We start from the raw sequence: 998,534 nt of genomic DNA, 5'->3' as shown, positions 1-998,534 counted from the left end.
CCCTCTAGACCAGGTTGCTCAAAGCCTCGTCCAACCTGGCCTTGAAATACACGGTTGGTTGGCCTGTATACACTCTGTTTCCTCTTACCTCACTGTAAGAGTATCAAACCGTGCCTCCTCGGGCCATCCCTGCCTGAATCTCTGCCAGAACAGCCGAGAGAGCTGCCAGTGCCAGGGTCAGATCTCCAGGCAGGCACCACTCCACAGATCCCTTGTGTAGACACACACACACAATTACCCTGGTGCATTTTGTACATAGAGACGCGAGCGCAATGGAACGTTCATCCCTAGACGATACCTCTAAGCATTAACCACCAAATAAGTCATTGGCTGATCGCTACAATGCAGCTTCAACTTTTCCAGGAGCCTTTGAAGTGTAACGCCTGCCTCCCGATGCCCAGGTGGGACACACTGCTGCCTTCTTGAGGTTAGTGACTCTCTCCTCAGGATCAAAACCTGAAAGAGAGGAAGTTTTCGGTTAAGCTGGGCTCGGAGATTTATTCTCTTTTTCTTGAGCAAAGCTGCTATTTTATCTAGATGCATATATATACCCCAGGATCCTGGATTTGATATTTGGGAAACTTCTGGATGCCCAGGTTCTTAGCAAAGATGCTGCAAGGCAACTTCCATTCCACAGTAAAAAGTGACGTTAGCAGGGAGCACACTAACCAAACCAGGACAAGCCTCTTTGGATGCAGCAGGCACACCAGAGCGGCTCTGTTCAGCAGCAGGGTGTTTGAATCACGTCTCCGTCATCACTATAACCCGGAGGGGACAAGCTTCACTGGGGAGGATTCCACAAAGGCCCAAATGCGAAAGAAACGAGGAAATGATTGCAGAAATGAAGACAGGATGGCAGTTGCACAACCAGTAATTGTAACCAGCTCCGTCCACTTTTTACCTGAAGAACCTGGCAAAGCAGTTCACCTCTTCTCTTCACCATCTGGGTCCAGTGCGGTCTTTTAGTTTGATGAAATTTTACATCTCTCCAAAGACAAAGATTCCTCAAAGGAACAAGAAGAACCTGACCCCATTCTAGGCTGAAACCAAACCTTCATGTTACTTCAGCACTGTCAGCTTTTAACTCCATAAGCAGCAGTACTGGAATGCCCAGTTTGCCAATTATGTAAAGTCCCATTCCAGAATAACTTAGTGATAGTCTCTTTAAGGTTTTAACCTGGGATAGCCCTGGCATTGCCACAAAAAGAAGCTTTCCTAGCACCGTACAGAACAACATAATAATTCAGGTTGGAAGGAACCTCTGCAGGTCTCTGTTCCACCTCCTCACGCAAAGGCAGGCCAGCTTCAAAGTTAGAGCAAGTTTCTCAGGACCTCATCCAGCTGAGTTTTGAAAAGTCTCCCCAGATGGTGATTCTACAACCTCTCTGCAGATTACATTTCCTCCTCCTCCCCCTGCCGCCCCCCGGCGGGAGTTCAGAGCAACATCCTTTTCCAGAAAGGATGTATATTCCTGGGAACCCACAATTTAGTTTTCACAGACGGAAGGAGTTAGCCAAAGGACTCGAGGACTCACCAGTTGAGCAAGCGACACCCTGTTCTCAGGCACCAGACGGGTGCTGGGACGCAGACACAGCCCGTGCTGGTACTCCAGCAGCCCCTGCCCTGGTGCATCACGTTTGCTTTGGCATTTCTGTTCTTGCTAGGCCAAACCTTGAGCCTACTTCTGCTGTTCCTGCTCTCGCGGGTCACCTGCCGCTTCAGGATCTTTCCTTGTTCTCCTCCTTTGCCTTTTGCAGAGAGGCTTTAACTCAACCCATGGCATCAATCCATCCAGGTTTCCGTCTCACACCAGTCTGCCTGAACTGTCACCAGCTTCCTTTTCAAAGTCTGGCTTCGATAAACGGAGCCAGAAGCTCGTGGCTGCTCTGCTGAGCCCTATGGCCCCCAAACCCATGGCTCTCTCTTTCACAAACAGAGGTTTGCTGCTGCTGTGACAAAAAGAGTGATTCAAAACTTAATTCCTGCTTTCTAGTAGGGCAACACAAAAAGCCAATCTCAGAAAAAAACTGAACTTAACAGCAAATGTTTTTCCTTATATGTGAATATAAGGACAAGCTACAAAAGCCTGCTATCAGTGCAAAACTTGCAGCAACTTATATTATTCACTCCAGGAGTAGAAATCCATTCTCCTTCACCAATACATTTGAAAATAACCCTAATTCAGCAGCCACAGGTGAATGAGTAAAGGAGGCAGAGGTTTAGAAACCCTCTGGATGGACGGTTTCTAAAGCTGCAGTACATATAAGCAAGGTAAATTTGGGAACTCCTGTCCTCCTTAGCTTTTCTTTCCGGGATAGTCAAAACACCAGGCAAGGCTGTTTGTGAGCGCAGGCACCAGCAGCTCAGAGCTCGGCAGGTTCTTGGGCGTGCGCAGCCCGAGCTGAGCCCCCACGCCACCCACGGCCCTTCGTCCCCCGTCTCAACTGTCCCTGCCCCTGCCCGTGCTGCATACCTTTGGCCACAGCTCTCACGGTTCTCACTGTAAATCCAGCTCAGGCTCAAGTCTTGTACGAGCTGGATTCCTTTTGCCTTATGAGTAGTCAGAAAAGGGAGTGAAATTCAGTTTTGCATGATAAACAAAACTTACATTGTGTGTTCTCTCTAAGTCTGCTTTTGTCTAGCAAAATTAAGCCCCGTGTGCTTTACAAAGCCCTTTCCTTCCTTTTACATTCACAAATATTCTCTCTGCAGTACTGAGATACGGTGTGATACAACATGCAATAACTGCTGGAACGCCGCCAGCTTGATTTATTTCCCCCCCCCATTCTTTTCCCTGAAATCTCAGCAGTGAGCGCTGCATCGCGGCTTTGGCTCCCGGCACCCAGGCAGCGACCTGGCTCCCCTTCTTTGCTCTGCCACCGTGCGGCAGCGCCGCAAAACAGGCCTGGGCAGCAGAAAAAAAAAAAAGATAAAGGAAATTCCAGACAGTCTCAGGTTTACAGAAAATGTTGCGGAAAACCTTCCTCCTCTCCTGCACCAAGGATTTAAGCAAGCGGACTCGAGATACTCTAACCAAGGGACCGTGCTTACTTTCTGAAACAAAATATGCCTGAAAGGCCAAAAAAAAAAAAAAAGAGGTCCCTGAAGTGGTTAACAGTATGTATTTTTGGAGTGCGGCATTTCTACATCACAGCATCTTAGGTCTATGCAATCAGAAATGAACCTCAATGAAGCGCATGAACTACTGTAAGGAGGACACAAACGGCGCTTACCCTCCTTTTGGTCTACTCTTACCTGTATCACTCAGTGGGTGGGTTTAGAAACTGAATATTTAATAACAAAGGTTCTCATAATTTGTAAAAGTAGTTTGGAGACATTTTGTGCTGGCATGCTTTTATCTTTGTATTTTCTTCCATTTTTTTGGCAAATAAAGGACTTTGGAATTTCAGAATTCAAGCCTGTCCTGTAGCGGTGGGGTAGAGCGTTACCGTTCACTTCAGCTCCAGCTGCTTCCCAAAACCGCCCTCCCTCCTGCTGCCGAGCGCACACCAGCCACTTCCCAGCCAGTGAGCCGGCCAAAGCCAACATTCCCGGTTTTCTTCTCAAACATACTGGGGAAGAGAAACAATCCTACAACTTACCTTTCTCGCTTCTTCACCCCCACAGAGCACTGCCCCTGCGTGGACTTACCAAGACGCCAAACATCCTCCTTTTAACCTGACCTGAAAAAAAAAAAAAATACATCTCCTGGATCTTCTGCAAGTGGAATGAGGGGGGCAGGGGGAGAGAGGGAAGAAAAGAAAAAAAAAAGGAAGAAGTAGTAATGCCTTTACTGATTTCATTATATGCAAATGCTGAAGCCGAACCGCTGCATTATTGTATTACTTTGCTGTGAGACTGACGGGTCAGCGGTCCCCCGAGTGCCTGAATCCGCCTGTAACACCGTCACCTTTTTGGTGGGGGGAGCTCTGGGTTTCTTTAAAATACCAGCCCCGCTCCAATTTGAAAAATTAAAAAGTTAAGACCAAAGATGTGCTTGCGATGTTATCAGCACTCACTTAAATAGCACTATGTACCTTTCAGTGTGAATTTCATCAGCCGTGCCACATACTTGGAATGATTCTAACACACAAACCTGCTCTTTTATATCATTTAACTTCTCAGAAAGTTAGTTAGCAAAAGGGGGTTTTATAATTATAATCTGCATAAAAATGAAATACATAAGAAATGTCGGGGGGGGGCGGGGTGTGTGTGTGTGCTTCTTGCAGACGGTAAAAAGATGCTTTTATTCTGGATCATGCCAGAATCTTTGCAGGATTCGTGTGCCACCCCTGTATGATCCTTTTTCTTGGAAGTCCACAGGAGTTGGACTGAAGCGGCAGCTCCTCCCACTGCCAGAAGCGCCTGCCCCGAACAGCCGGCTTTTCGGGGTTTATTTCAGGCTGTCGGTACATTGTAACTCTACAGGTTTTTTCTGACAATACAAAACGTTGTGATGCTTGTAAGGGGGCAGCCCCAGAGGTGTGACCACCACACGAGTGACACCTGTTACCCGCCTCCACCGTTTGCTGTGATGTTCTAACACTCGTAGGCAGGTACAAGACCATCCTCAGGGGGTTCGACGAAACGAAGAGTCTGTTGCAACCCCCGTGTTCAGAGGCACCAACCCAGGAGGGTGAGACAAGCCAGCGAGCGAGGACGTCACCGGTGAGAATGAACTGCTGGAAGAGCAGCAAGGTCAACACAACCCAAGCGATCATTTTGAGGTTTGCTCCCTGTCCCTCCTCCCTCCAGGATTTAATCCCAACCAGTGATTTCATGGATGTATGAGAGGTGGAAAGAGCCCTTCCACTCAAAAATCAAAGTTCAGGTGTCTCCTCTTTCTTGAAAGAGCATCTTCCACACGTTCAGATCTGGATGGCCGAAAGCACTAGACTAATTTTGTACCGCTACACATGACCAAAAGCCCACCCCTTCTAGAAGGGGCTTGCTCCCATCTTTGCAGCATGTTTCCAGGCAGGAAGATTCCCACTGCAAAACATCTGATGAGCAGTTCATCAGCCGCAGTTCATCAGCTTTTCCTTTCTGATGCAGCTCTACAAATTACAGGGGTTTAATAAAGTTTGGAAGTTAATCGCCGTCTTCAAGAGGACCAGGAAGAAAGGTGAAATATCACGCACTTCCTACCTGAAAAGAAATCCCCACACAGCTCCCTCCGAGCTAACGCTGAGACAGTCCCCCACATCCACAGCATCCGAGGGCAGCCGGAGGCCTCCCGCCAGCCCAGCCCCATCTTTGCTGGAGCTAAAACTGATCCGTGTGACTGCTCTCCGTCAGCGATTCCCCACCTACGGCCAGCCGGGAGCAAGGCCTTGCTGTGGGACGTGCTGGAACAAATTTTCGCTCAACTCTTGGACTGCAACCAGCGCTGGAAGGTCCCAGAACGGGAACCGCTGCCCCTATCGCTCTAACATGGAAACTTAACGCTTTTCCAACTAGAACCGCTGCAATTATTTTCAACAACATGACCGTCCTTTCCATTGCTCAGCTTATTCAAGAACAACTAGCCGTAAGTTAAGAAAACCAGACCAAGACAACCCTAATTTAAACAATTAGAGAATTAGTCATCAAGGGACTAAGTAGTATTTAGACAGTAAGTTCAACATATGCCACACTGATGCCCTTAGCAGTTGCAAAATAGAATTAGAAAACTAACATTTATTAAATCAATTTGAATTTTAATATACATTTCAAGAACGTGGCAGCATAAAAGGAAATGTTTTTAGAAACAACCTGAATCTACCATTTGCAATTTTACATCAATGGTCAGGATTTTCCTGTCAACAGTTCCAAAACACGCTTGACCTAAATTCTCCGACTTTTGGTACCATATTGAATGCAGCAGTGAGATAGTAAGGATTCCAGGTACTCCCGCATCTCTGGAGCAAAGGTACTCTGTATTTAATTTAATGAAAGTCCTAACAAATGTACCAGCAAACAATCTCAGCAAAACTTAACAGCTCTGCAAAAGCAGTCGGACACAACCCATGCTGTGCAGTTCGCTCCCCTCAAACCAGACTCCGGTTTGGCTACTTTTCTTACACGTAGTGGACTAATAAAACAGATTTACATTAGTAGGTCACCATCAAACCACCAAATTAGAAAATGGTAGAATCCTTTTGGGTCAACACAAAAATCACATACAAGTTTAACTAAATACATTTTAATAGGACATCGTTAAATCTCATGAGGGCTAAAAAACACAGATCTTAGGTACTTGGGTTGGCAAATAAAGACAAGAATACTAAGAAGCATTTTCCACCATTTACTCATTATCAAAAATATTTTTCAACTCTTCTTGCAAAACAAAAACAAAAAAGTACAGACTGGACACGTACATCACATTTTTTTTCTTCCTATGGCTTTAACCCCCCACCCTACCCACCCCACAAAAAAGACGGGGGGAGAAACAAACCAAAACCAACAAAAAGATCCAACCACATTCACAGAAAATGACACCATGGTACACTACAAAACAAAAGGAGGTGTCATTTGTGTCCAAAGGTTTTTGCTTATTTCTTAGGTGAGGAACCGTCATTGTACATGCTTTGTGCCAAATCAAAATACACCTAACGTTAGGCCCAAAAGCGCCACGGGGGTCGTTGGATGAATAAAAGGACAGATGGACGCGGTAAAGTAACTCAAAAGCTTCACATACTATTTAACATGCTGTTGAAGCAGGAACTGCCTTTTAAATTAGAAGGTAATGTTTTGTGTTCTAGTCAGCCCATGTTTGATTTGTGCTCTCTCATTCAAAGAGGAGAAATTTCTGCTCTCACAAAGCAATCTGACTCGTTTAGGCTGCCAAGGAAGCCCTAAATACAAGTCTTAAGTTCTTCCACTTGTACTCTCATTTAGGGATTGCGCTGAAATAAACCATTTTTGCATAAAGCTGGATTCCTACAAAGGCGCTTTCATTTTACCACTTTCTGAGATAAGCTCTTTGACAACTTGGTGTTATTTTTCCATTGGCCTTTCAGCCCAGGTTGAAAAGCACTGACCTTCGAAAGCTACTTTCAACATTACTCGCGAAAAATGAGATAGATTCTGGGTGGAGTGAGTTAGCTAGCTTATTCTGGCTAAGAAACATCTGAAATACCTGACCTTAGCAATCGATCCTCTGCCCCATCCAAAAGATGCCCATCAGCGAAGAACTACCCTCAAGGGGATGGGTCCCAGGTCTGTTGTGGTATAAATGTAATCAAACACACGCACCCCCCCGCCCCCGTGGTGATAACTGCTGTGGAGGTGTCTGTGTATCCCAGGCACTGAGCAGCAGCGGGGAGGGGGAATGATAATCAGACAAGGGGTCTCTCTTTAACCTACAAACCCCCCTCTTTTCTAGAGGCAACAGCAGTAAAACCAGCAGAACTCAAAAACAAAAACACCACCAAAAAGGGGGGTGGAAAAAAAAAAACAAACAGTAATTTTCTCCCCCCAGCCAAAAGTCAGTAACACGTCAAACAGACAGGGCTGGCACCGAGGGCACAAGTGACCAGGAACGGGACCAGTGGGATTGTCAAGAAAACAAAAAATGAATAATGTTAATGGAGACGGTGTGTCCGCGTCAGTGGTTCGACCTTCGCGTTGAACCAACTGATCTTCCTGAGCCTTGTCTGGAGATTGAGCTGCTTTTTGGGCTATCGGCTTCCTCAGCATATTTACTGATCTGGTTTTATTTATTTTTTAAACTGTTCCATAGAGCAGCTAACCAATTCTCTCCATCAGAAATGATCTACCCTTTTCAGACTGTATTCTCCAGCTCAGTGCTGAGTTCCCTACAGGAACACAAGGTTATTTCCTAGTAATGGTGACTGTAAGTAATCAATAATTATTCTTCTACGCCACAATCTAGCACAGTTTAGATGGACTAACTAGATACCACTTTTCTACATTTAAGCAGAAGCTTTGACTGAGCACAAAGCATGACCGAGTACAATGAGGTTAAATATATTCCTTGCCAAAGATCTTGTGATAAAATCATTTACATCAGCAATTGATCTCAAACTATGAGGTGCTGTAAGAACTAAAAACAGTTTTAGGGTAACTCCTCCATTATCTGCAACTATTTCCCAGACACTAATACACATAACATAGCAATGAAAAACACTTGATACAAGTGATCTAAACGCAGGAGCTCCAGCAAGTTAAACAGAACCATAGCTGCCATAAAACTGTAGCAGTTCCCCTACTGATGGCAGGGAAAAGAAAGAAAGATTCAACAGTCATATCTCATGTCTATAGCTTCATCCAAACTTTTCTCGTCGTGTGTACTGGCAGCTAAAAACGTCGTTACTGGTGACCCTGTCACATTGATTACACTGGTGCTTGTGCTGGCATTGCGCACCGCAATGCTTGTCACATTAATGCCCAAAGTAAGCCTAGTCTGCTCCAAGGCCTTTTCTGGCACTGCAAATGCCTCCAGCTTCTTCTCCCCATTAGCCATGTAGGAGTTTTGGCAGCCACGGCATATGCAGTCAAGGCAGGCTTTGCGGTTAGAATAGCAAGGGCAGCGTTGGCCACGGCATGTAAGAACACTTGGATTTTGGGTGGCACGACCACATTTACACCCTTTCTTTTCTTGTGGCTTTTTATACACAGTTTTTGTTGGGCTTCCTGGCATAACGTTACTGCTAGGAACTTTCTCCTTTGCTTTGTCTTTTGTTTTCAGCACCCCTGGTTTGGCTTTTGGGTGGGATTTCTTAGGGGCATGTTCCAAATTCTTTTTCATGCTTTTGTTAGACAGGAGCACAGTTTTACTTATTTTGGGAGTAGTGCCTCCATTAGGTACAGTTGCGATAGGCTGCAAAGACATTTTATTTTCCTGTTTCACTGTTACCGGAGCCGATGCTCCCAGTGTTGGGCCACAGATGATGCTGGAGATGGGCAGAGGTTGAACCTTTTCGCTGTCGCTTTCTGATCGAGATCGCTTTCTGTTTAACTTAACTACCTTAGGCGTCGCCGCCGTACAGGAGATTCCGTGAGGAGAAGCATCTGTGGACATGAAAATGTTATGGCTAAGGGGCGGGGGAGAAAGCTGCAGGAAAGGGCCATTAGTCATGTTCGCTTCCAAGCTGGGCTGCAAATTAGAATCACAGACTTCAGTATTTGAAACGGTCTCTAAGCTCCGGAGCACCTCCTCAACGCTAAGGAGGAGCGAGCCGCCTGGTTTTATATCTTCACTGAAACTGCAGATGTCAATGCCTGTCGTGCACAAGTCACTAGTAGAAACTGTATCGCACACAGGCTGCAGGCTGCTAGAGATATCTTCAGTTTTTATATACTCTCCAGTACTACAGACATCAATTGTGTTTGCGTGTTCAGGAGAAGGAATATTCACTCCGAGTTTATCTACTGAAAGCCCATTACAATTGGGCAACCCGTTGATAACAGAACCTCTAATATCAATATTGTGTGTGCTTTCAGGTATTGACGTAAAACTAGCTGGAGGATCGGGTGTGAGTTCTGAGGTTGAAGGTACTGGGGAATGCGTCAAACACAAAGCCAAGGCTGTATCGGAAGATTTGTCTGTCTCTTCGTGGAGTGGTGAGCCATCTTTGAGCAAAGCCAAAAGATCTGCAGAACAATCGACTGCCTGGATTATATCTCGTGCCAGTGGAGTCTGCGTTATGTATTCGCAGAGTTTCTTATAGCAGTTCACTAAGATGCTTAGCTGCTTATTCTCCTCAAACTGTTCGTAGTCCTTGCACCAGCTACATGACGGTTTCATCATCATCTTCTTGCCTTTACAAGTTTTGCAGACATAATGCTGACACGTGGAGTTGGTAGGAGCAATAGGGTCTTGTAGCAAATTTCCTAAGGAAAAAAGAAAGAGAAAGATTACGATGGACTCAAGGCAGGTTTCCAGGATAACGGGGGATGAATTTTTTGTACTATCAAAAAAACTGCCTGAAAAAGTTCAGTAAGTGACAAGAAAACACACCATCCAAACAACAGCCTGTAAAAGTTTTCCATGGCTGCCATATCTGGTTTTAAAACATTAAAAAAATTAGAAGCAAACCATCACACCATAATTTGTTGTGCTGCTTCAGCCTTTGGAAACGCTCTCAAGTAAAACACTACCGATCCCCTTGTCCCCTTCTGCCACTGAAACTTACACAACACCCAGGATTTCTATGAATTCACCAAAAGTGCAACAATAAACCCCCATGAAGAGCCACTGCAGAGATTTTAATGAAATTAGCGAAAAATAAATGGCAACGGAGCAGAGGGAAACTCTAAAAGGAATGTAAAAATGATGAAATACCAACCCCAAAAGGAAAGAAGACACAGCAGACTGTTTTACTTTTCATTTAGCTGGGACTAAAAATAGAGCCTCGCTTTGTGACAGTCAATGCCGTGAATAAAGACCAACATTTTTAGCTTTGCAACCAACAAAAACCATTAAATGGATCCCACGATTTCTTATAAACACTGAATAAAACACCTAGTAATATATTTGAATAAAAATGAAAGAAAAAAAGACTATATTGCTCGCTAGAAGACCACTCTTCTGCCAAACCAGAAGGTACAACAAGGTGACTCTGAACCTCTCCCGGGGAGAGGTGGCTCCTGGTTTTCCCATTCACAGGCACACATCAATGAAATAATATTTAAAATAGTGATACTGCCATAGCCACGATGCTTAAATACTTGTAAGTGTCAACAGCAGCTCATGTCCTGGGCAGGAGCAAAGAAGAAAGGATTTTCTCTGAGATCTTAACTGTTAAGAATAAAGAACTAATAATAAATATCGGTTGCTAAAGGCATCACCACACCTGACAGCACAGAACGTTTCAAGACACACAGTACTGAATCTAGAAGGTCTCTAGAATGTCTCCAGATCTCAGAAACAGTAAAAACCTGGAAGAATGGTTTTTTTGTTTTTTCTTAAGAACGAACCAAGTAACACATAAGGATAAAATATGAAAGAACGGAGGCAACTGAAATTCTGTATAGAAATAATCCAACTAGTAACTGTATCCAGAAAGTGACAGTATTGCTTTGCTATTTGTAGCCAGCTCTAAGCCAGAAAGATAATCTAAACACCTACATTAAATTCCAGAGTTATCTAGTCATCCACGCAACAGGTTTCCCTCCTTTCCAAGAGCAGATTTTCAGCTTTGATCAGACCTTTCTCCCCATGAGGAGCCTTTGTTGGAGGAATCACAACCATCAGCAAATTCGCACCCAGATTTTCCAACGTGAAAAGATGCTCTTACCAAAAAAATGAATAAAATTAAACAATTTGGGAAGAGAAAGCAAAGTGCATATATTGAAACAGACTGAGGAAAAAAAGAACCTTATCAATTATAAAGATATTTTCTCTTATCCCTCACTTGCCAAGGACATTGTAATCACACAGATCTTCTGTAACTGATTCTCGTTATAGCGCTTGGAAGGTATATAATTAACTGGACCTAGTCGAGTGGACTGAGTTATCAACTAAGGAACAAACCCCAGCCTTTCTACCTTGTATCGCCTTAGACGAGAATCCAAGGCCTCAGGTAGAAGAGCAAGACACACTATAGTAACCTTTAGCGGTGGTAGCACTTAGAATATGAAACTTGTCCCCAGTCTGTCGCTTTTGTCAAAACGTTCCACCTCCTTTCCTAACCTAACCTCCGTACTCTTCGCTATTCAAACAACTACTGAAAATTCAACTTTTCATGTGCGTTTAAATAGGAAATTTGCATTAGCGCAGTGATTCTGCACCACTGTTGAATTCCTTGAGTGAGCGGACTATCCCATTTTCCCTTGGAAATCTGAATGCCCTGGTACCTCTTTGGGAAAGGGCTGCTCCAGCCCTCCACCTGAGCTCTCTTGCAGTAACAGTAGCCTCATTTAAACTGGTTTTTGAGGAACAAATAACAAGAGTCAATACTGAAGTCATCATTACATGGCATTTTTATAATAAATTGAGAGAAAATATAATTGTTCAGAAAGCTGGCAGGTGGCACCCATCTACCCAACATCCAATAGTGAGAACTGTCATTACAGCACGACGGGAACAGGGGTCGCAGGGAGCGGCGCAGTATCTGAACACGGCTAATTGAAAGCAATGCAGGAGGAACACTAAGCGTGAGAAGTTGTAGAACAGAGAAAGGTTCAAAGCACAATTACAGCAATACTAGATGGGAAACGCACTTCACGACCAAAGAGCAGGTATTTAACTCTTCTTTGCTGATGAAATGAGGAAGGGCTGTCTGAGGAAGTGCCACTCCACAAGACCCACCAGCAAAACACTCCTCAAGTTAAGCAGTGAAGACTGAAAGCCAACAGATGGAATGTGAAGTCACAGACCCAACCTGCAAGTGGACATTTTTTCTTTTAAAGTTCCCTTTAAATGGTACTGTGCAAACAGCAATGCAGGCAGAGACGGCCATCGTGGTCCTACGACTGGATTTGATTTTGTGAGAAAAGTCGCTAACTCCCATGGGGAAAACCAAAAGCAAGCTTTAAATCCCATTGGCTAGTCTCGGAAGTCACGTCCTTCAGCAGAAAGAGTTCACAAACAACTGTCCCTTCTGGATCTTGAGCCTTTCCAACAGGGCAGGCAGAAAGCCATGCCAGGGCCAACGCAGGAGGCAAACGCACCTAACAACTCCTTCATTTAATGCTTTGAGACTTCGGATGCCATCGTGAAACCACACACATCCACGGCGCTTCCAGGACCAAAATCCCACCAGCATTAATACCCAACAGAACAAAGCTGTTGGGTGTGCTCCTCAGTCCATCTTTAGCCCCTCTTTGCTACTTATGATGATTAAGTATGAGTTATGATGATCAATGCTTTACAGAATATGAAGCACTAAAATATTTCAGAGTTGCAACCAAATAAAAAGTACAAAAATTTAACTTTTAATTAGGTTTCAAAAAAAAAAAAAAGTCATCACCAACTGTGTATTTTACTTCTCCCAAAATATATTTGGCTGAAACTGTTGAATGGATACGAATGCTAAAAGAGGATACTGAAAATTTTAAATTTCCAGAAGATTTGAGGGAAAAAACCCCCACAGACAGACAAGACAAAACATTTTACATGCTCTCACTGAAGGAAAGAACAGAGCGAGTTCTACTCTCAGTAAATGCCAGGCAACCTACACGGGAGAGACATTAGGAATGCCTGAGATGTGGAAATATTTTCAGCTTGAGCTCATATCTCATTGAATATTCATTCTTCAAAGTTTCTCTCTCGTATGGATTCTGTGGCACCTATCACTTTCTCCAGCTTTAGTATCATTAAACTAAAACAAGAGTCAAACATGAGATGCAAATTCACAGAAAATTAAGTTTCATTACTTTTAATACTCAGGGAATAGTATTAAGTCAGCAACACTATCCTGGACAGACAACACCCAAGCTGCTGCCCAGAATCTGGAGGTACCAAGCTCTGGGATGTTCCAAACAGCTGGGCTGTACAGGCTCCCAAGGCGTAACACTCATTTGATGCTGCGAATTACAAGATCTTCCCAGATTAAGATGATGAACTCCACCAGGAAAATAAATCTCCTCTTTAACTACTTAAAACCTAATCAGTCACAACAGGCTTTGACAAGAAGTTCCCTGGTCTGCTATCAATCATGCTGAGAATGACCTTTTTGTTTCAAACATTACTCTTACTAGTGTCACTTGACAATCCCTGGTTCTTGGGCTGGATAAGGCAACAGTCAATCCCTGTCCCCTCTTCCACACCACTCGTGGTTTTCCAACACCTATCACGTAACCCTCCAAGTCTTTTCCGGACTGTACACAAGTTCTTCTGACGTTGGATCACCCTTCTCCTAACTCTCCCACAGTTCTTTTTTGAGATGGGGGGACCACAACTGCAACACCATAAGATACAGGTGAACCACAGGTTTATACAGTGCCATAATACAGTTACTCCCCTTTATTCTCTATTCCAGTTTTGGTTTTCAGCATTTGCTTTGCTCTTTTGATTGATGCTCGGTACTGACCTGACACTCTCATGGAGTTTTCTATTGCAAGGTCAAGATCTCACTTTTGGCCTGTAACCAGCAGTGCTACCACTTTCTATAAATTTACAAATTTATATAGATCTGCAAGATAAAAAAATGGTGGGCTCTGAGAAGTTAATATTTTTCCATGTTTATAATTTTATTGCGCAGTCATTCATCCGCGTAAGATCCTTCCGCAATTACTCAATGCAGGCCTTCATTTTTACTGCCCTAAATAGCTTGGTATTACTAAACTTTGCCTCATCTTTTCTCACCCTCTTTTGCAAGGGGTATATTAATACACCAAAAGCAAAACCGTGTCCTTACAAAGCCTCCAATAAGAGGCTTTCCCTAAACAACATCAGTTCTTAACTATCCTACTTTCAGAAAGATTTACTAAACATCTCCATTAATATGAGCACTTACATTTAATATGCTGCATATACAGAGGAAATACTTTTAATATATTATTTCCAAAATATCACAGCTGTCCTGGAAAGGTTGCTACCAGGAGGGAGGTCATTTAAACCACAAGGAATACTTCCTATTGTGTTCCTTAATGAGTATTACTTCACAGCTGCAGGAAGAGGGGAAGCATCTGCAAATTGTATCTGAGACCAAAGGGAGGAGAAGAATTGGGAATCAAAGCCATTGTTAGGTTTATATATCCAGCAAATGTGCTACAAATGGATGAAATTCACCGAGAAGAAAGACTTGAACAGGTCACCTCCTTCCCTTCTCATCCCTCCTCAGCAAAGGCAGCAATATAATGCCCTAGAAAAGGGGCTAAACACCAGTAACTACTTTAGCGCCCTTGGAAAAGCCTACTGAAACTTGATATATTGCATTTTTTAACAACTCAAAGTCTTAAGAATGATGTTAACTATTAAATCTTAATTTGATGAAGTAAACTAGAAAAGTTTATGATGTCAAGTTTTTGTTACAAGTATAAATAAATGTATCACTGGGGTTAATCTCCAACATTTGTCTGCCAAAAGAGTCTCTTTAATCTTTGACTGCATTCCTATCACCAGAAGTCACCCCTGTTTTAAAGCAAGCAGGAGCTCAGCAGCCCAGCCCTCTTCTGCTGTCACTCCCCCTGACTGACGCGGGGGCAGGCGCAGGACTGGCAGCCACGAAGAAGGGGAGAAGAAAGCTCACCCGCACCAGTTCATCTCTTAACATCGAACATTACAATGACCAAGATGGCATCTTTAAACCAAGAATTACAAAAAGCCTCTGTGAACTTTGGATCAGTCAGAAGTTCTACAGCTCTGTTAAATCTAGCCAGTTTAAAAAACCAGGAAGCTATAATCAATCTGACCGAGCACACGTATACTTTTATGTTACACTTAATATTTAACAAGCACCTCAAAGTACTAAGCAGAAGCTTAACAGTTGGACTGCTAGACTTTCAGGATTTTCATTTCTGGGTTAAACATGATCCAATTGTTTCTACTAAAATAATTAGCAACAGGCAGTAGGTTCTAACAAATTGCTATTCAAGCTTCAGAGGTAACCACCTCCTGAAGGATGGGAGCTAGTCCTCACCAGTACCACTTGATAACGACTTTTTGAAATTCAGGTGTCCGTTTACCTACGGCTCAAGCACTTCAGCTGAAGAAGCCCCTGAAGAAGGCTTGCTCCTCACACCACCCTCCTGCACCGCTCCCTTCTTCAACCCCACACAGCACCTTTTCATCTAAGAAACTATCAGCTGGATCCCACTGAAGGGTAAGGAGATCAATGAGGTTTCAAAGCACAACAAAGAAAGATGCAATCATAAAAGCAGTAGCGTTTTCCGAGTTTGATAAAAAACCTAAAAGCACTATTTGCAAAACTATTTGATGACAGACAGACATATGATAAGTAGTGAAAAGGTCTGTTAACCATCTGCAGAAAAATAAAACAAATGTCTAAGATCTGTTTTATATGGGTGCAAGATCTGGATATTTACTACAACAGAAAATAACTAAATACAGTCTAAACCAGAGAAACTTCAAGAGAGGTTAGTGCAAGGGACAACTGCCAAGGACAAGACAACAGTGGAAGGTCTCCTTCCACAGACCTCAAGCCCTAACATAAACCCCTTCCAACCGGACACTGAAGATGGTGGGCTTGAACCACGGGCTCGTTGATACCTTTCACAAATGCTGCAACGAAGTCAAGAGGCAGAGTGACCAACGGAGGTTTGTCCTACCCCTGCCCCAACCAACTGTCCCGGTTAGAAGAGAGTTTGGCAACTTTTCTCACCAGGCAGAAACCTACTGGATCACCTGGCAGAGGTGCCACCCATCACCCAGGTGCCCTACACCCAACTCCCCAGCCTTTGGGAAACAAATCCCCATTTGTAGCTACCACACTCTTGGTTGGGAGGCACGAGGACACAAGACACATCTGCAATATTACTAGCACAAAAGTTTGAACCTATGTCTCTGAGTATTTCAGAGCATCCTCCATCAACAAACAACTATGAAAAATTAGCTACAGACATTACTACCCTCATATAGGGATGGTCATGACTAATAATAATTGTATAACTCTCTGGAAAAAAAACAAAAAATGCACTATTTTTGTCTGAACATCATGGGAATCCAAATTAACCATGGTAATAATACAGTTAGACTATTTTTCTGCGTATTTGGAGAAATACAGTTAACCTCTTTGGCTAAAGTTCAAGAGAAAAACCAGAAATATGACAACAAATTGCATTTAAACTGTAGAAGGGACTGCTTTGTTCTCTGACTCCACCCCCCTGCATAATAAACAACAGAACATACTTTACCAAGTCCTATGTCAAAGTTATATTTCTGTTTGTAAGTACTTGCATTTACAAAAAAAAAAAAAAAATCACTGACTGGAAAAATTCTAAATGTATTTTTAATAAACTAGGTGGCAAAGTTCAAACTTTGTCATGAACAAGCTTTAAAAAGATAAATAAATTCATCTTTTTCACCATCCAGTATAAAGTTTGCATGTAATGATGTCTTCCGAAAGTCAAGGTTACTGTATTTTAAGAGGTTTTAAATGGCAAAGTAAACATTTTTCTTAGACACATAAGATTAATTTAACATGTTTCTATGCAGCATAAACACTAAAAGAGTTAAAACTTGCTTTGCAAGTTATAGATCAAGTCAAATATATTTATCACAAACAAAAAAAAACCCAATCAATGAAAACTATTTTTTCCTGCCAAACAAAAAAATTCATGCCATCAAGATTAACCACGCAATCTTAAAGTAAACTGTGCTCCTCAAGCCCACTGGAGAAGGCCCAGCAAGCCCTGTGCTGCGACTGCAAGGCTCAGGAGGCAGAATAACAAATTACATCACTGAAGGACTTCAAAGTGAATTTCTCCATAAAAGCAGGAAAATCTTTACTATCTGGAAAGCACAGAAAGGTTGTGCTGTGCATCATTTCTCAATGCAAAGATGCAAAGAACCTTTTCTGGCCTCACACAGAACTCCAATAATATCCAGCAAATACTTACTCCATATTTAGTCAAACTAATCTGTAAACCATAACATGGTTAAGAAAACACCACCAAAGGAATCTGTGTTTGAACGCACTATGTCCATAGACCTGGACAACTAAGGTGTCCCAATAAAGATGCCTCTTGGCAACATATTAACTGTTCTTTAAACACTCTGAAACACAAACAGTTTAATCGATATCCTCAGGCGACCATCAAAACCTGTCCATCATCTCCCGTTGCCTCAACGAGAAACACGCTCTCATCTCAAATCACATCAGAAGACAATACTGCAATCTTCGCTCTGCAACCCACTTTTTTAAGCCCAGTATCAACCATCCATTAAGGTGGAAACCACAATTACTTCTCCCTACTCCTCAATTTTGATCTAAGACAGAGGAGTATTTTTAGTTTAGAAACCAATTTGAATTCAACTGGTAGGACTTTATGTTATCAAAACACATGCAGTACAACGCAGACAACCCTGAAAGAGCAGTTCTCCCAGGAGTCACACACAGGATTTAAAAAACAGGAAAGGGAAACAGTGAATTAAAGTAAGGAGATTTTAAGAGGAAGAGAAATCATCCAACATGTTCTTGGCTAAAAACTGCTGTATTCAGAGATGCGCGAGTGGACATTTTATAGGCAGCTGCCTGTGCTGGTTATCTCCAGAACAAGAAGAAAAGGAATACCTGCAGCACAAGGTATTTGAAAGATAGTTAGTCCCATAGTCCATGCTCCCTGATGGTTGTTTTGGAGATTCTGGTTATTTTGCACATTCTTCAAAAATTCAGGATTTTGGCAATCATTCGTGTAATTTTTAAGGGGAAAATAACATACTTCTAAAAACTACCGATATCTAATAGCTAGTCAGTATCTTTCATCATTGAAAATGGAGGAAAGAAGAAAATGTCAATTAAAAATACCTGAAAAGAAAGCATCGATCCAGATCACACTTCAAACACAAAAGGCAACTCTGATCTGGCAGCATGGCTCATGATCAGCCTTCACTCTCCTTAATCTAAGGAGAATGGACAAGGAATGAGAGTTATAGGCTAAACTTTTCCATTGCAAAACTTAAATACACTTTTTCACTTTAAAATGTCTATATCCAAGCTTAACTCACTTAGTCATGGCTCACATCCCAAACAGAAAATCCAGTATCATGCATATAATTAAGTTTTATTAGTAGTGAGAATTTGCTTCTTCTGCCTTTTTCCATCTCTGTGACCAGAAATCAAATTTTCTATAAAGTTTACAGCTAATTAGGTGTCACCCAACTATCTTCTCTTCTCTGAAGGTCATCACGTAACTTCTGCATGCCTCAGATTGTCTCCATACCATCAGCAAAAAAAAGACTTTACTTCCTCTAGAGCCATAATTCACTTGCATTCCACTTGCTTGTGGTGCTTCTTCCCCCTCAGATATTTGTAGACATTTTCATGTGAAAGTTTAATGAAACTGTGCAGGTCTAATTCACAATGTCCCAGTGACAAAGTACAACCCAAAACAATAACCTCTACTTGGGATCCGTACCGACACCACTAAGAGCAACCGCCAAGGGGTCCGGAGAAGGTCACAGCACGTACCAGCGTAGGGGGGAAGCAGTCAGAACTGCAGTAGCAATGGACAATTAGCTCAGCAAGGGGCAAGGAAGAAGAGAAGCCTTCACAGGTCCAACAACAGGGACAAGACGGCACAAAGATGGAAAATTTTACACAACTCCATATACCACCAACTATGGAGAAATTTCAAAGCTAGCTAGCAGGAGTTCCACAAGACTCAACTTCTGTTGACAGTATAAAATTTTCAAAAAATAGGCTAATACTTTTACACAAGAGCAGGATGGAAATAACATCCCCATACCGTCCTTTAAATAGGAAAAGAGAACAATTTTAATTATTTTTTTTGGTAATCCATGCCATTCCCCATGCTTGGAAGTTGCTTCCATAACGCTACCTAACTATTTAGCCTTCAAGCCTCTCAGACTCTCAAGAGCTATCTCAAAACATCTGATGGGAGCTCTACAAGGTACCACTCAGTACCGTCATGCTGTTTCTTTGTTCCTTCCCACCCCTTATCTCCCCTAAACCACATGTTGTCTCACATCCCCTTACTTAGATTACAGGATGTTTAAGGCAAGAACTATATTCTTATCCTGTATTTCTACAGCACAAGCTACAGCTGGGTTCCTGGCTAAACATAAAGTGTTGTCCTAAAGCCACACAACCTTTCAAGCACTTTCACATTCTAAATTGGCAATAACAATCTTTTGCACATCTTTTAAATATCTTTCGGAGGTTCCAGGATGAAGTTTTCCATGGATAAAAAGCTAAGCTGATCTGACTGGCAATCTGTCTCTTACAGGCATTTTAACTGAATTTGAAAAAAAGGCTGTTAATGCTGAAAAGCCAACAGAACCTTTGAATGACTTGCAGTAACCAACATGGTATTTGAAAAAGAGAACACCACTTTTAAGAAGATTTTTATCCCAATAGGCATTACTTTTAAAACATAGAAGTTTGTTGCATAAATCCTACTAAACTATTTTTAAATTCAATGTGGTATTAACATGCAATATAATAATAATCACTTTAGTCCAGAGACTGAAACTGAGATTTCCCATCCTCAAAGCACATAAGGCACATACCTTCTGTCTAATGCATGCTCGGGAGTAGTTATTTTTAAGTTTTAAAAGCTCTAGGAGATATTGTCTTATACATCCCTGTGAAAGGATGATGCATTACCTACAACACCATCTAGGAAACTATCACATGAGCACACTTAAATCCTAGAAACATACACCGCCGTACCATCGACATAATTTAACCTTTATAACCCATTAGGCAAGGCAGAGACCGCAAATCCACCTGGAAGAGATTTAGTTGACTTACAATGGCTGTAAATACAATACCGTATTTACATTATGACCTACTGATGGAACTTCATGTATGCCCATCTGAATCTAAAATCAGAGCTTTAATTAGAATTGCATAATTACAGGGGTCCAAAAACTTCTGCCACCCCTATCGTGTGAGCTGGTTTAAAAGATCATCAGACCAAAAGAAAATGAGTTGGCTTATGTCTAGTGCATTGAGAAAGTAGTGATTTATATAGCTGTCACTAATTTCTTCTAAAAACAAGTCTCTAAAATTAAAGGGACAATCTTGCCTGTGGAATTAATACCTACAGCAAAACAAAGCCTTACAGAATGCATCCAGAGAGATTAAATACTGAGGAAAGGCTGATGACATAAGGAGCACTAATTTGGGGAGTAATTTCCCCAAGGGAATTCTTCGAAGTCCAACATTTGAGGCTTTAACCAATTGTAGGGGCTTTATGCATTACTGATAATTCATGCAGCATTTCTCCAACAAAGCACCATTTTTAAACATTTACAGTCAAGACTGCATTCTACTAAGATCTGTGCAAGGGAAGTACCAGACATGCAAAGATCCATGTACATGAACCCATACACAGGTATTTGGATCTCACAGTCTAAACAGACAAATAGGGTAGAAAGCAGTAGTAAGCATCTGAAAAGCTTTTAAATATTTTTTTAAAAACCCATGCTGTGAAGTTTTGGGTGGTCACAGCACTCACTCTTGTGATCATAACATCTTACAAAGTAATCTTTACTTCAGTACCTAAACTTTACCTTTTAAATCACTAAAGTTACAAAGGTTTTGATGGTTGGATAGGCTTTATGTGACCTTAAGTATGCAGAAGGTATAACAGCTCTTAGCACTAACATGTACAAGAGAAAAAAAGTATTTTAAAAATATCACAGCAAGGTCGGAGGGGCAAAGAGAGAAAGGGGCACCAATATCCACCCCTGATAGAAGTGGGAGAAAAGGAACACAAAAAGCAAACAAGAAAAAGAGGGCTGATTTGCCTTTACTGGTCTGAGCTGAAGATTTATGACTCTGGTCAACGCCAGAGCGGACAGTTTTGTATTGGGCAGGACCACTCTCCCATGACTAACTGCCTGCAGGTTCAAGAAAGACACTACTAACTCTGCAGGACAGAAACTGTATTTTACTGTATGGCTTCACAAAGAGCCTGGTATTCACTGAGGCCTCTGTATGCTACCACGCCACAAAGAGGAGCCCAAGACACAGAGAGAAAGTACTGGGGAGTCACTTGTAGATAAAATATCTGAAACAAACAACAGTTATCTGAGAGCTAGGCACAGTAGAAAAAAATATAAGCCAAAGAAGTAACGTTAAAATTCAAAGAAAATAAAGGATGAAGAGGGGAAACGGAACCATTAAGAAACAGTTTGTAAGTAGGAATATCCATGGAAGCACAAGTCAATAAAGAAAACAAACGAAAATGCATGGTCTGCTCTACGAAACCGAGAGGGACAGAAAAGCCAAGCAAGAAAAGCTGAAGAGGGGAAAAATAGCTCAGGAATTCGGGCAGGGACAAATTAAAGATAGACGATTTCAATAGCACAGAGTGTAAAAATAAGACTGCAAAAAGCCAAGAAGGGAAGAAGTCAAGGCAAGGAGTACAAAGAACACATTTCAGAAGACCAGTCTTAAGAGTGGAGAGGCCAAAAAGCAAAGTAGTTAGAAACACGTAGTCCCTATGTTTAAAAATAAAAAAATCAGAAAAATATCAGCATATTTTTAGGCAAAAGCACTCTGATGATTGACCAAAAGCAAGAAGGACTTATTGAAAAAAGCACAATTAGGGACTGGAATTAACAGAGCCTAAGGTAACAAGCAAGAGCTAAAGAGCAGAGGTGCATCAATGTTGACATCAGGGTTATGTGAATAAAAAAACCCTTAGACAAATTATTTCAGGAAATGACGATGCAGTGATCCTGGGAATAGGCTCCCTCTTTCCCAGTACAAACAGATCTCTATTTTCTAAGACTTTAAGTGGGAGGAGCCAATGGCTACAGGATAGGAAGCATCCACCACTAGTTTAGCAGCCTCCACAGTTAAAATCCCGATTCTGTAAATAAATACAATATTTAACTTTATAAACCCCCGTAATTCAATTACATCTTATTGTGACCATACACATTAGTAAAGATAAACACACACAAACATAGTGGACATAAGTCAACTCTGTAAAGAGAATACAAACACACACAGGGCCAGGACTGAAAACTACCAGAAGGGAAAAAAAGGAGAATTAACGCAATTAATCAACGGAGAGGTCTAACACTTCGGCCTCCCTCTCCCAATGCCGACCAAGGTTTCAAAGGAAAGCTCAAGAAAGGTTGACAGCTTATTCCAGAGCTTCCTACCAGGAACGGACACGTGCCTCCACTTCATAAACACAGCAGAATGCAATTCCTTCCCAGGGTTCCCCAGGCTGTAATACTGAAATTCCAGATCTCTGCCTTTTCCCACAAAACGCAGAATATGCTCTGGTTTGGGGGAGGGGGCAGAGCGGGGAGATCCTACCAGACTTTCAGCCTATTTGCTTTTTATGGTAATTATTGTTATAGGACAATTATCTGCTACTCACCCCCCCCCCCCCCCCAAAAAAAATAAAAAATCCAAACATTGTTTCTGTGCGCTTAAAATTCCTGGCTTTCAATCTGAATTACTTTTTTGTTCTTTATGTTTCAAGGAGGGAATTAAAAAAAAAAAAGGAAAAAGTTCTTATTTCCCTGCCTCTATGGTCTGTATATTGTTTTGAGTATCTTTAACCACACTTGCTCTTAGTCATCACTTTTTTAAAGCAATTATCTCCACTATACCAGGGTATTCCGATAACCACTAATAACTACCATACCCTTGATGAAATAAAGTGACCATAATAAAGCGTTGCGTTTCGGGCAAAACACACTCTCTCAACAATAAAAAAAAAGCAAAACAAAACAGAATATTTTCTTCCCAGCCCGCCAGGCTATTCAGTCCCTAACACCCTTCTCTCTTTCCCACCAGCGGCGCCCGCACGTTTCCCCCCAATTCGGGCTGATTTTTCCCCACTCCACCGTTCACAACCCGCCGCCCCCCCCCCCCGCTCCCCCACACACGTGGGTCCCCCCCGCCCCCCACCGTCCCACCGGGACCGGGGGGGTGCTCCGCGGCGAAAATCCCGAGGAAAAGTTTTCTGGGCCGCCTCCGTGGGTGAGCCCGGCCCTCGAGGCGGGGGGGACACACACACGGCCCAGCCCCGCCGCCGCGGTCCCACCGGCGAAGCCCGCCCGAGGGGGGGCTCATTGTGCAGGGAACAAAAGAAAGATCCTCACCGCAAACGCAGCAGGAGAGGGACTGCCTGAAGAAGGGCAGGAGCTTGTTAATCTCGGTAAAGGACTGGGGATCCCCAGGGTCGTAGTTGAGCACCAGGCGGCTCGCTGAAACGTAGAGAGCAGTGGCATTCACCGGGTTCATCGCAGCCGCTCGCACGCCGCCGGCTCCGGGGTGAGAAGAAAGCGCGGCGCCGAGGCCGTGCCGGCCGAGGGGGCAGGTGGCCCCGGGGCGGGGGCGGCAGGCCGGGTGTCACCTTGGTCCGGGGCCACCTGGAGCCGCGCGGCGGCGGCGGCGGCAGCGCGGAGGCCGCGGCGGCCCGGCGGCCCTGTCAGAGGGGCCGCGCTGGCTCCTCCTCCGCCTCCAGCGGGGCCTCGCTCCCGAGCAGCGGCCTCGGCCCGCCCGCAGCCGCACAGCGCAGGGAGGAGGCGGCGGCGCGGCTACTCCAGGCTGCGGGCCATGCCGGGCCGCCCTCCCCTCCGAGCGGACGCTTCCTCAGCGGCGGCCCGCCATGGCGGCGGCCGCAGGGAGGAACGGCGAAGCCAGCTCAGGGCGGCGGCGGGCCGGGCCGCGCTGCCCGATCCGGCGGCGGGGGAGGGAGGGAGGGAGGGGAGGGAGGGAGGCGGATGCACCTGGGCCTCAGCGCGGCCGCATCACCGCGGCGCCGCCGCCGCCTCCTCCGCGGGGCCGGTGGCTGCTGGCCGGGTGGCCGCGGGGCGGGCGCCGCCGAGCGGGGCCGGGTCGGCCGCCGCGATCCGCGCCGCAATGTCAATAGCGACCGTTAGCTCCAACCGTCACTGCGGAGCCATCGCCGCTGCCGTCTGGCGCCCGGCACTGCGCATGCGCGGCCGGGACGCTTCCCTCCCCGCAGCAGGGGCCCATCCCGCGGGGCGGGGGGAGGGGGGAGCGCAGCGCCCTCTAGCGGGGTCCGCGCGCGCCGCCGCGGGGATGCCCTGCCGCCCTCGCCCTGAGGGAGAGGGGAGCGCGCGCGCCGTAACAGTCGCCGCCAACGGTCGCCCTCGCCTCAGGGCGGTCGCCACGCCGGCCTCGCGGAGGGCGGGCCGCCGCCGCTCCCTCGCCGGGCGGGCGGGGACGGCCGCCCCGTGCCCGGGGGCGTTTGGGCTTCCCCCGCGCTCCAGGCCGCCACCTCACGGGCGGCCGTGGCCTCTAGAACGGCTGGGCGCGGACGCTGCTCGGTGCTCCCGTCATGGCGAGCGTCTCCGCTCTCGCCTCTCGGGCTGAGGAGTCGGACCCCGCCTCTGCCTCAAGCCGTCCTGGAACCTGCAGCCAGGCCTGTCAAAATACCTCAGTCTGGGCGTGAGGCTCCGGGGTACCAACTGCCCCCCGCCTCCTCCCCCAGCGTGGAGCAAATCCAGTGTGTATGCCTTCGAAGTGAGAGAGCTGCAGGGCCTGTGAGGTTCTCAGAAGATGTAGCACAGGAGCAGACGTGGTTTGGGTGCCTCTGTGACCACCAGCTGCCCACACCAATGTATAGACGAAGTTTGTCACAAATGGTCGTGCTGCCCATACCCAGCGCTCTGGAGACCCCAATGTTTTGACACAGCAGTGGAGCCACAGGCTTGGGGCAGGTACGACCAAGACATGAACATGGGGGATTTTTTGCCTTCTCCAGGTTTTAGATCACTGGGGACATATGGAGGGAACTTCTGGTATTTCCACTGTAAGCATCGCTGCAGCCATTCACCACACCTCTGGATCCTGTGTTGCAACGCTGCCAGTGCCATCAAGGCAGCCCTCTCCCTGCTTCTCTGTTTGGCCTTTTGGGGAACTGTCTGATAGAACCTCTTCTTTTTCCCACTTGTCCCTCTCAGTGTTCACCTAGAGTTGCCCATGTTAAATTAATCAAAGAGTTTTACCTGTATCTTTTGTTCCTTGCTCTCTTCATGAACCTCCCCAGCTTTCCAGCCCAACTCAAAACAAGTGTGCATACAAAATATAGGAATTTGGGTCTTGCCTCCAAATACACATTTAGCACTTCTGGTCCTCATCGAGCTGTACAGCTCCTTCCCTACCTGACAGTTTTCACTCACCACCCCACATACAGCCCCTTTGTGCTCACTCAGTGCATCTCCCAGATTACCATGCATACTACAACACTGCCATCTCCTTCCCCCCAGCAAACACTCAGTGTGCCATCTCTGGACCATAACTCCTTGCAGATGTTCAGTCCCTAACCTGACTTCATTTTATGGCACACCATCTTCATTCTCACTCTCAGCCTACATGTATATTGCCTGTAAAATGCCCAGTTCCTTCTTCAACTTACTGCCAACCTGTAAAATGCCAAATTCCTTCTTCCAGTTACTGCCAAACACCTCATGTGCTGAACCAAGCCAACAAACTGAAGTAACACTCAAGCAATTTCCCACCAAGTACACATTCTCATATACACCTCCCTGTATCACATCCTCTGCCAAACTCCAAACACAGCATCCTGAGCACGCTCATCTCAACCCCTCCCAACTATATCTCACACTGCTCCGGCTGTTATGCAAGGAACTAACGTGACACCTGCCATCCAAAGACTTTTACTAGCTTTGACTAATTTCTGGGATATACTCCTTTGGGTTATTGTGCACGAGCTGGATTCAGCAGTTGCCATCAGTAGTGTTCCAAACCTCAATATCCCCACCCACAACATTAACCTGTGCTATTCTTACGTTCCCTGATAGAGCTAAATAAGTAGGTTTGGATTCCATCTAAGAATAACTGCAATCCTATCAGGACAGATAATATAAACTCCCTAGAACTGCAAGTAAATCTTATTCTTGAAAATTATGGTAATAATTGAATATGAAATTGCAAGAGTAGCAAGACTCAAGGTCATACCCTTTTGACCAGAGGAAGCCCATAGTGCTTCTATTGCTGAAGCTGATCTGCCAAGTTTGACTTTTCTTCTAGTCAGACTCTTAAACTGACTGCTAGTAGTGCAGTCCAAGAAGCGGATATAATTTTTCCTACCTCTGTTAATTGTTTCTTCTAGTCTATCAGCATCGCTATTCTGGAGAATGAGTCCCACTATCCAAACAGACTGGGTTAGGTCCTCAGCTGTTTGTGATCACTAGTTCAAATAGAGTGGTAAGACTAAATATTAGGGTTTGGAGTGCACCAAGAGGCTCTGCAGCCTCTTTCCCCTGCCATCAGGGCTTTGGCTGCCTGCCTGCGCATCAGGCCAGCTCTGATATGATGCAGCTGTGTTGCCTTGGGTCAGGCTGCTGAGAAATATCCAAGCTGTGAGAATTTTCATCTGGGCCCTCTCTGCTGTGCCTTAGGAGCTGCCTTTGAGCATAAGACCTTCCCCTTTCCTGAACTATGCTGTGTCTGGCCTGCTGACTTCCTGCTTTGACCTTGGACTTGCCTTGCTGGTGTGGATGTCTGGCAATGACTGTGCTCGCCCTTGTTACTGCTGCTGGACCTGCTCTGCTCTTCTTGTTCAGGTACTGTGGGACCGTGTTTCTTGTCAGTGACAAATACTGCGCCTGGCTCACCTTCCCCTATGCAGTAGCCACTTTTGTGCCTCCCTTATACTAAAAGCCATGTGGCACTAGTGTTTTCACTGCTTGTCTACCTCTCCAGCCAGTGGTATGTGCTTAATGTTGAACAAGCCCTGAAACACTCAATGAACTATTTCCTACGCCAGTGGAAGTTACTTTCAGTAGCCATCCCCTCTCTGCTGGAAAAGCAGCAGAAAGAAGGGCTAATGTGTGATTCCTCTCACGTGTCCAAGTACTGTGGTTTTACTTCTACTTCCATGCTGTGTTTTTCACTTCCCTGAACCCAGGTCTCTTAAAATGGCCTGCCTTGTGTAGGAAGCAAAGACTCTACTTCAAATTGGTGAAGAAAAGCTAGTATTTTCAGAGATCTAGAAGGGGAAGAAGAGAGTACAAAGGAGGATACATGGGACATTTATTTAGAAAACTTGCTGTGAGTAGCATTTAAAAAAAAAAGGGGGGGGGGGGGGAGCAAAAAGCTTTTGATGTGTCTTCCTCGTACCTGAAAACCAGTTAAACATTTCAAACCTGGTGCTGTTTCAACATACTAAATTCCTTGGTGTTGGACAGCAAACAAGTGCCCTCTCCACTCTGGAGGTTACAGGCTGCTTGTAAGTTAACTCTGCAGCTACAATCTTTTGGTTTGCATCGCTTTATCTTTTCAGTGGAAAATGAATCTGACTAAGGGTAGAATGGGGATGTTATTTCACTTTCCAGTTTCTATCGACAATCTGCCCATGGCTGCATTTGGGGAGCACTAGACATTTCGTTTAGATTAGATTAGAATATGGCCTGTGAACTCTGCCAACCACAAATACCTGCACTAACGTCCTAAGTCCTTGGGTGGTAGTTTTAAGTTTTTGATTCTTTACTACAGCACTTGGACTGAATAACCATTTAGATATCAATGGATGGTTCTTTGTAAATGTATTGCATAGAACATGAGGTGATGAAGGAGCTGCCTGTGTCAAGAGATCCTTCTGTTGTGGGACTGATGCATCTTAAAGTGTCTGATTCCTACAGTGCTGCATCTTTAAGGGAAAGTTATCAACTGAGAAGAAAAAAAAATACAGGTTGCCACATATACTGCTTCTGAAACCTTGGCTATGAAGAAACTGGTGGGGTTTTGTTGTTGTTTTGTTATGGGGTTTGTTTGGTTTTTTTCCCCTCAGACAAATAGAAGAAAAACACAAATGGCAAACTTGCTTTTAATTACTTGCTTGTTTGACTTGACATATGTTTCCCTCTGTGTCATTACATTTTGAATATCATGAAAAGACAGGCAGGATAAAACTGCAGCGGTTATAACAGTTCTAGCATAGTCAGGGGTGCTTGTGTTTTCTGGGCTGTTGTAATTAATGAATTAACAAAACAAATCAAGCACTAATAAATCTAAAATCACAGTAACTACAGAAGAAAGGAACAACAAACCTCACAGCTTCTAAGAATGACAAAGACTGATTTTTGCCAAAAAGGAATCAGAAAGAACTGAAGGTTGTTAGCATTACTCTGCAAAGCCTGTGGGCCTTTCTGTTAAGTGATCCATGGCTACCTGCTCACCCTTGTTACCATCCCAACGAGCCACAGCTGCAGGGACCTCTCCTGCAATACAAGCCACATCAATTAACTTGTCTGTGCCTTTTTTATTTTTACTTCTCCCTGCATTTTGTCTCATAGGATTGTCCTTTTAGTTTCGTAACCCCCAAATGTCCAAGGGGGAAGTCCAATAGTGAAATGGCTTGAGAATCCTGGTAAAACAGAACATACTGGCACCCCCTAGTCCATTGTTTTTGCCTCATTTTATATTCATGAATGAACTGTAGACTTTCCCATTATAATAATTTCTTCCCTCTGTGTTCAAAAGTGTTCTTGTATGTTATTCCAGAGTGGCCAAGTTTTCTAAAAGGTATTCCAGTTGCTTACTAATCTCCTACCAGGATCTCTCTCTGAGAATTATTATGTTTGATTTGAGAAGTCCATGCCTATAATTCGCATCTAGGGACATCCTATTTTTACAGATTTTAGGAGTGGCTGTGATGGCCCTTTCATTCAAGTACACATTCACGTATGAAGAAGCCAATCCCCACTTTTTTATTTTGGTCTGATTTTGCAAGTATCCTTCTGGAGGGGAAAAAAGGCATCTACATTATCAAGGTTGAGACCTGGAGTAGTGCAGTACAATTTGTATCATTACTGGTGCAGAGTAATTCCCTGTTATAAACCAGAAGTTTCCTATGCTGTTGTTGAAGGTTGAAATATACAATGCTGTACAAACAGTTTTAGAATAATGTTTGTTAGGTCCACCAGTTCTTTGCAACTGTGTGGGATTTTTGTTTGGTTGTTGTGTTTTGGGTTTTGTTGTTTTTTTTTTTTTTTTTTTTTTAAAAAAAAACTGTCTACTGCTTTTCAGAAACATCCAGCAAATAAACAAGACTCTATTTCTGATTTGGATTTGCAAGGACTTGAGAATGAATATTCCCCAACAATGTTAAGGTCCCTGGGATCTCAGTACAAAAACCACCCACTAAGTCACTATTGTTATGGGGTTTTGCTTATTGTTCTCTACAAGCCAGTCACCCACAACTTACTTCATTTGGGTGATACGTTTAAAGGGAATTTTCATAGGCTGAATTTGTAGGATGTATTCCACAGCATTTATTATTTAGCAGAGCCTTCTCCTTTAGTTCTCCCAGCACTTCACCAATTTGAAACAGGCTAGTGGGTGTAGCTGCAATCACTTTTCTCCAGCTGTGCGAGCATGCCTGGTCTAATAATTGTTCTATTTGAATTGGCATCAAGTACGGTCATACATTTTGCATATCATATTAGATCTTTGGTAATCAAGTTCCTCCTGTTGTTACTAAATTGCGTAGGTATAAGCAGAAGTCATGGGGTTGATCTATGCAACTCTAAGTTCTGTCAGATGAGATCGATTCCTCCTTTTTTCCAGAACTAGATCTCAGAGCTTTTACCAGATGCTAGACGTGTTCTGTGTTGATCTACTTTATATTTACAAAAGTACCCTTTTCAGTTACATTTGTATTTACATGAACTGTGTGAGTAGAATTTCTATTGTGGCTAATGTAAAAAAATTTGTTTACCTTACCTTTCAAAAGTGTCACAAAACAGATTCCCAACGTGCACGTTAAAAGCGGAAGGGTATTGATAGAGCTCACAGCAGTCCATGTCCTTACTGAAGCTGTTTCTTTTTTTCTGGTGTTGTCAAAAAAAAGAACCCCCATTGCCAAAGAACGATAAATCCAAAATCAACTGTTGCTTGTTTACTCTGGGGGTCCTTCTTGTTTTCTGTGCGTGCCAGGAAAACTTCTGGTCCTCTATCAATTCAGATATAGTACCACTTTACTCCTGTTCTAGCTCTTACATGTGCTAGCCAGCTCATGATGATGACTCTTTCCAAATCACGTCACAAGAGCTCAAAATTAATTTGAACATCTTATTAAATTGTAATGATTTGGGAGAGGGGGATGTGAGCAAATTCTGCATTTGCATAAGAGCTGGCCATTGAATTTTGCCTCCAGGAGCATTGTTCCCTTCCTCTTTGGGCATCTTCCCAACTGAGCTGTGAGGCTGAGAAGTACTACAAAAGTTCATGCAGGGAGCCCCTCTTTCAAAAAATAGATTGTTTTTTAGCTTGGTAGTTTGTAGTATTGTTGTTATTACTTCAGCAGGGATATTCTGACCTCTCTCCTTTGGGTCTTAGTTGTAAGTGGGATAGAAAATCTGCTGGAAAACACTGGTCTGTCTCGTTTCCTTGACTGCCTCGTTCCCCATGCAGGCAAGTAAGTATTACTGTGACTTCCTAAAGGTGACTTCTTAGATCCGTATGGCCTCCGTGGAGCTTTTCTTTGACCAAAGCATTTCCACTGTTCTGTAATGAAAAATCTTCTGCCTGATTGCAGGTAGATTGTTAATCCCCTTGCTGCTTTTTCTTGTTTTGAAGCTGGAAGATGACAACTGCCTTTTTCCATAGATACTTTGTAGTTACTCCCAGGACAAACACTTTATCTTCACTCAGAGATCTTCTGACAGGCTTTTTTGAAAAACCAGTACAGATTATTTCACTATATCAGACAAAGAATATAAAGTTCATTGTTGGGTTTTTTTTTAAACAGTGTACTACCAGTGTTTGACAGTTGATTATAATATGCAATTCAGAGAATATCTTACCAAGACAATCTCATGTTGCACAGCATGTCTGACATGATCACAGCAGTCCCTTCTGGTTTTCGTACCTATGAATCCAGTTTTGGCTTTATCTTGTCTGAGGTCGTCTTATTTTTGTGGGTCCGCAGCTCACCTCTAGTGCGAGCTGGGAGCTGGTTCAGCACCTGGCCTTCCAGGAGTGCAGGAGTTTTGTCACAACAGGACTTTCACTTCAGTTCGGTTTAGAACAGCACAAAGCAAGTAGAGATGATCTGGGATTAGCGCTAAATATTCAAGCTGATTCTGAGCCAAACTGCTAATGTAGAAATACTGGTTCGGCTCTGCATGTATTCCAGTTTAATTTGGATTTAGTGAGAATGCTGCTGTACATACTTTTCTGAGAACAAGAATCTACCTCTCATACACTTGAGTCACCCCTCTGACTTAACAAATCAACTGACATTGATGACCTTGGACTGTTTCTTACAGGAATACAAAATGATGGTGGAATTGGTTTTGATTGACTACTTGTGTTTACCAAAAATATACACAAATTACTATTTGACTGAACATGGAAAAATTGAATAGCAGGAGACTGTTTTCTCATGGTTTAAAGTCCTCTTGTAACTGGATTTGGCCTCAAAATCCTTTCCCCTCTTTCACTGAATTGCATTGCCTGGGCTTTCTTGAGAAACTGCCTGGAGAATTTTTGCTTTCTGTTTCATCTCTGCGACAATATTTAACTTAACAATTCTAACAATATTGGACTGTAAGAATGACTGCGTCAGAACTACGTCCAGTAACCCGCTTCTAAAAGCAGGCAATGACAAATATGTGGGGAACACTAATAATATTGTCAGCATATATTGTTATTTTCCTAGTGTAGTCTCCCAGCTTCCAGCAACTGGTGTCTTGGGGACCTCCAAAGACAGCAGTGACACCTTTGCAGTTTATAATCTTAGATTTCTCCTCCATTGATTTGTCCAGGTGCTTCCCAAACCCTTTTGGCACACAGGGTACCCTATGGTAAGCAGGTTCCTAGTTCAGCTGTGTGGAGATGTACCTCTTTGTTTGTAACAGACAAACAAATCTGCCTCTTCCAGCTGAAGCCTGTAATGCTTGTGTTGGGACAGCTGGAGAATGGTCAATTCCTGGCTGCCCCTTTCATGACACTTGTGATTTTGCAGGTGTCTGTCTGTCGTTCTACCTCAGCTGTCCCTTTTCCAGGCTGAGGACTATTCATTTACTTCTTTTATAGAATTCACTTCACACACTCAATCAATTCTGTTCTCTCACTCTCTTTCTGGGTGTATATATATGTATATACATACACCAGAGAACATACAAAATCATATATGCGTATCTTATTTTCAAGAGTGGGGCACAAAGTGCGATGGAGCAGTATTAGAGATGCAGATTTACCAGAGAGGTATTCTGTGGCATAATGTGTTTTATGTTTTGTTCTCTTTTGCAGTCATTACTAATATTCAGTTTGCTTTTTGACTGCTATTGAAAATTGAGCTGATGTTTTTGCAGAGGTAGTATGAACTTATTCCTTCTGGTAACAGACAGTTCAAGGGTCTGACATGTATGTATTCTTGGGATTGGTTTTTCCCAGGGCATCACTTGACATCTACTTGAATTTCATATCTCTCTGAGCTCTGTGAGGTCCTCTGGTGATTCTTCAGTCAAGCATCATAACTGTTATTAACCAAAACACTTGGTCTTGGCAGGAAATTGCACCTTACTAAGTCCCTTTTCCAGATCTTTCACAGCTGTGATGAACAGAAGAGTTCCCAACTCAAGGAGCAGAAGATGTCCCAGCTCAAGAGTCCCATGAGACTTGCTGGTAAAATTGTTTCACTGCGAAAATTTACTTTTTACTCTTTATTTCCTAAACAACTGTTTATTCATGACAGGACCTTCCTTTTCATCCAATGACAATTTAGTTTCAAGAACTTCTAATAAGAGACATTCTCAAAAGCCTCTGGAAATCCTAGTAATGGTATGAACTGAATCCCCCTTGAGTATGTTTGACTTCATTAAATAATGCCACTAGATCTGCATGACATGAATTTCTGCACAAAACCTGTGTCAACTCCTCCCTCGTATGTCCTATTTATTTACACGTTCACTAATACTGTTTGGGTTTTTTTGTGTAGGTTTGTTTTTTTTTTTTTTGCTATTTTGCTTCACAATTCATATTGGATTTACAGGTTTATAGTTTTCTTAAATCCCTTAATGCTTGCCTTAAAAATTGGCATTGCAATAGCCACCTACCATATGAGTCTTTAGCAAGAGACTTGATATTTAAGCTAGTTCATCTCTGAATTATCTTATAACACTGAGGAGAAAACAATTTGGTTCTGGAGACTTGTTAGTATTAGTGTTAACGATTTGTTCGATAACTTAATCTCCAGCTCTTCAAGGTGAAACAGAACCTCCAATGTATCCCTTCATCAAATAACAGACAAGGTTTTTGGCACAGAAATCTTCTCAAGTTCCTTTGCACTGAATTCAGATGTAAAACAAAAAATATATTATTTTTTTCCTGCAATGGTTGTATAGTCTCTGAGTAATCCCTTTAATCTTGATTTGTCTCATTGCCAAATTCTCTGGCATGCTTCCATTTCCTCATGCGTTTGAAAACAAATTTGCTAGTTTTCATACTTCTAGCAAGTTGTTCCTAAAAGTGTTTTTTTGGCCTCTTCACTCTGTTTTTTTACATGTAACCTGCAACAGTTTCTGTTTCCCCCTATACTCCTCTACTGGGCAGAACTTCAACTATTTGAAGAATGCCTTTTTGCTTCTAGTAACCCCCATTGCCGTGCTGTTGAGGCATGCCAACCTTCTCTTCAGGATGGGGTCTTTTTGAAACCTCTCGGTTCCCAGAATACAGATTTCTAACCTTTTTCCACGTGACAAATATTCTGAATAGTGGTAATCATAATTTCTAAAGTTGCAAGAATTGCTCTTGACATTTACTTTTAATGAAGAAGCTATCATAGCCAGGCTGAATGATACTTAACCAACCTGCAGCTTACAAATAATTCCTACTGAGGGACAGTGGAAGCTTTTGCTTCAAACAGCCCCCACTGTCCGTTTCCTACGTAGGGTATTCTGTGATCAGGGAGAACCTACGCTTCCCGGTTTATGACTGAGCCCAGCTGGGGAGTGCCAAGCACCTACTGAGCTGCTGCAGAGGAGCAGCTATCTCACAGATAGGCAGGAGTGCAGCTGATGTCTTGCAGTTACTCTGGCTGGGGGCTGGAAACTTCACAGGCTGGAAGTCTCATGCTGGGTAGGGTGTGGGCCGAGGTACTCAATGCCTTCCTTGTCTTGGTCTTCCCTGCCAAGGTCTCCCCAGACCTTTGTGCCTAGAGGCAGGGTTCAAGGAGAGGGGCTACCAGTAGTGGAAGACAACTGAGTCAGCAGTTACTGGGAAAGCGTGACACATACAGCCTGGGGGACCAGACAGGATGACCCAAGTGTGCTGAGAGAGCTGGCAGGTGTCATAGCGAGGCCACTATCATCTTTGAAAGGTCATGGAGATCAGGGGAGATCCCTGATGACTGGGGAAAGGCTGGTGTGTCACCCATCTACAAGAAGAGTGGGGAGGATGATCTGGGGGACTGTAAGGCAGTCAGCCTCAGTTTGGTCTCTCAGGAAAACCATGGAGCAAGTCTTCTTGGATGCCTTTTTTTTGGGCACGTGATGGAGAAGGTGATTGGGATTAGCCAGCATAGATTAACCAAGGGTAAATCATGTGTGACCAACCTCAGTGCCCTCTAATGATGAGATGACTAGTTCTGTGGATGAAGGAAGAGCAGTGGATGTCATCTACTTTGACTTGGGCAAGGTTTTTGACAGAATCTCTTACTGTACAGTTGTATCCAGGTTGGCACATCATGAGGAGGGGTAGCGTGATGGAGTGGGGCTGAAGCACTTGCCCCAGGAGGAGAGGCTGAGGGACTGTCCTTTATTGTTGTGAGTCTGGAGAAGACTTGGGGACACCCCTAATAGCTGCTTTCTGGTACTGAAGAGCCTGTCTCCTCACTAACCTCTCTGTCTTGAAGTACATAGCCAGAGGACAAGAGACCGATGTCCTGAACTGAAACAGGGCAGATGGCTACTTAATGGAAGGGGTGGGAGGGGAATTGGTTCCTCCATGAGCACTGGGACTGGGAAAGGTGTGCCAGTCTCCGTCCTTGCTGACTTTTATGATCCAATTGACAAAGCCCTGAGAAACTGGTATGAACTCAGCCTTGACTCTGTCCTGAGTAGGAGGCTGGACTGGAGCCTGAGAGCCATTCCAAAATGAATTATTATATGACAGCTTGTATATGCTATGTAATCCAAGAATTTCCATTCTTGGAGATTCTTCTTCAGGCTTACCCTTGTGGTATCTACAGGGCCATGCTCATGTCCTTCGTGCTTAGAGCATGGACACGGAAGGCAGTATTCATTCACCCAGCACTACTTCAGTTCTTCTCAGCTGACAGGTTGTCTCTTGGAGGCCAGTGTCTGAGGTGAGCCACAGGGGTACCAATTAAACTGCTGGTATATAGATGGCTGCGTTTGCAAGCCAGAGAACTGACCGGGCAGGGATGACATCAGATCTCTAGATGGCGGATACGCTGCAGCTAGGCCACTCTGTCACTCCCTTTTTATGGGGTCTTTATTTTCTTCATGCGCTGTGACAAGAGCCAGATCGCCTGTTAATGCGAGGAGGCAGGGCATCAGCGCCTGTGTATCACAGGGACAGCGTTTTCATAATAAATACTTCCTAGCAGTGGGAGGAAAGAGCGGGCAGCTCATCTTGAGAGCTGAACGCTTCTGCTGCGTACCCACTTGTGCAAGTTTTCTGAAGACAAACCCGTCTCTCCCCAAAACGGGAAACGGAGCCGGAGTCGATGCACTTTCCCGTCAGTCTGTCAGAGCTTCCCTGCGCAAAGACAAAAGCCGTTAACGAGGAGACCCGGGGCTGCGTGCCCGGCAGCCTCCTCTCGTTGCGGGGCCCTTCGGGCAGCGCCCAGCCGGCTGCTCCCCCTTCCCGGCCCTCCCGCCCGGACGGGGACGGCGTTTACCGGCACCGCCGGCCCGGCCCGCCGGCCCGGCCCGCCGGCCCCGCTCCGCCGGGCCAAGGGGGGGCCGGGGCCGATCCCCGCCTCGTCCCGGGGCTTCGGGCCAGGACCGCGCGCAGGCGCCGTCGCCGCCGGCTGGCTCGCGACATGGCGGCGCTGCGCGTGCTGCGGCGGGCGGCGGGGGCGCCGCTGTGCCGGGCCGGCCCGGGGGGTCGCCGCGCCGCCTCGGGGGACCGCCCGCCCTCCGTGCCCCAGCGCATCGAGGAGAAGCGCCGAGCCGCCCTGCTCGGCGGCGGCCAGGGCCGCATCGACGCGCAGCACAAGCGGGTGAGCCGCGGGGCGCCGGCCCGGGCCGTAACGGGGCGCTTCACCGCCGCGACAGGGATGGCAGGGGTGGGGCGCGGCGACCCCCGGGCTCCGGGCCGGGACCCGCTGTCGGCAGGGTAGGCAGGGAGAGGTGCCGCGCCGCGGGCACGGCTCAGGCGGCCTCCCGCCGCCAGAGGGGAAACGGCGGAGCGCGCGGAACGTGGGGCGGCTTCGCCCTGCAGCTCCAGAGACCCTCTGCGGGGGAGCTTCACCGGAGCGGCGTCACAGGCTGCGCTACCTGTTGCTCCCGGCAGAAAAAAAAAAAGACTGATTCATTTACAGTCGGCTTCGTCACCAGATCGGCGACAACGTATTTGTACGAGGGGGTGGCACAGGCAAAAGTTGCAATTTCTGTCATGTGATGGTGAGGTCTAGGTTGTTTAACGCTTCCCTGGTCTTGGAAGCACGCCATCCAGCACAGCTTCATCTTTATGCTGCTGTTGCAAGCCTAAGCTGATCTTCTAAGAAATGAGAGCAAAGAGCTGGAAGAAGTGAAATAAGACAAAGAAGTAAGGAAATAAGACAGATGGGAAGAATGACAACAGCTGGATTTTTGATCTCTCCCCTCTATTGTTCAGAATAGAGGCAATGCTGAGGGGTGTGGCAGCATAGTTTTCCTATTTCTGTTTATTGTTTCTTGCTGGGATGTCTTTTCTGTTCAGAGCAAGGACCTAGTGGTACCAGGGTGGCTTGTAGGCGTCAAGGAGGTAGTAACAGCCATTCACGTGAAGATTATGTGAATGAGCAGTTTGCCCATCAGGAGTCTCCCTCCGGCGGTTATACAACATCTGAAGAGAGTTACAGGCTCACTGAGTTACATTTAGGACACTGACACACCAATAGGGAAGCATTTCTGCATGTCTAGGGGCCTACAACATCTCATGTCATGTTTTGTATAAAATGAAATCTATGGCTTACATTAGTCTTTCCTGTATTTGTTGACTTTCATGAACTTTTTGACCTATGGGTCAGAAGTTTTGCAGAGAAGCCGAGCTGTGTTTTAACATCATGTTGAGGTAGGGTCACACCATCCCCTAAAGAAGACAACCCAGGTGCCCTGACCTGGACAGATACTTAACTTGCTTGGAAGTAACAAATTTGTTTGGAAGATTAAGATAAAAAGAACTTTGCAACATTTATTACTGCATGTCATCATTAGTACTGAGCAAGGAACATGCATATCTGGTCAGTTGATTACATTCTTAGCCCTTACTCTACTCTTGTGTGCCCAACAGAAAAAAGAATAAAAGGATTTTGTCAGAAAATCCCTGCAGGCTGTCATATTTCCTTTTCCCTTCTCACTTGCTGCAGTCAAATATGGAGCATGGTGAATTGAGCCTTAAACTGTTGGGAAGGACTGGTTTAGCTGTGGAAGGGTGCCATGTTTAAGAATAGAACAAAGGCCTTAGCAGCGGCATTTAAATGTATGGGCAAAAATAGCTGTGATGCTGTTACATCTTGTTGAAAAGACCCTGGGATTGTTTCCTTTATCTTGTGGTAGTGCTGCTCCAATAGTCGGCCTTCTTTTCAAAGTCTGGCTTGCCTTATGTTTGTTTTAAAGGAGGGTAATCACTGTATAAGCATGCAGTTGCTCAATGGGCCCAATGTAGCAGATCAAACGAGGCTATGTTTGATTAAACTACATCCACTGGTGGTCAGTAGACAGAGCCGGAACAACCTGATGGCTGTATTAATTGTTGTTTGCTCTGTTGCAGGGAAAGCTGACAGCAAGAGAACGAATTCTTCTGCTGTTGGACCCCGACAGTTTTGATGAATATGACATGTTTGTGGAACACAGATGTTCTGACTTTGGTATGGACTCTGATAAGAACAAGGTATTTTTATTTTGTATAGCTCTTGTTTCTTTGCCCTCTGCTGTTTAGCCAGCCATCTGGTTGAAAATATGCTCTTCTGTTCACATGTAATTTCTTTTATTTGTTTTCTTTTCTTTTGTTCCTATTTTTTTCTTTTTTTTCAAATTTCCTTTTGTTACTCTCAGTTTCCGTTTAACAGCTTACATGGTTTACTTTTCCATTATCTAAACTTGATACCTTTTTTTATAAGGTCACATGTTTGGTTCAAATACTTCCACGGATATTGTCTTAGATTTGTATTTTAAAAGAGGAGGCTGCAGAGTTTTGTTGTTACAACTTTGTCAGTCAAGTCAGATATGAAGAACAAATACCGGTAGATACTTCTGCCTCCCTACAGGTAACATTAGAGTTATAGGATGAAAAAACTTAGATCCATATTTATGCCTGCCAAACTATAGAGTCAAAAAATCCTTTAGGGCCTTAAAATCTGATGTGTTTGGAAATTCAAGCATTCATACCGGTCTGTTAGCGAGTTGCAGTCTGCTTGCTTATGCAGTTTTCAGATGTAGGGCCACGTATCCTAAACCAACATGGTACATGAGGTTCATCACATAGAGGGAAAATCCATGGCTCCCCAAAGTCTCTCACCATAACATTGATGCCTGATGAATCATGACATGGGAGACGTATTTTATTGCGATTTAGTACAGAACGGACGAACGAACATGCTGGGATGTGTGTGTGGCTAATGCAGATGTGTCTGTTCAATGTGAGTCTTCCTGTAGCAGAAGGTCCTATTTGCTGTGGAGTATTCTGGTTTGGGGTGTGGTGAGAAGGTGCTCTGTGTGAGACACTGCCCCATGCTGCCTACAATGACTACAGCTTCTCTTTATGCAGTTATTAAACCAGTTCATGGGTTCAGTCCTTCAAGTTGCTGCATCCTATGGTTGAGGGAGGGATCAGCAGGCTTCTGCCATGAGCAGCTGGGGTATTGGGAACCGGCAAAGGTGAAGGACTTGGTTTTGTTTTAGTAGCCAGGAGACTGATGGGACTTGATGCTGGGAAGGATGTTGTGATAGACCTCCCCTCTTGCTGACTGTAGGAGCAAACATTTCTTTCTGTAAGTAATTTTTCACTCTGTTCCCCAGCAAACTGAAATAACTGCTGTGTTGCCTCTCATACTACTCCATGCTGCATCGCACAGTGCTGATAACAAATTGCTGTTTCGGAAGATACGAGGAGCAGCAAAGTCCTGAGAGTGACAAGAGGGTTAACTTTTTCCTTGTCCTTCAGAATTCACCTTTCAGTGAGCTGCAGGTTATGTTTATGGAGCACAGTTTCACAACAGATGACCTAACTGTAGGCAGTGAGCTGGAATATTAGTTTAGCATTGAGTTTCTCTGAGTTCCTGGAACTTTCTGAAGGTAGGGTGAGACATGTATTCATATCCAGGCCACTCTACGGCCTGCTTGGCCTTTTAGTAGTCATCTGTGTGAGACAGTGGTTGGAACTACAGGTGTGTTTCCTGCTGTACCGTGTGCCGAGAACCAAGAGTTGATAGCAGTGCTGTCTGTGCAGCCTGGGAAAAGTCCCCAGACTGATATGACCATCCTGAGAACAGATCCCCTTGAGCATAAATGGCCCTTAGAGTGCACAATATGCTCTCTTTTTTTTTTTCCCCTTATTTACAGGGTGAAAAATGGGACAGAACAAGTTGAGGTATTTGGGGTGACTGTAATTATATTTCTTGACCTTTCCAGGGTTGTTTTTTTTCCCCTGTGTCAGTACCTCAAGAAAGGTCTGTGTGCTGTGTCCGTTCTTTCAAAAACATCAGCTGGTCCTAATAAAAGGTACATCCTGTGTCTAAGGACATGATTTTCCTTAACTCCAGATGTGCTGAAATTTGAAGGAAAACTGCAAAATTCATGAATCTTTACACTAATGCACAACTAATATGTGGTATTACCTCCTGTTTTTTTTCCAGGGCTGGGGGAAATCTTTGTGGAACCCCCACTACAAACAGGAGAGACCAGTCCTCTCGGAGAATCCGTCTCTGCTTTGACTTAGTACTCAGTATAAGTTTGTGGGGTTTTTTAGTGGATGTTGTTGCTGCTTTGATTTTTTTTAATTATTATTTTTAATTAATTTGTTTTTTTTAATGCAGTATCCTGGCGACAGTGTGGTGACTGGCCGTGGACGGATTAATGGGAGACTGGCTTATGTTTTCAGTCAGGTATGATTTTGCTTGTTATTTTCAAAATAGCATGAACTTATCCTTTGAAATAAATTTACAATAGTTCAGCATGGCCATGCAATAATGTACTTATCTACCTTCTACCAATAAGCATAAGATAGATGTAACATCCTGTGGGAGGAAGCAGGGCACCTTCAGACAAGAAAAAGCAAAAAAGCATTTCTAAGAACTTTGTTGGGCGAGAGATGCACTTGTGGAAAGGGTAAGGTGAAACGAGTGCTGAATGCAGAGCCAGTGGGAGTGTTTTGAAAAAATGAAACTGTTGTTACTTCGGTGTAATATCGTCGGATGTTGGTATGGTGAGAGACTGGAGGAGTCCCGCAAACCAGACTGCAGGCTCTGTCCCTGCAGTTGGATGTGTGTGGATGAGCTCCTGCAGGCGTGTGGAGACCTGCAAGTGTCAGCGGAGGGCTTTGTGAGGTCTGAGAACTGTCTTCTGGGTTTTGAGCTGTGGAATGGAGGCTGTTTGCTGGAGATTACAACTGGGATTGCAATGAGTGGAATTCATGATAGAGGGCACTTGACCAACCTTGAATTGTTTCTCAGGTTTGAGCTCTCTGATTAGTTGGAGAGACTGTGATAGATACCGTATAAATAGATTGATAAAATATACTTTTTAATATTAAAATATACTTCTTATATTAAAATAAGAATATTTTAGAGGAAACACCATAGGTAGAGTTGGTTAGTCTTAACACAGTGCAAGAAAGGCTATTTTTCACGGGGTTGGTAACTGCTTCTCTGTTCTGGGCCACAAAGTAGCCTTTGTTCAATTTGCTATCATGGCCCAAATGATTGTTACTCTGTGACCTTGGAGCAAGTCACACACCCTGCTTTTTTTGTCTTGGACGTGTATTTCTTCCAAGGAATAACACAGTTATGTGGGCTTGAACATAAGATTGGAGCCAAATGCAGACCTTAATTTTAGAAGAACACAAGTAGAGGGCAGTTTTTTATATTAAAAAAATTTAAGTGTACCGGTTCACCTCTTTTCTTTTTTTTTTTTAACATATACTTATATTTAAATATTTTTTTTTCCTTCTCTAAATTGAGCTGCCACCTGAGATGTTCCTTCCTCTTTAGTTCAACTGCTAGTCACAGTCATGCTGTTCTCTGTTCACACAGTTTTTAAGGCTTCTTTGAGAGTAGGACTCAGTGGGAACACAGCAGAGAAACTCACCAGAGGTTGGCTCTGGGCTCTCTTGGTGCCAGTAGGTGTCAATATCCCCTCTGTCTTCTGGATCAGTCCCAGGGCCTCATGTTGCTGTTCAAGATCGTACTGCTCAGGCCCAGGGGTAGCACCAACGGACAGTTTTGGCTGACATAGTCCCTGCAGTACCCGTAAAAGAATAATCGACTCTTGAAGCATAACTCACAAATACACAACAATGGCATATTTTCAGCTTTTGATTTCTGCCTGTTTGCAGGCATATCTTACTGCTGCCCCTTGCAGTGAGACTCTCCTCACAGGTAAAATTTTGCGAGACTACTCTAGTATTCATAATGTCTATGAAAGAGGAACTTGTCTTTGTAGAAAGAGAGAATGTTTCTGTGAAGGAAGAAAAAAGGAAATGAGACATAGTAAGTTTGTGATTTTAACACAGAAGCTGCTGATAAATGTGTATAAAAGATCATCTTGCTTGTAAAGAAGGCGTGGATTGTAGACAAGATTGATCTGCAGGCCACAGTAAAGGAGCCGGGTTGTTTTGGAGCAGCACGCAAAATTGTAGGATTATAGTGTTTACTTGCAACATTTTACTGAAATGATTCTTTCTCTAATCTGAGAATTTGTTTTCCCTCCAGGATTTTACTGTATTTGGAGGTAGTTTATCTGGAGCTCATGCCCAGAAGATCTGCAAGGTAATACTTCACAGGAGAAAATAAACTAAAAAATTTCAGCATCCTTTTTTTTTTTTTTCAATCTGTTGTGTTAATGACTTTGGAGAAAATGATTTGTGACTGACTTTAGTGGACTCTGGCATATATCATGGCAACCTGAAAATGCCTATCTCCTTGTGTCAGTTAAGATATGAAAGCACAGGTGAGCAGAGGGGTACCCTTTGGAAGCTTTTCAAGTATAAGGGAGCTTTTGCAAGTAACGCTTTGTTTAAATTGAGTTGCCTTTTCTACTGTGCTACCACAGGCAAGAGAGACTTGCAAAGTACAAATATAAATTAACTAGCTGTTGTCTACTGGAGAAATGTGCAATGACTTGGGAGAAACTTTTTCCTATAAACAGTGCTATGTGGAAGTGTGTAATATTTATAAAAAGCAAATGTAACAAGTAAACAATCTGAAGATAAACAGTTTTACAACTTGGAGGTCACCTTGATACTCAGAGCTTCTGTTATCAAGCACGTGTGGCTATTTATTCTCATTTGTCTGCTTGTCTCACTGGAAAAGCTGGTGTTTGAATCCTAGGGATGAGGAGGACAGGAACTTTTTCATGCATGAGAGTTCCGTGATGTGGGCTGGTGGAAAAAGTCCTGAATTTTATTGCTAGGGATCAGAAACAAGGTTTTTGGTGCATGAGGCCTTTTCTCCTGATGGAAATAACTACTTTTTAGCAAGAAAGCTGGTGAGGGGCTTTTTAGGATGTCGGGTAATGGTAGGACTAGAGGGAATGGATTAAAACTAGAGATGGGACGATTCAGACTGGACGTTAGGAAGTTCTCCACCATGAGGGTGGTGAGACACTGGAACAGGTTGCCCAGAGAGGTGGTGGAAGCCCCATCCCTGGAAGGTTTTACGGCCAGGCTGGACGGGGCTCTGAGCAACCTGATCTAGTGGGAGATGTCCCTGCCCATGGCAGGGGGGTTGGAACTAGATGATCTTTAAGGTCCCTTCCAACCCTGACAATTCTATGATTCTGTGATTCTATGATAGACTCCTCTGCAGTGAAGAGGTATAAAACTAGAAAACACGAAGACTTTGGAGTGGATAATAACTACTTGTCTTTACCAAGTCTTGATATTGGGGAAGACTAGGTATTACCCATTCACGTTGGAGCTTTGCAGTGTCCCTTTGTATTGGGGAGGGATATAATAATACTAGAATGATGGAATGCTTTCTACAGTTTTTTTTATCTCTTATTTCTAAAGAAGCAGGGAGAATGCTATTAGCAGTACTAGGAAACAACGTGAGTCCTTCCTAGTTGGTACTATTCTTGGTGGGCATCAATGTCAGCGGTAGGCTCCAGAGGTTGAAGGCTCTGCATGCATCAGTTGCTTTGGGGCTCAGAGTCTTTGAGGCTGTAGACGGGGCAGTGGAGAGCTCAAAAAAGACTGGCTGGATGGTGTGGTATCTGTTTCACTTCTAGTTTTTCTTATTGGGCTGAATTCTGGGAAGCAGAAATCTGTTCTAAAAGGCCATCTTGGCTCCTGCAAACCTTATCAGTGGCTTAAGGGATATAAAACGCCAAAGAACGTGGAAGTGAAGTTGCTGTCCCTTAGCTGGACTTCCCTGGAGATCTGCCTCTTCGGTGGTAATTGTTTCCCATTTGGGATTTTTTCCTGGAGTTGCAGAGAGGTAGCAATATTTGTCATCTTGCAGCAAAGCTCCAAGTTAGGTAGGTCTGGGCTACAGATTGCCTGTTACTTTTGCACAAGAACCTTGTGGTCTTTCAGACCACATTTAAATGTCTGTGATGGTTTCCCTGAAGCAACAGAGATTTAGCATGCTCTTTTGAGTAATAGGTGTCCGCTTGTGGTAGGGAACACTTTAAAGCACATGTACATATGTGCATTTATGATGTCATGTTTCAAGGTGATTGTTGAGTCCATGAGATGAAGAAAAGTGTTTTTGAGAATGAATCCTGGAATGTTCCCTACAAATACTGGTATGGCAAAAAAAAAAGTCTGGTCTCAAATACATGAATACATTTTCAGTAGTCTGAATGTGCATAATGATGTTGTTTTAGTAAGGACTTCAGTGTCTGGAAAAGCCTTGAAATAAATAATTAACCCATATATAAGCCCCTGGAAAACAGCAAAATGTGTCAGTGAACTTGTTTCACTAACCTGTCCTGATAGGATAACAGGCCTTCTAGGAAGATGGAATAAATGTCAACTCAACTCATTTTTAATAAGGCATTTGACAACACCTTGTCTAACATTCACATAAACAACTGAGGCCACGCAGATTACTTTTAAATGTGGGATTGTATTTAAGTTGTGAAGTCATTCTGTGTCTGCCACAACGATATTTCAACTTTCAAATGGACATCCAGGAACAAAGCATGAAGAACCTCTGTTTTACATCGAATGACCGCAAGTAGGAAGAAAGCCACTTTAGAACTATATGGAGATAGTCTGTGGTCAGTTTGTGTTCAGGCTGGAATTCTGGTACTGCTAAGATACTATTGATTTGAATGGGACTGAGTGTGGTTATTGTGTTTCTAGGCAATACAAAATTCAAGGTTGATGCTGCAAGCACTCTGAAAGACAGGGCTGAAGTTTTAAAAAAAAACATTAAGAAGCTAAAGATTGTCTGAAATAAAATATAATTGTGTAACAATGATTGAAAGGGCTAATGCCAGGCAGGGAAAGCAACTTTGAAATTCAAAATGGGGATTGACTGACAGTGTATACTTTTAAAGAAAATTATTTAGGAGCTAAAGCAGATTGTAATGTTAAAGCAGATCTTAACATAATATATCTGTGCTGTAGTGTTACTAAAATGGCAAACATTTTACTGGGATCTAATAAGCAGGAATATTTTATGTAAGGAATTGAATCCTCCCACTTAAGCCTCTGTTGGAGTATTGTGTATGATCTTGAGGCAAGTAACCAAAATGATCGGAGATGTAGAAAATACAATGTAAGAAGAACGGTGTGACTGAATTGATGGTGCTTAGTCTAGAAACATGAAGGGAAATGAGAAGACTGAAAGGAGAGTTGAAGTACTTGAATGTTTATGAAGATGGAGGCAAAGGGTTGTTAATTGCTCTCCCTGTCTACTATATATCAAGAAAGAAGTAATGTTTCTAAATTTCCGGAGGAAAGATTTAGTCTAGTCTTCTCAAAGAACTTCTAAGAAGGATAATCAAGCATTAGAATATACTGCTTAGGGAGATTACACAATCACCACTGCAATAAACTTTTAAGATCAGGTTAGACATGTATAAAGGAGAGTTTAAGGTGCAGTTGATACTTCTTACGAACAGAGACAGATTGGACCTCTCTGGTCTAAACTCCTGTGATTGTGTCACTTAGTGCGGGGTTTGGATAATGCAGCGTGAGTATGGAGATGCACAACTAGTAAAGCAGATTAATATTAAAGATTGTGAGAGGGATTAAATGTGTATCTTCTAGCCTCCGGTCTGAAGGGTCAAAACATGATACCCCAGGAAGCAGTTAGTGACTGTGATAGTACAAATGAAGGAGAAGCTGAGTGCTATGTAGGCAGTTCAAATTCTGGCACGTATGGATTTGTTTCTAGGGGATGTACGTTTTGGGGGTGGTTGCTTTGGGAGTTTAGCTTGGCTAGGTCAATAATGAGGAGTTTGTATTCATCACCAGGTCATGGATCAAGCTGCCCTGGTTGGAGCACCCGTGATTGGGCTGAATGACTCTGGAGGAGCCCGTATCCAGGAGGGAGTGGAGTCCTTGGCAGGCTATGCAGATATATTTTTGGTAAGTAGGCTGCTGGATGACCTGGCAGCTTGGCATCCACAAAGGTGGACAAAGTCTTTCTTTATTTAAGTCTGTGTTTGTAAGTAAACTTTTAGGTTATCATCATCCTGTTTCAGACACTGCTTCCTGGTAAATAAAGCAGCATATATAGGGCTTGTGAGACCTGAACTGTCCTTTTGGTTCTCTTACTGGCAGTGGGCAAATTACTGTACCTCTGTGTTTCATTTACTCATGCGTTAAGCAAGGGTAATGCTGAGCTTTGTAAAACACGGCGATCCAATGAAAAGCTCTGCAGGAGTTGCACTATATAGTGTGCTTTGTCATAAGAATGAAAGAACAGGCAATTTACTTAATTGGAAGAAACCCCCAAACAACTATTTAACTTTCCGATTCACACTAAGGTATAGATTGCTTGTATTGGGATGTAATTTCTCTCGAGTGTTTATCTGTTTGTCTGAGACAGGTGGACATGCTGTAGTTCAGAGGGTGTTTTGTTAGGTGACTGATGGTTGTGATCCACCACCAGCTGTCTCTGTCTCCTCTGAAATACAGACATGTTAAGAAATTCACACAGCAGATTTGTTTTCAACAGGGCTGGTAAAAGGTGAAAGATTTCCACTGCAGAAAGAGGGACTTAAAGTAAATCAAACGTCATGTACTTGAAGAAAACTTGAGAAACTCAGATCAGAAGCACCAAGTGCCTGTTCTGTCAAGATGGTAGGTCAGTGGGGGGAAAAAAGTTTTGAAAAAAAAGAGATGCAAGTCAGAGGTTTCTGTTCAAAGAACAGTATACACTACAGTGTTAATCTTATCACGTGGGGACATCCAATACTGATTGGACTGGTGAAAATTTTATGTTTCTACAGTATTTTTGTGGCTAGTGCAAGAATTTTTCCTCTAGACATGTTGCTGATACTTTTTTCACTGAAATGATGTTATTTTGTATGCCTACCAAAGCACACTGTTTTAAAGTAAGTGCACAAAACATAGAATCATAGAATGTGTTGGGTTGGAAGGGACCTGTAAAGGCCATCTAGTCCAACCCCCCTGCAGTCAGCAGGGACATCTTCAACTAGATCAGGTTGCTCAGAGCCTCATCAAGCCTGGCCTTGAATGTCTCCAGGGATGGGGCCTCCACCACCTCTCTGGGCAACCTGGGCGAGTGTCTCACCTCCCTCCGTGTAAAGAACTTCTTCCTAATGTCTAATCTAAACCTGCCCTGCTCTAGTTTAAAACCATTGCCCCTCGTCCTATCACTACATGCCCTTGCTAACAGTCCCTCCCCAGCTTTCCTGGAGCCCCTTCAGGGACTGGAAGGCCACTATAAGGTCTCCCCCGAGCCTTCTCCAGGCTGAACACCCCCAACTCTCTCAGCCTGTCTTTGTAGGAGAGGTGCTCCAGCCCTCTGATCATCCTCATGGCCTCCTCTGGCCCTGCTCCAACAGGTCCATGTCCTTCTTGTGCTGAGGGCTCCAGAGCTGGACACAGTACTCCAGGTGGGGTCTCCCCAGAGCAGAGTAGAGGGGCAGAATCCCCTCTCTGGATCTGCTGGCCATGGTTCCCCTGATGCAACTGGTCTCTGGGCTGCAAGTGCACATTGTTGGCTCACGTCCAGCTTTTCATCCACCAGTACCCCCCAAGTCCTTTTCCGCAGGGCTGCTCTGTGTCACATCATCCCCCAGCCTGTATTGATAATGAGGACTGTCCCGACCCAAGTGCAGCACCGTGCACTTGGCCTGGTTGAACTTCATGAGGTTCGCACGGGCCCACCTCTCCAGCCTGTCCAGGTCCCTCTGGATGACATAAAGGTGATTGTGCTTTCAGTAGGAATATGAGCAGGTGGGATGACAAGTTGGTCAGATGCTAACAGTCTTCTGGACTAGTGCAATCTGAGATGATGCAGTTGAACAGAAATTGTTCAATTGTAATCCAGTTTGAGCAATGTAAACATTTTTTATGGACAACGTGCCATCCATGTTGGTGGACAGCAGTAATTCACCATTCTGTAAAACTCCAGCTGGTGCAGGAATTTGATTTTAAAAGAATCTCTGCCGGCTGCAGTTGGTTAGTAAAGCTTACTTCTACCTCTGAGCAATAGTGCACCTACCTATATGTTCAAATTTTGGGTACATGCACTTCTTACCACTCCAGGCTCAGTGAAGTTTTTGCCCCTGCAGCATCTGTTGAGGTCGCACGTTCTGTCTTCCTGTGCAGTCATTGCATGGTATATGAAATCAAATGTATGGGAACAGAAAGAAGCAAAACAGTAGCAACAAAATTATTTCAGTTCTGTTTGCATCAAGAGATTCTCTCCAGATATTTGTCTCCCAGTAAATAAAGCAAGCTGCCCTCTCCTCTTTGTAATTGTGAATTCTTGCAGAATCTGTGCACAGACTTAAAGATGCACTTTTTTGGTAAAACTAGACGTTTGGGTTTTTTTCTGTTGCAGAGGAATGTTCTGTGTTCTGGGGTAGTTCCGCAGATCTCCCTCATTATGGGTCCTTGTGCTGGTGGAGCTGTGTATTCGCCTGCTTTAACTGATTTCACATTCATGGTGAAGGTAAGGGTGAAGTATATTTTGACCTGCTGCTGGTAACATTGATCAGACACAAACTGACCCCCCGTGAAGGTGGTTTGGTTTGGTTTTTTTTTTCTTTTTCTTTTTTTTTTTTTTTGAGATGGCCTTCTGCTTTGGATTAAGCTTATTTTTCATGAAAACTCAAGAATAACTTTTCTAAGTAACCTGTGAATAATTGCGTTTTCTGTGGATTTTTAATATAATGCATTAAGGATTTTTAAGAAATTTGTCCCTGTGTCCTACTGTTTTCTTATTTTGGGGAAAGTCTCTAGAGACTGTGGCTTTTCCTTAGGTGCTTTGGGCCTAGCATTTACTGTGTGTTGTTGCCTTTTTTTCCCTCCCCAGGATACGTCCTATCTATTCATCACTGGCCCAGATGTAGTTAAGTCTGTTACCAATGAAGATGTCACCCAAGAGCAGCTCGGGGGTGCGAAGACACACACTGCTGTATCCGGTGAGAGCTGGGTAGTTTACTTAAAAGATTAACTGTTCTTTAAAGTAAATGACATAGTTGTTCTAGATAAACAGCTGTTTGTCTTATGCTGATTTTTGTACTCGTGAGCATCATGAGTCTAAGTGATAAAACTCTACTTAAGTGTGGATCTTATTCTGTATCGGGCTCTCTTGCTGGTCTTTTTCAGCAAGGGAAAACAAAATAGGAGAAGTGGGAGTGTGAGAGAATTTTGGGATTTGTCAGAGAAAGTAGCAAACCCACACAAGATTCCAGAAGTGGGAAGATTGTCAGAGGGCAAGGCAGTGTGCACCCAAAGCAGGCTTCGGGTGGTGTGCGGTTTTTTTTTTGTTTGTTGTCCAGAAATTTGCATGGGTTGAAAGATTGTTAACAATTCCTTGTTTGCTTACTAACACGATTGATTGAACTTGGCAATGTGAGATGAAGCGCTTTTTTTTTTTTTTCTTTTTCTTCCCCCCGCCCCGGGAAAACTTGGTGAAACATGTGTCTTCTTGAGGCTTAATGTGGCTGTGGGATCTCAGATTCTCTCTGAACCGTACTGATGATGAACCAAAACCGCAGACACAGACAATGCTCAGATCCAGCCTTTATAAAAGAACTTGGAGTCCAAAGCTTGAGTGCAGCATAGTAACCCGGATTGAATTCCAGAAGGCTGGGGTCCAGCTAGGTCTGTGACAGCTGATAAACCAGTTTACAGTATTTTAAATAGGAGATCGACAATCCAGACTTGTTAAGGAGGAAGTCTGATACAGCCATGCATTTTCTAGATATTTTTAGCTCGTCAAATGTGGTGGTTTAGAACTCCCAAGGTTTAAAAATTCTTCCTGTTACTTCTTTGTATCTCTTTATTGGGACATACTTGGCAATGAAACCTTGCAAAATAATTTCAATAGCTGCTTAACTGTTTCTTTCCAGGAGTCGCGCACAGAGCCTTTGAGAATGATATAGATGCTTTACTTAATCTCCGAGAGTTCTTTAATTATTTACCTCTTAGCAACCGTGATCCAGCTCCAGTGTGCGAATGCCATGATCCCAGGTAAGAGGAGACTGGCTGAGGGCTGTGGTCTCTGAACACCGAATTTCATGGCTTCTCTGGCTTGGGGAGCGTAGAGATGAGTGTTTTGTGCCTGGCATCTTGGCTGATAATTCTGTATTGCGGTGTGTGAATATGGCAAATGTTTCAACATGCGTGTGTGCGTATGTACATGCTCACTGTTAAATTTAATTTTTTCTATTTTCAGAAAGCAATGATATCCAGGCTGTGTACAGAATATGGGGAAAAGTAATGGGCTGTCACAGTCTCTTGAAACAAGCAAGCGAGGCAGAAGACAGCACAGTGAACAAAAGCAGGGAGAACTCGCCCTGCTTTGTCAGTTATGTGTCTGTTGGGTAAATTCTGTTCATCAAGGTTAGTGGTGGGGAAGCAACAAGGAGGCAGAGGCAGAAAGTTTTATGCATTAGGTACTTGTCTGTCAGGCTCATTGTGTCGTTGGCACCATCACAAAGGAAGGATTTGAGTCATTTCAAGAGGAGAAAAATGTCAACCATCTGGACTCTTATCAGAGAATTTTCAAGAGATAGAGGGGCAGCCAGAGAGCCAGGACGGGGCTGGCTGAGCAGACAGCCTTGTAGTGGCGTGAAAGGCAGAGAATGTCAATGCAGACAAAGCATTTTGACCTGAGATCCAGTTGCACACCCAGTTCAGCCCTTTCTGTAGGGAACCCATAAGAGGTTGTCGCCCTCTTCTGTATGGGAGCTGCTCCTGAATTTTTCCTTTCAGTTCTACAGCTGTGCGTGACCTATGTCTTGGGGTTCTTGCAGGCATGAAGATTTTAACATGTGAGTCGGGAAGCCTTTATCTTCTCTTCGTGCTTCACTGTTCTTTGCAATGTCTTTGAAACAATTTGTTTGGGGAGGGTTTTTTTGTATCGATTTTACAAATCCCTGGTCTGGTAGCTGAAATGCATTGTTCACTATTAGAGAAATAAATTTGCCCATTGCTTTTAGAGAATGGTCAGACAGGTCAATTAATTACTTGTCCTAATTTTTCTGAGATGTGGATCTTTAGGTGTTTATTGAACTGGAAGACTGTTCTGGTTTGATAGTGACAAACCAAAAGCAAATCTCTTATATTATTTGGTAAATGTGGATTATTATCTCGGAGGTTATCATGTTCCTTCTAGGCATTCAGCAAGCTGTACTGGGATAATTATCCTCAATAGACTTGAATGGGATGTTTTAATTTCATTATAGAAACAACAGTTTGGATTTTTTTAATCTATGTGTCTCATAATAGGCAGTTTATTTTCATGTGAGAAGCTGTCAGTTACATTGCACCTACTAATGTATGAGATTAGCTCTTTATTTTCTTAAGGGAGGCAGTGTTTTACATAGCACCAGCTACTTTATTAGAGGATCACAGTATTAATAAATGCGCAATAATTTGTACTAAGAACTTCAATTTAGTAGTCTCTGTACATGTGAAGACAGATCTATTTGTTAACTTTGCCTGTTTTTATAGCAGCATCTCCAATATTTCTTTCATTTGTGGTCTTAATGCTTACATTAGTAATATTTCATCTGGACATACTGACATCTTAATAGACTCCTTTTGCTCTGAACTGATGTATTTGATCCCTACTGCTGCTGCAGTCAAAGCCCATCCCTCTACAGTAATTTATTTTTTTTTTCATTGTTTTCACACCACAAAAAAATTCTATAAATAATAAAAATTAAATTAAACATACTTTTGTCTTCATTGTTAAGTCCAGAAGCTACTGGATTTTTTTTTTCTTTAGGTGGGTACGTTCTTTGTGGTGTTGAAAATGTCAGTTTTCAGTTGCTGAAACTTCTGTCAGTTGGAGTTTTCGATGCCAGTGACCTGGGTTCTAAAGAGTTAGATGGTTCCTTATAGCACCAAGTCGATTAATAGTGTATATGTCCTCTACCTGTGAAGGGTGTCTCGTTCATTGCATTTGGTACATTGTACGCTGTGATTTTTACCATTACGTGTCTTTGACTATATTTCCTCTAAAGCCTGAAGTATGCATACAAATTTCTGGAGGAGTTTATTATCAGTTCTTGGTAACTGAGTACAGTTTCCCTGTTGTATTGAATGAAACCCAACACTGATCTGGGTGAGAGTGTCTCAAGCCGTCGCAGGCTTCAGATGACTGTTCTGACGATGAGCAGCTCCAGTTCCTTCCTGATGAGTGGGATCTGTAAGAAACACAGTTCTCAACCTCTTAAGGCCAGTGACCCTACGAGCAAGCTCCAGATATTCTTTATCTGTGATGATTTGAAGGAGATTTTGAAACTTGTGGTATCCTGGGTAATGTCTTCATTTTGATGGTGATTTTTAATTTTAATGCCTTTATAATTTCCCTCAATACTCTACAGCACTGTGAATTTATGGGAGCAATAATTTCCTTTTCCCACTTTTCTTATCCTTTGGGATACCACAGGTAATGGATAGAACGTAGAGCACATTCATATCTACTCTATGGACAAAAGAAGTTTTAGAATATTTCGTAGGTTGGAGTTTAGTATGTTAAAATTGATTGCTTTCATCAGGTTAAGGTTTCATTATATCATTTTATGGAAATATTTGCATGCCATACTCTTAATCACATGGAGAAAATACTTGAAGTTGTTGCTGCCAGTTTTATTCTATTAATAGATGTATCTCTTACTCTGGGTGAGGAGTCGTGCCTCTCTCAGTCCTGTGTGTGTGAGGGAGCACAGAGACAGCCTGGGGCTTGCATTATTTTTTGCCTCATCTTGATGAAGTGCAGATCACCTCCTTCAGTTTTAAATTGGGTTTCTAGAGCCTTGTGTTGTTTTGTTTTAAATGTACTAAATCACAGCATTGTTAAAATAGCAATTCAATAAGAACTCCACCAAAGCGCCACTTGTAACAAACGCAGATCAGTATTATTACGGAATAGCACAAATGTAATGCTCCCTGAAGCCTTCTCAGTGGTGACTCATAAAAATTGACACCCCCCCGCATTGGGACTGTGACTGAATCCAAAGACCCAGGGAATGCTAATGCTTGTAGGTCCTTAATGAAGCTGATAGGATCAAAGATGGCGGTAACTGCTGGTGTCAGCTGCTAACAGGGAGGCAGCGTTTTTGTTCAATGTCAAGCTCCACATGAAGCGCATCATTGGTGACTTAAGCAGAGGAGCAGCCAAGATTCTTTAAACACGCACTAAACTGAAGAAGCTGGGAACAGATGTTTTTCCCACCCATGACTCTGCCTGTCTGGTGACAGGGGAATTAAGTACGGAATGGTTTCCTACAGTTAAGTGTATCCAAAATCAAAAGTGCACGATGTGTGCAGGGAAAGGGTCAGAGCTGTAAATGTGCGGTAGATCCTGATACACGACCAGAAACCTTGCTCTGCTGTTGAGAGAAACCATTCTGTGGGTCCAGCTGTAAGGACTGAAGCCCTTCGCTGGCTCTTCTGCTTCTGCCACTTGACGCTGGTCCTACCAAATCCTTTTCCCCAGCGCTGACTTGTGCCCCAGCGCAGCGTCCCACATGGCACCAGTGTCCCTGCAGACCCCCGTGGCTGGCATTGCCCTGCCTCTCGCGTTCGCTGCTCATACTCCCCATAGGTAACCTTGGGCTCTCCGAGAAGAGACAGTTATTTCCGGGAGATGGTTTCATAAGGATATACAGCTGTAGAAGGCGTGTCTTCTTCGGGAAGAGATCAGCCAAGCTTTTGTCCTGTGGTGTGCGAGGACTCGGTGGCCTGAGGCACAACTGGCTGAGAGGAAGAGGCCCGTTTCTCTTCCCCGTATTGGAGAAGCAGTTCCCATGGAGTCTCAGAGGGGTGGCGTTGGTTACCCAAGTTTTTGGTCTTGGTGTTCATCTGATGTGTAAATACTGTTGCTTACACTTACTTATTTTCTGTAGTGACCGTTTGGTTCCTGAGCTGGACACAGTTGTCCCAATCGAATCTACTAAAGCCTACGATATGCTGGATATCATACACTCCGTAAGTCTGCGATTAATATGGATATATTATATTCTGTGTGTAAATAATTGGAAGAAATGAATGGAATGGCACTGAAGAGATACTTTTTTTACTCTTCACAAGTTACTGTTTTTACCTGTGTAGTAGCTATGAATGAAGGACAACAAAAACTGCAGGAAAAAAGATTTGAGCAGATGAAAGGAATCTTAAGATTTGTTTTCAGGATACATCATCTTATACTGCGTACATAACTGTACAGATGAAAGATGCTGTAATTGAGTTTTCTCTCTGGGCTCGAAATCCCCTCTCCTTTTTTCTTGAGTTCTGTCACTTGCCCCTCTCCCTGCACTTTGTTATTACTGTCTTGAATTCTGTCACTTGTTTATAAACTACATAGAGCACGTTTACCTTTCTCTTTCTTATTCCAAGGTACAGTTGCATACACAGACAGTACAAGAATATATATATATATATATATTTTTAATTACAAGTCAAGCACTCAGAAGCTTGGATACTCCAATGTTAAAGTTTCATTAAGTGAGGCAGATCTCCTGGGAGGGTGGCAGGGAAGGAAGCACTGGACTGTTTTAAAAAAAATGCAAGGCAGTACTGCAATGTATAAATAACAGAGGTTTTATTGAAGCAGCATAGGTGATGCTGGTCATTCTCTCGCCTAATTTTGAGTACTTCACTTTTCCAGTTATAACAACTTAATACATTATAAACGTTCGGGCAGAGAACATGGTTGTAAAATAAGTTTTATCGCAGGAAACTGTTACAGCCCCCTCTAGAGCACCCTGAGAGTCCGAATTTTGAATATTAAAATGTCCAGCGGCTGCTTCTAGCGCTCAGCTGTTGAGCAGCAGGTGAGCCAGGGCTCTGAGGGGGATGATGAAGGTAGGAACAACTCCTTTTCACAGGCAGCACGTACAGCTGGGGGCGGGGGCGGGAGTTCAGCTGTTTTTGTAGGACCTTTACAAATGTCTCCCTTTTTGCTATTTTATTGGACCATTTCTCCCCACACGGTCATTCAGCAAACACGTTTCAGGTTGCAACTGGCTGCATTTAGGCTTGTTTCAGTGGAGAAAGCAAGCTCAGGATGGTTTTAATCTCTAGATTCTCCAATTCTGAATTTCAATACTACCTGTTCCAAGTTAAAAGGTGGCATTTAAAAAAAATTCTTAAGTGAATTATGAAAAAAAACCCCAAACCATCCCACAGACTTTGAGAATTATTAAGGAAAGAAATAAAACTACTTTAATACTACTTATCTTGTTCACAACTTTTAATTTGCCTTAGTCTCAAAAGTGACTGGCAAATGCAGTCTGTCTAGGCAAAATTGTCATCAACAGTTGAAAGCACAGAATTCTAGTAGAAAACACGAGGCAGCCATGTATAGGTGTCGCTACTGCTCCATGTATAATTATGATCTCTTTTGAATGTGTGAATTTTGATACGTACACCGGAGATGTCACTCTGCAGAGCACACGCTGGGGCTTCAGCCCCGGAGAGAAGGGCAGCTACCAAGGAGTCGCGGTTCCAGACAGTTTGCTGTAGCGCCTGTATTCCTCCGCTACGGATAAAAGGGTTGCTCCGCTCTCTGTCAGTGACCCTGGGGAGCCGTACACAGCGGAGCACGCTGTGTTGGCCTCTCTTAATAAAGTGCTCCGAACTTGCAAAGAAATAGAGTAAATGTTAAACGTGTCACGGAGAGTTTCTGAGCTCCTGGAAGTACTGTTTGCTTTTATGCACTGGAAATTGTTTGTTGAAAGTGTAGTCTGCCAATAATTAAGTTGTGAGATAGAAGTTCCCTAACATCTGATTTGAAGCTTTAATTGGGTATAAGCTAGGAAAAAAGAGGAACTACAGAGAAAATGTCACGAAGATGGAATGCTTAAGTGTCAGTTTTGATAATAAGCGCAGTACTAGCTAATTACTAGTTAATTCCTGGAATGACAGCTGCAAAAATTTAAAGGTTTCTCTCTGCCCCCCGCCTTTTTTTTTAATTCTGCACATTCTGGAATGTTTAAAAAGTTCTGATACTACCGTAACTGATTTTTTGTTTGCCTATGAATACACATACATGGGTCTGTCCTCATAAGGGCTCTGCCTACCTCTCACCTTTGCAGATTGCCGATGAAAGGGAATTCTTTGAGATCATGCCTTCCTACGCCAGAAACATTGTTGTTGGATTTGCCAGGATGAATGGACGAACCGTTGGGATAGTGGGCAACCAACCCAAAGTAGCATCAGGTTAGTGTTGGCTGTACGAGTCCAGTGTGAAACTTCTTAAGAGTGTTTGTGCTTCCTCTTTTTTTTTTTTTTTAACATGCTTTGTAAGGCTATGCGGTTATGAGATGAACTGTTTATGTTTTGTATCATGTTAAAACTAACTGAAACCCAGTTAATTTCTTTGGTGGATCAAGGAGATGTTGCTGACAGGTAATTACATGCCTGCCGTCTGCAGCACAAGAGGAGCAGTAGGAGCACATCAACAGGGTGGGTACAAGACCACCCCGTATTTGGCAGCAGCCTGCAATTAACTGGAGTAAGCATAACATGGAAAGCGCGTAGGTACTGCCACGGCATTAAAAGGCCTAGGACTCTTCTGTAGGGTGAGGGAACTTTTTTTTTTTTTTTTGGGGTCAACTCGCTAGAGCTAGAACAATGCAAAGCTTTCATTCGTACAAGCATGCGGCTCTTGACCTCAAATAATTTAGATATGAAGGTACAACATGTAGCTATAGCTAAGATAGCTGTCAAGGGATTTTGCTTTCTCTCCTTAACTAGGTAATTTCTGAAGTGACTTTTCACCAGCCAGAACTTTGTTTTGCATCTTGTTTTAAATTTTTGTGCCTTTTTGCTCGGGAAAAGCAATGACCCAGTATGATGTTTTATTCTTCTGTAATCTTTACAAGATACGACTATCAAGATACTAGACAGCAAGTTTTAATATTACTTTAGTCTTCGTTTGATAGTCTCAATTTTAACAAACATTTTTAATGTTTCACATAGATGCTTTTATCCAAAATGTGTTTCGGTTGAATATAATGGCACATAATTTTAAGTGGCATTGAAACAGAACAGAAATACTTCACAGCATGTTTATGAAAAATGCTTATCTTTTTCAGAATAGTAGTAGACCATTTAATTTTTTTTTAACTGAGAACTCTGTAGCCTTTCACTGTGACTGATCTGAAAAATATCTATAAAGAGAAAATTACAGAAAAATATTTTAAATTACAAGAATATAATTAATTTTAACTGCTGCTTTTTATGATAGAAAGTCTATGCACAGGGCTCAGAAAAATGAAATGTGTGCCTCTTGAATGTAGCCTCTGCTCTAATCTTGGCTGTAAACCGTCAAAACTTCATTGCAGATTATCTTCACGTTATCTATAGATAAGTTTTGCATTTGTTTTAAGACAACAATACAGCTATAATAGAGCGTTATATTGACGTTGCCTTGAATTACTGCCATTAGCAGATCATTGGAATTGTTAACACCTGGTTTTTTAACTTCAGGGTGCTTGGACATAAATTCATCTGTGAAAGGAGCCCGCTTTGTTCGTTTCTGTGATGCGTTCAACATACCATTGATTACTTTTGTGGACGTTCCTGGATTTTTGCCAGGTATGCCTTACCATTACATTTCAGCTCCTTGCAGGGTGGTGTCGGTGTTTAAAAACCCATTTTAAAAACTCTGTGAGAAGACCTTTACTGTAGTAGACTTAAATAAGCCAGGTTTTAAAACCACACTTTTTGGGACCAGAAACTGTGCTTAGCAGCTTGATAGAGATGCTGGGATGACCGGTTTGACAGGGCCCCGTGTGGGTATATCATGCTCTGGAAAGCTATGTCCTGCTGTCTGGAATTCCAGCACAGTTGCAAAGCTGTGATTGTGGCCTGTCCAAGAAAACAAACTGCATTCCCTGGAGATGCTGCCCTGGTCATAAATGGTATGGAACTGACATTGTTTTCTTTATTATGACGAGACCCGTGTCCCTGTAAATGCTCAGAGGTTTTATTTAGATGATATTTTATTTACATGCCTGTATGCTGGCTAGTGCGATACCAGAAGGCCCTGCAAAGACTGTGGCTTCCTGAGAGGCAGGTGAAAGCAGTCCAACGCACTGTTCCTTAGTGTTGGGATTCAAGCCTTGCTGCAGCAAGAGAAACCGTCCACCTCATCCACCAGCTACATCTGCTGTGCTTGATGCCCAGGTGTATAGAAGGATGAAGCTATAGGGGAAAAAACGTGTGTCCTTGGGTGCTGTTGATTCAGTTATACACAGCCCCCCTCCCTGTATCTTTGAAAGCTTAGGTTCTTTCATGCTCCAAGGCATCTTTCAGATAAACATGCCCATGATTTAAAAGCTTTGGGTGAATCAGTACGGAAAGGCCTGAGACTAGACTTTTTTCAGCGTAGGCTGTATGAGCAGTTAATGTTAAAATGACCTACTAAAAAACAGGCTGAGAGAGGAATCTAAATGTTATACTGATAGACATGCTAAATCTTTCACACGATTGACTATAAGGTTCAAACTGCTGTATAAAACAAGGTTTACCTCAAGGCCTCTACAGGTACCAAAGCATCACAATGTCACTAGTCAACATTCCAGTTCTTTCTCTCATACGATGTATTTTGCATGTTTTAACAACGAGGCAATACAGAAGGCATTAACAGAACCTTCCTCTTCCCTTTTGTCCTGCTGACCTGGACCAAGCAGCAGCTTAAGCTCACTTCGGGGGCCACTATGTGAATTTGGATAGTTTCTCAGAATCCAAGAACAAAGCTATTTCCATATAGCTGATGAAAAGCAGTAACTAAATATTGCATAACAGAATGTTGGTTTGAAAGTAGATAGATGGAAGATAAATAAAAATAGAAAAAGGTAAAGACAGGAGACCCAAGGCTTGACAGTGATCCTAAACTGTTGTATTTTAAGGAGTTTGGCAAGATTAGCATTAGAAATTGCAGTTTAAGTAATAAATTCTGAGGGTGGTGGTCACCTCATCTCCCTGTTCAGTAGAGAAGAAGAAAGAATCCATCGCAACGGTCACAGAGCTGTACACAACATCTCACAGGGTTAGCCACCCAAACACTTTAAATAGCACCAGTGGAACAGGTGCGCACAGAGATGACATTGAAGGCATTCAGTATCCTGAAGCTGGATAAAAGCACATATTTAGGACAAGTTTGTGACTGAATCTATGGCCAGAAAAGAATTTATATTAATTGGCCATGGATAACAGTGTAACTAGTTCAAAAACCAGTTCAATTGAACTTACACTTGAAGCATTTCTGTGTGACTGGCTGCTCTGTTCTAAGTGAGAACCGGAAACTAAGGCTGTGACTGGATTTCAGGGTCTGTGAGTGCTGGCCAGCTTCCGGGCCTAGGCTGAGCATCCCAGCTGTGTTCAGGCTGCTGCCTGGGACAAGACGACGTGGCTATTCCGCTTTCTGCTGCTGGGAAGGTTCTGCAGGCTTGACAGGTCCCACTGGCTGGAGGGAAATACAAGAACCAAAGTGAAATTGCAGTTGAGAACAAGACCTTTGTAAGCGTAGGCATAAATTATTAGACACTCAAATTACACTTGAGGGGAAGCATTAAAGTAAAGCCACCAACCAGGCTACCAACTAAGTTATTAAAAAACAAATCTCACAAAAGAATTTTTACTTAAAATCTTACATTTAAAAAAATATGTATTAATCATCCATTACAAAGATCCCAAAGTCCTCTAGGAGGTTATCTCAGCTGCTGAAAGCAATAGTCAGGAGGTAGATAAACTGCTAGAAAGTAACTGTAGAGTTATATCCAAATTCAGAAATCCTAGAAATAAGTATGTGGGACTGCTGCTTCCAACTGCAAGTCAGCGAGGCCTGTGTTTGGGACAGAACTGTGGTGAACACCCTGTGACATGGATGACTTACGTTCATATCTGCTCCACATAACCATTCTCCAGAAGCACCTGCTGTGAGAATCCTTCTAGAGGAATTCATGCGCTGTCTTTTAAGGTCCATCAGCTTGGGCTTGCTTGAAGGAAGACTAGGACAGGTCTTTGGTATGGCAGCCAGGCTGCCTTTCAGTATGGCCTAGAAAAAGGGGTTTGGAAGAGTGGGTTCCTGGGGAAGCGAATCCAGGTTGTGGTTTTCACTACTAGTCACATTTGGAGCGTTGAAGATGATGTAACTGTATTTTGTTCCTAGGAAGAGACCATCTGGTGAGTGTTCTGCTTCTGTGACCTTACATACAAATATATGCTGCTTTTGGTGAGAGATTTTTGCGTAGAGTTTCTCAGCATCTTATGGAGAACACCGCCTGGGTATTACCTTCTCCTGGATACTGACATGGCTCTGGTTGTTGTTAAGTTTGCTGCTAATGGATGATGGCAATTGCCCAGCTGCATATGGGGTTTTTGTGAATTCCCTGGAGTGAAAAAAATTGTTTGTCACTTGTAGGTACAGCTCAGGAGTATGGTGGAATAATACGTCATGGTGCAAAACTACTGTTTGCCTTTGCAGAGGCAACTGTGCCTAAAATTACTGTCATCACCAGAAAGGTAAGTTGTCATGATTCCACAGTGTTCTTCTAGAGTTCCTGTTTTCACTAGTAGCAACTTTAGTTATGCGAAGCTTCATCCATCTGTCCCACTTCTGCTTTCTGTCCTTGTCACATCTCCATTTGTCCCATCTGGTAACACCTCTTCATGTCAGCTTACAAGAGGCCGTTTCTTCTATTCTCAGACTGTTCCTTCATTGGTTTTGTCTCTGTGCTCCTCTGAAATTGCATGTTTCTGCTCTTTGCTTTCTCCCCAGAATGCCTTCAGTCAAGCATTTGTCCTCTGTCACCCAGCTTGTCTTGCTGAGCACGTGCCATCTGTCTGCACACAGCAAATCTTCTTTCTCCATTCTTGCCACTTCAGTCTGCTTTTCCAAAACCAGTGCTGATTGTGGCTTTCTTCTGCTTGTCTGCGGATTTAACGCTCGCGTGGTTTCTCTTCTTCCATGTGCTTTTGCTGTAGTCTGCTTCATTTTCTTCCTTTCTCTTTTCCTATAAGGTACCCGACACCGTGCTGCCATGAGCCCCAGCGACCTTCTGGGTCCTAAAAGGCTTAGCTTCTTCCTTGCTGGTCTCCCCTTTCCTGATAGGCTTTTGACTTACCAAGGCAAAAAGAAAAAAGACCTTTCCTTCGTTCTGTCCCTTTGCCTTCTCCGATTTTTCTATTACCATCCTTTACTTCCCAAGCTTGCAGCCTTGCTGTAGTTTTCAGTAATGCCTTGAAATGGACTGTACTGCAGTTAGCTCTGCAGTTCTGCAGTATCTCTTCATCACTGCTGTCTGGACCACTTCCAGTACCAGAGTGGAGCATTGCAGAGTCCGAGTGCTGCATTCCCTGGCCAGAAGCACGCCGCCTGGTTGGTTTGTGCGCGTGGGCAGGGGGCAGGGTGAGGCCTGCTGTTCCAGGGATACCTCGATTCTTCTGTCTGCCATCAAGAATGGTCTTAGATACCACCAGCACCCTTCCTTGCTCTTTTGTGGCTCTAGTTGAAGAGATGTCTAGTCTGAGGAGATTGTTGTAGCAAAATGGAGACGCTTATGGTTTTTCAGGTAAAATTTAGCGCCACTTGCTTGTCTTTAGAATAGTAAAAGCTGCAAGAGGAACATAGGCTATTGCTGCTCTGAGGTCACTCCACACTAACTAATCCCTCGGTTTTGTTCCAGGCCTATGGGGGTGCCTATGATGTGATGAGTTCAAAGCATTTAAGAGGAGATGCAAATTACGCCTGGCCTACTGCAGAGGTGGCAGTCATGGGTGCAAAGGTAAATCCAGGGTGACTCTCATGCTGGTGTGTAGTAGCCATCCGCATTTTTACGGTGGCACAGAGGTGGCCTAGCAAGATGACGACAACTGGTATTTTCTCTGAAGCAGCTCACCTGAATGCACATTTCTGTAGTGTGGTGGGGAAGGAGGCTGGTAAAGCAGACAGCTTTCCTTGGAACAGGCTGAATTACTCCCACGGACCTGCGGACTTTATCTTCCTAGGGTGCTGTCCAGATCATTTTCAGAGGAAAAGAGGCAGATGCAGAGGCTGAATATGTGGATAAATTCGCAAACCCCTTTCCTGCCGCCATGAGAGGTACGGTTATCTTGCATGTTGTGTCCCCTGTTTGTGTTTGCCATTGCACATAGATAAATTTGTAGCTGTTCAGCTTTTTGCTAATCTATAAGCATCTGAGTCAGAAAGGTGATGCCTAGTCATACCTTCTACATGTGAAGGAAAAACAAATCCGGACATAGAACACATCCTCAGTCGGAAAGAGACTGGTGAGATGTGGGGACTGCACTGAAAAGCGTATTTTCAATTTTGTAGATTTTGTAGAAAGCAACTCAAAACTTAGTCTTTTCCTTAAAAGTACAGGAGCTTTCATGATCTATTGGGCAGTCCTAAATGCAGGCCAGTGGCCTTAAGAAAGGGTCAGAGTCTAGTTCAGTTCAGTGATATTCCCTGGGACTCTTTGGAGTACCTTTTTCGACTGTTCTTTCTTCTGAGTTTTACTTCTAGCTTTGAAGCATTACCTGTGCTCTAGAAGGCAGTTCTGTAGACTCTGGAATCGGCTCACTCTGTTTCCAGTCATGCTGGCTTGCTCCGTTGATTGGCTTTGTACTTCATTTAAATCCCATTAGTAGTGCTACAGAGCTGGGCAGACTTAGCCAAGCTGTTTTCCACCACGACCAATACGTACAGCATTGCTCCCTCTGGTTTTGCAGTGGACTATCTAGTATTGCTGTTTGAGCCAGAAAAACCCCCAGATTCCTGCATGTGCAAATTCAAGGGATGTCTGTTCTAATCAACGCTGCTGAATCTTTCAATCAGACTAACAGCAGTAGCTGGAAGGAGATGGTATGTCTAAAACCTTGCAGTACCGGGTGCAGTACTCACCTGAGTAAAGCCCCCTCCTTAACATTTTTGGCTTGCTAACTTTTGCAAAAATGAAAAAAGCATATGTTTCTAATTTAAAAACTATTGACACAGGAACATTTCCTTTTTGGGCTATTTCAATTTTTTTATGAAGTTAATTTGTAACTCGTGAACTGTTTATTCCAAATATTCTTTTGATTTTGCTAATTTACATTACAACCTAGATCTAGAAGGCTGAGGGCACTTCATGGTTGGTCAGGGTTTTTTTCTTTGTTTTTTTACAGGGTTTGTTGATGATATCATCCAGCCTTCAACCACCCGCATGCGCATCTGCCATGACCTAGATGTGCTGGCTAGTAAAATCCAGTCCGGTCCCTGGAAGAAACACGCCAATATCCCACTGTGAGTGTGAGGAGGGGCTTGGCCGTGCTGGAAGACATGGAGGTGTTCTGACCACACATGCTCTCTGTTTAAGCGGAGGTCTACTTTGCAATATTTCTTTTCATTTTGATTTTGCTAATGACCATTAATAAATCATAGTACCATATCTCATTTAATTTGGGGTCTTTATCAGTTCATCTCTATAAGCCCTTTTTGGTGGGTTAATAATCAACACAACCTGCAGTGCCAGCTGCAGGTGAGCTGTTATTAATTGCTCAAGGCCAAATGCTCCCTTGGCTCCTTCATTCCGGAGGCGGCTCAGACAGGCAGAGCTGCAGCGACCTCTCACTATTAAGAAGTCTGACCCCTCTGGATTCAAGTCCAGCCCTGGGTCCAACTTTGGAGTTTTAACTCCATTTCCTGCACCACAGACTCGCAGAGAGAACAATGCTGGGCTTGGGTTTCCATGCGCTGGAATCCAGGCTTTGCCGATCTCAGACTAACTCGTTCTGTTCCTCTGCTAGGCTCTCCTGAGCTGCAGCTTCTGTGTGCTGGCTGCAGCGACACTGGGGTCAGGTTGGTATTGGTGACCTGCAGGCTGTGGGCACAGGTGGGATAGAGAAGATGGAGCCAGCCTCCTCTTGAAGGACAAGAGACAGTGCACCCGAACTGGAAAAAGTACAGTTTTGGTGGGACATAAAAACTCTTCTCCCTGAGCGTGGGGGGCTTTTCTCCCTCAGCAGAGGGTTGAAAGAGAGACCTCCAGAGGCCCCTTCCAGCCTAATTTTTTCTATGATTATTTGCCAGACTTGCAAGGAACCAGTGCAGTAGATGTTACTGCTCACCAGCCTTGGGCCCTGTGCTCACTCTGCTCATTAGAAGCTGCATTTTAACTACAGCCGCAGAACGTAGTGAGTAACGGCTACTTTAGCACTGCTGCAAAGAGCTGCCGAGCACATGAAGTCCTGTAGTGACCTGTCTCTTGTAAGTAACCTCAAGTAATTAATGGCATTACATTATAAGATGTAGAGGCACCCTACCTGCACACCGCAGCTGCTTCTGTTTGCTCCCAAAGCACGGGCCTGAAGTGGAAGAAAGAGAAGATAGCGACTTTCCAGGTAGCATCTCTTCCCAGGTAGGTGCAGCTGGTGCCCTAGGGTGTACAGCCATGGAGCCCGGAGCATGTACCTGGGCAGGGGAAGCAGGAAAAAGAGAGATCTGAAAACGCAGTACAGAAGGAGAACTTCAAGTACAAGTCCCAGCTCCAGCGGTCTCTGCAATAGCTAGAGGCAGTGCACGCAGGTTACGCTGTGTATCCTGGCCACAAGCACACGTGAGGTAGCTGCGTGAACGTACCTAGTCGCATCTCGGCAGAAAGGAGCTCTCTGAGCAGGTGCCCGTGCTGCCCCAGGGAACACGGCCGGCCCCAACCACAAGGGAAGGGAAACCGAAATGTTACTACGTCAGGGGTCATTGCCAGAAAGTGAGTCGTTAGTTAATTGTGACAAAAGATGTAGTTGGAGTTTGTAAGGACCAAGAGGACTTTTCAAAGGTACTCAGTAGCTGAGAGAGTGGCTGGTGGCTGTCCCAGTGCAGAGGCAGAAGCTGTGTTAAGTGAACCGATACACATGTAGTTTCTTCAGCCTGCCCAGAGTCAGGAGGAGACACTAAATGAGAAACCCAATTGTCATCGTCACTAAGAAAAAAGTACAAGCTTTCTTAATTGTTTCCTAACCTCATTAGTTCTATAGTCTTCATTCTCTCTTCTGGCCCTTGCCAGCACAAGAATTTGGCTCTTGCATCCTCTCGATTTCCAAGCAGTCGCTCTACCAGCACAACGCTTGGGAAACAGACTGGAAAGCTGCTCTGGCCACACTACTCAAGATTGTCTTGAATTCCAGTCACCTGCAGAAACAATAGATATAAAATAAAATCCTTCCAACAGAGAGCAGCCCTTGAACTTAGAGGCGTGACAAGTTACTTACTGTGTTCCACGGTGTGTCAGGAACAGAGCACGACTTACAAGCGCGTGAGATTCAGGCTGTGTCTCAGGAGTAGTCCTAGAGAGCAGTTCAGACCTTGACCGATATCCCTCTTCCTCACCTGCTCCATCTTGCTACTTTTTCTGACTCAGATGATTTTTCTTTAGGAAGTGGGCCAGATGATAAGTCAGTTTTCTTTAGCGCTACAGAGCTGAAATCATTTATGGGTTGGACAGAAATAGCTCCTTTCTCTCTGAGACATGGGAATAACAAGAGGACATTTCGTTTCAGGAATCTGTAAAACTTCATTTAGCCCAGCCGGTTGTTGGACCTTCCAAGCCTTTACCACTTCCATTTCTTCCTGCGGGGTGTCCAGTTCACTTCAGACGTACAGGGCAGGAGAGGGAAATTTTTCTCAAAATTTGTGACAGTTCAAACAATTCAAAGTTTTTAACAATGCAGCTCTCCCAACTTGGGTGATGACTTACCAGATTTACAGCAATCTCACAATAAAACCCCCCAGATCAACCAAAAACTGAAAATACACCACAGTGGAAGAAAAGGGGAAAAAAAAAAAAGAAAAAAAAGAAAAAAAAAAAAGGACCAGCCAGGGTTTTCCTTTGCTCTGAGGCTGAACAGAATCTGGTTGTGAAGCCTGGGCTATGTGAGAACTACCTTTCAGTATTCCCTTTGGCTACTAATAAATGGGATGACAAGATGTGATGGCCCAAACGAGCATTTAAAAGAAAGTTATAGTGAAGAGGGTGCTCATCATACTCATGATTTTGAATAGTTTATTAAATGAAAGGTGAAGCATCAGTTTTAAATTGTACAAAAGGAAAAAAAACCTCATATTGTAAATGTACAATTTACAGAATTACTAGCAAAACCAATCAAGGAGACACTCATAATACAAAAACCTATTGACTGCAAACTGAACTGGAAACCCATTGCAGGTACCGTGATAATAAATGTTTGTTATACAGTATTCTACAATGTTAAATTAGGAATCAGTTTTCCACACAGAGGACTGTGAAGCACAAGGTTCGTCTGAGACTATGACTCAAACCAGGCAGCACTTATTATGCTACTATGCTCACAGAATTATTGTGATGACAATTTAATGCAGCCATTCCTGCCCACCCCTGGTGCTTTTGGGGCGGAGGGAGAGGAAGGGAGGTAACCTTCGTTTGTAAAGTTTCGGCTGCTGCTCGGGTTTTGTATCTTACCCAACCAACAGCCGAGGAATGGCTGAATTACCTAGTCAAACATTTTTGGCAACCATGTCTGAGAACTGCACGTGTCGTAAGAAACAAACCGCAGCTGAGTGAAACGCTGGGTTGGTTTTAAAATTAGCTTCTTTTCCCTCCCAGCAAGTAAGCACTGGGCATTAAAGTTGTTTTGTTTTTCAATAAGCTCGGAACAGAAAAAAAGCTCCATGATTATTTTGCAGTTGCTAAAAAAAAGCACCTCTAAAACTGCTGTGCTCCAAGTGGGTCAATCTGCTTTGTATCGCAAACGCTAATATTTATTAGAATGCAGAAAGGAAGATGAACGTTTTGGGGCTGATTCTTAGAGACACTGGAGTCAGTGCAGGTGGTGGATGGCCAGCACCTCTGGTACCAGGCCGCTTGTAACTAAGTAGCAGCTACTAGGCAGAGTCATAAAATCGAAGCATAATGAAATTCCAAATTATTGAAGACATTGAAAAATCTCTTATTACAATGAATTAGCTGAGAATGTTTTGGGTTTTTTGGTTTTTTTTTTGATGTTTTTAACTTTTTTGAAAAAAAAAACCTTATTTTTTTTTTTTCCAAAGAATTACTCTCAATATGCACAGTTAACACTGAAAATGTAGCTGTATTCCATTGTAAGCTTAAGAACTTCACCATCTAAGCACAAATTTCTATGCAGCACATACAGTACTTCTAACTGGCAAAATTAATTTACAAAAATAGCGCAAAAGGGTATTTACGGCATGGAAAGTAGACTTTTTTTTTTTTATGGTACAGTTAAAATTGCGTTTAGTATGCTGAAGTGATTCCTTTCCCCCACCCTTATTTTTTTGATAGGAAAGTTGCTGTTTATGTACCTTGGGCTGGCAGGGCTTGAAGTAGGTAGTAAAAACAGCAAAGTGATTACTTGAGAACCATTTGTGTGTTTTACTGAGAATACTTTATTTGCTGGTATAAGTTGCTAAAAATGCACAGAGCAAGTACCAATAGAAAATTTACTGGTTTTGTGTCCCCATGTGCTATATAAAATGAATGTTACACAGCATCTGTTGGAAAAGTGGCTTCATGGACATCTCTTACTTTATGTCCCATTATAAATAAAAATAAATCTTCTCAAGAGTATAAAATCTGGGTTTATCATATCAGAATCTGAAATTTTTTGGCAGAGATGCACGTCATTAGAATTCTAACCTCTTCTAGAAGAGTGTTCTTCTCAATGCCTATGAGAGGATATACGCGTACCATAATGTTAATCAAATCCAGTGTGTTCAAAAACACGTTTCTGTAGCCAGAATGACCTGCTTATAGCATCATTGCTAGTCAATGGCTGATAGGCATAGGTTTAATAAAAATGGCTAGCTTTTAAAACATAAAAAGGCAAATGTTAAAACTGTTCTAAATTGTACAGCAGAAAAATAAAGTTAAAAAGTTCTGTTTTCACTCAATGTTGTTTTCAGAAAACATATGTAGAACAGTGTTTATTTCGACAGCTGTCTTAACAATTTAAAACTTCCTCCTCATCCAGGGGAAAAAAAAAAAAAAAAAAAAAAAAATCTGTATTAGGACAGTCAAGAACAGGGATACAAATGATTTTTTAGGTCAGCCCTTCTGAGGTGACTGGATTGGCCAACGTTCCTTTGTGTCATTAAGAAGTTCCTCTTCTTTCTGTCACTACAAAAAGGGATTGACCTCAATCATTTGGTTAAAAATCAAACCGTATCACATCAAAAATGTGGTTTTCATACAAGCTATCACAGTATATAGGCCTCTAGCTCTAAACAATAGAGTTCCAAATTTGTAAAATGTCTTCACCAGACTTCAGAACATAGGCATTCCAAATCCCTAGAAAAATGATTTAAAAGACAGTGATTAATCAGGGGGAATGATAAAAAGAACCCCAGATAAAGAGCAAGCAATACTGGGAAAGCCTTACTGAATCGTCCTCAATGATAGCTGCGGAGTCAAAGAAGTCTGGCCTCAGCTCAGCCCGCTCTCGCCGGTTTCTCGACGGTGGCTAAAAAGAGGAGTCAGCCGTTTCAGAACACCACATCCCTCACCGGGGCGGCTCTACCGCTAACGGGGACTAACGCGGTGACCTGCGCTTTAAAAAGCAGCTTTGCTTGGATTTTTCATAAAAGCCCCGCTACAAATGTAGGCCCCAACGCAGGAGAACACTTCCTAAATTCACGTTTTGATTTAAGGAATGGGGGAAAAGCTAATGGATTCTCAAGTAATTTTAAGTCTGTGCTCGTGGCTAAGGTCTTCCTTACGGCTTCTGCTGACTTAACGATGTTCTTGTATTGGGACTCTAGGCCAGACTGCATAAAAACTGTCTTTTAACTGTCTTTATGCTTTTAAGGTTATGGTGAAACTTCAGCTCTGACATAGTCAAAAAATGGATTTAGAAAAAAAGGTACTTAAGATTGCATCATATTTCTGAGGATTAAACCCTTTGTGTTGTCCTTCCCAGGAACATCAGAGTATAAATGTGAGCTTCACGGCCTTGATCAACTCCTTCCTTTCCTTGCCTTGGGTTCCCAGTAAAGGAGAGATTTTACTTACTGATAATCATTTGAGTGCTAGCAATAACCTCGCTATTCAGCAGCCGTGACTGGAATGTTGCCTAAATTTTCTTTCCAAAACATTACAGCCAGTCCTAAAGTAACCTGTGTCTTAGTGTTTGGCTAGGAAAGGAGAAATAGCAAAGCCTAAGACCGGTGAAGCGTATAATGCAAATGCATCCTTTTTCCCATTTTACAAGCAAAGTATTCATTCCCAAGGGAGAGGCTAGTAAGGTTCTAACCTCTACAAAGGAAATCCTGCCTGCGGTCAGTACGTCACCATGAAAGGACCCAAGGGTGCCATCTGATGCTATGACCTGTTTGAGAGCCATGCCAGCGTGTCACCCACCCCTGCTCTCCCTTCTGCTGTGCCAGCACAGCTCTGGCGATGGCTGTAAACTAACCAGACCTTGATGGAGGACCCCCTGTGCACCCCCCCGCAGAACTCAAACCAGCCAGGAAGCACAGAGAGCGCACCGACTTGGCTCTATCGGTGTGACCACCGCATCGCTGCATAAAGAGCTGTGCCAGCAAAAGAGTGAGCGGTGGCCCTGACAGCGGCACAGGAACAACAGCTAGAGTACCTTTAGACCATCTTGTTTCCAAACTCTTCATAACGTCAGTTAACAACCAGACTCAAACATAGTTACCGGATTTTAGAGTCCATTTGTACCCCCTGAGGCCACCTCTGTCCCCAGCAGCACTGCTCCTGCCCTTGGTGAGTCCAAGCTGCTCCTTTAGCGCTCATCTAACGGGCCTGCCCTGAAACACCCGATACGCTGTAAATCATGACCTGATTCTCCCAGGCTGACAAGTCCCAGCTGCACGATGGTGTTTCAGGCACTTGCTGCTGCCCGAGTGCAGAACACTAGAGAGGAAGAGCGCTAGGCAACGCTCCTCTTTCTAGGAAAAAAATCCATTGGACCTGAGTCCGCAGTTGTATGTTCTAGGGAGCACTCGGATCATTTCTGCTCTTCAGTGGTCAGACAAAAGGAAATCAGGCTCAAAATTGTGGAATTTTTTGTTTGCGCTTCTAAAATTCATTTAAAATTCTCTTTCCTCCATTTTAAACCTGCTATTAATAAGATTTACTGACCAGATCAATGACCATTGTGTCCTCAAATTCTTCGTTCATATCCTCTAGCTGACCTCGTGAGGACATCATTACATCTTCAAAGATGGGTTCAGCATCATCTTCCATTAGACCTCGTCTGATTAAATAAAGAGAAAGAAAAAGTCGTTTCCAGCGTTCAAATTTCCCAACCGTGACCTTCATCATTAAAAAGAATGCACAAATCCCATCCTTTAATGCCTTCACATAAAACCTTATGCTGAGAATAAAGCCAGCATGCTTTCTGTTATACTGACGGGAAGAAAATCTTATGTAAACACAAACCTAGCAGTTGCTAAAGCAGGAAGTCCCGTGTAATATCATTATAAACAGTAATTACATTTGTCCCTAACAAGAAAAGGGCAATAGCCTCACTGTGTTTGCTTGCTCTTTTCCAAAAAGGGTTACGCTGTTTGCCAGGATCACTGGTAAATCCCTGGGAAGCCAGCAGTGAATCCAAGACCAGTTTCTAACACTGTGAGGACCTGACCTTGCTGGAGAGGCTGGTCCCCATCCTGAAAGGGCAGGATGGGCACCCAGGCACGTAGCACCTTGTACAACAGAACCCACGGGTGTCCCCGCCGTCAGGTGCTCAGTGCGACGCCTTGGCAAAAGATGGTGTGGATGAAAGAGGCATGAACAGGTTCACGGGAAGTCTGGACAATGAGTTGGAAGAGTTCACGAGGAATTACTGAGCAGACAAATCATGGACCCCCCCTGAAATGGAAACAGTTGAAGGCTGGGAGAATAACGGGGAGTTGTGCCGTGTCTGTCTGCCCTGGTCACTAGGAACCCACGTGTGGCCACGCTTAGAGGCAGAGCGCTGACCAAGAGGGGCCACATGGCCCGGTGTCCATTCCAGCACTACAAAGCTGTAACTCTGCCTTCTCAACAGGTATTAAAATGTCACAGAAATTACTGGCAACAACCCAGAAAAGGTAACATTAAAAATGCAGCATTGTCGTCTAAAATGGTTGTGATCTGGAGATGAGGATGCTCTGAACACTTACACTGCATGCCTTACACCAGTTCTCCCTTTCATGTAGTTCATTCCTGTCCTGTCCTTTCGATTTAAATCTTCTAGCTTCTGTTGGCCCAACCAAGATATCTGCATCTGGGGACTAACAAACATAAAGCAGCGTTATCACTGAGAACACTAACAATTCAGCAGTGGCTATTTTTAGACAATATCTATCTCCTCAAGTTTCGTGTCTGGCCATGCTTCAGATTAAGCTATTTAAATCACATCCATCATTGCACATGTCTTCTGGATTCCCTTCTACAACTTTGTCTCCTCTCACTGTATGTGCACAAAAAAAAAAAAAAATCCATTAATTGTTGCGATAAAACCAGCTACATAAATTGCTCATTCATTAGTGTGACACGCACCTGAAGTGGGAGCACTTCCCGAAATTCATTTTATTAAAATCCTACTTCCCTGTCTCAGATCAGGAAAAATGGGAGCAAGAATAGACCCAAATTAATAGCTGACATGTTTTAAAACAAAAATGTCAGACAACGTGAAAAACAAATTGCTTTTAAATATGTACCCTGAGCGAACTTTAGTGTCCAGTAACGTATCCACAGGTTAGCTTAAAGGCTGTACTTTTAATACCACCTAACTCCAGCAGTGCATCTGACAGGGGGTGTGGACTGCAGCCCAGGGAACAGCAGGAAGCTAAGTGCAGCTCGAAGCTAAGTGCAGCTCGTCAAGAGCCACACCAGGTTTTAGTTTAGGATCTGCCCTTGCTCAACAGCTCCCTCTCCCAGCGCTCCTTTGAGATGGGAGAAACGGAGGGTCGAGGCCAGGGTGAAGGCCCTGGCTCAACGCCCCCCCAGAGAAGGGGAAGGTTCTCCCACAGCGTAAGGCGGTTCCTGCTCATCAGGCTCGGGAGTGGAACGCACTGAGGGGAAGCTGTCCCACTTCCCATAGCTAAGGGAATGTTCACAGAGCTTTAGCTTAGGGATAGGTGACATCAGAAATAAAGTTCTGCTTCAGCAATTTTCTTTGTTTTTTTTTTTTACTGCAGAGGAGAAAAAAATAAGGAGAAATTGAGAGCCACAACATCTTCCTTATAATCTAGAAGTTATGGCAACATCTGGGGAGGCAGGAGCTTGGGAGGCAGACCCTTGACCTCAGAAAGGCAAGTAAGAGAGATGAATTTAGACCTCCCGTGCTGTGGGATGAAGGTGAAAAGATGCTCTGAGACTGATGTGAACAGGGCTCCTCCTCAGCCGTGCTTTCTTTGTGGACAGCTGGCATTACCTGCCAGTCTGCACTGCTTAGGGGAGGAAATCCATGCCCATCGCCTTGTGCTCACCTGTTTGGGCGCCAGCCCTCCTTCCTTCCCAAAACACTGGCTGGGAGCACTTCAGCCCCTGCCAGCCCCACATGTGGCCCTGCCGGCAGCACCAACCAGCCCGGCCGGCCTGTCTCACCGTGATGTTACGTGGGTAATACGGGGAAAGAAAGTTGGCTGAACTCACGTATGGAAACGCCAAATACTGCGTACTGCAAAAACGCACAGGTATTTGTAGCCAGCTGAGCTGCAACTACCTCGTGTGGTGGGCACTGATTAATGGATCACGTCAAGGTTTAATCTGCTGCACTGCTGACGCCTGGGCATGTCACACACAAGCAAGGAGAGGGGTTATGCTTTCAAAAGAGGACATTTCTTTAGAAGTTGCTCAGATTTTTTGAGAGCCTACAGTCACAAACGGGCAAACCTGAAGAGCTTATATGTACAACATGGTGGTATATATATACCCTTGTCATTTGAGACTGCACAACGTTTTACCTCCCCAGGCAAAATGACTATTATTAATTATTCCTATTTAGAAAGCATGCAGGATGAAACAATAAAGTTTAGGATCAAGCAGGGTGAGTTCGGCAAGAATTAGGAAGCTGGGAAAAGTGTATCAAGAAAAACACAATGGACAAAAGCTGGAGGACAACCGAGAGGCAGAATCTGGCTATTTTATACTACCCTACGTTGGTAGAAACCTGATTCATCTGGCCAGCATAATAGGGCCTTTTTTAGACAGATAAGTCAGATCAGTACATTTGCCTATAAAAGTTATAAAAATAGTCTCCAAAACAGATATCGTTATTCCGTATTTTCCAATTAATAGCAATAACACATAATAGCATTCTCTGAAGATTTCGCTATTCTTAAATTAACTACTGACAGATAACCACCACCATCTTTCCCCTCTAAATGGAGGTGATAAAATGTGAGTTGAGTGACAAAAAGGATATATAAATGTAGGGCAAAATAAAATCGCCTGCAGGCAGTTACCCCACAAACAGGGATTACAAGCTCAGCAGCTAGAATTGGACTGAAAAGTTAATTTACAAGAAATCCATTAGGATGTCTGGAGAACCTTAGCTGTGCTATGACATAGGGACAAGGGAAAGAAAACAGAACATCTAAGAGGCCTTTTAGAGAAACAGTTCAATCCAACCTGGCGCACAAACACTAGAAAAATTTACCATAATCGCACGGTTACGCTATGAGATAATTTTAACCATGATTTCATTATAGCGTATCTTTCCTGTGAACTGACAACAATCGAAGTACTGCTGAGCTATAAGCCAAGACATTTCCAGTTGTTTCTGCAAATAAACACTGCGCATATGGAGCCACAGACCAAGACTATCTGTATAAATAATACGCAACTCCTTTGCCTGGCTCACTGTATTTGATACTGAAATTCCAACGCTTACTTGTGTAAAAAATCTTGTTCAGATCCCTGCTCCGACTCGTGCTCCTGGATCTGCTCTCCCATTTGCCTAGTGTTCTCTCTCAGGACAGTCGAGGTGAGCTGCGGTGCCTGCAGTGTCCCTGGAGTGTGTATGTTTTCATTCCTGTTCAGCCATGAGCCTTCCAGACTCTCATCTAGAAAAAAGAACATTTAAAATGAGTGACGCAGTTCTGATAACGTGCAGTGCAGAATTACTGCCTTCGGGGTTTGGTCAGCCGACTCGCTGAGTGAATACCACACACCAGTAACGAGAGCCTTCCTTCTGCCGACACACTGCCGTACAGTTAACTGTAGTTGCAGCACCCTCTCCAAATTTGATTTTCAACAGTTCAGTACCTTTGAAAACAAGTCTGCCTTTAAGAGATCAACTGGATAAATACTCAAAATGATAAAATTTTCAGCTCTGATTTTGTGTTCTTTTAAGGAAGGATTACTATCAGCTATTCCCAACAACAATTTACAGTAAAAAACGTTTAACAAACAAACAAAAACCCCCAACACTGCAAACAAATATTGTATTGCAGCACTGCCTGAATTGGTGTGTGCCTTGCGCACATACAACAAAGATAATCCCAGTTACTGAGTTTACAATCTAAACATAAGACTGGTAATCTCATACGCGAACAGCAAACACGATACAGTTAAAGATTAAGGTGAGGGTGGAGGACAAAACCCCAAATCCAGTCAGTGTAGATCTTTAGAACCTTCACTAAGAACCGGTTCAGCGGAGTACAGAGGGGACATTTCGAGAAGAGGAGTGGTCCGGCTGGTGTGAACTTTAAATCCTGATTTCAGACAGCAGACGGGAGGGCTGGAGACGGGAACACACCTGAAGGAGTGAGTGGGATGCTGGGCTCACGTGGAGGGACCAAAGCGGAGGGGAAGGAGAGGAGGGACTGTGGGAGAATGCGATAAAACAGACAAGTGTGTGGGCAGGGGACATGTCAGGAAAAAAAGTAAGTTGCTGGAGCAAGTGAAAGACCAGGGAGATGAGAGGAGTGGAGAAGACAGGATCACAGATTTACTAACAGGAACAAACGTGTGGCGAGAAAGTAGCTAGGGATGTCAACGGATCTTTTAACTTTTCCTATGCCTTTTATTACTCTTTGGGCATAAATGTTGTCTAAAAGGTTGCCTATTTATTCTTGAATTTATCTTTGAATTTTTTAGTGATTTCTTAAAAAATCCTATTTATGTTTGATTTCCTTCAGGCATTGTGAAGAAATGTCACAGAGCAGATTCACTTTGAGTAGCAACAGGGAATGGTTTCCAACCCGCACAGCCTGCAGAGCCCGATACACACTGGATTTAGGCGAGAAAGGAACCGCTGGGGACTAGTTACGGTTCTTGGCTGCAAGGACAGTTTCTGCAGTGATCCTGCCCTTGTTTTAGTTCCTTTAGAGTGGAATTTAAAGAAAAAAAATGATCTTAGCAGGATTTAAAGAGAGGTCTGAATTGTAACTGTACTGTCAGATTAAGATTAAAGACGGGATTTTTGGAAGAGTTATAAAAATATATAAAGATAAAAAAGACAGCAAAGACTTGGGTACGTATTACACATAGACCATCAGTTAATTTGTTCTAAGACTGGTTCTTCATGGCTCAAGTTATACAGGCGAGTGAACAGTAAGTACTTGTTTCTGAGGATCGAATCTCTTGATTATTTCATAAGCTCAATATCGGTACATATGAAATGAGACCTTGGTTGTCAGACACCTGTGTCTTCCCATGAAAACTACAGACAGCCTGGCTCCGGGTCTTCATGGCTTCCCTTTTTCCAGGATTCCAAAGAAGCCCACTCAGGATATAACACAATCAGTAATGCCTACTGCACATCAAGAAGCATCCAAAAGTTAAGTATGTGGTGTCCCTCCAGCTGCTTATATTATTGTGTTGGGGTTTTTTTTAACGCACGATATCAAACGTCCTGTATCAATACATGTTAAAACCAAGACTTTGGTGCTTGTGTTGCGTATCCGTCCATGTAAGGAAAGGCCACAGAGTGTGTTGCTGCTGTCATTAGCGAGCACTTTTCCGTTCTATCACCTGCCAGGCAGTCAAATTCTACAGTGAAGGCATCTATCCAGGAAAAGAAGGTTATGCTGTTATGGGCTAAAACAAATGGGAAGTGTTGCAGGTCAGTTCTCCCTTCTCCTGACCACTAAAAGAGGAGGACGTGAAAAAGCACCAGGCAAACAATGCCGTAAACACTGCGTCATAAGACTGAGACTTGCCTTGCAGGGAAGCAAAGATGTTACTACACTTCCCAGGGGGAAAAAAGGGATATTGGTAGAATACAATAAAATAGAATGAAAAGAGTAACCAGAGGAAAGAAAAAGACCTCAGCAGTTGAATTCTGTGAAAATCATGGCATCCTAAAGGAAGCAAAACAGTATCTGAAGAAAGGAAGCAGTACTTTATCTACCTAAACTCTGGGCTGGCTGCAAGAAACCGAAGGGCTTGGCACACGTACTGCTCGACGTAAGCTCTAGTGGAGAATGGACCGGATTCCACAACTGCACATGGACAAACTTTTTGAACATTTTGGGAAATTGCTGTATATTCAGGCAAATTGGCATTAGATTCCTCACTGAGGAGTTACTATTGTAGATACTGACCTTGGAAAAATCTCTGAAGTTTCAAGATCCCACTTACACCTACTCTGTAGTGAAACAGGAAATTTATATTCACAAAAGTACACACTACATCGTACAGGTTAACCAGGAAGAGATGCAATCTTGCAAGAAATTGGCTATCATAGCCAAATTCCTGATCAACATACCTGAAGTCACAGAAAGAGTAAATACAGACACTGGATAGCAATACCATTTTAAACCAAAAAAAAGGTGTCTTTTTAGTGTTCTCCAGTGGTCCTGCAAAATACTGATCTGTATCAGATTTTCTGCCTTGGGTTTGCCGTAACATCCTGTTAACTAACAACTGCTTCAGACTGAAGCATGGGCAGAACACCAGAAGTCCATGCCTGAGGGAGGTGTAGAGCCGATTACTCCACAAACACCTCCTGTTTCCAACTTCGGCAACAGCTTTTAACAGTTCTGAATCTGCAAATCTCAGCGAAGGCAGACAAGCGCAGGCACTCGCAATGGCATTTCTCAGACAGGCATGTTCAAGCTCGATAGGAATTAGCAGAACAGATGTCTTGTTTTTACTACATACAGAACATATCATATATTTCTGCAGGAACTGATAAACGATGAGGACTCCGAAGAAGGAAGGCTGTAATATACATACAAAATGAGAACTACCTCTACTGGGCAACCATACGAACCTTCTACTCTCTTTTTGTGGAGCGGTGGTCGTCCTTTCTTATTCCTCACCGAGGAGGCTTTGCTGCTGCTGCTCCCACTGTTAACGGACATTCTGTCATCTTCCCCACCCGTCACTAGTGAGTTTCGGTAGGAAATGAGTGGAAGCCATACATCTTCTCTTCTTTCCATCATCTGTTCCGTCAGAAACTTCTCTAGGTAGGAGTGACTGGAAATAAAAGACAATGAGTACAGAAATGCAGCATGTTGCTTCCTCTTTAATTAATCTGCAACCCCTCTTCATGTTGTTGAGGGTATAACACAAACCCCGCGTGGTGTTGCCGTATTTTAATTCAATAACTTATGCTGATAGGGCATCGTATCTGACCGGGTAAGAATACACATCCTTCCCTCAAAACAAAGTACCACAGTTAACCACGCGCAGGTTCCTCACAGATAAACAGCACAAAACGGTCTCTCCCCAACAGCTTCCTCCCACGCTTGTCTGCCACCCTTCACAGCACACTCGACTTGAGGTCCTCTTCCGTTTTGCGCAGTGAGGAAGCCACTTCTGCGCATTGCTACTGTGTCAGCAGACAGAGGGAATTAGAATCACTGCCGTGAGGATGCAGGATATCCTTTTGCCTCTTGGAACAGGAAAAACGGTTTCCTCAAATGCAAGCGGTTATTTTCCAATTAAAAAAATTGAGGATCCATTCCACCGCCATGGAGAAGCCCAGTGCACACTTGTTAACTTCAGGGAGGAACCCTAGGTATGGTCTGGAGGGCATTTGAGTTGTTTTCTTTTTCTGTTAACTATTTAATTATGGTATTAGAAGTAGTCCTTAAAATGAATATGCAAATCCACATGAAAGCAATTCTAATGCATTTCGAGCTGCAGAAGCGAGCATTCCAAATTTAGGCAAGAGACCTCAGGATTCTTCAACATTACCTCTACCCTTCCTGCAAATACCTTCGGGTGCACCTTTCAATCATGATTTCATTTAATCATTTCACACTGCGAGGCTGCCATTGGTGGGAGTCAACCCCACAAATTCTGCATGGAAATGAACTCTCTGTCTCCCTTTCCTCTCTTAGCTCACAGCAGGCTCGAAGTTCTTACACATCTAGGGACCAGAATAGGAGAAGGAGCCACACGGTATATGCCTGGGTAACTATCACAACCAATTTTTAATGGGATTTTGTTTTGATTCAGTAAATAGGATGACTTTCCTCAAAACCCAGCAGTTTTTCCATCTACTGTTTTATTCAATATTGCGACTGCTTCTTCCTTCCCCTTTTCATGTGTATACTAACATCCAAACTTGCAACGAATGGGAAATTCTTGGTTAATTCTCTCTCTCTTTTACAAGTACCAAACAGTACAACGCTGTTGAGTTGAGTGTGTCACAACTTTAGAGAATTTATCTGCGGAATACGTCTTGGAAAGCAAGAACTTTTCCTGCATCCAAATTATATTTATGAGACTAGAGTGCCCAGGTTATGCCCAAACTGTGAAGAAGGAAAAATGACAACACTTGGGGGTTCTTTAGTGATTAGATGCCAAATTTCAGACAATTTTGGTCAGCATTTCAGAGGAGCTTCATAGAGGCAGTTCTTCCCAGCTTCAGCAGGGACAGAAACTCTGAATTTCCAGAAGTAAGAACAGCACGTGGAGGCTCCGTCTCATCTCCCTTCAAGCACCCAACCCTCAGTTGTCTAGTCTAAGCTAACAGTCTCTATTTGAGAGAAATAAATGTCTCCACAGGGCAATTCACCTCTACACTGTCTTAGATTAATTCCTTTGCATATACTATGTGTTAGTATAAATCTTTTTTTTTCTAGGTGCAAGAACCTGGCACCTTAAATGCATAGTTTTATATTAAATCCATAGTTTGAATAAATCCCTAAGTGGCTATCACTAATTCTGAAGGCTACTCGTAAAACGAGAAGCCGAATAAATAAATAGGATAGGAAAACTGAATCAAACCAATGTTGCTGCCCCATTCCCAAACTGGAAACATCTCCCTTTTCTTCCTCTAAATACAAAAGCCAGCAGGAAAGCAGACAGGAGGTAGGAGCCCTGCAAAAGAGCAGTGGTCTGCCAAACAGCAACAGGGCTGGCATTTGGTACCAAGGGCACATGGCACATGCAGATGTATCGTGTCGGTAATTCAATTTTTTAGGTTGGGAAGCCCAGCTGGAGGACTTCTGGGACAGGCAGCACATGCTCATGAGACTGCCAGGCTTATTCTAGAGAACTTTTGCCTCCAGCCTAAGAGCCCGTCGCGGAGTTCAGGGAGAGTCCCTTGGCAGGGGGAGATGGAGCCAGGGAGGGAGGCAAATGATCCTGTAGACAGGACTTCTCCACCAGATGGTGGTCACGTACCTTCCTGCTGACAGGCAACCCCTTTGGAGGGAGGGGGAGAGGTCCCTGGGGATTGGAGGAGTCATGCTACAGAGAAGGGCAAATCAACTCCCCAGGGTACAGCCGAGAGCGTAGTGTCAGCAAAGCGCTACGGGCAACGCAGCCATTGCCTGGTGGGTGCAAACATGGCCTCTCCCAAGGACAGGAACACAGGGATCTCCAGAAGAAATCTTTATATATGAGGAAGTTATCTTGACTCTTTTCACAGTCCCCACAGCCAATGGAATCTAGGGCATGTATGAACTCATCTTAAAGCAGTAATTTAGCACAGACCAGAACAATCGTGCCCCAAAGGACCTACTTTTTTTTCACTGAATTTCAAAGTCAGCTAAAGTAAATAGCTCAGATACAGATGACTACAACGAAGACAAAAAAACCCAGGAGAAATGGATTCCACCACAGCAGTATTTACAGTCCTGTGAAAGCAGCCAGTGGTTGTGTATGTGGGCACCAACCAGCGGAGGAACCTTGGAGAAAAAATTTTAAATAGCAACATCGGTGGTGAAGGAACGAGATCTCCTGAAGTACTGAATTTCATGCAAAGGATCAGGTCCAATTAAGCCGTCACATAAACTGTACTGAATGATGTAACTTCAAATTTTCAATACTGGAGAAGCTCACGGAAGGGATGATGATTGTACAGAAGGATAAACTTCACTAAATTAAATAGGAATCAGGCTAGTGGCACTTAAACTACCAGAGGCAGGAGAATGTACGGTTCGGCTAGGAAGATAGCCGTAAAATCCTATTATCCTTCAGCCCTGTCCTGAAGAACAGGACAGAGGTTGGCAAGATTCGAGGATGTAACAATGAAAGAGCAGTTTCAAAAATGGAGTGCCACACTGGCCCGACTGCATCATCCACTTCTCAAGCTCATGGAACTATTTCTTCTATTGTGTTTCCTGAATTGAAAAATTATTGATACAATAAAAACATTAAACTGATTCAAGTGTGTATACGTTAAAAGTTATACAAAGTTAACCAAAATGCATTTCATACAACACAGATAAAGCTATGATATTACATAATTATATACATAAAAATAAATAATTGTTAACCCTAATAGAAGAGTCCTTTAAAACAACTGTCTTCACAAGAAAACTATAGGAAGGTTTGACAGGAAGGGTCAGCTGAGGTAGTTATGGCAGATCTACAAGACTTACACTCATTGGGGTCAAAAGCTGACTGGAAAGATACCTACAACCACAAATCAGAAGATCTGGCAATTGCATTTTTTAAATGGTCATCAAGTTATTCAAGGAATTCAGTTCTCCACTGGGCACGTAGCGCTTGGCTGCTTTTTGACTGAAGTCCTTTTCCTTTTTGCCTTACTACTACTGCGCTGGGTCCAGATCCTGGCTGTTTGCTGTATAACGTGTCAGAAACGCAGAGCGTTACTCCCGCAGTGATGCTGACACCATGGCTTTGCTATGAACCTGCCCTTCATCACGCAGTGAGTGTGCTCTTTGCCAGTTCTGTTGGTATGCGCAGCCCCTCCTGACAGCCCGTTCAACAGTAGTCAACAGCCCGCTCATAAACAGTATTTCTTGCTCTTTCTTCAGTTCTTACCACCAATACCTCTGATTTATTTCCAGCATTGCATCTGCAGCATTACCCACTGTATCAAATCCAGGCTGCCGGTTCTCTACCACCCTGCCCTGTCCTAACCAATCATGGTGTCCTCTCTCGGCCTCTTTCTCTATCCTATTGTGCCAATAACAGAAGCCTTGACAAACCTTTATTTCCCAGTTTAACTCAGTGTATTAAAATAAACCACAAATACATGTTTACCTTTTATGTCAATGTCTAACAAAGGGATGTTACTGCAGCGTTTACAGGCCTGTAAACTTCCTGCACTAACCTTTCATTTCGTTTTTCTTCTAGCCTGAAAAAAGATTGTTTTTTTATTTTCAGTGTCCCATGGGAAATTTGGAGGAACACTGTTTTGTGAGGTCTCAAACTCAGCTCATCAGTGGATCTGATTCTCCTTTTCTCATTTATTTTTATTACCTTAAAATATAAAATGATGAATAACTACGTATGTGAAAAGTCTCACTGGGACTTCCTACAGCCCCCCTTAGATTGTGAAAAACCTCAACGCAGAGACCTTACGGACACGCTGCAGCGATTAGCAGAGCCCAGCAAAACCCAGGGAGGCAAGTGGAGCGTTACTTACACAGTCTTTTTGTCCTGGCGCAAGAGTTTAGAAGAAAATTCGCTGAGCACTTCAAGGAAAGCCAGGTTAGGAGGTGGATAGTCTTGTCCTTTTTGATTCTGATATTTGAAGGCAAACTCTATGCCATCTCTATAGTAAAGAAAATTTTCAGACATTTTTAATGAAATAAAAATGTTATCCAAAATCTGAACTGTGATGAAACTCTTTATATCTTTATATCCCGTCATAACTCTTTTTCCCCCATTACTAGCAAACAGCTGCTCTTGGACAAAGGGGAATCAAACGTTCCCTCTTGATTTGTGAGGCTTCAGTCTCAGAGACTGAATCTCAGTGTGTTGCCAGGCCCACGGTCAGAAGGAACTTACCCCAATCTAAGAACCCTGGCAGGTGCTGAGAGACACTGCCTTGGCAGGAATCGCCAGCTGGCTCTTTCTTGGTTCTGCACGAAGCAGAAGCTTGCAATAAGAATAATATGTAGGATAGAACAAGATACAACATTCGCATCAAGAGTCAGAGAGAATTTACTTACCAGGACACTGATACATGCATCTCTGCCTTATCTTTGCTTTATCATTTGAGACTAACGAAAACAATTTACTTTCACATTACCCAGTAAGGGCACGTGCATGTCTTGACTTCTCTTTTGGTGGCACAGGTGGCCTGATAGCATTTTGAGCACGCTTTGCTAACCATAGTCCGAATGACTTAGTCTCTGAGATAGCAAACTTGAATATTCTAACCTTTTTATGGCATGGAAAAGTCATAATTTAAATTCAGCAGCACCTATTTACACTTTCCTGTGCAGTAGTTACATAAAAAGCGTCAATCCACTTTAAAAACAAAGATTTACGAAATATTTTTGGAATATCGTTTTATAAAAGCCCTTGGTGCCTGCAGAATCCACAGGGGTGTGGTACAAAGAACTATCTGCAGTTGTTAGACACAGTCCACGCAAACAGGTACAATACCAGTGGCTTTACCTCAGATAGGTTAGATAAACACGGCCATTCCGATAAATTCCAACAAATAATTAGATAGCAGCTAGTTTTCCTTCCTTCCTTCCACGTACACCCCCCACCATTTTTCTACATAAACTAAAAAAATATATGTCATTATTCCAGGACCGGTTAAGATTTACGTACCTTTAGAAAAGGTATGCTGAGCAAAGGTTTTAATGGGAAGTAATATAAAAATCTAGTTTATTTACCACCACTCACTTGTGTAGTGTGGCCACAGCCTCTCTTGTCTTGATCTGATCCAAGCCAAAAGTGAGGGCAAACCGACGGGCCAGTTCCTTAATCCCACTAACGTGGGCAGATGTCCTGTCCAAATTGGGACCTTGCTCCTGAACAAGCTCGTTAAACAGCTGGAGAAAGAATTCAATTGTTAGTATCTGTGAGTTAGGAAACACTTTTCTTGAGAAAGACTTTTGTTCTTAACTTGTCACAGCTAAGAGTGGACATTACAGTGACTTTTTTTCACAGAGATGTAACAAAGTTCTCTTACATTCATCTTCTAATCCACTCCCATTGCCAGACTTCCTTCTGTGTAACTGCTGTTTGCCCCTCGGCCCCCATCTTGTACTTGTGCGGACAGTAACCCTTCAACACGATTTTGCACTTACCTTCACTGAATTGCATCTATTATTATCCCAACTCATCAAGATGGTTCGGCATTCTTATGCTGCTTTCTAAAGCGCCTACATCACCCATCAGATCAACATCTGCTTTGGATTTAGGAAGCAAAATTGCTATTCCATCATTCAAGGCTGAATGAATATCTGAGCAGCGTTCCTGGGTAAGTGCTTTCAAAGCTTGAGAATGCCCTGTCGCTGCAGTAATGAACTACTCAGCAGTTTTCCAGTCAGTTCTAGATCAGCTTCTGGTACTGCCATTTAGACCACATTTTTCTAACTTGCTAACAAGAATATCGAGGGAGACCGTGTCAGCGACAATATTAAATCAAGCCGCATTAAATCCACTGTTTCTCTGATATCCACAAGCTCTGTTACCATATAATTCATGAAAGCAGCTTAATTTGACATGATTTCTCCTTGACAAATTCACCCTGGCTGTTACCTATCATTTAGACACTCGCAAATAGCTTGTCTAATTGTTTTTTTTCATTAAATTCTATTAGGCTGACTGATCTGTGGCACCTGGCTTATTCCTCTCTCCAAGTTTTGAAGACAGGAACTACTTTTAACACTCGCTGATTCTTCTGGAAGCGTATCTGTTTTCCTCAAGTTTTCCCAGATCTCTCTCAGCTTCCAGATCGCTACAGGAAATCCCTTGGTACTCTGGGATGAATTAGGGGAGGCCCAGCTGATTTGAAAACATCTGATTTATAGAAGGAATTTCTCTCTGTAATGAATATAGCTGGTACTTCTAGGGCCTGAATGGTATTTAGTGAAGCACACACTGTGCTGTTGCCAGAAGAAGGATGGATTTCATCATCAAGCCAATAATTTACGGTTGGTGTAAAGCAAATTTTTCAGGGAAAAAACGTGTTTAACAATATTGGAAGAATTAAACTAATGAGCTTGAAGTTTGAAAAAAATCAATCAGTATTTAGACAAAATATAAAGAAGATGCATTACACCAGCTAATTATTAAGAAGAAAAAGTCATCCTAATTCTTCTCGTTCACTAGGTACCAGGAAGCAAATGCTATGAAGCAGCTTGGACCAAACTGCCCTCAAGGCTCTTCCCTCCTGTTCTTCCATTTCAATCTGAGCAAAACTTTGCCAGCGTGGGCTTCAGGAGACGGAGGTTACTGAGACAAATGAGGAGCGACGGCCTGAACTGAGGAGCAGGATAATCTCTTAACAGAAGTGTAGAGTTTTCGCTTCATTGTAAAGGGCACCAGAGGAAATCCTGTCCAGTATTTTTTGCAGTGAGGCATTTCTAGCAAAAATCAATATTCTTACCTGTTGCAAACTGAGAATGAGTGTCTTTGCACACTGGATTTTATCAATTTGCCTTGTTTTGCTTAGGGTTTCCTTAATGATGTCTCCATAGTCATTGTAGTACTAGGAAAAAAATGCGAAAAAACCCCTCTTTAAATTGAACCTCTTAAACAATTTCTTACAATTTTCCCTGCTAGAAAGATTACTTGTAATTCTTGTTTTGAAAAGGCAGCAGTTGCCAAAAAAAGCCAGTCTCAAATCCCAGTTTTTTGGAGTGGGAGACAGTGTTTCAATACCAAAATTTAAACTGATTGGTGGCCTGCACCCGGTGATAAGGAACCGCTATATTTGTTATTATCTTTTGTAATAAATACGTTGAAAAAACAAACAAAAGAGCATTTCCTACCCCAAAATTAATATTTGATGAAAATGACCCATGGCTGCAAATTCTAAGAAACAACCTTACATCAAACCAACACACGCTTCAACAAGCAGGTGTAGAGAGACGCAGCACACGGGTGTGAAGCTCCGTACACAGCGCAAGGATGGCCAAGAAAGGAACGCACTGAAGCCGGAAAGCTGAGTAAGGAATTCATCAGTATGAACCACTGAGTTTCTTTACGTTAGAAGAATGGTTGCTGAAACCCACGGCCTATGGTACTAGCCATTTGGGTAGAAAAGCCTGTATCATTATTAAAACTTCTAGGCTGCGAATATAAAAACTATTTTTCCAAGCAGTGTTCTTTCAGCCTCATTAATATTTCTGCATTTGCAACCACTTCTTTTCATTCCCTCTTAAATATTGCTCCTGCCTTCTTTGGTACAGACGTCCGTCTAGTTTGTATTCCAATTTAAATTCAATTTCTCTCACTCTTCCCCGATTTCAAGAGCAATGTGCCTGCAAATGTGCCTCTTTTCTGGCAGGTAAACTGGCGCATCCAGGGTGCAGTGGGAGCTGAGCAGCGAATCCTTCTGACTTTCTAACTGGGGCTAACCACCGTATGGAGCAGCGCGAATTGGTAAGACATTCGGTTTGTGCACACCTACTTACGGCAGAACTATACGGAGCTTTTTTTTTTTTATTATTGCTTTCCTGTTTAAAACAATCTTCCTTTTTTAGAAAGGAAAAACTACTACAAAAAAATCAAGTGTGAAAAAGCTTTCAAAAGTGTTTGACCTTTAACTACTGCCGGGGAAAGGAGAGAAAGAGGGGCCCTGACACCGCGGTCTGTATTCAGCTAGGGAGGAGAACACACAGAGTGTACCTTCATATAGTGTTTGAAGATATCTGCTGCCGCATGCATGTCCACGATGTCATAAATTATCAGCTTGCTAAAGGCTGCCAAAAGGTTTCTTCTCTTATGTAAAGCTTCTATTTTGTTCGCTTCATCTTCTTCATCTCCCTCTGAAAGCATCAACAACAATAAAATGTTTATAAGTAACTGCTGTCCTCTAAAGCAACATTATCCAAGAGTAACTTTTACAAAAAAAAATCGATTCTTTAAAATGAAGCAAGGATTGTTGCAGGAGAAGCTGAAATAAAAGGTGATAATTCCCGAGTCCTGCCTATGTTAGGACTTCCAGGAAAGTTCCGGAACGTGACGCAAGCAAGCAGACAAGGATGCTTTCCCAAGTACTTCCCAGGTCTCCAACCACATCCATCATGTCCTGGGCTTGGTCTGATTATTTTGGGGGAGGAGCAGAAGGGGTGTTTGTTCAGTAACAGCGGAGTTTAAGGCCTCCTCTGCCTGGAGCTCTGCTGGTAAGGTTTGCCTTCAGCATCCTGTAACTCGAAAGGATTTCTCCTCTATACACTGTCCCATTGTCCTTCTTCCCTTGAAGCCATATTAAATGAAGTCTGCTGCTGAACTAAGACTGTACTGTTTTGGCAATAAAAATTAAGCAAATGATAGATCAGTAAAGGAAGAATAATTTTGTCTAGATTTGTAGCACGTACTTACAGGCCACTCCCATGTCTTCTGAAAACACCTTTTCTTAATGAAGTGAACTTTGTAAGTACTTACTCTTCTTTAACAGAAGTAGTACTGAATATAGAATATTTCATATTTACATCTCCCAAAAATAAAGAAGGACTAATTCTGTAAACATTTGAGCAATCTGATCTGAAAATTCTATTTTCTTCTTTCTCCTGTGTCTGTTATGGAAAAAAAAAGCTCAGTAGAAAACATGAAAGGTAAACATACCCATGCTCTGGTTTTCATCATCTTGGTCAATAAAGACATGGTCCATCACAAAACTGAGAAGTTCTGACTGGAGGCCTGAATCTGGATTAAACACCAACGGCTGAAGACCTTCGCGACCTCCAGTCATCAGCTGATGACTAAAAATCATCAAGAGATCACAGAGCAGCATGAAAGCCTGAAAGGCAAAAGAGAATGAATGCAGTAAGAAGCACAAGGCAAGTAAGTAAAAAATAAAATACCATTTATCTAATTTCCAGAAAAGCCCTGCTATTATTAAGTGCCCTTCTTTAACCGTACTCAGTTGTAGGTGTTTGTGTGCTGTGAAAAGTGCTCATAAGGTTTTTCCTTAACTTTAAAATGTGATTACGCCTTTGATTCCTACGTAAGGAACTGTGTTTACTACCTCTTCCATGTCCAGGATGATCCATATTAAACTTTAATTTCTTCTCTATGAAAAGAACTCTAAATCTACCTCTGATCCAAGGACTGGAGCCAGTTTTGTAGTAAAGAAAAAACACCTCTTTTGATAAACAGTTGGAAAAGTTAAACAAGCAAAAAATGAACAACATAATGAGGGAAAATCCAAGCTGAGTCACTGTCAGATCCTGAAAATAGAAGCCGCTGTAACCAAAGAAATTCTTGCAGAATTTCATCAACAATTCTCTGCAAAAAGAATCGAGTAACTCCACACAGCTTTCAAATCTAGATAAAAGCCAACCAGGGCAGAATTTTCAGTGATTTATGCTCGTTATTATTACACCCTCGTTACCTGAGAATAAAGAAGGCAGCTATTACTAACTTGATTTCTTTCAAGGGCTTATCCGTATACTCTCCTGCACAAGAACAAGACTGTGTTCCCCAGTGGCTTGTGTTCAGTATCACAGCCAGCTGTATTCACTTGCATTACGTTCGACACCTGAGCACCTTTCAGAAAGTACTTTTTAATCTTTGCCGTTTCTCTGTCTTTAACCTCAGGTTCTGAAAACGGAGAAAGCGAGGAATGTGTAAGAAGACTCCTAGAAGCTGTCTGCGGGAGGAGCTGCCTCTTCCCCCAGAAGCCCGCAGGTGTCTCACGGTGGGCAGTGCAATCACCACTCCCAGGCAGGTGGGAGGCCAGAGGCGTTTTCAGCCAAAGCGCGGTTGCAGAATAGCTCTGGCAGAGGCATGAGACCCGGTGTAGGCTTTCATTCAGGCCTATATTTCCCCCTCTGCAAACAGCTTGAACAAAAAGATAGTGAATCGCGTGTTTACAATGTATTTTCGAACCAAGCCTAAGGAAAAGCAGTGAGTGAGAGCTATCTGCTTTACAAACTTCCAAAATGAAATCCCTGTGAACGCCAACCGTCACAGCAGCTCCCTTATTTCTTGGAGGATGGTATAAAATCTGAGTGAGCAATACTCGGGCAAGAGCAAAATGCAAATGTTGTAAACTGTGTTCTACGTAGACTTTGGAAACAGATGCCACTATCTGGGATTTTTCTCCACTGGATCCAAATAGCTGTGATTCATTTCAAGGATGATCTCGCCTGCGCTGAACTCCTTTGATACTCAACAGAATTTAGGCTCATCCTAATTGCAGGTCTCTAAAAAAAAAGCATAGGAACGATGCACTGAAAGTGCTTATTTCTGTCCTTTGCAGAGACATCCGTGGACTCAGATGCAGCTGTCGATATATTGCAGATACGTCTAGTCCCAGGGGATTTATTTCACTCAAACGGTCGAGGGAAAATTGGAATGTTTGAGTCCTCTTTCTATACATACTTCACACGTTTTTCCTTCCTTTGATATGTACATTGATCTTCTCTGGAAAGAATATATAGATAAAGAATCGAATATGGTAGGGAGACAATATAATTTACACAGAATTCTCCCAAAAAGTCCATTAAAACAAAAGGATTAAGAAGCAGTGCAGCACTGGCAGAAATACGCTTTCTAAGGAAGAAAAGTGAAGCGATCACAGGAGCGCTGGCTGGGAGGGACCTCTGGAGCCTCCAGCCCCACCTACCCTGACGGGGACCCGCGCTCTCCCTAGGGCTGGTGGGTCGTGGCTTTGCCTGGCCGAGGCTTGAAAGCTCCCACAGAGCTGTGAGCTGCAAAGGAGCTTCTAAGGAAAGTTTAAATTGGTAATGAAAAAAACCAATTGTGGCCACTAATAATAATAGAATGAAAACACGTTAATATATATCAAGAACACTGCAGTAATGAGAAGGATCATTTCCCATTTGTTGATGCAGAAAAGACATTAGTGCTACTTTAGGCTAGAATAGTTGGTATTTTCATGAAGCTACATGGTATTTTCACATTTTATAATATTAATAAAATAAGCCAAGAGTAACTACTCGGAATATTAACATACAATTACGACAGTTAAATCTGCCAGAAGACAATGACATGTCAGAGTCTGAAAAATACATAAACTAGCAACATCTCTGAGCCTTTAATAGTTCTATTTATCAACTTGCAGAACACCGTGTAAATGCCAAGCAGAGATAGCTTTCAAAAAAAACCCAAACTGTCTTTTAAGAAGTATTATCTCTTAATACTAGGCAAAAGCCACAGGCCAGCTAGTTACAGTCTTTGCAAAACCTTGGGAGGTCTGATAGAAATGCAATTTGTAGACAATTAAAAGATGTCAACAGACTTGATATAAATCAGCACATACTTGTAAAGTCTCAGCAAACAAACTAGCTATTGTTTTTTTTTCAGGGATTGCAAATTATTTCAACAAGCCCTTTGATTTAATTTCTTTTATTCCAATTTCTAAATACACACAGCAGAAGCTTCCCACTCCATCCATGTGTGGCTTTCCAAAAGTCTAAGCCAGAGCATTGGATAACTCCACTGAACCATAACAATCATTACAAAAATACGCACTCCTATTTCACATATATACTGTTGGCGTATGTGTGGACACATGTACCCACGTAGAGAGCTGCAGGCATTTAAGTTCTCAGTCAGCTAGCAAAGCGGGAAGCACAGCAACCTGACCGTAATGCTTACACTGATGAGAATCTAAAAAACCCTCCAGATCTTTACATTTCTGTAATGAAGGCACCATTTAAATTGATATTTTACTCCGATTTCTCAAGGAGACATAACTATTTGTGAAGCGACAACTTTTGCATAGTGTGAGAGGACACTACATTCTTGAATTATTCAGAGTATTTTTATGAAGTGAATGAACTGGTTTTTTCTGCTAGAAAATATGCAGCAGTGTGACCTGTACTGATAGAAGCCTCAATTTTCTCCCATTAGCCACAATGGGAAAGAGATACAATAATTAGTATTCACTACTACATTTAACTTAATTATTAGGATAGTGAAATAATGAAATTCGGCTGAGGCTTGCAAGGAAAGCAGTCACTCTAGACTCCCTATTAGTCAATAACAGGGGAAAAAAATCCAGAAATACACAGAGAAGATTCAGCCTGTTTTGAGTCTCACTCACCCTCTAAAAGTACCTATTTCCATCTGTTAATGTTCCTTCTAAAGGAGTACCCTTTTCTTTTAGGTGATTGAGTTGGATGCCCGAAGTTACGACAGCTGAACATAAGCCTGAGTGGCCAGGTAATCCTTACTGTGGTATCAACAATGAATTCGACATGACCTGCACTTCGAAGGTGCTTTTAATACAGCTCTTCTGATGGAGCGCTTGCTCAGTTTTATTTAGACAGAAGGCACAGATGATTTTACTTTAAGTTTGATGTAGTGTTGTCTTGTGTTTTACTACAGTTTAATACTCAGGCTTTTCTAAAAGCGTGTGACAGCCATGTCCTTTACCTGTTCTTTGACGGGAGTGTTGACGTTTGACAGACACTGCTGGCAGACAGCCAGGAAGGATTTCACAGTTTTCCTCAATACCAACAAGTCCTCCTGGAATAAACATTAAAGAGGGATAATATGTAAATATTAATAAAAGGTTGCTAGGAAAAAAGGAAAAAAAAAAAGATGGTGATAATTTCATATATTTGATCCTATAAACTACCCAAACAAAGGCGGCCATGAAAAAGCATGCTATTCATAGAGCATGGAGTAAAACAAGGCAGTCATTTTCTGAGGAATGACCCAGAGTTTCCCTGAAATAAATAACAATAATAAAATAATATATTCCTGAGTTAAGTTGTCTGTATTTTCTATTGAATGTAAATTATAACAGTTTCAGAACAAAAAGTTTAATACACTAAGGTGAGCCCACCTGGCGGTTTATAAAGAATTCTGTGTTCAGATAAATCAACACGAACAAAAAAGCAAATTACCAATGAATGTCTCAGGTTCAACACAAACATTATCCTAACTGCAGATATGGGAAATGTGAAAGCAAATCCCGGAAATCTGATGCCTTATGGAAGAAGGAGGGAGGCTTGTTCATCTGGAGAGAAAAGGATTTGTGGGTGGACGCGGTAAATGACTGTCTGCTCTGGCTCCCCTTGATGTAGAGACAACTGATGTGTACTTCAAATGTGGGCCCCAGGAGGGGCAGGTGCAATAGGGAAGCTTTCACCTGGGGGAATTACTGCTGCACTCTGAGGAATCCTTATTTTTTATGGATAACAAAATAAACTAGTGAAAACAAATCAAAACAAAATGTAAGATACCGGAGCATAATCATAAGAATACAGCAAGTAGCCACATGGAAACAGCAAATCACTTACAGAAGGAAAAGAACCCTCTGATGTGAAAAGATTCTGTTGTGACCACGGAAAGTACTGACAACGTACCTGGCTTTTGGCACGTACTGAAATAGGAACTCTGTTTTACAGCAGTGCTAAACCAAGAAAACAAGAGCCAGAAATCACTAGGACTTTATGCCAGCTTCAAGACCCGTGGAAAGGACGAGCTCTGGCAGCAGGGATTTGCAGCTGCTGCTGCTCCGCTCCGGCGGCACAAAGAGATGCTTCTGTCCTGCCCGCTCCTGCCGGCCCCACCTCGCGGCTCCCGGCTCCCCTCCTGCTGCTGCCCACGCCCCGCGCCGCTTCCCACCTGCCCCTGGCACCGCTGCTTGAAAGGCCTTTCCCTTCCCGGTTTTCATGTAAAGAAGGGATCCTAACAGCCACTAATTCCCACCGCGACCACCGTCAGACTTCCCTCCACGATACTTCTATAAGCTTTCAGATGGAAGACAACGTGCCCTACGGAACATCCAGCCTAAATCTAAACAAGCTACATAGCGTACATGCAACATTTGCCTTGCTAAAAATTCCCATTTTTAATTACGCTGGCTGTTGGGTCCATGTGTCTCATTTCTCGTTTAGCTTTTCTTACTGCTTCCCATCATAAGATCTTGTTATTCTTTGTTTACTGAAAAGCCTTTTTGTGCTCCATATGTTCTGCTTGTACTGGTTCCCAGCAGAAGGCAGGTCGGCAAGCGTGCCGAAGCACCTGCAGTGTCCCGAAATCTCTGCACCCCTTAGAGTATTCAATAGAGGGAGTGGGACTTTCCGATAGGGATACCGAAAGTCTATAAGCTACCTCACCTTCGTTGTCCTAATAACTTTGACAGTACAGCCAAGGATCCCTTTGTGCACAGCGACACCCTGACATTACACGACCTGTAAGACAGCTCTTCTCTAACTCACACCTTTCTGCTCATCAGCCTTCTTGTTCCCAGATACAAGCCTTCCATTTGCCAGCATTAAAACGCCGCTTTCTTTTTTTAATTGTATTTCCTTTACCAGTTGATCTGTCATCCACATTTTAAATACCTTTGCTTTACCTTCCCTGATGACTGGTAAAAATTACCAGTTTTTAGCAGAGAACGGATCTCCTGTGCAATGCACCAGAAGCCACCCCGTGTGATGATCTCCCACTAACCTATCAATCAGCTATGAGCTATTGAGTATGAATTACATTAAATCCACATTCACCTGAAATGCAATGTGATACTGATGTCTGAAAGAAACTGGTATTCCAAACAGTTTCCTGATCAGTCAAAAATGCAGTCTTCTCCAGACCAAATGTATTTGTCCCTTGTGGTCTGACCCATGGGCTGTGCCCTCCGGCCCTGCGCCGGCTGCCTTTCCTGTCAGACAAGCCGAGGCTTCGCTTGGGACTGATGCCAGGCTTATCGCTTCGCTGCTATAATAGTCTGATTTACAGCTTTAAACATTGGGATTACAATCACTTTAATAACTTCCTACTTTCTATCACAATTATCTTCCATTTAGATGTTAATGAATTCAACAGAGAAACTAAAACCTATGAAAAATCCTATGTAGACGTTAAAAAGGGAATGAGCATGGCTCCCATTTTTCTGTCAAAGAATGAGTAACACGTAAGTACACATTATTTATTATCCTCTCTCCTGATGGACTGACACAGGTTCATTTTGCAAGATTACAGACAGCAAAAGAAAGCCCGACTGAACAGTGCAACGGAACCACCTGGAACTTTTCTACATTTGCAGAAATCCCCAGACTACTATAGAGAGGTCATTTTTTTTAAAAAGAGAAAATGGGAAGAAAATAAGTGAATTAGATTTTCAAGTCATTTACCGTTCTCAGGCACACAGCCAAGGGCTTGAGGTGCGATTACCTGATACGCTGGCTTCAGCAGAAAAACTGCTATGAAAAAATGGTACTCTGCTCTCGGTCGCTGGGGTAGGACCATGGGGTCACACTGAAGTGACCCAGGATTGAAATAACCCTTTCTTGAACTGTCTGGCATAATATCTTCAAATGTAACTAGTCGTGGCAGGAACAAGAATGAGCCGCTAAGAGCAAGGACTTGTAGGGGCTTTGCCACCACCTGTAACCAAACAGCCATGTTCACAAGACGGCTATCCAAAAGGCTGCAGTTATTCTCTTGCTTTAAATTGAAGCTTGTTTTTTCCATTAAAGCCGTTTAGAAATGCCGTGCTTTTGCTAGGTCCATCTACCAAACCCAGCACTTTTCTTCCTGTTTGCCCACTGCCTTTCATCTAAACTACATATTCGCGGTGTTAAGTTCCTTCTCCTTGCAACTCCAGCTCTTCCACAAACTTTACAATGCTTGAGAGCCGTTAGCTTTCAACTCCGCTGTGGAACCCCACCCAGCCTTTTGCACCCAGCCTTTTGCACCTTGCGATTCTTTTCTTCCCCTCAGCATTTCGTGCTTTCTTTCATTGTGCCCATGTAAATACGAAAAGTCAACGAGTCACCCTGTTATTCTTTAAATCCCTCTTTAAATCCCCTCTACTAATTCCTGGGCCCGCTCATCACTGCGGAACAGCTATGCGTCTGGCTGCTGGTCATTCAGAACTCTTTCGCCTTTTCCTTGCCTCTGAATGTTTGCTTTATTCAGGGTGGGGTTTTTTAAACTAAGAATTTCGACTCTATTCTTCTGCAAATATTTCCTTTTTGTCACATACCTGTACAGTGCACACCTGGTTTATTGAATACATGAAGAAATCTAGATGAAAACAACAACTGTACAATCCCCAAGTCTCCCACCTCAAGACTGGACTTGCTCCCCAAGATCTACAGACAAGAGAATTCTTGCTGAGAAACTACCAGTTTCCTTTGAAGCCATCCTCAAACCCCTTTGCACATGAAGAACAGTTTGAAGGACCTTGAAAAAGAGTTTCAAAAGAACTCTGCCCAACTCTATGCTGTATTTAAGTTAACTGGTGGAATCTTTGCTATTGGGCAGAGAACTTGGGCTTTCTTACTAATTCAAATAATCAGTAATTATCACCCTTCTATTACAATGTATGTGAAATGTTTTTGTGCTGATATCACTTCCTTTAACTCTATGATCAAAACTGTAATCTACCAACGATATTACACAGTGCGGGGGAATCTGCAGAGAACCCTCTTGGTAACAGCGTGGATAAACAGCAGCTGATAGGATGAGAATGTGAGTGCAACAGTGCCTGAGGCAGAACACCCAAACCGGCCTCTTCTGAGCAGGTGTTTGCCTAAAAACTGGTAACGCTAAGGGCGAAGTTAACAAAGAATTTGCTTAAAATGACCACATTAAACAGTAACCAGGAGGTTGACAAGAAACTTTTGAGAAAAGGAGGAGTCACCTTGTAATGAAGCATAAAAGCAGCATGAACACTTGTGAGCGTGGAGAGGAATCTTGGGGTGGAACAGAGCAGCAGCCAAACCAAGTCAGACACCCCAACATCGCAGCCACCACCGCGGCCTGGTGGCATGCCTGCCCTGCTGGAGCCCGTGTCCATCTGAGGGACCGTCAGCACGGGGTGCCACACGCATGAACCTGCACATCAAACGCGTGGATGTGACTGGACTGTCCCACAGCAGCCCCACACAAGCAGGGATCTCGTGCTCTCAGGAGGGGGGAAATGGGCTTGTACCTCATGTTTCCTGGGAGGTGGGGGGTGCGCATGTGTGACTCCGAATCACGTGTGTGTGTGTTTTGGGGAGGGGATTAGAGTAACTTGCGAACAGCTACAGAAAGGTAGTTTGAAATTTTTAGGTGCTCATTAGCATTATAAAAGTGTCTAGTGTTCTGGTTTACCTGCTGTACAGCTGATACTTATCCTGGAGACACATTGCATTGATTGCAGGTTAATCATGGGTTGTTAATAAATCAACGAGCTGACTTGATTCTAATTAGATTTAAACCACAAGAGTCCAACAGTTTTTCCCTGCCACACATGTAAAGCCTACAGACCAACACACCTAGCCTTCTGTCATCAGCCCCAACCCCAGACCCAACAGCGGTAATACACAGTATCCTTCAGAAAGGAATACACGTGCCCTGGGCTCGGGCATAACACCCAGGAGAGTTTCCAAACAAGGGCGACCCTCTTAGGGGAGAGGCTGTATTTTTGGAAGAGCCATCCAAACACCAGATAAAGAATAACTTCATTCCCAATAGATTCTGTTCCCAATTATATACCCCTGGTTGCCATGTATGATTCTAGCCTAGAACCAATACACGGAGTTATCAAGCAATTTTGAGTTCTACTCAAAGAACAACTCACTTGGAAAGAAATCGCGCCAGAACCACCCATCCCGCCCGCAAACTCCCTGCAATAAAACATACACCTCATGGATGCAGAGCATACCTGATTAAGAACCGTAAAACTTGCCAATATATGCCCGCTGCTACCAAACTAAATACTTACTCCCACAGAAATATTAACCCCCCTGAATCCTGTACTTAATTCCAAAACGTTAGTATACTTTATCCTGTGCGGTGAATGCCTACGTGGTCACTAAGTTGGTGAAACAGAGCAGCTACTAATTGCCAGCATGAACTCACACAAATGACCCAGCTGGCACCAGGTGAACGTTTCTTACAGATCAGTCCCTCCGTCTCTGATCTCAGCCTGGATGCTCAAGGGAAATCTAAAAAATCATCTTCTAAACATGAGCCTGGAAACAAAAATTCATAAGTCTCCTGGATACAGAAAAACAAGGACTCAGGATTAGTTTTATGACACAGTATAAAACCCCTTCTCCCCATTAGCCTTCTCATCTTTCATCTTCCTCCTCTTCCCCACTGTCCAACTCCTGCTTCCCTCCTCGTATCTCTCCTCCACCCACCCTTCCCCTGCCCCCACCCCCGGAGGGACCAATGGCCTTTTCTCTCAGACACAGTTTACCTGATCTGGATCTAAACAGACACCAAGCAGTTGTTCTTGGCTGGTATTTAGCTGTGGCATCTCCTCCTTTTACTTCAAACCTGAAAGGCTTGTATGTCTAAAAGCCTCTCTGATTTTTACAGCTATATCTGTTGGTCTACTGAAGATACCGCATCACCTCCCCCTGTCCTTGGGTCACTGCAGCTCCAGCAAAGGAACACTAGAAAGCTGGATGGACCTACATATTAAATACTGTGTCAGAAATCTTCCTGTAAAAGCTTGAATACTTAAAAAATGCTCATGAAATACACTATTTTTCATTTTGAGATGTTCATGTTAATGCCTTTGTCTTCCCATACATCATATTTTAGAAGTGATCCCCTTTAATATCTGCTAATTTATAAGCCTAAATCATGGCTTATAAATGAACCACGGGCAAAATGATCTCCTAGTGGATTAAACGACAGATACAGTGCAGATCGGATTTATTTTCACAGTGAATGAACTCCAATGGGAAGTTTGATAGAAAACCCCCATAACAGAACAAAACGCTACAACCACATCAGGTATACGAGCAGAGCTGAGGTTGCTGGCTGGTACGCAGAGCTGCAGGGATCACCGCTGTGCTCCTCCTGAACTGGGCCTGCAGAACACTCCGTATTCTTGCAGGGGGTGGGGTGAACCCCCAAACAATAACTTAATAACAGCTCTCTAGCTTAGACTAAATATGATTTTCACCGGGGATTCCAGAGGCAGAATTGACTTGTACTTCGAATCGTCATTCTCAACGGAGCTTTCATAGTTCTTTCTGTTCTTATGAACTACATTATGACTAACACGAATCAGAATAGTATTAGAAATGCATGAAAGATTGAGGCTATTCTGCATTCATCTCACAAAACAATGTCTCATATAAATGTATCCTATTTGGAAAAAGCAGGCAAAGCCATGCAATTGCACTAAGCTGGTCCATAAGAAAACCCCAGTCGCTGAAATAAATAAAGGTATTTTCTCTTTCAGTTTAACTAGACCATCATGGTAATATCGCAAACAACAGTCCCCATTAATACTTTGACACCAAAATGCAAAGCTTCTGACCCGGTCCTATGCAGACAGATGCTGTATATGTTAGTTGCTGGCTGTAGTTTAGGGTGTGTTTCTTTGGCTACAATTTAGACACAAGAAAACATGAACCTTTTTTCCAGCAATGCTGACAGCTGTCACCCTGCCCCATCTCTGTTATACTGCAGCAGTTTACTGGGTTTAGTTCCAAAAAATGGAGAAATGCAGTGAAGGGAGATGAGAGGCTTACCGAACACTCTGTGCCTCGGCATTTGCGCCCAGAGCAAGGCAGGACTGAGCGTTGCTGCTCAGGGGCAGCAAGCAGGAGGACAGAGTTGCTGGGCACCTTCAGGAGAGGGTAAGACCCAATAGTCAAGAGCACACGGGGAAACATTTCATGAAGGTGTTGAAGACAGTGTCCAGGTGCTCCAAGCACTTGGGTCCTCATACCCGAGGCGGTCACTGCACAGGAACCAGCAGCCCAGTTTCTCTTACCGGGGAAGCACCAGAATGAGATGCAGCATGTCGGCTTTACGGACTTAAGGGCTGAAGCAGAGCGTGGCCTCCTGGACTTACTTCTAGTTACTTAGTTAGCCTTTCTGTCCCAGTGAAACCGTCTCCCTGGGGATAACAACGCTGCTAGCTGGGAGGACTGCAGATGCTTTATTGTGGCGAGATTCAGGGTTCATTTAAAACCAATGGGATGTATTCAGTTTTCTCGGTTATAAGGAGTCAAGATGTAATATGATATACTACCAGCGTGCTAAAGAGAAAGTAGCTAAAGAAACTGAAAGGGGGAAATGGGAACAAAAGCCAGAATAAACACCATCAATTATTCCTTTTTTCTAGTAGCTATTTTTAAATGTCAATATATGTCAGTCTTCAACTCAAAGAATTTACAATGTATTTTATCATTTTTAGGGGCATAAAATGCTTATTTTAGTAGTACTTTAGTACAGCATATTTTTCTTTTTGATGCTGACGGGGAAGTTACTTCAGTTTTCATACCATTCTAATTTGATGTATTCCTTTGGAAAAAGCCCTAAGAAGACAAGATGTTGGCCTCTGACACTGAGAAAAGAGCTAAGGAAAGGTCCTGGAAAAGCTGCATATAACAAACAAGTTACATGTACCGTTGTCCTTATTGCATTACGCTTGCGTGCGCTTACTTTTTGTTAGCAACCATCACTGCTAGTAACCTTACGTTTATCTTTAGCAACAGAAAAGATGTAAGTAACGGGTAAGCAAGGTAAACACATAAACATTAAGCTATCTGCGGTGTACGGATGAACAGTATTGCTTACAACTACTAGGTGAGCGTTGTCAACACCACTTACCCATTCGTGCAAACTGCTGTACTCACAATAAAGTGCATTAAGTATCTTCAGCAATGAGAATGTAAAAATCGGCTAGTATAAAACCCTGATAAAGACAAGCTCCTGCTGTTTGCATAGCTTATTTAGACACACGCATGATGTTAAATAGATCCTGAAATACTGAATAAATCAAAACACCAGCAGTTTCTATCTGTTTCACAACAACATAAAATGCCGGTACAGTGGGTGGAGTCACAGTGGATCAGGTCTAAGGCCTTTTTAGGCAAGTTGTGTTTCTTCAGTAAAATCTGTATGATCAAAAGCCTACTTACTTTGGAAGGGGAGCCTTCAGTGATTTTCACCAGCTGCCAGAGAATGGAGTAATGGGAACACTGCAGTGCCTGAACAACTATCTGTAACAGAGGGAACACAAAGAATCCCAGCACATTGGAAATATCAAGCGTATCAGTAAAGCCTACGTAAAATTTATAATGCATTTTATGAGAAATAGGAGAAGAAACAGGAGAAGCTCTTAGGTAGTGCTTTTTGTTTTCAAGGATACTATGTTTTTCCTTAGTCAGTTTGGCGCAATAAGAAACCAGCCTGCTACAGGTGAAAAAAATACTGTGTAAATGCTGGGAAACAGAACAGAAAACTCTGCAATAAGTACAGCAAGAGGTGATGCCCCAGCGCAACAGAAGTGCAACCCAACACCTACATGTCTCAGTTCAAAAGCATCTGTTTAAATACCTCTACATCTGCCTTCACTAGCAAAACAGCCTGGAAATCTGCTCCACCGTCAAATGAACATGTAGCCCAATTTCTAAAAAAAGGGAGAAAATACAAATTTTCTCATGGAGAAGACTAGGCTTGTCTTTATGGTGCCCATAAAAGCATCCATGGTGTCTTTTTATAATTTCCAATCTATATTAGGTGCTAAAAATGTCAAAATCTTTTTGGCTTGAAGATGCTTCCAACAGTTTGTGGTTCTGTGCAGAACAAATCAAGTTCGTAACAGCTCTAATCACTTCACAAAATACTTTTTTGAAAGATATCACCAAGGACCAAATCATTTGTTTTCAGCGAACTCCTTCGAGTGGACTGGGGGAAGAAATACTGAGGAGAGTTCAGATTTCAGAACTGTTTTCCTAAGATCTTACAGAAGTATGTGGGGAGCCACATCACTGTCAGGCTCAGAAACTGGTAGTGGCACGGGCAGTTTTTATCTGCTGGCCACTTCCCTCCAGGGAGCGCAACGCCAGCATTAAGTAGCAGAAGGTCCCACGTCTTAAAGCCATGACTGTCACATGGCATGTGGCAATGTGTCCTCCATGTGGTCCTTTCTAGAAAATACTTCTACAGAATTTCATGAGAATTTTTCTTTTTCTAAATGAAATTGAGTTAGAATAAACAACTGGCTTCTAACTGAAATCAAATTATAACTTGCTGAAATGCCGGAGTAGGCAGTCTGCAGTTTAAACTGGAATCTTGGGAGAATATGAACTGCTCATCCATGAGAAACTAAAACTGAACTAGGAGGAAACAAAGTCCAAGATCCACTGAAAGAACTCCAGTGGTAAGGCTGCCCAGCATCCCTGCTAAATGTTCTTGTTTCCTGGTTTTCATAAGCTTCCATCTTACCTTCAATGCACAATAATCCTTTGTGATAATTCTAATTGCAGCCGAGGTATACAAACGTTGGGTTTCCACGTAAACATCATGATTTATGCACTGCTTTTCACAGTCAGGAACGTTAGTTATTCCTTACTTTACGGGTGAGAAAGGTAAGACAAGTAGCTCAAAAATCACAGAATCCAAGATTTTTCACGTCCTGGGCAGTGCTTCACTACAATATAAATTTCGTTCCAAGCTGCATGTTTTTCCTAAATAACTGAAGTCTAGTTCATTAATCTTTTGAATTTCTCAACGACAAGACTCTTTAAAACTTTGAATCCCCAAATGACGCGGTGCAAGTGTTGCTAACTGTACCTGTTCTGGCATAGCTCCGTGTTCAATTCCAGTTCTTAGTAATCTGTAGCAGTTGCTGAACAGATCCCATTTTGTGAGATCGTGGGCACTAGAACGAGAGGTAATACAGCGAGATCAGTCGTGTTCCTCAAAACTCCGCGTCACCGCGAGAACATAGCCTGACCTGGCAGCCCAGCGAGCCCTGGGATTTGTGCAGGGCTGAGCCCGTGCAGCCTGCTGACAGAGCAGCCGCACAGTTAGTTCGCACCTGGCTAAAAGCATAAGTTCACCTTTCTGATAATTGAGGAGAAATGTTTTACTACAGAGGATTTTTTGTAGGGAGGAGGTAAAATCCCTGCATACCATACATCTTTAAAGGTTACTTAAGTGTAGCTGCAAGCTCCTTCTCAGCGTCGCCTCTAAATTCTCTCTCCTCTTTGGTTCCAAGCATTGTCAGAACTCCAGAGGCACTTCTCTAGCACTGCAGCAGAGACCATGGCCAAACTCCAGCAATACATACTGAATGAAAAATGGCTTTAAGCAAAATAAAGTTACATGTTTTTCTGCCGTACCATTTAGAGAAAAATAATATACGTTATCGCTAGACATTAAACACCCTGAAACATCTAAAGTAAGACAGCATGAGATACACGTGCATGAGCCAGAGGTGGTGGTTACACCGTTACACCCCCATTCATTGCTTCACATTGCAGTTGTACCAACCTGATTCGCCAGCGAGAGGAATACAAATGAGATTAGCAACGTGCATTCTACAGCCTTACAGACCTCAACAGCTTATGATACAGCTTTTTCGATCCAGAACTGAGTAATACAGAAGAAATTACAAAACATCAGGTTGCCTGAAAGGCAAGAATTCTCTCAAAAAAAATTTAGATTTAACACATTTTTCTGCAGTGGAATGAAACTGAGATAACTTGAAACGGTTTATAGTATGCTTATAAAGGAGCAAGCCACCTCAGAAATAATCAGAAACTTGGTGATTCAAATACTCACCGGGAAGAAGGGATACTCAGACCGAACCAGCAAGTTTAAATTGGATAAAGCACCCAAGTCTCTGGCACCTGGCTCCCTTTCATCCCAGCACCTTCACCACCAAGATACGCTCACTTTGCCCACCCCTTCGTGCCTGCCCTGACTTTGTTTAAATAATTAACTACCCTGCTCAGCCAGAAAGAATAATTCTCTAGTTCCGAAAGGGACAGAGGTTGAACTCAAGACTGGGAATACCTCGATCCTGTTGAAACCCCTAGGATGAACGCTTCCTGGTCTGGAGCGTGGTAGTCCTGGAAAACCTCACTGATAAAAGTTGCACAGAAAACAGAACAATTGATGCCCTTGTGCTGAGAGCAAGTACGCACTCTACGGTTCTGTCATTAAGCCAAGGTGCATCTTGACTTCTAATTCAAATCCATGAACAGAACAATAGGAAAACTTAAAAAGAAAAAAAAGGAAACAAAAATGGAAAAATATTCCCCCCGCCTGAGATTCTGGATGGTCTTCAAAGTATGAAAATAAAATGTTTCATAGATAAATGATAGGCTGTCAGAGAGCTGCCTCTGACAGTGATATGAAGCACACAGATGCTGCTTCAGCAAATCACAGGGTTGCCAGCAAGGCAGAGTTGTACCTCCTTAATTACAGTGCTGTAATTAAAGCAGTAAAATCTCCTTGGTGTGCAGAGGCAGATATCAGCATAGATTACCCCACAGAGAATAGGAGAGGAAAAACTGTCTCATTTCTGCCTTTTCATTTTAGAGCCCTCCGTGCCAGGCAGCCATCAGAGGGGAAGTGCCCCGGTGCCCCGACAGCAGGCGGCACCACAGCTCTTTGCTCTGAGCTTGATCTCGGGAAGAGCTCTTCAGCTTCCAAAGACAAAAAATTCTAACTATGTACAAGTGGCATAGGGCTTTTCAATAGAAACTTCCTTAAAGGGGAGCCTCCACATTAAATTTAGGCATATTTGGGTACACCTTTGTCTGTTTTGAACTACTTAGCAATCAAAACAATAGTTATCAAGGTACCCTGGACACAATACAATTCTCTGCAGAGGTTCAGACTGACACAGAGGCTCCTAGAATGCAAATTCGCACTGCACGGAATTTTCCCTTAGTCCCTTCCATGTCAGAGAGTCTTCATGCATTACAGAAAACAAGGCCCAACATTTCATCAAAGGTTTATTTTCATTCTTATAAATAGCACTGTCTGCTGGGGTGTGTTTCTGCCAGAAAACAGACGAAGTAAAGGCACCGGTTCCACAGTGTTTCTGAACGTGTGGCGAGAAGCAGCTTAGAAAACTTCCTTTTGGAAGAGGTGATCTCTCCACCCACAAAACTGCTGCTCTTTTTAAAGAAGCACAAAGCGCAAGATGCTGTACCTTGGGCTTTGAAGAGCTATGCTAGTACAGTCTCATTTCTCTACCGAGGTTTCATTTATCATCATTTCTACTTCTTCTGGATACAACAAACTTCTCACTAATTCAGTCTGAAGGACGTACCGGTCAACTACTGGAAAAAAGGTTAAGCAAAGGGTTTCTGTAACAGGAAGAGAAAAATCTGTCGGTCTGACCATGAATGCACCTACCTGGGAGGTGTCCTGACTGATCACGCTCACAAAACCACCATGCGTATCTGGAGAGTCACTACAGCCACTGCCAGGCTCATGAAGTCAGTGCGGAGGCCAGAAGGAATCAAATTCCCTATCATATTTGAGGATTACTGACACTGCTGCCAACAATCCCGATTTCTAAATGGGAAACCACGTTCTGTATACAAGATGGCATCAAGGGGGCACATCCAGAGTAATGGAGGGGATGCTTGAGATTCACATGTCTTGCACTGAATTAACTGAAGTAATTAAATAAGAAATGCTGATATTTGCAGCATACAAGCTGCTACAGCACTGATGTGTTAGTCTGTGAAAGCTCAGTTGAATTGGGCTGGAGTCAGTATACAAAAATTGTCTCCATGTACTTAAGGGCAGAAAAAAATACTATAAATATCAGTGAGACCCTGGCAAAAAAAAAAAAAACCAAAACCCAAGTATGTACTCCAGGTGTTCTATTCAGAAGACCTCAAGAAAATCTATTATATTCTGAGAACTTGGAAGGAAACACTGTAACAGTAAATGTATTGGATACCAATATCCTTGTTTGATGAAAAGACACGAATTCAAAAGTGTGCTGTGAGCCCTTTGTTGCCATGACCCTCTCGGAAAGAGGATTAGCTCAGCCTTGGGAAATGTCAGTGTAGAAGCTTTTTGGTCTGGAAGGCTTTTCTGATAATCCCCTGCCATGGTTTTTTTTTTCCACCTTGCTGGGCTTCTTTTTCCTGAGATATGAGGCAGCGGCAGCTACCAAGGAAACATCAGCAGAGATAAGGTGCAGTGGAGCTTCTCTCACTGGAAGAAGAGGGACTTGTTCCTTTTTGAAGCCTCAGCAACTACTTTATCAGTGTGCTTTTAGAAGATCCGAAAGGTGTCAGTTGTTGGCCTGCAATTTCAACGTCTTCCATCGATTTAATTTCTTTTGTCTCCCAGTTGATGACAGACAATGACAGTACCATACAACAGGCACCGTTCTTGGAGATGAGAACGCTCAATGCGAGTTTTGAATTAAGATCCTGATCTCATAGCTAAAGGTTCAGCAAAAGTTCTTGGATGATATGATTGTTTCCTTTCACAAAGAATCACATCAGACATAGCATTCAGCAAAGCAATGAAAAGATTTCATTACTTCTTTATATGCAAGCAGATACTAATTAGAAATTCCCCCTGAACTATATCGTAAATAACAAATCAGCTGAGAAACGATACACAGCTGCTCTTCAGCTCTTTAGCTTTGATTCTTTTCTCTTTCCTGTTTTTTTGACGGTGAAGGTAGCTGTTCCCAACCCCAATTTGTATGTTATTCTACAAAGCTTTCTTTACAGTCTGAAATAATTCTCTAGAGATTTGGAACCCTAAAGGAAAAAGGTATATGGGAGACCCTCAGAAAAGCCTTAAGATCGGTGCTTCTTTCTGGGAAGTGAACTGCAGCCGTCACCAGTCCTCTCAGGAAAGGCAGAAGTGGCTCCAGCGTGTTACCAGGGAGACCGAAAGCCTAATTTGCACATGTGTCAGCCTGCTGCACTACGGAAATTAGTAACGATTTAATGATCTCTGTGGGACTCTTGTTGAATGGAAACAAAGAGTAGGTATTTCAGAACCATTTCATACAATGAGCCAATGCAGAATTCAGGATAAGCGAAGACTAAGCACAGAAAGAAGAGAGAAATTAAATCACTAGGAACAATTTGTATAAAAAGGGTGGCAGAAGCAAGATCCTCTCACACCTTGTGATGAGGAAGAAATGATTTGTGGCTCTCAGCCATCTGCATATGAAGCTTCCTTACGTGCTGGCCAGGAGCAATTGCCTCCTATAGCGGAGAGGAGGGGGAAGATGAGGTCTTTGTGCACGGTTCAAGTGAAATTTTTCAGGTTGCTCTACACGTTCTGAGGGTGCCTGTAGGTCTCCCTGAGCAGCAGGAGCCTGGTTCCACTCAGCTGGCTCACGCATAGAGGAGTTTCTGGGCAACCCACACAGTTACACTTTGCCAACAATTCAACTAGAAACTCTTCCTGGCATTTCTGCCGGAGGAGAACGCATCTTCCAGACCCTCACCATAAACTAGTAAGAGTAATTATTATTACTACCACGTATTTCCATAATTTTGAGGAGAAGTATCTCAAAGGCATTGAGAAATTGAGAGAAACAACTTCCTCCAAGGCTCTCCTAAGCTGAGGCTCAGAGCCTGGATTTGGCCTGCATCCACTGGTGCCAGAGGTATGAATGTCCCTCGTGCCCTGGGGAGTACGACTTTCAGTACGACGCTCACAGGTGCAAAAGCATTTAGTGCAAGGGATGGCACGCCACTTCCAAATCACGTCTGTAGAAGTAATGGCATTAACTAAGCAAGGAGCCAAGTAACCCAAACAGTTACACTGACGAATACCACTCATCGTTCAGCAATCTCTCTTTCGTATTTCAGGTCATATATTTTCTTATTTCTTAATACTAGACATCAACCGATATTTGCCAAAATGACAAAGTTAACATAGTAAATTTCTGAGGGAAAAAAAAAAAAAATCACCTACTTGTGAAAAGAGGTTAACCTCTTTAGCGTGGAGAGTACATTGTATATGTCGTCATCATCAGCTTCCTCTCCCTGGAAATGAAAGGAAATCCATTAAGAGAGTGCAGCAAGCCAGCAGAGCACCTTACTGCACGGGGAGGGTTTATGCTGACACCAAAACCGACTCAAAATTTTCCAATGACTTTTATCTAGATTCCGTAATAATAATATTTAAATAACCACTGCATAGCACTAAGAAATAAGCACAATCATCTGACAACCTTCAGCAGTATCGTTGTGTTAATACTTAAACCAGTATCCTCTAGCAGTACAGATCATTCCCAAGAATAAAATCTGAGTTCTACCGTATTTTACAAGAAGGACTTAACCAAAAGCTTGCCCTGCTCCACACCAGAAACCTGCAGGTGTCGACAGCAAGTTTGTTTTTTTTTTTTAAGATGCTCAGTGGGAAATTGTCTTTCTTTTCCTATCCTTCCTGGCTGCTCGCGGTGTTAGGCACTGTAACGCACGCCGAGCACATCACGTGCACAGACCAACAGACATCCACAACTGGACGGAAGGGTGTTTGTTTTTTTAATTTGGATTTTGCAAATCTGAAGAAACAGCAGTCCAAGAATAAATATTGCATAATCAGTCAAAACATTTCCTTTAAATTTAATTTTTTCTTTCTGGCATTTTAAAATAGCATTACCCTAAGATTTATGCAAACTGAACAGCAAATTCTCTTAGCGAAACAAATGGAAATAAGGAACTTTCAAACCTTTCTGACCCAGGAAACCCACTTACAACAATTCTTCTCCATTTCATTTTGATCATTTTTTCCCATCTCAAAGACTAACAATTAAGACCTTTCCTGCCTTCAGATGCAGTTGTCAGTCAATGTTTCTCTCATTATAAACTTAGTGGGAAGCCATAAAGCAGTGGGATACTAGCTTGGGTACAAGTATGCACAATTTTTAATTTAAAATGTCTTTAAAATGATGAAATAGATTTATTAAAATTAATTTTTCTACCAAGTATCACCCAGCAAAGAATACCACACAAAGGCCAAAATTTTAAATCCTTGCTACCACTGTTCTCTTTCTTGCTTTCTCCTACTTTTCTCTTGGTTTTGTCTCCACATCTCTCTCTGTGTCACATGCCTGACCTCCGCCCTCCCTTTTCCTTAGGGATCCAAACCTCTGGATTCTTCATTTCCCATGTGACTTTCAGACACAGCTTCTCCCTGAGAACCTCAGTCCTCATGCCTCTCACATGCAAGTGAATATTCACAAAGATCCCAAGCCCTTGCTTGCGTTCCTCTGCCCCTTCCCAAGCAGGGTAAAGGAAGGGGACACGTCAGAAGTATTTTGGTGCCACTGGCCCACGTCCCTCCATGAGCCCAGCCTTTGTTCTCTGCCCAGTAGTCCCAGTGCATCCTTCGGGGCTTTCTGCACCAGAGCGCTGCATAAAGATAAGCGAAGGGAAATGGAGCGGGAATAAGCAGCTACTGGCTTCCCCATTCAACAGCAGTTAGGAATAAAGGAAAACTGGAGGAAAAAAGTTTTTCTCCCCTAGTTCATTTCTCCTGAGAAGACTGGCGGGAAGTGGTTTAGGAATCCCAGCATCTCATTGCTCTCACCCGATTCCCCCTGGGTAAAAGGTGAGGCCGGAGGCATCTTTCGAGCAATGGCGGAGCGGGAGAGGACAGGACTGCAGACCAGCACCTAAAATATGGAGTGTGTTTTCTGAACTCTCTCAATATTCTTGTATCCCCAGTCTAAAACAGCTGGACCCAAATGCTTTGCTGGCATAACTGATCTGGAATTTGGGCTGGGGGTGGAAGAGAGGTAGATTTCCAATCTCCATTCATCTTTACTTCTTGTAGTGTTGGAACGTGGTTCTCTGAGGCCCACAGATGACGCTGCCTGTGGAAGGGGACTCCCTGAGCAGGGCCTCTGAAAACAGCTAGCGAGGGACTGCGAGGCAGCAACAGGCAGGGCAGCACTGGATCTCCTCAGACCAGAGAGCACAAGAACAAGAGGACTGATGCTGTAGTAAACCAAACTCAACACTAACTGGACTGCTGGCTTCCCGAAGGGTACGGGGATGGCAGAAAAGGGCCTGACAGGACTAGAGGACTGGTTCTCAAAGCTGCTGTGTGGAAGAGAACGGGTAAGTCGGAGAAAGAGCAGCTGCTGTACAGCAGGAGAGATCTAAGTGTTCCTGTATTTGCTAACTGAGTTTGGGACTAAGGTTGAAAAAATTATCCATGGGTGTCTCAGCAATACTAATAAAATGGTGAGTGGATCTTTTCTTGGGTGAAACTATCCAGGGAACAGAATGCCACCTCTGAATCCTTGAACGGATCCACGATGATTAACATCTATACAGCAGAACAGTGTGGAAAGTTCAAGGGGGCTCTTCCAAAAAAGCCACGTGTCCTCAGACAGACCTAACGTCTGTTTGTTACGCTGGCTGTTACACCACTGTCTCCAGAGAGAACAAACGTGGCATTTGCTTTGGAGAAGTTCCAAGATAAAAACTATGAGAAAAATAATGTCTTACGACAAGACAGTATAACAGAAATGGCAAGTCAGTGTCAAAGAACTGGGATTCCACTTGCTTCTTGGTCTGATTCTTGAAAAAACCCATAGGCACTTTCTTTCATCTCGAGGCAAGACAGTGGGAATGAGATGCTTTTTGCTGATCTGATCTTGGTTGTGGAGACACAAGCTGCAGATTCTCCAAGAGCCAGGTCTGGAGGAACAACACAGGAGATTGGTCCCTGCATACAGAGCCAGACTGAACCTTGCTGCTGGATGCGTGGATAGCGAGGACCTCACCAGAGTTCCTAAACCTCTGTCAGCGGGTACCAATGGAAAGACAGCAGGCCACTATTTACGGTGATCAGCCGCTGGGCATCTGGTGCGGAGCACTCAGGTGGTCCTGAAGGTGGGTCTTTGTGCTGGCAGTCCAACTTGAGCCCTTTTTGCTACCCAAGTCAGCAACAGACTGCCCAAGGTTTTTGTCGCAGAGTTTTTGGTCCTGTTGGCCAGAGGTGAGGAACTACAAAAATCTCATGGCTATTAAAGCAGAGGGCTAAGGCATGCAGCGTGGCGTTAGCTGAAGGGATTCCCTTCCCACACACAGATGGCAGAGACGTAGCACAAATTCTGGAATGTCTTTTCGGGTTGCGCTCAGAAGTTTCTGAGGAAGTACATCTAAACCGGCAGGCAGGTAGACAGCAAAGTAAACATATTCTATCAAAGAATGTAGAGTGGTGCACTAACTCCTCTGGGCTGGGGGTGCCCGCTCCCTGCACGCACCGCCTTTTCTACTCATGTACATTCCTAGAGCAACAGAAAAATTGTTATTTACTCTGCAATGCGACAGAGCATATATACAGTACGCCTGTACGGGGCATATTACTTAAAGTTACAAAAAAGCTTATTTTCTTTAAAATGCAATTCTAAAATAGAGACTGTAGCTTAACTTCCTATAAACGTATATAAAAAATTAAACGTATCTGCCACAGTGCAGTGCATGACTAGAAGCGAAGAAAAAGATCTATGCAGCCCTTATGTTTAAAAAGCATGAGAATTACAACAAATTAAGTAGTGCTACACAAAGTTAAATCAATGTAAAGCAAGAAAAAATGAGTAAGGTTTCCATTCTTATTTAATGTGTTCTGTCTTATGCATTTTGAAGGACAAATTCTTACAAGTAAATCCCAGGTACCTCCAGGTTTCAGACCTGTATCTTTATTTCATTCTTTCCAGAGCTCTTTCAATATACCATTATAAATATTTTACTAAACCCACTCTTCCATTCAAGGCATAATCCAATCTTGATTCTGCTGCCGGCATATCCATTTGGGACTACTGGAATCACCACACGCATTAATGTAAATGCACCTTTCTCTGCATTTTTCATTAGCTTTTACACATTCATCCGTTTGATTTCTTATGTGGACTGGTTAAATACTAGACTAAATTTTCAGAAGCAGGATTGTCCTGTGGTCTTTGTTTTACAGCTTCAATGTTTTGCAGGCTTAATGGCTAGTCCAAGGGATTTTCTACATAGAGAAATAGCTCCAAATAATTATGAAAAAGTTGCTGCTGTACTACGTCTTGGGAGGGATAATTTCATGACTTGGTAAGAATGTTTTTCAGCAGTTTATCATAGCCTATTTTGGTAGTCTAACTAAATTAATTTTGAGAAAACAAACCTCCTGCAGCAGATCCTCTACGGAATGGTTGAATCGATCCACAAATTCATCAATAAGTTGGCTGTGGGCTATGTCAACTCTGTTCTGGATTGTATATTCTTCACTACAGAGTATGCTGTAGGTTTTGCTGCAGGCTTCGAGAACATCTGATTCCACATGCTTTTCCACAACAAACTTAATCTGTTTCAGTAAGGCATCCAGATGCTGTAGAGCAGAAAAGAAGTTCAGCTTCCTCCTTACGTGAACAGTGAAACTCAAAGAAAAAGTCATTCAAAGAATACAGCAAATCAAGGTTAGATTACTAATATGAAGGCACAGTACCATGTGACTAGGAGAGCAATCAGATACTCGAAGGCAAGCAGACTTCTTGCCCAGTGTACTGTACCTTTTCCATTCTGCCCGTGCTATAGATTTCCAGATCAAAATACTGAGGGATCTGCAGGAGATTTGCAACCTTCTCGGCATCAGCGGAATACTAGAACATGATTGAAACAAAACAAAAAAACAGTGAAGTAAAAATAAACACCTGCACTACAGAATGAAAAAGTTTAAAGACAGTTGTAAATACCAGTGATTTATTTTGTTGAAAAATGTACCTTTGATAGCAACATAGGAAGTGCAATAATGAAATGCTCAGTCAATTTATTTCTGTCATCTATCTGAGTTTTTCTTTCTTTTGCTGTCAAGACCTGCAAGTGATCAAGAAAACATAAATACAATTTCTGCATATAGCATTCATTCATTTTTCTAAGGTTTGTATTACAGACAAAAATCCATGCAGGTGTATTTTTAATAAATCAAAAGAAGAGGGAATAAAAAACCCAAACGCATTTGGACTGAAGAGTGATTAAATGGGAGGACCATGTGTCCTAAGAAGCCATGATTGGAAAGGAAAATATCACATCATCCAGCAAGATATTGTCTCGACACATCAACGTTTTTTTAGGATTGAAATTCAAATATAACCCAAGTCAGTGGAAGTTTTGCTATTGCTTCCAAGCGAATTGAGCTCTGGCTTTCGCACATTAAACAAAGTGTTAATGTAAGACCTCAGGGCGAACTGGAGCATAATTAAGAAAATGAAAACCAAACCACACTGTGACAGTGATTTTCATTAGCAGATTCATGGCCTCATCTCTAAACTGGAATGTCATTCTCAGTGAGAACGTACATCCAAGTTCACAGAACTCATTTACGAATTTCAGTGACAGATATTCTGAAGCTACTAATGCTGTCATAGCAAAACCACCGTGAAACAGTGAACAAAGAGACAATAATCAAAACAGCATGCTTCATAAAAGCTTAGATCTGGCTTCTTGGCTTCAGGAAAGGGGAGAATGCTTTTGAAAACAAATAATGATAATAAAATACTCAAGTTAGCTAATGATTTATGTATAGCAAAGCTGCCAGACTGCACAATAAGGGTTACAAGCTAAAGTCAGAGAAGAAACTGTTTCACAAGAAGGTGAGCGCATAATTAGAAATCTGCTCCCATTTCAACTCAGAGAATATGCTAGCGAGATCACGAGAACATGACAAACCTCTCCTGACAAGTCAGAGATCCCTGCAGTTACCATCCCACAACTCATGATCTAACTGAAAAGAAGCAAAAGCTGAATGTCATACCTATATCCCTCTGTAAGTGAGGAGGAGCAGCTGGAAACAAAACATGTGCTTGGATGACAGGTAGCCGACTGTGTCAGCAGGAACCCAAACCAGCCATGGAGTGAAGGGGGACAGATTTGTACCCAGGGTAAGAAACCACTTCCACAGTAGACGGCAGACAGCTGGATACACACAGCAGCAACCGCAGTTCCTGTACCGACTCCACACGCAACGGCTAAAGCTGCCAGCGCATCCGAAGGCAGCACAAATGCAGTCAGGCTCACACCTCCTACCAACCCAGCCATGTTCTGGTGACCAAATGTTGCTATTCAGTGGTGCTATGAATTAATCTGGGTCCCTAGGATGATCTCAAGTCTCTCTTCATCATCCTTCAGAAGGTGAAGAAATACAGACATTGAAAATCTAAGACTAAGCAATTTGCTGAACCTAAATGAACTGAACTGTAGACCTCTTGAGATAGGAAAAATACCCAGAAAGCTAATAGTGACATTATTCAGTGCTCCAAACAGAAAATACAAACATGAAATTTTTGTTCAATTTAAAGGTTGCTTTGTCTGCTAGAACAGTTTGCAGCTAGAGACAAAACATAGTTAAGTTGTGCTTCCAATACAGTTTTGGTAACACAGGATAACAACTGCTTGTGTAAATTTGAGTAAGTGCTTTCAGAGACTCCCCCATCACCCCTGAAATGTTTCAATAAATTAGTAATTTCCTAGAATATACTTTATAAATTAAGGTACACAAAGCACGTTTAAAACGATGGTCCCTTGGAGCTTTTCCTGGGGCGCCTTTTCTGGACATGAGACTAATCTGCTTTTGGCGCATAAAAATTAAGAAGCTAAGTAACAGCATTTAGTTTATCAATAAAGAACGCTAAGTCTATCTCCAGATTTCACCTTCATTAAGTCTGTGGCTTTCTTTAATATGCTAGTTATACTTATTCAGAACAGAACCTAACAGAAATACCAAAGGTTCACATGGGTTTATTTCATTTTAGTCTAACCTAAAAAAGAGGAGGACTACCAAAAAATCAGGGAAATACGTTTGGGAAGCTGAGACTCTTTTGGAATTCATGAAGAATACAGCTGAAAGCCTGTTGGTGACCCTGACCTTGTAACTTATACTGAAACGCTTAAAAGTGCTGCCCAGCCTTAGGAATGGGCTTCCACTGATCCCCAAGCAGTCTCTATAAAGTAAATTAAGGAGGCAGGTAGACTGCAAAATGGCCAGAATGTCAAATTCTTAAATTTTTAGGGCATTCAGTGGAAGAGGCCGAAGAGGATGGATACGTAAAACCTCAGAGGCATTCAGGGTGGTCCCAGCCCCACCCCTCCTGCTCAAAGCAGAGCCAGCTCAGGGGCCAGACTGCGGTGCTCGGGGCTTTGTCCAGTTGGGTCTTCAAAACTGCCAAGGATGGAAACTGCACAACCTCTCAGCTTCTGTTCCGGTGTTTAACTGCTCTCGTGAGGAGGATACTATTGGCTTTTTCTGCAAATTTTACGTCCATATTAGCAGCACATTCCTTTTTACGGCAGACAGTCAGAGGTCATCTTGTTCTGCTCCCGAGCCCTACACTTTCAATTCTAATCTAGATCTAACTTAAGGGCTGTAGATGTGGGTACATTACATTATGATAAAATATTACATTATGATAAAAAGAAAATCTAAAAAAATCATTTAAAAAATTAAATTTCATGCTGTAAATTTATATTATTTAACATGGTAATGCAAAACCCAAAATCAAACAAACAAACCCCCAAACACGTCCATAAATAGAATTTCTATTATTTTTCTTCAAAAATGTTCACAGGAAACAAGAAACACCAATTATAAAAATCTAATCTAAAAGTATTAAAGTGTGGCATTGTAGACAGCTATTTTAGGTTACTACAGTAAGAGAGAGAGGTCTGAGCTACCTTCGGCAGTACCACTTACTCTCTTGCCAGTGCCTCTGCCTACGGGAGGATGTGCTTCCGCAGCTTGTCTGATTGTACACACCATCAACTCAATCAGAGCACTCTCCTGCCGGTCAGACATTGCTATGGAGGGAAAAGAACAAGTAACGTCAGCTCTGATGTGTCTGCCAGACATCTTAAAGACGACAAATCTGTGAATGCAGTTGCGAAACACGGGGAATATAGAACAACAGAGACAACGTCATTTTGTCCCATTTATGAAAACAAGGCTTTCTTGCTTGCTCTTTCACATCATCTCAAAATGAATATGGCAGAACTGAAAGAAGTCCAGAGAAATGTAGTCTGGAAAAAGGATGAAAGAAGGGGAATATAACAAAGATCTACAAAATAAAGAGCGCCATGGTGGACAGAGAGCAACTGACTGTTCGCTGTCACTTCCTTATACAATATTCTCATCGTCATGAAGTGTTATTTCTGATCTTTGGGAAATACTTCAGGTCACATCTAGAGGATCAAGCCCCACTAGGCTATGTAGAAACAAAGTGCCTAATTTCCTAAGGAATTTACCATATAAATACCACCACTGTAGCAGGTGGATACCAAAAGGTCAGCTTTTGAAATGCTGAGATGAGCACATCGTGCTAGCAAGCAGTAGGAGCACAGGGGTTTTTCAACCACCCAAACCCCGCAAAGATCCCTGAAGCAGGACGATCCTGAAGGAATATAAAGCATCTTGAATGACACTCATCACCATTAGGGACTCTGCCACCCACACAGATCTATTATTAGCAAAAGGAGATTCAAAACTAACAGTGAAAGAATCCCCCTCTTTTTTGTTTCCTCTTGAGAATTCATTAGGTTTTAACATTTTCTGGAAAAGCTCCATATTTAATTAACACCATCTGCAGTGCTCGTTTATTCAAAATTGTATTAGCTATTTAATTTATAGAAATGTTCATGTATACACTAGTTATTTAAACATTCAGAGAAGAAGTCATTCTAGCCTTTAATATTAAGGAATCACAGTGCAGCAGGCTTCACACAATGAAAAATAGAGTACAAAAATGCTGCTTTTGAAGCAAAGTGCATTAAAAATGAATTAAACAAAAATCGTCTTCAAACATGCTTTCTACACAAAGCGCAACATAAACACCTCTATCACCCACAGTGAAGCATCTTTTTAAGGAATGCTTAACAACATTGTGCAATATCAATGGAGTCTAAAGGTTAAACAAATACCTTCTTCTCCTTGGACTGGTTCCTCCAAGAGCAATTCGGTCATACATTCCCAGTCCTTCAACAGCTCTTGGGAGCTCTCCCACAAACTGTCCACCAGATAGGCCGCGTGTTCGTGCAGCTGGAAAATCCAAAGCAACCGTCAGCACAGCGTTCTGGTACGAGCAGCAGCTCTTCACCTTTCACAACCATTTGGCCACAGAGAACGTCCTGGGCATATACTCGTGCGTTAGTTGGAAAGACAATTCAGATGCTAACTTGGGAAGGTCGTCTTCCAACTGAACGCTACAACTGCACAACAACGGGGCTATGTTTTAATAGAAAATGGAATAAGACCAAATTGAGCTTCTTTTCCACAAGGCAGCTTGTTTGTGAAAAATCTCTCTCAGAGTTTTGACCTAGAAGCCGTAACCTTACCTTACCTTTCCTTGCTTTCTTACTGCATTATAAAAAGGAGAGGTGATCGGACATGAGATGAAGAGAGAGGAGAGAGTTGTAATACATTCGTTTTGAACAGGCATTTTCTTTTAATACACGTTGCTACATGCTCAGAAAACGGTAGCAGAAATCCTATGATTTCAGGAGGTATAGAATCAACACTAACTTTAACTGCAAAAAATGTTTTTATGTGAATTAACAGAACTGTTGTAAAGTGAGAAAACTAATCCATAGGCTTTTGCTGTTCTATAAACTGATCTTTAACCACTATCAAAAAGTAACAAGCACAATACGGGGTTCTGATTTGCCTGCTGGACAAGGGACTTAAACATCTCGGAGCGCAGGACAGGAGGTGTCAGTGCATTTACCCACTCTTCTGTTCCTGACAGCATTGGGCAAAATGTCACAGAGCTTGCTGCTGCTTGTCACAGCCTGCCCTGCTCCCTCTTCCCGATTGCAGCGCTTACATCTTCTAGTCCTATGCAAAGGGAAACTCCCAGTTCTCTAATAAAACTGGAGCTATGCCATTTTACTTTGTTTCTAACAACTCCCTCAAAGACAGCAATAGCAAAAACTAGGCCTGAGCGAGGAGCGATCTCAGGGAGCAGCACGTGGCTTGCACGGGAAGGCACTTTGCTGATCGCCGTTTGGCAGCAAAGCTGAGTTTCTTTTCTTCTCAGAAGCACAGACAAGCTTAACGCCAGGCAACTCCTAATCACACACACTCACGTTTTAAAGGTATTTCCGCTGGGAAATACAATGACGTATTACAATCTAAGTTGCTAAGAATCTGGAACTAAAAATACATTCAGATAGCAGATTGAAGGCTCACACAAGTAGCGACATTTCATCCAGACTTGTAGGTTTATAAGGCGCTTCTAAAAAATATTAACATTAACACTGTACCTAAATGTTACCCTTCCTCCTCAGCATCTCCAATTGTGTTTATTTTCACTCTCACAGTCAAGTCTCTTGTTCAAGGTGTCATAACAACTTTTGCAACACCCTTCCTTTTGCTTTTTACACAAAATATATTACCCTCCCTTCTGTAGAGAAACATTTCTGTCATTCCTTTCTTTCAGTCTTCCTTTGCCACCTATTGATGACCAAAGCTTTCCCCCTCTACCTTCAGAGCATCCTGTACCTTTATCTTTCCTCCACTCCACTGCCATTCTCCACCTGAATTACTATTCGTATGGCTACCATAAAACTTCCCATATCTGTATCTCTATAGCCATAAACTCTGGGCATGCGTCTATCAAATATGTCATGTCATCGCAGGTACGCCTGCAGTCTCCATCCTCTGATGGTTTCAAGCCGCAACTGCACCAAACCCTGAGCAACCTCCTCTAATCTCACAGCTGACTGCTTGGAGCTAACGACCCGCAAGTCCTTTCCACTCTGAACTATTCTACAATTCTAATCATAATTTGAGACATTATGTCATTTTTGTTCCTTTCTGGTTCAAACTATCTTACTCCATAAAGAGTAACTCCAGAGGTATAGCCCTTACGTGGTTATCTTAAAAAAGAACCTGTTACATTTGTGTGAAGCAATGAATCCCGGTAGCCACCATCCTACCAGCAACGCAGAACTGAGCACAGCGGGGACATGCAAGAGCAAAATAAACCATGAAGAAGACTTTGAGTTGAATTTGCTTGATGGACAAGGAAATGGGGGGCAGGGTAAAGGGCATACAGGATTTCTGAAATGATGGAAAAAAAAAAAAGGCAAAGAAAGACAACTTATTACTGTACATTGATAAATCATTACTTAAGTTCCAGGTTCTATTAAACATGAAAAGGTTAAAAATGAATTTTTTACCTCACTTTCAAGAAAGAAAAGAACCAACATTCTAATAAGGTTTCCATTTGGACTATTTCTCCCCCTCCTCTTTGCTAGAGCCTCTTCAGCTTGGGGATCGTGTCTGCTGAACAGTCTAAAAATAAGCAAAAGGAGCTATCATGTTTATCAAAACACATCTCATTCCTGCAATAACACGATGAGCATTCATTCTTGATATAGTAGATTTGTTCATAAAACACAGTGAAAGTATCTCAAGCTATTTCTTTCCAGGGAAAGAGGGCATGACCTCTACCTGTCTGAAGAGGTGAATTTATCTTCAGAGGCTTCAAGTTCACAGGGCTGGAATGACACGATTTGTATAGTTTTGCGTTTTTAACTTACCAAGTCTTACAACGGTGGTGGCACTGATTCCACTAGTGCCTTAAGAACAAAGGTCATGTCTCCAGTGTGGTCACACTGACTGGGATTTGGTACAAACAGACTTGACAACCCATTAAACAACCAGCCTCAGGTACCAACAGCAGCACAAAGGATAAAGCAAGCTACCATTGCGGGTTTTTTTTTGGGTAAAACTCTGCATTGAGTTCCTTGATGCACAGCTAATTCCAAACTCCGTTCAAATTTGCTCGCTTAAAGAGATCTCAGGTGTGCCTACGTTGCAGTTACAGCAAAGACTGTCTTACTTTGAGAAGTCTGAAAACTGTTCCTTGCTTTTACGGTGAAACTGCAGTCACAAAGCACATTAGAAACGTGAAACACAATATTCTGATTTCACTACTATGATTCACTGAAAAGAGAAGGATGAGTTACCCACAAATGTTGTATTTTAGTTAAAGACATCACCCCCTGCTTATCTTAATAGATAAGAAATGAGCCCCTCTGCAGGCACTGCAACACGAAAACATGCACTCAGGGTTGAGTCGGTGATCCTCTGTGTTATTTGCTTTCCTGTGCTAACTACAGAGAGAAAGCCTAATGAGTAGCTTACAGGCAGAAAGCCATATTTACATGTATAAAATTAGGTGAGATAAATCCCACCTCAAACGCCTCAAGAAGATTCTAACTTATTTAAATTGCGCACCAGCTCTGAAGGGTTAGCAGAAGCCAAGAGAAAAGGAGTGCTAGGAATGGGACAATCTACTCTCAACGCTGTTTACCCAGAGAGACATTTCTAGAACGCAGCGGAGTATCTCATTGTAAAGAAAAGTTAGGGTAAAGTTTTGTCTTTATGCTAAGCACACTAAGAGGCATGTATGTCGCCATTTACCTTTGAGGCATTTTTCAAAATTATTTTATCACATGTTGATTAACAAAGGAATTTCAGTATATATTTAAAAAAAATTACTATTTCAATGTGGACTTCTAAATCACTAATAAAACACAGAAAATTAGAACGCGGGCAAGGGACAACTGATGTTTTTCTGTAATTTCTTCCATCATGTGTCTTGGCATGAAAAATTAGATAACCTGAATCCTGTTGTAAATACTTTATAACTATATTAAAGAACTCTTAATGTTACAACCCATGAGGGGAAAAAATAAAATTACTGCTAAGAGATTTTTAACTGCAAACACTAGAAGGAAAAGGTTAATTACTATGATGTGGCAATGCCCTGGTGCTGTTTACTGATGCGGTATGATTCACTTCCATGGAAAAGCTAGCTCATTTCCTCTGGCGTAGTGGGTACATGAAAGATGTAACCATGGTGTAATGTATATTTAGGGGAAGCCAGTGACGTTAGAAACCAAGTTCTTAATTATTACCACATAAAAAGCTCTCAAGTTCACAATTTTTAAATAAACTGGTCTAAAACTTCGTAAAAATGATGACTGCCTATCAGGTAGACCATAAGGGTTGTATAGGTCCTATATACTTTATCACAACAGTAATTCAGCAAGAGCTCCAGGATTTAAATCGAATTTAGAGGTTTATGCTTTGAGGAGTAAGGAAAAGTTATCTGACTTCTAGAGCAATAAAAAAAATAAGAACGTAAATCCAGTTTCTTCAGTCTCTACATCTTGAATTTAAACAAGAAAATAAGTCTCTGTTTTAAATTAAATACCGGATTGGCTAAATTGGGATATTTCCTTTTAATTGCTGCTTTGCCGTTTGCTCTTACCTCTACTGGGAAGCATTTGCAAATCTGGTCTTATTCCAGGGCAACTGAAAACTTACTTTTTGTGAAGGAATTCTCCAGCTGCTACTGCAACAGGCCGGTGAGCGGAATACACCAAGTGATAAACATTCTCACAGTCTTCATTCGACAGGGCTTCTTCACTTCCACTGAAAGAGTCAGAAGGTAACACCTGAACTACACCAAACACGTAACTTCAACTCCCTCGCCTCCCATAACTTACTTCCGACAGCTGCGGGATTCAGCTCCCTCAGACAAAATCCCGAATGGCTGAACACTGACTGCAAGGGTCTTTGGGGCAATTTCCAAATACAGATACTTAAAGGGCCTCTAAGACTGGAAGTTTGTTCTATTTCCTTCTCCCAGTTTTATCAATATATACATATAAAATAATATTATGAAAAAAATGTCATCACCGCTTACAAATCTTGCCCTGCTTAATTACTTAGACAATCACAGTAATTACAATGTACATATTGCAAGATGCCAAACACTCATTATCAAACATTATTAAATTAAAACCCTAGAATGTTACATGAGAAAAATGTAATCACTTGCTTAAACTTATTTACTTCCACAGCAATGCCTGTTTGCTTTCAAAGCTTTTAATTTTTAAAGTATTCAAACCTGGGACTGGGAAAACCTGCTTCAGCCTCTCGGCCTACTCCATTCTCAGGAGTTAAGTAGAAAACTAAACCAAATCACTCACAAAGTGGGGACAGAGAACTAGCACTGGGCATCCCTGATCAAATCAACACATAATCGCTTTAGGATTGAATCATGGTGTGCGTTTAGAATTACAATAATGCTGAGACAATAAATTGTCCATCACTTTTACAGTAGTTATTGTGCTGACTAGATATAGACTTCATTTTCAACATCAAGGAACTGAATCGGATCATACCCTGCTGTGCTGGATGAAAGATGATGAAAAATTTATTTTCTGTAATTATTTATTGACAAGGACAAGCCACCTTTTACCCTGGTCTTGGATAAATGACATAGTTGGGGCTTCTGCAGTTTCTGAGCTCAAGGTAGATTTTGTGTTTGAGTTTTCTGAAACTCAGAAAAACTTCCATTTTTCAGCAGTATTCTTGAAAAATGCTGTGAGCCGTGGAATAATCCATCAATGATACTATAATATCACCACTGTCACATACAGGAATATTATTGCCCCCCTTGTTTAGTCAGCATTCATCAGAAACATTTATGTATCAGGACTCCACACATCATTAGGCTGAATACTACAAATGATTTTTAATTGGTCATTCACCATCACGATTACTCATGACATCTTCTTGAAGTTTCTACCTGCCAGAATATTGCCCTGTGCTGTTCAACGTGACCCACATTCTTCTTCTGCTAAATGCACTTAGCTGTGTTTTCATCATGCAACGGAAGAGAAAACAGGACAGGGAAAAAAAAGGTAATTTTTGACCTAAAAATCTTACTGTGTTCCCAAACGTTGCTAATAATGTGGGCAATAGATGTGTTCCACATCTCACTTCTGATCATATTTGTTGTATCTGGTGTTATATTTTTAAAGCAAATATAAGATTTCCTTTCTTCCCAATATCTGTAAAGCAGAGTGCCCAGAGGAAAAGCTCGTCTAATCTTTCATCCAAATTCTACATGTCCAAAACCATTCTTCAAAGTGAAGCCACTGGGTATAAAATAGGATGCAGAAATTCTGTGCATCTGTGTGTAACCCAGGTTTGCTTTAACGTAGGCTTTAATGTCTATACAGTAAAAGCTTAGCAGTGCTCCTGCAGCAGCGCAGCCCACCTGCTGCGGAGGGGCTGGTGGGACGAGCTTTGGGCTGGGTCCTGGCCTCGGGGAAGCCGCTGCAGCTCTGTAAGAACAGCGGGGGGCCGGCAGCCTGTCTCCTGCACGGCCGAGGGTCTCAGTGCAAGCCACCACTGCCACCTCCGCGGACCCAGACCAGGGTGCTGAGGTCAGCAGCTTTTCCCTGTCGGCCCTCTGTAGAGCTGTGTCAGGTAACCCACTCTCCCAATGCTGGATCTTTGCCTAGTTATTTTAGTGAATATAACCCATGGGTTATGGGTTATATGGGTTTGGGGAGGACAAAAGGTAGAAATGCCCTCTGGCATTCTTCCACAACAATGGATGCACTAATAGTCTCAATACATCACCACTTTTTTATACTTTGCCTATTGTATTTCCCCCGAGATGGAATATCTTATTTTAGTTTCATGATCGTATTATTACATATTCAGTTCAACTTCATACCAAGAGTAAAGTAACAGATTCACTTTATCTCACAAGCAAAGAAATCACGTCAATTAAATATTACTGGCTTAGGTAACTTTCAAAGGGAATATATTGGTTTTGAAAAATACTCACTGAAGTATTAGCGTGACTAATCGAATGGCTTCCACAGCGACATCATATTCCTTATCAAGTGTCATTGATACAATGCGATCCTGAAACGGAATTTTATTACAGTGACAAAATAGAAACCCACAAGCAGCTGTCAGATGAAGAACTGTATAGATTACAAAATAAAAACTCTCCGGGAGAAACATCTTTCAACTAGACACATGAGAGCCCTTTAATATTTTTCAACCCTTTAACATATACCTTAGGAAGCGGCATGCTCTACACACAGTGGAACAACAGGAACGGGAACAAGTGCTTAACAAACAGCCCTTATCCTTATTCCAGGATTTTTTTTCCAGTGTGTTTTCCAGGAAAGAAGCAAGCAGACTTTGGAGTTGAAGCACTGTTCTGGACTGGTCTCATCGAACAGTTCTTTCCCGAAAAGGAATGAACTTGGGTTTGATGACAGAAGAAAAACCGCCCCACTTCACCCCCCTGAAAGCGAGTAATTTTAGAGCAATGAGTGCTGCACATACGCATATTTAGAAAAACCATGAAGAAAATCGTACCTGGATACATGCATCTGCATATTGCCTATAAAGCTGTGGCCTTTATACCTGGCTACACCTTAAGGTTTGAAGCTGATGGCAAGAATTACTGTTTGGCTTTCTGTTTCCCTATACTCTTTCTAGTGGAGACACGCACACCACTTTCTAATCCAATGTAATGATTTTATAACTTCTAAGGACTCTGCAGTTATGAGAAGTCTCCTAAGGGTTTCTGTCTCTTTAGTCTCTGTTTGCTTACTGGCAACCAAGAATAGATGTGATTAGTGTATATTGTCTTCCCTATTTGGGGAGAATTTCTATCCATCCATAAAAATGCAATATGTCTTGATGTTCTTTGCTTGACTGATCAAGTTAATGAAAAGAAATTGGGCCATCTGAAAATAAAACTTGATTTCTCTGGCTTGACCTGCTTCAGGAAGGACTAGGTACTATATGACATTTTGGGATGCGGAAAAAATAGAAGCCAGGGACTGGAAAGGAAACAAGGGAAGTGTTAGGAAACAATAGAGAAAGTCATCAAGAACAAATCAGGGCAAAATAGAGGTGCTCACCTCTTTTCTCTAATTTTTCCAGGCATTTAAAGGCTGAAGGTGAGTATCAGGCACCTGATCTCATTTCAATACTGAAATGTGTATGTAAAGAACGCATTGTGGCTGCTCAAGTTTTACCTCTCAGCAAAGCCGGGTCTGTAGAGGTACTTTGTGTCACTATGATTGAATGCACCTCCATCAATCATCATTAAGTTCCTGAGAAATTTGGTGCATTTAACTCTTGTATATAGATAGTTTTAGAGACTGTGAGAAGCCCATGAAGAGACTCAAACAGTGAAATAACTTTCCAAACAGGAAATTCTGTGTATGGACAAGACAAAAAGATTTCTGTCAATTTTTCCTAAGGTCCTGGCCAAGGAACAAAAACTATTAACATCATCATCAAAAGAAAGAACAAACAGAGGTCTAAAAGAGGGAAAGGAACTAACTGCACACGAAGAGTAAGCACACAAGTATAAAACTCCTGCATCTCTGACAATAACCCTGGAAAGGAAGCAATCTTCTCTCCTGCCTAGAGAGCAGGAGGTACTCTCTGAATTTGGAGTCTTTTTAGGCTTTGAAACAGAATGATGTGACCACTTTCTTATCCAAAACCACTGTTCTTTCCTCTCAAATTTCCCCAGAAACATCAGGCTTAAAATAAGCAGTGTGGACACGTCATTTCTTGTTTTCTGCCTTGGTGCCAGCATCTCTGTGTGACAGCACCTGCCAGCCACGCGCTGAGATCCTTGCAAATAAGACCTGAACACCCACTGCCTCTGGAAGACGGCACTTCTGGGGCTGAGTGAGTTACAAACCCCAGCTGCTCAGCCTGCTTTGACGGAAATTTCCTGTACCACTGTACAGCAGCAGAACAGGACACAGGCCTGTATTTATAACTTGAAATATTAATTTTCACTATGACGATCAGTTTGCAATTACGCATCAGGCTGTGAACAAGGCTAGCTGATGAGCAAATGATCTCCTCTTGCCTCTCAGGGCACAGAGACGGCACTCTCCTGCAAAGTCAGGGACTGGGGACAGGAATTAAACGGCTGCACCTAAATCTACCAGTGTCTTGACTTTAGCACTGACTGCAAAAAAGCTAATTCACATCTTTTCCATGTGGCTTAACTAATGTTTGTATCAGACAGGACTTCTTGATGGAAAACAAAATTCTCCTCTTTGATGGACAAAACTTATTTTCTAGCACATCACCTCCTCCTAGAAACACAAACACACGCCAGAAAGAACACACATCTTTCCTTTGGAGAAGTGACGTTATCAGATCCCTGTCACAGCTACCTGGAAAGTGGTGAAATATTAACACCCCAGTACAAGTCACTCTAGATCAAATTAATTTATACTTTAAACAGCTAGAAGATCTCTAGAGAGATTTCTCTTGACAGCTGGGATGGATTGAGCTGAATACCAGCTGAACTGTGCGGGTCGATTAAAGTCTGATGAGGAAATATAAATAAGCAGCCATGGAACTGAGAACAGCATTTAGGTCAATTATTTTTCAGGGGGTGGTGGTAGAGTCTGTGGTGGTAAGACATTTAAGTCATGTATCACAGGTTCAAAAAGCATTAGTTTGAGACTTTGCTCCATCCCTGTCAGCACAGCCTTAAATCCAAGTGCAGCATTTGGGCAATGCCAGCTTTTTCTTCCCTTTATGTGGCTGGAAACTGAAACTGATAAATCATCACGTTAAACATATTTGTTCTCTAGGCTCACAGACTTTGAACTCACCTTTTTCTCTAATTTATTTCATAATGATACAGACTCGTGTAGTAAAACCAGCTTTAAGGGAACAGAAGAAAGAGGAAGATTCCTAAACAGGGTTCCCTTTCATCTACATCTTCTTGACAGAAATGAAAATTCCTCGTGCTATTCTAAACCAAGCAGCAATGCAGAGGCTAACCTAACTTCTTCTAACAAAGAAAACTGACTATACTGTGAAGAAGCGAGGAGGAAGCATTTAGAGGTTTCATGTTCCTATGGTTTTTGGAAGTACGTTACTGAGTAACTGTTCCTCAAAGTGCCTCCAATCATCTCCAAAAGTTTTGCTGGTGGATGGGACAGGTTAAGATTCAAAGCAGCATTTTATCTTACAAATTACAGGAGGCTGAGAGAGAATCATCCAGCACATTTTCTAGTAAAGAGAGGCAGATACAGAGACCATGAGAGTTTTAGTGGCCTATTTCGAAATAAATCAAATTACAGAAGGAGCAAATATAAACAAATCTGTAAGTCTGCACAGATGGAACAAGAAAAGCAGCAGAGTTGGAGGGTTCATTTTTCTGGAGAGTTAACTAGGATTTCTGGTGTCTTGAGGTGATCATAGAACGGTTTGAGTTGGAAGGGACCTTGAAGATCATCCAGTGCAACCCCCTGCCCTGGGCAGGGACACCTCCCACCAGCCCAGGCTGCTCCCAGCCCCGTCCAACCTGGCCTTGAACCCCTCCAGGGATGGGGCAGCCACAGCTGCTCTGGGCAACTTGGGCCAGGGCCCACCACCCTCACAGCAAAGAATTGCTTCCTCAGATCTCATCTAAATCTCCCCTCTTCCAGTTCAAAATCGTTACCCCTCGTCCTATTACTACACAACCGCTGAACAACCCCAACAGGCTTAGCCTGTCCTCACAGGAGAGGTGCTCCAGCCCTCGGAGCATCTTCAAAATCAGCAAAGCAGACTTGTGGAGGCACTACAGATGTATTCTGCGGTCTGACCCTGCTTACCAGGTGCTCTTCTTTGAGAGGAAACTTTGCCTTTACTGCAATAGTCACAGAAACTGACTCTGTAACATTACAAGAATACAGGCCCTCAAGTGATCTCACAAAACGATCTAGTTTCACCTCCTACTTTAAAGCCGACTACACCTAGTTCATTCCTGACAGATATTGATTTAATCTGCCCTTAAAAATCTCAAATAAAGGGGATTATTTGAGTTCTATTATATAACTATCATTTTGGACAAAAAGCCTTCCATAATATTAATATAATATAATATAAATATCATATATCTTTACCGCAGTTTAAGCATCTTTTTTTCTCCATCTCTAATGAATGTTGTAAAAGGCCATTATGTTTTTATGAACTGTTTACATGCAGGGAAGATATAACAAGTTTTCTATATTTCATGCTTTCCTAGCTCAAACTGGAGGAGTTACTATTAACTGCAATGACAGACAAAACCAGTGAAGCAGTATAAAATCTACAGGGAGAAGGTTTTAAGACTCATGCACAGTAGTTAACTTACAGGTATTTAAATCTCCACTCCTTTTCTAAATTTTTCATCAGCATTACAATCATGATTTAAACAAAAATAAATCAATCATCTCCACCTGTTTTCTACACTGAATTTTGCATCGGCATTATAATCATGATTTAAATGAAAACAAATTAAATTAGTCTTTCCTTGGGGGGATGGGGGAGTAGCCTTTACCACAGTTCTGTGTTCTCCAGAACACATAAGTGATGGTAAAAAGTGCCAACTGACGTGGTGACAGTGCCTGAAAGATTTCTTCGCAGAGCATCCAAACAGAAGCAACAACAGTATTTCTACACTCATCTCTCCAGATACTTCACTTGTGAAATACAGCACTCACGCCACAAAGTGAATTAACAGCCACGTTCTCATCAAGACATTGAGCAAAAAGTCAGCGTGTTTGTGCTGCTAAAAAACCCCCATGAAACATTTCTCCAGTATTTTATCGCCCAAACAGGACAGTCATGCTCAGGGGTTTGTCTAAAAGCACAATGCAAACTGTTCTGCAGCAAGGTATTTCACTGGGTAGGATACTGAGATGCAAACCAAAGTATCTCTTCCTCCAAACACAACCACATATTCAGCTAAGAAGCTGTCTTATGAACAATCTTTTCTTACAGGCTGTTACTTTCAGATGTATTTTAGATTCTGTGAAACACCCAGTACATATCCTTAAAATTCAATAAAATTAATTAAGTACAAGCAGATTGAATAATGACAATATATAAACTATCAATAATACAAACAGATAAATAATCATCCCGGCTGAGTCTGACAAATCTTACAAGATAAGCACTGTAAAATGACTTTGGCTTCATCTCAGCATTCAGTAATACAGTTTTAAGCCCTGTCACAAACAAAAGAGTTTACTTTTGCATTTAATATACATGACTCAAAGATTGCAACAGGATGAGACAGATGATACTTTTATTTTCTGTACTCCTTCCAAAAATTGTATTTCCTCTTACCTTGAATCTATTAGTGAACAGCTCCAGTTTTGGAAATAACTCTCTGTTGGTATACAGACTCTGAAGGGCTTTCAAACACTTCAACCTCACTTCACCTTGCTAAATAAAACACACTAAGATTAGCTGATAGAATACCCTAATCAAATGCACATGAATATTACATATTATCATATTGTCATTTGTTTAATGTACATTTAAAATTTTACGCAAATGAGTTGCTAAAAACCAAAAACCACATGCAGCTGGCCTACAAACAATGTTAAATTTTCTCCCTGATTTGCATATATAAAGAATTTAATGTGCCATCGCTTAAACGTCTGTTACCATTTCCCTTTCAAGTAACTCCACAAAAAGACAAAGCATGTAGCAAGTAAATACAAAATGAAGAGGTAGGCTCTCAAGCGGCTGGTGAGGCCAGCGTGGCTATTTATCTTCAGGAGGGAGAGGGCAGGGAACCTCTGCCCGATACCTGCTGTTCACAACCGAGGCGCAAACGCTCAAATGCCCGAGCACGGGCTGCGTATAGCCCACTCGAGCAACCCGGCCACCTCCTCTTCCCAGGGACAGAAGGAACACGCGTTGGATTAATTACTCTGAAACGTTCTCAGCCCATGTCCCAGCACAGGGCTGGCACAGGATGCGGGATGCAAAAGGCCCGAGAGATGCCCCCATCAGGGGACAGGCTGCTGCCACAAGACCACAACATCAAAGCCACAGCCGGAGGTGCACTCGGGAAGAAGAGCAACTTGTGTCCGTCTGTCCGAGCTCTTCTGGTGGCAGCAGCTCATTCCCAGCTGCTCTTTAGATGGGGACTGCTTTTGGTCTGGTGGGCCATAGGCAGGAAACGTGGGCGTCACCGGGCAGTGCCCACGGATGAAGGTTTGTTGCCTACAGAAGATCGATGATCATGAGAAGGGCTGGGTCCCCCGGCATGTGCACGTCATCTGCCTGGCTGCAAACGTACAACTCAGCTCAACTGCACAGGCTTGGCAAACTATGGATTCTTGTTGAAAAACATTTGTAGGCAGCAACAAGGTTATAGGCACAAATCTGCTCAAATATAACCTGTAGAGTGTAGTGCGGCGTGAACTTACTTTTCTGAAAGTGAGTACACTACCAAGGCTGCTCAAGAACTAACACAAATTACTGAACTTTATAAATAAAACTCCCTACTCAGAAGGCTTCATTTCTGAGCCGATCTATTCTATAATCGAATCTGTAGCTAAAAACTGAAAGAACAGAGACTGACATAAAAGCAGAAGCTAAAAAACCTTAAGTTCCTTTCCTCCTTCCCACCTATTTCAAAAATTGAAATAGAAGATAAAAGAGAGACAGAAATTGAAAGGAGGATCTTCAGAAGAACTTTTCCTTGGAGAACTATTGTTCCTGAGAAATCATCTCTCTGTGTCTGCAGCACTCATGCTCTCTTCCAGAGATCTGTTTGACTACCATTGTGGAGAAAGTCAATGAGATGGAAGTTATGTTTAAAGGATCTATCATAAGATTTTCCAAAGTACAGAAAAGAACTTTATTGATGAAAAATTTTATATGGATGTGATCAACTGCTAAATAAGCACAGAGAAATGCTGCTTGTCATTCTTCTTTTAATGGTACCTATGCTGCAGTACCAGAAGTGGTGTTTGCTCTGCGGTGTGGCATTCAGAAAGGCCAGGATCTCTGGAGCCATCACTACACGTGAGAAGAGGATGTAAGCCCCGTCAGCCCTTAGCTTATTTGGCCACAGAGGACCACTATCAGTGTTGGCAAGTGATGAACACTACGGAGCAACAGTGAGGGAGCAGGTTTAGTTACAGCTCCACTGAGGGCTGTCCCGCTTGTGAGCAGACGGCTTCTTATTCAGCCAGCGCTGTGGTCCCAAAATGCAAAACTCTGAACTGGTTTGGTACAGAAAAAGAAGTCACTGAAGGACTGGATTCACGGGGAGTCCAAAGCGACTTCACCGAACACCGTGGGATCAATGGTCCCAGAGTTAAGTTCAGGCCTAAAACTGAGGGTCTCTGCAAGTCTCAAGGGCGCAAACGGAGCAAGGTAGATAGGAAACAAACCCATGAACATCGGGCACTCGTATGGCCTGCCAGGTGACCAAAGCCAGATGCTGACAGAAGTGTAGTGAACCAGGCTCCTATCCTCCCACCGCTCAGTGGATCCAAGGCAGGAGGTGAGGAAGAGAGGAAGGCTGCGTTACTCCTGGTCCCCCCAGCCGAGAGCAAAGGCCCAGGAGACACAGAGGTGGTCCCTGGAAACAACTGCCTTTCTTGGCGGGCAAATGATAGGAGGAGGCTTTCTCTGACAGCAAAAGGGTCTGGTTTTCAAACTGTTGGTCAAGGATGGAATTCATCTCTTCAGAGAGGGAAGAGCCCCTGCATGTCAGCTTGCTAATTCTATTAACAAGGTTTTAAAATAGAGTCAGTGGAGATTAGTGGCAGGAACCTGTGGGGAAGCGTAAAGAGCAATGCCCTGGGCAAGCACCTAAGAAGGGCAGAAGCAAAGGTGTGCGTGGATATGCTCCACTCAAGTCCAGAACGGAGGAGCAGAAACATCCCACAAACTACCAAAATGCCAGACATGAGATGTTTCTTGAGTAACTATGAGCATCATCCAAGTGACAGGAGCTTTTAACACCCCAAACACTCTTTTGGGAAAGAAACACAGCAGAAATTTCCCATCTAGCAAGGTAGTAACTGGGTGGGAATGCTAAAGTTAGGGTAATTCCTAAGAAACTCACGCCAGGGTAAAAGCTGCAAACAGAGTGATGCAGAGCAAGGACAGGAAGAGATTTACTTAACTAAGAAATGAACTTAGTTAACTAAGGAATTAATCAGGAGGTCAAGCACAAGAGGAATACAAAAACCAGAAGGAAAATAAAATAAAAAGGGCCTGTGCACAGTATGGAACGGACACAAGAAAACTTTCTGTAAATATCTTTGGAGCACAGCAAAGGGAAGTTCGTTTGCTTTGAAGGAAGAGGGAAAAAGTCATTGTCACTTTTTGTGTGCACGGTGGGTAGGAAAAGAAATAATAAATTAAAATGGCAACCCAGACTCCTTAGCTTACGCGAGGAAGAAGTTTTTAGTGGCAAACATAGTTAAGCGCTCAAACTGCTACAGAAAGCTGTGGGAAACCCAACACTAGAGGTTTTTTTAGAAAACATGACTGTCTGTGAGGAACACTGTGAATATACAGTGAATTCTGCCGTAGGCAGTGAAGGAATAAGCAAAAATATTTCCAGACTAGATTTTAGCCAGATTTTCTGCAGTTCTGAGCTGAAGTTCATAGTGAGTATGAGTCAACCTAAGGCAGCAAATATTTGCAACCACATGATACCTTTAATTCTGTTAAAGTAAATGAGCATCACTTTCCAGCTGTTTTTGTGTAGTCACATCTATGCTTTACAGAAAGAACGAACGTATCCGAAAGGAAAGCCTTGCCGTTTTCTAAGTAACAGACAAAATATTTGCATTATCAGCATTCGAACAACTAAGACCTTCCATTCTCCTGAGTTTCATCTTCCAGAAAAACATACTTTCTTGCGGTTTTGTGCAATTCATAATTGTGACACTTGATTACTGCAGAATCCTGAATTCATCCACACTGTCACTGGTTCTACGCATGCCTTTCTCCAGTCTAATTATTCCTGTAATTCCCCTTCTCTCAAAGTGTTTTTAGATAATTATTTATATATTATTATTTTTGTTAAATAAAATTCTTTTTCATGACTACGAGAAATGCTTTGCACTAATACTTAATTGTTAATGCTTTCTTTTATTTACAATTTGAAATTAGAACCTAAACCAAAACCATCAAATGTTTATCAACATACAAATAACAAATATTTGTAATATTTTCCCTATTTTTGTTGAGATGATCCCCCAGATGATTCTGAGTTTTGAGCACAAAATCTTTCCCACTGCTAACGAAGCCAAAAGCACTGCATCCACCGCTCATGCCAGCGGTGTGGGGCAGTCTGCGTTTGTCCAGGAGAGTCATGCCCTACACAAATTCTCTTTAATATGGCAGAGCTGTGAGAAAGAATCCATCCTGATGGAAGCACACCATTTGCATATGTTTTACACGCTAATCACAGGACTTCAACTGACAATCTGGAACTCTTGTGTAAGTCTCAAGTGTTTTGTAGCCTGCCATCTCCCAGTGAGAACCAAACTTCTCTTAACATCCAGGGACACCACAGCTCCAGAAACAGTAATTGAAGGTGCAGTGCTATCTGCCAGCTCACATGCCAGCTGAAGGCTTAGATCACAGAGGGATGATGACTTTTTGAGCCACCAGAAACACAGTTCTAAGAATTTTTTTAATAGGGGGGTGGTCAAGAGAAGACAGCGAAGCCATTTCTCTCTTTTCACACTTTATGTTTCTTTTGGATTTTTCCAGTTCTTTTTTGGTGGCTAAGGGTATTCTGTTCTTTTTTAAAATTTATCAGGTTTTAATAACTTGCTCAGCTCTTTGCCCTACCATGTTTCTGCAGACTGCACCCTTTGGGTTTTTTCTCCTCTAGAAAATTACTGGGTGTCTTCAATCCCACGGTTTATGGGATGACCTTGATATACTGTGTTGCATATTGATGTTCTAGGGTGGTGTATTTTGAGGTAATCTGCTGCCTAATGACAGAAATAGTGACGATGTCAGAGAGAAGCAGATGAAAACGTCCTGCAGCACACCGGTACCTATGGCAGGAGCAAGCAGTTGTGCTCTCTCCACACAGGCCTACTGGGTACCATTTATGAAGATACCGCGTATCATCTGACACTTTTTTTTTTTTAATTTTCTCAAGCTTTCCCGAAGCCAAGGAAACGAGGTACCAAGGAGATTATATAAAGTTAAAAATACAGAAGTTTGGAAAAACTACCGTTTCAGTTTCTATACAATTTTAATAAAAACAAGTTCTGTTTTTAAATCCTGTTAAGTTAGGACGCTATCATGATGAAGTATTCAAATAACATCTGTTCCAGAGGAGCCTGGGTTCATTCCTGTCACAGAAACAGACACTAAGTAAAGTAGAGGCATGCAGAGAAGGAAAAGGCATTTTCTTACATGTTAGGAACTGGCTTAAGAACCATGATTGTCTACGTATCTATAGACACTATTATGGTTCCAAAACATTTCCATGCATCGATGAGGCAGGTGAAAATTAAGACTGGACAGTCTGATTTAACACTTTCTTTCTTTTTTTTTTTTTTTTTTAAAGAGGTTTTTATGCAATTATATTATAGTTTTAGGCATTTTTAATTTACGCTCCCAGATCCACAGGAATGAAAAAGATGCTTAAAAGGAGAGAAAGGCAGAACTAGAAACCCATATTCAAATGCAGAAGTAATCTATATAAAAACAAAAAAGCCCTATAGACTTTAATCTGAAATCCATGAAAGATGCAGGATTAATATACAAAATGTACAGACTCCCCAATTTAGAGAATTAACTTCTGCATCCAGCCTCTGAAAGACTACATTGGAGTGCCTACGATGGAGTGTAAGAACTGTGTCTTCCCTGCGGTTCAACGTGTGTGTCTTGTGAAGTGAACAGCAAACTGATCATCCATCTCTTGCACTGCTACCTCCTCTCTTTTTTGTAGTAGCAAGCTTCCAGAGAAGTTAATCATTTTGGGGTGAAACACCATATGAAACACCTTATGACTATTGCCTCAGCTTTCTTTTTTGTAATATTTTAAGTACAGATTATAGCAAAAATTATCTCCTGATCAAAGCAAAGCCAAATCAAGACATTTGGGTACTGGCCGGTAAGTTTTTCAAGCAGTGCCAATGAAAACCATGCTGTTAAAGGATCTTGTACTTCTGGAGGGTTTGCGTTTTTAATTGGCTCTTATTCTATCTTTTATCAAGATGTTCTTCCTTTTGCACTTCCTTCCTCCTTTCTGTGCCTTCCCAAATGTCTGTCTCTCTCCTTTCTCTCCCTTTTCATCCTGCAACACATGGCTCACCTGCCTCTAACTCTTCTTCTATTCTACCTATTCTATACATTAAACATACACTACATCAATAAAAAAATATCACATATCATCTATATCAGGATATTAAACAGATTAGCTAGTGATTTAAAGACTCAGAACCCCAAGGCACTTCTGAGGCCAGCAACGATAAATATTACAAAGCAAGGAGCAGGAGAGTAGCCTGATAGAATTCTTCCGCGCCTGGTCCAGATGGAAACCCATTTTTTTTTACTGTAACACTGTAATTTAAAATTTGTCTGATATGAAGGAACATATTAATTTTTAAAAAGCTGAGGTAAAAATGTATGTTACGGCTGCAGGCAGATGACTAGACCCTGGCCTGAGGTTAAGCTAAGTGAAGAGGATGTGAGAAACCATGGGCCACGACATGAGAAATTGCTGGATGTGGCAGAGAGCACTGTGAGAAGCTGAGACCAGTCACAGACAGCGCTGGGAGGATGGCTGGATTTCACAGATGGGTAAAGGGAGCTACGTGAGAAATGGCTGGACTTCACACATACCAGAAAGGGACTGAGAGCGGCGAAGCGCAACGCACTAGATTTTGCTCTCCCATTGGAAGTGCTACGTCGTGGAAATGTTCTGCTAGGATTAGAATGTGCTCCAAAAACAAATCCACTGCAATTATTCAAGGAATAATTTATTTTTTATTAAAAACTCTCTACCACACCTAAAATCCTACTCCTCCAACCCGAGTTGACCTCCCCACTGATTTGGAAACTTGAAGTGATGATCTCCAGCTGCTGAAGCACGCCTACTAGTGAGGCACACCGACGCTAAAAAGAGGTACGCAGCTGGAGCAGCAGCTCTGCCCCTCAAAGCACCGGGATGGCCATGTTTCCATGTCCAGGCTTTAACCACAGGAAGTGTAATGTCTCTAGAGTAAACAGAGTTCACGGCTGACTGTAGCAGTAAGCAAGGACCTTCTCCTAACCAAGTTTTGTAACAATGAGATGCAATGTAAAAGTTTAGGGAAAGTCTGTAAAGTAAAAGTTTGAGAACTACAGATCCAGAGAGGAAAGACATCACATACCTAGTCTCTAAAGCATACAGGATACTCTTAACAAGTAAATTGATGGTCCAGATCAAGGTAAGATGCCGATCCTTGTCAGCTATAGCTAAAGGTGAAGATACAGCAGCAGCTAACTTCCTTCCTTAGCGAAAGCTAACATCTTTCTAACTCATCTTGTTCAGACTTCAGCAAAAGAGTATTGAAGAAATCATCTTTTTAAAGAATCATCTGCTAACTAACAGTTATGCAAGCCATCAGAAGGAACTTGCAAACTTTTAATTTTTTCCAGCAATACTGACAGAAAAAAAGACTAGTCTGAATCAGGATGTTGGAATTCAATGAGCGTTTCAACAGCATAGGTAGGTATCTGTATTCCTCGGATAAAGTTAGCAAAAGAGCTTAAAGTAAAACAAGTGTTTCTAGTTGTTTTGGTGAGGATGGGAGGACGGTTAATCCCAGTTGCTGCCTGGTGTACGACAACCCCACGCAGTCAGAAGTGCAAAGTTCTGTTCTACTAGCACTAGGAAGGGTCTGCTCTTGCTGCAGGAACCGAGTGGTACTTAGGCCTGGTGCCACCCAGCAGAGGCACGCTGTGGGTACCATCGGAATGAAGAACTATGGTGAGATAGGAGAGAACCCTCTGGATATAAATCTTTTTGCTTCCACCTGGTGTTTCAACAATTTTTTGAAGAAAAAGCTAAAGAGAACCTTGAAGAGATTCTTCAATGAAAAATGAACTGATGAGAATTCCACTGGTTGTGGAACCAGTGATGTCTGCTGGGGACCCAGAGGTGTTCTCTTTCCTCTAACTACTGGGCAATGTAAATGGAAGACACATGGAGAAATCTCTTTTCCATCCTGCTTCAGACATAAAGGTTCTCAGGAGTGATCTGAGGAGACTTCTCTTTCTCTCATAATCAGAAGAAAAGCACAATGGAAACATTTCTATTAAGATATTCTAACGGATACTGAGAACATAAAAAGCATATGAAGCAAGCGCACAGTTTGAGACTACTGTATCCTAATTCAAGCTAATACCTTGAAATAAGCTGGCTGAAAGATAAATAACGAGCAAGAAAAAAGAACAATCTCATTACAAATCAAAGATGATATCCTATACATGTCTTGGGTAGTAAGTATAACAGCAGCTACCTACAGTACACTGTGCTACGTACAGTAATACACAATACTTACCCTGTCATGTAGTGTCCAACCAACATATTTTAAATAACTATCATTCAGGAAGGCATCACTGTACATTTTCATCCAGACACCAATTTCTTCAATACAGACAGCTCTAATCTCAGCAATAGCATCACTAACAAGAAAAAAAAGAAAAGAAAAAGTATTAACCAGGTTACAAACACATACCATTCACTTCTCATTCCCATCGCCCTAGCTGTAATATTTTGCTTTTCTTTTGATGAACTTCACTCTGTAGGGCTTGTCGCTGTTCTCACTGCTGTCTCATGCCCCGCCTCGAGTGCTGTGTCCAGTTTTGGGCCCCTCACCACAAGACAGACATTGAGGTGCTGGAGCGGGTCCAGAGAAGGGCAACGGAGCTGGTGAGGGGTCTGGAGCACAAGTCTTGTGAGGAGCGGCTGAGGGAGCTGGGGGTGTTCAGCCTGGAGAAAAGGGGGCTGAAGGGAGACCTTCTCGCTCCCTACAGCTCCCTGAAAGGAGGGGGTAGCCAGGGGGGGTCGGTCTCTTCTCCCAAGGAACAGGCAATGGGACAAGAGGAAACGGCCTCAGGTTGCGCCAGGGGAGGTTTAAGATGGATAATTAGGAGAAATTTCTTCGCCAAAAGGGTTGTCAAGCATCGGAACAGGCTGCCCAGGGCAGTGGTAGAATCCCCATCCCTGGAGGTATTTAAAAGATGGGCAGACGTGGTGCTGAGGGACATGGGTTAGTGGTGAACTGGGAAGTGTTAGGTTACCGGTTGGCCTCAATGATCTTAAAGGTCTTTTGCAACCTAAATGATTCCATAATTCTATGATTATGAATCCAAGCTACAAAACAATAATTTCTGAAATGTCATCACTGACATTTGCTCAGTGGGCTTGACTCTCTCCAGCTGGAGGTGTACAACAATTGCAAGGTGGAAAAAGTTATTTGGTTTAACCAAAGGAGCCTGCCAGAGGGGCAGAACGGAATCTGGTATGTAAACAGGTCTTGTTTCATGCACTACATGAAAGCCCCTCTAACAAAACCCAGGAGAATAGTTACATTTCAACATTGGTTTCTTCCAGTTTTCTTGCTTTTTTTCTACATTCTGTGGCAAGTGATGAAAGAGGCAAAGACATATCTCAGGCAAACTTATCAGCTGCTTATTGAGGAGGGGCAGCAGGAAACTGTCTGGAGAGATCATCTAAAGAGATCAGGGATGGAAATGATTTCAATGTGATTGGCACTTTCCTGCCTGACTGACATAGAGCATGGCATATTTACTAATAATGAACGATGGCTAAACAACGGGAAAAGGGATTGGGGCCATCTGGCCCTTTAGTAATTTCATCTCTGAGACATCTGTTACTATGAGAAATTGCTTGTGCCACTCCAGCTGGCACTGCTTCACAGTTCACAATTTCAACTGTAGTAAGAGAGGAACATAAAGAGCCACTGTAGAGAAGAAGGGAATGTCTGGTGCTTTGGAAACACCGGCCTTGCTTATAATTGAGACTCTTGTTCTGTATTTTTATTAAAAAATCTTTTTGGAAATGTAATAAACATTAATTTAAGTCTAAAACAGCACCAACAGAAGGCAATAATGAAACCTAATTTATGGGGGGGGGGGGGAATATTAAAAATTCCAAGCTTCAAGCAAGGGAATAATCACAAAATAAGAGAAACTGTATCTTTCCTAAAGTCTTCAATTTTACAAAATATAAATAAAATGCACTCTATCTTATTTATGCTCAAGATACTTACTACATAAGTTCGTACACACAAAATAGTATAATAAAACTGTGATTACTCCATACCATAACTGCCTACGTACTTCCAACCTTCAAACCGGTCCACCTCAATAGGTGCCACTCTACTGTGTATGATCTTCCAGATACCAAGGGGAAAACCCCAGTTGCTACATGAACCCGGCAATCAATTGCAGTAGGATACGTGCCTAGACCTGACACTTCTACAGTCAAGTCTCTGGTTTTCTCATTCCATTTCAAATCACAGGGAGAAAACTGTACTCTTTGCCTATGTGAAACGCACTGATTCTACCAGCTTCCAAACAGAATCATTAAACCTGTTCTGTCAAACTCGATGAGGACTCTATAACCTCAAACCCAAGGTAACTGCCAATCCAAAATGTAGACAAGCTGCATTACAAGCAGAGTAAGGCATTAAATAAGCTGCTTCTACAAGCAATTTCTCAAACAGGTTTTAAACACTATAAGGATGAATGTGCTAAAATATTACACTCAAGAATTCACACTATAAAACCTGCATTCATTATGGGGAATGCAGCCCCAATGAAGACAAATTTTAATTAAAATTATGAACATATTCTCAAATATATACAATGTCTAATTGTATATCACTTCACACTAAACTAGATCACCAATTCTCTTTTATGGAATATTTTTTTAACTATTTTTAAAACAGAATACAGGTGGAAGGAATCAGAATGCAAGACTTATAAAACAATCTAAAAGACTGGTAAGTACGAATCAAGAAAAAAAGAGGGGAGCCACATAAGGAGCACCACATAGTAGCCACAAAGACATTTCCACTAGGGGATGACAGCCTGAGTCTTCACTTCCAAGTAGGTTATTTCACCACCTTATAAATTTACTAACTGTGAAACATTTTGGAAGGATTTAATGGCAATCCCCAAAAGAACCCCAGTGTCAACAGCTATTTAATCATGCAGCACAGCCAGCCAAAAATCAGGAAAATTTATCTTTTCTGTAAGAATGCATTCAAGCTTCCCTAGGCAGCCAGTGAAAAACCGATTCTTGATTCAAAAGCTTCTCAGGGATCCCTAGGCACTACGGACAAACACTTACTCCAAGCTGCTATTTACAATTAAAAAAGAAAAAGCTATTCAACTAATTACAAGATTTAGTATAATAAAAATTACACGTCTTCAGTAGAATTGAAAACGGGAAAGAATCATGCATAAGGCATGGGAGACTAGCAAACAGCCTCAAGTTGCTGGACAGGCAGGAGAATTTGTGAGACACCAATTTCCCACTTCACCACCATCTTCCAGGTAACCGTATTACCAGTAAGAATCATTCCTCTTCTTGCAGGAGCCACTACTGCAGATTCTCTGCCCACATGATGCTGTATCCAACACAATACAGCTTTACACCTTTGCCACACATGTCAGCAATTGCTCGTTATTAAACTATAATTCTTTCCTTATAATTTTTCACACACTTAAATGTATTTTAGCTTCCTGTCATAGTCATTATGAATGGTTTAGTTTTTTGAAAATATACGCTATTTGTGGATGACACTAATGCTAATCATACCAGCACTTGAAGTACTTTTGGAATATTTCATGCATCATTCATTACCATAATTATAAATTAGTGACGTACATTTGTATTACTTGCCAAATGCTGCTAGAAAGGAACAGAATCTAGTCCAGCACAGAAACCAGAACTCATGCTGGATCTACAAATACTAGACATAAAATATATTTAACCTTCTTTTCAGCACAAACTGCAAAGTAGTGTCTACGCCGCAGATGGGAAACAGCAAATTATTGGCAGCAAAATTCACAACCTATGTTCTTACTCTTAGGAAAGAGGACCCCATGAGGCAACTTCATAAAGAGATCTAACAAAAGGGGACCAGGTAAGAAATTCACTGTCTCCTTTTAAAATTTTGGGTTGACAAAGGCAGGCCCAGAAAACTCGGGACAGAAATAGGCTTTAATAGTTGATTGTTTCAGAGAAACAAGCATCAAAAGTGCAGCTTTAGCATATAGTTCATGCTAAATTACACTCAAGTATTGCAATTAAGGCCAAAAGTATTTAGGACCCTGAAACACAGAGTCTACGCTGGATAACTGGGATATGTCAGGTGGAGACCAGTATGCTCCTCAGGGTCTTGCTGGAGCAGTTGCCAGTTGCAACTCCTGGGTTCTCTCAGTCTGATCACAAACTCGTTTAGGTTACCCAAGACCAAAACTGAAAGCAATTTTAGCTGCTCTGTGCCGAAATGGATGCTTAAATCCTTAAATCATTACCAGTGCTGAGGGAAAACACCAAGGCAAAAGATGGAGTTGACTAGCAGAACAATAACTGCTTCAAGACTTCTTGGAAGCTCCTAAAGGATGGGATAAGAGTTCGCCTATGAGAAAACTTTCTAACAAAGGCAGAAATGAGGGTCACTCACCTGCCTCTGGTGTTCTTTGGGATGGAATCTCAAATTCCCAGGCAAGGGACATGAAACGGTGCAGCTCTACAACAATAGACCATTGCCAGTTGGACCAAACTATGCCCCTCCCTGTCCCTTGGGCTGCTCACCAGTTTCTAAGCATTTTGAAGACATAGTTACAAAGAGAACTGGACAAAATGTCTTTTCTACTTCTTTCTATGACACTCTCATCTCTGGAGCTGAACTAGGACCCCATAAGGGAAGAAGGGTAAGAAACATAAGTGTGCAGAGCCCATTTCCAGAAATTCTGGTGAATGCTCACTGAATACCCCAACTCCTGGGAGGGGTTGGTAAGCAGCACTCCCATTTCTAAGTAATTCTACCCAAAGTGCTACTTAAATAGCTATTTCAATAATGTGGTACTAAGCTGATTATCCAACATTGTTGCCAGACCAAGGAATTGTATTGTTTGAAGGCATGACTTGAATTTCAAGATGTAGCTCTACGTATCTCTAAAACCAGTGTTTCTCCAAAACTTATACCACACTAACACCTTTGCTTATATGAAGTATGATGCACGGCTTTGTAGGAAAGGGAGTGGGTGTTTTTAAACTTAATACTAAGGTCAAACTCATGTAAGTACCAAGATCTAACTTTTTGCCTTTCTCTTTTCATATGCCTCTGAGCGACAACTGGTCTAGGTAATTGCTATCTGTTTTTTCAACATATGTAAGGATTGTATTCCTTAATACATAAAAAAAGCATTTTCTTGTCACCCAGGATGTCTGTTTCACCTCCTTAGGATAACAAACTTAGGGGGAGGAAAAAAGATTTTCCTATGGTTTTATGTGCTATCTCGTTTTTGCGCTCTCAGTCTCCTACCTGCTTCCTCACCAGACTTCCATCTAATAGCCCTTTTTTCCATGCAACACTCTTGTTTCCTAGATTGGAACTCAGATGCAACTTGCCACCATCATTCTATTTACCCAGCAGGAGGGAAACAAGCACCTTGGAAGGAGACAGAAGCATCTTCTCTGTAAAGCTGCTATCTACATTTGACAAGTTTTACCTTAACTATCAGGACTGCCAAAACAATGCCTCAGGCTCATTGCACTGCATAAATTCACAAAACCATCGTGTCCATCAGTCTGAGGATGCCCATTCAGGTCTGCCAGAAGTTAAAACTGTAATAGATGTTTTGCTGGAGGTTCACATCCAGAGGAATGGCTCTTTGAGCCTTCAAAACAGAAAGATGTTATGAAGTAGGGCTCAAATAAGAATGCCCTGAATCTTACCCTCTGAAAGGGAAATGTGTCTGGACACACATTGCTAAGTCAAAAGCAGGGAAGTAGCCAAACCAAAATTTTGACATCTCTGATAACCGTTGAAAATTATGAGCTTGAATACTTGTGAAGAATACACGTTACATCTGAGAAGCTATGTGGCAATAACCTCAGAATCAAAGTAATCTCTGATATGCTCATATAACTGAAATGAAGAAACAAGCCTCCCTGTTTTTTTAAACTATACTCGTACCCTGCAAGCAATTTTCAGCTGCTTTAACTTCAGATACAAAACCCACTACGTTAAGATCCCTGACCTACCAGTAGATAGTATCTTGCTACTACATACCACATACCAAAGGTATTACACTCATGCAGACACAAAACTTATTTTGATATTAAGACCTCTGAACATGACAATATCCAAGCCCCTACACGTACAAGCCTTCTACAAGCAATGTTTTGAGTATTTCCAAGGCCAGGTGTTCTACAGCCTCTCTGGACAACCCGTTCCGGAGTCTGATTACCTTCACAGCCCTGTACTCCTGTTTACCACAGTCGTCATCTCCCCTGGTTTTATACTCACCAACATGAGCCCAGCAACTTCCCTCTAACTGAACTTGCTCCTACATCTTCCTAAATACATCATAGAGACACAAAAATAGTAAAAAATGTGATTCAGGAAAGAGATAAGGAAATACGCAATGAGGTAGGTACATCTCCTGCATGGTTATTAAGCATATCTCATTTTTTGGCCAAATCTGCTGTTAACACTAGACTAACATTACACCTAGAAAATTGTTTAGCTATTTCTGTAAATCATGGTTGTTTTTTTTTAATGGCAGAAGTGAGCATTGAAATCTTCCAATAAATTGTAAGCTAATCTACAGAAAGGAGATTAACCTCACTGCAACACCAGCTTACTAGTAGGAAGACTGCTCCATTCTATGGGAGTCTATGGGACAAGTCTATGGGACTGGATGGGTTACATCCAAGAGTGCTGAAAGAGTTGGCAGACACGCTCGCCAAGCCACTTTCCATTATTTACCTCAAGTCATGGCTAACTGGGGAGGTCCCAATGGACTGGAGGGTAGCAAATGTAGCACCCATCTACAAAAAAGGCAGAAAGGAGGATCCAGGAAACTATAGGCCTGTCTGACCTCGGTAGCAGGGAAGGTCATGGAGCAGATCATCGAGTGCCATTACAAGTCATATAATGGACAAGCAGGGGAGGAGACCTAGTCAGCATGGGTTTATGAAAGGCAGGTCCTGCCTGATGAACCCGATCTCCTTCTATAAGATGACCCGATTATTGGATGAGGGAAAAGCTGTGGACATTGTCTACCTAGACTTTCGGAAAGCATTTGACGCTGTTCCCCATAGAATTCTCATGGAAAAACTGGTGGCTCATGGCCTGGATGAGCATACGATCTGCTGGATCAAGCACTGGCTGGATGGGCAGTCCCAAAGAGTGGTGGTCAATGGAGTTAAATCCAGCTGGTGGCCGGTCACAAGTGGTGTCCCTCAGGGCTCAGTGTTGGGACCATTTCTGTTTAACATCTTTATTGACGACCTTGACAAGGACATAGAGTGTATCATCAGCAAGTTTGCAGATGACACGAAGCTAAGCAGGAGTGTTGATCTGCATGAGGATAGGGAGGCTCTACAGAGAGACTTGGACAGATTGGACAGATGGGCCAATGCTAATGGTATGAGCTTCAACAAGGCCAAGTGCCGGGTCCTGCACTTGGGCCACAACAACCCCATGCATCACTACAGGCTTGGGGAAGAGTGGCTGGAGAGCTGCCTGGCAGAAAAGGACCTGGGGGTTCTAATTGACAAGCAGCTGAACATGAGCCAGCAGTGTGCCCAGGTGGCCAAGAAAGCCAATGGCATCCTGGCTTGTATTAGAAATAGCTTGACCAGCAGAAGTAGGGAGGTGATTGTCCCCCTGTACTCAGCACTGGTGAGGCCACACCTTGAGTACTGTGTCCAGTTTTGGGCACCTCAATACGAGAGAGATATCGAGGTGCTGGAGCGAGTGCAGAGGAGGGCAACAAAGCTGGTGAAGGGCCTGGAGAATAAATCTTATGAGGAGCGACTGAAGGAGCTGGGACTGTTTAGTTTGAGGAAGAGGAGGCTGAGGGCAGACTTCATCGCTCTCTACAACTACTTGAAAGGATACTGTAGAGAGGTTGGTGCTGGTCTCTTCTCACAGGTAATTAGTGATAGAACAAGAGGGAATGGGTTCAGGCTGGACATTAGGAAAAAATTCTTCACAGAAAGAGTGGTCAGACACTGAAATAGGCTGCCTAGGGAGGTGGTGGAGTCACCACCTCTGAATGTGTTTAAGACTCGTTTAGATGTGGTGTTGGGGGATATTGTGTAAGGGAGAACTTTGTAGAGTGGAGTTGATGGTTGGACTCAGTGATCCCAAGGGTTTTTTCCAACCTAAATGATTCTATGATTCTGAATGAAACTGTTTGGGGGGGCTTTTTGTTCAGATCAAGGACTTGCTATTTAAGTTACAAAGGTCACTAAGCATGAATCACTGTGCTGGAGTCTGAATCATACTACGGAAAGGGGTTTCTTCTCTGGGAATAATTAAAATAACATTCTTTTGAAATCATTACCACTTGCCCATGGGCTAAGGACTGTAAAATGATGTCATGTTTATAAATCACTTGAACTATTTGAGAGAAGGAATGCTTAAGAAATATTATGGAAGCAGGTAATAATTTGGAATCCTTTCCTTTTTCTCCCCCACTGCCCCCAGCCCTCGTTTTCTCTTTAATTAGTTGGTTTTAATACAGGCATTTTTTCCCCTCTATGTTCTTGCACAGATATGACTGCAAAAATTTGAATCTATGTTCTCTGTGGTCTACAGATTACTCATATTGAAGTGTAAGTAGTAACAGACACTCTTCGGAGCTTCACAGCAGTTGAGGCCGGAGAGATGACAACTCCTCATGAAAGCGGCTCTTGGGGTCAGGTTTGGAAGCAGTTACTTCTGGCCCCTCTCAACCACGGCAGAAGTGGTACCATCCACACCGCTCAGAGCACACTGCTACTCGACTCATTTCAGCAAATTCTTCCCCAGTCTAACAGTGTCAACCTGGGCATCTTTTTTCAGGGCACGGATCAGCAGAGTTCATTTATTTGGCCCCTTCCTTGTTACAGCAATATCAGCAAAACCAGGCCTTTACTAACGGTGGCAGGAGGCACGAAAAGAAACCTGGGTTACACAAGGAGGATTTACAAAGAGTGTTTTTCCAACCCTACACAAAAGCATGAGCTGCTAGGAAAATACTTTAAAGTTTTATTGTTTGATACAATACACTACATTCTGAAGGCGCAAAAATGGAAAAATTCTTTGCATTTAACTTTCTTTATTACCTACCCCAGCATAAAAGCTGCTTTCATGACAAAATAGCGTGAGTGCTCTACGGAGCTAATCCTAATTTACCTGTTGACTCTGTCTACCCATCCCATGCTGTTGCCAAGCAGCTCAAGGCTTACTGACCAACTCCACTGCCTCTCAGACCCCTGCAGCTCACCATCCCTCCTTCGCGGCTTCCTCAGGAGGGAGGAAACAAATGGATAGCAAATGAAGTTGTCCCATAGGTGTGTGGGACAGAATAAGGATACAAGGTCTGAAGAAAGAGAGAAGTGTGACACACGCATGCAGAAAAAGAGGTTCCGTTGTAAGTAATCACTCTACTTAGATCCCTTGTCTTTTTAAGAGACCCCGTTTTGCTCCTACCTCCGATCTCCTTGGAGAGATGCTCCCAGTACTGCTATAAACTTCCTTTCAAGTATCCTGCTTGGGTACTGAAGATACATGCTCCAACTCCACTGTGTTGTTCACATTCACGTATTTCTTAGCACAGGCCCCTTCCAGGTTTCCTGCACGCTTTTCTCCGTAATTACAATAATCCCTCTGCCCACCTGAACTGTGGGTTCCTCCTCACCTTCTAACCTTTTTCTCATACACCCTTTCTTGTTTTCTGCCATTTGTCCAAAAGATTTCATAAACGGTAAAGCTTTAAACCAGAATTTAAATCTGAAAAGTTAATTGCATAGTTTAGTATCCTGGAATTTCATCTTCTGACTTCGGTAAGTCAATTAACATTTAAAGAGCTGGTTTCATCAAGATGCTGCAGATGCTCTGAGGTACCTTGTGATGCAAAACAACCCTAAATCTATTTTAAAAGACCACTGCTCTCTGATAAACCATATTCCAAAATAGCATGCACCACTCCAAATCTACTGGTTTGTGCAATTCCAAAGTAAAGAGAAATGCACACACGTGCACATTCACACACACACACATATATAACCTGCTGTGGTTTTGTATTCACAAGACATAGCATATTAACTAATAAAAAACCCTTTTGTGATGTGCTAAACACCACACTAATTTTTTTTTAATGTTCTTGCTACAAACATCCAAAACAATTTAAAACCAAAAAATACACACGAACTGGAATTAAGGCTTTTGATTGTAATTTAAGGAGGAAAAAGCCTAAAATAAAGCTGAAGTTGTGTCTAAAGCACATGTGGTGGTAAGATGAGAAATTCACTTTTTACACTTAAGACATACAAAAGGAAATGCAGAGTAGAGGTACCCAAGAACCAAAACTGCCCTCTTACGATATACAGACATCATTTCATTATTCTTAAGATATGTCATGTTTGTGCCCCCACCTTGGATGACTTTTCGTTTTAAAACACAAAGATTCAAATTCCATGTCTCCCACAACTCCTTTAAAACTGTTTCACTGAATTAAAATAAAGTTGTGTGGATGGCTCTACTGTGTAATTAATAGGGGTTACGCTTAGATTTTCTTCCATAACTTCAGTGTTTTTCATACTGATTTTGTGGCACCTAGAATATTACATCAGAAGAAAACTCAACACAGAAACTGCCCTTGACATTATTTATGATTATACTTTGTTAGCAAAGCCTACTGTAGCATGCATTTTCTTACCGGTATCTATGAACAAATATACCCTTAAAAATAGAGTTCATCATATTTTCGATTTCATCTTGGTTTTCTTGTAGCTGCAAAAAACAAAACAAACATAAATAAAAGATCACTGCTTATTATAATTGGATATTCTACAATTCCTTATTGGGAAACATTAGAAGACCATGTAAGAGCACTTAATTAAAGTTATTAGTAGATTCACCATTTTCTACTTTTTCAGCACGTGCCTATATTTTGTGCATATAAACACATATATATAGATATATGCAATGCCTTAATGGGAGAAAGTCAACATTCTCTACAAACATCAATTAACTTAGTTTCAAATTAGTCCTTTGAAGTGGTCATCACCATTTTTTGGCTACTGCTATTTAGACAAGTAGAGACTCTGTGTTCAGTAATGTCAGCAGTCCCATAGTCATGGTTAAACAGATAGAACTGGGAGTGAATGACAGCTGCAGAAACGAAGCTGGTTACAGATCAGGAATCCTCTCTGAAAAATTCAACGTCCTATTTAAGGAAAGTACTTAAAGATGTTCCCAATCTTAAGCATGAGCATACTTTATCTTCAGTGCCCACGACAACTGCCTTTCTGAAGCAGGAAACTTTCCGGCATAAGAGCATGGGTGCTTAACATTGGAGCCCACCTGACACCCAGGCCTTACATTGGAAAAAAACAAATCCAAACATAAACCAAACCCAAGCAAAAAAAAGTGTCATGAGTGTGTTTTTATAAATAGAAGTGTTTTTTTTTAAAAAAACCTTAATATTTCCTGTGTAATATGGACACACTTTGTACTATGGAAAGCTTCCTTGTGCCAATGAATCTGTTAACAAATCCTAAAGCAACATCTTGGAATCAATTAAAGTATTCTCATCCTGTCAGCTATTGTACTAAACTAAATAAGTTTGACTTAAGCACACCAAAATGCAGCTTTTTTAAATAAGATGATGCCAATTTTACACAATCAGCTTTTGGAGCAGAACTGCTACTACACTCAAAGGCATCATTCCTCCATCAAGGTGTCTCTTCGTACCAAAGCAGAATACAACAACACGTGTGAATGTAAACTCTTCCACATTTTCAGAATGAAAACCACAACAGAGCCTTGCAAGTACAGAGCACACATATGCATAACATAATAAAACCTGCATAATTATGGACATATATATGTAACAGATAAAACATCTTAAAGCCAGAGGCAGAATTATGATCAGCTGTTTTGACTTTCTGCATAGCATGAGCTCATAAACACTTTCACCTCAGGGTTTATATTTTGCAAGCCACATTTATAAACATTTCTACAGTATCTTCCCAGATAAGATCTAAAGTAGCTTGCAAAATTCAGTAAATGAAGCCTCCCAGTTTCCTAAAATGTAAGGAGGTGCTGCCTCCATTTTGCATATGGGGAGACCAAGGCATTGAGAGCTCTTGACTAATTTGTCTAACACCTGCCAAAGAAATTAATTTCATAGTGAAAGGGATTATGTACAAAGGGAAAAGCCGGGTGCACACCAGCTCTGTGTGTACCAAAGGGCTGGTACACACGCCAAGCATATTTAGACATGGTTTCTGGAAGAAGCACTATTTTCAGCATCAGCTCAACCCAAATATGCACAGCCTAAATGCCTGTTCAAGAATACAGAACCCAAAAGGGAGCGTGAATTTCTCATCCCTCCTCAGTGGGTTGACTTCACAGGCTACAGGCAAATAGCCACAGAAACATGGGGCTAGAGACAACCTAGCACAGAATGTGGAGCAAAATGAGGATGGGAATGAACCAAGAAGCCTCAGGAGGCCTTCCAAAAAACTAACCAGGCCCTGAAAGGGAAAGGACAAGCTCCCGCAGAACTTTGTGTATGAATCGTTAATATAAAAACACACCACACAGGAGAGGTTGGAGAGACCGAACTTTATGAGCCATGAGGTTTCGATACTGAAGGAAAGTGCCCTTTGACATTTCTGGGAACGAGAAGTTGAGCAGCACCATACCATACTAAGTGGCACAGATGAGGGGACAGCACGGCTGGCTTCCTCCCTCTTCTGCTTTTTCTACAGGGAATTTACAGCTTGCTGTGAACATGGTAAGTTACCAGCTGTATAACTGACACGGGGCTCCACGTGCTGGGGCAGAGCTGGTGTACAAGGAGAAGCAGAGATTCAGTAGGGCCGTTTCAAACCCCTTTTACTTTTATGTGCTGACATTTAAAAGATAAAATTCCTAAGTGTATCTTAGTTTTGGTAATGAATTAACAATTCTTTGAAAAGTATGAATTTTCTCCAAAACTTTAATTGCTTTTTACACTTTCAGCTTTTCTAGACCACGTACTTGAATTTCAGTGCTTAACCTCAGGCATCTTGAGAGCGCATTTGTGTCTTGGGATTCCTGCTCTTACCAATGCAAAAGTGATTTAACACCCCCCCCCCCGCCCTTAAACCTAAGTAAAAATAAGGGAAACATTCTCTTCTTGACTCTGCAAGCATTTTGAGAAGCTTAAAAAGTATGACGAACACAAAATTTGACTTACTACTGGCAGCAACTACAGCACAACTTCCTCTATTTTGTGGCAGATTGTTACATAAATCATCCGGTTTAGTTGAAAATCTCATTGACAAGAATAGAGCTTCCCGCACTGCTCTCACATTAGGTATGTAGAAGATGACATGAGAATGAAACACTTCAGAGAGAGGGTTCCATCTCTTCTACTTCAGATTAATTTGCCACACTTAGCTTAAGAACTGTCCCTGTATAACTTCACAAAGATAAATGCGGGCCTGTGTATGTGCCTATGAGCGCTTATTATGATGGCACTACATCAAAAGAATCAACTAAGTGCCAGCACAGAGTACTACTGTAGATTCAGGATATTTAAACATGGTACACGCAGCCATTATGCCATCTAATCCTAATAAAATCTCTTCTATACAGGGCCCTCTACCGCGCTTCACACCCTGTATCTGAGGACATACTCAAATGACCACCACTCTGCTCTGCCTTACTCCCATGCAACATTTTCATTAGTTTTAGTGAGTAGTGATGTGACAGAGACTGAACAGACATGTGAAAAGTTAAGGTTCGCCAAACGCGCATTCTTCTTTGAGGGGTTCACAGCCCTGTGCTAGCCTAGCCATCCTTGCGTTCAAGTCTCCCCAGAGCAATTATAAACTGCATCTCCAAGACATTGAAAAGAACAGAACAGAGGATGTCCACAGACACAGAGATGCTAAACCAAGTTAATCAGTGTAATTAGTGACTCTGTCCTCCTCTGGAAATTCAAAGCAACAATCAACAAACATGGAATAGAAACTGTGCTCCAGCTATTTTAACAAAGCAACTCTGCTTTTTAAAATGCTTTAAGGCTGACATTGAACTTAATATTTAATTTAAAATGTTCCTCTTGCAGTTTGGGCAGGAGAGATTGTTCTTGCTTTGTACCTTAATGCATGATTTTAAAGAATTATGAAAGCCAAATAAAATTCTGTTACAGACCACAGGGGTAAAAAAAAATAAAAATACATAATTGTAATTATCCCCAGACAAAGACTATGAAGTCAAGCAATTTTGAGTCAAAGTTATACCTAAAAGAATCCAAGGTGCATACAGGTAAAGTACCCAGATGGCCTTAATTTGCCACGGAGTAAGACAGTGGTGGAAGAAATATATTCAAAACTAACATATTAAAAATAATAAATTTAAATCTAAGTCACATACATTTCAATTTTTCAATTAATCTTATGAGTTTTACAGGGCATCTTTACAGATTACGGCTGTTTGGGTGTATATGTATTCATTTTCCACTTGTTATCTTCAGATTTCTTTTAAGTACAACTCTAAAACTGAATTTCCTGGGATATAATACTTTATTTAGGGATGATTACAGCAACCTTCTAATGGTTTTGCTCACCTAAAGCCGGACTGGTACTTACTAAAAGCGACTTTAATGTCTCCCTAGCTTCTTCTCCCTGAGATCAGGTGCTATAGCCCCCACTCCAGTGTTTCTTGAAAGCAGCTACAAAAAGAAGTACTAATGAGACACTGTAATGATTGCAGTGATCAAAGGGAGAAATGGGCAGTGCACTGAGGGACTACATGTGATCCTCTTTTCAAAATCTGTTTGCATAATCACATCAGTTACTACTTACAACTTGAGATTCATTTTCTTCCTGCCTGGTCATATACACAAGCCGGAGAACAGAAATTACCCTGTGTGCAGAGCAGCACACAAACTCAACTGAATGCATTAATGCAAGACGAAAAAACGTAGCCCAAATAATGTGCTTGAGATCACACAAAGAGGACTGCAGAACTAATCTCTTGTTTCTCACTATGGTACTCAAGTCACAAACCACCCTGGACTTTCTGTTGGAGGGAATGTATATGAAACCGGAAAAAAAAAAATAAAATCATGTTTTCACTTGCCTCTTTTCTTTTCTGAAGCAGCAGCTCCAATCTTTCATTAGCTCTTTTGCCAATCATTTTGTTTCTCTCAGCTTCATACTGCCTCTGTGTATTATCCTGATGAATGCTCAGGTTTAAGGCAACATTCACAAGAGCAGTCATAAGCTTCATAGCTGCAAAGGCAGAAGACAGAATATGACTCTTTACCTGTAGTCAGAGCTAAAAAATATTTCCTCAGCAGATGCATACTCACAGAAAATAAACACCTCGACGCTGACACAAAGCCATCTGGAAAGGCACTTCCCACCCACTTGGCTCATCTAAAGGTCAGAACAGAGAGTATATACACTGCATTGAGCTCCAGGAAATGTTCTTTGCCATCTTCTCCGGAAAATTATGCAAGTTCCGAGTGCGTAAGGTCAGTGAGCAAGCATGTGAAACTGCAGGATGAGTGTACACCATGAAGCCAGTTACTGTGGAGTTACAGACACTTCTCTACTGAAAAGCATCATTATAGATGCCTCCACGCTACGGGTAACTTAACAAATAGCTTCTGAGGATTACTCAGTTTACAAGGGACCACTGCACAGTTTCTCTGAAAGTAAGTCTGACATTGCTCTGAAGTCAAGTATGTAGTTATATGAAAATACAATTAGAACTTTATATGCCTTTTCACACATGCTAGATCTAATATTGTTCATGCCTATTTTTCTGTATAATTTATTTTTACAAAAACATTAATTAGGGTCTTTCTTGTGTTCTGTGTGGTTACATAGCATATCACATTTTACAACACTGAAAAAACAGCAAAATGATGTAACAAACTATCACACCCTCTCTGGCTAAATATGCAGCATTGTCTTCAAGGTAGAAAAGCAACTATACAAATGGAGAAGTGAAGCTACTTTTGTGGTAGCCGTCTTATTTTGGTATTGCTCAAAGCTGGTAACTCTAGAAGCACGCACGTGTACTTCTTAAGTTTCTTGGTATAATGAATCATTTCTCATTCAAATTGGCTAGCACAGAGGAAAATTAAAAAAAAAAAAAAGGGAGACCCCCAAAACATTCCTTCAAGAATAAATCAGTTTCTAAAAGTAGATTTTCAGAAACTTTATGAAGACTGAGCTCCATGGCATCATGCTGACCTCTGCTCTGCAGGACAGCAATGCAATTAAGTGTGCAAAAACTAGCTTGAAGGAAATTTGCAGAGTCAAAACAAAGCTCTCAAGCTTGTTAAAACAAACACATAAATACAAAAATGGTTATCACTGGAAAATGCTGGAGATCTTCAGCAGCAACTATTCCTAATGTAAGCACTAGATACACATATACCTAATGCAAGAAGCCAGCAGTGGCTTAAATGGCTGAAGTTAGTTGTGATGAACCTTGGTCTTAGCGTTTGCTTGTCCTTGCTTAAAGTTTTGAGCTACATAATCCATTCCAAACGATGGCAACTATTTCTTCAACACAGCACAGGTCTCGGGTAACCTCTCTAATATGTGGTGCTCTTTCCTGTCTTCTCATTCAAGCCTCTCACACTTTCCAAACATCCGTCCCATGCAAGGATGAACCAATCAATGTAAGAGACCAGAGTGCATACCTTGCTCCAGCATCTCTCTCCTATGAAACAATCAACCACCATCTAAGCAAACAGCAAACCAAAATGACCTGGAACTGAAGACAGTATCAGCTGGAAAGACACCTATCTCCAGCAGGTTATCTGCAGCTTAAATAGTGTTCACCTTTGAATACTGAGTTTGTAGAGGTAAACTCTGAACCTGTAAATTTACACCTGCATTAATTCATGTTTTTACCATCCCGTTACTGAGTAGGGTGAAGAATGCCACAGGATAGGTTTCCAAAAGAGTTCAGTCACTGTGAATTGAAGGGTTTGGCTTTCAATTTTAAAATCAAACTCCAATCAAATGTGGAGTTGGTTTTTCAATATCATTGGAAATCTGCCTATTACTTAGATTCATACCAAGAGACAAAATTTTAAACAAATTCTGACTGAATTTGTTGGACACTTGGTATTATACTTGGAAATCTGAACAAAATTGTAAGAGGTTGTTTGTAGAAAAAATAAATCAGTGACAAATATTGGCAGTAGAAATATTCAGATTATGCCAAATTTCTCCTATAAAGGCTTCAAATATTTGCCATTATCTAAAAACAGTCTAGGGAGAAGAATCTTCCAATAAGGTGTATTTCAGCACATAAGATGGTTCTGTCACCTGACATAACCAGCTTTAGACACCTACATCCAAGCCAGTCACCCCAGTATTGCTTTGTAATTGGAGAAAAATAGTTACTTCTAGAGAGCAATTCATCCACCTTACAGGAGACACCTTATATAGATAGCTCTGATGAAATACATGCTAGGAAAGTCTATTCTATCTAATGACATACCCCGTGCTTTCCTAGATGTAGGGAGGTGTGTCAAAAGGTGCAGCGTGGCTGGAGGCAGAAGACAGCGAGACCTACAACTATGGCCCAGTGCTCCCAAAAGTAACGCTTCTCAAGAGTGAGGGCACAGATTTTATTTTCTGGTGGACTGAAATTCTTTGATAATACAATTTTTTTTACACTAATTTAGATCAAATTTGTACCGTAAAATACAAAATTATGAAGACATTCTATACAGAAAGAAAAAAAAGATCAACTAATAATAAAGTGCAAGACATAAGCATGCCACTTTCGATTCACAGGATTTACCGGAGGCCCCTGGGTATGATAAAAATCTCTGAGACTAAGTGCTTCAGCGTACTCCTTTCCAAACAAAATAGTGTATTTTAACTATAGTTACATCATAGAGGGTACTTGGCTTTGATCAAGCTGTCCAGAGTTCTCAGTGCTGGTCAAATTCCTACTCAGTCAAAATTAGGGGTAATTCTCAAAGTGGCTAAACAGTAGCAACTTCTTTGAAAGTACTCTTCTCTGGGCTAGCTTACTTACCAGCTAATGTACTGGTGTGCCTGAAAGCCCGGACCTGGGAATCTGACAGACCAGTCAGAAGAGAGATCACCGTGTCCATCATGTATTCATCATAAATGATGCTATACTGACACTGTCGAATGAGCACGCCAATGAACTCGCAGAAGTTGGATCGAAACTTCTTCCACTGTGGCCCAGGCATGGTAAGCGGATAATCACCACTGTCCTGAAGAACAAGAAAATGAAAATATGAAGTATGAAAAGTCTCCCCAGCTAGTTTCTTTTAATGTTGTAGCCATCATGGTCTAAGTTTCTAAGCCAAACATTATCCTTCAAGTCAAGGGAGAATAACAAATAAAAACAACATATTATTCTTCAGTAAACAAAGCATCTTGTTGTCTTTTACAAGGACTTCATTGTAACTGTTCTAGACTTGCAATATTAGCTCTGTATAGTCCAAAATAGGCACCAAGACTCAATTATTTTCCTTGTGTCTTGGGTTAGGAAGTGGAGGAAAAGGATGAGAAAGAAATATTTCAAACTATTTCAGGTCAAAACCTACAACTGAAGGTTTGTGGCATTCTCCATCCCCACTTCAACTCCATGTTAATATTCTAATCAACTGGCTGCCTCTCCCCACGAATTGCTTTACTCAAGTTTACAATTGAGATCTTGTCAGAAAGTAAATTCTGCCCTTTTTTGATCTTATAAACTTACCCTTTTTGTAGTGGCAAAACCTGCTTTCTGATAGAAGTAATGGAAATTTTACTACAGATTCATATACCCATACAGTTTCACGCACCCCACCTTCCAAAGATTATTGCAAGACTGGAGCAGGCATGTGAACACTCACTTCATTTAACTCCTCTCCAAGTCTGCTCTTACTATTCTCACTTCAAGCAATATTGCATTTCAATGAGACTGCCCCCCCCTCCCCAATTAGAAAATGTTTTTTTCCCCTTCAGTGAAAAAGACGAAATACCATCTCCCTGGTCACCTGATTTGTAACCCAATTCCAGATGATCCAAAACATCACGGCAATAATGCCCCATCCTGAATCTCTCCCCCAAGATAAGAAGTCAGTAGTATCAAAGTTAAATCCATTTGTACATATTTATTCTGGGGTTTTGTGGACAACAAGCACTTCTGTTCTCTCAGGACTTTTCCTATGGCCCAGACCAAAGCATGTAGAGCCAGTAACATAAGTGTAGAGGAGCTCTAATCCAAAAAACTTTGACCTAACTTCATAAACCATATTCCCCTGCAGCAAAAACTCTATCTATTGAATTTAAACACATAACACACATTTCAATCATACTAAAATAACGATTAAGATTGCAGAGACAAGCACTCAATTGTTAGAAAAAGACAAAATTATACAGCACTTTTAACGACCTAACCATCTCATTCATTGAAACGCAGAATGACATTATCCTAATGAGCAATATTTTTACTTCTAACTTTGAATGTCCGATCTGAGAGAAATAGGAGCTTTCGTTTAAAAAAAAAAAACAAACCACAACAATTCAGAGGGTTGTAAAGCTCCTGACATAAAGATACCTCCCAGCATATTCAATTGTTGCTGGGAGTCCTCAGAACTTCCGTGAATCAGGCCAAAGTATTATGTAATAGAAACGCAGATAAACAGTCTAAAATACGTAGCAGTACCATCAGCTGTGCCTGCTACGTCTCTTTATGCCTAATGCTCGTTAGTGGATTTCAGCAAGGTACAGTGTGCCCCATGTAAAGATGCGCCCTGCATTAGTCTTGTATTTATTTAAATTTAGGACTGAAATTAAAATGTTAAAGCTTTCTCCTCAATGTTTTCCTGACAGTAACTCCATATGAACACCCCAGACTCCTTTTCTCTCCCTGCTCGCACCTTATTTTCACGAATAATCTCCAGACTAAGTCCCTGCCTGCACAGTACCTGTGGGAATTCTGCACGTCAACTTGCATATGTAATGTGTGCTTTCTAGAGGTATGTGTGTATGTATAAATATATGTTTGGAACAGATCCTCAGAATGTCTAGTGCTGTAACTACTCACATTTGTATGATATATAATTAATCTACAATTACATATAAAACAATCCTTTTGAAAAGCAGACAAAGACTGCATCGAGAACATCTCATCTAGCTGAAATGGGAAGAATAAACTGACTACGAAGCCACTTCATTGTATCATTTATTCTTGAATACCTATAAAAATGTGACACACCAGTGACAGCGACATGTGATACTCGATGGTCCAATGGTTAGAAAACTCAAACTAAAACAAGGTTTTTGTTCACCTGCTAATTCTAGCACAAGAATTAGGAGGGAATTCATCTACAAAATGTCCGTACTCATCAGCCAAGCACTGAAATAGTGCAGCAGATGGATGTCCACGGAATTCCCTGTCTCAAACTGAACCTGCAGCAGCAATGAACTAAGTTATTTCCATCGTTTAAGTCCCATACAAGTGTTCCCCCACTCACAATGAGGAAAATCAATGCTTCAGTCCCTGCCATAAATGCAGAAATTAGGACCAGCAGCCAGCTGATTACTGCAGTGCTGACAGGACAATGCAGCAATCTTGCACAAGTAAAGAAAGCAGCAAATCTGAACATCTACAATGGAAACGAAGACATTTTCTGGGCAGCGTGCTGTGCTAATGAATAGATAATGCAAGATTTTACCCTGTCACTGGCAATGGTGTCTGCTACCAACAGCTCTCCCCAAAACAATTGCTGTTCTGAATCTGTAAGTGGTGGACACTAAAGAGAGGGCCAAGAAGTGTTCTAATGCTATACCAATCGCAATTTTACAATCTGCTGAAGACTGAGAAAGATTTTGTTTGTTTGTTTCATTACGTGTTTTACCCGGAGCAGTAATGTAGGCTGCTCTTATTCTAAAAGCTCATATTTTGGCAGATCTTTTTGCGACTATGACAACCTGCACAGACCAATCATATAATACTATATTATTATTATATATTAGAATATATAATATTATAATGTATAATAATTATAATAATATAATATATTATAACAATAATCATAATAGTCATATAAGAATTCTAAAGTTACTATCCGATAGATGAACATCAGCAGAAATCTGCACTAAATTCTAAAATGTTTTCCACTGCTAACATGGTATAAGTTTATTCCAGAATTCAAAGTATTCACTGGGTTGTGGTCTAAGACTAACAATTTCATGCTTTTTTAGTAAAACCCACAAATTCTTTCATAAATCCATTCAAGTGTTAGGGCAGAAGCTAGAATGGAAACTTTGTTAGAACTGTAGAAGTTCTCAAAAGTTTTAGGTAATGAAGAAAGAAAGCTTATGTACTAGTAACTGTAATTCTTGGAAACACGTTGCTTATATGTACGTTCATATTGTGCATAGGGAAGAGATATTTTTTTTCTCCTTTGAGAAAAAAAACTTTGACAGTTTTTGAAAAGGGTTTTTTGAGAAATACATTCTCCTGTCAACTGTGGGACAATCCTCCCTTGGGCAAAATCGATGTTCTTCGGCTTTTGGACAGTGCCTTGGCCGTTCCGTTGTGTACAATGGGGCTAGACTAAAGACAATATCCAATTCTGCTTTCAAATTACACTAGCAAAAATTCACTGCATTTTACTAACTTTGGTTGGGTGGTGTTTTAAAGAGCAAAACTAATTCAGCCAGAATGTAGCATGAATTGACAGAATCCTTCTGTTTGTCATTATACACCTAAATTTTATTTGCTGTACCCTATCCCACCTGTACGCAAAGGCCCTGAGTGAATACCTGAGCAAAAAGAGCATCCACATGGCCACAGTTAAGTACATAGTTAAACATTTTGTTGTTCAAGGCCATGAACAAGATGGAAATCCTGCAGAAGTAAATGTTGAAAAAGAGCAGTGCTCATGTTTATAGTTTTCCTGCTAAACTTTTTGAATCACAGCCTTGGCATTCCATTTAGAATTGGTCAGAAAAAGACACTGCTGTCCCGCAGAAAATTCCTGATTCAGCATTTGTTTTCCTCACTAAGTAAATTGAACGTTCAGAATATTTAATTTTTTTATACACAAAAAAATCAAACAAAGCTCAAAAGCATTCACCACTAGGAACATTTTTATTTTGACAGAAGATATCCAATCTGAATTGCAATACACTTCTTTCAAACAAAATGCTTAGATCTATTGAAAGAGTATTTCTTTCTGTAACAGTATTCCAAAATGGTAATTTTCATGTCAAGTTACTATTTGCTTTAAATTGCCATTTCAAATGAACAAAACATGAATTTGCAGACATCAAACAGAGCAGAATGCTGCAAAAGCCTGCAGTCCCATCTCAGGAATCTGGAGTTCTTTGTTGTATGATGGCAGTTCCAAGAGGTGAACTTCAGAATCCAGAACACCACCACCAATTTCAATGGCATGAGAAAACTTTCTACAGTTCTTACTGCCTCCCCTTATTAACCCCTCTAATAGCCAGGATGCGGACAGACAAGGCTATTCCTAAAGCCATACAAAGACACACGAGGGTTGACACAGATCCAGTCCAGGGCCAGTATGGACCTGAGCTAGTCCTGGCAGAGTCAGACATGGCCAGGCTCTCTTACACCACGGGGTGTGAGCTTGCTCCATGCTTTAGTCCAGCAGTACACTTACTCCCTTAAACTGGCTCATGCACAAACTTTTCAGCACCGGTATTTCACCATCCAGAGCCTACTCAATCCACAACCCTGACTTCTCCAGATGAGTGACTATAACTACCTTTTCAAATTATTTCATTACTTTTTGGTTTTCCATTATTATTCTTTCCTAAAGCTCATGATGACTGGTTATTCCTCATCCAATAGTTTAAATCGCTGCTTTGCTTGTCAGTGCAATTTCTCATTCTGAGACTTGCCCATTGACTTATTCTGGTTTCTTGCCCACTGCGTTTTTATTTTAAAACAAAAGTATATTGTAATATATTTCATAACGTTTAAAGAACTATTTGCGTACTGTACCTCATCAAATTCTTCTGTCATTTTCCTTATGATTTCTGCATTTTGCATGTTCCTGAACATTTCAATTCTTACAGTACCTGTAATTCAATGAAGGAACAAAAGAAATTAACACAACTCATTTTTGTTATGTCAAAACATCAACATTTTGCTGCTGCTGAACTTACAGCTCAATAAGGCATATGAAAGAGCATATAATGCAATAACAACAGAACACATTGAACAAGACTGTCTCTTGAAGAAGTGGGTAAAAAAAATAATCATCTGTCCTGTAAACTGCTGTTAGACTAGGAGTTAGTAAAATTTTCCATCTTTTTACTGTTTACAACTAAGCAAACGTGATATAGAAGCAATAGAAATGTAGGACTCATGCCATGTCTGTAGTTACCATGTGTTTTTAATTTTGTGTGCAAAATAAAGCGAAGACCATCTTTCAGTTCCCCCGCTACCTGAACAGTGAAGCTGATAAAATTACCTTTTCATTGTAAATCGAACAAAGATACCAAAAGTGGAACTGTAACAAAACAACAGCAAATGAAAATTCTTGTGACGTGATCCTAAGTACAATCATTATAAAAGAATAAAATATTTTTACACATTATTGCCTTTCCAACTAGATGTTGTCTAAATATCCAACCGTGTAACACAAGTGAACATAGAGAACATTTTTTTTTTTGCTACTGCACGATCTTCTTTTTGCCACTTCACAATCTTCTTTTGTTAATGAAGGAAATGCAGAAAACTTAAGCAAACCACAGCGATACAAAACCCATGCCAACATCATTAACATTACAAAGATTAAGTCTCCCTGCTTTTCCGAAAAGTTCAATTGGATTAACGATCCACTGCACAGCTCCAAAAACTGAAACCATCACACACAGTAGAAGCTTAACAGCTAATAGTATTAGTCCTTGTACAAAGGAAAAATAAAGATAAGTTAAGCATACTAAATATTATGGGAATGTTTTAATTCTGATATTTTATTCCTTGAAAATCAAGCATTAGAAACACACACATTTCAAAATATGCAAGCACAGTTAGACCACACCTGTATCTTAGTAGGGCTACCGTTTTAAAACACCAACTTAAATATTGATTGCTTGAATTGGTTGTGCTTCTTCACAAAATAATACTTACTTATCCATTTCATACTGGGTAACACTGTCAACCTCAGTTCTAACAACGGTGATTTAAGTTTGTGCGTGGTAATGTCCACATTTTTAATAAATAGTTTGTAATGCAATATATTAATATAAAATCCAAGAGAATACTACCATATGACAGCTGAAGACCCATTTTATCAGCTTTGAAATCACCTCTAAATGCAGCTGTATTTTCATGTTTCCTGCAATATTGAAAGTTCTGTTTTGAACAAGTGACACAGTTTTGGTATGTCTCAGCACACTGAACAGTGAGCAGCTGTTCTCAGAAATCCACCTCAGCTGCATTAATACCTCCTTCTCTCACTGCATGCTGTCGTCCGTATTTCTTCTCATTGGAAATGTAACCTATTGACCTTTGTTATTTTATTTTGTTATAGCTCAAATTCTATTTTGATTCAGACCTATTCATGAATTTTGTTAATAACCTCAAATGGCTTCCATAAAATATATGGCCACATTACTTTGGCAGACAAAGTAAGAATACCATAACTAAATTTCCTTGTTAATGCACTTCACTCAATTCAAATCTCTCTTCAACTTTGCATAATTCTGTTCAGGTTCTCTCTATCTTTTCTCCCTGAGGCTACAAAATGCAATTATATGGTGGTCACTACTACTTAGTGTCTCACATATTTTATCTTCTTACATGACCTCTGCATATTACTTCACAGTCAAGTCAACTATAATTTTTCTTAGAATCATGGAATGGTTTGGGTTGGAAGGGACCTCAAAGCCCATCCAGTGCCACCCCCTGCCCTGGGCAGGGACACCTCCCACCAGACCAGGTTGCTCCAAGCCCCATCCAACCTGGCCTTGAACCCCTCCAGGGATGGGGCAGCCACAGCTGCTCTGGGCAACCTGGGCCAGGGGCTCACCACATTTGAGAAATTTTCCTCGAACAATTTCTCTCAAGGAATCCATTTCCAGGAGGTTACTGCTTAAGGAACTGCTTCTTTAATTCAGCAACTTTGCAGAGGAGGCTGATGGCTCGCGCTGGATGTGCACACCCTCCATGTTACCATCAGCAACAAATTGTACACATGGTGTCACGGACGTGCTAAATTCGCCAAGGTCAGAGACTGCAAACACAGGACTACAGACCACAGACAGTTTCTCTTGAAAGGCTTTCGACCTTCCATGACTAGAACTGAGACAGCATCATCTGTCTCCTGGGCACTTTGGGATTTCTACTGGTCACTGTGCAGAGGTGTTACAGATAAGGCTGGTGTAGATTCTACACACATCTTACACACAATGGTCCAGCTCTTTGGGAGCGTGAGGCAGGGGCGTGCACAAGATGAAACAAATGCTTGACATCTCCTAGGGATGTCAGGCTGGACAAGAGCTCAACACTGCTAAAGAAGTGTCAGCAAGCATCACGAGGAGTGACGATGAACAGCACTTATCAACTCACTGTCACGTCTCTTTCGTTCCTCCACTTCTTATGACAAAGCTTACTGGAAGTCATGTCAAGCAAAATGAGCATTTCTACTTATCTGGCAGTAGGCAATAGCTTTGGCCTGACTTGCTTTTCCTATCACCACTTTTCCCCCACCTAAGCAAAACACAGTCCTGTCTATTTTCCTGGGAAACTGATTTAACACTCTGTAAATACGTTATGGAGACTGCTCACACACCACATTTCATGGTGTCATTGCAACATTTCAATACTACAATGGTCAACATTGTTCAAATTCTAAATGCTAAACTCTCCCATTTTAAAACAAATCCTTAAAATAGAACAGATTTTCTACAAAATACAATTGAAGGTGTGCAGTGCATTCCTACGGTCTCTGCCTTACTCATGTTACTACTAGTCTTCTATTCTTTTCTGAGTTTTACCTCTATCATGAGGCTCGCTCTCTATATTTAGTGAAGAGGATTTAAATTGTCTTAGCCCATTAATAAATTGAGAAGTCTGTTCCACTTCAGTACTAAGTTGTCATTTCAAACTTATTCATACCCATTGTGTTTTAAGAAGTCTTCTCGCTGACATATATTTCCTTAATGTCAAAATTCCAGTTTAACTTTCACCTAAAGACAGATATCAATTTAATTTGTCAATAATTAATCATGTCACCCAACCTTGCTTTTAAAAGTGAAAAGAAAAAAAACCTATACAGAGGACACAACATTTTTTCAACTTGAGAAGAGAAAGACTAAAGGGGCCTACACAAAATTGGATGAATACACTTAAAAAAACAACAAAAAAATCTGTACACAAAACAAGATATAACATTTCCAGGAGATATTACATACCACAAACTCAGTGGCTTCAAAACATATATTTACAGTGAGAAGACTAACCCATTATAATAGTAAGCTCTGTGAAAGAAAAGTAACAACAAAAATCTCAGAGCTTTGTAAGATGTGTAAGCTCTCAAGTTTGAGCAACAACCAACCTTTAATACCAGGAGTTGAAGAGGGTACTCTTTGGATGCAGGCTGTCCCATGATGACCTTTTCTCCTCTGATGCAGAAGGTACTAACCACTGCTGGAAACCAGGGAACACCATCATACCAAATACTACACTCCAATGGCCTCCTGCATATGGCAATTCTGGCATTTCCATAGGAAAGGGAAAGTTTATACAACAGGAACAAGGCCACTGCAGAAGTGGTGCTCCAGCTGTAACAGTCCCCAGTCATTCAAACACTACTAATGACAACAAACTACTCACTAGTAAATGGACTCTTGATGCCTAAACTCCTGACAGCTGGTAATAAATTATATACAAATTATATACTATGCTGTATACTAACTACACTATATAGTCAGTTTTAATCTCTGCTGCCTTTATTCATGGAAGCTACATAGCCAATTTTATCCCTTCTCTTTGGGACTACCTGCCCAAACTAAGTAAGCTGCATGAGAAGTGGTGGGAAAATTGCAGCTCAAGACTGAAGTCAATGGATATGAAGTAATCCCACAGTCTCCTGCCAAAGAAGGATTAATCGTGAGACCTAAATTCACGGTGACTGATTAGTATCTCTCAACCACACAAACTGGAAAAACAGTAACCAGAAGAAAGATTTATAAAGGCATCAAGATGAAGATACTAGAAGATTTGCACTGGAAACTATCATATGAAAAGGGCAATGTACTCTTTTGCATTAGCTGAAAGTCGATAGTTGGGATCAGCGCACTGGAAAGTAATTTTGACTGCTGGAATTGTCAAGAGAGGGCAAGTTTAATAAAGATCTTGCAAGGATGGATGATGATTACAGAGTTGCTGGATGGGCAATATTTCTTTCCCTCAATATCATTCAGTGAGCATTTCCTATACCCTTCTCCCCACTTACCATTTAGATCATACGAAATAATCCACTTCTACAATGTCTGTAAGTGCAGCTTTTAATCGTCTCAGAAGTGTTAGTGACAAATCTCCGTATGAAAGATGATAAACAAAGACTGAAGTCAAACCATAAAAAGCACATTATTTCTCACTGCTCAACTTGGGTCATGGTACACTTCTGTAACACTTCATTTACTGTTCCCAGAAGAGAACTGCTGACACTAACCAGAAATTACTCACACCAGTACAAAGAGTTTATTTTCTGTGGCTTGCTCACAATCGCATAGGAACACTGAAGTAGATCTTACTTCATTGTAATCAATAGGTGTTAATCATTAATCTAAATGGAAGCAGTACTGGTAGAGATGAAACACGTCCAAATAGATATTGAGACTCCTAAATACCATCAGGGCTCCTAACTTTCTAATTATTTCTGTGCTTGAAAACTGAAACATTTTACTGAAATCAGAAGTCAGGATTCTAGAAAGTCAGCTGAAATACTTAAGTGAATTTCAGCTTTCACAGCACATGCAGGAACAGAAGACGCTTTTATTGACACATTCCCCAACTCTTCCTCTTATATGGACTCTACATTGCCCATTTTCTGCCACCAATGCAATGAAGCAGTATTCAAAAGCCAGTATCTTCCTAAAAGACACAGCCCTAGTTCACCCTTAGAACAGCTTTAGACCATGAACTCTTACTGAACGAATCAGCAGGAATCCCAATTGAAAAAAAAAAAAGTAAAGCCTCATGCAATTAGAACCTTATCAAACAGAGAATCACAGGCAAGTGTTAAAAAGAATTCAAATGGTTCATCTAAGTCTACCCTCCTACAACAAAATCAAACTCAAATATATTCCCAAAATATGTCTGACCATTCTCTGAAATCTCCCTGCAATGTTAACTCCTTATCATTCACCCGACACACAGCATACATAGGAAAAGTGTATTCTCTTGCTGCAGTCCAATTTTTAAATTGGCCTTCTGCTTATTAACTTACATACTAGAATATAATTTTGTTACCCTTAATTTTGTTTTATTTATTTCATGCATTGCTCTGATTTTGTCCAACATGCTCCTGCAATTCTTGAATATTTACCTTTAATTCTTTGATTTTTAACATTCCGTTTTGATTTTCAGGCCATTGCATAGAATGATTCAAACAAGTTGTTATCTTGCTACAATTCCTATTCCTCCTTTGTATTAGGTTTTTTGTACTTGAGTCTTAAATACAATTTTTTGGAACAGGAAGCGCTTCATTTTTTTTTGGTCGTGTTTCCCATGCAGGCTCACATATCTATATTTTCAGTATAGTCTCTTTCTGTTTTGGAGACCATTATTGTTTCTTTGCCCTTCACTTTGCTCTCATAGAACTAGAAATATTATTATTAGAATGATTGAGCTCATTTAAGTTGCCATCCCAATAATGAGAATTACCTCCAGAGAAGAGTGTTCTCCATTTGTGTTCTCCAATCTTCTCTACGAAAAAATCGTCACCACCACCTTGTAAGAATTCACTGGACAGTCCTTAACCTGCTATATTCTACTCCTTGGTGATGACACCTTGCTAGTTTAAGTCCATCTCACAACCTACTGTACCATCATACAACTCCACATACTGATGAAAAAACAACAGTGAAGCTTTTGTATCTCGCCTTCTTGTTTTGATGGTTTGTAACAGATGTCTACAACAGATATCTACAGCAGAAACTCCCGGCTTCTCTCCCCTTCTATCACTGCCTAGACATTTTCTAGAAGGATATTCTGGATTTCAGAACAAATGTAAATCCAGATGTTACACAGGACAAGGATTTAGCAGCAAGATCTTTTTCCTGAATTTTCACATCTTGATTTTGCTAAAAATCCTTCCAAGAAATTTTTTTGAATTAGATAAAGGCCAGAAAAGCCATGACAGAGAACTGTGTTAGCCCCACTGTCAGTCTTAAGCAGTATGACAAACAGACAAATAGAACAGATTTCCACCAGACAGCACAGAAAATGACAAATAAAGTAATTTGCTACTTGCCATCGTGAACAGATACTTGAGGGTAGAGATTTGTTTCTCTATTGCAATAATGTGGTGTTCAAGCTGAGAAAATCTGCAATAAAATCTAGGTTCTGGAATGGAGGAAGCTTTGGTCCTTACAGTCCTTTCATGGTTCTTACGGCCCTTTTGTGCTCTCTCCTCCCAACGCCTGACTGCCACCTACAGTTCCTACTCCGTGCTCATTACACGTCCGACGATGGCATGTACATATAACATACACAGTAATTAACTGGCACAGAAAGCGGCACATTCAAAGGGACCACTACTAAAGCATTTTGGATTTTACCTGCTCCGTAATACAAGGTTCAGAAATCTATTACTGTTCTGGTTTACAGAACTTAAACGTAAGGAAGAAAACATTTTTTTCTTATTGTCATTTGAAAAATTCACCGAGCTGTTTCTGCTGACCTTTCACAACCAAATTCAGCCTAAAGGAAGACATCTTGCCCAGTATGCAATCCTCGGTATCATCTCTTAAAGTTTAGTAAAATAGAATCTGACTTAAAACAACCAGTAATGTTAATAGTGCCAACGCATATACGGAGTATCAATAAAGGTTGTCAAAAACGTCAGTAAAGCTGGGAGGACTTATTAATTATTTTCACCCTCATGGGGCTCACTACAGGAAACAGTGGAATTTTACTATCAAAGCCTTTCCATTTCTGATACCCAAATTCAAGGACAATTGTTTCATTTTTAGAGCGAGCAATTCTGTATTACACTTAGAAGTTCAAAGTTCTGAATGAGAGTAAGAAGTTGATAACTTTATGTATAAAACTAGTGTTTCATATGATTCAAACTGTTAGATCTCTTTTAAAAAGTTATTTAAATTTATTTTTTAAATAAATATTTAAATGTTATTTGATCCCGAAGATAATAGAGAAGATAACGATTCCCTCATTGCAGATATGGGAAGAAATACACTGAGGATTGTCAGAAATTTTTACAAAGGGGACAATGATTTGTGTCACTGACAATCCAATTATTTGGCCCTTTTTGCAAGAAATAAATACACATTTTTATAGTAAAAAGTGACAGAAACAATGTCTACTGTAAAGAAACCAAAACCTACGAAATTCCTAAGCTTCAATTATGTGTGAAAATGTGCTACTCACTTAAACTATCCTGAGAGTCAGAAGAATAAAAAAGGGGGAAAATAAAGAATCCAGGAGTGACCCAAACCTACGTACCATTAAATCTGACTGCGGTGCCAGACTGCAAGGTGATCTACTACAGAACTGCTGGTCCTGTTCAAGGGTTGATGTTATTTTGGTGAAGTAATATTTCACAAACCCCTTGGAGCTCCATTAGACCTCAAAATAAGCAGCTAGAAGTCATACATTTATGCAACACATTCATTTTCAAAATCCTATAATGATCTCTTCCATCTTAGTTCTCAAAGAAGTTGATATGCAATAATAAAGAATTTCAATGTCAGTTTAAAAGACAGGAAAGCAAAGATAGCAAAAATGGTCAGTTTTCAGAGTGGAATGAACCTATCAGTAGATCTTTCTAAGCATCAGTGTTGATAGTAATGTGCTAAATAGCAGATAGAAATGCTTTGAAAGAAAGAATGATAACAGAGCAGACAAAGTTTGCTGGTGACAGAATTGTTTAGAACAGCTCGAATTAAAGCTGACAGCCAACACTGCCAAAGGATTTCATAGTAATGAAATCGATAAAATGGCAAATAACCCTCCTCAGGAAAAAAGCATGTTAATTCCACAAAGTACTAGTAGACAAAGAAGCAGGCCTACATAATTTAGTGCACCAAAAAATCGAACACTTCATGGGTTCAAGTCTTAACATTTTATTAAAGAAAACTTCCTTACTCTGAGTTTAAGGCACATAACAGCAGTTTGATATGGCTCTACAGAATTTGCATTTGGAAACTGTAAGCTGCTTTTCATCTTGATGTTAATGCCACTGACTGAGTAGCAGAAGCCAAATAATTAATTAACAAAGCCACTGAACTTCCAATCTAGCATTTGTACTGAATGATTTCACAAAATAGATCTTTTCATGTTCTGATGGCCTGAAGTAGTGATTCTGACAAGGCGCCCCCCTTTTTGTCAGGTAACTTCAGACTTGAACAACAGCAAATGACGTGAACTCGAGTAAAAGGCTCAGCAGCCTTTGCTACCCCGAAGGCAGTGCTTTGTTGCCGGTGATGTCCTAATGCTTTTGCACTTGGAAGCACCCACAACTGCGGTCATCCAGCCACCCGCACCCTGCCCTGCGTCGCCTTGGTTCACTCCAGCTGAATGAGAAGTCTGGGATCAAGGAGGACACTTGTGCTTGAAGAGGGAGGAAAAGCCCTGACTCCAACATGTTCTTCGGTTTACACTACAGAAACTTTCCGCCACTTTACTTAGCACTGCTTCCAAGATTCATTTCTGTGAGCACTACTCATTGCTGCAGTTCCCCGCACATCTGCTGTAAGGAAATGTTTCTTAAGAAAAACATTCCTCATAGATCTGATGAAAACTAACATACGGATTTTTCTACCCAGTAATCAGCACTAGGTATCTGGAAGAGTGCAAGTACAAGTCACCATTAGATTAATCTTGCATTTGGCAGTAGTTTAGGGTTTACCTGAACTGCAGGTTGTTATGCCACACTTTGACTATTGGAATTTAATAGCTGCTAGTGGATCTACCATCTCTTAACTCATTTGTACTTTTCATATCAATGAAACGTGCAGTTTAGCTCTATATTCCTTAAGAAGGTACCACGTTCTACTTTTAAAGCTGCTGCCTGATCATTTTATTTGATAATCCTGGGATTTTTTTTTGTTTTTGCAAAGAGTGCATAACTGTTCCTCTATTTGCCATTCTTTTCCCCATTGGTGAGTTTTTCTCTCTAATTTTGTATATCCTTTTGGAAATGGGATGGTCAAAACTACATTCAATGCTCAAGATGCAGGTGCAATGCAACTTTGAGAGACTTTTTTTTTTTCTATCTATACACACACATAAACTTGTCCTTTATTTCTAAGTTTTAACTTTGCCTCTCAGAGTGCTGCCAAGCAAAGAGGTTATATTTTCAAATTGTTCACAATGGTAGTACCAATACCTAAAGGGGGCATACCAGAAAGCTGGGAAGGGACTCTGAGTCAGGGAACGGAGCCATAGGACAAGAGGGAACGGTTTTAAACTGAAAGAGGGGGGATTTAGATTAGGTATCAGAAGGAAATTCTTTGCTGTGTGGGTGGTGAGCTCCTGGCCCAGGTTGCCCAGAGAAGCTGTGGCTGCCCCATCCCTGGAGGGGTTCAAGGCCAGGTTGGATGGGGCTTGGAGCAACCTGGTCTGGTGGGAGGTGTCCCTGCCCAGGGCAGGGGGGTGGCACTGGATGGTCTTTAAGGTCCCTTCCAACCTGAACCATTCCCTGATTCTGTGACTTCAAGCTCCAGGAGCAAAACCTTCATTAACTAGAGCTTATCACTGCGTATGTGGAACCAGCCTTTGGCTGCATGCTGTCAGAAGTGACTCAAATCCAGCAATATAAACATAGTCAGTTTGGAGGTAGGGCTGAAAGTTAAGTGTAAGATACAACAATGTATATATTTGAAACAAGTCCATTTAGGTATATTTACTCTTTCAGAGCGCTTTTATCAAAGCCTGTTTTCACATCTAGACTCACCCATCACCTGCGCTGTTAACATGCAACCACACGTTAACCGAGCTTCCCTCCGTAAGGAGAGAGGCCCATGCGGGCCTAAGCTCTTCCCCTATCCTGGCTGGGGATCTTATCCGCATGTATAAATAAATACCTGATGCGAGGGTGCAAAGATGATGGAGCCAGATGCTTCTTAGTGGTGCCCTGCGACAGGAGAAGAGCCAGACAATCCAAACGTGAGCATTCAATAGAGCATAACCGTGTAAGCATTTTTGTAGCCAAGGGCAGAGTCAAAATATTATTTCCCTCGCTAACAAGGGGCCACAGGTGCAGTAACTGCGCCCATGTTCCTCCTGCACAGCCCTAGTCCCGGTCTGTTGGGCCAGTTATCAGGGCATTATGAGCACCCGCTGTGGGAACTGCCTCTTGGTACCAGGTGTCTCTTGTTACAATCACAGTTCAGGTGCGGGATAATGTAATAGCAAAGGCCTTGACAATATGCAATCTGCCTGATAAACTGATTTAAGCTGAGAACAATTGCTTTGTACCAGTACTTTGTACTTACAGTATACCAATATACTCTCCTTGTGCTTTCTACACTATTTCACAGCAACTACAATAAACCCCAAAGCAGTTTCAAAAATAATGGATCTCTGTTCCACCATACTGGAAGAGGCTTCATATACTACAGAGTTTTTAGTATGCGTGCTTCTGGATAGCTAGAAGGTTTAATCCAGCAATTTTGAAAGTAATAAATAGACAATTATTATTTTAAAACATCTGATTTGTTCCTGTTCTGTTTCCTATGATTTTTATCAAATGTTTGTCCACGCAAGGACAAACTCACAGCTACCGATTTCCCTTAGAAGTCTAGAAACGTAGAATAATTTCAGTTGGCAGGATTCCTGACTGTCAGCTAGTCCAAACCCTTCCCAAAGCAGGGTCAACTAGATCAGGCTGCTCAGGTGAGTTCCAAGTACGGCCAAGGATGGCGATCCCACAGCCTCACTGAGCCCTTATGCCTCCAGTGCTTGACCACCTCATGGCAAAAATGTTTTCCCTTATGTCAAACTGGACTTTTGTATCTGTTAACTGTCATCCTATTACTAGGGATTTGCATGAAGAGTCTGGCTTTACCTTCCTTCTCGTCTCTCATTATTTGAAGAAAGCAGTTAAGGTCTCCCTTTGGCCTTTGCCTCCTGAGATTGAGCAGCTCCGTTCTCTCAGCTTCTCCTCTCTCAGGTGAGCGAGGACACCACCGAAGGCCTTCTGGAAATCTTGGCAGACCCTTCTAACCACATCACGTTTATCCACATTTCCAGCTTCAAAGAACTTCTAGCTCTTGTTTATAGGAACCACCCACTGAGGACACTCACTACAGAAGTCCATCCTTCCTCCTACTTTCTGTGAATTTGCTTGTCCTACCTGCAGGTTCACGCTGACCAGACAGCTCAGCAGCGACCCACTCACATACTGTCAGCCCTCAACACCCCTTTGTACCTGTATTTGCCAAAGGAAATTTTCTTTACCAGAGAAACGAAATGTCTTGTTAGTCAACGCCTACATTTCTCCTAAGACATAAAAAAAACCTCTGTAAAACATGGTACCTCCACTTACCAGGCAGTAAGGAGGCAAAAGAGATTATAGGATTATATAGCCATGATTATATAACCCTCTTTCCCTCAGCCTTTCTGCTTCCCCTTTCCTCAGTCCTCTTACTCTCATTTCTAGCCCTATTTCTCAGTCTCTCTCAGAAGTGGGAAAGAAGGGAAAATGAAAGAGAAGTCCTAAAAAAAAATAATTACAAAAAGAGAAGCAATTATCTAGAGATCTTCAGCTGATGTGACAGGCTCTAGACTCCATGAGAAATAAAATCACAGAATCATAGAATAGATGATACTAGAAATAGTATCTCATGAGAAGGAAAACCAAGCAACAACAGGAAAAGAGAGAACGCGCCCTTCTTCCCTCAAACCAACAGGCCTTTCTGTGGGCCGTGCTGCCCCTGGGCCGCCAGAGGCCTGGCGGAACGAAAGCTGCTGAAGGACACCAAACTCTGCCTCTCGGCTCTCCAGACAACCTTATTTACCTCCAGGGAGCTACTGTTAATTGCACCACACCTTTTCAGACGCGGCTCTGAAGAGATACGCTTGGTACAGGCCCACTACAATTTTACTTCAAACATTTGCCACTGCGATATGTGGAAGGCCTAAAAGCAGCGCCAGCATTTGCAGCACGTATACAGCGCCAAACCTTATCGGCAGTAGCACTACCAAACACACCAACATCCCTCCAAGCTTCCCAGAGCCGATCCTTACTTTTCAGAATGCCCCAGTCACCAGGCAAAATAATAATCAGACATGTTAAACACCAACAGTAGAACAGACACTTTGTAAGCCCTGCAAACAGAGCCGCAGCACAAAGCCAAAGAACTTTAACAGCCGGTGTGATGAACGCCGGTGCGCTTCAGAAAATGAAGATACTGAAACGTCTTTGAAACAGCTTCTATCTAGAACACATGATTTCCCTCATGAAATGAAAGCCACCATCTACCTGAAAAGTTTCTATGTTTTTTTTACTAATCTGAGAGAAGGAAATGAGACTTGTGTCCATTTCTGTCTGTAAGCATGCCGCTTAATACATTCCGAGCTATTTGTTTAAACCAACTCTGACTGATCTTGGATACAAGATGTCCCAATAAATTTTACAAAAGCAGGTAGTTGAGCAGAAGCCAAAGGGGTCATTCGGGCCCAGTATGAGCCACAGCCTCCACCTCCGCTCACCTCCCTCAGCCTCTGACAGCGGCTGGAGAGGGACAGGGACACTCACAGAAAGCTTCAGTTGGAGCACACCAGTCTCTTCCCCAGCAGTTCTTGTCTACATAGCTTATTTAGTTTCCAAAAAGTTACAAGCTGCCTCTAATCTTTCTTAAAGTTCGATGGCATTCAGGACATCATCTGTCAGAAAGACTATGTGATGCTTCACGAGTACGTTCAACAAGTTGCGTATAATTCATTACAATTCATCAACACAGATACGCTAGAAATCACTCTTCTTTAGTTCTGCTTCTCATGAAATCACTTATTCAGAGTATCAAAGACTAAAGCATTTACTGACCGCGATCTGAGAAAAGACAATGCAAAAATTAGCTGAGCTGTCTCAAAGCAATGCCTTTATCCTTCTCTCTCCTCATTTAAAAGTATGCAAGGTGAGAGAAGTTCTCCTTTTCCACATCATTATTTTTCCTGCTTTGCTAGAAAAAATACATCTGTTTTCTCTTGTTAGCTCAGTCCAATACCCTTTTTTACTTTTTGACTATCTGAAGACATGCACGAAGCTTTTTTACAAAGAATTCGAGAAGTCACATGCAAAAAATACATAATCTTTGTGCTTCAAAACTAAAGCAGAAATTAAGAAACACCAAACTTAAGATGCTCTGTGCAACCTTGATTTAGCCTGTGTGTGTGGAAATTTTGATGAGTTTTGGTGAGACTTACATGGCTGTCTACTATTCCGTCTAGCTTCATTAGCCACAGAAAACAGAATAAAGAAGAAAGGGAAAAGCCTGAATTAGCCCTTCCTTACCAGAGAGGGTAAATACTACTTGGGCTGGAGTCCTGCTTTTTCCTTATTACAAATTTATATCTATTATACAAAATGAAGAACTTCAAGTTTCCATTCCATGAACTTCACGGAATTTTCTAGGTACTCTGAGCCTAGTCATTAAGCAATTTGAAGAGAAGGAGTAAGAAATCAGCAACAGCTATGGTTTAAACATACAATATGTTATCTGGAAAAAGCCTCCCAACAGGGAGTGGCACAGGTACTGTATCTGCTCTCTCAAAAGCTTTTTATATCAATGACTCTGCCTGGATTAGCCACTTACAGAGCAGAGACAGGATCTTTATTTACAAGGGATTTACAAAGAAAAACTAGATGAAAACCCAACAGAAAAAAGCCCTTGAGGAAAACTTTTTTCTTTTTTTTTTAATTTATTGGAACTTGGCTACCATGGAAGAATAAGAGGAAGCATCATATTAAAAGTGAAGTTAAAACAATACAATGAATAGTTGCTCAACATGTTTTGGCATGGGTGAAGAGAACAAGAGAGCACAAACTAGAGCCAAGATCAGTAAAAGTCTGGATACGCTTGTAAAAAACGTAAGAAGGAACTGTCACCTCAGAACTGAGAAAAGATAAACTGCTGGTAGGTCTCATGAGAAGGCCGGAGAAAAAGCAATACGACGGCGGCTCTGACTGAGATCACCTTAAGCTGCACGAAACAGCGCTTGGAGATGCAAAGTGAAGCAGGAGAACACATACAGATCACACGTGGTGACAAGACAAATATAAGCAGGAACATGGAAAGAGGAGCAGAAAACTGAGAAAGCTCAACATATAACTTGTTGCTCAATAGTGGAGGTCTAGCATTCACTAAAGGGTATTAGAGTGCAAAATGTAGAAAAAGATACACCTATGTAAACACAGTAATATTAGAAAAACAAAACTTCATGTAAGTGACAAAGCAGCAAGTACTGAAAAGAGTGCTGAAAGACAAACAGTAATAAATAGAGGATGAAATACAAGAGGGAATGAGGAGTTTGAGCACATTAATTAACACAAAGATAGTGGACTCAAGGGGAAAAATTAATCAAGTACCACTAAGGAAAAAGGAAAGAGGAAAAACACAGAGGAACATTCTAAGTAAGGCAGGTTTAATCTGGAAAATTACTTAAATCCTTATTACAGTCCCCTCTTGGATTGTTTTGGATACTCTACCTTACAAATTTTAATATCAGAGTTAGTTGAAACAGTGTGTTTTGCTCAAATTAAAAATGGCCGCATAAATACAAGTATCATAGTGCCACTGATACTATTCTTTGTGGATATCCAAATGCAAAACACCACTTTTAATGGTGTTATTCTGCAGCCACAGAATAAAGCAGCCACCTTATTCCTCTGGTGTGTCTTACAGATTGGTGGAAGAATCTTTAAAGTGGGAAAAACAAAGCAATACTTGGGAAAACCAAAATATTCTAACATAACCTACAGCTAATGTTTTATTTTGTAAAGAGCATTTAGTTCTTCTCAGTATTTTGTAACAAACCACTCAATTTTTTTTTCTTTGCTTTTTCCCCCCCAGCTTTCAGCACTTCAGGCATCCTTTCCTTTTAAGATTTCTCAGTGCTCCCTCTCCCCGCTATCAGTTTAAGATGTCTGGAAGTCATCTGTCTTTACTGTAATATGCTCACATTTTTAAGTTTAACCATAATGCTGAATTTTCTATGCAGCAGCCCTTTTTTTGTGATAACTACATTCTTAGCTCTAACTCCATGTCAACACAGCCTGTCTAGTAGTTGCTTTGTTGTCCGTCCCACATGAAGCTTTCCTCGAAGCCCACAACAAAAACACCAAAGGGTGGTATAATATGGATCAACTGGCTGATGAGAGTATTCAAAAATGGAGTTACATTTTTAATTTATGGCCCCATTCTGCAGTATATTCTGGCTCTACCATTCTGCAGCAGCTTAAAGCAGCCCTGTAACATACTAATCAGATGAAAGGAGCATACTGCTATTTTGTCTGCTGAAGCAAAGCTGAACCACTGGGATGTACACCTGTCCACCTCTCTCTTCTCCTGCTTCCTAAGCTCATCTGTGTAGAGGGGCCCTCACAGAACGCACTCCTTTCTTGTCATTTTTGGAATCCATCCTTTTGCCTTATACTTTCCTGCCTTTAAAGGCACAAGTTTACCTCTTCATCCTTCATTCCACTGCTACAGATGTTTCCGTTTCGCCTTCTCCTTGAATTTTCCCTATTAATGAGATCTCATGCATGCAATAATTTTTTTGTGGGATATTTACTACTTTTTTTGCTATTATTACTGGCTGATAAGAACTTAAAAGAAATTCATCAAGGATTGTCCATTTCAAAGTGCCTGCCACCTTACACTGTTTCAATGAGAGCAAAATCTCAAAATACCTAAGGGTTAAATGCATTTTTCAAAATAGTGGGACGTCTCTGGCTGTTTCTGACCAGAATGAATGGCAAGCTCTGCTCAGCGCCAGCAGGCAGAGAGGAACGCCACCGGGGGTGAGGAGTACAGACGCTCGCCTTTCCCAAGAGCAGCTTGTTGCCTCACCTTCCTTTGGAGCACCAGGAAACATTAGCCACTTCGGAAGATCGATTCTGTGTGTATTTCCCCGAAAGAAGGCTAGGGGATATCCATCTGTGCATTCATCTGTGCATGTTAAATCTAAATCCAAGCCCTGCAGTTTACCTCCAACTTGTCTCACATCTTCACAGCTCGGGCACTCAACCTGGGCCATAGTATTGCTCCTGATTTTATAACCTGCCAGAACGGGAGCAAAGCCAATGCAAGCAAGCTCGACTATTAACACTGTGTGCTACCATAAATACACTGTACAACTAAAACAGTATACCATACTAATATGCATTACGCTGTACTGTACTATACTAATATTTCACCAGTACACAGTGGAGATCAATTAACTTAGTCACTTTGAATATGTTAAAATTCTTCCTTCCTTCCCCAACCTCTGATTATTTTTTCTTCCTCAAATGTATTAAACACCTCTGTAATCACTGAGTTAAGTTTACTAAGCTACCATTCACGCCCAAGGCAGTCAAAACCATATCCAACAATAATTTTATACCCCAATTAAGGAGGTAAAAGAAGTAATTATGGCATTATATACATAACATGCAAAGTAGCACTACAAAGTGATCATCGGCCAAAGTATCAGACAGCCAAAGCAATAAAGTAATATACCAAGTTAAACCAGCTGACAGGTTTTATAGGCCACCCTGTCTTTCTCAAGACCAAACAGCATATACCCAACAGTTATGACAGGGCACTGATAACGCCCTGTGAGCTGCTGAACCCGGCCACTGCTCCTTATCAGCAGAGCGCTTACATCAAGCCTCATGTGAATGCAGAGGCACCTCGGAAAGAGGGTTATGAGAAGTCTCCTACAAAATTCCATGCGGGACAGAGAAGATGCATATGGAATGATTCGTTATGTCTCAAAAAACACCCCAAGGATGTAGACAGTGAACTATCAGAGAGCTAAAGAAAGTGAATTTTCTACACAGCACATAAAAGTATAATAGTACTGTTACAAGGCTATCATGGAAAACAGAAAAAAAAAAAAGGTTGAAAATTAGATATCAAACAAATTTGAAAGTGAGAACATCCTTCACGGCTATTAGACAAAACAGGTCACAAGTGCCTATAATGGGCCTGGGCCAGTACCATTCCTGTTCGCAACGCTCTTCTGTGAGCAGCTACAAACGGAGCAGACAGACAAGACACAGAGAGTGTTTAAAAATCTTCAGAGACCAAGTGTATTCTCCCACAACCAAAAAAAAAACATTAAAAAAAAAAAATCTATCTGCTTGACAGAAATATAAGCAACTCCAAATATATACACATCATAAATTAAACTCGAAGCCATGGATTTAGTTATAAATTGTCAAAAATATATCCAACAGTGAAACATCATATGATACAAGGGAGAATATGCTGTACGCTGCATACGACACCACGAAGTCAAATTTCTGCACCAACTACAAACCTTTGCTATCTTGATACTAGCCCCAGAAGACTGGAGTCTCCAGGAACAAAAAAACAACAAAAAACAGAATTACATTAATAACAAATCTTGAGAACAAAAAAGCAAACTAACTCATCCAGGTTTTCTGCATCACTATCGTTAAGATTAAACCCTTTGTAACTCAGATAAAGAATTCAAGACAGTTTGAATCTTTTATGACTCCTTTGTTAATCAGGACTTAAAATTCCAATCTGCTACTGAAATACCCTCAAGTGGCACCGGGAACCGGTATATATTTCTTCTGTATATTAATGGAAAGGATGACATCTTCTTGAAGCAAATTCAGCAGCAATTGGTTGAAAAGACTTAAAGTTCAACGGCTGCTAGGAAAATTACAAATCAAACTGCTGCCGATCCATAAACTCGATCTTCTCATAATTCAGAGCAAAAAGTTATTCTGTCACTGGTCACTTACCCACTGGCCAAATAATGAAGCAAGATATGAAAACAAACTGACACCTTCCCTCTGAACCTGAAAAGAACGTGGTTTGCCGCTATTCCACCAATGGTGCCATCCCAGGATGAAATTATGATTTCTAGTCAGGCTTAACAGTTGAATTTATTTCCTTCCGCCTTTAAAAGCAAATATGTTAGTGTACTTCATTCTCTACTTGGAATTGCAAGAATCAGTTAAGATTTTTGTTTTCTTAGGCCGTAGTTTTGGCATAGCCACCTCACTGCACATCAGAAGTAACTTGTCTTCAAAGACTCTAAAGAAAGAATTTTAACGATTTACACTATATTCCCCACTGACGCTTGCTTCGTAAGAACTGAGAGTCCTCAGCTGGGTCTGAACTCTAAGTAAAACCTTAAGACGGGAAATTCTTGTTTCTGTACCTGATTCTGCATCTGGATGACAGAGACACTTTTGGCAAGGGGGACTCTACAGTTACCCCGTTTACAGCCTGGCACAGTTGCACAAACAGAAGCTCAATTCAATTTCTAAAATAAAACAGTAATTTGATTGAGCTGCAGCATGTAAGTTACAAAAAGATTCAAAAATTCCCTTAAAAATGCTTGACAGAATTTGCTGCATTTTAAAGAAAACTGTGCAAACTCTTAACGGCCCTGTGTTCAAATATGCACCTCCCTTTCTCATACACCACATCTCCTGGGAGCATTTCTGTATTTAGTGTCCTTTTGCTTGAGATACCTACCCATCATTACCTGTGGTAAGAAACGATACAAAATCAATCATTAAGTCTTTCTGAAACTACCAGTATTCATTAACTGCTCTTTCAATACAGTGATAATCCAAGCACATTATTAATTTGTAGGCAGGTATCTTATTTCACACAGTTTTAAAGAACTTCTTGCTATTTGGCTTTACTAAATTTCAAGAACAGTCACTTCATAATGTCAACAATTCTTTTTAAACCACTGTCATTTTTTGGTTATATCTTAGAAATGTATCACTACTACCTCTTATAATGGAGCTACCTGCATTACCTTGTCCTTCAGTTCACACTGTTGGCCAAATAATCTTGATCCAGAACCAGATCATCCAGTGCCACCCCCTGCCCTGGGCAGGGACACCTCCCACCAGACCAGGTTGCTCCAAGCCCCATCCAACCTGGCCTTGAACCCCTCCAGGGATGGGGCAGCCACAGCTTCTCTGGGCAACCTGGGCCAGTGTCCCACCACCCTCACAGCCAAGAATTTCTTCCTTAGATCTCATCTAAATCTCCCCTCTTCCAGTTTGAGGCCATTACCCCTTGTGCTATCACTACATGCCCTTGTAAAAAGCCCCTCCAGCTTTCTTGTAGGAGCCCTTCAGATACTGGAAAGCTGCTATAAGGTCTCCCCGGAGCCTTCTCTTCTCCAGGCTGAATCCCCCCAGCTCTCTCAGCCTGTCCTCACAGCAGAGGGGCTCCAGCCCTCTCAGCATCTCCATGGATGATCTGGGGTAAAACGTGGTTTAATCCTTGAGAATTTTGGGATCTGATAATTTCTAGTCTAAAAAAAAAAAGTTATTTCGAATAACAACATGGTTGGCTATATCTATGTAATTAAGCATATCTGCAATAAGTTTTCAGTCCCAAAAGTTGTTAAAAGTCTTTCTAGTCCATTTTCCCATTATCAGTTACCTCATTCAACTTACAAGTTATCCAGAACGCTTATTTCAATAATGATGAAATAAACAAAATAAATAGTAGAGATTAAGTTAAATCTGACACACTACATTAAAGGCATTTCAAAAGACGATGTTATGAGGTTGTAGAAGCTTACTTCCACAACAGCTGGGGCCTGTTAAACTCCCCAGACTACTCCTGAGAGAAAAGGCTTTCGAATCAGCCAAAGGTTTTTTAACTTCCTAACTCTCGAGTTCATTCCTTTACGAAATCAGGCTGTTTCAGATTGAAATGCCCAGGGCCCGACGCTACAGGTGGAGACCACCAATACCAGTTGTACTCAGCTGAAATTTAAGCTAATGCTCTTAACAGAAAGAAGTGTGAAACGTTTCTACTTGTGTGCTTGCTCCTCGGCTATTGTTGCCCCCGGGCCGGGTTCAGCTCTGCCAGGGGTTATCAGTTCCTGATTTAACCACGGGCGCGGAGACTGCTCCTCACTGGTCTGCCAAGATTTGGTAAGAGTTTTGTACAACTCCCTTTTCCAGCCTTCCCGGTACCCAAAAACATTGCTCATGGTTGAGGTTAAAGATGAGTGAGGTGATATGATCAGATTTGACATAGGCAGGGAAAGAAGCAGGTAGTAGTGGAATGCGAGCAGCATTATAACTGCTTGAGAGCCCACTTTTCTTTTTGCAAATTTAGATGTATTTTTCACTCACGCTGGTCTTTTTCTTCTATATCCAGCTCCTGTTGAATGCTTGCAGATTAGGAGAATATTGGATTTGTTTTAACTGCTTTCCTTGTGCCAAACAATAAGACCTTTTCATTAGGATGTAGACCTTCTTAATCATGCCTGTCTTTTTCTCTTCAAAAGTAATTACTGAAGTGTGTACTAGCTTACACTAGTACACGACACTTAATAAAATAAATCTATGGCTTCCTTACTGCAAAAAAGAGAGAATTGTAATTACTGTGTTTGCTGAGAGGAATGTCATTTTGGGGATTTAATTTATACCCTTGGCGTGGAAAACTCTGACTCAACCTTCAGCAGAATTTGCATCTTTGGAAAGACCAGGGACATGAGGAGCCTCCCTGTTTGTAATCCAGTGAGAAAGTGCCAACATCTAGTTGTACTTGATTGCTTTTCACAATTAGTTTTTGTCTTCACAGAAAGTACCATCTATGTCACCTGAAAAAAATCCAGCAACGCGTCTAATGCATCGGTAGAGACAAACTCATATACAGGCATAATTTGCTCACAAATCTTAGAACAATACTGTAAAAAAAAAAACCCAAACATAATCAAAATTATGGTTTTTCTTATCTGCTAAGTACAGAGGTGTCCCTCCTGTAACAAATTTGCATGATACAGAAAACAGACTAAGCATAAAGAGGAAATGACACAGATCTGGCTGGTAAGGCAGCAGCTACTCTGAATCATTAACAGCAAGAGGTATTTATTGCTCTGCTCTAAAAAAAAAAAAAAAAAAGTTGTAGCATTAAAGCACCATCGATCTGAGAGAGACTTCTCAAACAGTAACTTCGCAGCCACACGAGTAGTGCCATTTTCCAGATCGATGCGTAGGTAATTAAATGAATACGGTGGAAAACAAGCAGTAATATTTGATAGCCTGACACAATTTATCTCCAATGAGCGGTGCCACAAATAATTTTACAAGCTATGAATTGAGTCAGCAGTAGACAGGAGCAGAACTCAGACTTTGTTCCGCGCTCACAAGGAGCGCTTTCAGTTTCAGCAGAGATTTGAAGGCGTTACACAGAATTGGCAGTGCAGAACTTGCTCTTAGACTATAATTTTAAAGGTAATTTGTCTTTCCTTACATTATACATTTGCTCTAAAATATTCTAGCATCGCAAGTTCTGTCAAGTAATTCAATAAATTGATTTTAAATTATTTGAAAGTTTATATTAATTCATGTTAATAAATTACTTACTAGCTGATTTTAAGATAGATTATTTTTGGTCTGCTGGCGTACTTGAAACATGAACAGTTCAACATATTCACGTAGAAAGTAATAAAAAAAAATATATAAATGTTTGGTTTAAATTACTGTTGCTCCTGTTAGCAATTCATAGGGTGAAATCTTGGACTGAAGTCAGACCTCGGCACAGCAGGGATTTCATTCTGATTCTGAAACCACAGACCAACATACCCTTCATTCACGTCACCTGTGCTGAATGCCTGTGGGTTTCTTCCCCCACTAGTTTCTGAAAATAGTAGAATGCACCTTTTTGGGAAAAAGAGGCCATTATTTCACAAGTGGCTATAAAACGTGATGTACTATTTAAAATCTTTTTTTCACTTTCAGATCTGAATATTTATTTTATTTAATTTTTCAAGGCTTCTGTCCCCAGCAGACTTAGGGAAATGCAAAGCTTAAAGAACCAAAAAAAAAAAAATAATCATTTTGTAGCAATTTTTCCCATAGCCAAATAAACTTTGAAAAGCAAAAGAATAGAAAAAGAAGTAGTAAGGAAGAAAGAGTACACGGGATGGAAAGTACAGATACCATTCAGCAGCAAACATGAAGAAATACTGAAACTCTTTTTGGTTTAAAATGGATGCACACACTGAAACTCAAGCTTTAGTTTCAAGAATATCAGCAAATATCAACCATTTGTACAGTTCCACAAAAAAATGATTTTGACGTAACCATATTAATTGTCAGGTGTTTGATATGGACTTTTTAACCTCACCTATCTTCATTTAAAGAACTGAACTGCTGAAACACTTAATGCATGTCTGCTAATCTGATTTGTCTTCCACCCAAGCCAGTTAATGATTTGCATCTTATTTGCAGTTTGAATTTTATAAGCTCTCCCTGCGAGGTAAACACACTGCAAAAATTACCTCAAGGCTCAGAAATAAGACGTACGAAGTTCAGGTCTGGTTTATATACACCACGCACGAAATTAAAATTAAGTCATTTCCACCTTTCAGTCTTACCTTCCCATTTTTGATTGTAGTTAACAGCACGTTTGTAACTGCCTCATGTAGGTGTTGGGGGTATATTTATTTCTGTATACTATGCATACAAAACATTTTATAAATCCTTGACATTATTATGACTGAAATCACGTATGAGTAAGCATCAATTTTTTTAACGTGCATTAGTCCTTTGCCACTTCTCCCCTATACTCACACACTAAAAAGGGATTTTGTTGAAAAAACTGAGAAAGCATATTTCCTACCCTTAATAAAAATACATAACATTATTTTCCAATTCGTTGAAAATTCTAAACGTTTATGATATCAATTTCTCAATAATACATGAATGACTGAAGAGATAAAGCTTTTTAACGCAAGCCAAAGCCAGCAACATTTCTCACTAAAAATTTGCAGTTCCTTACGAAAGGACCATTTGCAGGAAATTGTATTTATCAAACAGTCTTCTTGCCGTGCTCAGTAACATCCACCTCTATAGAGCAATATTATTCCATTGATCACGAAACAAAACTGTGTACAAATAAATCATAAAAGATTTTTTTTTAATCCATTACTCTATTTACAATGTTATACCCCCTATTAAAACATTATTAATCAGAGTAAATAACACTACTTCCTGGCTAATTTGCTTTCTGAAATCCTGTCCAACAGCAAAGAAAGCAGTTGTTTGTTCCTTTCTTTTGCCAGACCGTACAATGGCTGCTTCACAGAGCTTTTTCCTGGTTTTAGTCTTCAATTTCCTTTGTCAAAAAGAGAAATCTATTAGCTTGCCACTAATTAAGAGCACAGAATATTAATAAAAATCAAAGCGAGCATGCATCCTACATTCAAGCAAGCTCACTAGGAGCTCCTGCACTCATTGACTCCGTTTGCAACACTGAATGACAGCATTTTGCAGAGGAGTTTACTAGAATGGGCAAGGAAGACCTGGGGATGGAGGCTCCCGCAGGAAGAGAAGGTGGATACCCCAGGGCTCTGACTCAGGAGGAGAAAGGCCACAATGAAGTCCCGCTTTAAGCGCTGGGCAAAAGGCTCACACAGAGATTCCTGATTACTCACAACTGAAAAACAACACCCCAACCCTGAACAACTCCAGCAACCACGGCTGACAGGTGGCAGTTTGAACATTTCGTCATGAAGGTTTAATTCCACACAAGCAGCTAAAGAGAAGATTTCGAGGGGGAGTGTAAGATATGAGAAACATCATATGGAGGAATTCCACCTGCCTCCTTCGCCAGCTACTCCTAAAAAACACCTCTAGTGTGGCAAATCACAAAACTACATAAACGGGGAGCTCCTTGCAATCCAGAGAAGGCTACAGCACTGCCAGGAATTTCTCAGAAAGGGAGTCCCACCAGCTACCTACAGGTTTCTGGCTTACCTATCAGAAAAGAAGTGAGAGGGAAGGAGAGGGATGGGGGAGAAAGAATGGGAATAATTTCACTATGTACTTGAACGCAGTCAAGTAGTTCTCTTCAACTATGCCAGAGATCTTTTTTCCCTGCAAAAGAAGGTGGCTTTTATTACAGGGACTCAGTGGGTTGGTTTGTCCTTCACAGCTTTAAGAGCCTGTTTCAACCACGAATTGCTTCTGGTTGGGGAAAAAAAATAATATGTATTCCACAAGCATGGCTCCCCACCTTTAAAATGTAGAAAGGTCAGAGTGCTTGTGGGGTTTTCTGTTTGTTTTCTATCAATAACAGACGGGAAAAGCAGACAGCAAGGCAGATACCCCAGTCAGCTCTAAATCCACGGAGCTCCAGAAATGGAAACAGCCTGGCTGTCATAGCAGCGGAGCATGATACCTGAGCTAATTACTCAGTCTGAGAGGCAGAGCTAATTAGCCCAGATGCTGCATCATACCGACACAGTTATAAACCTTCTGGGACCCGGGCATGCACACCGCTGATTAGACATTTCAGTTTGCTCACGGCGGGCTCAGAAATCTCCGCATACTACGCCGTGCTTTACATAACAGGGGGGAAAAAAGAAAAAAAGGAAAAAAAGGAAAAATATGCTCCTACAAAGAAGCAAGCAATGGAAAATAGCTCTCAAAAAACCCGAGAAAGCTGATGTGCAGCTCTTCTGCAAGACAGCAGCATGCCTGTATCCACAACCAAAGGACGACATTGGAAATGGAAATCTCAATCGTACAGATACAATTCCACCCCCGGCCAAGTGAAAGTTATTTGAAAACTCAGTTTGTCATCACAACAACCTAAATTCACAAAGTTCCCTCTTATCTAAAAATGCAAACCCCTAAATTAAGTTCCTGGCTGAGAAGTAAGAAGGTAAATACACCACCACCGGCTTTACAGATTGTAAATACTGGGGAAAACAAATACCCACCAGCACCAAGCAAACCTGCTTGTTTCAAGGACTGGAAACAGTATTCATTTGCTGCTTTTTCCAGGAAGAAGTAGTATTTTAAAACTAAAGTTTTCATCTTTCTGAAGTACTATCTGACACAAGTTCCTCCCCCTAGGAGCAGCAATGCATTTGAAAAGCCTGGGAAACAATAAGCGAATAGGTGAGTTTATCGGTCCTTGTTAACCGTTATTCCGCCACAGAAATACCACACAGCATAGTGGAGAAGACCACACACACTGGGAAAGGCAGGGATTTCTGGCGGTATTCTTGAAGAACCAAAAATAGCAAGATAAAGGGAAAATTCTTTAAGAAACTATTTCACTACTTTGTAATCACAATCGGGAAAGGCAGCAAATATACAGATTGAGCAGGCAAACCAGTGGAAAGATGGCGTGGAAAGTGATTTAATTCAACTCCCGTGCAAATCCAGTTATTGAATTGAGATGCTTTTGGTAGCTCAACAGAACAAACTTCTAATTTATACCACATTGTCCTTTAAAACCCCAGAAAGATTACTGCAGTCATGCTAAAAACAAATCTCTCATGTTTTAAAGGACATTATTGTATGAATCGGAACACATTATACAGAAAGCAACTGATTAAATAGATACTTGGAAGAGCTGACAAAGGACAGACGTGCTTGAATATTTGGTTTATATTTATTCAATTTTAAGTTGCACAGATCTTTTAAGTTCACCTGCAAAATACATTAATTTTACAATTCTTTAGTATTAATAATTTACATAGCAAGCAATATTATTCATATTTACAAGAGATCACTTCTCATTGCAGGAACATCTCTAGGCAAAGCTGGAGGATGCAGAGACGTTCATTCAAGTGCGTGCACCACCCAAGAGAATGGGATAAAAATACAAAAATCAATGTTTCTCTAACCAGAAAGATATTTTTGTCAGCATCAATACTGTTGCTAAATAAAAGAGTTTGGCCTAAACGATTTCTAATTACAGGCAGAAAACAGGCACACACTCTTCACCTGCTTAAAACTTTTGAGAGGAACATCAAGCTAAGTGTGTTTTGCATGTATTTAGATATCAAGTAATTCTAAGCACTAGTCAAAAGGTCGATTTAGAAACCTAGCACCACTTTCAAAGTTTCCTGAGGAACCTCCTCCCAAGCCATTTGCCCTCCTCCCTTCCAGCAAATGGTCAGAAAGTTAGATATGTTATCCGTAAGCCTTTAGATCCCAAGAAGGCTGGAGAATCCCGGACAATGTTAGTGAAGCAAACTGAAAAGATGACATTAGGGAATACTGAGGAAGATAAAGCAGCCATTGAGATTCATAAGGAGCTACTACTTATCAGAAATGGAAATAAACAACAATGTCAACAAAGGCTTTAAAGGGTAATAAAAATGTCCTAATAGAGCATATGATCTTCCCATGAAACAGAAACTTAGTGCTCCTCACAGAAAATCCCCAGATTTCCATACTCATTTCCATTAAGGACAGCTTGGTATGCTTTTTACTTTAAGTGCACTATCAATAAAACCCACTCTCTTCTGAGAAAGTTTTCACCTGTTCTAGAAAACAGGCACAGTACTGGAAACTGGAAAGAACAGAACTGTTTGCCGGGATTTTAATCCTGTTTACAGCTGTTACTGTACCCACTGCAAAAATTCCCAGAGAGAAATAAATCCCCCAAATGCACTGTAAACTCAGGGGATAAGTCATTTTTGCTTCCTTTCTCCTGTCGTTGGGGACCAGAAGGCCACTAACGCAAGCTGGGCGGAGCGCTGTCCCTGAGGGCTGAAAATGGACAGAAAGTCACCATTAAAAAAAAGAAAAAGAAAAAAAGCGAGTAAATGACATCAGCCACTCGAAGCGCTGCGGCTTCGCAGCCAGTAAAGGAAAGCTTTTCTGGGAAGCAATTGCTTGAGCAGCATATGGCTGACAGCGGGCATTCAGCCTGCACCCGTCGGTAACAAGAAGTTAAAAAATATGAATCTTCTGAGATTCTAAGAGGCCTGCTTTCTCTAACAAGGAGAAAGAAAGGAAGCAGAAATTAGAGAGCAGCAGGGGAGTTAAGATATATTTATGACATGCCTCCACCAAAAGCTTGCATCAACAAGAATAAAAACATATGGCCAAGGATCCCTTTGCTTTAATGCTGCCCAAATTCTTAGAAAGAAGCTTGTGGGTTGTTTTTTTTTTTTTCATATGCACCTTTAGGAAAGTGTTAAAAAGAAAAAGCAAACAGACTACAACTACTTTCACATAAGCTGCCAAACAAGTCTGAAAAACATTTTAGGGAATCTGTGTGAAGAGTGCAGAGACTGACACAGGCTGGTAATCCAAACCCTACGCTACAGCCCTTTCACAGAATGCTTCCAGAGCTTCAGCCTCTCCTACCATCCACAGAATCAGTTTATTTCCTTAAGCTATGGAAAAAGGGTTCCTGAAGCTCCTGATGGCTCGTAATTATTTTCTCTGATGCTTTTAACTGTACTTGGGACTTCTAGCCAGATCATTTGATGTCTGAAGATATATTCCCGTATCAGTTACAAAACAGAGAAAAATAATTTCTGAATTGTAGCTTATTTTCAATTCTACTCAAAGCAAATTATAGGAAGCATCAGGAAATAGTAAATAGTTTGGTTCTGGGCGCTACAGAGAGCAGAGCTGTGTCTTTCTTTTCAAAGCTGAGTTAACTGAAAAAAGACAGTGCATTAAAAATTCATTAGAAGGTACAGTGCGGCAACAGAATGCCAGAAAGACTGACGGCCGCAGGCCTGGTAATGGAGACTGCTTAAATCGGGGCTAACAGGCAGGCCGCTTGCTGCTGACTTGGTAAAGTATTACAGAGGAAGAAATAAGATTGGTGCTTCATCCAGAAGAAATCTTTCTTGCTAATTGAAGTCAACTGAAGCCTGACTCCTTCCTCTTCAGTTGTAATAAAATCTCATTTTCCTAAAAAGAAAGAAAAAAGAGCAAAGTTAAGGTATAGCTACCTAATACTAATTCTTGTAATAAAAAAACATTGGTAAGAAATAGAAAGGGGCAGTAAAGATATGCCTACCTTGATTAACAGGTCTTGTGTCTCCTTTTGCTGACGAGTAGAGTATCCCTCTGAGCATTTGTTTAGGATGATGACAGGAAAGTGAGAAAAAGAAAGTGTAGGCCCTTGACAAACAAGCTTTAAATAAAATTATTCTTGAACGTAGACAATATTTCTATATAAACCATGCATACGAGGAGTACCAATCCGCGTGCCTCCCACATCTTTACCAGCATTTGCACTAACACGCGTTTGTACGACTGTCAGATTTATTCTATACAACTCGTTTCCAACGTTCTGTACCTCGACATCCTGAACACTGGATAAAGAAGTTGATTAAATCCAGAAGTGCTATGTCCCTGTCTTGTTTATATGATTCAATCCAGTCGTCCACCACAGACTGTCAAGAAAAAAAGAATACTTATCAGAGACTCTTAAAAAGTGTTTTATTAAAGGCAAATGACTTATTCTTTTCAGAATATAATTTTATAACTGAGCATTTATTTTGCATAATTATACATGTGTACAAATTCAGAAATCTATACCCCTTCTCTCAGGGTGGAGACAGAACAAATATTGTTAGAGAACAGAACTATACGCATCGTTTTCTGGTATTAAAATTGTATAAACACAGGTTCAAATTGAAATTACTGTAATTCCTCAAAACTCTACTTGCATTATTTATCCAGTTTCAAAATTGCGTTGAAAAAACAAACACTATAATTCCATTCAGAATGACCAACATATAGATAGTCCCAGAAAACTGATGAGCAGAAACACTGTGGGATAAAAACAGAATTGATATTGCATAGCGCACATCTCAGTATTTATAAAGGCCAAAGAGCGTGTGGGTCATTCAGAAACACTGTACAGAGTTCAGGGAGACAGAATGCAATGAGGAATATCTGGTAAATAAAAACAATACACAGAAGTTGTTCTTACAGCCTTTGGGAGTCAATAAGCTGCCTGAGTCAGAGTTTCAATCCGCATTCAGAACTGTAAGGAGCCAGGAGATATTTTTATAATCAGTGATGCACAGGCGTTACTACGAGTAACAGCAGGGAGGAGGACAGAGAGCATATAGGTGTCAAAACCATTTGTCATTAATCTCTGGGAACACAAAGTGTGCCTCAGTCGCTTGAGGAGAAAGGGCACTACCTGACTGTTGCCAGTCAACATACGAGGGCAATCAGAGCAGCAGAAGGCGTCCATGGCAGATCCCCAGCAGCAGAAAGGAACGCAGAGACGTACCACTGCCACCCCATACAGGTACTCACCCTACCACTCTCACTGCGGAACCCCAGCACAATATTTACAACTCCAGATGTAGGCAAAACAAAGCAATGTGGGCAAAACAAACAAAATAACTACGGAAAAGCTTAAAAACAGTTGTAGAAAAGAAAGAGGGTTCTGTGAGGTCCTTTCTCAGCCTGCTCCATCCTTAAGGAACACAAGTACGGCTTCCTTTCAGGTCACTAAAACACAGTATTCCAAGTTGCTCAGTTGCATTAACACTGAAGGTAAGGAATTGTGTATATTTAATGTAACCAATTACTGTATTTTACTTATTTTATGAGGGAAAATTATTTATGCCACTGTTCCATACCTGTAGCAGCATTATGAGAAGCCTGATGAAGCTATCAGAGCGCACCTTGCACATGGATTATTTTATATTGGAGAGTTCAGGTTTACAATGAATGTCTAGAAAATTAATTTAAAAAAATCCTAAACGCACACACACCACCACCATCCCCACGCAACCAGCATCCAACTCTGATGAAAAAGAACAAATAGGAAAGACAAAATCTGAGCAATTGGATCTCTTAGAAAAATTTTGCCTCTTTCTAAAAAGGTGGATGTAAGTATAGGGTCTTGAAAAATCCCTCTGCAGTTCTGAGCTTACCCAAGTGCAAACTCCCTGATTGCCAGCAGGACCTTGGCAAGGGTAGGAGAGAAGGGAAGCAGCAAGGAAACAGTTGTGGACATGCTAGAGACATCCGCAACTCTGTGAGCCCAGCCAAAACACCCCCCGTTTAACACACATCGCTACACTCGTTCCTACCCCAGAACCAGGCCAGACTATCAGGGTTGTCACGTTATTCAACAACCAGCATGAGCCTCTAAATGTGCGATTTGCCAGGAAACTAAGTTTTCAGAGGTTTTGTTTACCAATATACACACACGCATGCCCAGCAGGAGAAGATCTCACAAAGAGGTCTGTCTGCTGCTGAGAAGAAATCGAAAGGCAAGTCTTGGCCTCAAATTCATCTTCACGCAAGCTGAGGAAACACGAAGCAGCAGCACAAAACCAGTTATCCGAAATGCTTCACTGTTCTTCCATCATGAATTTAGACCTGTTCCTGTAAGTATCAATCACTTCCATCAATCAGCAGAATTCTCAGGGCACATAAACCCAAAGGTAAAAATTATTTACTAAACCAAATATTGACAAAGCTTAATGAGCTGACTGCTGGTGCACTACCAACCTGCAACAGTTGTTTGAACAGCTCTCAGCACAGATCACAGAACAACGTGCAATTGCCAGCAGCTATTTTTTTCACTGAAGAGAACAGCTGCCGTGCTGGGTCAGACCACAGGTACCCCTACCCCACAGGGCGTATTCTGTAGGGAAAAATCATAAGAATAGGGCAAGAATATACTGATTCTTCCAAGTTACTCTCCCAGACTCTTAAGACCCTAGCGTACTTCTTCTCTCATGAAAGCATTAATTATTCACTGCAAAAAAAAAAAAATCGTTTTGTTTTAAACTTGCTGGTCTATTTGATGCCACCTAATTCTTATGGAAGAGAAAACAAACCTCAAGCCCCTGTTTGTAATTTCCATGCTTCTGTCTGGTCACCTCTTTTCAGGCAGAAGAATCACGGAATGGTTTGGGTTGGAAGGGACCTTAAAGTCCACCCAGTGCCATCCCCTGCCCTGGGCAGGGACACCTCCCACCAGACCAGGCTGCTCCCAGCCCCGTCCAACCTGGCCTTGAACCCCTCCAGGGATGGGGCAGCTACAGCTGCTCTGGGCAACCTGGGCCAGGGGCTCACCCCCCGCACAGCGAAGAATTTCTGCCTGAGATCTCATCTAAATCTCCCCTCTTTCAGTGTAGAACCGTCCCCCCTCGTCCCATGGCTCCCCTCCCTGATCCAGAGTCCCTCCCCAGCTCTTCTGGAGCCCTTTTAGGGACTGGGAGGCTGCTATACGGTCTCCTGGAGCCTTCTCTTCTGCGCCATGCAGCTTGCACAGAAATACTTCCATATCTTTATCTCTTCTCACTCTTGTCACACATCTCTTAACAGTTTCTGAAGTCTACTATATTCTTCTTTGAGCCTGGGAAATCTCAGATGCTTTTCCAGAGTGTTAATAACTAGTTCACCAGTATCTGTGCACTGTCCACAGCCTAGTTCCACATCAAACATTCCCCATAGAAGCAAGGCTGGCCTGAGATATTCCTTTCCACGTTGTCTTACTCCCATTTCTTGCTACAACGTACTGCCTTTTCAGCTATACCACTGCAACTCTTTCTGGACTGTGCTATAGATATTGCCAGTGAACCCACCTGGAATTATAAAAAAAAGAAAAAAAAAAGGCAGAGTATTGTGAAAAGACTTGGAGGAATATCTTTCAATTTTGCTTCTGCCTCTTTTAAACAATTGTTTAATTGATTTTTGCAGTACTACCTCAAAATTGTACCATCAGTGCAGCTCATCTCCCTCCTGACGTTTTTTTCTCCATACAAAAAGAATTGTGAGGGACATGCTACATCCTTGCAAGGTGCAGAAAAATAAAGACAAGCAGCTGATCTCAAGACTCACAGACCAGACTTGAGGCAATGCAGAGCCTTTTTCTTTAGATAAAGAAAGCAGCAAAAATTCAGAGCGAAGGTTCTGCACAGGGACAGCAGGCAGAGTCTGCCTCCTGCGCCGTCTGGACCTGGCAGAGGAACATTTTACCTAAGATGTTGAATGTTTGGGTAGGATTCATCTTCCCCAACATCACGCGCTGAGCCCATGCAGTCGCTCGAGCTCGTCACTCCCTTCACACTCAGCACGGGGTGTGTGTATGCACACACGTGCATACACCTATACAGCCACTATTCAGTGGAGCTGTCAGCGTAATTCGTCTGTCCAGAGCAGGTATGCGCGGCGAGATGAGATGAGTTCTGCTTAAAACCACTCTCAGTGATTACACTAAGCAAATCTCCGCTGTTGGTCTGAGGAGCTCAGGATGACAAGTCATGAACACGCACCTGACCCCTCGGCATCGGCACAGGCACCCAAATCGTATTCACTAATCCCTAAACACGAGGGGGTGTTTTCAGTGCATGAAAATACCAGCCAGAGCTCTGCAGGGCTCAGCCCCTCACACACACTTGGCATCCCGCTTGGTACATTTTTTCAGAAATTACAGTTTGAGGCGAGAGGAGATAATGAAGCCAGACTACATATGCTACAACAGTTGGAACTTAATCAAACTGTTGACTTTTCATGTAACAGAAAAAAAAAGCTACAAAAACTGAAAACACTAGGATAAAAAAAATAAAAAAGATACACATCAGACCTAAAATAGAGACAAGTATCCACTGAACCAAGAAAACCCAGCAGTAATCCAAATATCAGGAAAAAGGTTGAATATAAGTGAAAAAGAAATCAAACAAGAGGCAATAGTGTAGCAAATGGTGCAACAAGCAATCCTTGCCAGAAAAGGAATTATTTTACATAAGCGTAAATAGATAGAAAGATTCCTATTAAAAAGAAGGATTTCTAACCAACAATCCATGGGTTACAGCAAACCCCCCAGGAGGATCTTATCTTGTTAGCAGCCCCCTTCCAGTCACACCATTTTCAAGAGTTTCTCAGACGTAAGCAAAGAGCAAATGAATAGTTCTTACGGCAACAACCCACATTTGGTCCCCATCTTGCCCAGAGATGTCCTGCCCTGGCCTCTTCGCTGTCACCTGTCCCAGAGACAGAACTGATGAAGTGAAGGCGGTGAGGGGGAAGGACCGGACCGCTCTTTGGAAGGCACGTAGCTACAAGTGGGCTCCAACCACCAGAAGAATTCATCCGCACGAGAGTCTGGTCGCCTGTTTCTGCAAAACGCTTATGGAAGATGGCAGGAATAGATCGCACGAGCTGTTCTGGTGGTACCCATTTGCTTCCAGATGTTTTTACCTTCAGATGCAGCAGAGAGGGTGGATTTGCCATATGGAAACGTGCACTTGCATGAAAGATGTGATAAATCCATCATTCCTGGGAAGCACAAGATCCACAGTACACGTGCTGCAGCCTTCTGCCCAGCTGCAGGACACCCATGCCTTTGGGAATCACCAAATTCCATGCATGTGCACAAGGAAAAGTCTCCGCTGACAACAAGGTTATGAAGCACAACAAATGAGAAATTGCACAAAAAAACCTCTTTGGCTTCTCATCTTCATCACCAGACCGGAGTGAGGCAAGCAGGAGGGGAGCTAGATTTTAAGCGATGTAAAAAATGGTCTAGCTCAGTGACATAGATAAAGCCTCAAGAAGACTCCAGTAAAACCCACATCACCCCTCTCGCTCCCTGCTGACAGCAAACAACTACACATATACACTCACATACACACGTATATGTACGTATATGTAGAAATAGACATATATACACACATAGATGCACTACATCTCTGCGTCAGTCAGCGTAACAAGTCTATACAAGTCCATGTTACAAAAACAAGACTCTTAAGCACGTTTGGGTTTCTTTAAAATCTGAAAACACTTCTATTCTTATGACAACTGAGTGAAAAATCAAGGTCTTCTGAAAATGGCAGATGATGCATGGTACAAATACATAGTCAGTACCGAGACTTTCAAAAGCCCATAAGCTTTCAAGAGAATCTCACAGAAATTAACTCTCTGGTGACTCTGGTTTAAGAACTACCATGCAGCATAATTGGAAGAATATGCCAAAAAGGCAACGCTACAGAAATAAGAAGCTTAAAGAGAGTCAAGCAAGCAGCAGAACAGACCCACGGTCTGAGTAAACAACTGAAAATCAATCACGGAGACTTGCAGATTTATTGACCTTCCCCTCTCAAAGTCTGCTAAAAGATAAACAGGAACGTTTTATAGTATCGAAGAGAAACAGCAGCTGAGATTGCCAGTAAAAGCAAAAGTCTGATGCAATGAATGAAATAATGAAGCTAGTTATCTTATTACCTCCTGGAGGCTTTGCAGCTAGGGATCCATTTCGTGTTCCTTCAGCGCAAGAACATGAAAACATTTAGGAACACAAAGTGCTGGAGGAACCAGAGGGACTAACTGCAGATGATACCTCACCAGCTTATGTAAATTAGCAGAGTCCCGCTACATATTAATGAAAGTTGATTTCAAAAAAAAAGCTATTCCACAATTTAAATTAAGTATCAATCTGGCAGCAGTGTTACTAACACAACATGGAAACAAATGACACTATATGCAAAAGTACACATTCAAGTGTGAGATCTGAGTCAACTGTAAACCAAGGCAAATCGAGTATAACGAACATTTAAATAATTTGCCATTTCACACAACTGATCGTGGACACACTTCATTTTACAGTGAATATGACAGAACAAAAAATGACTCTCGAATGGGTGCAGAGCGTGTTTACATTAAAGGTTGGGAAAAAAAACAAAATCAAAGCTTATACTAACATCTTCTGCCAAAAAAAAAAATCCAACCAAAGTTACTCAAATGAAATCTGAAGCTTATAAAAACAAAAAAAAGAATGCACAGTGAAATTAAAGTTTTCAATTATCTGTATAAAGAGCAGCCCAAAGAGGAAATAAGTTAGAAAATGTGCTTTAACGCAGTAAGAAGAACTTAGAGTACACTGAAAATAAGAACACGGGGAAAGACAGGGAAGCAGTGAAAGACTTTGGTAGAAGGGTTTTTTAAGTGAATCTGTACAGTTTTTTTTTAAAGAAGAATAAAAGTATTTTAAGGTCAAATTTAGTGAAGACTTAAGTAATTACACAGACAGATACTGGGGAGAAGGTAGTTCCTGACATGGGAAAGTATGTGCAATTTAAGACTGTGCATTAGACTTCAAGACTGCTTGGTTGCACTCCAGATTGCAGGCAGTCTAATACACACCCCCGGACACACCTAATACAAGGGTAATAAAAAAAGAAGTGGAGATTGAGAAGCTGCAATTTATTCTTTTTCTTCTAAAGCTGGTCATTTGAAGTTACGAAAGAGCTCACACTTTGCTAACACCTAGCGAGCACTTTCTGAAAAGCCAAAATGATTCTTTTTAAAAAAAAAAAATCTCACTTTAATATAACAGTACCTGCTTCTTGTTTTTTCATCATAAGCAAAGATGGGTTCTACCTTTTTTCCCTGAAGCACAGAGAGGGAAGGAATACAATCCTAGAAGTATTTCTTCCCAATAAAACTAAGGGGTTCATACTCTCCATACAGAGATATCTGTGTTTGGCATTTCACATAAATACATGTTTCTACAAGGTAGAATAGGAATTAAGTATCACTATGTGGGGAAATCAGTGCTACACATTATCTGGAACCATTTGGAGAAAAATCTACTGAAAGATAACAATATTTAGTTCTCTTACAAGAGTATTAGAATGGCACAATTTACCTGGCATTACACTCAAATGCATAACAGGTACTGGAAAAATTCTTCCTTCAAATGGATTAAAATCACAGGAACTCCTGAGGACGACCTTGTCACTGCGGATCCTCACCTGAGCCCTCAGAAACAAGGGCGCACCCTTCAACGGCCTCATACCGAGCACATTCTCTACTGTGGGACGGAATTTGTGTAGGTGCTGATCTCTCAGAATTGACATGTCACGCAATTTCGCAGGGGCTGTGTCTAAGCTGGGCCCATCGTGGGCATGAATGGTTCCGAGATGCTACAACGCATCAAAACTACTCATATACATTGAATGTCAAAAAAAAATAAAAAAATCCTCAAGAGTAGTGCAGAAACAAAACCAGTTATTCCAATCAGAGAGATCCACCAATTTATTAAAAACCACAATTCAAGCTCCTTTATGGCACAATTTGAGAAGAGTTCACAGATCACCCCAGATACTTCCAAAAAATGGTGACGTTCTAGAGAGAAAAGACTTCTCCAGCTTTAAGTATAATGGGTGTTTTCACACACTGCACTACTGGCACGTGCATTCACATTAACAGCAAAATCATCCTACATCTTACTACACTGCAAGGCAAAAAAAGAATTCTTGTGTGCTGACTGGAGAAGAATTCCTTTGGTATTAAGGGATACCCTTCTAATTAATTAATGCTTCATCTGGTGGCTAGATTGTTCCTACTATAACAAGCATGAAAACATGTACCTAGTTTTAATCTTGTTTTTCTTTTAATTCAGTAGTATACAACCAAAAGAAAAACAAGATTAGGCTGCAGAAGAAATCTATGTAGCAATATGAAAACTAAATGCTGGTTTAAGTGACAATGACAGTTGCAGTTATTTTACCCGGTAAACTTCAGAGAACGCAAACTTAAACTCCTAAGGACTTTCTGGAACAGTCTGGGGAAACCCAAAGTTATTATCCATCCTTCAAGTTAGAGACTACAGCACTGTTAAAATACAACAAAGGACAGTTAAACTAAAACATGCCTTTTAATGCAAAAAAACATGGATAACACTGAATATCCCACGTCTGCGTGTTGTTAATCCTCAAAGACCTTCACTCCAAGAGCTGAGGCCAATGCAGAGACACTCTCCGGCAAAGAAGACGCCCTTCTCTAGCAGGGAGGAGAGACAAACTGAAGGAAGAGGAAGCCGTTAAGGCTACTGAAAACACGGACACCGTGTTCCCCCTGAGCTGCGGGCAGAGGGGGGGAGAATTCCCCAAATACATTTTTGCCTTCTTACTCTCTTTCTTAACTGCCACTGTCAGAGACAAGACACTGGACTTTTGGTATGGTCCAGTTACAGCTGCTCTGATGTTTTTAAGCTCTAGTATATATGTAAAAGCATGGATGTGGAATACAATCCCTCCTAAATAAGGTAGATATGGTGATGGTTACACAGTCATTCTAACCAAGAATAAGTCTGAGCTGCTGCCAGAGATGAGCTGAATCAGGGAGCTGATCCAGCTGAAAAAAATCCACCGAAGTGTCAGGTTCTAATTAAATCTATTTCTTGGTGTGACTATGAAACACCCAAGGAAGGTGCAAAAAACATCAGCTGTAGGTGTGGGAGAAGGTGGGACCAATCTGTTCAACAGCAGCCTCAGTTTATGCAAGATTAAAGCATGCATAGAACTATTCTTTCTAACCAGAACCGTGGAAGGACTGAGGATTATCTATATTGCATAATGGTTATGTGATTAAAATAACCGAGGGAGAAAATTCCAGGGAGTTGAGAGAAGCAAGCAAAGCAAAGCTTACTCCATGCAGAACGGGACCAGCCGATAGAGCTGTGCAGTCACTGGGGTTTGCTCTGCCATCAACGTCCTTCCCTGGGAGAAGCCACCCCAAGGAGCAGTCTCGCTCTCTGGGGGACACCTGCTACCCATCCACCAGCCCAGCTCCCCCCACGATGGCCAAGGGGCCCGGGACCGCCAGGACAGGGCGGCAGCTACTGCAGGCAGACCTGACAGGGAACAATGACGTTCAAAACTGTGGCTCTGCCTCTACGCTTGCTACAGCTGGCCCGCCCAGACTTCTAATTAATGGCAGCTAATATTCCTGTAGAAAAATGAGGGTTGTAAAAGAAGCTGTTGGCTTAATACAGGAATAGGTGGCAATTCCATGGTCTGAGCTATGCAGGGAGGCAGTACACAGACCACAATGGCCTATTTCTGCCCTAAATGCTACGAAAACACAAAAATTACTGAAATTATACAGGATATGCCATATTAACAAGATGCATAAAGACATAGCGGCTCTTTGGAAGAGCTGACTATCTTGTGGTTCTTGTACAGATCATCAAATCTCAAAGTGATAGAAAAAGATACTGGAGGTACTGGGAATTTCAATCAGAAAATAACTTCCAATACAGATGTTGATGACTAAAAGTCATCCAAACCTGATAAGATTATGATAAAAGGAACTGGCAACCACACCACTAAGATGCCAGTGTACAACAAAGAGCGCTGCTGAAAGCGGTCAGAGTGGTTCCTTTACCTCTTTCATATTACTTCCAACAGATCAAACTGATAATTACACGGGATGCCTACCCTTTATTTTTACACATAGCAATTTTGAACCTCAGCCTGCAACAGACAGCTGGATAAACACTGAAAATCAGCATAATATTGAAAATATTATTAACATTTCAGAAATATTTTAAATTAATATTAATGAAAGATTTTTAATCCTTTCAGGTAGGCAACTGAAGGGGAAAAAAAAAATTCTTATGATGTTCCTGCTCTGATACACAAACTTTCTAGCCGGTGAACAAGTCACAGATTGCCAGCATGAGCCCAGTAGGTACAAAGACGACAAACATCTGAGGAACTGAAACTTAAGAAACAAAGAAAACTTCTCCTCATGACAGGGTAAGCAGTGCTACAAACGCAGCTTTACTCGAACAGGGAGGGACTTCAAAGGACGCAAACCCACACGGGCCAAGGTGTGCGGCCAGAAGAGCCAGGAACCGCATACACTCTCGATTTCTGGAGAGACAGAGGAGAACCGGTGGCACCATGAAAAATTCCATTTCTTCATAATATAAAGCTCTCTTTGGATACATATCCTAAAATGCTTGTTGGCATATATCGGAGCCATATTTACTCTGACCCATGTCTGACACTGAGATGACTTTTATCAGCTAAGCATAAGCAGAGAGGTCAAATATTGTTTTCAAAACCAGCACCTAATCTATAGTAAACTGCTAACTCCAATTAAAGGTAACTGGTAATGCACATCACAGTGCAGAGTAACCAAGGCACAGATCTGTTCACATTTCGGTATTGAACGGCTCTTACAATTCTCCCTGATGTTCTGGGGGAGGCACAAATCCTGCTTGCACACAAGAAAGCAGAATACTTCTACGCTTGGTTTGACCAACACAGAGGTACAAACTTCATTACAGCTAATTGGCCATAATTTACTTATGGGAGATTTTCAGACTGAGACCTAAACAAAATTTGAGATCATCACAGGCTCTTTATTTCACTGCCGGCTTAACACCAGGGTCGGAGACCAATGCAGAAGCACTTATGAAGAGCTGAGCTGGAAGGCAGGTTCTGTCTGAAGTGGGGGCTCAGCTGGAGGAGCAGAGGTTCCCCCGCACCCTTCGTCCCCGTCAGTGTAAGCTCAGCCAGGTTAGCACAGGAGAAATGGTCCAGGCTGTTCTGCCGATGGAGGTTTAGAGTAGGGAAATATAGCAGATAAACCTGCGTCCATAAAAACTTTCAAGGGAAAAAAAATATTAATAAAAGAGACAAATAACAAAAAGGCAGAGGAATACCACTTTTGTCTAGGAAAAACCCCATAGAGCCTAAAAAAGCTCTATGAACAGCCTCAACGGACCAACAAAACGTACCCACAGCAAACATGGACAGTAGGTCATACCCCACTTCACACAGAGAGATGCCAACAGAAAAACTTCTAGAGCAACAAACTGTACGAAAGGTTACAGAGCAAATGAAAAACAACAGTAACATCATCCCATACCGAGTTAATGTGGGGATCAAATTGATCTAATGAGTTCAAATGAGTCTTAACACTGACACAACTAGCACTTCATAATAAAGGCAACAATTTATATGCAAAGAGAAGCTCTGAACTTCTGTATACTTGAAATACGAAACATTAACCCAGCTTTGTTTCCCTGGAAGGACCAAATAGCAATACTCCTGACAAGAAGAAGTAAATGAACCCTGCTATGAGAACCAAAATAGAGGACAAACTTAAAAGAAGTGAGAATTGAATTCAGCTACAGACTTCCATGAGTTGGCAACACAAAGCCAAAAAAATCTAACTACTAAAATAAATCCTGAGAGCAAACAGCAGGAGCAGACAGATCAGAAATGAAAGCACCCGAAGTAAAATTCCCATGTAATCTCAGAACATATTAATTGAATTTTTCTGGGGTTTCATTGCTGGAAGCAAACTTAAGAAAAATGTATATAGAAAAACGTAGGTCCACATTACAGGGAAAGAACTAAATACTGAGAAAAAATAGGTTCTGACAAATACGGCACTTGTCTGAAAATTGGCAACGCTAACAAAAGTGCTAAAATTGGCAACAAAAAACCTGCATTGAAACTACAAAACCCCAAAATGCCAAGCATTCTTAATTGTTACATCAAAATCCCTAAGCTATTAAGTAAAAAGAAAAGTATAAAGATGCTAATGCAAGTTTGGTTTATAGAACCTTGGCTTCACATGGGATTACTGTCCAGAAGCGCAAGTTAAAAAATACTAAACCACACTTTAATTGCATCCTCTTTCCCACTGTAGGGTTTCTTTCTTTCTTTTTTTGGAATATTTTTACCAATAGTAAATTTCTCAAAGGTGCACAAGTGACACATACTCTCGAAATTAAGACTTGCGCTCCTAAATATGACTGAAGTAATCGATGCCTGTTCGCACCCCAGGCCTTCAGATAACCTTGCCTATTCCTTTACTATTTGTTTATCATTTCTCCTCTGCTTGAAACGGGCTTGTCTACTTCTTTCTCACAGAGGTATGCCGGGCACATCTGAAGCACGTGCATGCACATGGATATATACACACGTACACAGACACATATCCAGCGGTACATGCATATACAAATACTCAGTTTCTCAAAACAATTCCTTTGTATTTGAATTCCAAAGATTACTTAAAACAAACAACGCAGACAATTTCTTTTTAGAATTTCATTTGCAGAAGACTTCTGATGGCAGCTCTTTTCACGGAAAGTATCAAAGCCAATTCCATGCACACACAGAGTCATCAAATATCAAAGTAATCACCCATTCCTTTTCATTTGGCTCCTGCAAATATCAATAACTGTAAGGCGAACACACTACATAAAGCATACTGTATGCTCTGTACCACAGTAAAACCAGAAAATAGACTCCAGATGTTTCCTCAAACACTGCCAAAACTGAAATTTGAAAAAGTGTTGAAAACCAAGCAAAGTTGGAAGCCCTGACTTAAAACACGTAGGAAGCAGCACAAGGAACCTGTAGCTTTGTTAAGAGTAAATTTGTTCTGTCTTCACCTACGAGATAAGAAGGGTCAGTCCTGAATAACTGTAAATACAGCAACTACGAAGAATAAAAATTCCCATTTTCCTCCTGTTTATTACTTCTTTAAAATCACATCTCAGGCCTTCCACAGATTTGAGACTGAGAGAAAATTTTCGACAGCTTTCACTCATTTGGAAGACTAGATTCCTTTGGGAGTTAATTAGACTTAGCTTTTAGCTACACTAAAAGTAACATTGAGAATAGGACTTGGCCCCTAATTTTCCTGATTTGTAATTTTCTCGTGTTCATTAGCACCACAAAGTCAAAACAAACTAACTGATATTGCATGAGTCCTGGTTTGTTGAAATGCAAAGTGAAGGAGGTTTGCTTTAGAATTGTAGAATCATAGAATCATCTAGGTTGGAAGGGATCATCGAGTCCAACCATCGAGGCCAACTGTGGTTCCTTCAGCAGGAACGACTGTTGGCTTAGCACTGCACGGGGTGAACAGTGTTTTGGGCCCATTGTTTCTCCTTCGAGTGCCAAAAACTGTGGCTGAAGCACAGTCGCTTACTAAAAGCATACCCGTACTGTCAAAAACCATCATTTCTAGAGGTTCTTGAGGTGGGACACATCTGGCCCAATAAATCCTGGAAGATCTCTGAAATTTATCAAAATATAAAAGAGTGAGAAACACTCCCAGAGGCGATTCACTATAAGTATCTTAGATATTTCTTTTACAATGAAAATTCGCCTTCAGGATGTGTCCACCTTTGTCCCTCAGACACAGAGGAAGTCTAGGCCACCAGTTTAGCCTTCAGCTACTGCTCTGGTGGGGACAGCAAGAAGAATGCAAGCTGCAGTGCAAAGTACCCAGAAGTGCTCGTGTCAGCAGGTATTTTTGAAAAAAAAAAAAAAAACAAAAAAAAACAAACAAAAAAAAACCAAAAAAAACCCAAACAAAACCAAACAAAAAAAAACACCCAAGCAAACCAAAAAGTTTTGGATCCACCACTAATATCATATACTTTTTCCTGTATTTCCTGACTGCTTAATAACAACAGTGTTTTCAATTTGGAAGTAATGAACAAAATAATGGAGAATTTGAAATACGTGACTTTTTGACCTCTCTGTTGTCTTTCAGAGGTGTTTAGGACAGTCCTCACCTCAATCAAAGCACATTCTGTCCCCTAACTTTATTATACACAGACAGTCTATTGGACCAATACAGGTTATGAAAATATACAATTGTTTACAAAAGCATAGCTTGGCCTGATCTTCTACAGACAGGAAACACTGAATTGTGAAGGTGTAACACAATTAGTTATTTTACCTGCATAGCACTCTTCCCCAGCTTAACCACCTCAAACAAAGTGACAGGGTCCCCTTCTCCATTCTGCTGAGGGTGGCCATTAGCTCTCCCACGACTTGTTCCTCTAGCGGCAGATTCAGGACGCCCCTTGTCCGCTGGAGACTTCCGAGGTTTCTTAGTGGCAGACTGGGCAAAGAAAACCAGTAGAATGAAAGATTATTATAGCTATACCTGCAATCACTCATTGTTTCCTTATAAATTATGCATAAATATTACACACACATTCATGCACTCAAACAAGTATATACACACGAGTGTCACAGAAGCAGCCAGGCTGCAAGGGATCTCGGGAGGTCTCCACCCGACCTCCTGCTCAAAGCAGCTCAGAAATTCAACCGCGTTGCTTAGGGCAAGTATGTATATTTTTATTTATCAGTAGTTGTCGAGGAATAACTTCAAAGCCACTGTCATGTCAAGGTAAGAGCGGTGCATTTCCAGCATTGGAGTGACAGTTCATCTCAACACCCACTTCAGTCTCACCCAACACAAACAGTGGACAACGTGACTAAAACTAGAGAAATGGTAGCAAACCACAGACAGCACAGCAAAGGTGGGTTATGTTGACACACAAAATAAACTTTTAGAATAACTAATGACCTTTGGAAGACAATACATTATTAAAAATACACTTGTCATGTTAACACACATTTTCTGTATTTTTGTTTCTATACAATTTTTATAAGAAACTCTGTACATAAAGAGCCAGCTCTTTGACTCACTCAGATTAAATCACTGAATTAATACAGACAGATTTAGTAGAACATCATAATAGCCCCTTGCTTCAAAATTTTATGAGTTAAAACATTTTCCCTGTGAATCTAAATTATTTAATGAAAATTTTCTCTAGATTCTTCAAGCTTATAATCAGGTGGCACAGACACCACTTGTGAGAAGTGATCTAGGGAACAGTTTGCTCTGAATTTGAGTCACCTCAGGCAAAAAAAAAAAAAGTTTCTGCGGAAAATAACATAAGATTCCTGCCATGATCTTACTTCCACATTCTATTCTTTCTCCTTGCTGTGAGGCAGACAAAAGCAAAAGCTGCCGTTTTCCACAGAACAATGAAGTTATTTTGAGAAATCACGTTAAAGAAAGCAACACGCAAACAACACGAAGGTTACGTTTAGGACAATACCCTCACAGTACCACATACTCGATTACGCTACCAGCCAGTTTCTATTAAAGCTTTTAGTAGACAACATAAAGCCAACATTTTTGGTTGCATCTTCCACTTTTGCAGACACGTGAAGGAATTTTACGGCAGAGGAAAGGGATGTCGTTTCTGGAAGAGAGCTGGCAGCAGACAGCCCTGCAGTCCAGCTTTCCCAGTACTTGAGAAGGGATCTCTGCTGGCGGGGCCACAGAGCTAAAAGAAAGGGCAAGGCAGAGTGCAACTGCAACCACACCTTGCAAATATTCAATGAAGGACTTGCATACAAGCTCAAGCTGGAAAGCCTAAAATAATCACACAATCTCTGTTAAAAGTTTTTTGGATAACATCTATGATGAGAAGAAAATGCATTCTCCCTCAATGAATTTTTAAACACGTGCAAAGCTGCCTTTTATCAGCAAGAAAGCTATCAATACACGAAATGTTTGAGCTCTACCGAGCTCCACGGAGACGCATGATCATTATTTCATAAAACTGCAAAGTAAATTGACTCTTTTGAGATATATAATCCATGTGCTGCTTCACTCTGGGTGACAGTAAGCCGTAAGCACTTCAACTAGCTGCAAGTACTGCGAAACAAAAGCAGGACGGCAAGTGGATGCCCTCCACAGAAGGTAAGGTAAGCCGCCTCTACACTCAGTTTTTCCTCAACATGTAATTCAAAGGGAGACAGCAAACACTGCAAGGCTGAAGGAAAAGCAAGTAGGAGATGGATGCGAAATGCCCCCATCCAAAGACACCTTGCTATTGGAAAGCAACGAGACACAGCACCTACGCTGCCACGAGTACTATGGATCAGTGCCCACACGCTCAAAATGAGGAATCACAAGACACATAACGGCTCAGTTTAAACTCCACTTTTGTCAGGCATCCTAGTGAAAGAGGGTTTGGATCAGAAGGGTGAGAACACCAGTGAGCTCTCAGAAGGGGTACAGGAATAACCACCAGATGCACTTTTGACAGAATTCCTGGACCAAGCCAGATTGCTGAAGCCCAAGTAGCTCAATATCCTGGACCTGAATTAACATCAGATATAGCACTGAGTATACTTGAGAATCTACCGCAGAGTTTCTCTCTGGTATAGATTTTCTTATGACAAGGAGAACATCTCCCACAGTGGAGAAACCATGTCTTTCCCTTAACAAAAGCCATTCCGCATCCCAGCTGGGGTGGCTAAATCCAGATGCAGGATCTGTACTGAATTCTGCCTCAAGAGACAAAACAAGCAAAGGATCCTCCACTGAGAAACCGAAGAAAATCCAACACCAGAACTTTCTGAGTTAGGCAGTGACTAACATTTGCTTCAGGTGGAGAAGTACTGGACGAAGGGTATCCGCTAGGCTTCCACACTCCAGAGCACTTCCACCCAGCAGGTATCCGACAGGAAGCTCCAGCTTCATATTCGGCGTGCAGATATGAAACAGGTCATACATAGGTCCTCCAGCCTCCAGAAACTGCCTGGTGCTCTAATTATGAAGTTTCACAAGCACAACGCACAGAAGTGAGGAACCGGCATTATCTCAATTCATTAACATACAACATTAAGTGCTGTTGTCAGACATTACTTGCATGTAATGTCCCTGAATTTACAGCAAGAAACTCTGCAGGCCATCTTGGCAGATCTGAGCTTCATACGGGTTCCTACCTCTGAGTACAAAGTTGAGTAGGTGACCCCATCCTGGGATGGAGACATCCCACACCACTGAAGCAAATGAAAGAAAAGCTTGGACTGGTAGAGCCACAGAAATGCAAAGAGGACTCCTTCCTGACAGAGAATATCTGTGTAACAGCTGCGGAGGCAGGGTGCTCTTGGAAGTGGAGTTGCAAAGTCAAGCTACAAATCAAAAAATTACTTTTGGCTTTGAGGATGCCAAACAGAGGTAGCCCTGCATCCCAAACAAGAGACCTGCGTTCACAGGAGAGGGTGGTCCTTCAGCTCAACAAACAAAAACCCATCCTCTGATGCCATGAAGAGCTCTCACACAGAAACAGCCCTGCCCAAGGATGAGCGCAGCTCCAGGAAACCTGCCAGACTACCACCAACATGTGTAAAATGGGGTGTTTCATAAGATCAGAGTGAATTTGTCGCAAGTCTACTCTTGTGAGGATCCACCAAATGGTCACCAAGATACAGGAAAAGCAGAACCCCTGCTTCTGAACAGGAACAACAGCTGTGGTTATTGCTTGCCCCTTTACACCCTTTCAGTCAGAAAATTCCTGCTTCTACCTAAAGCCCCCTTAAATTGACAGTCATGCACGTGGGATTTTTTTCCTTTTTAAGTGTCAGAGTCCTGAGGTGGGTGAGAACTGATTGTTTCCTACACTCAAAACTGACTTTTCTCCTGTCAATGAGAGGGATCTCTGAGAAGTCAGGAAAAAAGCAAAGCTGGTTAGCAATACTCTATCTACATACGTTCATGAATCCTTGTAACGATTTCCATAATTCAGGCATCTGCTGCAACGGCAGAGCTGACCTGGAGGTGAATCAGGACTATGGGAGGGAGGGATGAAGAAAGCTGGAGGCTTTTTACTTGCACACCAAGAGCGGTGCTGCTTGGAGCTGTGAGTCTGCAGCAGTTAAATCTCTGAGACCCAGGACAGACGGTCAGTGGTGTCAAAATGGACTGAGTCGCCAAATTAAACCAGAAGTTACTAATCATTTTTCAGATCTGTGCAGTAGATTCAACTAACAACTACTACAGCTGCGGATTTATACACACCAGCATTAGGAAATTCAGAAGTTCCAGAAAGCGCCACAGAAGCAACTCTAAAATGGCCATACCTACTGCTTTGTGGCTTAAACTAAGGAAACAAAATACTTACCCTGACTTTAATTAAATTAAAATGATGACAATTCCAAATTTTATAATAAATTAGCTAGATAATACTTTTTCTTTCATGTCTTTAAAATGATTGGAGGGGAAAAAAGGTTACATTTGTAAAAATCAGGTAATAACAGTGAAATTTAATTCACACATTACAAAAAAAGAAAGGTGAAAGTGGCTTGATATTTTCCATTAACATTCCCTGAGATGATGTGATGCACTTCATGAAGAAATAAAGGCAGTGAAAGTGTTACAGGTCAGTAACTCCACCTAACCCACCGCCTTAATGATGGCCTCTGTGTGCATTTACAGCATAAGGAATTTGAAGCAATACCCCATTTCTCAAGACAGCTGGAAAAAGCTTTTTAACCTTCCACTTGAGTAAGACTGAAGGATTTGCCTCTCAAAGGCATCAGAATCCTGAGAGGCCTCTGCATTATAACCTCCTGTGAAGTGCAGGAGTGGTAACGCCTGAGCTCTTTCTGCATGAATCCTGATTTAAAAAAGGCGGCTACCACACACTCCGTAACATCATTGTGGTTATCTGGGGAGAAGTTCTTGGATTCCAACGGTCCGTCCTGTGGACTTGTCGTGGAAATAAACACGGTTCTCCCTGTGAAAAGCCTCACCCTGCAAATCAAGCCAGGTGCAGGCGCCCCGACAGCCAGCGTGTCCAGAGCTGCTTCAGCTGGAGCACAGGCAGCTCAGAACGCAAAAACCCCAGAGGCAGTGCTGAGGGGCCCGGGGGGTGTTGGGTTTGTTCATCCTTATTTTAAAACACAGCAAGAGTTCTAAAAGCAATCTTAAAGAACCAAAAGAGTCGGCTCTAAATGCTTGAATCACTTCTCTTCTTTTAGCTGAGGCAATTGCTACCGGAAAAAAAAAGACTATTTCCATGGAAAAATGAAGGATAGATTAGACTGCCAAACATACAAGGACCATCCCTTCTAAAGCATAAAAGGAAAGCTTCTAATGCCATTAGGGTTTCTCCACCAGGACGCTACAAGCGGCGGGATAGAGAAGTCTTCACAGACCGGCTGTATGTGCACTGCGTTACCACATTACAGAAAGAACTCGCTTCACTTTTCAGGGACAGACATAAAATATCAGGCAAGCAAGATGAATCAGGACACTGATATAAATGTCACACCAAACCACAAAACTCGACTACTATGAAAAGAAATTCTAAGGGGATTCCTTCCTGCTATTAATCAGGATGCGTATGATTTGGAAGTAGAAAGAAAACTCTATCCCCTGCAGTATCTAACATCCATGCTACAAGACTAAATGAGGCAAAGAGTCTGCTTCAAAGTTAAAATCTCACATGTGAATGCAAAGGTAACGTATCATGGTCTGTCTCCTCCACACAAAATACAAAAGGACCTGAAAGCAAAACCGTACAGTCTGCACTGGGGACAAAGGGATCAGAAGCGCCTTGTTCCATCTTGCCTCAATAGAAGAACCTGAGGAGAGGAGCTGGAGAAAGGCCTGCTGCAGGCTGAGCATGGGACGAGAGACACCAGCAGAGATCTCAGAATTGCCACCGCTGGAACAGAAAGACCGATGTTTCTTCTTGTCCTCTGAGTCAAAGAGGCTAATCTGTCTACTCCGACTTCAGAGCTGAAATACAGCCAGGGATTCCTCTCACTCCCTCAGCCTCCAACGGCTGAGGCTTAAGCCAGGCTACTCTGAGCTCCTGGGAAGGTACGGCCAGGTAGGTTAAAATAAAGCACACCAACAACATTGAACAGAGAGGAGACAAAAAGTACAGACAGATAGGTGATCTGAGCCCAAGCTCACTAACGTGACAGCTGCATTGCATCGCAAGCCCTGGGCTTTCAAGTCCCCTACCTAGAAGAGGAGAGCACATCCATACCCATGTGTTTCAACAACGCAGCAGACAGCAAGGGCACTTCTGGCCAGTGCTACTCAGCAGCTTCAACTAGAGCACTCTTACAGGTCAATCCTCAAGAACACCCCACACAATTCACTAAATACACAGCCAGGTGCTACGCTCACAGACAGTATGACAGAAATAGATGCACCAAAATATCCTGCTGACTGGAGAGATTCACCTCCTGGCCAGTCCTTCCGCAGGCCACAAGTCCACAAGACTCGGTGTTTAGAAGTGAACATGGGCAAGGGGGAGGCCACTGTCAATGCGAGAACAGGATACAGTGCCACTCCTGCTAAATTCACCACAAGGGTTGGTGAATTCAGGACAAACAGGTTAGTTTCTGAGAGTTATTGTGAAGGATCGATGAAAGTTATCTCTGCAAGTTGACTGCATAGTCTACTCAGTGAGGTACTCATTAGAATAGTCTCTTATAGATGTGGAGGGGCAACTTGGAAAGCAGCATTTTCAGGAAAGGGAAGGTTCCCCACAATATTAAGGTTCTCTATGAACTGAAGAGGTATTCGCTACAAACGGCAAATTTTCAAATGAGGACCAACTCCTTACAAACGTCTCAAATTTGCAAAGAGCGATGTCTGTCTTTGCAATAAAGTCTGGAAAATCCTCTAGCAGCAATCTATCTTTCTAATAAAAAGTCAAGTCCATTCTATAACACTACAGCAGAAACCTATTTAAAATAAATACATACATATATTTGATGGAGTACATTGTGTGCAGCTCTGCGATGGAAGCACACAGCCAGATAAAACAGCACAGAAGAGTAAACTCCCCTTCCAAAAGATCAATATGTTTATGGCAGATGTGTCACTGTAGCTGCGATGGCCTAAGGACATAAGCAAATCAGCATTTGCAGGGAAAGATCAAATCTTATTAGACCATAATATTTTAGTTCGGGGAAAAAAAAACCCAAATGCAAAAACCAGAAGAGCCTTTGGGCAGAAAAGCCTTTCTTTGTGTCTAGAACAGAAATGAAAAACATCAAAGCCAAGTATCAGTTGAGAAAAGCAGCTCTGAATTTAACTAAATGCTTTAATCTGTTTCACATGTGAGAGCAAAAGTAGGTGGCACCTGTGGGGGAAATAAAAACCTCAGCAGATGGAAGAGTCGGGGTGAAACATCAGAGCTGCACCTCCCATAAGGAACAGGTATTTCGCCTGTGGAAGTGGGTGGGCTAGCAACACAGATAGGTGAGCAACATGGAGGAGGAGGAGGAGGGAAAGTGAAACACAACGGTTTCAAAACCAAGACCTCATTTGCTAAGTCCATGAATTTTAATATCAAATAACATTATAAATTTAATTGCCTAAATTAGTCTTCCCAAGGTGTCTGCATTTCTCCCACAAGGATAATAGACGTTGAGTAGCTTTTTCCTTTTTGGTCACTTTTTTGTAGAAGAACCTTTTTTTGCCTTTCTGTGGCTGCAGTATCAGTTATGAAGGCAGGATATGATTGCGTGTCCAAACATATACATTTTGTCAAGTCACCCAAAAATCTGTAGCAAAATGGCTGAATTTTTGGATGGGGGGAGAGCAATAGATGTCGTTTATCTTGAGTTCAGCAACGTTTTCAACAGTCTCTCACAATACTCTTGAGCCCAAGCTGGGAAGCTGTGATCTGGATGGGTGGACAACTAGATAGGTGGACAAGCGGCTGAGCTGTTGGGCTCAGAGTGCAGCCGTTAATGGGTCATCCTCTACCTGGAGGCTGGCGATGAGGGAGTACAACACAAGTCTAACTGGAACGCATCCGGTTTCCCATCTTTATCAAATAGGCAGAGGGGGTGACAGAGTGCGCTCCTGTGAAGTGTGCAGGTGACACCAAATTGGCAGGGAGACCACTTAATGATATCACAGGCAAGGCTGCTACTGACAGTCTGGAGGACTGGGCCAAGAGTACACTCAAAATCCAACACGCACAAATGCAAAGACCCGCCCCTGGCAAAGGAATAAATCCCTGCACCAACACGGGCTGGAGATCAGCTAGTCAGGGAACAGCTCTGCAGGAAAGGACTTCAGGGTCTCAGAAGACAGCAAACTGGACAGGAGAGCGCCATGCCCCTGAGCAGCAAAGGCCATCAGCACCCTGGGCCATACAAACAGGCATGCGGCAGTACGCCAAAAAGTGATTATACCCTTTTACTCAGCACTTCTAAGCCCGTATCTGGAATACCATGTCCGGCTTTGGCCCTCTCAGTGCAAAACAGGTACCAATAAGTTAGAACAAGTTCAGCAGAGGTCTGCCAACACAGTTGGGGTCTGGGAACACTTCCCCTGGGAGGCAGTGGCATACAGTGGGAGGACAACTGACAGTAGTCAGGAACTGAAGCAAGAGAGGCTCTGATTGCCTATAAGGGAGAAATTTTTCCAGAAATAAAATGGAACAGGTTGCTGAGTGAGGCTGTGCAGCCTCCAGCCTTGGTGGGTCTCAAGACCACACTGGAAAAGGCCCAAGCAGGAGGCCACAATGAGACCTCCTGAAGTCCCTCCCAGCCCCATTCCATGACTGACCATCATTGTTTCTCTTCTAGTCCTCATATACCCTTCACTGAGATTTTGGGGAAGAGGTTGAGAGGGAAAGAGAAACTAGAGTTGTGCAAAATATTCCAAATTCTGGCAAACCACAGTTTTATAAAGGACAGAGTATTTGTTTTATTCCCTACTCTCTTCCTCAGAGTTTTAAGACTGGATTTGGATTTTTTGACCCCTGTTGGGCATTAAGATGATGCTTTCACGGAATCATCTCTGATAACCCTGAGGTCTTACTCCTTAGAAGCAATGGTCAGCTCACAGCCCATCGCTTTATGCAGCAGTGGCTGCTTCCTCTGGCTGTTGTTCAGCACTTCATGATCATGTACACTCCGTGGGACTGGAGCTGTTCTAAGCATAGGGAGCAATTGCTCCTGTAGAAACTCAACAGCAGCACCACTAGAGTCCTTCAGCGAATATTCCCACAGGAGCTACCACTAAGCTCAGACAAAGGGATGCGAAAGGCCTTCTGTAACATTCACCTTTCCTTTCCTGTAACGTGTGGTGGGGACAAAATAACCACTAGTGATGCTTTAAGTTAAATTCCCACACTCTGACAACTTTCTGGGTTAGCTATCACGTTGTTGCACCATCCTCGGGTTGTTTTGGTTTTTTATTAGAGCTGTAAAAACTCATACGTTTACTAGTGAGATATTCTTAAGGTATTTCGGATTTTGCCCTTTGTTTACAAGTTATATAAACACACAACCTGTTCTCTTTACATGCTTCTTTAAAGCTTCCTGTAAAGAAGCTCCACGTTTGTGAGCAAATCTGTCCATCTGATGAAGAATATGCATCACCATAAGAAACTGTTCCAAAGCTTTCAAAAAGGAAGACTACATGCCCAGAAAAGCCCAGGATTTTAAATGTTGGCTCCCAAAGCAAGTCCAGAAACTGTGATGGAAATTAAAAACCAATACTAACAAGGAATTAGCTCCAGCTTGGCCAGCATGCCAAGAAGAGAAGTTGTTTTTCTTGAGAGGAACACTTGGTTCTGTCTGTTCTTACGGTCTCGCCAGCCCATGCTTAAAGAGCTAGACTTAGGGTGGAAAGTCTTAGGTTAAAAAAATATCTCAATCTACTAGTGCTATATAGAGAGAGAGCACCCTCATACTGGGGGTGTACTCGTAGACAAACATTAAGAGGAGAATCAAACCCATTAATAGCAAACACACAAGTTCCCACCAAAAATCTGTGTGTGCTTCAAGTGATATAATCAAGAACTACAGCTGATGACCCTGAAGAACTAAAATGAAGGACAATGTGACACATAGAACTTTTTCTGTATTTTCCAATGAATTGGCTATTTTATAAAATAAATGAAAATAAAAGAGAAAGCCTCCTTAAATACTATGTGTAATAGAGAATTGTTCCTGTATGTTCCCATTCACGAGCCAGCAATGGGCAAGGACTACTGAAGAACAGCAAGTCTTACACAGCAATATGCTGTGCTGCAGTACGCTAGAGAACAGCTGGGAGCTCCCAAACTATACGTAGGACACAGTGTATGTCAGTTACATGAATTTTTAAGATGCATTAATAGATCTTCTAAGGCATTTAGCTAGTACTATGCTGCAACTCTTCCGCTCACATTAAGAGATTATCAGTCACTAAAAGGATGGCTCGAATGTCATTTGCCACTTAGAGTCCATTACAACTTTTAAAACAGAAAGTGGTTGTGCTTACTGAGATTATTCTCCTGTCTGGAAGAATGTTGCAATATGACAGTAATAACAAAATTGTAATGTTCACATAAGTAACTAGCGAAAGAAGAAATAATAACTATTATGAGCTCATTTTTATGTCCCTTTTTAAACACTCCAAGTATTGTTTGTATACCAATCTGATAAATATTTCATACTACAAGTCTTCATAAAGTTTGACACAGGGCTCATTAAAAGCCTATTTATGTGACCACAAGATGATTAGATGAAAAACAGTTTGCAGTCAATTTTAAATAGATGCATAACAAAACAAAACTAAATTACACATACTGGAGGCCTGCCAGGACGGCCCCTTTTTCTTTTTCCTTTGACTTCTGCTTCTTCAAGCTCACTGCCAGCATCTGAATGTGCAGTAGTTTCATTTGTAGAATCCCTAGGGGGGGAAAAACACTAGATAAATTAAAATGATTTGAAATCAACAAGTAATCTATAACTGACTGATTAAATATTTAGTCCTAAAACAGAAAAAAAAAATCAGCATTAAAAGGCTTGCCACGTTTATTCAGCAAACTAAGGAACTAAGCATTGTTAGCCCTGGCAAAAAGCCTTACCTTTTTATGGGCTGGAAAGTCATTTTATAGACTGGAAGTTATTTAAATTAACAGCTTCTTTTAAAACCATGTTACACTTCAAAAACTGGCTATATTAAACAGCACATTCTTGACATATCCATCCCACAGTGTATTCACTAGTATCAGCTTTCTTTTGCTCTCAGTAACTACTTCCCAGCTGCTTTCCCTGCCACGAGAGCACAAACTGGAGCCCCATCCAGCCATCGCATGATTAGTACAGTTACACAAGTTCCCACTAGGGTTAAAGCATCTTTTTAGTCGCACTCGAAGACAATGGCATTGTGCAGCTGTTAATAAAGAGAGGATTAACACTGACCATAAGGCACAAACCAGACTCACTTTGATCTGAAGACATTTATGATTCTTGCAGTCAGAAAAACGTTTTCACTTGTACAATAAAAAAAACCCATGACATTGCTCAACAGCTATTAGCAGCGAAGACCACAGTATAATTTTTCAGTCATTTCTCCTTTAGACCATACTAAGTAGGGAAAAAAAGACTACCCCAGTTTCTGCCCCCTCCCACAAGCCAGGTGCCCAGGTACTTCTCCAGCTGCTTGGAGAAACTCAGCTTGTAATTGATCTTCTGAGGCATTAGGTTTGGCCCAAGAAAAGCCCAGAAGCAAAGCCATATGTGTTACTGATGTGCTTTACTTTTAGTTCACGAGACCACCATGAGATCGCTGTACATGAAAGAATAACTGTAATAATGCCCTAGATTACTCAAAGATGGGTCAAGTCTAGCTGTAATCAGAGATTCCTTTAAATTCAATATGATTTCCTTGAATTAAAAGGAGTTAAATTGCTGTAAAACTTGTGGAAGAGGAAGGTGAAAATCAGACCTATTCCATTATTTTATACAGCCTCAAATGTAAAAGATGACATTAGTGATCTGGTTTACAGAAACTGAAAAGCTTCAGCAAGCCAAGATCTACGTAGATCTTCCACATTGTCTGGGGTCTTGTTTTTTTTATTTTGTTTTATAAATCAGGAATACTTCACAAATGTGCTGTATCACCAAGAAAGCTATTAAATAACGCAGAAAGATACAAACATCCCTGTATCAGAATCAACAATGTTCTGATACTTCCCTTTACTGAAATTACTGTATTGTTCTAGGTCTCCCCTAACCCAAGTAATTCTGCAGAACTATGACAAATTTCTAATATTAAGACATTATTTTCCAGCTTTTTCCAATTTGCAAGCACAAAGCTACCAAGGGGTTCACAGAATCCTTTACAAAAGCTAGAATGCAGCAGAACATACACGAGTCTCCTTTTCTGAAAGTAACTTCAACAGATTATCTCAAATACTCTACACACCCCAGAAAGCCAGGCACCCTAGATTAAAAACCAGTATTCAAGTGAGTTCCCAAATCATACACTTGTAAAAGAGTATCTCAGCAAAATACTGAAAATGCAGCTTCATTGTGACAAAGTTAAAGAGAAGTAGCTTTTCTGCCTCATAAAATATGAAATTTGAAAAACTCAATATTGAGCTATGAATTTGAAAAAATAAAAATTTTAAAATAACCTAAACCTAAATAGCCTAAACCCAAGTAAAAGATACTCCACACACACAGTTCAAAGTGATTTGGTAAAATAGGGCCATAGTAGTGAAAAGCAACGCAGTGCCTACAGCGGATGGATGGATCCAGCCTTTCCTTAGAGCCCAGCCATCACACTGCAACTCAATTTGACAAAAATGCATATAGCCTCACAATGACAATTATTTTTTTTTTTAAATAACTTTCGAACACAGCAGTGAGGAACTACATAAAAATATCCGCTGCTTTCTATTGCTGTAGAGAAATTAAAGGCATTATCTGTTGCTCTCTGTAGAAAAAAAAATAAGCTTCTCTCTGGTCTACACAGATCTTTACTGGAAAAACTGTAGGCATGGTGTGGTCTAAGCAATACCCCCATTCCCGGGGAAATGCCGTAGCTTTGCTGGCTTACAAACCCACACCCCTAATATCACCAGGATAAAGATTTTTCTCTATTAAAAGCAGATTCATCAGTTCTCCCAGGCAAATGGCTCAAACACTTCTCTTGGAGCACTAGAGCAATATAAATAAATTGACCTATACTACTATTGTGCATGCATCTAGTCTGCAGAGAACTCCCCTTTGCTACAGCCTCTGCCTGGGTCTACCAAAACGTACTCAGATTTGTGTACTTAGTTCTGGAAATTTCAATTGATTCAGAACACCCCATATGGAAGGACCAGTTTAATTATTAACCACCTTCTCCTGTTTGTCTTAAACAGACTGTTGTTTTCAACCTGATAACCATGCTTCCCTGGTATTTTTCTGGTAAAACTTCTCTGGTTTGATGGAAACCTTGTAGGAAAGGCTCAATAAATCAGTACAGTAAAGGGTGAGATTCATCTAATCTAAATTTGAGACATACACAATGCAGAAAACAGAAAATCTTAAGGTGCAATATACCTCAAGTTAAGGTTGGTGTCCAAAATTGGACACTAAATTTTCTTTTCTCTCCTTTGACGGTAAAGTGATCTAGCCAACCGGCTCATAAATAATGTTTGAAATTAAACAAGCCAAATCTCAACCTAACAATAAGTGAGGCAGAGAGGAGACTTCTTTGCAGCAAGGAATATGTAAGCGGGTAAGGAGTAAGGGGAAAACATCAGACAGTAAGTTCCCTTCAATCCTCACATTGAGTAGGGGGGGCAGGATGAAGGGCAGCCTACGGTCCTTGACTGATTTAACATTAAAATAAACGTCATTTCAAGCAGCAGGGAATTCTGTCCAAATCGTGCAGGCCACAGAAAGGCCCTTCCACTGCGGCCTTGTGTCCCTTTGTGTTGGGCAGCGGTGCTCCCGCCTTCTGTCAAACCTCACAGCCGCCCCAGGTACACACACACCCCTCTCTCCTTATTTCTGAGCCCAGAGGAGGAGTAAGGCATCTCCGAGCTGCCTGCACCACGCTCAGGTTTTTAACACTCACTGAAAAGAGCATCTGGCCAGCGTCCATCTCCCTCATTCCCTACGCATCTTGCGGAACTGCTAGGAAGTCATTTATCTGGTGGCAGTCAGCCACATCTTAACAGGCCGGAATTATCCTACCCCTATTTCACATGTGTGTGCCTAGTCACCTGAGGGGAAAACTCCGGCTCAGTCACAGTTTATCTTTCCTGGAGCTGTTGGGAGGGAAAACAATCTGTGCCTGAGGAGGCCTGCCTCAGCCGAGAAGAGGAGGGGTGGCAGTGCCGGGGGCTGAACCTTTCCTCTCTAAGGCACCTTTGACATGGGACACAAGAGAATTTGGCAGAGTGTAGGAGACCCACAAGATTGGGGTGGGCAGAGGAAAGCGGACAAGTGATAAGGGCTCAAATTCATTCTGCTTTTCTTTCTGGTTTCTGTGGTGGCTTAAGTATCCTAGAAAACTGGCGGTAACTCCAGCGTCTCTCCTAAAAACTCTGGATATTATTCCGAAGTTATAATAGCTAGCCATACAGTAATGAAGAACTGACATACTACAGGGCAGCCCTTTGCCACGTCATGCTTCTGAAGGACATATTTCCATAGACACAGGAAATTTCAAGTCTCTGCAAAATAAATCAAATTTACCTTCCTTCTACTACTACATAAAGCCCTAGCTATAGAGCTTATACCACCCCCCCTTAAAAACACACCACACCAAAAATGATGTTCACGTATCAGGTTTTGTACACAAAAATGCTTCTATAAGCTTTTATCAGTGTTGCTGAGGTGGCTCGAGGTTCTGGCAGAGATAAATTCAGTAATTGCTACCACCAGGCTCAGCCTTGTGAAGAAAAGCATTCATGAAGAAAAATGGCTAAATGCACAGGCTCATGAATCATGGATGAATCAGCTCTCATGGTTGATCTTCAAAATCTAAAGAGGAACATGCCTCACAGCAACCGTGAGTCATCCCATTGAGAGAAGACTCATAACACTCAGTCACCCAGGTCAAATACACCAGAGGTTTTCTTCCCCTACATCTGAAACACCAATAAGTAAAATCCTGTCTTCACTGCATTCTGAAGCCACTTCTATAAATCCAGAAAGATTAAAGATTTCGCCTTTCATCTTCCCTCAACAGAGAAGAATTTGGGAGGGAATATTTGATATGGTCCTAAGCAAAGTACATTAATATATCTAATTGTCTTTAGGACCCTTTGTTTAAAGGGGGTAGCTGAAAAGATTAGAAAGTGTTATGAAAAAGTAGAAATACGGAGTGGCAGATTATAATAATCCTTCAAAGCTGCTTTTTTAAGAGCTAGAAAGAAAATCTTGACTTTTTCTGCGTGGAACCTGATTGTGGCTTCCCAAATCTAAATGTGTGAAGCTAATACCCCTAAACCAAAGATTGCTTCAGGTTCTCTCACCCTTAGCCAGGCTCCTTTCTGAAGAAAGTCTGCTTGGGACCTACTGAATTAGCAGGTATCACTTTCTTTGATCCCTAGTGCACCCTAGACTTTATGTTCTGAGCCCTCAGGAGAGCCTCAAAACCTTTACATGCAAATCATGCTGATTTTTTTTTCCCATAAAAAGAAAGATCTCATTTTGTTTAGGAGCAACCAAAACTATATAAGTTACTGATGATGACATCTCACCAATACTTCACACAGTGGCATTTAAATGATTCCCAGCTCTACCGGAAAAAAAAAAACCATACATGTTTCCTTTCTTTTTTAAAGTTGCATAAGATTGGTGGCTCACAATCTTCTCCTGATTAAACAATACACCGACATCTTTAATGTCCCTTAAGTTTTTCTGTTGGTGTGCAGAGTTACCAAATCTATTAATGTGCACTTTTTAACCTTAAACTCTACGCAGTTTCTTTCACTTCTTAAGGCCATCTAGCTTCTTGAACTGGGAATGGGAATATCCCTTTCCCACGGTTGCCGTGACAGAATCTCCCAGAGTACACCACTGGAATATACAAATATGGTCAATTACGACTAAAACCCATTCACATTTCTGAAGTCTCACAACATTCAGAAGCATAAAGTAGCAAAGATCTTGTTTTGCTTTTCACAGCAAAGTTAAATCCCCATACACATGAAGAAGTATCTTTTAGGTGAAGTATTTTATTTTTCAGCATATGACAACACAGGAGGCCTGGAACAGACACAGTAATCTGCGCTTCTCTCAAGCTTCATCTTCACGATTACCTCTCTGTTTACTTCTACCTTTTAAAAATGAAGATTTCAAATACACAGAGAAACATGTACTCACTGTAGTACTGGCAAATCTGAAGTAATCATTTTTGCAGCACTCTTGAAAGTAAGAGCTACATAGAACTTCTTCTCAAAGTTATTATAAGACAACTACTCGGAAACCTCTTTCATGAAAAGAATGTCAAAGTCCAGTCTGTAAAAGAGAGGGGAAAAAAAAAAAGTATTAGATGTGATTCCAAAATAGTCATACATTGATTAAAAAGCACTGTAAGCAAAACTGGTCAATTTTGAAGTAGCATCACTATTAAACCACACGAAATTTAGAACAGATGTTCCCAGGACAGCTTAATCATACACTTGCACTCAGTTTTTACAATTCTGTTTAGGCAACTTTACTACCCTATTTTGTTTTTAATTACTCAAAGTATTTTGCATTACCTCCCATAGTTGTTTACAGTAACTCTACAGTAAAAACACAAGCAGAACTCTGAGAAAATGTAAATAAACAACGTAAGTACATAAGCATAAGGAACCAGAGAACATGATAATCTAGATTTAAGGGATTTATTTTCTAGTCATACAACAGACTAAACTAGCAAGACAAAAGTTTGGTTTCATGAGAGACAGTGTTGCCTAGTTTTGAATCAAGACAAAATCTGCACCTAAAATCATACAGATTTTGATTTAGGCACAAAACCGGTACAAGATAATATTCCCGATAACATTCCCTTGAACGGAACTACACCTATTCCATCAGACTCACTGGCTCGCAGTTTTGTGTGACTGAATTTCACAGACAGCCAGAAGTTGTGTCTGCGTCTAACTCCAACAGAAAGTATTTTAACCTGATGAAACCAGAGTTGTAAGTTTAAAGAGAAACTAGACTGCATCTGTGGTACTACTACACCCCCTCCTAACACCCCGCTAGCTGACAGACTGATCAAGGAGTTGACTAATGACAGCAGACATGACTTTACCATTAAACAATGGCACAATGTGACACATGCACCGATCTTTGATGTAATAAAACATAGAGCTGCTATCTCATTCTTCCCGAAAATGCAAGTTCTGGAGAGACTTAAAATGATTTGTTTAATTCTTCCCTTTTACAGATCCTGGGGTAACAGAAATAGCTGCAACCCACTGCGGTTGGGCAATGGCAATGAATACCAAGGACTTAGCTGCATGTTTTTAAAACACAGGTTACTTTAAATCTCTTTTATTTAAATATTTTATTTTTTCTCAATGGACAGTTTTTTCTGTGCTCTACCAGCTTTGCACAAGACAGCAGGAAAATCAAGCCAGGAAGAGGTAACGGGATTAGCCCTAAACACAGGATCTAAATAAAACTGCACCAGTGGAACAGTACAACATGTAAAGGACGATTTTCCATCCTACTATATACACACCGCTATTTATTTACCCAAACCATAACCGTACAGCATGAACTGGTGGTTTTGCCTGTGGTTATTCCAGTCCCAATCAGACTCCCAGATGCGTACAACTAGTTCTTCCAGTACTTACTACTTTGTGCTACCACCAGTTTTACTTACAATGTCTCATCAATAAATTTGAACTTTTAAGTATTTACTGCCATCGCATTGGCCGTTTTTTCTACTGGATCATTAGCAAGCCATTTTGTTGCAAAACAAATGTTAACAAAAGAGAAGTTCGTTTGGAATGAGAAGTTACCGCTCTGGCTTTAACGGTTTAAAGGGGGTCATTTTCCATGGCCAACACAGCAGGTTGGTGTACAAGCTCTCCAGCTTCACTATAGGACACAAGTCAGTCTGAGTCCTTCAGGAACAAAAATGTTACATGATGTGCGATTTCCATAACTTCTTTCCATATGATTGTTTCTGTGTTAGAGACACTGGACGTTACCATGTTTTAAAGGATGCAATTACTCTTAACTGGGGAACGACATGCCCATATTCAGCAACAGCAAGCAACCATTTCAGCCACCTGTAAGAGTTCATCACAAACAAACATTGCCTCAGACCGAATTCAGGTTTGAGCTGATTTCCTATACCAAGAAAAAAAAAAAGAACGTTCAGATCTCTGCAATGGAGAGGGTCACTACAGTGGGAACAACGTGCACTCTGATGGTCACAAACCACTAATATCTAGGCATAAGACAAATATTTAATGAAATCCTGAAATAGAAGAAGAAAGCTTTTGATTAAGCTTCTGCAAATACTTTTTCCTCCTGCCACGACAATTAGATGTACACATTTTTGCAATATCTTCCCTTTGTTTAAAACAGAAGAACAAAGTATATTTTTTGTTCCCACACAAGCACTCACACACACACTCTTGCATATGCTCCCTCATGTGCACCACACCTCAAAGGAAACCCATCCAGCTTGGATCTTCAGATTGCCTAATTCTAGCAGGATATTGGGCATCAATCTTATTTTTCAGAAGAGCTTTCAAAAGAAGTTCAAGAAAAATTATATGCCTTTTATGTGAGATATTTTCCACAGATGTTTAAGGCATCCTGCAGAACAGTGGCATGGAATTTCTTTTTTTTATTTTTCTTTTTTAAACTAGTTATCACCCTTCAGAACTGCTATTCTGTGCATGCTCAGATGCAGTAACCAGCAGCATACAACTGCTCTAGGGAAGTGCTCTCACACACAGGGAAAAGCACACTGGCTCAGAGACAACGGATTTGAAAAGCAAGTCCTGGCCTAAAAGAGTATGGAGCAAAGGGTACAAAGAGCCAGAAGGAGAAGAGGGGAGGTGCTTCATTCAGAAGCCACTGAAGAACCAAGGAAGCTGGATCCACAGCCTTGACACGGTGGTAACGGCAGACAACCTGACACACAGGGAACTGCAAGGTATTTTCTCATAGATTTCTCATATTTTCCCTATGCTAAACAGGAAACTGCAAAACAGAGCTGGAAAAGATCCATCTGTATGTGGTCAGGCCCACACTGGACCATGAAGAAGAAAACAAAGTTGCCTTTCCGCTATTTTGTGTTAATCAAGGCACCTAACACAGGCTAAGCAAGAGAGTGCTAAAATACGAGAACTGTCAATGCTGACGAGCTGGAAAATGAACAGCTCGGAGCGAGAAGCCCAAAATAAAAGGCACAATCCCACACACTTCGTGGCACTGACCAGAAGTGGAGTCTTACATTGGATGGAGTGACACCGTAAGAATCCAAGTCAGCCATGTCCCTCACATGCATCCAGTACGTCCTGCTGGCTGGGACGTTCTGGGTGCTCACTCTTCGTGCCTCAGCCCAGATACGCAGCTGAAGTCAGGAAATGACAGGATGGTTAGAGTTGGAAGGGACCTTAGAGACCACCCACTGCCACCCCCTGCCCTGGGCAGGGACACCTCCCACCAGACCAGGTTGCTCCAAGCCCTGTCCAACCTGGCCTTGAACCCCTCCAGGGATGGGGCAGCCACAGCTTCTCTGGGCAACCTGGGCCAGCGTCCCACCACCCTCACAGCAAAGAATTGCTTCCGCAGTCTCATCTAAAATCTCCCCTCTTTCAAATCCTTAAGAGTCTTGGGATAAGTGCCTTGCACCTTCCCTCAACAGTAACATTCCTCTACGCTCACAGAAACACCACTTGCTTCCAAAATCCAGTTGCAAATTATCACCCATACTGCTTAGGCTTGGTTTGGAAAGAAAATAAAGCACTATAGTGACTAATGAAAAGCTGTATGCGTGTGGAACAGAGTTCTCCATTTAATCACGCAATTAAATTAAGTTTGACAACTGTGGAAAAATCATTGATCCTTACGGACTACACAAATGTGAACGTCACATTTTTTTCCTGGTTTTAATAAAAGAAACACCTGGTCTTTAGAGATGATGTTCTTATAAACAGGAAAATTAAACTCTCCTCCTTTCTGTCTCATTCAGTTTGAGAATAAAGCCATTGAGGAAAAATCCTGAAAGCTTGAGACAGATTCCCATTTTGTCACTTTTATCCTGGGGAAGAGAAAAGCAGGAGGAGGAACACTTCATATTTTGCATTTTGGCTTATTTAAAATAAAATAAACACAATATAGTTGTGTCAGAAGCAGTCAACTGCTTCTCTCTAGGAGTTTAAAAAAAATAATAATCTGATGACCTTAGCATGTTTGCAGCTTTTTCAGTCTGCGCATCTGTATTGTAAGATGACATAAAATTTGTGGTAGCATAGTTAAAAGTGTCCTGTAGAAGAATATAAAGCAGGCAGTAGGAGACACCGTTCAGCTGAAACATACAACAGGAAAACACGTAAATGTTTCTCTTTTTTTGCTTCTATTTTTTAACCATGCACAATAAGCGGGGCAGACATAGTGACCACTACATAAAACTGCTTCTGTCAAAAAAAAGAAAATAATTAAAAAACCTTTTCGAGTAAGTTGTCAGTTTTATGATAGTTTCTGTTCAATAAGTATCTCATATCATGCTTAGCTTTAAGAAAGGCTCTGTAATTCTAAACAATAAATCTGATACGTGCATTCCATCAGTATTTTCTGTAGTTTCTACTAACAAGAAAAATCTATCTATATTTTTTTTGCAGTCTTTGGATCATTTATTTGCCTCTCTGGTGCTGAAGGAATCTCCCCATTTTAGCCAAACATAACCCAACAACCAGATTGACAGGAACCCTGAAACCTGATAGGGTTGTTCCAGGCAACTATCTGGTAGCAACAGCCAAATCAAGTTCCACTAGCCTTGTTACAAACTAAGCGCCTACACCTTATAAAGCTGAAACCAAAACTTAAAACAAACAAACAAATGAAAAGAAACAAACAAAAAACCCAACTACTAAATTTAGCAATACGAGTTACATCACTATTAATTCCATTGCCTAGAAGATAACCAAAATAAAAGATAACTGGTATTTGACTGACTCTCATTCAAAATCCTTTCATTGTTGACCAAGTGACCTTGTCCCATCCGAGCGCGCAATGTCCTCAAACAGCAGGTCACACTAGCAGAGCAATATCTTCTACTACTTCATGGGTAACGCCTGTACGCCAGGATTTCATTTTCCATTTAAAATGACTTTGCTTTCTCCCTCAGTGCTCCCTGCTACCCCTTCTCTTGCAGGTTGAGAATTGCTGAAGCAGCAGTACACCCCTCCATCCCATCAGGGCCCAAAGGAAATTTGAGAACCCCAAACGTACTGTTTGTGAGGTCAGGAACCAAGAATACACGATGGTATGTCATGCCTTTGCACTGCACCATAAAACAAGCCATGGAAAACTCGAGCTTTTCATATTCAGCTTAGAGACAAGATTTGTCCCCTCAGTATTCTTGCCCAACAACAGCGTTTGGCAGCCAGGAAAAGGCCTGCACGAGCAGCAAACGGCAATCCTGTTTGAAGGCAGCACGTTGCACAGCGAGGCAGAGCTCCAAAAGCTTTCATCAACAAGGTGAGAGAAAAAAAGGCTCTTACACGCAGGCAGATAAATTCTAGTCTTAAATCCTTCCTGCTCAGCTATCCCATTTGCAAAGTGAAAATTCTACATCCTGCAGTAAATTCTAAATCCTGCAGAACTAGGAAAAACAGTCATCAGGAACCAACCCTGTAAAAAATTTACCAAATGCTGTCATGTGTTCTTCATCACTCACAGGTTTTTGTTTGCTTTGGATTATGTGTTTCTATAAGCATAAACTTTATTTCTACTACAAGTTTAGTGCTTTAAACAAATTAATTCCTGTTGACCCTGCAGCTATTCGAACTGAATGCCAAATTAAATCACCTCTTCCTGCCCTGAGTTTGAAAATCCATAGTATCATGTAAGGCCAAACAAGACACAACGCTTATTTAGCCTATCTTGAAGATCATTTTATTGAAGTTGAACACAAAATCTTAATTTCACATTAGCACACTTTACTAAGTATTTAAGCCAAAATTGAAAGTCCAAGTGATGGAAAAATTAACACTAAGCACTAGTGAGTTCCTGCATTACTTAAAGTACCTAACCAGCTCTGCCGATGCCTGGTCTGCAATATTCTTAATCCAGTCTGACCATGAGAGGAGGAGGTAATACTGGGAACAACCAGGCTAGCGCAGCAGGGCAATGCTTTGTTTCCTACATCCTTCAAAAACATGCTGGCCAGATCAATATTATTATTCCGCTTCCCTCTCCCAAGCGAGCGTCTCTGCTGTTACTGTTATCCATTTCGTACCCAGCAGGACCTGCAGTTCCCAACCTGCAAAAGCACATCAACAACAAAAGCAAAAAAAACGGGAGAGTAGGTTGATAAACCAGACACTTGTGCTGCCGTCCCGGAGGGACCTGGACAGGCTGGAGCAGGGACAGACGGGAATCTCATGAAGTTCAGTAAAGGGAACCGCAGAGCCCTGTGCTTGGGGAGGAACAACCCCACACACAGGTTCGGGACGGACTGTCTGGGAAGCAGCTTTTCCAGAAGCGACACCAGGATCCTGGTGGATAACAAATTGAAGATGAGCCAGCAATGTGCCCTCACCGCAAAGGCCAGCAGCATCTCCTGAGCTGCTGCAGGCACAGCACACCCAGGGAGGTGACCGTCCCCTCTCTGCTCAGAGCTGAGGAGAGAGATTTGGAGCACTACATTCAGCGCTGGGCTCCCCAGTAGGAGAGAGACACAGACATACTTTGTTTTGCAGTAAAGGCACAATTTTGAACAGCCCGGCATATGGTTCAGCCAGGGGTCTTTCAGAAGGATGGAGTTATCAGAACAGCAAGCTGAGGATGGACAATTGGTTTTTCCCCAGAAGGAATTAATACATAAAACAAACAAAAAAGCTCACAGAGGTAATGCGTATAATACAAGGAAAACCTGAGGCCAAGAACAACAAAGTGAGTCTGTGCACAAAACTAAAGCGTTTAGAAGATGTCCATCATCGTTGGCTAAAGTTTCTTTTTTTCCCCATTCTTTAAATGTATTTCCAGATGCATTACACATCCATGTGGGAACAAGAATTATCTCATGGCAACCCCTAGCTGTCCATTGAACGTTGCCTTCAATCCCAGTTGTCTCCTCAGTTGCCCTCCACAGTCGCACCAATGGGTAGAACTGACTCTACAGGCAGAATAGCTGTTTGCCCTCACCAAACGCTTCCAGCCTAGACAGGTCCTGCTCACTCAGCCAGAAAAAGAATCTGAACTCTCACTTTCTGGTGTGCAATATTAGTCTGTGCTCTTCGCAATTACGAATGCCAGACCTCACACCAAAAGGTTACACAAATCACTTCTTGCTGAGCTGGGAATAAAATTCTTAAATGACAAAAACCTCCAAGTCATACTACCACGTTTCTATACTTAGTTCTCAGGCTCTAAAAAAAAAAAAAAAAAAAAAAAATGTGTGAACTGCCAAAGACAATCAGTTTTTATGATCTTCTGCTACTATTTCCAGAAGGTAGCAGCTAATTCCTGCACTGTGCATGCCTGTGCCGCAGCACTGACACTCCGATTACACAGGAAAGCCGATACAATCTTTTAACCATGCTTGTAATAGTGTAGTTGATTCAAACGTCACGCATCACTCAGACAATTTTGTTTGATCATCTTATTTTTTTAACTATTTATCACATACTGCTTTCTTATAATGCCTAGGATGGCTAACACTAAAGATATTAATCAAATGCTTCATGCAAATGATTGCCTGTAGATACGGCTTGCTCAAGAACAGAAATTTTATCCTTTTTAATTTGCAATTGCCTTTTTTTTTTAAGACAAAAATAAATCTGATGGACTGAGCATATGAAAACAAGCCTGCCTTCCCTTTGTTATTCTTACAGGCTCTTCAGACACAACTGCTCCTCACTCTGCGGACACCCAGCGAGACACTTGACCTGATTTTCTGCAGCACTGAGCACTCATAACTGTGACCGAGATCACTGGGGGCTGCGGGCACTCCCTCACTCATAAGGCAAATAATTATGGCCTGATTGCACAGGACTAAAAGTTAGAGCACTGAATTCTAATGCTAGTCCAATATCTGGATGATTAAGGTGTAAATTAACAACTTGCTCCTTGCCATCTGTCCATTAGGACAGCACCAGCTATCTACCAGCCTCTGACCTACCTGCTGTGAACATCAAATACACATAATAAAAAGGGCTCTAGAAAGTTCAGTTCTACTATCCTCAAATTGGAAGCATGAATAGATGGATCTTTGAAGTCTTCTGCTTCTCTGCACTTGTATTTCCAAGTCTCAAAAGGATTCCTGAGAAGATAAACTCACTCATCTTTTTAAGACAATGCAAGAGCACTGAGAGTCACACAAAAAACCCATGTGACAAATTTGAAGTTGAGTGAGGTTCTGTCAGTCACAGAAACTGTGGAGGCATCCTCCAAACAAAAGACCGAGGAATCACTGAAAAGTTGCAAAAGATGGAATAATGGTATGGATAGCAGAAGGGTTCACCATACCTAAGTGTAAAGTTTTAAGATAGTTGAGTTGAAGACAATGAAATGCTTCCCCCTAGAAGGATGATCCTGTTCAGCTGATTTCTTAGTAAGCCAATTCAGCTCACTAAAGCGGCATAAAACATTTCAGGGTTTTGCATGGCTGGTTTTAGCGGGCCAAGCCAGGGCTCCAGGAGGCTCAGAAACACCCATGCACAGGAAAGCAAGAGTGGAGTACAGCAGGACACAGGCAAGGCTGAAGGAGGATGACAACTTCTTCAATATGTGAAAACTGTTGCAAAGGCAACGGAGAGGGAGAATAAATTATCTTTCTCAGTGAGAAAAGGCCAAGTAATGGGTTTAAACCGCAGCACGGAAAATTCAGGTAAGACACTGGGAAAAACTTGACAGTGACTAGCGAAGCACTCCAATAGCTTGCTCAAACAAAAGGTGACTTATCCACCACGGAAAATTTTTTCTTTTCCCAAATAGATGGGTCACACTCATCAGGTACAGCCACCATAGCAAAGTCTGTGGAAAGGGCTTATTCCCAGGAGATTGAAACAGCTGGGAAAAAACAGGCAAGGCTTTGGGAACACAGCCTGTTTGGGGTCTGAAAACATGGCATGACTGTAAAAAAACATGGTCTGCTGGAGGGGAAAGGGTGAGAACTAGATGAACTCTTGATACCCCTTCTTACCCCCCCATTACTTCTAACATCGTTGCGACTTTGCCCTCAATCAAATCCATGCGTGCCAATAACTAAAATTAAATCCAGTGATTAAATTCACACTCAGGCAACTTCAATGAGTGACTGCTTATTCCTGTTGAATAATCCCCATCCAGAGGAAGACAGGAATAAGCAGTCACTCATTTTTCATCTCTGTATGGCACGAAGCACAAAGGGCCAAGAGCACAGACAGTCTACAGGCACGCCAGAACCAGCGTTAATAGATTTTTATGCTACCTTAGAAGAGTGTTTACTCATCTGTAATTTTTCTCAGCAGTGGACATCTGGTGTTCTATTATTCATTGCATCTGGAAAATTGCCAATAAAACCAATTTTCACAAAAAGAAGCAAAGCCTGACATGCAGAATGCTGGAATAATGGAAAAATAAAACTCTCAGAATTATTCACGTTTTTGTTCTTTGGGCATTTGTTTCTTTGTTTTGTCTTTTCTTTTTTCCTCATATGGGACTCTGATGAGAAAAGCCAAGAGGAACTGCAGAACATTTTGTGCAGATTATCAAAGAAAACACACATTTTGCAGTCGCACATAAATTAAAAACTCTGGGAAGTGACTAATTTCTGGTACTCATATGAGCTTTAGGGGGACATGCAGAAAGACTTGATGAAAATAAGGTCACAAACAATAACTTCTCTAGGTTCACGCAGCTGCTAGCGGAAAGAATATTTAATGGTTAATACAGAGAGATTCTTCACACATATCAAGTAGAAGCAAATGTAGGACCACTCTAAAGTGTAATATTCTACCAATTTCCTGAGAGGCACCTTTATTACCCTCCCCTCAAAAGAACAGGAAGGCATAATGGTTCTTCAAAAGAAGAACGTAGCATTGAAGGACTGTGTTAAAGCACCCCCGCCACCAAACACCGCTGATTCGGAAAACCACGTGTCTGGGGCTCCAAGCTTCGAGAAGCAGCTCCATCAATCTCCTAGCTGCCAGACCTGTCAGGATTCTTGTCCTTACAAAGATGTCACGATCCAAGTCCCTCGAGCAGCAAAGATTTCTGGACATTATCTAGCTGTGACCGAGGTATCAAAAGCCTCTACTCAGTGTTCACACTTTGTGAGATAACCCTCACAAACTGTTAGGCCAAGAGAGTCTTTCAATGCTATCAGTCCAGCAACTGAAAGATGCCGGAGCACCAATTTTTCCCAATCCAGGGACTTCAGCAATGCTCCTATGACAAACCCCTATGGATTCCTGCACTACCGCCTCTCTATTAACAGGCGGGAGACTCAGCTTAACCCCCAGCCTGAGGTAGCTAATTGGCATCTGTTTTACTAAGGTTCCCCTTTCACTCAAATACAATCTTTTTATGCGCACGAGGGTATGTGGATTTTTTTAAATAACTAAATCCCTCGTGTTTTGAGCTCCTTAGAAGAGAGGTTGCATTTAATAAAGGGATTAGCAAATATCCAATAGGCATTACCATAAGTAGCATAATGCTATCCTTCTGCAGCGAGGCAGTCTAAATACCCTTGCTTTGAGTAACCACTTTTACCTCATGCTGTTACTAAGTGGACAGGGGTTCCACTGATGCTATTCATTGTAGCAGGAATAAATTTCAACAAGAATCATGAGAAAGCTGTTTTTCTTCCATTGTTAACTATTTTTAGACCAAATAACTTCGCAATTTTTTTTTTTAAAATCACATTTGCCTTAGCAAAAGAGGTACTTCTTGAAAGAGCTCACAGTAGCACAGGTGTTTTGACTCTTGATTCTTGATGCTCTGATGGAGTATTGGCACAATACAGTGGTGTACCATGGAGAGGCGGCAATTTCCAGATCCTTCCTCTATCCATTAGCCAGAGTACCTAAATTACAAATACCTGTTAAGTTCCTAAAAAGAGCTTGTGAAAACTGAACAAGAGCCAAAAAAAGTAGCAGAGGTAGACCAGAGAAGATGAAGTTAGCCAATACAGTCATTAAATAGAATTATATATCTATCTCTATAAATCGCAGAATCAAACCCCACCTCCCAACCCCATATGAAACCAGACACCCTTCACCCACGTCTTGCACCACTACGATCCCTCTTCTGAAACAACCCACAACTGCAGCCTTTCAGGGAAAAACTACCCAAGCCTTAAACCCCACCACGTTCCTAGATACCAGAGAAAGAGCTATGAGTAATCCCAAACCCTCACAACCAGCAAAACAAGCTGGCAATTCTGACTTAATTCCTCTTCACCTGAAAACTTGTTTCAAGTTCTCTTCCCAATAAATTAAGCAGCCCTATTCTCCTACTCTAGGAATGGTTTTATATGCTCCCCAAGACCGAGAAGCCTGGCAGGTCTTTAATCCAAGTACAATAGATGGAACAAAAAACATCAGAAAGCATTAAGGAATTGCTCTACTACTCAGTGAGCCAGTTATCTTCACAATAAACTAAACTGCATCTAAAAACTACACAATTTAAATCATCCTGCCACCAATGCTACTGCAAACGTATTAAGTCAGATCAGCAATATCTCATTTTGTGATACCATATTTTGCCTTAATAACTTACAGGAACAGTAACTCCAGAATCCATATGCTGCTAAATACCTTCAATCCATCCTAACCTGACACTGCCTCAGTCTAAAGGTGCTGGAACAGACCCATAAATATGCTGAAATCCTCCTAGGCTCACTTAAGGAAAGAGATTCTAAAGATATAACCAAGCCTATTCTTTTTCTAAGACATACAGATGACACCTGCTTTTTAGTCTGAAAACTCGTACCCTTTCAAAGTCATCCCATGTGTGATACCAAGCCAACACTTTTCTATCAAACAGTTCCCAGAGCCTACACTGATACCGGTTCCTGTCCACAGGACCAGCACACCTACTGTCACAAAGCCAACAACAACATGAAACTCCAACAAGCCGTAACATCCAGGCAGAGTATCAAGAACCGCAGCCTGTGCTGCCAGGACGCTCATCATTGCACTCCTTCAGCGATCTAAAGAGAACTTCCCGGGGAAACCTCAGAGCCCCTTCCAGTCCCTGAAGGGGGCCTACAGGAGAGATGGGGAGGGACTTTTTATCAGGGAGGGGAGCCATAGGACCAGGGGGAACGGTTTTAAACTGGAAGAGGGGAGATTTAGATGAGATCTGAGGAAGCAATTCTTGGCTGTGAGGGTGGTGGGACGCTGGCCCAGGTTGCCCAGAGAAGCTGTGGCTGCCCCATCCCTGGAGGGGTTCAAGGCCAGGTTGGACGGGGCTTGGAGCAACCTGGTGGTGGCACTGGATGGGCTTTAAGGTCCCTTCCAACCCAAACCATTCTGTGATTCCCCAAAGACAAAGCTCCACAAAAATGTATCAACGTTTTGAATGAGCTGAACAAACATCGCTGAAATGTACCCCAATAGCCAGTGCTGCTGACTGAACATCCTCGATTATTACAAATGGCACAGCTTATGACTTAGATCAGCTATACAGTTACAATCTCTACTGGAAAAGCATACCTTAAAATACTTGCCTCTCATCCTCCAACCTTAAAACAGCCCGACCACCACAATAAACTTGAGAGAAGCACATTTTTCCAATGGACACTTGTAACGATGTTGCAGCTAAAAATAAGAAGCCTTGCAAACGTGTTTCCCCAGTGACCGTTAAGTGCCTCATACTGCAATCAAAATTCAAACCCAAATCCACGGATCCCAGCCTAGCAAAATTCACCAAAGCCCCAGGATACCTTCCCCAAAACTACACAGGTGAAAAACAATGGCAGGACTTAGCAGCAAACACCGAAATAGTGATTTACCAGCAGAACACTCCACTGCTAAGTTCTCATTCCTGATCCTGAAGACTTAGGAAAACACACAGCTGGAAATTAAAAATTCACAATCATTTTAATTAATCGACTCAGACAGGAAAGTGGCTTTGTTACACATTAGTTTCGTCCATCCCTATAACTTACCTCTCTGCCCCCCAGGCAACAACGATTTCAATATATATCCTCCCCCCACCCCAGCAGAGCTCACAGTAATTAATTGCTTTCCACCTGTACCAAGCTTGAGGATTGTGATTTTGTTTCAGGCTAAAGATGTTTGGTCCAGAAGCCTGTCTACTTTTTCACAGCAACTTCAACTGACCTAAAAAAAATACATTACCTGTACCTACAAGCCTTTCCTGATGTGGATTCTGACATGAGGGTAAAAAAGGAACCCAAGGACTCAAGAAATTAAAGCTAAGCTGAACGGGGCTGGCTACTCACCAGCGTTCCCTAATGACCTCCCTGATACACCAGTCACCAAAAAAAAAAAATCAATGAAAAGATAACAAGAAATAGGAGATGAGTTGTTATTATCAAATACTACGTAAAATTAGAAAAAGTTCTGCAATAGTCCAAAACAGCACTAAGGAAAGGCCAAATTAGCACCCGGGAACAAGATTTCTTTTAGCTCAGTAAATAATCCTGAGGAAAAGCTGTTATCATTCAGTGCTGAAATGAATTTTGGTCAGTCAACAACCCTAGGAAGAATCACTAGGGGGTGAAACTGTCTATTCTTTGATGTTTAAAAACATCTTACACACCACAATAAATCCATTAAAAGGTAAACTTCCTTGGGAAAAAATACTTGGAAAAAATAAATAACATGTCTTTCATTGCTTGTTCATTGCTCCAGGTACAGGAATGATGACTGTACAGATAGAAGCAGAGAATCGCACTGTGTGAAACCAGCTGAGAGCCCAGTTCCAAACCGGACAAACTGAAAAACCAGACCTGCATTATCTGAAATACAAGGAGGAGAGGCGAGAACAGAGAAGCCAACGCGCAAGCTGGACAAGCAGCTGATTCAGCTTCATTTCCCAAGGGCTTCACATCCAACCAGGCTGTTTGCCCTCCATCTCTCGATGATTTTTGAACACGTTGCCAAATCAAACAGATTTGACAGAAGGAGAGGTTCCTCAGAAGATTATTTTTGAAAATAAGCGCTAGCTGAGCCTAGTGCTCCCGCGAGGGCGGAGGCAGGGGCGAGGACCAGCAGAGTCAAGGGGTTTTATCTGAAGTCATGATGACAACTGAAACTGTAAAGCTATCACCAATTCACTTGGCTACCTAGGCTGTAAATTGCAAACACTGATGCTTTTTTTTTTTCTTAACTGTATTTTGCAGTGCTTACAGAAATATGGAAACACCTTTTTTTTTTTATTTCTGAACAGTTACTTCAACAAGCAGATGACAAAAGCTGGAAATAACATGACTGTGTCTGAGCAAGTGTCATTCATTCTTGTGTTACTGTTCTGTGAGCTTTAAAGCCCAGTCAAAAGTGGTTTCTCCCGGTAACGCTGACAGCAGTCCTTCCTCCTAGACAAGGAAAAATTTTTGATCTGGGAGATAATTTACCAAAACAGTTCACTGGACTACTGCAGCTGTCGGGCTTAGTGAAATAGCTTAGATAATGCTTAGCCAAAATGGACCACTTCAAAAGAGACAGCAGAAAGAAGAGATCTTGCCTCACTTGGAAAGGTCGCCATCAGATGAAAGCTGCTCCATGAGGCTGGCAATGAAGCCATCAGGAGTCTCAGCATGAACTGCTGGAGCGCTTTATTTTTCTAAAGATACCCCAAAAGAGAGGAAACCTTGTGGTACTGGGAAGCTAGAACATGGGCTTTTCCAGCAACCCAAACAGTAACTCTTTCCTGTCCCATGGGGAAAAAGAAAAAGGCAACCAAATCTCCTCCCCGCCCTGATCCCTAAAGACAGTTAACCTCGACTGTGAGCTGAGAAAGGAAATTAAGGATTAATTACCAATAGACTAGAAATACAGAGTAGCTGCAGTGAGATGCCTCACAGAAAATAGGCTAGCAGACGAAACTGGGAATCTCTCTACAGGAGCTGTGCTGCAGAAGCCAAATCTCCGAGGGACCCACAACAGGAACAACTTGGAATCCTGAGGCTTTCCTGACACAACCAAATCTTGTGTAAAAACGTGCTGGGGGTTTAGGGGCATCTGGCTGGTTTCAGTCTGCGGAAGGTCACAGCTGCGTTCAGGGGAAGAGTGGCAAAATCAAGGTCAGCGTTCAGCGCATCTATCACACAATCTTCAACAACTGCACCAGAAAAACACTTGGTACTCACAGAGTTCTCTGCAATGACGGTCTGTAACAGGCCTGCTAATATCAACCTTCTGCTTAGATAGACACGGCCTTACAAATCTCTTCCCAGTGAATGAGAGACTAAGAACAAAGGAAAAATTAACAGATGAGAGAAGAGAAAAACCACTGGCCTAGAAGAGAACTGCCTTACCTCCACCATCAAATACCAGACACAGAAAAAAGAAAAAGCACAGTTCTTTAAGCACTGCTGGTAAAACCGGGTGAAACTTGACAGAAGCTGCAGCAGAGAAAAACTGCCATCCCGAGAAGCCAAGGCTCTCCAGCGAGAGGGGAAATTCCATCAGCTGATCCACACAAGGGGTTGCTTTCCCCTGAAAGCCTTCCTGGCTTTTGTTTTTGCAAAGACGGGATCAGACCGTACAGTTTTAAATGTTGCAGAATTTGCAGATACTTTCTTCTGCACTTCAGAAAGATCAGAAGAGGATGTTCAGTGTCTTTTCCACAGTTACATAAAATGAAAATGCATACGGTAACTGATACTGGAAACTGTCAGGCTTTAAGAGCAAGAGTGGGAATATTTTGAAGCATTTCCTTAAACAGATTCTCAGCTCCCATGAGATTAAAACAACTTCCAACTGAAAACCGTAACCCCAGGAGTTAAATAAGGGAACATTTCCTCTAGGAAAAAACCTTACAGAAAATACAAAGAAAATACTAGCTTTCATTTTTCTTGTATCTGGTCCTACCTCCATCTCCCTACAAATTATTCAAATAAATTTAAACATTAATCCATAAGCATTGCCGTCACCCTTGAGGCAAAGTTAGAGAAAGCTTTTCTGGAGTACACAGTATATACAAGTACATTTAAGAAAGCATTCAACAACCCTTTAAATACTAAAAAGCGTCAAGGAAGTTTTTCTTTTCCAGAGGTTAAATCAACACTTGGCACTTTCACAAATCAGGTTTTTGAAACACAGAGAACATACATAACTACGTATCGGGGGGGAAAACCCCAAACAACATGGAATAGAGATTCTTTTTTTTTTTCCAGTAGAGTCCTGGGACGAGGTTTCATACAATGGTTGAACCAATCTGATAGGCTGCTGTTGTCAAAAATGCAGTTCCTGCTCTTGCCTCCTACTCCTGGCCACATATTCCTGATCCTGGTCTGGCTGCCGGCAAGCCGGGGAAGGGAGAGACAGGAGACACTGGAAAAGAGGAGAAGGTAGCGAGCGGCTCAAGTCCTGCTGCCTGCCCTCCACCCCTTACCATCATCTCCCACCGCTCCCATCCAGACAGCAGAACAATTCCACCATAGTGATTCAATTGCAAACACAGCACGGCTTGTTCCTGTCTTTCGGAGAACAACAGAGTCAACACAAAACAACGTTCACATTATTATGAATTTTTTTAAAAAAAGCAACACTGTAATTTGAGAAAAATCTAGTTTATTACAGTACCACAAAAATACTTGCTACAATTGACATTATTTTCATTTATCATAATCTAGAATGTGTTATCTTAAACCATTAATTTTCTAATATCTTAAGGCAATGTTAATTCAAGACCCAAAATAACGGCCTGGCTATAGGTTTATCACTCTAAGAGAGATCTGTGAATGCTCTCTAATTAGAGCAGTATAATGTTACTATAAAAAAACAAACCAACAAACAAACAGAAGAGACTATTAGAGAACTATTTCGCAGAAGCACACAAATGCAAAGAATCTGGAAGGCTGTCCTTTGCACAGTACTTTTAGTTAAGTTTCAGAGTAAACTAAAACCAGTCAGTGAGAAATAGCATCTTCAGCCACTCTGAAAATCCCAGTCACCACCAGCCGTGTCCACTGACCCGCACTCCCTCCTGTGCCTGGCGTGCGGCGCTCTGCCCATCCGCACAACTCAGGAAATCACCTAGCCATTTTTAAAACTGCTTTCCAGTTGTTTGTATCCGGATCAGCTCCCTGAACTGGCTTGCCCCTTGTTGCCGTGAGCACATGCTTGGGAAGAATGGGACCACGAGATTTACACTGGCCTAAATCGCTATGGAAATGCATTGTACCTTGCGGAGAGATCTTATAAATGAGGGAAAAGAAGCGATTTCTCAAAATTTTCACTTCCAGCATATAATACAGGTGTACCTTGTCCTTAAAAATAGATCTGCATGCTGAATAAATACAACACACTGCTTTCCGATCAACTGGAGATATACTTCCTTTCCTAACCAAACTCTAAAAATGTGAAAGAAAAAGCAGAATGAGATTAAGGCAATTTGGGTGGTTTTTTGTGATTTTTGTTTTTTAAATAATCTTTGCATAAATAGAAAGAAAACACCTAATTATAGCAGCTGATAGCCAGTTCTTTGCTGATACATGCAGTATCCTAAGTAAGCATTTTCTCCTCCACCAAATGATCTTCCCCTGTTTTTGAGGGGAGAGGAGAGGGAGGGGGGAAGGGCCACCTTCTTTCCGACTCTCACATTTCTCATTTTTCTATCAGTATTAGTCTGCATTAACAGCCAAATCATACACACACACACACTCTCACACACACAACACTGCCAGTGACCTACTAGAAAGTTGCTATAGCAACGACTGCTTTCAGAAATACACGTTGTGCATTTTAAGTGCCATCATAGTGTAACTCATCTGTCAATTAATAACCACGACTCAGAGTAACACATCACATTCACCCCAAAAAATTAGAAATAAACAGCACGGCTTCATGTCTAGAAAAGGAGATACCTGGAAATCCACTGCAGGCTTAGACTACCTACCAATACAAAAAAGCAACACACATATTTAGCACCAAGATGTAACTCTTGCATTTCTAGTTAAGTGCACAAAATACATGAAGTATGAAAAAACTTCACCACAATCTTGAAGGGGGAAAGCACTCATATGTGTCATTAAATACCTAATTGAAGCAAGTCCAAGCTGCTTGTAAAATTATCTATAGGAACATACAGAAAACATAATTTAATTTAGGTTTCCATTGTTTTGGGTAAATTCCCTGTAATAAGAAACACCACCACTGCCTTTTAAAATACATTGAATGAACCAAAAATCAAGTATACTGTTTCGATCTCACTAGACCTCATGAAATCACCTGCCCAAGTTTTTTTCCTAGTGAGCAATCAGACGGAGTGAGTCACACTGTCTCCTTCTCCGGACCAAGGTATCGACCGGTTTCTAGCTGCTGTACTTGGTGACAATTACTATACACAAAGCATAACCCTAGTAAAGGAGTACACATCTAAAATGCCAACTAGTCATTCTCAGCAAGAAAACTTCGGGCAAATTCAGCTATCACAATTTAAAATCTTGACAGTACCACAGTACTACCAACAGTAGCTTATTTAGTATTGTTTCCTCTCAAAATCCTGCCTTAAACTAGCAAGCTATTTTCATGAAAGTGCATGTACTAAATGCCAGTTTTTTGCCCCTCTCAGCTATGACAGTTCATGGACCGTCCCGTCTGACCTTTGAAAGGTAAGTGCACTTTAAAGCAGAGAAATTTGCTCTCTATAAAGCACAAAGGGTAACTGGAGAGTTTTGCAAAGACTCTGGATGATGAGGTGCCATCTCTGCCAATGATACAGAAATACTGCAGTGGTTTCTCAGCTCCAATGTGACCTTGAAAAGCATTTCAATTTCCTTTCTCACATCCTCTAAATCCAGTTCAAATCACTTTCTCACATGACAAAGATAAAAACCCCAAAACTCTCTCCCATTATCTTTTCTGCTTCGGGATAAACATCAAGCTCTCAGTCCTGCTCTCTTAAGACATACTAGTATTGATGATGCTAACTGAAATCCTTCTGGAAGACACTATGGATATGAGCATAGAGAGTTAAGATATACTGCCTCAACTTCTGCAGAACTCCAGCAAGCAGCTCAGTCTCGATGAGCTCCACCGAAGACACACGGCTAGTTACGCGTAGGCAACAACTTCTACAGGGACTTTCCACTTGCCTGCATTTAACAGGGAAAATCCGCTAAAAACTGAGTCACAACCAATCATTTTAGCCTAGATAAGAAGTACCAACTTTGATCCAAGGACCAAGTTTGACCCTTTTTTTATATATATATATATATATATATATATGCACGTATGTAATATATAAAAAACATACTGTAAGACTGCTGTGAGATCTCCCCAGGCTCACCAAGGCAGTGAGGTCCAGAGATGGGGTACCAGGGCATTTCTTTCCAACTGGCATCAGTCAGAGTGAAGCAGACGAGAGCACAACCAGCCAGTGGTTCACTTCTAGCTATAGCTAATCTAACGCTCTGAAGAGCAGCAAGAAAAGCACTGCCTTAAAAAGTCACTTTTCACATCAAGCCGGGAGAAAATTTTTTCCTGCTGCCTGTGGACAGCCGGCAGCAGTCATGAGGCACAGGACTAATTAAACAATATTGTTTAAATATGACAATCAAGTTTCCCTTAACCTCTTTACCGAGAAACCAGTAAACACAACTCAAAGTTTTGTAACACGAATTTTAACCTGTGATTAACTTTTTTTAAAATCCAGAATTTAGCTGACCACAGTTTCATTAATGAAACCTTTAAATAATTGAGAAAGAGGCAAGATGTCTTACACCTGAATGTTATTTAAAAAGTTATGCCCGTTCCTGTTTGGTTTTGGTTTTGTTTGGTTTTTTTTTTTTTTAAATATCAGTATGAATATATCTACAATAGTAAAAATGTCACACTGGGCAGAAGAAAGACCTGTAGAGAACAGTATTTCGGCTGAGGTCAAAAGCCCAGAGCAGGGCAGAAGAGAAGTGCACATGTGTAGCCGCACTCCTCCCAAACACTCTCAAAATCCACATCTTCCCAATTGCTTGTATTTATATACATTAGTTTTTGTATTACTATTATCCTTGAATTTGATACTTTTCATTCCCTAATATTTACCTTGTATGGTTTTTTTCTTACTCGAAAAGGTAGACATATCACACCCCAACAAACCCTTCTGAGAATAAAGAACCCAAGTCATCTTTCATTACCACCTACATTTAATGCTACAGTTCCTCTCATTTCCTTTCCAAACCTACCCCTCCCCTCTGGATCTTTCCCTTTATTCAGAACAAAATCCCCACTCACCTCCTCGACACCCACCCCGTCATCTCCAGGCACGGGGTGCAGTTCAGGCAGCGGAGTGGCCCCTTGGCAGCCCAAAGGCCTCGGCCACCCCCAGCTCTCCACCTACAGCCACACCAGATCTGCTTTTTCTGCCTCTCCTTCTCAAGATTCATTTCTCCCCACAGCCCCAGTGCGGGAACCCCGATCGCATAGATCTCGACTGGTACAGTTTCCTCTCCTTCGCTTTCCATGACCATGGCTGAAGGACCACAGGTTCAGCCAGAGGAGTCACACCTTCCTGCCAGGAACCAACTTCCCTCCCTGTCCCTTTTCTTCCACTGACCCAAACTAAGGTCCCAGCCTGTCCTGTCCCGTCCCCTCCCTCGTTCTTGAGACTGTGGGTCTGTGGCCCCATTTACATTCCTGTCACCAAGTTCAGGTCTACCAGCAAAATCACCTTCCAATGCCTGCTTCTCTGCCTCCAATACTTCATCTATTTTCCCAGACCTCTCCTTCTAAATAGGAAGTAGTTCCAGTTGAAAAACGATATATTCACCATTTCAGAATATATTCCTCCAAAGAGTTAACCATTGCTATGATGCAGACTCTTCTGGCAAGAGCAAAGTTTGGAAAATGAGGGAAGGAGGATGGAGGAGAAACTGGATACATCGTTCAGCAGTAGCCTGCAGTCAGTTTTGAGCAAGAATACCGTTTAACTGTATTCTCATTCACCTTTCATAAAACCCTCCAGAATTATTTTGTTGACCCCAAACATTTAAGTCCAAGCGCTTCTCGGGTTCTTTTTACCCCAAATGAATACATTTTATGGTGTGTTGTGTTTCTGTCTTACTATTTGGAGGAGAGAGAGTGCCAGCCTTCACATGAACAAGGTATGTTTTACCAAATCCCACCATTTCCTTTCTACATAAATTCGCCGTTTTAATTAAACGTTTGAACTGTGATGCTTATCACTGAAAATTCACATAGTCTTTTGGCTCCCATTTTTCTTCAGATGGTAGTCAAAAGGCCACATTAATACCAGCTTTGTTATCAGGATCCCACGAACATAATTGTTTCTTACTAAATGAATACATTAGCACTAACATGAAAAACTGATTGTTGAAATGAATCCTACGTGGCTTTTTTCCAATAACCCATTCATCACGTAGATAATTCTCACACTTTCATTCTTAAAAGGTACTAGTAGTAAATAAGGCTCTGGGACTCACGGGGCTTTCCTTTTATTTGAGGGTTGGGGTTTTTTCTAGGTTTTTTTTTTAATTATTAAACTGTATAAGGTCGTATTTATTAGCAATCTAGCAGTAATTCCCCCTTTTGTCATTGGCACTGCGTAAAACTCAGTGAGCACCGAAGTGGGCAGGTGTCAAATATGACCTGAAACCTCAAACAAGTTGAATTTTTCCCCAATAAATGGATCACTGCTCCCTGCAAGTTGCCAAAGTTCAAAAAGTAATTCTTAAAACAAATAAAGTGCTTCTAAATTAAAATATTAATCCGTAAAGTTTTACACAATACACATAAAAACCTTATTCCCTGTTAGAGAGAAAAATGGGTATTCCCATCCCGCCACCACCTGCTGCCCGCTTGTGACAGGTTGGGTGCATCAGCCCCTTTTCGCTGGGAAATTGTAGTAACAACTAGTGAAAAAACCAAAGTAAACAGTGAAACCATCTCCTCACCTGGACAAGAAGAAAATCTCATCTAACAGTACTTTGCTCTTCTACATGGATTTCTCTCTGTCAATGCAGTAAGTGGATTACGTGGCTTTGGAACAGCAAAACACAATCCCACTTTAAAAAAAAAAAAAGAATTTACAAGAACACATCATGAGCCATCAAGTGAGATCCTAAACCTGATCAACTACTTCACAGGGATTTCTGAGAAGGCACGGAGGCATTTTTCTGTCTTTTCTGAGAATGCAATTGCAATGTATTCAACTGTATGCAAGATTCTCTTCTAGAATAAGACGTTATTTCTGTTCTCAGGAATCACAGACCCAAAAATCTTTGCTGCCATCCTGATACACTGATAAAAGAGCTCTCTTTTTAGCATTCATCCAGCTGAGGCTGCTGTATACCTCATGTTTGTCTTTTCCAGCAGTTTCACGAGCTGTGGAAACAAGGAGGCTTGCTTCTCAACAGATTACTGTACTGTAACTCCACGTGGGCTCTCTAACATGGAACAACAATCAAAACCCCGCTGCTGCTTTTATATAGAAGAGTACGTGTACGGAGGACAGGGGCGGGAAAGGGAGATGGTATTAACAGAGTAACTTTTGCCAGTTAGCTACCATCACAAAAACTGCAGAAATTTGTCTTTTGGATACCCCCCACCCCATCCAAATTTGACTGAAATTGGTCACCGTGCTCTAAAGAGACACGCAGCAACTCAATAATCTTTCTAACGCATTTCAATAACATGCTGTGTTGTACCATAAAAAAAAAAATCCAGACCCTGCCCTATTTAAAAACAAGACCAAAAATTAACAATCCCAAAGCACTCCAGGCTGCTGCCCCTTGTCCCCACCACCCCTGGCTGCACTCTCCGCTGCCCGGGCAGGGACGGCAGCCGCCGCAGCCCTTGCAGAGCCACGCTGCCTTAGAAAACCAAACTGAAAACCATGAATCTTCAAGAGGTGACATCAAACTGCCCGCCTGGATATAAATTACCCAGACCAAGAAAAGCCGAGGCATTCCCCCAGAAAAGAGTTGTTAAAATTCTTGGGTTTCCATCCAAGCAGCATGTATTTGCCAAAAATCTTGAGGCTCCTTTGCTACCTCAAAAGCATTTGGAATACCCACAGATGATTAAACACGTACTAAAGAACAATTTTTAAGGACTGATTTCTCTCTTTCCAAACTAATACATGTTCCTTACTTCAAAGGCTTGCTTCAAAAGTGTTCCAGAATTCAACACAGATTTAAAAAAAAAAAAAGATTATTTTAAAAATGCTCATCATTTTGCCCTTCTGAGTTGCTAGCCTTTTTATTTATTTATTTTTAGTGGGGGGAAGAAGGGCTCAAAAATTAGGGAAAGGAGGCAGTACAAATAACTGTTTCCAGTTGACAAGCATTTTTTGCTTGTAAGAACACCATTTTATAATCTCAAGAAAAGTTACATTATGTTACTAGCTTATAGGTTATGAAACAGAGTATATAACTCTTCAAAAGGTTTAACTCTAATAAACATTTCACTTGATCAGTTGATAAAAAATTCAAAGCATATTTGATGAAACTAAAACACCTACTTAAGACACAGCTAGTATCTATGAAAGTGTCTGGAGAGATTTTTTTCCTCTCAAAGCACAGTTTCTTAGGTCACATCTAGCCCCACAAAAATACACTCCCTGAACGGGAAAATCAGGAAGTTGCAATAAAACTCTCAATGATAAAAAAGTATATGAAACATCACCAGGTGAAGGAGTGCCTTCTAATAAAGGAATAAATAATAAATTACAGTCTGATAAATGCAGTAGCTCCTCTCAAAGACAGAGCCTAACCCGATGTCAAACCAGGTCACCCAACTCAATTCCTTTTCCAGTACCTGTGAGCCCACTTCCTTTGGGTACTGGAAAGGCCTGGGCAGGAAAAGTCCTTTCTAAACAGGACAGGTTTAGAAGGACTCTCGCTGCCCAAACGTCAAGGCTCCAGGAGAGCTGCGTACACTTCATCCACACCAACGTAACCACATTTTAAGTCATCTTCCAAGCTGATCATCTGTAAGCAGGACATTTAGAATTATTTTGCTGTTTAAATTAAACTTTGACCAGGAAGCGGCTTTTAAGAAACCATAAAATAGTCACAGAGAAGGGGAAGCTATTAATGATTTCTCCGATAAAATGGAAAGCAGCGGTACAAAGAGACATTAATGAATGCAGACAGATTAATAAATGACTATAAAGGTTTAGGAGAGGTGCCTTCCTGGTCCGGGACAGGTTGGGTTTGTCTCCTGAATGAACTAACAGCATAATCTCTTCCAGAGAATAATGTCTCCACATGAATACTGACATTCTAGCTAAATCCGAGTCTATCCTGAGAACTATAAAGTACTGTATCGATCACAGCCCTGCTAAGAGAAATGCTAAAGAGCACGTTAATGTTGTGCTAAAAGGGAGTGCTCTAGGAGCACCGGCACGATTTTATGGAGAATTTAGTTGAGTGGTCAAGGTAATTTCCATTCACTTGTACAGCTATATGGAACAAGAAAAAGCACTTTCCCTTTAAATTTGAGGAAAACCTAACTAAATTAATAGCTTTGTTTTTCAGAAATACTTCTCAAGGAAGACACGGTGAGTATAAAACTTAAAAGTAACAGAGTAAATTAAAACATTTCCAGTATTGTTTGTTCAGTGACATACAAGACATTCATTCTCCTATTTTGGGTTTCAGAAAGAATGAATGGACATGCTCAAGCTCCATTTAGGGAAGGCACTTCAACAGGGAGCTACAACAGCGCAGAATTTGATACAAATCTTCATTCTCAGAAAAAGGTAATGGTGGCCATTAGCAGTCAATGATGCTGATTAGGCTAATCGAAGATTACTCATCAATAAACACAGTTCATAAGTCAACCTCCGTCTGCTCCCCTTACCCTTCAAACCTGCTGCCAGACTCACCCTCCCGCACTGGCCCAAAGGATGAGTGCCAGAAGTGTGCGCTAGAGAAAGAACACTGCTATTTTAGCAGATCTGGCACATCCTGGTAAGAAGGAAAAGTTCAGATTATCACCAGTGGAAAGTGGTTAAGAAAAGAAGTTGGTGGCAAAATGAAAGGCCCTATTCTATTTACTTAATCCAATTCACTGCCACAGAAAAGACAAACAACTACCGTACTGGAAGGAGAGAGGGTGGACTCAAAAACACAGGTATATAACCATTTTTTGGAAAAGTACCTTTCCAGGTGACAAGATGTAACTCAATATTCAGAACAATCCGCTACAGGTTCTGATGAGCTTTTGAAGAAATCTGTGAGACTAGACACCTTCTTGCCCAAGACCTTTCTTCCGTTTCCCAGTAGCTTCTTGGCTACTGTTTGAGCTTATCCAAAGGTCCACAGGTTGATGGGGAGTTCGCTGGGATCTTCTCTTACTGCTCAATTAGGCAGTTCCAGCACCAAAAAGGATCATCCGGAGCCAGCTGCTATGAACAGAGCTTCTCTTTGTATCCTTCGTGGAGCTGCCATTATCTGAGCAGTAGCAGCCCAAGAGCTAGAGCAAGGATAGCTGCAGAACAGGGGGCCAAAAATCTTTCACGGGCTAAAAATGAGGAAGCTGCTTGATTAGGCAGAAGAGTATGGCTTTTTATTTCAACCGTGATCTCGGAAGCTCTAAAATGGAAAAATCTCAGACAATACAGAGCAGACAAAAAATTCAAATCCCCTGTCAACTGAAGTATACAATTAGATAAACATGCAAAGGGCTATCTTCTCCAATTTCAGCAAGGACACAGGAATATCCCACATTATACTGCGTATGAGAAGAGGGTGGTCTAGTTTCATATTTCTTAGTTATTTAACTAAATCCAATAGAGAGATAACAAGAATTTAAAAGCAGATTTTTCCTTTTATACTTTCCCTTGTGAGCTGCAGGAGCATTTTTCTTTGCTCAACTTTAATTTTATATATTAAAATAGCAACCTTAATTACTGCTTGAAGCTTTCATAAAGTTTCAATATTCAAATTTTATTGCAGCCATTTTAATACCCTTAATTAACTCATTCAGATTTTTTATGCTAAATACTCTAAATTACGGAGTACCCTTCCACTGCGCTCTTCTAATGCTAAGGCAGCTTTCTACCATTATAGATGTGACAGGTTCTTCCATTTAATGTGGTTGAGCTTACCTCCCTACTTCATTATACGGTTCGTGTTCAATGCAGTCCAAACTGCTAGTGGCTCTTTTCCTCATTAATTACATATTTCAAATCCAACGCTACTCTGATCGATTCTCAGCCCATGACCGGCAGGAAAGAGATGGGCAATCCCACCTATTAGTCTTCAACTCAGCTTGGGCTGTTCTGCTGTTACTACCATATTCGCCTGTCTCTGTCATACCTTGCCTTCTAAATCATGTTTTTCAATAAGCAGATGCTGCTTTAGCAGAATACTTTACCAATCTAACACAAGCCTCTGGACACTTCCAAAGCAGAACACAGGTGCCAGAATGCCAACTGGCCGTCCCATACCTGGTTGGAAGATGCATCCTTCAAAAGCTGCGCAACTCTAGAGCAATTTCCATCGCTGATTTTTACATTGCTTTATCAAAAGTGTACATAAATCCAGTCTTAATATGCCCAAGGAGAGAAAATGAAACTGACTGTCTTTTTAAACTAACCGCTTTAGGCTTACTGAGCTTTTCCAGGAACACGGGGAATTATTGTGCATGTCTTATGAAGGCACCTGTCTTACCTGCAGGCTGAAACCTGGACTTCACTGTATGCTTACACAGGTGTTCAATGTTTTAAAATATACATGTTGAAAAAATCACATAGCCTTCAGAAGTACAAAAACTCCTGAATGTAGAGCTCCCAGAGAATTTACAGGTAATTCCCTATTGAAAACATTTAGCAAATGCATTGTTGCATTTGAGCTTTTTATGCCTGGGTTTTGTTCTCTTCTTTAAATCTTTTCAGTGAAAAAAAGCGTGAAGTTGATTTCCATCTGAAACTTTCTATTTCCGCAGGCACCATTCGAAAACAGAATTGTAAGGAGGACTTAACCTTGTAGACAGAAGTTATCGTGAGCAGATCTGACATGACACACAACTGTAATACGACATCTGCCTTCTTCATTGGTGTAACTGAAAATTTATATGTGAATGCATTCATTTCATTAATATACAAAATTACAGTTTTCTTACAGACTTTATGCTATGAGGTGATGACTTATCTAGCACACAGCACTGACAGAAAATAGATTTAGTTCCCAGCCCCGCCCCCCCCCCCCCCCCCCCCGAGAGGGCAGCCACTGAAGTCTTCTATCTGTGTTTGACCACAGAAACACTCAGAGTCCTTCACAGGAACACGACTCGTACTACAAATCTAACAACGAGATCCTCAGTCAAGAAGACGCTCCAAGAAGAGTACATGGAGTATGTAGTGTTACCGTATTCATTAGTTCACATTAAACAAACACAATTAAGTTGCCACTCTATTGTATATATATCTATATCTATATATATATCTCACTTCTTTGCTTGCAGAAGGTACAGGCAGACAGCACATGGGTATCAACTGATCAAAGATTACCATCTTCAAAGGCTTGTGTCTGCCCGATAGGACTTGCGGATACCACAGCTTTTAAAGAAAAGCCTGTTTTAACGCTAACCCTCTGAACGAACGATGCCGGTGAAGCCCAACACTGAGCACTCCCCAAACTTGAACCTTCCTTTACAGTCAGAACTCAGGGAACTCTTCAACACTTTTTTGCCCAGGTTTTATTCAGAAATTAATTGCAGTCAATACAGCCATCTTCCAGATATATTGGACAGATTAAGAGAACGGAAAATGAGACAGTTATTAGTTTCAGCAAAATGTCCCACGCCGATGCTAAAAACATCTCACCAGCATTCGGAGAGCAATGCTGAGAAAATCCTGTATTTTAAGCTAAAAAAAGGTTTCTGAGTTCCTCACCAAGGGTACAAAGGCCTCTTCCACAAGTTTCCAATTATCCCTCAAAGGAGGGAGCACCGATTCATTAACATCGGTGAGTAGAAATGGAACGGTTAATGTTTCTGCAATAGGAGTGTCCGTGTCTTCTTTGAAGACAGAAGATATTTCTCAAACATGAAAATGCAATTTGGCAGCCACACTTGAAAAAAAGGTTGCCATTTTGAGTAGCTGTTGACCTTACTCAAACACCAGGAGAATGATCTGGGAGAATGAGATATCCAATTAATTGCCAAAGAAACAAGACAACAGAAGCAGATTTTAATCCACTAGAAAAATGGGAACGTGAACACATTTTAAAGTATCATCTTTAATAGGAGGGGGTTTTACAATTCTTTTTATTTAAATGTGAGCATTTAAAAGGATGTTTATTATTGACTGTTCTCTAATGTACAATTTAATTTCTGATCTGCCTGCAAACTCCCAGACTGACAAAGACTTAAGATAAAATTAAACTGCGTTACCAGGAAATGGAAGAGAAAACAATTAGTATGGTAGTTAAATTTTGACTTGCAAATATAAAATGGTTTCCTGAAATCAACAAACAATTGCCATTACAACCCCAAGTTAAGATCAAAATGAACATTTAAAGTCTGCGATCTCTTTTCCGAGCAGAGCCCCCAGGTTACAGGGGAAAATGAATCCTTAAGGTCAAAAAGACAATTCCTAACCATAGTGGATGATTTCAAGGACAAATCACTTTGTCAGCTAGCTGGTGAGATTCTTGCTCCTAACACCGAACCATCTAGTGCTTTGCTGCCAGAAACAAGAAATTCTAATACAGATTGTTATACCCCATATTTAGTCTTCTAGCTTCTGCTTCCAACTGGCTGTTGTTCTCCTCTATTATAGTCTTTCTTTTTCTTAAATTTCTTACCTTAATTTCAGGTAAGAAAGACCTACAAGTTTGTGATGCAAAAGCACACTTTTTTTTTTTTTTTGCTTTAAAACTAAACTGAACCTTACCAGGTCTATTAACTGAGAACTCACATACAGCCACTGTGGAAAACCCCTCTAGACTACTACAGAGGGGCAGAAAAACTGTTTTGGAGCTTGAACAATGAAAGGATTCTTCAAAATATTGCAGTCTGAGCAAAGCAAAGCAGAAGAGAAACTGGCAGTGGAACTGTGCACTAGATTCACGAAACCAGAGTGAACGATGCCGTAAGACTGAATGGATTTTGATGTAAACACAAAGCACAAGCACCTTATGCACATACAGTGCCAAACTCAAGAAATATTAGAGCAGTTGACTTTTTTTTTCCTTGGATATTTGAGAGCTCCTAGAAGGGAAAGTAAGAGACTGATGATTAGGTTCTTCCTAGTCTATTAAAAGGGTGATATGTTGGTAAGATAAGTGATATAATCACGGAGGATATGAGTTTCCCTGGGTGGTATTTGAACAATAAAGTACTGACGGTTTCTTAACTGCACTGACAGGGAAGAAACCCATATTCTCAGAAAACTAACCAGGCTACCTGAGAAATCATGTATTTCTGCACTCTACGCTGTTACACCTAGTAAAATGCTCAATTACAGAACAAAGCATGCTCCATTAGGTTGAGCACCACAGTAAGAAATGCGGTTGCCACAGAAGTATAGAATCAAAACACCAACAACTACTCCACCCCCAAACAAACCTCAGTATCACAATTATTATACATTAGACCACAAACTACTCTCTAACCTGCAGAGATACCTGTCTTCCAACATGCCTTTACTAACAACCATCTCCAAAGGAACAACGCAGCAAAATACAGCTAACGCTGCTGGGGAACGGTAGCTTAACAAAGAGAGGACGCACAGGAGGAAAGGAAGGTTGTTCAATCACCATCCTCTTTGTTTTTTGCACTACTGAAAGACTCGTTCATCTGCTGACAAACCAACTGCTAACAAATTTCAAATTCGTTCAATGTGTTTAAAAAAAAAAAATCGGTACAAACTTAGTGGCTACTGATGATTCAGCAAACGCACACAGCATTGTAACTGTTAAGTGACACATACAATATCTCCTATTTTATTCTGAGAGCTGTATAAAGCACTTGTTCCCTACCGGAGGCATGGCCTGGACCAGCCCCTAAGCCCTGCCAGGCAGATGACCTTGTGCTCCAAGCATTAGCCAAACTGCTGGTAGAGGAAAACGCGACAAGAGTGGAGGGAGAGAGGCTCATCAGTCAAAAGCAGACGGTTGGCGGTGACAGGAGGGCAGCAAAGGTGATAGCAGTGATTGTCACCTAAAAAAAAAAAAAATAGAGGTGGGAAAATGCTAATCAAGCACAAAAACGCACTCAGAGATGAGGCATGTTTATCAATATAAAGCTAATAAACGAACAAAATTCAGTCAGCCCTAGAAAATACAAGCTAGTTCCGTTGCAATTCTAAATCTTCATCCTACCTCTACCAATAGTCTCAAGAAAAATTAGCTTCTAAAACAGAGTTTCAAAATAAGCAAACAAGAAATGAAATCCAAGTTTCAAATCATCAGGCACTTAAAATAGTATAGTACCAATTCAGATTTACATCTGAAGCAATTCACTGAAGATTATATATTGATAGGAAAGAAATACTGTTATTTGAAGAAGTCAGGATCCAAATAGGTAATAAATAAGTGTTGCTAATTAAGTCATAAATACAAGATCAGTTTCAAGGCTCAAAACATCCCTACTTGGTACAAAAATATACCTAGAGCCTAAAAGAAACAAAAGCTGCAAATACTGTCCACACTGGAAGACAGGTGCTTCTTAGGCAAATTTTAGAGGAAGACTGTAAAAAACAGAGACCACACTCACATTAAATGTATCCCCTTTTCACTTTTTTAGCTTACATTTTTAAATTTTATTTCCCAGCTTTTTTCTTTTCTCTTAAAGCTGCTATTATACTTTTATAATGAAAAAGCAAATCCTTTCTGTATTGTCAGAAGTAGTCATGAAGATTTGTACCATTTTATAGTAACAAAAAAACCAGCATTTGAAATCAAAGGATGTAGAGAAACCGATGTTCCACGTATGCTTTCAACAGCTTGATGCTGAACAAACAAGGCAGCCTCTTTCTTCACTCCTCTTCATGAATATTGAAGACTGCAGCTAATTAAATGACACCACAGACAACTGCATCAGGCAACAACATTAAAAAGGAAAGTCCTGATTCTCCTAGACAAGAGCAAGTAAGAAAGCCACAGCTCCTGTTTGATCAAATTGCGTCAGCCAAGAAACTTAGAGCAGTTTACTCTTACATCTTGCTAATCACATAGGGGAAGCTGCTTTAACTAAGGGGCAAACACTGATTTCATTTCACCAGTGACAATTGCTTTCCATGCTGGTTCCCACCCCACTTTTCATTCCTCCATTTGTGAGAAGGATGAACATGCCTCTCGGTGACAGAAACCAAGAGCGACTCCAGATACACGACCACGTCCAAGGCTAACGCCGAATCTCAAACACTGGGATTGCTTGCAAAACCTTACATGAGCTACAAACCAAAGGAGTCTCGTGAAGAGCTCTTCAAAATAAATAAATGGAGAACAGTCCACCTAGCATTAGTAAATCTTCAGCATAAAAGCAGGGTGCCCACTTTGGGGCTCCAGGCTTCAAGATATGAAGCGATAGGAGAAAGTCTACAAAGCAGTGAGGTGGATCAGAAGAGAAGAAAACAAGATGTATGAGGAAACACCAGGAAACTCAAATATAAAGACACAGTTTGTGTCAGAGAAGAGATAAAGGGGATAAAAATGATAGTTCAAATACATCTGGGTATAGCAAAAATAGCTGGACATGACCAAATAAAAATCAAAGTTCACTGCAAAATGGGTCAGTTAAACATTAGATAAAGCCCAAGCAGTAAGAATATATACGGCACTGGAATAAGCTGCTTAAGAAATGCAGTGGAATTTCCAGCAATTAAGAGATTAGACAAGCATCTGTCAAGAATATTGTAAATGATCTTCCCTCAAGAGAGAGAAAAGGATTAACTCAAGGTCTCTCTATTCTTTTTTTGTTCAGTATTCTTCCAGGAACAAAGAAAGCCCAGGCCAAACCACAAAAGTAAGAGTAAATAAATAACCATTCTAGTACAAGTCCATTGTTACAGTAAGACACAAAACTGGATAGAGATCTCAGAACACTACAGTTTTAATACCCCTTACTGGCTGTAAAAGCAACATGGATTTGGATTTAGAGCTATGTCACTAGGGATTCCAGCAATGCACACGCAAAAAAAAAGTCAGTGAAAAAATTAAAATAATTAGATATAAACACATGTTAATAGTCTCCCCAATACCAGTTCTTCCATTAAACAAAACTTCAATGGCAAAAATCTTTACAGCACATATTCTCACAACTCAGCATGTCCCAGTTAGAGGATTCAGATGTCTAAATGATAAAGACTTTGCAATTTTTCAAAAATAAACTACTGTTTCTAAAGGAAAAGAATTATAGGACAAAATAATAGCATATTTCTACTTGAAAGCCAGGTGCTAGAAGATTGCAAAGCAGGTATTACATGAAACTATTAACCACTTGAATGTTTTGGGTAGCGGTCTTCAAAAAAAAACCATACTGCTAGGTTAAATCTGTGTTGGTAACATGGGAAAATTCTTATGAGTAAGGAAAAAAGACTGTAAGGAGCAGAATATGGAGGGGGCAGGGTGGTCTCAATCCTTCTCATAACATATGGTCAGGGTATTTGGAATTAAGGGGGAAAATGGTACTAAAGCCCCCGGGTTCCACTAGCGAGAGCACCGATACCCACGCAACAAATGAAGTCACGGAACAGCTCCCCAACAGAGTAACCTTCCACTTGGGCATCGCAGCAAGACTGAGACGTTCTATATACGGACACCTGTGCTCACCCTTATAAGGCACTTTGAAGCACTAACAATTCCGATCTCGACATCATCAGTTAGCTTTTGGCAAGGCTAAAAGCAGTTTACACTGTTCTTGTACTTCATAGTCCACTATGACATTTTAAACTGCCCAAGCACAAAAATGTTGTTATATCCTGCTAGTTTTACTAATTTTCCCAGGCGGGTGTCTGTTTAAGTTGCTCTGGAAGATTTCAGCCAAAACAAATGTTCTCTCCTAAACAAAGTTAAGAAAAACATTTGTTTATTATTTGGGTTCTCAGTGACTTGCATGCTTTGGAGGAAACATGAATACAGCACAAAAGACACCCGACTGGCAAGATCTGCCTTTTAGCAACTTAATGACAACAGACAAAGAATCTGAAGCCTAGTTTGAAAACCCTGGAAGTTATGCCTAAGATAGTCTGGTGTTCAGGGAATGACTTGTGTTTATATAGTAACAGACTAATGTCTGTCAAACTTCTGTCCTTCCTGACAAAGTTGGAAGGATACAGTGTAGGTTACTCTCAATGTGGCATGTGCAATCTGTTCCTCAGGCAAAATCTGCACAGTAATGAAATCTGCTGAGTGCAGATCCACTCCAAAAAACGTATCTTGTAACTATTTCGCAGACACTTATGAACTGGTGAAGCTACAAGGATTTTTTTTTTTTTTTGAAGTAACAACATACAGCTATCACACTAATGCCACAGCACAGGTCAACTGCAGGTGCTTACCCTAAAGTGGGAAAACTCATCAGGAGTTTCCCACTGAAACCCTTAGGAAAAAAAGTGTACTTACCATGGCCAAAAATATTTCCTTAATCTCATATTCAAGAATTAACTTGAATAACACAACAAAAATAATCAGTCTGCAGCTAAAAATTTAATACCATGCAGAGTGGAAATTCCTGTTTGTTTGTCAGAGGCATATATTATTGGAAACAAGATTTGAATAACTGCCTAACAATACCCATCTCAACCACAGGCATTCTCATCTGAGCCATCTATAACAATGTAATAACCAAAGTTCCCCTTTAGGATTAAAAAAAACACAGCAACTAAAGTTCCTGACAGCCTGAACTTAGATCGAATTAAAAAAATACTAACAAGGCTGTTCTATGTGTCTTAGAAGTTTTAGTCTGTGTTGCTGTGAAAAAGGAAACTCTGGTGAGAGTCAGACAACATTCAGGTCATTTCAGACCTTCTACCAGTACATTCTTTCTTCACCACAGCTTTTTGTCTTCTCAACTTAAGCCTCCGTTTCAGGGAACTCTGCCAGGAGTGTCAGACGCAGGAGCTCGCAGAAGAACAGAACGGCTCTTAAACTAACCTGAGACACACATTCTTCTTTCATATCGTCTCTGAAATATATATATATTAGCAATAAGCGTGACCAGAGATTAAAAAGGCTAGTTTGTTTTTTGTTTTTTTTTTATAAAACGCACTACTTACAAGAAAAGTAGGGAGCTGCAGGAGCTGTAGTTACCTTGCATGACGCTTTCTCTACTAGCTGCCACCAGCACGCGCTGCGAACAGTCTGGTTCATTCACCCCATCACCTCATTTGGTCCAAAGGCTGCAATTATTGCTTCTAGCGAGCTGCAAGTCAATATTTCTGTACATTCCCATGTTCTTTAGTTATGTATTTGTTCCATCATAGCTTAGTTCCATAAGCTTCTCCCTGCGTCATGCTCATCTCTGCCAGTGAACCTGCACACATGCTCAGGATTCAAACAGTATGAATAAATCTAACGGCACTTTCTAAAACATTTAGCAGTGGTGCTACTTGCCATTTCCCAGTCCTGTTGATGAAGAGATCAGAATTGGGGAACTACAGATCAGTGGCAATTGTCCCACACACTGAATGCTTTTTCTGAGTACCGTCACAGAAAGTCATTCTCTTTTGACATAAGCTTGAATGCAAACACGACTGACAAAGGAGCAACACGTTGCCTTCAGGACAGAGGCAGATACAATAGCCAAACTCCAGACGTGGGTGTTACCAAAGCACGACTTTAGGTTGAGAAAGTTGTTTGAGGGAGAGACAACAAAGGAGCCAACTGCCAAAAATTTATGGGCAAGAAAGATATGAAAGGGTAGTTCTTAGCTGTGTATTTCCCAATAAAATGAACTGCACCAGTGACATACCCTAGCAATACCTCTGAATTTAGTACGGAAAATACTGGGGGTATACACTAGTATCACACAGCGAGAGACTCCAAGTTCTGCATGAATGCTATGGATGATGCTGGTGAATGACAACACTCTTGCAAAAGGCCTGGCAGAGGTCTCAGAGAAAATATTCTGAAGGTTTTGAAAAGGATACTCCTTGAAGTTTTAGCAGTTTCATAACAATGCCTTTGCCTGGGGAAAACAAAGTATCTAGAAAATAACAGCAGCTACAGCTGACAGTTCCTCCCTTTGCCCCCCAAATGTTGACACTTCAGTTCCCTTGATTCCTACTACTCCCTAACACCCTCCTCCTCCCTGGACACCAACACACTCTAAATCAACAAAGAGTAACAAGAAATCAGAAAAGTAAGACATACCAATGGAAAAATTGTTGTTTTACCAGTTCTCATGGCTATGGCATTAACAAACATTTCAACTCAAAGACAAGAAGTCCACAATTCAATAGCCACCTCGGGCAATCAGAATTTACACAGGACAACCACACATAGGTGCTTCCAGTCCCTGGCACTGGTGCTCTATAGTCACACACACACCCCAACAGAAACAGAACTGCGTAAAAGCTTTCTTTTGCAAAACAAAAGACAAGCAGCTTCTCTGGTTTCTTTTAGAGAGAAAACTAAGTTTTCAGCACGCTATTGAAACACACTAATAAAAACAGGAGAAGCAGGCATTTCATTTCATGTACATTCCTTTTCTGACAGTGCCAGCAGCATAGGTCACTCCTGAAATTTGACTTCACTCCATTGCCTGTGTTCTCCCACTGGCTTTCAGCAGTGAGTGCTTGTAAGAGTGAGGAAATGCTGAAGCCGTACAGAACAGTCTCCCTCCTTCTGTTCCACTCTTGACGGTTCCATGTGTTACATTCCAACGTTGGGGATACTTCATAGGACCCAACCACAAGATCTCACTGCCATCCAACCAACCGCCCTCTGTTCCACCGCACAGCACTGCCGTAATTCAGATTGGCCATTTTCAATTAAATAGTGCAGTATTCCACGTGTCTCTTCCTCTTCAGGTTCTGAATGCATCCAGCGTCTTGTACAACAGCACAACAGCATAATAATTAGTATTCAAAAATTCCCTAAAACATTTTGAAACGTGAATTAACTTTGGCAGAGAAAACTGCTCCAAATGGAGCTTATGGAAACAATATACATTAATGAGAAAAAAAAATCACCCATGTGACTGGGGAAGTCAAGAGATACGCACAAATTATGTGCGTATATATTACCACAGAAATTATGCCATTTCTTCTGACCCACTATACCAACCCTTTTTAGAGGGATGAGAAAGGACACATTATAGGTGATTTTATTTGATTTATGTAAACACAAGTAGAACAATCAGATAGTGCTAAAATAGAAAAAGCCTCAAGAAAACCACTGGAAGTCTGGAATAGAAAGGAGATGAAGAATAAACAAACTATGGCCTGTAACTAAAAGGACAGAGTACCCGAAATGCCGCAGTTTTTCAGAGAAGTCCTTCAAAAGGCTTGATTGCTATCCTTACTGTTTGAATTCTCTCTCTTCACTCACACTTTCCTCTCAGGACATTCTGTACAGCAGAACAAGTGTTACAGACCACTGAGCGCAGCTTGGAAAAGTCAAAGGCGGGCAGACCTTAACCTCTGTAAGCAAGGAAGATGTCTACAGTGGTGACTCGCACTCCCTGTACTATATTATTTGTTTTACAGTATCACTGCAACCATCTTCTTTCTTTCTTTTTTTTTTTTTTTTAAGCTCAATATCCAACAAACATCCAACTGTATTCTGCGTGCACATCCTTTTCTCTCTCTCCTTTTCTCCAGTTCCCACTACCAATAATTGTCAGTCCATGGACCAACTTCCACTGAATTCAGGAAAACGGACATCCCAAAATATATAAGTTCCTCTACATTTTTAATAATATTCATTTCTTAGAAGAGAGATTCTTAATTTCTCTCCCCCATGCAGTGTCCTATTAAAGTACGGCTACAGGAAAAACAAAATTATTAGACACCAAAGCAGCCATGTAAGAGTGAATCAAAAGAAAACAGCGTTCAAAAAATTCTACTGCTTGAAGCAGTGCTTACTCTCGAGCACAGTTTTAAACACAAATCATTGTGTTTACTCTCTCACCTAACGCTTTTTGATGCTACAGCGTAGCGAGCCTAACTTAGCAGAAACTATTTTAGAAGACAGATCAGCAGACAGCTAAATAGCAACATTTGGATGGGGAAATCAACCTCATGTTTGTACAAGAAAGTCAAGTTCCACAAACCTACAGGAGTTCTCCAAAAGATCTCCCTTACCCACACACCAATGGACTCTACTTGATAAAGTCTGCTTTCATTTCCAAGAGACATTTAACAAGATTCTTCCCAAAAGGCTCTTAAAGAAATTAGGCTGCCATGGCAATAAAAGGCCTTGCATGGATAGGTTATCGGGGTAAAAGAGAGGAAACAAGAAACAAAACAAACGGTTGTTTCTGACAATAGAGTAAGGCCACCAGTGAAGCCCCACAGGAATACAAGCTGGAGCCCAAATTGTCTGAGACATGCTTACATCTGGAGGAGGTGAATTCTGACAATTTGCTGCTGACACCAAGTTATTCATGGTAAGGCAGACAGAACCAGCCACAAGGAACGAACACAGGCTACAGACAGCAAAGCTGGAAGAGGGAATTTGGTAAAGATAAGAGAGTTACCCACAGGAACCCCAGCTTTACACACACAGTGACGGGCTCCACGCTGAACATCATCACCCAGGCCAAGCGCACACAGCTGAATCTCCCACCTGAAGAAGGAAGGGTCTCAATCTCCAGAACCATTTTTCCCCCAAAATATTCTTGCCACTGACCTTGCATCACCTCTAGCAACACCTTACTCTCATGGCCTGGTTCAATTCATTCACCTGGCAGAAAAATACCCCTCCCAAGCAGATAGGTTTTGACAGGTAGGGAATTCCACCAGCTCAGGGAAAGGTCAAGCCAGCAGCAGCACGAGCACAAAGGAAAGGGAAGAACCTTGCAGCTGTGGAGAAAGAGATTCCTCTCAGCTATGGCAGGCTGGCAGATCTGCTCAATCATCTTGTGCAATTCCACTGGCAGGAACAGGCTCTTGTGGTCCTAGTGAACATATCTAAGAAAATAACAATGCAAAACCGGCATATCTATCACTCATTTAAGATGGAATTCATTACCCATTTGCAAATGAAGTTTTATTTTCCGCTTATGAACACTGACACATTGGTATCTTCCTGGTCCTTGGGGATTCCAACCCTAAAAAGGAGAAAGAAACCCTCATGTGGGGGAGAGCAAACAGATTTGCAGCTTGTCATTTGATTTTTGTTTCAAAAAAAACCCAAACAAATATCACCGCATGCTTTGCTCTAGTATATAAATAAATGCATCCAAGATCAATTGTTCTGTTTTTTATTATTTTATTGTAGAAGAATATTTGACATTTAGAAATATTTCTGACACACAGTTCTATTCCTATGTAACTCTAAAAAAAAAAATATATATTTTTTCCTATGAGTTGAACAATCTCTCAACACTGTTTTCACTCGGCTAACTTGCCAATATAATACAAGTCTGCTATACGGAGAGTTACAGAGTATAGCCTCATTAGATTTATTTATAGACTAAATAGCAAGTATTCTGCTGAAATTCTGCACAGCAAGGAACACAGCTGGCTGGATGTTGCCTCATGCTGCTTTGTAGTAAAACATCACTTTTGGGAACCACCTGAAACAACCTGCCTTTCAGCTGAGGGAGGACATGCTTAAGAATTCAACCTCTTGCTCTTAATTCTGCAATAAATGATTAATAACTGAGTGGAACTCAGGATACACTCCCACATCAAGCCCGTGTGTCTAATAATGCTGGCAACCATAGCTGAGAGGCCTGTCCCACCAAACGACGTCGTGCAAGCAATGGTTTTTTGTGTGTTTAAAGACCGAGACTGCAAATCCACCCTGGGCAGGACGAGCATCACAACCATGGAATGAGCGTTTGGCAGCTTGTAGCTAGCCAGGGCTCTCCATCTTCGGGTACGTACAGAGCAGCACGCATCAAAGTCAGATGCCTGAAGGGGTGAAAAAGCTTGTATTTGTGCCATTCATATACCAAATAGGGAATTACCTGTTATTTATAAATGGGCATTTTCTTCCAAAATAAGGTGGCTTTGAGATTGTGTAATATGAAAGCAGAGTTACTGAATTTATCAAGTTGATAAATCCAACCTACAGTTGAAAACAGGATACGCGTGATACAGCTTGGGCTCAGTAAAGATACCCTGATGAATCTATGGTCCAAGGCATCCTGCTATCTCAAGCACACTCTTATTGTTAAAAAGCGTTTTCCAAAACGCTAAAATGCCTGCAGAGATGCAAATGAGGAAAGGCTCCAAAACTATCAAAACCAGGAGCATGGTTCTGCCCAACGTTAGCGGAAGGACCCGAGTTACAAGGTCAACTGGTAAAATCATTACCAACATTCAGACATCCAATAGGACATGTCAGAAATTAGCAAGTAGCTACAAAATCAGAACTAAGGAAAAGATTCCCTCTGCACCTCCTTTTCTTCAGCTCTTTCAGCCAGCTGAAGGTGATATCTACCTTAAAAAAAATTAATGTGGACCTTCCCAAAACAACACTTGTATTTGGAAGCATATTTTCCGACTGAAAAGTTGCAACAGAGGGTCATAATATGTTCTCTCAACCTCATATTTTCTAGAGGAAAGAAGAAATGTGTCTTTGTATTCTGATCACACATTCAACACCCAAACCAACTAAGTTAAATCAGTTTGGAAAAGCAAAATATTGCTAAGAATAAAACATATCTCTACACACCCTGGATGGAAACAACAAAACCATTATATGCTGGTGAACTCAAACTTTGTAGGATTTCTCCTCCTCTTCCAAGAAAGAACACCAAGTCTACTCCTTTCTATTTTTAGCCAAGTGAGCAAACACAGTGGCACTGCAGGCAAGAGAGGATGGCAATCCGCAACAGGAGAGTTTCAGAGCTCCATGTTATAAATTTGAGCAACTTTTAAAAAAATCATGAACTATCTTACAGATTTTGGTTGCCATTTTAAGTCCTGAAGGCAGCACACCAGATTTTAGATACGACACATCCTTATTGTGGCACCAGACTTCAGCATCACCTTCTGGTTTTGACTCCAAGCGCCAGAAGCCAGAGCCTCATCCCAACACTTGGGCACTTCAAGGCGCAGAATAGAGAGAGCCAGATCTCCGGGAGGCCGACCATCCATTCAATAGCACTGCATCCGAATTTAGTCTTTAACATCCCTGCACAACTGAAGTGGCCAACGCGACAAGTTTGCTGCTTTCAGTATGTCCTCTGTTAACTACAGAACTGGCACTCTCAAGTTTTCATCAGGGTATTCGAGTCTTTTGTGCATTTGACCAGAAAACAATTTACAGATGTTACGATAAAGACATGTTCTTATCCCAGTAAAAGGGCTTTTCTTAGAAAGTAATCACAATTAAACATTTTTCTCCTGCTGCATCTTACATTTCTATGGGCTCACTTGCCTACTAAAATGATATTTAAAATTCCAGTATTTAGCCACCTTACTTCAGGGCAAGTCTTTTCAACGAAGGGAAAGAAAGGAGGGAATCCAAAGTCACCAATGCAAACTTGAGGTACATGTTCTTCTTTAGAAGAGGGTTCTTTCGAATCAAAAATATTCGCCTGTTGAGTTTCTGAACATCCCAAGTAACTCATTCTGTCAATGTCTCCAAATATTTATGTTCAAATAAAAATATATATATGTTCAAAAGCCTTCTCAGCTATCAAAAGGTGCACTGCGGTTTCAGTAGATGTCACACAAAAACTTGCACAGTACAAAGGGCAGGCTAGGGACAGAAACAGCAGCTGAAAAGCTTGGAGACCCCAGTCACAAAGCTCTAACACCAGTGTTTCAGCTGCTCTCACAACTTCTGCCCACAGCACATCGTGTGTGGACATTTGGCCCTAAATGCTGCCTCTCACTGTGGATTTATCAACTTCAGCACGTTTGTTAAACGTTAGGAAGCACCAGACACCGTGAGGTGCCAACTGCCACATGCTCCAGTCCTTAAACGCAGGGTTTGTAGGAGAGGTGCTTTGAACCTTCGCAGCTGACACTAACTGTTCATTCAGCTGCAGAAAAGTACCATTTTCCACTACCCCTTCCAACTGCCGTAAATCCACAAGCATGTCCGTCAGAAGTAGCAACCAAGAATTTCAACTGAGCACTCTCTGTTGAGCAGCCAGTAAAAATTACATCCTCTCAGATGAATCATAACCCTGGAGTGAGCCCCTCCACTCCTGCTCACCAGGAAATCCTGCTGCATCACGGGTTGGCATGCCGTTTCAAAAACCTCTGCACCCACTACGTGTGCTTTCTCAGGCTGTCCACCAAAAATTCATCACAGTTGAGTCACAAAGAAAGAAAGAAAGAATAAACCGGCTTCTAGTTCCATAAAAGTCAGAGCTTCTTCTCATAGTCAGGACACCTTTTGACAGGCAACCTATCTACTGCCTTATGGCCCAGCGATTTCCTCATGGATCGATGGATTATACCATAGAAATGCTCATCGAATGACCTTGCTATCTACAGATGAACAAAAAACCTCACCAGACAAGGCAAAACTGCTTTGGATCCAGGAAATTTGGACTAATCCTTCTCCCATACCACCCTTATCACTAATGTAATAACATGGAAAAGTTAAGCAAGTCTTAAGATGTCTGAATCCAGACATTAATGTCACCCATCACGCAAAGCACATGACACAATTTAAGAACAGTTGCGTTAGTGGTGTGATCTGGAGAAGGCTTTTTGTTCCTCAACAACTTAATAAACACTATTACTGGACTAATTCTATAGAGCTACAAGTAGCACAAAGTTGTGCGGAATGCAACTGAAATAACCAATACTTAGAAAGCAGCTCAATTTCATTTAATTAAACTCACACCACTTTACCAGAAACTAATTTTTTTCACACTGATATTGGCATTCACATCCCTTTAAGTTGCTCTACGGATACCACAACCACCTTTTTCTCCCAAGCCATGTTTCACCCCAACCACTGCCGCTTGTGCTCCCCACTCCCCCACAGGAAGACACAGAAAGCCCAGTGTGGCTGCCCAGCGTGGGCCAGTCACCAAGACACCAGCACCCATCGCAGAAGTCTTCCCACCAAGCAGAACCCTTGCTATTTTTACTGTCCGACATCTCCAGACCCCAACTTGGCACTTCTACCTCTTTCCAGCACCTCCCAGCACCGGCCGGAAGGCATTACCCACAACCCGGCGTCTCCCCACAGCCATGCTTCCCCGCTCCCAGGACCACCAGCCTGCCACCGCCTCACCACCCTGCTTCTCCCACCCCAACGGTGGGGGAGACACCACCGCTACCTGACAGGCCTCTGTGCCCCCCCTCCGCAGGCCAAGGAGCGGCGTCTCGCCCCCGGGCCAAGCCAGGCCAGGCGGGCTGCCCGCCCCATAGCTGCCCCCTCGCCCCGGGGGCCACCGCACCACCAACTCGGGGATAAGCACCAGGAGCAGCGGGCCGAGGGGCTGCAGCCCCCCCCTCCCTTCCCCGGCCCTGGACCCCAGCCAGACCCGGCGGGCGCTGAGGCGGACCAGCGGCTCCCGCCGCCCTCCCCCGGGGCCGGGCCCAGGCGGCGGGTCGGGCCGGGCCGGGCCGAACCGGTGTGTGTCCCCCACCACCATCATCCCGCAACTTTCCCTCCCCGCGGCCACCGGCACCGACTCCGCCGCCGTGCCCGGGCCGGCCGATGGCCGCCGCCGCCAGCGTGCCCCGCACGGCGGAAGCGCCACCCCCGCTCCGCCCGAGCATCCCCCGCCGCCCCCGCCGGCCTGGGCCCGCGCAGCGGGGAGCGCCGCCGCCCGCCCGGAGCGGGGCGCAGGCCCGGCAGCGGGAGAGGCCGCCGAGCTCGGCCCGGCGCCCCCGGCAGCCCCGGCGGGGACAATGAGATGGCGGCGAAGAGCGCCGCGCCCGGGGGACCCGTTGCTCCGGCAGGAGCCGCCCCGCCCCGCGCCGCCTCCTCTTCCCTCCCCTCCCCTTCTCCTCTCTCCTCGCACGGGCAGCGCCCGCTCCCGGCCCGGCCGCCGCGGAGACCGAGCGAGCGAACGAGCGGCCCCGGCCCGCTGCCCCCGCCCCTCGCGCCTCCATCTTGGATCGGCGCCTCAGCGCCCTCCCTCCCCTCCCTCCCTCCCTCCCCCGGGCGCCCCGCTCACCTGGCCGCGCCGCTGCCGGGCCGGGCAACCCCGTGAGCCCGCGGAGCGGCTGGGCGCGGCGGGGTCCGGGCGGGTGGCGGGCCGGGGCCGGGGCGGCGGCGGCGGCGCCGGCGGGGGCCGCGCTCAGCGGAGCCGCAATCCTAAACCGCCATCTGGCGGCATTTCCCACCCGCCAATGGCGCAGCCTCCGCCGCGCGCCGGACGCGCAGCGCCCCCTGGCGGCCGGACGCCGGCACTGACCGCCCGCCCGCCCGCCGCCGCCGCCGCCGCCGCCGCCAAGCGGGTGAGGGGGGGGGCACGCGGGCGCCGCAAACGTCTTTCGCGCGAAAACGCCGCGCATGCGCCCGCTCCCCCCCCGCCGCTGTGAGGGGGCGGGGCGTCGCCATGGTGACGGGAAACCGTTGGGGGGGGAGGAGGAGGAAACGGTGAGGAGGGCGTCTGTCGCGACAGAACGGGCCGGGCTGCGATACGTGAGGCGGCGGCGCCTCGCCAGGCCCCATCGCCTGGGCCGGGGTGGCGATGCGGCCCGTGGGCTGAGGGAGTGAGGGGGCCGGGGGCCTCCCGGCCATGGGAGAGGCGGGGAGCGGCCGCTGAGGGCCGGTGAGGCGGCGGCGGCGGCCCGAGGCGGGCGGGTATTCCGGCACCGGTAAGTGTTCAGGGCGAGGCTGGCAGCGAGGGGCGAGGGAAGGGGCCCGGGGGGCGGCGGAGGCCCCTCTTCCAGCCCGCCGAGGCGGCAGCTCTGCCCCGGCCGCCCCGCGGAGCCGCTGCTCCCTCCGGCGGCTTCTTTTAACCCCCGCTGGCCGTGATCTCCTTCGGCGTGCCCTGCTCCCTCTGCCGGGTGTCCGCTTTCCGGTGGGGCTGTCGCGATAGTTGCCATCGCAACTTGTCGCCATCCTCTCCGCGCAGCTCCCGTGTCCCGCCCGGCTGTCCCCTCCTTGTACAGCCCGGCTTGCTGCCCGGCCTGGCGGGCTATGCAGTTTGGTGGGAGAAGACCAAAAGCAGTAAGCTTTAAATAAATCTTAGCCTGTAATCTGTGCTAGTACACCTGAACTTGTGCTCTTTTTCAGCCCATTATAATGTACCATATAAGGCCTTATGTCTAGCCAAGCTGTCTTCTTATGCTGTAGGAGACTATATTTAAGTGTTGATGTGTTTTCTGTTCTTTTTCCCTTGCCTGGAATTCCAGTCTTGTTCCGATCAGGGTTTTGGGAACGGGAAGTTTGCAGGCAAAGCGGCTCTTCATCTAGAGTCGGTCAATGCAAGTATTGCTGCTGCAGAGGGAGTAGTTGCAGCAGGGAACAGACGCGAATGGAGAAATTAGAGAAGAGTATTTTTTGATGGAACCACACGTGTTTGGAGCACTTTATACAGCAAGAGAGTAGGTCAGTGAAAGCAAGGGAAATTAAAGGTGTCACATACAATCCTAGTGAAATTGCGTGCGGCAGCTTCAGCGAGCTAGCTTTTTCTAAGGTATATCACTAGCACAAGTACGGCTTGTGTTTTGGGTAGCAAAATATTACCAGGAGCATTCTGACAATTAGTTGGGCTTATGTGTAGGGTTTATATTTGAATTCTGCGAAGGGTGTACTGGTTCTTCCCTCAGGCAGTGCTGTTGGACGTGACGCAAGTAATTTGAAGACATGGGATACCGGTTTGTTGGTTTGTGTGTAATGTTTGCTCTTGTGCCTAAGCACTAAAGACTCCTTTCACATAATTGCTCTTTCATTTTCCTAAATAACTTTTATTATTCATTAAATTTTAATAAAGACTTGAGTTTCTCTGCATATATATTTAATAAAATTGATTTATATAGTCAGACCATCTGGCTAAAAAGATAAAGGTACTCAGATTTTCCAGTGTGCACCTTATCAAACAGTTTAAAAGCATAGCAGAAATGTAGGCTGTTTCAGTGATACCAACATTTAATCGCCTGCTGTGCACCTTATGTTGCCTTTTCTTCCCCCTGGTTCACGTTGTTTTACACTAGTCAGACATGACGAGCGTAGATCCTGTGGCGTGTGCGGTTACCGGAACTATCAAGCGCCAAAGAATCGCCAGCAAGGTTATGATGGCTTAATGGAGAAGGTGCTGAAACAGGAATTTAGGGGATTTTCCTGCACCTGGTAAGGAATCAAAAGAAAAACCTGCGTTGTGAGAAGTCAGGGCACTGTGCAGGGAAGTTCTTAGTGAGGGTGGCACAAGTTCAGTCAGTTACATGGGATTGTAGGGATGGAGCGGGTCTTTCATATGTATAATATTTAGGGAAAATTGTCAGTCTGTAGTTCTCCTATCGAGATTGCTTACAGACCTCTGGTAGTCTCAGTCTAACCCGGTCAGGATGCGGGGGATTTTCCACAGACGAGGCGAAGGAACTGCGAGGCCTCCTTTTAGAGCACGAGGATACCTGACTTCGTAAGGACTGTAATTGCCATGGCTGCAAATCTTTTGTAATAACATTTCAGTCGGCTGACTGATTTTGAGGAAATCTGGGAGAGGAAGAGAGTATTTTTCTGTGAGCTTATTGAAAATTGGTGGTTGGAATCATGAGTGACACCTCAAAACCTTGATTCTTTCCGGCACGGCTCAGCCTTTCCCCCAGCCCCTCCAGTAAGTGAAGTGGTATATGATCACCGATTTCTACCTTACTAATTAGCATATGTGTAGTGACTGAGGGGGAGCGGGGAAGTGATTGTTTGTTTTTTTCTTTTAAAAGAAATCATGGTGTGTATTCTGTTAATGATTTGTGACATTTATTGAATCCATTGTGATTATTTGTTTACCCATGAGAAACGGTGTTCACTCTTTAGCAGTCGGCAGTTTCCATGGGCTGGTAATTTAAATGGGTGTCTGGGGTTGTCATTTGGATTGTGAATGTTTGGTTTGTTATATAGCATGAGAATTTTGCACAGTGCTTCATCTTCAGCCTTGTATTAAACCTGATTCAAAACCAAATCATGCTTTTTATAGAAAATGCAAATAAACCGGCTTATGTTTCCAGATATGAAGAAAAATAAAAATTTCATGTGACCTCCACAAAAGGCACTAAGGCAGAAAGAGAAGTACATTTTCTGCATGGACTGTGCTGATTTCAATTTATTTTAAATTTGTGTCTGGGACAAACAATGGATTTGGGATATACACCAATCTCAGTATCCATAGAACTTCTCGCTGGTTAAGAAAAGCAAGGTCACCAAAGAGTACAAATAAATCTACTGTGTGAGAGTCGGCATAACATTTGTCATGTACTCAATATTTAGTGGAGAAAATTAAATCTTGTTTTAAACGCTCTTGTTATTTTTTCTTTGTTACTTCTCATCTCCTGCTTTTCTTGTTTCTTCCAACTGTTAGCATTCTTAGTGCTGAAGAATACTGGAGGGAATACGGAGTCGGTATAGGACAGCCATTTTGAGCTACATGCTTATGATCTATTGTTTTCCTCCAGAGAGATCTCTGAATACATTACACTGGTCCAGTGCTCCATTTGCAACTGCATTTTATCTCTTTTCTATACCTTTTTCTATATTTGTTGGAAGAAAATGTAATCTAAATTCAGGAAGCAAGCAAGTTAACCATTGTATGCTAATGGTAAAAAATTTGTTATTTTGGTTTTGTTTTCATGAACGAGTAGTTGCAGCGTGTACTCAGCCGTTTCTGAGCAAAATGACTGATTTTATACAGGCTAGATCCACTGTCACTCTTGTAACGCCTGTTGTGCACCTTTTGTCTTCTTTTCCTCCCACTTATGTTATTCCCAATCCATATATTGTGCCTTAAATCAAGAAGATCTTAAATTTTTTTAAGATGTGGGGACAGCAAGGCAGAATTGTGAATTTAGAACACAATGAAAATGCTAGGTAGGAAGAGCTGTGCTTGTGAGAAGCCCTACCTTCCTGGACTCATTCAGTGCATTTTGCATTTGCATGTTAAAAGGATCAAATTAACAACTTACTTGAAGGAAAAGTGCAAGTAGCAGGTGAGACTGGGTCAGATTTCTGGTAGGGTGTTTTTAAATGTTTGATGGATTGTTCAAACTGCCCACTAGTGCAGCTGTTACTCGTCTCTTGCCCTCTTTATTTACTCTCCTTGGCGTTTCAGCTGTTTCTTCGGAAGTTTCTTGCAATATTCAAACTGTACGTTAATGGGCACTGTGGAGTATTCCTCCAACACTTAGTGGCGTACTGAGTGGGCTTTGTTTTTTCAGCTGAGCTCTGCTGAAAATGGGTTGGCAGCAGAAACGTGAGCAGGGGGAGTGCCAACACAAGGTCTCCTGAGCAGACAAAGGTGTTTCTTGTCCTCAGACCCTCTCAGTTCTACCAATCATATCTCAGGGCCGGGAGCGTAGTCTGCCAAAGCAGGAGTAAGGTGGTGCCCCAGGATCCCTCGCTTACTAGTGCAGGTCCAGACTGGTCCAGCTACTTTCCTCCAGAGCCAGGACTGCGTGCCTGCCCTTCTCTCCACTCCCAGCAATAATGTCCCATTCTTATGTAAATTATTTTTGCCAGGAGACACAGGCAGTGCTTGGCTGTCAGGGATGGAGAAAATGCAAAGGCTGAACCTGGCCACAACATTTTTAAAGTGTGGAGCTACTGCATGTTGAGCCCGATTGTCCACTCAGCTGTGGTCTTGCACCTTCAGGACCCACTCGCTCTGGTGCTTTGGTACTCCTTACGGAGCACAACTGCAGGGTTGTCCGTACCAGGGCTGGGCTCGGCTCCTGGGGGTGGATGGCTGGACCAGGGAGGATGGATCCTCCTGCACATCCTCTCCTCCGCAGCACTGGTGAGGCAGGACGGTGGGGACGGGATGGTGAATTTTCTTGTTATTAAGCTGTAGAAACCTTACACTCACAAAACCACCCCTTCTTTGGATTAGTTCCATCAATAGTTCTGAGAAGTGGCTGAGGAGTGCTTTTAGCAAGATTACACTGATTGTTTTCTCTCCATCTCAAGTTTTCTGGGTTTTGTGGTGGTGTGTTTTTCATAATGATGCACCAGGGTTGCCAGTTCCCGAGGAGCATAGCCTCAAAGTGCTTCTCAAATTTTCAACTTTGAAAAACAAGCAGAATATTTCATGCTTCCCTTTGGTATTACTTTCTGTGCTGAGATGATTGTAACCTTTCCTATTTGATATCTGAGAGCATCTACTGTTTCTGTTTAGACACCCAGACAAAGATGTAGATGACTGAGAGGTGTTTTCCCCTTCTGCCTTGGGATAAAGTCTCTCGGTAGCAGGTAAGGTCTGCACGTGTTTATTTTCTGGGGCAGACAGAAGGCGGGGAAGGTTGCATTTCTCCTGCTGACATTTCATTTGGAAGGGCTCTTTGCGCAGATGGCGGAGGGCACTGCGGGAACAAAGTGATTTCGATGGCATCCCCGTGCTTGAATTAAACTGCCCTGGTGCTGTGACACTGGGCCTGGGGACAGTGATGGCATACTCAACGGAGAGCTGGCGAGCTCCCTGAGGGCAGGCTGCACGTGCCAGCGATGGTGGAGACCAAGCAGTGTTTGTGTTGGTGAAGAACAAATCTGTTGCAAAATCACTCACTGGAAATAAAAGGATGTGAAAAGACAAAGGAATTTTTAACACTTCCAAAGTATTGTTCAAAAATTTGTTGTTTATTCATATGCTAACTATGCTGACTTCTCAGGGATACTCCCTATTTCCCTGTGTTCCTCTCTGTCAGTTTAGAAACAAAGCTTTCATCTCCTCCAGCCAAATTTCTTCCGTAATCTTGTAACATTAGCAAGCAATTAACAATGAGTATAATTCATAATTACAGGGTATTTACTGTCCCAAAAGCTTAGCAAGAGAACTTTCTCATTAGAATAAGAATATGCTAGAATGCATTATATGTACTATACATAATGAGAATGTAATTTTCAAAAATTAGTGACTAAAGTGAAGTGCCATGGTTAACTTTTAAGGAGTTAACCTTAATGGTCCGACTGTCAAAGGTATTTAGCAGTAACTCAGAGGAAAATTAAAGCAAAACCAAGAACAGTCTACTAGTACTTGGACTTGGTTGATAAAAATAGCTTGTGAACACCAACAGCATTTACATACTAATGAATCTCTCGCTATTAATTAAATAACAGTGCATCTCCATTTTTTTCTTAAGGCCAGGACATTTCTCCAAGGAAATGGATACATCTTCCCAAAAATACCCAGTCAAAAAGCGAGTGAAAATTCATCCCAACACAGTAACAGTGAAATATACTTCTCATTATCCCCAGCCAGGGGAAGAGGGATATGAGGATGTTCATGAAGATACTGGAGTATTTACGGAGGATAATCCTAAGAAAAGACTACTTAATGATGGGAAAAAGAGAGAAAGGCCCTTTTTTGGTACCGTAGACACCAAGCTTCAGCCAGCACAACTGCCAAGACCCGATGAGATTGGACAATCCCAGCATTTTCCTGAAGGAAATATACTGCAGTCAAGGAAAACGTGGGTAGTCCTTTTTGGATCTGCTGTGGCTCACGGATGTGTGGCTCTAATTACAAGATTAATTTCTGATCGTTCCAAAGTGCCATCCCTAGAGTTAATTTTCATCCGTTCAGTCTTACAGGTGCTGTCCGTTACTGTTGTGTGTTATTACCATGAGCCTCCCTTTGGCCCCAAAGGCTACAGGCTCCGGCTCTTCTTCTATGGGGTCTGCAATGTTATCTCTATTACCTGTGCTTATACCTCCTTCGCTATAGTTCCCCCCAGCAATGGGACCATTATGTGGAGGGCCACCACTACAGTGTTCAGTGCCATTTTGGCTTTCTTACTCATAGATGAAGGAATGGCTTACATAGACATAATTACTGTAGTTGGCAGCGTGTTTGGTGTTTGTCTGGTCATGATCCCCAACATTGTTAAGGAGGAAAACTCTCTGCTGAGCACCTGGAAGGAAGCTTTTGGCTATACCATGACCGTTATGGCAGGTTTGACCACTGCTCTCTCCATGATAGTCTATAGGTCAATCAAAGATAACATCAGCATGTGGACGGCACTGTTCACCTTCAGTTGGACAGGAACGGTGTGGGGAGCGTCCACCATGTTCTTACTTCAAGAACCAATCGTCCCACTGGATGGAGAAACCTGGAGCTATCTCCTCGCCATCTGCCTGTGCTCCACGGCAGCCTTCCTGGGGGTCTACTATGCCCTGAGCAAGTTTCACCCCGCTTTGGTCAGCACCGTCCAACACCTGGAGATAGTCATCGCCATGGTCCTGCAGCTTGTCGTGTTGCGTATCTTCCCAGGTGCTTATGATCTGGTCGGGGGAGCGGTTATTTTGGTTAGTGTTTTTTTCCTTGCGTGTTATAAACTGTCCTGGAAGAATTTAGGAAGACAAGATTATCAGGAGATTGTGGATTCTTCCATTAAATGAATTGCGGTTTTGCGATCTGATTCTGGCTATGTGACCATGTGAAAGTAACATATTTCAACTCTGTTGTGTTCTAGCATAGTGGCCAGGTCTTCTCTCTACTGTTTAAATTCACAGCTGATGTAGCAGTGTATTTCCAGATTTCAAGACAGGTGAATTTGTTCCAGTGTGTGCAACCACTGACATTTTGTCACATGAGAAAAAGCTATTCGTCTCCAGCAGGTAGGAAGCCCGGGCTGGCCCACAGCAGTGCAGGCCAAGTCACGGGCATGTTCTCCCTCACTTTCCCTGGACAAGGCAATACAGAGACAGAGGGATTCACTAGTGACTCTCATTCCTGTGCACTGTGGTAGTAGGAAAATGAACAGTAAAACCATTAAAATGATCAACCTCAATATCAATATTCATATCCTCTGTAACACTTCTTATGCTTTGGCTGTGTCATGGTTTGGGCCATATTCTAAATGAAGTAATGCTAATACTTCTGTGGTTAAAACTTGCATTTCCTGTGTGTATACAGAATAAGTCAGTAAAGCTTTTTGTGCTTTGTGGTTATGTTTGTCTGAATTGATGCAGGAAGTCCAGACCTCCTGTGAGGGAGAGCAAGCCCCAAAAATTGGATTTCCAGTTGTGCCACAGCCGTGAAAGAAAGGTCCGCAAGAACTATAAAGTCCATGCTAGATAAAAGATCTACCCCTGAAGCAGAGAAATATTCTTTTTATGGAACCACTTTTTCTAGCAGAGATTTCAACTATTATGCAAGGGAGAAAGAGAAGAAAAAGAAAAGACTGCATTTGAGATTGAGGTATGAGCAGCAGCTTTAACGCTGAACATCCTGACAGGCAGCCAGTGACTTTAAGTCAGTGTGCTTGGGTCCTAACACTTCCGTTAGAGATCAAATTTACAAAAAGCCCCGGGGTTTTATGGTTGCAAATAGTATTCCTGGCTGTGCTAATGTATGGCTAGTAAAGAGAAAGACCAACATCTAAGAATCTGTGTCCACAGGCTCCATAGCAACCAGGACCAGCAAGCACCTCCCCACTCCAGCAGACTGTGCCTCTGTTCTGGGACATGAGCATTTTCTGAGGGAAAAGATAGAGCTCAGATGACCCCAACCAGTCCAGCTTCCCCATGGAAAACACCGCGGAAAATACATTTTACTCGGGAAAAGGCCACAGCAGCAGCAATCGCTTTTATTCCTATCAATTCTCAGGGAAACCAGGTTCCCTGACACCAGTCAGCCTGGACGGCAACGCGCCTAAGCCGTGTGACACTTGTGTCCAACCGCCTGGGCCATGCAGGGAAGACACATTTCCTTGGGTGCTGGCACAGTTAGGGCTGCCGTGACAACTCTGTTTCCTTTAGGAGCACGTGGAGCCGGCAACAGGAGCTCTGCCCACTGTAGGAAGGACAGGAGGAAGGGGAGCAGGTAATGCAACACAGGGCTGGGAAAGCCGTGCCCAGCACCTTCCCAGATAAAAACCCTTTTGGTAGCTTAGGGCCTTGGCAGGGGCAGCATCCCAGCCCAGCATCTTGCTGTGTTTCTGTCAACTCCTCGTTTCCCTCTGGGGCAGACGGTCTTTCCTCCTCTGAGGGATAAGACAGCGGGAGAGCTTCTGCTGTGGAAAGCAATCAGGACAAAAGGCTCCATCTCCTATGGCTTCCACACCTGTTATGCTCCAGAGGGAGCTGAGGTTTGACACTCCGTCATGCCAACATGCACATACATGCCAGCTGGATACATGCTGGCAAGCGAGGAGCACCCGGCAGCAAGACTCCTCGAATGCCCACACCATGCAGTGGGGACAACAGAGTCTTGAGCGAGCTCTTGATAAGCTGCCCCCGCCCCAAAGCAGCGAAGCCCCCTCCTCAGCACAGCTCCCTGCTGCCTCCAGCGCCAACAGTTGGACTTGATTAATCATTTTAAAGGTCTCTTCCAGCCATAACGATTCTCTGATTCTCTGCTTGAGCCGCACGTGCTGCAGAGCCGTTCCAGCCCCACCCGCATCCCTGTGAGCACAAGCTGATACACGGCCAAGCAGATTGAAGAGCACACTGCTGCCAAAACGGGTGATCCCACTTCCTCCTGCCACCAACAGCCGCCACTTCCCCAATGTCTGATCCACGATCACAAACTGCAGCCTGGCTCAGTTCAACTTAGGGATCCAACATCTGAGCCCAAACTGACAGTGGCAGCCAGCGCCCAGGGACCAAGCAGGGCACAGTCCCATCCCGAGAACCTGGGTGAAGGCTGGGAATGGCGACTCCCGGTGCCTACGGGGCTTGGTCCTGGTCCAGCTGCGCCACAGCCTGCACCAGGTCCTGCACAACCAGGTCCACGTCTGCTCGGGTGGTATCTCGCCCCACGCTCAGCCGCAAGGCATTCTGTGCCACGTTGTAGGGGATCCCACAGCTGAGCAGAATGGAGGAGGGCCTGAAACAGACACAGGGGTGAGCGGGTTTAACTCGAAAGCCAAGGAAGCACATGCATCACCAGACAGCTACACCATGCCATAAGAGGCACCACATCTGCAGATGCACTCCAGGCAAGCCTGCTCGCTTTCCAAAGGCACCTGCTGGGCTTGTTGCCCTATGGTGGATCTGGCTCTTCCCCATCAAGGAGGAATCGTTCCTGGGTCCCCATGGGTTGGCAGCTCTGCCAAGTCTACAGGGCATTGCTCTAGACCAGGCCAAAAGCACCTGCTGTCCCCACGGACCCCCAAAGGAGGCTGCTGGACTCAAATTGGGCTTGAGCAGATGAGCCAGGCACACAGGATGTAAGGCAGACTCTCTTCTGGCAGTGCCAGGCATTGAAGAGCTGGATCACCAGAGCCACGAGGGACAAAGTCCTTCCCAGCAGCAGTCAAGCATTCCAGCTGTGTCTCCTGCAATAACCTCCTTCACAGCCCTTTGGCCCCTCTGGAAAGCTCTGTACCCTCTTTGCCCCAGGTGACACTGCCCATAGCCACCCACGGTCCCCTTCCCTGTCCTGTTTCCCTTCCTCCCACCCGCTCTGGGAAGATGCCCTGGACCTTGCAAAGCCGGCTGCTTACCGATCCCCTTTCTCAGAGTGGCAGGCAGCACCGACGCTGGCGAGAAGCGTCTTGCAGGAAGACAGCACCCTTCGCCCTGCAGCACACGCGAGCACAGGTCTCCCAGCGCCCAGGCTCTCCCTGAGGGCTGCTGCCTGCCTCATCTCCCTGCCCAAGCCACAGCCCGGCCTCTAGCTGCAGGGTGCTGAGCGGGACAGGTGCCTGGCTCCATGGGCACCTTCACAGGACAACAGTGGGGTAAGAGCTACCTTGAAGGCCTGGGCCCAGGATGGAGACGTTAGAGGTGTTGCAGAGTCTCTTGGAGCCTGTAAAGTGGCTGTTGAAGTGGATCCTCTGCTTCCCAAAGGAGGCCTGGAGAAATCAGAGGGCTGTGAACCGCTCTGGGATCGTCAGCAGCCCTGTCCTGATGAGGACGTGGCAGGGCCAGAGGGACATACCCACCCTGGCTCCGGGCCCTGCACTCCGTGGGCTGAGACCCCAGGAGAGGAGAGACAAACAGGAACCAGGTCTGCTCACCTCCAGCCTGGCCTCCAGGTAATCCCGAACATCCCGCATATGAGCCTCGTAGGCCTCACAGTTCTTGCTTACTAACTCTGCAGCCTGAAGAGAGGAAAACCCAGATGGGTTCCGTCCGACACCTCCCTCCCTGTGCGGCACCCTGGCATGTGAGTCCAGCCTGGGAACAGCCTCCACAATTGCCAGGTCCCCAGTGTCCCCCAGCAGCCTCTCAGTGCCTTGCAGCCACGTGAGCTGCGTGACTGCTCGCTGCCAGGGCTGCAAACCCTGCAGTGAGTGCTCTGAAGCACCTCCTTTGACTGGCACCAGAAAGCCCCATCTCCTTTCCCAGTAGTTCACCTGCCCTCCCGCACCCTGAGTTTGTCACTTTGAATGACCAGGGACCGCAGGTGGCTGTCTCTGTGCTGGCTCCACCAGGCAGCACCCCCAGGGACCATCACCTACTCACCTGGCCGAGGCCGGCAATCATTGGGGTGTTCTCCGTGCTGGAAGGGAAGAGGGAGCAGTGAGTTATCATTTCTCCAGACAGACGTTCCCCTGCATGGGACCCCTCGGCGCTGGCAGGGGGTCCTGGACCCCTCTCTGAGGTGGTTGGGAAGGGGGCAGTTCCACCCTGCAGTTCCTCCCACCGCAAAGCCTGCGCCAGAGGTTTCCCCAGTTCCCACGCACAGATCCATCTCCCCCACCGGGCTGCCTGCCCCAGGGCTGGCAGGTGGTAGAGCTGCCAGCTCAGTTCAGACTGAGTAGCCACGTGTGGTTTGGCCACCAGCCCAAGACCCAGCTCTCCTAGCCACCACTCAGCCGCCTTACCCTGGACGGAAATTCCTCTCCTGTCCCCCTCCAAAGAGCATGGGGTGCAGCGGGGTGGTGGTGCCGGGGCCACGCACGTACAGCGCACCAATCCGTGGGCCGTAGAACTGCGGGGAGAAACAGCCATGGTCACCCTGGGGACACTGCCAGGTGCCCGCTTCCTTGCTTCTCCCAAATCTGAGTGCCCTCCAGTGCTGACCCCTGCCCATCTCACAGGCACAGGCTGCTGCAGAGCTGTCCCTGCCCTTGTCCTCCTCCTGCTCCCCCTTCCAAACAGGTCCCCCTGACTTGCAGGAGCCTTGTCGCCCAGCTGAAGACTATCTTCAGAGCACCATCCAGCAAGAGAACTTTGGCCACTGATAAGGTATCAAGCTGTGGGGGCACCCAAAGTCTCCCTGGCAACCCAACAGAGATGTCTTAGAGGGTGAACACCAGCTGGGCTGTGTGATCAGGGCCATACCTTGTGTCCCACGATGGTGAGGTAGTCCACACCCAGCTCCTGCACGTCCACACGCCCCTTGCCAATCATCTGCGCCGCGTCCGTGTGCACCAGGATTCTGGGCAGCCCTTTCGCCTCTCTCCGCTGATTGAGGGCACGGACGCGCTGGCTCAGCTCTGCAACAGGCTGGCGAGAGAGAAGAGGGTCTGCATTCCACGGGACCATTTGCTCACCCTTATCAAGCACCTTTTAGCGACGATGTCCCCACTCTGTCCCACCTGCTGCCCACAGACTCACCATGATGACCCCAGTCTCGTTATTGGCCAACATGATGGAAACCAGGCAGGTGGTTGGCCGGACAGCAGCGAGGACATCATCCACCTCAGCCTGTCCGCTTCGTGGGGACACAGCCACAAAAGTGGCTTCTGCAAGCCAAGAAACAAGCCCTGAGGTTTGCTGGGAAGCCCGACGGCACCCAGGGGTGCCTGCGCCCCACTGAGCAGGCAGGAGAGCTGTGCGAGCAGCTGGCACACAGGCAGGGTGCACCACAGCTCTTGGGAGAGAATCACAGAACAGTTTGGGTTAGAAGGGAGCTTCAAAAGCCACCTAGTCTCACCCCCCTGCAATAAGCAGGGACATCTTCAACTAGATCAGGTTGCTCACAGCCCCATCTAACCTGGCCTGGAATGCAGGACGCTGACAGGGTAACGTACCCAGCTTGAGGGAATGGGGACACCATGGGGGGAGTCAGTGCCCTTTGCAAGGGGAAAAGGGGAACATCACACAGCAAGTGGGTCCCTGTCCTCCTCCACAAAATTGACAGCATGAAAAAGCCCCCCTCGCAAACCCCAGTCTGTGGCCAGACGTCCTTGACCTGTGGTCCCTCTGCTGCTCACCCGCCAGGCTCTCCTTCACCAGCTGCTCCAGCGGCAGGCGGATGGAGTCGTGCTCCACGCTTGACGTCACGATGTGCGGCGTCCCCCGGCCGCCCCCCGGCCTGGCCTGGCTTCCATGGAAGTGCCTGCAGGCAGTGTGGATCACCATGTTGTTGGCCTAGGGAGAGGAAAGCAGAGGGGAAAATGAAGACCCAGAGGGAGCACAGCGCCCTTTGTCCCCACCCTCCTCATCGCTGCATGCTTGTGAGGAGGTGGCAGGCAGGGCTGGCCAGGAAGGGGGATCAGTGCCCCGCAGAGAGATGGTGGCTGATCCCACCTCTGTGCCCCCTGAGGTAAAGACAATGTCCTCCGGCCGGCCTCCCACCATCCTCGCCAGGCTCTCCCGGGCACTGCTGATGAGCTCCTTCGCCTTCCTGCCTGCGGGATGAGACCTGGCAGCTCCACCATGGGCTGCTGTGGCCACTGGGCCCGGCCCTGGCAGCGGGGAGCCAACATGGTAGCTCCCCCAGGCCCCTACCTGCAGGGTGGGAGCTGCTGGCGTTGCCCCAGGCCTGACACATGGCGTCCCCCACGGCCTGGGCCACCTCGGGGGCCAGCGGGGTGGTGGCGTTGTAGTCCAGGTAGAGACTCCTGTGGGGAGCAGGGGACAGGTGAGGGGGGCCAGGGGGATGGGGAGGGGGGCGTGGGGAAGGGCGGGGCCTCACCCCTCTGCCACGTCGTGCCGCGCCTCCGATGGCTCCGTCCCGGTGCCCATCACTGCCGACCGCGTTGACGTCCCGCTGCCACTGCCGCCCTGGCACCGTGGGGCACAGGCGTGTGGGCGACCACAGCAGGACCAGGCAGCTGCCTGCCCTCCCGCCATGGTGCCACCAATCGGCGCCCTCCTGCCTGCCATCCCGCCACGGTGCCCACGAATCAGAGCCCTCCTGCCTGCCCCGCTGCCACAGGACCATCAATTGGCTCCCTCCTGGCTGCCCCAACGCTGCTGTGTCCTCCAATGAGCTCCTTCCTTCCTTCCCGGCATTCACCAATCAGCTCCCTCTCCCCTGCCCCACAATGATAACAGCCACCAATCAGCTCCCTCCTTCCTCCCTTCCCTGCCGCCATGACGCCCGCCCGCCCGCCAATCCGCTCCCCGCCGCCTGGGCACCGGCCAATCAGCTCCCGCCATCCTCACGACCCGCATCGCGCCCGCCCATTGGCCGGGGAATCCCGAGCCCACGGGGCTCCCATTGGCCCCCGGACAGGAGTCGCCCGCGGCGCAGCCAATCGGGCTCCGCCTGGGGTCCGCGCGGGACCCCTCTCCCCCCTCCCCCCTCCCCACCCGCCGCCGCGCGCTCACGCTCACGCGCCGCTCCCTCCTCCCCGCCCCGCCCGGCCAATCCCGGCGGCCGCTGCCGCCGCGCGGAGCGGAAGGGGCGGTGCGCGAGGCGGCGCGCGCTTCCGGCGCGCGCCATCGAGGGGGAGGAGCGGGGCGGGAGGGGGCGGCCGTTCCGGATAGAGGGCGGGTGCGAGCCGCCGCGGCGCTGCCCCTCTCCAAGATGGCGGCGGCAACCTCGGCCTGTTCCCCCCGCTCCTTCCTGCGCAGGCTCCGCAGACCCCCCTCCAAGATGGCGGTGAGCCCCGGGGAGGGGAGGGGCCGGGCCGGGCCGGGGGCAGGGCGCGCCAGGCTCCGCCGACCCCCGCCCGGGGCCCGCGGCCCGCAGGAGGCCTCAGGCGGGGCGGGCGGGCGGCGCCCGGGGCCTTCCCGGCACCGCGCCGTGACTCAGCGCCGCGGGGAGGGGGAGGCGGCCCCCACTCCTCACCCGCTCCCCCCTCGGTGGCGGCTCCGCAGCCCCCGGCGCGCCCCCGCCTCCGGGAGCCGACGACCCAGGGGAGGCCGAGGCGGCGGGAGGCCCGCGGGCCGGCCCGGGGCCTTGTGTCCTCGGCTGAGCGGGCCGGGCCTCGTGGTTACCCCGGCGCCCCCACCCCAGCCGGGGCGGCGGCGGGCGGCGGGGCCGACCGGCGGGTGAAGAGTCGCGGTGCTGCTGGGTCCGGCTCCCCCCGCCGCCTGCGCGGCCGGGAAAAGTGCCAGTCATGCTGCGGGGCTGGTCGGGCCTAGGCAAGGCCCATGAGTAATCCTCGGCCCGGGCCTCGGCGGCGCCGGCGGGGTCTCGGTCGAGGGGGCAGGGAGGGGTGGAGGGCAGCAGGAGGGCGAGCCGGTGCTTCGGGGCCGCTCCCGGGGAGGGCGCAAGGCCGGAGGAGACACGGGGGAGATGAGCTCGCCCGTTTTAGGCAGCCCCGTACCGGCGGAGGAGGAACCGTGCAGCGTTGCGGTGCAGCCGGTGTCGAGGCATGCCCGTCTTCGCGTGCCAGCGGTGAAGTCCGGTGCCCTAGGCGGTCTTGATTTACTGTAATTTACAATATGAAGTCCAAAACCCAATTAAAACCTGATTAACATAAACAAACACACCGTATTAGGCTTTAAGAACCGCAGAGAGGAGCAAGATAGTCTCGACATGCAGACGTTTAAATGGGTTGGGCTAATAGCAGCCATCCAACAGCAACAGAGTACACGATAAAATCCCACATCTTATTGGTCTGAGCATGTTTTCTCATCTGTTTATTTTTGCTGCAGAAAAAAAAATGCTTCGTTTGACGTACTACTTTTTTTTTTCCTTCCCCCCCTCATCTTTCAGATTATGTCATAACTACAAGATAAACGAGCAGTGATGGAATCACTGGATACCGAGGTGAGAGCACGGAAGACTCTGGGAACTGTTGAATATGTAGAGTCTTCGGGCTTCACCCAGGGAATACTGCCAACCAAGAAGGATGTGGTTCAGAACATGCTGTATTTGTTGCAGCCCAAAAGAGCTGGCCAGGCCCAGCGATCCAAAGAGGATGCGGCGCAGTTGCTCGCTGAGCACCTGCAGGAGCACTGGTTGGTTTGCAACTTGCACACCATCGCGACGCAAAATATAAAGAAACTTATCCTCAAAATGTACGAGGAGTTTACCAGATTGTATCAGACCAGAAAGCAGAGACAGAACCAGGCTTTTACCGAGCGAGCAGACAAATTCAATGAGAGTTCAGAGCAGCTCTTTGACGTATTTTGTACAGACACGCAGACAAGAAATAAACTGGAGGAATACAGTGGAATAAAAATGACTAGCATCGAGTGGAAATTTCTTGAAGATCAAAGAAGTGAAAGAAAAATGTACTATGAAGATTTCACAGACAAACAAGAATTGAAGATGATGGAAAGAAGACAAAAGATACAATGTCTGGAGCACTTCAGAAAACTCGCCAAGGAAGAGAAGGAAGGAAACAAAGCGAAGGAAATGAAATATAAAAGCGACGAGCAATCAGACGAAGGCACGAGCGTGGATGAATCCTACCCCACAGAGGAGGAGAACGGTGGGGCTCCGGCCTTTTCGCTGCGGGGCAGAAGGAAGCGCCGGTGCACCACGACTCCTGCGAGCGCCACCATGCCCCTGGAGTGCCAGCATATACGGATGAGCATCAGGAGAGTTAGGCCTGGGTTCTACGAGACTGTGGAGAAGGTCAAAAACTGCTAGCGCATGCTGCAGTCGGCAGGCAGAGCTGCTGGAGTACGAGGTGGCAATGCACACGTTAGGCAAGTTTGAAATCCCACCGTCAATTGGAAGCGATTGTTGTAGATCCCCAAGCCAGAGCTCAGGAACATCCTGCCTCCAGGGACGACGTGCCACTGGGACGACGACAACAGCGGCAAGGACTGAAACACGCGAATTTGGAAGGATAGGCAGTCAGCGGCTAATGATGCGACGGCTCAAACGTAGCAGATGATCTAAGGTTACGTAGCATATAAGCCTCTTCTTCCAAGGTCCTGCCTGCATCCGTGGGTTTTTGGAAGTCTCTCACCATTTCTGAGCCAGTGGTGGCCTAACAGTACGAAACAGGACTCAGATTTACTGCAGGGAAATAACTTGGACTTGTTGCTAGTAGAAAATTTGTCTGCTGAAAAGCCCTAACTCCCGCTGGTTTCGGTGGGGGTGAAAGGTGCTCGGCCCCTTTCAGCAGAATTCGGCACTTCTGCGAGGAAGGAGGCTGGTTTTCAGCTTGTATCACCCAGTCCCAGAGAGGCAGCCTGCGGTTTTGTGAAGGGATTGCTCTCTTGCTTGAGGAGGGGGAGAGAGAGATCAGGAGACGTTTGAGTGCTTTGGCTGTAAAAGTGTTGTTGACTCTGAATGTTTTATTCTAGATTCTATTTTAATGACGTTTCCTTGATCAGGATAAACCTTCCCACAATTGGATGAGTTTTAACACGAAGTCTAGGATCTGAGGCGTGAATCCTAAATGAAGTGATAATGTTTTATCTTTTCGGGGTGGGGGAAGGCAGGGGGAAGGATGCAAATTGTGTTATTTAGTTTTAAGATGGGAAGAATTTTATAAACTGTTATCCTGCCTTCTTAGGATATAGGGAAGAAAAACCCTTCCCAGGTGTGGGTAGCTGTGGTATTTACAGCAAAAGGCATCTGGATCTGGGCTTGCTTTTCCACCCCACGAGGTCCGTGCAGACCAGCAGGGTGGAAACGGTAGTTTTCCACTAGGAATTTGTTTGAACAAAGCGTAACCCTCTTGCCCACATACATCCTGAGCAGTGACGTGTCTGTGTTTTTTAGATACCCACAGTACAAGGGTATCTGCCATTTTTAGTTAGAGTTGCTTTACTGGTTTTTAAAGATGAGAGACTTGAACTTTCAGTGAAACCCAGTGCTGGAGATCTCCCTGGTGAGATTCCCAAACCTTGCCAGACTGCACTGGAAATTAAAACCCCCCAAGTCTCTATTTGTCCACAGAAGGTCTCTGGTAGAAAGAGCGCAAACTTGCCTGGTTTTCAAATTTACCTTTCAGTGTGAATGTTTGTTTCCCCACTCCAGTATCTCAGCTTTTCCCCTGTTTCTTTCCTCTCCGCCCTGCACATCGTTTTACTGACATTAACTCGTGCTGTTTCATTCTTTGGCTTTTGCTCCCTTTAACAATAAATGCATGTACGAATAATTTTGACAGTTCCTTTACTTTTGATGAATCAGTTCTTGGACTGCTTTGAAGTCCTATGCCAAAGGAGGAATGAAACGCAAATGAGCTGCTGGTCTGATTGGGACGCAGCAGAACTAACGAGCGCAAGAGGCGGCGGCCCTGGCCTTGCTGCTCGGGCAGGCTCCGGTGTCCCTCCCTCCGTCCCTCCGCCTACGGACAGATCCGTCCGGCTCCGAGCGATTCATCGCCTTCCCAGTGACCTTGCTCGTTAGTAATTGCTGGGATCTTTATTCTGTGTCTCTGAGAAGTTCTTCATGGTAAGTTGCTCCAAAATACTTAGTGAACTCGAGCGTATTCCGCATCACTCGCAGTGTTGTTGCAGGTTTAATAGCACGCACCCACGTTCTGCAACACCCTTCAGCCTCCGCTGCTTGAGAGTTCACGGCCCTCTCTCTCCTCCTCTCTCTGACGTGCTTCACTGACTTCCCCGTGCAAATTATGTCACGTTTAAACTATTTGCCTTCCAGCCCTGAGGTGCTGGACTTGAGCCTCTCACTGGGCTTTTACACCAGCAGCTCTGTTTCAGCAGGGAATATAGCCAAGCTCAGACCTCGCCGAAGTAGATTTATATTTTTTTTTTTTAATAACTGCTGTAAATCCCCCCCCCTTTGTATTACAAATATAGCTGACAGTATAAATGCTTGTGTGTAAAGCAAATCCACCAGGGTTGACTCGAAAATGGAACACAGCTGTATAGTACTTTATGATTTTTCAGGGATTCAGGGAATTTAAGGTTGTCGAATCTGACTTCCTGTGTACCACAGGGAATTACATTTCATTCAGAAGCCCCACACTCAGCCTACTACTTTCAGTTTAACTGACGTGTCTTATAGAAAGTCGAGCTGAAGACAACAGAGGTCTGCTGTCTTCCTCAGTTACACGCTTGGTGGTTTGTCACCATCGCTGTTTTAAAAAAAGAAAGCAAAAAAAAAAAAAAAGTCCGACCACCTTCTAGGCTGTGATTCTTTTCATGACATCTTGTACAGGCTGAGCAGTGTTTATCGCATTTAAATCATACTTGTTTGTTTTTTTTTTTCTTTTTAACTGGGTTTGACTGTGGATAGAGCCAAAGCCTGGCTCTGTTTCTGCTGCAACAGGGGGGGAAATTTCTAAATGATGTATTCTGATTACTCTTTTTTTTGGGACCATGGTGCCTTTTTAATCAGGACAGTAAATCTTGTCCCAGGATTCTGTACTTTTGTACGTTAACAGTTGTTGACTTTCCTTTTTTGGTGTGTCCCAAATAAATTAATATAACGTACTCCTGGGCTTTTGTTTCTTCTTTCTGAAGGGGGAGGAAAGAGGAAACTGAAGCTAAAATAAATCTTCTCTACCACTCCAGCTCTCCCTCCTGGGCTCTTGCAGGAGCAGCCGTGAAGCCTGCAGGTGGACCCGCTCTCACCCGGACTGCGTGGGGCAGCGGTAGGGAAGCTGGGAGCTGGGATCCGGGCTCCATCTGGAGCCACCTTTTTTTTTACCCAGTAACGCTGGAGCCTGGAGCATCCGAAGGTAAGGGGAGAGGGATGAAACCTCTGCGTGTGGTGGCAGCCTTTTACTTGGGCTTGGGGAGATGGGTTTGGGAGACAAGGCAGGGGGGACACCCTGCCTTCCTGGGGTGATCCCGCAGGTGTGTTCCCCACTTCTGCCTGTTCTCTCCCGACTGGGATTCTGGGATGTGTTGTAATGAGGTGAGAACGGGGCAGGTGGTGTCCCAGGGACACACAGGGCGACTGTTTGCACCGTGGGACCTTGGCGTGGAAGGGAAATGGGAAAGGAAGAAATGCGGGAAAGGGCAGATTTGCTTCAACAGCTTTTCACAGGAGGAGGGAATCAGGGTGCGTCCCAGGGCCTATAAACACTTTTGATGGATGCCGAGTTGTTGATCTAACTGGGCGTTTGTGGAGAAACATCTTCAGCCTTCGCTGAAGATTCAGTTGAGCTTTCCTGCCTTGAACCTTTGGCTCTGATTTCTGCAAGAGGAGACCTAGAAAGGAGAGGGCACCCCCAAACCCCAGCGTGCCCAGGCTCCTCTGCGCCCCGGCCTCGGGGCCTCGCAGCCAGGCAGGGCTCATGCCAGCCCCAGGGTGGGATTTACACCCCTCTGCAAGTGAAAGCTCACTTTTCGTGGCCCTTACAAGTACCTTACAGCTGCCAAGGTCTGCTCTAAGCAAGGTACAGAAATACCTGTCTGGTCTCCCAGCACGTGTATGCCTCTTTGCATGGCACCTGGCAGCTGCTGCTCTGCCGCCTGTGTAGCGTAGAAAGGGGAAGGAACACAAAAAAAACCAACCCAGAATGCAAATGATTGCACTACTGAGTGGGCTGGATGTGAAAAACAATCTGTCTGTGATTCAGAGCACAGAAACAGTCACAAAGTTGGAATTTCAAACAAGTCCGAGCCCAGCGCTGTGGGCACAGGGCTCGTGGCTGGGAAGGAGCTCCTGTCAGCCCAGTGGGTGGGCACGGGGAGGGGGCAGCGCCCGAGCCTTGTCCTAGAGGTGCCAGACAGCTTAGCGCAGGGTGACGGTGACAAATTGCAGCACTGCAGGTGGGACACAGGGAAAATGGTTTTCCTGGGAAGCGTGGAGAAGCTCTGAGACTGTGTCATGAGTGTGCTCGTGCTCAGTGCGCATGGCTGGGCTGCGGGGGAGCTCCAGGAGGGGAGATGAACCCACCCCGTTTCACCTGACCACCCGTGTTTTGTTCCCTGGGGGAAGGGGGCTGCATCGTGCAGGTGGTGGCAAAGCCATCCCCACCATGGCCGAGCTGGGCACTGAAATCCTGGTATGGGGCACAGGAACCCAGCACGACGCCTGCCCGACCCCCGTCCCGGTGCCTACACAGGAAAAGTCACCCCAAATGCCGAAAGGAGCTTCAGGGTGAGCGTTTCCCTGGGTAAACACGCTAATGTATTAAGCAGACACGTATGAGGGTATTTCCTGCTCTCGCAGAGGGTGTTGTCTTGTTAGTCTTCCCGAGTTTCTGGACAGCAGCCGCTTCCTCCTGGCACGGCTGTGGAGCAGCAGATACCGTTCCAGTGTTTTAGCACTTACAAATGAACGTTCCTGCCCGTATCGCTTTGCCCCGCGCGGCAGAGCGTCCCCTCTTGCACCCCTTTCCAGTCCCGCTTGGGCTGGGTTGCGCTACACAGCAGGCATCAGGTGCTGCCCCGCGGCGTGGGGATGGCTGTGTGTGGCCATGGCACCCCTGGCTGAGCCTCCTGGGCAGCGGGGACACATCTCCGGAATGAGAGAGCCTGGAAATTAATCCTGGGGAAATCACAAATGTTGGGGAATTGGGATAGGAGCTTTTGGAGCTTTCTATTTGCCGGCCACCTGCTACGGAGCAGCCAGACCCCAGACTTTTCTGTGATGCTCCCGGGGAGTCGGTTTCCCCCAGCTCTGAGTGTTTTACAGCAGCGTATGTCCAGTGAAACCACTTTATTGCCCAGTTTCTGGGCAATGACACAGCTGCGGGCAGTGCCTGCCTGGGTAATTCCCGGCCTCGCTCCTGGCAGTGCCTCTGGCAGCCTGGAGGGCAGCAGGGCGACGCTCTAAATGTGCCGTTTGCTTGTTCAGCATCCCTAAGGATACCTGAACACGCATTTGTAGGGTTTCCTTGGTGCCAGTGCTTTCCCGCCGGCCCACAGAAGGACGTTTGCAGGTTGCCGGGGCAAACATTCCAGTTTTCCCCCCCCTGCTGTGGGGGCGTTACTTGCCACGTGCTCCCGCGGCCGAGTTTCTGGATGAGAGAAGCAGGTGCTGCGGAAAGTCCAGAAATTTTAGCTGACGAGAGAGGTGGGGGCCCCAGCGCCAGCGCCCCGGCTGGCCCCCTCTCCCCAGGGTGGTCTCTGCGGGGTTGGGTGTCCTTTGGCTGTTGATACCCCGAACCCTGGGGCTGGCGGTGTGGTGGTGTCGTGGGGACAAGCCCAGCCGTGCCGCAGGGACAACTGGTGGTGGGAGGCACGGTCTCAGGTTACTCGTACAGAAATGAGTGGGGCGGCGGGAACCTGATGAAGGTTCCCCTGTCGGCGGCCACGGCGTATTAAAGGGGCACGTCGGGGCAGGCTGCGTGTCCCCGGCCGTGTCCCCACAGCATGGCGGGGTCGGGGGGCGAGGGGGACCTGCGGCACCTGCTGAAGCTGCACCGCACCGAGATCGCCATGGCAGTGGATGACGTCTTCCCGCTGCTGCACGGCCTGGCTGACCACGACGTCATCCCCGAGCACGTCTTCAAGGTGAGGCTGCGGGGCGGTAGAGGATGGCCATGCCACGGGGCGGGGGGGACAGCTGGTGGCACCGGGACGGTGCGCCGACAGGCCGTGGTGGCACCAGCAGGAGACGCTGAGCCGGACGGAGCAGGAGGGCTCCCACCGCGCTTTCCATGCCCTGCTCACCTGGCTGCTGGGCCGCGACACTGCTGCCCTCCGCGACTTTTGGCACGTCCTCTTCAAGGATTACAACCTGGAGCGGTACAGCCGGCTGCGGCCCCTCCGCGGCGCCTTCCCCAGAGGTAGAAGGGGGACAGACGTGGGTGGGATCGGCACCCCGGGGGGATGCCAGCGGGCAGGGGAGACACCTGGGTCTGGCTGTGCCCGTCCTGTCTCCCTGTCCCCTTTGCAGAGGTGGAGCTGGGACGGCAGCGCCGCGGCAGGCATTTCTCCCCCAGCCCCACGGCGCCGGCCCTGCACAGACCCCAAGGCAAGAGGAAAGCCCCCGAGGAGCGGGAGGGGTCCCGGGTGACGCAGCCCTCCCCGCGGCATGCCGCCAGCCCTGGTATGGAGACATGGAGTGGGACGGAGATGGGATGGGACGGGACATTGAGGGGGTCCCCGAGGCACAGCGGGGGGCTGCACCCCCCGTGACACCCACCCTCGCAACCCCGCAGGGCCCCTGGCGAAGGCGAGGACCGTGAAGAAGCCAGAAAGCAGAGATGTCCCCCGCACCCCCAATGCTGGCAGTGAGTGCTGACCCCCCTGGGGCAGCGTCTGCCTGTCCCTCCTGTTCTCCCGCCGTCGAGGGCAGGGGGGGAGGGTGGCTTGTGCCGCTGAGCCGCCCTCCCCCCCCGCCCGCAGCCCTCCAGGCGGTGGCCACCTCAGTGCAGAGAGCGGTGGCCGTGGCGGGCAGCGAGGTGCCCATCAGCCGTGGGGCCGTCGAGGGCATCCTCATCAAACACGTGCTGGAGCCGGGTAGGTGCAGCCTGTCCCGGCTGGCCTCAAACGCAATTTTGCCCCTAATTTCCCCCAAGGGGAAGCCCCCCCCCGGGGCAGGAGGGTGTCAGGGAGGGGGGGTGTCAGGGAGGGGGTCCCCACAAAGCTGCTCTCAGCATCTCTTGCAGGGAGCTCCCGGACGGGCAGCAAAGCTGGGGATGAGCCGTACGCCCCAGCCGCCTGTGAGGAGCTGGGGGCCAGGAGCAGAAGCCGCAGCCTGAAGCCCCCCGCCCGGCCCAAGGCATCCCAAAGTGTACGGACACACCCCCCCCACCACCCGCTTTCACCCCCGCCGTTTGCAGCAGGGGTTGTCCCTGCCTGGCAGCACAGCCACGGCTTGGGGGTGTCCCCCCGCACCGGGCTGTCCCAAACCCCTCTCCTGCCCGCAGAGCGGGGAACCCCGAGTGCATCCCCAGGGCCGGCTGCCAGCGCCCGCCGTGCACAGCCAGGACCCTGCGCCCCACCAGGTGAGCCCTGCCATGTCGGCGCCCCGAGAGGTGCCTGGTGAGCCTGGGCGTCCCCAGCAGCTCCCTTTGGCCGAGCACAGGCACCCGGGGGCGCAGCTGATGGGGGTCACCAGGCTACAACCCCCTGCCAGGGAAGGGGTTAGTGTGTTCGGTGGGGCTGATGTGGGGTGATGGGGTCCCCTGCCAGCATGGACAGCCACAGGTGCAGGCTGTCCGTCGGTGCCACCCGGGGGTGGTGGTGGTGGTGACCCCCTGCCTGTTCCCCCGGCACAGGAGAACGAGGACGAGTGTGCGGCCTGCGGCGACGGTGGCGAGCTCATCTGCTGTGATGGCTGTCCCAGGGCCTTCCACCTGGCCTGCCTGGTGCCCCCACTGCCCCGCGTCCCCAGGTGAGCCCCGGGGTGCCATGGGGACCCCGGTGCCCCCCAGCTGTCCCTCACTGCCCTGCTCCGGCTGTGTAGTGGGATGTGGCGGTGTGGCTCCTGTGTGGCAAGTGTGGCTGAACCGGGACGGCCACGGGAGGTGGACGTGGCTGTGGAGAGACCCCCTGAGGTTCCAGGGGAGGAGGCATATGGCACCCGGCATGGTGGAGGTGATGGAAGCGTCTGTGGCCGCTGTTTCACCCGGATCCCTGCACCCCGACACTGCCCCGTGCCCGGCAGGGACCCCGGGTGAGTTCCCCCCGCCCTCCACCACATCCCAGCCTTAAATCCTCCCCTGGAGTGGGGCTGCACTGATGGTCTGTGTCACCCCTGACGGTGGTAGGGGGCTGTTGCTCTGCATGACCTGCGCGGGCACCCTGGACACCGGCAGCCTGGAGGACACTGCAGCACCCAGCGACCACCCGCTACAGGCAGCAAAGGTCTGTACAACAAGAGGGAAAGGGGCTGGGTGAGGTGGCAGCGGTGGGTGCGGAGGGAGCGATGAGGCTGAGGAAGGGTGGTTTAGGTTGGGTGAGGGATGGGCCGACTGTAGCTGGCGTCAGGCTGTGCCGGAGGGGACGCAGAGCATGGGACGAGGCTGCACCAGGTGAGGGGTTGAACCCAATCCCCAGCAACGACCCAGAGGGGTGGGGGCAGAGGGCAGGCAGGAGAGCTGGCAGGACATGTCTCCTCCCGCAGGCGGAGGATGGCTCCCTCGGCAGCGACCCGGTGCTGAGCAGGGACGAGCTCGATGCGCTGCTTGGTGAGGTACGGCACTCCGGGGGGGGGGCCACCAACAAGCAGAGTCCATCCACAGGGGACATGTCTCTGGTGTGTGACCCACAGGGTGATAGAGGGCTGTGGGTGAGGCAGGGACAGCCCAAGGTGGGGCGGGGAGCGGGACGGAAAGGGAGAGTGACCCCCCTGGGGATGTCTCGCAGGGCACCTGGGACGGGATCCTGCAATGGGCGTTCCAGAGCATGGGGCGGCCCCTCGCAGACACCCACGGGCTCTTTGCCTAGAGCAGGCTGCGCTGGCGATGGAGGAGCAGGCGGGGGATGGCTGAGTGGCAGGAACCGGACAGGCACCTCAGTGAGTTTAACAAACCAGCCATCATCCATCACACACAACCTCACCCCCTGCAAGTCGCCAGACAAAACATGCATCAGCAAAAAGCAGGTTAAAGCTAATTAATCTTGATAAATGAGAAAAAAACGAGAAAAAAACCCCATGCAAATAAAAAGAAACTAATGGAAATTAAATAAACAGGCATATAAAAAACTTAAAGCAAATGGAAAACAAAAGTTACAGTACCAAAGTGCGAGAGGAGAGAAAGTCCTACAAACCAAACTAAACCCCACCCGCAAGACACTAAACAGTGTGGACACCACTCTGTCCCACCCTGTGCACTCTGCCCACTACCCTACAACTCGATGCACCCACCCGGTTCTGCCCCCAGCAACACCTCAACCCATAAATACCCACAACAATATCCGCACCTACACCCCCTCAGCCCTGCCCCGACACAACACACCACACGCAACACCCCAAAAAAACTACACACGTCTGAACACGCCCCATGCCCTGCAGCTCCAAAACACCTACTTGCCTGCTGCAACAACACCTGCAGCTGCCCCAAAAAAGCCCCAAGCGCAACACTCCAAAAAACCTGCATGCCCCTCCCTCCTGCCCTACACACCCACCCGCCTGCTGCAATAACACCTGCACCTACCCCCCTGCCGGACGCAACAGCAAAACGCGCAGCACCCCTCCGCCCGCCGGCAAAAGCCTACAGCACCCGGTATTCCCAGGCGGTCTCCCATCCAATTACTAACCGGGCCCGACTCTGCTTAGCTTCCGAGATCAGACGAGATCGGGCGTTCTCAGGGTGGTATGGCCGTAGGCACCCCTCTGCCCCACAACAGCCCTCTCCACACCCACCGCCCACACCGCCCTCCCGCACTCACACACACCCCCACGCCCACAACAACGCCTCACACCACACACACACACACAAACACACGCACAACACACGCACCTACCCACAACACACCTCACACAAAACAACACCCCACACGCAACACCCCGCAAAAAATACACACCCCTCACCACACGCACCCTGCCCTACACACACACACATGCCTCACCCAACAACACACGCACCTCACACAACACAACACCCCACACACAACACCACTAAGTACTTACACCACACTCACGCACCGCACACGCCCTACAGCCCCACACACCCTCCCTCCTCCCGCAACAACACGCGCACCTGCCCCGACGCCTGCCACAATACCCCACTCGCAACACCACAACGCTCGCCAGACGCTCCGCCCGACGCCAAAATCATACAGCACCCAACACCCCAAAAGACCTCCACACCCCTGCTACACGCCCCGCAGCCCCGCACACCCACCCGCCTGCCGCAACACCCCACTCGCAACACCAAAACACTCAACGCCCCCCCGCCTGCCGGCAAAAGCCTACAGCACCCAACAACCCAAAAAACCTCCACAAGCCTCCCACGTGCCCTGCAGCCCCACACACCCACCCGCCTGCCGCAACCACACACGCACCTGCCCCCCCGACACAACCCCCCACCCGCAACACCAAAACGCTCAACACCCCTCCGCCCGCCGCCAAAAGCCTACAGCACCCAACATGCCACGCGCAACACTCCAGAAAACCTCCACACCCCTGCCACACGGCCCGCAGCCCCACACACCCGCCCGCCTGCCGCAACTACACCCGCACCTGCCCCAACACTGCCCCCCAAAATACTTACACACCACTCCCACACGCCCCGCGCCCTCCAGCCCCACACACCCACCCGCCTGCCGCAACACCCCACTCGCAACACCAAAACACTCAACACCCCCCCGCCTGCCGGCAAAAGCCTACAACAGCCCAAAAAACCTCCACAAGCCTCCCACGCGCCCCGCAGCCCCACACGCCCACCCGCCTGCCGCAACCACACCCGCACCTGCCCCCCTGCCGGATGCAACAGCAAAACGCGCAGCACCCCTCCGCCTGCCGGCAAAAGCCTACAGCACCCGGTATTCCCAGGCGGTCTCCCATCCAAGTACTAACCGGGCCCGACCCTGCTTAGCTTCCGAGATCAGACGAGATCGGGCGTTCTCAGGGTGGTATGGCCGTAGGCACCCCTCTGCCCCACAACAGCCCTCTCCACACCCACTGCCCACACCGCCCTCCCGCACTCACACACACCCCCACGCCCACAACAACGCCTCACACCACACACACACACACAAACACACGCACAACACACGCACCTACCCACAACACACTTCACACAAAACAACACCCCACACGCAACACCCCGCAAAAAATACACACCCCTCACCACACGCACCCTGCCCTACACACACACACACACACACACGCCTCACCCAACAACACACGCACCTCACACAACACAACACCCCACACACAACACCACTAAGTACTTACACCACACTCACGCACCGCACACGCCCTACAGCCCCACACACCCTCCCTCCTCCCGCAACAACACACGCACCTGCCCCGACGCCTGCCACAATACCCCACTCGCAACACCACAACGCTCGCCAGACGCTCCGCCCGACGCCAAAATCATACAGCACCCAACACCCCAAAAGACCTCCACACCCCTGCTACACGCCCCGCAGCCCCGCACACCCACCCGCCTGCCGCAACACCCCACTCGCAACACCAAAACACTCAACGCCCCCCCGCCTGCCGGCAAAAGCCTACAGCACCCAACAACCCAAAAAACCTCCACAAGCCTCCCACGTGCCCTGCAGCCCCACACACCCACCCGCCTGCCGCAACCACACGCGCACCTGCCCCCCCGACACAACCCCCCACCCGCAACACCAAAACGCTCAACACCCCTCCGCCCGCCGCCAAAAGCCTACAGCACCCAACATGCCACGCGCAACACTCCAGAAAACCTCCACACCCCTGCCACACGCCCCGCAGCCCCACACACCCACCCGCCTGCCGCAACACCCCACTCGCAACACCAAAACACTCAACACCCCCCCGCCTGCCGGCAAAAGCCTACAACAGCCCAAAAAACCTCCACAAGCCTCCCACACGCCCCGCAGCCCCACACGCCCACCCGCCTGCCGCAACCACACCCGCACCTGCCCCCCTGCCGGATGCAACAGCAAAACGCGCAGCACCCCTCCGCCCGCCGGCAAAAGCCTACAGCACCCGGTATTCCCAGGCGGTCTCCCATCCAAGTACTAACCGGGCCCGACCCTGCTTAGCTTCCGAGATCAGACGAGATCGGGCGTTCTCAGGGTGGTATGGCCGTAGGCACCCCTCTGCCCCACAACAGCCCTCTCCACACCCACCGCCCACACCGCCCTCCCGCACTCACACACACCCCCACGCCCACAACAACGCCTCACACCACACACACACACACACAAACACACGCACAACACACGCACCTACCCACAACACACCTCACACAAAACAACACCCCACACGCAACACCCCGCAAAAAATACACACCCCTCACCACACGCACCCTGCCCTACACGCACACACACACACACACGCCTCACCCAACAACACACGCACCTCACACAACACAACACCCCACACACAACACCACTAAGTACTTACACCACACTCACGCACCGCACACGCCCTACAGCCCCACACACCCTCCCTCCTCCCGCAACAACACGCGCACCTGCCCCGACGCCTGCCACAATACCCCACTCGCAACACCACAACGCTCGCCAGACGCTCCGCCCGACGCCAAAATCATACAGCACCCAACACCCCAAAAGACCTCCACACCCCTGCTACACGCCCCGCAGCCCCGCACACCCACCCGCCTGCCGCAACACCCCACTCGCAACACCAAAACACTCAACGCCCCCCCGCCTGCCGGCAAAAGCCTACAGCACCCAACAACCCAAAAAACCTCCACAAGCCTCCCACGTGCCCTGCAGCCCCACACACCCACCCGCCTGCCGCAACCACACACGCACCTGCCCCCCCGACACAACCCCCCACCCGCAACACCAAAACGCTCAACACCCCTCCGCCCGCCGCCAAAAGCCTACAGCACCCAACATGCCACGCGCAACACTCCAGAAAACCTCCACACCCCTGCCACACGGCCCGCAGCCCCTCACACCCGCCCGCCTGCCGCAACCACACCCGCACCTGCCCCCCCTGCCGGACGCAACAGCAAAACGTGCAGCACCCCGCCGGCAAAAGCCTACAGCACCCGGTATTCCCAGGCGCTCGCCCATCCAAGTACTAACCGGGCCCGACCCTGCTTAGCTTCCGAGATCAGACGAGATCGGGCGTTCTCAGGGTGGTATGGCCGTAGGCACCCCTCTGCCCCACAACAGCCCTCTCCACACCCACCGCCCACACCGCCCTCCCGCACTCACACACACCCCCACGCCCACAACAACGCCTCACACCACACACACACACACACAAACACACGCACAACACACGCACCTACCCACAACACACCTCACACAAAACAACACCCCACACGCAACACCCCGCAAAAAATACACACCCCTCACCACACGCACCCTGCCCTACACGCACACACACACACACACGCCTCACCCAACAACACACGCACCTCACACAACACAACACCCCACACACAACACCACTAAGTACTTACACCACACTCACGCACCGCACACGCCCTACAGCCCCACACACCCTCCCTCCTCCCGCAACAACACGCGCACCTGCCCCGACGCCTGCCACAATACCCCACTCGCAACACCACAACGCTCGCCAGACGCTCCGCCCGACGCCAAAATCATACAGCACCCAACACCCCAAAAGACCTCCACACCCCTGCTACACGCCCCGCAGCCCCGCACACCCACCCGCCTGCCGCAACACCCCACTCGCAACACCAAAACACTCAACGCCCCCCCGCCTGCCGGCAAAAGCCTACAGCACCCAACAACCCAAAAAACCTCCACAAGCCTCCCACGTGCCCTGCAGCCCCACACACCCACCCGCCTGCCGCAACCACACACGCACCTGCCCCCCCGACACAACCCCCCACCCGCAACACCAAAACGCTCAACACCCCTCCGCCCGCCGCCAAAAGCCTACAGCACCCAACATGCCACGCGCAACACTCCAGAAAACCTCCACACCCCTGCCACACGGCCCGCAGCCCCTCACACCCGCCCGCCTGCCGCAACCACACCCGCACCTGCCCCCCTGCCGGACGCAACAGCAAAACGCGCAGCACCCCTCCGCCCGCCGGCAAAAGCCTACAGCACCCGGTATTCCCGGGCGGTCTCCCATCCAAGTACTAACCGGGCCCGACCCTGCTTAGCTTCCGAGATCAGACGAGATCGGGCGTTCTCAGGGTGGTATGGCCGTAGGCACCCCTCTGCCCCACAACAGCCCTCTCCACACCCACCGCCCACACCGCCCTCCCGCACTCACACACACCCCCACGCCCACAACAACGCCTCACACCACACACACACACACAAACACACGCACAACACACGCACCTACCCACAACACACCTCACACAAAACAACACCCCACACGCAACACCCCGCAAAAAATACACACCCCTCACCACACGCACCCTGCCCTACACACACACACACATGCCTCACCCAACAACACACGCACCTCACACAACACAACACCCCACACACAACACCACTAAGTACTTACACCACACTCACGCACCGCACACGCCCTACAGCCCCACACACCCTCCCTCCTCCCGCAACAACACACGCACCTGCCCCGACGCCTGCCACAATACCCCACTCGCAACACCACAACGCTCGCCAGACGCTCCGCCCGACGCCAAAATCATACAGCACCCAACACCCCAAAAGACCTCCACACCCCTGCTACACGCCCCGCAGCCCCGCACACCCACCCGCCTGCCGCAACACCCCACTCGCAACACCAAAACACTCAACGCCCCCCCGCCTGCCGGCAAAAGCCTACAGCACCCAACAACCCAAAAAACCTCCACAAGCCTCCCACGTGCCCTGCAGCCCCACACACCCACCCGCCTGCCGCAACCACACGCGCACCTGCCCCCCCGACACAACCCCCCACCCGCAACACCAAAACGCTCAACACCCCTCCGCCCGCCGCCAAAAGCCTACAGCACCCAACATGCCACGCGCAACACTCCAGAAAACCTCCACACCCCTGCCACACGGCCCGCAGCCCCACACACCCGCCCGCCTGCCGCAACTACACCCGCACCTGCCCCAACACTGCCCCCCAAAATACTTACACACCACTCCCACACGCCCCGCGCCCTCCAGCCCCACACACCCACCCGCCTGCCGCAACACCCCACTCGCAACACCAAAACACTCAACACCCCCCCGCCTGCCGGCAAAAGCCTACAACAGCCCAAAAAACCTCCACAAGCCTCCCACGCGCCCCGCAGCCCCACACGCCCGCCGCAACCACACCCGCACCTGCCCCCCTGCCGGATGCAACAGCAAAACGCGCAGCACCCCTCCGCCCGCCGGCAAAAGCCTACAGCACCCGGTATTCCCAGGCGGTCTCCCATCCAAGTACTAACCGGGCCCGACCCTGCTTAGCTTCCGAGATCAGACGAGATCGGGCGTTCTCAGGGTGGTATGGCCGTAGGCACCCCTCTGCCCCACAACAGCCCTCTCCACACCCACCGCCCACACCGCCCTCCCGCACTCACACACACCCCCACGCCCACAACAACGCCTCACACCACACACACACACACACAAACACACGCACAACACACGCACCTACCCACAACACACCTCACACAAAACAACACCCCACACGCAACACCCCGCAAAAAATACACACCCCTCACCACACGCACCCTGCCCTACACGCACACACACACACACACGCCTCACCCAACAACACACGCACCTCACACAACACAACACCCCACACACAACACCACTAAGTACTTACACCACACTCACGCACCGCACACGCCCTACAGCCCCACACACCCTCCCTCCTCCCGCAACAACACGCGCACCTGCCCCGACGCCTGCCACAATACCCCACTCGCAACACCACAACGCTCGCCAGACGCTCCGCCCGACGCCAAAATCATACAGCACCCAACACCCCAAAAGACCTCCACACCCCTGCTACACGCCCCGCAGCCCCGCACACCCACCCGCCTGCCGCAACACCCCACTCGCAACACCAAAACACTCAACGCCCCCCCGCCTGCCGGCAAAAGCCTACAGCACCCAACAACCCAAAAAACCTCCACAAGCCTCCCACGTGCCCTGCAGCCCCACACACCCACCCGCCTGCCGCAACCACACACGCACCTGCCCCCCCGACACAACCCCCCACCCGCAACACCAAAACGCTCAACACCCCTCCGCCCGCCGCCAAAAGCCTACAGCACCCAACATGCCACGCGCAACACTCCAGAAAACCTCCACACCCCTGCCACACGGCCCGCAGCCCCTCACACCCGCCCGCCTGCCGCAACCACACCCGCACCTGCCCCCCTGCCGGACGCAACAGCAAAACGCGCAGCACCCCTCCGCCCGCCGGCAAAAGCCTACAGCACCCGGTATTCCCAGGCGGTCTCCCATCCAAGTACTAACCGGGCCCGACCCTGCTTAGCTTCCGAGATCAGACGAGATCGGGCGTTCTCAGGGTGGTATGGCCGTAGGCACCCCTCTGCCCCACAACAGCCCTCTCCACACCCACCGCCCACACCGCCCTCCCGCACTCACACACACCCCCACGCCCACAACAACGCCTCACACCACACACACACACACAAACACACGCACAACACACGCACCTACCCACAACACACCTCACACAAAACAACACCCCACACGCAACACCCCGCAAAAAATACACACCCCTCACCACACGCACCCTGCCCTACACACACACACACATGCCTCACCCAACAACACACGCACCTCACACAACACAACACCCCACACACAACACCACTAAGTACTTACACCACACTCACGCACCGCACACGCCCTACAGCCCCACACACCCTCCCTCCTCCCGCAACAACACACGCACCTGCCCCGACGCCTGCCACAATACCCCACTCGCAACACCACAACGCTCGCCAGACGCTCCGCCCGACGCCAAAATCATACAGCACCCAACACCCCAAAAGACCTCCACACCCCTGCTACACGCCCCGCAGCCCCGCACACCCACCCGCCTGCCGCAACACCCCACTCGCAACACCAAAACACTCAACGCCCCCCCGCCTGCCGGCAAAAGCCTACAGCACCCAACAACCCAAAAAACCTCCACAAGCCTCCCACGTGCCCTGCAGCCCCACACACCCACCCGCCTGCCGCAACCACACGCGCACCTGCCCCCCCGACACAACCCCCCACCCGCAACACCAAAACGCTCAACACCCCTCCGCCCGCCGCCAAAAGCCTACAGCACCCAACATGCCACGCGCAACACTCCAGAAAACCTCCACACCCCTGCCACACGGCCCGCAGCCCCACACACCCGCCCGCCTGCCGCAACTACACCCGCACCTGCCCCAACACTGCCCCCCAAAATACTTACACACCACTCCCACACGCCCCGCGCCCTCCAGCCCCACACACCCACCCGCCTGCCGCAACACCCCACTCGCAACACCAAAACACTCAACACCCCCCCGCCTGCCGGCAAAAGCCTACAACAGCCCAAAAAACCTCCACAAGCCTCCCACACGCCCCGCAGCCCCACACGCCCACCCGCCTGCCGCAACCACACCCGCACCTGCCCCCCTGCCGGATGCAACAGCAAAACGCGCAGCACCCCTCCGCCCGCCGGCAAAAGCCTACAGCACCCGGTATTCCCGGGCGGTCTCCCATCCAAGTACTAACCGGGCCCGACCCTGCTTAGCTTCCGAGATCAGACGAGATCGGGCGTTCTCAGGGTGGTATGGCCGTAGGCACCCCTCTGCCCCACAACAGCCCTCTCCACACCCACCGCCCACACCGCCCTCCCGCACTCACACACACCCCCACGCCCACAACAACGCCTCACACCACACACACACACACACAAACACACGCACAACACACGCACCTACCCACAACACACCTCACACAAAACAACACCCCACACGCAACACCCCGCAAAAAATACACACCCCTCACCACACGCACCCTGCCCTACACACACACACACATGCCTCACCCAACAACACACGCACCTCACACAACACAACACCCCACACACAACACCACTAAGTACTTACACCACACTCACGCACCGCACACGCCCTACAGCCCCACACACCCTCCCTCCTCCCGCAACAACACACGCACCTGCCCCGACGCCTGCCACAATACCCCACTCGCAACACCACAACGCTCGCCAGACGCTCCGCCCGACGCCAAAATCATACAGCACCCAACACCCCAAAAGACCTCCACACCCCTGCTACACGCCCCGCAGCCCCGCACACCCACCCGCCTGCCGCAACACCCCACTCGCAACACCAAAACACTCAACGCCCCCCCGCCTGCCGGCAAAAGCCTACAGCACCCAACAACCCAAAAAACCTCCACAAGCCTCCCACGTGCCCTGCAGCCCCACACACCCACCCGCCTGCCGCAACCACACGCGCACCTGCCCCCCCGACACAACCCCCCACCCGCAACACCAAAACGCTCAACACCCCTCCGCCCGCCGCCAAAAGCCTACAGCACCCAACATGCCACGCGCAACACTCCAGAAAACCTCCACACCCCTGCCACACGGCCCGCAGCCCCACACACCCGCCCGCCTGCCGCAACTACACCCGCACCTGCCCCAACACTGCCCCCCAAAATACTTACACACCACTCCCACACGCCCCGCGCCCTCCAGCCCCACACACCCACCCGCCTGCCGCAACACCCCACTCGCAACACCAAAACACTCAACACCCCCCCGCCTGCCGGCAAAAGCCTACAACAGCCCAAAAAACCTCCACAAGCCTCCCACGTGCCCTGCAGCCCCACACACCCACCCGCCTGCCGCAACCACACCCGCACCTGCCCCCCTGCCGGATGCAACAGCAAAACGCGCAGCACCCCTCCGCCCGCCGGCAAAAGCCTACAGCACCCGGTATTGCCAGGCGGTCTCCCATCCAAGTACTAACCGGGCCCGACCCTGCTTAGCTTCCGAGATCAGACGAGATCGGGCGTTCTCAGGGTGGTATGGCCGTAGGCACCCCTCTGCCCCACAACAGCCCTCTCCACACCCACCGCCCACACCGCCCTCCCGCACTCACACACACCCCCACGCCCACAACAACGCCTCACACCACACACACACACACACAAACACACGCACAACACACGCACCTACCCACAACACACTTCACACAAAACAACACCCCACACACAACACCCCGCAAAAAATACACACCCCTCACCACACGCACCCTGCCCTACACACACACACACACACACACACGCCTCACCCAACAACACACGCACCTCACACAACACAACACCCCACACACAACACCACTAAGTACTTACACCACACTCACGCACCGCACACGCCCTACAGCCCCACACACCCTACCTCCTCCCGCAACAACACACGCACCTGCCCCGACGCCTGCCACAATACCCCACTCGCAACACCACAACGCTCGCCAGACGCTCCGCCCGACGCCAAAATCATACAGCACCCAACACCCCAAAAGACCTCCACACCCCTGCTACACGCCCCGCAGCCCCGCACACCCACCCGCCTGCCGCAACACCCCACTCGCAACACCAAAACACTCAACGCCCCCCCACCTGCCGGCAAAAGCCTACAGCACCCAACAACCCAAAAAACCTCCACAAGCCTCCCACGTGCCCTGCAGCCCCACACACCCACCCGCCTGCCGCAACCACACGCGCACCTGCCCCCCCGACACAACCCCCCACCCGCAACACCAAAACGCTCAACACCCCTCCGCCCGCTGCCAAAAGCCTACAGCACCCAACATGCCACGCGCAACACTCCAGAAAACCTCCACACCCCTGCCACACGGCCCGCAGCCCCACACACCCGCCCGCCTGCCGCAACCACACCCGCACCTGCCCCCCTGCCGGACGCAACAGCAAAACGCGCAGCACCCCTCCGCCCGCCGGCAAAAGCCTACAGCACCCGGTATTCCCAGGCGGTCTCCCATCCAAGTACTAACCGGGCCCGACCCTGCTTAGCTTCCGAGATCAGACGAGATCGGGTGTTCTCAGGGTGGTATGGCCGTAGGCACCCCTCTGCCCCACAACAGCCCTCTCCACACCCACCGCCCACACCGCCCTCCCGCACTCACACACACCCCCACGCCCACAACAACGCCTCACACCACACACACACACACACAAACACACGCACAACACACGCACCTACCCACAACACACCTCACACAAAACAACACCCCACACGCAACACCCCGCAAAAAATACACACCCCTCACCACACGCACCCTGCCCTACACGCACACACACACACACACGCCTCACCCAACAACACACGCACCTCACACAACACAACACCCCACACACAACACCACTAAGTACTTACACCACACTCACGCACCGCACACGCCCTACAGCCCCACACACCCTCCCTCCTCCCGCAACAACACGCGCACCTGCCCCGACGCCTGCCACAATACCCCACTCGCAACACCACAACGCTCGCCAGACGCTCCGCCCGACGCCAAAATCATACAGCACCCAACACCCCAAAAGACCTCCACACCCCTGCTACACGCCCCGCAGCCCCGCACACCCACCCGCCTGCCGCAACACCCCACTCGCAACACCAAAACACTCAACGCCCCCCCGCCTGCCGGCAAAAGCCTACAGCACCCAACAACCCAAAAAACCTCCACAAGCCTCCCACGTGCCCTGCAGCCCCACACACCCACCCGCCTGCCGCAACCACACACGCACCTGCCCCCCCGACACAACCCCCCACCCGCAACACCAAAACGCTCAACACCCCTCCGCCCGCCGCCAAAAGCCTACAGCACCCAACATGCCACGCGCAACACTCCAGAAAACCTCCACACCCCTGCCACACGGCCCGCAGCCCCTCACACCCGCCCGCCTGCCGCAACCACACCCGCACCTGTCCCCCTGCCGGACGCAACAGCAAAACGCGCAGCACCCCTCCGCCCGCCGGCAAAAGCCTACAGCACCCGGTATTCCCAGGCGGTCTCCCATCCAAGTACTAACCGGGCCCGACCCTGCTTAGCTTCCGAGATCAGACGAGATCGGGCGTTCTCAGGGTGGTATGGCCGTAGGCACCCCTCTGCCCCACAACAGCCCTCTCCACACCCACCGCCCACACCGCCCTCCCGCACTCACACACACCCCCACGCCCACAACAACGCCTCACACCACACACACACACACACAAACACACGCACAACACACGCACCTACCCACAACACACCTCACACAAAACAACACCCCACACGCAACACCCCGCAAAAAATACACACCCCTCACCACACGCACCCTGCCCTACACGCACACACACACACACACGCCTCACCCAACAACACACGCACCTCACACAACACAACACCCCACACACAACACCACTAAGTACTTACACCACACTCACGCACCGCACACGCCCTACAGCCCCACACACCCTCCCTCCTCCCGCAACAACACGCGCACCTGCCCCGACGCCTGCCACAATACCCCACTCGCAACACCACAACGCTCGCCAGACGCTCCGCCCGACGCCAAAATCATACAGCACCCAACACCCCAAAAGACCTCCACACCCCTGCTACACGCCCCGCAGCCCCGCACACCCACCCGCCTGCCGCAACACCCCACTCGCAACACCAAAACACTCAACGCCCCCCCGCCTGCCGGCAAAAGCCTACAGCACCCAACAACCCAAAAAACCTCCACAAGCCTCCCACGTGCCCTGCAGCCCCACACACCCACCCGCCTGCCGCAACCACACACGCACCTGCCCCCCCGACACAACCCCCCCACCCGCAACACCAAAACGCTCAACACCCCTCCGCCCGCCGCCAAAAGCCTACAGCACCCAACATGCCACGCGCAACACTCCAGAAAACCTCCACACCCCTGCCACACGGCCCGCAGCCCCTCACACCCGCCCGCCTGCCGCAACCACACCCGCACCTGCCCCCCTGCCGGACGCAACAGCAAAACGCGCAGCACCCCTCCGCCCGCCGGCAAAAGCCTACAGCACCCGGTATTCCCAGGCGGTCTCCCATCCAAGTACTAACCGGGCCCGACCCTGCTTAGCTTCCGAGATCAGACGAGATCGGGCGTTCTCAGGGTGGTATGGCCGTAGGCACCCCTCTGCCCCACAACAGCCCTCTCCACACCCACCGCCCACACCGCCCTCCCGCACTCACACACACCCCCACGCCCACAACAACGCCTCACACCACACACACACACACACAAACACACGCACAACACACGCACCTACCCACAACACACCTCACACAAAACAACACCCCACACGCAACACCCCGCAAAAAATACACACCCCTCACCACACGCACCCTGCCCTACACGCACACACACACACACACGCCTCACCCAACAACACACGCACCTCACACAACACAACACCCCACACACAACACCACTAAGTACTTACACCACACTCACGCACCGCACACGCCCTACAGCCCCACACACCCTCCCTCCTCCCGCAACAACACGCGCACCTGCCCCGACGCCTGCCACAATACCCCACTCGCAACACCACAACGCTCGCCAGACGCTCCGCCCGACGCCAAAATCATACAGCACCCAACACCCCAAAAGACCTCCACACCCCTGCTACACGCCCCGCAGCCCCGCACACCCACCCGCCTGCCGCAACACCCCACTCGCAACACCAAAACACTCAACGCCCCCCCGCCTGCCGGCAAAAGCCTACAGCACCCAACAACCCAAAAAACCTCCACAAGCCTCCCACGTGCCCTGCAGCCCCACACACCCACCCGCCTGCCGCAACCACACACGCACCTGCCCCCCCGACACAACCCCCCACCCGCAACACCAAAACGCTCAACACCCCTCCGCCCGCCGCCAAAAGCCTACAGCACCCAACATGCCACGCGCAACACGCCAGAAAACCTCCACACCCCTGCCACACGGCCCGCAGCCCCTCACACCCGCCCGCCTGCCGCAACCACACCCGCACCTGCCCCCCTGCCGGACGCAACAGCAAAACGCGCAGCACCCCTCCGCCCGCCGGCAAAAGCCTACAGCACCCGGTATTCCCGGGCGGTCTCTCATCCAAGTACTAACCGGGCCCGACCCTGCTTAGCTTCCGAGATCAGACGAGATCGGGCGTTCTCAGGGTGGTATGGCCGTAGGCACCCCTCTGCCCCACAACAGCCCTCTCCACACCCACCGCCCACACCGCCCTCCCGCACTCACACACACCCCCACGCCCACAACAACGCCTCACACCACACACACACACACAAACACACGCACAACACACGCACCTACCCACAACACACCTCACACAAAACAACACCCCACACGCAACACCCCGCAAAAAATACACACCCCTCACCACACGCACCCTGCCCTACACACACACACACATGCCTCACCCAACAACACACGCACCTCACACAACACAACACCCCACACACAACACCACTAAGTACTTACACCACACTCACGCACCGCACACACCCTACAGCCCCACACACCCTCCCTCCTCCCGCAACAACACACGCACCTGCCCCGACGCCTGCCACAATACCCCACTCGCAACACCACAACGCTCGCCAGACGCTCCGCCCGACGCCAAAATCATACAGCACCCAACACCCCAAAAGACCTCCACACCCCTGCTACACGCCCCGCAGCCCCGCACACCCACCCGCCTGCCGCAACACCCCACTCGCAACACCAAAACACTCAACGCCCCCCCGCCTGCCGGCAAAAGCCTACAGCACCCAACAACCCAAAAAACCTCCACAAGCCTCCCACGTGCCCTGCAGCCCCACACACCCACCCGCCTGCCGCAACCACACGCGCACCTGCCCCCCCGACACAACCCCCCACCCGCAACACCAAAACGCTCAACACCCCTCCGCCCGCCGCCAAAAGCCTACAGCACCCAACATGCCACGCGCAACACTCCAGAAAACCTCCACACCCCTGCCACACGGCCCGCAGCCCCACACACCCGCCCGCCTGCCGCAACTACACCCGCACCTGCCCCAACACTGCCCCCCAAAATACTTACACACCACTCCCACACGCCCCGCGCCCTCCAGCCCCACACACCCACCCGCCTGCCGCAACACCCCACTCGCAACACCAAAACACTCAACACCCCCCCGCCTGCCGGCAAAAGCCTACAACAGCCCAAAAAACCTCCACAAGCCTCCCACGCGCCCCGCAGCCCCACACGCCCGCCGCAACCACACCCGCACCTGCCCCCCTGCCGGATGCAACAGCAAAACGCGCAGCACCCCTCCGCCCGCCGGCAAAAGCCTACAGCACCCGGTATTCCCAGGCGGTCTCCCATCCAAGTACTAACCGGGCCCGACCCTGCTTAGCTTCCGAGATCAGACGAGATCAGGCGTTCTCAGGGTGGTATGGCCGTAGGCACCCCTCTGCCCCACAACAGCCCTCTCCACACCCACCGCCCACACCGCCCTCCCGCACTCACACACACCCCCACGCCCACAACAACGCCTCACACCACACACACACACACACAAACACACGCACAACACACGCACCTACCCACAACACACCTCACACAAAACAACACCCCACACGCAACACCCCGCAAAAAATACACACCCCTCACCACACGCACCCTGCCCTACACGCACACACACACACACACGCCTCACCCAACAACACACGCACCTCACACAACACAACACCCCACACACAACACCACTAAGTACTTACACCACACTCACGCACCGCACACGCCCTACAGCCCCACACACCCTCCCTCCTCCCGCAACAACACGCGCACCTGCCCCGACGCCTGCCACAATACCCCACTCGCAACACCACAACGCTCGCCAGACGCTCCGCCCGACGCCAAAATCATACAGCACCCAACACCCCAAAAGACCTCCACACCCCTGCTACACGCCCCGCAGCCCCGCACACCCACCCGCCTGCCGCAACACCCCACTCGCAACACCAAAACACTCAACGCCCCCCCGCCTGCCGGCAAAAGCCTACAGCACCCAACAACCCAAAAAACCTCCACAAGCCTCCCACGTGCCCTGCAGCCCCACACACCCACCCGCCTGCCGCAACCACACACGCACCTGCCCCCCCGACACAACCCCCCACCCGCAACACCAAAACGCTCAACACCCCTCCGCCCGCCGCCAAAAGCCTACAGCACCCAACATGCCACGCGCAACACTCCAGAAAACCTCCACACCCCTGCCACACGGCCCGCAGCCCCTCACACCCGCCCGCCTGCCGCAACCACACCCGCACCTGCCCCCCTGCCGGACGCAACAGCAAAACGCGCAGCACCCCTCCGCCCGCCGGCAAAAGCCTACAGCACCCGGTATTCCCAGGCGGTCTCCCATCCAAGTACTAACCGGGCCCGACCCTGCTTAGCTTCCAAGATCAGACGAGATCGGGCGTTCTCAGGGTGGTATGGCCGTAGGCACCCCTCTGCCCCACAACAGCCCTCTCCACACCCACCGCCCACACCGCCCTCCCGCACTCACACACACCCCCACGCCCACAACAACGCCTCACACCACACACACACACACAAACACACGCACAACACACGCACCTACCCACAACACACCTCACACAAAACAACACCCCACACGCAACACCCCGCAAAAAATACACACCCCTCACCACACGCACCCTGCCCTACACACACACACACATGCCTCACCCAACAACACACGCACCTCACACAACACAACACCCCACACACAACACCACTAAGTACTTACACCACACTCACGCACCGCACACGCCCTACAGCCCCACACACCCTCCCTCCTCCCGCAACAACACACGCACCTGCCCCGACGCCTGCCACAATACCCCACTCGCAACACCACAACGCTCGCCAGACGCTCCGCCCGACGCCAAAATCATACAGCACCCAACACCCCAAAAGACCTCCACACCCCTGCTACACGCCCCGCAGCCCCGCACACCCACCCGCCTGCCGCAACACCCCACTCGCAACACCAAAACACTCAACGCCCCCCCGCCTGCCGGCAAAAGCCTACAGCACCCAACAACCCAAAAAACCTCCACAAGCCTCCCACGTGCCCTGCAGCCCCACACACCCACCCGCCTGCCGCAACCACACGCGCACCTGCCCCCCCGACACAACCCCCCACCCGCAACACCAAAACGCTCAACACCCCTCCGCCCGCCGCCAAAAGCCTACAGCACCCAACATGCCACGCGCAACACTCCAGAAAACCTCCACACCCCTGCCACACGGCCCGCAGCCCCACACACCCGCCCGCCTGCCGCAACTACACCCGCACCTGCCCCAACACTGCCCCCCAAAATACTTACACACCACTCCCACACGCCCCGCGCCCTCCAGCCCCACACACCCACCCGCCTGCCGCAACACCCCACTCGCAACACCAAAACACTCAACACCCCCCCGCCTGCCGGCAAAAGCCTACAACAGCCCAAAAAACCTCCACAAGCCTCCCACGCGCCCCGCAGCCCCACACGCCCGCCGCAACCACACCCGCACCTGCCCCCCTGCCGGATGCAACAGCAAAACGCGCAGCACCCCTCCGCCCGCCGGCAAAAGCCTACAGCACCCGGTATTCCCAGGCGGTCTCCCATCCAAGTACTAACCGGGCCCGACCCTGCTTAGCTTCCAAGATCAGACGAGATCAGGCGTTCTCAGGGTGGTATGGCCGTAGGCACCCCTCTGCCCCACAACAGCCCTCTCCACACCCACCGCCCACACCGCCCTCCCGCACTCACACACACCCCCACGCCCACAACAACGCCTCACACCACACACACACACACACAAACACACGCACAACACACGCACCTACCCACAACACACCTCACACAAAACAACACCCCACACGCAACACCCCGCAAAAAATACACACCCCTCACCACACGCACCCTGCCCTACACGCACACACACACACACACGCCTCACCCAACAACACACGCACCTCACACAACACAACACCCCACACACAACACCACTAAGTACTTACACCACACTCACGCACCGCACACGCCCTACAGCCCCACACACCCTCCCTCCTCCCGCAACAACACGCGCACCTGCCCCGACGCCTGCCACAATACCCCACTCGCAACACCACAACGCTCGCCAGACGCTCCGCCCGACGCCAAAATCATACAGCACCCAACACCCCAAAAGACCTCCACACCCCTGCTACACGCCCCGCAGCCCCGCACACCCACCCGCCTGCCGCAACACCCCACTCGCAACACCAAAACACTCAACGCCCCCCCGCCTGCCGGCAAAAGCCTACAGCACCCAACAACCCAAAAAACCTCCACAAGCCTCCCACGTGCCCTGCAGCCCCACACACCCACCCGCCTGCCGCAACCACACACGCACCTGCCCCCCCGACACAACCCCCCACCCGCAACACCAAAACGCTCAACACCCCTCCGCCCGCCGCCAAAAGCCTACAGCACCCAACATGCCACGCGCAACACTCCAGAAAACCTCCACACCCCTGCCACACGGCCCGCAGCCCCTCACACCCGCCCGCCTGCCGCAACCACACCCGCACCTGCCCCCCTGCCGGACGCAACAGCAAAACGCGCAGCACCCCTCCGCCCGCCGGCAAAAGCCTACAGCACCCGGTATTCCCAGGCGGTCTCCCATCCAAGTACTAACCGGGCCCGACCCTGCTTAGCTTCCAAGATCAGACGAGATCGGGCGTTCTCAGGGTGGTATGGCCGTAGGCACCCCTCTGCCCCACAACAGCCCTCTCCACACCCACCGCCCACACCGCCCTCCCGCACTCACACACACCCCCACGCCCACAACAACGCCTCACACCACACACACACACACAAACACACGCACAACACACGCACCTACCCACAACACACCTCACACAAAACAACACCCCACACGCAACACCCCGCAAAAAATACACACCCCTCACCACACGCACCCTGCCCTACACACACACACACATGCCTCACCCAACAACACACGCACCTCACACAACACAACACCCCACACACAACACCACTAAGTACTTACACCACACTCACGCACCGCACACGCCCTACAGCCCCACACACCCTCCCTCCTCCCGCAACAACACACGCACCTGCCCCGACGCCTGCCACAATACCCCACTCGCAACACCACAACGCTCGCCAGACGCTCCGCCCGACGCCAAAATCATACAGCACCCAACACCCCAAAAGACCTCCACACCCCTGCTACACGCCCCGCAGCCCCGCACACCCACCCGCCTGCCGCAACACCCCACTCGCAACACCAAAACACTCAACGCCCCCCCGCCTGCCGGCAAAAGCCTACAGCACCCAACAACCCAAAAAACCTCCACAAGCCTCCCACGTGCCCTGCAGCCCCACACACCCACCCGCCTGCCGCAACCACACGCGCACCTGCCCCCCCGACACAACCCCCCACCCGCAACACCAAAACGCTCAACACCCCTCCGCCCGCCGCCAAAAGCCTACAGCACCCAACATGCCACGCGCAACACTCCAGAAAACCTCCACACCCCTGCCACACGGCCCGCAGCCCCACACACCCGCCCGCCTGCCGCAACTACACCCGCACCTGCCCCAACACTGCCCCCCAAAATACTTACACACCACTCCCACACGCCCCGCGCCCTCCAGCCCCACACACCCACCCGCCTGCCGCAACACCCCACTCGCAACACCAAAACACTCAACACCCCCCCGCCTGCCGGCAAAAGCCTACAACAGCCCAAAAAACCTCCACAAGCCTCCCACACGCCCCGCAGCCCCACACGCCCACCCGCCTGCCGCAACCACACCCGCACCTGCCCCCCTGCCGGATGCAACAGCAAAACGCGCAGCACCCCTCCGCCCGCCGGCAAAAGCCTACAGCACCCGGTATTCCCGGGCGGTCTCCCATCCAAGTACTAACCGGGCCCGACCCTGCTTAGCTTCCGAGATCAGACGAGATCGGGCGTTCTCAGGGTGGTATGGCCGTAGGCACCCCTCTGCCCCACAACAGCCCTCTCCACACCCACCGCCCACACCGCCCTCCCGCACTCACACACACCCCCACGCCCACAACAACGCCTCACACCACACACACACACACACAAACACACGCACAACACACGCACCTACCCACAACACACCTCACACAAAACAACACCCCACACGCAACACCCCGCAAAAAATACACACCCCTCACCACACGCACCCTGCCCTACACACACACACACATGCCTCACCCAACAACACACGCACCTCACACAACACAACACCCCACACACAACACCACTAAGTACTTACACCACACTCACGCACCGCACACGCCCTACAGCCCCACACACCCTCCCTCCTCCCGCAACAACACACGCACCTGCCCCGACGCCTGCCACAATACCCCACTCGCAACACCACAACGCTCGCCAGACGCTCCGCCCGACGCCAAAATCATACAGCACCCAACACCCCAAAAGACCTCCACACCCCTGCTACACGCCCCGCAGCCCCGCACACCCACCCGCCTGCCGCAACACCCCACTCGCAACACCAAAACACTCAACGCCCCCCCGCCTGCCGGCAAAAGCCTACAGCACCCAACAACCCAAAAAACCTCCACAAGCCTCCCACGTGCCCTGCAGCCCCACACACCCACCCGCCTGCCGCAACCACACGCGCACCTGCCCCCCCGACACAACCCCCCACCCGCAACACCAAAACGCTCAACACCCCTCCGCCCGCCGCCAAAAGCCTACAGCACCCAACATGCCACGCGCAACACTCCAGAAAACCTCCACACCCCTGCCACACGGCCCGCAGCCCCACACACCCGCCCGCCTGCCGCAACTACACCCGCACCTGCCCCAACACTGCCCCCCAAAATACTTACACACCACTCCCACACGCCCCGCGCCCTCCAGCCCCACACACCCACCCGCCTGCCGCAACACCCCACTCGCAACACCAAAACACTCAACACCCCCCCGCCTGCCGGCAAAAGCCTACAACAGCCCAAAAAACCTCCACAAGCCTCCCACGTGCCCTGCAGCCCCACACACCCACCCGCCTGCCGCAACCACACCCGCACCTGCCCCCCTGCCGGATGCAACAGCAAAACGCGCAGCACCCCTCCGCCCGCCGGCAAAAGCCTACAGCACCCGGTATTGCCAGGCGGTCTCCCATCCAAGTACTAACCGGGCCCGACCCTGCTTAGCTTCCGAGATCAGACGAGATCGGGCGTTCTCAGGGTGGTATGGCCGTAGGCACCCCTCTGCCCCACAACAGCCCTCTCCACACCCACCGCCCACACCGCCCTCCCGCACTCACACACACCCCCACGCCCACAACAACGCCTCACACCACACACACACACACACAAACACACGCACAACACACGCACCTACCCACAACACACTTCACACAAAACAACACCCCACACACAACACCCCGCAAAAAATACACACCCCTCACCACACGCACCCTGCCCTACACACACACACACACACACACACGCCTCACCCAACAACACACGCACCTCACACAACACAACACCCCACACACAACACCACTAAGTACTTACACCACACTCACGCACCGCACACGCCCTACAGCCCCACACACCCTACCTCCTCCCGCAACAACACACGCACCTGCCCCGACGCCTGCCACAATACCCCACTCGCAACACCACAACGCTCGCCAGACGCTCCGCCCGACGCCAAAATCATACAGCACCCAACACCCCAAAAGACCTCCACACCCCTGCTACACGCCCCGCAGCCCCGCACACCCACCCGCCTGCCGCAACACCCCACTCGCAACACCAAAACACTCAACGCCCCCCCACCTGCCGGCAAAAGCCTACAGCACCCAACAACCCAAAAAACCTCCACAAGCCTCCCACGTGCCCTGCAGCCCCACACACCCACCCGCCTGCCGCAACCACACGCGCACCTGCCCCCCCGACACAACCCCCCACCCGCAACACCAAAACGCTCAACACCCCTCCGCCCGCTGCCAAAAGCCTACAGCACCCAACATGCCACGCGCAACACTCCAGAAAACCTCCACACCCCTGCCACACGGCCCGCAGCCCCACACACCCGCCCGCCTGCCGCAACCACACCCGCACCTGCCCCCCTGCCGGACGCAACAGCAAAACGCGCAGCACCCCTCCGCCCGCCGGCAAAAGCCTACAGCACCCGGTATTCCCAGGCGGTCTCCCATCCAAGTACTAACCGGGCCCGACCCTGCTTAGCTTCCGAGATCAGACGAGATCGGGCGTTCTCAGGGTGGTATGGCCGTAGGCACCCCTCTGCCCCACAACAGCCCTCTCCACACCCACCGCCCACACCGCCCTCCCGCACTCACACACACCCCCACGCCCACAACAACGCCTCACACCACACACACACACACACAAACACACGCACAACACACGCACCTACCCACAACACACCTCACACAAAACAACACCCCACACGCAACACCCCGCAAAAAATACACACCCCTCACCACACGCACCCTGCCCTACACGCACACACACACACACACGCCTCACCCAACAACACACGCACCTCACACAACACAACACCCCACACACAACACCACTAAGTACTTACACCACACTCACGCACCGCACACGCCCTACAGCCCCACACACCCTCCCTCCTCCCGCAACAACACGCGCACCTGCCCCGACGCCTGCCACAATACCCCACTCGCAACACCACAACGCTCGCCAGACGCTCCGCCCGACGCCAAAATCATACAGCACCCAACACCCCAAAAGACCTCCACACCCCTGCTACACGCCCCGCAGCCCCGCACACCCACCCGCCTGCCGCAACACCCCACTCGCAACACCAAAACACTCAACGCCCCCCCGCCTGCCGGCAAAAGCCTACAGCACCCAACAACCCAAAAAACCTCCACAAGCCTCCCACGTGCCCTGCAGCCCCACACACCCACCCGCCTGCCGCAACCACACACGCACCTGCCCCCCCGACACAACCCCCCACCCGCAACACCAAAACGCTCAACACCCCTCCGCCCGCCGCCAAAAGCCTACAGCACCCAACATGCCACGCGCAACACTCCAGAAAACCTCCACACCCCTGCCACACGGCCCGCAGCCCCTCACACCCGCCCGCCTGCCGCAACCACACCCGCACCTGTCCCCCTGCCGGACGCAACAGCAAAACGCGCAGCACCCCTCCGCCCGCCGGCAAAAGCCTACAGCACCCGGTATTCCCAGGCGGTCTCCCATCCAAGTACTAACCGGGCCCGACCCTGCTTAGCTTCCGAGATCAGACGAGATCGGGCGTTCTCAGGGTGGTATGGCCGTAGGCACCCCTCTGCCCCACAACAGCCCTCTCCACACCCACCGCCCACACCGCCCTCCCGCACTCACACACACCCCCACGCCCACAACAACGCCTCACACCACACACACACACACACAAACACACGCACAACACACGCACCTACCCACAACACACCTCACACAAAACAACACCCCACACGCAACACCCCGCAAAAAATACACACCCCTCACCACACGCACCCTGCCCTACATGCACACACACACACACACGCCTCACCCAACAACACACGCACCTCACACAACACAACACCCCACACACAACACCACTAAGTACTTACACCACACTCACGCACCGCACACGCCCTACAGCCCCACACACCCTCCCTCCTCCCGCAACAACACGCGCACCTGCCCCGACGCCTGCCACAATACCCCACTCGCAACACCACAACGCTCGCCAGACGCTCCGCCCGACGCCAAAATCATACAGCACCCAACACCCCAAAAGACCTCCACACCCCTGCTACACGCCCCGCAGCCCCGCACACCCACCCGCCTGCCGCAACACCCCACTCGCAACACCAAAACACTCAACGCCCCCCCGCCTGCCGGCAAAAGCCTACAGCACCCAACAACCCAAAAAACCTCCACAAGCCTCCCACGTGCCCTGCAGCCCCACACACCCACCCGCCTGCCGCAACCACACACGCACCTGCCCCCCCGACACAACCCCCCACCCGCAACACCAAAACGCTCAACACCCCTCCGCCCGCCGCCAAAAGCCTACAGCACCCAACATGCCACGCGCAACACTCCAGAAAACCTCCACACCCCTGCCACACGGCCCGCAGCCCCTCACACCCGCCCGCCTGCCGCAACCACACCCGCACCTGCCCCCCTGCCGGACGCAACAGCAAAACGCGCAGCACCCCTCCGCCCGCCGGCAAAAGCCTACAGCACCCGGTATTCCCAGGCGGTCTCCCATCCAAGTACTAACCGGGCCCGACCCTGCTTAGCTTCCGAGATCAGACGAGATCGGGCGTTCTCAGGGTGGTATGGCCGTAGGCACCCCTCTGCCCCACAACAGCCCTCTCCACACCCACCGCCCACACCGCCCTCCCGCACTCACACACACCCCCACGCCCACAACAACGCCTCACACCACACACACACACACACAAACACACGCACAACACACGCACCTACCCACAACACACCTCACACAAAACAACACCCCACACGCAACACCCCGCAAAAAATACACACCCCTCACCACACGCACCCTGCCCTACACGCACACACACACACACACGCCTCACCCAACAACACACGCACCTCACACAACACAACACCCCACACACAACACCACTAAGTACTTACACCACACTCACGCACCGCACACGCCCTACAGCCCCACACACCCTCCCTCCTCCCGCAACAACACGCGCACCTGCCCCGACGCCTGCCACAATACCCCACTCGCAACACCACAACGCTCGCCAGACGCTCCGCCCGACGCCAAAATCATACAGCACCCAACACCCCAAAAGACCTCCACACCCCTGCTACACGCCCCGCAGCCCCGCACACCCACCCGCCTGCCGCAACACCCCACTCGCAACACCAAAACACTCAACGCCCCCCCGCCTGCCGGCAAAAGCCTACAGCACCCAACAACCCAAAAAACCTCCACAAGCCTCCCACGTGCCCTGCAGCCCCACACACCCACCCGCCTGCCGCAACCACACACGCACCTGCCCCCCCGACACAACCCCCCACCCGCAACACCAAAACGCTCAACACCCCTCCGCCCGCCGCCAAAAGCCTACAGCACCCAACATGCCACGCGCAACACTCCAGAAAACCTCCACACCCCTGCCACACGGCCCGCAGCCCCTCACACCCGCCCGCCTGCCGCAACCACACCCGCACCTGCCCCCCTGCCGGACGCAACAGCAAAACGCGCAGCACCCCTCCGCCCGCCGGCAAAAGCCTACAGCACCCGGTATTCCCAGGCGGTCTCCCATCCAAGTACTAACCGGGCCCGACCCTGCTTAGCTTCCGAGATCAGACGAGATCGGGCGTTCTCAGGGTGGTATGGCTGTAGGCACCCCTCTGCCCCACAACAGCCCTCTCCACACCCACCGCCCACACCGCCCTCCCGCACTCACACACACCCCCACGCCCACAACAACGCCTCACACCACACACACACACACACAAACACACGCACAACACACGCACCTACCCACAACACACCTCACACAAAACAACACCCCACACGCAACACCCCGCAAAAAATACACACCCCTCACCACACGCACCCTGCCCTACACGCACACACACACACACACGCCTCACCCAACAACACACGCACCTCACACAACACAACACCCCACACACAACACCACTAAGTACTTACACCACACTCACGCACCGCACACGCCCTACAGCCCCACACACCCTCCCTCCTCCCGCAACAACACGCGCACCTGCCCCGACGCCTGCCACAATACCCCACTCGCAACACCACAACGCTCGCCAGACGCTCCGCCCGACGCCAAAATCATACAGCACCCAACACCCCAAAAGACCTCCACACCCCTGCTACACGCCCCGCAGCCCCGCACACCCACCCGCCTGCCGCAACACCCCACTCGCAACACCAAAACACTCAACGCCCCCCCGCCTGCCGGCAAAAGCCTACAGCACCCAACAACCCAAAAAACCTCCACAAGCCTCCCACGTGCCCTGCAGCCCCACACACCCACCCGCCTGCCGCAACCACACACGCACCTGCCCCCCCGACACAACCCCCCACCCGCAACACCAAAACGCTCAACACCCCTCCGCCCGCCGCCAAAAGCCTACAGCACCCAACATGCCACGCGCAACACTCCAGAAAACCTCCACACCCCTGCCACACGGCCCGCAGCCCCTCACACCCGCCCGCCTGCCGCAACCACACCCGCACCTGCCCCCCTGCCGGACGCAACAGCAAAACGCGCAGCACCCCTCCGCCCGCCGGCAAAAGCCTACAGCACCCGGTATTCCCAGGCGGTCTCCCATCCAAGTACTAACCGGGCCCGACCCTGCTTAGCTTCCGAGATCAGACGAGATCGGGCGTTCTCAGGGTGGTATGGCTGTAGGCACCCCTCTGCCCCACAACAGCCCTCTCCACACCCACCGCCCACACCGCCCTCCCGCACTCACACACACCCCCACGCCCACAACAACGCCTCACACCACACACACACACACACAAACACACGCACAACACACGCACCTACCCACAACACACCTCACACAAAACAACACCCCACACGCAACACCCCGCAAAAAATACACACCCCTCACCACACGCACCCTGCCCTACACGCACACACACACACACACGCCTCACCCAACAACACACGCACCTCACACAACACAACACCCCACACACAACACCACTAAGTACTTACACCACACTCACGCACCGCACACGCCCTACAGCCCCACACACCCTCCCTCCTCCCGCAACAACACGCGCACCTGCCCCGACGCCTGCCACAATACCCCACTCGCAACACCACAACGCTCGCCAGACGCTCCGCCCGACGCCAAAATCATACAGCACCCAACACCCCAAAAGACCTCCACACCCCTGCTACACGCCCCGCAGCCCCGCACACCCACCCGCCTGCCGCAACACCCCACTCGCAACACCAAAACACTCAACGCCCCCCCGCCTGCTGGCAAAAGCCTACAGCACCCAACAACCCAAAAAACCTCCACAAGCCTCCCACGTGCCCTGCAGCCCCACACACCCACCCGCCTGCCGCAACCACACACGCACCTGCCCCCCCGACACAACCCCCCACCCGCAACACCAAAACGCTCAACACCCCTCCGCCCGCCGCCAAAAGCCTACAGCACCCAACATGCCACGCGCAACACGCCAGAAAACCTCCACACCCCTGCCACACGGCCCGCAGCCCCTCACACCCGCCCGCCTGCCGCAACCACACCCGCACCTGCCCCCCTGCCGGACGCAACAGCAAAACGCGCAGCACCCCTCCGCCCGCCGGCAAAAGCCTACAGCACCCGGTATTCCCAGGCGGTCTCCCATCCAAGTACTAACCGGGCCCGACCCTGCTTAGCTTCCGAGATCAGACGAGATCGGGCGTTCTCAGGGTGGTATGGCCGTAGGCACCCCTCTGCCCCACAACAGCCCTCTCCACACCCACCGCCCACACCGCCCTCCCGCACTCACACACACCCCCACGCCCACAACAACGCCTCACACCACACACACACACACACAAACACACGCACAACACACGCACCTACCCACAACACACCTCACACAAAACAACACCCCACACGCAACACCCCGCAAAAAATACACACCCCTCACCACACGCACCCTGCCCTACACACACACACATACACGCCTCACCCAACAACACATGCACCTCACACAACACAACACCCCACACACAACACCACTAAGTACTTACACCACACTCACGCACCGCACACGCCCTACAGCCCCACACACCCTCCCTCTTCCCGCAACAACACACGCACCTGCCCCGACGCCTGCCACAATACCCCACTCGCAACACCACAACGCTCGCCAGACGCTCCGCCCGACGCCAAAATCATACAGCACCCAACACCCCAAAAGACCTCCACACCCCTGCTACACGCCCCGCAGCCCCGCACACCCACCCGCCTGCCGCAACACCCCACTCGCAACACCAAAACACTCAACGCCCCCCCGCCTGCCGGCAAAAGCCTACAGCACCCAACAACCCAAAAAACCTCCACAAGCCTCCCACGTGCCCTGCAGCCCCACACACCCACCCGCCTGCCGCAACCACACGCGCACCTGCCCCCCCGACACAACCCCCCACCCGCAACACCAAAACGCTCAACACCCCTCCGCCCGCCGCCAAAAGCCTACAGCACCCAACATGCCACGCGCAACACTCCAGAAAACCTCCACACCCCTGCCACACGGCCCGCAGCCCCACACACCCGCCCGCCTGCCGCAACTACACCCGCACCTGCCCCAACACAGCCCCCCAAAATACTTACACACCACTCCCACACGCCCCGCGCCCTCCAGCCCCACACACCCACCCGCCTGCCGCAACACCCCACTCGCAACACCAAAACACTCAACACCCCCCCGCCTGCCGGCAAAAGCCTACAACAGCCCAAAAAACCTCCACAAGCCTCCCACGTGCCCTGCAGCCCCACACACCCACCCGCCTGCCACAACCACACGCGCACCTGCCCCCCCGACACAACCCCCCACCCGCAACACCAAAACGCTCAACACCCCTCTGCCCGCCGCCAAAAGCCTACAGCACCCAACATGCCACGCGCAACACTCCAGAAAACCTCCACACCCCTGCCACACGGCCCGCAGCCCCACAAACCCGCCCGCCTGCCGCAACACCCACTCGCAACACCAAAACACTCAACACCCCCCCGCCTGCCGGCAAAAGCCTACAACAGCCCAAAAAACCTCCACAAGCCTCCCACACGCCCCGCAGCCCCACACGCCCACCCGCCTGCCGCAACCACACCCGCACCTGCCCCCCTGCCGGATGCAACAGCAAAACGCGCAGCACCCCTCCGCCCGCCGGCAAAAGCCTACAGCACCCGGTATTCCCAGGCGGTCTCCCATCCAAGTACTAACCGGGCCCGACCCTGCTTAGCTTCCGAGATCAGACGAGATCGGGCGTTCTCAGGGTGGTATGGCCGTAGGCACCCCTCTGCCCCACAACAGCCCTCTCCACACCCACCGCCCACACCGCCCTCCCGCACTCACACACACCCCCACGCCCACAACAACGCCTCACACCACACACACACACACACAAACACACGCACAACACACGCACCTACCCACAACACACCTCACACAAAACAACACCCCACACGCAACACCCCGCAAAAAATACACACCCCTCACCACACGCACCCTGCCCTACACGCACACACACACACACACGCCTCACCCAACAACACACGCACCTCACACAACACAACACCCCACACACAACACCACTAAGTACTTACACCACACTCACGCACCGCACACGCCCTACAGCCCCACACACCCTCCCTCCTCCCGCAACAACACGCGCACCTGCCCCGACGCCTGCCACAATACCCCACTCGCAACACCACAACGCTCGCCAGACGCTCCGCCCGACGCCAAAATCATACAGCACCCAACACCCCAAAAGACCTCCACACCCCTGCTACACGCCCCGCAGCCCCGCACACCCACCCGCCTGCCGCAACACCCCACTCGCAACACCAAAACACTCAACGCCCCCCCGCCTGCCGGCAAAAGCCTACAGCACCCAACAACCCAAAAAACCTCCACAAGCCTCCCACGTGCCCTGCAGCCCCACACACCCACCCGCCTGCCGCAACCACACACGCACCTGCCCCCCCGACACAACCCCCCACCCGCAACACCAAAACGCTCAACACCCCTCCGCCCGCCGCCAAAAGCCTACAGCACCCAACATGCCACGCGCAACACTCCAGAAAACCTCCACACCCCTGCCACACGGCCCGCAGCCCCTCACACCCGCCCGCCTGCCGCAACCACACCCGCACCTGCCCCCCTGCCGGACGCAACAGCAAAACGCGCAGCACCCCTCCGCCCGCCGGCAAAAGCCTACAGCACCCGGTATTCCCGGGCGGTCTCCCATCCAAGTACTAACCGGGCCCGACCCTGCTTAGCTTCCGAGATCAGACGAGATCGGGCGTTCTCAGGGTGGTATGGCCGTAGGCACCCCTCTGCCCCACAACAGCCCTCTCCACACCCACCGCCCACACCGCCCTCCCGCACTCACACACACCCCCACGCCCACAACAACGCCTCACACCACACACACACACACAAACACACGCACAACACACGCACCTACCCACAACACACCTCACACAAAACAACACCCCACACGCAACACCCCGCAAAAAATACACACCCCTCACCACACGCACCCTGCCCTACACGCACACACACACACACACGCCTCACCCAACAACACACGCACCTCACACAACACAACACCCCACACACAACACCACTAAGTACTTACACCACACTCACGCACCGCACACGCCCTACAGCCCCACACACCCTCCCTCCTCCCGCAACAACACGCGCACCTGCCCCGACGCCTGCCACAATACCCCACTCGCAACACCACAACGCTCGCCAGACGCTCCGCCCGACGCCAAAATCATACAGCACCCAACACCCCAAAAGACCTCCACACCCCTGCTACACGCCCCGCAGCCCCGCACACCCACCCGCCTGCCGCAACACCCCACTCGCAACACCAAAACACTCAACGCCCCCCCGCCTGCCGGCAAAAGCCTACAGCACCCAACAACCCAAAAAACCTCCACAAGCCTCCCACGTGCCCTGCAGCCCCACACACCCACCCGCCTGCCGCAACCACACACGCACCTGCCCCCCCGACACAACCCCCCACCCGCAACACCAAAACGCTCAACACCCCTCCGCCCGCCGCCAAAAGCCTACAGCACCCAACATGCCACGCGCAACACTCCAGAAAACCTCCACACCCCTGCCACACGGCCCGCAGCCCCTCACACCCGCCCGCCTGCCGCAACCACACCCGCACCTGTCCCCCTGCCGGACGCAACAGCAAAACGCGCAGCACCCCTCCGCCCGCCGGCAAAAGCCTACAGCACCCGGTATTCCCAGGCGGTCTCCCATCCAAGTACTAACCGGGCCCGACCCTGCTTAGCTTCCGAGATCAGACGAGATCGGGCGTTCTCAGGGTGGTATGGCCGTAGGCACCCCTCTGCCCCACAACAGCCCTCTCCACACCCACCGCCCACACCGCCCTCCCGCACTCACACACACCCCCACGCCCACAACAACGCCTCACACCACACACACACACACACAAACACACGCACAACACACGCACCTACCCACAACACACCTCACACAAAACAACACCCCACACGCAACACCCCGCAAAAAATACACACCCCTCACCACACGCACCCTGCCCTACATGCACACACACACACACACGCCTCACCCAACAACACACGCACCTCACACAACACAACACCCCACACACAACACCACTAAGTACTTACACCACACTCACGCACCGCACACGCCCTACAGCCCCACACACCCTCCCTCCTCCCGCAACAACACGCGCACCTGCCCCGACGCCTGCCACAATACCCCACTCGCAACACCACAACGCTCGCCAGACGCTCCGCCCGACGCCAAAATCATACAGCACCCAACACCCCAAAAGACCTCCACACCCCTGCTACACGCCCCGCAGCCCCGCACACCCACCCGCCTGCCGCAACACCCCACTCGCAACACCAAAACACTCAACGCCCCCCCGCCTGCCGGCAAAAGCCTACAGCACCCAACAACCCAAAAAACCTCCACAAGCCTCCCACGTGCCCTGCAGCCCCACACACCCACCCGCCTGCCGCAACCACACACGCACCTGCCCCCCCGACACAACCCCCCACCCGCAACACCAAAACGCTCAACACCCCTCCGCCCGCCGCCAAAAGCCTACAGCACCCAACATGCCACGCGCAACACTCCAGAAAACCTCCACACCCCTGCCACACGGCCCGCAGCCCCTCACACCCGCCCGCCTGCCGCAACCACACCCGCACCTGCCCCCCTGCCGGACGCAACAGCAAAACGCGCAGCACCCCTCCGCCCGCCGGCAAAAGCCTACAGCACCCGGTATTCCCAGGCGGTCTCCCATCCAAGTACTAACCGGGCCCGACCCTGCTTAGCTTCCGAGATCAGACGAGATCGGGCGTTCTCAGGGTGGTATGGCCGTAGGCACCCCTCTGCCCCACAACAGCCCTCTCCACACCCACCGCCCACACCGCCCTCCCGCACTCACACACACCCCCACGCCCACAACAACGCCTCACACCACACACACACACACACAAACACACGCACAACACACGCACCTACCCACAACACACCTCACACAAAACAACACCCCACACGCAACACCCCGCAAAAAATACACACCCCTCACCACACGCACCCTGCCCTACACGCACACACACACACACACGCCTCACCCAACAACACACGCACCTCACACAACACAACACCCCACACACAACACCACTAAGTACTTACACCACACTCACGCACCGCACACGCCCTACAGCCCCACACACCCTCCCTCCTCCCGCAACAACACGCGCACCTGCCCCGACGCCTGCCACAATACCCCACTCGCAACACCACAACGCTCGCCAGACGCTCCGCCCGACGCCAAAATCATACAGCACCCAACACCCCAAAAGACCTCCACACCCCTGCTACACGCCCCGCAGCCCCGCACACCCACCCGCCTGCCGCAACACCCCACTCGCAACACCAAAACACTCAACGCCCCCCCGCCTGCCGGCAAAAGCCTACAGCACCCAACAACCCAAAAAACCTCCACAAGCCTCCCACGTGCCCTGCAGCCCCACACACCCACCCGCCTGCCGCAACCACACACGCACCTGCCCCCCCGACACAACCCCCCACCCGCAACACCAAAACGCTCAACACCCCTCCGCCCGCCGCCAAAAGCCTACAGCACCCAACATGCCACGCGCAACACTCCAGAAAACCTCCACACCCCTGCCACACGGCCCGCAGCCCCTCACACCCGCCCGCCTGCCGCAACCACACCCGCACCTGCCCCCCTGCCGGACGCAACAGCAAAACGCGCAGCACCCCTCCGCCCGCCGGCAAAAGCCTACAGCACCCGGTATTCCCAGGCGGTCTCCCATCCAAGTACTAACCGGGCCCGGCCCTGCTTAGCTTCCGAGATCAGACGAGATCGGGCGTTCTCAGGGTGGTATGGCCGTAGGCACCCCTCTGCCCCACAACAGCCCTCTCCACACCCACCGCCCACACCGCCCTCCCGCACTCACACACACCCCCACGCCCACAACAACGCCTCACACCACACACACACACACAAACACACGCACAACACACGCACCTACCCACAACACACCTCACACAAAACAACACCCCACACGCAACACCCCGCAAAAAATACACACCCCTCACCACACGCACCCTGCCCTACACACACACACACATGCCTCACCCAACAACACACGCACCTCACACAACACAACACCCCACACACAACACCACTAAGTACTTACACCACACTCACGCACCGCACACGCCCTACAGCCCCACACACCCTCCCTCCTCCCGCAACAACACACGCACCTGCCCCGACGCCTGCCACAATACCCCACTCGCAACACCACAACGCTCGCCAGACGCTCCGCCCGACGCCAAAATCATACAGCACCCAACACCCCAAAAGACCTCCACACCCCTGCTACACGCCCCGCAGCCCCGCACACCCACCCGCCTGCCGCAACACCCCACTCGCAACACCAAAACACTCAACGCCCCCCCGCCTGCCGGCAAAAGCCTACAGCACCCAACAACCCAAAAAACCTCCACAAGCCTCCCACGTGCCCTGCAGCCCCACACACCCACCCGCCTGCCGCAACCACACGCGCACCTGCCCCCCCGACACAACCCCCCACCCGCAACACCAAAACGCTCAACACCCCTCCGCCCGCCGCCAAAAGCCTACAGCACCCAACATGCCACGCGCAACACTCCAGAAAACCTCCACACCCCTGCCACACGGCCCGCAGCCCCACACACCCGCCCGCCTGCCGCAACTACACCCGCACCTGCCCCAACACTGCCCCCCAAAATACTTACACACCACTCCCACACGCCCCGCGCCCTCCAGCCCCACACACCCACCCGCCTGCCGCAACACCCCACTCGCAACACCAAAACACTCAACACCCCCCCGCCTGCCGGCAAAAGCCTACAACAGCCCAAAAAACCTCCACAAGCCTCCCACACGCCCCGCAGCCCCACACGCCCACCCGCCTGCCGCAACCACACCCGCACCTGCCCCCCTGCCGGATGCAACAGCAAAACGCGCAGCACCCCTCCGCCCGCCGGCAAAAGCCTACAGCACCCGGTATTCCCAGGCGGTCTCCCATCCAAGTACTAACCGGGCCCGACCCTGCTTAGCTTCCGAGATCAGACGAGATCGGGCGTTCTCAGGGTGGTATGGCCGTAGGCACCCCTCTGCCCCACAACAGCCCTCTCCACACCCACCGCCCACACCGCCCTCCCGCACTCACACACACCCCCACGCCCACAACAACGCCTCACACCACACACACACACACACAAACACACGCACAACACACGCACCTACCCACAACACACCTCACACAAAACAACACCCCACACGCAACACCCCGCAAAAAATACACACCCCTCACCACACGCACCCTGCCCTACACACACACACACATGCCTCACCCAACAACACACGCACCTCACACAACACAACACCCCACACACAACACCACTAAGTACTTACACCACACTCACGCACCGCACACGCCCTACAGCCCCACACACCCTCCCTCCTCCCGCAACAACACACGCACCTGCCCCGACGCCTGCCACAATACCCCACTCGCAACACCACAACGCTCGCCAGACGCTCCGCCCGACGCCAAAATCATACAGCACCCAACACCCCAAAAGACCTCCACACCCCTGCTACACGCCCCGCAGCCCCGCACACCCACCCGCCTGCCGCAACACCCCACTCGCAACACCAAAACACTCAACGCCCCCCCGCCTGCCGGCAAAAGCCTACAGCACCCAACAACCCAAAAAACCTCCACAAGCCTCCCACGTGCCCTGCAGCCCCACACACCCACCCGCCTGCCGCAACCACACGCGCACCTGCCCCCCCGACACAACCCCCCACCCGCAACACCAAAACGCTCAACACCCCTCCGCCCGCCGCCAAAAGCCTACAGCACCCAACATGCCACGCGCAACACTCCAGAAAACCTCCACACCCCTGCCACACGGCCCGCAGCCCCACACACCCGCCCGCCTGCCGCAACTACACCCGCACCTGCCCCAACACTGCCCCCCAAAATACTTACACACCACTCCCACACGCCCCGCGCCCTCCAGCCCCACACACCCACCCGCCTGCCGCAACACCCCACTCGCAACACCAAAACACTCAACACCCCCCCGCCTGCCGGCAAAAGCCTACAACAGCCCAAAAAACCTCCACAAGCCTCCCACGTGCCCTGCAGCCCCACACACCCACCCGCCTGCCGCAACCACACCCGCACCTGCCCCCCCTGCCGGATGCAACAGCAAAACGCGCAGCACCCCTCCGCCCGCCGGCAAAAGCCTACAGCACCCGGTATTGCCAGGCGGTCTCCCATCCAAGTACTAACCGGGCCCGACCCTGCTTAGCTTCCGAGATCAGACGAGATCGGGCGTTCTCAGGGTGGTATGGCCGTAGGCACCCCTCTGCCCCACAACAGCCCTCTCCACACCCACCGCCCACATCGCCCTCCCGCACTCACACACACCCCCACGCCCACAACAACGCCTCACACCACACACACACACACACAAACACACGCACAACACACGCACCTACCCACAACACACCTCACACAAAACAACACCCCACACGCAACACCCCGCAAAAAATACACACCCCTCACCACACGCACCCTGCCCTACACGCACACACACACACACACGCCTCACCCAACAACACACGCACCTCACACAACACAACACCCCACACACAACACCACTAAGTACTTACACCACACTCACGCACCGCACACGCCCTACAGCCCCACACACCCTCCCTCCTCCCGCAACAACACGCGCACCTGCCCCGACGCCTGCCACAATACCCCACTCGCAACACCACAACGCTCGCCAGACGCTCCGCCCGACGCCAAAATCATACAGCACCCAACACCCCAAAAGACCTCCACACCCCTGCTACACGCCCCGCAGCCCCGCACACCCACCCGCCTGCCGCAACACCCCACTCGCAACACCAAAACACTCAACGCCCCCCCGCCTGCCGGCAAAAGCCTACAGCACCCAACAACCCAAAAAACCTCCACAAGCCTCCCACGTGCCCTGCAGCCCCACACACCCACCCGCCTGCCGCAACCACACACGCACCTGCCCCCCCGACACAACCCCCCACCCGCAACACCAAAACGCTCAACACCCCTCCGCCCGCCGCCAAAAGCCTACAGCACCCAACATGCCACGCGCAACACTCCAGAAAACCTCCACACCCCTGCCACACGGCCCGCAGCCCCTCACACCCGCCCGCCTGCCGCAACCACACCCGCACCTGCCCCCCTGCCGGACGCAACAGCAAAACGCGCAGCACCCCTCCGCCCGCCGGCAAAAGCCTACAGCACCCGGTATTCCCAGGCGGTCTCCCATCCAAGTACTAACCGGGCCCGACCCTGCTTAGCTTCTGAGATCAGACGAGATCGGGCGTTCTCAGGGTGGTATGGCCGTAGGCACCCCTCTGCCCCACAACAGCCCTCTCCACACCCACCGCCCACACCGCCCTCCCGCACTCACACACACCCCCACGCCCACAACAACGCCTCACACCACACACACACACACACAAACACACGCACAACACACGCACCTACCCACAACACACCTCACACAAAACAACACCCCACACGCAACACCCCGCAAAAAATACACACCCCTCACCACACGCACCCTGCCCTACACGCACACACACACACACACGCCTCACCCAACAACACACGCACCTCACACAACACAACACCCCACACACAACACCACTAAGTACTTACACCACACTCACGCACCGCACACGCCCTACAGCCCCACACACCCTCCCTCCTCCCGCAACAACACGCGCACCTGCCCCGACGCCTGCCACAATACCCCACTCGCAACACCACAACGCTCGCCAGACGCTCCGCCCGACGCCAAAATCATACAGCACCCAACACCCCAAAAGACCTCCACACCCCTGCTACACGCCCCGCAGCCCCGCACACCCACCCGCCTGCCGCAACACCCCACTCGCAACACCAAAACACTCAACGCCCCCCCGCCTGCCGGCAAAAGCCTACAGCACCCAACAACCCAAAAAACCTCCACAAGCCTCCCACGTGCCCTGCAGCCCCACACACCCACCCGCCTGCCGCAACCACACACGCACCTGCCCCCCCGACACAACCCCCCACCCGCAACACCAAAACGCTCAACACCCCTCCGCCCGCCGCCAAAAGCCTACAGCACCCAACATGCCACGCGCAACACGCCAGAAAACCTCCACACCCCTGCCACACGGCCCGCAGCCCCTCACACCCGCCCGCCTGCCGCAACCACACCCGCACCTGCCCCAACACAGCCCCCCAAAATACTTACACACCACTCCCACACGCCCCGCGCCCTCCAGCCCCACACACCCACCCGCCTGCCGCAACACCCCACTCGCAACACCAAAACACTCAACACCCCCCCGCCTGCCGGCAAAAGCCTACAACAGCCCAAAAAACCTCCACAAGCCTCCCACGCGCCCCGCAGCCCCACACGCCCACCCGCCTGCCGCAAACACACCCGCACCTGCCCCCCTGCCAGATGCAACAGCAAAACGCGCAGCACCCCTCCGCCAAAAGCCTACAGCACCCGGTATTCCCAGGCGGTCTCCCATCCAAGTACTAACCGGGCCCGGCCCTGCTTAGCTTCCGAGATCAGACGAGATCGGGCGTTCTCAGGGTGGTATGGCCGTAGGCACCCCTCTGCCCCACAACAGCCCTCTCCACACCCACCGCCCACACCGCCCTCCCGCACTCACACACACCCCCACGCCCACAACAACGCCTCACACCACACACACACACACAAACACACGCACAACACACGCACCTACCCACAACACACCTCACACAAAACAACACCCCACACGCAACACCCCGCAAAAAATACACACCCCTCACCACACGCACCCTGCCCTACACACACACACACATGCCTCACCCAACAACACACGCACCTCACACAACACAACACCCCACACACAACACCACTAAGTACTTACACCACACTCACGCACCGCACACGCCCTACAGCCCCACACACCCTCCCTCCTCCCGCAACAACACACGCACCTGCCCCGACGCCTGCCACAATACCCCACTCGCAACACCACAACGCTCGCCAGACGCTCCGCCCGACGCCAAAATCATACAGCACCCAACACCCCAAAAGACCTCCACACCCCTGCTACACGCCCCGCAGCCCCGCACACCCACCCGCCTGCCGCAACACCCCACTCGCAACACCAAAACACTCAACGCCCCCCCGCCTGCCGGCAAAAGCCTACAGCACCCAACAACCCAAAAAACCTCCACAAGCCTCCCACGTGCCCTGCAGCCCCACACACCCACCCGCCTGCCGCAACCACACGCGCACCTGCCCCCCCGACACAACCCCCCACCCGCAACACCAAAACGCTCAACACCCCTCCGCCCGCCGCCAAAAGCCTACAGCACCCAACATGCCACGCGCAACACTCCAGAAAACCTCCACACCCCTGCCACACGGCCCGCAGCCCCACACACCCGCCCGCCTGCCGCAACTACACCCGCACCTGCCCCAACACTGCCCCCCAAAATACTTACACACCACTCCCACACGCCCCGCGCCCTCCAGCCCCACACACCCACCCGCCTGCCGCAACACCCCACTCGCAACACCAAAACACTCAACACCCCCCCGCCTGCCGGCAAAAGCCTACAACAGCCCAAAAAACCTCCACAAGCCTCCCACACGCCCCGCAGCCCCACACGCCCACCCGCCTGCCGCAACCACACCCGCACCTGCCCCCCTGCCGGATGCAACAGCAAAACGCGCAGCACCCCTCCGCCCGCCGGCAAAAGCCTACAGCACCCGGTATTCCCGGGCAGTCTCCCATCCAAGTACTAACCGGGCCCGACCCTGCTTAGCTTCCGAGATCAGACGAGATCGGGCGTTCTCAGGGTGGTATGGCCGTAGGCACCCCTCTGCCCCACAACAGCCCTCTCCACACCCACCGCCCACACCGCCCTCCCGCACTCACACACACCCCCACGCCCACAACAACGCCTCACACCACACACACACACACACAAACACACGCACAACACACGCACCTACCCACAACACACCTCACACAAAACAACACCCCACACGCAACACCCCGCAAAAAATACACACCCCTCACCACACGCACCCTGCCCTACACACACACACACATGCCTCACCCAACAACACACGCACCTCACACAACACAACACCCCACACACAACACCACTAAGTACTTACACCACACTCACGCACCGCACACGCCCTACAGCCCCACACACCCTCCCTCCTCCCGCAACAACACACGCACCTGCCCCGACGCCTGCCACAATACCCCACTCGCAACACCACAACGCTCGCCAGACGCTCCGCCCGACGCCAAAATCATACAGCACCCAACACCCCAAAAGACCTCCACACCCCTGCTACACGCCCCGCAGCCCCGCACACCCACCCGCCTGCCGCAACACCCCACTCGCAACACCAAAACACTCAACGCCCCCCCGCCTGCCGGCAAAAGCCTACAGCACCCAACAACCCAAAAAACCTCCACAAGCCTCCCACGTGCCCTGCAGCCCCACACACCCACCCGCCTGCCGCAACCACACGCGCACCTGCCCCCCCGACACAACCCCCCACCCGCAACACCAAAACGCTCAACACCCCTCCGCCCGCCGCCAAAAGCCTACAGCACCCAACATGCCACGCGCAACACTCCAGAAAACCTCCACACCCCTGCCACACGGCCCGCAGCCCCACACACCCGCCCGCCTGCCGCAACTACACCCGCACCTGCCCCAACACTGCCCCCCAAAATACTTACACACCACTCCCACACGCCCCGCGCCCTCCAGCCCCACACACCCACCCGCCTGCCGCAACACCCCACTCGCAACACCAAAACACTCAACACCCCCCCGCCTGCCGGCAAAAGCCTACAACAGCCCAAAAAACCTCCACAAGCCTCCCACGTGCCCTGCAGCCCCACACACCCACCCGCCTGCCGCAACCACACCCGCACCTGCCCCCCCTGCCGGATGCAACAGCAAAACGCGCAGCACCCCTCCGCCCGCCGGCAAAAGCCTACAGCACCCGGTATTGCCAGGCGGTCTCCCATCCAAGTACTAACCGGGCCCGACCCTGCTTAGCTTCCGAGATCAGACGAGATCGGGCGTTCTCAGGGTGGTATGGCCGTAGGCACCCCTCTGCCCCACAACAGCCCTCTCCACACCCACCGCCCACATCGCCCTCCCGCACTCACACACACCCCCACGCCCACAACAACGCCTCACACCACACACACACACACACAAACACACGCACAACACACGCACCTACCCACAACACACCTCACACAAAACAACACCCCACACGCAACACCCCGCAAAAAATACACACCCCTCACCACACGCACCCTGCCCTACACGCACACACACACACACACGCCTCACCCAACAACACACGCACCTCACACAACACAACACCCCACACACAACACCACTAAGTACTTACACCACACTCACGCACCGCACACGCCCTACAGCCCCACACACCCTCCCTCCTCCCGCAACAACACGCGCACCTGCCCCGACGCCTGCCACAATACCCCACTCGCAACACCACAACGCTCGCCAGACGCTCCGCCCGACGCCAAAATCATACAGCACCCAACACCCCAAAAGACCTCCACACCCCTGCTACACGCCCCGCAGCCCCGCACACCCACCCGCCTGCCGCAACACCCCACTCGCAACACCAAAACACTCAACGCCCCCCCGCCTGCCGGCAAAAGCCTACAGCACCCAACAACCCAAAAAACCTCCACAAGCCTCCCACGTGCCCTGCAGCCCCACACACCCACCCGCCTGCCGCAACCACACACGCACCTGCCCCCCCGACACAACCCCCCACCCGCAACACCAAAACGCTCAACACCCCTCCGCCCGCCGCCAAAAGCCTACAGCACCCAACATGCCACGCGCAACACTCCAGAAAACCTCCACACCCCTGCCACACGGCCCGCAGCCCCTCACACCCGCCCGCCTGCCGCAACCACACCCGCACCTGCCCCCCTGCCGGACGCAACAGCAAAACGCGCAGCACCCCTCCGCCCGCCGGCAAAAGCCTACAGCACCCGGTATTCCCAGGCGGTCTCCCATCCAAGTACTAACCGGGCCCGACCCTGCTTAGCTTCTGAGATCAGACGAGATCGGGCGTTCTCAGGGTGGTATGGCCGTAGGCACCCCTCTGCCCCACAACAGCCCTCTCCACACCCACCGCCCACACCGCCCTCCCGCACTCACACACACCCCCACGCCCACAACAACGCCTCACACCACACACACACACACACAAACACACGCACAACACACGCACCTACCCACAACACACCTCACACAAAACAACACCCCACACGCAACACCCCGCAAAAAATACACACCCCTCACCACACGCACCCTGCCCTACACGCACACACACACACACACGCCTCACCCAACAACACACGCACCTCACACAACACAACACCCCACACACAACACCACTAAGTACTTACACCACACTCACGCACCGCACACGCCCTACAGCCCCACACACCCTCCCTCCTCCCGCAACAACACGCGCACCTGCCCCGACGCCTGCCACAATACCCCACTCGCAACACCACAACGCTCGCCAGACGCTCCGCCCGACGCCAAAATCATACAGCACCCAACACCCCAAAAGACCTCCACACCCCTGCTACACGCCCCGCAGCCCCGCACACCCACCCGCCTGCCGCAACACCCCACTCGCAACACCAAAACACTCAACGCCCCCCCGCCTGCCGGCAAAAGCCTACAGCACCCAACAACCCAAAAAACCTCCACAAGCCTCCCACGTGCCCTGCAGCCCCACACACCCACCCGCCTGCCGCAACCACACACGCACCTGCCCCCCCGACACAACCCCCCACCCGCAACACCAAAACGCTCAACACCCCTCCGCCCGCCGCCAAAAGCCTACAGCACCCAACATGCCACGCGCAACACGCCAGAAAACCTCCACACCCCTGCCACACGGCCCGCAGCCCCTCACACCCGCCCGCCTGCCGCAACCACACCCGCACCTGCCCCCCTGCCGGACGCAACAGCAAAACGCGCAGCACCCCTCCGCCCGCCGGCAAAAGCCTACAGCACCCGGTATTCCCAGGCGGTCTCCCATCCAAGTACTAACCGGGCCCGACCCTGCTTAGCTTCCGAGATCAGACGAGATCGGGCGTTCTCAGGGTGGTATGGCCGTAGGCACCCCTCTGCCCCACAACAGCCCTCTCCACACCCACCGCCCACACCGCCCTCCCGCACTCACACACACCCCCACGCCCACAACAACGCCTCACACCACACACACACACACACAAACACACGCACAACACACGCACCTACCCACAACACACCTCACACAAAACAACACCCCACACGCAACACCCCGCAAAAAATACACACCCCTCACCACACGCACCCTGCCCTACACACACACACACACACGCCTCACCCAACAACACATGCACCTCACACAACACAACACCCCACACACAACACCACTAAGTACTTACACCACACTCACGCACCGCACACGCCCTACAGCCCCACACACCCTCCCTCTTCCCGCAACAACACACGCACCTGCCCCGACGCCTGCCACAATACCCCACTCGCAACACCACAACGCTCGCCAGACGCTCCGCCCGACGCCAAAATCATACAGCACCCAACACCCCAAAAGACCTCCACACCCCTGCTACACGCCCCGCAGCCCCGCACACCCACCCGCCTGCCGCAACACCCCACTCGCAACACCAAAACACTCAACGCCCCCCCGCCTGCCGGCAAAAGCCTACAGCACCCAACAACCCAAAAAACCTCCACAAGCCTCCCACGTGCCCTGCAGCCCCACACACCCACCCGCCTGCCGCAACCACACGCGCACCTGCCCCCCCGACACAACCCCCCACCCGCAACACCAAAACGCTCAACACCCCTCCGCCCGCCGCCAAAAGCCTACAGCACCCAACATGCCACGCGCAACACTCCAGAAAACCTCCACACCCCTGCCACACGGCCCGCAGCCCCACACACCCGCCCGCCTGCCGCAACTACACCCGCACCTGCCCCAACACAGCCCCCCAAAATACTTACACACCACTCCCACACGCCCCGCGCCCTCCAGCCCCACACACCCACCCGCCTGCCGCAACACCCCACTCGCAACACCAAAACACTCAACACCCCCCCGCCTGCCGGCAAAAGCCTACAACAGCCCAAAAAACCTCCACAAGCCTCCCACGCGCCCCGCAGCCCCACACGCCCACCCGCCTGCCGCAAACACACCCGCACCTGCCCCCCTGCCGGATGCAACAGCAAAACGCGCAGCACCCCTCCGCCAAAAGCCTACAGCACCCGGTATTCCCAGGCGGTCTCCCATCCAAGTACTAACCGGGCCCGACCCTGCTTAGCTTCCGAGATCAGACGAGATCGGGCGTTCTCAGGGTGGTATGGCTGTAGGCACCCCTCTGCCCCACAACAGCCCTCTCCACACCCACCGCCCACACCGCCCTCCCGCACTCACACACACCCCCACGCCCACAACAACGCCTCACACCACACACACACACACAAACACACGCACAACACACGCACCTACCCACAACACACCTCACACAAAACAACACCCCACACGCAACACCCCGCAAAAAATACACACCCCTCACCACACGCACCCTGCCCTACACACACACACACACACACACACGCCTCACCCAACAACACACGCACCTCACACAACACAACACCCCACACACAACACCACTAAGTACTTACACCACACTCATGCACCGCACACGCCCTACAGCCCCACACACCCTCCCTCCTCCCGCAACAACACACGCACCTGCCCCGACGCCTGCCACAATACCCCACTCGCAACACCACAACGCTCGCCAGACGCTCCGCCCGACGCCAAAATCATACAGCACCCAACACCCCAAAAGACCTCCACACCCCTGCTACACGCCCCGCAGCCCCGCACACCCACCCGCCTGCCGCAACACCCCACTCGCAACACCAAAACACTCAACGCCCCCCCGCCTGCCGGCAAAAGCCTACAGCACCCAACAACCCAAAAAACCTCCACAAGCCTCCCACGTGCCCTGCAGCCCCACACACCCACCCGCCTGCCGCAACCACACGCGCACCTGCCCCCCCGACACAACCCCCCACCCGCAACACCAAAACGCTCAACACCCCTCCGCCCGCCGCCAAAAGCCTACAGCACCCAACATGCCACGCGCAACACTCCAGAAAACCTCCACACCCCTGCCACACGGCCCGCAGCCCCACACACCCGCCCGCTTGCCGCAACTACACCCGCACCTGCCCCAACACTGCCCCCCAAAATACTTACACACCACTCCCACACGCCCCGCGCCCTCCAGCCCCACACACCCACCCGCCTGCCGCAACACCCCACTCGCAACACCAAAACACTCAACGCCCCCCCGCCTGCCGGCAAAAGCCTACAACAGCCCAAAAAACCTCCACAAGCCTCCCACGCGCCCTGCAGCCCCACACACCCACCCGCCTGCCGCAACCACACCCGCACCTGCCCCCCTGCCGGATGCAACAGCAAAACGCGCAGCACCCCTCCGCCCGCCGGCAAAAGCCTACAGCACCCGGTATTCCCAGGCGGTCTCCCATCCAAGTACTAACCGGGCCCGACCCTGCTTAGCTTCCGAGATCAGACGAGATCGGGCGTTCTCAGGGTGGTATGGCCGTAGGCACCCCTCTGCCCCACAACAGCCCTCTCCACACCCACCGCCCACACCGCCCTCCTGCACTCACACACACCCCCACGCCCACAACAACGCCTCACACCACACACACACACACACAAACACACGCACAACACACGCACCTACCCACAACACACCTCACACAAAACAACACCCCACACGCAACACCCCGCAAAAAATACACACCCCTCACCACACGCACCCTGCCCTACACACACACACACACGCCTCACCCAACAACACACGCACCTCACACAACACAACACCCCACACACAACACCACTAAGTACTTACACCACACTCACGCACCGCACACGCCCTACAGCCCCACACACCCTCCCTCCTCCCGCAACAACACGCGCACCTGCCCCGACGCCTGCCACAATACCCCACTCGCAACACCACAACGCTCGCCAGACGCTCCGCCCGACGCCAAAATCATACAGCACCCAACACCCCAAAAGACCTCCACACCCCTGCTACATGCCCCGCAGCCCCGCACACCCACCCGCCTGCCGCAACACCCCACTCGCAACACCAAAACACTCAACGCCCCCCCGCCTGCCGGCAAAAGCCTACAGCACCCAACAACCCAAAAAACCTCCACAAGCCTCCCACGTGCCCTGCAGCCCCACACACCCACCCGCCTGCCGCAACCACACACGCACCTGCCCCCCCGACACAACCCCCCACCCGCAACACCAAAACGCTCAACACCCCTCCGCCCGCCGCCAAAAGCCTACAGCACCCAACATGCCACGCGCAACACTCCAGAAAACCTCCACACCCCTGCCACACGGCCCGCAGCCCCTCACACCCGCCCGCCTGCCGCAACCACACCCGCACCTGCCCCCCTGCCGGACGCAACAGCAAAACGCGCAGCACCCCTCCGCCCGCCGGCAAAAGCCTACAGCACCCGGTATTCTCAGGCGGTCTCCCATCCAAGTACTAACCGGGCCCGACCCTGCTTAGCTTCCGAGATCAGACGAGATCAGGCGTTCTCAGGGTGGTATGGCCGTAGGCACCCCTCTGCCCCACAACAGCCCTCTCCACACCCACCGCCCACACCGCCCTCCCGCACTCACACACACCCCCATGCCCACAACAACGCCTCACACCACACACACACACAAACACACGCACAACACACGCACCTACCCACAACACACCTCACACAAAACAACACCCCACACGCAACACCCCGCAAAAAATACACACCCCTCACCACACGCACCCTGCCCTACACACACACACACACACACACGCCTCACCCAACAACACACGCACCTCACACAACACAACACCCCACACACAACACCACTAAGTACTTACACCACACTCACGCACCGCACACGCCCTACAGCCCCACACAACCTCCCTCCTCCCGCAACAACACACGCACCTGCCCCGACGCCTGCCACAATACCCCACTCGCAACACCACAACGCTCGCCAGACGCTCCGCCCGACGCCAAAATCATACAGCACCCAACACCCCAAAAGACCTCCACACCCCTGCTACACGCCCCGCAGCCCCGCACACCCACCCGCCTGCCGCAACACCCCACTCGCAACACCAAAACACTCAACGCCCCCCCGCCTGCCGGCAAAAGCCTACAGCACCCAACAACCCAAAAAACCTCCACAAGCCTCCCACGTGCCCTGCAGCCCCACACACCCACCCGCCTGCCGCAACCACACGCGCACCTGCCCCCCCGACACAACCCCCCACCCGCAACACCAAAACGCTCAACACCCCTCCGCCCGCCGCCAAAAGCCTACAGCACCCAACATGCCACGCGCAACACTCCAGAAAACCTCCACACCCCTGCCACACGGCCCGCAGCCCCACACACCCGCCCGCTTGCCGCAACTACACCCGCACCTGCCCCAACACAGCCCCCCAAAATACTTACACACCACTCCCACACGCCCCGCGCCCTCCAGCCCCACACACCCACCCGCCTGCCGCAACACCCCACTCGCAACACCAAAACACTCAACGCCCCCCCGCCTGCCGGCAAAAGCCTACAACAGCCCAAAAAACCTCCACAAGCCTCCCACGCGCCCTGCAGCCCCACACACCCACCCGCCTGCCGCAACCACACCCGCACCTGCCCCCCTGCCGGATGCAACAGCAAAACGCGCAGCACCCCTCCGCCCGCCGGCAAAAGCCTACAGCACCCGGTATTCCCAGGCGGTCTCCCATCCAAGTACTAACCGGGCCCGACCCTGCTTAGCTTCCGAGATCAGACGAGATCGGGCGTTCTCAGGGTGGTATGGCCGTAGGCACCCCTCTGCCCCACAACAGCCCTCTCCACACCCACCGCCCACACCGCCCTCCCGCACTCACACACACCCCCACGCCCACAACAACGCCTCACACCACACACACACACACACAAACACACGCACAACACACGCACCTACCCACAACACACCTCACACAAAACAACACCCCACACGCAACACCCCGCAAAAAATACACACCCCTCACCACACGCACCCTGCCCTACACACACACACACACGCCTCACCCAACAACACACGCACCTCACACAACACAACACCCCACACACAACACCACTAAGTACTTACACCACACTCACGCACCGCACACGCCCTACAGCCCCACACACCCTACCTCCTCCCGCAACAACACACGCACCTGCCCCGACGCCTGCCACAATACCCCACTCGCAACACCACAACGCTCGCCAGACGCTCCGCCCGACGCCAAAATCATACAGCACCCAACACCCCAAAAGACCTCCACACCCCTGCTACACGCCCCGCAGCCCCGCACACCCACCCGCCTGCCGCAACACCCCACTCGCAACACCAAAACACTCAACGCCCCCCCACCTGCCGGCAAAAGCCTACAGCACCCAACAACCCAAAAAACCTCCACAAGCCTCCCACGTGCCCTGCAGCCCCACACACCCACTCGCCTGCCGCAACCACACGCGCACCTGCCCCCCCGACACAACCCCCCACCCGCAACACCAAAACGCTCAACACCCCTCCGCCCGCTGCCAAAAGCCTACAGCACCCAACATGCCACGCGCAACACTCCAGAAAACCTCCACACCCCTGCCACACGGCCCGCAGCCCCACACACCCGCCCGCCTGCCGCAACCACACCCGCACCTGCCCCCCTGCCGGACGCAACAGCAAAACGCGCAGCACCCCTCCGCCCGCCGGCAAAAGCCTACAGCACCCGGTATTCCCAGGCGGTCTCCCATCCAAGTACTAACCGGGCCCGACCCTGCTTAGCTTCCGAGATCAGACGAGATCGGGCGTTCTCAGGGTGGTATGGCCGTAGGCACCCCTCTGCCCCACAACAGCCCTCTCCACACCCACCGCCCACATCGCCCTCCCGCACTCACACACACCCCCACGCCCACAACAACGCCTCACACCACACACACACACACACAAACACACGCACAACACACGCACCTACCCACAACACACCTCACACAAAACAACACCCCACACGCAACACCCCGCAAAAAATACACACCCCTCACCACACGCACCCTGCCCTACACGCACACACACACACACACGCCTCACCCAACAACACACGCACCTCACACAACACAACACCCCACACACAACACCACTAAGTACTTACACCACACTCACGCACCGCACACGCCCTACAGCCCCACACACCCTCCCTCCTCCCGCAACAACACGCGCACCTGCCCCGACGCCTGCCACAATACCCCACTCGCAACACCACAACGCTCGCCAGACGCTCCGCCCGACGCCAAAATCATACAGCACCCAACACCCCAAAAGACCTCCACACCCCTGCTACACGCCCCGCAGCCCCGCACACCCACCCGCCTGCCGCAACACCCCACTCGCAACACCAAAACACTCAACGCCCCCCCGCCTGCCGGCAAAAGCCTACAGCACCCAACAACCCAAAAAACCTCCACAAGCCTCCCACGTGCCCTGCAGCCCCACACACCCACCCGCCTGCCGCAACCACACACGCACCTGCCCCCCCGACACAACCCCCCACCCGCAACACCAAAACGCTCAACACCCCTCCGCCCGCCGCCAAAAGCCTACAGCACCCAACATGCCACGCGCAACACTCCAGAAAACCTCCACACCCCTGCCACACGGCCCGCAGCCCCTCACACCCGCCCGCCTGCCGCAACCACACCCGCACCTGCCCCCCTGCCGGACGCAACAGCAAAACGCGCAGCACCCCTCCGCCCGCCGGCAAAAGCCTACAGCACCCGGTATTCCCAGGCGGTCTCCCATCCAAGTACTAACCGGGCCCGACCCTGCTTAGCTTCCGAGATCAGACGAGATCGGGCGTTCTCAGGGTGGTATGGCCGTAGGCACCCCTCTGCCCCACAACAGCCCTCTCCACACCCACCGCCCACACCGCCCTCCCGCACTCACACACACCCCCACGCCCACAACAACGCCTCACACCACACACACACACACACAAACACACGCACAACACACGCACCTACCCACAACACACCTCACACAAAACAACACCCCACACGCAACACCCCGCAAAAAATACACACCCCTCACCACACGCACCCTGCCCTACACGCACACACACACACACACGCCTCACCCAACAACACACGCACCTCACACAACACAACACCCCACACACAACACCACTAAGTACTTACACCACACTCACGCACCGCACACGCCCTACAGCCCCACACACCCTCCCTCCTCCCGCAACAACACGCGCACCTGCCCCGACGCCTGCCACAATACCCCACTCGCAACACCACAACGCTCGCCAGACGCTCCGCCCGACGCCAAAATCATACAGCACCCAACACCCCAAAAGACCTCCACACCCCTGCTACACGCCCCGCAGCCCCGCACACCCACCCGCCTGCCGCAACACCCCACTCGCAACACCAAAACACTCAACGCCCCCCCGCCTGCCGGCAAAAGCCTACAGCACCCAACAACCCAAAAAACCTCCACAAGCCTCCCACGTGCCCTGCAGCCCCACACACCCACCCGCCTGCCGCAACCACACACGCACCTGCCCCCCCGACACAACCCCCCACCCGCAACACCAAAACGCTCAACACCCCTCCGCCCGCCGCCAAAAGCCTACAGCACCCAACATGCCACGCGCAACACGCCAGAAAACCTCCACACCCCTGCCACACGGCCCGCAGCCCCTCACACCCGCCCGCCTGCCGCAACCACACCCGCACCTGCCCCCCTGCCGGACGCAACAGCAAAACGCGCAGCACCCCTCCGCCCGCCGGCAAAAGCCTACAGCACCCGGTATTCCCAGGCGGTTTCCCATCCAAGTACTAACCGGGCCCGACCCTGCTTAGCTTCCGAGATCAGACAAGATCGGGCGTTCTCAGGGTGGTATGGCCGTAGGCACCCCTCTGCCCCACAACAGCCCTCTCCACACCCACCGCCCACACCGCCCTCCCGCACTCACACACACCCCCACGCCCACAACAACGCCTCACACCACACACACACACACACAAACACACGCACAACACACGCACCTACCCACAACACACCTCACACAAAACAACACCCCACACGCAACACCCCGCAAAAAATACACACCCCTCACCACACGCACCCTGCCCTACACACACACACACACACGCCTCACCCAACAACACATGCACCTCACACAACACAACACCCCACACACAACACCACTAAGTACTTACACCACACTCACGCACCGCACACGCCCTACAGCCCCACACACCCTCCCTCTTCCCGCAACAACACACGCACCTGCCCCGACGCCTGCCACAATACCCCACTCGCAACACCACAACGCTCGCCAGACGCTCCGCCCGACGCCAAAATCATACAGCACCCAACACCCCAAAAGACCTCCACACCCCTGCTACACGCCCCGCAGCCCCGCACACCCACCCGCCTGCCGCAACACCCCACTCGCAACACCAAAACACTCAACGCCCCCCCGCCTGCCGGCAAAAGCCTACAGCACCCAACAACCCAAAAAACCTCCACAAGCCTCCCACGTGCCCTGCAGCCCCACACACCCACCCGCCTGCCGCAACCACACGCGCACCTGCCCCCCCGACACAACCCCCCACCCGCAACACCAAAACGCTCAACACCCCTCCGCCCGCCGCCAAAAGCCTACAGCACCCAACATGCCACGCGCAACACTCCAGAAAACCTCCACACCCCTGCCACACGGCCCGCAGCCCCACACACCCGCCCGCCTGCCGCAACTACACCCGCACCTGCCCCAACACAGCCCCCCAAAATACTTACACACCACTCCCACACGCCCCGCGCCCTCCAGCCCCACACACCCACCCGCCTGCCGCAACACCCCACTCGCAACACCAAAACACTCAACACCCCCCCGCCTGCCGGCAAAAGCCTACAACAGCCCAAAAAACCTCCACAAGCCTCCCACGCGCCCCGCAGCCCCACACGCCCACCCGCCTGCCGCAAACACACCCGCACCTGCCCCCCTGCCGGATGCAACAGCAAAACGCGCAGCACCCCTCCGCCAAAAGCCTACAGCACCCGGTATTCCCAGGCGGTCTCCCATCCAAGTACTAACCGGGCCCGACCCTGCTTAGCTTCCGAGATCAGACGAGATCGGGCATTCTCAGGGTGGTATGGCTGTAGGCACCCCTCTGCCCCACAACAGCCCTCTCCACACCCACCGCCCACACCGCCCTCCCGCACTCACACACACCCCCACGCCCACAACAACGCCTCACACCACACACACACACACAAACACACGCACAACACACGCACCTACCCACAACACACCTCACACAAAACAACACCCCACACGCAACACCCCGCAAAAAATACACACCCCTCACCACACGCACCCTGCCCTACACACACACACACACACACACACGCCTCACCCAACAACACACGCACCTCACACAACACAACACCCCACACACAACACCACTAAGTACTTACACCACACTCATGCACCGCACACGCCCTACAGCCCCACACACCCTCCCTCCTCCCGCAACAACACACGCACCTGCCCCGACGCCTGCCACAATACCCCACTCGCAACACCACAACGCTCGCCAGACGCTCCGCCCGACGCCAAAATCATACAGCACCCAACACCCCAAAAGACCTCCACACCCCTGCTACACGCCCCGCAGCCCCGCACACCCACCCGCCTGCCGCAACACCCCACTCGCAACACCAAAACACTCAACGCCCCCCCGCCTGCCGGCAAAAGCCTACAGCACCCAACAACCCAAAAAACCTCCACAAGCCTCCCACGTGCCCTGCAGCCCCACACACCCACCCGCCTGCCGCAACCACACGCGCACCTGCCCCCCCGACACAACCCCCCACCCGCAACACCAAAACGCTCAACACCCCTCCGCCCGCCGCCAAAAGCCTACAGCACCCAACATGCCACGCGCAACACTCCAGAAAACCTCCACACCCCTGCCACACGGCCCGCAGCCCCACACACCCGCCCGCTTGCCGCAACTACACCCGCACCTGCCCCAACACAGCCCCCCAAAATACTTACACACCACTCCCACACGCCCCGCGCCCTCCAGCCCCACACACCCACCCGCCTGCCGCAACACCCCACTCGCAACACCAAAACACTCAACGCCCCCCCGCCTGCCGGCAAAAGCCTACAACAGCCCAAAAAACCTCCACAAGCCTCCCACGCGCCCTGCAGCCCCACACACCCACCCGCCTGCCGCAACCACACCCGCACCTGCCCCCCTGCCGGATGCAACAGCAAAACGCGCAGCACCCCTCCGCCCGCCGGCAAAAGCCTACAGCACCCGGTATTCCCAGGCGGTCTCCCATCCAAGTACTAACCGGGCCCGACCCTGCTTAGCTTCCGAGATCAGACGAGATCGGGCGTTCTCAGGGTGGTATGGCCGTAGGCACCCCTCTGCCCCACAACAGCCCTCTCCACACCCACCGCCCACACCGCCCTCCTGCACTCACACACACCCCCACGCCCACAACAACGCCTCACACCACACACACACACACACAAACACACGCACAACACACGCACCTACCCACAACACACCTCACACAAAACAACACCCCACACGCAACACCCCGCAAAAAATACACACCCCTCACCACACGCACCCTGCCCTACACACACACACACACGCCTCACCCAACAACACACGCACCTCACACAACACAACACCCCACACACAACACCACTAAGTACTTACACCACACTCACGCACCGCACACGCCCTACAGCCCCACACACCCTCCCTCCTCCCGCAACAACACGCGCACCTGCCCCGACGCCTGCCACAATACCCCACTCGCAACACCACAACGCTCGCCAGACGCTCCGCCCGACGCCAAAATCATACAGCACCCAACACCCCAAAAGACCTCCACACCCCTGCTACATGCCCCGCAGCCCCGCACACCCACCCGCCTGCCGCAACACCCCACTCGCAACACCAAAACACTCAACGCCCCCCCGCCTGCCGGCAAAAGCCTACAGCACCCAACAACCCAAAAAACCTCCACAAGCCTCCCACGTGCCCTGCAGCCCCACACACCCACCCGCCTGCCGCAACCACACACGCACCTGCCCCCCCGACACAACCCCCCACCCGCAACACCAAAACGCTCAACACCCCTCCGCCCGCCGCCAAAAGCCTACAGCACCCAACATGCCACGCGCAACACTCCAGAAAACCTCCACACCCCTGCCACACGGCCCGCAGCCCCTCACACCCGCCCGCCTGCCGCAACCACACCCGCACCTGCCCCCCTGCCGGACGCAACAGCAAAACGCGCAGCACCCCTCCGCCCGCCGGCAAAAGCCTACAGCACCCGGTATTCTCAGGCGGTCTCCCATCCAAGTACTAACCGGGCCCGACCCTGCTTAGCTTCCGAGATCAGACGAGATCGGGCGTTCTCAGGGTGGTATGGCCGTAGGCACCCCTCTGCCCCACAACAGCCCTCTCCACACCCACCGCCCACACCGCCCTCCCGCACTCACACACACCCCCATGCCCACAACAACGCCTCACACCACACACACACACAAACACACGCACAACACACGCACCTACCCACAACACACCTCACACAAAACAACACCCCACACGCAACACCCCGCAAAAAATACACACCCCTCACCACACGCACCCTGCCCTACACACACACACACACACACACGCCTCACCCAACAACACACGCACCTCACACAACACAACACCCCACACACAACACCACTAAGTACTTACACCACACTCACGCACCGCACACGCCCTACAGCCCCACACAACCTCCCTCCTCCCGCAACAACACGCGCACCTGCCCCGACGCCTGCCACAATACCCCACTCGCAACACCACAACGCTCGCCAGACGCTCCGCCCGACGCCAAAATCATACAGCACCCAACACCCCAAAAGACCTCCACACCCCTGCTACACGCCCCGCAGCCCCGCACACCCACCCGCCTGCCGCAACACCCCACTCGCAACACCAAAACACTCAACGCCCCCCCGCCTGCCGGCAAAAGCCTACAGCACCCAACAACCCAAAAAACCTCCACAAGCCTCCCACGTGCCCTGCAGCCCCACACACCCACCCGCCTGCCGCAACCACACGCGCACCTGCCCCCCCGACACAACCCCCCACCCGCAACACCAAAACGCTCAACACCCCTCCGCCCGCCGCCAAAAGCCTACAGCACCCAACATGCCACGCGCAACACTCCAGAAAACCTCCACACCCCTGCCACACGGCCCGCAGCCCCACACACCCGCCCGCTTGCCGCAACTACACCCGCACCTGCCCCAACACAGCCCCCCAAAATACTTACACACCACTCCCACACGCCCCGCGCCCTCCAGCCCCACACACCCACCCGCCTGCCGCAACACCCCACTCGCAACACCAAAACACTCAACGCCCCCCCGCCTGCCGGCAAAAGCCTACAACAGCCCAAAAAACCTCCACAAGCCTCCCACGCGCCCTGCAGCCCCACACACCCACCCGCCTGCCGCAACCACACCCGCACCTGCCCCCCTGCCGGATGCAACAGCAAAACGCGCAGCACCCCTCCGCCCGCCGGCAAAAGCCTACAGCACCCGGTATTCCCAGGCGGTCTCCCATCCAAGTACTAACCGGGCCCGACCCTGCTTAGCTTCCGAGATCAGACGAGATCAGGCGTTCTCAGGGTGGTATGGCTGTAGGCACCCCTCTGCCCCACAACAGCCCTCTCCACACCCACCGCCCACACCGCCCTCCCGCACTCACACACACCCCCACGCCCACAACAACGCCTCACACCACACACACACACACACAAACACACGCACAACACACGCACCTACCCACAACACACCTCACACAAAACAACACCCCACACGCAACACCCCGCAAAAAATACACACCCCTCACCACACGCACCCTGCCCTACACACACACACACACACACACGCCTCACCCAACAACACACGCACCTCACACAACACAACACCCCACACACAACACCACTAAGTACTTACACCACACTCACGCACCGCACACGCCCTACAGCCCCACACAACCTCCCTCCTCCCGCAACAACACGCGCACCTGCCCCGACGCCTGCCACAATACCCCACTCGCAACACCACAACGCTCGCCAGACGCTCCGCCCGACGCCAAAATCATACAGCACCCAACACCCCAAAAGACCTCCACACCCCTGCTACACGCCCCGCAGCCCCGCACACCCACCCGCCTGCCGCAACACCCCACTCGCAACACCAAAACACTCAACGCCCCCCCGCCTGCCGGCAAAAGCCTACAGCACCCAACAACCCAAAAAACCTCCACAAGCCTCCCACGTGCCCTGCAGCCCCACACACCCACCCGCCTGCCGCAACCACACGCGCACCTGCCCCCCCGACACAACCCCCCACCCGCAACACCAAAACGCTCAACACCCCTCCGCCCGCCGCCAAAAGCCTACAGCACCCAACATGCCACGCGCAACACTCCAGAAAACCTCCACACCCCTGCCACACGGCCCGCAGCCCCACACACCCGCCCGCTTGCCGCAACTACACCCGCACCTGCCCCAACACAGCCCCCCAAAATACTTACACACCACTCCCACACGCCCCGCGCCCTCCAGCCCCACACACCCACCCGCCTGCCGCAACACCCCACTCGCAACACCAAAACACTCAACGCCCCCCCGCCTGCCGGCAAAAGCCTACAACAGCCCAAAAAACCTCCACAAGCCTCCCACGCGCCCTGCAGCCCCACACACCCACCCGCCTGCCGCAACCACACCCGCACCTGCCCCCCTGCCGGATGCAACAGCAAAACGCGCAGCACCCCTCCGCCCGCCGGCAAAAGCCTACAGCACCCGGTATTCCCAGGCGGTCTCCCATCCAAGTACTAACCGGGCCCGACCCTGCTTAGCTTCCGAGATCAGACGAGATCGGGCGTTCTCAGGGTGGTATGGCCGTAGGCACCCCTCTGCCCCACAACAGCCCTCTCCACACCCACCGCCCACACCGCCCTCCCGCACTCACACACACCCCCACGCCCACAACAACGCCTCACACCACACACACACACACACAAACACACGCACAACACACGCACCTACCCACAACACACCTCACACAAAACAACACCCCACACGCAACACCCCGCAAAAAATACACACCCCTCACCACACGCACCCTGCCCTACACACACACACACACGCCTCACCCAACAACACACGCACCTCACACAACACAACACCCCACACACAACACCACTAAGTACTTACACCACACTCACGCACCGCACACGCCCTACAGCCCCACACACCCTCCCTCCTCCCGCAACAACACGCGCACCTGCCCCGACGCCTGCCACAATACCCCACTCGCAACACCACAACGCTCGCCAGACGCTCCGCCCGACGCCAAAATCATACAGCACCCAACACCCCAAAAGACCTCCACACCCCTGCTACATGCCCCGCAGCCCCGCACACCCACCCGCCTGCCGCAACACCCCACTCGCAACACCAAAACACTCAACGCCCCCCCGCCTGCCGGCAAAAGCCTACAGCACCCAACAACCCAAAAAACCTCCACAAGCCTCCCACGTGCCCTGCAGCCCCACACACCCACCCGCCTGCCGCAACCACACACGCACCTGCCCCCCCGACACAACCCCCCACCCGCAACACCAAAACGCTCAACACCCCTCCGCCCGCCGCCAAAAGCCTACAGCACCCAACATGCCACGCGCAACACTCCAGAAAACCTCCACACCCCTGCCACACGGCCCGCAGCCCCTCACACCCGCCCGCCTGCCGCAACCACACCCGCACCTGCCCCCCTGCCGGATGCAACAGCAAAACGCGCAGCACCCCTCCGCCTGCCGGCAAAAGCCTACAGCACCCGGTATTCCCAGGCGGTCTCCCATCCAAGTACTAACCGGGCCCGACCCTGCTTAGCTTCCGAGATCAGACGAGATCGGGCGTTCTCAGGGTGGTATGGCCGTAGGCACCCCTCTGCCCCACAACAGCCCTCTCCACACCCACCGCCCACACCGCCCTCCCGCACTCACACACACCCCCACGCCCACAACAACGCCTCACACCACACACACACACACAAACACAGGCACAACACACGCACCTACCCACAACACACTTCACACAAAACAACACCCCACACGCAACACCCCGCAAAAAATACACACCCCTCACCACACGCACCCTGCCCTACACACACACACACACACACACGCCTCACCCAACAACACACGCACCTCACACAACACAACACCCCACACACAACACCACTAAGTACTTACACCACACTCACGCACCGCACACGCCCTACAGCCCCACACACCCTCCCTCCTCCCGCAACAACACACGCACCTGCCCCGACGCCTGCCACAATACCCCACTCGCAACACCACAACGCTCGCCAGACGCTCCGCCCGACGCCAAAATCATACAGCACCCAACACCCCAAAAGACCTCCACACCCCTGCTACATGCCCCGCAGCCCCGCACACCCACCCGCCTGCCGCAACACCCCACTCGCAACACCAAAACACTCAACGCCCCCCCGCCTGCCGGCAAAAGCCTACAGCACCCAACAACCCAAAAAACCTCCACAAGCCTCCCACGTGCCCTGCAGCCCCACACACCCACCCGCCTGCCGCAACCACACGCGCACCTGCCCCCCCGACACAACCCCCCACCCGCAACACCAAAACGCTCAACACCCCTCCGCCCGCCGCCAAAAGCCTACAGCACCCAACATGCCACGCGCAACACTCCAGAAAACCTCCACACCCCTGCCACACGGCCCGCAGCCCCACACACCCGCCCGCTTGCCGCAACTACACCCGCACCTGCCCCAACACAGCCCCCCAAAATACTTACACACCACTCCCACACGCCCCGCGCCCTCCAGCCCCACACACCCACCCGCCTGCCGCAACACCCCACTCGCAACACCAAAACACTCAACGCCCCCCCGCCTGCCGGCAAAAGCCTACAACAGCCCAAAAAACCTCCACAAGCCTCCCACGCGCCCTGCAGCCCCACACACCCACCCGCCTGCCGCAACCACACCCGCACCTGCCCCCCTGCCGGACGCAACAGCAAAACGCGCAGCACCCCTCCGCCCGCCGGCAAAAGCCTACAGCACCCGGTATTCCCAGGCGGTCTCCCATCCAAGTACTAACCGGGCCCGACCCTGCTTAGCTTCCGAGATCAGACGAGATCGGGCGTTCTCAGGGTGGTATGGCCGTAGGCACCCCTCTGCCCCACAACAGCCCTCTCCACACCCACCGCCCACACCGCCCTCCCGCACTCACACACACCCCCACGCCCACAACAACGCCTCACACCACACACACACACACACAAACACACGCACAACACACGCACCTACCCACAACACACCTCACACAAAACAACACCCCACACGCAACACCCCGCAAAAAATACACACCCCTCACCACACGCACCCTGCCCTACACGCACACACACACACACACGCCTCACCCAACAACACACGCACCTCACACAACACAACACCCCACACACAACACCACTAAGTACTTACACCACACTCACGCACCGCACACGCCCTACAGCCCCACACACCCTCCCTCCTCCCGCAACAACACGCGCACCTGCCCCGACGCCTGCCACAATACCCCACTCGCAACACCACAACGCTCGCCAGACGCTCCGCCCGACGCCAAAATCATACAGCACCCAACACCCCAAAAGACCTCCACACCCCTGCTACACGCCCCGCAGCCCCGCACACCCACCCGCCTGCCGCAACACCCCACTCGCAACACCAAAACACTCAACGCCCCCCCGCCTGCCGGCAAAAGCCTACAGCACCCAACAACCCAAAAAACCTCCACAAGCCTCCCACGTGCCCTGCAGCCCCACACACCCACCCGCCTGCCGCAACCACACACGCACCTGCCCCCCCGACACAACCCCCCACCCGCAACACCAAAACGCTCAACACCCCTCCGCCCGCCGCCAAAAGCCTACAGCACCCAACATGCCACGCGCAACACTCCAGAAAACCTCCACACCCCTGCCACACGGCCCGCAGCCCCTCACACCCGCCCGCCTGCCGCAACCACACCCGCACCTGCCCCCCTGCCGGACGCAACAGCAAAACGCGCAGCACCCCTCCGCCCGCCGGCAAAAGCCTACAGCACCCGGTATTCCCAGGCGGTCTCCCATCCAAGTACTAACCGGGCCCGACCCTGCTTAGCTTCCGAGATCAGACGAGATCGGGCGTTCTCAGGGTGGTATGGCCGTAGGCACCCCTCTGCCCCACAACAGCCCTCTCCACACCCACCGCCCACACCGCCCTCCCGCACTCACACACACCCCCACGCCCACAACAACGCCTCACACCACACACACACACACACAAACACACGCACAACACACGCACCTACCCACAACACACCTCACACAAAACAACACCCCACACGCAACACCCCGCAAAAAATACACACCCCTCACCACACGCACCCTGCCCTACACACACACACACACACGCCTCACCCAACAACACATGCACCTCACACAACACAACACCCCACACACAACACCACTAAGTACTTACACCACACTCACGCACCGCACACGCCCTACAGCCCCACACACCCTCCCTCTTCCCGCAACAACACACGCACCTGCCCCGACGCCTGCCACAATACCCCACTCGCAACACCACAACGCTCGCCAGACGCTCCGCCCGACGCCAAAATCATACAGCACCCAACACCCCAAAAGACCTCCACACCCCTGCTACACGCCCCGCAGCCCCGCACACCCACCCGCCTGCCGCAACACCCCACTCGCAACACCAAAACACTCAACGCCCCCCCGCCTGCCGGCAAAAGCCTACAGCACCCAACAACCCAAAAAACCTCCACAAGCCTCCCACGTGCCCTGCAGCCCCACACACCCACCCGCCTGCCGCAACCACACGCGCACCTGCCCCCCCGACACAACCCCCCACCCGCAACACCAAAACGCTCAACACCCCTCCGCCCGCCGCCAAAAGCCTACAGCACCCAACATGCCACGCGCAACACTCCAGAAAACCTCCACACCCCTGCCACACGGCCCGCAGCCCCACACACCCACCCGCCTGCCGCAACTACACCCGCACCTGCCCCAACACAGCCCCCCAAAATACTTACACACCACTCCCACACGCCCCGCGCCCTCCAGCCCCACACACCCACCCGCCTGCCGCAACACCCCACTCGCAACACCAAAACACTCAACACCCCCCCGCCTGCCGGCAAAAGCCTACAACAGCCCAAAAAACCTCCACAAGCCTCCCACGCGCCCCGCAGCCCCACACGCCCACCCGCCTGCCGCAACCACACCCGCACCTGCCCCCCTGCCGGATGCAACAGCAAAACGCGCAGCACCCCTCCGCCAAAAGCCTACAGCACCCGGTATTCCCAGGCGGTCTCCCATCCAAGTACTAACCGGGCCCGACCCTGCTTAGCTTCCGAGATCAGACGAGATCGGGCATTCTCAGGGTGGTATGGCTGTAGACACCCCTCTGCCCCACAACAGCCCTCTCCACACCCACCGCCCACACCGCCCTCCCGCACTCACACACACCCCCACGCCCACAACAACGCCTCACACCACACACACACACACAAACACACGCACAACACACGCACCTACCCACAACACACCTCACACAAAACAACACCCCACACGCAACACCCCGCAAAAAATACACACCCCTCACCACACGCACCCTGCCCTACACACACACACACACACACACACGCCTCACCCAACAACACACGCACCTCACACAACACAACACCCCACACACAACACCACTAAGTACTTACACCACACTCATGCACCGCACACGCCCTACAGCCCCACACACCCTCCCTCCTCCCGCAACAACACACGCACCTGCCCCGACGCCTGCCACAATACCCCACTCGCAACACCACAACGCTCGCCAGACGCTCCGCCCGACGCCAAAATCATACAGCACCCAACACCCCAAAAGACCTCCACACCCCTGCTACACGCCCCGCAGCCCCGCACACCCACCCGCCTGCCGCAACACCCCACTCGCAACACCAAAACACTCAACGCCCCCCCGCCTGCCGGCAAAAGCCTACAGCACCCAACAACCCAAAAAACCTCCACAAGCCTCCCACGTGCCCTGCAGCCCCACACACCCACCCGCCTGCCGCAACCACACGCGCACCTGCCCCCCCGACACAACCCCCCACCCGCAACACCAAAACGCTCAACACCCCTCCGCCCGCCGCCAAAAGCCTACAGCACCCAACATGCCACGCGCAACACTCCAGAAAACCTCCACACCCCTGCCACACGGCCCGCAGCCCCACACACCCGCCCGCTTGCCGCAACTACACCCGCACCTGCCCCAACACAGCCCCCCAAAATACTTACACACCACTCCCACACGCCCCGCGCCCTCCAGCCCCACACACCCACCCGCCTGCCGCAACACCCCACTCGCAACACCAAAACACTCAACGCCCCCCCGCCTGCCGGCAAAAGCCTACAACAGCCCAAAAAACCTCCACAAGCCTCCCACGCGCCCTGCAGCCCCACACACCCACCCGCCTGCCGCAACCACACCCGCACCTGCCCCCCTGCCGGATGCAACAGCAAAACGCGCAGCACCCCTCCGCCCGCCGGCAAAAGCCTACAGCACCCGGTATTCCCAGGCGGTCTCCCATCCAAGTACTAACCGGGCCCGACCCTGCTTAGCTTCCGAGATCAGACGAGATCGGGCGTTCTCAGGGTGGTATGGCCGTAGGCACCCCTCTGCCCCACAACAGCCCTCTCCACACCCACCGCCCACACCGCCCTCCTGCACTCACACACACCCCCACGCCCACAACAACGCCTCACACCACACACACACACACACAAACACACGCACAACACACGCACCTACCCACAACACACCTCACACAAAACAACACCCCACACGCAACACCCCGCAAAAAATACACACCCCTCACCACACGCACCCTGCCCTACACACACACACACACGCCTCACCCAACAACACACGCACCTCACACAACACAACACCCCACACACAACACCACTAAGTACTTACACCACACTCACGCACCGCACACGCCCTACAGCCCCACACACCCTCCCTCCTCCCGCAACAACACGCGCACCTGCCCCGACGCCTGCCACAATACCCCACTCGCAACACCACAACGCTCGCCAGACGCTCCGCCCGACGCCAAAATCATACAGCACCCAACACCCCAAAAGACCTCCACACCCCTGCTACACGCCCCGCAGCCCCGCACACCCACCCGCCTGCCGCAACACCCCACTCGCAACACCAAAACACTCAACGCCCCCCCGCCTGCCGGCAAAAGCCTACAGCACCCAACAACCCAAAAAACCTCCACAAGCCTCCCACGTGCCCTGCAGCCCCACACACCCACCCGCCTGCCGCAACCACACACGCACCTGCCCCCCCGACACAACCCCCCACCCGCAACACCAAAACGCTCAACACCCCTCCGCCCGCCGCCAAAAGCCTACAGCACCCAACATGCCACGCGCAACACTCCAGAAAACCTCCACACCCCTGCCACACGGCCCGCAGCCCCTCACACCCGCCCGCCTGCCGCAACCACACCCGCACCTGCCCCCCTGCCGGACGCAACAGCAAAACGCGCAGCACCCCTCCGCCCGCCGGCAAAAGCCTACAGCACCCGGTATTCTCAGGCGGTCTCCCATCCAAGTACTAACCGGGCCCGACCCTGCTTAGCTTCCGAGATCAGACGAGATCGGGCGTTCTCAGGGTGGTATGGCCGTAGGCACCCCTCTGCCCCACAACAGCCCTCTCCACACCCACCGCCCACACCGCCCTCCCGCACTCACACACACCCCCATGCCCACAACAACGCCTCACACCACACACACACACAAACACACGCACAACACACGCACCTACCCACAACACACCTCACACAAAACAACACCCCACACGCAACACCCCGCAAAAAATACACACCCCTCACCACACGCACCCTGCCCTACACACACACACACACACACACGCCTCACCCAACAACACACGCACCTCACACAACACAACACCCCACACACAACACCACTAAGTACTTACACCACACTCACGCACCGCACACGCCCTACAGCCCCACACAACCTCCCTCCTCCCGCAACAACACGCGCACCTGCCCCGACGCCTGCCACAATACCCCACTCGCAACACCACAACGCTCGCCAGACGCTCCGCCCGACGCCAAAATCATACAGCACCCAACACCCCAAAAGACCTCCACACCCCTGCTACACGCCCCGCAGCCCCGCACACCCACCCGCCTGCCGCAACACCCCACTCGCAACACCAAAACACTCAACGCCCCCCCGCCTGCCGGCAAAAGCCTACAGCACCCAACAACCCAAAAAACCTCCACAAGCCTCCCACGTGCCCTGCAGCCCCACACACCCACCCGCCTGCCGCAACCACACGCGCACCTGCCCCCCCGACACAACCCCCCACCCGCAACACCAAAACGCTCAACACCCCTCCGCCCGCCGCCAAAAGCCTACAGCACCCAACATGCCACGCGCAACACTCCAGAAAACCTCCACACCCCTGCCACACGGCCCGCAGCCCCACACACCCGCCCGCCTGCCGCAACTACACCCGCACCTGCCCCAACACAGCCCCCCAAAATACTTACACACCACTCCCACACGCCCCGCGCCCTCCAGCCCCACACACCCACCCGCCTGCCGCAACACCCCACTCGCAACACCAAAACACTCAACGCCCCCCCGCCTGCCGGCAAAAGCCTACAACAGCCCAAAAAACCTCCACAAGCCTCCCACGCGCCCTGCAGCCCCACACACCCACCCGCCTGCCGCAACCACACCCGCACCTGCCCCCCTGCCGGATGCAACAGCAAAACGCGCAGCACCCCTCCGCCCGCCGGCAAAAGCCTACAGCACCCGGTATTCCCAGGCGGTCTCCCATCCAAGTACTAACCGGGCCCGACCCTGCTTAGCTTCCGAGATCAGACGAGATCGGGCGTTCTCAGGGTGGTATGGCCGTAGGCACCCCTCTGCCCCACAACAGCCCTCTCCACACCCACCGCCCACACCGCCCTCCCGCACTCACACACACCCCCACGCCCACAACAACGCCTCACACCACACACACACACACACAAACACACGCACAACACACGCACCTACCCACAACACACCTCACACAAAACAACACCCCACACGCAACACCCCGCAAAAAATACACACCCCTCACCACACGCACCCTGCCCTACACACACACACACAAGCCTCACCCAACAACACACGCACCTCACACAACACAACACCCCACACACAACACCACTAAGTACTTACACCACACTCACGCACCGCACACGCCCTACAGCCCCACACACCCTCCCTCCTCCCGCAACAACACGCGCACCTGCCCCGACGCCTGCCACAATACCCCACTCGCAACACCACAACGCTCGCCAGACGCTCCGCCCGACGCCAAAATCATACAGCACCCAACACCCCAAAAGACCTCCACACCCCTGCTACATGCCCCGCAGCCCCGCACACCCACCCGCCTGCCGCAACACCCCACTCGCAACACCAAAACACTCAACGCCCCCCCGCCTGCCGGCAAAAGCCTACAGCACCCAACAACCCAAAAAACCTCCACAAGCCTCCCACGTGCCCTGCAGCCCCACACACCCACCCGCCTGCCGCAACCACACACGCACCTGCCCCCCCGACACAACCCCCCACCCGCAACACCAAAACGCTCAACACCCCTCCGCCCGCCGCCAAAAGCCTACAGCACCCAACATGCCACGCGCAACACTCCAGAAAACCTCCACACCCCTGCCACACGGCCCGCAGCCCCTCACACCCGCCCGCCTGCCGCAACCACACCCGCACCTGCCCCCCTGCCGGATGCAACAGCAAAACGCGCAGCACCCCTCCGCCTGCCGGCAAAAGCCTACAGCACCCGGTATTCCCAGGCGGTCTCCCATCCAAGTACTAACCGGGCCCGACCCTGCTTAGCTTCCGAGATCAGACGAGATCGGGCGTTCTCAGGGTGGTATGGCCGTAGGCACCCCTCTGCCCCACAACAGCCCTCTCCACACCCACCGCCCACACCGCCCTCCCGCACTCACACACACCCCCACGCCCACAACAACGCCTCACACCACACACACACACACAAACACAGGCACAACACACGCACCTACCCACAACACACTTCACACAAAACAACACCCCACACGCAACACCCCGCAAAAAATACACACCCCTCACCACACGCACCCTGCCCTACACACACACACACACACACACGCCTCACCCAACAACACACGCACCTCACACAACACAACACCCCACACACAACACCACTAAGTACTTACACCACACTCACGCACCGCACACGCCCTACAGCCCCACACACCCTCCCTCCTCCCGCAACAACACACGCACCTGCCCCGACGCCTGCCACAATACCCCACTCGCAACACCACAACGCTCGCCAGACGCTCCGCCCGACGCCAAAATCATACAGCACCCAACACCCCAAAAGACCTCCACACCCCTGCTACACGCCCCGCAGCCCCGCACACCCACCCGCCTGCCGCAACACCCCACTCGCAACACCAAAACACTCAACGCCCCCCCGCCTGCCGGCAAAAGCCTACAGCACCCAACAACCCAAAAAACCTCCACAAGCCTCCCACGTGCCCTGCAGCCCCACACACCCACCCGCCTGCCGCAACCACACGCGCACCTGCCCCCCCGACACAACCCCCCACCCGCAACACCAAAACGCTCAACACCCCTCCGCCCGCCGCCAAAAGCCTACAGCACCCAACATGCCACGCGCAACACTCCAGAAAACCTCCACACCCCTGCCACACGGCCCGCAGCCCCACACACCCGCCCGCTTGCCGCAACTACACCCGCACCTGCCCCAACACAGCCCCCCAAAATACTTACACACCACTCCCACACGCCCCGCGCCCTCCAGCCCCACACACCCACCCGCCTGCCGCAACACCCCACTCGCAACACCAAAACACTCAACACCCCCCCGCCTGCCGGCAAAAGCCTACAACAGCCCAAAAAACCTCCACAAGCCTCCCACGCGCCCTGCAGCCCCACACACCCACCCGCCTGCCGCAACCACACCCGCACCTGCCCCCCTGCCGGATGCAACAGCAAAACGCGCAGCACCCCTCCGCCCGCCGGCAAAAGCCTACAGCACCCGGTATTCCCAGGCGGTCTCCCATCCAAGTACTAACCGGGCCCGACCCTGCTTAGCTTCCGAGATCAGACGAGATCGGGCGTTCTCAGGGTGGTATGGCCGTAGGCACCCCTCTGCCCCACAACAGCCCTCTCCACACCCACCGCCCACACCGCCCTCCCGCACTCACACACACCCCCATGCCCACAACAACGCCTCACACCACACACACACACACAAACACACGCACAACACACGCACCTACCCACAACACACTTCACACAAAACAACACCCCACACGCAACACCCCGCAAAAAATACACACCCCTCACCACACGCACCCTGCCCTACACACACACACACACACGCCTCACCCAACAACACACGCACCTCACACAACACAACACCCCACACACAACACCACTAAGTACTTACACCACACTCACGCACCGCACACGCCCTACAGCCCCACACACCCTCCCTCCTCCCGCAACAACACACGCACCTGCCCCGACGCCTGCCACAATACCCCACTCGCAACACCACAACGCTCGCCAGACGCTCCGCCCGACGCCAAAATCATACAGCACCCAACACCCCAAAAGACCTCCACACCCCTGCTACACGCCCCGCAGCCCCGCACACCCACCCGCCTGCCGCAACACCCCACTCGCAACACCAAAACACTCAACGCCCCCCCGCCTGCCGGCAAAAGCCTACAGCACCCAACAACCCAAAAAACCTCCACAAGCCTCCCACGTGCCCTGCAGCCCCACACACCCACCCGCCTGCCGCAACCACACGCGCACCTGCCCCCCCGACACAACCCCCCACCCGCAACACCAAAACGCTCAACACCCCTCCGCCCGCCGCCAAAAGCCTACAGCACCCAACATGCCACGCGCAACACTCCAGAAAACCCCCACACCCCTGCCACACGGCCCGCAGCCCCACACACCCGCCCGCCTGCCGCAACTACACCCGCACCTGCCCCAACACAGCCCCCCAAAATACTTACACACCACTCCCACACGCCCCGCGCCCTCCAGCCCCACACACCCACCCGCCTGCCGCAACACCCCACTCGCAACACCAAAACACTCAACACCCCCCCGCCTGCCGGCAAAAGCCTACAACAGCCCAAAAAACCTCCACAAGCCTCCCACGTGCCCTGCAGCCCCACACACCCACCCGCCTGCCACAACCACACGCGCACCTGCCCCCCCGACACAACCCCCCACCCGCAACACCAAAACGCTCAACACCCCTCTGCCCGCCGCCAAAAGCCTACAGCACCCAACATGCCACGCGCAACACTCCAGAAAACCTCCACACCCCTGCCACACGGCCCGCAGCCCCACAAACCCGCCCGCCTGCCGCAACACCCACTCGCAACACCAAAACACTCAACACCCCCCCGCCTGCCGGCAAAAGCCTACAACAGCCCAAAAAACCTCCACAAGCCTCCCACGCGCCCCGCAGCCCCACACGCCCACCCGCCTGCCGCAACCACACCCGCACCTGCCCCCCTGCCGGATGCAACAGCAAAACGCGCAGCACCCCTCCGCCCGCCGGCAAAAGCCTACAGCACCCGGTATTCCCAGGCGGTCTCCCATCCAAGTACTAACCGGGCCCGACCCTGCTTAGCTTCCGAGATCAGACGAGATCGGGCGTTCTCAGGGTGGTATGGCCGCAGGCACCCCTCTGCCCCACAACAGCCCTCTCCACACCCACCGCCCACACCGCCCTCCCGCACTCACACACACCCCCACGCCCACAACAACGCCTCACACCACACACACACACACAAACACACGCACAACACACGCACCTACCCACAACACACTTCACACAAAACAACACCCCACACGCAACACCCCGCAAAAAATACACACCCCTCACCACACGCACCCTGCCCTACACACACACACACACACACACGCCTCACCCAACAACACACGCACCTCACACAACACAACACCCCACACACAACACCACTAAGTACTTACACCACACTCACGCACCGCACACGCCCTACAGCCCCACACACCCTCCCTCTTCCCGCAACAACACGCGCACCTGCCCCGACGCCTGCCACAATACCCCACTCGCAACACCACAACGCTCGCCAGACGCTCCGCCCGACGCCAAAATCATACAGCACCCAACACCCCAAAAGACCTCCACACCCCTGCTACACGCCCCGCAGCCCCGCACACCCACCCGCCTGCCGCAACACCCCACTCGCAACACCAAAACACTCAACGCCCCCCCGCCTGCCGGCAAAAGCCTACAGCACCCAACAACCCAAAAAACCTCCACAAGCCTCCCACGTGCCCTGCAGCCCCACACACCCACCCGTCTGCCGCAACCACACGCGCACCTGCCCCCCCGACACAACCCCCCACCCGCAACACCAAAACGCTCAACACCCCTCCGCCCGCCGCCAAAAGCCTACAGCACCCAACATGCCACGCGCAACACTCCAGAAAACCTCCACACCCCTGCCACACGGCCCGCAGCCCCACAAACCCACCCGCCTGCCGCAACACCCCACTCGCAACACCAAAACACTCAACACCCCCCCGCCTGCCGGCAAAAGCCTACAACAGCCCAAAAAACCTCCACAAGCCTCCCACGCGCCCCGCAGCCCCACACGTCCACCCGCCTGCCGCAAACACACCCGCACCTGCCCCCCTGCCGGACGCAACAGCAAAACGCGCAGCACCCCTCCGCCCGCCGGCAAAAGCCTACAGCACCCGGTATTCCCAGGCGGTCTCCCATCCAAGTACTAACCGGGCCCGACCCTGCTTAGCTTCCGAGATCAGATGAGATCGGGCGTTCTCAGGGTGGTATGGCCGTAGGCACCCCTCTGCCCCACAACAGCCCTCTCCACACCCACCGCCCACACCGCCCTCCTGCACTCACACACACCCCCACGCCCACAACAATGCCTCACACCACACACACACACACAAACACACGCACAACACACGCACCTACCCACAACACACCTCACACAAAACAACACCCCACACGCAACACCCCGCAAAAAATACACACCCCTCACCACACGCACCCTGCCCTACACACACACACACACACACACACGCCTCACCCAACAACACACGCACCTCACACAACACAACACCCCACACACAACACCACTAAGTACTTACACCACCCTCACGCACCGCACACGCCCTACAGCCCCACACACCCTCCCTCCTCCCGCAACAACACGCGCACCTGCCCCGACGCCTGCCACAATACCCCACTCGCAACACCACAACGCTCGCCAGACGCTCCGCCCGACGCCAAAATCATACAGCACCCAACACCCCAAAAGACCTCCACACCCCTGCTACACGCCCCGCAGCCCCGCACACCCACCCGCCTGCCGCAACACCCCACTCGCAACACCAAAACACTCAACGCCCCCCCGCCTGCCGGCAAAAGCCTACAGCACCCAACAACCCAAAAAACCTCCACAAGCCTCCCACGTGCCCTGCAGCCCCACACACCCACCCGCCTGCCGCAACCACACGCGCACCTGCCCCCCCGACACAACCCCCCACCCGCAACACCAAAACGCTCAACACCCCTCCGCCCGCCGCCAAAAGCCTACAGCACCCAACATGCCACGCGCAACACTCCAGAAAACCCCCACACCCCTGCCACACGGCCCGCAGCCCCACACACCCGCCCGCCTGCCGCAACTACACCCGCACCTGCCCCAACACAGCCCCCCAAAATACTTACACACCACTCCCACACGCCCCGCGCCCTCCAGCCCCACACACCCACCCGCCTGCCGCAACACCCCACTCGCAACACCAAAACACTCAACACCCCCCCGCCTGCCGGCAAAAGCCTACAACAGCCCAAAAAACCTCCACAAGCCTCCCACGCGCCCCGCAGCCCCACACGTCCACCCGCCTGCCGCAACCACACCCGCACCTGCCCCCCTGCCGGACGCAACAGCAAAACGCGCAGCACCCCTCCGCCCGCCGGCAAAAGCCTACAGCACCCGGTATTCCCAGGCAGTCTCCCATCCAAGTACTAACCGGGCCCGACCCTGCTTAGCTTCCGAGATCAGACGAGATCGGGCGTTCTCAGGGTGGTATGGCCGTAGGCACCCCTCTGCCCCACAACAGCCCTCTCCACACCCACCGCCCACACCGCCCTCCCGCACTCACACACACCCCCACGCCCACAACAACGCCTCACACCACACACACACACACAAACACACGCACAACACACGCACCTACCCACAACACACCTCACACAAAACAACACCCCACACGCAACACCCCGCAAAAAATACACACCCCTCACCACACGCACCCTGCCCTACACACACACACACACACACACACGCCTCACCCAACAACACACGCACCTCACACAACACAACACCCCACACACAACACCACTAAGTACTTACACCACCCTCACGCACCGCACACGCCCTACAGCCCCACACACCCTCCCTCCTCCCGCAACAACACGCGCACCTGCCCCGACGCCTGCCACAATACCCCACTCGCAACACCACAACGCTCGCCAGACGCTCCGCCCGACGCCAAAATCATACAGCACCCAACACCCCAAAAGACCTCCACACCCCTGCTACACGCCCCGCAGCCCCGCACACCCACCCGCCTGCCGCAACACCCCACTCGCAACACCAAAACACTCAACGCCCCCCCGCCTGCCGGCAAAAGCCTACAGCACCCAACAACCCAAAAAACCTCCACAAGCCTCCCACGTGCCCTGCAGCCCCACACACCCACCCGCCTGCCGCAACCACACGCGCACCTGCCCCCCCGACACAACCCCCCACCCGCAACACCAAAACGCTCAACACCCCTCCGCCCGCCGCCAAAAGCCTACAGCACCCAACATGCCACGCGCAACACTCCAGAAAACCCCCACACCCCTGCCACACGGCCCGCAGCCCCACACACGCGCCCGCCTGCCGCAACTACACCCGCACCTGCCCCAACACAGCCCCCCAAAATACTTACACACCACTCCCACACGCCCCGCGCCCTCCAGCCCCACACACCCACCCGCCTGCCGCAACACCCCACTCGCAACACCAAAACACTCAACACCCCCCCGCCTGCCGGCAAAAGCCTACAACAGCCAAAAAAACCTCCACAAGCCTCCCACGTGCCCTGCAGCCCCACACACCCACCCGCCTGCCGCAACCACACCCGCACCTGCCCCCCTGCCGGACGCAACAGCAAAACGCGCAGCACCCCTCTGCCCGCCGGCAAAAGCCTACAGCACCCGGTATTCCCAGGCGGTCTCCCATCCAAGTACTAACCGGGCCCGACCCTGCTTAGCTTCCGAGATCAGACGAGATCGGGCGTTCTCAGGGTGGTATGGCCGTAGGCACCCCTCTGCCCCACAACAGCCCTCTCCACACCCACCGCCCACACCGCCCTCCCGCACTCACACACACCCCCACGCCCACAACAACGCCTCACACCACACACACACACACACAAACACACGCACAACACACGCACCTACCCACAACACACCTCACACAAAACAACACCCCACACGCAACACCCCGCAAAAAATACACACCCCTCACCACACGCACCCTGCCCTACACACACACACACACACACACACGCCTCACCCAACAACACACGCACCTCACACAACACAACACCCCACACACAACACCACTAAGTACTTACACCACACTCACGCACCGCACACGCCCTACAGCCCCACACACCCTCCCTCCTCCCGCAACAACACGCGCACCTGCCCCGACGCCTGCCACAATACCCCACTCGCAACACCACAACGCTCGCCAGACGCTCCGCCCAACGCCAAAATCATACAGCACCCAACACCCCAAAAGACCTCCACACCCCTGCTACATGCCCCGCAGCCCGGCACACCCACCCGCCTGCCGCAACACCCCACTCGCAACACCAAAACACTCAACGCCCCCCCGCCTGCCGGCAAAAGCCTACAGCACCCAACAACCCAAAAAACCTCCACAAGCCTCCCACGTGCCCTGCAGCCCCACACACCCACCCGCCTGCCGCAACCACACACGCACCTGCCCCCCCGACACAACCCCCCACCCGCAACACCAAAACGCTCAACACCCCTCCGCCCGCCGCCAAAAGCCTACAGCACCCAACATGCCACGCGCAACACTCCAGAAAACCTCCACACCCCTGCCACACGGCCCGCAGCCCCTCACACCCGCCCGCCTGCCGCAACCACACCCGCACCTGCCCCCCTGCCGGACGCAACAGCAAAACGCGCAGCACCCCTCCGCCCGCCGGCAAAAGCCTACAGCACCCGGTATTCCCAGGCGGTCTCCCATCCAAGTACTAACCGGGCCCGACCCTGCTTAGCTTCCGAGATCAGACGAGATCGGGCGTTCTCAGGGTGGTATGGCCGTAGGCACCCCTCTGCCCCACAACAGCCCTCTCCACACCCACCGCCCACACCGCCCTCCCGCACTCACACACACCCCCATGCCCACAACAACGCCTCACACCACACACACACACACAAACACACGCACAACACACGCACCTACCCACAACACACTTCACACAAAACAACACCCCACACGCAACACCCCGCAAAAAATACACACCCCTCACCACACGCACCCTGCCCTACACACACACACACACACACACACGCCTCACCCAACAACACACGCACCTCACACAACACAACACCCCACACACAACACCACTAAGTACTTACACCACACTCACGCACCGCACACGCCCTACAGCCCCACACACCCTCCCTCCTCCCGCAACAACACACGCACCTGCCCCGACGCCTGCCACAATACCCCACTCGCAACACCACAACGCTCGCCAGACGCTCCGCCCGACGCCAAAATCATACAGCACCCAACACCCCAAAAGACCTCCACGCCCCTGCTACACGCCCCGCAGCCCCGCACACCCACCCGCCTGCCGCAACACCCCACTCGCAACACCAAAACACTCAACGCCCCCCCGCCTGCCGGCAAAAGCCTACAGCACCCAACAACCCAAAAAACCTCCACAAGCCTCCCACGTGCCCTGCAGCCCCACACACCCACCCGCCTGCCGCAACCACACGCGCACCTGCCCCCCCGACACAACCCCCCACCCGCAACACCAAAACGCTCAACACCCCTCCGCCCGCCGCCAAAAGCCTACAGCACCCAACATGCCACGCGCAACACTCCAGAAAACCTCCACACCCCTGCCACACGGCCCGCAGCCCCACACACCCGCCCGCCTGCCGCAACTACACCCGCACCTGCCCCAACACAGCCCCCCAAAATACTTACACACCACTCCCACACGCCCCGCGCCCTCCAGCCCCACACACCCACCCGCCTGCCGCAACACCCCACTCGCAACACCAAAACACTCAACACCCCCCCGCCTGCCGGCAAAAGCCTACAACAGCCCAAAAAACCTCCACAAGCCTCCCACGTGCCCTGCAGCCCCACACACCCACCCGCCTGCCACAACCACACGCGCACCTGCCCCCCCGACACAACCCCCCACCCGCAACACCAAAACGCTCAACACCCCTCTGCCCGCCGCCAAAAGCCTACAGCACCCAACATGCCACGCGCAACACTCCAGAAAACCTCCACACCCCTGCCACACGGCCCGCAGCCCCACAAACCCGCCCGCCTGCCGCAACACCCACTCGCAACACCAAAACACTCAACACCCCCCCGCCTGCCGGCAAAAGCCTACAACAGCCCAAAAAACCTCCACAAGCCTCCCACGCGCCCCGCAGCCCCACACGCCCACCCGCCTGCCGCAACCACACCCGCACCTGCCCCCCTGCCGGATGCAACAGCAAAACGCGCAGCACCCCTCCGCCCGCCGGCAAAAGCCTACAGCACCCGGTATTCCCAGGCGGTCTCCCATCCAAGTACTAACCGGGCCCGACCCTGCTTAGCTTCCGAGATCAGATGAGATCGGGCGTTCTCAGGGTGGTATGGCCGTAGGCACCCCTCTGCCCCACAACAGCCCTCTCCACACCCACCGCCCACACCGCCCTCCCGCACTCACACACACCCCCATGCCCACAACAACGCCTCACACCACACACACACACACAAACACACGCACAACACACGCACCTACCCACAACACACTTCACACAAAACAACACCCCACACGCAACACCCCGCAAAAAATACACACCCCTCACCACACGCACCCTGCCCTACACACACACACACACACACACACGCCTCACCCAACAACACACGCACCTCACACAACACAACACCCCACACACAACACCACTAAGTACTTACACCACACTCACGCACCGCACACGCCCTACAGCCCCACACACCCTCCCTCCTCCCGCAACAACACACGCACCTGCCCCGACGCCTGCCACAATACCCCACTCGCAACACCACAACGCTCGCCAGACGCTCCGCCCGACGCCAAAATCATACAGCACCCAACACCCCAAAAGACCTCCACACCCCTGCTACACGCCCCGCAGCCCCGCACACCCACCCGCCTGCCGCAACACCCCACTCGCAACACCAAAACACTCAACGCCCCCCCGCCTGCCGGCAAAAGCCTACAGCACCCAACAACCCAAAAAACCTCCACAAGCCTCCCACGTGCCCTGCAGCCCCACACACCCACCCGCCTGCCGCAACCACACGCGCACCTGCCCCCCCGACACAACCCCCCACCCGCAACACCAAAACGCTCAACACCCCTCCGCCCGCCGCCAAAAGCCTACAGCACCCAACATGCCACGCGCAACACTCCAGAAAACCTCCACACCCCTGCCACACGGCCCGCAGCCCCACACACCCGCCCGCCTGCCGCAACTACACCCGCACCTGCCCCAACACAGCCCCCCAAAATACTTACACACCACTCCCACACGCCCCGCGCCCTCCAGCCCCACACACCCACCCGCCTGCCGCAACACCCCACTCGCAACACCAAAACACTCAACACCCCCCCGCCTGCCGGCAAAAGCCTACAACAGCCCAAAAAACCTCCACAAGCCTCCCACGTGCCCTGCAGCCCCACACACCCACCCGCCTGCCACAACCACACGCGCACCTGCCCCCCCGACACAACCCCCCACCCGCAACACCAAAACGCTCAACACCCCTCTGCCCGCCGCCAAAAGCCTACAGCACCCAACATGCCACGCGCAACACTCCAGAAAACCTCCACACCCCTGCCACGCGCCCCGCAGCCCCACACGCCCACCCGCCTGCCGCAACCACACCCGCACCTGCCCCCCTGCCGGATGCAACAGCAAAACGCGCAGCACCCCTCCGCCCGCCGGCAAAAGCCTACAGCACCCGGTATTCCCAGGCGGTCTCCCATCCAAGTACTAACCGGGCCCGACCCTGCTTAGCTTCCGAGATCAGACGAGATCGGGCGTTCTCAGGGTGGTATGGCCGTAGGCACCCCTCTGCCCCACAACAGCCCTCTCCACACCCACCGCCCACACCGCCCTCCCGCACTCACACACACCCCCATGCCCACAACAACGCCTCACACCACACACACACACACAAACACACGCACAACACACGCACCTACCCACAACACACTTCACACAAAACAACACCCCACACGCAACACCCCGCAAAAAATACACACCCCTCACCACACGCACCCTGCCCTACACACACACACACACACACACACGCCTCACCCAACAACACACGCACCTCACACAACACAACACCCCACACACAACACCACTAAGTACTTACACCACACTCACGCACCGCACACGCCCTACAGCCCCACACACCCTCCCTCCTCCCGCAACAACACACGCACCTGCCCCGACGCCTGCCACAATACCCCACTCGCAACACCACAACGCTCGCCAGACGCTCCGCCCGACGCCAAAATCATACAGCACCCAACACCCCAAAAGACCTCCACACCCCTGCTACACGCCCCGCAGCCCCGCACACCCACCCGCCTGCCGCAACACCCCACTCGCAACACCAAAACACTCAACGCCCCCCCGCCTGCCGGCAAAAGCCTACAGCACCCAACAACCCAAAAAACCTCCACAAGCCTCCCACGTGCCCTGCAGCCCCACACACCCACCCGCCTGCCGCAACCACACGCGCACCTGCCCCCCCGACACAACCCCCCACCCGCAACACCAAAACGCTCAACACCCCTCCGCCCGCCGCCAAAAGCCTACAGCACCCAACATGCCACGCGCAACACTCCAGAAAACCTCCACACCCCTGCCACACGGCCCGCAGCCCCACACACCCGCCCGCCTGCCGCAACTACACCCGCACCTGCCCCAACACAGCCCCCCAAAATACTTACACACCACTCCCACACGCCCCGCGCCCTCCAGCCCCACACACCCACCCGCCTGCCGCAACACCCCACTCGCAACACCAAAACACTCAACACCCCCCCGCCTGCCGGCAAAAGCCTACAACAGCCCAAAAAACCTCCACAAGCCTCCCACGTGCCCTGCAGCCCCACACACCCACCCGCCTGCCACAACCACACGCGCACCTGCCCCCCCGACACAACCCCCCACCCGCAACACCAAAACGCTCAACACCCCTCTGCCCGCCGCCAAAAGCCTACAGCACCCAACATGCCACGCGCAACACTCCAGAAAACCTCCACACCCCTGCCACACGGCCCGCAGCCCCACAAACCCGCCCGCCTGCCGCAACACCCACTCGCAACACCAAAACACTCAACACCCCCCCGCCTGCCGGCAAAAGCCTACAACAGCCCAAAAAACCTCCACAAGCCTCCCACGCGCCCCGCAGCCCCACACGCCCACCCGCCTGCCGCAACCACACCCGCACCTGCCCCCCTGCCGGATGCAACAGCAAAACGCGCAGCACCCCTCCGCCCGCCGGCAAAAGCCTACAGCACCCGATATTCCCAGGCGGTCTCCCATCCAAGTACTAACCGGGCCCGACCCTGCTTAGCTTCCGAGATCAGACGAGATCGGGCATTCTCAGGGTGGTATGGCCGTAGGCACCCCTCTGCCCCACAACAGCCCTCTCCACACCCACCGCCCACACCGCCCTCCCGCACTCACACACACCCCCACGCCCACAACAACGCCTCACACCACACACACACACACACAAACACACGCACAACACACGCACCTACCCACAACACACCTCACACAAAACAACACCCCACACGCAACACCCCGCAAAAAATACACACCCCTCACCACACGCACCCTGCCCTACACACACACACACACACACACGCCTCACCCAACAACACACGCACCTCACACAACACAACACCCCACACACAACACCACTAAGTACTTACACCACACTCACGCACCGCACACGCCCTACAGCCCCACACACCCTCCCTCCTCCCGCAACAACACGCGCACCTGCCCCGACGCCTGCCACAATACCCCACTCGCAACACCACAACGCTCGCCAGACGCTCCGCCCGACGCCAAAATCATACAGCACCCAACACCCCAAAAGACCTCCACACCCCTGCTACACGCCCCGCAGCCCCGCACACCCACCCGCCTGCCGCAACACCCCACTCGCAACACCAAAACACTCAACGCCCCCCCGCCTGCCGGCAAAAGCCTACAGCACCCAACAACCCAAAAAACCTCCACAAGCCTCCCACGTGCCCTGCAGCCCCACACACCCACCCGCCTGCCGCAACCACACGCGCACCTGCCCCCCCGACACAACCCCCCACCCGCAACACCAAAACGCTCAACACCCCTCCGCCCGCCGCCAAAAGCCTACAGCACCCAACATGCCACGCGCAACACTCCAGAAAACCTCCACACCCCTGCCACACGGCCCGCAGCCCCACACACCCGCCCGCCTGCCGCAACCACACCCGCACCTGCCCCCCTGCCGGACGCAACAGCAAAACGCGCAGCACCCCTCCGCCCGCCGGCAAAAGCCTACAGCACCCGGTATTCCCAGGCGGTCTCCCATCCAAGTACTAACCGGGCCCGACCCTGCTTAGCTTCCGAGATCAGACGAGATCGGGCGTTCTCAGGGTGGTATGGCCGTAGGCACCCCTCTGCCCCACAACAGCCCTCTCCACACCCACCGCCCACACCGCCCTCCCGCACTCACACACACCCCCATGCCCACAACAACGCCTCACACCACACACACACACACAAACACACGCACAACACACGCACCTACCCACAACACACCTCACACAAAACAACACCCCACACGCAACACCCCGCAAAAAATACACACCCCTCACCACACGCACCCTGCCCTACACACACACACACACACACACACACGCCTCACCCAACAACACACGCACCTCACACAACACAACACCCCACACACAACACCACTAAGTACTTACACCACACTCACGCACCGCACACGCCCTACAGCCCCACACACCCTCCCTCTTCCCGCAACAACACACGCACCTGCCCCGACGCCTGCCACAATACCCCACTCGCAACACCACAACGCTCGCCAGACGCTCCGCCCGACGCCAAAATCATACAGCACCCAACACCCCAAAAGACCTCCACACCCCTGCTACACGCCCCGCAGCCCCGCACACCCACCCGCCTGCCGCAACACCCCACTCGCAACACCAAAACACTCAACGCCCCCCCGCCTGCCGGCAAAAGCCTACAGCACCCAACAACCCAAAAAACCTCCACAAGCCTCCCACGTGCCCTGCAGCCCCACACACCCACCCGCCTGCCGCAACCACACGCGCACCTGCCCCCCCGACACAACCCCCCACCCGCAACACCAAAACGCTCAACACCCCTCCGCCCGCCGCCAAAAGCCTACAGCACCCAACATGCCACGCGCAACACTCCAGAAAACCTCCACACCCCTGCCACACGGCCCGCAGCCCCACACACCCGCCCGCCTGCCGCAACTACACCCGCACCTGCCCCAAAACAGCCCCCCAAAATACTTACACACCACTCCCACACGCCCCGCGCCCTCCAGCCCCACACACCCACCCGCCTGCCGCAACACCCCACTCGCAACACCAAAACACTCAACACCCCCCCGCCTGCCGGCAAAAGCCTACAACAGCCCAAAAAACCTCCACAAGCCTCCCACGTGCCCTGCAGCCCCACACACCCACCCGCCTGCCGCAACCACACCCGCACCTGCCCCCCTGCCGGACGCAACAGCAAAACGCGCAGCACCCCTCTGCCCGCCGGCAAAAGCCTACAGCACCCGGTATTCCCAGGCGGTCTCCCATCCAAGTACTAACCGGGCCCGACCCTGCTTAGCTTCCGAGATCAGACGAGATCGGGCGTTCTCAGGGTGGTATGGCCGTAGGCACCCCTCTGCCCCACAACAGCCCTCTCCACACCCACCGCCCACACCGCCCTCCCGCACTCACACACACCCCCACGCCCACAACAACGCCTCACACCACACACACACACACACAAACACACGCACAACACACGCACCTACCCACAACACACCTCACACAAAACAACACCCCACACGCAACACCCCGCAAAAAATACACACCCCTCACCACACGCACCCTGCCCTACACACACACACACACACACACACGCCTCACCCAACAACACACGCACCTCACACAACACAACACCCCACACACAACACCACTAAGTACTTACACCACACTCACGCACCGCACACGCCCTACAGCCCCACACACCCTCCCTCCTCCCGCAACAACACGCGCACCTGCCCCGACGCCTGCCACAATACCCCACTCGCAACACCACAACGCTCGCCAGACGCTCCGCCCGACGCCAAAATCATACAGCACCCAACACCCCAAAAGACCTCCACACCCCTGCTACATGCCCCGCAGCCCCGCACACCCACCCGCCTGCCGCAACACCCCACTCGCAACACCAAAACACTCAACGCCCCCCCGCCTGCCGGCAAAAGCCTACAGCACCCAACAACCCAAAAAACCTCCACAAGCCTCCCACGTGCCCTGCAGCCCCACACACCCACCCGCCTGCCGCAACCACACACGCACCTGCCCCCCCGACACAACCCCCCACCCGCAACACCAAAACGCTCAACACCCCTCCGCCCGCCGCCAAAAGCCTACAGCACCCAACATGCCACGCGCAACACTCCAGAAAACCTCCACACCCCTGCCACACGGCCCGCAGCCCCTCACACCCGCCCGCCTGCCGCAACCACACCCGCACCTGCCCCCCTGCCGGACGCAACAGCAAAACGCGCAGCACCCCTCCGCCCGCCGGCAAAAACCTACAGCACCCGGTATTCCCAGGCGGTCTCCCATCCAAGTACTAACCGGGCCCGACCCTGCTTAGCTTCCGAGATCAGACGAGATCGGGCGTTCTCAGGGTGGTATGGCCGTAGGCACCCCTCTGCCCCACAACAGCCCTCTCCACACCCACCGCCCACACCGCCCTCCCGCACTCACACACACCCCCACGCCCACAACAACGCCTCACACCACACACACACACACAAACACACGCACAACACACGCACCTACCCACAACACACCTCACACAAAACAACACCCCACACGCAACACCCCGCAAAAAATACACACCCCTCACCACACGCACCCTGCCCTACACACACACACACACACACACACACGCCTCACCCAACAACACACGCACCTCACACAACACAACACCCCACACACAACACCACTAAGTACTTACACCACACTCACGCACCGCACACGCCCTACAGCCCCACACACCCTCCCTCTTCCCGCAACAACACACGCACCTGCCCCGACGCCTGCCACAATACCCCACTCGCAACACCACAACGCTCGCCAGACGCTCCGCCCGACGCCAAAATCATACAGCACCCAACACCCCAAAAGACCTCCACACCCCTGCTACACGCCCCGCAGCCCCGCACACCCACCCGCCTGCCGCAACACCCCACTCGCAACACCAAAACACTCAACGCCCCCCCGCCTGCCGGCAAAAGCCTACAGCACCCAACAACCCAAAAAACCTCCACAAGCCTCCCACGTGCCCTGCAGCCCCACACACCCACCCGCCTGCCGCAACCACACGCGCACCTGCCCCCCCGACACAACCCCCCACCCGCAACACCAAAACGCTCAACACCCCTCCGCCCGCCGCCAAAAGCCTACAGCACCCAACATGCCACGCGCAACACTCCAGAAAACCTCCACACCCCTGCCACACGGCCCGCAGCCCCACACACCCGCCCGCCTGCCGCAACTACACCCGCACCTGCCCCAAAACAGCCCCCCAAAATACTTACACACCACTCCCACACGCCCCGCGCCCTCCAGCCCCACACACCCACCCGCCTGCCGCAACACCCCACTCGCAACACCAAAACACTCAACACCCCCCCGCCTGCCGGCAAAAGCCTACAACAGCCCAAAAAACCTCCACAAGCCTCCCACGTGCCCTGCAGCCCCACACACCCACCCGCCTGCCGCAACCACACCCGCACCTGCCCCCCTGCCGGACGCAACAGCAAAACGCGCAGCACCCCTCTGCCCGCCGGCAAAAGCCTACAGCACCCGGTATTCCCAGGCGGTCTCCCATCCAAGTACTAACCGGGCCCGACCCTGCTTAGCTTCCGAGATCAGACGAGATCGGGCGTTCTCAGGGTGGTATGGCCGTAGGCACCCCTCTGCCCCACAACAGCCCTCTCCACACCCACCGCCCACACCGCCCTCCCGCACTCACACACACCCCCACGCCCACAACAACGCCTCACACCACACACACACACACACAAACACACGCACAACACACGCACCTACCCACAACACACCTCACACAAAACAACACCCCACACGCAACACCCCGCAAAAAATACACACCCCTCACCACACGCACCCTGCCCTACACACACACACACACACACACACGCCTCACCCAACAACACACGCACCTCACACAACACAACACCCCACACACAACACCACTAAGTACTTACACCACACTCACGCACCGCACACGCCCTACAGCCCCACACACCCTCCCTCCTCCCGCAACAACACGCGCACCTGCCCCGACGCCTGCCACAATACCCCACTCGCAACACCACAACGCTCGCCAGACGCTCCGCCCGACGCCAAAATCATACAGCACCCAACACCCCAAAAGACCTCCACACCCCTGCTACATGCCCCGCAGCCCCGCACACCCACCCGCCTGCCGCAACACCCCACTCGCAACACCAAAACACTCAACGCCCCCCCGCCTGCCGGCAAAAGCCTACAGCACCCAACAACCCAAAAAACCTCCACAAGCCTCCCACGTGCCCTGCAGCCCCACACACCCACCCGCCTGCCGCAACCACACACGCACCTGCCCCCCCGACACAACCCCCCACCCGCAACACCAAAACGCTCAACACCCCTCCGCCCGCCGCCAAAAGCCTACAGCACCCAACATGCCACGCGCAACACTCCAGAAAACCTCCACACCCCTGCCACACGGCCCGCAGCCCCTCACACCCGCCCGCCTGCCGCAACCACACCCGCACCTGCCCCCCTGCCGGACGCAACAGCAAAACGCGCAGCACCCCTCCGCCCGCCGGCAAAAACCTACAGCACCCGGTATTCCCAGGCGGTCTCCCATCCAAGTACTAACCGGGCCCGACCCTGCTTAGCTTCCGAGATCAGACGAGATCGGGCGTTCTCAGGGTGGTATGGCCGTAGGCACCCCTCTGCCCCACAACAGCCCTCTCCACACCCACCGCCCACACCGCCCTCCCGCACTCACACACACCCCCACGCCCACAACAACGCCTCACACCACACACACACACACAAACACACGCACAACACACGCACCTACCCACAACACACCTCACACAAAACAACACCCCACACGCAACACCCCGCAAAAAATACACACCCCTCACCACACGCACCCTGCCCTACACACACACACACACACACACACACGCCTCACCCAACAACACACGCACCTCACACAACACAACACCCCACACACAACACCACTAAGTACTTACACCACACTCACGCACCGCACACGCCCTACAGCCCCACACACCCTCCCTCTTCCCGCAACAACACACGCACCTGCCCCGACGCCTGCCACAATACCCCACTCGCAACACCACAACGCTCGCCAGACGCTCCGCCCGACGCCAAAATCATACAGCACCCAACACCCCAAAAGACCTCCACACCCCTGCTACACGCCCCGCAGCCCCGCACACCCACCCGCCTGCCGCAACACCCCACTCGCAACACCAAAACACTCAACGCCCCCCCGCCTGCCGGCAAAAGCCTACAGCACCCAACAACCCAAAAAACCTCCACAAGCCTCCCACGTGCCCTGCAGCCCCACACACCCACCCGCCTGCCGCAACCACACGCGCACCTGCCCCCCCGACACAACCCCCCACCCGCAACACCAAAACGCTCAACACCCCTCCGCCCGCCGCCAAAAGCCTACAGCACCCAACATGCCACGCGCAACACTCCAGAAAACCTCCACACCCCTGCCACACGGCCCGCAGCCCCACACACCCGCCCGCCTGCCGCAACTACACCCGCACCTGCCCCAAAACAGCCCCCCAAAATACTTACACACCACTCCCACACGCCCCGCGCCCTCCAGCCCCACACACCCACCCGCCTGCCGCAACACCCCACTCGCAACACCAAAACACTCAACACCCCCCCGCCTGCCGGCAAAAGCCTACAACAGCCCAAAAAACCTCCACAAGCCTCCCACGTGCCCTGCAGCCCCACACACCCACCCGCCTGCCGCAACCACACCCGCACCTGCCCCCCTGCCGGACGCAACAGCAAAACGCGCAGCACCCCTCTGCCCGCCGGCAAAAGCCTACAGCACCCGGTATTCCCAGGCGGTCTCCCATCCAAGTACTAACCGGGCCCGACCCTGCTTAGCTTCCGAGATCAGACGAGATCGGGCGTTCTCAGGGTGGTATGGCCGTAGGCACCCCTCTGCCCCACAACAGCCCTCTCCACACCCACCGCCCACACCGCCCTCCCGCACTCACACACACCCCCACGCCCACAACAACGCCTCACACCACACACACACACACACAAACACACGCACAACACACGCACCTACCCACAACACACCTCACACAAAACAACACCCCACACGCAACACCCCGCAAAAAATACACACCCCTCACCACACGCACCCTGCCCTACACACACACACACACACACACACGCCTCACCCAACAACACACGCACCTCACACAACACAACACCCCACACACAACACCACTAAGTACTTACACCACACTCACGCACCGCACACGCCCTACAGCCCCACACACCCTCCCTCCTCCCGCAACAACACGCGCACCTGCCCCGACGCCTGCCACAATACCCCACTCGCAACACCACAACGCTCGCCAGACGCTCCGCCCGACGCCAAAATCATACAGCACCCAACACCCCAAAAGACCTCCACACCCCTGCTACATGCCCCGCAGCCCCGCACACCCACCCGCCTGCCGCAACACCCCACTCGCAACACCAAAACACTCAACGCCCCCCCGCCTGCCGGCAAAAGCCTACAGCACCCAACAACCCAAAAAACCTCCACAAGCCTCCCACGTGCCCTGCAGCCCCACACACCCACCCGCCTGCCGCAACCACACACGCACCTGCCCCCCCGACACAACCCCCCACCCGCAACACCAAAACGCTCAACACCCCTCCGCCCGCCGCCAAAAGCCTACAGCACCCAACATGCCACGCGCAACACTCCAGAAAACCTCCACACCCCTGCCACACGGCCCGCAGCCCCTCACACCCGCCCGCCTGCCGCAACCACACCCGCACCTGCCCCCCTGCCGGACGCAACAGCAAAACGCGCAGCACCCCTCCGCCCGCCGGCAAAAACCTACAGCACCCGGTATTCCCAGGCGGTCTCCCATCCAAGTACTAACCGGGCCCGACCCTGCTTAGCTTCCGAGATCAGACGAGATCGGGCGTTCTCAGGGTGGTATGGCCGTAGGCACCCCTCTGCCCCACAACAGCCCTCTCCACACCCACCGCCCACACCGCCCTCCCGCACTCACACACACCCCCACGCCCACAACAACGCCTCACACCACACACACACACACAAACACACGCACAACACACGCACCTACCCACAACACACCTCACACAAAACAACACCCCACACGCAACACCCCGCAAAAAATACACACCCCTCACCACACGCACCCTGCCCTACACACACACACACACACACACACACGCCTCACCCAACAACACACGCACCTCACACAACACAACACCCCACACACAACACCACTAAGTACTTACACCACACTCACGCACCGCACACGCCCTACAGCCCCACACACCCTCCCTCTTCCCGCAACAACACACGCACCTGCCCCGACGCCTGCCACAATACCCCACTCGCAACACCACAACGCTCGCCAGACGCTCCGCCCGACGCCAAAATCATACAGCACCCAACACCCCAAAAGACCTCCACACCCCTGCTACACGCCCCGCAGCCCCGCACACCCACCCGCCTGCCGCAACACCCCACTCGCAACACCAAAACACTCAACGCCCCCCCGCCTGCCGGCAAAAGCCTACAGCACCCAACAACCCAAAAAACCTCCACAAGCCTCCCACGTGCCCTGCAGCCCCACACACCCACCCGCCTGCCGCAACCACACGCGCACCTGCCCCCCCGACACAACCCCCCACCCGCAACACCAAAACGCTCAACACCCCTCCGCCCGCCGCCAAAAGCCTACAGCACCCAACATGCCACGCGCAACACTCCAGAAAACCTCCACACCCCTGCCACACGGCCCGCAGCCCCACACACCCGCCCGCCTGCCGCAACTACACCCGCACCTGCCCCAAAACAGCCCCCCAAAATACTTACACACCACTCCCACACGCCCCGCGCCCTCCAGCCCCACACACCCACCCGCCTGCCGCAACACCCCACTCGCAACACCAAAACACTCAACACCCCCCCGCCTGCCGGCAAAAGCCTACAACAGCCCAAAAAACCTCCACAAGCCTCCCACGTGCCCTGCAGCCCCACACACCCACCCGCCTGCCGCAACCACACCCGCACCTGCCCCCCTGCCGGACGCAACAGCAAAACGCGCAGCACCCCTCTGCCCGCCGGCAAAAGCCTACAGCACCCGGTATTCCCAGGCGGTCTCCCATCCAAGTACTAACCGGGCCCGACCCTGCTTAGCTTCCGAGATCAGACGAGATCGGGCGTTCTCAGGGTGGTATGGCCGTAGGCACCCCTCTGCCCCACAACAGCCCTCTCCACACCCACCGCCCACACCGCCCTCCCGCACTCACACACACCCCCACGCCCACAACAACGCCTCACACCACACACACACACACACAAACACACGCACAACACACGCACCTACCCACAACACACCTCACACAAAACAACACCCCACACGCAACACCCCGCAAAAAATACACACCCCTCACCACACGCACCCTGCCCTACACACACACACACACACACACGCCTCACCCAACAACACACGCACCTCACACAACACAACACCCCACACACAACACCACTAAGTACTTACACCACACTCACGCACCGCACACGCCCTACAGCCCCACACACCCTCCCTCCTCCCGCAACAACACGCGCACCTGCCCCGACGCCTGCCACAATACCCCACTCGCAACACCACAACGCTCGCCAGACGCTCCGCCCGACGCCAAAATCATACAGCACCCAACACCCCAAAAGACCTCCACACCCCTGCTACACGCCCCGCAGCCCCGCACACCCACCCGCCTGCCGCAACACCCCACTCGCAACACCAAAACACTCAACGCCCCCCCGCCTGCCGGCAAAAGCCTACAGCACCCAACAACCCAAAAAACCTCCACAAGCCTCCCACGTGCCCTGCAGCCCCACACACCCACCCGCCTGCCGCAACCACACACGCACCTGCCCCCCCGACACAACCCCCCACCCGCAACACCAAAACGCTCAACACCCCTCCGCCCGCCGCCAAAAGCCTACAGCACCCAACATGCCACGCGCAACACTCCAGAAAACCTCCACACCCCTGCCACACGGCCCGCAGCCCCTCACACCCGCCCGCCTGCCGCAACCACACCCGCACCTGCCCCCCTGCCGGACGCAACAGCAAAACGCGCAGCACCCCTCCGCCCGCCGGCAAAAGCCTACAGCACCCGGTATTCCCAGGCGGTCTCCCATCCAAGTACTAACCGGGCCCGACCCTGCTTAGCTTCCGAGATCAGACGAGATCGGGCGTTCTCAGGGTGGTATGGCCGTAGGCACCCCTCTGCCCCACAACAGCCCTCTCCACACCCACCGCCCACACCGCCCTCCCGCACTCACACACACCCCCACGCCCACAACAACGCCTCACACCACACACACACACACACAAACACACGCACAACACACGCACCTACCCACAACACACCTCACACAAAACAACACCCCACACGCAACACCCCGCAAAAAATACACACCCCTCACCACACGCACCCTGCCCTACACACACACACACACACACATGCCTCACCCAACAACACACGCACCTCACACAACACAACACCCCACACACAACACCACTAAGTACTTACACCACACTCACGCACCGCACACGCCCTACAGCCCCACACACCCTCCCTCCTCCCGCAACAACACGCGCACCTGCCCCGACGCCTGCCACAATACCCCACTCGCAACACCACAACGCTCGCCAGACGCTCCGCCCGACGCCAAAATCATACAGCACCCAACACCCCAAAAGACCTCCACACCCCTGCTACACGCCCCGCAGCCCCGCACACCCACCCGCCTGCCGCAACACCCCACTCGCAACACCAAAACACTCAACGCCCCCCCGCCTGCCGGCAAAAGCCTACAGCACCCAACAACCCAAAAAACCTCCACAAGCCTCCCACGTGCCCTGCAGCCCCACACACCCACCCGCCTGCCGCAACCACACGCGCACCTGCCCCCCCGACACAACCCCCCACCCGCAACACCAAAACGCTCAACACCCCTCCGCCCGCCGCCAAAAGCCTACAGCACCCAACATGCCACGCGCAACACTCCAGAAAACCTCCACACCCCTGCCACACGGCCCGCAGCCCCACACACCTGCCCGCCTGCCGCAACTACACCCGCACCTGCCCCAACACAGCCCCCCAAAATACTTACACACCACTCCCACACGCCCCGCGCCCTCCAGCCCCACACACCCACCCGCCTGCCGCAACACCCCACTCGCAACACCAAAACACTCAACACCCCCCCGCCTGCCGGCAAAAGCCTACAACAGCCCAAAAAACCTCCACAAGCCTCCCACGTGCCCTGCAGCCCCACACACCCACCGCCTGCCGCAACCACACCCGCACCTGCCCCCCTGCCGGACGCAACAGCAAAACGCGCAGCACCCCTCTGCCCGCCGGCAAAAGCCTACAGCACCCGGTATTCCCGGGCGGTCTCCCATCCAAGTACTAACCGGGCCCGACCCTGCTTAGCTTCCGAGATCAGACGAGATCGGGCGTTCTCAGGGTGGTATGGCCGTAGGCACCCCTCTGCCCCACAACAGCCCTCTCCACACCCACCGCCCACACCGCCCTCCCGCACTCACACACACCCCCACGCCCACAACAACGCCTCACACCACACACACACACACACAAACACACGCACAACACACGCACCTACCCACAACACACCTCACACAAAACAACACCCCACACGCAACACCCCGCAAAAAATACACACCCCTCACCACACGCACCCTGCCCTACACACACACACACACACACACACGCCTCACCCAACAACACACGCACCTCACACAACACAACACCCCACACACAACACCACTAAGTACTTACACCACACTCACGCACCGCACACGCCCTACAGCCCCACACACCCTCCCTCCTCCCGCAACAACACGCGCACCTGCCCCGACGCCTGCCACAATACCCCACTCGCAACACCACAACGCTCGCCAGACGCTCCGCCCGACGCCAAAATCATACAGCACCCAACACCCCAAAAGACCTCCACACCCCTGCTACACGCCCCGCAGCCCCGCACACCCACCCGCCTGCCGCAACACCCCACTCGCAACACCAAAACACTCAACGCCCCCCCGCCTGCCGGCAAAAGCCTACAGCACCCAACAACCCAAAAAACCTCCACAAGCCTCCCACGTGCCCTGCAGCCCCACACACCCACCCGCCTGCCGCAACCACACGCGCACCTGCCCCCCCGACACAACCCCCCACCCGCAACACCAAAACGCTCAACACCCCTCCGCCCGCCGCCAAAAGCCTACAGCACCCAACATGCCACGCGCAACACTCCAGAAAACCTCCACACCCCTGCCACACGGCCCGCAGCCCCACACACCCGCCCGCCTGCCGCAACTACACCCGCACCTGCCCCAACACAGCCCCCCAAAATACTTACACACCACTCCCACACGCCCCGCGCCCTCCAGCCCCACACACCCACCCGCCTGCCGCAACACCCCACTCGCAACACCAAAACACTCAACACCCCCCCGCCTGCCGGCAAAAGCCTACAACAGCCCAAAAAACCTCCACAAGCCTCCCACGTGCCCTGCAGCCCCACACACCCACCCGCCTGCCGCAACCACACGCGCACCTGCCCCCCCGACACAACCCCCCACCCGCAACACCAAAACGCTCAACACCCCTCCGCCCGCCGCCAAAAGCCTACAGCACCCAACATGCCACGCGCAACACTCCAGAAAACCTCCACACCCCTGCCACACGGCCCGCAGCCCCACACACCCGCCCGCCTGCCGCAACTACACCCGCACCTGCCCCAACACAGCCCCCCAAAATACTTACACACCACTCCCACACGCCCCGCGCCCTCCAGCCCCACACACCCACCCGCCTGCCGCAACACCCCACTCGCAACACCAAAACACTCAACACCCCCCCGCCTGCCGGCAAAAGCCTACAACAGCCCAAAAAACCTCCACAAGCCTCCCACGTGCCCTGCAGCCCCACACACCCACCCGCCTGCCGCAACCACACCCGCACCTGCCCCCCTGCCGGACGCAACAGCAAAACGCGCAGCACCCCTCTGCCCGCCGGCAAAAGCCTACAGCACCCGGTATTCCCAGGCGGTCTCCCATCCAAGTACTAACCGGGCCCGACCCTGCTTAGCTTCCGAGATCAGACGAGATCGGGCGTTCTCAGGGTGGTATGGCCGTAGGCACCCCTCTGCCCCACAACAGCCCTCTCCACACCCACCGCCCACACCGCCCTCCCGCACTCACACACACCCCCACGCCCACAACAACGCCTCACACCACACACACACACACACAAACACACGCACAACACACGCACCTACCCACAACACACCTCACACAAAACAACACCCCACACGCAACACCCCGCAAAAAATACACACCCCTCACCACACGCACCCTGCCCTACACACACACACACACACACACACGCCTCACCCAACAACACACGCACCTCACACAACACAACACCCCACACACAACACCACTAAGTACTTACACCACACTCACGCACCGCACACGCCCTACAGCCCCACACACCCTCCCTCCTCCCGCAACAACACGCGCACCTGCCCCGACGCCTGCCACAATACCCCACTCGCAACACCACAACGCTCGCCAGACGCTCCGCCCGACGCCAAAATCATACAGCACCCAACACCCCAAAAGACCTCCACACCCCTGCTACACGCCCCGCAGCCCCGCACACCCACCCGCCTGCCGCAACACCCCACTCGCAACACCAAAACACTCAACGCCCCCCCGCCTGCCGGCAAAAGCCTACAGCACCCAACAACCCAAAAAACCTCCACAAGCCTCCCACGTGCCCTGCAGCCCCACACACCCACCCGCCTGCCGCAACCACACGCGCACCTGCCCCCCCGACACAACCCCCCACCCGCAACACCAAAACGCTCAACACCCCTCCGCCCGCCGCCAAAAGCCTACAGCACCCAACATGCCACGCGCAACACTCCAGAAAACCTCCACACCCCTGCCACACGGCCCGCAGCCCCACACACCCGCCCGCCTGCCGCAACTACACCCGCACCTGCCCCAACACAGCCCCCCAAAATACTTACACACCACTCCCACACGCCCCGCGCCCTCCAGCCCCACACACCCACCCGCCTGCCGCAACACCCCACTCGCAACACCAAAACACTCAACACCCCCCCGCCTGCCGGCAAAAGCCTACAACAGCCCAAAAAACCTCCACAAGCCTCCCACGTGCCCTGCAGCCCCACACACCCACCCGCCTGCCACAACCACACGCGCACCTGCCCCCCCGACACAACCCCCCACCCGCAACACCAAAACGCTCAACACCCCTCTGCCCGCCGCCAAAAGCCTACAGCACCCAACATGCCACGCGCAACACTCCAGAAAACCTCCACACCCCTGCCACACGGCCCGCAGCCCCACAAACCCGCCCGCCTGCCGCAACACCCACTCGCAACACCAAAACACTCAACACCCCCCCGCCTGCCGGCAAAAGCCTACAACAGCCCAAAAAACCTCCACAAGCCTCCCACGCGCCCCGCAGCCCCACACGCCCACCCGCCTGCCGCAACCACACCCGCACCTGCCCCCCTGCCGGATGCAACAGCAAAACGCGCAGCACCCCTCCGCCCGCCGGCAAAAGCCTACAGCACCCGATATTCCCAGGCGGTCTCCCATCCAAGTACTAACCGGGCCCGACCCTGCTTAGCTTCCGAGATCAGACGAGATCGGGCATTCTCAGGGTGGTATGGCCGTAGGCACCCCTCTGCCCCACAACAGCCCTCTCCACACCCACCGCCCACACCGCCCTCCCGCACTCACACACACCCCCACGCCCACAACAACGCCTCACACCACACACACACACACACAAACACACGCACAACACACGCACCTACCCACAACACACCTCACACAAAACAACACCCCACACGCAACACCCCGCAAAAAATACACACCCCTCACCACACGCACCCTGCCCTACACACACACACACACACACACGCCTCACCCAACAACACACGCACCTCACACAACACAACACCCCACACACAACACCACTAAGTACTTACACCACACTCACGCACCGCACACGCCCTACAGCCCCACACACCCTCCCTCCTCCCGCAACAACACGCGCACCTGCCCCGACGCCTGCCACAATACCCCACTCGCAACACCACAACGCTCGCCAGACGCTCCGCCCGACGCCAAAATCATACAGCACCCAACACCCCAAAAGACCTCCACACCCCTGCTACACGCCCCGCAGCCCCGCACACCCACCCGCCTGCCGCAACACCCCACTCGCAACACCAAAACACTCAACGCCCCCCCGCCTGCCGGCAAAAGCCTACAGCACCCAACAACCCAAAAAACCTCCACAAGCCTCCCACGTGCCCTGCAGCCCCACACACCCACCCGCCTGCCGCAACCACACGCGCACCTGCCCCCCCGACACAACCCCCCACCCGCAACACCAAAACGCTCAACACCCCTCCGCCCGCCGCCAAAAGCCTACAGCACCCAACATGCCACGCGCAACACTCCAGAAAACCTCCACACCCCTGCCACACGGCCCGCAGCCCCACACACCCGCCCGCCTGCCGCAACCACACCCGCACCTGCCCCCCTGCCGGACGCAACAGCAAAACGCGCAGCACCCCTCCGCCCGCCGGCAAAAGCCTACAGCACCCGGTATTCCCAGGCGGTCTCCCATCCAAGTACTAACCGGGCCCGACCCTGCTTAGCTTCCGAGATCAGACGAGATCGGGCGTTCTCAGGGTGGTATGGCCGTAGGCACCCCTCTGCCCCACAACAGCCCTCTCCACACCCACCGCCCACACCGCCCTCCCGCACTCACACACACCCCCACGCCCACAACAACGCCTCACACCACACACACACACACACAAACACACGCACAACACACGCACCTACCCACAACACACCTCACACAAAACAACACCCCACACGCAACACCCCGCAAAAAATACACACCCCTCACCACACGCACCCTGCCCTACACACACACACACACACACACACGCCTCACCCAACAACACACGCACCTCACACAACACAACACCCCACACACAACACCACTAAGTACTTACACCACACTCACGCACCGCACACGCCCTACAGCCCCACACACCCTCCCTCCTCCCGCAACAACACGCGCACCTGCCCCGACGCCTGCCACAATACCCCACTCGCAACACCACAACGCTCGCCAGACGCTCCGCCCGACGCCAAAATCATACAGCACCCAACACCCCAAAAGACCTCCACACCCCTGCTACACGCCCCGCAGCCCCGCACACCCACCCGCCTGCCGCAACACCCCACTCGCAACACCAAAACACTCAACGCCCCCCCGCCTGCCGGCAAAAGCCTACAGCACCCAACAACCCAAAAAACCTCCACAAGCCTCCCACGTGCCCTGCAGCCCCACACACCCACCCGCCTGCCGCAACCACACGCGCACCTGCCCCCCCGACACAACCCCCCACCCGCAACACCAAAACGCTCAACACCCCTCCGCCCGCCGCCAAAAGCCTACAGCACCCAACATGCCACGCGCAACACTCCAGAAAACCTCCACACCCCTGCCACACGGCCCGCAGCCCCACACACCCGCCCGCCTGCCGCAACTACACCCGCACCTGCCCCAACACAGCCCCCCAAAATACTTACACACCACTCCCACACGCCCCGCGCCCTCCAGCCCCACACACCCACCCGCCTGCCGCAACACCCCACTCGCAACACCAAAACACTCAACACCCCCCCGCCTGCCGGCAAAAGCCTACAACAGCCCAAAAAACCTCCACAAGCCTCCCACGTGCCCTGCAGCCCCACACACCCACCCGCCTGCCACAACCACACGCGCACCTGCCCCCCCGACACAACCCCCCACCCGCAACACCAAAACGCTCAACACCCCTCTGCCCGCCGCCAAAAGCCTACAGCACCCAACATGCCACGCGCAACACTCCAGAAAACCTCCACACCCCTGCCACACGGCCCGCAGCCCCACAAACCCGCCCGCCTGCCGCAACACCCACTCGCAACACCAAAACACTCAACACCCCCCCGCCTGCCGGCAAAAGCCTACAACAGCCCAAAAAACCTCCACAAGCCTCCCACGCGCCCCGCAGCCCCACACGCCCACCCGCCTGCCGCAACCACACCCGCACCTGCCCCCCTGCCGGATGCAACAGCAAAACGCGCAGCACCCCTCCGCCCGCCGGCAAAAGCCTACAGCACCCGGTATTCCCAGGCGGTCTCCCATCCAAGTACTAACCGGGCCCGACCCTGCTTAGCTTCCGAGATCAGACGAGATCGGGCGTTCTCAGGGTGGTATGGCCGTAGGCACCCCTCTGCCCCACAACAGCCCTCTCCACACCCACCGCCCACACCGCCCTCCCGCACTCACACACACCCCCACGCCCACAACAACGCCTCACACCACACACACACACACACAAACACACGCACAACACACGCACCTACCCACAACACACCTCACACAAAACAACACCCCACACGCAACACCCCGCAAAAAATACACACCCCTCACCACACGCACCCTGCCCTACACACACACACACACACACACACGCCTCACCCAACAACACACGCACCTCACACAACACAACACCCCACACACAACACCACTAAGTACTTACACCACACTCACGCACCGCACACGCCCTACAGCCCCACACACCCTCCCTCCTCCCGCAACAACACGCGCACCTGCCCCGACGCCTGCCACAATACCCCACTCGCAACACCACAACGCTCGCCAGACGCTCCGCCCGACGCCAAAATCATACAGCACCCAACACCCCAAAAGACCTCCACACCCCTGCTACACGCCCCGCAGCCCCGCACACCCACCCGCCTGCCGCAACACCCCACTCGCAACACCAAAACACTCAACGCCCCCCCGCCTGCCGGCAAAAGCCTACAGCACCCAACAACCCAAAAAACCTCCACAAGCCTCCCACGTGCCCTGCAGCCCCACACACCCACCCGCCTGCCGCAACCACACGCGCACCTGCCCCCCCGACACAACCCCCCACCCGCAACACCAAAACGCTCAACACCCCTCCGCCCGCCGCCAAAAGCCTACAGCACCCAACATGCCACGCGCAACACTCCAGAAAACCTCCACACCCCTGCCACACGGCCCGCAGCCCCACACACCCGCCCGCCTGCCGCAACTACACCCGCACCTGCCCCAACACAGCCCCCCAAAATACTTACACACCACTCCCACACGCCCCGCGCCCTCCAGCCCCACACACCCACCCGCCTGCCGCAACACCCCACTCGCAACACCAAAACACTCAACACCCCCCCGCCTGCCGGCAAAAGCCTACAACAGCCCAAAAAACCTCCACAAGCCTCCCACGTGCCCTGCAGCCCCACACACCCACCCGCCTGCCACAACCACACGCGCACCTGCCCCCCCGACACAACCCCCCACCCGCAACACCAAAACGCTCAACACCCCTCTGCCCGCCGCCAAAAGCCTACAGCACCCAACATGCCACGCGCAACACTCCAGAAAACCTCCACACCCCTGCCACACGGCCCGCAGCCCCACAAACCCGCCCGCCTGCCGCAACACCCACTCGCAACACCAAAACACTCAACACCCCCCCGCCTGCCGGCAAAAGCCTACAACAGCCCAAAAAACCTCCACAAGCCTCCCACGCGCCCCGCAGCCCCACACGCCCACCCGCCTGCCGCAACCACACCCGCACCTGCCCCCCTGCCGGATGCAACAGCAAAACGCGCAGCACCCCTCCGCCCGCCGGCAAAAGCCTACAGCACCCGGTATTCCCAGGCGGTCTCCCATCCAAGTACTAACCGGGCCCGACCCTGCTTAGCTTCCGAGATCAGACGAGATCGGGCATTCTCAGGGTGGTATGGCCGTAGGCACCCCTCTGCCCCACAACAGCCCTCTCCACACCCACCGCCCACACCGCCCTCCCGCACTCACACACACCCCCACGCCCACAACAACGCCTCACACCACACACACACACACACAAACACACGCACAACACACGCACCTACCCACAACACACCTCACACAAAACAACACCCCACACGCAACACCCCGCAAAAAATACACACCCCTCACCACACGCACCCTGCCCTACACACACACACACACACACACGCCTCACCCAACAACACACGCACCTCACACAACACAACACCCCACACACAACACCACTAAGTACTTACACCACACTCACGCACCGCACACGCCCTACAGCCCCACACACCCTCCCTCCTCCCGCAACAACACGCGCACCTGCCCCGACGCCTGCCACAATACCCCACTCGCAACACCACAACGCTCGCCAGACGCTCCGCCCGACGCCAAAATCATACAGCACCCAACACCCCAAAAGACCTCCACACCCCTGCTACACGCCCCGCAGCCCCGCACACCCACCCGCCTGCCGCAACACCCCACTCGCAACACCAAAACACTCAACGCCCCCCCGCCTGCCGGCAAAAGCCTACAGCACCCAACAACCCAAAAAACCTCCACAAGCCTCCCACGTGCCCTGCAGCCCCACACACCCACCCGCCTGCCGCAACCACACGCGCACCTGCCCCCCCGACACAACCCCCCACCCGCAACACCAAAACGCTCAACACCCCTCCGCCCGCCGCCAAAAGCCTACAGCACCCAACATGCCACGCGCAACACTCCAGAAAACCTCCACACCCCTGCCACACGGCCCGCAGCCCCACACACCCGCCCGCCTGCCGCAACCACACCCGCACCTGCCCCCCTGCCGGACGCAACAGCAAAACGCGCAGCACCCCTCCGCCCGCCGGCAAAAGCCTACAGCACCCGGTATTCCCAGGCGGTCTCCCATCCAAGTACTAACCGGGCCCGACCCTGCTTAGCTTCCGAGATCAGACGAGATCGGGCGTTCTCAGGGTGGTATGGCCGTAGGCACCCCTCTGCCCCACAACAGCCCTCTCCACACCCACCGCCCACACCGCCCTCCCGCACTCACACACACCCCCACGCCCACAACAACGCCTCACACCACACACACACACACAAACACACGCACAACACACGCACCTACCCACAACACACCTCACACAAAACAACACCCCACACGCAACACCCCGCAAAAAATACACACCCCTCACCACACGCACCCTGCCCTACACACACACACACACACACACGCCTCACCCAACAACACACGCACCTCACACAACACAACACCCCACACACAACACCACTAAGTACTTACACCACACTCACGCACCGCACACGCCCTACAGCCCCACACACCCTCCCTCTTCCCGCAACAACACGCGCACCTGCCCCGACGCCTGCCACAATACCCCACTCGCAACACCACAACGCTCGCCAGACGCTCCGCCCGACGCCAAAATCATACAGCACCCAACACCCCAAAAGACCTCCACACCCCTGCTACACGCCCCGCAGCCCCGCACACCCACCCGCCTGCCGCAACACCCCACTCGCAACACCAAAACACTCAACGCCCCCCCGCCTGCCGGCAAAAGCCTACAGCACCCAACAACCCAAAAAACCTCCACAAGCCTCCCACGTGCCCTGCAGCCCCACACACCCACCCGCCTGCCGCAACCACACGCGCACCTGCCCCCCCGACACAACCCCCCACCCGCAACACCAAAACGCTCAACACCCCTCCGCCCGCCGCCAAAAGCCTACAGCACCCAACATGCCACGCGCAACACTCCAGAAAACCTCCACACCCCTGCCACACGGCCCGCAGCCCCACACACCCGCCCGCCTGCCGCAACTACACCCGCACCTGCCCCAACACAGCCCCCCAAAATACTTACACACCACTCCCACACGCCCCGCGCCCTCCAGCTCCACACACCCACCCGCCTGCCGCAACACCCCACTCGCAACACCAAAACACTCAACACCCCCCCGCCTGCCGGCAAAAGCCTACAACAGCCCAAAAAACCTCCACAAGCCTCCCACGTGCCCTGCAGCCCCACACACCCACCCGCCTGCCGCAACCACACCCGCACCTGCCCCCCTGCCGGACGCAACAGCAAAACGCGCAGCACCCCTCTGCCCGCCGGCAAAAGCCTACAGCACCCGGTATTCCCAGGCGGTCTCCCATCCAAGTACTAACCGGGCCCGACCCTGCTTAGCTTCTGAGATCAGACGAGATCGGGCGTTCTCAGGGTGGTATGGCCGTAGGCACCCCTCTGCCCCACAACAGCCCTCTCCACACCCACCGCCCACACCGCCCTCCCGCACTCACACACACCCCCACGCCCACAACAACGCCTCACACCACACACACACACACACAAACACACGCACAACACACGCACCTACCCACAACACACCTCACACAAAACAACACCCCACACGCAACACCCCGCAAAAAATACACACCCCTCACCACACGCACCCTGCCCTACACACACACACACACACACACACGCCTCACCCAACAACACACGCACCTCACACAACACAACACCCCACACACAACACCACTAAGTACTTACACCACACTCACGCACCGCACACGCCCTACAGCCCCACACACCCTCCCTCCTCCCGCAACAACACGCGCACCTGCCCCGACGCCTGCCACAATACCCCACTCGCAACACCACAACGCTCGCCAGACGCTCCGCCCGACGCCAAAATCATACAGCACCCAACACCCCAAAAGACCTCCACACCCCTGCTACACGCCCCGCAGCCCCGCACACCCACCCGCCTGCCGCAACACCCCACTCGCAACACCAAAACACTCAACGCCCCCCCGCCTGCCGGCAAAAGCCTACAGCACCCAACAACCCAAAAAACCTCCACAAGCCTCCCACGTGCCCTGCAGCCCCACACACCCACCCGCCTGCCGCAACCACACGCGCACCTGCCCCCCCGACACAACCCCCCACCCGCAACACCAAAACGCTCAACACCCCTCCGCCCGCCGCCAAAAGCCTACAGCACCCAACATGCCACGCGCAACACTCCAGAAAACCTCCACACCCCTGCCACACGGCCCGCAGCCCCACACACCCGCCCGCCTGCCGCAACTACACCCGCACCTGCCCCAACACAGCCCCCCAAAATACTTACACACCACTCCCACACGCCCCGCGCCCTCCAGCCCCACACACCCACCCGCCTGCCGCAACACCCCACTCGCAACACCAAAACACTCAACACCCCCCCGCCTGCCGGCAAAAGCCTACAACAGCCCAAAAAACCTCCACAAGCCTCCCACGTGCCCTGCAGCCCCACACACCCACCCGCCTGCCACAACCACACGCGCACCTGCCCCCCCGACACAACCCCCCACCCGCAACACCAAAACGCTCAACACCCCTCTGCCCGCCGCCAAAAGCCTACAGCACCCAACATGCCACGCGCAACACTCCAGAAAACCTCCACACCCCTGCCACACGGCCCGCAGCCCCACAAACCCGCCCGCCTGCCGCAACACCCACTCGCAACACCAAAACACTCAACACCCCCCCGCCTGCCGGCAAAAGCCTACAACAGCCCAAAAAACCTCCACAAGCCTCCCACGCGCCCCGCAGCCCCACACGCCCACCCGCCTGCCGCAACCACACCCGCACCTGCCCCCCTGCCGGATGCAACAGCAAAACGCGCAGCACCCCTCCGCCCGCCGGCAAAAGCCTACAGCACCCGGTATTCCCAGGCGGTCTCCCATCCAAGTACTAACCGGGCCCGACCCTGCTTAGCTTCCGAGATCAGACGAGATCGGGCATTCTCAGGGTGGTATGGCCGTAGGCACCCCTCTGCCCCACAACAGCCCTCTCCACACCCACCGCCCACACCGCCCTCCCGCACTCACACACACCCCCACGCCCACAACAACGCCTCACACCACACACACACACACACAAACACACGCACAACACACGCACCTACCCACAACACACCTCACACAAAACAACACCCCACACGCAACACCCCGCAAAAAATACACACCCCTCACCACACGCACCCTGCCCTACACACACACACACACACACACGCCTCACCCAACAACACACGCACCTCACACAACACAACACCCCACACACAACACCACTAAGTACTTACACCACACTCACGCACCGCACACGCCCTACAGCCCCACACACCCTCCCTCCTCCCGCAACAACACGCGCACCTGCCCCGACGCCTGCCACAATACCCCACTCGCAACACCACAACGCTCGCCAGACGCTCCGCCCGACGCCAAAATCATACAGCACCCAACACCCCAAAAGACCTCCACACCCCTGCTACACGCCCCGCAGCCCCGCACACCCACCCGCCTGCCGCAACACCCCACTCGCAACACCAAAACACTCAACGCCCCCCCGCCTGCCGGCAAAAGCCTACAGCACCCAACAACCCAAAAAACCTCCACAAGCCTCCCACGTGCCCTGCAGCCCCACACACCCACCCGCCTGCCGCAACCACACGCGCACCTGCCCCCCCGACACAACCCCCCACCCGCAACACCAAAACGCTCAACACCCCTCCGCCCGCCGCCAAAAGCCTACAGCACCCAACATGCCACGCGCAACACTCCAGAAAACCTCCACACCCCTGCCACACGGCCCGCAGCCCCACACACCCGCCCGCCTGCCGCAACCACACCCGCACCTGCCCCCCTGCCGGACGCAACAGCAAAACGCGCAGCACCCCTCCGCCCGCCGGCAAAAGCCTACAGCACCCGGTATTCCCAGGCGGTCTCCCATCCAAGTACTAACCGGGCCCGACCCTGCTTAGCTTCCGAGATCAGACGAGATCGGGCGTTCTCAGGGTGGTATGGCCGTAGGCACCCCTCTGCCCCACAACAGCCCTCTCCACACCCACCGCCCACACCGCCCTCCCGCACTCACACACACCCCCACGCCCACAACAACGCCTCACACCACACACACACACACAAACACACGCACAACACACGCACCTACCCACAACACACCTCACACAAAACAACACCCCACACGCAACACCCCGCAAAAAATACACACCCCTCACCACACGCACCCTGCCCTACACACACACACACACACACACGCCTCACCCAACAACACACGCACCTCACACAACACAACACCCCACACACAACACCACTAAGTACTTACACCACACTCACGCACCGCACACGCCCTACAGCCCCACACACCCTCCCTCTTCCCGCAACAACACGCGCACCTGCCCCGACGCCTGCCACAATACCCCACTCGCAACACCACAACGCTCGCCAGACGCTCCGCCCGACGCCAAAATCATACAGCACCCAACACCCCAAAAGACCTCCACACCCCTGCTACACGCCCCGCAGCCCCGCACACCCACCCGCCTGCCGCAACACCCCACTCGCAACACCAAAACACTCAACGCCCCCCCGCCTGCCGGCAAAAGCCTACAGCACCCAACAACCCAAAAAACCTCCACAAGCCTCCCACGTGCCCTGCAGCCCCACACACCCACCCGCCTGCCGCAACCACACGCGCACCTGCCCCCCCGACACAACCCCCCACCCGCAACACCAAAACGCTCAACACCCCTCCGCCCGCCGCCAAAAGCCTACAGCACCCAACATGCCACGCGCAACACTCCAGAAAACCTCCACACCCCTGCCACACGGCCCGCAGCCCCACACACCCGCCCGCCTGCCGCAACTACACCCGCACCTGCCCCAACACAGCCCCCCAAAATACTTACACACCACTCCCACACGCCCCGCGCCCTCCAGCCCCACACACCCACCCGCCTGCCGCAACACCCCACTCGCAACACCAAAACACTCAACACCCCCCCGCCTGCCGGCAAAAGCCTACAACAGCCCAAAAAACCTCCACAAGCCTCCCACGTGCCCTGCAGCCCCACACACCCACCCGCCTGCCACAACCACACGCGCACCTGCCCCCCCGACACAACCCCCCACCCGCAACACCAAAACGCTCAACACCCCTCTGCCCGCCGCCAAAAGCCTACAGCACCCAACATGCCACGCGCAACACTCCAGAAAACCTCCACACCCCTGCCACACGGCCCGCAGCCCCACAAACCCGCCCGCCTGCCGCAACACCCACTCGCAACACCAAAACACTCAACACCCCCCCGCCTGCCGGCAAAAGCCTACAACAGCCCAAAAAACCTCCACAAGCCTCCCACGCGCCCCGCAGCCCCACACGCCCACCCGCCTGCCGCAACCACACCCGCACCTGCCCCCCTGCCGGATGCAACAGCAAAACGCGCAGCACCCCTCCGCCCGCCGGCAAAAGCCTACAGCACCCGGTATTCCCAGGCGGTCTCCCATCCAAGTACTAACCGGGCCCGACCCTGCTTAGCTTCCGAGATCAGACGAGATCGGGCATTCTCAGGGTGGTATGGCCGTAGGCACCCCTCTGCCCCACAACAGCCCTCTCCACACCCACCGCCCACACCGCCCTCCCGCACTCACACACACCCCCACGCCCACAACAACGCCTCACACCACACACACACACACACAAACACACGCACAACACACGCACCTACCCACAACACACCTCACACAAAACAACACCCCACACGCAACACCCCGCAAAAAATACACACCCCTCACCACACGCACCCTGCCCTACACACACACACACACACACACGCCTCACCCAACAACACACGCACCTCACACAACACAACACCCCACACACAACACCACTAAGTACTTACACCACACTCACGCACCGCACACGCCCTACAGCCCCACACACCCTCCCTCCTCCCGCAACAACACGCGCACCTGCCCCGACGCCTGCCACAATACCCCACTCGCAACACCACAACGCTCGCCAGACGCTCCGCCCGACGCCAAAATCATACAGCACCCAACACCCCAAAAGACCTCCACACCCCTGCTACACGCCCCGCAGCCCCGCACACCCACCCGCCTGCCGCAACACCCCACTCGCAACACCAAAACACTCAACGCCCCCCCGCCTGCCGGCAAAAGCCTACAGCACCCAACAACCCAAAAAACCTCCACAAGCCTCCCACGTGCCCTGCAGCCCCACACACCCACCCGCCTGCCGCAACCACACGCGCACCTGCCCCCCCGACACAACCCCCCACCCGCAACACCAAAACGCTCAACACCCCTCCGCCCGCCGCCAAAAGCCTACAGCACCCAACATGCCACGCGCAACACTCCAGAAAACCTCCACACCCCTGCCACACGGCCCGCAGCCCCACACACCCGCCCGCCTGCCGCAACCACACCCGCACCTGCCCCCCTGCCGGACGCAACAGCAAAACGCGCAGCACCCCTCCGCCCGCCGGCAAAAGCCTACAGCACCCGGTATTCCCAGGCGGTCTCCCATCCAAGTACTAACCGGGCCCGACCCTGCTTAGCTTCCGAGATCAGACGAGATCGGGCGTTCTCAGGGTGGTATGGCCGTAGGCACCCCTCTGCCCCACAACAGCCCTCTCCACACCCACCGCCCACACCGCCCTCCCGCACTCACACACACCCCCATGCCCACAACAACGCCTCACACCACACACACACACACAAACACACGCACAACACACGCACCTACCCACAACACACCTCACACAAAACAACACCCCACACGCAACACCCCGCAAAAAATACACACCCCTCACCACACGCACCCTGCCCTACACACACACACACACACACACGCCTCACCCAACAACACACGCACCTCACACAACACAACACCCCACACACAACACCACTAAGTACTTACACCACACTCACGCACCGCACACGCCCTACAGCCCCACACACCCTCCCTCTTCCCGCAACAACACACGCACCTGCCCCGACGCCTGCCACAATACCCCACTCGCAACACCACAACGCTCGCCAGACGCTCCGCCCGACGCCAAAATCATACAGCACCCAACACCCCAAAAGACCTCCACACCCCTGCTACACGCCCCGCAGCCCCGCACACCCACCCGCCTGCCGCAACACCCCACTCGCAACACCAAAACACTCAACGCCCCCCCGCCTGCCGGCAAAAGCCTACAGCACCCAACAACCCAAAAAACCTCCACAAGCCTCCCACGTGCCCTGCAGCCCCAAACACCCACCCGCCTGCCGCAACCACACGCGCACCTGCCCCCCCGACACAACCCCCCACCCGCAACACCAAAACGCTCAACACCCCTCCGCCCGCCGCCAAAAGCCTACAGCACCCAACATGCCACGCGCAACACTCCAGAAAACCTCCACACCCCTGCCACACGGCCCGCAGCCCCACACACCCGCCCGCCTGCCGCAACTACACCCGCACCTGCCCCAAAACAGCCCCCCAAAATACTTACACACCACTCCCACACGCCCCGCGCCCTCCAGCCCCACACACCCCCCCGCCTGCCGCAACACCCCACTCGCAACACCAAAACACTCAACACCCCCCCGCCTGCCGGCAAAAGCCTACAACAGCCCAAAAAACCTCCACAAGCCTCCCACGTGCCCTGCAGCCCCACACACCCACCCGCCTGCCGCAACCACACCCGCACCTGCCCCCCTGCCGGACGCAACAGCAAAACGCGCAGCACCCCTCTGCCCGCCGGCAAAAGCCTACAGCACCCGGTATTCCCAGGCGGTCTCCCATCCAAGTACTAACCGGGCCCGACCCTGCTTAGCTTCCGAGATCAGACGAGATCGGGCGTTCTCAGGGTGGTATGGCCGTAGGCACCCCTCTGCCCCACAACAGCCCTCTCCACACCCACCGCCCACACCGCCCTCCCGCACTCACACACACCCCCACGCCCACAACAACGCCTCACACCACACACACACACACACAAACACACGCACAACACACGCACCTACCCACAACACACCTCACACAAAACAACACCCCACACGCAACACCCCGCAAAAAATACACACCCCTCACCACACGCACCCTGCCCTACACACACACACACACACACACACGCCTCACCCAACAACACACGCACCTCACACAACACAACACCCCACACACAACACCACTAAGTACTTACACCACACTCACGCACCGCACACGCCCTACAGCCCCACACACCCTCCCTCCTCCCGCAACAACACGCGCACCTGCCCCGACGCCTGCCACAATACCCCACTCGCAACACCACAACGCTCGCCAGACGCTCCGCCCGACGCCAAAATCATACAGCACCCAACACCCCAAAAGACCTCCACACCCCTGCTACACGCCCCGCAGCCCCGCACACCCACCCGCCTGCCGCAACACCCCACTCGCAACACCAAAACACTCAACGCCCCCCCGCCTGCCGGCAAAAGCCTACAGCACCCAACAACCCAAAAAACCTCCACAAGCCTCCCACGTGCCCTGCAGCCCCACACACCCACCCGCCTGCCGCAACCACACGCGCACCTGCCCCCCCGACACAACCCCCCACCCGCAACACCAAAACGCTCAACACCCCTCCGCCCGCCGCCAAAAGCCTACAGCACCCAACATGCCACGCGCAACACTCCAGAAAACCTCCACACCCCTGCCACACGGCCCGCAGCCCCACACACCCACCCGCCTGCCGCAACCACACCCGCACCTGCCCCCCTGCCGGACGCAACAGCAAAACGCGCAGCACCCCTCTGCCCGCCGGCAAAAGCCTACAGCACCCGGTATTCCCAGGCGGTCTCCCATCCAAGTACTAACCGGGCCCGACCCTGCTTAGCTTCCGAGATCAGACGAGATCGGGCGTTCTCAGGGTGGTATGGCCGTAGGCACCCCTCTGCCCCACAACAGCCCTCTCCACACCCACCGCCCACACCGCCCTCCCGCACTCACACACACCCCCACGCCCACAACAACGCCTCACACCACACACACACACACACAAACACACGCACAACACACGCACCTACCCACAACACACCTCACACAAAACAACACCCCACACGCAACACCCCGCAAAAAATACACACCCCTCACCACACGCACCCTGCCCTACACACACACACACACACACACACGCCTCACCCAACAACACACGCACCTCACACAACACAACACCCCACACACAACACCACTAAGTACTTACACCACACTCACGCACCGCACACGCCCTACAGCCCCACACACCCTCCCTCCTCCCGCAACAACACGCGCACCTGCCCCGACGCCTGCCACAATACCCCACTCGCAACACCACAACGCTCGCCAGACGCTCCGCCCGACGCCAAAATCATACAGCACCCAACACCCCAAAAGACCTCCACACCCCTGCTACACGCCCCGCAGCCCCGCACACCCACCCGCCTGCCGCAACACCCCACTCGCAACACCAAAACACTCAACGCCCCCCCGCCTGCCGGCAAAAGCCTACAGCACCCAACAACCCAAAAAACCTCCACAAGCCTCCCACGTGCCCTGCAGCCCCACACACCCACCCGCCTGCCGCAACCACACACGCACCTGCCCCCCCGACACAACCCCCCACCCGCAACACCAAAACGCTCAACACCCCTCCGCCCGCCGCCAAAAGCCTACAGCACCCAACATGCCACGCGCAACACTCCAGAAAACCTCCACACCCCTGCCACACGGCCCGCAGCCCCTCACACCCGCCCGCCTGCCGCAACCACACCCGCACCTGCCCCCCTGCCGGACGCAACAGCAAAACGCGCAGCACCCCTCCGCCCGCCGGCAAAAGCCTACAGCACCCGGTATTCCCAGGCGGTCTCCCATCCAAGTACTAACCGGGCCCGACCCTGCTTAGCTTCCGAGATCAGACGAGATCGGGCGTTCTCAGGGTGGTATGGCCGTAGGCCCCCCTCTGCCCCACAACAGCCCTCTCCACACCCACCGCCCACACCGCCCTCCCGCACTCACACACACCCCCACGCCCACAACAACGCCTCACACCACACACACACACACACAAACACACGCACAACACACGCACCTACCCACAACACACCTCACACAAAACAACACCCCACACGCAACACCCCGCAAAAAATACACACCCCTCACCACACGCACCCTGCCCTACACACACACACACACACACACGCCTCACCCAACAACACACGCACCTCACACAACACAACACCCCACACACAACACCACTAAGTACTTACACCACACTCACGCACCGCACACGCCCTACAGCCCCACACACCCTCCCTCCTCCCGCAACAACACGCGCACCTGCCCCGACGCCTGCCACAATACCCCACTCGCAACACCACAACGCTCGCCAGACGCTCCGCCCGACGCCAAAATCATACAGCACCCAACACCCCAAAAGACCTCCACACCCCTGCTACACGCCCCGCAGCCCCGCACACCCACCCGCCTGCCGCAACACCCCACTCGCAACACCAAAACACTCAACGCCCCCCCGCCTGCCGGCAAAAGCCTACAGCACCCAACAACCCAAAAAACCTCCACAAGCCTCCCACGTGCCCTGCAGCCCCACACACCCACCCGCCTGCCGCAACCACACGCGCACCTGCCCCCCCGACACAACCCCCCACCCGCAACACCAAAACGCTCAACACCCCTCCGCCCGCCGCCAAAAGCCTACAGCACCCAACATGCCACGCGCAACACTCCAGAAAACCTCCACACCCCTGCCACACGGCCCGCAGCCCCACACACCCGCCCGCCTGCCGCAACCACACCCGCACCTGCCCCCCTGCCGGACGCAACAGCAAAACGCGCAGCACCCCTCCGCCCGCCGGCAAAAGCCTACAGCACCCGGTATTCCCAGGCGGTCTCCCATCCAAGTACTAACCGGGCCCGACCCTGCTTAGCTTCCGAGATCAGACGAGATCGGGCGTTCTCAGGGTGGTATGGCCGTAGGCACCCCTCTGCCCCACAACAGCCCTCTCCACACCCACCGCCCACACCGCCCTCCCGCACTCACACACACCCCCACGCCCACAACAACGCCTCACACCACACACACACACACACAAACACACGCACAACACACGCACCTACCCACAACACACCTCACACAAAACAACACCCCACACGCAACACCCCGCAAAAAATACACACCCCTCACCACACGCACCCTGCCCTACACACACACACACACACACACACGCCTCACCCAACAACACACGCACCTCACACAACACAACACCCCACACACAACACCACTAAGTACTTACACCACACTCACGCACCGCACACGCCCTACAGCCCCACACACCCTCCCTCCTCCCGCAACAACACGCGCACCTGCCCCGACGCCTGCCACAATACCCCACTCGCAACACCACAACGCTCGCCAGACGCTCCGCCCGACGCCAAAATCATACAGCACCCAACACCCCAAAAGACCTCCACACCCCTGCTACACGCCCCGCAGCCCCGCACACCCACCCGCCTGCCGCAACACCCCACTCGCAACACCAAAACACTCAACGCCCCCCCGCCTGCCGGCAAAAGCCTACAGCACCCAACAACCCAAAAAACCTCCACAAGCCTCCCACGTGCCCTGCAGCCCCACACACCCACCCGCCTGCCGCAACCACACACGCACCTGCCCCCCCGACACAACCCCCCACCCGCAACACCAAAACGCTCAACACCCCTCCGCCCGCCGCCAAAAGCCTACAGCACCCAACATGCCACGCGCAACACTCCAGAAAACCTCCACACCCCTGCCACACGGCCCGCAGCCCCTCACACCCGCCCGCCTGCCGCAACCACACCCGCACCTGCCCCCCTGCCGGACGCAACAGCAAAACGCGCAGCACCCCTCCGCCCGCCGGCAAAAGCCTACAGCACCCGGTATTCCCAGGCGGTCTCCCATCCAAGTACTAACCGGGCCCGACCCTGCTTAGCTTCCGAGATCAGACGAGATCGGGCGTTCTCAGGGTGGTATGGCCGTAGGCCCCCCTCTGCCCCACAACAGCCCTCTCCACACCCACCGCCCACACCGCCCTCCCGCACTCACACACACCCCCACGCCCACAACAACGCCTCACACCACACACACACACACACAAACACACGCACAACACACGCACCTACCCACAACACACCTCACACAAAACAACACCCCACACGCAACACCCCGCAAAAAATACACACCCCTCACCACACGCACCCTGCCCTACACACACACACACACACACACGCCTCACCCAACAACACACGCACCTCACACAACACAACACCCCACACACAACACCACTAAGTACTTACACCACACTCACGCACCGCACACGCCCTACAGCCCCACACACCCTCCCTCCTCCCGCAACAACACGCGCACCTGCCCCGACGCCTGCCACAATACCCCACTCGCAACACCACAACGCTCGCCAGACGCTCCGCCCGACGCCAAAATCATACAGCACCCAACACCCCAAAAGACCTCCACACCCCTGCTACACGCCCCGCAGCCCCGCACACCCACCCGCCTGCCGCAACACCCCACTCGCAACACCAAAACACTCAACGCCCCCCCGCCTGCCGGCAAAAGCCTACAGCACCCAACAACCCAAAAAACCTCCACAAGCCTCCCACGTGCCCTGCAGCCCCACACACCCACCCGCCTGCCGCAACCACACGCGCACCTGCCCCCCCGACACAACCCCCCACCCGCAACACCAAAACGCTCAACACCCCTCCGCCCGCCGCCAAAAGCCTACAGCACCCAACATGCCACGCGCAACACTCCAGAAAACCTCCACACCCCTGCCACACGGCCCGCAGCCCCACACACCCGCCCGCCTGCCGCAACCACACCCGCACCTGCCCCCCTGCCGGACGCAACAGCAAAACGCGCAGCACCCCTCCGCCCGCCGGCAAAAGCCTACAGCACCCGGTATTCCCAGGCGGTCTCCCATCCAAGTACTAACCGGGCCCGACCCTGCTTAGCTTCCGAGATCAGACGAGATCGGGCGTTCTCAGGGTGGTATGGCCGTAGGCACCCCTCTGCCCCACAACAGCCCTCTCCACACCCACCGCCCACACCGCCCTCCCGCACTCACACACACCCCCATGCCCACAACAACGCCTCACACCACACACACACACACAAACACACGCACAACACACGCACCTACCCACAACACACCTCACACAAAACAACACCCCACACGCAACACCCCGCAAAAAATACACACCCCTCACCACACGCACCCTGCCCTACACACACACACACACACACACGCCTCACCCAACAACACACGCACCTCACACAACACAACACCCCACACACAACACCACTAAGTACTTACACCACACTCACGCACCGCACACGCCCTACAGCCCCACACACCCTCCCTCTTCCCGCAACAACACACGCACCTGCCCCGACGCCTGCCACAATACCCCACTCGCAACACCACAACGCTCGCCAGACGCTCCGCCCGACGCCAAAATCATACAGCACCCAACACCCCAAAAGACCTCCACACCCCTGCTACACGCCCCGCAGCCCCGCACACCCACCCGCCTGCCGCAACACCCCACTCGCAACACCAAAACACTCAACGCCCCCCCGCCTGCCGGCAAAAGCCTACAGCACCCAACAACCCAAAAAACCTCCACAAGCCTCCCACGTGCCCTGCAGCCCCAAACACCCACCCGCCTGCCGCAACCACACGCGCACCTGCCCCCCCGACACAACCCCCCACCCGCAACACCAAAACGCTCAACACCCCTCCGCCCGCCGCCAAAAGCCTACAGCACCCAACATGCCACGCGCAACACTCCAGAAAACCTCCACACCCCTGCCACACGGCCCGCAGCCCCACACACCCGCCCGCCTGCCGCAACTACACCCGCACCTGCCCCAAAACAGCCCCCCAAAATACTTACACACCACTCCCACACGCCCCGCGCCCTCCAGCCCCACACACCCCCCCGCCTGCCGCAACACCCCACTCGCAACACCAAAACACTCAACACCCCCCCGCCTGCCGGCAAAAGCCTACAACAGCCCAAAAAACCTCCACAAGCCTCCCACGTGCCCTGCAGCCCCACACACCCACCCGCCTGCCGCAACCACACCCGCACCTGCCCCCCTGCCGGACGCAACAGCAAAACGCGCAGCACCCCTCTGCCCGCCGGCAAAAGCCTACAGCACCCGGTATTCCCAGGCGGTCTCCCATCCAAGTACTAACCGGGCCCGACCCTGCTTAGCTTCCGAGATCAGACGAGATCGGGCGTTCTCAGGGTGGTATGGCCGTAGGCACCCCTCTGCCCCACAACAGCCCTCTCCACACCCACCGCCCACACCGCCCTCCCGCACTCACACACACCCCCACGCCCACAACAACGCCTCACACCACACACACACACACACAAACACACGCACAACACACGCACCTACCCACAACACACCTCACACAAAACAACACCCCACACGCAACACCCCGCAAAAAATACACACCCCTCACCACACGCACCCTGCCCTACACACACACACACACACACACACGCCTCACCCAACAACACACGCACCTCACACAACACAACACCCCACACACAACACCACTAAGTACTTACACCACACTCACGCACCGCACACGCCCTACAGCCCCACACACCCTCCCTCCTCCCGCAACAACACGCGCACCTGCCCCGACGCCTGCCACAATACCCCACTCGCAACACCACAACGCTCGCCAGACGCTCCGCCCGACGCCAAAATCATACAGCACCCAACACCCCAAAAGACCTCCACACCCCTGCTACACGCCCCGCAGCCCCGCACACCCACCCGCCTGCCGCAACACCCCACTCGCAACACCAAAACACTCAACGCCCCCCCGCCTGCCGGCAAAAGCCTACAGCACCCAACAACCCAAAAAACCTCCACAAGCCTCCCACGTGCCCTGCAGCCCCACACACCCACCCGCCTGCCGCAACCACACGCGCACCTGCCCCCCCGACACAACCCCCCACCCGCAACACCAAAACGCTCAACACCCCTCCGCCCGCCGCCAAAAGCCTACAGCACCCAACATGCCACGCGCAACACTCCAGAAAACCTCCACACCCCTGCCACACGGCCCGCAGCCCCACACACCCGCCCGCCTGCCGCAACCACACCCGCACCTGCCCCCCTGCCGGACGCAACAGCAAAACGCGCAGCACCCCTCCGCCCGCCGGCAAAAGCCTACAGCACCCGGTATTCCCAGGCGGTCTCCCATCCAAGTACTAACCGGGCCCGACCCTGCTTAGCTTCCGAGATCAGACGAGATCGGGCGTTCTCAGGGTGGTATGGCCGTAGGCACCCCTCTGCCCCACAACAGCCCTCTCCACACCCACCGCCCACACCGCCCTCCCGCACTCACACACACCCCCACGCCCACAACAACGCCTCACACCACACACACACACACACAAACACACGCACAACACACGCACCTACCCACAACACACCTCACACAAAACAACACCCCACACGCAACACCCCGCAAAAAATACACACCCCTCACCACACGCACCCTGCCCTACACACACACACACACACACACACGCCTCACCCAACAACACACGCACCTCACACAACACAACACCCCACACACAACACCACTAAGTACTTACACCACACTCACGCACCGCACACGCCCTACAGCCCCACACACCCTCCCTCCTCCCGCAACAACACGCGCACCTGCCCCGACGCCTGCCACAATACCCCACTCGCAACACCACAACGCTCGCCAGACGCTCCGCCCGACGCCAAAATCATACAGCACCCAACACCCCAAAAGACCTCCACACCCCTGCTACACGCCCCGCAGCCCCGCACACCCACCCGCCTGCCGCAACACCCCACTCGCAACACCAAAACACTCAACGCCCCCCCGCCTGCCGGCAAAAGCCTACAGCACCCAACAACCCAAAAAACCTCCACAAGCCTCCCACGTGCCCTGCAGCCCCACACACCCACCCGCCTGCCGCAACCACACACGCACCTGCCCCCCCGACACAACCCCCCACCCGCAACACCAAAACGCTCAACACCCCTCCGCCCGCCGCCAAAAGCCTACAGCACCCAACATGCCACGCGCAACACTCCAGAAAACCTCCACACCCCTGCCACACGGCCCGCAGCCCCTCACACCCGCCCGCCTGCCGCAACCACACCCGCACCTGCCCCCCTGCCGGACGCAACAGCAAAACGCGCAGCACCCCTCCGCCCGCCGGCAAAAGCCTACAGCACCCGGTATTCCCAGGCGGTCTCCCATCCAAGTACTAACCGGGCCCGACCCTGCTTAGCTTCCGAGATCAGACGAGATCGGGCGTTCTCAGGGTGGTATGGCCGTAGGCCCCCCTCTGCCCCACAACAGCCCTCTCCACACCCACCGCCCACACCGCCCTCCCGCACTCACACACACCCCCACGCCCACAACAACGCCTCACACCACACACACACACACACAAACACACGCACAACACACGCACCTACCCACAACACACCTCACACAAAACAACACCCCACACGCAACACCCCGCAAAAAATACACACCCCTCACCACACGCACCCTGCCCTACACACACACACACACACACACGCCTCACCCAACAACACACGCACCTCACACAACACAACACCCCACACACAACACCACTAAGTACTTACACCACACTCACGCACCGCACACGCCCTACAGCCCCACACACCCTCCCTCCTCCCGCAACAACACGCGCACCTGCCCCGACGCCTGCCACAATACCCCACTCGCAACACCACAACGCTCGCCAGACGCTCCGCCCGACGCCAAAATCATACAGCACCCAACACCCCAAAAGACCTCCACACCCCTGCTACACGCCCCGCAGCCCCGCACACCCACCCGCCTGCCGCAACACCCCACTCGCAACACCAAAACACTCAACGCCCCCCCGCCTGCCGGCAAAAGCCTACAGCACCCAACAACCCAAAAAACCTCCACAAGCCTCCCACGTGCCCTGCAGCCCCACACACCCACCCGCCTGCCGCAACCACACGCGCACCTGCCCCCCCGACACAACCCCCCACCCGCAACACCAAAACGCTCAACACCCCTCCGCCCGCCGCCAAAAGCCTACAGCACCCAACATGCCACGCGCAACACTCCAGAAAACCTCCACACCCCTGCCACACGGCCCGCAGCCCCACACACCCGCCCGCCTGCCGCAACCACACCCGCACCTGCCCCCCTGCCGGACGCAACAGCAAAACGCGCAGCACCCCTCCGCCCGCCGGCAAAAGCCTACAGCACCCGGTATTCCCAGGCGGTCTCCCATCCAAGTACTAACCGGGCCCGACCCTGCTTAGCTTCCGAGATCAGACGAGATCAGGCGTTCTCAGGGTGGTATGGCCGTAGGCACCCCTCTGCCCCACAACAGCCCTCTCCACACCCACCGCCCACACCGCCCTCCCGCACTCACACACACCCCCATGCCCACAACAACGCCTCACACCACACACACACACACAAACACACGCACAACACACGCACCTACCCACAACACACCTCACACAAAACAACACCCCACACGCAACACCCCGCAAAAAATACACACCCCTCACCACACGCACCCTGCCCTACACACACACACACACACACACGCCTCACCCAACAACACACGCACCTCACACAACACAACACCCCACACACAACACCACTAAGTACTTACACCACACTCACGCACCGCACACGCCCTACAGCCCCACACACCCTCCCTCTTCCCGCAACAACACACGCACCTGCCCCGACGCCTGCCACAATACCCCACTCGCAACACCACAACGCTCGCCAGACGCTCCGCCCGACGCCAAAATCATACAGCACCCAACACCCCAAAAGACCTCCACACCCCTGCTACACGCCCCGCAGCCCCGCACACCCACCCGCCTGCCGCAACACCCCACTCGCAACACCAAAACACTCAACGCCCCCCCGCCTGCCGGCAAAAGCCTACAGCACCCAACAACCCAAAAAACCTCCACAAGCCTCCCACGTGCCCTGCAGCCCCAAACACCCACCCGCCTGCCGCAACCACACGCGCACCTGCCCCCCCGACACAACCCCCCACCCGCAACACCAAAACGCTCAACACCCCTCCGCCCGCCGCCAAAAGCCTACAGCACCCAACATGCCACGCGCAACACTCCAGAAAACCTCCACACCCCTGCCACACGGCCCGCAGCCCCACACACCCGCCCGCCTGCCGCAACTACACCCGCACCTGCCCCAAAACAGCCCCCCAAAATACTTACACACCACTCCCACACGCCCCGCGCCCTCCAGCCCCACACACCCCCCCGCCTGCCGCAACACCCCACTCGCAACACCAAAACACTCAACACCCCCCCGCCTGCCGGCAAAAGCCTACAACAGCCCAAAAAACCTCCACAAGCCTCCCACGTGCCCTGCAGCCCCACACACCCACCCGCCTGCCGCAACCACACCCGCACCTGCCCCCCTGCCGGACGCAACAGCAAAACGCGCAGCACCCCTCTGCCCGCCGGCAAAAGCCTACAGCACCCGGTATTCCCAGGCGGTCTCCCATCCAAGTACTAACCGGGCCCGACCCTGCTTAGCTTCCGAGATCAGACGAGATCGGGCGTTCTCAGGGTGGTATGGCCGTAGGCACCCCTCTGCCCCACAACAGCCCTCTCCACACCCACCGCCCACACCGCCCTCCCGCACTCACACACACCCCCACGCCCACAACAACGCCTCACACCACACACACACACACACAAACACACGCACAACACACGCACCTACCCACAACACACCTCACACAAAACAACACCCCACACGCAACACCCCGCAAAAAATACACACCCCTCACCACACGCACCCTGCCCTACACACACACACACACACACACACGCCTCACCCAACAACACACGCACCTCACACAACACAACACCCCACACACAACACCACTAAGTACTTACACCACACTCACGCACCGCACACGCCCTACAGCCCCACACACCCTCCCTCCTCCCGCAACAACACGCGCACCTGCCCCGACGCCTGCCACAATACCCCACTCGCAACACCACAACGCTCGCCAGACGCTCCGCCCGACGCCAAAATCATACAGCACCCAACACCCCAAAAGACCTCCACACCCCTGCTACACGCCCCGCAGCCCCGCACACCCACCCGCCTGCCGCAACACCCCACTCGCAACACCAAAACACTCAACGCCCCCCCGCCTGCCGGCAAAAGCCTACAGCACCCAACAACCCAAAAAACCTCCACAAGCCTCCCACGTGCCCTGCAGCCCCACACACCCACCCGCCTGCCGCAACCACACGCGCACCTGCCCCCCCGACACAACCCCCCACCCGCAACACCAAAACGCTCAACACCCCTCCGCCCGCCGCCAAAAGCCTACAGCACCCAACATGCCACGCGCAACACTCCAGAAAACCTCCACACCCCTGCCACACGGCCCGCAGCCCCACACACCCACCCGCCTGCCGCAACCACACCCGCACCTGCCCCCCTGCCGGACGCAACAGCAAAACGCGCAGCACCCCTCTGCCCGCCGGCAAAAGCCTACAGCACCCGGTATTCCCAGGCGGTCTCCCATCCAAGTACTAACCGGGCCCGACCCTGCTTAGCTTCCGAGATCAGACGAGATCGGGCGTTCTCAGGGTGGTATGGCCGTAGGCACCCCTCTGCCCCACAACAGCCCTCTCCACACCCACCGCCCACACCGCCCTCCCGCACTCACACACACCCCCACGCCCACAACAACGCCTCACACCACACACACACACACACAAACACACGCACAACACACGCACCTACCCACAACACACCTCACACAAAACAACACCCCACACGCAACACCCCGCAAAAAATACACACCCCTCACCACACGCACCCTGCCCTACACACACACACACACACACACACGCCTCACCCAACAACACACGCACCTCACACAACACAACACCCCACACACAACACCACTAAGTACTTACACCACACTCACGCACCGCACACGCCCTACAGCCCCACACACCCTCCCTCCTCCCGCAACAACACGCGCACCTGCCCCGACGCCTGCCACAATACCCCACTCGCAACACCACAACGCTCGCCAGACGCTCCGCCCGACGCCAAAATCATACAGCACCCAACACCCCAAAAGACCTCCACACCCCTGCTACACGCCCCGCAGCCCCGCACACCCACCCGCCTGCCGCAACACCCCACTCGCAACACCAAAACACTCAACGCCCCCCCGCCTGCCGGCAAAAGCCTACAGCACCCAACAACCCAAAAAACCTCCACAAGCCTCCCACGTGCCCTGCAGCCCCACACACCCACCCGCCTGCCGCAACCACACACGCACCTGCCCCCCCGACACAACCCCCCACCCGCAACACCAAAACGCTCAACACCCCTCCGCCCGCCGCCAAAAGCCTACAGCACCCAACATGCCACGCGCAACACTCCAGAAAACCTCCACACCCCTGCCACACGGCCCGCAGCCCCTCACACCCGCCCGCCTGCCGCAACCACACCCGCACCTGCCCCCCTGCCGGACGCAACAGCAAAACGCGCAGCACCCCTCCGCCCGCCGGCAAAAGCCTACAGCACCCGGTATTCCCAGGCGGTCTCCCATCCAAGTACTAACCGGGCCCGACCCTGCTTAGCTTCCGAGATCAGACGAGATCGGGCGTTCTCAGGGTGGTATGGCCGTAGGCCCCCCTCTGCCCCACAACAGCCCTCTCCACACCCACCGCCCACACCGCCCTCCCGCACTCACACACACCCCCACGCCCACAACAACGCCTCACACCACACACACACACACACAAACACACGCACAACACACGCACCTACCCACAACACACCTCACACAAAACAACACCCCACACGCAACACCCCGCAAAAAATACACACCCCTCACCACACGCACCCTGCCCTACACACACACACACACACACACGCCTCACCCAACAACACACGCACCTCACACAACACAACACCCCACACACAACACCACTAAGTACTTACACCACACTCACGCACCGCACACGCCCTACAGCCCCACACACCCTCCCTCCTCCCGCAACAACACGCGCACCTGCCCCGACGCCTGCCACAATACCCCACTCGCAACACCACAACGCTCGCCAGACGCTCCGCCCGACGCCAAAATCATACAGCACCCAACACCCCAAAAGACCTCCACACCCCTGCTACACGCCCCGCAGCCCCGCACACCCACCCGCCTGCCGCAACACCCCACTCGCAACACCAAAACACTCAACGCCCCCCCGCCTGCCGGCAAAAGCCTACAGCACCCAACAACCCAAAAAACCTCCACAAGCCTCCCACGTGCCCTGCAGCCCCACACACCCACCCGCCTGCCGCAACCACACGCGCACCTGCCCCCCCGACACAACCCCCCACCCGCAACACCAAAACGCTCAACACCCCTCCGCCCGCCGCCAAAACCCTACAGCACCCAACATGCCACGCGCAACACTCCAGAAAACCTCCACACCCCTGCCACACGGCCCGCAGCCCCACACACCCGCCCGCCTGCCGCAACCACACCCGCACCTGCCCCCCTGCCGGACGCAACAGCAAAACGCGCAGCACCCCTCCGCCCGCCGGCAAAAGCCTACAGCACCCGGTATTCCCAGGCGGTCTCCCATCCAAGTACTAACCGGGCCCGACCCTGCTTAGCTTCCGAGATCAGACGAGATCGGGCGTTCTCAGGGTGGTATGGCCGTAGGCACCCCTCTGCCCCACAACAGCCCTCTCCACACCCACCGCCCACACCGCCCTCCCGCACTCACACACACCCCCATGCCCACAACAACGCCTCACACCACACACACACACACAAACACACGCACAACACACGCACCTACCCACAACACACCTCACACAAAACAACACCCCACACGCAACACCCCGCAAAAAATACACACCCCTCACCACACGCACCCTGCCCTACACACACACACACACACACACGCCTCACCCAACAACACACGCACCTCACACAACACAACACCCCACACACAACACCACTAAGTACTTACACCACACTCACGCACCGCACACGCCCTACAGCCCCACACACCCTCCCTCTTCCCGCAACAACACACGCACCTGCCCCGACGCCTGCCACAATACCCCACTCGCAACACCACAACGCTCGCCAGACGCTCCGCCCGACGCCAAAATCATACAGCACCCAACACCCCAAAAGACCTCCACACCCCTGCTACACGCCCCGCAGCCCCGCACACCCACCCGCCTGCCGCAACACCCCACTCGCAACACCAAAACACTCAACGCCCCCCCGCCTGCCGGCAAAAGCCTACAGCACCCAACAACCCAAAAAACCTCCACAAGCCTCCCACGTGCCCTGCAGCCCCACACACCCACCCGCCTGCCGCAACCACACGCGCACCTGCCCCCCCGACACAACCCCCCACCCGCAACACCAAAACGCTCAACACCCCTCCGCCCGCCGCCAAAAGCCTACAGCACCCAACATGCCACGCGCAACACTCCAGAAAACCTCCACACCCCTGCCACACGGCCCGCAGCCCCACACACCCGCCCGCCTGCCGCAACTACACCCGCACCTGCCCCAACACAGCCCCCCAAAATACTTACACACCACTCCCACACGCCCCGCGCCCTCCAGCCCCACACACCCACCCGCCTGCCGCAACACCCCACTCGCAACACCAAAACACTCAACACCCCCCCGCCTGCCGGCAAAAGCCTACAACAGCCCAAAAAACCTCCACAAGCCGCCCACGTGCCCTGCAGCCCCACACACCCACCCGCCTGCCGCAACCACACGCGCACCTGCCCCCCCGACACAACCCCCCACCCGCAACACCAAAACGCTCAACACCCCTCCGCCCGCCGCCAAAAGCCTACAGCACCCAACATGCCACGCGCAACACTCCAGAAAACCCCCACACCCCTGCCACACGGCCCGCAGCCCCACACACCCGCCCGCCTGCCGCAACTACACCCGCACCTGCCCCAACACAGCCCCCCAAAATACTTACACACCACTCCCCCACGCCCCGCGCCCTCCAGCCCCACACACCCACCCGCCTGCCGCAACACCCCACTCGCAACACCAAAACACTCAACACCCCCCCGCCTGCCGGCAAAAGCCTACAACAGCCCAAAAAACCTCCACAAGCCTCCCACGCGCCCCGCAGCCCCACACACCCACCCGCCTGCCGCAACCACACCCGCACCTGCCCCCCTGCCGGACGCAACAGCAAAACGCGCAGCACCCCTCCGCCCGCCGGCAAAAGCCTACAGCACCCGGTATTCCCAGGCGGTCTCCCATCCAAGTACTAACCGGGCCCGACCCTGCTTAGCTTCCGAGATCAGACGAGATCGGGCATTCTCAGGGTGGTATGGCCGTAGGCACCCCTCTGCCCCACAACAGCCCTCTCCACACCCACCGCCCACACCGCCCTCCCGCACTCACACACACCCCCACGCCCACAACAACGCCTCACACCACACACACACACACACAAACACACGCACAACACACGCACCTACCCACAACACACCTCACACAAAACAACACCCCACACGCAACACCCCGCAAAAAATACACACCCCTCACCACACGCACCCTGCCCTACACGCACACACACACACACACGCCTCACCCAACAACACACGCACCTCACACAACACAACACCCCACACACAACACCACTAAGTACTTACACCACACTCACGCACCGCACACGCCCTACAGCCCCACACACCCTCCCTCCTCCCGCAACAACACGCGCACCTGCCCCGACGCCTGCCACAATACCCCACTCGCAACACCACAACGCTCGCCAGACGCTCCGCCCGACGCCAAAATCATACAGCACCCAACACCCCAAAAGACCTCCACACCCCTGCTACACGCCCCGCAGCCCCGCACACCCACCCGCCTGCCGCAACACCCCACTCGCAACACCAAAACACTCAACGCCCCCCCGCCTGCCGGCAAAAGCCTACAGCACCCAACAACCCAAAAAACCTCCACAAGCCTCCCACGTGCCCTGCAGCCCCACACACCCACCCGCCTGCCGCAACCACACGCGCACCTGCCCCCCCGACACAACCCCCCACCCGCAACACCAAAACGCTCAACACCCCTCCGCCCGCCGCCAAAAGCCTACAGCACCCAACATGCCACGCGCAACACTCCAGAAAACCTCCACACCCCTGCCACACGGCCCGCAGCCCCACAAACCCACCCGCCTGCCGCAACACCCCACTCGCAACACCAAAACACTCAACACCCCCCCGCCTGCCGGCAAAAGCCTACAACAGCCCAAAAAACCTCCACAAGCCTCCCACGCGCCCGGCAGCCCCACACGTCCACCCGCCTGCCGCAAACACACCCGCACCTGCCCCCCTGCCGGACGCAACAGCAAAACGCGCAGCACCCCTCTGCCCGCCGGCAAAAGCCTACAGCACCCGGTATTCCCAGGCGGTCTCCCATCCAAGTACTAACCGGGCCCGACCCTGCTTAGCTTCCGAGATCAGACGAGATCGGGCGTTCTCAGGGTGGTATGGCCGTAGGCACCCCTCTGCCCCACAACAGCCCTCTCCACACCCACCGCCCACACCGCCCTCCCGCACTCACACACACCCCCACGCCCACAACAACGCCTCACACCACACACACACACACACAAACACACGCACAACACACGCACCTACCCACAACACACCTCACACAAAACAACACCCCACACGCAACACCCCGCAAAAAATACACACCCCTCACCACACGCACCCTGCCCTACACACACACACACACACACACACGCCTCACCCAACAACACACGCACCTCACACAACACAACACCCCACACACAACACCACTAAGTACTTACACCACCCTCACGCACCGCACACGCCCTACAGCCCCACACACCCTCCCTCCTCCCGCAACAACACGCGCACCTGCCCCGACGCCTGCCACAATACCCCACTCGCAACACCACAACGCTCGCCAGACGCTCCGCCCGACGCCAAAATCATACAGCACCCAACACCCCAAAAGACCTCCACACCCCTGCTACACGCCCCGCAGCCCCGCACACCCACCCGCCTGCCGCAACACCCCACTCGCAACACCAAAACACTCAACGCCCCCCCGCCTGCCGGCAAAAGCCTACAGCACCCAACAACCCAAAAAACCTCCACAAGCCTCCCACGTGCCCTGCAGCCCCACACACCCACCCGCCTGCCGCAACCACACGCGCACCTGCCCCCCCGACACAACCCCCCACCCGCAACACCAAAACGCTCAACACCCCTCCGCCCGCCGCCAAAAGCCTACAGCACCCAACATGCCACGCGCAACACTCCAGAAAACCCCCACACCCCTGCCACACGGCCCGCAGCCCCACACACCCGCCCGCCTGCCGCAACTACACCCGCACCTGCCCCAACACAGCCCCCCAAAATACTTACACACCACTCCCACACGCCCCGCGCCCTCCAGCCCCACACACCCACCCGCCTGCCGCAACACCCCACTCGCAACACCAAAACACTCAACACCCCCCCGCCTGCCGGCAAAAGCCTACAACAGCCCAAAAAACCTCCACAAGCCTCCCACGTGCCCTGCAGCCCCACACACCCACCCGCCTGCCGCAACCACACCCGCACCTGCCCCCCTGCCGGACGCAACAGCAAAACGCGCAGCACCCCTCCGCCCGCCGGCAAAAGCCTACAGCACCCGATATTCCCAGGCGGTCTCCCATCCAAGTACTAACCGGGCCCGACCCTGCTTAGCTTCCGAGATCAGACGAGATCGGGCGTTCTCAGGGTGGTATGGCCGTAGGCACCCCTCTGCCCCACAACAGCCCTCTCCACACCCACCGCCCACACCGCCCTCCCGCACTCACACACACCCCCACGCCCACAACAACGCCTCACACCACACACACACACACAAACACACGCACAACACACGCACCTACCCACAACACACTTCACACAAAACAACACCCCACACGCAACACCCCGCAAAAAATACACACCCCTCACCACACGCACCCTGCCCTACACGCACACACACACACACACGCCTCACCCAACAACACACGCACCTCACACAACACAACACCCCACACACAACACCACTAAGTACTTACACCACACTCACGCACCGCACACGCCCTACAGCCCCACACACCCTCCCTCCTCCCGCAACAACACGCGCACCTGCCCCGACGCCTGCCACAATACCCCACTCGCAACACCACAACGCTCGCCAGACGCTCCGCCCGACGCCAAAATCATACAGCACCCAACACCCCAAAAGACCTCCACACCCCTGCTACACGCCCCGCAGCCCCGCACACCCACCCGCCTGCCGCAACACCCCACTCGCAACACCAAAACACTCAACGCCCCCCCGCCTGCCGGCAAAAGCCTACAGCACCCAACAACCCAAAAAACCTCCACAAGCCTCCCACGTGCCCTGCAGCCCCACACACCCACCCGCCTGCCGCAACCACACGCGCACCTGCCCCCCCGACACAACCCCCCACCCGCAACACCAAAACGCTCAACACCCCTCCGCCCGCCGCCAAAAGCCTACAGCACCCAACATGCCACGCGCAACACTCCAGAAAACCTCCACACCCCTGCCACACGGCCCGCAGCCCCACAAACCCACCCGCCTGCCGCAACACCCCACTCGCAACACCAAAACACTCAACACCCCCCCGCCTGCCGGCAAAAGCCTACAACAGCCCAAAAAACCTCCACAAGCCTCCCACGCGCCCGGCAGCCCCACACGTCCACCCGCCTGCCGCAAACACACCCGCACCTGCCCCCCTGCCGGACGCTACAGCAAAACGCGCAGCACCCCTCCGCCCGCCGGCAAAAGCCTACAGCACCCGGTATTCCCAGGCGGTCTCCCATCCAAGTACTAACCGGGCCCGACCCTGCTTAGCTTCCGAGATCAGATGAGATCGGGTGTTCTCAGGGTGGTATGGCCGTAGGCACCCCTCTGCCCCACAACAGCCCTCTCCACACCCACCGCCCACACCGCCCTCCCGCACTCACACACACCCCCACGCCCACAACAACGCCTCACACCACACACACACACACAAACACACGCACAACACACGCACCTACCCACAACACACCTCACACAAAACAACACCCCACACGCAACACCCCGCAAAAAATACACACCCCTCACCACACGCACCCTGCCCTACACACACACACACACACACACACGCCTCACCCAACAACACACGCACCTCACACAACACAACACCCCACACACAACACCACTAAGTACTTACACCACCCTCACGCACCGCACACGCCCTACAGCCCCACACACCCTCCCTCCTCCCGCAACAACACGCGCACCTGCCCCGACGCCTGCCACAATACCCCACTCGCAACACCACAACGCTCGCCAGACGCTCCGCCCGACGCCAAAATCATACAGCACCCAACACCCCAAAAGACCTCCACACCCCTGCTACACGCCCCGCAGCCCCGCACACCCACCCGCCTGCCGCAACACCCCACTCGCAACACCAAAACACTCAACGCCCCCCCGCCTGCCGGCAAAAGCCTACAGCACCCAACAACCCAAAAAACCTCCACAAGCCTCCCACGTGCCCTGCAGCCCCACACACCCACCCGCCTGCCGCAACCACACGCGCACCTGCCCCCCCGACACAACCCCCCACCCGCAACACCAAAACGCTCAACACCCCTCCGCCCGCCGCCAAAAGCCTACAGCACCCAACATGCCACGCGCAACACTCCAGAAAACCTCCACACCCCTGCCACACGGCCCGCAGCCCCACACACCCGCCCGCCTGCCGCAACTACACCCGCACCTGCCCCAACACAGCCCCCCAAAATACTTACACACCACTCCCACACGCCCCGCGCCCTCCAGCCCCACACACCCACCCGCCTGCCGCAACACCCCACTCGCAACACCAAAACACTCAACACCCCCCCGCCTGCCGGCAAAAGCCTACAACAGCCCAAAAAACCTCCACAAGCCTCCCACGTGCCCTGCAGCCCCACACACCCACCCGCCTGCCGCAACCACACCCGCACCTGCCCCCCTGCCGGACGCAACAGCAAAACGCGCAGCACCCCTCCGCCCGCCGGCAAAAGCCTACAGCACCCGCTATTCCCAGGCGGTCTCCCATCCAAGTACTAACCGGGCCCGACCCTGCTTAGCTTCCGAGATCAGACGAGATCGGGCGTTCTCAGAGTGGTATGGCCATAGGCACCCCTCTGCCCCACAACAGCCCTCTCCACACCCACCGCCCACACCGCCCTCCCGCACTCACACACACCCCCACGCCCACAACAACGCCTCACACCACACACACACACACAAACACACGCACAACACACGCACCTACCCACAACACACTTCACACAAAACAACACCCCACACGCAACACCCCGCAAAAAATACACACCCCTCACCACACGCACCCTGCCCTACACACACACACACACACACACGCCTCACCCAACAACACACGCACCTCACACAACACAACACCCCACACACAACACCACTAAGTACTTACACCACACTCACGCACCGCACACGCCCTACAGCCCCACACACCCTCCCTCCTCCCGCAACAACACGCGCACCTGCCCCGACGCCTGCCACAATACCCCACTCGCAACACCACAACGCTCGCCAGACGCTCCGCCCGACGCCAAAATCATACAGCACCCAACACCCCAAAAGACCTCCACACCCCTGCTACACGCCCCGCAGCCCCGCACACCCACCCGCCTGCCGCAACACCCCACTCGCAACACCAAAACACTCAACGCCCCCCCGCCTGCCGGCAAAAGCCTACAGCACCCAACAACCCAAAAAACCTCCACAAGCCTCCCACGTGCCCTGCAGCCCCACACACCCACCCGCCTGCCGCAACCACACGCGCACCTGCCCCCCCGACACAACCCCCCACCCGCAACACCAAAACGCTCAACACCCCTCCGCCCGCCGCCAAAAGCCTACAGCACCCAACGTGCCACGCGCAACACTCCAGAAAACCTCCACACCCCTGCCACACGGCCCGGAGCCCCACAAACCCACCCGCCTGCCGCAACACCCCACTCGCAACACCAAAACACTCAACACCCCCCCGCCTGCCGGCAAAAGCCTACAACAGCCCAAAAAACCTCCACAAGCCTCCCACGCGCCCCGCAGCCCCACACGTCCACCCGCCTGCCGCAACCACACCCGCACCTGCCCCCCTGCCGGACGCAACAGCAAAACGCGCAGCACCCCTCCGCCCGCCGGCAAAAGCCTACAGCACCCAACATGCCACGCGTAACACTCCAGAAAACCTCCACACCCCTGCCACACGGCCCGCAGCCCCACACACCCGCCCGCCTGCCGCAACTACACCCGCACCTGCCCCAACACAGCCCCCCAAAATACTTACACACCACTCCCACACGCCCCGCGCCCTCCAGCCCCACACACCCACCCGCCTGCCGCAACACCCCACTCGCAACACCAAAACACTCAACACCCCCCCGCCTGCCGGCAAAAGCCTACAACAGCCCAAAAAACCTCCACAAGCCTCCCACGTGCCCTGCAGCCCCACACACCCACCCGCCTGCCGCAACCACACGCGCACCTGCCCCCCCGACACAACCCCCCACCCGCAACACCAAAACGCTCAACACCCCTCTGCCCGCCGCCAAAAGCCTACAGCACCCAACATGCCACGCGCAACACTCCAGAAAACCTCCACACCCCTGCCACACGGCCCGCAGCCCCACAAACCCGCCCGCCTGCCGCAACACCCACTCGCAACACCAAAACACTCAACACCCCCCCACCTGCCGGCAAAAGCCTACAACAGCCCAAAAAACCTCCACAAGCCTCCCACGCGCCCCGCAGCCCCACACGCCCACCCGCCTGCCGCAACCACACCCGCACCTGCCCCCCTGCCGGATGCAACAGCAAAACGCGCAGCACCCCTCCGCCCGCCGGCAAAAGCCTACAGCACCCGATATTCCCAGGCGGTCTCCCATCCAAGTACTAACCGGGCCCGACCCTGCTTAGCTTCCGAGATCAGACGAGATCAGGCGTTCTCAGGGTGGTATGGCCGTAGGCACCCCTCTGCCCCACAACAGCCCTCTCCACACCCACCGCCCACACCGCCCTCCCGCACTCACACACACCCCCACGCCCACAACAACGCCTCACACCACACACACACACACACAAACACACGCACAACACACGCACCTACCCACAACACACCTCACACAAAACAACACCCCACACGCAACACCCCGCAAAAAATACACACCCCTCACCACACGCACCCTGCCCTACACACACACACACACACACACACGCCTCACCCAACAACACACGCACCTCACACAACACAACACCCCACACACAACACCACTAAGTACTTACACCACCCTCACGCACCGCACACGCCCTACAGCCCCACACACCCTCCCTCCTCCCGCAACAACACGCGCACCTGCCCCGACGCCTGCCACAATACCCCACTCGCAACACCACAACGCTCGCCAGACGCTCCGCCCGACGCCAAAATCATACAGCACCCAACACCCCAAAAGACCTCCACACCCCTGCTACATGCCCCGCAGCCCCGCACACCCACCCGCCTGCCGCAACACCCCACTCGCAACACCAAAACACTCAACGCCCCCCCGCCTGCCGGCAAAAGCCTACAGCACCCAACAACCCAAAAAACCTCCACAAGCCTCCCACGTGCCCTGCAGCCCCACACACCCACCCGCCTGCCGCAACCACACGCGCACCTGCCCCCCCGACACAACCCCCCACCCGCAACACCAAAACGCTCAACACCCCTCCGCCCGCCGCCAAAAGCCTACAGCACCCAACATGCCACGCGCAACACTCCAGAAAACCTCCACACCCCTGCCACACGGCCCGCAGCCCCACACACCCGCCCGCCTGCCGCAAACACACCCGCACCTGCCCCCCTGCCGGACGCAACAGCAAAACGCGCAGCACCCCTCCGCCCGCCGGCAAAAGCCTACAGCACCCGGTATTCCCAGGCGCTCTCCCATCCAAGTACTAACCGGGCCCGACCCTGCTTAGCTTCCGAGATCAGACGAGATCGGGCGTTCTCAGGGTGGTATGGCCGTAGGCACCCCTCTGCCCCACAACAGCCCTCTCCACACCCACCGCCCACACCGCCCTCCCGCACTCACACACACCCCCACGCCCACAACAACGCCTCACACCACACACACACACACACAAACACACGCACAACACACGCACCTACCCACAACACACCTCACACAAAACAACACCCCACACGCAACACCCCGCAAAAAATACACACCCCTCACCACACGCACCCTGCCCTACACACACACACACACACACACACGCCTCACCCAACAACACACGCACCTCACACAACACAACACCCCACACACAACACCACTAAGTACTTACACCACACTCACGCACCGCACACGCCCTACAGCCCCACACACCCTCCCTCCTCCCGCAACAACACGCGCACCTGCCCCGACGCCTGCCACAATACCCCACTCGCAACACCACAACGCTCGCCAGACGCTCCGCCCGACGCCAAAATCATACAGCACCCAACACCCCAAAAGACCTCCACACCCCTGCTACACGCCCCGCAGCCCCGCACACCCACCCGCCTGCCGCAACACCCCACTCGCAACACCAAAACACTCAACGCCCCCCCGCCTGCCGGCAAAAGCCTACAGCACCCAACAACCCAAAAAACCTCCACAAGCCTCCCACGTGCCCTGCAGCCCCACACACCCACCCGCCTGCCGCAACCACACGCGCACCTGCCCCCCCGACACAACCCCCCACCCGCAACACCAAAACGCTCAACACCCCTCCGCCCGCCGCCAAAAGCCTACAGCACCCAACATGCCACGCGCAACACTCCAGAAAACCTCCACACCCCTGCCACACGGCCCGCAGCCCCACACACCCGCCCGCCTGCCGCAACTACACCCGCACCTGCCCCAACACAGCCCCCCAAAATACTTACACACCACTCCCACACGCCCCGCGCCCTCCAGCCCCACACACCCACCCGCCTGCCGCAACACCCCACTCGCAACACCAAAACACTCAACACCCCCCCGCCTGCCGGCAAAAGCCTACAACAGCCCAAAAAACCTCCACAAGCCTCCCACGTGCCCTGCAGCCCCACACACCCACCCGCCTGCCACAACCACACGCGCACCTGCCCCCCCGACACAACCCCCCACCCGCAACACCAAAACGCTCAACACCCCTCTGCCCGCCGCCAAAAGCCTACAGCACCCAACATGCCACGCGCAACACTCCAGAAAACCTCCACACCCCTGCCACACGGCCCGCAGCCCCACAAACCCGCCCGCCTGCCGCAACACCCACTCGCAACACCAAAACACTCAACACCCCCCCGCCTGCCGGCAAAAGCCTACAACAGCCCAAAAAACCTCCACAAGCCTCCCACGCGCCCCGCAGCCCCACACGCCCACCCGCCTGCCGCAACCACACCCGCACCTGCCCCCCTGCCGGATGCAACAGCAAAACGCGCAGCACCCCTCCGCCCGCCGGCAAAAGCCTACAGCACCCGATATTCCCAGGCGGTCTCCCATCCAAGTACTAACCGGGCCCGACCCTGCTTAGCTTCCGAGATCAGACGAGATCGGGCATTCTCAGGGTGGTATGGCCGTAGGCACCCCTCTGCCCCACAACAGCCCTCTCCACACCCACCGCCCACACCGCCCTCCCGCACTCACACACACCCCCACGCCCACAACAACGCCTCACACCACACACACACACACACAAACACACGCACAACACACGCACCTACCCACAACACACCTCACACAAAACAACACCCCACACGCAACACCCCGCAAAAAATACACACCCCTCACCACACGCACCCTGCCCTACACACACACACACACACACACGCCTCACCCAACAACACACGCACCTCACACAACACAACACCCCACACACAACACCACTAAGTACTTACACCACACTCACGCACCGCACACGCCCTACAGCCCCACACACCCTCCCTCCTCCCGCAACAACACGCGCACCTGCCCCGACGCCTGCCACAATACCCCACTCGCAACACCACAACGCTCGCCAGACGCTCCGCCCGACGCCAAAATCATACAGCACCCAACACCCCAAAAGACCTCCACACCCCTGCTACACGCCCCGCAGCCCCGCACACCCACCCGCCTGCCGCAACACCCCACTCGCAACACCAAAACACTCAACGCCCCCCCGCCTGCCGGCAAAAGCCTACAGCACCCAACAACCCAAAAAACCTCCACAAGCCTCCCACGTGCCCTGCAGCCCCACACACCCACCCGCCTGCCGCAACCACACGCGCACCTGCCCCCCCGACACAACCCCCCACCCGCAACACCAAAACGCTCAACACCCCTCCGCCCGCCGCCAAAAGCCTACAGCACCCAACATGCCACGCGCAACACTCCAGAAAACCCCCACACCCCTGCCACACGGCCCGCAGCCCCACACACCCGCCCGCCTGCCGCAACCACACCCGCACCTGCCCCCCTGCCGGACGCAACAGCAAAACGCGCAGCACCCCTCCGCCCGCCGGCAAAAGCCTACAGCACCCGGTATTCCCGGGCGGTCTCCCATCCAAGTACTAACCGGGCCCGACCCTGCTTAGCTTCCGAGATCAGACGAGATCGGGCGTTCTCAGGGTGGTATGGCCGTAGGCACCCCTCTGCCCCACAACAGCCCTCTCCACACCCACCGCCCACACCGCCCTCCCGCACTCACACACACCCCCACGCCCACAACAACGCCTCACACCACACACACACACACAAACACACGCACAACACACGCACCTACCCACAACACACCTCACACAAAACAACACCCCACACGCAACACCCCGCAAAAAATACACACCCCTCACCACACGCACCCTGCCCTACACACACACACACACACACACGCCTCACCCAACAACACACGCACCTCACACAACACAACACCCCACACACAACACCACTAAGTACTTACACCACACTCACGCACCGCACACGCCCTACAGCCCCACACACCCTCCCTCTTCCCGCAACAACACGCGCACCTGCCCCGACGCCTGCCACAATACCCCACTCGCAACACCACAACGCTCGCCAGACGCTCCGCCCGACGCCAAAATCATACAGCACCCAACACCCCAAAAGACCTCCACACCCCTGCTACACGCCCCGCAGCCCCGCACACCCACCCGCCTGCCGCAACACCCCACTCGCAACACCAAAACACTCAACGCCCCCCCGCCTGCCGGCAAAAGCCTACAGCACCCAACAACCCAAAAAACCTCCACAAGCCTCCCACGTGCCCTGCAGCCCCACACACCCACCCGCCTGCCGCAACCACACGCGCACCTGCCCCCCCGACACAACCCCCCACCCGCAACACCAAAACGCTCAACACCCCTCCGCCCGCCGCCAAAAGCCTACAGCACCCAACATGCCACGCGCAACACTCCAGAAAACCTCCACACCCCTGCCACACGGCCCGCAGCCCCACACACCCGCCCGCCTGCCGCAACTACACCCGCACCTGCCCCAACACAGCCCCCCAAAATACTTACACACCACTCCCACACGCCCCGCGCCCTCCAGCCCCACACACCCACCCGCCTGCCGCAACACCCCACTCGCAACACCAAAACACTCAACACCCCCCCGCCTGCCGGCAAAAGCCTACAACAGCCCAAAAAACCTCCACAAGCCTCCCACGTGCCCTGCAGCCCCACACACCCACCCGCCTGCCACAACCACACGCGCACCTGCCCCCCCGACACAACCCCCCACCCGCAACACCAAAACGCTCAACACCCCTCTGCCCGCCGCCAAAAGCCTACAGCACCCAACATGCCACGCGCAACACTCCAGAAAACCTCCACACCCCTGCCACACGGCCCGCAGCCCCACAAACCCGCCCGCCTGCCGCAACACCCACTCGCAACACCAAAACACTCAACACCCCCCCGCCTGCCGGCAAAAGCCTACAACAGCCCAAAAAACCTCCACAAGCCTCCCACGCGCCCCGCAGCCCCACACGCCCACCCGCCTGCCGCAACCACACCCGCACCTGCCCCCCTGCCGGATGCAACAGCAAAACGCGCAGCACCCCTCCGCCCGCCGGCAAAAGCCTACAGCACCCGGTATTCCCAGGCGGTCTCCCATCCAAGTACTAACCGGGCCCGACCCTGCTTAGCTTCCGAGATCAGACGAGATCGGGCATTCTCAGGGTGGTATGGCCGTAGGCACCCCTCTGCCCCACAACAGCCCTCTCCACACCCACCGCCCACACCGCCCTCCCGCACTCACACACACCCCCACGCCCACAACAACGCCTCACACCACACACACACACACACAAACACACGCACAACACACGCACCTACCCACAACACACCTCACACAAAACAACACCCCACACGCAACACCCCGCAAAAAATACACACCCCTCACCACACGCACCCTGCCCTACACACACACACACACACACACGCCTCACCCAACAACACACGCACCTCACACAACACAACACCCCACACACAACACCACTAAGTACTTACACCACACTCACGCACCGCACACGCCCTACAGCCCCACACACCCTCCCTCCTCCCGCAACAACACGCGCACCTGCCCCGACGCCTGCCACAATACCCCACTCGCAACACCACAACGCTCGCCAGACGCTCCGCCCGACGCCAAAATCATACAGCACCCAACACCCCAAAAGACCTCCACACCCCTGCTACACGCCCCGCAGCCCCGCACACCCACCCGCCTGCCGCAACACCCCACTCGCAACACCAAAACACTCAACGCCCCCCCGCCTGCCGGCAAAAGCCTACAGCACCCAACAACCCAAAAAACCTCCACAAGCCTCCCACGTGCCCTGCAGCCCCACACACCCACCCGCCTGCCGCAACCACACGCGCACCTGCCCCCCCGACACAACCCCCCACCCGCAACACCAAAACGCTCAACACCCCTCCGCCCGCCGCCAAAAGCCTACAGCACCCAACATGCCACGCGCAACACTCCAGAAAACCTCCACACCCCTGCCACACGGCCCGCAGCCCCACACACCCGCCCGCCTGCCGCAACCACACCCGCACCTGCCCCCCTGCCGGACGCAACAGCAAAACGCGCAGCACCCCTCCGCCCGCCGGCAAAAGCCTACAGCACCCGGTATTCCCGGGCGGTCTCCCATCCAAGTACTAACCGGGCCCGACCCTGCTTAGCTTCCGAGATCAGACGAGATCGGGCGTTCTCAGGGTGGTATGGCCGTAGGCACCCCTCTGCCCCACAACAGCCCTCTCCACACCCACCGCCCACACCGCCCTCCCGCACTCACACACACCCCCATGCCCACAACAACGCCTCACACCACACACACACACACAAACACACGCACAACACACGCACCTACCCACAACACACCTCACACAAAACAACACCCCACACGCAACACCCCGCAAAAAATACACACCCCTCACCACACGCACCCTGCCCTACACACACACACACACACACACGCCTCACCCAACAACACACGCACCTCACACAACACAACACCCCACACACAACACCACTAAGTACTTACACCACACTCACGCACCGCACACGCCCTACAGCCCCACACACCCTCCCTCCTCCCGCAACAACACGCGCACCTGCCCCGACGCCTGCCACAATACCCCACTCGCAACACCACAACGCTCGCCAGACGCTCCGCCCGACGCCAAAATCATACAGCACCCAACACCCCAAAAGACCTCCACACCCCTGCTACACGCCCCGCAGCCCCGCACACCCACCCGCCTGCCGCAACACCCCACTCGCAACACCAAAACACTCAACGCCCCCCCGCCTGCCGGCAAAAGCCTACAGCACCCAACAACCCAAAAAACCTCCACAAGCCTCCCACGTGCCCTGCAGCCCCACACACCCACCCGCCTGCCGCAACCACACGCGCACCTGCCCCCCCGACACAACCCCCCACCCGCAACACCAAAACGCTCAACACCCCTCCGCCCGCCGCCAAAAGCCTACAGCACCCAACATGCCACGCGCAACACTCCAGAAAACCTCCACACCCCTGCCACACGGCCCGCAGCCCCACAAACCCACCCGCCTGCCGCAACACCCCACTCGCAACACCAAAACACTCAACACCCCCCCGCCTGCCGGCAAAAGCCTACAACAGCCCAAAAAACCTCCACAAGCCTCCCACGCGCCCGGCAGCCCCACACGTCCACCCGCCTGCCGCAAACACACCCGCACCTGCCCCCCTGCCGGACGCTACAGCAAAACGCGCAGCACCCCTCCGCCCGCCGGCAAAAGCCTACAGCACCCGGTATTCCCAGGCGGTCTCCCATCCAAGTACTAACCGGGCCCGACCCTGCTTAGCTTCCGAGATCAGATGAGATCGGGTGTTCTCAGGGTGGTATGGCCGTAGGCACCCCTCTGCCCCACAACAGCCCTCTCCACACCCACCGCCCACACCGCCCTCCCGCACTCACACACACCCCCACGCCCACAACAATGCCTCACACCACACACACACACACAAACACACGCACAACACACGCACCTACCCACAACACACCTCACACAAAACAACACCCCACACGCAACACCCCGCAAAAAATACACACCCCTCACCACACGCACCCTGCCCTACACACACACACACACACACACACGCCTCACCCAACAACACACGCACCTCACACAACACAACACCCCACACACAACACCACTAAGTACTTACACCACCCTCACGCACCGCACACGCCCTACAGCCCCACACACCCTCCCTCCTCCCGCAACAACACGCGCACCTGCCCCGACGCCTGCCACAATACCCCACTCGCAACACCACAACGCTCGCCAGACGCTCCGCCCGACGCCAAAATCATACAGCACCCAACACCCCAAAAGACCTCCACACCCCTGCTACACGCCCCGCAGCCCCGCACACCCACCCGCCTGCCGCAACACCCCACTCGCAACACCAAAACACTCAACGCCCCCCCGCCTGCCGGCAAAAGCCTACAGCACCCAACAACCCAAAAAACCTCCACAAGCCTCCCACGTGCCCTGCAGCCCCACACACCCACCCGCCTGCCGCAACCACACGCGCACCTGCCCCCCCGACACAACCCCCCACCCGCAACACCAAAACGCTCAACACCCCTCCGCCCGCCGCCAAAAGCCTACAGCACCCAACATGCCACGCGCAACACTCCAGAAAACCTCCACACCCCTGCCACACGGCCCGCAGCCCCACACACCCGCCCGCCTGCCGCAACTACACCCGCACCTGCCCCAACACAGCCCCCCAAAATACTTACACACCACTCCCACACGCCCCGCGCCCTCCAGCCCCACACACCCACCCGCCTGCCGCAACACCCCACTCGCAACACCAAAACACTCAACACCCCCCCGCCTGCCGGCAAAAGCCTACAACAGCCCAAAAAACCTCCACAAGCCTCCCACGTGCCCTGCAGCCCCACACACCCACCCGCCTGCCGCAACCACACCCGCACCTGCCCCCCTGCCGGACGCAACAGCAAAACGCGCAGCACCCCTCCGCCCGCCGGCAAAAGCCTACAGCACCCGCTATTCCCAGGCGGTCTCCCATCCAAGTACTAACCGGGCCCGACCCTGCTTAGCTTCCGAGATCAGACGAGATCGGGCGTTCTCAGGGTGGTATGGCCATAGGCACCCCTCTGCCCCACAACAGCCCTCTCCACACCCACCGCCCACACCGCCCTCCCGCACTCACACACACCCCCACGCCCACAACAACGCCTCACACCACACACACACACACAAACACACGCACAACACACGCACCTACCCACAACACACTTCACACAAAACAACACCCCACACGCAACACCCCGCAAAAAATACACACCCCTCACCACACGCACCCTGCCCTACACACACACACACACACACACGCCTCACCCAACAACACACGCACCTCACACAACACAACACCCCACACACAACACCACTAAGTACTTACACCACACTCACGCACCGCACACGCCCTACAGCCCCACACACCCTCCCTCCTCCCGCAACAACACGCGCACCTGCCCCGACGCCTGCCACAATACCCCACTCGCAACACCACAACGCTCGCCAGACGCTCCGCCCGACGCCAAAATCATACAGCACCCAACACCCCAAAAGACCTCCACACCCCTGCTACACGCCCCGCAGCCCCGCACACCCACCCGCCTGCCGCAACACCCCACTCGCAACACCAAAACACTCAACGCCCCCCCGCCTGCCGGCAAAAGCCTACAGCACCCAACAACCCAAAAAACCTCCACAAGCCTCCCACGTGCCCTGCAGCCCCACACACCCACCCGCCTGCCGCAACCACACGCGCACCTGCCCCCCCGACACAACCCCCCACCCGCAACACCAAAACGCTCAACACCCCTCCGCCCGCCGCCAAAAGCCTACAGCACCCAACGTGCCACGCGCAACACTCCAGAAAACCTCCACACCCCTGCCACACGGCCCGGAGCCCCACAAACCCACCCGCCTGCCGCAACACCCCACTCGCAACACCAAAACACTCAACACCCCCCCGCCTGCCGGCAAAAGCCTACAACAGCCCAAAAAACCTCCACAAGCCTCCCACGCGCCCCGCAGCCCCACACGTCCACCCGCCTGCCGCAACCACACCCGCACCTGCCCCCCTGCCGGACGCAACAGCAAAACGCGCAGCACCCCTCCGCCCGCCGGCAAAAGCCTACAGCACCCAACATGCCACGCGTAACACTCCAGAAAACCTCCACACCCCTGCCACACGGCCCGCAGCCCCACACACCCGCCCGCCTGCCGCAACTACACCCGCACCTGCCCCAACACAGCCCCCCAAAATACTTACACACCACTCCCACACGCCCCGCGCCCTCCAGCCCCACACACCCACCCGCCTGCCGCAACACCCCACTCGCAACACCAAAACACTCAACACCCCCCCGCCTGCCGGCAAAAGCCTACAACAGCCCAAAAAACCTCCACAAGCCTCCCACGTGCCCTGCAGCCCCACACACCCACCCGCCTGCCGCAACCACACGCGCACCTGCCCCCCCGACACAACCCCCCACCCGCAACACCAAAACGCTCAACACCCCTCTGCCCGCCGCCAAAAGCCTACAGCACCCAACATGCCACGCGCAACACTCCAGAAAACCTCCACACCCCTGCCACACGGCCCGCAGCCCCACAAACCCGCCCGCCTGCCGCAACACCCACTCGCAACACCAAAACACTCAACACCCCCCCACCTGCCGGCAAAAGCCTACAACAGCCCAAAAAACCTCCACAAGCCTCCCACGCGCCCCGCAGCCCCACACGCCCACCCGCCTGCCGCAACCACACCCGCACCTGCCCCCCTGCCGGATGCAACAGCAAAACGCGCAGCACCCCTCCGCCCGCCGGCAAAAGCCTACAGCACCCGATATTCCCAGGCGGTCTCCCATCCAAGTACTAACCGGGCCCGACCCTGCTTAGCTTCCGAGATCAGACGAGATCAGGCGTTCTCAGGGTGGTATGGCCGTAGGCACCCCTCTGCCCCACAACAGCCCTCTCCACACCCACCGCCCACACCGCCCTCCCGCACTCACACACACCCCCACGCCCACAACAACGCCTCACACCACACACACACACACACAAACACACGCACAACACACGCACCTACCCACAACACACCTCACACAAAACAACACCCCACACGCAACACCCCGCAAAAAATACACACCCCTCACCACACGCACCCTGCCCTACACACACACACACACACACACACGCCTCACCCAACAACACACGCACCTCACACAACACAACACCCCACACACAACACCACTAAGTACTTACACCACCCTCACGCACCGCACACGCCCTACAGCCCCACACACCCTCCCTCCTCCCGCAACAACACGCGCACCTGCCCCGACGCCTGCCACAATACCCCACTCGCAACACCACAACGCTCGCCAGACGCTCCGCCCGACGCCAAAATCATACAGCACCCAACACCCCAAAAGACCTCCACACCCCTGCTACATGCCCCGCAGCCCCGCACACCCACCCGCCTGCCGCAACACCCCACTCGCAACACCAAAACACTCAACGCCCCCCCGCCTGCCGGCAAAAGCCTACAGCACCCAACAACCCAAAAAACCTCCACAAGCCTCCCACGTGCCCTGCAGCCCCACACACCCACCCGCCTGCCGCAACCACACGCGCACCTGCCCCCCCGACACAACCCCCCACCCGCAACACCAAAACGCTCAACACCCCTCCGCCCGCCGCCAAAAGCCTACAGCACCCAACATGCCACGCGCAACACTCCAGAAAACCTCCACACCCCTGCCACACGGCCCGCAGCCCCACACACCCGCCCGCCTGCCGCAAACACACCCGCACCTGCCCCCCTGCCGGACGCAACAGCAAAACGCGCAGCACCCCTCCGCCCGCCGGCAAAAGCCTACAGCACCCGGTATTCCCAGGCGGTCTCCCATCCAAGTACTAACCGGGCCCGACCCTGCTTAGCTTCCGAGATCAGACGAGATCGGGCGTTCTCAGGGTGGTATGGCCGTAGGCACCCCTCTGCCCCACAACAGCCCTCTCCACACCCACCGCCCACACCGCCCTCCCGCACTCACACACACCCCCATGCCCACAACAACGCCTCACACCACACACACACACACAAACACACGCACAACACACGCACCTACCCACAACACACCTCACACAAAACAACACCCCACACGCAACACCCCGCAAAAAATACACACCCCTCACCACACGCACCCTGCCCTACACACACACACACACACACACGCCTCACCCAACAACACACGCACCTCACACAACACAACACCCCACACACAACACCACTAAGTACTTACACCACACTCACGCACCGCACACGCCCTACAGCCCCACACACCCTCCCTCTTCCCGCAACAACACACGCACCTGCCCCGACGCCTGCCACAATACCCCACTCGCAACACCACAACGCTCGCCAGACGCTCCGCCCGACGCCAAAATCATACAGCACCCAACACCCCAAAAGACCTCCACACCCCTGCTACACGCCCCGCAGCCCCGCACACCCACCCGCCTGCCGCAACACCCCACTCGCAACACCAAAACACTCAACGCCCCCCCGCCTGCCGGCAAAAGCCTACAGCACCCAACAACCCAAAAAACCTCCACAAGCCTCCCACGTGCCCTGCAGCCCCACACACCCACCCGCCTGCCGCAACCACACGCGCACCTGCCCCCCCGACACAACCCCCCACCCGCAACACCAAAACGCTCAACACCCCTCCGCCCGCCGCCAAAAGCCTACAGCACCCAACATGCCACGCGCAACACTCCAGAAAACCTCCACACCCCTGCCACACGCCCCGCAGCCCCACACACCCGCCCGCCTGCCGCAACTACACCCGCACCTGCCCCAACACAGCCCCCCAAAATACTTACACACCACTCCCACACGCCCCGCGCCCTCCAGCCCCACACACCCACCCGCCTGCCGCAACACCCCACTCGCAACACCAAAACACTCAACACCCCCCCGCCTGCCGGCAAAAGCCTACAACAGCCCAAAAAACCTCCACAAGCCTCCCACGTGCCCTGCAGCCCCACACACCCACCCGCCTGCCGCAACCACACCCGCACCTGCCCCCCTGCCGGACGCAACAGCAAAACGCGCAGCACCCCTCTGCCCGCCGGCAAAAGCCTACAGCACCCGGTATTCCCAGGCGCTCTCCCATCCAAGTACTAACCGGGCCCGACCCTGCTTAGCTTCCGAGATCAGACGAGATCGGGCGTTCTCAGGGTGGTATGGCCGTAGGCACCCCTCTGCCCCACAACAGCCCTCTCCACACCCACCGCCCACACCGCCCTCCCGCACTCACACACACCCCCACGCCCACAACAACGCCTCACACCACACACACACACACACAAACACACGCACAACACACGCACCTACCCACAACACACCTCACACAAAACAACACCCCACACGCAACACCCCGCAAAAAATACACACCCCTCACCACACGCACCCTGCCCTACACACACACACACACACACACACGCCTCACCCAACAACACACGCACCTCACACAACACAACACCCCACACACAACACCACTAAGTACTTACACCACACTCACGCACCGCACACGCCCTACAGCCCCACACACCCTCCCTCCTCCCGCAACAACACGCGCACCTGCCCCGACGCCTGCCACAATACCCCACTCGCAACACCACAACGCTCGCCAGACGCTCCGCCCGACGCCAAAATCATACAGCACCCAACACCCCAAAAGACCTCCACACCCCTGCTACACGCCCCGCAGCCCCGCACACCCACCCGCCTGCCGCAACACCCCACTCGCAACACCAAAACACTCAACGCCCCCCCGCCTGCCGGCAAAAGCCTACAGCACCCAACAACCCAAAAAACCTCCACAAGCCTCCCACGTGCCCTGCAGCCCCACACACCCACCCGCCTGCCGCAACCACACGCGCACCTGCCCCCCCGACACAACCCCCCACCCGCAACACCAAAACGCTCAACACCCCTCCGCCCGCCGCCAAAAGCCTACAGCACCCAACATGCCACGCGCAACACTCCAGAAAACCTCCACACCCCTGCCACACGGCCCGCAGCCCCACACACCCGCCCGCCTGCCGCAACTACACCCGCACCTGCCCCAACACAGCCCCCCAAAATACTTACACACCACTCCCACACGCCCCGCGCCCTCCAGCCCCACACACCCACCCGCCTGCCGCAACACCCCACTCGCAACACCAAAACACTCAACACCCCCCCGCCTGCCGGCAAAAGCCTACAACAGCCCAAAAAACCTCCACAAGCCTCCCACGTGCCCTGCAGCCCCACACACCCACCCGCCTGCCACAACCACACGCGCACCTGCCCCCCCGACACAACCCCCCACCCGCAACACCAAAACGCTCAACACCCCTCTGCCCGCCGCCAAAAGCCTACAGCACCCAACATGCCACGCGCAACACTCCAGAAAACCTCCACACCCCTGCCACACGGCCCGCAGCCCCACAAACCCGCCCGCCTGCCGCAACACCCACTCGCAACACCAAAACACTCAACACCCCCCCGCCTGCCGGCAAAAGCCTACAACAGCCCAAAAAACCTCCACAAGCCTCCCACGCGCCCCGCAGCCCCACACGCCCACCCGCCTGCCGCAACCACACCCGCACCTGCCCCCCTGCCGGATGCAACAGCAAAACGCGCAGCACCCCTCCGCCCGCCGGCAAAAGCCTACAGCACCCGATATTCCCAGGCGGTCTCCCATCCAAGTACTAACCGGGCCCGACCCTGCTTAGCTTCCGAGATCAGACGAGATCGGGCATTCTCAGGGTGGTATGGCCGTAGGCACCCCTCTGCCCCACAACAGCCCTCTCCACACCCACCGCCCACACCGCCCTCCCGCACTCACACACACCCCCACGCCCACAACAACGCCTCACACCACACACACACACACACAAACACACGCACAACACACGCACCTACCCACAACACACCTCACACAAAACAACACCCCACACGCAACACCCCGCAAAAAATACACACCCCTCACCACACGCACCCTGCCCTACACACACACACACACACACACGCCTCACCCAACAACACACGCACCTCACACAACACAACACCCCACACACAACACCACTAAGTACTTACACCACACTCACGCACCGCACACGCCCTACAGCCCCACACACCCTCCCTCCTCCCGCAACAACACGCGCACCTGCCCCGACGCCTGCCACAATACCCCACTCGCAACACCACAACGCTCGCCAGACGCTCCGCCCGACGCCAAAATCATACAGCACCCAACACCCCAAAAGACCTCCACACCCCTGCTACACGCCCCGCAGCCCCGCACACCCACCCGCCTGCCGCAACACCCCACTCGCAACACCAAAACACTCAACGCCCCCCCGCCTGCCGGCAAAAGCCTACAGCACCCAACAACCCAAAAAACCTCCACAAGCCTCCCACGTGCCCTGCAGCCCCACACACCCACCCGCCTGCCGCAACCACACGCGCACCTGCCCCCCCGACACAACCCCCCACCCGCAACACCAAAACGCTCAACACCCCTCCGCCCGCCGCCAAAAGCCTACAGCACCCAACATGCCACGCGCAACACTCCAGAAAACCTCCACACCCCTGCCACACGGCCCGCAGCCCCACACACCCGCCCGCCTGCCGCAACCACACCCGCACCTGCCCCCCTGCCGGACGCAACAGCAAAACGCGCAGCACCCCTCCGCCCGCCGGCAAAAGCCTACAGCACCCGGTATTCCCGGGCGGTCTCCCATCCAAGTACTAACCGGGCCCGACCCTGCTTAGCTTCCGAGATCAGACGAGATCGGGCGTTCTCAGGGTGGTATGGCCGTAGGCACCCCTCTGCCCCACAACAGCCCTCTCCACACCCACCGCCCACACCGCCCTCCCGCACTCACACACACCCCCACGCCCACAACAACGCCTCACACCACACACACACACACAAACACACGCACAACACACGCACCTACCCACAACACACCTCACACAAAACAACACCCCACACGCAACACCCCGCAAAAAATACACACCCCTCACCACACGCACCCTGCCCTACACACACACACACACACACACGCCTCACCCAACAACACACGCACCTCACACAACACAACACCCCACACACAACACCACTAAGTACTTACACCACACTCACGCACCGCACACGCCCTACAGCCCCACACACCCTCCCTCTTCCCGCAACAACACGCGCACCTGCCCCGACGCCTGCCACAATACCCCACTCGCAACACCACAACGCTCGCCAGACGCTCCGCCCGACGCCAAAATCATACAGCACCCAACACCCCAAAAGACCTCCACACCCCTGCTACACGCCCCGCAGCCCCGCACACCCACCCGCCTGCCGCAACACCCCACTCGCAACACCAAAACACTCAACGCCCCCCCGCCTGCCGGCAAAAGCCTACAGCACCCAACAACCCAAAAAACCTCCACAAGCCTCCCACGTGCCCTGCAGCCCCACACACCCACCCGCCTGCCGCAACCACACGCGCACCTGCCCCCCCGACACAACCCCCCACCCGCAACACCAAAACGCTCAACACCCCTCCGCCCGCCGCCAAAAGCCTACAGCACCCAACATGCCACGCGCAACACTCCAGAAAACCTCCACACCCCTGCCACACGGCCCGCAGCCCCACACACCCGCCCGCCTGCCGCAACTACACCCGCACCTGCCCCAACACAGCCCCCCAAAATACTTACACACCACTCCCACACGCCCCGCGCCCTCCAGCCCCACACACCCACCCGCCTGCCGCAACACCCCACTCGCAACACCAAAACACTCAACACCCCCCCGCCTGCCGGCAAAAGCCTACAACAGCCCAAAAAACCTCCACAAGCCTCCCACGTGCCCTGCAGCCCCACACACCCACCCGCCTGCCGCAACCACACCCGCACCTGCCCCCCTGCCGGACGCAACAGCAAAACGCGCAGCACCCCTCTGCCCGCCGGCAAAAGCCTACAGCACCCGGTATTCCCAGGCGGTCTCCCATCCAAGTACTAACCGGGCCCGACCCTGCTTAGCTTCCGAGATCAGACGAGATCGGGCGTTCTCAGGGTGGTATGGCCGTAGGCACCCCTCTGCCCCACAACAGCCCTCTCCACACCCACCGCCCACACCGCCCTCCCGCACTCACACACACCCCCATGCCCACAACAACGCCTCACACCACACACACACACACAAACACACGCACAACACACGCACCTACCCACAACACACCTCACACAAAACAACACCCCACACGCAACACCCCGCAAAAAATACACACCCCTCACCACACGCACCCTGCCCTACACACACACACACACACACACGCCTCACCCAACAACACACGCACCTCACACAACACAACACCCCACACACAACACCACTAAGTACTTACACCACACTCACGCACCGCACACGCCCTACAGCCCCACACACCCTCCCTCTTCCCGCAACAACACACGCACCTGCCCCGACGCCTGCCACAATACCCCACTCGCAACACCACAACGCTCGCCAGACGCTCCGCCCGACGCCAAAATCATACAGCACCCAACACCCCAAAAGACCTCCACACCCCTGCTACACGCCCCGCAGCCCCGCACACCCACCCGCCTGCCGCAACACCCCACTCGCAACACCAAAACACTCAACGCCCCCCCGCCTGCCGGCAAAAGCCTACAGCACCCAACAACCCAAAAAACCTCCACAAGCCTCCCACGTGCCCTGCAGCCCCAAACACCCACCCGCCTGCCGCAACCACACGCGCACCTGCCCCCCCGACACAACCCCCCACCCGCAACACCAAAACGCTCAACACCCCTCCGCCCGCCGCCAAAAGCCTACAGCACCCAACATGCCACGCGCAACACTCCAGAAAACCTCCACACCCCTGCCACACGGCCCGCAGCCCCACACACCCGCCCGCCTGCCGCAACTACACCCGCACCTGCCCCAACACAGCCCCCCAAAATACTTACACACCACTCCCACACGCCCCGCGCCCTCCAGCCCCACACACCCACCCGCCTGCCGCAACACCCCACTCGCAACACCAAAACACTCAACACCCCCCCGCCTGCCGGCAAAAGCCTACAACAGCCCAAAAAACCTCCACAAGCCTCCCACGTGCCCTGCAGCCCCACACACCCACCCGCCTGCCGCAACCACACCCGCACCTGCCCCCCTGCCGGACGCAACAGCAAAACGCGCAGCACCCCTCTGCCCGCCGGCAAAAGCCTACAGCACCCGGTATTCCCAGGCGGTCTCCCATCCAAGTACTAACCGGGCCCGACCCTGCTTAGCTTCCGAGATCAGACGAGATCGGGCGTTCTCAGGGTGGTATGGCCGTAGGCACCCCTCTGCCCCACAACAGCCCTCTCCACACCCACCGCCCACACCGCCCTCCCGCACTCACACACACCCCCACGCCCACAACAACGCCTCACACCACACACACACACACACAAACACACGCACAACACACGCACCTACCCACAACACACCTCACACAAAACAACACCCCACACGCAACACCCCGCAAAAAATACACACCCCTCACCACACGCACCCTGCCCTACACACACACACACACACACACACGCCTCACCCAACAACACACGCACCTCACACAACACAACACCCCACACACAACACCACTAAGTACTTACACCACACTCACGCACCGCACACGCCCTACAGCCCCACACACCCTCCCTCCTCCCGCAACAACACGCGCACCTGCCCCGACGCCTGCCACAATACCCCACTCGCAACACCACAACGCTCGCCAGACGCTCCGCCCGACGCCAAAATCATACAGCACCCAACACCCCAAAAGACCTCCACACCCCTGCTACACGCCCCGCAGCCCCGCACACCCACCCGCCTGCCGCAACACCCCACTCGCAACACCAAAACACTCAACGCCCCCCCGCCTGCCGGCAAAAGCCTACAGCACCCAACAACCCAAAAAACCTCCACAAGCCTCCCACGTGCCCTGCAGCCCCACACACCCACCCGCCTGCCGCAACCACACGCGCACCTGCCCCCCCGACACAACCCCCCACCCGCAACACCAAAACGCTCAACACCCCTCCGCCCGCCGCCAAAAGCCTACAGCACCCAACATGCCACGCGCAACACTCCAGAAAACCTCCACACCCCTGCCACACGGCCCGCAGCCCCACACACCCACCCGCCTGCCGCAACCACACCCGCACCTGCCCCCCTGCCGGACGCAACAGCAAAACGCGCAGCACCCCTCTGCCCGCCGGCAAAAGCCTACAGCACCCGGTATTCCCAGGCGGTCTCCCATCCAAGTACTAACCGGGCCCGACCCTGCTTAGCTTCCGAGATCAGACGAGATCGGGCGTTCTCAGGGTGGTATGGCCGTAGGCACCCCTCTGCCCCACAACAGCCCTCTCCACACCCACCGCCCACACCGCCCTCCCGCACTCACACACACCCCCACGCCCACAACAACGCCTCACACCACACACACACACACACAAACACACGCACAACACACGCACCTACCCACAACACACCTCACACAAAACAACACCCCACACGCAACACCCCGCAAAAAATACACACCCCTCACCACACGCACCCTGCCCTACACACACACACACACACACACGCCTCACCCAACAACACACGCACCTCACACAACACAACACCCCACACACAACACCACTAAGTACTTACACCACACTCACGCACCGCACACGCCCTACAGCCCCACACACCCTCCCTCCTCCCGCAACAACACGCGCACCTGCCCCGACGCCTGCCACAATACCCCACTCGCAACACCACAACGCTCGCCAGACGCTCCGCCCGACGCCAAAATCATACAGCACCCAACACCCCAAAAGACCTCCACACCCCTGCTACACGCCCCGCAGCCCCGCACACCCACCCGCCTGCCGCAACACCCCACTCGCAACACCAAAACACTCAACGCCCCCCCGCCTGCCGGCAAAAGCCTACAGCACCCAACAACCCAAAAAACCTCCACAAGCCTCCCACGTGCCCTGCAGCCCCACACACCCACCCGCCTGCCGCAACCACACGCGCACCTGCCCCCCCGACACAACCCCCCACCCGCAACACCAAAACGCTCAACACCCCTCCGCCCGCCGCCAAAAGCCTACAGCACCCAACATGCCACGCGCAACACTCCAGAAAACCTCCACACCCCTGCCACACGGCCCGCAGCCCCACACACCCGCCCGCCTGCCGCAACTACACCCGCACCTGCCCCAACACAGCCCCCCAAAATACTTACACACCACTCCCACACGCCCCGCGCCCTCCAGCCCCACACACCCACCCGCCTGCCGCAACACCCCACTCGCAACACCAAAACACTCAACACCCCCCCGCCTGCCGGCAAAAGCCTACAACAGCCCAAAAAACCTCCACAAGCCGCCCACGTGCCCTGCAGCCCCACACACCCACCCGCCTGCCGCAACCACACGCGCACCTGCCCCCCCGACACAACCCCCCACCCGCAACACCAAAACGCTCAACACCCCTCCGCCCGCCGCCAAAAGCCTACAGCACCCAACATGCCACGCGCAACACTCCAGAAAACCCCCACACCCCTGCCACACGGCCCGCAGCCCCACACACCCGCCCGCCTGCCGCAACTACACCCGCACCTGCCCCAACACAGCCCCCCAAAATACTTACACACCACTCCCCCACGCCCCGCGCCCTCCAGCCCCACACACCCACCCGCCTGCCGCAACACCCCACTCGCAACACCAAAACACTCAACACCCCCCCGCCTGCCGGCAAAAGCCTACAACAGCCCAAAAAACCTCCACAAGCCTCCCACGCGCCCCGCAGCCCCACACACCCACCCGCCTGCCGCAACCACACCCGCACCTGCCCCCCTGCCGGACGCAACAGCAAAACGCGCAGCACCCCTCCGCCCGCCGGCAAAAGCCTACAGCACCCGGTATTCCCAGGCGGTCTCCCATCCAAGTACTAACCGGGCCCGACCCTGCTTAGCTTCCGAGATCAGACGAGATCGGGCATTCTCAGGGTGGTATGGCCGTAGGCACCCCTCTGCCCCACAACAGCCCTCTCCACACCCACCGCCCACACCGCCCTCCCGCACTCACACACACCCCCACGCCCACAACAACGCCTCACACCACACACACACACACACAAACACACGCACAACACACGCACCTACCCACAACACACCTCACACAAAACAACACCCCACACGCAACACCCCGCAAAAAATACACACCCCTCACCACACGCACCCTGCCCTACACGCACACACACACACACACGCCTCACCCAACAACACACGCACCTCACACAACACAACACCCCACACACAACACCACTAAGTACTTACACCACACTCACGCACCGCACACGCCCTACAGCCCCACACACCCTCCCTCCTCCCGCAACAACACGCGCACCTGCCCCGACGCCTGCCACAATACCCCACTCGCAACACCACAACGCTCGCCAGACGCTCCGCCCGACGCCAAAATCATACAGCACCCAACACCCCAAAAGACCTCCACACCCCTGCTACACGCCCCGCAGCCCCGCACACCCACCCGCCTGCCGCAACACCCCACTCGCAACACCAAAACACTCAACGCCCCCCCGCCTGCCGGCAAAAGCCTACAGCACCCAACAACCCAAAAAACCTCCACAAGCCTCCCACGTGCCCTGCAGCCCCACACACCCACCCGCCTGCCGCAACCACACGCGCACCTGCCCCCCCGACACAACCCCCCACCCGCAACACCAAAACGCTCAACACCCCTCCGCCCGCCGCCAAAAGCCTACAGCACCCAACATGCCACGCGCAACACTCCAGAAAACCTCCACACCCCTGCCACACGGCCCGCAGCCCCACAAACCCACCCGCCTGCCGCAACACCCCACTCGCAACACCAAAACACTCAACACCCCCCCGCCTGCCGGCAAAAGCCTACAACAGCCCAAAAAACCTCCACAAGCCTCCCACGCGCCCGGCAGCCCCACACGTCCACCCGCCTGCCGCAAACACACCCGCACCTGCCCCCCTGCCGGACGCAACAGCAAAACGCGCAGCACCCCTCCGCCCGCCGGCAAAAGCCTACAGCACCCGGTATTCCCAGGCGCTCTCCCATCCAAGTACTAACCGGGCCCGACCCTGCTTAGCTTCCGAGATCAGATGAGATCGGGCGTTCTCAGAGTGGTATGGCCGTAGGCACCCCTCTGCCCCACAACAGCCCTCTCCACACCCACCGCCCACACCGCCCTCCCGCACTCACACACACCCCCACGCCCACAACAATGCCTCACACCACACACACACACACAAACACACGCACAACACACGCACCTACCCACAACACACCTCACACAAAACAACACCCCACACGCAACACCCCGCAAAAAATACACACCCCTCACCACACGCACCCTGCCCTACACACACACACACACACACACACGCCTCACCCAACAACACACGCACCTCACACAACACAACACCCCACACACAACACCACTAAGTACTTACACCACCCTCACGCACCGCACACGCCCTACAGCCCCACACACCCTCCCTCCTCCCGCAACAACACACGCACCTGCCCCGACGCCTGCCACAATACCCCACTCGCAACACCACAACGCTCGCCAGACGCTCCGCCCGACGCCAAAATCATACAGCACCCAACACCCCAAAAGACCTCCACACCCCTGCTACACGCCCCGCAGCCCCGCACACCCACCCGCCTGCCGCAACACCCCACTCGCAACACCAAAACACTCAACGCCCCCCCGCCTGCCGGCAAAAGCCTACAGCACCCAACAACCCAAAAAACCTCCACAAGCCTCCCACGTGCCCTGCAGCCCCACACACCCACCCGCCTGCCGCAACCACACGCGCACCTGCCCCCCCGACACAACCCCCCACCCGCAACACCAAAACGCTCAACACCCCTCCGCCCGCCGCCAAAAGCCTACAGCACCCAACATGCCACGCGCAACACTCCAGAAAACCCCCACACGCCTGCCACACGGCCCGCAGCCCCACACACCCGCCCGCCTGCCGCAACTACACCCGCACCTGCCCCAACACAGCCCCCCAAAATACTTACACACCACTCCCACACGCCCCGCGCCCTCCAGCCCCACACACCCACCCGCCTGCCGCAACACCCCACTCGCAACACCAAAACACTCAACACCCCCCCGCCTGCCGGCAAAAGCCTACAACAGCCCAAAAAACCTCCACAAGCCTCCCACGTGCCCTGCAGCCCCACACACCCACCCGCCTGCCGCAACCACACCCGCACCTGCCCCCCTGCCGGACGCAACAGCAAAACGCGCAGCACCCCTCCGCCCGCCGGCAAAAGCCTACAGCACCCGATATTCCCAGGCGGTCTCCCATCCAAGTACTAACCGGGCCCGACCCTGCTTAGCTTCCGAGATCAGACGAGATCGGGCGTTCTCAGGGTGGTATGGCCGTAGGCACCCCTCTGCCCCACAACAGCCCTCTCCACACCCACCGCCCACACCGCCCTCCCGCACTCACACACACCCCCACGCCCACAACAACGCCTCACACCACACACACACACACAAACACACGCACAACACACGCACCTACCCACAACACACTTCACACAAAACAACACCCCACACGCAACACCCCGCAAAAAATACACACCCCTCACCACACGCACCCTGCCCTACACGCACACACACACACACACGCCTCACCCAACAACACACGCACCTCACACAACACAACACCCCACACACAACACCACTAAGTACTTACACCACCCTCACGCACCGCACACGCCCTACAGCCCCACACACCCTCCCTCCTCCCGCAACAACACGCGCACCTGCCCCGACGCCTGCCACAATACCCCACTCGCAACACCACAACGCTCGCCAGACGCTCCGCCCGACGCCAAAATCATACAGCACCCAACACCCCAAAAGACCTCCACACCCCTGCTACACGCCCCGCAGCCCCGCACACCCACCCGCCTGCCGCAACACCCCACTCGCAACACCAAAACACTCAACGCCCCCCCGCCTGCCGGCAAAAGCCTACAGCACCCAACAACCCAAAAAACCTCCACAAGCCTCCCACGTGCCCTGCAGCCCCACACACCCACCCGCCTGCCGCAAGCACACGCGCACCTGCCCCCCCGACACAACCCCCCACCCGCAACACCAAAACGCTCAACACCCCTCCGCCCGCCGCCAAAAGCCTACAGCACCCAACATGCCACGCGCAACACTCCAGAAAACCCCCACACCCCTGCCACACGGCCCGCAGCCCCACACACCCGCCCGCCTGCCGCAACTACACCCGCACCTGCCCCAACACAGCCCCCCAAAATACTTACACACCACTCCCACACGCCCCGCGCCCTCCAGCCCCACACACCCACCCGCCTGCCGCAACACCCCACTCGCAACACCAAAACACTCAACACCCCCCCGCCTGCCGGCAAAAGCCTACAACAGCCCAAAAAACCTCCACAAGCCTCCCACGTGCCCTGCAGCCCCACACACCCACCCGCCTGCCGCAACCACACCCGCACCTGCCCCCCTGCCGGACGCAACAGCAAAACGCGCAGCACCCCTCCGCCCGCCGGCAAAAGCCTACAGCACCCGATATTCCCAGGCGGTCTCCCATCCAAGTACTAACCGGGCCCGACCCTGCTTAGCTTCCGAGATCAGACGAGATCGGGCGTTCTCAGGGTGGTATGGCCGTAGGCACCCCTCTGCCCCACAACAGCCCTCTCCACACCCACCGCCCACACCGCCCTCCCGCACTCACACACACCCCCACGCCCACAACAACGCCTCACACCACACACACACACACAAACACACGCACAACACACGCACCTACCCACAACACACTTCACACAAAACAACACCCCACACGCAACACCCCGCAAAAAATACACACCCCTCACCACACGCACCCTGCCCTACACGCACACACACACACACACGCCTCACCCAACAACACACGCACCTCACACAACACAACACCCCACACACAACACCACTAAGTACTTACACCACCCTCACGCACCGCACACGCCCTACAGCCCCACACACCCTCCCTCCTCCCGCAACAACACGCGCACCTGCCCCGACGCCTGCCACAATACCCCACTCGCAACACCACAACGCTCGCCAGACGCTCCGCCCGACGCCAAAATCATACAGCACCCAACACCCCAAAAGACCTCCACACCCCTGCTACACGCCCCGCAGCCCCGCACACCCACCCGCCTGCCGCAACACCCCACTCGCAACACCAAAACACTCAACGCCCCCCCGCCTGCCGGCAAAAGCCTACAGCACCCAACAACCCAAAAAACCTCCACAAGCCTCCCACGTGCCCTGCAGCCCCACACACCCACCCGCCTGCCGCAACCACACGCGCACCTGCCCCCCCGACACAACCCCCCACCCGCAACACCAAAACGCTCAACACCCCTCCGCCCGCCGCCAAAAGCCTACAGCACCCAACATGCCACGCGCAACACTCCAGAAAACCCCCACACCCCTGCCACACGGCCCGCAGCCCCACACACCCGCCCGCCTGCCGCAACTACACCCGCACCTGCCCCAACACAGCCCCCCAAAATACTTACACACCACTCCCACACGCCCCGCGCCCTCCAGCCCCACACACCCACCCGCCTGCCGCAACACCCCACTCGCAACACCAAAACACTCAACACCCCCCCGCCTGCCGGCAAAAGCCTACAACAGCCCAAAAAACCTCCACAAGCCTCCCACGTGCCCTGCAGCCCCACACACCCACCCGCCTGCCGCAACCACACCCGCACCTGCCCCCCTGCCGGACGCAACAGCAAAACGCGCAGCACCCCTCCGCCCGCCGGCAAAAGCCTACAGCACCCGATATTCCCAGGCGGTCTCCCATCCAAGTACTAACCGGGCCCGACCCTGCTTAGCTTCCGAGATCAGACGAGATCGGGCGTTCTCAGGGTGGTATGGCCGTAGGCACCCCTCTGCCCCACAACAGCCCTCTCCACACCCACCGCCCACACCGCCCTCCCGCACTCACACACACCCCCACGCCCACAACAACGCCTCACACCACACACACACACACAAACACACGCACAACACACGCACCTACCCACAACACACTTCACACAAAACAACACCCCACACGCAACACCCCGCAAAAAATACACACCCCTCACCACACGCACCCTGCCCTACACGCACACACACACACACACGCCTCACCCAACAACACACGCACCTCACACAACACAACACCCCACACACAACACCACTAAGTACTTACACCACACTCACGCACCGCACACGCCCTACAGCCCCACACACCCTCCCTCCTCCCGCAACAACACGCGCACCTGCCCCGACGCCTGCCACAATACCCCACTCGCAACACCACAACGCTCGCCAGACGCTCCGCCCGACGCCAAAATCATACAGCACCCAACACCCCAAAAGACCTCCACACCCCTGCTACACGCCCCGCAGCCCCGCACACCCACCCGCCTGCCGCAACACCCCACTCGCAACACCAAAACACTCAACGCCCCCCCGCCTGCCGGCAAAAGCCTACAGCACCCAACAACCCAAAAAACCTCCACAAGCCTCCCACGTGCCCTGCAGCCCCACACACCCACCCGCCTGCCGCAACCACACGCGCACCTGCCCCCCCGACACAACCCCCCACCCGCAACACCAAAACGCTCAACACCCCTCCGCCCGCCGCCAAAAGCCTACAGCACCCAACATGCCACGCGCAACACTCCAGAAAACCTCCACACCCCTGCCACACGGCCCGCAGCCCCACAAACCCACCCGCCTGCCGCAACACCCCACTCGCAACACCAAAACACTCAACACCCCCCCGCCTGCCGGCAAAAGCCTACAACAGCCCAAAAAACCTCCACAAGCCTCCCACGCGCCCGGCAGCCCCACACGTCCACCCGCCTGCCGCAAACACACCCGCACCTGCCCCCCTGCCGGACGCTACAGCAAAACGCGCAGCACCCCTCCGCCCGCCGGCAAAAGCCTACAGCACCCGGTATTCCCGGGCGGTCTCCCATCCAAGTACTAACCGGGCCCGACCCTGCTTAGCTTCCGAGATCAGATGAGATCGGGTGTTCTCAGGGTGGTATGGCCGTAGGCACCCCTCTGCCCCACAACAGCCCTCTCCACACCCACCGCCCACACCGCCCTCCCGCACTCACACACACCCCCACGCCCACAACAATGCCTCACACCACACACACACACACAAACACACGCACAACACACGCACCTACCCACAACACACCTCACACAAAACAACACCCCACACGCAACACCCCGCAAAAAATACACACCCCTCACCACACGCACCCTGCCCTACACACACACACACACACACACACGCCTCACCCAACAACACACGCACCTCACACAACACAACACCCCACACACAACACCACTAAGTACTTACACCACCCTCACGCACCGCACACGCCCTACAGCCCCACACACCCTCCCTCCTCCCGCAACAACACGCGCACCTGCCCCGACGCCTGCCACAATACCCCACTCGCAACACCACAACGCTCGCCAGACGCTCCGCCCGACGCCAAAATCATACAGCACCCAACACCCCAAAAGACCTCCACACCCCTGCTACACGCCCCGCAGCCCCGCACACCCACCCGCCTGCCGCAACACCCCACTCGCAACACCAAAACACTCAACGCCCCCCCGCCTGCCGGCAAAAGCCTACAGCACCCAACAACCCAAAAAACCTCCACAAGCCTCCCACGTGCCCTGCAGCCCCACACACCCACCCGCCTGCCGCAACCACACGCGCACCTGCCCCCCCGACACAACCCCCCACCCGCAACACCAAAACGCTCAACACCCCTCCGCCCGCCGCCAAAAGCCTACAGCACCCAACATGCCACGCGCAACACTCCAGAAAACCTCCACACCCCTGCCACACGGCCCGCAGCCCCACACACCCGCCCGCCTGCCGCAACTACACCCGCACCTGCCCCAACACAGCCCCCCAAAATACTTACACACCACTCCCACACGCCCCGCGCCCTCCAGCCCCACACACCCACCCGCCTGCCGCAACACCCCACTCGCAACACCAAAACACTCAACACCCCCCCGCCTGCCGGCAAAAGCCTACAACAGCCCAAAAAACCTCCACAAGCCTCCCACGTGCCCTGCAGCCCCACACACCCACCCGCCTGCCGCAACCACACCCGCACCTGCCCCCCTGCCGGACGCAACAGCAAAACGCGCAGCACCCCTCCGCCCGCCGGCAAAAGCCTACAGCACCCGCTATTCCCAGGCGGTCTCCCATCCAAGTACTAACCGGGCCCGACCCTGCTTAGCTTCCGAGATCAGATGAGATCGGGCGTTCTCAGGGTGGTATGGCCGTAGGCACCCCTCTGCCCCACAACAGCCCTCTCCACACCCACCGCCCACACCGCCCTCCCGCACTCACACACACCCCCACGCCCACAACAACGCCTCACACCACACACACACACACAAACACACGCACAACACACGCACCTACCCACAACACACTTCACACAAAACAACACCCCACACGCAACACCCCGCAAAAAATACACACCCCTCACCACACGCACCCTGCCCTACACACACACACACACACACACGCCTCACCCAACAACACACGCACCTCACACAACACAACACCCCACACACAACACCACTAAGTACTTACACCACACTCACGCACCGCACACGCCCTACAGCCCCACACACCCTCCCTCCTCCCGCAACAACACGCGCACCTGCCCCGACGCCTGCCACAATACCCCACTCGCAACACCACAACGCTCGCCAGACGCTCCGCCCGACGCCAAAATCATACAGCACCCAACACCCCAAAAGACCTCCACACCCCTGCTACACGCCCCGCAGCCCCGCACACCCACCCGCCTGCCGCAACACCCCACTCGCAACACCAAAACACTCAACGCCCCCCCGCCTGCCGGCAAAAGCCTACAGCACCCAACAACCCAAAAAACCTCCACAAGCCTCCCACGTGCCCTGCAGCCCCACACACCCACCCGCCTGCCGCAACCACACGCGCACCTGCCCCCCCGACACAACCCCCCACCCGCAACACCAAAACGCTCAACACCCCTCCGCCCGCCGCCAAAAGCCTACAGCACCCAACGTGCCACGCGCAACACTCCAGAAAACCTCCACACCCCTGCCACACGGCCCGGAGCCCCACAAACCCACCCGCCTGCCGCAACACCCCACTCGCAACACCAAAACACTCAACACCCCCCCGCCTGCCGGCAAAAGCCTACAACAGCCCAAAAAACCTCCACAAGCCTCCCACGCGCCCCGCAGCCCCACACGTCCACCCGCCTGCCGCAACCACACCCGCACCTGCCCCCCTGCCGGACGCAACAGCAAAACGCGCAGCACCCCTCCGCCCGCCGGCAAAAGCCTACAGCACCCAACATGCCACGCGTAACACTCCAGAAAACCTCCACACCCCTGCCACACGGCCCGCAGCCCCACACACCCGCCCGCCTGCCGCAACTACACCCGCACCTGCCCCAACACAGCCCCCCAAAATACTTACACACCACTCCCACACGCCCCGCGCCCTCCAGCCCCACACACCCACCCGCCTGCCGCAACACCCCACTCGCAACACCAAAACACTCAACACCCCCCCGCCTGCCGGCAAAAGCCTACAACAGCCCAAAAAACCTCCACAAGCCTCCCACGTGCCCTGCAGCCCCACACACCCACCCGCCTGCCGCAACCACACGCGCACCTGCCCCCCCGACACAACCCCCCACCCGCAACACCAAAACGCTCAACACCCCTCTGCCCGCCGCCAAAAGCCTACAGCACCCAACATGCCACGCGCAACACTCCAGAAAACCTCCACACCCCTGCCACACGGCCCGCAGCCCCACAAACCCGCCCGCCTGCCGCAACACCCACTCGCAACACCAAAACACTCAACACCCCCCCACCTGCCGGCAAAAGCCTACAACAGCCCAAAAAACCTCCACAAGCCTCCCACGCGCCCCGCAGCCCCACACGCCCACCCGCCTGCCGCAACCACACCCGCACCTGCCCCCCTGCCGGATGCAACAGCAAAACGCGCAGCACCCCTCCGCCCGCCGGCAAAAGCCTACAGCACCCGATATTCCCAGGCGGTCTCCCATCCAAGTACTAACCGGGCCCGACCCTGCTTAGCTTCCGAGATCAGACGAGATCAGGCGTTCTCAGGGTGGTATGGCCGTAGGCACCCCTCTGCCCCACAACAGCCCTCTCCACACCCACCGCCCACACCGCCCTCCCGCACTCACACACACCCCCACGCCCACAACAACGCCTCACACCACACACACACACACACAAACACACGCACAACACACGCACCTACCCACAACACACCTCACACAAAACAACACCCCACACGCAACACCCCGCAAAAAATACACACCCCTCACCACACGCACCCTGCCCTACACACACACACACACACACACACGCCTCACCCAACAACACACGCACCTCACACAACACAACACCCCACACACAACACCACTAAGTACTTACACCACCCTCACGCACCGCACACGCCCTACAGCCCCACACACCCTCCCTCCTCCCGCAACAACACGCGCACCTGCCCCGACGCCTGCCACAATACCCCACTCGCAACACCACAACGCTCGCCAGACGCTCCGCCCGACGCCAAAATCATACAGCACCCAACACCCCAAAAGACCTCCACACCCCTGCTACACGCCCCGCAGCCCCGCACACCCACCCGCCTGCCGCAACACCCCACTCGCAACACCAAAACACTCAACGCCCCCCCGCCTGCCGGCAAAAGCCTACAGCACCCAACAACCCAAAAAACCTCCACAAGCCTCCCACGTGCCCTGCAGCCCCACACACCCACCCGCCTGCCGCAACCACACGCGCACCTGCCCCCCCGACACAACCCCCCACCCGCAACACCAAAACGCTCAACACCCCTCCGCCCGCCGCCAAAAGCCTACAGCACCCAACATGCCACGCGCAACACTCCAGAAAACCTCCACACCCCTGCCACACGGCCCGCAGCCCCACACACCCGCCCGCCTGCCGCAACTACACCCGCACCTGCCCCAACACAGCCCCCCAAAATACTTACACACCACTCCCACACGCCCCGCGCCCTCCAGCCCCACACACCCACCCGCCTGCCGCAACACCCCACTCGCAACACCAAAACACTCAACACCCCCCCGCCTGCCGGCAAAAGCCTACAACAGCCCAAAAAACCTCCACAAGCCTCCCACGTGCCCTGCAGCCCCACACACCCACCCGCCTGCCACAACCACACGCGCACCTGCCCCCCCGACACAACCCCCCACCCGCAACACCAAAACGCTCAACACCCCTCTGCCCGCCGCCAAAAGCCTACAGCACCCAACATGCCACGCGCAACACTCCAGAAAACCTCCACACCCCTGCCACACGGCCCGCAGCCCCACAAACCCGCCCGCCTGCCGCAACACCCACTCGCAACACCAAAACACTCAACACCCCCCCGCCTGCCGGCAAAAGCCTACAACAGCCCAAAAAACCTCCACAAGCCTCCCACGCGCCCCGCAGCCCCACACGCCCACCCGCCTGCCGCAACCACACCCGCACCTGCCCCCCTGCCGGATGCAACAGCAAAACGCGCAGCACCCCTCCGCCCGCCGGCAAAAGCCTACAGCACCCGGTATTCCCAGGCGGTCTCCCATCCAAGTACTAACCGGGCCCGACCCTGCTTAGCTTCCGAGATCAGACGAGATCGGGCATTCTCAGGGTGGTATGGCCGTAGGCACCCCTCTGCCCCACAACAGCCCTCTCCACACCCACCGCCCACACCGCCCTCCCGCACTCACACACACCCCCACGCCCACAACAACGCCTCACACCACACACACACACACACAAACACACGCACAACACACGCACCTACCCACAACACACCTCACACAAAACAACACCCCACACGCAACACCCCGCAAAAAATACACACCCCTCACCACACGCACCCTGCCCTACACACACACACACACACACACGCCTCACCCAACAACACACGCACCTCACACAACACAACACCCCACACACAACACCACTAAGTACTTACACCACACTCACGCACCGCACACGCCCTACAGCCCCACACACCCTCCCTCCTCCCGCAACAACACGCGCACCTGCCCCGACGCCTGCCACAATACCCCACTCGCAACACCACAACGCTCGCCAGACGCTCCGCCCGACGCCAAAATCATACAGCACCCAACACCCCAAAAGACCTCCACACCCCTGCTACACGCCCCGCAGCCCCGCACACCCACCCGCCTGCCGCAACACCCCACTCGCAACACCAAAACACTCAACGCCCCCCCGCCTGCCGGCAAAAGCCTACAGCACCCAACAACCCAAAAAACCTCCACAAGCCTCCCACGTGCCCTGCAGCCCCACACACCCACCCGCCTGCCGCAACCACACGCGCACCTGCCCCCCCGACACAACCCCCCACCCGCAACACCAAAACGCTCAACACCCCTCCGCCCGCCGCCAAAAGCCTACAGCACCCAACATGCCACGCGCAACACTCCAGAAAACCTCCACACCCCTGCCACACGGCCCGCAGCCCCACACACCCGCCCGCCTGCCGCAACCACACCCGCACCTGCCCCCCTGCCGGACGCAACAGCAAAACGCGCAGCACCCCTCCGCCCGCCGGCAAAAGCCTACAGCACCCGGTATTCCCGGGCGGTCTCCCATCCAAGTACTAACCGGGCCCGACCCTGCTTAGCTTCCGAGATCAGACGAGATCGGGCGTTCTCAGGGTGGTATGGCCGTAGGCACCCCTCTGCCCCACAACAGCCCTCTCCACACCCACCGCCCACACCGCCCTCCCGCACTCACACACACCCCCATGCCCACAACAACGCCTCACACCACACACACACACACAAACACACGCACAACACACGCACCTACCCACAACACACCTCACACAAAACAACACCCCACACGCAACACCCCGCAAAAAATACACACCCCTCACCACACGCACCCTGCCCTACACACACACACACACACACACGCCTCACCCAACAACACACGCACCTCACACAACACAACACCCCACACACAACACCACTAAGTACTTACACCACACTCACGCACCGCACACGCCCTACAGCCCCACACACCCTCCCTCTTCCCGCAACAACACACGCACCTGCCCCGACGCCTGCCACAATACCCCACTCGCAACACCACAACGCTCGCCAGACGCTCCGCCCGACGCCAAAATCATACAGCACCCAACACCCCAAAAGACCTCCACACCCCTGCTACACGCCCCGCAGCCCCGCACACCCACCCGCCTGCCGCAACACCCCACTCGCAACACCAAAACACTCAACGCCCCCCCGCCTGCCGGCAAAAGCCTACAGCACCCAACAACCCAAAAAACCTCCACAAGCCTCCCACGTGCCCTGCAGCCCCAAACACCCACCCGCCTGCCGCAACCACACGCGCACCTGCCCCCCCGACACAACCCCCCACCCGCAACACCAAAACGCTCAACACCCCTCCGCCCGCCGCCAAAAGCCTACAGCACCCAACATGCCACGCGCAACACTCCAGAAAACCTCCACACCCCTGCCACACGGCCCGCAGCCCCACACACCCGCCCGCCTGCCGCAACTACACCCGCACCTGCCCCAACACAGCCCCCCAAAATACTTACACACCACTCCCACACGCCCCGCGCCCTCCAGCCCCACACACCCACCCGCCTGCCGCAACACCCCACTCGCAACACCAAAACACTCAACACCCCCCCGCCTGCCGGCAAAAGCCTACAACAGCCCAAAAAACCTCCACAAGCCTCCCACGTGCCCTGCAGCCCCACACACCCACCCGCCTGCCGCAACCACACCCGCACCTGCCCCCCTGCCGGACGCAACAGCAAAACGCGCAGCACCCCTCTGCCCGCCGGCAAAAGCCTACAGCACCCGGTATTCCCAGGCGGTCTCCCATCCAAGTACTAACCGGGCCCGACCCTGCTTAGCTTCCGAGATCAGACGAGATCGGGCGTTCTCAGGGTGGTATGGCCGTAGGCACCCCTCTGCCCCACAACAGCCCTCTCCACACCCACCGCCCACACCGCCCTCCCGCACTCACACACACCCCCATGCCCACAACAACGCCTCACACCACACACACACACACAAACACACGCACAACACACGCACCTACCCACAACACACCTCACACAAAACAACACCCCACACGCAACACCCCGCAAAAAATACACACCCCTCACCACACGCACCCTGCCCTACACACACACACACACACACACGCCTCACCCAACAACACACGCACCTCACACAACACAACACCCCACACACAACACCACTAAGTACTTACACCACACTCACGCACCGCACACGCCCTACAGCCCCACACACCCTCCCTCTTCCCGCAACAACACACGCACCTGCCCCGACGCCTGCCACAATACCCCACTCGCAACACCACAACGCTCGCCAGACGCTCCGCCCGACGCCAAAATCATACAGCACCCAACACCCCAAAAGACCTCCACACCCCTGCTACACGCCCCGCAGCCCCGCACACCCACCCGCCTGCCGCAACACCCCACTCGCAACACCAAAACACTCAACGCCCCCCCGCCTGCCGGCAAAAGCCTACAGCACCCAACAACCCAAAAAACCTCCACAAGCCTCCCACGTGCCCTGCAGCCCCAAACACCCACCCGCCTGCCGCAACCACACGCGCACCTGCCCCCCCGACACAACCCCCCACCCGCAACACCAAAACGCTCAACACCCCTCCGCCCGCCGCCAAAAGCCTACAGCACCCAACATGCCACGCGCAACACTCCAGAAAACCTCCACACCCCTGCCACACGGCCCGCAGCCCCACACACCCGCCCGCCTGCCGCAACTACACCCGCACCTGCCCCAACACAGCCCCCCAAAATACTTACACACCACTCCCACACGCCCCGCGCCCTCCAGCCCCACACACCCACCCGCCTGCCGCAACACCCCACTCGCAACACCAAAACACTCAACACCCCCCCGCCTGCCGGCAAAAGCCTACAACAGCCCAAAAAACCTCCACAAGCCTCCCACGTGCCCTGCAGCCCCACACACCCACCCGCCTGCCGCAACCACACCCGCACCTGCCCCCCTGCCGGACGCAACAGCAAAACGCGCAGCACCCCTCTGCCCGCCGGCAAAAGCCTACAGCACCCGGTATTCCCAGGCGGTCTCCCATCCAAGTACTAACCGGGCCCGACCCTGCTTAGCTTCCGAGATCAGACGAGATCGGGCGTTCTCAGGGTGGTATGGCCGTAGGCACCCCTCTGCCCCACAACAGCCCTCTCCACACCCACCGCCCACACCGCCCTCCCGCACTCACACACACCCCCACGCCCACAACAACGCCTCACACCACACACACACACACACAAACACACGCACAACACACGCACCTACCCACAACACACCTCACACAAAACAACACCCCACACGCAACACCCCGCAAAAAATACACACCCCTCACCACACGCACCCTGCCCTACACACACACACACACACACACACGCCTCACCCAACAACACACGCACCTCACACAACACAACACCCCACACACAACACCACTAAGTACTTACACCACACTCACGCACCGCACACGCCCTACAGCCCCACACACCCTCCCTCCTCCCGCAACAACACGCGCACCTGCCCCGACGCCTGCCACAATACCCCACTCGCAACACCACAACGCTCGCCAGACGCTCCGCCCGACGCCAAAATCATACAGCACCCAACACCCCAAAAGACCTCCACACCCCTGCTACACGCCCCGCAGCCCCGCACACCCACCCGCCTGCCGCAACACCCCACTCGCAACACCAAAACACTCAACGCCCCCCCGCCTGCCGGCAAAAGCCTACAGCACCCAACAACCCAAAAAACCTCCACAAGCCTCCCACGTGCCCTGCAGCCCCACACACCCACCCGCCTGCCGCAACCACACGCGCACCTGCCCCCCCGACACAACCCCCCACCCGCAACACCAAAACGCTCAACACCCCTCCGCCCGCCGCCAAAAGCCTACAGCACCCAACATGCCACGCGCAACACTCCAGAAAACCTCCACACCCCTGCCACACGGCCCGCAGCCCCACACACCCACCCGCCTGCCGCAACCACACCCGCACCTGCCCCCCTGCCGGACGCAACAGCAAAACGCGCAGCACCCCTCCGCCCGCCGGCAAAAGCCTACAGCACCCGGTATTCCCAGGCGGTCTCCCATCCAAGTACTAACCGGGCCCGACCCTGCTTAGCTTCCGAGATCAGACGAGATCGGGCATTCTCAGGGTGGTATGGCCGTAGGCACCCCTCTGCCCCACAACAGCCCTCTCCACACCCACCGCCCACACCGCCCTCCCGCACTCACACACACCCCCACGCCCACAACAACGCCTCACACCACACACACACACACACAAACACACGCACAACACACGCACCTACCCACAACACACCTCACACAAAACAACACCCCACACGCAACACCCCGCAAAAAATACACACCCCTCACCACACGCACCCTGCCCTACACGCACACACACACACACACGCCTCACCCAACAACACACGCACCTCACACAACACAACACCCCACACACAACACCACTAAGTACTTACACCACACTCACGCACCGCACACGCCCTACAGCCCCACACACCCTCCCTCCTCCCGCAACAACACGCGCACCTGCCCCGACGCCTGCCACAATACCCCACTCGCAACACCACAACGCTCGCCAGACGCTCCGCCCGACGCCAAAATCATACAGCACCCAACACCCCAAAAGACCTCCACACCCCTGCTACACGCCCCGCAGCCCCGCACACCCACCCGCCTGCCGCAACACCCCACTCGCAACACCAAAACACTCAACGCCCCCCCGCCTGCCGGCAAAAGCCTACAGCACCCAACAACCCAAAAAACCTCCACAAGCCTCCCACGTGCCCTGCAGCCCCACACACCCACCCGCCTGCCGCAACCACACGCGCACCTGCCCCCCCGACACAACCCCCCACCCGCAACACCAAAACGCTCAACACCCCTCCGCCCGCCGCCAAAAGCCTACAGCACCCAACATGCCACGCGCAACACTCCAGAAAACCTCCACACCCCTGCCACACGGCCCGCAGCCCCACAAACCCACCCGCCTGCCGCAACACCCCACTCGCAACACCAAAACACTCAACACCCCCCCGCCTGCCGGCAAAAGCCTACAACAGCCCAAAAAACCTCCACAAGCCTCCCACGCGCCCGGCAGCCCCACACGTCCACCCGCCTGCCGCAAACACACCCGCACCTGCCCCCCTGCCGGACGCAACAGCAAAACGCGCAGCACCCCTCCGCCCGCCGGCAAAAGCCTACAGCACCCGGTATTCCCAGGCGCTCTCCCATCCAAGTACTAACCGGGCCCGACCCTGCTTAGCTTCCGAGATCAGATGAGATCGGGCGTTCTCAGAGTGGTATGGCCGTAGGCACCCCTCTGCCCCACAACAGCCCTCTCCACACCCACCGCCCACACCGCCCTCCCGCACTCACACACACCCCCACGCCCACAACAATGCCTCACACCACACACACACACACAAACACACGCACAACACACGCACCTACCCACAACACACCTCACACAAAACAACACCCCACACGCAACACCCCGCAAAAAATACACACCCCTCACCACACGCACCCTGCCCTACACACACACACACACACACACACGCCTCACCCAACAACACACGCACCTCACACAACACAACACCCCACACACAACACCACTAAGTACTTACACCACCCTCACGCACCGCACACGCCCTACAGCCCCACACACCCTCCCTCCTCCCGCAACAACACACGCACCTGCCCCGACGCCTGCCACAATACCCCACTCGCAACACCACAACGCTCGCCAGACGCTCCGCCCGACGCCAAAATCATACAGCACCCAACACCCCAAAAGACCTCCACACCCCTGCTACACGCCCCGCAGCCCCGCACACCCACCCGCCTGCCGCAACACCCCACTCGCAACACCAAAACACTCAACGCCCCCCCGCCTGCCGGCAAAAGCCTACAGCACCCAACAACCCAAAAAACCTCCACAAGCCTCCCACGTGCCCTGCAGCCCCACACACCCACCCGCCTGCCGCAACCACACGCGCACCTGCCCCCCCGACACAACCCCCCACCCGCAACACCAAAACGCTCAACACCCCTCCGCCCGCCGCCAAAAGCCTACAGCACCCAACATGCCACGCGCAACACTCCAGAAAACCCCCACACGCCTGCCACACGGCCCGCAGCCCCACACACCCGCCCGCCTGCCGCAACTACACCCGCACCTGCCCCAACACAGCCCCCCAAAATACTTACACACCACTCCCACACGCCCCGCGCCCTCCAGCCCCACACACCCACCCGCCTGCCGCAACACCCCACTCGCAACACCAAAACACTCAACACCCCCCCGCCTGCCGGCAAAAGCCTACAACAGCCCAAAAAACCTCCACAAGCCTCCCACGTGCCCTGCAGCCCCACACACCCACCCGCCTGCCGCAACCACACCCGCACCTGCCCCCCTGCCGGACGCAACAGCAAAACGCGCAGCACCCCTCCGCCCGCCGGCAAAAGCCTACAGCACCCGATATTCCCAGGCGGTCTCCCATCCAAGTACTAACCGGGCCCGACCCTGCTTAGCTTCCGAGATCAGACGAGATCGGGCGTTCTCAGGGTGGTATGGCCGTAGGCACCCCTCTGCCCCACAACAGCCCTCTCCACACCCACCGCCCACACCGCCCTCCCGCACTCACACACACCCCCACGCCCACAACAACGCCTCACACCACACACACACACACAAACACACGCACAACACACGCACCTACCCACAACACACTTCACACAAAACAACACCCCACACGCAACACCCCGCAAAAAATACACACCCCTCACCACACGCACCCTGCCCTACACGCACACACACACACACACGCCTCACCCAACAACACACGCACCTCACACAACACAACACCCCACACACAACACCACTAAGTACTTACACCACCCTCACGCACCGCACACGCCCTACAGCCCCACACACCCTCCCTCCTCCCGCAACAACACGCGCACCTGCCCCGACGCCTGCCACAATACCCCACTCGCAACACCACAACGCTCGCCAGACGCTCCGCCCGACGCCAAAATCATACAGCACCCAACACCCCAAAAGACCTCCACACCCCTGCTACACGCCCCGCAGCCCCGCACACCCACCCGCCTGCCGCAACACCCCACTCGCAACACCAAAACACTCAACGCCCCCCCGCCTGCCGGCAAAAGCCTACAGCACCCAACAACCCAAAAAACCTCCACAAGCCTCCCACGTGCCCTGCAGCCCCACACACCCACCCGCCTGCCGCAACCACACGCGCACCTGCCCCCCCGACACAACCCCCCACCCGCAACACCAAAACGCTCAACACCCCTCCGCCCGCCGCCAAAAGCCTACAGCACCCAACATGCCACGCGCAACACTCCAGAAAACCCCCACACCCCTGCCACACGGCCCGCAGCCCCACACACCCGCCCGCCTGCCGCAACTACACCCGCACCTGCCCCAACACAGCCCCCCAAAATACTTACACACCACTCCCACACGCCCCGCGCCCTCCAGCCCCACACACCCACCCGCCTGCCGCAACACCCCACTCGCAACACCAAAACACTCAACACCCCCCCGCCTGCCGGCAAAAGCCTACAACAGCCCAAAAAACCTCCACAAGCCTCCCACGTGCCCTGCAGCCCCACACACCCACCCGCCTGCCGCAACCACACCCGCACCTGCCCCCCTGCCGGACGCAACAGCAAAACGCGCAGCACCCCTCCGCCCGCCGGCAAAAGCCTACAGCACCCGATATTCCCAGGCGGTCTCCCATCCAAGTACTAACCGGGCCCGACCCTGCTTAGCTTCCGAGATCAGACGAGATCGGGCGTTCTCAGGGTGGTATGGCCGTAGGCACCCCTCTGCCCCACAACAGCCCTCTCCACACCCACCGCCCACACCGCCCTCCCGCACTCACACACACCCCCACGCCCACAACAACGCCTCACACCACACACACACACACAAACACACGCACAACACACGCACCTACCCACAACACACTTCACACAAAACAACACCCCACACGCAACACCCCGCAAAAAATACACACCCCTCACCACACGCACCCTGCCCTACACGCACACACACACACACACGCCTCACCCAACAACACACGCACCTCACACAACACAACACCCCACACACAACACCACTAAGTACTTACACCACCCTCACGCACCGCACACGCCCTACAGCCCCACACACCCTCCCTCCTCCCGCAACAACACGCGCACCTGCCCCGACGCCTGCCACAATACCCCACTCGCAACACCACAACGCTCGCCAGACGCTCCGCCCGACGCCAAAATCATACAGCACCCAACACCCCAAAAGACCTCCACACCCCTGCTACACGCCCCGCAGCCCCGCACACCCACCCGCCTGCCGCAACACCCCACTCGCAACACCAAAACACTCAACGCCCCCCCGCCTGCCGGCAAAAGCCTACAGCACCCAACAACCCAAAAAACCTCCACAAGCCTCCCACGTGCCCTGCAGCCCCACACACCCACCCGCCTGCCGCAACCACACGCGCACCTGCCCCCCCGACACAACCCCCCACCCGCAACACCAAAACGCTCAACACCCCTCCGCCCGCCGCCAAAAGCCTACAGCACCCAACATGCCACGCGCAACACTCCAGAAAACCCCCACACCCCTGCCACACGGCCCGCAGCCCCACACACCCGCCCGCCTGCCGCAACTACACCCGCACCTGCCCCAACACAGCCCCCCAAAATACTTACACACCACTCCCACACGCCCCGCGCCCTCCAGCCCCACACACCCACCCGCCTGCCGCAACACCCCACTCGCAACACCAAAACACTCAACACCCCCCCGCCTGCCGGCAAAAGCCTACAACAGCCCAAAAAACCTCCACAAGCCTCCCACGTGCCCTGCAGCCCCACACACCCACCCGCCTGCCGCAACCACACCCGCACCTGCCCCCCTGCCGGACGCAACAGCAAAACGCGCAGCACCCCTCCGCCCGCCGGCAAAAGCCTACAGCACCCGATATTCCCAGGCGGTCTCCCATCCAAGTACTAACCGGGCCCGACCCTGCTTAGCTTCCGAGATCAGACGAGATCGGGCGTTCTCAGGGTGGTATGGCCGTAGGCACCCCTCTGCCCCACAACAGCCCTCTCCACACCCACCGCCCACACCGCCCTCCCGCACTCACACACACCCCCACGCCCACAACAACGCCTCACACCACACACACACACACAAACACACGCACAACACACGCACCTACCCACAACACACTTCACACAAAACAACACCCCACACGCAACACCCCGCAAAAAATACACACCCCTCACCACACGCACCCTGCCCTACACGCACACACACACACACACGCCTCACCCAACAACACACGCACCTCACACAACACAACACCCCACACACAACACCACTAAGTACTTACACCACACTCACGCACCGCACACGCCCTACAGCCCCACACACCCTCCCTCCTCCCGCAACAACACGCGCACCTGCCCCGACGCCTGCCACAATACCCCACTCGCAACACCACAACGCTCGCCAGACGCTCCGCCCGACGCCAAAATCATACAGCACCCAACACCCCAAAAGACCTCCACACCCCTGCTACACGCCCCGCAGCCCCGCACACCCACCCGCCTGCCGCAACACCCCACTCGCAACACCAAAACACTCAACGCCCCCCCGCCTGCCGGCAAAAGCCTACAGCACCCAACAACCCAAAAAACCTCCACAAGCCTCCCACGTGCCCTGCAGCCCCACACACCCACCCGCCTGCCGCAACCACACGCGCACCTGCCCCCCCGACACAACCCCCCACCCGCAACACCAAAACGCTCAACACCCCTCCGCCCGCCGCCAAAAGCCTACAGCACCCAACATGCCACGCGCAACACTCCAGAAAACCTCCACACCCCTGCCACACGGCCCGCAGCCCCACAAACCCACCCGCCTGCCGCAACACCCCACTCGCAACACCAAAACACTCAACACCCCCCCGCCTGCCGGCAAAAGCCTACAACAGCCCAAAAAACCTCCACAAGCCTCCCACGCGCCCGGCAGCCCCACACGTCCACCCGCCTGCCGCAAACACACCCGCACCTGCCCCCCTGCCGGACGCTACAGCAAAACGCGCAGCACCCCTCCGCCCGCCGGCAAAAGCCTACAGCACCCGGTATTCCCGGGCGGTCTCCCATCCAAGTACTAACCGGGCCCGACCCTGCTTAGCTTCCGAGATCAGATGAGATCGGGTGTTCTCAGGGTGGTATGGCCGTAGGCACCCCTCTGCCCCACAACAGCCCTCTCCACACCCACCGCCCACACCGCCCTCCCGCACTCACACACACCCCCACGCCCACAACAATGCCTCACACCACACACACACACACAAACACACGCACAACACACGCACCTACCCACAACACACCTCACACAAAACAACACCCCACACGCAACACCCCGCAAAAAATACACACCCCTCACCACACGCACCCTGCCCTACACACACACACACACACACACACGCCTCACCCAACAACACACGCACCTCACACAACACAACACCCCACACACAACACCACTAAGTACTTACACCACCCTCACGCACCGCACACGCCCTACAGCCCCACACACCCTCCCTCCTCCCGCAACAACACGCGCACCTGCCCCGACGCCTGCCACAATACCCCACTCGCAACACCACAACGCTCGCCAGACGCTCCGCCCGACGCCAAAATCATACAGCACCCAACACCCCAAAAGACCTCCACACCCCTGCTACACGCCCCGCAGCCCCGCACACCCACCCGCCTGCCGCAACACCCCACTCGCAACACCAAAACACTCAACGCCCCCCCGCCTGCCGGCAAAAGCCTACAGCACCCAACAACCCAAAAAACCTCCACAAGCCTCCCACGTGCCCTGCAGCCCCACACACCCACCCGCCTGCCGCAACCACACGCGCACCTGCCCCCCCGACACAACCCCCCACCCGCAACACCAAAACGCTCAACACCCCTCCGCCCGCCGCCAAAAGCCTACAGCACCCAACATGCCACGCGCAACACTCCAGAAAACCTCCACACCCCTGCCACACGGCCCGCAGCCCCACACACCCGCCCGCCTGCCGCAACTACACCCGCACCTGCCCCAACACAGCCCCCCAAAATACTTACACACCACTCCCACACGCCCCGCGCCCTCCAGCCCCACACACCCACCCGCCTGCCGCAACACCCCACTCGCAACACCAAAACACTCAACACCCCCCCGCCTGCCGGCAAAAGCCTACAACAGCCCAAAAAACCTCCACAAGCCTCCCACGTGCCCTGCAGCCCCACACACCCACCCGCCTGCCGCAACCACACCCGCACCTGCCCCCCTGCCGGACGCAACAGCAAAACGCGCAGCACCCCTCCGCCCGCCGGCAAAAGCCTACAGCACCCGCTATTCCCAGGCGGTCTCCCATCCAAGTACTAACCGGGCCCGACCCTGCTTAGCTTCCGAGATCAGATGAGATCGGGCGTTCTCAGGGTGGTATGGCCGTAGGCACCCCTCTGCCCCACAACAGCCCTCTCCACACCCACCGCCCACACCGCCCTCCCGCACTCACACACACCCCCACGCCCACAACAACGCCTCACACCACACACACACACACAAACACACGCACAACACACGCACCTACCCACAACACACTTCACACAAAACAACACCCCACACGCAACACCCCGCAAAAAATACACACCCCTCACCACACGCACCCTGCCCTACACACACACACACACACACACGCCTCACCCAACAACACACGCACCTCACACAACACAACACCCCACACACAACACCACTAAGTACTTACACCACACTCACGCACCGCACACGCCCTACAGCCCCACACACCCTCCCTCCTCCCGCAACAACACGCGCACCTGCCCCGACGCCTGCCACAATACCCCACTCGCAACACCACAACGCTCGCCAGACGCTCCGCCCGACGCCAAAATCATACAGCACCCAACACCCCAAAAGACCTCCACACCCCTGCTACACGCCCCGCAGCCCCGCACACCCACCCGCCTGCCGCAACACCCCACTCGCAACACCAAAACACTCAACGCCCCCCCGCCTGCCGGCAAAAGCCTACAGCACCCAACAACCCAAAAAACCTCCACAAGCCTCCCACGTGCCCTGCAGCCCCACACACCCACCCGCCTGCCGCAACCACACGCGCACCTGCCCCCCCGACACAACCCCCCACCCGCAACACCAAAACGCTCAACACCCCTCCGCCCGCCGCCAAAAGCCTACAGCACCCAACGTGCCACGCGCAACACTCCAGAAAACCTCCACACCCCTGCCACACGGCCCGGAGCCCCACAAACCCACCCGCCTGCCGCAACACCCCACTCGCAACACCAAAACACTCAACACCCCCCCGCCTGCCGGCAAAAGCCTACAACAGCCCAAAAAACCTCCACAAGCCTCCCACGCGCCCCGCAGCCCCACACGTCCACCCGCCTGCCGCAACCACACCCGCACCTGCCCCCCTGCCGGACGCAACAGCAAAACGCGCAGCACCCCTCCGCCCGCCGGCAAAAGCCTACAGCACCCAACATGCCACGCGTAACACTCCAGAAAACCTCCACACCCCTGCCACACGGCCCGCAGCCCCACACACCCGCCCGCCTGCCGCAAACACACCCGCACCTGCCCCCCTGCCGGACGCAACAGCAAAACGCGCAGCACCCCTCCGCCCGCCGGCAAAAGCCTACAGCACCCGGTATTCCCAGGCGGTCTCCCATCCAAGTACTAACCGGGCCCGACCCTGCTTAGCTTCCGAGATCAGACGAGATCGGGCGTTCTCAGGGTGGTATGGCCGTAGGCACCCCTCTGCCCCACAACAGCCCTCTCCACACCCACCGCCCACACCGCCCTCCCGCACTCACACACACCCCCATGCCCACAACAACGCCTCACACCACACACACACACACAAACACACGCACAACACACGCACCTACCCACAACACACCTCACACAAAACAACACCCCACACGCAACACCCCGCAAAAAATACACACCCCTCACCACACGCACCCTGCCCTACACACACACACACACACACACGCCTCACCCAACAACACACGCACCTCACACAACACAACACCCCACACACAACACCACTAAGTACTTACACCACACTCACGCACCGCACACGCCCTACAGCCCCACACACCCTCCCTCTTCCCGCAACAACACACGCACCTGCCCCGACGCCTGCCACAATACCCCACTCGCAACACCACAACGCTCGCCAGACGCTCCGCCCGACGCCAAAATCATACAGCACCCAACACCCCAAAAGACCTCCACACCCCTGCTACACGCCCCGCAGCCCCGCACACCCACCCGCCTGCCGCAACACCCCACTCGCAACACCAAAACACTCAACGCCCCCCCGCCTGCCGGCAAAAGCCTACAGCACCCAACAACCCAAAAAACCTCCACAAGCCTCCCACGTGCCCTGCAGCCCCACACACCCACCCGCCTGCCGCAACCACACGCGCACCTGCCCCCCCGACACAACCCCCCACCCGCAACACCAAAACGCTCAACACCCCTCCGCCCGCCGCCAAAAGCCTACAGCACCCAACATGCCACGCGCAACACTCCAGAAAACCTCCACACCCCTGCCACACGCCCCGCAGCCCCACACACCCGCCCGCCTGCCGCAACTACACCCGCACCTGCCCCAACACAGCCCCCCAAAATACTTACACACCACTCCCACACGCCCCGCGCCCTCCAGCCCCACACACCCACCCGCCTGCCGCAACACCCCACTCGCAACACCAAAACACTCAACACCCCCCCGCCTGCCGGCAAAAGCCTACAACAGCCCAAAAAACCTCCACAAGCCTCCCACGTGCCCTGCAGCCCCACACACCCACCCGCCTGCCGCAACCACACCCGCACCTGCCCCCCTGCCGGACGCAACAGCAAAACGCGCAGCACCCCTCTGCCCGCCGGCAAAAGCCTACAGCACCCGGTATTCCCAGGCGCTCTCCCATCCAAGTACTAACCGGGCCCGACCCTGCTTAGCTTCCGAGATCAGACGAGATCGGGCGTTCTCAGGGTGGTATGGCCGTAGGCACCCCTCTGCCCCACAACAGCCCTCTCCACACCCACCGCCCACACCGCCCTCCCGCACTCACACACACCCCCACGCCCACAACAACGCCTCACACCACACACACACACACACAAACACACGCACAACACACGCACCTACCCACAACACACCTCACACAAAACAACACCCCACACGCAACACCCCGCAAAAAATACACACCCCTCACCACACGCACCCTGCCCTACACACACACACACACACACACACGCCTCACCCAACAACACACGCACCTCACACAACACAACACCCCACACACAACACCACTAAGTACTTACACCACACTCACGCACCGCACACGCCCTACAGCCCCACACACCCTCCCTCCTCCCGCAACAACACGCGCACCTGCCCCGACGCCTGCCACAATACCCCACTCGCAACACCACAACGCTCGCCAGACGCTCCGCCCGACGCCAAAATCATACAGCACCCAACACCCCAAAAGACCTCCACACCCCTGCTACATGCCCCGCAGCCCCGCACACCCACCCGCCTGCCGCAACACCCCACTCGCAACACCAAAACACTCAAGGCCCCCCCGCCTGCCGGCAAAAGCCTACAGCACCCAACAACCCAAAAAACCTCCACAAGCCTCCCACGTGCCCTGCAGCCCCACACACCCACCCGCCTGCCGCAACCACACGCGCACCTGCCCCCCCGACACAACCCCCCACCCGCAACACCAAAACGCTCAACACCCCTCCGCCCGCCGCCAAAAGCCTACAGCACCCAACGTGCCACGCGCAACACTCCAGAAAACCTCCACACCCCTGCCACACGGCCCGGAGCCCCACAAACCCACCCGCCTGCCGCAACACCCCACTCGCAACACCAAAACACTCAACACCCCCCCGCCTGCCGGCAAAAGCCTACAACAGCCCAAAAAACCTCCACAAGCCTCCCACGCGCCCCGCAGCCCCACACGTCCACCCGCCTGCCGCAACCACACCCGCACCTGCCCCCCTGCCGGACGCAACAGCAAAACGCGCAGCACCCCTCCGCCCGCCGGCAAAAGCCTACAGCACCCAACATGCCACGCGTAACACTCCAGAAAACCTCCACACCCCTGCCACACGGCCCGCAGCCCCACACACCCGCCCGCCTGCCGCAACTACACCCGCACCTGCCCCAACACAGCCCCCCAAAATACTTACACACCACTCCCACACGCCCCGCGCCCTCCAGCCCCACACACCCACCCGCCTGCCGCAACACCCCACTCGCAACACCAAAACACTCAACACCCCCCCGCCTGCCGGCAAAAGCCTACAACAGCCCAAAAAACCTCCACAAGCCTCCCACGTGCCCTGCAGCCCCACACACCCACCCGCCTGCCGCAACCACACGCGCACCTGCCCCCCCGACACAACCCCCCACCCGCAACACCAAAACGCTCAACACCCCTCTGCCCGCCGCCAAAAGCCTACAGCACCCAACATGCCACGCGCAACACTCCAGAAAACCTCCACACCCCTGCCACACGGCCCGCAGCCCCACAAACCCGCCCGCCTGCCGCAACACCCACTCGCAACACCAAAACACTCAACACCCCCCCACCTGCCGGCAAAAGCCTACAACAGCCCAAAAAACCTCCACAAGCCTCCCACGCGCCCCGCAGCCCCACACGCCCACCCGCCTGCCGCAACCACACCCGCACCTGCCCCCCTGCCGGATGCAACAGCAAAACGCGCAGCACCCCTCCGCCCGCCGGCAAAAGCCTACAGCACCCGGTATTCCCAGGCGGTCTCCCATCCAAGTACTAACCGGGCCCGACCCTGCTTAGCTTCCGAGATCAGACGAGATCAGGCGTTCTCAGGGTGGTATGGCCGTAGGCACCCCTCTGCCCCACAACAGCCCTCTCCACACCCACCGCCCACACCGCCCTCCCGCACTCACACACACCCCCACGCCCACAACAACGCCTCACACCACACACACACACACACAAACACACGCACAACACACGCACCTACCCACAACACACCTCACACAAAACAACACCCCACACGCAACACCCCGCAAAAAATACACACCCCTCACCACACGCACCCTGCCCTACACACACACACACACACACACACGCCTCACCCAACAACACACGCACCTCACACAACACAACACCCCACACACAACACCACTAAGTACTTACACCACCCTCACGCACCGCACACGCCCTACAGCCCCACACACCCTCCCTCCTCCCGCAACAACACGCGCACCTGCCCCGACGCCTGCCACAATACCCCACTCGCAACACCACAACGCTCGCCAGACGCTCCGCCCGACGCCAAAATCATACAGCACCCAACACCCCAAAAGACCTCCACACCCCTGCTACACGCCCCGCAGCCCCGCACACCCACCCGCCTGCCGCAACACCCCACTCGCAACACCAAAACACTCAACACCCCCCCGCCTGCCGGCAAAAGCCTACAGCACCCAACAACCCAAAAAACCTCCACAAGCCTCCCACGTGCCCTGCAGCCCCACACACCCACCCGCCTGCCGCAACCACACGCGCACCTGCCCCCCCGACACAACCCCCCACCCGCAACACCAAAACGCTCAACACCCCTCCGCCCGCCGCCAAAAGCCTACAGCACCCAACATGCCACGCGCAACACTCCAGAAAACCTCCACACCCCTGCCACACGGCCCGCAGCCCCACACACCCGCCCGCCTGCCGCAAACACACCCGCACCTGCCCCCCTGCCGGACGCAACAGCAAAACGCGCAGCACCCCTCCGCCCGCCGGCAAAAGCCTACAGCACCCGGTATTCCCAGGCGGTCTCCCATCCAAGTACTAACCGGGCCCGACCCTGCTTAGCTTCCGAGATCAGACGAGATCGGGCGTTCTCAGGGTGGTATGGCCGTAGGCACCCCTCTGCCCCACAACAGCCCTCTCCACACCCACCGCCCACACCGCCCTCCCGCACTCACACACACCCCCATGCCCACAACAACGCCTCACACCACACACACACACACAAACACACGCACAACACACGCACCTACCCACAACACACCTCACACAAAACAACACCCCACACGCAACACCCCGCAAAAAATACACACCCCTCACCACACGCACCCTGCCCTACACACACACACACACACACACGCCTCACCCAACAACACACGCACCTCACACAACACAACACCCCACACACAACACCACTAAGTACTTACACCACACTCACGCACCGCACACGCCCTACAGCCCCACACACCCTCCCTCTTCCCGCAACAACACACGCACCTGCCCCGACGCCTGCCACAATACCCCACTCGCAACACCACAACGCTCGCCAGACGCTCCGCCCGACGCCAAAATCATACAGCACCCAACACCCCAAAAGACCTCCACACCCCTGCTACACGCCCCGCAGCCCCGCACACCCACCCGCCTGCCGCAACACCCCACTCGCAACACCAAAACACTCAACGCCCCCCCGCCTGCCGGCAAAAGCCTACAGCACCCAACAACCCAAAAAACCTCCACAAGCCTCCCACGTGCCCTGCAGCCCCACACACCCACCCGCCTGCCGCAACCACACGCGCACCTGCCCCCCCGACACAACCCCCCACCCGCAACACCAAAACGCTCAACACCCCTCCGCCCGCCGCCAAAAGCCTACAGCACCCAACATGCCACGCGCAACACTCCAGAAAACCTCCACACCCCTGCCACACGCCCCGCAGCCCCACACACCCGCCCGCCTGCCGCAACTACACCCGCACCTGCCCCAACACAGCCCCCCAAAATACTTACACACCACTCCCACACGCCCCGCGCCCTCCAGCCCCACACACCCACCCGCCTGCCGCAACACCCCACTCGCAACACCAAAACACTCAACACCCCCCCGCCTGCCGGCAAAAGCCTACAACAGCCCAAAAAACCTCCACAAGCCTCCCACGTGCCCTGCAGCCCCACACACCCACCCGCCTGCCGCAACCACACCCGCACCTGCCCCCCTGCCGGACGCAACAGCAAAACGCGCAGCACCCCTCTGCCCGCCGGCAAAAGCCTACAGCACCCGGTATTCCCAGGCGCTCTCCCATCCAAGTACTAACCGGGCCCGACCCTGCTTAGCTTCCGAGATCAGACGAGATCGGGCGTTCTCAGGGTGGTATGGCCGTAGGCACCCCTCTGCCCCACAACAGCCCTCTCCACACCCACCGCCCACACCGCCCTCCCGCACTCACACACACCCCCACGCCCACAACAACGCCTCACACCACACACACACACACACAAACACACGCACAACACACGCACCTACCCACAACACACCTCACACAAAACAACACCCCACACGCAACACCCCGCAAAAAATACACACCCCTCACCACACGCACCCTGCCCTACACACACACACACACACACACACGCCTCACCCAACAACACACGCACCTCACACAACACAACACCCCACACACAACACCACTAAGTACTTACACCACACTCACGCACCGCACACGCCCTACAGCCCCACACACCCTCCCTCCTCCCGCAACAACACGCGCACCTGCCCCGACGCCTGCCACAATACCCCACTCGCAACACCACAACGCTCGCCAGACGCTCCGCCCGACGCCAAAATCATACAGCACCCAACACCCCAAAAGACCTCCACACCCCTGCTACATGCCCCGCAGCCCCGCACACCCACCCGCCTGCCGCAACACCCCACTCGCAACACCAAAACACTCAAGGCCCCCCCGCCTGCCGGCAAAAGCCTACAGCACCCAACAACCCAAAAAACCTCCACAAGCCTCCCACGTGCCCTGCAGCCCCACACACCCACCCGCCTGCCGCAACCACACACGCACCTGCCCCCCCGACACAACCCCCCACCCGCAACACCAAAACGCTCAACACCCCTCCGCCCGCCGCCAAAAGCCTACAGCACCCAACATGCCACGCGCAACACTCCAGAAAACCTCCACACCCCTGCCACACGGCCCGCAGCCCCTCACACCCGCCCGCCTGCCGCAACCACACCCGCACCTGCCCCCCTGCCGGACGCAACAGCAAAACGCGCAGCACCCCTCCGCCCGCCGGCAAAAGCCTACAGCACCCGGTATTCCCAGGCGCTCTCCCATCCAAGTACTAACCGGGCCCGACCCTGCTTAGCTTCCGAGATCAGACGAGATCGGGCGTTCTCAGGGTGGTATGGCCGTAGGCACCCCTCTGCCCCACAACAGCCCTCTCCACACCCACCGCCCACACCGCCCTCCCGCACTCACACACACCCCCATGCCCACAACAACGCCTCACACCACACACACACACACAAACACACGCACAACACACGCACCTACCCACAACACACCTCACACAAAACAACACCCCACACGCAACACCCCGCAAAAAATACACACCCCTCACCACACGCACCCTGCCCTACACACACACACACACACACACGCCTCACCCAACAACACACGCACCTCACACAACACAACACCCCACACACAACACCACTAAGTACTTACACCACACTCACGCACCGCACACGCCCTACAGCCCCACACACCCTCCCTCCTCCCGCAACAACACGCGCACCTGCCCCGACGCCTGCCACAATACCCCACTCGCAACACCACAACGCTCGCCAGACGCTCCGCCCGACGCCAAAATCATACAGCACCCAACACCCCAAAAGACCTCCACACCCCTGCTACACGCCCCGCAGCCCCGCACACCCACCCGCCTGCCGCAACACCCCACTCGCAACACCAAAACACTCAACGCCCCCCCGCCTGCCGGCAAAAGCCTACAGCACCCAACAACCCAAAAAACCTCCACAAGCCTCCCACGTGCCCTGCAGCCCCACACACCCACCCGCCTGCCGCAACCACACGCGCACCTGCCCCCCCGACACAACCCCCCACCCGCAACACCAAAACGCTCAACACCCCTCCGCCCGCCGCCAAAAGCCTACAGCACCCAACATGCCACGCGCAACACTCCAGAAAACCTCCACACCCCTGCCACACGGCCCGCAGCCCCACACACCCGCCCGCCTGCCGCAACTACACCCGCACCTGCCCCAACACTGCCCCCCAAAATACTTACACACCACTCCCACACGCCCCGCGCCCTCCAGCCCCACACACCCACCCGCCTGCCGCAACACCCCACTCGCAACACCAAAACACTCAACACCCCCCCGCCTGCCGGCAAAAGCCTACAACAGCCCAAAAAACCTCCACAAGCCTCCCACGTGCCCTGCAGCCCCACACACCCACCCGCCTGCCGCAACCACACGCGCACCTGCCCCCCCGACACAACCCCCCACCCGCAACACCAAAACGCTCAACACCCCTCTGCCCGCCGCCAAAAGCCTACAGCACCCAACATGCCACGCGCAACACTCCAGAAAACCTCCACACCCCTGCCACACGGCCCGCAGCCCCACAAACCCGCCCACCTGCCGCAACACCCACTCGCAACACCAAAACACTCAACACCCCCCCGCCTGCCGGCAAAAGCCTACAACAGCCCAAAAAACCTCCACAAGCCTCCCACGCGCCCTGCAGCCCCACACACCCACCCGCCTGCCGCAACCACACCCGCACCTGCCCCCCTGCCGGACGCAACAGCAAAACGCGCAGCACCCCTCCGCCCGCCGGCAAAAGCCTACAGCACCCGGTATTCCCGGGCGGTCTCCGATCCAAGTACTAACCGGGCCCAACCCTGCTTAGCTTCCGAGATCAGACGAGATCGGGCGTTCTCAGGGTGGTATGGCCGTAGGCACCCCTCTGCCCCACAACAGCCCTCTCCACACCCACCGCCCACACCGCCCTCCCGCACTCACACACACCCCCACGCCCACAACAACGCCTCACACCACACACACACACACAAACACACGCACAACACACGCACCTACCCACAACACACTTCACACAAAACAACACCCCACACGCAACACCCCGCAAAAAATACACACCCCTCACCACACGCACCCTGCCCTACACACACACACACACACACACGCCTCACCCAACAACACACGCACCTCACACAACACAACACCCCACACACAACACCACTAAGTACTTACACCACACTCACGCACCGCACACGCCCTACAGCCCCACACACCCTCCCTCCTCCCGCAACAACACGCGCACCTGCCCCGACGCCTGCCACAATACCCCACTCGCAACACCACAACGCTCGCCAGACGCTCCGCCCGACACCAAAATCATACAGCACCCAACACCCCAAAAGACCTCCACACCCCTGCTACACGCCCCGCAGCCCCGCACACCCACCCGCCTGCCGCAACACCCCACTCGCAACACCAAAACACTCAACGCCCCCCCGCCTGCCGGCAAAAGCCTACAGCACCCAACAACCCAAAAAACCTCCACAAGCCTCCCACGTGCCCTGCAGCCCCACACACCCACCCGCCTGCCGCAACCACACACGCACCTGCCCCCCCGACACAACCCCCCACCCGCAACACCAAAACGCTCAACACCCCTCCGCCCGCCGCCAAAAGCCTACAGCACCCAACATGCCACGCGCAACACTCCAGAAAACCTCCACACCCCTGCCACACGGCCCGCAGCCCCACACACCCGCCCGCCTGCCGCAACTACACCCGCACCTGCCCCAACACAGCCCCCCAAAATACTTACACACCACTCCCACACGCCCCGCGCCCTCCAGCCCCACACACCCACCCGCCTGCCGCAACACCCCACTCGCAACACCAAAACACTCAACACCCCCCCGCCTGCCGGCAAAAGCCTACAACAGCCCAAAAAACCTCCACAAGCCGCCCACGTGCCCTGCAGCCCCACACACCCACCCGCCTGCCGCAACCACACGCGCACCTGCCCCCCCGACACAACCCCCCACCCGCAACACCAAAACGCTCAACACCCCTCCGCCCGCCGCCAAAAGCCTACAGCACCCAACATGCCACGCGCAACACTCCAGAAAACCCCCACACCCCTGCCACACGGCCCGCAGCCCCACACACCCGCCCGCCTGCCGCAACTACACCCGCACCTGCCCCAACACAGCCCCCCAAAATACTTACACACCACTCCCACACGCCCCGCGCCCTCCAGCCCCACACACCCACCCGCCTGCCGCAACACCCCACTCGCAACACCAAAACACTCAACACCCCCCCGCCTGCCGGCAAAAGCCTACAACAGCCCAAAAAACCTCCACAAGCCTCCCACGCGCCGCGCAGCCCCACACACCCACCCGCCTGCCGCAACCACACCCGCACCTGCCCCCCTGCCGGACGCAACAGCAAAACGCGCAGCACCCCTCCGCCCGCCGGCAAAAGCCTACAGCACCCGGTATTCCCGGGCGGTCTCCCATCCAAGTACTAACCGGGCCCGACCCTGCTTAGCTTCCGAGATCAGATGAGATCGGGCGTTCTCAGGGTGGTATGGCCGTAGGCACCCCTCTGCCCCACAACAGCCCTCTCCACACCCACCGCCCACACCGCCCTCCCGCACTCACACACACCCCCACGCCCACAACAATGCCTCACACCACACACACACACACAAACACACGCACAACACACGCACCTACCCACAACACACCTCACACAAAACAACACCCCACACGCAACACCCCGCAAAAAATACACACCCGTCACCACACGCACCCTGCCCTACACACACACACACACACACACACGCCTCACCCAACAACACACGCACCTCACACAACACAACACCCCACACACAACACCACTAAGTACTTACACCACCCTCACGCACCGCACACGCCCTACAGCCCCACACACCCTCCCTCCTCCCGCAACAACACGCGCACCTGCCCCGACGCCTGCCACAATACCCCACTCGCAACACCACAACGCTCGCCAGACGCTCCGCCCGACGCCAAAATCATACAGCACCCAACACCCCAAAAGACCTCCACACCCCTGCTACACGCCCCGCAGCCCCGCACACCCACCCGCCTGCCGCAACACCCCACTCGCAACACCAAAACACTCAACGCCCCCCCGCCTGCCGGCAAAAGCCTACAGCACCCAACAACCCAAAAAACCTCCACAAGCCTCCCACGTGCCCTGCAGCCCCACACACCCACCCGCCTGCCGCAACCACACGCGCACCTGCCCCCCCGACACAACCCCCCACCCGCAACACCAAAACGCTCAACACCCCTCCGCCCGCCGCCAAAAGCCTACAGCACCCAACATGCCACGCGCAACACTCCAGAAAACCTCCACACCCCTGCCACACGCCCCGCAGCCCCACACACCCGCCCGCCTGCCGCAACTACACCCGCACCTGCCCCAACACAGCCCCCCAAAATACTTACACACCACTCCCACACGCCCCGCGCCCTCCAGCCCCACACACCCACCCGCCTGCCGCAACACCCCACTCGCAACACCAAAACACTCAACACCCCCCCGCCTGCCGGCAAAAGCCTACAACAGCCCAAAAAACCTCCACAAGCCTCCCACGTGCCCTGCAGCCCCACACACCCACCCGCCTGCCGCAACCACACGCGCACCTGCCCCCCCGACACAACCCCCCACCCGCAACACCAAAACGCTCAACACCCCTCCGCCCGCCGCCAAAAGCCTACAGCACCCAACATGCCACGCGCAACACTCCAGAAAACCTCCACACCCCTGCCACACGGCCCGCAGCCCCACAAACCCGCCCACCTGCCGCAACACCCACTCGCAACACCAAAACACTCAACACCCCCCCGCCTGCCGGCAAAAGCCTACAACAGCCCAAAAAACCTCCACAAGCCTCCCACGCGCCCTGCAGCCCCACACACCCACCCGCCTGCCGCAACCACACCCGCACCTGCCCCCCTGCCGGACGCAACAGCAAAACGCGCAGCACCCCTCCGCCCGCCGGCAAAAGCCTACAGCACCCGGTATTCCCAGGCGGTCTCCCATCCAAGTACTAACCGGGCCCGACCCTGCTTAGCTTCCGAGATCAGACGAGATCGGGCGTTCTCAGGGTGGTATGGCCGTAGGCCCCCCTCTGCCCCACAACAGCCCTCTCCACACCCACCGCCCACACCGCCCTCCCGCACTCACACACACCCCCACGCCCACAACAACGCCTCACACCACACACACACACACAAACACACGCACAACACACGCACCTACCCACAACACACCTCACACAAAACAACACCCCACACGCAACACCCCGCAAAAAATACACACCCCTCACCACACGCACCCTGCCCTACACACACACACACACACACACGCCTCACCCAACAACACACGCACCTCACACAACACAACACCCCACACACAACACCACTAAGTACTTACACCACCCTCACGCACCGCACACGCCCTACAGCCCCACACACCCTCCCTCCTCCCGCAACAACACGCGCACCTGCCCCGACGCCTGCCACAATACCCCACTCGCAACACCACAACGCTCGCCAGACGCTCCGCCCGACGCCAAAATCATACAGCACCCAACACCCCAAAAGACCTCCACACCCCTGCTACACGCCCCGCAGCCCCGCACACCCACCCGCCTGCCGCAACACCCCACTCGCAACACCAAAACACTCAACGCCCCCCCGCCTGCCGGCAAAAGCCTACAGCACCCAACAACCCAAAAAACCTCCACAAGCCTCCCACGTGCCCTGCAGCCCCACACACCCACCCGCCTGCCGCAACCACACGCGCACCTGCCCCCCCGACACAACCCCCCACCCGCAACACCAAAACGCTCAACACCCCTCCGCCCGCCGCCAAAAGCCTACAGCACCCAACATGCCACGCGCAACACTCCAGAAAACCCCCACACCCCTGCCACACGGCCCGCAGCCCCACACACCCGCCCGCCTGCCGCAACTACACCCGCACCTGCCCCAACACAGCCCCCCAAAATACTTACACACCACTCCCACACGCCCCGCGCCCTCCAGCCCCACACACCCACCCGCCTGCCGCAACACCCCACTCGCAACACCAAAACACTCAACACCCCCCCGCCTGCCGGCAAAAGCCTACAACAGCCCAAAAAACCTCCACAAGCCTCCCACGTGCCCTGCAGCCCCACACACCCACCCGCCTGCCGCAACCACACCCGCACCTGCCCCCCTGCCGGACGCAACAGCAAAACGCGCAGCACCCCTCCGCCCGCCGGCAAAAACCTACAGCACCCGGTATTCCCAGGCGGTCTCCCATCCAAGTACTAACCGGGCCCGACCCTGCTTAGCTTCCGAGATCAGACGAGATCGGGCGTTCTCAGGGTGGTATGGCCGTAGGCACCCCTCTGCCCCACAACAGCCCTCTCCACACCCACCGCCCACACCGCCCTCCCGCACTCACACACACCCCCATGCCCACAACAACGCCTCACACCACACACACACACACAAACACACGCACAACACACGCACCTACCCACAACACACCTCACACAAAACAACACCCCACACGCAACACCCCGCAAAAAATACACACCCCTCACCACACGCACCCTGCCCTACACACACACACACACACGCCTCACCCAACAACACACGCACCTCACACAACACAACACCCCACACACAACACCACTAAGTACTTACACCACACTCACGCACCGCACACGCCCTACAGCCCCACACACCCTCCCTCCTCCCGCAACAACACACGCACCTGCCCCGACGCCTGCCACAATACCCCACTCGCAACACCACAACGCTCGCCAGACGCTCCGCCCGACGCCAAAATCATACAGCACCCAACACCCCAAAAGACCTCCACACCCCTGCTACACGCCCCGCAGCCCCGCACACCCACCCGCCTGCCGCAACACCCCACTCGCAACACCAAAACACTCAACGCCCCCCCGCCTGCCGGCAAAAGCCTACAGCACCCAACAACCCAAAAAACCTCCACAAGCCTCCCACGTGCCCTGCAGCCCCACACACCCACCCGCCTGCCGCAACCACACGCGCACCTGCCCCCCCGACACAACCCCCCACCCGCAACACCAAAACGCTCAACACCCCTCCGCCCGCCGCCAAAAGCCTACAGCACCCAACATGCCACGCGCAACACTCCAGAAAACCCCCACACCCCTGCCACACGGCCCGCAGCCCCACACACCCGCCCGCCTGCCGCAACTACACCCGCACCTGCCCCAACACAGCCCCCCAAAATACTTACACACCACTCCCACACGCCCCGCGCCCTCCAGCCCCACACACCCACCCGCCTGCCGCAACACCCCACTCGCAACACCAAAACACTCAACACCCCCCCGCCTGCCGGCAAAAGCCTACAACAGCCCAAAAAACCTCCACAAGCCTCCCACGTGCCCTGCAGCCCCACACACCCACCCGCCTGCCGCAACCACACGCGCACCTGCCCCCCCGACACAACCCCCCACCCGCAACACCAAAACGCTCAACACCCCTCTGCCCGCCGCCAAAAGCCTACAGCACCCAACATGCCACGCGCAACACTCCAGAAAACCTCCACACCCCTGCCACACGGCCCGCAGCCCCACAAACCCGCCCGCCTGCCGCAACACCCACTCGCAACACCAAAACACTCAACACCCCCCCGCCTGCCGGCAAAAGCCTACAACAGCCCAAAAAACCTCCACAAGCCTCCCACGCGCCCCGCAGCCCCACACGCCCACCCGCCTGCCGCAACCACACCCGCACCTGCCCCCCTTCCGGATGCAACAGCAAAACGCGCAGCACCCCTCCGCCCGCCGGCAAAAGCCTACAGCACCCGGTATTCCCGGGCGGTCTCCCATCCAAGTACTAACCGGGCCCAACCCTGCTTAGCTTCCGAGATCAGACGAGATCGGGCGTTCTCAGGGTGGTATGGCCGTAGGCACCCCTCTGCCCCACAACAGCCCTCTCCACACCCACCGCCCACACCGCCCTCCCGCACTCACACACACCCCCACGCCCACAACAACGCCTCACACCACACACACACACACACAAACACACGCACAACACACGCACCTACCCACAACACACCTCACACAAAACAACACCCCACACGCAACACCCCGCAAAAAATACACACCCCTCACCACACGCACCCTGCCCTACACGCACACACACACACACACGCCTCACCCAACAACACACGCACCTCACACAACACAACACCCCACACACAACACCACTAAGTACTTACACCACACTCACGCACCGCACACGCCCTACAGCCCCACACACCCTCCCTCCTCCCGCAACAACACGCGCACCTGCCCCGACGCCTGCCACAATACCCCACTCGCAACACCACAACGCTCGCCAGACGCTCCGCCCGACACCAAAATCATACAGCACCCAACACCCCAAAAGACCTCCACACCCCTGCTACACGCCCCGCAGCCCCGCACACCCACCCGCCTGCCGCAACACCCCACTCGCAACACCAAAACACTCAACGCCCCCCCGCCTGCCGGCAAAAGCCTACAGCACCCAACAACCCAAAAAACCTCCACAAGCCTCCCACGTGCCCTGCAGCCCCACACACCCACCCGCCTGCCGCAACCACACGCGCACCTGCCCCCCCGACACAACCCCCCACCCGCAACACCAAAACGCTCAACACCCCTCCGCCCGCCGCCAAAAGCCTACAGCACCCAACATGCCACGCGCAACACTCCAGAAAACCTCCACACCCCTGCCACACGGCCCGCAGCCCCACAAACCCACCCGCCTGCCGCAACACCCCACTCGCAACACCAAAACACTCAACACCCCCCCGCCTGCCGGCAAAAGCCTACAACAGCCCAAAAAACCTCCACAAGCCTCCCACGCGCCCGGCAGCCCCACACGTCCACCCGCCTGCCGCAAACACACCCGCACCTGCCCCCCTGCCGGACGCAACAGCAAAACGCGCAGCACCCCTCCGCCCGCCGGCAAAAGCCTACAGCACCCGGTATTCCCAGGCGCTCTCCCATCCAAGTACTAACCGGGCCCGACCCTGCTTAGCTTCCAAGATCAGATGAGATCGGGCGTTCTCAGGGTGGTATGGCCGTAGGCACCCCTCTGCCCCACAACAGCCCTCTCCACACCCACCGCCCACACCGCCCTCCCGCACTCACACACACCCCCACGCCCACAACAATGCCTCACACCACACACACACACACAAACACACGCACAACACACGCACCTACCCACAACACACCTCACACAAAACAACACCCCACACGCAACACCCCGCAAAAAATACACACCCCTCACCACACGCACCCTGCCCTACACACACACACACACACACACACGCCTCACCCAACAACACACGCACCTCACACAACACAACACCCCACACACAACACCACTAAGTACTTACACCACCCTCACGCACCGCACACGCCCTACAGCCCCACACACCCTCCCTCCTCCCGCAACAACACGCGCACCTGCCCCGACGCCTGCCACAATACCCCACTCGCAACACCACAACGCTCGCCAGACGCTCCGCCCGACGCCAAAATCATACAGCACCCAACACCCCAAAAGACCTCCACACCCCTGCTACACGCCCCGCAGCCCCGCACACCCACCCGCCTGCCGCAACACCCCACTCGCAACACCAAAACACTCAACGCCCCCCCGCCTGCCGGCAAAAGCCTACAGCACCCAACAACCCAAAAAACCTCCACAAGCCTCCCACGTGCCCTGCAGCCCCACACACCCACCCGCCTGCCGCAACCACACGCGCACCTGCCCCCCCGACACAACCCCCCACCCGCAACACCAAAACGCTCAACACCCCTCCGCCCGCCGCCAAAAGCCTACAGCACCCAACATGCCACGCGCAACACTCCAGAAAACCCCCACACCCCTGCCACACGGCCCGCAGCCCCACACACCCGCCCGCCTGCCGCAACTACACCCGCACCTGCCCCAACACAGCCCCCCAAAATACTTACACACCACTCCCACACGCCCCGCGCCCTCCAGCCCCACACACCCACCCGCCTGCCGCAACACCCCACTCGCAACACCAAAACACTCAACACCCCCCCGCCTGCCGGCAAAAGCCTACAACAGCCCAAAAAACCTCCACAAGCCTCCCACGTGCCCTGCAGCCCCACACACCCACCCGCCTGCCGCAACCACACCCGCACCTGCCCCCCTGCCGGACGCAACAGCAAAACGCGCAGCACCCCTCCGCCCGCCGGCAAAAGCCTACAGCACCCGGTATTCCCAGGCGGTCTCCCATCCAAGTACTAACCGGGCCCGACCCTGCTTAGCTTCCGAGATCAGACGAGATCGGGCGTTCTCAGGGTGGTATGGCCGTAGGCACCCCTCTGCCCCACAACAGCCCTCTCCACACCCACCGCCCACACCGCCCTCCCGCACTCACACACACCCCCACGCCCACAACAACGCCTCACACCACACACACACACACAAACACACGCACAACACACGCACCTACCCACAACACACCTCACACAAAACAACACCCCACACGCAACACCCCGCAAAAAATACACACCCCTCACCACACGCACCCTGCCCTACACACACACACACACACACACACGCCTCACCCAACAACACACGCACCTCACACAACACAACACCCCACACACAACACCACTAAGTACTTACACCACCCTCACGCACCGCACACGCCCTACAGCCCCACACACCCTCCCTCCTCCCGCAACAACACGCGCACCTGCCCCGACGCCTGCCACAATACCCCACTCGCAACACCACAACGCTCGCCAGACGCTCCGCCCGACGCCAAAATCATACAGCACCCAACACCCCAAAAGACCTCCACACCCCTGCTACACGCCCCGCAGCCCCGCACACCCACCCGCCTGCCGCAACACCCCACTCGCAACACCAAAACACTCAACGCCCCCCCGCCTGCCGGCAAAAGCCTACAGCACCCAACAACCCAAAAAACCTCCACAAGCCTCCCACGTGCCCTGCAGCCCCACACACCCACCCGCCTGCCGCAACCACACGCGCACCTGCCCCCCCGACACAACCCCCCACCCGCAACACCAAAACGCTCAACACCCCTCCGCCCGCCGCCAAAAGCCTACAGCACCCAACATGCCACGCGCAACACTCCAGAAAACCCCCACACCCCTGCCACACGGCCCGCAGCCCCACACACCCGCCCGCCTGCCGCAACTACACCTGCACCTGCCCCAACACAGCCCCCCAAAATACTTACACACCACTCCCACACGCCCCGCGCCCTCCAGCCCCACACACCCACCCGCCTGCCGCAACACCCCACTCGCAACACCAAAACACTCAACACCCCCCCGCCTGCCGGCAAAAGCCTACAACAGCCCAAAAAACCTCCACAAGCCTCCCACGTGCCCTGCAGCCCCACACACCCACCCGCCTGCCGCAAACACACCCGCACCTGCCCCCCTGCCGGACGCAACAGCAAAACGCGCAGCACCCCTCCGCCCGCCGGCAAAAGCCTACAGCACCCGGTATTCCCAGGCGGTCTCCCATCCAAGTACTAACCGGGCCCGACCCTGCTTAGCTTCCGAGATCAGACGAGATCGGGCGTTCTCAGGGTGGTATGGCCGTAGGCACCCCTCTGCCCCACAACAGCCCTCTCCACACCCACCGCCCACACCGCCCTCCCGCACTCACACACACCCCCACGCCCACAACAACGCCTCACACCACACACACACACACAAACACACGCACAACACACGCACCTACCCACAACACACCTCACACAAAACAACACCCCACACGCAACACCCCGCAAAAAATACACACCCCTCACCACACGCACCCTGCCCTACACGCACACACACACACACACGCCTCACCCAACAACACACGCACCTCACACAACACAACACCCCACACACAACACCACTAAGTACTTACACCACACTCACGCACCGCACACGCCCTACAGCCCCACACACCCTCCCTCCTCCCGCAACAACACACGCACCTGCCCCGACGCCTGCCACAATACCCCACTCGCAACACCACAACGCTCGCCAGACGCTCCGCCCGACGCCAAAATCATACAGCACCCAACACCCCAAAAGACCTCCACACCCCTGCTACACGCCCCGCAGCCCCGCACACCCACCCGCCTGCCGCAACACCCCACTCGCAACACCAAAACACTCAACGCCCCCCCGCCTGCCCGCAAAAGCCTACAGCACCCAACAACCCAAAAAACCTCCACAAGCCTCCCACGTGCCCTGCAGCCCCACACACCCACCCGCCTGCCGCAACCACACGCGCACCTGCCCCCCCGACACAACCCCCCACCCGCAACACCAAAACGCTCAACACCCCTCCGCCCGCCGCCAAAAGCCTACAGCACCCAACATGCCACGCGCAACACTCCAGAAAACCCCCACACCCCTGCCACACGGCCCGCAGCCCCACACACCCGCCCGCCTGCCGCAACTACACCCGCACCTGCCCCAACACAGCCCCCCAAAATACTTACACACCACTCCCACACGCCCCGCGCCCTCCAGCCCCACACACCCACCCGCCTGCCGCAACACCCCACTCGCAACACCAAAACACTCAACACCCCCCCGCCTGCCGGCAAAAGCCTACAACAGCCCAAAAAACCTCCACAAGCCTCCCACGCGCCCCGCAGCCCCATACGTCCACCCGCCTGCCGCAAACACACCCGCACCTGCCCCCCTGCCGGACGCAACAGCAAAACGCGCAGCACCCCTCCGCCCGCCGGCAAAAGCCTACAGCACCCGGTATTCCCAGGCGGTCTCCCATCCAAGTACTAACCGGGCCCGACCCTGCTTAGCTTCCGAGATCAGACGAGATCGGGCGTTCTCAGGGTGGTATGGCCGTAGGCACCCCTCTGCCCCACAACAGCCCTCTCCACACCCACCGCCCACACCGCCCTCCCGCACTCACACACACCCCCACGCCCACAACAACGCCTCACACCACACACACACACACAAACACACGCACAACACACGCACCTACCCACAACACACCTCACACAAAACAACACCCCACACGCAACACCCCGCAAAAAATACACACCCCTCACCACACGCACCCTGCCCTACACACACACACACACACACGCCTCACCCAACAACACACGCACCTCACACAACACAACACCCCACACACAACACCACTAAGTACTTACACCACACTCACGCACCGCACACACCCTACAGCCCCACACACCCTCCCTCCTCCCGCAACAACACACGCACCTGCCCCGACGCCTGCCACAATACCCCACTCGCAACACCACAACGCTCGCCAGACGCTCCGCCCGACGCCAAAATCATACAGCACCCAACACCCCAAAAGACCTCCACACCCCTGCTACACGCCCCGCAGCCCCACACACCCGCCCGCCTGCCGCAACTACACCCGCACCTGCCCCAACACAGCCCCCCAAAATACTTACACACCACTCCCACACGCCCCGCGCCCTCCAGCCCCACACACCCACCCGCCTGCCGCAACACCCCACTCGCAACACCAAAACACTCAACACCCCCCCGCCTGCCGGCAAAAGCCTACAACAGCCCAAAAAACCTCCACAAGCCGCCCACGTGCCCTGCAGCCCCACACACCCACCCGCCTGCCGCAACCACACGCGCACCTGCCCCCCCGACACAACCCCCCACCCGCAACACCAAAACGCTCAACACCCCTCCGCCCGCCGCCAAAAGCCTACAGCACCCAACATGCCACGCGCAACACTCCAGAAAACCCCCACACCCCTGCCACACGGCCCGCAGCCCCACACACCCGCCCGCCTGCCGCAACTACACCCGCACCTGCCCCAACACAGCCCCCCAAAATACTTACACACCACTCCCACACGCCCCGCGCCCTCCAGCCCCACACACCCACCCGCCTGCCGCAACACCCCACTCGCAACACCAAAACACTCAACACCCCCCCGCCTGCCGGCAAAAGCCTACAACAGCCCAAAAAACCTCCACAAGCCTCCCACGCGCCCCGCAGCCCCACACACCCACCCGCCTGCCGCAACCACACCCGCACCTGCCCCCCTGCCGGACGCAACAGCAAAACGCGCAGCACCCCTCCGCCCGCCGGCAAAAGCCTACAGCACCCAGTATTCCCAGGCGGTCTCCCATCCAAGTACTAACCGGGCCCGACCCTGCTTAGCTTCCGAGATCAGACGAGATCGGGCGTTCTCAGGGTGGTATGGCCGTAGGCACCCCTCTGCCCCACAACAGCCCTCTCCACACCCACCGCCCACACCGCCCTCCCGCACTCACACACACCCCCACGCCCACAACAACGCCTCACACCACACACACACACACACAAACACACGCACAACACACGCACCTACCCACAACACACCTCACACAAAACAACACCCCACACGCAACACCCCGCAAAAAATACACACCCCTCACCACACGCACCCTGCCCTACACGCACACACACACACACACGCCTCACCCAACAACACACGCACCTCACACAACACAACACCCCACACACAACACCACTAAGTACTTACACCACACTCACGCACCGCACACGCCCTACAGCCCCACACACCCTCCCTCCTCCCGCAACAACACACGCACCTGCCCCGACGCCTGCCACAATACCCCACTCGCAACACCACAACGCTCGCCAGACGCTCCGCCCGACGCCAAAATCATACAGCACCCAACACCCCAAAAGACCTCCACACCCCTGCTACACGCCCCGCAGCCCCGCACACCCACCCGCCTGCCGCAACACCCCACTCGCAACACCAAAACACTCAACGCCCCCCCGCCTGCCGGCAAAAGCCTACAGCACCCAACAACCCAAAAAACCTCCACAAGCCTCCCACGTGCCCTGCAGCCCCACACACCCACCCGCCTGCCGCAACCACACGCGCACCTGCCCCCCCGACACAACCCCCCACCCGCAACACCAAAACGCTCAACACCCCTCCGCCCGCCGCCAAAAGCCTACAGCACCCAACATGCCACGCGCAACACTCCAGAAAACCTCCACACCCCTGCCACACGGCCCGCAGCCCCACAAACCCACCCGCCTGCCGCAACACCCCACTCGCAACACCAAAACACTCAACACCCCCCCGCCTGCCGGCAAAAGCCTACAACAGCCCAAAAAACCTCCACAAGCCTCCCACGCGCCCGGCAGCCCCACACGTCCACCCGCCTGCCGCAAACACACCCGCACCTGCCCCCCTGCCGGACGCAACAGCAAAACGCGCAGCACCCCTCCGCCCGCCGGCAAAAGCCTACAGCACCCGGTATTCCCAGGCGCTCTCCCATCCAAGTACTAACCGGGCCCGACCCTGCTTAGCTTCCAAGATCAGATGAGATCGGGCGTTCTCAGGGTGGTATGGCCGTAGGCACCCCTCTGCCCCACAACAGCCCTCTCCACACCCACCGCCCACACCGCCCTCCCGCACTCACACACACCCCCACGCCCACAACAATGCCTCACACCACACACACACACACAAACACACGCACAACACACGCACCTACCCACAACACACCTCACACAAAACAACACCCCACACGCAACACCCCGCAAAAAATACACACCCCTCACCACACGCACCCTGCCCTACACACACACACACACACACACACGCCTCACCCAACAACACACGCACCTCACACAACACAACACCCCACACACAACACCACTAAGTACTTACACCACCCTCACGCACCGCACACGCCCTACAGCCCCACACACCCTCCCTCCTCCCGCAACAACACGCGCACCTGCCCCGACGCCTGCCACAATACCCCACTCGCAACACCACAACGCTCGCCAGACGCTCCGCCCGACGCCAAAATCATACAGCACCCAACACCCCAAAAGACCTCCACACCCCTGCTACACGCCCCGCAGCCCCGCACACCCACCCGCCTGCCGCAACACCCCACTCGCAACACCAAAACACTCAACGCCCCCCCGCCTGCCGGCAAAAGCCTACAGCACCCAACAACCCAAAAAACCTCCACAAGCCTCCCACGTGCCCTGCAGCCCCACACACCCACCCGCCTGCCGCAACCACACGCGCACCTGCCCCCCCGACACAACCCCCCACCCGCAACACCAAAACGCTCAACACCCCTCCGCCCGCCGCCAAAAGCCTACAGCACCCAACATGCCACGCGCAACACTCCAGAAAACCCCCACACCCCTGCCACACGGCCCGCAGCCCCACACACCCGCCCGCCTGCCGCAACTACACCCGCACCTGCCCCAACACAGCCCCCCAAAATACTTACACACCACTCCCACACGCCCCGCGCCCTCCAGCCCCACACACCCACCCGCCTGCCGCAACACCCCACTCGCAACACCAAAACACTCAACACCCCCCCGCCTGCCGGCAAAAGCCTACAACAGCCCAAAAAACCTCCACAAGCCTCCCACGTGCCCTGCAGCCCCACACACCCACCCGCCTGCCGCAACCACACCCGCACCTGCCCCCCTGCCGGACGCAACAGCAAAACGCGCAGCACCCCTCCGCCCGCCGGCAAAAGCCTACAGCACCCGGTATTCCCAGGCGGTCTCCCATCCAAGTACTAACCGGGCCCGACCCTGCTTAGCTTCCGAGATCAGACGAGATCAGGCGTTCTCAGGGTGGTATGGCCGTAGGCACCCCTCTGCCCCACAACAGCCCTCTCCACACCCACCGCCCACACCGCCCTCCCGCACTCACACACACCCCCACGCCCACAACAACGCCTCACACCACACACACACACACAAACACACGCACAACACACGCACCTACCCACAACACACCTCACACAAAACAACACCCCACACGCAACACCCCGCAAAAAATACACACCCCTCACCACACGCACCCTGCCCTACACACACACACACACACACACACACGCCTCACCCAACAACACACGCACCTCACACAACACAACACCCCACACACAACACCACTAAGTACTTACACCACCCTCACGCACCGCACACGCCCTACAGCCCCACACACCCTCCCTCCTCCCGCAACAACACGCGCACCTGCCCCGACGCCTGCCACAATACCCCACTCGCAACACCACAACGCTCGCCAGACGCTCCGCCCGACGCCAAAATCATACAGCACCCAACACCCCAAAAGACCTCCACACCCCTGCTACACGCCCCGCAGCCCCGCACACCCACCCGCCTGCCGCAACACCCCACTCGCAACACCAAAACACTCAACGCCCCCCCGCCTGCCGGCAAAAGCCTACAGCACCCAACAACCCAAAAAACCTCCACAAGCCTCCCACGTGCCCTGCAGCCCCACACACCCACCCGCCTGCCGCAACCACACGCGCACCTGCCCCCCCGACACAACCCCCCACCCGCAACACCAAAACGCTCAACACCCCTCCGCCCGCCGCCAAAAGCCTACAGCACCCAACATGCCACGCGCAACACTCCAGAAAACCCCCACACCCCTGCCACACGGCCCGCAGCCCCACACACCCGCCCGCCTGCCGCAACTACACCTGCACCTGCCCCAACACAGCCCCCCAAAATACTTACACACCACTCCCACACGCCCCGCGCCCTCCAGCCCCACACACCCACCCGCCTGCCGCAACACCCCACTCGCAACACCAAAACACTCAACACCCCCCCGCCTGCCGGCAAAAGCCTACAACAGCCCAAAAAACCTCCACAAGCCTCCCACGTGCCCTGCAGCCCCACACACCCACCCGCCTGCCGCAAACACACCCGCACCTGCCCCCCTGCCGGACGCAACAGCAAAACGCGCAGCACCCCTCCGCCCGCCGGCAAAAGCCTACAGCACCCGGTATTCCCAGGCGGTCTCCCATCCAAGTACTAACCGGGCCCGACCCTGCTTAGCTTCCGAGATCAGACGAGATCGGGCGTTCTCAGGGTGGTATGGCCGTAGGCACCCCTCTGCCCCACAACAGCCCTCTCCACACCCACCGCCCACACCGCCCTCCCGCACTCACACACACCCCCACGCCCACAACAACGCCTCACACCACACACACACACACAAACACACGCACAACACACGCACCTACCCACAACACACCTCACACAAAACAACACCCCACACGCAACACCCCGCAAAAAATACACACCCCTCACCACACGCACCCTGCCCTACACGCACACACACACACACACGCCTCACCCAACAACACACGCACCTCACACAACACAACACCCCACACACAACACCACTAAGTACTTACACCACACTCACGCACCGCACACGCCCTACAGCCCCACACACCCTCCCTCCTCCCGCAACAACACACGCACCTGCCCCGACGCCTGCCACAATACCCCACTCGCAACACCACAACGCTCGCCAGACGCTCCGCCCGACGCCAAAATCATACAGCACCCAACACCCCAAAAGACCTCCACACCCCTGCTACACGCCCCGCAGCCCCGCACACCCACCCGCCTGCCGCAACACCCCACTCGCAACACCAAAACACTCAACGCCCCCCCGCCTGCCCGCAAAAGCCTACAGCACCCAACAACCCAAAAAACCTCCACAAGCCTCCCACGTGCCCTGCAGCCCCACACACCCACCCGCCTGCCGCAACCACACGCGCACCTGCCCCCCCGACACAACCCCCCACCCGCAACACCAAAACGCTCAACACCCCTCCGCCCGCCGCCAAAAGCCTACAGCACCCAACATGCCACGCGCAACACTCCAGAAAACCCCCACACCCCTGCCACACGGCCCGCAGCCCCACACACCCGCCCGCCTGCCGCAACTACACCCGCACCTGCCCCAACACAGCCCCCCAAAATACTTACACACCACTCCCACACGCCCCGCGCCCTCCAGCCCCACACACCCACCCGCCTGCCGCAACACCCCACTCGCAACACCAAAACACTCAACACCCCCCCGCCTGCCGGCAAAAGCCTACAACAGCCCAAAAAACCTCCACAAGCCTCCCACGCGCCCCGCAGCCCCATACGTCCACCCGCCTGCCGCAAACACACCCGCACCTGCCCCCCTGCCGGACGCAACAGCAAAACGCGCAGCACCCCTCCGCCCGCCGGCAAAAGCCTACAGCACCCGGTATTCCCAGGCGGTCTCCCATCCAAGTACTAACCGGGCCCGACCCTGCTTAGCTTCCGAGATCAGACGAGATCGGGCGTTCTCAGGGTGGTATGGCCGTAGGCACCCCTCTGCCCCACAACAGCCCTCTCCACACCCACCGCCCACACCGCCCTCCCGCACTCACACACACCCCCACGCCCACAACAACGCCTCACACCACACACACACACACAAACACACGCACAACACACGCACCTACCCACAACACACCTCACACAAAACAACACCCCACACGCAACACCCCGCAAAAAATACACACCCCTCACCACACGCACCCTGCCCTACACACACACACACACACACGCCTCACCCAACAACACACGCACCTCACACAACACAACACCCCACACACAACACCACTAAGTACTTACACCACACTCACGCACCGCACACACCCTACAGCCCCACACACCCTCCCTCCTCCCGCAACAACACACGCACCTGCCCCGACGCCTGCCACAATACCCCACTCGCAACACCACAACGCTCGCCAGACGCTCCGCCCGACGCCAAAATCATACAGCACCCAACACCCCAAAAGACCTCCACACCCCTGCTACACGCCCCGCAGCCCCGCACACCCACCCGCCTGCCGCAACACCCCACTCGCAACACCAAAACACTCAACGCCCCCCCGCCTGCCGGCAAAAGCCTACAGCACCCAACAACCCAAAAAACCTCCACAAGCCTCCCACGTGCCCTGCAGCCCCACACACCCACCCGCCTGCCGCAACCACACGCGCACCTGCCCCCCCGACACAACCCCCCACCCGCAACACCAAAACGCTCAACACCCCTCCGCCCGCCGCCAAAAGCCTACAGCACCCAACATGCCACGCGCAACACTCCAGAAAACCCCCACACCCCTGCCACACGGCCCGCAGCCCCACACACCCGCCCGCCTGCCGCAACTACACCCGCACCTGCCCCAACACAGCCCCCCAAAATACTTACACACCACTCCCACACGCCCCGCGCCCTCCAGCCCCACACACCCACCCGCCTGCCGCAACACCCCACTCGCAACACCAAAACACTCAACACCCCCCCGCCTGCCGGCAAAAGCCTACAACAGCCCAAAAAACCTCCACAAGCCTCCCACGCGCCCCGCAGCCCCATACGTCCACCCGCCTGCCGCAAACACACCCGCACCTGCCCCCCTGCCGGACGCAACAGCAAAACGCGCAGCACCCCTCCGCCCGCCGGCAAAAGCCTACAGCACCCGGTATTCCCAGGCGGTCTCCCATCCAAGTACTAACCGGGCCCGACCCTGCTTAGCTTCCGAGATCAGATGAGATCGGGCGTTCTCAGGGTGGTATGGCCGTAGGCACCCCTCTGCCCCACAACAGCCCTCTCCACACCCACCGCCCACACCGCCCTCCCGCACTCACACACACCCCCACGCCCACAACAACGCCTCACACCACACACACACACACAAACACACGCACAACACACGCACCTACCCACAACACACCTCACACAAAACAACACCCCACACGCAACACCCCGCAAAAAATACACACCCCTCACCACACGCACCCTGCCCTACACACACACACACACACACACATGCCTCACCCAACAACACACGCACCTCACACAACACAACACCCCACACACAACACCACTAAGTACTTACACCACCCTCACGCACCGCACACGCCCTACAGCCCCACACACCCTCCCTCCTCCCGCAACAACACGCGCACCTGCCCCGACGCCTGCCACAATACCCCACTCGCAACACCACAACGCTCGCCAGACGCTCCGCCCGACGCCAAAATCATACAGCACCCAACACCCCAAAAGACCTCCACACCCCTGCTACACGCCCCGCAGCCCCGCACACCCACCCGCCTGCCGCAACACCCCACTCGCAACACCAAAACACTCAACGCCCCCCCGCCTGCCGGCAAAAGCCTACAGCACCCAACAACCCAAAAAACCTCCACAAGCCTCCCACGTGCCCTGCAGCCCCACACACCCACCCGCCTGCCGCAACCACACGCGCACCTGCCCCCCCGACACAACCCCCCACCCGCAACACCAAAACGCTCAACACCCCTCCGCCCGCCGCCAAAAGCCTACAGCACCCAACATGCCACGCGCAACACTCCAGAAAACCCCCACACCCCTGCCACACGGCCCGCAGCCCCACACACCCGCCCGCCTGCCGCAACTACACCCGCACCTGCCCCAACACAGCCCCCCAAAATACTTACACACCACTCCCACACGCCCCGCGCCCTCCAGCCCCACACACCCACCCGCCTGCCGCAACACCCCACTCGCAACACCAAAACACTCAACACCCCCCCGCCTGCCGGCAAAAGCCTACAACAGCCCAAAAAACCTCCACAAGCCTCCCACGCGCCCCGCAGCCCCACACACCCACCCGCCTGCCGCAAACACACCCGCACCTGCCCCCCTGCCGGACGCAACAGCAAAACGCGCAGCACCCCTCCGCCCGCCGGCAAAAGCCTACAGCACCCGGTATTCCCAGGCGGTCTCCCATCCAAGTACTAACCGGGCCCGACCCTGCTTAGCTTCCAAGATCAGATGAGATCGGGCGTTCTCAGGGTGGTATGGCCGTAGGCACCCCTCTGCCCCACAACAGCCCTCTCCACACCCACCGCCCACACCGCCCTCCCGCACTCACACACACCCCCACGCCCACAACAACGCCTCACACCACACACACACACACAAACACACGCACAACACACGCACCTACCCACAACACACCTCACACAAAACAACACCCCACACGCAACACCCCGCAAAAAATACACACCCCTCACCACACGCACCCTGCCCTACACACACACACACACACACACATGCCTCACCCAACAACACACGCACCTCACACAACACAACACCCCACACACAACACCACTAAGTACTTACACCACCCTCACGCACCGCACACGCCCTACAGCCCCACACACCCTCCCTCCTCCCGCAACAACACGCGCACCTGCCCCGACGCCTGCCACAATACCCCACTCGCAACACCACAACGCTCGCCAGACGCTCCGCCCGACGCCAAAATCATACAGCACCCAACACCCCAAAAGACCTCCACACCCCTGCTACACGCCCCGCAGCCCCGCACACCCACCCGCCTGCCGCAACACCCCACTCGCAACACCAAAACACTCAACGCCCCCCCGCCTGCCGGCAAAAGCCTACAGCACCCAACAACCCAAAAAACCTCCACAAGCCTCCCACGTGCCCTGCAGCCCCACACACCCACCCGCCTGCCGCAACCACACGCGCACCTGCCCCCCCGACACAACCCCCCACCCGCAACACCAAAACGCTCAACACCCCTCCGCCCGCCGCCAAAAGCCTACAGCACCCAACATGCCACGCGCAACACTCCAGAAAACCCCCACACCCCTGCCACACGGCCCGCAGCCCCACACACCCGCCCGCCTGCCGCAACTACACCCGCACCTGCCCCAACACAGCCCCCCAAAATACTTACACACCACTCCCACACGCCCCGTGCCCTCCAGCCCCACACACCCACCCGCCTGCCGCAACACCCCACTCGCAACACCAAAACACTCAACACCCCCCCGCCTGCCGGCAAAAGCCTACAACAGCCCAAAAAACCTCCACAAGCCTCCCACGCGCCCCGCAGCCCCACACACCCACCCGCCTGCCGCAAACACACCCGCACCTGCCCCCCTGCCGGACGCAACAGCAAAACGCGCAGCACCCCTCCGCCCGCCGGCAAAAGCCTACAGCACCCGGTATTCCCAGGCGGTCTCCCATCCAAGTACTAACCGGGCCCGACCCTGCTTAGCTTCCGAGATCAGATGAGATCGGGCGTTCTCAGGGTGGTATGGCCGTAGGCACCCCTCTGCCCCACAACAGCCCTCTCCACACCCACCGCCCACACCGCCCTCCCGCACTCACACACACCCCCACGCCCACAACAACGCCTCACACCACACACACACACACAAACACACGCACAACACACGCACCTACCCACAACACACCTCACACAAAACAACACCCCACACGCAACACCCCGCAAAAAATACACACCCCTCACCACACGCACCCTGCCCTACACACACACACACACACACACATGCCTCACCCAACAACACACGCACCTCACACAACACAACACCCCACACACAACACCACTAAGTACTTACACCACCCTCACGCACCGCACACGCCCTACAGCCCCACACACCCTCCCTCCTCCCGCAACAACACGCGCACCTGCCCCGACGCCTGCCACAATACCCCACTCGCAACACCACAACGCTCGCCAGACGCTCCGCCCGACGCCAAAATCATACAGCACCCAACACCCCAAAAGACCTCCACACCCCTGCTACACGCCCCGCAGCCCCGCACACCCACCCGCCTGCCGCAACACCCCACTCGCAACACCAAAACACTCAACGCCCCCCCGCCTGCCGGCAAAAGCCTACAGCACCCAACAACCCAAAAAACCTCCACAAGCCTCCCACGTGCCCTGCAGCCCCACACACCCACCCGCCTGCCGCAACCACACGCGCACCTGCCCCCCCGACACAACCCCCCACCCGCAACACCAAAACGCTCAACACCCCTCCGCCCGCCGCCAAAAGCCTACAGCACCCAACATGCCACGCGCAACACTCCAGAAAACCCCCACACCCCTGCCACACGGCCCGCAGCCCCACACACCCGCCCGCCTGCCGCAACTACACCCGCACCTGCCCCAACACAGCCCCCCAAAATACTTACACACCACTCCCACACGCCCCGCGCCCTCCAGCCCCACACACCCACCCGCCTGCCGCAACACCCCACTCGCAACACCAAAACACTCAACACCCCCCCGCCTGCCGGCAAAAGCCTACAACAGCCCAAAAAACCTCCACAAGCCTCCCACGTGCCCTGCAGCCCCACAGACCCACCCGCCTGCCGCAACCACACCCGCACCTGCCCCCCTGCCGGACGCAACAGCAAAACGCGCAGCACCCCTCCGCCCGCCGGCAAAAGCTTACAGCACCCGGTATTCCCGGGCGGTCTCCCATCCAAGTACTAACCGGGCCCAACCCTGCTTAGCTTCCAAGATCAGATGAGATCGGGCATTCTCAGGGTGGTATGGCCGTAGGCACCCCTCTGCCCCACAACAGCCCTCTCCACACCCACCGCCCACACCGCCCTCCCGCACTCACACACACCCCCACGCCCACAACAACGCCTCACACCACACACACACACACAAACACACGCACAACACACGCACCTACCCACAACACACCTCACACAAAACAACACCCCACACGCAACACCCCGCAAAAAATACACACCCCTCACCACACGCACCCTGCCCTACACACACACACACACACACGCCTCACCCAACAACACACGCACCTCACACAACACAACACCCCACACACAACACCACTAAGTACTTACACCACACTCACGCACCGCACACGCCCTACAGCCCCACACACCCTCCCTCCTCCCGCAACAACACACGCACCTGCCCCGACGCCTGCCACAATACCCCACTCGCAACACCACAACGCTCGCCAGACGCTCCGCCCGACGCCAAAATCATACAGCACCCAACACCCCAAAAGACCTCCACACCCCTGCTACACGCCCCGCAGCCCCGCACACCCACCCGCCTGCCGCAACACCCCACTCGCAACACCAAAACACTCAACGCCCCCCCGCCTGCCGGCAAAAGCCTACAGCACCCAACAACCCAAAAAACCTCCACAAGCCTCCCACGTGCCCTGCAGCCCCACACACCCACCCGCCTGCCGCAACCACACGCGCACCTGCCCCCCCGACACAACCCCCCACCCGCAACACCAAAACGCTCAACACCCCTCCGCCCGCCGCCAAAAGCCTACAGCACCCAACATGCCACGCGCAACACTCCAGAAAACCCCCACACCCCTGCCACACGGCCCGCAGCCCCACACACCCGCCCGCCTGCCGCAACTACACCCGCACCTGCCCCAACACAGCCCCCCAAAATACTTACACACCACTCCCACACGCCCCGCGCCCTCCAGCCCCACACACCCACCCGCCTGCCGCAACACCCCACTCGCAACACCAAAACACTCAACACCCCCCCGCCTGCCGGCAAAAGCCTACAACAGCCCAAAAAACCTCCACAAGCCTCCCACGCGCCCCGCAGCCCCACACGCCCACCCGCCTGCCGCAAACACACCCGCACCTGCCCCCCTGCCGGACGCAACAGCAAAACGCGCAGCACCCCTCCGCCCGCCGGCAAAAGCCTACAGCACCCGGTATTCCCGGGCGGTCTCCCATCCAAGTACTAACCGGGCCCGACCCTGCTTAGCTTCCGAGATCAGATGAGATCGGGCGTTCTCAGGGTGGTATGGCCGTAGGCACCCCTCTGCCCCACAACAGCCCTCTCCACACCCACCGCCCACACCGCCCTCCCGCACTCACACACACCCCCACGCCCACAACAACGCCTCACACCACACACACACACACAAACACACGCACAACACACGCACCTACCCACAACACACCTCACACAAAACAACACCCCACACGCAACACCCCGCAAAAAATACACACCCCTCACCACACGCACCCTGCCCTACACACACACACACACACACGCCTCACCCAACAACACACGCACCTCACACAACACAACACCCCACACACAACACCACTAAGTACTTACACCACCCTCACGCACCGCACACGCCCTACAGCCCCACACACCCTCCCTCCTCCCGCAACAACACGCGCACCTGCCCCGACGCCTGCCACAATACCCCACTCGCAACACCACAACGCTCGCCAGACGCTCCGCCCGACGCCAAAATCATACAGCACCCAACACCCCAAAAGACCTCCACACCCCTGCTACACGCCCCGCAGCCCCGCACACCCACCCGCCTGCCGCAACACCCCACTCGCAACACCAAAACACTCAACGCCCCCCCGCCTGCCGGCAAAAGCCTACAGCACCCAACAACCCAAAAAACCTCCACAAGCCTCCCACGTGCCCTGCAGCCCCACACACCCACCCGCCTGCCGCAACCACACGCGCACCTGCCCCCCCGACACAACCCCCCACCCGCAACACCAAAACGCTCAACACCCCTCCGCCCGCCGCCAAAAGCCTACAGCACCCAACATGCCACGCGCAACACTCCAGAAAACCCCCACACCCCTGCCACACGGCCCGCAGCCCCACACACCCGCCCGCCTGCCGCAACTACACCCGCACCTGCCCCAACACAGCCCCCCAAAATACTTACACACCACTCCCACACGCCCCGCGCCCTCCAGCCCCACACACCCACCCGCCTGCCGCAACACCCCACTCGCAACACCAAAACACTCAACACCCCCCCGCCTGCCGGCAAAAGCCTACAACAGCCCAAAAAACCTCCACAAGCCTCCCACGTGCCCTGCAGCCCCACACACCCACCCGCCTGCCGCAACCACACCCGCACCTGCCCCCCTGCCGGACGCAACAGCAAAACGCGCAGCACCCCTCCGCCCGCCGGCAAAAGCCTACAGCACCCGGTATTCCCAGGCGGTCTCCCATCCAAGTACTAACCGGGCCCGACCCTGCTTAGCTTCCGAGATCAGACGAGATCGGGCGTTCTCAGGGTGGTATGGCCGTAGGCACCCCTCTGCCCCACAACAGCCCTCTCCACACCCACCGCCCACACCGCCCTCCCGCACTCACACACACCCCCACGCCCACAACAACGCCTCACACCACACACACACACACAAACACACGCACAACACACGCACCTACCCACAACACACCTCACACAAAACAACACCCCACACGCAACACCCCGCAAAAAATACACACCCCTCACCACACGCACCCTGCCCTACACACACACACACGCCTCACCCAACAACACACGCACCTCACACAACACAACACCCCACACACAACACCACTAAGTACTTACACCACCCTCACGCACCGCACACGCCCTACAGCCCCACACACCCTCCCTCCTCCCGCAACAACACACGCACCTGCCCCGACGCCTGCCACAATACCCCACTCGCAACACCACAACGCTCGCCAGACGCTCCGCCCGACGCCAAAATCATACAGCACCCAACACCCCAAAAGACCTCCACACCCCTGCTACACGCCCCGCAGCCCCGCACACCCACCCGCCTGCCGCAACACCCCACTCGCAACACCAAAACACTCAACGCCCCCCCGCCTGCCGGCAAAAGCCTACAGCACCCAACAACCCAAAAAACCTCCACAAGCCTCCCACGTGCCCTGCAGCCCCACACACCCACCCGCCTGCCGCAACCACACGCGCACCTGCCCCCCCGACACAACCCCCCACCCGCAACACCAAAACGCTCAACACCCCTCCGCCCGCCGCCAAAAGCCTACAGCACCCAACATGCCACGCGCAACACTCCAGAAAACCCCCACACCCCTGCCACACGGCCCGCAGCCCCACACACCCGCCCGCCTGCCGCAACTACACCCGCACCTGCCCCAACACAGCCCCCCAAAATACTTACACACCACTCCCACACGCCCCGCGCCCTCCAGCCCCACACACCCACCCGCCTGCCGCAACACCCCACTCGCAACACCAAAACACTCAACACCCCCCCGCCTGCCGGCAAAAGCCTACAACAGCCCAAAAAACCTCCACAAGCCTCCCACGTGCCCCGCAGCCCCACACGCCCACCCGCCTGCCGCAACCACACCCGCACCTGCCCCCCTGCCGGACGCAACAGCAAAACGCGCAGCACCCCTCCGCCCGCCGGCAAAAGCCTACAGCACCCAATATTCCCAGGCGGTCTCCCATCCAAGTACTAACCGGGCCCGACCCTGCTTAGCTTCCGAGATCAGACGAGATCGGGCGTTCTCAGGGTGGTATGGCCGTAGGCACCCCTCTGCCCCACAACAGCCCTCTCCACACCCACCGCCCACACCGCCCTCCCGCACTCACACACACCCCCACGCCCACAACAACGCCTCACACCACACACACACACACAAACACACGCACAACACACGCACCTACCCACAACACACCTCACACAAAACAACACCCCACACGCAACACCCCGCAAAAAATACACACCCCTCACCACACGCACCCTGCCCTACACACACACACACGCCTCACCCAACAACACACGCACCTCACACAACACAACACCCCACACACAACACCACTAAGTACTTACACCACACTCACGCACCGCACACGCCCTACAGCCCCACACACCCTCCCTCCTCCCGCAACAACACACGCACCTGCCCCGACGCCTGCCACAATACCCCACTCGCAACACCACAACGCTCGCCAGACGCTCCGCCCGACGCCAAAATCATACAGCACCCAACACCCCAAAAGACCTCCACACCCCTGCTACACGCCCCGCAGCCCCGCACACCCACCCGCCTGCCGCAACACCCCACTCGCAACACCAAAACACTCAACGCCCCCCCGCCTGCCGGCAAAAGCCTACAGCACCCAACAACCCAAAAAACCTCCACAAGCCTCCCACGTGCCCTGCAGCCCCACACACCCACCCGCCTGCCGCAACCACACGCGCACCTGCCCCCCCGACACAACCCCCCACCCGCAACACCAAAACGCTCAACACCCCTCCGCCCGCCGCCAAAAGCCTACAGCACCCAACATGCCACGCGCAACACTCCAGAAAACCCCCACACCCCTGCCACACGGCCCGCAGCCCCACACACCCGCCCGCCTGCCGCAACTACACCCGCACCTGCCCCAACACAGCCCCCCAAAATACTTACACACCACTCCCACACGCCCCGCGCCCTCCAGCCCCACACACCCACCCGCCTGCCGCAACACCCCACTCGCAACACCAAAACACTCAACACCCCCCCGCCTGCCGGCAAAAGCCTACAACAGCCCAAAAAACCTCCACAAGCCTCCCACGTGCCCCGCAGCCCCACACGCCCACCCGCCTGCCGCAAACACACCCGCACCTGCCCCCCTGCCGGACGCAACAGCAAAACGCGCAGCACCCCTCCGCCCGCCGGCAAAAGCCTACAGCACCCGGTATTCCCGGGCGGTCTCCCATCCAAGTACTAACCGGGCCCGACCCTGCTTAGCTTCCGAGATCAGACGAGATCGGGCGTTCTCAGGGTGGTATGGCCGTAGGCACCCCTCTGCCCCACAACAGCCCCCTCCACACCCACCGCCCACACCGCCCTCCCGCACTCACACACACCCCCACGCCCACAACAACGCCTCACACCACACACACACACACAAACACACGCACAACACACGCACCTACCCACAACACACCTCACACAAAACAACACCCCACACGCAACACCCCGCAAAAAATACACACCCCTCACCACACGCACCCTGCCCTACACACACACACACACACACACACGCCTCACCCAACAACACACGCACCTCACACAACACAACACCCCACACACAACACCACTAAGTACTTACACCACCCTCACGCACCGCACACGCCCTACAGCCCCACACACCCTCCCTCCTCCCGCAACAACACACGCACCTGCCCCGACGCCTGCCACAATACCCCACTCGCAACACCACAACGCTCGCCAGACGCTCCGCCCGACGCCAAAATCATACAGCACCCAACACCCCAAAAGACCTCCACACCCCTGCTACACGCCCCGCAGCCCCGCACACCCACCCGCCTGCCGCAACACCCCACTCGCAACACCAAAACACTCAACGCCCCCCCGCCTGCCGGCAAAAGCCTACAGCACCCAACAACCCAAAAAACCTCCACAAGCCTCCCACGTGCCCTGCAGCCCCACACACCCACCCGCCTGCCGCAACCACACGCGCACCTGCCCCCCCGACACAACCCCCCACCCGCAACACCAAAACGCTCAACACCCCTCCGCCCGCCGCCAAAAGCCTACAGCACCCAACATGCCACGCGCAACACTCCAGAAAACCCCCACACCCCTGCCACACGGCCCGCAGCCCCACACACCCGCCCGCCTGCCGCAACTACACCCGCACCTGCCCCAACACAGCCCCCCAAAATACTTACACACCACTCCCACACGCCCCGCGCCCTCCAGCCCCACACACCCACCCGCCTGCCGCAACACCCCACTCGCAACACCAAAACACTCAACACCCCCCCGCCTGCCGGCAAAAGCCTACAACAGCCCAAAAAACCTCCACAAGCCTCCCACGTGCCCTGCAGCCCCACACACCCACCCGCCTGCCGCAACCACACCCGCACCTGCCCCCCTGCCGGACGCAACAGCAAAACGCGCAGCACCCCTCCGCCCGCCGGCAAAAGCCTACAGCACCCGGTATTCCCAGGCGGTCTCCCATCCAAGTACTAACCGGGCCCGACCCTGCTTAGCTTCCGAGATCAGACGAGATCGGGCGTTCTCAGGATGGTATGGCCGCAGGCACCCCTCTGCCCCACAACAGCCCTCTCCACACCCACCGCCCACACCGCCCTCCCGCACTCACACACACCCCCACGCCCACAACAACGCCTCACACCACACACACACACACAAACACACGCACAACACACGCACCTACCCACAACACACCTCACACAAAACAACACCCCACACGCAACACCCCGCAAAAAATACACACCCCTCACCACACGCACCCTGCCCTACACACACACACACACACACGCCTCACCCAACAACACACGCACCTCACACAACACAACACCCCACACACAACACCACTAAGTACTTACACCACCCTCACGCACCGCACACGCCCTACAGCCCCACACACCCTCCCTCCTCCCGCAACAACACACGCACCTGCCCCGACGCCTGCCACAATACCCCACTCGCAACACCACAACGCTCGCCAGACGCTCCGCCCGACGCCAAAATCATACAGCACCCAACACCCCAAAAGACCTCCACACCCCTGCTACACGCCCCGCAGCCCCGCACACCCACCCGCCTGCCGCAACACCCCACTCGCAACACCAAAACACTCAATGCCCCCCCACCTGCCGGCAAAAGCCTACAGCACCCAACAACCCAAAAAACCTCCACAAGCCTCCCACGTGCCCTGCAGCCCCACACACCCACCCGCCTGCCGCAACCACACGCGCACCTGCCCCCCCGACACAACCCCCCACCCGCAACACCAAAACGCTCAACACCCCTCCGCCCGCCGCCAAAAGCCTACAGCACCCAACATGCCACGCGCAACACTCCAGAAAACCCCCACACCCCTGCCACACGGCCCGCAGCCCCACACACCCGCCCGCCTGCCGCAACTACACCCGCACCTGCCCCAACACAGCCCCCCAAAATACTTACACACCACTCCCACACGCCCCGCGCCCTCCAGCCCCACACACCCACCCGCCTGCCGCAACACCCCACTCGCAACACCAAAACACTCAACACCCCCCCGCCTGCCGGCAAAAGCCTACAACAGCCCAAAAAACCTCCACAAGCCTCCCACGCGCCCCGCAGCCCCACACGCCCACCCGCCTGCCGCAAACACACCCGCACCTGCCCCCCTGCCGGACGCAACAGCAAAACGCGCAGCACCCCTCCGCCCGCCGGCAAAAGCCTACAGCACCCGGTATTCCCAGGCGCTCTCCCATCCAAGTACTAACCGGGCCCGACCCTGCTTAGCTTCCGAGATCAGACGAGATCGGGCGTTCTCAGGGTGGTATGGCCGTAGGCACCCCTCTGCCCCACAACAGCCCTCTCCACACCCACCGCCCACACCGCCCTCCCGCACTCACACACACCCCCACGCCCACAACAACGCCTCACACCACACACACACACACAAACACACGCACAACACACGCACCTACCCACAACACACCTCACACAAAACAACACCCCACACGCAACACCCCGCAAAAAATACACACCCCTCACCACACGCACCCTGCCCTACACACACACACACACACACGCCTCACCCAACAACACACGCACCTCACACAACACAACACCCCACACACAACACCACTAAGTACTTACACCACCCTCACGCACCGCACACGCCCTACAGCCCCACACACCCTCCCTCCTCCCGCAACAACACACGCACCTGCCCCGACGCCTGCCACAATACCCCACTCGCAACACCACAACGCTCGCCAGACGCTCCGCCCGACGCCAAAATCATACAGCACCCAACACCCCAAAAGACCTCCACACCCCTGCTACACGCCCCGCAGCCCCGCACACCCACCCGCCTGCCGCAACACCCCACTCGCAACACCAAAACACTCAACGCCCCCCCGCCTGCCGGCAAAAGCCTACAGCACCCAACAACCCAAAAAACCTCCACAAGCCTCCCACGTGCCCTGCAGCCCCACACACCCACCCGCCTGCCGCAACCACACGCGCACCTGCCCCCCCGACACAACCCCCCACCCGCAACACCAAAACGCTCAACACCCCTCCGCCCGCCGCCAAAAGCCTACAGCACCCAACATGCCACGCGCAACACTCCAGAAAACCCCCACACCCCTGCCACACGGCCCGCAGCCCCACACACCCGCCCGCCTGCCGCAACTACACCCGCACCTGCCCCAACACAGCCCCCCAAAATACTTACACACCACTCCCACACGCCCCGCGCCCTCCAGCCCCACACACCCACCCGCCTGCCGCAACACCCCACTCGCAACACCAAAACACTCAACACCCCCCCGCCTGCCGGCAAAAGCCTACAACAGCCCAAAAAACCTCCACAAGCCTCCCACGTGCCCTGCAGCCCCACACACCCACCCGCCTGCCGCAACCACACCCGCACCTGCCCCCCTGCCGGACGCAACAGCAAAACGCGCAGCACCCCTCCGCCTGCCGGCAAAAGCCTACAGCACCCAGTATTCCCGGGCGGTCTCCCATCCAAGTACTAACCGGGCCCGACCCTGCTTAGCTTCCGAGATCAGACGAGATCGGGCGTTCTCAGGGTGGTATGGCCGTAGGCACCCCTCTGCCCCACAACAGCCCTCTCCACACCCACCGCCCACACCGCCCTCCCGCACTCACACACACCCCCACGCCCACAACAACGCCTCACACCACACACACACACACAAACACACGCACAACACACGCACCTACCCACAACACACTTCACACAAAACAACACCCCACACGCAACACCCCGCAAAAAATACACACCCCTCACCACACGCACCCTGCCCTGCACACACACACACACACACGCCTCACCCAACAACACACGCACCTCACACAACACAACACCCCACACACAACACCACTAAGTACTTACACCACACTCACGCACCGCACACGCCCTACAGCCCCATACACCCTCCCTCCTCCCGCAACAACACACGCACCTGCCCCGACGCCTGCCACAATACCCCACTCGCAACACCACAACGCTCGCCAGACGCTCCGCCCGACGCCAAAATCATACAGCACCCAACACCCCAAAAGACCTCCACACCCCTGCTACACGCCCCGCAGCCCCGCACACCCACCCGCCTGCCGCAACACCCCACTCGCAACACCAAAACACTCAACGCCCCCCCGCCTGCCGGCAAAAGCCTACAGCACCCAACAACCCAAAAAACCTCCACAAGCCTCCCACGTGCCCTGCAGCCCCACACACCCACCCGCCTGCCGCAACCACACGCGCACCTGCCCCCCCGACACAACCCCCCACCCGCAACACCAAAACGCTCAACACCCCTCCGCCCGCCGCCAAAAGCCTACAGCACCCAACATGCCACGCGCAACACTCCAGAAAACCCCCACACCCCTGCCACACGGCCCGCAGCCCCACACACCCGCCCGCCTGCCGCAACTACACCCGCACCTGCCCCAACACAGCGCCCCAAAATACTTACACACCACTCCCACACGCCCCGCGCCCTCCAGCCCCACACACCCACCCGCCTGCCGCAACACCCCACTCGCAACACCAAAACACTCAACACCCCCCCGCCTGCCGGCAAAAGCCTACAACAGCCCAAAAAACCTCCACAAGCCTCCCACGTGCCCCACAGCCCCACACACCCACCCGCCTGCCGCAAACACACCCGCACCTGCCCCCCTGCCGGACGCAACAGCAAAACGCGCAGCACCCCTCCGCCTGCCGGCAAAAGCCTACAGCACCCGGTATTCCCAGGCGGTCTCCCATCCAAGTACTAACCGGGCCCGACCCTGCTTAGCTTCCGAGATCAGACGAGATCGGGCGTTCTCAGGGTGGTATGGCCGTAGGCACCCCTCTGCCCCACAACAGCCCTCTCCACACCCACCGCCCACACCGCCCTCCCGCACTCACACACACCCCCACGCCCACAACAACGCCTCACACCACACACACACACACAAACACACGCACAACACACGCACCTACCCACAACACACCTCACACAAAACAACACCCCACACGCAACACCCCGCAAAAAATACACACCCCTCACCACACGCACCCTGCCCTACACACACACACACACACACGCCTCACCCAACAACACACGCACCTCACACAACACAACACCCCACACACAACACCACTAAGTACTTACACCACACTCACGCACCGCACACGCCCTACAGCCCCACACACCCTCCCTCCTCCCGCAACAACACACGCACCTGCCCCGACGCCTGCCACAATACCCCACTCGCAACACCACAACGCTCGCCAGACGCTCCGCCCGACGCCAAAATCATACAGCACCCAACACCCCAAAAGACCTCCACACCCCTGCTACACGCCCCGCAGCCCCGCACACCCACCCGCCTGCCGCAACACCCCACTCGCAACACCAAAACACTCAACGCCCCCCCGCCTGCCGGCAAAAGCCTACAGCACCCAACAACCCAAAAAACCTCCACAAGCCTCCCACGTGCCCTGCAGCCCCACACACCCACCCGCCTGCCGCAACCACACGCGCACCTGCCCCCCCGACACAACCCCCCACCCGCAACACCAAAACGCTCAACACCCCTCCGCCCGCCGCCAAAAGCCTACAGCACCCAACATGCCACGCGCAACACTCCAGAAAACCCCCACACCCCTGCCACACGGCCCGCAGCCCCACACACCCGCCCGCCTGCCGCAACTACACCCGCACCTGCCCCAACACAGCCCCCCAAAATACTTACACACCACTCCCACACGCCCCGCGCCCTCCAGCCCCACACACCCACCCGCCTGCCGCAACACCCCACTCGCAACACCAAAACACTCAACACCCCCCCGCCTGCCGGCAAAAGCCTACAACAGCCCAAAAAACCTCCACAAGCCTCCCACGTGCCCTGCAGCCCCACACACCCACCCGCCTGCCGCAACCACACCCGCACCTGCCCCCCTGCCGGACGCAACAGCAAAACGCGCAGCACCCCTCCGCCTGCCGGCAAAAGCCTACAGCACCCAGTATTCCCGGGCGGTCTCCCATCCAAGTACTAACCGGGCCCGACCCTGCTTAGCTTCCGAGATCAGACGAGATCGGGCGTTCTCAGGGTGGTATGGCCGTAGGCACCCCTCTGCCCCACAACAGCCCTCTCCACACCCACCGCCCACACCGCCCTCCCGCACTCACACACACCCCCACGCCCACAACAACGCCTCACACCACACACACACACACAAACACACGCACAACACACGCACCTACCCACAACACACTTCACACAAAACAACACCCCACACGCAACACCCCGCAAAAAATACACACCCCTCACCACACGCACCCTGCCCTGCACACACACACACACACACGCCTCACCCAACAACACACGCACCTCACACAACACAACACCCCACACACAACACCACTAAGTACTTACACCACACTCACGCACCGCACACGCCCTACAGCCCCATACACCCTCCCTCCTCCCGCAACAACACACGCACCTGCCCCGACGCCTGCCACAATACCCCACTCGCAACACCACAACGCTCGCCAGACGCTCCGCCCGACGCCAAAATCATACAGCACCCAACACCCCAAAAGACCTCCACACCCCTGCTACACGCCCCGCAGCCCCGCACACCCACCCGCCTGCCGCAACACCCCACTCGCAACACCAAAACACTCAACGCCCCCCCGCCTGCCGGCAAAAGCCTACAGCACCCAACAACCCAAAAAACCTCCACAAGCCTCCCACGTGCCCTGCAGCCCCACACACCCACCCGCCTGCCGCAACCACACGCGCACCTGCCCCCCCGACACAACCCCCCACCCGCAACACCAAAACGCTCAACACCCCTCCGCCCGCCGCCAAAAGCCTACAGCACCCAACATGCCACGCGCAACACTCCAGAAAACCCCCACACCCCTGCCACACGGCCCGCAGCCCCACACACCCGCCCGCCTGCCGCAACTACACCCGCACCTGCCCCAACACAGCCCCCCAAAATACTTACACACCACTCCCACACGCCCCGCGCCCTCCAGCCCCACACACCCACCCGCCTGCCGCAACACCCCACTCGCAACACCAAAACACTCAACACCCCCCCGCCTGCCGGCAAAAGCCTACAACAGCCCAAAAAACCTCCACAAGCCTCCCACGTGCCCCACAGCCCCACACACCCACCCGCCTGCCGCAAACACACCCGCACCTGCCCCCCTGCCGGACGCAACAGCAAAACGCGCAGCACCCCTCCGCCTGCCGGCAAAAGCCTACAGCACCCGGTATTCCCAGGCGGTCTCCCATCCAAGTACTAACCGGGCCCGACCCTGCTTAGCTTCCGAGATCAGACGAGATCGGGCGTTCTCAGGGTGGTATGGCCGTAGGCACCCCTCTGCCCCACAACAGCCCTCTCCACACCCACCGCCCACACCGCCCTCCCGCACTCACACACACCCCCACGCCCACAACAACGCCTCACACCACACACACACACACAAACACACGCACAACACACGCACCTACCCACAACACACCTCACACAAAACAACACCCCACACGCAACACCCCGCAAAAAATACACACCCCTCACCACACGCACCCTGCCCTACACACACACACACACACACACACGCCTCACCCAACAACACACGCACCTCACACAACACAACACCCCACACACAACACCACTAAGTACTTACACCACCCTCACGCACCGCACACGCCCTACAGCCCCACACACCCTCCCTCCTCCCGCAACAACACGCGCACCTGCCCCGACGCCTGCCACAATACCCCACTCGCAACACCACAACGCTCGCCAGACGCTCCGCCCGACGCCAAAATCATACAGCACCCAACACCCCAAAAGACCTCCACACCCCTGCTACACGCCCCGCAGCCCCGCACACCCACCCGCCTGCCGCAACACCCCACTCGCAACACCAAAACACTCAACGCCCCACCGCCTGCCGGTAAAAGCCTACAGCACCCAACAACCCAAAAAACCTCCACAAGCCTCCCACGTGCCCTGCAGCCCCACACACCCACCCGCCTGCCGCAACCACACGCGCACCTGCCCCCCCGACACAACCCCCCACCCGCAACACCAAAACGCTCAACACCCCTCCGCCCGCCGCCAAAAGCCTACAGCACCCAACATGCCACGCGCAACACTCCAGAAAACCCCCACACCCCTGCCACACGGCCCGCAGCCCCACACACCCGCCCGCCTGCCGCAACTACACCCGCACCTGCCCCAACACAGCGCCCCAAAATACTTACACACCACTCCCACACGCCCCGCGCCCTCCAGCCCCACACACCCACCCGCCTGCCGCAACACCCCACTCGCAACACCAAAACACTCAACACCCCCCCGCCTGCCGGCAAAAGCCTACAACAGCCCAAAAAACCTCCACAAGCCTCCCACGTGCCCCACAGCCCCACACACCCACCCGCCTGCCGCAACCACACCCGCACCTGCCCCCCTGCCGGACGCAACAGCAAAACGCGCAGCACCCCTCCGCCTGCCGGCAAAAGCCTACAGCACCCGGTATTCCCAGGCGGTCTCCCATCCAAGTACTAACCGGGCCCGACCCTGCTTAGCTTCCGAGATCAGACGAGATCGGGCGTTCTCAGGGTGGTATGGCCGTAGGCACCCCTCTGCCCCACAACAGCCCTCTCCACACCCACCGCCCACACCGCCCTCCCGCACTCACACACACCCCCACGCCCACAACAACGCCTCACACCACACACACACACACAAACACACGCACAACACACGCACCTACCCACAACACACCTCACACAAAACAACACCCCACACGCAACACCCCGCAAAAAATACACACCCCTCACCACACGCACCCTGCCCTACACACACACACACACACACACACGCCTCACCCAACAACACACGCACCTCACACAACACAACACCCCACACACAACACCACTAAGTACTTACACCACACTCACGCACCGCACACGCCCTACAGCCCCACACACCCTCCCTCCTCCCGCAACAACACGCGCACCTGCCCCGACGCCTGCCACAATACCCCACTCGCAACACCACAACGCTCGCCAGACGCTCCGCCCGACGCCAAAATCATACAGCACCCAACACCCCAAAAGACCTCCACACCCCTGCTACACGCCCCGCAGCCCCGCACACCCACCCGCCTGCCGCAACACCCCACTCGCAACACCAAAACACTCAACGCCCCCCCACCTGCCGGCAAAAGCCTACAGCACCCAACAACCCAAAAAACCTCCACAAGCCTCCCACGTGCCCTGCAGCCCCACACACCCACCCGCCTGCCGCAACCACACACGCACCTGCCCCCCCGACACAACCCCCCACCCGCAACACCAAAACGCTCAACACCCCTCCGCCCGCCGCCAAAAGCCTACAGCACCCAACATGCCACGCGCAACACTCCAGAAAACCCCCACACCCCTGCCACACGGCCCGCAGCCCCACACACCCGCCCGCCTGCCGCAACTACACCCGCACCTGCCCCAACACAGCCCCCCAAAATACTTACACACCACTCCCACACGCCCCGCGCCCTCCAGCCCCACACACCCACCCGCCTGCCGCAACACCCCACTCGCAACACCAAAACACTCAACACCCCCCCGCCTGCCGGCAAAAGCCTACAACAGCCCAAAAAACCTCCACAAGCCTCCCACGCGCCCCGCAGCCCCACACGCCCACCCGCCTGCCGCAAACACACCCGCACCTGCCCCCCTGCCGGACGCAACAGCAAAACGCGCAGCACCCCTCCGCCCGCCGGCAAAAGCCTACAGCACCCGGTATTCCCGGGCGGTCTCCCATCCAAGTACTAACCGGGCCCGACCCTGCTTAGCTTCCGAGATCAGATGAGATCGGGCGTTCTCAGGGTGGTATGGCCGTAGGCACCCCTCTGCCCCACAACAGCCCTCTCCACACCCACCGCCCACACCGCCCTCCCGCACTCACACACACCCCCACGCCCACAACAACGCCTCACACCACACACACACACACAAACACACGCACAACACACGCACCTACCCACAACACACCTCACACAAAACAACACCCCACACGCAACACCCCGCAAAAAATACACACCCCTCACCACACGCACCCTGCCCTACACACACACACACACACACACACGCCTCACCCAACAACACACGCACCTCACACAACACAACACCCCACACACAACACCACTAAGTACTTACACCACCCTCACGCACCGCACACGCCCTACAGCCCCACACACCCTCCCTCCTCCCGCAACAACACGCGCACCTGCCCCGACGCCTGCCACAATACCCCACTCGCAACACCACAACGCTCGCCAGACGCTCCGCCCGACGCCAAAATCATACAGCACCCAACACCCCAAAAGACCTCCACACCCCTGCTACACGCCCCGCAGCCCCGCACACCCACCCGCCTGCCGCAACACCCCACTCGCAACACCAAAACACTCAACGCCCCACCGCCTGCCGGTAAAAGCCTACAGCACCCAACAACCCAAAAAACCTCCACAAGCCTCCCACGTGCCCTGCAGCCCCACACACCCACCCGCCTGCCGCAACCACACGCGCACCTGCCCCCCCGACACAACCCCCCACCCGCAACACCAAAACGCTCAACACCCCTCCGCCCGCCGCCAAAAGCCTACAGCACCCAACATGCCACGCGCAACACTCCAGAAAACCCCCACACCCCTGCCACACGGCCCGCAGCCCCACACACCCGCCCGCCTGCCGCAACTACACCCGCACCTGCCCCAACACAGCGCCCCAAAATACTTACACACCACTCCCACACGCCCCGCGCCCTCCAGCCCCACACACCCACCCGCCTGCCGCAACACCCCACTCGCAACACCAAAACACTCAACACCCCCCCGCCTGCCGGCAAAAGCCTACAACAGCCCAAAAAACCTCCACAAGCCTCCCACGTGCCCCGCAGCCCCACACACCCACCCGCCTGCCGCAAACACACCCGCACCTGCCCCCCTGCCGGACGCAACAGCAAAACGCGCAGCACCCCTCCGCCTGCCGGCAAAAGCCTACAGCACCCGGTATTCCCAGGCGGTCTCCCATCCAAGTACTAACCGGGCCCGACCCTGCTTAGCTTCCGAGATCAGACGAGATCGGGCGTTCTCAGGGTGGTATGGCCGTAGGCACCCCTCTGCCCCACAACAGCCCTCTCCACACCCACCGCCCACACCGCCCTCCCGCACTCACACACACCCCCACGCCCACAACAACGCCTCACACCACACACACACACACAAACACACGCACAACACACGCACCTACCCACAACACACCTCACACAAAACAACACCCCACACGCAACACCCCGCAAAAAATACACACCCCTCACCACACGCACCCTGCCCTACACACACACACACACACACACACGCCTCACCCAACAACACACGCACCTCACACAACACAACACCCCACACACAACACCACTAAGTACTTACACCACCCTCACGCACCGCACACGCCCTACAGCCCCACACACCCTCCCTCCTCCCGCAACAACACGCGCACCTGCCCCGACGCCTGCCACAATACCCCACTCGCAACACCACAACGCTCGCCAGACGCTCCGCCCGACGCCAAAATCATACAGCACCCAACACCCCAAAAGACCTCCACACCCCTGCTACACGCCCCGCAGCCCCGCACACCCACCCGCCTGCCGCAACACCCCACTCGCAACACCAAAACACTCAACGCCCCACCGCCTGCCGGTAAAAGCCTACAGCACCCAACAACCCAAAAAACCTCCACAAGCCTCCCACGTGCCCTGCAGCCCCACACACCCACCCGCCTGCCGCAACCACACGCGCACCTGCCCCCCCGACACAACCCCCCACCCGCAACACCAAAACGCTCAACACCCCTCCGCCCGCCGCCAAAAGCCTACAGCACCCAACATGCCACGCGCAACACTCCAGAAAACCCCCACACCCCTGCCACACGGCCCGCAGCCCCACACACCCGCCCGCCTGCCGCAACTACACCCGCACCTGCCCCAACACAGCCCCCCAAAATACTTACACACCACTCCCACACGCCCCGCGCCCTCCAGCCCCACACACCCACCCGCCTGCCGCAACACCCCACTCGCAACACCAAAACACTCAACACCCCCCCGCCTGCCGGCAAAAGCCTACAACAGCCCAAAAAACCTCCACAAGCCTCCCACGCGCCCCGCAGCCCCACACGCCCACCCGCCTGCCGCAAACACACCCGCACCTGCCCCCCTGCCGGACGCAACAGCAAAACGCGCAGCACCCCTCCGCCCGCTGGCAAAAGCCTACAGCACCCGGTATTCCCGGGCGGTCTCCCATCCAAGTACTAACCGGGCCCGACCCTGCTTAGCTTCCGAGATCAGACGAGATCGGGCGTTCTCAGGGTGGTATGGCCGTAGGCACCCCTCTGCCCCACAACAGCCCTCTCCACACCCACCGCCCACACCGCCCTCCCGCACTCACACACACCCCCACGCCCACAACAACGCCTCACACCACACACACACACACAAACACACGCACAACACACGCACCTACCCACAACACACCTCACACAAAACAACACCCCACACGCAACACCCCGCAAAAAATACACACCCCTCACCACACGCACCCTGCCCTACACACACACACACACACACACACGCCTCACCCAACAACACACGCACCTCACACAACACAACACCCCACACACAACACCACTAAGTACTTACACCACCCTCACGCACCGCACACGCCCTACAGCCCCACACACCCTCCCTCCTCCCGCAACAACACGCGCACCTGCCCCGACGCCTGCCACAATACCCCACTCGCAACACCACAACGCTCGCCAGACGCTCCGCCCGACGCCAAAATCATACAGCACCCAACACCCCAAAAGACCTCCACACCCCTGCTACACGCCCCGCAGCCCCGCACACCCACCCGCCTGCCGCAACACCCCACTCGCAACACCAAAACACTCAACGCCCCCCCGCCTGCCGGCAAAAGCCTACAGCACCCAACAACCCAAAAAACCTCCACAAGCCTCCCACGTGCCCTGCAGCCCCACACACCCACCCGCCTGCCGCAACCACACGCGCACCTGCCCCCCCGACACAACCCCCCACCTGCAACACCAAAACGCTCAACACCCCTCCGCCCGCCGCCAAAAGCCTACAGCACCCAACATGCCACGCGCAACACTCCAGAAAACCCCCACACCCCTGCCACACGGCCCGCAGCCCCACACACCCGCCCGCCTGCCGCAACTACACCCGCACCTGCCCCAACACAGCCCCCCAAAATACTTACACACCACTCCCACACGCCCCGCGCCCTCCAGCCCCACACACCCACCCGCCTGCCGCAACACCCCACTCGCAACACCAAAACACTCAACACCCCCCCGCCTGCCGGCAAAAGCCTACAACAGCCCAAAAAACCTCCACAAGCCTCCCACGTGCCCTGCAGCCCCACACACCCACCCGCCTGCCGCAACCACACCCGCACCTGCCCCCCTGCCGGACGCAACAGCAAAACGCGCAGCACCCCTCCGCCCGCCGGCAAAAGCCTACAGCACCCGGTATTCCCAGGCGGTCTCCCATCCAAGTACTAACCGGGCCCGACCCTGCTTAGCTTCCGAGATCAGACGAGATCGGGCGTTCTCAGGGTGGTATGGCCGTAGGCACCCCTCTGCCCCACAACAGCCCTCTCCACACCCACCGCCCACACCGCCCTCCCACACTCACACACACCCCCACGCCCACAACAACGCCTCACACCACACACACACACACAAACACACGCACAACACACGCACCTACCCACAACACACCTCACACAAAACAACACCCCACACGCAACACCCCGCAAAAAATACACACCCCTCACCACACGCACCCTGCCCTACACACACACACACACACACACACGCCTCACCCAACAACACACGCACCTCACACAACACAACACCCCACACACAACACCACTAAGTACTTACACCACACTCACGCACCGCACACGCCCTACAGCCCCACACACCCTCCCTCCTCCCGCAACAACACGCGCACCTGCCCCGACGCCTGCCACAATACCCCACTCGCAACACCACAACGCTCGCCAGACGCTCCGCCCGACGCCAAAATCATACAGCACCCAACACCCCAAAAGACCTCCACACCCCTGCTACACGCCCCGCAGCCCCGCACACCCACCCGCCTGCCGCAACACCCCACTCGCAACACCAAAACACTCAACGCCCCCCCGCCTGCCGGCAAAAGCCTACAGCACCCAACAACCCAAAAAACCTCCACAAGCCTCCCACGTGCCCTGCAGCCCCACACACCCACCCGCCTGCCGCAACCACACACGCACCTGCCCCCCCGACACAACCCCCCACCCGCAACACCAAAACGCTCAACACCCCTCCGCCCGCCGCCAAAAGCCTACAGCACCCAACATGCCACGCGCAACACTCCAGAAAACCCCCACACCCCTGCCACACGGCCCGCAGCCCCACACACCCGCCCGCCTGCCGCAACTACACCCGCACCTGCCCCAACACAGCCCCCCAAAATACTTACACACCACTCCCACACGCCCCGCGCCCTCCAGCCCCACACACCCACCCGCCTGCCGCAACACCCCACTCGCAACACCAAAACACTCAACACCCCCCCGCCTGCCGGCAAAAGCCTACAACAGCCCAAAAAACCTCCACAAGCCTCCCACGCGCCCCGCAGCCCCACACGCCCACCCGCCTGCCGCAAACACACCCGCACCTGCCCCCCTGCCGGACGCAACAGCAAAACGCGCAGCACCCCTCCGCCCGCCGGCAAAAGCCTACAGCACCCGGTATTCCCGGGCGGTCTCCCATCCAAGTACTAACCGGGCCCGACCCTGCTTAGCTTCCGAGATCAGATGAGATCGGGCGTTCTCAGGGTGGTATGGCCGTAGGCACCCCTCTGCCCCACAACAGCCCTCTCCACACCCACCGCCCACACCGCCCTCCCGCACTCACACACACCCCCACGCCCACAACAACGCCTCACACCACACACACACACACAAACACACGCACAACACACGCACCTACCCACAACACACCTCACACAAAACAACACCCCACACGCAACACCCCGCAAAAAATACACACCCCTCACCACACGCACCCTGCCCTACACACACACACACACACACACACGCCTCACCCAACAACACACGCACCTCACACAACACAACACCCCACACACAACACCACTAAGTACTTACACCACACTCACGCACCGCACACGCCCTACAGCCCCACACACCCTCCCTCCTCCCGCAACAACACGCGCACCTGCCCCGACGCCTGCCACAATACCCCACTCGCAACACCACAACGCTCGCCAGACGCTCCGCCCGACGCCAAAATCATACAGCACCCAACACCCCAAAAGACCTCCACACCCCTGCTACACGCCCCGCAGCCCCGCACACCCACCCGCCTGCCGCAACACCCCACTCGCAACACCAAAACACTCAACGCCCCCCCGCCTGCCGGCAAAAGCCTACAGCACCCAACAACCCAAAAAACCTCCACAAGCCTCCCACGTGCCCTGCAGCCCCACACACCCACCCGCCTGCCGCAACCACACACGCACCTGCCCCCCCGACACAACCCCCCACCCGCAACACCAAAACGCTCAACACCCCTCCGCCCGCCGCCAAAAGCCTACAGCACCCAACATGCCACGCGCAACACTCCAGAAAACCCCCACACCCCTGCCACACGGCCCGCAGCCCCACACACCCGCCCGCCTGCCGCAACTACACCCGCACCTGCCCCAACACAGCCCCCCAAAATACTTACACACCACTCCCACACGCCCCGCGCCCTCCAGCCCCACACACCCACCCGCCTGCCGCAACACCCCACTCGCAACACCAAAACACTCAACACCCCCCCGCCTGCCGGCAAAAGCCTACAACAGCCCAAAAAACCTCCACAAGCCTCCCACGTGCCCTGCAGCCCCACACACCCACCCGCCTGCCGCAACCACACCCGCACCTGCCCCCCTGCCGGACGCAACAGCAAAACGCGCAGCACCCCTCCGCCCGCCGGCAAAAGCCTACAGCACCCGGTATTCCCAGGCGGTCTCCCATCCAAGTACTAACCGGGCCCGACCCTGCTTAGCTTCCGAGATCAGACGAGATCGGGCGTTCTCAGGGTGGTATGGCCGTAGGCACCCCTCTGCCCCACAACAGCCCTCTCCACACCCACCGCCCACACCGCCCTCCCGCACTCACACACACCCCCACGCCCACAACAACGCCTCACACCACACACACACACACAAACACACGCACAACACACGCACCTACCCACAACACACCTCACACAAAACAACACCCCACACGCAACACCCCGCAAAAAATACACACCCCTCACCACACGCACCCTGCCCTACACACACACACACACACACACACGCCTCACCCAACAACACACGCACCTCACACAACACAACACCCCACACACAACACCACTAAGTACTTACACCACCCTCACGCACCGCACACGCCCTACAGCCCCACACACCCTCCCTCCTCCCGCAACAACACGCGCACCTGCCCCGACGCCTGCCACAATACCCCACTCGCAACACCACAACGCTCGCCAGACGCTCCGCCCGACGCCAAAATCATACAGCACCCAACACCCCAAAAGACCTCCACACCCCTGCTACACGCCCCGCAGCCCCGCACACCCACCCGCCTGCCGCAACACCCCACTCGCAACACCAAAACACTCAACGCCCCCCCACCTGCCGGCAAAAGCCTACAGCACCCAACAACCCAAAAAACCTCCACAAGCCTCCCACGTGCCCTGCAGCCCCACACACCCACCCGCCTGCCGCAACCACACACGCACCTGCCCCCCCGACACAACCCCCCACCCGCAACACCAAAACGCTCAACACCCCTCCGCCCGCCGCCAAAAGCCTACAGCACCCAACATGCCACGCGCAACACTCCAGAAAACCCCCACACCCCTGCCACACGGCCCGCAGCCCCACACACCCGCCCGCCTGCCGCAACTACACCCGCACCTGCCCCAACACAGCCCCCCAAAATACTTACACACCACTCCCACACGCCCCGCGCCCTCCAGCCCCACACACCCACCCGCCTGCCGCAACACCCCACTCGCAACACCAAAACACTCAACACCCCCCCGCCTGCCGGCAAAAGCCTACAACAGCCCAAAAAACCTCCACAAGCCTCCCACGCGCCCCGCAGCCCCACACGCCCACCCGCCTGCCGCAAACACACCCGCACCTGCCCCCCTGCCGGACGCAACAGCAAAACGCGCAGCACCCCTCCGCCCGCCGGCAAAAGCCTACAGCACCCGGTATTCCCAGGCGGTCTCCCATCCAAGTACTAACCGGGCCCGACCCTGCTTAGCTTCCGAGATCAGATGAGATCGGGCGTTCTCAGGGTGGTATGGCCGTAGGCACCCCTCTGCCCCACAACAGCCCTCTCCACACCCACCGCCCACACCGCCCTCCCGCACTCACACACACCCCCACGCCCACAACAACGCCTCACACCACACACACACACACAAACACACGCACAACACACGCACCTACCCACAACACACCTCACACAAAACAACACCCCACACGCAACACCCCGCAAAAAATACACACCCCTCACCACACGCACCCTGCCCTACACACACACACACACACGCCTCACCCAACAACACACGCACCTCACACAACACAACACCCCACACACAACACCACTAAGTACTTACACCACCCTCACGCACCGCACACGCCCTACAGCCCCACACACCCTCCCTCCTCCCGCAACAACACGCGCACCTGCCCCGACGCCTGCCACAATACCCCACTCGCAACACCACAACGCTCGCCAGACGCTCCGCCCGACGCCAAAATCATACAGCACCCAACACCCCAAAAGACCTCCACACCCCTGCTACACGCCCCGCAGCCCCGCACACCCACCCGCCTGCCGCAACACCCCACTCGCAACACCAAAACACTCAACGCCCCCCCGCCTGCCGGCAAAAGCCTACAGCACCCAACAACCCAAAAAACCTCCACAAGCCTCCCACGTGCCCTGCAGCCCCACACACCCACCCGCCTGCCGCAACCACACACGCACCTGCCCCCCCGACACAACCCCCCACCCGCAACACCAAAACGCTCAACACCCCTCCGCCCGCCGCCAAAAGCCTACAGCACCCAACATGCCACGCGCAACACTCCAGAAAACCCCCACACCCCTGCCACACGGCCCGCAGCCCCACACACCCGCCCGCCTGCCGCAACTACACCCGCACCTGCCCCAACACAGCCCCCCAAAATACTTACACACCACTCCCACACGCCCCGCGCCCTCCAGCCCCACACACCCACCCGCCTGCCGCAACACCCCACTCGCAACACCAAAACACTCAACACCCCCCCGCCTGCCGGCAAAAGCCTACAACAGCCCAAAAAACCTCCACAAGCCTCCCACGTGCCCTGCAGCCCCACACACCCACCCGCCTGCCGCAACCACACCCGCACCTGCCCCCCTGCCGGACGCAACAGCAAAACGCGCAGCACCCCTCCGCCCGCCGGCAAAAGCCTACAGCACCCGGTATTCCCAGGCGGTCTCCCATCCAAGTACTAACCGGGCCCGACCCTGCTTAGCTTCCGAGATCAGACGAGATCGGGCGTTCTCAGGGTGGTATGGCCGTAGGCACCCCTCTGCCCCACAACAGCCCTCTCCACACCCACCGCCCACACCGCCCTCCCGCACTCACACACACCCCCACGCCCACAACAACGCCTCACACCACACACACACACACAAACACACGCACAACACACGCACCTACCCACAACACACCTCACACAAAACAACACCCCACACGCAACACCCCGCAAAAAATACACACCCCTCACCACACGCACCCTGCCCTACACACACACACACACACACACACGCCTCACCCAACAACACACGCACCTCACACAACACAACACCCCACACACAACACCACTAAGTACTTACACCACCCTCACGCACCGCACACGCCCTACAGCCCCACACACCCTCCCTCCTCCCGCAACAACACGCGCACCTGCCCCGACGCCTGCCACAATACCCCACTCGCAACACCACAACGCTCGCCAGACGCTCCGCCCGACGCCAAAATCATACAGCACCCAACACCCCAAAAGACCTCCACACCCCTGCTACACGCCCCGCAGCCCCGCACACCCACCCGCCTGCCGCAACACCCCACTCGCAACACCAAAACACTCAACGCCCCCCCGCCTGCCGGCAAAAGCCTACAGCACCCAACAACCCAAAAAACCTCCACAAGCCTCCCACGTGCCCTGCAGCCCCACACACCCACCCGCCTGCCGCAACCACACACGCACCTGCCCCCCCGACACAACCCCCCACCCGCAACACCAAAACGCTCAACACCCCTCCGCCCGCCGCCAAAAGCCTACAGCACCCAACATGCCACGCGCAACACTCCAGAAAACCCCCACACCCCTGCCACACGGCCCGCAGCCCCACACACCCGCCCGCCTGCCGCAACTACACCCGCACCTGCCCCAACACAGCCCCCCAAAATACTTACACACCACTCCCACACGCCCCGCGCCCTCCAGCCCCACACACCCACCCGCCTGCCGCAACACCCCACTCGCAACACCAAAACACTCAACACCCCCCCGCCTGCCGGCAAAAGCCTACAACAGCCCAAAAAACCTCCACAAGCCTCCCACGTGCCCTGCAGCCCCACACACCCACCCGCCTGCCGCAACCACACCCGCACCTGCCCCCCTGCCGGACGCAACAGCAAAACGCGCAGCACCCCTCCGCCCGCCGGCAAAAGCCTACAGCACCCGGTATTCCCAGGCGGTCTCCCATCCAAGTACTAACCGGGCCCGACCCTGCTTAGCTTCCGAGATCAGACGAGATCGGGCATTCTCAGGGTGGTATGGCCGTAGGCACCCCTCTGCCCCACAACAGCCCTCTCCACACCCACCGCCCACACCGCCCTCCCGCACTCACACACACCCCCACGCCCACAACAACGCCTCACACCACACACACACACACAAACACACGCACAACACACGCACCTACCCACAACACACCTCACACAAAACAACACCCCACACGCAACACCCCGCAAAAAATACACACCCCTCACCACACGCACCCTGCCCTACACACACACACACACACACACACGCCTCACCCAACAACACACGCACCTCACACAACACAACACCCCACACACAACACCACTAAGTACTTACACCACCCTCACGCACCGCACACGCCCTACAGCCCCACACACCCTCCCTCCTCCCGCAACAACACGCGCACCTGCCCCGACGCCTGCCACAATACCCCACTCGCAACACCACAACGCTCGCCAGACGCTCCGCCCGACGCCAAAATCATACAGCACCCAACACCCCAAAAGACCTCCACACCCCTGCTACACGCCCCGCAGCCCCGCACACCCACCCGCCTGCCGCAACACCCCACTCGCAACACCAAAACACTCAACGCCCCCCCACCTGCCGGCAAAAGCCTACAGCACCCAACAACCCAAAAAACCTCCACAAGCCTCCCACGTGCCCTGCAGCCCCACACACCCACCCGCCTGCCGCAACCACACACGCACCTGCCCCCCCGACACAACCCCCCACCCGCAACACCAAAACGCTCAACACCCCTCCGCCCGCCGCCAAAAGCCTACAGCACCCAACATGCCACGCGCAACACTCCAGAAAACCCCCACACCCCTGCCACACGGCCCGCAGCCCCACACACCCGCCCGCCTGCCGCAACTACACCCGCACCTGCCCCAACACAGCCCCCCAAAATACTTACACACCACTCCCACACGCCCCGCGCCCTCCAGCCCCACACACCCACCCGCCTGCCGCAACACCCCACTCGCAACACCAAAACACTCAACACCCCCCCGCCTGCCGGCAAAAGCCTACAACAGCCCAAAAAACCTCCACAAGCCTCCCACGCGCCCCGCAGCCCCACACGCCCACCCGCCTGCCGCAAACACACCCGCACCTGCCCCCCTGCCGGACGCAACAGCAAAACGCGCAGCACCCCTCCGCCCGCCGGCAAAAGCCTACAGCACCCAGTATTCCCGGGCGGTCTCCCATCCAAGTACTAACCGGGCCCGACCCTGCTTAGCTTCCGAGATCAGATGAGATCGGGCGTTCTCAGGGTGGTATGGCCGTAGGCACCCCTCTGCCCCACAACAGCCCTCTCCACACCCACCGCCCACACCGCCCTCCCGCACTCACACACACCCCCACGCCCACAACAACGCCTCACACCACACACACACACACAAACACACGCACAACACACGCACCTACCCACAACACACCTCACACAAAACAACACCCCACACGCAACACCCCGCAAAAAATACACACCCCTCACCACACGCACCCTGCCCTACACACACACACACACACGCCTCACCCAACAACACACGCACCTCACACAACACAACACCCCACACACAACACCACTAAGTACTTACACCACCCTCACGCACCGCACACGCCCTACAGCCCCACACACCCTCCCTCCTCCCGCAACAACACGCGCACCTGCCCCGACGCCTGCCACAATACCCCACTCGCAACACCACAACGCTCGCCAGACGCTCCGCCCGACGCCAAAATCATACAGCACCCAACACCCCAAAAGACCTCCACACCCCTGCTACACGCCCCGCAGCCCCGCACACCCACCCGCCTGCCGCAACACCCCACTCGCAACACCAAAACACTCAACGCCCCCCCGCCTGCCGGCAAAAGCCTACAGCACCCAACAACCCAAAAAACCTCCACAAGCCTCCCACGTGCCCTGCAGCCCCACACACCCACCCGCCTGCCGCAACCACACACGCACCTGCCCCCCCGACACAACCCCCCACCCGCAACACCAAAACGCTCAACACCCCTCCGCCCGCCGCCAAAAGCCTACAGCACCCAACATGCCACGCGCAACACTCCAGAAAACCCCCACACCCCTGCCACACGGCCCGCAGCCCCACACACCCGCCCGCCTGCCGCAACTACACCCGCACCTGCCCCAACACAGCCCCCCAAAATACTTACACACCACTCCCACACGCCCCGCGCCCTCCAGCCCCACACACCCACCCGCCTGCCGCAACACCCCACTCGCAACACCAAAACACTCAACACCCCCCCGCCTGCCGGCAAAAGCCTACAACAGCCCAAAAAACCTCCACAAGCCTCCCACGTGCCCTGCAGCCCCACACACCCACCCGCCTGCCGCAACCACACCCGCACCTGCCCCCCTGCCGGACGCAACAGCAAAACGCGCAGCACCCCTCCGCCCGCCGGCAAAAGCCTACAGCACCCGGTATTCCCAGGCGCTCTCCCATCCAAGTACTAACCGGGCCCGACCCTGCTTAGCTTCCGAGATCAGACGAGATCGGGCGTTCTCAGGGTGGTATGGCCGTAGGCACCCCTCTGCCCCACAACAGCCCTCTCCACACCCACCGCCCACACCGCCCTCCCGCACTCACACACACCCCCACGCCCACAACAACGCCTCACACCACACACACACACACAAACACACGCACAACACACGCACCTACCCACAACACACCTCACACAAAACAACACCCCACACGCAACACCCCGCAAAAAATACACACCCCTCACCACACGCACCCTGCCCTACACACACACACACACACACGCCTCACCCAACAACACACGCACCTCACACAACACAACACCCCACACACAACACCACTAAGTACTTACACCACACTCACGCACCGCACACGCCCTACAGCCCCACACACCCTCCCTCCTCCCGCAACAACACACGCACCTGCCCCGACGCCTGCCACAATACCCCACTCGCAACACCACAACGCTCGCCAGACGCTCCGCCCGACGCCAAAATCATACAGCACCCAACACCCCAAAAGACCTCCACACCCCTGCTACACGCCCCGCAGCCCCGCACACCCACCCGCCTGCCGCAACACCCCACTCGCAACACCAAAACACTCAACGCCCCCCCGCCTGCCGGCAAAAGCCTACAGCACCCAACAACCCAAAAAACCTCCACAAGCCTCCCACGTGCCCTGCAGCCCCACACACCCACCCGCCTGCCGCAACCACACGCGCACCTGCCCCCCCGACACAACCCCCCACCCGCAACACCAAAACGCTCAACACCCCTCCGCCCGCCGCCAAAAGCCTACAGCACCCAACATGCCACGCGCAACACTCCAGAAAACCCCCACACCCCTGCCACACGGCCCGCAGCCCCACACACCCGCCCGCCTGCCGCAACTACACCCGCACCTGCCCCAACACAGCCCCCCAAAATACTTACACACCACTCCCACACGCCCCGCGCCCTCCAGCCCCACACACCCACCCGCCTGCCGCAACACCCCACTCGCAACACCAAAACACTCAACACCCCCCCGCCTGCCGGCAAAAGCCTACAACAGCCCAAAAAACCTCCACAAGCCTCCCACGTGCCCTGCAGCCCCACACACCCACCCGCCTGCCGCAACCACACCCGCACCTGCCCCCCTGCCGGACGCAACAGCAAAACGCGCAGCACCCCTCCGCCCGCCGGCAAAAGCCTACAGCACCCGGTATTCCCAGGCAGTCTCCCATCCAAGTACTAACCGGGCCCGACCCTGCTTAGCTTCCGAGATCAGACGAGATCGGGCGTTCTCAGGGTGGTATGGCCGTAGGCACCCCTCTGCCCCACAACAGCCCTCTCCACACCCACCGCCCACACCGCCCTCCCGCACTCACACACACCCCCACGCCCACAACAACGCCTCACACCACACACACACACACAAACACACGCACAACACACGCACCTACCCACAACACACCTCACACAAAACAACACCCCACACGCAACACCCCGCAAAAAATACACACCCCTCACCACACGCACCCTGCCCTACACACACACACACACACACACACGCCTCACCCAACAACACACGCACCTCACACAACACAACACCCCACACACAACACCACTAAGTACTTACACCACCCTCACGCACCGCACACGCCCTACAGCCCCACACACCCTCCCTCCTCCCGCAACAACACGCGCACCTGCCCCGACGCCTGCCACAATACCCCACTCGCAACACCACAACGCTCGCCAGACGCTCCGCCCGACGCCAAAATCATACAGCACCCAACACCCCAAAAGACCTCCACACCCCTGCTACACGCCCCGCAGCCCCGCACACCCACCCGCCTGCCGCAACACCCCACTCGCAACACCAAAACACTCAATGCCCCCCCACCTGCCGGCAAAAGCCTACAGCACCCAACAACCCAAAAAACCTCCACAAGCCTCCCACGTGCCCTGCAGCCCCACACACCCACCCGCCTGCCGCAACCACACACGCACCTGCCCCCCCGACACAACCCCCCACCCGCAACACCAAAACGCTCAACACCCCTCCGCCCGCCGCCAAAAGCCTACAGCACCCAACATGCCACGCGCAACACTCCAGAAAACCCCCACACCCCTGCCACACGGCCCGCAGCCCCACACACCCGCCCGCCTGCCGCAACTACACCCGCACCTGCCCCAACACAGCCCCCCAAAATACTTACACACCACTCCCACACGCCCCGCGCCCTCCAGCCCCACACACCCACCCGCCTGCCGCAACACCCCACTCGCAACACCAAAACACTCAACACCCCCCCGCCTGCCGGCAAAAGCCTACAACAGCCCAAAAAACCTCCACAAGCCTCCCACGTGCCCTGCAGCCCCACACACCCACCCGCCTGCCGCAACCACACCCGCACCTGCCCCCCTGCCGGACGCAACAGCAAAACGCGCAGCACCCCTCCGCCTGCCGGCAAAAGCCTACAGCACCCGGTATTCCCAGGCGGTCTCCCATCCAAGTACTAACCGGGCCCGACCCTGCTTAGCTTCCGAGATCAGACGAGATCGGGCGTTCTCAGGGTGGTATGGCCGTAGGCACCCCTCTGCCCCACAACAGCCCTCTCCACACCCACCGCCCACACCGCCCTCCCGCACTCACACACACCCCCACGCCCACAACAACGCCTCACACCACACACACACACACAAACACACGCACAACACACGCACCTACCCACAACACACCTCACACAAAACAACACCCCACACGCAACACCCCGCAAAAAATACACACCCCTCACCACACGCACCCTGCCCTACACACACACACACACACACGCCTCACCCAACAACACACGCACCTCACACAACACAACACCCCACACACAACACCACTAAGTACTTACACCACACTCACGCACCGCACACGCCCTACAGCCCCACACACCCTCCCTCCTCCCGCAACAACACACGCACCTGCCCCGACGCCTGCCACAATACCCCACTCGCAACACCACAACGCTCGCCAGACGCTCCGCCCGACGCCAAAATCATACAGCACCCAACACCCCAAAAGACCTCCACACCCCTGCTACACGCCCCGCAGCCCCGCACACCCACCCGCCTGCCGCAACACCCCACTCGCAACACCAAAACACTCAACGCCCCCCCGCCTGCCGGCAAAAGCCTACAGCACCCAACAACCCAAAAAACCTCCACAAGCCTCCCACGTGCCCTGCAGCCCCACACACCCACCCGCCTGCCGCAACCACACGCGCACCTGCCCCCCCGACACAACCCCCCACCCGCAACACCAAAACGCTCAACACCCCTCCGCCCGCCGCCAAAAGCCTACAGCACCCAACATGCCACGCGCAACACTCCAGAAAACCCCCACACCCCTGCCACACGGCCCGCAGCCCCACACACCCGCCCGCCTGCCGCAACTACACCCGCACCTGCCCCAACACAGCCCCCCAAAATACTTACACACCACTCCCACACGCCCCGCGCCCTCCAGCCCCACACACCCACCCGCCTGCCGCAACACCCCACTCGCAACACCAAAACACTCAACACCCCCCCGCCTGCCGGCAAAAGCCTACAACAGCCCAAAAAACCTCCACAAGCCTCCCACGTGCCCTGCAGCCCCACACACCCACCCGCCTGCCGCAACCACACCCGCACCTGCCCCCCTGCCGGACGCAACAGCAAAACGCGCAGCACCCCTCCGCCCGCCGGCAAAAGCCTACAGCACCCGCTATTCCCAGGCGCTCTCCCATCCAAGTACTAACCGGGCCCGACCCTGCTTAGCTTCCGAGATCAGACGAGATCGGGCGTTCTCAGGGTGGTATGGCCGTAGGCACCCCTCTGCCCCACAACAGCCCTCTCCACACCCACCGCCCACACCGCCCTCCCGCACTCACACACACCCCCACGCCCACAACAACGCCTCACACCACACACACACACACAAACACACGCACAACACACGCACCTACCCACAACACACCTCACACAAAACAACACCCCACACGCAACACCCCGCAAAAAATACACACCCCTCACCACACGCACCCTGCCCTACACACACACACACACACACGCCTCACCCAACAACACACGCACCTCACACAACACAACACCCCACACACAACACCACTAAGTACTTACACCACACTCACGCACCGCACACGCCCTACAGCCCCACACACCCTCCCTCCTCCCGCAACAACACACGCACCTGCCCCGACGCCTGCCACAATACCCCACTCGCAACACCACAACGCTCGCCAGACGCTCCGCCCGACGCCAAAATCATACAGCACCCAACACCCCAAAAGACCTCCACACCCCTGCTACACGCCCCGCAGCCCCGCACACCCACCCGCCTGCCGCAACACCCCACTCGCAACACCAAAACACTCAACGCCCCCCCGCCTGCCGGCAAAAGCCTACAGCACCCAACAACCCAAAAAACCTCCACAAGCCTCCCACGTGCCCTGCAGCCCCACACACCCACCCGCCTGCCGCAACCACACGCGCACCTGCCCCCCCGACACAACCCCCCACCCGCAACACCAAAACGCTCAACACCCCTCCGCCCGCCGCCAAAAGCCTACAGCACCCAACATGCCACGCGCAACACTCCAGAAAACCCCCACACCCCTGCCACACGGCCCGCAGCCCCACACACCCGCCCGCCTGCCGCAACTACACCCGCACCTGCCCCAACACAGCCCCCCAAAATACTTACACACCACTCCCACACGCCCCGCGCCCTCCAGCCCCACACACCCACCCGCCTGCCGCAACACCCCACTCGCAACACCAAAACACTCAACACCCCCCCGCCTGCCGGCAAAAGCCTACAACAGCCCAAAAAACCTCCACAAGCCTCCCACGTGCCCTGCAGCCCCACACACCCACCCGCCTGCCGCAACCACACCCGCACCTGCCCCCCTGCCGGACGCAACAGCAAAACGCGCAGCACCCCTCCGCCCGCCGGCAAAAGCCTACAGCACCCGGTATTCCCAGGCGGTCTCCCATCCAAGTACTAACCGGGCCCGACCCTGCTTAGCTTCCGAGATCAGACGAGATCGGGCGTTCTCAGGGTGGTATGGCCGTAGGCACCCCTCTGCCCCACAACAGCCCTCTCCACACCCACCGCCCACACCGCCCTCCCGCACTCACACACACCCCCACGCCCACAACAACGCCTCACACCACACACACACACACAAACACACGCACAACACACGCACCTACCCACAACACACCTCACACAAAACAACACCCCACACGCAACACCCCGCAAAAAATACACACCCCTCACCACACGCACCCTGCCCTACACACACACACACACACACACACGCCTCACCCAACAACACACGCACCTCACACAACACAACACCCCACACACAACACCACTAAGTACTTACACCACCCTCACGCACCGCACACGCCCTACAGCCCCACACACCCTCCCTCCTCCCGCAACAACACGCGCACCTGCCCCGACGCCTGCCACAATACCCCACTCGCAACACCACAACGCTCGCCAGACGCTCCGCCCGACGCCAAAATCATACAGCACCCAACACCCCAAAAGACCTCCACACCCCTGCTACACGCCCCGCAGCCCCGCACACCCACCCGCCTGCCGCAACACCCCACTCGCAACACCAAAACACTCAATGCCCCCCCACCTGCCGGCAAAAGCCTACAGCACCCAACAACCCAAAAAACCTCCACAAGCCTCCCACGTGCCCTGCAGCCCCACACACCCACCCGCCTGCCGCAACCACACACGCACCTGCCCCCCCGACACAACCCCCCACCCGCAACACCAAAACGCTCAACACCCCTCCGCCCGCCGCCAAAAGCCTACAGCACCCAACATGCCACGCGCAACACTCCAGAAAACCCCCACACCCCTGCCACACGGCCCGCAGCCCCACACACCCGCCCGCCTGCCGCAACTACACCCGCACCTGCCCCAACACAGCCCCCCAAAATACTTACACACCACTCCCACACGCCCCGCGCCCTCCAGCCCCACACACCCACCCGCCTGCCGCAACACCCCACTCGCAACACCAAAACACTCAACACCCCCCCGCCTGCCGGCAAAAGCCTACAACAGCCCAAAAAACCTCCACAAGCCTCCCACGTGCCCTGCAGCCCCACACACCCACCCGCCTGCCGCAACCACACCCGCACCTGCCCCCCTGCCGGACGCAACAGCAAAACGCGCAGCACCCCTCCGCCTGCCGGCAAAAGCCTACAGCACCCGGTATTCCCAGGCGGTCTCCCATCCAAGTACTAACCGGGCCCGACCCTGCTTAGCTTCCGAGATCAGACGAGATCGGGCGTTCTCAGAGTGGTATGGCCATAGGCACCCCTCTGCCCCACAACAGCCCTCTCCACACCCACCGCCCACACCGCCCTCCCGCACTCACACACACCCCCACGCCCACAACAACGCCTCACACCACACACACACACACAAACACACGCACAACACACGCACCTACCCACAACACACTTCACACAAAACAACACCCCACACGCAACACCCCGCAAAAAATACACACCCCTCACCACACGCACCCTGCCCTACACACACACACACACACACGCCTCACCCAACAACACACGCACCTCACACAACACAACACCCCACACACAACACCACTAAGTACTTACACCACACTCACGCACCGCACACGCCCTACAGCCCCATACACCCTCCCTCCTCCCGCAACAACACGCGCACCTGCCCCGACGCCTGCCACAATACCCCACTCGCAACACCACAACGCTCGCCAGACGCTCCGCCCGACGCCAAAATCATACAGCACCCAACACCCCAAAAGACCTCCACACCCCTGCTACACGCCCCGCAGCCCCGCACACCCACCCGCCTGCCGCAACACCCCACTCGCAACACCAAAACACTCAACGCCCCCCCGCCTGCCGGCAAAAGCCTACAGCACCCAACAACCCAAAAAACCTCCACAAGCCTCCCACGTGCCCTGCAGCCCCACACACCCACCCGCCTGCCGCAACCACACGCGCACCTGCCCCCCCGACACAACCCCCCACCCGCAACACCAAAACGCTCAACACCCCTCCGCCCGCCGCCAAAAGCCTACAGCACCCAACATGCCACGCGCAACACTCCAGAAAACCCCCACACCCCTGCCACACGGCCCGCAGCCCCACACACCCGCCCGCCTGCCGCAACTACACCCGCACCTGCCCCAACACAGCCCCCCAAAATACTTACACACCACTCCCACACGCCCCGCGCCCTCCAGCCCCACACACCCACCCGCCTGCCGCAACACCCCACTCGCAACACCAAAACACTCAACACCCCCCCGCCTGCCGGCAAAAGCCTACAACAGCCCAAAAAACCTCCACAAGCCTCCCACGTGCCCTGCAGCCCCACACACCCACCCGCCTGCCGCAACCACACCCGCACCTGCCCCCCTGCCGGACGCAACAGCAAAACGCGCAGCACCCCTCCGCCCGCCGGCAAAAGCCTACAGCACCCGGTATTCCCAGGCGGTCTCCCATCCAAGTACTAACCGGGCCCGACCCTGCTTAGCTTCCGAGATCAGACGAGATCGGGCGTTCTCAGGGTGGTATGGCCGTAGGCACCCCTCTGCCCCACAACAGCCCTCTCCACACCCACCGCCCACACCGCCCTCCCGCACTCACACACACCCCCACGCCCACAACAACGCCTCACACCACACACACACACACAAACACACGCACAACACACGCACCTACCCACAACACACCTCACACAAAACAACACCCCACACGCAACACCCCGCAAAAAATACACACCCCTCACCACACGCACCCTGCCCTACACACACACACACACACACGCCTCACCCAACAACACACGCACCTCACACAACACAACACCCCACACACAACACCACTAAGTACTTACACCACACTCACGCACCGCACACGCCCTACAGCCCCACACACCCTCCCTCCTCCCGCAACAACACACGCACCTGCCCCGACGCCTGCCACAATACCCCACTCGCAACACCACAACGCTCGCCAGACGCTCCGCCCGACGCCAAAATCATACAGCACCCAACACCCCAAAAGACCTCCACACCCCTGCTACACGCCCCGCAGCCCCGCACACCCACCCGCCTGCCGCAACACCCCACTCGCAACACCAAAACACTCAACGCCCCCCCGCCTGCCGGCAAAAGCCTACAGCACCCAACAACCCAAAAAACCTCCACAAGCCTCCCACGTGCCCTGCAGCCCCACACACCCACCCGCCTGCCGCAACCACACGCGCACCTGCCCCCCCGACACAACCCCCCACCCGCAACACCAAAACGCTCAACACCCCTCCGCCCGCCGCCAAAAGCCTACAGCACCCAACATGCCACGCGCAACACTCCAGAAAACCCCCACACCCCTGCCACACGGCCCGCAGCCCCACACACCCGCCCGCCTGCCGCAACTACACCCGCACCTGCCCCAACACAGCCCCCCAAAATACTTACACACCACTCCCACACGCCCCGCGCCCTCCAGCCCCACACACCCACCCGCCTGCCGCAACACCCCACTCGCAACACCAAAACACTCAACACCCCCCCGCCTGCCGGCAAAAGCCTACAACAGCCCAAAAAACCTCCACAAGCCTCCCACGTGCCCTGCAGCCCCACACACCCACCCGCCTGCCGCAACCACACCCGCACCTGCCCCCCTGCCGGACGCAACAGCAAAACGCGCAGCACCCCTCCGCCCGCCGGCAAAAGCCTACAGCACCCGGTATTCCCAGGCAGTCTCCCATCCAAGTACTAACCGGGCCCGACCCTGCTTAGCTTCCGAGATCAGATGAGATCGGGCGTTCTCAGGGTGGTATGGCCGTAGGCACCCCTCTGCCCCACAACAGCCCTCTCCACACCCACCGCCCACACCGCCCTCCCGCACTCACACACACCCCCACGCCCACAACAACGCCTCACACCACACACACACACACAAACACACGCACAACACACGCACCTACCCACAACACACCTCACACAAAACAACACCCCACACGCAACACCCCGCAAAAAATACACACCCCTCACCACACGCACCCTGCCCTACACACACACACACACACACACACGCCTCACCCAACAACACACGCACCTCACACAACACAACACCCCACACACAACACCACTAAGTACTTACACCACCCTCACGCACCGCACACGCCCTACAGCCCCACACACCCTCCCTCCTCCCGCAACAACACGCGCACCTGCCCCGACGCCTGCCACAATACCCCACTCGCAACACCACAACGCTCGCCAGACGCTCCGCCCGACGCCAAAATCATACAGCACCCAACACCCCAAAAGACCTCCACACCCCTGCTACACGCCCCGCAGCCCCGCACACCCACCCGCCTGCCGCAACACCCCACTCGCAACACCAAAACACTCAATGCCCCCCCACCTGCCGGCAAAAGCCTACAGCACCCAACAACCCAAAAAACCTCCACAAGCCTCCCACGTGCCCTGCAGCCCCACACACCCACCCGCCTGCCGCAACCACACACGCACCTGCCCCCCCGACACAACCCCCCACCCGCAACACCAAAACGCTCAACACCCCTCCGCCCGCCGCCAAAAGCCTACAGCACCCAACATGCCACGCGCAACACTCCAGAAAACCCCCACACCCCTGCCACACGGCCCGCAGCCCCACACACCCGCCCGCCTGCCGCAACTACACCCGCACCTGCCCCAACACAGCCCCCCAAAATACTTACACACCACTCCCACACGCCCCGCGCCCTCCAGCCCCACACACCCACCCGCCTGCCGCAACACCCCACTCGCAACACCAAAACACTCAACACCCCCCCGCCTGCCGGCAAAAGCCTACAACAGCCCAAAAAACCTCCACAAGCCTCCCACGTGCCCTGCAGCCCCACACACCCACCCGCCTGCCGCAACCACACCCGCACCTGCCCCCCTGCCGGACGCAACAGCAAAACGCGCAGCACCCCTCCGCCTGCCGGCAAAAGCCTACAGCACCCGGTATTCCCAGGCGGTCTCCCATCCAAGTACTAACCGGGCCCGACCCTGCTTAGCTTCCGAGATCAGACGAGATCGGGCGTTCTCAGGGTGGTATGGCCGTAGGCACCCCTCTGCCCCACAACAGCCCTCTCCACACCCACCGCCCACACCGCCCTCCCGCACTCACACACACCCCCACGCCCACAACAACGCCTCACACCACACACACACACACAAACACACGCACAACACACGCACCTACCCACAACACACTTCACACAAAACAACACCCCACACGCAACACCCCGCAAAAAATACACACCCCTCACCACACGCACCCTGCCCTACACACACACACACACACACGCCTCACCCAACAACACACGCACCTCACACAACACAACACCCCACACACAACACCACTAAGTACTTACACCACACTCACGCACCGCACACGCCCTACAGCCCCATACACCCTCCCTCCTCCCGCAACAACACGCGCACCTGCCCCGACGCCTGCCACAATACCCCACTCGCAACACCACAACGCTCGCCAGACGCTCCGCCCGACGCCAAAATCATACAGCACCCAACACCCCAAAAGACCTCCACACCCCTGCTACACGCCCCGCAGCCCCGCACACCCACCCGCCTGCCGCAACACCCCACTCGCAACACCAAAACACTCAACGCCCCCCCGCCTGCCGGCAAAAGCCTACAGCACCCAACAACCCAAAAAACCTCCACAAGCCTCCCACGTGCCCTGCAGCCCCACACACCCACCCGCCTGCCGCAACCACACGCGCACCTGCCCCCCCGACACAACCCCCCACCCGCAACACCAAAACGCTCAACACCCCTCCGCCCGCCGCCAAAAGCCTACAGCACCCAACATGCCACGCGCAACACTCCAGAAAACCCCCACACCCCTGCCACACGGCCCGCAGCCCCACACACCCGCCCGCCTGCCGCAACTACACCCGCACCTGCCCCAACACAGCCCCCCAAAATACTTACACACCACTCCCACACGCCCCGCGCCCTCCAGCCCCACACACCCACCCGCCTGCCGCAACACCCCACTCGCAACACCAAAACACTCAACACCCCCCCGCCTGCCGGCAAAAGCCTACAACAGCCCAAAAAACCTCCACAAGCCTCCCACGTGCCCTGCAGCCCCACACACCCACCCGCCTGCCGCAACCACACCCGCACCTGCCCCCCTGCCGGACGCAACAGCAAAACGCGCAGCACCCCTCCGCCCGCCGGCAAAAGCCTACAGCACCCGGTATTCCCAGGCGGTCTCCCATCCAAGTACTAACCGGGCCCGACCCTGCTTAGCTTCCGAGATCAGACGAGATCGGGCGTTCTCAGGGTGGTATGGCCGTAGGCACCCCTCTGCCCCACAACAGCCCTCTCCACACCCACCGCCCACACCGCCCTCCCGCACTCACACACACCCCCACGCCCACAACAACGCCTCACACCACACACACACACACAAACACACGCACAACACACGCACCTACCCACAACACACCTCACACAAAACAACACCCCACACGCAACACCCCGCAAAAAATACACACCCCTCACCACACGCACCCTGCCCTACACACACACACACACACACGCCTCACCCAACAACACACGCACCTCACACAACACAACACCCCACACACAACACCACTAAGTACTTACACCACACTCACGCACCGCACACGCCCTACAGCCCCACACACCCTCCCTCCTCCCGCAACAACACACGCACCTGCCCCGACGCCTGCCACAATACCCCACTCGCAACACCACAACGCTCGCCAGACGCTCCGCCCGACGCCAAAATCATACAGCACCCAACACCCCAAAAGACCTCCACACCCCTGCTACACGCCCCGCAGCCCCGCACACCCACCCGCCTGCCGCAACACCCCACTCGCAACACCAAAACACTCAACGCCCCCCCGCCTGCCGGCAAAAGCCTACAGCACCCAACAACCCAAAAAACCTCCACAAGCCTCCCACGTGCCCTGCAGCCCCACACACCCACCCGCCTGCCGCAACCACACGCGCACCTGCCCCCCCGACACAACCCCCCACCCGCAACACCAAAACGCTCAACACCCCTCCGCCCGCCGCCAAAAGCCTACAGCACCCAACATGCCACGCGCAACACTCCAGAAAACCCCCACACCCCTGCCACACGGCCCGCAGCCCCACACACCCGCCCGCCTGCCGCAACTACACCCGCACCTGCCCCAACACAGCCCCCCAAAATACTTACACACCACTCCCACACGCCCCGCGCCCTCCAGCCCCACACACCCACCCGCCTGCCGCAACACCCCACTCGCAACACCAAAACACTCAACACCCCCCCGCCTGCCGGCAAAAGCCTACAACAGCCCAAAAAACCTCCACAAGCCTCCCACGTGCCCTGCAGCCCCACACACCCACCCGCCTGCCGCAACCACACCCGCACCTGCCCCCCTGCCGGACGCAACAGCAAAACGCGCAGCACCCCTCCGCCCGCCGGCAAAAGCCTACAGCACCCGGTATTCCCAGGCAGTCTCCCATCCAAGTACTAACCGGGCCCGACCCTGCTTAGCTTCCGAGATCAGACGAGATCGGGCGTTCTCAGGGTGGTATGGCCGTAGGCACCCCTCTGCCCCACAACAGCCCTCTCCACACCCACCGCCCACACCGCCCTCCCGCACTCACACACACCCCCACGCCCACAACAACGCCTCACACCACACACACACACACAAACACACGCACAACACACGCACCTACCCACAACACACCTCACACAAAACAACACCCCACACGCAACACCCCGCAAAAAATACACACCCCTCACCACACGCACCCTGCCCTACACACACACACACACACACACACGCCTCACCCAACAACACACGCACCTCACACAACACAACACCCCACACACAACACCACTAAGTACTTACACCACCCTCACGCACCGCACACGCCCTACAGCCCCACACACCCTCCCTCCTCCCGCAACAACACGCGCACCTGCCCCGACGCCTGCCACAATACCCCACTCGCAACACCACAACGCTCGCCAGACGCTCCGCCCGACGCCAAAATCATACAGCACCCAACACCCCAAAAGACCTCCACACCCCTGCTACACGCCCCGCAGCCCCGCACACCCACCCGCCTGCCGCAACACCCCACTCGCAACACCAAAACACTCAACGCCCCCCCGCCTGCCGGCAAAAGCCTACAGCACCCAACAACCCAAAAAACCTCCACAAGCCTCCCACGTGCCCTGCAGCCCCACACACCCACCCGCCTGCCGCAACCACACGCGCACCTGCCCCCCCGACACAACCCCCCACCCGCAACACCAAAACGCTCAACACCCCTCCGCCCGCCGCCAAAAGCCTACAGCACCCAACATGCCACGCGCAACACTCCAGAAAACCCCCACACCCCTGCCACACGGCCCGCAGCCCCACACACCCGCCCGCCTGCCGCAACTACACCCGCACCTGCCCCAACACAGCCCCCCAAAATACTTACACACCACTCCCACACGCCCCGCGCCCTCCAGCCCCACACACCCACCCGCCTGCCGCAACACCCCACTCGCAACACCAAAACACTCAACACCCCCCCGCCTGCCGGCAAAAGCCTACAACAGCCCAAAAAACCTCCACAAGCCTCCCACGTGCCCTGCAGCCCCACACACCCACCCGCCTGCCGCAACCACACCCGCACCTGCCCCCCTGCCGGACGCAACAGCAAAACGCGCAGCACCCCTCCGCCCGCCGGCAAAAGCCTACAGCACCCGGTATTCCCAGGCGCTCTCCCATCCAAGTACTAACCGGGCCCGACCCTGCTTAGCTTCCGAGATCAGACGAGATCGGGCGTTCTCAGGGTGGTATGGCCGTAGGCACCCCTCTGCCCCACAACAGCCCTCTCCACACCCACCGCCCACACCGCCCTCCCGCACTCACACACACCCCCACGCCCACAACAACGCCTCACACCACACACACACACACAAACACACGCACAACACACGCACCTACCCACAACACACCTCACACAAAACAACACCCCACACGCAACACCCCGCAAAAAATACACACCCCTCACCACACGCACCCTGCCCTACACACACACACACACACACGCCTCACCCAACAACACACGCACCTCACACAACACAACACCCCACACACAACACCACTAAGTACTTACACCACACTCACGCACCGCACACGCCCTACAGCCCCACACACCCTCCCTCCTCCCGCAACAACACACGCACCTGCCCCGACGCCTGCCACAATACCCCACTCGCAACACCACAACGCTCGCCAGACGCTCCGCCCGACGCCAAAATCATACAGCACCCAACACCCCAAAAGACCTCCACACCCCTGCTACACGCCCCGCAGCCCCGCACACCCACCCGCCTGCCGCAACACCCCACTCGCAACACCAAAACACTCAACGCCCCCCCGCCTGCCGGCAAAAGCCTACAGCACCCAACAACCCAAAAAACCTCCACAAGCCTCCCACGTGCCCTGCAGCCCCACACACCCACCCGCCTGCCGCAACCACACGCGCACCTGCCCCCCCGACACAACCCCCCACCCGCAACACCAAAACGCTCAACACCCCTCCGCCCGCCGCCAAAAGCCTACAGCACCCAACATGCCACGCGCAACACTCCAGAAAACCCCCACACCCCTGCCACACGGCCCGCAGCCCCACACACCCGCCCGCCTGCCGCAACTACACCCGCACCTGCCCCAACACAGCCCCCCAAAATACTTACACACCACTCCCACACGCCCCGCGCCCTCCAGCCCCACACACCCACCCGCCTGCCGCAACACCCCACTCGCAACACCAAAACACTCAACACCCCCCCGCCTGCCGGCAAAAGCGTACAAGAGCCCAAAAAACCTCCACAAGCCTCCCACACGCCCCGCAGCCCCACACACCCACCCGCCTGCCGCAACCACACGCGCACCTGCCCCCCCGACACAACCCCCCACCCGCAACACCAAAACGCTCAACACCCCTCTGCCCGCCGCCAAAAGCCTACAGCACCCAACATGCCACGCGCAACACTCCAGAAAACCTCCACACCCCTGCCACACGGCCCGCAGCCCCACAAACCCGCCCGCCTGCCGCAACACCCCACTCGCAACACCAAAACACTAAACACCCCCCGCCTGCCGGCAAAAGCCTACAACAGCCCAAAAAACCTCCACAAGCCTCCCACGCGCCCTGCAGCCCCACACGCCCACCCGCCTGCCGCAACCACACCCGCACCTGCCCCCCTGCCGGACGCAACAGCAAAACGCGCAGCACCCCTCCGCCCGCCGGCGAAAGCCTACAGCACCCGGTATTCCCGGGCGGTCTCCCATCCAAGTACTAACCGGGCCCGACCCTGCTTAGCTTCCGAGATCAGACGAGATCGGGCGTTCTCAGGGTGGTATGGCCATAGGCACCCCTCTGCCCCACAACAGCCCTCTCCACACCCACCACCCACACCGCCCTCCCACACTCACACACACCCCCACGCCCACAACAACGCCTCACACCACACACACACACACAAACACACGCACAACACACGCACCTACCCACAACACACCTCACACAAAACAACACCCCACACGCAACACCCCGCAAAAAATACACACCCCTCACCACACGCACCCTGCCCTACACGCACACACACACACACACACGCCTCACCCAACAACACACGCACCTCACACAACACAACACCCCACACACAACACCACTAAGTACTTACACCACCCTCACGCACCGCACACGCCCTACAGCCCCACACACCCTCCCTCCTCCCGCAACAACACGCGCACCTGCCCCGACGCCTGCCACAATACCCCACTCGCAACACCACAACGCTCGCCAGACGCTCCGCCCGACGCCAAAATCATACAGCACCCAACACCCCAAAAGACCTCCACACCCCTGCTACACGCCCCGCAGCCCCGCACACCCACCCGCCTGCCGCAACACCCCACTCGCAACACCAAAACACTCAACGCCCCACCGCCTGCCGGTAAAAGCCTACAGCACCCAACAACCCAAAAAACCTCCACAAGCCTCCCACGTGCCCTGCAGCCCCACACACCCACCCGCCTGCCGCAACCACACGCGCACCTGCCCCCCCGACACAACCCCCCACCCGCAACACCAAAACGCTCAACACCCCTCCGCCCGCCGCCAAAAGCCTACAGCACCCAACATGCCACGCGCAACACTCCAGAAAACCCCCACACCCCTGCCACACGGCCCACAGCCCCACACACCCGCCCGCCTGCCGCAACTACACCCGCACCTGCCCCAACACAGCCCCCCAAAATACTTACACACCACTCCCACACGCCCCGCGCCCTCCAGCCCCACACACCCACCCGCCTGCCGCAACACCCCACTCGCAACACCAAAACACTCAACACCCCCCCGCCTGCCGGCAAAAGCCTACAACAGCCCAAAAAACCTCCACAAGCCTCCCACGCGCCCCGCAGCCCCACACGCCCACCCGCCTGCCGCAAACACACCCGCACCTGCCCCCCTGCCGGACGCAACAGCAAAACGCGCAGCACCCCTCCGCCCGCCGGCAAAAGCCTACAGCACCCGGTATTCCCGGGCGGTCTCCCATCCAAGTACTAACCGGGCCCGACCCTGCTTAGCTTCCGAGATCAGATGAGATCGGGCGTTCTCAGGGTGGTATGGCCGTAGGCACCCCTCTGCCCCACAACAGCCCTCTCCACACCCACCGCCCACACCGCCCTCCCGCACTCACACACACCCCCACGCCCACAACAACGCCTCACACCACACACACACACACAAACACACGCACAACACACGCACCTACCCACAACACACCTCACACAAAACAACACCCCACACGCAACACCCCGCAAAAAATACACACCCCTCACCACACGCACCCTGCCCTACACGCACACACACACACACGCCTCACCCAACAACACACGCACCTCACACAACACAACACCCCACACACAACACCACTAAGTACTTACACCACCCTCACGCACCGCACACGCCCTACAGCCCCACACACCCTCCCTCCTCCCGCAACAACACACGCACCTGCCCCGACGCCTGCCACAATACCCCACTCGCAACACCACAACGCTCGCCAGACGCTCCGCCCGACGCCAAAATCATACAGCACCCAACACCCCAAAAGACCTCCACACCCCTGCTACACGCCCCGCAGCCCCGCACACCCACCCGCCTGCCGCAACACCCCACTCGCAACACCAAAACACTCAACGCCCCCCCGCCTGCCGGCAAAAGCCTACAGCACCCAACAACCCAAAAAACCTCCACAAGCCTCCCACGTGCCCTGCAGCCCCACACACCCACCCGCCTGCCGCAACCACACGCGCACCTGCCCCCCCGACACAACCCCCCACCCGCAACACCAAAACGCTCAACACCCCTCCGCCCGCCGCCAAAAGCCTACAGCACCCAACATGCCACGCGCAACACTCCAGAAAACCCCCACACCCCTGCCACACGGCCCGCAGCCCCACACACCCGCCCGCCTGCCGCAACTACACCCGCACCTGCCCCAACACAGCCCCCCAAAATACTTACACACCACTCCCACACGCCCCGCGCCCTCCAGCCCCACACACCCACCCGCCTGCCGCAACACCCCACTCGCAACACCAAAACACTCAACACCCCCCCGCCTGCCGGCAAAAGCCTACAACAGCCCAAAAAACCTCCACAAGCCTCCCACGTGCCCTGCAGCCCCACACACCCACCCGCCTGCCGCAACCACACCCGCACCTGCCCCCCTGCCGGACGCAACAGCAAAACGCGCAGCACCCCTCCGCCCGCCGGCAAAAGCCTACAGCACCCGGTATTCCCAGGCGGTCTCCCATCCAAGTACTAACCGGGCCCGACCCTGCTTAGCTTCCGAGATCAGACGAGATCGGGCGTTCTCAGGGTGGTATGGCCGTAGGCACCCCTCTGCCCCACAACAGCCCTCTCCACACCCACCGCCCACACCGCCCTCCCGCACTCACACACACCCCCACGCCCACAACAACGCCTCACACCACACACACACACACAAACACACGCACAACACACGCACCTACCCACAACACACTTCACACAAAACAACACCCCACACGCAACACCCCGCAAAAAATACACACCCCTCACCACACGCACCCTGCCCTACACACACACACACACACACGCCTCACCCAACAACACACGCACCTCACACAACACAACACCCCACACACAACACCACTAAGTACTTACACCACACTCACGCACCGCACACGCCCTACAGCCCCACACACCCTCCCTCCTCCCGCAACAACACACGCACCTGCCCCGACGCCTGCCACAATACCCCACTCGCAACACCACAACGCTCGCCAGACGCTCCGCCCGACGCCAAAATCATACAGCACCCAACACCCCAAAAGACCTCCACACCCCTGCTACACGCCCCGCAGCCCCGCACACCCACCCGCCTGCCGCAACACCCCACTCGCAACACCAAAACACTCAACGCCCCCCCGCCTGCCGGCAAAAGCCTACAGCACCCAACAACCCAAAAAACCTCCACAAGCCTCCCACGTGCCCTGCAGCCCCACACACCCACCCGCCTGCCGCAACCACACGCGCACCTGCCCCCCCGACACAACCCCCCACCCGCAACACCAAAACGCTCAACACCCCTCCGCCCGCCGCCAAAAGCCTACAGCACCCAACATGCCACGCGCAACACTCCAGAAAACCCCCACACCCCTGCCACACGGCCCGCAGCCCCACACACCCGCCCGCCTGCCGCAACTACACCCGCACCTGCCCCAACACAGCCCCCCAAAATACTTACACACCACTCCCACACGCCCCGCGCCCTCCAGCCCCACACACCCACCCGCCTGCCGCAACACCCCACTCGCAACACCAAAACACTCAACACCCCCCCGCCTGCCGGCAAAAGCCTACAACAGCCCAAAAAACCTCCACAAGCCTCCCACGTGCCCCACAAGCCCACACACCCACCCGCCTGCCGCAACCACACCCGCACCTGCCCCCCTGCCGGACGCAACAGCAAAACGCGCAGCACCCCTCCGCCTGCCGGCAAAAGCCTACAGCACCCGGTATTCCCAGGCGGTCTCCCATCCAAGTACTAACCGGGCCCGACCCTGCTTAGCTTCCGAGATCAGACGAGATCGGGCGTTCTCAGGGTGGTATGGCCGTAGGCACCCCTCTGCCCCACAACAGCCCTCTCCACACCCACCGCCCACACCGCCCTCCCGCACTCACACACACCCCCACGCCCACAACAACGCCTCACACCACACACACACACACAAACACACGCACAACACACGCACCTACCCACAACACACTTCACACAAAACAACACCCCACACGCAACACCCCGCAAAAAATACACACCCCTCACCACACGCACCCTGCCCTACACACACACACACACACACGCCTCACCCAACAACACACGCACCTCACACAACACAACACCCCCCACACAACACCACTAAGTACTTACACCACACTCACGCACCGCACACGCCCTACAGCCCCACACACCCTCCCTCCTCCCGCAACAACACGCGCACCTGCCCCGACGCCTGCCACAATACCCCACTCGCAACACCACAACGCTCGCCAGACGCTCCGCCCGACGCCAAAATCATACAGCACCCAACACCCCAAAAGACCTCCACACCCCTGCTACACGCCCCGCAGCCCCGCACACCCACCCGCCTGCCGCAACACCCCACTCGCAACACCAAAACACTCAACGCCCCCCCGCCTGCCGGCAAAAGCCTACAGCACCCAACAACCCAAAAAACCTCCACAAGCCTCCCACGTGCCCTGCAGCCCCACACACCCACCCGCCTGCCGCAACCACACACGCACCTGCCCCCCCGACACAACCCCCCACCCGCAACACCAAAACGCTCAACACCCCTCCGCCCGCCGCCAAAAGCCTACAGCACCCAACATGCCACGCGCAACACTCCAGAAAACCCCCACACCCCTGCCACACGGCCCACAGCCCCACACACCCGCCCGCCTGCCGCAACTACACCCGCACCTGCCCCAACACAGCCCCCCAAAATACTTACACACCACTCCCACACGCCCCGCGCCCTCCAGCCCCACACACCCACCCGCCTGCCGCAACACCCCACTCGCAACACCAAAACACTCAACACCCCCCCGCCTGCCGGCAAAAGCCTACAACAGCCCAAAAAACCTCCACAAGCCTCCCACGTGCCCTGCAGCCCCACACACCCACCCGCCTGCCGCAACCACACCCGCACCTGCCCCCCTGCCGGACGCAACAGCAAAACGCGCAGCACCCCTCCGCCCGCCGGCAAAAGCCTACAGCACCCGGTATTCCCAGGCGCTCTCCCATCCAAGTACTAACCGGGCCCGACCCTGCTTAGCTTCCGAGATCAGACGAGATCGGGCGTTCTCAGGGTGGTATGGCCGTAGGCACCCCTCTGCCCCACAACAGCCCTCTCCACACCCACCGCCCACACCGCCCTCCCGCACTCACACACACCCCCACGCCCACAACAACGCCTCACACCACACACACACACACAAACACACGCACAACACACGCACCTACCCACAACACACCTCACACAAAACAACACCCCACACGCAACACCCCGCAAAAAATACACACCCCTCACCACACGCACCCTGCCCTACACACACACACACACACACGCCTCACCCAACAACACACGCACCTCACACAACACAACACCCCACACACAACACCACTAAGTACTTACACCACACTCACGCACCGCACACGCCCTACAGCCCCACACACCCTCCCTCCTCCCGCAACAACACACGCACCTGCCCCGACGCCTGCCACAATACCCCACTCGCAACACCACAACGCTCGCCAGACGCTCCGCCCGACGCCAAAATCATACAGCACCCAACACCCCAAAAGACCTCCACACCCCTGCTACACGCCCCGCAGCCCCGCACACCCACCCGCCTGCCGCAACACCCCACTCGCAACACCAAAACACTCAACGCCCCCCCGCCTGCCGGCAAAAGCCTACAGCACCCAACAACCCAAAAAACCTCCACAAGCCTCCCACGTGCCCTGCAGCCCCACACACCCACCCGCCTGCCGCAACCACACGCGCACCTGCCCCCCCGACACAACCCCCCACCCGCAACACCAAAACGCTCAACACCCCTCCGCCCGCCGCCAAAAGCCTACAGCACCCAACATGCCACGCGCAACACTCCAGAAAACCCCCACACCCCTGCCACACGGCCCGCAGCCCCACACACCCGCCCGCCTGCCGCAACTACACCCGCACCTGCCCCAACACAGCCCCCCAAAATACTTACACACCACTCCCACACGCCCCGCGCCCTCCAGCCCCACACACCCACCCGCCTGCCGCAACACCCCACTCGCAACACCAAAACACTCAACACCCCCCCGCCTGCCGGCAAAAGCGTACAAGAGCCCAAAAAACCTCCACAAGCCTCCCACACGCCCCGCAGCCCCACACACCCACCCGCCTGCCGCAACCACACGCGCACCTGCCCCCCCGACACAACCCCCCACCCGCAACACCAAAACGCTCAACACCCCTCTGCCCGCCGCCAAAAGCCTACAGCACCCAACATGCCACGCGCAACACTCCAGAAAACCTCCACACCCCTGCCACACGGCCCGCAGCCCCACAAACCCGCCCGCCTGCCGCAACACCCCACTCGCAACACCAAAACACTAAACACCCCCCGCCTGCCGGCAAAAGCCTACAACAGCCCAAAAAACCTCCACAAGCCTCCCACGCGCCCTGCAGCCCCACACGCCCACCCGCCTGCCGCAACCACACCCGCACCTGCCCCCCTGCCGGACGCAACAGCAAAACGCGCAGCACCCCTCCGCCCGCCGGCGAAAGCCTACAGCACCCGGTATTCCCGGGCGGTCTCCCATCCAAGTACTAACCGGGCCCGACCCTGCTTAGCTTCCGAGATCAGACGAGATCGGGCGTTCTCAGGGTGGTATGGCCATAGGCACCCCTCTGCCCCACAACAGCCCTCTCCACACCCACCACCCACACCGCCCTCCCACACTCACACACACCCCCACGCCCACAACAACGCCTCACACCACACACACACACACAAACACACGCACAACACACGCACCTACCCACAACACACCTCACACAAAACAACACCCCACACGCAACACCCCGCAAAAAATACACACCCCTCACCACACGCACCCTGCCCTACACGCACACACACACACACACACGCCTCACCCAACAACACACGCACCTCACACAACACAACACCCCACACACAACACCACTAAGTACTTACACCACCCTCACGCACCGCACACGCCCTACAGCCCCACACACCCTCCCTCCTCCCGCAACAACACGCGCACCTGCCCCGACGCCTGCCACAATACCCCACTCGCAACACCACAACGCTCGCCAGACGCTCCGCCCGACGCCAAAATCATACAGCACCCAACACCCCAAAAGACCTCCACACCCCTGCTACACGCCCCGCAGCCCCGCACACCCACCCGCCTGCCGCAACACCCCACTCGCAACACCAAAACACTCAACGCCCCACCGCCTGCCGGTAAAAGCCTACAGCACCCAACAACCCAAAAAACCTCCACAAGCCTCCCACGTGCCCTGCAGCCCCACACACCCACCCGCCTGCCGCAACCACACGCGCACCTGCCCCCCCGACACAACCCCCCACCCGCAACACCAAAACGCTCAACACCCCTCCGCCCGCCGCCAAAAGCCTACAGCACCCAACATGCCACGCGCAACACTCCAGAAAACCCCCACACCCCTGCCACACGGCCCACAGCCCCACACACCCGCCCGCCTGCCGCAACTACACCCGCACCTGCCCCAACACAGCCCCCCAAAATACTTACACACCACTCCCACACGCCCCGCGCCCTCCAGCCCCACACACCCACCCGCCTGCCGCAACACCCCACTCGCAACACCAAAACACTCAACACCCCCCCGCCTGCCGGCAAAAGCCTACAACAGCCCAAAAAACCTCCACAAGCCTCCCACGCGCCCCGCAGCCCCACACGCCCACCCGCCTGCCGCAAACACACCCGCACCTGCCCCCCTGCCGGACGCAACAGCAAAACGCGCAGCACCCCTCCGCCCGCCGGCAAAAGCCTACAGCACCCGGTATTCCCGGGCGGTCTCCCATCCAAGTACTAACCGGGCCCGACCCTGCTTAGCTTCCGAGATCAGATGAGATCGGGCGTTCTCAGGGTGGTATGGCCGTAGGCACCCCTCTGCCCCACAACAGCCCTCTCCACACCCACCGCCCACACCGCCCTCCCGCACTCACACACACCCCCACGCCCACAACAACGCCTCACACCACACACACACACACAAACACACGCACAACACACGCACCTACCCACAACACACCTCACACAAAACAACACCCCACACGCAACACCCCGCAAAAAATACACACCCCTCACCACACGCACCCTGCCCTACACGCACACACACACACACGCCTCACCCAACAACACACGCACCTCACACAACACAACACCCCACACACAACACCACTAAGTACTTACACCACCCTCACGCACCGCACACGCCCTACAGCCCCACACACCCTCCCTCCTCCCGCAACAACACACGCACCTGCCCCGACGCCTGCCACAATACCCCACTCGCAACACCACAACGCTCGCCAGACGCTCCGCCCGACGCCAAAATCATACAGCACCCAACACCCCAAAAGACCTCCACACCCCTGCTACACGCCCCGCAGCCCCGCACACCCACCCGCCTGCCGCAACACCCCACTCGCAACACCAAAACACTCAACGCCCCCCCGCCTGCCGGCAAAAGCCTACAGCACCCAACAACCCAAAAAACCTCCACAAGCCTCCCACGTGCCCTGCAGCCCCACACACCCACCCGCCTGCCGCAACCACACGCGCACCTGCCCCCCCGACACAACCCCCCACCCGCAACACCAAAACGCTCAACACCCCTCCGCCCGCCGCCAAAAGCCTACAGCACCCAACATGCCACGCGCAACACTCCAGAAAACCCCCACACCCCTGCCACACGGCCCGCAGCCCCACACACCCGCCCGCCTGCCGCAACTACACCCGCACCTGCCCCAACACAGCCCCCCAAAATACTTACACACCACTCCCACACGCCCCGCGCCCTCCAGCCCCACACACCCACCCGCCTGCCGCAACACCCCACTCGCAACACCAAAACACTCAACACCCCCCCGCCTGCCGGCAAAAGCCTACAACAGCCCAAAAAACCTCCACAAGCCTCCCACGTGCCCTGCAGCCCCACACACCCACCCGCCTGCCGCAACCACACCCGCACCTGCCCCCCTGCCGGACGCAACAGCAAAACGCGCAGCACCCCTCCGCCCGCCGGCAAAAGCCTACAGCACCCGGTATTCCCAGGCGGTCTCCCATCCAAGTACTAACCGGGCCCGACCCTGCTTAGCTTCCGAGATCAGACGAGATCGGGCGTTCTCAGGGTGGTATGGCCGTAGGCACCCCTCTGCCCCACAACAGCCCTCTCCACACCCACCGCCCACACCGCCCTCCCGCACTCACACACACCCCCACGCCCACAACAACGCCTCACACCACACACACACACACAAACACACGCACAACACACGCACCTACCCACAACACACTTCACACAAAACAACACCCCACACGCAACACCCCGCAAAAAATACACACCCCTCACCACACGCACCCTGCCCTACACACACACACACACACACGCCTCACCCAACAACACACGCACCTCACACAACACAACACCCCACACACAACACCACTAAGTACTTACACCACACTCACGCACCGCACACGCCCTACAGCCCCACACACCCTCCCTCCTCCCGCAACAACACACGCACCTGCCCCGACGCCTGCCACAATACCCCACTCGCAACACCACAACGCTCGCCAGACGCTCCGCCCGACGCCAAAATCATACAGCACCCAACACCCCAAAAGACCTCCACACCCCTGCTACACGCCCCGCAGCCCCGCACACCCACCCGCCTGCCGCAACACCCCACTCGCAACACCAAAACACTCAACGCCCCCCCGCCTGCCGGCAAAAGCCTACAGCACCCAACAACCCAAAAAACCTCCACAAGCCTCCCACGTGCCCTGCAGCCCCACACACCCACCCGCCTGCCGCAACCACACGCGCACCTGCCCCCCCGACACAACCCCCCACCCGCAACACCAAAACGCTCAACACCCCTCCGCCCGCCGCCAAAAGCCTACAGCACCCAACATGCCACGCGCAACACTCCAGAAAACCCCCACACCCCTGCCACACGGCCCGCAGCCCCACACACCCGCCCGCCTGCCGCAACTACACCCGCACCTGCCCCAACACAGCCCCCCAAAATACTTACACACCACTCCCACACGCCCCGCGCCCTCCAGCCCCACACACCCACCCGCCTGCCGCAACACCCCACTCGCAACACCAAAACACTCAACACCCCCCCGCCTGCCGGCAAAAGCCTACAACAGCCCAAAAAACCTCCACAAGCCTCCCACGTGCCCCACAAGCCCACACACCCACCCGCCTGCCGCAACCACACCCGCACCTGCCCCCCTGCCGGACGCAACAGCAAAACGCGCAGCACCCCTCCGCCTGCCGGCAAAAGCCTACAGCACCCGGTATTCCCAGGCGGTCTCCCATCCAAGTACTAACCGGGCCCGACCCTGCTTAGCTTCCGAGATCAGACGAGATCGGGCGTTCTCAGGGTGGTATGGCCGTAGGCACCCCTCTGCCCCACAACAGCCCTCTCCACACCCACCGCCCACACCGCCCTCCCGCACTCACACACACCCCCACGCCCACAACAACGCCTCACACCACACACACACACACAAACACACGCACAACACACGCACCTACCCACAACACACTTCACACAAAACAACACCCCACACGCAACACCCCGCAAAAAATACACACCCCTCACCACACGCACCCTGCCCTACACACACACACACACACACGCCTCACCCAACAACACACGCACCTCACACAACACAACACCCCCCACACAACACCACTAAGTACTTACACCACACTCACGCACCGCACACGCCCTACAGCCCCACACACCCTCCCTCCTCCCGCAACAACACGCGCACCTGCCCCGACGCCTGCCACAATACCCCACTCGCAACACCACAACGCTCGCCAGACGCTCCGCCCGACGCCAAAATCATACAGCACCCAACACCCCAAAAGACCTCCACACCCCTGCTACACGCCCCGCAGCCCCGCACACCCACCCGCCTGCCGCAACACCCCACTCGCAACACCAAAACACTCAACGCCCCCCCGCCTGCCGGCAAAAGCCTACAGCACCCAACAACCCAAAAAACCTCCACAAGCCTCCCACGTGCCCTGCAGCCCCACACACCCACCCGCCTGCCGCAACCACACACGCACCTGCCCCCCCGACACAACCCCCCACCCGCAACACCAAAACGCTCAACACCCCTCCGCCCGCCGCCAAAAGCCTACAGCACCCAACATGCCACGCGCAACACTCCAGAAAACCCCCACACCCCTGCCACACGGCCCACAGCCCCACACACCCGCCCGCCTGCCGCAACTACACCCGCACCTGCCCCAACACAGCCCCCCAAAATACTTACACACCACTCCCACACGCCCCGCGCCCTCCAGCCCCACACACCCACCCGCCTGCCGCAACACCCCACTCGCAACACCAAAACACTCAACACCCCCCCGCCTGCCGGCAAAAGCCTACAAGAGCCCAAAAAACCTCCACAAGCCTCCCACACGCCCCGCAGCCCCACACACCCACCCGCCTGCCGCAACCACACGCGCACCTGCCCCCCCGACACAACCCCCCACCCGCAACACCAAAACGCTCAACACCCCTCTGCCCGCCGCCAAAAGCCTACAGCACCCAACATGCCACGCGCAACACTCCAGAAAACCTCCACACCCCTGCCACACGGCCCGCAGCCCCACAAACCCGCCCGCCTGCCGCAACACCCCACTCGCAACACCAAAACACTCAACACCCCCCCGCCTGCCGGCAAAAGCCTACAACAGCCCAAAAAACCTCCACAAGCCTCCCACGCGCCCTGCAGCCCCACACGCCCACCCGCCTGCCGCAACCACACCCGCACCTGCCCCCCTGCCGGACGCAACAGCAAAACGCGCAGCACCCCTCCGCCCGCCGGCAAAAGCCTACAGCACCCGGTATTCCCAGGCGGTCTCCCATCCAAGTACTAACCGGGCCCGACCCTGCTTAGCTTCCGAGATCAGACGAGATCGGGCGTTCTCAGGGTGGTATGGCTGTAGGCACCCCTCTGCCCCACAACAGCCCTCTCCACACCCACCGCCCACACCGCCCTCCCGCACTCACACACACCCCCACGCCCACAACAACGCCTCACACCACACACACACACACACAAACACACGCACAACACACGCACCTACCCACAACACACCTCACACAAAACAACACCCCACACGCAACACCCCGCAAAAAATACACACCCCTCACCACACGCACCCTGCCCTACACACACACACACACACACACACGCCTCACCCAACAACACACGCACCTCACACAACACAACACCCCACACACAACACCACTAAGTACTTACACCACACTCACGCACCGCACACGCCCTACAGCCCCACACACCCTCCCTCCTCCCGCAACAACACGCGCACCTGCCCCGACGCCTGCCACAATACCCCACTCGCAACACCACAACGCTCGCCAGACGCTCCGCCCGACGCCAAAATCATACAGCACCCAACACCCCAAAAGACCTCCACACCCCTGCTACACGCCCCGCAGCCCCGCACACCCACCCGCCTGCCGCAACACCCCACTCGCAACACCAAAACACTCAACGCCCCCCCGCCTGCCGGCAAAAGCCTACAGCACCCAACAACCCAAAAAACCTCCACAAGCCTCCCACGTGCCCTGCAGCCCCACACACCCACCCGCCTGCCGCAACCACACGCGCACCTGCCCCCCCGACACAACCCCCCACCCGCAACACCAAAACGCTCAACACCCCTCCGCCCGCCGCCAAAAGCCTACAGCACCCAACATGCCACGCGCAACACTCCAGAAAACCCCCACACCCCTGCCACACGGCCCGCAGCCCCACACACCCGCCCGCCTGCCGCAACTACACCCGCACCTGCCCCAACACAGCCCCCCAAAATACTTACACACCACTCCCACACGCCCCGCGCCCTCCAGCCCCACACACCCACCCGCCTGCCGCAACACCCCACTCGCAACACCAAAACACTCAACACCCCCCCGCCTGCCGGCAAAAGCCTACAACAGCCCAAAAAACCTCCACAAGCCTCCCACGTGCCCTGCAGCCCCACACACCCACCCGCCTGCCGCAACCACACCCGCACCTGCCCCCCTGCCGGACGCAACAGCAAAACGCGCAGCACCCCTCCGCCCGCCGGCAAAAGCCTACAGCACCCGGTATTCCCAGGCGGTCTCCCATCCAAGTACTAACCGGGCCCGACCCTGCTTAGCTTCCGAGATCAGACGAGATCGGGCGTTCTCAGGGTGGTATGGCCGTAGGCACCCCTCTGCCCCACAACAGCCCTCTCCACACCCACCGCCCACACCGCCCTCCCGCACTCACACACACCCCTACGCCCACAACAACGCCTCACACCACACACACACACACAAACACACGCACAACACACGCACCTACCCACAACACACCTCACACAAAACAACACCCCACACGCAACACCCCGCAAAAAATACACACCCCTCACCACACGCACCCTGCCCTACACACACACACACACACACGCCTCACCCAACAACACACGCACCTCACACAACACAACACCCCACACACAACACCACTAAGTACTTACACCACACTCACGCACCGCACACGCCCTACAGCCCCACACACCCTCCCTCCTCCCGCAACAACACACGCACCTGCCCCGACGCCTGCCACAATACCCCACTCGCAACACCACAACGCTCGCCAGACGCTCCGCCCGACGCCAAAATCATACAGCACCCAACACCCCAAAAGACCTCCACACCCCTGCTACACGCCCCGCAGCCCCGCACACCCACCCGCCTGCCGCAACACCCCACTCGCAACACCAAAACACTCAACGCCCCCCCGCCTGCCGGCAAAAGCCTACAGCACCCAACAACCCAAAAAACCTCCACAAGCCTCCCACGTGCCCTGCAGCCCCACACACCCACCCGCCTGCCGCAACCACACGCGCACCTGCCCCCCCGACACAACCCCCCACCCGCAACACCAAAACGCTCAACACCCCTCCGCCCGCCGCCAAAAGCCTACAGCACCCAACATGCCACGCGCAACACTCCAGAAAACCCCCACACCCCTGCCACACGGCCCGCAGCCCCACACACCCGCCCGCCTGCCGCAACTACACCCGCACCTGCCCCAACACAGCCCCCCAAAATACTTACACACCACTCCCACACGCCCCGCGCCCTCCAGCCCCACACACCCACCCGCCTGCCGCAACACCCCACTCGCAACACCAAAACACTCAACACCCCCCCGCCTGCCGGCAAAAGCCTACAACAGCCCAAAAAACCTCCACAAGCCTCCCACGTGCCCTGCAGCCCCACACACCCACCCGCCTGCCGCAACCACACCCGCACCTGCCCCCCTGCCGGACGCAACAGCAAAACGCGCAGCACCCCTCCGCCCGCCGGCAAAAGCCTACAGCACCCGGTATTCCCAGGCGGTCTCCCATCCAAGTACTAACCGGGCCCGACCCTGCTTAGCTTCCAAGATCAGACGAGATCGGGCGTTCTCAGGGTGGTATGGCCGTAGGCACCCCTCTGCCCCACAACAGCCCTCTCCACACCCACCGCCCACACCGCCCTCCCGCACTCACACACACCCCCACGCCCACAACAACGCCTCACACCACACACACACACACAAACACACGCACAACACACGCACTACCCACAACACACTTCACACAAAACAACACCCCACACGCAACACCCCGCAAAAAATACACACCCCTCACCACACGCACCCTGCCCTACACACACACACACACACACGCCTCACCCAACAACACACGCACCTCACACAACACAACACCCCACACACAACACCACTAAGTACTTACACCACACTCACGCACCGCACACGCCCTACAGCCCCACACACCCTCCCTCCTCCCGCAACAACACACGCACCTGCCCCGACGCCTGCCACAATACCCCACTCGCAACACCACAACGCTCGCCAGACGCTCCGCCCGACGCCAAAATCATACAGCACCCAACACCCCAAAAGACCTCCACACCCCTGCTACACGCCCCGCAGCCCCGCACACCCACCCGCCTGCCGCAACACCCCACTCGCAACACCAAAACACTCAACGCCCCCCCGCCTGCCGCCAAAAGCCTACAGCACCCAACAACCCAAAAAACCTCCACAAGCCTCCCACGTGCCCTGCAGCCCCACACACCCACCCGCCTGCCGCAACCACACGCGCACCTGCCCCCCCGACACAACCCCCCACCCGCAACACCAAAACGCTCAACACCCCTCCGCCCGCCGCCAAAAGCCTACAGCACCCAACATGCCACGCGCAACACTCCAGAAAACCCCCACACCCCTGCCACACGGCCCGCAGCCCCACACACCCGCCCGCCTGCCGCAACTACACCCGCACCTGCCCCAACACAGCCCCCCAAAATACTTACACACCACTCCCACACGCCCCGCGCCCTCCAGCCCCACACACCCACCCGCCTGCCGCAACACCCCACTCGCAACACCAAAACACTCAACACCCCCCCGCCTGCCGGCAAAAGCCTACAACAGCCCAAAAAACCTCCACAAGCCTCCCACGTGCCCCACAAGCCCACACACCCACCCGCCTGCCGCAACCACACGCGCACCTGCCCCCCCGACACAACCCCCCACCCGCAACACCAAAACGCTCAACACCCCTCTGCCCGCCGCCAAAAGCCTACAGCACCCAACATGCCACGCGCAACACTCCAGAAAACCTCCACACCCCTGCCACACGGCCCGCAGCCCCACAAACCCGCCCGCCTGCCGCAACACCCCACTCGCAACACCAAAACACTCAACACCCCCCCGCCTGCCGGCAAAAGCCTACAACAGCCCAAAAAACCTCCACAAGCCTCCCACGCGCCCTGCAGCCCCACACGCCCACCCGCCTGCCGCAACCACACCCGCACCTGCCCCCCTGCCGGACGCAACAGCAAAACGCGCAGCACCCCTCCGCCCGCCGGCAAAAGCCTACAGCACCCGGTATTCCCAGGCGGTCTCCCATCCAAGTACTAACCAGGCCCGACCCTGCTTAGCTTCCGAGATCAGACGAGATCGGGCGTTCTCAGGGTGGTATGGCCGTAGGCACCCCTCTGCCCCACAACAGCCCTCTCCACACCCACCGCCCACACCGCCCTCCCACACTCACACACACCCCCACGCCCACAACAACGCCTCACACCACACACACACACACAAACACACGCACAACACACGCACCTACCCACAACACACCTCACACAAAACAACACCCCACACGCAACACCCCGCAAAAAATACACACCCCTCACCACACGCACCCTGCCCTACACGCACACACACACACACACACGCCTCACCCAACAACACACGCACCTCACACAACACAACACCCCACACACAACACCACTAAGTACTTACACCACACTCACGCACCGCACACGCCCTACAGCCCCACACACCCTCCCTCCTCCTGCAACAACACGCGCACCTGCCCCGACGCCTGCCACAATACCCCACTCGCAACACCACAACGCTCGCCAGACGCTCCGCCCGACGCCAAAATCATACAGCACCCAACACCCCAAAAGACCTCCACACCCCTGCTACACGCCCCGCAGCCCCGCACACCCACCCGCCTGCCGCAACACCCCACTCGCAACACCAAAACACTCAACGCCCCCCCGCCTGCCGGCAAAAGCCTACAGCACCCAACAACCCAAAAAACCTCCACAAGCCTCCCACGTGCCCTGCAGCCCCACACACCCACCCGCCTGCCGCAACCACACGCGCACCTGCCCCCCCGACACAACCCCCCACCCGCAACACCAAAACGCTCAACACCCCTCCGCCCGCCGCCAAAAGCCTACAGCACCCAACATGCCACGCGCAACACTCCAGAAAACCTCCACACCCCTGCCACACGGCCCGCAGCCCCACACACCCGCCCGCCTGCCGCAACTACACCCGCACCTGCCCCAACACAGCCCCCCAAAATACTTACACACCACTCCCACACGCCCCGCGCCCTCCAGCCCCACACACCCACCCGCCTGCCGCAACACCCCACTCGCAACACCAAAACACTCAACACCCCCCCGCCTGCCGGCAAAAGCCTACAACAGCCCAAAAAACCTCCACAAGCCTCCCACGTGCCCCACAGCCCCACACGCCCACCCGCCTGCCGCAACCACACCCGCACCTGCCCCCCTGCCGGACGCAACAGCAAAACGCGCAGCACCCCTCCGCCTGCCGGCAAAAGCCTACAGCACCCGGTATTCCCAGGCGGTCTCCCATCCAAGTACTAACCGGGCCCGACCCTGCTTAGCTTCCGAGATCAGACGAGATCGGGCGTTCTCAGGGTGGTATGGCCGTAGGCACCCCTCTGCCCCACAACAGCCCTCTCCACACCCACCGCCCACACCGCCCTCCCGCACTCACACACACCCCCACGCCCACAACAACGCCTCACACCACACACACACACACAAACACACGCACAACACACGCACCTACCCACAACACACCTCACACAAAACAACACCCCACACGCAACACCCCGCAAAAAATACACACCCCTCACCACACGCACCCTGCCCTACACACACACACACACACACACACGCCTCACCCAACAACACACGCACCTCACACAACACAACACCCCACACACAACACCACTAAGTACTTACACCACCCTCACGCACCGCACACGCCCTACAGCCCCACACACCCTCCCTCCTCCCGCAACAACACGCGCACCTGCCCCGACGCCTGCCACAATACCCCACTCGCAACACCACAACGCTCGCCAGACGCTCCGCCCGACGCCAAAATCATACAGCACCCAACACCCCAAAAGACCTCCACACCCCTGCTACACGCCCCGCAGCCCCGCACACCCACCCGCCTGCCGCAACACCCCACTCGCAACACCAAAACACTCAACGCCCCCCCGCCTGCCGGCAAAAGCCTACAGCACCCAACAACCCAAAAAACCTCCACAAGCCTCCCACGTGCCCTGCAGCCCCACACACCCACCCGCCTGCCGCAACCACACGCGCACCTGCCCCCCCGACACAACCCCCCCACCCGCAACACCAAAACGCTCAACACCCCTCCGCCCGCCGCCAAAAGCCTACAGCACCCAACATGCCACGCGCAACACTCCAGAAAACCCCCACACCCCTGCCACACGGCCCGCAGCCCCACACACCCGCCCGCCTGCCGCAACTACACCCGCACCTGCCCCAACACAGCCCCCCAAAATACTTACACACCACTCCCACACGCCCCGCGCCCTCCAGCCCCACACACCCACCCGCCTGCCGCAACACCCCACTCGCAACACCAAAACACTCAACACCCCCCCGCCTGCCGGCAAAAGCCTACAAGAGCCCAAAAAACCTCCACAAGCCTCCCACACGCCCCGCAGCCCCACACACCCACCCGCCTGCCGCAACCACACGCGCACCTGCCCCCCCGACACAACCCCCCACCCGCAACACCAAAACGCTCAACACCCCTCTGCCCGCCGCCAAAAGCCTACAGCACCCAACATGCCACGCGCAACACTCCAGAAAACCTCCACACCCCTGCCACACGGCCCGCAGCCCCACAAACCCGCCCGCCTGCCGCAACACCCCACTCGCAACACCAAAACACTCAACACCCCCCCGCCTGCCGGCAAAAGCCTACAACAGCCCAAAAAACCTCCACAAGCCTCCCACGCGCCCTGCAGCCCCACACGCCCACCCGCCAGCCGCAACCACACCCGCACCTGCCCCCCTGCCGGACGCAACAGCAAAACGCGCAGCACCCCTCCGCCCGCCGGCAAAAGCCTACAGCACTCTGTATTCCCGGGCGGTCTCCCATCCAAGTACTAACCGGGCCCGCCCCTGCTTAGCTTCCGAGATCAGACGAGATCGGGCGTTCTCAGGGTGGTATGGCCGTAGGCACCCCTCTGCCCCACAACAGCCCTCTCCACACCCACTGCCCACACCGCCCTCCCGCACTCACACACACCCCCACGCCCACAACAACGCCTCACACCACACACACACACACAAACACACGCACAACACACGCACCTACCCACAACACACCTCACACAAAACAACACCCCACACGCAACACCCCGCAAAAAATACACACCCCTCACCACACGCACCCTGCCCTACACACACACACACACACACACACGCCTCACCCAACAACACACGCACCTCACACAACACAACACCCCACACACAACACCACTAAGTACTTACACCACACTCACGCACCGCACACGCCCTACAGCCCCACACACCCTCCCTCCTCCCGCAACAACACGCGCACCTGCCCCGACGCCTGCCACAATACCCCACTCGCAACACCACAACGCTCGCCAGACGCTCCGCCCGACGCCAAAATCATACAGCACCCAACACCCCAAAAGACCTCCACACCCCTGCTACACGCCCCGCAGCCCCGCACACCCACCCGCCTGCCGCAACCACACACGCACCTGCCCCCCCGACACAACCCCCCACCCGCAACACCAAAACGCTCAACACCCCTCCGCCCGCCGCCAAAAGCCTACAGCACCCAACATGCCACGCGCAACACTCCAGAAAACCCCCACACCCCTGCCACACAGCCCGCAGCCCCACACACCCGCCCGCCTGCCGCAACTACACCCGCACCTGCCCCAACACAGCCCCCCAAAATACTTACACACCACTCCCACACGCCCCGCGCCCTCCAGCCCCACACACCCACCCGCCTGCCGCAACACCCCACTCGCAACACCAAAACACTCAACACCCCCCCGCCTGCCGGCAAAAGCCTACAACAGCCCAAAAAACCTCCACAAGCCTCCCACGTGCCCCGCAGCCCCACACGCCCACCCGCCTGCCGCAACCACACCCGCACCTGCCCCCCTGCCGGATGCAACAGCAAAACGCGCAGCACCCCTCCGCCCGCCGGCAAAAGCCTACAGCACCCGGTATTCCCAGGCGCTCTCCCATCCAAGTACTAACCGGGCCCGACCCTGCTTAGCTTCCGAGATCAGACGAGATCGGGCGTTCTCAGGGTGGTATGGCCGTAGGCACCCCTCTGCCCCACAACAGCCCTCTCCACACCCACCGCCCACACCGCCCTCCCGCACTCACACACACCCCCACGCCCACAACAACGCCTCACACCACACACACACACACAAACACACGCACAACACACGCACCTACCCACAACACACCTCACACAAAACAACACCCCACACGCAACACCCCGCAAAAAATACACACCCCTCACCACACGCACCCTGCCCTACACACACACACACACGCCTCACCCAACAACACACGCACCTCACACAACACAACACCCCACACACAACACCACTAAGTACTTACACCACACTCACGCACCGCACACGCCCTACAGCCCCACACACCCTCCCTCCTCCCGCAACAACACGCGCACCTGCCCCGACGCCTGCCACAATACCCCACTCGCAACACCACAACGCTCGCCAGACGCTCCGCCCGACGCCAAAATCATACAGCACCCAACACCCCAAAAGACCTCCACACCCCTGCTACACGCCCCGCAGCCCCGCACACCCACCCGCCTGCCGCAACACCCCACTCGCAACACCAAAACACTCAACGCCCCCCCGCCTGCCGGTAAAAGCCTACAGCACCCAACAACCCAAAAAACCTCCACAAGCCTCCCACGTGCCCTGCAGCCCCACACACCCACCCGCCTGCCGCAACCACACACGCACCTGCCCCCCCGACACAACCCCCCACCCGCAACACCAAAACGCTCAACACCCCTCCGCCCGCCGCCAAAAGCCTACAGCACCCAACATGCCACGCGCAACACTCCAGAAAACCTCCACACCCCTGCCACACGGCCCGCAGCCCCACACACCCGCCCGCCTGCCGCAACTACACCCGCACCTGCCCCAACACAGCCCCCCAAAATACTTACACACCACTCCCACACGCCCCGCGCCCTCCAGCCCCACACACCCACCCGCCTGCCGCAACACCCCACTCGCAACACCAAAACACTCAACACCCCCCCGCCTGCCGGCAAAAGCCTACAACAGCCCAAAAAACCTCCACAAGCCTCCCACGTGCCCTGCAGCCCCACACACCCACCCGCCTGCCGCAACCACACGCGCACCTGCCCCCCCGACACAACCCCCCACCCGCAACACCAAAACGCTCAACACCCCTCCGCCCGCCGCCAAAAGCCGACAGCACCCAACATGCCTCGCGCAACACTCCAGAAAACCTCCACACCCCTGCCACACGGCCCGCAGCCCCACAAACCCACCCGCCTGCCGCAACACCCCACTCGCAACACCAAAACACTCAACACCCCCCCGCCTGCCGGCAAAAGCCTACAACAGCCCAAAAAACCTCCACAAGCCTCCCACGCGCCCCGCAGCCCCACACGCCCACCCGCCTGCCGCAACCACACCCGCACCTGCCCCCCTGCCGGACGCAACAGCAAAACGCGCAGCACCCCTCCGCCCGCCGGCAAAAGCCTACAGCACCCGCTATTCCCAGGCGCTCGCCCATCCAAGTACTAACCGGGCCCGACCCTGCTTAGCTTCCGAGATCAGACGAGATCGGGCGTTCTCAGGGTGGTATGGCCGTAGGCACCCCTCTGCCCCACAACAGCCCTCTCCACACCCACCGCCCACACCGCCCTCCCGCACTCACACACACCCCCACGCCCACAACAACGCCTCACACCACACACACACACACAAACACACGCACAACACACGCACCTACCCACAACACACCTCACACAAAACAACACCCCACACGCAACACCCCGCAAAAAATACACACCCCTCACCACACGCACCCTGCCCTACACACACACACGCCTCACCCAACAACACACGCACCTCACACAACACAACACCCCACACACAACACCACTAAGTACTTACACCACACTCAAGCACCGCACATGCCCTACAGCCCCACACACCCTCCCTCCTCCCGCAACAACACGCGCACCTGCCCCGACGCCTGCCACAATACCCCACTCGCAACACCACAACGCTCGCCAGACGCTCCGCCCGATGCCAAAATCATACAGCACCCAACACCCCAAAAGACCTCCACACCCCTGCTACACGCCCCGCAGCCCCGCACACCCACCCGCCTGCCGCAACACCCCACTCGCAACACCAAAACACTCAACGCCCCCCCGCCTGCCGGCAAAAGCCTACAGCACCCAACAACCCAAAAAACCTCCACAAGCCTCCCACGTGCCCTGCAGCCCCACACACCCACCCGCCTGCCGCAACCACACACGCACCTGCCCCCCCGACACAACCCCCCACCCGCAACACCAAAACGCTCAACACCCCTCCGCCCGCCGCCAAAAGCCTACAGCACCCAACATGCCACGCGCAACACTCCAGAAAACCCCCACACCCCTGCCACACGGCCCGCAGCCCCACACACCCACCCGCCTGCCGCAACTACACCCGCACCTGCCCCAACACAGCCCCCCAAAATACTTACACACCACTCCCACACGCCCCGCGCCCTCCAGCCCCACACACCCGCCCGCCTGCCGCAACACCCCACTCGCAACACCAAAACACTCAACACCCCCCCGCCTGCCGGCAAAAGCCTACAACAGCCCAAAAAACCTCCACAAGCCTCCCACGCGCCCCGCAGCCCCACACGCCCACCCGCCTGCCGCAACCACACCCGCACCTGCCCCCCTGCCGGATGCAACAGCAAAACGCGCAGCACCCCTCCGCCCGCCGGCAAAAGCCTACAGCACCCGGTATTCCCAGGCGGTCTCCCATCCAAGTACTAACCGGGCCCGACCCTGCTTAGCTTCCGAGATCAGACGAGATCAGGCGTTCTCAGGGTGGTATGGCCGTAGGCACCCCTCTGCCCCACAACAGCCCTCTCCACACCCACCGCCCACACCGCCCTCCCGCACTCACACACACCCCCACGCCCACAACAACGCCTCACACCACACACACACACACAAACACACGCACAACACACGCACCTACCCACAACACACCTCACACAAAACAACACCCCACACGCAACACCCCGCAAAAAATACACACCCCTCACCACACGCACCCTGCCCTACACACACACACACACGCCTCACCCAACAACACACGCACCTCACACAACACAACACCCCACACACAACACCACTAAGTACTTACACCACACTCACGCACCGCACACGCCCTACAGCCCCACACACCCTCCCTCCTCCCGCAACAACACGCGCACCTGCCCCGACGCCTGCCACAATACCCCACTCGCAACACCACAACGCTCGCCAGACGCTCCGCCCGACGCCAAAATCATACAGCACCCAACACCCCAAAAGACCTCCACACCCCTGCTACACGCCCCGCAGCCCCGCACACCCACCCGCCTGCCGCAACACCCCACTCGCAACACCAAAACACTCAACGCCCCCCCGCCTGCCGGTAAAAGCCTACAGCACCCAACAACCCAAAAAACCTCCACAAGCCTCCCACGTGCCCTGCAGCCCCACACACCCACCCGCCTGCCGCAACCACACACGCACCTGCCCCCCCGACACAACCCCCCACCCGCAACACCAAAACGCTCAACACCCCTCCGCCCGCCGCCAAAAGCCTACAGCACCCAACATGCCACGCGCAACACTCCAGAAAACCTCCACACCCCTGCCACACGGCCCGCAGCCCCACACACCCGCCCGCCTGCCGCAACTACACCCGCACCTGCCCCAACACAGCCCCCCAAAATACTTACACACCACTCCCACACGCCCCGCGCCCTCCAGCCCCACACACCCACCCGCCTGCCGCAACACCCCACTCGCAACACCAAAACACTCAACACCCCCCCGCCTGCCGGCAAAAGCCTACAACAGCCCAAAAAACCTCCACAAGCCTCCCACGTGCCCTGCAGCCCCACACACCCACCCGCCTGCCGCAACCACACGCGCACCTGACCCCCCGACACAACCCCCCACCCGCAACACCAAAACGCTCAACACCCCTCCGCCCGCCGCCAAAAGCCTACAGCACCCAACATGCCTCGCGCAACACTCCAGAAAACCTCCACACCCCTGCCACACGGCCCGCAGCCCCACAAACCCACCCGCCTGCCGCAACACCCCACTCGCAACACCAAAACACTCAACACCCCCCCGCCTGCCGGCAAAAGCCTACAACAGCCCAAAAAACCTCCACAAGCCTCCCACGCGCCCCGCAGCCCCACACGCCCACCCGCCAGCCGCAACCACACCCGCACCTGCCCCCCTGCCGGATGCAACAGCAAAACGCGCAGCACCCCTCCGCCCGCCGGCAAAAGCCTACAGCACTCTGTATTCCCGGGCGGTCTCCCATCCAAGTACTAACCGGGCCCGCCCCTGCTTAGCTTCCGAGATCAGACGAGATCAGGCGTTCTCAGGGTGGTATGGCCGTAGGCACCCCTCTGCCCCACAACAGCCCTCTCCACACCCACCGCCCACACCGCCCTCCCGCACTCACACACACCCCCACGCCCACAACAACGCCTCACACCACACACACACACACAAACACACGCACAACACACGCACCTACCCACAACACACCTCACACAAAACAACACCCCACACGCAACACCCCGCAAAAAATACACACCCCTCACCACACGCACCCTGCCCTACACACACACACACACACACACACGCCTCACCCAACAACACACGCACCTCACACAACACAACACCCCACACACAACACCACTAAGTACTTACACCACACTCACGCACCGCACACGCCCTACAGCCCCACACACCCTCCCTCCTCCCGCAACAACACGCGCACCTGCCCCGACGCCTGCCACAATACCCCACTCGCAACACCACAACGCTCGCCAGACGCTCCGCCCGACGCCAAAATCATACAGCACCCAACACCCCAAAAGACCTCCACACCCCTGCTACACGCCCCGCAGCCCCGCACACCCACCCGCCTGCCGCAACACCCCACTCGCAACACCAAAACACTCAACGCCCCCCCGCCTGCCGGTAAAAGCCTACAGCACCCAACAACCCAAAAAACCTCCACAAGCCTCCCACGTGCCCTGCAGCCCCACACACCCACCCGCCTGCCGCAACCACACACGCACCTGCCCCCCCGACACAACCCCCCACCCGCAACACCAAAACGCTCAACACCCCTCCGCCCGCCGCCAAAAGCCTACAGCACCCAACATGCCACGCGCAACACTCCAGAAAACCTCCACACCCCTGCCACACGGCCCGCAGCCCCACACACCCGCCCGCCTGCCGCAACTACACCCGCACCTGCCCCAACACAGCCCCCCAAAATACTTACACACCACTCCCACACGCCCCGCGCCCTCCAGCCCCACACACCCACCCGCCTGCCGCAACACCCCACTCGCAACACCAAAACACTCAACACCCCCCCGCCTGCCGGCAAAAGCCTACAACAGCCCAAAAAACCTCCACAAGCCTCCCACGTGCCCTGCAGCCCCACACACCCACCCGCCTGCCGCAACCACACGCGCACCTGACCCCCCGACACAACCCCCCACCCGCAACACCAAAACGCTCAACACCCCTCCGCCCGCCGCCAAAAGCCTACAGCACCCAACATGCCACGCGCAACACTCCAGAAAACCCCCACACCCCTGCCACACGGCCCGCAGCCCCACACACCCGCCCGCCTGCCGCAACTACACCCGCACCTGCCCCAACACAGCCCCCCAAAATACTTACACACCACTCCCACACGCCCCGCGCCCTCCAGCCCCACACACCCACCCGCCTGCCGCAACACCCCACTCGCAACACCAAAACACTCAACACCCCCCCGCCTGCCGGCAAAAGCCTACAACAGCCCAAAAAACCTCCACAAGCCTCCCACGTGCCCCGCAGCCCCACACGCCCACCCGCCAGCCGCAACCACACCCGCACCTGCCCCCCTGCCGGATGCAACAGCAAAACGCGCAGCACCCCTCCGCCCGCCGGCAAAAGCCTACAGCACTCTGTATTCCCGGGCGGTCTCCCATCCAAGTACTAACCGGGCCCGACCCTGCTTAGCTTCCGAGATCAGACGAGATCGGGCGTTCTCAGGGTGGTATGGCCGTAGGCACCCCTCTGCCCCACAACAGCCCTCTCCACACCCACCGCCCACACCGCCCTCCCGCACTCACACACACCCCCACGCCCACAACAACGCCTCACACCACACACACACACACAAACACACGCACAACACACGCACCTACCCACAACACACCTCACACAAAACAACACCCCACACGCAACACCCCGCAAAAAATACACACCCCTCACCACACGCACCCTGCCCTACACACACACACACACGCCTCACCCAACAACACACGCACCTCACACAACACAACACCCCACACACAACACCACTAAGTACTTACACCACACTCACGCACCGCACACGCCCTACAGCCCCACACACCCTCCCTCCTCCCGCAACAACACGCGCACCTGCCCCGACGCCTGCCACAATACCCCACTCGCAACACCACAACGCTCGCCAGACGCTCCGCCCGACGCCAAAATCATACAGCACCCAACACCCCAAAAGACCTCCACACCCCTGCTACACGCCCCGCAGCCCCGCACACCCACCCGCCTGCCGCAACACCCCACTCGCAACACCAAAACACTCAACGCCCCCCCGCCTGCCGGTAAAAGCCTACAGCACCCAACAACCCAAAAAACCTCCACAAGCCTCCCACGTGCCCTGCAGCCCCACACACCCACCCGCCTGCCGCAACCACACACGCACCTGCCCCCCCGACACAACCCCCCACCCGCAACACCAAAACGCTCAACACCCCTCCGCCCGCCGCCAAAAGCCTACAGCACCCAACATGCCACGTGCAACACTCCAGAAAACCTCCACACCCCTGCCACACGGCCCGCAGCCCCACACACCCGCCCGCCTGCCGCAACTACACCCGCACCTGCCCCAACACAGCCCCCCAAAATACTTACACACCACTCCCACACGCCCCGCGCCCTCCAGCCCCACACACCCACCCGCCTGCCGCAACACCCCACTCGCAACACCAAAACACTCAACACCCCCCCGCCTGCCGGCAAAAGCCTACAACAGCCCAAAAAACCTCCACAAGCCTCCCACGTGCCCTGCAGCCCCACACACCCACCCGCCTGCCGCAACCACACGCGCACCTGACCCCCCGACACAACCCCCCACCCGCAACACCAAAACGCTCAACACCCCTCCGCCCGCCGCCAAAAGCCTACAGCACCCAACATGCCACGCGCAACACTCCAGAAAACCCCCACACCCCTGCCACACGGCCCGCAGCCCCACACACCCGCCCGCCTGCCGCAACTACACCCGCACCTGCCCCAACACAGCCCCCCAAAATACTTACACACCACTCCCACACGCCCCGCGCCCTCCAGCCCCACACACCCACCCGCCTGCCGCAACACCCCACTCGCAACACCAAAACACTCAACACCCCCCCGCCTGCCGGCAAAAGCCTACAACAGCCCAAAAAACCTCCACAAGCCTCCCACGCGCCCCGCAGCCCCACACGCCCACCCGCCTGCCGCAACCACACCCGCACCTGCCCCCCTGCCGGACGCAACAGCAAAACGCGCAGCACCCCTCCGCCCGCCGGCAAAAGCCTACAGCACCCGCTATTCCCAGGCGCTCGCCCATCCAAGTACTAACCGGGCCCGACCCTGCTTAGCTTCCGAGATCAGACGAGATCGGGCGTTCTCAGGGTGGTATGGCCGTAGGCACCCCTCTGCCCCACAACAGCCCTCTCCACACCCACCGCCCACACCGCCCTCCCGCACTCACACACACCCCCACGCCCACAACAACGCCTCACACCACACACACACACACAAACACACGCACAACACACGCACCTACCCACAACACACCTCACACAAAACAACACCCCACACGCAACACCCCGCAAAAAATACACACCCCTCACCACACGCACCCTGCCCTACACACACACACGCCTCACCCAACAACACACGCACCTCACACAACACAACACCCCACACACAACACCACTAAGTACTTACACCACACTCACGCACCGCACACGCCCTACAGCCCCACACACCCTCCCTCCTCCCGCAACAACACGCGCACCTGCCCCGACGCCTGCCACAATACCCCACTCGCAACACCACAACGCTCGCCAGACGCTCCGCCCGACGCCAAAATCATACAGCACCCAACACCCCAAAAGACCTCCACACCCCTGCTACACGCCCCGCAGCCCCGCACACCCACCCGCCTGCCGCAACACCCCACGCGCAACACCAAAACACTCAACGCCTCCCCGCCTGCCGGTAAAAGCCTACAGCACCCAACAACCCAAAAAACCTCCACAAGCCTCCCACGTGCCCTGCAGCCCCACACACCCACCCGCCTGCCGCAACCACACACGCACCTGCCCCCCCGACACAACCCCCCACCCGCAACACCAAAACGCTCAACACCCCTCCGCCCGCCGCCAAAAGCCTACAGCACCCAACATGCCACGCGCAACACTCCAGAAAACCTCCACACCCCTGCCACACGGCCCGCAGCCCCACACACCCGCCCGCCTGCCGCAACTACACCCGCACCTGCCCCAACACAGCCCCCCAAAATACTTACACACCACTCCCACACGCCCCGCGCCCTCCAGCCCCACACACCCACCCGCCTGCCGCAACACCCCACTCGCAACACCAAAACACTCAACACCCCCCCGCCTGCCGGCAAAAGCCTACAACAGCCCAAAAAACCTCCACAAGCCTCCCACGCGCCCCGCAGCCCCACACGCCCACCCGCCTGCCGCAACCACACCCGCACCTGCCCCCCTGCCGGACGCAACAGCAAAACGCGCAGCACCCCTCCGCCCGCCGGCAAAAGCCTACAGCACCCGGTATTCCCGGGCGCTCTCCCATCCAAGTACTAACCGGGCCCGACCCTGCTTAGCTTCCGAGATCAGACGAGATCGGGCGTTCTCAGGGTGGTATGGCCGTAGGCACCCCTCTGCCCCACAACAGCCCTCTCCACACCCACCGCCCACACCGCCCTCCCGCACTCACACACACCCCCACGCCCACAACAACGCCTCACACCACACACACACACACAAACACACGCACAACACACGCACCTACCCACAACACACCTCACACAAAACAACACCCCACACGCAACACCCCGCAAAAAATACACACCCCTCACCACACGCACCCTGCCCTACACACACACACACACACACACACGCCTCACCCAACAACACACGCACCTCACACAACACAACACCCCACACACAACACCACTAAGTACTTACACCACACTCAAGCACCGCACATGCCCTACAGCCCCACACACCCTCCCTCCTCCCGCAACAACACGCGCACCTGCCCCGACGCCTGCCACAATACCCCACTCGCAACACCACAACGCTCGCCAGACGCTCCGCCCGATGCCAAAATCATACAGCACCCAACACCCCAAAAGACCTCCACACCCCTGCTACACGCCCCGCAGCCCCGCACACCCACCCGCCTGCCGCAACACCCCACTCGCAACACCAAAACACTCAACGCCCCCCCGCCTGCCGGCAAAAGCCTACAGCACCCAACAACCCAAAAAACCTCCACAAGCCTCCCACGTGCCCTGCAGCCCCACACACCCACCCGCCTGCCGCAACCACACACGCACCTGCCCCCCCGACACAACCCCCCACCCGCAACACCAAAACGCTCAACACCCCTCCGCCCGCCGCCAAAAGCCTACAGCACCCAACATGCCACGCGCAACACTCCAGAAAACCCCCACACCCCTGCCACACGGCCCGCAGCCCCACACACCCACCCGCCTGCCGCAACTACACCCGCACCTGCCCCAACACAGCCCCCCAAAATACTTACACACCACTCCCACACGCCCCGCGCCCTCCAGCCCCACACACCCGCCCGCCTGCCGCAACACCCCACTCGCAACACCAAAACACTCAACACCCCCCCGCCTGCCGGCAAAAGCCTACAACAGCCCAAAAAACCTCCACAAGCCTCCCACGCGCCCCGCAGCCCCACACGCCCACCCGCCTGCCGCAACCACACCCGCACCTGCCCCCCTGCCGGATGCAACAGCAAAACGCGCAGCACCCCTCCGCCCGCCGGCAAAAGCCTACAGCACCCGGTATTCCCAGGCGGTCTCCCATCCAAGTACTAACCGGGCCCGACCCTGCTTAGCTTCCGAGATCAGACGAGATCGGGCGTTCTCAGGGTGGTATGGCCGTAGGCACCCCTCTGCCCCACAACAGCCCTCTCCACACCCACCGCCCACACCGCCCTCCCGCACTCACACACACCCCCACGCCCACAACAACGCCTCACACCACACACACACACACAAACACACGCACAACACACGCACCTACCCACAACACACCTCACACAAAACAACACCCCACACGCAACACCCCGCAAAAAATACACACCCCTCACCACACGCACCCTGCCCTACACACACACACGCCTCACCCAACAACACACGCACCTCACACAACACAACACCCCACACACAACACCACTAAGTACTTACACCACACTCACGCACCGCACACGCCCTACAGCCCCACACACCCTCCCTCCTCCCGCAACAACACGCGCACCTGCCCCGACGCCTGCCACAATACCCCACTCGCAACACCACAACGCTCGCCAGACGCTCCGCCCGACGCCAAAATCATACAGCACCCAACACCCCAAAAGACCTCCACACCCCTGCTACACGCCCCGCAGCCCCGCACACCCACCCGCCTGCCGCAACACCCCACGCGCAACACCAAAACACTCAACGCCTCCCCGCCTGCCGGTAAAAGCCTACAGCACCCAACAACCCAAAAAACCTCCACAAGCCTCCCACGTGCCCTGCAGCCCCACACACCCACCCGCCTGCCGCAACCACACACGCACCTGCCCCCCCGACACAACCCCCCACCCGCAACACCAAAACGCTCAACACCCCTCCGCCCGCCGCCAAAAGCCTACAGCACCCAACATGCCACGCGCAACACTCCAGAAAACCTCCACACCCCTGCCACACGGCCCGCAGCCCCACACACCCGCCCGCCTGCCGCAACTACACCCGCACCTGCCCCAACACAGCCCCCCAAAATACTTACACACCACTCCCACACGCCCCGCGCCCTCCAGCCCCACACACCCACCCGCCTGCCGCAACACCCCACTCGCAACACCAAAACACTCAACACCCCCCCGCCTGCCGGCAAAAGCCTACAACAGCCCAAAAAACCTCCACAAGCCTCCCACGCGCCCCGCAGCCCCACACGCCCACCCGCCTGCCGCAACCACACCCGCACCTGCCCCCCTGCCGGACGCAACAGCAAAACGCGCAGCACCCCTCCGCCCGCCGGCAAAAGCCTACAGCACCCGGTATTCCCAGGCGCTCTCCCATCCAAGTACTAACCGGGCCCGACCCTGCTTAGCTTCCGAGATCAGACGAGATCGGGCGTTCTCAGGGTGGTATGGCCGTAGGCACCCCTCTGCCCCACAACAGCCCTCTCCACACCCACCGCCCACACCGCCCTCCCGCACTCACACACACCCCCACGCCCACAACAACGCCTCACACCACACACACACACACAAACACACGCACAACACACGCACCTACCCACAACACACCTCACACAAAACAACACCCCACACGCAACACCCCGCAAAAAATACACACCCCTCACCACACGCACCCTGCCCTACACACACACACACACACACACACGCCTCACCCAACAACACACGCACCTCACACAACACAACACCCCACACACAACACCACTAAGTACTTACACCACACTCAAGCACCGCACATGCCCTACAGCCCCACACACCCTCCCTCCTCCCGCAACAACACGCGCACCTGCCCCGACGCCTGCCACAATACCCCACTCGCAACACCACAACGCTCGCCAGACGCTCCGCCCGATGCCAAAATCATACAGCACCCAACACCCCAAAAGACCTCCACACCCCTGCTACACGCCCCGCAGCCCCGCACACCCACCCGCCTGCCGCAACACCCCACTCGCAACACCAAAACACTCAACGCCCCCCCGCCTGCCGGCAAAAGCCTACAGCACCCAACAACCCAAAAAACCTCCACAAGCCTCCCACGTGCCCTGCAGCCCCACACACCCACCCGCCTGCCGCAACCACACACGCACCTGCCCCCCCGACACAACCCCCCACCCGCAACACCAAAACGCTCAACACCCCTCCGCCCGCCGCCAAAAGCCTACAGCACCCAACATGCCACGCGCAACACTCCAGAAAACCCCCACACCCCTGCCACACGGCCCGCAGCCCCACACACCCACCCGCCTGCCGCAACTACACCCGCACCTGCCCCAACACAGCCCCCCAAAATACTTACACACCACTCCCACACGCCCCGCGCCCTCCAGCCCCACACACCCGCCCGCCTGCCGCAACACCCCACTCGCAACACCAAAACACTCAACACCCCCCCGCCTGCCGGCAAAAGCCTACAACAGCCCAAAAAACCTCCACAAGCCTCCCACGCGCCCCGCAGCCCCACACGCCCACCCGCCTGCCGCAACCACACCCGCACCTGCCCCCCTGCCGGATGCAACAGCAAAACGCGCAGCACCCCTCCGCCCGCCGGCAAAAGCCTACAGCACCCGGTATTCCCAGGCGGTCTCCCATCCAAGTACTAACCGGGCCCGACCCTGCTTAGCTTCCGAGATCAGACGAGATCAGGCGTTCTCAGGGTGGTATGGCCGTAGGCACCCCTCTGCCCCACAACAGCCCTCTCCACACCCACCGCCCACACCGCCCTCCCGCACTCACACACACCCCCACGCCCACAACAACGCCTCACACCACACACACACACACAAACACACGCACAACACACGCACCTACCCACAACACACCTCACACAAAACAACACCCCACACGCAACACCCCGCAAAAAATACACACCCCTCACCACACGCACCCTGCCCTACACACACACACACACGCCTCACCCAACAACACACGCACCTCACACAACACAACACCCCACACACAACACCACTAAGTACTTACACCACACTCACGCACCGCACACGCCCTACAGCCCCACACACCCTCCCTCCTCCCGCAACAACACGCGCACCTGCCCCGACGCCTGCCACAATACCCCACTCGCAACACCACAACGCTCGCCAGACGCTCCGCCCGACGCCAAAATCATACAGCACCCAACACCCCAAAAGACCTCCACACCCCTGCTACACGCCCCGCAGCCCCGCACACCCACCCGCCTGCCGCAACACCCCACTCGCAACACCAAAACACTCAACGCCCCCCCGCCTGCCGGTAAAAGCCTACAGCACCCAACAACCCAAAAAACCTCCACAAGCCTCCCACGTGCCCTGCAGCCCCACACACCCACCCGCCTGCCGCAACCACACACGCACCTGCCCCCCCGACACAACCCCCCACCCGCAACACCAAAACGCTCAACACCCCTCCGCCCGCCGCCAAAAGCCTACAGCACCCAACATGCCACGCGCAACACTCCAGAAAACCTCCACACCCCTGCCACACGGCCCGCAGCCCCACACACCCGCCCGCCTGCCGCAACTACACCCGCACCTGCCCCAACACAGCCCCCCAAAATACTTACACACCACTCCCACACGCCCCGCGCCCTCCAGCCCCACACACCCACCCGCCTGCCGCAACACCCCACTCGCAACACCAAAACACTCAACACCCCCCCGCCTGCCGGCAAAAGCCTACAACAGCCCAAAAAACCTCCACAAGCCTCCCACGTGCCCTGCAGCCCCACACACCCACCCGCCTGCCGCAACCACACGCGCACCTGACCCCCCGACACAACCCCCCACCCGCAACACCAAAACGCTCAACACCCCTCCGCCCGCCGCCAAAAGCCTACAGCACCCAACATGCCTCGCGCAACACTCCAGAAAACCTCCACACCCCTGCCACACGGCCCGCAGCCCCACAAACCCACCCGCCTGCCGCAACACCCCACTCGCAACACCAAAACACTCAACACCCCCCGCCTGCCGGCAAAAGCCTACAACAGCCCAAAAAACCTCCACAAGCCTCCCACGCGCCCCGCAGCCCCACACGCCCACCCGCCAGCCGCAACCACACCCGCACCTGCCCCCCTGCCGGATGCAACAGCAAAACGCGCAGCACCCCTCCGCCCGCCGGCAAAAGCCTACAGCACTCTGTATTCCCGGGCGGTCTCCCATCCAAGTACTAACCGGGCCCGACCCTGCTTAGCTTCCGAGATCAGACGAGATCGGGCGTTCTCAGGGTGGTATGGCCGTAGGCACCCCTCTGCCCCACAACAGCCCTCTCCACACCCACCGCCCACACCGCCCTCCCGCACTCACACACACCCCCACGCCCACAACAACGCCTCACACCACACACACACACACAAACACACGCACAACACACGCACCTACCCACAACACACCTCACACAAAACAACACCCCACACGCAACACCCCGCAAAAAATACACACCCCTCACCACACGCACCCTGCCCTACACACACACACACACACACACACGCCTCACCCAACAACACACGCACCTCACACAACACAACACCCCACACACAACACCACTAAGTACTTACACCACACTCACGCACCGCACATGCCCTACAGCCCCACACACCCTCCCTCCTCCCGCAACAACACGCGCACCTGCCCCGACGCCTGCCACAATACCCCACTCGCAACACCACAACGCTCGCCAGACGCTCCGCCCGATGCCAAAATCATACAGCACCCAACACCCCAAAAGACCTCCACACCCCTGCTACACGCCCCGCAGCCCCGCACACCCACCCGCCTGCCGCAACACCCCACTCGCAACACCAAAACACTCAACGCCCCCCCGCCTGCCGGCAAAAGCCTACAGCACCCAACAACCCAAAAAACCTCCACAAGCCTCCCACGTGCCCTGCAGCCCCACACACCCACCCGCCTGCCGCAACCACACACGCACCTGCCCCCCCGACACAACCCCCCACCCGCAACACCAAAACGCTCAACACCCCTCCGCCCGCCGCCAAAAGCCTACAGCACCCAACATGCCACGCGCAACACTCCAGAAAACCCCCACACCCCTGCCACACGGCCCGCAGCCCCACACACCCGCCCGCCTGCCGCAACTACACCCGCACCTGCCCCAACACAGCCCCCCAAAATACTTACACACCACTCCCACACGCCCCGCGCCCTCCAGCCCCACACACCCACCCGCCTGCCGCAACACCCCACTCGCAACACCAAAACACTCAACACCCCCCCGCCTGCCGGCAAAAGCCTACAACAGCCCAAAAAACCTCCACAAGCCTCCCACGCGCCCCGCAGCCCCATACGCCCACCCGCCTGCCGCAACCACACCCGCACCTGCCCCCCTGCCGGACGCAACAGCAAAACGCGCAGCACCCCTCCGCCCGCCGGCAAAAGCCTACAGCACCCGGTATTCCCAAGCGGTCTCCCATCCAAGTACTAACCGGGCCCGACCCTGCTTAGCTTCCGAGATCAGACGAGATCGGGCGTTCTCAGGGTGGTATGGCCGTAGGCACCCCTCTGCCCCACAACAGCCCTCTCCACACCCACCGCCCACACCGCCCTCCCGCACTCACACACACCCCCACGCCCACAACAACGCCTCACACCACACACACACACACAAACACACGCACAACACACGCACCTACCCACAACACACCTCACACAAAACAACACCCCACACGCAACACCCCGCAAAAAATACACACCCCTCACCACACGCACCCTGCCCTACACACACACACACACACACACACGCCTCACCCAACAACACACGCACCTCACACAACACAACACCCCACACACAACACCACTAAGTACTTACACCACACTCACGCACCGCACACGCCCTACAGCCCCACACACCCTCCCTCCTCCCGCAACAACACGCGCACCTGCCCCGACGCCTGCCACAATACCCCACTCGCAACACCACAACGCTCGCCAGACGCTCCGCCCGACGCCAAAATCATACAGCACCCAACACCCCAAAAGACCTCCACACCCCTGCTACACGCCCCGCAGCCCCGCACACCCACCCGCCTGCCGCAACACCCCACTCGCAACACCAAAACACTCAACGCCCCCCCGCCTGCCGGCAAAAGCCTACAGCACCCAACAACCCAAAAAACCTCCACAAGCCTCCCACGTGCCCTGCAGCCCCACACACCCACCCGCCTGCCGCAACCACACACGCACCTGCCCCCCCGACACAACCCCCCACCCGCAACACCAAAACGCTCAACACCCCTCCGCCCGCCGCCAAAAGCCTACAGCACCCAACATGCCACGCGCAACACTCCAGAAAACCTCCACACCCCTGCCACACGGCCCGCAGCCCCACACACCCGCCCGCCTGCCGCAACTACACCCGCACCTGCCCCAACACAGCCCCCCAAAATACTTACACACCACTCCCACACGCCCCGCGCCCTCCAGCCCCACAAACCCGCCCGCCTGCCGCAACACCCCACTCGCAACACCAAAACACTCAACACCCCCCCGCCTGCCGGCAAAAGCCTACAACAGCCCAAAAAACCTCCACAAGCCTCCCACGCGCCCCGCAGCCCCACACGCCCACCCGCCAGCCGCAACCACACCCGCACCTGCCCCCCTGCCGGACGCAACAGCAAAACGCGCAGCACCCCTCCGCCCGCCGGCAAAAGCCTACAGCACCCGGTATTCCCAGGCGGTCTCCCATCCAAGTACTATCCGGGCCCGACCCTGCTTAGCTTCCGAGATCAGACGAGATCGGGCGTTCTCAGGGTGGTATGGCCGTAGGCACCCCTCTGCCCCACAACAGCCCTCTCCACACCCACCGCCCACACCGCCCTCCCGCACTCACACACACCCCCACGCCCACAACAACGCCTCACACCACACACACACACACAAACACACGCACAACACACGCACCTACCCACAACACACCTCACACAAAACAACACCCCACACGCAACACCCCGCAAAAAATACACACCCCTCACCACACGCACCCTGCCCTACACACACACACACACACACACGCCTCACCCAACAACACACGCACCTCACACAACACAACACCCCACGCACAACACCACTAAGTACTTACACCACACTCACGCACCGCACACGCCCTACAGCCCCACACACCCTCCCTCCTCCCGCAACAACACGCGCACCTGCCCCGACGCCTGCCACAATACCCCACTCGCAACACCACAACGCTCGCCAGACGCTCCGCCCGACGCCAAAATCATACAGCACCCAACACCCCAAAAGACCTCCACACCCCTGCTACACGCCCCGCAGCCCCGCACACCCACCCGCCTGCCGCAACACCCCACTCGCAACACCAAAACACTCAACGCCCCCCCGCCTGCCGGCAAAAGCCTACAGCACCCAACAACCCAAAAAACCTCCACAAGCCTCCCACGTGCCCTGCAGCCCCACACACCCACCCGCCTGCCGCAACCACACACGCACCTGCCCCCCCGACACAACCCCCCACCCGCAACACCAAAACGCTCAACACCCCTCCGCCCGCCGCCAAAAGCCTACAGCACCCAACATGCCACGCGCAACACTCCAGAAAACCTCCACACCCCTGCCACACGGCCCGCAGCCCCACACACCCGCCCGCCTGCCGCAACTACACCCGCACCTGCCCCAACACAGCCCCCCAAAATACTTACACACCACTCCCACACGCCCCGCGCCCTCCAGCCCCACACACCCACCCGCCTGCCGCAACACCCCACTCGCAACACCAAAACACTCAACACCCCCCCGCCTGCCGGCAAAAGCCTACAACAGCCCAAAAAACCTCCACAAGCCTCCCACGTGCCCTGCAGCCCCACACACCCACCCGCCTGCCGCAACCACACGCGCACCTGCCCCCCCGACACAACCCCCCACCCGCAACACCAAAACGCTCAACACCCCTCTGCCCGCCGCCAAAAGCCTACAGCACCCAACATGCCACGCGCAACACTCCAGAAAACCTCCACACCCCTGCCACACGGCCCGCAGCCCCACAAACCCGCCCGCCTGTCGCAACACCCCACTCGCAACACCAAAACACTCAACACCCCCCCGCCTGCCGGCAAAAGCCTACAACAGCCCAAAAAACCTCCACAAGCCTGCCACGCGCCCCGCAGCCCCACACGCCCACCCGCCAGCCGCAACCACACCCGCACCTGCCCCCCTGCCGGACGCAACAGCAAAACGCGCAGCACCCCTCCGCCCGCCGGCAAAAGCCTACAGCACCCGGTATTCCCAGGCGCTCGCCCATCCAAGTACTAACCGGGCCCGACCCTGCTTAGCTTCCGAGATCAGACAAGATCAGGCGTTCTCAGGGTGGTATGGCCGTAGGCACCCCTCTGCCCCACAACAGCCCTCTCCACACCCACCGCCCACACCGCCCTCCCGCACTCACACACACCCCCACGCCCACAACAACGCCTCACACCACACACACACACACAAACACACGCACAACACACGCACCTACCCACAACACACCTCACACAAAACAACACCCCACACGCAACACCCCGCAAAAAATACACACCCCTCACCACACGCACCCTGCCCTACACACATACACACACACACACACGCCTCACCCAACAACACACGCACCTCACACAACACAACACCCCACACACAACACCACTAAGTACTTACACCACACTCACGCACCGCACACGCCCTACAGCCCCACACACCCTCCCTCCTCCCGCAACAACACGCGCACCTGCCCCGACGCCTGCCACAATACCCCACTCGCAACACCACAACGCTCGCCAGACGCTCCGCCCGACGCCAAAATCATACAGCACCCAACACCCCAAAAGACCTCCACACCCCTGCTACACGCCCCGCAGCCCCGCACACCCACCCGCCTGCCGCAACACCCCACTCGCAACACCAAAACACTCAACGCCCCCCCGCCTGCCGGCAAAAGCCTACAGCACCCAACAACCCAAAAAACCTCCACAAGCCTCCCACGTGCCCTGCAGCCCCACACACCCACCCGCCTGCCGCAACCACACACGCACCTGCCCCCCCGACACAACCCCCCACCCGCAACACCAAAACGCTCAACACCCCTCCGCCCGCCGCCAAAAGCCTACAGCACCCAACATGCCACGCGCAACACTCCAGAAAACCTCCACACCCCTGCCACACGGCCCGCAGCCCCACACACCCGCCCGCCTGCCGCAACTACACCCGCACCTGCCCCAACACAGCCCCCCAAAATACTTACACACCACTCCCACACGCCCCGCGCCCTCCAGCCCCACACACCCACCCGCCTGCCGCAACACCCCACTCGCAACACCAAAACACTCAACACCCCCCCGCCTGCCGGCAAAAGCCTACAACAGCCCAAAAAACCTCCACAAGCCTCCCACGCGCCCCGCAGCCCCAAACGCCCACCCGCCAGCCGCAACCACACCCGCACCTGCCCCCCCGACACAACCCCCCACCCGCAACACCAAAACGCTCAACACCCCTCCGCCCGCCGCCAAAAGCCTACAGCACCCAACATGCCACGCGCAACACTCCAGAAAACCTCCACACCCCTGCCACATGGCCCGCAGCCCCACACACCCGCCCGCCTGCCGCAACTACACCCGCACCTGCCCCAACACAGCCCCCCAAAATACTTACACACCACTCCCACACGCCCCGCGCCCTCCAGCCCCACACACCCACCCGCCTGCCGCAACACCCCACTCGCAACACCAAAACACTCAACACCCCCCCGCCTGCCGGCAAAAGCCTACAACAGCCCAAAAAACCTCCACAAGCCTCCCACGTGCCCTGCAGCCCCACACACCCACCCGCCTGCCGCAACCACACGCGCACCTGCCCCCCCGACACAACCCCCCACCCGCAACACCAAAACGCTCAACACCCCTCCGCCCGCCGCCAAAAGCCGACAGCACCCAACATGCCTCGCGCAACACTCCAGAAAACCTCCACACCCCTGCCACACGGCCCGCAGCCCCACAAACCCACCCGCCTGCCGCAACACCCCACTCGCAACACCAAAACACTCAACACCCCCCCGCCTGCCGGCAAAAGCCTACAACAGCCCAAAAAACCTCCACAAGCCTCCCACGCGCCCCGCAGCCCCACACGCCCACCCGCCTGCCGCAACCACACCCGCACCTGCCCCCCTGCCGGACGCAACAGCAAAACGCGCAGCACCCCTCCGCCCGCCGGCAAAAGCCTACAGCACCCGCTATTCCCAGGCGCTCGCCCATCCAAGTACTAACCGGGCCCGACCCTGCTTAGCTTCCGAGATCAGACGAGATCGGGCGTTCTCAGGGTGGTATGGCCGCAGGCACCCCTCTGCCCCACAACAGCCCTCTCCACACCCACCGCCCACACCGCCCTCCCGCACTCACACACACCCCCACGCCCACAACAACGCCTCACACCACACACACACACACAAACACACGCACAACACACGCACCTACCCACAACACACCTCACACAAAACAACACCCCACACGCAACACCCCGCAAAAAATACACACCCCTCACCACACGCACCCTGCCCTACACACACACACGCCTCACCCAACAACACACGCACCTCACACAACACAACACCCCACACACAACACCACTAAGTACTTACACCACACTCACGCACCGCACACGCCCTACAGCCCCACACACCCTCCCTCCTCCCGCAACAACACGCGCACCTGCCCCGACGCCTGCCACAATACCCCACTCGCAACACCACAACGCTCGCCAGACGCTCCGCCCGACGCCAAAATCATACAGCACCCAACACCCCAAAAGACCTCCACACCCCTGCTACACGCCCCGCAGCCCCGCACACCCACCCGCCTGCCGCAACACCCCACTCGCAACACCAAAACACTCAACGCCTCCCCGCCTGCCGGTAAAAGCCTACAGCACCCAACAACCCAAAAAACCTCCACAAGCCTCCCACGTGCCCTGCAGCCCCACACACCCACCCGCCTGCCGCAACCACACACGCACCTGCCCCCCCGACACAACCCCCCACCCGCAACACCAAAACGCTCAACACCCCTCCGCCCGCCGCCAAAAGCCTACAGCACCCAACATGCCACGCGCAACACTCCAGAAAACCTCCACACCCCTGCCACACGGCCCGCAGCCCCACACACCCGCCCGCCTGCCGCAACTACACCCGCACCTGCCCCAACACAGCCCCCCAAAATACTTACACACCACTCCCACACGCCCCGCGCCCTCCAGCCCCACACACCCACCCGCCTGCCGCAACACCCCACTCGCAACACCAAAACACTCAACACCCCCCCGCCTGCCGGCAAAAGCCTACAACAGCCCAAAAAACCTCCACAAGCCTCCCACGCGCCCCGCAGCCCCACACGCCCACCCGCCTGCCGCAACCACACCCGCACCTGCCCCCCTGCCGGACGCAACAGCAAAACGCGCAGCACCCCTCCGCCCGCCGGCAAAAGCCTACAGCACCCGGTATTCCCAGGCGCTCTCCCATCCAAGTACTAACCGGGCCCGACCCTGCTTAGCTTCCGAGATCAGACGAGATCGGGCGTTCTCAGGGTGGTATGGCCGTAGGCACCCCTCTGCCCCACAACAGCCCTCTCCACACCCACCGCCCACACCGCCCTCCCGCACTCACACACACCCCCACGCCCACAACAACGCCTCACACCACACACACACACACAAACACACGCACAACACACGCACCTACCCACAACACACCTCACACAAAACAACACCCCACACGCAACACCCCGCAAAAAATACACACCCCTCACCACACGCACCCTGCCCTACACACACACACACACACACACACGCCTCACCCAACAACACACGCACCTCACACAACACAACACCCCACACACAACACCACTAAGTACTTACACCACACTCAAGCACCGCACATGCCCTACAGCCCCACACACCCTCCCTCCTCCCGCAACAACACGCGCACCTGCCCCGACGCCTGCCACAATACCCCACTCGCAACACCACAACGCTCGCCAGACGCTCCGCCCGATGCCAAAATCATACAGCACCCAACACCCCAAAAGACCTCCACACCCCTGCTACACGCCCCGCAGCCCCGCACACCCACCCGCCTGCCGCAACACCCCACTCGCAACACCAAAACACTCAACGCCCCCCCGCCTGCCGGCAAAAGCCTACAGCACCCAACAACCCAAAAAACCTCCACAAGCCTCCCACGTGCCCTGCAGCCCCACACACCCACCCGCCTGCCGCAACCACACACGCACCTGCCCCCCCGACACAACCCCCCACCCGCAACACCAAAACGCTCAACACCCCTCCGCCCGCCGCCAAAAGCCTACAGCACCCAACATGCCACGCGCAACACTCCAGAAAACCCCCACACCCCTGCCACACGGCCCGCAGCCCCACACACCCACCCGCCTGCCGCAACTACACCCGCACCTGCCCCAACACAGCCCCCCAAAATACTTACACACCACTCCCACACGCCCCGCGCCCTCCAGCCCCACACACCCGCCCGCCTGCCGCAACACCCCACTCGCAACACCAAAACACTCAACACCCCCCCGCCTGCCGGCAAAAGCCTACAACAGCCCAAAAAACCTCCACAAGCCTCCCACGCGCCCCGCAGCCCCACACGCCCACCCGCCTGCCGCAACCACACCCGCACCTGCCCCCCTGCCGGATGCAACAGCAAAACGCGCAGCACCCCTCCGCCCGCCGGCAAAAGCCTACAGCACCCGGTATTCCCAGGCGGTCTCCCATCCAAGTACTAACCGGGCCCGACCCTGCTTAGCTTCCGAGATCAGACGAGATCAGGCGTTCTCAGGGTGGTATGGCCGTAGGCACCCCTCTGCCCCACAACAGCCCTCTCCACACCCACCGCCCACACCGCCCTCCCGCACTCACACACACCCCCACGCCCACAACAACGCCTCACACCACACACACACACACAAACACACGCACAACACACGCACCTACCCACAACACACCTCACACAAAACAACACCCCACACGCAACACCCCGCAAAAAATACACACCCCTCACCACACGCACCCTGCCCTACACACACACACACACGCCTCACCCAACAACACACGCACCTCACACAACACAACACCCCACACACAACACCACTAAGTACTTACACCACACTCACGCACCGCACACGCCCTACAGCCCCACACACCCTCCCTCCTCCCGCAACAACACGCGCACCTGCCCCGACGCCTGCCACAATACCCCACTCGCAACACCACAACGCTCGCCAGACGCTCCGCCCGACGCCAAAATCATACAGCACCCAACACCCCAAAAGACCTCCACACCCCTGCTACACGCCCCGCAGCCCCGCACACCCACCCGCCTGCCGCAACACCCCACTCGCAACACCAAAACACTCAACGCCCCCCCGCCTGCCGGTAAAAGCCTACAGCACCCAACAACCCAAAAAACCTCCACAAGCCTCCCACGTGCCCTGCAGCCCCACACACCCACCCGCCTGCCGCAACCACACCCGCACCTGCCCCCCCGACACAACCCCCCACCCGCAACACCAAAACGCTCAACACCCCTCCGCCCGCCGCCAAAAGCCTACAGCACCCAACATGCCACGCGCAACACTCCAGAAAACCTCCACACCCCTGCCACACGGCCCGCAGCCCCACACACCCGCCCGCCTGCCGCAACTACACCCGCACCTGCCCCAACACAGCCCCCCAAAATACTTACACACCACTCCCACACGCCCCGCGCCCTCCAGCCCCACAAACCCGCCCGCCTGCCGCAACACCCCACTCGCAACACCAAAACACTCAACACCCCCCCGCCTGCCGGCAAAAGCCTACAACAGCCCAAAAAACCTCCACAAGCCTCCCACGCGCCCCGCAGCCCCACACGCCCACCCGCCAGCCGCAACCACACCCGCACCTGCCCCCCTGCCGGACGCAACAGCAAAACGCGCAGCACCCCTCCGCCCGCCGGCAAAAGCCTACAGCACCCGGTATTCCCAGGCGGTCTCCCATCCAAGTACTATCCGGGCCCGACCCTGCTTAGCTTCCGAGATCAGACGAGATCGGGCGTTCTCAGGGTGGTATGGCCGTAGGCACCCCTCTGCCCCACAACAGCCCTCTCCACACCCACCGCCCACACCGCCCTCCCGCACTCACACACACCCCCACGCCCACAACAACGCCTCACACCACACACACACACACAAACACACGCACAACACACGCACCTACCCACAACACACCTCACACAAAACAACACCCCACACGCAACACCCCGCAAAAAATACACACCCCTCACCACACGCACCCTGCCCTACACACACACACACACACACACGCCTCACCCAACAACACACGCACCTCACACAACACAACACCCCACGCACAACACCACTAAGTACTTACACCACACTCACGCACCGCACACGCCCTACAGCCCCACACACCCTCCCTCCTCCCGCAACAACACGCGCACCTGCCCCGACGCCTGCCACAATACCCCACTCGCAACACCACAACGCTCGCCAGACGCTCCGCCCGACGCCAAAATCATACAGCACCCAACACCCCAAAAGACCTCCACACCCCTGCTACACGCCCCGCAGCCCCGCACACCCACCCGCCTGCCGCAACACCCCACTCGCAACACCAAAACACTCAACGCCCCCCCGCCTGCCGGCAAAAGCCTACAGCACCCAACAACCCAAAAAACCTCCACAAGCCTCCCACGTGCCCTGCAGCCCCACACACCCACCCGCCTGCCGCAACCACACACGCACCTGCCCCCCCGACACAACCCCCCACCCGCAACACCAAAACGCTCAACACCCCTCCGCCCGCCGCCAAAAGCCTACAGCACCCAACATGCCACGCGCAACACTCCAGAAAACCTCCACACCCCTGCCACACGGCCCGCAGCCCCACACACCCGCCCGCCTGCCGCAACTACACCCGCACCTGCCCCAACACAGCCCCCCAAAATACTTACACACCACTCCCACACGCCCCGCGCCCTCCAGCCCCACACACCCACCCGCCTGCCGCAACACCCCACTCGCAACACCAAAACACTCAACACCCCCCCGCCTGCCGGCAAAAGCCTACAACAGCCCAAAAAACCTCCACAAGCCTCCCACGTGCCCTGCAGCCCCACACACCCACCCGCCTGCCGCAACCACACGCGCACCTGCCCCCCCGACACAACCCCCCACCCGCAACACCAAAACGCTCAACACCCCTCTGCCCGCCGCCAAAAGCCTACAGCACCCAACATGCCACGCGCAACACTCCAGAAAACCTCCACACCCCTGCCACACGGCCCGCAGCCCCACAAACCCGCCCGCCTGTCGCAACACCCCACTCGCAACACCAAAACACTCAACACCCCCCCGCCTGCCGGCAAAAGCCTACAACAGCCCAAAAAACCTCCACAAGCCTGCCACGCGCCCCGCAGCCCCACACGCCCACCCGCCAGCCGCAACCACACCCGCACCTGCCCCCCTGCCGGACGCAACAGCAAAACGCGCAGCACCCCTCCGCCCGCCGGCAAAAGCCTACAGCACCCGGTATTCCCAGGCGCTCGCCCATCCAAGTACTAACCGGGCCCGACCCTGCTTAGCTTCCGAGATCAGACAAGATCAGGCGTTCTCAGGGTGGTATGGCCGTAGGCACCCCTCTGCCCCACAACAGCCCTCTCCACACCCACCGCCCACACCGCCCTCCCGCACTCACACACACCCCCACGCCCACAACAACGCCTCACACCACACACACACACACAAACACACGCACAACACACGCACCTACCCACAACACACCTCACACAAAACAACACCCCACACGCAACACCCCGCAAAAAATACACACCCCTCACCACACGCACCCTGCCCTACACACATACACACACACACACACGCCTCACCCAACAACACACGCACCTCACACAACACAACACCCCACACACAACACCACTAAGTACTTACACCACACTCACGCACCGCACACGCCCTACAGCCCCACACACCCTCCCTCCTCCCGCAACAACACGCGCACCTGCCCCGACGCCTGCCACAATACCCCACTCGCAACACCACAACGCTCGCCAGACGCTCCGCCCGACGCCAAAATCATACAGCACCCAACACCCCAAAAGACCTCCACACCCCTGCTACACGCCCCGCAGCCCCGCACACCCACCCGCCTGCCGCAACACCCCACTCGCAACACCAAAACACTCAACGCCCCCCCGCCTGCCGGCAAAAGCCTACAGCACCCAACAACCCAAAAAACCTCCACAAGCCTCCCACGTGCCCTGCAGCCCCACACACCCACCCGCCTGCCGCAACCACACACGCACCTGCCCCCCCGACACAACCCCCCACCCGCAACACCAAAACGCTCAACACCCCTCCGCCCGCCGCCAAAAGCCTACAGCACCCAACATGCCACGCGCAACACTCCAGAAAACCTCCACACCCCTGCCACACGGCCCGCAGCCCCACACACCCGCCCGCCTGCCGCAACTACACCCGCACCTGCCCCAACACAGCCCCCCAAAATACTTACACACCACTCCCACACGCCCCGCGCCCTCCAGCCCCACACACCCACCCGCCTGCCGCAACACCCCACTCGCAACACCAAAACACTCAACACCCCCCCGCCTGCCGGCAAAAGCCTACAACAGCCCAAAAAACCTCCACAAGCCTCCCACGCGCCCCGCAGCCCCAAACGCCCACCCGCCAGCCGCAACCACACCCGCACCTGCCCCCCCGACACAACCCCCCACCCGCAACACCAAAACGCTCAACACCCCTCCGCCCGCCGCCAAAAGCCTACAGCACCCAACATGCCACGCGCAACACTCCAGAAAACCTCCACACCCCTGCCACATGGCCCGCAGCCCCACACACCCGCCCGCCTGCCGCAACTACACCCGCACCTGCCCCAACACAGCCCCCCAAAATACTTACACACCACTCCCACACGCCCCGCGCCCTCCAGCCCCACACACCCACCCGCCTGCCGCAACACCCCACTCGCAACACCAAAACACTCAACACCCCCCCGCCTGCCGGCAAAAGCCTACAACAGCCCAAAAAACCTCCACAAGCCTCCCACGTGCCCTGCAGCCCCACACACCCACCCGCCTGCCGCAACCACACGCGCACCTGCCCCCCCGACACAACCCCCCACCCGCAACACCAAAACGCTCAACACCCCTCCGCCCGCCGCCAAAAGCCGACAGCACCCAACATGCCTCGCGCAACACTCCAGAAAACCTCCACACCCCTGCCACACGGCCCGCAGCCCCACAAACCCACCCGCCTGCCGCAACACCCCACTCGCAACACCAAAACACTCAACACCCCCCCGCCTGCCGGCAAAAGCCTACAACAGCCCAAAAAACCTCCACAAGCCTCCCACGCGCCCCGCAGCCCCACACGCCCACCCGCCTGCCGCAACCACACCCGCACCTGCCCCCCTGCCGGACGCAACAGCAAAACGCGCAGCACCCCTCCGCCCGCCGGCAAAAGCCTACAGCACCCGCTATTCCCAGGCGCTCGCCCATCCAAGTACTAACCGGGCCCGACCCTGCTTAGCTTCCGAGATCAGACGAGATCGGGCGTTCTCAGGGTGGTATGGCCGCAGGCACCCCTCTGCCCCACAACAGCCCTCTCCACACCCACCGCCCACACCGCCCTCCCGCACTCACACACACCCCCACGCCCACAACAACGCCTCACACCACACACACACACACAAACACACGCACAACACACGCACCTACCCACAACACACCTCACACAAAACAACACCCCACACGCAACACCCCGCAAAAAATACACACCCCTCACCACACGCACCCTGCCCTACACACACACACGCCTCACCCAACAACACACGCACCTCACACAACACAACACCCCACACACAACACCACTAAGTACTTACACCACACTCACGCACCGCACACGCCCTACAGCCCCACACACCCTCCCTCCTCCCGCAACAACACGCGCACCTGCCCCGACGCCTGCCACAATACCCCACTCGCAACACCACAACGCTCGCCAGACGCTCCGCCCGACGCCAAAATCATACAGCACCCAACACCCCAAAAGACCTCCACACCCCTGCTACACGCCCCGCAGCCCCGCACACCCACCCGCCTGCCGCAACACCCCACTCGCAACACCAAAACACTCAACGCCTCCCCGCCTGCCGGTAAAAGCCTACAGCACCCAACAACCCAAAAAACCTCCACAAGCCTCCCACGTGCCCTGCAGCCCCACACACCCACCCGCCTGCCGCAACCACACACGCACCTGCCCCCCCGACACAACCCCCCACCCGCAACACCAAAACGCTCAACACCCCTCCGCCCGCCGCCAAAAGCCTACAGCACCCAACATGCCACGCGCAACACTCCAGAAAACCTCCACACCCCTGCCACACGGCCCGCAGCCCCACACACCCGCCCGCCTGCCGCAACTACACCCGCACCTGCCCCAACACAGCCCCCCAAAATACTTACACACCACTCCCACACGCCCCGCGCCCTCCAGCCCCACACACCCACCCGCCTGCCGCAACACCCCACTCGCAACACCAAAACACTCAACACCCCCCCGCCTGCCGGCAAAAGCCTACAACAGCCCAAAAAACCTCCACAAGCCTCCCACACGCCCCGCAGCCCCACACACCCACCCGCCTGCCGCAACCACACCCGCACCTGCCCCCCTGCCGGACGCAACAGCAAAACGCGCAGCACCCCTCCGCCCGCCGGCAAAAGCCTACAGCACCCGGTATTCCCAGGCGCTCTCCCATCCAAGTACTAACCGGGCCCGACCCTGCTTAGCTTCCGAGATCAGACGAGATCGGGCGTTCTCAGGGTGGTATGGCCGTAGGCACCCCTCTGCCCCACAACAGCCCTCTCCACACCCACCGCCCACACCGCCCTCCCGCACTCACACACACCCCCACGCCCACAACAACGCCTCACACCACACACACACACACAAACACACGCACAACACACGCACCTACCCACAACACACCTCACACAAAACAACACCCCACACGCAACACCCCGCAAAAAATACACACCCCTCACCACACGCACCCTGCCCTACACACACACACACACACACACACGCCTCACCCAACAACACACGCACCTCACACAACACAACACCCCACACACAACACCACTAAGTACTTACACCACACTCAAGCACCGCACATGCCCTACAGCCCCACACACCCTCCCTCCTCCCGCAACAACACGCGCACCTGCCCCGACGCCTGCCACAATACCCCACTCGCAACACCACAACGCTCGCCAGACGCTCCGCCCGATGCCAAAATCATACAGCACCCAACACCCCAAAAGACCTCCACACCCCTGCTACACGCCCCGCAGCCCCGCACACCCACCCGCCTGCCGCAACACCCCACTCGCAACACCAAAACACTCAACGCCCCCCCGCCTGCCGGCAAAAGCCTACAGCACCCAACAACCCAAAAAACCTCCACAAGCCTCCCACGTGCCCTGCAGCCCCACACACCCACCCGCCTGCCGCAACCACACACGCACCTGCCCCCCCGACACAACCCCCCACCCGCAACACCAAAACGCTCAACACCCCTCCGCCCGCCGCCAAAAGCCTACAGCACCCAACATGCCACGCGCAACACTCCAGAAAACCCCCACACCCCTGCCACACGGCCCGCAGCCCCACACACCCACCCGCCTGCCGCAACTACACCCGCACCTGCCCCAACACAGCCCCCCAAAATACTTACACACCACTCCCACACGCCCCGCGCCCTCCAGCCCCACACACCCGCCCGCCTGCCGCAACACCCCACTCGCAACACCAAAACACTCAACACCCCCCCGCCTGCCGGCAAAAGCCTACAACAGCCCAAAAAACCTCCACAAGCCTCCCACGCGCCCCGCAGCCCCACACGCCCACCCGCCTGCCGCAACCACACCCGCACCTGCCCCCCTGCCGGATGCAACAGCAAAACGCGCAGCACCCCTCCGCCCGCCGGCAAAAGCCTACAGCACCCGGTATTCCCAGGCGGTCTCCCATCCAAGTACTAACCGGGCCCGACCCTGCTTAGCTTCCGAGATCAGACGAGATCAGGCGTTCTCAGGGTGGTATGGCCGTAGGCACCCCTCTGCCCCACAACAGCCCTCTCCACACCCACCGCCCACACCGCCCTCCCGCACTCACACACACCCCCACGCCCACAACAACGCCTCACACCACACACACACACACAAACACACGCACAACACACGCACCTACCCACAACACACCTCACACAAAACAACACCCCACACGCAACACCCCGCAAAAAATACACACCCCTCACCACACGCACCCTGCCCTACACACACACACACACGCCTCACCCAACAACACACGCACCTCACACAACACAACACCCCACACACAACACCACTAAGTACTTACACCACACTCACGCACCGCACACGCCCTACAGCCCCACACACCCTCCCTCCTCCCGCAACAACACGCGCACCTGCCCCGACGCCTGCCACAATACCCCACTCGCAACACCACAACGCTCGCCAGACGCTCCGCCCGACGCCAAAATCATACAGCACCCAACACCCCAAAAGACCTCCACACCCCTGCTACACGCCCCGCAGCCCCGCACACCCACCCGCCTGCCGCAACACCCCACTCGCAACACCAAAACACTCAACGCCCCCCCGCCTGCCGGTAAAAGCCTACAGCACCCAACAACCCAAAAAACCTCCACAAGCCTCCCACGTGCCCTGCAGCCCCACACACCCACCCGCCTGCCGCAACCACACCCGCACCTGCCCCCCCGACACAACCCCCCACCCGCAACACCAAAACGCTCAACACCCCTCCGCCCGCCGCCAAAAGCCTACAGCACCCAACATGCCACGCGCAACACTCCAGAAAACCTCCACACCCCTGCCACACGGCCCGCAGCCCCACACACCCGCCCGCCTGCCGCAACTACACCCGCACCTGCCCCAACACAGCCCCCCAAAATACTTACACACCACTCCCACACGCCCCGCGCCCTCCAGCCCCACACACCCACCCGCCTGCCGCAACACCCCACTCGCAACACCAAAACACTCAACACCCCCCCGCCTGCCGGCAAAAGCCTACAACAGCCCAAAAAACCTCCACAAGCCTCCCACGTGCCCTGCAGCCCCACACACCCACCCGCCTGCCGCAACCACACGCGCACCTGACCCCCCGACACAACCCCCCACCCGCAACACCAAAACGCTCAACACCCCTCCGCCCGCCGCCAAAAGCCTACAGCACCCAACATGCCTCGCGCAACACTCCAGAAAACCTCCACACCCCTGCCACACGGCCCGCAGCCCCACAAACCCACCCGCCTGCCGCAACACCCCACTCGCAACACCAAAACACTCAACACCCCCCCGCCTGCCGGCAAAAGCCTACAACAGCCCAAAAAACCTCCACAAGCCTCCCACGCGCCCCGCAGCCCCACACGCCCACCCGCCAGCCGCAACCACACCCGCACCTGCCCCCCTGCCGGATGCAACAGCAAAACGCGCAGCACCCCTCCGCCCGCCGGCAAAAGCCTACAGCACTCTGTATTCCCGGGCGGTCTCCCATCCAAGTACTAACCGGGCCCGACCCTGCTTAGCTTCCGAGATCAGACGAGATCGGGCGTTCTCAGGGTGGTATGGCCGTAGGCACCCCTCTGCCCCACAACAGCCCTCTCCACACCCACCGCCCACACCGCCCTCCCGCACTCACACACACCCCCACGCCCACAACAACGCCTCACACCACACACACACACACAAACACACGCACAACACACGCACCTACCCACAACACACCTCACACAAAACAACACCCCACACGCAACACCCCGCAAAAAATACACACCCCTCACCACACGCACCCTGCCCTACACACACACACACACACACACACGCCTCACCCAACAACACACGCACCTCACACAACACAACACCCCACACACAACACCACTAAGTACTTACACCACACTCACGCACCGCACACGCCCTACAGCCCCACACACCCTCCCTCCTCCCGCAACAACACGCGCACCTGCCCCGACGCCTGCCACAATACCCCACTCGCAACACCACAACGCTCGCCAGACGCTCCGCCCGACGCCAAAATCATACAGCACCCAACACCCCAAAAGACCTCCACACCCCTGCTACACGCCCCGCAGCCCCGCACACCCACCCGCCTGCCGCAACACCCCACTCGCAACACCAAAACACTCAACGCCCCCCCGCCTGCCGCCAAAAGCCTACAGCACCCAACAACCCAAAAAACCTCCACAAGCCTCCCACGTGCCCTGCAGCCCCACACACCCACCCGCCTGCCGCAACCACACACGCACCTGCCCCCCCGACACAACCCCCCACCCGCAACACCAAAACGCTCAACACCCCTCCGCCCGCCGCCAAAAGCCTACAGCACCCAACATGCCACGCGCAACACTCCAGAAAACCTCCACACCCCTGCCACACGGCCCGCAGCCCCACACACCCGCCCGCCTGCCGCAACTACACCCGCACCTGCCCCAACACAGCCCCCCAAAATACTTACACACCACTCCCACACGCCCCGCGCCCTCCAGCCCCACACACCCACCCGCCTGCCGCAACACCCCACTCGCAACACCAAAACACTCAACACCCCCCCGCCTGCCGGCAAAAGCCTACAACAGCCCAAAAAACCTCCACAAGCCTCCCACGTGCCCTGCAGCCCCACACACCCACCCGCCTGCCGCAACCACACGCGCACCTGACCCCCCGACACAACCCCCCACCCGCAACACCAAAACGCTCAACACCCCTCCGCCCGCCGCCAAAAGCCTACAGCACCCAACATGCCTCGCGCAACACTCCAGAAAACCTCCACACCCCTGCCACACGGCCCGCAGCCCCACAAACCCACCCGCCTGCCGCAACACCCCACTCGCAACACCAAAACACTCAACACCCCCCCGCCTGCCGGCAAAAGCCTACAACAGCCCAAAAAACCTCCACAAGCCTCCCACGCGCCCCGCAGCCCCACACGCCCACCCGCCAGCCGCAACCACACCCGCACCTGCCCCCCTGCCGGATGCAACAGCAAAACGCGCAGCACCCCTCCGCCCGCCGGCAAAAGCCTACAGCACTCTGTATTCCCGGGCGGTCTCCCATCCAAGTACTAACCGGGCCCGACCCTGCTTAGCTTCCGAGATCAGACGAGATCGGGCGTTCTCAGGGTGGTATGGCCGTAGGCACCCCTCTGCCCCACAACAGCCCTCTCCACACCCACCGCCCACACCGCCCTCCCGCACTCACACACACCCCCACGCCCACAACAACGCCTCACACCACACACACACACACAAACACACGCACAACACACGCACCTACCCACAACACACCTCACACAAAACAACACCCCACACGCAACACCCCGCAAAAAATACACACCCCTCACCACACGCACCCTGCCCTACACACACACACACACACACACACGCCTCACCCAACAACACACGCACCTCACACAACACAACACCCCACACACAACACCACTAAGTACTTACACCACACTCACGCACCGCACATGCCCTACAGCCCCACACACCCTCCCTCCTCCCGCAACAACACGCGCACCTGCCCCGACGCCTGCCACAATACCCCACTCGCAACACCACAACGCTCGCCAGACGCTCCGCCCGATGCCAAAATCATACAGCACCCAACACCCCAAAAGACCTCCACACCCCTGCTACACGCCCCGCAGCCCCGCACACCCACCCGCCTGCCGCAACACCCCACTCGCAACACCAAAACACTCAACGCCCCCCCGCCTGCCGGCAAAAGCCTACAGCACCCAACAACCCAAAAAACCTCCACAAGCCTCCCACGTGCCCTGCAGCCCCACACACCCACCCGCCTGCCGCAACCACACACGCACCTGCCCCCCCGACACAACCCCCCACCCGCAACACCAAAACGCTCAACACCCCTCCGCCCGCCGCCAAAAGCCTACAGCACCCAACATGCCACGCGCAACACTCCAGAAAACCCCCACACCCCTGCCACACGGCCCGCAGCCCCACACACCCGCCCGCCTGCCGCAACTACACCCGCACCTGCCCCAACACAGCCCCCCAAAATACTTACACACCACTCCCACACGCCCCGCGCCCTCCAGCCCCACACACCCACCCGCCTGCCGCAACACCCCACTCGCAACACCAAAACACTCAACACCCCCCCGCCTGCCGGCAAAAGCCTACAACAGCCCAAAAAACCTCCACAAGCCTCCCACGCGCCCCGCAGCCCCATACGCCCACCCGCCTGCCGCAACCACACCCGCACCTGCCCCCCTGCCGGACGCAACAGCAAAACGCGCAGCACCCCTCCGCCCGCCGGCAAAAGCCTACAGCACCCGGTATTCCCAAGCGGTCTCCCATCCAAGTACTAACCGGGCCCGACCCTGCTTAGCTTCCGAGATCAGACGAGATCGGGCGTTCTCAGGGTGGTATGGCCGTAGGCACCCCTCTGCCCCACAACAGCCCTCTCCACACCCACCGCCCACACCGCCCTCCCGCACTCACACACACCCCCACGCCCACAACAACGCCTCACACCACACACACACACACAAACACACGCACAACACACGCACCTACCCACAACACACCTCACACAAAACAACACCCCACACGCAACACCCCGCAAAAAATACACACCCCTCACCACACGCACCCTGCCCTACACACACACACACACACACACACGCCTCACCCAACAACACACGCACCTCACACAACACAACACCCCACGCACAACACCACTAAGTACTTACACCACACTCACGCACCGCACACGCCCTACAGCCCCACACACCCTCCCTCCTCCCGCAACAACACGCGCACCTGCCCCGACGCCTGCCACAATACCCCACTCGCAACACCACAACGCTCGCCAGACGCTCCGCCCGATGCCAAAATCATACAGCACCCAACACCCCAAAAGACCTCCACACCCCTGCTACACGCCCCGCAGCCCCGCACACCCACCCGCCTGCCGCAACACCCCACTCGCAACACCAAAACACTCAACGCCCCCCCGCCTGCCGGCAAAAGCCTACAGCACCCAACAACCCAAAAAACCTCCACAAGCCTCCCACGTGCCCTGCAGCCCCACACACCCACCCGCCTGCCGCAACCACACACGCACCTGCCCCCCCGACACAACCCCCCACCCGCAACACCAAAACGCTCAACACCCCTCCGCCCGCCGCCAAAAGCCTACAGCACCCAACATGCCACGCGCAACACTCCAGAAAACCTCCACACCCCTGCCACACGGCCCGCAGCCCCACACACCCGCCCGCCTGCCGCAACTACACCCGCACCTGCCCCAACACAGCCCCCCAAAATACTTACACACCACTCCCACACGCCCCGCGCCCTCCAGCCCCACAAACCCGCCCGCCTGCCGCAACACCCCACTCGCAACACCAAAACACTCAACACCCCCCCGCCTGCCGGCAAAAGCCTACAACAGCCCAAAAAACCTCCACAAGCCTCCCACGCGCCCCGCAGCCCCACACGCCCACCCGCCAGCCGCAACCACACCCGCACCTGCCCCCCTGCCGGACGCAACAGCAAAACGCGCAGCACCCCTCCGCCCGCCGGCAAAAGCCTACAGCACCCGGTATTCCCAGGCGGTCTCCCATCCAAGTACTATCCGGGCCCGACCCTGCTTAGCTTCCGAGATCAGACGAGATCGGGCGTTCTCAGGGTGGTATGGCCGTAGGCACCCCTCTGCCCCACAACAGCCCTCTCCACACCCACCGCCCACACCGCCCTCCCGCACTCACACACACCCCCACGCCCACAACAACGCCTCACACCACACACACACACACAAACACACGCACAACACACGCACCTACCCACAACACACCTCACACAAAACAACACCCCACACGCAACACCCCGCAAAAAATACACACCCCTCACCACACGCACCCTGCCCTACACACACACACACACACACACGCCTCACCCAACAACACACGCACCTCACACAACACAACACCCCACGCACAACACCACTAAGTACTTACACCACACTCACGCACCGCACACGCCCTACAGCCCCACACACCCTCCCTCCTCCCGCAACAACACGCGCACCTGCCCCGACGCCTGCCACAATACCCCACTCGCAACACCACAACGCTCGCCAGACGCTCCGCCCGACGCCAAAATCATACAGCACCCAACACCCCAAAAGACCTCCACACCCCTGCTACACGCCCCGCAGCCCCGCACACCCACCCGCCTGCCGCAACACCCCACTCGCAACACCAAAACACTCAACGCCCCCCCGCCTGCCGGCAAAAGCCTACAGCACCCAACAACCCAAAAAACCTCCACAAGCCTCCCACGTGCCCTGCAGCCCCACACACCCACCCGCCTGCCGCAACCACACACGCACCTGCCCCCCCGACACAACCCCCCACCCGCAACACCAAAACGCTCAACACCCCTCCGCCCGCCGCCAAAAGCCTACAGCACCCAACATGCCACGCGCAACACTCCAGAAAACCTCCACACCCCTGCCACACGGCCCGCAGCCCCACACACCCGCCCGCCTGCCGCAACTACACCCGCACCTGCCCCAACACAGCCCCCCAAAATACTTACACACCACTCCCACACGCCCCGCGCCCTCCAGCCCCACACACCCACCCGCCTGCCGCAACACCCCACTCGCAACACCAAAACACTCAACACCCCCCCGCCTGCCGGCAAAAGCCTACAACAGCCCAAAAAACCTCCACAAGCCTCCCACGTGCCCTGCAGCCCCACACACCCACCCGCCTGCCGCAACCACACGCGCACCTGCCCCCCCGACACAACCCCCCACCCGCAACACCAAAACGCTCAACACCCCTCTGCCCGCCGCCAAAAGCCTACAGCACCCAACATGCCACGCGCAACACTCCAGAAAACCTCCACACCCCTGCCACACGGCCCGCAGCCCCACAAACCCGCCCGCCTGTCGCAACACCCCACTCGCAACACCAAAACACTCAACACCCCCCCGCCTGCCGGCAAAAGCCTACAACAGCCCAAAAAACCTCCACAAGCCTGCCACGCGCCCCGCAGCCCCACACGCCCACCCGCCAGCCGCAACCACACCCGCACCTGCCCCCCTGCCGGACGCAACAGCAAAACGCGCAGCACCCCTCCGCCCGCCGGCAAAAGCCTACAGCACCCGGTATTCCCAGGCGCTCTCCCATCCAAGTACTAACCGGGCCCGACCCTGCTTAGCTTCCGAGATCAGACAAGATCAGGCGTTCTCAGGGTGGTATGGCCGTAGGCACCCCTCTGCCCCACAACAGCCCTCTCCACACCCACCGCCCACACCGCCCTCCCGCACTCACACACACCCCCACGCCCACAACAACGCCTCACACCACACACACACACACAAACACACGCACAACACACGCACCTACCCACAACACACCTCACACAAAACAACACCCCACACGCAACACCCCGCAAAAAATACACACCCCTCACCACACGCACCCTGCCCTACACACATACACACACACACACACGCCTCACCCAACAACACACGCACCTCACACAACACAACACCCCACACACAACACCACTAAGTACTTACACCACACTCACGCACCGCACACGCCCTACAGCCCCACACACCCTCCCTCCTCCCGCAACAACACGCGCACCTGCCCCGACGCCTGCCACAATACCCCACTCGCAACACCACAACGCTCGCCAGACGCTCCGCCCGACGCCAAAATCATACAGCACCCAACACCCCAAAAGACCTCCACACCCCTGCTACACGCCCCGCAGCCCCGCACACCCACCCGCCTGCCGCAACACCCCACTCGCAACACCAAAACACTCAACGCCCCCCCGCCTGCCGGCAAAAGCCTACAGCACCCAACAACCCAAAAAACCTCCACAAGCCTCCCACGTGCCCTGCAGCCCCACACACCCACCCGCCTGCCGCAACCACACACGCACCTGCCCCCCCGACACAACCCCCCACCCGCAACACCAAAACGCTCAACACCCCTCCGCCCGCCGCCAAAAGCCTACAGCACCCAACATGCCACGCGCAACACTCCAGAAAACCTCCACACCCCTGCCACACGGCCCGCAGCCCCACACACCCGCCCGCCTGCCGCAACTACACCCGCACCTGCCCCAACACAGCCCCCCAAAATACTTACACACCACTCCCACACGCCCCGCGCCCTCCAGCCCCACACACCCACCCGCCTGCCGCAACACCCCACTCGCAACACCAAAACACTCAACACCCCCCCGCCTGCCGGCAAAAGCCTACAACAGCCCAAAAAACCTCCACAAGCCTCCCACGCGCCCCGCAGCCCCAAACGCCCACCCGCCTGCCGCAACCACACCCGCACCTGCCCCCCCGACACAACCCCCCACCCGCAACACCAAAACGCTCAACACCCCTCCGCCCGCCGCCAAAAGCCTACAGCACCCAACATGCCACGCGCAACACTCCAGAAAACCTCCACACCCCTGCCACACGGCCCGCAGCCCCACACACCCGCCCGCCTGCCGCAACTACACCCGCACCTGCCCCAACACAGCCCCCCAAAATACTTACACACCACTCCCACACGCCCCGCGCCCTCCAGCCCCACACACCCACCCGCCTGCCGCAACCACACGCGCACCTGCCCCCCCGACACAACCCCCCACCCGCAACACCAAAACGCTCAACACCCCTCTGCCCGCCGCCAAAAGCCTACAGCGCCCAACATGCCACGCGCAACACTCCAGAAAACCTCCACACCCCTGCCACACGGCCCGCAGCCCCACAAACCCGCCCGCCTGCCGCAACACCCCACTCGCAACACCAAAACACTCAACACCCCCCCGCCTGCCGGCAAAAGCCTACAACAGCCCAAAAAACCTCCACAAGCCTCCCACGCGCCCCGCAGCCCCACACACCCACCCGCCTGCCGCAACCACACCCGCACCTGCCCCCCTGCCGGACGCAACAGCAAAACGCGCAGCACCCCTCCGCCCGCCGGCAAAAGCCTACAGCACCCGGTATTCCCGGGCGGTCTCCCATCCAAGTACTAACCGGGCCCGACCCTGCTTAGCTTCCGAGATCAGACGAGATCGGGCGTTCTCAGGGTGGTATGGCCGTAGGCACCCCTCTGCCCCACAACAGCCCTCTCCACACCCACCGCCCACACCGCCCTCCCGCACTCACACACACCCCCACGCCCACAACAACGCCTCACACCACACACACACACACACAAACACACGCACAACACACGCACCTACCCACAACACACCTCACACAAAACAACACCCCACACGCAACACCCCGCAAAAAATACACACCCCTCACCACACGCACCCTGCCCTACACACACACACACAAGCCTCACCCAACAACACACGCACCTCACACAACACAACACCCCACACACAACACCACTAAGTACTTACACCACACTCACGCACCGCACACGCCCTACAGCCCCACACACCCTCCCTCCTCCCGCAACAACACGCGCACCTGCCCCGACGCCTGCCACAATACCCCACTCGCAACACCACAACGCTCGCCAGACGCTCCGCCCGACGCCAAAATCATACAGCACCCAACACCCCAAAAGACCTCCACACCCCTGCTACACGCCCCGCAGCCCCGCACACCCACCCGCCTGCCGCAACACCCCACTCGCAACACCAAAACACTCAACGCCCCCCCGCCTGCCGGCAAAAGCCTACAGCACCCAACAACCCAAAAAACCTCCACAAGCCTCCCACGTGCCCTGCAGCCCCACACACCCACCCACCTGCCGCAACCACACACGCACCTGCCCCCCTGCCGGACGCAACAGCAAAACGCGCAGCACCCCTCCGCCTGCCGGCAAAAGCCTACAGCACCCGGTATTCCCAGGCGGTCTCCCATCCAAGTACTATCCGGGCCCGACCCTGCTTAGCTTCCGAGATCAGACAAGATCGGGCGTTCTCAGGGTGGTATGGCCGTAGGCACCCCTCTGCCCCACAACAGCCCTCTCCACACCCACCGCCCACACCGCCCTCCCGCACTCACACACACCCCCACGCCCACAACAACGCCTCACACCACACACACACACACAAACACACGCACAACACACGCACCTACCCACAACACACCTCACACAAAACAACACCCCACACGCAACACCCCGCAAAAAATACACACCCCTCACCACACGCACCCTGCCCTACACACACACACACACACACACGCCTCACCCAACAACACACGCACCTCACACAACACAACACCCCACACACAACACCACTAAGTACTTACACCACACTCACGCACCGCACACGCCCTACAGCCCCACACACCCTCCCTCCTCCCGCAACAACACGCGCACCTGCCCCGACGCCTGCCACAATACCCCACTCGCAACACCACAACGCTCGCCAGACGCTCCGCCCGACGCCAAAATCATACAGCACCCAACACCCCAAAAGACCTCCACACCCCTGCTACACGCCCCGCAGCCCCGCACACCCACCCGCCTGCCGCAACACCCCACTCGCAACACCAAAACACTCAACGCCCCCCCGCCTGCCGGCAAAAGCCTACAGCACCCAACAACCCAAAAAACCTCCACAAGCCTCCCACGTGCCCTGCAGCCCCACACACCCACCCGCCTGCCGCAACCACACACGCACCTGCCCCCCCGACACAACCCCCCACCCGCAACACCAAAACGCTCAACACCCCTCCGCCCGCCGCCAAAAGCCTACAGCACCCAACATGCCACGCGCAACACTCCAGAAAACCTCCACACCCCTGCCACACGGCCCGCAGCCCCACACACCCGCCCGCCTGCCGCAACCACACCCGCACCTGCCCCAACACAGCCCCCCAAAATACTTACACACCGCTCCCACACGCCCCGCGCCCTCCAGCCCCACACACCCACCCGCCTGCCGCAACACCCCACTTGCAACACCAAAACACTCAACACCCCCCCGCCTGCCGGCAAAAGCCTACAACAGCCCAAAAAACCTCCACAAGCCTCCCACGCGCCCCGCAGCCCCACACGCCCACCCGCCTGCCGCAACCACACCCGCACCTGCCCCCCTGACGGACGCAACAGCAAAACGCGCAGCACCCCTCCGCCCGCCGGCAAAAGCCTACAGCACCCGCTATTCCCAGGCGCTCTCCCATCCAAGTACTAACCGGGCCCGACCCTGCTTAGCTTCCGAGATCAGACGGGATCGGGCGTTCTCAGGGTGGTATGGCCGTAGGCACCCCTCTGCCCCACAACAGCCCTCTCCACACCCACCGCCCACACCGCCCTCCCGCACTCACACACACCCCCACGCCCACAACAACGCCTCACACCACACACACACACACAAACACACGCACAACACACGCACCTACCCACAACACACCTCACACAAAACAACACCCCACACGCAACACCCCGCAAAAAATACACACCCCTCACCACACGCACCCTGCCCTACACACACACACACACACGCCTCACCCAACAACACACGCACCTCACACAACACAACACCCCACACACAACACCACTAAGTACTTACACCACACTCACGCACCGCACACGCCCTACAGCCCCACACACCCTCCCTCCTCCCGCAACAACACACGCACCTGCCCCGACGCCTGCCACAATACCCCACTCGCAACACCACAACGCTCGCCAGACGCTCCGCCCGACGCCAAAATCATACAGCACCCAACACCCCAAAAGACCTCCACACCCCTGCTACACGCCCCGCAGCCCCGCACACCCACCCGCCTGCCGCAACACCCCACTCGCAACACCAAAACACTCAACGCCCCCCCGCCTGCCGGCAAAAGCCTACAGCACCCAACAACCCAAAAAACCTCCACAAGCCTCCCACGTGCCCTGCAGCCCCACACACCCACCCACCTGCCGCAACCACACACGCACCTGCCCCCCTGCCGGACGCAACAGCAAAACGCGCAGCACCCCTCCGCCTGCCGGCAAAAGCCTACAGCACCCGCTATTCCCAGGCGCTCTCCCATCCAAGTACTAACCGGGCCCGACCCTGCTTAGCTTCCGAGATCAGACAAGATCGGGCGTTCTCAGGGTGGTATGGCCGTAGGCACCCCTCTGCCCCACAACAGCCCTCTCCACACCCACCGCCCACACCGCCCTCCCGCACTCACACACACCCCCACGCCCACAACAACGCCTCACACCACACACACACACACAAACACACGCACAACACACGCACCTACCCACAACACACCTCACACAAAACAACACCCCACACGCAACACCCCGCAAAAAATACACACCCCTCACCACACGCACCCTGCCCTACACACACACACACACACACACGCCTCACCCAACAACACACGCACCTCACACAACACAACACCCCACACACAACACCACTAAGTACTTACACCACACTCACGCACCGCACACGCCCTACAGCCCCACACACCCTCCCTCCTCCCGCAACAACACGCGCACCTGCCCCGACGCCTGCCACAATACCCCACTCGCAACACCACAACGCTCGCCAGACGCTCCGCCCGACGCCAAAATCATACAGCACCCAACACCCCAAAAGACCTCCACACCCCTGCTACACGCCCCGCAGCCCCGCACACCCACCCGCCTGCCGCAACACCCCACTCGCAACACCAAAACACTCAACGCCCCCCCGCCTGCCGGCAAAAGCCTACAGCACCCAACAACCCAAAAAACCTCCACAAGCCTCCCACGTGCCCTGCAGCCCCACACACCCACCCGCCTGCCGCAACCACACACGCACCTGCCCCCCCGACACAACCCCCCACCCGCAACACCAAAACGCTCAACACCCCTCCGCCCGCCGCCAAAAGCCTACAGCACCCAACATGCCACGCGCAACACTCCAGAAAACCTCCACACCCCTGCCACACGGCCCGCAGCCCCACACACCCGCCCGCTTGCCGCAACTACACCCGCACCTGCCCCAACACAGCCCCCCAAAATACTTACACACCGCTCCCACACGCCCCGCGCCCTCCAGCCCCACACACCCACCCGCCTGCCGCAACACCCCACTCGCAACACCAAAACACTCAACACCCCCCCGCCTGCCGGCAAAAGCCTACAACAGCCCAAAAAACCTCCACAAGCCTCCCACGCGCCCCGCAGCCCCACACGCCCACCCGCCTGCCGCAACCACACCCGCACCTGCCCCCCTGCCGGACGCAACAGCAAAACGCGCAGCACCCCTCCGCCCGCCGGCAAAAGCCTACAGCACCCGGTATTCCCAGGCGGTCTCCCATCCAAGTACTAACCGGGCCCGTCCCTGCTTAGCTTCCGAGATCAGACGAGATCGGGCATTCTCAGGGTGGTATGGCCGTAGGCACCCCTCTGCCCCACAACAGCCCTCTCCACACCCACCGCCCACACCGCCCTCCCGCACTCACACACACCCCCACGCCCACAACAACGCCTCACACCACACACACACACACAAACACACGCACAACACACGCACCTACCCACAACACACCTCACACAAAACAACACCCCACACGCAACACCCCGCAAAAAATACACACCCCTCACCACACGCACCCTGCCCTACACACACACACACACGCCTCACCCAACAATACACGCACCTCACACAACACCCCCCACACAACACCACTAAGTACTTACACCACACTCACGCACCGCACACGCCCTACAGCCCCACACACCCTCCCTCCTCCCGCAACAACACACGCACCTGCCCCGACGCCTGCCACAATACCCCACTCGCAACACCACAACGCTCGCCAGACGTTCCGCCCGACGCCAAAATCATACAGCACCCAACACCCCAAAAGACCTCCACACCCCTGCTACACGCCCCGCAGCCCCGCACACCCACCCGCCTGCCGCAACACCCCACTCGCAACACCAAAACACTCAACGCCCCCCCGCCTGCCGGCAAAAGCCTACAGCACCCGGTATTCCCGGGCGGTCTCCCATCCAAGTACTAACCGGGCCCGACCCTGCTTAGCTTCCGAGATCAGACGAGATCGGGCGTTCTCAGGGTGGTATGGCCGTAGGCACCCCTCTGCCCCACAACAGCCCTCTCCACACCCACCGCCCACACCGCCCTCCCGCACTCACACACACCCCCACGCCCACAACAACGCCTCACACCACACACACACACACAAACACACGCACAACACACGCACCTACCCACAACACACCTCACACAAAACAACACCCCACACGCAACACCCCGCAAAAAATACACACCCCTCACCACACGCACCCTGCCCTACACACACACACACACACGCCTCACCCAACAACACACGCACCTCACACAACACAACACCCCACACACAACACCACTAAGTACTTACACCACGCACATGCACCGCACACGACCTACAGCCCCACACACCCTCCCTCCTCCCGCAACAACACACGCACCTGCCCCGACGCCTGCCACAATACCCCACTCGCAACAGCACAACGCTCGCCAGACGCTCCGCCCGACGCCAAAATCATACAGCACCCAACACCCCAAAAGACCTCCACACCCCTGCCACACGGCCCGCAGCCCCACACACCCGCCCGCCTGCCGCAACTACACCCGCACCTGCCCCAACACAGCCCCCCCAAAATACTTACACACCACTCCCACACGCCCCGCGCCCTCCAGCCCCACACACCCACCCGCCTGCCGCAACACCCCACTCGCAACACCAAAACACTCAACACCCCCCCGCCTGCCGGCAAAAGCCTACAACAGCCCAAAAAACCTCCACAAGCCTCCCACGCGCCCCGCAGCCCCACACGCCCACCCGCCTGCCGCAACCACACCCGCACCTGCCCCCCTGCCGGACGCAACAGCAAAACGCGCAGCACCCCTCCGCCCGCCGGCAAAAGCCTACAGCACCCGGTATTCCCAGGCGGTCTCCCATCCAAGTACTAACCGGGCGCAACCCTGCTTAGCTTCCGAGATCAGACGAGATCGGGCGTTCTCAGGGTGGTATGGCCGTAGGCACCCCTCTGCCCCACAACAGCCCTCTCCACACCCACCGCCCACACCGCCCTCCCGCACTCACACACACCCCCACGCCCACAACAACGCCTCACACCACACACACACACACAAACACACGCACAACACACGCACCTACCCACAACACACCTCACACAAAACAACACCCCACACACAACACCCCGCAAAAAATACACACCCCTCACCACACGCACCCTGCCCTACACACACACACACACACGCCTCACCCAACAACACACGCACCTCACACAACACAACACGCCACACACAACACCACTAAGTACTTACACCACACTCACGCACCGCACACGCCCTACAGCCCCACACACCCTCCCTCCTCCCGCAACAACACACGCACCTGCCCCGACGCCTGCCACAATACCCCACTCGCAACACCACAACGCTCGCCAGACGCTCCGCCCGACGCCAAAATCATACAGCACCCAACACCCCAAAAGACCTCCACACCCCTGCTACACGCCCCGCAGCCCCGCACACCCACCCGCCTGCCGCAACACCCCACTCGCAACACCAAAACACTCAACGCCCCCCCGCCTGCCGGCAAAAGCCTACAGCACCCAACAACCCAAAAAACCTCCACAAGCCTCCCACGTGCCCTGCAGCCCCACACACCCACCCGCCTGCCGCAACCACACACGCACCTGCCCCCCCGACACAACCCCCCACCCGCAACACCAAAACGCTCAACACCCCTCCGCCCGCCGCCAAAAGCCTACAGCACCCAACATGCCACGCGCAACACTCCAGAAAACCTCCACACCCCTGCCACACGGCCCGCAGCCCCACACACCCGCCCGCTTGCCGCAACTACACCCGCACCTGCCCCAACACAGCCCCCCAAAATACTTACACACCGCTCCCACACGCCCCGCGCCCTCCAGCCCCACACACCCACCCGCCTGCCGCAACACCCCACTCGCAACACCAAAACACTCAACACCCCCCCGCCTGCCGGCAAAAGCCTACAACAGCCCAAAAAACCTCCACAAGCCTCCCACGCGCCCCGCAGCCCCACACGCCCACCCGCCTGCCGCAACCACACCCGCACCTGCCCCCCTGCCGGACGCAACAGCAAAACGCGCAGCACCCCTCCGCCCGCCGGCAAAAGCCTACAGCACCCGGTATTCCCAGGCCCTCGCCCATCCAAGTACTAACCGGGCCCGACCCTGCTTAGCTTCCGAGATCAGACGAGATCGGGCGTTCTCAGGGTGGTATGGCCGTAGGCACCCCTCTGCCCCACAACAGCCCTCTCCACACCCACCGCCCACACCGCCCTCCCGCACTCACACACACCCCCACGCCCACAACAACGCCTCACACCACACACACACACACAAACACACGCACAACACACGCACCTACCCACAACACACCTCACACAAAACAACACCCCACACGCAACACCCCGCAAAAAATACACACCCCTCACCACACGCACCCTGCCCTACACACACACACACACGCCTCACCCAACAATACACGCACCTCACACAACACCCCCCACACAACACCACTAAGTACTTACACCACACTCACGCACCGCACACGCCCTACAGCCCCACACACCCTCCCTCCTCCCGCAACAACACACGCACCTGCCCCGACGCCTGCCACAATACCCCACTCGCAACACCACAACGCTCACCAGACGTTCCGCCCGACGCCAAAATCATACAGCACCCAACACCCCAAAAGACCTCCACACCCCTGCTACACGCCCCGCAGCCCCGCACACCCACCCGCCTGCCGCAACACCCCACTCGCAACACCAAAACACTCAACGCCCCCCCGCCTGCCGGCAAAAGCCTACAGCACCCGGTATTCCCGGGCGGTCTCCCATCCAAGTACTAACCGGGCCCGACCCTGCTTAGCTTCCGAGATCAGACGAGATCGGGCGTTCTCAGGGTGGTATGGCCGTAGGCACCCCTCTGCCCCACAACAGCCCTCTCCACACCCACCGCCCACACCGCCCTCCCGCACTCACACACACCCCCACGCCCACAACAACGCCTCACACCACACACACACACACAAACACACGCACAACACACGCACCTACCCACAACACACCTCACACAAAACAACACCCCACACGCAACACCCCGCAAAAAATACACACCCCTCACCACACGCACCCTGCCCTACACACACACACACACACGCCTCACCCAACAACACACGCACCTCACACAACACAACACCCCACACACAACACCACTAAGTACTTACACCACGCACATGCACCGCACACGACCTACAGCCCCACACACCCTCCCTCCTCCCGCAACAACACACGCACCTGCCCCGACGCCTGCCACAATACCCCACTCGCAACAGCACAACGCTCGCCAGACGCTCCGCCCGACGCCAAAATCATACAGCACCCAACACCCCAAAAGACCTCCACACCCCTGCCACACGGCCCGCAGCCCCACACACCCGCCCGCCTGCCGCAACTACACCCGCACCTGCCCCAACACAGCCCCCCAAAATACTTACACACCACTCCCACACGCCCCGCGCCCTCCAGCCCCACACACCCACCCGCCTGCCGCAACACCCCACTCGCAACACCAAAACACTCAACACCCCCCCGCCTGCCGGCAAAAGCCTACAACAGCCCAAAAAACCTCCACAAGCCTCCCACGCGCCCCGCAGCCCCACACGCCCACCCGCCTGCCGCAACCACACCCGCACCTGCCCCCCTGCCGGACGCAACAGCAAAACGCGCAGCACCCCTCCGCCCGCCGGCAAAAGCCTACAGCACCCGGTATTCCCAGGCGGTCTCCCATCCAAGTACTAACCGGGCGCAACCCTGCTTAGCTTCCGAGATCAGACGAGATCGGGCGTTCTCAGGGTGGTATGGCCGTAGGCACCCCTCTGCCCCACAACAGCCCTCTCCACACCCACCGCCCACACCGCCCTCCCGCACTCACACACACCCCCACGCCCACAACAACGCCTCACACCACACACACACACACAAACACACGCACAACACACGCACCTACCCACAACACACCTCACACAAAACAACACCCCACACACAACACCCCGCAAAAAATACACACCCCTCACCACACGCACCCTGCCCTACACACACACACACACACGCCTCACCCAACAACACACGCACCTCACACAACACAACACGCCACACACAACACCACTAAGTACTTACACCAAACTCACGCACCGCACACGCCCTACAGCCCCACACACCCTCCCTCCTCCCGCAACAACACACGCACCTGCCCCGACGCCTGCCACAATACCCCACTCGCAACACCACAACGCTCGCCAGACGCTCCGCCCGACGCCAAAATCATACAGCACCCAACACCCCAAAAGACCTCCACACCCCTGCTACACGCCCCGCAGCCCCGCACACCCACCCGCCTGCCGCAACACCCCACTCGCAACACCAAAACACTCAACGCCCCCCCGCCTGCCGGCAAAAGCCTACAGCACCCAACAACCCAAAAAACCTCCACAAGCCTCCCACGCGCCCCGCAGCCCCACACGCCCACCCGCCTGCCGCAACCACACCCGCACCTGCCCCCCTGCCGGACGCAACAGCAAAACGCGCAGCACCTCTCCGCCCGCCGGCAAAAGCCTACAGCACCCGGTATTCCCAGGCGGTCTACCCATCCAAGTACTAACCGGGCCCGACCCTGCTTAGCTTCCGAGATCAGACGGGATTGGGCGTTCTCAGGGTGGTATGGCCGTAGGCACCCCTCTGCCCCACAACAGCCCTCTCCACACCCACCGCCCACACCGCCCTCCCGCACTCACACACACCCCCACGCCCACAACAACGCCTCACACCACACACACACACACAAACACACGCACAACACACGCACCTACCCACAACACACCTCACACAAAACAACACCCCACACGCAACACCCCGCAAAAAATACACACCCCTCACCACACGCACCCTGCCCTACACACACACACACACGCCTCACCCAACAATACACGCACCTCACACAACACCCCCCACACAACACCACTAAGTACTTACACCACACTCACGCACCGCACACGCCCTACAGCCCCACACACCCTCCCTCCTCCCGCAACAACACACGCACCTGCCCCGACGCCTGCCACAATACCCCACTCGCAACACCACAACGCTCGCCAGACGTTCCGCCCGACGCCAAAATCATACAGCACCCAACACCCCAAAAGACCTCCACACCCCTGCTACACGCCCCGCAGCCCCGCACACCCACCCGCCTGCCGCAACACCCCACTCGCAACACCAAAACACTCAACGCCCCCCCGCCTGCCGGCAAAAGCCTACAGCACCCGGTATTCCCGGGCGGTCTCCCATCCAAGTACTAACCGGGCCCGACCCTGCTTAGCTTCCGAGATCAGACGAGATCGGGCGTTCTCAGGGTGGTATGGCCGTAGGCACCCCTCTGCCCCACAACAGCCCTCTCCACACCCACCGCCCACACCGCCCTCCCGCACTCACACACACCCCCACGCCCACAACAACGCCTCACACCACACACACACACACAAACACACGCACAACACACGCACCTACCCACAACACACCTCACACAAAACAACACCCCACACGCAACACCCCGCAAAAAATACACACCCCTCACCACACGCACCCTGCCCTACACACACACACACACACGCCTCACCCAACAACACACGCACCTCACACAACACAACACCCCACACACAACACCACTAAGTACTTACACCACGCACATGCACCGCACACGACCTACAGCCCCACACACCCTCCCTCCTCCCGCAACAACACACGCACCTGCCCCGACGCCTGCCACAATACCCCACTCGCAACAGCACAACGCTCGCCAGACGCTCCGCCCGACGCCAAAATCATACAGCACCCAACACCCCAAAAGACCTCCACACCCCTGCCACACGGCCCGCAGCCCCACACACCCGCCCGCCTGCCGCAACTACACCCGCACCTGCCCCAACACAGCCCCCCAAAATACTTACACACCACTCCCACACGCCCCGCGCCCTCCAGCCCCACACACCCACCCGCCTGCCGCAACACCCCACTCGCAACACCAAAACACTCAACACCCCCCCGCCTGCCGGCAAAAGCCTACAACAACCCAAAAAACCTCCACAAGCCTCCCACGTGCCCTGCAGCCCCACACACCCACCCGCCTGCCGCAACCACACACGCACCTGCCCCCCCGACACAACCCCCCACCCGCAACACCAAAACGCTCAACACCCCTCCACCCGCCGCCAAAAGCCTACAGCACCCAACATGCCACGCGCAACACTCCAGAAAACCTCCACACCCCTGCCACACGGCCCGCAGCCCCACACACCCGCCCGCCTGCCGCAACTACACCCGCACCTGCCCCAACACAGCCCCCCAAAATACTTACACACCACTCCCACACGCCCCGCGCCCTCCAGCCCCACACACCCACCCGCCTGCCGCAACACCCCACTCGCAACACCAAAACACTCAACACCCCCCCGCCTGCCGGCAAAAGCCTACAACAGCCCAAAAAACCTCCACAAGCCTCCCACGCGCCCCGCAGCCCCACACGCCCACCCGCCTGCCGCAACCACACCCGCACCTGCCCCCCTGCCGGACGCAACAGCAAAACGCGCAGCACCCCTCCGCCCGCCGGCAAAAGCCTACAGCACCCGGTATTCCCAGGCGGTCTCCCATCCAAGTACTAACCGGGCGCAACCCTGCTTAGCTTCCGAGATCAGACGAGATCGGGCGTTCTCAGGGTGGTATGGCCGTAGGCACCCCTCTGCCCCACAACAGCCCTCTCCACACCCACCGCCCACACCGCCCTCCCGCACTCACACACACCCCCACGCCCACAACAACGCCTCACACCACACACACACACACAAACACACGCACAACACACGCACCTACCCACAACACACCTCACACAAAACAACACCCCACACGCAACACCCCGCAAAAAATACACACCCCTCACCACACGCACCCTGCCCTACACACACACACACACACGCCTCACCCAACAACACACGCACCTCACACAACACAACACGCCACACACAACACCACTAAGTACTTACACCACACTCACGCACCGCACACGCCCTACAGCCCCACACACCCTCCCTCCTCCCGCAACAACACACGCACCTGCCCCGACGCCTGCCACAATACCCCACTCGCAACACCACAACGCTCGCCAGACGCTCCGCCCGACGCCAAAATCATACAGCACCCAACACCCCAAAAGACCTCCACACCCCTGCTACACGCCCCGCAGCCCCGCACACCCACCCGCCTGCCGCAACACCCCACTCGCAACACCAAAACACTCAACGCCCCCCCGCCTGCCGGCAAAAGCCTACAGCACCCAACAACCCAAAAAACCTCCACAAGCCTCCCACGTGCCCTGCAGCCCCACACACCCACCCGCCTGCCGCAACCACACACGCACCTGCCCCCCCGACACAACCCCCCACCCGCAACACCAAAACGCTCAACACCCCTCCGCCCGCCGCCAAAAGCCTACAGCACCCAACATGCCACGCGCAACACTCCAGAAAACCTCCACACCCCTGCCACACGGCCCGCAGCCCCACACACCCGCCCGCTTGCCGCAACTACACCCGCACCTGCCCCAACACAGCCCCCCAAAATACTTACACACCGCTCCCACACGCCCCGCGCCCTCCAGCCCCACACACCCACCCGCCTGCCGCAACACCCCACTCGCAACACCAAAACACTCAACACCCCCCCGCCTGCCGGCAAAAGCCTACAACAGCCCAAAAAACCTCCACAAGCCTCCCACGCGCCCCGCAGCCCCACACGCCCACCCGCCTGCCGCAACCACACCCGCACCTGCCCCCCTGCCGGACGCAACAGCAAAACGCGCAGCACCCCTCCGCCCGCCGGCAAAAGCCTACAGCACCCGGTATTCCCAGGCCCTCGCCCATCCAAGTACTAACCGGGCCCGACCCTGCTTAGCTTCCGAGATCAGACGAGATCGGGCGTTCTCAGGGTGGTATGGCCGTAGGCACCCCTCTGCCCCACAACAGCCCTCTCCACACCCACCGCCCACACCGCCCTCCCGCACTCACACACACCCCCACGCCCACAACAACGCCTCACACCACACACACACACACAAACACACGCACAACACACGCACCTACCCACAACACACCTCACACAAAACAACACCCCACACGCAACACCCCGCAAAAAATACACACCCCTCACCACACGCACCCTGCCCTACACACACACACACACGCCTCACCCAACAATACACGCACCTCACACAACACCCCCCACACAACACCACTAAGTACTTACACCACACTCACGCACCGCACACGCCCTACAGCCCCACACACCCTCCCTCCTCCCGCAACAACACACGCACCTGCCCCGACGCCTGCCACAATACCCCACTCGCAACACCACAACGCTCACCAGACGTTCCGCCCGACGCCAAAATCATACAGCACCCAACACCCCAAAAGACCTCCACACCCCTGCTACACGCCCCGCAGCCCCGCACACCCACCCGCCTGCCGCAACACCCCACTCGCAACACCAAAACACTCAACGCCCCCCCGCCTGCCGGCAAAAGCCTACAGCACCCGGTATTCCCGGGCGGTCTCCCATCCAAGTACTAACCGGGCCCGACCCTGCTTAGCTTCCGAGATCAGACGAGATCGGGCGTTCTCAGGGTGGTATGGCCGTAGGCACCCCTCTGCCCCACAACAGCCCTCTCCACACCCACCGCCCACACCGCCCTCCCGCACTCACACACACCCCCACGCCCACAACAACGCCTCACACCACACACACACACACAAACACACGCACAACACACGCACCTACCCACAACACACCTCACACAAAACAACACCCCACACGCAACACCCCGCAAAAAATACACACCCCTCACCACACGCACCCTGCCCTACACACACACACACACACGCCTCACCCAACAACACACGCACCTCACACAACACAACACCCCACACACAACACCACTAAGTACTTACACCACGCACATGCACCGCACACGACCTACAGCCCCACACACCCTCCCTCCTCCCGCAACAACACACGCACCTGCCCCGACGCCTGCCACAATACCCCACTCGCAACAGCACAACGCTCGCCAGACGCTCCGCCCGACGCCAAAATCATACAGCACCCAACACCCCAAAAGACCTCCACACCCCTGCCACACGGCCCGCAGCCCCACACACCCGCCCGCCTGCCGCAACTACACCCGCACCTGCCCCAACACAGCCCCCCAAAATACTTACACACCACTCCCACACGCCCCGCGCCCTCCAGCCCCACACACCCACCCGCCTGCCGCAACACCCCACTCGCAACACCAAAACACTCAACACCCCCCCGCCTGCCGGCAAAAGCCTACAACAGCCCAAAAAACCTCCACAAGCCTCCCACGCGCCCCGCAGCCCCACACGCCCACCCGCCTGCCGCAACCACACCCGCACCTGCCCCCCTGCCGGACGCAACAGCAAAACGCGCAGCACCCCTCCGCCCGCCGGCAAAAGCCTACAGCACCCGGTATTCCCAGGCGGTCTCCCATCCAAGTACTAACCGGGCGCAACCCTGCTTAGCTTCCGAGATCAGACGAGATCGGGCGTTCTCAGGGTGGTATGGCCGTAGGCACCCCTCTGCCCCACAACAGCCCTCTCCACACCCACCGCCCACACCGCCCTCCCGCACTCACACACACCCCCACGCCCACAACAACGCCTCACACCACACACACACACACAAACACACGCACAACACACGCACCTACCCACAACACACCTCACACAAAACAACACCCCACACACAACACCCCGCAAAAAATACACACCCCTCACCACACGCACCCTGCCCTACACACACACACACACACGCCTCACCCAACAACACACGCACCTCACACAACACAACACGCCACACACAACACCACTAAGTACTTACACCAAACTCACGCACCGCACACGCCCTACAGCCCCACACACCCTCCCTCCTCCCGCAACAACACACGCACCTGCCCCGACGCCTGCCACAATACCCCACTCGCAACACCACAACGCTCGCCAGACGCTCCGCCCGACGCCAAAATCATACAGCACCCAACACCCCAAAAGACCTCCACACCCCTGCTACACGCCCCGCAGCCCCGCACACCCACCCGCCTGCCGCAACACCCCACTCGCAACACCAAAACACTCAACGCCCCCCCGCCTGCCGGCAAAAGCCTACAGCACCCAACAACCCAAAAAACCTCCACAAGCCTCCCACGCGCCCCGCAGCCCCACACGCCCACCCGCCTGCCGCAACCACACCCGCACCTGCCCCCCTGCCGGACGCAACAGCAAAACGCGCAGCACCTCTCCGCCCGCCGGCAAAAGCCTACAGCACCCGGTATTCCCAGGCGGTCTACCCATCCAAGTACTAACCGGGCCCGACCCTGCTTAGCTTCCGAGATCAGACGGGATTGGGCGTTCTCAGGGTGGTATGGCCGTAGGCACCCCTCTGCCCCACAACAGCCCTCTCCACACCCACCGCCCACACCGCCCTCCCGCACTCACACACACCCCCACGCCCACAACAACGCCTCACACCACACACACACACACAAACACACGCACAACACACGCACCTACCCACAACACACCTCACACAAAACAACACCCCACACGCAACACCCCGCAAAAAATACACACCCCTCACCACACGCACCCTGCCCTACACACACACACACACGCCTCACCCAACAATACACGCACCTCACACAACACCCCCCACACAACACCACTAAGTACTTACACCACACTCACGCACCGCACACGCCCTACAGCCCCACACACCCTCCCTCCTCCCGCAACAACACACGCACCTGCCCCGACGCCTGCCACAATACCCCACTCGCAACACCACAACGCTCGCCAGACGTTCCGCCCGACGCCAAAATCATACAGCACCCAACACCCCAAAAGACCTCCACACCCCTGCTACACGCCCCGCAGCCCCGCACACCCACCCGCCTGCCGCAACACCCCACTCGCAACACCAAAACACTCAACGCCCCCCCGCCTGCCGGCAAAAGCCTACAGCACCCGGTATTCCCGGGCGGTCTCCCATCCAAGTACTAACCGGGCCCGACCCTGCTTAGCTTCCGAGATCAGACGAGATCGGGCGTTCTCAGGGTGGTATGGCCGTAGGCACCCCTCTGCCCCACAACAGCCCTCTCCACACCCACCGCCCACACCGCCCTCCCGCACTCACACACACCCCCACGCCCACAACAACGCCTCACACCACACACACACACACAAACACACGCACAACACACGCACCTACCCACAACACACCTCACACAAAACAACACCCCACACGCAACACCCCGCAAAAAATACACACCCCTCACCACACGCACCCTGCCCTACACACACACACACACACGCCTCACCCAACAACACACGCACCTCACACAACACAACACCCCACACACAACACCACTAAGTACTTACACCACGCACATGCACCGCACACGACCTACAGCCCCACACACCCTCCCTCCTCCCGCAACAACACACGCACCTGCCCCGACGCCTGCCACAATACCCCACTCGCAACAGCACAACGCTCGCCAGACGCTCCGCCCGACGCCAAAATCATACAGCACCCAACACCCCAAAAGACCTCCACACCCCTGCCACACGGCCCGCAGCCCCACACACCCGCCCGCCTGCCGCAACTACACCCGCACCTGCCCCAACACAGCCCCCCAAAATACTTACACACCACTCCCACACGCCCCGCGCCCTCCAGCCCCACACACCCACCCGCCTGCCGCAACACCCCACTCGCAACACCAAAACACTCAACACCCCCCCGCCTGCCGGCAAAAGCCTACAACAGCCCAAAAAACCTCCACAAGCCTCCCACGCGCCCCGCAGCCCCACACGCCCACCCGCCTGCCGCAACCACACCCGCACCTGCCCCCCTGCCGGACGCAACAGCAAAACGCGCAGCACCCCTCCGCCCGCCGGCAAAAGCCTACAGCACCCGGTATTCCCAGGCGGTCTCCCATCCAAGTACTAACCGGGCCCGACCCTGCTTAGCTTCCGAGATCAGACGAGATCGGGCGTTCTCAGGGTGGTATGGCCGTAGGCACCCCTCTGCCCCACAACAGCCCTCTCCACACCCACCGCCCACACCGCCCTCCCGCACTCACACACACCCCCACGCCCACAACAACGCCTCACACCACACACACACACACAAACACACGCACAACACACGCACCTACCCACAACACACCTCACACAAAACAACACCCCACACACAACACCCCGCAAAAAATACACACCCCTCACCACACGCACCCTGCCCTACACACACACACACACACGCCTCACCCAACAACACACGCACCTCACACAACACAACACGCCACACACAACACCACTAAGTACTTACACCACACTCACGCACCGCACACGCCCTACAGCCCCACACACCCTCCCTCCTCCCGCAACAACACACGCACCTGCCCCGACGCCTGCCACAATACCCCACTCGCAACACCACAACGCTCGCCAGACGCTCCGCCCGACGCCAAAATCATACAGCACCCAACACCCCAAAAGACCTCCACACCCCTGCTACACGCCCCGCAGCCCCGCACACCCACCCGCCTGCCGCAACACCCCACTCGCAACACCAAAACACTCAACGCCCCCCCGCCTGCCGGCAAAAGCCTACAGCACCCAACAACCCAAAAAACCTCCACAAGCCTCCCACGCGCCCCGCAGCCCCACACGCCCACCCGCCTGCCGCAACCACACCCGCACCTGCCCCCCTGCCGGACGCAACAGCAAAACGCGCAGCACCCCTCCGCCCGCCGGCAAAAGCCTACAGCACCCGGTATTCCCAGGCGGTCTACCCATCCAAGTACTAACCGGGCCCGACCCTGCTTAGCTTCCGAGATCAGACGGGATTGGGCGTTCTCAGGGTGGTATGGCCGTAGGCACCCCTCTGCCCCACAACAGCCCTCTCCACACCCACCGCCCACACCGCCCTCCCGCACTCACACACACCCCCACGCCCACAACAACGCCTCACACCACACACACACACACAAACACACGCACAACACACGCACCTACCCACAACACACCTCACACAAAACAACACCCCACACGCAACACCCCGCAAAAAATACACACCCCTCACCACACGCACCCTGCCCTACACACACACACACACACGCCTCACCCAACAACACACGCACCTCACACAACACAACACCCCACACACAACACCACTAAGTACTTACACCACACTCACGCACCGCACACGCCCTACAGCCCCACACACCCTCCCTCCTCCCGCAACAACACACGCACCTGCCCCGACGCCTGCCACAATACCCCACTCGCAACACCACAACGCTCGCCAGACGCTCCGCCCGACGCCAAAATCATACAGCACCCAACACCCCAAAAGACCTCCACACCCCTGCTACACGCCCCGCAGCCCCGCACACCCACCCGCCTGCCGCAACACCCCACTCGCAACACCAAAACACTCAACGCCCCCCCGCCTGCCGGCAAAAGCCTACAGCACCCAACAACCCAAAAAACCTCCACAAGCCTCCCACGTGCCCTGCAGCCCCACACACCCACCCGCCTGCCGCAACCACACACGCACCTGCCCCCCCGACACAACCCCCCACCCGCAACACCAAAACGCTCAACACCCCTCCGCCCGCCGCCAAAAGCCTACAGCACCCAACATGCCACGCGCAACACTCCAGAAAACCTCCACACCCCTGCCACACGGCCCGCAGCCCCACACACCCGCCCGCTTGCCGCAACACCCCACTCGCAACACCAAAACACTCAACACCCCCCCGCCTGCCGGCAAAAGCCTACAACAGCCCAAAAAACCTCCACAAGCCTCCCACACGCCCCGCAGCCCCACACGCCCACCCGCCTGCCGCAACCACACCCGCACCTGCCCCCCTGCCGGACGCAACAGCAAAACGCGCAGCACCCCTCCGCCCGCCGGCAAAAGCCTACAGCACCCGGTATTCCCAGGCGGTCTCCCATCCAAGTACTAACCGGGCCCGACCCTGCTTAGCTTCCGAGATCAGACGAGATCGGGCATTCTCAGGGTGGTATGGCCGTAGGCACCCCTCTGCCCCACAACAGCCCTCTCCACACCCACCGCCCACACCGCCCTCCCGCACTCACACACACCCCCACGCCCACAACAACGCCTCACACCACACACACACACACAAACACACGCACAACACACGCACCTACCCACAACACACCTCACACAAAACAACACCCCACACGCAACACCCCGCAAAAAATACACACCCCTCACCACACGCACCCTGCCCTACACACACACACACACACACACGCCTCACCCAACAACACACGCACCTCACACAACACAACACCCCACACACAACACCACTAAGTACTTACACCACACTCACGCACCGCACACGCCCTACAGCCCCACACACCCTCCCTCCTCCCGCAACAACACGCGCACCTGCCCCGACGCCTGCCACAATACCCCACTCGCAACACCACAACGCTCGCCAGACGCTCCGCCCGACGCCAAAATCATACAGCACCCAACACCCCAAAAGACCTCCACACCCCTGCTACACGCCCCGCAGCCCCGCACACCCACCCGCCTGCCGCAACACCCCACTCGCAACACCAAAACACTCAACGCCCCCCCGCCTGCCGGCAAAAGCCTACAGCACCCAACAACCCAAAAAACCTCCACAAGCCTCCCACGTGCCCTGCAGCCCCACACACCCACCCGCCTGCCGCAACCACACACGCACCTGCCCCCCCGACACAACCCCCCACCCGCAACACCAAAACGCTCAACACCCCTCCGCCCGCCGCCAAAAGCCTACAGCACCCAACATGCCACGCGCAACACTCCAGAAAACCTCCACACCCCTGCCACACGGCCCGCAGCCCCACACACCCGCCCGCTTGCCGCAACTACACCCGCACCTGCCCCAACACAGCCTCCCAAAATACTTACACACCACTCCCACACGCCCCGCGCCCTCCAGCCCCACACACCCACCCGCCTGCCGCAACACCGCACTCGCAACACCAAAACACTCAACGCCCCCCCGCCTGCCGGCAAAAGCCTACAACAGCCCAAAAAACCTCCACAAGCCTCCCACGCGCCCCGCAGCCCCACACGCCCACCCGCCTGCCGCAACCACACCCGCACCTGCCCCCCTGCCGGACGCAACAGCAAAACGCGCAGCACCCCTCCGCCCGCCGGCAAAAGCCTACAGCACCCGCTATTCCCAGGCGGTCTCCCATCCAAGTACTAACCGGGCCCGACCCTGCTTAGCTTCCGAGATCAGACGAGATCGGGCGTTCTCAGGGTGGTATGGCCGTAGGCACCCCTCTGCCCCACAACAGCCCTCTCCACACCCACCGCCCACACCGCCCTCCCGCACTCACACACACCCCCACGCCCACAACAACGCCTCACACCACACACACACACACAAACACACGCACAACACACGCACCTACCCACAACACACCTCACACAAAACAACACCCCACACGCAACACCCCGCAAAAAATACACACCCCTCACCACACGCACCCTGCCCTACACACACACACACACACACACGCCTCACCCAACAACACACGCACCTCACACAACACAACACCCCACACACAACAACACTAAGTACTTACACCACACTCACGCACCGCACACGCCCTACAGCCCCACACACCCTCCCTCCTCCCGCAACAACACGCGCACCTGCCCCGACGCCTGCCACAATACCCCACTCGCAACACCACAACGCTCGCCAGACGCTCCGCCCGACGCCAAAATCATACAGCACCCAACACCCCAAAAGACCTCCACACCCCTGCTACACGCCCCGCAGCCCCGCACACCCACCCGCCTGCCGCAACACCCCACTCGCAACACCAAAACACTCAACGCCCCCCCGCCTGCCGGCAAAAGCCTACAGCACCCAACAACCCAAAAAACCTCCACAAGCCTCCCACGTGCCCTGCAGCCCCACACACCCACCCGCCTGCCGCAACCACACACGCACCTGCCCCCCCGACACAACCCCCCACCCGCAACACCAAAACGCTCAACACCCCTCCGCCCGCCGCCAAAAGCCTACAGCACCCAACATGCCACGCGCAACACTCCAGAAAACCTCCACACCCCTGCCACACGGCCCGCAGCCCCACACACCCGCCCGCTTGCCGCAACTACACCCGCACCTGCCCCAACACAGCCTCCCAAAATACTTACACACCACTCCCACACGCCCCGCGCCCTCCAGCCCCACACACCCACCCGCCTGCCGCAACACCCCACTCGCAACACCAAAACACTCAACGCCCCCCCGCCTGCCGGCAAAAGCCTAAAACAGCCCAAAAAACCTCCACAAGCCTCCCACGCGCCCCGCAGCCCCACACGCCCACCCGCCTGCCGCAACCACACCCGCACCTGCCCCCCTGCCGGACGCAACAGCAAAACGCGCAGCACCCCTCCGCCCGCCGGCAAAAGCCTACAGCACCCGGTATTCCCAGGCGGTCTCCCATCCAAGTACTAACCGGGCCCGACCCTGCTTAGCTTCTGAGATCAGACGAGATCGGGCGTTCTCAGGGTGGTATGGCCGTAGGCACCCCTCTGCCCCACAACAGCCCTCTCCACACCCACCGCCCACACCGCCCTCCCGCACTCACACACACCCCCACGCCCACAACAACGCCTCACACCACACACACACACACAAACACACGCACAACACACGCACCTACCCACAACACACCTCACACAAAACAACACCCCACACGCAACACCCCGCAAAAAATACACACCCCTCACCACACGCACCCTGCCCTACACACACACACACACACACACACGCCTCACCCAACAACACACGCACCTCACACAACACAACACCCCACACACAACACCACTAAGTACTTACACCACACTCACGCACCGCACACGCCCTACAGCCCCACACACCCTCCCTCCTCCCGCAACAACACGCGCACCTGCCCCGACGCCTGCCACAATACCCCACTCGCAACACCACAACGCTCGCCAGACGCTCCGCCCGACGCCAAAATCATACAGCACCCAACACCCCAAAAGACCTCCACACCCCTGCTACACGCCCCGCAGCCCCGCACACCCACCCGCCTGCCGCAACACCCCACTCGCAACACCAAAACACTCAACGCCCCCCCGCCTGCCGGCAAAAGCCTACAGCACCCAACAACCCAAAAAACCTCCACAAGCCTCCCACGTGCCCTGCAGCCCCACACACCCACCCACCTGCCGCAACCACACACGCACCTGCCCCCCTGCCGTACGCAACAGCAAAACGCGCAGCACCCCTCCGCCCGCCGGCAAAAGCCTACAGCACCCGGTATTCCCAGGCGCTCTCCCATCCAAGTACTAACCGGGCCCGACCCTGCTTAGCTTCCGAGATCAGACGAGATCGGGCGTTCTCAGGGTGGTATGGCCGTAGGCACCCCTCTGCCCCACAACAGCCCTCTCCACACCCACCGCCCACACCGCCCTCCCGCACTCACACACACCCCCACGCCCACAACAACGCCTCACACCACACACACACACACAAACACACGCACAACACACGCACCTACCCACAACACACCTCACACAAAACAACACCCCACACGCAACACCCCGCAAAAAATACACACCCCTCACCACACGCACCCTGCCCTACACACACACACACACACACACGCCTCACCCAACAACACACGCACCTCACACAACACAACACCCCACACACAACACCACTAAGTACTTACACCACACTCACGCACCGCACACGCCCTACAGCCCCACACACCCTCCCTCCTCCCGCAACAACACGCGCACCTGCCCCGACGCCTGCCACAATACCCCACTCGCAACACCACAACGCTCGCCAGACGCTCCGCCCGACGCCAAAATCATACAGCACCCAACACCCCAAAAGACCTCCACACCCCTGCTACACGCCCCGCAGCCCCGCACACCCACCCGCCTGCCGCAACACCCCACTCGCAACACCAAAACACTCAACGCCCCCCCGCCTGCCGGCAAAAGCCTACAGCACCCAACAACCCAAAAAACCTCCACAAGCCTCCCACGTGCCCTGCAGCCCCACACACCCACCCGCCTGCCGCAACCACACACGCACCTGCCCCCCCGACACAACCCCCCACCCGCAACACCAAAACGCTCAACACCCCTCCGCCCGCCGCCAAAAGCCTACAGCACCCAACATGCCACGCGCAACACTCCAGAAAACCTCCACACCCCTGCCACACGGCCCGCAGCCCCACACACCCGCCCGCTTGCCGCAACTACACCCGCACCTGCCCCAACACAGCCCCCCAAAATACTTACACACCGCTCCCACACGCCCCGCGCCCTCCAGCCCCACACACCCACCCGCCTGCCGCAACACCCCACTCGCAACACCAAAACACTCAACACCCCCCCGCCTGCCGGCAAAAGCCTACAACAGCCCAAAAAACCTCCACAAGCCTCCCACGCGCCCCGCAGCCCCACACGCCCACCCGCCTGCCGCAACCACACCCGCACCTGCCCCCCTGCCGGACGCAACAGCAAAACGCGCAGCACCCCTCCGCCCGCCGGCAAAAGCCTACAGCACCCGGTATTCCCAGGCGCTCGCCCATCCAAGTACTAACCGGGCCCGACCCTGCTTAGCTTCCGAGATCAGACGAGATCGGGCGTTCTCAGGGTGGTATGGCCGTAGGCACCCCTCTGCCCCACAACAGCCCTCTCCACACCCACCGCCCACACCGCCCTCCCGCACTCACACACACCCCCACGCCCACAACAACGCCTCACACCACACACACACACACAAACACACGCACAACACACGCACCTACCCACAACACACCTCACACAAAACAACACCCCACACGCAACACCCCGCAAAAAATACACACCCCTCACCACACGCACCCTGCCCTACACACACACACACACACACACACGCCTCACCCAACAACACACGCACCTCACACAACACAACACCCCACACACAACACCACTAAGTACTTACACCACACTCACGCACCGCACACGCCCTACAGCCCCACACACCCTCCCTCCTCCCGCAACAACACGCGCACCTGCCCCGACGCCTGCCACAATACCCCACTCGCAACACCACAACGCTCGCCAGACGCTCCGCCCGATGCCAAAATCATACAGCACCCAACACCCCAAAAGACCTCCACACCCCTGCTACACGCCCCGCAGCCCCGCACACCCACCCGCCTGCCGCAACACCCCACTCACAACACCAAAACACTCAACGCCCCCCCGCCTGCCGGCAAAAGCCTACAGCACCCAACAACCCAAAAAACCTCCACAAGCCTCCCACGTGCCCTGCAGCCCCACACACCCACCCGCCTGCCGCAACCACACACGCACCTGCCCCCCCGACACAACCCCCCACCCGCAACACCAAAACGCTCAACACCCCTCCGCCCGCCGCCAAAAGCCTACAGCACCCAACATGCCACGCGCAACACTCCAGAAAACCCCCACACCCCTGCCACACGGCCCGCAGCCCCACACACCCGCCCGCCTGCCGCAACTACACCCGCACCTGCCCCAACACAGCCCCCCAAAATACTTACACACCACTCCCACACGCCCCGCGCCCTCCAGCCCCACACACCCACCCGCCTGCCGCAACACCCCACTCGCAACACCAAAACACTCAACACCCCCCCGCCTGCCGGCAAAAGCCTACAACAGCCCAAAAAACCTCCACAAGCCTCCCACGCGCCCCGCAGCCCCACACGCCCACCGCAACCACACCCGCACCTGCCCCCCTGCCGGACGCAACAGCAAAACGCGCAGCACCCCTCCGCCCGCCGGCAAAAGCCTACAGCACCCGGTATTCCCAGGCGCTCTCCCATCCAAGTACTAACCGGGCCCGACCCTGCTTAGCTTCCGAGATCAGACAAGATCGGGCGTTCTCAGGGTGGTATGGCCGTAGGCACCCCTCTGCCCCACAACAGCCCTCTCCACACCCACCGCCCACACCGCCCTCCCGCACTCACACACACCCCCACGCCCACAACAACGCCTCACACCACACACACACACACAAACACACGCACAACACACGCACCTACCCACAACACACCTCACACAAAACAACACCCCACACGCAACACCCCGCAAAAAATACACACCCCTCACCACACGCACCCTGCCCTACACACACACACACACACACACGCCTCACCCAACAACACACGCACCTCACACAACACAACACCCCACACACAACACCACTAAGTACTTACACCACACTCACGCACCGCACACGCCCTACAGCCCCACACACCCTCCCTCCTCCCGCAACAACACGCGCACCTGCCCCGACGCCTGCCACAATACCCCACTCGCAACACCACAACGCTCGCCAGACGCTCCGCCCGACGCCAAAATCATACAGCACCCAACACCCCAAAAGACCTCCACACCCCTGCTACACGCCCCGCAGCCCCGCACACCCACCCGCCTGCCGCAACACCCCACTCGCAACACCAAAACACTCAACGCCCCCCCGCCTGCCGGCAAAAGCCTACAGCACCCAACAACCCAAAAAACCTCCACAAGCCTCCCACGTGCCCTGCAGCCCCACACACCCACCCGCCTGCCGCAACCACACACGCACCTGCCCCCCCGACACAACCCCCCACCCGCAACACCAAAACGCTCAACACCCCTCCGCCCGCCGCCAAAAGCCTACAGCACCCAACATGCCACGCGCAACACTCCAGAAAACCTCCACACCCCTGCCACACGGCCCGCAGCCCCACACACCCGCCCGCTTGCCGCAACTACACCCGCACCTGCCCCAACACAGCCTCCCAAAATACTTACACACCACTCCCACACGCCCCGCGCCCTCCAGCCCCACACACCCACCCGCCTGCCGCAACACCCCACTCGCAACACCAAAACACTCAACGCCCCCCCGCCTGCCGGCAAAAGCCTACAACAGCCCAAAAAACCTCCACAAGCCTCCCACGCGCCCCGCAGCCCCACACGCCCACCCGCCTGCCGCAACCACACCCGCACCTGCCCCCCTGCCGGACGCAACAGCAAAACGCGCAGCACCCCTCCGCCCGCCGGCAAAAGCCTACAGCACCCGCTATTCCCAGGCGGTCTCCCATCCAAGTACTAACCGGGCCCGACCCTGCTTAGCTTCCGAGATCAGACGAGATCGGGCGTTCTCAGGGTGGTATGGCCGTAGGCACCCCTCTGCCCCACAACAGCCCTCTCCACACCCACCGCCCACACCGCCCTCCCGCACTCACACACACCCCCACGCCCACAACAACGCCTCACACCACACACACACACACAAACACACGCACAACACACGCACCTACCCACAACACACCTCACACAAAACAACACCCCACACGCAACACCCCGCAAAAAATACACACCCCTCACCACACGCACCCTGCCCTACACACACACACACACACACACGCCTCACCCAACAACACACGCACCTCACACAACACAACACCCCACACACAACAACACTAAGTACTTACACCACACTCACGCACCGCACACGCCCTACAGCCCCACACACCCTCCCTCCTCCCGCAACAACACGCGCACCTGCCCCGACGCCTGCCACAATACCCCACTCGCAACACCACAACGCTCGCCAGACGCTCCGCCCGACGCCAAAATCATACAGCACCCAACACCCCAAAAGACCTCCACACCCCTGCTACACGCCCCGCAGCCCCGCACACCCACCCGCCTGCCGCAACACCCCACTCGCAACACCAAAACACTCAACGCCCCCCCGCCTGCCGGCAAAAGCCTACAGCACCCAACAACCCAAAAAACCTCCACAAGCCTCCCACGTGCCCTGCAGCCCCACACACCCACCCGCCTGCCGCAACCACACACGCACCTGCCCCCCCGACACAACCCCCCACCCGCAACACCAAAACGCTCAACACCCCTCCGCCCGCCGCCAAAAGCCTACAGCACCCAACATGCCACGCGCAACACTCCAGAAAACCTCCACACCCCTGCCACACGGCCCGCAGCCCCACACACCCGCCCGCTTGCCGCAACTACACCCGCACCTGCCCCAACACAGCCTCCCAAAATACTTACACACCACTCCCACACGCCCCGCGCCCTCCAGCCCCACACACCCACCCGCCTGCCGCAACACCCCACTCGCAACACCAAAACACTCAACGCCCCCCCGCCTGCCGGCAAAAGCCTAAAACAGCCCAAAAAACCTCCACAAGCCTCCCACGCGCCCCGCAGCCCCACACGCCCACCCGCCTGCCGCAACCACACCCGCACCTGCCCCCCTGCCGGACGCAACAGCAAAACGCGCAGCACCCCTCCGCCCGCCGGCAAAAGCCTACAGCACCCGGTATTCCCAGGCGGTCTCCCATCCAAGTACTAACCGGGCCCGACCCTGCTTAGCTTCTGAGATCAGACGAGATCGGGCGTTCTCAGGGTGGTATGGCCGTAGGCACCCCTCTGCCCCACAACAGCCCTCTCCACACCCACCGCCCACACCGCCCTCCCGCACTCACACACACCCCCACGCCCACAACAACGCCTCACACCACACACACACACACAAACACACGCACAACACACGCACCTACCCACAACACACCTCACACAAAACAACACCCCACACGCAACACCCCGCAAAAAATACACACCCCTCACCACACGCACCCTGCCCTACACACACACACACACACACACACGCCTCACCCAACAACACACGCACCTCACACAACACAACACCCCACACACAACACCACTAAGTACTTACACCACACTCACGCACCGCACACGCCCTACAGCCCCACACACCCTCCCTCCTCCCGCAACAACACGCGCACCTGCCCCGACGCCTGCCACAATACCCCACTCGCAACACCACAACGCTCGCCAGACGCTCCGCCCGACGCCAAAATCATACAGCACCCAACACCCCAAAAGACCTCCACACCCCTGCTACACGCCCCGCAGCCCCGCACACCCACCCGCCTGCCGCAACACCCCACTCGCAACACCAAAACACTCAACGCCCCCCCGCCTGCCGGCAAAAGCCTACAGCACCCAACAACCCAAAAAACCTCCACAAGCCTCCCACGTGCCCTGCAGCCCCACACACCCACCCACCTGCCGCAACCACACACGCACCTGCCCCCCTGCTGGACGCAACAGCAAAACGCGCAGCACCCCTCCGCCCGCCGGCAAAAGCCTACAGCACCCGGTATTCCCAGGCGCTCTCCCATCCAAGTACTAACCGGGCCCGACCCTGCTTAGCTTCCGAGATCAGACGAGATCGGGCGTTCTCAGGGTGGTATGGCCGTAGGCACCCCTCTGCCCCACAACAGCCCTCTCCACACCCACCGCCCACACCGCCCTCCCGCACTCACACACACCCCCACGCCCACAACAACGCCTCACACCACACACACACACACAAACACACGCACAACACACGCACCTACCCACAACACACCTCACACAAAACAACACCCCACACGCAACACCCCGCAAAAAATACACACCCCTCACCACACGCACCCTGCCCTACACACACACACACACACACACGCCTCACCCAACAACACACGCACCTCACACAACACAACACCCCACACACAACACCACTAAGTACTTACACCACACTCACGCACCGCACACGCCCTACAGCCCCACACACCCTCCCTCCTCCCGCAACAACACGCGCACCTGCCCCGACGCCTGCCACAATACCCCACTCGCAACACCACAACGCTCGCCAGACGCTCCGCCCGACGCCAAAATCATACAGCACCCAACACCCCAAAAGACCTCCACACCCCTGCTACACGCCCCGCAGCCCCGCACACCCACCCGCCTGCCGCAACACCCCACTCGCAACACCAAAACACTCAACGCCCCCCCGCCTGCCGGCAAAAGCCTACAGCACCCAACAACCCAAAAAACCTCCACAAGCCTCCCACGTGCCCTGCAGCCCCACACACCCACCCGCCTGCCGCAACCACACACGCACCTGCCCCCCCGACACAACCCCCCACCCGCAACACCAAAACGCTCAACACCCCTCCGCCCGCCGCCAAAAGCCTACAGCACCCAACATGCCACGCGCAACAGTCCAGAAAACCTCCACACCCCTGCCACACGGCCCGCAGCCCCACACACCCGCCCGCTTGCCGCAACTACACCCGCACCTGCCCCAACACAGCCCCCCAAAATACTTACACACCGCTCCCACACGCCCCGCGCCCTCCAGCCCCACACACCCACCCGCCTGCCGCAACACCCCACTCGCAACACCAAAACACTCAACACCCCCCCGCCTGCCGGCAAAAGCCTACAACAGCCCAAAAAACCTCCACAAGCCTCCCACGCGCCCCGCAGCCCCACACGCCCACCCGCCTGCCGCAACCACACCCGCACCTGCCCCCCTGCCGGACGCAACAGCAAAACGCGCAGCACCCCTCCGCCCGCCGGCAAAAGCCTACAGCACCCGGTATTCCCAGGCGCTCGCCCATCCAAGTACTAACCGGGCCCGACCCTGCTTAGCTTCCGAGATCAGACGAGATCGGGCGTTCTCAGGGTGGTATGGCCGTAGGCACCCCTCTGCCCCACAACAGCCCTCTCCACACCCACCGCCCACACCGCCCTCCCGCACTCACACACACCCCCACGCCCACAACAACGCCTCACACCACACACACACACACAAACACACGCACAACACACGCACCTACCCACAACACACCTCACACAAAACAACACCCCACACGCAACACCCCGCAAAAAATACACACCCCTCACCACACGCACCCTGCCCTACACACACACACACACACACACACGCCTCACCCAACAACACACGCACCTCACACAACACAACACCCCACACACAACACCACTAAGTACTTACACCACACTCACGCACCGCACACGCCCTACAGCCCCACACACCCTCCCTCCTCCCGCAACAACACGCGCACCTGCCCCGACGCCTGCCACAATACCCCACTCGCAACACCACAACGCTCGCCAGACGCTCCGCCCGATGCCAAAATCATACAGCACCCAACACCCCAAAAGACCTCCACACCCCTGCTACACGCCCCGCAGCCCCGCACACCCACCCGCCTGCCGCAACACCCCACTCACAACACCAAAACACTCAACGCCCCCCCGCCTGCCGGCAAAAGCCTACAGCACCCAACAACCCAAAAAACCTCCACAAGCCTCCCACGTGCCCTGCAGCCCCACACACCCACCCGCCTGCCGCAACCACACACGCACCTGCCCCCCCGACACAACCCCCCACCCGCAACACCAAAACGCTCAACACCCCTCCGCCCGCCGCCAAAAGCCTACAGCACCCAACATGCCACGCGCAACACTCCAGAAAACCCCCACACCCCTGCCACACGGCCCGCAGCCCCACACACCCGCCCGCCTGCCGCAACTACACCCGCACCTGCCCCAACACAGCCCCCCAAAATACTTACACACCACTCCCACACGCCCCGCGCCCTCCAGCCCCACACACCCACCCGCCTGCCGCAACACCCCACTCGCAACACCAAAACACTCAACACCCCCCCGCCTGCCGGCAAAAGCCTACAACAGCCCAAAAAACCTCCACAAGCCTCCCACGCGCCCCGCAGCCCCACACGCCCACCGCAACCACACCCGCACCTGCCCCCCTGCCGGACGCAACAGCAAAACGCGCAGCACCCCTCCGCCCGCCGGCAAAAGCCTACAGCACCCGGTATTCCCAGGCGGTCTCCCATCCAAGTACTAACCGGGCCCGACCCTGCTTAGCTTCCGAGATCAGACGGGATCGGGCGTTCTCAGGGTGGTATGGCCGTAGGCACCCCTCTGCCCCACAACAGCCCTCTCCACACCCACCGCCCACACCGCCCTCCCGCACTCACACACACCCCCACGCCCACAACAACGCCTCACACCACACACACACACACAAACACACGCACAACACACGCACCTACCCACAACACACCTCACACAAAACAACACCCCACACGCAACACCCCGCAAAAAATACACACCCCTCACCACACGCACCCTGCCCTACACACACACACACACACGCCTCACCCAACAACACACGCACCTCACACAACACAACACCCCACACACAACACCACTAAGTACTTACACCACACTCACGCACCGCACACGCCCTACAGCCCCACACACCCTCCCTCCTCCCGCAACAACACGCGCACCTGCCCCGACGCCTGCCACAATACCCCACTCGCAACACCACAACGCTCGCCAGACGCTCCGCCCGACGCCAAAATCATACAGCACCCAACACCCCAAAAGACCTCCACACCCCTGCTACACGCCCCGCAGCCCCGCACACCCACCCGCCTGCCGCAACACCCCACTCGCAACACCAAAACACTCAACGCCCCCCCGCCTGCCGGCAAAAGCCTACAACAGCCCAAAAAACCTCCACAAGCCTCCCACGCGCCCCGCAGCCCCACACGCCTGCCGCAACCACACCCGCACCTGCCCCCCTGCCGGACGCAACAGCAAAACGCGCAGCACCCCTCCGCCCGCCGGCAAAAGCCTACAGCACCCGCTATTCCCAGGCGGTCTCCCATCCAAGTACTAACCGGGCCCGACCCTGCTTAGCTTCCGAGATCAGACGAGATCGGGCGTTCTCAGGGTGGTATGGCCGTAGGCACCCCTCTGCCCCACAACAGCCCTCTCCACACCCACCGCCCACACCGCCCTCCCGCACTCACACACACCCCCACGCCCACAACAACGCCTCACACCACACACACACACACAAACACACGCACAACACACGCACCTACCCACAACACACCTCACACAAAACAACACCCCACACGCAACACCCCGCAAAAAATACACACCCCTCACCACACGCACCCTGCCCTACACACACACACACACACGCCTCACCCAACAACACACGCACCTCACACAACACAACACCCCACACACAACACCACTAAGTACTTACACCACACTCACGCACCGCACACGCCCTACAGCCCCACACACCCTCCCTCCTCCCGCAACAACACACGCACCTGCCCCGACGCCTGCCACAATACCCCACTCGCAACACCACAACGCTCGCCAGACGCTCCGCCCGACGCCAAAATCATACAGCACCCAACACCCCAAAAGACCTCCACACCCCTGCTACACGCCCCGCAGCCCCACAAACCCGCCCGCCTGCCGCAACACCCCACTCGCAACACCAAAACACTCAACACCCCCCCGCCTGCCGGCAAAAGCCTACAACAGCCCAAAAAACCTCCACAAGCCTCCCACGCGCCCCGCAGCCCCACACGCCCACCCGCCTGCCGCAACCACACCCGCACCTGCCCCCCTGCCGGACGCAACAGCAAAACGCGCAGCACCCCTCTGCCCGCCGGCAAAAGCCTACAGCACCCGCTATTCCCAGGCGCTCTCCCATCCAAGTACTAACCGGGCCCGACCCTGCTTAGCTTCCGAGATCAGACGGGATCGGGCGTTCTCAGGGTGGTATGGCCGTAGGCACCCCTCTGCCCCACAACAGCCCTCTCCACACCCACCGCCCACACCGCCCTCCCGCACTCACACACACCCCCACGCCCACAACAACGCCTCACACCACACACACACACACAAACACACGCACAACACACGCACCTACCCACAACACACCTCACACAAAACAACACCCCACACGCAACACCCCGCAAAAAATACACACCCCTCACCACACGCACCCTGCCCTACACACACACACACACACACACGCCTCACCCAACAACACACGCACCTCACACAACACAACACCCCACACACAACACCACTAAGTACTTACACCACACTCACGCACCGCACACGCCCTACAGCCCCACACACCCTCCCTCCTCCCGCAACAACACGCGCACCTGCCCCGACGCCTGCCACAATACCCCACTCGCAACACCACAACGCTCGCCAGACGCTCCGCCCGACGCCAAAATCATACAGCACCCAACACCCCAAAAGACCTCCACACCCCTGCTACACGCCCCGCAGCCCCGCACACCCACCCGCCTGCCGCAACACCCCACTCGCAACACCAAAACACTCAACGCCCCCCCGCCTGCCGGCAAAAGCCTACAGCACCCAACAACCCAAAAAACCTCCACAAGCCTCCCACGTGCCCTGCAGCCCCACACACCCACCCGCCTGCCGCAACCACACACGCACCTGCCCCCCCGACACAACCCCCCACCCGCAACACCAAAACGCTCAACACCCCTCCGCCCGCCGCCAAAAGCCTACAGCACCCAACATGCCACGCGCAACAGTCCAGAAAACCTCCACACCCCTGCCACACGGCCCGCAGCCCCACACACCCGCCCGCCTGCCGCAACTACACCCGCACCTGCCCCAACACAGCCCCCCAAAATACTTACACACCACTCCCACACGCCCCGCGCCCTCCAGCCCCACACACCCACCCGCCTGCTGCAACACCCCACTCGCAACACCAAAACACTCAACACCCCCCCGCCTGCCGGCAAAAGCCTACAACAGCCCAAAAAACCTCCACAAGCCTCCCACGCGCCCCGCAGCCCCACACGCCTGCCGCAACCACACCCGCACCTGCCCCCCTGCCGGACGCAACAGCAAAACGCGCAGCACCCCTCCGCCCGCCGGCAAAAGCCTACAGCACCCGCTATTCCCAGGCGGTCTCCCATCCAAGTACTAACCGGGCCCGACCCTGCTTAGCTTCCGAGATCAGACGAGATCGGGCGTTCTCAGGGTGGTATGGCCGTAGGCACCCCTCTGCCCCACAACAGCCCTCTCCACACCCACCGCCCACACCGCCCTCCCGCACTCACACACACCCCCACGCCCACAACAACGCCTCACACCACACACACACACACAAACACACGCACAACACACGCACCTACCCACAACACACCTCACACAAAACAACACCCCACACGCAACACCCCGCAAAAAATACACACCCCTCACCACACGCACCCTGCCCTACACACACACACACACACGCCTCACCCAACAACACACGCACCTCACACAACACAACACCCCACACACAACACCACTAAGTACTTACACCACACTCACGCACCGCACACGCCCTACAGCCCCACACACCCTCCCTCCTCCCGCAACAACACGCGCACCTGCCCCGACGCCTGCCACAATACCCCACTCGCAACACCACAACGCTCGCCAGACGCTCCGCCCGACGCCAAAATCATACAGCACCCAACACCCCAAAAGACCTCCACACCCCTGCTACACGCCCCGCAGCCCCGCAAACCCGCCCGCCTGCCGCAACACCCCACTCGCAACACCAAAACACTCAACACCCCCCCGCCTGCCGGCAAAAGCCTACAACAGCCCAAAAAACCTCCACAAGCCTCCCACGCGCCCCGCAGCCCCACACGCCCACCCGCCTGCCGCAACCACACCCGCACCTGCCCCCCTGCCGGACGCAACAGCAAAACGCGCAGCACCCCTCCGCCCGCCGGCAAAAGCCTACAGCACCCGCTATTCCCAGGCGCTCTCCCATCCAAGTACTAACCGGGCCCGACCCTGCTTAGCTTCCGAGATCAGACGGGATCGGGCGTTCTCAGGGTGGTATGGCCGTAGGCACCCCTCTGCCCCACAACAGCCCTCTCCACACCCACCGCCCACACCGCCCTCCCGCACTCACACACACCCCCACGCCCACAACAACGCCTCACACCACACACACACACACAAACACACGCACAACACACGCACCTACCCACAACACACCTCACACAAAACAACACCCCACACGCAACACCCCGCAAAAAATACACACCCCTCACCACACGCACCCTGCCCTACACACACACACACACACGCCTCACCCAACAACACACGCACCTCACACAACACAACACCCCACACACAACACCACTAAGTACTTACACCACACTCACGCACCGCACACGCCCTACAGCCCCACACACCCTCCCTCCTCCCGCAACAACACACGCACCTGCCCCGACGCCTGCCACAATACCCCACTCGCAACACCACAACGCTCGCCAGACGCTCCGCCCGACGCCAAAATCATACAGCACCCAACACCCCAAAAGACCTCCACACCCCTGCTACACGCCCCGCAGCCCCGCACACCCACCCGCCTGCCGCAACACCCCACTCGCAACACCAAAACACTCAACGCCCCCCCGCCTGCCGGCAAAAGCCTACAGCACCCAACAACCCAAAAAACCTCCACAAGCCTCCCACGTGCCCTGCAGCCCCACACACCCACCCACCTGCCGCAACCACACACGCACCTGCCCCCCTGCCGGACGCAACAGCAAAACGCGCAGCACCCCTCCGCCTGCCGGCAAAAGCCTACAGCACCCGCTATTCCCAGGCGCTCTCCCATCCAAGTACTAACCGGGCCCGACCCTGCTTAGCTTCCGAGATCAGACAAGATCGGGCGTTCTCAGGGTGGTATGGCCGTAGGCACCCCTCTGCCCCACAACAGCCCTCTCCACACCCACCGCCCACACCGCCCTCCCGCACTCACACACACCCCCACGCCCACAACAACGCCTCACACCACACACACACACACAAACACACGCACAACACACGCACCTACCCACAACACACCTCACACAAAACAACACCCCACACGCAACACCCCGCAAAAAATACACACCCCTCACCACACGCACCCTGCCCTACACACACACACACACACACACGCCTCACCCAACAACACACGCACCTCACACAACACAACACCCCACACACAACACCACTAAGTACTTACACCACACTCACGCACCGCACACGCCCTACAGCCCCACACACCCTCCCTCCTCCCGCAACAACACGCGCACCTGCCCCGACGCCTGCCACAATACCCCACTCGCAACACCACAACGCTCGCCAGACGCTCCGCCCGACGCCAAAATCATACAGCACCCAACACCCCAAAAGACCTCCACACCCCTGCTACACGCCCCGCAGCCCCGCACACCCACCCGCCTGCCGCAACACCCCACTCGCAACACCAAAACACTCAACGCCCCCCCGCCTGCCGGCAAAAGCCTACAGCACCCAACAACCCAAAAAACCTCCACAAGCCTCCCACGTGCCCTGCAGCCCCACACACCCACCCGCCTGCCGCAACCACACACGCACCTGCCCCCCCGACACAACCCCCCACCCGCAACACCAAAACGCTCAACACCCCTCCGCCCGCCGCCAAAAGCCTACAGCACCCAACATGCCACGCGCAACAGTCCAGAAAACCTCCACACCCCTGCCACACGGCCCGCAGCCCCACACACCCGCCCGCCTGCCGCAACTACACCCGCACCTGCCCCAACACAGCCCCCCAAAATACTTACACACCACTCCCACACGCCCCGCGCCCTCCAGCCCCACACACCCACCCGCCTGCTGCAACACCCCACTCGCAACACCAAAACACTCAACACCCCCCCGCCTGCCGGCAAAAGCCTACAACAGCCCAAAAAACCTCCACAAGCCTCCCACGCGCCCCGCAGCCCCACACGCCTGCCGCAACCACACCCGCACCTGCCCCCCTGCCGGACGCAACAGCAAAACGCGCAGCACCCCTCCGCCCGCCGGCAAAAGCCTACAGCACCCGCTATTCCCAGGCGGTCTCCCATCCAAGTACTAACCGGGCCCGACCCTGCTTAGCTTCCGAGATCAGACGAGATCGGGCGTTCTCAGGGTGGTATGGCCGTAGGCACCCCTCTGCCCCACAACAGCCCTCTCCACACCCACCGCCCACACCGCCCTCCCGCACTCACACACACCCCCACGCCCACAACAACGCCTCACACCACACACACACACACAAACACACGCACAACACACGCACCTACCCACAACACACCTCACACAAAACAACACCCCACACGCAACACCCCGCAAAAAATACACACCCCTCACCACACGCACCCTGCCCTACACACACACACACACACGCCTCACCCAACAACACACGCACCTCACACAACACAACACCCCACACACAACACCACTAAGTACTTACACCACACTCACGCACCGCACACGCCCTACAGCCCCACACACCCTCCCTCCTCCCGCAACAACACACGCACCTGCCCCGACGCCTGCCACAATACCCCACTCGCAACACCACAACGCTCGCCAGACGCTCCGCCCGACGCCAAAATCATACAGCACCCAACACCCCAAAAGACCTCCACACCCCTGCTACACGCCCCGCAGCCCCACAAACCCGCCCGCCTGCCGCAACACCCCACTCGCAACACCAAAACACTCAACACCCCCCCGCCTGCCGGCAAAAGCCTACAACAGCCCAAAAAACCTCCACAAGCCTCCCACGCGCCCCGCAGCCCCACACGCCCACCCGCCTGCCGCAACCACACCCGCACCTGCCCCCCTGCCGGACGCAACAGCAAAACGCGCAGCACCCCTCCGCCCGCCGGCAAAAGCCTACAGCACCCGGTATTCCCAGGCGCTCTCCCATCCAAGTACTAACCGGGCCCGACCCTGCTTAGCTTCCGAGATCAGACGGGATCGGGCGTTCTCAGGGTGGTATGGCCGTAGGCACCCCTCTGCCCCACAACAGCCCTCTCCACACCCACCGCCCACACCGCCCTCCCGCACTCACACACACCCCCACGCCCACAACAACGCCTCACACCACACACACACACACAAACACACGCACAACACACGCACCTACCCACAACACACCTCACACAAAACAACACCCCACACGCAACACCCCGCAAAAAATACACACCCCTCACCACACGCACCCTGCCCTACACACACACACACACACGCCTCACCCAACAACACACGCACCTCACACAACACAACACCCCACACACAACACCACTAAGTACTTACACCACACTCACGCACCGCACACGCCCTACAGCCCCACACACCCTCCCTCCTCCCGCAACAACACACGCACCTGCCCCGACGCCTGCCACAATACCCCACTCGCAACACCACAACGCTCGCCAGACGCTCCGCCCGACGCCAAAATCATACAGCACCCAACACCCCAAAAGACCTCCACACCCCTGCTACACGCCCCGCAGCCCCGCACACCCACCCGCCTGCCGCAACACCCCACTCGCAACACCAAAACACTCAACGCCCCCCCGCCTGCCGGCAAAAGCCTACAGCACCCAACAACCCAAAAAACCTCCACAAGCTTCCCACGTGCCCTGCAGCCCCACACACCCACCCACCTGCCGCAACCACACACGCACCTGCCCCCCTGCCGGACGCAACAGCAAAACGCGCAGCACCCCTCCGCCTGCCGGCAAAAGCCTACAGCACCCGCTATTCCCAGGCGCTCTCCCATCCAAGTACTAACCGGGCCCGACCCTGCTTAGCTTCCGAGATCAGACAAGATCGGGCGTTCTCAGGGTGGTATGGCCGTAGGCACCCCTCTGCCCCACAACAGCCCTCTCCACACCCACCGCCCACACCGCCCTCCCGCACTCACACACACCCCCACGCCCACAACAACGCCTCACACCACACACACACACACAAACACACGCACAACACACGCACCTACCCACAACACACCTCACACAAAACAACACCCCACACGCAACACCCCGCAAAAAATACACACCCCTCACCACACGCACCCTGCCCTACACACACACACACACACACACACACGCCTCACCCAACAACACACGCACCTCACACAACACAACACCCCACACACAACACCACTAAGTACTTACACCACACTCACGCACCGCACACGCCCTACAGCCCCACACACCCTCCCTCCTCCCGCAACAACACGCGCACCTGCCCCGACGCCTGCCACAATACCCCACTCGCAACACCACAACGCTCGCCAGACGCTCCGCCCGACGCCAAAATCATACAGCACCCAACACCCCAAAAGACCTCCACACCCCTGCTACACGCCCCGCAGCCCCGCACACCCACCCGCCTGCCGCAACACCCCACTCGCAACACCAAAACACTCAACGCCCCCCCGCCTGCCGGCAAAAGCCTACAGCACCCAACAACCCAAAAAACCTCCACAAGCCTCCCACGTGCCCTGCAGCCCCACACACCCACCCGCCTGCCGCAACCACACACGCACCTGCCCCCCCGACACAACCCCCCACCCGCAACACCAAAACGCTCAACACCCCTCCGCCCGCCGCCAAAAGCCTACAGCACCCAACATGCCACGCGCAACACTCCAGAAAACCTCCACACCCCTGCCACACGGCCCGCAGCCCCACACACCCGCCCGCTTGCCGCAACTACACCCGCACCTGCCCCAACACAGCCCCCCAAAATACTTACACACCGCTCCCACACGCCCCGCGCCCTCCAGCCCCACACACCCACCCGCCTGCCGCAACACCCCACTCGCAACACCAAAACACTCAACACCCCCCCGCCTGCCGGCAAAAGCCTACAACAGCCCAAAAAACCTCCACAAGCCTCCCACGCGCCCCGCAGCCCCACACGCCCACCCGCCTGCCGCAACCACACCCGCACCTGCCCCCCTGACGGACGCAACAGCAAAACGCGCAGCACCCCTCCGCCCGCCGGCAAAAGCCTACAGCACCCGGTATTCCCAGGCGGTGTCCCATCCAAGTACTAACCGGGCCCGACCCTGCTTAGCTTCCGAGATCAGACGAGATCGGGCGTTCTCAGGGTGGTATGGCCGTAGGCACCCCTCTGCCCCACAACAGCCCTCTCCACACCCACCGCCCACACCGCCCTCCCGCACTCACACACACCCCCACGCCCACAACAACGCCTCACACCACACACACACACACAAACACACGCACAACACACGCACCTACCCACAACACACCTCACACAAAACAACACCCCACACGCAACACCCCGCAAAAAATACACACCCCTCACCACACGCACCCTGCCCTACACACATACACACACACACACACGCCTCACCCAACAACACACGCACCTCACACAACACAACACCCCACACACAACACCACTAAGTACTTACACCACACTCACGCACCGCACACGCCCTACAGCCCCACACACCCTCCCTCCTCCCGCAACAACACGCGCACCTGCCCCGACGCCTGCCACAATACCCCACTCGCAACACCACAACGCTCGCCAGACGCTCCGCCCGACGCCAAAATCATACAGCACCCAACACCCCAAAAGACCTCCACACCCCTGCTACACGCCCCGCAGCCCCGCACACCCACCCGCCTGCCGCAACACCCCACTCGCAACACCAAAACACTCAACGCCCCCCCGCCTGCCGGCAAAAGCCTACAGCACCCAACAACCCAAAAAACCTCCACAAGCCTCCCACGTGCCCTGCAGCCCCACACACCCACCCGCCTGCCGCAACCACACACGCACCTGCCCCCCCGACACAACCCCCCACCCGCAACACCAAAACGCTCAACACCCCTCCGCCCGCCGCCAAAAGCCTACAGCACCCAACATGCCACGCGCAACACTCCAGAAAACCTCCACACCCCTGCCACACGGCCCGCAGCCCCACACACCCGCCCGCTTGCCGCAACTACACCCGCACCTGCCCCAACACAGCCCCCCAAAATACTTACACACCGCTCCCACACGCCCCGCGCCCTCCAGCCCCACACACCCACCCGCCTGCCGCAACACCCCACTCGCAACACCAAAACACTCAACACCCCCCCGCCTGCCGGCAAAAGCCTACAACAGCCCAAAAAACCTCCACAAGCCTCCCACGCGCCCCGCAGCCCCACACGCCCACCCGCCTGCCGCAACCACACCCGCACCTGCCCCCCTGCCGGACGCAACAGCAAAACGCGCAGCACCCCTCCGCCCGCCGGCAAAAGCCTACAGCACCCGGTATTCCCAGGCGGTCTCCCATCCAAGTACTAACCGGTCCCAACCCTGCTTAGCTTCCGAGATCAGACGAGATCGGGCGTTCTCAGGGTGGTATGGCCGCAGGCACCCCTCTGCCCCACAACAGCCCTCTCCACACCCACCGCCCACACCGCCCTCCCGCACTCACACACACCCCCACGCCCACAACAACGCCTCACACCACACACACACACACAAACACACGCACAACACACGCACCTACCCACAACACACCTCACACAAAACAACACCCCACACGCAACACCCCGCAAAAAATACACACCCCTCACCACACGCACCCTGCCCTACACACACACACACACACGCCTCACCCAACAACACACGCACCTCACACAACACAACACCCCACACACAACACCACTAAGTACTTACACCACACTCACGCACCGCACACGCCCTACAGCCCCACACACCCTCCCTCCTCCCGCAACAACACACGCACCTGCCCCGACGCCTGCCACAATACCCCACTCGCAACACCACAACGCTCGCCAGACGCTCCGCCCGACGCCAAAATCATACAGCACCCAACACCCCAAAAGACCTCCACACCCCTGCTACACGCCCCGCAGCCCCGCACACCCACCCGCCTGCCGCAACACCCCACTCGCAACACCAAAACACTCAACGCCCCCCCGCCTGCCGGCAAAAGCCTACAGCACCCAACAACCCAAAAAACCTCCACAAGCCTCCCACGTGCCCTGCAGCCCCACACACCCACCCACCTGCCGCAACCACACACGCACCTGCCCCCCTGCCGGACGCAACAGCAAAACGCGCAGCACCCCTCCGCCTGCCGGCAAAAGCCTACAGCACCCGCTATTCCCAGGCGCTCTCCCATCCAAGTACTAACCGGGCCCGACCCTGCTTAGCTTCCGAGATCAGACAAGATCGGGCGTTCTCAGGGTGGTATGGCCGTAGGCACCCCTCTGCCCCACAACAGCCCTCTCCACACCCACCGCCCACACCGCCCTCCCGCACTCACACACACCCCCACGCCCACAACAACGCCTCACACCACACACACACACACAAACACACGCACAACACACGCACCTACCCACAACACACCTCACACAAAACAACACCCCACACGCAACACCCCGCAAAAAATACACACCCCTCACCACACGCACCCTGCCCTACACACACACACACACACACACGCCTCACCCAACAACACACGCACCTCACACAACACAACACCCCACACACAACACCACTAAGTACTTACACCACACTCACGCACCGCACACGCCCTACAGCCCCACACACCCTCCCTCCTCCCGCAACAACACGCGCACCTGCCCCGACGCCTGCCACAATACCCCACTCGCAACACCACAACGCTCGCCAGACGCTCCGCCCGACGCCAAAATCATACAGCACCCAACACCCCAAAAGACCTCCACACCCCTGCTACACGCCCCGCAGCCCCGCACACCCACCCGCCTGCCGCAACACCCCACTCGCAACACCAAAACACTCAACGCCCCCCCGCCTGCCGCCAAAAGCCTACAGCACCCAACAACCCAAAAAACCTCCACAAGCCTCCCACGTGCCCTGCAGCCCCACACACCCACCCGCCTGCCGCAACCACACACGCACCTGCCCCCCCGACACAACCCCCCACCCGCAACACCAAAACGCTCAACACCCCTCCGCCCGCCGCCAAAAGCCTACAGCACCCAACATGCCACGCGCAACACTCCAGAAAACCTCCACACCCCTGCCACACGGCCCGCAGCCCCACACACCCGCCCGCTTGCCGCAACTACACCCGCACCTGCCCCAACACAGCCCCCCAAAATACTTACACACCGCTCCCACACGCCCCGCGCCCTCCAGCCCCACACACCCACCCGCCTGCCGCAACACCCCACTCGCAACACCAAAACACTCAACACCCCCCCGCCTGCCGGCAAAAGCCTACAACAGCCCAAAAAACCTCCACAAGCCTCCCACGCGCCCCGCAGCCCCACACGCCCACCCGCCTGCCGCAACCACACCCGCACCTGCCCCCCTGACGGACGCAACAGCAAAACGCGCAGCACCCCTCCGCCCGCCGGCAAAAGCCTACAGCACCCGGTATTCCCAGGCGCTCTCCCATCCAAGTACTAACCGGGCCCGACCCTGCTTAGCTTCCGAGATCAGACGGGATCGGGCGTTCTCAGGGTGGTATGGCCGTAGGCACCCCTCTGCCCCACAACAGCCCTCTCCACACCCACCGCCCACACCGCCCTCCCGCACTCACACACACCCCCACGCCCACAACAACGCCTCACACCACACACACACACACAAACACACGCACAACACACGCACCTACCCACAACACACCTCACACAAAACAACACCCCACACGCAACACCCCGCAAAAAATACACACCCCTCACCACACGCACCCTGCCCTACACACACACACACACACGCCTCACCCAACAACACACGCACCTCACACAACACAACACCCCACACACAACACCACTAAGTACTTACACCACACTCACGCACCGCACACGCCCTACAGCCCCACACACCCTCCCTCCTCCCGCAACAACACACGCACCTGCCCCGACGCCTGCCACAATACCCCACTCGCAACACCACAACGCTCGCCAGACGCTCCGCCCGACGCCAAAATCATACAGCACCCAACACCCCAAAAGACCTCCACACCCCTGCTACACGCCCCGCAGCCCCGCACACCCACCCGCCTGCCGCAACACCCCACTCGCAACACCAAAACACTCAACGCCCCCCCGCCTGCCGGCAAAAGCCTACAGCACCCAACAACCCAAAAAACCTCCACAAGCTTCCCACGTGCCCTGCAGCCCCACACACCCACCCACCTGCCGCAACCACACACGCACCTGCCCCCCTGCCGGACGCAACAGCAAAACGCGCAGCACCCCTCCGCCTGCCGGCAAAAGCCTACAGCACCCGGTATTCCCAGGCGGTCTCCCATCCAAGTACTAACCGGGCCCGACCCTGCTTAGCTTCCAAGATCAGACAAGATCGGGCGTTCTCAGGGTGGTATGGCCGTAGGCACCCCTCTGCCCCACAACAGCCCTCTCCACACCCACCGCCCACACCGCCCTCCCGCACTCACACACACCCCCACGCCCACAACAACGCCTCACACCACACACACACACACAAACACACGCACAACACACGCACCTACCCACAACACACCTCACACAAAACAACACCCCACACGCAACACCCCGCAAAAAATACACACCCCTCACCACACGCACCCTGCCCTACACACACACACACACACACACGCCTCACCCAACAACACACGCACCTCACACAACACAACACCCCACACACAACACCACTAAGTACTTACACCACACTCACGCACCGCACACGCCCTACAGCCCCACACACCCTCCCTCCTCCCGCAACAACACGCGCACCTGCCCCGACGCCTGCCACAATACCCCACTCGCAACACCACAACGCTCGCCAGACGCTCCGCCCGACGCCAAAATCATACAGCACCCAACACCCCAAAAGACCTCCACACCCCTGCTACACGCCCCGCAGCCCCGCACACCCACCCGCCTGCCGCAACACCCCACTCGCAACACCAAAACACTCAACGCCCCCCCGCCTGCCGGCAAAAGCCTACAGCACCCAACAACCCAAAAAACCTCCACAAGCCTCCCACGTGCCCTGCAGCCCCACACACCCACCCGCCTGCCGCAACCACACACGCACCTGCCCCCCCGACACAACCCCCCACCCGCAACACCAAAACGCTCAACACCCCTCCGCCCGCCGCCAAAAGCCTACAGCACCCAACATGCCACGCGCAACACTCCAGAAAACCTCCACACCCCTGCCACACGGCCCGCAGCCCCACACACCCGCCCGCTTGCCGCAACTACACCCGCACCTGCCCCAACACAGCCCCCCAAAATACTTACACACCGCTCCCACACGCCCCGCGCCCTCCAGCCCCACACACCCACCCGCCTGCCGCAACACCCCACTCGCAACACCAAAACACTCAACACCCCCCCGCCTGCCGGCAAAAGCCTACAACAGCCCAAAAAACCTCCACAAGCCTCCCACGCGCCCCGCAGCCCCACACGCCCACCCGCCTGCCGCAACCACACCCGCACCTGCCCCCCTGCCGGACGCAACAGCAAAACGCGCAGCACCCCTCCGCCCGCCGGCAAAAGCCTACAGCACCCGCTATTCCCAGGCGGTCTCCCATCCAAGTACTAACCGGGCCCGACCCTGCTTAGCTTCCGAGATCAGACGAGATCGGGCGTTCTCAGGGTGGTATGGCCGTAGGCACCCCTCTGCCCCACAACAGCCCTCTCCACACCCACCGCCCACACCGCCCTCCCGCACTCACACACACCCCCACGCCCACAACAACGCCTCACACCACACACACACACACAAACACACGCACAACACACGCACCTACCCACAACACACCTCACACAAAACAACACCCCACACGCAACACCCCGCAAAAAATACACACCCCTCACCACACGCACCCTGCCCTACACACACACACACACGCCTCACCCAACAATACACGCACCTCACACAACACCCCCCACACAACACCACTAAGTACTTACACCACACTCACGCACCGCACACGCCCTACAGCCCCACACACCCTCCCTCCTCCCGCAACAACACACGCACCTGCCCCGACGCCTGCCACAATACCCCACTCGCAACACCACAACGCTCGCCAGACGTTCCGCCCGACGCCAAAATCATACAGCACCCAACACCCCAAAAGACCTCCACACCCCTGCTACACGCCCCGCAGCCCCGCACACCCACCCGCCTGCCGCAACACCCCACTCGCAACACCAAAACACTCAACGCCCCCCCGCCTGCCGGCAAAAGCCTACAGCACCCGGTATTCCCAGGCGCTCTCCCATCCAAGTACTAACCGGGCCCGACCCTGCTTAGCTTCCGAGATCAGACGAGATCGGGCGTTCTCAGGGTGGTATGGCCGTAGGCACCCCTCTGCCCCACAACAGCCCTCTCCACACCCACCGCCCACACCGCCCTCCCGCACTCACACACACCCCCACGCCCACAACAACGCCTCACACCACACACACACACACAAACACACGCACAACACACGCACCTACCCACAACACACCTCACACAAAACAACACCCCACACGCAACACCCCGCAAAAAATACACACCCCTCACCACACGCACCCTGCCCTACACACACACACACACACACACGCCTCACCCAACAACACACGCACCTCACACAACACAACACCCCACACACAACACCACTAAGTACTTACACCACACTCACGCACCGCACACGCCCTACAGCCCCACACACCCTCCCTCCTCCCGCAACAACACGCGCACCTGCCCCGACGCCTGCCACAATACCCCACTCGCAACACCACAACGCTCGCCAGACGCTCCGCCCGACGCCAAAATCATACAGCACCCAACACCCCAAAAGACCTCCACACCCCTGCTACACGCCCCGCAGCCCCGCACACCCACCCGCCTGCCGCAACACCCCACTCGCAACACCAAAACACTCAACGCCCCCCCGCCTGCCGGCAAAAGCCTACAGCACCCAACAACCCAAAAAACCTCCACAAGCCTCCCACGTGCCCTGCAGCCCCACACACCCACCCGCCTGCCGCAACCACACACGCACCTGCCCCCCCGACACAACCCCCCACCCGCAACACCAAAACGCTCAACACCCCTCCGCCCGCCGCCAAAAGCCTACAGCACCCAACATGCCACGCGCAACACTCCAGAAAACCTCCACACCCCTGCCACACGGCCCGCAGCCCCACACACCCGCCCGCTTGCCGCAACTACACCCGCACCTGCCCCAACACAGCCCCCCAAAATACTTACACACCGCTCCCACACGCCCCGCGCCCTCCAGCCCCACACACCCACCCGCCTGCCGCAACACCCCACTCGCAACACCAAAACACTCAACACCCCCCCGCCTGCCGGCAAAAGCCTACAACAGCCCAAAAAACCTCCACAAGCCTCCCACGCGCCCCGCAGCCCCACACGCCCACCCGCCTGCCGCAACCACACCCGCACCTGCCCCCCTGCCGGACGCAACAGCAAAACGCGCAGCACCCCTCCGCCCGCCGGCAAAAGCCTACAGCATCCGCTATTCCCGGGCGCTCTCCCATCCAAGTACTAACCGGGCCCGACCCTGCTTAGCTTCTGAGATCAGACGAGATCGGGCGTTCTCAGGGTGGTATGGCCGTAGGCACCCCTCTGCCCCACAACAGCCCTCTCCACACCCACCGCCCACACCGCCCTCCCGCACTCACACACACCCCCACGCCCACAACAACGCCTCACACCACACACACACACACAAACACACGCACAACACACGCACCTACCCACAACACACCTCACACAAAACAACACCCCACACGCAACACCCCGCAAAAAATACACACCCCTCACCACACGCACCCTGCCCTACACACACACACACACACGCCTCACCCAACAACACACGCACCTCACACAACACAACACCCCACACACAACACCACTAAGTACTTACACCACGCACATGCACCGCACACGACCTACAGCCCCACACACCCTCCCTCCTCCCGCAACAACACACGCACCTGCCCCGACGCCTGCCACAATACCCCACTCGCAACAGCACAACGCTCGCCAGACGCTCCGCCCGACGCCAAAATCATACAGCACCCAACACCCCAAAAGACCTCCACACCCCTGCCACACGGCCCGCAGCCCCACACACCCGCCCGCCTGCCGCAACTACACCCGCACCTGCCCCAACACAGCCCCCCAAAATACTTACACACCACTCCCACACGCCCCGCGCCCTCCAGCCCCACACACCCACCCGCCTGCCGCAACACCCCACTCGCAACACCAAAACACTCAACACCCCCCCGCCTGCCGGCAAAAGCCTACAACAGCCCAAAAAACCTCCACAAGCCTCCCACGCGCCCCGCAGCCCCACACGCCCACCCGCCTGCCGCAACCACACCCGCACCTGCCCCCCTGCCGGACGCAACAGCAAAACGCGCAGCACCCCTCCGCCCGCCGGCAAAAGCCTACAGCACCCGCTATTCCCAGGCGGTCTCCCATCCAAGTACTAACCGGGCCCGACCCTGCTTAGCTTCCGAGATCAGACGAGATCGGGCGTTCTCAGGGTGGTATGGCCGTAGGCACCCCTCTGCCCCACAACAGCCCTCTCCACACCCACCGCCCACACCGCCCTCCCGCACTCACACACACCCCCACGCCCACAACAACGCCTCACACCACACACACACACACAAACACACGCACAACACACGCACCTACCCACAACACACCTCACACAAAACAACACCCCACACGCAACACCCCGCAAAAAATACACACCCCTCACCACACGCACCCTGCCCTACACACACACACACACACGCCTCACCCAACAACACACGCACCTCACACAACACAACACGCCACACACAACACCACTAAGTACTTACACCACACTCACGCACCGCACACGCCCTACAGCCCCACACACCCTCCCTCCTCCCGCAACAACACACGCACCTGCCCCGACGCCTGCCACAATACCCCACTCGCAACACCACAACGCTCGCCAGACGCTCCGCCCGACGCCAAAATCATACAGCACCCAACACCCCAAAAGACCTCCACACCCCTGCTACACGCCCCGCAGCCCCGCACACCCACCCGCCTGCCGCAACACCCCACTCGCAACACCAAAACACTCAACGCCCCCCCGCCTGCCGGCAAAAGCCTACAGCACCCAACAACCCAAAAAACCTCCACAAGCCTCCCACGCGCCCCGCAGCCCCACACGCCCACCCGCCTGCCGCAACCACACCCGCACCTGCCCCCCTGCCGGACGCAACAGCAAAACGCGCAGCACCTCTCCGCCCGCCGGCAAAAGCCTACAGCACCCGCTATTCCCAGGCGGTCTACCCATCCAAGTACTAACCGGGCCCGACCCTGCTTAGCTTCCGAGATCAGACGGGATTGGGCGTTCTCAGGGTGGTATGGCCGTAGGCACCCCTCTGCCCCACAACAGCCCTCTCCACACCCACCGCCCACACCGCCCTCCCGCACTCACACACACCCCCACGCCCACAACAACGCCTCACACCACACACACACACACAAACACACGCACAACACACGCACCTACCCACAACACACCTCACACAAAACAACACCCCACACGCAACACCCCGCAAAAAATACACACCCCTCACCACACGCACCCTGCCCTACACACACACACACACGCCTCACCCAACAATACACGCACCTCACACAACACCCCCCACACAACACCACTAAGTACTTACACCACACTCACGCACCGCACACGCCCTACAGCCCCACACACCCTCCCTCCTCCCGCAACAACACACGCACCTGCCCCGACGCCTGCCACAATACCCCACTCGCAACACCACAACGCTCGCCAGACGTTCCGCCCGACGCCAAAATCATACAGCACCCAACACCCCAAAAGACCTCCACACCCCTGCTACACGCCCCGCAGCCCCGCACACCCACCCGCCTGCCGCAACACCCCACTCGCAACACCAAAACACTCAACGCCCCCCCGCCTGCCGGCAAAAGCCTACAGCACCCGGTATTCCCAGGCGCTCTCCCATCCAAGTACTAACCGGGCCCGACCCTGCTTAGCTTCCGAGATCAGACGAGATCGGGCGTTCTCAGGGTGGTATGGCCGTAGGCACCCCTCTGCCCCACAACAGCCCTCTCCACACCCACCGCCCACACCGCCCTCCCGCACTCACACACACCCCCACGCCCACAACAACGCCTCACACCACACACACACACACAAACACACACACAACACACGCACCTACCCACAACACACCTCACACAAAACAACACCCCACACGCAACACCCCGCAAAAAATACACACCCCTCACCACACGCACCCTGCCCTACACACACACACACACACGCCTCACCCAACAACACACGCACCTCACACAACACAACACCCCACACACAACACCACTAAGTACTTACACCACGCACATGCACCGCACACGACCTACAGCCCCACACACCCTCCCTCCTCCCGCAACAACACACGCACCTGCCCCGACGCCTGCCACAATACCCCACTCGCAACAGCACAACGCTCGCCAGACGCTCCGCCCGACGCTAAAATCATACAGCACCCAACACCCCAAAAGACCTCCACACCCCTGCCACACGGCCCGCAGCCCCACACACCCGCCCGCCTGCCGCAACTACACCCGCACCTGCCCCAACACAGCCCCCCAAAATACTTACACACCACTCGCACACGCCCCGCGCCCTCCAGCCCCACACACCCACCCGCCTGCCGCAACACCCCACTCGCAACACCAAAACACTCAACACCCCCCCGCCTGCCGGCAAAAGCCTACAACAGCCCAAAAAACCTCCACAAGCCTCCCACGCGCCCCGCAGCCCCACACGCCCACCCGCCTGCCGCAACCACACCCGCACCTGCCCCCCTGCCGGACGCAACAGCAAAACGCGCAGCACCCCTCCGCCCGCCGGCAAAAGCCTACAGCACCCGGTATTCCCAGGCGGTCTCCCATCCAAGTACTAACCGGGCGCGACCCTGCTTAGCTTCCGAGATCAGACGAGATCGGGCGTTCTCAGGGTGGTATGGCCGTAGGCACCCCTCTGCCCCACAACAGCCCTCTCCACACCCACCGCCCACACCGCCCTCCCGCACTCACACACACCCCCACGCCCACAACAACGCCTCACACCACACACACACACACAAACACACGCACAACACACGCACCTACCCACAACACACCTCACACAAAACAACACCCCACACACAACACCCCGCAAAAAATACACACCCCTCACCACACGCACCCTGCCCTACACACACACACACACACGCCTCACCCAACAACACACGCACCTCACACAACACAACACGCCACACACAACACCACTAAGTACTTACACCACACTCACGCACCGCACACGCCCTACAGCCCCACACACCCTCCCTCCTCCCGCAACAACACACGCACCTGCCCCGACGCCTGCCACAATACCCCACTCGCAACACCACAACGCTCGCCAGACGCTCCGCCCGACGCCAAAATCATACAGCACCCAACACCCCAAAAGACCTCCACACCCCTGCTACACGCCCCGCAGCCCCGCACACCCACCCGCCTGCCGCAACACCCCACTCGCAACACCAAAACACTCAACGCCCCCCCGCCTGCCGGCAAAAGCCTACAGCACCCAACAACCCAAAAAACCTCCACAAGCCTCCCACGCGCCCCGCAGCCCCACACGCCCACCCGCCTGCCGCAACCACACCCGCACCTGCCCCCCTGCCGGACGCAACAGCAAAACGCGCAGCACCTCTCCGCCCGCCGGCAAAAGCCTACAGCACCCGCTATTCCCAGGCGGTCTACCCATCCAAGTACTAACCGGGCCCGACCCTGCTTAGCTTCCGAGATCAGACGGGATTGGGCGTTCTCAGGGTGGTATGGCCGTAGGCACCCCTCTGCCCCACAACAGCCCTCTCCACACCCACCGCCCACACCGCCCTCCCGCACTCACACACACCCCCACGCCCACAACAACGCCTCACACCACACACACACACACAAACACACGCACAACACACGCACCTACCCACAACACACCTCACACAAAACAACACCCCACACGCAACACCCCGCAAAAAATACACACCCCTCACCACACGCACCCTGCCCTACACACACACACACACGCCTCACCCAACAATACACGCACCTCACACAACACCCCCCACACAACACCACTAAGTACTTACACCACACTCACGCACCGCACACGCCCTACAGCCCCACACACCCTCCCTCCTCCCGCAACAACACACGCACCTGCCCCGACGCCTGCCACAATACCCCACTCGCAACACCACAACGCTCGCCAGACGCTCCGCCCGACGCCAAAATCATACAGCACCCAACACCCCAAAAGACCTCCACACCCCTGCTACACGCCCCGCAGCCCCGCACACCCACCCGCCTGCCGCAACACCCCACTCGCAACACCAAAACACTCAACGCCCCCCCGCCTGCCGGCAAAAGCCTACAGCACCCGGTATTCCCAGGCGCTCTCCCATCCAAGTACTAACCGGGCCCGACCCTGCTTAGCTTCCGAGATCAGACGAGATCGGGCGTTCTCAGGGTGGTATGGCCGTAGGCACCCCTCTGCCCCACAACAGCCCTCTCCACACCCACCGCCCACACCGCCCTCCCGCACTCACACACACCCCCACGCCCACAACAACGCCTCACACCACACACACACACACAAACACACACACAACACACGCACCTACCCACAACACACCTCACACAAAACAACACCCCACACGCAACACCCCGCAAAAAATACACACCCCTCACCACACGCACCCTGCCCTACACACACACACACACACGCCTCACCCAACAACACACGCACCTCACACAACACAACACCCCACACACAACACCACTAAGTACTTACACCACGCACATGCACCGCACACGACCTACAGCCCCACACACCCTCCCTCCTCCCGCAACAACACACGCACCTGCCCCGACGCCTGCCACAATACCCCACTCGCAACAGCACAACGCTCGCCAGACGCTCCGCCCGACGCTAAAATCATACAGCACCCAACACCCCAAAAGACCTCCACACCCCTGCCACACGGCCCGCAGCCCCACACACCCGCCCGCCTGCCGCAACTACACCCGCACCTGCCCCAACACAGCCCCCCAAAATACTTACACACCACTCGCACACGCCCCGCGCCCTCCAGCCCCACACACCCACCCGCCTGCCGCAACACCCCACTCGCAACACCAAAACACTCAACACCCCCCCGCCTGCCGGCAAAAGCCTACAACAGCCCAAAAAACCTCCACAAGCCTCCCACGCGCCCCGCAGCCCCACACGCCCACCCGCCTGCCGCAACCACACCCGCACCTGCCCCCCTGCCGGACGCAACAGCAAAACGCGCAGCACCCCTCCGCCCGCCGGCAAAAGCCTACAGCACCCGGTATTCCCAGGCGGTCTCCCATCCAAGTACTAACCGGGCGCGACCCTGCTTAGCTTCCGAGATCAGACGAGATCGGGCGTTCTCAGGGTGGTATGGCCGTAGGCACCCCTCTGCCCCACAACAGCCCTCTCCACACCCACCGCCCACACCGCCCTCCCGCACTCACACACACCCCCACGCCCACAACAACGCCTCACACCACACACACACACACAAACACACGCACAACACACGCACCTACCCACAACACACCTCACACAAAACAACACCCCACACACAACACCCCGCAAAAAATACACACCCCTCACCACACGCACCCTGCCCTACACACACACACACACACGCCTCACCCAACAACACACGCACCTCACACAACACAACACCCCACACACAACACCACTAAGTACTTACACCACACTCACGCACCGCACACGCCCTACAGCCCCACACACCCTCCCTCCTCCCGCAACAACACACGCACCTGCCCCGACGCCTGCCACAATACCCCACTCGCAACACCACAACGCTCGCCAGACGCTCCGCCCGACGCCAAAATCATACAGCACCCAACACCCCAAAAGACCTCCACACCCCTGCTACACGCCCCGCAGCCCCGCACACCCACCCGCCTGCCGCAACACCCCACTCGCAACACCAAAACACTCAACGCCCCCCCGCCTGCCGGCAAAAGCCTACAGCACCCAACAACCCAAAAAACCTCCACAAGCCTCCCACGTGCCCTGCAGCCCCACACACCCACCCGCCTGCCGCAACCACACACGCACCTGCCCCCCCGACACAACCCCCCACCCGCAACACCAAAACGCTCAACACCCCTCCGCCCGCCGCCAAAAGCCTACAGCACCCAACATGCCACGCGCAACACTCCAGAAAACCTCCACACCCCTGCCACACGGCCCGCAGCCCCACACACCCGCCCGCCTGCCGCAACTACACCCGCACCTGCCCCAACACAGCCCCCCAAAATACTTACACACCACTCCCACACGCCCCGCGCCCTCCAGCCCCACACACCCACCCGCCTGCCGCAACACCCCACTCGCAACACCAAAACACTCAACGCCCCCCCGCCTGCCGGCAAAAGCCTACAGCACCCAACAACCCAAAAAACCTCCACAAGCCTCCCACGTGCCCTGCAGCCCCACACACCCACCCACCTGCCGCAACCACACACGCACCTGCCCCCCTGCCGGACGCAACAGCAAAACGCGCAGCACCCCTCCGCCCGCCGGCAAAAGCCTACAGCACCCGGTATTCCCAGGCGGTCTCCCATCCAAGTACTAACCGGGCCCGACCCTGCTTAGCTTCCGAGATCAGACGAGATCGGGCGTTCTCAGGGTGGTATGGCCGTAGGCACCCCTCTGCCCCACAACAGCCCTCTCCACACCCACCGCCCACACCGCCCTCCCGCACTCACACACACCCCCACGCCCACAACAACGCCTCACACCACACACACACACACAAACACACGCACAACACACGCACCTACCCACAACACACCTCACACAAAACAACACCCCACACGCAACACCCCGCAAAAAATACACACCCCTCACCACACGCACCCTGCCCTACACACACACACACACACGCCTCACCCAACAACACACGCACCTCACACAACACAACACCCCACACACAACACCACTAAGTACTTACACCACACTCACGCACCGCACACGCCCTACAGCCCCACACACCCTCCCTCCTCCCGCAACAACACACGCACCTGCCCCGACGCCTGCCACAATACCCCACTCGCAACACCACAACGCTCGCCAGACGCTCCGCCCGACGCCAAAATCATACAGCACCCAACACCCCAAAAGACCTCCACACCCCTGCTACACGCCCCGCAGCCCCGCACACCCACCCGCCTGCCGCAACACCCCACTCACAACACCAAAACACTCAACGCCCCCCCGCCTGCCGGCAAAAGCCTACAGCACCCAACAACCCAAAAAACCTCCACAAGCCTCCCACGTGCCCTGCAGCCCCACACACCCACCCACCTGCCGCAACCACACACGCACCTGCCCCCCTGCCGTACGCAACAGCAAAACGCGCAGCACCCCTCCGCCCGCCGGCAAAAGCCTACAGCACCCGGTATTCCCAGGCGGTCTCCCATCCAAGTACTAACCGGGCCTGACCCTGCTTAGCTTCCGAGATCAGATGAGATCGGGCGTTCTCAGGGTGGTATGGCCATAGGCACCCCTCTGCCCCACAACAGCCCTCTCCACACCCACCGCCCACACCGCCCTCCCGCACTCACACACACCCCCACGCCCACAACAACGCCTCACACCACACACACACACACAAACACACGCACAACACACGCACCTACCCACAACACACCTCACACAAAACAACACCCCACACGCAACACCCCGCAAAAAATACACACCCCTCACCACACGCACCCTGCCCTACACACACACACACACACACACGCCTCACCCAACAACACACGCACCTCACACAACACAACACCCCACACACAACACCACTAAGTACTTACACCACACTCACGCACCGCACACGCCCTACAGCCCCACACACCCTCCCTCCTCCCGCAACAACACGCGCACCTGCCCCGACGCCTGCCACAATACCCCACTCGCAACACCACAACGCTCGCCAGACGCTCCGCCCGACGCCAAAATCATACAGCACCCAACACCCCAAAAGACCTCCACACCCCTGCTACACGCCCCGCAGCCCCGCACACCCACCCGCCTGCCGCAACACCCCACTCGCAACACCAAAACACTCAACGCCCCCCCGCCTGCCGGCAAAAGACTACAGCACCCAACAACCCAAAAAACCTCCACAAGCCTCCCACGTGCCCTGCAGCCCCACACACCCACCCGCCTGCCGCAACCACACACGCACCTGCCCCCCCGACACAACCCCCCACCCGCAACACCAAAACGCTCAACACCCCTCCGCCCGCCGCCAAAAGCCTACAGCACCCAACATGCCACGCGCAACACTCCAGAAAACCTCCACACCCCTGCCACACGGCCCGCAGCCCCACACACCCGCCCGCTTGCCGCAACTACACCCGCACCTGCCCCAACACAGCCCCCCAAAATACTTACACACCGCTCCCACACGCCCCGCGCCCTCCAGCCCCACACACCCACCCGCCTGCCGCAACACCCCACTCGCAACACCAAAACACTCAACACCCCCCCGCCTGCCGGCAAAAGCCTACAACAGCCCAAAAAACCTCCACAAGCCTCCCACGCGCCCCGCAGCCCCACACGCCCACCGCAACCACACCCGCACCTGCCCCCCTGCCGGACGCAACAGCAAAACGCGCAGCACCCCTCCGCCCGCCGGCAAAAGCCTACAGCACCCGGTATTCCCAGGCGGTCTCCCATCCAAGTACTAACCGGGCCCGACCCTGCTTAGCTTCCGAGATCAGACGAGATCGGGCGTTCTCAGGGTGGTATGGCTGTAGGCACCCCTCTGCCCCACAACAGCCCTCTCCACACCCACCGCCCACACCGCCCTCCCGCACTCACACACACCCCCACGCCCACAACAACGCCTCACACCACACACACACACACAAACACACGCACAACACACGCACCTACCCACAACACACCTCACACAAAACAACACCCCACACGCAACACCCCGCAAAAAATACACACCCCTCACCACACGCACCCTGCCCTACACACACACACACACACGCCTCACCCAACAACACACGCACCTCACACAACACAACACCCCACACACAACACCACTAAGTACTTACACCACACTCACGCACCGCACACGCCCTACAGCCCCACACACCCTCCCTCCTCCCGCAACAACACACGCACCTGCCCCGACGCCTGCCACAATACCCCACTCGCAACACCACAACGCTCGCCAGACGCTCCGCCCGACGCCAAAATCATACAGCACCCAACACCCCAAAAGACCTCCACACCCCTGCTACACGCCCCGCAGCCCCGCACACCCACCCGCCTGCCGCAACACCCCACTCGCAACACCAAAACACTCAACGCCCCCCCGCCTGCCGGCAAAAGCCTACAGCACCCAACAACCCAAAAAACCTCCACAAGCCTCCCACGTGCCCTGCAGCCCCACACACCCACCCGCCTGCCGCAACCACACACGCACCTGCCCCCCCGACACAACCCCCCACCCGCAACACCAAAACGCTCAACACCCCTCCGCCCGCCGCCAAAAGCCTACAGCACCCAACATGCCACGCGCAACACTCCAGAAAACCTCCACACCCCTGCCACACGGCCCGCAGCCCCACACACCCGCCCGCCTGCCGCAACTACACCCGCACCTGCCCCAACACAGCCCCCCAAAATACTTACACACCACTCCCACACGCCCCGCGCCCTCCAGCCCCACACACCCACCCGCCTGCTGCAACACCCCACTCGCAACACCAAAACACTCAACACCCCCCCGCCTGCCGGCAAAAGCCTACAACAGCCCAAAAAACCTCCACAAGCCTCCCACGCGCCCCGCAGCCCCACACGCCTGCCGCAACCACACCCGCACCTGCCCCCCTGCCGGACGCAACAGCAAAACGCGCAGCACCCCTCCGCCCGCCGGCAAAAGCCTACAGCACCCGGTATTCCCAGGCGCTCTCCCATCCAAGTACTAACCGGGCCCGACCCTGCTTAGCTTCCGAGATCAGACGAGATCGGGCGTTCTCAGGGTGGTATGGCCATAGGCACCCCTCTGCCCCACAACAGCCCTCTCCACACCCACCACCCACACCGCCCTCCCGCACTCACACACACCCCCACGCCCACAACAACGCCTCACACCACACACACACACACAAACACACGCACAACACACGCACCTACCCACAACACACCTCACACAAAACAACACCCCACACGCAACACCCCGCAAAAAATACACACCCCTCACCACACGCACCCTGCCCTACACACACACACACACACGCCTCACCCAACAACACACGCACCTCACACAACACAACACCCCACACACAACACCACTAAGTACTTACACCACACTCACGCACCGCACACGCCCTACAGCCCCACACACCCTCCCTCCTCCCGCAACAACACACGCACCTGCCCCGACGCCTGCCACAATACCCCACTCGCAACACCACAACGCTCGCCAGACGCTCCGCCCGACGCCAAAATCATACAGCACCCAACACCCCAAAAGACCTCCACACCCCTGCTACACGCCCCGCAGCCCCGCACACCCACCCGCCTGCCGCAACACCCCACTCGCAACACCAAAACACTCAACGCCCCCCCGCCTGCCGGCAAAAGCCTACAGCACCCAACAACCCAAAAAACCTCCACAAGCCTCCCACGTGCCCTGCAGCCCCACACACCCACCCGCCTGCCGCAACCACACCCGCACCTGCCCCCCTGCCGGACGCAACAGCAAAACGCGCAGCACCCCTCCGCCCGCCGGCAAAAGCCTACAGCACCCGGTATTCCCAGGCGCTCTCCCATCCAAGTACTAACCGGGCCCGACCCTGCTTAGCTTCCGAGATCAGACGAGATCGGGCGTTCTCAGGGTGGTATGGCCGTAGGCACCCCTCTGCCCCACAACAGCCCTCTCCACACCCACCGCCCACACCGCCCTCCCGCACTCACACACACCCCCACGCCCACAACAACGCCTCACACCACACACACACACACAAACACACGCACAACACACGCACCTACCCACAACACACCTCACACAAAACAACACCCCACACGCAACACCCCGCAAAAAATACACACCCCTCACCACACGCACCCTGCCCTACACACACACACACACGCCTCACCCAACAACACACGCACCTCACACAACACAACACCCCACACACAACACCACTAAGTACTTACACCACGCACATGCACCGCACACGACCTACAGCCCCACACACCCTCCCTCCTCCCGCAACAACACACGCACCTGCCCCGACGCCTGCCACAATACCCCACTCGCAACAGCACAACGCTCGCCAGACGCTCCGCCCGACGCCAAAATCATACAGCACCCAACACCCCAAAAGACCTCCACACCCCTGCCACACGGCCCGCAGCCCCACACACCCGCCCGCCTGCCGCAACTACACCCGCACCTGCCCCAACACAGCCCCCCAAAATACTTACACACCACTCCCACACGCCCCGCGCCCTCCAGCCCCACACACCCACCCGCCTGCCGCAACACCCCACTCGCAACACCAAAACACTCAACACCCCCCCGCCTGCCGGCAAAAGCCTACAACAGCCCAAAAAACCTCCACAAGCCTCCCACGCGCCCCGCAGCCCCACACGCCTGCCGCAACCACACCCGCACCTGCCCCCCTGCCGGACGCAACAGCAAAACGCGCAGCACCCCTCCGCCCGCCGGCAAAAGCCTACAGCACCCGCTATTCCCAGGCGGTCTCCCATCCAAGTACTAACCGGGCCCGACCCTGCTTAGCTTCCGAGATCAGACGAGATCGGGCGTTCTCAGGGTGATATGGCCGTAGGCACCCCTCTGCCCCACAACAGCCCTCTCCACACCCACCGCCCACACCGCCCTCCCGCACTCACACACACCCCCACGCCCACAACAACGCCTCACACCACACACACACACACAAACACACGCACAACACACGCACCTACCCACAACACACCTCACACAAAACAACACCCCACACGCAACACCCCGCAAAAAATACACACCCCTCACCACACGCACCCTGCCCTACACACACACACACACACGCCTCACCCAACAACACACGCACCTCACACAACACAACACCCCACACACAACACCACTAAGTACTTACACCACACTCACGCACCGCACACGCCCTACAGCCCCACACACCCTCCCTCCTCCCGCAACAACACACGCACCTGCCCCGACGCCTGCCACAATACCCCACTCGCAACACCACAACGCTCGCCAGACGCTCCGCCCGACGCCAAAATCATACAGCACCCAACACCCCAAAAGACCTCCACACCCCTGCTACACGCCCCGCAGCCCCGCACACCCACCCGCCTGCCGCAACACCCCACTCGCAACACCAAAACACTCAACGCCCCCCCGCCTGCCGGCAAAAGCCTACAGCACCCAACAACCCAAAAAACCTCCACAAGCCTCCCACGTGCCCTGCAGCCCCACACACCCACCCGCCTGCCGCAACCACACACGCACCTGCCCCCCTGCCGGACGCAACAGCAAAACGCGCAGCACCCCTCCGCCCGCCGGCAAAAGCCTACAGCACCCGGTATTCCCAGGCGCTCTCCCATCCAAGTACTAACCGGGCCCGACCCTGCTTAGCTTCCGAGATCAGACGAGATCGGGCGTTCTCAGGGTGGTATGGCCGTAGGCACCCCTCTGCCCCACAACAGCCCTCTCCACACCCACCGCCCACACCGCCCTCCCGCACTCACACACACCCCCACGCCCACAACAACGCCTCACACCACACACACACACACAAACACACGCACAACACACGCACCTACCCACAACACACCTCACACAAAACAACACCCCACACGCAACACCCCGCAAAAAATACACACCCCTCACCACACGCACCCTGCCCTACACACACACACACACACGCCTCACCCAACAACACACGCACCTCACACAACACAACACCCCACACACAACACCACTAAGTACTTACACCACGCACATGCACCGCACACGACCTACAGCCCCACACACCCTCCCTCCTCCCGCAACAACACACGCACCTGCCCCGACGCCTGCCACAATACCCCACTCGCAACAGCACAACGCTCGCCAGACGCTCCGCCCGACGCCAAAATCATACAGCACCCAACACCCCAAAAGACCTCCACACCCCTGCCACACGGCCCGCAGCCCCACACACCCGCCCGCCTGCCGCAACTACACCCGCACCTGCCCCAACACAGCCCCCCAAAATACTTACACACCACTCCCACACGCCCCGCGCCCTCCAGCCCCACACACCCACCCGCCTGCCGCAACACCCCACTCGCAACACCAAAACACTCAACACCCCCCCGCCTGCCGGCAAAAGCCTACAACAGCCCAAAAAACCTCCACAAGCCTCCCACGCGCCCCGCAGCCCCACACGCCTGCCGCAACCACACCCGCACCTGCCCCCCTGCCGGACGCAACAGCAAAACGCGCAGCACCCCTCCGCCCGCCGGCAAAAGCCTACAGCACCCGGTATTCCCAGGCGCTCTCCCATCCAAGTACTAACCGGGCCCGACCCTGCTTAGCTTCCGAGATCAGACGAGATCGGGCGTTCTCAGGGTGGTATGGCCGTAGGCACCCCTCTGCCCCACAACAGCCCTCTCCACACCCACCGCCCACACCGCCCTCCCGCACTCACACACACCCCCACGCCCACAACAACGCCTCACACCACACACACACACACAAACACACGCACAACACACGCACCTACCCACAACACACCTCACACAAAACAACACCCCACACGCAACACCCCGCAAAAAATACACACCCCTCACCACACGCACCCTGCCCTACACACACACACACACACGCCTCACCCAACAACACACGCACCTCACACAACACAACACCCCACACACAACACCACTAAGTACTTACACCACACTCACGCACCGCACACGCCCTACAGCCCCACACACCCTCCCTCCTCCCGCAACAACACACGCACCTGCCCCGACGCCTGCCACAATACCCCACTCGCAACACCACAACGCTCGCCAGACGCTCCGCCCGACGCCAAAATCATACAGCACCCAACACCCCAAAAGACCTCCACACCCCTGCTACACGCCCCGCAGCCCCGCACACCCACCCGCCTGCCGCAACACCCCACTCGCAACACCAAAACACTCAACGCCCCCCCGCCTGCCACCAAAAGCCTACAGCACCCAACAACCCAAAAAACCTCCACAAGCCTCCCACGTGCCCTGCAGCCCCACACACCCACCCGCCTGCCGCAACCACACACGCACCTGCCCCCCCGACACAACCCCCCACCCGCAACACCAAAACGCTCAACACCCCTCCGCCCGCCGCCAAAAGCCTACAGCACCCACCATGCCACGCGCAACACTCCAGAAAACCTCCACACCCCTGCCACACGGCCCGCAGCCCCACACACCCGCCCGCCTGCCGCAACTACACCCGCACCTGCCCCAACACAGCCCCCCAAAATACTTACACACCACTCCCACACGCCCCGCGCCCTCCAGCCCCACACACCCACCCGCCTGCCGCAACACCCCACTCGCAACACCAAAACACTCAACACCCCCCCGCCTGCCGGCAAAAGCCTACAACAGCCCAAAAAACCTCCACAAGCCTCCCACGCGCCCCGCAGACCCACACGCCCACCCGCCTGCCGCAACCACACCCGCACCTGCCCCTCTGCCGGACGCAACAGCAAAACGCGCAGCACCCCTCCGCCCGCCGGCAAAAGCCTACAGCACCCGGTATTCCCAGGCGCTCTCCCATCCAAGTACTAACCGGGCCCGACCCTGCTTAGCTTCCGAGATCAGACGAGATCGGGCGTTCTCAGGGTGGTATGGCCGTAGGCACCCCTCTGCCCCACAACAGCCCTCTCCACACCCACCGCCCACACCGCCCTCCCGCACTCACACACACCCCCACGCCCACAACAACGCCTCACACCACACACACACACACAAACACACGCACAACACACGCACCTACCCACAACACACCTCACACAAAACAACACCCCACACGCAACACCCCGCAAAAAATACACACCCCTCACCACACGCACCCTGCCCTACACACACACACACACACACACGCCTCACCCAACAACACACGCACCTCACACAACACAACACCCCACACACAACACCACTAAGTACTTACACCACACTCACGCACCGCACACGCCCTACAGCCCCACACACCCTCCCTCCTCCCGCAACAACACGCGCACCTGCCCCGACGCCTGCCACAATACCCCACTCGCAACACCACAACGCTCGCCAGACGCTCCGCCCGACGCCAAAATCATACAGCACCCAACACCCCAAAAGACCTCCACACCCCTGCTACACGCCCCGCAGCCCCGCACACCCACCCGCCTGCCGCAACACCCCACTCGCAACACCAAAACACTCAACGCCCCCCCGCCTGCCGGCAAAAGCCTACAGCACCCAACAACCCAAAAAACCTCCACAAGCCTCCCACGTGCCCTGCAGCCCCACACACCCACCCGCCTGCCGCAACCACACACACACCTGCCCCCCTGCCGGACGCAACAGCAAAACGCGCAGCACCCCTCCGCCCGCCGGCAAAAGCCTACAGCACCCGGTATTCCCAGGCGCTCTCCCATCCAAGTACTAACCGGGCCCGACCCTGCTTAGCTTCCGAGATCAGACGAGATCGGGCGTTCTCAGGGTGGTATGGCCGTAGGCACCCCTCTGCCCCACAACAGCCCTCTCCACACCCACCGCCCACACCGCCCTCCCGCACTCACACACACCCCCACGCCCACAACAACGCCTCACACCACACACACACACACAAACACACGCACAACACACGCACCTACCCACAACACACCTCACACAAAACAACACCCCACACGCAACACCCCGCAAAAAATACACACCCCTCACCACACGCACCCTGCCCTACACACACACACACACACGCCTCACCCAACAACACACGCACCTCACACAACACAACACCCCACACACAACACCACTAAGTACTTACACCACACTCACGCACCGCACACGCCCTACAGCCCCACACACCCTCCCTCCTCCCGCAACAACACACGCACCTGCCCCGACGCCTGCCACAATACCCCACTCGCAACACCACAACGCTCGCCAGACGCTCCGCCCGACGCCAAAATCATACAGCACCCAACACCCCAAAAGACCTCCACACCCCTGCTACACGCCCCGCAGCCCCGCACACCCACCCGCCTGCCGCAACACCCCACTCGCAACACCAAAACACTCAACGCCCCCCCGCCTGCCGGCAAAAGCCTACAGCACCCAACAACCCAAAAAACCTCCACAAGCCTCCCACGTGCCCTGCAGCCCCACACACCCACCCGCCTGCCGCAACCACACACGCACCTGCCCCCCCGACACAACCCCCCACCCGCAACACCAAAACGCTCAACACCCCTCCGCCCGCCGCCAAAAGCCTACAGCACCCACCATGCCACGCGCAACACTCCAGAAAACCTCCACACCCCTGCCACACGGCCCGCAGCCCCACACACCCGCCCGCCTGCCGCAACTACACCCGCACCTGCCCCAACACAGCCCCCCAAAATACTTACACACCACTCCCACATGCCCCGCGCCCTCCAGCCCCACACATCCACCCGCCTGCCGCAACACCCCACTCGCAACACCAAAACACTCAACACCCCCCCGCCTGCCGGCAAAAGCCTACAACAGCCCAAAAAACCTCCACAAGCCTCCCACACGCCCCGCAGCCCCACACACCCACCCGCCTGCCGCAACCACACCCGCACCTGCCCCCCTGCCGGACGCAACAGCAAAACGCGCAGCACCCCTCCGCCCGCCGGCAAAAGCCTACAGCACCCGCTATTCCCAGGCGGTCTCCCATCCAAGTACTAACCGGGCCCGACCCTGCTTAGCTTCCGAGATCAGACAAGATCGGGCGTTCTCAGGGTGGTATGGCCGTAGGCACCCCTCTGCCCCACAACAGCCCTCTCCACACCCACTGCCCACACCGCCCTCCCGCACTCACACACACCCCCACGCCCACAACAATGCCTCACACCACACACACACACACAAACACACGCACAACACACGCACCTACCCACAACACACCTCACACAAAACAACACCCCACACGCAACACCCCGCAAAAAATACACACCCCTCACCACACGCACCCTGCCCTACACACACACACACACACGCCTCACCCAACAACACACGCACCTCACACAACACAACACCCCACACACAACACCACTAAGTACTTACACCACACTCACGCACCGCACACGCCCTACAGCCCCACACACCCTCCCTCCTCCCGCAACAACACACGCACCTGCCCCGACGCATGCCACAATACCCCACTCGCAACACCACAACGCTCGCCAGACGCTCCGCCCGACGCCAAAATCATACAGCACCCAACACCCCAAAAGACCTCCACACCCCTGCCACACGGCCCGCAGCCCCACACACCCGCCCGCCTGCCGCAACTACACCCGCACCTGCCCCAACACAGCCTCCCAAAATACTTACACACCACTCCCACACGCCCCGCGCCCTCCAGCCCCACACACCCACCCGCCTGCCGCAACACCCCACTCGCAACACCAAAACACTCAACACCCCCCCGCCTGCCGGCAAAAGCCTACAACAGCCCAAAAAACCTCCACAAGCCTCCCACACGCCCCGCAGCCCCACACACCCACCCGCCTGCCGCAACCACACCCGCACCTGCCCCCCTGCCGGACGCAACAGCAAAACGCGCAGCACCCCTCCGCCCGCCGGCAAAAGCCTACAGCACCCGCTATTCCCAGGCGCTCGCCCATCCAAGTACTAACCGGGCCCGACCCTGCTTAGCTTCCGAGATCAGACGAGATCGGGCGTTCTCAGGGTGGTATGGCCGTAGGCACCCCTCTGCCCCACAACAGCCCTCTCCACACCCACTGCCCACACCGCCCTCCCGCACTCACACACACCCCCACGCCCACAACAACGCCTCACACCACACACACACACACAAACACACGCACAACACACGCACCTACCCACAACACACCTCACACAAAACAACACCCCACACGCAACACCCCGCAAAAAATACACACCCCTCACCACACGCACCCTGCCCTACACACACACACACACACGCCTCACCCAACAACACACGCACCTCACACAACACAACACCCCACACACAACACCACTAAGTACTTACACCACACTCACGCACCGCACACGCCCTACAGCCCCACACACCCTCCCTCCTCCCGCAACAACACACGCACCTGCCCCGACGCCTGCCACAATACCCCACTCGCAACACCACAACGCTCGCCAGACGCTCCGCCCGACGCCAAAATCATACAGCACCCAACACCCCAAAAGACCTCCACACCCCTGCCACACGGCCCGCAGCCCCACACACCCGCCCGCCTGCCGCAACTACACCCGCACCTGCCCCAACACAGCCCCCCAAAATACTTACACACCACTCCCACATGCCCCGCGCCCTCCAGCCCCACACACCCACCCGCCTGCCGCAACACCCCACTCGCAACACCAAAACACTCAACACCCCCCCGCCTGCCGGCAAAAGCCTACAACAGCCCAAAAAACCTCCACAAGCCTCCCACACGCCCCGCAGCCCCACACACACACCCGCCTGCCGCAACCACACCCGCACCTGCCCCCCTGCCGGACGCAACAGCAAAACGCGCAGCACCCCTCCGCCCGCCGGCAAAAGCCTACAGCACCCGCTATTCCCAGGCGGTCTCCCATCCAAGTACTAACCGGGCCCGACCCTGCTTAGCTTCCGAGATCAGACGAGATCGGGCGTTCTCAGGGTGGTATGGCCGTAGGCACCCCTCTGCCCCACAACAGCCCTCTCCACACCCACTGCCCACACCGCCCTCCCGCACTCACACACACCCCCACGCCCACAACAACGCCTCACACCACACACACACACACAAACACACGCACAACACACGCACCTACCCACAACACACCTCACACAAAACAACACCCCACACGCAACACCCCGCAAAAAATACACACCCCTCACCACACGCACCCTGCCCTACACACACACACACACACGCCTCACCCAACAACACACGCACCTCACACAACACAACACCCCACACACAACACCACTAAGTACTTACACCACACTCACGCACCGCACACGCCCTACAGCCCCACACACCCTCCCTCCTCCCGCAACAACACACGCACCTGCCCCGACGCATGCCACAATACCCCACTCGCAACACCACAACGCTCGCCAGACGCTCCGCCCGACGCCAAAATCATACAGCACCCAACACCCCAAAAGACCTCCACACCCCTGCCACACGGCCCGCAGCCCCACACACCCGCCCGCCTGCCGCAACTACACCCGCACCTGCCCCAACACAGCCTCCCAAAATACTTACACACCACTCCCACACGCCCCGCGCCCTCCAGCCCCACACACCCACCCGCCTGCCGCAACACCCCACTCGCAACACCAAAACACTCAACACCCCCCCGCCTGCCGGCAAAAGCCTACAACAGCCCAAAAAACCTCCACAAGCCTCCCACACGCCCCGCAGCCCCACACACCCACCCGCCTGCCGCAACCACACCCGCACCTGCCCCCCTGCCGGACGCAACAGCAAAACGCGCAGCACCCCTCCGCCCGCCGGCAAAAGCCTACAGCACCCGCTATTCCCAGGCGCTCGCCCATCCAAGTACTAACCGGGCCCGACCCTGCTTAGCTTCCGAGATCAGACGAGATCGGGCGTTCTCAGGGTGGTATGGCCGTAGGCACCCCTCTGCCCCACAACAGCCCTCTCCACACCCACTGCCCACACCGCCCTCCCGCACTCACACACACCCCCACGCCCACAACAACGCCTCACACCACACACACACACACAAACACACGCACAACACACGCACCTACCCACAACACACCTCACACAAAACAACACCCCACACGCAACACCCCGCAAAAAATACACACCCCTCACCACACGCACCCTGCCCTACACACACACACACACACGCCTCACCCAACAACACACGCACCTCACACAACACAACACCCCACACACAACACCACTAAGTACTTACACCACACTCACGCACCGCACACGCCCTACAGCCCCACACACCCTCCCTCCTCCCGCAACAACACACGCACCTGCCCCGACGCCTGCCACAATACCCCACTCGCAACACCACAACGCTCGCCAGACGCTCCGCCCGACGCCAAAATCATACAGCACCCAACACCCCAAAAGACCTCCACACCCCTGCCACACGGCCCGCAGCCCCACACACCCGCCCGCCTGCCGCAACTACACCCGCACCTGCCCCAACACAGCCCCCCAAAATACTTACACACCACTCCCACATGCCCCGCGCCCTCCAGCCCCACACACCCACCCGCCTGCCGCAACACCCCACTCGCAACACCAAAACACTCAACACCCCCCCGCCTGCCGGCAAAAGCCTACAACAGCCCAAAAAACCTCCACAAGCCTCCCACACGCCCCGCAGCCCCACACACCCACCCGCCTGCCGCAACCACACCCGCACCTGCCCCCCTGCCGGACGCAACAGCAAAACGCGCAGCACCCCTCCGCCCGCCGGCAAAAGCCTACAGCACCCGCTATTCCCAGGCGGTCTCCCATCCAAGTACTAACCGGGCCCGACCCTGCTTAGCTTCCGAGATCAGACGAGATCGGGCGTTCTCAGGGTGGTATGGCCGTAGGCACCCCTCTGCCCCACAACAGCCCTCTCCACACCCACTGCCCACACCGCCCTCCCGCACTCACACACACCCCCACGCCCACAACAACGCCTCACACCACACACACACACACAAACACACGCACAACACACGCACCTACCCACAACACACCTCACACAAAACAACACCCCACACGCAACACCCCGCAAAAAATACACACCCCTCACCACACGCACCCTGCCCTACACACACACACACACACGCCTCACCCAACAACACACGCACCTCACACAACACAACACCCCACACACAACACCACTAAGTACTTACACCACACTCACGCACCGCACACGCCCTACAGCCCCACACACCCTCCCTCCTCCCGCAACAACACACGCACCTGCCCCGACGCCTGCCACAATACCCCACTCGCAACACCACAACGCTCGCCAGACGCTCCGCCCGACGCCAAAATCATACAGCACCCAACACCCCAAAAGACCTCCACACCCCTGCCACACGGCCCGCAGCCCCACACACCCGCCCGCCTGCCGCAACTACACCCGCACCTGCCCCAACACAGCCTCCCAAAATACTTACACACCACTCCCACACGCCCCGCGCCCTCCAGCCCCACACACCCACCCGCCTGCCGCAACACCCCACTCGCAACACCAAAACACTCAACACCCCCCCGCCTGCCGGCAAAAGCCTACAACAGCCCAAAAAACCTCCACAAGCCTCCCACACGCCCCGCAGCCCCACACACCCACCCGCCTGCCGCAACCACACCCGCACCTGCCCCCCTGCCGGACGCAACAACAAAACGCGCAGCACCCCTCCGCCCGCCGGCAAAAGCCTACAGCACCCGGTATTCCCAGGCGGTCTCCCATCCAAGTACTAACCGGGCCCGACCCTGCTTAGCTTCCGAGATCAGACGAGATCGGGCGTTCTCAGGGTGGTATGGCCGTAGGCACCCCTCTGCCCCACAACAGCCCTCTCCACACCCACTGCCCACACCGCCCTCCCGCACTCACACACACCCCCACGCCCACAACAACGCCTCACACCACACACACACACACAAACACACGCACAACACACGCACCTACCCACAACACACCTCACACAAAACAACACCCCACACGCAACACCCCGCAAAAAATACACACCCCTCACCACACGCACCCTGCCCTACACACACACACACACACGCCTCACCCAACAACACACGCACCTCACACAACACAACACCCAACACACAACACCACTAAGTACTTACACCACACTCACGCACCGCACACGCCCTACAGCCCCACACACCCTCCCTCCTCCCGCAACAACACACGCACCTGCCCCGACTATTGCCACAATACCCCACTCGCAACACCACAACGCTCGCCAGACGCTCCGCCCGACGCCAAAATCATACAGCACCCAACACCCCAAAAGACCTCCACACCCCTGCCACACGGCCCGCAGCCCCACACACCCGCCCGCCTGCCGCAACTACACCCGCACCTGCCCCAACACAGCGCCCCAAAATACTTACACACCACTCCCACACGCCCCGCGCCCTCCAGCCCCACACACCCACCCGCCTGCCGCAACACCCCACTCGCAACACCAAAACACTCAACACCCCCCCGCCTGCCGGCAAAAGCCTACAACAGCCCAAAAAACCTCCACAAACCTCCCACACGCCCCGCAGCCCCACACACCCACCCGCCTGCCGCAACCACACCCGCACCTGCCCCCCTGCCGGACGCAACAGCAAAACGCGCAGCACCCCTCCGCCCGCCGGCAAAAGCCTACAGCACCCGCTATTCCCAGGCGGTCTCCCATCCAAGTACTAACCGGGCCCGACCCTGCTTAGCTTCCGAGATCAGACGAGATCGGGCGTTCTCAGGGTGGTATGGCTGTAGGCACCCCTCTGCCCCACAACAGCCCTCTCCACACCCACTGCCCACACCGCCCTCCCGCACTCACACACACCCCCACGCCCACAACAACGCCTCACACCACACACACACACACAAACACACGCACAACACACGCACCTACCCACAACACACCTCACACAAAACAACACCCCACACGCAACACCCCGCAAAAAATACACACCCCTCACCACACGCACCCTGCCCTACACACACACACACACACGCCTCACCCAACAACACACGCACCTCACACAACACAACACCCCACACACAACACCACTAAGTACTTACACCACACTCACGCACCGCACACGCCCTACAGCCCCACACACCCTCCCTCCTCCCGCAACAACACACGCACCTGCCCCGACGCCTGCCACAATACCCCACTCGCAACACCACAACGCTCGCCAGACGCTCCGCCCGACGCCAAAATCATACAGCACCCAACACCCCAAAAGACCTCCACACCCCTGCCACACGGCCCGCAGCCCCACACACCCGCCCGCCTGCCGCAACTACACCCGCACCTGCCCCAACACAGCCCCCCAAAATACTTACACACCACTCCCACACGCCCCGCGCCCTCCAGCCCCACACACCCACCCGCCTGCCGCAACACCCCACTCGCAACACCAAAACACTCAACACCCCCCCGCCTGCCGGCAAAAGCCTACAACAGCCCAAAAAACCTCCACAAGCCTCCCACACGCCCCGCAGCCCCACACACCCACCCGCCTGCCGCAACCACACCCGCACCTGCCCCCCTGCCGGACGCAACAGCAAAACGCGCAGCACCCCTCCGCCCGCCGGCAAAAGCCTACAGCACCCGCTATTCCCAGGCGGTCTCCCATCCAAGTACTAACCGGGCCCGACCCTGCTTAGCTTCCGAGATCAGACGAGATCGGGCGTTCTCAGGGTGGTATGGCTGTAGGCACCCCTCTGCCCCACAACAGCCCTCTCCACACCCACTGCCCACACCGCCCTCCCGCACTCACACACACCCCCACGCCCACAACAACGCCTCACACCACACACACACACACAAACACACGCACAACACACGCACCTACCCACAACACACCTCACACAAAACAACACCCCACACGCAACACCCCGCAAAAAATACACACCCCTCACCACACGCACCCTGCCCTACACACACACACACACACGCCTCACCCAACAACACATGCACCTCACACAACACAACACCCCACACACAACACCACTAAGTACTTACACCACACTCACGCACCGCACACGCCCTACAGCCCCACACACCCTCCCTCCTCCCGCAACAACACACGCACCTGCCCCGACGCCTGCCACAATACCCCACTCGCAACACCACAACGCTCGCCAGACGCTCCGCCCGACGCCAAAATCATACAGCACCCAACACCCCAAAAGACCTCCACACCCCTGCCACACGGCCCGCAGCCCCACACACCCGCCCGCCTGCCGCAACTACACCCGCACCTGCCCCAACACAGCCCCCCAAAATACTTACACACCACTCCCACACGCCCCGCGCCCTCCAGCCCCACACACCCACCCGCCTGCCGCAACACCCCACTCGCAACACCAAAACACTCAACACCCCCCCGCCTGCCGGCAAAAGACTACAACAGCCCAAAAAACCTCCACAAGCCTCCCACGCGCCCCGCAGACCCACACGCCTGCCGCAGCCACACCCGCACCTGCCCCCCTGCCGGACGCAACAGCAAAACGCGCAGCACCCCTCCGCCCGCCGGCAAAAGTCTACAGCACCCGCTATTCCCAGGCGGTCTCCCATCCAAGTACTAACCGGGCCCGACCCTGCTTAGCTTCCGAGATCAGACGAGATCGGGCGTTCTCAGGGTGGTATGGCTGTAGGCACCCCTCTGCCCCACAACAGCCCTCTCCACACCCACTGCCCACACCGCCCTCCCGCACTCACACACACCCCCACGCCCACAACAACGCCTCACACCACACACACACACACAAACACACGCACAACACACGCACCTACCCACAACACACCTCACACAAAACAACACCCCACACGCAACACCCCGCAAAAAATACACACCCCTCACCACACGCACCCTGCCCTACACACACACACACACACGCCTCACCCAACAACACACGCACCTCACACAACACAACACCCCACACACAACACCACTAAGTACTTACACCACACTCACGCACCGCACACGCCCTACAGCCCCACACACCCTCCCTCCTCCCGCAACAACACACGCACCTGCCCCGACGCCTGCCACAATACCCCACTCGCAACACCACAACGCTCGCCAGACGCTCCGCCCGACGCCAAAATCATACAGCACCCAACACCCCAAAAGACCTCCACACCCCTGCCACACGGCCCGCAGCCCCACACACCCGCCCGCCTGCCGCAACTACACCCGCACCTGCCCCAACACAGCCCCCCAAAATACTTACACACCACTCCCACACGCCCCGCGCCCTCCAGCCCCACACACCCACCCGCCTGCCGCAACACCCCACTCGCAACACCAAAACACTCAACACCCCCCCGCCTGCCGGCAAAAGACTACAACAGCCCAAAAAACCTCCACAAGCCTCCCACGCGCCCCGCAGACCCACACGCCCACCCGCCTGCCGCAACCACACCCGCACCTGCCCCCCTGCCGGACGCAACAGCAAAACGCGCAGCACCCCTCCGCCCGCCGGCAAAAGTCTACAGCACCCGCTATTCCCAGGCGGTCTCCCATCCAAGTACTAACCGGGCCCGACCCTGCTTAGCTTCCGAGATCAGATGAGATCGGGCGTTCTCAGGGTGGTATGGCCGTAGGCACCCCTCTGCCCCACAACAGCCCTCTCCACACCTACCGCCCACACCGCCCTCCCGCACTCACACACACCCCCACGCCCACAACAACGCCTCACACCACACACACACACACAAACACACGCACAACGCACGCACCTACCCCACACAAAACAACACCCCACACGCAACACCCCGCAAAAAATACACACCCCTCACCACACGCACCCTGCCCTACACACACACACACACACGCCTCACCCAACAACACACGCACCTCACACAACACAACACCCCACACACAACACCACTAAGTACTTACACCACACTCACGCACCGCACACGCCCTACAGCCCCACACACCCTCCCTCCTCCCGCAACAACACACGCACCTGCCCCGACGCCTGCCACAATACCCCACTCGCAACACCACAACGCTCGCCAGACGCTCCGCCCGACGCCAAAATCATACAGCACCCAACACCCCAAAAGACCTCCACACCCCTGCCACACGGCCCGCAGCCCCACACACCCGCCCGCCTGCCGCAACTACACCCGCACCTGCCCCAACACAGCCCCCCAAAATACTTACACACCACTCCCACACGCCCCGCGCCCTCCAGCCCCACACACCCACCCGCCTGCCGCAACACCCCACTCGCAACACCAAAACACTCAACACCCCCCCGCCTGCCGGCAAAAGCCTACAACAGCCCAAAAAACCTCCACAAGCCTCCCACACGCCCCGCAGCCCCACACACCCACCCGCCTGCCGCAACCACACCCGCACCTGCCCCCCTGCCGGACGCAACAGCAAAACGCGCAGCACCCCTCCGCCCGCCGGCAAAAGCCTACAGCACCCGGTATTCCCAGGCGGTCTCCCATCCAAGTACTAACCGGGCCCGACCCTGCTTAGCTTCCGAGATCAGACGAGATCGGGCGTTCTCAGGGTGGTATGGCTGTAGGCACCCCTCTGCCCCACAACAGCCCTCTCCACACCCACTGCCCACACCGCCCTCCCGCACTCACACACACCCCCACGCCCACAACAACGCCTCACACCACACACACACACACAAACACACGCACAACACACGCACCTACCCACAACACACCTCACACAAAACAACACCCCACACGCAACACCCCGCAAAAAATACACACCCCTCACCACACGCACCCTGCCCTACACACACACACACACACGCCTCACCCAACAACACATGCACCTCACACAACACAACACCCCACACACAACACCACTAAGTACTTACACCACACTCACGCACCGCACACGCCCTACAGCCCCACACACCCTCCCTCCTCCCGCAACAACACACGCACCTGCCCCGACGCCTGCCACAATACCCCACTCGCAACACCACAACGCTCGCCAGACGCTCCGCCCGACGCCAAAATCATACAGCACCCAACACCCCAAAAGACCTCCACACCCCTGCCACACGGCCCGCAGCCCCACACACCCGCCCGCCTGCCGCAACTACACCCGCACCTGCCCCAACACAGCCCCCCAAAATACTTACACACCACTCCCACACGCCCCGCGCCCTCCAGCCCCACACACCCACCCGCCTGCCGCAACACCCCACTCGCAACACCAAAACACTCAACACCCCCCCGCCTGCCGGCAAAAGACTACAACAGCCCAAAAAACCTCCACAAGCCTCCCACGCGCCCCGCAGACCCACACGCCTGCCGCAGCCACACCCGCACCTGCCCCCCTGCCGGACGCAACAGCAAAACGCGCAGCACCCCTCCGCCCGCCGGCAAAAGTCTACAGCACCCGCTATTCCCAGGCGGTCTCCCATCCAAGTACTAACCGGGCCCGACCCTGCTTAGCTTCCGAGATCAGACGAGATCGGGCGTTCTCAGGGTGGTATGGCTGTAGGCACCCCTCTGCCCCACAACAGCCCTCTCCACACCCACTGCCCACACCGCCCTCCCGCACTCACACACACCCCCACGCCCACAACAACGCCTCACACCACACACACACACACAAACACACGCACAACACACGCACCTACCCACAACACACCTCACACAAAACAACACCCCACACGCAACACCCCGCAAAAAATACACACCCCTCACCACACGCACCCTGCCCTACACACACACACACACACGCCTCACCCAACAACACACGCACCTCACACAACACAACACCCCACACACAACACCACTAAGTACTTACACCACACTCACGCACCGCACACGCCCTACAGCCCCACACACCCTCCCTCCTCCCGCAACAACACACGCACCTGCCCCGACGCCTGCCACAATACCCCACTCGCAACACCACAACGCTCGCCAGACGCTCCGCCCGACGCCAAAATCATACAGCACCCAACACCCCAAAAGACCTCCACACCCCTGCCACACGGCCCGCAGCCCCACACACCCGCCCGCCTGCCGCAACTACACCCGCACCTGCCCCAACACAGCCCCCCAAAATACTTACACACCACTCCCACACGCCCCGCGCCCTCCAGCCCCACACACCCACCCGCCTGCCGCAACACCCCACTCGCAACACCAAAACACTCAACACCCCCCCGCCTGCCGGCAAAAGACTACAACAGCCCAAAAAACCTCCACAAGCCTCCCACGCGCCCCGCAGACCCACACGCCCACCCGCCTGCCGCAACCACACCCGCACCTGCCCCCCTGCCGGACGCAACAGCAAAACGCGCAGCACCCCTCCGCCCGCCGGCAAAAGTCTACAGCACCCGCTATTCCCAGTCGGTCTCCCATCCAAGTACTAACCGGGCCCGACCCTGCTTAGCTTCCGAGATCAGATGAGATCGGGCGTTCTCAGGGTGGTATGGCCGTAGGCACCCCTCTGCCCCACAACAGCCCTCTCCACACCTACCGCCCACACCGCCCTCCCGCACTCACACACACCCCCACGCCCACAACAACGCCTCACACCACACACACACACACAAACACACGCACAACGCACGCACCTACCCCACACAAAACAACACCCCACACGCAACACCCCGCAAAAAATACACACCCCTCACCACACGCACCCTGCCCTACACACACACACACACACGCCTCACACAACAACACACGCACCTCACACAACACAACACCCCACACACAACACCACTAAGTACTTACACCACACTCACGCACCGCACACGCCCTACAGCCCCACACACCCTCCCTCCTCCCGCAACAACACACGCACCTGCCCCGACGCCTGCCACAATACCCCACTCGCAACACCACAACGCTCGCCAGACGCTCCGCCCGACGCCAAAATCATACAGCACCCAACACCCCAAAAGACCTCCACACCCCTGCTACACGCCCCGCAGCCCCGCACACCCACCCGCCTGCCGCAACACCCCACTCGCAACACCAAAACACTCAACACCCCCCCGCCTGCCGGCAAAAGCCTACAACAGCCCAAAAAACCTCCACAAGCCTCCCACGCGCCCCGCAGACCCACACGCCCACCCGCCTGCCGCAACCACACCCGCACCTGCCCCCCTGCCGGACGCAACAGCAAAACGCGCAGCACCCCTCCGCCCGCCGGCAAAAGCCTACAGCACCCGCTATTCCCAGGCGCTCTCCCATCCAAGTACTAACCGGGCCCAACCCTGCTTAGCTTCTGAGATCAGACAAGATCGGGCGTTCTCAGGGTGGTATGGCCGTAGGCACCCCTCTGCCCCACAACAGCCCTCTCCACACCCACCGCCCACACCGCCCTCCCGCACTCACACACACCCCCACGCCCACAACAACGCCTCACACCACACACACACACACAAACACACACACAACACACGCACCTACCCACAACACACCTCACACAAAACAACACCCCACACGCAACACCCCGCAAAAAATACACACCCCTCACCACACGCACCCTGCCCTACACACACACACACACACGCCTCACCCAACAACACACGCACCTCACACAACACAACACCCCACACACAACACCACTAAGTACTTACACCACACTCACGCACCGCACACGCCCTACAGCCCCACACACCCTCCCTCCTCCTGCAACAACACACGCACCTGCCCCGACGCCTGCCACAATACCCCACTCGCAACACCACAACGCTCGCCAGACGCTCCGCCCGACGCCAAAATCATACAGCACCCAACACCCCAAAAGACCTCCACACCCCTGCTACACGCCCCGCAGCCCCGCACACCCACCCGCCTGCCGCAACACCCCACTCGCAACACCAAAACACTCAACGCCCCCCCACCTGCCGGCAAAAGCCTACAGCACCCAACAACCCAAAAAACCTCCACAAGCCTCCCACGTACACTGCAGCCCCACACACCCACCCGCCTGCCGCAACCACACACGCACCTGCCCCCCCGACACAACCCCCCACCCGCAACACCAAAATGCTCAACACCCCTCCGCCCGCCGCCAAAAGCCTACAGCACCCAACATGCCACGCGCAACACTCCAGAAAACCTCCACACCCCTGCCACACGGCCCGCAGCCCCACACACCCGCCCGCCTGCCGCAACTACACCCGCACCTGCCCCAACACCGCCCCCCAAAATACTTACACACCACTCCCACACGCCCCGCGCCCTCCAGCCCCACACACCCACCCGCCTGCCGCAACACCCCACTCGCAACACCAAAACACTCAACACCCCCCTGCCTGCCGGCAAAAGCCTACAACAGCCCAAGAAACCTCCACAAGCCTCCCACGCGCCCCGCAGACCCACACTCCCACCCGCCTGCCGCAACCACACCCGCACCTGCCCCCCTGCCGGACGCAACAGCAAAACGCGCAGCACCCCTCCGCCCGCCGGCAAAAGCCTACAGCACCCGCTATTCCCAGGCGCTCGCCCATCCAAGTACTAACCGGGCCCGACCCTGCTTAGCTTCCGAGATCAGATGAGATCAGGCGTTCTCAGGGTGGTATGGCCGTAGGCACCCCTCTGCCCCACAACAGCCCTCTCCACACCCACCGCCCACACCGCCCTCCCGCACTCACACACACCCCCACGCCCACAACAACGCCTCACACCACACACACACACACAAACACACACACAACACACGCACCTACCCACAACACACCTCACACAAAACAACACCCCACACGCAACACCCCGCAAAAAATACACACCCCTCACCACACGCACCCTGCCCTACACACACACACACACACGCCTCACCCAACAACACACGCACCTCACACAACACAACACCCCACACACAACACCACTAAGTACTTACACCACACTCACGCACCGCACACGCCCTACAGCCCCACACACCCTCCCTCCTCCTGCAACAACACACGCACCTGCCCCGACGCCTGCCACAATACCCCACTCGCAACACCACAACGCTCGCCAGACGCTCCGCCCGACGCCAAAATCATACAGCACCCAACACCCCAAAAGACCTCCACACCCCTGCTACACGCCCCGCAGCCCCGCACACCCACCCGCCTGCCGCAACACCCCACTCGCAACACCAAAACACTCAACGCCCCCCCGCCTGCCGGCAAAAGCCTACAGCACCCAACAACCCAAAAAACCTCCACAAGCCTCCCACGTACACTGCAGCCCCACACACCCACCCGCCTGCCGCAACCACACACGCACCTGCCCCCCCGACACAACCCCCCACCCGCAACACCAAAATGCTCAACACCCCTCCGCCCGCCGCCAAAAGCCTACAGCACCCAACATGCCACGCGCAACACTCCAGAAAACCTCCACACCCCTGCCACACGGCCCGCAGCCCCACACACCCGCCCGCCTGCCGCAACTACACCCGCACCTGCCCCAACACCGCCCCCCAAAATACTTACACACCACTCCCACACGCCCCGCGCCCTCCAGCCCCACACACCCACCCGCCTGCCGCAACACCCCACTCGCAACACCAAAACACTCAACACCCCCCTGCCTGCCGGCAAAAGCCTACAACAGCCCAAGAAACCTCCACAAGCCTCCCACGCGCCCCGCAGACCCACACTCCCACCCGCCTGCCGCAACCACACCCGCACCTGCCCCCCTGCCGGACGCAACAGCAAAACGCGCAGCACCCCTCCGCCCGCCGGCAAAAGCCTACAGCACCCGCTATTCCCAGGCGCTCGCCCATCCAAGTACTAACCGGGCCCGACCCTGCTTAGCTTCCGAGATCAGATGAGATCAGGCGTTCTCAGGGTGGTATGGCCGTAGGCACCCCTCTGCCCCACAACAGCCCTCTCCACACCCACCGCCCACACCGCCCTCCCGCACTCACACACACCCCCACGCCCACAACAACGCCTCACACCACACACACACACACAAACACACACACAACACACGCACCTACCCACAACACACCTCACACAAAACAACACCCCACACGCAACACCCCGCAAAAAATACACACCCCTCACCACACGCACCCTGCCCTACACACACACACACACACGCCTCACCCAACAACACACGCACCTCACACAACACAACACCCCACACACAACACCACTAAGTACTTACACCACACTCACGCACCGCACACGCCCTACAGCCCCACACACCCTCCCTCCTCCTGCAACAACACACGCACCTGCCCCGACGCCTGCCACAATACCCCACTCGCAACACCACAACGCTCGCCAGACGCTCCGCCCGACGCCAAAATCATACAGCACCCAACACCCCAAAAGACCTCCACACCCCTGCTACACGCCCCGCAGCCCCGCACACCCACCCGCCTGCCGCAACACCCCACTCGCAACACCAAAACACTCAACGCCCCCCCGCCTGCCGGCAAAAGCCTACAGCACCCAACAACCCAAAAAACCTCCACAAGCCTCCCACGTACACTGCAGCCCCACACACCCACCCGCCTGCCGCAACCACACACGCACCTGCCCCCCCGACACAACCCCCCACCCGCAACACCAAAATGCTCAACACCCCTCCGCCCGCCGCCAAAAGCCTACAGCACCCAACATGCCACGCGCAACACTCCAGAAAACCTCCACACCCCTGCCACACGGCCCGCAGCCCCACACACCCGCCCGCCTGCCGCAACTACACCCGCACCTGCCCCAACACCGCCCCCCAAAATACTTACACACCACTCCCACACGCCCCGCGCCCTCCAGCCCCACACACCCACCCGCCTGCCGCAACACCCCACTCGCAACACCAAAACACTCAACACCCCCCTGCCTGCCGGCAAAAGCCTACAACAGCCCAAGAAACCTCCACAAGCCTCCCACGCGCCCCGCAGACCCACACGCCCACCCGCCTGCCGCAACCACACCCGCACCTGCCCCCCTGCCGGACGCAACAGCAAAACGCGCAGCACCCCTCCGCCCGCCGGCAAAAGCCTACAGCACCCGCTATTCCCAGGCGCTCGCCCATCCAAGTACTAACCGGGCCCGACCCTGCTTAGCTTCCGAGATCAGATGAGATCAGGCGTTCTCAGGGTGGTATGGCCGTAGGCACCCCTCTGCCCCACAACAGCCCTCTCCACACCCACCGCCCACACCGCCCTCCCGCACTCACACACACCCCCACGCCCACAACAACGCCTCACACCACACACACACACACAAACACACACACAACACACGCACCTACCCACAACACACCTCACACAAAACAACACCCCACACGCAACACCCCGCAAAAAATACACACCCCTCACCACACGCACCCTGCCCTACACACACACACACACACGCCTCACCCAACAACACACGCACCTCACACAACACAACACCCCACACACAACACCACTAAGTACTTACACCACACTCACGCACCGCACACGCCCTACAGCCCCACACACCCTCCCTCCTCCTGCAACAACACACGCACCTGCCCCGACGCCTGCCACAATACCCCACTCGCAACACCACAACGCTCGCCAGACGCTCCGCCCGACGCCAAAATCATACAGCACCCAACACCCCAAAAGACCTCCACACCCCTGCTACACGCCCCGCAGCCCCGCACACCCACCCGCCTGCCGCAACACCCCACTCGCAACACCAAAACACTCAACGCCCCCCCGCCTGCCGGCAAAAGCCTACAGCACCCAACAACCCAAAAAACCTCCACAAGCCTCCCACGTACACTGCAGCCCCACACACCCACCCGCCTGCCGCAACCACACACGCACCTGCCCCCCCGACACAACCCCCCACCCGCAACACCAAAATGCTCAACACCCCTCCGCCCGCCGCCAAAAGCCTACAGCACCCAACATGCCACGCGCAACACTCCAGAAAACCTCCACACCCCTGCCACACGGCCCGCAGCCCCACACACCCGCCCGCCTGCCGCAACTACACCCGCACCTGCCCCAACACCGCCCCCCAAAATACTTACACACCACTCCCACACGCCCCGCGCCCTCCAGCCCCACACACCCACCCGCCTGCCGCAACACCCCACTCGCAACACCAAAACACTCAACACCCCCCTGCCTGCCGGCAAAAGCCTACAACAGCCCAAGAAACCTCCACAAGCCTCCCACGCGCCCCGCAGACCCACACTCCCACCCGCCTGCCGCAACCACACCCGCACCTGCCCCCCTGCCGGACGCAACAGCAAAACGCGCAGCACCCCTCCGCCCGCCGGCAAAAGCCTACAGCACCCGCTATTCCCAGGCGCTCGCCCATCCAAGTACTAACCGGGCCCGACCCTGCTTAGCTTCCGAGATCAGATGAGATCAGGCGTTCTCAGGGTGGTATGGCCGTAGGCACCCCTCTGCCCCACAACAGCCCTCTCCACACCCACCGCCCACACCGCCCTCCCGCACTCACACACACCCCCACGCCCACAACAACGCCTCACACCACACACACACACACAAACACACGCACAACACACGCACCTACCCACAACACACCTCACACAAAACAACACCCCACACGCAACACCCCGCAAAAAATACACACCCCTCACCACACGCACCCTGTCCTACACACACACACACACACGCCTCACACAACAACACACGCACCTCACACAACACAACACCCCACACACAACACCACTAAGTACTTACACCACACTCACGCACCGCACACGCCCTACAGCCCCACACACCCTCCCTCCTCCCGCAACAACACACGCACCTGCCCCGACGCCTGCCACAATACCCCACTCGCAACACCACAACGCTCGCCAGACGCTCCGCCCGACGCCAAAATCATACAGCACCCAACACCCCAAAAGACCTCCACACCCCTGCTACACGCCCCGCAGCCCCGCACACCCACCCGCCTGCCGCAACACCCCACTCGCAACACCAAAACACTCAACGCCCCCCCGCCTGCCGGCAAAAGCCTACAGCACCCAACAACCCAAAAAACCTCCACAAGCCTCCCACGTGCCCTGCAGCCCCACACACCCACCCGCCTGCCGCAACCACACACGCACCTGCCCCCCCGACACAACCCCCCACCCGCAACACCAAAACACTCAACACCCCCCCGCCTGCCGGCAAAAGCCTACAACAGCCCAAAAAACCTCCACAACCCTCCCACGCGCCCCGCAGACCCACACGCCCACCCGCCTGCCGCAACCACACCCGCACCTGCCCCCCTGCCGGACGCAACAGCAAAACGCGCAGCACCCCTCCGCCCGCCGGCAAAAGCCTACAGCACCCGCTATTCCCAGGCGGTCTCCCATCCAAGTACTAACCGGGCCCGACCCTGCTTAGCTTCTGAGATCAGACAAGATCGGGCGTTCTCAGGGTGGTATGGCCGTAGGCACCCCTCTGCCCCACAACAGCCCTCTCCACACCCACCGCCCACACCGCCCTCCCGCACTCACACACACCCCCACGCCCACAACAACGCCTCACACCACACACACACACACAAACACACACACAACACACGCACCTACCCACAACACACCTCACACAAAACAACACCCCACACGCAACACCCCGCAAAAAATACACACCCCTCACCACACGCACCCTGCCCTACACACACACACACACACGCCTCACCCAACAACACACGCACCTCACACAACACAACACCCCACACACAACACCACTAAGTACTTACACCACACTCACGCACCGCACACGCCCTACAGCCCCACACACCCTCCCTCCTCCCGCAACAACACACGCACCTGCCCCGACGCCTGCCACAATACCCCACTCGCAACACCACAACGCTCGCCAGACGCTCCGCCCGACGCCAAAATCATACAGCACCCAACACCCCAAAAGACCTCCACACCCCTGCTACACGCCCCGCAGCCCCGCACACCCACCCGCCTGCCGCAACACCCCACTCGCAACACCAAAACACTCAACACCCCCCCGCCTGCCGGCAAAAGCCTACAACAGCCCAAAAAACCTCCACAAGCCTCCCACGCGCCCCGCAGACCCACACGCCCACCCGCCTGCCGCAACCACACACGCACCTGCCCCCCCGACACAACCCCCCACCCGCAACACCAAAATGCTCAACACCCCTCCGCCCGCCGCCAAAAGCCTACAGCACCCAACATGCCACGCGCAACACTCCAGAAAACCTCCACACCCCTGCCACACGGCCCGCAGCCCCACACACCCGCCCGCCTGCCGCAACTACACCCGCACCTGCCCCAACACCGCCCCCCAAAATACTTACACACCACTCCCACACGCCCCGCGCCCTCCAGCCCCACACACCCACCCGCCTGCCGCAACACCCCACTCGCAACACCAAAACACTCAACACCCCCCCGCCTGCCGGCAAAAGACTACAACAGCCCAAAAAACCTCCACAAGCCTCCCACGCGCCCCGCAGACCCACACGCCCACCCGCCTGCCGCAGCCACACCCACACCTGCCCCCCTGCCGGACGCAACAGCAAAACGCGCAGCACCCCTCCGCCCGCCGGCAAAAGTCTACAGCACCCGCTATTCCTGGGCGGTCTCCCATCCAAGTACTAACCGGGCCCGACCCTGCCTAGCTTCCGAGATCAGATGAGATCGGGCGTTCTCAGGGTGGTATGGCCGTAGGCACCCCTCTGCCCCACAACAGCCCTCTCCACACCTACCGCCCACACCGCCCTCCCGCACTCACACACACCCCCACGCCCACAACAACGCCTCACACCACACACACACACACAAACACACGCACAACGCACGCACCTACCCACAACACACCTCACACAAAACAACACCCCACACGCAACACCCCGCAAAAAATACACACCCCTCACCACACGCACCCTGTCCTACACACACACACACACACGCCTCACACAACAACACACGCACCTCACACAACACAACACCCCACACACAACACCACTAAGTACTTACACCACACTCACGCACCGCACACGCCCTACAGCCCCACACACCCTCCCTCCTCCCGCAACAACACACGCACCTGCCCCGACGCCTGCCACAATACCCCACTCGCAACACCACAACGCTCGCCAGACGCTCCGCCCGACGCCAAAATCATACAGCACCCAACACCCCAAAAGACCTCCACACCCCTGCTACACGCCCCGCAGCCCCGCACACCCACCCGCCTGCCGCAACACCCCACTCGCAACACCAAAACACTCAACACCCCCCCGCCTGCCGGCAAAAGACTACAACAGCCCAAAAAACCTCCACAACCCTCCCACGCGCCCCGCAGACCCACACGCCCACCCGCCTGCCGCAACCACACCCGCACCTGCCCCCCTGCCGGACGCAACAGCAAAACGCGCAGCACCCCTCCGCCCGCCGGCAAAAGCCTACAGCACCCGCTATTCCCAGGCGGTCTCCCATCCAAGTACTAACCGGGCCCGACCCTGCTTAGCTTCCGAGATCAGACGAGATCGGGCGTTCTCAGGGTGGTATGGCCGTAGGCACCCCTCTGCCCCACAACAGCCCTCTCCACACCCACCGCCCACACCGCCCTCCCGCACTCACACACACCCCCATGCCCACAACAACGCCTCACACCACACACACACACACAAACACACACACAACACACGCACCTACCCACAACACACCTCACACAAAACAACACCCCACACGCAACACCCCGCAAAAAATACACACCCCTCACCACACGCACCCTGCCCTACACACACACACACACACGCCTCACCCAACAACACACGCACCTCACACAACACAACACCCCACACACAACACCACTAAGTACTTACACCACACTCACGCACCGCACACGCCCTACAGCCCCACACACCCTCCCTCCTCCCGCAACAACACACGCACCTGCCCCGACGCCTGCCACAATACCCCACTCGCAACACCACAACGCTCGCCAGACGCTCCGCCCGACGCCAAAATCATACAGCACCCAACACCCCAAAAGACCTCCACACCCCTGCTACACGCCCCGCAGCCCCGCACACCCACCCGCCTGCCGCAACACCCCACTCGCAACACCAAAACACTCAACGCCCCCCCGCCTGCCGCCAAAAGCCTACAGCACCCAACAACCCAAAAAACCTCCACAAGCCTCCCACGTGCCCTGCAGCCCCACACACCCACCCGCCTGCCGCAACCACACACGCACCTGCCCCCCCGACACAACCCCCCACCCGCAACACCAAAATGCTCAACACCCCTCCGCCCGCCGCCAAAAGCCTACAGCACCCAACATGCCACGCGCAACACTCCAGAAAACCTCCACACCCCTGCCACACGGCCCGCAGCCCCACACACCCGCCCGCCTGCCGCAACTACACCCGCACCTGCCCCAACACCGCCCCCCAAAATACTTACACACCACTCCCACACGCCCCGCGCCCTCCAGCCCCACACACCCACCCGCCTGCCGCAACACCCCACTCGCAACACCAAAACACTCAACACCCCCCCGCCTGCCGGCAAAAGACTACAACAGCCCAAAAAACCTCCACAAGCCTCCCACGCGCCCCGCAGACCCACACGCCCACCCGCCTGCCGCAGCCACACCCACACCTGCCCCCCTGCCGGACGCAACAGCAAAACGCGCAGCACCCCTCCGCCCGCCGGCAAAAGTCTACAGCACCCGCTATTCCTGGGCGGTCTCCCATCCAAGTACTAACCGGGCCCGACCCTGCCTAGCTTCCGAGATCAGATGAGATCGGGCGTTCTCAGGGTGGTATGGCCGTAGGCACCCCTCTGCCCCACAACAGCCCTCTCCACACCTACCGCCCACACCGCCCTCCCGCACTCACACACACCCCCACGCCCACAACAACGCCTCACACCACACACACACACACAAACACACGCACAACGCACGCACCTACCCACAACACACCTCACACAAAACAACACCCCACACGCAACACCCCGCAAAAAATACACACCCCTCACCACACGCACCCTGTCCTACACACACACACACACACGCCTCACCCAACAACACACGCACCTCACACAACACAACACCCCACACACAACACCACTAAGTACTTACACCACACTCACGCACCGCACACGCCCTACAGCCCCACACACCCTCCCTCCTCCCGCAACAACACACGCACCTGCCCCGACGCCTGCCACAATACCCCACTCGCAACACCACAACGCTCGCCAGACGCTCCGCCCGACGCCAAAATCATACAGCACCCAACACCCCAAAAGACCTCCACACCCCTGCTACACGCCCCGCAGCCCCGCACACCCACCCGCCTGCCGCAACACCCCACTCGCAACACCAAAACACTCAACACCCCCCCGCCTGCCGGCAAAAGACTACAACAGCCCAAAAAACCTCCACAACCCTCCCACGCGCCCCGCAGACCCACACGCCCACCCGCCTGCCGCAACCACACCCGCACCTGCCCCCCTGCCGGACGCAACAGCAAAACGCGCAGCACCCCTCCGCCCGCCGGCAAAAGCCTACAGCACCCGCTATTCCCAGGCGGTCTCCCATCCAAGTACTAACCGGGCCCGACCCTGCTTAGCTTCCGAGATCAGACGAGATCGGGCGTTCTCAGGGTGGTATGGCCGTAGGCACCCCTCTGCCCCACAACAGCCCTCTCCACACCCACCGCCCACACCGCCCTCCCGCACTCACACACACCCCCATGCCCACAACAACGCCTCACACCACACACACACACACAAACACACACACAACACACGCACCTACCCACAACACACCTCACACAAAACAACACCCCACACGCAACACCCCGCAAAAAATACACACCCCTCACCACACGCACCCTGCCCTACACACACACACACACACGCCTCACCCAACAACACACGCACCTCACACAACACAACACCCCACACACAACACCACTAAGTACTTACACCACACTCACGCACCGCACACGCCCTACAGCCCCACACACCCTCCCTCCTCCCGCAACAACACACGCACCTGCCCCGACGCCTGCCACAATACCCCACTCGCAACACCACAACGCTCGCCAGACGCTCCGCCCGACGCCAAAATCATACAGCACCCAACACCCCAAAAGACCTCCACACCCCTGCTACACGCCCCGCAGCCCCGCACACCCACCCGCCTGCCGCAACACCCCACTCGCAACACCAAAACACTCAACGCCCCCCCGCCTGCCGCCAAAAGCCTACAGCACCCAACAACCCAAAAAACCTCCACAAGCCTCCCACGTACCCTGCAGCCCCACACACCCACCCGCCTGCCGCAACCACACACGCACCTGCCCCCCCGACACAACCCCCCACCCGCAACACCAAAATGCTCAACACCCCTCCGCCCGCCGCCAAAAGCCTACAGCACCCAACATGCCACGCGCAACACTCCAGAAAACCTCCACACCCCTGCCACACGCCCCGCAGCCCCACACACCCGCCCGCCTGCCGCAACTACACCCGCACCTGCCCCAACACAGCCCCCCAAAATACTTACACACCACTCCCACACGCCCCGCGCCCTCCAGCCCCACACACCCACCCGCCTGCCGCAACACCCCACTCGCAACACCAAAACACTCAACACCCCCCCGCCTGCCGGCAAAAGCCTACAACAGCCCAAGAAACCTCCACAAGCCTCCCACGCGCCCCGCAGACCCACACGCCCACCCGCCTGCCGCAGCCACACCCGCACCTGCCCCCCTGCCGGACGCAACAGCAAAACGCGCAGCACCCCTCCGCCCGCCGGCAAAAGCCTACAGCACCCGCTATTCCCAGGCGGTCTCCCATCCAAGTACTAACCGGGCCCGACCCTGCTTCGCTTCTGAGATCAGACGAGATCAGGCGTTCTCAGGGTGGTATGGCCGTAGGCACCCCTCTGCCCCACAACAGCCCTCTCCACACCCACCGCCCACACCGCCCTCCCGCACTCACACACACCCCCACGCCCACAACAACGCCTCACACCACACACACACACACAAACACACGCACAACACACGCACCTACCCACAACACACCTCACACAAAACAACACCCCACACGCAACACCCCGCAAAAAATACACACCCCTCACCACACGCACCCTGTCCTACACACACACACACACACGCCTCACCCAACAACACACGCACCTCACACAACACAACACCCCCCACACAACACCACTAAGTACTTACACCACACTCACGCACCGCACACGCCCTACAGCCCCACACACCCTCCCTCCTCCCGCAACAACACACGCACCTGCCCCGACGCCTGCCACAATACCCCACTCGCAACACCACAACGCTCGCCAGACGCTCCGCCCGACGCCAAAATCATACAGCACCCAACACCCCAAAAGACCTCCACACCCCTGCTACACGCCCCGCAGCCCCGCACACCCACCCGCCTGCTGCAACACCCCACTCGCAACACCAAAACACTCAACGCCCCCCCGCCTGCCGCCAAAAGCCTACAGCACCCAACATGCCACGCGCAACACTCCAGAAAACCTCCTCACCCCTGCCACACGGCCCGCAGCCCCACACACCCGCCCGCCTGCCGCAACTACACCCGCACCTGCCCCAACACAGCCCCCCAAAATACTTACACACCACTCCCACACGCCCCGCGCCCTCCAGCCCCACACACCCACCCGCCTGCCGCAACACCCCACTCGCAACACCAAAACACTCAACACCCCCCCGCCTGCCGGCAAAAGCCTACAACAGCCCAAAAAACCTCCACAAGCCTCCCACGCGCCCCGCAGCCCCACACGCCCACCCGCCTGCCGCAACCACACCCGCACCTGCCCCCCTGCCGGACGCAACAGCAAAACGCGCAGCACCCCTCCGCCCGCCGGCAAAAGCCTACAGCACCCGCTATTCCCAGGCGGTCTCCCATCCAAGTACTAACCGGGCCCGACCCTGCTTAGCTTCCGAGATCAGACGAGATCGGGCGTTCTCAGGGTGGTATGGCCGTAGGCACCCCTCTGCCCCACAACAGCCCTCTCCACACCCACCGCCCACACCGCCCTCCCGCACTCACACACACCCCCACGCCCACAACAACGCCTCACACCACACACACACACACAAACACACGCACAACACACGCACCTACCCACAACACACCTCACACAAAACAACACCCCACACGCAACACCCCGCAAAAAATACACACCCCTCACCACACGCACCCTGCCCTACACACACACACACACGCCTCACCCAACAATACACGCACCTCACACAACACCCCCCACACAACACCACTAAGTACTTACACCACACTCACGCACCGCACACGCCCTACAGCCCCACACACCCTCCCTCCTCCCGCAACAACACACGCACCTGCCCCGACGCCTGCCACAATACCCCACTCGCAACACCACAACGCTCACCAGACGCTCCGCCCGACGCCAAAATCATACAGCACCCAACACCCCAAAAGACCTCCACACCCCTGCTACACGCCCCGCAGCCCCGCACACCCACCCGCCTGCCGCAACACCCCACTCGCAACACCAAAACACTCAACGCCCCCCCGCCTGCCGGCAAAAGCCTACAGCACCCAACAACCCAAACAACCTCCACAAGCCTCCCACGTGCCCTGCAGCCCCACACACCCACCCGCCTGCCGCAACCACACACGCACCTGCCCCCCCGACACAACCCCCCACCCGCAACACCAAAACGCTCAACACCCCTCCGCCCGCCGCCAAAAGCCTACAGCACCCAACATGCCACGCGCAACACTCCAGAAAACCTCCACACCCCTGCCACACGGCCCGCAGCCCCACACACCCGCCCGCCTGCCGCAACTACACCCGCACCTGCCCCAACACAGCCCCCCAAAATACTTACACACCACTCCCACACGCCCCGCGCCCTCCAGCCCCACACACCCACCCGCCTGCCGCAACTACACCCGCACCTGCCCCAACACAGCCCCCCAAAATACTTACACACCACTCCCACACGCCCTGCGCCCTCCAGCCCCACACACCCACCCGCCTGCCGCAACACCCCACTCGCAACACCAAAACACTCAACACCCCCCCGCCTGCCGGCAAAAGCCTACAACAGCCCAAAAAACCTCCACAACCCTCCCACGCGCCCCGCAGCCCCACACGCCTGCCGCAACCACACCCGCCCCCCTGCCGGACGCAACAGCAAAACGCGCAGCACCCCTCCGCCCAAAGCCTACAGCACCCGGTATTCCCAGGCGGTCTCCCATCCAAGTACTAACAGGGCCCGACCCTGCTTAGCTTCCGAGATCAGACGAGATCGGGCGTTCTCAGGGTGGTATGGCCGCAGGCACCCCTCTGCCCCACAACAGCCCTCTCCACACCCACCGCCCACACCGCCCTCCCGCACTCACACACACCCCCACGCCCACAACAACGCCTCACACCACACACACACACACAAACACACGCACAACACACGCACCTACCCACAACACACCTCACACAAAACAACACCCCACACGCAACACCCCGCAAAAAATACACACCCCTCACCACACGCACCCTGCCCTACACACACACACGCCTCACCCAACAACACACGCACCTCACACAACACAACACCCCACACACAACACCACTAAGTACTTACACCACACTCACGCACCGCACACGCCCTACAGCCCCACACACCCTCCCTCCTCCCGCAACAACACACGCACCTGCCCCGACGCCTGCCACAATACCCCACTCGCAACACCACAACGCTCGCCAGACGCTCCGCCCGACGCCAAAATCATACAGCACCCAACACCCCAAAAGACCTCCACACCCCTGCTACACGCCCCGCAGCCCCGCACACCCACCCGCCTGCCGCAACACCCCACTCGCAACACCAAAACACTCAACGCCCCCCCGCCTGCCGGCAAAAGCCTACAGCACCCAACATGCCACGCGCAACACTCCAGAAAACCTCCACACCCCTGCCACACGGCCCGCAGCCCCACACACCCGCCCGCCTGCCGCAACTACACCCGCACCTGCCCCAACACAGCCCCCCAAAATACTTACACACCACTCCCACACGCCCCGCGCCCTCCAGCCCCACACACCCACCCGCCTGCCGCAACACCCCACTCGCAACACCAAAACACTCAACACCCCCCCGCCTGCCGGCAAAAGCCTACAACAGCCCAAAAAACCTCCACAACCCTCCCACGCGCCCCGCAGCCCCACACGCCCACCCGCCTGCCGCAACCACACCCGCACCTGCCCCCCTGCCGGACGCAACAGCAAAACGCGCAGCACCCCTCCGCCCGCCGGCAAAAGCCTACAGCACCCGCTATTCCCAGGCGCTCGCCCACCCAAGTACTAACCGGGCCCGACCCTGCTTAGCTTCCGAGATCAGACGAGATCGGGCGTTCTCAGGGTGGTATGGCCGCAGGCACCCCTCTGCCCCACAACAGCCCTCTCCACACCCACCGCCCACACCGCCCTCCCGCACTCACACACACCCCCACGCCCACAACAACGCCTCACACCACACACACACACACAAACACACGCACAACACACGCACCTACCCACAACACACCTCACACAAAACAACACCCCACACGCAACACCCCGCAAAAAATACACACCCCTCATCACACGCACCCTGCCCTACACACACACACACACACGCCTCACCCAACAACACACGCACCTCACACAACACAACACCCCACACACAACACCACTAAGTACTTACACCACACTCACGCACCGCACACACCCTACAGCCCCACACACCCTCCCTCCTCCCGCAACAACACACGCACCTGCCCCGACGCCTGCCACAATACCCCACTCGCAACACCACAACGCTCGCCAGACGCTCCGCCCGACGCCAAAATCATACAGCACCCAACACCCCAAAAGACCTCCACACCCCTGCTACACGCCCCGCAGCCCCGCACACCCACCCGCCTGCCGCAACACCCCACTCGCAACACCAAAACACTCAACGCCCCCCCGCCTGCCGGCAAAAGCCTACAGCACCCAACAACCCAAAAAACCTCCACAAGCCTCCCACGTGCCCTGCAGCCCCACACACCCACCCGCCTGCCGCAACCACACACGCACCTGCCCCCCCGACACAACCCCCCACCCGCAACACCAAAACGCTCAACACCCCTCCGCCCGCCGCCAAAAGCCTACAGCACCCAACATGCCACGCGCAACACTCCAGAAAACCTCCACACCCCTGCCACACGGCCCGCAGCCCCACACACCCGCCCGCCTGCCGCAACTACACCCGCACCTGCCCCAACACAGCCCCCCAAAATACTTACACACCACTCCCACACGCCCCGCGCCCTCCAGCCCCACACACCCACCCGCCTGCCGCAACACCCCACTCGCAACACCAAAACACTCAACACCCCCCCGCCTGCCGGCAAAAGCCTACAACAGCCCAAAAAACCTCCACAACCCTCCCACGCGCCCCGCAGCCCCACACAACCACCCGCCTGCCGCAACCACACCCGCACCTGCCCCCCTGCCGGACGCAACAGCAAAACGCGCAGCACCCCTCCGCCCGCCGGCAAAAGCCTACAGCACCCGCTATTCCCAGGCGCTCTCCCATCCAAGTACTAACCGGGCCCGACCCTGCTTAGCTTCCGAGATCAGACGAGATCGGGCGTTCTCAGGGTGGTATGGCCGCAGGCACCCCTCTGCCCCACAACAGCCCTCTCCACACCCACCGCCCACACCGCCCTCCCGCACTCACACACACCCCCACGCCCACAACAACGCCTCACACCACACACACACACACAAACACACGCACAACACACGCACCTACCCACAACACACCTCACACAAAACAACACCCCACACGCAACACCCCGCAAAAAATACACACCCCTCACCACACGCACCCTGCCCTACACCCACACACGCCTCACCCAACAACACACGCACCTCACACAACACAACACCCCACACACAACACCACTAAGTACTTACACCACACTCACGCACCGCACACGCCCTACAGCCCCACACACCCTCCCTCCTCCCGCAACAACACACGCACCTGCCCCGACGCCTGCCACAATACCCCACTCGCAACACCACAACGCTCGCCAGACGCTCCGCCCGACGCCAAAATCATACAGCACCCAACACCCCAAAAGACCTCCACACCCCTGCTACACGCCCCGCAGCCCCGCACACCCACCCGCCTGCCGCAACACCCCACTCGCAACACCAAAACACTCAACGCCCCCCCGCCTGCCGCCAAAAGCCTACAGCACCCAACAACCCAAAAAACCTCCACAAGCCTCCCACGTGCCCTGCAGCCCCACACACCCACCCGCCTGCCGCAACCACACACGCACCTGCCCCCCCGACACAACCCCCCACCCGCAACAACAAAACGCTCAACACCCCTCCGCCCGCCGCCAAAAGCCTACAGCACCCAACATGCCACGCGCAACACTCCAGAAAACCTCCACACCCCTGCCACACGGCCCGCAGCCCCACACACCCGCCCGCCTGCCGCAACTACACCCGCACCTGCCCCAACACAGCCCCCCAAAATACTTACACACCACTCCCACACGCCCCGCGCCCTCCAGCCCCACACACCCACCCGCCTGCCGCAACACCCCACTCGCAACACCAAAACACTCAACACCCCCCCGCCTGCCGGCAAAAGCCTACAACAGCCCAAAAAACCTCCACAAGCCTCCCACGCGCCCCGCAGCCCCACACAACCACCCGCCTGCCGCAACCACACCCGCACCTGCCCCTCTGCCGGACGCAACAGCAAAACGCGCAGCACCCCTCCGCCCGCCGGCAAAAGCCTACAGCACCCGCTATTCCCGGGCGCTCTCCCATCCAAGTACTAACAGGGCCCGACCCTGCTTAGCTTCCGAGATCAGACGAGATCGGGCGTTCTCAGGGTGGTATGGCCGCAGGCACCCCTCTGCCCCACAACAGCCCTCTCCACACCCACCGCCCACACCGCCCTCCCGCACTCACACACACCCCCACGCCCACAACAACGCCTCACACCACACACACACACACAAACACACGCACAACACACGCACCTACCCACAACACACCTCACACAAAACAACACCCCACACGCAACACCCCGCAAAAAATACACACCCCTCACCACACGCACCCTGCCCTACACACACACACGCCTCACCCAACAACACACGCACCTCACACAACACAACACCCCACACACAACACCACTAAGTACTTACACCACACTCACGCACCGCACACGCCCTACAGCCCCACACACCCTCCCTCCTCCCGCAACAACACACGCACCTGCCCCGACGCCTGCCACAATACCCCACTCGCAACACCACAACGCTCGCCAGACGCTCCGCCCGACGCCAAAATCATACAGCACCCAACACCCCAAAAGACCTCCACACCCCTGCTACACGCCCCGCAGCCCCGCACACCCACCCGCCTGCCGCAACACCCCACTCGCAACACCAAAACACTCAACGCCCCCCCGCCTGCCGGCAAAAGCCTACAGCACCCAACATGCCACGCGCAACACTCCAGAAAACCTCCACACCCCTGCCACACGGCCCGCAGCCCCACACACCCGCCCGCCTGCCGCAACTACACCCGCACCTGCCCCAACACAGCCCCCCAAAATACTTACACACCACTCCCACACGCCCCGCGCCCTCCAGCCCCACACACCCACCCGCCTGCCGCAACACCCCACTCGCAACACCAAAACACTCAACACCCCCCCGCCTGCCGGCAAAAGCCTACAACAGCCCAAAAAACCTCCACAACCCTCCCACGCGCCCCGCAGACCCACACGCCCACCCGCCTGCCGCAACCACACCCGCACCTGCCCCCCTGCCGGACGCAACAGCAAAACGCGCAGCACCCCTCCGCCCGCCGGCAAAAGCCTACAGCACCCGCTATTCCCAGGCGCTCGCCCACCCAAGTACTAACCGGGCCCGACCCTGCTTAGCTTCCGAGATCAGACGAGATCGGGCGTTCTCAGGGTGGTATGGCCGCAGGCACCCCTCTGCCCCACAACAGCCCTCTCCACACCCACCGCCCACACCGCCCTCCCGCACTCACACACACCCCCACGCCCACAACAACGCCTCACACCACACACACACACACAAACACACGCACAACACACGCACCTACCCACAACACACCTCACACAAAACAACACCCCACACGCAACACCCCGCAAAAAATACACACCCCTCATCACACGCACCCTGCCCTACACACACACACACACACGCCTCACCCAACAACACACGCACCTCACACAACACAACACCCCACACACAACACCACTAAGTACTTACACCACACTCACGCACCGCACACGCCCTACAGCCCCACACACCCTCCCTCCTCCCGCAACAACACACGCACCTGCCCCGACGCCTGCCACAATACCCCACTCGCAACACCACAACGCTCGCCAGACGCTCCGTCCGACGCCAAAATCATACAGCACCCAACACCCCAAAAGACCTCCACACCCCTGCTACACGCCCCGCAGCCCCGCACACCCACCCGCCTGCCGCAACACCCCACTCGCAACACCAAAACACTCAACGCCCCCCCGCCTGCCGGCAAAAGCCTACAGCACCCAACATGCCACGCGCAACACTCCAGAAAACCTCCACACCCCTGCCACACGGCCCGCAGCCCCACACACCCGCCCGCCTGCCGCAACTACACCCGCACCTGCCCCAACACAGCCCCCCAAAATACTTACACACCACTCCCACACGCTCCGCGCCCTCCAGCCCCACACACCCACCCGCCTGCCGCAACACCCCACTCGCAACACCAAAACACTCAACACCCCCCCGCCTGCCGGCAAAAGCCTACAACAGCCCAAAAAACCTCCACAACCCTCCCACGCGCCCCGCAGCCCCACACGCCCACCCGCCTGCCGCAACCACACCCGCACCTGCCCCCCTGCCGGACGCAACAGCAAAACGCGCAGCACCCCTCCGCCCGCCGGCAAAAGCCTACAGCACCCGCTATTCCCAGGCGCTCGCCCACCCAAGTACTAACCGGGCCCGACCCTGCTTAGCTTCCGAGATCAGACGAGATCGGGCGTTCTCAGGGTGGTATGGCCGCAGGCACCCCTCTGCCCCACAACAGCCCTCTCCACACCCACCGCCCACACCGCCCTCCCGCACTCACACACACCCCCACGCCCACAACAACGCCTCACACCACACACACACACACAAACACACGCACAACACACGCACCTACCCACAACACACCTCACACAAAACAACACCCCACACGCAACACCCCGCAAAAAATACACACCCCTCACCACACGCACCCTGCCCTACACACACACACACACACGCCTCACCCAACAACACACGCACCTCACACAACACAACACCCCACACACAACACCACTAAGTACTTACACCACACTCACGCACCGCACACGCCCTACAGCCCCACACACCCTCCCTCCTCCCGCAACAACACACGCACCTGCCCCGACGCCTGCCACAATACCCCACTCGCAACACCACAACGCTCGCCAGACGCTCCGCCCGACGCCAAAATCATACAGCACCCAACACCCCAAAAGACCTCCACACCCCTGCTACACGCCCCGCAGCCCCGCACACCCACCCGCCTGCCGCAACACCCCACTCGCAACACCAAAACACTCAACGCCCCCCCGCCTGCCGGCAAAAGCCTACAGCACCCAACATGCCACGCGCAACACTCCAGAAAACCTCCACACCCCTGCCACACGGCCCGCAGCCCCACACACCCGCCCGCCTGCCGCAACTACACCCGCACCTGCCCCAACACAGCCCCCCAAAATACTTACACACCACTCCCACACGCTCCGCGCCCTCCAGCCCCACACACCCACCCGCCTGCCGCAACACCCCACTCGCAACACCAAAACACTCAACACCCCCCCGCCTGCCGGCAAAAGCCTACAACAGCCCAAAAAACCTCCACAACCCTCCCACGCGCCCCGCAGCCCCACACGCCCACCCGCCTGCCGCAACCACACCCGCACCTGCCCCCCTGCCGGACGCAACAGCAAAACGCGCAGCACCCCTCCGCCCGCCGGCAAAAGCCTACAGCACCCGCTATTCCCAGGCGCTCGCCCACCCAAGTACTAACCGGGCCCGACCCTGCTTAGCTTCCGAGATCAGACGAGATCGGGCGTTCTCAGGGTGGTATGGCCGCAGGCACCCCTCTGCCCCACAACAGCCCTCTCCACACCCACCGCCCACACCGCCCTCCCGCACTCACACACACCCCCACGCCCACAACAACGCCTCACACCACACACACACACACAAACACACGCACAACACACGCACCTACCCACAACACACCTCACACAAAACAACACCCCACACGCAACACCCCGCAAAAAATACACACCCCTCACCACACGCACCCTGCCCTACACACACACACACACACGCCTCACCCAACAACACACGCACCTCACACAACACAACACCCCACACACAACACCACTAAGTACTTACACCACACTCACGCACCGCACACGCCCTACAGCCCCACACACCCTCCCTCCTCCCGCAACAACACACGCACCTGCCCCGACGCCTGCCACAATACCCCACTCGCAACACCACAACGCTCGCCAGACGCTCCGCCCGACGCCAAAATCATACAGCACCCAACACCCCAAAAGACCTCCACACCCCTGCTACACGCCCCGCAGCCCCGCACACCCACCCGCCTGCCGCAACACCCCACTCGCAACACCAAAACACTCAACGCCCCCCCGCCTGCCGGCAAAAGCCTACAGCACCCAACAACCCAAAAAACCTCCACAAGCCTCCCACGTGCCCTGCAGCCCCACACACCCACCCGCCTGCCGCAACCACACACGCACCTGCCCCCCCGACACAACCCCCCACCCGCAACACCAAAACGCTCAACACCCCTCCGCCCGCCGCCAAAAGCCTACAGCACCCAACATGCCACGCGCAACACTCCAGAAAACCTCCACACCCCTGCCACACGGCCCGCAGCCCCACACACCCGCCCGCCTGCCGCAACTACACCCGCACCTGCCCCAACACAGCCCCCCAAAATACTTACACACCACTCCCACACGCCCCGCGCCCTCCAGCCCCACACACCCACCCGCCTGCCGCAACACCCCACTCGCAACACCAAAACACTCAACACCCCCCCGCCTGCCGGCAAAAGCCTACAACAGCCCAAAAAACCTCCACAAGCCTCCCACGCGCCCCGCAGCCCCACACGCCTGCCGCAACCACACCCGCACCTGCCCCCCTGCCGGACGCAACAGCAAAACGCGCAGCACCCCTCCGCCCGCCGGCAAAAGCCTACAGCACCCGCTATTCCCAGGCGCTCGCCCATCCAAGTACTAACCGGGCCCGACCCTGCTTACCTTCCGAGATCAGACGAGATCGGGCGTTCTCAGGGTGGTATGGCCGTAGGCACCCCTCTGCCCCACAACAGCCCTCTCCACACCCACCGCCCACACCGCCCTCCCGCACTCACACACACCCCCACGCCCACAACAACGCCTCACACCACACACACACACACAAACACACGCACAACACACGCACCTACCCACAACACACCTCACACAAAACAACACCCCACACGCAACACCCCGCAAAAAATACACACCCCTCACCACACGCACCCTGCCCTACACACACACACACACACGCCTCACCCAACAACACACGCACCTCACACAACACAACACCCCACACACAACACCACTAAGTACTTACACCACACTCACGCACCGCACACGCCCTACAGCCCCACACACCCTCCCTCCTCCCGCAACAACACACGCACCTGCCCCGACGCCTGCCACAATACCCCACTCGCAACACCACAACGCTCGCCAGACGCTCCGCCCGACGCCAAAATCATACAGCACCCAACACCCCAAAAGACCTCCACACCCCTGCTACACGCCCCGCAGCCCCGCACACCCACCCGCCTGCCGCAACACCCCACTCGCAACACCAAAACACTCAACGCCCCCCCGCCTGCCGGCAAAAGCCTACAGCACCCAACATGCCACGCGCAACACTCCAGAAAACCTCCACACCCCTGCCACACGGCCCGCAGCCCCACACACCCGCCCGCCTGCCGCAACTACACCCGCACCTGCCCCAACACAGCCCCCCAAAATACTTACACACCACTCCCACACGCCCCGCGCCCTCCAGCCCCACACACCCACCCGCCTGCCGCAACACCCCACTCGCAACACCAAAACACTCAACACCCCCCCGCCTGCCGGCAAAAGCCTACAACAGCCCAAAAAACCTCCACAACCCTCCCACGCGCCCCGCAGACCCACACGCCCACCCGCCTGCCGCAACCACACCCGCACCTGCCCCCCTGCCGGACGCAACAGCAAAACGCGCAGCACCCCTCCGCCCGCCGGCAAAAGCCTACAGCACCCGCTATTCCCAGGCGCTCGCCCACCCAAGTACTAACCGGGCCCGACCCTGCTTAGCTTCCGAGATCAGACGAGATCGGGCGTTCTCAGGGTGGTATGGCCGCAGGCACCCCTCTGCCCCACAACAGCCCTCTCCACACCCACCGCCCACACCGCCCTCCCGCACTCACACACACCCCCACGCCCACAACAACGCCTCACACCACACACACACACACAAACACACGCACAACACACGCACCTACCCACAACACACCTCACACAAAACAACACCCCACACGCAACACCCCGCAAAAAATACACACCCCTCATCACACGCACCCTGCCCTACACACACACACACACACGCCTCACCCAACAACACACGCACCTCACACAACACAACACCCCACACACAACACCACTAAGTACTTACACCACACTCACGCACCGCACACGCCCTACAGCCCCACACACCCTCCCTCCTCCCGCAACAACACACGCACCTGCCCCGACGCCTGCCACAATACCCCACTCGCAACACCACAACGCTCGCCAGACGCTCCGCCCGACGCCAAAATCATACAGCACCCAACACCCCAAAAGACCTCCACACCCCTGCTACACGCCCCGCAGCCCCGCACACCCACCCGCCTGCCGCAACACCCCACTCGCAACACCAAAACACTCAACGCCCCCCCGCCTGCCGGCAAAAGCCTACAGCACCCAACAACCCAAAAAACCTCCACAAGCCTCCCACGTGCCCTGCAGCCCCACACACCCACCCGCCTGCCGCAACCACACACGCACCTGCCCCCCCGACACAACCCCCCACCCGCAACAACAAAACGCTCAACACCCCTCCGCCCGCCGCCAAAAGCCTACAGCACCCAACATGCCACGCGCAACACTCCAGAAAACCTCCACACCCCTGCCACACGGCCCGCAGCCCCACACACCCGCCCGCCTGCCGCAACTACACCCGCACCTGCCCCAACACAGCCCCCCAAAATACTTACACACCACTCCCACACGCCCCGCGCCCTCCAGCCCCACACACCCACCCGCCTGCCGCAACACCCCACTCGCAACACCAAAACACTCAACACCCCCCCGCCTGCCGGCAAAAGCCTACAACAGCCCAAAAAACCTCCACAAGCCTCCCACGCGCCCCGCAGCCCCACACAACCACCCGCCTGCCGCAACCACACCCGCACCTGCCCCTCTGCCGGACGCAACAGCAAAACGCGCAGCACCCCTCCGCCCGCCGGCAAAAGCCTACAGCACCCGCTATTCCCGGGCGCTCTCCCATCCAAGTACTAACCGGGCCCGACCCTGCTTAGCTTCCGAGATCAGACGAGATCGGGCGTTCTCAGGGTGGTATGGCCGCAGGCACCCCTCTGCCCCACAACAGCCCTCTCCACACCCACCGCCCACACCGCCCTCCCGCACTCACACACACCCCCACGCCCACAACAACGCCTCACACCACACACACACACACAAACACACGCACAACACACGCACCTACCCACAACACACCTCACACAAAACAACACCCCACACGCAACACCCCGCAAAAAATACACACCCCTCACCACACGCACCCTGCCCTACACACACACACGCCTCACCCAACAACACACGCACCTCACACAACACAACACCCCACACACAACACCACTAAGTACTTACACCACACTCACGCACCGCACACGCCCTACAGCCCCACACACCCTCCCTCCTCCCGCAACAACACACGCACCTGCCCCGACGCCTGCCACAATACCCCACTCGCAACACCACAACGCTCGCCAGACGCTCCGCCCGACGCCAAAATCATACAGCACCCAACACCCCAAAAGACCTCCACACCCCTGCTACACGCCCCGCAGCCCCGCACACCCACCCGCCTGCCGCAACACCCCACTCGCAACACCAAAACACTCAACGCCCCCCCGCCTGCCGGCAAAAGCCTACAGCACCCAACATGCCACGCGCAACACTCCAGAAAACCTCCACACCCCTGCCACACGGCCCGCAGCCCCACACACCCGCCCGCCTGCCGCAACTACACCCGCACCTGCCCCAACACAGCCCCCCAAAATACTTACACACCACTCCCACACGCTCCGCGCCCTCCAGCCCCACACACCCACCCGCCTGCCGCAACACCCCACTCGCAACACCAAAACACTCAACACCCCCCCGCCTGCCGGCAAAAGCCTACAACAGCCCAAAAAACCTCCACAACCCTCCCACGCGCCCCGCAGACCCACACGCCCACCCGCCTGCCGCAACCACACCCGCACCTGCCCCCCTGCCGGACGCAACAGCAAAACGCGCAGCACCCCTCCGCCCGCCGGCAAAAGCCTACAGCACCCGCTATTCCCAGGCGCTCGCCCACCCAAGTACTAACCGGGCCCGACCCTGCTTAGCTTCCGAGATCAGACGAGATCGGGCGTTCTCAGGGTGGTATGGCCGCAGGCACCCCTCTGCCCCACAACAGCCCTCTCCACACCCACCGCCCACACCGCCCTCCCGCACTCACACACACCCCCACGCCCACAACAACGCCTCACACCACACACACACACACAAACACACGCACAACACACGCACCTACCCACAACACACCTCACACAAAACAACACCCCACACGCAACACCCCGCAAAAAATACACACCCCTCACCACACGCACCCTGCCCTACACACACACACACACACGCCTCACCCAACAACACACGCACCTCACACAACACAACACCCCACACACAACACCACTAAGTACTTACACCACACTCACGCACCGCACACGCCCTACAGCCCCACACACCCTCCCTCCTCCCGCAACAACACACGCACCTGCCCCGACGCCTGCCACAATACCCCACTCGCAACACCACAACGCTCGCCAGACGCTCCGCCCGACGCCAAAATCATACAGCACCCAACACCCCAAAAGACCTCCACACCCCTGCTACACGCCCCGCAGCCCCGCACACCCACCCGCCTGCCGCAACACCCCACTCGCAACACCAAAACACTCAACGCCCCCCCGCCTGCCGGCAAAAGCCTACAGCACCCAACATGCCACGCGCAACACTCCAGAAAACCTCCACACCCCTGCCACACGGCCCGCAGCCCCACACACCCGCCCGCCTGCCGCAACTACACCCGCACCTGCCCCAACACAGCCCCCCAAAATACTTACACACCACTCCCACACGCTCCGCGCCCTCCAGCCCCACACACCCACCCGCCTGCCGCAACACCCCACTCGCAACACCAAAACACTCAACACCCCCCCGCCTGCCGGCAAAAGCCTACAACAGCCCAAAAAACCTCCACAACCCTCCCACGCGCCCCGCAGCCCCACACGCCCACCCGCCTGCCGCAACCACACCCGCACCTGCCCCCCTGCCGGACGCAACAGCAAAACGCGCAGCACCCCTCCGCCCGCCGGCAAAAGCCTACAGCACCCGCTATTCCCAGGCGCTCGCCCACCCAAGTACTAACCGGGCCCGACCCTGCTTAGCTTCCGAGATCAGACGAGATCGGGCGTTCTCAGGGTGGTATGGCCGCAGGCACCCCTCTGCCCCACAACAGCCCTCTCCACACCCACCGCCCACACCGCCCTCCCGCACTCACACACACCCCCACGCCCACAACAACGCCTCACACCACACACACACACACAAACACACGCACAACACACGCACCTACCCACAACACACCTCACACAAAACAACACCCCACACGCAACACCCCGCAAAAAATACACACCCCTCACCACACGCACCCTGCCCTACACACACACACACACACGCCTCACCCAACAACACACGCACCTCACACAACACAACACCCCACACACAACACCACTAAGTACTTACACCACACTCACGCACCGCACACGCCCTACAGCCCCACACACCCTCCCTCCTCCCGCAACAACACACGCACCTGCCCCGACGCCTGCCACAATACCCCACTCGCAACACCACAACGCTCGCCAGACGCTCCGCCCGACGCCAAAATCATACAGCACCCAACACCCCAAAAGACCTCCACACCCCTGCTACACGCCCCGCAGCCCCGCACACCCACCCGCCTGCCGCAACACCCCACTCGCAACACCAAAACACTCAACGCCCCCCCGCCTGCCGGCAAAAGCCTACAGCACCCAACAACCCAAAAAACCTCCACAAGCCTCCCACGTGCCCTGCAGCCCCACACACCCACCCGCCTGCCGCAACCACACACGCACCTGCCCCCCCGACACAACCCCCCACCCGCAACACCAAAACGCTCAACACCCCTCCGCCCGCCGCCAAAAGCCTACAGCACCCAACATGCCACGCGCAACACTCCAGAAAACCTCCACACCCCTGCCACACGGCCCGCAGCCCCACACACCCGCCCGCCTGCCGCAACTACACCCGCACCTGCCCCAACACAGCCCCCCAAAATACTTACACACCACTCCCACACGCCCCGCGCCCTCCAGCCCCACACACCCACCCGCCTGCCGCAACACCCCACTCGCAACACCAAAACACTCAACACCCCCCCGCCTGCTGGCAAAAGCCTACAACAGCCCAAAAAACCTCCACAAGCCTCCCACGCGCCCCGCAGCCCCACACAACCACCCGCCTGCCGCAACCACACCCGCACCTGCCCCTCTGCCGGACGCAACAGCAAAACGCGCAGCACCCCTCCGCCCGCCGGCAAAAGCCTACAGCACCCGCTATTCCCGGGCGCTCTCCCATCCAAGTACTAACAGGGCCCGACCCTGCTTAGCTTCCGAGATCAGACGAGATCGGGCGTTCTCAGGGTGGTATGGCCGCAGGCACCCCTCTGCCCCACAACAGCCCTCTCCACACCCACCGCCCACACCGCCCTCCCGCACTCACACACACCCCCACGCCCACAACAACGCCTCACACCACACACACACACACAAACACACGCACAACACACGCACCTACCCACAACACACCTCACACAAAACAACACCCCACACGCAACACCCCGCAAAAAATACACACCCCTCACCACACGCACCCTGCCCTACACACACACACGCCTCACCCAACAACACACGCACCTCACACAACACAACACCCCACACACAACACCACTAAGTACTTACACCACACTCACGCACCGCACACGCCCTACAGCCCCACACACCCTCCCTCCTCCCGCAACAACACACGCACCTGCCCCGACGCCTGCCACAATACCCCACTCGCAACACCACAACGCTCGCCAGACGCTCCGCCCGACGCCAAAATCATACAGCACCCAACACCCCAAAAGACCTCCACACCCCTGCTACACGCCCCGCAGCCCCGCACACCCACCCGCCTGCCGCAACACCCCACTCGCAACACCAAAACACTCAACGCCCCCCCGCCTGCCGGCAAAAGCCTACAGCACCCAACATGCCACGCGCAACACTCCAGAAAACCTCCACACCCCTGCCACACGGCCCGCAGCCCCACACACCCGCCCGCCTGCCGCAACTACACCCGCACCTGCCCCAACACAGCCCCCCAAAATACTTACACACCACTCCCACACGCCCCGCGCCCTCCAGCCCCACACACCCACCCGCCTGCCGCAACACCCCACTCGCAACACCAAAACACTCAACACCCCCCCGCCTGCCGGCAAAAGCCTACAACAGCCCAAAAAACCTCCACAACCCTCCCACGCGCCCCGCAGCCCCACACGCCCACCCGCCTGCCGCAACCACACCCGCACCTGCCCCCCTGCCGGACGCAACAGCAAAACGCGCAGCACCCCTCCGCCCGCCGGCAAAAGCCTACAGCACCCGCTATTCCCAGGCGCTCGCCCACCCAAGTACTAACCGGGCCCGACCCTGCTTAGCTTCCGAGATCAGACGAGATCGGGCGTTCTCAGGGTGGTATGGCCGCAGGCACCCCTCTGCCCCACAACAGCCCTCTCCACACCCACCGCCCACACCGCCCTCCCGCACTCACACACACCCCCACGCCCACAACAACGCCTCACACCACACACACACACACAAACACACGCACAACACACGCACCTACCCACAACACACCTCACACAAAACAACACCCCACACGCAACACCCCGCAAAAAATACACACCCCTCACCACACGCACCCTGCCCTACACACACACACACACACGCCTCACCCAACAACACACGCACCTCACACAACACAACACCCCACACACAACACCACTAAGTACTTACACCACACTCACGCACCGCACACGCCCTACAGCCCCACACACCCTCCCTCCTCCCGCAACAACACACGCACCTGCCCCGACGCCTGCCACAATACCCCACTCGCAACACCACAACGCTCGCCAGACGCTCCGCCCGACGCCAAAATCATACAGCACCCAACACCCCAAAAGACCTCCACACCCCTGCTACACGCCCCGCAGCCCCGCACACCCACCCGCCTGCCGCAACACCCCACTCGCAACACCAAAACACTCAACGCCCCCCCGCCTGCCGGCAAAAGCCTACAGCACCCAACAACCCAAAAAACCTCCACAAGCCTCCCACGTGCCCTGCAGCCCCACACACCCACCCGCCTGCCGCAACCACACACGCACCTGCCCCCCCGACACAACCCCCCACCCGCAACACCAAAACGCTCAACACCCCTCCGCCCGCCGCCAAAAGCCTACAGCACCCAACATGCCACGCGCAACACTCCAGAAAACCTCCACACCCCTGCCACACGGCCCGCAGCCCCACACACCCGCCCGCCTGCCGCAACTACACCCGCACCTGCCCCAACACAGCCCCCCAAAATACTTACACACCACTCCCACACGCCCCGCGCCCTCCAGCCCCACACACCCACCCGCCTGCCGCAACACCCCACTCGCAACACCAAAACACTCAACACCCCCCCGCCTGCCGGCAAAAGCCTACAACAGCCCAAAAAACCTCCACAACCCTCCCACGCGCCCCGCAGCCCCACACAACCACCCGCCTGCCGCAACCACACCCGCACCTGCCCCTCTGCCGGACGCAACAGCAAAACGCGCAGCACCCCTCCGCCCGCCGGCAAAAGCCTACAGCACCCGCTATTCCCGGGCGCTCTCCCATCCAAGTACTAACAGGGCCCGACCCTGCTTAGCTTCCGAGATCAGACGAGATCGGGCGTTCTCAGGGTGGTATGGCCGCAGGCACCCCTCTGCCCCACAACAGCCCTCTCCACACCCACCGCCCACACCGCCCTCCCGCACTCACACACACCCCCACGCCCACAACAACGCCTCACACCACACACACACACACAAACACACGCACAACACACGCACCTACCCACAACACACCTCACACAAAACAACACCCCACACGCAACACCCCGCAAAAAATACACACCCCTCACCACACGCACCCTGCCCTACACACACACACGCCTCACCCAACAACACACGCACCTCACACAACACAACACCCCACACACAACACCACTAAGTACTTACACCACACTCACGCACCGCACACGCCCTACAGCCCCACACACCCTCCCTCCTCCCGCAACAACACACGCACCTGCCCCGACGCCTGCCACAATACCCCACTCGCAACACCACAACGCTCGCCAGACGCTCCGCCCGACGCCAAAATCATACAGCACCCAACACCCCAAAAGACCTCCACACCCCTGCTACACGCCCCGCAGCCCCGCACACCCACCCGCCTGCCGCAACACCCCACTCGCAACACCAAAACACTCAACGCCCCCCCGCCTGCCGGCAAAAGCCTACAGCACCCAACATGCCACGCGCAACACTCCAGAAAACCTCCACACCCCTGCCACACGGCCCGCAGCCCCACACACCCGCCCGCCTGCCGCAACTACACCCGCACCTGCCCCAACACAGCCCCCCAAAATACTTACACACCACTCCCACACGCCCCGCGCCCTCCAGCCCCACACACCCACCCGCCTGCCGCAACACCCCACTCGCAACACCAAAACACTCAACACCCCCCCGCCTGCCGGCAAAAGCCTACAACAGCCCAAAAAACCTCCACAACCCTCCCACGCGCCCCGCAGACCCACACGCCCACCCGCCTGCCGCAACCACACCCGCACCTGCCCCCCTGCCGGACGCAACAGCAAAACGCGCAGCACCCCTCCGCCCGCCGGCAAAAGCCTACAGCACCCGCTATTCCCAGGCGCTCGCCCACCCAAGTACTAACCGGGCCCGACCCTGCTTAGCTTCCGAGATCAGACGAGATCGGGCGTTCTCAGGGTGGTATGGCCGCAGGCACCCCTCTGCCCCACAACAGCCCTCTCCACACCCACCGCCCACACCGCCCTCCCGCACTCACACACACCCCCACGCCCACAACAACGCCTCACACCACACACACACACACAAACACACGCACAACACACGCACCTACCCACAACACACCTCACACAAAACAACACCCCACACGCAACACCCCGCAAAAAATACACACCCCTCATCACACGCACCCTGCCCTACACACACACACACACACGCCTCACCCAACAACACACGCACCTCACACAACACAACACCCCACACACAACACCACTAAGTACTTACACCACACTCACGCACCGCACACGCCCTACAGCCCCACACACCCTCCCTCCTCCCGCAACAACACACGCACCTGCCCCGACGCCTGCCACAATACCCCACTCGCAACACCACAACGCTCGCCAGACGCTCCGCCCGACGCCAAAATCATACAGCACCCAACACCCCAAAAGACCTCCACACCCCTGCTACACGCCCCGCAGCCCCGCACACCCACCCGCCTGCCGCAACACCCCACTCGCAACACCAAAACACTCAACGCCCCCCCGCCTGGCGGCAAAAGCCTACAGCACCCAACAACCCAAAAAACCTCCACAAGCCTCCCACGTGCCCTGCAGCCCCACACACCCACCCGCCTGCCGCAACCACACACGCACCTGCCCCCCCGACACAACCCCCCACCCGCAACACCAAAACGCTCAACACCCCTCCGCCCGCCGCCAAAAGCCTACAGCACCCAACATGCCACGCGCAACACTCCAGAAAACCTCCACACCCCTGCCACACGGCCCGCAGCCCCACACACCCGCCCGCCTGCCGCAACTACACCCGCACCTGCCCCAACACAGCCCCCCAAAATACTTACACACCACTCCCACACGCCCCGCGCCCTCCAGCCCCACACACCCACCCGCCTGCCGCAACACCCCACTCGCAACACCAAAACACTCAACACCCCCCCGCCTGCCGGCAAAAGCCTACAACAGCCCAAAAAACCTCCACAAGCCTCCCACGCGCCCCGCAGCCCCACACAACCACCCGCCTGCCGCAACCACACCCGCACCTGCCCCTCTGCCGGATGCAACAGCAAAACGCGCAGCACCCCTCCGCCCGCCGGCAAAAGCCTACAGCACCCGCTATTCCCGGGCGCTCTCCCATCCAAGTACTAACCGGGCCCGACCCTGCTTAGCTTCCGAGATCAGACGAGATCGGGCGTTCTCAGGGTGGTATGGCCGCAGGCACCCCTCTGCCCCACAACAGCCCTCTCCACACCCACGCCCACACCGCCCTCCCGCACTCACACACACCCCCACGCCCACAACAACGCCTCACACCACACACACACACACAAACACACGCACAACACACGCACCTACCCACAACACACCTCACACAAAACAACACCCCACACGCAACACCCCGCAAAAAATACACACCCCTCACCACACGCACCCTGCCCTACACACACACACGCCTCACCCAACAACACACGCACCTCACACAACACAACACCCCACACACAACACCACTAAGTACTTACACCACACTCACGCACCGCACACGCCCTACAGCCCCACACACCCTCCCTCCTCCCGCAACAACACACGCACCTGCCCCGACGCCTGCCACAATACCCCACTCGCAACACCACAACGCTCGCCAGACGCTCCGCCCGACGCCAAAATCATACAGCACCCAACACCCCAAAAGACCTCCACACCCCTGCTACACGCCCCGCAGCCCCGCACACCCACCCGCCTGCCGCAACACCCCACTCGCAACACCAAAACACTCAACGCCCCCCCGCCTGCCGGCAAAAGCCTACAGCACCCAACAACCCAAAAAACCTCCACAAGCCTCCCACGTGCCCTGCAGCCCCACACACCCACCCGCCTGCCGCAACCACACACGCACCTGCCCCCCCGACACAACCCCCCACCCGCAACACCAAAACGCTCAACACCCCTCCGCCCGCCGCCAAAAGCCTACAGCACCCAACATGCCACGCGCAACACTCCAGAAAACCTCCACACCCCTGCCACACGGCCCGCAGCCCCACACACCCGCCCGCCTGCCGCAACTACACCCGCACCTGCCCCAACACAGCCCCCCAAAATACTTACACACCACTCCCACACGCCCCGCGCCCTCCAGCCCCACACACCCACCCGCCTGCCGCAACACCCCACTCGCAACACCAAAACACTCAACACCCCCCCGCCTGCCGGCAAAAGCCTACAACAGCCCAAAAAACCTCCACAAGCCTCCCACGCGCCCCGCAGCCCCACACAACCACCCGCCTGCCGCAACCACACCCGCACCTGCCCCTCTGCCGGACGCAACAGCAAAACGCGCAGCACCCCTCCGCCCGCCGGCAAAAGCCTACAGCACCCGCTATTCCCAGGCGCTCGCCCACCCAAGTACTAACCGGGCCCGACCCTGCTTAGCTTCCGAGATCAGACGAGATCGGGCGTTCTCAGGGTGGTATGGCCGCAGGCACCCCTCTGCCCCACAACAGCCCTCTCCACACCCACCGCCCACACCGCCCTCCCGCACTCACACACACCCCCACGCCCACAACAACGCCTCACACCACACACACACACACAAACACACGCACAACACACGCACCTACCCACAACACACCTCACACAAAACAACACCCCACACGCAACACCCCGCAAAAAATACACACCCCTCACCACACGCACCCTGCCCTACACACACACACGCCTCACCCAACAACACACGCACCTCACACAACACAACACCCCACACACAACACCACTAAGTACTTACACCACACTCACGCACCGCACACGCCCTACAGCCCCACACACCCTCCCTCCTCCCGCAACAACACACGCACCTGCCCCGACGCCTGCCACAATACCCCACTCGCAACACCACAACGCTCGCCAGACGCTCCGCCCGACGCCAAAATCATACAGCACCCAACACCCCAAAAGACCTCCACACCCCTGCTACACGCCCCGCAGCCCCGCACACCCACCCGCCTGCCGCAACACCCCACTCGCAACACCAAAACACTCAACGCCCCCCCGCCTGCCGGCAAAAGCCTACAGCACCCAACATGCCACGCGCAACACTCCAGAAAACCTCCACACCCCTGCCACACGGCCCGCAGCCCCACACACCCGCCCGCCTGCCGCAACTACACCCGCACCTGCCCCAACACAGCCCCCCAAAATACTTACACACCACTCCTACACGCCCCGCGCCCTCCAGCCCCACACACCCACCCGCCTGCCGCAACACCCCACTCGCAACACCAAAACACTCAACGCCCCCCCGCCTGCCGGCAAAAGCCTACAACAGCCCAAAAAACCTCCACAAGCCTCCCACGCGCCCTGCAGCCCCACACACCCACCCGCCTGCCGCAACCACACCCGCACCTGCCCCCCTGCCGGATGCAACAGCAAAACGCGCAGCACCCCTCCGCCCGCCGGCAAAAGCCTACAGCACCCGCTATTCCCAGGCGCTCGCCCATACAAGTACTAACCGGGCCCGACCCTGCTTAGCTTCCGAGATCAGACGAGATCGGGCGTTCTCAGGGTGGTATGGCCGCAGGCACCCCTCTGCCCCACAACAGCCCTCTCCACACCCACCGCCCACACCGCCCTCCCGCACTCACACACACCCCCACGCCCACAACAACGCCTCACACCACACACACACACACAAACACACGCACAACACACGCACCTACCCACAACACACCTCACACAAAACAACACCCCACACGCAACACCCCGCAAAAAATACACACCCCTCACCACACGCACCCTGCCCTACACACACACACACACACGCCTCACCCAACAACACACGCACCTCACACAACACAACACCCCACACACAACACCACTAAGTACTTACACCACACTCACGCACCGCACACGCCCTACAGCCCCACACACCCTCCCTCCTCCCGCAACAACACGCGCACCTGCCCCGACGCCTGCCACAATACCCCACTCGCAACACCACAACGCTCGCCAGACGCTCCGCCCGACGCCAAAATCATACAGCACCCAACACCCCAAAAGACCTCCACACCCCTGCTACACGCCCCGCAGCCCCGCACACCCACCCGCCTGCCGCAACACCCCACTCGCAACACCAAAACACTCAACGCCCCCCCGCCTGCCGGCAAAAGCCTACAGCACCCAACATGCCACGCGCAACACTCCAGAAAACCTCCACACCCCTGCCACACGGCCCGCAGCCCCACACACCCGCCCGCCTGCCGCAACTACACCCGCACCTGCCCCAACACAGCCCCCCAAAATACTTACACACCACTCCCACACGCCCCGCGCCCTCCAGCCCCACACACCCACCCGCCTGCCGCAACACCCCACTCGCAACACCAAAACACTCAACACCCCCCCGCCTGCCGGCAAAAGCCTACAACAGCCCAAAAAACCTCCACAACCTTCCCACGCGCCCCGCAGCCCCACACGCCCACCCGCCTGCCGCAACCACACCCGCACCTGCCCCCCTGCCGGACGCAACAGCAAAACGCGCAGCACCCCTCTGCCCGCCGGCAAAAGCCTACAGCACCCGCTATTCCCAGGCGCTCGCCCATCCAAGTACTAACCGGGCCCGACCCTGCTTAGCTTCCGAGATCAGACGAGATCGGGCGTTCTCAGGGTGGTATGGCCGCAGGCACCCCTCTGCCCCACAACAGCCCTCTCCACACCCACCGCCCACACCGCCCTCCCGCACTCACACACACCCCCACGCCCACAACAACGCCTCACACCACACACACACACACAAACACACGCACAACACACGCACCTACCCACAACACACCTCACACAAAACAACACCCCACACGCAACACCCCGCAAAAAATACACACCCCTCACCACACGCACCCTGCCCTACACACACACACACGCCTCACCCAACAACACACGCACCTCACACAACACAACACCCCACACACAACACCACTAAGTACTTACACCACACTCACGCACCGCACACGCCCTACAGCCCCACACACCCTCCCTCCTCCCGCAACAACACACGCACCTGCCCCGACGCCTGCCACAATACCCCACTCGCAACACCACAACGCTCGCCAGACGCTCCGCCCGACGCCAAAATCATACAGCACCCAACACCCCAAAAGACCTCCACACCCCTGCTACACGCCCCGCAGCCCCGCACACCCACCCGCCTGCCGCAACACCCCACTCGCAACACCAAAACACTCAACGCCCCCCCGCCTGCCGGCAAAAACCTACAGCACCCAACAACCCAAAAAACCTCCACAAGCCTCCCACGTGCCCTGCAGCCCCACACACCCACCCGCCTGCCGCAACCACACACGCACCTGCCCCCCCGACACAACCCCCCACCCGCAACACCAAAACGCTCAACACCCCTCCGCCCGCCGCCAAAAGCCTACAGCACCCAACATGCCACGCGCAACACTCCAGAAAACCTCCACACCCCTGCCACACGGCCCGCAGCCCCACACACCCGCCCGCCTGCCGCAACTACACCCGCACCTGCCCCAACACAGCCCCCCAAAATACTTACACACCACTCCCACACGCCCCGCGCCCTCCAGCCCCACACACCCACCCGCCTGCCGCAACACCCCACTCGCAACACCAAAACACTCAACACCCCCCCGCCTGCCGGCAAAAGCCTACAACAGCCCAAAAAACCTCCACAAGCCTCCCACGCGCCCCGCAGCCCCACACAACCACCCGCCTGCCGCAACCACACCCGCACCTGCCCCTCTGCCGGACGCAACAGCAAAACGCGCAGCACCCCTCCGCCCGCCGGCAAAAGCCTACAGCACCCGCTATTCCCAGGCGCTCGCCCATCCAAGTACTAACCGGGCCCGACCCTGCTTAGCTTCCGAGATCAGACGAGATCGGGCGTTCTCAGGGTGGTATGGCCGCAGGCACCCCTCTGCCCCACAACAGCCCTCTCCACACCCACCGCCCACACCGCCCTCCCGCACTCACACACACCCCCACGCCCACAACAACGCCTCACACCACACACACACACACAAACACACGCACAACACACGCACCTACCCACAACACACCTCACACAAAACAACACCCCACACGCAACACCCCGCAAAAAATACACACCCCTCACCACACGCACCCTGCCCTACACACACACACGCCTCACCCAACAACACACGCACCTCACACAACACAACACCCCACACACAACACCACTAAGTACTTACACCACACTCACGCACCGCACACGCCCTACAGCCCCACACACCCTCCCTCCTCCCGCAACAACACACGCACCTGCCCCGACGCCTGCCACAATACCCCACTCGCAACACCACAACGCTCGCCAGACGCTCCGCCCGACGCCAAAATCATACAGCACCCAACACCCCAAAAGACCTCCACACCCCTGCTACACGCCCCGCAGCCCCGCACACCCACCCGCCTGCCGCAACACCCCACTCGCAACACCAAAACACTCAACGCCCCCCCGCCTGCCGGCAAAAGCCTACAGCACCCAACATGCCACGCGCAACACTCCAGAAAACCTCCACACCCCTGCCACACGGCCCGCAGCCCCACACACCCGCCCGCCTGCCGCAACTACACCCGCACCTGCCCCAACACAGCCCCCCAAAATACTTACACACCACTCCCACACGCCCCGCGCCCTCCAGCCCCACACACCCACCCGCCTGCCGCAACACCCCACTCGCAACACCAAAACACTCAACACCCCCCCGCCTGCCGGCAAAAGCCTACAACAGCCCAAAAAACCTCCACAACCCTCCCACGCGCCCCGCAGACCCACACAACCACCCGCCTGCCGCAACCACACCCGCACCTGCCCCCCTGCCGGACGCAACAGCAAAACGCGCAGCACCCCTCCGCCCGCCGGCAAAAGCCTACAGCACCCGCTATTCCCAGGCGCTCGCCCATCCAAGTACTAACCGGGCCCGACCCTGCTTAGCTTCCGAGATCAGATGAGATCGGGCGTTCTCAGGGTGGTATGGCCGCAGGCACCCCTCTGCCCCACAACAGCCCTCTCCACACCCACCGCCCACACCGCCCTCCCGCACTCACACACACCCCCACGCCCACAACAACGCCTCACACCACACACACACACACAAACACACGCACAACACACGCACCTACCCACAACACACCTCACACAAAACAACACCCCACACGCAACACCCCGCAAAAAATACACACCCCTCACCACACGCACCCTGCCCTACACACACACACACACACGCCTCACCCAACAACACACGCACCTCACACAACACAACACCCCACACACAACACCACTAAGTACTTACACCACACTCACGCACCGCACACGCCCTACAGCCCCACACACCCTCCCTCCTCCCGCAACAACACACGCACCTGCCCCGACGCCTGCCACAATACCCCACTCGCAACACCACAACGCTCGCCAGACGCTCCGCCCGACGCCAAAATCATACAGCACCCAACACCCCAAAAGACCTCCACACCCCTGCTACACGCCCCGCAGCCCCGCACACCCACCCGCCTGCCGCAACACCCCACTCGCAACACCAAAACACTCAACGCCCCCCCGCCTGCCGGCAAAAGCCTACAGCACCCAACAACCCAAAAAACCTCCACAAGCCTCCCACGTGCCCTGCAGCCCCACACACCCACCCGCCTGCCGCAACCACACACGCACCTGCCCCCCCGACACAACCCCCCACCCGCAACACCAAAACGCTCAACACCCCTCCGCCCGCCGCCAAAAGCCTACAGCACCCAACATGCCACGCGCAACACTCCAGAAAACCTCCACACCCCTGCCACACGGCCCGCAGCCCCACACACCCGCCCGCCTGCCGCAACTACACCCGCACCTGCCCCAACACAGCCCCCCAAAATACTTACACACCACTCCCACACGCCCCGCGCCCTCCAGCCCCACACACCCACCCGCCTGCCGCAACACCCCACTCGCAACACCAAAACACTCAACACCCCCCCGCCTGCCGGCAAAAGCCTACAACAGCCCAAAAAACCTCCACAAGCCTCCCACGCGCCCCGCAGCCCCACACAACCACCCGCCTGCCGCAACCACACCCGCACCTGCCCCTCTGCCGGACGCAACAGCAAAACGCGCAGCACCCCTCCGCCCGCCGGCAAAAGCCTACAGCACCCGCTATTCCCAGGCGCTCGCCCATCCAAGTACTAACCGGGCCCGACCCTGCTTAGCTTCCGAGATCAGACGAGATCGGGCGTTCTCAGGGTGGTATGGCCGCAGGCACCCCTCTGCCCCACAACAGCCCTCTCCACACCCACCGCCCACACCGCCCTCCCGCACTCACACACACCCCCACGCCCACAACAACGCCTCACACCACACACACACACACAAACACACGCACAACACACGCACCTACCCACAACACACCTCACACAAAACAACACCCCACACGCAACACCCCGCAAAAAATACACACCCCTCACCACACGCACCCTGCCCTACACACACACACACACACGCCTCACCCAACAACACACGCACCTCACACAACACAACACCCCACACACAACACCACTAAGTACTTACACCACACTCACGCACCGCACACGCCCTACAGCCCCACACACCCTCCCTCCTCCCGCAACAACACACGCACCTGCCCCGACGCCTGCCACAATACCCCACTCGCAACACCACAACGCTCGCCAGACGCTCCGCCCGACGCCAAAATCATACAGCACCCAACACCCCAAAAGACCTCCACACCCCTGCTACACGCCCCGCAGCCCCGCACACCCACCCGCCTGCCGCAACACCCCACTCGCAACACCAAAACACTCAACGCCCCCCCGCCTGCCGGCAAAAGCCTACAGCACCCAACAACCCAAAAAACCTCCACAAGCCTCCCACGTGCCCTGCAGCCCCACACACCCACCCGCCTGCCGCAACCACACACGCACCTGCCCCCCCGACACAACCCCCCACCCGCAACACCAAAACGCTCAACACCCCTCCACCCGCCGCCAAAAGCCTACAGCACCCAACATGCCACGCGCAACACTCCAGAAAACCTCCACACCCCTGCCACACGGCCCGCAGCCCCACACACCCGCCCGCCTGCCGCAACTACACCCGCACCTGCCCCAACACAGCCCCCCAAAATACTTACACACCACTCCCACACGCCCCGCGCCCTCCAGCCCCACACACCCACCCGCCTGCCGCAACACCCCACTCGCAACACCAAAACACTCAACACCCCCCCGCCTGCCGGCAAAAGCCTACAACAGCCCAAAAAACCTCCACAACCCTCCCACGCGCCCCGCAGCCCCACACGCCCACCCGCCTGCCGCAACCACACCCGCACCTGCCCCCCTGCCGGACGCAACAGCAAAACGCGCAGCACCCCTCCGCCCGCCGGCAAAAGCCTACAGCACCCGCTATTCCCAGGCGCTCGCCCATACAAGTACTAACTGGGCCCGACCCTGCTTAGCTTCCGAGATCAGACGAGATCGGGCGTTCTCAGGGTGGTATGGCCGCAGGCACCCCTCTGCCCCACAACAGCCCTCTCCACACCCACCGCCCACACCGCCCTCCCGCACTCACACACACCCCCACGCCCACAACAACGCCTCACACCACACACACACACACAAACACACGCACAACACACGCACCTACCCACAACACACCTCACACAAAACAACACCCCACACGCAACACCCCGCAAAAAATACACACCCCTCACCACACGCACCCTGCCCTACACACACACACACACACGCCTCACCCAACAACACACGCACCTCACACAACACAACACCCCACACACAACACCACTAAGTACTTACACCACACTCACGCACCGCACACGCCCTACAGCCCCACACACCCTCCCTCCTCCCGCAACAACACACGCACCTGCCCCGACGCCTGCCACAATACCCCACTCGCAACACCACAACGCTCGCCAGACGCTCCGCCCGACGCCAAAATCATACAGCACCCAACACCCCAAAAGACCTCCACACCCCTGCTACACGCCTCGCAGCCCCGCACACCCACCCGCCTGCCGCAACACCCCACTTGCAACACCAAAACACTCAACGCCCCCCTGCCTGCCGGCAAAAGCCTACAGCACCCAACAACCCAAAAAACCTCCACAAGCCTCCCACGTGCCCTGCAGCCCCACACACCCACCCGCCTGCCGCAACCACACACGCACCTGCCCCCCCGACACAACCCCCCACCCGCAACACCAAAACGCTCAACACCCCTCCGCCCGCCGCCAAAAGCCTACAGCACCCAACATGCCACGCGCAACACTCCAGAAAACCTCCACACCCCTGCCACACGGCCCGCAGCCCCACACACCCGCCCGCCTGCCGCAACTACACCCGCACCTGCCCCAACACAGCCCCCCAAAATACTTACACACCACTCCCACACGCCCCGCGCCCTCCAGCCCCACACACCCACCCGCCTGCCGCAACACCCCACTCGCAACACCAAAGCACTCAACACCCCCCCGCCTGCCGGCAAAAGCCTACAACAGCCCAAAAAACCTCCACAACCCTCCCACGCGCCCCGCAGACCCACACGCCCACCCGCCTGCCGCAACCACACCCGCACCTGCCCCCCTGCCGGACGCAACAGCAAAACGCGCAGCACCCCTCCGCCCGCCGGCAAAAGCCTACAGCACCCGGTATTCCCAGGCGCTCTCCCATCCAAGTACTAACTGGGCCCGACCCTGCTTAGCTTCCGAGATCAGACGAGATCGGGCGTTCTCAGGGTGGTATGGCTGTAGGCACCCCTCTGCCCCACAACAGCCCTCTCCACACCCACCGCCCACACCGCCCTCCCGCACTCACACACACCCCCACGCCCACAACAACGCCTCACACCACACACACACACACAAACACACGCACAACACACGCACCTACCCACAACACACCTCACACAAAACAACACCCCACACGCAACACCCCGCAAAAAATACACACCCCTCACCACACGCACCCTGCCCTACACACACACACACACACGCCTCACCCAACAACACACGCACCTCACACAACACAACACCCCACACACAACACCACTAAGTACTTACACCACACTCACGCACCGCACACGCCCTACAGCCCCACACACCCTCCCTCCTCCCGCAACAACACACGCACCTGCCCCGACGCCTGCCACAATACCCCACTCGCAACACCACAACGCTCGCCAGACGCTCCGCCCAACGCCAAAATCATACAGCACCCAACACCCCAAAAGACCTCCACACCCCTGCTACACGCCCCGCAGCCCCGCACACCCACCCGCCTGCCGCAACACCCCACTCGCAACACCAAAACACTCAACGCCCCCCCGCCTGCCGGCAAAAACCTACAGCACCCAACAACCCAAAAAACCTCCACAAGCCTCCCACGTGCCCTGCAGCCCCACACACCCACCCGCCTGCCGCAACCACACACGCACCTGCCCCCCCGACACAACCCCCCACCTGCAACACCAAAACGCTCAACACCCCTCCGCCCGCCGCCAAAAGCCTACAGCACCCAACATGCCACGCGCAACACTCCAGAAAACCTCCACACCCCTGCCACACGGCCCGCAGCCCCACACACCCGCCCGCCTGCCGCAACTACACCCGCACCTGCCCCAACACAGCCCCCCAAAATACTTACACACCACTCCCACACGCCCCGCGCCCTCCAGCCCCACACACCCACCCGCCTGCCGCAACACCCCACTCGCAACACCAAAACACTCAACACCCCCCCGCCTGCCGGCAAAAGCCTACAACAGCCCAAAAAACCTCCACAACCCTCCCACGCGCCCCGCAGCCCCACACGCCCACCCGCCTGCCGCAACCACACCCGCACCTGCCCCCCTGCCGGACGCAACAGCAAAACGCGCAGCACCCCTCCGCCCGCCGGCAAAAGCCTACAGCACCCGCTATTCCCAGGCGCTCGCCCATCCAAGTACTAACCGGGCCCGACCCTGCTTAGCTTCCGAGATCAGACGAGATCGGGCGTTCTCAGGGTGGTATGGCCGCAGGCACCCCTCTGCCCCACAACAGCCCTCTCCACACCCACCGCCCACACCGCCCTCCCGCACTCACACACACCCCCACGCCCACAACAACGCCTCACACCACACACACACACACAAACACACGCACAACACACGCACCTACCCACAACACACCTCACACAAAACAACACCCCACACGCAACACCCCGCAAAAAATACACACCCCTCACCACACGCACCCTGCCCTACACACACACACACACACGCCTCACCCAACAACACACGCACCTCACACAACACAACACCCCACACACAACACCACTAAGTACTTACACCACACTCACGCACCGCACACGCCCTACAGCCCCACACACCCTCCCTCCTCCCGCAACAACACACGCACCTGCCCCGACGCCTGCCACAATACCCCACTCGCAACACCACAACGCTCGCCAGACGCTCCGCCCGACGCCAAAATCATACAGCACCCAACACCCCAAAAGACCTCCACACCCCTGCTACACGCCCCGCAGCCCCGCACACCCACCCGCCTGCCGCAACACCCCACTCGCAACACCAAAACACTCAACGCCCCCCCGCCTGCCGGCAAAAGCCTACAGCACCCAACAACCCAAAAAACCTCCACAAGCCTCCCACGTGCCCTGCAGCCCCACACACCCACCCGCCTGCCGCAACCACACACGCACCTGCCCCCCCGACACAACCCCCCACCCGCAACACCAAAACGCTCAACACCCCTCCGCCCGCCGCCAAAAGCCTACAGCACCCAACATGCCACGCGCAACACTCCAGAAAACCTCCACACCCCTGCCACACGGCCCGCAGCCCCACACACCCGCCCGCCTGCCGCAACTACACCCGCACCTGCCCCAACACAGCCCCCCAAAATACTTACACACCACTCCCACACGCCCCGCGCCCTCCAGCCCCACACACCCACCCGCCTGCCGCAACACCCCACTCGCAACACCAAAACACTCAACACCCCCCCGCCTGCCGGCAAAAGCCTACAACAGCCCAAAAAACCTCCACAAGCCTCCCACGCGCCCCGCAGCCCCACACAACCACCCGCCTGCCGCAACCACACCCGCACCTGCCCCTCTGCCGGACGCAACAGCAAAACGCGCAGCACCCCTCCGCCCGCCGGCAAAAGCCTACAGCACCCGCTATTCCCAGGCGCTCTCCCATCCAAGTACTAACCGGGCCCGACCCTGCTTAGCTTCCGAGATCAGACGAGATCGGGCGTTCTCAGGGTGGTATGGCCGCAGGCACCCCTCTGCCCCACAACAGCCCTCTCCACACCCACCGCCCACACCGCCCTCCCGCACTCACACACACCCCCACGCCCACAACAACGCCTCACACCACACACACACACACAAACACACGCACAACACACGCACCTACCCACAACACACCTCACACAAAACAACACCCCACACGCAACACCCCGCAAAAAATACACACCCCTCACCACACGCACCCTGCCCTACACACACACACACACACGCCTCACCCAACAACACACGCACCTCACACAACACAACACCCCACACACAACACCACTAAGTACTTACACCACACTCACGCACCGCACACGCCCTACAGCCCCACACACCCTCCCTCCTCCCGCAACAACACACGCACCTGCCCCGACGCCTGCCACAATACCCCACTCGCAACACCACAACGCTCGCCAGACGCTCCGCCCGACGCCAAAATCATACAGCACCCAACACCCCAAAAGACCTCCACACCCCTGCTACACGCCCCGCAGCCCCGCACACCCACCCGCCTGCCGCAACACCCCACTCGCAACACCAAAACACTCAACGCCCCCCCGCCTGCCGGCAAAAGCCTACAGCACCCAACAACCCAAAAAACCTCCACAAGCCTCCCACGTGCCCTGCAGCCCCACACACCCACCCGCCTGCCGCAACCACACACGCACCTGCCCCCCCGACACAACCCCCCACCCGCAACACCAAAACGCTCAACACCCCTCCGCCCGCCGCCAAAAGCCTACAGCACCCAACATGCCACGCGCAACACTCCAGAAAACCTCCACACCCCTGCCACACGGCCCGCAGCCCCACACACCCGCCCGCCTGCCGCAACTACACCCACACCTGCCCCAACACAGCCCCCCAAAATACTTACACACCACTCCCACACGCCCCGCGCCCTCCAGCCCCACACACCCACCCGCCTGCCGCAACACCCCACTCGCAACACCAAAACACTCAACACCCCCCCGCCTGCCGGGAAAAGCCTACAACAGCCCAAAAAACCTCCACAACCCTCCCACGCGCCCCGCAGCCCCACACGCCCACCCGCCTGCCGCAACCACACCCGCACCTGCCCCCCTGCCGGACGCAACAGCAAAACGCGCAGCACCCCTCCGCCCGCCGGCAAAAGCCTACAGCACCCGCTATTCCCAGGCGCTCGCCCATCCAAGTACTAACCGGGCCCGACCCTGCTTAGCTTCCGAGATCAGATGAGATCGGGCGTTCTCAGGGTGGTATGGCCGCAGGCACCCCTCTGCCCCACAACAGCCCTCTCCACACCCACCGCCCACACCGCCCTCCCGCACTCACACACACCCCCACGCCCACAACAACGCCTCACACCACACACACACACACAAACACACGCACAACACACGCACCTACCCACAACACACCTCACACAAAACAACACCCCACACGCAACACCCCGCAAAAAATACACACCCCTCACCACACGCACCCTGCCCTACACACACACACACACACGCCTCACCCAACAACACACGCACCTCACACAACACAACACCCCACACACAACACCACTAAGTACTTACACCACACTCACGCACCGCACACGCCCTACAGCCCCACACACCCTCCCTCCTCCCGCAACAACACACGCACCTGCCCCGACGCCTGCCACAATACCCCACTCGCAACACCACAACGCTCGCCAGACGCTCCGCCCGACGCCAAAATCATACAGCACCCAACACCCCAAAAGACCTCCACACCCCTGCTACACGCCCCGCAGCCCCGCACACCCACCCGCCTGCCGCAACACCCCACTCGCAACACCAAAACACTCAACGCCCCCCCGCCTGCCGGCAAAAGCCTACAGCACCCAACAACCCAAAAAACCTCCACAAGCCTCCCACGTGCCCTGCAGCCCCACACACCCACCCGCCTGCCGCAACCACACACGCACCTGCCCCCCCGACACAACCCCCCACCCGCAACACCAAAACGCTCAACACCCCTCCGCCCGCCGCCAAAAGCCTACAGCACCCAACATGCCACGCGCAACACTCCAGAAAACCTCCACACCCCTGCCACACGGCCCGCAGCCCCACACACCCGCCCGCCTGCCGCAACTACACCCGCACCTGCCCCAACACAGCCCCCCAAAATACTTACACACCACTCCCACACGCCCCGCGCCCTCCAGCCCCACACACCCACCCGCCTGCCGCAACACCCCACTCGCAACACCAAAACACTCAACACCCCCCCGCCTGCCGGCAAAAGCCTACAACAGCCCAAAAAACCTCCACAAGCCTCCCACGCGCCCCGCAGCCCCACACAACCACCCGCCTGCCGCAACCACACCCGCACCTGCCCCTCTGCCGGACGCAACAGCAAAACGCGCAGCACCCCTCCGCCCGCCGGCAAAAGCCTACAGCACCCGCTATTCCCAGGCGCTCTCCCATCCAAGTACTAACCGGGCCCGACCCTGCTTAGCTTCCGAGATCAGACGAGATCGGGCGTTCTCAGGGTGGTATGGCCGCAGGCACCCCTCTGCCCCACAACAGCCCTCTCCACACCCACCGCCCACACCGCCCTCCCGCACTCACACACACCCCCACGCCCACAACAACGCCTCACACCACACACACACACACAAACACACGCACAACACACGCACCTACCCACAACACACCTCACACAAAACAACACCCCACACGCAACACCCCGCAAAAAATACACACCCCTCACCACACGCACCCTGTCCTACACACACACACACACACGCCTCACCCAACAACACACGCACCTCACACAACACAACACCCCACACACAACACCACTAAGTACTTACACCACACTCACGCACCGCACACGCCCTACAGCCCCACACACCCTCCCTCCTCCCGCAACAACACACGCACCTGCCCCGACGCCTGCCACAATACCCCACTCGCAACACCACAACGCTCGCCAGACGCTCCGCCCGACGCCAAAATCATACAGCACCCAACACCCCAAAAGACCTCCACACCCCTGCTACACGCCCCGCAGCCCCGCACACCCACCCGCCTGCCGCAACACCCCACTCGCAACACCAAAACACTCAACGCCCCCCCGCCTGCCGGCAAAAGCCTACAGCACCCAACAACCCAAAAAACCTCCACAAGCCTCCCACGTGCCCTGCAGCCCCACACACCCACCCGCCTGCCGCAACCACACACGCACCTGCCCCCCCGACACAACCCCCCACCCGCAACACCAAAACGCTCAACACCCCTCCACCCGCCGCCAAAAGCCTACAGCACCCAACATGCCACGCGCAACACTCCAGAAAACCTCCACACCCCTGCCACACGGCCCGCAGCCCCACACACCCGCCCGCCTGCCGCAACTACACCCGCACCTGCCCCAACACAGCCCCCCAAAATACTTACACACCACTCCCACACGCCCCGCGCCCTCCAGCCCCACACACCCACCCGCCTGCCGCAACACCCCACTCGCAACACCAAAACACTCAACACCCCCCCGCCTGCCGGCAAAAGCCTACAACAGCCCAAAAAACCTCCACAACCCTCCCACGCGCCCCGCAGCCCCACACGCCCACCCGCCTGCCGCAACCACACCCGCACCTGCCCCCCTGCCGGACGCAACAGCAAAACGCGCAGCACCCCTCCGCCCGCCGGCAAAAGCCTACAGCATCCGCTATTCCCAGGCGCTCGCCCATACAAGTACTAACCGGGCCCGACCCTGCTTAGCTTCCGAGATCAGACGAGATCGGGCGTTCTCAGGGTGGTATGGCCGCAGGCACCCCTCTGCCCCACAACAGCCCTCTCCACACCCACCGCCCACACCGCCCTCCCGCACTCACACACACCCCCACGCCCACAACAACGCCTCACACCACACACACACACACAAACACACGCACAACACACGCACCTACCCACAACACACCTCACACAAAACAACACCCCACACGCAACACCCCGCAAAAAATACACACCCCTCACCACACGCACCCTGCCCTACACACACACACACACACGCCTCACCCAACAACATCGCACCTCACACAACACAACACCCCACACACAACACCACTAAGTACTTACACCACACTCACGCACCGCACACGCCCTACAGCCCCACACACCCTCCCTCCTCCCGCAACAACACACGCACCTGCCCCGACGCCTGCCACAATACCCCACTCGCAACACCACAACGCTCGCCAGACGCTCCGCCCGACGCCAAAATCATACAGCACCCAACACCCCAAAAGACCTCCACACCCCTGCTACACGCCTCGCAGCCCCGCACACCCACCCGCCTGCCGCAACACCCCACTTGCAACACCAAAACACTCAACGCCCCCCCGCCTGCCGGCAAAAGCCTACAGCACCCAACAACCCAAAAAACCTCCACAAGCCTCCCACGTGCCCTGCAGCCCCACACACCCACCCGCCTGCCGCAACCACACACGCACCTGCCCCCCCGACACAACCCCCCACCCGCAACACCAAAACGCTCAACACCCCTCCGCCCGCCGCCAAAAGCCTACAGCACCCAACATGCCACGCGCAACACTCCAGAAAACCTCCACACCCCTGCCACACGGCCCGCAGCCCCACACACCCGCCCGCCTGCCGCAACTACACCCGCACCTGCCCCAACACAGCCCCCCAAAATACTTACACACCACTCCCACACGCCCCGCGCCCTCCAGCCCCACACACCCACCCGCCTGCCGCAACACCCCACTCGCAACACCAAAACACTCAACACCCCCCCGCCTGCCGGCAAAAGCCTACAACAGCCCAAAAAACCTCCACAAGCCTCCCACGCGCCCCGCAGACCCACACGCCCACCCGCCTGCCGCAACCACACCCGCACCTGCCCCTCTGCCGGACGCAACAGCAAAACGCGCAGCACCCCTCCGCCCGCCGGCAAAAGCCTACAGCACCCGCTATTCCCAGGCGCTCTCCCATCCAAGTACTAACCGGGCCCGACCCTGCTTAGCTTCCAAGATCAGACGAGATCGGGCGTTCTCAGGGTGGTATGGCCGTAGGCACCCCTCTGCCCCACAACAGCCCTCTCCACACCCACCGCCCACACCGCCCTCCCGCACTCACACACACCCCCACGCCCACAACAACGCCTCACACCACACACACACACACAAACACACGCACAACACACGCACCTACCCACAACACACCTCACACAAAACAACACCCCACACGCAACACCCCGCAAAAAATACACACCCCTCACCACACGCACCCTGCCCTACACACACACACACACACGCCTCACCCAACAACACACGCACCTCACACAACACAACACCCCACACACAACACCACTAAGTACTTACACCACACTCACGCACCGCACACGCCCTACAGCCCCACACACCCGCCCGCCTGCCGCAACTACACCCGCACCTGCCCCAACACAGCCCCCCAAAATACTTACACACCACTCCCACACGCCCCGCGCCCTCCAGCCCCACACACCCACCCGCCTGCCGCAACACCCCTCTCGTAACACCACAATGCTCGAAACCCCCTCCGCCCGACGCCAAAATCGTACAGCACTCAACACCCCAAAAGACCTACACACCCCTCCACACGCCCTGCAGCCCCACACACCCGCCCGCCTGCCGCAACCACACACGCACCTGCCCCCCCGACACAACCCCCCACCCGCAACACCAAAACGCTCAACACCCCTCCGCCCGCCGCCAAAAGCCTACAGCACCCAACAGCCCAAAAAGCCTCCACAAGCCTCCCACATGCCCCACACACCCGTCCGCCTGCTGCAACTACACCCGCACCTGCCCCAACACAGCCCCCCAAAATACTTACACACCACTCCCACACGCCCCGCGCCCTCCAGCCCCACACACCCACCCGCCTGCCGCAACACCCCACTCGCAACACCAAAACACTCAACACCCCCCCGCCTGCCGGCAAAAGCCTACAACAGCCCAAAAAACCTCCACAAGCCTGCCATGCGCCCCGCAGCCCCACACACCCACCCGCCTGCCGCAAGCACACACGCACCTGCCCCAACACAGCCCCCCAAAATACTTACACACCACTCCCACACGCCCCGCGCCCTCCAGCCCCACACACCCACCCGCCTGCCGCAACACCCCACTCGCAACACCAAAACACTCAACACCCCCCCGCCTGCCGGCAAAAGCCTACAACAGCCCAAAAAACCTCCACAACCCTCCCACGCGCCCCGCAGACCCACACGCCCACCCGCCTGCCGCAACCACACCCGCACCTGCCCCCCTGCCGGACGCAACAGCAAAACGCGCAGCACCCCTCCGCCCGCCGGCAAAAGCCTACAGCACCCGCTATTCCCAGGCGCTCTCCCATCCAAGTACTAACCGGGCCCGACCCTGCTTAGCTTCCGAGATCAGACGAGATCGGGCGTTCTCAGGGTGGTATGGCTGTAGGCACCCCTCTGCCCCACAACAGCCCTCTCCACACCCACCGCCCACACCGCCCTCCCGCACTCACACACACCCCCACGCCCACAACAACGCCTCACACCACACACACACACACAAACACACGCACAACACACGCACCTACCCACAACACACCTCACACAAAACAACACCCCACACGCAACACCCCGCAAAAAATACACACCCCTCACCACACGCACCCTGCCCTACACACACACACACACACGCCTCACCCAACAACACACGCACCTCACACAACACAACACCCCACACACAACACCACTAAGTACTTACACCACACTCACGCACCGCACACGCCCTACAGCCCCACACACCCTCCCTCCTCCCGCAACAACACACGCACCTGCCCCGACGCCTGCCACAATACCCCACTCGCAACACCACAACGCTCGCCAGACGCTCCGCCCGACGCCAAAATCATACAGCACCCAACACCCCAAAAGACCTCCACACCCCTGCTACACGCCCCGCAGCCCCGCACACCCACCCGCCTGCCGCAACACCCCACTCGCAACACCAAAACACTCAACGCCCCCCCGCCTGCCGGCAAAAACCTACAGCACCCAACAACCCAAAAAACCTCCACAAGCCTCCCACGTGCCCTGCAGCCCCACACACCCACCCGCCTGCCGCAACCACACACGCACCTGCCCCCCCGACACAACCCCCCACCCGCAACACCAAAACGCTCAACACCCCTCCGCCCGCCGCCAAAAGCCTACAGCACCCAACATGCCACGCGCAACACTCCAGAAAACCTCCACACCCCTGCCACACGGCCCGCAGCCCCACACACCCGCCCGCCTGCCGCAACTACACCCGCACCTGCCCCAACACAGCCCCCCAAAATACTTACACACCACTCCCACACGCCCCGCGCCCTCCAGCCCCACACACCCACCCGCCTGCCGCAACACCCCACTCGCAACACCAAAACACTCAACACCCCCCCGCCTGCCGGCAAAAGCCTACAACAGCCCAAAAAACCTCCACAAGCCTCCCACGCGCCCCGCAGCCCCACACAACCACCCGCCTGCCGCAACCACACCCGCACCTGCCCCTCTGCCGGACGCAACAGCAAAACGCGCAGCACCCCTCCGCCCGCCGGCAAAAGCCTACAGCACCCGCTATTCCCAGGCGCTCTCCCATCCAAGTACTAACCGGGCCCGACCCTGCTTAGCTTCCGAAATCAGACGAGATCGGGCGTTCTCAGGGTGGTATGGCCGTAGGCACCCCTCTGCCCCACAACAGCCCTCTCCACACCCACCGCCCACACCGCCCTCCCGCACTCACACACACCCCCACGCCCACAACAACGCCTCACACCACACACACACACACAAACACACGCACAACACACGCACCTACCCACAACACACCTCACACAAAACAACACCCCACACGCAACACCCCGCAAAAAATACACACCCCTCACCACACGCACCCTGCCCTACACACACACACACACACGCCTCACCCAACAACACACGCACCTCACACAACACAACACCCCACACACAACACCACTAAGTACTTACACCACACTCACGCACCGCACACGCCCTACAGCCCCACACACCCGCCCGCCTGCCGCAACTACACCCGCACCTGCCCCAACACAGCCCCCCAAAATACTTACACACCACTCCCACACGCCCCGCGCCCTCCAGCCCCACACACCCACCCGCCTGCCGCAACACCCCTCTCGTAACACCACAATGCTCGAAACCCCCTCCGCCCGACGCCAAAATCGTACAGCACTCAACACCCCAAAAGACCTACACACCCCTCCACACGCCCTGCAGCCCCACACACCCGCCCGCCTGCCGCAACCACACACGCACCTGCCCCCCCGACACAACCCCCCACCCGCAACACCAAAACGCTCAACACCCCTCCGCCCGCCGCCAAAAGCCTACAGCACCCAACAGCCCAAAAAGCCTCCACAAGCCTCCCACATGCCCCACACACCCGCCCGCCTGCTGCAACTACACCCGCACCTGCCCCAACACAGCCCCCCAAAATACTTACACACCACTCCCACACGCCCCGCGCCCTCCAGCCCCACACACCCACCCGCCTGCCGCAACACCCCACTCGCAACACCAAAACACTCAACACCCCCCCGCCTGCCGGCAAAAGCCTACAACAGCCCAAAAAACCTCCACAAGCCTCCCACGCGCCCCGCAGCCCCACACGCCTGCCGCAACCACACCCGCACCTGCCCCCCTGCCGGACGCAACAGCAAAACGCGCAGCACCCCTCCGCCCGCCGGCAAAAGCCTACAGCACCCGCTATTCCCAGGCGCTCTCCCATCCAAGTACTAACCGGGCCCGACCCTGCTTACCTTCCGAGATCAGACGAGATCGGGCGTTCTCAGGGTGGTATGGCCGTAGGCACCCCTCTGCCCCACAACAGCCCTCTCCACACCCACCGCCCACACCGCCCTCCCGCACTCACACACACCCCCACGCCCACAACAACGCCTCACACCACACACACACACACAAACACACGCACAACACACGCACCTACCCACAACACACCTCACACAAAACAACACCCCACACGCAACACCCCGCAAAAAATACACACCCCTCACCACACGCACCCTGCCCTACACACACACACACACACGCCTCACCCAACAACACACGCACCTCACACAACACAACACCCCACACACAACACCACTAAGTACTTACACCACACTCACGCACCGCACACGCCCTACAGCCCCACACACCCTCCCTCCTCCCGCAACAACACACGCACCTGCCCCGACGCCTGCCACAATACCCCACTCGCAACACCACAACGCTCGCCAGACGCTCCGCCCGACGCCAAAATCATACAGCACCCAACACCCCAAAAGACCTCCACACCCCTGCTACACGCCCCGCAGCCCCGCACACCCACCCGCCTGCCGCAACACCCCACTCGCAACACCAAAACACTCAACGCCCCCCCGCCTGCCGGCAAAAGCCTACAGCACCCAACATGCCACGCGCAACACTCCAGAAAACCTCCACACCCCTGCCACACGGCCCGCAGCCCCACACACCCGCCCGCCTGCCGCAACTACACCCGCACCTGCCCCAACACAGCCCCCCAAAATACTTACACACCACTCCCACACGCCCCGCGCCCTCCAGCCCCACACACCCACCCGCCTGCCGCAACACCCCACTCGCAACACCAAAACACTCAACACCCCCCCGCCTGCCGGCAAAAGCCTACAACAGCCCAAAAAACCTCCACAACCCTCCCACGCGCCCCGCAGACCCACACGCCCACCCGCCTGCCGCAACCACACCCGCACCTGCCCCCCTGCCGGACGCAACAGCAAAACGCGCAGCACCCCTCCGCCCGCCGGCAAAAGCCTACAGCACCCGCTATTCCCAGGCGCTCGCCCACCCAAGTACTAACCGGGCCCGACCCTGCTTAGCTTCCGAGATCAGACGAGATCGGGCGTTCTCAGGGTGGTATGGCCGCAGGCACCCCTCTGCCCCACAACAGCCCTCTCCACACCCACCGCCCACACCGCCCTCCCGCACTCACACACACCCCCACGCCCACAACAACGCCTCACACCACACACACACACACAAACACACGCACAACACACGCACCTACCCACAACACACCTCACACAAAACAACACCCCACACGCAACACCCCGCAAAAAATACACACCCCTCATCACACGCACCCTGCCCTACACACACACACACACACGCCTCACCCAACAACACACGCACCTCACACAACACAACACCCCACACACAACACCACTAAGTACTTACACCACACTCACGCACCGCACACGCCCTACAGCCCAACACACCCTCCCTCCTCCCGCAACAACACACGCACCTGCCCCGACGCCTGCCACAATACCCCACTCGCAACACCACAACGCTCGCCAGACGCTCCGCCCGACGCCAAAATCATACAGCACCCAACACCCCAAAAGACCTCCACACCCCTGCTACACGCCCCGCAGCCCCGCACACCCACCCGCCTGCCGCAACACCCCACTCGCAACACCAAAACACTCAACGCCCCCCCGCCTGGCGGCAAAAGCCTACAGCACCCAACAACCCAAAAAACCTCCACAAGCCTCCCACGTGCCCTGCAGCCCCACACACCCACCCGCCTGCCGCAACCACACACGCACCTGCCCCCCCGACACAACCCCCCACCCGCAACACCAAAACGCTCAACACCCCTCCGCCCGCCGCCAAAAGCCTACAGCACCCAACATGCCACGCGCAACACTCCAGAAAACCTCCACACCCCTGCCACACGGCCCGCAGCCCCACACACCCGCCCGCCTGCCGCAACTACACCCGCACCTGCCCCAACACAGCCCCCCAAAATACTTACACACCACTCCCACACGCCCCGCGCCCTCCAGCCCCACACACCCACCCGCCTGCCGCAACACCCCACTCGCAACACCAAAACACTCAACACCCCCCCGCCTGCCGGCAAAAGCCTACAACAGCCCAAAAAACCTCCACAAGCCTCCCACGCGCCCCGCAGCCCCACACAACCACCCGCCTGCCGCAACCACACCCGCACCTGCCCCTCTGCCGGACGCAACAGCAAAACGCGCAGCACCCCTCCGCCCGCCGGCAAAAGCCTACAGCACCCGCTATTCCCGGGCGCTCTCCCATCCAAGTACTAACCGGGCCCGACCCTGCTTAGCTTCCGAGATCAGACGAGATCGGGCGTTCTCAGGGTGGTATGGCCGCAGGCACCCCTCTGCCCCACAACAGCCCTCTCCACACCCACCGCCCACACCGCCCTCCCGCACTCACACACACCCCCACGCCCACAACAACGCCTCACACCACACACACACACACAAACACACGCACAACACACGCACCTACCCACAACACACCTCACACAAAACAACACCCCACACGCAACACCCCGCAAAAAATACACACCCCTCACCACACGCACCCTGCCCTACACACACACACGCCTCACCCAACAACACACGCACCTCACACAACACAACACCCCACACACAACACCACTAAGTACTTACACCACACTCACGCACCGCACACGCCCTACAGCCCCACACACCCTCCCTCCTCCCGCAACAACACACGCACCTGCCCCGACGCCTGCCACAATACCCCACTCGCAACACCACAACGCTCGCCAGACGCTCCGCCCGACGCCAAAATCATACAGCACCCAACACCCCAAAAGACCTCCACACCCCTGCTACACGCCCCGCAGCCCCGCACACCCACCCGCCTGCCGCAACACCCCACTCGCAACACCAAAACACTCAACGCCCCCCCGCCTGCCGGCAAAAGCCTACAGCACCCAACATGCCACGCGCAACACTCCAGAAAACCTCCACACCCCTGCCACACGGCCCGCAGCCCCACACACCCACCCGCCTGCCGCAACTACACCCGCACCTGCCCCAACACAGCCCCCCAAAATACTTACACACCACTCCCACACGCCCCGCGCCCTCCAGCCCCACACACCCACCCGCCTGCCGCAACACCCCACTCGCAACACCAAAACACTCAACACCCCCCCGCCTGCCGGCAAAAGCCTACAACAGCCCAAAAAACCTCCACAACCCTCCCACGCGCCCCGCAGCCCCACACGCCCACCCGCCTGCCGCAACCACACCCGCACCTGCCCCCCTGCCGGACGCAACAGCAAAACGCGCAGCACCCCTCCGCCCGCCGGCAAAAGCCTACAGCACCCGCTATTCCCAGGCGCTCGCCCACCCAAGTACTAACCGGGCCCGACCCTGCTTAGCTTCCGAGATCAGACGAGATCGGGCGTTCTCAGGGTGGTATGGCCGCAGGCACCCCTCTGCCCCACAACAGCCCTCTCCACACCCACCGCCCACACCGCCCTCCCGCACTCACACACACCCCCACGCCCACAACAACGCCTCACACCACACACACACACACAAACACACGCACAACACACGCACCTACCCACAACACACCTCACACAAAACAACACCCCACACGCAACACCCCGCAAAAAATACACACCCCTCACCACACGCACCCTGCCCTACACACACACACACACACGCCTCACCCAACAACACACGCACCTCACACAACACAACACCCCACACACAACACCACTAAGTACTTACACCACACTCACGCACCGCACACGCCCTACAGCCCCACACACCCTCCCTCCTCCCGCAACAACACACGCACCTGCCCCGACGCCTGCCACAATACCCCACTCGCAACACCACAACGCTCGCCAGACGCTCCGCCCGACGCCAAAATCATACAGCACCCAACACCCCAAAAGACCTCCACACCCCTGCTACACGCCCCGCAGCCCCGCACACCCACCCGCCTGCCGCAACACCCCACTCGCAACACCAAAACACTCAACGCCCCCCCGCCTGCCGGCAAAAGCCTACAGCACCCAACAACCCAAAAAACCTCCACAAGCCTCCCACGTGCCCTGCAGCCCCACACACCCACCCGCCTGCCGCAACCACACACGCACCTGCCCCCCCGACACAACCCCCCACCCGCAACACCAAAACGCTCAACACCCCTCCGCCCGCCGCCAAAAGCCTACAGCACCCAACATGCCACGCGCAACACTCCAGAAAACCTCCACACCCCTGCCACACGGCCCGCAGCCCCACACACCCGCCCGCCTGCCGCAACTACACCCGCACCTGCCCCAACACAGCCCCCCAAAATACTTACACACCACTCCCACACGCCCCGCGCCCTCCAGCCCCACACACCCACCCGCCTGCCGCAACACCCCACTCGCAACACCAAAACACTCAACACCCCCCCGCCTGCCGGCAAAAGCCTACAACAGCCCAAAAAACCTCCACAAGCCTCCCACGCGCCCCGCAGCCCCACACAACCACCCGCCTGCCGCAACCACACCCGCACCTGCCCCTCTGCCGGACGCAACAGCAAAACGCGCAGCACCCCTCCGCCCGCCGGCAAAAGCCTACAGCACCCGCTATTCCCGGGCGCTCTCCCATCCAAGTACTAACAGGGCCCGACCCTGCTTAGCTTCCGAGATCAGACGAGATCGGGCGTTCTCAGGGTGGTATGGCCGCAGGCACCCCTCTGCCCCACAACAGCCCTCTCCACACCCACCGCCCACACCGCCCTCCCGCACTCACACACACCCCCACGCCCACAACAACGCCTCACACCACACACACACACACAAACACACGCACAACACACGCACCTACCCACAACACACCTCACACAAAACAACACCCCACACGCAACACCCCGCAAAAAATACACACCCCTCACCACACGCACCCTGCCCTACACACACACACGCCTCACCCAACAACACACGCACCTCACACAACACAACACCCCACACACAACACCACTAAGTACTTACACCACACTCACGCACCGCACACGCCCTACAGCCCCACACACCCTCCCTCCTCCCGCAACAACACACGCACCTGCCCCGACGCCTGCCACAATACCCCACTCGCAACACCACAACGCTCGCCAGACGCTCCGCCCGACGCCAAAATCATACAGCACCCAACACCCCAAAAGACCTCCACACCCCTGCTACACGCCCCGCAGCCCCGCACACCCACCCGCCTGCCGCAACACCCCACTCGCAACACCAAAACACTCAACGCCCCCCCGCCTGCCGGCAAAAGCCTACAGCACCCAACATGCCACGCGCAACACTCCAGAAAACCTCCACACCCCTGCCACACGGCCCGCAGCCCCACACACCCGCCCGCCTGCCGCAACTACACCCGCACCTGCCCCAACACAGCCCCCCAAAATACTTACACACCACTCCCACACGCCCCGCGCCCTCCAGCCCCACACACCCACCCGCCTGCCGCAACACCCCACTCGCAACACCAAAACACTCAACACCCCCCCGCCTGCCGGCAAAAGCCTACAACAGCCCAAAAAACCTCCACAAGCCTCCCACGCGCCCCGCAGACCCACACGCCCACCCGCCTGCCGCAACCACACCCGCACCTGCCCCCCTGCCGGACGCAACAGCAAAACGCGCAGCACCCCTCCGCCCGCCGGCAAAAGCCTACAGCACCCGCTATTCCCAGGCGCTCGCCCACCCAAGTACTAACCGGGCCCGACCCTGCTTAGCTTCCGAGATCAGACGAGATCGGGCGTTCTCAGGGTGGTATGGCCGCAGGCACCCCTCTGCCCCACAACAGCCCTCTCCACACCCACCGCCCACACCGCCCTCCCGCACTCACACACACCCCCACGCCCACAACAACGCCTCACACCACACACACACACACAAACACACGCACAACACACGCACCTACCCACAACACACCTCACACAAAACAACACCCCACACGCAACACCCCGCAAAAAATACACACCCCTCATCACACGCACCCTGCCCTACACACACACACACACACGCCTCACCCAACAACACACGCACCTCACACAACACAACACCCCACACACAACACCACTAAGTACTTACACCACACTCACGCACCGCACACGCCCTACAGCCCCACACACCCTCCCTCCTCCCGCAACAACACACGCACCTGCCCCGACGCCTGCCACAATACCCCACTCGCAACACCACAACGCTCGCCAGACGCTCCGCCCGACGCCAAAATCATACAGCACCCAACACCCCAAAAGACCTCCACACCCCTGCTACACGCCCCGCAGCCCCGCACACCCACCCGCCTGCCGCAACACCCCACTCGCAACACCAAAACACTCAACGCCCCCCCGCCTGGCGGCAAAAGCCTACAGCACCCAACAACCCAAAAAACCTCCACAAGCCTCCCACGTGCCCTGCAGCCCCACACACCCACCCGCCTGCCGCAACCACACACGCACCTGCCCCCCCGACACAACCCCCCACCCGCAACACCAAAACGCTCAACACCCCTCCGCCCGCCGCCAAAAGCCTACAGCACCCAACATGCCACGCGCAACACTCCAGAAAACCTCCACACCCCTGCCACACGGCCCGCAGCCCCACACACCCGCCCGCCTGCCGCAACTACACCCGCACCTGCCCCAACACAGCCCCCCAAAATACTTACACACCACTCCCACACGCCCCGCGCCCTCCAGCCCCACACACCCACCCGCCTGCCGCAACACCCCACTCGCAACACCAAAACACTCAACACCCCCCCGCCTGCCGGCAAAAGCCTACAACAGCCCAAAAAACCTCCACAAGCCTCCCACGCGCCCCGCAGACCCACACGCCCACCCGCCTGCCGCAACCACACCCGCACCTGCCCCTCTGCCGGACGCAACAGCAAAACGCGCAGCACCCCTCCGCCCGCCGGCAAAAGCCTACAGCGCCCGCTATTCCCGGGCGCTCTCCCATCCAAGTACTAACAGGGCCCGACCCTGCTTAGCTTCCGAGATCAGACGAGATCGGGCGTTCTCAGGGTGGTATGGCCGCAGGCACCCCTCTGCCCCACAACAGCCCTCTCCACACCCACCGCCCACACCGCCCTCCCGCACTCACACACACCCCCACGCCCACAACAACGCCTCACACCACACACACACACACAAACACACGCACAACACACGCACCTACCCACAACACACCTCACACAAAACAACACCCCACACGCAACACCCCGCAAAAAATACACACCCCTCACCACACGCACCCTGCCCTACACACACACACGCCTCACCCAACAACACACGCACCTCACACAACACCCCACACACAACACCACTAAGTACTTACACCACACTCACGCACCGCACACGCCCTACAGCCCCACACACCCTCCCTCCTCCCGCAACAACACACGCACCTGCCCCGACGCCTGCCACAATACCCCACTCGCAACACCACAACGCTCGCCAGACGCTCCGCCCGACGCCAAAATCATACAGCACCCAACACCCCAAAAGACCTCCACACCCCTGCTACACGCCCCGCAGCCCCGCACACCCACCCGCCTGCCGCAACACCCCACTCGCAACACCAAAACACTCAACGCCCCCCCGCCTGCCGGCAAAAGCCTACAGCACCCAACATGCCACGCGCAACACTCCAGAAAACCTCCACACCCCTGCCACACGGCCCGCAGCCCCACACACCCGCCCGCCTGCCGCAACTACACCCGCACCTGCCCCAACACAGCCCCCCAAAATACTTACACACCACTCCCACACGCCCCGCGCCCTCCAGCCCCACACACCCACCCGCCTGCCGCAACACCCCACTCGCAACACCAAAACACTCAACGCCCCCCCGCCTGCCGGCAAAAGCCTACAACAGCCCAAAAAACCTCCACAAGCCTCCCACGCGCCCTGCAGCCCCACACACCCACCCGCCTGCCGCAACCACACCCGCACCTGCCCCCCTGCCGGATGCAACAGCAAAACGCGCAGCACCCCTCCGCCCGCCGGCAAAAGCCTACAGCACCCGCTATTCCCAGGCGCTCGCCCATACAAGTACTAACCGGGCCCGACCCTGCTTAGCTTCCGAGATCAGACGAGATCGGGCGTTCTCAGGGTGGTATGGCCGCAGGCACCCCTCTGCCCCACAACAGCCCTCTCCACACCCACCGCCCACACCGCCCTCCCGCACTCACACACACCCCCACGCCCACAACAACGCCTCACACCACACACACACACACAAACACACGCACAACACACGCACCTACCCACAACACACCTCACACAAAACAACACCCCACACGCAACACCCCGCAAAAAATACACACCCCTCACCACACGCACCCTGCCCTACACACACACACACACACGCCTCACCCAACAACACACGCACCTCACACAACACAACACCCCACACACAACACCACTAAGTACTTACACCACACTCACGCACCGCACACGCCCTACAGCCCCACACACCCTCCCTCCTCCCGCAACAACACGCGCACCTGCCCCGACGCCTGCCACAATACCCCACTCGCAACACCACAACGCTCGCCAGACGCTCCGCCCGACGCCAAAATCATACAGCACCCAACACCCCAAAAGACCTCCACACCCCTGCTACACGCCCCGCAGCCCCGCACACCCACCCGCCTGCCGCAACACCCCACTCGCAACACCAAAACACTCAACGCCCCCCCGCCTGCCGGCAAAAGCCTACAGCACCCAACATGCCACGCGCAACACTCCAGAAAACCTCCACACCCCTGCCACACGGCCCGCAGCCCCACACACCCGCCCGCCTGCCGCAACTACACCCGCACCTGCCCCAACACAGCCCCCCAAAATACTTACACACCACTCCCACACGCCCCGCGCCCTCCAGCCCCACACACCCACCCGCCTGCCGCAACACCCCACTCGCAACACCAAAACACTCAACACCCCCCCGCCTGCCGGCAAAAGCCTACAACAGCCCAAAAAACCTCCACAACCTTCCCACGCGCCCCGCAGCCCCACACGCCCACCCGCCTGCCGCAACCACACCCGCACCTGCCCCCCTGCCGGACGCAACAGCAAAACGCGCAGCACCCCTCTGCCCGCCGGCAAAAGCCTACAGCACCCGCTATTCCCAGGCGCTCGCCCATCCAAGTACTAACCGGGCCCGACCCTGCTTAGCTTCCGAGATCAGACGAGATCGGGCGTTCTCAGGGTGGTATGGCCGCAGGCACCCCTCTGCCCCACAACAGCCCTCTCCACACCCACCGCCCACACCGCCCTCCCGCACTCACACACACCCCCACGCCCACAACAACGCCTCACACCACACACACACACACAAACACACGCACAACACACGCACCTACCCACAACACACCTCACACAAAACAACACCCCACACGCAACACCCCGCAAAAAATACACACCCCTCACCACACGCACCCTGCCCTACACACACACACACGCCTCACCCAACAACACACGCACCTCACACAACACAACACCCCACACACAACACCACTAAGTACTTACACCACACTCACGCACCGCACACGCCCTACAGCCCCACACACCCTCCCTCCTCCCGCAACAACACACGCACCTGCCCCGACGCCTGCCACAATACCCCACTCGCAACACCACAACGCTCGCCAGACGCTCCGCCCGACGCCAAAATCATACAGCACCCAACACCCCAAAAGACCTCCACACCCCTGCTACACGCCCCGCAGCCCCGCACACCCACCCGCCTGCCGCAACACCCCACTCGCAACACCAAAACACTCAACGCCCCCCCGCCTGCCGGCAAAAGCCTACAGCACCCAACAACCCAAAAAACCTCCACAAGCCTCCCACGTGCCCTGCAGCCCCACACACCCACCCGCCTGCCGCAACCACACACGCACCTGCCCCCCCGACACAACCCCCCACCCGCAACACCAAAACGCTCAACACCCCTCCGCCCGCCGCCAAAAGCCTACAGCACCCAACATGCCACGCGCAACACTCCAGAAAACCTCCACACCCCTGCCACACGGCCCGCAGCCCCACACACCCGCCCGCCTGCCGCAACTACACCCGCACCTGCCCCAACACAGCCCCCCAAAATACTTACACACCACTCCCACACGCCCCGCGCCCTCCAGCCCCACACACCCACCCGCCTGCCGCAACACCCCACTCGCAACACCAAAACACTCAACACCCCCCCGCCTGCCGGCAAAAGCCTACAACAGCCCAAAAAACCTCCACAAGCCTCCCACGCGCCCCGCAGCCCCACACAACCACCCGCCTGCCGCAACCACACCCGCACCTGCCCCTCTGCCGGACGCAACAGCAAAACGCGCAGCACCCCTCCGCCCGCCGGCAAAAGCCTACAGCACCCGCTATTCCCAGGCGCTCTCCCATCCAAGTACTAACCGGGCCCGACCCTGCTTAGCTTCCGAGATCAGACGAGATCGGGCGTTCTCAGGGTGGTATGGCCGCAGGCACCCCTCTGCCCCACAACAGCCCTCTCCACACCCACCGCCCACACCGCCCTCCCGCACTCACACACACCCCCACGCCCACAACAACGCCTCACACCACACACACACACACAAACACACGCACAACACACGCACCTACCCACAACACACCTCACACAAAACAACACCCCACACGCAACACCCCGCAAAAAATACACACCCCTCACCACACGCACCCTGCCCTACACACACACACGCCTCACCCAACAACACACGCACCTCACACAACACAACACCCCACACACAACACCACTAAGTACTTACACCACACTCACGCACCGCACACGCCCTACAGCCCCACACACCCTCCCTCCTCCCGCAACAACACACGCACCTGCCCCGACGCCTGCCACAATACCCCACTCGCAACACCACAACGCTCGCCAGACGCTCCGCCCGACGCCAAAATCATACAGCACCCAACACCCCAAAAGACCTCCACACCCCTGCTACACGCCCCGCAGCCCCGCACACCCACCCGCCTGCCGCAACACCCCACTCGCAACACCAAAACACTCAACGCCCCCCCGCCTGCCGGCAAAAGCCTACAGCACCCAACATGCCACGCGCAACACTCCAGAAAACCTCCACACCCCTGCCACACGGCCCGCAGCCCCACACACCCGCCCGCCTGCCGCAACTACACCCGCACCTGCCCCAACACAGCCCCCCAAAATACTTACACACCACTCCCACACGCCCCGCGCCCTCCAGCCCCACACACCCACCCGCCTGCCGCAACACCCCACTCGCAACACCAAAACACTCAACACCCCCCCGCCTGCCGGCAAAAGCCTACAACAGCCCAAAAAACCTCCACAACCCTCCCACGCGCCCCGCAGACCCACACAACCACCCGCCTGCCGCAACCACACCCGCACCTGCCCCCCTGCCGGACGCAACAGCAAAACGCGCAGCACCCCTCCGCCCGCCGGCAAAAGCCTACAGCACCCGCTATTCCCAGGCGCTCGCCCATCCAAGTACTAACCGGGCCCGACCCTGCTTAGCTTCCGAGATCAGATGAGATCGGGCGTTCTCAGGGTGGTATGGCCGCAGGCACCCCTCTGCCCCACAACAGCCCTCTCCACACCCACCGCCCACACCGCCCTCCCGCACTCACACACACCCCCACGCCCACAACAACGCCTCACACCACACACACACACACAAACACACGCACAACACACGCACCTACCCACAACACACCTCACACAAAACAACACCCCACACGCAACACCCCGCAAAAAATACACACCCCTCACCACACGCACCCTGCCCTACACACACACACACACACGCCTCACCCAACAACACACGCACCTCACACAACACAACACCCCACACACAACACCACTAAGTACTTACACCACACTCACGCACCGCACACGCCCTACAGCCCCACACACCCTCCCTCCTCCCGCAACAACACACGCACCTGCCCCGACGCCTGCCACAATACCCCACTCGCAACACCACAACGCTCGCCAGACGCTCCGCCCGACGCCAAAATCATACAGCACCCAACACCCCAAAAGACCTCCACACCCCTGCTACACGCCCCGCAGCCCCGCACACCCACCCGCCTGCCGCAACACCCCACTCGCAACACCAAAACACTCAACGCCCCCCCGCCTGCCGGCAAAAGCCTACAGCACCCAACAACCCAAAAAACCTCCACAAGCCTCCCACGTGCCCTGCAGCCCCACACACCCACCCGCCTGCCGCAACCACACACGCACCTGCCCCCCCGACACAACCCCCCACCCGCAACACCAAAACGCTCAACACCCCTCCGCCCGCCGCCAAAAGCCTACAGCACCCAACATGCCACGCGCAACACTCCAGAAAACCTCCACACCCCTGCCACACGGCCCGCAGCCCCACACACCCGCCCGCCTGCCGCAACTACACCCGCACCTGCCCCAACACAGCCCCCCAAAATACTTACACACCACTCCCACACGCCCCGCGCCCTCCAGCCCCACACACCCACCCGCCTGCCGCAACACCCCACTCGCAACACCAAAACACTCAACACCCCCCCGCCTGCCGGCAAAAGCCTACAACAGCCCAAAAAACCTCCACAAGCCTCCCACGCGCCCCGCAGCCCCACACAACCACCCGCCTGCCGCAACCACACCCGCACCTGCCCCTCTGCCGGACGCAACAGCAAAACGCGCAGCACCCCTCCGCCCGCCGGCAAAAGCCTACAGCACCCGGTATTCCCGGGCACTCTCCCATCCAAGTACTAACCGGGCCCGACCCTGCTTAGCTTCCGAGATCAGACGAGATCGGGCGTTCTCAGGGTGGTATGGCCGCAGGCACCCCTCTGCCCCACAACAGCCCTCTCCACACCCACCGCCCACACCGCCCTCCCGCACTCACACACACCCCCACGCCCACAACAACGCCTCACACCACACACACACACACAAACACACGCACAACACACGCACCTACCCACAACACACCTCACACAAAACAACACCCCACACGCAACACCCCGCAAAAAATACACACCCCTCACCACACGCACCCTGCCCTACACACACACACACACACGCCTCACCCAACAACACACGCACCTCACACAACACAACACCCCACACACAACACCACTAAGTACTTACACCACACTCACGCACCGCACACGCCCTACAGCCCCACACACCCTCCCTCCTCCCGCAACAACACACGCACCTGCCCCGACGCCTGCCACAATACCCCACTCGCAACACCACAACGCTCGCCAGACGCTCCGCCCGACGCCAAAATCATACAGCACCCAACACCCCAAAAGACCTCCACACCCCTGCTACACGCCCCGCAGCCCCGCACACCCACCCGCCTGCCGCAACACCCCACTCGCAACACCAAAACACTCAACGCCCCCCCGCCTGCCGGCAAAAGCCTACAGCACCCAACAACCCAAAAAACCTCCACAAGCCTCCCACGTGCCCTGCAGCCCCACACACCCACCCGCCTGCCGCAACCACACACGCACCTGCCCCCCCGACACAACCCCCCACCCGCAACACCAAAACGCTCAACACCCCTCCACCCGCCGCCAAAAGCCTACAGCACCCAACATGCCACGCGCAACACTCCAGAAAACCTCCACACCCCTGCCACACGGCCCGCAGCCCCACACACCCGCCCGCCTGCCGCAACTACACCCGCACCTGCCCCAACACAGCCCCCCAAAATACTTACACACCACTCCCACACGCCCCGCACCCTCCAGCCCCACACACCCACCCGCCTGCCGCAACACCCCACTCGCAACACCAAAACACTCAACACCCCCCCGCCTGCCGGCAAAAGCCTACAACAGCCCAAAAAACCTCCACAACCCTCCCACGCGCCCTGCAGCCCCACACGCCCACCCGCCTGCCGCAACCACACCCGCACCTGCCCCCCTGCCGGACGCAACAGCAAAACGCGCAGCACCCCTCCGCCCGCCGGCAAAAGCCTACAGCACCCGCTATTCCCAGGCGCTCGCCCATACAAGTACTAACTGGGCCCGACCCTGCTTAGCTTCCGAGATCAGACGAGATCGGGCGTTCTCAGGGTGGTATGGCCGCAGGCACCCCTCTGCCCCACAACAGCCCTCTCCACACCCACCGCCCACACCGCCCTCCCGCACTCACACACACCCCCACGCCCACAACAACGCCTCACACCACACACACACACACAAACACACGCACAACACACGCACCTACCCACAACACACCTCACACAAAACAACACCCCACACGCAACACCCCGCAAAAAATACACACCCCTCACCACACGCACCCTGCCCTACACACACACACACACACGCCTCACCCAACAACACACGCACCTCACACAACACAACACCCCACACACAACACCACTAAGTACTTACACCACACTCACGCACCGCACACGCCCTACAGCCCCACACACCCTCCCTCCTCCCGCAACAACACACGCACCTGCCCCGACGCCTGCCACAATACCCCACTCGCAACACCACAACGCTCGCCAGACGCTCCGCCCGACGCCAAAATCATACAGCACCCAACACCCCAAAAGACCTCCACACCCCTGCTACACGCCTCGCAGCCCCGCACACCCACCCGCCTGCCGCAACACCCCACTTGCAACACCAAAACACTCAACGCCCCCCCGCCTGCCGGCAAAAGCCTACAGCACCCAACAACCCAAAAAACCTCCACAAGCCTCCCACGTGCCCTGCAGCCCCACACACCCACCCGCCTGCCGCAACCACACACGCACCTGCCCCCCCGACACAACCCCCCACCCGCAACACCAAAACGCTCAACACCCCTCCGCCCGCCGCCAAAAGCCTACAGCACCCAACATGCCACGCGCAACACTCCAGAAAACCTCCACACCCCTGCCACACGGCCCGCAGCCCCACACACCCGCCCGCCTGCCGCAACTACACCCGCACCTGCCCCAACACAGCCCCCCAAAATACTTACACACCACTCCCACACGCCCCGCGCCCTCCAGCCCCACACACCCACCCGCCTGCCGCAACACCCCACTCGCAACACCAAAGCACTCAACACCCCCCCGCCTGCCGGCAAAAGCCTACAACAGCCCAAAAAACCTCCACAACCCTCCCACGCGCCCCGCAGACCCACACGCCCACCCGCCTGCCGCAACCACACCCGCACCTGCCCCCCTGCCGGACGCAACAGCAAAACGCGCAGCACCCCTCCGCCCGCCGGCAAAAGCCTACAGCACCCGGTATTCCCAGGCGCTCTCCCATCCAAGTACTAACTGGGCCCGACCCTGCTTAGCTTCCGAGATCAGACGAGATCGGGCGTTCTCAGGGTGGTATGGCTGTAGGCACCCCTCTGCCCCACAACAGCCCTCTCCACACCCACCGCCCACACCGCCCTCCCGCACTCACACACACCCCCACGCCCACAACAACGCCTCACACCACACACACACACACAAACACACGCACAACACACGCACCTACCCACAACACACCTCACACAAAACAACACCCCACACGCAACACCCCGCAAAAAATACACACCCCTCACCACACGCACCCTGCCCTACACACACACACACACACGCCTCACCCAACAACACACGCACCTCACACAACACAACACCCCACACACAACACCACTAAGTACTTACACCACACTCACGCACCGCACACGCCCTACAGCCCCACACACCCTCCCTCCTCCCGCAACAACACACGCACCTGCCCCGACGCCTGCCACAATACCCCACTCGCAACACCACAACGCTCGCCAGACGCTCCGCCCAACGCCAAAATCATACAGCACCCAACACCCCAAAAGACCTCCACACCCCTGCTACACGCCCCGCAGCCCCGCACACCCACCCGCCTGCCGCAACACCCCACTCGCAACACCAAAACACTCAACGCCCCCCCGCCTGCCGGCAAAAACCTACAGCACCCAACAACCCAAAAAACCTCCACAAGCCTCCCACGTGCCCTGCAGCCCCACACACCCACCCGCCTGCCGCAACCACACACGCACCTGCCCCCCCGACACAACCCCCCACCCGCAACACCAAAACGCTCAACACCCCTCCGCCCGCCGCCAAAAGCCTACAGCACCCAACATGCCACGCGCAACACTCCAGAAAACCTCCACACCCCTGCCACACGGCCCGCAGCCCCACACACCCGCCCGCCTGCCGCCACTACACCCGCACCTGCCCCAACACAGCCCCCCAAAATACTTACACACCACTCCCACACGCCCCGCGCCCTCCAGCCCCACACACCCACCCGCCTGCCGCAACACCCCACTCGCAACACCAAAACACTCAACACCCCCCCGCCTGCCGGCAAAAGCCTACAACAGCCCAAAAAACCTCCACAACCCTCCCACGCGCCCCGCAGCCCCACACGCCCACCCGCCTGCCGCAACCACACCCGCACCTGCCCCCCTGCCGGACGCAACAGCAAAACGCGCAGCACCCCTCCGCCCGCCGGCAAAAGCCTACAGCACCCGGTATTCCCAGGCGCTCGCCCATCCAAGTACTAACCGGGCCCGACCCTGCTTAGCTTCCGAGATCAGATGAGATCGGGCGTTCTCAGGGTGGTATGGCCGCAGGCACCCCTCTGCCCCACAACAGCCCTCTCCACACCCACCGCCCACACCGCCCTCCCGCACTCACACACACCCCCACGCCCACAACAACGCCTCACACCACACACACACACACAAACACACGCACAACACACGCACCTACCCACAACACACCTCACACAAAACAACACCCCACACGCAACACCCCGCAAAAAATACACACCCCTCACCACACGCACCCTGCCCTACACACACACACACACACGCCTCACCCAACAACACACGCACCTCACACAACACAACACCCCACACACAACACCACTAAGTACTTACACCACACTCACGCACCGCACATGCCCTACAGCCCCACACACCCTCCCTCCTCCCGCAACAACACACGCACCTGCCCCGACGCCTGCCACAATACCCCACTCGCAACACCACAACGCTCGCCAGACGCTCCGCCCGACGCCAAAATCATACAGCACCCAACACCCCAAAAGACCTCCACACCCCTGCTACACGCCCCGCAGCCCCGCACACCCACCCGCCTGCCGCAACACCCCACTCGCAACACCAAAACACTCAACGCCCCCCCGCCTGCCGGCAAAAGCCTACAGCACCCAACAACCCAAAAAACCTCCACAAGCCTCCCACGTGCCCTGCAGCCCCACACACCCACCCGCCTGCCGCAACCACACACGCACCTGCCCCCCCGACACAACCCCCCACCCGCAACACCAAAACGCTCAACACCCCTCCGCCCGCCGCCAAAAGCCTACAGCACCCAACATGCCACGCGCAACACTCCAGAAAACCTCCACACCCCTGCCACACGGCCCGCAGCCCCACACACCCGCCCGCCTGCCGCAACTACACCCGCACCTGCCCCAACACAGCCCCCCAAAATACTTACACACCACTCCCACACGCCCCGCGCCCTCCAGCCCCACACACCCACCCGCCTGCCGCAACACCCCACTCGCAACACCAAAACACTCAACACCCCCCCGCCTGCCGGCAAAAGCCTACAACAGCCCAAAAAACCTCCACAAGCCTCCCACGCGCCCCGCAGCCCCACACAACCACCCGCCTGCCGCAACCACACCCGCACCTGCCCCTCTGCCGGACGCAACAGCAAAACGCGCAGCACCCCTCCGCCCGCCGGCAAAAGCCTACAGCACCCGCTATTCCCAGGCGCTCTCCCATCCAAGTACTAACCGGGCCCGACCCTGCTTAGCTTCCGAGATCAGACGAGATCGGGCGTTCTCAGGGTGGTATGGCCGCAGGCACCCCTCTGCCCCACAACAGCCCTCTCCACACCCACCGCCCACACCGCCCTCCCGCACTCACACACACCCCCACGCCCACAACAACGCCTCACACCACACACACACACACAAACACACGCACAACACACGCACCTACCCACAACACACCTCACACAAAACAACACCCCACACGCAACACCCCGCAAAAAATACACACCCCTCACCACACGCACCCTGCCCTACACACACACACACACACGCCTCACCCAACAACACACGCACCTCACACAACACAACACCCCACACACAACACCACTAAGTACTTACACCACACTCACGCACCGCACACGCCCTACAGCCCCACACACCCTCCCTCCTCCCGCAACAACACACGCACCTGCCCCGACGCCTGCCACAATACCCCACTCGCAACACCACAACGCTCGCCAGACGCTCCGCCCGACGCCAAAATCATACAGCACCCAACACCCCAAAAGACCTCCACACCCCTGCTACACGCCCCGCAGCCCCGCACACCCACCCGCCTGCCGCAACACCCCACTCGCAACACCAAAACACTCAACGCCCCCCCGCCTGCCGGCAAAAGCCTACAGCACCCAACAACCCAAAAAACCTCCACAAGCCTCCCACGTGCCCTGCAGCCCCACACACCCACCCGCCTGCCGCAACCACACACGCACCTGCCCCCCCGACACAACCCCCCACCCGCAACACCAAAACGCTCAACACCCCTCCACCCGCCGCCAAAAGCCTACAGCACCCAACATGCCACGCGCAACACTCCAGAAAACCTCCACACCCCTGCCACACGGCCCGCAGCCCCACACACCCGCCCGCCTGCCGCAACTACACCCGCACCTGCCCCAACACAGCCCCCCAAAATACTTACACACCACTCCCACACGCCCCGCGCCCTCCAGCCCCACACACCCACCCGCCTGCCGCAACACCCCACTCGCAACACCAAAACACTCAACACCCCCCCGCCTGCCGGCAAAAGCCTACAACAGCCCAAAAAACCTCCACAACCCTCCCACGCGCCCCGCAGCCCCACACGCCCACCCGCCTGCCGCAACCACACCCGCACCTGCCCCCCTGCCGGACGCAACAGCAAAACGCGCAGCACCCCTCCGCCCGCCGGCAAAAGCCTACAGCACCCGCTATTCCCAGGCGCTCGCCCATACAAGTACTAACCGGGCCCGACCCTGCTTAGCTTCCGAGATCAGACGAGATCGGGCGTTCTCAGGGTGGTATGGCCGCAGGCACCCCTCTGCCCCACAACAGCCCTCTCCACACCCACCGCCCACACCGCCCTCCCGCACTCACACACACCCCCACGCCCACAACAACGCCTCACACCACACACACACACACAAACACACGCACAACACACGCACCTACCCACAACACACCTCACACAAAACAACACCCCACACGCAACACCCCGCAAAAAATACACACCCCTCACCACACGCACCCTGCCCTACACACACACACACACACGCCTCACCCAACAACACACGCACCTCACACAACACAACACCCCACACACAACACCACTAAGTACTTACACCACACTCACGCACCGCACACGCCCTACAGCCCCACACACCCTCCCTCCTCCCGCAACAACACACGCACCTGCCCCGACGCCTGCCACAATACCCCACTCGCAACACCACAACGCTCGCCAGACGCTCCGCCCGACGCCAAAATCATACAGCACCCAACACCCCAAAAGACCTCCACACCCCTGCTACACGCCTCGCAGCCCCGCACACCCACCCGCCTGCCGCAACACCCCACTTGCAACACCAAAACACTCAACGCCCCCCCGCCTGCCGGCAAAAACCTACAGCACCCAACAACCCAAAAAACCTCCACAAGCCTCCCACGTGCCCTGCAGCCCCACACACCCACCCGCCTGCCGCAACCACACACGCACCTGCCCCCCCGACACAACCCCCCACCCGCAACACCAAAACGCTCAACACCCCTCCGCCCGCCGCCAAAAGCCTACAGCACCCAACATGCCACGCGCAACACTCCAGAAAACCTCCACACCCCTGCCACACGGCCCGCAGCCCCACACACCCGCCCGCCTGCCGCAACTACACCCGCACCTGCCCCAACACAGCCCCCCAAAATACTTACACACCACTCCCACACGCCCCGCGCCCTCCAGCCCCACACACCCACCCGCCTGCCGCAACACCCCACTCGCAACACCAAAACACTCAACACCCCCCCGCCTGCCGGCAAAAGCCTACAACAGCCCAAAAAACCTCCACAACCCTCCCACGCGCCCCGCAGCCCCACACGCCCACCCGCCTGCCGCAACCACACCCGCACCTGCCCCCCTGCCGGACGCAACAGCAAAACGCGCAGCACCCCTCCGCCCGCCGGCAAAAGCCTACAGCACCCGCTATTCCCAGGCGCTCGCCCATACAAGTACTAACCGGGCCCGACCCTGCTTAGCTTCCGAGATCAGACGAGATCGGGCGTTCTCAGGGTGGTATGGCTGTAGGCACCCCTCTGCCCCACAACAGCCCTCTCCACACCCACCGCCCACACCGCCCTCCCGCACTCACACACACCCCCACGCCCACAACAACGCCTCACACCACACACACACACACAAACACACGCACAACACACGCACCTACCCACAACACACCTCACACAAAACAACACCCCACACGCAACACCCCGCAAAAAATACACACCCCTCACCACACGCACCCTGCCCTACACACACACACACACACGCCTCACCCAACAACACACGCACCTCACACAACACAACACCCCACACACAACACCACTAAGTACTTACACCACACTCACGCACCGCACACGCCCTACAGCCCCACACACCCTCCCTCCTCCCGCAACAACACACGCACCTGCCCCGACGCCTGCCACAATACCCCACTCGCAACACCACAACGCTCGCCAGACGCTCCGCCCGACGCCAAAATCATACAGCACCCAACACCCCAAAAGACCTCCACACCCCTGCTACACGCCCCGCAGCCCCGCACACCCACCCGCCTGCCGCAACACCCCACTCGCAACACCAAAACACTCAACGGCCCCCCGCCTGCCGGCAAAAACCTACAGCACCCAACAACCCAAAAAACCTCCACAAGCCTCCCACGTGCCCTGCAGCCCCACACACCCACCCGCCTGCCGCAACCACACACGCACCTGCCCCCCCGACACAACCCCCCACCCGCAACACCAAAACGCTCAACACCCCTCCGCCCGCCGCCAAAAGCCTACAGCACCCAACATGCCACGCGCAACACTCCAGAAAACCTCCACACCCCTGCCACACGGCCCGCAGCCCCACACACCCGCCCGCCTGCCGCAACCACACCCGCACCTGCCCCAACACAGCCCCCCAAAATACTTACACACCACTCCCACACGCCCTGCGCCCTCCAGCCCCACACACCCACCCGCCTGCCGCAACACCCCACTCGCAACACCAAAACACTCAACACCCCCCCGCCTGCCGGCAAAAGCCTACAACAGCCCAAAAAACCTCCACAAGCCTCCCACGCGCCCCGCAGACCCACACGCCCACCCGCCTGCCGCAACCACACCCGCACCTGCCCCTCTGCCGGACGCAACAGCAAAACGCGCAGCACCCCTCCGCCCGCCGGCAAAAGCCTACAGCACCCGCTATTCCCAGGCGCTCTCCCATCCAAGTACTAACCGGGCCCGACCCTGCTTAGCTTCCGAAATCAGACGAGATCGGGCGTTCTCAGGGTGGTATGGCCGTAGGCACCCCTCTGCCCCACAACAGCCCTCTCCACACCCACCGCCCACACCGCCCTCCCGCACTCACACACACCCCCACGCCCACAACAACGCCTCACACCACACACACACACACAAACACACGCACAACACACGCACCTACCCACAACACACCTCACACAAAACAACACCCCACACGCAACACCCCGCAAAAAATACACACCCCTCACCACACGCACCCTGCCCTACACACACACACACACACGCCTCACCCAACAACACACGCACCTCACACAACACAACACCCCACACACAACACCACTAAGTACTTACACCACACTCACGCACCGCACACGCCCTACAGCCCCACACACCCGCCCGCCTGCCGCAACTACACCCGCACCTGCCCCAACACAGCCCCCCAAAATACTTACACACCACTCCCACACGCCCCGCGCCCTCCAGCCCCACACACCCACCCGCCTGCCGCAACACCCCTCTCGTAACACCACAATGCTCGAAACCCCCTCCGCCCGACGCCAAAATCGTACAGCACTCAACACCCCAAAAGACCTACACACCCCTCCACACGCCCTGCAGCCCCACACACCCGCCCGCCTGCCGCAACCACACACGCACCTGCCCCCCCGACACAACCCCCCACCCGCAACACCAAAACGCTCAACACCCCTCCGCCCGCCGCCAAAAGCCTACAGCACCCAACAGCCCAAAAAGCCTCCACAAGCCTCCCACATGCCCCACACACCCGTCCGCCTGCTGCAACTACACCCGCACCTGCCCCAACACAGCCCCCCAAAATACTTACACACCACTCCCACACGCCCCGAGCCCTCCAGCCCCACACACCCACCCGCCTGCCGCAACACCCCACTCGCAACACCAAAACACTCAACGCCCCCCCGCCTGCCGGCAAAAGCCTACAACAGCCCAAAAAACCTCCACAAGCCTGCCATGCGCCCCGCAGCCCCACACACCCACCCGCCTGCCGCAAGCACACACGCACCTGCCCCAACACAGCCCCCCAAAATACTTACACACCACTCCCACACGCCCCGCGCCCTCCAGCCCCACACACCCACCCGCCTGCCGCAACACCCCACTCGCAACACCAAAACACTCAACACCCCCCCGCCTGCCGGCAAAAGCCTACAACAGCCCAAAAAACCTCCACAACCCTCCCACGCGCCCCGCAGACCCACACGCCCACCCGCCTGCCGCAACCACACCCGCACCTGCCCCCCTGCCGGACGCAACAGCAAAACGCGCAGCACCCCTCCGCCCGCCGGCAAAAGCCTACAGCACCCGGTATTCCCAGGCGCTCTCCCATCCAAGTACTAACTGGGCCCGACCCTGCTTAGCTTCCGAGATCAGACGAGATCGGGCGTTCTCAGGGTGGTATGGCTGTAGGCACCCCTCTGCCCCACAACAGCCCTCTCCACACCCACCGCCCACACCGCCCTCCCGCACTCACACACACCCCCACGCCCACAACAACGCCTCACACCACACACACACACACAAACACACGCACAACACACGCACCTACCCACAACACACCTCACACAAAACAACACCCCACACGCAACACCCCGCAAAAAATACACACCCCTCACCACACGCACCCTGCCCTACACACACACACACACACGCCTCACCCAACAACACACGCACCTCACACAACACAACACCCCACACACAACACCACTAAGTACTTACACCACACTCACGCACCGCACACGCCCTACAGCCCCACACACCCTCCCTCCTCCCGCAACAACACACGCACCTGCCCCGACGCCTGCCACAATACCCCACTCGCAACACCACAACGCTCGCCAGACGCTCCGCCCGACGCCAAAATCATACAGCACCCAACACCCCAAAAGACCTCCACACCCCTGCTACACGCCCCGCAGCCCCGCACACCCACCCGCCTGCCGCAACACCCCACTCGCAACACCAAAACACTCAACGCCCCCCCGCCTGCCGGCAAAAACCTACAGCACCCAACAACCCAAAAAACCTCCACAAGCCTCCCACGTGCCCTGCAGCCCCACACACCCACCCGCCTGCCGCAACCACACACGCACCTGCCCCCCCGACACAACCCCCCACCCGCAACACCAAAACGCTCAACACCCCTCCGCCCGCCGCCAAAAGCCTACAGCACCCAACATGCCACGCGCAACACTCCAGAAAACCTCCACACCCCTGCCACACGGCCCGCAGCCCCACACACCCGCCCGCCTGCCGCAACCACACCCGCACCTGCCCCAACACAGCCCCCCAAAATACTTACACACCACTCCCACACGCCCTGCGCCCTCCAGCCCCACACACCCACCCGCCTGCCGCAACACCCCACTCGCAACACCAAAACACTCAACACCCCCCCGCCTGCCGGCAAAAGCCTACAACAGCCCAAAAAACCTCCACAAGCCTCCCACGCGCCCCGCAGACCCACACGCCCACCCGCCTGCCGCAACCACACCCGCACCTGCCCCTCTGCCGGACGCAACAGCAAAACGCGCAGCACCCCTCCGCCCGCCGGCAAAAGCCTACAGCACCCGCTATTCCCAGGCGCTCTCCCATCCAAGTACTAACCGGGCCCGACCCTGCTTAGCTTCCGAAATCAGACGAGATCGGGCGTTCTCAGGGTGGTATGGCCGTAGGCACCCCTCTGCCCCACAACAGCCCTCTCCACACCCACCGCCCACACCGCCCTCCCGCACTCACACACACCCCCACGCCCACAACAACGCCTCACACCACACACACACACACAAACACACGCACAACACACGCACCTACCCACAACACACCTCACACAAAACAACACCCCACACGCAACACCCCGCAAAAAATACACACCCCTCACCACACGCACCCTGCCCTACACACACACACACACACGCCTCACCCAACAACACACGCACCTCACACAACACAACACCCCACACACAACACCACTAAGTACTTACACCACACTCACGCACCGCACACGCCCTACAGCCCCACACACCCGCCCGCCTGCCGCAACTACACCCGCACCTGCCCCAACACAGCCCCCCAAAATACTTACACACCACTCCCACACGCCCCGCGCCCTCCAGCCCCACACACCCACCCGCCTGCCGCAACACCCCTCTCGTAACACCACAATGCTCGAAACCCCCTCCGCCCGACGCCAAAATCGTACAGCACTCAACACCCCAAAAGACCTACACACCCCTCCACACGCCCTGCAGCCCCACACACCCGCCCGCCTGCCGCAACCACACACGCACCTGCCCCCCCGACACAACCCCCCACCCGCAACACCAAAACGCTCAACACCCCTCCGCCCGCCGCCAAAAGCCTACAGCACCCAACAGCCCAAAAAGCCTCCACAAGCCTCCCACATGCCCCACACACCCGTCCGCCTGCTGCAACTACACCCGCACCTGCCCCAACACAGCCCCCCAAAATACTTACACACCACTCCCACACGCCCCGCGCCCTCCAGCCCCACACACCCACCCGCCTGCCGCAACACCCCACTCGCAACACCAAAACACTCAACACCCCCCCGCCTGCCGGCAAAAGCCTACAACAGCCCAAAAAACCTCCACAAGCCTGCCATGCGCCCCGCAGCCCCACACACCCACCCGCCTGCCGCAAGCACACACGCACCTGCCCCAACACAGCCCCCCAAAATACTTACACACCACTCCCACACGCCCCGCGCCCTCCAGCCCCACACACCCACCCGCCTGCCGCAACACCCCACTCGCAACACCAAAACACTCAACACCCCCCCGCCTGCCGGCAAAAGCCTACAACAGCCCAAAAAACCTCCACAACCCTCCCACGCGCCCCGCAGACCCACACGCCCACCCGCCTGCCGCAACCACACCCGCACCTGCCCCCCTGCCGGACGCAACAGCAAAACGCGCAGCACCCCTCCGCCCGCCGGCAAAAGCCTACAGCACCCGGTATTCCCAGGCGCTCTCCCATCCAAGTACTAACTGGGCCCGACCCTGCTTAGCTTCCGAGATCAGACGAGATCGGGCGTTCTCAGGGTGGTATGGCTGTAGGCACCCCTCTGCCCCACAACAGCCCTCTCCACACCCACCGCCCACACCGCCCTCCCGCACTCACACACACCCCCACGCCCACAACAACGCCTCACACCACACACACACACACAAACACACGCACAACACACGCACCTACCCACAACACACCTCACACAAAACAACACCCCACACGCAACACCCCGCAAAAAATACACACCCCTCACCACACGCACCCTGCCCTACACACACACACACACACGCCTCACCCAACAACACACGCACCTCACACAACACAACACCCCACACACAACACCACTAAGTACTTACACCACACTCACGCACCGCACACGCCCTACAGCCCCACACACCCTCCCTCCTCCCGCAACAACACACGCACCTGCCCCGACGCCTGCCACAATACCCCACTCGCAACACCACAACGCTCGCCAGACGCTCCGCCCGACGCCAAAATCATACAGCACCCAACACCCCAAAAGACCTCCACACCCCTGCTACACGCCCCGCAGCCCCGCACACCCACCCGCCTGCCGCAACACCCCACTCGCAACACCAAAACACTCAACGCCCCCCCGCCTGCCGGCAAAAACCTACAGCACCCAACAACCCAAAAAACCTCCACAAGCCTCCCACGTGCCCTGCAGCCCCACACACCCACCCGCCTGCCGCAACCACACACGCACCTGCCCCCCCGACACAACCCCCCACCCGCAACACCAAAACGCTCAACACCCCTCCGCCCGCCGCCAAAAGCCTACAGCACCCAACATGCCACGCGCAACACTCCAGAAAACCTCCACACCCCTGCCACACGGCCCGCAGCCCCACACACCCGCCCGCCTGCCGCAACCACACCCGCACCTGCCCCAACACAGCCCCCCAAAATACTTACACACCACTCCCACACGCCCTGCGCCCTCCAGCCCCACACACCCACCCGCCTGCCGCAACACCCCACTCGCAACACCAAAACACTCAACACCCCCCCGCCTGCCGGCAAAAGCCTACAACAGCCCAAAAAACCTCCACAAGCCTCCCACGCGCCCCGCAGACCCACACGCCCACCCGCCTGCCGCAACCACACCCGCACCTGCCCCCCTGCCGGACGCAACAGCAAAACGCGCAGCACCCCTCCGCCCGCCGGCAAAAGCCTACAGCACCCGCTATTCCCAGGCGCTCTCCCATCCAAGTACTAACTGGGCCCGACCCTGCTTAGCTTCCGAGATCAGATGAGATCGGCCGTTCTCAGGGTGGTATGGCTGTAGGCACCCCTCTGCCCCACAACAGCCCTCTCCACACCCACCGCCCACACCGCCCTCCCGCACTCACACACACCCCCACGCCCACAACAACGCCTCACACCACACACACACACACAAACACACGCACAACACACGCACCTACCCACAACACACCTCACACAAAACAACACCCCACACGCAACACCCCGCAAAAAATACACACCCCTCACCACACGCACCCTGCCCTACACACACACACACACACGCCTCACCCAACAACACACGCACCTCACACAACACAACACCCCACACACAACACCACTAAGTACTTACACCACACTCACGCACCGCACACGCCCTACAGCCCCACACACCCTCCCTCCTCCCGCAACAACACACGCACCTGCCCCGACGCCTGCCACAATGCCCCACTCGCAACACCACAACGCTCGCCAGACGCTCCGCCCGACGCCAAAATCATACAGCACCCAACACCCCAAAAGACCTCCACACCCCTGCTACACGCCCCGCAGCCCCGCACACCCACCCGCCTGCCGCAACACCCCACTCGCAACACCAAAACACTCAACGCCCCCCCGCCTGCCGGCAAAAGCCTACAGCACCCAACAACCCAAAAAACCTCCACAAGCCTCCCACGTGCCCTGCAGCCCCACACACCCACCCGCCTGCCGCAACCACACACGCACCTGCCCCCCCGACACAACCCCCCACCCGCAACACCAAAACGCTCAACACCCCTCCGCCCGCCGCCAAAAGCCTACAGCACCCAACATGCCACGCGCAACACTCCAGAAAACCTCCACACCCCTGCCACACGGCCCGCAGCCCCACACACCCGCCCGCCTGCCGCAACTACACCCGCACCTGCCCCAACACAGCCCCCCAAAATACTTACACACCACTCCCACACGCCCCGCGCCCTCCAGCCCCACACACCCACCCGCCTGCCGCAACACCCCACTCGCAACACCAAAACACTCAACGCCCCCCCGCCTGCCGGCAAAAGCCTACAACAGCCCAAAAAACCTCCACAAGCCTCCCACGCGCCCCGCAGCCCCACACAACCACCCGCCTGCCGCAACCACACCCGCACCTGCCCCTCTGCCGGACGCAACAGCAAAACGCGCAGCACCCCTCCGCCCGCCGGCAAAAGCCTACAGCACCCGCTATTCCCAGGCGCTCTCCCATCCAAGTACTAACCGGGCCCGACCCTGCTTAGCTTCCGAAATCAGACGAGATCGGGCGTTCTCAGGGTGGTATGGCCGTAGGCACCCCTCTGCCCCACAACAGCCCTCTCCACACCCACCGCCCACACCGCCCTCCCGCACTCACACACACCCCCACGCCCACAACAACGCCTCACACCACACACACACACACAAACACACGCACAACACACGCACCTACCCACAACACACCTCACACAAAACAACACCCCACACGCAACACCCCGCAAAAAATACACACCCCTCACCACACGCACCCTGCCCTACACACACACACACACACGCCTCACCCAACAACACACGCACCTCACACAACACAACACCCCACACACAACACCACTAAGTACTTACACCACACTCACGCACCGCACACGCCCTACAGCCCCACACACCCGCCCGCCTGCCGCAACTACACCCGCACCTGCCCCAACACAGCCCCCCAAAATACTTACACACCACTCCCACACGCCCCGCGCCCTCCAGCCCCACACACCCACCCGCCTGCCGCAACACCCCTCTCGTAACACCACAATGCTCGAAACCCCCTCCGCCCGACGCCAAAATCGTACAGCACTCAACACCCCAAAAGACCTACACACCCCTCCACACGCCCTGCAGCCCCACACACCCGCCCGCCTGCCGCAACCACACACGCACCTGCCCCCCCGACACAACCCCCCACCCGCAACACCAAAACGCTCAACACCCCTCCGCCCGCCGCCAAAAGCCTACAGCACCCAACAGCCCAAAAAGCCTCCACAAGCCTCCCACATGCCCCACACACCCGCCCGCCTGCTGCAACTACACCCGCACCTGCCCCAACACAGCCCCCCAAAATACTTACACACCACTCCCACACGCCCCGCGCCCTCCAGCCCCACACACCCACCCGCCTGCCGCAACACCCCACTCGCAACACCAAAACACTCAACACCCCCCCGCCTGCCGGCAAAAGCCTACAACAGCCCAAAAAACCTCCACAAGCCTCCCATGCGCCCCGCAGCCCCACACACCCACCCGCCTGCCGCAAGCACACACGCACCTGCCCTTATATCCCACTCGCAACACCACAACGATCGACAGCCCCTCCGCCCGACACCAAAACCCTACAGCACCCGATACCCCAAAAAACCTCCACAAGCCTCCCACGTACCCCACAGCCCCACACACTCACCCGCCTGCCGCAGCAACACCCACACCTGCCCCCCTGCCTGCCGCAACAGCAAAGCACACAGCACCCCTCCGCTTGCTGGCAAAGGCCTGCAGCACCCGGTATTCCCAGGCGCTCTCCCACCCAAGTACTAAGTGGGCCCGACCCTGCTTAGCTTCCGAGATCAGATGAGATCGGGCGTTCTCAGGGTGGTATGGCCGTAGGCAGCCCTCTGCCCCACAACAGCCCTCTCCACACCCACCGCCCACACCGCCCTCCTACACTCACCCGCACCCCCACGCACACTCCACTGCCCACAACAACACCTCACACCACACACACACACACAAACACACACACAACACACGCACCTACCCACAACACAACACCCCACACGCAACACCCCACAAAAATACACACCCCTCACCACACACACCCTGCCCTACACACACACACACACACTCGCTTACTGCAACACCTGCACCTGCCCCCTCGACGCAACACCCCACCCGCAACACGCCAAACACCATCACAATGGCCACTCCCCACATCCTGTTGTATACCATAGTGTACATTGCTCTATGCAGTTGTCATACAGTTTTTTGAGCGTCCCCTGAAATACTTCAGTCCTCTTATAATCCAGAGTCTTTACCCATCTCCCTCTGTACCCATTTAAATCTGCAGATGAGTTTCCTCATTTTTCTTGCCCGTCTTTTCATACCCTACAAATTTATTTCCAGCAGATGGCAACGTGGCTGCACTGTTGCTGATATTATCCTGTTTTTACTTTGGTCTCTGGAGACCCTGCAGCAGGACAAGCTCCCAGGGGCTCATGAGTCTTCTGCATGGCCAGTGGCCAGGCAGTGGCTTCCACCTCTCCTCCCCATGCCTCTGAGGTTAAAGGAGCTGCTCTCCGCCATGCACATGGCACTGCCTGAGGATGAAGCAGTGTGAGGATTGCACGTGCCATCCCTTCCATTCAGGAGCCACATTTTCAGGCAGTTTTGGTGTGAAACACCTGCAGTGGCCTTCCTGTGGCACAGGCTGTGGTGACCCTGCATCCATCCCAACCCTCGCTGGGCAGCCTTGAGCTGCCCAGGCAGCAGGTAGCAGGCAGGGCTGCTGCAAACAGCCTCAACAGTCATTTTCTGAGGAGCTTTGGTGGCAATCACCTAGCCCAAGAGAGTCAACTGTAGGTCACCACATCATGGTAGGGTCAGAGAGCTGCTTACCACCTGCCTGGTGGTGTGAAACAGCCACATAACAGCCGCTGGGACAGGTTCCCCGTGACGCACAGGCTTGGGCACGCGGGAGCCATAAGCAGGCAGCGTGTCCGAGCCGGCGCTTTGCTCTCCCCCTCCTTCCCGGTGGGTAAATCCGATCAGCAGCCACCCTAAACCACCCCACGCCAGCCCTAATCCCATCTCGGGGGATGCCATCAGCCTCCTATCAGCCAGGCCAGGGACGGACGGTCCGGGGAGGGATGCCCCCGTCCTCCACAGAGCCCGGGGGACAGCAGGGATGGCAACGGGCCCTGTCCCGGGAAGGGGAGCGGGGTGGAAAGGGGCTGCCTGTCTTTCACGCTCTGAGGAGAAGGAGGGGGAGCCCAGAGCTGAGCTGAGCTTTGTCCTGGGATAATTTTAGCCCAAGGAGATAAGAGAGGGGAGGCGCATGGTGGGGCTTAAGGGGTCCCTGCCTGGCCGCCGCCGTCCCTGCGGGGCTGTGGGGTGGACTGTGGGGTGCCTGGGGAGCCGGGGGCGCCTGGTTGCTCTCCCCGGCCACGGCTGGGGGGTTTCTTCTCAACCCGCGGACCGCGGTGGTGCAGGCAGTGGGGTGTACATGGCCTGTGCACCCTGGGGCTGGTGTGGGGTGCAGAAGGCTCCCTGGGGGGGACCCTGCCCGCGTGGGGGTGCGTGGGAGGGTGACCATGGGGTTGTGCTTGAGAAGGGGGGGTTCCCTGCACGGGTGCCGTGGGGGGGACAGCCTGTGGGGGCGAATCCCGGGTGGGAGAGAGTACACGAGAGGGGGTCAACTTGTGGGGTTGCAACCGGCTGGGGGGGGGGACGGGACACCCCACGCCGCCCCCCAGCGGCGGGCGGCCCCCAGTCCCCCTCCCCCCCCCGCCAGCGGCCGCCGCGCCTCCTTAAGCGCCCGCCCCGTCCCGGCCTCCCCCCGCCCCGTCCCGCCCCGTCCCGCCCCGCTCCCTTCCAAGTGGAGGGGAATAAAGTTGCGGAGCGGGGCGGAGCGGGCCCGGCAGGAGCGGGAGCGGGGTAGCAGCGGGTCCGCCGGGCAGCGGCGGGGAGGAGGAAGAAGGAGAAGAAGAGGGGGGGACCATGGCCTCGGCGGAGCTGGCGCAGAAGCTGCAGCGGCGCCTGCAGCTGGAGGAGAGCGGGGCGGCAGCGGAGGGCGAGGAGGTGGCCAAGGGCGAGGAGGTGGCGTGCGGGGGCGAGGGGGAGCGGAGCTGCCTGACGGCCAGCGCGGACGCGGAGCTGAGCGCCAAGCTGTGCCGGCGGCAGGACATCAACGAGGGGGCGGCACAGCCCCGGCGGGCCGCCGTCTTCAACCCCTACACCGAGTTCAAGGAGTTCAGCCGCCGGCAGATCAAGGACATGGAGCGCATGTTCCGCCTGTGAGTGGGGCGGGGGCCGGGGCCGGGGCTGGGGGTGGAGGGGGTCGGGTTTGGGGCTCTGCCTCCCCGCCCCTCCCGCAGACCCTCCCGGCGTTTTTACCCGGGGGGACATCTGGAGACAGGCTGCCTGCTCTTGGCCAGATGTTCGTCTTTCTCGGTGGTTTTGCGGTCGGGCTGGAAAAAGCTGCAGCGAGTTACCAGCGCCGTCTGATCCCCATATTGTCCCCGGGCTTTGGGGGGCTGGGGGGAGGTAGATTTTTGTAGAGCTTGTCTCGGGCTCGGGGCTGGAGCTCGGGCCTGGGGTTGCCTCTGCTCTACCTGCGTTTGGGACGGCGGCTGTTTGTGGTGGCTTTGAGGGACGCTGTGGGTGGGATGGGTGGGCTGGGACAGCACAGGCGCTTCTGCCCCACACCCTGGGGTACCTGGTGGGTCTGTGTCCCGGGCGCTGGACACCTGCCATCCATAACTGCGGCCCTGGACGTCGCCGGTGGCTCGACTGGTTCCACCCGGCAGTGCTGTCGCTCCTTCCACGGTCCCCTTTGCCAGGCTCGGTGCCCGCTCCCGTGCACCCACACAAAGCTTGAGCACAGTTTCCTCTTGTTTCCCCCTTCCTGGGGGCCGGGATGGGGATCCCCTCCCAGCAGGGAAGGTCTGTATTAAAGTCGAACTGCTGGTGGCAACACAGAGAGATGCTTCTGTAAGCAGAAAGGCTTGGCCCTTCCCGGGGCCGTGATCCTGCCCTCTTCTCTCCTCCACGAGCCCCGTCCTGGCTCCTGCGGTTGGGCTGTGCCTGGGGAGCTTTGCTTACCTGTGCTCAGGTTTCCCTCCAGCGTCACAAACCCCTGTGCTGCTGGGGACCTGCTGGGGACCGATGTCCTCCCAGCCCCGCAGAGAGGGGTCGGGGCGGCAGCCATGTGTGCCAGCTGGCCACAGGCACCCCGGACTGGGGGTGAGCTGTTGCTAGGCGTGAGGAGGCAGGACCACAGAGGAGCTACGTGGGTTGTCAGGACAAGGTGCAAAGACCAGGCGGTGAGCTTTTGTGAGCTCACCAGAGTTCTTTGTTGCACGGGCAGCGTCGTGTCAGCAGCTGGGCACAGGAAGGGAGGTGGTCCGGGCAAGACTGCTGCTCCGCTCACTCCTGTGCCCCTTTTGATGATGGTTAAAGGGGATCCCGCTCTGCAAAGGGCTGAGATGTGCTGCTGTGAGGGCAGGGGGACAAACGATGCAGGCAGCTGCGAGCGAGAGCCCAGAGCGCTGCCTCAATAGGGATAAGGAAAGGAACAGCGGTGGTTTGGGGAATAAAAAGTGGGAGAGCTGAATTGCAGCCGAATTTTTCAACAATGAGCTCATTAAACGCCAGCCTTGTAAGTGGGGAAACCTAGGCTTTGCAGTTGAATGCTAATCAGCTGGTCAATGTAGCTGGAAAACATTGCGCGCCCTGTGAGGACTGTTGCAGCTGAGCGCCAGCCGGTCATGCCAGAAGGGGAAGGAGCTGGGCTCTGTGTTCCCCTGTGCTCCCCGGACAGGCGGACGGAAACCCCCGTCCTGGTTTTCCCTCTGTTAGAGGCACCTGGTGTTAGCCGTGGCGCAGGATCTGCTCTTTGCTCCATCTGCTCCCAGCGACCCGTTTCAAGTGCTGGCTGACACCACGTGCTCCAGGAAGAGAGGAAATGCTCCCCTTAATTCCTGCCACTCAGAGCTTGAGTTAATGTGATTAAGGCTTTTATTCTCCCTATGGCTTATTGGCCCTGGCCACCACAACCTGGTGTTTCTTACTAATCTTAGTTTCTTGCTAATGATGAAAAAACCTTTGACAGGTAGAGATGTATCTTTTCACTGCCAGGTTTCTGCTATCGGATTTCCTATCCAAAAGTGTTTCTTACTAGTTTAGTGGGACTTGTAAATCTGTCATTTGGACTAGGCTTGAGCGTGTAGGACCTGGGTGCAGTGTGGGCTGGGTCAGGGTGCTCTGGGAAGAGGGAGTCACTGGTGATAGCGGCTGCTCTGGCATCTGTCAGGGCGTCCCCACGTTACAGCTGATGGCTGCAACTGCCCTCTGCCAGGGTGGAAGCAAAGGGCTTGTCTGAACGTGGAACTTCCTGAGATCCAGTGCTCCATCCAGGTGCTGTGTGCTGCCGGCTGTGCTGGGAGCATCCTTCCAAAGCAGAAATGATGCTCCTCGCCCCTGCTGCCGTGGCCGGGCTCACTTTTCCTGTTCTTCTCCAAGTCTCTTCTTGGCAGCATCCCCCCATTTTGTCCCCATTCTCCCAGGGATGGGGTGTTGGTATCTGCTGCGGGTGTTGGGACTGTGCAGGAGCACGCAGGGGCCACCGGGTGCAGACAGCTTTTGGGGTGGGTATTTTTATAATTTCTTTTTTTTTTGGCAGAAGGACCAGGAAGTCTGCAGCTCAGGCTAATTATAATGTGACCTAATTAGCTGCCTATTCTGACAATGTGTGGGGACTGTGGTAACCATGATAACCTCCCTTCCCCAAGTCTTGTGAGTGAACTCAGGAGCTCTGGGGTCTCACAGCTCCCCTTGGTGCCATCTTGTCTGGGGCAACTGCAGAGGAGAGTGTGAAAGCCAGGTGTTGAGGCTGTGCCTGGTGGGAGTGACCTTTCCAAGGTATGTAGAGGGGAGGAAAACAGCCACCAGCTTCATCCTCAGGGTGCGAGGGAGTGGAGGAATTCCAGCCTTGCTGTTGCTTTTGTATTGAGGGGATTTCATCTGTTGCCCACGTGTTTCATGAGCGCCTTGTGCCTGGCTGGTGGAAGAGGCTGTGACATCCCTTTGCCCTCCTGGAGCCACTTGTGTGCCGGGCGCCCTGGTGCTGAGGGACATGTCTGATGCGCTGCAGCAGACCTGCTTCTTCCAGGACTGCCGTGCTCCCAGTGTGACCGGCTATCTCTGGAGTCCCAGCAGTCAGGGAGGTCATCCCCAGGGCGATGCGGCCACCCCAGGTGCCAAGCACCCAGCCTGGGCCCTGCAGGCTTCGCCGCCTCAAGGTCTTGCCCAGCATCTCAGAGGAAATCTTGCTGGAGGAGACTTTCATCTTGCCCTCGCGTCCCTCTAAGAGCAGGAGAGCTCCTGCTGCCCCAGCTGGTGAGGATGGAGCTGTGTGGGGCTGAGGAGCCTGTTCCTGTCCCCATCCCGGTACGGAGGAATTGTTTCCAAAGCTCTCACAACGGAATGGAATATTTCAGTTGGAGGGGACCTACAACCAGCATGTCGTCCAATTTCGGGGCTGACCCCAAAGTTAAAGCATGTTAAGGGCATAGTCCGAGTGCCTCAAACCCTGACAGGCTTGGGGCATCGACCACCTCTCCAGGAAGCCTGTTTCAGTGTCTGACTGCCCTCTTGGTAAAGAAATGCTTCCTTGTGTCTAGTCCAAACCTCCCTGACACAGTTTTGAACTATTCCCATGTGACCTATCACTGGATCCCAGGGAGAAGGGATCAGCACCTCCCGCTCCCATGTAAGGTGAAATGCAATGCTCAGAGGGAATAAAGTACTACTTAGAAAGGATTTTGAAATATTTAAGAGGAGATTATTACTACTTCAGCACCATTACTCCGACTGCTTTATTTCAAAGCCTGTATTAGGCCGTTGCAGCATGCAGGAACTGCACATCAAAGTACAGGTGTCTATAGCGTATGGAGCAAGCTCAGGTACAGCGAATGCGTACAGGGAGGGCAGGTTTTCTCTCCAGCCTTTCTCAAGAAGCATGAATGTTTAGAAACTGCTCTTTGATCCTTCAGGATTTAGGATTTCTCATTCAACTATCCCTTTTTTTTTTTTCCCCTTGGGGTTTTTCAGGCCGCTGGGGAAGGTGACTGCAGAGTTAGTACCGGTGATGCAGTCCTCAGCATCTCCTTTTGCCTCCCTTCTTGACCCTTCTTTCTTCTGTGCTGTGACCCTCCCCAGCTGTGCTGCGTAACACCACTGCAATGATTGTACTTGGGCAGAAATCACTTGTAACACACTTCTTGCTCTTAAACAAGTCTGTTCAGCTAGTATTCCCTCTTCCCTGACCCCCCCCCCCCAGTTTCTGCTCCCGCTTTCCTCCCCCAGCGCTTCGGCAGCCAGGCATGCTCTGCAGCCTGGGTGGAAGTGAGCCAGCGTGGGAATCTGGGCGCATCCTTGTTGCAGCAGATTTTGGCAACCGCTGCCTGTGTCTCATCTGCTGCCAGGAATGCTGCTGCAGCGTCGCTGTGAAGGCTTATCGGCCTGGCCACGGTGCTTGTAGCTGCCTGCGGCATCCCAGCTGTCGCAGGTGGGGACCCGCCGTGGCGCTGGCTTCCTTGTCTGCCTGTGATGTGAGGTGCCTTTGCCAGTCAGCACGAGAGCCCCTCTGTCCTTAATGCCTGCGCGTCAGCCGGGTGAGGCTTGGCTTGCGGCCCAGGGAGCTTTGAGCCTGAAGGAAGCAAAGCTCCGGTGTCATGGCAGGACAGCGGGTGATGGCGAGGCACCCGAGTGCTGTGTACTGTTGCTGTGCCACTCCTGGAGTACAGGACGGCTCCCTGGAATGCATTCAGGGACCAAACTTGCCTTGGTGCCCTCCTCCAACTCCGCCTGTGCTGCCTGTTAGGTCTGGCTGGTGTCTGTCACTGGGACAGTACTGCTGTGCAGGCTGCGAAACGGATGTGAATGGTATCAGGGGCTGGCTGGAGCCCTGGGCCCTGAAAGGGAGCTCCCAAAAAGCAGACAGTGGGTTTTTTGGTAGAGCTGAGGTGTGTTGGGAGCATTGGCTGACCAACAAAGTGCAGCCTGCACTGTCCCCTGTTGTGCCGAGTGCCTGTGCCTGCGGGGGGGCGGCGGGGAATGAATTACGCCGTCTCTCATGCCCTATAAATACGCCTCTCCCTAAATAGTCTGGCTGCGCAGCTCTGTGGCAGCCGAGTGGCTGTACCCAGGTCCTAAAATACTCAGGCTGTTTTAGGAGGCGAAGGGGGCTGGGAGGGAATGCAGCAGTTTTCAGGGTGCTGCTGTTGCTCTGTGGGGCTGGCACTGCAAGTCCAGGGGCTTCAGTGTCCCTCTGTGTGGCTGTCCCCCATTGCAAGGGACTGGTAACCTGATTTTGGGGTGCATCTCGGCACCAGCTGTACCCCAGCCTGGTGTGCTGAACACCCATTGTGCGGCTGGTACAGCGCGCCGCTCGCTCTGCCACCGCAGCCAGTTGCTGGCAAGACCCCGTTTCTCACAATCCTGGCTTTGTGCTGCCTCTCTGCAGGGGGGACGAGCCCTGGAGCCGTGCCCCACGCTTAACCCTTTCAGGGCAGCGTGTTTTGCCCCCAGGCTCAGTGCCAGGGCAGGCACCGAGGGCTGGTGTTTGCCCGCAGGTAGCGTCTGTAGCAGAAGGGTGAGGCGAGCATGGCAGGTGCGGGCTGGGTGCGTGCCCTCCTTCTGCCTTCATCTCCATTATCCAGTGCCTCCAAGAGGGGCTGGGCAGTGTCCCGACCCTGGATGGGCAGCCTTTGGTGGGGATCTCGGTGTAGTCCTGCTTCTGCACCCAGCCAAAGGGTAGCGTGAGCTTGCTGGGGCCAAAATAAACCCCCCAATTCCAAGTGCCTCCTGCCACGATATGCTTTGCTGCTTTATCTGATCAAAGGCACTGCCTCTCCAATTGCCTTGCTCTGGAGAAACAGCTCCATGCTGTTTCTCCCAAACTTAAAGGAAAAGCAAATTGACAATTAAATATTGCACTTACTATGCTTCTGTGAGGTCTCGAAAGTGCGTCTTGGAGCCGGGCTGGGTAATGCTGTGAACGTGTGCCTTAATTAACTGATGCCTTCCTTGCTGTGATGAACCTGCTGCCTTTCCTCCCCGTGACGTCTCAGGTCTGTGGCCTGGTTTCTGCTCCGACAGAGGTTTCTTTCCTAGTTTTCCAGAAAGCTGTTTGGCCTGGTGGGCTTGAGGGTTTGCTGGGTGCAGAGCGTGCAGACAGATTGGTAGCAGGAGCTGTGCGCCAGTCATTTGGGGTCTGGGACCCTTGGAAACAAAGAGGGACAGAGAGTCTAAAAGATGGTTGCAGAGGTGGTGGGACTCTGGAAAGCTGTGGAGGCCACACCAGTTTTTGGGAAAAGCACCCTGTGCCCATGCTTGTGAAAGCAGGGGCAGAGCTCTTGGCTGCAGCCCTGCCTCACACTGCCCACGCCTGCGAGCAGCTCGGAGCCAGCGGCTTTGTTTGTGCCTTCCTCTGCCACAGCCTCCTCTGTGGCTGTGAGGTTTCTCAGCTGGAAAGGGCTTTCTTCCAGCGTAACCACAACTGTGCAGGTCTCGGTCTGGGATGGCTTCTGCCCTCACTTCTTTGGAAGAGAGCTAACAGTCAATGAAAGATGATGAGTGGGAGAGTTTGATGGGCTCCCGCCAACAGGAAAGCTTCAGCGCTGTGCCTAGGGTTTCCTTTCTGAATAGCTGAAAGGATTTAATTCTGTCAGGGTTGAGATGGTGGCAAGGGGGCAATGGCGGGCTGTGCACCAGAGCTGAGCCCAGCCTGGCAGACCCTGCCCCATCCTCCATGCCAGCCCCTGGCCCTGTGCTGGACCCCAGTGGCAGGACCAGGATGAGGGAGGGCTGTTGACAGGCTGCTGACAGCACAGCGCCCATCCTTCCGGCCTTTGGACTTTGAAACACGGTGATGGCCCTGGTAGGTGTGAAGTGCTGGTTGCTCGGTGGGCTGGATGCTTTACTCGCACCCGCAGTGGATGTCGGGAGGAATTGGTGCCTGGTCGCAGGCTGAGCACGGCAGGTCACTGCCTCCCCATCCCTAAAGCGCTCTGCCCCTTGCACGGGTGCCCTCTCCTCTTGCAAAGGGTACTTGAGGTCCTTTGTGCTCCATTGGGAGCACGGTCCCGCTCCATTCTTGCTCCTAGAGGTGGGCACTGGTTTCTTCTGCCAGCCTGGCCCCGTGGTGCAGCCCCTGGCACCAGCTAGGATTGCTGTACTCCCCAGGACTGCCATTCTGCTCTGCCCGGGGACACTGAATAAACAGCTGCCCTGAAGCACAGTGCTTGTGTATTACAAAATCATTTCAGAGAGGAAAGATCTTAACAGCTAGAGGGGGTGTGTTTTGCTTACAAAGAAAGATAGCTGCTTTCTGCTGGGAGGTTCTGGTTGGTCTCTGCTCCCTCTTTCTCTGCTAAATAAGCAGGAGACCTGGCAGCAGCTGGCTCCAGCATGCCTTTGCCTCACCGTGCTGGTGCATGGTGTAAGCTGTGTGTAAGTAACCTTTGTACTGGACATGCAAGTGGGCGAGATGGAAATCCCGCTGAGATAAGCCGAGTTCCTCCATTGCTCCTTCTGTGTGGGTGGTTTGGTCTGAGCTCCCCTGAGCACTTCTCTCTCTGATGAGACAGCTCAGAAAGCTGCCCACTACTTCCCTGAGCTTAATATATCTCAGCACTGGCTGTGTTGTGCAGCTTCCTCTCTCCACCAAGCTTTGAATCGCCCTATGACTTTATCCATTTGCACAGTTCCTCTTCTGGGAAGATGGATACGGGGGATGATGAAGGCTGACCCCCTCCCCTTTGCATCCTGCAGGTACGACTCAGGACGAGATGGGTACATTGACCTGATGGAGCTGAAGCTGATGATGGAAAAGCTGGGAGCCCCGCAGACCCACCTGGGGCTGAAGAACATGATCAAGGAGGTGGATGAAGACTTTGACGGGAAGCTCAGCTTCCGTGAGGTGAGGATGGCTGTGGGAGCAGACAGGGATGTGGCTATGGGGTGGAAGGAGGCGGCAGCCAGGCCCTGTACTCCAGATGTAGGTACCCCTGTCCCCTCTGTGTTTCTCCAGCTGTGGGGTGCAGTGGAAAAGCAGGTGAGCTTCCCCATGCCAGGGGGAGCTTGAGGTGTGAACCACTGTCAACATCCATCTCCATGTGGCAGTAACGGTACCTGATGCCAAAGCTCTCCAACCTCCCTGCTTGCTTTGGGAGCACATTTAAGCCTTGCTGCAGCTGCCTGGGAGTGCCGACAGAGCTCCTGCTGTAGGTGGATGTCCCTTCAGTCACAAGGTCTTATTGCTGGGCTCCTGCAGTATAGTGACTCAGGCCTCATTTCAGGTGCAGGGCGAGGGCTCTGCTCAGAGCAGTTTGTCTCATGGCTGCAGGAGTCTTCCTCTTCCAGTTTATACTGGGTAGCTCTCTGGATTGCACAGTGACGAGCCACAGCAAGCTTCACGAGGGGTGGTCACCTCCCTGCAGCGACAAATAAATGTGGTGATGCAGCAGTTTGGTACTGCATGCTGGCTCAGCAGGGACACACAGCGAACAGGTCTGTCTGTCACCGCTGTGCTGAGACCGCTGCGAGCAACGTGGGCAGGCCAGGAACTGCTGCCAGACAGGAAGAGGGAATGTGAGCGGTGACCTGCACGCACTCAAAGGCACCCAGCTCATCTCAGCAGGAAGGAGGAGACCAGATACCAAAACCTCCTGTTGCATCATCTCCTCCTCCCAGACTTTGATTGCTGTCTCAGTCAGAAGTGTATGTCACGCTGTGGCTTTCTGAATTAACCGACAGCTCCTCAGGCACGTCAGCTTGGGACATAAAGTTCTTCATCTTGGACATGCCGGGACCTTTGGCAGTGCCTGGGAGGGAGGATGAGCAGCCAGGGCCCATGGCCTGCTGGACTGGTTGGGGTGTGAGAGGTGACTGGCAGCTCGCAGAGCTGCTGCACCGTCTCTGTGCTGGCATGTCACACCATCTCCCCCTGCTTTTGTCCCCCAAGGGTTTTGTCGCATTTCCTTTGCTGCTGGAGGACAGCAGTAGAAGACAGAGGCCAAAAACTGTTGGATTACAGGGTCTGGCCCATAGAGAGGGGGAAAGCCAAGCAAATCAGGCAAGTGAGAGCCTGTCAGTTCACACCAGCAAAGCCCTAAACTGGCAGCTCCCCTGGGCAGGGAAGGAGATGTGCCAGGTCAGATGTGAACCAGGGGTAGCAAAGAATCCAGTGGAGCAGGAAGAGCACCATGCTCTTGGCCCCAGGTCAGACTGCGCTTGCCAAATCACTGTGTGGGCTGGAGGAGTTCTCCCTGCGTGCCCCCTGGGCCACCCTTCACCCTGGCTGAAGAGCTGCAGCCAGCTTCTGGGTTTGCTGCAGGGGCTCTCCTGCGAAAGAGAAGTGCCTTTATCCCCAAGGCTCTGGAAGATGCTGTGGTGTCCTGGCACCAGTGGTGCAGCACAAGTGGCGGAGCAGCTCCTCTTCTGCCACCACCTGCTTGGAGCACAGCCCCTTGCACGGCCGCCCATCAGCTGGCATGGGCTGCCTGTGCCACCAGCCCTTGGCAGGCAGTGTGCGGCAGCTGGTGCCGTTGTAGTTTCTCACCAGATGCAAAACGATGGTCAAGCAAATGCAAGCTTGAGTGGCACATGGGTTGGAACGAAGGAGCACCACTGGCAGAGCTCTGGGGACGAATTACACAGCAGCTTTGGCATGTATCCAAAGCTTCCTGTGGTAGAGAGGAGCAGGATGCTTGTTGCCATGTTGCAGATGCGCGGTGTCTAGCTGCTGTGTTCAGGCAGAGGACTGGCGGGGAGGTGGATTTCCCAGTGGGTGAGGAGGCCTTGAACCAGCCCGTAGCCCTGCCCCACTCTGCTTCCCGGTGGTGACAAGCAAGCACATGGAAAGTGACCGAGCTGACTTGAGGCACTCTGACAACACAAGGAGAAACCCTGGTTTAAATGAGTGTCCAAACTCGGCAGAGTGTAACTTGAGCACTGGAGGGCTCCTGTCTGCCTCTCCAGAGCATATCGAGTCCTGACATACCTGCCTGAAGACATGCTGTTTCTGGCCTGGCCAGAGAATTGGTAAGGACCTCTTTCACTTGCAGTAGGTCACGTTTTGCTGCTGCTTTGAGCAGTGTCATGTCCTCCCATCCCAGGTAAGCTGTTGCCTGGAAGGCAGGCTTGTATGGCTCTGACTTGCTGCTGGCCCCATTAGGAAAGCTGCCTTCTACCATCGACCTTTGAGCGTCCATCAATACATCAACAACTAACTGCACAAGACTCCCTCTGTGACTCAAGCAATGAAATTTAGGCTTAAAAAGATAGGTACAGTGTGTGTGTGTGTGGGGGGGAAACCACGTCTGACTGTCTAGTTCCGTCATTACCACAGGAAACCAGGGTTAATTGCTGTAATAGTAATGTCTAATGGTAGCTGCTATCTAGAACCCGCAAAAATCCACCCATTGTCTCCCTGCGCCCACACCAGCTTAAATGCTGACCCACATCACGTGTTTGCTAGCAGGGTTGGTGCAAACCATAGCCTTGGGTGGCACCGCTTTTCTGGCAGGCTGTTGCAAGGCTGCTGCCGGTCAATCTCGTACCTTCCCTCACGTCCCTGAGGCCAGCATGGTGTGCAGTGGGGCAGCGCAACTGCAGCATTGCTCTGAGACCTGGCACTGTGGGGTAGGTCTTGGATCGTGAAGGACGTGAGAGCAGAGACAACTCTTATCTCTTGTGAGGTCAGTGGGGCAGAAAGTCTGTGTCATGTTGTCCTCCTTGAGAGCGCAGCTTTCAAAGGTACCAAGGTTATTCACTTTTGCTTCTCTGTTGACATTTCCCTGAGGCTTAGCTGCATGTGATGTGTCCTGGGCTCAGCAAGGGTGTGAGACAGGCTGGGAATAGGAGCTGAATGCAGCAGACTGCTGCTGTTATCTAGGTAGTAAGGACTGATGCCTTGAGGGCAATTAACTGGTGAGCTGCAGGCAGTGTGCTGTTGTGAGGAAGGATTGCTCCTGTGGAAACCAGCATGGTGCCCCATAGTCCACCTCACTGGGTCCTTGGGGCTGATGTTAATGCTGTGTCTGCCCCAACCGGTGGCTTAGCCCCTGGTTTCCTTTAGCTCAGTCTGTCTTTCCTGGCCACGGCAGCCCGTATTCCACCGGAGGATTGCTGTGGCAGCCCATATTACACTGGAGGATTGCTGCTCCATCCCTTAGTTTCAGGATGATTCATGCACACTTGTACTCATGACTGGGTGTTTCCAGTCCCTCCCCAGGCGACAGCTGTACTAGACCTCAGGATTGTGCTGCCTCCGCTGCCCTTTTCCAATGCCAGGAAGTGGGACTTGCAGGGTGGAGCAGAAACTGTGAGAAGGAACCATGACTAATGCCAGCCTGGCTGCCAGCCCTCTGTGTCCCCATCCCAGTGGTGGGGGAGGAGAGGAAGTAGCCTGAGCCCAGCGGATCTGAGCAGAAGGAGAGGGTATTTTGGGGAGGATTTGGTTTCTTTCTGAGCAGGATGTTCTGCCCATTCAGCAGAGCGTCATTAAACTTCTTCTATGAGTTTGGAGGGGAAAAGTTTTGTCCCCAAGCACAGCCTGCTTTCTGGCTGCTCTGTGCTGAGCGCACACGGGTTACGAGGCTGTTGCATGAAGCAATGCCTGGTGACACGGCCTCTGCGAGGGGGCAGCCAGCGCTGCCGTCATCTCCACACCCTTCCCCATGGGAGGCCTTCCCAAATTCTTGCATTTCCACCAGCTTCTGCGAGCAACTTGAAGCAGGCAAGGGCTTTAGGGGCTGGCTCAGCACGAATGCTGGGACTCTGCTGCCCTCCTCCGGGACAGCTCGGGCTCTCTGTAAGAAAAAGGCAAAGTCCCAAGCCTGACACTCTGTGGAGCACAGCACTAGCGATATTTGGTGTCCCAGTGCAAATGGATTTCAGGGCAAACCTATGTAGTATTTGCAGCCTTCTGCCCTGGACTGAAGTGCTGCAATGGCACAGCTTTGTTGCTTGTGCTCCTTTTGTACCTGAGTGATTTGTCCCCATCTCTGTTCCTTCCATGCTGTGACAAGCCTCAAGACACCTCCTGGGGTGGCCAAGAATAGCAGGGAGTTACAGGACCTCTCAAATTACGCATAGAGCATCCACATCTTAACCTGGAGTTTGGTTAGCAGCTTGAAGGTGGTGCAGAGGTCTCTTTTTTTTTTTTTTTTTTTTTTTTTTTTTTTTTTACTGAAGGAACAAGACTTGCCTGCTTAAAAATAAAGTGCGCTTTCCTGGAGGGCGATACGGCTCTTTGTTTCCTTTTCCAGTTCACTTGCCAATATGCACTCTGCTGTAGTGACTCCGGATTTGTTAAACGTCTATGGTCCAGCGCAGGACAAAGGTTTCCAAGCCAGTTGCTCTGTGGAGACTTGTTCAAGCCACTCTGATTATCACAAGGGCATACCTCTGACCTGACCTCTGACAGGTCCTAGAGAAGCTCTCCTGAATGTTATTTTATGGTCATGACACCAATACATAGGCTTTGGTCACCTTAGTGAAACTAGCCGGGGTTCCCTGGAGGAGGCTGAGGCATAGGTCAAAGGTTGATTTAAGTCACTTTTCCCATGCCCTAGACAAGGGACGAGTTGAAGTAACTATGTTCTGTTCTCCTGGTGCGTTTGACATTTGTTTTGGTGCATTGGTGTTGATTTTATTTTCCCCTTCCGTTGTCCTGGGATGTGACCTGATCCCCCGGAACACTGGGGAAGCTGGGGGGGGTGTGTGTGCTTGTGAATACAGCATTACGGTGTGGGGACATAAAGAGGTGTATATGGGCCCACCATGTGGTTGTACTAGGCAGGGGGAGAGGTGCCTTCCTTCCTCTGGCCAAGTAGTGGCCCAGGCTCGGTAGGACCTGTGCTTCACCAGTGCTCTGCCCCCCAGGAAAGCTTATTCCTAGGAGATTTCTAGCTCTTAGTCCAACAGGGCTGTGTACCAGAGCCAGGGCACTGGAGCATGGTGCCGCTTCATTTATATAGATGCCGTTTCCTTTGCTCAGAAACATAAATTCCAGCCACCTCCAGGTAAATGTCTGCGCTGTTTGCATTTGAAGCTGTTTGAGCCTCAGTGAAGAACTTGAATGTTTCCTCTCTGTCTTGCTAGTTCCTGCTGATTTTCCATAAAGCTGCAGCTGGGGAGCTTGAGGAGGACAGCGGCCTGTTGACTCTTGCGAAGCTCTCGGAGATAGATGTCTCCATTGAGGGAGTCAAAGGAGCCAAGAACTTCTTTGAAGCTAAGGTATGGTGTGGCACAGAGGAACATGAAAAAGCTCTGCATGTGGGCCTTAATTGCCACTGGGACTCTGACCCTGCTTGGTTTTCAATAGAAGATGCTGCCAGATTTCTCCCTAGCTAAAAAGATGTGTATTTCATGCCTCACCCCCTCCTCCTAAACTCAGCCATAGCTTTTCCCTTCAAACTTGTATGTTGGACTCTAGCTACACCTTCCTCTGCAGATCAGTCAGCACTAGAATGGCTTAATTCACTGTCTCTGCTGTGGATCTTACCCTGGTAGAGCTGACTGGCTGACCTGTCTCCCTGGGGCTGGGAGCTCTATGGGACTAACTGGGTGCCTGCTTTTAAAGACAAAAGCGTCCTGGAAACTAATGGGACTGAGTTTCCCATTTTGCAAAACCTCCGTCAACCTGAACGCGCCGAGTTTGGTGGTGAATGGAGTGTTTTGGAGTGTAGGATTTCAGACATCTCTTTCTCAAGCAGCTCTCTGTAACCTTTGGAAAGAAAATTGTTCTGCAGTGTCCTGGGGTTTGCAGAAAGAGCTTTATACCATTCGAAGCTGACAAAGCACCCTTTTTGAAAGCTCTCTCGGAGAGAAAATAATCCTGCTTGTTTATATAAGAAGTTTTTTCCCAAGAGTATAACACAGCTATTGCACAGCAGATGTACTGAGATGAAAGCTGGAAAAATAGCCAGCAAATAAACAATGTCTCTTTGATCTGCAGATTATCCGTGGTGTAGTATGATGTTCTCAGATTTGGCTGTGATTCAGAACTGTTTTCTGCAGTAGTTTCTCCCACTGTGTACTCACAACTTATGCTGTGCTGCCTGCTTACAGAAAGAATGTATGTGACCCGGTACTGACGGCATCGTTTTGGTCGCTTGTTAGTGACTTATTAGCAAATGACCTTTCTTTTATTGATGTTAAAGTCAAGCGAGCTAACAGGTATTGGGTGTAAATACCCAAGCACTGCAGTGTAATTAATACTTGACCCATCCTGACAGAGCTTCCCAGTAAGTGCTGGGAGGTGCAGCAAACAGTTCTGCGTTGCTCATCTGGGAATAGTTCGGCCTCTGGCTCTCCCCCTGATGCAAGGCTTGACGCTCTTTTATTTTCTGTCCTGTAAAGGTTCAAGCCCTCTCTTCAGCCAGTAAGTTTGAAGCAGAGATAAAAGCTGAGCAGGATGAGCGAAAGCGGGAAGAGGAGGAAAGGAAACACCGCCGGGCGGCTTTCAGGGAGTTGAAGTCTGCATTTACCCAGTAACTGACCAGCCAATATGCACTCTGAGATTGCACATGACTTGGTACGTTTCCCAGATCAGGGCTCTACCTGGAGAGAACTGCCTGGATCCTGCCTAAAACTCATTACAGCTTTGCTAGCCTTCCTCTCCCGAAGATCCTCCTGAGTTTCTAAGGGCACAACTCTTGCAGTTACTATGCATTCATAACGATGTGAATCGTAAGAGCTGCGTACGTGCTGTTTGCTCTGAACTGTCGGGAGCACATCACCCTGAAGCAGAAACAGCAGGTAGCAAATCACGGGTGAGCACTGACATGTGTCATGTTTGCCTGCTTCATCCTTTCCTTCTTTTCTAGGCAACCTTTCTTTTTCTTCGCAACCCCGTATTAATTCATTCCTTGCTTACAGGCAAGTAGTGAGGTCTCGTGTAAATCAGGGTGTACAAATTACAGCTTGACTTCCTATATGTTTGTACTGCTGTTGGGAGTTGTCATGCATCCTTGGCTATCCCTTTTCTTCTTCTTCAAAGCCCTGTGCTGCAGGCACCGTGAAAACACTGTGAAGAAAGAAAGATAGTTACTAGGGACGTGGATCAAATTAATTATCATTTCCTGTAGCATTTTCTGCCACCCAGCACGTTGGAGAGTCTTCCAGTTTTTCTTCTCGAAGTGCCATAGTAACAGATCTTTTGATAAGAGTCGAGATTTCCCAAGACTTCGAAGCGAGGAAGCTGGCTCTCTTAAATGAGGAATAGAAAACTGAGTTGCCTGACCATGTGTCTTCTTTCACATTCCATCACATTTAGTGTACTGTACGGCTTCACTGTATTTTCCAGCCTTAGGCAGCTGTATCTGTTTTTAAGGGATATTGCCAGCTGGACGATTCAATCAGATGGCACACTGGGGTTTTCTATTTGGAAATTTGTGCATATTGTGAATCACAAAGGTGACACACTGATTTCATCAGAGCCACAACAGATACCACCAGCCCAGCATACTGAGCAATCCCTGCTCAAGAAGGGAAGAGCAGCAAGGTGAGCACATTTAGCTGAACCGAATTTGGAGGGCTTGCACTATAGCATTAGCCATTTTCTGTCACAGACACGGGAAACTTGCCCACAAATGTTAAAATGCCCACTGCTTGTCTGGATATATATGTTGTAGGTCATGGCAGGGGAGCTGTGTTCCCTCAGAGACCTCTCTCGAAATGTGGATTTGCTCAAATTCTGACTCTGGTATTGCCCCAGTTCGTGCGTTTTATTGTATTTTTTTTCTTTCTGAAACAAAACTCACCAGTCCTCTTTTCACTTGTCTGTTTTGCTTCTTAAACTGTGAGCACTAAACTGTGAGTGTGGAATAATAAATAGAAAAACCTCTACTCTTTAATGTCAGGTGAAAGAATTGCTAAACAATTAAACTGTGTGTATATATCTTCACAGATTATATTTTATAAATCACGCTTTTTTAGCTAAATATTTATAATTAAATGTTTTTATACTTTACAACAAAGCAGATAATTTCATCTTCAATTATTTCTCCTGTTGCTGAAATGTACAAATAAAGCATTGTTATCTCTGGTCTTGTCTGTTGTTTATTTTAGGTCCCTGAATATACTGTTTTGTTCATAAATTACAGTCCCCACTCCTGAACATGCCTGTGTTTGAACCCCAAAGCTCGACGTCCTGACTTGGATGAGCGAGGGAAGAGCTCAGCCTCTTCTTGAAAGCGCTTCCCCTTCTGTCTAGCCGTTCTGGCGCAAAAAGCCTTGCTGTTTGCGATCCCTCAGAAAGGGACATGGCTGTGTAAATATTTGAAATACTGTCCACTGCTAAATGTTGACATCTGAACCTTGTCAGCCTTCCTTTATCCTAAAATAGTCCCTGCTTGGGAGCTGGGCAGGTTGCTTCCTCTAGATTTCCCTTTGCACTTCCTCAGTCTGCCTTTATAGAAGGGAGGGGAAAAAAAAATGCAGACATCTGAAAATGTGTCTTGTTTGTACTGTTGCTGATCTGCTAAGCTTTGCTGGCACTGCCAGTTGGAGGGGAGGGCTCAGGAGGCCTAACTTTGTTGCGTAGTTATGAAACAAAAAAAGTAAATATTTTATCCAGCGTGGCTCCACTCTGCGTGTTGTTGGCAGTTGATGCATTCGCCGTGTGTCTGTGAGCCCTTGGGTCTTGGAGGTCAGGTAAAATCAGGGTGAAGGTTCCTTAGTCTCTGTTTCCCCAGGAAAATTGCAACACTGCAGCCCTTGATTTTTTTTATTTTTTTTTTTCTCCACAGCGTAGCACGCACTGCTGACTTGTGCGGCTTTGCACGTGCAGCTGGGTGAGGAGCCTGGGACAGCAGGAGGAGAGGGTGGAAAAAGGGCCTCCAGTGGGTTTTATTTCAATAGATTTGAGTCAACTCCAGCTGACAAGTTTCAATAAGGAAATGAGCAGTGTGTCAGTGGTGGTTTTGTTCAAATAGGTGCTGGTAGTTGGGGCCTTTATTCAGTGCAGTACACAGTAAGTGCTTTTGGATTCTGAAGTTGCAGCAATGTGAGTTTTGAAATTAGCTTTGCAAAAACTGACATTGGGAAATTAATTGCTTTCTAAATTGTTCTGTTTTGCTGGCAACTATTGGATTGAATAGCAACGTCATTAGGTTCTACAGAACTACTAAAAAGACATTGTCTAGCTAAATCTCCTGTCTAATACTGGCTGGTAATAATGACTTAATTTTATTTACCTATATTACAGTCCTTGATGCTCTGTCCTCCTTTTATGCCTGATGTCATCACAGGTGGCTCTTGAAGGTCCTGGCAGTCCTAGCTCTCTTTACCGGTACCTGCTGGTACATCGATACCTGCCTGGCCCTCCTGACATGCCCCACGTGCCTCTGAGCCTGTTATGCGATGGCAAGTAGAGAAGTTTGATGAAAAGCCTGTTATGGGTCTTTCCCAGAAGGGATGAAGTCTTGCCTCAAGTCGCTCATCTCCTAGAGCAGGAACTCCAGGCAGTCCTTGATCCCTGGAGGATTTTTGTTTCAAGTTTCTCAGAGCAGGAGATGCACAGTAGAGGAGTCACTAACACTTCAGCCTGCACAGAGGATGGTTTCAGCCTGTCTGGATGCCCTGATCGCAGTGTGTTTCTCACCGGTGCTTCTGTCACAGCCATTGTCATTGGCTGTAGGAGACAGCATGTGATGGCAGAAGTCTTACCTAAAAAGCTCAGTGTAAACACAGTCAGGAGGGAAAGGGAAACAACATGATCAGGTTCTTCCTGGCTTAGGGTTCAGGCTTTAGCTGTGAGGATGAAGGCGACTAAATCAAATTTTAACCTTATGGGATGTCCAAATAAATCCCTTGGCAAGGTGGATTGGAGTAACCCGCGTGATTTACTGTTGCCTTTCAAACTTGGCTTGCTGCATGTGGGAAGGACGTCTTAAAATAATTGGACGTTGCAGAAGTAGCAGCGTATTTGTGGTAGTCCGTCTTTCACCATAAGCCATCTGAGGTGACAGAGGCATTGAAGTGACTGACTTAAAAACTTCAGCTGGATGTTCACCTGCCTGAACTGTCTGTTGTTTTTATTATTTTTAGGGATGTGACGAATGAGGACACAGAAAACAGAGACTGCTGAGGTATTGACTTTTCTCAGACAAAATCTCCGGTATTTTGACGTTTGAAAAGAGGGGGTGGTGAGGGGAGATGTGGCGGACTCTGCCTCATCTTCTGGGCTGCTTTTGACAGTTATTCGCTGTTACAAAGCTGTGGTCTGTGTTTGTAGCTCCTCTGCTGTACCAAGGGAGGCAGGCTCTTGCTTACAAGCTAGGAAGGGTGAAAGCAAGGGGTCAATAAGGAAAGTTTTTAGTTTATTAGGGATGCCGCTTCCCTGCACTTGGATTTTTTAATAGCGAGGATGAATTGGCATGATAATCCAGGGCTCTGAAGTACATCATGCCCCCGGTACGCAGATGAGCTGCCGGGGTGATTTCACACCTAGGCAAGATCAGCTGAAGTCCTGTAATTGAACCGTGCAGAAATTCAACCACACAGGTACAACCTGCAATTTTTGTGACAGTCTCCCTGTTCCGCTTGAATGACTGTCATGGAGGGTTTAAAATGCATCCGCTATTACCAAAAAAAGTCATCTCAGTTTCCTTGAGGTATTTTACAAAAATGCCAAAGTGCTGCAGATGAGGCATGTTTCAGACACTCTCTTGAATGTTTTTTTTTTTTTGTCTCAATAATATAATTATTATTGGATAAAAAATTTTCCACAAGTGCTAAATTTCTCCTATCTCAGCTAAAGCTTGTCTTAGAGCACGTGGAAATACTTTTGAGCGCTCAAACATCAAGTTTGGTAAGTGGAATAAGAAGGCACAGCCGCTCCTGCAGTGAGGCTGGAAGTTCTGACCACCAGCTGGAAATGCCGGCTGCCTCTCTCCCTCCCCATACCCTTATTAGCATTGGCTCACGCTGTGTCACAACAACCAGGAGGATCAGATGCAGCTTATCAGAGGCCAGCCCTTTGCTAGGGAGCTTTGCTTTCACATGCCAGCCTCCTAAAAGAGAAATCTCATTCTAAGATTTTTCAGTAGCTCAGTCCTATGTTGCTCTCAGCTAAAAATATGTCCCAAGAATTACGGGCTTTCAACCCATTAGCTCACGAGAGTCACTTGCGTTGGCTGCTGCATCATTTTTGGCCAGCGTTCAGCCTGCAATGGCAAGTATTTATTCACCTAGAAGAGGAGGGAGAAAGCTACGTGGATTGTGGCTGAAATCATGATTGGAGCGAAATTGTTTCAGCTGAAAACGGTTATACCTTCAGTAGCGCATAACAGCCAGGAAGAGGTTTTTAGGCTGAAGGAACCAGACGGGGCTATCCTGCACCATGTACTAATATGGGGTTTAGGACTAAAAATAGAACAGTATTTTTAGCTGGAAAAAAGTTTGCCTTGTGATTTTTCCACCGGGAAATCTGCGTTCAAAATATGTATGGCCTAATGCCCTCTGTCAGCATCAGCCGCCTCCCGGGCCGTCTCCCACCGCAGCATACCCACAGGCCTCCTCCGGTGCCTGGACACAGCACCCGCGTAAAACACGGTCGCTTCTCAGAGCTTCAGTGCTAACAACAGAGCCAGAAGTGAGCTAGAGGGCAAGGGAAAGGGTACGGCTGCGGGCGAAAACCTGCACTCCTGAAGGGAGGAGGCAGTAATTTACCTCAGGGGCCGAGGCCCCACCGGCCAGTTTAGCCCCCACCCGGCGCTGGGGGACCCTGCCCGGCCTGGAGAGAGGCGGTACTGTCACTAAAAGGATGGCCCTCAGCACGGCCCCGCCGCCATAGCACCCCCACCTTCCCACAGGGCTGTGCGACAAGGGGAGGTGCGGTTCCCAGCGCTTCCAGCAGGGGGCGCTGTGTGTGAGGGAACATGCGCGCGCAGCGGCTGGGGGACACCCCCCCCCCACTCGCGCGTCGTCACGCGGGCGGTGCCTGCCCGAGGGCGGGGGGGAGAGCGGCGTCGCTCATCCGGGTCCCGCGGCGGAGGCAGAGGGGGCGGGGCCTGGCCTCACGTGACGTTGCGTGGCGGCGCAACCGCCATCTTGTGTTGTTGGGGCTGAGGAGTCGCTGTGGCCGTGAGGGACTCTCCGTCCGGGAGCGCAGGTAACGCCGTCCCGCCGGCTCCCTGCCCCCGCCACTGCTTCAGCCGGCCCTGCCGCTTCCCCCGTCGCCGCCCTCCTGCTGCTGCCGCCCTTCCCCGCCTGCGATAGTGGGGCCTAGGCCGCCCCGCCGAGCACCGGCCTCGCCGGCGGCTCCGGTCCGCCGCGGGTGCCGCAGCCCCGAGGCGCCCTGCGGCCTACCGGGAGGCGAGGCCGCCCCCGTCTGGCGACGAGGGCCGCGCCCGGAGGGTCTCCCCTGCACGCCTGGCGATGGGCTTTTGCAGGGCTCGTTGGGCCTGGACCCGCTCGGGAGCGCGGGCCTTGCCTTCTCCATGCGGCTCCTTGGCAGCAGGTCCCGGCAGGGGGAGACGCTGCCTGTCAGGCGACGGCGGGGCGCTCGGGGCTCCTCACGCCCTCCGGGGCTGGCAGCTGCCTCTCCGGCGCCGTCTCCCCTCAGGCTGACCCTTGTGAACTCGCTCGTCCCCTCCCAGCCCGGTGGGAGCGGGCCTGTGATCCGGCAGCGCCGCGGGAAGGTGCGCCCTCATTGAAGCCTATGTGTGCCCCGCTCCGAGCACGCCCAGCCCTGTCAGGTTATACAGGCAGAGGAAGGAGGGAGCTCGTCGAGCACTCGAGCCTTTCTCCCCCTTCCCGCAGGCAGCAGGGTGTTGGGAGCAGCAATGACCAGCAGTGGTTGACTGGAGAGGCCTTGGCAGGCTGAAGAAAACATCGATCAGGATTCTGTACGTTTGGTATTGATCCAAGACAAGTAGTTTCAGTGTCAACAAAGCAGTCATCGCTCTTTCAACTCTGTGTAATTGCACTTTGAAGTGGGACAAGTTGTAGGCCAAAAGGAGATGTTGCCAAGTGGTACTTCTGGAATAAAACCTACATTTTCCCCAGTAACCTTGAGCTCAGTGTTTGTGGTTTGCTATTGTAGTGTTTTACATCTTACTATAATTCTGAAGTGTCTGTTTTCTTGGGTGGGAGGGGAAAGAACTTCTGAATTCTGATTATGTTCTTCTGTCTAACTTCTTGCTGCTCATTCTATTTTCTTGCTTCAGGAGCTGACTTGGGCAAGTTCCTGGAAAGTACGTGTGAATTTTTTTTTTCCTTTTCCCATAACTCTGCTGGTTGCTTTTGTTGTTAAGAAACTTTTTAATAAACACAAATTAATTTGTTGCTTTGTGAATAGAACATTTGGTAGATTCACAGCGTGATAATTGGGAACCTTTGTAAACAAAATGGGTTGCAGTTGTCACCAACAAAAGCTTTGTTCTGCTGTTTTTGAGCTCTGTTATTGGGTGTTGATTCCAATAGATAATAAGAGCTTTAGTATTATGAGGTATTGGTATTCTTGCTGTTTGCTTGAATAGGCATGCTTTGAACAGTTAGCTGATGCTAAGGTAAAAATGTGGCATGGGGGTGTCAACAAAAATGTTGGAGTATGCATTGCCCCTTCTGCACCCCTCTGCCCCCCAGGCTCGTATAGTTCTACAGGTTAACTGATGTCAATGGTCACGTGTGTCAGTGTTAATTTCTCACTGAATGTGTGCTTTAAAAAAAAAAAAAAGATTCTGTCTAACGGTTGACTATGGAGATTTATCCATGGAAGTCGAGTGTCACTTCCAACAAGACCCACTTCTTGGGTTGAGACTTTAATGGGCCCTTTCAATGATTTTAAGAGCTGCTTAGGCTCTCCCAGCCCCTGGATGCATGTATGTTCATGGGGGTACCTGGTCACTGTATTTCTTTTAGTACCTTTTCTGAATGGTTTCTTGAGCCTACCTTTTAAAGCAAAAGCATAGAACTAAAATGCAAAGTGCTCATGTTGCAGCGATGATATGTTTCACAGGGTGCTTACAAAAATGATTTGATACCACAGTAAAAACTGGGACTCTTGTAGATGCTCTTTTCATTACAGATGTTGATCTTAAGAGGACTGTAAAATATCCTCAGATACTTCTGTTAGTGTTTTTTCTTGCCTTCTTAAAACATACAGTAAATGAAAAATATGATCTTTATGCTGATGTAAGTGAAAAAAATGCTTGTAAATAGAGAGTTGAGGGCTTTACAATTTAATTTTTCTGTCTGTTTTACTGCTTGACTGAGGAGAAGAAACTGTGTAAAAGAGGAGTGCAAAGAAGGTTTGGAGTGGGTTTATGTTTTTTGGTTTTTTTAGGGCATTTAGACTAAGCACCATTGCATTTCTTCTGTGCTGTCTCCTAAGGCCAGTTGTCTAAATGGAGCTCTATCATAAACTGGAGTTTCTTATACCTGAATGTAAGAAAAAAGTTGGCAGCTCTTTTAGGATCTATAGGTACTTCATTTAAAAACAAACTAGATGTCAAAGTCATATGGAACATCTCATTGGGGCAGCTGACTGGCTGAAGAGGTGGTTTGCTACTACATGCCTCTATTGAAAGATCTGTCTAATTACTTAAACATACAAGGGAAACATTGGTTCACAGTAACTGATGAAGATGAGCTACGTACCTGGACCATGGTCTTTTCCTTCTTGTCTTCCCGCTCCTTTAAAGTAGTTCAGGCCTCCAGCTCTCTTTTTTTTTTTTTTTTTGTTTGAAACACCAAGAATATGAAATTGGATTCTGCTTACTTTTGTCTGATCTTGTAAGTTCCAGTAACTGTCAAATGTATGTTTCTTATTGTTTCATTGAGGCCTTTAAAATTCTTTCTTGGGACTCTTAAAGGTACAATGTTAAATCTTCTCAAAGTAAGATTTAGAAAAAAATTCCTTTTTCTAGCATCATCATTTTTCTGTTTGTGTGGTGGTGGTGTTTTTTCTCTCAGTGCTTCTGCTCAAAGATGAGTAGAGATAAGCTATATTTAATTCATGAATATAGATAGAGCTAAGGGGCAGACCAATAAAATTTCCGCTTACAAGCGTAAAAGCACGGGCCTGATCTGCCGCCTTCTTCCTACATAGCTTGCTAGAGATCCATTGGATGCCTTAGTAAGGAGAAACCTGTCTCCTCTTTGTTATTGAAGAAGCGTTTGTGTTGAAAGGGACTGTTTCTTTGTCTGGTTTTCTCATCAATTTATTTTAATTCATCGAGTGACACTTGAAAACCTAGGTGTCTGAAATGCTGTGGGGGGGATGGTACTTGCTTTTACAGGAACAAAGTCAGTTATCAGCCTAGCTTAGCCTCTCCTTTCCCCTCTTGCAGTCAATTCCTAAATGTTTTTTGTTTGCACAAGTAGTCTTGCTTGGAAATTGAACTGAGAAAACTTAGCAAGTTTGCTCAAGGGTACATAAGTTATGCATGGAACTAAAAAGAATTATCAGTGCTTTAAATTAGAAGGTCTATACAACATTGGCCCTCTTGTGGTTGATGGCAGTATATATATAACCATGTAGTTCATCATAGTGATGTTTAATACCATTATTTTAAGATCTTGAGCTCAGATGGTAGTAAAGGATTATAGAAGACAGGTCTTTGCGTTGCTTTGTTAGTAGCTGAGATTGCCACAGTGTGTTGATTACAAAATGCATCCACTTCTCTTTTTTTTTTTTTTTTTTTTTTTTGGTGGGGGGTTGCTGCTTGATGTCTGTGTGGGAAGCTACACTGTGATTGAAATTTTTATGTCTCTCTTGCCTTTTTATTTTTGGGGGGGGGGAAGGATACACAGACTTGTTTTAATGTGTCTGAGGTTTATGGCAAGCATGAAATCAAAGCCTGTGTTTTCAGAAGTGAGTCTCTCCTGTAATACTTAAAGCTTATAGATATAAATATATAGAAGCTGGATATCGACCTCAGGACTGAGGAGAAAAACAGAAGGGATACCAGGACCTCTGTAGAGTTAGTAAAGTCTGTAGGTCAGTGAGAAATTTTGATGATTTTGTTTTAAAATCATCTTGTTGACAGTACCTTTTGGATCACTTACTATTTTTTTGATTCCCTCAGCTAATTATTAAAGCTGTGTATTATGATTTTTCTATTGCTTTGGCCATATGTTTTTTAAAAAATCTAGGCAAATAAGGAAGAATGATTACTTGATGCCTTCAACGGTGGGTCTCGTATATGTAATTTGTCATTATAAACAGGTGAATGAGCTTACATATAATGTGTTTGGAAAATAAACTGGTGAGAAAAATATTTTTGTATGTTAAATAGGTGTTATTGCAGTGAAAGTAAGTGTGATGCATTGTACTTTGTGAAGGTAACATTTTGTTACTGGGTATTTGGTCCTTTTTATTCAGTAGAGAAATACTTGTTTCATGTTGTGGTTACTAGGAAATACTTTTCTCTTTTGTCTCTGACAACAAATTGAAGCACTTTGCATTCTGTTGATAGTATTTCATGATAAAGATACTGGTTTGTGTGATTGGGAGATTCAGAGGCTATAGATCTACATGTGTAGATCAGATTGGGTAAAAGCAGATTTGTGGTCGGTGCATGGCGGTGTGTCAGTTCAGATCGGAAGAAACAGAAGGAAAAGGTGCACTTTGGGTGATGTTTTATGACAACGAATGGGTAGTTGAGTTTATGTAACTTCAGACTTGGAGTCAGAATGTCATGTGTCAGGGAGTTGCTGTGACTGGCAAATAATGGATGTATAAACTGATTTTTATTTATGTATTTTTTGCAGCTGCATATGGTAGGATTTGAGGATAACTTAGGTTGGAAGAGACCAGCCTTTGGTGTTGTCTGCTCCAGCCTCCTGCTCAAAGCAGGGCCGACATCAGTGTTAGGCTGAATAATGTGGGTGAGGCTGATCATGGAAATAGCATATGGCAAGGTTTTTAAGTAAAAGCATCTAATAACTTGATTTAATAAATTGGAGGCCCAGTTACCATTAAAACCAGGGGAAGCTTTTACATTAGGCATAGTTAATGCTGAATCATCTGTATATATAATTTTCTCTATTTATGTTACACTATGTTTTAAGAGTACTAAGGCAGGATCAGGATGACATCACAAGTCAGTATAAAGGTATGGTTTTCAGAACAAAACAAGTGAGGTTTTTCAGTGATATTAACATAAAAAAGAAGAAGAATGATAAGCTATTAAATGATGTCATTCATATGTAGTAACAAGTTACCTTCTGACTTCCTGATTGCAATCTTACACACATACTGATGCTCTGTTAGGACTTTTTATTAGACAGTTTCTCACTGTTGAATATTTGAAGTATAGGACATCTCAGAACTGCATGAGTAGGAAGCCTTAAGAAGGGGGTGGGGGCAGAGGATTTCTACAGAGGCCAAAGAAGCTGCTTATGCAAATGACACTTAAAAACAAAACAAAACCAAACCCCACAACAACCCAGATTTGTTAATTCAATGAATGTTTTCAGTGAATGCAGTCTGAAGCTCTGTTCTGCCATTTTGAATATACGTATGTGTGTGACGACTGGGAGAGAGGTGCTTCTATGTGGTTTTGGTTGCATTCACATGGTCTGGCTACTGGCCTTGTTGAGGAGCAGATAGACAGACTCATCATCCTGATCTGTAACAACTTGTGGAATAGCACGGACTAAATGTTTACCTACCAGCAAATTTTCCATGTACAAGGTAGAGACAGATGTGGAAATGATTTTTTTCATCTGGAAAACAAGAGTTCTGGCAGGATTTTTGGGACAGGATTTGGAATGAGAAGTGGTTTGTGTTCCAGCCAGTGTCAGGGCCAAGGGTGTGGTCCCCTGACTCTGCTCACAGCTTAATCGCCTTTGGCTGGAAGTCTTATAATAAAGGTGGAGGTCACACTGCTTTCTGGCTGAGAAAGTGGGAGAAGCTTTCACATTTGTTCAGGTGAAGCAAGAAGTGGATGGCTCTCTAACCTACCTCTCACCACCAAGGGTACAGTAATAGGTAGGAAAGGAGGAAGATGTCTGGAATTGTGACATTTAATGTTCCTTTATTTTTCTTGGGTTTTGTTAGGTGTGCAAGTCTCCATAATCTTTCTTGTCATCCTATCCGAGAAGAGCTTCAGTGCCTACTTTTTGTATTTGTCATTCTTGACTATGGTGTACCATGTTGCAAGGTGCAGCACTCCATGAAGTTTTAGATGGATCTGGATGAAGTAGGCAGAGGGCAGTCAGTTTGGTCATGCCCTTGAGAACGTCTTGGGCAATTTTTGACCAGAAACTGCTGAGAAATGGAAATGACAATGATTTGAGACAGAAAAGTGATAAGACTTTAAGAGAGATCTAAAAATGTAACTGGTAATAGAGGTGTAGCTTCTGGAGAAGTGGATGTTTTAGACATTGTTCCTTAGGAAAAACTTCCTGGCATGAAAGTAGGTAGGCCTTGAAAAATTCACCACCTTTGTCAGGATAAAGGCTTGGTAAGCCATAAGGGACTACTCTGGCTTGTCTGGCATCTTGTGTAATGTGAGTATTGGATTTTTTTTAATTAATTTTCTGTTTAAACTAGAACATACTTTTTAGAAAATCATTTCGTGTTGACCTGAAGATAGCTTACTCTGTTGTTTATCTCTCAATGTCTTGCTTTAGTCCCTTCACTGAATAAACTTGGGTCTTCAGCCTTTTTCACCTGCATCATCATTTACAGACTGAGCAAGCTCAACAAATAGAGCTTTGGTGGGTTTGGGTTTTGGGATTCCCCCCCCCCCCCCCCCACTGTAAGGCATTTGTCATGTTTTATCAATTTTTGAACACCTTATTTATCAGCTTTCTTGCCTTTTGGACAATAGAACAGGACATAGTATCCCTGCAGTGATAAAACCCACTCTGTACTCACTCTATATTTCCTTATTCCTGTATTCATAGTTTTATGTTAGCTCTTCTAGTCAGTGTTGTATCATGTATTCCTTTTCAGCTGATTAATGTCATAAATCTCAGATTGGTTTCAGACTGTGTTTTTCCAGAATAGTCTTGTATTTGTCATGTATCACCTGTGTTTTCTGCTGGTGAGTCTTTTGATTGTGTGCTTGGCCTTATTAAATGCAACCTGCTATACTGGACTGAGTAATTGAATAATTCATAATGGTATTATTGATGATGTGTCATTTCCATTATTTACCATATCCATGTTTGTCATCCTCATGTTTTAGAAGTTATGTGGGCCAATGTTACAGATTCTGTAGAAGTAGAGGAGACCTCCTTACCTTTTACTATTTTGAGACTATTTTGCCTTCTGATATTAGTTGTCGTAGATTCTTTGGAAGAGAAGGTTAAAATAAAAAAATAGGTTGTGATGATTTGAGACTTTTCATGTGGTTCTGAATGATTTTGTTCTTTTTAGCATTGTACTTAATTGAAGTGTCCTGTAGAAGTTAAATTCTATTTCACCTACTTGTTGAGCAATGAAATTTCTACTGTTTCAAAAGTATATTGTGATCAAATGTCTTCCATAAATCTATGTTGGCTGGCCTTAATTATGTCAGTGTCCTTTAATCAGTGTTGTCTGCTTTAGCCAATGATTAATATCAAACAGACTGATAGTGTAGCCACCTGAGTCATCCTATTTACCACTGTACTTAAAAGGTAGCTTGCATACCATTTTGGATCATCTTTAATATTTCACGAATTAGAGAAAATTGGCATTAATTATTCAGTCAGCCTGTTATTTTTTTTAAAAACACAATTACTGGCACCGAAGTTAGCTAGCTCTGGTAGCTGTCTGTGGAATGTTTTCTTGCTTGTGGAAGGTGAGGTTTTATCATCTTGATGTAATGTTGCTGTTGCATGGTGGAGCACTGCTGTTGAATTCCTGTTCCAAGTTTATTCAAGGAGAACTTGGTTCCTTGCTCTTAAATTTGCTTGCGTTAGATTGCCTTTATGTTCTTTGTCTTCATGTTCTCGAAGTTTTCATCCAATTTCTAGGTTAAAAAGGCTGTTTCAAACCTACAGTAGCAACATAACTACCTTGAAATGAAAGGGTGCTTTTCTTCCTAAACATCTCTGATCAAACAGTAGACCGTTTCAAAATAAAGGAGCTGTGTAGGGGAAGGATCAGTGGTACATCTTTTTTCCAAGGTTTAGGTTTCCAAAGTTAATAAAAAAGCCTAAGCAAGCAGCAGCCCCAAAGCTATAAATTGCAGTGACAGTCCAAGTCTTTAAAATTATTTTTTTTTGTCTGTAGGAAAGATTAGATGGGCAGACCTGAATGCAGACATTGCTTAGTCTCAACTTGGGATGCTGAGAATCAGTTTATCTCTATCCAAAACAGTAAAACATCTTGGTGAGACAGATTGCCATGTGGTACAAGTTGACAGAATTCTTTAATGGAACTGTAGGATTTTAACATTGCCTGGAAACCTTAACTCAACTGCCTGTGAGTAAGGGACAAACCTTAAAATGGCAATTTCATATAAATCTTGAGGTTGAGCGAAGTCTGGGTGTCGTGGACTCACGGCAGTTCAGCTCTTTCAAAATCTCTAGAAAACAGCTTTTTTCCTAGATATTTATTAACTAGCTATACATTTTAAAAGAACACACCTTGTGGCTAAAATGTGCTACGTAATTGTAGACCTTCCTTAAATATTTTTTTTCAACTGAAACATCTTATGCATTTTAACACACAAATCTATCTGGTAGAATCAAGTTCCGACTTGTGTCTGAAGCAGATGTTTCTGAGAGCTTTAATGAATTTGTCAGGTACTAAAAAGTGAGCTTGAAAAACAATTTAAAAAAACCGTGAGCCTGGTAAAACAACTATTGTACATAAAGCAAACCAATGAAATGAGCTGTGTGGTGCTGATAGCAACTTCTGTACCTATAATATTACCTGTTAATTGTGAGTGAAAGCCACTTAAAGGCTTAACGTTACTGGATTACATTTTGTGTCGGCTCAGAGGATGGACTTCTGACTTCCAAAGTACTAAGCTGCTGATGAAATAGAAAGGATGTTTTTTCCCGTGCCAGTCCGCAGGTTTGTGGTGGGGCTAATGTGATTTCTTCTCTTTTCAGTCCTGCATGCTGATAGCGGGTCTGTGGCTGGGGTGCTGCCCCAGGAACACCAGGTCTCAGTTCCAGTTTATGAAGCAATTCTGTTTTTCCCCTAATACGCAGGAAAACTGCAACTCTTTGTAGGGTTGCATTGGCACCTTGACCAAGGATTGACCTGATTTGAAGAAAATCTTGGAGAAAAGGTTCCCCTTTGAAGGAGTGGTGGGAAATCCTCAGGTAGCGTTCTTGCCCAAACAGTGGTGCTAATTTGGCATTATCAAAATATGGCCTCAGCTTCTTGCTTCAACTTGAGACTGTCCCTGTGTGCTCCTTGTCCGTATAAAATCTGTGGTTGTGCAGATTCCTCAATCAATAGGCATTAATTTGTAGAAAATCTTGATCTACAAAATGCTAGCAGTCCAGAAAAGGGGCTTTTCCTTCATCAAATGATACCAAGGAGGAAATGTGCTAGGTATATGTTATTTTTGTGATTTGACACCCTTGATTAATAAGGAGGCACCATAGATAAAAAAGACCAAAATTAACATTTTAATTATTAATATTGAAGTTAGAGCCTAAGAAAGTTATCTAGATAGTAAAGATCAGATAAATTCATGCCTTTTCCTAGCCAAAATAGTTAAATTTATGACCTGGTTGCTCACTCCCTTTTCTTAATTCCTCACCCTTTTTCTTGCTCCACCCTGACTCTCCTCTCACAATGCGAGTGTCCCATCATCCACCCCAACTTGCCTTTCCAGTTAGTGCAGCTGCTTTGCGCACCAACATTGTGTGTTGTGCAGTCCTGTCAGAGGTTCCTCTCCAGTTTGCCTTCTGTGCTCTCACCTCTTTGCCGGTTTGTAAAGCAGCAGCCGAAGCATCACATGGTTTTTGCCTTCTCTTGTCTGCGCTGACATGGCTAAATATACTCCTCTTGCACTTGCTGGCTTAGCTTTTGTCTCTTTTTTTTTCTGTTCCTCTGCCCCCCTCCTCACAAATCGCTACCTGTTTCCAGAGTGCCTCCTTTCCAAGGGCTTTCTCTCAGCTTTGCCTGTAATTTCTTTTTCACATATGTTTTATTTCTGGGTAGCGTTGCCTATTAGGGTAAATTCACCTGTTACACCTACTCAGATCATCTGCAGATCTGGCTTTTATTCTGTGTGGGTTTTTTGTTGTTTTCCCTGTTCAGCTACATTTTATCCACTTACAGGTGCATGCTTTCAATTAAAAATTCATACAGTCAGAAATTATAGGGAGGAAGTAATTTATCTGGATGCAACACAGAAGAGGAAGCCAGCAAAGAGTTCCCAAAACTAAGTGCAGTGGCCAGAATGAGGGACAAGGAAAGGCATTTTGCAGCTCAGTGGGATGAGATAAGCAGGCTTTTGCGTATGCTTGTAGATACTGAAGTGCAGACTAGGAATCTAGTAGAGAAAGATCCTCAGTATCCTCAATTTTTGGGAAGGAAACCCAGAGGCTAAAGAGGAGTGGGGCCCAGTGGATCCAAAACTAGTAAACCGCTCGATCCTGGCTGGTTTTAGGTACTTTATCCTTGTATCTGATGCTTTTCAGCTGCGTTTTCATTGCAGTTTAACGTTCAGTGCCAGCCTTTTTGGTATTACTGGTACTAAGCTAACTTTGATGTTAGGAGCTAAAGATTACAGGTTCCTTGGTGATCCGTGTGGGTTAATCTGAAAATTTTTCCCCCCTGACACACACCCCCCAGCAGAAGGATTACAGGCGTTGCAGGAAGCAAGGGACAGCCATCCAATTAAGGTTACCAGGAATGATGATGGAGACTTGGCTCTGATGAAGTCTGCACAGTGGTTTGCTTGAATTGCCCCACAGTATTTCACATGTGGCTGCTCTATGTCATCTTTAGGTATCGAACCTTGTAGTTTGATTTGCAGAATGATGAATGGATACACCGTGAACATTCTAATGAGCTGTCGGCTGCTTCAAAAAGGCAACCCAAATCAGACCAAAATAATCTCAAACCAGGCCTGTGAGAACAGCTGGATGTTCTTGTATAAGCTTCTGGTGCATGTAGTGGGGATGATCCCATTTCATTATATAGGGTTATTGTGAAAATAAAAATACTACAATTTGTATATAGATTGTATTGTGTATGGGAAGAAGTTAATATGGCATGTAGTAAAAATACACGAGCCAAACGCTGGTTGGCAGGTTTAGGCTGCAGGGAGTTTTGCAACTGTTCGTAATCTTATGCCCAAAGATTTGGGTAAAATCTGCTCAAGCACTTTTAGCGTAGTTTTTTGGCATTTTCTAGCTTTTAGGCTAGTGACTTTTTAAAAAAAAATTAATATCATTACTTCAGTAGCATATATATGAGAAAAAAATGTTTCCTTTGTTTAGTTTTGTCTTTTTCTTTCCACATCTTGCCTTCTCATGTTTTGGTTTGGTTTTCTTTTCCACCACCTTTTCATGCAAAGTATGGACAAATTTATGAAGCTCCTTATTTATTCCTTGGGTCTATTAAGGAGCAGAGTTCTGACAAGGAAAGCTCCCTTCCTACCATCTGTCTTTATGGGTTCTTGAGTCTAATCAACCAGTTTCTGTAGGTCATGCTTCAAATCCTTTTTTGTTTGGGCTTTGGCTACAGAGTACTTGATTTTTTTTTTTTTTTCTAAAAACAAACCCGCTTCCTCTGCAGATCTGGATTTTGCCATTGCTGGAAGGAAAAAGGAGCTATATTTTCTTACTGCAAAAGGCACTTCTCCAGAACTACCTGGGCTGGACTTGGCTCTGATAGAGAAAACTTCATAGCCATCCCTTAGTCTTGTTCTTTCCCTCCAGTATGGCTTCATCAGCTGTTGTCCATACGTACTTGGTATATAGCAATTTGACCTGACCTTCACTAGTGTCTTCAGGACCTTGGATAATAGGAACAAAAGTAGCTGAAGTTGTGTGTCTTTTTGTTTAATAAAACCAAGAATGAGAGAAATACTGTCATCTGTCTGCAGATTTAGGAGGATCTCACAGGATTGAATGTACTTGATCTTTAGAAGGCTTATTTTTGAAGAATGGAAATTTCTTGAATACTCTGCCACTCAACTGGCAAATCTTTCTTGCTGTAACTCTAGTGGGTTTTTTATCCTCTGGTAATTGTCAGGAAGCTGCAATTCTGTTAATTAAGCATTTATGTTCTTACAGAAGAGGTTTATGCATCCAATTCTCCGTGTTTGGTTGTCTTGCAGTAATCACTGATTTGAAAAGGGATTGTTTGTACAAATTGTTTCTTCAGGCACCCTGATCCAGTGTTCTTTTTGAGCTGTTAAGAGGAAGCTAGGGAAGAGATGTTGATGCAGTTACTCCTATATTAGTAAATTAATTAAAAAAAAAAAAATAGTAGTACATTAATTTTAAAAAAATATTCCACAGTCATTTTTTTCCACTTCTTTGCAAGACCAGTTGTGCTTTTGTATTGTGAAGAAATTTATGAAGGACTGTATTAAGCCACTTGTTTTCATAGTAAACATTTTTATTTTTCAGGTTCACGCTTTTTAAAAAGGAGGAATAGAACAGGAAAAAATGGCAGCAGAAACTCAGACACTTAACTTTGGGCCTGAATGGTGAGTTTTTTCTGTTTTGTGAGACTCTGGAACCTTGGCTAAAATTTTAAAAAAGCATTATGAATTCCTGTCCTTTGGGACTGAATTGATTATGAGACTGAATGGGTTATAATGTCTTTATTGTTCTATACTCCTTCACCTCAGTCCCTGGCCTGTGACTGAACGCAATATTATAAAATTAGCCTTCACTTTGTAAATGGGCATTGTGTGTGAAATCAGTTGGGTTTCATGTTATGGTAATGCATAACATTCACATGGCTGGCAAGTATCTGAGGGAGGAATAATGTTTGTGACATCGGAGGTATACACAAAGTAAGGGAAGAAGACATCTTTCTTGTTTGGTCTTTTCCTGTGATACATAAGGCTGTTGTACTTAAACCTATAGCTAAACAAGGTCTTCCCCCCCCAGTATTTAAAAAAAAATATCTATATGGAATATGGTATAAGTGTGCATTTCATGTCATAGTCTCCTGCATGTGCACACTGAAGAGTGTCAGGAAAAATGAGCTGTTGTGTTAAAGGGAATCCATGACATACAGTCTTGTGTCAGCTGTTACTTTTCCAGCTTGTCTGACTTGTATTGTCCTGGTTTTTGTTAATGAGTAACTGCACACGTGTGATTATTGTTCAGTGTTTTTTCCAATTTCTTGTTGAAGTGTTGGTGGCCACGATTACAAACGAGAATTCTGGCTGGTGTGGGTTCTGAAGAGTTATGTGATCCTTAAGTGTGTAAATGGGAGTGTGGAGTGGTTATAGGAAATATAATTGCTGGGTAGCATGTGGTAAGACTATTACTGGAGTAACGTATTTGCTTTTGCTGACACATTTTTATACACAATGTACAAAAATTGGAGAGTATTCAACAAAGAAATAAGGCATGATTTGTGGCCCACGAAACAATGAGAGAGCTCAGTCTATTTTGTTAGATTGAAAGAAGGTTAAAGAATGACTTTATCGTTATCTATAAATACACCCACCAGGCAGATATCTTATGCTGGAGTGCTCTTCAGTGTAAGAGACAGACATGACTAGATTCATTGATGGATGGAAGCCAAAGTTATATTAAAAAAAGAGAAGGGGGAAGGCAACTCTAAAAGCAGCACATATTTTAACAGCAACTTGATTGCTGTGTCATAGTGAGGGGACTTCAGTCTCCGTTTAGTTTAAAAACCAGGTTAGATTATGTATGAAAGTATATATTACACTTCAGTGAGTTACTAGATTTTTACAGGGATAAAGTGCTAAGATTTATAATTATTCTTTGGGTTGCAGTATAGTCACGTCTGTCATGTATGCTTTTGTGTCACTTAATAGTGAAATTTCTCGGTCACGTTTGATCTGGGTTGAGCATTGCACTGAGCCATCTAATCCTTTGAATAGTGCCTCCCCAGGCGTTTTTGGTTTGAAGTGGTATGTACAGAAACTGCCACTGGGTGGCACCAAACTAAAAAAATAAGATAAACATTTGACTTGCAAATTACTTTTTCTTTTCCGTTTAAAGAACAATAAATCAAAGCATGCTTCAATAATTAGGTGAAAGGTAGCCTCTGAATCAGTGTTTTTAGTTTAGAGCACCATCCTTTCCAAGGATTTTGCGATTGTTGAGAAGTTTTCATTGTTTTACTTGTCTAAGATGCACATCAAGGGTAGGAAAATGGTCTGGGTTTTGTTATTTTACACATGCCCTTTTGTAAAACATTCCTCAAACTTGAAAATACAGGATATTTGGGTAGCTGAGGAGGTGACTGTATAGAATGAGACTAATGCACCTGCAGGGTGGCAGTAATATCATACAACTCTAAGATTTTATTTGCAAGCAGTTGAGTAGCTTACCTGAGTGGGATGGGGCCAAACTTAATAGCATATTTATCTGTTACTGTAAATTAGATTACTACTTGAAATGTCTCTGAAGTACAGTGTGGCTATATTTTGTACATCTTTTTTTATTGAGACACTAAGTTAAATGATCTATATGGTCTCTGAAAAATGCCATTTTAATTTCTGAAAAGGAATTTGGAGTAGAGTAGGATTCCAAAGACACAAGAAGAAACCCCATCACAAAATTTATTGTCCTATTCTGTCTGTTAAACTTTGCAAAAGATCTGAACAAACTTTTTCCTTAGATTAATGTTTGCAGCACTGTCCCTAGGGAGGTAAGAATTTTTCGTGTCAAAAAGAAGCTGTTGCCATTAATATCTATGGAAGACTTACAACTGAATTTTGAGCAGTCAGTGTAAATAGCTTAGTCAAGGCTTTAGGAGTGTAGCCAGCTTGCTATATAGTCAACGTAAGAGTTCTCCAGGGGACGAGTTGAATTCCTCGATGTGCTCATGGGAATCTTTTTTTCTTTCTTTCTTTCTCCCATCTATGTGAAAAATGAGGGAAGCTCTTTCACTCTTCTTGTTGAAGCACCAAGTTTTAGAGTTTTGAAGTTAGACTGTTAATGTCTTTCCTTTGCTTTCAGTACTGTATTTCTCTCATTTTTGTCAAATCTGTAAACGTGCAGAGAGATGACCGCATAGGTGAAGACGCATTCTCTCCTTAATTCAGTTTTCATTGCTTTTCTGCTTTATTTTAGGCTGCGAGCTTTGTCTAGTGGCGGGAGCGTGACATCCCCTCCTCTGTCTCCGGCTTTGCCAAAGTACAAACTAGCAGACTATCGCTATGGGAGAGAAGAAATGTTGGCACTTTTTCTAAAGGATAATAAGGTGAGCAGGAAGAGGAAGAAGGCCTGATGTGTGTGTTCCTAATGACAGTCTTGTGATTAGGAATAGTTACTTGCATTTTGTGATTATGGACAAAGAAATTGTGTATCCCTTGGCAAAGAACTGAAGAAGTCAGATTGTGGGTTTTGTGTATTTGTGCTTATTTGATCCTACTCTTACTGCATTAATTATGTTTGATTCTTTTTGTCACTTTAGGGCCAACTTCCTGTACCCTCTGAGAACAAAAAAATACCCTCGTTGCCATATTCAGTCCCACTGCCACAGATGAGTGAGGATTAAAGTCCCCTTGCAGCTGTGTAGATTTGCTTGCCTCAGTAGGATTTTATTTAATATAGTGTAAAATAGTTATTTGATTCAGCTTGAAAGTTGGGCAATAAATCATATTAGCAGATCACTTAAAAAAAAAAAAAAAGGCAAGAGCTCGCCATTTATCCTGACTTAAGGCAGCTCACTTCAGTAGGTAAGCAGCCCAATGAGAGCAGGCCTCAAGTAGTTCTCTGGCACTCAGGACACACAGTCTAGCACAGGCAATACAAAGGAGCCGTGTAGAAAGGCAAGAACTTCCCTCTGGTTTAATTTCAAACAAAGGTCTTGGCGATATGAAAGTCACATTTCAGAGAGCAGTTCAGGCAAATGATTCATTCATTCCGCATTTGAAAACATTAGGTTTTTCTGTAGGTGCCGACAGAGGTTAGTGTATTGTTGCAGGAGGCACATAGTGACTTGGAAGTCTGAATCCCTCCGAGAGCCTTACCTTCGAATCAGGGAGGGACTACAAGAAATTATGTCAGGTTGTGCCTTTAGCTTCGCACATAGATGTGCATGCCTACCTCCATATCCTTACCTACTGTGCCTCTGCTGACATTTTTGTTCGGTGCTGGGAGCCCTGCGTTGCTTATACACAGATTCAAGGGCATTGAATGTCAGAGATTTTTTCAAAAGCTGATAAGCGTGTTATAGCTTAAAGCTGTGCTTTAACATGCAGAACTATCCTGCTCTGCTTTGAGAAGCTGCAGTTTAAACCTTGATGTTATGCTTGAATAAGTCAGCCTGTCAGAGGTCTTCTGACTGTTCTTTGCAATTTGTGTATGCTATATCAGATAATGCTAAGACCCCTGCAGTTGCGACTGATTCAGAACAACCCCTTAATACCCTGTGTTACAGGAAGCTCTCCAATGGTTATGAATGGTCCAAAAGAATATTTTCTCCCTGTGTTTTGGCACTATTACTAGAGTATGTCTTGCTTTTGATATACACGTGTTTCCATGGTGTTGAGTAATTCTAGTTATTGGGACTGAGAGGACTCTTGACACTGTTTCTAGTCAACTACTAGATGTGATGTTTTACAGCTGTATTTTGTACCCTAGTCTTTTTTCACTGTGGCATCTTCAGTCTTTGCTGCCTGAAGATTAGGCAAAGTTGCATCTCTGATTAAAAGATACTCAGATTGAAAGCAGGAAGACTTCTGCTAGCAAATACCCAAATGAAATAAAACCTTAGGTTGCTTTGCTTCAATTAAAATTGGGAGAAGTTCTTTATCTGTAGTATTGTGAACTAGATATTTTTGAAACGCTTCTCTGTTGGCATAATTAGAACTCACTTGGCTGTAATTGCAGCTGCTTGTTCATACGCTCAAGGTCACATCTGCTGATGGAGCTTCTATCTGACGATGGACTAGTTAAAAATTAGTGTTTAAAATTTATTTTGATTTAAATCATGAGTTTTCTCTACTTAATGCATCCATACCTGTAGTTTCACTTTACTTTTTCTTTGGTTTTACTCTCCTTGTGGGTTGTAAATTGGAAATGCTGACTTTTAAGTCAAATACAACCTCTGTGCTATATATGGTAGTTTTGTTAATATAAATATATAAATGTGGCTATAAAAGTGCATTGAAGTTAAAGCAATACTTTTTTAATTTACCAGATGAAATTTCACTTCAGATCTGAGCTGTGGCAGTGTGGAAGTTTGAATTCTGATGTGTATGATACTGATACTTTACATATTACAGTTGTGGGTGGTGGATACTTTGGGTGTTTTGTCTATATGAATTTTTTTTCTGGGGGGTGTAAATTTGCAGTGGAGTTGCACCCACCCCCAGTAAATGTTATTGGAAGTACTGGTGTACCTGGTAGATGGAGACAGAGTTGGCAGGATAAAAGTTTGATCAAAGTATGTGGCGTTGTCCCTGAAATGGAAATACTTGACTATATTTGTATGCTATTTTTCTTTCATACAGATACCTTCAGACCTTCTGGATAAGGAGTTTCTGCCTATTTTACAAGAGGAGCCCCTGCCACCACTGGCACTTGTACCTTTTACAGAAGAAGAACAGGTTTGTATCCACTTCAAAACAAACAAAACCTAACAAACAAAAAACCAAAAAAAACCCCAGGCCACCTTTAGATTGTCATTTGTGTAAAGGTGAAATGAAGAGTATGCCTCCATTAAAAACCATAAAATTTAAGATTAGTGTATTTCAGGGAAAGAAGTTATGAAAGCATGCTGTGTTAGCATAAAGTTTAAATTCTGTTCATGCTCAATTAGTATCTTAAATTTGAACAAATATTTTTCATACACTGTTCTGTTGATGGCAGACAGACAACTTGTTAAATCCAGGATCATCTTCTGGGAAGTATTACCTGTTTAAGTACACAGCATTTTTAGATTAATGAAACTTTCTTCAGCTTTGGGACCACCTTCTCTGTTGTAATAGAAGTGTCTAGGTTCTGTAACTTCAGCTTTGTAGTCTTTGGAGAAGTGTTGGAGTTTTTTGACTGTTAACATTTCTTAGGAAGGTGCAGTACTCTTAATTAGTTTTTATGTAAGCAGTTGCTTGATTTTTTTTTTCCCTGTTTGGTCTCTATAAGTGTATAATTAATTGGTGAACAAGATAAGAGTGAGAGCAGGTAGTCCACAACGATTCCATTTCAAGGGTGACTGATCTCAGTAGTTTGAAAGCCCTTGCTTTTCATTCGATTCCTAGCAGAGAAAACTGTCTGCCCCCCTCTGGATAAATGCCTCTGACTTTTGACTGTGAATTGATTCCTTCTTCATGGCTGTTAGAACTTCTGATTTTGCAGTTGCTCTTTGGTTTGTCATATTTCTTCTTTCTTCTTTTCTTACTTCAGAATATTGTGGTTTGATTTTTTGGGTTTTTTTTTTTCTTTTCTAAAAGAAAGATGAGTATTTTTACTGACTTGAGTGTAATTTGATTTTTTTGTAGGGGTGGGGTGTGTTAGTATTAATTTCTTAAGATTTTAGAGCATCCTCCTTCCTTTGCCCCAGGCTATTGTATTCTTGAGTTTTTCATCATCTTTTTGTGTCTGGGTATTCTGGCATATCTTCTTCACCTCTTCTGGAATTCCTTCCTCTTCAGAGTTGATTCATACTTTTTGTGTCATTTTTAGGATGCTATCCTTTGACGTAAGATACTAATAGTTTAGCTTTCGATCAGCAGTCATATTTAAGTTCATGTGAATACACTATGGACACTTCATGTCATAGTTAGTCTTAAAAAGCTAGTGAGAGAATACGCTTTTATGGGAAATCTTAGTCATTCTCTAGTGGGAACAGGAGGGATTCAGGCAGCAAGCCCAGGAAATGGTCAGTCAGACATACAGTAACACAACGAAATATTGACCCTCAGTGTCAAATACCTTTGGACGTATTTTTTTGCTGATGTGTAGTGGAGTCGTTCAGAGTGAAAACTGCAAGCCTTTTACGGTTAAAGGGGAGGTGTGCTTCTGGTGATTGTCAAGATACTCTCCAAGAGGAATAGTAAGAGTTGAAGGCTATGGTATTGAAAATGTGCCTCTTGGTACAGATGAGGTGGTAAGTGCTGCTGAGCTTCAGGGGTAGGTGGTCCTCTGCTGCAGTGCCCAGTGTTTCATCAGTCTTCAAAACTCCTGAGGAGCTGGTGTGCACTTGATTACTGTTTTTTTTTCCTGCTCCTTTTCATTGTAATCATACAGGAGTTGTCATGGTCAGTTTAACAGTTCTCCACAATCTCCACAAAAATCTTAATCTGAATGAAGTGCTTCATATTCCCTTTCTGAGAAAGCCTTTCCTTTAATGTGTTCTGGGGACCCAGAGGATGTGAACAATGTGTTTTTTTTTTCTTGTCTGAAGATCTCTTTTCCTCCTTCGTGACCGATTTGAGATACCAAGGGTATGGCGTTATTTAAGCTACAGAAATTCCTGGTGTTTGTTTCCCATGACATAATAAACATTGTTTATCATCTAGAATCCCATTCAGAAGTGATCTTAAGGTGAATGTTAATGGCTTTGCTGCTAGTTGTGGTGCAGGAAAGCTCTTTCACCTAAGGTTGATAAAAGAGAGTTTAAAACACCTTTGTGCCCCCTGAGTGAATACTGAAGTTAGTGTTATCCTCTTGGAACTTGAAGGACAGAGATTGGGAGTCCTGTAGAGGACAGGCTGATCAGAACACGTGTAATTTGGGGTAGTGTTCAGTTGGAGCTGAACCAGTCAGGCTTACTCTTGCCTTGGATTCAGAGCAATTCTTGCTTGCAAACTGAGAGTTATGCACTTGATAGCATTGTCCATGCATGTGTAGTATGTGTCCAGGAAGAACTTGTCTGATCTCTCTCAAGGTGATTTAAAGATGAGTTATCTAGAGGATGATTTAAGCTTAAATTTGTTTAGTGCTGTGAAATTTAACTAGTCTGATACTTTTGGCTCCAGATTTCCCTATTACAGGACATGGATATACTTTGGACAGTATTGCTGGTCCTTTTTATCCTTTTTATGTAGAATGTCATTTTCCTAGTGATAAGAATGCTGAGCTAACCTAGTGGTCAACTGATTCACATCGTATTAAGTTTTGTTATGACATAGATTAGTCTAAGATCTGTATCCAGGGAACTGTGTTTTGAAGAAAAGACTTCTGTGTATAGCTTTAACAGGGGTTTCCACCACCGACCGCTGGCAATATGCAGCATGTGTTCCTTTGCCTTTTTTCCCCCAGTTGCTCTTATTTGCATTAGGAGAGAATTCAGTTGTCTTAATCTTATCTGCTGCTTGAGTAAGGGAGTCTCAAGCTCTTGCTGAATATAATGAAAAGTTTTTTGTGTCCTCAGTGGTTATGTTTCTGATGTGTGTTTCATGGGACATCTTCCATTTGCTACTAAAAAATGAATTGAGACCCTGTTTTAGGGCAGCTTTGCTCTTTGATATGCATTGTCAGGGACAGACACTGAAGTAATATACTAATCGAGAATAGGGTGGTTTTTGTTTTATTGACTTTGCTGCTTTGTTATTTTTGTGATCTCACCATGTGGATTATTATCATTATGCATGTTACAAGGATTGCATCTTCACCACAGTAGGCGCTACAGAGGGGAGGGAGAATTTGTTTGGAGTTTAAGCAGACAAGTCAAAAAAATAAATTGGAAGTGAGATTGCTATTTTGTTCTTATTGGAAAAATAAGGCATCAAAAATTAAGGAGTCTCCTATGCAAGACAGTGAATTTGATCAATAGTTTAAAATTGTTTCTGTAGTAAAATATTTCACTGATTCACAAAAAAGCAGAAGTATCAACAGCAGGAAAGGTGATCTGCTTAGAGGCAAATGGAGGTAGTTCATTTTGACTTGCTGTAATGTTGAAATGGTTGTTTTAAATCATTAAAGAGCTAACTAGGAAAATAAAAATCAGATTTACTGGAGGCTGACCTTGCTATTTTGCCATGCACGGCTGGATTGCGCCCCCACATCCCTAAAGTCTATTAAGTTACCAATTCTCTCTTGAAGGAAGAACATATCAAGCGGTTAGGCTTGTTTCTGAAATGGGTTAGAACTCTTTCAGATTTCTATTGGCTTTGATGGTAGCCATTTAGATTTTAAGTAGTATATAATTGCTTGTCTCATTGTTCTCTGAAGACCTTCAAAGTCATAGTAATCCAGATGAGTTCATGGAAGCAATTTTTGCCTCCTTTCAGTTCCTGTCAAGATGCCTGATGTAACAGCTGTCTGGAGTCCTTTGCATTCTAATTATTTAAAACTTGTTTTCAGAAAGCGTGTGTGAATTCAGGTTTGCTTGTTAACATTTCTGAACATGCGCCTGAATTCTTTGGCCCAGTTTCCAACTGTTTGTGCTCAAGAGAATGGGACTGGATTTGGTTATAATTATCCATTCTTTGTCGAAATAGCTTTTTCCTTAGCAATCATTTCATATTAAAGTACAGTTCAATTTTACTGGTGTTTATTGTCTTATTAAAATGAGTATCACTTAAATTTCATAAGTCTTAAATACACTTATTTTTCCCCAAAGCATGTTACTCCTATGATACATTTAGAGAAAAAACGTTATTTCTGCAAAGGTTGGTAAATATAGTTTTATTCAGCTTCTGTTGTTCTTTACATGTTCCTGCTTTCCTTATGTAAGTTTAGAATTGGTATTAATTAATGGTGTCAGGTATAGGCAGGTGCCAATCTCTTTTTTGCAACTGAGTGACTGTGTTTAAAGCTGCTGATGTTCTAATCACTTCTGTGCTGGAATCATCTGATAAAGGAGTAGGTGCTCACTTGCTGCCTTTAGAGCATGGAAATTTCAGGTAAGTGACTTGGAAGCACTAATGTTGACCAAGATCCTTTTGTGGAGTACTTCACCTATGCATGTCTCCAAGGAATCCTTTTACTTGCTAGTGTTAGTCAATTGTAGAGAACCTGTAACAAACATAAGGAAAGCAGACCTGGTATTAAGCTAAACTTAGGATTGTTTTAGGTTTAAAATTTATTTTATTTTAAAATTTATTTTATTTTTAAATTTAGGATTGATTGAGATTTTGTTTTGTTTTTTAATAGAATCTCGCATTGTCTCTCACTTCTTCTTGGCAGAGAAATTTCTCGATGTCTGTAAACAGTGCTGCTGTCCTGCGGTTGACAGGACGTGGAGGAGGAACGGTGGTAGGGGCTCCTCGAGGTCGAAGTTCCTCTAGAGGTCGAGGTGAGCCGTTAGCGGGGTGTGCTGCAATGTATGAAGGTGATCCAGGTTAAAGCTTCTGAAAGATGTTAGATGGAGCTTGGTTACAGCCAGATGTTCTCATGCCCAGCTTTTGTTCCCTTCAGACTTTGAAACCTTTCCAGTAAGATATTGTTACAGAATGAACATTGCATTTAGTGGTGGTTCTGCTCACCTTAGTGCACATCTGGTATCTGTGTTATGCGTCTTTGTCAGATTGGTGGATGTGGAAAACAAAAGGAAAGGTAATTTTGAGGTGGGATGGGAAATTGTTTGCTTCAGAATTGTTTGAAATAACTTTAATAAACTTTAAGCCAATTTATAGGAAAAGGGGAGAAGAATCCACAAATGTATTTAAAACATTAAGATTGTAGTAAGTGGTGTTCAGTGTTCTGAAAAATCACTTTTATTTATTAACATCCTGAGAATAAACAGGAGAAGGTTAATGGGAAGACATAATTGGATTTGGGAGAAATATGAGTCTTGCCAATTTTAGTGCATCACTATAGTTGATGTCTCATCCTGGATCACTTCAAACATTTGCAAATTAATTGGGAAAATGTCCTCAAGCTGTATCACTAGATTCAAAACAAATTGTTAAATCCAGGATTTATCTTAGCAGTTCACTTTCAATGCGCATGCTGCTGTGAACGCTATTTTGGGGTTTTTGTATATAAATATAATGGGTTACATTTAGAATACTAAGAAACTAATAATTTGGAAATATCACCTGGAGTAATTTATCATGTTATCTCTGTCTTTGCAGGTGCTTAGGTGAGGTTTCTCTTAGGGTCCTTTCTAATTCAATTCTAAATGTCTTTAACTGGTGATATTCTCAGTAACACCTTCAGAAATCACTTCCATATATAATTAAATGCTTGACCAGAATTTTGCTATGACTTAATTTGTTCTCTTACTTTTTGTTCTCGTTCCTTAATCCTGCTTTCTTCTTGGTTTACATCTTTCAAATATTTGTAGATTGTGACCTGTCCTCCTGTGCTTGCTCCTCGGCTAAGGCATATACATTTAAACTCCTGTAAGGCTATCTCTGGATTTCCCTCTAACTTCCCTTTCTTTCTTTATCACTATCTTTCCCCAATTGCTCAGGGCTTAATTAAAAAAATGAAAAGTATGTGCACATACATACACGTGGGGTGAGACTGTTACTTATATATTTCTTGTTATATTTCTGTTGTATGTTTGAAAGCTGTTGCTTTTTTGCTTTAATGTGCATATTGCATTGCTACCACCCATGTTCCACATTTGCTAGGAATACGTGTATTAGCTATTTTTTTTTTTCTAGGTGCATTAAGGCTTAATTCTGCAAATGAAATGAACGCTGCTTAAAATTTGGTGATTTAAGGTCATATCACCACTAGTGTGCTCTCTAGTTTCAATCTTGAGATACCGTGGACATTTCTAATTTGCCAAGCCCTTTCTTTTCCTTTCTTTTGTCAAATTTTCTTTTTTTTTTTTTTTACCATTAGCAGTGAATGTCATCCCTATGCAGTGAGCAGTGTGTTGCTTTTTAATTGCCTCCGCTAGTTTCAATGAAGTCATAGGGTTAAATGTGGCAGAATATGGCTTCTAATCCAGTAATTCTATTGAATCTATTTGCATGCATGGAAATTTTGTTTGGTGGTAAAGTTTGATTCATTACACTTCAGGGGACAGAATTTACAGTTTATGCGGTATTAAGACTGAAAGCTTCTACTGCATATATTCTTATTTTTTCATGCTTAGTTTTTGAGATATGTTAAGAAATACTAGCTCAAGAACTTTGTTGCAAAATTTGTCTTTTCCACCTATTTTTGTTTTCATCCTCATGATCTTTTGCTCTTAATTTGTATGAATCGTTATATGCTGTGCTTGTTAGGCTACTCCGTCATTCTTACCTTCTGCTAAGCTGTAAAGGACACATTTCTCCACCTTACCCCATTCATTTTTCATTCTTGTTACAGTTTGAAATTGTAAATCGCTGAGCTTTCCCTCTTTCGTTGATCCTGGCTGCTGCTTGTTTCTTTCCGTATTCCCCTTTTCTTCCCGTAAGCGATTAGTCTTGGGCTTTAGGCATGATGAGTCTTCCCAAAGTTCCTATATCTCAGGAAACAAATTAGGGCTTCTGCGAGGACAAAATTGTAGATTTTTCGTAATTATACACGCAATGTTCTTGTAATTAAAGACTGTGTTTCAAATAGTTATTTGTGAAAAGCTCGGCATAGGACTGTTGACATCTAATTTACAAAAGTAACACTTTACTTGCAAGTACCAAGCTTTAAATACGGTTTTGGTTTTTTTCAAGTTACAGTGGAAAGGACTTGGAATTTCTTTAGAGTTTGCTCACTAAATGAGCTGCTTCACTTAACAGTCGGAAAATGTTTTTCTTTATTGCCTTGCAAAATTGCCTGTGTTCAAAAAGTTATCTGGTGTTTTTCATGAACTGTACATCATTGTATGCGACAAAGCTGCTGCCGCTCAAATGCGATTTCAGCTTTACCAAAACAAGATTACTGTCTTGAAGTGACTTGCACAACAGTAACTTCAGGGAAGAATTTGCATGTACGATTAGATTTATTAATGAAGTTCCCTCATTGAGGCACAAATCACACAATTGTGTTCCAGCATTTGGGAGCGTGAGAGGGAGTCTGTGACAGTCTGGCAAAGGGAAGCACGGATAAACTGCTGGTAAAGGAAGGTTATTGTTAGAACTCTAAATGTGGCTTCCCTTATCAGTGTTTAAAACTACAACATAACACTCAGTAAATATTTTCTCAACAGTCACCCCAAGTCTTACTGACAACAACTGAATTTAGCTGATGTGGAAATTATTACTTTGTGGAAGTTGGTTTGATTTTCGTTTAAAATTTTTATGACTTTGTGCTGAAATACAACTTTGTGTTACTGTTAAAAAAACACTTGCAACGTGCAGCTGCCATCACTAATACTGTATGTGTCTTGTGTGGAGCCGTAAATCCAAACCATTTTATTTAGTTATGAAGTTATATTCTCTAAAGAAACCAAGTACTTGCACGTGACCTTTTTTCTAATTGACTTGTTTTCCTGGGAGCTCCCTGTGGTGTGCAGTTAAGCCCTGGGCTTTGTGCTGGCGGGACTGGAATGTCAACATTCATGAATAAGAGCCTCAGACGAGGAGAGATTTAAATAGTCCCTGGAATGGGCTGTAGGCTTACAGACACCTTGTTTTGTAGCTGTTCTCCTTTCTAGTTAAGACCCTTATGAAGGGTACTTTGCTGCCCATTAGAGCTCTTTCCCCTCCCACCCTCTTTCCTCTTTGTAATCTGTTTTTGCGGCTGTTGGGAAGCGTGTAAGTGGTGTGAGAGTGGAAAGTTCTCATACCTAAACAGCAGTAGTTGAACTGCAGTTATCCTGCTCTTCCCACACAGTGTTACAGCTATGATCGTAGATCCTAACTCCAGTCATGCTGTAATTTCAAGAATTTGCATGTTGTATTGTGTTGGGGCTTTCTTCATAATGACAATTAGAATGACAGTGTTTGCTGCCTCTTGCTTGTGACTTGTACTTTTTACTTAAATTCAGACTTGTCTGTTTTTTCTGGTTAGAGACTTTTGGTTGTTAGGATTACAATATCCATTCTGAGGTTTTTAAGGAATTACTGAAATACAAGTGACACAGCTGCTCCATTCAGTTCTTAAATGAAAGAGTTTATTGACATCTAGTGCCTCTGAATTCAATACGTTGTGCAACATCTACACTTAGAAAGTCTGCTCCTCATGTGCCAGGTGTTTTGTTTTTTTTTTGGTAGTGGCGTTCTATTTAAAATAAGCATGTTGCTCTAAATTTATTAGCCGCAAAAAAAAAAAAGCCACAAAGTGCAGAAACAGAATGGTGAGCAGTGTGCTTATACGTGCAGTTTTATCCTCTCCGCAAGCATGTCTCATGTGTTCTGTTATCACTATTAGCTGTGTCCAGTGTGCACTTCCAGGTCCGACTCATCTACTTAATACTTGCTGAATAACTGACTTTGTACACCACGGTTTTCCTTAACTACCTACTTCTCTTCTGTAGCTTGGAAGGATGTTTTAATGCAGTATGCTTCTCACGCAGCGGTATGCTTGGTTTCTGCTGGAGTTGCGCATGTGCTTCTGCAGGGAACTGTTGAATGGGCACATCTTGTTTCTGCACCTCGACTGTGTGCCTTGGAGAATGCAGTGGAGGAGGGTGGCAACACAACCACAGCAAAGGCGGCTTAAGTAGGTCCTGTCCGGTACCGTGTGGTATCAGTACAGCTGGGCGTCGAGTACCATGGCCCCACAGGCAGCTGTAATCTGAATTGCTGAGATTATTTGTTTGCACCTTTTGCAAAGTTATCTTTTAAGTCAGACCGTATCAGTGGCTGAGCACAACTGAAATACTGATGAACCATGACGTAGAGGAGGGGGGTAAGTGGAGAGAGGTTTCTCAGGTTGTTTTTTCACATACTTTTAAAGCTGCCGTAAGCCATGCTGCTGTTAAAACAACTCTGATTCTGTTCTTCCCCTTATACAGGACATTTGCTTTATTTGCTGATGAAATCTCCCGTATCACCAGCCTTCTGGCTCTGCCAGTTGTGTGCCTATCAGTAATCAGTGTGCTTGCTCACGCTGCAAGGGGAGCACTAGAAATGTTGCTGTTGCTTACTGTAAAAAACAGAAAAGGACAACCGGTTTTGTTTCTGTTGGAAAAGTATATGCAACTTCCCACCTCTGTTACCTCAGAGATGCGAGATGAGTCAGTGCCTTCATTCTGTTTTGACTCTGCCTGCTTGTGGCTTTCTCTTGTGAACTGCTTTTGTGGTGTTGTCTCCTGTAAGAGGAAGGAAGAGAGCTTTCCTTGTAGAGAAGAAACTAGGCAAAGATTGCTGTTGCATGAGGTGCTTAAACTTTCCTGGGCTTTATTTGTGAAGAACAACAGCTTGGAGTCCTTTTCCAGGATCCTTTAACTCAATATGTCTCTAGCAACAGCCAAAAGAAGATACCTTGCCAAGAGAATAAGGACTGTGTAAAAATAGGAAGGTGAAGAAGCATCACGTATATGCTCACGTTCCAGACATGTGCAGCTCAGTGGACTTCCTGAGCCAGATGTGGTCTCTGTGTTTAGTAAGTTCAGTGTTACTTATCTTTTATGAGTTTGTCCAGTCTTCACCTGAAGTTAAGCATCCCCAAAACTCTGTGGTAAGGAGGTCTGCACCCCTGTAACAAGGAGGTCTGCCACTGAACTGATTTGCTGGTGCTAGGAACAGGATGGTTTTGTCCAAAGAGGATGTTTAAATCCCGTTTCTGAAGCAGGAGGAGAAATTGTACAGCCATTAACTTCACGTGGCTTCCTCATACACCCTGCAGCCTGTGCTGCCTGATAGGGAATCAGTGTGCGTTGGAGGAGCCTGACTGGATTACCTGGGAATCGCTTTTCTTTTTCTCTGCCTGGAAAGGAACTTTTTTTTTTTCCTCAAGAGATTTGGTGTAGAATAGTAGAGAAGTTGTCACAATTGCTTTAATTATTTCAATATGTTTAGAACCTCTTTTCATAAGACACTGAAACATGGTACAATTCCGTGATGCAGCCAGGGGTCTTTAGATTTTAGATGCAGAGGCTTGTTACCATTTCTTTCTTCAGAAGACTACAGGGGCTGGAGTCCATTCTCAAGGTGTTTATTTCCTGTTTCATTTGGTTATTCTGTCTTACTCCTCCAGAGCCCTGGCCTGGTTTGCACCTCATCCTTTGAGGTGTTTGTTTTCTTGAAGCCAGGAATAGAGAAATATGAAAGGATTGAGGTTTATGATAGTTTCACAGCCAAGAGTTCCCTTTATCAGGTGCTTTTTAGGTTCTTGGACTTGACTATAGAGACTGCCTGCGTATGTAGGCAAGGAATTATCCTGACAACCAGCTGATTGATGTATTTCACTTGTTTGTCGTCTTTCTGTGAGATCCTTGAAATGCTAAGTTAGCTGATGAAAACCTCCCATTTCTTCTGCTGTAGCACTTTGTGAAGCAGTATTTATCTCTTGTAAATCTGGAAACTTCACCCCAGCCGTGACTCTAACCAGTGCTGAAAGCTAGCTTGAAGGTCTGGGGATGTGTGTGGGTGTTGTTTTTCTGTTGTGTTTTTTTCTATTATTTTTTTTTAACAAAATACGCCACGCTTACCCACACAGCAAAGATGTGCTTTGAGATTCTTTACTTGAGGATACATCTGTAACTCTTTGTCTTGAGGCTTGATACTCGGTAGCCACCTACAGAGAACCATTTCTTGAAAAAGCCAGGAGGATGATTTTTATCCTATAGCATTGGGGTTCTTCATGCTGTCCTGCCTATACTCGTCCTGTGATCCTTCTTTTCTCCCTGCTGCTCCTGGGGGAGATTTCTGCTGGGAATCGCTAGAACTCAATAGTGGTGAAGCTTCCTTCTCCCTTATTAACCTTGACAGCAGTAATTAAGAGTACATCTGCAGTGCAGTGCCACTATAGTGGATTCCACTGTTAAAAGCAATCTGATTTTTATGAGTGTAAAGTACATGTGTACTGTGTGGATGTTTTGTGAACAATGTGTCCTTGTTTGGTAATTTCTGTTGGGTAAGTATCTGTTTTCTATGTTTTTCTGCATAGTATTTCAGAATTGTTTGCCTGTTCTGTCTGATCTTGTGCTTCTTGATAAGAATTTTTACATAAGACTCTTTCTTCGTTCTTTGTTCCTTTTTCCCTTTGCCCCAGATAATTTCACTGGGGCTTAAGACTGCAAGATTAGTTCACAGGGACACCAGGAAAGGGAAACCTACCTACTCTTTCAATTTCTGTTATTATTTGTACAAACACTTGTGTTTTTTGTCTTTTCAGGCAGAGGCCGAGGAGAAAGCGGTTTCTACCAAAGAAGTTTTGATGAAGTGGAGGGTGGATTTGGGCGAGGAGGGGGCAGGGAAATGCACAGATCACAGAGTTGGGAGGAAAGGTAACAGAACTCAGACCCTTAAAGTTTTATATGCACATCTGCTCAGCTTCCATTTGTGCCTTTTGACTTCATATAAGCACTTTAGGAAAGGTGATTAGGTGCATCTGTGTGTGGAGCATCTGAATTTCTAAGATGGAGTCAACACAGTACTGTTTTTATAAACGCAGGAGCAAATAAAAGAGTATTTTTGCAAAGAATTTTTCCTGAGTTCCTGGGAAGAAGGAACTAATTTAAAAGAATATAAATTATGACAGTTGCAGTGGAAATGATGGGTGAAAGTATGGATTGCTAAAGGATTTGCTTTAATTTTAGTCTCAGTGTGGTTGACAGTGCTTAGGGTCATGTTTCAAAACACACCTAGTTGCCAAAGGCTGCGTGTGTGTCAGTGTTCCTGAAAATTTCAGTTGTCCCTTGTACCTTTAAAGATAACTGCCCATCAAGCTCTTGTTTTAAAAAAGCCCACTACCAAGTTAAAAAAAAAAAAAAGAGAGAGAGAGAGAAAAAAAACCCCACCCCCCCCCATGCCTAGAATGAGAGGAGTAGTTACAAAACCTTATTTGAAACTTGTATTCTGCCTTTCTAGGGGAGACAGACGCTTTGAAAAACCAGGGCGAAAAGATCCAGGTATGGTTTTGTTACTGTGTGGGCAGAAAATGGGAGGGAGGAGCAGGGTGTGTTTTGGGGAAGGGATCTATATGTACATAAACCTTTCCTATTGCTCCAAATATACTTTTGATACAAGATCATGATCCTGTGCCAGGTTATCTATGTGTTCTCAAAGTGTTGTTTTTCTTATATTGTGTTGTTTTCACTATTAGACATTTCAATGTTTTAGATAAGAAAAATCTGCAGTAAGTAGGTTCTCTTTATTCAATTAAGTTGTGTTGTCTACAGCTGCAACTAAATTCCTGTACCTCTGTGAAAGGAGTCTTTACGCTTAACAGGTGTGCTGTGGCAATATGCCTTTTCAGTGCAGCTTTTAAACATTCCTGGCGTGTGCAGTTTTGGTACCTGGGACTTCTGGACCATGTGAACTGTTAAGTTTTTTGAATGCTTGCTATTGTGAGGTAGATCCAGGAAGCAATATTTTGAGGTTCCTATGCTGATGGATTTACTGTCTGTCAAGTTATTTTAAGTCATCATACAAATCTTCTGTTTGTTCAGGTTATTGGGTCATTCTATTTCTTAAATGTTTCACGCTGGCCATGTTCAGGTAGAATACTGGATCCTTTATTTTGACCCAGTATGTGTGTTTGACAAGCAGAACTTGGAGTGGGTTGTCATCTTGGAGCTGGAACGTATCCACTCTGTATTCTGAGGCGTAAGAACATTCAAGCTCTCCTCTATAAACTCACACTGCAAGTGCAATGATTTCTGCTTCCTGGGATCATGCATTGCTTGTTCTCTGGTATGACCTTTCTCTTTGTGACATGTTTCCACATGCGTGTACTGCATCTGTGCTTAGTGAGAGCTGTGGTACTTGGAAAAGCTTGCCAACAATGAGTCTTGCCTTTTTAGGACCCAGAGCATCTTTTGGTCTTTGAATATCCTCTGTAGTTAACATGTTGATAAAGCGCAGGTCAGAAAAGACAACTGCAGGTTGGATTTCAAGACAAACAAAACCAAAGAGATTCAGTTGCAGTTAAAAGTCGACAGGAATGTATTTCAACTGCTGCTTAGCTGTCAATGTTTTTTTAGGGAGAGTAGCCTAAATTTCTATCTTAATAATCTTCCAGATTACCATGGTGGCACGTGCCTTGGGAGTCTTAAATTACCACGTTTGCTTTCAGAGCCCTCCCAATCCTCTCTCCATGTATGAATTGATTTTCATATATTTTAGGGTGCTTTTATTTTTCTGCTTTTTAAGTTGAAAGACAACACAAACCTAAGATGGTGCTTGGTTTTCTCATTGCTTTCCTTAAAAAGAGGTTGATTCTAAAAATAACTTGAGATTGGTTGTCCATTTTAAATGCCAGTAGTGAAACTTTGGACTTCCAGTGTGTCTTTATATTCAGAGATCTTTTAGAGAAAAAATGAAAGGGGGGGGGGCGGGGAGGGAAATTTCAGGACTGCATTTTTTAAAAAAAGACAAATGGATGTAAAAGTAATTATCTACCACAGTTGATTCAATTTTATTTATTTAGCCCCTTCCTGTTTTTGTGATACAATTACAACACTTCCAGATCCAGACTATAGAATGTACCACATTTCTGATTAAGACTGATAAAAACATTGCATGCCAGTTCAGGGTGAGAGATGCAAGATGTCCTTACTGAAGCTGACTTCTGCCCGAATGCAGAGGTTAACACTTCAGCTGGTATCGGGCATAGCTTGTTTCTCGCAACTTCTAGTCATTGGGACTCTGGAGTTGCATCTTCTCTGAGCCATTTTCTAGAGCAGTCGGTGTGCCCGTGCGGTTCGTTGGAAGCCCTGGCTCATTGTGAGGGATAGCCTGCTTATTCTCAAATCGTCATCATCGTGAATCTTTCTGTACTACCTGATTGTGTCTCTTGTTCTATTTCTCTTCTAGTTTGATCTAATTTGGCTAAAAGCTCTGTAGCACAGTATGATTGAGGCAAGAGACCTGCAATCTTTCTGAAGTTTTAATAAAAAAAATTGTTTAAACATAGTAATTTGTTTGCATATTGCTGTGTTAGAGATTAATGTTGCAATAAGTGGGAGGACTGTTTGTCTCCTCTTTGCCTTCAAAGAGAAATAAAGTGGAGAGCACAAAAATATTAACAGAAGGTGTTGGTCTGTTTTGACTGGAGCCTTGATTAATAAACAAATAGTTACTGTTATGTAAAGGCTTTCCAGTGACAAAATATTTAGAGAATGAGATGGGGATAGAGGTGTGCCAAAAGCAGCTCTGTGTTAATACCAAGCACTAATGCATCCCACAGAAAGCAGTGAAAGCAGAGAGTTCAAGGAGTGAATTGACATGCAGTTTATTGTTCAGGCCAACACTCTTTAGCAGACGTGTATATTGGTTTCTGTTACCCTGGTTAAACTCCTTAATTTAGGTTTTCATTCTCCAGCTTCATTGTGCTTCAGTTTTTCATTGTTCTTTTGTAGGGCATTGGATTAGCCTCAAATTACATAATTTACCAAGTTGCCATTTTTTTCATATTCCTTGTTATAAGTGATCACATTACAGAATTAATAAGAGATCAAATATTAAACTCTTCCAGGCATTCGTAATGGATGACAAGGCAAGAACCCTTCAGTTAAAAATCATGATATGAAAAAGGTAATAGACCTTCAACAAAGAATTACTTCTCAAATATGATCAATATGCTGTTCTTAAAAAATTAACGATTGCTTTTTCAGTGCTCACAACAGTTTGCAAGGTGTCATTTGACTGATGCTCAACATAAACAGTATCTGTTCCTAGTTCCAGTATGCAAACTGAAGATGCAGAAAGCATTTGCAAGTTTCCCTTGCAGACTGTCACAGTTGTGACAGACTTCATTGAGAACACAAATTGCTTCTGGAAGGCTGAGGCCATTAGCAAAGAAAATGAGCAAGTTGTTTTCTTGATCGTGGCTGTCTTTTAGAACTGCGCAAAAGCTGCTTAATTTTCTGTGCAGCCCCTTGACTAATACCAGCTTAGTAGCTGAGGGGATTTGATTAGTTACCAGCAATTACACACAGGTAGTAAATAATTGTCATGTAGATTGAACAAGACATTTAGAAAGTCAGTTGTGGAACCTGATCGAGTGCTGTTTAATGTATATTTTTTGGTTAGATTAGGAAAACTTGAGTATAAAAAGGGTGTTCAAGTGACTATAAAAAGGATGTTGAATTTTTTTTGAGTTGTACTTTCCCTTACTCTGCCTGGCTTGTTTTTCTTTCCCGTCTCACTAGCAGGAAGTGCATCTGAAGAAAGTTTATCACTAGGTTGCTCTTGAAGTGTTAGTCAAAGCGTAGAGCAGAGCCCATCAGCAATTTTTCTAGGCTTGTATTCTAGTCTGGGACATGGCATATTTCCATACTTTCAGACCTCTGTGATTCACCAGTTCTCTGGAACTGTAAAAGCAAGAGGAGTGTCTTGTCTACCCCTTGTTCTGCAGCTGTTCTGAATTAACTGCACAGTTGTGTTTGTCTGTCTGATTTGCTTCTGCAGTATTCTTCAGCCTTACATCCCAAAATGTAGTATTTGAAGATTGCATTTAGTGTATACTGACCATATTTTTTCTTTATACTTGCTGTTGTATGCCCTTTTAAACAAAATCTATAAATAGAAAATGATTTTAAAAAACAGGACAACTTTAAAGTATCAAGTCATTTAGAAACCAAACAAAGCAGTCTGCACTTTGATTAGATGTTAATTGAAATTAGAAATGGCCTTTTATGGCTTTGGCTCTAAATGGTGAGATTATATTACCGTCCTGTTGGGACCGTGCATCTGAATTTTAGAACAATTGGTTTGTCTGAGACTGGAGTGTGTGATATATGGGAAAACCAATATCTCACACAGAATGCTGCTCTCTTCCTAAGTGGTTATTTCAGACTTGGCACTGGAATCTGCTCTACTGCTCTTGCACTGGTTCTTAATTTGAAGGCCTCTTCTCAATGTCTTATATGGGTAAAGCAAGTGGAAATAACGCTTGCAAGAAATAATGGTTGGATGCTGATATCAGGGTGGAGAAGGGATCTTTAGACTGCATATGGGTCAACAGCTGAGAAAAGTAGGGATGAAGGCAAAGTACCTTGATAGTGTGTTGCTCTCCAAGCTCCACAATATTTATGAATGCATTTTCATAAAATTAAATTTTAAAAAAGATTCTGAGAGTATCTGTAATAAAACCAAATCTGTCTGAGGTCTGGAATGTGGGGAAGCAATACTTGAACAGTTTTGGAATGAGAGCTGAATGGCGATGAGAACGTGGGCCTTCTGCCTCCTTCCCCCTCCCTGTGTGAAGTGCTCCCATGGGGCTGCTTTCCCTTTCCCCAGCACCTAAACCAAAGGAGCTTTTTTCTAACCTCTTTTGGCTTGTCAGCGTATTTCAGCTAGCGGAGTTTTGGGGCTTGAGGAGAATTCAGTTAAACAGTATCTCATCAGATCGCTTGAGAGCCTTTTTCCTGCTGCTGACCACTTGGGTGAAGTTAAAAGGAAGCATGTTTGGTAGCGTATTATGCTGTTGTCAATGAAAGTTGCCGTTTATACCATCTTTGTTTCTGGGAAAAGTCTTTTACCTTTGGAAGATACCTTTATTTTGAAACTGGACTGTTCAAATATGAGCGCATAATAGGCGCTGCTTTTGTTGAGAGCTTGTAAATAATTATCCATCATTCTGTTCATCCTTTAGCTTCTTAAATTATTTAGGAGCTTCCGAACAGTGTCTTAATCGCAATAGGTTTGTGAGGCACTCAAATACAAAAGTCTCGTGTATAGTTTGTTGTAATTTTTTTATTTTAAAATTGTTTCAAATGTCTCTAAATATTTTTGTGCTGTGTGTACAGGCAAATATTGATGTTAAAAAGCATAAAATATAAATGGATGCAGTTCTACTTGTGTACACAGTGCATACTTCTGGGTCGGATCTACTTGAGATAAACAGCGCAAAGGTGAGAACATGTGGAATGTATGTACATTAATTCATTTAGAATAGTCTGTTTTCCCCTGCTAAATAATTTATTCAGTGTTTCCAAATATGAAAAAATTTCCACTGCAGCATTTGTCACATACATCAAGATTTTTTTGATAGTGTCTTGAAATGAGATGTTCTGTTGTTTGGCAGAGTGAAGAACTACAGTTAGTATTTACAATTTTGATTAATAAGCACAGCAGGAGTGCTTTTCACTGCCATGAGAGGTTGGCAGTACTTTCTAAGAGGGAATTCAGCCATCTGAAAACTGATAGAACTCTGTATTCCCAAAGAGTTAAGAGAACAGAAAAATGAGGATCTTGGATGAACAGAGTTGCTTATCCCAGAACTACTATATTTACTGAACGACCCCCATATTGGTTTTGACTGAGATTTTTCTTTTGTATTGACCGTTTTGTCACAAGCTGGTTAATTATGATTATGATTTTGGTCAGCTTTGGGAGTTTTGAAGGTCTCTCCTTTCAGGGTCAGTGCGGCTTTAATCATAGTCTGGTGAATTCAGCAGGCAGCTCTTTTAATTTCCAAGAATTAGTACTGTGATTCTTGTACCTGGCTTTGTTCTGAGTGGTTAATGCAGCCTCTCCTCAGCTTCCACAGGCGCACCAGTTCTCTTTACTCTGTGTTTCACGTTGTAATCAAAAGGATGGGGGTACACGAGAAAGATCACTTGAAGATGGCAGGGCAGGCAAGGAAGGAAGGTTGTAAGTGGAACCTGAAAGTTTAATGTAATAATAATTATAAAAGCACAAAGTTCAAAGTCTGTTCTCTCTATTCTGTGAGGCCAGTCTCGGAGAGCTGGAAGCTGTCAGCGTGCTGTCCATTGATGCGGATCTCCTTGGCAGTCCTTTTTGGACTCTTTGAGTCAGCCGCAACTGGGAGCTCAGGGATAGTCTTGTCAAAGTTCTCCATCTTGATCTGATATTCACCCTTGGCATTGCGGGCTAGCATGGAGGCGAAGCGGTGGTACAGCATGATCTCTGAGGGCAGGTAGGATGTTCTCCTTTGACACATTTCTCCTGTGCCCTCCTGCACAGCTGACAGAAAGATGACCAGCTCAAAATGGTGAGCAGCTTCTCTTTGGAGGAGAGCAGCCAGGGGGCTGGATGGAGTGATTGAGTGGTAGTAGGTCAGCGGAAAGATGAAAAAAGGACACTCATCTGAAGTAAGGCTGTCTAGGTGGAAGTCAACGCTAGTTTGGTGCAGCTGCCCGTTCTCTTGTTCTTGGTAAAGTATAGCAGAAATCCGGACGCTGGTCAGTGGGCTGGAGCGCGTGTTGGCCACCTGGAACATAAAGTATGGCTTCCCCTCGGTGTGTGTCACTACAGCAGAGCGGGTGAAGCGGATGGAGAAAGCCCGATTCTTTGGCCGGGCGATCTTTGCCACAAAAGCACCTGCATCATGGAAAAGAAACTGAGTTGGAGCCCTGTGCCTGGGTGCCCTGCAGCCTGGCGCTCTGTGAAACGGTTCAAAGCAACAGAAGCAGGCTGGGGTGGGACGTGGTCTTTCTAGCCTCAGCCTGCATGCTTGAAAACTGCTAGGCTGGCATCACGCTAACCCATTTTTTTGTTTAAAAAGTATGGCTTTCCTAAAATGCTTCCTTTTCTACGCTATGTTCACTTACTAATCTTTGGTGAGTGAACTGTAGATGTAGGAAGGAGAGCTGTTAGCTTGCTCTGAGGCACTGTAGTTGGTAATAGTACCGGATCTTGGTGTGCTACCCCTGGAGGAGCTCACTTTTAATACGCAGTAAACTAACCTGTGTATTTTTAAAGTCTGTTGAAATACTTTAAACCCGAATATTATTTTAAATAACTTAAAATATCTCAAAATAGCTGTGACAGAGTAGAAATTTTCATTATATCCGATACTGAGGAACACTTAAACACTGATCAACAGAAGTACTTCAGCTAGACTAGACAAAAGTAAACCTTAAAGCTATTAGTCAAAACAAATTGACTTTAAATAATGTAATTCCATGGAAAAAACTTGGAGAGATAATGGTATAAGAAATTAGTGATTGTGAGTGGTAAGTGGGGAGCTGCCACAAGTACTGTTTAATGCATAGTGGAACGCTCAAATCCAAATCTTGATATCACCTAATTTTTGTCTGTTGTTAATGAAAGATGTCTAACTTTTACTACTGCATAGCTGAAATCTCATCATCCTTGTAGTGACTGGCTTAATTGTTCTTTCAGATACCAGTCTGATCACTATTTGTTTCTAGCTCCATTTTTTTAAAACCTGTTACCCCTATTTTATCTAATGATTAAATATGAAGGATTACCTGTGATGAAGGCTTCCAGCATGAGCCCCAGGACCATCTGTATTGCCAGCAGTGCAATAGCACTGGGACAGTCCCCACTTGGGAACATAGTGCCATAACCAATTGTGAGTTGCGTTTCCAGTGAGAAGGAGAAAGCAGCTGTAAAGCTGGTGATATACTTGACACATATAGTGTGGTTGTCAGGTGGAGCATCGTGGTCCAGCTCTAGGTCGCCGTTCATCTCAGCCAGCAAATACCAAAGCACTGCAAAGACTAGCCAGTGAATGACAAAAGAAGCAGAAAAGACAAGCATCATCCATCTCCAGCGCATGTCCATCAGTATTCCCCATGCATCTCGGAGGTATGCCAGACCTTTTCCTTGGGCACCATCCATCTGGAATGTGCTGTGTCCATCCTTGGTCACCATCCTCAGGTATCTTTGGGTCAGGAGGGGAGCGCTGGACTTGGTGTTATTGGTCTCTATCATGTCTGTTCTTATCTTCTAGAAAGAGAAAAAAGGAAAAAATGTGATACAGTGCAGCATATTTGTATTTTGCCTAACGTTCACAGTTTTTGACACATCAGCAGGGGTTGAAATAGTGCAGCCAACAAAGGAAGGCTTATATATTGCAATCCAGAGAAGATTAAGTCAGGAGCCTGGAGAGGAATTTACCACTGTTTGTGGTAATACTTTGCTAAAAAAGATTAAGTTCAAAAATCTGACGACTACTCAAATTTTCCCTGCTTAGTTGTTTAAATATAACTTTCATACTTTACCTTCCTAAACTTACATTTAAGTCGCATGTTTTAATTCTTAAAGGGTGAGTGGGAGATGGGATTAGGCATACTATATCTGAAAAGAAACTGATTTTTGTCTGATTAGATCAGTTTTTGTAACTTTTTTAGCAGAGTATACTAGTTTACTGGTACTGTTATGAATACTATTAGCAGTAGTAGTATGTAAATAATTATTATTGCGTTGTTCCTCTAACATGTTTATGCATTTTTAGGGGAATGCTGTAGTTTACTTAGTAACCCTTTCAGACTTTTCTAGCGCAGGAGATGATGGCTGTCTGCACCCACCATGCCCAGTTAAGCAGAATTACAGTATTCGGGGCAGAGCTGCTTGTGCGAGTCTGAGGCCGTTTATGTAAGGATCAGGTAAAAAAAGGGCAGGAGACCAATATTGAAAATATACTTTGATATGATTTGAAGTTTAGTCTGCCTAAGCAGCGTCTTTCTTATTCGTGGCCAAATAAGAAAATAGGACAGTGAGTGTGTGGGAATTAGGGGAGGTAAGTTCCAAACGTGGGAAGCAGAATGGCTACTTGCAGGTATTTGAGATGTTAGGCTCCTTTGTTTACTTTCAGACTTGCCAAACTTGTCAGAAATGCTGAGTGTCTTTTGAAAAGACACTGGACACTCAGGACTATAAATTTTATAGATGTTTAACGAATGTTTAAAGTTCACCTGGGACAGACTAAAATAAACAGGGGTTCAAGTAAAATAGAGATGTCATAATGTGTGCCACCTACTTAAAGATGATTGTGAGGAATCTTGTTTATGGAACAAGGGAGTACTTTAAAGAAAAACATAGATTCTGCAAGTCATAATTATACATGGTGCATTTGTTAAATTTTGCATGTTTCTCATCAATTTTGACCTTTCTCTGAGCTGTTTCAGAGTATAATACAAGTGTACAAACAGGCTAGAGGAGCGGGACTTTTTCCCCAAGAGTGTTCTCTTAGTTTTATCTTGAAACACATTAGATCTAAGGTTCCTGAACTTCAAAATGAATTTATGAAAGGTAAAAGTCTTTCCTGTGAGCTTTGATCCTGTAAGCCAGCAGTTTTCATGACTGTTTACTTGATACCAAATTTTAGTAATTACAAAACGTTCTTTTTCTTGTGCTTAACGCGTAATAAAGTAAGAGAACTGACATCACAGTGACTATTCAGCTAGATTTTAATTTTTCTTTCCTTCTGTAGGTTCTCAGAACCATCCAGCTCTTTCTCCTGTCCATGCGGTACTCAAAGGAGGTAGAGGAGATGATGGCCTGACTGGAATTTGGTAGTTTTCCCCTCATTTTTACTTTCCAATTCACGTATCCTGGAAGGAATATTTCAAAATGACTCCTTGTGCCAAAGAATACAGTAGACTTCCTGAGATTCTCCTGGTCAATAGTACCAGGCTACTTTTCTTGGGGGATTGTGATCATAGTCCATTCAGTTTATAGCATTACCCCCCCCTTATCCGAGCTTGGTCTGCTATATAGCGCTCTAAATGACAGTTTTCAGTCTTGCTGCACTGTTACGGAATTTCCTGAATACACTTTTAAGTAGTTCGGGAACCAGATGATTAGTCACTTGTCTGTAGATCAGAGTCCTCGTGCTAAGATTTAGAAGAGCCCTTCTGGATACCCTGAAGGAGCTGGAAAATGGGCATCTCTGAGTGGGAAGGATGATGGGGACAGTGTCTGGACAATGCCTTGGTTCTATCATCTTAGAATAAGCAGTACTCGCAAGAAGCACTCCCTTGTTTGAATAGAGGAGAACACTTACAGAGCAAAATGCCTCTGGGTGTAAACCTCATGCATCCTTGAAAAAACCCCCTGATAACTTAGTGTGTTTGTGCATCTGCTTCATAGCCTCCAAGTAATTTGGGTTTGCAAAACAAGCGTATGCTGTGAGAGTGAATCTGACACTGACTGATTGGTGACAGAAGACTTTTCTACAGTGTCTTACATACATTAGGTATGTTTTTCTCTTAATGTGGTACGCTTTTCTTGGCTAGGCTTCAGATCTTCCACACATTAATGCTAAGGTAGCGTGCTTGAGCGCTGCAGAGTTCACCCCGAGCAAAATGCTGTCAGCGTTGCGGGGTCTCAATTTCGTTGATTAAGGAGCTTTCTAGAGTGGTGATTAATCACTTAATGTTGACTTCAAGCTCTGAAAAAAAATTAGGTGGTGTTCACCATCAGGTTGTTTGGGATCTTTTCTCTGGGGGAGGATCCGTTACTGGCATATTTTGAAATATGAAAGAGAAACCTCCATTGAGAAAGAGAAACCTCCATTAGCCTCCAGCAGCACATTTCACATCAGTCCTGTGTCTCTGCTCCTTGAGACTCCCAGCAGGGGAACTCGCCTGCTGAGGTTAACCAGGGTACTGCCCTGGTCTCTTTTGAGGATGGTTTAAAATATTAGGTATCTAATTAGATGGCAGTGATAGCACTGGAAGTGTGTAAGCTTGAGTTCCAACACTCTTCCTTTTTTCTTTTTTTTTTTCCAAAAGCCACAAGTCTCAACTTCTTTGGGTGGTGAAAAATGGGTAAAAAAAAATACCCCTGCAAATAGGCTGTGACAGCAATGCAGTCAGTTCAGAATAAGAGGTTAAAGAACTGCTCTCTGAGCAATAGTTTACTTGGGCTGGAGGATTGGTCCTCTGTATTCTCAAAAGCAGAGTCAAGAGTACGTGTGACTTTGAATTTAACAAGGATTATTGTGTTCTGTCTAGTCTTTTCCTTGCCCACAGTAGTAAAAAAATATAAGTACCTTCTTTCCTTGTTAGTGATAAATTAATGAAGTTGCAAAGCACAATTTAGACCCTCTGATCTGATCCCCTGCCTGACATGGTCCTTGAAGTCCCCACATTAATCCCAGTTTCAAACAGTGTATGTTTTAGGAAAGACATTCAACTTCGCAGAATTTTGTTTTTCAAGTCAGTGTTGGAAAATACTCGTCTCCACTGCTAAATACATACTGTGTTTCTAATCCAGGTTTGTCTAATGTCATCTCTTCACCTTTATGTTATGCTGTTTGTCTGGTTTTGCTTTTCCTGGTTCCTGACTTGTGAAACTCTGGTAGCTTTAGGGTATTCCTCTCCCTCCATCTCCCAGCTGATAGCCCTTGACTGGAAAGACAGGAACTGTCAGAAATGACTTTTCTAAACCTCTTTTGGCATGTCGACCGGTCCTTTGTCATGCATTCAGTGTGTCTAATCCTTCCTGTTTCCAGTCTATTGAAAATTAAATGGTTATCACCAACTCCAGTGCATGTGTCAGTTCTTAGCTTTTTTAAAATCTCTTTACCATCATTGTCCCTCATTCTGGATTCTTCTGTACATTCTTGTAAGACAAGTCAAGGTAGGGTGAGTACTACCTTTTCAAATCAAAGTCACAGTTTCCCTTTTCCTAGCAGTCAGACAGGTTCTAAACTGACCTGGCTTGCTAATGATTTATGTATAATAAAACTTTGCCTTGCAGCTCTAGGATATTGCTTGCATTTCTGAAATTCATGATCCAGCACCCTGAGCTCCCACGCTCATGCTTTGCCTTTTTGATTGAGATCTTCTTCCTTGTGTTGTAACAGCTCTCTTTGTTACCTTGCTTCCTGCTGCCATGTTTCTTTCCTCTTTTTTCCTCTTGCGTAGCCTTTCTCTTGGCAGCAGAAGCTCAGCTGCTAGGACTCTGGTAGGATTGCAGGAGGACTCATTTGCAGCAGCGTCTTTTTTGTTTCCCTTCTCAGTTTGAAGGCACTTGAAGTGATGCTTCCAGCCTGTTTTCAGCTCGGTATGCTCATGTACCTGCAACCCTTTGAGGACCCTGAGTGCCTTTATGCGGAGCTGGTTCAGGGGAGACTTCTGCAGTGCTGCCCTACCTGCCCCACTTCTACTCTTGACAAAAGTCTCTTCTAATTGACCTTGGAAGGGATTTGAGGCAGTTCATAGTGCACTGCTTTGTTGTGACAGCAAAGTAGTCAAGAGGACCTGCTGTTTGGTGGGAATAACTGCAAAAACTGCTTACAGCTGTAGCATAATTTGAAGATTTATTAGAACGCAGGTGGTGCTGGCATGCCCCTCTGGGAATGTGTACCTTCTCCCTTTACTTGACCTGGGTCCACATCATTTTGTACTCGTTGCAGGTTTAAACATCATCTGTGTACTCTGAGCTGTGATCATTGAGATGTGTTGCTGCCTCTGCACTTTGCCACAAGAACAAAGTTTATCATTTTTTTTAAAGGCACTTTCATGCTATTAAAATCTCAGTATTGTTCTTGTTAGATTGAATGGCAGTCCTTGAGGGCCTCTGATGTTAATGGTAGGAAGTGTAGGTTTTTTCAGTATTGATGACATGACTGGATCATGTAACTTACATTAGGGGACAATCTTACAAATGTAGGAAGTAATTCAGTTAGAATAACTGCTTTGGTTGAAAGCTTATGCTGCCATTGTTAGTAGGATAGTTAAAATTTCAGACGTGTTTGTCCTTTAGGTTTTGTAGCTAATGCCTCATTGGGATGAATGGGAGTAGTTTTGTGACAAAACTGTTTTTTCCAAGCAGTCTGCAAAACTAAGATAACGGTTTTCAGGACTTCTTACATATATAAGTAAGCCTTGTAAAAAAAGGAGTTTTAATTTGTTGAGCCAAAGTCATACTTTTTAAAGCAAATGCCACAAAGCATAGCGTGCAAGAGCTTATACTTTTGATCTTCTGTGACAGAACACACTTTAAAAAAAAAAAAACCACACCACCACCAAACCCTCCAAAATTTTGGTGAAATGGGAGAGTATGTCTTTTTTTATAGTACAGAAAGCAAAGCTGATTTTCTGCTTGCATCATGGGGACATCTGTAATGCTCAGTTTCATTTATAATGTATTTTCACATAGTACAGCATGCTGAAAATACTATGAGGATGCGTATGAACCCTAATTGTTCAGTGTGAAGTAGCATCTGAGCGGACCAACTAGTCTGGCCACCTTTAGAGAAGCAGAAAAACTTTACCAAGACTTTGCTTAAATGTTGTTAAAGTCTTTAAAATATGCTAGTATATATGAAATCCTTACAGAGAAACTTGAATGTGAAATTCAGTCTTGTTAATGGAGGAATAAATCTGGAGTTAAGAGGGAGGATATTTGATGTAAGGCTGTAGTAATAAAGTCTGCTGCCATCCATTTTTTTTTTTTTAGAACTTGCTGGTTTTGAAGAGCGGTCCTGCCCTATGTGATGCAAACTTCCTAGTGGCTCATCTAGAATGACAGAGTTTTCTAGGATGTCATAGTTCACCCTCGATGCCCGTGCATGGTTTCCTGAGCAGCGGTGGTAGCTCACAACAACACGTTCATAAGCACAGTTGAAAATGACGGAAGGCATGAGATATAATTAGAAATGGTAAAAGCAGGCTTAAAGAGGTGAAGCTCATCTCTTTAATTTGTGATGGAATTGAAGTTAAATGCTGAATTACAGTAAATGCAGCATAGAAGGTGAGGATGACTCTTTCATAATACTTGGATGGGTAACACCTGGCCGCCTTGGCTATAGGTTTGCAAGCGCTCCTTGTTTGCAGAGTGTTGCAGAGTCTTTCCAGCACTGTTTATCTTGAAACCGTTCTGAAAAAAACATTGCCTGATTGCTTTGGGTTTGTTCTGTATGCTGCTAGGACTGTGGTCATCTGAGAGAGCATTTTCTTTTTGGAGGGGGGGCGGAAATCAGAGACTACTTTCTTTAATGAAAATTTAGCAAGCTTTAGAAATTAAGCTGTGCCCTGAAAACAACTTTAATTTCTTTGATTACAGAATGACAGAAAAATTTCTAATTGTACAGTAAGAAAAAAGAAAAAAATTTAAGATTGTTCTGTGTACTTACCGGTTTTTGAAGGGTTTGTGCAGGAGAAGAATACCTGGGCTCCAGGAGAGGGACGGGGCTGGTTCTGTGTATTGGTCCCAGCACTGGCAAGAAACTTCCCACAAGTGGTTGGTAGAAGTCTTTTTTTTTTTTTTTTTTTTTTTTTTTTAAAAATGGGTTTGTATGTCTCATTCCTGTGTTTATAGTGTCGGGGGGGGGATTGGTTTTCGTCTGAAGCTGATTTGATTGGTCATTTTGCCTGCAGGGGGGCTGGTTAGCTCTGATCATGTGGAAAAGAATGCTGGTTTGTTAGGAGCATTTCTTTACCCAACACAAGCCCTTAGCAGACAAGGAGAAATCCTCCAACACTTACATGGAGAAGGGGTGCATTCCCCCTCACCTCCTTAATAAAGATCATTTTTTAGATTTGTATAATCTTAGTTTGATGTGAAAGTTGAAAAGGCCAAAATTGCCCTGGAATAGCTGAATGAACAATGTTCCTGTATCGCTGCTGAAAAACACACGCTGTTCTCTGATACTTTCTCCCTAACCACTGTCAACTGCTGTTTGTTTAGGTGAAAAGGGAAACTCTTGCGTCTCGCTGCTGCTTGTCCAGTGTCACCTCTTCTCATTAGGTCCTGAGCTCCCGAGTGGTGGTGTCAACAGAAAGGTGGGCTGCAGCTAATGGTACAGCCTGTGGTCTCTGGAGGGTTGCTGAACTGAAGCTTAATGCTGGTCAGAAGATGTAGATCTGGCCACTTGTCTTCCATCTCCACAAGTGCTCCTTTGTGAAAACACCAAATTAATCACAGGATTTTGCTAAAGCCTAGGAATGAAACAATGCAGATTACGTGGGTTGCTCATTCCATACATTAAATGAAACCACTTTCACTTAAGCTGCTCTCTCGCTTATCAAATGAGAAGAGTTATTTAGGGAAGATGTCTTAGCTGAATGACCGCACGGAGTGGTCAGCATGCTGCACTGCTAAACCGAACTCTGAGGACAGCGTTGTAGTGTGACAGCTTTGTAATGTAGTAGTATTTCGCACTTTTTTTTTTTTCCCCTTGGTGAGCTGCTGATGCGAGGGCTTTGATCGAACGTCAGATGTAAGAGGATCTGAGAAACAAAGGCTGTGGTTGTTTGCAGGAAAACTACTGAAGGCCTGCTGGGAAAATTATTAATGTAGACTTTCCTGCTTAGGAAACAAAATCCTCCCTTTTTTTTTTTCTTCTTTAACCTTCCTCCCAACCCTAAATTGCAAAACATTAATTCTTTGCTTCATTAGCATGCAACGTTTTAATACATGTTCAGGCACAGCACTGAAAACTGTGATAGGCCTAGTGTGACCTTCAGAACCAGGGCAAATAATGCAGTGCAAGGGGACTCCCACCACTGTGGCAAGCCTGTAGGCCAGTGTGACTTGTCCTTCACCCTTCCCTCTATACTGCAGCAAAGTTGTGCTTCCACTACAGACAACCTCTTCTATTCACAAGTAGGAATTTTATTATTTTTTTTTTTCCAAGCAGTATTTTCTTACAAACCATATTTTGTGCTGTAGGAAGTGTACAGTGCCTGGTCACATGTTTTCTAATCTGATTCAAGTGAATGGATTGAAAAATCTAACACAATTGTACAGCAGATGAAATAGCTACAGTATGTGATTGCAGGTGTTGTTATGGAATTAAACTCTCTCCTTAATTCCTTTGGATTTACCGGTTCACCCATACTCACAGCAGTGAGTATGAGATAATGGTCAATTTAATGAGAAAATATGGAGTGATATTTGAGTAGTATGTGTTGGAGACCTACCCTTGATTTTTATGGAGAGAGAGAAAACGTCAGGCTAGAAATGCGCATCAGAACTTCTGATTTCTGTCACTTTGGTTCTAAGTGAGTCACTTCACTGTGTGTGTATTCCTGCAGTGTCCCTAGCAGGGCAGGTACTGTCCTCATGAGAAGATAGTCTGTCTTTAGAAACATTGTCTTAAGGCCATTTGTTTTATTCTTCTGTAAAATGAGCTACAAAATTACACATCAAAGTTATTTGAATCCCTTTAAAAACACTAGCTGCAGAGGTTTTTCTTTTTTATCCTCCTTTTGAGGAAGTGTGTAGTGTGCAGCGGAAAGAGAACGAGTCAAAGCACTTAACAGACTCTCCTAGGTTTTCCCCTCTTTAGAGGAAACAGTATTGCTGTCAATCATGGCTTTCCTGCTTATTCTCTCCAAACAGCGAGCATGTTATAGGAAATGGACTAACAGCATGGAGAACAGAAGTTATTTGCCATTTTGTTAGTAAGTCGTCTTCATAAATGTGTTGCCAGGGGCCTATGTCCCAGAATCCCAGTCTTGTTCTTGTGGTTAGTCCCCCTTCAGCCCAGCGTTGCACAGCTGTAGGCTTTTTTGGCTGGATAGTGCTAGGCTCTATCTGAAGTTTTCTGTAAACACCATTGCTGGCTTTGTGACAGACTTGAACAGAGGTGCCCTTTTACTGCTCTGTCTCTTCAGGAAGTCCAGTCAATTAGTCCAAGGCAAAACCATAGATTGTGTTCTAGTGGGTTTTTTTCATCCTTAAAACATTGCCAAATACTGACTCGCTGACCTGAGTCATTTCAGCTGAAATGAGTGTTCTCAAATCTAGAAACAGTTTGCAGAGACAATACACTAGGACTTTGGAAGTCGTGAATTTAGATGTAAGCTGTAGGAATGTTCCTGTATATACAGTTTTGTCATGGTCTTTCTGTCACTTGGGTGGCTTGACTTTTATGATCCTTAACCTGTGACCAGTTTGTAGTTGAACAGAACTAGTTTCTTGGCTGGTCTGTCTAATGTTCAGGATTATCAAACGCCCTATCTCTTTTGACACATACCTTACTGTCTTTGAATATTGCTTGTTATGATATTCTAGTACCAGAAACCTTAAATATGCATTTTCTCTCTCAGTTCCACTGAAGTGTGGCCACCTGATGTGACACACTGGAGTGCAGCTGTGTCTAGAAAGGTTTCAGAATCACAGGTGATACCATTGTCAGGTGAATATAATATGGACCCCTTATAATCAATTCTTTTCGTGTTTCTTAGCTTTCTAATGATGTAGAACTTAAAATCAGAGGAGAGGCAGGATCCCCCTTGTGTCTGATCTTGGCAAACAGCATTTGATGTTTTGTCACCTCTGTAGAGACGTGTGTTTTTAAACCCCACGGCAGCAAATGGGGATGTCTTTTCTGCAAGTTCAGAATACAAACCCCAACTTTAGTTGTTCAGTTCTTAGGAGCAAAAGCAGCTGTCTGACGCAGAAAGAAAACCTGAGTTGCCTTGGGTATGCCTATAGCATGTATATATCTGCAGAGGGGCTAAGAACATATGGATATTCAGTGGCAAAGCAGACTTTGCGATATTCTTTAGGTAACTTTTCCAAATGTTTTTGGAAAGCAGAACCAAGCCTGATAGCTTGCCAGTGTTAAAAGATCGGCCTCCAGAATCTTAGCTGAACTTAATAGCAATGGAAAGAAATAACTTTTTTTTTCCTTAATTGGTAGAGTCTAAAAATCTCTCGAATTAATGTTACTGAAGGAGTGTCAGCTAATAGCTGTGAATTTTGATGAAAAGAATACATACGTCTCTAAAAAGAATATTTTTCTAGTCTCAAAATAGAAAATTGAGTAACTTTTTTTTCTGTCAGTAACTATTTTAGGGAGGAAAAATGAGCGTCCTGTGCTGCAGAATAAAAAAATTAATTTTTTCTTCTTTCTTGTAGCATTTTAGAAGTTTAGAAAAAGTGAAGCCTATTCCTTATCGTCTGGGTCTTAGGTTCATCTGGTCTGTTGGATTGCAGCTCTGTCCTGGGCCACTGTCTCTGTAGCCCTCTTGCCTAGTTTTCTACGATGCGAAGCCCATCCCAGGGGCGATACTGAGAAGCTTCGCTGCACTTTCTGTTATGTTCTTCTACATGATGTTTTTCAGAGGCCTAAATTAAAAAAAAAAACCCCAAAACAATCTGTATTTCCCAGACTTAGATTTTCCATCTAACTTGTTGTCTTCCTCTATTTTCTGTGACGCGTGGGAAAACAGAATGTTGTTGACCTTCATCTGCAAAGATTTATCCATTCCAGATAAGCAAATTTGCCAACATTACACCTATCAAATAAGGGGAGTTGAATGTCTCCAGCAATTCGGACCCAGTATCACCAGAGACTTCCTGAAAATACGCTGTTATAAATACATTTTTTTGTTCTCAAGGCCCAGCAAATGCAGAAGTGGTCTTTAGCCAGATGTCCCTTTAATGAAGTAAATGCGTACCTGGGTTATATTAGGCTTCATAGCTGAGATTTGCCTGTTGATACTGATTGATGGACTTTAAATTAGCCAATATGCTTTAGCTCTTTATTATAGAAACAACGTAAGAGGAAGGCATCCAGTTACCTTTCTGAGGTCCTCAAGTAGTTGCTTGTAGTCACGCAAGTAGCCATCAGGGTAGAAGAACTCTTGCATCTCACATTGTGGTGTTTCCTGCCTCTCCTGTCTACTTGACAGGTCAACAGTCCCTCTGTTTGGAAAATTCTTGGAGAAACTTGTTCCTGTCACAGTGGTAAAAGGTTTTCATATGAACCTGGAGCATGGGAAACTGGAAACATCTTGAATTTTGTACTCTGGATTCCACCTGTATTTTCTCATTATAGTCCATCCCTGAAACAATATACTGTGGTAAATCTTGAGCTGGAGAAAGAAAAAGGTGGTCTTTTTTTTTTTTTCCTCCAGTGTTTTGTGGTGGTGGAGTAGGGATGTTGGTTATTCTCCAAGACATATGCAAAGTCCAAAGACAGTGTGTGTTTCCTGTCTCCAGAGTGCAATATCTCTACGTAGGAAGAATTTCTGAGTTCTAAACAGAGGTTTGATATGCCCTAGAGCTCCACATACTGTTTCCTCATTTTTTCATTAACTGAAAAAGCTGCATGACATGAAGAAAAGGGAATGCAATCTCCTAATCTGCCCTAAACGAAATTCTTAAAAATGTCCCTTTCCGCACCAGGAATCTTAGCGTATAGTCAAGCTTTCTTTTGTTTTTCCTGTCTAAGCAAGCATGCATACTATACAATCTTCACCAAATATCATCTTATATTTTTGTATTTTCAGACTCTAAGAAGGAAAATTAAGTATATCTTTCTTTAGTACTTGAATACTCTTTTTTTTTTTATAGATAACCACATGATTTCAGCTTACCGTGGGTTAATAGTATCAGTGAAGAAGTGGCATCACCATGGTTCCTGTGTGAATTCTGGTGCTATGCAGCTGAACTTATTTAAAGAAAACACCCAGTCCTGAAGTCCTGATGCTAGTAGTGCCTGTGGTGGTGTGTCCTTCTCAGGATGAGTCGATAGGCAAAGCAGCGTGTGTGTCTAACCTGAGTTACTGGTGTATAATGTGGATTCTTTTTATAAAAAATATTTGTGACCGTGTTGCTGTTCATTAAGTACTTGAGGATTTTACATACTTACTAGTTTCTCCTAAACTTCTGGTAGACTCATCCTTGAGATCAAGCATAGTTGCTTCTAACACTTGATGTGCTGGCCTTGGCTCTCCAGAAGATGGATTCACAGGGTGATGTTGACACTACTGCGTTTTTCTTGTTTAATCCTACTTTGAATTTCAGTCTTTCCTAAAACACTGCAAGAAATGCTGTACATCCTATTGGATTAAATATATAGATCTCATATTCTTTTTATTACAGAAGTAGCAAATAGGTTTATGTAAAATGTGTAATGTTTATCACTTCCTGTATTCCCATTTTCCTTTAACATGAGACTTTTCACGCTACAGCAGTTTATTCTTTCTCTCTGTACGCTTTGGCTTCTTTCCTTTTTATGCTTCCCTGTGCCTCTTAAACTGTCAGCTTTTCCTCTTCTGTCTTTCCTATCCATGTCATCATTTCTTGTACGCTTTGCTTTCTTCTGGTTTTGTTTTTTGCCCCCCTCACTTCTTTCCATCTCAAGGCACATAGGGACGTGGAGGGATTTCCTAAATCTGTCTGTCATATGTTTCCTTCCATGAACTTCCGTTCTTCTCCTAGGTTCCTGTCACCACTTACCTCCGGTGTGTTTTTTGCCTCTAAGGGAGCCAGATTTCAACCCTTTTGTTTCCAGGTTCCTAAAGACGGGATGCATGTTCACGGGCATGTGTTTTCTTTGCAGTGAGACCAAACTTTGAAGAAGGTGGGACAGCAACAACGGGGAGGAAGCATGAGTTTATACGCTCTGAGAGCGAGAATTGGCGTATCTTCAGGGAGGAACAAAATGGGGAAGATGATGATGGAGGCTGGCGACTGGCTGGGTCACGGAGGGATGGTGAGAGGTGGCGTCCTCACAGTCCAGGTGAGAGATCTGGAGAAAAATGCAGCCATGCTTATAGGGAAAGGGCTTGGGGAAAGCAGGGGAAGGGGAGGTGGTGTAAAGTTTGGGACAAAAATAGGTAAGGTTCATGCAGTTTTGGTCTTCAAATGCTGTTTTGGCATACGTGGGGTTCTTGGTCACAAAATGATTAGTTCAAAGATTTGTGCCTCTGGTTTTCTTTTTAATGCCTTCAATACCCTGACATATTTCAGTGAACAGTATGTTTCGGGTCCGTGCTTTTGTTTGTGTTGTGCTCCAGGTGTGTGTGTGCCTGGTAAAATCAAGGGGTTTTTTTTTTTAATAGTACTCTGTCTGCGATGCAGAGAGGAGCGCAGTTACCCACATCAGGTAGCGTATCTAAGGCCGCGCAGTTGTGCTGACACCAAACCATTCAGATTGTTTGCCTCTTCCTAGTTTTCCAAATGTGTTTGCAATGCCAAGAGGCATCCTTGGAAAATCTCAAAATACCTTGCTCTATGCATCTTGTAGTTAGCTCCAGGATGTCTTGTCTCACTAAATTTTAGGCATCTGTTTGGTGTCACTCTGCCCTTTCCTGGCCTGACAAACTCAATCTCCTTCACTTGCCTTCCGGCATTGCATTGCCAGAGCCGCAGCAGAAATACAAAGCAGAGCTTGCTATTTGAGTAGTATGGATGAAACATATATAGAGATATATATGTATATAACTTTTTTTTCCTTCTAATTGGAAAAGATCTAGGCAGTCATACCTGCTGTGGGATCTTGGTTTTGGGTATCTTTTGGCTGCAGAAGGCTTCTGGGGAACCAAGAGAGGATTGTGGTTCTTCCACTGTTACATCTTCATAGGGAAGCAAAGGAAGCATGGGACATTTTGGGGGCTGAAGTGACAGCTTTTTTTAATTGAAGAAAAGTCCCTCTTGCTCTTACGATGGGTTCGGCACTCTTTTCAACATCCCAAAGGACTTTCAGTGCTGTAATGGTGGTGAGCAACCATAACCTCTGTTCCTAACCCTCCTCCTAACCTCCTAACAGCTGTGTATTTCTCTGCCCTCAAACAGCTGTTAGCTTGTACTAAACTTTAGCAGTGAGACGGAAGCCAGGCTTACTATCAGATGTTTTCTATTTAGAGCAGGGCTAAGGGGCAAATTTTGAAGAATGTAATTTTATTTTCCCCAATGTTTAGTCACGACCATTCATTAGACACTGCTGCTTTGTAATACAGTTCAGATGACATCAGCTCGGCTATGATAGTACCTCATGATGGTCAGATGGGGCATGATACTCAGGAGTGGAGTGTTTTGCGAGTACAAGCCTGCATGCTTTAGCTTAAAAGGAAGCATAGACCTCAAAGTTCACAAGTTCGTTCATGTCTTGAACTTATTTGGAAGGTGTCCTGAGGAAGGTTTTGAAAAATTCTTCTTATTTCCGTGATAGGAAATATTACTGCTTATTTGAATTTTTGCTGTAGTAGACAACTAACTTCACTTACAAGTTAGTTTTAACAGATATAATAAAAAGCCTGTTCTAAGAATTCTGTGAATCTGCAGAGAAGTAGCTAGTTTGGAGAAAGACTGAATTGACAGCTATAGTGTGCTAGTCCCTCAGCTTTGGTCAGAGCTGCATTGGAATTCTCCTGTTAGTAGTAGCCACAGGACCATCAAAACAGTGTAAATCACATTCTTGCTTTAAACAATGAGTTTAACTCAAATCGGCATGGCTTACACTGCTTCTTTGTACTTATTCTGCTGTTAGGTAATAGTACTAATCATGTGTCCTGCTAAAAATAGAGAAATGTCTTCAGAGTACTGTCGTCATTTGTTTAGCCGGACCTTCCTTTGAGTTGGCTCTGCGTGCTCCCTACTAGCTCGTGTGCTGCTTGCTTTTTTTCTTTTGGATGAGAGCAGTTTAGAAGAATGTGGCAGTTGTCAGGCTCGAGTTTAGCATCTTCTGTTGTTAAGCAGAGACTACTGCGATTCCCGCAGACCATTGTTTTTTATAGCTTTTCAGTTCCTCATGCTCCTTCAGCTGTGCTTACTGCAGGATGGCTGACCTAAATCTGCTCATTTTATGCTTTTTAATGGGCACCAGGGATGAAGAGGATGGACTGCGGCTACTGAAATGGTCAATGGTCTTGTGCCCCTAAGTATAGCTTCCCAGATTCTGTGGTCTGTTTTATTGTAGCTAAAGTTAACTCCCTTGACATAGCTGAAGGGATCTGTCATGTGTCCGTGCTGCATTTTAAACTGTACTGTCACATGGCTGTGCCTCATAGGAGGTGAGGGCTTTTCTGAGTACTGGTGGTAAAGTGAAGAAGCAAGTCCATCAGGCTTCTCCGTAAAATAGATGACCCTAACGCATTTTTCCTTGTACTGCTTAATTCAGAAGGATGTAAACTTGTCTGGTTTTGCAGCATGCAAAATCGGGATTCTATCATCAGGCTTTTCCAGTCAGAGTTTATAGGGTTTTCTACTTTTTCTACAACTGTCCGTGCACTAGGACTTGAAGTCTGATGCGGAGGCATCTTTCTTGGCTTATACAATGGAAAAGTTGTTCTGGGTAAATGCAGTACCGCTCCTACTGTAGATGCGAAATAGGATCTTTAGACTGGGTTGAACTACCTGTAAGAAGAATGTGACCATATCTTTAAATTCACTGGCTGCTTCAAAGTTCTCTTGATTTTTTTTTTAATTTTTTTTAAGCCATCTTTTTTCATGGTTTAATGGCTGCTTACCTAAGAAGCCCCTTCTTTCTGTTGTGCCAGTTCTTGCATTCATATAATGATTGCCCCTTACATTTGCAAAGCGAGTCCATTCTCTGATACGTACACAAACCTTTTTTGGTCCCCAAACTAGTGAATGATGTACAGATGTTTTTGGTCTTGTTTTTTTGTTACCAAGTCATCCTTAAGTAATAGGATCTTTAGACTGGGTTGAACTACCTGTATGAAGAATGTGACCATATCTTTAAATTCACTGGCTGCTTCAAAGTTCTCTTGATTTTTATTTTTTTAAAATTTTAAGCCATCTTTTTTAATGGTTTAATGGCTGCTTACCTTCTCTGCTTGCCTAAAGTTTCTCTTTGATATGATTTTTTTTTTGTCTTTGCTTCACCATAGAGATGAAGGATTTTCTTGGTTGCTGCTTTTTTGAAAAGGTTTTTAAATTCATCTTGGTTCACTCTGTTTTCAGAAGCAACTGCTACGAATCAAGTAGACTTTTTTTTTTTTGGTCATTGCGCTTTGGCTTTCTTGAATATCTTAAAGCAGCTTAAGTATATCTTGCTCTAAAATTGAGCAAAATAAAAATGAGGGTCGTATACAATATATACCAAAAAAGTATAATGTGTATTATTCCTTTGTCTTTTTTTAATATTTAGTATCATTTGGTTTAGTATTTAGTATTGTTTTAGTATGCATTAGAAGTTTCTTTACTGAAATAGAGAATACAACTTTTAAGACATAAATAGCTATTAATAATCGAGACTAAAGTGTACTTGGATTTCGTGAAGCAGTATTCCTTTCTTTCACCTATAATGTCACTATAAATTGCAAGCGGTAAATTTAGCTTAAAATTGTTTCTTTTAAACTTGGAATCTTGATCCTCTAACCGATGCCTAAAGATACTACAGGACTGAATTTAAAGCCATGTTTTTGTCCTAGCTGTGGTTAAAAAAACTTTAGGTAAGAATTTAAGATTTACCTTTACTTTGGCTTGCTTTAAAGCTTGACAGCCCTGTACTTCGCACCTGAGTTGCTTACTGTATTCTAACGGGGCTTTTATAATCTTTTGTTGTTACTAAGAAACAAGGGCATGTGTCTGCTCCACTTACCTCTTCTTTTTGCCTGTCCACCTAGCTCTGGAAATGGGTGGGATATAAAAGGAGGTTGTGTGACTAAGTCTTTGCAAGCAGACTACATGGTAAACAAAAATCTTAATTTGAATTTTGAAGATACCTGGAAGTAAGAAAGTGCTTAGAATTCACCTTCAAAAGCCATGTTTCTGAGTCCCACTGTGGAGATCCCGTGCTGCTGGTGTAGGCACAGGAGCTGTGTAAAAATAATCGAGCATCTCCTCAGTGCACAGTCTTGAGATGGGCCATTTACGGCTGCACGGAAGGTTCTGAATACACAGGTTTCCTCCTCTGTACAAAAGAGAGCTGAAGAAGAGATGCTTGAATCTTTGTGAGCTCCAGGTTAGCAAACAGGCAGAGCTGTTAATTTGTTTGGATGATAGGGCATTGCCAGGTTTATTTGCAAATAAGCACATGTGGTATAGCGAAGGCCTTGTTAAAGTCTAACCTTTTGTGTTTCCTTGATAAAATATAATCATAGAATGGTTTGGTCGGAAGGGACCTTAAAGATCATCTTGTAATAATCTTAAAGTTCATAGTGTTTCTAGGAGTTTTGTTTTACACTTCCTGTATTTGTGAAACAAAGGTGGATTTTTGCATGGTTAATATTAATACTTAAGGTATTAGGGTTGATGCGGAAACATTCCTCATCTGTATGAAGCAAATGGAACAGAGGACAATGTTTCGCTTCTTTATTGTGATTTTCTTGGTAGCCATTTGATAAGCATTGAGACTGCACTGATTGCACAAATTCTGAGACCCAAAAAAAAAAGAATTTTTTTTTCTTTTCTCTAGGAAAGAGCACAGCCACCACTAAAAGCACTAATATTTGGATTGCTTTGCACCTTTTTGGTAAAGACAGCTTCTCTTGGCTGGAAAGCTGATTACAATCCTTTCACTCCCAATTTGTTTTCCTTAGCAGCAAGTTCTTTACAGTTTAAATAGCATTATTGCAGTCAGAGGATTTTAAGCTTGGTTGAATGAAGATGTCCTTAGAACGAAAAGTAAAATAAAATTTTTGCTTGACTTGGGAAAGTTTTCCCTCTTTCCTTATTATCATTCCAAGTTTTGGTATTCCATGGGTAAAAAATTACCATTCAAGAGACTTAACAGTCCTGTCAAAGGTATTTGAACAGCCATCAGTCCGTTTTCCATGGACATGCACAAAATGGTCTCTGAGCCCTTTCCTCCCAGGGAAAAGGCAGAGGTGGTTTGTTCAGGATGTAAATTTTGCAGATTGCCTAAAAGAAAATATAAAATCTTTTATAAATAAAGACACCAGTAAAGATTCAAGTCAGTGACAGCTAGTAATTTCAATCAGCGTCTAATGTTGCTTGCCTTATTTTGATGCTCTAGTGTGTTTTAGATTACGTAGCCCAGCTTTCTTAGCCTTAGGTGTTTTTTTTTAATGCTCATAATACAATTTATGATGTGGGGATATACAGTGGCAAATATTTGAATCTCCCGCTTAATGGTAAGATACTCCTTTTCTTTTCCCTTGTCCTTTAAGATGCCTGTTGTTCATAGGCGGACTGTACCCTGTAGGGGCTTTCTGAATTTCTGTCACTGTCTCATCCCTTCACCCTTCCAAGCAAGCTACTACCCCCGGGACTGTCTTGTAAAGTTACTTTCCCCCCGCCTTAGACGGCCCTCGTTCTGCAGGCTGGCGAGAACACATGGAGCGACGGCGGAGGTTTGAATTTGATTTCCGGGAACGAGATGATGAACGGGGTTATCGACGAGTACGATGTGGGAGTGGCAGCATGGATGATGACAGAGACAGTCTTCCTGAGTGGTGCTTAGAAGATGCGGAAGAAGAAATGGGAACATTTGACTCCTCTGGAGCGTTTCTCTCTTTAAAGGTGAAAAGCTGTCTTGGGCCCTTTGTTCGCTTTGAGCAAATGTCCTGTTACGTCGGGTGGATTATGGATGATTATGTTGACTTTTTGTAGAAGGTGCAGAAGGAGCCAATCCCTGAGGAACAGGAGATGGACTTCCGACCTGTGGAGGAAGGGGAAGAAAGATCCGACTCTGAAGGGAGCCACAATGAAGAAGCCAAAGATCATGAAAAGACCACCAAGAAAGAGGGGGAGAAAACAGATAGAGTAGCGGCAGGTAAGGGGGAGTTCTCATGCATCTGTTCTGTGCTGCAGTGTGGAATTTACGTTAATTCAGTTACGTAGAACCATGCAATGTTACAGAAGCAGTGGAAGAAGCAGTCCAAACATCTTCACCGGCTGCCAGGTCAGATACACCACCAAAATCCCAGCCTCCAGACCCGCTGCAGACGAGCCTTTTTGAAAGGAAGGAAGAGTCTGTGCCAGAAAGAACAGAAAAAACAGAAGATAAGGAGAATCGAACGGAGAATACACCGCCAGCCAAAATGTCCAACAGAGGGGAAGGTAATAAACTTGATAGATAAATTTAGTAAGTTTCCATTACTCATTGTGATTAGTCTTGGTCTCTTTTAAGAGGCGAGGACTGGATTATGGTGATGAAAAGCTGGAATTCACCAGCTGGTCTTATAAATACAAGATTTGTTGGATATGCTGTCTCAAATGCTTGCAGTTCACTGGTACTTCACATTGCAACGCAGTTTAGAGAAACATGAGCTAGTTGTGGAGGTGTCTCATTGTGGTAGAGCTGTTCAGTCTGGAAGAATGTGTATGGCCAGGGAACGGGATACGCTGAAGTGTGCTGAGTTCTGCACTGTTAGAACTAAACTGTTTGTTCCTTGAAGTTCAGTTGGGTGCCTGTGCCGTAAACAGTACCAATGTGCAGTCATACATACAGAAGATCTGAAATTACTTTTGCTTTGCTGCTAATTTTGAGTTGTTGAATGTTTTCTACGATGAAGTTCTTAAAAGTAATTTTCATTTATTTTCATGTTCAAGATAACTAATTTTAACATTTTTCTGTAGATTTGGCTTCTGTTGCTCAACCTTTGCCACAGATTTCTGCAGACACAGCTTCTCCTGCCCATCTTTCTCCTCCTGTTTCCAATTCAAATCCTGCTCTGCGGTCAGTTCAGACACCTGTCACAGCTGCTCCAGGCATGGGCAACATTCCCACTGACCCAGATGATGAAGAGGGCCTCAAACACCTAGAGCAGGTAAAATTTCTCAAATTCCTTTGTTGTTGACAATGGTGAGACTGGAGGAATGTGGAATGCAAAAAATATTTGAAGCCCACAAAACCAGAAATGCAGCTGAAACTTTACACTCCACAATCTATACTGAAAACTGCTTTTCTTCCCTCCATGATTTTTCTGGAGAATAATGCAAGTCCCCGTAGTATTTTTCTGAATAAGGGTACTATACCCAGTGTTAAAGAGCTACAGATCCTATTGCTTATGACTACTGTCAAGTAGCCTTGCCATTTGCCTTGAGGAATCATAAAACAGTGTGCCCAATATGTTTAAACACAACAAACAAAGCAAAAAAAAACCCCAACATACGTAAAAGTGCAGACTGAGTTCGTGAATGTTCAGTAACAGCTGGGATATAGAGCACTTTTCAGGCTAGCGCTCCCGTACCTGTTGTATTTTTCACCATGGTACTGCCTGGGACCCTCTCGGCAAGTAGTTTTAAAGCTTTACATAGGCAGGTGAACTGTGCTTATTCGTGATTCTGACAAGGTGATGGGCTGAGCTCAGGGTTGGTGGTGCAGCTATGCTAGTCCTGGAGTTGCCTGTAATTCCCTGTACGCTCTTAAGCACTGCGTAGTAGAAGGTGGTTGTATTTGGTGCACTCACTTTCAAATCTGCAAGCACACATCTAACTCCTGTATTCCTTGCTGGTTTTGATGTCTCCTGCAGCAAGCAGAGAAAATGGTGGCATACCTGCAGGACAGTGCCCTTGATGATGAAAGACTAGCAGCAAAAATTCAAGAGCACAGAGCAAAGGGTTCCTCTATGCCATTATTCCATGAAGCCATGCAGAAATGGTACTACAAAGATCCACAAGGAGAAATTCAGGGTAGGTCTGTGCCCTTTACGCTTCCTCTTTTGTTTCACAGAACAAAATTATTCACAAGATTACCGCCAACAGATACTGATGCTTGTTTTTACAAAAGCAACACAGGGAATTTATCATTCTAGAATTAAGTTTTGAAAATAGATCTTCTACTCATCACTGCCCCCACCAGCTCAGCATGTCTAATGTCCAGGATTAGACTTTATCATGGCTAAGCTTTGTCATCACTTCGTGTTTCTGTAAATTGAGGTTAGACTAAAACCTGTTTTTCATGCCAGTAGTTACTCAGATTTCCAGCCAACGGTGGAAACAAAAGAAGAATGTGACCATTTAGTAGGTTGTTGAAGAATGCATGAGAAACATTGAAATCGGTTTTCTAGTCTCAGCCTGAAGATACTGAGTATTCAGGGAAGGGTCATTTGTTTAGAATCTAGAGCAAAGAGAAAGCCAGTTTTCCCAAGCCAGTGCTCACGCATAATCTCAGTTCAAATGGCACTTGCAGCCGGTGCATTATAAGTTCATACAATATGAACTGTTTCATGCTTGCAGTTTTCACTTAAGAAATACCTTGTTTGTTTGGGTTTTCTTACGGAAGTTGGAACAGGCCTTTGGAATAGGTACTTGCATCTTTGCTTTCAGAAGGTGCTTTTCTTTTCGAGGTCTCAGGGCTGTGTTTTAGCAGCTGCATAGCTGCCTCCCAAAAATGCAATTAAGCAGTGAGTTCTTTACTTGGTGTACTTTGCTAATGCTGTTTAGTGTGAACGGCTATCAACTCTAGATAGGATCTGTGGGGGGGTTATTCGTGGGATCTATGCCAGTCTTTTCTCTGCAGGTATTACGTATTTTTAGGGTTTTCTTCTTGCCCCTTTAAGTTTGAAGGATGCTAACCATAAAGTGGATTTTATGTGCTCAGTGTGCTTCAAACTGGATGTTAGTTGTTGCTGGGTCTTTATTGCTCAGTGACAATCCGACAGCATTTCACTGGAGTAAGTGCTTCCTTGAATGTGACCTCCAAAAGTAAACACTCCCATGTATTTTTTTCCTGGGATACCTCTTGTGATTCCATGTTCTCTGGGAGGAATTACCTTCTAAAGATACTTTTACAGAGATGGCAAGAATTGCTGAACATTCTTGCTTTTCAGAAGATATGTTTGCAAAACTTGTATTTACATAGTTCTTACTCTGTTGAGAAACCTATTTTTTTTTTTATATTGACTGTGTCCATTTGGATATGTGAAATTAATATAGGAATCCCCCTTTGGAGACGGTGACCAAAATGTTTCTCAGGAAAAAGAGGGAGAAGGAGGAGTGTCACTTTTTGGGGTGGGGGGTAGGGGGAAGAGAAACTGGTTTCCTCGTTACCTTAAAAAATGTAATCTTGCGCTCAGAGGTGAATCTGTTCATCTGCTAAGTTCCAGAAGCAAAACTTCTATAAAAGATATGGATTCCTCTGATTGGAAGGCAAGAGTTGAAACAGGATAAGATTGTTAAATTAGCTGTGCAATATATGTGGGGAAAGTAGAGCTGGTGCTTTTAGCACTGTAAGCTCGTGGATGCTGCTTAGGTCCAAACTGGGAGTTGCAACTGTTGTCAGCCCAATGCTGAGCCCGAGATAGTGAGCTTTGCCGGAAGGCGGGATGTGTATTAGCTGGGCCAAGCTCCACACCACCGTGGCTGCTTGGCTTTTGTCTCGGAGCTGACTCGTCTCCCTCCAGCGCATGGTGAAAGCAGTCACACGCTTTTCAGAGAAGACTCTCCGGGGGAATGCTGTAGTCACTGCAGAGATCTAGATATGTGCGTTGACGCTCCAGCCTTGAATGTATTGTCTGTCCAGACAAGTGGATGAGATGGACAGAAACGCGAGGAACTGCCTCCCTTTAACGAGCACCATGCTCTTTGTTTCCTGTATACTCAACTTGGCCTTACTTCCCCTTCCCCCCATGTATATTGGTTGGTGTTATTTCAGGTCCTTTCAGCAATCAGGAGATGGCAGAGTGGTTCCAGGCCGGATACTTCACTATGTCGCTGTTGGTCAAGAGAGCCTGTGATGAGACTTTCCAGCCGCTGGGAGACATCATGAAAATGTGGGGCAGGGTTCCCTTCACTCCAGGTCCAGCACCGCTTCCACATCTGGTAATTATGTGACAGTTACAGTATTCAAACAGTCTTGTAACAAATGGAAATTGAACTATTTTCGATTCAGCTGCTCTGTCTTGGAGTTCCAGGTGCTCCAAGCACCAAAGTTGAACCTTCTGTTAAATTACGTTTTTTAAGAAGAGAAAAGGCACTCAGTTTAAAAATGTTTGGTTTGCCATGTCTGTTGCTGGAAGGCTTGGTCCTGTGATGTGTATTTCACAGTCACTGTACTACAAGCTTTGTTTGTAAATGTTGATCTCTGTCTCCATATTTTTTAGTTGTTTCAGTTCAGAATCCAACTTTTACATTGCTTGCATTTGCAGTATGCTACTAGTGGTGTTATTAAAACAGAATGGTTTATTTCTAAACACAGGGTGAGCTGGACCAAGAGCGGCTGACTAGACAACAAGAGCTGGCCCTGATCCAAATGCAGCACCTTCAGTATCAGCATCTTTTAATACAGTAAGACTGCCAGTCCCAGGGATCTTCCAGTGCCTGTGTTCTGCTCTGCCTTTTAATCATCTGGGTTCAGCTTCTTGTCACAGTTTCCTTGGGCAACTGGGGCTGGGAGTGCTTCACCTCCAGCAGCAATAGTCTGTGTCCCCAGACACCAGAGGCTCGATAGCCTACAGGATTAGGACAGAGCGTGGGTACCTCAGGCACACTTTTCAGAGTCTGGTTTGGTGTCATGCGTAGCTGCTTCGGTGAGACCTACTGTATGGGTAGCTGTTATGGACAAACTGAATCCCAGCTGTGCTTGTAATGCAGTTCAGGCGTTTTGGAGTCAGGGGAAGACTTACATGTCTTTCAAACTCGAGATGGAGAGGGCAGAACTTACTTTTGGCCTGCTTGCTCAGCTTTTTGAATATCAGTGGAAGGTAACGGCTAGAGAAAGCAGTTTGTCATCCATTTTTGCCCAAGATGACTGTTGTGCAGTTCTGGCGAGTTCCTGACAACTTCCTTTGTAGGAGCTTGGAGGAAAATAAGCAACCAGATAGACTGTGTGTTTGTGGGGTCCTGAAAGCATGTGCCATGAGTATGACTTTTGGATACTGATTGTTACCTCATGATTTGTTGAGGCAAGAGCCTGCCCCTGTCCTAGGGGATGCCTTGACATACTGAGGAAGAGATTGATCTGTATAGGTGGACAGTCATCATAGCCAAATTAATTGGAACAATCTGTATGTAACTTATAGAAACAGGGAAGTAGTGTCGCACAGCTTACAAGGGGAACATTGGACAGCAATAACCAGTTGACATAGTTAAGGGTGAGGAGAAATTTGGTTGTGCTCATGTGGGCCGATTTGTTGTATTTTTATTCTTTCCAAGGCCCCATCCTGTGGTTTCCTCTAGTATTTAGCATGTACATTATATAGGTCAGTGGGCATTAGTCCTGGAGAATGAATCAGTATGCAACTTCTGCAACTTGGGCATTATATAAGTAAGCAAGTGAACAAATACCAGTGATTCTCTGCTTCTCTTTTGAAGACAACAATATGCACAGGTGCTGGCTCAGCAGCAAAAGGCCGCCCTCTCATCCCAGCAGCAGCAGCAGCTCGCTATTCTCTTGCAGCAGTTCCAGGCCCTGAAGATGAGGTGAGTTAGCCCAGACTTGAGCTGAATACCATTCTTCCTCTACTCTGACGTGTATATAGTGATAGTCTTGTCAGTGGTACACCCTACTCAAGTTTGCTGATGTTTGAGCATTATGTATTTTAAAGGTTGTACGGATATGAAACAGTTGCGGGATGTCGAATACTTCTTATGTATGTAGCCTTCACTTCAGAGGATGTTTATGAAAACGAGGAGGAAAATCTTGTAGTTGAAATGGTACCTTTTAGACAGAGGTGTTGTGCTGGTAACAGAAAGACTTTGCCAATTGTGTTCCGCAATACTAGGTGCTTGTTCCTCAAACTAGCCTCTAAGCAGCAAATGCAAGCCTGTAGCAGTATCTGCCTTAGCTCCTGACTTGGCAGCAGGGATGGGATGAGCAGGAACTCTGCAAACAAGTAGTATTGTCCACATCATATTTTTGTTTTAAATAGAGGTGTGGAAGGAAAGGAGTGTGTTACAAGTTACTGAATCTCATGCGTGTTCAGAGCACTCTTCTCCCTGGAAGTGGCATGTTGACTCTTCCTGTTGGTATTGCAGAATATCTGAACAGAACATGATGCCACCTGTTACAAGGTCTGTGTCAGTGCCGGACACTGGCTCAATATGGGAACTTCAGTCAGCTTCACAGCCTACAGGTAAGATGCTTAGCACCTGTCAGATACGTTGAGAGAAGTTCATGGACTAAAAGCCAGCATCTTTGAGACGATTGCTCCCTTTTTGTTGCTAGGGGAAACTATTTCTGTATCAGTATGTTTAACTGCTTCAGGCTACTTTGTCTTGCAGTTTAAATTTGAGAGCTGTGAAGAATATGGCCATTTTTCCTATGGTTAGAGTAAGCCTTGATCCAGAGGGATTGAATGTTACATTATAAAGGTGTTCTGCTCTGATGGGAGCAGTTTAAATAGCTGGTTTGCCTGTGGAATTTTGTAGGACACCCAGCCTTGCTTCAGTAATGGACAAGCCTCGTTCTACAGGAAGATAAAGTGGCCTTCTACTGACTAAGACTAATGTATTGTCATGCTTTTAGTTCATAAAATATAGTAACTGCATACACAAGACTTTCCCCTTTCAGTTGTTTTTCGTTGATGTGCTTATTTTTGCTTGTCAATGTTTGTTTTCTTCACTATCTAGTCTGGGAAGGAAGCAGTGTCTGGGATCTCCCCATTGATACTGCAGCTCAGGGACCAGCTCTAGAACAACTTCAGCAGCTCGAGAAGGCCAAAGCTGCAAAGGTCAGAAACTGTTTTGTACTGTAAGAAGTTGGGATTGCTCTTTCTGCAATGTAGCTGTGTGTCTTGAGCTAATGGAAGACTATTAGCTCCTCAATCTTCAGGCCACTCTGTACAATTTTGATTAGGTTTTCATGGAAAATACCATAAAGAGAATATGGGTTATAGAAACCAGTTATGAAATCCTTGTGGACTGCTGTTTGGAAACCATTGCTCTTGGAGGTACTACCGACCTCTGAAGTAGGGGTTATATTTTTTATGCTTGTGATTAAAAACTCTTCACCAGCCACCTCTGTTTTAAAATGGGATCATCAGGAGCTGTCATGCCAAACCCTGAGCAGGAGCGGGTAGCTGTTCTCTTAATACTTGCATCTTTTCACCAGAATTGGTTTGGGGAATTACAAGAGTCCTGTTTGTCAGGCTTGTTTTACACTTACTCTAGTGTTAAATAATTTGTGTAAGTTTGAACCTGTATGATTCTGTACACTTCCTGAAACTGATTATTTTATGATGACTGCAAAGCAACTCGCTACTAGCTTCTAAAGTCAGAGGTTATTTTAAGGAGCTGATGTAGAAAGTCTGACTAGAGAACTGGTGTTCGTTACAGAACAGAAATTGTCAGAAATTTTCTAGACTATTTCAGCAGTCTGAGCCCGGTAGGCAGCCAGCTGATAGGTAAAATTATAATTAAGGGAGAGCATCTGTCAGAGGCTTCATCTGTTATGTTGTTCCTGTAATCTCAGCAGAGTTGCCCTAAGAAACGGTGTAGGAATACGTTACCTGCATCTGAGTATAGTTTTATGTGAATTGTAGCTAGAGCAAGAGAGGAGAGAAGTGGAAATGAGGGCCAAACGAGAGGAAGAGGAGAGGAAAAGGCAGGAGGAGCTTCGGAGGCAACAAGAAGAGCTACTTAGGAGGCAGCAGGAAGATGAGAGGAAACGACGGGAAGAAGAAGAACTGGCCCGCAGGAAGCAAGTGAGTTTCCTCAATGTAGTTCATCTCTAATTAATTTTAATACTTTATAAAAACTCACTTTAAGAATCCTGTGGGGTCTAATTAATCTTTGGTAGGTGTGTATGAAGACAGTTCTAATATTTTTCATGTGAGTATATGAAATGATTCTTCTGCTCTTGATTTTAAGAGCCCAGATTGCAATCTGAGAAATGGGCTCTGATGGTTCACTTAAAGATAGGTACTTGTTTGTGAGCTGAGAGGCTTTATTCCATGTGGAATATTCCCTCCCAACTTCTTAGTGTCAATACTAGACACTAAAATTAGTTGCCCAGTTATTGTATATTTAATCTTTATTCACCATTTATGCAGTCTAGTGTTTTGATAAGGGTATGTTCTGGAGCAGACTGGAGCTTGAGCAGCTGTTTCAAGTGAATAAAATGTAAAGGGCTATAGTGGAAAAAGGGATGTAACATTTAGCTCTTTTCCCCTGTGTTTTTTTTTTTTTAACTTAGTATATAATTTTTTTGAATAAATGATTATCTGGGTTATGTCGTAGAGTCTGTCAGCTTTATTTTCTTGAGTTGATATTTGGGAAAGGGAGGTAGTTTGGACAAACAGATGTGTTAAAATGAATGACGTGATCTGTGTTGCAGTAGGAGAATGAATCTAGGAGTTGTAGTGTGTCCTTAATTTTACAAGAACACAGAACGGAGACATTATTAGCTTGACGTTTCTAGCATTTACTTCTGAACTTTGTATGGAAGAAAGATTAATTGATCCTTAAGTGTCATAGGAGGGAAAGGCAGTGTAAGTTAGTTTTCACTCTGCGTGTGAAGGATAAGGGCGAGCGCATTGAGGTTGTTCGCCAAGGAGTTAGTCAATAAATGCCCTGTAAAGTAGCACATGAATAGTAGGTGGAAGTAATGAACAATTTTGTCCTTTGTAATATTTGCTATGTGCCTAGGTAGACAGTCATAAAGCGCATTTCCTGATTCAAGACTCAGACATTTCTGAGGAATCCTCTAGAGTCTTTAGTTTTACTTGAAAGTTAGTCACAGACCTCCGTTCACTCAGCGTTTGGGTTTTGTCACTGAACATCTCTTTTAATCAACTACAGTGTGATATGTAGTTAGCTTTCATGGTATCTTTAAGAATCAAGTCTGTCAATGAATGGCTCCTTGGTTTAATACGTGTACTCTGTGTACAGCAAGTCATTATGGTATACAGTGGAAAAGCATCCTTTGATGCTCGAGTTCAAGCTTTACTGCAGCACTAAAGCAATAATATGCTCAAAAGTTTTAACTTTTGAGTTAAGTTGCTTTAGATCTGTTTTAATGATAACTAATTTTTCAGCTGATCACCTGGTAACTCAATGTGTTTCATCCATGGTGGCTTCAAATAAATAGACTTGGGTTGTTTCTTTTCAGACTAACAGTTTTGCTACTGTGTATAACTACTTAGAAATGTCCATTAAATTCCAAAGTGTTTCGTCCGCTTTGGATTTGTACAGTAAACAATATGATTCTCCCTTTTCTGAGATGTCATGGGAAATAATTACTTACAAGGAGGAAGCAGAATGCGGTCGAAAAGCGGTAACAGCAAGTATCTTAGTTCATTACCAATGGAATAATTGCCACAATGCTTAATTCTGAGCAATAATGTCTTGAAAAGGTAACAAAAGAGTTTAAGCACTTCTCTGGAAAGAGAAAATAATATTGTATTCTGTATTTAAAAAAACAACAAACTGGTCTAATATTTGAATCTGACTTTTGTACTGGAAGGCATTGTAGAATCAGGGATGAACTGATTTATTAGCATGGATTTATACAGAGGAGATGATGCTTAACAAATTTGATTAACTTCTTTTGAGGAGATGACAGTGAGAGCTGAGAGGGGTGAAGCAGTAGACTTAATCTGCCTGGACTTCAGGAAGGCTTTTGATGTAATACTGCATAAAAGACTAGTATATAAGGTTAGTAAATATGCTGTTGATGGTGAATTCTAAATAAAAAAAAAAAACTAATAGAAATTCAATTCTGTAGGATGAAATGTCATACCAAATGTTGAATCCAGTTCTGTTCATAGTTTTCATCAATTACTTGCACTGTAGAATTGCAAATAGTAATGCCCAGTTTGTGTAACTCCTGTATTTCTTTTTTGTTTCTGATCTGATATTTCCTCATTTGTAATGATTGTTCACTTTCAGGAACAAAATTTGAGGTTTAATAATTAGCTAACAATTGTTTTCTCTGAATTGTATCTTTAGTGCTTTCTTTAAAATACCTGGCTCAAAGATGAGAATCAAAAAACTAAAAGATTTTAAGCCCTAGAAACATAGACAAGCAGAGTTGCAGGTGTTACTAACTACAAAAAATTTTCTGATAGTTTATTTAAGAATCCAGAGTCTACTGAAATGAGGCTTGCTACTTAAGGATTTTCTGCAAGATTATAAATATTTTAAGATCTGAAATAGGTTGTACAGCAAGATACGTGTGCTGGAAAACAATTATTAGAAAAGATGCTAATGAATATTTGGATTCTCTTGGAGCAGGGAGCCATGAATATGGGAGCAGTAAGAGCCAAAGGAATGAGTCTGTTTCCCATACAAGTCAGTGGCAGAAAGCTGGAGAGCTTTGAATGGTTTTGGTCACATGCTCAAACAAAAACATTGAATAATAAGAAGATACAAAAGTAAATATTAAGACAGCCTTTTCTATAGCTGTGAAAAGTAGGAAAAGAGAATTACATCAGCCATGTGGTTCCCAGCTTTTCATAATCTTGCAGAATTTTTTCCTCACAGTGGTACAGCACTGTTCATCTTTAGTTCTCTAGGAGAGAGAAGTCTTTTTTTTTTTTTTTTTTCCAAATTGCTGTCATTCACCAGTGTCTCTCCTGGCATGCCTGAGCACGAAAGAGATCCCTGCATTTTTATTAATGACAATTCCAGCCTCATTTCCCAAAGGGAAAGTAGGGCAGAGATGCCATTGAATCGCTGTCATAAAGGAGGACGTGGTGACTTTGTGCATCTCTCAGGTACCACGTTTAACGTCAGTGAGTAGTAGCGAACAGCCCCCCAGCCTGGCTGGCAGCTCGGCATCCCCAGCTGAGATCCTGGTGTGTGGTCTCCAGCCGAACAAAGCAGACTGGCACGCCTCCAGCCTCCTCAGTAGGCTTTTCAGCAAAAGAAAAAAGCAGGATATTTTTTGTACTGGGGACACTTGACGATTGTGACTTGGCTGCATGTGTCCAGTTAATTCAGTTACAGGCCCAAGTAACAAAATGGTCTGGGTGTTGGGTGTTGTGCTTGAAGCTTTTGTGAATATGACAAATCAAGAACTTGATTAATGAGAAAATGACTCACAGGCTGCTGTTTTATGTCCAGCTAGTAGAAGGAAAACTTACACTTATTGCACTTACATTTAGTGCTAAACCACTTAAGTGATATACAGGAATATTAATTACTTCTTGGCTTGCAGCCAGCAGCTCTTCAGTGCCACAGGATTGCTCATAAGAACAACGTTCTGTCTACTGACAGTTATATTGTAAACATCTGAAATTAGCCATTGTCAGAGAGAAACCTGGTCCAGTTGTTCAGTGAGCTGGATGGCAGTTTATCTATGCTGTATGTATATGAAGGTTTGGTATCAGATTTAATAAAAGTGTCTTAGATTTCAAAATTAACTTCCTTGATTTACCAGACTTCAAAACGTATATCCATGCTGCGCAATTAGTCTCCCTTCATCCTGGGGACAATGTATTGCTTATAAAAAAAAGTTGTAAGAGTACGATTGCACAGTACTGATCATTCCAAAGGAAAATGTATTTGGGAAAGTTTGAAGTTCCTGTCCAAAAAGTGTAGGGTCTTTAGGTTGAGCTGCTAGGGTAAGGCAGAAAGTGGAGAGAAGAACAGAAGGGATGAAAAGCAGGGTGGCCTTGACACAGTTGCCGGACTTCAGAGACGGGAAAAGGCAGCAAAAACCCAAGGCTGTTTTATACAAGGGCAAGTCAGAGCTGGGGGAAGCACAGCACAGGCGTGCTCCTGTTAACAATATACAGGAAGCCAGCAGAAGGCTGGTTGTGCCCTATTCCTCCAAAAAGCAAGGAGCAGAATGGAAAATTTTCTGTTTATGTTGATCTTCAGAGGAGTAGGAATGGGTGCTGATGTTTATTTTTGAGTTAAGTAAACAATTTTGCCACTTGTGAAGCAAAACATAATGTATTGGAAGCTATTTAAATAATTTAGGGATGGCCAAAAACCCATCATTTATTGGAAGCTATTTAAATAATTTAGGGATGGCCAAAAAATCAAAGTCTTCAAGAGACCTTTCGTTGCCCGTAATATTTAAACAGGAATAGCCCAGTCAAACCCCCTTCATCAAGTTCCACGTCTCTGGGACTTCCAAAGGTTCCAGGGTCCTGAAGCGCGCTGGGCTTCTTCGGCTTCTGTCTGGAGACATGGTTTGAGTTTTGCAGTGCACTTGATTAGAAACTCCTATAAGTAGGAAAAGCTTCCAACTTAGAGCTGACGGCCCCAAAAAAGGAATTATTGATACCCACACATTAAAATTTACCTGTATGTTCAAGTACAGTTAGTACATCTTGGAAAGAGTAGTCTTACCCTTTATCATTCTCAACACCATTATTTTTAAAACCAAAGATAGGCAATGATTTAATGTATTTCTTTTTTCATTAAAATAATGAATTCATGTATGAGATTCACTTTACATCAAAAAACTTGTTAACTTGTGGGTCTGTAGTGTTTAATGTAGTTGTTTTGGTAGTGCTTAGCTTGGAGCTAAGGAGCTTTTCTTGAGGCCATATTATCTGGCCAGACCGTGTTGTAGTCTGTGTTCTGATGTGGTTCGTCAATAAAATGGCATTTATAGGTTGACATTGTGTTCCCAACTCCAGGAGGAAGCCCTGAGGCGACAGCGAGAGCAGGAAATTGCACTAAGGCGACAGCGGGAAGAGGAGGAGCGGCAACAGCAGGAGGAAGCACTTAGAAGATTGGAAGAGAGAAGAAGAGAAGAGGAGGAAAGACGGCAGCGAGAGGAGTTAATTCGTAAACAGGTGAAAAATGGCAGAAAAGGCCTAATATATTTAATTATGGAAGCTGCCAGAGTGAACAAGCTTTGAAACTTGCATCCATGCCTGAGACACCATCAGTTTTGGTGGAGGAAGGCAAAGCTTCTAGACAGCATCAAGTAAATGAAAAATAGGTTGTTTACCTGTATCCTGATTTCAGACGAAATAATCAGAATCTGATCTGCCCTTTGGAAAAGATACCTGTGTTGGATGAGGGTTTTCCTTCGTGTTTGAGCCTTAAGAATGGCTTTGCAGCACAGTATTTCTACTACTTTCTTCAGAAGAAAGGCAGAGTACAATACCAGTGTAATAATTTGCTTTGAATTGTCACTCTCTGAGCCTTTACTATAGAATTATCATCATAACATCATCTGAGATGATCAGTTTTGCCAGTCTTTCCATACTATGCCAAGACTATACCCTCTATCAAAGTTTCAGCTTTTTTCTTACCTTTTCTTGTCTTGTTGTTAAGAGGATTTTTTTCCCCCAGGATCAGCTTTAGAAGTCCATATTGGGGAACCTGAGCTTCCAGTCCCCTAATTGATACTGTCACAGTCCCTAAATCAAACTAGTCTTGAAACACGATTGGCTTCACATTAACTTCCAGGTCCATTTCAGAATTGTCAGTTATTATTTACAAATCCTTTTTCAAGGCCCGCCCTTGTAAGACATTCATCCACTATTTCTGTCCCACCACACAGCCATCTCCTTTGTTAGCAGAAACATCTTTTCCTTTCCAACTCTAGTGTTCAGTAACAACAGTAAACATCACAGTCCTTGTCACGTGTCATCTTCTTTCACGTCAACACCTCTTCTGCCTTTATTCCTGTCAATTTTTATTCCATTGAAACTATAGCAGTGCTTGACTGTAAGCGTAAGCCGATAGAAGAAGCTCAGATTTGCAAAGAGCGTAGCTCCTAGGAGGAGGAAAGTGGTGTGAAATTAGCTGGTCTGAACTAGGGAGATGTCATACTCTCCCAAGTGCCTTGGTGGAACAATGGGAAAGTTACAGTTTGAGGTGATACAGACTATATTATTGGGCTTTCTTGTCTGAGAAATGTAAAGCTAAATGAACCTAACCTAATCAGCACAGATTACAGGTATAAAGGTGCCTCTCTGTTCTGTCAGGCTCTCAATACTGGAGAGTAGAAGTAATTTAGATTTTCTAAGTTTACTTAGACTTTACTCTTCTTTATGTCCTGGGAAGGAAGAGGAGGCTGCCAAGTGGGCACGTGAAGAGGAGGAAGCTCAACGGCGACTGGAAGAAAGTCGGCTACGCATGGAAGAAGAGGCAGCCAGACAGCGGCTCGAAGAAGAAGAGCGAAAGCGCAAGGAGCTGGAACTCCAGCGCCAGAAAGAAATAATGAGACAGAGGCAGCAGCAGCAGGAGGCTTTACGACGGCTGCAACAACAGCAGCAACAGCAGCAACTTGCACAAATGAAGGTAAGGGGTTTCTACAATTTAACTTGCTCCTCCGGTTCAGTGTAGTAAGTAAAACCGCAGCCGGATTCAGGGTTGTCTAGACTAGCTTGAACAGAGCAGAGAGGGAGGGATGAACTATCTGGAGAGGGAAGAGGGTGAAAAGTTGACTTTGTAAGTGATGGGAGGAACAAGGGGAAGTTAAGTTGCAAAACCCAAAAGAAAAAGGTTCAGTTCGTAGAAACATACTGGAAGAGGTACAGATCCTGAGTACAGATCTTTGTTCTGCTGCAATGAGCAAGGGCCAGTGCAGAGTTTCTAAAGTTTTTTAAATCAAAATTGATTGCTATTTTTCAGGCAGTTATGTGTTACCTTATTCTTGATATGTTGTGTCTTTGACACTGTGATACATCAGAGGACAATTGAAAGAAACATACCGTTTATACTTTGAGTGTACTTTTTAATACTTACTTATGCCATTTTATACTTTCCAGTGTTTTGCTAAAGTTTAAAGGTGGTCTTTCTTTTCCCCTGTGCTGTGATCTTATACTGGTTTTGTCATTATTATACTTCAGCGGTATCATCTAAAGCATTTTGTAATTCTTAATGATGTGGTTTTTTGGCCCAGCTCCCTTCATCTTCAACATGGGGTCAGCAATCAAATTCAGGAGCTTGTCAATCCCAGACCACACTGTCGTTGGCAGAAATCCAAAAGTTAGAAGAAGAACGAGAACGGCAGCTTCGAGAAGAGGTAATATGCTAACGGTGTAACTTGTTAGAGTGGACTCAGCTATGTGAGTGCTTAACAGTTGATTAAGTGATTAGAAGGAATAATGAGGATGAAGAATGTTTCTTTGAAATACCAGCATAACTCAGGTGAAATCCCACCTTTCAGGCATAGGTTCAATAACTACTCGTTTGAAGCTTTTATAGCTTCTTAATACAAATATATGCGAGGAAGGGAAACCGTACCCTTTCCTTTTAACCCTAGGAGTATAATATGTTCACAAAACAATATAAAATTATTTCACATCTGTACTGTAATTTCTTTGCAGATATGCACAAGACCAGGGCATTTTAAGGGATGGGATGGGGGGGGCAAGTGGTGGTAGGAGAGAAGGTATTCCTCCAAGACCCCAAATGCTTAGCTGGCTGCAGTCAGGATTAGGCAAACTTATTCTGTCCTAGGCTAATGAGCAATTTGTATTTACTAGTTACTAGGGTCTCCCTTTCTAGAGGAATTGTACTGGCTCAAAAAATAATAGGTCAGCCAGACTCCTCCAGAAGAGAACGAAGTCAGTTTGAAACCAGTTTCCCAGTTAGACTTTTGAATAGTAATGGTCTTCTGAAAGTACAGACAAGCACTTTTGTCTTGCATGCAACAGCAAAGGCGTCAGCAGCGTGAACTAATGAAGGCCCTCCAGCAACAGCAGCAGCAACAGCAGCAAAAATTGTCAGGCTGGGGTAATGTCACCAAACCAACAGGCACCACCAAGTCCCTGCTGGAGATACAGCAGGAAGAGGCAAGGCAGATGCAGAAACAGCAGCAACAGCAGCACCAGCAGCCGAACAGAGTCAGAAATACTACGGTACGTGCGGTATTTATCTAATCAGTATGCGGAGGGAAACAGTACGTGACAGTTCTCCATGTCTGTTCGTTACTCTTCGGCTGGGTCTGGTGCTAATAACCAGGATCTCTTTGTTATGTTTCAACAGCACTCTAACCTGCACACCAGCATTGGGAATTCAGTGTGGGGCTCCCTAAACACTAATCCCAGCAACCAGTGGGCATCTGACCTCGTCAGTAGCATCTGGAGTAATGCTGATACCAAAAACTCAAACATGGGTTTCTGGGATGATGCAGTGAAGGAAGTGGGACCTCGTAACTCGACCAATAAAAACAAAAGCAATGCCAGCCTCAGGTAGGATTTGGGGAAGGAGCTTTTGCAAAGAAAGTCTGCCACTCCTCAGATGATCACTTAGCAGTTATAACATCTTCTTGTGCTTTCTTTTTTGTTCTGTGTCACTCAGGATCTGTTTTGACAACAAAAATAGCTAATAGGCGACTATTCACAATTTATTTTGTCATCTACTTGGAATGCTAGTTGGTTCTTAAACAGTGTTTGCATCTTGTAAATTAATGAGTCTTATACCACTGTACTGTATACCATACTGTTGATAAATCTGGTAATTTATAATTTCTTATGTGTTTTCTTTATCTCAGTAAATCTGTGGGTATTACAAGTAGACAAAACAAGAAGGTGGAAGAAGAGGAGAAGCTGTTGAAATTGTTCCAGGGGGTTAATAAGGCCCAGGATGGATTCACTCAGTGGTGTGAACAGATGCTTCACGCACTCAACACAGCCAACAACTTGGATGGTAAGAGGTGGGGAGGAATGTAAGTCATCCACTGTGAGAAACAGTATCCAGTTTGTTTCCTGACTGGATAGTTCTGAGGGAAAGTAATGACATCAAAGTAAGGTTCTTAACGCATTCAGCAAAATGGCATTATTAAACCATGGTCTGAAGAACTGGCTGCACCATCTTCTCCCTGGTTTTTGTTGGGCTAACTGTTGCGAATCAGTGGGGATTAGAAGCGATTTTAAAGTCTGCCACCCGGAGCTCTGCTGAGGATTTTTGATGGTCGTAGAAGCGTTATCAGGCAGATGGATGAGGATCTGGTTCATGTTTAAGTGCAGGCCAAATTATTGTGTGCCCCTGTGCAAATTATTTTTTTTTTTGGTGTGAAACTGGTTGGTTTTTACTAATTCTGCTGAAGGGCAAATAGAGGAACTCACAGTCTGAGATCACAAACTGATAGCTCCTTGTAGCAAAACACTGCAGGCCTCCTGCTGCCTCCAGTGTGGACCTGTGCAAATCCTTGTGCTCCTGCACCTGTGCTCTGCAGAGTTGTGGTTCTGTGGGACCCTGGAACCTGTCTGGGGAACCGGTGCTGCTCCAAGAGCCGGGATCACACCTCACACAACTGCAGTGCCACGGCTTCCCTCCTCCTGGAGGAGACAGACTAGGGCTAACTTGTTGGTCCCTTTTGTGATATCTGGTGTCTGAGGAGAGGCTGTGGCCTTGCAGTGCCATCGTGGGTCTTACATCCACAGTAAGCTTCCATACTTCCAAGGTTGTGCCACAGGTTGTCCTGGTGTCTTCCTGGATTGTGATTAGCTTTGCCCATCTCCACGTCGTAATAAAACTCAGTGCAACAAAGTAAGTCTGAGGAGGAAAAAAAAAAAAAAGGAGGATAAGGAAGGCCTGCAAGTGAGCTGGCCGTAGGGCTTGAGGTGCTTGCAGGTCAGGCCAGCCCCTGTGAGCGTGATCTGCTGTGCTTCAGGCAAAAAGAGCCTGTACTGATGACAGCGCTGAGGAGAGTGCTGTGCCAAATTTAATGCCATTTGGGCCCCACGTTAAAGCTGAGCTTAAAAGCTGGCAGTGGCTAAAGCTGAAGGGCTAACACGCCCCTAGAACTGTCAGTTTATTTTTCCTTCTCATCACACTAGCTGGCTCTCTTCTCCTTGCTTTGACTGCAGAATAGGTGGAACATTGCACTGTAGGGAACATAAAAGGGGCAAGCTGTTTGCAATCGCTATTAGATTAGCAAATATTTGAAAAAGAAATCCAAAGTTTGTGCTTACTGCATGCATGTGTTCACACATCAACACACGTTCCCTCATGGTCTGCCTTCTTCTTGCAGTTCCCACGTTTGTTTCTTTCCTGAAGGAAGTGGAGTCTCCCTATGAGGTCCATGATTACATCAGAGCCTATCTTGGAGATACTCCTGAGGCCAAGGAGTTTGCCAAGCAGTTTCTCGAGCGCCGTGCCAAACAGAAAGCCAGTCAGCAGCGACAACAGCAGCAGCAACAGGTAAATCTTACTGCAGTCCTTAGGAGTGTAGAGAGACTCTGTTTCAGTGGGAAGAGTCTGCATTTCTGCTGGCTTGAGAGGAGGATGAGCAGGATTTTACAGGTCATGTGAAATGCAGAGAATAAAGCAGATTTCAGATATTTACTGCAGGCTCAACTATCCTTTATAACCAGCAGTTGAGGCCAGCTGTAGATAAAATAGTGTCTCAGCGTGCTCATCCAGGCTACGCTTTAGAAGGATGCCTTGGGTGGATGCATCAGTGGCTGGTGCTGCCACATGTCAGGTAGAAAGTGCTTTGAGCTATCCGAATGTTTTCAATATAAATAAACCGAACTTAATTGCACTTTGTAACCTCGCACGTGCTTTGTTCTCTAGGATTCGGTGTGGGGGATGAACCACAGTTCGCTACATTCGGTCTTTCAGACCAATCAGAGCAACAACCAGCAATCAAACTTTGAGGCTGTGCAGAGTGGGAAGAAGAAGAAGAAACAGAAGATGGTTCGTGCAGATCCCAGCTTGTTAGGTAAGTTTTAGAAATTAACGTTTAATTTGGGAAAAGCCTTGTGGACTGTAGAGTTCTTGTTAACCTTAAACGGGAATATCACATGTGCACAGAAAAGGTGGTAGTTGAAGTGTCTTTAGAATTTGTTTCAGTATTATTATTTAGTGATGTAAAAAACTCTTTATCCGTTTCATGGAAAACTTTTTGCCAAACTTTCCCTCACGAAAAGGCCTCTTCAGTACCTTGGTTACAACCCGGAAACCTTTCAGTGGTTCAGGGATGTCAGTTAAACTGCCTTTCTTCTTTTGAGTTCACCTATGCCTATTTTATTGAATTAACACTAGTTGATTCTTTTAAGAAAAGCACGTTTTCTGTTTCTTCATTGGGAACAGCTTCTCGAGGCTTGCCTTTATCCCTCCCTGCCTTTTTACATGAGCTAACCACCCTAGGCAGAAAAGTCAGCGAAGGTCTTCTGGGGGGAAAAAAAAAAGTTGAGAAGTGGTCACGAGTATTCAGTTGGAGGCAGTGGAGATGACATCATTAGTAGTCCTTTTTTTCCCCCCCATTAATTAATTTTTATGCGAGGATGGTAGTTAACCAGCCCCTATAGCACTGATGGAAAGGTTTCTTTCAAGTGTCCTGATATGATGTAAAGAAGAAATCATTACATACAATTAAGAAGTTGCCACTGTGAGAGAAGTAGCACATGCAGCTTCTTAAAAATCAGTACACTCTGTTACAAAATAATTGCAAAAACTTTTAGGTAACGTACTGCCACGAGAGGGAGCCAGAACAATTTTCTTAAATCTACTGAACTTTTTATCTGTTGAAGATAATGACTGTGAAAAGCGGTTTGTTTTCTAGCACAGAGCAAGCCTATGTATCAGTCTCCAGGCAAGGAAATGTCAGGTTTGTGTTTCATAGCCTTACACGGGGGAACTTTCCTTTTTCTCATCCTCCATATGGGGTTGGTACAGCCATCAAAATTGAATTTCCGTAGGAAAGTTGCATATGATATATTGGATTTTTACCTTATAGAAAATGTTTCTGCTTTTCCGTGCGCTTTTCTCATGTGCATCGTGTCCTCAGTGCTTAAGGTTAAAAGGTTGGGTAGAAGTTTAGGTGCATCTTGAGCCATCTGCATAGCCCTATTATAACTTTGTGCATTTTCCTGTGGTATTCCTGAGAAGACTGTAAAAAGAGCATGGAAATACATGTAATTGCCACTGGATTTCATAGAGACATGTATTTAGACTTTAAAATAAGAGGTAGAATTGCTCATGCCTCCTGAAATATTGAGCACGATTCCACACTTGGATTCCGAGTTCACAGAACGTGTATTTCTGGCTCTTGCGCCATATTAGTATGGTGTTGACGGGCACTTCACGCATCAGTTGACTCAAACGCGCTCCCTTCCGAGATGTTGCTGAGACGCATCCCCACGGTGTCCAAATGTGCCTCGTACGAGCTCTGCAGATGACATCTTTTAAATGAAAGTTGAAACATGTCTTCTGCTGATGGTTTGTTGTGGTTTTTTGGGTTTTTTGGGGGGTTTTTTTGTTTGGTTTTTTTTTTTTTTTACAGACTGAGTGATACTTACCTAAATATACAATTGATTGTCTTCAATTTATTAAGGAAAAAACCAATCAGTTTGGGTAATTCTATCTCTAGCCTTACTGAATTTCCCCCTGAGTTTTTGTTTTAAATATATTATCCACTTTATCTTACAGATGCTACTGTGTGTAAGAGATGTAATCAGGTACAACATACCACATCCAGATTTTTAACACAAGTCCTTTTCGGTTTTACAGGGTTTTCAGTGAATGCCTCATCAGAGCGGCTCAATATGGGAGAAATAGAGACTTTAGAAGACTACTGAGCATGTGCAAATCAGCTGGCTTTTCCTGCATCTGTTAACCATGGATTCTCCATTTTGGACACAGCACTCTCCACCGTGCGTTCTTCTTCACCTGGCAGTGAATCACAGAATCAATCATCTCAGGCTGCTTCCTCTGGCCCCAGCAAACCCCTTCTGCCCAGGACTGCACAGGCGGCATTCCTACTGTCGGCCTCGAGCGGAGCGGACTTGGTTCAGAGTCCTGGGAGGGTGGGAGATAGGATTCGTTGACAACAAGGCTGATTTGGGCAGCAAGCTTTCACTGTGCTGTGATTTCTTCTGCTGACATACCTGGAAAAAAAAAATTAATATCAATTGGGATTCTGCAAACCATTGCTTCCCTCTCCTCGTTACTCTTACCACATCCAACACGTGCAGTCGTGGAGAGAGAGAGAGAGAGAAAGAGAGAGTTTGTGGTTAACAGATGTTGGTCAAAACCAAAATGCCACACAGATACTGACTTCCGCGCTCCATCAGGGCAAGAGGTGCTCTCCCAAGCCAGGAGTTGCATTCATAAGCTAACCTTAGAACTGGCAACAGCAGGAGAGGGGCGGTGGCGGGCGCAGTTTAGCTTGGGTTGGTTTGAAGTTGCACACCCCCTGCCAGCCCTTCTCAGCACATTATTTTTGGAGGGAAAGCTCGAGTCTGTCTTCATTAGGTGGTGATGTTGAAGCTGGTGGAGTTCCCTGTCTGCGTATTCCCGCCTTCCTGAACACAGGGGGACTTCTGCTCTGGGGGGGGGAAAAAGTAGGGTAGCATCTCTTCTTTCAAGTTGAATTTATCCCTTAAATGCTACCTTGGGAGGGTTAGGACCAGTTTATTTTGAGCTCTTTTCCTGCAAATTTGTCTCGTTTAAGAGACAGCAGGATCTTTACCGTGTGGATCTTCAGTGAGGTTTTCAGATACGTACCCCAGCAGTCTTAGCTAGTTGTCATTTCAAGCAGCGCTTAGGTTACCGAGCAGAGATGCCCTTTTGTCGTGATGAGAGACTGTGGAGGGCGAAGCTATGTGCAATGACGGCCCTGCTTGTCTTCTACACCTTAAAAGTATTTCACGCACCTTCACTGGCATCCATAATCTTTAAGCATTTATGGAATCATCACCTTCCTCCCTCACCGAAAGATTACCACCACCTTCCCTTCTCCATCCACCCACCCGCCCGCACGCACCACAAAAGAAAGAAAACGGAAACCACCAAACGCACTTAGTTTCAAGCCCCTGGTCCTGTCTCCCGTTCCCAGAGGGTTGTAGCCTGCCGAGGGAGATACGCTGCAGTTCTGGTGGAGTTGTATAAAGGTGTCTGTCGTTCTGTCATCACTGCCTAAAGAAAACAGTTCGAGTTGCTCGAGAGCAGTTTGGCTTTGGATTTTATTTCGTTTGGTTTCTTCATTTTTTTTTGGGGGGGGGGGGGGTCGCCTTCCCCCACCCCCCCCCGCCCCACCCCCCCTCTTCCCCCTGCCCCAGACATGTACAGTAACTATACAGAGACTGCTGCAGACTTGTATATAGTTTTTGGATCCAATAGCATGGAGAGACTTGGAACTGTTGCAAATCTGGTCTCCCTGTCTCCTTTGCTTTGTAAATTCATAAAAGGGGGAAAGAGGGGTAGTTAAAATGTTTACAAAACTTTAAACTCCCTCTGAACTTTTGCCAGTGTGTGGGGGGGGGGGGGGGGGGAGAGAGAACTTAAATAAAACCTGATTGTATTATATCTGAGAGAAAACTTTCTGCTTGCTTTTGTCAAAGCTGAGTTTTGAGATAATTCCTGGTGCTAAAACTGACCCAAAACTCGACTCGCATCAGTTTTCATCAAGAAACAACAAGCAAATACGCAGGACGTGGAACAACAACTGCTGCTCTGTTTCGTCCCTGGTGAGGAATACCGGTGGGTTTTTTTTCCTACTTGATAATTTTAGAGCTCAAATAAACACCAGTAAGTTGAGATTGGAAAAGCCTGACAAGAAAGCTGTCATCCCCCCCCTCTCCTACAGAAACACGTGTGTTCACGCTCATGTTGTTTATGCAGGACTGACCGGGCCACAGCTGGTTTTCTGTCACTGCAGACACTTGGCCACGGAGCCTTTTTCTGCCAGTCGGTAACCACCCCTCCCGGTCCTGCTCCCTGCCCTAAATGAGAGGTTTTCTTTCTCCCCGCAGCTTAAAGTCCACATGGACACCTTGTAGGCTTCCCATTTTAGACAAAAATCTTATTTTCCTTTTTTTTTTTTCTACTTGCTGCTTGGTTTTTGTGTGGAAAATCCCAGTCAATGATAAACGTCCTTCTGCCATTCACATGCCCACGAAGGATATGAGGTCAGTATACCAAGACCTAACTTGTACAGTAGCTTTGCATTTTGTTTAGCTGATCTCTTGGAGAGAACAGTATGTGTTCAGGCTGATATTTTGACTTTGGTTTAGTATCTTTGGTTTTTTAGTGTGTAAGATGTCTGGTTCCTTAAGTACTTTCTGTTTTTTAATGGTATGATCTAATTGCTACAAGCTAATTTTGGACTGCTCTATACTGGGTAACAAATAAGCAAAAGCCTGTTAATTTCCAGCTCAGCTGGGGAGCCGGGGGGGGGACAATTCACCCATTGCTAAGTGAAAACGCAGAAATGCGAGCAGGGAGAATGGGCCATAATTTGTCGAACCCCGAGGACCTTTGCTGGGCTTCCGAGAGTCAGTAGATAATGGACCAGTCTAATGTTCTGCGCCTCTGTGGTTAGTGCAAAGGTAAGATGCTGGCGTGTTCCGACTGCGTGCTCAAGCGACCGCCCTGGCACTTTCTGTGACAAACAGAGGGCCCGTTTCTCTAGCGAAGGCCATTGGGGAAAAATAGGAGGTAGAGCTTTGTGTCTGTTGCTGGATATGTATTTATGCGCTTCCAGCGCCTTCTCAGGTGGGGCGTGTACCTGGGAAGCTAATGCTGCTTTGATCCAAGTTTGAAAGGTGGCGTCAAATGTGATGCTGGAGATGTCGGGGGTTTCTTTGAGCACGTTTCACCTGGTGCTTCCCGACTCCTTGTGGCGCTGCAGGGACAGTGCTCGGCCCTCTTTGTTTTCCCTGCTTCCCCTCGCAGCCAGGCGTTTTTGGGAAGAACTGCACGAAGCCGGATGATTTAAAAGGACGCCTGGATGTGGCTACCCGCTGGAGGAAGCCACAAAGCAAAGAGGTCTCTACCAGAAAAATCTGAAATCTAAGGCAAAACTACTTGTATTTTCAGAGCGTAAAGAACTGACACTGGGGATGTTTATCTACTTTAGTAGAACATCTTTTTCTGATCAGAAACTGTGAAGTGTTTCATCCTCATATCAACTTAAAAAAACCCAAACCCTGGCGAAATTCTTCTCTCCTCTGACAAGGAGCTGGAGTGTCCCCTTTTAAAACGCTTCATCCTTTCCCAAGTCTTTGTTGGTGCAAATGGGATTGGAAACAAACCTCGGTTCTCTCTGCCACGAGCTTTCCAGGAGTTGGGGCATGGAGTGGCGGGGGTTGCAGGAAGAAGTAGTGTCTGCCCAGTTCCTTCCAGGAGGATGCTGGCCTTGCCTGGCCAAGGCGACTCTCCTGGAAGACGTACCGGGTTGTAACGGGCACTTCTGCCAGCAGAGACCACACATGGCTCCTGCTTCACCTCCGTAAGTATTGCTCCCAGAAAACAAGGATGCCACGGAGCCGCTCTGGCTCCGTTTCAGAGCCTTTTAGCCTCAAAAGATTGAGGCCCTTGTTCCTTGCTGCGCCCACCCTGGAAAGACCACCGCCACATTGTGCACCGCGGAGCGAGCACGGCCCTCCAGCGGGCTGCTTGGTTTCGGGGTCAGCTCTCCAATGGCTCCTGTGTTACTTCCCGTGCTGTGGGATGGCCAGCCGGAGGGAAGGCGTTCCAGGAGCATCCCCGCGTCCTCTGGGAAGGGCTGGCCAACAACCGCTGTGTGTGCTGGGCTGGCGGGTGAGGGGTGCCTGTCGGCGCGGCTGCCTATGGGGTTTTAGGCACAAATTCTGGAGGGTGGAGCTGCCGTGGGGAGGAGGAGGTGTGCTCTGGTGCTCAGACACACTCTCGGCTGGGCTTTGCACTCTTTCCAGCCACTTGCTGTTGTGAAGGGAAATTTTTTTTTTTTAACCTGACTGGACAAAGTTTTTACTATACCAGTGACATTTCCAAGTTGTTTCGTACTTTGAAGAGTTTTAAGAATTCCTGCCGACGCTTTTCCTGAGGGAAGCCATGCCCTACCACAGAGTCCTTCGCCTGGTCCTGCTATTGCTGTGCGGCGTCCTGGTCCCTGCTGTGCTGGCAGGTAAGGAGCTCGGTTTGCATTTAAAGCCCAAAAAGCATGTGAGATCTCTTACTAACCTGCCTCTATCTCTCCTCCCTGCGTACCTCCCCCCGCCCCAAAACATCCATAAGTGTTTATTGAATTGTAATTGAGAAACGGAAGCTAGTTTTCGGATCGGTGGCTGGCGGTGAGTAAGAATATATTCTCCATCTTGAGACTAGGTTTCTGTTGGGGAAAATGGAGAAATCCCTTTGTAATTTCTCCCAAGCTGAACGGCAGTAGCGCCTCCGCGAGCGTTAGTGACAGTAGGTCAGCGGACAGATCGGCCAGCAGTAGATGGGGTGCTTCCAGCAGCTGATGGGACAGCTCATCTCTCGGCTTTTAATGGTGAGAAGTTACAATCGCAAAAATAAACATTTTTCCCTGGCTAAAGCACACGCGCCAATTTCTGGTTCCTTCTGTGGTTTCTGCTACAGCAGAGCCCTTCACCGCAGCTGCTCTAAGTAGAAATACGGAAGTACCTGTGGAAACGTTCATCGCAAGCGGAGGTGCGCACCTCAACTCTTCGAGTCTGTCCAGAGCAGGGTGCGCCGAGGCAGGTGGCCGTGCTGGGGGAGGTATGTGGCTCGACTCGAGTCCAGTGAGGCGATGGGGATGGTTGCTGCGAGACACCCATTCCGTGAGAAGCTATTTTTTTAAGGAGGCCGTTAGTAATTCCAGCCTTGTCTGCTCCCCTTCCGCCGCAGCTCTGTGGGCTGAGGGGACCAAGTTGGCCTCAAAGCCTGGCCTGAGATGGGTTTTACAAACGAGGGAAAACTGTCTTCCAGAGCCACCCCATGGATGGGCTCTGAGCGTACGGGTGGAAGCTCCGGTGGGGAACTGCTTCCCTCAAAGCCTCTTTCTTTTAAGCGTGGGCGAGGCGGTGAAGGGATGGCTGGGGCCAAGATAACAGGCGAGAGCACACAGCGCTTGTTTTCCTAAATTCTTGTCCTGCCTTCCAAGACCTGGAGCAAGGCTGGATCGCGGTTCCCTCCCAGTTTGTTCTGAGCATCTTGCCTGGCGGGGAGATGCTGGCCAGCCGTCTAGCAGATGAAATTATTTCTTTTTTCATCCAGGTAGGGGAATTTGTCACTGCCCCTGGCTGGAACGTCGGTGGGTGCAAGAACAGGATTACTGCAGATGGTGTTTCCCCCACAGACCCTCCCCTTGTAGGACACCTTGCTGGGAAACCTTTAAAGTAGCTAAGAAATGAGCACGAAACAGCGGATGTTTTCCTTCTTAAACCCTGAGCTTTGATTCTTGTGTAGCGGAGCGTTAATGACCTAAGCGCAGTTTCAGTCCGTAGCTTGCTGGCGCTCCCAGAAGCAGTGGAGCGCTCTTCCTCAGAACCAGGTAAGGGCTTTTCTGAATTGTGAACGGTGTTTCGCTCTGCAGAAACTCATTAATTCCCAGTGAAAATCTGATCTGCTTCCCCTCTGAGCTGGGATTTCTTTTGCGCTATTGTTGGGCGCGTATTCGTGCTGTCCCTGCCCCTCCAGCTGTCCCGTGCGCCGGCTCTCGGCTGGGCACTGTGGCCGGGGCTGGCACCTGTGGCTGCCTCCCTGCGTCTTCGCTCCTCTGAAACGCCCCGCGCTCGCTTCCTCCCTTTCCTGGGTGAGTTGCCCTTGCGCCGCCAGGCCATAGCTCTTGAAGAGCTTTTGTGCTGATGAATGAGTGCAACGTCGGGATCCTGGGGCGTAGGAGGGACTCCCTGCTTTCTCTGTCGCGTCCGAGAGGCCTCTAAGAAGCTCGTTCTTCTCTGCTGCCCCCGAGCAGGAGGTGAGGGAGGCAGCCTGTGTGAGGGTGAGCCATCCCAGGCGCAGAACGGTGGTCTGGGGCGTTAGGGGCGGAGAGGTGTCTCCCCCCAGTACAGGGGCTTTTAGTGCACGGTGCAACGTTTTCTGCTTTTTCACCCCATTAGAAAAGGAAATTTCCTGCCTTCTGCAGACAAAGGGGAGGGCGCGCAGACAGCCCTCCGGCCTCCGCGCGTACACGTGCAGCCCTGCCTCTCTGTAAACAAGTTTATTTAACATTCATCAGAACCGCAGCACCCGGCGCTGCTCCACACTCCACTGCCGGTGCTCGCCCGTCACAGGCTGCCCTTTGTGCTCCCTATGAAGGCCTCTTTTCATCCCGGCGCTGGCCCCATGCCCGCTGCAACTACCTGGGGCTGGACAGCCCGTTGCTGGCCTCGGAGTTCACCCGGCCCCTGCCCTCCCGCCTCAGTGCCTTCTCCTTCTCATAGCAGAGTCCTGCACGGTGGGCAGGAGCGGCAGCTGCCTCGCGCAGGGCCGCAGGCGATGCCGGCCACGTGCACCCCGGGTCCAGAGCGAGTCTTCCCTTCCTCGATGGAGTTAATGTTCTCTCAGTGGTGGCTTAGAGCTGCCCAGTACCCAAGCCCTCGGTTAAGCGCTCAGGAGCTCCGCGAGGTGTGAAGGATCTCGCTGGCAGCTGAGGTTCCCATCTGGCCGTAGGAGCCGGAACGCTTTTGGGGTGCCGGTGGGTCGTGTACCTCGATCTGGCTTCTTGCCCAGCCAGTCTGGTTTCCCGGACGGCGTGGTGGGGGCTCTGCCACTGGAGAAAGTGTGAATTTCTCCTCCAGTTACTGAGCTCTTCCCAGTATCCTGTTTGTCAAAGATGGGGAAACGACTGACCCAGTCCATAACCCCCTTTGTCCACGTTGTCGGGGTGTGACAGGAAACAGGGCCAGTTTGGGGACTTTCTGCACACCCAAATCATCTCCACTGCTGCTTTCCCCAAATCCCGGTGGCACTCACGCCCAGAGCACAAGGAGGATTGTGGAGAGTTAAATTTTATCTTTTTTTTCCTATCAGCAAAACCAATTTCAATTCATACAATGGATGCAGTGCTCCAAGTGAGGGGGAAGTTGGTCAAAAGCCTTTGTGAGGCCTTGACTTCTGAATTGTGTGTGTATGTGGTATCTGCAGTCTGAGGTGGGCTCGTGAATTTCCTTCTTCTGAGCTAGTGGGCAAACACATTGTTCTGCGGTGGTGTGTCAGAAAGAGGACGGGGGGAAAACCAGCAGACCGGGAGATGATGCGCTAAAGGAAAACAGGAGAAGACCTTGTCCAGGGACATCTTTCTGTAGCCACTTTTGGGCCTTCATGCTCAACAATGGGAGAATAAAAGATCATTAGGAAGTCTTTACAGGTCTAGTACTAGAATGTGAGAAGTAGCGAATAGGTTTTGTCAGGCAGATTCCTTAAAAAGATGCTGTTGTTCCAACAGGTTCTCCCAGGCTCCCAGCAAGTCTTTGTAAGCCATTACTCAACTTTGCTCTGCACCAGCACTCCTTACAAATGACTGACACTAGTGTTGGCTGCTGGGCTGGAGGTGAGGATGGTGAGGTGCTGAAACCAGCTTGTATGAGGAAGAGTATTGGTCAGTGGTGAGTGATCTCCAGGGATGAAGATGTTAGGGGGACACATCTGCCTGCCTTGAGGTCTTGCAGTCTGCCTGTGGAGAGGTTCTGCTTGTTCGGCATTATCTTGAAGGATCCTTCAGATTTGATCGGCTTCCTCAAGAGGTATCACTTGTGGAGACTCTTCCAGTCTTACCTTTCAGCCACCGAGCACGTGGGGCGCTGGCTGCCACGTCCCCGTGCTGGCAGCTCACCCCACCTCCTTCTCGCTGAGCAGGGAAATAGCAGTTCCGTCAAGCTGCCTTTGGCGTCATCCCTTCTAGATCCACTACGGTCCACGTAGCTGAAGTCCTGCTGGGTCCCTATATCTGTCAGAAAACTTACAGCGTATTTGTTTATAGTCTAGTAACTCCGGTGTTTTCTTCCCTTTCCCCGGCCTCGGTTGTCGCTAACCTCTGCTGTAGAGAGTGCAGCGGGCGCAGTGCAGCAGGGGAGATTTCCCTGGAATGAGGCAATTTGTAGGGCCGACATATGGGAAGGAAGAGGTGCCATCATCCACCTGGCCTCTCGCAGAACACTGGAATACTCCTAGTCCACTGTTTCTGGGTTCCATCTTTGCCTGGTGAAACCCCAATAACTAAAATCATTCCATGTCTCTGCCTTAAGTGCTCTCAACCTGTATTGTTGCCGAGTGGGTTTCACTGGTAGGCTCCGTTGCCCTGAGTCTGTGCTCCAGTGCTGAGGCAGGGCTAATGCTGGGGGAGAGCTTGATTGTGCCACGGAGTTGAGGTTTCTCTCCCGTCAGAGGGGCTTCCCGTTCTCAGTTGTGTCCCCTCACGGAAGACTGCAACGCATTTGGGTTTTTTTGCACAAGTGAGAGATGCTGTGCCCTGCCCCGAGCCCGTGGAGGACCTCTCTAATTTGCCCATTGCCCACAAAGGGCTGCCACGGGCCAGGGGCTGTCACTTGGAGGCATTCGCTCGGGGGCAGAGACCGCGTCCTCATCGCGGTCAGGATGACGGTAGCCGTGCGGGGGACAGGCCTGGCTGCTCGGGTGCTGCTTCTCTTGTCGATCGTATGTACAGTCCTGGACTCCTGCTCCTGCGCAGAGAAACTGAGCCCAGGAGGGAGAGGGACGTGCGATGGTCACACAGAAGGTCAGGCCTGGTACACCTGAACTGGGTTCCACGGCTGTACTTACAGCCTGTCCTTCAGCGTGTCCCACAGGCGACTGGAAGAGGCCCTCGTGTCTTCCTTGGATAAGGGTACACTGTATTAAGTGTGTGTGTTGATTTTTGGCACCTGACACAAGCTCTGTCCTTCCCCCTCGTCTCTCTTGCTTTTACCGGAGGACTGAAATGGCAGCGCGGCATTCGATGCTGCTCCGCTAGAGTTGTGCCGCGCTTGGCCAGCGGCAGCGTGGCTGATACTCACTGGGAGCATCAGGGTTCTGCGGAGGGGAGGAGGCGTTGCTGCTTTTGGTTGCTGAAGAAACCAGATGTGGGGATAGCTGGATGGGCGGTTGGGCTTCTCAAACCGGGGGGGAGTGGAGGCATGCGAGGACACGAGCTGTTAGTTTAGGAGGGAAAACCAAAGGCGAGTCTTGGAAAGAAAAGTGCTGGTCACGAATGGGCGCTCTCCCGGGCTCTGGAGAGACCTGCCGGCAGCTTTCCCTGGGGACGGCGCTCGTGTTGGGTTCTGTGTTCCCCTGCCCCGGGTGCCTGCTGCGGGGCTCGGCATCGCCTCTGGCAGCATCTGGGTGCAAGAACCCGAGCAGAGACCCAGCAGCGAGCCCTGGCTCCGGGTGCTGTTAGAGGCAGGTATTTCACTTTACGTGTGTGCACGACTCCACTGCTGCTTCGGAGACGCTGCCTCCTGTTGGTGCGGCACGCAGCCCCACTGAAAGGAGCTGTGTTTCCCTTGGTGGAAGCGCCGTTAAGGTAAAACCACAAGGACTTGGGACAGAAAGCTCACGTTGAGCACACTCTGCCCTTTCTGTGAGGGTGAGCTGAAAGCATGTTTTAATCAGATGAGGGGAATTAACAAAATACATATCCAGAAGCCAGTCAGGACTCTGACCAGGTCTTAAAAAAAATCACGTGTATCATGAACAACAAAACCAAATTAGACAGTTTCCTCTCTCCTTGGCTGTCAAAAATAAACTCTGTGCCCTGCTTTAAGAGAGCTGCAATAAGTTTTTCAGGAATTAGATGTGCCAGGGACAGGAGAGACTTTCCGGGACCTGTGGGTCTGGTTAGAAAAAGAGCCTCCGCGCTGCAGATGGAAGGGGTGGCACTCCCTCCTCCTCCATTTGAGAACAGGCAGCTGGAAGGTCCTATGTCCAGGTCCTACAGCCTCCCTGGACGGTGCCTGCATCTGTTACGGATCATCTGAGCCCTTTCTGCAGTCGGATGCAAGGGGTACACCCGGCTCCTGGCTCTGGAGAGAAGAACATTCTCAGGGAAACGCAAGAGCGGCGTCCTCCTGGCGCGGTGTTCTCCTGCCAGGTGGGGATGGCCGTGGTGTTGGTGCTGGCCCCGGCGGTGTTGGCAGTCAGGAAGGTCATAGCTGGAGTGTCGCCCTTCTGTGTGGAGTTTCTCCCCTGGCCAAAGCAGCCAGGAACTGGGGCTCCTAAAGTGTCATGTACGTTTGGTCTGTGCTAAACCAAGAGCTTCTTGATGCTAGCATTACTCACTTAAATAGCCCGGCTCTGCTCGGTTCCTTTCCCTGTTGGTTTAACTGCATTTACCCACTAGATTCTGTATTTCCTCCCCATGTGTCCCCTAGTAGCTAAACCACAGCATTTATAGAAGAGAGGTCCCCTGGAAACGGCGCTTTCTGGAAGGGATGGGAGTCTCCAGCTCTGCTGGTGTTTGTGCAGGACAGGTTGGGAAGGGCGCTGCAAAGGGCTCAGGTGTTTCTGGGGAGCCGTTGTGGAACAAAATCCTCTTGTGTGCTCCCACCAGGGACCTGAGATGCCACCTCTGATGCCTGTGAGGACGTGGCTCCCCAGACGGGTCAGGCAGGCAGAGCATGCTGGTGTCGCTGCCCGGATTAACCGGCATAGGCCTCGAACTGCGGGCTCGTTTGGCTCTGTCATTGCTCGTTGGGCCCGAGTTAAACCTGGCGGCTGTCCTGCTGGAAGTCCTCTAGCTTTTATGGGTGTACAAAGGACTTTCCAAAACCAGCCTAGAGCCTTGTTGTGTTCCTGAGTCTGTGGGCAGCCTGGGCGGGTGGGAGCTCCTCTTCGATGCGAGCCCTGTGTAAGTCCCGTCAGTGGGCTTGTACAGGCAGCAAAGGTGAGTGTTTTGGTGCTGGTCCTCCTGTTCCTGTTGTCACAGGGCTCCTACGGGAGAACAAAGTGCGGTGGAGCCCCTTGGGGCCGATTCTTCAGCTTGCTCTCCTCACACAAAGTGCCAGCTGCTGGCGGGAGGCAAGGAGGGGCTCCATGCACTTAGAGCTGGGCTTGGCGCTGCTAAGACGTGCTGCTGCCACCTCCCTTGCTGGGATGGGGAGAGCCTGGGCTGAGTCTTCCTGGTGCAGCATCCCTGGTGCAGCAAGAGACACCGTGCCAGGGGATGCCTCTGTGCCTTGCCCCAGGGAGCTTTGCCTCCTCTGATGCCCTCTTCGACAGCCCTGCTAACTGTTGTGGTGGTTCAGGTGGGCCCTGGCACTGGATGCTGTTTGTTTTCCTCCCCCCCACCACCTTTTTTTTTTTTTTTTTTTTCCCCCCCATCCCGGTGCAACATTCCCAGCGGTTTCAGCAGGGAGCTGTGGAATGTCTCCCGCTCCTGCCGGGGCCCACCCGAACAAGCCGGGCATTGAGAAGGGAGCGCTGGGCTCAGCCACACAGGCAGACAGGGAGGGCTCTCTGGTTTGGTCCCTGACCCCACAGCGAGAAGACGTAACAGGAGGCGAATGGTAACATCAAACAGGGCTGGGCCCAGCTTTCATCTCCCCGGCGCGGCTTGGGGGTGGCCCAGAGGGGAGTGGAGGCTCTGGGGCTCCTGTCTGGGGAGCCGTGTCCTGTGCAGTGCCAGCGCCTCTGGCATCCTGCACTGTGTTGGTGTGGAGGTGACGTCCTCTCGGAGCAGGGCTCTGCCCCACCAGGTTGCCCTCCACCCACCCCAGGACGCTGGGCAGGCAGCCGGAGCCCTGCTGAGCTGCGGCTGTCACCAGCAGTCTGGCCGGGGCCACCCATGCCCCTGAGTGACTGCGGGTGCTTTGTTTCCCAGCAGAGTACCCGCAGGGCCCGCTCCCCACCCTCTGGAACGAGCCGCCCGAGCTGCCCTCTGGAGCCGGCCCCTTCGACGCCGCCACCACCACAGCCCAGCTCTCGGATGCCACCGCCTTCCCCCCGTACACCCCGGAGCCGGACCCCGAGGACACCACCCACCTGCACCGCCTGGATGCCGGGGATGGTACGTGGCTGCGCAATGGGCTGCCCGTGGGTTGTTCCGAGACACCCTCACTGCGGAGTTGTTTTTTATGGGCCCGTCACCTCCCAGGAGGTGTTTGAGCCACCGGAGGTGGCCTGTCCTCAGCCACGCTGCTCTGGGGGGGGGCTGCCGAGGCCTTTCCTCCTGCCCCAGGTCTGATGCATCACAGCAGGCACCAGCAAGTGCCTGGAGCCTGGGTGAGCTTCCACGCGTGAGCGTGCCTGAAGCTCTTTGAACAGGAGCATGAGCACCTTTCCTGGCTCCTGAACTACAGCAGACTTGTGATCTGGTTCTGCAACAAGCAAAGTGACCCTCGTGGTGTGGGTGTTCAAGAGGAAAGCTGAGGGCCAAAGACCTGCTTTATGGCAGATGTCCTTGTCACTGGGAGCTGGCTATGGGGCGAGTGGCTGGCTCCAGCCCTCAGCCCAAGGGCTCAATGCTGCTGGGGCACAGGATCACACCTGGGATGTGTGGTGGAGACACGAGAACAGGGCCACTAGGGCTGGGGCAGGAGCGTGGCGCCATGGGTGGGGACGTGCTGGCTGTGGGGGTGATCCCCATCGCCCTTCCCTGGGGACGTGCGGGGGTGATCCCCATCGCCCTTCCCTGGGGACGTGCGGGGGTGATCCCCATCGCCCTTCCCTGGGGACGTGCGGGGGTGATCCCCATCGCCCTTCCCTGGGGACGTGCGGGGGTGATCCCCATCGCCCTTCCCTGGGGACGTGCGGGGGTGATCCCCATCGCCCTTCCCTGGGGACGTGCGGGGGTGATCCCCATCGCCCTTCCCTGGGGACGTGCGGGGGTGATCCCCATCGCCCTTCCTGTCTGGGACCCGCTGGCTCTGCTGACCTTGTGCTGCCTCGTTCTCTGTCCCTGCAGGATCGCTGGGGCCCGGAGCTATCAGTGCCATTGTCATCGCCTCCCTCCTGGGTACATCTGTGCTTGTGGCCCTGGTCGTCATCACGCTGAGAAAGTTCTCTGCCTCCTGAACTCAATAAAAGATTTTTTCTGTAACACAACCGGCCCGTCTCCTGCCCTCAACTGCTCCCGCTCTGCCCAGGGCCCTCTGGGGAGAAACGCTGCTGTGGATGTGACAAAGGGCACCCCAGCCTCTGCGCTGGGCAGCAAAGCTGCGCCCCCAAAGCGCTCTTTGCTGCTAGCATGCGGGTCTCCTGGGCGCACGGAGACCTGGGAGGCTCAGCCGCAGCAGGCAGCATCACCTTGGGTGGTGGCAGTGAGTGGCTCTGGGCTGGCAGCAGCTCTCTTGGTCTTGCCAGGGTGGTGGTAACGGTGTTAGGCATCAGCTTGCACAGCTTTCCTGGGGAAGGGTTGTTCACTTGGTCTAAACCGTCCCGATGCTGCCCTGGTCTCACCCCACGTTCATGTTCAACCCCGCTTCCACCCCCCGCCTTTGGGCTAGTTGCCCCCCACCGGTCGCACTGGAGGGGACTGGGGAGGGAGGGGGTAAGCGGTTGGTGTGGGGGGAGGAAGAAGACAGACGCGGGTTGCTTTGGTGCTGGCTTGCTCAGCTATATTTCATCACACGGGAAAAAAAAACGAGACGACAAGAAGTTCCCCTCAGTTGGCTGAGGTGGCCTGATGGGGGGGCGCTCCAGCCCGTGCTTGTGGGCCCCACGCCTGGCCCTGTACAACACTGGAGACCACTGAAACGGAGGCGTGCAGGGCTGCGTCTGAAGAAATAACACTGGGTGATGCCACTTGGTGCCTGAAAACGGCACAGCCTGTGCCTAGGGCCAGAAGCGAGAAGGGCCAGAGCGAGCCCAGGGTGGTGGGACGGTGCACAGCAGCCCTGAGCCCCTCTCCCCTGGAGAAATGCAGCAAGGAACTGGCGTTCTGGCAGTGGGGAACCTGGGTCAGCCCCATCCCCACTAGCTGAAGAGCAGTTTCTGGTGGGTACGGGAGCATCTCTGTGCTGTGAGGAACACCCCCGGTGGGTGTGTGGGGCAGTACAGCCTGGGCTGGGCTGCAGAGCTGGGGGATCTGCGATGTGGCGATTTTCTCAGACAATTTTAAATGTTTCCTAGAGCTGGAGCTCCTCTGATCTTTGCATCAGAGAACTCGTGGCTGCTGCAAGGTCTGGACCCTGGGCTGGCGGCTTGGTTGTCCTCAGAGAGGTGACTGTGGGGTGTTGTCAGGAGGGGCCTGACTTGGGGTGTCCCCATTAAATGAGCCCAAGGCACCAGACCGGAGGCTGTGGTCCCTTCCTGGCCCCCAGCTCTGGGCTGGGCACTGGCAGGTGGCCGGGAGGCTCTGGCTGGTGCCAGCTGCCTGGGGGCCCTCTCCCTGGTGTGCTACAGGTGGCCAGGGCAGGGACAGCCCTGCTGGCTCTTGTCACATGCTAACATGGTGGCACTGAGCTGGCCCTGAGGGGGGAAAATGCCTTCAGCTTCATTGCTGTGGCTCCCACCAGTTTGGTCCTGGGGGGCTGGCTGCAGCCCCCCCACTGCAGGGCTGACTCTGGGCCAGCTGTCCCAGGGCTGCCGTGACCCTATGGACAGCCCCGAGGGCAGCCCCGGCCCCCCTCAGCTGGGTCTGGCCTCATGCCGCACACCCCACGTGTAACCTGGGCCCCGGGCGGCCCGAAGACCAGCTCCAGAGCCCCCCTCCAGCAGCTCCCGGGGTCCTGCTTCCTCCCCCCACTGCCACCGGTATGGCCGCGCTTCTCCGCTCTGTGCCTGTGGCCGGTGTGTGGCTCCGTCAGCAGGTGGGTGCTCTCCATCCCCTCCTTGAGCACAGCCACGGCACTGCTGGAGCGTGCAGCAGCACAGGCCACGGCGCCTGGAAGACTCTCCTTTGTAGTGTTACAGAACAATGCCGAATGATTGATTTCCCTGATAGATGCTGGCCACAGCCCGGGAACAGCCCGTGGCCAAGAAGCCCTCGGCTGTGGCCACGCATGGGACTGTTCAGAGCGAGGCAGCTGAACAACAGGCGGCTGCCGTGGGTCTGGGCCCTGGCCGGTCTCAGTGCTGTGCCCTGGGCTTCATGCGATGCTCAGTGCCACAGCTGGAAAGAAGTGATGATCCATCCCTGCGGGCGACGGAGGATGTGCATATATACACAGAGGTGAGCCTGTACAGGGGTTTGTGCACGCAAGATGTGCGCGCAGCTGGGTGGCGTGGGTTACAAGCATGCAGGCAGCGATCGCGGGGCAACAGCTCTTGGGGTAACGTCACTGTCCTGCTGCGCGGCAGCTGGGCTCTGCTGGTGCTCCCATGGTACGTGTCAGTGTGTGGGGAGGTGCTGGCACAGCTACCCTGCCCCGTGCCACGGCAGCAGTGAGTAGTGGACACCGGGAGCGCCGGATCAACAGGGCAAGGCCGTAGTGCCAGGCTTCTGCAGCGGCTCTGCGGGGGGGACGCAGGCTGTGGAAGAGGGGGTGAGCCATGGGGCAGAGCCCGGACGTGCTTTGAGGCCATCAGGCGGGCAGAGATGTGGGTCAGGGCTGGCGAGGCTGGGCTGCTGGTGGAGTAGGGCTGGGTATGGAGCATTTTGGAGCCTTTGACTGGAAACAGGTCGAGGGTCTGCTGGTGGGAATGGGCCCAGCAGCTTCCCAGCAGGACGGGGGAGGTGGTGGAGTTCCTGGGTCTCATCCCAGCCTGGTGCCAACAGGCTGCAGAGGCGGCGAGACAGCTCCTCTGCCTCTTACAGGGCTAGAAACTGAAACAGTTTTAGGAGGGCCCCAAACTCAAAAGGTAGCGATGAGCTGTAAGGGCTCAAAACAACATTAATTGCTTAGTTACGTTTGTGGCCACGTGCCTTTCCGAGGCGGCCTGACCCAGCCCCAGCTGGCACGCTGGGGGTCAGCTGGCCGGCACCTGGTGGCCTTTGGGCTGTGTCCGTTTGCCTCGTGCTCTTTGGGGCTTTACAGAACACCTGGAAAAGGGGTTATTTTAGCCAGTTCGAAGCGCTGATCTCCAGGGAAGGATCAGCGCTGCGGGAAGTGTGGTGGGGAGCCCAGGAACTGCAGTCTGTTTGTTCAGGGGTGCATGTGCCCGGTCTGGCGCGCCAGGTCCTGCACCATGGCCCACGGCACCATCGCCACATCCTCCCAGCTGGCAGCCTCTGTCCTCTGCCCCTCTCCCAGAGGCACTCCAGACGCTCGGGGACAACAGCAGTCATTGGCGGTTTCTGCTGCCCAGTTTCCTTCGCTGACTGTCATCCGACTTATGCACCCGGAAACACTCCTTCAAGTTCTGGGCTCGGATTTTGGGGTTCAGGATCTCCTCCCCCATAGAACTGGGGAACCAGCCCCTCTCCTGGTCGTGAAGACGCTCCCCAAATATCCAGCCTAAGCAGAGACAGAGACAGGCATAAATGGGGACAGCTGTTCCTGTGCTGGGACAGTTGTGCTGTAAAGAGCCTATGGAGCTGGCAGTGCTTTCTGGAAGCTGCTCTGAGGCCCATGCTGGAGCAGACCCAGTTTGTAAATCTAGCCAAGGAGGTCCGCTTGCCTGAGCAGCACTGTGTTTGGACAACTGGCTCAAGGGACGCCAGCAGAAAGCAGGCACTGCTGCCACCAAGTGTTCTCCACTGGCCCTCATGCTACAGGAGTGGTCCACAGCAGAAACCCAACGTGACTGAGTTCACCAGCTGCAGGTGTGCCCCAGAGACCAGGACCAGGCGGCTGTGAAGCATCACCAAGGTAAGACCAGCTCTAGGTTACATCTAGGCTGGCTGCACCAGCCCTGCCATGGCCCACAGCCAGTGCCAGGGTGGCTATGCCAGCATTGCCACAGCTCAGGGCAGCCTGGACTTGCTGTTTTAGGAGCAGACAGTAGCGTTCTCAGCTGTGATGCCAGTGCCAGGGACTCTCCCTGGCAGGAGGACCCCTCCAGTCTGCCTGACAGCCACCTGCCTACAGTGTTCTCCACCCTGTGTTCTCCACTCCCGGCCCAGCCCCAACCCATCCCCTGTACCGTCGTCTGTCTTGTCCAGGATGTTGAGGACGTCAGCCAGCTCTAAGGACAGCTCATCTGGCTGCTGGGCCACGTATGGGTGGACACACTGGATCTGCGGACAGTCTGCCGGGAAAGAGGGTGAGAGTGAGGCATGGTCTGGGACAGAGCCTGCTGTGGGACAGCATGGCTCGGGCGAGTACAGGACCACGAGCTCTGATCTGGTAAGAAACCCCACAGAGGCCAAGGGGTGCCCCAGCCACAGGGACTGGGGGAGTATCTCTCGGGGGAAGGGAGCTGGGAGCACGTCACCGCCGCAGTGCCCCGTGAGCAGCTCGGGCGGGAGGAGGAGTGCTGGTGCAGCCCAGCCCAGGTTGGAGGGGAGCAAAGTGAGGGCTGGGCCCAGAGACAAGTGGGGATCGATGGTGGAAACAAGGGGAGCGCAGGGAGAGGGTGTTGCCGAGGCCCCAGGCCTGGCGCTGGACTGAGATCAGAGTGGAAGAAGGTGCCCTGGGGTAGAGGTGAAGAGCTCCCATGCTGTGTCTCTTACCAACAAGTCTGGATGTAAACGAAACAAACTTGGTTCTTCGGTTTGGGGCCAGCGAAATCATCCAGCGCTTCATTTCACTCCTGGATAGGGGGGACAAACCGAGGCTATGAGTATGCGACAGCCACAGGGACCCCAGCTCTCCTGCCCTGGGCTCCTAATTCCTCCTCTCGCAGCCCTTTCCTGCCTGCCCCCCCCACGGGGTCCTGGACTCACTGGTGATGCTGAGCCCCCCTCTTGCACACACCGGTTGGATGTCACACGTGTCACAGCACCCTGGGCCCTGCCGCACAGGCCTGGCTGGCTGCAGGGCCCCCATGCTGGCTGTCCCTCCAGGCAGCAGGATGCCCCTTTGGGCAGCAGCACAGCTTCAGAGAACCTGGAGCAGGGCGGGGGCCTGGCTTCCCCCGAGCTCAGACCCGCAAAGGCAGCTCCTGGCTGAGCTGGGTCAATAGGAGCAGTTCTTCCTGGAGAAAAGCAGTTAGAGGAACCATTTATTCCCGCAGCTGCTGTGCGGGAATGTTTAAAGGGCAGAGCTGATTAATTCACTTGCAGATGAACACTGTGGCATACCAAGGGTACCGCTCGCTTGGCAGTGGATAAGATGACAGGCTCGTGTGAACACGTTGCCAGATTCAGCACGCTGTTATGCAAAACCTGCAGCGGGAGGGTGAAGATTTCAGAGGCGCTGGAGAAGCCCCAGGCCTGGCGCTCCCTCGAGGCTTCCCTCAGCCCCACTTGGAAACGGGGCAGTTCATCTTCAGAGGCTCTGGCTCCTGCCTGGAGGAGCAGCTGTGCTGCCAGCCCCCAGGGAGACAGAACTTTCTACCTTCTCCGACCGTAGTTTTAAAGCTGAACTTGACACACATCTGAAGCCACCAGAATGTCTTCTGGGAGGAGAGGGGCCTAAAAGGGAGACGTGAAGGACGAGTGCTGTCAGGCTGATCGGCAGGGCTGGGAATACCTTGTGCTTCAGGCTGCAGCGTGATGCCAAGGGGCAGTGAAAACAGCTGCAGGTGGAGCGCAGCCCCTCACGCCATGAGGATGTGCAGGATGAGGGCCCTGTGCACCGAGGGGATGGCACACAGAGATCACACCGAGGGTTGTACCATGCTTGTGGCCCTATCTGCAGGCGGCCCTTGCACACAGCTCCTCGCAGGGCTCTCTGGATCCTACCCGCAGCCCCCAGCTCCTCTCAGCCTGCGAGGGGCCGACCTGTGCTCCAGTCCTGCCCCTGCAACCAGCTGTGTCCCAGCGTACTGTCAGCTCCTTGCGGAGCCCACCCAGCGCATCAGCCACAAGCTGCCACCAAGCAGGTCATCGTCGCTGTATGGGCTCAGAGCCGGGAAATGCTGCAAGAGCTGCGGAACAGATGCACCAGTTTGGCACCCACTTATCTCTTGTAATTCTTCAGTTTTCCAGTTTGTGCCCGGTACTGCCCCAATCATCCCTGCAGCTGTAGAAGAGCAGCCTTCAGCCTCCGTCACATCTCAGTGCACAAGATCTGTTGGCAAGCCGTGTGCGGGATCACACGCTCGCTCTGGCCATCCAGAGGTGGGACAGGATGCAGCAGCACAGAACTGTAACTGCCTCCCCCGAGCTGAGGCAAACCCTGGCCTGGTTTATTGTTCTCTGCACCGCTCGGTCTCACAGACGTCAACCGTGCGCTTGCCCTGCATAACGTGACTGACATCTCTATTTTCAGTACAGCAAAACTGCAGTCACACGTCTGGGGAGAAGGAGCAGTTGCTCGCTGTGCAGGGGGGCTCGTCTTCCTGGTGCCGGTGCTACAGTGCACTAGGGGGGTCAGGGGGCAGCCCCCGGAGCTGCAGCAGGCTGTGGTCCCAGCCGGGGCTGTAGTTCGTTAAGGGATACGGAATGTCAAACACTGGCCTACTGACAGCAAAGTGACATCAAGCTGGGGCTGCGCATCAGCTCTAGCAGCTGTTTATCTGGTGGTGCACGTACACCTACAATAGCACAGACGCTGCGCGTAGAAAACGTGGACCTGGTAAGGCTCGGGTCAATGAGAAAGCCGTGCCCTGAGCTCCAAAAGAATCAGGTTTGTGTTAGCGCAGCTGAATCATTTGCCCAGTCTGAGCTTGTTGGAGCCTGAAGTGAAAAATCAGTGAGCCAAAAAAGCCCGTATCCAGGGAGACAAGGAGCCCCCGAGCAGCAGAAGGGCTGTGCAAGATGAGCACCGGCTGTGGAAGGTGCTGAGGAAGAGGCCTCTTCTCCACCTCTGCCTAGAAGTAGGAGCCACTTTGCTTCATGGGGCTGGTCACGCGTGGTCCTGATCTTTGCGAGTGAGCCAGCTGAGCCGCTGGAGTCTGCACAGCACACATCCTACTTGCTTCTACTTTCTGCATACGCTGCAGGCTGTAAATTGCTTAGACTCCCGCGCCGGGGCTGATTTCTGACCTCTCTGTCCCAGAATGCAAAGTACCCGTCCGTCTTCCACCCCCAATGCTACACGCACACCATACAGGAGAGAAACCTGCCTAGTTTCACTAGTGCCTTTCAGCAGGAGAGACCAAAGGCAACCTCGGGAGAGCGATGCTGGGCAGAGAGGCTCATAGGGCAGCAGTGGGACCTCTGCCTGGCCCTGGTAAGCTCGGAGAGCTGGCCCCCAGGCAGGCAGGGTGCTGCCCCTGCACGGGTGTAGGGAGAGCAGTGCTGAGCGCCGGCAGGGAGACTGTTGTACTCACTGGGACGACGCCTTCAGCATGTAGCTGGCCTCCCGGTCATCCGCATTCTCCAGCAGCCTCAAGATGAAGACGTTGGCCAAACTCTGCCCCTGGTCTTCTAACTCCTCTACCCGAAGAAGCCCCCGGGGAGCCGAGTCGAACACTTGGTACTTGTCCCTGGGAGAGGTTAGAAGATTAGAAAAAACTGCAGTTATCCCAGGAGACTTTGGCTTCAGCCACCCAGAACTGTACTGGGGGCATGGACCAGGAACATCCCGCATGGCAGGAGGATAAAAGATGCCCTCTTGTGGGAAGGGATGAGCTGGTGGCTATGAAAACCCACCGCAAAGCAAGAGACCCTCTCCTTGCTCTGCCTTAGGCATCCCGCGTAGCTTAGAACAAGTTTCTTGCTCTGAGCTCCCCACGTACAAAGCACAGACAGTGCTCCCTCAAAGGGGACTGTGAGGCTTAATTCAGTCCTATTTGTAAAATGCCTCTGTGTTTTCTGGATACGGGCTGCCGCAGAAGCAAAATATTTCCAGGCGTACAGACACTGCGGCGACGTGTTTATTAGAAACGTTGGACTAGCGAGATGCTCTCTACCGGTGAGTCCAGTTAATGCTACAAAGAACGCGCTGTTCTCTGGGACCCGACTGTTTGTGCTGCTGTATTTCACTAGTGTGTAGCTGCACAAGACATAGGCCTAAGCACGATGACATTCTCCCCTCCTGAGGCAGGTTACACCATGTCAAATATAATCGCTACCCTCAGGCCTAAATTTATACTCCTGCTGCTCAAATTTTCTAGCCTGCTTTCTTAGAAGTTTCACTGACTAAGTCTGAGCTGTTCTTCAGAAAGGGATGAGTCAAAAATCACTTCTTGACAGAAAGACAGGCCTCCTGGGTCAGCCCACCAGTGGATGCAGCTCACTGCCACTCTGCAGAAACTGGTGGATACATGCTCATTTACCCTCTGGGAGACCTGGCCTGGAATCTGTTCAAGTCCCGTTTGCCATAAATTTTCAGCTGGAGAGAGGCGTGCCACCCATGAAGAGTCAACTGCGCTCAAAGGCAAGGTGACGGCTGGAGGAGGGTGTACAGGTCAGGCCAGGATGCCTGGGGGACAGGACGGGGACACAGCATCACAGCTTGGATAAACCCAGGGGCAAATAGGACTAATGAAGTGCCCCGCGTACTACCCCAATTTTGTACTCACCCAGGAATTTGCCGGCAAATTACCAGCAGATCATTGAAAAGGAACAAGTAGATTTCTCTGAAGAGTTTCTTGGTGCGAAGCGTTCGCGATGTTTTTGGACCATTCATTTGCTGCAACTCCCCCTGCTTCAGCAGCCAGCGGGAGTGAGAGATGATGGGCACAGACTAGAAGTGAGGAAAAGACGGCAAAGATCAGGAGAGCAGCAAAAACCCATGGGCTTGTGTGGCCAGGATGCCAAAAGCAACAGGAGATGCAGAAGGAAGCGTAGTGTGCTCCCATCACAACTTGCACTGTAGAGGATGGAGCAGAGCTGGACAGAGAGGGCAGCGTGCTCTGCCATCCACACCACAGCCGGGCACAGAGTGTGACAGAGCTCAGACAGGGACACAGCAGGGGCCCAAGAACGAAGAAACGCTCAAGGACGGCAATGCTGGAGTGCCAAGTGCTGGATTTAAATACCAGGCTACGCCCCGCACAACCTGATATGTCTCTGGGGGAATCCCATGTCTCGTCACCTGGGCTGAGCCTTTCTGGCCAGACAGACTGACTTTCAAAAAAACGCATATTTGGCCTTTTGGCTACAAAAAAACCCAGGTTAAACAGGTTCTTACTGGTTGGGTCTATCCCAGCCAGGAGGAGATACTGCCCCTATAGCCACAACAGCCACAACTTCTGCTAGAGTTTTACCACACACTGTGTTAAAAACAAGAAGTCCAGAATAAAGCACATCTTATATTAGAAGAACACTATGCTTCCAGTCAAATGACTGAAATATCAGAAAACATCAGCATAACTGCTACTCTTTCCACCTTCACTCCCTCCCCGTGTCTGTCACATGCAGGGTGGCACAGTCTTTCTTTCCACACTCTTGCACCGTTTTCCCCAGAAGAGCCCCATCTGCACCAGTGCCCATGGCAGAGCTGCTGCGGGGTGAAGCAGCTCCTGCCTGTCCGTACAGCCTCAGCTTTACAAGAGATGAAGGCAGGCTGGTGGCTGCCCTGATCTACCCTGTCCTGTGGACTGTGGTCTAGCTCTGACACGCTGATAAAGTGCTCTGGAAAATCAAATTCTCAGGTGCCCATTGTGGCTTTCCGAACAAATTGCCTCTGAATTTTTTTGCTTTCATTGTCCAGGTACATAAAATGTTGCTGGGAAGCTAAATATCCTCCTTAAAATTCGCGAAGCAGACAGACCTGAGAAGCGTCTCCATAGCACTCAAGAAAAGAAATGGCAATGTTATACTTAGCACTGGAGTTTCATGGCATATATTAAATGAGATCTGGTCAGACACCCCTAAATATTGACTCAGTCATTCCCTGAGTGGAGCCAAAATAGGTCATCAGCAGGTAATTAGAGACTGTACGTAATGCATAAACCCAGGAATGAATCAAAATGGTGGGACTGGGACAGTCTTCATTTATGGTATTTTCCAGCTTGGAAGCGTTTTGCTTTGTAGATTTCATTTTCCTTTCATGTCATTTGTAATGTAAAATAATAGCTGAAAGCTGACCTGTATTTCGAAGAGGCAAGAGGGAAGGGCCAGAACTGAGTGCTGGAGCGGGAGCCACCCACTGCGTGCAGGCGGTTTGATGCCAGCGTGTCACATCTGTGTACACGCACAACACACTGGCCTCAGTGCTGTCCCCAGCCTCTGCAGCGCATTTGCACGCAGATCACATGAACGGATACGGTGCCTGCAGCAGCATCCCCTTCAAAGGCTTTGGAGGGGGACAGGGTGGGCCAGGCCACCACTGAACACTCACTAAAGGAACTGCAACGAGGTTATGGCTGCCACGTATGTGTGCACAACCCCTGGGTGCTGTTGGTTCGCTGTCTGCAAAGGGTTACCAGCCTATGCTTATACCTTGATCTTGAATTCCAACTTCTTCTGGATGCTGATCATCTGCTCTGTTCGGCTCATCTTCCTGACACCTTCATTACATGCCTTCACCACCTGGGAAAAAAAGAGTAGAAAGATTTGCCTCCACTGGCCTTAAGCAGGTAAGCGATGACAGACAGCACAGAAAGGCCTGACCGACAGGGTAAGTGCCCTGCTGTAACAGGAATTGACCGAGCCAAGCTCTTCTATCAGCACTGTATTTGCATGAAAAAGAAAAGAAAAAAAAAAAAAAGAGAAAAACCTCAACGACACCCCCCCCCCGCCCCCAGCACCCAGAAGGCGTTATGGCTGCATTGTTACTGAACCAGACAGTGTTAAGCAACACTCCTGGTTGCACAGCAAAGGGAGCAGCTCATTTGCCAGGTCCTGACACACCACGTATCTCATCTTTCTTGTCCTCAACACTTGAAACGAGGTACACACACAGTACCATCTTCAAGAAGAGAACGGAGCCAAAGATCCTCATTTCAAAGATGCAAAAGCTGTGGTTCTGCCCAGCAGCATCAGATGCCAAGGCTATGAAACGTCCCAGGGAAAGAGACTTCCATCATACAGAGCCCAGCTGTGTTCCGAGTGCAAACTTTTAACTGAAAAGCCACAACCAACATGTAGGCACTACTCTATTACAGGGACCTTAACCTAGATGCCATTGCCTGTTTCATAAGGAGCAACTCCCTGGAGAACTGGCTAGGCAGAAAAATTATGTTGGAGAACAAGCTCTGCTTTGTGCTCTGTTTTTGCTCCTCAAAATTCACCAGAATATCAGCAACTGAAACCTTGATCAGCTCCTACTTATCAAATAGGATACCTATACAGAAAATGAGCACTAGGTGGTCTCTGTCGTGATGCCTGCACCTAGCTGGCCACAGGCACGTAAACTTAAACATTTTCAGATAAGTAAGCATGCAAAGGGAGTTATGAAATTGATCACAAGTCACTGACAGCTGAATATAAAAAGAGCATTTTTCCATCAGCAGTTGTAGTCAGCTGCGTACTACAGGAGCAGCTTTCCTCAGGCTTTTGATCAATGGAAAAACAACTGGCTACCAGACACATCATGAGGGATTCTGCAAATACTAACTAATGCAGGACATTCTTCATTGCTAAGGTCTCTGTCTTTATCCCTAGCGATCCAAAGCGTACACCTCCTAGACTAGTTCAGGGCCAATCCAAGAGCCTATTTTGTTCTGGTATTTCAGTCAGAAGCTGCAACTGTATCCTCAAGCTGATGTTCTAGTTTTCAACTTCAAATGCTTATATTCAGGAGATATTCCATGCTCCTGCTGGAGAAGGGTTCTGTCTGTGTCAGGAACAGCACAGATGGAAAACATCCCAATGCCTTCCTGGTGTTTTGTACGCAGCAGTAACTAGCACAGCTGAGCACCACACCTACCTACCAGCTTCAGGGAAGAGGGCTAAAAGCAGGCTTGAGTACTTCATTAAGAAATTGTTATTCTAGGTCAGAAGAAGCAGCGTGCTGTATTGGAGGAAACCTGACACACTTGTACTCTACTGCCTGTTGCAGCTAATTACACGTCTCAGTGGGACCCATCACCTTCAGGTATCTGCAAAACCAGTTCGTATTCATGAAGACCCCAAGGGAAAACACTCTCTCTGCCCTTTCCTACAGTGGAAACATACACATCTGTTGTTAGCAAGGGATTCCTCATAACTGGCACCTAAGTGCTGCTAGATTAGTCCATCTTTGAGAGCAAGGAAGACTTTAAGAAAAGAAAATTACTCTTGAAACACATTGACAGGACTCAAAGAGACAGCTCCAGGAATCAATACAGTTTGTAGTTTTTTTCTGGAGGGGGGAACTGAGCATGATGGTTTAATCTTAATGGCCTTCGGTTAGCTCATTCAAACTTACTGTTTCCAGCTCTTTATGTGCATCCAAGGCAGTGGTTTCCCTGTCAGACTTCTCTTCCACTTTCTTCAAAATATTCTGCAATGGGAGGAAAGACTGTGTTAATTCTGATCCCAATCTGATAGCAAAGTCTTTGCTAGCCTCCAAGTTATTTCTAGCCATCAGCCTAATTACAGGATAGGTGACAGAGTAGAGCGACTCCCACCTCTTAGCTTCTCTTTTTCATTAAAACCTGCTCCTATCCGACCTTATGTCTAAAAGAAATATAGCAGGCAGACTCCTATTTCATAAATATAAATGAATAAATAAAAATAGTTAGAGCTGGCACTCACAGGCAGTGCTATTGGTAATCCCAGTGGGATAAGACCGTTTGGGAAGAAACTGCTTCCTCATCCCTAGAAGCATGTTCTCCAGCGCAGTGTTTAGACAAGCTGGCAAAGCACAGGGGGAAGACGGCTGACAGAGTCTGGTCCAAGTCACCATGATGTATTTACACATGGAGCATTTCCACGTTCTGCACTGTTCATCTGTATGTCAGCATCCCAACCGTCAGGCAGCTGGGTTGATGGACTGTTGCTACCCCATCTAGCAGCTTGACAAAGTTCCTCCTCAACTCTTTTGCTAAGAAAAAGCTATCTGGCAAATTCAGCGCTAATTTGGAGATGGTTTCTGAGTGACTGAAATCTTTTTTTCTATAGCTGTTGAGAACGTCTGATTCTGTGGAAGCACTGCATCCACCTCAAGTCTTGATCATGGCTGTATCTAAGCCTCATTCACAACTCCTGGAAAGGAAAATTCCAGGAATGATCCAGAAGACCTTTGGGAGCTAAAAGAGCAAAACTCTACCTGCACCAGCAGCTTGAGCCGAGTGATCCTTTGAAATGGCAGAATCAGGAATGAAGAAAAGGACAGGCCTTTGCACTTGGGATCCAGCTCCAGCTGAGAGATCAGTTCCCGGAAAGCTGGCTTGTCTTGGCTGAGAGGAGAGAGAGAAGGTGAGGTCTTTGAGTGCTACCCTACCTGTGACTCTGGTATGTGGCTGGTGACCCAAAAGCAGCTTGGTCCCACAAACAGCATCTTCCTGGCTTCCCCCAATAAGAGAAAAGAGGGGAGGAGGGGGCTGAATGCTTCTAGGTGTATTTTAGTTTGAATCTAGAACTATTTATAGTGTTGGGGGAGGGAAAAAAATAGACTTTTAATGTACAAGCCATGGTAGTGTTCACATGTGTTAGCACATCTAGCTCAGCAGCATACGCTGTGTGCGTAGGTGTGCGTGAATGGGGTGTGTGTCCAAGTAGATGAGTCAGAGGCATAATTATATATTTTTACACAGTTGGAACTCTGTGACAAGGTGAAATTCACACAGTCGTAAGAACAAGACAAGCCACAAAACAGCTCAAGCTTGGCTACTCCTGCCTGCTTAGCCGGAGGATGGAAATCATTATATGGCCTGAGAAGGGCATGGGCCATGCCCGGGCCTTCCCTGATGGTGTTTGCAGCAGGCAAGGGCATTGCTGAGCCATGGACACAGCTGCACAGAGCAGCCTCACGAGCCCCAGCTGCCTATGTCAAAGACAATACCTCTTGGCAACTGCAGGGCCCTGAGGAAGACTTACACTGCTGGAGTCCTGGCTAGCAGAAACAGCATGGCTGAGAAGGCATTGCTAACTATGCAAAACCTGCCTTTACCGCGTGGGACTCACAACAATCCAAGAGAAGCCATCGTAAGTGCTTCTCCCTGCTGCAGCAGGTACTTGTGCGATGGTGTGACTCACCAGGGCCACAGTAGAATGGACCTGCGTGTGTCTGGGGAACAGCCAAACTGGGGGAACTGTGACACACCTCAGGCTTCGAGCTCAGCCAAGTGCTGCAAAATCCTTCTGCTACCTAGGAGCCTGTGGAAGGGAGTCTATTCTTTTCAATTTGCTTTACGTTCTCCTGCAGACAAAAAAAAAATGCTGCCCTCTAAATTAATATCTAGGAATAACTCTATCTTCAACAGGTCCTTTTCAAGCTCAAATAATTGAGCCTATTGCTGCTTTGCTTCCGAGTGTTTAGCTAACAGCTCGAGGCAAACTGTTTATACTCTGCATTTATACTGATCACCTCTGACTGAAGGAAACCCTGCAGTACCCTCCTTTTGGAGAAAACAGTTGGCCTAGCTCAACCCCTTAAAATGGGGGTTTTTGCCTCAAAAGCTGGAGAGCAGAGAAAAGAAAGGATTAGGGCTTGTTACACTCCCCTGAACCAGCTGCTGCTATGGGGAAGAAATACAGTGCTGCATGTGCAATGGGCTGTCCCGAAAGAATCCAGGACGCTGTATCTAAAGAAAAATTAATTCTCCTGCTCAAAGACAAGCTTGTAGGGCACTCTTTGTTTTGAGATGGCATAAGAGTATTCCTACGAGGCCAAAAGATTTGCTAAACTTGAAAAATACTGCAAAAATATCTGGATTATATCCTGAGGCCTAGGTAACATCTGCATGTGTAACACCAGAATGTGAAGAAAATGGCGGGGTTTTTTTAAGAAAATTTTGTTGTTCTGAAAAAAAAAATAATTCTCAACTTTGGGTGGGTCAAATGCCTTGCTGAGAAGTCAGGTAAGTCAGTGGCTGTTCTTGTCATCAAAGAACTGTATTAGATTCTTGGCCTTTCAATCTCTTGTCACTACTTGCAGTTTAAAAACACATACACTTCACAAATGTCCCCCCTTGCGCACCATAAATATTTCCTACAGTTGGGAACTGCTGAGTCTGACTTTACTTGGTATGTCACTTGCATACTATATCACAGCACCCTTACTATAAAGCCTTTTAATTGTGTTTTCTTTTTAGAGGTGCAGTGAAAAATCAGTGAAGTGGGAAATCCTGTTTCTGTGCTATCCAGCCCTTTCTCATAAATATCAAAATTACAGCTAAATCTGTGGCCTATACAGTTTTGCAAAATAATTTAGCATCGAGCACTGGAACTCACAGAAGCTGCTTGTAAGCTCTCTCCTGGTAGGTCTGGTTGGAGACGTAGGTGATGTACACAGAGAAGTGATTAACTGTATGCTGGTAGACAATATCGCACACATCCGAGATCACAATATTCTCTTCCACCCGCTGCTCGAGGTCCAACAGGAAGCTAGATGAGAAACCCAGCGCTCATATTAATTGTGACCTGTCTGTCCCAGGTAGTTCCCAGCAGAAGCCCTTGGGGTTCAAAGCAATGAATACATCCACAGGGTCTTTGAAAAGACAGTAGGAAACAGACTGTCCCTAGTCAGCTCCTCCATCCCTCTACAAATGAGGTTAGCTAAAGCGATGTCATTCAGCTGGACAAAAATCCAGCAGCAGTTTTCTTACCGCTCACTAACAGCCATGACATCCAGGACGTTGGAGAAGAGGATGTGGGCCTCAGACTGGTGTAAGATCTTTTTCAGACGTTCGTTCTCCATGAAGTGAGACACCAGCAGATTCAGACTCTTGTAATATGAGGCTTCGGAAGTAACCAGCTCAAACATGGCCTGTGGAAGAATCCAGAAGGAAAGAAGGAAATCAGCAGGTACCTTCTAATTCTGCAGAGAGGCACACATCATGTTAATGAGAACATCCGTGCTGCACACAGTCACAGACCTTGCACCCACCCTCCAGGCCCAGAGTATGGGGAGAGGTAAGCGCGCAACGCCGTTTGCCACGTGTTACACAGGATAGTGACTTGAACAGGGAAGACTTCCTCCCTCAAACATCAGCCCTGGCTTCTTCTGTTTCTCTCCTAAGTTGTTTGGCCACATTTCCTTCCACTGAATCTCTCCAGCAGAATTATCTTTTTTTCTCATTACATATAAGCAGCCTGATTTTGTGCACATGCACACATAAGAGCACTTCATGGGCTCCCTCCTTCCTTCCTAGCGTCACTCAATCTTGACGTGAGGCTGCTCCAGGCACTGGCCCCCTCTATGTCCACTCATCGGAGTCCTACACTTTCACCTCCCTTTTGGGGAGTTCCCCTTGGCAGCCCCCTTACACCCTCACACCCTCTGCTGCTCTGCTCGTTGTCGTTTATTGTGCTACCCAGGAGGGTCTCTCTGCCCCCTCCACACTCCAGTTTTGGAAAAACTGTGGTGTAGGGGCTGGACTGTACAACACCCAGCACACTGCAGCCCCAGCGTGCAATACATGCTCCTTGGGGCACAGCTAACACAAATACACAGCTGTGATGCTCCAAGCCTCTGTGTTTTCCCTGACCCGAAGGAAATACAGCTGTAACTGTCTAAGTTACTCCCTGGCCAACCCTGGCCGTACACTTTTCTGACCCAATTCACCAAGGACTGCAACAGGACACCATGGTTCTCAACTAGGATCGTATGCCATAAATAATCTCCAAATTCCAGCCCTTGCTTCTCCTGTTAAAAGAGAAGTCTCCAGTGCAAAGCCTGGCTTCCTCAGGCTAGGGATGTGGTCTGGGGAAGCAGAAAGACAAATTCATGGTTTGGTTCATACATAAATCACGAGTTAATGAGACAAGGATGTAAAACCTTCTGCCCAACAGCAGGTGCTGCAGTCCACTATTGCCACACAGAGTTCACTTACTGTCCAGGCAAGTGTTTGTTGTCTTTGTTCAGCAGTAGATAAAAAAGGCAATTATTTACACAACTACTGAGTCCGTTAGTTGAAGTTAGATTAATTGTCAATTCTCACAAGGGCTTCAAAGTGGTGAAAAATAATTTGATCCTTCAGAGGTCTCTTGATGAAGGTGCATCTTGTGCTCCTTGTCCTGGGGCTGGCCCATGCTGCTGCTACTGAAAGGGGAACCTCCTGGTAGCTCAGTGAAAATTTCACTTCCTTGCACCTAAAGCTGCTTTGACCCTTAAACCCTAATCCCAAGCCAAGCGCCCCTTACTGCCCACAGCTCTTCCACTGCACCCCACTGAGGGTGGAAGTTGGCCAGGCAGTGCGGGTGACAGCTCTCGGAGGCTGTGAGGACCCAGCTAGAGTCAAGGAGATCCAACAGAGCAGCAGGCTGTGCTGTGAGTATGGAAAAGTATCTTCCAGATTAGCTGAGGCTCTTTCTTGTGGCTTGGTTGGTCTTTTTTGGGGTTGTTTTAAATTTTTTTTTTCTTTTTAAAGAAATTATTTGAAACTCTCTGCTGATCGGTTTTTGGCCTTTTCCTGGAAATATCGCTATGCATCACAGAAGAACGTGAGGTACAGAGACCTGCGTTATATTTCTGACTCTGTGCAGCAGTCCAAGATCTGGGAAGACAGGCACAGCCAGGAGCAACTGTTACTCAATACAGAGCTGCTCTAAGTATCAGCTGAAGTGACATTTCAGCTCTTTGCAGGGTTGGTAGCCTAGGAAATACTCCCAGTGGGCAGTTAAGTCAAATAGGTGGTCCCTTCCTGTACAAGAGGAGGAGGCCATGGTCCCAGGAGACAGAGCAAAGGGTGTGGGTAGAACTGAAGGTACTTCATCAGTGCACACAGAACAGCTGGTGTTTAAGGAGTAAGATGATGTTTTGTGGTTTTTTTTTCAAGGTCAGATTCCCAATGAGAAAAGCAGAGGAGTATCAGCTTGGCTTCTCCCAACAGCTTCACCAGGGCACCAGGTGAACCCAAGAGAGAACCTATTCCTCTCTCTCTGCATGACTGGCTAGGTCCTAAAAGCACCTCTGACAGCTTTAACTGTACCTTTTTATTGGATAAATAAGAGGAAAAGAGGAAATAGGTAAAGATACAACAAGGAATAAGACAGGACATGCTGGGACAACCTCTCCCTTCCAGGTATCCTGGGGATTGATAGCACCAGTCATTTTGCACTGCAGCTTTCCAGACACTCCAAACCAGGATTTGTTTTCTGCTAGGTTTGATTGCAGAATGGCCATGACAGGCAAGATAAGAATTGCCGCTCTACCACAGCCTTTAAACCCTCAGACAACTTGCTTAATCTAGAAGGTTGCTTCCTGATCTGCACAAGCCCGTCTGCCTTTGTTTGGAGAAATTAATTTACGTGTGTTGGCTGTTCAGCATAGTGGGGGGTGCTAGACCTGCATGGGCACAGGCAGAGTGCAAGCCATACTAGAGAAATAATGAAATCCATAGTGAAAATATCAATGCACAGGGTTCTGATTTAAAGGAGATGCTAGAAAAATAAAGAACATGTCCACTGCTAGAAGTCTTCACAGCATGTGCAAGGCATAAGTTTCTTAATTTACTTTAGAGATCCAGCTGGTCCTCTGCAGACCCAAAGTACCAACTCCAAGCAGCCGATTGCTGTTTCCCTTTAGAATGGTAAGTATGAGCTGCAAACCTCCTAAACTGGCACCAAACGTCCAACCATGCGATGCAATGATGTGAGCTCTGTGGAATAACTGAATTTTGCTATCTCTAAACGGTCACTAGAAAAAAAACAAACCATGAGCCTCTGGTCTCAGAATTGCAAAACTAACTAGGAAAAAAATTGAACTAAATGTCAATTGAAGTAATGCTATCTTCCTGAGTTTACAAATAGTCTGAAACTATCTCTTGGAAACATGACCAACACTATTCCGTAAGTCCTCTGGGTCATTAACTTCATGAAATTGAGTCATGTAAAAGCTATACTGATCATTTTCATTGCTTATGTTTTGGCAGAGAGACTGAGAAAGGAAAAGAGAAGCAAAGCCCAAGGAAGAAGGAAATGTAGAAGATAAAATGGGAGAAAAATTAAGAATCAACAAAGACAAGAGTAAGTAATCCTACAGACTAATTCCTATTGAGACAATACAGTGTTTTATTGCATAGATTGGGAATATCTGTTCCCAATGGCCCTGCTCTCTCCATGTAAAACACCAGGTGAAGAAGCGGGAATTCTGGTCTCGTCTAGGAGGGATGTTGCTCTGATACGCCATAGCGTTGGCTGTGACCAGCTCTCAGACCTGGTTGCCTTCACAGGGCCAGTCTGACATCTGCCTGCTAGAAGTGCAGTAAGTCCAACACGAGAGCTCTCTGGGGGCTTGAAATCTAAGGTTTGCTCAAAGAAGGAAAAGAAATATTTTCTGGACATTTTCGTGAAAATGGAACACAAGACAGCCTTCCTGTCAAACGCGTTCTTCCACACAGAGGCTATGTCACCAGTGCACACAACGAGGTTCAAGTCCCTCTTTTGCTTGAGCAAAGAATATTTTCAGAGCAGCAGCTCTCTGATCTAAATTCATACTATGACACACGGTGCAGATTAGTCTGTCTCTGTCCCTTTTTCTAACACCAAGTGACCTGAATCCAAATAATCCCTGGCAAAAACTTTATCAAAGCTCATACATCTCAGCAAAAAAGATTCAGTTCAAAGACTGAGAATACTTCGCTGAACTGTTTTTATTAGTAAATTGGTTTGGATGATTTCCACTCAGATCAGAATCTCCTACAACATAGAAGATGAAGACGATGTAGAAAAATCAATAGCAAGAAGAAAAGGACAAAATGAAGAAACTATGCGGTAAATAAAACAGGGAAAAACTGTTCATTTGTTCCTCCTGCTACATGCACGTTGCCTGTCATCTCCTTCACGTTGACTCCATGTTGGAACACAAACAGCATTTCTTTTGGATTATTCTTGCATCATTACATTTTCTAGATAGTTAAAAGAAAGCCCTTGGTGATTCATGTTTTGCTGTGTTTGATGCTCAACAGATGTCTGGATAATTAAAACTACCCTATCAGTGACTTAGTCATTCTGATAATTATTCCAGTAGCACATAATTTTCGTATTTCCCTGACCTCTGTGGTCTGTAACATGTCTTTTGCTTTTTCTGTTGTTTTCTGCACTTGCACACACTTTTTTTGTGACACTTGTAGTTGTCGTTTTACATCTTGCTACTGTCACATTCGCTTCAGATGACAAAGGCTGGTGTGGCAGAGGCCATCGCTGTCTGAACTCCGTTTGAGTTCCCAGGGCTAATGGGCCGTGCTGACACATTTTATTTTTTTTTTGCTGAAACTGCTGGGAGTGGATATGGTTTGGGGTTTTTTTGTGTGTTTTCTTTTCCTTCCTGAAACACCATTTTCTGGCACATTTGTTCCAATCAGGACAATGACAAATTGCCTTCCATGACACTTTTCAAGCATCCATTGCTCTTCCAGTCAAGTTTCTTGTTTTGATGCTTGAAAAACACCTGTGTCTTGTTTTTTATCTTGTATTGATAACCTGCTGAGTCGTTTTCTGTCATCGCCAACAACAACGACTGATTCCTCCTCTTGTTCCTGTCTCTTTCATTTTACAGATTACTGCAGACGAGCAACTTTTTCTCTGACTGCTTAAGCCCTGCACCATCGCAGATATGGTGGTATTCCCTTCCTCAGCTGTGAACAGGGGTGTTTGCTTCAACTTTCTTTCTATTTGCGTACTGGTATTCCTCCCTGTGGTCTAAACAATACTCCTGTTCTACCTTTCCTGGCTGAAGAGCTGCAAGCTCTTCCAGTCCCTGTGTCTGCCACAGCTTTGAAGATAAAATGGGTCAGAAAGGTACAATTTTGTCCTTAAGACATTTAGTCCAGAATTTCTGCTGCCCTGTACTTCAGGTAAATTCCTCCAATTCTCCTTCACGAAGCTGAACTCTCTACATTCACTTGATCAAGCCCTCGTGTACAACTCACACTCCCAAATCATGTCCAACGTGAGTACAGTTCCAGCATAGCAGGAGCAAGCCGTGCTTGCTTATAGCAAGGCTGAATTCAATATCATCTCTTTTAATTGCCTCAGTGGTTTCTTCAGCCCTCCTTGTTTTCCCTCCTTGACTCTCATCACAAAGCAGATCCTCCACTTTATCTATTCAACGTTCAGCCAATTTCACAGCTTTCTGGCTTTGAGTAATTTTATAATCTCTTACTGTGCTAATCCCAGAACAAACAGGAAGAAAATTTCAGCTCTGATAAACTAACATCGGGGAAAGCACAGCACTTCTTTAAGGCAGCACTGTCCCATCTCCATCTGCTTTATTTCTCTTGTTACTTAGGCAGAGAGAAGAAAATTTAGCACAATTCATGTTTGGGTTTAGCAGCACAGAGATTTTTTGCTTAAAACATCTACAGGTAACAAACGTAACTCAACAGAAATGGCAGGTTTTGAAATCTATAATGCAAACCTTTAAGTTAATGCTTTTCTGTAAAAGACTCTTCATTTTGACGCAGAAGGAAAAAGAAAAGCTTGTAATTTTTCAGATGCCAGATTGTGTTTGTAATGCTGGCAGACAGAAGCACCGTGTTTTGCCAGGTAAACAGAACAAATCTGATACAGGAATAACCAGTGCAGAAGAAGAACATGGAAAAGCAACAAATAACTTTAGTCACCTTCAGCCGTAACCCTGACACCAACAGCCTGTGTGTTTGCCAGGCTGTATAAACACCCTGGACAAACACCGGTCCCGTCCACTAAGGGTGTGAGTAACACAGCCCTGCCCATCACACCCCTGCAGCTCACAAGATCAGCCTTTCCATGGTAACCATGAAGTTACAGCCTTGGCAGGAGTAGGGTGGCCCTGTCTACACAAGGGATTCATAGATGTCGATTGCGCAAATCCATGTGAACTCAGGGGGAACTCCTCACACCCTGAGATGCTCTTCAGCACTTTGGGTACAATCTCACGAGCCAGGGCTGAACAGATACACTGCCACAACGGTCTCAGCAGAAGCAATCCTGGCACAGGAGTATAGTAGGACTCACAGGATCGAGCCTTTGAAGGCCCACTGCCCACATTACAACGCACACCACGCACTAAACAAGGCTCGTTCGTCTCCACTGCTGGCTACAAATGCAGTGCTACGCACTGACAAGGAGCACGCATGCTCCCCATGCTATCCAAAATAGCAACCAGTTGTAAATTGTTGTGTGACTGATGTTTTCATTAATTGCGGCAGCTACCCCCACCTACTCCTTTCACTGTTTGATGCAGCCCTATAAATTTACAGCGTATGACTCTTAAACAGTGATGTCACTGTATGGCTCAAAGGCGAATATAGAATATACCTGTCATTATTTTTTTACTGCTTTGCATAAGACTCCAAGTAACAACGTTTAAAAATAAAGAAGCCTATCAACCCCCATCTCTTCCCTTTCCATTAATGCCATCATATTTAAAACAGATTACAGTTAACAGTTGAATTCTTCTAAAATTCCTGATGGAAAGTATGTATCCTGCTAGTAACTTCAGAAGAGGCTTAATGTGCACTGGGTACCAAAAGCTCTATTGCAAGAGCCTCTTGATTATCCTTCCCTCCCTTTGCAAATTGCTCCTAACGCTGAATCAGAAAAGGAAAAAGAAGTTCTTTTTTTGCTACAGACATGTCCAGCAGCAATAGCATATTGAAAAACATCTGTAGTTTCAAAAAAAGAGTAAGTGGTGCTAACCAGTGCAACACAAAGAAGTACTCAGCAGGGCAAGGCTTGTCTGTGACTGCTATGAAGCTTTTTATTTTTAAATTTTAATCATCTGACTTAATTCACTCTCACTCTTAAGCAGAGTTAAGAAACACTCCACCTTCCCCCATTACCTCCTGCAGCTTGATCTCATCTGGCTGGAGGATGCTGAGGACCCCGCTGCTCCGGATCTCGGGAAGATCCTGCCATAAGTTGAACCTGGAGTTGGAGTTCCTCAGCAAACTGATTTGTGGTGGAGCTTTGTTTTCGGTTGTACTTGTAGGTTCTGCTTCAGATGGGGTTTCCTCGCTGGGGGAACTCTCCTCAGGGTCTGTCTGTGAATCCTGCAGTCGTCTGGTTTCAATCTCCTGGCGCGTAGATTTATCTCGATATTCCTGATACAAGAGCCCTAGGAGGCAACATTAACAGGTCTGAGAGGCTACAGCTGAACAAGAGTAGAAACGTATTGTGGGGAAGGATATTTGTTTTGCATTAGTTCACCTCAGCAGAGGTGAGAGAGATCCCTTCCGTGCTGAGCGAAAAAGCCAATTATGGCATTCCTATTTCAGCCAGAAGTGGAAACTATAAATGGAAGGCCATTTCTAAATCTAAAGTGTTGTCAACAATCTGCTCTCACAAAACATTTAGTAACACAGTCAGATGAATCCATGATCAATCGGAAGGCATAAAAGAAGCGGTTTGTTATTTGCCAGGCTTTTAAATGTTTCTTTTAAACCTTGATTTTCTCTGCAATATTATTATATAGTTTTATAGTTATATAGATTGATAGGTATGTGTAAGCGTGCGTCTGGAAAAATAATACTGCACACATTGAAAGTACTTTCACGGCCATCAAACTGCTCCTTTAAAATCCTGAAGGAGGAGACACTGAGTGGTAAGGCATTGGACAGGCGAAGCACTGTGACAACTAGCTACAGTTACTAATTTGTTTTGATATTGACTTAGTGGTTAGCCTTGGATAAGTTGCTCCATTTCCTTCTGTTTTCCTTCTCAGTTTCTATGAGGACTGAAGATACAAAATTAACATTGGAAAGGTCCCTGAATGCCACAGCACTAAGGAAGAGGCTCTGAATCCACACCATTTTGCGGCACATCAATTACGCGAGGTGTCTTCTGAGTTTCAATTACTAACTTCAGGAGCAGACAAAATTACACACAATTTGCCCCCACCCCTGATTTCAACTGACAGCATGAAAAAGGTAGGAACTCTGAAATTCCTTGGCCATCTTTATAAGATCTTTTGTCTCTCCCAGGGCTTTCTAACTGCCCCATTTCTCTTTCTGAGCCATCTGTAGGACCCAGAATATTAATTGCTTGAATATAAAATGTAATTTAGAAAATATTAAAAGACAAGAAAGCATGAGCCTACTCTGAGTCATTCTCATCACTTACTCAAATTGAAGGAGCGCAATTTACATTATCTCCCTTGATTTATACTTGAATTGCAAAGTGTAACATGCATCAACAAAGAGAAAAGTCCTTGATGTTAAAAAAAAGAAAACAAACCCTATGTAATTTATTTTGTCCGAATCATTAGGGGTTAAAATCTATCCAGTCACATGCATTCATGATATTGGATCTCAGAAGCAGATTCTGTGTGTAATAAGGTGAGAGACAACTGGGTCAGGAGTTTGTCCAGGGAGGGCAGAAACACAGATGTTACTGCCTATTAAATCTCTGGGCCAGTCTTCATGAGGCTCTGTACCAGTCACTGTTAAAACTATATCAGAAATATGCTGGGGAAAAGCACAGGCACAAAGGACAGCATTACTGCAGTCTGCGAGCGTATCCTGTTATCTGTTCTCCCTGGAAAGATGTTCAACACCGGATTAAAATAGCAATAAGGGTAGCTGTGCCTAGGAAACTGTACAGTCTTCTGTTAGCTTCCTACACGCTAACTGAAGAGAGGAGACTTCCCATGAAGTTCTGCATGCTGCTACTGCTACTTATATAATTTCTCTCTGCGTCAACTAGGCTTATATGGCTTTCCTAAGCATTTCTGCCTGTTATTCAGCATCGGTGAGGGTGCTGAGGATGTGGTGGGGTGGAAAGGCTCCTTCAGGAACGGAGCAGAGCGCCTGTTAAATCGAAGCTGCTTTCAGTGGTACTGTTGTGTAAAGCTCAGAATAATTATACTTGCAGTGTCTGATTGTACAGCCATGTTGTGCTCGTGGGTCTGCCCCACAAGTCAAAGGTAATTAAGGATATTTTGGGTAAGGGGGATTTAGTGTCCCTTGTGCAGATCTGGAGAGAAGCCCTGTAAAAAAGATCCTCAAAATGAATTTTCCCTTTGCTTTTACGGAAATAAAATCCAGACAACAAAACTTGATTTTGTTTCCAGGTTCCCTGCCTGACCAACCAAAAAGAGAAGAACTACAGAGCTTTCAGTGGCAGGCAAAGGCAAATATGGACACGGGGAGATCGGATTGACTAAAGGCATCTACCACCAGAACTCGGTCAGAAATTACAGCAAGGTAACTCATTTTAAGGAGGGAGCTGAAGAGAGACTGGCTAAAGCTCTACCACAGACAGCAATGTGGGGAGGAAGCAGAAAGGTGGTACCAGGAGAAAAACAAATGACAGCTAGATGTTTAGACAGAAGAAGGGTAGGAAAAAACAAAGAGGGTTGTGCTAGCAAGAATAAAAGATATCCTCGCTATCTTGGGGTAAAAGGTCCATCCATCTGTCGGTAAAGAGGTTACAATGGGTAGAGCAAAGGCTTACATGAGAGCGCGAGAGAGACAGAAGCCATACAAAAGCCTACTCTAGATGAAGCAGGAGACGGTCACGGCCCAGGACGAGTGGTATAACGGATGCAAGGTCAGGGAACAGGGTTTTGACATGTTGAAAGGAGAGCAATGCATTTGGGAACTGACTGAATGTGTAGAAAGAAGCTGAGATCAGTAAGTGAATGTGACTCAGAAGACACGAGGATTTAGAAAATGCTTACATTTAGTAAGTGAACGAGTACAAAATGTCAGAGACCTGTATGAGCTCCATTCATTGCTTAATGTCCCAATTGTCCCTACTGTGACCTGGCTAAAGGTTAACCATATGGTCAGATCATGGGTTTGGTGTCACCTATTGACTTAAGTGGTTAAGGCTGATCTTCCTAAGGGGTGTTTACATAGTTTGTGTAGTACATAATAGACTTTTTCCTTTGTGTTTATTCCATTTAATTTTGCTGTCTCCCTTCCCAGCTCCCTCAAAAACTGAGAGGGGAATTGAAAAACTAGTTACTAATTGTGGAAAATGCTCGCCTTAGAGAGTTCACAGTGCTCTTAAAGTAAACGTTATTACATTGAAAGCTATGTAAAATCTCAGGAGGTTCAGAGACATTTTCTCTGAAATTCTCTGCTCCAGTTTCAGGCAAAAAGTCCATTAATGCCTCAAAGGCAGGAGGGAGGGAAGGGAGCGAGTGTGCTCCAGCCATTTGAAACAACCTCTCTGTTGGGGATTAGCGTAGCATCTCTGGTTGTCAAAACCCTGTCTCCTCCATCAAGGTGCAACAGACCTACTTGCAGTTACACGGACGTGTGCAGAGCGATCACACGGCTTCCCTCTGATATACAGCTCATAAAAATACATATCAATATAGCAACTGGGTTGCTGTGAAGTTCTGATGGCTTTTAGTATTTTTATCATGCTTCTTAGTAGCACAGTCCCAGTAAACTGACAACGTATTGACACCTCTGTCTTGGGAGATTAGTGCCTCCACAGCCAAAAGCAAGTAACAGATCTGGCAACATCTCTGCAAATTGTTCACCGCTTTCCTCCAGAAGGCCCCGAACTCCGCTGTTTTGTCTGACAGACACTAGCAGGCTGTTGGTTTCACAGCAGCCTTTTTCCCCAGCACTGTCCCGCTGGTATCAGGTGCTCCACGAGTCAGCCCTGCCCGCCACAACCTCACACCAAACTGCAGCCGCTCTCCTGTCCCAGAGACAGGGTGAGAAGCTTCCTCGTCCCTGCCAGGAAGGTTTGCCTTGCTGCTCATGAGAATTATCTGATATTCCCATGCAAAGTCCTACATTCCTCCCTCTAGATTCAAGTATCCTTCAGTTTCGTTTCCTGAAATTGAACAGAACCGTTTAAAAAATGAAGCTTCTATTTTCCCACCGTAAAACCTGCCTCAGGGTGGGGATTAATTTTGCAGTTGCCCAAATCTCTCTGAGGGATGTTGCAATTCAGATGTGGGAAACCAAGAAACAAGCCGTGAAGGTCCTCTCCTCGTCCCACCAAAAACAAAAAAAATATTAAAAAATATCACAAGAGGAAAAGCGTAACAGGTTCTCTCTTCCACAGCAACCCTGATAACCTCAACTCTGCCTTTACCAAGAGACCACAAATGATAAAAAAACCCTTACTCCTCTGTTGCAAATGCTACACTAGCGGCTGTCACAGATACACACTGACCCTGGTGCATCCAGCTAGCGTCCAACAGGATAGCTGACCCACTGCTTCAGTCCTACGCCTTTTTGGAGTATGCAAAATCAGATTTCAGGAGGAAGTTGGCTGTAGCCTTAACTACTATGTAAGTACAAGAAGTAATCGTTGTTTATGAATGGAGGTAAAGGTGCTGAGCGACTGATCTAAATCACCTGCCAGGCAGCCTGCAAACCCGCTGCCCCTGCAGAGAGCAAAAAGCCACCACTGAGGGTGTGATTACCATGTTTGAAACTGACAGAGAAAGGTTTTCCCAGCAAGGACAGGTCCGATCTGGGTTCCATTCGCTAAACTCTGCCGGTTTGAGGGATTTCAGTGGGGCGGGAGGCGGCGGCTGGGCTGTGGTGAGGGGCCCGTCCGGCCGCGGCGGCACCTCTAGGGGCTGCTGTGCTGCCGCCAAGCGCGGGCAGCGGGACAAGTTGTGATAGAGCGCGGCGGCCGCACCCCTACCCGGGCCGGGGGGCACACAGCGACGCGGGGGACGGCTCCTTACCGATGTGCTCGATGAGGTTCCTCCAGGAATCGGCCGTCATGGGGTGGGCGGGCGGCGGCGCCTCGGCGGTGGCGGCGGCGGGGCTCTCCTCAGCGGCGGCAGGGGGCTCCCTGTGGGAGGCGGAGGTGCCCTCAGCCGCGGCGGCGGGGCAGGGCCCCCTCCGCCCCCGAGCGCGGCCCCTCGCCTAAACCCCCCCCTCCAAGTATCCACCTCCCCGCTCACCTGCCGGGCTGTCCCGCCGAGCCGTCCTGGTCGAGGGCGCAGGCGGCGCTGAGCGCCGCGGCCAGCAGCTCCATGGGCGGCGGCGGCAGGCGGCTGCCGAGCAGCTCCAGCGGCAGCGGCGCGGGGCTGGGGGAGCCCGGGCGGTTGCCACGGTAACGGGGGTAGGAAGGCAGCAGCCTGCGCGGGAGGCAGAGGGGAGCTGCGGCCACCCCCGGGGCGCCCCCGCAGCCCCCCGAGAACCTCTGAGCCCCCGAACCCCCTCAGAGCCTCCCCTCAGAGCCACCCACTCAGGCATCCCCGGGGGCTCCTCGCCCAAACCCCCTCAGAACCCTTTCTGGCTCTCTCCCCCAGATCCCCGCAGAGCCCTCTCAGAGCCTCCCCTCAGACCCGCCCGGCATCCCCGGGAGCTCTTCCCCCAAATCCCCACAAAGCCCCCTCAGAGCCTTCCCTCAGACCCCCCGGCACATCCCCAGGGGCTCTCCACCCAAATCCCCTCAGACCCTTCCCAAACCTCCTCAGAACCCCCTCGGGCTCTCCCCCCAAAATCCCCACAGGGTCCCCTCAGACCCCCTTCAGGCACCCCCACAGATTTTCCCTATAGTGCCCCCTCAAAATCCCCTCAGGACCTCCCCTCGGGCTCCCACAAGCCCCTCAGAGCCCCCCAAGGAGCTGTGCCTCAAGGAGCCCCTAGCCCCTCACAGCTCCTCTCCGTTTTCCCAGATCTCCCCACCGAGCTCCACCAAGTCCCCAGGGAGCCCCCTCAGCCTTCCCCAAATCCCTCCTGAGAGCCCTTAGAGCTTCCCAACCCTGCTCCCTCAGAGCCCCTTCGGAGCCCCCCCGAACTCATCCCTCAGAGCTCACACCCGACCCCTGAGCCCCCACCTCCAGCCCCTCGGAGCCCTCCTGCAGACCCTCTCGGAGCCTCCAAAATCCTTTCCGAGTCCCCACAGACACAAACTCCCCTCGGAGTCCCCGACTCCCTGCAGCCCCCCACCTCTGCCCGCAGAGACCTCCTCAGCCCCCCGGCTCCCCTCCAGCGCTCCAGCGCAGGTCCCTCCTCCGGCGGGAGCCTGCCTCCCTCCTCCCCAAGGGCCCCCCCAAAGGCAGCAATCCCTGCCCCAGGGACCCCCCACCTTCCCAGGCACCCCTACCTCCATCCCCCCACTCTCCTGCAGAGAGCCTCCTTCCTCAGATGCAGGGAAGCCCCTTCTCCATCCCCTCCCTCCCCAGCAAGGCACCCTCCCCCAGCAAGCACCCACACACCCCCATCCCACCCCGTGCGCCATCCCGGCCCCTCTCCTCCATGCACAGCCCTGACACTGACCTCTCCTCCCTCAGACCCGGGACACAGCGCGGCCCCCCATCCCCTCCACCTCTCTGCCTATCTGCGGCTGGCGCCGGCTTTGAGGGAGAAAAAAGGGGTGGGAGAGGGGGGCTCTCCTGAACTGCTTCCAGATCTGGCGCATATGGTGCGTTTCTTCTCCGGGAATGAAACCCTGAGATGGAGGAATGTAACTGGGAAACTCAGCCTAATCCCTCCTGCGGGGAACTGCACCCCTGATTACCCCACAGGATTGACCGCTATCCTCCTCTCCTCCTCTGGCAGGGCTTTGCACCCGCTCGGTCACTTCCCCCATCTCCCCTTCCTTAGCGTCGCTCTACTTCCATAAGGATATATTCTCTCGTTTAGGCAGTAAGTATTTCAGTACTCAATGATCTATATCTGTCTTCGTTCAGGTAATTGTTTTTCCGCCTCAGGGATAAATCCTCTTGAGCTCCAGAGTGCGGTTACGCCCTCAGATCGGTCCGAGTGCTTGCGGACAGGTTGGGCGCAGCTCTTCCCTACACGTTAGTAACCCTCAGCAAAAAACCCACGTCATCTGCACCACATCGCAATTGAGGAGTTAACAGTCAGAAAATGCTCAGCTATTCCTCGCATTCGCTTTCTCCCTGTTGCATAAATAACCGTGGGGTTTTTTTCTGTACGTGATAACGTAATTTATGCAACAACATAAAATTTGTGTGTTGGTCTGTATATGTAAAATGGTTTCCTTTTTATCATCTTTATATGGTTTTTGCTAAATGAGATATCGGGATAGCTTCTAATCAGCGCACGACTATACATTCAGAAAAACTCCTTCAGCTTATGTGAACTAGATCTCGATCTGGCACGCTGGAGAGCTCGGTCCTTAAGTCATTAGGAGGCAGAAGGGGAGAGAAAAACAGCTGGAAATACCAGTGGAGGGATTTGAGGACTCAGAGAAGACTGTCAGTCCAGTCCAGGTCTGGTCCCGGACTGGGAGGTTGGAAGGACCAGACAACCGATAGGAAAAATCAGGGTGAGAGCTGGAGCCTGTTTTGCACTTAAAGAGGAGGAGGAGGAGGAGGAGAGCCTGACAGCTGGGTCTGTGCAGGGCAAGATTGTCATGGGGGAGATGGTCAATATGGGATGAAAGTGGGTTAGCAGCCATTAAACGCTGGGGCTAGGGGGTTTGGGGAGACAGGAGAGCGGGGGGCAGCCAAAACCGTGTAGAAGGGATAAAGCGGCAGAGACTGTCTGAAGCTCTGGCTAATGACTGGCATTTTGGTGGCTTGCCGCCAGGGCAAGAGTATTGTCAAGGGTTTTAGTAAGTGGGTGGGATGCTAAAAAAGCTTCTTTCTTAGAAAAGGGGAGGGAGGACATTAACTGTACTGAGACTCGTCGTTATCTTGAATTCTGGAAAAGCAGGGATGCTGTTTACTAGTTTCTAAAGGAAAGGATCAAGAGCAGTGGGGAGTTCTCCCTGCTATGCAAAGGGAAGTCAGTACACGTGCTCTTACTGACACTGCTAGAGTGAATATATAACTTTTGGGTGTATCTACTAAAAATCTCCCAGTCTTTCAGAAATATGCATTAAGAGTTTAACAGATTCTAACCACTCTCATTGCTTTACTCCCAGGGGTTAAATCTGTTGCAAATTGAAATTTCTTTTTAGAAAAAGCATCTGGGTCATGGTATGAAAAACACTCAGAAATAGAAGCCATCTTTTCCGGATCCCACAACTGTCTGGTAATTTGATCCTGCCTGTCTTCCTTTTTCCTTCAAATTTTCCAAAATAATTTCGCTTTTTGTCTGAGTTGAAAACCAGAAAAATGTCACTAGAAGAAATAATGATAATAAAAATGTTGGAAGCTATGAAGAGGTGAGAACACCAGCTGAGAGTGAAATGCCCCCTGTGGCCATGGGAGGCCACAGCTTGTATTTTTGTGTCTCAGAGATGTGTTCCACTCTGTAGCAATAACTAAAAGTCTACTTTTTCTGCCTTTAGAACTTTTTTATTTTTTAATTGTAATTTGGTCTTTCAAAAATGTTGCTCTTTATTCCTTTCCAGGCTTATTCTCATACTTCATGTCGATACACAGAGAGCGTCCGTAAACAGAACAAGTGCCTGAGAAATACTTTTTCTCCCAAGTGAGGTGACAGAGTGTTCCCAGCAATCTGGGACCGCAATAAAAAATGGTATTTAACGAGAATGAGATATTTTTGTCCTGCAAAAATTGTCGGGATTTTCCAAAGCTTGCTCTTCTGTTTGGGGACAAAACAGAGAGCTTTCCAAGTTTGGCATGAAAAATGAAGGCAGGCAAACAAGCGATTCTCTCACAGCAGTCTGGTGGCTGGGCTGTTCGTGCTGGGTGTGGGGGACCCAGGTTGGAGTCACAGCTGTGTTATTCCCTCACACCCCACATGTTACTGCCTGTTCCAGGGCGGATCAGTCTCTCCACCTGGGGCTGCTCTGTTTTCTCCGGTCACTGGGAAAGGTGCTTGAACCTGGTGAATGTCTTATTCATCAGATACCGCTTTAGGTCAGTCAATACTGGACTATTTCTGCTAAGCAGAATAGCTCTGGCAGTGCTGCCTCTTTCTTCCTCCCTATTTCCACAACTCTTAGGACTTTGTGTGCAGTTTAAGCTTACCTAGCTGCTCAATTCCACTTTTCACTCAGCTCCCTGAAGCAGATTTCTGCCTCCACTTTGATGCCAGCACTCACACTTGCTCATCTCATTCTTGATGATCAGGTTTGGGCAGGTAAACTGGTGGAAAATGATTTTTTTTTTTTTTTTTTTTTTTTTTGGTAGAACTAGCTTTGTGTGTGTCTGTATTGTCTCGCTGCAGGGTGAGCTCAATGCGCGTGCCAGCACAGTGGAGGTGGCAGACATGCAGATGGATGGCAGGACCATGGCAGTGACACCTTGGATTATTTTCCACTGCTGCGGAAGCACATGCTCAGGCAGAAGTTCCCACTCCACCTAATCGTATCCATCTGGGTAGGAGTTTGGAGGAGGTTTTCTTTTCTCTCTCAGTGTATCAACAACGAGTTTGATCTGGAGCCTAAAAAGCTTCCCCCCATATAATCAAAATCAGTATAATCTCAGGATGACAATATAGTTTTCTGACCAAAATCCCTGTATTTCAATCTAAAAATCCTTGTCTAGTTATAGGGGAAAAGAAAGAATCTGTCTGCTGGAACAACATACATTAAAGCAAATAGTTAAAACTCCTACGTCAGCACCACACAAATGGTGCTGTGCGCCCCATGCTCTTGTTGGTGACAGAAGTCATGCAACACCATGCATAACCAGACTAAAGCCCCGTTTTCTCTCAGGAATTCTTAGGATCCCCAAGCACACAGGCACTGGAAATGATCCTCACGGCCATCACTAGATGGCCACGCTCTGGTGACATGGATCATGACCGTGGTTCAGCTCCTTGAGGGCAAAGGAGAGCTGGTGTGAGCTTGTGTATGTTCTGCAAAGAAGGGGTTTGTGTGGTTGCAGTGTGTTCCAGCTTCACTCCACTGCTGTTGGGAAAGATTTTAAATTGTTGGCTGACCTGGTCCATGGTTGCATTAAAAATGTGATAATTGATGTGAGTTTATAATTAGTTTATTGCAATTATCTCATTTAAGTTATGTTTGCAGGATGAGTTTACAATATTGGCCTGTGTTTTGAGGCACTAATAATTTTGAAAAATGATTAAGCATTTGAATTAAGATTTCTAAGGCGCATCTAAACTGAAAAGCAATCCTTTGAATAAAGCTGTGGAAAGAGCTTGTTTTCAAATGGCGCTGAAATGTATTTCTTAAATGTTTTCTTATAGCAGTTTTTAGAAATTAGACCTCCTCTTCCAGAAACTAAAAAGAGAAGAGGCAGTCCAGCAGATCTTATTCATTAAAAATTCCCCAAACCCTTCTAGTCAGTGGGAGTTTCACACCAAGAAAGGCCACAAGATGAGGTAAGAAGCACTGTTTTAATCTGAGCTAACCAAATTTGTGGAGAAGTGTGAAGTTAGTAATAGATTTGAATAATGTTATACCTAGTCAAGGATATTTTCATGCTTCAGGTTCATTCAGGTTCTCTCTGTTCATGTGTGGTTTTTAGCAGTGTTTTTGACAATGGGTGTGTCTGTGCAATTTTTATTCCTGGTTTGTGACTTTTTAGTGGGAGGTAAATGGAACTCCTCATCCCTAATATTTTTAGATCCTAAAGGCCAAGAGCACGTCTGTTTTCCTGAACCTCCTTAAGCTTTCATCAATATACCTTAATTATATCTGTTGGGGCTGGCAGCCTTACCAATAACTAAAAATGTTCAGAACTTCCTATTATGAGATCCTTACCTTTAGGTGCTTCTAACCTTTTGATGCTGAGAATCATCAGGATCACATTTTTACTTACTGACCATCTGCCATAGACAGGTTATTTTTTAGATATTAAAAACAATTAAACATTTCTTAGACTTAGGAAAATATTATTGGATCCCTATTAAAGGAAAATGGAAAACCTGTTCTGTCCTTTGAGAAGCTTTGGTTTCTGCTGAATTTCGAGGTTTGCCAGGGCTTCGTCTTTGCCACATTTATGAGAATCCATAGAAATTATAGGCCTTTTCCACTCTCTGCAATGCACACAAACTTTAGACTTAGGTTTTAGCATCTAAAATCCCTGAGCTGCTGCCAGTGGAGAGAACGTGTGCCCTGCTCGGGGCTGAGAGAAACGTTTCTGATATTGCAGCTGTAAAAACTGCCTCGTCCAGTTCTAGGCGCTGTGAATAAAGGCCATTTCTGCTGTATCTTCAGTGGTCCTTGTGCTGGGTCCAGGCAGCACGATGAGAAAACTACTTGACTGAAAAACAGAGGGAGCAAGACTCAAGCATGGAGAGGGAGGGGTCTTCGAACTCGCCCGCAGCTGGGTGCTTTAGGAAATGGTGAGTTGGAAAAGGCTGTGAAATGTAGCACTGGAGCTAGGAGGAGAGGCAGGAGACTGAGATTGTATGAGGGTGAAGAGCCTGGGGAACAGCAGGACACTGAGATACATGCCACAGAAGGGAAGAGAGAAATAATATGTCCGGGAAACAGTAGGCTGAGAAAATCGTGTGGGGAATTACAAGTTGAAGCTGACAGAAAAGGAGTGAAACAAAGAGATTGGTTGAGGACCTGAGGCTGAGGGTATGTGTAGATGCAGCAGATCAAACTGGGAGATCTGGAGGGCCAAGCCTAGACCTTGCTGGATAATGAAACCACGACTGGGCAGAAAAACCTGACAAGCAGAGACTGGCTGGAATAGGTGGGCAGACTGGGTTTGGGATCTCTATTGGCTGCATGCTGGAAGGAGACTTAATTAGAATTGCGTATGTTATTGCTTACTATTCTCTATGATCCTGTGAAGTAGGACTTTTTCACAGTAAAATTTTAATACCTACAGTGGCTATTTTTAATGAAAATCTGTTAGTTTTTAAAATTCTTCTCCCTGCAAATACTGTTGCTCTTAGACTTTTTAAGATTCAGATTGTACAGAAAGAGGGATAGGAAAAAAATTTCTCTCTCTCTCTAAAAGAGCAAAAAATTGTTGTAGCGTGACAAAATATAAAGGTTTGTTCAACAGGTGTTTGTACCAGCTATTCCTGACTTCACTTCTTGAAAACTGAAGCACCATTGGCAGCATAGGGAAGAGGTGACTATAAGAATTGTATTGCATAAGAATAAAGAAAGAAACTGCTCAGGTATGGTATAGGACCTTTTGCAATACAGGTCCCAGCCTCTCGAGGGGCTTTCCCCGCTTTTCTGGTTAAATCAGGCTATAAAAGCAGTGCCCTCTGCTGCCCAGGACAAAGAGTGCTGTGCTAAGGGATGCTAACCCAAATTCACACAAGCATCCTTCAGAGCGCTATGCTATTTTACATGCATAGTGTTCCCTTCTAATACACGCGTTTGCATGAATTCAAACAAGTTAGATTCCCTCTTGCTGCTGAAGGTGACTATTTGTATTCACCGTTGTAGAGCTTTTATTCTTTGAGCTCGGATCAAACGTGATCAAATGATTTTTAGATGATCTTCATTTCCCTGAATTGGAGGTTTCGTAACGACCCTAAAGAAGTAGTTTGCACTGGTAGACCAATGACCTTGCAATGAGCTTTGCAACATGAAATTTCATGTTGGGTTTCTCTTCCACGGTGTCTAATGGCCCATAATAAAGACATATCACTTTTAGAATCTGACTCAGTGGGAAATGGTAGGTAAGTAATAGTCATGCTGGTAAAACATCTGTATAGTATTAGAAATGAAGAGAAGTCAACATCCTATTATCTGGTAATACAGGGTAGACACTGATTAGTGAATCTCCTTTCTGGTGTTTGAAATGACTAATTTTCTGGTCTCTGTGGGAGCTGCTTTCAGCTGAGGCTGACAGTTGTGGATGGACACCCTGGGTGGATGTTTTTCTGTGATGGCTTTCTATGATCTCAGTCTGCACAACTGCTGCCACTCTGAAGCTGGAAGGACTGAGCACAGTGGGAAAGAGCAGCTTTTGTTGAGTTCAGTTCCTTCCAGGTCTTTGGCTCTGGTTATGCTGCAAAAAACAGAAGTTGTGCTAGAAGCTCAGCACTGAAATGTTCAGTGCAAGTCAGCTGAGTTGTCGGGAAGCAGCTCATCATGCAAGGGGTCTGGATCTTTGGACAACGCGGAAGGCTGGGAGGGAGCCACATGATCTTGTGGAAAACTCTAGAGTGCTTAGGGGGAGCTGGGGATTGCATAGGGGAAAGGTCATGGGAAAAAAGTCACTTGAGAATAGTTAGGCTAAATATGCTCTTAAGAAGTCTCTTATGGAGGGCGTATGGCAGATTTTGGAACAGCAGCAATAATGTTTGAGGTCATCTTGTTTTCAGACATCAATGTTCTGAGGTCAGTGAACTACTCTACTATTCTCAGAGCTTTGAATGACACATAAACTCAAGTCACCCATGGGTCTGAAGGAGCCTATGGTGCTTTTCCTTAATCAGAGTGTTAAAGTCCGTATATCCCATCTGAGTACAATGCAGATAATAATGTTTTTTCCTGAGCCGTTTGCTACGTTGCCCAGCTGTGTTTACTGGCTATATGTGAAGTGACATCCCTAACTGTGAAGAACCTGTTTGAGTCAGACCTGCTGGTTGTCTTCATGCAAGCAGAAGGGATTGTGCTTGCTCGGCCTTAGCATTTATGTAGTTGCTGTAGGATGCTGCTGAACACGGAGAGATGCAGCACTGGTGCCCCACCTGCCCTCGGGACTGTGGTGATTCACTCCTGAGAACCCCATGGACCTTCCCCGTGCTGGTCAGAGGGGCCTGTACTGTCCTTTCTGCAGAACTGCTATCTTCTGCTTTCAGCAGAACTCTTAGCTGACAGGTACCACTTTTGTTCTTTTGGGGAGAGATTAAATGCATTTCTTGAGACCAGTGATAAAATTTAGGTGCCTTATCTACACAATGGCCTGTTTCCCCATAGAAGGGGAAGAATAGTGGTTGTTGCAAATAATGGCATATTCTTAGGCTCCTGCAGACTTTTCACAATGCAGATTTCTAGTGGTTCTCTTATAAATTATAGCCAATCTTTTGGAGAAGGGAAGAGGAGGACATGGTCTCAGTTTGAGCTGGAACTCTGGTCTCATTCTCTGCCAAATTTCTCTGCTCAGTGCAAGAGCTGATGCCACTCAGCATCACTGCTTGCTTTTAGCAGACACATGACTTAGAACCTGTATTGACCTGTCAAGCTCTGTGCACAGCGGCATCTTTGGTAAAACTGACTCCCAGCACAGGCTCATTGTTTCCAGCTCCGGGGAGAATCAGAATTTGTACGTTTCAGAGCTGCCTAAGAGGCAGTGTCAGGATGTCAGAGACTGACAGTGATGATTATACGGCAAGGAGAGGAAGACAGATGGGTTTGACACTGCAGCAGACTGTAACTGTCTAGTTTAATGCCAAAGTGCAATCCATTTTAGCCAGGGAAATTAATTTATTTAAATCCAACTTTACAGTTTGGCTAAAATTTTTTTTACTGGAGTCCTCTTCATAAGGAAAGGCACCTGGAAAGGCACTATGCATTACACCAACACAGCTGGGCTCACTAATTAGGACTACACAGTGCAGTATAAGGCACGCATCTTTAGAGGGCAAGTATTTATCTTGATCTTCTACAGTACAAGTAGGGATTATCATCGTTATACACATGAGATGAGGAGCTGAAGAGGGAGTTTGGGAGAATACCTCACTCATATATTAGAAAATGTAAGGCTAGGTAGCTGCTCCTCTCTCTGCCTGGATGCAGTGGCAAGAGAGCAGGGGTGGGGGTAAATTTATGGGATGCATGTACATTCCCTACCCCTGTGGGATCAGGGCCTTTTGCTGGACCTAGGTTGTTGAGGGATTTAAGCCAAAAAGGCCTACCTGACTGAAAGCCTCTGTTGCCTATCAGTTCTTCAAAGTGAACAGCAAACAGAAAGTCAGAATACTTGAGAAAGCATCTTTGTAGCTACATCTTCAGCTATAAAATCATGTTTTCCATGTAGGGTTGTATAACAGGCTTCAGGAGAGCCCTTTGGAAAGGCCGAGGAGGACATCACCTTTATGTTGGGATGTTCCATAAGCAAATGCCTGCAGGTTCTCCTTATCCTCTCAACAAGCTGCTAAAGGCAGTCTGCCCTATTTGCTTATGCCATTGGGTGATCCTACATCACATTCCCCTTTTTTCAATCTTCCTCACTGTCATCTTCTTCCCTCCTTCTCCTTCACTGTCTTCTGCAAACTCATACTGATAAGACCCTTTATATCACAGTGCCAGTACTATACAATATATATCATTAGGACTGAAACTAGCACTAAAGTCAGGGTGAGAAGGCACAGACCCGAGCTATAGCTTAGTCCAGCTGTCCACAAAACAAGCATTCTTGCGCTGACGCCACTCTGACTCTATTCTTTAGCGGAGGCATGCTGAATACCCTGTGTGTGCACTTCCTTACCTTTGGATCCATAGTTCGTCTAAAGTTGTCTTATCAGAGCTTACTGGGGATGGTGATCCCTTGTGAGATAAAATGTTCAGAGGCTCTTTGACAGGCTCGTTGTTTTTGAGTGACCCTGTGACATAAGAGAAAGCCAAGAGAGCGTTAAAACGGTTGTTTTCTTAAGGGTCATCTTTACTTTTACTGTAGGTAGTGGTTTGCTTACACCAAAGGCAACAGAAAGACCCCAGGCACAGAGAGCTACATTTTAGCTTGGATTTTCAAACAAGATTGAAGTACCATCAGCTTGCATAGCGCAAGATTGTACAGCCTTTGTCGCTGCTGCAAATGCAGTCGAGAAAAGGTGAAGGTAGGTATACAGTATCAGTCCTTATGTATGTGAGTAGCACTCTCACCACTGAAAACTGGGTCCTGGCGTCAGTGAGTTTCAGTGCAATTATTTAAGCAGAAAAGGTTTACCTGCGTGTGCCTGTGCATGCCAATACTTGGTTTCCCAAGTCAGGGCTTCGTCACTGCTCTGCTTTCAGGCACACAGTAGATGTTCAGTTTACTGAATAAATCAAGGCTAGATTTGGGTGAGACAGGAGCTTTACTTTTAATTGCTTCTCCAGTTTCCCTCGGATGAACCTCTGATCCTTTCACAGGGAGCCAAAGTTGTATTAAGTCCATGGCTTACTACTGCAGTACTTGGCAGGCGGGGATGCATCTCACTTTTCAAATGAAACCTCCTGTCGTTTGAGGCCTGTTGATAAATGGCCTTGTTGTTTTTTATTAGAAATATTTTGGTCTAAGTCATAATTCTGTTTGCATTTCAAACTGGTAGCAGCACAGGCAGGTCTGTGCTCTGACTGAAGCTGCTTTCTGACGCACCATTTTAATCAACACTATGGATTTTCAGAGGTAAAGTGAAATCCAGACTTTTAAAACTCTCTAAAACAGTGCCAAGGGCTTATGAAACACTAGTTTGAGTTATTGTCTTTGCCTTTTGAATAGTTTAAACATTTTGTCCTTCTGTCAGAGGAGATTGCTTAAAAAAACAAACTCTTTTTGCAGTTAAAGGAAAGCATCTATTATGTTTTACAGCTCCTAGGCTATAAGCCAAAGCTAGGCTGGTGCAAAGGGTGCCTATATAGAAGCCTTTCTCCCTGCTGGATTTACATTCTTTTACATTATTTTTCTTGTTCTCATTTCTCAAGTCTTCATTTTTTCTGTTTTGTGTATATTTCCCTCTATGCCTTTCTTCTTTCCTTCCCCTCTCCTCCCCCCCTTGTCATTCCCTAAGCAAAACGTGAACAGGTTAACATTTGAGCTTGAGTCAGGCTTTTGGATAGCTGCTGTTCAAATGGGTTTGAAGTCAAGATAAAAGAGCTCACCCATCCCTTGCTTCCATGCACGTCAGCAAATGCTGTCAGAAGAAGTTCCTGCTATAAATGAGGCTGGTGTAGAAGCACCCGCTGTCCAGAGAGGGGATGGAATCAGTGGAGTAGAGGGAGAGGGCAGAAGAGCTGCTTACACAATCCTAGCTGAATTTAAAAGCTGTAGCTCTGAGCTAGACTTGCTACAGTCATACCGGCGAAAGAGCTATCTCTCCTAGCCCAGGTATCGCTGTATGGACTGGAGAAAAAAAGGTTGTTCCCAGTGTATCCTGCTGAACAATTTCAGATGTGGAAGAAAATGCCCTGTTTGGGACAGATCCTGTTTCAGTAGTGGTAACAGGGAGAGGGGAGGGTGGGAGGAAGCGCAGGTCAGCTTCTGTGGATGCTCTAGTGAGCTGCTGAGAGCGAAGCCTTTCTTTTAGCTTGTCCTTCCTCAATGACACTGGCTAGACAGGAGGGATGTCCTCCTGTACTGTTGTCCTGATGCCGTGACGCTGCAGATGTATGAAGAAGGTGCGTCCTCCTGTGCTGGTCCTGCTGCAGTGGCAGGTAACAGTGGAGAGGGCCCCCTCAGCAGCCGTCTGGGTGCTGTGAGGCTCGGGGAGCAGGAGAGAGGGTGGGTCTCTTCTGTGCTTGCTCTGCAGCAGCGCCCTGGGAAGGTGGTGAGAAGGACGGCTCTGCTCCGGTCCTGCTGCTGCGCTGGCAGGGTGGAGAGCAGCTCTGCTCTGGCATAGACGACACTCAGTTTATCCACAAACCTCATTGACAACAGTAGCAGAATATTAAACAGGAGCTCTTTGCTCTGCTGCTGTCTGCTTGGAAACTTGGAGAAGGGAGGGAACTTTCCTTCTGTCATGCCACAGGGCTGAATGGGCCTTTATACTGCCGAAATAGTGTGTCTCCCTTGGCAAGGCAGGCAGGAGACACCTATTTTCTTGGGGACATTGCCCAGACCTCCTTTATTTTGGGGTGGAGGATATCTGTTCTTTGTTTTCTTAGAGAACTTTGTCTACTTTCAGGGGCGGTAGCTGTGCGCTTTACTACTGCATGACAAAGCAGTAGTGTTCAGTGGCTTGCATAGCACTCAAACATCAGGAGTGGTGGTGTATCATTTTGACTCATGCAGCTAGCCAAAGTTCAGAGTCCAGTGCATTGTTTCTATTAGATTATAATCCGAAAATAGCATAGGTATCCTCACTACAATTGCTTTTATTGAGAAGGAATTGTAAAATCCAGATTCTCTGAACACCTGGGAGTTGAAGCAAAGGGTATTTTCTGTGTTCACAGTTCCAGGTCTCTCTCATTTAGTGTTTAGATTAAAACCACTTCCATTTTTTTCTTGCAGCCCTGTTCCCAGTGCTTCTGAGGGAATGTGTTGCAATAGCTCCTCTCCTGGCTCTCTTTTCAGCTTCTCGTATCTTTATCTTGCTTCTTTAACAGACAGCTGGCTGCTCAGACGAGGTGCCAGCTCAGTGAAAGCCTGGCCTTGCAGTCGTGCTCTGTACTGTTCATACTCGGAGTAAGCCAACTCATTCCATTCCTGCTGAAGTGCATGTATGTTCTGGGTGGCGTTCCTGTTATTTCAGCCTCCCAGTTCAAAGGGAGCTTAGGTGTTTCTTACAGCTCTATTCAATGCAAGGTGGCAGCAACTGCCTTTTCAGAGGAGTCTTGCTCCTCTCTCACAACGGTCCATCGCAATTTGCACAGGCTTGCTCCCAAAACGTACTGCTCTGTTTTTGCTGTTTCTTCTATACGCTGTTCAGCTTCTACAGATCTCACTACTTTTGAATATGTCCTTTCTGTATGCTAAAGAAGTTCCTACTTCGTTGACAGCTTCATGTCTTTCACTGTTTATATTGTTTTTCTCTTTGAGAGCAGAGAGGTGTCAGAGCAGAGTCCCACATTTGTTTAGATTCTCTGCCATGAAGCATGTTTAAACATCCAACCATTCTGCATTTCCAGGCTGAGCAAAGGATGGCAGCCCTCTGCCAGCTGTGCCATAGGGCAGGGGTGTTCTGTCATGTGCTGACCGCTGAGCCTGCTTTCTACCTTCCCTGTCCCTTTTCTAATCTCATCAACTCCTGTAGTTCCTAGTCTCACTGGAAAAGGCAGCATAACACTGTTTGGGTCAGTACTCACCTGTAGCACGCCCCATGTGCATTGCTTCTCTCGAAGTCTTTCTTTTCCCTCTGCTCGGCAGCCTCATGGACCGGTAGTACCTGGAATTTCTTTGAATGGCAATGTAATGCGTGTGCGAGTCCCCCTCATGGGTCACCAAGTTAGCATCTTCTGACTCTTCCTCACCTTCAGAGACTGAACCTGACTCTCTCAGTACCTGCTGAGAAAGGCCCTGCTGGAGACCACTGGCGGAGAGCCTGCCCGCAGCTTCTCTCCCATCCATGGCTTCCAGATCTTGTCTCTATGGCAACTGAGAGGATGGATCCACAGCACAGCAGCAGAATACGGGTAACCTCCACAACTCCATCAGCTTTATTGGAATTAGAACTGGAGATGGACAAACAAAACACAATAAAATAGGAAAAGAGAGGACAAAGTTCTCTAGTTAGTTCAGAGTCTACAGTGCATTATCTGTTTAGGATAATGGGGACTTCCCCGGATTTTTTTGTCTGAGATCATTCTGAGATCATCACTTTACAGGCCTTATTCTAATGTCCTGAACGTTGCTCTGACATGCTCATGGTTGTCCTGCCGTGACACATTGTAGTGCTACAGATTTTACTGGGAAAATGACTGTATTTGCTCAGTTGATGACCTCTCCCTTTTGTCACTTGTGAGCAGTAGATTACTAGTTGATTTAGAGTGGATACAGGTACACGTCCTTGGTTTTGAGGCTGAAAATGTTACGGAATAGAAAATAAGAGCTGAAGAGAAAGCTCTGTTAATCTGTCTATTATGTGTGTACTTCTTCCTGTAATGGAAGAATTAATGCCTTTTACAGGGCTGGGTGCCTTCTAACACTTATTAACAACACTTACTCCTGCGGTGCAGATAAGTGAAGAAAAATCCATAGCTGTTGAGAAGTGAAGGCAGAAGAGACAAGATTATGTAGCAATGGAGAGCGCAGAGGCTTAATTTTGTTTCCCAGAGTTGCCCTCAAGTGCCAGCGAACCCCCTCAGTGACCTGCTGCTCTGTGTGTCAGTACGTGGGCTGGGCCAGTACTCCCAAGCATTTTTAGGAGGCGAATCACTACAACAGCAAAACAGCAGTTGATCCTTCAGCCTTTGCAAGACTGGGTAAAATGTGAGCTGATTACTTAAGCGTTCACTGTTGGCATTGTCTTGTTGAATTCTTACAGCTGTCAAAGCCTTTCTAAGTGCATAACGTGATTCCGTGACTGATGGGGCTAACGTGAACAGTAGAAAGAGATGCTGTATAGCAAATGTGAATATAAAATTGACAGTTTGCTGAGAGAAGGGCATAAAATAGTGCTACGGATTAGTCATTACATGCTGTTTTGAGAAGTTACACGTATCACTGGTTTGTTACATTACAGGATATCCAATGTACAAGATACTCTAGAAGGTGAGGGTCTCAGTTTTTGTTCTGGGTCTTCTGCAATCTCTGTGAACCCATGTGTGCCACAAACCTTTTCCTTGCTTGCCCCCAGGGTCACTCCAGCTGACCCTGAGACATCAGGGACAGTTGGGATGTCATCTGTGAATCCTCTGCTTTCCGAAGTTTTTGAGGGCCCTATGTTTTATCCTTATAAAGGGAGGGTCGCTAACTGAAATCATGCGCTGGGCCTGAGTTGTTCTGCTTCCTGGCTCTACAGATGAGAATGTCTGTTTTCTCCTTTCATAACCTTAACCACAGCATGCAGCTCAGACCTGTTAAATTTGGATCCTGACTTCAATTCTGCTAAGGCTTCTGGGCTGTTTGGGACTAGCGGTTGCTCTGGGACTGTTTCCAGTGTTACTGGAAGTGTATGAAGGACCCATTTGTTGGTTGTGGTGTTAAGTTTGGTTTCTAAATTACTCTGAGGTATAGAGATTCACTAAGCCTCTTTCTGTTTCTGTGGCTCAGTGGAACAGCGAAATAAAAACAGCTGCTGCTTGGAGACAGCTTGAAAAGAAAGAAGAGGCTATTTCTTCTCCTGTGCCTTTCTTACTGTCCCATGACGAAATCCCCAAATACTTGATCCTTGCAACTGTGATGGAAGCACTTCTGTTGACTGGACCACAATGAATATTACACCTATTATCCTTCCTAACCCTGAACTCTAACAATTGCTTATTTTTTATTTATTTCTCTTCTAGAAACCTTTTTATGCCTTGCTGCTTGAGGAGCTGAACCTGTAACAATCTTCTCTAGATCAAAGTTCTGATGTGCTTCGAGTGGCCACTCCTCGTCCGTGTTACTCAGACTGGGGCAGAGACCTGTGTCTCTTTTGTGGCCTTTGCAATGCCAACATAATTTGCAGTGCTTAGCAAATTGCTGCTGGTCTTTTCTTGAAAAATGTGTTAAAGTTTTCGCAGGAGCTGCTCACCAGTCAGGAGTAATTTCAAAACCATGTGAAGCTCCAAAGGAACCATTACCCAAATAGATGGCACGTGTGCGTGTGTGAGTGCAGGCATGCATGGAAAAGACTATTTTCCCCTTTCATTTACCAGGTGAATATGAAAGTGCACGGATGTCATTGTTGGGCTTTTACAAAGATACTTGGTAGAGAAGGAGCCTTCTCCGTGGCTAAGTGACACTCGGTCAGCCGAATCACCCAAAGACGTAACTACGTGTTCAGTAGCCCTATCAAACCTGCATAGCTGTCTTTGCCAGGTATGCTTTTTTTGGTACATCAGAGGAACAAAAGGTGTCCATCCTGAACAGTTAGCTTGCTGTCAGGCTACCAACCAGTCCACATCAAACAAGATGCTTGACCAGAAGTGAATATAGCAGTGGGTTAGAGAAAGACTCCCATGTTTTCTAGAAAAGGCAGGGGTGAGGGGACACTTGTTTACTGTGGTGGCTATAAACAATACATATTTTTTTTACTTTTTTTAATGAAGAATTCAAGAACATAATATATTTCTGAAGGCCGATTACAAAATTGATACTTTAAGACATTATTGAGAAACCATTTATTGATATCTCAGTCAAATAGTCCTGGCTTTTGCAGTTGCTTTAGGTGTAGTAAAAACTAGGGATGAGTTTAAAGGATACGTTCAAGTTCAGTATTACATTATTCTGGTAGCAGTCAAGCTATTCAGTGACGGAGAATGAATGATTCAAGGGGGTGTGGACCATAACTATCCCTGTCTGAGTGATCATAGCGAATTTTTGAAGAAGGTATTCACCTCTGATAGTCACGGGTAGGTGAGTGCCAGGTCTTGCGTCAGGGGTAACCCAGCCCAAGTATATTCACATGCCGTCTTGACATCACCTGTCTTGCTGCAGCGTCACCACCTACCTGAACGTGCTTTGCAGGCAAACATGCTTCCCTGGAGTTCAGGAAGACCAAAGGAGCAGTCTGTTGGGAAAAAGAGGAAGATGACAACAGTAAAACCAGCAAGTGATGCACATGCAGCAAGAGCAGAGATACTCATTTTGACTCACACATAATTCAGCCTCCAGGAATTTGACTGTATAGAAATTTTACTTGCCGATGTAAAAAATTGGCATTTACCAGCAAATGCCGTTAATTTGTACAAGAGCAGTTGAACTGGGGGACGTTAGGTAAATGCTAATAAAAATTGTAAGAGACTGAGGTTGCTCGAGCAGTCTGGACCTGGACATGTGGATGTGTGTGGGAAACAGGGACCGCCGCTGCTTCTGGGAGGGTGGGGCTGGATGTGTTTGCAAGGCATTGCCTGGCTGTGATGCCAAAGGCTAACTCCTGGTCCCTGCTGTACAAGGAGAGTGGTCTGGTGGGGATTCAAAGGGTATCAGGCGTACCAACAGAGCAACTCCTCTTAATCAGTTAGATCTAATCAGAGATAAGAATATTTTTAGCAGCAGAAGCTGCAGCCTGAAAGCTGACATTGCAGCTGCGTGGGTATTTCAAATGGGTTTAGTTTGATCCAGGAGTCTGGAGCAGGAGGTATGTTCTCACACCGGTCGATCATCTCTCCCTTTTCACTCGTCTCGCGACACGCCAGGCAGGCACAGCTGCACGAGCGGCAGCAGAGGCAGACTGTGTGGTCTGTCGCCGGTGGGTACTGGTAGCAGAGGCAGCCCCGGGGAGCCAGGCTGGCTGCCTCCGCTGGTGCTCAAACAGGAGGGGTGCGAGCAGTGCCACCTCCCTTCCCCGCCGAACCTGCTGCTCCACACATCCAGACCCCTCAGCAGCAGTTTCTCAGGGCCCCAGCACAGCGGAGCAGGCAGCTGGCTCATGGCCTCTTTGCTGCCCCTGGTCATTTGCCACCCTGGGCAGTGGGCTATTTTGTTATGCCTGGTGCTGGCCCCGAGCTGACAGCCTCTGTCTCTGGGAGGATTTCTTCCACATGCTCCCTTCCGCTGCCGTGAGAAAATCGTTTGCATGGAACTAAGCTGGCTGCCTGCTCTCAGCCTTCCCTGGGACAGAAGGGGTGCAGTGGGAAGAGACGGGTGGCTCTGCTTGCTGGTGGATCCAGCACTTCATTACTTTCCTAATTCCCCTTTAAAATGGGGAAGTGTATTGTCTGACTGAAAAGTGTTAAGTGGTGTAGTGTGAAAGTATATACTTAAAGAATGCTCAGTGATTTTGAAATGAAAAACGCTCAGTTTGCCAATGTTATGCAATACTGTTGCCTAGTCTGGAAGGGTAATGAAGATTGCTTAATTAATATTACTGACAGGCTGAAATCTCCAGCTGTGCAACTCAAGGGATGTTTCAAAGCAGGAAACAATAGTTATGAATCCAACTTGACTGTACTATATAGGGGCGTACATCACAGAAGATGAACTGCCCTTCTCTGATTGTATAATGTGTCCCTAGTGCCACCAGGGACAAGGTAACAGTATTGATGTGCCTGAGCGGCCACACAAAATATGCGCGGATTGTGTCCCACCAGCGGGCAGGCAGCTGCTTTCAGCACAGAGGGCAGTGAACCCCTGCGCTCACTTATCCAGCAGTGTGTTAGTTCTGCCATCGCCTTAAATCCATCTGTGACCGGGTGCCCCTTTAAATGATGTATAGCTCAAGAGCAAGTTTTGGGGCTTGGTGCAGAAATTGCCACCTTGGCTGCAGGGTTTTTATGCTGAAGACAGACAGAAGGTCATAAAATCTTTTCTTTCTTTTTATGTGTCGAAGTTGTTTCAAGTATAAGCCCTATTAATGACTCATCTGGAAGGTTTTGGACGCTGAATGTAGGCATGCACCTTTCATGTATATTTGATGAACCAGATGGAGCTCTTTTAAGACAAGATTTTTTCTTCGAGCCCTCGTAGTTAACATGGCTCCTTTAATAGTTCTTCCTTAAATACAATCTGAATGCACATGCAAACGCCGATTTTGCTGCATCTTAGCAGTTTCTTTCTAAAATGCTTTAATTGTTTTGAAAGTCTGGTGCAAACTGAAAACAGCCCTCTGCCTCCCACCGCCATCAGTCCCCCATCACATCCCTGCTCATGTATCAGGCATTGATTTTTTTTTTTTTCCCCCACTCCCTTTCCTCGCTTTTAAGTGTAGTGCAATGTCATCTCGAAACTATTTCCCTGCGCATCACGATGAGACGAAACCAGCTCTCTAGGGATGGGGCCCAGTCCAAAAGCCATCATCAGGCCTTACCCACCCGCTGCCGTTCCGTTCCTGCTCACGGGGGTGCCAATCCCTGAAGGAGTGCCACGTGCTGGGGGATGGGGGGGCCACTGAAGGCTCTGGGGCTCCACACAGGCCCAGGCCTGCGTGTGCATCGCGAGGTATTTCTGTCTGAGTCAGGGGAATAGTAACACCCACAGACTCAGCCTTAGGCTCGGGCAGATTTAGCTCTCAGCAGATGCAGCTCGGAATTCATTTAGCCTCATCGGTGGTTTAAGCTAATGCACGGGAACTAACTTCCAGCAGGAGGATGCACAGGCAGCTGGGCATGGTGACACCTTAACCTAAAGCCCTCAGGGCCCGGAGCTGCCTGATATACCTGTGTTTGTGTTTTTGTTGTTACTGGCCGGTATAGCCCTCCTTGGAAGTTAGTTAACAATCCTGACCCTTTCTTTTAGGTGGTGGCAAGAGACACTTAAACCCATGTCCCTGTCCAAAGCAAGGGACGTGACATTTCATGAAGGAATTTGAACTATTTAGGTGCAAGGCCAAAGTATTATTTGATTAAGGCACAGGGGTGGAGAAAAACAGGAGGAGCATGAGAATGGACTGCACAGAAAGTGAGTCACGGTGCAAAGAGGTTCACAGCAGAAGCCAGGAAAGGTAGACCGTATGGTTGGGGATGCTGGCTGAAAGAATATAGAATTGTTTGACCACACAGTTTCCAGAAGACAAACATTTTGTACTTGTTTTGTAAATCAGATTGAATTCTATCACCAGTCCTAACAGAATCAAACTACAACCACTCCAATTTTGAGATGATAGTCTTTCAGGCGAGAAAGGTAACAGAATGGTTTTGTCGCTCTGATTTAGTGGTGGTACCTTATTTATAGCAAGCAAAACCAAGAGAGAATTATGCAGTTCATTACGCGCTTGTGGCAATAAAACCTTTTTGTCTTGCACATATGTTACAGAGAACCTGTTTTAGAAACACTTCAGAGACTAAAAATAACTACATTGGATCCGTTTAACATAGCCTCCACAGCCATGTGCTTTAGACACCATGAGACCAAATGAAGGGGGCTTGGAGAGAGAAACCAGTACATTTTAAATGGCTAAAAATGACTCAAATAGCCTTGCTAGATTTAAAAATATTTCCAGAATTAAGTCTGGCATTGTGGGACCTTCTATGGGTAGAGGTAAGCATCCATGTGTAAACATAGACACAAAATGTGTGTGTCCTATAAATATAAATGGTTGCTTACACATAACAGAAAAGGATACATGCCTTCACACAATTCCCTCTGCATGAAACGCGGAGGATTTACAGCAGCTACTTTGTGTTAATTAACTAATATATATCAATATGTTCTTAATGAATAACAATAAAGAACTGCATATTTTTCTGCTGCCAGCATGAGTTTTCTTTTTGACTGTTTACCGATTCTTTATGATTCAAAAATAATTATTAAAAGGATGTGCTTTCTTGTATGCCACTAATAATTGTCATCTCTGCTCAATCCATGCGTCTCAGAGTAGCCCATCCCTATCCCACTGCGTTCCGTTCTTCATCCCCTGGGCCTTCTGTATTAGACGTAGCTATGGGCTATAGCTAAGATTGTTAAAGAATTCCCCCTCTGGAGCTATTCTACATATATGTGTATGTGCACACAGATATATATATGCATATATAAACACGCACACACACTCTCCAGCTGTGTAGGAGAGGTCAACCTAATTTTTAAAGTGTACAGAAGAGCAGAAGTGGAAATTTACAATCCCTTCTGGTTTTCATTATAAGCGCTTAAAACTAATTAAACAAAAACCTGACCTTATTTTTATTCCTTTTCTTAAATTAGTGCACATGCAATGGTGAAAGTACATCCTTGCTTGAAGATTTTGAGACAGTCCTGTGAAGTAAAATGTATAAAACTCATCCTTTTCCTCTGGCATCACTGACATATCTCTCTACGCTAAAAAGAACTCCTGCCTCTAGAGAAAGCCCCCTTTCCTTTTTACTGCTGATTATGAAATGTTGTTGCCCCTGATGCCATCCCATTCCTTATTTCTGCTCAGAAAATTTCTGCTAGTGAAATTGTTGCTAAGTAGCTGTGTTCTAAAACTCATGAGGTTTTCCAGGCTTATTGCTGGAAGGTAAGTGAATAATTAGAAACCAAATCACTGCATCTCTTAGGCTGGGAGCAGTACACGACTGTCAGCTCAGGGCTAGGTGCAGATCGCAAGCCATAGCCTCAGATCATAAGATAGCAGCGTGCCACCTAAGTATGCTAGAAGGCCATCATCTCTCCTGTTTTACAGGGTTGCACATGGGAGTTTGTGAGTCCTTGCCTGTTTTTGTTTGTTCTCTTCTGTTTGGACCGTGTGAAGCCACGGAAAGAATATGCAACGTAAAGCTTACACTTAAAAAATTAAAGGAGTCAGGTATAGAAAGTTTAGTCTGCGATTAAATGGTTTAGGCAATAAGACAGTAGGAGAAATGATGTCCTGGGCATAACGCCTTTCTGAAAGCAAAGAGCTTTAGTAATGCCAGGATACTCAGAAGAGGAGGTTAGTAGATGTCTTGGGTGAAGCTTTTCAAGGCAGCACGTTAGTGAGCTGGCAGGTCTGGTGTCCCTAGGGCAGACAACACCTGTGCTGCTCTTGGGGAAAAATATAATGATACTCACTTCTATTTCTAGAGTTGCCGGTTGCGTATGAGACACTTGTTATGGAAGAAATGAGCACGGGTGGTTATTTGAACTGCATAGAGGTAAGAACTCAAAGGGATTTTGATTTGAAAGCTTCCATACAGAAGCAGGGAAAGAAGAGGACTGATTTTGTTGATCAAGGAATAATAGAGCTCTCAGTTTTTCCTCCCTCAGCGGTTATTGGGTGGCGGGTCCAAGGAGTGCCTGTTTGGTGAATCCACTTGCAAATTTGTAGCTGCAAGGGAGCCAGAAGTCAGTAAGACATCAGAATCCTGTTAGACTGGTTTCTACCGGCTCGAAACACCAGGCAGGTTTGGAGGGCTGCTGAGCCAGGCTGTCCTTGTCAACTGCATCAAGCTAATTTCAGCTAATTTCAGACCTGACATAAGATGGTATTATTCTTCTAGCTTGTTACGATGATTGCACGTGTCTTTAGTAACTCAGGAAAAATACTTGACAGACAACTCTGGAAACTCTGCAGCGAACAGCATCAGTCGAGCAAATTTCCCCCCTCCAGAAGGGCTCTTTTTTGGCCCCGGGGGGGGGAACCCTGGCAGGAAGGGAAGACCGCAGGACTGCAGCTCCCAGTGCAGAGCAGTCTCTTCTGTCCTAGGGCTGAGGCTCTAGCTCGAGGCTTGGGTAGTCACAGCCAGAAGCTGCCTCCAGTTTCCCAGCTACAGCACTAGACAGTGTTGCGCTGTAGACAAACAGGCACATGTGCAGTGCTTCCTGACTGCATGAGCATCCACAGCTAAGTCTCCATATTTTTTTTTGGTCAAACAAGTAACATGATCTCCTCAGCCGTAACTCTGAAGCTCACTCTACCCGCATGCCATGAAAGACGGGCAAACCTTTCCCTTTCAGACCTTTCCTTCCAACAGCAGTTGTTACCCTCCTCTTCATCCCCCGTTTTTAAGCACAGAGAGAGGAAGGCTGGGATGGGAAGGCTGGGATGTGGGTAGTGAGTCTCGCGGCTGTGGCGCTGCATCGGGTCCTGTGAGAGCAGATTTCATTTCTCAGCTCTGCTGCAGTTCCCTGGGCAATCTTGCGCACGTTCAGGGATTTTCCTGGGTCTTAGTTCCCCATCTCTAGAGCGGGAGTGGTATACTGTAGTTTATGAATACTCCTATATTTCTCCCATAGTTTTATTCGGAGTTGCTTGAACAGGAACTTAGTGCAAGTACAAGAGCATGACATGAGACAGCCTGATGGGTTCAAAAAAGCTCTAGATAGTGTTCTAGTTAAAGGGAAAAAAAACTGAACCAGTTTGGGTATCCTCTTTTTTGGTTATTTTTCATTTGATATCTCCTACATTTCTGTCCACAAGTGAAAAGCAGGCATTTTGTCTAGCTTTCTAGTTCCTCGGTGTCCCTATTGCTCATCCTAAGCTTTATTTGAGCTGGTTGCAATTTCTGCTAAGAAGAGGTCATTGTTTCAGGAATTGCTTCCTTTTGGAACAGCGAAGTCCAGATTTTGCAGATTGAGTAACCTGTTTTTTCATACACATCTGTTTCAAAGATGATTTTGGCGAGGAGAGAGAAGGCGGGGAGGAGACGAGGTTTCCAGATTGTTTTGGGTTCTACCAAGTCTTGTCATTTTTTTCTTATTTCAGATCTAATGGGGCTGCTTCCATGGGGTGCTGCTTGGAAACATGAAATATTGCCTCCAGGCACGATTGTGGGAAAAAACGGTAATTGCCGAAAGAAATCACAGAACAAGCTATTTCCAAAAGGAGAATTTGGGTGAAAACCCAAGGCATCAGCCACATATTCAGATAATGGTAATTATATAGTTAAAGCATTTTACATTGTCTTGCAAATGTCCTCTCCAAATTATGGCAGTGTGGGATAATGGGTTCTTTGTCTCTGGGCTCTTCTTTTCTGGCAATTACTATGGCATTTCACACGTACTCCTATATTTACAGTTGATTTTGAAGCGGATTGGGTTTATCAGTCCCAATTTGAGCCTGGAGAAAATTAGACCGGAATAAAATTGCTGTCCGTCTCTTCAAATGAATGTCAGCCAATTAGCAGGTTCAGCAAAATGTTTTAAAATTTTTTCATTGTTTTAGTGCAATTTCCTACTGTCAACTAGATGTGGAAGTGGCAGCTCCGCAATAGCGGTTGAATCCATCGATGCTTTAATATCTCAAGCGCTAGCTTGTTCTTATGAAATCTGAGTCCCCGTTTACTTGGTGCATTTAAAAATATACATAATTGCTGGGCCAGAGTTCACAGCTACACTGGATATACAGCAATTGGTCTCCTGAGAATGAAAGGAAAGATCGGCTAAGGGGAAGGATCAGCCTGCCTTTAGGAGGAAAACAGGCTGTTTTTCATATTTCCTGTCTTTATTTTATTTATATGGTTTTTTTAAAGCAAGACCACACATAAACATTTGCCAGGAAAAATCGCAACCTGTCCTGCCCTTGGAAACAGACAGGCAGTTTGGTTGCTTGGTTTTGGGGATGTTTGCTGTTTAGTTTGCCACATTAATGCCCGTTCTGTGCAGGATGGGTCTCCTCTCTGCCTAGGCTTCCTCCCTGCGGTGGTTTTCGCGCCTGTCAAGCTGTGCCAAGGTGCCTCTCCTCTCCGTCAGCCAGAATTCCAACAGTGTCCCGGCTGTGCTCTGTCCGGGTGACACAGGGCTCCTTCAGTGTGACCTTGCTTGTAGAGCAAAGTCAGTTCTTTGTCGGGCACTGGATTTGTGCCTTTGTCTGTGGCCTGAGGTTTCTTCCTCGGGCTGTTCCTCTTCCAGCATCCCCCCCAGAACAGGATTTTACTCACCTGACAGTCTGGGGCTGAACCAGTCTCTCATTTGCCATCGGGACGAGGTATGTCCAACAAGTCTGGACTAAACTCCCCGAAGTCGTTAAAGATTTGCAATTCAGTTGTGAATCCTGAGGCAGGTATGTCCTACTGAAGATCACTGTCCTTCGGTCCTCGTACCTTCTGTCAGTTCTGCTTGAGAGTGAAGTTTCCCTCAGACTTTGTTTGCTCAGTTTCCAGAGTCACAGCAAACATAATTTAAAGGAACAGCTTTCTCTTTACCTAGATAAGTTAGTACAAACATGCCCTGAATGTCCTTTGCGCTGCTTGTGCCAAAAGCTTAATCACAGGGCATTGTTAAACCTACCGTATAAATCTTTAACAACTGGGTGAAACTTCGGTCCAAATCTGCAAACTCAAATAAGTGGAAACAGTAAATGGTATTTGCTTACACTTTTAAGGCCCACTGGCTGAAAAACTGTCCTTGCTTTACATTATTTACAGCCATTTGAGATGAAAAGACCTAAATGCTTACGACTATTTTTAGGTTGCCATTTTTTAATTTCCTGTGAGTTTGCATACCTGGGCACTGGGGTGGATGTAGCAGAGCCAGCCTGGTTTTATTTTAAGGCTTTTTGGATCTGTTCATCCAAATGCCTGTTAAAATTTTCTCCCTTGAAGTGCTCTGACTTCTTATTCGGATTGCGTTTGCTGTTCTCTCCACTGGGCTTGCTTGCTATTCTGTGAAAGTCCCCCTTCTGCGGGCAGCTTAGGGCCCAACGCTTCAAAGGAAGCCAAATAAGCCTGTAATTCCTGTAGATCCCCATGCAGCGCTATACTTCGGAGAGAAGTTTTCCCTCATCCTTGGATAACTCATTTGTTTTTAAGCCTGCAGTTTGAATGTCTCTTACAAAAAGCACCATATCGCCTGCTGAATTTGATGCTAGTCTTTCCTTTGATTTTTTTTTTCCTTTTCTTTTTGAAGTTTGCTGAACTTGCCAAGTGCCTTGTTCATCTCAAAATATTTTAATTGGTCACAACATCGCCCTATTCCTTTTAAAATGCAGCTGTATGCCCAGCCTACTCTGTGGAAGGCTAAATGTTCATTGAGTAAAGCTTTGGTTATTCTGGGGTCAGACATCATAGCTTCATGGCCACCAGTGTCAGTGTCCGTTTACACGGCCTGGGCTGTCAGCAATTAATCCTGTAATGATTAATCAAGGTCACCATTGGAGCTCTGCACTCCTGGTCTGTGAGCTAGCAGGACACGGGAATGGGGGATGCGTTGGGCTCCTCCCTGTCGCAAGAGTTGCTCGAGGCTGAATCTGGCTGGCCTTGCGCTTCAGACCTGCTTATCTGAGTGCCCCAGCCCTGGCAGAGGATGTGAAGCAACGGACTCCGGTTTTATTGCATTTTCCAGTCATCAAATTGCTCCAGTGACTCCTTCCCAGTGTTGCTATTTTGAGGGCTAAATAAATCCTGCTTCTACAATCCCCTTTTTGCATGTAAATCTCACCACCTCTCTTCCTTTGCTTCCCATAGATTGTGCCATTCATTTTGTTACGAAGATGAAGTATATCTGGGTTTTTTTTCTGTTCCAAATGGGCAAAGTAAGTGGAAAAATGGTGTGATGTGTATCATAGGCAGGCTGTTCATTGGACGTTGTCTCTTCCTTGTGGCAAACCCACAACTCACCATAGTGTCAGAAGGCTGACAGGTCTGCCATGGGGTGATGTTGTTGCCCTTTGGGTTGAGGAGCATTTTTGGGGTTTTGCCCAATTCTTCCCATGAGGAGAGGAAATAAGTTGTAAAAGGCTATTATTTACTGGGAAAGAAGCACTGGCAGTACAATTCTTTGCTTACTCCTCCTGATGGAAATCAAAAGCGACTTAACCGGAGTCAGTGGAGTGTGAAATGGGACGAACCCAAGGAGTACCTGCTCCTTCATACCTGTTGGTCGTACAGCTGGTAAGGATAGGGAGGTGCTGCTTTCGAATGTGCACAAAGGCTCATTTCCTTAATTAGAGCTGGAATTAAAAGAAAACGGCAGATGCTTCCTTATCCAAGGAACCCCGTTTCCCAAAGGGGTTGCCTGCCTGCCATTAGCATTTGCACGTTACATTCATTATTATTACTTTGGCTTTTTCTTGTTTGTTTGTTTTGCCTTTTTTTTTTTTTCTTTTCCCCTGGCAGAACAGAATTCCATTCAGCCCCTAGGTCTATAGGATTTATGTTCTGCACAAAGTATACCATATTCCCTCACGGCTGGAGTGCGGCCCATAGCGTCTTAACTGAAAGCTTGCAGAATGGTGTAATTGCCCTCTTGCACGGCCTGACTCCACAGAAGACCTCTTGATTTTAACTACAGCTGCCTGATGACAGCCGCTGCACTGCATAGCACGGCATAGCAAAAATACTGCTTACCTGAGCCGGGCTTGCCTTTCTAATAGTTGAAGGAATCAACGGATTCAGGTTTGAACACTTCTGAAGGGAAATACACGTAGATCATTTCAAACGGACTAGGTATCACCCATTAAATGTAATCTCTCTTGTTTTCCCACTGATTTCTTTTCCCATACGCTTACGAGCGTTAGCTTCTCTGTTCTTTTTCTTAGCCTTCATTTGCAGCTATTGCTATATCTTTCCTAAGAGGTGGCACCCGAAATTGAACATGGTCCTCCGAATGCAAATGCTCCATTGTTCAGTATTCTGTCGTTATATTATCTTCTGCATTATTTTTATATCCTCTTATTAATGCACCCACACACCCCATTTGCATTTTTTAACCTTTTTAAAAACGTTTTCATTACAACAATCAGCTATAAGGGCAATGAAGTAAGCGTGGAACAATAGAAGTGAAGAGCTTGATTCTCCGCAGACCTTTACCCATTTTAAACTTCACTGGTGACACTCATTTTGATTTACACCCCAAGGAGAGGGGGGGTGGGGTGTCAAACACAGCACGTCTACACCGAGGCAACCATTTTTCATAGTTAGCAAGGAATGGTTTTGTAGAATAGTTGCAGCACACAACCTGCTGCTTGGAAAAAAAGCACTTTTGCCGGGGAGGACGATGTTTTGCAGAGGGAGGGCTGCAGTGTGGGCTAGCGTCGGAGGAACTGCGCTGGAGGCCTGGCTGCTGGCCGCGCTGGGCGGTGGCCACACAGGGGAAGCACCGCAGGGCGCCCGTCTGTGGACTGCGCGGTTGTCCTGCACGGGCCCCGGGTTAACCGCAAAACAGGACTGGGCAGCGCGTCCTGCATTTTGGGAGCCGTTTTAGCCATTCTAGGCTGTTACCCCCTGCACAGCCATGTCCGATAGCTGCCCCGGGGAGTGGGCTGAAGGGAGGACACCCCAGCTGGCTGGGGAGGAAGGTGGGGACCTTGCCTGGGGAGGAAGGGTCTGGGTAGGGGAGCTGGGTGACGGGAGGTGGCCAGAGGCACGGCCGCTGTGCCACATGCGTGCTGCCAACGTAGAGCAGGGAACCATCGCCACCACAGGAAGGCACGTTTGGGACTTCCCGCTCTAAGAAGAGATGGACAACCAGTTTTAAGCGGCGGCCAGGAAGGTGATTTCTATTAAACAAACGAGCATTTATTGGTTTTCTGGCTGCAGAAGTGCAGCGTGTGACTCAGAACACCACCTCAGTAACAGCGCTGTTAGCCAAGAAGCAGAAAAAAGGTGAAGAAATCCACAAAGCAATCATTCACGTCTGGCTTTCTGGCAGACTGTACCTTAGCAGCCTCTTCAGTGTCTCTCTTCCTTCCTTAATTGCTTCTGTTTCTTGATTCTGGATTGTCTCCAGGAGTCACTGTTAAAAGTTATTATCTGGTGGATATCAGCGTGTTGTCTCTGGAGGGACTTTTCCGCACATTGACTATTGTTTGATTCCAGGTAAAGCAGTGAGGTACAAAAGCCCTTAGGCTTCTCTTGTGCGTCCCAGTTAAGGCAATGCTTTACTTGCCCGGTTAGGTGAGGCTTGTAAACATGGGGTGTGGTTTTACAATACGGCTAATTTGATCTAATGGCCGGTTGCCAGTCGAGAGGTGAGTCTGCTCCTCCTGTCCTGTCAACAGCTTCGTGCTCCTACTCCTTCTCCTACTGCAGATCCTGTTGCTTGCCTGACTTCTGCTGACGCAGTCCAGGACAGTGACCGAGCAGAAAACTGTTTACTTTTTTTTTCTTTTTTTTTTTTTATTCCTGTGGATTAGTTTTCTGCCAGACTGACATCCTCTGATGGCCTGCCAAGGTAAGATGAGCATCAGTGCTGGCACAAAAAGTGATACAGGGTTGCTCAAGAGAGAGGAAAGACTGTAATACAGAAGCCTTACATTAATTTGGTTGATTGGTTGTAAATCCACATCTTTGCAACTCCCTATTTGGCTGGCACAGATCGGCCACAGCTGCCACCAAAAAATGAGAAGATTTTTTCTTCCTCCTTTTTCATTACTGGCAAGGTCTGTTTGCAGGATCGTTATTTTCATTTTTTTTCAGATCACTGCAAAGACAAGAAGCCCTAATGGCAGCAATGGGAACACTGTAGAGAAGAGAGGAAAGCAAGAGAAACAGCGAGGAATGGGATAGGAAGAGGTCATCTCTGCCAGCAGCAGCCCAACATCAGAGGAGTAGCACAAGATAGTCGTGAAATCATTTGCTTGGGTACTCCCAGCAGCTGCAGGTGCTTCTAAGCCAGCCAGGGCACAGCTGGCAGGAGGGGCGATGGTGTCCTCTTCTTCCTCAGCTGGGACCCTCAGCTATACTCTGCCCGCTAGCCCGTTGACTGCAGCTGGGGGACGGTTTGGCCCTGGCCGCCTCCAGGGAGGCTGCTGAGAGCTGCACCCGCGGGCACCAGCACGTCATTCCTCTGCTGCTGCCGGCGGACTCCTGGGTTCACCCAGTTCTCCATCCAGAAACAGCGCGCTGGTGGGTGGGGGGTGGGTGCAGCCAGCAGAGGACGATGTTGGGGTATCACAGCACCCTCACCTGCTGGCTGTAACTATTTTCTGGGTTCTTTTGGCAAACTTTCCCAGAGCTCAGGAGCGCCCTGAGAGGAAGCGCCGGGAGTCCGTGTGCTGGGGCCAGAGCAACATTCCTCTCCTCAGCACAAGGGTAGGAGGAGCGCAAAGAGGACCAAGAAATAAGATGGCACGCTGAACTGTATAACCATTAGAAACAACAGCTGTTCCGCAGTGCTTGTCAGTCCATGCAGGTAGAAATATGCTGTTTAATTACTACGTTAATTTAAAAGTCTTTCCCTAGTGCTTGTCCAGCTCATATGGAACCTCCCCTTATATGCAAAACAGGTTTGCTATTTAAATGTCAGCTTGTGTATACATATCAGCTGCTGGCTTTTCTCGGGGATCCGAGACAGTTGACGTTGCTGCCAATATAAATAATTTTGCAGGTTGGAGACTAGTTGGTGAGAGTGTGGTGAGCCTCCCTTTTATCTAATCCAATAGGAGTGCTTTTGGGGTTTTTTGGTTTTGTTTCCCCCCCCCCCCCGTTTGACGTGACTTCCAGGAGACACAGAGTGAAAGAGGTATTTCTTTTTCCTTTTTTTTTGGTTTTCTTTTTTTTTTTTTAAAAGAAAAAAACCAACCCAACTTTTTCATAACAGTGGATATTGCTAGGAACTAAAAAGGTAAATACAACATTTTGTAAGTTCAGGTAGGAGTGCAGTTTGTGTATTCCTCCACCAAACATATGCTAAGGAAAATACTGCTGTTTCATGTAATTCCTCTCTAGTGCCAAAAAAACCTGCACTTTAAGGCACAGGAGCTACTGCCGGGCTGAGCCACAACATCTTAAAAGCAGAACTGGATTAATTGTTTAGGAAAGCATGTACTGGGGAGGCTGAAAATCCCTTTCTAAGTGTGGGACGAAGCTTTTACCACAAGAAAAACTTTCTAGCACGGTTAAAAAGTTTAATCCAATTGGCTGCTGGATTAAAGTAATTCCAGTTCTGCGCCTTTTCAGTTTTGTATTCTGAATGTCTTAGTTTGTTTAAAGTTTAATTGTTTGGCAGGTCTTGCTGATAACTCTCCTTTCTAACTCCACGTTATTTGACTAAACATGTGCTGTCTGGCTTGTTAAGAAGCCCCATAGCCTAGATTTAGTGTAGCATCTGGTCTAGGGGCATAAAAAAGCTGGAGATGGAGCGCTCTGATGCTGGGCTTTGGCAGAAATAAGCAGTGTCATGCCGTTTAGATAGGAATAAAGGCTTGCACGTAGGAATATGATGTGTAGCAAGTATTCTAGAAGCAAACAGTTTCCTACCAGTCCTATAAAACTGGAATGTGGCTACTCCTGGCCCCCCTCGATGCAATATCCCAATGGAAATGTCTCATTTTCTTTGTGTGAAACAAGAAATGTATTTCAGCATAGCGCTTAGGTGACTTTTATAAGCTTGGAAAACACTGTAAGTCCAGGTCTGAGGCTGAGTAGAGACAACCTGACCTGGATTCTTGTGCTTGCCTTGGAAGGCAGAATTTTATTTGTATTTCGTCCTTGACTGTCTTAGGTGATTTTTTTGTTTCTTTGTTTGTGTTTTCCCCCCAAAACCTCCCTAAATGGGTTGGTTTTGTTTTCTGGGGTGCTATCCGAATTCCTTCAAGAACAAGCTGCCTCCTACCCCGAGTGCAGAGCACTGTGAGTGGGACCCAGGGATGGAGTTCAACACGTTCAGCATTTCTGCTGGTTTGTTTTTAAAGACATCCTGTAATTTCAGCTTGGATCCGAACATGTGAAGGACAGGTTTTTGCAGACGCTGAAGCCAGTGGAAATGTTATCCTTTTTAGTCACTTTTTGTGGAGAGGGTTAAGGAAAATAAACATGCAAGGGCTCATCCTGCTACATGGACAAGTCCATGCGAGCTGCCCTGAAGGACAGAAGTGGAAGGAACAAGTCCCCTCTCCTGGTGCCCACTGGCACTTATCCCTTACTGCACCTTGGGCTCCTTCCAGGCATCAGGTCCATCGTGGATTCATTTGTTGACAGCTGTTACTTCTTTGACTCTTCTGGTGTGCTGGAAACAGTCTCTGCTTTGGAAAGCATTACAGCTGTATGACTTGCAAACTATGAGTAATGGTTTCCTTAGGTGTTTCCACTGTGACCTTCTTTCTCCCTGTCCGCCCAGTTCTGCCTGGAGGTGAGGTACTGGATCTCGGCGCAGCAGCTTCCCTGGTGCCTTGGAGAGGAATTGCAGGTAAACGCCCGTCTCTCGGAATAGGATGCTTCACAAGGGTAAGCCTGGGAAATAAATTCGAAACTCCAGTAAGTAACGCAGAAGGGAATACTGGCTTAATGGCTACGTGATAAATTCGCCTTCTCCTCACTAGCACCTCGGTCATCTGGAAAGAGGTTACCAGCTGACTCTTTTTCTCCTAGGAAAAAATTCCCACAACTCCGCTTCCCCTTTCTCACCCCTTTACCTCACAGAACTCCAGCTAACTTTTCTCTCCAAGGTGGCTGAATTGACCCAGGCCTGAGCAGCTGTTGTTGCTTTGTGTACAGCTCTCCAGTCTCCTGCTTGTGTTCCAGGCCTTTGTGTTCCCAGCAGTTAGTCTTTTTTTCCAGTTATAGCTCTTGGTCTTTCAAAAGATACTGCTGTGGTCTACACACTTCAATCATGCTGGCTGCAACGCTGCTGCCTCCTTCAGTAGGGTGTAGGAACAAAGCAGTGTCATGGACACGTGCGTCCCATGTCAATTTAATCTCGGAGGGACCGGCATGTGTGATTTGAATTCCTGCAGTGCGAGAGTGTGAGCTTTTGAACACTCTTCATGTGCCTGTCCTGCCGATGATTTGCTGTCCTGCCGATGATTTGCTAATTTTACTTCTCTCTTATTCAGGAGCATGTAGCTAGGGTTTTGGCCTTTGAAAATGGGTAGGCATCAAAAGAAAAATCAATTCCTCTCAATTGGCTGGATAAGTATCTAAAGCAGCACTATTATTTATATATATATATATATTTTTATATATATATATAAAAAGATCTTTAAGCTAATTTAAAGTTTCTGCATTTTTGATTGTGTGAAACTCAAACTGTTGTGACTCAGCCGCTGCTTGAGGATCCACGAGGGACAAGGTAGAAGAAGCTGAACACTGGCTTTAAGCGTGTTTAAAAAGGGATGGGAGAGTTTCTCTGCAGATGGATACATAGTGTGTATGTATATATATGCAAACAGACATAATACCCACATTGCATGTAGGGAGTATATATACAAATGTGTGTATTTGTGTACACACACACACTCACACATATCCCTTGTTCAGTCTCTGGAAGAGTCACTTGCTTCTAGTGTTTTCCTTGATTATAGTCGCGGGCGCTGTGTCCAGGAACCTCCGGCTTGTTTCTATGGCAGCTATTCCCAGCCTTTTAACATCCCACCTTCCCTCAATCCCCATGTGGCAATAGGAGGAAAAGAAGAGTGTTGTGACACCCACGCTGAGCATCTCACAAAGGGGCCGAGAGCCTGGGCAGGGATGCCTGCAGATGACAGGCTCATGCAGGAGGGACTCGGGTGCCGTAGGCTGCAGCACAGCCTCCCGTGGCACTGGCCTCTTGGCTTTGCCTAGGGGGCTCCGTGGGGCAGCCTAGATCTCTCTTTCCTTTTTCTTTTTCTTTTTCTTTTTCTTTTTCTTTTTCTTTTTCTTTTTCTTTTTCTTTTTCTTTTTCTTTTTCTTTTTCTTTTTCTTTTTCTTTTTTCTTTTTTCTTTTTTCTTTTTCTCTTTTTCTTTTTCTTTTTCTTTTTCTTTTTCTTTTTCTTTTTCTTTTTCTTTTTCTTTTCCTTTTGTTTGTTTTGGTTTTGGCCTCCTTCTTGCCTGGCCCTAGAGCAGGACTGCGATATCAGAATGGCATCATGAGCAGGGATGCTAGGGAACCTGTGCTGCACTAGGCAGGCTGACTAATCTGCCTTTAAATAATCTCCCTTTAAATAGTCTGGAAGCACTCTAGCGAGCTTCTGTTTCAGGAGCTATGAGAACACAGCCACGACTGTGGTCTGTATAAATAGCCAGATCCGTGCTGGTAAGTAGTGAACAGCACAGTTATTCGTCCTAGGAAGGTCTTCTTATTTTCTTCATGTTGTTGCACGGAAAGCTGCGATCAAATTGTGGTAACGTCTCTGTACAGTAGCAGTTTCGCTGCCTTTTCTCAGACTGCCGTATTGTCAGTGACAGTGAGGAGCGAGCAGCTACCCTTTGGAGATAAGACTTGTGTCTCCAGCGGCTTTGCACCTGAGTGGCAGCGGGGCTGGGGCTTGCTGGGGTCTGTACAGCTGGCTTGAGCTAAACCAGTGCCATTCAGACCTTTTTGATCAGTGCTGCGATCTCTGGTATTTATGGCATCTGGAAGGTGAAAGGAAGGAACATTTGAATATTTGCTGCCTAGCTATGGATCTGGATAGAGCATAACATGATGGTGGTGTCTGAGGAGGATGAATTTAGCTCACCTCTGCTGTCCTAACTCAGTAATCAGCACCCAGGAAATAAAATGAAATTGTTAATCAAGTCTATGTTAGTTATGCTGGCTAATATAATCTTTTCTCTTGTGATACAAAAGAGTGGAAACTGTTCTCCAGGTAGGTACTTGCACTCTGCAGCTGCATAATCAATCTTCAGTTTGCCTCCAGCTGGTCCCAAGTTATCAAGGCAGTCTTCAAAAACATAAGGAATCTGATACGTGGCCAGTAGCCACTCTAGCGCTTTCCAAGATTTAGGTAAATAGGAGAATCCTCGACGAAGAGCACCGCAAGTCTTGCCTCAGCCGAGGTAGGAGGCATTTGGATTTCTTACTCATAGTGTATTGTCATCTTCTCCCTGCCATTCCTACCCACTCACTGCGTCAGACATCTAAGGCTTGGTTTATTTATTATTTTTTTTTCCCTCGACCCACCCCCCCCCTCCCCTTTGCTGAGCAGAGGATATTCAGGCCTTCAGTTTCTGGTGCATCATGTCAGAGATGCATTTTCTTTCTTTCTTTCTTTCTTTCTTTCTTTCTTTCTTTCTTTCTTTCTTTCTTTCTTTCTTTCTTTCTTTCTTTCTTTCTTTCTTTCTTTCTTTCTTTCTTTCTTTCTTTCTTTCTTTCTTTCTTTCTTTCTTTCTTTCTTTCTTTCCTTCTTTCTTTCTTTCCTTCTTTCCTTCTTTCTTTCTTTCTTTCCTTCTTTCTTTCTTTCTTTCCTTCTTTCTTTCTTTCTTTCCTTCTTTCTTTCCTTCTTTCCTTCTTTCTTTCCTTCTTTCCTTCTTTCTTTCTTTCTTTCTTTCTTTCTTTCTTTATTTATTTATTTATTTATTTATTTCCTTCCTTTTTTTTTCATCTTAGGCAGGGAGGAACGTTCTCTTTCTTTCTCTTTTCATGCTCAGTGCTTACCGTCCTCAAACAGGGGCACAGCTGGGGTCAGGGATTGCTGCGGTGTGTCGTTTATATGGGATTTTAAGTCATGTTTGGCAAAGCAGAAGTTCTGTGCTGGTTTTTGAAACACCATCAACAAAGACAGTAACGATCTTCTGCAGGAAAATACTATAATGTTTGATTATCAACAATCTTCTGAATTACAAAGCAAACCCACAAAAATCCCAGCCTGTGAATTTAATTAAAAAGAAAAAAAAACAAACCACAGACAGCCTTTTCATTAATTGTGTTTAGCGTACTTAACCTTACATCACTCTAGTAAGATCACCCAGGCTGTTCCTGGGGTAAGTCTGGTCCGCGTTGCCAGCTAGCATGCGACACGTGGGTTCCTTCTGGAAAAGCACAAGAAAAAGACAAAGCTGAAAGTTGCAGAAATTATGTTTTGAGGCAGGATGGTCCCCCTCAGCAGGGAGGGCAAAAAGCTGTGGAATCTACCCCGTCACATTTTGCTGGGCTAGGGGTGGGTCAAAATGCGGTGCATTTTGTCTTCTTCTCCCTAGCACAATGGCTTCGTTTCCTGTCTTGAAGCAAGAGACATTGTTCCAGAACGGTACCTGGAGCTACCGAATTCCAGCCCTGCTCTACCTGCCGCGCTTCAGCATCATCCTGGCATTTGCTGAGGAACGGGAGGATGTGGTAGATGAACACGCCAAGCTAATAGCGATGCGCAGAGGCATGTATGACCCAACCACGCACCGCATTCAGGTACCAGTGTGGGGAGAAAATGGGGGGGACACTGCCCACCTGTACTGCTCGCCTCTCCCCAGATGAGTTGAACGTGAAGAGAGGGCAGCTGCTCCTTCTCCTCAGTTACAGGAGACAAATGTGGTTATAAGTAATGCCTGGGTCATTCTAACTGCTGGGATTCAACCCCATCGCTGGGCAGCCGCTCCAGGGGACTCAAGCAGGCAGGCGCAGCGGATTTCCTGGGGATGGCTTTGACCCACCGTCGCAGAGCGAGGGAAACAGAGAGACGGGACAAAAAGTCCTGTTGCGACAGCAAGGTTGTGGAGGAGAGGCAGAAATGGGGAGTGCCGTGGGGTTGGGGAGGAGTGAATTAGCAATCGGTGACTTTTTTTTGTTAATTCATCTTCTTAGGACTAATTTCAGGTTTTAAAGAACAATTGAGAACAGCTAGTCTCCCCACGCAAAAGAGTGTCGTCTGGTTTGTCTGTGCCAGTGAATTGGCTACCTCATTAATCTACCAGTTATTATGAACAGTTATCTTGCTGGGTGACTGGGGGAGGTGGATACTCTATTTATAATCATTTTTTGCATTTGCAAATGAATTAATGTATTTGAAGGGAAAAAAAAAAAGTCATTATATTTTTCTGTTCAAACCCTTCATTGGTGACTGGTTGTCTTAGATTATAGACTCTTAGGAGCTGGAGTCTGCCTGGCAGAAGCAGCCTCTGAGTGCACCTGCAGTGTCATACCATTCAGGTAGCATCTTGTGCAACCCCCCTATAATTCAGTTAAGTAGGGCTCAGTTCATCATAAACTTAATAATTTGTGTTCGCGTGCTAGGGTTTCTTAAAATGGAAATATTAAATAGTCCAAAAAAAGTTAACACTGGTTGAATAGACAAAGATAAGACATGACCAAAGAGGGTAATCAGCAAGTCAGGGTAGAAAAGCTAATTAGTATCATCTCACTGGAAAATACTGCTGCTTTTACCGAACCAATAACACTACGTAGGAATAGTTTTCGAATTGCAATGTTAGTGTTAGAAATGTGATTGTCTTGTGTGCTTTTAATTTAAAGACAGACAGGGCTCAGAGGGTAGTAGTACCTGCTTTGTGACCTATTTTCTGTTGGACAACTCGGGGTCCAAATTTCCTCACCAGAGCGTGTAAAGCCGCGCAATCAGCTCTAGCAAAATCCCCTGGCAAAGGCTGGGCTGCCTGTTCACGCGTGGGTCAAAATGAGGGAACAGGAGCCTGAATGGAAAGGAATTTGTCAGCATCCAGGATACCTGACAAGGCCTCAGTTATCTAGCTGACTTCTGAAGAAACACTGATGCAGTACAGCGTCTGTACCAGCACGCTTTGACCACTGGCCGTGTCTGTGTGTCTTATGTGTGTATATGTGTATATATATATACATATGTGTATATATATACATGTGTGAGACTTTCTGAAAATTCAGCTACTGTAGTTTTTTAATCAGTGTCATCAAACACTAGCTGCATGGTGATACAGACCTATCAGCTCCTTGGTGAGTAGTAATTAAAAAGGGCATAACCCACCTGTTTGGTGAAGTCATCCAAATAATTTTCACTTATGTTTGGCAATGCCAGTAAATTGTCTTCCCACTTCTTGCTCTGTCCACTAACTTGCTTCTCTTCTGTTCTTCTCATGCTCTTCTGTAGTTTTTATCCAGGCATTCTTATGCTGTGACGTGGATTTATTTGTAACGGTGTGTTTCATTCTTGTCTCCCTTCGCACGGGGCCCTGGCAGTGGAATAGCATGGAGACCATTGTCAGCGCGCAGCTGAAAGACCACCGATCTATGAACCCCTGTCCTGTTTATGATGAGGTCACAGGGAAACTGATCCTGTTCTTCATAGCCGTCCCAGGGAAGATCTCTGAGCAGCATCAGCTCAGGACAAAGATCAACCTGGTACGTCTCTGCTATGTCACTAGCACGGACCAAGGACGCACCTGGAGCACCGCCCAGGATGTCACCGATGGTACCATTAGCACAGAGTACAAGAACTGGGCCACTTTTGCGGTGGGGCCGGGTCATGGATTACAATTGCTCAACGAGGCCCGGAGCCTTGTGATTCCTGCCTATGCCTATCGTATCTTGGACCCTAAGCAACACCCCACTCCTCACGCCTTCTGCTTCATCAGCTCTGACCATGGGACAACGTGGGAAATGGGGAACTTCGTGGGGGAGGAGAGTGCGGTGGAGTGCCAGGTGGCGGAGGTGCACACCTGCGGCAGGAAGGTCCTCTACTGCAACGCCAGGAGCAGCAGGGGAGCCAGAATCCAGGCTGTCAGCTACAACCATGGGCTGGACTTTGAGGGAGGCCAGCGGGTTGAAACACTAGTAGAACCTCCCTCTGGATGTCATGGAAGTGTTACTGCCTTCCCACCTCCCCCTGGCGCCAGGTGCCAAGATAGTTGGTTGCTCTACGCCCATCCTACGGACCCAAGGAGTCGAAGAGATTTAGGAATTTACCTCAACAAAAGCCCTTTAAATCCTGCACACTGGACAAAACCAAGCATCCTCTTCAAGGGCCTGTGCGCTTACTCAGATCTGCAGTACATGGGCGTTGGGCCAGATGGCTCACCCTTGTTCTCCTGCCTCTTTGAATATGGGACCCACAAACAATGTGAAGAGATAATCTTTGTAATGTTCACTTTGAAGCAAGCTTTTCCATCAGAGTGCTGAGTCTTGAGGCTTTCCATTAGCATCCCTCTGAAAAACACCTTTGCCGATACTTCTTTTCACTGTCGCTTCTCATCTTTCAGCAAAACATTTTTGTACTCCTCCTGCAACCTTAGTTTGGCGTTGGCTTGTGGCGTCTGTAGGTTACAAAGTCTATTAAACATATTAAAACTGAAGACGCGTTTGGTTTTGTTTTCCGTTGCCTGTTCTCCCTTCTCGCCTTTCCCTTTGGCTGCCACCTTAAGCATCACGTGCTCAAAACAAGCGTGACCTTCTGCATAGGGCCTCTCGCCTGCTGGCCTCCGATAGACCTGAGGAGGGACACGCACGCTGGCAGTGTAGGGATTGCCCAGGAACAGAGGGCAGCGGTTTTGTGCTGAACTGTATTCAGTAAGTTGTGGAGAAAGTGCTAGAGAGGACACTGGGCTTTCTGCCCTACATCCACAGTTGCCGTCTTCAGAAAACGCTTCGGCTCCGGTTGGGCGCGCTGTTTCTCGCAGTCAGCGTAGCACTTGCTGGCAACTCCAGCTGTCGCGTTTTGCCGTTTTCTCACTTCAGCAAGGCCGGGGGCTGCCTTGATATTCCCTGCCCGCTTCTGCAGTGGATTTGGGGTTGCCTTGCCGAGTTCCCAGCCCGCCCCTCCCCCCACCCCGGGACTTCTCTCTAACAGCCTTCTCCTTACTTCACACGCGGCATGTTCTTGCTTATTTGCCCTTTTGCTTAGAGCGTACTGAGGAGCTGCGGTTTCTCGTGTGTAAGAAAACCATGGCCTCGTGTGCTCCTGCTGCTCCCTCTCCCTGGGCAGGGACAGCAGGACACCAGGACCGGGGGACAGGGCAAGTTCCCTGTATGGGAACTGCAGGATCAGGACAGGGCTGCAGAGGGAGCTCCCAATTTATAGTCGGGAGGGGAAATACTGGCTGGTCTTCCTACCACCAGTGCTAAGCTATGATCCACGCACCAACTGCTCTTATCGCTGACAGCCCGCTTGTCCCGCAGGCATGGCGGCTGTTATTACAGAGCGTTACTGGCATACGAGGCTGTGTGCCAGACAAGCAACATCACCCCACTTCCAGCAAATTGCAAAGGCTCGGGTGCCAGGGGAAGGGGACCTGACGGAGCCCAGGGCAGGGTAAGAGCGCTCGAGCTGGAAGGCTTTCCAACGTAGATGGATTTCATCAGGTGTCTGAAGGAAACAGTCCCAGTTTTGGTGGGAGAGAGGCTGTTATGAGGCTACGGTGTGATTTGAAAGGAGCCATTGTGCTGTGAGGAGACAAGGGTAGTGACCAGAAATGAATGGGTACCAAGGGAGACACGTCAGAGCAGATGGAGCTAGGAAAGCTTTGCCCATGCCTCTGGACAAAATTCTGCTTCTTGAACCGCTCTGCCCTCGTTTGTGGTGTGCTGCGTTCCGTGCGTGTGCACGTGTGGAATGGCTCCTAGGAAAATATGTTTGATTGCTGTAATGGTGAAGACAAATACCTGCTTTTCAGAGTGCTCTGGGGATGCCTCCCCTTTGGGGCACGCTAGCAGCTCCCGCAGGATCCTTTGTGCTGCCATTGTTCAGGTCTGCGAGTCTCTGCTCAGTGTCGTCCCCCCCCGCCTTTCATTGCTCATAGCTTTCAGGGGCAGTGGGAGAAGAGAAGGGGCCCTGATTTTTCTCGCCATCTAGGTTTGTTTCAGGGCACCCGGAGGCTGCAAGTGCCAAGGGAGTGAGGAGATCTCATGGCCTTTACAAATACACCCGTAATTTGCCGAGCCTTTCCTAAGCAGCAGGTCAGTGACACGCTGGGCTGGAGTAGCTCAGCTAACCAGTACTTTGTGGGTATTACCCGTGTGCTCTTCAGATGTAGGGCAGAGTCCAAGCACACCTTTGTGCCCAATAGCCTGATGAGGGAACGCTCTATTTAGACTTTAGCAAAGCTGACTGCTGTCCTATAGACTTAACTTCCCTCCTCAGCCATATCATGAAATATTTTTGTTTCGTGACAGGAAAACGCGTATTCGAGACCTTTTAATCTGACCAGGCCTGGGAGTGCCCTTGCTGATGTGCACCCACAGGGGGTTGGGGTGACCAATGCCCATCCTGAACGATGCTGCAGACAGCATTTATCCACTGGTTCTGGGCAGGCGGGTGATTTCACAGCCAGCTGGTGCAACACTACCTGGACATCTGTAGCAAACCCAGTTTAGATACAGTGTTCATTACAACGTCTGAGAGACAGCTTGAATTAATACCCTAACGTGGGGGAAAAAAGGATGTTTGCTTTGTCCGCAGACTGCCAGGGCTGCAATTTTTTACTATCCAACATCAAAATGTGTCCCAGTTCTTTGTCTGCGTCCTCATTCTCCCAAGTAAGTTTAAATGAAATAGTGCTGCTGCTGCAATCATCTAAAAGCTTGTGTTGAGTCTGGGTTGGATTTGTCTGACAGGTGTACCTGTTATTCTTCTGTTTTACGAGGGTAGCTCTTACACGGTGCTTCGTCCCGTGGTAAGATGACAGTGTAGACTATTCGAAGCATGTCCTATTCCTTGTGGAAACCTTAGGGCTGTGCTGGCGACATCTGTAGTATTGCCTGGCATGTAACTGGTGCAGGCTGATTGCTACGCTCCCCCTCTACGGCAAACACCCCAGCTCCCCTCTAGATAACTTCTCTCATCTCTTCTTCCTCGGATTTTCTCTGACATAGGCACGAGTGGAAAGAAATGAATGGTGTAAGTATCTGCTGCAGAACGGCCTCTTGTCTCTGTGGGGGACAGAAGAAGTTAGTGCTGTCCTTTGGGAATCAGGTATTTCAGGAGACGCGCACGCTTTGTGTGCTGACCACGCAGGGGTCGGTCTCTCTCCAGCGCTGCAGAGTTCACATGCCGGGTGCCACGAGAAGTAAAACCGACGCCATTTCCTCTTCAGGCAGCGTTGTGAATGAGCCATTCGGGATCACAGAGCTGTTTATTTTAGGGGATTGGGATTCGCCTTTTGAGCAGCCAGAGCTGCACTGTGCTTTCTTTTAGAACCAAGAAATACAGAAACCGGCCTGTACATCTTATTGCAGCAATTGTTGGATGTGTTTGGATCTCATCCTCTTGCTTGTGCCTCCAAGTCAAGGGGTTGCGTGTGGATGAACAGGGGATTCACGTTTGAAGGAAATTGCATCAGCTTGTTAAAAACTGAAGCTGGCGGTGGGATAGATAGGAGTTTAGTGTTAATTCAGCTAATCAGTCTTTCAGATGTCTGACCCGGGCTCGTACCTCCCTGTTGCCTTGCGTTAACTGGCAGTAGATCAGGAGAAGTTCTCCAAACACCGTTTCATTCCACCAGCACTCATGTCGTGCAGCAGCTCTGTCCACTCTGCATCCCCGTGCGGATCCGTTGCATCCAGGGCACGCTGAGGTCAAGCAGTGGTTTGTCATTCAGAGCTCTTCTTGCTGCCGCAGCTGTGCTCCAGACGAGCTACTGTAAGTATCATGAATCCCAAGGAGCTGGTATAGATGAGGCCAGCAGCACACTGGCCAGGCAGGACTGTCAAAGGAGCTGCACAGTCCCTTTGCCATATGCAGATACCCTTCTCAGCGGGGAGAACAGGCTTTGTCACCACTCTGTAGCTTACAAGAGCTTACAGCTACTGTCCATGCAGAGCCACGTCGTGGCATTCAGCGCCTAACTCCATTTAGGCGCCTGAATCCATGGGACTTTGGCTCCTAAAGCCCCAGGTGGGTCTGGGTGAAGCTGAAGGGCAGGTCTAGCTGAGCTAATTTTGGTCTGGAGGCAGCGCTTGCTCGGCGTGGGCGGGAAGCCCTGCACACAGCAGTCCTGCCCGTTCAGCAGGGTCCTGTGCTGGCTGCATGATTTTGAATTGCTGGTGCCCGCAACAGCGGAGATGGAACTGGTCACTGCCGAGCAGGTGTCTGGACAACTGGGAGCGCTGGGCAGGCAGGCACGGATGAATGCTGGGCTGTGCTGCTTCCCTCTCCCTCCGTACCCACAAATTCTTGTCTCCCCCAGCCCGATGATAGGCTGCTCTCTCCTGCCTTGCTGCCTGTGCTGTGTAGAGGGGCAGCGCTCCGTACGCCATCCAGGTGCCGTGGTTCCAGCACTTCTCCTGGCTCTGGGAGGTGAGGGTTGCACAGGGCTGGCAGTGTCTGTGCCTTTCCTGGGGACTCTCCATCCGCGCTCTGAGCCCCAGGCAGAGTCCCAGCTCCGCTGATGCTCTTAGTTATAGCATGGGTGTGCAGAAGCGCTGCTTCCAAAGACAAGAGCGGTTGGAGGTACGGGCCAGGCAACCAAATTGGCCATGCAGGCAGTGCCCCTGCAATGTCCTCGCTTGCTGCAAACGTGCCCCGCGTTGCTCTGCCTTGGAGATGCGGCATGGAGCATGCCACGCGGCACAGACGAGGGGCAGATGCACAGACAAAGAAAAGGGAAGTGAGAGCTCCAGTTCTCCCCCCTCTGACGCAGGTTGCCAGAAATGGCTTTGCTCCATCCCACCTTTGGGGATTTAGAGGAGGAAAGGTCTTTGAATCCGTATCACGGTAGCTGACAGGGAGCTTTGGTCACAAATCCCCAGAGAGAATCAGCCTCTGAGTCTGCTTCTGTGCATGGAAACATGCAAGGGTAATTAATATTTTTTTTTCCTTTAAAGTCTCGTTCTCACCCCTAGCTGGATGTGAGGAGTAGACGAGGCAGAAACGGGGCAGGCAGTGCTAAGTATCCTAATGCACAGTGTGTTCCTGATTAGCCTGGGATTATTTATTCCCCGTGGAGACCTGTAGTGGGTAGGACAGACAGACAGACAGGAAAAAGATGGAAACTCAGAGGGTCTGGCAAGGGACCGTAAACGGGATGGCAGGCCACCAGCGCCTGGGGGACTGAATCGGTGGGGGAGCAGAAGGGGTCCCCGGCTGGGACTCTTCGATAGATGAAGGGGGAGGGAGGGGCAGGGACCACGGGCTGGCTAGTCGCCTGGGCTGCAGCACAACGAGGGAGAGCGGGGGTGCAGGAACATGTCACGCTCACTCTCTGAGCTGTTTGGGTTGAGGAAGTTGTCCGCGGCTGAGTTTCCTTTCCCTCTCTGTACTATTGAAACAGGAAGCTGGTGAGCTGAAGCTGCCTGATCGTTACACACAGACACACAGGCAGCTCTGGCAGCTCCTGTGTTGGCATTCGGGTTTCCTCCAGCTCCAGCGATGGATCAGTGCTGGTACCACGGCAACATCACCCGCTCCAGAGCCGAAGACCTCCTCTCCAAAGTAGGCAAGGATGGCAGCTTCCTTGTGCGGGCCAGTGAGTCAATCGCTTCGGCGTATGCACTCTGCGTGCTGTAAGTACAGCTTTCCACCTCGCGCTTCACGCGGACACTCCTGTCCCCGCTCATGTGGGGTATTGCCCCCTGCATCCTGGCCAGCCCAGAGGCAAACGGCGGCTGGACCCGCTGGGGAGGAGCAGCCCACCTCCCAGCGCAGCTGGTGTCCCTGGCTGGGCCGCGGGGCAGGGACGGGCTGGGAGCAGGGCCAGGCTCAACAGAACCACGGTCTTTTCTGTGCTGCTCACGCTGCTCCTGCCCCTCGTTCAAAAGGAGAGAATAATCAACGGTACTGCAGGTGCGCTCTGAGGAAATGCAACCTCCTGGCCTCTTGGAGCCGGTTAACAACTTGGGGCAGGTATTTACACTTAACAACTCGAGTACTGAGCTTGGTGACCCCCCAGGCACTTGTCTTGCTCTGGTCCAGCGTGCGATTGACCCACCTGCTTGTATGATGCCGTGTCCTATTTGGCAAAAGGCTTGAAACAGTTCCTGGAGCCGTGCACGATACGCCGGGCACAGCGGTGATTCTGCTGGCGTCGTTAATGTGGCTCACGGGGTAAATTTTTCATGCGGAAAATAGGGAGAGGGAAGAAGTGCTGGCAGCCCTGACCCCCCTGTTCCAGGCTGGGGACCAGAGAGGAGGCCTTCTGCCTGGGGTCTGTAGGCATTACTCCTGGGGGGGCAGGAGCGAGAGGAGGGTGAAGTCAGTAGGTGAAGCCTGAGGCTTTTGACTTTGCATTATGGAGAGATAAGAGAGTTGCTCTGCTTAGGAGAGATCAAGAGAGCCTCTGCGGGACCCTGTTCTGCCTCTCGGATTCCTCTTTGCTGCCGTCGTGAAGGACCTTAATAAATCTTGTTTAATCCTTACCCCCGTGAAATTACAAGCAAGTTTCGGGGTGCAGTTTGTTTCTGAAAGTGTACTTCTTGCCGTGGTGAAGGTGGTGCCGCTGCTGTTGGTAGCTCTGGTCTAACAGCTCATCTCTGAGGTCAGGCCGCTGGTGACGGCAGAGTCTGCTGCAGGGGTTCGTCCGCAGAGGAGCGCGGGGCTGGCGCCGGCGCTGGGCGCGTGGGTGTTGGGCCCTCAGAGATGGCTGGCGGGGCGATGGGGGTGCTCATGAAGCCCAGAGAGCCTCTCTGCCCGCCTGTTAGGATGTTTGTAATAACACGGGGAAGGGTTTTGTCCATCCGGAGGGGGCAGAGAAGGAAGGGCAGCTGCAGACGGATAGCCAGGACAAGCAGGAGGAAGGAGGGCGATCATGTAGCACCATGGGGCTGAGGGGCCAAGTTGCAAGTTGGGGAACATTTTACTAGAGTAGACTGTTGCTTCCATTGAGTGTTTTTAGTTCTAGACCCCTTTGATGTGCCTTGTAACCAGTATGTACACAAAATATTTGTACAGAGCGATGTCAGGGATCGCAGAAAGGGAAGGTGCTGTAAAAATGTCTACTAACAGGTATTTGCATAAGCTTTTCCATTGTAAATGTTTACGCAGCCAACTTTGAAAGCCTTTTGTGACTTGAGAGACATGGGATCAGGAAATAGAAACAATATCATGACCAGGATTTTCTGAGCCGGGAGCCAAAGGTTATGTTCTTAAATCCATTCTGAGGTGGCTAACGTGAATGGCTTGATTAAAGGGATGGGGAGCACCCAGCCTTGTCAGCCAAGAGCAGCCGGAGCCATGGTTTGAAGGGCTGACATTAATTACATGCTGAGAAATGTCCCACAGACTTCAGTCAAAGTACCTTAGAAGCTTTCTGTTAGTTAGTAAAGAGAAAGGGTTAAGGCGGTGAATAAGTCTTTCCCTCTGAATATCATCTTGACAAAATGGGCAGCTCTGCCGAAGCTGAAAACTTCCTCGGAGATGTATCGGTTTCAGCTGCGTTATTGACTAGAAGGTGTTTGAAGTTTGAGCTCTTCAGTGACTTCTGTTTAAAAAACAGAGAGGCTGGAGACAAAGGAGGAGAGAGAGAGAGAGAGAGAGACAGGGGAATTGAAAGCCTGGCTGCAAAAGGCTTTCACAAAAAGAGAATTATGTTGAAAGTGAGAAAGTGTCAACTATGTATAGATAAGGAAAACAAAAAAAACATGAAATTTGCTCTGAAAAAGAAGTGTCATATTCTACAAAGCTCTAATATTTATTGGGCAGATCAGTCAAAATCCAGCAAAAGCACTTAATTATATCATAGAGTGAAATAGTGATTTTCTTGAAGTGCTGCTTTAGGGAAATAGGGTTTGGATAAATACAGGCAAGTAAAGGAGGCGTATTTGCAGGGCCTTGTAGAGTGTCTCCCCTCCTTTTCTGAGACTTCGGGCAGCGGCGTTTCACTGAGCCCAGAGCCGCAGCAGTCAGCGCGGGCGGAGGGAACGCTCCTCCCCTTGCGCGGCTGTCCTCTGCTCCACTGGTCACACTGCCCCATAAAAGGCAAGAAGCAAAGCCGTTTTCCTCCTCCTCTCTCTGTGCCTGGATCTGCCAGTTTACTAACAAGAAACGGGCTCCTTAACTTACCTGGAGGGGAACGCCTGCATCCTGAAACCAAAAAGCGCCTGCTGGGCATTCACAGCGTGCTGCACCTGAACTGCTATGGTTCCTCCAGGGGACCTTCTGTTGGTGGTTTGTGTGTGGATGGCTGCAGGATTGACAACGCTCCCAGAGATGGCCCTCAGAGGCTAGCTGCAGCTTCGGGATGCCTCTCGGAGGACACTGCCTGCCAGGTGCCATTTCCAGCCCCACCAGTGCATATAAACACGCACGGCAGGAGAGGAGAGAGAAAACACAAGCCTTGTCCCCTTTCCTCCTCTGGTTGGCTGAGAGGACAGAGGTGACAGTACTTGGAGACATCTTTAAGCTGAGGCTGACGTTATGTTCCACACACATGCTCTCCCACCCCCAGCTCTCCCCAGACAGCCTGAACGGTGGTTGAGCAACTCTGAGCTCAGCCCAGTTTTTAGGGAGGACCTGGGACGCGACAGTAATTGGGACCACATAACCTGACAGTCAGGATGCTGAGGAGAGAAAGCCTAAGGGTAGAAATGGAGGAAGCGTCGCAGTCTTCTCCATCCCCATGTGCTAAATTAGGGGACAGCTAACGAGGATTCTTGCTTTTGATCCCAGGAAGTGCTCCTCCCTGTGCCAGTCTCACCCAGCAGCCCTTCCTTCCTCGCTCTTCCACTGGTCTTACCTGTCCCCAGCCTAAACCTCTGTACAAGTGTTATGACAGCAGCTTCCTAAGGCCTGGGTGATGGGGTGCTTTCTGTGAAGGTAACGAGGAGGGTCCTCTTGTGATGCAGGAGCCATTGAGCTTGTTTGTTTATCAGTTTCATAATCTCCACACACACAAATTTTCTCTCATCAGCTGCATGAGCAGTTCTGCTTAGCTCCGTTTGCATATCGGCAGGAGGAAATGGTGTAAGAGAACTGCATTGACAGATAAAAACAAAACCCGTACCCTTTCTGGGGGCATATCCTCATCTGGCGTTACTGCCCCGGGCTTGGTAAAATTAGCAGTGTTTTGGCAATCCAGAGCAGCTGGGGATCGGGTCTGTGACTTCCAGCTCCGTACCAGATCCTCAGATGTGTGAAGGAATAGGTGCATTTGAAATGGTCTTCCATCGCTTAGTGACGCCGTGTTGAGCTCTGGGAGCAGTTCTCATTCTTCTGTGTCGTTGGCGTTAATGTGATCAAAAGGTACAGGTTCATGTGGTTACATGACAAAATCCTCCAAACACCCGGGAAAAAACCTCAGCTATGATTAACGCATAGTTTCTTTTTCATTTCCAATTGCTCTTTGTGACACCTTGTTATAAGGCTGCCTAAAATCCTGGCGCGCTCTCTCCTGCATGGAGTGATTCTGGAAGGCCTGTGATGAACAGACTCACAACAGAATTGTAAGAGAGATGAGGATGTTTTAGTGATCTGCCTGATCTCCCTAGCTGGGGGGCTGACCTGACCTCAGCCCACATGTCGTGACAGTTCCACAGGTAACGTGGTGTTGCTGTTGCGGCCAAGGAAGCTCTGAGAGTGGATTCCATGTTTTTCCTTTGAGAGGACGGGGTTGAAGCCAGCATCATTTGCTGGCGTAAAGCCATGGGGTATGTTTTAACAGAGCGCTTTGCAGGTGACTTCAAAGATTTGATCAGTCTGTCGTTCACTCGGGAGAAAGGTAAAAATATATTTATTTTTTTAGGGCAAGCTCCACAAAGCTCAGCAGCTGCTGAGGAAGGTCATGCTTACCCCCTTACAGGCTTGCCCTGGACTCTCTCTCGTGCGTTAACGTGGCCCTCCGCTGGGCAAAAGACTCCTCCATCCCCCCTTTAAATAAGAATTGAATCTCGTTGAATTTAGCTGGGACACAATGTTCATTATGGCTGATTTACAGATGCACAAGTACAGTGTGCACCCGCACCAGGATGGCACGATGGGGTTTTCATTTAGGCTGTGGTTTAGGTTTTGTGCGTGAAAATGTGCCTAGCAATCAGCTGTCTTACTGTGATTTAGCTGGAATCCATTATTTGTTTTCTTTCCACTACAAGCCAGTGCACATACTAGCCCTTCAATTTACTCATTCATTGCTGATTTTGGCCCTGTGTCTTTTGGATTTCTGCTTTTTCATTCCTTCCTGAGACACCCACTCTACTGACAGCTAGAGCCATTTGGTGTTTTCTTTCTTTCTGGCCAGAAGAAGAGTTGAATAACTCACTCTGAGGCCGATGCTGATATCGCTTTCTGCAGTGACATCTGCAAACATGTTGTAGTGACCAGGAACATTTTAGGTTTGTGTTAGTTCACGGACTCTGGGGAAAGAAATGAAAAGAAATGTTTAAAACCCTTGCGCATGAAGCCATGTATGTGTCTCAGGATCTCCCCATACTTTTTCTCATGGGGAGGGGCGCCATGGTGTTACTCCCATCTGGAGATGGTCTAACCATATCTCCTCTGATCTGTTCCAGGTTCCGGAATTGTGTTTATACCTACCGAATTCTGCCCGATAAAGAAAATAAGCTAATTGTCCAGGTAAGCCGCGCTATGTACCGTTCGGTCCCATGAAGACGCTCGCTGCTTTTTTTTCAAAGTAATTCTAACCCTGAGAGAAAAAGGATATAAGGAGTTACAGGGATGATGGAGATTCTAGTCTCCAGTCTGCTGCTCTGGCCGTCGGCACGCTCTCTAACGCGTGTGCCTTCAGTCCAGTGGCGCCGCCACGTTTTGTATAACTGAGAACCTCAGCCCAAGGAATACCTTTTCCTCTGAAGCCTGCTTCTTATCAATATGTCTTTTCAGGCCGAGATTGCATCATGATTTACCCCCACCCAGAAAGTGTAAATTGAGTTGTGGTCTCAGGATCCAGAAAGTACCAGGACTGAGGGCAGGAGTTTCAGATGTTCCGTTTATTCCTATCCTGCTTTAGGATCCTAAACGAGCCACTTCCCCTTTCTGTACCACCTCTCGGCCCTGGTTTTCTCAAGATAGATCATGAAACTTGGGGTGGGGAGGGAGGCACGGTCTCTTACAGCCCCAAGAAGTGGGCTTGGGTTTCCCGTCAGGCAGTGGGGGCTGTAGCCTATCCATCCTCTCAGCACAGCCAGTGCTGCATGGGTATCCCCTCTGAAACGAAATGGAAACGTCCGTGATGCCCACATGCCCCAGTATGCCCTGCTCTTCAGAGCAGGTCTACGTTCGTTCCTTCCCACTTCAAACGACGATTAGCTTCCCACACTAGAAATATGGATTTCTACCAACTCCACGCACAGCTCGTGTGGCTCATGTGCACCATGTTACTTCGGCATTTCCCGACGTGCTTCAGGGGCATCAGTTTTCCTTGGAGATCTGCACCAAAGAGGCAGCATGTCTGAAACTAGAGCGATCGAGTTAGTGAGGACGGTTGAGTGCCAGCAGCTTCTTTCAGCTCTGGGCTGTTGATAAAGGCTGTGGGTTGTGTGTCCTGGGTGTACGCACACAGCCCAGCTTACTTGAGAGCCACCTGTGTGCAGCTCGAGCTGCTCTGAGGAGCCCCACTCAGATGCAGCTCTGCACAGATGCAGCTGGATTGCCACCAAAGCCAATTCCAGGCTCTCCGTGCTGCGCTCCTGAGAACTGTGCACCCGGGGCCAGCCACTGGCATCAGCGCGGTGCCCGGGGGGTTTCCCCAGGGCCGTTGAGATCCCTCTGCCTCGCTTGGCCCAGCACTTCTGTTTCTGAGGAGGAACTGGCGGCAGGACACTACGCCAGACTTGTCCCGGGTCTGTATGCGTTACTATGGCATGTCACCATGTTACCAAAGCACATCCCTGAAATGTTATTAGCAACTAGAGTTGAGAGGCCTGTATGTGTATTCTCACAAATAGCGAAGATTCTATCCTTGAGCTAATGAAAAGAACTCCTCATCAAGGGAGGCAAGTGTTGTATCATTCTCGAGGAAGCACATCGAGCATAAGGACCTCGGGGATGGTACTAACCTACACATTTTGAGAAGTTTAGCGAACTTTGCAGGAAAGTGAAAATTTTCTTAGTGTCCTAAGCTGAACTACCTTCATTATAATACTAAAAATCACACCCATAGGTCAAGAAGACCCTTGCCCAGGTGAAGACCCTTCCCTTGAGCATACATGGCAGCTATTACTTGATGGTGTAATCGTATGTAAATTACCAACCAATCAAATATAAGTAGGAAGTACTAAAATTATAATCTTATGGGTGTGCATGATAGGAAGAGAGATCCCCCATGCACCTGGTGCCGTAAATAAACACCGGCTTTCTAAACTACAAACCTGGTTTAGAGAGTGATAGTTTTGTTAGGGATTTTGGTAACAACCAAAGCGACTCCATCTTCCCAGAGCACCAGGCGACGCTGTGTGGAGGAGCCTGCGGAGGCTCTGCAGGCTGCCAGCGTGGGGCCAGCACTCAGCTGGGACGAATAACCTGTCACTCTGATCCGGCTCCACACAGTATGCTGCAGGTTGTTTGTAGTAATACTCGATTTTTCCCCATCATCTGATATATTTTAGCCTTATTGTCCTAAGTCATAGAATCACAGAATGGTTTGGGTTGGAAGGGACATTAAAGCCCACCCAGTGCCACCCCCTGCCCTGGGAAGGGACATCTCCCACCAGACCAGGTTGCTCCAAGCCCTGTCCAACCTGGCCTTGAACCCCTCCAGGGATGGGGCAGCCACAGCTGCTCTGGGCAACCTGGGCCAGGGGCTCACCACCCTCACAGCAAAGAATTGCTTCCTCAGATCTCATCTAAATCTCCCCTCTTTCAGCTTAAAATCGTTACCCCTTGTCCTATCACTCTACTCCCTGATAGCGTCCCTCCCCATCTCTCCTGTAGGCCCCCTTTAGGGACTGGAAGGGGCTGGAAGGTCTCCCCGGAGCCTTCTCTTCTCCAGACTGAACCCCCCCAGCTCTCTCAGCCTGTCCTCACAGCAGAGGGGCTCCAGCCCCCTGATCATCTTCATGGCCCTCTGCTGGCCCCGCTCCGACAGCTCCATGTCCTTCCTTGTGCTGAGGACTCCAGAGCTGGACACAGTTCTCCAGGTGGGGTCTCACCAGAGCGGAGCAGAGGGGCAGAATCCCCTCCCTCGCCCTGCTGGCCATGCTGCTTTTGATGCAGCCCAGGATGCGGCTGGCTTTCTGGGCTGCAAGCGCACGTTGCTGGCTCACGTTGAGCTTCTCATCCACCAGCACCCCCAAGTCCTTCTCCTCAGGGCTGCTCTCAAGCCATTCTCCACCCAACCTGTATTTGTGCCTGAGATTGCCTTGACCCAGGTGCAGGACCCTGCACTTGGCCTGGTTGAACTTCATGAGGTTCACACAGGCCCATCTCTCCAGCCTGTCCAGGTCCCTCTGGATGGCGATCCCTTCCCTCCAGTGTGTCGACTGTGCCACACTGCTTGGTGTCATCGGCTAACTTGCTGAGGGTGCACTCAGTCCCACTGTCCATGTCTCCGACAAAGATGTTAAACAGCACGGGTCCCAGTACTGGCCCCTGAGGAACACCACTCATCACTGGTTTCCACTTGGACATTGAGCTGTTGACCGCAACCCTGGTATGATGGTGTGCTGTGATGGTAAGATAGGTGTCCAGAAGGCGATGTGGTGTTTATCATTATTTACAGTACCAAGAGCAGCTGCAGAGATCAGGATCTCGTAGTGCCAGATGGCTCACAAGGAAGCCCCCAGGCAGGGGGGGTGCCGGGGAGACCTGAGGCCCAGGGAACAGGTATAACTGTCCGAATCCCACAGCAGCTGTGTGGCAGAGTCAGGATGGGAGCCTGGCACTGCTAATGATGTCCTTGCTCTTCGATGTCCTTGTCTGAGAATCATAGAATCATTTAGGTTGGAAAAGACCCTTGGGATCATCGAGTCCAACCATCAACTCCACTCTACAAAGTTCTCCCTTACACCGTATCCCTTAACACCACATCTAAACGAGTCTTAAACACATTCAGAGATGGTGACTCCACCACCTCCCTGGGCAGCCTATTCCAGTGTCTCACCACTCTTTCTGTGAAGAATTTTTTCCTAATGTCCAGCCTAAACCTAAGTAATGTCCAGCCTAAACCTACCCTGCTGCAGCTTGAAGGTGCCAGTCTTTGCGCTGTCACCGCGATGAGGAAGGGAACTTGTGGAACCCTAACTCTGAGCGGGTTTGGGGTATGAGTTTGGCAGCTGCTCTGTCTTTTAGGCAACAAGCACAGGAATGATCACGTGCTGGGTTTTCACCTGAGGGGGAGGAAGAAGGGACAGCCAGAGGTTACCTGCAAGGGCAGCCGCACAACCCTGCGCTTTGCCCTTATGTGCCCTGGACGGGTCTAAGCACCCTGGGAAGACCCATCCTCGTATCCCGGCTGCCCTGTCGGCACATCCTGCGAGCGATGCTGAGCGTGCAGCCTCTTCTAGAAGGGCACGGACACCACAGGTTACAGGAGGGTTTGAAATCTGTGTTCGGAGCATCATGGCTGTGCGCAGGCAGCTCCCCGGGGCGTGCTGGGCTGCTCCCGGGACCCGCCAGCTACGGCACGGTGCAGGCTTGGCATCTTCTCTGCGTTACAGCCTGGGAAGATGCCAGTTACGTTTCCCAGTTTGTACTGGATTTGTAATTTTTTTTCCTGCTGTGACATAGGACCCATTTTTGTGCGCAACTATTCCATTGGTCCACCGATTGGAGCACTGCATCCGTAAGAAATCAGTATTTCTCCATGCTGTGGCAACGGGGCAGCCTCTCGTGCTGGATGAAGGTTTATGAACAAGCAGAAGGTGTGACTGATGTCCGTCAGCCCAGGCTTTCCCCAACACACACCCCTTCACCTCCCTGCCTTCTAGTTCTCTGTAGAGAATTCTGCAGGGTATTATTTACAAATAAATGTGTCCTCATCCTCTCTGGGGAGGGATTATTGGGCTACTGCCAGATCCAGAGAGTGTTGTTAGGACTCCATGGGATCTTTCCTTTTGAAATCTCCTAAGGAAACGTGATCTACTAGAAGTACACCCGAACCGATCTCTTGGGATCTGTGTTGTGATTGTGAGGGATTTCTCCTGTTCGTACACTGTGGAACGGAGCGGGACTGTGCTGGAACACCTTGGTGTGCCGGGTTGCCACAAGCTGTAGGGCGAGCGTCAGGAGTCGGCTAAATAAAGTGTGCCGTGAACTCGTGTTTTGAAGCCACAGCACCTCCCGCTTTGTGCTGCTTTATCCCGGCTCCGTGGGAGAGGGAGACGAGGGGGCTGGATGCCTCTGGCGAGGGAGAGAGACGCAGTGAGGGCTGTATTAGAGGCTCGGAGGAAAACAGTCTCCTGTTGTTGGCGGCTGGTCTCAGTACATTGTTCCAGTGGGGCCAGGGGTTTCTGGGTGCTGGTCTCTTGGGTTTGGGGTAAAACAAAACCTACTTCACATGTATTAAAGGATCAGATTTTTGAAAAGAACAATTCTCCTGCGCAAGGGCATAAATGCCGTTAAATAGGATGGAGTTTTGACATTTAAAAAAAAAAAAAAAAGAGGGAATCTACTAATCCTGTGGAATTCGATCAGGTGTTAAATTAGTACAGCAATCTGTAGATGCTTCTCATTTCTGGGTTTATTTAAAAAAAAAAAAGCCATATAGGAAAGATTCAATACTAAATCCTGAGATTAGCCTGTATTAGTTATAAATATGGGCCCTGATTGCGTGGTGGGACCTTTTTTGCCTGCACCGTGCTCCTTCCTGGAGCTCACAAAGTTGTCTTCCTGCCCAGATCTGGGCTGTCGTCTGTCGGGCATCTGTCCCGCTGACAGCAGGTTCAGAAGATGGGTGATATCACAGCTACACACGCAGCCCTTGTGACCTGACAGTTCTCCCTCTGCCACTCTGTGGAGTTCTTTCCCCTTTAAAGCTGCAAGTCGCTTCGCATTTTTTTGCGTTTTGGAGAGTAGATTTCATTAAATTTTTTTTGTTTTTTAATTAGAGCCTGGTCTGTCACTAGTGGAACAATACTGAGGGTAATTTTTTTTGCATGTTTAAATTAACTGTTCAAGTACAGGTGGCAGAAAGGAAGGTGTAAATTTTTGCATTCAGAGGTGCACATTTTTGCATTCAGGCCGAAGAAAAAAATATTTGCATATGTCCTTCCAGCATTTTGTGGCATGCGATGTGGTCTGCCCTTGGGTGTCTGTGCCCGCAGCAGCCCTGCAGCAGTTGGCGTAGGCATGAGCCCCTCTTGCCTGCTGTACCTGGAACCAAACCCCCCAAAACATACCACGCCAGAGTAGTTACCATCACAGGCTTCTTTTCTTTTAACGCGAATATAAATTCTTTCCCTTCTTTCCTGGGACTGCTGAATTCTCTCCTTCCGTTACTTGAGACTTCAAAACATAGGCAAAGAAGTCCATGGCTTGGATGACTCAAACACGCATCCTGCGGCTGAAAACATGTTTAAGAAAGGAGAGGAGGAGTAAAAACCCCCTGTGAAACCCAGGACTGTAACAGCAAGTAGAGATCGTTGTCCTCGGCCTGAGAACCAGTACTCACCACGTCAGCCTGCTGACGCTCGCTGCAGTAAAAGACTGAGAAGTGAGAGAGGAAGAGAGCAAAACCCTACAGTTAGGCAGAGACCCAGGAGCAGGGCACAAGGCTGGAGATCGACTGCCTCCGAGGCATCGTAGCTGCTGCCCGCCTGGCGGGCCAGGCACGGCTGGGGTACTTCAGCTTTCTGCTCTGTAAAAATAAATGTGATTTTTTTTTTTTTTTTTTTCTTCTCCCTTGCTCAAACAGGGGAGGCGTGATTAACGCCGGGCTGTTGAGGGTTTGGGGGCTAGCTGAGTGTAATGGTGTTTGTGCGAAGAGGGGCAGAGCAGCAAAGGCGTCTTGGGGAATCAGAAGATCAAACTAAACACTAGAGACCAACTACAGGCGCTAAAACTGTCTTTCCAAGCTGGGCATCTATAGCTGGCTCTTGCCATCTAGATTCATAGAAGATAAAACTTTCCCATGCTGTCACTTGAAGTGTCTCATTTACACAACTCGTTGAGGTGTCAATATGACCCTCATCGCTACACAACCTGAATTTCTTGGGATCTTAGCATCTCCACACGAGGAGGGGAAGTGCTCTTGTTCCCGTTTTACAAAGGGGGAACTCGGTCCCAGTCTGTTAAGGAGGATTGGGTTACTGAAAATAATTTTAAATAGCTGTCCCTCACTGACTTTGGCAGGCTCAGATGTGTGGGATGCATCAGTGCTCATCCCCCCTCATTTCAGATGTGCCATCAGAGCTGCCACAGAGTCAAAGCTGGGCTGCACATCTGCAGTCAGCAGGGAAGAAACAGGTTTTTGACCTGGGTGGGTTAAACTGTCTTTGGCAGGTCCTGTCTCTCTCTGTTGCCTAAAGAGCCCGGAGAACCCCCTCGGGCTGCTGGACTTGGCAGGCTGAAGTCAGGTAAGGAAATTCCTGTTACAGCTGAGTCTTGCTCAGCGCGAGAATACGCTGAGGTCAAAAGCTGCTCTTGAAAAACTGTGGTACCACCTGCGCCTAATGCTTTTTACCCCATTTCACCTTTATGTGCTGCGACTTTAAAAGCTCACTGTCAAGAGCGTAACCTGCCTCCTGAGTGAGGAGGCTTGAAAGAGGGGGTGCGAAGGAAGATGCTGGAGTCTGGTCAGTAAATGCGGATTGGCATTAGGATAGTGCGGCAGCGTCTCTAAAACCCTGTGGAGTTTGATCCCACTAGGCTTCTGGCTCATCTCAAATAGGAGCTCTCAGCTTGTGTTATCTGATGGCTGTTCAGCCGCGTAGCTGCTGCGCAATCAGTCACTTCCCAGCGGCAGGAGATCGCATCTCAGTTCATGCTCACAGTCTATCAGATAACGCTTCTTAGGTCATTTGCACGATCAGTCACTTACCTCCTGCCGCTCTGTGTGAGGGGAGATATCCTGATGGACAGGTGTCAACATCGCACAACATCTGGCTGTCACCAGAAATGTGTAGTTCTGGGAACAGCTTTAGCTCATCCTTAAAGGTGGAGTCTCCTTAGGGAAGTGGGGCATCTGCAGAGCAGGCTCTGGGTTGCTCAGTGCCACGGGCAGACTTTAAAGTGTCCTCCTGTGCTGTGCAGAGTCTGGTCTGTGGGTTTGAGGGAGTCCCAGTACTCCCCTGCGGGCACCACCTGGTGCTTTGGCTCAGCCACATAAGGGTCCCGTTCTGCGACCCACAACTGGAACCCGGCGTGTTTGCCCACCCCCTCGGGGCTCAGGCTCCACCGGCCCCGCTGCTGCCTTCTGGCAAGGGCGCTCTGTCCTCTCCATCTTGCAAACCCATTGTTTTGCTTTGCTTTGTTGGGTTTTTTTCCTCTTGAATTGCCCCGTTCTCCCGTCCGTGCCGCTGTCAGGGGTCTAGTTGGGTACCTGCCTTGGAACGTCGTGGGCTGCCAAAGACGGAGGCTCCCCATCACCCACTTTGGCTCAGCCACATAAGGGTCCCGTTCTGCGACCCACAACTGGAACCCGGCGTGTTTGCCCACCCCCTCGGGGCTCAGGCTCCACCGGCCCCAGCTGTGCATTTTTTTGGCTGCTCCACAGGGGAGAGCAGAAATAGAGCATGGCTTGAGCCGGGGGTAGGAACCACTTTATGTTTTCAGGCAAACTGGAATAAACTTTAAAAAAAAAAAAAAAATGCATTCAGGTGAAACGTGTCATTTCGATTTTGAGCTTTTCAGAAGCAACCACACTGTTGCCAGGATCCTGAAGAAAAATGTTATTTCAGATGGAAAAAATGGATCATCCTTTTGAAAAAGTCCAGATAAGCAATTTTGAAATTTTTACCTTTTTTGTTTTTGTTTTTGTTTTTTTTTTTAAAATTAGTAGGGGGGAGACAGGGGCTGAATGAAGGCCATGCTTTGCATAGCACATGCTCTAACCCCTTTCATATTTATTTTTTTTTTAAGAAGCTGGGGTGTTTTTTTTTTTTGCTTTGAGCAAAACTGTTTGACCAGCTCCAGGGTTTGGCAGTTTCTGTGGATTACCTTGCTGGGGGAAGGAATCGCGAAAAACTGCCGCCTTCTCAGGCTGCGTAAGAGACTGTATTGCAGTATGGAAAACATTAGTATTTTGAGAGTTACTGCCTGCCTTTTCCTTTGCGCTTCGCTTTCCCGGGCTGCCCGAGCTGCCCCTCTCCGTGACAGAAAGCCGCGGTGTGCCTGCACCTCCCATCAACTCTGCAGTTCTGGTGCCAGATCGCCATTCCTGTTGCATCCGTGCCCAAATTCACCATCACTGCGAGAAATGAAAAATTACTTATACTTGCTGCAGGGGGAGGGTCTGACCCTATTTATGTGTGGGTTTTGCTGACTTCGGTGAAAATTATAGATGCCCTGGCAATGCTGTTTTACCTTGAGTGATCATCTAGCGCCTTTTTTTTTTTCTTTTTTTTTCTTTTTTTTTTTTTTTCTGGTAAAATTGTCTAGTCTGATAGGAGGCTGCATGCAACAGGAAGCAGTGGTGCTCTGCGAGCAGTTACAGAGCTGTGACTCACTGAATCCACTGACGCTGAAGCTGTAGGTTACCACTGTACTTGTACTGGCTCCCAGAAGGCAGGAATGCCGATAAATACTGTACACGGGGGTTTCCTGCTGAAACCCTTTCTTGCCAGAACACTTCTAGAAACACATATTTTGGGGGGAAGAAACCCCTAGATTGGCACTCTGTCTGCATATGGGCTGGCGAAATATGCCAGAAAGACCAAAATCCTCCGTCCCGGGTCGGGCAAGACACACACCGAGACGTCTGGCTGTTTGCGTCAGCCGGCCGGCAGGGTTGTCCCTGTCTTCGGGCAGAATTTGGTCTGGCTTCTGTTTGTGAGTCCTACAGGGTGGAGCTCGGCGTAAAAGCTTCTTCGGGCGCGTTCACCTGCTCGCAGAGGGCAGACGTATGGCTGCCCCTCCTGCCAGCGTGGTCTTGGTAAAAGCGTGAGTTTGGGTCACTTCCCGCCTTCCCGGTGTCACCACTCTTGTCACCAGCGCCAGAGGCAGCCTCTGGCTGCAGCACTGAGTCCTTGGCGAGCCCTTGACAGGCAGACACAAAGTTTCTGTCCTTCTTTTTGATCCTGCACTGCAATCTCTGTTTGCTGTACTGCTCCAACACACAGAACGATGGAATGGCCCAGGTTGGGAGGGACCTTTCAGGTCATCGAGCCCAACCATCAACCGAACTCTGACAAAAACCATCACTAAACCATATCTCTAAGCACTATGTCGACCCGGATTTTAAATACCTTCAGGGATGGCGCCTCCACCATTTCCCTGGGCAGCCTGTTCCAATGCTTAATAACCCTCTCAGTGTAAAAATTTTTCCTAAAATTCATCCTAAACCTCCCCTGGCGCAACTCGAGGCTGTTTCCTCTTGTCCTATCGCCTGTTCCTTGGGAGAGGAGCCAAGAACAGCTTTTCTATAGTAAGGATTTTGTGATTTGCCTTGGATTTACCTGTATCTGGTCAAAACCCTTTCTACTGGGAGATTGCACTTGAGCTGGTGTCAGTGGGAGACAACGCAAAGCAAAACCCTTTGGGTGACGTTCACCCGTTCACAACGTTGCGGCCACTTAACAACTTGTGTCAGCCACGTAGGGATTTGTACTTGCTCAAAATCTATGTCAAAACCTCACAGTCTCCAGCGAGGACAGGACAGGCACAGGCCTGCCCAAAATACTCCCTGCAGGCTGCATGGAGATTGTTATTTCCGCGGAAAACTTGCCCCTCCATTGGCACTGAAAGGCTGAGGTACAATTAGGGTGGTTACTCGTCTGGGATATAAGCAAGGGGCAAGTGGACAACCCAATAATTGTTAGGAGCAATGGCTCAAAACATGGTTAGGGAAACGCATTTCTCGTATGCCCAAATACATGATTTAATTACATTAAGCCTCATTTTATTACTGAAAACGATGGACGTTCCCATTTGAGTATTTTTCAATGTCGTTTAATGTTGATTCACATCAGTTTGTAAAACTCTTTCCAGTCTTTATGTGTAGGACTGAAAGTAATTTGCAGTCAGGGCTTAGCAAAATCTGTGGACTTTGTGTTTCTGCAAACTATATGAATCTGTTTAGACAAGAGAAATGTTTTTTCCACCGTTGCATCTGAGGTAGGAGTAAACAGTGCATTTCACCGGTTTTGAAAAACTGAAAGAAGCAGCATTTAATAAGAGAACGAGGTATTTCCTGAAACATGCACATTCCTGCTCCCAAATCTCTCAGTATACAAAATTCTTCATACAAACAAACCATATCCAGCTTTTGTCTAGTTTGAACCCTTCCAGAATGTTTCCAGTTTCCTGAAAATATAAAAAAAAAACCCAACAAACTTTCAGAGAAGATGGTTTAAATCAGGATAAAGTGATGTTATTATTTTGTTTTTCAAGCTTCAAAAAACAAAATCGAGTATTTGAAAGCTAGTGTGTGCCATGAAGTGAAATGTCTTTTCCTTTTACCTGTATGTGGTTTCAGGTAAAATTTCACTCTAAAGAGTGAAATGCCAAGGAATGCGAAGAAATTTTTTGTTACAGATTGCGCTCCAATAAATGTCTTATAAATGCCATAAAGCCTTCATTGCGCTGAAACAACTGAAAATTGCAAACAGGCCCCCCTCGCTGAATGTACAAAAGCAACTTCCAGGCGCTGCAAAATACTTGAAGATTCAGCAGATAAAAGATTGGTGCTGTTAAACAGTAACCGATTTAACAATTATTTTTCAAATCGGCTCCAGTCGGTGTTTGAGAGGCCACGTGCACAATCCTAATTGAGGCAAGCGCCTTGAGGACACGCACCTCAACGTCTCCAGGAGTAGAAAATGAAAAAAATTCCCAAAATTTTAAAACTCCTCTGGTTAACAGGAAAAAAGAATTGAAAACGTACACAACCAACATTATCAACAAGAAAATATTCTCCTTTTTTCAGTAATTTGATGGATGCTAGCTTTAATATTATCAGTCGCATAGCGTTATAACCATAGGATTGTCGTGTCCTTTTCACATTCTGTATTTCCAAAAACTTCTGATGAAGCTTCATAACTGAGTTTAAAGCATCCAGGGAGACGGCAGATCATTCCCCTTACAGCAGTGTGGGAAGGAAGGACTATGTCTTATTGCTTCTGTGCTTTGACACACGATGGGTCACAGAGAAAAATACTCGTTTTTTCAGGCAAGTCTTGAGTTCTTTTCTCAAAGAAAAAGAAGCTAACATATTGCTGGTGCTACACATGGCTTTTTGTCCTGATCATTTAAAGCATTTTGTCCTGGTTGCACTTGTTTTAGGTAAACGAGGTCTGTTCCACCAATACTTTTCAAATTTACCTTCTGGTGGTTGAAACTATTTCTGTTTAAAGTTTTAAAAGACGTAGAATTTTGGGCCCCTCACCACAAGAAAGACACCGAGGGGCTGGAGTGTGTCCGGAGAAGGGCAACGGAGCTGGTGAGGGGTCTGGAGCACAAGTCTTGTGAGGAGCGGCTGAGGGAGCTGGGGGTGTTCAGCCTGGAGAAGAGGAGGCTGAGGGGAGACCTTCTCGCTCTCTGCAACTCCCTGAAAGGAGGGGGTAGCCAGGGGGGGTCGGTCTCTTCTCCCAAGGAACAGGCCATAGGACAAGAGGAAACGGCCTCAAGTTGCGCCAGGGGAGGTTTAGGGTGGATATTAGGAAAAATTCCTTCACTGAAAGGGTTGTCAAGCATTGGAACAGGCTGCCCAGGGCAGTGGTGGAGTCGCCATCCCTGGAGGTATTTAAAAGCTGGGCAGACGTGGTGCTTAGAGATATGGTTTAGTGATGGTTTTTGTCAGAGTTTGGTTGATGGTTGGACTGGATGATCTGAAAGGTCCCTCCCAACCCGGGCGATTCTATGATTCTATCCTTTAGTTTTCAGATTGCTGCATAAACGCAAAGCACACAGGACTTGATTTCAAACGACAGACTGGTTTGGGGAACTGAAACAGGCTTCATGAAAGACAGCTCGGGTTCAGTCATTTCAGAGCCCCTCGGAGAGAATGAAGTCACAGCACAGCTTTTGGTCGTTCCCAGGCCTTTGCCATGCTGCCTGACTTCTTCTGTCTTCAGGTTGTACCTTCTGACAGAGTTTTCCATCTCAGTTCGCCTTTGAAAGTCTGAGTCGTTTCCCAGGGCTCTACAGCTCCCTTTTTCCAGTGTTTTAAAGGATAACACCCAGCACAGCTGGGTCCAGCAACCCCCCGTGGCTGGAGTACCGCCCCACGGGCTGGGGTTGCTCTGTGTTAGCAGCCTGTCCCGCCTGGGTTACAATTCAGGCCTCGTGCTTCCAACCTTGACGGGGGCATAGTCACCTGGGTCACTTAAAAGCTTTAGTATAAAGTGTTCTTTGGGCTGGAGCCGGGTGGAACCCAGGTGCAGCAGGTGCTGGCTGCTGGCAGAGGCACGGGGTGGCCTTTCCAGAAGGTTTGTCTTCCTTGTTCGCCGCATCCCTGCACCTGCGAAGGCAGACCCTTGGCTTGGGTCCAGTTCTAGGGGGCAAAGTTTAGCCCCAAATTTGTAACCCCACACCCGCTACTTTTATTCCAGAGGTGCAGTCGAGGCGGGGAATGTAAAAGGAGAGGGTTTGAAGGATGGGGTTTTTTTGTTTGGTTTTAGTTTTGTGGTTAGTTTTGCTAAATGGCGGTGCTTCTTCAGGCTGGGTTCTGCGTCTGTTCAGTTAGCAGGGATGGCTCAGCGCTTACTTCTGATCGAGTCAGGGTTTGTCTTACGCATGCAGCAAATCAATGAAATAAGGGACAGTCCCTTGAAAGAACAGGACAAATGGTCACCCTTAGTGTCACACTGTTGAGAGAACAGTTGCTGTAGCTTAGAGCCTGAGAAATTTTGCAGGCTGAAGACAGGAAATTGTAACACTAAGGTGCTCACCCTTATCTGTGCATTGCTTATGGCTTTTAGTTATGCAATCCCAGAAAGTTATGCAGTATAATGGGGTGAATGCAGCTGCTTTACGTGCACTTTCTGCCTGCGGTGCTTTGCTTCAATAAGTATGACTTCTTTAATCTTACATTTTCTTTTTTCCGCTGGACATTTTTATGTACTTCACACATATTTAGTGCTCGGTGCCTGTGGAAACCGGGATCCATTCAGCACAGAAGGCAACAGGGAAGGCACAGAACTGAGGATGGATCCTCCGCCGCCTGCCCGCTAGTGAGCGCGGTGGAGGCGGTGGGCTAGTGCCCGCTAGTGAGCGCGGTGGAGGCGGTGGGCTAGTGCCCGCTAGTGAGCGCTGGCAAAATCAGAGCAATGACCTCCAGGAGCTGCCTTCAGAAACGCCGACTGTGTTACACTCCCTGCCTGGTTGCTTTCCTCGCTCCTGAGAACCCGTGCTTTCAAGCTTGTCTCGGGAATCACTAGTGCTAGATACGTTTTGTGAAGAAATGAAAATGGAAGCTTGCCTTTGACTCCAGGCGCTGAAGCTTTTTCAGTGGAAAATCAAAAAAGCACGAGGCTTGTGATAAAATTACAAGAGCTGCCAGAAGTGGCGTACTCCAAAACTTTTACTTAAGTTCTACCCACACGCTACAGAGGTGCTAAAAAAATTGCATCAGATCCCCGTGGATCAGCAGCCCTTGCTCATTCATCACCAACTCATCTGACTTGCACCCTGTAGCTAAATTTACCACCAGCGCCTCATGTTCTCTCATGGAGCCACACTGTTCTTTGCTTGTTGTTGATGTAAATCTTATTTATTACAATACAAAGAAATACGGAAAGGGTCGCTTGCTCAAGAGGTGTCTCTTGGTGCTGCAAGTTGGATCGTTATGTCCTGAGTTGGTAAAATTGTTCTCGATGGCTAGAGTTTAAAGGGTTTATTTACTGCGAAGGACTACCTCAAGTATGTGGTGTTGGTGCTTTCTGTCATTGCTCAGTGTTCTTACCGGCTTCTGTCTAACTGTATTAGTTAGATATTTGGCAATTAACAAACTTTTTATGTGAACTGTGGAGTGCCGGAGCAGAGTGGAACGGGGTCCCTAAGTAGGATCTGAGTTACGTTATTTTTGTGACCCATGTCTTTATCTGGTGTGGGAGAATGCAGGTTCCAAAGACTTCTAGAAGTCCTTCGCTTTCCAGAACTTCTAATATGTTTTTCTTTAGGATGTAGAATTTTAACAAGGAACTTGAGATAAAAATGTGGCAACCGGCTATACTCTACTGAAAACTCCTTTCAGTTTTTTTCCTTCACTTCAACAGACTCTCTTAATTTGCAGGCGTCCCAGTTCTGCCACAGGAGCGCTTGTGAACATGACCGATCTTTGGGCTGCCAGAGCGAAGTCTGAGTGGGACCATGTAGAGGAAAACTCTTGCAGGGCCAGAAGAGATCAGAAGGGGCAGATATGACAGCCAGGATCTTTTGAAGATTAACCCAAACCGGGATCACGTTCCACGCATAGAACATGTTTAGCCTTTAAAACCGAGCACAAGCAAAACGCATTGTGCTTCCCAATTCTCTTCCATGATGTTGCGGATAGGAAAAAAAGTGAGATGGACGTTTTGGCCAAAATTGGATGAGGAGGAAGTTCAGGTTTCAGGTCTAGATTTGCACTGCCCCCGATGAATTGGAAGGGAAGCCCTGATGTGCCCCTCCTGCCGGGTTAGCAACAGAGGCAAGGGTGCTTATTTGTACCTGGTGGACTTGTCTCCATGTCTCCGGCTCACAGCAATAGGATTCAGACTCCACGCACGTGTCGCAAGCAAGTGAGGAAGGAGGTGCTGAACTTTAACATCTGTTCTGGGCAAACTAGGGTGAAAGAGCGAAAATTGCTTACTGCTCCCATTTTTCTGAATAGACGTAATAAGCAAAGAATTGTGATGCAGTGCCAGTAATTCCTATACGGTGTCTCTTATGTCCGCATTATGCTTAAAGAAACGGAGCTCATGGTAGAGGCAATATGTAATGGTGTCCTTCAGTTGCATTGGAGGAACAGAGAGAATTTTACAAGATTGACAACACAGTAATTTTCTTTATTTTTTCCTCTTTCTTTTAACTTTGCTTGTTTGGATGTCTGGTTTTCAGCCAGGAACACAAGCTAGGAGTAACGCGTACTTGGTTGTTATTAAATTGCAAGTCCTTGTTTCCTTCCGTGAATAATCTCTTCCAGAAATTCTGAAGCCCTCTTTCCCCGAACTCTCTGATTTCCATGATTTTCACCCAAATTCTTAAATGTAAAAGGCCACTGTAGCGAAAGTGATGTGAATAAGCAAACTGGGGACCAAACCGTATGCAGAATGAGACGAGAAGGCCTTCATCATCTCCTGCCTCAGAGGAGACGCAGGGACTGTTCACCTTCCATCCCCCCCAGCGTTATGCAAACTGTATATTTTACAACAGGACTTACTCTAAGCCATTCTCCCAGAAATTCGTATGATTTTTTTCCAAGCGAGGAGGCACTGCTCTACCCACCCGCCCGCACCCTCTGCCCAGGTCCCCTGGGTTCCTCCCCCTGCCTCTTCTCTCGTGTTCAGTTCCCCTGCCAGGGACCTTCTTGCTGAGCTTCACACCCACCGTCCCAACCCCCTGCCCACTCGCAGCTTCCCACCACATCTTAAAGTCCCTTCCATGTCGCGGGATCCCCCTTTTCCTCAGCCGCGCGCTTCCTCCTCTCCCTTTGTACCCCCTACTCAGCCCCATGTTCTTCCCAGCCCCAGGCGTCGCGTTCGAAATAGGGGGTGCTTTTCTTGGTGGCTTGTATTTTGGGAAGTGGCTGTTTCTCCCAGCTGTGATTCCTGCCTGTGATCCCATTCCTGTGAAACGCTCCCAAAATTTCCTAGCAGAAGATTTGATCTAAAAATAAGAAATGTTTTCTAACAAAGCAAAACTGAAACACAACCAGGTTGCTTTAAAATGCTTTAAAAAAAATAATAAAATTTACCAGGAATTTCTTAGCTCTTAGGTTCAGCTCTTTTGTGAAATCTAAAAGCCTGCCTATGTGAGAGCCAAAAGTATATTTAAAAATGCCAGCTAGACTTCCTAGCTAACAGACAGTCTTGAAGACAACTTTTTTTCCAAACCAGGAAGCCTAAGAATTTTTTTTTTTCCAAATCTAAAAGGAAAAAAGTTCCTGCCAGCCTTTCGCACCAAAGTAGAAGCGACCTGATTTTCAGCTTCCGTTCAAATCGGTGGGTATTGCCAGAATTTTATAACTTTGAAAAACTTATTGACTGCTACTGAAATGCCTATATATGGGTTTAAATACCTGGTTTAAGGCACTCTGGTTAGAAAATATTGCCCTTAAGCAATATAACCAGATGACCAGTTTCCTAGTTCCTCCTTGTGCCTTGGCTCAGGAAAGGAAAACACTTCCTCTTCCTTCTGAGGGCCCCAGGCTTCCTGTGCCATCTATTTATACCATTGTTGTAATGAACCCCAAGTTAACCGCTTCCTTGCCCTGCTTAACGTGGGCTTTACATCTTTTATGTCTCTCTTGATTTGTGTCTTTATACTCCGCTTGCAGCTTCTCTTAAAGGTGCGTTCGGAGTTGGAGTGTCTTTGTTAAGGTGCCCCATTGGCCAGGTGGCGTTGCCTGGAGATAATGAAAAAGAGGGGACTTCTTAAGCTGGGTGCTGTTGGCCTCTTTACACCAGAGAGAAAGGGAGATTCGATGACCTCAGACACACAAAAACCTGTGGAAAAGTTTAGGTAGATGAACTTGGAAAAGGGATCACAAGATTTAACCAAAGGGGATTAAAGGCTGCGGTCAAACCGGTTTTCATGAAATGAAGAACCCAGGCGCCTATTCGGCATGAAGGCAAGAACAAGTTGTAGCTAGTTGGTTTAAACCATCGTACAGTGAGCGTCGAGAAGTTGGAAGGGGAATTGATAACTGGAAGAACCTGCAGAACTAAGGGCAGTTTCTGGAGGACAGGAGACACCAAGACATCCTGTGGGAAATGAGGTTTCCAGCCAAAAGGGCTGGAGTCAGAAGGCTGTGTGGAAGATCTGAGAGTCCGTGGTTTGCGATGCAGTTGAACTGGCTGGGCTGCTCAGGACAAGCACGGACGTGATCAGCTTCACCAGCCTCCTTCAAGGAGCAGGATCTGGACAAAGAGGCAGATTTGCGGAGGGCTTCCCACAGTGGCAGAATTAGGGGTTGCAGGAGGCCTTGCAGGGTCTCTGAGCCCAGCGTTTGCCCCATTTTCAGGCTGAATCAGGATTAGGTGCTCGCTAGCCAGCCGTGGGGAACTGAGTACTCTGCCCTGCGGCGCGACATGGACACGTGCTCTCCCCGTGCAGCCTGGCAAGGTTCCCTGTGATCTAACATACGCCTCCTCTGCTGCAAAGCAAGCCAGCCACATCTGCTGCCCTCGGGGGACTTGCGGCACAGCTGCTTGCCATCTTCTTTATAAGAGAATTTAAAACTCCTAAGACTGCTGCTGGGACGTCTCCAGGCTGTCTCTTTGCCACACTGTACCAGTCCCTTTCTCCTGAACTTTCCTTGTCAATCACATTTTCCAACTCTTTAGCTGTCCTTGTAATTTCACCTTGGCACTCTCTGTGGTATTTTCACATGTTCTGTAAAAAATGGTGCCCCAGGCTGGACACAACAGTCCAGCTAAGGCTTTATGGCACCAAGTATGGTAGAAGAGTTTCTTCCTGCATCTCATATGTTGTAGAGAGGTTGTAGAGAGGTGGGGGTCAGTCTCTTCTCCCAAGGAACAGACGATGGGACAAGAGGAGATGGCCTCAAGGTGCACCAGGGGAGGTTTAGGATGAATTTTAGGAAAAATTTTCGCACTGAAAGGGTTGTCAAGCATTGGAACAGACTGCCCAGGGAAGTGGTGGAGGCACCATCCCTGGAGGTATTTAAAAGATGGGTCGACATAGTACTTAGAGACATGGTTTAGTGATGTTTTTTTGTCAGAGTTCGGTTGACAGTTGGATGATCTGAAAGGTCCCTCCCAACCTGGGCAATTCTACGGTTCTATGATATGACACTCCCATTAATAGATCTTAGAAAGACAGGCTTTTTCTGATGCTGTTTCCCACTGTAAAATTGCTGCACAGCCTCCGATTCACTGTTATCCAGGTTCCTTTGTGCAATTCTGCTGGTTGCCGGGTTGTTTCCCTATATCGTGTACATTGACTAGGTGTTTCCTTTCCATACGCCATGGCTACCAGCAGCACAAAGCTGAGGCACCAGCGGTGATGCTGGGGGAATCGCCGTGGAGACAGATGTGGCATGTTGCCGTGGATATGACACTTGCCATTCACGTTTCTAATGACTTGGAACAATCCACTTCGCAATTAAAACAAGATCTATCCTGTGATAACCCTGAGGAAACAGTTACTTACTCAAGGCAGGCGGTGGCGGGGCGGGAAGTGGATTTAATTGTTGCGCTCTGCTGGGGTGGTTCCAGCCTGCTCCGTGCTGCCCCGTCCTGCTCGGTCGTGTTTGCCGTGCCCCGTTCTGCCTCTGCTCCCCGGCTCATAAACCAGAGACAGTTTGCATAAAGCTGAGGCTCCGTTTTGCCTTGCTGCTGTCATCCAGCATGGTTTGTCTCGAGGACATTTATTCCGAGGCCTACAGGAAAGCTGGGGAGGGGCTGTTTGCAAGGGCATGTAGCGACAGGACGAGGGGCAATGGTTTTAAACCAGAGCAGGGTAGGTTTAGATTAGACATTAGGAAGAAGTTCTTTACACTGAGGGAGGTGAGACACTGGAACAGGTTGCCCAGAGAGGTGGTGGAGGCCCCATCCCTAGAGACATTCAAGGCCAGGCTTGATGAGGCTCTGAGCAACCTGATCTAGTTAAAGATGTCCCCGCTGACTGCAGGGGGGTTGGACTAGATGGCCTTTAGAGGTCCCTTCCAACCCAACACATTCTATGAGTCTGTTTGGAGTGCACCATCCCTCCAGTTTTTGATACTGCACTCCGCAGCCAGATGAAGACCCACTCAATGCGAGTGTTCTATTGTCCACCCCTTCTGTTCCTTCCCAACCTGTACATCTTTGCCACAAGTTAAAGCGTGAAGAAAGCATATGTCCCAGCTACGTGCTGCTGTCTTTGCTTGGTGGCAGTGAAAACTGATTGACCAGGCTTCAGGTAGGTCATCTAGCAACCTGAGTGCTGGCTGCAGCGTTGCGGAGCCAGGTTTTCTGTGCTAAACTGATGCTACCCCAGCGTCATCCCTGTGGTCCCAGGCACTGCTGGGCTGGGAGCGCCCTGCAGACACGGGGACGGTCCTATTGCCCCGCGGCTGGTAGCAAAGGTACGGGCTGGTGGATTCACTGGAGGTGTTCAAGGCCAGGCCGGACGGGGCTTGGAGCAACCTGGTCTGGTGGGAGGTGGAACTAGGTGTTCTTTAAGGTCCCTCCCAACCTAAACCATTCCATGATGCTATGATTTGGAGGGGCTCACGTGGGACTTGTCGCTGGCGGCGTCTGAGTGACTTGCACTTGTGTGTCGAACAACGTGACCAACATGCATCTCACAAGCTTCGTTCTCATCCTCTCCCCAAAGGGAGAAGCAGGTGCAGCAGGGGCTTGCTCTTGCTGTCTTCTCTCCCAGTTCAGACAGCTTACCTCTGTGCAGAGGGAGGCAGTGCGCGCCTGGCTCTCCTGGGGGGAGTGGGGACATTTGGGGGACACCGTGAGTGGAGAGGAGCTCGTTTCATGGTGCAGACAGGCGGAGAGGGTTGTTGGGCACTGCTTTGCCCTGGAGGGGCACAGCCCTTCCCGCACGCTTCCTCTGGTGAGGTCCTTGCAAATAATAACAATTACAATACAAAAGATAAACGAGTCAGAACAATCCATCCGTCTTTGCTTCTGGATTCCCATGGTGGCAGAACCGCAGTGGGTGTCACGGGGTGACGGGAGGGCCCCTCCAGCTCCCTCGCCGCGGATCCAGGGCTCCGCCGTCCTTCCCTCTGCGCTTGGGCGCTGCTGCCCACAGCTCCCGGCACCACCGGCTCCCCCTTTCCTTATGGCAGCTGTCACTCTCGCCCCACACTGCTCGGGACATGCACTCGGCTCCCTGCTGAATTCTGCCTCAAAATAGGAAAGTGCCGTCCTTTATTTTTACAGCGTGCCACGAGGAGCTGGTCCTTTTTATCCCGCGTGGGCTGGGGGAAGGAGGGCTGTCTGAGCGGCTGCGCCACCGGAATGCAGGTTGCCTCTTTCTGGGAATTCGGGTGCGCACAAAGCCCAGCACTTCCATGTGGCCACAAATACGCATTATCCTGGAGGGAGAAGATGGTGGGGTTCAGCAAGAAAGGTGTCTGGAGGTGGTGGGCTGGCTGCCTGGCCGGGGCAGAAGGGGAGCATGACGGCGGGGGCTCTCTGCGCGTACATCCCGCCAGCCTGCATGAGTTTATGGCCACTCCAGGGAACGTGAGCTGGAGCAGAGGCTTCGGTCCGCTCTGGGAGCACGATGCAGTGACTTAGAGGAAGGAGACCTGTCACAAAATGCTGCTGCTTCTGGTTGCCACAGAGACCAGCACGGTTTCAGAGACTGAACTATCCTTGGCAGCAAAAAGTGCTAATTCAGCCTTTCCTCCCGCTTAGATCAAGGCTCCATTTGGCCTGAAAAGAGCTGTGACGGGCAATCCATCATCTTGCGGGCGCCCTGGGAGAGCAGGAGCCGAGCTGCAAAACCAGGCTGAGAAGAGAGCACCTGGGGGCTGGGGGGGACGCTGTGCGGGGCAGGATGGCGGCTGCGGGGACAGCCGTCGGTCAGGGGGTGCCAGGGCGGCGGGCAGACGGGGAGGGCTTTGGGGGGAGTGAAGCAGGAGTGTGAAGGCGCCTTTGGAAAGAGGAGGAGCGGGGCAGGAATTCCAGCGGCAGGAGAGAGCGCTGATGGCAGGGCTTCCCTCCTGTAAACCCTGGCCGTCCTTTTTGCCCTCCAAGTGTTTCAGGGTCTGGGCGTGCACCGTGATGGGGCTGATGCCTTTTTCCAGGTGCCCTGGGGCAGGGGGGAGGCCAGCGTGGGGCAAAGCAAACCCCCCCAGGCCTCGTCCCTCATGATCTCAGCCCGCCCTTGGGTGCTGTGGGTGGCGGGCAGGAGGCCGCCCAAGCAGATGGAAGCCAGAGGAGGGATGAAGCTGCCGCGGGCTGGGCATGGGGGCTGAGTGCGCTGTGTGGGGGCGCAAGGGATGGACAGGCACCAGGACAGGGATTTCGGAGCAGAGGAAGGTGCCGCAGGGAAGATGAACGGGCAAACATGGAAGCAGCTGGCTGAACTACTCCAGGTCTGTCCCAGTGTGGCACCGTGACTGCAGGACCCTTTCCTATGACAGATTTGAGCTGCGTGCTCTTTCTCCTCAACGGTTTTCCCCGATTCCCAGCCTTCACAGTTGGCATCGAGACACAGAAGAGCCTGGGAGGACCAAGGCGCTGTTTGCATTAATTGGTGTAAATCAGAAGTTTTCCTGATTATGGTGAGCTTGCGCTGCTCTAGCAGAGCAGGCTCCTGTGAAGTTTTAGCCAGCGATTTGTTTCAACACCTCTGGCCTCACAAAAAATATAATCCGTTGTTTGCCCAGGCACCACTTCCGTGCTGAATGTGCTGTTTTCCAGTGTACGAGTATAATAGATCTTGATAAATGCAGGAGCACCTGGGCGACAGAAGAGGAGGGTGCACAGGCAGAGCTCTCGGAAACATCACACCTATTTGTTAGGAAAAACAGTCGGGCTGTGCCTTTAGGGATATGCACGTGTTGTTAAAAACGCAAGGTACTTCTGATGGCAGGCCTGAGGGCACCCAAGGCTTCAAATGTGGCTCAGTGCTGAAAGCACTGTCCTAATTTCTGGCCTGAGATTTTACTCTTTGGGAAAATTAAAAAGAAATGTTGTTGCTGCCGGGACCCACCAAAGACATTTTTCTGTGTTCTGCTCAGCGTGGCATATGGTAGCGCTTCTCCTGTTTAATCTCTCGGGTTTTGCTGTATTTGCCTTTTAAACAAAAAAAGTTCACATATAATAAGAAACGGGGCAAACAAAATGGCAGGTAAATAAGCGTGTTCAAACTTGTGTTAAAACTTTGTGCATGTTGATTTTTACAGGCCGTAATTGCAATCCAAAACGAAATTAAAACATCCTGCCTGTTAGTCAGAGGCAGAATGTCTGAAGTGTGGCTGCGGAACAAGTTATTCCAAATTGGAGGCAAAGCTTTAATTCCTTATTAACTAACCACATTTCCTGTGCAAAATGTGGCTTTGCGTGCGGAAAACGGCGCAAGTCGAGCCTGCCGTTGGGGTGGTCGGGTCCTCCTTTTGATTGCCCGCCACTGCTGTATCCCCACATGCGAGCAGTTCCCGACGTCGCTCTTTTAAGTCAAGAACAAGCATCTGGTGGGGCCGGGAAACCTCTGCTCTGCCCCGTTCTGCCCCGGCTCCTTGGTGTTCTGCAGGTTTGACTGTTCACGCTGGTGCATACATAGAATTGCTCTGAAGCTCTGCCTCTGAAGACCTCTAAAACCTTATCCTGGTGTTTTGCCCTCTGCACGTATCCATATCCTGAGGTCAGTGGCCAGGGCTGTGCTAGAAACAGGTTTAGTCACAGTTAAAATTCAGCCGTCAAGCTCGGCATCATGCCCGATGCGTTCGCAGTCCTACCTGCGTCCCGAGCCTCAGCTTTCCAAATCTTCATCCAAGCGTTTTCTTACCTTGCGAGCTTGCATTCGTTTGAACCCAGTTCCGAGCCTTTGAATCCTAGGAGGGGTGCTAACGTCGAGATTTAGACGTGTTTGTCTTGCAATTTCACAGAAAGATTCTTCCTGGGTACCACAAAATATAACATAGTCCAGGCGTTTTGTGCTCAGTAAAAGAGGGAATGCAAAAATTAATCGAGGAGAAGTCTTTGTTTCTAAAGTCTTCCTTTGCTTTGAAGCCAAGCCCACTGAATCAAGTGAGGGAGAGCTCTTCCACTTGGCTCCTGTGAACCTCTGAGGTTGCCATTTTTGCTGACGCTGGCTGGAACGCGTGTGCGTATCCATTCCTGTTTGCACTGCAGGAGCTGTTCCGCACTGAGCCCGTGGTCTGATGGGCAGGGAGAGCCGGGCTGGCCTCCTCTGGGCAGCAGCCACGGGTTTTTCCTCTCTCTGTGACTTGGTTTTCCCTTCTGCAAGGAGCGCTGTTCCTGTGGTAGGAAATCCCAGACCATGACGGCCTCTGTGTTTTGTTTCAGGCATCGGAGGGTGTTCCCGTGAAGTACTTTGAGAACTTGGAGGAACTGATAGAATTTTACAAGAAGGAGAACATGGGTCTGGTATGGCACCTCAAATACGCAGTGCCGCGGGAGGAAGAGGAGGCGGCAGATGAACCGGAGGAGGATGTCGGTAAGAAACCCATGACGTGACTCAGTGATGCAGACCCTTGACACTTACTCCAAACAGGGATACACAGTGCAGGCAGAGGGATTAGAGCATGTCCTGCAATAAAATGGAGCAGGGCACAGGGGGGGCCTGAGCTGGCAAGACCTCGAGGCAGTGAGTCGTCGTGGCGCTGGGGCGGTACTGCGTTTTAGCTCACCCGAGGGTGAGGCTCTCTGCAGAAGTGTATTACACCAGGTGCAGGGCTGACCAACCTGTTGTCCTTCATCTGGACTCAGGCTGGTTTGTGTCCAGCCGTCTCACACGTCTCCACGCCCCTTTCTCTGCCCTGCCTCTGTAGGGCCACTGCCTCGGCAGCAGAGACGTTCTCCACGGGACCTGGGGCCCGTCTCCCCGCAGTGCTGCCCACCTGCAGCTGCTGCGGGCCTGGGGGTCACCTGGGGCCCCCTGCTCTGCTCCGATCCAGGGGACATTCCTAGCAGGCATGACCAGAGGGCACAGATCCCGCAGTGGCAGACAGTCTGACTCGATGCGTAAGGGCAGATGTATGATGAAGGGGTGTGACTGGCATCATCCCAACTATTCTATATGAAATGTCACTGCGGGTTTCTGACGCTCACTGGTCTTGGATCGCTCCTTGGATTTTTCCTGGATCATCCCTTGGATCTGTCATTGTTCTCCTGCATCCCAGGGGAAGGTCATGCCCACAGAGCCATCCTTCCTGCCCTTTCTGACGTCTGTGCGGAAACGATGAATGTGACAATAAAACTTGTCTAAAGGACACAGTCCTGCGATAGGCAGGCAGGCGTCTGCACTGAAGCCCATCAATGTGCCTGCGCACATTTACGCAACCCAATGGGTGTCTAATAGTAGCTGGAAGATTTTGGTATGCAATTCTCATGAAGAAACAGAACAAAATTTTGCAAAGCTGCCCAGGAAAGATGTTCCTGGTTTTTGGCCAGCTGCTCTGAGTCTCCAGCTCTCGGGGCGGGGGAGGGAACTACAGCAAAAATAATACACAGAGATGCGAGCAGCAGGGAATGAAGTTCTAGCCAAGACTAAGAGCCTTTAGATGAAAAGATATTAGCACCGGGGCTGGGCTGTTCATGGACAGAGTTTTAATTCTGTTCAGGCACTTTGGTGCCATCGTGCTGGAGCCACGTAGGGGCTATAGATGCCTGCCCGTCTGACGCATGGAATCGCAGAGGTGGGAGGTGGGCCCCGCATGCCCTGCGGACACACCACCCCATCCTGCTGCCATGGCTCTGTGAATCACAGCTTCTGCCCGGGCGCAATGGATTGGCTTGGGGTTTCTGTTTGTAAAGAAAACGCCACCATTAGGGAACGACCAAACGAAACCACACAACTCAACCGGTTACCGTATGGCAGGTATAACAAAGTGTTGGGGAATTGGTAAGAAAAGAAAGGCAGCCGTGGTTGGGATAAATGGAGATGGAGCTGCTCTTCTCCCAGAAGAGGGAGGTGTGCTGAGCAGTAGGATGACATCCCCCTGTACTCGGCACTGGTGAGGCCCCACCTCGAGTACTGCGTTCAGTTTTGGGCCCCTCGCTACAGGAGGGACATTGAGGTGTTGGAGCGTGTCCAGAGAAGGGCTACAAAGCTGGTGAGGGGCCTGGAGGACAAACCTTATGAGGAACGACTGAGGGAGCTGGGGTTGTTTAGCCTGGAGAAGAGGAGGCTGAGGGGAGACCTTACCGCCCTCTACAACTACCTGAAAGGAGGTTGTAGAGAGATGGGGGCTGACCTCTTCTCCCTGGTGACAAGTGATAGGACGAGGGGAAACGGGTTCAAGTTACGTCAGGGGAGGTTTAGATTAGATATTAGGAGACATTTTTTCACTGAAAGGGTTATTAAACATTGGAATAGGCTGCCCAGGGAGGTGGTGGATTCACCATCTCTGGAGGTGTTTAAAAAAAGGGTAGATGGGGCACTTAGGGACATGGTTTAGAAGTGGCTCTTGTCAGGGTAGGCTAAAGGTTGGACTCGATGATCTTAAAGGTCCCTTCCAACCTCAACAATTCTATGATTCTATGATTCTATGACAGAGCAGGAAAACCCTCGATACCCCCAAGACAAGGGGGTGCTCAGCCCCTCTGTACTGGCTTATGGGGTCTGTTTTCCCCATCTGCGTTAGCTCACTTTAGCTGTTCACTTCTTCCGATGAGCAGCTTACAGCGCTCTTTCCATCAGGCCCCTCCATCCGCTCTGCCCCCGAGCAGACCTCCATGCCAATGGTAATGATACAGATGGGGTGCAGCTGTGTTCTTTAGGCATTATATTCAAAGTAAGTAATTAACCTTCACAGCTGCTGTGCAGACAGGACAGTGAGACTGACTTGGATGAGGCTGCACTGCCTACGCGTGAAGTGGGCGCCGGGCAGCTCAGCCCGCTGGCCTCACACCACTGGCATCCCTGAGAACAGGCTGGGCCGGTATGGAGCCCCCGGGCTTCCCAGCTGTGAAATGGGAGACCTGCAGAAGGCACGGTGTCTGCAGTGACGGCCACTGTGGCGCAGACCCTGCCCTGCCCGCGGGTGAGGGGCAGGGGTCAAACTGCCGTGCTGGGGTGACTGTGCCTCTCCTTCTCTCCTTGCCAGACCTGGTGCCCACGCCTCCTATCCTGCCCCCGCGCAACATCCTCATGGCATTGCCAAGCAGCGAGACAAAGGACGTATCTTCTCTCCCTGAAAACTCCAGGGTGGCAGACGTCAATAAGCTGTCCCTTTCTGAGACACTACTCCAGCGGCTGCAGTACCAGGACACCAGCAGGTGAGGGTGGCAAGTCCCAGGGCTGCAGAACCAGCCTTCAGCCCAGCGCCGAGCTTTCTGGGGTGCTCTGGTTTGGAACGGCCGAGGACCTGCTTGATTCAGCGAAACTGCTCCTCAGTTATACTACCAAATGAAGAGCAGCATCAGATTTACAGCGTGTTGGCTACTCTTTGCAGTCCAGCTGTCATCTAGAAAAAAGTACTTTTCTGAAGTATTAAAATCGCCAGTAGACCTGAGGTATAGTTTTTTAATATAAAGGACAGTAATACCTGGGAGAACTTGCTGTATTAGCCATGTGCCTTAACTACAGATGGCATCAGAAAGCACCAGACAGTCCTCAAAAAGGATAAACTTGCACATGGATTTCCAGGTATTCACACTTACGGATTGACTCCAGCTGTGGTTCTGACTCACGTTGTCCCACATGCTAGCCGCGTCAAACATGGATGTGCACTGAAGCCTTAGAGGAAGCCGTGTGACATTTAATGACCAGATCTGCAAAGTTTAAAAGTAAAATAAAAATAAAATCAGAAGGCGTGCCTGTCAGCAGGGCAGTGGGAGGCTGTGGTCGTGCCTGGCAGCACAAGTCCTCTTGGGGTGGCCCAGTTGCAGCTGTCTGACTGGGAGAAACCCAGTTTTGTTCAGTTTCCTGCAGCGTTTCATCTGCTAAGCAGCCCGCTGGGACTTTCAGCGTTGGTGAGGGCACAAGATGGCAGATCCAGTCTGCCCGGTCCATCCTCCCTTGTGGTGCTGGTGTCCAGGCAGCACAGAGACAGGGAGGAGGGGAGCATCCTGTACAGCTCCGTGGTCTCAGCTCCCCTAGGACCTTCAAAGTGGGACTTGGTGAGGTGAAAGGAAGTCTCCACCTCGCCAGAGCCCCTGCGCTGCTGACTGTTACCAGTCTCACGGCAGCCTGGCTTTACCTGCCAAGGATAATCCTCCCACCCTGGCTTTGGCAAAGCATCACGGGGCTTCCTCTGCCATGGTAGCCCAGCAGTCACGAGGAGGGGATCTGGGGCGGAGAAGGAGGAAGAGGAGAAGGTGTCAGCAGCGTGGTGGGGGATCCATGGTCCAATTCTGAGAACTGCATATTTACACTGAATTCCAAGGCAAACTGCCCCCTTTCTCTCTGTGCTGGCAGCGGAAATTTCAGAAAGATAACAAAGCTGACATTTGGGAGCAGAGAGAAGAGCTGGGTTTAACGTCTCTGTTTCTTTCACAGTGTCTCCGACGAGCATCTTAAACTCATCCAGGATTACCTGCGAGTTCACATCACCAGTGACTTCGAGATGGTACAGACTGGCTCTAGCAATCTTCCTCAGCTGAAGAAACTGCTCACACTGCTTTGCAAAGGACTCTTCAGGTAACTTGCAGCCAGTTTTCAGGCATCACAGTGTCACGCTGCGACACTGGAGTCTAACGCAGCGCCTGTGTGCACGCGTTCAGAACCTGCATTTCTGGCACAGGAAATGGGCTTATCCTCAAAAACATTATATTTAGATCTCTTGACCTGTGATTCTGGTCCAAAGATGCGAAATCTAGATAAAAGACATAGCTCTGACAGTGAAGTTTCCCTGTAGGCGGTTTCAGTCAGCGAAGTATTACTTTTTATGCTCTGTTTAGAAAGAAACAAAACAAAAAATGCACTAACCGATTAACTGCATAATTTGGTAATGTATAAATGACACCCACAGAATTGTCAAGCACAAGTCGTTTATGGAAACAAGCACATATTGGTGCACAGCTATGTTTTAAACGCTGATATTCCTTCCCACTAATGCACTGTGAACCTGGAGCAGTTCCACTGATGTCAGTGAAGTCCAGCTCAAATGAGAAGAGAAACAAGCCTAGACTTAGCAAATTTTACCTTTCCTATTTATAGACCTTCCAGGATCCCAACTGGGAAAACTCCAGTATGGAGCTAAAACCTTGCAGAACTCCCTGTTTCTCTGGTGGAAGGGTGCGATTTCCCCCTCCGCCACCTCTCGTTGCTTGTGAGCAAACAGGAGATTGGCCCGCACTTCTGCAGAGACCTTTGAGAACCCTATGGCAGGGGTGGCACCCACGTCCATGGTCTATGCGTGGCTTGTAATATCCTTCTTTCTAGTGTATTTAGAAGTGAGGCGGCTCTTAGAGCTCACCGAGGCAGGAGAAAGGGCTGAAATTAGGGGTGGACGCTGCTGATTTGCTTAGCTTTGGCTTAGGGAAGGAAGATGGGGAGCGAGTGAGGTGCTCAGCCGCGTGGGACCACGATTGTTGCTCTGAAGCGGTGGGCGCTGTGCGCGTCCTGCCAGGCACAGGGGGAGGAATGTGCCGCCCTGCTCCTCCTGCCCGAAGCCAGCCGCTGGCCAGAGAGCCCCGGGCAGGGCTGAGGGTGGATGGGTGTGCAAAGAGCTGCCCGTCTCCTTCCGTGCCCCGCGGGAGGGTTTTGCTTCTCTACGCCCACAGAGGGGAGACCCAGGTGGCTGGCTAAGAATGAACAATGGAAACTAAAATCTAATGAAATCACAAGTGAGAGTTTTGTGTTACTAAAATATCTCCAGTAGTGCTGCTCTAATGGTGGCTGGCTTTTTCCATTTCCAACTTCTTATTTGATTTTACCTTATGGAATCATTGAATCACAGAAGGGTTTGGGTTAGAAGGGACCTTAGAGATCACCCAGTGCCACCCCCTGCCCTGGGCAGGGACACCTCCCACCAGACCGGGTTGCTCCAAGCCCCGTCCAACCTTGAACCCCTCCAGGGATGGGGCAGCCACAGCTGCTCTGGGCAACCTGGGCCAGGGGCTCACCACCCTCACAGCAAAGAATTGCTTCCTATCTGGGTTTCACAACCCTGGTCCTCATAAATGTACGTGGGATGGCAGGAAAGGAGATGCAACAGGCCCACGATCCTCTCAAGAGCCAGGATACCTTTTACGTTTCCAGATTTCCTTAAGTTTTTTTTTTTAGTGACTGGACTTTGCAGAGCACCTTCCTGGAACACAGCGGGGTGAGTTGTTCCGCTGGTGCAAGCCTGCTGAGCACCGGGGCACTGCTCCACCGCGAGCACAGCAAAGGGCAAGCTGCCTGTCCCCTGCCCCTCTAGAAGGCGTGCAGTGATGGAAATATATGTTCTCATGCAGTTCTTCCCCCCCTGCTCCCCGGCATTTTCTCCCCATACCTGCATTATTTCAGTTAGATGGAGCTCCCTGCTTGATTTTTTCGTGAAAGTCCAGAACTGTGGGCTGTTTTCAGTGTCAGGCAGCTCTCTCTGAGGAACCGCTCCCCTGCTATTTGGATCGTCCCCTGAATTTCTGCCATCCCACCAAACGATTTGCTCAGCTTCATCTGGCTAATAGTCACATACTTGGGCATCTCTTTTTCTGCAGTCTTAATCCCCGAGGCTGTCTGGGGTGTCAGCTCACTTCCCTTATCAGACTTCTGAACTCAGATTTAATCAGTGGCATCACCTAAATTTAGTTTTTATTTACCTCAGCTTTCTTCAGCTGCACAGGGATTCCAGCTGAATGTACAGGTAATTCCTAGGCTGCTTCTCAGTGGCCATGTCCTCTTTTTTCTTAATAACGTTCAGTTCCGTTATTTTCATGATATTTGAGAACAGGCCAAAAGAATAAAACAAACAAGAAGAAAAGTTAATTGGCACAGCTGGAGCTGGAGTTGAAGCTCCTTTGGATTTCCCGGCACTGCAGAGGATTAAGAGTGCGCAGACAGACCCTGGCCGTGGCTGGGCTCAGTTTGTATGTTTGTGAGCCGCGCTCATTTACCGACAGTTTGCTGAGGTTTTTGCGATGCCGTATTCCAGCTTCTTCCAACCTCCCAGAGCCCGGCTGTGCCATCTTTCAGGGTCTCTCTTGCGCACGCTGCTGTCGCGGTGAAAAATGAGCGTCCCGGTGCCCTTTGGCTGACATGCTTCTGTGTTCCGACCCCGGGCTGTGGGTGAGCGGTGGCTGCCAGCCTTAGCGAGGTGGAGGGGATGCCTGGGAGCTGCCCGGGAACGGTCTGTGCCTTTTGCAGTTCGTGAAGGGTTCGTTTCTGACCATGGAGCTCAAGCAGACCAGGAGCGCGGGGTTTGTAATCTCTTCTCTTCCCTCTCCTCACCTCTGGTCCCGGATTAATTCAGCAAGAAGGACCAGACCCCCAGTGTGCATTAGAGAGATTGAAAGCTGGTTTAAACTCTGCTGGAAGCTGCTACTAGCTTCTAGGGCTAGCTGTGGCCAAGGGGGTCAGGACAGAAGGCCAACCGCATCCTGGGCTGCATCAAAAGCAGCATGGCCAGCAGGGCGAGGGAAGGGATTCTGCCCCTCTGCTCCGCTCTGGTGAGACCCCACCTGCAGAACTGCGTCCAGCTCTGGAGTCCTCAGCACAGGAAGGACTTGGACTTGTTGGAGTGGGACCAGCAGAGGGCCACGAAGATGATTAGAGGGCTGGAGCCCCTCTGCTGTGAGGACAGGCTGAGAGAGCTGGGGAGGTTCAGCCTGGAGAAGAGAAGGCTCTGTGGAGACCTTCCAGCCCCTTCCAGTCCCTAAAGGGGCTCCAGGAGAGTTGGGGAGGGACTCTGGATCAGGGAAGGGAGGCATGGGATGAGGGGGAACGGTTTTAAACTGAAAGAGGGGAGATTTAGATTAGGTATCAGGAAGAAATTCTTTGCTGTGAGGGTGCTGGGACGCTGGCCCAGGTTGCCCAGAGCAGCTGTGGCTGCCCCATCCCTGGAGGTGTTCAAGGCCAGGTTGGACGGGGCTTGGAGCAACCTGGTCTGGTGGGAGATGTCCCTTCCCAGGGCAGGGGGTGGCACTGGGTGGGCTTTAAGGTCCCTTCCAACCCAAACCATTCTGTGATTCTATGATTCTATGACAGGCACAGCACATCATCTTATCACAGCCCAGGGGGCAATGGGGCAACCACTCGGGAAAGGCTGTTCACTCTGGCAGCTCATATACTAAAAATGAAACAAAAAAGAGATCTGTAAGGTTGACAAGTGCTTTTGTGAAGCACTTGGTGCTAAAAGAAATTGGCATACAGGAGTTTCCTTAGGCGGGGGAATCCTCTCGGGGCTGGAAAGCTGACTCATGGAGAACTTGGTGCCAGTGCAGCAAAGAGCGGGGGCTACCCATGCAAGTGGGCTTTGTTCAGAGTTTCCCACCTCAGAGCTTTAGGGGAAAAACACTCGTAGTGGCCTATTTGGCCTGCTGCTATCTGAAGCCACCATTTGGCCATCGATCACTGCATCTGCAGTGCTCCTGCTGATTCCCTTATGGGATAATTTGCACAAAGAGTTTTAAGGCAGTTCTTCAAGCGCTTGTGATGCCAGCACTTGTGCATTCGTGTGAGGACACACAGGCTTCTGGCACTTCAACGAAGATCACTACATATATTTCCTTTATACTATCAAGAGGAGAAAACAGTGAGTTGTAAGTGCAATTAAAACCACTGTGTGGTTTTGTTGAGTTTGAACATCTGCAGATGCTCTTGCCCCCTCCCCACAGGCATGCTGCACGTTACTGTAAAGAGAGGGCAGTTCTCCCATGAGAAATCATTTCTGAGCTGCTTCAAGCAGCCCCTTGCTCTGTGTTTTCGAGAGATGGCCTACACATCCTACACTCTTGGTCACAGTAAATATCCTTTCGCTCTTTTCAAACTGAACTTCACCCAAGCGCGCCTGCCACTGCCTGCAGCCTGCTGGGGCCCAACTCTGTGGCTGCAGAAATCGATGGGAGTCTTGGGTTTGGGGCCGGAGCCATTTGCTGTGACGCTGGCCCCGGGTGATCCAGAGCTGATTGTGGTCCTGCAGGACTAAGTTTAGCAGGTCCAGATTCCCACAGGTGTCTTGTACTTCTGTGTGCCCCACGGCAAGTCGTTCAGAATGAAATTTCAAACACGCCTGCTTAATTTAGGCAATTAATCTTCCGTGGCTCAGCACCTGGACAAATATCTAATCTTCAGACAGGCGTACTTTCGCTTTGGAGCACTTTCCCCAACAAACAGGGAGTAAAATCCGGTCCATTCAGACTTAGGAAAGTGAGGGAAATCATTAATATCCACTGTTGATGAGGCACAATGCGAGCATCCCAGCACTGCTCCCCACCATCACCTTCCTTTTGACCTGCGCTCCCTGGCTGCTCTTTCCGTGATAAGCCTGCTCATTATGGGAGCACGGCTTCTGTGCCAAATTCGCACGACGGCATTTTGACAAATGAGCATCCTGTGGAATCTAATTGGGAAACGCTGGAGGAATCTCATTGTAACCCACGAACGGTTCCCGTTCAAGAGATTAAAGGCTGGCTCTTCCACTCCCTCGCGGCGCCCGGTCCCTCTTGTCATGTGAGCTGAAAACTCTAAAAATTCATTTCCTTTCCACCCAGTGCCCTCAGCATCCTGCGTCAGGCTCGGCAGCCGCGCACGGGCTGCGCAAAGCCAAGCTGCTCCTGCCACCGGGGCATTCACTGGCACCAGACTCGTCTGGGCTTGGAGATCTTGGCGTGTGCTTTGATCTGTGAGTTGGCACAGTTGGGTTGATGCCGGTTTTACACGGTGTTCTCTGGTTCGGCTCAGCCCAGGACATCTTTCCAGGGAGATTTAAGACATTTACCACCTCCAAAGCAAGCCCCGGGGACAGTCGGTGCACCCGTGCTGCTGCCGTTGCAAGGCACGGCCCGCTGCCTGCGCTGGCAGTGTCACTCGGGCAGCCGAGAAATGCTCCCACCGCCCCCTCACCACGCCGGAGGGCAGCAAGCGGCAGAGGACGGGAGCATGACAGGTGGCAAGAACAGGCCCGGTGCGAACGCGTGCCCAGGGTCTGTTGCTGCCAGCTTTGTCCAAGTGCCGGCCTACCCAGGGACCCGACCGCAGCCTTACGCCTCCGCTGTGTCTCTGTCCCCAGTGAGGCCTCTAGGACGCTCCCATCCCTGGAGTCCATCCAGAAGGTGTTTGAGCAGCAGCTGCACCCCGGCATCCATCAGCGCTCACAAGTAAGTCGGCGGAAAGAGAGGAGCCAGGAGCGCAGGTGGTGTGGGCATGGCGGGAGGGTAGGGTGCTGGTCGCAGGGCAATGACCGGCGGGATTTGGGGGCTCGGTTACCACTTCTGCACTCTCTAGCCTCCTTCTGTCTGCAGCGCAGAGGGCACACAGAGTCACATCCCCACAGTTTCCCTCATCCCGTGGTCCCCTCTGCCTGCTCCCCCTTCCTGCGCCAGAAGAAAGCGTAGCAAACTGCCTGAGGGCTTCCGTCTCCCCATCCTCCCTCGGCCTGCACCTCTCTCTTTCCATAAACTTCACTCTAAGGATGTCCCACTGCCAAATCCTTCCTTCCCCCAGCCCACTTAAGTCCCGTGACCTTCCTCTCCCTGCCCGGAGAACCAAAAGCCGGGGATTTCTGTAGGTTGAGCCCCAGCCCCGGTGATGGAAACCCGTCCCCCAGCAGCCGGCTGACTCCCCTGCGTGCCCGCCTGCCCCTAACCTAGGGACAAGGTTTGCACATCTGTCCTCCCACCTTCCCATGCTTCTGCCCTCGTGCTGCCCATTTCGGATCAGCTCCCGGCTCTGCCTGTGAGGGGCTCCTGGGGCAAGACCGCCGCTCCAGGCCCTGCTCTGTGGGTTTGCTAATTACCCACCTCTCTCTCTCTCTCTTTTTTGTTTCTACACTGCGGTTGTCAGATGATTGGTGAAGCTAGTCCAGTCAATATCGTATTGAAACTCAATCAGCTGATCTCTTTGCTGTCTTCTATTGAAGAAAAGGTAGAGTTTTAAAGCTATTTTATATTATCTTCTTGTCATCCTTTGTCTCTAGTTATGCTTCTTGTTCATCATCAGTGCAGTCCTCCGCTACAGTAAGAGTTCTTTGCTCTGACTTCACTGCTCTCGATGTTGTGCAGAATCACTAAACACCATTTGGTACACATAAATTCTTTTACAGGTGAAAACACTGTTGATTGAAGGCCCTGATTCAACACATCGACGCTCCCTTATCCCCCCTGTCACTTTTGAGGTAAATACAATTCTTTAACAATGCTGACCACAGCACGGAAGGACAGTAATTTGTGTCGGTATCTCAGTTCCCGGGAACTTTGCTGTGCTGCCACATGGGTAACAGCTATTCCTGGATGCTGTTTAGCACCATGCAAATGCTTAAGAGATGCCTAGTGCAATTGGCACAGCGACGATACGTGTCCATGAATTCAGGCAAGTGTTGCATTTGTAACACACGTGACTGAAGTGTAGATCACTTATGAAAAATCTCTCCATTTTCCGATAGGTGAAAGCTGACTCCCTAGGCATTTTTTCCAAAATACATCTCAAGGTTGATGTGGAAACAGGAAAACTGATTATCAAGAGAGCCAAGGATGGCCCGGAAGACAAGTTTTATACCCACAAGAAAAGTAAGATGCCTGAGGTCACAAACGCTGGGGTAGACTCTCGATCCCTTGGGTGATGGGGAGCGGTTCTCCTTGGGCCCATGGAGGGGAAGGTTTGGCCCGGAGCGCAGATGGTTCTGCCACATCCCGGGTGTTGTGCAGGGCTCCGGCCAGCCTGGGCTGCCTGTCCCCAAAGCAGAAAGCGGGGAGCCATTCCTGGGGTCACCAGCTTTCACAGATTGTTCTAGACCCGGCCTCCTGGTCGAAATGAAGACAGCAGTAGCAGGACTGCAAGGGAGAAGGTTTTGATAGAAGATTCCCCGTAGAGCTGCTTGCAATAGACCCATTTTCTACTGAAAAGCAATGTCACTTGAAAAAACAAAAAACATTCTGCAGGAACATATTGACTTCTGTGATGATTTTTGATGGTAAAAAGCCAGATACTCTTTTTCAGTGAATTTCCCCTTGATTTTTTTTTCTGGGTACGTGAATCAATATCTCTACCGATGAGCAATGCCAGTTTGGTCTGCGAAGGCCCGATTCGAGCAACTTCCCTTTTTTTCCGTTATGTTTCTGGACAGGCAGCTCACTGAGATTGAGCCAAACAGGGTAGGATTTATCACAGAGTGAACGATGCCCTTGGGTTCTCTCCTGCTAGAAAATCAACCTGTTGCTGGCAGTGATTGAAAAGATTAGCTTTCATATGTGGCTTTCTCCAGCTGGTGTTCGTAATTGCTTAGCTGCTATTTTAGATGGGGAGGAATCACCTTTACCCACCAAATGAGGTTTTACCTCCTCTTCCACAGATGGGGAAGGAATATTGTGTAGGCTGGCTGAGGGTACAGGGAGATTGCCTGCAGGAAGCCAAGGCTTCGCTTCAGGCTGCGTGGCTTGGTGTGGACAAGAGCTCCAGGCAGAATGAGTTTTGAGGGTCCCCTTCGCCTATTCCTACAGGGAACAGGATTAAGCAACATTAAAATGTAGTTATGCAGGGGAAAAATGAGCCTCAGACATAAAAGACCGTTTAAGTCCCGAGCCTGAGGGCAGGGTCCTGTTAGTTTTGGTGGGATTCTAGTTTCGGTGAGTGCAGCTCACGATGCCCGGTCTCTGTTTAGTCTTGCAGCTTATCAAGTCCCAGAAAGTCCCTAACAAACTGATCATTGTGCTGGAAACAGAAAAAGAAAAAACGCAGCGGAAGGAATATGTTTTTTCGGATTCCAAGGTACATACCCAATGTTTCCTTCCTGCCAGCCTGGAGCGGGTACCTGGGTGGGAGGAGTAAAAGGGGCATTCCTGGGCAGAAAGAGGAACTGGTGAAGGACGGTGGTTGGCTTTGCAAAAATGAAATTTCTCCTTTGTTCTGGAAATATCCAGAAAATGAACAAGTGTGCTGTGCAAAGGAGGCTGCTGGAGAGGGCAGCCATACCTAGGTGCTGTCACTGAGGCAGGAGAAGGGAGCGTCAGCGTCAGTGAGAAGAGGCAAGGAGTCCTGGGAGGGCGCCTGCAAAAGGGCTCATGTAGACTAACAAGAGGGAAGTCCAGGCTTTCTTCTGACCAGCTCAGCACTTGTTACAGTAATGCACAAGCTAAGTGCCTAAGGAAGTACCAGAGGAAGGACAGCCTCTTCGAAGGTTTCAGGATAGTGGAGAGCTAATGTGCCCTTCAAGCATGCTGGGAGTTTCCTGGTTCAGCTAGTTTTTCAGGAGGTCGTGCTGGAAGAGTTAAGCATCTCATTAATTGTCTCCGCTCCTCCCGGTCTAGAAGAGAGAAGGGTTCTGCCAACTTCTGCAGCAGATGAAGAATAAACACTCAGAGCAGCCAGAGCCTGATATGATCACCATCTTCATTGGGACCTGGAATATGGGTATGGGCTCCCTTCTGACATGGGCGTTCCTTCAGACACTTGCCAAAATGTGTGCTCACCTGCCACGATGAGCTCCAGCCACTGCGTTTGCTCTGTAGCAGATCTGCACACCAGGGTTGTCTCCCCCTGGAACAGGGGAAGAGCTGATCGTTAGGCTTACTCTTGCATGTGGTTTGACACTTTTTCATGGTTCCAGTCAAAGGACCATAAAGTTGGCCCTGATGGGTACTTCTGGATTCCTCCAATGACAGGGAGTTGTGGCTGGCACAAAGCTGGTGCGGCGGTATCCTCTATCCTCCACCTTGGTAGAAAGGGCAGGAGCAATTAATAACTGCCCATCAGCTGCTTCTCAGCCTGACTAGGGACCATTTGTGTCCAGCCTGGGAAGAGAACTGAGTATCTGCGATATGTAGAGAAGAGGACAGGGTGTAGTTGAGGACAGTGGGATTTAAATTATTTTTCCCATTTTGGGCGAAAAGCCTGGTTCAGCTGCTGTAAGCCAAGCTGCCTGTGCTCTGTCACGCTTCAGGGGTAAGGTAAAGGCGATGGCAGGCCAGGAGTGCGGCTCCCCACCTTCACACGTGGCCAGCCTTGGCGCTGGTAAGCTAACGAAACAGGGGAAGATGGTCAAAGCAGACTCAGTCCTTCATCAGCGAGTCAGGTGGGGTTGACATCTCTGTCATCTTGGAATAGCGTGCCCTGGCTGGTACGAAACTGATATGGGACAGAGTGAATGTGAAGCCCGTTATTTCTGTCCCCGTGGGTTGTCTGTGTCCTGGGTTTGGCAGAACGTACTCTGACTTCCTTTGGTGTTTGGTTTGTTAATAAAAGGTGCTGCACCTCCCCCAAAGAAGATCACCTCCTGGTTTCTCTCCAAGGGGCAGGGGAAGACCCGTGATGACACCGCTGACTACATTCCTCATGACATCTATGTGATTGGCACCCAGGAGGATCCCCAAGGGGAGAAGGAATGGCTGGAGACCCTGAGGCAATCCCTGCAGGAAATCACCAGTATCAGCTTCAAAGTGGTGAGGGGTTATTCCAGCTATTGCACATAACTCGGGCATGCGACGAGAGTACACGTCGTGCAGATAGAAGAGAGGAATAAGTGGCATTTTGCCTATACCTCCTCCCCTTCCCTCCCTTTATTGTCATTGCATTTGGATGAGGGAGAGCGAACTGAATCTGTCTGTGGACTCCACAAGATCCTCTCCTGGAGCTGGCCAGATGGGCATATCGCTGTGGACAGTGCCCACCCACTGCCAAAGCAGGGACCCTGCCGGGAAGCTCCTCTCCTGGCAGCCCGGGAGCAAGGGGCAGATGCTGAGCACCCGAGTCAGGTGCCGGTGATGTTTTGCCCTTCATAAAGGAGGAGACTGTGAAACTTGCCGAGTCGGAGGTAGCCTAGATCTTGCCCAAGGCTACTGCACTTTCAAAACAGGATGTAACAGCATGCAGGTACATTCATAAAAGAAACTGAACCTCATTAAAACCAGGTTGGGACATTCCTGAGTTTTAATGATATCAAGAAACAAATCTAAGCATATCTGTAAGGCCACAGAAGAGCGGGACTTAGCGACTCTCATAGTGTGCAAGCAAGGCAATCCCATGATTACGTAGAGAATAGCTCTAGAAAATAGCTAGGTCCTTCCTCCCACCTTCGATTAATATGACTGAAAGCAGATCCTGAGCACAGGAAGACAATTTGTGTAGGAGAAGTACTACAGAAGAAGTCAGGAAGGCTGCAGCTACAGCACAGCTCCGCAGGCACATGCAGAAATACAACCTCTAACCTTCCCATCCCTGCAGATAGCAATCCACACCCTCTGGAACATCAGGATTGTGGTACTGGCCAAGCCAGAACACGAGAACCGCATCAGCCACATCTGCACGGACAACGTGAAGACCGGCATCGCAAACACGCTGGGTGAGGAACAGACCCGCTCTTGTCCACAGGGCCCAGATCTGCTCAGTCTGCGCCAACGCTCTCCTTCAAACAGAGCGGCTCTTTCTCCACAAGGCTCCTTTGACTACATTTATGTGACACTAGTGTTACTAAAGTTATATCCCACTCACACTGATTATATCTTACCCTCTAAGAGAGGAAATCTATTTGTGTGTATACTTAGCACATATATACATATATTTATATCCCCAGAAAACACCTTTGACTGGCTATTGGATTGCTCTTTCTTGGGTTTCACAAGGAAATTGCACTTCTTTCCCTCCAACTGTTTTTTTTTTAGCATCCTTAGAAAATTTGTTACCGCGATCTGTGCTGTACGTACGAATTCTTTCTGTACTGATTAAGTTACCTTATTTCTCTTCTCCATCCTCCACTTCAGTTAAGATGTGCTAGGTGCTTTATTATCTTTGCTAGACTCAGCCTGGTGGTGGATTGATTTCTTGATGGTCTTGGCTTATCTTTTTCCAGGTAATAAAGGAGCAGTGGGGGTGTCATTCATGTTTAATGGAACCTCCTTTGGGTTCGTTAACAGCCATTTGACTTCAGGCAGTGAAAAGAAACACAGGTAAGATATATCCTCCCCTCTCAAAAATGGATGTTGACCCAGGGTGAAGTTCTCTGGGCCATGTTTGGTTGGAAGGATGGCCCACCAGACAGTCACAAGCACGTTTTCCTGACCATAAAAAAAAAAATCGTTAAACGTCTCCTGGGAAGGCAATATGTGCTAATGATGCTGCTTGCTGTGTTGCCATTTAAATGAGGGCCTTCTGCTGTATGGCTGTACACGTGGGTGCACGTGAAATGGGCAGCAAAATGATTTCAGAGCCAAGTGTAAATGTCTCGCGCAGAGCCCAGCACGGGAGGAGGAGAACAGTTCCCTGATCTACAGTGTTTTGGAGAGAAGTGGGAGCCTGCTGTCAGGAGCACCCAGAGGGAGGCGTGTAGCACAGAAATCTCTCCAGCGGTGGCGAATTCTCTAAACCCAGCTGTCAAATGAGTTTCCATGGTCCAGGCAGGTTCTGTGCAGCACAGGGCTGGAAGGCAAGGATCCCGACGTCGGCGGGAGATCTGTGCCCACGCTGGGAGGAGCTGGAGTGGTTTGAAGGACTGGTTTTTGAAAGCAAAGAGGACTTGAACTGAAGAGGTTGGCTTTGCCATCCTTCCCGGTCCAGGACCCAGAAAACAGATGGTGTGGGATTTCTGCACAGGGTCTCTGCCACTGATGGAGTTCGACGGAAGGGTTCCCCAGGGCCTGGAATAGCTGCCAAAATCTAGTTAGGTGTTTGCTGCTGAAACCTGAAGGCAACAATCACATGCTGGGTTTCTAGGACAGGCAGCTCAGAAAAGCACAGCCCCAGGAGGCAACAAAAGTGGCTTTAGGGCAGCTTTCCAGCCTTTCGAATCAGGTGGAAACAGTCTGACACCCAAGGTAGAGCAGCCTGGAGCTGCTGTGAATGCCACTGCCCCTTCCTCATGGGATGCCACCCCCCAGCCCCCCCGGTACCCCAGGGCAGGCAGGCTCACCGGAGACACCCAGCACGTGTGCCTGTCTGCTGAGGCGCAGTGCAAGGCAAGGGGTGGCGAGTGCTCAGCTCCTGGTCTGCTCTTCTCCAGATGTTGAGCCAGATCGGCTCCTGCCTGGTAGAGCGGCACTCTCTGCCAGCCCCAGCGTTCCGAAATTGTGTGGCAATTTAGTATGTCAGGCAGATGTTTCTTGTCTTGACAGACGCAACCAGAACTACACGAACATCCTGCGCTTCCTGACACTGGGAGATAAGAAACTGAGTCCGTTTAACATCACTCATCGCTTTACTCATCTTTTCTGGCTGGGAGACTTGAACTACCGTGTGGAACAGCCCCCAACGGTGAGGGACTCTGCCTGAATCCCCGGAGAGACGAAACGCTGTGTTGCTATAGAAGCGCTATCTTTTTCTAATCTAGGGCAAGATGGCAGGAAGAGGGGAGGCAGAAGGGATCCCCAGGGCAGGAGTCTGGCCCCAGTTGAGGGAGAGGAAGGAAACCCCCTTTGCCCTCTCCAAGGATGACAGGACCAAGGGCATGCCAGGCACGCTGTCTGTCACGCTTTGCTGCTCCAGGTGGCATCGTTTTCCCCAAACCTCCCGACTCCCCTTCCCACTGCGAGCGAGTGTCTGTCCCTGAACAGCTCGATCCAGAGATTGCCTTTCTGCTCTATTTGGTTAGCTTTTAACGGCTCAGAACAGGCCTTCAGGAACAGGCAAGCCGTAATAAATACCAGATAGGTTTCAGCAGGCAGGAGACAACAGCAAGCCCGGTGTTGATGCGCATCTGGTTGTGTGTGTGTGCGCTGGTGTAGGGGATGTGTGGGCATTTTGATGCCTGTTTCGATAGACAAATGTTCAGCCACGCAGCAAAGGCTGGGGCCTTTCGGTGAAGGGAAAGGTGGGGAAGTGGCGGGGGTTACAGCTCTGGGAAGCAGTTCAGAAGCACTTGCCGGCTCACCAGGGAAGGGAGTATTTATAAGAAGGTTTTGCATCATCTGCAGCTCTGCTGTTTCCCTGTTGGCAGGAAGCAGAGAATATTATCCAGAAGATCAGGCAGCAGCAGTATCCGGAGCTGCTGGCTTTCGACCAGCTTCTCATAGAGAGAAAGGACCAAAAGGTGTTTCTGCAGTTCGGTAAGGTTCTGAATTTGTTGGCAGGTTCCTCTCCCATTTCCAGCAGCTTTCTCTGCCAGGATTGGTGTGGGGCGGGGTGTACAGAGCAGTGGCTGTCTCGCCCAGATGGGGGTTCTTAATGGGCCCGACTGTAAGAAAGCTATCTCTCTGTTTTAGAGGAAGAAGAGATCACTTTTGCTCCAACCTACCGGTTTGAAAGAGGCACCCGGGAGAAGTATGCTTACACCAAGCAAAAAGCTACAGGGGTAGGTGAAAACTGACATCCCTTCAGAAATACACGGCAGAGCAGGGAACTCCTACAGAAGAAAGTGACTTATACCCATCTCTGCATTTTCGGCTTTTGTAGTGTTTTCAACGGAGTCAATACAAACAAACGGATTTGACACTAATATAATGTGCTTGGGCAGGTGAATTTCCTGTTCTTTTCTGAACTGGTCCTTTCCCTTCTTCTTGACATGAGCTCTCCTTTGGTTTGCAGATGAAGTACAATTTGCCATCCTGGTGTGATCGAGTGCTCTGGAAATCGTACCCCATGGTGCACGTCGTGTGTCAGTCCTATGGTGGGTAGATAACAGATTGTAGATAGCAAAGCAATCCGCCTGAAACGGAAATGATTCAGAGCAGAGTCTGCAGGATCTCCCTGCACTGCCAGGCACTCAGCATAGAGGGACCTGATGTTAAACCAGGCAGAACAGAGCCAAACCTCTCTGCCTGTAACCCTGCAAGGTTGGGAATTAATTCTGTTATTCTTTTATATGCAGAATAGCACTCAGCTGCAGCTGCCCAGCTTTAGGCCATGCTGTAGGATCACTTTATACCGGTTATCTCTTGGCAACAGCAACCACTTTTCCTGTGGGGTCACCACCAGGAGCTCCTCACTGGATGGTGCCGGCAGGGCAGACCCCGTGTACGCAGTCCAGTCCGCAGAGGCTGCAGCTGCAGACATCTCTCTTCTGTCAAATCCTATTCCAGAAGGACTGTGTGGGACCAAGAGCCTGTTCCCTTTCTTGCTGAGAAGCACCACAATAAGTGCAGTGCAGGGAAGGGAGGAAGCCCACAAGATGTGTTTAAAAAAAGACTCAGACACTGAGTTTCTGAAATTTCATCAACTGCACAGGACCAAGCATCTGAGTATAACGTTGATGGTTTCCTGTGCATGGGGTTGAGAAGGGGGCTGTAGAAGCCTCTTGGGGGATCGGGTGGGCTGGTCTGATCACAGAGCCTATTATGATGAGGTGTGTCGTCAGATAAGCACCTCTACAAAGTCTGGCATCTGCCTTTATACGCCGTTCTTTTCAATGGACGGGGCTTGCTGGAACCCAGTGTGTGCTCAGGTCAAGTCAAGACCTCATTCATTCAGTGTTAGCCTTGGGCCATCAGTTGTTCTGCAGCGCTGAAGTAGCACCAGCATATTCTTGTGTGATTTCCTGCCATATTAGGGCTTTAATTAGCTGCGCGTGTTGCAGAGGCAACCAGGAATCCTGCAAAGGCTTTTTGCGCTGGGGGAGTCTAACCCTGACAGTCACTTGCAAAACAATACGTTACAGTTGGGTCCGTTAACCAAATCTTTATGTATTTTGACACAAGCCTTACATTCCTATACACTAATATGAGATGATGTAGAAACACCTTTGACTAGAGACAGTTACCACAGCGACAGCGATGCTTTCTGGAAAATCACCAAGTAATATTTGCATGGCCGCGATGTTGCTGGGGCAGGGCAGAAACGCAGGGCAGTAACGACTCTCCCTTTCTCGTTGGCAGGCTGCACCACTGACATCATGACCAGTGACCACAGCCCTGTCTTTGCCACCTTTGAAGTGGGAGTCACCTCACAGTTTGTTTCAAAGAATGGTTAGTTGGGCTGGGTGCGAGCGCACTGCCTTCACCTTTGGATATAACAGGCAGTATATGTTGAAAGAAAGAGCCGATTCTTAAAGAGTCCACTCAAAAATGCCCTCTTGTTATCTCCTGTTGAAAATGCCATTATCTTCCCCTCCTCTTCCCTAGACTCCAAGTACACGGATTCCCAGGGGGAGATCGAGTTCCTGCACTGCTACGCTACTCTGAAGACCAAGTCCCAGACCAAGTTCTACATCGAGTTTCACTCTAGCTGCTTAGAAAGTATGGGTTTGCTCGTCTTTATCCTTTCTGTCCAAGTTTCCTGCTTGTTTGGATTAGTTCCCCTTCCTCTTGCTTTGATCTGAATAAACAGCTGTGTAGATCACTTGCTCCAGGGATGTCCTAGATTTGTTGTAGTTTACAAGACACCCCATACTGTCAGCAATGCAGTCTAAAACCCACAGCCCTTCAGCTGTAATCCTTGCTTCGATGTGTCGCCTTCCACCAGTTCTTCCATCTTGTTTGGCAATCTGGTCGTCTCTTTCTTGAAGAGAAACATGTGTCGTTCTCTCTTATCGCACAGAAAATCTCTTCTACTTGACAAACCCTCCGTTGATTACATTTCTAATCGTGCCTGCTGCAAGTGATCAGGTGCTTTCAAAATAAAGCACCGGAGTTATGCTAATAAAAATAACTTAATCACCCTGTGGTTTGAAAAGAGTAAGTGAGAGGACTGACTGAGAGTGAAAGGAAAGCTATCGAGTGGGTTCTGTAAAGGGGACAGTGTGCCCAGGGATGCTGCAGGTTTCAGTCCCTGCCCTGTGCTGCAGGGCCGAGCCTCAGCCGTTTATGTAACGGGAGCCAACGTGCCCTCGCTGTGGGTTTTTTTAAGCGCTTCCCCATCCCAGGACTGCTCCCGTAAGTGGGACAGCATGCCTTCGGTCTCTGCTTCATCACATTATCGCGTGTCAGAGCGCTGTGTCAAAGACAGTTCCATAAAAGATTATTTTTTGGCTGTATCAAAATTTGCATAAATTTCTATGGAAACAGTGTATTACGAATCTTAAATTAGAATTTCAAAAGTGTGCTATCTTGAGTGGCGTAGGAAGAGCTGTCATGTTCTTATCCTCCAGTCCATGTATGCGCTGAGCTTTCCAGTGCCAAGTTTAACTGTAAAATAAAATCGTTTAACAATGCTCCAGTAAAAAAAAAAAATCACTTGTAAGTTTACTGTGTAAACATTCACCCAAAGCTTAGACTTTAAGCTTCTTAATAGTTTTAAAACTTGTGTCTGAGTGGGAAATGAATCATAGGCCTTCTGGAGACCTAGCACCTGAAAAGGCTTTGTAGCCAAGGCTGCCTGGGGAACTCCTTTCTCATCGCTTTGCAGGTTTCGTGAAGAGCCAGGAAGGAGAAAATGAGGACGGGAATGAAGGGGAGCTTGTGGTAAAGTTCGTCGATGCCCTTCCAAAGGTAAACTGGGACTGTGTTTCCATATCCGTGCAGAAGAGAAGCCTTAGACTTGCATCCCGTAAGCGACATTGCATCTTTTGCTGATATAAACACTGCTTTGAGGAACGTGGTTGTGGTCCTGTTTACACCCAAAAGGGACCATAAGAATGCAGGATGGGCTTAAGCTACACAGAGTGTGTTATAAGCAGGAAAGGACTTTCTTGCCATATACTTTCATCTGTATCAGGAATTTTGCTGGTCCGATTACGTCACTCAGGAGCGTGACTTTTCTCTCACCCTTTTAGTGGACGTAACTATAGTGACAAGTCTTTCAAGCAGGCCCCCTTTTTTTTTTAAGTTTTAGACGGATGATAAAACAGCTGTGCTGGAGTTTCTTTGCCCTGAGAGACAATTTTTTTTTCTTCTTGGTATTTTTGAGAAAAGTTGACCAAGTATTTTTTACCTGTGTTAAAAAGACCGTCAGTCCCCAGAAGCAGTGTTCTGCCTGTCAGTGTCAAAGACAAGTCCTACCCCTGAGATCGGAGCTGTTCTCCATTTCCTGGCATGGTGGGCGCTGGAAGAACAACCAGAGCTCTTGGATTTGGAGCAAATATGCACGTCAGTACCCTTCTGCATAGCCCAAAAGAAGAACTGCTGACTTTGGAAAGAGTGCCTTACGCTGAGAGATTGGGAAAAAACTCTGTAATAAGTGATTGTAACAACAGCCAAACAGATTTTTGGGAACAGACTGTAATCAGAGTCCAGATCACTTCCTCCTAGAGCAATTTTCAGTCTGCACTGTAGGAAAAAACTGTAGCTCAGCCCAATGTGAGTGTTTGATTTGTAGCATTTTGTCCGCTGTGCTGAGACCGAGAGTGGTGGTGGTGGGGGGACTCTAAAAGTGTATAGCCTTCTACCACAGACCTCCAAACATCAGCGAAGAGGCTGACCCAGGGGGAGTCTGACCCCCTCGTGGGTCTGTCCAGCCAAGCCTTGCTCGTTTGGGACTGGGGCATGGGGGGAACCATGTTCATGCAGACCACCTCTTGCACTGACCCACGTTAACTTGTCTTTGCAGCTGACTCCAATTATTTCAGACCCAGAATACCTACTGGATCAACACATCCTGATCAGCATTAAGTCATCAGACAGTGACGAATCTTATGGTAAGTGCTTAGCTCTGAAGTCCTGGATGAGTCAAAATCTACTTACATTTTTCCAAAGCACTGAAAGAGTGGGAGACAACAGAAGTAGCTCTTATAGACTGAACTTCTGTGATGCTCTGACTTCTGATTTAGAATTCAAAACATACAAAATACGCTGTGGGCAATATTTTGTGAGGTAATGATGGTTGGGGGACTACGAACTAGAGGCATCAATCTGTGTGAGCTTTACTGCTTCTAGGGAAGAGCAGTGGCTTAAAAAGAAAGGACTTTACAGGAATTAAATCAGGAACAAGCCCGTTTAAACGGTTTTATTCAGAACCTACAAATCCTGTTTCACTTGTACTTACTTGATGCATTTCTCCTGGCTACAGAAAAGTCGTCATCAGTGCTGCTTGCTTCCAAATTCTAACCAGCCAGAGCCTGCAGTTCTTGTCCACAGAAGGCTCTTTGCTGAAATCCCATTAACTGAAATGGCAGTCACAGGCTCATGTTCTCCTTTACCAGTAATGGAATCTCAGAACCCTGTGGGTGTCTCCAATGCCCAAATCCCTCACACATATGTGAAGAAGTGAAATGAATGCCCCTGATTTCTCAAGAGATATTACCCTCCTTACTCTCCAAAGCAGATTCTCTCCAGTAATTTCAGCCCTGTTGGCATAGTGATAGTAGATGACTGACACGAGAAAGAGATTTCAATGCTTTTTTTTTTTCTCAGTCCCAGGCTCATTGTCTCCTTGTCATCCTTTAGGGGAAGGCTGCATTGCCCTGCGAATAGAAGCAACGGAATCCTTAGTTCCTATCCATACTGTGCTGACACACCACGGTGAGAGAACAGGGGTCTTCCAAGGTGAAATCAAGTTACAAACATCACAAGGAAAACAGAGAGAGAAACTGTATGGTAAGGAACGAGATCGCCTCTGCAATGCTCGCTCTAGAGAATATCCATCTCAAAAGATCTCTGATAACTGTCAAGGAATTGAGAACTATCCTTGCAGTGCTTTTAGTCCCCAAAAGGCAAGAACTTTTCATGCTGACTGCAAGGAGATGCAAGTATCATTAGTTCTCAGGAGTATACCTGTACTCTTTCAGAAAGACACGGCAACTCCATTTGGGTTTTTCTTTTTCATCATTCAAGTAAATTCGGCAGACTGAGAGAGCCCCCTGTCTGTCACTGATGCTGATTTTATTGAATGGTGATACCTTACGTCCACTTGCGGTGGCTCTATGACAAGGTGGCGAAGCTCTCCCTGCTCCGGTCACCCAGGGGAACATCTGCAAAGAGCACGTGAGGCTCTCGAGGAGCAAGATCACAGACTTTGATTTTTCTCACCTTGCTACTTGCTGTTCTCTTTCAGAGTACAAAACCAGCCTCACAACATTGACTATTATTGTCAATGGTAAGGTGACCTGTATATGACTGTTTCGGGGATCATGACCTTTGTATTTCAAGATAGATGCTTTTTCCTATGTCAACAAAACGTGATATGTATTAGTGGGCAGCTGAAAACATAATAGCACAACTGTTTAAAACTGTCTCACTGTCATTCCGATAGAGAGAGATGCCTTAACACAAGCAATAACACAGAAAACTTAAGGAGTCGGACTCTGAAGCTGGCAAAACACTCTTCTATGCCTTTTCTTCCCTTCAGATTTTGTCAAGGTTGAACGTGATGAAATTGCTGGGCAGAAACCAAAGAACATCAGCAACTTGGAGCCCAGCAAAGACTGGGATCAGACTAACAGGTAAAGGGCAAGTGGCGAAGTCAGTTACAGAAAACCAGTTGGCTCGATAAATGCGAAGCTGGGCTTGCTGTGGGAGCAGTGTTAAGGCATGGTGAGCACCGGGAAGCTGCCTTTGTGGCTCGCTGTCAGAGCAGGTCAATGCTCTCGTGCCCAAAGCTTCAAAAGCTGGGAATGCCTTAGTCAGACTGGGTCCCCGCACCCCACTTAAAAAGGGCCCTTCTGTTTCCAACAGAAAGTCAAAATCTACTCATCTGATGGCCAGAGAGGCAGCAGCCATTGCTCGCTACTGGGGGAGCGCGTCCTCTTGCCCAGACAACCCGGGAAAGGAGGATATGTTACGGTAATCTTGCTGCTTTACCTCTGCCGGCTTGGGGCGGGAAGCTCCGCTCAAACTGCCTCTCTTCTCCTTGTCCAGGAGTCATGGGATGCCTCTGGGTAAGGCTGTCCTTTCACTCCACTTTCCCAGGTGCATTTCTTTGCAGGCAGCTTCCTGCCTTCTGCCAGCTGCTCTGTACGGGTACACCTCAAAAGGCCAAACATCTCTCATATCCCTATGCTGCGTGATGCTGCCTGGTGCTGCCACTTGCCTCTGGCTTGGAGGCGTCCTGCTGCAGCTGCCGGCTGAGCTGCTGGGCCCAGAGCCCTCTGACAGCCCCTGTACGTGGCTGCAGAAGCTGAGTGGTCGCTGCAGCCTGGAAATGGAAGCGTCTGCTGCAGCCAGAGGAACTGTCTGGGGTTGGGGGAGGTGGCCTTGGACCCGGCTGCTTCCTCTCCAGTGACCCAGGGGAGGGAGGCACTAATGGGACTCCCACTTATTCTCTGATTCTGAAGCAAGAGTGACAAAAAAAAAAATAATCGTAGGTGGTATTGAATCGCAGAGTCAGTGGGCACTAACTCCTTTGTAGCTGGCAGGGAGACAAAAAATAAAATAAAATGTATTTGTGCATGTATCTTTCTAACAATAATTCTTCTCTCCAGCAGCTCCACTCCCACAGACATTAGCAACCCCAGCTACCTGGGGATGGCTGCGTTCCCTCAGCAGCCCTCTGCCACCAGCCAGCTGAAGCAGATACCTTCACCAGACCAGCCACCTTCTCTCTGGACCTACGAGCAGCCCAAAGAGACTACCTCCGTAATGGGACAGAGTCAGCCATCCTCCACATCACCTTCCTTGTCGCCTCTATCTCCAAAAACATCCCTCCAGCCTCCAGGAAACAGAAGCGTTTGCAGTCGGAGTCAAGAGTATCTGTGAGTCTTTTGAGTTTCGCGCTGGGGCCAGTCCCCTCTCTCCTGCCACTCTGCCCAGTCAGTGTTTCATTATCTGTTATGGAGAGCTCGAGGCGCAGCATGTTCTTTCTGCCTTTTATCTCTAGAATTAGAAAATGGTAATTGAAGGTCACAAGTGCAAACGTTGCATACTCAAAGAAAACTAGCATTAGTAGTTTCTCGGGCTTTTGTGAAAGGAAATATAAGTTTAATTCTCTACCAAGAGAAGAGCAGGAGACTACAGAGTTGACTGTAGTAACAAAGAAATAAAGGGAAGAGTGTGGCATACATCTTTCCACTGGATGGGAAAGAGAGCTCCTTCACATGTCAAACGTGAAGTACTTTAGCTGAGTTTCTACTTATACTGCTATACAAATGTCCGGCTCGCTACAGAAGTTAGCATCCATGTGCTGCATCTGCCACAAGTCTTGATGGAGAATTTCCATCCAGCAATTGAAAATATCCCATCCCTACCCACCTGAGTAAAGTGATGAGGCTTCTCCACCCTAGTGCGTGTGCGCCATTAGTGCCCTCGTTCCAGACCTCTTTTTTTGTAGTGACAGCTGCTTTCTGCGTCTGGGCCGGAGTTCCCTGGAGGATGCATGTGGCGCTCTATAAGCCAGAACTTGCAGAGGCAGCAAGCTCTGCCTCCAGCTGTTACATACCCACCAACACTTCAGCAAGCGCTCAGCTCTTTCTCCTGTGTATACTGACTCCCAGAAAATAAGTTGAAGGGAGGAACACAACTCATTTGAAGACACCCAAAGAACACGTGCCGCTTACCCCCCTCTTCCACTCTGCTCAGTGATATTGCGGCTGCTCTTTTAAGTGCCGTGGCGGTTCTCCAGATGGAAGCCTTGCCAAATCAGGCCAAGTCATACAAAACCCACAAAACCTCCCGTGTCCCATTGTACAGCTGGGCTGTCATTCCGGTCTGAGCCTCGTTTCAAAGGGCTCATCTGTGAACGCACAATGATCATCTCACCCTATAGTCTATAGCTATTACTTATATATTGTGCATTTGGGTGCATTAAGGAGTTTTATCCCTTCCCTAGGAATACCACGTGGCATTGGTAGCAAAAGGAGATTGACCTAGTTGTAAAATGCTACAGTATGATGTGAGCTCTTACGTTAACTGTCCAGACAGCCATTTCAGTCCTCTCTGCCAGAGAGATTCTTATTAATATTTAAATTCTGATTTGTGCATGTCGCAGAGCCATCAAAGCGCTCGGCACAGTTTGGCTCAGTAGCTTATCTCTGTTTAAAGAGAAGCCACATATGACTTCCACAAGGCTGCAGTCCAGCAGGGAGTTTATCCAGTACCATGCATATCTGCTCTCTGCTGTCATGTTAATAATGATTAAACAAAGTAAAAACAATACACAGTTGTGTTCCCCCGCCCCCCCCGGTTTAATTGTTATCCTGTTACCCCTTTTGCACAGTCGGTTTAATTTTATCACGCTCATTTCCTATTCATTTTCTCTTTAAATCAGTCAGTATTTCTTGCCTGCTCTTTACAAATCTCCTTTTTGCTCTGCTTTGATGACCGTAGGCCACCTGAACTGGGGAAAACCACAGCAGAGCCTTTGCTTCAGGAGGAGGGACAGCAAAAGCCCGAGATGTTTGAGAACCCGCTGTATGGCTCTATGGCCTCTAAGGGCAAGGTGGCAACAAAGAAAGAGCAGGACTACCCCAAGGCCTCGCGAAAAGAGCAGCCGCCGCTGCCTGATCAGAGCTTTCACCTCCCAAAGTCACAGGAGCCTGAGAGCAGCAAGACCTCTGGCAAACAACCATCGCCTCCTTTCTTGGTCCCCACGCAGCGATTCCGGTCCTATACTTGCTCTGGCCAATCTGAAGAAAAGAGTACAGGCGAAAAGACTCAAGGCAAACCGAAGATGACAACATCATTAGAAAACTCAGCACCACTCAAAAAACTGGTGAAGCCGTCGAGGTCTGAAGTCAACCCAAGCACTCAGGGACAGCACAACAAGCCGCCCCTTCCCTCAAAGAGCCGGGCAGTGCTGGACATGCAGAACTCCAAGGGTCGAGACTATCGGGACAGTTCAGAGCTGCTGCACTCTGGGAAGCATCGGACAGAAGAGGGACCGGTCGGCCGGACAACTACACCGGTGTGTTGCTTGTGAGCGTAAGGCAGGGGGGAAGTGTTATCAGACCGTGGCGTCACAGCAGAATACTACGAGAGTAGCACTGGCTTGGTCGCCATGCCCTCGCTCTGTATTTCCTAACCAAGCTCAGAGGACTGTCCCACAAACCTGCAGGGCTTGCAGAGCAGGGTTTGCAAGGGGGTATCTTAGAGCAATATTGCTGCTGTCATGTTGTGAGTGGGGCCAGAGGAGGACCACAAAGATGATCCGAGGGCTGGAGCACCTCTCCTATGAGGACAGGCTGAGAGAGCTGGGGGGGTTCAGCCTGGAGAAGAGAAGGCTCCGGGAAGACCTTCGAGCCCCTCCCAGTCCCTAAAGGGGCTCCAGGAAAGCTGGGGAGGGACTTAGAATCATAGAATCATAGGGTTGGAAGGGACCTCTGGAGATCATCTAGTCCAACCCCGCTGCCAGAGCAGGGTCCCCTAGAGCAGGTTGCACAGGAATGCGTCCAGGCGGGTTTTGAATGTCTCCAGAGTTGGAGACTCCACCACCTCTCTGGGAAGCCTGTTCCAGTGCTCTGCCACCCTCAAAGTAAAGAAGTTCCTCCTCATGTTTAGGTGGAACTTCCTATGGTCAAGTTTGTGCCCATTACCTCTTGTCCTGTCGCTGGGCACCACTGAAAAGAGCCTGGCCCCATCCTCGTGACACCCACCCTTTAAGTATTTATAAGTGTTGATAAGATCCCCCCTCAGGCGTCTTTTTTCCAGACTGAAGAGACCCAAATCCCTCAGTCTTTCTTCATAAGAGAGGTGTTCCAGTCCCCTAATCATCTTGGTAGCTCTCTGCTGCACCCTCTCCATCAGTTCCCTGTCCTTCTTGAACCGGGGAGCCCAGAACTGGACTCCAGATGTGGCCTCACCAGGGCAGAGCAGAGGGGGAGGATGACCTCCCTCCACCTGCTGGCCACACTCTTCTTGATGCACCCCAGGATGCCATTGGCTTTCTTGGCCACAAGGGCACATTGCTGGCTCATGGTCACCCTGTTGTCCACCAGGACTCCCAGGTCTCTTTCAGCTGAGCTGCTCTCCAGCAGGTCAGCCCCCAACCTGTACTGGTGCATGGGGTTATTCCTCCCCAGGTGCAGCACCCTACACTTGCCCTTGTTGAATTTCATAAGGTTTCTCTCTGCCTAACTCTCCAGCCTGTCCAGGTCTCTCTGTACGGCAGCACAGCCTTCTGGTGTGTCAGCCACCCCTCCCAGCTTTGTGTCATCAACGAACTTTCTGAGGGTGCACTCTATCCCCTCATCCAGGTCATTGATGAATATATTGAAGAGGACTGGACCCAGTACTGACCCCTGGGGAACACCACTTGTCACTGACCTCCAACTAGACTCTGTGCCCCTAATCACTACCCTCTGAGCTCTGTCTTTCAACCAGTTATCTATCCACCTTACTGTCCATTCATCAAGCCCACTCTTCCTAAGCTTCCCTATGAGGATGCTGTGGGAGACCGTGTTAAACGCCTTGCTTAAGTCAAGGTAGACCACATCTACCTCCCTCCCCTCATCTATCCATCCAGTCATGCCATCACAGAAGGCTATCAGATTAGTCAGACATGATTTCCCCTTGGTGAATCCATGTTGAGTACTTCTGATAGCTTTCTTTTCCTCCACATGCCTTGAGATGACGCCCAGAACAAGCTGTTCCATCATCTTTCCAGGGATGGAGGTGAGGCTGACCGGCCTGTAGCTCCCCGGCTCCTCCTTCTTGCTCTTTTTGAAGACTGGAGTGACATTGGCTTTCCTCCAGTCCTCAGGCACCTTGCCTGTTCTCCAGGACCTTTCAAAGATGATGGAGAGCGGCCCAGCAATGACTTCCGCCAGCTCCCTCAGCACTCTCAGGTGCATCCCATCGGGGCCCATGGACTTGTGAATATCTAATTGATCTAACTGATCCCTCATTCGATCCTCCTCAACCCAAGGGAAGTCGTCTTCTTTCACCGTTACTTCCCCCAATGCCTGGGACTCCTGAGGGCTGGGCTGAGCAGTAAAGACCGAAGCAAAGAAGGCATTCATTAACTCCGCCTTCTCCACATCCTCCGGCACCATGGCTTCTGTTTCATTCAACAGTGGGCCCACAACTTCTCTGGTCTTCCTTTTGCTTCCAATATACTTGTAGAAGCCCTTCCTGTTGAGCTTGACATCCCTGGCCAGGTTTAATTCCAAGGCGGCCTTGGCTTTCCTTGTTTCATCCCTGCACGCTCTGGCAGCATTCTTGTAATCCCCCCAAGGGGTCAGTCCCTTCTTCCACTTATTGTAGACTTCTTTCTTCCACTTGAGCTTTTTCAGAAGCTCCTTGCTCAACCATGCAGGTCTCCTGCGTCCCTTGGCCCATTTCTTTCTCTTAGGGATGCACCAATCCTGAGCTTGGAGGAAGTGGTCTTTGAATATCAACCAGCTCTCTTGAGCCCCTTTGCCTTCCAGAGCCCTAGCCCACGGGATCTCTCCAAGCAGTTTCTTGAAGAGGTCGAAGTTAGCCCTCCTGAAATCCAAGGCTGTAATTTTACTTCTTGATGTTTTGTGCGTGGTACCCATGATCCTGAACTCTATCATTTCATGATCACTACAACCTAGGGTACCCCCAACCTTAATGTCCTCCACCAGTCCCTCTGTGTTTGTCAGTAGCAGGTCCAGAAGTGCTCCTCTCCTTGTTGGCTCCTGTACCACCTGTGTCAAGAAGTTATCATCAATGCACTGGAGGAGCCTCCTGGACTGTGCATGCCTGGCTGTGTGGTCTTCCCAGCAGATATCAGGGTGACTGAAGTCCCCCATTAGAACCAAGGCCTGCGATTGCGAGGCTACCTTCAGCTGTCGGTAGAAAGCCTCATCAGCTTCCCCATCCTGATCAGGTGGCCTGTAATAAACACCCACAACAGTGTCCCTCATATTTGCCTGCCCCTTCATCCTTACCCATAAGCTCTCGACCCTCTCGTCATCCACCCCTAGTGAGAGCTCGATGCATTCCAAATGCTCTCTCACATAGAGTGCAAGGCACTTCTTACAAGGGCATGTAGTGATAGGACAAGGGGTAACGGCTTCAAACTGGAAGAGGGGAGATTTAGATGAGATCTGAGGCAGAAATTCTTTGCTGTGAGGGCGGTGAGCCCCTGGCCCAGGTTGCCCAGAGAAGCTGTGGCTGCCCCATCCCTGGAGGCGTTCAAGGCCAGGTTGGACGAGGCTTGGAGCAACCTGGTCTGGTGGGAGGTGTCCCTGCCCAGGGCAGGGGGTGGCACTGGGTGATCTTTAAGGTCAACCAAAGGTCCAACCCAAACCATTCTATGATTCTGTGAAACCATGGCCTTAGTTTTGCCCGAAGTTTTAACTTCTTTTGGACTATTTAAGCTTGATGGCCAGAAAAGGAATGCAAATAGTCAGCTGCTTTGTTATTACTCATTTGGTGCATACTGTGTTGTTTCTGAGAACGTCCAAACTTGGCCTGACAGCACAAATCTACAGTATTGGCTGACGGATTTGCTTAGCTGTAATTTAAAAAAAGACAATTAAAAGTAGTTATCTATGGGAAACACTTATTAACTTAGAACAGTGGTGTCCAAAAACATTACTGAACCCCCTACTGAAATTATCACGATAATCATGCATCTACTTTTCTGGGCTGGTGGGTTTTGGTGGGGTGGGGTTTTTGTTTGGTTGGTTGGTTGGTTTGTTTTTTCTCCAGAACATCATGAGCTGGATGAGGACGAGTAGGGAAGATCTTAGTAAATGGTCTTGGAAGAAAAAGAGAGCCCACTTGAGCAAGCTGTAGGGTTGGTGTTTTTTCCATCAAAACTTTTAGACTTGACAACAGATGAGCTGATGTCTTCTCTTGTCTCAACAGTGAAAACGACATGGCAGATGGCACCCTGGGAGGAATCCTGATGGGAAGAAAGATGGAGATTACTGCTTCGTTCACACTGATGTCCTCTGGTCTGGTTCTAAAAAGACTGGGGGGGTTTATTTTTGAGGGTGCATCCCTCTCTATGATTACGGAAGTGTTCTAGCTGAGAAGTTTATCCTGTGTTGCTCAGAGCAAGAGGAGCCCGGACCACAATACCAAATGCAAGTTAGCCCTTTGTAGTGTCACTTTGGTACTTCTATTAAGAGGCAGGTGGTTAAGTACATGCATTAGTAAATGTTTTGAAAAAGAGGAAGGTACGTTATAAGGACTAGGAGATGGAAGGGGTGTATTTCAAGAACTCCCTTTCTATGAAAGCAAAATTTTTATTTTGTGTTACAGAATTCCTATTAAAGAGTGATATGTAAAAGAAAGCATTTTGAAAGCGGTACGGCTCCAACAGCATGTCCTATCCCCAGAGCAAGGCATTAGGGGAGGGTGGGAAAAGAGTCTGACTGGCAGATACTGATGAATGTCACACACTGTCAACGGAGCCAGCTTTGCCTCTCGTGTGAGCTCCCCGGCTGCATACACGCATTATTCATGCAGAGGGCAAGGGCTGGCCCTGGGCACTGTAGCTCTTTTTTTTTTCCCTAGCAGGTAGTGCTCTTGGACCCCTAACAGACAAAGGGACATGTGAGAACTGCCTGCAGAAATGGGAGAACAGGCAGGGTCCATCGGCAGCCCGGGAGCACAGCTGCCTGACGGGATGGAGAGCAGTCCTTCCAGCCCGTCTTACAGCAAGCACTCTGCTTTTGAGGGACACTGGCTGGCTGGTTTTGTAGCATTCGTAATAGATTAATGCTGACCTTACTGTACACTTTTGTTCATTGACTGAGAATGAATAATGTTAACATACTTGTAACTTCTGTTATATTCCTGTTAAGTATTAATGCCGTGGTTACAATTAGGCTATGCCTGTTTGTGACTTAATCGTTGCTATTGTTTCCATGTTGATTACTTTAAAATAATAAAATAGTCACCTGTCTGATCATTCTTTACTGACCATTCAGAACTGCCTGCCATGTGATTCCACTTGAGCTGGGTGTTACACCAACTCGCTCAGGGACAGCAGTCCCTGCCCAGGAGAAAGACCGACGGCACCGAGGAGTGCAGGGAAGATGCCACAATGCTGCTGCTGCGATATTGCGACGCGGGACACGTTTGTCCATGAGCGCAGAGCCTTTGTGGTACAGCTGGTTTAAAAATCCTAGCGCCTGTTAGCAGGTACAGTTACTAATTGTGTGAGCATAGAAAACGTACAGTAATTTCACTGGAGCGGAAGAGACCAAGCACAGGCTTGTGAGAACAGGTGGAAGAGGACAGTCTGTAAGGTAGAAATCTTTTTAAAAAGAGTGGTTTTTCTGCCATGCAGGTTGGGG

General features: G+C 53.7%; 14 protein-coding genes, 377 non-coding genes and 11 pseudogenes across 450 annotated transcripts; 9 read left to right on the top strand and 393 right to left on the bottom strand.

The window, feature by feature from the left end:
* Window positions 1–5,659: 5,659 nt before the first annotated feature.
* MSL2 (MSL complex subunit 2) lies at window positions 5,660–24,493 on the bottom strand. Its single transcript, XM_074591989.1, has 2 exons — window positions 23,669–24,493; window positions 5,660–9,837 (listed from the first exon to the last, which is right to left on the bottom strand). Exons 1-2 carry the CDS (start codon window positions 23,808–23,810, stop codon window positions 8,240–8,242), a joined length of 1,740 nt encoding a protein of 579 aa, XP_074448090.1. The 5' UTR covers window positions 23,811–24,493; the 3' UTR covers window positions 5,660–8,239.
* A 12,046-nt stretch (window positions 24,494–36,539) lies between these two features.
* Window positions 36,540–64,010, top strand: PCCB (propionyl-CoA carboxylase subunit beta). The gene is made up of 15 exons (XM_074591967.1): window positions 36,540–36,753; window positions 38,508–38,627; window positions 40,771–40,839; window positions 42,664–42,720; window positions 46,380–46,493; window positions 48,943–49,053; window positions 49,417–49,525; window positions 50,459–50,579; window positions 54,467–54,548; window positions 56,657–56,780; window positions 58,053–58,160; window positions 60,991–61,091; window positions 62,255–62,353; window positions 62,577–62,670; window positions 63,738–64,010. The coding sequence occupies exons 1-15, from the start codon at window positions 36,574–36,576 to the stop codon at window positions 63,857–63,859; spliced, it is 1,611 nt and encodes a 536-aa protein (XP_074448068.1). The 5' UTR covers window positions 36,540–36,573; the 3' UTR covers window positions 63,860–64,010.
* Window positions 64,011–66,592: 2,582 nt separating this feature from the next.
* STAG1 (STAG1 cohesin complex component) lies at window positions 66,593–260,480 on the bottom strand. Of its 5 annotated transcripts, none has more exons than XM_074591961.1 (35): window positions 260,301–260,439; window positions 255,227–255,305; window positions 217,150–217,284; window positions 211,621–211,723; window positions 201,152–201,331; window positions 186,972–187,068; window positions 158,485–158,561; window positions 153,523–153,727; window positions 150,589–150,740; window positions 146,168–146,241; window positions 135,751–135,874; window positions 127,544–127,642; window positions 122,229–122,308; window positions 119,906–120,013; window positions 117,748–117,862; window positions 115,489–115,606; window positions 114,269–114,372; window positions 111,304–111,396; window positions 111,093–111,182; window positions 110,708–110,911; window positions 106,499–106,569; window positions 101,369–101,456; window positions 99,712–99,792; window positions 91,250–91,342; window positions 87,470–87,644; window positions 86,531–86,670; window positions 85,287–85,388; window positions 83,576–83,724; window positions 82,359–82,487; window positions 77,778–77,983; window positions 74,451–74,622; window positions 71,734–71,844; window positions 70,709–70,823; window positions 68,985–69,065; window positions 66,593–68,893 (listed from the first exon to the last, which is right to left on the bottom strand). In XM_074591961.1, exons 3-35 carry the CDS (start codon window positions 217,176–217,178, stop codon window positions 68,870–68,872), a joined length of 3,789 nt encoding a protein of 1,262 aa, XP_074448062.1. In that variant the 5' UTR covers window positions 217,179–217,284; window positions 255,227–255,305; window positions 260,301–260,439; the 3' UTR covers window positions 66,593–68,869. The 5 variants fall into 5 exon arrangements, with proteins under 5 accessions (XP_074448062.1, XP_074448065.1, XP_074448063.1 ...); XM_074591964.1 differs by having other exon boundaries at window positions 201,152–201,316; XM_074591962.1 differs by lacking the exon at window positions 260,301–260,439 and adding an exon at window positions 258,374–258,511.
* An 88-nt stretch (window positions 260,481–260,568) lies between these two features.
* Window positions 260,569–268,224, top strand: SLC35G2 (solute carrier family 35 member G2). Of its 5 annotated transcripts, none has more exons than XM_074591983.1 (3): window positions 260,569–260,725; window positions 265,458–265,531; window positions 266,419–268,224. In XM_074591983.1, the coding sequence occupies exon 3, from the start codon at window positions 266,441–266,443 to the stop codon at window positions 267,674–267,676; it is 1,236 nt and encodes a 411-aa protein (XP_074448084.1). In that variant the 5' UTR covers window positions 260,569–260,725; window positions 265,458–265,531; window positions 266,419–266,440; the 3' UTR covers window positions 267,677–268,224. The 5 variants fall into 5 exon arrangements, with proteins under 5 accessions (XP_074448084.1, XP_074448083.1, XP_074448088.1 ...); XM_074591982.1 differs by having other exon boundaries at window positions 260,704–260,946; XM_074591987.1 differs by lacking the exon at window positions 260,569–260,725 and adding an exon at window positions 260,917–261,301.
* Window positions 268,225–268,374: 150 nt separating this feature from the next.
* On the bottom strand, window positions 268,375–274,831 carry SCLY (selenocysteine lyase). Of its 13 annotated transcripts, none has more exons than XM_074591978.1 (14): window positions 274,730–274,831; window positions 274,092–274,180; window positions 273,905–274,017; window positions 273,704–273,804; window positions 273,388–273,544; window positions 272,789–272,916; window positions 272,513–272,677; window positions 272,053–272,159; window positions 271,691–271,727; window positions 271,243–271,326; window positions 270,975–271,077; window positions 270,727–270,802; window positions 269,914–270,107; window positions 268,841–269,292 (listed from the first exon to the last, which is right to left on the bottom strand). In XM_074591978.1, the coding sequence occupies exons 2-13, from the start codon at window positions 274,139–274,141 to the stop codon at window positions 269,948–269,950; spliced, it is 1,281 nt and encodes a 426-aa protein (XP_074448079.1). In that variant the 5' UTR covers window positions 274,142–274,180; window positions 274,730–274,831; the 3' UTR covers window positions 268,841–269,292; window positions 269,914–269,947. The 13 variants fall into 13 exon arrangements, with proteins under 13 accessions (XP_074448073.1, XP_074448077.1, XP_074448078.1 ...); XM_074591979.1 differs by having other exon boundaries at window positions 268,851–269,072; window positions 274,730–274,792; XM_074591976.1 differs by having other exon boundaries at window positions 268,833–270,107; window positions 274,736–274,794.
* Window positions 274,794–279,712, top strand: LOC141744989 (uncharacterized). The gene is made up of 2 exons (XM_074591988.1): window positions 274,794–275,003; window positions 276,066–279,712. The coding sequence occupies exon 2, from the start codon at window positions 276,099–276,101 to the stop codon at window positions 276,945–276,947; it is 849 nt and encodes a 282-aa protein (XP_074448089.1). The 5' UTR covers window positions 274,794–275,003; window positions 276,066–276,098; the 3' UTR covers window positions 276,948–279,712.
* Window positions 279,713–279,882: 170 nt separating this feature from the next.
* Window positions 279,883–285,755, top strand: AIRE (autoimmune regulator). The gene is made up of 13 exons (XM_074591966.1): window positions 279,883–279,960; window positions 282,518–282,688; window positions 282,789–282,963; window positions 283,074–283,226; window positions 283,339–283,410; window positions 283,526–283,639; window positions 283,777–283,913; window positions 284,050–284,127; window positions 284,401–284,516; window positions 284,589–284,798; window positions 284,893–284,989; window positions 285,249–285,317; window positions 285,491–285,755. The coding sequence occupies exons 2-13, from the start codon at window positions 282,548–282,550 to the stop codon at window positions 285,569–285,571; spliced, it is 1,443 nt and encodes a 480-aa protein (XP_074448067.1). The 5' UTR covers window positions 279,883–279,960; window positions 282,518–282,547; the 3' UTR covers window positions 285,572–285,755.
* A 580-nt stretch (window positions 285,756–286,335) lies between these two features.
* On the bottom strand, window positions 286,336–286,454 carry LOC141745790 (5S ribosomal RNA). The gene has a single exon (XR_012588059.1). It is a non-coding gene; the product is annotated as a 5S ribosomal RNA (ribosomal RNA).
* A 1,142-nt stretch (window positions 286,455–287,596) lies between these two features.
* Window positions 287,597–287,715, bottom strand: LOC141745575 (5S ribosomal RNA). Its single transcript, XR_012587850.1, has one exon. It is a non-coding gene; the product is annotated as a 5S ribosomal RNA (ribosomal RNA).
* Window positions 287,716–288,764: 1,049 nt separating this feature from the next.
* On the bottom strand, window positions 288,765–288,883 carry LOC141745573 (5S ribosomal RNA). Its single transcript, XR_012587848.1, has one exon. It is a non-coding gene; the product is annotated as a 5S ribosomal RNA (ribosomal RNA).
* A 917-nt stretch (window positions 288,884–289,800) lies between these two features.
* LOC141745765 (5S ribosomal RNA) lies at window positions 289,801–289,919 on the bottom strand. Its single transcript, XR_012588035.1, has one exon. It is a non-coding gene; the product is annotated as a 5S ribosomal RNA (ribosomal RNA).
* A 923-nt stretch (window positions 289,920–290,842) lies between these two features.
* LOC141745619 (5S ribosomal RNA) lies at window positions 290,843–290,961 on the bottom strand. Its single transcript, XR_012587892.1, has one exon. It is a non-coding gene; the product is annotated as a 5S ribosomal RNA (ribosomal RNA).
* A 1,136-nt stretch (window positions 290,962–292,097) lies between these two features.
* Window positions 292,098–292,216, bottom strand: LOC141745572 (5S ribosomal RNA). Its single transcript, XR_012587847.1, has one exon. It is a non-coding gene; the product is annotated as a 5S ribosomal RNA (ribosomal RNA).
* A 923-nt stretch (window positions 292,217–293,139) lies between these two features.
* Window positions 293,140–293,258, bottom strand: LOC141745571 (5S ribosomal RNA). Its single transcript, XR_012587846.1, has one exon. It is a non-coding gene; the product is annotated as a 5S ribosomal RNA (ribosomal RNA).
* A 1,144-nt stretch (window positions 293,259–294,402) lies between these two features.
* Window positions 294,403–294,521, bottom strand: LOC141745618 (5S ribosomal RNA). Its single transcript, XR_012587891.1, has one exon. It is a non-coding gene; the product is annotated as a 5S ribosomal RNA (ribosomal RNA).
* Window positions 294,522–295,667: 1,146 nt separating this feature from the next.
* On the bottom strand, window positions 295,668–295,786 carry LOC141745761 (5S ribosomal RNA). The gene has a single exon (XR_012588031.1). It is a non-coding gene; the product is annotated as a 5S ribosomal RNA (ribosomal RNA).
* Window positions 295,787–296,711: 925 nt separating this feature from the next.
* LOC141745854 (5S ribosomal RNA) lies at window positions 296,712–296,830 on the bottom strand. The gene has a single exon (XR_012588122.1). It is a non-coding gene; the product is annotated as a 5S ribosomal RNA (ribosomal RNA).
* A 923-nt stretch (window positions 296,831–297,753) lies between these two features.
* Window positions 297,754–297,872, bottom strand: LOC141745570 (5S ribosomal RNA). Its single transcript, XR_012587845.1, has one exon. It is a non-coding gene; the product is annotated as a 5S ribosomal RNA (ribosomal RNA).
* A 924-nt stretch (window positions 297,873–298,796) lies between these two features.
* On the bottom strand, window positions 298,797–298,915 carry LOC141745569 (5S ribosomal RNA). Its single transcript, XR_012587844.1, has one exon. It is a non-coding gene; the product is annotated as a 5S ribosomal RNA (ribosomal RNA).
* A 923-nt stretch (window positions 298,916–299,838) lies between these two features.
* LOC141745766 (5S ribosomal RNA) lies at window positions 299,839–299,957 on the bottom strand. Its single transcript, XR_012588036.1, has one exon. It is a non-coding gene; the product is annotated as a 5S ribosomal RNA (ribosomal RNA).
* A 1,136-nt stretch (window positions 299,958–301,093) lies between these two features.
* On the bottom strand, window positions 301,094–301,212 carry LOC141745660 (5S ribosomal RNA). Its single transcript, XR_012587932.1, has one exon. It is a non-coding gene; the product is annotated as a 5S ribosomal RNA (ribosomal RNA).
* A 923-nt stretch (window positions 301,213–302,135) lies between these two features.
* LOC141745675 (5S ribosomal RNA) lies at window positions 302,136–302,254 on the bottom strand. Its single transcript, XR_012587946.1, has one exon. It is a non-coding gene; the product is annotated as a 5S ribosomal RNA (ribosomal RNA).
* Window positions 302,255–303,390: 1,136 nt separating this feature from the next.
* Window positions 303,391–303,509, bottom strand: LOC141745752 (5S ribosomal RNA). The gene has a single exon (XR_012588022.1). It is a non-coding gene; the product is annotated as a 5S ribosomal RNA (ribosomal RNA).
* Window positions 303,510–304,432: 923 nt separating this feature from the next.
* Window positions 304,433–304,551, bottom strand: LOC141745674 (5S ribosomal RNA). The gene has a single exon (XR_012587945.1). It is a non-coding gene; the product is annotated as a 5S ribosomal RNA (ribosomal RNA).
* Window positions 304,552–305,695: 1,144 nt separating this feature from the next.
* LOC141745617 (5S ribosomal RNA) lies at window positions 305,696–305,814 on the bottom strand. Its single transcript, XR_012587890.1, has one exon. It is a non-coding gene; the product is annotated as a 5S ribosomal RNA (ribosomal RNA).
* A 1,146-nt stretch (window positions 305,815–306,960) lies between these two features.
* On the bottom strand, window positions 306,961–307,079 carry LOC141745760 (5S ribosomal RNA). Its single transcript, XR_012588030.1, has one exon. It is a non-coding gene; the product is annotated as a 5S ribosomal RNA (ribosomal RNA).
* A 925-nt stretch (window positions 307,080–308,004) lies between these two features.
* LOC141745567 (5S ribosomal RNA) lies at window positions 308,005–308,123 on the bottom strand. The gene has a single exon (XR_012587843.1). It is a non-coding gene; the product is annotated as a 5S ribosomal RNA (ribosomal RNA).
* A 923-nt stretch (window positions 308,124–309,046) lies between these two features.
* Window positions 309,047–309,165, bottom strand: LOC141745566 (5S ribosomal RNA). Its single transcript, XR_012587842.1, has one exon. It is a non-coding gene; the product is annotated as a 5S ribosomal RNA (ribosomal RNA).
* A 923-nt stretch (window positions 309,166–310,088) lies between these two features.
* LOC141745565 (5S ribosomal RNA) lies at window positions 310,089–310,207 on the bottom strand. Its single transcript, XR_012587841.1, has one exon. It is a non-coding gene; the product is annotated as a 5S ribosomal RNA (ribosomal RNA).
* A 923-nt stretch (window positions 310,208–311,130) lies between these two features.
* On the bottom strand, window positions 311,131–311,249 carry LOC141745589 (5S ribosomal RNA). The gene has a single exon (XR_012587863.1). It is a non-coding gene; the product is annotated as a 5S ribosomal RNA (ribosomal RNA).
* Window positions 311,250–312,172: 923 nt separating this feature from the next.
* LOC141745588 (5S ribosomal RNA) lies at window positions 312,173–312,291 on the bottom strand. The gene has a single exon (XR_012587862.1). It is a non-coding gene; the product is annotated as a 5S ribosomal RNA (ribosomal RNA).
* A 923-nt stretch (window positions 312,292–313,214) lies between these two features.
* LOC141745564 (5S ribosomal RNA) lies at window positions 313,215–313,333 on the bottom strand. The gene has a single exon (XR_012587840.1). It is a non-coding gene; the product is annotated as a 5S ribosomal RNA (ribosomal RNA).
* Window positions 313,334–314,786: 1,453 nt separating this feature from the next.
* On the bottom strand, window positions 314,787–314,905 carry LOC141745563 (5S ribosomal RNA). The gene has a single exon (XR_012587839.1). It is a non-coding gene; the product is annotated as a 5S ribosomal RNA (ribosomal RNA).
* A 923-nt stretch (window positions 314,906–315,828) lies between these two features.
* LOC141745616 (5S ribosomal RNA) lies at window positions 315,829–315,947 on the bottom strand. The gene has a single exon (XR_012587889.1). It is a non-coding gene; the product is annotated as a 5S ribosomal RNA (ribosomal RNA).
* Window positions 315,948–316,868: 921 nt separating this feature from the next.
* On the bottom strand, window positions 316,869–316,987 carry LOC141745561 (5S ribosomal RNA). The gene has a single exon (XR_012587837.1). It is a non-coding gene; the product is annotated as a 5S ribosomal RNA (ribosomal RNA).
* Window positions 316,988–317,910: 923 nt separating this feature from the next.
* On the bottom strand, window positions 317,911–318,029 carry LOC141745560 (5S ribosomal RNA). The gene has a single exon (XR_012587836.1). It is a non-coding gene; the product is annotated as a 5S ribosomal RNA (ribosomal RNA).
* Window positions 318,030–318,952: 923 nt separating this feature from the next.
* On the bottom strand, window positions 318,953–319,071 carry LOC141745600 (5S ribosomal RNA). The gene has a single exon (XR_012587874.1). It is a non-coding gene; the product is annotated as a 5S ribosomal RNA (ribosomal RNA).
* A 1,144-nt stretch (window positions 319,072–320,215) lies between these two features.
* Window positions 320,216–320,334, bottom strand: LOC141745559 (5S ribosomal RNA). The gene has a single exon (XR_012587835.1). It is a non-coding gene; the product is annotated as a 5S ribosomal RNA (ribosomal RNA).
* Window positions 320,335–321,481: 1,147 nt separating this feature from the next.
* LOC141745759 (5S ribosomal RNA) lies at window positions 321,482–321,600 on the bottom strand. The gene has a single exon (XR_012588029.1). It is a non-coding gene; the product is annotated as a 5S ribosomal RNA (ribosomal RNA).
* Window positions 321,601–322,523: 923 nt separating this feature from the next.
* Window positions 322,524–322,642, bottom strand: LOC141745713 (5S ribosomal RNA). Its single transcript, XR_012587984.1, has one exon. It is a non-coding gene; the product is annotated as a 5S ribosomal RNA (ribosomal RNA).
* Window positions 322,643–323,787: 1,145 nt separating this feature from the next.
* LOC141745599 (5S ribosomal RNA) lies at window positions 323,788–323,906 on the bottom strand. The gene has a single exon (XR_012587873.1). It is a non-coding gene; the product is annotated as a 5S ribosomal RNA (ribosomal RNA).
* A 1,144-nt stretch (window positions 323,907–325,050) lies between these two features.
* On the bottom strand, window positions 325,051–325,169 carry LOC141745715 (5S ribosomal RNA). The gene has a single exon (XR_012587986.1). It is a non-coding gene; the product is annotated as a 5S ribosomal RNA (ribosomal RNA).
* A 1,147-nt stretch (window positions 325,170–326,316) lies between these two features.
* Window positions 326,317–326,435, bottom strand: LOC141745758 (5S ribosomal RNA). Its single transcript, XR_012588028.1, has one exon. It is a non-coding gene; the product is annotated as a 5S ribosomal RNA (ribosomal RNA).
* A 923-nt stretch (window positions 326,436–327,358) lies between these two features.
* LOC141745712 (5S ribosomal RNA) lies at window positions 327,359–327,477 on the bottom strand. The gene has a single exon (XR_012587983.1). It is a non-coding gene; the product is annotated as a 5S ribosomal RNA (ribosomal RNA).
* A 923-nt stretch (window positions 327,478–328,400) lies between these two features.
* LOC141745558 (5S ribosomal RNA) lies at window positions 328,401–328,519 on the bottom strand. The gene has a single exon (XR_012587834.1). It is a non-coding gene; the product is annotated as a 5S ribosomal RNA (ribosomal RNA).
* A 1,141-nt stretch (window positions 328,520–329,660) lies between these two features.
* LOC141745587 (5S ribosomal RNA) lies at window positions 329,661–329,779 on the bottom strand. Its single transcript, XR_012587861.1, has one exon. It is a non-coding gene; the product is annotated as a 5S ribosomal RNA (ribosomal RNA).
* Window positions 329,780–330,931: 1,152 nt separating this feature from the next.
* On the bottom strand, window positions 330,932–331,050 carry LOC141745556 (5S ribosomal RNA). The gene has a single exon (XR_012587833.1). It is a non-coding gene; the product is annotated as a 5S ribosomal RNA (ribosomal RNA).
* Window positions 331,051–331,967: 917 nt separating this feature from the next.
* LOC141745672 (5S ribosomal RNA) lies at window positions 331,968–332,086 on the bottom strand. The gene has a single exon (XR_012587943.1). It is a non-coding gene; the product is annotated as a 5S ribosomal RNA (ribosomal RNA).
* Window positions 332,087–333,234: 1,148 nt separating this feature from the next.
* LOC141745555 (5S ribosomal RNA) lies at window positions 333,235–333,353 on the bottom strand. Its single transcript, XR_012587832.1, has one exon. It is a non-coding gene; the product is annotated as a 5S ribosomal RNA (ribosomal RNA).
* Window positions 333,354–334,270: 917 nt separating this feature from the next.
* Window positions 334,271–334,389, bottom strand: LOC141745554 (5S ribosomal RNA). The gene has a single exon (XR_012587831.1). It is a non-coding gene; the product is annotated as a 5S ribosomal RNA (ribosomal RNA).
* Window positions 334,390–335,312: 923 nt separating this feature from the next.
* On the bottom strand, window positions 335,313–335,431 carry LOC141745553 (5S ribosomal RNA). Its single transcript, XR_012587830.1, has one exon. It is a non-coding gene; the product is annotated as a 5S ribosomal RNA (ribosomal RNA).
* A 923-nt stretch (window positions 335,432–336,354) lies between these two features.
* On the bottom strand, window positions 336,355–336,473 carry LOC141745753 (5S ribosomal RNA). The gene has a single exon (XR_012588023.1). It is a non-coding gene; the product is annotated as a 5S ribosomal RNA (ribosomal RNA).
* A 1,141-nt stretch (window positions 336,474–337,614) lies between these two features.
* On the bottom strand, window positions 337,615–337,733 carry LOC141745651 (5S ribosomal RNA). The gene has a single exon (XR_012587923.1). It is a non-coding gene; the product is annotated as a 5S ribosomal RNA (ribosomal RNA).
* A 1,152-nt stretch (window positions 337,734–338,885) lies between these two features.
* On the bottom strand, window positions 338,886–339,004 carry LOC141745552 (5S ribosomal RNA). The gene has a single exon (XR_012587829.1). It is a non-coding gene; the product is annotated as a 5S ribosomal RNA (ribosomal RNA).
* A 917-nt stretch (window positions 339,005–339,921) lies between these two features.
* On the bottom strand, window positions 339,922–340,040 carry LOC141745598 (5S ribosomal RNA). Its single transcript, XR_012587872.1, has one exon. It is a non-coding gene; the product is annotated as a 5S ribosomal RNA (ribosomal RNA).
* A 1,148-nt stretch (window positions 340,041–341,188) lies between these two features.
* LOC141745664 (5S ribosomal RNA) lies at window positions 341,189–341,307 on the bottom strand. Its single transcript, XR_012587935.1, has one exon. It is a non-coding gene; the product is annotated as a 5S ribosomal RNA (ribosomal RNA).
* Window positions 341,308–342,459: 1,152 nt separating this feature from the next.
* LOC141745551 (5S ribosomal RNA) lies at window positions 342,460–342,578 on the bottom strand. Its single transcript, XR_012587828.1, has one exon. It is a non-coding gene; the product is annotated as a 5S ribosomal RNA (ribosomal RNA).
* Window positions 342,579–343,495: 917 nt separating this feature from the next.
* On the bottom strand, window positions 343,496–343,614 carry LOC141745549 (5S ribosomal RNA). Its single transcript, XR_012587826.1, has one exon. It is a non-coding gene; the product is annotated as a 5S ribosomal RNA (ribosomal RNA).
* Window positions 343,615–344,764: 1,150 nt separating this feature from the next.
* On the bottom strand, window positions 344,765–344,883 carry LOC141745548 (5S ribosomal RNA). The gene has a single exon (XR_012587825.1). It is a non-coding gene; the product is annotated as a 5S ribosomal RNA (ribosomal RNA).
* A 923-nt stretch (window positions 344,884–345,806) lies between these two features.
* LOC141745547 (5S ribosomal RNA) lies at window positions 345,807–345,925 on the bottom strand. Its single transcript, XR_012587824.1, has one exon. It is a non-coding gene; the product is annotated as a 5S ribosomal RNA (ribosomal RNA).
* A 1,141-nt stretch (window positions 345,926–347,066) lies between these two features.
* On the bottom strand, window positions 347,067–347,185 carry LOC141745698 (5S ribosomal RNA). The gene has a single exon (XR_012587969.1). It is a non-coding gene; the product is annotated as a 5S ribosomal RNA (ribosomal RNA).
* A 1,152-nt stretch (window positions 347,186–348,337) lies between these two features.
* On the bottom strand, window positions 348,338–348,456 carry LOC141745546 (5S ribosomal RNA). The gene has a single exon (XR_012587823.1). It is a non-coding gene; the product is annotated as a 5S ribosomal RNA (ribosomal RNA).
* A 917-nt stretch (window positions 348,457–349,373) lies between these two features.
* On the bottom strand, window positions 349,374–349,492 carry LOC141745596 (5S ribosomal RNA). Its single transcript, XR_012587870.1, has one exon. It is a non-coding gene; the product is annotated as a 5S ribosomal RNA (ribosomal RNA).
* Window positions 349,493–350,640: 1,148 nt separating this feature from the next.
* LOC141745545 (5S ribosomal RNA) lies at window positions 350,641–350,759 on the bottom strand. The gene has a single exon (XR_012587822.1). It is a non-coding gene; the product is annotated as a 5S ribosomal RNA (ribosomal RNA).
* Window positions 350,760–351,676: 917 nt separating this feature from the next.
* LOC141745544 (5S ribosomal RNA) lies at window positions 351,677–351,795 on the bottom strand. The gene has a single exon (XR_012587821.1). It is a non-coding gene; the product is annotated as a 5S ribosomal RNA (ribosomal RNA).
* A 1,150-nt stretch (window positions 351,796–352,945) lies between these two features.
* On the bottom strand, window positions 352,946–353,064 carry LOC141745543 (5S ribosomal RNA). The gene has a single exon (XR_012587820.1). It is a non-coding gene; the product is annotated as a 5S ribosomal RNA (ribosomal RNA).
* A 1,451-nt stretch (window positions 353,065–354,515) lies between these two features.
* Window positions 354,516–354,634, bottom strand: LOC141745630 (5S ribosomal RNA). Its single transcript, XR_012587902.1, has one exon. It is a non-coding gene; the product is annotated as a 5S ribosomal RNA (ribosomal RNA).
* Window positions 354,635–355,683: 1,049 nt separating this feature from the next.
* On the bottom strand, window positions 355,684–355,802 carry LOC141745574 (5S ribosomal RNA). Its single transcript, XR_012587849.1, has one exon. It is a non-coding gene; the product is annotated as a 5S ribosomal RNA (ribosomal RNA).
* A 1,152-nt stretch (window positions 355,803–356,954) lies between these two features.
* Window positions 356,955–357,073, bottom strand: LOC141745671 (5S ribosomal RNA). The gene has a single exon (XR_012587942.1). It is a non-coding gene; the product is annotated as a 5S ribosomal RNA (ribosomal RNA).
* A 1,152-nt stretch (window positions 357,074–358,225) lies between these two features.
* Window positions 358,226–358,344, bottom strand: LOC141745542 (5S ribosomal RNA). Its single transcript, XR_012587819.1, has one exon. It is a non-coding gene; the product is annotated as a 5S ribosomal RNA (ribosomal RNA).
* A 925-nt stretch (window positions 358,345–359,269) lies between these two features.
* LOC141745540 (5S ribosomal RNA) lies at window positions 359,270–359,388 on the bottom strand. Its single transcript, XR_012587818.1, has one exon. It is a non-coding gene; the product is annotated as a 5S ribosomal RNA (ribosomal RNA).
* A 1,457-nt stretch (window positions 359,389–360,845) lies between these two features.
* LOC141745562 (5S ribosomal RNA) lies at window positions 360,846–360,964 on the bottom strand. Its single transcript, XR_012587838.1, has one exon. It is a non-coding gene; the product is annotated as a 5S ribosomal RNA (ribosomal RNA).
* A 1,330-nt stretch (window positions 360,965–362,294) lies between these two features.
* Window positions 362,295–362,413, bottom strand: LOC141745539 (5S ribosomal RNA). The gene has a single exon (XR_012587817.1). It is a non-coding gene; the product is annotated as a 5S ribosomal RNA (ribosomal RNA).
* A 1,457-nt stretch (window positions 362,414–363,870) lies between these two features.
* LOC141745695 (5S ribosomal RNA) lies at window positions 363,871–363,989 on the bottom strand. Its single transcript, XR_012587966.1, has one exon. It is a non-coding gene; the product is annotated as a 5S ribosomal RNA (ribosomal RNA).
* A 923-nt stretch (window positions 363,990–364,912) lies between these two features.
* On the bottom strand, window positions 364,913–365,031 carry LOC141745537 (5S ribosomal RNA). The gene has a single exon (XR_012587815.1). It is a non-coding gene; the product is annotated as a 5S ribosomal RNA (ribosomal RNA).
* Window positions 365,032–366,185: 1,154 nt separating this feature from the next.
* On the bottom strand, window positions 366,186–366,304 carry LOC141745536 (5S ribosomal RNA). The gene has a single exon (XR_012587814.1). It is a non-coding gene; the product is annotated as a 5S ribosomal RNA (ribosomal RNA).
* Window positions 366,305–367,229: 925 nt separating this feature from the next.
* On the bottom strand, window positions 367,230–367,348 carry LOC141745636 (5S ribosomal RNA). The gene has a single exon (XR_012587908.1). It is a non-coding gene; the product is annotated as a 5S ribosomal RNA (ribosomal RNA).
* A 1,154-nt stretch (window positions 367,349–368,502) lies between these two features.
* LOC141745535 (5S ribosomal RNA) lies at window positions 368,503–368,621 on the bottom strand. Its single transcript, XR_012587813.1, has one exon. It is a non-coding gene; the product is annotated as a 5S ribosomal RNA (ribosomal RNA).
* Window positions 368,622–369,546: 925 nt separating this feature from the next.
* Window positions 369,547–369,665, bottom strand: LOC141745635 (5S ribosomal RNA). The gene has a single exon (XR_012587907.1). It is a non-coding gene; the product is annotated as a 5S ribosomal RNA (ribosomal RNA).
* Window positions 369,666–370,819: 1,154 nt separating this feature from the next.
* On the bottom strand, window positions 370,820–370,938 carry LOC141745534 (5S ribosomal RNA). The gene has a single exon (XR_012587812.1). It is a non-coding gene; the product is annotated as a 5S ribosomal RNA (ribosomal RNA).
* A 925-nt stretch (window positions 370,939–371,863) lies between these two features.
* Window positions 371,864–371,982, bottom strand: LOC141745634 (5S ribosomal RNA). Its single transcript, XR_012587906.1, has one exon. It is a non-coding gene; the product is annotated as a 5S ribosomal RNA (ribosomal RNA).
* A 1,154-nt stretch (window positions 371,983–373,136) lies between these two features.
* On the bottom strand, window positions 373,137–373,255 carry LOC141745533 (5S ribosomal RNA). Its single transcript, XR_012587811.1, has one exon. It is a non-coding gene; the product is annotated as a 5S ribosomal RNA (ribosomal RNA).
* A 923-nt stretch (window positions 373,256–374,178) lies between these two features.
* Window positions 374,179–374,297, bottom strand: LOC141745532 (5S ribosomal RNA). The gene has a single exon (XR_012587810.1). It is a non-coding gene; the product is annotated as a 5S ribosomal RNA (ribosomal RNA).
* Window positions 374,298–375,448: 1,151 nt separating this feature from the next.
* Window positions 375,449–375,567, bottom strand: LOC141745615 (5S ribosomal RNA). The gene has a single exon (XR_012587888.1). It is a non-coding gene; the product is annotated as a 5S ribosomal RNA (ribosomal RNA).
* A 1,561-nt stretch (window positions 375,568–377,128) lies between these two features.
* On the bottom strand, window positions 377,129–377,247 carry LOC141745531 (5S ribosomal RNA). The gene has a single exon (XR_012587809.1). It is a non-coding gene; the product is annotated as a 5S ribosomal RNA (ribosomal RNA).
* Window positions 377,248–378,706: 1,459 nt separating this feature from the next.
* Window positions 378,707–378,825, bottom strand: LOC141745694 (5S ribosomal RNA). Its single transcript, XR_012587965.1, has one exon. It is a non-coding gene; the product is annotated as a 5S ribosomal RNA (ribosomal RNA).
* Window positions 378,826–379,748: 923 nt separating this feature from the next.
* On the bottom strand, window positions 379,749–379,867 carry LOC141745530 (5S ribosomal RNA). Its single transcript, XR_012587808.1, has one exon. It is a non-coding gene; the product is annotated as a 5S ribosomal RNA (ribosomal RNA).
* A 1,459-nt stretch (window positions 379,868–381,326) lies between these two features.
* Window positions 381,327–381,445, bottom strand: LOC141745529 (5S ribosomal RNA). Its single transcript, XR_012587807.1, has one exon. It is a non-coding gene; the product is annotated as a 5S ribosomal RNA (ribosomal RNA).
* A 1,459-nt stretch (window positions 381,446–382,904) lies between these two features.
* On the bottom strand, window positions 382,905–383,023 carry LOC141745647 (5S ribosomal RNA). Its single transcript, XR_012587919.1, has one exon. It is a non-coding gene; the product is annotated as a 5S ribosomal RNA (ribosomal RNA).
* A 923-nt stretch (window positions 383,024–383,946) lies between these two features.
* On the bottom strand, window positions 383,947–384,065 carry LOC141745528 (5S ribosomal RNA). Its single transcript, XR_012587806.1, has one exon. It is a non-coding gene; the product is annotated as a 5S ribosomal RNA (ribosomal RNA).
* Window positions 384,066–385,215: 1,150 nt separating this feature from the next.
* LOC141745710 (5S ribosomal RNA) lies at window positions 385,216–385,334 on the bottom strand. Its single transcript, XR_012587981.1, has one exon. It is a non-coding gene; the product is annotated as a 5S ribosomal RNA (ribosomal RNA).
* A 1,459-nt stretch (window positions 385,335–386,793) lies between these two features.
* Window positions 386,794–386,912, bottom strand: LOC141745646 (5S ribosomal RNA). Its single transcript, XR_012587918.1, has one exon. It is a non-coding gene; the product is annotated as a 5S ribosomal RNA (ribosomal RNA).
* A 923-nt stretch (window positions 386,913–387,835) lies between these two features.
* Window positions 387,836–387,954, bottom strand: LOC141745526 (5S ribosomal RNA). Its single transcript, XR_012587804.1, has one exon. It is a non-coding gene; the product is annotated as a 5S ribosomal RNA (ribosomal RNA).
* A 1,455-nt stretch (window positions 387,955–389,409) lies between these two features.
* Window positions 389,410–389,528, bottom strand: LOC141745645 (5S ribosomal RNA). Its single transcript, XR_012587917.1, has one exon. It is a non-coding gene; the product is annotated as a 5S ribosomal RNA (ribosomal RNA).
* Window positions 389,529–390,451: 923 nt separating this feature from the next.
* On the bottom strand, window positions 390,452–390,570 carry LOC141745524 (5S ribosomal RNA). Its single transcript, XR_012587803.1, has one exon. It is a non-coding gene; the product is annotated as a 5S ribosomal RNA (ribosomal RNA).
* Window positions 390,571–391,720: 1,150 nt separating this feature from the next.
* LOC141745523 (5S ribosomal RNA) lies at window positions 391,721–391,839 on the bottom strand. The gene has a single exon (XR_012587802.1). It is a non-coding gene; the product is annotated as a 5S ribosomal RNA (ribosomal RNA).
* A 925-nt stretch (window positions 391,840–392,764) lies between these two features.
* On the bottom strand, window positions 392,765–392,883 carry LOC141745522 (5S ribosomal RNA). The gene has a single exon (XR_012587801.1). It is a non-coding gene; the product is annotated as a 5S ribosomal RNA (ribosomal RNA).
* A 925-nt stretch (window positions 392,884–393,808) lies between these two features.
* Window positions 393,809–393,927, bottom strand: LOC141745521 (5S ribosomal RNA). The gene has a single exon (XR_012587800.1). It is a non-coding gene; the product is annotated as a 5S ribosomal RNA (ribosomal RNA).
* Window positions 393,928–394,850: 923 nt separating this feature from the next.
* LOC141745520 (5S ribosomal RNA) lies at window positions 394,851–394,969 on the bottom strand. Its single transcript, XR_012587799.1, has one exon. It is a non-coding gene; the product is annotated as a 5S ribosomal RNA (ribosomal RNA).
* Window positions 394,970–395,894: 925 nt separating this feature from the next.
* LOC141745519 (5S ribosomal RNA) lies at window positions 395,895–396,013 on the bottom strand. The gene has a single exon (XR_012587798.1). It is a non-coding gene; the product is annotated as a 5S ribosomal RNA (ribosomal RNA).
* A 923-nt stretch (window positions 396,014–396,936) lies between these two features.
* LOC141745518 (5S ribosomal RNA) lies at window positions 396,937–397,055 on the bottom strand. Its single transcript, XR_012587797.1, has one exon. It is a non-coding gene; the product is annotated as a 5S ribosomal RNA (ribosomal RNA).
* A 1,150-nt stretch (window positions 397,056–398,205) lies between these two features.
* Window positions 398,206–398,324, bottom strand: LOC141745517 (5S ribosomal RNA). The gene has a single exon (XR_012587796.1). It is a non-coding gene; the product is annotated as a 5S ribosomal RNA (ribosomal RNA).
* Window positions 398,325–399,249: 925 nt separating this feature from the next.
* On the bottom strand, window positions 399,250–399,368 carry LOC141745516 (5S ribosomal RNA). The gene has a single exon (XR_012587795.1). It is a non-coding gene; the product is annotated as a 5S ribosomal RNA (ribosomal RNA).
* Window positions 399,369–400,293: 925 nt separating this feature from the next.
* LOC141745514 (5S ribosomal RNA) lies at window positions 400,294–400,412 on the bottom strand. Its single transcript, XR_012587793.1, has one exon. It is a non-coding gene; the product is annotated as a 5S ribosomal RNA (ribosomal RNA).
* Window positions 400,413–401,335: 923 nt separating this feature from the next.
* On the bottom strand, window positions 401,336–401,454 carry LOC141745659 (5S ribosomal RNA). The gene has a single exon (XR_012587931.1). It is a non-coding gene; the product is annotated as a 5S ribosomal RNA (ribosomal RNA).
* Window positions 401,455–402,604: 1,150 nt separating this feature from the next.
* Window positions 402,605–402,723, bottom strand: LOC141745513 (5S ribosomal RNA). Its single transcript, XR_012587792.1, has one exon. It is a non-coding gene; the product is annotated as a 5S ribosomal RNA (ribosomal RNA).
* Window positions 402,724–403,648: 925 nt separating this feature from the next.
* On the bottom strand, window positions 403,649–403,767 carry LOC141745512 (5S ribosomal RNA). The gene has a single exon (XR_012587791.1). It is a non-coding gene; the product is annotated as a 5S ribosomal RNA (ribosomal RNA).
* Window positions 403,768–404,692: 925 nt separating this feature from the next.
* LOC141745511 (5S ribosomal RNA) lies at window positions 404,693–404,811 on the bottom strand. Its single transcript, XR_012587790.1, has one exon. It is a non-coding gene; the product is annotated as a 5S ribosomal RNA (ribosomal RNA).
* Window positions 404,812–405,734: 923 nt separating this feature from the next.
* Window positions 405,735–405,853, bottom strand: LOC141745510 (5S ribosomal RNA). The gene has a single exon (XR_012587789.1). It is a non-coding gene; the product is annotated as a 5S ribosomal RNA (ribosomal RNA).
* Window positions 405,854–407,410: 1,557 nt separating this feature from the next.
* LOC141745643 (5S ribosomal RNA) lies at window positions 407,411–407,529 on the bottom strand. Its single transcript, XR_012587915.1, has one exon. It is a non-coding gene; the product is annotated as a 5S ribosomal RNA (ribosomal RNA).
* Window positions 407,530–408,580: 1,051 nt separating this feature from the next.
* On the bottom strand, window positions 408,581–408,699 carry LOC141745926 (5S ribosomal RNA). Its single transcript, XR_012588183.1, has one exon. It is a non-coding gene; the product is annotated as a 5S ribosomal RNA (ribosomal RNA).
* Window positions 408,700–409,853: 1,154 nt separating this feature from the next.
* LOC141745629 (5S ribosomal RNA) lies at window positions 409,854–409,972 on the bottom strand. The gene has a single exon (XR_012587901.1). It is a non-coding gene; the product is annotated as a 5S ribosomal RNA (ribosomal RNA).
* A 1,049-nt stretch (window positions 409,973–411,021) lies between these two features.
* On the bottom strand, window positions 411,022–411,140 carry LOC141745627 (5S ribosomal RNA). Its single transcript, XR_012587899.1, has one exon. It is a non-coding gene; the product is annotated as a 5S ribosomal RNA (ribosomal RNA).
* A 1,152-nt stretch (window positions 411,141–412,292) lies between these two features.
* Window positions 412,293–412,411, bottom strand: LOC141745771 (5S ribosomal RNA). The gene has a single exon (XR_012588041.1). It is a non-coding gene; the product is annotated as a 5S ribosomal RNA (ribosomal RNA).
* Window positions 412,412–414,162: 1,751 nt separating this feature from the next.
* On the bottom strand, window positions 414,163–414,281 carry LOC141745705 (5S ribosomal RNA). Its single transcript, XR_012587976.1, has one exon. It is a non-coding gene; the product is annotated as a 5S ribosomal RNA (ribosomal RNA).
* Window positions 414,282–415,206: 925 nt separating this feature from the next.
* On the bottom strand, window positions 415,207–415,325 carry LOC141745751 (5S ribosomal RNA). Its single transcript, XR_012588021.1, has one exon. It is a non-coding gene; the product is annotated as a 5S ribosomal RNA (ribosomal RNA).
* Window positions 415,326–416,784: 1,459 nt separating this feature from the next.
* On the bottom strand, window positions 416,785–416,903 carry LOC141745693 (5S ribosomal RNA). Its single transcript, XR_012587964.1, has one exon. It is a non-coding gene; the product is annotated as a 5S ribosomal RNA (ribosomal RNA).
* A 923-nt stretch (window positions 416,904–417,826) lies between these two features.
* On the bottom strand, window positions 417,827–417,945 carry LOC141745614 (5S ribosomal RNA). Its single transcript, XR_012587887.1, has one exon. It is a non-coding gene; the product is annotated as a 5S ribosomal RNA (ribosomal RNA).
* A 1,455-nt stretch (window positions 417,946–419,400) lies between these two features.
* On the bottom strand, window positions 419,401–419,519 carry LOC141745642 (5S ribosomal RNA). Its single transcript, XR_012587914.1, has one exon. It is a non-coding gene; the product is annotated as a 5S ribosomal RNA (ribosomal RNA).
* Window positions 419,520–420,442: 923 nt separating this feature from the next.
* On the bottom strand, window positions 420,443–420,561 carry LOC141745613 (5S ribosomal RNA). The gene has a single exon (XR_012587886.1). It is a non-coding gene; the product is annotated as a 5S ribosomal RNA (ribosomal RNA).
* Window positions 420,562–421,610: 1,049 nt separating this feature from the next.
* On the bottom strand, window positions 421,611–421,729 carry LOC141745508 (5S ribosomal RNA). The gene has a single exon (XR_012587788.1). It is a non-coding gene; the product is annotated as a 5S ribosomal RNA (ribosomal RNA).
* Window positions 421,730–422,881: 1,152 nt separating this feature from the next.
* Window positions 422,882–423,000, bottom strand: LOC141745719 (5S ribosomal RNA). The gene has a single exon (XR_012587989.1). It is a non-coding gene; the product is annotated as a 5S ribosomal RNA (ribosomal RNA).
* Window positions 423,001–424,751: 1,751 nt separating this feature from the next.
* On the bottom strand, window positions 424,752–424,870 carry LOC141745704 (5S ribosomal RNA). Its single transcript, XR_012587975.1, has one exon. It is a non-coding gene; the product is annotated as a 5S ribosomal RNA (ribosomal RNA).
* A 925-nt stretch (window positions 424,871–425,795) lies between these two features.
* Window positions 425,796–425,914, bottom strand: LOC141745925 (5S ribosomal RNA). The gene has a single exon (XR_012588182.1). It is a non-coding gene; the product is annotated as a 5S ribosomal RNA (ribosomal RNA).
* Window positions 425,915–427,064: 1,150 nt separating this feature from the next.
* LOC141745750 (5S ribosomal RNA) lies at window positions 427,065–427,183 on the bottom strand. The gene has a single exon (XR_012588020.1). It is a non-coding gene; the product is annotated as a 5S ribosomal RNA (ribosomal RNA).
* Window positions 427,184–428,642: 1,459 nt separating this feature from the next.
* Window positions 428,643–428,761, bottom strand: LOC141745692 (5S ribosomal RNA). The gene has a single exon (XR_012587963.1). It is a non-coding gene; the product is annotated as a 5S ribosomal RNA (ribosomal RNA).
* A 923-nt stretch (window positions 428,762–429,684) lies between these two features.
* LOC141745612 (5S ribosomal RNA) lies at window positions 429,685–429,803 on the bottom strand. Its single transcript, XR_012587885.1, has one exon. It is a non-coding gene; the product is annotated as a 5S ribosomal RNA (ribosomal RNA).
* A 1,150-nt stretch (window positions 429,804–430,953) lies between these two features.
* Window positions 430,954–431,072, bottom strand: LOC141745924 (5S ribosomal RNA). The gene has a single exon (XR_012588181.1). It is a non-coding gene; the product is annotated as a 5S ribosomal RNA (ribosomal RNA).
* A 1,150-nt stretch (window positions 431,073–432,222) lies between these two features.
* LOC141745923 (5S ribosomal RNA) lies at window positions 432,223–432,341 on the bottom strand. The gene has a single exon (XR_012588180.1). It is a non-coding gene; the product is annotated as a 5S ribosomal RNA (ribosomal RNA).
* A 925-nt stretch (window positions 432,342–433,266) lies between these two features.
* LOC141745922 (5S ribosomal RNA) lies at window positions 433,267–433,385 on the bottom strand. Its single transcript, XR_012588179.1, has one exon. It is a non-coding gene; the product is annotated as a 5S ribosomal RNA (ribosomal RNA).
* A 1,559-nt stretch (window positions 433,386–434,944) lies between these two features.
* On the bottom strand, window positions 434,945–435,063 carry LOC141745641 (5S ribosomal RNA). Its single transcript, XR_012587913.1, has one exon. It is a non-coding gene; the product is annotated as a 5S ribosomal RNA (ribosomal RNA).
* Window positions 435,064–436,114: 1,051 nt separating this feature from the next.
* Window positions 436,115–436,233, bottom strand: LOC141745769 (5S ribosomal RNA). Its single transcript, XR_012588039.1, has one exon. It is a non-coding gene; the product is annotated as a 5S ribosomal RNA (ribosomal RNA).
* A 1,152-nt stretch (window positions 436,234–437,385) lies between these two features.
* Window positions 437,386–437,504, bottom strand: LOC141745628 (5S ribosomal RNA). Its single transcript, XR_012587900.1, has one exon. It is a non-coding gene; the product is annotated as a 5S ribosomal RNA (ribosomal RNA).
* Window positions 437,505–438,654: 1,150 nt separating this feature from the next.
* LOC141745625 (5S ribosomal RNA) lies at window positions 438,655–438,773 on the bottom strand. The gene has a single exon (XR_012587898.1). It is a non-coding gene; the product is annotated as a 5S ribosomal RNA (ribosomal RNA).
* A 1,150-nt stretch (window positions 438,774–439,923) lies between these two features.
* On the bottom strand, window positions 439,924–440,042 carry LOC141745624 (5S ribosomal RNA). The gene has a single exon (XR_012587897.1). It is a non-coding gene; the product is annotated as a 5S ribosomal RNA (ribosomal RNA).
* Window positions 440,043–441,091: 1,049 nt separating this feature from the next.
* Window positions 441,092–441,210, bottom strand: LOC141745515 (5S ribosomal RNA). The gene has a single exon (XR_012587794.1). It is a non-coding gene; the product is annotated as a 5S ribosomal RNA (ribosomal RNA).
* A 1,152-nt stretch (window positions 441,211–442,362) lies between these two features.
* On the bottom strand, window positions 442,363–442,481 carry LOC141745650 (5S ribosomal RNA). The gene has a single exon (XR_012587922.1). It is a non-coding gene; the product is annotated as a 5S ribosomal RNA (ribosomal RNA).
* A 1,751-nt stretch (window positions 442,482–444,232) lies between these two features.
* On the bottom strand, window positions 444,233–444,351 carry LOC141745703 (5S ribosomal RNA). The gene has a single exon (XR_012587974.1). It is a non-coding gene; the product is annotated as a 5S ribosomal RNA (ribosomal RNA).
* A 1,459-nt stretch (window positions 444,352–445,810) lies between these two features.
* LOC141745640 (5S ribosomal RNA) lies at window positions 445,811–445,929 on the bottom strand. Its single transcript, XR_012587912.1, has one exon. It is a non-coding gene; the product is annotated as a 5S ribosomal RNA (ribosomal RNA).
* Window positions 445,930–446,852: 923 nt separating this feature from the next.
* LOC141745611 (5S ribosomal RNA) lies at window positions 446,853–446,971 on the bottom strand. The gene has a single exon (XR_012587884.1). It is a non-coding gene; the product is annotated as a 5S ribosomal RNA (ribosomal RNA).
* Window positions 446,972–448,121: 1,150 nt separating this feature from the next.
* LOC141745920 (5S ribosomal RNA) lies at window positions 448,122–448,240 on the bottom strand. The gene has a single exon (XR_012588176.1). It is a non-coding gene; the product is annotated as a 5S ribosomal RNA (ribosomal RNA).
* Window positions 448,241–449,390: 1,150 nt separating this feature from the next.
* LOC141745919 (5S ribosomal RNA) lies at window positions 449,391–449,509 on the bottom strand. The gene has a single exon (XR_012588175.1). It is a non-coding gene; the product is annotated as a 5S ribosomal RNA (ribosomal RNA).
* A 925-nt stretch (window positions 449,510–450,434) lies between these two features.
* Window positions 450,435–450,553, bottom strand: LOC141745639 (5S ribosomal RNA). Its single transcript, XR_012587911.1, has one exon. It is a non-coding gene; the product is annotated as a 5S ribosomal RNA (ribosomal RNA).
* A 1,051-nt stretch (window positions 450,554–451,604) lies between these two features.
* On the bottom strand, window positions 451,605–451,723 carry LOC141745767 (5S ribosomal RNA). The gene has a single exon (XR_012588037.1). It is a non-coding gene; the product is annotated as a 5S ribosomal RNA (ribosomal RNA).
* Window positions 451,724–452,875: 1,152 nt separating this feature from the next.
* LOC141745623 (5S ribosomal RNA) lies at window positions 452,876–452,994 on the bottom strand. The gene has a single exon (XR_012587896.1). It is a non-coding gene; the product is annotated as a 5S ribosomal RNA (ribosomal RNA).
* A 1,150-nt stretch (window positions 452,995–454,144) lies between these two features.
* Window positions 454,145–454,263, bottom strand: LOC141745622 (5S ribosomal RNA). Its single transcript, XR_012587895.1, has one exon. It is a non-coding gene; the product is annotated as a 5S ribosomal RNA (ribosomal RNA).
* Window positions 454,264–455,413: 1,150 nt separating this feature from the next.
* LOC141745621 (5S ribosomal RNA) lies at window positions 455,414–455,532 on the bottom strand. Its single transcript, XR_012587894.1, has one exon. It is a non-coding gene; the product is annotated as a 5S ribosomal RNA (ribosomal RNA).
* Window positions 455,533–456,581: 1,049 nt separating this feature from the next.
* On the bottom strand, window positions 456,582–456,700 carry LOC141745921 (5S ribosomal RNA). The gene has a single exon (XR_012588177.1). It is a non-coding gene; the product is annotated as a 5S ribosomal RNA (ribosomal RNA).
* A 1,152-nt stretch (window positions 456,701–457,852) lies between these two features.
* Window positions 457,853–457,971, bottom strand: LOC141745649 (5S ribosomal RNA). The gene has a single exon (XR_012587921.1). It is a non-coding gene; the product is annotated as a 5S ribosomal RNA (ribosomal RNA).
* A 1,217-nt stretch (window positions 457,972–459,188) lies between these two features.
* LOC141745918 (5S ribosomal RNA) lies at window positions 459,189–459,307 on the bottom strand. The gene has a single exon (XR_012588174.1). It is a non-coding gene; the product is annotated as a 5S ribosomal RNA (ribosomal RNA).
* A 1,150-nt stretch (window positions 459,308–460,457) lies between these two features.
* On the bottom strand, window positions 460,458–460,576 carry LOC141745749 (5S ribosomal RNA). The gene has a single exon (XR_012588019.1). It is a non-coding gene; the product is annotated as a 5S ribosomal RNA (ribosomal RNA).
* A 1,755-nt stretch (window positions 460,577–462,331) lies between these two features.
* LOC141745658 (5S ribosomal RNA) lies at window positions 462,332–462,450 on the bottom strand. The gene has a single exon (XR_012587930.1). It is a non-coding gene; the product is annotated as a 5S ribosomal RNA (ribosomal RNA).
* Window positions 462,451–463,375: 925 nt separating this feature from the next.
* LOC141745917 (5S ribosomal RNA) lies at window positions 463,376–463,494 on the bottom strand. Its single transcript, XR_012588173.1, has one exon. It is a non-coding gene; the product is annotated as a 5S ribosomal RNA (ribosomal RNA).
* Window positions 463,495–464,644: 1,150 nt separating this feature from the next.
* On the bottom strand, window positions 464,645–464,763 carry LOC141745748 (5S ribosomal RNA). Its single transcript, XR_012588018.1, has one exon. It is a non-coding gene; the product is annotated as a 5S ribosomal RNA (ribosomal RNA).
* Window positions 464,764–465,688: 925 nt separating this feature from the next.
* LOC141745747 (5S ribosomal RNA) lies at window positions 465,689–465,807 on the bottom strand. The gene has a single exon (XR_012588017.1). It is a non-coding gene; the product is annotated as a 5S ribosomal RNA (ribosomal RNA).
* Window positions 465,808–467,262: 1,455 nt separating this feature from the next.
* LOC141745775 (5S ribosomal RNA) lies at window positions 467,263–467,381 on the bottom strand. Its single transcript, XR_012588045.1, has one exon. It is a non-coding gene; the product is annotated as a 5S ribosomal RNA (ribosomal RNA).
* Window positions 467,382–468,938: 1,557 nt separating this feature from the next.
* LOC141745581 (5S ribosomal RNA) lies at window positions 468,939–469,057 on the bottom strand. Its single transcript, XR_012587856.1, has one exon. It is a non-coding gene; the product is annotated as a 5S ribosomal RNA (ribosomal RNA).
* A 1,457-nt stretch (window positions 469,058–470,514) lies between these two features.
* Window positions 470,515–470,633, bottom strand: LOC141745915 (5S ribosomal RNA). Its single transcript, XR_012588170.1, has one exon. It is a non-coding gene; the product is annotated as a 5S ribosomal RNA (ribosomal RNA).
* A 1,150-nt stretch (window positions 470,634–471,783) lies between these two features.
* LOC141745632 (5S ribosomal RNA) lies at window positions 471,784–471,902 on the bottom strand. The gene has a single exon (XR_012587904.1). It is a non-coding gene; the product is annotated as a 5S ribosomal RNA (ribosomal RNA).
* A 1,451-nt stretch (window positions 471,903–473,353) lies between these two features.
* LOC141745590 (5S ribosomal RNA) lies at window positions 473,354–473,472 on the bottom strand. Its single transcript, XR_012587864.1, has one exon. It is a non-coding gene; the product is annotated as a 5S ribosomal RNA (ribosomal RNA).
* A 1,051-nt stretch (window positions 473,473–474,523) lies between these two features.
* Window positions 474,524–474,642, bottom strand: LOC141745788 (5S ribosomal RNA). The gene has a single exon (XR_012588057.1). It is a non-coding gene; the product is annotated as a 5S ribosomal RNA (ribosomal RNA).
* A 1,152-nt stretch (window positions 474,643–475,794) lies between these two features.
* On the bottom strand, window positions 475,795–475,913 carry LOC141745904 (5S ribosomal RNA). The gene has a single exon (XR_012588159.1). It is a non-coding gene; the product is annotated as a 5S ribosomal RNA (ribosomal RNA).
* Window positions 475,914–477,065: 1,152 nt separating this feature from the next.
* LOC141745894 (5S ribosomal RNA) lies at window positions 477,066–477,184 on the bottom strand. Its single transcript, XR_012588153.1, has one exon. It is a non-coding gene; the product is annotated as a 5S ribosomal RNA (ribosomal RNA).
* Window positions 477,185–478,334: 1,150 nt separating this feature from the next.
* On the bottom strand, window positions 478,335–478,453 carry LOC141745883 (5S ribosomal RNA). The gene has a single exon (XR_012588150.1). It is a non-coding gene; the product is annotated as a 5S ribosomal RNA (ribosomal RNA).
* Window positions 478,454–479,695: 1,242 nt separating this feature from the next.
* Window positions 479,696–479,814, bottom strand: LOC141745663 (5S ribosomal RNA). Its single transcript, XR_012587934.1, has one exon. It is a non-coding gene; the product is annotated as a 5S ribosomal RNA (ribosomal RNA).
* A 1,051-nt stretch (window positions 479,815–480,865) lies between these two features.
* LOC141745787 (5S ribosomal RNA) lies at window positions 480,866–480,984 on the bottom strand. The gene has a single exon (XR_012588056.1). It is a non-coding gene; the product is annotated as a 5S ribosomal RNA (ribosomal RNA).
* A 1,152-nt stretch (window positions 480,985–482,136) lies between these two features.
* On the bottom strand, window positions 482,137–482,255 carry LOC141745657 (5S ribosomal RNA). Its single transcript, XR_012587929.1, has one exon. It is a non-coding gene; the product is annotated as a 5S ribosomal RNA (ribosomal RNA).
* Window positions 482,256–483,409: 1,154 nt separating this feature from the next.
* Window positions 483,410–483,528, bottom strand: LOC141745872 (5S ribosomal RNA). Its single transcript, XR_012588139.1, has one exon. It is a non-coding gene; the product is annotated as a 5S ribosomal RNA (ribosomal RNA).
* A 1,150-nt stretch (window positions 483,529–484,678) lies between these two features.
* Window positions 484,679–484,797, bottom strand: LOC141745860 (5S ribosomal RNA). Its single transcript, XR_012588128.1, has one exon. It is a non-coding gene; the product is annotated as a 5S ribosomal RNA (ribosomal RNA).
* Window positions 484,798–485,945: 1,148 nt separating this feature from the next.
* On the bottom strand, window positions 485,946–486,064 carry LOC141745550 (5S ribosomal RNA). The gene has a single exon (XR_012587827.1). It is a non-coding gene; the product is annotated as a 5S ribosomal RNA (ribosomal RNA).
* A 1,152-nt stretch (window positions 486,065–487,216) lies between these two features.
* LOC141745648 (5S ribosomal RNA) lies at window positions 487,217–487,335 on the bottom strand. Its single transcript, XR_012587920.1, has one exon. It is a non-coding gene; the product is annotated as a 5S ribosomal RNA (ribosomal RNA).
* Window positions 487,336–488,487: 1,152 nt separating this feature from the next.
* Window positions 488,488–488,606, bottom strand: LOC141745538 (5S ribosomal RNA). The gene has a single exon (XR_012587816.1). It is a non-coding gene; the product is annotated as a 5S ribosomal RNA (ribosomal RNA).
* Window positions 488,607–489,758: 1,152 nt separating this feature from the next.
* On the bottom strand, window positions 489,759–489,877 carry LOC141745789 (5S ribosomal RNA). The gene has a single exon (XR_012588058.1). It is a non-coding gene; the product is annotated as a 5S ribosomal RNA (ribosomal RNA).
* A 1,148-nt stretch (window positions 489,878–491,025) lies between these two features.
* LOC141745580 (5S ribosomal RNA) lies at window positions 491,026–491,144 on the bottom strand. The gene has a single exon (XR_012587855.1). It is a non-coding gene; the product is annotated as a 5S ribosomal RNA (ribosomal RNA).
* Window positions 491,145–492,292: 1,148 nt separating this feature from the next.
* On the bottom strand, window positions 492,293–492,411 carry LOC141745848 (5S ribosomal RNA). The gene has a single exon (XR_012588116.1). It is a non-coding gene; the product is annotated as a 5S ribosomal RNA (ribosomal RNA).
* A 1,142-nt stretch (window positions 492,412–493,553) lies between these two features.
* Window positions 493,554–493,672, bottom strand: LOC141745716 (5S ribosomal RNA). The gene has a single exon (XR_012587987.1). It is a non-coding gene; the product is annotated as a 5S ribosomal RNA (ribosomal RNA).
* Window positions 493,673–494,814: 1,142 nt separating this feature from the next.
* LOC141745609 (5S ribosomal RNA) lies at window positions 494,815–494,933 on the bottom strand. The gene has a single exon (XR_012587883.1). It is a non-coding gene; the product is annotated as a 5S ribosomal RNA (ribosomal RNA).
* A 1,152-nt stretch (window positions 494,934–496,085) lies between these two features.
* On the bottom strand, window positions 496,086–496,204 carry LOC141745699 (5S ribosomal RNA). Its single transcript, XR_012587970.1, has one exon. It is a non-coding gene; the product is annotated as a 5S ribosomal RNA (ribosomal RNA).
* Window positions 496,205–497,352: 1,148 nt separating this feature from the next.
* LOC141745745 (5S ribosomal RNA) lies at window positions 497,353–497,471 on the bottom strand. The gene has a single exon (XR_012588015.1). It is a non-coding gene; the product is annotated as a 5S ribosomal RNA (ribosomal RNA).
* A 1,148-nt stretch (window positions 497,472–498,619) lies between these two features.
* LOC141745707 (5S ribosomal RNA) lies at window positions 498,620–498,738 on the bottom strand. Its single transcript, XR_012587978.1, has one exon. It is a non-coding gene; the product is annotated as a 5S ribosomal RNA (ribosomal RNA).
* A 1,148-nt stretch (window positions 498,739–499,886) lies between these two features.
* Window positions 499,887–500,005, bottom strand: LOC141745837 (5S ribosomal RNA). The gene has a single exon (XR_012588105.1). It is a non-coding gene; the product is annotated as a 5S ribosomal RNA (ribosomal RNA).
* A 1,148-nt stretch (window positions 500,006–501,153) lies between these two features.
* Window positions 501,154–501,272, bottom strand: LOC141745706 (5S ribosomal RNA). Its single transcript, XR_012587977.1, has one exon. It is a non-coding gene; the product is annotated as a 5S ribosomal RNA (ribosomal RNA).
* Window positions 501,273–502,420: 1,148 nt separating this feature from the next.
* Window positions 502,421–502,539, bottom strand: LOC141745825 (5S ribosomal RNA). Its single transcript, XR_012588094.1, has one exon. It is a non-coding gene; the product is annotated as a 5S ribosomal RNA (ribosomal RNA).
* A 1,152-nt stretch (window positions 502,540–503,691) lies between these two features.
* On the bottom strand, window positions 503,692–503,810 carry LOC141745814 (5S ribosomal RNA). The gene has a single exon (XR_012588082.1). It is a non-coding gene; the product is annotated as a 5S ribosomal RNA (ribosomal RNA).
* A 1,152-nt stretch (window positions 503,811–504,962) lies between these two features.
* On the bottom strand, window positions 504,963–505,081 carry LOC141745579 (5S ribosomal RNA). Its single transcript, XR_012587854.1, has one exon. It is a non-coding gene; the product is annotated as a 5S ribosomal RNA (ribosomal RNA).
* Window positions 505,082–506,233: 1,152 nt separating this feature from the next.
* On the bottom strand, window positions 506,234–506,352 carry LOC141745802 (5S ribosomal RNA). Its single transcript, XR_012588071.1, has one exon. It is a non-coding gene; the product is annotated as a 5S ribosomal RNA (ribosomal RNA).
* A 1,152-nt stretch (window positions 506,353–507,504) lies between these two features.
* LOC141745607 (5S ribosomal RNA) lies at window positions 507,505–507,623 on the bottom strand. Its single transcript, XR_012587881.1, has one exon. It is a non-coding gene; the product is annotated as a 5S ribosomal RNA (ribosomal RNA).
* Window positions 507,624–508,775: 1,152 nt separating this feature from the next.
* Window positions 508,776–508,894, bottom strand: LOC141745791 (5S ribosomal RNA). Its single transcript, XR_012588060.1, has one exon. It is a non-coding gene; the product is annotated as a 5S ribosomal RNA (ribosomal RNA).
* A 1,152-nt stretch (window positions 508,895–510,046) lies between these two features.
* LOC141745578 (5S ribosomal RNA) lies at window positions 510,047–510,165 on the bottom strand. Its single transcript, XR_012587853.1, has one exon. It is a non-coding gene; the product is annotated as a 5S ribosomal RNA (ribosomal RNA).
* A 1,152-nt stretch (window positions 510,166–511,317) lies between these two features.
* LOC141745779 (5S ribosomal RNA) lies at window positions 511,318–511,436 on the bottom strand. Its single transcript, XR_012588049.1, has one exon. It is a non-coding gene; the product is annotated as a 5S ribosomal RNA (ribosomal RNA).
* Window positions 511,437–512,588: 1,152 nt separating this feature from the next.
* On the bottom strand, window positions 512,589–512,707 carry LOC141745527 (5S ribosomal RNA). Its single transcript, XR_012587805.1, has one exon. It is a non-coding gene; the product is annotated as a 5S ribosomal RNA (ribosomal RNA).
* Window positions 512,708–513,853: 1,146 nt separating this feature from the next.
* LOC141745768 (5S ribosomal RNA) lies at window positions 513,854–513,972 on the bottom strand. Its single transcript, XR_012588038.1, has one exon. It is a non-coding gene; the product is annotated as a 5S ribosomal RNA (ribosomal RNA).
* Window positions 513,973–515,124: 1,152 nt separating this feature from the next.
* LOC141745638 (5S ribosomal RNA) lies at window positions 515,125–515,243 on the bottom strand. The gene has a single exon (XR_012587910.1). It is a non-coding gene; the product is annotated as a 5S ribosomal RNA (ribosomal RNA).
* A 1,152-nt stretch (window positions 515,244–516,395) lies between these two features.
* LOC141745668 (5S ribosomal RNA) lies at window positions 516,396–516,514 on the bottom strand. Its single transcript, XR_012587939.1, has one exon. It is a non-coding gene; the product is annotated as a 5S ribosomal RNA (ribosomal RNA).
* Window positions 516,515–517,660: 1,146 nt separating this feature from the next.
* Window positions 517,661–517,779, bottom strand: LOC141745744 (5S ribosomal RNA). The gene has a single exon (XR_012588014.1). It is a non-coding gene; the product is annotated as a 5S ribosomal RNA (ribosomal RNA).
* Window positions 517,780–518,927: 1,148 nt separating this feature from the next.
* Window positions 518,928–519,046, bottom strand: LOC141745670 (5S ribosomal RNA). Its single transcript, XR_012587941.1, has one exon. It is a non-coding gene; the product is annotated as a 5S ribosomal RNA (ribosomal RNA).
* A 1,152-nt stretch (window positions 519,047–520,198) lies between these two features.
* LOC141745757 (5S ribosomal RNA) lies at window positions 520,199–520,317 on the bottom strand. The gene has a single exon (XR_012588027.1). It is a non-coding gene; the product is annotated as a 5S ribosomal RNA (ribosomal RNA).
* Window positions 520,318–521,465: 1,148 nt separating this feature from the next.
* On the bottom strand, window positions 521,466–521,584 carry LOC141745792 (5S ribosomal RNA). The gene has a single exon (XR_012588061.1). It is a non-coding gene; the product is annotated as a 5S ribosomal RNA (ribosomal RNA).
* A 1,148-nt stretch (window positions 521,585–522,732) lies between these two features.
* LOC141745746 (5S ribosomal RNA) lies at window positions 522,733–522,851 on the bottom strand. The gene has a single exon (XR_012588016.1). It is a non-coding gene; the product is annotated as a 5S ribosomal RNA (ribosomal RNA).
* Window positions 522,852–524,003: 1,152 nt separating this feature from the next.
* Window positions 524,004–524,122, bottom strand: LOC141745676 (5S ribosomal RNA). The gene has a single exon (XR_012587947.1). It is a non-coding gene; the product is annotated as a 5S ribosomal RNA (ribosomal RNA).
* Window positions 524,123–525,270: 1,148 nt separating this feature from the next.
* On the bottom strand, window positions 525,271–525,389 carry LOC141745734 (5S ribosomal RNA). Its single transcript, XR_012588004.1, has one exon. It is a non-coding gene; the product is annotated as a 5S ribosomal RNA (ribosomal RNA).
* Window positions 525,390–526,537: 1,148 nt separating this feature from the next.
* LOC141745631 (5S ribosomal RNA) lies at window positions 526,538–526,656 on the bottom strand. The gene has a single exon (XR_012587903.1). It is a non-coding gene; the product is annotated as a 5S ribosomal RNA (ribosomal RNA).
* A 1,152-nt stretch (window positions 526,657–527,808) lies between these two features.
* Window positions 527,809–527,927, bottom strand: LOC141745723 (5S ribosomal RNA). Its single transcript, XR_012587993.1, has one exon. It is a non-coding gene; the product is annotated as a 5S ribosomal RNA (ribosomal RNA).
* A 1,148-nt stretch (window positions 527,928–529,075) lies between these two features.
* Window positions 529,076–529,194, bottom strand: LOC141745711 (5S ribosomal RNA). The gene has a single exon (XR_012587982.1). It is a non-coding gene; the product is annotated as a 5S ribosomal RNA (ribosomal RNA).
* A 1,148-nt stretch (window positions 529,195–530,342) lies between these two features.
* Window positions 530,343–530,461, bottom strand: LOC141745669 (5S ribosomal RNA). The gene has a single exon (XR_012587940.1). It is a non-coding gene; the product is annotated as a 5S ribosomal RNA (ribosomal RNA).
* A 1,152-nt stretch (window positions 530,462–531,613) lies between these two features.
* Window positions 531,614–531,732, bottom strand: LOC141745743 (5S ribosomal RNA). The gene has a single exon (XR_012588013.1). It is a non-coding gene; the product is annotated as a 5S ribosomal RNA (ribosomal RNA).
* A 1,453-nt stretch (window positions 531,733–533,185) lies between these two features.
* On the bottom strand, window positions 533,186–533,304 carry LOC141745666 (5S ribosomal RNA). Its single transcript, XR_012587937.1, has one exon. It is a non-coding gene; the product is annotated as a 5S ribosomal RNA (ribosomal RNA).
* Window positions 533,305–534,456: 1,152 nt separating this feature from the next.
* On the bottom strand, window positions 534,457–534,575 carry LOC141745577 (5S ribosomal RNA). Its single transcript, XR_012587852.1, has one exon. It is a non-coding gene; the product is annotated as a 5S ribosomal RNA (ribosomal RNA).
* A 1,148-nt stretch (window positions 534,576–535,723) lies between these two features.
* LOC141745700 (5S ribosomal RNA) lies at window positions 535,724–535,842 on the bottom strand. The gene has a single exon (XR_012587971.1). It is a non-coding gene; the product is annotated as a 5S ribosomal RNA (ribosomal RNA).
* Window positions 535,843–536,990: 1,148 nt separating this feature from the next.
* Window positions 536,991–537,109, bottom strand: LOC141745689 (5S ribosomal RNA). The gene has a single exon (XR_012587960.1). It is a non-coding gene; the product is annotated as a 5S ribosomal RNA (ribosomal RNA).
* A 1,148-nt stretch (window positions 537,110–538,257) lies between these two features.
* Window positions 538,258–538,376, bottom strand: LOC141745742 (5S ribosomal RNA). Its single transcript, XR_012588012.1, has one exon. It is a non-coding gene; the product is annotated as a 5S ribosomal RNA (ribosomal RNA).
* Window positions 538,377–539,829: 1,453 nt separating this feature from the next.
* On the bottom strand, window positions 539,830–539,948 carry LOC141745665 (5S ribosomal RNA). The gene has a single exon (XR_012587936.1). It is a non-coding gene; the product is annotated as a 5S ribosomal RNA (ribosomal RNA).
* Window positions 539,949–541,100: 1,152 nt separating this feature from the next.
* Window positions 541,101–541,219, bottom strand: LOC141745576 (5S ribosomal RNA). Its single transcript, XR_012587851.1, has one exon. It is a non-coding gene; the product is annotated as a 5S ribosomal RNA (ribosomal RNA).
* Window positions 541,220–542,367: 1,148 nt separating this feature from the next.
* LOC141745678 (5S ribosomal RNA) lies at window positions 542,368–542,486 on the bottom strand. Its single transcript, XR_012587949.1, has one exon. It is a non-coding gene; the product is annotated as a 5S ribosomal RNA (ribosomal RNA).
* Window positions 542,487–543,634: 1,148 nt separating this feature from the next.
* LOC141745667 (5S ribosomal RNA) lies at window positions 543,635–543,753 on the bottom strand. Its single transcript, XR_012587938.1, has one exon. It is a non-coding gene; the product is annotated as a 5S ribosomal RNA (ribosomal RNA).
* A 1,454-nt stretch (window positions 543,754–545,207) lies between these two features.
* On the bottom strand, window positions 545,208–545,326 carry LOC141745585 (5S ribosomal RNA). Its single transcript, XR_012587859.1, has one exon. It is a non-coding gene; the product is annotated as a 5S ribosomal RNA (ribosomal RNA).
* Window positions 545,327–546,480: 1,154 nt separating this feature from the next.
* Window positions 546,481–546,599, bottom strand: LOC141745655 (5S ribosomal RNA). The gene has a single exon (XR_012587927.1). It is a non-coding gene; the product is annotated as a 5S ribosomal RNA (ribosomal RNA).
* A 1,148-nt stretch (window positions 546,600–547,747) lies between these two features.
* On the bottom strand, window positions 547,748–547,866 carry LOC141745673 (5S ribosomal RNA). Its single transcript, XR_012587944.1, has one exon. It is a non-coding gene; the product is annotated as a 5S ribosomal RNA (ribosomal RNA).
* Window positions 547,867–549,319: 1,453 nt separating this feature from the next.
* On the bottom strand, window positions 549,320–549,438 carry LOC141745586 (5S ribosomal RNA). The gene has a single exon (XR_012587860.1). It is a non-coding gene; the product is annotated as a 5S ribosomal RNA (ribosomal RNA).
* A 1,152-nt stretch (window positions 549,439–550,590) lies between these two features.
* On the bottom strand, window positions 550,591–550,709 carry LOC141745644 (5S ribosomal RNA). Its single transcript, XR_012587916.1, has one exon. It is a non-coding gene; the product is annotated as a 5S ribosomal RNA (ribosomal RNA).
* A 1,459-nt stretch (window positions 550,710–552,168) lies between these two features.
* Window positions 552,169–552,287, bottom strand: LOC141745875 (5S ribosomal RNA). Its single transcript, XR_012588142.1, has one exon. It is a non-coding gene; the product is annotated as a 5S ribosomal RNA (ribosomal RNA).
* Window positions 552,288–553,304: 1,017 nt separating this feature from the next.
* On the bottom strand, window positions 553,305–553,423 carry LOC141745741 (5S ribosomal RNA). The gene has a single exon (XR_012588011.1). It is a non-coding gene; the product is annotated as a 5S ribosomal RNA (ribosomal RNA).
* A 1,450-nt stretch (window positions 553,424–554,873) lies between these two features.
* LOC141745798 (5S ribosomal RNA) lies at window positions 554,874–554,992 on the bottom strand. The gene has a single exon (XR_012588067.1). It is a non-coding gene; the product is annotated as a 5S ribosomal RNA (ribosomal RNA).
* Window positions 554,993–556,132: 1,140 nt separating this feature from the next.
* On the bottom strand, window positions 556,133–556,251 carry LOC141745656 (5S ribosomal RNA). The gene has a single exon (XR_012587928.1). It is a non-coding gene; the product is annotated as a 5S ribosomal RNA (ribosomal RNA).
* Window positions 556,252–557,701: 1,450 nt separating this feature from the next.
* Window positions 557,702–557,820, bottom strand: LOC141745884 (5S ribosomal RNA). The gene has a single exon (XR_012588151.1). It is a non-coding gene; the product is annotated as a 5S ribosomal RNA (ribosomal RNA).
* A 1,559-nt stretch (window positions 557,821–559,379) lies between these two features.
* LOC141745815 (5S ribosomal RNA) lies at window positions 559,380–559,498 on the bottom strand. Its single transcript, XR_012588084.1, has one exon. It is a non-coding gene; the product is annotated as a 5S ribosomal RNA (ribosomal RNA).
* Window positions 559,499–561,049: 1,551 nt separating this feature from the next.
* Window positions 561,050–561,168, bottom strand: LOC141745797 (5S ribosomal RNA). Its single transcript, XR_012588066.1, has one exon. It is a non-coding gene; the product is annotated as a 5S ribosomal RNA (ribosomal RNA).
* Window positions 561,169–562,308: 1,140 nt separating this feature from the next.
* Window positions 562,309–562,427, bottom strand: LOC141745777 (5S ribosomal RNA). The gene has a single exon (XR_012588047.1). It is a non-coding gene; the product is annotated as a 5S ribosomal RNA (ribosomal RNA).
* A 1,152-nt stretch (window positions 562,428–563,579) lies between these two features.
* Window positions 563,580–563,698, bottom strand: LOC141745633 (5S ribosomal RNA). The gene has a single exon (XR_012587905.1). It is a non-coding gene; the product is annotated as a 5S ribosomal RNA (ribosomal RNA).
* A 1,140-nt stretch (window positions 563,699–564,838) lies between these two features.
* Window positions 564,839–564,957, bottom strand: LOC141745739 (5S ribosomal RNA). The gene has a single exon (XR_012588009.1). It is a non-coding gene; the product is annotated as a 5S ribosomal RNA (ribosomal RNA).
* Window positions 564,958–566,109: 1,152 nt separating this feature from the next.
* On the bottom strand, window positions 566,110–566,228 carry LOC141745654 (5S ribosomal RNA). Its single transcript, XR_012587926.1, has one exon. It is a non-coding gene; the product is annotated as a 5S ribosomal RNA (ribosomal RNA).
* Window positions 566,229–567,677: 1,449 nt separating this feature from the next.
* On the bottom strand, window positions 567,678–567,796 carry LOC141745813 (5S ribosomal RNA). The gene has a single exon (XR_012588081.1). It is a non-coding gene; the product is annotated as a 5S ribosomal RNA (ribosomal RNA).
* Window positions 567,797–568,948: 1,152 nt separating this feature from the next.
* Window positions 568,949–569,067, bottom strand: LOC141745595 (5S ribosomal RNA). Its single transcript, XR_012587869.1, has one exon. It is a non-coding gene; the product is annotated as a 5S ribosomal RNA (ribosomal RNA).
* A 1,152-nt stretch (window positions 569,068–570,219) lies between these two features.
* On the bottom strand, window positions 570,220–570,338 carry LOC141745593 (5S ribosomal RNA). Its single transcript, XR_012587867.1, has one exon. It is a non-coding gene; the product is annotated as a 5S ribosomal RNA (ribosomal RNA).
* A 1,456-nt stretch (window positions 570,339–571,794) lies between these two features.
* LOC141745864 (5S ribosomal RNA) lies at window positions 571,795–571,913 on the bottom strand. Its single transcript, XR_012588131.1, has one exon. It is a non-coding gene; the product is annotated as a 5S ribosomal RNA (ribosomal RNA).
* A 1,865-nt stretch (window positions 571,914–573,778) lies between these two features.
* Window positions 573,779–573,897, bottom strand: LOC141745834 (5S ribosomal RNA). The gene has a single exon (XR_012588102.1). It is a non-coding gene; the product is annotated as a 5S ribosomal RNA (ribosomal RNA).
* A 1,140-nt stretch (window positions 573,898–575,037) lies between these two features.
* Window positions 575,038–575,156, bottom strand: LOC141745738 (5S ribosomal RNA). Its single transcript, XR_012588008.1, has one exon. It is a non-coding gene; the product is annotated as a 5S ribosomal RNA (ribosomal RNA).
* Window positions 575,157–576,308: 1,152 nt separating this feature from the next.
* Window positions 576,309–576,427, bottom strand: LOC141745653 (5S ribosomal RNA). The gene has a single exon (XR_012587925.1). It is a non-coding gene; the product is annotated as a 5S ribosomal RNA (ribosomal RNA).
* Window positions 576,428–577,571: 1,144 nt separating this feature from the next.
* Window positions 577,572–577,690, bottom strand: LOC141745592 (5S ribosomal RNA). The gene has a single exon (XR_012587866.1). It is a non-coding gene; the product is annotated as a 5S ribosomal RNA (ribosomal RNA).
* A 1,456-nt stretch (window positions 577,691–579,146) lies between these two features.
* On the bottom strand, window positions 579,147–579,265 carry LOC141745863 (5S ribosomal RNA). The gene has a single exon (XR_012588130.1). It is a non-coding gene; the product is annotated as a 5S ribosomal RNA (ribosomal RNA).
* A 1,865-nt stretch (window positions 579,266–581,130) lies between these two features.
* On the bottom strand, window positions 581,131–581,249 carry LOC141745833 (5S ribosomal RNA). Its single transcript, XR_012588101.1, has one exon. It is a non-coding gene; the product is annotated as a 5S ribosomal RNA (ribosomal RNA).
* Window positions 581,250–582,389: 1,140 nt separating this feature from the next.
* LOC141745737 (5S ribosomal RNA) lies at window positions 582,390–582,508 on the bottom strand. Its single transcript, XR_012588007.1, has one exon. It is a non-coding gene; the product is annotated as a 5S ribosomal RNA (ribosomal RNA).
* Window positions 582,509–583,660: 1,152 nt separating this feature from the next.
* Window positions 583,661–583,779, bottom strand: LOC141745652 (5S ribosomal RNA). The gene has a single exon (XR_012587924.1). It is a non-coding gene; the product is annotated as a 5S ribosomal RNA (ribosomal RNA).
* A 1,450-nt stretch (window positions 583,780–585,229) lies between these two features.
* Window positions 585,230–585,348, bottom strand: LOC141745812 (5S ribosomal RNA). The gene has a single exon (XR_012588080.1). It is a non-coding gene; the product is annotated as a 5S ribosomal RNA (ribosomal RNA).
* Window positions 585,349–586,806: 1,458 nt separating this feature from the next.
* Window positions 586,807–586,925, bottom strand: LOC141745811 (5S ribosomal RNA). Its single transcript, XR_012588079.1, has one exon. It is a non-coding gene; the product is annotated as a 5S ribosomal RNA (ribosomal RNA).
* Window positions 586,926–588,077: 1,152 nt separating this feature from the next.
* On the bottom strand, window positions 588,078–588,196 carry LOC141745594 (5S ribosomal RNA). Its single transcript, XR_012587868.1, has one exon. It is a non-coding gene; the product is annotated as a 5S ribosomal RNA (ribosomal RNA).
* Window positions 588,197–589,348: 1,152 nt separating this feature from the next.
* On the bottom strand, window positions 589,349–589,467 carry LOC141745591 (5S ribosomal RNA). The gene has a single exon (XR_012587865.1). It is a non-coding gene; the product is annotated as a 5S ribosomal RNA (ribosomal RNA).
* Window positions 589,468–590,923: 1,456 nt separating this feature from the next.
* LOC141745856 (5S ribosomal RNA) lies at window positions 590,924–591,042 on the bottom strand. The gene has a single exon (XR_012588124.1). It is a non-coding gene; the product is annotated as a 5S ribosomal RNA (ribosomal RNA).
* Window positions 591,043–592,779: 1,737 nt separating this feature from the next.
* On the bottom strand, window positions 592,780–592,898 carry LOC141745606 (5S ribosomal RNA). The gene has a single exon (XR_012587880.1). It is a non-coding gene; the product is annotated as a 5S ribosomal RNA (ribosomal RNA).
* Window positions 592,899–593,637: 739 nt separating this feature from the next.
* LOC141745714 (5S ribosomal RNA) lies at window positions 593,638–593,756 on the bottom strand. Its single transcript, XR_012587985.1, has one exon. It is a non-coding gene; the product is annotated as a 5S ribosomal RNA (ribosomal RNA).
* Window positions 593,757–594,906: 1,150 nt separating this feature from the next.
* Window positions 594,907–595,025, bottom strand: LOC141745785 (5S ribosomal RNA). Its single transcript, XR_012588054.1, has one exon. It is a non-coding gene; the product is annotated as a 5S ribosomal RNA (ribosomal RNA).
* A 739-nt stretch (window positions 595,026–595,764) lies between these two features.
* Window positions 595,765–595,883, bottom strand: LOC141745874 (5S ribosomal RNA). Its single transcript, XR_012588141.1, has one exon. It is a non-coding gene; the product is annotated as a 5S ribosomal RNA (ribosomal RNA).
* Window positions 595,884–597,033: 1,150 nt separating this feature from the next.
* Window positions 597,034–597,152, bottom strand: LOC141745691 (5S ribosomal RNA). Its single transcript, XR_012587962.1, has one exon. It is a non-coding gene; the product is annotated as a 5S ribosomal RNA (ribosomal RNA).
* A 578-nt stretch (window positions 597,153–597,730) lies between these two features.
* LOC141745605 (5S ribosomal RNA) lies at window positions 597,731–597,849 on the bottom strand. The gene has a single exon (XR_012587879.1). It is a non-coding gene; the product is annotated as a 5S ribosomal RNA (ribosomal RNA).
* Window positions 597,850–598,683: 834 nt separating this feature from the next.
* LOC141745724 (5S ribosomal RNA) lies at window positions 598,684–598,802 on the bottom strand. The gene has a single exon (XR_012587994.1). It is a non-coding gene; the product is annotated as a 5S ribosomal RNA (ribosomal RNA).
* Window positions 598,803–599,948: 1,146 nt separating this feature from the next.
* LOC141745839 (5S ribosomal RNA) lies at window positions 599,949–600,067 on the bottom strand. The gene has a single exon (XR_012588107.1). It is a non-coding gene; the product is annotated as a 5S ribosomal RNA (ribosomal RNA).
* A 578-nt stretch (window positions 600,068–600,645) lies between these two features.
* Window positions 600,646–600,764, bottom strand: LOC141745604 (5S ribosomal RNA). The gene has a single exon (XR_012587878.1). It is a non-coding gene; the product is annotated as a 5S ribosomal RNA (ribosomal RNA).
* An 833-nt stretch (window positions 600,765–601,597) lies between these two features.
* On the bottom strand, window positions 601,598–601,716 carry LOC141745722 (5S ribosomal RNA). The gene has a single exon (XR_012587992.1). It is a non-coding gene; the product is annotated as a 5S ribosomal RNA (ribosomal RNA).
* Window positions 601,717–602,455: 739 nt separating this feature from the next.
* LOC141745809 (5S ribosomal RNA) lies at window positions 602,456–602,575 on the bottom strand. Its single transcript, XR_012588078.1, has one exon. It is a non-coding gene; the product is annotated as a 5S ribosomal RNA (ribosomal RNA).
* Window positions 602,576–603,153: 578 nt separating this feature from the next.
* LOC141745603 (5S ribosomal RNA) lies at window positions 603,154–603,272 on the bottom strand. The gene has a single exon (XR_012587877.1). It is a non-coding gene; the product is annotated as a 5S ribosomal RNA (ribosomal RNA).
* A 1,240-nt stretch (window positions 603,273–604,512) lies between these two features.
* LOC141745721 (5S ribosomal RNA) lies at window positions 604,513–604,631 on the bottom strand. Its single transcript, XR_012587991.1, has one exon. It is a non-coding gene; the product is annotated as a 5S ribosomal RNA (ribosomal RNA).
* A 1,146-nt stretch (window positions 604,632–605,777) lies between these two features.
* Window positions 605,778–605,896, bottom strand: LOC141745838 (5S ribosomal RNA). The gene has a single exon (XR_012588106.1). It is a non-coding gene; the product is annotated as a 5S ribosomal RNA (ribosomal RNA).
* Window positions 605,897–606,474: 578 nt separating this feature from the next.
* Window positions 606,475–606,593, bottom strand: LOC141745602 (5S ribosomal RNA). The gene has a single exon (XR_012587876.1). It is a non-coding gene; the product is annotated as a 5S ribosomal RNA (ribosomal RNA).
* An 833-nt stretch (window positions 606,594–607,426) lies between these two features.
* Window positions 607,427–607,545, bottom strand: LOC141745720 (5S ribosomal RNA). Its single transcript, XR_012587990.1, has one exon. It is a non-coding gene; the product is annotated as a 5S ribosomal RNA (ribosomal RNA).
* Window positions 607,546–608,284: 739 nt separating this feature from the next.
* LOC141745808 (5S ribosomal RNA) lies at window positions 608,285–608,404 on the bottom strand. Its single transcript, XR_012588077.1, has one exon. It is a non-coding gene; the product is annotated as a 5S ribosomal RNA (ribosomal RNA).
* A 578-nt stretch (window positions 608,405–608,982) lies between these two features.
* LOC141745601 (5S ribosomal RNA) lies at window positions 608,983–609,101 on the bottom strand. The gene has a single exon (XR_012587875.1). It is a non-coding gene; the product is annotated as a 5S ribosomal RNA (ribosomal RNA).
* An 833-nt stretch (window positions 609,102–609,934) lies between these two features.
* LOC141745620 (5S ribosomal RNA) lies at window positions 609,935–610,053 on the bottom strand. The gene has a single exon (XR_012587893.1). It is a non-coding gene; the product is annotated as a 5S ribosomal RNA (ribosomal RNA).
* A 739-nt stretch (window positions 610,054–610,792) lies between these two features.
* Window positions 610,793–610,912, bottom strand: LOC141745807 (5S ribosomal RNA). Its single transcript, XR_012588076.1, has one exon. It is a non-coding gene; the product is annotated as a 5S ribosomal RNA (ribosomal RNA).
* Window positions 610,913–611,957: 1,045 nt separating this feature from the next.
* Window positions 611,958–612,076, bottom strand: LOC141745637 (5S ribosomal RNA). Its single transcript, XR_012587909.1, has one exon. It is a non-coding gene; the product is annotated as a 5S ribosomal RNA (ribosomal RNA).
* A 1,150-nt stretch (window positions 612,077–613,226) lies between these two features.
* LOC141745690 (5S ribosomal RNA) lies at window positions 613,227–613,345 on the bottom strand. The gene has a single exon (XR_012587961.1). It is a non-coding gene; the product is annotated as a 5S ribosomal RNA (ribosomal RNA).
* Window positions 613,346–614,495: 1,150 nt separating this feature from the next.
* On the bottom strand, window positions 614,496–614,614 carry LOC141745709 (5S ribosomal RNA). The gene has a single exon (XR_012587980.1). It is a non-coding gene; the product is annotated as a 5S ribosomal RNA (ribosomal RNA).
* Window positions 614,615–615,359: 745 nt separating this feature from the next.
* LOC141745736 (5S ribosomal RNA) lies at window positions 615,360–615,478 on the bottom strand. Its single transcript, XR_012588006.1, has one exon. It is a non-coding gene; the product is annotated as a 5S ribosomal RNA (ribosomal RNA).
* Window positions 615,479–616,628: 1,150 nt separating this feature from the next.
* Window positions 616,629–616,747, bottom strand: LOC141745764 (5S ribosomal RNA). The gene has a single exon (XR_012588034.1). It is a non-coding gene; the product is annotated as a 5S ribosomal RNA (ribosomal RNA).
* A 1,144-nt stretch (window positions 616,748–617,891) lies between these two features.
* LOC141745794 (5S ribosomal RNA) lies at window positions 617,892–618,010 on the bottom strand. The gene has a single exon (XR_012588063.1). It is a non-coding gene; the product is annotated as a 5S ribosomal RNA (ribosomal RNA).
* Window positions 618,011–619,160: 1,150 nt separating this feature from the next.
* Window positions 619,161–619,279, bottom strand: LOC141745688 (5S ribosomal RNA). Its single transcript, XR_012587959.1, has one exon. It is a non-coding gene; the product is annotated as a 5S ribosomal RNA (ribosomal RNA).
* Window positions 619,280–620,429: 1,150 nt separating this feature from the next.
* LOC141745708 (5S ribosomal RNA) lies at window positions 620,430–620,548 on the bottom strand. The gene has a single exon (XR_012587979.1). It is a non-coding gene; the product is annotated as a 5S ribosomal RNA (ribosomal RNA).
* A 745-nt stretch (window positions 620,549–621,293) lies between these two features.
* LOC141745735 (5S ribosomal RNA) lies at window positions 621,294–621,412 on the bottom strand. Its single transcript, XR_012588005.1, has one exon. It is a non-coding gene; the product is annotated as a 5S ribosomal RNA (ribosomal RNA).
* Window positions 621,413–622,562: 1,150 nt separating this feature from the next.
* On the bottom strand, window positions 622,563–622,681 carry LOC141745763 (5S ribosomal RNA). The gene has a single exon (XR_012588033.1). It is a non-coding gene; the product is annotated as a 5S ribosomal RNA (ribosomal RNA).
* A 1,144-nt stretch (window positions 622,682–623,825) lies between these two features.
* On the bottom strand, window positions 623,826–623,944 carry LOC141745740 (5S ribosomal RNA). Its single transcript, XR_012588010.1, has one exon. It is a non-coding gene; the product is annotated as a 5S ribosomal RNA (ribosomal RNA).
* Window positions 623,945–624,668: 724 nt separating this feature from the next.
* On the bottom strand, window positions 624,669–624,787 carry LOC141745687 (5S ribosomal RNA). The gene has a single exon (XR_012587958.1). It is a non-coding gene; the product is annotated as a 5S ribosomal RNA (ribosomal RNA).
* Window positions 624,788–625,519: 732 nt separating this feature from the next.
* Window positions 625,520–625,638, bottom strand: LOC141745783 (5S ribosomal RNA). Its single transcript, XR_012588053.1, has one exon. It is a non-coding gene; the product is annotated as a 5S ribosomal RNA (ribosomal RNA).
* Window positions 625,639–626,780: 1,142 nt separating this feature from the next.
* LOC141745686 (5S ribosomal RNA) lies at window positions 626,781–626,899 on the bottom strand. The gene has a single exon (XR_012587957.1). It is a non-coding gene; the product is annotated as a 5S ribosomal RNA (ribosomal RNA).
* A 732-nt stretch (window positions 626,900–627,631) lies between these two features.
* LOC141745782 (5S ribosomal RNA) lies at window positions 627,632–627,750 on the bottom strand. The gene has a single exon (XR_012588052.1). It is a non-coding gene; the product is annotated as a 5S ribosomal RNA (ribosomal RNA).
* A 739-nt stretch (window positions 627,751–628,489) lies between these two features.
* On the bottom strand, window positions 628,490–628,608 carry LOC141745873 (5S ribosomal RNA). The gene has a single exon (XR_012588140.1). It is a non-coding gene; the product is annotated as a 5S ribosomal RNA (ribosomal RNA).
* Window positions 628,609–629,750: 1,142 nt separating this feature from the next.
* LOC141745685 (5S ribosomal RNA) lies at window positions 629,751–629,869 on the bottom strand. The gene has a single exon (XR_012587956.1). It is a non-coding gene; the product is annotated as a 5S ribosomal RNA (ribosomal RNA).
* Window positions 629,870–630,601: 732 nt separating this feature from the next.
* Window positions 630,602–630,720, bottom strand: LOC141745702 (5S ribosomal RNA). Its single transcript, XR_012587973.1, has one exon. It is a non-coding gene; the product is annotated as a 5S ribosomal RNA (ribosomal RNA).
* A 739-nt stretch (window positions 630,721–631,459) lies between these two features.
* Window positions 631,460–631,578, bottom strand: LOC141745871 (5S ribosomal RNA). Its single transcript, XR_012588138.1, has one exon. It is a non-coding gene; the product is annotated as a 5S ribosomal RNA (ribosomal RNA).
* A 1,154-nt stretch (window positions 631,579–632,732) lies between these two features.
* LOC141745661 (5S ribosomal RNA) lies at window positions 632,733–632,851 on the bottom strand. The gene has a single exon (XR_012587933.1). It is a non-coding gene; the product is annotated as a 5S ribosomal RNA (ribosomal RNA).
* Window positions 632,852–634,003: 1,152 nt separating this feature from the next.
* LOC141745770 (5S ribosomal RNA) lies at window positions 634,004–634,122 on the bottom strand. The gene has a single exon (XR_012588040.1). It is a non-coding gene; the product is annotated as a 5S ribosomal RNA (ribosomal RNA).
* A 739-nt stretch (window positions 634,123–634,861) lies between these two features.
* On the bottom strand, window positions 634,862–634,980 carry LOC141745870 (5S ribosomal RNA). The gene has a single exon (XR_012588137.1). It is a non-coding gene; the product is annotated as a 5S ribosomal RNA (ribosomal RNA).
* Window positions 634,981–636,130: 1,150 nt separating this feature from the next.
* On the bottom strand, window positions 636,131–636,249 carry LOC141745701 (5S ribosomal RNA). The gene has a single exon (XR_012587972.1). It is a non-coding gene; the product is annotated as a 5S ribosomal RNA (ribosomal RNA).
* A 739-nt stretch (window positions 636,250–636,988) lies between these two features.
* LOC141745778 (5S ribosomal RNA) lies at window positions 636,989–637,107 on the bottom strand. Its single transcript, XR_012588048.1, has one exon. It is a non-coding gene; the product is annotated as a 5S ribosomal RNA (ribosomal RNA).
* Window positions 637,108–638,257: 1,150 nt separating this feature from the next.
* On the bottom strand, window positions 638,258–638,376 carry LOC141745684 (5S ribosomal RNA). The gene has a single exon (XR_012587955.1). It is a non-coding gene; the product is annotated as a 5S ribosomal RNA (ribosomal RNA).
* Window positions 638,377–638,954: 578 nt separating this feature from the next.
* LOC141745733 (5S ribosomal RNA) lies at window positions 638,955–639,073 on the bottom strand. Its single transcript, XR_012588003.1, has one exon. It is a non-coding gene; the product is annotated as a 5S ribosomal RNA (ribosomal RNA).
* A 1,150-nt stretch (window positions 639,074–640,223) lies between these two features.
* On the bottom strand, window positions 640,224–640,342 carry LOC141745897 (5S ribosomal RNA; annotated as a pseudogene).
* Window positions 640,343–641,175: 833 nt separating this feature from the next.
* Window positions 641,176–641,294, bottom strand: LOC141745683 (5S ribosomal RNA). The gene has a single exon (XR_012587954.1). It is a non-coding gene; the product is annotated as a 5S ribosomal RNA (ribosomal RNA).
* Window positions 641,295–642,033: 739 nt separating this feature from the next.
* Window positions 642,034–642,153, bottom strand: LOC141745877 (5S ribosomal RNA). Its single transcript, XR_012588144.1, has one exon. It is a non-coding gene; the product is annotated as a 5S ribosomal RNA (ribosomal RNA).
* Window positions 642,154–642,731: 578 nt separating this feature from the next.
* LOC141745732 (5S ribosomal RNA) lies at window positions 642,732–642,850 on the bottom strand. The gene has a single exon (XR_012588002.1). It is a non-coding gene; the product is annotated as a 5S ribosomal RNA (ribosomal RNA).
* Window positions 642,851–643,683: 833 nt separating this feature from the next.
* On the bottom strand, window positions 643,684–643,802 carry LOC141745756 (5S ribosomal RNA). The gene has a single exon (XR_012588026.1). It is a non-coding gene; the product is annotated as a 5S ribosomal RNA (ribosomal RNA).
* Window positions 643,803–644,541: 739 nt separating this feature from the next.
* LOC141745876 (5S ribosomal RNA) lies at window positions 644,542–644,661 on the bottom strand. The gene has a single exon (XR_012588143.1). It is a non-coding gene; the product is annotated as a 5S ribosomal RNA (ribosomal RNA).
* A 578-nt stretch (window positions 644,662–645,239) lies between these two features.
* Window positions 645,240–645,358, bottom strand: LOC141745731 (5S ribosomal RNA). The gene has a single exon (XR_012588001.1). It is a non-coding gene; the product is annotated as a 5S ribosomal RNA (ribosomal RNA).
* Window positions 645,359–646,191: 833 nt separating this feature from the next.
* Window positions 646,192–646,310, bottom strand: LOC141745755 (5S ribosomal RNA). Its single transcript, XR_012588025.1, has one exon. It is a non-coding gene; the product is annotated as a 5S ribosomal RNA (ribosomal RNA).
* A 1,153-nt stretch (window positions 646,311–647,463) lies between these two features.
* LOC141745608 (5S ribosomal RNA) lies at window positions 647,464–647,582 on the bottom strand. Its single transcript, XR_012587882.1, has one exon. It is a non-coding gene; the product is annotated as a 5S ribosomal RNA (ribosomal RNA).
* Window positions 647,583–648,321: 739 nt separating this feature from the next.
* On the bottom strand, window positions 648,322–648,440 carry LOC141745717 (5S ribosomal RNA). The gene has a single exon (XR_012587988.1). It is a non-coding gene; the product is annotated as a 5S ribosomal RNA (ribosomal RNA).
* A 1,142-nt stretch (window positions 648,441–649,582) lies between these two features.
* On the bottom strand, window positions 649,583–649,701 carry LOC141745583 (5S ribosomal RNA). The gene has a single exon (XR_012587858.1). It is a non-coding gene; the product is annotated as a 5S ribosomal RNA (ribosomal RNA).
* Window positions 649,702–650,839: 1,138 nt separating this feature from the next.
* LOC141745780 (5S ribosomal RNA) lies at window positions 650,840–650,958 on the bottom strand. Its single transcript, XR_012588050.1, has one exon. It is a non-coding gene; the product is annotated as a 5S ribosomal RNA (ribosomal RNA).
* Window positions 650,959–651,697: 739 nt separating this feature from the next.
* Window positions 651,698–651,816, bottom strand: LOC141745730 (5S ribosomal RNA). The gene has a single exon (XR_012588000.1). It is a non-coding gene; the product is annotated as a 5S ribosomal RNA (ribosomal RNA).
* An 823-nt stretch (window positions 651,817–652,639) lies between these two features.
* On the bottom strand, window positions 652,640–652,758 carry LOC141745762 (5S ribosomal RNA). Its single transcript, XR_012588032.1, has one exon. It is a non-coding gene; the product is annotated as a 5S ribosomal RNA (ribosomal RNA).
* Window positions 652,759–653,497: 739 nt separating this feature from the next.
* Window positions 653,498–653,616, bottom strand: LOC141745729 (5S ribosomal RNA). The gene has a single exon (XR_012587999.1). It is a non-coding gene; the product is annotated as a 5S ribosomal RNA (ribosomal RNA).
* An 825-nt stretch (window positions 653,617–654,441) lies between these two features.
* Window positions 654,442–654,560, bottom strand: LOC141745728 (5S ribosomal RNA). The gene has a single exon (XR_012587998.1). It is a non-coding gene; the product is annotated as a 5S ribosomal RNA (ribosomal RNA).
* A 1,146-nt stretch (window positions 654,561–655,706) lies between these two features.
* LOC141745727 (5S ribosomal RNA) lies at window positions 655,707–655,825 on the bottom strand. The gene has a single exon (XR_012587997.1). It is a non-coding gene; the product is annotated as a 5S ribosomal RNA (ribosomal RNA).
* A 743-nt stretch (window positions 655,826–656,568) lies between these two features.
* Window positions 656,569–656,687, bottom strand: LOC141745726 (5S ribosomal RNA). The gene has a single exon (XR_012587996.1). It is a non-coding gene; the product is annotated as a 5S ribosomal RNA (ribosomal RNA).
* Window positions 656,688–657,833: 1,146 nt separating this feature from the next.
* On the bottom strand, window positions 657,834–657,952 carry LOC141745781 (5S ribosomal RNA). The gene has a single exon (XR_012588051.1). It is a non-coding gene; the product is annotated as a 5S ribosomal RNA (ribosomal RNA).
* Window positions 657,953–658,785: 833 nt separating this feature from the next.
* On the bottom strand, window positions 658,786–658,904 carry LOC141745796 (5S ribosomal RNA). The gene has a single exon (XR_012588065.1). It is a non-coding gene; the product is annotated as a 5S ribosomal RNA (ribosomal RNA).
* An 833-nt stretch (window positions 658,905–659,737) lies between these two features.
* Window positions 659,738–659,856, bottom strand: LOC141745682 (5S ribosomal RNA). The gene has a single exon (XR_012587953.1). It is a non-coding gene; the product is annotated as a 5S ribosomal RNA (ribosomal RNA).
* An 833-nt stretch (window positions 659,857–660,689) lies between these two features.
* Window positions 660,690–660,808, bottom strand: LOC141745795 (5S ribosomal RNA). The gene has a single exon (XR_012588064.1). It is a non-coding gene; the product is annotated as a 5S ribosomal RNA (ribosomal RNA).
* Window positions 660,809–661,641: 833 nt separating this feature from the next.
* On the bottom strand, window positions 661,642–661,760 carry LOC141745681 (5S ribosomal RNA). Its single transcript, XR_012587952.1, has one exon. It is a non-coding gene; the product is annotated as a 5S ribosomal RNA (ribosomal RNA).
* Window positions 661,761–662,593: 833 nt separating this feature from the next.
* Window positions 662,594–662,712, bottom strand: LOC141745597 (5S ribosomal RNA). The gene has a single exon (XR_012587871.1). It is a non-coding gene; the product is annotated as a 5S ribosomal RNA (ribosomal RNA).
* Window positions 662,713–663,545: 833 nt separating this feature from the next.
* Window positions 663,546–663,664, bottom strand: LOC141745697 (5S ribosomal RNA). The gene has a single exon (XR_012587968.1). It is a non-coding gene; the product is annotated as a 5S ribosomal RNA (ribosomal RNA).
* Window positions 663,665–664,497: 833 nt separating this feature from the next.
* LOC141745696 (5S ribosomal RNA) lies at window positions 664,498–664,616 on the bottom strand. Its single transcript, XR_012587967.1, has one exon. It is a non-coding gene; the product is annotated as a 5S ribosomal RNA (ribosomal RNA).
* An 825-nt stretch (window positions 664,617–665,441) lies between these two features.
* LOC141745774 (5S ribosomal RNA) lies at window positions 665,442–665,560 on the bottom strand. The gene has a single exon (XR_012588044.1). It is a non-coding gene; the product is annotated as a 5S ribosomal RNA (ribosomal RNA).
* Window positions 665,561–666,393: 833 nt separating this feature from the next.
* LOC141745725 (5S ribosomal RNA) lies at window positions 666,394–666,512 on the bottom strand. Its single transcript, XR_012587995.1, has one exon. It is a non-coding gene; the product is annotated as a 5S ribosomal RNA (ribosomal RNA).
* Window positions 666,513–667,334: 822 nt separating this feature from the next.
* LOC141745582 (5S ribosomal RNA) lies at window positions 667,335–667,453 on the bottom strand. The gene has a single exon (XR_012587857.1). It is a non-coding gene; the product is annotated as a 5S ribosomal RNA (ribosomal RNA).
* Window positions 667,454–668,278: 825 nt separating this feature from the next.
* Window positions 668,279–668,397, bottom strand: LOC141745773 (5S ribosomal RNA). Its single transcript, XR_012588043.1, has one exon. It is a non-coding gene; the product is annotated as a 5S ribosomal RNA (ribosomal RNA).
* An 833-nt stretch (window positions 668,398–669,230) lies between these two features.
* On the bottom strand, window positions 669,231–669,349 carry LOC141745786 (5S ribosomal RNA). Its single transcript, XR_012588055.1, has one exon. It is a non-coding gene; the product is annotated as a 5S ribosomal RNA (ribosomal RNA).
* A 721-nt stretch (window positions 669,350–670,070) lies between these two features.
* Window positions 670,071–670,189, bottom strand: LOC141745887 (5S ribosomal RNA; annotated as a pseudogene).
* Window positions 670,190–671,335: 1,146 nt separating this feature from the next.
* On the bottom strand, window positions 671,336–671,454 carry LOC141745819 (5S ribosomal RNA). Its single transcript, XR_012588088.1, has one exon. It is a non-coding gene; the product is annotated as a 5S ribosomal RNA (ribosomal RNA).
* Window positions 671,455–672,600: 1,146 nt separating this feature from the next.
* On the bottom strand, window positions 672,601–672,719 carry LOC141745818 (5S ribosomal RNA). The gene has a single exon (XR_012588087.1). It is a non-coding gene; the product is annotated as a 5S ribosomal RNA (ribosomal RNA).
* Window positions 672,720–673,865: 1,146 nt separating this feature from the next.
* Window positions 673,866–673,984, bottom strand: LOC141745817 (5S ribosomal RNA). The gene has a single exon (XR_012588086.1). It is a non-coding gene; the product is annotated as a 5S ribosomal RNA (ribosomal RNA).
* Window positions 673,985–675,130: 1,146 nt separating this feature from the next.
* LOC141745816 (5S ribosomal RNA) lies at window positions 675,131–675,249 on the bottom strand. The gene has a single exon (XR_012588085.1). It is a non-coding gene; the product is annotated as a 5S ribosomal RNA (ribosomal RNA).
* Window positions 675,250–676,145: 896 nt separating this feature from the next.
* On the bottom strand, window positions 676,146–676,264 carry LOC141745835 (5S ribosomal RNA). The gene has a single exon (XR_012588103.1). It is a non-coding gene; the product is annotated as a 5S ribosomal RNA (ribosomal RNA).
* Window positions 676,265–677,403: 1,139 nt separating this feature from the next.
* On the bottom strand, window positions 677,404–677,522 carry LOC141745879 (5S ribosomal RNA). Its single transcript, XR_012588146.1, has one exon. It is a non-coding gene; the product is annotated as a 5S ribosomal RNA (ribosomal RNA).
* Window positions 677,523–678,254: 732 nt separating this feature from the next.
* Window positions 678,255–678,373, bottom strand: LOC141745680 (5S ribosomal RNA). Its single transcript, XR_012587951.1, has one exon. It is a non-coding gene; the product is annotated as a 5S ribosomal RNA (ribosomal RNA).
* A 1,146-nt stretch (window positions 678,374–679,519) lies between these two features.
* LOC141745878 (5S ribosomal RNA) lies at window positions 679,520–679,638 on the bottom strand. The gene has a single exon (XR_012588145.1). It is a non-coding gene; the product is annotated as a 5S ribosomal RNA (ribosomal RNA).
* A 732-nt stretch (window positions 679,639–680,370) lies between these two features.
* LOC141745679 (5S ribosomal RNA) lies at window positions 680,371–680,489 on the bottom strand. Its single transcript, XR_012587950.1, has one exon. It is a non-coding gene; the product is annotated as a 5S ribosomal RNA (ribosomal RNA).
* Window positions 680,490–681,635: 1,146 nt separating this feature from the next.
* Window positions 681,636–681,754, bottom strand: LOC141745754 (5S ribosomal RNA). Its single transcript, XR_012588024.1, has one exon. It is a non-coding gene; the product is annotated as a 5S ribosomal RNA (ribosomal RNA).
* Window positions 681,755–682,736: 982 nt separating this feature from the next.
* LOC141745677 (5S ribosomal RNA) lies at window positions 682,737–682,855 on the bottom strand. Its single transcript, XR_012587948.1, has one exon. It is a non-coding gene; the product is annotated as a 5S ribosomal RNA (ribosomal RNA).
* A 1,219-nt stretch (window positions 682,856–684,074) lies between these two features.
* Window positions 684,075–684,193, bottom strand: LOC141745776 (5S ribosomal RNA). Its single transcript, XR_012588046.1, has one exon. It is a non-coding gene; the product is annotated as a 5S ribosomal RNA (ribosomal RNA).
* A 976-nt stretch (window positions 684,194–685,169) lies between these two features.
* On the bottom strand, window positions 685,170–685,288 carry LOC141745855 (5S ribosomal RNA). Its single transcript, XR_012588123.1, has one exon. It is a non-coding gene; the product is annotated as a 5S ribosomal RNA (ribosomal RNA).
* A 1,146-nt stretch (window positions 685,289–686,434) lies between these two features.
* On the bottom strand, window positions 686,435–686,553 carry LOC141745824 (5S ribosomal RNA). Its single transcript, XR_012588093.1, has one exon. It is a non-coding gene; the product is annotated as a 5S ribosomal RNA (ribosomal RNA).
* Window positions 686,554–687,693: 1,140 nt separating this feature from the next.
* LOC141745891 (5S ribosomal RNA) lies at window positions 687,694–687,812 on the bottom strand (annotated as a pseudogene).
* Window positions 687,813–688,788: 976 nt separating this feature from the next.
* Window positions 688,789–688,907, bottom strand: LOC141745853 (5S ribosomal RNA). Its single transcript, XR_012588121.1, has one exon. It is a non-coding gene; the product is annotated as a 5S ribosomal RNA (ribosomal RNA).
* Window positions 688,908–689,889: 982 nt separating this feature from the next.
* Window positions 689,890–690,008, bottom strand: LOC141745852 (5S ribosomal RNA). Its single transcript, XR_012588120.1, has one exon. It is a non-coding gene; the product is annotated as a 5S ribosomal RNA (ribosomal RNA).
* Window positions 690,009–690,990: 982 nt separating this feature from the next.
* Window positions 690,991–691,109, bottom strand: LOC141745851 (5S ribosomal RNA). Its single transcript, XR_012588119.1, has one exon. It is a non-coding gene; the product is annotated as a 5S ribosomal RNA (ribosomal RNA).
* Window positions 691,110–692,247: 1,138 nt separating this feature from the next.
* Window positions 692,248–692,366, bottom strand: LOC141745836 (5S ribosomal RNA). The gene has a single exon (XR_012588104.1). It is a non-coding gene; the product is annotated as a 5S ribosomal RNA (ribosomal RNA).
* Window positions 692,367–693,348: 982 nt separating this feature from the next.
* Window positions 693,349–693,467, bottom strand: LOC141745850 (5S ribosomal RNA). Its single transcript, XR_012588118.1, has one exon. It is a non-coding gene; the product is annotated as a 5S ribosomal RNA (ribosomal RNA).
* A 1,146-nt stretch (window positions 693,468–694,613) lies between these two features.
* LOC141745859 (5S ribosomal RNA) lies at window positions 694,614–694,732 on the bottom strand. Its single transcript, XR_012588127.1, has one exon. It is a non-coding gene; the product is annotated as a 5S ribosomal RNA (ribosomal RNA).
* A 976-nt stretch (window positions 694,733–695,708) lies between these two features.
* Window positions 695,709–695,827, bottom strand: LOC141745849 (5S ribosomal RNA). The gene has a single exon (XR_012588117.1). It is a non-coding gene; the product is annotated as a 5S ribosomal RNA (ribosomal RNA).
* Window positions 695,828–696,809: 982 nt separating this feature from the next.
* LOC141745847 (5S ribosomal RNA) lies at window positions 696,810–696,928 on the bottom strand. Its single transcript, XR_012588115.1, has one exon. It is a non-coding gene; the product is annotated as a 5S ribosomal RNA (ribosomal RNA).
* Window positions 696,929–698,074: 1,146 nt separating this feature from the next.
* LOC141745890 (5S ribosomal RNA) lies at window positions 698,075–698,193 on the bottom strand (annotated as a pseudogene).
* A 976-nt stretch (window positions 698,194–699,169) lies between these two features.
* On the bottom strand, window positions 699,170–699,288 carry LOC141745846 (5S ribosomal RNA). Its single transcript, XR_012588114.1, has one exon. It is a non-coding gene; the product is annotated as a 5S ribosomal RNA (ribosomal RNA).
* Window positions 699,289–700,434: 1,146 nt separating this feature from the next.
* On the bottom strand, window positions 700,435–700,553 carry LOC141745889 (5S ribosomal RNA; annotated as a pseudogene).
* Window positions 700,554–701,529: 976 nt separating this feature from the next.
* On the bottom strand, window positions 701,530–701,648 carry LOC141745845 (5S ribosomal RNA). The gene has a single exon (XR_012588113.1). It is a non-coding gene; the product is annotated as a 5S ribosomal RNA (ribosomal RNA).
* Window positions 701,649–702,794: 1,146 nt separating this feature from the next.
* On the bottom strand, window positions 702,795–702,913 carry LOC141745858 (5S ribosomal RNA). The gene has a single exon (XR_012588126.1). It is a non-coding gene; the product is annotated as a 5S ribosomal RNA (ribosomal RNA).
* A 1,139-nt stretch (window positions 702,914–704,052) lies between these two features.
* On the bottom strand, window positions 704,053–704,171 carry LOC141745844 (5S ribosomal RNA). Its single transcript, XR_012588112.1, has one exon. It is a non-coding gene; the product is annotated as a 5S ribosomal RNA (ribosomal RNA).
* Window positions 704,172–705,147: 976 nt separating this feature from the next.
* On the bottom strand, window positions 705,148–705,266 carry LOC141745882 (5S ribosomal RNA). The gene has a single exon (XR_012588149.1). It is a non-coding gene; the product is annotated as a 5S ribosomal RNA (ribosomal RNA).
* Window positions 705,267–706,248: 982 nt separating this feature from the next.
* Window positions 706,249–706,367, bottom strand: LOC141745832 (5S ribosomal RNA). Its single transcript, XR_012588100.1, has one exon. It is a non-coding gene; the product is annotated as a 5S ribosomal RNA (ribosomal RNA).
* A 1,142-nt stretch (window positions 706,368–707,509) lies between these two features.
* On the bottom strand, window positions 707,510–707,628 carry LOC141745831 (5S ribosomal RNA). Its single transcript, XR_012588099.1, has one exon. It is a non-coding gene; the product is annotated as a 5S ribosomal RNA (ribosomal RNA).
* Window positions 707,629–708,604: 976 nt separating this feature from the next.
* Window positions 708,605–708,723, bottom strand: LOC141745806 (5S ribosomal RNA). The gene has a single exon (XR_012588075.1). It is a non-coding gene; the product is annotated as a 5S ribosomal RNA (ribosomal RNA).
* Window positions 708,724–709,869: 1,146 nt separating this feature from the next.
* LOC141745830 (5S ribosomal RNA) lies at window positions 709,870–709,988 on the bottom strand. The gene has a single exon (XR_012588098.1). It is a non-coding gene; the product is annotated as a 5S ribosomal RNA (ribosomal RNA).
* A 1,146-nt stretch (window positions 709,989–711,134) lies between these two features.
* Window positions 711,135–711,253, bottom strand: LOC141745893 (5S ribosomal RNA; annotated as a pseudogene).
* Window positions 711,254–712,399: 1,146 nt separating this feature from the next.
* Window positions 712,400–712,518, bottom strand: LOC141745803 (5S ribosomal RNA). Its single transcript, XR_012588072.1, has one exon. It is a non-coding gene; the product is annotated as a 5S ribosomal RNA (ribosomal RNA).
* A 1,146-nt stretch (window positions 712,519–713,664) lies between these two features.
* On the bottom strand, window positions 713,665–713,783 carry LOC141745829 (5S ribosomal RNA). The gene has a single exon (XR_012588097.1). It is a non-coding gene; the product is annotated as a 5S ribosomal RNA (ribosomal RNA).
* Window positions 713,784–714,929: 1,146 nt separating this feature from the next.
* Window positions 714,930–715,048, bottom strand: LOC141745823 (5S ribosomal RNA). The gene has a single exon (XR_012588092.1). It is a non-coding gene; the product is annotated as a 5S ribosomal RNA (ribosomal RNA).
* Window positions 715,049–716,194: 1,146 nt separating this feature from the next.
* On the bottom strand, window positions 716,195–716,313 carry LOC141745805 (5S ribosomal RNA). Its single transcript, XR_012588074.1, has one exon. It is a non-coding gene; the product is annotated as a 5S ribosomal RNA (ribosomal RNA).
* Window positions 716,314–717,459: 1,146 nt separating this feature from the next.
* LOC141745822 (5S ribosomal RNA) lies at window positions 717,460–717,578 on the bottom strand. Its single transcript, XR_012588091.1, has one exon. It is a non-coding gene; the product is annotated as a 5S ribosomal RNA (ribosomal RNA).
* Window positions 717,579–718,724: 1,146 nt separating this feature from the next.
* Window positions 718,725–718,843, bottom strand: LOC141745896 (5S ribosomal RNA; annotated as a pseudogene).
* A 1,145-nt stretch (window positions 718,844–719,988) lies between these two features.
* Window positions 719,989–720,107, bottom strand: LOC141745861 (5S ribosomal RNA). Its single transcript, XR_012588129.1, has one exon. It is a non-coding gene; the product is annotated as a 5S ribosomal RNA (ribosomal RNA).
* Window positions 720,108–721,392: 1,285 nt separating this feature from the next.
* On the bottom strand, window positions 721,393–721,511 carry LOC141745793 (5S ribosomal RNA). The gene has a single exon (XR_012588062.1). It is a non-coding gene; the product is annotated as a 5S ribosomal RNA (ribosomal RNA).
* Window positions 721,512–722,657: 1,146 nt separating this feature from the next.
* Window positions 722,658–722,776, bottom strand: LOC141745868 (5S ribosomal RNA). The gene has a single exon (XR_012588135.1). It is a non-coding gene; the product is annotated as a 5S ribosomal RNA (ribosomal RNA).
* A 1,048-nt stretch (window positions 722,777–723,824) lies between these two features.
* On the bottom strand, window positions 723,825–723,943 carry LOC141745827 (5S ribosomal RNA). The gene has a single exon (XR_012588095.1). It is a non-coding gene; the product is annotated as a 5S ribosomal RNA (ribosomal RNA).
* A 982-nt stretch (window positions 723,944–724,925) lies between these two features.
* Window positions 724,926–725,044, bottom strand: LOC141745843 (5S ribosomal RNA). The gene has a single exon (XR_012588111.1). It is a non-coding gene; the product is annotated as a 5S ribosomal RNA (ribosomal RNA).
* Window positions 725,045–726,190: 1,146 nt separating this feature from the next.
* On the bottom strand, window positions 726,191–726,309 carry LOC141745857 (5S ribosomal RNA). Its single transcript, XR_012588125.1, has one exon. It is a non-coding gene; the product is annotated as a 5S ribosomal RNA (ribosomal RNA).
* Window positions 726,310–727,285: 976 nt separating this feature from the next.
* LOC141745842 (5S ribosomal RNA) lies at window positions 727,286–727,404 on the bottom strand. Its single transcript, XR_012588110.1, has one exon. It is a non-coding gene; the product is annotated as a 5S ribosomal RNA (ribosomal RNA).
* A 1,146-nt stretch (window positions 727,405–728,550) lies between these two features.
* LOC141745888 (5S ribosomal RNA) lies at window positions 728,551–728,669 on the bottom strand (annotated as a pseudogene).
* A 976-nt stretch (window positions 728,670–729,645) lies between these two features.
* LOC141745841 (5S ribosomal RNA) lies at window positions 729,646–729,764 on the bottom strand. The gene has a single exon (XR_012588109.1). It is a non-coding gene; the product is annotated as a 5S ribosomal RNA (ribosomal RNA).
* A 1,146-nt stretch (window positions 729,765–730,910) lies between these two features.
* Window positions 730,911–731,029, bottom strand: LOC141745895 (5S ribosomal RNA; annotated as a pseudogene).
* Window positions 731,030–732,000: 971 nt separating this feature from the next.
* LOC141745881 (5S ribosomal RNA) lies at window positions 732,001–732,119 on the bottom strand. Its single transcript, XR_012588148.1, has one exon. It is a non-coding gene; the product is annotated as a 5S ribosomal RNA (ribosomal RNA).
* A 982-nt stretch (window positions 732,120–733,101) lies between these two features.
* On the bottom strand, window positions 733,102–733,220 carry LOC141745828 (5S ribosomal RNA). The gene has a single exon (XR_012588096.1). It is a non-coding gene; the product is annotated as a 5S ribosomal RNA (ribosomal RNA).
* Window positions 733,221–734,362: 1,142 nt separating this feature from the next.
* On the bottom strand, window positions 734,363–734,481 carry LOC141745821 (5S ribosomal RNA). The gene has a single exon (XR_012588090.1). It is a non-coding gene; the product is annotated as a 5S ribosomal RNA (ribosomal RNA).
* Window positions 734,482–735,457: 976 nt separating this feature from the next.
* LOC141745804 (5S ribosomal RNA) lies at window positions 735,458–735,576 on the bottom strand. Its single transcript, XR_012588073.1, has one exon. It is a non-coding gene; the product is annotated as a 5S ribosomal RNA (ribosomal RNA).
* Window positions 735,577–736,722: 1,146 nt separating this feature from the next.
* LOC141745840 (5S ribosomal RNA) lies at window positions 736,723–736,841 on the bottom strand. Its single transcript, XR_012588108.1, has one exon. It is a non-coding gene; the product is annotated as a 5S ribosomal RNA (ribosomal RNA).
* Window positions 736,842–737,987: 1,146 nt separating this feature from the next.
* On the bottom strand, window positions 737,988–738,106 carry LOC141745892 (5S ribosomal RNA; annotated as a pseudogene).
* Window positions 738,107–739,252: 1,146 nt separating this feature from the next.
* Window positions 739,253–739,371, bottom strand: LOC141745801 (5S ribosomal RNA). Its single transcript, XR_012588070.1, has one exon. It is a non-coding gene; the product is annotated as a 5S ribosomal RNA (ribosomal RNA).
* Window positions 739,372–740,517: 1,146 nt separating this feature from the next.
* LOC141745772 (5S ribosomal RNA) lies at window positions 740,518–740,636 on the bottom strand. Its single transcript, XR_012588042.1, has one exon. It is a non-coding gene; the product is annotated as a 5S ribosomal RNA (ribosomal RNA).
* Window positions 740,637–741,782: 1,146 nt separating this feature from the next.
* Window positions 741,783–741,901, bottom strand: LOC141745820 (5S ribosomal RNA). Its single transcript, XR_012588089.1, has one exon. It is a non-coding gene; the product is annotated as a 5S ribosomal RNA (ribosomal RNA).
* Window positions 741,902–743,047: 1,146 nt separating this feature from the next.
* LOC141745880 (5S ribosomal RNA) lies at window positions 743,048–743,166 on the bottom strand. Its single transcript, XR_012588147.1, has one exon. It is a non-coding gene; the product is annotated as a 5S ribosomal RNA (ribosomal RNA).
* A 1,146-nt stretch (window positions 743,167–744,312) lies between these two features.
* On the bottom strand, window positions 744,313–744,431 carry LOC141745869 (5S ribosomal RNA). The gene has a single exon (XR_012588136.1). It is a non-coding gene; the product is annotated as a 5S ribosomal RNA (ribosomal RNA).
* Window positions 744,432–745,577: 1,146 nt separating this feature from the next.
* Window positions 745,578–745,696, bottom strand: LOC141745867 (5S ribosomal RNA). The gene has a single exon (XR_012588134.1). It is a non-coding gene; the product is annotated as a 5S ribosomal RNA (ribosomal RNA).
* Window positions 745,697–746,981: 1,285 nt separating this feature from the next.
* LOC141745800 (5S ribosomal RNA) lies at window positions 746,982–747,100 on the bottom strand. Its single transcript, XR_012588069.1, has one exon. It is a non-coding gene; the product is annotated as a 5S ribosomal RNA (ribosomal RNA).
* Window positions 747,101–748,246: 1,146 nt separating this feature from the next.
* On the bottom strand, window positions 748,247–748,365 carry LOC141745866 (5S ribosomal RNA). Its single transcript, XR_012588133.1, has one exon. It is a non-coding gene; the product is annotated as a 5S ribosomal RNA (ribosomal RNA).
* Window positions 748,366–749,650: 1,285 nt separating this feature from the next.
* On the bottom strand, window positions 749,651–749,769 carry LOC141745799 (5S ribosomal RNA). Its single transcript, XR_012588068.1, has one exon. It is a non-coding gene; the product is annotated as a 5S ribosomal RNA (ribosomal RNA).
* Window positions 749,770–750,915: 1,146 nt separating this feature from the next.
* On the bottom strand, window positions 750,916–751,034 carry LOC141745886 (5S ribosomal RNA; annotated as a pseudogene).
* Window positions 751,035–752,180: 1,146 nt separating this feature from the next.
* On the bottom strand, window positions 752,181–752,299 carry LOC141745865 (5S ribosomal RNA). Its single transcript, XR_012588132.1, has one exon. It is a non-coding gene; the product is annotated as a 5S ribosomal RNA (ribosomal RNA).
* A 1,213-nt stretch (window positions 752,300–753,512) lies between these two features.
* On the bottom strand, window positions 753,513–753,631 carry LOC141745885 (5S ribosomal RNA). Its single transcript, XR_012588152.1, has one exon. It is a non-coding gene; the product is annotated as a 5S ribosomal RNA (ribosomal RNA).
* A 2,002-nt stretch (window positions 753,632–755,633) lies between these two features.
* EFHD1 (EF-hand domain family member D1) lies at window positions 755,634–771,856 on the top strand. Its single transcript, XM_074592335.1, has 4 exons — window positions 755,634–756,034; window positions 763,575–763,722; window positions 768,909–769,043; window positions 770,169–771,856. Exons 1-4 carry the CDS (start codon window positions 755,739–755,741, stop codon window positions 770,301–770,303), a joined length of 714 nt encoding a protein of 237 aa, XP_074448436.1. The 5' UTR covers window positions 755,634–755,738; the 3' UTR covers window positions 770,304–771,856.
* A 3,908-nt stretch (window positions 771,857–775,764) lies between these two features.
* GIGYF2 (GRB10 interacting GYF protein 2) lies at window positions 775,765–852,774 on the top strand. 29 transcript variants are annotated; one of them, XM_074592834.1, is made up of 30 exons: window positions 775,814–775,923; window positions 776,981–777,007; window positions 788,301–788,380; window positions 790,959–791,088; window positions 793,346–793,441; window positions 797,964–798,072; window positions 804,939–805,050; window positions 805,634–805,674; window positions 825,732–825,911; window positions 831,402–831,619; window positions 831,710–831,872; window positions 831,959–832,159; window positions 832,679–832,869; window positions 833,575–833,734; window positions 835,698–835,864; window positions 836,241–836,329; window positions 837,356–837,463; window positions 838,019–838,116; window positions 838,613–838,713; window positions 839,524–839,685; window positions 841,535–841,636; window positions 844,576–844,734; window positions 845,957–846,193; window positions 846,798–846,920; window positions 847,555–847,758; window positions 847,886–848,091; window positions 848,394–848,548; window positions 849,876–850,045; window positions 850,421–850,568; window positions 852,359–852,774. In XM_074592834.1, the coding sequence occupies exons 3-30, from the start codon at window positions 788,340–788,342 to the stop codon at window positions 852,424–852,426; spliced, it is 3,939 nt and encodes a 1,312-aa protein (XP_074448935.1). In that variant the 5' UTR covers window positions 775,814–775,923; window positions 776,981–777,007; window positions 788,301–788,339; the 3' UTR covers window positions 852,427–852,774. The 29 variants fall into 29 exon arrangements, with proteins under 29 accessions (XP_074448947.1, XP_074448935.1, XP_074448936.1 ...); XM_074592836.1 differs by having other exon boundaries at window positions 775,843–775,923; window positions 831,420–831,619; XM_074592824.1 differs by having other exon boundaries at window positions 775,859–775,923; window positions 797,931–798,072.
* KCNJ13 (potassium inwardly rectifying channel subfamily J member 13) lies at window positions 810,795–819,907 on the bottom strand. The gene is given in 5 exon segments (XM_074592861.1): window positions 810,795–812,053; window positions 812,947–813,427; window positions 819,567–819,585; window positions 819,587–819,711; window positions 819,714–819,907. Coding segments are annotated over 5 exon segments (1,368 nt in total). The 5' UTR covers window positions 819,834–819,907; the 3' UTR covers window positions 810,795–811,430.
* A 154-nt stretch (window positions 852,775–852,928) lies between the features above and the next one.
* SNORC (secondary ossification center associated regulator of chondrocyte maturation) lies at window positions 852,929–865,594 on the top strand. Of its 4 annotated transcripts, XM_074592858.1 has the most exons (6): window positions 852,929–853,740; window positions 854,191–854,329; window positions 854,709–854,757; window positions 855,668–856,736; window positions 864,372–864,557; window positions 865,455–865,594. In XM_074592858.1, exons 4-6 carry the CDS (start codon window positions 856,664–856,666, stop codon window positions 865,562–865,564), a joined length of 369 nt encoding a protein of 122 aa, XP_074448959.1. In that variant the 5' UTR covers window positions 852,929–853,740; window positions 854,191–854,329; window positions 854,709–854,757; window positions 855,668–856,663; the 3' UTR covers window positions 865,565–865,594. The 4 variants fall into 4 exon arrangements, with proteins under 4 accessions (XP_074448959.1, XP_074448961.1, XP_074448958.1 ...); XM_074592860.1 differs by having other exon boundaries at window positions 854,471–856,736; window positions 864,375–864,557; XM_074592857.1 differs by having other exon boundaries at window positions 854,471–856,736.
* A 490-nt stretch (window positions 865,595–866,084) lies between these two features.
* NGEF (neuronal guanine nucleotide exchange factor) lies at window positions 866,085–907,356 on the bottom strand. Of its 7 annotated transcripts, none has more exons than XM_074590932.1 (15): window positions 907,080–907,356; window positions 903,565–903,679; window positions 893,263–893,439; window positions 893,041–893,150; window positions 888,218–888,492; window positions 881,060–881,220; window positions 880,686–880,838; window positions 878,560–878,689; window positions 877,717–877,791; window positions 875,808–875,897; window positions 873,944–874,107; window positions 872,750–872,905; window positions 870,045–870,124; window positions 869,516–869,620; window positions 866,085–868,887 (listed from the first exon to the last, which is right to left on the bottom strand). In XM_074590932.1, the coding sequence occupies exons 1-15, from the start codon at window positions 907,339–907,341 to the stop codon at window positions 868,715–868,717; spliced, it is 2,226 nt and encodes a 741-aa protein (XP_074447033.1). In that variant the 5' UTR covers window positions 907,342–907,356; the 3' UTR covers window positions 866,085–868,714. The 7 variants fall into 7 exon arrangements, with proteins under 7 accessions (XP_074447033.1, XP_074447034.1, XP_074447035.1 ...); XM_074590933.1 differs by lacking the exon at window positions 907,080–907,356 and adding an exon at window positions 904,938–904,956; XM_074590934.1 differs by lacking the exons at window positions 903,565–903,679; window positions 907,080–907,356 and adding an exon at window positions 894,587–895,192.
* Window positions 907,357–927,144: 19,788 nt separating this feature from the next.
* Window positions 927,145–932,091, top strand: NEU2 (neuraminidase 2). Of its 2 annotated transcripts, XM_074591317.1 has the most exons (3): window positions 927,145–927,881; window positions 929,022–929,226; window positions 930,982–932,091. In XM_074591317.1, exons 2-3 carry the CDS (start codon window positions 929,026–929,028, stop codon window positions 931,918–931,920), a joined length of 1,140 nt encoding a protein of 379 aa, XP_074447418.1. In that variant the 5' UTR covers window positions 927,145–927,881; window positions 929,022–929,025; the 3' UTR covers window positions 931,921–932,091. The 2 variants fall into 2 exon arrangements, with proteins under 2 accessions (XP_074447418.1, XP_074447419.1); XM_074591318.1 differs by lacking the exon at window positions 927,145–927,881 and having other exon boundaries at window positions 928,908–929,226; window positions 930,982–932,084.
* Window positions 932,092–936,887: 4,796 nt separating this feature from the next.
* INPP5D (inositol polyphosphate-5-phosphatase D) lies at window positions 936,888–998,143 on the top strand. Of its 2 annotated transcripts, none has more exons than XM_074592041.1 (28): window positions 936,888–937,236; window positions 942,172–942,235; window positions 965,857–966,007; window positions 968,619–968,790; window positions 970,013–970,153; window positions 975,669–975,756; window positions 976,442–976,522; window positions 976,701–976,772; window positions 977,040–977,163; window positions 978,255–978,361; window positions 978,901–979,003; window positions 979,835–980,031; window positions 980,813–980,930; window positions 981,438–981,534; window positions 982,696–982,834; window positions 983,517–983,625; window positions 983,782–983,870; window positions 984,104–984,185; window positions 985,390–985,479; window positions 985,636–985,749; window positions 986,858–986,940; window positions 987,998–988,085; window positions 988,834–988,983; window positions 989,735–989,828; window positions 990,061–990,168; window positions 990,810–991,076; window positions 992,647–993,223; window positions 997,096–998,143. In XM_074592041.1, the coding sequence occupies exons 1-28, from the start codon at window positions 937,103–937,105 to the stop codon at window positions 997,096–997,098; spliced, it is 3,642 nt and encodes a 1,213-aa protein (XP_074448142.1). In that variant the 5' UTR covers window positions 936,888–937,102; the 3' UTR covers window positions 997,099–998,143. The 2 variants fall into 2 exon arrangements, with proteins under 2 accessions (XP_074448142.1, XP_074448141.1); XM_074592040.1 differs by having other exon boundaries at window positions 990,807–991,076.
* Window positions 998,144–998,534: the final 391 nt, after the last annotated feature.

This window comes from Larus michahellis, chromosome 6, assembly GCF_964199755.1.
Source record: "Larus michahellis chromosome 6, bLarMic1.1, whole genome shotgun sequence".
NCBI lineage: Eukaryota > Metazoa > Chordata > Aves > Charadriiformes > Laridae > Larus > Larus michahellis.
Note: the sequence above shows the minus strand (reverse complement) of the source record. Positions and strands in the feature narration are given on the sequence as shown.

What these genes read in the sequence shown, in the direction of transcription:
- MSL2 (XM_074591989.1), bottom strand. Translation starts at nt 23,810, where the DNA reads ATGAACCCGGTGAATGCCACTGCTCTCTACGTTTCAGCGAGCCGCCTG. An exon ending in CCTCTCCTGCTGCGTTTGCG is followed by an intron (nt 9,838 to 23,668) that starts GTGAGGATCTTT and finishes TTTTTTCCTTAG; the next exon opens with GAAATTTGCTACAAGACCCT.
- PCCB (XM_074591967.1), top strand. Translation starts at nt 36,574, where the DNA reads ATGGCGGCGCTGCGCGTGCTGCGGCGGGCGGCGGGGGCGCCGCTGTGC. An exon ending in TCGACGCGCAGCACAAGCGG is followed by an intron (nt 36,754 to 38,507) that starts GTGAGCCGCGGG and finishes GCTCTGTTGCAG; the next exon opens with GGAAAGCTGACAGCAAGAGA. An exon ending in CGTTCCTGGATTTTTGCCAG is followed by an intron (nt 58,161 to 60,990) that starts GTATGCCTTACC and finishes TGTCACTTGTAG; the next exon opens with GTACAGCTCAGGAGTATGGT.
- STAG1 (XM_074591961.1), bottom strand. Translation starts at nt 217,178, where the DNA reads ATGATTACTTCAGATTTGCCAGTACTACA. An exon ending in ACCAGTCCAAGGAGAAGAAG is followed by an intron (nt 114,373 to 115,488) that starts GTATTTGTTTAA and finishes TTCCCTCCATAG; the next exon opens with CAATGTCTGACCGGCAGGAG. An exon ending in CTGAAGGCTCCCCTTCCAAA is followed by an intron (nt 91,343 to 99,711) that starts GTAAGTAGGCTT and finishes TGTTTATTCCAG; the next exon opens with GAGGACTTGTTGGTATTGAG.
- SLC35G2 (XM_074591983.1), top strand. Translation starts at nt 266,441, where the DNA reads ATGGATACATCTTCCCAAAAATACCCAGTCAAAAAGCGAGTGAAAATT.
- SCLY (XM_074591968.1), bottom strand. Translation starts at nt 274,340, where the DNA reads ATGGTCCTGTGGCAGCGGGGCAGGCAGGAGGGCTCTGATTCGTGGGCA. An exon ending in TTACCTCAGGGGGCACAGAG is followed by an intron (nt 273,545 to 273,703) that starts GTGGGATCAGCC and finishes TCCTCTCCCTAG; the next exon opens with GCCAACAACATGGTGATCCA. An exon ending in GGTGAAGGAGAGCCTGGCGG is followed by an intron (nt 272,917 to 273,387) that starts GTGAGCAGCAGA and finishes CTTGGCTTGCAG; the next exon opens with AAGCCACTTTTGTGGCTGTG.
- LOC141744989 (XM_074591988.1), top strand. Translation starts at nt 276,099, where the DNA reads ATGGAATCACTGGATACCGAGGTGAGAGCACGGAAGACTCTGGGAACT.
- AIRE (XM_074591966.1), top strand. Translation starts at nt 282,548, where the DNA reads ATGGCGGGGTCGGGGGGCGAGGGGGACCTGCGGCACCTGCTGAAGCTG. An exon ending in CCGCGGCGCCTTCCCCAGAG is followed by an intron (nt 282,964 to 283,073) that starts GTAGAAGGGGGA and finishes TCCCCTTTGCAG; the next exon opens with AGGTGGAGCTGGGACGGCAG. An exon ending in TCGATGCGCTGCTTGGTGAG is followed by an intron (nt 285,318 to 285,490) that starts GTACGGCACTCC and finishes GATGTCTCGCAG; the next exon opens with GGCACCTGGGACGGGATCCT.
- EFHD1 (XM_074592335.1), top strand. Translation starts at nt 755,739, where the DNA reads ATGGCCTCGGCGGAGCTGGCGCAGAAGCTGCAGCGGCGCCTGCAGCTG. An exon ending in GGAAGCTCAGCTTCCGTGAG is followed by an intron (nt 763,723 to 768,908) that starts GTGAGGATGGCT and finishes CTGTCTTGCTAG; the next exon opens with TTCCTGCTGATTTTCCATAA. An exon ending in AGAACTTCTTTGAAGCTAAG is followed by an intron (nt 769,044 to 770,168) that starts GTATGGTGTGGC and finishes TGTCCTGTAAAG; the next exon opens with GTTCAAGCCCTCTCTTCAGC.
- GIGYF2 (XM_074592823.1), top strand. Translation starts at nt 788,340, where the DNA reads ATGGCAGCAGAAACTCAGACACTTAACTTTGGGCCTGAATG. An exon ending in TATCAGCATCTTTTAATACA is followed by an intron (nt 836,330 to 837,355) that starts GTAAGACTGCCA and finishes TCTCTTTTGAAG; the next exon opens with ACAACAATATGCACAGGTGC. An exon ending in GTCAGCTTCACAGCCTACAG is followed by an intron (nt 838,117 to 838,612) that starts GTAAGATGCTTA and finishes TTCACTATCTAG; the next exon opens with TCTGGGAAGGAAGCAGTGTC.
- SNORC (XM_074592856.1), top strand. Translation starts at nt 862,548, where the DNA reads ATGCAAGGGGTACACCCGGCTCCTGGCTCTGGAGAGAAGAACATTCTC. An exon ending in TGGGGCTCCTAAAGTGTCAT is followed by an intron (nt 862,780 to 864,371) that starts GTACGTTTGGTC and finishes TTTGTTTCCCAG; the next exon opens with CAGAGTACCCGCAGGGCCCG. An exon ending in CCGCCTGGATGCCGGGGATG is followed by an intron (nt 864,558 to 865,454) that starts GTACGTGGCTGC and finishes CTGTCCCTGCAG; the next exon opens with GATCGCTGGGGCCCGGAGCT.
- NGEF (XM_074590932.1), bottom strand. Translation starts at nt 907,341, where the DNA reads ATGGATGGGAGAGAAGCTGCGGGCAGGCTCTCCGCCAGTGGTCTCCAG. An exon ending in GGCTCAAGCTGCTGGTGCAG is followed by an intron (nt 877,792 to 878,559) that starts GTAGAGTTTTGC and finishes CTCCCATTGCAG; the next exon opens with AATATTTTGAAGAAAGTGGA. An exon ending in ATGCTGAAGGCGTCGTCCCA is followed by an intron (nt 870,125 to 872,749) that starts GTGAGTACAACA and finishes CCCCCTATCCAG; the next exon opens with GAGTGAAATGAAGCGCTGGA.
- NEU2 (XM_074591317.1), top strand. Translation starts at nt 929,026, where the DNA reads ATGGCTTCGTTTCCTGTCTTGAAGCAAGAGACATTGTTCCAGAACGGT. An exon ending in CAACCACGCACCGCATTCAG is followed by an intron (nt 929,227 to 930,981) that starts GTACCAGTGTGG and finishes GGGCCCTGGCAG; the next exon opens with TGGAATAGCATGGAGACCAT.
- INPP5D (XM_074592040.1), top strand. Translation starts at nt 937,103, where the DNA reads ATGGATCAGTGCTGGTACCACGGCAACATCACCCGCTCCAGAGCCGAA. An exon ending in CATTGGGACCTGGAATATGG is followed by an intron (nt 979,004 to 979,834) that starts GTATGGGCTCCC and finishes TGTTAATAAAAG; the next exon opens with GTGCTGCACCTCCCCCAAAG. An exon ending in AAAGGTGTTTCTGCAGTTCG is followed by an intron (nt 983,626 to 983,781) that starts GTAAGGTTCTGA and finishes TCTCTGTTTTAG; the next exon opens with AGGAAGAAGAGATCACTTTT.